This window comes from Schistocerca serialis, chromosome 5 (genome assembly GCF_023864345.2).
Source record: "Schistocerca serialis cubense isolate TAMUIC-IGC-003099 chromosome 5, iqSchSeri2.2, whole genome shotgun sequence".
NCBI classification, from domain to species: Eukaryota; Metazoa; Arthropoda; class Insecta; order Orthoptera; family Acrididae; genus Schistocerca; species Schistocerca serialis.
In genome coordinates this window covers 620,573,537-621,726,969 of record NC_064642.1, presented here as the reverse complement: position 1 = coordinate 621,726,969, position 1,153,433 = coordinate 620,573,537, and the positions used below count along the sequence as shown (strand labels likewise).

At 42.9% G+C, this 1,153,433-nt stretch overlaps 2 protein-coding genes and 1 pseudogene across 2 annotated transcripts; 1 reads left to right on the top strand and 2 right to left on the bottom strand.

Moving 5' to 3' along the window:
• Positions 1–277,003: 277,003 nt before the first annotated feature.
• LOC126482142 (filaggrin-2-like) lies at positions 277,004–326,498 on the bottom strand. The gene is made up of 3 exons (XM_050106119.1): positions 326,444–326,498; positions 277,502–277,832; positions 277,004–277,391 (listed from the first exon to the last, which is right to left on the bottom strand). Exons 1-3 carry the CDS (start codon positions 326,496–326,498, stop codon positions 277,004–277,006), a joined length of 774 nt encoding a protein of 257 aa, XP_049962076.1.
• A 91,299-nt stretch (positions 326,499–417,797) lies between these two features.
• LOC126482534 (5S ribosomal RNA) lies at positions 417,798–417,915 on the top strand (annotated as a pseudogene).
• A 9,210-nt stretch (positions 417,916–427,125) lies between these two features.
• On the bottom strand, positions 427,126–1,087,679 carry LOC126482141 (chondroitin sulfate proteoglycan 4). The gene is made up of 24 exons (XM_050106118.1): positions 1,087,670–1,087,679; positions 1,033,405–1,033,568; positions 996,458–996,600; positions 977,881–978,186; positions 967,006–967,300; positions 961,421–961,723; positions 856,111–856,395; positions 792,168–792,365; positions 750,228–750,583; positions 667,592–667,847; positions 628,094–628,449; positions 599,218–599,329; positions 562,676–563,020; positions 558,348–558,770; positions 531,237–531,530; positions 521,242–521,577; positions 521,026–521,160; positions 508,418–508,610; positions 487,635–487,790; positions 481,067–481,328; positions 452,698–452,869; positions 448,614–448,874; positions 439,804–440,127; positions 427,126–429,938 (listed from the first exon to the last, which is right to left on the bottom strand). Exons 1-24 carry the CDS (start codon positions 1,087,677–1,087,679, stop codon positions 428,457–428,459), a joined length of 7,167 nt encoding a protein of 2,388 aa, XP_049962075.1. The 3' UTR covers positions 427,126–428,456.
• Positions 1,087,680–1,153,433: the final 65,754 nt, after the last annotated feature.

Sequence of the window (1,153,433 nt, the reverse complement as noted above, 5' to 3'; positions counted from 1 at the left end):
GTGATCATACCATAGTTATGGTCCTCTTGTGCCAATTTTCCAACTCGTGCTTGCTGTCATGTAAGTGTTACCTACTTCTCTTGCAACATCAGTCACACGAGAAAGAATCTTATGGGAGAGACCACCTCCAACTTCTCGCAGCAAATAAGTTTCCAGCCTATTTACCATCAAGATTAACAATCGACATAACTGTATACGAAAGCGTTAAGGCAGTGATGTTAGTCGATCTTGATACCACTCTCTCGATACCTCTGATTTCCAGGGTTCCTTTTATCTGTATTTCCTCTCCAAATCCCCTTTGGCAGAGTTGACAAGAAATTTCTTATTGAACGATGAGATAAATTTGTAGAATTGTAGAAAAATTGTGGAATGATTTTAAATAGATAACATCGACGGCAATTGAGAGATATATACCGCATAAATTAACAAGTGATTGTACTGATCCTCCATGGTACACAAAACGGGCCAGATCGCTCTTGCAAAAGCAGCGAAAAACATGCCAAATTTAAAATGGCTCTGAGCATTAGGGGACTCAGCTTCTGAGGTCATTAGTCCCCTAGAACTTAGAACTAGTTAAACCTAACTAACCTAAGGACATCACAAACATCCATGCCCGAGGCAGGATTCCAACCTGCGGTTCCAGGCTGCAGCGCCTTTAACCGCACGGCCACTTCGGCCGCCAAATTTAAAAGAACGCAAATCCCCAAGACTTGCAGAAGTTCGAAATATACCCCAAAACGTAATTCTCTCACGAAATGTGGCAGAAAACCCACAGAAAATCTGGTCATACATAAAGCACACCAGTGGCAAGACGCAGTCAATACCTTCACTGCGCGGTAACAACGGTGAAGTCACTGATGACAGTGCCACTAAAGCAGAGTTACTAAACACGGTTTTCCGAAACTCCTTCACCAAAGAAGTCGAAGTAAGTATTCCTTAATTCCAATCAAGAGCAACTGCCAAGGTGAGAAACACATAAGTAGATATCCTCGGTGCATCAAAGCAGCTTAAATCACTTAGTAAAGCCAAGGCCTCCGGTCCAGAATGTATGCCGGTCAGGTTCCTCTCACAGTATGCTGATAGAATAGCTCCATAACTAGCAATTATATACAACCGCTCGCTCACAGAAAGATCCGTACCTAAAGACTGGACAACTGCTGAGGTTACACCAATACCCAAAAAGGGAAGTAGGAGTAATCCGCTGAATTACAGGTCCATATCACTAACGTCGTTTTGCAGTAGGGTTTTGGAATATTTGCAGTATTCGAACATTATGAAATACCTCGAAAAAAAAAACAATTTACTGACACATAGTTAGCACGGATTCAGAAAATATAATTCTTGTGAGACAATTAGCTCTTTATACTCATGAAGTAAGGAGTGCTATCGACAGGAGATGTCAAATTGATTCCACGTTTTTAGGTTTCCAGAAGGCATTCGACACCGCTCCTCACAAGCGTCTTCTAACCACACTGCGTGCCTATGGAATGTCGCCTCAGTTGTGCTATTGGATTCGTGATTTCCTGTCAGAAAGGTCTCAGTTCATAGTAATAGACAGAAAGTCATCGAGTAAATCAGAAGTAATATCCGGCGTTCCCCAAGAAAGTGTTATAGGCCCTCTGTTGTTCCTGATCTATGTTTACGACATAGGAGATAATCTGAGTAGCCGTCTTAGACTGTTTGCAGATGATGCTGTCAGTTTTTTTGGTCATCAGTCTACTGACTGGTTAGATGCGGCCGCCACGAATCCCTTTCCTGTGCTAACCTCTTCATCTCAGAGTAGCACTTGCAACCTACGTCCTCAATTATTTGCTTGACGTATTCCAATCTCTGTCTTCCTCTACAGTTTTTGCCCTCTACAGCTCCCTCTAGTACCATGGAAGTCATTCCCTCATGTCTTAGCAGATGTCCTATCATCCTGTCCCTTCTCCTTATCAGTGTTTTCCACATATTCCTTTCCTCTCCGATTCTGCGTAGAACCTCCTCATTCCTCACCTTATCAGTCCACCTAATTTTCAGCATTCGTCTATAGCACCACATCTCAAATGCTTCGATTCTCTTCTGTTCCGGTTTTCCCACAGTCCATGTTTCACGACCATACATTGCTGTACTCCAGACGTACATCCTCAGAAATTTCTTCCTCAAATTAAGGCCGGTATTTGATATTAGTAGACTTCTCTTGGCTAGAAATGCCTTTTTTGCCATAGTGAGTCTGCTTTTGCTGTCCTCCTTGCTACGTCCGTCATTGGTTATTTTACTGCCTAGGTAGCAGAATTCCTTAACTTCATTGACTTCGTGACCATCAATCCTGATGTTAAGTTTCTCGCTGTTCTCATTTCTACTACTTCTCATTACCTTCGTCTTTCTCCGATTTACTCTCAAACCATACTGTGTACTCATTAGACTGTTCATTCCGTTCAGCAGAACATTTAATTCTACTTCACTTTCACTCAGGATAGCAATATCATCAGCGAATCGTATCATTGATATCCTTTCATCTTGTATTTTAATTCCACTCCTGAACCTTTCTTTTATTTCCATCATTGCTTCTTCGACGTACAGATTGAAGAGTAGGGGCGAAAGGCTACAGCCTTGTCTTACACCCTTCTTAATACGAGCACTTCGTTCTTGATCGTCCACTCTTATTATTCCCTCTTGGTTGTTGTACAAATTGTATATGACCCGTCTCTCCCTATAGCTTACCCCTACTTTTTTCAGAATCTCGAACAGCTTGCACCATTTTATATTGTCGAACGCTTTTTCCAGGTCGACAAATCCTATGAAAGTGTCTTGATTTTTCTTTAGCCTTGCTTCCATTATTAGCCGTAACGTCAGAATTGCCTCTCTTGTCCCTTTACTTTTCCTAAAGCCAAACTGATCGTCACCTAGCGCATTCTCAATTTTCTTTTCCATTCTTCTGTATATTATTATTGTAAGCAGCTACGATGCATGAGCTGTTAAGCTGATTGTACGATAATTCTCGCACTTGTCAGCTCTTGCCGTCTTCGGAATTGTGTGGATGATGCTTTTCCGAAAGTCAGATGGTATGTCGCCAGACTCATATACTCTACACACCAACGTGGATAGTCGTTTTGTTGCCACTTCCCCCAATGATTTTAGAAATTCTGATGGAATGTTATCTATCCCTTCTGCCTTATTTGACCGTAAGTCCTCCAAAGCTCTTTTAAATTCCGATTCTAATACTGGATCCCCTATCTCTTCTAAATCGACTCCTGTTTCTTCTTCTATCACATCAGACAAATCTTCACCCTCATAGAGGCTTTCAATGTATTCTTTCCACCTATCTGCTCTCTCCTCTGCATTTAACACTGGAATTCCCGTTGCACTCTTAATGTTACCACCGTTGCTTTTAATGTCACCAAAGGTTGTTTTGACTTTCCTGTATGCTGAGTCTGTCCTTCCGACACTCACATCTTTTTCAATGTCTTCGCATTTTTCCTGCAGCCATTTCGTCTTAGCTTCCCTGCACTTCCTATTTATTTCATTCCTCAGCGACTTGTATTTCTGTATTCCTGATTTTCCCGGAACATGTTTGTACTTCCTCTTTTCATCAATCAACTGAAGTATTTCTTCTGTTACCCATGGTTTCTTCGCAGCTACCTTCTTTGTACCTATGTTTTCCTTCCCAACTTCTGTAATGGCCCTTTTTAGAGATGTCCCTTCCTCTTCAACTGTACTGCCTACTGCGCTATTCCTTATTGCTGTATCTATAGCGTTAGAGAACTTCAAACGTATCTCGTCATTCCTTAGTACTTCCGTATCCCACTTCTTTTCGTATTGATTCTTCCTGACTAATGTCTTGAACTTCAGCCTACTCTTCATCACTACTATATTGTGATCTGAGTCTATATCTGCTCCTGGGTACGCCTTACAATCCAGTATCCGATTTCGGAATCTCTGTCTGACCATGATGTAATCTAATTGAAATCTTCCCGTATCTCGCGGCCTTTTCCAAGTATACCTCCTCCTCTTGTGATTCTTGAACAGGGTATTCGCTATTACTAGCTGAAACTTGTTACAGAACTCGATTAGTCTTTCTCCTCTTTCATTCCTTGTCCCAAGCCCATATTAACCTGTAACCTTTTCTTCTACTCCTTCCCCTACAACTGCATTCCAGTCGCCCATGACTATTAGATTTTCGTCCCCCTTTACATACTGCATTACCCTTTCAATATCCTCATACACTTTCTCTATATGTTCATCTTCAGCTTGCGGCGTCGGCATGTATACCTGAACTATCGTTGTCGGTGTTGGTCTGCTGTCGATTCTGATTAGAACAACCCGGTCACTGAACTGTTCACAGTAATACACCCTCTGCCCTACCTTCCTATTCATAACGAATCCTACACCTGTTATACCATTTTCTGCTGCTGTTGACATTACCCGATACTCATCTGACCAGAAATCCTTGTCTTCCTTCCACTTCACTTCACTGACCCCTACTATATCTAGATTGAGCCTTTGCATTTCCCTTTTCAGATTTTCTAGTTTCCCTACCACGTTCAAGCTTCTGACATTCCACTCCCCGACTCGTAGAACGTTATCCTTTCGTTGATTATTCAATCTTTTTCTCATGGTAACCTCCCCCTTGGCAGTCCCCTCCCGGAGATCAGAATGGGGACTATTCCGGAATCTTTTGCCAATGGAGAGATCATCATGACACTTCTTCAATTACAGGCCACATGTCCTGTGGATACACGTTACGTGTCTTTAATGCAGTGGTTTCCATTGCCTTCTGCATCCTCATGTCGTTGATCATTGCTGATTCTTCTGCCTTTAGGAGCAATTTCCCACCGCTAGGACAAGAGAGTGCCCTGAACCTCTATCCGCTCCTCCGCCCTCTTTGACGAGGCCGTTGGCAGAATGAGGCTGACTTCCTATGCCGGAAGTCTTCGGCCGCCAATGCTGATTATTTATCAAAAATTTAGGTAGTGGCGGGGATCGAACCCGGGACCGAAGACGTTCTGCTTAAGAATCAAAGACGCTACGCCTTTTTTTTAAAAAAAAAAATCTTTATTATTGAACAAACGGAGAGTACATATATATACACACAAAGCAAAAGTTCTTCAAGGTACCAGTTAAACATATACAAATGAGTGTTAGGTAAACAAATTATTAGAATAACATTAAATACAACAAAATAGAACATATCCTGTTTTCCTTTTTTTTTGTTCTTTTTTTTGTTTTTTTGTTTGTTTTGTTTTTGTTTAAAAATTTGTATTGAACAAACTAAAAGTACATATATATTCACTATGCAAGAGGTCCTAAAGGTACCCTTTAAAAATATACAAACGACTGTTAGTTAAACAAAAAATAATATTAAAAAAGAAAAACATTAAAGACAACAAAATATAACATATTCTGTCTTCTTCCTTTTTTAAAAAAAATAAAAAAAATTGTGTTTGTTTTTGGTCGATGCATGAGAACGTGGATAAGGGTGGTGCATCATGTGACAGGTAGGCATGGTACACCCCAACTTTGAGGGAGGTCAAGGAAGACGCTGCGGAGATAACCGGCAAAAGTTTGTCGGTAAGATGGTTTTCGGGTGAGGGTGCTATGCGCGGTCACAACTTTGTACCAGAAGTCAAGGACTGTATGCGGACCACTCTGAAAGAGATATTCTAAAGCTTGTCCTCGAAACCAGATTAGGGTATGGTGCTTAGCAAGAGCGTAGTGAAATGTCTGGGGCAACAACAGGAAATCCGGGGTTACCGTCGTTGGCGGGGCACGGAGGTAGAAGCCCACGATTCGTTGGATGAGGAGCCATACGTTTTGTTTCAGGGGGCACGTGAGACGGTGCTCGTCGGTGTCTTCGAGCTGACAGTCAGGGCAGAGTGGGGAGGCGGCCAGTCCTATGCGATAAAGTCGACTATTAGTCGGGAATTTTCCATAGACTAAAACATACCAGAGTGCAGACACAGACGACGGTGGAAAGGGCGCATGCACACGCCCTCAAACCGTGCGCCAGTTAATGTCAGGATGCTGTAGCACCATGGGGTCGCAAGGGTTGGACAGCATAAACAAACGATAATAATCTTTTGTACGGGGAGGACGAGTGACTGGAAGATCGGCCCGAACGTAGCTGAGTTCTATGAAACAATTGGCGACGTAGTACAATAATGGAGAAATAGGTGCCACATTGATCGGTGGATCGAGAGAAGCTGGTCGGAGGATATCTAAGAGACTGCGTGTTAAGGACGGGACCGGCCCCTGCCAGTGCCGCAACAGAGTGTGGACAAAGAGTGCAGAAGAGCGTGCCCGCACGTTGATGAGTCCGAGGCCACCTTTTGCAGGAGGCAGTGTTAGAGTGTTGTAGCGGACTTTGAAAAGTGCCCCTGCTGACAGGAAATATCCAAAGGCTGATTGGATGCGGCGGCCAAGGAGTAACGGCATTGGGAGGATCTGGGCGACGTGTACCAGTTTAGGGGCGACATAGATGTTGACATAAGACACACGTTGGAGTTGGTTTAAGTTACGGTGCACTTGACCACGGACATGGTGCCGAATCGACTGCAAAAGCCGCCGGTAAGCCAGGGCCACTGTGCGGTGTGTGGAGCTCGTAAATTCGATACCCAAGTAACGAAGGGTGGCACTGACTGGGAGTGGGGTCGGCACCATAGCCGGGAGGCCGCGCCCAATGTGCATCATAGTCGATTTACGGACTTTAAGAATGCTACCAGAAAGACATCCATACTGGTGGATCCATTGGATGGCGTCATTGAGTTCCGTGGAGGAGCAGGTGAGAAAGAGGAGATCGTCCGCATACGCCCTACAGTGAAAGGTGTGGTCACGCAAAGTGAGGCCCTGCAGTCTAGAGGTAAGTCCAGTGATGAGGGGCTCAAGTGCAATGGCATATAGTAAAGTAGACATAGGGCATCCTTGACGCACAGAGCGGCGTTTAGGAATCGGTCCTACAAGCCTCCCATTGACTTGTACCATCGAGACCGCGGGAAGTAGTAACCGGCGAATGGCATCGACAAAAAGCAATGGGAACCCCATACGTGTCGCCACCATGAGGAGGAATGGGTGTCGAACGCGATCAAAGGCACTTGTGAAATCGACTGATACCAGTGCTGCACGAAGGCGACAAACCGACGCCAGTGCAATGAGGTCACGGCATTCTCCTAGGGCTGTTTGTAAGGTGGCCCCACAACCACGTGCAGTCTGCTCAGGTGAAAGGACCGTAGGTAAGACGGTGCGTATGCGCGCTGCTAAGAGGCGTGCATAGATTTTATAGTCTGCATTCAAGAGTGTAAGGGGGCGATATGCAGAGACATGAGACCCTCCCTTCGGTTTAGGCACAGGTAGAAGAATGCCAGTGACGAATTCAGGTGGAATTGGGAAGGACGGAGTAAAGAGTTCCTGAATCATTTCCGTCCAGCGAGGAAGCATTAACGTGGTGAACGCCCGGTAAAACTCCCCTGGGAGACCATCTGGTCCGGGTGATTTGTTCTTGGCCCCTTTGTTGATCGCATCTACCACCTCTTCTGCGGTGATTGCAGACATCATGGACGTTGACTCCGCGACGGTGAGGGTCCGATCAGGGGAAGGAGGGAGATCATCAGGAATGGGCGTCGCCATCGGTTCATCATCATAAAATTGGCGATAATGTTCAGCAAAGGCAGACACGACTGCCGCCTGTGTTGTGTGGTGAACACCATCGGAGGTCGTGATGTTGGGGACGAAAAGCCGACGTCAACGACTATGGTCGGATGCGGCATGGATTGTGGGTGGGGTTTCGTCGTGGAGGAGGTCTTGTCGTCGGGAACGCACCACGACACCATGCAGTCGTGCACGTTGAAGAGAGAGGAGACGAGCTTTAGTACGTTGTCGTTCCCTGTGGGTGTCTGGTGATGGAGGGAGCGCATCGAGCTCACGGAGGACGGCGTAGTGAAAATTTGTGGTGTCTCGATGCCATGCTGCTGCTTCCTTGCCACATTGTATGAAGGCCTTTCTGATCGCAGGTTTGGCACATTTGAGCCACCAATGGAACGTGGATGTGTACTGCGGAAGGCGTCTTTCGCAAGACGCCCATGTAGTGGCAATACATTGTCGGCAGTGTGGATCATTAAGGAGGGAGGTATTAAGCTTCCAGTAACCTCTGCTGCGCCACACTGACTGAGGTGGCAGAGCCAGGGAGCAAATGACGGCGCAATGGTCCGAAAATGCAAGGGGCCATCGTTCAGCTTGGGCGACTTCATTGCCGAAGTGAGCAGAGACATAAAACCGGTCCAGTCTGCTCGCAGAATGTGCTGTATAACGGGTAAAACCGGGCGTATTGCTATGAATTTTCTCCCAAACGTCCACTAGATGAAAATCTTTGATTAAGGTGAGCAGCGCCGGGCATGGCGAATAACCAGGCACTTGGTCCTGCGGATGGAGGACACAGTTGAAATCGCCTCCCATGATAAGGCGATCATAGCGTCCAGAAAACAGGATCGCCACGTCATGTCCGAAGAAAGTGGACCGCTGCCGACGGTTCGTGGGGCCAGACGGAGCGTAGATATTGATGACGCGCGTGTCGAAGATGGTAACAGCCATGCCTCTTCCACAGGGAAGGATTGTCGTGTCCGTGAGTGGGATTCCTTCGCGGATGTAGAAAGCCACTCCACGCCCTGATGGATCACATGTGGACGTGTATGAGTCGTAGCCGTAGGCTGGTGGTAGTGTGGCAACGCGTACTTCCTGAAGAAGGGCGACGTTGACGTCAGAGGCCCGAAGCATGTCACATAGGAGTTGCAGCTTGGGTGCAGTGCCGATCATGTTGATGTTCAGCGTGGCAAACCGGTACGTTTGTTTCAGTGGTGGTGGACGCTCATCTACCATCACCAAGGGAAGTAAGAGGAGGGCACCGACAGGAAGTCCCGTCCCATCAGATGCAATGCCTCGCTTTTGATGTTAACAGGTAGCCTTGTCCGGCGGACGCAACTCATCCAGAGGAGGGAGTGTATCTTCCTCAATGTCGTCGGCCCATGCTCCTGTGCCGTGGGTCTGTCCAATGTCCATGGGAATTGCGCCGTGGTGAGAGAGATCTGGAGTTGTCGGCGGGCAGACAGGCGTCTCAACCGGCGCACCGATCATTACATTGTGCGTGGCGACCTCCATAGTGGTCCCGTTCTGCGAAACGTCTTGTTCATCGTGAAAGTTGTCCACCGACCTCTGCGTGGAAATGTCGGTTGCTTGGGTGTCGTCTTCGTCGTCGCGGGTGGCAACGCTCTGAGAGCCCGTGGGTGAACGGCGACGGCGTTTGCGCCTACGTGGCGAGCGTTGTTTGCGCACGTGTTCCTCAGTGTCGGACGAGGCAAGGAGGAGCGTCGACCTGGTTCGAAGGCGTCGGTGGGTACAATGAAATTGTCAAACAGGTGTTGTGAAGATGTACTGGTCTCCTCAGCGTCCGGTGCGGGAGCCTGTTCGGCGGCAAGGTTGTCAGGTGGGACGTCTGCACCGTCCGTTGGTGACTGGGACGGTGGGACGTGCCGATCGGAAGGACCGGGCGACGGACTGGACGAAACTGTAGACGTGGCAAGAGCCGCTGCGTAAGTGACCGGGAGGGCGGTCATCGTGGGTGTGACGGACGCTTCCGACAACGGGAGCTGCGCGACACGTCGTTGAATGCATTCAGACCGTAGGTGACCTTCTTTCCCGCAACGGGAACAGGTCCGAGGTTGGCCGTCGTACATTATAATAGCACGCCAGCCTCCGATACGTAGATAGGAAGGCACGTGTTTCTGCAACTCGATGCGGACCTGTCTAACACCGTTTAAAACTGGATAGGTCTGAAATTGGACCCATCGTTCGGCAACATGTTCCAGAACGTTGCCATAGGGACGGAGCGCCTCGATGACGACGTCTGCAGGTAGTTCGAACGGCAGTTCGAAGATCCTTATCGTCCGTGTGCCGAGACCTGCGTGATCGACGGTAACGGGTCCGACGTTGCCGTCGGAATGGCAGAAGCGCAGTCCACGTTTTGCCTCTTGAAGCACCTTGTCGCACGCCGCATCGTTGATCATTTTGACGTAGACGGTACTGCTAACTACGGACAAGTGGATACCAATTAGATCCGTTGGTGGTATTTTAACTTCATCGCGTATAAATCGTTCTACCTCCAGGGCCTTGGGTCGGGCGAAGTCGGAACAAAAGTTGAAACGTAATGTCTTCTTCCGATAGTTGTGCGCCATGGTGGTCTAGAAGGAAAACGGCACTTACAGCGGCCGAAGTAAACACAAACACACCGTGCGCGCCTCGCCCGCAGCGCTCTGGCGCGTGACCGCCTCGCAGCACTGCCGGCGGCAGACTGTTAGACCACGGGTGCAATGCTTACTGTCATTTAATGTCGTTTAAAGTCATCAGATGCCAAAACGACTTGCAAAACGATTTAGATAAGATATCTGTATGGTGCGAAAAGTGGCAGTGGAACCTGAATAAAGAAAAGTGCGAAGTTTTTCACATGAGTAGTAACAGAAATCAGCTAAATTTCGATTACACGAAAATTCACAAAAATCTGAAGGCTGTAAATGCAACTAAATACTTAGTGATTACAATTACAAATAACCTAAATTGGAATGATCACATAGGTAGTGTCGTGGGTAGTCCAAACCAAAGACTGCGATTCATTGGCAGAAAACTGAGAAGGTACAACAGGTCTACTAAAGAGACTGCTTACACCTCGCTTTCCGCCCTATCCTGGAGTATTACTGTGCAGTGTGGGATCCGCATCAGGTGGACTGACGAATGAGATCGAAAAAGTAGAAAGAAGGACAGCCAGTTTTGTATTATCGCGAAATAGGGGAGATAGTGTCACAGACGTGATACGTGAATTGGAGTGGCAATCATTAAAACAAAGGTGTTTTACGCTGTGACGCGATCTCCTCATGAAATTTCAATCATCAGTTTTCTCCTACGATTGCGAAAACATTCTGTTGGCACCCATCATCAAGATAAAATAAAAGAAATCAGGGCTCGCACAGAAAACATTGAAGTGCTCGTTTTTCCTGCAAGCCGTTCGAGACTGGAACGGTAGAAAGACAATTTTAAGGTAGTTCACTGAACCCTCTGACAGGCACTTTAATTGTGAATTGCAGAGATATACCACATTACCCGTCAAATCACAGCAGTTAAGCGCTTTGATCGTTGACTATCCGGCATGCCGAGCGCTGTTGGCAAGCAGGGTGCACTCAGACTTTGTGAGGCAAACACGAGCTACTTGATTGAGAAGTAGATGCTCCTGTCCCGTAAACGGACATACGGCCGGGAGAGCGGTGTACTGACGACATGCTCCCCCATATCCTCATCCAGTGACGCCTATAGGCTGAGAATGATACGGCGGCCGGTCGGTACCGTTGGGCCTTTCTGGTCTGTTCCTGCGGGGTTTAGTTTTTTAGATCGTTTTAATGCACGCATATACAGCTTTATATTCCCTTCCTCTTCACAGCTGTTAAAAAATGAAATTTTCGATAGGTTTTCGCAACTGCGTTAAAAGAAAGCTATGCAAAATCTGACAGGAGTAGCAATTTATCTTTAAGACCAGAGTTGTCTGTTACCATTAACAATGGTGAATGCACCCTCAACTGGACGCATGATAAACATCGAGATTATCGACTCGTCCCACACTACTTATGCCAACATTCATTGCTGTTTTGTTTGGCGTCACAGTCCACCCAACGTTGTTGAAATTATAAGGCCATAGATGGAATCTTTTGTAAGCCTACACTAAAAAGAAAGAAATCGGTTATCGTAAGATCCTCCGTCCGTGCCTGCCAAAGGTGCAAACTGATACCCGTAAGCAACTTCCGACTGATCCATCGTAGAGGCTGTTCATTATATTCAAAAGCGCAGCCCCTACCGGATGACATCCAAAGCGTCATTCACACAGATGATCACGCCATCACAGTTCACAGCAAAAGACTTTGAAAGCATCGAATGATATCTGTCAAAAGTCCTAGACTTACCATCCCCATACTACGAGACGAACCAGCTGAAGCCCAATCGTTCTAATACACACTTCTTCTGAAGGACCAGAAGGCCAATAGAAACCCAGAGATAATCTGGGAAGGAACTCTGCTGGAACACTGCACAGCTTTAAGTATCTTGAGGCTTCTTGTGACGGAGCGCTGACCTATAAGAAACACTGCAGGAATACCAAGCAGAACGTCGGCGCAAGGAGCAGTTTGGTATGGTTGATCACAGGAACAACTATTAGTCTCAGCCAGACAGTAAGGACACCGCATTAGCCACGTGCTAGTCCAAGGAGGACTGTCTTTAAAAAATGGCTCTGAGCACTATGTGACTAAACATTGGAGGTCATCAGTCCCCTAGAACTTAAACCTAACTAAGGACAACACACACATCCATGCTAGAGGCAGGATTCGAAACTGCGACCGTAGCAGTCGCGCGATTCCGGACTGAAGCGCCTAGAACCACTCGGCCACCGCGGCCGGCTGAAGACTGTGTCTCTCAGTGTGGTATCAGTGTTACCACTCTAGAGGACACCCCTCTTCGAGACACCAGACAAAGATTTTACATTGTTTACTATCAGATGTGAGTGGTGACACTGCAAGCGAAGATGGACTGCAAGGGCAAACACAATCTCTGGAGGTTGCCACCTCAGTATTCCCCACCACCGAGATGTTTTCATAACATTATCTGTGCAATCAGAAACCGTCCTCTGGGCATTGAGGTGGGAATCTCACGGTTAGACCTACGCCCTTACGACGACGATGAAGGCGCTCATCGAAACCGCCAAGTTTGCCCAAAATTAAGACGGGAAGTTAAGCCAGAAATTTTTAACGAAGAACTCCGTCGCGAAAGACTTTACAGCCATACTTCGGATTTGTGGTTTAGCGACATTCACCTGGTCACCCAACCACATTCTGCGTGCCTAGAGATTGTAAAATGATCTCATAACGTCGTATTTACACTAACACTGCACCGGTATTCGCACTCGAGGGAAACTGCACGTGCATCACGAATTCCTAGGAAGAACTTTGTGATTTTTACCAACCTCCCTGTATTCGTACCTTTGCAGGTATAAATAGCGACGTTCATCTGTTTGTAGTAGCATGTCCTTAAGTGCTTTCCCATCACTTGTGGGACACTTATTGTGTGAAATATTCGGCCGATTTCCAGAAATTACTTAATGACATGGGAATACAATAAGCTGACCCGCTCGTGAGTTTCCACGTTACGCTATTTGCGGAGGTGCCTCTTCAAGACACTTTGGCGCTGCTTACTCAGCATTTCGAGCCGCAAATAGCGAAACGTTTTGAACATACATTGACGACCACCTACTTCAAACGCAACGGACATAAAAGATGGATGGACTGGCGATGGGATCCACACTGGCTCCTGGAATCGTAAATCTCAACATGGAACACACTGAAGATATGACCATTCAAACGGCTTGCCAAAAACCCACTTCTGTGGTGTGGGGTTAAGGTAGAGAGTTACTGAACGACTTCCTGCACCACCTTCTTCTGTCAAAACACTTCATTCATTGTGGAAACAGAAGAGAATCGACGTTTCCTTAATGTTAATAAAGAAGAAGGAAGAAGAAGGGGGGCGCTGTATGGGAGAAAGAGTCACACAGATCTGTACCTGCCAGCAACGAGTTGCCACCGTCAAGGGCAACGACAGACAGTGCTAACTACCCTTGTACGTAGGGTTCGCGTCATCTGCCATATGGAAAAGCTGTCAGCCGAAGAACTATACTTAAAGCAAGTGTTCAGCAAAAATGGGTAAATGCAGCACAGAATAGTAAGGCATTCAATAAGAGAAAAGATTCAATAAAAGGTGAAGAGAAGCAAGAAGACAGACTCGCTTTCCTTCCGTACTTTGGGCCACCCTCAGACATATTTAGAGTTTATTTGAAAAATCCAAAGATGGAAGAATATATTGGATCGGCGAAAGAACCACTAAAACTTAACGTACCTAAGATGTACAGCATCGCCTGTGAACATACCCGCCAGTACACCAGACAAACGCTACATTGGATTTTGTGGAGCACATCAAGCAACTAGAACGGAGGCGCACAAAGAAATCAGCGATAGCAGATCATACCCCCATGGAAGACCTTAGCTTTGACTTTCAGAACACTAAGGTGTTACGCCGAGCAACCGGGTATCGCGTGAGCATTATATAGGACTCCATTGAAATAAGGATATCCGAGAAGTTGGTCAGTGTGGACAAAGGATACTAGCATGGAATTGCGCGTTAGCGGCAATACAAAGAGAGCACTGGTAGAGCTCACTTGCACTAAAGACGCATCCGGAATTCCCAGTCACAGGTGCGAACGGGGCACCCGTTACCCCCACCACTGCTCTCTCACATCCTCCCCGCCCGCCAGCGGATAGGACCCAGCCGCTCATAGCCAGGTGGAGCGCAACACGTCAGTAATGTAAGAATTACATTCCCAGTACCTCGACATCTGGAACACCGGCCGGCGTACTCGACCGCTTATTGAGGCAATATTGGTTGTGTTAACTATCGGCGCTGCTCTTACTAGGAGACGGCAAGAGCGTGGGGTTGGAGATTTGTCCGAAATTTTGTGTGGTGAAAGAGGATCCCTAACATCTCACGTGGTTAAAATATTAGGACGCACTACCCGGAAAATCCCGGGAAAAATCGATCCAAAGTTTCATAGGTGCCTTATGAGTATAAAACGATAGCCCATTGCCGCGCCGCTGTCTGGCGTTGATGTTTAGGGATTGGATTCAAATGGTTCAAATGGCTCTGAGCACTATGGGACTTAACATCTATGGTCATCAGTCCCCTAGAACTTAGAACTACTTAAACCTAACTAACCTAAGGACAGCACACAACACCCAGTCATCACGAGGCAGAGAAAATCCCTGACCCCGCCGGGAATCGAACCTGGGAACCCGGGAACCCGGGCGTGGGAAGCGAGAACGCTACCGCACGACCACGAGCTGCGGACTTAGGGATTGGACTCTTACCCCAGAGGTCTTGGGTTCCATTGCTCCTCTGGCACTTTTTTCTACTGTTTCATTTTCTTTTGTTATTCCGCCAATTATTCAGAAAGTTTCCCAAACCTACATTATCTTTAACAAATTAGTTACATTAATGAATAAAAATTATTGTCTTTTTGTCCAACAACACAATTCATGGCGGTGGATTTTCCATTTTTCATTGTAAAGTATATACAGAGAATCATTGGTTTTTTTTTATCAGAATGACAAATTCGATTGGGAAACATTCAATTTTTATACATATAATAATTATAAATAAAAATTGCAGTGGTAATTATCGTAAAAACAAACAAAGCAATAATTTTTGCGACATCTTGCACAACATATAAAAGCTGATTTTCTACAATCACAGGGCGTTTGCAATAAATCTGTACAAAAATATGCCCCATTAACATTTACGAAAATGTTTTGAGTTTCTGATAATTTTGAGGCAAACCAGGCATATTGAATTATATCTCGCAATATTAGTGACGAAAACTGATGGTGAATAATAGAGTGAATTTTTATACAGTCTTCCCGGGAATTAATTTGACGATTCTCCTGTAACAATGCGCTGCAATTTTGGAAGCAACAGAAGGAAAAAAAATTGCCGGAGAAGGAATCTAACCCGAGACCTCTGGCGTAAGAGTCCGACCACTAACCAGATAGGCCAGACGGCGGCTCGGCAATGGACTAACATTTTATACTCCTAAGGCGCCTAAGAAACTTCGGATCGATTTTTCTCGGGATTTTCCGAGTAGTGCGTCCTAATATTTTAACCACGTGAGGTGTTAGGGGTCCTTTTTCACCACACAAAACGTCGGACAAATCCCCGACCCCACGCTAGTGCCGTCTCCTTGTTAGTTCACTCTTCTTAACTTCCTGGGCGCAGGCGGAAGGTGGTTGTGTCGGTTACATCTCCAAATACTTGAAATACACTCCTGGAAATGGAAAAAAGAACACATTGACACCGGTGTGTCAGACCCACCATACTTGCTCCGGACACTGCGAGAGGGCTGTACAAGCAATGATCACACGCACGGCACAGCGGACACACCAGGAACCGCGGTGTTGGCAGTCGAATGGCGCTAGCTGCGCAGCATTTGTGCACCGCCGCCGTCAGTGTCAGCCAGTTTGCCGTGGCATACGGAGCTCCATCGCAGTCTTTAACACTGGTAGCATGCCGCGACAGCGTGGACGTGAACCGTATGTGCAGTTGACGGACTTTGAGCGAGGGCGTATAGTGGGCATGCGGGAGGCCGGGTGGACGTACCGCCGAATTGCTCAACACGTGGGGCGTGAGGTCTCCACAGTACATCGATGTTGTCGCCAGTGGTCGGCGGAAGGTGCACGTGCCCGTCGACCTGGGACCGGACCGCAGCAACGCACGGATGCACGCCAAGACCGTAGGATCCTACGCAGTGCCGTAGGGGACCGCACCGCCACTTCCCAGCAAATTAGGGACACTGTTGCTCCTGGGGTATCGGCGAGGACCATTCGCAACCGTCTCCATGAAGCTGGGCTACGGTCCCGCACACCGTTAGGCCGTCTTCCGCTCACGCCCCAACATCGCGCAGCCCGCCTCCAGTGGTGTCGCGACAGGCGTGAATGGAGGGACGAATGGAGACGTGTCGTCTTCAGCGATGAGAGTCGCTTCTGCCTTGGTGCCAATGATGGTCGTATGCGTGTTTGGCGCCGTGCAGGTGAGCGCCACAATCAGGACTGCATACGACCGAGGCACACAGGGCCAACACCCGGCATCATGGTGTGGGGAGCGATCTCCTACACTGGCCGTACACCACTGGTGATCGTCGAGGGGACACTGAATAGTGCACGGTACATCCAAACCGTCATCGAACCCATCGTTCTACCATTCCTAGACCGGCAAGGGAACTTGCTGTTCCAACAGGACAATGCACGTCCGCATGTATCCCTTGCCACCCAACGTGCTCTAGAAGGTGTAAGTCAACTACCCTGGCCAGCAAGATCTCCGGATCTGTCCCCCATTGAGCATGTTTGGGACTGGATGAAGCGTCGTCTCACGCGGTCTGCACGTCCAGCACGAACGCTGGTCCAACTGAGGCGCCAGGTGGAAATGGCATGGCAAGCCGTTCCACAGGACTACATCCAGCATCTCTACGATCGTCTCCATGGGAGAATAGCAGCCTGCATTGCTGCGAAAGGTGGATATACACTGTACTAGTGCCGACATTGTGCATACCATGTTGCCTGTGTCTATGTGCCTGTGGTTCTGTCAGTGTGATCATGTGATGTATCTGACCCCAGGAATGTGTCAATAAAGTTTCCCCTTCCTGGGACAATGAATTCACGGTGTTCTTATTTCAATTTCCAGGAGTGTAGTTCAGAGGAGACGGCACAAAAGGTAGCGATATTGCGTAAGTCGACGTGCTACATGAAAAACCATTTGTTTAAATGCTTTAGCCTTTCAGTTATGGTACCCTAGCTGGGATCACCACAGTAAGTAATAGGCTGTCAAGTAGTGGTACAATAGTTACCGAAATGAGAGCTCGTACCACGGTGGTTACAAAAAAGAGAGAATTAGTCTTGATCAGTTGCTGCTATCTTTATTCAGTTAACTTCATCAGAAGACAGGAACGTAGGAAATGCATCCCTCCTTGGATTGCACCAATCGACACCCGCAGTTCAGGGGCATTTGACAGAGTCATTAGGTCATTAAGCAATCACGAAAATCATGATCTGTACAGAATACGATCATAAAAGTAATTTCTCACCCGTTAACAGTGAGGTCCGCAGTTGCTCCAGTTTTATATGGCGGTTTGTGGGAAGGCTGGCCGGCCGTCAGGGTACACATGACATAGGCGACATCTTTTGCCGACTCTCAGCATCGTACACTTCTGTCAGTCCGGTTGGGGACTTGCAATAGTGATCCTATCCGTTTCCCACGTTCTCATTTTTTTTCTGTTCTGTGTATTAGGATGTTCTTCTATATGTCCAGAATCTGACGTGTATATTCCTTCGCAGGTCAAGAAGTACCTCGTTTTACAAACCGCCATGCGGTAATAAGGAGAAACAAATTATTTCGGAACACAGGGTGACTTCGTCCTTTGTAGTTCTTCGACGCAGAGTGGTTCTCTCATTGTATCTCAGCACCTAAGAGCTTCAGAAACAGGATCCAAGACGCTAAATTCACTGTGCTACGATGTCATGCCGATTTGTGAAAACTGGCCACTAGATGAACAACTGAAAGCGTCTACCTTGCCTAAGTAACATGGTTCTTTGCGTTACCTTACCAATTTAAAAGCCGGCCGTTGTGGCCGAGCGGTTCTAGGCGCTTCAGTCCGGAACCGCGCGACCGCTACGGTCGCAGGTTCGAATCCTGCCTCGGGCATTGATATGTGTGATGTCCTTAGTTTAGTTAGGTTTAAGTAGTTCTACCTCTTCTAGGGGACTGATGACCTCAGATGTTAAGTACCATAGTGCGCAGAGCCATTTAAACCATTTGAACCAACCAATTTAAAATTATAATAGATCCCATAATTTAATTACTCTACTTGCAAATTACACATATTGAGAGATCAGTTTTGAAAAAGTAGCTGCTAAATGCAGAGTAACAGGACGTAATTTTGGCATGAACGCTCTCACATTAAGACAGAATACTGTAGCCTACATGGTTTCACTTCCTTTTTAATTTGATATAGCCAATAAAAGTTGCTATCCTCAGTGAGAGTAAAGAAGAATATGGTGGATAGACTAATGGGTACATATTATGGACTGACAGTAAATCTGAGAAGACGTAAGTAACGACTAGCACAAATGAGATTAACGACACAAGTAGACTAACATCAAAAATGCAAGAACCTGGAAAGAAAAGAATCAAGTCGTTTGAGATGTGGTCTACAGAGGAATACTGGCAATTAGATGGCATAGTAAGACAAGGAATGAAGAGCTTCTTTGTAGAATTTGCGGAGAAAGGAGCATATAAAGACCACTGACGAGAACAAACGGCATGATGTTTGAACGTATGTTAAGACAAAGGGTAACATTTTCCAAGGTACTGGCTGGAGCTGCAGAGGGTAAAAATTCTAGTGAAAGATTGGAACATATACAGCAAGTAATTAAGAATGTAGAGTCAAATGATACTCTATGATGAAAAGTTCGGCGCTTGAGAGGGATTAGTGGCGGGGCGCATAGATCCAGTGAGAATACTGATGGATAAATCTAATAAAAAAATAAAAGCAACGTAATACATGTTTTCTTGGTGAGCTCTCACGCTCGATGTTAATGTTAACGCGAGGTTCCTTCTGCCCCCATACGGCGATACTGCACCCATAGGTTTCCGCACACAGAGGAAACGTATCTTCAACACTCAGATTAATGGTTCCCAGCAAAGCGCCATCGCGTACGGCATTGGCCTCAAATTTCTCACAATGCAGCACTTAAAGTCCTCTGATAGTAAGGTATATTCAGCTACTCGTCGTTGTTGAATGACAGTTACCACAGATACATATCAATTCCGCAAAGAATTCGTAATCTACATCTACAACTACTCGATTACTGGAATTACGCTTAAGTGTTTCGCAGTTGATGCATACAATAACTTTTAGACTGTTACTGTAATGATACTCGGGTAAAATGAACACCTAACTCTTCCCATGCAACATATGATTTCTCGTATTTTCCCAGGATGTTCAGTTTTCACCATATACATAGAAACCAACAAACTATGTTGATATTCGGAGGAGGAAGTCGGCGAATGAAATTCCGTGAAAAGATTTCGTGGCAGCGAAGAATGCCTTTGTTTTAATGATCGCCACACCATCTCGCTCAACATTTTGTATGTGATGGTTCCAGTATAAGATATTTGTGGTATTTAGTAGAACTGGCGAACTTCAAGTTTATGTGACGTATCATGGAACGGAAATTTGATGGAATCTTTTAGTACTCATGTGCCGATCTACTAGCATTCGTACCACCCATGTCTTGTCTAAATCACTTTTGTACGGTTTCTAGCTTATTTTTGGTTTTCAAAGAAATTGATGTGATCTCTATATTTTCAAGCGATGTGTCACACATTGAGCATTTTTCAAACAAAAGTGTTTCATAGTCGACATGTTACGCCGCAAAGGTTCTGAGTACAAGCAATGTGATCTTTCGTTTCCTGTAGCAGTATCATTGCCAGCAGCGTTCTGAGGGAAGTGAGTGAGTCGCACTACTGAGCGCACTGAAAACTGTTAACAGACCACAAAGATAAAGAAGAAGAGGATACTGAATTTTGGAAATATGATTTCGTAAAGATTGATTTGAGAAGTGTGAAGATATTCAGATAATTGTTGCTGCATTGCTTGCCTGCGTGTAATTCATAATGTCCTGGATAAAAGAAAAATTTGAGTGCGATTTTTCTTTACTGATTTGGGCTAGTAGTTTGATTCTTCAGACATGTTTAAAAAAGTTTACCTCTTCACATGGGTTCCTTTAGAATTCTATTAATTCATCTCTTGTCAGTGTCATACACTACTGTCCATTAACATTTCTACACCAAAAAGAAAGGCAGATGATAAACGGGTATTCATGGGAGAAATACATTATCCTAGAACTTACATGTGATTACATTATCACGCAATTTGGGTCCATAGATCCTGAGAAATCAGTACCCACAACACTACCTTTGGCGGTAAAAACGGCCTTGATACGACTGGGCATTGAGTCAAATAGAGCTTGGATGGCGTGTACAGGTACAGCTGCCCATGCAGCTACGACACAATACCACAGTTCATCAAGAGTAGTGACTGGCTTATTGTGACGAGCCAGTTACTCGGCCACCATTGACCAGATGTTTTCAGTTGGCGAGAGACCTGGAGAATGCAGTAGAACATTTTCTGCATCCAGAAAAGTCCGTACAGGACCTGCAACATGCGGTCGTGCATTATCCTGCTGAAATGTAGGGCTTCGCAGGGATCGAATGAAGGGTAGAGCCACGGGTCGTAACACATCTGAAATATAACGTCCACTGTTCAAAGTGGCGTCAATGCGAACAAGAGGTGACCGAGACGTGTAACCAATGGCACCCCATACCATCACGCCGGGTGATACGCCAATATGGCGATGACGAATACACGCTTCCAATGTGCGTTCACCGCCAAGTCGCCAAACAGGCGGATGGAACCATCATGATGCTGTAAACAGAACCTGGATACATCCGAAAAAATGACGTTTTGCCATTCGTGCACCCAGGTTCGTCGTTGAGTACACCATCGCAGGCGCTCCTGTCTGTGATGCAGCGTCAAGGGTGACTGCAGCCATGGTCTCAGAGCTGATAGTCCATGCTGCTGCAAACGTCGGCGAACTGTTCGCGCAGATGGTTGTTGTCTTGCAAACGTCCCCATCTGTTGACGCAGGGATCGAGACGTGGCTGCACGTTCCGTTACAGCCATGCGGATAAGATGCCTGTCATCTCGACTGCTAGTGATACGAGGCCGCTGGGATCCAGCACGGCGTTCCGTAATAGCCTCTTGAAGACACCGATTCTGCTAACAGTCGTTGGATCTTGACAGACGTGAACAGCAATGTCGCGATACGATAAACCGCAATCGCGATAGGCTACAATCCGACCTTTATCAAAGTCGTAAACGTGATGTTACGCATTTCTCCTCCTTAAACGAGGCATCACAACAACGTTTCACCAGGCAACGCGGGTCAACTTCTGTTTGTGTAAGAGAAATCGGTTGGAAACTTTCCTCATGTCAGCACGTTGTAGGTGTCGCCACCGGCGCCAACCTTGTGTGAATGCTCTGAAAAGCTAATCATTTGCATATCACAGCACCTTCCTCCTTACGGTTAAATTTCGCGTCTGTAGCCCGTCATCTTCGTGGTGTAGCAATGTTAATGGCCAGTAGGGAACTTTGGTAAAGTTAATTGCAGTTGTTAAGAAATCAGAGTTTCAATACAGTTCTTGAATGCTAGTCTCTTTTAAGCGTTTGGTAAACGCAACACCATGCACTGTCTCCTCACGAAAATTTTGTTTCCTAATAGTGCGCCTCCACACTGCACTAAGGGGAATAGATTTGCACCAAAGTAAAACTAAACATCAATGTACCTAGGATAATTGCGTGTCCTTGCATGTCACTGTGCAACGCTTGCTTTGCTTGAGCTGGTTTGGTGCTGCGATGCACTTTTAATGTCCATCACTTTCGAGCAGAACCGATTTTCTGTTGCCACATGTAAGCTATGAAAACTTTTAGGCCCAGATTTACATTACAGTCAGGACAACAACGTCTTTGGCCGGCCGTAGTGGCCGTGCGGTTCTAGGCGCTGCAGTCTGGAGCCGAGCGACCGCTACGGTCGCAGGTTCGAATCCTGCCTCGGGCATGGATGTGTGTGATGTCCTTAGGTTAGTTAGGTTTAATTAGCTCTAAGTTCTAGGCGAGTAATGACCTCAGAAGTTAAGTCGCATAGTGCTCAGAGCCGTTTGAACCATTTTGAACAACGTCTTTCACAACTAAGCTTTCATTTCAAAATTAAAATCAGGATTAGTTTAGATTAAAATTAGACCAGATTTCATTCCTTATGCACACAGACATATTCTTAAAATGCCCTGTTACATTTGTGTGTTGCGTCAAATAATATATGAAATTTTACGTAATTCGCTCACGTAAATTCACAGGGCATTTTAGTTATTTATTCTTTCAAAATCCGATATGCAACTGTTGGAACTGCGAGTCACATGCTGTGAAGTGACACATTGTATCTCTCTTCATCGCACTACGCAGTACAGAGTTTCACAGGATAGCTTTTTGGTTAGTATGAGGTTTAAAGTTTTCTAATTCTTTTTGGTAACGGTTAATTGCAATACAATTACACAGTTTCAGATAGTTTTGGCGACTCATTTTATCACATAGCGCTTTCGTAATTACACCACTTGAATTGCTCAGGATCACAACACACAAACACACAGGAAGCTAGAGAATAGGTAACCAGTTCAGTTAGGTTCAATTCAGTCTAGTTCAGTTTACAACAACAACGACAAGCCTTTAATTGACGGTAAACGGCAGAATCTGCAGCAGACGTAAAAAGAGTGATTCTCAGAATGTCTCTGAAATCGGTTATGTACGTAAATGGAAATGCCGTGTGGCTAGGACCTCCCGTCGGGTAGACCGTTCGCCTGGTGCAAGTATTTCGAGTTGACCCCACTGCAGCTACTTGCGTTTCGACGGGGTTGAAATGATGATGATAAGGACAACAAAACACTCAACCCCTGAGCAGAGAAAAATCTCCGACGTAGCCGGGAATCAAACCCGGGACGTTAGGTATGATATTCTGTCGTACTGACCACATTCTTTTTTTTTTCATACAAAATTAGGCAGTTCACAAACACTAAATGAAATGCATCCTCTGCAAAGAAAAAAAAATCATTTTAAAACAAATCACATATTTAAAGGAACAGGGATGTTGTTTTTTTATTTATTTATTTATTTTCAATAAAGATCACTCTGTTAAAAGGAACATGTAGATCATTTCATCGTATAGTATGTGCATTACATATTGAGTGGTGAGAGAAGCGTGAGGTTCATTATCAGCTGTCAAATGTGCACACCGACTGCACCCGGCACATCCCTACTGCGTGGGGGATCGTGGAAGACTGCCTGAAGATAGTTGTCAAAGGTTTTCTGATTGTGTGACCATCTATGAACCTCATTGTGGGCTTGCTGCAAGAAATACCAAAAGTCAAGTCGCGACTTGGCAGCATCCCCGTAGAAGTACGCGATCGTCCAAACTTTGACCCAGATGATCGCCTGTGATTTAGTCGCCGGAAAGTAGTCACTCTTCGGATGTAAGAAAGAAGCAGGTGTAATATGTTGCGGGGTCACACGGAGGTAACAAGACACCATCTGTCTTCCTAGGAGCCAGACGTCCTCCACCGCGATACAAGTTAAGCAGTGATGGTCGTCATCCACTTGGCGACATTTCGGGCGTAGTGGAGTGTCCACTAGTCCAATTGCATGGAGCCGTTGGTTGGTGTTGAACTTGCCACAGGCGACAGTGAACCACAGAGCCCGAACGAAGGTAGGAAGGAATTTTTGGTGCACATGTGCCCAAATCTGCGGCCAATGCAACCTGGGGTGTTTGAGTTCAATGACATTACGACTTATCCGTCGTAGCAGCCAAACATAAAAATCCTTCGCGCATGGCGGTCTCGTGCGCGGAAGCTCGTCTCTGATATAACGAAGTTCCACGATAAATTTAGATACATGCGCAAAATTTGGCGTAATGTTGCCCACCACCACCGGAGGTGTGAGGGACGCTGGAACTAGGAGATCCAGTAGGCGGGATGTAAGGGAATCACGCCCGCACTGCCATTGCTTGGCTAGAAGGTGCGCCGCCGCTCGGCAGTGAACATTCGTAAGTCCGAGTCCCCCCTTGTCCATTGGGAGCGTGAGCGTTTCGTATCGCACCTTGAGGGGCGATCCAGTTATCACAAAATAGCCTAGTGCTGATAGAAGTCGACGTCCGAGCGTGAGTGGTAGGGGCAGGATCTGCGAAATATGCACAATTCGGGAAACCACGTAAGTGTTCAGATACTTGACTCGCTACAAAGGATCAAGGCGCCGTAGGAGATGTTGTCGGATCATGGTACGTGTTGTCAATAAAATACGTCGGTAGTTAACTGCCGCAGTATGTTTTACAGATGAGGTAAAGTCTATACCGAGATAGCGGAATCGTTGCACATAAGGAAACGGACTGATTTCTTCCGGCGTAAGGCCCCTTCCAACCGGCATTGCCGCCGATTTGTTCATGTTCACTGCACTACCCGCCGTCACACTGAGGTCCAACAACAGTTCAAGGACCGTCTTCACCTCTTCCTCAGAACGAACGAGCAGCAGGAGGTCGTCCGCATAGGCACGACATTTGAAGGTGTAGCCCCGTAGTTCCATCCCAGAAAGAGAATTGGTTAGCCTCCCAATTAATGGTTCCAACGCTATCGCGAACAGCAGCATCGAAAGAGGGCAGCCCTGGCGAATGGATCGTCGAATTTGAATGGGCCCTGCTATACGCCCATTAACCGGTACCAAGGATTGTGCGCCCACATAAATAGTTCTAATGAGACCAGTAAAACAGTCTGGAAATACCATCTGTTCCAGTACAGCGTACAGATAGTTGTGGCGCACCTTATCAAAAGCACTGTCAAAATCAACCGCCACCATCGCCGCTTTAAGCCGGCACTCCTCCGCCAGCGCTATCACATCACGGCATTCGCCAGTAGCTGTCTGCACATTCACCGATCCACCCAGTGTCGTCTGTTCTGGAGAGAGAACGCTACGAATGAACATGCGACATCGGAACGCTAGCAACCGCGCAAAGATCTTATAGTCGGCATTAAGCAGGGTGATGGGACGATAATGTGTGACCGTAATTGCTGGCTTCGGTTTATGTACTGGTACCAAGAGGCCTTCCATAAAAGCCGGTGGAATAGGCGCATCGGAATTTAACATCTCGTTGTACATTTCCGTCCATCGTGGTGCCATTTCGTTGCGAAATTCTCGATAAAATTCAGCAGGAAGCCCATCAATGCCTGGGGACCGATTCAACGCACCTTGTGCGATCGCATCATGTACTTCCTCACAGCTAATGGCTTCCAGTAAGGTTTCCGCGGCTTCCACCGTCAGTGTACGGGAAACGTACGTGGCTATACGCTCGAGGTCATCGACAGGGGCTGCTTCTTCCCGATAGATTTGTTGGTAATGGTCGACGAATGCAGAGACAACGTCCGCTTGCCGCGTCACTCTTCGGTCTTCGCGGGTAATTAATTCCCGTACCAAAACGCGTCGTCGGTGCTTTCATTCACTCACGACGTGGTGTATGGAAGGAATCTCGTGCCTTATCGTATCGTGACATCTGGCGCGCACCATGGTTCCCTGAAGATGTTTCCGAGCTAAAGCCACTAGTTTAGCTTTTATCCTTGTGCGTTCGATCCAGATACCTTGTCCCGGCGGACCATCATCCAGATCGCGCAGTGCTGCAAAATAAAAGTCGGTCGTACGGAGACGCCATTCTGCCATCTCCCTGCTATATGAGATGAACGTACGGCGAAGCGCCGGTTTAGCACAAGCCAGCCACCAATCAAGCATCGTCGTATACCTTCCAACCCTTCACTCGCACATCGTCCATGTCTCAAGGATACGTTGACGGCATTCACGATCATGTAGATGTTGAATGTTTAGTTTCCACGGGGCCTTACTGTTCCACACCTCTCTACGGGGAAGAAGCACCCTACAGATGTAAGCGCTGTGATCGGAAAATGCCAATGGCCAGCGTTACGCGTCCTGGACATCATTTGCATGAGCCCGTGAGATATAAATGCGATCTAATCTGCTCGCCGAATGGCTTGTCACATAGGTGTATCCCGGTGCATCTCCATGTCGTAATTCCCACGTGTCACTAAGTACAAGGTCGTTGTCAACGATTCGCAACTCCTGGCTGATGTTTGCTTGCGGCCATTGGTCTTTCTGGCTGAGAACACAGTTGAAATCTCCACCAATTATTACACATTCATAACGTCCATGGAATAGTGAGGCAATGTCTTCTGCATAAAAGCGCGCCCCTTCCCGCCGCCGATTATTTCCCTACGGTGCATAAAGATTGATGATGCGTGTCCCAAACGTCGTGAAAGCCATTCCCCTGGCCGGCGGAAGATAACACACGTTTTCCACTGGGAAGCCATCTCGCACGTAAACTGCCACCCCACTCCCATTGTGAGCTCCATGTGACGAATAGGATTGGTAGCCTGCGATGTATGGGAGTGCAGCTATGTGGACTTCCTGCAGCAAAGCAATATCCACATCAGATGCCCAAATCGTTTCCTTCAGTAGGTGTATTTTGGCCGGTGAATGCACGTCATTTATATTTAATGTCGCAATACGGTTCGCGTGGCGTCGAATTCCACTCTGTCGAGGCGCAACAACATCTCCCTGCATCGGCGCTGGGGGCCCCTCTCCCTTCACCTTCAGCAATTATTAGGCCGTCTTAGTGAGTGCCGGCTGCCTCTGTATGACGTCCGGCGTCTCCTCAATATCGTCATACCACATCTTTTCAGGCAGTGATATATTCGTGTCCATAGCCACAGCATCTGCGTCTGGAGAGCCAACTGGCTCTGAATCCTCTTCAGCATCACCACGTCCCGGTACCGTCAATGTGACAGACCGCTGTGGGTCTGATCGAACAGTTCCCATTGCCTCATCCTGTTTCGTAGAGGCTGTTGTGTCGTGTTGGTCCACAGGCACATCGTCGTCGGGGCAAGGGGAGTCTCCCGAGGAGATGTGCGACGCTGCCGTTTCCTCCTTTTCGGGGAACGTTGTTTGCGTGATCTTCCTTCCGTGTCCTCAGATTGTAGGGAATCACGGCTGTCCCACAGAAAAGCATCCGTAGGAACTGGAAGTGTTTCGGGTCCCATCGTTGTACTTGGCGGGAGATCGGTCGAAACTGATGTCGTCACAGAGTGCGTTCCAGACGGAACAGCATCCGTAGTGTCTGGAACTGCTTCGTGTACTATCGGTGTACTTGATGGGAGTTCGGTCTCATCTGATGTCGTCGCCGTAGATTGAAAGCTCGATGGAGCAGCATCCTCTGTCATCCCAACGTCTGCTACAAGGTTTCGGAGAGTCCCATCTTGATCTTCCACCGGGGCTGTGTCCTTTCGGTCATCAGCGGACGCAGTGAGGGCTTTTGCATAGGTGATCGGTAGTACTGTCATCGCCGGCGACGGCTCCCGCACATCTGAAGGCAGTGGCGTAATCCGCCGTTGCATACAGCTCGACCTGAGATGTCCCTCCTGGCCACAGCCAGAACATGTACGTGGTTGACCATCGTAAATCACCACCGCTCGACAACCACCAGTTGTCAGATATTACGGTACATGCTTCTGAAGATCAATAGTGATCTGTCGCACTCCGTTAAGAACAGGGTACGTGGCGAATTGTGTCCAGCGTTCTGCCGTGTGACCATGTACCGTGCCGTATGGCATAAAAGCCTCGATAACTTCTTCAGCCGGGAGCTCAAATGGCAGCTCAAAAACACGTATTGTCCGTACACCCAGACCAGCATATTCTACAGTTACCGTGCCGACATTCCCGTCACTATGGCAAAATCGGAGACCTGCTTTTGTCGCCTGTAGAATTCTCTCACACGCCGCGTCATTTACCATCTTAACATACACCGAGGGACTAATGATGGGCAGGGGTATTCCGACAATATCGTTTGGCGGTATCTTGACTTCCTCTCGAATGAATCGTTCCACTGCTAAAGCCTTTGGTCGTTCCTAGTCTTTGTAGAAATTGAATCGTAATGTAGTTTTCCTGTACTTGTTCGCCATGATCGTTGTTACTAGCCCGCGCGCAGACGAAGTCCACAAGTAAACAAACACTCGCACACGCCGCACAGGCGGAAGTATCGGACCTCCGCTTCGCACGGCCCCTAGCGTCGAACTGTGACCACTCAGCTACCAGGGGCTGACGGTTATGTAGGTTAGGAACAGCAATAATACTATAACTCGCCCATGAGAAACGCCAGGTATAATTTTAGTTTCACTCGATGACTTCCCGTCAGTTACCACGAACTGTGGTTTTTCTGAAAGAATATCACTAATCTAGTCGTACAACTGAGACTATCCTCCATGGACACGCAATTTGATTGCAAGCAATTTTCGAAGGACGGAGTCAAATGCCTTTTGCAAATGCAGAAATATGGAATCAACTTGAGGAACCTTGCCGAAAACACTCATCACTTCGTGTCAATAAAGAAACGTTTCTATTGCACAAGAACAATATTATAGGAATCTAGAAAATCTTTCCACAGCCCAGATCGCATAAAATATTTCTTTATTTAAGTTAACCGGGTTCAACAGACTTTCCTGCCATCCTCAGGTCTTAAAATGTTTTCTTATAAAACATGTTCGTTATACGCTGAAGCTCATGCACAAGATGTCAAGTGGATAAAAATCAGCACAGACCTGAAGATAATAGCAAATTCTGTTGAAATCGGTTGTCTTAAATAAAGAAACACCGGGTGATCAAAAAGTCAGTATAAATTTGAAAACTTAATAAACCACGCAATAATGTATATAGAGAGATAAAAATTGGCACACATGCTTGGGATGCCATGGGGTTTTATTAGAACAGAAAAAACAAAGTTCACAAAATTTCCGACAGATGGCGCTGGACAGCAAAACGTCAGTGACCGCGCAGGACAATCGTGTATAAAAGGAGTTGTAATGAGAGAGAGAATCGGATGCGCCAGCAGTCGCAGCATGTTGACGTTACCTGAAAATGTGCTTTTAGTGAAGCTGTACTATCAGAATAGGGAATGTGCTAGTTGAGCGTTACGATCCTATCGCCATAGAGTAGCGGGTTCGTCTATGCACGGGGAAGTCAGCGCTCGTGCAGTTACACGTAGCACCAGCATTCCATACACTACTGTTGGGTTGGCACTTAGGCGTACCCTCCGACGCTATCCGTACAAAACCCATTGGCATCATGAACCGTTTCCCGGCAATTTAGTGAAGCGGAGGGCATTTGCAATGTGGGCGTTTCAAAAGATGGCGGAAGATGACGATTAGTTGAGTAACGTGTTGTGGACCGACGAAGCTCATTTCACGCTCCGAGGGTCTGTCAACGCCCACAACTGCAGAATTTGACCTACCGAAAATCCTAGAACTGTCGTGGAAACTCAATTGCACGACGAGAAAGTCACGGTATGGGTTGGATTTACCACATCTACCGTTATCGGGCCTTTTTGCTTCGAGGAAATGCGTGATTCTGGTTTTCTAACTGCTACCGTGACGGGTGGGATGTACGCAGATGCCCGCATCCCGTGCTCGTGCGGTAGCGTTCTCGCTTCCCACGCCCGGGTGCCCGGGTTCGATTTCCGGCGGGGTCAGGGATTTTCTCTGCCTCGTGATGGCTGGGTGTTGTGTGCTGTCCTTAGGTTAGTTAGGTTTCAGTAGTTCTAAGTTCTAGGGGACTGATGACCATAGCTGTTAAGTCCCATAGTGCTCAGAGCCATTTGAACCATTTTGTACGCAGATATGTTACAGAATCGAATCATCCCCAGCCTGGCTGATAAACACCTGCTGGAACGTACGATGTTTATGCAGGATGGCACTCCAACCCATATAGCTAGACGCGTGACAGATCTCTTTCGCGCGTCTTTTGGTGATGATCGTGTGCTCAGCCGCCACTTTCGTCATGCTTGGCCGCCCAGGTCCCCAGACCTCAGTCCGTGAGATTATTGGCTTTGGAGTTACCTGAAGTCGCAAGTGTGTCGTGATCGACCGACAACTCTAGGGATGCTGAAAAACAACATCCGACGTCAATGCCTCCGGACATTGTTTATAGTGCTGTTCACAACATTATTCCTCGACTACAACTATTTTTGAGGAATGATGGTGGACATATTGAGCATTTCCTGTACAGAACATCATCTTTGCTTTGTCTTACTTTGTTATACTAATTATTGCTATTCTGATCAGATGAAGCGCCATCTGTCGTACATTTTTTGAACTTTTGTATTTTTTTGGTTCTAATAAAACCCCATGTCATTCCAAGCATGTGTGTCAATTTGTACCTCTCTATCTACATTATTCCGTGATTTATTCAGTTTTCAAATTTACACTGACTTTTTGATCACCCGGTATTTTATACAATCTTGGCTGTTGAATGGTTTTTTACAATTAAAACATATCGCCCTTCAGTACTCTCAAAATGAGGAAATTCAATTTGCTGAATGCATGGTGGATCGTTTTGTCGAGGTATTTCGTAATGTTGGAGATTAGTATGTATCCCGAAACGGTATTCACACTGTACGTTGCCACTGTTACTAAACGAAAAGTCTGCTGTTAAACTTACTTGACAGATTTCGAGTCCTCTAAGGCAGACCCTACTTTGACACGGTTGATAGGAACCACGTGCTACTATGGTCGGTCGATTCGGCAAGCTGTGATGGACAAGGTATAAAGGCACAGGATATTACTACAAATCGCCCGCTAGCAGCCACGGTGTTGATACGGACTTACAGGGAAGCGATGGGGGGGTGGTCGATGTAATACTCAATGGGCTACCGGTGGCAGGACTGATTAACCTGGGGCGGAGGACGGCAGCGGACGCGACCGCGAAAGGACAATGCGGTGGCATATCGGCGCCGGCGGCGGATACAATTACTCGCGTAATGGGCGGCCGCGTGCGGGAAATTGCGCCAGCGCGCGCGGACGCCCCGCGAATCGCTGATGGACGGCCGCGGCTCGCGCGCTGCACTGACCCGTGCCGCTCCTGCGCGCTAACAGGCCACATCTTAACGGCGCGCCACCGCTTCGCTTTGCCATCATCATCGGCACTGTTGTTCTTTCAAGTGGTTTGAACAATCTAACATTTCATAACCTCTTTCGCCACTGGAGGTACTCCGATATTTTGAACTAGATTCGCCTTCTCCTATGCCAGGGGTTGCAGGTTCGAGTCCGCCTGAAGCATGAGTTTTCACTGTGCTGTTACTGTCTGTTTGAATGTGATCGATATACTGAATTTATACAGGGAGCGGACGAAGCATCGGATAGAGAATGTGTCATAATCTGTAATGATTAACAGTGACAGGTGCTTGAAACTCTGGCAAATAATACACGATGATTTTGCGGAAAGGGAAAAACACTTGAACCAATCGTTGAGAGGATAAGGAGCACAGAAGTTCGTACGGAAATCCGTTCCTGTGGAGACACACCCATCGGAAGGAGGAGATAAAAGATCTTACACTGTGTGTGTGTCAATGATTGCAAGTTCACTTGAGAACACACCTGGCAATCGTAAATGGTTTTTTTCTGTTTTAACTCCACAATCATACTTACCAAACAGAATGCAAAACGTTGTGTCGAATAATTCAAGACAATGTAAAAATCTCAGTGACGGGGGGGGGGGGGGGGAAATTTACAAAGGGAGCTCCACAGGGTTCCATTTTGGGTCCATTCCTATTCCTGTGTAAATGACTTTCCACTTAACATTCAACAAGAAAAATTGGTATTTTTGCAGACGATACTAGTGCTGCAGTACATCTCATTAGAGAGAAAGCAACAGAAGAGTTCGTAAACGATATTTTCCAAAGAACGTGTGAGTTGTTTTCCGAAAATGGACTATTCCTAAACGTTGTGTGGCACTGCTGGCTCTAGATAACCTTGAACCCGGCCTAAAGGTCATTCTGGGAAAGTGCTACTCATGTGTGGTTTTCACAGAATTGGTTGGTAGTCAGGGGCCTCATACTTTTAGGCAATAAACAGATTCTAATAATACTTAGAAACCGTATTTTTTACGCAAACATACACTTCTTAAATGGAAAAATGCCTATCGACATTAACAAACTGAAAGTAGTGTCAGTTAGAATGTCAGTGGTGTTTGTCGTGGAATTCTAGTGCGAGTCGTTTACGAGATATCGTATTTTGAAAACTTTGCATGCTGATACTTGTTTGTGGTATTTAAACTGCTTAGTTGCTAGGTGCAATATTGTTATTTTTGCTTACAGTGTGCTGATGTGTTCCTTCAGTGCACTGCGACTTGCTGGTCAGTTAGAACGTAACAGTCCAAACAGTAGGTCGTGAGTGCACGATGGGATTTACCCATGCAGAAAAAGCCGACATGCTCATGGTGTACAGAGAGTGTAGGAAGAATGCAGTTCTTGCATGCAGCAAGTTATCGCAACAGACAACAAACGTCTCGGCTGTTATTTATCGACCTCTTCAACCATTTCTAACCATTTGCGTGAATGTGGTTATCTAACATCTAGATAATTTAACAGAAGGAAGCACTCGACGATGGAAGAGAGAAAAATTAATCTTCTTGCTACTGTTGCACTTGATCCGCACAAGGAAGTGATACGTGTCATGCAAGTCCCCTGTACATTCTCCATCGACATAGGTTCCATCCCTGCCACATCTCTTTCCATCAAGAGCTGCGTGAGAATCGTAATAACTTCCGTACATGGACATTTACACAGGGTACTCCAGATGTATTATGTATCATGTTTACTGATGAAGCCGCATTTACCAATCAGATAAACCGCCCAAACTTGCACTATTGATCTGTTGACAATCCCGTGTTTTCGTCAGGTGGAACATCATCGTCTACATGGAGTAAATTTGTGGTGTTTGATAGTGAACGATCTGCTTACAGGCCTGCGTTTCTCATACAGAACAATGAATATGCACAAGTATCACAGCCCCCTAAATGACCGTCTTGCACGTGTGATAGAAGACATTCCTTTGCAGACTAGGAGGAACCTGTGATGCCAACGTGACAGCTGTCCAGCCCATAGTACACGAAGTACTACAGCATGTTTCCACATATTGTTTCCAAACCGTTGGATTGAATGTAGAGGGCCTGTAACTTGGTCGGCTCATTCCCCAGATATGAGGCCTGTGGACTTCATAAACAATCTATCACAATTTGAGAAGAACAGTAATGTACATACTACAACAGTAGAGGGAAGAATGGCCTTTATTACCATTGTTAAAACTGTCAGTGACTCGGAAAGGAGTTCAGTAAGCAGCAACAAAAATTTTTGAATATTGTTAAAACTGTCAGTGACTCGGAAAGGAGTTCAGTAAGCAGCAACAAAAATTTTTGAATATTGTTAAAACTGTCAGTGACTCGGAAAGGAGTTCAGTAAGCAGCAACAAAAATTTTTGAATATTTGCCCAATAACATAAAATGTCTCACAAATCTACTTTCAATCGTTTCTCCTGGACAATTCCTTGCATCCCATTGATGGATTTCTACTTAAAAACTTATATTCAGTGAAAAAAGATGAAATTGAGCGTGATGTTATGGGTAGGAGTGAAAATAGTAATGAGTTCATTGATGTTAAGACTAATCATGTACTGATATCCTGTAAACGAAATTGTTCCATATCATTTCGATAAAGGAGTTGTTCAAATGATCCATGGAAGATGAAACTAACTAGCTCAAGAAGACGGTGACTTGGAGCACTCTCATGTAGTAGCCTTACAACAGAACGAGACACGGACGAAGCAAGGAGGACATGGAAAGCGTCTAGTACGGATAGAGGGCATTCCAGACCAAGAGAAGTCTACTGAAATCAAACACATGGCGTAAAATGAGGAAAAAAATTTCTGTGCATGAAAGTTCTGAACACAGCATTGTAGGTTCTCCGCAGAATAGTCGAGGAAAGGAACATGCAGTAAACACCGAGACGAAAAGAAGGGACATAATGATAGGACATCTCTTAAGACATCATAGAATAACTTACACGGTACTAGAGGGTTACAATTGTAGGGGAACATAGAAATTGGAACACGCCCAGCAAATAATTAAGGGCTCAGATTGCAACTGCTACTCAAAGACGGAAAATGTGATACAGGAGAGGATTTCGTGTTGGATTTCGGGCCACACCGAACCGATCGGAAGACTGATGACAGAAAAAAATTACATTAAGAGTGGGATGAAAATTCGACTCGAAAGGTATCAATGAAAATGTTTGCTGATGGCATTGCTATCCACAGTGGAATGAAGAAGGTTTACACGATCTGTTGGATGCCATGAACAGTCTAATGAATGTAGAGTATAGATTAAGGGTAAATCGAAGAAAGACCAAAGTAATGAGAAGTAGCAGAAACGAGAACAGCGAAAAAATCTACAGTGACAAGTGTGTAACGATACTGCCTCTCACCACGGACAACGCAGTGGCCGACGCGCATCACTTAACTACCGACAGTAGCGGCGTTTGCGTAGAGTGGTCTGTGCTAACAGACGAGTAACACTGCGTGAAGTAACCGAAGAAATCAATGTGACACGTACGACGAACGTCTCCGTTAGGACAATGCGGCGTAATTTAGGATAGTGGACTGTAGGAGCAGACGACCTACTCGAGTGCCTTTGCTAACAAACTACTTCGCCTGCAGCGCCTCTGCTGGGCTCCTAACCATATCACCTGGGCCCTAGACGACTGGAAAACCGTGGCCTGGTCAGGTGAGTCTCCATTTCATTTGGTAAGAGCTGATACTAGGGTTCCAGTGTGTCACAGACCCCACGAAGCCATGAGCCCGAGTTGTCAATAGAGCACAGTGCAAGTTGGTGGTGACTCCATTGTTTTTCATGGACTGGGTCGTCTGGTACAGCTAAACCGATCACTGGCTGATATGGTTATTTTTGGGTAGTTGGAGACCATTTGTAGCCTTTCATAGATTCATATTGCCAAATAACGTTGGAATTTTTGTGAGTGACATTACGCCATGACACGGGCCAGCTATTCACGACTGGTTCGAAGAAGTCTATATCCCGTTCGAGCGAATGATTTGGTCACCCGACGTGAGCCCCGACGGAAAATTATGAGGGTGACGAGGTCATGTGGTTCGGATTCCCAAGTTAAATTGCAGGTCTCCATTTTCCGATTAGGCAAGTGGGCAAGGCAAGGGATACGTAAGTAGGACACGCAAGTAGCTGCAGTGGCGTCCAGTTGAAAGACCTGGAAGAGGCCTAGCGGGTACACCAGAAAGAATTCTCTTTTGCTCCCTCTCGTAAGCTTGTTAGCTCCGGTGAAAACTGGGCTTAAACTATACAAACATTGTTTGAATAACTTCATATCGACTGTTCAATTCTTCTGCATGTAATTCCGATAAAAGTGGCTAGCAGAGAAAATAAAATCATGGCAGTGTTTGATGTTACAGACGACTTCCGTCGATGAGGACTTGTAATTTGTTGAAATGAAATGTGTCTTGCAATGTTAAAATGTGTGTGAAATCTTATGGGATTTAACTGATAAGGTCATCAGTCCCTAAGCTTACACACTACTTAACCTAAATTATCCGAAGGACAAACACACACACCCATGCCCAAGGGAGGACTCGAACTGTCTTGCAATACTACATTTTATAACAATTTATGTAGGCTATTACTTATAATAACGTTTGAATGTTGTTCATTTAACTATCAGTGAAACAGTTCTTTGTTTAATCCCTGTAGTCGTCACAAAAATGCGAAGTGTCTATTGACTGACAAAAACAAACGTTTTTCCTGTACCAGGCACACCGGACAGAGGAAAAATTGTTGATGTCAGCACTTCGCAATAACTACTAGTTTTATTTTGACAGAAGTGGGATGGAGTCAGAAATAGTCCGGGCAGTTGTTCTGCATATTGCGCTGCATACCAGCGTGGCGAAGAAAACTGGCAATGCACAAATGGCTAGAGCTTAAGAACACTGTTCCGCTGATAAACCTGAAATGAGAGAAAAATGTTCAAATGTGTGTGAAATCTTATTGGACTTAACTGCTAAGGTCATGAGTCCCTAAGCTTACACACTACTTAGCCTAAATTATCCTAAGGACAAACACACACATCCATGCCCGAGGGAGGACTCGAACCTTCGCCAGGACCAGCCGCACTGTCCATGACTGCAGCGCCTGAGACCGCTCGGCTATTCCCGCGCGGCGGTATACATTTCGACCGCCGCCTGATGCGCTAAGAATTTGGCAATTTTCAGCTATTTTTTTTTAATACTTTCAGTGCCTCTTAGCAGCTAAAATTTTGATACTGCATTTCTTGCGCAGTCTTCTTCCTGTGTAAAAATTCCAGGGTAGGTTTCGACATGTCTTATTGGACCATTCCCTTGTGAGACTGTATGTTGAGCAATGAATTCAATGCACTCCATCCTTAAATGGTGTTCACCCTTGAGAACATGGGCGAAGTGCGATTTAAAAAAACCAGCCACGAGCGATTCCCTTATTCACGCGTCATCGTGTCAACCCCGGGCAATACATGCTTAACGTTTTTAAATAAGTGGTTACCCGGGTTCTAGAGTTACTCAGCTACCAGCGTAGAACTTAAAAACCTAAAACACAATGCTATTAATGATGGCTACAGCACTATCGTTGTAAACAACTCTATGAAGCAAAGATGTGTGTAGATCACGTCATTTCTCCTAATAGCCCGTCGGGTGCCGACATTACCCTTTTCAGACAACTTTTCGTACGATCTATCTAACCTCTTCCGTGGAGTAGAGGTTAGAGTAGTTTTCTCTGGGGGTGCCAATAGTCAGTGTGTGTATATATGAAATGAGGAGTCGACCAGAGACAAATGCCTAAGTTCAAGGGTATACTTGCTCGACCGTGATGAATGTCACGCTGCGTACATTGGCCACACTGGCAGGACACTGAAAACCAGATTTCAAATAAAAATAGGCCAACTTAAACATAACTCGGCTTTGGCGAAACAACTAAAGTCCAGTGGCCATCGTTTTGCCATGTTGCAAAATTAAAATGTCCTCCACTATGCACAAAAAAGAGAAAAACTCCACATCCTGGAAGAAATTAAAGAGCTAAGCATATAGGGACAACAGACGGGTAGCTCCTAAACGATAAGCTAGCTAAAAGAAACCACATATATTTTAACAGTATTAATGGCAAAGACTTGGATGCTATGTAATTGAATCGTGCCACCTGCTACAGTTTCCAAAAAGTTATCTTTTTAAATTTCTTATTTTTAAGTTTACTGAGTTCTGTTTTTAGTTTTTCCACCCATTGGGCGCTCTATATTACGCACACTGTGAGATATAGCTGCTACTGGCACTCTTGCACTGATATACCTTTTCAACAAGAAGGCCCATTTTGTTTCGGGGAATGGAAAAATTCTCTAAGTTTCAAAAAGTGTGTTAAGTTTATTGATTCTAATTACGTACCCTGTAACACATAGCAGTCATTGGAACAGTTGCACTGATGTCACTCCGTTTTTAACAAGAAGATTCTTTGTTTTCTGGACGTGGCAGTTTCAAGATTGATTCTTGGTATCAGCTTTTGGGGTGGGGGATCTTTGTGTCTTATATAGGGTGCCATACAGTTATCACCGACAGTTTTTAACATTAATGTGATTACATATTACATTTCGTGTATGTATTTGCATTTATCAGCATCGCATTGAAGCATTTTTACGGCCTAGATGCCGCACTGGCTTGACATCTAGACACTCAAAGTACCTATTCGGAGCTCCCCTGTGTACTTTTATGTTTCCCATTATAGCCTGTTTCGTATTTAGGCAGCTCAGAAGGCTGCAGGCTCGGCGTGAGGCAGTGGCGGAGAATCAGTGCCCCCTCCTCCCCCTCCACCCACGCTCCCAGACGCTACGCGGTTTTTCGTGGTCGGTTATTTCGACGTACAAAAAATATTTCCTTACGATAAGAGTTTGTTGTCAGCCACTGTGTTTTCTTCTCGCTCGCCATTTAGGTTTCCCGATTTTCTGTTATTGTTTCATCTCAGCAGCTGCTTATATAGAATCTGTCGTAATAAATGATTTATACATTAGTTACTTAAGAAATTGATCGATATCTTTCCTGAAGTGCAGGTCTGTTAAGATGAGATAATTTAATAAATGTATGTCACTCGAATCTGATCTTGATAGCCTCACTGAAAATTTTAACGTAATGGCACTCCCGAAAATGTTTTTAGAGTGGCACATATTATTCTGCTGCAGATCGTGTCCCAGTGAACATCCGAGTGGATGCCGGATACCTGTCACTGCGCACTCTTCTCAGCAACGGACAGCCAGACACATCCAGAACGTTGTCGATGATAGATGCCTGCTGCTTGCTTGCTGTCCCCACCACTACAGTCCTACAACCACAGAGTTATTTTCTGCGAACGCTAGGATTATATTAAATACTACCACAGATTTCTATTTCAACTTCCCGTTTCAACACAGTTCCCAAACTCTTTACTACTAATCACCTCCTCTACAAACACCTTCGGTCTCCCCTTCCCCCCCCCCCCCCCCCCCCCCAATCTACCAGGCCCCTCCAACCTTGCACTGCCATATTTTACTGCCTGTCTCAACATCAGCCCTTTATTTTTTTCGTGCTTCGTGCGCGCTAGTACAGAACTCACACACACACACACACACACACACACATGCACAATGACACAACAAACATTGTATCTGCGATCTTTGCAGTACCCAAAAAAAGCTAGAAAAACTAAATATTTCTGTATGGAGTACAGAAAACCGATATACTGACAGTAGGAATTGCGTTAAGGTACATTGTACATATCACCAATTTTAAGAACCTGAAATGAGCCGCAAACGAAAACTAAATATAACTAAACGGAAAATAAACGCCTCCCTAACAGCCCATGAAGGCCCAACGGTACCGACCGGCCGCCGCGTCATCCACAACCCTTAGGCTGAGCACACCGCTCTCACCGGCCGTATGTCCGTTTCCGAGGCCGCTACTTCTCAATCACGGAGCTCCTCAGTTTGCCGCACGATAGCTGATGCTCCCCGCTTGCCAGCAGCACTCGGCAGACCGGATGGTCACCCATCCAAGTGCTAGCCAGCCCGACAGCGCTTAACTTCGGTGGTCTGACTGGAACACGTGTTACCACTGCGCCAAGGCCGTTGGCCACTAAACGGAAAGTAGACTGCATGGGTGCTTAATTAAAAGAATATTAATGAATAAGTGCAATAATTTTAGTACCTGTGTGACCGGTTCAGAATTACAAGTCTAATAAATGAACACGAGCCAGATTTGTTGGCTGAACCTGTGAGCAAGAGGCATTGTTATTAAAGAAAACTGTAATACCTTTTTACCTCATGTCTGCCACGGTAGCTGAGTCGTCAGCGTGACAGACTGTCGATCCTAAGGGCCAGGGTTCGATTCCCGGCTGGGTCGGAAATTTTCTCCGCTTAGGGACTGGGTGTTGTGTTGTCCTAATCATCATCGTTTCATCCCCATCGACACGCAGGTCGCCGAAGTGGCATCAAATCGAAAGACCTGCACCAGGCAAACGGTCTACCCGACGGAAGGCCGTAGCCACACGACATTTCCATTTTTATTTTACCTCATATATTGACGAAAATATTTCCATTACACCAGCATCATAAATCAAAAGCCCATCTCCTTTCTCAAACACACTGTGACAATTGCAACATCTTCCATCTATACATTACACCAACCGAATAGCATCTACTCTCTCGCCCAACAGAACAACAACTGCCCTCGACATCCTCTGCACTACTACTGCACCAGTGGAGGCGGCGGAATAATAATCTCTGGCGCAATCTCTGGCGCTGTGACACAGTGTAGCCACCTTTCAAGGCTTCGAAAACTCGAAAAACAGCGCACGCTCGTGTGTGTGTGTGTGTGTGTGTGTGTGTGTGTGTGTGTGTGTGTGTGTTTGTGTTTGTGTTAACAACGCTCAGCGACAATATTATCCAGCAACGACTGTAAATACACTCCTGGAAATGGAAAAAAGAACACATTGACACCGGTGTGTCAGACCCACCATACTTGCTCCGCACACTGCCAGAGGCCCGTACAAGCAATGATCACACGCACGGCACAGCGGACACACCAGGAACCGCGGTGTTGGCCGTCGAATGGCGCTAGCTGCGCAGCATTTGTGCACCGCCGCCGTCAGTGTCAGCCAGTTTGCCGTGGCATACGGAGCTCCATCGCAGTCTTTAACACTGGTAGCATGCCGCGACAGCGTGGACGTGAATCGTATGTGCAGTTGACGGACTTTGAGCGAGGGCGTATAGTGGGCATGCGGGAGGCCGGGTGGACGTACCGCCGAATTGCTCAACACGTGGGGCGTGAGGTCTCCACAGTACATCGATGTTGTCGCCAGTGGTCGGCGGAAGGTGCACGTGCCCGTCGACCTGGGACCGGACCGCAGCGACGCACGGATGCACGCCAAGACCGTAGGATCCTACGCAGTGCCTTAGGGGACCGCACCGCCACTTCCCAGCAAATTAAGGACACTGTTGCTCCTGGGGTATCGGCGAGGACCATTCGCAACCGTCTCCATGAAGCTGGGCTACGGTCCCGCACACCGTTAGGCCGTCTTCCGCTCACGCCCCAACATCGTGCAGCCCGCCTCCAGTGGTGTCGCGACGGGCGTGAATGGAGGGACGAATGGAGACATGTCGTCTTCAGCGATGAGAGTCGCTTCTGCCTTGGTGCCAATGATGGTCGTATGCGTGTTTGGCGCCGTGCAGGTGAGCGCCACAATCAGGACTGCATACGACCCAGGCACACAGGACCAACATCCGGCATCATGGTGTGGGGAGCGATCTCCTACACTGGCCGTACACCACTGGTGATCGTCGAGGGGACACTGAATAGTGCACAGTACATCCAAACCGTCATCGAACCCATCGTTCTACCATTCCTAGACCGGCAAGGGAACTTGCTGTTCCAACAGGACAATGCACGTCCGCATGTATCCCGTGCCACCCAACGTGCTCTAGAAGGTGTAAGTCAACTACCCTGGCCAGCAAGATCTCCGGATCTGTCCCCCATTGAGCATGTTTGGGACTGGATGAAGCGTCGTCTCACGCGGTCTGCACGTCCAGCACGAACGCTGGTCCAACTGAGGCGCCAGGTGGAAATGGCATGGCAAGTCGTTACACAGGACTACATCCAGCATCTCTACGATCGTCTCCATGGGAGAATAGCAGCGTGCATTGCTGCGAAAGGTGGATATACACTGTACTAGTGCGGACATTGTGCATGCTCTGTTGCCTGTGTCTATGTGCCTGTGGTTCTGTCAGTGTGATCATGTGATGTATCTGACCCCAGGAATGTGTCAATAAAGTTTCCACTTCCTGGGACAATGAATTCACGGTGTTCTTATTTCAATTTCCAGGAGTGTAGCTCGATATAAAGATTTTTTCTGCTTCAGTCTCGGCTAACAAGAGGAAAAGTACCGTTTTTACGAATGAGGAATGAACATGTAGAAACTTCCTGGCAGATTAAAACTGTGTGCCCGACCGAGACTCGAACGCGGGACCTTTGCCTTTCGCGGGCAAGTGCTCTACCAAAGCACGACTCACGCCCGGTACTCACAGCTTTACTTCTGCCAGTATCTCGTCTCCTACATTCCAAACTCTACAGAAGCTCTCCCGCGAAACTTGCAGAACTAGCACTCCTGAAAGAAAGGATATTGTGGAGACATGGTTTAGCCACAGCCTGGGGGATGTTTCCAGAATGAGATTTTCACTCTGCAGCGGAGTGTGCGCTGATATGAAACTTCCTGGCAGATTAAAACTGTGTGCCCGACCGAGACTCGAACTCGGGACCTTTGCCTTTCGCTGGCGAGTGCTCTACCAACTGAGCTACCCAACAGGAGAGCTTCTGTAAAGTGTGGAAGGTAGGAGACGAGATACTGGCAGAAGTAAAGCAGTGAGGACGGGGCGTGATTCGTGCTTCGGTAGCTCAAATGGTAGAGCACTTTCCCGCGAAAGGCAAAGGTCCCGAGTTCGAGTCTCGATCGGGCACACAGTTTTAACCTGCCAGAAAGTTTCATATCAGCGCACACTCCGCTGCAGAGTGAAAGTCTCATTCTGGGAACATGTAGAAAGTTAATAAAGTGGCGTCGTCGTTGGGAGTGGTGGTCTACAACGCAGGGCCGACAACGCAGTCAGACTTCATTGCTCTGGAGATGGTGGACGGCTGGCAGCGACCGCTGCTCAACAAGGGCAACGGACCCACAGAGCTGCAGAGCGACGTCGCCGTGGGCGATGGCGAGTGGCTCACTCTCGCCGTCCACTTCAATCCCACCTACAAGCAAGCCTCCGTGGACTGGTCGTCCCCAGCCTGCGTCTCCCGCAGGGCGGCCGCCGCTTCTGACACCTTGCTGACACTTCTTCCTCACAGCTTAGTGCTAGAAACACAGAGTATGTGTAGTACTTGAGGCTGGGAGACTGTCTAGTTGAAGTTTACACAATCAGTTGTCTCTGGTCCCTTAGTGCTAGAAGGATTATTGTTGTCAGACCATGCGGTAACAGACACAATACCAATCGAGACTCAAATTTCGCTTAGTACCTAGAGTTGGATCTTAAATTATTTGCATCGACATTGAGAAATGTGTACGAAAATAACAGAAGAAAGTGGGACCACACCAAGACATCAATTTATAATACCTGTCTCTTTCATGATACCATCACAAATGGTTTACTACTTCCTAGAGTACAAAGGTTAGAGAAAGACACGGCAGCGACAACTCAGATACTACAGGATACTTAGGAGTTAATAAAAATGTTGAACAATTATGCAAATCGCTGATGGAATCTTCTATGGTTATCAACCAAGTTGTGGTACCGTGCTGTCGAACGTTTTGGCAAGATTCCTATTCGTCATCTTCATGTGAAGTGTCGCGTTCATATTTAATTCGTTCCTCGCTCTCATTCTGCCAACGGCCTTATCAAGAGGGCAGAGGTTCAGGGCAACCTCTTGTCCTAGGGGTGGGTAGCTGTCCATGAAGGCGGAAGAATAAGCAATGATCAACGGAATAAGGATGCAGAAGGCCATGGAAACCACTGCATTAAAGACACGTAAGGTGTATCCACAGTTCATGTGGCGTGTAATTGATAAAGTGCCATGATGTTCTCTCCATTGCCAAAAAATTCCAGAATAGTCCTCCATTCGAATATCTGGGAAGGGACTGCCACGGGGAAGGTGACCATGAGAAAAAGACTGAATAATCAACGAAAGGATAACGTTCTACGAATCGGGGCGTGGATTGTCAAAAGTTAAACGTGGTAGAAGAATGATAAAATCTGAAAAGGGAAATGCAAAGGCTCAATGTCACTAAACTGAAATCGAAATAACATGAGGATTTCTGGTCAGATGAGTATAAGGTAATATCAACAGCAGCAGAAAATTGTATAACTGGAGTAGGATTCGTTATAAACAGGAACTTAGGGCAGACAGTGTGTTACATCTACATCTATACTCCGCGAGCCACCTTACGGTGTGTGGCGGAGGGTACTTATTGTACCACTATCTGATCCCCCCTTCCCTGTTCCATTCACGAATTGTGCGTGGGAAGAACGACTGCTTGTAAGTCTCCGTATTTGCTCTAACTTCTCGGATCTTTTCGTTGTGATCATTACGCGAGATATATGTGGGCGGTAGTAATATGTTGCCCATCTCTTCCCGGAATGTGCTCTCTCGTAATTTCGATAATAAACCTCTCCGTATTGCGTAACGCCTTTCTTGAAGTGTCCGCCACTGGAGCTTGTTCAGCATCTCCGTAACGCTCTCGCGCTGACTAAATGTCCCCATGACGAATCGCGCTGCTTTTCGCTGGATCATGTCTATCTCTTCTATTAATCCAACCTGGTAAGGGTCCCATACTGATGAGCAATACTCAAGAATCGGACGAACAAGCGTTTTGTAAGCTACTTCTTTCGTCGATGAGTCACATTTTCTTAGAATTCTTCCTATGAATCTCAACCTGGCGCCTGCTTTTCCCACTATTTGTTTTATGTGATCATTCCACTTCAGATCGCTCCGGATAGTAACTCCTAAGTATTTTATGGTCGTTACCGCTTCCAATGATTTACCACCTATGGCATAATCGTACTGGAATGGATTTCTGCCCCTATGTATGCGCATTATATTACATTTATCTACGTTTAGGGAAAGCTGCCAGCTGTCGCACCATGCATTAATCCTCTGCAGGTCCTCCTGGAGTACGTACGAGTCTTCTGATGTTGCTACTTTCTTGTAGACAACCGTGTCATCTGCAAATAGCCTCACGGAGCTACCGATGTTGTCAACTAAGTCATTTATGTATATTGTAAACAATAAAGGTCCTATCACGCTTCCCTGCGGTACTCCCGAAATTACCTCTACATCTGCAGATTTTGAATCGTTAAGAATGACATGTTGTGTTCTTTCTTCTAGGAAATCCTGAATCCAATCACAAACCTGGGCCGATATTCCGTAAGCTCGTATTTTTTTCACTAAACGTAAGTGCGGAACCGTATCAAATGCCTTCCTGAAGTCCAGGAATACGGCATCAATCTGCTCGCCAGTGTCTACGGCACTGTGAATTTCTTGGGCAAATAGGGCGAGCTGAGTTTCACATGATCTCTGTTTGCGGAATCCATGTTGGTTATGATGAAGGAGATTTGTATTATCTAAGAAAGTCATAATACGAGAACACAAAACATGTTCCATTATTCTACAACAGATTGACGTAAGCGAAATAGGCCTATAATTATTCGCATCTGATTTATGACCCTTCTTGAAAATGGGAACGACCTGCGCTTTCTTCCAGTCGCTAGGTACTTTACGTTCTTCCAGCGATCTACGATAAATTGCTGATAGAAAGGGGGCAAGTTCTTTAGCATAATCACTGTAGAATCTTAAGGGTATCTCGTCTGGTCCGGATGCTTTTCCGCTACTAAGTGATAGCAGTTGTTTTTCAATTCCGATATCGTTTATTTCAATATTTTCCATTTTGGCGTCCGTGCGACGGCTGAAGTCAGGGACCGTGTTACGATTTTCCGCAGTGAAACAGTTTCGGAACACTGAATTCAGTATTTCTGCCTTTCTTCGGTCGTCCTCTGTTTCGGTGCCATCGTGGTCAACGAGTGACTGAATAGGGGATTTAGATCCGCTTACCGATTTTACATATGACCAAAACATTTTAGGGTTCTTGTTTAGATTGGTACTGTGAGCACTTCATTGATAAGGTTGTTCTTATCAGAATCGATAGCAACCAACACGATAACGATAGTTCAGATGTATAGGAAGACGTCTCAAACTGAAGATGAAGAGATAGAGAAAGTATATGAGGATATTGAAGAGTAACACAGTACTTAAAGGTAGACGAAAATCCAATAGTCATTGGAGACCGTAGTGCAATTGTAGGGGAAGGAGTAGAAGAAAAGGTTACAGGAGAGTATCGGCTTGGGACAAGGAATGAGAGAGAAGAAAGACTAATTGAATTCTGTAACAAGTTTCAGCTAGTAATAGCGAATACCCTGTTCAAGAATTACTGGAGGAGGAGAAGTACTTGTAAAAGGCCTGATGAAGCGGGAAGATTTCAGTTAGATTACATCATGGTCAGACAGAGATTCCGAAATCAGATACTGGATTGTAAGCTGTACCCAGGAGCAGATATAGACTCAGATCACAATGTACTAGTGATGAAGAGTAGGGTGAAGTTTAGGAGAAGAATCAATACGCAGTGAAGTGGGATACGTAAGTACTAAGGAATGACGAGATACGCAATACATCAATAAAGAATAATCCAGTAGGCAGTACAGTTGAAGAGGAATGTACATCTCTAAAAAGGGCCATCACAGACGTTGGTAACGAAAACATAGGTACAAATAAGGCAACTTACAAGAAAAACTTCAGTTGATCAATGAAAAGAGGAAGTACAAAAACGTTCCGGGAAACTCAGGAATACAGATACACAAGTCGCTGAGGAATGTATGAAGGGCAGGGAAGCTAAGAGAAGATGTCTCCATGAAAAATGTGAAGAAATCGAAAAAGAAATGATTGTCGGAAGGACAGACTCAGCACACAGGAAAATCAAAACAACCTTCGGTGACATTAAAAGCAAGGGTGGTAACATTAAGAGTGCAACGGGAATTCCACTGTAAAATACAGAGGAGACAGCGGATAGTTGGAAAGAATACATTGAAAGCCTCTATGAGGAGGAAGATTTGACTGATGTGATGGAAGATGAAACAGGAGTCGGTTTAGAAGAGATAGAGGAACCGCATTAGAACCAGAATTTAAAAGAGCTTTGGAGGATCTAAGATCAAATAAGGCAGAAGGGATAGATAACATTCCCTCAGAATTTCTAAAATCGTTGGGGGAAGTGGCAACAGTACGACTATTCACTTTGGTGTGTGGAATGTATGAGTCTGACAACATAACATCTGACTTTCGGAAAAATGTCATCCACATAATTCCAAAGGGTGCAAGAGCTGAAAAGTGCGAGAATTGTCGCACATCAGCTTAACAGCTCATGCATCCAAGTTGCTGACAAGAATAATATACAGAAGTATGGAAAAGAAAATTGAGGATTTGCTAGTTGACGATCAGTTAGGCTTTAGAAAAGGTAAAGGCACAAGAGAGGCAATTCTGATGTTGCGGTTGATAATGGAGGCAAGACTAAAGAAAAATATAGACACGTTCATAGTATTTGTCGACCTGGAGAAAGCGTTCGACAGTGTAAAATTGTGTACGAAATTCGAACTACTGAGAAAAATAGTGATAAGTTATAGGGAGACACGGGTAATATACATTATGTACAAGACCCAACAGGGAATAATAAGAGTGGATGAGCAAGAACGAATTGCTCCTATTAAAAATGGTGGAAACAGGAATGTAGTCTTTCGCTCCTACTGTTCAATCTGTACCTCGAAGAAGCAATGACGGAAATAAAAGAAAAGTTTAGGAGTGGAATTAAAATTCAAGGTTAAAGGATATCAATGATATGATTAGCTGATGACATTGCTATCCCGAGTGAAAGTAAAAATGTGAATGTCGTGTGACGAGGGCCTCCCGCCGGGTAGACCGTTCGCCGGGTGCAAGTATTTTGATTTAACGCCACTTCGGCGACTTGCGCGTCAGTGGGTATGAAATGATGATGATTAGGACAACACAACACCGAGTTCCTGAGCGGAGAAAATCTCCACCCCAGACGGTAATCGAACACGGGCCCTTAGTATTGACATTCTGTCACGCTGATCACTTTTTTTTCTTTTTTTTTTTAAGATGCAATAATCATTATTGAACAAACTAACAGTACATATATGTATACAACGCAACAGTTCTTAAAGGTACCATTAAACATATACAAATGATTGTTAGTTGAACTAAAAATATTAGAAAAACATTAAATACAACAAAATATAACATATTCTGCTTTATTCCTTCCTTTTTTTTCGATGCGTGAGATTGCATCATGTGACGGGTAGGTATGGCACACTCCAACTTTGGGGGGGGGGGGGGGGGGGGTCAGGGAAGACGCTGCCGAGATAACCGGCAAAAGTTTGCCGGTAAGATGTATTTCGGGTAAGGGTGCTATGCGCGGTCACAACTTTGTACCACAAGTCAAGCATTGTATGCGGACCACTCTGAAAGAGGTATTCTAAAGCCTGTCCTCGAAACCAGATGAGTGTATGGTTCTTAACAAAAGGGGAATGTAATGTCTGGGGCAACAACAACAAATCTGGGGTGACCGTCATTGGCGGAACACTGAGGTAAAAGCCCACGATTCGTTGGATGAGGAGCCAAACGTTTCGTTTAAGGGGGCACGTAAGACGGTGCTCGTCGATGTCTTCGAGCTGACAGTTGCTCAGCTACCGGGGGCGGACTGAGCGAGAGAAGTATTTCATCTTCTGGATGGAATGAACAATCTAATGAGTACAGAACACGGATTGAGAGTAAATTGAAGAAAGACGAATCTAATGAGAAGTATCAAAAATGAGAACAGTGAGAAACTTAACATCAGGATTGATGGTCACGAGGTAGTTGAAGTTAACAAATTCTGCTACCGAGGCAGTAAAATAACTAATGACAGACGGAGTAAGGAGGAAGTCAAAAGCAGACTAGCAAAAAGGGCATTCCTGGGCAAGAGAATTCTACTAGCATCAAACATAGGCCTTAATTTGATTAAGAAATTTCTGAGAATGTTCATCTGGAGTACAGCATCATACGGCAGTGAAGCAAGGACTGTGGGTAAACCGGAACAGAAGAGAATCGAAGCATTTGAGATGTGGTGCTGCATGCGAATGTAGAAAATTGTGTGAACTGGTAAGATAAAGAATGAGGAGGTCCTGCACAGAATCAGAGAGGAAAAGAATATGTGGAAAATACTGAGATGGAGAAGGAACATTACGGTAGGACATCTGTTAAGACATGAGGGAACGACTTCCATGGTACTAGAGGGAACTGTAGAGGGCAAAAACTGTAGAGGAAGACAGAGATCGGTATACATCCAGCAAATAATTGAGGACATACATTGCAAGAGCTACACTGAGCTGATGATGTTGATACGGGAGAAGTATTGTCTTGAATTCTTAAACCAAACAAATGAAAAGAGTTGAGAGCAAAAATATTACAACTGTCTCAGGAGAAAAGCACTGTGAATGTCACTGCCTTCTTCAAATTTTGGAAAGTTGCAAGAAGGTTACAAGTGCCTAAGATAGGACCGTCTTGGTCATTATACACCATAAGCGTACGACGCCAGATGCATAACTTAGATCTGCCAAGCAGTTCGCAAGTGCTCCAGTAGCAAAGTCACTGAGGCTCCAGGGAAACAGACCGATAGACCAGAAATAGTAAGAGGCACAAAAAATTTGTTGTCATCACATAGCACTGCAGTTGAGTTGGTAGCACTTCCTAAACGGTTACTACACTTTATTTTGCACTAATGACACTGTGGAGCTTTGAATATACACTACACACTGTTTGTGACTTCGAATTGTGTGAAGGAGTACCAGAAGAGGGTGTCGTATGTTTCTATATACATACGAACTGTACATGTTCCCATTTCCTGCAAAAATGAAAGTTATTTCACGAGAGGGGCAAGATCGGCGATTCTTCTTCGATTTTCACTTGTGCCTTAGTCCCGCATTTTGCGCAGGTTCGGCACTGTAACAGTCGGATTTGGCATGGTTAATGGAAAGGGGTGGCCAGATGCCTTTCCTGCCGCCATACCCCATACCCCCCCAGGATGGAATCAGTGTAGCCCAGCTGTCTGCTTCTACTGTAACAATGAAATAGTGTGAAGGTGTTTCAAATGTCTGCGAGGCGTGTAACTGAGGCTGGATGTGGGGACCAGCCCAGTATTCACCTAGGGGGATGTGGAAAACACCCTAAAACCATAGCCAGGCTGGCCGGCACACCGGCCCCCGTCGTTAATCCGCCGTGCGGATTCGATCTGGGACCGGCGTGCCTACCCGAGCTCAGGAAGAAGCAATGGCATGGCTTCATGCCTTGTGGCAGACACATGTTTACATGGTCGCTGTGGCTGTGGCTGGCCGGGCTGTCGCTTGCAAGCTGCGACACCTATTTGTCGTGGCTATGTTTTTTTTTTTTTTTTTTTTAAAAAAAAAAAAGAACAGATTGCCACTTCCTCAAAACCGTCTGCTGCACTCTCGCAGGAATCCTGATAGTCTAGATCTACAGAACATGTTGTAAGGAAGGCTCCGCGTATTTAAGAATCTGTTCCCGCGCCAACTACGTTGTGCATTATAGCACCGTGAACCATTATCACTGTAATAATTCACACATTCACATTTGAACCCACACTGACTCGTAAGGCCTTGCAATTCAATCACCCACTATGTAGTCCAAAGAACTTCTAATAAGCAGCAGCCCTTGAACTCTATCTTCGTAACACTTCGTAAGCGCGTGCAGTAGGTCGTCGTATGATACTAGTTCTGGGCAGGACGAGGGAAAAAGTTTTGGTGTACAGCGTAAAAATGCACATTCCTGCTGTGTCCAAGAAATAAGAATGCTGTTAGTACCTAGTATGTGATGTGCTGCGATGTTATTTGCGCAGTCTTCCTTCGCCTCGTCAAACCCACGAAACGGTGGCACATATGCAGGCGACGCTGGCTGTGGCGCTGCTGTTGGGTCCAGCGTCTTCCGTGAAGTCATCTGCGCTGTCATGCAGCGATACATCACTTCAGACAGTTGCGACATTTTTTGACTCTGTAACTGAATAAACTGAATTAGATCAACTGCAGGCAGCACAGCAGGCGACTGCACCTTAGTAGCCGTAATCTACGAAGCAATGGACAACGACAAACAGTAAAAGTCGAAAAATAGCACAGAGAAAGCGAACAGGGGTGCAACAGCAGCACCTGCGGAACCTAGAGCATAAAGAATACAAACAAGGAGGCACTAGGTACCCAAAAAACACCAAAAACCAATCAAAAAGACGATAGAACAGGAAGAAAACAACTCGAAGAGTGTCACACGCAGGTTCGATGACTCGTGGCCATGTTTGTTGCCTACATCTAAGTAAACTCGAACGGTGGAGGTGCAGCCGCGACTGGGTGGCGTCTGTGTAGCATCCTACAGCAAAGTGGTTCCAAGCCTATGTGGACAAGCAGCTGCCGCCGGCCATCCCATACTGCGGCTGCAAAGGGTGCTTGTATTACAAAGCTGCTGGAGGCGTGACTCATTGGCCTCGTAACCGTTGGATCTGCCAGTCCCACATGACCACTGTCGACGTCTAACGGAAGCTTGAAATTCCGTTACCAACCTAAAGATGCCTTTGGGGTGGTATCGATATGCGATACCACAAATGCCACATCCCATGTGGAAACTACTGTGCTGGCTGACAAGATGTCACGTACTCATATTTGTACTGCCACTTTGATGACCGAATCCCAGAACCCGTTTCCTCTGCTGAGATCTTCGTATGCTTAAAAACAAAAGGCCTTCGTTCATGCTGTGCTCCGCCACTGCATTATTATCAATTTCGCTGAGACCAGCGATCCTCACATGTTCAGAACAGCGCTACGAGATGCATCGCTGCGTCTTACCAATGTACTCCATGCCACACTCACACAGATGTTGTTGTAGAAGCCAGGTGACCTAATTAAAATTGGTCTTTGACTGAGCCGATTAAATCCTTGATTTTAACCGTTGAGCCGAAAAGCATGTTTTGTGGAGCTTCTCCATTATCCTCCATTACAACCACGGGTGGTTCAGCATACAGAAGAAATGCCAGGCTCTTCGTTTGCTCTTCTGAACTGCTTTCTTTCTTCTTGCTTGGCGGGAGAGCGAGTCTTATTTGCGTCTCCTAGCGGCTGCTCTTGCATCTGCACGAGGGCTTTTGCCAATATGGCTCACGGGACAAATAAGATGGTGATTATTCATAATCATTTCTTCTCTCAAGTGTCTTGTTCACAACTTCCAGGTGATCTAGCATCAAAAAATTCTTGATCAGTGCATATTAAAAAAAAAATAGAGAGCAGAAATATTGTTCCGCAATAACCAATAATGCTTCAAGCGTCACTGGTGACTCCACCATTAGTGTCATAAATTCCCAGAACTAACTCAAAACAGGACTTTTGCTCACAAAAGACACACGTGTATCCGTTAGTAAGTTAAAAAGTTGACTCATTCGTTGCTTCCACATGAAATCGAAAGCGCGATATAACCTCTTTGCCCTTAGCTACACAACCGTCCCTGGCGATCTATCTGACACGGAGACGTAATGGCGGTCTGGATGTGCACACCCTCAATCCTTGACCACCGATAACTGGAGGATCACGATCAAACAGCAGGTACACGGGCAATGTAAGCAACTGCCGGCACTGGACATCACTTTGAACAAGAATGTGCATTGCTAATCTGTCAGTATACATGCATAATATACATGTTACTCGGATTTGGTGGAAGACTGCCTTGTTATTTTATCTGCTCTGTTTTATGCACAGAAATCACCGGCAAAATGGAATGGCTGAGCCGTATGGACACGACTGGAGAGGGCTTTCATCTATAAACTGTACGAGCTGGCATTCGGAGCTACCCTCGACGCCGTAGATTCTTTATACTGTGATCTTTAGGCTCGAATTAATTCCTTTTTTTATTTAAAAGGAGTTCACTCGTCACGCTAACTTATATTAGTAATTTTTTATGGAACTTGTTTTTGTTGATTGTCTTTGAGCCCTGTTGACAGTTTTTGATTATTATATGAGTTGCACTGCGGTCTTTTGTGTACTCAGTATGAATGGATGTTCAGTTTTTCTGTCTTAGTTGAAGCCATATCAGCGTTCTCGTTAAAATTTTATTCAAACACTCTTTTATGGAATTTACCTGAGAATCCTAATTTTAGAAACAGATTATGCACATTGCTGAAGTTTTCTATCTGTCTATGTTACAGGTACTCCTGTCTACTATGTTCGAGCCCGGTTTCTTATTCACCATTTATTTGTGCAGTCTTTGGTACCCAGTGCTACATTTACTACTTGTTATTGAAGCCAGCTTGGACTCTTCTTTAAATTTTATTTATAAATCTTCTTTTGTTGCACATATGTTTCTCTGTGTTTTCTATACTGGTTCATTGCCTGTTATGATATGGTACATAAAAGCTTATTCACGTTGGATTTACTATTACAGAACACTTTTTAATTGAAATGCTTTTCCCCTATCTTATTTCATACACTGCTTTATTTAATCTATGTTGAAACAGAATCACTGGCGTGGAATGGATCTCAGCGATTCGATATCTCAAGTTAATGAATTCAGTTTCAAATTCTGAAATTGTATTCTTCATTTGCTTGGATTCATTTGAGTTTCTCAGATATTACGTATTAAAGAAACACATAACAGCTATTTAGAGTACACTTTAAAGAAATCAGATTCAAATGTTATGTTTTTGCCACCCGAAGTCTTAACACTCTCAGATCCTCGCTAGCTACAGTGTTTCTTCAAACGGCGCACCTTGTTGTGGGTATACCCAATACCACTGCATGCTTTATTACGGGAGATGGTGGTGGTGGTTAGTGTTTAACGTCCCGTCGACAACGAGGTCATTAGAGACGGAGCGCAAGCTCGGGTTAGGGAAGGATTGGGAAGGAAATCGGCCGTGCCCTTTCAAAGGAACCATCTCGGCATTCGCCTGAAACGATTTAGGAAAATCACGGAAAACCTTAATCAGGATAGCCGGAGACGGGATTGAACCGTCGTCCTCCCGAATGCGAGTCCAGTGTGCTAACCACTGCGCCACCTCGCTCTGTTATTACGGGAGAGGCAGTTCCTTTATGCTAAATAAAAGCTAAACTTTGTAAGTAGGCTGTTCATGTTTTCTCTATGTAAGTAGCCTGTTTATGTTTTCTCTATGTAAGTAGGCTGTTTAGGTTTTTTTATTGGTAACGCCACCTCTGTTTGAAAATCACTGGCTGTGCTGTGGGCAGTCTGTGTCTGCTTTGCATTGTTGTAATACTCGCCATTGTAGTGTTAGGCAGCTGGCTGTGAACAGCGCGTAGCGTTGCGCAGTTGAAGGTGAGCCGCCAGCAGTGGTGGATGTGGGGAGGGAGATGGCGGAGTTTTGAAATTTGTCATGAACTGCTATATTTATATATGATGATATCAAGGTAAATACATTGTTTGTTCTCTATTAATATCTTTCATTTGCTAACTATCCCTATCAGTAGTTAGTGCCTTCAGTAGTTTCAATCTTTTATTTAGCTGGCAGTAGTGGCGCTCGCTGTATTGCAGTAGCTTGAGCAGCTACAATGGCGAGTATTACAACAATGCAAAGCAGACACAGACTGCCCACAGCACAGCCAGTGATTTTCATACAGAGGTGGCGTTACCAATAAAAAAACCTAAACAGCCTACTTACATAGAGAAAACATAAACAGCCTACTTACGTAGAGAAAACATGAACAGCCTACTTACATAGCCCCCATGCTCCCCACAAAAATTTTTACAAATTTTTTTGGGCCCTGGCCAATACATATTTGTTAAAATTTTTTTCACAATTACAATAACAAGGAAATCAAAGGCACACACTTATTGATATTATGTTGGTCAAAAGCTCAAATTTTCTCACAGTCTATAAAGATAGTCCTGATTCATCACAGTAAAATAGCAGTGTTTTTCTCAAAGTCTGAGCAGTAAAAGCAAATGCACACAGAAGTAGTGGATTTCCATGCAGTCTTGAAGAAGTAGTGTTGTTCTTCCAACGGAAAGAGAGTGCTGACTCTCGACGTGCAGACAGGTAATGGGCCACAACATAGCAAACCCACAGCAGAGTCATTCGACGTTTTGAAGAATATTGGTAGGTAGGTCATCACAGAGTAGACCCACTGTAGTCCTTGTAGAGATTACGGTACTGGTGGGCCACCAGAGGTGCAGACCCACTGCAGTCCTTGTAGCAATTGGTGGGCCATCATAGATGCAGACCCACTGTAGTCCTTGTAGAGATAATGGTACTGGTGGGTCATCAAAGATGCAGACCCACTGTAGTCCTTGGAGAGATAGCCAGCAGCCATCTGTTGTGACTGTGCAGGTGCACAATCACCGTTGAAGAGTCTTGCGGATAATATAGCAAGTCCATAAACCACCACTTGTGCACTCACAAAGTTTTTGAAATTGTCCTTAGAACCAGCAATGCTGTTATCCAGTCCCTTGCTGAATCATTAACACACGTGCAAACACTATCAGTCCCTACTTCTCACATATTGTCCATATACTGTGACCAACAGAAACGTGTGCAGTGAAATGTAACTAACAAGTTAATAATATCATGAACTGGTGACAATTACAATTTTATAACATAAGAATACAATAACAAAGGTACAAAACACATCATTAAAAACATAATAATACAGATAACGTTTGTAGTAATAGGGGCTTTACAAAAGAATAGAAATAAACATATACATCAGTGTTACAGGAATTATGACATAAGTAAATACATAAAAGATCAGAATAACTTTTGAAACATCAACTTTACACATGAGCATTAAAACAAAACAGAATTAATAATGTCTAACATCTTTACAAAGTAAATAACATATTATTAATGCCAATTATATTCGAGGATAACAGTATTCCTCATCATAGTGAATGTAGCTTAATATTAAAAGAAGAAAAAATTCTATGAAACTACACAGAGACAGGAAGAAAACAAATACACAAGGGTACACAAACATATAGTGGGATAACACAAAAGGAAAGGACAGGGTTTGTTTCATTGCAGTATTTTGCAAACAAAACTTTCTTTGCTTCTTGGAGATCTCCCTTCATTCATCATTATTCCCAAAAGTCCTATCTAAGCCTGCCTTCTGTATTTTGTTAACATCCTCTGTCAAAAATAGTTTTTCTCTCTGCTTTCTGTATTCTGTTCACATCCTCTGTCAATAATAGTTTTTCTCCACTGTACAGTATCCTTTTTATTTTGCCAGACCATTTTCTGATAGCTTCTCAATGCATTTCTTATAAATTTATAGTAGTTAGTTTCTTATATAGTCTCCTCTTAAGCTAACTTAAATCTACTGAGCTCAGATGCTAAACTAAGGGACGAGGCAATGCAGCAGCACATAACAAATTAACACAAACATCAATGCAAAAAAAAAAATGGAAAATTGCAAAGCAAGCTACAGTAAATATAAATTACCAAGCAATGCAACATTACAACTAATATGAGCCAATGTACAGTAGCAAGAAAAATAAGTCAGTAGTAAAATTAGCTTAACAGAGTAACACAATTTAAAATTCAGTAGCACTATGCCTGGCAAACAGCAGCAGCAAATATAAAAAATATAAAAAATATAAAACTTATATCTATACATGACAAAGCTCAAGCAGAAAAAATATTAGAGTAAAAACAACAATGCAGATAAGGGAAATGTATATTCACATCTTAATATCTATGTAATTAAAGTGGTGCACCACAACAACTTATTGTAAAAAAAATATTACCATGTACTTGAAAAGAAAATTGTGTGTTACTGTTACTAGTTCCTTCTTATTGTTCTTTCCTTTCCAAGTGCACCTTTTTTGAAGAATGTGGATCACAAAATTATTATTTAATAGATCTGTTGACAGAAAGTGTTCACATTAGCAAATGCATTTAATTTTATTTTATGAAACCAATGCTGCAACACAGCTGGAAAACAGATGTCAAATGAAATAAGCAATTACGCAAACCAAAGCATAAAAACATCATTAATAGCTATGTGGCATTTCGTAAGTCAATGGCTCTCAACTCTCGTAGAAAGACACTTGTCATTATCAGGTTTGCAGATGTAAGAATATTTCCCATCAATTCATAAGCATTTCAGTAAATATCATAAATTACGAGCTCCACAGTATGCTTTCGACAAGGAAATGTCAATAGCGAGTATAATGGTCCCCCCCTTTTGTTTTTTTTTTTTTTTTTTTTTTTTTACCTGTGCCGCTGAAAGGCTAATGGCTTTTTTTCGGGCGGCTGTCGCCCAGGTGGGTGCCCGCGACGCATTACGTGCAGGTGGTCACTTAACTTTCTTACGGAAATATTTACGACAGCAGTTTCCGCTACAGTGACAGTCATATATACAAAATTTCACAGGTCGAGAATTTACGTTGCAAATGTGTAGAAACAAAATCCTATGAATATAACAGTGTCCAAAAAATTTTCGCCGGCATTGTGATACATTCACGCATTTACACACATTTCATAACTCTTAAAGTACGATTCTTGGTTTCCAACATCCTTTTTCACAAGTCAAGAGTCCCTACCCACTATTCATTACTCCTTACCTTATTACACATATACGTATCCATCGACACTCGTCAATATTTCGTCATTATAAATATGAAGCATAATCATATAACTCATATAGCCTCAGCCTATTAATCGTAAACATACCTCAGCAGCATAATACACATCGTCGTCGTAAAAATAACATCATAACACCTCAGTCAAATCTCAAAATCCTCGTAGCTTCCTCCAATAATTAAAAAAATTCTCTGTTCATGTCAAAAGTGTCATCTGCCTCAAACGTACTTTAAAAATCATGAATCCATACCAAATACATCATTCAAAGCTCTCATAGTATCACAATGGTTCCGAAAAAATATGAGCATTTCACAAAGTACAGACAAAATACAATTTCATAAGTGTGAAGTTATCCAACTGTGTAATTGCGTAAACATCTGTCACTGATGTAATAAAAAAAGTTTATCTCTCAGTTACATGATCAGATAGCTGTGTAATTTGTGTGTTAGAGAAATATGGTACCGATGTGTAAAGTTGTATAAGCAAATACCATATTAGCTAGGGTTCCTTGTGGTTGCCAAACACATGGTACACAAAGTAGGCGTATAGCCCCCTGAGGATAAATGTAATTATACCCTCAGGTGTTACAAATTATAGCAATGGAATGAAATGTATCACGGAAAACTTTCTTTGTAATTAAGTGTTTTAAGTATAAGATTAATCACTCAAATGCGTGTACTGTAGCGCTAAACTGTGCGTCTTGTCGCAACATAATCTCTGTAGAAGTGTCGTAGTTATCGTCCTCCGAAAGCTAAGTTCTGCAGAAGTCAATGTACTTACCTCATGATAATCAAAAGTGAAATGCTTTGCGTATAGATCTCTTAGTTATTACGCTTATTGCCGTGATGAGGAAAGTACTGTGCTGTAACGTATTGTTGTGCCACGAAAAATGCTGTCTCATTGTTGCTATACTACAAAAGTTACTATTAAAACATGTTCTACTTTCCAGAATAAAACAGAAAACTGTGCAGATATAAAACAGAAACACTGCAAATGCAACAAGGTGAATTGTGTCACACATTAGTAGCGTCGTGATATAGTCGTGTAGCTGTCAAATAAACTAACCACTGTGTCACCTGGTATCTCTCAGAAAGCACCTTGAATCCATAATGTATTTGCAATTAAACCAAAATGTTGCATTAAAAAGAGCAGATTATCTTTCAATAAACGGTTTTACATGTGAAATGTGGTGTAAACCTTTACTCTTCCTAGTGCACAGAGTTTCAACTTCAAAGCAATTATCATGTTGTATACATCGGTAAAGAATGCTAAAAATGTTCTCAAGGCTAGCGTCTTACGTTATTTTTCTCGGAGCCAGCGGGCGCACGCGGCTACCTGCGGTGCGAGTCATTGTCTGTTCCTTTGTTGGCGCGCGTCGTTATTGGGATTAGGAGACCTAACTTCTACAAATTCACTCTGACGAGAAGGCCCTGCCGTGTTTAAATCCCGCCAGTTCTGATGCAATTCAGGTCTGTCGTTACGAATATATCGTCTGTCGTCATGTCGGTAGGTTCCGTAATTTCTTCCTTGTCCGTCACGTGGTGGAGAATTTCTCCCTGAATCGTAACTGTGCGTCGAACTGTTGCGTCTGAAGTTATTCTGCCTCCCTTGATAATAATTGTTTTGGTACCCATATTGTCTATTTCTATGGTTATCTCTGTCATATTCATTACTACGGAAATGCGATCTTTCTCTGTAACTATTATTACTCTGCCAGTGGTTGTCATATGGATGGTGTCTGTTTTGGTCACGATTTGCGTTGTAAGAATAGACTTGTCGTGTCCAGTTACTGTTTCTGTCGTCACGGAATTGTGACGAATGTGACCTGTAGTGATTGTTTTCCTGTTTTCGCGTTCCGCGATTGTCAGTGTCAATTTCCAGTTCTTGTAACAGTCCCTGAAAAGCTTCAATGTCGTCTTTGCAACGTCCTGCCAAAATAATATGTCGTAAATGTTCAGGTAATTTGATTAAGCAAATGCGGATGAGTTCTGAGGGGCTGTATGGGTTTGACAGGTACTGATTCTTGTGCAACATGTCTTCAAAATATATCATAAGACTGGAAAATTCAGATTGTTCGAAACGTTTCATCATTATGATGCTTTGTTTTACTCGGTCTTGTGTGGCCTGAGACCAATATGCTGAGAGGAAGGCATGGTAAAACTCTCCTTCACTGTGGCAATCGTGAATGACCGACCGCATTCTTACAGCTGGTTCATTCTCTAAGTAGCCACACATAAATTCTAATCTGTGCTCTAATGACCAGTTGGGAGGAAAACAATGAGAGAATTGATGGAGCCATGCTTGTGGATGAATGTCGTTGCCAGAATTATTAAATGTTTTGAATTTACGTGTAGTAATGAACAGCTTATAGTCAAAGTCATCATGCCGGCGAGTCGCATATCGGTCATTGTTACGTCGTTTCGGCGGTTCCATTTCAAAATTCGGTGCACCTTGCCAATTTCTTTCATAACTTCCGAAGTGTCCTGTGTTATTATTTTGTGGTTGTTCCGTATTTCTAAGTCCCTCTTCCCGTATTGGAGCGCGAGTGGCCTCTGAAATACGTAATTCTTGTATTACCTGAGTCAGCTGATCTTGTACTTCCCGGATTTCTCTTTGGTGTTGCGTATTAATTTGATTCTGATTTTGTTTGAATTTCCTAATTTGTTCGCACTCTTCTGTGTCATTAAAGACTACCGGTTTTGTGTCGTTCAGATTATCATCTACCTTCGTAGATAAGTTAGTGAACTGATCCGAAAGTTCGGCTACTTTCTCCGATAGTGAACACATTTCCTCAATGTGTTTTTCTGAACCAAGTTTCAGAGTGTCCATTTGTGTTGAAATCGAATCTACTGTGTTCTTTAAGTTTTCCTGAGTTTTTGCAAGTTGCGTAACCGAATCGGTAGATGCAACTGAGTCAAATTTAGCTTGCAAGGTCTCATGATTTTCATGAACAATAATTTGCAGTTCTTTTATGGCTGCTTCGTGATTCTGTAATGCCTTTTCATGCCGCGAAAAAATAGGTTGAAAATGCTCACAAATTTGAGTTTTTACGTCATTACAGACTTTTTGACATTTCGATTCAATGTTATGTAACTCAGTAGTTAAATCTTCACGCGTTTGTTCAAGAGTTTGTTCCAATGAGTCTAACTTTTGAAGCTGTTGCTGTGTTTGTCTCTGATTTTGTTCCAGTGTGTCTAACTGTTGCTGTGTTTGTCTCTGATTTTGTTCCATTGTGTCTAACTTTTGAAGATTTTGTCCCATTTGTTTCTGATTTTGTTCAAGTGTTGTGTCTAACTTTTGTAGCTTTTGTCCCATTTGTTGCATTAACTGTAATAACAATGCACTGGTGTCTGAAACATGTTCCCCAGTGCTTTTCGGCAGTGAATTTGCACCGGCAACATTCACATTTTGACAAGCGGAAAACGTGTCTTGACTCATTTGGGAAAACGGTGAGGACGCAAAACCTGAATCTACAGTATTTGCAAAATTGTGTCCTGTCATTTCGGATTCCTGAGGCGAGCTATTGCCGACCGATCGATCGATAATGCTTCCCTCTTCACTAATTGTTTCACTGCCTACACCATTGTTTGCCGCCCGCTCCATTTCCCTATGCACAATTACCAAATTACTACTTTGAACATCAGTTAATTCATTACTCGGTGGCGCTAACACACTGCTTTCATTTTCACTGTCATTTCTCAGTTTACTTTGGAGCCTAGTATTACGTTTTTCACACGCCATTATTGTCACAGTATTTCACACGACAACACAGAAAAACACAATTTGAAGATCAAAAATAAGAGAACACATTAACATAGCACTGAACATAATATCTAGTTAATTGCAGCTGCGAAATACTTGGTGCAAATCTACATGCATACCACAACTGTTTTACTGTACAACAATGAAAGTCTGCAACTACAAAGGAGATTTTCTCTACAATTACGCGCTAGCAATAAACAAAATCTACACTAATTACACAAACTACAACAAAAAATCAGAAGATTCCAGTGAGGTATCCTCGGCTAAGGGTCGACATATGAAACGTCCCCTTTGAACAATTATACACGACTGTGCTTAAACTGACACACAATATTTTGTTAGCGCAACGCAATCTGACTTTCAAAATTCCCTACAAAAGAATGGCCCTGACTAACATTAACCTATACGTTTCACAAATCACTTACCTCACAAAAATCTTCGCTGCTCAAGCTACTGCAATACAGCGAGCGCCACTACTGCCAGCTAAATAAAAGATTCAAACTACTGAAGGCACTAACTACTGATAGGGATATTTAGCAAATGAAAGATATTAATAGAGAACAAACAATGTATTTACCTTGATATCATCATATATAAATATAGCAGTTCATGACAAATTTCAAAACTCCGCCATCTCTCTCCCCACATCCACCACTGCTGGCGGCTCACCTCCAACTGCGCAACGCTACGCGCTGTTCACAGCCAGCTGCCTAACACTACAATAGCGAGTATTACAACAATGCAAAGCAGACACAGACTGCCCACAGCACAGCCAGTGATTTTCATACAGAGGTGGCGTTACCAATAAAAAAACCTAAACAGCCTACTTACATAGAGAAAACATAAACAGCCTACTTACATAGAGAAAACATGAACAGCCTACTTACAACTTATACAGTTGTCTGTAGTTTTACATGGAAAGTGTATGCTCGCTGCAGTTAAAATAACAAAAATATTTCGCGAAACGCAGTGCATTTATTCTTGAGTCTATTACTTTACCTTCATTCCCACAAACGACTAATAATTCTTCAAGAAACTGTTCTGTCTAAAGAATAAATCGACCATTTCTTTCTTGCGAGGAAGACTCCAGAAAGTAATGTAAAAGTAATTACAAACGTAACGGTAATTAAGGTGAGTGCCTCTGCACGCACACGCCAACAGAGGCAGCGGTAGACGAATTCTCCATTTTCCAGGGCTCTTGGGAAGCGATGTCTGTCAAAATGTTTTTCATCATCGTGATTCTCGTTGCAAAATCTGGAGACCAAATTAGGCATATGGCCTGCCAGGAAACAAAGTAAGATATCACATCAACAAGTGAGGTCTTCCAACTAGTTTTGTAGTTTCAGTTTCGAAGAAGGAAGCAAAATAAAAACTAGTCACAGGAAAGGGTAATTTGAACTGTAATTAGTAGCGGTATTTTACCACTGACATATAAATGGTAGGTCGCAGGTGACGGAGGAAAATCACTTTCTGGATATCGATTGTACAATTGCATTTATAGAGAATGGCTCCAACGTTTCACTAAACATTTCCTGCAAAGTAATTATCTATTTATTACGTCATAATGGTATTACTGCTTTTGAACATGCTAAGGGACGAAGAAATAATGAGAAAAAATTTAAATACATGACTCATTAGAATTAAATAGATACAAAAAATGAATAATCGCAAAGGGTAATGAAATCACAGTACATACTCAAAAACGGTGGCGTCAGAGTGAGGGGCGCTTCGTTTAATGCAGATAAGGATGCCTCCTACCATGAAGTATAGGGAGAATCTGAAGAATCTGGACTCCCCAATACGGACCCGAGCTCCGCTTCTTTCGAATTGGATTACAGTGGTTGCTATCAGCTGTTCGTGATCTGTCTCCCGTGTTCCTTCAGATTAACGATGGGTCTACTTCAGTTGCTGGAAACAGTTTAGGGCCGGTCGGAGTGGCCGTGCGGTTCTAGGCGCTACAGTTTGGAACCGCGTGACCGCTACGGTCGCAGGTTCGAATCCTGCCTCGGGCATGGAGGTGTGTGATGTCCTTAGGTTAGTTAGGTTTAAGTAGTTCTAAGTTCTAGGGGACTGATGACCTCAGATGTTGAGTCCCATAGTGCTCAGAGCCATTTGAACCAAACCGTTTAGGATCATAAACTGGAGAGCCAAGACGTTATGACAACTTGCTTCATAGAGCGTTGCTCCACTTGCCGAAAGCAGTTCTGTGTGGCAAGAAATCAATAAGCCATCCGTAGGTTTGTAAAAGTAAGTGGCACCGGATGTCCGCGTACAGGTCACGCAAATTTCCCAAAATTACGGGCTGATGGTTTGCAGACACGGAGCTGGTTCAAAAATGGCTCTGAGCACTATGGGACTTAACAGCTGAGGTCATCAGCCCCCTAGAACTTAGAACTACGTAAACCTAACTAACCTAAGGACATCACACACTTCCATTCCCGAGGCAGCATTCGAACCTGCGACGGTAGCGGTCGCTCGGTTCCAGACTGTAGCGCCTAGAACCGCTCGGCCATTCCGGCCGGCCCACGAAACTGGTGCCCGATGGCGTTCCATCGGTTGAGACCAGACGAATTCGGTGTCAAGGACACCAACATTAGTTCACTGTCATGCTCCTCAACCCGCTCTAACACGATTCTCATCATGTCAAACGGACTTATGCTGCTGGAAGATGACATCGCCTTCGGGATACAACAGTGTTCACGTAACCCACAGCTGTCACGCACATTCGATTACTACCACAAGTCCTACGGAAGTTCAGGAACATGTCCTTCATGCCCCAAATGGCCTACGTTTTGAGGAGGCATTTTTCGAGCTTCTATTTGCCTGGATGGATGAGGGATCGACCGTGGACTTGGTGTAACAAGAAACGCGAATCATCTGACAGGGCGACGCTTTATCTGTGGTCCACCCTACAGTCTCGACGATCCCGTTGACACTATAATCATAACTGACGACTGTGTTGGGTCAACATGGAAACATGCGAGGCTCATCTGGTATGGAATCCCAAGCCCAACAATGAGCGCTGAAAATCGTACTCTGTGACACTTGTGCCTGCACCAGCATTGTGCCCTCTCGTCAAGTCTTCCACAGATCGCCGTGTATTCCGTTTCATGGACAGGACAAACGTTTTATACTCATGTTCTGTGCAGAGGTGTAGACATCCAACACATCTTCTCCAAGTTGTGGCTTCACCATCGTTCTGCCATTCGCCATAGATACTCAGGATGATAGGGGGCGAACACCGCAGCAGCTTCGCCGTTTCCGAGATGCTCGTTCTCAGGCACAAGGCCATAGTGATCTGCCCTTTGTTAAAGTCGCTTATGTCAGTGGATCTCCCCATTGGCAGCCACTAGATGATTCCGTAAGCGTCACTGCTTCACTTATATACCAGGGGTGCTCAGTATGTAATGCAGCACATTTTAATCTGAAATCAATTCGGTTTTATTCAGGAATCAAAAATGGTTCAAATGGCTCTGAGCACTATGGGACTTAACTTCTGAGGTCATCAGTCCCTAGAATTTAGAACTACTTAAACCTAACTAACCTAAGGACATCACACACATCCATGCCCGACGCAGGATTCGAACCTGCGACCGTAGCGGTAGCGCGGTTCCAGACTGTAGGGCCTAGAACCGTTCGGCTATTCAGGAATCCAACACAATATTATTCCCTATTTTTCTGGCTACAAATCTGTATTTTTCATCATAATTTCCGTTCAGTGCCTTGGCCTTACTGGGAGGGCCTCTATGCCCGCATGATACCGCTCTACCTGTCCACGTCGAAGACAACATTTTGCTGCATCAATAACTTCCCCATCATCCACGTACAGCTTCCCGTGGAGTACGTCCTTCGAGGCCAAACAGATGGAAGTCGGAAGTTGCGAAATCCGCGCTGTACATTTCAGCACTCCAACTGGAGGACGAATACACAATGAGATCAAAAGTATCCCGACATCTGGCTGAAAATGACTTACAATTTCGTGGTGGCCTGCATCGGTAATGCCCGAATTCCGTATGGTGTTGGCCCAACCTTAGCCTTGATGACAGATTCCACTCTCGCGGGCATACGTTCAGTCAGGTTCTAAAAGGTTTCTTTGGGAATGGCAACCCATTCTTCACCGAGTGCTACACTGAGTAGACACAAGTGACACCCAATCATCTGACCACGTTCGAAGTCCGTGAGTTCCGCTGAGCACCCCATTCTGCTATCTCATGATGGCTAATGACTACTGTCGCTGATATGTAGTACCTGACAGTTGGTGGCAGCACAATTCAACTAATATGAAAAACGTATGTTTTTGGGGGTGTCCGGGTATTTTTGATCACACAGTGTATGTCAGTGCTACCAAGAGAGGCGTGCAATTGTGCAGCGACGTGTTTGAATGTTACTAGCCAATGACGTCGAATGAGAGTTTCCGCACACCCAAATATTGCAGGAGTCCCAGCTGTGTACGGCTGGCCGACATGTGGGAAATCGAACAGGTTTGCACAACCTTGTTGCGCTGATGACAGACGACTCGCGTAACGACTCACCGTGCTTTTGTTTGCCAGGTCTCCGTATACATTCTTAAAATGCCTAAGGATATCTCTGATACTTTGGTTTCCGCCAAAGGGAACTCTGCGACAGCTCACTGCTTGGAACGCACCCCGTTAGACAAACTATTTTGAATCACGTATGGCATCGCCACCTTTCAGAACTTCATGAAACTATAAAAGCTGAAGAGGGTATATTCCACGACGAGCCACAGAAAATTCCGAATTTTTAACCGAAATTATTGCTCCTCGTACAATCGGCATCACCCACCCTCAACGCCATTAATGCCACCATGTTTTTGTTTCAGATGGGAAAGATTGTGAGGATGTCATTTAGCTTCCATGATCAATGTCTGTCGACTAGTGCTATTGGCTGGTCCAAAGCAGGAGACTAAGTCTGCCCATCAGCGTAGAAACGACTCCATTGGGTGTTGTTTTCTGTCAAGGGAGCGGCTACAATGGTTTTGATGCAAGCACAAACTCTAACAATATATATTCTGAAAGGCTGCTCTAGGAGACAGTCAGAAGACTCAACACATGAATGTTTTCTACAGTTAGTGCTTCATGTATTCATTGCGTGTAATGATTAACACTACATCAAGTTTAAGGAACGTTACTTGGCGTCCACCATACAGGGTGCTAAGAAAAACGTGTCGCATACTTTGAGAGTTGGTAGTACTCATCGGAAATCCAGTAAACATTGGTCGGGAATCGCATACTTTTCGAGATAAACAGCTGTTTATAGGAAGGGCTGCGCGGCACTTGGTTGCGTGTATTAGGACAATCGTGGCATTGGCGCTCCGTCAAATGTATCGGCAGGCTATTATGATGTGTCACTCACACTACTCTACCTGCCATTATCTGGTCTGCAGTCAGTTGTGTGGTTCTAGTCGTGCTGTAGGCTACGTTAGTTTTCGCCGAGATTGTGTGCCTTATTGCACAGTACTGTCAATCCTGGGTACGTATATGGTGTTTTACCTGCTTCCAAATGCGTGTTTACTACTACTGCGCAGTTTTACGTACAAATGGTGCAGTACATTTACATTTTCTCTCTTCCACCACTCGACAAGTGAAATTGCGGATATGATATTCTGCTGAGGTTCAGCAAATTTCAGCAAATGGACGTAGCCTGCGAGCCATTGGCCAGTAGGCTGAAAAATATCCATAGGGCAGAGTGCCCTCTGGCAAGCTATTCAGCAGGCTTTTCCAACGTCTTAGGGACACAGGTACCCTTGCACCTCGCAACAGACGGTGGAAGGCCCCGCTCAGTCCTCACGCCTGACATGGCGGAGTGTGTGCTACTTTCGGTGAAAGAAACTCATGGGATCAGTGTGCGACGATTAGCAGCAGCAGAGGGCGTGTCTCACTGTCTCATCTGGGGAATACTTCTTGAACAATTCCTGCACCCATATCATCTACAGCGCGTTCAGGCCATAAGACCACAGGATCAGCAAGGCAGACAGCGCGTCTTTGAATGGCTGTTGTAGAAATGTGCCGCAAACCCACTGTTTACATTCAAGATTTTTTTAAACAATTAGGCAGTGTTCACAAGAGATAGTGTTTTGAATTTCCATAACCAGCATGTATGGGCAGATGTATATCCCAACAAATTCATGAAAGATGGCATCAACACCGATCCTCAATCAACGTATGGGCAGGCATAATTGGCGACAGATTAACAGAGCTATACTGCTAACACAATGCTTACCCAGGGCGCATTATCTGGAATTTCTTATTAATGTATTGCGCACCTTGCTGAAGTCTATGCTATTGCAGCAACAAATACAAATGTGGTTCATACATGATGGCGCATCAGCACATTTTCGTCACTAGTTATGACAACACTGGAAGGAAAACGTCTACGTCACGCCAATCAACGATGTGGTGAAACTACAGGAGCGCATCTTCAATGCCTGCCATCAGGGACAACAACAACCGGGTACGTTCAAAGGGTGCGTCACTCCTTACGCCGGAGGGCAGAGGGTTAAACACCTTCCAGAAACACGCGTTTATCGCAGAAAGTATGCATTTCCGGATCCATGTTTATTAGATTTACCTTAAAAATTATAAATTTCCGGACCCATCTTTATTGAACTTACTTTTCTTCTTTCGAGAGTACTACCGCCTCTCAAAGCATTCGACACTTTTTTTAACGACCTATGTAAGTGGTTATAGTTTGCAGCTTATGTCACATAGAATATGTTTGCCTATACATTTCTTATTAATCATTGCATAAGATGTTAACGTACGTGCCGCAGTGGATGCAGCGGTTCCCGTCCTATCGCCGAAGTTAAGTACCGTCGTGCGTCCGGGCCAATATGCCCTGTTAACCTACGGAAATGCACTCAGCCTCGTAGTGGCAATTAAGGAGTCACTTGGCCGATTAGTAGCCGCTGCAGGTACAAAAGCTGACAACGGCCGGGAATATGGTGTGCTGAACCCATGCCCCTCTATATCCGCATCCAGTGATGCCTGTAGCCTGAGCATGACACGGCGGTCGGTCTGTACTGCTGGGCCTTTGAAGGACTGTTGGGGCTGCCATTATCATACAGCGGGGTAACAAAAGTCGTGGGAGTCCTGATAATGTGTCGCACCTGCCTTTGACGCGTGTACTACAGCAACTCGATGTGCCCTGGACTTAACAAGTCGTCGGAAGACCCTGCAGAAATAGTGATCCATGCTGCCTCTACAGCACACATAGTTCCGCCACGAACTGACCTCTCGATTATGTCACATAAATATTCTATGGGATTCCTGTCTGGCGATCTGCGTGGCCAAATCATTTGATCACATTGTCCAGAATGTCCTCCAAACCAGTCGAGATCAATTGTGATTCAATGGCGTTATACCGTTGTGTGGGAACATGAAGTCCATGAATGGCTGCAGATGGTCTCCAAGTACCTGAACATAACCGTTTTCAGTAAAAGATCGGTTGACTTCAACGAAAGGACCCAGTCTATTCCATGTATACACAGCCTATACCACCAGCTTACGAAGTGCTTGTTGACAACTTGGATCCATGGCTTCGTGGGGTCTGCATTACACTCGAACCATACCATCAGGTCTTACCAAATGAAACCGGGACTCATCTGACGAGGCCGTGGTTTTCCAGCTGTCATGGGTCGCGAGCCCAGGAGATGTGCTGCAGGCAATGTCTTGCTGTTCGCAAAGGCACTCGCGTCGGTCGTCTGTTGTCATAGTCCATTAACGGAAAATTTCCCCGCAGTGTCTTAACGGATACGTTCGCTGTACATCCCACATTGATTTCTGTGGTTATTTCATGTAGTGTTGCCTGCCTGTTAGCACAGGCAAAAAAAATGGTACAAATGGCTCTGAGCACTATGGGACTTAACATCGATGGTCATCAGTCCCCTAGAACTTAGAACTAATTAAAACTAACTAATCTAAGGACAGCACACAACACCCAGCCATCACGAGCCAGAGAAAATCCCTGACCCCGCCGGGAATCGAACCCGGGAACCCGGGCGTGGGAAGCGAGAACGCTACCGCACGACCACGAGATGCGGGCTTAGCACAGCCACCTCTACTCGAACACCACTGCTCTCGTTAGTTAAGTGAAGGCCGTTAGCCACCTGTGTACAAATATGACAGCTCCGACAGTGGATTCCCCGTTTACAAATTGTGTACGCGATACTACCGACATCTGCATATGTGCATTGTCTCTGTCCCAATACTTTAAGTCACCTCAGGCACAATAGGCGCTCATGCACTTCACAAGCGCTGTAAATAAAGACATTTCTTTAGTTCTTCTTGAATGAAACTGTCTTTTTTGCGAAAGTGTTGCTTTAATGAAGCGTTTCGCCTTTGCAGGGCATCATCAGATTAATGGACATTCTTAGGACTACCATGCTATGAAATGAGGATATGTACAGATCGTGCTAATCTCGGCATGTGCCTCTCGTAAATTCATGACAAAAGATGCAGTAGTGCAGCGATGCACACATCTTCTTCACTAACCATAGTACGATGAAAACTTGCTAGCATGCGTTGTACTATGGATAGTGAAGCAAGATGTGTGCTATGCTGTAAGTGCAGTACTATCGCAGGACCATTGCACCTGCTGTCACGACTCTATGGGACGTACATCCACGAGCTCATCTGGACGTATACTTTTCCCGTGTCATACTAGTCTCTCAGCCATGATAATCTTATGATGCCCTCCAAAGGCGAAAAGAATGGAGCAATATTCTCGCAACGAAGACTTATATTCGAGAATGATCTTCATACGCTAACTGTACCAGTCGGTCAGATGTAGTGGGAGACGTTTTAATTGTTTATTTCAAGCCTCATTTTATTTTTTTGTGTTCGGAGACCGAAGTTTTTTAGCCAAAATTTGGGCTACCTTAACTTCTTCCCTATTTTACTACCAAAATTCTTCGAAAATGCATTTACTGGGAGAGTTAGAATAATGTCTTGATATTCATGACTTTCACATTTGTCTTTATATTCGTCTAAAATGTCTCACTCAAATGGCTCTGAGCACTATGGGACTTAACATCTGTGGTCATCAGTCCCCTAGAACTTAGAACTACTTAAACCTAACTAACCTAAGGACATCATAAACATCCACGCCCGAGGCAGGATTCGAACCTGCGACCGTAGCGGTCACCCGGTTCCAGACTGAAGCGCCTAGAACCGCTCGGTCATTCCGGCCGGCCCACGGAACTGGTGCCCGATGGCGTTCCATCGGTTCAGACCAGACGAATTCGGTGTCAAGGACATCAACATTAGATCACTGTCATGCTCCTCAACCCGCTCTAACACGATTCTGATCATGTCAAACGGACTTATGCTGCTGGAAGATGACATCGCCTTCGGGATACAACAGTGTTCACGTAACCCACAGCTGTCACGCACATTCAATTACTACCACAAGTCCTATGGAAGCTCAGGAACATGTCCTTCGTGCCCCAAATGGCCTACGTTTTGAGGAGGCATTTTTCGAGCTTCTATTTGCCTGGATGGATGCGGGATCGACCATGTACTTGGTGTAACGAGAAACGCGAATGATCCGACAGGGCGACGCTTTATCTGTGGTCCACCCTACAGTCTCGATGATCCCGTTCCCACTATAATCATAACTGATGACTGTGTGGGGTCAACATGGAAACATGCGAGGCTCATCTAGTATGGAATCACAAGCCCAACAAAGAGCGCTGAAAATCGTACTCTGTGAGACTTGTGCCTGCACCAGCATTGTGTCCTCTCGTCAAGTCTTCCACAGATCGCCGTGTATCCCGTTTCATGGACAGGACAAACGTTTTATACTCATGTTCTGTGCAGAGGTGTAGACATCCAACACATCTTCTCCAAGTTGTGGTTTCACCATCGTTCTGCCATTCGCCATAGATACTCAGGATGATAGGAGGCGAACACCGCAGCAGCTTCGCCGTTTCCGAAATGCTCGTTCTCAGGCACAAGGCCATAGTGATCTGCCCTTTGTTAAAGTCGCTTATGTCAGTGGATCTCCCCATTGGCAGCCGCTAGATGATTCCCTAAGCGTCACTGCTTCACTTATATACCAGGGGTGCTCAGTATGTAATGCAGCACATTTTAATCTGAAATCAATTCGGTTTTATTCAGGAATCAAAAATGGTTCAAATGGCTCTGAGCACTATGGGACTTAACTTCTAAGGTCATCAGTCCCTAGAATTTAGAACTACTTAAACCTAACTAACCTAAGGACATCACACACATCCATGCCTGAGGCAGGATTCGAACCTGCGACCGTAACGGTAGCGCGGTTCCAGACTGTAGGACCTAGAACCGTTCGGCTATTCAGGAATCCAACACAATGTTATTCCCTATTCCTCTGGCTACAAATCTGCATTTTTCATCATAATTTCCGTTCAGCGACTTGGCCTTACTGGGAGGGCCTCTATGCCCGCATGATACCGCTCTACCTGTCCACGTCGAAGGCAATATTTTGCTGCATCAATAACTTCCCCATCATCCACGTACAGCTTCCCGTGGAGTACGTCCTTCGAGGCCAAACAGATGGAAGTCGGAAGTTGCGAAATCCGCGCTGTACATTTCAGCGCTCCATCTGGAGGACGAATACACAATGCGATCAAAAGTATCCCGACATCTGGCTGAGAATGACACAATTTCGTGGTGGCCTGCATCGGTAATGCCCGAATTCAGTATGGTGTTGGCCCAACCTTAGCCTTGATGACAGATTCCACTCTCGCGGGCATACGTTCAGTCAGGTTCTAAAAGGATTCTTTGGGAATAGCAACCCATTCTTCACGGAGTGCTGCACTGAGTAGACACAAGTGACACCCAATCATCTGACCACGTTCGAAGTCCGTGAGTTCCGCTGAGCACCCCATTCTGCTCTCTCATGATGGCTAATGACTACTGAGGTCGCTGATATGTAGTACCTGACAGTTGGAGGCAGCACAATTCAACTAATATGAAAAACGTATGGTTTTGGGGGTGTCCGGGTATTTTTGATCACACAGTGTATGTCAGTGCTACCAAGAGAGGCGTGCAATTGAGCAGCGACGTGTTTGAATGTTACTCGCCAATCACGTCGAATGAGAGTTTCCGCACACCCAAATATTGCAGGAGTCCCACCTGTGTACGGCTGGCCGACATGTGGGAGATCGAACAGGTTTGCACAACCTTATTGCGCTGATGACAGACGACTCGCGTAACGACTCACCGTGCTTTTGTTTGCCAGGTCTCCGTATACATTCTAAAAATGCCTAAGGATATCTCTGATACTTTGGTTTCCACCAAAGGGAACTCTGCGACAGCTCACAGCTTGGAACGCCCCCCGTTAGACAAACTATTTTGAATCAGTAAGGCATCGCCACCTTTCAGAACTTCATGAAACTATAAAAGCTGAAGAGGGAATATTCCACGACGACCCACAGAAAATTCCGCAAATTTAACCGAAATTATTGCTCCTCGTACAATCCGCATCACCCACCCGTAACGCCAACAATGTCACCATGTTTTTGTTTCAGATGGGAAAGATTCTGAGGATGTCATTTAGCTTTCATGATCCATGTCTGTCGACTAGTGCTATTGGCAGGTCCATAGCAAGAGACTAAGTCTGCCCATCAGCGTAGAAACGACTCCATTGCGTGTTGTTTTCTGTCAACGGAGCGGCTACAATGGTTTTGATGCAAGCACAAACTCTAACAATATATATTCTGAAAGGCTGCTCTAGGAGACAGTCAGAAGATTCAACACATGAATGTTTTCTACAGTTAGTGCTTCATGTATTCATTGCGTGTAATGATTAACACTACATCAAGTTTAAGGAACGTTACTTGGCGTCCACCATACAGGGTGCTAAGAAAAACGTGTCGCTTACTTTGAGAGTTGGTAGTACTCATCGGAAGTCCAGTAAACATTGGTCGGGAATCGCATACTTTTCGAGATAAACAGCTGTTTATAGGAAGGGCTGCGCGGCACTTGGTTGCGTGTATTAGGACAATCGTGGCATTGGCGCTCCGTCAAATGTATCGGCAGGCTATTATGATGTGTCACTCACACTACTCTACCTGCCATTATCTGGTCTGCAGTCAGTTGTGTGGTTCCAGTCGTGCTGTAGGCTACGTTAGTTTTCGCCGAGATTGTGTGCCTTATTGCACAGTACTGTCAATCCTGGGTACGTATATGGTGTTTTACCTTCTTCCAAATGCGTGTTTACTACTACTGCGCAGTTTTACGTACAAATGGTGCAGTACATTTACATTTTCTCTCTTCCACCACTCGACAAGTGAAATTGCGGATATAATATTCTGCTGAGGTTCAGCAAATTTCAGCAAATGGACGTAGCCGGCGAGCCATTGGCCAGTAGGCTGAAAAATATCCATAGGGCAGAGTGCCCTCTGGCAAGCTATTCAGCAGGCTTTTCCAACGTCTTAGGGACACAGGTACCCTTGCACCTCGGAACAGACGGTGGAAGGCCCCACTCAGTCCTCACGCCTGACATGGCGGAGTGTGTGCTACTTTCGGTGAAAGAAACTCATGGGATCATCGTGCGACGATTAGCAGCAGCAGAGGGCGTGTCTCACTGTCTCATCTGGGGAATACTTCTTGAACAATTCCTGCACCCATATCATCTACAGCGCGTTTAGGCCATAAGACCACAGGATCAGCAAGGCAGACAGCGCTTCTTTGAATGGCTGTTGTAGAAATGTGCCGCAAATCCACTGTTTACATTCAAAATTTTTTTAACCTATGAGGCAGTGTTCACAAGAGATAGTGTTTTGAATTTCCATAACCAGCATGTATGGGCAGATGTATATCCCAACAAATTCATGAAAGATGGCATCAACACCGATCCTCAATCAACGTATGGGCAGGCATAATTGGCGACAGATTAACAGAGCTATACTGCTAACGCAACGCATACCTAGGGCGCATTATCTGGAATTTCTTATTAATGTATTGCGCACCTTGCTGAAGTCTATGCTATAGCAGCAACAAATACAAATGTAGTTCATACATGATGGCGCATCAGCACATTTTCGTCACTAGTTATGACAACACTGGAAGGAAAACGTCTATGTCACGCCAATCAACGATGTGGTGAAACTACAGGGAAGCATCTTCAATGCCTGCCATCAGGGGCAACAGCAACCGGGTACCTTCAAAGGGTGCGTCACTCCTTACGCCGGAAAGCAGAGGGTTAAACACCTTCCAGAAACACGCGTTTATCGCAGAAAGTATGCATTTCCGGATCCATGTTTATTAGATTTACCTTAAAAATTATAAATTTCCGGACCCATCTTTATTGAACGTATTTTTCTTCTTTCGAGAGTACTACCGCCTCTCAAAGCATTCGACACTTTTTTTAACAACCTATGTAAGTGGTTATAGTTTGCAGCTTATGTCACATAGAATATGTTTGCCTATACATTTCTTATTAATCATTGCATAAGATGTTAACGTACGTGCCGCAGTGGATGCAGCGGTTCCAGTCTTATCGCCGAAGTTAAGTACCGTCGTGCGTCCGGGCCAATATGCCCTGTTAACCTACGGAAATGCACTCAGCCTCGTAGTGGCAATTAAGGAGTCACTTGGCCGATTAGTAGCCGCTGCAGGTACAAAAGCTGACAACGGCCGGGAATATGGTGTGCTGAACCCATGCCCCTCTATATCCGCATCCAGTGATGCCTGTAGCCTGAGCATGACACGGCGGTCGGTCTGTACTGCTGGGCCTTTGAAGGACTGTTGGGGCTGCCATTATCATACAGCGGGGTAACAAAAGTCGTGGGAGTCCTGATAATGTGTCGCACCTGCCTTTGACGCGTGTACTACAGCAACTCGATGTGCCCTGGACTTAACAAGTCGTCGGAAGACCCTGCAGAAATAGTGATCCATGCTGCCTCTACAGCGCACATAGTTCCGCCACGAACTGACCTCTCGATTATGTCACATAAATATTCTATGGGATTCCTGTCTGGCGATCTGCGTGGTCAAATCATTTGATCGCATTGTCCAGAATGTCCTTCAAACCAGTCGAGATCAATTGTGATTCAATTGCGTGATACCGTTGTGTGGGAACAGGAAGTCCATGAATGGCTGCAGATGGTCTCCAAGTACCCGAACATAACCGTTTTCAGTAAAAGATCGGTTGACTTCAACGAAAGGACCCAGTCTATTCCATGTATGCACAGCCTGTACCACCAGCTTACGAAGTGCTTGTTGACAACTTGGATCCATGGCTTCGTGGGGTCTGCATTACACTCGAACCCTACCATCAGGTCTTACCAAATGAAACCGGGACTCATCTGACCAGGCCGTGGTTTTCCAGCCCAGGAGATGTGCTGCAGGCAATGTCTTGCTGTTCGCAAAGGCACTCGCGTCGGTCGTCTGTTGTCATAGTCCATTAACGGAAAATATCCCCGCAGTGTCTTAAGGGATACGTTCCCTGTACATCCCACATTGATTTCTGTGGTTATTTCATGTAGTGTTGCCTGCCTGTTAGCACAGGCAACTCTACTCGAACACCACTGCTCTCGTTAGTTAAGTGAAGGCCGTTAGCCACCTGTGTACAAATATGACAGCTCCGACAGTGGATTCCCCGTTTACAAATTGTGTACGCGATACTACCGACATCTGCATATGTGCATTGTCTCTGTCCCAATACTTTAAGTCACCTCAGGCACAATAGGCGCTCATGCACTTCACAAGCGCTGTAAATAAAGACATTTCTTTAGTTCTTCTTGAATGAAACTGTCTTTTTTGCGAAAGTGTTGCTTTAATGAAGCGTTTCGCCTTTGCAGGGCATCATCAGATTAATGGACATTCTTAGGACTACCATGCTATGAAATGAGGATATGTACAGATCGTGCTAATCTCGGCATGTTCCTCTCGTAAATTCATGACGACAGATGCAGTAGTGCAGCGATGCACACATCTTCTTCACTAACCATAGTACGATGAAAACTAGCTAGCATGCGTTGTGCTATGGTTAGTGAAGCAAGATGTGTGCTATGCTGTAAGTGCAGTACTATCGCAGGACCATTGCACCTGCTGTCACGACTGTATGGGACGTACATGCCCGAGTTCATCTGGACGTATACTTTTTCCATGTCATACTAGTCTCTCAGGCATGATAATCTTATGATGCCCTCCAAAGGCGAAACGAATGGAGCAATATTCTCGCAACGAAGACTTATATTCGAGAATGATCTTCATACGCTAGCTGTACCAGTCGGTCAGATGTAGTGGGAGACGTTTTAATTGTTTATTTCAAGCCTCATTTTATTTTTTTGTGTCCGGAGACCGAAGTTTTTTAGCCAAAAATTGGGCTACCTTAACTTCTTCCCTATTTTACTACCAAAATTCTTCGAAAATGCATTTACTGGGAGAGTTAGAATAATGTCTTGATATTCATGACTTTCACATTTGTCTTTATATTCGTCTAAAATGTCTCACTCAAATGGCTCTGAGCACTATGGGACTTAACATCTGTGGTCATCAGTCCCCTAGAACTTAGAACTACTTAAACCTAACTAACCTAAGGACATCATAAACATCCACGCCCGAGGCAGGATTCGAACCTGCGACCGTAGCGGTCACCCGGTTCCAGACTGAAGCGCCTAGAACCGGACGGCCACATCGGCCGGCTTTCTCACTCATTCAGGTTTGCCTTCACTGGTGGCACTTCCAGTCTGATGCAGTCCAGTATCCTCCAAACCTTCCACCAGAGTTCACACCGCTGTGTATCTCCTGCATTGTATGGCATTCGTTTGGAGACTCAGTGAGTTCTTTGATCAGGAATCGCTTGCGTGATTTAAGTCTTTCAGATCTCCATGAAGTTCTATACGATTGGTGTTCATCGAAGGTATGCTTAAGCTTCCCAGCATCCTCATGACCAACTTTCCGGGAGTTGGGCCGCTAAGTCCGGCAGCTTTGTATAATTGATCGAGATTTGTATGCAACCAGCTATAAGCTGGAATGTTCCATGTAAACTTACGTTGACCTTCTTAGCACATACAGATCTGGAGCACACTACGCAAGCATACTCTGTCTGGGTCGTGGTAGACAGCATCTCTTGTCTAGTTTCCCATTTTCAGTTACCAGACATTGTAACCTATTTAGTTTTCCTGCGACTTTTCAGGCCTTCTCGCAGTAATGTCTGTACATCAGTGCCGCGCGGGATTAGCCGAGCGGTCTTGGGCGCTGCAGTCATGGACTGCGCGGCTGGTCCTTGCGGAGGTTCGAGTCCTCCCTCGGGCATGGGTGTGTGTGTTTGTCCTTATCTTAATTTAGGTTAAGTAGTGTATAGGCTTAGGGACTGATGACCTTAGCAGTTAAGTCCCATAAGATTCCACACGCATTTGAACATTTTTTTGTACATCAGTGACATTGCATGGGGGCTTAATTATTATTTTAATGCAAATATTTTTTAATTTTAGTCGCTGTATGTCCGATTACGAAGTGTCGTAAACGGTTGGCCCTGACTAGTTTTAGTACGCAATCTGACTGCATAGAATAACAACAAAGAATGAAAGAAAATTTCCGTTAACACAATTAATTAATTAAGTCCCCAGCAACTATAAAACGTACAAAACCAAAGCACAAGTGTAACTGTTCTGTGTGTGGAAGTGTGATTCAACGTACACATCTGGCACGGTTCTTCTTCAACAAGACAAGAAATTTTAAATACCATTTATACTGAAGTAATTAAAAAAAATGGAAATACTATAACTGCGCAAGAAAACCAGAATTACACTCTAATACAAGAAAACAAGCCAGATGCTTTGTTGACTGAACCTGTAATGACGTATTATTTAAGACACTGAAATAATAAAAAGAAAAGGGAATTTTTTTACCATCATATGTAATGACGAAAAGCACTCTGATCATTACAATATTTCCTTTCGAACAACACCTGCTGTCTAGCCCATCAAACAACTGCATAAAACATGGAACAAGCACTCCCTACTACAACATCTCAACACCGACTCACTACTACCACATCTCGATAAGCAGTCTCCACCACGACTTCTCTACAAGAACTTTTCACTACGACATCTCAGCAAGCACTGACTACTACGACTTCTCGACAAGCACTGCCACTGGAGGCGGCTGAATAATACTCTTTGGCGCAATCTCTGGCGCTGTGGCTCAGTGTAGCCACCTTTCAACATGCGCAATGCAACATGTAAGTATGACAGTTTATCTGTGTGTTACAGGATGATGACATTGTAGGTTACATCCAGCTTTTGATTTTTGTGCTTTCAGACAGGGTGAAAAGCACTGACTTGTGTTTTCGCGGAATCTGATTTAAGAGAATTTTTCTGGTAGTCTACAGGCAAGGTATTTAGAGCAGGTTCAGGATTAATTTGAGTCATGTAGTAAATATGAACTATTTCTTTTAGCCCCGTAGTTCCAATATATACCTTGAACTATGAGGGACAGATTGGCGTACAGGAAGTGAGTGGTGTAATTTGGTGTTGGCTGGTCATTGGTATACATGCTGAATAGAGGGGTACTGGGAAGCTACAATAGGGGTTACCTTTTTCTTGCCGTCGCTATCGTCTCTTTCGGTCCTCATACATAAAATGGAACATTCTGTATGGCAATGGTCATTCAGTGAATTCTACCTAGCAGTCTTTAAGTGTGTTATACAGTTCTGTCACGACCTATGGCTCACAGTTCCATATGCAGAGTATAGGTCAACCAAAGTTACTCCTGTTATTTGTTTATTTTCATATCCTTTAGTAAGGGACAAAGTCTGGCTGGTGCAAGATTTTTTCTGACCTGAAACCGATGCATCAGTTTCGGGTTCACAATACTCGTTATGCGATTCAGTATCAGTCGTTCATACAGTTTGTGTAGGTGGCAGAACAAAAATATCAGGTGATGGTTCTTGGGGGATTCTGGATAAGGATCCTGGCTTTGACATTGCTACTATCATTGCTTTCTGCCACATTTTGGAATCTTGCATGTCCTGATGTAGTGCTTCATAAGGTCCTGGATCTATAGTTTGGCACCACGGCCAAGGATTTTATCTGTTCCATACAGACATCTTCAACTTCTGCTGCTTTTCCGTTTTTCATTGAGTTTAACAATAGGTTGAGTTCATTTGAAGCAAATGGCACAACAAGTTGATTCTGGATGTCTGACATGTTCATTTGCCTTTTATGTTTACGAGGAGTTGGTCCGAAACTTGATTGGGTGTTAATACTGACAGTCCTTTGACTATCTTAGGATCACAGCTACCTTCCATTATTAAGTTTCAGACTATTCTACTACTGTTAGCTATGTCCATTCCTTCCACAGTTTCTATCCGCTTCCTCTCTCTTGTTTCACTTAGTATTTCTTTAGTCCTGTTCTGCATCAGACACTATCCTTATCAAAAGTGCTTCGTATTTGTCTATTTGTCCACGATGTCCTTTGATACATCCGTGAGACCAGGGTTAAAATATTATCTCCAGCATCGTGAATTACATCTCTTTGAAGTTTTTTGGAGAATCTCTAGGAAGCTTCTGCAGTTTTCTGGTATTGGGCTAAATTTCTTTTTTATTTTCGCATCGAAATGAAATGTATTCTGTATCCATTTAAAACTGATCCTCTGCGAAATGGCATATTTCTAACAGCAGCATATGTCTGAATTCCAATTGGCCCGGGTTGCATTTCATGGGTAGGCTCACATGCGTTTATCAGGCGTTGTTCGTGCACATTTACACTGACGAAGCAGTTGTCAGGAATGTAACCACGCTTCCATATTTTTCTATATAGGAGCAAGGTAATTTGAGCTATGTAATAAATATAAGTTACTTGTTTCAGCACATTGTTGTAATATATAGCTGCTGTCTTCCATTGGTTAAATGGTTCAAATGGCTCCGAGCACTATGCGACTTAACTTCTGAGGTTATCAGTCACCTAGAACTTAGAACTAATTAAACCTAACTAACCTAAGGACATCACACACACCCATGACCGAGGCAGGATTCTAACCTGCGACCGTAGCGGTCGCTCGGCTCCAGACTGTAGCGCCTAGAACCGCACGGCCACTCCGACCGGCTGTCTTCCATTTATTTGTAGCCCCATGTGATGCTGTTACAGTTAGTCTGTGACTTCAATCTGATTATAGAAGTTTTCGGTAGTATCACAATGGCAAGTCTTCCTCATCCCTCACAACCGTGCTCAACACATGCACCTCTAACACGTATTGTACAACGCATTTTAATTTTATCCATTTATACTACGCGTCTTGATCACCAGAGCTCAATATTTGAAATTTACCATTCAGTTACTCCACAATGTCATACCTGTGTAGTGTACAGAAGTACGTAAGAGTGGAACTGAGTTGCAATCGGACCAATAGCAGGTGGGCGACAGGGTTACGCAATGCAAATCAAAACACTGGTATTCCAAAGTGGAGCCAGCTGGGCACAGTATAGTAACAGCCGACACTGCAATACGCTAGTGACAGGACGAAAATCATCCCTCACTTGGCACCTAGGAAGTGTTTAGAGTATATCCCTTAAACCCCAAAAGACCATAGTCTGGAGCATGTAAGTACTGAGCGATTCGTGTACTAAATGATTCCCATGTCCGTATCACACCCTACACCACAAGCCTGTTATACATGGAGAGAAGGCCCTGAGTCATGAGGGAGCCACCAACTCACTGGAGGGAGTTCATGGGCATCGTCAGCTGCGCCACAGTACTGTAATTGTGGTCGCACCGGAAACATTACTGACAGCGACATTCAAGTGATGCCACACTCGGTCCTGCTCTTTGTGCTGTCAGCAATGCCAGACGTCTATTATTTCATGTGAGAGGCAACTGGACGCCTCCACCAAGCTGTTAATGACATACTACAGCTGAGGGACAAAGTAAAGAAATTAACGGAACAAATCTACTGGCATCCAGATGTCTCATTTCACTCTCCACGGATGACAGTTCAGAGTGCTATTTAACACCTGTGACTCTTCCTGAACTCAAGTAACTTTTGAAGTATGTCAACTCAAGTAACTTTTGAAGTATGTGTCACTGCCAAATAACATAGCTCTCTGAAAATTGTACCATCAATAGAAATAGCTGCCAGTATTGTAGAGATGGCAGCTACAAGAAATACACAATAAGGTGAACAATATGACACTTTCATGCAAATATAATTACACAAAAGTAACTGCAATTTATGATGTCTCCTGCTGCGACATGGTTCCTAACAGGATACATGATCGCCATTGTCAGCCATGGGTGCTCTCCAGTGTGTTCTCATGCTGCCCATAAGTTCAGGAAGGAGATCTTCCGGCAGACTGCTCCATTCCTCCATCAACGCGGTTGAGAACTGCTGGACGGTCGTTGATGCGTGTGGGCATGCGGAAATACGTCTTTCCAACGCATCTTACGTATTTCGATGGGATTTTAGTCGTGGGTACGGCAGGCCTCTCCATTACCAGAATACCCTCATGTTGTAAGAGCTCCTCCACCTGCGTTGGTTTATGTGGTCGTGCTTTGTCGACTCTAAAATTGAAGTCAGGGCTGAAAATACATGGGGAAGGAGTACAGTGTCACATTAAAGCTGACTGCTGAGTGCACGGCATTAAAAACTTTTGAGGTCAACTTGCTCATTCAAATTATGCCTCCAGAAACCCAAAAGTGGACCACCAAAACGATAATATTCGACAGTGTTCTTGGGTGCATTACAGGTTCCCACGTATCGCCATTTAAGGGTACGTCCAGAATCGCTACTCAGACTGCATCTGCTCTCATCCGAGAAGAGCACGTGACTCCATTCCTCTTTCGTCCATCCCCTATGCTCTTGGCACCATCGCAAATGTTGTGGAGTGTGAGGCTGCAGTCCCGTTAAATGTAACTGTCATCTGCTGCTATAGTTGATTGGGCATCACTGCTTGCGGCTCGGAACACTGCCCATGCACTTGAAACAATGCTGTGAACAGTACCAAACTACACTCGATACATCTTATCTTTCTTCAACTTTCCCGATGATTCTTCTCCATGTGTAATCATTCAAATATTGTCTCCGTCCAACGTTGTAATGAAGGACACCACCTGAGTGCATCATAAGTATTCGGTTATTGTAACACACTGCCTTGTCCTGTTCATTCAACTGTCTCGTACTGCGAGGTCAGCCCCATTTGGCGCTATAGTCGCCATCAACTGACCCACTGGTACGTCCTTCTGTGGACGACTGGGAGATCTCTGACAACACCTTATGACAGTTATCGTTTATTTCCACCTAGTAGTTAATATGCTATGATAATATGTTATGATAATTTATCAATAGGGATTGGACAAGAACATTGCGAAACACATGCTTGTACGATAATGAAGGTCCTAGCGAAGTCTGCATTATCGTTGTATTTGACATAGAACGGCACCTGTACAAAACCCACAATATGTTGCGAGTGTCAATCGTGGTCAGAACAGGTTCTGTATAGCGAAGGGCGTATTATGTCGGAGCTAAATAAATTCGAACGTGGATAAATTGTTGGAGATTGTACGGTGGGTGCGTTCACACCACAGTATCCGAAGTGTTTGAGGTTTCAATAGGTACAGTATCAAATCTTTATACCCATACATGGAGAACGGAAGAACATCATCCGCTAAGTCACAGCCGGCCGCTGTGCCCGTGCAGTTCTAGGCGCTTCAGTCCGGAACCACGCGGCTGCTGCGGTAGCAGGTTCGAATCCTGCCTCGGGCATGGATGTGTGTGATGTCCTTAGGTTAGTTAGGTTTAAGTAGTTCTAAGTTCTAGGGGACTGATGACCTCAGATGTGGAGTACCATAGGGCTTAGAGCCTTTGAACCATTTTTTTTTTTTCGCTAAGTCACAATGCGGACGAAAGTGTGTGTTGACTGATCGCGACGGACGGTCACTGAAGGGACAACAGCCGTAAAAGTCACTGCACAACTGAATGTAGCAGCACTCGGGAACCCTGTCAGCACCAAAACAACGCGAAGGGAGCTCCAGAAGCAGACGAGACGTAATTCCAAAACTATTCATGTGTGAGGCAGACGCCTCAAAACGAATACGTCGTACCAAAGCCGAAAACCTGGACAATAGAGCAATGAAAGAATGTGATGTAGTCGGCTGGGTCTTGTTTGGCATTTATTTCCAACTTCTGGCCGAGGTTAGGTCACAAGAGTGCAATGTGGTGGGGATCTTTGAAGATTAGGGCAACTATATTGTGGTATTCCATAGGGCACATAGTTAGTCTGCGAGCCACATTCCTGCCGGGGCTTATGTGACAGCTTTTTCTGATGATAGCCATCCAATGGTGCAATATTTGTTTTCAAATGTTGATGCTGTTTTCCCATACGACAGGGCCCTGTTCACATAGCTCTCATCGACCGGGAATGGTTTTGTGAGCACGAGAATGGACTGTCGTATCTGCCTTGGCCATCACAGCCACTAGATGTATCCCTACCCACATCCATCTTCTTTGCCTGAACGTGCCAGAATTTTGCGTGAACAGTGGTATACGATTTCATTAAAAACCATACAGGGCATGTACTTATCCATGTCGAGACTACTGAACACTGCTTCGAAAGCCAACGGTTTCGCTACACCGTATTAGGCATGGTAACTCGCTCTGATTTTGTGTTTCCATACTTTTGTCCGTCCTGTGCTGCTCGTCTTTAAGTTTTGCACAGAAATTTCTGTTCCTCCTTTTCTTAACATGAAGGTGGTCTCTCTATTCTACCTCTCCACATCAAAATAAAAATCTGCCCCTTGTTCCTGAACGAGCCATTCTCATATATTTCTCCCCGACTGTCAAACGATAGTTTACAGGAGGCAAGAATTGTACGTAATTTATGCGAGAATCATCTTATAAGAGTGACTTTCTTTAGGCACTGTTGCCAAGACTAGTGTGGTGCACTGAAGAAGGAATTTTTTGCGTTTCTTCCTGACGCGTGATGAATACTGTAGCTTGGGTTTTAGACAGAATGATCTGACGAGAATCTGATGCACTACGTATTCAGTTAGTTTCAGATCGACGCACCGATCACATCCGTCAGCTGAGCCTTAAGGAAAAGAAATTTGTGGTAAGGTCTTATGGGCCCAAACTGCTGAGGTCATCGGTTCCTAAGCTTACACACTACTTAATCTAACTTTAACTTACGCTATGGACAACAGACACACCCATGCCCGAGGGAGGACTCGAACCTCCGACGGGGGGAGCCGCGTGAACCGTGACAAGACTCCCGAGACCAAGCGCAGAGAGCCTTAAGGCAATGGTCCTTTCTATCTGGTCAGAATCAGTACATAATATCACAGTTGCTGCAGCACTTAGTTATCTACAATGTTTGAGTTGATACTTATATTTGTTTGCTGTCATCTAAAAGTAAGAGAACATCAGGGCATCATACCACTATACCTATTTTCATTGCCGTCCTGCTACACTAAGAAACCACTAGATTCTCACTTGCATCTGATTGCCCATAACACAAACATTGATTTAGGTTTTCCCTGATATCCCTAAATCGCTCCAGGCAAATGCCGGGATGGTTCCTTTCAAAGGGCACGGCTGACTTCCTTCCCCGTCCTTCCCTAACCCGATGAGACCGATGACCTCGCTGTCTAGTCTGCTTCCTCAAAACCAACCAACCAACCAACACAAACATTATAGTCACCATTCCATAAAATCTGCCCGCCCTCTTAGCTGAGTAATAAAAAAAAGCGTTCAGCACATCTTACTGCCATGGGGCCGCATTCGATTCTCGGCCGAGTCGGAGATTTTCTACGCTCGGGGATTTGGTGCTGTGTTGTTCTCATCGTCATTTCATCATCGCGACACGCAACCCCCACAGTGTGGCGTTTACTGAAAAGACTTGCAGCTCGGTGGCCGAACTTCCGTAGGCGGGGTCTCTTGGCCATCAATACCATACGATTTCATTTCGTTTCCACTAAGATCTTTTCAGCTCCCGCAGAGGCCAAGAATGTGGCACTTACATATAGTGGCCTCTTGGAGGCGTTACGCCGCTTGATACGGAAATCGATCGCTTCTCTGAGGATCATAATGTGACTGCTCCCTCTAGCTGCACTGTAACGCAAATCCCTTGCAATAGTTTACTGGGCTATCCAGCGATCGTTCCATAGAATATACCTCAGAGTCCCGCGGTTTCCAATCAGCTAATTACTTCGTCCTAGCGCAGGTGTAATTTGGACGTAGTGCTCCCCGTTTCCATTTCGCATTAATAACGCTGTCAGTGGACGCAGGTCCATCGAATCCCCGTGAAATCTCTCAAACGAAACTTTCCTTTGTAGTCGTACACAAATCAAGCTGCCGCAACGTTTTTTGCTCACTAATTTTGAGAGACAGATTACTCTTTTTGTAAATGTGCATACTTTGATGTATCTTGCTATATACAGCATGTGTGACAGAATGCGCGTTCTGTGTATTCTAGCGACACTTTCACCCGCACGGAAAATTTATTTATCAGAAATTCCATTACCGACGCTCTAAAAGCTGCTGACAGGAAACTGCCACCAACCTCAACCATTAGATCAATTTTCTCCAGTGTGAAGCGTCAACTGGAAAGCGACTCATGAAACAACATTATACATTATATTATTCGTTGTCTAGAGAGTCACGTAGTAGGCTTTATCATCAACTCAGGGATGGTAAATTACGTAATGCCCACGACAACTTGCAGACGTCTCCTCTTTCCAGACTAATGCCTGGCAGCCATTTAAACTGCAGGATCACATCGAGCAAGAAAATCAAAATCGTTCGGAGCTGCTGTTCCTAAATCAAAAAGAGGAAGTACATATCATCTTGTGCTCTAGGATATCATTCAGGCAGGAGAACCAATAGCATTCAGGCAGGAGAACATACCAAGAGTGTCTACAACTCGTGTGGCCAACTGTTACGGTGTGAGAAGCGTAGTGTGATCCCGAGAGACAACGCCGTTAATAAAGCTAGAAAGGGTGAGGGATCTCAGCTGCAAACTGCAAACTTTATCCAGCTGTGTTATATGTAGTATTTGTCACTACTATCCATGAAAATACACCACATGAAAAAATAAGACTTGGAAGATAGAAAAGTTGATGGCATGAATAAGACTCACCCATGTAGTCGGACAGGTTTCAATCCCTAACAGTGATTTTCTTAAATGATATGCAGTACGTGTAAGACGATTCTCTAAGTGAAACTCTTGGGTTCCACTTAATCATGTTCCGTAACGAAGACGTCACGCAGACCACATGGAAGGAATACATCGACTGATACCTAGGAGATCAATAGACATTAACGCTACTTTTTCTTACACATAAGCACATATTTTAATGGGGAATGTCTTGTTGAAATAAATCCAAGAGGAACGATCAACTCTCCAAACATCGTGCTAAAAACAGATGCATTTTTTTTTTCAACTGCAGAAATAGAGTAGCTTAGAGGGCATCGACGTCGATGTCATTAAATACTAAGCGGTAGCCAGAAGAGTACATAGTTAGTACGAGACGTTGCGCAAGTAATGGTATTCGCTCATCACCAAATCCAGCGTGTCAACCATTGCACCGTATAGCTACATTTTAAAAAATTTCAGGTGTCATAGACATTAACGCCAAATTTCGCTGCACTGTCCTAAAACGTTCGTCGTACGTCCCACACTGATTTCTGCGGTTACCACTGACAACTCTACACAAACGCCGCTTTTCTCTGTCGTTAAGTGAAAGCCGTCGGCCATTGCGTTGGCCGTAGTGAGAGGTTATGCCCGACATTTTGTATTCTCGGCACACTCTCCACACCGTGGTTCTCGGGATATTGAAATCCTTGAAGATTTACAAAATGGAACGCCCCATGCGTCTAGCTTGAACTATTATTCCGTGTTCAGAGTCTATTAACTCCCGTCATGCTGCCACAGTCACGTCGGAAACCTTTTCACAAGAATCACCGGAGTACAAATGACAATTCCGCCCGTTCTCTGTCCCTTAATACTCTGTGTACGCTATACTACCGCCATCTGTATGTGTGGATATCGCTATGCCATGACCTTCATCATATTAACGTACATTAGTATGTAATTTATGTTCACATGAGCATGACACACCGTCGAATGAGGACTTGTTACAGCTTTGAAGGTGGTCTCTCTTTAAGCTCTCTAAAGCTCGACGGCCTCTGTTGGTGCTCTTCGCAAGGAGTAGGCCATGTGCCGGTACCGGGTTTCACCCCTCTCTCTTCTTCTCATCCATAAAAAGAGAGCCGGCCGAAGTGGCCGTGCGGTTAAAGGCGCTGCAGTCTGGAACCGCAAGACCGCTACGGTCGCAGGTTCGAATCCTGCCTCGGGCATGGATGTTTGTGATGTCCTTAGGTTAGTTAGGTTTAACTAGTTCTAAGTTCTAGGGGACTAATGACCTCAGCAGTTGAGTCCCATAGTGCTCAGAGCCATTTGAACCATAAAAAGAGAAACTGTACTGCACAAACACTCGTCACAGTCATCGACACGATACAGATACACACTTTTCGTAACTGGTCGGACAAAGTCAGCCGCTAATCACCTCCATCAGGATCTTGCAATGAGCGGCGGAGCACAATAACTCCACCTTCTCGCCTCCACTCACATCCTGAGAATGAGACTGTTCATCTTACTAGTCTGAAGAGAGAGTGAGATATGTCAATGCAATCACTTACTTAATAAAAGCGATGGCTACAAAAGATGTTGTATTGGTATTAGTCGTCTAATTACTCGAACAAAACCGCTCATGTAAGGGAAAGAGTGGATTCTTCAGTCCCTCTCATCTCTAAAGATTTTATGAAACTCAGAAATTCACACGGGCCAAACAAACCTGCTTAAATTAACTTCATATTACGGCGCAGCTTAAACATAGCGATTGGCAACAGCCAGAACAGTATCACTCTACGGGCTTAACGGATAAACTGAGGATCCTGTCGTCACGGTTTCGGTATTGTGACGAAACGTCTCCCTTCAGTCGCTCGACGCCGATGGAACAACTTGTCGACGCGAAGAGTTGGGTAGTTTATATTCCACTACAGCCTCTCAAGTACGCCCTTTCAAAAGGATGTTTTCCTTCCTAACTCGTTTAAAAAAAAGTGCAAAGTTTGCTGATCTCGTTTTCGCAGCGAACGAAAGAGGGAAGAGGGGCGGAGAGGGGGGGGGGGGGGGGAGGCTGAGAGGCGTCCGCGGGGCGAGATGGAAGATCCGGCAGATTGCAGCCGGGGCGGGGAGGGGCACACGGCCTAACTGGGCCGCGGGCGTGAGTTTGCATCCATCCGCCCAACTTAGCGACTCCTCACTTCCAGTTCATTACTGCGCGCGGCTGCGACATGCGTGCTCGTCACCTGAAATGTGACAACAGCCTAAACAACCCCTGAAATTAATTTTGTACGTGAGACATTTTTGCTAGCTCGGATATTACATCAGTACTTTTGTTTTTGGCATGAACTCTAAACTGAGAGAATTTCGTACATTGTTCAGTGATATTATATGAGTAATTTTGGCATGAGAGACTTTTAGATTCTGGTGCCTCGTTACAGAAAAATTAGTTATAATTTTGTTTCTTACCCCCATTTATCTTTGCGTGTTTTCACAATAGCGCAAGTGTCAACCGTATTCGTTGAATCTTGTTGGGAAACAAAAAATAATCAATTTCATTAAGTTTCGGGTGTGCAGCCGCAAGAATTCTCCTTCTTCTTCTAATATTTCGGCCGTATAACGAACAGCCATCTTCAGAGTGAGGCGCAAGACTGCCGCTCCAGTTTTTTTTTTTTTCCTTTATTGAATTTCAATTCCCCCCCCCCCGAAGGGGGCGGGCTGGCAGCAGCTTAGTACGCTGCTCTACAGCCTACATACTTTGATACTTTGTTTCAAGAAACGTAAGAAGAAAAGAAACAAGAAAAACAGGCGATAAAACGGTGACTTAAATTGTAAAACGGCGGAAAATTGTGGAAAGTTAAAACATAAAGCAAAGGGGTTGGCAATGTTAATAAAATACACAGAAATCAGATAAGTAACATAGTAGACACACAATTAAAAAAACCTGGCGACAGTCTGGTTTCTGTTCACAAGGGATAAAAAAAATCACAGCCAGCGGCAGTATGATGGCCGTTCGCAACACTTCCCAAAAGACACATAACACGGAACACTCACTGTAAAACACTCACTGGAAAACACTGCACGAAATGTCGGAACAAAGATGGCACTCCCTAGCCAAGGGCAGTTGGGTGGGGGGGATGAGGGGGAAAACATGGAGGGCGGAGAGGAAAAAACGAAAAGGGGGGGAGCCAAAGGAGGGAGAGGACTCATAAGGGGGCAGAGGGGCAGGGCAGACGCGAGAGGGAATGGGAATAGTCAGAGGAGGGAAATGCAACAGGACTCGGGAGAGAGAAGGCGGGGGTAGAGAGAGGGTAGGTGCGGAAAAAAGAGGACGGAAGAGAGGCCGCTCCAGTGCTCGCTTCGTTCCTTTATAGTCCTGTACCGCGCAACTGCGCATGCGGCCACAGATGCAAATGCGCCAGAGACGTTGGTCGACGGCAGAGACGTGCCAGTACGCGAATTACATCTATGACTCCGCAGTCGATCTGTGTTGGCGTGTCGATATATCATTGCGAGCTGCACTGTGATGGCGTCTTTGTGAGTTTATTACATCAAGTGCCGGATTCCACAAATAAAGCAGAAGAAGACGAAGAAATCTTTTAAATCGATGGCCTTCCTGCCATATGTGGGTAGCCTCTCATCAAAAATAGGACGGATTATCAGCGGACTCAGAGTAAAAGCAATTTTTCGTCCTCCAGCTAAGACTGCTGCACTTGTGGGCTCCGTCAAAGATGATTTGCTGCTCCGAAAATCTGGAGTTTACAAAATTCCATGTGAATGTGGTCTTTCTTACATTGGACAAACAACCCGTACTGTCCAAGAAAGATGTACAGAACACTGGAGTTACACACGACTTTTACAACCTAACAAGTCAGCAGTGACAGAACACTGTATTGACACTGGTCACAGTATGTTGTATGACAACGTCGTAATTCTGGCAACTACATCATCTTTTTGGGACTCGATAGTCAAGGAGGCAATTGAAATTCGCTTGAGGTGGAATTTAATTAATAGAATAGTGGTTTCAACCTTGATAAATCATGGAATCCGGCACTTGCTATAATAAACTCAAGAAGACGCCGTCACAGTGCAGCTCACAATGATATATCGACATACCAACACAGATCGAATGCGCAATTGTAGATGTAATACGCGCATTGTTCACGTCTCTGCCGCCGACCAGCGCCTCGTGCTCATTTGCATCTGTGGCCGCATGCGCAGTTGTGCGGTACTCGAGTATAAAGGGGCGAAGCGAGCACTGGAGCGGCAGTCTTGCGGCTCACTCTGAAGATGGCTGAGCGTTATACGACCGAAATATTAGAAGAAGAAGGAGAATTCTTGCGGCTGCACACACGAAACTTAATGGAACACTCTTCACGCCGCCAAAACCTAAAGATTCACAAAAAGTAATCCATTTGCTTGAAGTACCTGTTGCTGTCAACGGTAATGCCCAGTTTGCTTTTGGCCGTCAGGCTTGCATTCCGTACTACTCGGTTTACTTTTCCGGCAGGTAATGTTGGTAAGCAATATGGGAGGTTAACCGAGAAAAGTGTACGTGCTCACAGAATCCAATGACAGAGCAGCGCGACCTCGATTTGCTGAGCTGTTTACAGCAGCGAGGGCATTCACACTGTACAATAGTTTCGCATTCGTACCTACGCGTTTGTATTTGTGTTGTATGTTTTCGCGATCGCATGTCACAGGATTTCTCATTGTTGTGAAACGTTTCTCACAGAAACGAAGGTAACTGGGATATCAAACCTAATAAGTCACAGTTACATCATTACTCATCAGTGAGTCACCGGAGATTCTGGGCCTTTTTATGAAAATACTTGGAAAATATCCTCTAGAAATCTTCGAGAGCAACTCACATTACAGGTGCTCATTGTCAGCACCGTCTATCAAGCGGGAGCGGAAGAACGTCAGCGCGTAGTTCACTGAAGTCGCATCTACAGCAACCTGCTTTGGAAATCTGGCCATTTGGTTGCCTATCTCCTGGTGCCACATGATTCGGTACGGCAGTACGGAGCCAATGATTTATCCACAAGTTCTGACCCATCTGTCCCGTAGTTCAAAAATGGCACGATTCGTATTAAGAATCAAAACTTGAAGAGGTGCTCATTCCCCGTGTCATATTTTCTTATGTCTTGTGGTATGCCCCAAATTGCCTCGTGAACCTCTGCAGAGCCTGTCTTCGATTATGAGACAAGTAAATCACAGTGAAAAAGCATTAAGATTAACAAGGAGAGATCGGACGCTGCATCACACCCAATTTGATGAACAAGTTCTGTTTCTCACCAAGTTGAATCGTTAGATCACTGGAAAATGAGGAGATTTTGTTGATACGAGGGTACTTCAAGAAACTTGTTACATGGGACCATTCGAGAATCGATGTGTGAACTTCCTCATCGTTAGTAAATCTCTTTCGCCAAAAATGCTCTTTCAGCTTACCAAAAAGATGGAAGTCGTACGGTGCAAAATCGGGAATGTATCGTTTACCAGTATCACTCACGTTGTAAGTAGGCTGTTTATGTTTTCTTATTGGCAACGTTACGTAGCGCTCTGTATGAAAATCACTGGCTGTGCTGTGTGCAGTCTGTGGCTAGTTTGCATTGTTGTCTGCCATTGTAGTGTTGGGCAGTTGGCTGTGAACAGCGCGTAGCGTTGCGCAGTTGGAGATGAGCCGCCAGCAGTGGTGGATGTGGGGAGAGAAATGGCGGAGTTTTGAAATTTGTAAGACTGGATGTCATGAACTGCTGTGTATATTATGATTTTTCAACACTGTTAAGGTAGATACATTGTTTGTTCTCTATTAAAATCTTTCATTTGCTAACTATGCCTATCAGCAGTTAGTGCCTTCCGTAGTTTGAATCTTTTATTTAGCTGGCAGTAGTGGCGCTCGCTGTATTGCAGTAGTTCGAGTAACGAAGATTTCTGTGAGGTAAGTGATTTGTGAAAGGTATAGGTAAATATTAGTCAGGGCCATCCTTTTGTAGGGATTATTGAAAGTCAGATTGCGTTGCGCTAAAAAATATTGTGTGTCAGTTTAAACACAGTCATGTATAATTTTTCTAAGGGGACGTTTCATATGTCGAGGATACCTCACTGGAATCTTCTGATTTTTTTCTTGTAGTTTGTGTAATTAGTGTAGCTATTGTTTATTGCTAGCGCGTAATTGTAGAGAGAATCTCCTTTGGAGTTGCAGTCTTTCATTGTTGTTGCGGCATGCATGTAGATTTTCACCAAGTATTTCGCAGCTGCGCTTGCAGTTAACTAGATATTATTTTCAGTGCTCTGTTAATGTGTTTTCTTATTTTGCTCTTCAAATTGTGCTTTTCTGTGTTGTCGTGTGAAAAATTGTGACAATAATGGCGTGTGAAAAACGTAATACTAGGCTCCAAAGTAAACGGAGAAATGACAGTGAAGACGAAAGCAGTGTGTTAGCGCCGCCGAGTAATGAATTAACTAATGTTCAAAGTAGTAATTTGGTAATTGTGCATAGGGAAATGGAGCGAGCTGCAAATAATGGTGTAGGCAGTGAAACAATTAGTGAACAGGGAAGCATTATCGATCGATCGGTCGGCAACAGCTCGCCTCAGGAATCCGAAATGACAGGACACAATTTTGCAAATACTGTAGATTCAGGTTTTGCGTCCTCGCCGTTTTCTCAAATAAGTCGAGACACATTTTCCGCTTGTCAAAATGTGAACGTTGCCGGTGCAAATTCACTGCCGAAAAGCACTGAGGAACATGTTTCAGGCACCAGTGCATTGTTATTACAATTAATACAACAAATGGGACAAACACAGCAAAAGCTTCAAAAGTTAGACACAATGGAACAAAATCTTCGAAACTTAGACACAGTGGAACAAAATCAGAGAGAAACACAGCAAAAGCTTCAAAAGTTAGACACAATAGAACAACACCTGAGACAAACACAGCAACAGTTAGACACAATGGAACAAAATCTTCGGAAGTTAGACACCACACTTGAACAAACACGTGAAGATTTAACTACTGAGTTACATAACATTGAGTCGAAATGTCAAAAAGTCTGTAATGACGTAGAAACACAAATTTGTGAGCATTACCAACCTAATTTTTCGCGTCATGAAAATGCATTACGGAATCACGAAGCAGCCATAAAAGAACTGCAAACCATTGTTCATGAAAATCATCAGACCTTGTGGGCTAAAATTGACTCTGTTGCATCTACCGATCGATTACGCAACTTGCAAAAACTCAGGAAAACTTAAAGGACACAGTAGATACGATTTCAACACAAATGGACACTCTGAAACTTGGTTCAGAAAAACACACAGAGGAATAATTTCACTATCGGATAAAGTAGCCGAACTTTCAGATCAGTTCACTAACTTATCTACAAAGGTAGATGATGATCTGAATGACACAAGACCTGTAGCCTTCACGGACACTGAAGAGTATGAACAAATTAGAAAATTCAAACAAAATCAAAATCAAATCAATACACAGCACAAAAGAGAAATCCAGGAAGTACAAGATCAGTTGGCACAAGTAATACAAGAATTACATATTTCAGAGGACACTCGCGCTCCAGAACGGGAAGAGGACATAGAAATACGGAACAACCACAAAGTAATAACACAGAATGTTTCGGAAATTATGAAAGAAATTGGCAAGGTGCACCGAATTTTGAAATGGAACCGCCGAAACGACGTAACAATGACCGATATGCGACTCGCCGACATGATGATTTTGACTATAAGCTGTTCATTACTACACGTAAATTTAAAACTTTTAAGAATTCTGGCAACGACATTCATCCACAAGCGTGGCTCCATCAATTGTCTCAATGTTTTCCTCCCAACTGGTCATTAGAGCACAGATTAGAATTTGTGTGTGGCTATTTAGAGAATGAACCAGCTGTAAGAATGCGATCGGCCAATCACGATTGTCACAGCGAAAGACAATTTTATCATGCCTTCCTCTCAGCATGTTGGTCTCAAGCTACACAAGACAGAGTAAAACATAGCATCATAATGAGAAACATTTTACATCTATTGTCTTTGTAGTTGAGAGAATTTTTTTCCTTTGGAGACGTCATTTGCCAAGAGAATGACGTTCCATATGCTGCTTTATATATATATTTGCTCATTTTGTTTAATATCAAGTTTCTAGCTGCAGCAGCATTGGTTAAAATAAAACTTAATAGATATACTAATATAACTATTTTCTGTCTACAGACCCAGTTAAGAATACGTTTATGATGTACTTCCTTAGAAAAGAGAGCACAAATAATCATTTCCCTCACAGTAATTGCATAAATAATTTTTAACGGTTTGGTAACTTGTCTGCTAGAGTAAGTCAAGGTGATGCATCACCCTAGTGTTAAGATGTGACATAGGTATTAAACATGGCCATTTATATTTTAATATTTTTTCTGCTTGAGCTTTGTCATGTTTAGATATACACTCCTGGAAATGGAAAATAGAACACATTGACACCGGTGTGTCAGACCCACCATACTTGCTCCGGACACTGCGAGAGGGCTGTACAAGCAATGATCACACGCACGGCACAGCGGACACACCAGGAACCGCGGTGTTGGCCGTCGAATGGCGCTAGCTGCGCAGCATTTGTGCACCGCCGCCGTCAGTGTCAGCCAGTTTGCCGTGGCATACGGAGCTCCATCGCAGTCTTTAACACTGGTAGCATGCCGCGACAGCGTGGACGTGAACCGTATGTGCAGTTGACGGACTTTGAGCGAGGGCGTATAGTGGGCATGCGGGAGGCCGGGTGGACATACCGCCGAATTGCTCAACACGTGGGGCGTGAGGTCTCCACAGTACATCGATGTTGTCGCCAGTGGTCGGCGGAAGGTGCACGCGCCCGTCGACCTGGGACCGGACCGCAACGACGCACGGATGCACGCCAAGACCGTAGGATCCTACGCAGTGCCGTAGGGGAGCGCACCGCCACTTCCCAGCAAATTAGGGACACTGTTGCTCCTGGGGTATCGGCGAGGACCATTCGCAACCGTCTCCATGAAGCTGGGCTACGGTCCCGCACACCGTTAGGCCGTCTTCCGCTCACGCCCCAACATCGTGCAGCCCGCCTCCAGTGGTGTCGCGACAGGCGTGAATGGAGGGACGAATGGAGACGTGTCGTCTTCAGCGATGAGAGTCGCTTCTGCCTTGGTGCCAATGATGGTCGTATGCGTGTTTGGCGCCGTGCAGGTGAGCGCCACAATCAGGACTGCATACGACCGAGGCACACAGGGCCAACACCCGGCATCATGGTGTGGGGAGCGATCTCCTACACTGGCCGTACACCACTGGTGATCGTCGAGGGGACACTGAATAGTGCACGGTACATCCAAACCGTCATCGAACCCATCGTTCTACCATTCCTAGACCGGCAAGGGAACTTGCTGTTCCAACAGGACAATGCACGTCCGCATGTATTCCGTGCCACCCAACGTGCTCTAGAAGGTGTAAGTCAACTACCCTGGCCAGCAAGATCTCCGGATCTGTCCCCCATTGAGCATGTTTGGGACTGGATGAAGCGTCGTCCCACGCGGTCTGCACGTCCAGCACGAACGCTGGTCCAACTGAGGCGCCAGGTGGAAATGGCATGGCAAGCCGTTCCACAGGACTACATCCAGCATCTCTACGATCGTCTCCATGGGAGAATAGCAGCCTGCATTGCTGCGAAAGGTGGATATACACTGTACTAGTGCCGACATTGTGCATGCTCTGTTGCCTGTGTCTATGTGCCTGTGGTTCTGTCAGTGTGATCATGTGATGTATCTGACCCCAGGAATGTGTCAATAAAGTTTCTCCTTCCTGGGACAATGAATTCACGGTGTTCTTATTTCAATTTCCAGGAGCGTAAATTATTGCATTTGCTGCTGCTATTTGCCAGGCATAATGTTACTGAATTTGACTTTGTATTACTCTGTTAAGCCAGTTTTACTACTGATTTATTTTTCTTGTTTGCTGTGCGTTGCCTTATATTAGTTGTAATATTGCAATTGCTTTGCTAATTTATGCTGCCTGCTTTGCCAATTTGAATTTTTTTGTCATTGCTGTTTGTGTTAACTGTTTTTTGCTGCTGCATTGCCTCGTCCCTTAGTTTAGCATCTGAGCTCAGTAGATTTAATTTAGCTTAAGATGGGGTAGGCTAAACAAGAGAACGAGTTGTGATGAATTGGAAGAAATGCATTGAGACGCTATAAGAAAATAATTTGTCCAAAAAAGTATTTTTAAAGAGAATATGAACAAAAAAGTAGGGTTTAGAGGCAACAAGTTTAGGTAGGGTTTTCTTGGAAATAAATGATGAGGTAAGATAATGGAAAATAAATAATGAGGTAAGAAATATGTGAACATATAAATACAGTAAGCATGCTTGGATAGGATGTTTTGGTGGAAACAAATGTTGAAATAAGACGAAAGATCTATGGAATGAAGTTTTGGGTTGGACTGCAGTAGCAAATGTTACACTGAAAACAAACCCTGCCCTTTCCTCATGTGTTATCCCACTATGTGTTTGTGTACCCTTGGGTATTTGTGTTCTTCCTGTCTTTATGTGTTTATCTGATGAGAGTTACGTTGTAGAATTTTTCTGATAATATGTTATTTACTTTGTAAAGTTGTTTACACATTATTTATTCTGTTTTATTTTAATGCTCAGTGAAGTTGATGTTTCAAAAGTTATTCTGATCTTTTATGTATTTACTTATGTCATAATTCCTGTAACACTGATGTATATGTTATTTCGATTCTTCTGTAAAGCCTGCATTACCACAAATGTTATCTGTAGTGTTATGTTCTTTAATGATGTATTTTGTACCTTTGTTATTGTATTCTTAAGTTATAAAATTGTAATTGACACCATTTCATCAAATTAAGTAACTTGTAAGTTACATTTCACTGCACACTTTTCTGTTGATCATAGTATATGGACAATATAAGAGAAATAGGAACTGTTAGTGTTCGCATGTGTGTTAATAATTCAGAAAGGGACTGGATAACATCATTGCTGGTTCTAACGACAATTCCAAAAACTTTGTGAATGCACAAGTGGTGGTTTATGGACTTGCTATATTCTCCGCAAGACTCTTTGATGGTGACTGTGCACCTGCACAGTCGCAACAGATGGCTGCTGGCCGTCTCTACAAGGACTACAGTGGGTCTGCATCTTTGATGGCCCACCAATACCATTATTTCTACAAAGACTGCAGTGGGTCTGCACCTCTGGTGGCCCACCAATACCATACACTCTACGAGGACTACAGTGGGTCTGCTCTGTGATGACCTACCTACCAATATTCTTCAAAACTTCGACTCACTCTGCGGTGGGTTCGCTCTGTTGTGGCCCATTACCTGTCTGCATGTCAAGAGTCAGCACTGTCTTTCCGTTGGAAGGACAACAGGAAATCCACTACTTCCGTGTGCATTTTTTTTTTTTACTGCTCAGACATTGAGAAAAACACTGCTATTTTACTGTGATGAACGATCAGGACTGTCTTTATGGACTGTGAGAAAATTTTAGCTTTTAACCAACACTGTATCAATAAGTGTGTGCATTTGATTTCTTGGTTATTGTAATTGCGAAAAAATTTTAGCAAATATGTATTGGCCAGTGCCCACAACAATTTGTAAAATTTTTTGTGGGGAGCATGGGGGCTATGTAAGTAGGCTGTTTATGTTTTCTTATTGGCAACGTTACGTAGCGCTCTGTATGAAAATCACTGGCTGTGCTGTGTGCAGTCTGTGGCTAGTTTGCATTGTTGTCTGCCATTGTAGTGTTGGGCAGTTGGCTGTGAACAGCGCGTAGCGTTACGCAGTTGGAGGTGAGCCGCCAGCAGTGGTGGATGTGGGGAGAGAAATGGCGGAGTTTTGAAATTTGTAAGACTGAATGTCATGAACTGCTGTGTATATTATGATTTTTCAACACTATTAAGGTAAATACATTGTTTGTTCTCTATTAAAATCTTTCATTTGCTAACTATGCCTATCAGTAGTTAGTGCCTTCCGTAGTTTGAATCTTTTATTTAGCTGGCAGTAGTGGCGCTCGCTGTATTGCAGTAGTTCGAGTAACGAAAATTTTTGTGAGGTAAGTGATTTGTGAAAGGTATAGGTTAATGTTAGTCAGGGCCATTCTTTTGTAGGGATTATTGAAAGTCAGATTGCTTTGGGCTAAAAAATAGTGTGTGTCAGTTGAAACACAGTCATGTATAATTTTTCTAAGGGGATGTTTCATAACGTCTGTGCGGCCTTGGTCAAATTGTTGTACCACTGCACTACGGCAGGACGCGACCAGTAGCAGCACAGCTTGGATTTCACCAGGCGCAAGCTCTAAATATGCGCCTCTCGCCCTATTTTTGCAGTTAAGCAGAAAAAAGAAATCAGTCCTACTCTGTCACTGTTTCAAATGGTTCAAATGGCTCGAAGCACTGTGGAACTTTGAATCTGAGGACATCAGTCCCCTAGACTTAAGGATATCACAGACATCCATGCCCGAGGCAGGATTCGAACCTGCGATCGTAGCAGCAGCGCAGTTCCGGACTGAAGTGCCTACAACCGCATGGCCACAATGTCCGGCTGTCACTGTTTCAAATGGATTCAAATAAAATACATTTTTTTTAATTAAAATTTTATTCTGCGTCTTTTTCGCAGCGAAAACTCTTTCGCACATATGTCCATGTTAATTTGTACCTCATGTTCGATAGCCAGAATATCTGGGTTTCTTAGATTCAACATGGATATTGTAGATCAAAAATAGATTTTAATTAGTTCCAATTTAGGGAAGCTTGTCTCACAACCGCCAGGTGTGAGGATATTCTCAACATTATAACTACATTGAGGTTAAAAATCGAAACCCAAAAAAAAAAAAAATTAATGTACAGTAATGAAATTTCTGGATTACAATCGTCTACGTAGCATATGTAAGTGATTAACATTGCAAGATCACAGTGTGATGTAAGCGCGAGATAAGCCATTGCAAATGTAAGATGCTGTTACTTTCACAATAGGTGTAAGCGCCAGACTGCTGAATGTAAGCATGCAAACGTGCATGCATTGTGTCGTACATGTGCCGGATGTCAGATTGCGGAATGGAAGTGCATCCGTGTTGCACTTAGTTGACCAATATAGGGACTATTAATGTTGGTTTAAAATTTGTGGTAAGATCTTATGGGACCCAACTGCTGAGGTCATCGGTCCCTAAGCTTATACACTATTTAATCTAAATTAAACTAACTTACGCTAAGAACAGCACACACACCTATGCCCGAAGAAGGAGTCGAACCTCCAATGGAGGGAGCCGCGCGGACCACGAGAAGATGCGTCAAGGCGTGCGGCTACCCCGGGCGGCAATGTAGGTTTAAATGACACTGGAGTTTTTGTCCCATGATGTCGCACATGTGCTCGACTGAAGACAGATCTGGCGGCGGAGCAGACCAAGACCACATGTCGACACTCTGTAGAATAACTTGAGTTACAACAGCGGTATGTTGGAGAGAGTCCTTCTTTTAGAATACACCCCATGGAATGCTGCTCATGAATGGCATCCCAAGAGGTCAAATCAGCACACTGGCGTACAATTTTGCACTCAGGATACTTGTGATAAACACAAGAGCGCTGCTGCTATCATACGAAATCACACCCCAGGGCATAACTCCAGGTGTAGTTCTAGTGAGCCTAGCACGCAGGAGTCCCTCAACTGGTCCTCTTCTAACCAACACACGGCCATCACAGGCATCGAGGCAGAACCAGCGTTCATCAGGAAACACAACAGACCTCCAGCCTGCCATCCAATGAGATCTCGCTTGACACCGCTGAAATAGCAAACGGCGGTGGATTGGGTTCAGTGGAATGCACGCTACAGGGCGTCTGGCTCGTAGCTGTCCTTGAAGTAACCGATTTGTAACAGATAGTTGTGTCACTGCGGTGATAACTGATTCTGAAATAGCTGCTGCAGATGCAGTATGATTCATCAGAGCCTTAAGCTGACCACGATGGCCTTCCCTCTCAATATTGCCAAGTGGCCGTCCAGAGCCCTGTCTTCTTGTGACCATACATTCTCGTGACAACGCTGCCAGCAATCATGTACAGCAGCTAAATTCCTGCAAGTCTTTTTGTAATATCGCTGAAGGGACATACAGCTTCTCGTACTCCTATTATATGACCTCGTTCAAACTCAGAGAGGTGTTGATGATGGCGTCCTTGTCGCCCTGATGGCATTCTTGATTAGCATCAACTCATCAAGTCCAGTCTAAAAGGTAACTAACGCTCACGACCATCACAGCGAGTATATAAAGCAAACCTAATTTGCATCATCTTATGTGCCTGGCGCGAAATCTGAATACACAGCATCTTTCACGCACACAAACACGCCTACCGTCTTTCGTTTATGTAGCACAACTTTTTCTTGCTGTTGAAATTTTTTTCTGTCAATGTATATTAGGTAACCGTCGTTGACGTCTGGAGTCAAACATAAACATTAATAAACGCAGTGGTGCGGAATCAATAGGCTCTGTCTGACAGTCTGTTGATCTACGGAAGCCCTTAGCTGCACTCAGTCAAACTTCACTACGTCAAAATCATGAGATCGGTCGAGGCTGCATTCCCCATCATCTAGGCCCATCATTATTACAGGCCTTAGCCAGTCATGCTTTTCGGCCAAATTCTGGAGCTACTGGAACCTTTCTCGAAGTTCAGCGGTGGCTCTACCTAGTGAAACATCTTTCATTTTAAATCCTCTTCGTTTGATAAACCTGCATCTCTACTTCCGTCTGCAGAAATGTACCTCCTCCTAAATCGCCTTGGAGGTTCAATAAAAATGCTAAGTTTCTCATAAAAGCTTTTAGCGTAACTTCAGCTCTCGTCGACAGATTCGTCTCGTTTCTCTTCCAATTCCGACTGTAAGGAGCTAATTTTCTGATCACACTGGCATAAGGAAATCCCTGCGGTTTCAAATTATTCTGGACATCATTCGCTTCACGCAGCACAGGTTGCCAGTGACACAGGAAACATAGAAATGATGATAGAGTTCATCGCAACCAACGAAGTTCGTGCGTTACAACTTTAGGTTCTCTATGTTTGTCAAAATTTCTTCATAATAATGAAGACGAATGGAAAAACTGGTAGAAGCCGACCTCGGGGAAGATCAGTTTGGATTCCGTAGAAATGTTGCACACTTTAGGCAATACTGACCTTACGACTTATCTTAGAAGAAAAATTAAGGAAAGGCAAACCTACGTTTCTAGCATTTGTAGACTTAGAGAAAGCTTTTGACAATGTTGATTGGAATACTCTCTTTCAAACTCTGAAGGTGGCAGGGGTAAAATACAGGGAGCGAACGGCTATTTACAATTTGTGCAGAAATCAGATGGCAGTTATAAGAGTCGAGGGGCATGAAAGGGAAGCAGTGCTTGGGAAGGGAGTGAGACAGGGTTGTAGCCTCTCCCCAATGTTATTCAATCTGTATATAGAGCAAGCAGTAAAGGAAACAAAAGAAAAGTTCGGAGTAGGTATTAAAATCCATGGAGAAGAAATAAAAACTTTGAGTTCGCCGATGACATCGTAATTCTGTCAAGAACTTGGAAGAGCAGTTGACAGTGTCTTGAAAGGAGGATATAAGATGAACATCAACAAAAGAAAACGAGGACAATGGAATGTAGTCGAATTAAGTCGGGTGATGCTAAGGGAATTAGATTAGGAAATGAGACAATTAAAGTAGTAAAGGAGTTTTGCTATTTGGGGAGCAAAATAACTGATGATGGTCGAAGTAGAAAGGATATAAAATGTAGACTGGCAATGCCAAGGAAAGCGTTTCTGAAGAAGAGAAATTTGTTAAGATCGAGTATAGATTTAAGTGTCAGGAAGTCGTTTCTGAAAGTATTTGCATGGAGTGTAGCCAAGTATGGAAGTGAAACATGGACGATAAATAGTTCGGACAAGAAGAGAATAGAAACTTTCGAAATGTGGTGCTACAGTATAATGCTGAAGATTAGATAGGTAGATGACATAACTAATGAGGAGGTATTGAATAGAATAGGGGAGAAGAGGAGTTTGTGGCACAGCTTGACAAGAAGAAGGGACCGGTTGGTAGGACATGTTCTGAGGCATCAAGGGATCACAAATTTAGCATTGGAGGAAGCGTGGAGGGTAAAAATCGTAGAGAGAGGCTATGAGATGAATACACTAAGCAGATTCAGAAGAATGTAGGTCGCAGTAAGGACTGGGAGATGAAGAAGCTTGCACATGATAGAGTAGCATGTAGAGCTGCATCAAACCAGTCTCAGGACTGAAGGCTACAACAACAACAATAATAAAGTATCATGTTTACTATATAGTTTCTTGCGTTTTAACGCGTGTCCTGAATCCTCTTCAAACACTCACTTGTAGCAGCAGGTAGAAATTTCCATAGGTTTGTGGACATAGGAAATAGAGCAACGTGTTGGAGACAGTTGCTGAATTCAGTTCCACCGAAACCACGTGAGTTCAGTGAGTCTTTTGAGCAAGGAACCAATTCTGCTTTAGGATTCATATATCGCATTCGTTGCTGCATACCTTCTGTCTTCCAGCCACTGTAGCAGCATTATTATAAGCTTGCTCTTTACAATTGATAATGTTGAGCTCAAATACTGATTTCGATCAGTATTACCCGATTTTAATTCGGCTATGTACCCGTGTTTTACTTTTTCTTATAATCATCTTACAACCTCTTTTCAAGACACTGTCTCTTCTGCTCCTCCGGTCTTCCAAATCCTTCTTGGTCTCTGAAATAATAAAAATGCCCTCGGCAAGCCTCAAAGTTTCTTTTTCCTCTCCTTGAACTTCAACTCCTTTTACAAATTTCTCCTTGGTTTCTTTTACCGCTTGTTCTGGGTACATATTACAATCATTCACTCTCACTCCAATATCTATTAACGCCTCCGTTTCATGTTCTTTGACTCGTATAACTCCAGTCTGGCTTCTATGCTAATTGTAATAAGGAATGAAGAAGTGTTCCGCAGTATCGGCGAGAAAAGGAACTTACGAAAAACACTGGCAAGAAGAAGGAACAGGGTGATAGGAAGTGTGGTAAAACTTCGGGGATTAATTTCCATGATAGAAGACGAAGTTGCAGAGGGTAAAAACAATAGGTTGAGACTGTTACTGGAATAAACTCACAAATAATCGATGACGTTGGTTGCAAGAGCTATTCTGCTATTTTAGGATTGGCACAGAAGAGAGGTTCGCGGGATGGCCGCATCAAACCAGTCAGAGAATGATGACTGCACAAAAAATATCGAGTCGTAGGTAGTCTTCCTCTCCCTCTGTCGCCCAAGACAAATTGCATCACCAGTGATACTTCGCGTGTTGCTTCTGATCTTCAGAACCCAACTGATGTTCCCCCAGGTCGAATTCTTTCACTCGTTCACTTCCTGCGTAGATAGTTCACATTAATATTTTCCAGGCATGACAGATTAAACCGGTGGTTCATTAATATTCATCTCTTAACGACAGTCTTCCTGTGTATCGTGATTATTACATGTATCTCGATGTTTGAGGATATTTCTTCTGTATCATTTGTCGTAGACACTATCGCGAAAAATGGTTCATTGTTCCAAGGACCTCAGTAACCCCTGAGTTCCCTTGTTTCATTTTAAGCCTTCGGGTACTCTGCCAAATTCAACTTGCAATGTCGCTTCCCCCATCTCATCTTCGTCCAATTCCTGTTCCCTGTCTATAATATTGTCTTCGAGTTTCATTCCGTTATACCAACCCTATACACACTATTCCCACCGTTCATTCTCGCACTGTTTGCTAGCAACTGGTGTGCCGTTTGAGCTGTTGTGTTTCATACACTAGATACAGTTGGTTTAAATGCTGAAGTGTCCAAACAAACATCTCACACATACGAGTAGAGGGAATGCCATTCATATGTTTCTGTGCGTGTACCAGCCGAGATACTCTTATGTATTCCATGGTGATGCTGGCCTGAACTGGTTATTTCGCATGTAATGATAGATACTTCAGGTAGAGTGCTACAGGGGGTTGGAAGGGAGATGTAAAATGAAGGAGAGAGGACAGATGGTGGGGTGCCTACAGAGCCCCATCCCTAGGTAGAGACCCGAGATACTGAGCAACGCATGCTTGCCACTATTGGAGAGCGTATAGTGCCCAATCTGAAAGCACAATCCACATATGGAGGCGATTTGGTTCAATCCTCCTCCGTGAAGGTGGTCGGTGACCCCCACTCAACGTAAACTGGCCTGAGCGAAAAGCACACTTAGGTAATATTCGCCCTGGGCTTTCCACTTTCGCAATACCTCTCCTACAGAGAGGTTCAGCGCTTCCCCTCCGCTTTCCGCTAACAATTCTCTGGCGGGAAACACCTTAGCTTCCAAGTATGACTGCAGGGCCCTGTAAACCATTCGGTACGGTTGGGAAGTTCCTGGCCCCAAAGCAATGCCGTCTGCCACGAGAGCCCATTGTGTGCCCGTTTGCGTCGAGGTGCTGCTATTGCTGTTCTATTCTGATCAGCTGGCTGCAGCGAGGATCATCAGTTGTAGTCGTACCAGCTAAAGCGTCAGAGAACAAACAACACTGACGAACGCTGCTCCTAGCTTGTAAAAGATTGTAAATGATTACTTAATACTGTGACATTGTGACAGTTTCAGAGTAGTTATTTGATAATACACAATATTTTTGCAAGACTCTACCGTCCAATTTTTCTGAAATACCTTCTGATTAGTTTTTCATAACTGGGGTCCACAGTAATGGAAAGTTTAGTAAATGACTTTATTGTCGCTGCTTTACGCTAAATTTGTTTATTTGTACAAACACTATTGCTGTTTAGTTCCTGTCGACATTCTCAAGTGAAAAAAAAGGGTGTATACATAGGGTGGCAGTCACATGTCGCCATGCTAATGTGAGTTGTGTAATAAAATAAAATACTAAAAGTAATAATATAAGAGGTATGCGCTGCCTGCGATATGTAAGCTATAAGAGAATCTGAGACGAAAGAGCAGTGTTGACTGCAGTACGAACTGTGTAGCTGTAGCAGTAAGTTGTTGCTAGCGAGCAGTCTGGTGTATCATGTCGGTCGCGGTGCAGCGACGCCGGAGCCTGAGTATTATTGTATAAGGCAAAAAGCAGCCTAGCGCATGTCTAGTAATGTTATGTGAACTCCCATGTAAATCTTTTAAAAATGTCCTAATAATAATCTTTGTCATATAAAGTAATTTCTAACAAGCATTCATTTCAATTTAAAGAATTTGATAATTTCTCCAATCCATGATCATTCCGATTGTTGCAAAAGAAAGATCAGTTGCTTCCTTTCATAAATAACAAATGTATAGGCCAGCATTGCACAGAGCTGTGCCGGAAAAAGCTATTGTAAGAGCAGATAGTTGCCGACTTTATCGAGGAGAGAATTTTTGCTTTTTATTCAGAATGATCTTACAGGCACATGACGCAGCACTGCCGTCGTCCAAATTTTACCAGATTACTGAATTTATTTTTTATTATGAGGTTCAGGAATTTTTCTGTTTTGAGCTTACATTAAATGAGAAAATAATTTTGTGGGTACATTAAACGGGAAACAAATTTTGTGTGGAGGTTAAATGTGAATGAATTTCTGTAGGGAGGTTATAAATGGGAACCAGTTTTGTTCTGAGGTTATACAAAAAATAGAATCATATTATTATTATTGTTTATTAAATTTTTGTGGGGAGGTTGCTCTTGGCGACATCTGGCCAGGATCGTATTTCTTTGTGAATCTCTGAGAAGTAGTCATATAGCTGCTCCTATTTACTTAAATGTAGTTTGCATCTGGCGCAACGCATTTACTAATTTGTCACTCTTTATTTCACAGATCATCGGCAATTTGTTGCTCTTTGTTGTAATTCTGTTTGTTCCATTTTGCTTCGTCTTTGTTTCATTTGTGCTTAATTTTGATTTGAGAAAAATGCCACGAAAAACTGTTAACAGTACATCGCGATGTGCAATGAGTGGAATAGCGGACTCGAATAATTTGACCGATAATACTTGCGATACTCAGTGTAATAACGATAATCCCCTAATTACAGATAATCAGTGCCTGCCGATCACTAGTATTGAGTCAAATCCTAATGATGGGCAAATAAATTCAATTATGCCCACAGTGAATTTAACAATTGATGACGCGGCACGATCCGATACAATGAACGGTGCGCAGTTTGACACACCCGGTTTGCAAAATTTGAATTGTGAACAGATAAATTTTTCTCACGAAGATGAACAATGTAGTCAAAATACGTCAGATTTATTTGATTCGGAGGTAGTGACTAACAATGCACATCCGATTAGCAAACATTTTGAAGAATCAGAGGATGACCTAATGGTTGCACAAAACGTGACAAATGCACATACACCATCACACAGCACAGAAAATACAGCAGCTAATTTTGGCATGGATCAAGTTATGGCACTATTACTACAACTCAATGAAAAATACGACAACCAGCACAAACAACTTAGTGAAAATTTCAAACAACAAATTAATGAATCGAACAAACAACTTAATGAAAAACTAGACAACAATTCCAAACAGTCGAATGAAAAACTAGACATCAATTACAAACAACTTAATGAAACACTAGAGCGCAATTCCAAACAGCTTAGTGAACAGATTACAGCCATTGCCGTGCAATGTCATGATACTAAAGAACAATTACGTGAGGAAATTAAGGCTTGTGCTAGGAACAGTAGTGAAGAAGTTAGATCTGTTGCTCAAGAATTAAGGAATACACAGGCAGCCACAACTAAATTACATAGAGACGAAATTAGTGCAGTCGCTAAACAATGTTCTGAAAACGCAACACAGTTACGCGACGAGTTTGAATTAATGTCAGCAGAACTTTCACGCATGCTGGATGCGAAAGTAGACGCGAAATTTGACCAACAGAACAGAGATGAAAAATGTTTCAGCCTTTAACACATCACAGCATACGCCACATTGCGAATATTTGTCAGACTCACACAGCCAGTATAATCTAGGTAATTTACACAGAGTACGTGAATTAGATTCCGAACAGTCACAGACAAATAGATTCTCATACAATCCTGAACCTGTTCAGACATACAGAGACGATAATTTTGATTACAAACATTTTCTATCAGTAAGAAAATTTAAAGTATTTAAAAATGACAGAACACAGATTCACCCATCGGATTGGATACAACAATTTAGCTTTGCTTTTCCACCGGCTTGGCCCGTAACACATACACTTAAATTTATTTGCAGTTTTTTGGAAGGCGAACCGGCAACTCGTATGAGACCGATCGCGAGACAATGCTACTCGGTAGAAGAATTTCAGAATGCTTTTCTGTCAGCGTATTGGTCGAAGATGACACAGTGTGGAATCAAGGATCAGCTAATTAGTTTACCGAATTATGAGAACTCAAATTTTTCCACTGTCACGCAATTTTTTGAACACATGGTCCAACAAAACCAGTACTTAAGTGAGCCATACAGTGAATCTGCACTTATCCAATTATGTATTTCTAAATTACCACAATCATTAAGAGTATCACTTTTAACAGGACAGAAGAAAGAAAATATTTCGGCATTTAGAGATCTGCTACAGCTTTTGGAAGTTCAGCAATCAGATTATTCCTTCATAAACAAAAATTTTTCATGTATTAACCAAGGTCAACAAACATATAGTAATTACGATCAGCCACGCTATTTCAATAGCAAAGGTAATAGACGCTCCAGGAATGACAACCACCAGAAAATTAATAACAGACACAATTTTAATCATCAGTATGTACAAAATTTTCAGCAGTCGGAAACACAGTTTGGTAACAATAGAGGTTTTTCACCGCAACAGCATCAAAGCCAGCCGGTTAGCATACCCAACCAGCAATGCAGTCTGCAAGGTCAACCAAGCTTTATTGTTTCGCTGCCTACACGTATAGCGTCGGCTCCGCCAAATAGTAACGCACAGCAGCAAGGAAATCAGTACGTACAGAAAACACACCATTTCAACTCATATCGCAATGCCCCGTATAGAAATGACTATCATGACAGACGTAACAATAATGAGCACAATTTTCAGCGTACGTTTAATAACAGTCGGTCTTACCAGCAACAAAATCATCCGCAACAACAGATTATCATGAATGAACCAGACAGTAGATATCATCCCGAACGTAATACGTCAGTAAGAAATAACAGAACAGTACAAATAGTCGAAATGCCACAGCATCCTCCCGCAATTAATAGTACGTCAGAAAGAATTTGATTAGATACAGTACAGGTTGCATCTTCCAGCAACGCAAGCAATATTTTTGACACGCAGAATCTTGCTCACAAAAATGTTATTACTTTTGACGACATCCGAGACACTCTTTTGCAGGAAAGACCAGTTATTCAAAAAACCATTTCACACCCAGTCATTGAAGTAAAGATTGGATCATCCAAATTTTCAGCAGTAATCGATTCTGGATCACCTATGTCAGTTATAAATGAGGAAACTTTCAACGAATGTAACAAAGAGAATACCTATCCTACGTTACCATTAGGTAAAATTAAACTAAAAGGAGCAGTATCTGGTAAAGGAGTAGATGTAAAATTACAGACACATTTATCATTTTGTATTGCAAGTTATACATTTCTCTCAAATTTTTGGATTGTTCCCTTATGGACCACAGACGTTATTTTAGGTACGAATTTTCTGGTACAACACGACGCAATTATTTACTTTCAAAACTCCTCTTTAATGTTAAAGGATGAAAATGTACAACTGGCTTTAGAATTTCAGCACTCTTTATCTGCAGAAGAACAAACAATTAATCGTACAGAGGTCATTTCCGCATCACGTAACATAGACTGTCATTCCACATTGTTTACAGATTTGTACATACACAACTATAATACTCCAGTCGAAGCCGACTATGACGTTATACAAATGATTTCTGATAAAGGTAAACAGAGCAGTCCAAATACAGACGACGAACGCACGCAACTACGCAAAATTCTTTTACAGCAAGCTCCAGTTTTTGACAACGTCCCTGGTACTATGTCCGGTTTTATGTATGAATTTCAGGTTAAACAGCACGACACATTTAAAGCCAAACATTATCCCATTCCGTATATTCACAGAGAACAAGTTAAGAAAGAATTGCAAGCTATGCTTGACCAAGGAATTATTGAACCGGCAGATAGTCCGTACATAGACCCACTCCATATTGTTAAGAAAAAGGATGGTTCACTTCGTCACGTACTTGATTCGCGTCACATCAACGACATTATTATTAATGAAACAGATCGCCCTCAAACACTAGAAGAACTTCTACAGAAATTTCATGGTACTGCTATTTATGCCACATTAGATTTGAAATCGGGATTTTGGCAAATTCAGCTCCATCCGAACTGTAGAAAGTACACAGCTTTTCTCTGTTTTGGTGACTGTAACCAGTTTTGTAAATTACCGTTCGGTTTAACAATTTCTTCAGCAGCATTTATTCGCGGTTTGAAAACTATACTTCCGACAGAACTTAAAGACAGAATCACAACGTATGTAGACGACATTCTTATTGCAGAAGCTAACTGGTCTGAACACAATCTGATTCTTGAACAACTGTTACGAACTTTTCGTGCACAGGGACTCACAGTTAATCTCAGTAAATCGCACTTTGGCAAAACTTATATAAAATTTCTTGGGCACGTAATTTCAGCAGAAGGCATTGCGCCTGACCCGGAAAAACTTCAAGCTTTACCTGACATTACTGTTCCTACAACGAAGAAACAACTACGCAGCTTTTTGGGTTTAATTAACTTTTTTCGTAAATTTATTCATTACTGTGCTTTGGACACCCCTAGATTATGTCAATTGACGGGTAAAAACACTATTTGGTCCTGGGATAGCCAAGCGCATTCTGAATTTGTGAATCTGAAAGAAGATTTGTTGAATGCACCACTTTTATCACACCCAGATCTTACTAGAAATTTTTCCATTGCCACCGATAGTTCTAACACCGCTTTAGGCGTACACACTTTTCAGGAAATTGAAGAAGATGGTACTACAGTAATTAAAAACATCGCCTTTGCGAGTAGCATTCTGTCACCTGCTGAACGCAATTATTCTGTCACAGAACTTGAAACATTATGTGTTGTATGGTCATTTACGAGATTTCGGCATTTTCTTTATGGAAGACATACGACCGTTTACACAGATCATAGAGCTATACAGTTTTTACTTTCAGCAAAATTTACACACGACAGGTTAAGCAGATGGGGACTTTATTTACAGGAATTTAATTTTACAGTTGTTCACATTCCCGGTACACAAAATATTGTAGCAGACGCACTATCCCGTTCTCTCAGCAACAATCAGCAAGACATCGCAACCATCTTCTGCAAAGCAAATTTCAGCGTTATGTATATGCAACAATTTAATTTCGTCATAGCACAAGAGCAGACTAAAGACAACGTATGGAAAGAAATTAAACACCTTTGGCAAGATAGGAATAATGTTACCGTTAGAAACCATTACACTGTACGCAATAATATTCTGTTTCGTCGCTCTCACCCTGACAGCAACAACTGGTTACTATGAATTCCTGACGAGCTTGTTAACAAATTAATTTGGTATACTCAATTAAGTTACGCACATTACGGAGCCAGAAAATGTTTTCTTATACTGAGACAGAACTGTTATTTTGCCAATATGGAGAAACGTATTCGACGAGTTTTAGCGTCATGTAAAATCTGCCAGAAAGCTAAGTCAGATACGACTTCACATATTCCTCCATTACATCCCATTGTACCTGTTAAATTGAGACACATGGCCACTGTAGACATTTTTGGTCCGATTCCCAGAACTAATAGAAGTTTTTGCTACATCTTTGTCGGTGTTGAACTCACTTCGAAATTTGTTACCTTCACTCCGTTACGCAAAGCTACTGCTGAATCTGATTCGAATGCATTTGTAAAACATTTTCTATTTCATGTAGGACGTGTATTGAAAGCAACTTCCGACAATGGATCACAGTTTCGATCTGCTATATGGACACGTATGTTACGAGCTAGAAACATTTCTCCGACCTATATATCCAGGTACCATGCTTCTTCGAACCCTTGTGAACGACTAATGAAAGAAATTGGTAAACTGTGTACAAAATACTGCCATAAAAGAACATACTGATTGGGATACACACATACTGTAATTCCAGGATGTAATTAACTCCATACCAAAAGAATCTACTATGCTATCTCCGACTGTTATAATGAAAAATGTTGAATCACCTAACAAAATTAAAGAATTAGTATCCTTTCCTACATCTCGTCGACTACGACACCATGAAATAATTGACATTGAGCTGAACAACATCAAACGTGCCGCAGAGCGCCGGAGAAGACAACAAAAACAGGTTTGTACACGCCGTGACTTTCACATTGGGCAGAAGGTATTAGTACGTACACACTATTTATCCAATAGAGGAAAGAGTAGATGTAGTAAATTTGAGCTTCTATATGCAGGTCCATATCGAATTCGCAGCATTCCTCACCCCAATGTAGTACACGTCGAAACTCTGAGAACCAGAAAAAGTAAAGGCAATCACCATGTCTCCAATATTAAACCCTTTATTGAATGAACATACTTTATGATTTATCACACTGAATGCTATTTCCTGGTTTTTATATGACCAATGATGCAATTATATTTATGTGACTACTTACTGATGATTATCATATTTTTTCTTGGCAAGTGCCCGGTAAGGTAAGGTTAGCAGGTCGCTTTTCTTGTCGTTATATATAAGACCGTGCACATTATCCATTTTTCATGTATGTATGATTGTTTTCCTGCTTGTTTGTATGCACTACGAAATCTTTAAGATATAACAAACACCAGTTGACTTTGACATTTTGCGTTATCATATCTCAACTTCGGGACTATTTCACTTTTTTTTTTTTTTTTTTTTTTTTTTTTTTTTTTTTTTTTTTTTTTTTTTTTTTTGCTGCTACATTATGAGACTGTGTGTGCATTTTTGCACCTGAACACTGTCTATGTTTTTGACATATTACGTTTTCTGTCATGCCATGCTGTATGCTAAATTATATCACTAGAAACCAGTTTTTATTTAATGGGTATATGATTTAAATGCAAGACATTAATCATTGTTCATCATTTTCAGAAAGCAATAACGTGTAAAAGAAATAAATTAAGCAAACCACAGTGGATTACTATGAAATGGGAATTTCACCTTCGGAATGAACGAAAGAAGATGCAATACTTCGTCATGAAGAATAAATGGATCAGAATTAACAAGCATTAACAAGAATATACTATACACATCGTATGATAGCAGCCTTAACAAATTTTTTTTCTTTCAGAATACGAGGCGATTGATGCAGGCTGTCAGACAGAACTACACATCTTAGTTTTAGTGATGAAATACGCTAGAAATAAGAAACTCTATACTATGAATAGTTGTATGAAGTAAATGGTATTATGAATAATGAATAATGAAGTGTCTTTTTGCAGATGATAGTGAATGACGATGAATAGTTACATGAAGAATATGGTAATATGAATAATGAAGTTTTTCTTTGGAGGTGATGATAGTAATGAAGTTATGGTAATATGAACAATGAAGTTTTTCTTTGCAGATGAGAATAATGATGAAGTTTATATATTTACTGTTAAGAAATGCTATGTAGTTATTTAAGTATTTGTTGCAGTTCATTTTTGACAGTATGTCTTATGTCGCATGGTATAATGATTGAATGTTTTGGAAAGGACAGCTAGAGTACATACATATTGAGTACATGTTTCATTACCTGTTAATTCGAAGTTCACTACTTTTCAGCATAATATGCGATTCTTCTTACAGCTGAAAAATCCATTTTGTATTTTTTCTAGGAGAAGCTATTCATGAAATTAATGTGCTATAAGCAGTTAATCATTAAACCTGTTCCAGTACTTGCATTTTTTTTACCATATGTGTGTGACATTCATGAATGTGATCACATATACTCTACTCGTTTCATAACCTTGCTACAGCTGACTCATGACGAATGACGTTACCTAAGCTCATTTGCAGCAATAAGTCAAAAGCAAATATTGTTATGCCCCAGCAATTAATTATCGATCCCAACGCAATGCATTGCTAGCCCAAAAAAAAGTGTATTACTGGTCCCAAACAATGCTACCAGTTTAAGAGAGTTCTGAGTAATACTGAACGATGTTTTCTAACCACAGACCTTGAGTAATAGTTACAGTGTGTTACATTTTAAATATGTCCTATGTCACTTGAATGATGAGTTCTGAGAAATAGTGAATGATATTTTGTAATAATGCATACATGCTATGCCAATAATTTCTGTAAATAATATTTTTGTTATATTCTATAAATGCTATGTTAATCATTAACTCTCATTTTGAATGATGACTTCTGATGGTTTGTAACTGGCCAATGAGTGCCAATAATTATTTTAAATATGTCATATGTCACTCGAATGATGAAAAATGTTTTGTAATATTCAATACTTGCTATATGTTTAGTAACTGGCCAATGAATGCCACTGTTTCTTATATTTTAAATTTGTATTATGTCACTTACATGCTGTTATATATGAATACCAGTAGCTTGATGCTACACTCATTAGCTCCTGTTTTGAATGATGACTTCTGATGGTTTGTAACTGGCCAATGAGTGCCAATGATTACAATAACTAGATGAATTATGTAAATGGTATGCCATTAATTAACTCTTGCTTTGAATGATCACTTTTAAATAATGTATAAAATGGTTTGTAACTGGACAATGAGTGCCAATATTTACTGTCATCAGATGACTTATGAATAATATTCTGTAATACTCCATACATAGTACAGAAATATTTAGTTACTAGGCATTGAGTGCCAACAATTAGTCAAATCGGTTGATAGACTAGTGTAATTATCAATGATGACTAGCATGACACTTAATGTCCTTCACCTTCTGACCTAATTACCAGAAATTACTGCAATATACGTTTGTCCTATCCTTATGATCATGGAGCACTATATTTGGTTTCTGCACTAATTCTACGTTGGTGAAAGAGTGTGGTGTTGACACATCATGGTGTACACCACCTTGAACAATGGAGATGTTATTACGGTTCCACTGTTTGGTGTACCTAATGTACTACCAGAATGATAACATGGAATATTAATACGACATTTCAGTGTCTTGGCTGCACTGAATAATACTTCAGGGAAGAGAACTTCAGATTGTCTCACTTCGTGTTGTGCTTCTGTAGAAAAATATGGACTTTCAGTGCAGCTAAGTGCAACCTACTGCGCTACAACCATGATGCAATCCTTCCCTTTCCTACCCTAGTTCTTGTAAAATGGTATAAAAATATATTACAGTGCGTATGCACTTTATGTCATTTGTTAATATGTTTTGTACTCATTGCGTATACATTTTGTCATTGCTTGATATGTTCTGTACTCAGTGCAAGTGCACTCTATTTCGTTTTATGTTCTGTACTTATATATATATATATGTATATATACTCTGTGACTGTCAACTTAGTTAATTAAGTAGATTTTAGAAAAATTTGTTGCTCATGGCAAGCCCAATTGACTCACCATCGCTGCCAAATTTTTGACCCCCAGTGGAGGGTAATGTAAGAGGTATGCGCTGCCTGCGATATGTAAGCTATAAGAGAATCTGAGAGCAAAGAGCAGTGTTGACTGCAGTACGAACTGTGTAGCTGTAGCAGTAAGTTGTTGCTAGCGAGCAGTCTGGTGTATCATGTTGGCTGGGCCGGTCGCGGTGCAGCGACGCCGGAGCCTGAGTATTATTGTATAAGGTAAAAAGCAGCCTAGCGCATGTCTAGTAATGTTATGTGAACTCCCATGTAAATCTTTTAAAAATGTCCTAATAATAATCTTTGTCATATAAAGTAATTTCTAACAAGCATTCAATTCAATTTAAAGAATTTGATAATGTCTCCAATCCATGATCATTCCGATTGTTGCAAAAGAAAAATCAGTTGCTTCCTTTCATAAATAACAAATGTATAGGCCAGCATTGCACAGAGCTGTGCCGGAAAAAGCTATTGTAAGAGCAGATAGTTGCCGACTTTATCGAGGTGAGAATTTTTGCTTTTTATTCAAAATGATCTTACAGGGCCATGATGCAGCACTGCTGTCGTCCAAATTTTACCAGATTACTAAATTTATTTTTTATTACGAGGTTTAGGAATTTTTCTGTTTCGAGCTTACATTAAATGAGAAAAGAATTTTGTGGGTACATTAAATGGGAAACAAATTTTGTGTGGAGGTTAAATGTGAATGAATTTCTGTAGGGAGGTTATAAATGGGAACCAGTTTTGTTATCATATTATTATTATTATTATTTATTAAATTTTTGTGGGGAGGTTACAATAATAAATACGTTACATTGTGTTTTAGCACATTTCAAAATCTAAAAATCGTCCGATATACAAGCATGTCATTGTCACATTCGCAAGTTGGATCCTTAACTGTGAGAATACGTTTACAATGAATGAGCGCACACAAAAAAAGGCGTATATTATATACACTCATCCCTACCTAGGTACAGTTTCAGATAAAATTAAGCATGTGTTCAAGCAAACAAATGCAGGTATCACACTTACAATATCTTAGGAAAGATAATCGACAAAACTCTGGTATAACTAACCCGTTTGAAAGGCCTGGGCTTAGCAAAACTAAATGTGTAGGTTCACTGAGTGTCGTATCGGACAAACACAACGCGCCTTAATTTTAAACAGTACATCAGACAGAGAGCAGACCTCCACCGTTAGCAAACGTTGAAACGGACAAACATAAAGCTCATAACCTAGATTCAGCCCTAAAAATGTTGTCTAAAAAGTAGAACTATGAACTTACTTGAAGAAACGGAAATACAAAACTACCTAAAAAATCATCTTGGTGAGTAACTGAGTGAGTTCCATCCTTTGTATGCACTCTGTTTTTATTCGCAAATATGCATTATTTCCACTTGACAATTGGCACACAATCGAAACTGTAATAACAGGTTCTACAAATAAATATTTTCAAAGTCAAAAGCCGTTCATGACGTCATTTATGACATACCTTCGTTTCGGCCCAAATTCAAGATAATACCGCTGAAGTATTGCAATGAGGGCTCTTTTAATAAATTGTACCTTTACGGTTCAGTTCCCCAACGTGGATATTTGATTTTACTGAAATGCAAAGTCGAAATGAGCGTTTGGCGTCATTGGCCGGGAGGCCCCTTACGGGGCAGGTCCGGCCGCCTTGGCGCAGGACTTATTACATTCGACGCCACAGTGGGCGATCTGCGAGCCGGATGAGGATGAAATGATGATAACACAACAGCCAGTCCCTGAGCGGAGAAAATCCCCGACCCAGCCGGGAATGGAACCCGTGCCTCTTAGGACGGCAGTCAGTCACGCTGACGATTCAGCTATCAAGGTGGACTTTACTAAAATCATTCTTAGGGAACGCAATACAGCACCATTACAACATTTCTCCTGCCACAGTTATTTCTTACAGACGATATATAATCCGACGAAAAAAAAAAAACGCAAAACCAAAAGATCGTTAATGCAGAGTAATGAAATTTCGGGTATACTTTTGTCTAGGTGACATACTTAAGCCATTGCAAATGTGAAATGCTGGAGCAATAATGACCGGTGTAACAGACACAATACAGAATGCAAGCTTGGAAACGTTCATGCGTTATGCTGTACAGATACTGGATGTAATTTTGTGGAACTGAGCCCCATGCCTGTTGCACTTGCTCGGTCAGTACACAAGCAGTTAGTTCTAGTAGTGAATGCTGGAGTCGTGGTTCGATGACGTTACGTTGGATATGTGCTCCGCTGGAGACAAATCTGGTGATCGAGCAGGCCAAGGCAACATGTCGAAACTCTGTAATGCATGTTGGGTGATAACAGCGCTATGTTGGGGAGTGTTATCCTGTTGGGAAACATCCTCGAATCACCAGACTGACGTACAATTTTGCAGTCACGGTGGGTGGGATAACCACGAGAATGCTCCTGCTATCATCCGAAATCGTATTCAGGGCCATAACTCCAGGTGTAGATCTAGCGTGCCTAGAACGCAGACAGGCTGGTTGCAGGCCCTCAACTGGCCTCCTTCTAATCGACAAATTGCCATCACTGGCATCGAGGCAGAACCAGCTTTCATTAGAAAATACAACAGACTCCATGCCTGCCCTTCAATAGAGTCCTACTTAACACCACTGTGAAATCGCAAACGGTGGTGATTTGGGGTCATTGCAATGCACGCTACAGGGCGTCTGGCTCGGAGCTGTGTTTGAAGTAACCGACTTGTAACAGGTCGTTGTGTCACTGCGGTGCCAGCTGTTGTTAAAATTGGTGCTGCAGATGCAGTACGATGCGCCAGAGCCATACGCCGAACACTACGGTCGCAGGTTCGAATCCTGCCTCGGGCATGGATGTGTGTGATGTCCTTAGGTTAGTTAGGTTTAAGTAGTTCTAAGTTCTAGGGGACTGATGACCTTAACAGTTAAGTCCCATAGTGCTCAGAGCCATTTGAACCATACGCCGAACACGATAGTGTCTCGGCAGTATTACGCGACCGTCCGAAGTCCAGTCTTCCTGCGACCAACTCTGCCATCAGTGACGTACAGTAGCTACATTCCTGCCAAGTCTTTCTGTAATATCGCAGAAGAAACATTCAGCTTCTCGTATCCCTATTACACGATCTCGTTCAAACTCAGTGAGATGCTGATAATGGTGCCTTAAAGGCGATCTTGACCAACATCAACTCAACACGTCCAGTCTCAAGCGTAACTAACGCTTACCATCGGGACAACGTGCATTTAGAGCAAAGCTGATTTGCATCTTCTTATGTAACTGGCGCGAAACTTGAATAGACACGTTGTGCCAGATGTAGAAACACGCCTACCATCTTTCTTTCCTTTATGTCGCACAACTCCTTCTTGGTGTATCAGTTATCTGTCTAGCGTGCATTCATCAGGTGCCCCCCAGTCTCCTGTTGGGTGCTTTAAATGACTACTACTCTGCCCATGTATGAACGGGTTACACTTTAAGTTGTAGAATAGTGGAATGTCCGTACAAGTGGTGTAAACTGCAACTAGACTGTATCAGCAGGACGTCTGTATACACGTCTTCGCTGGCCATCGGGACTTAGTTCGAAGCGGGACTCATCACTGAAGACAATTTTGCCGGCCGGTGTGGCCGAGCGGTTCTTGGCGCTACAGTCTGGAACCGCGCGACCGCTACGGTCGCAGGTTCGAATCCTGCCTCGGGCATGGATGTGTGTGATGTTCTTAGGTAAATTAGGTTTAGGTAGTTCTAAGTTCTAGGGGACTGATGACCTCAGAAGTTAAGTCCCATAGTGCTCAGATCCATTTGAACCATTTGAAAACAATTCTCCTACACTCAATGAGACTCTAGCTGAAGACGTGAAGGGAGACACCCCAGACGGCGGTAGAGTACCGACCTGACTGTCACCCAGCCGGGAGTGACTGTGTCGGGTGCCGTCTGTTTCCCTAGCGGGACCCCTTTGGTTGTCGCCAGCGGCACCCTTACAGCACTGCAGTACGTCGACGATGTTCTACGCCCGTTTTTTGTGCTTCACGGCAGGCATTCTGGGCTTACATTTCAGAAAGATAACAGCCGCCCGAACACGGCGAGAGTTTCTATTGCTTCTCTTCGTGGTTGCCTGTAATTGTAACCATCTATTTGACAGTACATGTATATCACACGTACCGATTTCCGTCCCATTCGGATAATTCCTGCGTGGTGCGTAGGTTTTTTATGTCTTAGTGTGTATGTCAGCTTCATAATGAAGTGTTCATCATATCGTTAATGGTCGTAGTAGTTGTGATATATCACATATAAGTAAGATACGGCACGAAATTCGAAAACGTTGCAATGAAAAATAGGTGTGCCCATGAAATTGCGTTCGATGCTCATTAGACCATGTAATGTTCTTCGATTCTGTCATTGCAGCGTCTCTCGAAGCCTGGTCCTCTCTGAGTGTCTCCAGATGCGCCTGCCATGGCCTTCCCTTTAGGGGTGGTTGTGGTCCGAGAGTGCGTTTATCGGCAACGACAACGCCCTCACTCATTCTGCAAAGGACACGGTTATATACACTTACAACTCTCTTGTTCTCCTGATATTGCTCCCAGCGACTATGTCCTTTTTCTTCGAATGAAGAAATAATTATTTCGTAGGCATTTCTAGAAGGTCGAGGAGGTGATTTTCGAGGTGGAAAGTTTCTGGGATAACCAAAATACAGACGTCCACACCAAGTCATCCATCGTTTTCAAAAATTAGCGACACTGATGACTGCAGAAGACTGACGCCACCACCAAATTTCGTTGCCGCAATTTGATTTTTCCCATTCCAGTGCGAACGCCCTTCAACCGTGCCCAACATACACTCCTGGAAATGGAAAAAAGAACACATTGACACCGGTGTGTCAGACCCACCATACTTGCTCCGGACACTGCGAGAGGGCTGTACAAGCAATGATCACACGCACGGCACAGCGGACACACCAGGAACCGCGGTGTTGGCCGTCGAATGGCGCTAGCTGTGCAGCATTTGTGCACCGCCGCCTTCAGTGTCAGCCAGTTTGCCGTGGCATACGGAGCTCCATCGCAGTCTTTAACACTGGTAGCATGCCGCGACAGCGTGGACGTGAACCGTATTTGCAGTTGACGGACTTTGAGCGAGGGCGTATAGTGGGCATGCGGGAGGTCGGGTGGACGTACCGCCGAATTGCTCAACACGTGGGGCGTGAGGCCTCCACAGTACATCGATGTTGTCGCCAGTGGTCGGCGGAAGGTGCACGTGCCCGTCGACCTGGGACCGGACCGCAGCGACGCACGGATGCACGCCAAGACCGTAGGATCCTACGCAGTGCCGTAGGGGACCGCACCGCCACGTCCCAGCAAATTAGGGACACTGTTGCTCCTGGGGTATCGGCGAGGACCATTCGCAACCGTCTCCATGAAGCTGGGCTACGGTCCCGCACACCGTTAGGCCGTCTTCCGCTCACGCCCCAACATCGTGCAGCTCGCCTCCAGTGGTGTCGCGACAGGCGTAAATGGAGGGACGAATGGAGACGTGTCGTCTTCAGCGATGAGAGTCGCTTCTGCCTTGGTGCCAGTGATGGTCGTATGCGTGTTTGGCGCCGTGCAGGTGAGCGCCACAATCAGGACTGTATACGACCGAGGCACACAGGGCCAACACCCGGCATCATGGTGTGGGGAGCGATCTCCTACACTGGCCGTACACCACTGGTGATCGTCGAGGGGACACTGAATAGTGCACGGTACATCCAAACCGTCATCGAACCCATCGTTCTACCATTCCTAGACCGGCAAGGGAACTTTCTGTTCCAACAGGACAATGCACGTCCGCATGTATCCTGTGCCACCCAACGTGCTCTAGAAGGTGTAAGTCAACTACCCTGGCCTGCAAGATCTCCGGATCTGTCCCCCATTGAGCATGTTTGGGACTGGATGAAGCGTCGTCTCACGCGGTCTGCACGTCCAGCACGAACGCTGGTCCAACTGAGGCGCCAGGTGGAAATGGCATGGCAAGCCGTTCCACAGGACTACATTCAGCATCTCTACGATCGTCTCCATGGGAGAATAGCAGCCTGCGAAAGGTGGATATACACTGTACTAGTGCCGACATTGTGCATGCTCTGTTGCCTGTGTCTATGTGCCTGTGGTTCTGTCAGTGTGATCATGTGATGTATCTGACCCCAGGAATGTGTCAATAAAGTTTCCCCTTCCTGGGACAATGAATTCACGGTGTTCTTATTTCAATTTCCAGGAGTGTATTTCGTTCGGGCAACCAAGCGACTCTCCGTGCTCTGCAAACGGCGCTTGAGCGTCGGGCCCGAAGTCGATAACATTCGATAGGCACTAGAAAACACTTGTCCGCTTTTGGTAAGATTTATTTGTCCGTCTGTTACATCCTTCAATCTACAGATTCTCGGTGTACCCTTGGTGGTACCCGGCTGACGCTAAATATTTTAGAAACTATTATATTGTCATCTCACCAATATATTGAAACTTCTTATCATTCCTCCAAAATAGATACAAAATCGTATTTCAGCACTTTACACATACGTCCCGTCCTTATACAAGCAGATATGTCAATAAAAGAATTAGCAAACGTATCAGTTCTCGTAGAAGCATAATACTGAGTTACCATAAACGTCATACATGCGATTACATCTCTAGGAGCAAAATTCATCCAACTCGAACGAAGAGTAAGCCGCAGCGGTCGCGCTACCTAGTGTAAGCGTCACCTAACACATACTGCAAGCGTTTCTATTATATGGATAGGATATCGATGATGGTTTAATGGCAGTAACACTTCTGACTGCGAACAGTTGTTAATTGTTATGCATGTAGGACTAATATGCATTTACAGGGCCATCACACGCAAAAATACGTTATGCAGAACCTCTGAATCCATTTGCGATTTTTAACAATCATTTTGGGGAATAAGATGTTAACAATGATAGTTCATGAGACGAACAAATATGCTGAGTAGCCTATGAGTTCATATGTGGGTATACTGAAACAATGATCGCATGTGCACAGATGGGTACCAACCAAAAACGAGAATTGTTTTCTTTGTACACAATGTTATTCCTACAAAGAATAATTCAGAAACCCGACTTCGAAATCAGTACTCAAGATAAGAAATCCAGAAACACCGATTTGTCGAAAAGCAATGTGGATGCAGTCGCTCCTCCAACAAAATCCTTCATGAGAGTATAAAAATAAATCTAATGTAAGGTCTTCGTTTCCACGGTACACATTGCTGCTGACAAAAGCTTCTAGTTGTTGGCTGCTAACAGTCACAACAATCACTAGAATGAGAAAAGCTCGCCGAAACTGGACGGATTATGCCGCGCTGCAAGGAAGCACCGCGAGGCTTGGGAATACACAATGAGCCAAATCACTATGACCATCTGCTCAATAGCTTGTTCCTCCATCTTTGGAACGACATACATCATCGATTCTGCGTATCACGGACCCGACTATTTGTTGGTAGGTTTGTGGAGGAATTTCTACAAACAGGTCATGTAATTCGTGTAAATAACGGGCCGCTGATATGCATATGCGGAAAGGGTGCCCGATAGCGACCCAGATGGATAGCATAGGACTTACATGAGACGAATTCGGTCGCCGAGACATCAAAGTGAGTTCACTATAACGGTCCTCAAACCACTTTAGTATGGTTCTGGCTCCGAGACACGGACAGTTATATTGTTGATAGTTGACATAGCCGACGGGGAAGAGATTAAGCATGAAGGAATATATGTGGTTCGCAGCTGTCAGTGTGTCTTCGGTTAATACCACAGGTCCCATGCAAGCGGAGGAGATTGTCTTCCTTGGCATAATACTGCTCCCACCACCATGCATCCGTACGGCACTGTACGTTTTGAGCTGCGTTCACCAAGATGACTGCGTTTGTGGAGATGGCCATCGACCTAGTGTGGCAAAAATGTGATTAACCTGAAGAGCCGACATATTTCCAATGATCGACGGTCGAAATCAGGCCTTAACTGGCGAACACGTAGAGGTGGTATGGTGTGGTGCTTCATGTTCAGCAATGTACGATGAACGGTGTACTCTGGAAGACTTCCGCTTGCACCAGCATTGTGCCCTTTCGGTAGAGATGCCACAAATCACCATCTATCCTACTTTACAGAGCAGACCAGCCTCCGAACCCCAAGTTCCGTGAAGAGTCGTGGACGTCCAACCATTTAGCGGCTGTTGTTGTTGTGGTCTTCAGTCCAGAGACTGGTTTGATGCAGCTCTCCATACCACTCTATCCTGTGCATGCTTCTTCATCTCCCAGTACCTACTGCAACCTACATCCTTCTGAATATGCTTAGTGTTTTTATCTCTTGGTCTCCCTCTGCGATTTTTACCCTCCACGCTGCCCTCCGATACTAAATTGGTGATCCCTTGATGCCTCAGAATAAGTCCTACCAACCAATCCCTTCTTCTAGTCAAGTTGTGCCACAAATTTCTCTTCTCCCCAATTACTGTCCTTCTACCTCAACTCGTAGTTGCTCACAACAGTAGGATGTGGACATTCGACCAGCTTCGCCGCTTACGAGATAATCGTTCACAGGCTCTGCGTAATAATAATCTGCCCTTTGTCAGCGTCGCTTATCTCGCCAGATTTCCCTATTTGCAGGCCATATTTCCGCTTACATATTTTGGTTGCTGCGTCACGCGCCTGTAGCGCCAACAGGTGGCATCCAACGTTTCGGCAGGCAGTGGTCATAACGTTTTGGCTTATCACTATAACCTCACGGGTGGTAAAATAGAGCACCGCAAGAAACAGCCGTTCCTTTCGTGGAATGGTTACCTTTTAATATATTTTTCCAATTAAAAACAATTATCGAAAGGAAACATTCCAAGAATTACATGAATCTGTCATTCTCTGTCGAACGTGATGATGATCTCATTCATATATGGGATCTATTCTCTTTTGTAAAAGTTCCATATTTGGTACAAAGTGCAGTGTTGATCGGCAATAAATTGGAAATTTGTGGTAAGTTCTATGGGACCGCACTGCAGAGGTCATCAGTTCCTACGCTTACACACTTCTTAATCTAACTTAAAATAACATACGCTGAGGACAACACACACACCCATGCTCAAGGGAGGACTCGAGCCTCCGTCAGTGGAGAGAGGGGGGGGGGGGGGGGGGGGGGTGCAGCCGGATCGGCAATACGCTCGATTTTGCTTCACTGTGGAAATTAACTAATATTACCACACACATGTAAAAAAACTTCGAAATCTGTGCTATCGGACTTGGTAAGATAATACAGGTTCAATGTAAACAATAGAACACTTAACGACAAAGTGCTGAAGGCACCTGATCGTTGTTATCAAACGAGCCATCCTTAATTCGGCTAAATATTATGAATGCATGTTCATTTATCAAGAAAGGACTGTAGATATGATCAAAACAGAAAGATAGCAGTTTCAGTCACTCAATTTTTATAATTTCAGGTAACGGTAGACTATATCACACTTGGGTCTATTCTATTTGATATCCAGAAAGAGAAGAAGGATAATTACAAAACATCGTACGAGCGTCGATGTATATCACAGGTACTATTTACATGAAAGGTGGTACTTTTGTATCGTTGTTCCGCTTGTTCAGCGTCGATAGTAATACATTACAAACTACATATATTATTCACTAACGAATACGGAGTAGCTCATGACTAGTATGTTACATATGAGATTCTTCTTCGTTGTAAGAGGGATTACACATAAAATAATATTACAATGAGTACGCTGTCGGAATATGACGTAATTGGCGAAACAACTCACAGTTATTACACGTTTTGCTGTTGTGGCTATAAATGAAATTGTTTCGTAAATGACATTTGCTGACTCTTCGCCATCATAACGGGCGTTCTGCAAACCGCCAAATTACGTTAGCGGTGACCCGCCGCTTAAGCAGTAAAAAATCAATGACAATATCGCGTTGCGGTTGCATATTTTTTATAAATGGCCTTCATGGAATGCTTCACAGGATGTTAGTGTTTCAGAGCGACAGCGTTAGAGTACAATACGACCGTATTAACGTTGTTGCGCCGCTAAACTGTTACCTATTCAATTACGTTCGTAGAAGTTCTTGGTTAAGACCATTGCAGAATCTGCAGCTAATGTGTAGCTATAATGGACTATGAAGCAGTTCTGAGCCGTTACTGAGCTCACCTCTCACTTTTGTAATGGTTATTGGACAAGTAAGTATTGTCTCTTACAGAAGAAGTGACAGCCAAGATTTACGGCGTTGTGTAATACCTTTCCATCAGGTGGAAGTCTTTCAGCTGTAGTACTCTCCTAACATCAACGCTTAAAATGTCGGCCGGGCTACCATGGTACACTGTCTTCAACGCAGTATCTTCAACTGAAGTGAAACCGTCATTGTCAATAAATAAAGAGCCCGATTTTGTGACAAATGTTAATGCTTCGTAATAACCTCATTTAAACAAAAAATACGATTTTCAGTTTTTGCAAGCGCCAATATTTAATCTATTCTGTGGTGTGTTGTCAATGTAATGGATGTTCTGCTGGTTCTGTCTGTTCTTATTAAAATGAACACCTGCCTTAAAGTCCTCTGTCCCGATGTTGTCCCACGCATCAGCTTCCTCTCGTACTTGCAGGCGTAATCAAGCTCGGCCTCTCACTTAACCCCTGTGATTATGACGAAGCTACTAACAGAAATTAAAAGCGGGTGGGGAGGATACAATATTTTATAAAAGAGAGCAGTTGACAGATTCGAATAAGTACTGGGTGGGAAAATAAAACTGTCCCAGAAAATAGACTGCACTACACAATTAAAGGATCACTTTCGCGAAGACCTTAATTGTCTACGATTCCAACAAAGAAACATAACATTTGATTTTTAGGTGCCGTACAACCTTCCTCTGTAATGGAGCAAATGCTTAGCGTCCTCCCTTACAACTGCTACACGCCAATTACAGCTGACGATCCTGCGATTGGAGGAATGGTCAAAGACCACAGGCCTTAAATTCTCTTTGGAGAAGACTGCTTGTGTAGATTTTAACCGTTCCCGTTCTCTTTTCAATCCGCCTGTTTTAAAACTAGGAGACACCGTTCTCACCTTTATGGAAAAAGTGAAATATCTCGGGCTTATTTTTGATGAGAAGCTCACATGGTTGCCACACCTAAAGGATCTAAAAGTCCGCTGTTTCAAGGCTTTAAACGTCCTTAAATGTGTCAGTCATAGGTCCCGGGGCGCTGACAGGGCACGTCTGCTCTAACTTTATAAGGCCTTTGCGCGACCTCGACTGGAATACAGATGTCAAGCTTCTGGATCTGAAGACCTTCGTACCTCAAAATGTTGGATGTGATTCAATGGGGGCTTATCGTACGAGTCCAGTTGCTAGTCTATGTGTCGAGGCTGGAGAGCCTCCGCTGTCCATTCGGCGTCTTCTCCTCGTGGTACGACAAGCATACAGGGCCAAGTCCACTCCTCTTTCATTGGCGTCCAACACCTTTTCACAGCCGGCACTGGAACGTCTCTTTCGCCACCGTCCGAAGGCCACAAAGCCGTTTGGCATTCGTGCAAAGGAGAGTCTCGAGTCAGTACACCTTGAAGGCATTAAGGTCCTCCATCAGGGATGGAGTAGGGGATCTCCCTGGCTACTACAAAGGCCAAGATTACTTCTTGATCTGGCTGCTTACAAGAAGTATTGCACCGCGGACCACCTTTTTAAAATTAAATTTACTGAGATTTTAGACCGCCATTCAGATTTTATTACTGTTTACACGGGTGGGTCTAAACAGGGGGATTTTATGGGCTGCCCTGCTGTGTTTCCCGATTCTGTCCGTAGGATAGGGCTCCCAGAGTAGTTCTCAGTTTACTATGCAGAGAGCATGAGAGCATATGCGACGACATCATGGCACGAAATTCATCTGCTCCGATTCCCAAACTGCTCTACACGCTCTTGAACAGATGTACCCAGCAGATCGGATGGTGCAAGAAGTGCAGGACGCACTTCTGCTCTTGCAAAAGCAGGGTAAGGATGTAATTTTCTGCTGGGTTCCAGGGCACATAGGGATTCCTGGAAATGATCTTGCAGACGCGGCTGCCAAGGAGGCTTGCTCCATCCCACCTCCGTCCCCCTGCATGCAATAACATCATTCGTGACTCGGATGGTCATGCGTTGGTGGGAGGGATAATAAGTTGCGAGCGGTGAAGGATTCTGTCCGACCGTGGCTTACCTCCTTCCGACAACGACGAGCTGAGGAAGTAGCCCTTACACGGCTTAGAATAGGACATTGTCCGTTGACACATGGTTTTCTGTTATGTTGTGAGGAGCCTACAACGTGTCAGACATGTGGGGACACAGCAGTCGGTACGACATATCTTAACTCAGTGTGTTTTATATGCGGGTTTGAGGGAAGATTTCAGTTTCCCACCTGACCTGCTCTCTATTTTAACTAATAATGAGGCGAGTGTCGCTAGAGTTTTACGTTTTTGTGTGATGTCGGGACTTCTTCCCAAAATATTGGGATAGATATCTTAATGTGCTGTAAAGTGGTTTGGTCACCCATTATTTGTAAGTGGTCACTCAGCCACCGTTAATTATTTTTACCTGTTTTGTACTGCTATTTTATTTTTAGTTTTATCTACCTGTTTTGATGTGCTGTGTCAATCTTGAAATTTGAACATTTACAATTCTCGCAAAGATCGTCTCTGAATTGATCCTTGTTTAACAGATCTTGGCTGTACCCGTCAACATTTCTTTTGGGAACGGGCGCTGATAACCTCGTTGTAGTGCGCCCTAAAACACTAATTATCACCATCATTAGCGGCCTGGAACGCTACCCTCAGGCTCGGCTATGCTTCAAACGGCAGGGTGTCGACACATGCAAATAAAAGGCCAGGACTTAGAAGTTCATGAAGTACCATTCAGGTTAATAATGTCACATGGGCACTAAATTTCGGTATAATTCTTCCCTACGGCACCGTGGAGGTGTATCGCGTTGGGAAGGTCGTCACACCCCCTCTTAGCGACATTTTCACCCCTTCTTTTGACGCCTTTGCCGTGGAGATCAGTACCGCGGCACCTAACGCTGAAATCATGCGTTTTTCTTATGCATAGCCCAAGAAAATATTTCAGACAAACCATCGCACAGGATCGACACGAAGAGGCCGTAGGGTGTGGCACATAGGGCGTAAATGAAACAACCCCTTTCCTTGGGGCGGTGATACCCACACGTTTGGTTGTAGTAAACGACGGTTCGCAATGTGGTGAGCAGCAAGACGACGTTCTTGACAACCTGTTAAACATAACACCAGAAAATATAACTTAATTTTTTCCTAACACCGTAGGTAACACAGAACGTAGCATGACTGTCAGCGAATATTTGTGTATTTTCCATAACCTCACTGCCGACTGACAGAGCTATAGTGTTCTATTATTTAATAATACTGAATAAAAGCTCTCATTTACGGGGACATGAAGCTTACTTAATCAGTTGTGGCAACACTGAAATGAGTGGCAATGCGCACTTGAACTGTTCACGTTTTACAGTTTATCCCAGCAGTATTCACTGCTCAGTCAACAGGGAAAAAAAGTCCCACACACGAAATTTTATATTTATGTACAAAACATGAGGCCGAAAGAGAGAAACTCTGTAAATGATTATATGATTTAAGCAGAAAATTTAGCAATACCTTAGCGGCAACATGATGACTTTGCTATTCAATTGTATCCGTATTTTAGTGACATCTTCGTAATACTTATCAGCCAGCAAGAAGATGTTTAAATGGTTTGCTCGTCGAAAAGCATTTCCTACACGGACGAGACTTCAGCTCTCAGGAACACCGGTGCAACATAATGGCTAAACTGTACGTCTTGTGATCCAGAGGCTGAGGTGCATAGAAGCATGTGTTTACCTCTTTGAGATAGTCCCCAAAAAGAGTGAGAACTACTGCTCGCCTTTGGGTCTTACTGGAGAACCTCTACTAGCAAGGGTATCAGTCAACAGAAGATAGTGCTACTACATTTTCGTGTCAGTTAAATGCGTCTTTGTTGAAAGACCAATTTGAAACGTCAGGTCGCCAGTCACTGGGACTTCTAACCGTCAGCTTCACCGTGAAAGTGTATCCCTGCGCGTGAAACCGTCCAAATTCGTGCACAGACCTGGCGACAATAACTACGTTGTAATGCAACAAGGTATTAATTCACAAAAATCAGATAGAATACTTCTACACTTATGATTGACCATAGTCACACGGCAGCACATGCATCGTACATAAAGCTATTTTATGGACAAAAGAGTCTACATTTCGTTTTTGTATACTGTTCCGGTTAATTGAGAAGCTATATCATGTCATCATCGAATTTACAACTAACTACTACAATATTATGGAAATCGAAGAGGATGTAGATGAAGATGAAATGGGAGATACGATACTGCGTGAAGAGTTTGACAGAGCACTGAAAGACCTGAGTCGAAACAAGGCCCCCGGAGTAGACAACATTCCATTGGAACTACTGACGGCCTTGGGAGAGCCAGTCCTGACAAAACTCTACCATCTGGTGAGCAAGATATATGAAACAGGCGAAATACCCTCACACTTCCAGAAGAATATAATAATTCCAATCCCAAAGAGAGCAGGTGTTGACAGATGTGAAAATTACCGAACAATCAGTTTAATAAGCCACAGCTGCAAAATACTAACGCGAATTCTTCACAGACGAATGGAAAAACTAGTAGAAGCTGACCTCGGGGAAGATCAGTTTGGATTCCATAGAAATACTGGAACACGTGAGGCAATACTGACCTTACGACTTATCTTAGAAGAAAAATTAAGGAAAGGCAAACCTACGTTTCTAGCATTTGTAGACTTAGAGAAAGCTTTTGACAATGTTGACTGGAATACTCTCTTTCAAATTCTAAAGGTGGCAGGGGTAAAATACAGGGAGCGAAAGGCTATTTACAATTTGTACAGAAACCAGATGGCAGTTATAAGAGTCGAGGGGCATGAAAGGGAAGCAGTGGTTGGGAAGGGAGTGAGACAGGGTTGTAACCTCTCCCTGATGTTATTCAATCTGTATATTGAGCAAGCAGTAAAGGAAACAAAAGAAAAATTCGGGGTAGGTATTAAAATCCATGGAGAAGAAATAAAAACTTTGAGGTTCGCCGATGACATTGTAATTCTGTCAGAGACAGCAAAGGACTTCGAAGAGCAGTTGAATGGAATGGATAGCGTCTTGAAAGGAGGACATAAGATGAACATCAACAAAAGCAAAACGAGGATAATGGAATGTAGTCGAATTAAGTCGAGTGATGCTGAGGGAATTAGATTAGTAAATGAGACACTTAAAGTAGTAAAGGAGTTTTGCTATTTGGGGAGCAAAATAACTGATGATGTTCGAAGTAGAGAGGATATAAAATGTAGACTGGCAATGGCAAGGAAAGCGTTTCTGAAGAAGAGAAATTTGTTAACATCGAGTATAGATTTAAGTGTCAGGAAGTCATTTCTGAAAGTATTTGTATGGAGTGTAGCCATGTGTGGAAGTGAAACATGGACATAAATAGTTTGGACAAGAAGAGAACAGAAGCTTTCTAAATGTGGTGCTACAGAAGAATGCTGAAGATTAGATGGGTAGATCACATAACTAATGAGGAAGTATTGAATAGGATTGGGGAGAAGAGAAGTTTGTGGCACTACTTGACCAGAAGAAGGGATCGGTTGGTAGGACATGTTCTGAGGCATCAAGGGATCACCAATTTAGTATTGGAGGGCAGCGTGGAGGGTAAAAATCGTAGAGAGAGACCTTGAGGTGAATCCACTAAGCAGATTCAGAAGGATGTAGGTTGCAGTAGGTACTGGGAGATGAATAAGCTGGCACAGGATAGAGTAGCATGGAGAGCTGCATCAAACCAGTCTCAGGACTGAAGACCACACAACAACAACTCTTTGTAAAAAGTGAAACACTCAGAAGCAATGGTCTGCCACACGCCACGATAAAGATAATATGTAGAACAGTGGATCAATAATAAGTTATTTAAATGTCAGAGAGATGGCGTGCACGTAGGCCCAACAGCGCCATCTTTTGTGTGACTGGACAGGTCAGTGTTATGCAATGCTCAGTTGGGCAGTGGAGCCTTGATACAATGTGCAAATATTTAACAAAGTGCCACTATGCTTCGTCAATACGACAGACTGGAATACCGGCATGTGAGTGCGTTCGAACAGGGTCAAATGTTTCGTCTCCGGGAGGCGAGTCTGTCTTTCTGCGACATTGTGGCTCGTACAGGGCGCGCTACTTCAACAGTGAGGCCATGCCCTACGTGAGCGACAGAAGCGACCATAAGCGAGCGACTTCCGGATACGCGACACTTCAGCGACAATCAGCGGCGCCAGGCGAAGAGCTCGGGTGTCCTGCGTGCGAGCGACCATGTCGCGCTACAAGATGGCTGCTTAGAGCCAACCAGTTGTTTCTATAAAATGGCACCCCTAAACTGTAGGATACCGTAGCTGGAGAGTGAGGCTACAAAATTAAGGAAATAAAGCGAAAAGGAATGCTCTGTATGAAATATACAAAGGGAGGACTGTCCATGGAGAATTTCATAATTACCATCAATTACGAAGATCACTAGACAAATTCTTCGAATACACGTAAATGAGCAGAGGAGCATTCTACTACGTCATCAATAAATTAAATACCAATTTTTTTTTTATATGATCAAGAACTTTTAACAGCCAATAAATGCGGAAGAATGACTGACTACATGATTACCTACCCTAAATGCACACTTAAATAACTGATTGCCACCCGAAAATAGTAGTTTGCTGTGGTTTAGCGGTAGTGTTAAACTCTGTTATTATGTGCGTCGGAAAGGTCCTTTGTTCGATTCCAGCTTCTCCTTATGATTTAACCGACTCACTTAGAATTCTGTATACTAAGTTTTATGTATACTGTTTACAACGCATCGCTAAGTGTATTTTCAACGGCTTGCCAAAGAACTTGATCTTTAAGGCTATACACAAATATCCCAGTATATCACACACATTTAATTCCTGATAAATTAGAGTGAACCATGAAATTTTAAAGATATTTGATGTTTCTAATGTAATTCATCAAATGTTAAGGCAAAGCGATTCAATTAATCTAAATAGTCTGTAAAAGTAAATCACACAAAATTTTTGAAAAGACAGTTAAACGTTTTGTCTAATGATTTGTCGAAAAGTATGAAACAAAAAATAATAGGGAAACGTTTGGTGCACCTAATTTTCTGTTCATTATTTCGAGCATCATTCAAAGGCATATAGACCGTTTCTCTGATCTACTCATATTTTTTACACAAATCATTTCATAAAATATTTGACTGATTTCTTTGATTCTTTATTTTAAAGTTTTATTCAGAAAGCATCATCTTACTGACTCCTCGTTTGCCTTCCTCACGTACTTGATTCGAAGGAAGCCTTTTTGACGTTTAAATACTGCTCCAATGTATCTTTTTATGTGCAAAATAACTATGCCTTGAACAAGTGAAATGTTTGATACCTCATTTACATAGCTTGGCAGCAGCTTTTCGTGAAATATTTCAATTTTTCCTCAACTCGAAAATAAAGTTATCGTTAATTACCCTGATTACTTTCAAACAGTTAAATATTTTCATGCAAAACTAGACCTCACGCTGATCACTATGATACGCCGTTCACCTGTTTCTCTCTCTTTGCTTAGCTATGAAAATTCGGACAAAACCTCATGGTGTAATTTAGAGAGGGTCTTGTTTTCGCTCTGCTCACGCGTTCACAAAAATGTACCGAGTGTTAATCATACGATAAAATAGCCATTTCTGCATGCTATCATTTCCAAAAATCTTCGTTTCGATATCTGGAACCGTTTATGAGATACGATGATTTTTACGCCCACTTGATTCCCGAAGCACAGGAAAGGTACAAAAGCGCCGCGAGCGACCCGTCAGCGGATATAACAACCAATATCTCAAGAATAAAAGAAGAGGTATAATTCCGGTCTCAACTTTAAATGCAATTTAGATATATTGGTTATATTTCATTCACAATAATGTATGGTCTTAAATGAACTATACGGAAAGTCTACCCAATGTGATTTTACCTCTGCAAATTCTTAAAAATTTCGTGCAGACATGTACTCAATTTCGTGTAGCATGGTAACTATGACGAATAACGAAAATAAATTCAGACCTTTATCGTGTAAAGATATCAAGCTATAAGATGCAGAAGAAACAAATTTTTTCACCCAATACTTTTCTTAAAATCCGATGATAAGTATTTCTTAGCTGCCGTCGACTGCACTCCAGTGATTTGCTGAGAAGGTACGTGGCTGTCGCTCTCTGTCGCGCGTGCTGCAGCGACAAAATTCAATCGCGTTTGAATTCAATCGTCGCCAGTTGCAGCGGTAGACAGGCAGCGACACAGATGTCGCTCACGTAGGACACTTCCGTAACTATATCTGCGGTTGTGTTTTATCGCCTGAAGCTGTCGCGCGCTGTCGCTTACGTAGGACGAGGCCTGAGCCTTACGTGGAACCAGTGGAGAGAGGAGAGCCGTACACAGCACCGACACAATGTGATCACAATGCGAGATGAAAACCATCTTGTCCGCTTGGCCGTAACGGACAGGACAGCTTGGTCCACAGTGTTGGCGCAACGCTGGAACACTGCACTGGGTGTCGACGTGTCTGCGTCGACGGCTCGACGTCGCGCTCTGCGAACTGGACTGGTGGCACGCATGCCATCCATTATCTTCCACTGACCAGACCCCATCTACACCGCAGACAGAAATGGGCACGTGAACGACAAGTGTGGCTGCCGAGTGGCAAAGTGTAGTGTTTTCTGACAAGTCTCGCATCAACTTGTCTTACTGTCATGGCCGCATATGCGTTTGACACCGTCCATGGTGAACGCAACTGGGCAGACTGTATTGGTGAGCAGCACTGCAGACAAACGTCAAGTGTGATGATTTGGGGCACCATTGACTGTTACACACAAGTCTTGAGAGTAATCTGAACAGCTATCGCTAGATCAGCGAGATTTTGCAGCCCAAGACACTGCCCCTCCTGCAGGCGTTCCATATGCCTTATTTCAGATGGACAACGCCTGGCTGCATGTGTCGAGAAAAGTCAAGCTTTCTTCAAAGAACGACGCTACCACTGCTTACCTGGCCTGACCATTCACTTGACATGCCATGCGTCGAACATGTCTGGGATGCAGTTGGTCAGCAACTTATTCGTTCAGGTCATCGTGCAGGCACAGTTGATGCTCCGTGGGCACGCCTACAAACCGGATGGCAGAGTACTCCTTAGCAGCATATTCAGGGGCTCTTTTATTCCATGCTACGATATCTAATGATTCTGATTGCTGCACGTGGTGGCGCTACTCAGTACTGAATTTCCACAGCCACAGTGCATATACAGGCCTATAATGCTAATCATTTGTGTAGTGTCATGTCTCTAATCGGCGGGAAAAATTTCATTGTGAAAACGTCTCTAGGTCTTGATGTTCCACTTTTTACAAACAGGGTCTTCTGCTGCGTCCTGGCTGAAGTGTTAAGAATGAAACAGATAATAAAATCAGGATTGTCTCACGCTGCTGCTCCCAATCACGGATCCAGTGTCTGAGCTACTGTCCTGTCTCGTTTTGTGACTGGCATTAGCGTTAATATTTCTAGCAGAAAATGTGAATCACTGACAAATAAATTAAATCTGTGCTCATACTAATCTAATATAGTGTGTTTCTGCAGCTCGATCACAATCTGTCAGAGTTTACAGACAACTTGTTCAGTGAGTCTTGTAGTCTATTCACATGGCAGAATTCTGAGAATAGTGTAAAGTTACATTTCATTACGGCCTGATTCCAATACTTAAAATAACTGTTCAAACAGTACGAAGGTCATTACAATACTGAGTGAGGATGGATTGTGTATCTGGTCATTAAATCTGTTGTTGTTATTGTAGTCTTCAATACGGAGATTGATTTGGTGCTACTCTCTACACTAGTCTATTGTGTGCAAGTGTCTTCATCTCTGCTTACTCTACTGAAGCTACGTTACCCCTCTACATTTTGTACCCCCCCCCCCCCCCTCCACCCGCCAAATTTCCTTCTGTTACAAAATTGACGATTACTTGATACCTCTTGTCCGCAGCTCGTGGTCATACGGTAGCGTTCTCGCTTCCCGCACCCGGGTTCCCGGGTTCGATTCCCGGCGGGGTCAGGGATTTTCTCTGCCTCGTGATGACTGGGTGTTGTGTGATGTCCTTAGGTTAGTTCGGTTTGAGTAGTTCTAGGGGACTGATGACCATAGCTGTTAAGTCCCATAGTGCTCAGAGCCATTTGTGAACTTGATACCTCAGAATGTGTCCTATCATCCTACACCTTCTCTTATTCAAGTTGTACCACAAATTTCTTTACTTTTTGTTTCGATCCAGTACCTCGTCATTAGTTATTCGAAGTATATATATCATCTTGATCATTCTTTCGTAACATCACATTTCGGAAGCTTCTGTTCTCTTCTTGTCTGTGTTTCTTATTGTTCACGTTTCACGTCCGCACAAGGTTACGCTCCAGACAAATACATTCGTAAAAGACTTTGCGATATTCCTGGCCGTGGCCGTCAGTATTTTAGTTTGCCAGAAGCTCCCATTAATACAGCATCATACACGTGAAGTGGCATATGTTACAAAAGTGGAGTGAGGTATAAGCGACAGACGGTAGTGTGTACCATTCCCGTGGGAGAGTCCCCCAGTTGTACTGAACTTGCTTCTGATTGGTCGGCACATTCGAGTGTTAGGTGCCACGACGCCTAACTTCCCTAATTTATTGTTTATATAATTTACATTATACACTCCTGGAAATGGAAAAAAGAACACATTGACACCGGTGTGTCAGACCCACCATACTTGCTCCGGACACTGCGAGAGGGCTGTACAAGCAATGATCACACGCACGGCACAGCGGACACACCAGGAACCGCGGTGTTGGCCGTCGAATGGCGCTAGCTGCGCAGCATTTGTGCACCGCCCCCGTCAGTGTCAGCCAGTTTGCCGTGGCATACGGAGCTCCATCGCAGTCTTTACACTGGTAGCATGCCGCGACAGCGTGGACGTGAACCGTATGTGCAGTTGACGGACTTTGAGCGAGGGCGTATAGTGGGCATGCGGGAGGCCGGGTGGACGTACCGCCGAATTGCTCAACACGTGGGGCGTGAGGTCTCCACAGTACATCGATGTTGTCGCCAGTGGTCGGCGGAAGGTGCACGTGCCCGTCGACCTGGGACCGGACCGCAGCGACGCACGGATGCACGCCAAGACCGTAGGATCCTACGCAGTGCCGTAGGGGACCGCACCGCCACTTCCCAGCAAATTAGGGACACTGTTGCTCCTGGGGTATCGGCGAGGACCATTCCCAACCGTCTCCATGAAGCTGGGCTACGGTCCCGCACACCGTTAGGCCGTCTTCCGCTCACGCCCCAACATCGTGCAGCCCGCCTCCAGTGGTGTCGCCACAGGCGTGAATGGAGGGACGAATGGAGACGTGTCGTCTTCAGCGATGAGAGTCGCTTCTGCCTTGGTGCCAATGATGGTCGTATGTGTGTTTGGCGCCGTGCAGGTGAGCGCCACAATCAAGACTGCATACGACCGAGGCACACAGGGCCAACACCCGGCATCATGGTGTGGGGAGCGATCTCCTACACTGGCCGTACACCACTGGTGATCGTCGAGGGGACACTGAATAGTGCACGGTACATCCAAACCGTCAACGAACCCATCGTTCTACCATTTCTAGACCGGCAAGGGAACTTGCTGTTCAACAGGACAATGCACGTCCGCATGTATCCCGTGCCACCCAACGTGCTCTAGAAGGTGTAAGTTAACTACTCTGGCCAGCAAGATCTCCGGATCTGTCCCCCATTGAGCATGTTTGGGACTGGATGAAGCGTCGTCTCACGCGGTCTGCACGTCCAGCACGAACGCTGGTCCAACTGAGGCGCCAGGTGGAAATGGCATGGCAAGCCGTTCCACAGGACTACATCCAGCATCTCTACGATCGTCTCCATGGGAGAATAGCAGCCTGCATTGCTGCGAAAGGTGGATACACACTGTACTAGTGCCGACATTGTGCATGCTCTGTTGCCTGTGTCTATGTGCCTGTGGTTCTGTCAGTGTGATCATGTGGTGTATCTGACCCCAGGAATGTGTCAATAAAGTTTCCCCTTCCTGGGACAATGAATTCACGGTGTTCTTATTTCAATTTCCAGGAGTGTATTTAACCCAGTTTTCAGTGTGACAATCTCTCATGGTTACCATACGGGTTAACGTTTTCTTTTATGAAATTTCACTAGCTACGAGAAACATAAGAATAACGATTTTGCAACCGAAGTGCTTTGGACACCTTCGGGACGTTTTGGCGAGCCTGAGAGATGAAGTACTTCGGCTGCGCTAGTCACTCTGTTTCGGGTGTTCCGGAGAGCCGGACGTGTATCTCTGTTTCGAACGGACATGTCGTGACTATATCAGAAGTTGTCAGAAAAGTTACCGTACGATTAAGAAAGCTACGTCTACTGTTGTAAAAAAATAGTATAAAATGTATGATTATTTAAAATATAACAAATCAGGATGCAGTAATGAGAAGTGTCGCCTACCATCATTGTCAGTACAACAGATCTTGCCTTCTGTAGATACAGAGACTAACCTGGGCAAGTGGCATCCCGAAAAAACCACAATCACAAGTTCACGTTGACAGCATAGCACCATCCCACAATCGAAGAGCTGTCTTATGCGCTGGGGCCACAACTTTAGAAGACGACAGGTTGGTGGAAAGAGCGGTTAGGGACTCTTATTCAACCTCTTCAGATCTCTCCAACTTCCAGATAGGACGTCCAAAGGACATGCGTAATTTACAACATTCTAACACTTAAATTTATATTAGACATTAGCAAATTTCTCTTTCCCAGAAATGCATTTCTTGGTAGTGCCATTCTGCATTTTACATCCTGTCTCTTTGGAGATAGTCCTAATTTTCCTATCGAAATCGCATAACTCATCGACTAATCTTATGGTCATAATCAAATTGCGTCAGGATCACCTGATTTAGTAGAGCTAAAACCCTATTACCCTTATTTACTTTTGTTGCTGTTCCTTTTCAAGACCTATCCATTCCATTCAACCGTCTCTGACATAACTGCAGTGTTATCAGAAAGCCGCAAAGCATTTATTTCCTCTCGATGAAGTTAAATTTCTTTCACAAATTTTTGCTTCGTTTCCTTTACTGTTTGCTCCTTATATGGACTGAACAATATCGACGGTAGGCTACAGCCCTGCCTCACTCATTTCTCAACTACGGCTTATCTTTCTAGTCCTTCGACTCTTACAACCGTTGTCTGGTTCCCGTACAAGTTGTAAGTCACCTTTCGCTCTCTTATTTTATCCCTGCTACCTTCACAAATTCGAAGAGTATATCCAAGTAAACACTATATTTCTTCAGAAGAAAGCTGCTAAATTTTGTTAATGTTAATTCTCTTTATATCTGTCGATCTCAGGAAATTATGAAAATTTCTTTAAATGTTTAATGAGATGAACCATAGCTCTCGTTGTAGGCATTAAATGTTTTAGGGTGGCCCTTATTGTTCACATTGTGTTAGAACGCCGCTGATGCAAAAACCATTTTAAATTTTGGTTCAGTATCTTGCAACACCCACCTCCATGCTCCCTATCCTTTCAATTTGCTTCGACAAATTGTGTCCCATTCACACTATTTTCAGTTAATCCTGGCATAACGGAGCGTGAATGCGCAGCTCTTGCATTTATCGTCTGGAAGAACTTTATATAAATTCAGAGAACACGACGTAAATGCGGTACTTATGCTATGTGGCGTCATAGAACTCACTGCTCCCATCCTACAAAAATCTAGTTATTCAGGTTAGTAGGCAATGTATGGCATAAATGACAAACACATTTGTTGTATTTATTACCATTTGTGGCACTGTGGTGGTATATTTGCAGTTAATGAACTAACGCATATTTCGCCTGTGTTATTTTCAAGAATGAGTCCGTCTGCACCATCCATCCCGCTTTGCGAAACGTTTGCCTTCTTCATTGTGAGCATCAGACTGCGTTATTAATGGGTCATGTTCAGGAAGGAGAGGCACACGGAATTCAGTCGCAGTCTCATTAGCTTTTATTATTGCAAGAACAATTAAAGGTTATGTGATTGCGACTTCGTGCTGTGTGCCTCTCATTCTTTATAGTTTACGATCATTGGCCATAGCGGTTCCTGATGGAATCAAATTTGGTCATATTCAGTGTATGAGGGTATATTTGAGGGCGGAAAGCAGGTTCTTGGTTCCCATGAGGACTTTAACGACATGGCACGCGTGGAACACAATCAAATAAAGTAGTAACAATCTTTTTCTGAAATGACAAAGTTTACGCCATCGACTAGCGGCGGGACAGCATGGTGGCCTGTCCTAATGACGTCAATTACCTCCTGACAAGGGGATGAATGCTCAAATCAGCAAACAGTCTGAAATAAACTATTGTACCTGTCGAAAGCGGAAAGATCATTTGAGAGATTTTGTATGACAGTGGTGCCTGCCTGAAGGAAAGTAAAGAAATGACAGAAACACATTAGGGGCTTCGAAGTCCTACAGACTGAGTCCACCACCCCTAGAAATTTATCTGTATTGCTACGTTACAGCATTACGTAGATGTGAATATAATCTTCTACAGTAATGGCTGCCATCAATTTATTGGGCGTTCCTTTAATTTTATATTACCAGGCAATACTGTCCTGAACACTAGTCTGAAAATGTTGATGGAGACTATCGACGTTGATATTGTCAAGGAGGATCTACAGTTGATCAAACTTTCACGATTCGGCAAATACTAGAATTATGGGGCTGGTACACATTACCTCTTTATAGACTTCAGATCAGCCTACGATAGTATTGACAGTAGCAGCAGAAGTGTTAGACATCAGTAATAAACATATAGTCTTATTGAAAGCTATTATGGAAAACACCCGGAATCAAATAAAAATACAGAAAATGATATAAAAAATTTCCACAACCAAACCATATGGACCTATCGCAGTACCCATGCTGCAACACATGCTAGACCATCAGTTTAAAATTAATGTGCGAGTTGGAATTGTAGTTGACGTGCGGCCATTCTTTCTCCACCTCTTAACAGTTGGTGCTTACAGGGACTTTATACAGGACATCTTCTAAGACCTACTAGAAGTCGTGTCCCTGCCAATAACTACAAACGTACGGTTTACGCTTGATGGAGCTCCAGCACATTTCAGTCTTCATGTACGAGATGCACTGGCTAGTATCTACTGTGACAGATTGATAGGTAGAGTATAACTAGTTTAATGGCCTGCATGTTCCCTCGACATCGGTCCTTTGGATTATTAGTAGACCACCTGGAGGAAGAAACTCTTTATCGATGTTTAATGGAAGCCTGCGAAACCAGTTAGAAACCACCAAGGACTATTTTAACGGGTGTAACAGTCCGTGATTCGACGAGAGAATGCGTGTTTAGAAGCAAGAGGACATTTCGAGTATTTACTACGAGTTTATATATCGATGAGATCCTGTAGCCTTAATTGTAAACTTTAGATAGTAAGTCGCAACAGAAGTATTTTCGGAAAGATGTTTATATGAACTATTTTTCTGGTTTTGATAAAGGAATCAGTCCCCAAAGTTTGTTATGGTATTTCTGAAAGACCCTTAATAAAACTCATTGAAGGTCCACATAGTTACGCGAACCGTGCACGTTGAATGAGCATAATTAAACGTCTTTATCCCATTTTCTCGCATTCTGCTTTCCAACGTCACCATTGTCAACAAGAGGTATCCCTGTTCCCTGAAAGCATCGATAAATTACAGCAAATATACTACAATTGGGTATCTACTTGACTCGTGGATACGTTTGTTCCAATGCCCCCAGCTTCAGTGGAAAATGCATAACCGTGTGAGTGAGCTTTAAAAATTCGTAGCCGATGGTGTATATATAACCTCGTATGTAAACGACATTTCCCAAGCTGCAATGAAATTTCATTAGAACAACATGTAATTACGAACAGGGTACAAAGGACTGTGGACTGTAATCAATACGCGTCCCTGATGCCCACAATTCGAAAACGAGGGGCTAGAAAAGATATGTTCTATAATAAAAGACTATACTCTGCTTTTCACCCGTCCTCTCTCCAAATTTGACCGTGGGGTGTTTCAGCACCACCGGCTTCTTACCAATAAAATCTTTTACACGTCGTTCTGCAGTGACGAACTTAAATGAATGCAAGGCTTATTTCGTGACTCTCAGCGTGAACTATTGAAGAAGAAACATTTATCCAAATAGAGGAGCCACAAAAGCGTTGTCTGTGAAGTCACTCTTGCGGCAAGTACTGAAACATATGTTATTTTATCTTCGTGGGCCTAATTCTCTACCAACGAAAATTCGTGTGATAATCAAAACAATAGTGATGCCATTTACCTTGGGAAATATATTATACTCTCTTACATACTACGGGGACTGGTCCAACGAGAACGAAGTTTTAAGGTAGTGCTGAGAATGGCGTCCGGAGCTACTAATAGCATCTGCAGCCGTGCGACGGGCTACTTCGGCGTTTTAAGCCCACTAACAGTCTCGTAAGCCCCGTTTACACCGACGCTAAAAGATTCGCGAGGCGTCCAAAATACGCCTCCGTGTTAACGCACCAAACATACGTCAGAGGGAATAGATTATATTTTACTCCTTGTGCTGAGCTGCAGCGTTCGACATTATTTCTTGTTCTGTAGATGCACATTCTAACCTATCAGTTAGAGGCTAATTAAACTGTTTGTATTATTAATGTAAAAAATCCAGTTCAAAGGCTAGCGATCGAAGTTTGGATCAGATGCATAGGCTAAAAATAAATGACCACATCTGCTTACTCGTATAGAAATAGCATCAATAAAAAATCTGTCAGTTATAACGACTTTGAATAATTGAGTTTGGACATATAGCAGGTATGGTCCCTCACCTTGCACAGGGATGGCGTTAAATAATATTTACTTTAGTATGTCTTAAACAACGAAAATTTGTTCGGGTCTCGGCTTCAGATCCTCTTCTGCTTATTCTGAGGAGTTGCTTTAGACTATGTGAGCACGTCCACAGGCGCGACTGCAGTTGTATTCATCCAGTTACCTTCAAACACTACAAGAAGGTGTTCTCCTTCAGGATGTGTTTCAAATGCATCACTGGAGAAAGCAGTAGCTGGGGAGGTTCGTGACGTACTGTGCCATACGAAAACATGTCGCTCCCACTGACGAGTCCTGAGAGGGAATAGGAAGGACTGCACGAATGTGCGTCATGGAACTCACCAAGGTACGTCGAGAACAACTTCTGCTAGTGGGGCGCCTGCTGTTCACTTGCTTGGCTGAAAAGTAGGCTATTGTGTGGGTTAGAATGTCGGCAGGAATCTCGGGGATCCGAGGAGGATACCATAAAGCGGAGACATGAATACTATTACTGGAAGCCCCCCCTGGCACATTCCCCATGTACAAGACTATATACAAAGTGTCCTCCTTTTGTTGTAAAACTTCCTATTCCTCCCTAAGCCTAAGTCTCGTGGTGCGAGGCGAGCGTGCCGGCTGAAGTGCCGACTAGTGTCACCCAGTGACGAATAAATACCTACGACCGTTCTAGTAGGGTGGGTAGCCCTTTTATAGGTGTCTTTGCGCACGGCTCCATCCTTCTGGAAGCTTCTACCGTTACGTATACAGGCGGGGCTGATCAAGCGGGAGGGCGTGACACCCACATGGCATTCACACATGATATTTTCACAGTGACGGTGTTCAAAGGTCACTTTTCCCCGCTTGCTCTGAGGCTCTTGATGCTAAAGAGTCGCCCTTGTTGGCAGGGCAAATAGCAAATCGTGACTGCTTCCGGTCACGTACGCGACTCTGCTGCTCTGACTGAGAATTTATGTTCTACTATACTATCGAATTTAGCCTGTTTTTCTGCTATTCCGGACAAACATACCGTTTGAAATAGTAATTTAAATTAAATTGCTGGAATCAGTGGAGACGTAATCAGTGACAGCAAAAAAACCTTGGCGAAATCCGTGCTGAAATCCGGAACCAGAAACGTATGAAATATGATCAAAAAATTAACGTTTGAGGGCCTTGCTGCAGCGTTGTGGAATGCTGCTACATGATAACGCACGTCCCCATATCGCAAATGTGTAACGCGGAAGTTACGCCAGCTGAAATGGGAGACTAGCACCTGATCCCCACGCAGTTGTCATGCCTACTGCTCCATAAATAGGCCTCGATCCACGACTCTTTTCGGACGAGGATGTGCAGTAGGATATTACGCACTTTTTCACGCATCAGGATACGGTGTTTTGCCAAACCGGTAACTTCAACTTGGTGCATTGCTGGGATGATTGTCTCAATGTTCACAGCAATTTTGTCTGTCTGACATACCAATTCTGGACTGTACAGGCTTCGAACGGAAACATTTTGATCGGCAATCGTAATTAATAATGTAACAACAATTAACGTTTGAGTCGTGGCTGGGGGCGTGCTCATGAAGTCCATTAATTTTATTCATTTCATTTCTATAATTACAGTACTTGGCCGAGCGGTTCTAGGCGCTTCAGTCCGGAACCACTTTGCTGCTGCGGTCGCAGGCTCGAATCTTGCCTCGGGCATGGATGTGTGTGATGTCATTAGGTTAGCTAGGTTTAAGTAGTTCTAAGTCTAGGGGACTGATGACTTCAGACGCCCATAGTGCTTAGAGCCATTTGAACCATCATTTTACAATATAGATTTTATTTCTGTTGTTTCTGTTCATGCATAACCAAAAGGTAGTCAACTACCCACTTAATTTCTGGAATAGTTCTGTTTACGCCACTCTTTAGACGTGTCGTTTGGCTTTATTGCAAATGGATTAAATGAATTAGTGCCCCACTTTAATTCTGTTATACGGCTTGACGGTAACAGAAATTTATGTACAGCTGGTGATCGTTTATTATAAATCCGCTCCTTTTTTCCAACAATTAAGAGATAGAAAGTTGTACTCAGCGTGGTAGGACATCTCTTCAAGTAGAACGACGTGGAAGCTTTGCCAAAACTGCTAACCCAGATGAAAATAGAGAGAGATGCAGAGCACTGTATTGCTTCATACGCTTTCAAATGCAAATCAAGATAAAGAGTCCTATACAGGATAAAGAGTACTTAGTATACACATCGTACGAGGAAATAAATATGAGAATGCTGAGCAAATGAAAACGCGAAAACGTATTGTTAATGTTTCACCTACAAGAAAATAATTTGAATGATTTTGTGCCTGATATGTCACTCTGGATGATTCTTGAGTCAACCAACAGAAACGAAAAGACCTCGAAGCAGTGGATGGAAGAAGATATTTCCGCACAAAATAAGATAAAGACGGTTTCGCCTGCCGGATAGCTTACGACCGATCTTTTACTGGATCTCAAATGGTTTTACCTCATCGGCTATATTGCTTCAAATGTGGGAGATGCAACGGTTAACTGTCTTACGTTCTCCAAATGTAGATTGCTTGTGATTTTTCCAAAAACTTTAGACCAATACGGGTTTGGTTCCCTGTATATGTCGCTGACACTGCCTTGTCGAATCCGAATTCCTGTTCGTCGATAGAACGCTACACCCTAAACTTTCTTCCCTTCTTACCTTCATCACTCGTCAGCAACAATTAGGAGATGTGTTTTGGTGCTAGAATTCAGAACGACTGCTTCTCTGCCCGTAACATCAACAATGTAGAAGCGTGTACCACATTACGTCAGCGTACCAACGTTTTTCAAAAAATGGTTCATATGGCTCTAAGCACTATGAGACTTAACATCTGAGGTCATCAGTCCCCTAGACTTAGAACTACTTAAACCTATCTAACCTAAGGACATCACACTCATCCATGCCAGAGGCAGAATTCGAACCTGCGACCGTAGCAGCTGCGCTGTTCCGGACTGAAGCGCCTAGAACCGCTCGGCCACAACGACCGGCAACCGTTTTTCACGAAGACTCGCTAATTTAAGCACGGCAACTGAAAACGGATTTCTTTTTTTTTTCACAGAAGTTCACTATGGTCAGTCTTGCCGAGTTGGTAATTACATTAGACTGATTGGAATAATGCAACGGTGTATATGCTAGTGTAATTGCCTCAGACTCCCAAGACCGAAGTCATTACCAGTGGCGAGTAGAGTTCCAAACACAATGTTATTGCGGTTAGATATCGTCCAAAGGCCAACGCAAACCTAAACATTCCTCAGGAAATGGTAAAATTTTGCCCATGATTGAAACTACCTTAAGGACAAAAGCACAATGGTCGATTTTGAGGACCAACGGAACAATTATTTCCACAAGAAAGTAAGTTTAAATACAATGTGGTCAACGAGTAATTCTTTGATTCTTCCTTTCAAAGCTTAAATTACACAGTATTTCAGTGAAACATTAAAAAATTTACATGTTAGTAGTAAAAAAAACAGTCGTATATCATTATCTTACCTCTGGAGCGACTTGCCGGGACGATATTCCATGAAATCATAAGCTACAACCAGCCACCTTGTGATCAAATTCTGAATCGCTGGCAGTCAGTTCAAAAACTCGGTGAAGGTTTTTACCCCACGTGAGGCTTTACACCCACCTACCATAGCTTCAGTTCCAACATACAGAGAAAATATTTGCAATTTCAGGACTAGATGCTCGTACAAGTCACAGAAGACAGGAGGACAACTACTGATAGCATTTAAAAAAAAAATAGGAATGACAAATAAAAAGTGGATTCGTGCTAATACCAACTTTTAATACACAAAAAAGGACCTATACGCGCCCCGACATCAGCAAGCGATATGAAAACTATTAGTAGACTCTCGTGTTCTTCAGCGGTATCAATATGTGCATTTGTTTGAGGAGATAGTGCAAATAGTAAATGGACCGTGCTACATTTAGCTCTGAAACATTTACCGTTGCTTTCACTTTATCTAAGAGAACGTCGAAAGCTCGGCCAACGTTATCCGCAGCTGAGGCTTCCCCAGACATTCCATGTCATCCCGATATCCCGGCATACTGAGCAGCGCCGCATTCCTCTCTATATTGAATTCTCGTGGCTGTGCAAGAAGGCGAGAGCTCAAGTCGCTACGGGTCATTCTGGCAATTTATTGTGCTTAAGTATGTCCTTTATTGCCCGTAGTTCGTACGTTAGTGTTGGGCAGAGTTGCCGTGCTGTAGTCACAGCGCCTTGGAACTTAAGCTCTGAAGACGGATTCTCTGCTACCGCAGTGTGAATTGTTCGCGGCTTGCGGATAGTGACAAGTGTAAAAGAGGTCTGATTTAAACGGACTAAAGTTAACGCGAACCAATTAAAATATTCTTAAATCAAGGACCAAAATGAATCATTTCCGACTTCCTTAATTAAACGGAAATTATTACACTTTTATGCTAAACAGGGATTCGAATCCGAATGCCCTGGTGATCGTGAAAAGTCACTTTAACCAACAAGCCATCCGAACACGGCTTGAGTGCCGTCTGAAACTCTTAAATATCACCCAAGTTTTCCCCTGCATAAACTCCGTACCATTAGTTCTCCTTTACATTACGTGAGGAGACAACCGCCACAGGAAAGAATTTGGATGCAATGAGCACTATAACAAACGCGGAGATTTAAAAGTTCATTTGATGCCATAGTCACAGTATACAAATTTTTTTGTTTAAAAAGAAATGGTTACATCATCGATTTGAAAGAAGTACGTCGTCATTTTCAAATGTAAAAACATCACTTGGAGAATGTGTAACGGGGATTATGACCATACATCTGACAAAATTACGAGAAATAATGACACCGGTAATGTGACCCTTTGTTTTTAAAGAAAAAATTTACTGTAACTGTGGCTTCACTATTGTAGTGTCAAACAAACTTTTAAGTTATATTGTAGTCACACTCGTTATGACAATCATTTCGGAATATATAATCCGGAGAAGTTAATATTTCCGAAAAAACCCTGCAACCAATTCAGTCAGTTCACTATCGAAGTTAATGTGACGCTATCAATAAAAGTGAGATGAATTTTAACTAACGCACGAATAATATCGCATAACTGCGCGGAGGAATATATTTCAAAGTTTTCATAAATCTTAACTACGCTTGACTGTACCTCACAACTTTTCTGTTCAATTATCAAGACAAATTATAAGAAACAAGAGACGTTTCTAACTTTGCTAGGAGCTCGGTCATGTACAAAATATATTTTTTATGTTAAAAAATTACGAAGTTACATCACTTGAACTGCCAAATGTTATAATTCCAGGCCAACGTACTTACCCAATACGTAGAGATGAGTCTGTGAGTATCGAAATAGGTGACATAAATGACTGTATCTTCCCATTACATTGACTTACAAGCTTAATCATTTTACATGTCCAATGGACATAACATTCAACTTAACAATCTAACCATTGCTGAGGAAAAGGGTTGCTAATAGTCGAACAGACAGACTGAGAGTCAGGCAGACAGAATGACAACAAAATGGTCCTGATACTGTCAAAAACTTGTTCGTCTTTCCTTTAGACATGTAAGCTTCAGTGACTAACACACACCGACCCATTCAATAATGAGGTAGCTTTCCTACACACTGTCCCGACTGTTCTTTTCGTTCCAAGCCTTCACTTTCTCCCACATCATAGATCCTCTTCACACATCTTTTGACTGATTCAGTTAAGTCCCAATTTAAGAATAAAGTCATGGAAGGGGTCGCAATTTCCTCTGGAAACCACCTCGAATGGAGATAGACTAGAGCTAGTATGTAGAATTACATGCAAAAGCTGTATGTTGGAGGTATGTATCCCAGTCATTGTGCTGATTTTTAACGTAATAACGTAGTTCAATGAACTCGCTCTGTTCTGCCTGCAGCCTGTGTATGTAATGGGCTTGTTCATGGTTTTGAAACATGAAGTACATCACATAACTGCACCATCAAGTCTGATATGAAATAATTAAGATATCAGACATGCAAAATTTAAGTATCCAACTGTTAACTTAACATGAGCTACTGTACCAGAGTGCTGGCTGGGAATCGCTATCATTGCAAAAAACCTTAAGAAGTGATCTGTAATTGACAATACATATTTATTTTTTACACTGAACGGTCGCAGCGTTTTGAGCCCAATCATCTGAGAGGCTTTACCCGATGCCCCTGGTAGTGTTAGCAAAGGGATTATATGATGATTAAGTTCTGCTCTGCACATAAGGTATCAAGTCCTTTACATACTGCTCAACATCAAGCTTTCTCGTCTTCCACCAGAATAGTTCCGGTCTATGTCCATCATTCTGCTTTCTCCGTGGCCTGACAATATATGGTCATGTGCTTGTTGTAACACCTCGTCCTTGAATGCTGCCAGAAACACTAGTCGTTCTGCAGAGTAAGCCATAATGCGTCACTGACTGTGGTTGTGACCATAATGCCTAACTGCCCTCGTCAAATGCCTATTGTCTCTGCCACTCCATTTACCTTTCCTTACTGGAGTAGTTATGTCCTGCTTTGTTCAGTCGTCTTGTAGCATATGCTACTGGATGTTCTTTGCCATCAGCATTCGGGGTAAGGATACAACGAACCACCCAGTTTCTGGCAACGAAAGACAGGCTAAATTCCTTCTCAAAATCAGGAAAGATGAGTACTGGAACAGAAACTACGGCTGCCTTCAATCTTTCAAACGCTGTCTGACTTTCTGCCGACTATTGGAGAGTCATATTCACCCTTAATAACCACTTAAATGGTTTTTTAAAAATTTTTGATAATAAATACATAAGCCAAGAATAGACTGTAATTGCAGCCTGGTCTACAGCATTGCAAAGCTCCAGATTGCCTCTGTTAGGTAAGAGTTGGTTTGAACAACTTCCCTTTAATCTCATCTCAAAGGTAGGTCATTTACGTCTGTGCAAAATGGCATTTATTTATATTAAGCATCAGACATGCTGACTGTAATTTGTCAAACACGTCTTTCAAATGCTACACAGCTTCCAGTATAACTTTTAAAGATACAATGGAACTGTGTAAATATGCCATGTAAGTTTTAGGCTTCAGCCCAAGTGAGCTGTGTCTTATAACATCTGTAGTATGACAAGGCTCCCATGATACCATGAAAGCCATCATTGGTCTATATCTAGAACTAGTAATGTACTGGCACTGTCCTCAGTTTCCAACGTTCCTGTAATGTGTGGAGGTGGATATGCGTCAGTCACCGTCTCAGCATTGTCATGTCAGCTGACACAACAGAATCTGTATTTCTTTGTACCACCTGTTGACTCCTTTGGTACAATGGCCAAAGCTGAACCCTATGAGCTACCTCTATGCTCTAGTAGCCCTTCTACCAAATGCTCATCTATGAACTCTTACGTTGGAGATGCTTCGATATGTGGTATGGCTTTATGTAGACTGGTGTATTATTGCCCATAGGTATGCAGTGCTGAGTAACAGGTGATGCTGGAAAAGGAGCGTAGTAGCAATGTTTTCAATGCCTGCTGATCATTGCCTTGCAAGTGATCCACTTTACTACGTAACACTGATTTGCCGACAGTTTCCTTGCAGTTCTGATCATAATATGACCTACCAATCTCCTCTTTACGAAATACATACAACGCAGCAGTAATGAAGCCCTTGGACATATTAATCATGCAAATCCCAAAGTTATCCAGTCTTATAGGTACTATAAATTAAACATTAATATCACTTACGCACACTACTTTTCTGTGTACGAAGCAATACATTTTGCCCAATTCTTCATAATCCACCAGTAGCTCTGTCATCTACAGTGCGGCCGGCCGCGGTGACCGAGCGGTTCTAGGTGCTTCAGTCCGGAACCACGCGGCTGCTAAGGTCGCAGGTTCGAATCCTCCCTCGGTCACTGATGTGTGTGACCTCCGATGTTAAGTCCCATAGTGCCTAGAGCCATTTATTTTCACCTACAGTGCTCTACATGGTAAATCAGTATCAACGAAACCCTCACAACTTCTCTGTTCATTATTTGTGTACATGTTTGCAGTTTAGTTGGCAAGACGAGGGGTGTGCCTTATGAGATTGTATTGCTTGGAACTATGTCCTCCAATGGAAAAAAAGCACCACTGAGTTCTACTGTATTCCTCAAAAGACCGATTTTAGCACGATGTGTATCAAGAACATTCAGCCCAAGAATCGCTAAATACTTTTCACATAGGTAAAGCACCCTTCCATCAGTTCACGAAAATTTTAAGTTTCAATACTAAATCTGAGCAGTGTCGTATCTAACGAGTCTACGTCATTGCCATCGATTCCATGTAATCTGTAACATGGGAACCTACGTCCCTTGATGCCTACAAGGTTCAGACTGGCGACTGATACGTGTGCACCCGTGTCTACCAGGAATTTATGACCCTTGCTCTCCACCAAACCTGCCAAGCAGCATTCCGGCTATGGATTTATTTGTGCAGAGATACGCCCTGTTGGCAGTGCGTTCCGACAGGTGAAGCATTCCCGTTTCTATTTAATAGCTGCTTCTGCTACCGTTATTTTCACTTCTTTCGATTCTGATATTACTGTGCACAGTGTGTTACTTGTCCACATCTATAGCCTTCCGGTTGTCGACACTCCTTTGTAAATGACCTTTACGCCCACGTTTATGATACTTAAACACTTAAGCAAAAACTGGCCGTCAATACGTACTTAAGAGGCAATGTCAATTTCTTCTCATAGCTTACTGACTTCAAGTGCTGCTACCAAGCCACCAGGATTTTCCATCCTAATCCGGAGGGGATACCATGCAGAAAAACAAGCAAAGCTCTGTTCTTGGCTTCCAGCTGCAAAACTCTACAGGCTTTTTTTTTTCGTTTTGCACGTCTGCGAGGTCATGTTCAGAATTCTATCTAAAGATCTTTACCGATTTGTTATGCTTTCGTGTAAAGTATTCAGATTTTCTCTGAAAAATATTGTGCTATTCTGCTTACGATAACGCTGACCTAAACCGTTAGCCAACTGTTGAAATATTTGTGCCTTGCCAAGAACTTCGTGATATGAAACGTATGCTTTAGCTTCACCTGTCAAATGGAAATTAACCACATGGAGACAAATCTCGTCAGACCGACCACTCATTGTGGCGGTAGTCGTAACATCGTTAGCGTACATAGCCATATTTTCAATTGTTTTGCCAGACAAAGGCGTTATTAAGCTAGCTTCCAACGGATTCAGAGGAGGAGGGCGTACACTCTACACTGCGTTAGCCTTTCCTGATGCAGATGGCTGAACATCTGCCTACGTAGATTTTCATTATACTGGTGTTGCTGGGAATTCACATGCAACAACGCCTGTACTGATCTGTTAAAGCGGCAGCTGCCGCACCAGTAGTAGCAGCATAAGTCTGACATTTCGCGTAATCTACAACTGCCGTTTACACCAATAATCAGACACAAATAGGGAAACTGTACTTAAAATACTCAAAAAATACTTATAATCTAGTCCATCCGCTGTGTTATCTCCCAACTAGCCTCAAAACAATTTTGCGCCAAATATCCAAATCGTGTACATGAGCTGTATAATATAACAAAATAAAGGAATAGGTGATAATAAAATATTTAAATGCGTGGCTTTTTAAATTGTATTGAATTAATGAGATTAATTTTTCCGCATGAATGACAAGCACAATAAGCTGAGCTATGCCTGGAAATAAGTTCGTATTAGTTCATATTATTTTGCAGGGCGAAGTAGTTTCTTTCTCCGCTGTAGATTTGTGCTTACCATTCTTTATAATGCCACGTTTGGTCGCCGTGTTCACCTCTAAAGTCTTGACCGTGTTCCCATTGAGCTTATCGGATCTTCGTAATTTTCCAAAGTACACAGGTGGGCTTCAGTTCTTGTAATTATCGTACTATTTGAAATAACAACTCACACGACATTTCTGTTAATAAAATAATACTGTATTTTTCTCAGAGATGCACATATGAAATACATACTCCTCACGTATTCATAGCGACCCCAAAATAGCGGTCTACAATTACTCGTTAAAAATGGCGTGCTTCTCACTAGTTCACTAGCTGAACGCGAATCCTCCCTTCCTCATACTGGTACAAGAAAATCTCCTCTATTTTTTAACAACTGAAAATCAATAATACCTTACGGTAGGCATAGGCTTTATGATGGGCTACCGCTTCATCTCTTCTCTTTGCCTTTAAAGAAGACGAAAACATAAAAGAAATGCAAAAGGTTTATCACAGCTGGCACAGCCTTGGCACATGGCAACTCGTGGGCTGACATGTCATGAAACTTCCACCGCACTGGCGTTAAACGTACCTTTTTACAGTCGCCTCTAAATTGCGATAAATCTGCAAATTCCTGCGGCCTGTCAAGGGTAACTTTAAGATTACTATGAATGCAAGATAAACACACAAAAGGCCAACTATAAAGGAAAATGTTCACTCACCCCACTACATTGTGCCCGTACTGTGAGACGGCGGTCGACGCTGCGTATGTACTACCAAAGAACCGTTGAGACAGACGTAGCGGCGTTAGCGTACCTGCCGACCACTTCCTGACTATAAATGAAGCGACCCGGGTTGGCCAAGGCCGCTATGGGTGAGGGAGTTGTGGAGTGGTGGAGAGGGGTTACGTGCTACACCCGGAGGTATCAATAATCTTCTGTGTTTCGTTCGTATCCTTTTCAGCCCAGCCCACACTCTCCTGAAAAGATCAAACCCTGACGGTTTTACGGTTATGCACTGGGTCTCTCTGGAATGTATCAAAGTCATTCTCTCAGCGCCAGCTCTCTGTCACGTCGAAGTCATCTCGTTGCAGGTCTTCAGCAGTAACAACTGGAGGCTCTCTTGACAGACGTTTGTTATGTTTACATCTTGAGAGAAAGAATGAATAGAAAGCTAGGCGTTGTTTTGTATATTTCTATGCTCTCTGAGTAATGCATGGTGCCTGCGCAAGTGAGGGGACATGACTAAGTATTGGTATCAAATAGACGGGTGTACTTTTTATTGCACCAGACATTTTTCTCATGGTACTATTCAATTCCACGTCGATTTTCTATGTATGAACACTATTTAGTCATAACGGTCAACAATATTCTACCGCCGAGTAGACTAATCCCACAGCAGGCGCACGGAGAGAGGATGCCGTAGAGCCCCAAGTTCTGCCACATAGCTTTTGAATTATATTGTCTCTGGTTCGGAGTCCAGGTGCTGTTTTTGTCGATCGCTGTTTGAAACTGATGATCGCATCCAAGGCGACTCCTAGGTACTTCGTAGTCATTTTATGGGAGAGTAAATTATTGTTAATTTAAAGCGCTAGTTCTTTATTTGCAGTTTTATTATTCAAGTGAAAGCAGGTAACTTCTGTCTTTGTTGGGCTTAGCATAGCCGGCAATCCTGGATGTATTTCTCATGACGCAAAGATCCTATGTCACTGTGCCGGCCGCGGTGGTCTAGCGGTTCAGGCGCTCAGTCCGGAACCGCGCGACTGCTACGGTCGCAGGTTCGAATCCTGCCTCGGGCATGGATGTGTTTGATGTCCTTAGGTTCGTTAGGTTTAAGTAGTTCTAAGTTCTAGGGGACTGATGACCACAGATGTTAAGTCCCATAGTGCTCAGAGCCATTTGAACCTATGTCACTGTGCTTTCAGTTTCCCCCATATCTTTATCCTGTGTGGTCTTTGCCCAATCGTCAGTATACCCAAATGTTAAAGATGTTGTTTCAGGCATATCGACGACGTACATGCCAAGTAGCAGCGGTGCCAGGACTGACTTCGTCTGCTTGTTGTGCGTTCCATAGTAGCATAGAATGGTCTACCGGTTAGCATTTCTTTTATTTGCTTTGCCAGCCTATTATGTGGGATAATAATTCACCTCCCCGTGGTGTGCGCTGGGTAACGTTAAATGAACTAGCTCAATTGGGAGTCAAACAATCTTCAAGATCTGCTGACCAAGAAATCGAATCACATGGACACAATGAAACCTGTCAAGATGTAGCGCGGTGTTTTCTCTTTTCCTTCCCTATTTTGTAGGTTGTGTGGCAACGCTCGACTAGTGCCATGTCTTCTGCTGCATTCGCGCTACGCCATCTTGACATACCGACTAATACACCAGTTCCGAGTTGGCTTGCTTGTCTCTGAGATCGCCAGGTATAAATTTAAAAAACCATAGTGTGCCCACCAAATTTATTCTGAGGTGCAACAGTATTAAATGCAGGATGAAAATAACAATAAAGGAAGACTATTAATTTATGTAACGCCGATGATAAATAGCACCGCTCTGCCTTTGGCTCTTGAACAAGAATGGACTGCCATTCCACCACAGACAGTCACCTCATTATATTCGCAGCAGAGTGCACGCTGTCATGAAGGCGAAAATGAACACACCCCATATTCATGTTCGCTTTTGCTCGTTCACGAACAGTGTTTGCAAATGTCAACACACCTTCGAAGCCTAATTACTGATACTGAAATGAACACTGTATGGAGAGGTAGTCGCTTATTTATGGTATGAACAGTATTATAATCGAATAGTATAAAATAGTATAAGGTCAACGAAATTTCGTAGTAAACATTGAAGACAAGCTTGGCTGAATATTATAACTGTACAAATGACGTACTTTGCACATTTTTTTTCTCTTTACTGCAGAACCACACACAAGCGAGTTCTTTATTTTGTGCCTTACAGTCCAGTAAATTTGGTGTAATTTGTAGCTGTGTCAAACTTAAACCTATTTTTCTTATGCCAGTTAGTGATCGTTAACACTCTATTAACTAAAGAGCATTACAAGAAAGCTGTTCCCTTACTTTTCGACTGCTTGACTTTCGGACTAGTGACTCTTTGCAGGAAACAGCTGTCTCTTGTCTGGAAGACTGGTTGAAAAGAGCCAAGACTTTCATTTATAAAATGAAAGAAATTCATCGTTATGATATTTCATGCTTTCTGTAATGTATAAAGATCAATCGAGTTACCATAATGTCCTGGCCAATATTTGAACCAGTCGAATAGCTTTCATCTTCAGTTGTCTGCAACGGGCCTATCGTCGCAGCGAATGCCGGATGATATTTTGGCTTGAGTTACTGCTTTTGGTCTCCTTCACGTGTTTGTAGTTTTGCCGTCGTCGTCCGTGTAACGTATTTCGTTACCTTCCTCGTGTGACGCCTAGTGCCGCCCCCAGGAAACAAGGGCAATGAATATGTATGCGCCCGATGGGAAGGCGAGTACCCCAGGCGAAGCGGGGATAGCGCAGATGTCTGCAGGAAACAGCATGTTGGTGTGTCAGTAAATGACTACTTTCAATCCGTTTGCAATGTATTTCAAATAGAAGAGAATTATAAAATCATTGCCTGGAATATACGTGAACTTCTTTTTATACAGAGTGTTACAAAAAGGTACCTCCAATTTCATGAGACGATATTTGTACAGGAAGAAAAAGTATTTGATTGATTTATATTCACGCATAGGACTGTTGTTGTCGTCTTCAGTCCGAAGACTGGTTCGATTCAGCACCTCCTCATCACTTATTCGACCTACCCACCTAATCTTCAGCATCCTTATGTACCATACTTCGAAAGCTTCTATTCTCTTATTGTCTGAATAAGCTCAATTCTGGACAACGCTTCTAATCTTGCTACTAACTTATACAATGTCCCCTCACGGCAAGAAAAGTCTAACCTACCTATACTGTCCGGTTTAGAAGAAATTTAGTGGTGGGTGTTACCCAACGGCCATGCCTTATTTTACAGAAAATGGCTGGCTCTGAGCACTACGGGACTCAACTGCTGAGGTCATTAGTCCCCTAGAACTTAGAACTAGTTAAACCTAACTAACCTAAGGACATCACAAACATCCATGCCCGAGGCAGGATTCGAACCTGCGACCGTAGCGATCTTGCGGTTCCAGACTGCAGCGCCTTTAACCGCACGGCCACTTCGGCCGGCTTACAGAAAAGACGTCAATTCTGAAGAATAGCTAACAAAAAGATGCAAGCAAGATTACAATTTGGCTGCTGTCGCATGGATACTTACCGCGTAGGACAAAGACCGGAAATAAATTTTCGTATGTGATTAAATAACTTGTAACAGAAACAATATGAAATTTGATTACAGGTAATAAATTACGGTCGTCAGCTCATAAGTGTGCGAAAGTTAACAATAATTGACTACTGAACTGAAATTGAAAATAAGTAATAATCACAGGTGTGTAGGTAGGCAGAAGCGGAACAAAACTGCACTCGCAGGAACTTGAATGATACATCTGCATGTGATAATAAGATGATTCCAGTGCAATGGAATTCTATGAGGTAATTAATGGAGCTCATTGATTATTGTCTATTAGTAACGTATGACAATAGCAATTTTGAGCAACCTTCTCACTATAACGGCATCTGTCGTCAGCCTTTTTGAAGCAAATCCCACCACTAATCACTATTTTACAGTAAATATTGCTTCAGACATGCTCGTAATACACTGGCCAGTCACGTTGTGACCACTCGTCAAATGCCTAACTAACCACCTTTTGCAGCGCGGATCGCAAAGAGACGTGCAGGAAGACAGTCAGTGAGGTTATGAAAGGTAGCGACAGTGACTTGGAACCATACCGACTTCAGTGCCTGCCCACCCGGTTAGTTTTCTCGATTGAAGGTCTACCTCGCTAACAGCCCGACTGGGGTAGTACCGAAGATCTCGATTGGTTTTACATCCGGAGAGTTTGGTGGATAGGGAGTATGGTAAACTCATTCTGGTGCTCTCCAAACAACTCGCGTACAGTGCGAACTATGTGACAAGTTGCTTTGTCCTTCTGGTTGATGCCATCATGCCGAGAAAAAGCAAACTGTATCTAGGGGTTGACATGGTCCCCAAGGATAGGTACGTACTTGTGATGTTCCTTTGTGCCTTCCAGACTGACAAGATCACCCAGAGAATGCCACGGAAACATTCCCCAGGCCATAACGATCGCTCCTCCGGGCTGGACCATGCCGACGATCGTTGCAGGGTGTTTGGTTTCGGACGTTTCACACCATATGTGCCCACAGCCATCCGTACGCCGGAGCATATAACGTGATTCATCGGAAAACTAGACCTGTCACTACTCAGTGGATGACCAATTGCCGTAATGGCGTGCAAATTTCAGTGTTCGTCGCTGATGAACTGCAGTCAGCATGAGTGTATGAACCAGGCGCCTACTGCGGAGCCCCATAAGCAGCAGCGTTCGCTGAACGCTCAGTTGCTCAACAGTTCCAAGTCATTTTTCGACTACATCCACAACGAGTGGTTGGTCGTCGAGACTTATCTCCGTGTGGCTAATTTACGTCTGACAGGCGACGCTAAAGCATACGTGTGACATTCCAACAGTTAGCCGACGGCATATGCCTCCATTATTAGAGTCAAAAAAGCAAGAGGTCCTTCCGATAAAAACTGAGTACCTTAACGTAGAAGCATAGAGGCCTTTTTAAGAAGTACAGGCGTTTTCAGGCAGGTTTTGGAAGATCAGTGTGCAAACATACCAACTGACGCTAAACGTAAAAGCCGATAGTGTCCTGCTGCGGAAAGCCTAAAATACGGCTTTGTAAATTTCTCAGAGTGGAATACACGTCATAATGTCACATAGGGTGACTGTGGAAACTTCTGGGGACTTGCCTATAGCTCTTAAGGTCGCTAAGCAATTAGAAGAAACTGTCACTACCACTAAAGAACTTGTCGCCCCCCCCCCATGTTTTTGCTTCAGATTTAAAGTATTACAGATGTCGTAGTAAAGGTCATGTACAGAAGCAATGTCGGTAACCTGAATGCTGTAAGTTTGGACGAGTTAGACGCCAAGCACAGGGTTGTGGGAATCCAAGACAGGGATAACAATGTCAGCAGATGCATCTGTCGAACACGAACAATAGTGCTTCAAACATTGGAAGGCATACCCAATAGGACGTAACACTGCATGAATAGATGCACAGATAGAATGTTTCTTGGTAGGCTTTGCGGGAAGCAAGGAACATAAATTTCCCGTGAACACAGGTGTACACCAGTCAGTCGTCAGTCTGAACCTTGTAGGCAGGTGCGGACTTGGGTCGCCACGTTACAAATTATGTGGGGTTAGTGACAATAACATCCTATCACACTTCATTACGCAGCTTAAGGTAAATACGGGTTGCAGAGGCGTAAACTTGTTGATTCACCAGCTTGCAACCACTGTAAACTCGAGCGACCTTGGGTAACCTTTTGCTCAATTTGTCACATAACTAACCACCTACCGTAGACTTGATTGCCATCCTAAAAAACAGTACGGAACTTTGATCAGAAATTGGATGATTTATTGTAGTACTGACCAACATCATAACGAAATCGTAAGAATAATTTTGTAAAGAAACGTCTAGTTAAACTTTAATATTATCGTGTTTAGGATAATTTAACTTTCTGAGAGTTAATATTTACTATTCTCGTGTTTACGATTATTTCACTTTTTGATGTTGACGAGATGCGTAATCCTGACAACTGGTTTAACATTGTCACACTGTAAACTGTGTAAAAGCGTGTATTTCTATGCAAACGTTGCAACATTAAACAAGTCAATACAACTTACACAGTTGTCCTCACTCACAGAATAAGAAAAATCGAAAATATCACCTTATGAACTGAAAGAATTTGAACAATCATTAAATTGTAGAGACCTCATCCTCGTGTGCATTGTAAATTACATACAACAAAAACGACATATTATTGGATTCGAAGCTGACTGTCGGCGGTAGGCTAAACTTCACCCTGCAATTAGTTGAGGTTATCACACAGTAATGCATTATTAAATAGCGCGCCGCTGCCAGTATTACATTTTTCGCTGCATGATTCAGTACTCGGAACGAAATAGAGACTGGTTGATAAAGGACAAAAATATTATTTCTTTCTGTAAGTCATGCGAGATAGATTCAGCAACAGTGGAACTTACGATTCCTGGAAGCCCAGAGCTGGAAACTGCAGCTACGATATTACTATCGTGTGCCTTAAATTGTGAAATGGTTTCAACTCCACCCCCAATTTCCGTTTATTCAGAGAATACCATTTTAAGAAGAAAAAAAAAACAACAACCGCGCGGTGCATTTCGAGCCTTGAGGCTTGTCTTTAGGTGCTTTGACACTCTAAGTAAATTTTCTTTACAAATTTACGTTAATTCTGGTCCTCGTAAGATTGCATTGGCATATTATAAAGTGGTACATTGTGAATATAAGTTTACAAAACTAAGACAATTCGAAAAATAACTTACTACTTCAAGTAGTAGATACGTGGTGGTTCTGATACTGGTAAGATCACATTGGTATATTACACAGTGGTGCACTGCGAATTTAACATACGTCGTATCCACTACTTTGTAAACTTATATTTACAACATGCCACATTGTCATAAACTAATGTAATCTTATCAGGACCACAAGGAACGTAAGTTTGAAAAGAAAATTGACGAAGATTGTCAAAGCACATGCAGACGAAGCTCTGGGGCTCGAAAAGCAGCGTGTATTAAAATCAAATCACCATTGTGACTGAAGGCGGTTGTTCTTTATTTTGCTAAAGTATTCCAGTCACAGGATAAAAGCTGACAGCGATGGATAGAATTAAGAACTATCTTTTTGTTTCTCTGTCAATAGCAAAGTTCCTACTAGCGCAAGAATGTCCATTCATACTTTAACAACACCCTACGAAATTAGCTGAGTTTCTGAGTGACTTTATGTAAGGCACAAAGCACCATATTCATCATAATGTAAATAGTTGTGTAATACATCTGACACCCGAGTGGGTGTTCTTGCATACAGGTAACTCTCATATTAAGTGTTGTAGCCTAATACGCTTACTGGAGTGCATGACGCGATAGCTCCCGGATGCAGTCTATATTAATGACGTGGGAGATAAGTCCTGGAGTAATTATAGACAGTGCCCAGAGAACGCCCCTGTGTATAGAACCTGTTAATCTAAGATGTGATTAAACTGGTACAGTTTTCTAGGGATTCCTACTGGGTCGTTAAGGCACAGATGTGTTTAGAATTCAGTGGAGTTCAAAGTGTTACATGTAATAATATAGCTATTGATAACAGTAGGAATGACGAAGTTTCTAGAGTTAACTAGAGTCTAAAGATATTAAATAGACGGCCAGTTTAATCTGTGAGTTCAACAGCTTTGAATTACTGTCTCAGTCGTAGGATATGCACTAGCCACTGGTTTCATTTTCCACGCCTAGATAGATAAATCCCGTGAGATCTCATTAAATGAGCTTTACATCGGTATAAAGACTAGCGAAAATGTAGTAATTCGTCGATTGAGTTACCGTGGATACTATTCTTTCTTCATATCTATGATTTATTCGTTATAATTAAAATAGCTGTAGGTTTTTAATTAAATTTCATATGACGATGCAAACACATTTCAAAGAATTCCCCTGATGAATGCGAGAGCTAAAATGAGAACTTTATTAGAATCTTTCTATCAATAGAGGGGAAATATATCGTGTATGTGAGCAAAGAAACACGCTTAAATCTCCTAGGCAACATAAACTGAATGTCGGACTACGACTAAACCCGAATCTGCGCGGAGGTGTGGCATATACAATTCATCTGTCTGTTTTGTTTATTTGAGCGATTTACTGCAGAAGGAAATAATGTGTTCTGAAAACATCCTCCCATATGCATTACATTTAGACTTCTGCTTTATGAAGTACCTCTGTAAGTATAAATCTTATCAACAAAGGTACATTTTGTTCCGATATATTAGTTGCAATTGGGTCCACAGACAAAACAAATTTTCGGAATCATAACAGTCTGCTGCGCTGACTGCCATTGTTTGGATTAAATTACAATTTTTTTTATTTTGGTGGCCTTTGGGTACAGTAATTCAGCCACTTGAAATTAACAGGGCTTCATTTCCGTTGAAAACATGAATCTTCGTTTTCCAGTAATTGATAAGTAATTTTAAACTCCGTTTTGATGGACATTAACGATAAGTGAAGAGTCCAAAACGTCTCTGCATCTTATGTTAACAAAAAGTTTCTATATGGACGTACATTGCCTCCTCCCCCTCTCCGCCCGACCGTCCCTACACATACACACACTTCAACTGATTGTATTTTAATGCCAAAGATTAATACGAATTCCACGAGAAGCTTATAGATGCTTACTCTCATTGGTGCGTCTAGGGTAGCCACAACATATTTAATTGACATCCTGGATGTCTCCAAAGTCGCAGAATGGTGATGGTTTGAAGTGAATTCTGGGGAGTTTGTGTTGTTGAATTTCAAGCTGGCACTGATCATTATGAAGCTGTTCTTATTCCCTTTGCCAGTGGAATTAGGTTTAATATCCTTATTCCTGTGTAGTACTGCACCTTGGATGTATGTCGGAATAGTCTTATCCATTTTAGTCCTAGTATCTACATAGTCAAGGCCAACGGGGTCACCATACACTCTAGCACAAAAAAAAAACGACGCACCATGAAAGAATTATCCGATGGGACGGAACTCGGTAGATGCGATGCCAATATACTCGTACAGATAAACAAAAACTAATTAAATTTCAGAAGAATCGGATGATTTATTCACGACAAAGAGCTTCACAAAATGAGCAAGTCAATAACGCATTGCTCCACCTCTGGCCGTTGTGCAAGCAGTTATTGACTGATAAAGTTACTGAAACGGATATCGTGTCAAATTCTGTCCAGTTGTCGTGTTAGATCGTGAAAGTCCCTAAATGATTGGAATTCCCTATCCAAAATGCTCCAAACATTCTCTGTACTTTGTGGTGGAGAGATCCGGCGACCTTGCTGGCCAAGATAGAGTTTGGCAGGCACGAAGACAGGCAGTAGAAACTCTCGCAGTGCGCAGTCTGGCATTATCTTGCTTAAATTTAAGACCATGATTGCTTGCCAAGAAGGGCAACAAAACGGGGATTAGAATATTGTCGATGTACCACTGTGCTGTAAGAGTGCTGCGGATGCCAAACAAAGGGGTCCTGCTATGAAAAGTAAATAAGCACCCCCCCCCCCCCCCCCTTCTTTTCCGGCTGTTGGCCTGAGGCACCTCCGGACACATCTTTGCTTGTCGTCGGGGCTGAGTTCGAAGCTATATACATCACTGAAGAAAGTTCTACTCCAATGACTTTCCAGGCCGAAGACGTATCTGTTGAACGGCGGACAGCGGTGAGACATCCGTCTGATTTTCCCCCACCATATGGAGCAACAACTAGGAGTGATGATCTGGAGTGTCATTTGTTTTCATCGAAAGACCCCTTTGGTTGTCGACCACGGCACCATCACAGCACAGATGTACGCCGACAATATTCTACGCCCATTTTGTTGTTCTTCATGACAAGCCATCATGGGCTCAGATTTCAGGAATGTAATTCCCGCCCGCTTACGGCGAGAGTTTCTAATGCCTAGCTTTATGATTGCCAAACCCTACCTTGGCCGGATGTCTCAACAACTGAGAACGTTTGCAGCATTATGGGCAGGGCCCTCCAGGCAGATGTGAGACACACGGCAGTGGGACACACACCATTAGGTGGCTTGCGGAGTATGATGTAGGTGTAGATGAAGTTGGGATCTCTCAAGAGACAGCTAACAACTCAATCAATCAACGCCAAGGCGAATAACTTGATTACTTAAAAGGCAGAGGTGGACCATCAATTATTTGTTTGCCTGCCTACCGGTTTCCGTCCCATTCGGATAATTCTTTCTTGGTTAGAATGTATTTGGAGGAATCAGCATAAAATGACAGGACTTGACCACGTTGGGAGGTTTTGTAAATTGCTGTTATTAATCACTGGCATATCAGAGTAGTGAGTAGAAAAAAAGGTACAGTATCTCGTTGGTTTTCTCGTACTGTCGCTTAAAAGAGGATAGCCATCGCACTTTTTGAATCAGATTCTGAATCTTCCTTTTCGTTTAAAATGCCTCTACCAGTGGTTTGTAGATTTGTGTGTTCAACATCTGATGGTGAGCACTTTTTCACCTTCACTCCTATGAAACGCAATTCTACTGAACCAGTGCCCATATACGTTAAGGTATGCACTTTAGAGCACTTGTTTACTGTGCATTTTGTTCTTGTTTTCGTCCATACTATCTCATCCAAAAATATCGAAACCAAAGAGCTTGCAATATAAGAGATGTGTTTCACAGTATCCATGATGAACCCCTTTTTACTAGACTCATTTTGCTTGCTTGGTGCCTGCTACCGCCTGTGACATTTGCCTAGCCTACAATGTCAGCAGTAACAGTAATGGTACAGGTACTGCACTGTCCGACTATTACGACGAATTTCTCTTATAACTTTCGACTCTGTAATTTCCGGACGAGGGTCTTTTGCATCAAATTCATATATTTACCCCATCTTTCTCATCCCTGAAAGTTTGTAATAGCATGACGGGACCACGCTGTATATGGACCAGATGTAAATTCATGTCCAGACGGAGTGAAATGGTGCCAACAATTGGACCAAGGCCACACACACGTCAGCGATGCTGATCGGGAAGGAAAGCCATTGACTTGGACCACACATGACAAAATGGATCTGAGCACTATGGAACTTAACATCTGAGGTCGTCAGTCCCTTAGAACTTAGAACTACTTAAACCTAACTAACCTAAGGACATCACACACATCCATGCCCGAGGCAGGATTCGAATCTGCGACCGTAGTAGTCGCGTGGTTCCGGACTGGAGCGCCTAGAACCGCACGGCCACCGTGGCCGGCTATCATTTACCTGTTGAGTTTTATGTCTAGTGCACAGTCAATAAGAGTTACCTAGCCTGCCATAATAATGTGTAACATTTTCTGAAGTTCCCTTGTGTGAAAAAAAAATTGATTTACTTCCAGATATAATGCTAATATAACAGTTTGTGGTACTTACTTAAATATATTTATGTATTTACGTTGTCATTTTATAAGCAAATTCCATCAAAGTAATAGCTCTTAATATACCATTGCTATGACAGAAAGCGTGTTGGAGTCCTGGTGTGGCAAACGTATTGTTCGTACTAATATTTTGGTGATTCGCAACAGTGTTTTAAAGGTATTATTGTAGCCTTATTTTGCCGCAGGACATCGTATTGGTAAAAAAAAATCAACGTTTTGTTCACAAAACCTAATGTCACAACTGAGCAGGTTACTTTTTGGTTAGGTGAATCTGCTTTTAAACATCAGTTATAAAGTCTGGATCACGTTTACAGATTTTTTTATGGCAGCTGGTGGCGGCAGATCTGTAGTAGAATGGTTGTCACTGCTCTGTTTTTATTTGATTTTTAGCATTTTATACCGATCGCTGTGCTCCAATTGTAGAATACTTCTTAAATTTTACAATGTATTTCTGTCGCTAGTACTTATGACAACATTTTAAGTGTTGAGTTGTCCTGTAAGCATACAGCGTTCGCTCACTGTTTGCTGGGACAGTGGACCTCTTTGTTTTCAGTTGTAGTGCTCTTTGGGCTGCCGCATAGCTAGCGCGAGTCTCGAGCACAATCGTTTCCCAGGACGAAAATGCGGCTTGTTAGTTAGACTGCAGTCAATAGTGGAGCGGTGCTAAGCGACCAAAGGTGCGTAGCGTGGAGGACAGCAGCGACGGAGAAACAAACCAGCACCGCTGCATGAGCCGGATAACAGTGGAAGCAGAGAGGCACGGAGCAGTGCCGCGGCGATAAGTGTTTTTGTTGGCAGCGCTGCGAACGGAGCGTTTCATTAATTCCGGCAGCGCTCGGCAAACCCCGGCAATATTCGGCGAATCGCGTCAACGTTCTACTGTTACAACGGACAGCAGCCTCAGCTGTGCTCTACATCCTCGCTGGCGGTGAAGTTTCTCCTGCTGTATTGCTGAAAAACTGGCGTCAGTAAACGCTTTATTATCAGCTGTTTTTAGTAGTATCCTTAAAAACACATAAGCACTGCGCAACGGGATAACACTATGTGGAGTATACATCGCTCAGCTCAAGTACCTTCTCAGTGACTAATAAAGCGAATAACTTCAAACTCGTATTCGCCATCACCTCACATGGTAAACATTATTACGGCCGTCCTCTCTCTGGAGGTGAAAATGCTCGTGGACGAGGAGCTGGTGACGTCACAGTGTGGAATTCTACTTTGCACTACATGCGGAGCGTGAAATAAAGAATCTGGAAAATGAGATTTTTGCCTCTTGGAGAGGAACGTGGCCAATGAAATGCTACATCGTTTTACATTACAAGCAGAAGAGAGGAGCCGCCGTATTGTATCACGTTAAACGTAGTATTTGGTGGGTTTGCTTTTTCATGAAGTACTTTGTATGAAACTAAGCTGTATAAAAGCCTCAGAAACCTGAGGATCTATCAAAACTCGTTGTGGTAGCTACGATTCGTTATAATAAAATGACAAGAAATTGCATATCGCTTGGTATAGATTTCTCGTAGTTGATGTTTTTAATGTTGTAGCTTGTGTGCTACGGAAGTATACCATTTCAGCACTACTACACAATACTGACCTACCAACTGCGCATCTTCTGGTGCAATGTCCTTATTAAATATTAAATAATGGCATTTCTGGAAACAGCCTTTAAAGATTGTAGACCACATACGAAGATGCGATAGCAGCGTCAGAGTTGTAGCGCAGCGAATGGCTTTGTGGGAGCTGAGTTCAGGAGAACAAGGTAGCATGTTCGCATCCGCTCTCTTCCAATTTTTGTCCCACTTTTCCTTTTCTAACAGATTCTGGGTCTTTCTTATTCATATACTAGGAGTATTATCCCAAAAAATCGACGTTATTTACAAAAATTGTGTATTTTCTGCAATTATTTTTGCAAAGGCCAACGACTGGAATGTTTCCCCAGTGGCCAGAAATCTTATCGTAACTGCCAGTCTTGTCTGAAAGGCAGATACAAGTTACACACTGGATCTTTTTCTTATTATGAAACTTTCTGTAAAATACATAGGCCCGTCTCTGGATTAATGGACTGGCTCATGTTTGCATCTTGTCTGTAAATATCTTTTTCAGTAATGGTGTTCAGCTTCGAAATAATCACCTTTTCCATTCGAATGAAATTACAGAACGACTCTTGATCTAGGAATCTGTGTGATGAAGTACTTTATTTCAGAGTGTAAATGCAACATCGGAGACATGGATATTATGTACGTAGTGAACTGTGAATTCTTCTGTCTGCTCTTGAACATGAAATTACGAACAGATGACTATTGAGATTGCCCCATATTAGGAGCCAACCATTAATTGATATTAATAATTAAATTAAGGGGAAGGAAGAGGGGACGAATTGTCTCACCATTATTCATTATCGTTCGTCGGTTGCTGCTGTCGGCGGCAGGCGCTGCGCCGGTTCGGCGCTTCGCCTCGAGACTGCGCCTGAGTCGGCTGCCTTCACCAGCAATCGTGGCTTTACGGCAGGGCTCAGGTACGATCTCCTTGTTGTCTGCCCGTTGTCAATTGTGTGGCCGGAGCTGCGGTATCACACTGTCGAAAGGCGGATTTTAGCGATGGATGGAAGTGCACCCATGTCCTCTCGCTTCCGCGGTGTCTCCACGACTCCCCCTAAGTCGCTTCTCCGCTCTTTCTCAGCTCAACTCCTCTTCAAAATATTCTTCCTGTCAGCTTTGTCATTGATGTACAAAACTTTCAATGCAGCCCAATGACAGATTGCTGTTTCGTAGCCTGGCCTCTCCGCGCGGGGTAGAAATTTCCGATCTGGTGTGGGCTGGCGTGTGCCTCGCGAACTGGCATCTTTCTCACGATTTCACATTCTTACAACGTTTTCCTGCGTTCCGAGGTTGTTGTGAGAGCAGCTACACAACAGTTCTTCGTAACCGCTCTCTCTGGATGAGGCCGGGACAGACTTACGTTTGAGCTCTGTCTGAAAACCTGTAGCGTCCGTGATTTATAAGGAATGTCGAGAAAAAATCTTAAGAACGCTGACGTCTTTCACATGCCTCCCTGCGCCAATTCCCCGTGCTTTGTGTATGCTCCTCCCTATGCCCGAGGGGAGCTGGAATTGTCAACACATCCCTGCTCTCTAAGGCAGTTGTCGGCACATCCCTGCTTCGTAAGGTTGGTAAAATTACAGCCCCTGGGCCAGAAGAGCTCACATGCATTATGCATACATTCCTGGCGTTCCGACCTAATGGCTGCAGGTGTCCATCAGTTCTCAGCACCGTTCTCGTTTCAGACAGGCCCTTGGCAACATGTACCTCCTTGAGCGATAAATTTTGGGTATACGATAAATCGCACAAATCTAAGGGCTGTCAATTCTACTGAGTACTTAGGAATTAGCCGGTCGGAGTGACCGAGCGGTTCTAGCCGCTACAATCTGGAACCGCTCGACTGCTACGGTCGCAGGTTCGAATCCTGCTTCGAGCATGGATGTGTGTGATGTCCTTAGGTTAGTTAGGTTTAGGTAGTTCTAAGTTCTAGGGGACTGATGACCTCAGAAGTTAAGTCCCATAGTGCTCAGAGCCATTTGAACCATTTTGAACCTAGGAATTACAATTACGAGCATCTTAAATTGGAAAGAACGCATAGATAATATTGTGGGGAAGGTGAAACAAAGACTGTGCTTTCTTGGCAGATGCGACAAACCCACTAAAGAGGCAGCAAAAAAATGTTTAAATGTATGTGAAATGTTATTGGACTTAACTGCTAAGGTCATCAGTCCCTAAGCTTACACACTATTTAACCTGAATTATCCTAAGGACAAATACACACACCCATGCCCGATGGAGGACTCGAACCTCCGCCGGGATCAGCCGCACAGTCCTTGACTGCAGCGCCCGAGACCGCTCGGCTAATCCCGCGCGGCAAAGAGGCAGCCCACATTACACTTGTCCGTCCTCTGCTGGAATATTACTGCGCGGTGTGGGATCCTTACCAGGTGGGATTGACGGAGGACATCGAAAAAATGCAAAGAAGGGCAGCTCGTTTCGTGTTATCGCGCAATAGTGGTGAGAGTGTCACTGATATGATCCGCGAGTTGGGGTGGCAGTCACTTAAACAAAGACGGTTTTCTTTGTGGCGAGATCTATTTACGAAATTTCAATCACCAACTGTCTCTTCCGATTGCGAAAATATTTTGTTGACACCCACCAACTTAGGGAGAAATGACCATCATAATAAAACAAGAGATATCAGAGCTCGAACGGAAAGATTTAGGTGTTCCTTTTACCCACGCGCCATTCGAGAGTGGAATGGTAGATAAGTAGTATGAAAATGGTTCGGTGAATCCTCTGCCAGGCACCAAGTGTGAATTGCAGAGTAACCATGTAGATGTAGATGTAGAGCGAGACGAGGGCTTCCACCCGGCTTCCTGCTGAGTGCTTGCAGAATGACTGCAGTGTCCTTTCCTCGGGACCTTGCCCCAGGACGTCCATTTCCCTCTCCCCTCCTCGGCCGCTCGCGACGAGTTGGCGAATGTGGCCGCGGTCGGACGTATTACAGTACGCAAAAACTGACACTAGACACTATACCTTAACTATACTCAATTTAAAAGCGAAAATGGAAAGAACATTCAATTAAGTTAACGAATAACTTCTATTAGAGTATATCTCAGATCGCGTTACAGCATTATGTAGTGTTCCTTTACCATCAATTAGCCGTTCAGGGCATCGACGTGTTAAGACTGTTCTTAACGAGTCGCCAATAGAGTTCACGCAGCTGTTTTATGAGTGTCCATTTCCCTAAAGGAAATGTGTGGTTTGTGTGCGAAATAAAGCCGACAACTGCCGCTGGAGAGCGCTGAGAGGCCAGGTCACATTAACCAGTTCGCCCCTTATGCGACAGTGCAGACTTTCGTGAAGTCGGATGTCCCGTTCACGTCAACGCTAGCTGCCTTGTCCCGTGTGAGGACGGCTTAAGGCCCAACTATAGGTGACCTGAGTACTGAGTTGCTTACAGTTCACATGTTGAATAAGTACTTTGCCACACCAGCTGTGAGCGCTGAACAACTAATAAACTAGTTGAAATGTTTTGGTTATGAGGAAATTGTTCGACAGAAATTTCTTATTACTTAGGATATTACTAATCTTCTTCCGCAAATCCCAAGTTGGACACAATTCTCATCGGAAATGGAATGAAACGCAAATACATCACTGCACAAGTAAGAAAAAGCACCGTTTTTGTAATAGAAGGCATTGTTAAAATGATGTGGCATGCAAGCTAATAACGTATCAAGCGCCAAAAAACTGATTTAGATACAGTAAACCAAATGTGTATGGCACTTATACGAATATAAAAGCAGTAAAAAAATCACTGCACAAACACAAAAACTATACACGTTTTTGTGACATTTGTGTTATAATTTTACATTAGTAGGTTTAAAAACAAAATACTACAAAACTGGAGGAAAATTGAACGTTCTGTATGTAATAGCTTTAACACCACGATACAAGCGCCATGATGCCCATTTTCACTCGTTTCACAAGGTATTCGTAAAACCACCTATTGTCGTCTTTCACAAGGAGAATCATTTTAGCTTAGTCCCTCCACGTTTCTTCAGACAATATAGGATCCCACTGCAGTGTTTCCATCTGCACCTATTAATGATCAGAACACTTCCCGTTGCTCTTAAAGATGTAACGTTCCTTGAACTCTTCAGTTGACTTAAGAGTTAACCAAACTTGCACTACGCTTAACTGTTCAGCAGTCAATCTTAACCACTGCGCTTTTGATGTATGCAGTATGGTGAAATTCCTGTATATTTCAGCAGCTGATTTAAAATCGTAAAAATTGTATATCGCATAACAGTCACAGTGAAAGGCATTGTGTGACTAGCTTCAGTGATGAGGCCAACTAAATATTTTGGAACCTAGTTAACTTCTTTCGTTTCCTAATGTGAGCAAAATAACGATCGTCACAGAAACATCCTCATATTATTTTTGTTCTGTCCACCGCAGCTGCCATTCCACATTATCAGTTTCCTTTTGCAAGAAAGATTCGATGTAAGGACTTATTGCACGCAGGAAGCTATTTCATTCCCATCCCTACCACACACGGTCTCATGTCAGAAAAACAAGTGAACGGTCTCATTATCACCAACATAAATGCAAACGTTTTAATCTGAGGACTGCCGTAAATAGTATATTTCACTGCGCTTTAATAAAGGAAGAGAAATTACTTTTTGTAAATCTATTGTAAACGTTCATACATTCGAGTTACATCCTGGACTCTTGACTGTGTCAGCTTTCATGAAATCCGTAGCTTTCATTGCTTTTCGATGATGGAGGTCTAGCTGTTTATTATTGGGATCACGCCTCAATTTTGATTTAAGAAGATCACATGTAGAACATGTGTCACTTGACAAATGATATTTTAGTTTGGGGAATAAGTCTTTAAAGACTTAAGCAAATAAGTAGTATGTGATTGTAGTGTCTTCATAATAATTTTAAAATTCTTTGAATAAACGAAAAACAGTCAGGTCGTCACTTAAGCATTGTTTGTCAGCTTATTTTCCCTCGAATAGTGGCTTTCTTGCCTTGGTATGGCGTTAATTTGACCATCAACCAGCTTTTCATCTTCTTCTCTATATTTCCAGTGTTTTGTCTTATTTCCTCGTTTCGTTCATAGACAGTTTCACCAATCTGATTTAACTGTACTAATGCCAACCTTACGTAATGTTCCTTTACGTACTCTTATTACATCTCCCTCACCAACAGGCAACGAGTATCACATGGTTACTTTTTCTTCTTTGATGTTACGGTTATTCCGCACCCTTCTCAGTAGACAGCTGATCAGTTTCATCGCCGTCATTACTATCTTCTGATCTTCGTCTCTTCGGTTTGTAAACATGTACTGAGACTTTGCATAGGTATTTTGCTCCACTGCATCTTTTACTGAATACCAATGATTAAACAACTTAAGTTCGTGGTCATATGAAAGCCGTCTGCATTTAAAGTGGCATTTACAGAAAATCTAAAAAGTGAAACAGTGTATATAATAACATTTTTAAATCAACATACGTAGGTCTACGTCTTTGCTGATAAGTAGGTGATTCCATGCAAGTAATTAACTATAATCTCATATTAGAACGATGATTTTTGACGATACGAAATTCTTTTGAATAATAACTTAAATGCATTAAAATAATTGAACATTACTTATGTTTATTCCAAGCCTTACAATAAATACTACGACAGTCACAACATTCCTCGAGCTTGGGACTCTCTATAGCTGGAACCAGAATATTGTCTTTTCGAATACATCCATTTCCTTCGCTGCATAGTTCCTCCTTTACCTTTGAGCACTACCTTCAGCTCTCTTCCTCCGTTTTAGTGCAGTTTTCTTTTCCACTTTGCAATACTGTGTATTATCTATCTGTATTAAATATGTCAGCAGTGTCCTGTCGTTGCAAACAAACCGGAGAGCTACTTCAATTGACAGCGATTCATAGAAGTGCACCCAAAAACACTAACATAGAACATAGAGTTAGCTCATGATTAATTATTTGAACGTCGATGTTGGTGTTAGACACGAATGTCACCTTCTGATAGCTGTAAATACTGTTTCTGGCTCTTCTGGAGCTTGTATAAGAATCCACGAGGGGCGATCAATAAGTAATGCAACACTTTTTTTGCCGAAAACAAGTTGGTTTTATTCAGGATTGCAATACACCACCTTATACTCCACTCTCATGGCTACAAAACGTTGTCTTTCAATATAATCTCCGTTCAATGCGAGGGTCTGTATGGCCGCGTGGTGCCACTCTTCTGGTCGACATCGAAGCCAACGTCTTGCTGCATCAGTAACCTCATAATCGTCCACATACTGGTTTCTGCCAAGTGCTTCCTTCATTGGGCCAAAGAGATGAAAGTCGAAGGGTGGAAGATCCGGCTGTAGAGTGGTCAAATGAAGTTCCGTAAGCTCCTCTCTGGTGCGCAGACTTACTGGAGGCCTTGTGTTTTCGAGAAGTTCGTTTGCCTTTCTGTGTCGATGAACACGTTGAAGTCGTTTCTTTAGTTTCCTGAGCGTGGTGCAGTCCACTTCCGAGTTGATCGTTGAACCATCAGTGAGGACATCAAACAAAATATCAACTTCAGAGGCACAGAAAGCCATCGCCGTGAGTTTACCGGCTAAGGGTGCTGCTTCGAAATTTTTCCTCGGAGGAGAGGTGCTGTGGCGCTGCTCCATGGACTGCCGTTTCGTTTCCGGTTCGAAGTGGTAAACCAATTTTTCATCGCCTGTGACGAAGAGCGACAGAAAATTGTCTTCTGCTAGGCAGCGAGGAGCTAAGCAAGCGCACAGCTTTGGGTACACGCAACTGGTGCACGAGTGTGTCATCACTACCAACAGAGACGTCCAGTTATGCAGCGACGTGTTTGTCATCCGCCAATCACCTTGAATGAGAGTGTTCCCACATTACAACACTGCAGGAGTCACAGCTGAGTGCGGCCGGCCATCACGCCGGAGATCGAACAGATTTGCACGACCTTGTTGCAATGATGACCTACGCCTCGCCCGACAGCTCACCTTGCTTTTCTTCACTGCCACGTCTCCGTAGACATTCTGCAAGCACCAATGAATATCTACGATGCATTGGTTGTTCACCAAAGGAAACTCAATGACAGCTCTCTGCTTGGAAGGCACCTCTGTTACAGGCGTCATTCTCAAGGCTACGTATAAAGCCACCATCTATCGGAATTTCCTGAAAGTAAAGGGGCTAAAACGGGAATATTCCACGGTGCCCCACCAGATATTTCGGGCTGTTTCAACCGAAACAGGTCAAGAAAAAAAAATTCCATTAATTATTGAACGCCTCTCTATGGCTTTTACAGCGGCATTCCACCAATAACTCAAATTTTTGGTGTTTTGACGTTCGATCCGTTATTTACTTCCATGCTAATAAAGAATATGTTTGCCAGAAAGTGATGTGAATATTACGTCCCTCTAACAGAGAAATAAATAAAATAAACAGCTGCAATTCTTTCAGCTTTATATAATTAGGACAAGCCGCTAAAGGTGGTCGCTTCACAATGCAAAAGAACAAACTGGAACAGTATATTGGCAATAAGGAGTGCAAAGGATCTGTAGCCAACATCATCTCGGTTGATGCAGATTGTGACTATGTAAGAAGTATAAGGAATCCGTTTTCTCCTTGATTTAAGTACACAGCTTCATGATCTGTAAATACGGTATTTTGTGCAAAATTCGCTCTCCATTCAGCAGATAGTGACAATCCATTATGCTCTAAGAAAACGGTTAAATAATTACACTTACCATTTATATACTCAAAGTGAATATTTATAATAGACCAGTTTCAAGATAAGACTTGAGGCGCAAAAAGAAAGAAAAAAACTATTTGCGTTTTTGGTTACATAGGAATAGACGTCAGTTCAAACTGTATGTGTATGTTCTACATGGTGTCATGCTACAATGAGTCGTCATTACAAAACGAAAGGCGTTTGCGTGAAACGATCAAGGACGATAGAGAAGAACAAAAAAATTGCTTTGAGACAAGTAGAACTGATTGACAAGGGAAGTACCCTTATGAAAATTACTATATCCGAATACAAGAGGAATCTAGCAATAATCAGTCTGGATAAGAGCAACACGTGGACGTACCGCATCATTTCTGGCGCAGCCGTACCGCAATTACGTTAAAGCGAAATTCGCGGGCAGTGGCATGGCTTAAAACAAACACCACACTATCCCACCATTCTGCCCCGAGCATTGCCAAAAGCAGCTGATGGTTTCCCTATTGCAGACGAATTAGGACAGTACAAGTGTACTTGGAGTCGACTGAAGACTCGTTTAAACGGATAGACTGAATCGCAGTGACCCATAATTACACCTGCGGAAATATTCACACATTTAATAAATTTGAAGGCTATGACTTTACGGTTTGGACATCTATAGGTTAGATACATGGTAACATATTTTAATTTTTTTTAACTGGTAAAACTTTGTAAAGAAAACCGCATTAGCTCTTAGCAATTCCATTATTACAGGGTCACACAAATCCAGTTTCACGATGATTTAATCGCGTCCTCGGGTGTTTGTATATACCTTATTTAAAAATTCAAAATACACGGTCTCCCGACGTGCGGGCGGTGCTCAAATTCTAATGGGTAGCAGGCGCAGCCAGTGTATATTTGCACGTTGAGCCACGGGTACAGACCAGTGGTGAAAAATCAACAGATGGCCGCAAAAGTCACATGACCTCAAAGGAAGAAGGCCAGACCACTCTCGTTTCAGCTACTTCTCACTACTTTCGTCTTTCTTCGGTTTACTATCACTCGTTGGACTGCTCATTTCACTCAACAAATCCTGTAATTCCTCTTCAGTCCTTACACAGTGAATTTTAGTCCTACTCTTGAACGTGCCTTCTATTTCCGCCACTGCTTCTTCGGTGCACAGATCGAACAGAAGGGGCGAAAAACTGCATCCTGTCTTACACCTTTATTAGCACGAGCAATTCGTTCTCGGTTTCCCAATCTTAGTGTGTGTACTTGCTATTTTTTCTTTTTTTGTATATTGTGTATTACCCGTTCTTCCCTATAGGTTACACCTATTTTCCTCAGATTTTAGAACATCTTGCTCCTTTTTACAGTACCGAACGTTGTTTCTAGGTCGACAAATCCTATGAGCGTGTCTGGATTTTCCTGTCTTGTTCCCATAATGCAGCGTAACATCACAATTTCCTCTTTTGTGCCTTTGCCTTTCCTAAATCCATACTGATGGTTATCTAGCAGTTTCTCTGGTTTTTTTTCATTCCTCAGTGTGTTATTCTTGTCAGTAACTTGGATGCATGAGCTGTAAAGTTGATTATGCCATAGTTCTTTCACTTACCTGCCATTGCTATCTTTGAAATTGTGGGGATGAAATTTTTTCCGAATTTCTGATGGTATATCACCAGTCTCATAGTTTCTACCTACCAACCTGAACAGGCGTTTGGTTGCCACTTGCCCCAGTAAGTGTAGAGACTGATGGAATTTTATCTAACACCAAAGTCTTACTTAATCTCATGTCTTCCAACGCTCTGTTAAAATCTGACTCTAATACTGGATCCCCATTGCCTTCCATATGGGTTCCAGTTTTTTCTTCTATCACGTCATCAAACAATTCCTTCCCTTCATAGAGCCCATCAGTGTATTCATTCAACCCATTAGCTTTCACCTCTGTGTTAACTGTAGTATTTCCATTGTACTCTTTCCGTTATCAGCTTTAGTTTTATTTCCACAAGAGTTTGTCTCGACTTTTCTATGTACTGAGTCAGTCATTCCGAAGACCATTTATTTTTGGATTCCTTGGCATTTTTCCGGTAGACTATTCGCATTGGGATCCATGTACTTCTTATTTAGGTCATTCCTGAGTGATTTATATTGCAGTGATACTGTCTTCATCTGAAAATATTTTGTCGCTGGTAGCGTGCCGTTATATGGTAGTTTTTCTTTACCTGGTCTGTGATTGGCCAGAACTAAGAGTTGGACACTCCACTGCAGCTTGGTAATAGCTGGGTGGCGTGACCCGTCGCCAGAAGACGAGAAGCACTCAGAGTAAGTTCGTATATCGCATTGCGCAGTAGTGCATATAACGTGGTACAATAGATCATACCATTAAGCTGGGATTGTATCAGCTATTGTGTTAACTGTTGCTTTAAATATTGCAACCTAGACAAAATTCTTGGCATCCCTTAAGGATTATGTATTCACTACCTGAAAATAGACTTGCATATTCCTACTGCAGACTCACAAGGACAAATCATCAACGGAACCACGACCGTGAGAGATCTGCGAGAGGGAGACTACTTTAGTAGACGAAAGGTGAGCAAACAGAACTTTGGCGACACGTTACTGATGTCTACACATCCGCTTGCAACTTCTCCGTGAGCTGTTATGTTGTTACACCCTCACGTTTCACGGGGCCCCGGGTTCGTTTCCCGGCTGGGAAGGGAGATTTTCTCCCATCAGGGACTGGGTGTTGTGCTGTCCTCATCATCGTTTCATCCCTATTGTCGCTGCGCAAGTCGCCCAACTTGGCATCGCAATGAGACTTCCACTTGGCGACCGGACTTCCCGCCTGGGAACACCCGGCCACAGGGAGTTCACTTCCATTTTACCCTCAAGTTCTTGAGATGTATTACTACGTATCAGCACTAGCTACTTAGTTTCTCTCCCTGCCATCGTGTAATACATAAAATTAATAATACAAATTAATCATTTAATAATAAATTCATATCCCTGTCTTTTGTTTCTATCCTCAATGGTTTCCTATGCTTTAATTATTCCAATCATCCTTTTAGTTCCACTAGCGCTAGAAAGAGTGACACCACAAGCATTCCTATACAAATCTTTGGCACGAGGTGTAGCTACTGCACTGCATTTTAATCACTTCAATGCAATTCCACGTTTACACTTAGACGAGGAATAAATGTAGATCTTTCTACGGTACAACCACCTCCACTTAGGAAAACGTGACTCTGCGGGTACTGCACGTGTTAATATTGTTTGAATGCTTGGCTTGTTGCCAAATATTACCTCATTTATGATTCTTGTGAACCTGCTGGTCATTATTTTCCGTTACACCGTATCGTTTCCTCTGAGACTAGTGCTTCCTATTGTCTTTAGGTTCGTTACCCTTCAGATACCGAATGTAAGTAAATATGAAGAGGTTATCCGGTAAATACCATTAATGGGTGTTAGAACGATACAACATCGTATTTTAAAATCATTTTTAATCAGTTTCAGCCGTTCGAACAAGGGTATTTCACTTGTAAGTCGAATGTCATGACAACCCTGTAGCAGGAAACGAAAATATATGAATCTTTACTTGGAAAGTGTAATGAATTAATTAATTATGTATACAGTTGCTGTCACTGAATAGTAGGCAGCCATGTTAACGTGCATGCGTACATCAAGAGGGGAAGGGGAAGGACACTCCTCAGCAGAACTTGTGCAAGGTCATGGCTCTCTACAAAATCTGGGGATGAATATCAGCTGTTTTGAATGTAGCACATTGCGAAAGTTTAGCAGATAAACGAAATAGTTACAAAAATGTGTTCACTTGTCAATTTAAAATTTTTCCGTTTTCGCTCGTAGCTTTCGACTCAGCTCTTACAGATCAGAGTTCAGTATACTAAACTGATATAATGGAACTTCTCTATCAGCCTTGAAAGTTCTTGCCACCATCACGAAAACACGTTGTTGGCTGAGAGTACAAGAGATGTTGAGGATTCGAATTATACACTGCCTGACGGAAAAAAGTTAAACAGCCAGAAGACATGGTCGGACGTAAGTTTAACTTCGTACACGTACACACCATCGGCGGGTAGGTAAATGATTGCAATGATTGAGTCACAATTCTCTCTGACGGGTGTAATGACCATCAAAGTGCGTTGGTGATGTCCGTGTTTAGTGTTGTCGCCAGAGCTGGTAGGGTATATAAGGGGTGCGATCAGAATGACATGTTTTGTAATCACTCTGACAGACACTAAGTTGCAGCTTACTCGTAGGAGTCAGCCTTATCGGCACCTTACTGTCTGAAATGGGCCTCGTTATGGATATTCATGTGGCTGACTGGTCGAATTGTGCAATATTCAGATTTATGAAGCCTTCGGATGTGACAGTGTCCCGATGTTGGACGTCATGGGAACGAAAGGACAGGCATACCAACGGTCAAGGTACCACTCGAGCACGTTGACCACCACAAGTAGGATTCCCGCTATTTGTGTCTGACAAAACGGGACATTTCTCTGAAAATAAAATTTGGGAAGCAGAAACTAGGTATATTTTCTCGGTTTTGTGTTTATTACAGTGTGCAGTTGTACGAAAATAACGGACCTATGAAGGAGCATTACATGTTTGCTTGACAGTGTCGCACACTAACTCTAATTGCACAAATTCTGTAGAGTTTGTTCTGCCCAATGTCACATTTTTTGTTGTTTCCGAATCATTAAAAAGTTGGGAGCTAATCTTTGCAGTATAGTCCACTGAGTTGAAAGACATATGATGTTTAACGGTGTGCTATCACATTGCCAATTCCGCTGCTGTTACTAATTATCCCCGTATAAAAGGTAACAGTCCATTATTTAAAGTGCTCGTGGAGTTCACGTTTGATTTACGGTTTACGATAGCTAAACGTTCCAGTGTATCGTTGAAAGACAGCTACTCACAGAGGTCCAATGTAGGCTGCAGTTATCGTATGGCAGCGAAACTAGGTAGATATTGAAATGCGTTAATGCGGAACCGATACACGCTGGAAAAAATTTTGAACACCAGATGCAAATCTGGCGCTGCGAATGTAATAGATTAGTAATGGGAAGGGCTCAGAAAAAGTCAAAGAGATGAGAAAGTCATTATTGTAAATATATTGTTAACCGTCGCTTACGCTGGAGACGTCGACAAGGTGCTGTACAGCTCCAGATTTCCATCCGCCAGCCAAATTTGGAACTAATTTTTTTCGAGCTTAAATCGGTTGCGTATTAACGCCTTAGAATATCTACGAACTTTCACTGCCATACGATAATTACAGACCACGTGGACTTCTGTGAGTAGTCGCACATCAATTACAACCATTCGGTATTGGCTCTTCTCCTACATACAATGGAAACATAACACAGATTACACATTCTACTTCATATTCACTTCTTCTTCGATTTATGAAGAACCATTTTTCTGAATATTTTTCTTGGAATGGACACTTCTTCTTTGCATTTTTAGTTCACTTGAAACAATGAAACATTTTAATAACAAACTAACTGCGATACGACTCAGACAGAGGAACAGAGAAACACGTTGGTGCAACACCTAAACTGAAGTGAGATAAGGGACAACAATGGAAACTCACAGCCTTAGCGCACAGTAAGATTCATTAAGGGACTTAGCCAACTGCTATAATAAAAACACCCGGCGATGCACGCGAAAATTTATGGAAAATAGATATGATGACAATATTTGTTTAAAATCCGAAATCCAGAAGAAACTGCCGTCCCGAAAGTATTTTTCCGGACCCCGATTTCTTTAATCTGAAACTAAGACTGTCCCGGAAAACCGGAACAGCTGACAACCGTAAAATCACTAATATCACCATACTGGGCACCAAGTACATCGTAATTCCTTCACGCCTGCGCCTTCTGTCCGAGAACAACTAATGGACTCCCTGCGACGTTCTGTATCGCCCTGCACTATTGGTCGGAGACTAGCAGAAGCCGTCTCTGTAGGGTGGGTGAGGGACCAAACAGCGAGGTCATCGGTCCCATCTGATGAGGGAAAGATGGTGAACGAAATCGGCCGTGCCCTTTCAAAGGAACCATCCCGGCATTTGTTTGAAGTGACTTAGAGAAAACACCGGAAACCTAAATCAGGATGGCTGGATGCGGGTTTCAACCGTCGTCTTCCCGAATGCGAGTCCAATGTACAAACCACTGCTCGACCTCGCTCGGTGTTCTGTAGGGAATTAACGTTCTGCAGTTAAACCACAACCCAAAGTGCTGCGTTTGTAGTGGAGCCAAGCCTGGGGAGCATGGACTGCCGATGAATGGCTTCGCCTTGTGTTCAGCAATGAGCCGCGGTTCTGCAACAAACCGGATGACCATCGCCGTTAAGTATGGGTGCGATCTGGGGAAAAGTCCCATTCTTCCTTTGTTTTAGAGAGACACACTGGCGTTACTCCTGGCATAAAGGTATAGAGAGCCATTTCGTATCACTTCAGATCAAGGCTGGTAGTGAGTGTCATGCAGCAGTACCATGCTGTCGTCTTTCAACATGACAATGCTCGTCCGCACATGACACCTTTCTCTATGAACTGTCACCATGATGTTCAGTTACTTCCGTGGCCAGTGAGATCCCCAGAAAATGCGTAGGACCAGATCGGACTTCAGCTCCGTCCTAGTGTTAGTATCCAGTATGTCAACGACCAGTTACAGTAGCTTTGGAGCGGCGTGCCTCAGGAGAGGGTACAAAAGCTCTACGATGCCCTTCCCAACCGAATTAGGGCATAAATACAGGCTAGAGCGGGTGCAGCGTCATACAGATAAGCAGGCTCTTACTGCCAAGATTTTGTAACACGACAGTAACATTACATACGCATCAAACCATATTTTTCATATAGTTTCCTCCTCCCCTTCTGGGTCTTCTTTTCCTTGTCAGCCAGTGTATAACAGTACAGAATTGGGTCAATGGTAGGGAGATTTTTCGATATTTAACTGGATGACACAGTTAATTTTGGAGCTGCTCTACGAATATAGGTTCCTCCAATTTCCTTCCACATCCTCGGTCACCTTACCTAGAACGACCGCAATGAGACAGTGTTGTTAAACACCCCCCACCGTCCTTTTTCGTTTTATTGTTTAGTGTAGATTAAAAGTAAGCCCTTACAAAGCTCATAGCGAGATAGGCCTCGCCAAGGACGCAGCGATAAAGAAGTCACAAATAATTGATCAGAAAAAAACAAAAAAGGCGAGTTAAGAACGAAACGAGAGAGGCGCATGAATTTACCTATTGGTAGTTATAGTGTTCCTGTTTTCTGCCTACCAGAAGAAGTCCTACCCTCCAAGTGTGACTGTAAATGCACAATCGTACTTCGTCCAAGTAGCATCATAGAAACGACTGTTACCAAACAATCGTATCCATGATATGTGGATATCACAATAGTGGTTTACATTGAGGTGACAAAAGACATAGGATACCTCTTAATATCACATTGGACCTCCTTTCACCCGCCATAGTACAGCAGCTCTACGTGACACGCACTCCAGAATTCGTTGAAAATTTCCTGCAGAAATATTGAGCCATGATGGTTCTATAGCTGTCAATAATTGTGAAAATGTTGCCGGTGCAGCATTTTGTACACGAACTGACCTCTCGATTATGTACCATAAATATTCGACGGGATGCACGTCGGGCGATCTTGTTCACCAAATCATTACCTCGAACTGTCCAGAATGTTCTTCAATCGTGAAAAGCTGTGGCATGGTGACATGGCGCATTGTCATTCATCAATATTCCTTCGTTGTCTGGCAACATGAAATCCATGAATGGCAGCCGAAAATAACCATTTTTAGTCAATGATCAATTTAGTAGGACAAGTTAGTTGTCCATCAAACAAACACAGTCCGCACCATTATGAAGCCACCATCAGCGCACACATTGCCTTATTAACAGTCTGAATTAATGGCTTCGTGGAATCCACCATTAGCTCTTACAAACTGAAATCGGGACTCGTCTGCCCTGGTCACGGTCTTACAGTCGACTAGGGTCCAACCGGTATGGTCACGAGCCCAGAAGAGGCGCTGCAGGCGACGTCGTGCTGCTAGCAAAGGCACTCGCGTTGGTCGTCTGCTGCCAGCCCATTAACGCCAAATTTCGACGCACAGTCATAGCGGATGTGTTCTTCGTACGTCCCACACTGATTTCTGCGATTTTTTCACGCAGTGTTGTTTGTCTGTTAGCACAGACAACTCTACGCAAACGCCGCTGTTCTCCGTCGTCAAGTGAAGGCCGTCGTCTACTGCGTTGTATTTGCTGAGAGCTAATGCTTGAAATTCGGTATTCTCGGCACACTCCTGATACTGTGCATCTCGGATTACTGAATTCCCTAACGAATTCCGAAGTGGTATGTGTTATGCGTCTAGCTCCAATTACCATTCAGAGTTCAGAGCCGCGTGGCCATAATCACGTCCGACACCTTTTCACACGAATCACAGTACAAATGACAGCTCCGCCAATGGACTGCACTTTCATTGTAGCGTTGACAGATTGCCAACACTACGCACATTATTTACGGGAGGCGGCCATTAAGCAAGCAGGCGGACTTGATGGTCTGAAACAGGATACTTCATAAATGCCATAAAGAAAAGTACGTTGCTTTTGGGAATACTTAACTTTAATCTATCCTTGTTGTATACATCGTTCTTGTTGAGACATGCTTTAGACGATAATTATCAATTGCTATGTAAGGCTAATGGCGCCTTGCTAGGTCGTAGCCATGGACTTAGCTGAAGGCTATTCTAACTGTCTCTCGGCAAATGAGAGAAAGGCTTCGTCAGTGTAGTCGCTAGCAATGTCGTCGTACAACTGGGGCGAGTGCTAGTCCGTATCTCGAGACCTGCCTTGTGGTGGCGCTCGGTCTGCGATCACACAGTGGCGACACGCGGGTCCGACATGTACTAAATGGACCGCCGCCGATTTAAAGCTACCACCTAGCAAGTGTGGTGTCTGGCGGTGACACCACATTCATAACTTGTGTAAGAGATACTACCGCCATCTGTATATCTGCATATCGCTATCTCATGACTTTTGTCGCCGTAGTGTATTCGTCAATAGTAGGCCTGGTTTACACAGCTGCCCACCCACGCAACTCGTATATGTTCAGCAAAAGAGTTCTTGCTGCTACTTCTGTATGGCATTGTTGTGCGATCTCAGAGGTCGGCTAATGGGTGCTGAAGCCAGTTATTCCACTGAAGGCTTCTGATTTCTGCCAGTTCCTGCCCACTTACGACTGGAGCTACACTGGTTGACCTACAGTGTTGCGAAGCATTTCACAGAATAATAAGTGAAATTGAAAACAGACCTCACAAATATCACATAATTTCACCTCATTTTAATCCTGCCAGTAAACGCCTTAATGAAAGCTCCGTAGTTTGCTTTGCAAAACTTTCAACTAATTTTGGTGACAGACACAGTAAAGATGGTACAGCGAGGAGAGTTAATGAAATAGCTGTGTTTAAACCTACGTGAAGGAGCTAGTGAAGAGTATGTGCAGGGCTTCCCATTTGGATATGTTGAAGGTTTGCTTTCGAAGTATGGGGTAAGAGATGCTTAAACAAACGTTGAAATACCTTAGGGGATATTTATGACAAAGCCATCGATTGTAGCAACTTGTGAGCCCACTTTCAGCAAATTAAAGAGTGCAAAAACCACATATTGTGAAGTATGGATGAAAACGGACAGAATACGAAGCATCTGTTAAACTTGACTTCAGTGGCATAGATAATGAGTTTACTTGGCTCAAAGCAAGGAAATGCGAAGTAAAATTATAAGAAAAACCAAATTCCTGGAAATAGATACTTTATCAACTCTTCCTTATTGGTATAGCTCCTTTTATTTTATGTTTTATTATAGATGGAGTCACAAACGATGGCGGTAGAATTTAGGCTTGTTCTGCGCACCAATATCACGCGTCTCAACCAATGAGCGTTCGGTAGCGTCTGGAACGCTCTGCAATGAACGTTGCAGCCAAAGGGAACATTAAACGCCACCATAGAGATTTATTTAGTGAAGTTTTATTCAATTTGTTTCGAGTTGTCATCGGTGACGACGATGGTAAGCGACACATTGTACATAAGCAAGCGAGAGACGTAATTTGCAGGATACACGCTTTCTTCAAGCGCAAAGCAAGTGCATGCGCGTACCGCAGCTCTCGCTTGGCATCCACAATAATGCAGTCCCCGTCCACAATTCGACATTCGCGAAACGCCATCGTTCGTGAATCGGGCTGTAGCAACTTATACAGAAACAGTAATTTATGAAGAAGAAATAAACAACAGTTTCTTATTATACATCACACTTAAACAAATGTGCAGTATTGCCAGGTTTGTCTTATTTGCAGATGATACAAACATTGCAATAAATATTAAATCTAATATAAATTTAGAAAGGGCAGCTAATCAATTTTTACTGACATTAATAAGTGGTTTATAGCCAATTCACTGTCATTAAACTTTGAAAAGACCCACTATATGCAGTTCAGAACTTCCAAGAGATTTCCTTCTGGTATGTGTACAAAATATGACATGGAAATACGAGAAGTTGAGAGTGTAAAATTCTTGGGATTACAACCTGATAATAAATTCAGTTGGGAGCAACATACTAGCGAACTGCTAAAGCGCCTAAACAAGTCTGTGTTTGCAATGCGAATGATGTCAGACATAGGAGATATAAATATAAAAAAACTGGCATATTTTGTTTATTTTCACTCCATTATGTCATATGGTATCATATTTTGGGGTAACTCCATCAACAGAGAAAAATTTTTGGAGTACAGAAGCGTATAATAAGAGTAATGAGTAGTGTAAATCCAAGAACATCATGTTGAAACCTATTCAAAGACTTGGGCATATTAACCACAGCTTCTCCGAATATTTATTTCTTAATGATGTTTGTTGTAAATAATACATCTCTTTTTCCAGCTAACTGCTTAGTACATAGTATCAATACTAGGAATAAGAACAATATACATAAAGATTTAAAATCACTTACTCTTGCCCAGAAAGGAGTCCAGTATTCAACAGCGCATATTTTCATTAAGTTGCCAGCAACCATTAAGAATTTAGTTTCGGACAAGGCACAATTTAAACATAATTTAAAGGAACTTTTGGTGGCCAACTCCTTCTATTCCATGAGTTTCTCAACAAGTGCAGTAGACCATTTTAATGAAAATTTATTATACTTTAGTGTTTGACAATACTTGGTTGTAACAGCCAAGTAACTACCTACTGTGTGAATGATAGATGTATGGAAAGCAGATGTAAGTCTTAAGTCTGTAAATAGTGGAAGATTAATTTTAAATATTGTACATAATCCGACTGTTCTCAACTGAGGATCACTGAAATGAATAATTTACTTTCATTTTTGACAATACTTGGTTGTAATAGGCAAGAAACTAGCAAATGTCTGAATGATGGATTTAATGAAAGCAGATGTAAATATTAAACCTGTAAATATTAGAAGTTTAAATTTAATTCATGTACATAATTTTACTGTTTATTGACTGAGGATCATTAAAATTAATGAAACTCAAGTTTTTCTAATTACATTTTAGGATTCCCTCTTTTATTGGTCTGTGGAATGAATAATTAATCTAATCTATAAGTTACTGTCTTTGTTTCCCATTCAGTATTTTAGAATGTTTATAAGTTGTAATTTATTTGTTTCAATGCTGAATTTAATTATTGGCGTGTAATATTTTTTATCACCATCAGTCAAGTAACATTTTTTTCAATGATGCCACTTTCAAATTTAAAACAACTTAAAAATTGTAGGATTTTCTTAATCTCCGTAGAAAAAAGTGGAGAATGGTAGTTCAGGGGGACAGCAGCATGCGGGGCACAGCTTCGGCAGTTTTCCCGGGCACTGGGCAAAACACTGCTAAAGAGAAACTGACTTCAGTTTACGAACTATACGTGCAGCTAAATAACGACTGAAGTCAGGATATGAAGATCTGTAAAATCTCTCCTAAATAATTTTCAAAAGAGTTAATTAGAGAATTACGTGAACCTGTCAGTGGCTACACACCAGTGCAGACAATGATAGCTCAACGTAAGCATAGGCAGACTGTGAGAAGCTACACTTTGTTGTATATTGGATTATTGGGGGGAGGCGCGGTGCACAAATGCGCCAGTCGGAAGAGTAATCACCACAGCCACGCCCCTGTGAGAATCGGCTAGTGCGGCCGCACGCTATGCTGCTCAATCATCCCTCGCGGTCGCGAGAAATAGGCTTTGTCTGCACCAGAATGGAAGAGCATTGAAATTCATTTCTCGCTTTGTCGATGCGAAATCTCTTCAGTCCAGTCACCGCTGGGCGTCGCCGCAAGAGCTGATGCGCGCGTGTACCGGGGATAAGTACCCGCGGCACGTGCGGTCAAAACGAATGTCAACCGCCGGGCTTATCGAAAGCGCGCACCGATTCGCCCCCCGGCCTAACGCGCTTTCACGAGCCCTCTGGTTTACTGACACCGGATAACAAGAGCCGTAATTTTATCCGCTCCAGATAGCCGCGCCACGTTTGGGAAAATCGCCGGCACGGCCGCCGCTTCGTCCATCGTCGCCGGTGGCTGTTGTGCCGGGGGCAGCGCCGCCTCTGCCGGCGGGCCTTTCAAACCCCCGTCAGCCCTGCGGCGCGCCGTCCGCCGCAATTAGTCTTTGCTTGCCGAAACGCGATACGCGTGACAAAGTGTGACAACTCGACACCAGGAATTTGGGCCGGCCGGCGCGTGCAGGTAATGGTAATTACTGAAACAATGCGGCCCGGCCTCTCCTCTGATTACACACAACTGAGCGCCACATCCATTACGGCCCGGACGACGAACTCGGCGCAGCTGCGGCGATCGCGTTGATTGATTGACAGTCCCGTCCCCACCAGTGACCAAGAATTCTCACTGTAGGAATTCTTCTCCCGTTTTATACCGCAGGGCACCCAAACATTATAACGGCAAAGTTATCGTGTACCGACCACTTCCACTTTTTTTACTTCCATCTCTTCAAATTTTGAGTAGTCGAATTTTAAGTGCGAGGGGCGTTCAGTAAGTAATGCAACGCATTTTTTTCCGAAAGCAGGTTAGTTTTCTTCAGGACTCCATTAAGCCATATTATTCTCCACTCTTCTGGCTACAGAATCCTATTTTCAACGTAATCTCGTTCAATACTACGGTCTTACGACACTTTACTCGGAGGGCTTGTATGCCTGTATGTTACCATTCTATTGGTTGACGTCGGAGCCTACGTCTTGTTGCATCAACGACCATCCCATCGTGGACGTAATGCCTCCTGCCTAGAGCATCCTTCTTCGGACCAAACAGACTGAAGTCGGAAAGTGAGAGATCCGGGCTTTAGGGCGGATCAGGAAGAGCAGTCCTATGAAGTTCTGGTGTCTCATATCGGGTGAGTGGACTTTCCTGAGGCCTTGCTTTTTTGTGGTGATTAACAAGCTCAAGTAGTTTCTTCAATATCCTGAAGGAAACGCAATACACTTCAGAGTTTATCGTTGCAGCATGAAGGTTGACATCGACTACAATAACCCCGTCAGAGTCGCAGAAGACCGTCGTCATAACTTCAACAGCTGAGGGCGCGGCTTTGAACTTATTTATCGGAGGAGAGTGGGTGTGGCTCCACTCTCTGGTTCCCGTTTTGTTTCCGGTTCGAGGTGATGAATCCAAATTGTTCCATTATCTGTGACGATGTTCGACATAAAATTCTCATATTACCCTCGCAACGCGAAATTTCGCACAGATGGTCCTTCGTCGCTCTTTGAGTACCCCGACTGGTGGACGAGTGTGTCAGACTTACGAGCCGTGGTAAAATTGCTGTTTTGAAGAGCGCGCCGCAGCGCGTAGTGTCAAGCAGTCGCCCTCCGTTTCTGGCGGTGGCACCACTGTGGAAATCGCAGCTTTGGTGTCTCCCTCTGGTGGGAAAGGGGAAAGCTTGCCTGTCCACGAGCATTTAAGGGGCGCTATGAGCTCGCCAGTCGGTCAGTCTGGGTCAGTCTCTCGTCACCAGCTTCCTAGTCTGTCTCTCGTCCGCATTTGTTAGGCAGTTGGTGTCTGTCTGTCGTTCGGAGTGCTAGTATGTCTGTCGTTCGGATCAACCTTTAAAGCCGACAAAATGAGAGTCTTTCCACTCCTCCAGTAATAGAACTCAGTGAGTGGTCGCCCGGTCGGGGCTTAGTTCCTGCATCTGAGTATGTGCGTTAGGCAGCCAGTCCGCTCGAGTTTGCTTCGGCAATGGTCTTTGGCGGTTGGATCGATCGGTTGGTCGGTCGCGCACTGAGACACAAGATGACTTGTCCGTCTTGAGCGTCGGCGCATGTGAGGTCGCCACGTGAGTCCAGTGGGCCGCGGCGTATAGCGAGGGGTAGTGACTTCGCGATCGACACGAGAGCAACAGGAGTCAACCCACGACATCAATCTGGCCGGTGCGACACAGTGAGACGGGAGATCGGCGCGCCTTCCCGCGTCCGTTGAAGCGGCTGGCAGCGGACGGTTCGGGAGAGCGATCTGGGGGTGCTGCGCCAGGTCTTCTCTAGAAATCGCAGTTTATAGAAGTTAAGTGACTGGTGATATCTTGTTTGATTTACTCTTGTTAAATTCTACTTGTTTTCTTGGTGGGGTCACCAGCCGTTTTGCTTTGGGGTCGTCCCACCATTCTTCTCCCTTTGCCCACCCGCGGGAAGGTGGTTGTTTATAAATTGGGTGGTCCGTTTTTCCCTTGTGGAGTAGGGGCGGGTTAGAGCAACCTGAGGTTCGGGGTGTAGGGTAATCTCCCTATCAATCTACCGTACGTTAGTAGCTGCCTCTGTCACGTTTGTCGGATTTAGTGTGTTAACGAATTTATTGCTTGGAGTGTAACGGCCTAATACCTGAAATATGTTTTGATCTTTGGAAACTTTGATATTATTGCCTATGATCTTGAGGGGTGGTATCTGTGTACTGTAGAGCATCTTAACTATTGTTTGGCCAACCTTGTAGAACTTTATATAAGATTGCATTTCATGGGCTTTTATTTAAATGATCATTTTAGTATATAAAGTTGCCACCCTTTCACCGTAAGACTAGCGATTCATCAAGAACATAAACACATTTAATCACACTATGTAAACATGGAAGTAGTTGCCAGGGAGTAACTGATGAAATCATAACCAAATTCCTTTTAACAAATGGGAATTTTACTCACTTTAATAGTGCCTAAAAGCATTTTTTAAAAAAGAAACAGATTTAAAATTATAATCAGAAATCACCCTCTAAATATCAAAGTTACAATTTATTCAGATGCAGAAAGAAACAAGTTTTGACTGTATGAGCTTTCGGGCAGAAAACCTTGCCACTCCCTTTTGACGCGGCCGTAGTTGCCACCTTCGGTGGCAAGGTTAATATTTTAATTGTTAGCGTTTTGTACCATTTTCCTTCTCTCCTACGGGGGGGGGGGGGGGGGGTGCAGAGTTTGTGTGCTTGTGTAAATTATTAAAAATCTTAGTTTAAAGTTATCTGGTGTGTTGCAGATTTGCACCAGTGTTGTCTTTCAGAGGCTGTTGTGAGCGGTCGTAACTACGGCCGCGTCAAAAGGGAGTGGCAAGGTTTTCTGCCCGAAAGCTCATACAGTCAAAACTTGTTTCTTTCTGCATCTGAATAAATTGTAACTTTGATATTTAGAGGGTGCTTTCTGATTATAATTTTAAATCTGTTTCTTTTTTAAAAAATGCTTTTAGGCACTATTAAAGTGAGTAAAATTCCCATTTGTTAAAAGGAATTTGGTTATGATTTCATCAGTTACTCCCTGGCAACTACTTCCATGTTTACATAGTGTGATTAAATGTGTTTATGTTCTTGATGAATCGCTAGTAAACAAAATAATTTCTTAAGAATATTCTTTGAAAATAAATCACCGTTCAACGTAGCAACACAGATGTCGAGTTGAGCAGCGAGGTGTTTGTGATCCGTCGCCACCTCGAATGAGAGTGTCCGCACGTTCCAAAACTGCAGGAATCACAGCTTTGTGAGACCGGCCGTAACGTGAGAGATGGAACAGGTTCTCTCGACCAGACACCTCGCCCAACGATTCACCGTACATCTGTTTACTGACAACTCTCCGTAGACATCCTGCAAGCACCTATGAATATCTGCGATACTCTCGTCTTCCACCAAAAGAATCCCAGTGGCATCTCTCTGCTTGGAATGTACCTCCGTTATAGACCTCATACTGAATGCTACGTGTAGCACCGACACCTACTGGAATTTCGCGAAACTATTGGGACTGTAACGGGGATGTTCCACGATGTACCAGAACAAATTCTGCATCTTTTTCAATCCAATTCGGCCGAGAAAAAATGTGTAGCATTACGTATTTGACGCCCCACGCATAAACTATCATTAATATCAATTTTCTGCTGTGATACCAGATCCTTTGCATCTCCATTTATAGCGCTCCGTTGTTTCCTCAACAATCCTGCTGAATGTGCTGTCGTCCAGTGCGCCACCAGGATCTGAAATCTCTTCTTCCCTTATTTCCTCTCACTTTCCACATTCTCTTAGAATACCATTTTTATAAACCACACACTCTTTCTCAGTCTGTTCCGTAAACAATTTATTTTCCTTCGTTTTATTTCATTCGTTAACTCTTTTCTCTCGCTGTTCTCAGTACATCGCAATTTTCCACACCAGCTCTCTTGCCAACGGCCTTACCGCAGTGGTGACATCGGTTCCAATCGTATCACCGAAGTTAAGTGCTACCGGGCTTAGCTAGTACTAGGACGGCTGACCGTTTGGGTCTGCCAGGCGCTGTTCCCAAGTGGGCTGCACTCAGCCTCTGTGAAGCCAGCTGAAGAACTACTTGATTGAGAGGTAGCTGATCCGGTCACGAAAGTCGACAACGGCCGGAAGTGCAGTGTGCTGGCCAAATGCCCTTCCATATCCGCATCCGTCCAGTGCCGTTTGGCCGCTGAGGATGACACTGCGGTCGATCGCTACCACTGGGTCTTACGCAGCCTGTTCGGACCTACCTTTTAGTGACATATTAAAGGATAATCCCTACAAATCATTTTCAGAAGACGATTGCCAACAGTTGTTAAGAACGTTTTCAAACGAATGGCACGCACCTGTCTACATGTCTTTTCTGTCACGGTTAATAGCCATTATCAAAGTTCAGAAATTAATATTTTGTACTATATGTATAACCTCGTGTTTTATTAACGTCGCAACATTTTTAGTACAGCCCCATCAGAACAACTGAACACCTAAAGAACTAACAGTTTTCTGTAATCAAGAAATCTCTTGTCAGATAGCAAATTGAAACGTGCTAATCGCTTCATTTCATGTAACTTGGCATATTGTGCCATTGACACGCCGTGTTTGTTGTGCCTTTGTTGAATCTCCCACGCTAAAATTAACTCTTCCTAGACTACGCTAAACCTCTAGGGAGAAGATGAGCCAAACTGTTTTATTTAATTAGTGCCCGTGGATGGTATTTTAATTTCCTTTATCCTGTTGTCCACGAGTGATAATTGTGGTGTGACTGTCTGGGTGTCTGGTAAGAAACATAACATGGAGACAGAGAAGGTTAGGGCTGAGAGGACTGATGGCGAGTTTCAACCTCACCAACCCCTCCTCCCCCCCTTCCCTCCTCCCCACATTTCTAAGGTTCTGTGTCTTAACCTTTAAAAGCAAAACCATTATACGATGGCTTTATTGTTCGTCTGTCTGCCTGCCTGTCGGACTGTTAAGAAACCTTTCTCTTGGGAACGGCCAGACGTATCTAGTAGAAATATATTTCATATATTAGGTTCCATGGTTCCTCGGCAGTTTAAAAATTTTAAGCTTCTAAGTCAATTCCGTCGAAAGCTACAGCCGTTTATGTCGCATATTTTAATACTCCAAAACTCACTCATCAAAACCTATGGGGTACTTCCCGATAACCTAGAATCATGAAATTTGTCAGGAAGCAAGTTCCGTAGTACAAGTGCAGAAAAAAATCCGGAAACTGTCAATCTGTACTCATATAACACGAAAAATGTGTTTTTGTTATTTCTCATCCATCTGTCTCATCTGTCCGTCTCTTACAACCCCTTTTCCTCTTGAATTAAAAGTCGTACCAAGTTCAAATTCATGTCACGTCCTAAGATCCACGGCCCTTTAGCGGTGTAAAAATGTTTAGCTTCTAAGTCAGTGACATCAAAAGATACGGTCATTTGTGTCACATACTCTGATTCCCGAAACTTCACTCATTAACACCCTTAGCGTACTTTCCGTTCACTTAGAGCAACAAAATTTGAAAACTGCAAGTACAGCAAAAAATCCTGTAATTCTTAATTTGTAACTATATCTCACGAATAGACTATTTTTATCAGTTATTAATCCGTCTGCCTATGTGTCCGTCTATTAAGATCCATTTTTCCCTTGGACAGTTTGATGTACGAAGTTCAAATTTGTGTCACATAGCTAAGTCTGCGATACATCCAGTTGACGAAAAACCAAGATATTTGGCAGGAAGCAAGGTTTTACAGTACAAATAAAGCAAAAAAATTACAAATTGTTAAATTCTAATTATGTCACATAAAAATAGTTCTTCCTATTAGAACATACACTGAAACGCCAACACAGATATGTAAACAGCGACAATACGGCGCTACGGACGGTAACGCCTATATATGACAACAAGTTTCTGGCGCAGTTGTTAGATCGGTTACTGGTGCTACAACGGCAGGTTATCAAGATTTAATAGTTCGAAAGTGGTGTTATAGTCGGCGCGCGAGCGATGGGACACAGAATCTATGAGGTAACGATGAAGTGGAAATATTCCTGTACAATGATTTCACGAGTGTACCGTGAATATGAAGAACCCGGTAAAACATCAAATCTTCGATATCGCTGCGACCGGAAGAAGATCCTGCAAGAACGGGGCCATCGACACAACAGAGAATCGTTCAACGTGACAGAAGTGCAACCCTTCAGCAAATTGCTGCAGATATCAATTGTGGGCCATCCATAAGTGTCAGCGTGTGAACAATTCAACGAAACATCATCGGCATGGGCTTTCGGAGCCGAAGGCCCACTCATGTACCGTTGTTGAATGCATGACACAAAGCTTTACGCCTCGCCAGAGCCCGTCAACACCGGCATTGGACTGTTGCTGACTGGAAACATGTCGCCTGGTCGGACGAGTCTCGTATCAAATTCTATCGAGCGAATGGAGGGGTACGGGTATCGAGACAACCTCATGAATCCAAGGCCCATGCATGTCAGCAGGAGACTGTTCAAGCTGGTGGAGGCGTTGTAATGGTTGGGACGTGTGCAATGGGAGTGATATGGGACCACTGATACGTCTAGATACAACTCTGACTCCTAAGTTCCCTTTAATTTACGTCTATGGTCACAATCTTTTTGTTTAACAGATTACCAGTTTCGGTCTTTAACGACCATCATCAGATCTGTTTCATAGAAACATGAAACAGATCTGATGATGGTCATTAAAGACCGAAACCGGTAATCTGTTAAACAAAATGATTGTGACCATAGACGTAAATTAAAGGAAACTTATTACATATACGGGTCACTGTGTTTTTTCGCGACGATGTAGCAGCTTGTGAAACTCTGACTCCTGTCTGATTACCTACATACATTCATGTCCATTGTGCATTCCGACGACCTTGTACAATTCCAGCAGGACAATGCGACATCCCACGCGTTCAGAATTGCTGCAGAGGGGCTCCAGTAACACTCTTCTGAGTTTAAACACACCCGCTGGGCACCAAACTCCCCAGACATGAACATTATTGAGCATGTCTGGGATGCTTTGCAACGTGCATTTCGGAAGAGATTTCCAGCCCTCGTACTCTTACGGATTTATGGACAGGCCTGCAGGTTAAGTGGTGTCAGTTCCCTCGGGCACAACTTCAGACATTAGTCGTGTCCATGCGACGTCGTGTTGCGGCATTTGTGCGTGCTCGCGGGAGCTCTTTACGATATTAGGCAGGTGTACCAGTTTCTTTGGCTCTTCAGTGTAGATTGCATTCATCATCCGTCAAAAGTTTTAGAGACGAACATTACTGCATGCAAACATAAAATGTAAGTTGTGGTACTGTCGTACTTAGCAAATAAAAATATTGTATTATATCTACAATATCTATATATCTCAACTTAAGTTACCTGTTCATTTTTCTTTACACGTTCGGGCTAGTCTGGGGAATTACTGTAGATATTTTGATACGGTTGGGGAATTCCCGGGACCGATAGCTTGCTAGTATCCATATCAAAAACAGCAAAAAATCGTTGAGACTCTCGATTCCCAGGATGGAAGAACTAAAGAATTGCACGGGACCCTCAGCGCGCGAATCCTACTCGTACGTGTCTTTTTTTTTAAAAACTAAGAATTTCTTGAGCGTCGAGTTGCAACAAATTGGTGTGTCGCAAATAAATGTCCCGTGTGTCGTGAGATTTTTATGTGCCTGTTTATGAGTAACAAGTTTCTTTTACCGGACGCCTTATGTTTACGTTTATATTTTGTTTCTATTCATGAGTTTTATTTGATAAATATGTAAAATTTGTTTGTGATGGTCGTTCCATAAGTGAAAGAGTGTGGAGAAAGCTTGAAAAGTCCTCTGATGTGCCCAAAATAAGACATAGTGAGCAACGTGTCACTAGTCAATGTAGTTTTAAACAAGACATTGAAGGAAACTGCAGTACATGCCACGTGAAGGATAAAAAAAATGATAGGCTGCAGCGTAGGAATGGTTGGGCATTTGGAACGAATCCCTACTCCCTACTTTGTGAACAGAGGAAGCGTTCTCTCGATACTGTGGTTCCAGGCAAATCAGACGAGGATACAGCTTCGGAGAAGGATGAAAACTTAGAACGGAAGCGAGAGATTTTGTTTATTCACTTCTAACTGAACGAATCTCTCCGCTCATTCTTAAGAGCAAAGGCGAGTTATGGTGAATCAGAAACAAGCTACTGGCCTCCCAGAAGAGGTTCCATGGGGTGACTGTAGCCACGTTACTCTAATGGAGAGAAGTCGGGATGGAGACTGTAGTATTCAATTACGACGCAATTTCTGTGTCGCATCGTCAATGTGAGGGTGCTACGGTTACAGCAAACGGTTTGTGGTGCATCAGGCACAACCTACTGGACTTCCAGGAAAGGTTCCATCCCGTAACCGTAGCCACTTCACTCACTATGACAGAAGTCGGCATGGAACGTGTAGTATTCAATCGCGACGCAATTTCTGGGTCGCATCGTTAATTTGAGGGTGTGAGGGCTGCAGTAAGCGGGTTGTGGTGCATCGGAAAGAAGCTACTGGACTCCCAGGAGAGGTTCCCTGAGTTGACCGTAGCCACATTATTCTTGTGGAGAGAAGTCGGCATGGAGCCTACTGTATACAATCGCATTGCAATTTCTGTGTTTCATCGTCAACGTGAGGGTGCGAGAGTTACAGTAGAATTCGAAAACAAAGCGAGAAAATTTCTCCTTGACAAATCCTTTTATTTCGTAGACGAATTTCTGTAACCATCTCGTGTAAAAGGCGGTAAAAGTAACAAGAACTTACAAATGTTCAGAATGTAGCCACATGTTCAAATTAACTTGCGATGTGAATGGAAAATAACTTGTTTCACTTTATTACGATTTACAGTGAAAAGCGAGCCATTGAACACGAAACTAACTGACTCACGACTCATCATTTTCACTATGTTGTAGGCCTTCTGAATCTTAATGCCTTCCTTTTCATTTCCTTGGAAATGGTAGACTGTTTACTCCCTGGGGGTAAAGTCTGTTACGGAATGCATTCCCTTCGTTGATTACTTGTTGGGTTAAGGAAAAACGCCACCTAAAGATATCACTCGAGGTTGTTAGCTCCGAGGAAAGCGTTTCCAGCTCGATCTCTGGTGAAAAGAAGCAAACCACTTTGTCCCTGGTACCAAGTCAGACGCAGTGAGAATTTTTTCTCGAGTTGTTTCTTCCGCTGGTTCCGCCGTTCAAAGATCCATTCTTTCCGTCTTCATCACCGCATTCAGTGCAATCTTGGCGTACAGCCCCCCACGAGTTACTGTCAACAAGGCCAGGTGAGTCGTAGACGTTCTACATATCCCCATCTTCCTTCCTTGTTGCTTGCGTGAGAAGGCCAGGGCTGCGAGTGGCATAACGGATTCCTTAAGTGGTTTTAATACGCTGGTATGTCTCATAGAAGCAATAATGTCGAAACGTTTCAAAAATAAATGGCCCTCGCCAAAACTGTATTTACAAGTATGCGTTTGTTCCGTTACACCTCATGAGGTTGAAACCTGGTAAATTAACTGATATGAGTCTGTTGTACCTATAAGTTCTCATTGGGCAAGATGGCCAGCGTCTAAGACAGGGGCTTCCTGGAGAAATGTCGTTCAAATATCGGTTTGGGATTTAAATTTCGTTTGTCCGTGATGTAATTTTGAAAGAATAAACTCCTAGTTTATACAACGGTCAATCAGTAACAACACATATCATCTTGTTACGTTGCCTTTCCTCTATCTATCACTTCTTCTTTTTTTTCTCGAAGTGACTGGAAAATCAAATGGAAATGTAGCAACTCTAGCACCAACGAAGAAAGAACTTTGTCACCTTTTTTTCTAAGCACATGTAATGTTAAAATAGAGGCATAGTGCATTTATGGCAATGATTTAGGCGATAAAAACGAACAACACTTCAGCAATGACTAAGCAATCATGGATTTTTTATGAGCTCATGCGAAAGTAGGAATAACTTTATTCCTCCCTTAAAAATATGAAACATCACATTACTACAGATAATAGACCGTTTACTGGATTGAATTTAATGTTACATGATTCGAAGTCCAATAGATGCAGCAAAGGTTCATTGGTCGAAACAGACGGTCAGACAAGACAGGGCACGTTGAATACAAATAATCTCCTTATATGAAACTTATAACATGCCTAGAAGTGTCTGCCTTCTGATATATTATAAGTTAACCAAACTTGCTTATGCAATTTCTGTATAACTATTGGCTATATGACTCCTCCCGTCTTCAGCGAACAGCTCTTGTGCCACAGAAATAGCTGAGATACATGTCTGCGACTGCTTGAAACTTCTACAAATCATTCACATCTGCGAATTGGAATTTCTATGACATTATTTTACATTTTATAAGATATCATATAGGTCGTTTAATGGTGTGTTAGAAGAACTTTTAGATATTAGTCGAATTGTGTGCTTCGAACACAGAGAGGCGCCAGCCCACGTCAGCGGTTCCGTCAAGAGCCATGCGGTAATAATCAAGTCAAAAATCCTATGGATCAACCGCGCAGTCTCATTAACTGCTCACAGATTTTCCATGGATAGCGTTTATAGATTTGTATCAAGCATCAGAAGTGGACTTAAAGGTACATGCGTCTGATGTGAGTTTCGGCATTAGCTCTCACATCCACAGAGAGCGAAATACAGCTACAGTTAATGTGCTCCCTCGCACGAGGTTTCTCGCTAATGTGTTCGGTCATTACGGCTTCGAGATGTAAATGTGTTTCATTCCATGGCACTGTATTCATAGGGGGCATCTCTAGGACGACGACTGCTGAAGGTGCATGTGGATATCGGGATCTTGTTACTTTTTCCATCTGCCGTATCTGATTATAAGTTGTAGCCTGCTGTAATTCCCGCGAGCAGGGCCTTAGGGCTAACGACTAGGGACGTTTCAATCGATGATTCGATACCACATTTCAGATCGATAACAATATGTTTTATTGTCTTGATACCACGATAGAATCGAAGCATATACGTCGATGCTAAAGTCCCGCAGTGTAGTATTGGATTATCCTTTTTCAGTTATTCTTGAACACAAAAAGACTTGCTTAGATTATACAGTGAAATACTGAAACCAGATACAAACGTAAGGAGTAAAATAGACAAAGTAACTCATTTTGAATACAGGGGTATGTAACTGAATGATGCTATTTTCCCATGAATCAACTCGATTGTTTACTGTATACTACACAGATTCTCAACATTTTTTAATTCCCATTAAACCCGTGTGCAAGGTCCTGATTTCCCCCACCATCATTTATGCTTCCGATACTGTGATATTTTTCACGATATTTTCCAACTGTCGAATACTCGGTATCGATAAGGATGCCATTGGCTTCGACACAAAAGTGTCAACCTTGCCATTTTAGACATCACTGCGCTTAGCGACGACAGAAGAGAAGTGAAAATATTTTGGCCCATCTCTTTTCCGGGTTATTGCCATGTTTCCTACAGAAAAGGGTTTCTACCTGTCCGATGTATCGGGGCCATCACCATTATGGACCTTCTTCTCCCGACATCCCGACAACACTGAGTTTTGCCCCGACTTTGCTAAATACTGTTGCGAGCTTGGCTCAAGTACTGAAATAATGCCATCTGTTAGTGCAACATGTAAATGCAGCTGTAGTTAATTTTATTTATGTCAAGAAGTTGATGTTGACAAGGTCGTCGCACGGATGGCGTTGCATGTTAGGTACCCTGGATCGACGATTCAAGCACCTTATAGATCTAGTGCCTCATTCGAGAAAATGCCTGACTTCTCCAGTAGCATGAGGCTGCCACTACTCAAGCAGAGCCAGCTGAAGAATCGGGAGGTTCCCATTTGAGTAGCGATCTGATAAGACGATTCTTTGTAAGCGTAATACGAACAACGAATGCAAATTAGTAATGTCTGAAGGGTGTGAAGTGTATATAGCAACAAGTATTTCGATAACTATAAGTGTCATCGTCGACTGTTCACCATCTAATAAACTTATCATGTTGTTGTTGTTGTTGTTGTGGTCTTCAGTCCTGAGACTGGTTTGATGCAGCTCTCCATGCTACTCTATCCTGTGCAAGCCTCTTCATCTCCCAGTACCTACTGCAACCTACATCCTTCTGAATCTGCTTAGTGTATTCATCTCTTGGTCTCCCTCTACGATTTTTACCCTCCACGCTGCCCTCCAATACTAAATTGGTGATCCCTTGATGCCTCAGAATATGTCCTACCAACCGATCCCTTCTTCTGGTCAAGTTGTGCCACAAACTTCTCTTCTCCCCAGTCCTATTCAGTACTTCCTCATTAGTTATGTGGTCTACCCATCCAATCTTCAGCATTCTTCTGTAGCACCACATTTCGAAAGCTTCTATTCTCTTCTTGTCCAAACTAGTTATCGTCCATGTTTCACTTCCATACATGGCTACACTCCATACAAATACTTTCAGAAATGACTTCCTGACACTTAAATCTATACTCGATGTTAACAAATTTCTCTTCTTCAGAAACGCTTTCCTTGCCATTGCCAGTCTACATTTTATATCCCCTCTACTTCGACCATCATCAGTTATTTTGCTCCCCAAATAGCAAAACTCCTTTACTACTTTAAGTGTCTCATTTCCTAATCTAATTCCCTCAGCATCACCCGACTTAATTCGACTACATTCCATTATCCTCGTTTTGCTTTTGTTGATGTTCATCTTATATCCTCCTTTCAAGACACTGTCCATTCCATTCAACTGCTCTTCCAAGTCCTTTGCTGTCTCTGACAGAATCACAATGTCATCGGCGAACTTATCATAGCTTACGAAAATCCCTATCTATGATATGGGAAAGAGTAGCAAAAGCGTGGTCTTATGCCAAGAAAGGACGTAGGGATCGGAGAGCGTTGTGTGAGATTTGTACCTGTTTCATCACAGTAACTCACGAATGTAAGGCAGATGTGAGGCATCACATTTCTACGATGAAACATACAAACAGATTCGCCGAAGCATCTACATTCATGGTTAAAGAAGGTATCCGGGAAGAAACTGTCATAGCAGCAGAACTAACAACAGCTTATAAAGATGTCAAACGTCATCAATGCTTCAGCCCTTTTGACCGAATGCCGCAACGTACTTGCTACAAAGTCGCCGAAAGCAGTCTACAGGCAGGACCACAGCTCCAGCGATTGTTAAAAATGTTCTCGCACCACACTCCGTATCCTAATGCAGCAAACCATTGCGAGACACCGACGCATCGGCCCAAAAGGCTTGAAAGATGTTTCCATTAGTTGTTCAGTCCTTTACTGAAACTCAGGGAATCTAACAGACTGTTGAAATTTGATGAATAGCAAAACATCGACCACAATTGCAAAAGTTTTGTATAGACACTTTAATTAAGTTAGGTAAAATAATCGCTTTTTGTGGAGACAATACTAACTTCGGAGGGCTTCATCGACCCAGCCAGCAGAATGTGTTTCACCAAATTGAAAAAAACACTAGGAAAGAATGCAGAAGGAATTGGATTGGTAATATTCTCCACAGTACTACATCGAGCGCTGCTAGGTCGTAACTGTCGACATTGAAGTAATCGTCATGAAAATATTTGATTATTTCTCAATGTAAAGCTTAGGGACAGAGAAGCTGAAAGAGTTTTACTTATACGCTGATGTTAATCATCAGACTCTTCTATCTCACTTAAAAGCAAGATGGCCGTCTTTAATGTCCGCAGTTGAGGGAATTCTTAAGCTTTGGATTCCATTAAAAGAATTTTTTTAGGCCAGAAATAAAAAAAAATTCGGAAGTCCGATCACTGAATTTTTTTCGCGTTTCTGCAGTCAAACTTAGCTCTCTTTAAAAAATATGTTAAAGGCGTGGAGAAGAACGAAGTCTGGATGGTTGAAATAAGAAATATTGTATACTGATCGACACTCAAAGGTGCGTGAATGAAAGAAAGACTGCCAATTTCACTGGCATGCAAACCAAGATCAGTTTCAAATTAAATGATGAGAACTACAAAATAGTTATTTGATTTCGAAATTTGAGGAAGAGACAATGCGTTTCTATACCACAGCATTTCATTACTTAGAGAAATGGGCTATTTCTTCTAATAAGCATCAAGCATTTGACTGCATAATTGGATGAGCTATCTGAAACTCCAGATTGGGTGATGACTGTAAACACTACTACATACCTGCTTAAAAATGGAGTGAAGATTTCAGGCGACAATTGTTTTCAGGAATTTATGTATCTGAGGAGCTTTTTAGAAACTGGGCTTGACTCGGAAGAACGGAAGTCTCAACACTCCGCAGAAGAAATGTTGATCTTCTTTCTGAAGGAAACCGAAAATCCTGAACGCAAGTGCCCATTACTAAAACTAGTTGAATATTTGTTTCTTATTCCCGCACACAACGCCACTGTGGAAAGAATATTTTCGCTAAAGTCAGCTCAGTGGACTGATGAAAGAAATCGATTGCTGCCAGGGACTGTGGAATCAATCATACAACGCTGGTTTAACTACAAGCTGACTTACATGGAGTTTTATAAATACATACAAGGGAAAATACTTGCTGAAGAAGGTGAATTCTTCCGAAAATTATTGTGTACAAACTACTTCTGCCGCAACAAAGTCCATGTAATTGTGTTCTAAGTAAATATTAATTGTATTACATAAATTTTTGACTTCATTTCTACACCCCCATCTCTGAGCGAGCCGACAAGGTCCCAGCTACATACGACAACACTACTATAGGGTGAATTGCTTGTTCTTGGAACCCTCCATAGCCGAGGAGGCTAACGCACTATTGTGCAGTGGCGTTCAAGTGCAGCAATTTGTATTTTTGGAAGACATACGGGGTGTCTCCGTACGAGCGTACAAAAATGTAACAGGACATAGAGAATGCTCCACTGAACAATTTGAGCCTGATTACTGCGAAGTCCTTATGTGGGTTTTGTTTACTGTACTTGTCCATAGGTAAATCTAATCTAATGTAAGGTAGTTCTGTTGAATCATATTTTCATTGCTCCATGACAGAACGTGCTATGAATCAACGACAGACCCATTAGTTGCTCAGTGCTATTCAGAGACATACATGACAATTCGATGGAGCAGTACTGGCACAGAACTTACTGAAATGCACCTTGTGTATGAGATAGTACGTTGCAGTGCTCTCACTGCTGAAAGACTGTATATGGAGCGATTTCCAAACAGGTATCATCCGTCACGACCATTGTTTATTTCTCTCCATCGACGAATGCGGGAGACACGTTCGCTGGAAAGAAGAAACCAGGGACCTGGGAACATGAGCGCTCCACACCCGATTTTGAAGGGGGGGGGGGGGGGTGCTGGAATGTGTTGCAGCGGAACCCACTACAAGCACTCGTCGTATTGCACGTGGAATGGGCGCTCCACATACCAGTGTGTAGCGACTACTCCACGAACAACCATTAACCCGTATCACCCACAACGTGTCCATGCAATGCTTGTGACTGACTTTGCAACAAACGTTGCATTGTGTCAGTGGTTGCTCAACAATGGATTGATCAACCAGATTTGTTCCAAATCGTACTGTTTACTGACGAGGCCTCATTTTATCGTGATGGTATTTCGAACAGCAGGAATAGCCATTTGTGGGATGAGGAAAACGCTCACGCTGCAGTCGAGTCACACCATTTAGTATGTTTTGTTGTGAATATACGGGCCAGCATTGTAGGCGTCAAGGTATATCTTCTACCTGGCCGTTTCACTGACCACCTGCGCTTGAGGTTCGTGCAAGGAACTTTACCTGAGTTGTCGGAGAACGTACCCATGCCTATTCGTGAGAGGATATGGAGACCACATGACGGTTTACCGCCTCATTTCAGTATGGATGACCGCAACCATCTCAGTGCTGTATTTCCTGGTCCCTGAATTGGAAGGGGAGGCCCTATTCCGTTGCCTGCGAATTCACAAGGCGTGAATCCCCTTGATTATTTCCTTTGGGGATATCTAGTCACTTGTGTATGACCCCCACGGAGAGCCCATACGGAGACGAAATTACTTTCCAGAACCGTAGCTGCCTGTGATGTGATTCGAAACACACCATGAATATTTAACTGTAATTAAGGTAAATAAAAAAGTTCACAGTAATGTGATTTTATTACTATTACCGCCTTAAGCTGGCTTCTCCGAACACAGGTTCCCTACCTCACAGTGGAGCATCCTCTATGTCCTATTAAATTTTTGCAAGCTCTTACGTTAACCTACTGTGTACTCCACTGGTAGGTGACAAGAAAGGGGAGAAGGAGTGGTGATTTTACGTTCGATAGTACTGTGGTGGTACTGGAGAAATCTATTGCAGAAAGAGGTTTATTGTGTCTGTAACAGGGGAGCGCAGATAGTCATGCTCATTCTAGTCGATTGTTAAAAAATGCCTCTCAGCTGTGTAGTTTATGATCCAGATGCGCACTGTTTCGTCTCTTACATGTAGGAAGCAAGCAGAAGGACTCGACCTCGCGATTACAGTTCAAGGTAAGTCAGTTAATAAGTTAGTTATTGTTGCGCGTTCATGGATCATATTGCAAGATAGATCGTAATGACGTGGAACGAGTCATTTTGCATTCAAATCGCAAATTAATTTGCACATATCATTACAGTCCGAATATTTCTGAGATCTGTTTAACTAACTTTTATTGCAAAAGAGAAATGACTTACCGATGTGAGTCAGTAATTTCTAGCCACTGCCTTTTACACATTATAGCAACATATTATTCTGAGGAAATTACCCATCATAGTAATAGATACTCTTCTAAGGAATAGAAACTGTAGTCAAAGAGAAACTTTCTCGATTTCTTTTCAAATTTTACCTTGCTGTCTGTCAGACATATATTATATCCCTCGGTAAGTTATAAATTTTTTTTTGTTGCAGTAACCCTTTTTGTGCTAAAGAAAACCTTAAAGTGGAGTAATGAATGCCATATTTCCTTCTGATATTGTAATTACATGCATCATTGTACTTTACGAAATGTAGTGGATTGTATATGACAAACTTCATAAGGGAATAAATATATTGCGAAGCTGTAATCAGAATGCTCAACGTCTGAAACAGATGTCTGTAAGATTATCGTGATTCAGCACCACATATTATTCTTACAGCACGTTTTGCGAAATGAAGACTTTCTTTCTTAAAGATAACTTACCTCAGAATATTATTCCATGTGACATTATTAAATGAAACAGGCTAAACATGTCAACTTACTGATGTGTCTCTCCCCACGATTTCCAATGATTATAAGTGCAAATGTGGCTGAACTAAATTGTTTTAGTAGTACCAAAATGCGTTTTCTTTTCAATTTAAAGTGCGATATAAAAGAAAAGGAATATAGTGATATCAGGTGGGAAACTGCATCTTTTTACAGGGCGTCTCACATAACCAGTATTCCTCCAGTCGGACTGCTTGTGAAGTGGCATCCGTGTCTCGAAAGTTGGTACACTGCATTTTATCGGAAAGTTGAGTGCAGTTTCGTGTTCGTGTGTCAGCTGTCGTGATAAAGTCCTATTGTCGAGTTGTTACCGTAGTGGGGCAGTTTGCATTAGAACAGCGAACTGATATTGTGGAGTGTTACATTAAGGCAGGTTACATCAAGGAATCTAAAGAAATGCTTCAAGCGAAGTATCCTGGTAGGAAACTGCGCATGTCCAGCACTTTTCAAGATCTGTAAAAGAAATGGAGGGCAGTAGGACCCTTTCAGAATGTGCAGATGAGTAGGCGACTGACATTGAGCTGAAACTATAGACAGAGATCGCACTGGCATTACTAGAAGTCCCTGCAAGGCGATAGGGAGCTTATCGCAGAAGGCTGGTGTATCTTGTACGTCGTGTCATCGTGTACTAAAAAGTATGAAATTAAAATCCTATCGCGTCAGTGCGGTGCAAGATTTGAAATCTGACGGTACGGAAATAAGAGTTCATTATTGTAACTGGCTGTTAACATCAATCGCTAAAGGTTACTTGGACTCCATTTCAGATGAGCTCTGGTTTCATTTGTCATGTTACGTATGTTACCAGAATTGCAGATACTGGTAGCAGGACAACCCACTTAGTCTGAATGAAGAACCTCTTCATTCGGTAAAAATAGGATTTTGGTGTGCGTTGTCCGGCGTGCGCATTATTGATCACATATATTTTAATTACGCCTTATACATTACTAAGATGAATATCAAGATCTCAGATGGAAACCCAGTTCTATGCAAAGAAGGGAAAGCAGAAACGTGGAAGGAGTATATAGAGGGTCTATACAAGGGCGATGTACTTGAGGGCAATGTTATAGAAATGGAAGAGGATGTAGATGAAGATGAAATGGGAGATATCATACTGCGTGAAGAGTTTGATAGAGCACTGAAAGACCTAAGTCGAAACAAGGCCCCGGGAGTAGACAACATTCCATTAGAACTACTGACAGGAGAGCCAGTCCTGACAAAACTCTACCATCTGGTGAACAAACTGTATGAGACAGGCGAAATACCCTCAGACTTCAAGAAGAATATAATAATTCAAATCCCAAAGAGAGCAGGCGTTGGCAGATGTGAAAATTACCGAACTATCAGTATAATAAGTCACGGCTGCAAAATACTAACGCGAATTCTTTACAGACTAATGGAAAAACTGGTAGAAGCCGGCCACCTCGAGGAAGATCAGTTTGGATTCCGTAGAAATACGGGAGCACGTAATGCAATACTGACCCTACGACTTATTTTAGAAGCTAGATTAAGAAACGGCAAACCTACGTTTCTAGCATTTGTAGACTTAGAGAAAGCTTTTGACAATGTTGACTGGAATACTCTCTTTCAAATTCTGAAGGTGACAGGTGTAAAATACAGGGAGCGAAATGCTATTTACAGTTTGTACAGAAACCAGATGGCAGTTATAAGAGTCGAGGGGCATGAAAGGGAAGCAGTGGTTGGGAAGGGAGTGAGACAGGGTTGTAGCCTCTCCCCGATGTTGTTCAATCTGTATATTAAGCAAGCAGTAAAAGAAAGAAAATAAAAATTCGGAGTAGGTATTACAATCCATGGAGAAGAAATAAAAACTTTAAGGTTCGCCGATGACATTATCAAAGGACTTGGAAGAACGGTTGAACAGAATGGACAGTGTCTTGAAAGGAGGATATAAGATGAACATCAACAAAAGCAAAACGAGGATAATGAAATGTAGTCGCATTAAGTCGGGTGATGCTGAGGGAATTAGATTGGGAAATGAGACACTTAAAGTAGTAAAGGAGTTTTGCTATTTGGGGATCAAAATAACTGATGATGGTCGAAGTAGAGAGGATACAAAATGTAGACTGGCAATGGCAAGGAAAGCGTTTCTGAAGAAGAGAAATTTGTTAACACCAAGTATAGATTTAAGTGTCAGGAAGTCCATTCTGAAGGTATTTGTATGGAGTGTAGCCATGTATGGAAGTGGAACAAGAACGATAAATAGTTTGGACAAGAAGAGAATAGAAGCTTTCGAAATGTGGTGCTACAGAAGAATGCTCAAGATTAGATGGATAGATCACATAACTAATGAGGAGGTACTGAATAGAAATGGGGAGAAGAGGAGTTCGTGGCACAACTTGACTAGAAGAAGGGATCGGTTGGCAGGACATGTTCTGAGGCATCAAGGGATCACCAATTTAGTATTGGAGGGCAGAGTGGAGGGTAGAAATCGTAGACGAGACCAAGAGATGAATACACTAAGCAGATTCAGAAGGCTGCAGTACGTACTGGGAGATGAAGAAGCATGCACAGGATAGAGTAGCATGGAGAGCTGCATCAAACCAGTCTCGACTGAAGACCACAACAACAACAACAACAGTACTAAGTATCTAGAGATCTTTGACTGCTTCTATGGACCATTAACAGATGCAGAGAAGCCGTATGCAGTATTCCAACAACCGCTCACACATCCAACCGAAGTATATCCCACGTCAGCAACGTGTTCTCTGAAGACAGACTTATCAGCAGAGGCCTCTGGCCATCAAGATCCTCGGACTTAACATCGTGTGGTTTTTATACATGGGGCTCACTAGAAAGCAAAGTGTATGCCAAATCCTCGCACATAGACGATCTTAAACGGAACATTACTAGAGAAATGAACAACATCACGCCTGCTGACATAAAGCGTGTTTCTGGTTAACCTCATCACATGAAGTCAGTGATGCCTGGATGCCTATGGCCACTACTTCCAGGATCTCTTATAAACAGGTAACTAAATATTTTTTAGCGTTACAATTATCTGTTCTCCTTAGTTTGTCCATTATTACTCGAATCTCGGGCTTGAGGCGTACCGGTTTTATGTGGGAGACAATGTATAAGTCTTAGCCAGTTCGGTTCCAAACTGTTTTTTTATTTCTTCTGCTCCTGTGTTCTGTTGATTCACTGAAGCCACATGGTTGATCCATTTTCCACTTTTCTATATGGCAATCTAATTCTGTGAGTACCTCACCCTCCGATATTTTTCACTTCCCACGCCCGTGTTCCCGGGTTCGATTACCGGCGGGGTCAGGGATTTTCTCTGCCTCGTGATGACTGGGTGTTGTGTGATGTCCTTAGGTTAGTTAGGTTTAAGTAGTTCTAAGTTCTAGGGGACTGATGACCATAGATGTTAAGTCCCATACTGCTCAGAGCCACTTCGATATTTTTCCAACACCTTGGCGTTTAGTTGAATGGAAAACTAAGTAAATTAGCGTTGATCCCTTCGCTCAGTTTCCGCTATCAACAAATTTTGTTATAACTTTGTGGTTGGAAGCTCTTCCTGTTGCCAGAGTAGTCAATTAACCTAAGAAATGGAAGTGGTGTGCTCCTATCTTCGAATCTTGTGCACTTTGCTCTGTGTTTCGTGAGGTTTCGGCCTCGCAGCCGGATGTCATCGACGACTTTCCACGATATTTCAGCTGAGTACCATTCAACCACTTCAGGGGAATTTTAAATTTTTTGCGTGTTATCGTATTTTTAACTGTTTGTTTATTTTATGTTCTGATTCCGACTTGGGGATCATCCTAGTTTTGCCTAAACAAGGTTGTAAGACCACATTCAGGCTGGCCGGCGTACGAGGCTATAGGTCGTTGATACGCCGCGCGGATTAGATGCGGGCCTGGTGCAGCTCCTTGTCACGCAAGCCACTGCGCTACGCATTCAGTTTCAAGCGTAGCTTATCTGTTGACCAGCTGCAGCAGTCTGTATATCTAAATGGCTAGCACGGTTCATGGTGCACAGTCCGAGCTGGACGTAAGGTACCTAACGGCTTCCAGGGGCAACAATGATTTGAATTTCAATACATCACACAATTATTGACTGAATTTAAAATTCAGAATGCTGTCACAAGGTACTCATTAAGAGGAGTTATCTTTTGGTAAAGGCTTACAGTGTAAGACAAGATTACAGTTAGAAACTGTGTATATTCTTGAAACACTGTAACTCACAAACCACAAATTACCCAGACTATATTCGACAAAAATTATCTATAATTTCAAACCATTGTGAATCTTCTTGAAAGACCCCTAAAGAACATTGAAACAAAAAAATATATCCCTCACTACATTTTCTCTCTTCTTTCATCAGTCCTCAGGCATGACGTTCTAACAAGGTATTTGATTGTTTTTTGGAAATGGTCATAAATGGTAAATTATGTCATTTTATGCTCATAACATGCTTGAATTTCAGTCTTACTTTATAAAAACGGAAATGAAATTGAAGAGGTTGAAAAAAGGGGCCAACAAGTTGCAGGCCAAAGGCTTATTTAGCCCTTGACCTAGGTTTCGATATTTCTAAAAGTGTCTTTTTCAGAAGGAGAGGCCTTGTTACATCACATGGTGGTAAATTATATTAGCTGAAGAAATATCGAAACCTAGGTCAAGGACTAAATAAACCTTTAGTTTGCAGCTGATTGGCTGTTTTTTCCCACCTCTTCAAATAGCTGATGATTCGCTGTCATCTTTAAGATTTTGGAAATGAAATTTAAATAATTTGAAAGCCTGCTAAAATGCCTCATTCGAGTCATGTGAAACTGTGACGTCATTGGATAGTTCGCTGTTCCTACTGTCATAAAGCTCATTCACAGTGACGTCTTGTTTTGGATTTTACGTTTCGTAAAATGGGTTACAGATGGTGCATAGTCCCACTCTGTACAAATACAACTAAAAAAACTCCCGAAAATTAGTTTTTGAGTATTCCAAAGAATGAGAAAATGCGTAAAATGAGCTTGGACTGTACCGACAACATGCCACCATGCGACGAACAATTTCACTAACGTAACTAAAAATGTGTTACACTTCTAAGTTAACATTAATTTACCTCCGAGGAAGGATAGAGTCACATAACGAAATTAAACTCTTAGTGAAAATTGTCGTTTCGCCTAATTTCACGTACATTCGGTAGTTCAGTTGCTGGAGCGGCAGACCGTCGAATTATGTACATTGATATAGGTACAACGTTGTCTAGAATTGGGGACCCGACAGTCCTCACATATGAAAACAAAATCACAACTCCGAAGAGTCACCACAACGACCATAAACAGAGTATTATTGTGTTTTCCTTGCCGTAAACATGCACCCTCATCTGCAATCACTGTTCAGACACGTCACGTTCAAAAATATGTTTTCTAGTTATGTGACAACATACTCCTTACTTTATTTTTTATGTTCGTCCAGCCCAGTTAGGATCCTTATTGTTTAAACTTCTGAAGTTTCATCATCTTACATTAAAATGAAGTATGTCTGCTTCAGACACTGACGTTAGTTTACAAAATGGTTCAAATGGCTCTAAGCACTATGGGACTTAATATCTGAGGTCATCAGTCCCCTATACTTAGAACTACTTAAACCTAACTAACCTAAGGACATCACACACATCCATGCCCGAGGCAGGATTCGAACCTGAGACCGTAGCAGCAGCGCGGTTCCAGACTGAAGCGCCTATAACCGCTCGGACACAGCGACCGGCTCCGTTAGTTTACACTCACAAACATCACAGCCGTTGCGTTTCTGTTACCTGCATATTGTACATATTTCGTCTCTCTCCATACACAAAACCTCATCGTTCTACATCTCGTTGTACTGGGGGCGTGTGGTGATACGTTCACAACCAGCAATGCTTTCCAAGAAAGTGAAATGTTTGTACGCAAAGTAAATTCATTTACCCTCAGTTGCCCATTGCACAAACTAAGATCAATGTGAAGCTATATGTAACGTATCCCATCATCGAAACAACTGCTACAACGAGTTCTTGATAGCGCTATTCTCGTATTTCGTGTAAAACTTTAAAAAATATGATCCTTCCAGGATTCGAACTTTATTCGAAGTCAAATACGCTATCCGTTGCGCAACAGAACGTCTACTCAGGGGAGTGCCTCTGGTGAGCATCTCGTATAAAGGAAGTCAGAGCTAAGATCTGCGAAAAGTAATCCATGACTGATAGTCGACAATCTACAGGGTGTCCGAAGAATCTTTCCCTAATTACAGGCTAGAAGTGAGATACAAATATGAAACTTGTGTCGAATTGTTTACAACTATCAAAGTTTTTTTTTCTGTTTTAGGTTAGCAGCACGTAAGTAGTAGATGAGGTGCAGTGCCCAAGAAGCCATGTTAACCAATCAGGAGAAGGCACAGCGTGTCCTGTGGTACCATGAGACACGATCACCAACCACAGTGCAGAGATACTTCCAGACAGCATTTGGAAGGAATCCACCTGATGTCAGGAGCATTAAAGCCTGGTATGAGAAGTTCAAGAACACAGGATCGGTTGCTGACCTTCCGAGGTCTGGTCGACCAAGAACCTCAGCAGACAGGGTGGAAGCTGTAGGGCAGTCTTTTCTGCGAAATCCGAAGAAATCGGTGCGCAGGGCCTCACGTGAATTACAGATGCCAAAAAGCTCTCTCCATGACATTTTACACAAACGTATATTGTTTCGTGCGTACAAAGTGCAAATCGTTCAGGCCTTGTTGCCCAATGAGAGTACACGTCAATATGACTTTGCGGTCGAAATGCTATCACGTACTGAGAACGATGATGGTTATCTCAGACGAATTGCCTTTCCGACGAAGCGACGTTTTTTGTCAGTGGAGTAGTAAATCACCATAATGTGCGCATTTGGGGTTCACAACCCCCTGGCGATGTCATGGAGTGCACCAGAGGAAGTCCAAAGGTGAATGTTTGGTGCGCGCTATTACACAATCGAATTATCGGGCCATTCTTCTTCGCTGAGGCTACCATCACATCTGCAGTGTATCTGGACATGTTGCAACTGTATTCTGTTCCTCAGCTTCTTCAGTGTCACCCCGATGTCTTGCTTCACCAAGACGGTGCACCGCCTCCTTAGGGTTTGGACGTCCACGCCTATCTGGATATGACGTTCCCTGGGCGATGGATTGGTCGTGATGGGCCAACGGTTTGACCTCCGCGCTCTCCTGACATAACCCCATTGGACTTCTTTTTATGGGGTTATGTCAAGGATGAGGTCTACCGAACACGTGTACCAGATCTTGTAACCCTGCGGCAACGGATAACCACAGTCGTTGAATCGATCCCTCTAGTGATGTTGGCTAATGTGTGGACGGAAATTGAATATCGCCTGGATGTGCTACGTGCTACCAAGGGTGCTCATGTGGAACTTTACTGATGTGTGGAAAAAACTTTGATAGTTTGTAAACAATTACACACCAGTTTCATATTTGTATCTTACTTCTAGCCTGAGTTATCAGTTTATTTAATCAGGGAAGGCTTTTCAGACACCCTGTACTTATTCGACACGGATCCATCTGCAGAAGTTCTGCAGTTCCTTTGTTTTTAACGAGTTTAATGATGTAGCAGAGAGCAGGAAAAAAGATGTCCGTCGTTGCACGTATCACCGCTCTAAATGGATGCAGCATAAACATATCAACTTTCGTGTTTCCACTATCAGAGTTCAGAAAAGTTCTTTCCACTGTTACTTAAAACTCGTAATTGCGTTCTCCATCACTAAAATAAAGTGCATAAAAACCAGCAATTTCGGGTAGCATTTCTGCGACAAAAGTATATCTTCGTCTTACTTCTAGTCTGTGACATCATCAGAGCTGCAACGAATGACAGAGCATTTTCGATCACGCCACAAAATCTTGATATTAAATGATTTGTAAGCTTTAATTGCATAAAAATAACAGATACTCTGTGATTATATTAGCCGTAAATGTTTCTTGAATATTATAATCGCTCAGAATAACAATAATCCGAACCATATTTTTACCCTAGGAAAAGAGACTATTAAGTACTTCTTTACCACTAGCTTTATTCGTAACACATTTTGCAGCCCGCATACACATCGTTTCCCTAGCATGAATTAACTTGACATGAAAATAGAATACAAGGCAGCTAATAAGGATAAAGTGGTGAGCTAAACCAATTCGCACACAGGTTGTACTTATTTTAGACATTTGTTTAAGAAGACAACCACGTCCTAATTTATTTACTACGCATAAAAACTCTTTATAAAGCCAACATAATATTCAAACAAACACATTATTTTGACACAAAAACAATTTTATCAAATAACTATTTCTTAAGAAAACACTGAAAACTTTGCTGAGAGAAAGTTTAGATCTTTTAAAACAAGATTGGATCGACAGATGGTTCGGCATGTCAGACATGTGCTAAACAGTAATACATTTAAACAAATTCCAACCTCGTCCACAGCATGGCCCAATTAGTGTATGTCTTAACGTAAAAGGATCCAAATTAACCTTAGCTGTATTCTGTAACTGAACAGGTGTTAATATCACATAACCACAAATTTAACCATCACAAGAAGAGCTTGCGATACACATAACTGATGTGAAAGTAAATGGAATCAGATTAATAATTTATTAAATGAAACATGGAGTAGCTCAACTAATACTACTCTAGGGGCTTCTCTTCTTTGCCATATAATTGGCTCGCCCACAGCCATTCAGTACGAGCCAGTAACACGATCATGTTAGAGTACGATCAAGGGTGGCAAGCTAAAATGAAACGACAAACTAACAGTTCGCTTCGTAGGTAAACACAGTGTAAGCATGCTGTCTACATTAATGTAACGGCCCAGAGTATTTTCCAAAGGGGTAATGAAATAAGTCCAAGTTACAGGTCGTAAGTCAAACTGGCACGGGCAACCATATTCAAAATATAACTTCAGATGACATGCCCAAGTCCAAGTGCAATTCTGTCACAGTACAAGTGAAGAATAGAATGCAGTCACAGTACAGTACTTTATGATACACTGCTGCTGAACACACAATGTTCTCCAGGCTGCTTAGACGACCTCCATCAATCGTGCTGTCCGTTCATCAGCTCTCCCGCCCAAAATATGGTCAGGGACAGATGGCTCGAAGCCCCACCGTCCAATAGCATCGAGTCATAGCTTTCGAGAACCCCTCTTCACAAGGTACAACCACGCTCCGCGTGCAGTCCATTCGGACCTCCTCGTACGATCGGTTGCGTGGCAGATGCAAAAAATGTGCAGGTAACAGACACCACATTTACTACTGAAAGTAAATGCAAAATTATACATTGTACGACACATAATTCAGAAGATATGACGTCATAAACTTTGAGATGCATGAAAAGTTAGCATTTGGTTGAAATGGAGCGCAAATCGCATGCAGCGTTTGATAATGACATAAATTAGTAACTTCCAACACACTTTAAAAATCATTTTAAAGATTTTCTAAATTTTTTCTCTCTAACATGACTGACTTAATTTATAAATTCCATTTCTATTGATAAAAATATACTACAAACATGGGTTGAATTGCATAACACAAATCTCAAAGTTTTAGCTATGCTATTAAAAATACTCTACGCCTCCACCACTAGGAGGATGAACAACTTCTAGATGACAGCTAAATAAGTCATAAACTTTACACAATGTATCCGCTTCTATAGAAGCTATGGTGTCTGTTATTCTGTTATTCACTTCTTGTATGTCACAAGGTAGAGTTGAGATGAATAATCAGGTCTGGCGATCTTGGGGGCCAGGAATACAAGGAATTTTCTCGGAGCCCTGTGTGCCCCATCCAGCGTTGAACTATCTTCAAACACTGCAGAATTATCGTCATCTACAACTTCAGGAGGACTACGATAACTTCATTTTCCAACATGATGGAGCCCCAACACACTGGCAAAACAAGGTACATCAATTTCTCATTGACATTCTGCCTCTACGCCGGATAGGACCCACGGGAACGCGAGACACTGCCTTGCATTTTTGACCTCCATGATCGCCAGACATGACCTTATGCGGATTTTCTTTGGGGTTTTGTAAAGGAAAGTGTGCACATCTCCCCTTTACCTCGAGACATAGAAGAATTGTAGAACAGAATGACAGCCGCCATAACTTTTTTAAAAGCAGATAAATTGCGCAGAGTTTATGACGCATTTTGCTATTGTCTAGAATCTAGATTTTTTTTGTGCTGCTGATGGCGGACCCATAAAGCATCTGTAACAGCATAGCTAAGTCTTTAAGTTTTTGTGACCATTTTGTAATTCATCTATGTCATTAGTATACTTTTATCAGTAAGTATGGAAATCTGAAATCAGGTAATTCTTTTTGAAACACCCTGTATTAACTCAGTTGTGAAGTGATTAGACGTATCAAGCTGTTTTATACATGCAAGCTAACAAGCCCTTTTGGTTAAGAGAAACGGTCAGTTCATGTCGTTGGAAGAGGATCGCGACAGCAATTTGAGTGTCCAGGTGAAAGATGATGCAGTGTCCACGACGAAACGAAATGCCTGCGACGACACAACGCCGGGCACCGCTGAAGCCAGCCGTAATGCCTGGCCACGGAGCGTTCTCCAATGCCACCAAAAAACTGTTATCAACCTGGCTAAAAAAAAGGCAAATCACAAGGCGGCACATGGATTGAGAATATCCTCTTTACTATAAAAAGATTTGTTAGATTCACTACAATCTGTGGATATTATTTTATCCCACAAACAAAAAAGAACAAATACCGTCGGAACAGGCGTTGAAGACCCTACGTACCGATTGGCCGCCATGTCATCCTCAGCCCTTGGGCGTAACCGGATGCGGATAATCCCGCGCCCGGGTTCCCGGGTTCGATTACCGGCGGGGTCAGGGATTTTCTCTGCCTCGTGATGACCGGGTGTTGTGTGATGTCCTTAGGTTAGTTAGGTTTAAGTAGTTCTAAGTTCTAGGGGACTGATGACCATAGATGTTAAGTCCCATAGTGCTCAGAGCCATTTGAACCATTTGATGCGGATAACACAGGGGTATTTGGTCAGCACACCGCTCTCCCTGCCCATGTCAGTTTTTGTGACTGGTGCCGCTGCTTCTCAATCAAGTAGCTCCTCAATTGATCTCAGAAGGGCTGAGTGCAGCCCACTTGCCAACAGAATTTGGCAGACGCGGACGGTGACCCATCCAGGTGCTAGCCAAGCCCAACAGCGCTTGACTTTGGTGATATGATCCGAACAGGTGTTACCATTGCGGCAAGGCCGTTGACTTATTCAACACACAGTTATAGAAAAATAATGCTAAAGGCTACAGCAAGGCGGACTGAAGAGCCTGCTGCTGATTGGATTACTTAACCACTGATTGTACGATCCTGTCAGGAGACGAAGAATTCGAAAGGACATTTGTTGCTGTGCAGATGTGCTATATGACATCAGGTATGAGTTATGTGCAACATTGGTGCGTTGGTGCACATACATTACTGTACCATCAGTTGGTGGCATACTCAATTTTCAAATTAGGGACCAGCATAGAATGGAACGTGTTCATTTTGATAGCCATTCAGTGGCTTTTCTGTGTTAAACGAATAGCATAGCAGTTAACTTGTACCTCTGAAATGTCTAGTAAGAGATGTTTTAGTACTGACTCCCTCTGGCACTATAAATGTGCTTATAGCAAAAGATCGACTTATCTTAATCGTGATGTCCGTTTCCGCGTTGTTATCTGGTGGGGAGCTTGCATTTTATAATTCCTGTTGATGTTGTGCACCTAATATGAAGAGAGTGCCCGTCGTGGAACTGGTTAAAGAGATGAAAGATTGATTAGGAATAGTTGTGTTAGTACATTAGAAAGCAGATTCGGTCTGCTGGCTTCCGAAAGTGGCGAAATTCCGCTCGCACTAGCACGGATAGGTCACCATCCATATTCCTTCATATACAACGACACTATACACGTTTCGCCGTTTTACACAAACCGTATATTTCTTCACTGGGGTTTGCTGGTGAAACATCTGCGAATTCACAAGTAACTAACTTTGATTTGTGGCACAGTGACTATTAACTAATCTGTCACATATCAGAATAAACACTCACACTGTGGCTCAGTGTGGAGTAGTTTATGACTTATATTTAGATTAAAGTTCAGTCTTGATCACGTTATGTCTGTTTTAATGAGTAACCGGTTTCGGTTTTTTTTTCTATAAAACCATCATCAGACCCATTGGCTCCTTTGGGTTGGTAGGTGGAGCTCTCCTTGCTGCTGTGCAGCAAGGAGAGCTCCACCTACCAACCCAAAGGAGCCAATGGGTCTGATGATGGTTTTATAGAAAAAAAAAAAACGAAACCGGTTACTCATTAAAACAGACATAACGTGATCAAGACTGAACTTTAATCTAAATATAACAATTAATTGATCACTGTATTCCAAAAATGTTTACCAAAATTGTGCAGTTTATGACTTGCTGGCAGATTAAAACTGTAAACCGGACGTGACTCGAAATCAAAATCTCTGCCTTCCGCCATAAATCCTCTGCTGATTGATTTATTCATGCATGACCCACGACCTGCTTTTACAGCCCTACTTCCGACAGAAGTGTGGAATGTACTGGTGAGATATATGCAGTGGATGATCTGTGAGAGCGGGTTCTTGGTTGGGCCTGGATCGCTCAGTCTCTTGAGAATTGCCCACGAAAGGCAAAAGTATCGGGTTCGAGTCTCGGCCCGACATAGTTTTATTCTACCAGGAAGCACCAGCTTGCAGCAATCTGAATCGCGGGTAACTGTTCGAAGTGCGAGCAACAATGGATCTGACATAGTGGGTGAGAAGTCCCCATACCCTTATAGCTCCTGTTTAGTATCAAATGTCATTAAGCAGATTGGTAGCTACGTTAGTTATTTTCAGTTGTTGGAATGAAATCTTGTAGTTCATGTTTACATGCCTTCGCAGTCTCAGCCGCACTCGAGTTTTAATTTGTAGCCATGGCAGATCTGCCGGTCATAGTTTCGCTATTGAGGAGCACTTACTCACAAGTGTGTGAGTGTACGAAAGACAACACACAGCCGGCCGCGGTGGCCGAGCGGTTCTAGGCGCTTCAGTCCGGAACCGCGCGACTGCTACGGCCTCAGGTTCGAATCCTGCCTCGGGCATGGATATGTGTGATGTCCTTAGGTTAGTTAGGGTTAAGTAGTTCTAAGTTCTCGGGGACTAGTGACCTCAGATGTTAAGTCCCATAGTGCTCAGAGCCATTTTTTTGACGATACACAAGACAGACAATGAGGCAGATTATTGGAACATTCCAGGAAGATACAATAAGGCTCCATCGCGAAAGGAAACGGTTCAGGATTTGTAAAGACGTGCTCCTGCTTTGCGCAATATTGTAGACAGGCACAAACACACTCACATTTAGGAATGTGAGTGAATTCCTAAGGGACCAAACTGCTGAGGTCACCGGTCCGTAGACTTACACACTACTTAAACTAACTTCAAGTAACTTATGCTAAGAACAACACACACACCCATGCCCGAGGGCGGCACGTAAACGTGCTTCGAAACTCGGTATACGGAGGACAACAATGCGATATCACATAAAGCCGAAATTCGTGAACGAGTTATCAGATACAGACCGTAATGAGAGCACTTTAGCATGCCGTGCTTTGTTAATCCAATGTACAGATACAGTGAATCGTCCCAGGGGTATGTTTTCAGATAAATGTGCCGTTTATCACAACTCACGTGCTTGAAATATTGTCGGTTGAGCCATATGACATTACAGTTAAGTTAGGTGGGAACCCGCCTCACGTAATGATATGTGCAGCGATGACATTGTATCTGCTTGGAAGAACTGAATGGCGCAAACTATTTATACATGTTAAAAAATTATTTACACTTCAGCTTGATGAAAGGGGCTTCATAGAACGCACGTGGTTGCAGAAAGACGGAGCGCCTGGTCACTACACTCTTACAGTGAACGAATACCTATATGAACACTTTCCACGATGTTGGATACGTCGTGGTCCTTCAGCTCCCTTGAAATGGCCACGAAGAAGTCCTGACGTCACCACACCAGACTTCTGGTTACGGGGAGTTATTAAGGTGCACTTATATGCAGGTCGTTAAGCTACGAATGCTCAAAAATGTGTCAAGAACATGGAAGCGTATGGAAATGTAGTTAAAGCTTGGCAGGGAAAATACCAATACGTTTGACATTTAATACGTAATTCGAATCAATTAGTATTCGATAGCAGGGGGTTCGGGCGCTTCTCGCCCACCCTATATAGCAGTTCCAGGATGTACCATCTGTTGTTTCGCGATGTCTGATTATATTTCACGCTAACGGACGTATGACCTTATTCTCGCTCGTATCCTAGTGAAACTCTTCAGTCAGCCGTCACTCGTTCGGAATGAATCCGGCGTCCAAATCAGCATAATGGGCGTCGCTGGCGACCGGGCCATTGTGGCGCTTCCGCGCCGCGCGATGCTCTTTGTCCAGTTTGAACCGGCGCGGCTGTGCGCCTGTTTGCATCGGCGCACTCCAAACCATTGTCGGCGGCAGTGGCAGCGGCAGCGAAAACAGCCTGTTTAATCACTGATTGACTTAGGCGGCACACGACAGTCTCCCCGGCGCTGCGTCAATATTGCCCTGTCCGAATTGTTTTGCCAGTTGCTTGAAAACAATGGACGCGCGTACAAACAACCCGACCGGCCCCTGTTTGGGTTGAGCCATTTTCGCTGCCTCGGAATCCACCCGTGTTGTGTTGCCACAGAAAGCAGGGCACGAGATTGCATTATGCAACACCTAATTCTGAATTCCAAGTTAAGATACAGAACAGTGCACTCTCGGAATTTTAAATCACCTTCGCCATTGTTTATTTTGTGTACTCTCTGTTGAGAAGGAAACTGGGTTTTGTTGCACGCGGGGCGTGGAGCCGTACGCTCATCCTTCTGCAGAATACCAGCTTCTGATTAATGCAGCTGTCCTCTTAACCAACTTACATAATCGGGAGCTTTTGTTTCCAATACTCTGACACAGAACGTGCCAATAAATCTGTCCCATTCCATGCATTTTCGTAGAAGTATGTCAATAATTTGATATGAGTATTTGTTCGTTGATCGACTTATACCTCATATGATCAGGAAAAAAGCACAAAACTTTTCAGTAACGCCACCAAGGTGGGCGAATCTCCGAGTTCGAAATTAGTTAGACTTATAGACGGCCTGTCCCCTTCCCTTCCCCCCAGCCCCCCTTTCTAACCAATTCACTGTTGGTTACCAGTTTCCGTCGTCGAGGTGGTGTCCAGAAACATGCGGGCACGTAGACTTGCAGACACCAGACATTTGTTGTCACGTAAAGTTGCCTAACAATATGCAGCGCTGCAACAGTTGGAAGTACCATATAGCATTGTTCAAGCTACACACAGCTAAACGTTTACAGTTGTCGCTTCCGCGTGGTGAACCCGTGACATAACGAGGTGTGGTCCGTCGTAACGCCCGAGAATTTTCGAACTTCCTTTCCCAGGTAAATTCTGGCGGGAAAGCTTCCATATCCCCACTACCCTTCTTACATCGCCGAATGTTTTATTGGCAGTTGCATTATCACCTTCCACGTTCGTTGTTGTGTTGGAGCTTCGTAGACCTCGGCTCGCCTCGTAATCTACGTAACTGTTTGGTTCAATACAATACAAAACATGTTCGTACAAGTACGATTTTGCAACAGCTAGTGATCACAATACTGCTAGCGAACAAGCAGACCACTCAGAGGAAGAACTAAAGGTCAAAAGTGATGGACACCTTCCTCTTTCTCCAGATAAAATACACTGAAGTGCCAAAGTAACTGGTACACCTGCCTAATATCGTGTAGGGCCCCCGCGAGCACGCAGAAGTGCCGCAACACGACGTGGCATGGACTCGTCTGATGTCTGACGTAGTTCTGGAGGGAATTGACACCATGAATCCTGCAGGCCTGTCCAGCGGAAGTATTTAAACTCAGAAGAGTGTTCATGGAGCCACTCACCTGTCAGTCATATCTAGACGTATCACAGGTCCCATATAACTCCAACTGAAAACGCCCCGCACCATTACAGAACTTCCACCAGCTTGAACAATCACCTGCTGACATGCAGAGTCCGTGGATCCATGAGGTTGTTTCCATACCCGTACACGTCCATCCGCTCGATACAATTAGAAACGGGACTCGTTCCACCAGGCAACATGTTTTCAGTCATCAACGGAGCTATATCTGTGTGACTGCGACACGCAAAGCTTTGTGTCGTGAAGTCATTGACGTTATACAAGTGGGCCTTCGGCTCCGAAATCTCGTATCGATGATATTTCGTTTAATGGCTCGCAGGCTGACACTTGATGGCCCAGAACTGAAATGTGCAGCAATTTGCGGAAAAGTTGCACTTCTGTCATGTTGAACGATTCTCTTCGGTCGTTGTTGGTCCCGTTTTTGCAGGATCTTTTTCCGGCGGCAATGACGTCGGAGATTTGATGTTTTACCAGATTCATGATATTCACGGTGTTCTCGTGGAATATTGGTAGGGGAAAATCCCCACTTCATCGCTACCTCGGAGATGCTCTGTGGCATCGCTCTTGCGCCGACTGTGACACCACGTTCAAACACATTTAAATCTTAATAACCTGCCATTGTAGCAGCAGTAACCGATCTAACAACTGCGCCAAATACTTGTTGTCTTATTAGGCGATGGCGACCGCAGCGTCGTATTCTGCCTGTTTACATATATCTGTTGAATTCGTATGCCTATGCCAGTTTCTTTGCAGCTTCAGTGTACTTAAAGTGTTATTTAAAACCAAATGTGTTCTGCGTGGTGGTAAAATGAGGATACCATCATTTAATTTCAAGTTTGCTTACATTCTTTATGTAACTACTGAGTGCTATTTTTAAGAGGAAGTTTAAATACTGGAATTTAATTTTTTGTGAAAATTTACTTTTTGCAGAGTAGGAGGAGATTAGTGCTTAACGACCCTTCGACAACCCGAGGTCATTAGTGATGGAGCACAAGTTCGGATTAGGGAAGGATGTAGAAGGAAAGCGGCCGTGACCTTTCGAAGGAACCAACCTGGAATTTGCCTTAAACGATTTAGGGTATAATCAGGATTACCAGAGGTGGGTCCTCCCGAAAGCGAGTCCAGTGTGCAAATCACTGCGCCACTCCGCGCAGTACCTTCTACAGACATAACACAACTTTTCAGACTGTAATATTCAATATGCGATTTTGTGTGAGAAAAAGTAAAATACTGCAAGCTTTAATTGGTGGAGTATTTAAAAAAGACACTCACATAATTGTAGAAACAACTGCCACTTAACTGGAAATATTCAAGTGACTTTTTTCCTAAATCTAGGTTTAAATATGGAAATTCAGAGACCACATCTCGTAGTGATATTACAGGAAAGTCACCTTGTGTTGTTGTAGTGGTCTTCAGTCCAGACACTGGTTAGATGCAGCTCTCTACGCTACTCTACCCTGCGGAAGCCACTTCATCTCCGAGTAACTACTGCAACCTATATCATCCTGAATCTGCTTAGTGTATTCATCTCTTGGTCTCCCTCAACGATTTCTACCCTCCACGCTTGCCTACAGTACTATATTCGGGAGCGCTTGATGTCTCAGAACGTGTCCTACCAACCGATCCCTTCTTCTAATCAAGTTGTGCCACAAATTCCTCTTCTTCCCATTCAGTTCAATACCTCCTTATCTACCCACCTAATCTTCAGCATTCTTCTGTAGCAGCACATTTCGGAAGCTTCTATGCTCTTCTTGTCTAACATATTTATCGTCTATGTTTCACCTCATACATGGCTACACTCCAGACAAATACTTTCAGGAAAGACTTCCTGACACTTAAATCTATACTCGATGTTAGCAAATGTCTCCTCTGCAGAAACGCTTTCCTTGTCATAGCCGGTCTACATTTTATATCCTCTCTACTTCGACCATCATCTGTCATTTTGCTCCCCAAATTGCTAAATTCATTTACTACTTTAAGTGTCTCATTTCCTAATCTAATTCCCCCAGCGTCACCTGATTTAATTTGACTATGTTCCACTATCTTCGCTTTGCTTTTGTTGATATACATCTTGTATCCTCCTTTCAAGACACTGTCCATTCCATTCTACTTTTCTTCCAGTTCCTTTACCGTCTGTGAAAGAATTACAATGTCGTCGGCAAACTTCAAAGTTTTTACTTCTTCTCCCTGGATTTTAATTCGCACCCCAAATTCTTCTTTTGTTTCCTTTACTGCTTGCGCAATATACTGATTGAATAATATCAGGGATAGGCTACAGCCCTGTCTCACTCCCGTTTCAACCACTGCTTCCCTTTCATGCCCCTCGATTCTTATAACGGCCATCTGATTTATGTACAAATTGAAAGTAGCCTTTCGCTCCCTGTATTTTACCCCTGCTACCTTTAGAATTTGAAAGAGAGCATTCCAGTCAACATTGTCAAAACCTTTCTCTAAGTCTACAAATGCTAGAAACGTAGGACTGTCTTTCCTTAACCTATCTCGTATGAGAAGTCGTAGGTTCAGTATTGCCTTGAGTATTCTTACATTTCTCCTGAGTCAGCACTGATCCTCCCTGAGATAGATTCGTGTTAGTATTTTGCAGCCGTGACTTATTAAAATGGTAGTTCGGTCGTTTTCACACCTGTCCCCACCTACTTTCTTTGAAATTTGGATTATTATATTCTTCCTGAAGTCTGAGAGTATCTCTCCTCGCTCTCCCAAGACTATCAGTAGCTCTAATGGAATGTCTACTCCTGGAACCTTGTTTTGAATTAAGTCTTTCAGGGTTGTCAAATTCTTCGCCCAGCTTCATATCTCCCTTTTCATCTTACCTTTCCATAAGACTTCCCTCAAATACATCTCCATTGTTCAGACCCTCTATATACTCTCTCCATTTTTCCGCTTTCCTTTCTTTGCTTAGGACTGGTTTTCCATCTGAGCTCTTGATATTCATACAGGTGGTTCTCTTTTCTTCAAAGTTCTCTTTAATTTTCCTGCAGGCAGTACCTATCGTACCCATAGAGATACATGCTTCTACATCCTTACATTTGTCCTCCAGCTATTCCTGCTTAGCCATTTTGCACTCCCTGTTTGTCTCATTTTTTATACGTTTGTATTTCATTCCGCTGCTTAATTTATTGGATTTTTATATTTTCTCCTTCCACTGATTAAATTCAACATCTCTCTTGTGTTACCCAAGGAATTCTACTAGCCCTCGTCTTTTTACCTACTTAAAACCCTACTGCCTTCACTGTTTCATCTCTCAAAGCTACCCATTCTTCTTCTACTGTATTCCTTTCCCATGTTCTTGTCAGTCGTTCCCTAATACTCCCTCTGAAACCCTCTACAACCTCTGGTTCTTTCAGTTTATCCAGTTCCCATCTCCTTAAATTTCCGCTCCTTTGCAGTTCAGTTTTAATCTGTAGTTCATAACCAAAAAATTGAGGCCAGAGTCCACATCTGCCACTAGAAATGTCTTACAGTTTAAAATCTGGTTCCGAAATCTCTGTTTAATCATTACATAATTGATCTCAAATCTTCTGGTGTCTCCAGGTCTCTCCGACGTATACAACCTTCTCTCATGATTCTTACACCAACTGTTAGCTATGATTAAATTACGTGCAAGGTCTGTGCAAAATTCTAACAGGCGGCTTCCTCTTTCATTCCATTCCGCCAGTCGATATTCACCTACCACTTTTCTTTCTATTCCTTTTCCCCCAATTGAATTCCCATCTCCCATGACTTACATTTTCGGCTTCCTTAACTATCTGAATAACTTCTTTTATCTCATCATGCATTTCCTCAATTTCCTTCTCATCTGCGGAACTGTTTTGCATATAAACTTGTACTGCTGTGGTTGGTGTGGGATTCATTTCTATCTTGGCTACAGTAATATGTTCACTGTGCTGTTCATAGTAGATTATCCTCATTGCTATTTTTTACTCACTATTTAACGTACTCCTGCATTACCCCTATTTGATTTTGTATTTATAACTCTGCATTCACCTGACCAGAAGTCCTGTTCCTACTGCCACGGAACTTCACTAATCCCATACATCTAACTTTAACCTATCCATTTGCCTTTTTAAATTTTCTAACCTACCTGCCCGATTAAGAAATCTCACATTCCACTCTCCCATCCGTGGAACGCCAGTTTTGTTTCTCGTAATAACGACGTCCTCCTGAGTAGTCCCCGCCCGGAGATTCGTATGGGGGCTATTTTATCTCCGGAACATTTTACCCATAATGACACCCTCATCATTCAACCATACAGTGCAGCTGCATTATCTTGGGAAGACTTAAGGCTGTAATTTCCTCTTGCTTTCAGCTGTTCGCAGTAACAGCACAGCAAAGCCTATTTGGTTGATCATGCCATATCAGTCTATCATCCAGACTGTTGGGCTTGCGACTACTGAAAAGGCTGCTGTCACTCTTCAGGAACTGCACGTTTTTCTGCTCCTCAACAGACACCCCTCCAATGTAGTTGCACCTACAGTATGGTTATCTGTATCGCTGAAGCCTCCTAACCAACGGCAAGCGAAGCCTCCTCACCAACGGCAAGCTCCATTGTTCACAAGGGGTAATATACATATAAATTTAATGAGTATGCTTGCCTTCTTATGGAGAACGCTTGCACAATTCAGAATGTGACGTTCCTCTTCCAACAGATTTAACAATTATGTGAAAATTTTTGAAATGCGACAGTCGCAGTCTAGATCTACATGACACGGTCCAAACTTGATTGAACTACTGTCATTGCGTTGCTGTTTCTCTGATTGTTGAGCAGGTTTTGTTAACTCAGTCCTGAAATAACTTATCTCTGGTGGCTAATTACATTTGTGTCAGTCTTCCATACAAAAATCATTATTTTTCATTTTGATGATGACATGCGCGAAGAACTGGAACTTTTTCAGTTACGTTGGTTTTCTTCCAAGGCAGCGAAATATCACCATTTAGGTAGCGAAATCCATACATACTCCAGCATTATAGACTGATGCCATGAACGATCGCTTCCATATGAGTCTATGTCTCAAAACGTTTGTAAGTTCATGTCTTACTCATGAGATCTTAATAGGTTCCTAGAGAGCTATTTTTCTTTTCCAACATCATATAGGAGGAAGTGGGGCAGACTGATGCCGAAAAATTCAAACTGAAATTTAATATGATGGCGCTGAGCACTATGGGACTTAACATCTATGATTATCAGTCCCCAAGAACTTAGAACTACTTAAACCTAACTAAGGACATCACACAACACCCAGGAGGCAGAGAAAAATCCCTGACCCCGCCGGGAATCGAACCCGGGAACCCGGGCGTGAGAAGCGAGAACGCTACCGCAAGACCACGAGATGCGGGCTTTCATATGATGAAATGTAACAAATAACTGTTTCTCTAAGCTTAGTATAGTGCGCTATATATCAATATTATAAGTCAATTGAACTGCTTAGTTACAAGAAAAAACATATTTCACCTTTTGAATAAGAATTGGTTTTGGATGATTCTGCTCCACCTAGGGGTCACTGAGATACTTCACTTGGGGCGAAGAGGAAATTACGTGAAATTGTTTGCAATTTGGAAGACTTCTATAAAAATTATACTTTTATTGTGACGAAATCGTAATCAGCCTTACATTTATCATAAAAATTGAAATTACGTATGAAAATTAAATTTCAAAGATCCTTAAAAAGAATTACTTTTTAATAAAATTACGAAACTAGTTGTCCCTTGAAATAAAAGCCTCTTATTCGGCTAACAAACATTCTCTCCAAGTATACGATGCTTTTCCTTAAACGCCGGTTGAAGTGGCCGAACGGTTCTAGGCGCTACAGTCTGGAGCTGCGTAACCACTACGTTCGCAGGTTCGAATCCTGCCTCGGGCATGGATGTGTGTGATGTCCTTAGGTTAGTTAGGTTTAAGTAGTTCTAAGTTCTAGGGGACTGATGACCTCAGACGTTATGTCCCATAGTGCTCAGAGCCAATTGACCCATTTTTTTCTTCAAACATAACATTCTTAATAACAATAGAAGCAACTTCTGTTGCTCAATATATGCACAAAATCAATTGAGAAAGCATAGAGAAACGCTGTTCGAGTTGTACCTTTTGAGAAATTTGGCTTAAGCAAGTGTAAAGTTCTCTCAAATCAACGCTTCTTATATATTCTATATTTGGAAACATAAAAGAACAAGATTCTGTTTTTTTCTGTGATATGAGGCTTGTTAGTTGGTCAAATTGTATTTGGAAATTACTTTGGCCACATAAGGAACAATCGATTACTTCTTCCCAGCTTTTCTCCACCTTTTGTCTCAGACTGCTGTTCTGAGTTTTCACCTTCGTTGTCTCTTAATTCCAACAACTAATTTTGACTTGGAACGGAATCTGGCAGTGACTGTAAACTGGAACAGACTCTTTTCTTTTTAGGCTTTCTGGTTTCTATAAGCCTTTGCTCTCTGCTTTCGTGAAACACTTGTAGTCTATCCTTTTCTGTTGTTTTGGTATAAATCCTGGATTTTCCCTTCTGTATGCCTTTTTTAGACGCTTTTTCATTAAAAACGTTTGTTGAGTATGGTGTTACTGCTTTTGGTGACATTAATATAGTCTTAGAGCTTGAAGGAAGAAGCTCCAGGGATGTCAAACCTTCATCACTCGATGAGTTACCGTTTCGTCTCCTTCGCAACTATCACTAACTTCATCATTTCGATTTCTTCCCACCCCCACGTAATCTAACTTTCAATGTCCTGTCTATTGTCATCATTTTCTTCTAGAGAACTTACATTACCATCTTCTATAGGACTCAAATAGTCGTCCCCAAACACAAATTTGTTAAATGGCCAAATTTCCGACTTTGGGAAGCCACTTGTGATATTCTTTGCCGTAAAAGATTGCAGAAACACCAATTTTGAATGTTCAGCTATGTTACGTATGTGGATGAAGTCCTTCCGGTGTTTAGAGTATGCCAGTCATTGAAAGCTATTTTCAGTTTGCATTTAAACGAACCAAAAACGCTGACATCAAATGGTTGTAGCTTGTGGGAAGTGCGTGAGGGTAGACACAGGCACATGATTCTATTGTGTCTACAGAAATTGACAGTTTCGAACGAAATATGTGTTTCGTGATTTCTACAAATAATAAGAACTGGAAATCAATCTTTGAAATGCACACGAAGAAAGACATAAACAGGAGGAAGTGCAATGCCGTTGCGTTACTATTCCGCAAAATAGAACTAGCTCTACTGATTCAGATGATACCATTAGTCCTACTGGTGTGTGTTTCTTTCCCGCCAAAATTTTAGGCGTTGGTAAGACTGTGTTAATTCCTGTTTCGCAATCAGGCGTAAGTTTATAGCGCAACATTACACGCTTGTAAAGTCAAAACTCTCAGTAACTGCTGCTGCACTGAATGCAAAACTTTTTGCTGTACTTATGTTTACAGATTTTTTCAGGTGAAGTCCCTAGTTACTTTTTCTAAATCCTGTTACCCAATCTTCTCCAATTTTTTCCATTATTTTGGCAATTTATATCGCAAATAATCTACGTATTCATAACCCAGTGTCAAAAGTTTCTGCACGGGCAATACATAGTACATTTTGCTGCATGTCAATAAATATTCTGTGAACATCTTTTCTTTTTGTGTTGGAAATACCTGAGCAACATAATATTTTGGCCTATATGAAGCAGAACCGACGACTGATGATTTTCTTCATGAGCTTTTCGAAACTTTTCAATACGGTGTCGCAAAGTTCCAGGTTTGATCACATGCTTTTCAGCTGCTTTTACTATGGGTAGTATTTTCAGTGTAACCTCGGTTACGGCAGCTTTTATCTTCTTCTCATCTATATTTCTTCTTTCTGTTCAAAAATGATTCAAATGGCTCTGAGCCCTATGGGACTTAACTGCTTAGGTCATCAGTCCCCTAGAACTTGGAACTACTTAAACCTAACTAACCTAAGGACATCACACACATCCATGCCCGAGGCAGGATTCGAACCTGCGACCGTAGTGGTCGCGCGGTCCCAGACTGTAGCGCCTAGAACCGCTCGGCCACATCGGCCGGCTTTCTTCTTTCTGTCTTTTGTTCATATGTACGTACCATTTCATGGTAAAAAAAAATTATGTTGCGGCAAATGTACTTTAGCTGGCACTTTCATACACAAGTGGGGTCCATTGATACGTATCTATGTGCCACGTGCTTTCTTCTTCTTCTTTCGATTTCGGCCATCTTTGGACCACGTTCAACAATTCACTTGCCCGGCTTTTTGATCTTTTTTTCTCTCTTCCCAATATTTCCTCATCATTTTCGAGTGGTTCCTCCTCCGCTCTTCCGACCATTTCCTGTTATTATTCTTTAGTTTCGTTTCTTCTGGAAAACACTTAATTTCGTTCACTATTTGTCTAAACTTTTCCCTGTCCCTGATTGACTCACGGGTGACATTAAAATAGGCCAAATCCTTTTTCACCATCTGTATCCATTTATTGTTGGTTTTTTCGTTCCTGTTACTATGTTCAAACACTTTTCTTGTTAGTCTGTTTCCATCCATCCTCGACAGGTGACCATAAAACGTTAGTCTGCGTTTACGCATTGCCTCACTCACTTTCTCAATAGTTTTGTATATTTCCTTATTACTCTTTAGCTTGTACTCTTCTCCAATCTTTCTCGGTCCTAATATTTTTCTCAAAATTTTCCTTTCTTTCTTTTCCATGTTTTCTATTTCCCCCTTTTTGTTAAGAGTTAGGCACTCCGATGCATACAGGCATTCTGGTCTAATGACAGTTTTATAATGTCTTAATTTAGCTTGAATCGAAATGTTTTTTTTGTTATATATGTCTTTGGTTTTTTGAAAAGCAAATTCCATTTTCCTTGCTCTCGCCTGGTTTGCACTCTTGTCTAAACCATTCACTTGAATTATTTCACCTAAATACTTAAATTTTTCTACTCTCTTAATATTGCCGTATTTAGTAATAAGATTTTTCTTGTTATTTCTATGATTAGACATATACACGGTTTTTTCAAATGAAATCTGCAGTCCAGCTCTGGCCGAAACTTCTTGTAGTTTCTCCAGGTAGTTCTGAGCTATTTCTTCGTTTTCTGTAATTATTGCCAGATCGTCTGCAAAAGCTAAACAGTCCACTTCTATTTTTTCTTTTTTTGTTCCAATTCTGATGTCATTCTTGGTGCCTTTGAGTTCTTCTTTCCATATTCTCAATATCTTTTCCAGTACGCAGTTGAAGAGGATTGGGGATAAACCATCACCTTGTCTAACACCTGTTTTAATTTCGAACTTCCTTGAAATTTCACCCATAAATTTAACTTTGGCCTTACTGTTTGTTAGCGTCTGTTTGATAATTTGAATTGTTTTCGTATCGACCCCAAATTCTTCCAATACTTTCAGTAATGTTTCTCTATCTACCGAGTCGTATGCTTTTTTGAAATCTACAAATACTATTGCAAATCTCTGGCCTCTTGAGATTCTGTAACGAATTAGTGTTTTCAGGTTAAATATTTGTTCAACACAGGATCTACCTTGTCTAAAACCTGCTTGATATTCACCTATTTTTTTATCCAGAACTGGCTCCACGATTTGAAGTAATTTCCTTGACAAAATTTTGTATCCTACTGGTAGTAGCGAGATCCCTCTATAATTATTAACATTCATCTTATCCCCCTTTTTGTGTAGTGGGTGTATCAGGGCACACTGCCAGTCTTCAGGAATTCTTTCTTCGTCCCAGATCTTCTTAAACATATGTTCCAAAACTTGTGGGAGGTTGGTATCCATTATTTTTAGGATTTCTGGTACTATGGAGTCTTCACCTGGGGCTTTATTGTTTTTTAGACTGTGTATTATGTGTTTTATTTCTTCAGCGTCTGGAGGTTTTGACTCGGTATTAGTATTTCGGTGGTTTTCAAAACTCATTTTATCTTTGGGTGGTTCACAATTTAGTAGATTCTCGAAATATTTTGCTAATATTTCACAATTAGTCTTGTTTGTCAAACCTAGCTTGTTCTCTTCATCTTTAAAACATAAATTTGGGGATTGGTATTTGGTTAGCTGTTTTCTAAAAGTTTTGTAGAAATCTCTAGAATTATTTCTTTTAAAGTCTTCCTCAATCTGTTCTAGGTTATCCTGAAATTGTCTTCTTTTTTTATTACGGAAAAGCTTAGCTGTTTCTCTTCTCTGGATTTTAAAATTGTCAAGATCTTGAGGATCTTTTGTGGAGTTCCATTTCTGCCACAATTTCTGTCTCTTCTCCAGGTTCTCATCACATTCATTGTCCCACCATGGATGTCTTCTTACTCTTTTCACGAGACAATTTTCTTTTGTTATTTCAACTATTTCGTTTTTGATCTCCTCCCATCCCGCTTCCTTATTTATTGTGGGTATGCCATCGCTATCTTTGTGCAATGCTCTTTGAAACCGTTGTTTAATTTCTTCATTTTTTAACGTTTCTGTGTTATATTTTGGAATTTTGTAAAAGGTTTTCTTCTCTTTTCGAAATGGGAGTGGTCTGAATTTAATCGTAGTCAAATAGTGGTCTGAATCAACATCAAGGCTTTTCAGCACTTTAGTGTTTTGAATTTCTTCTTGACAATGAAGTGAGATAGCCACATGGTCAATTTGGAATTCTCCGAGAAGTGGATTTGGTGATCTCCATGTTTTAGTTTTTCGGCTCAGCTTTTTGAAATGTGTTGTCATTATTTTCAAGTTGAAATGCCTACATACCTCTATAAGCCTTTCTCCATTTTTTGAAGTTCTTTTGTGACCTGGGAAGAGGCCTACTGTTCCATGGTATTTTTTCTCCCTTCCTATTTGTGCGTTAAAATCGCCTACTAACATTTTTATGTTCTTCTTTGAGTATCTATCCAGTTCCATTTCAAGTATCTCCCAAAATTCTTCAACTTTCTCCGGGTTATTTTTGTTGTCCTGGTTTATGGGTGCATGGCAGTTGATTATAGAGTATCCTTTGTTTTTACATTTAATCTCAAGAATGGATAGTCTCTCAGAACTCGAGTAGAAGTTAGTAACTGAATCTAAAATTGAGTGATGTACCAGAAATGCTGTTCCCAGGTATGGCATTTGTTTCATTAAGATTTTACCTGGTTTTCCTTTAAATAAACGATAGTTTTCAAAATCTAAAGCAGTTTCATCTAAAAACCTTGTTTCTTGTAATGCACATTATAAAATTTCTTTCTGGTTCAGCTTTTCAATCAATAATTTCAATTTTCCTACTTTAATTAGAGAGTTTACATTTAGGGTTGCAAACATAGTTGCTTTCTTAAATTTCAGTGTTGAGGGCTGCATACATGTTGGTTGGGGTCCTCCAAAATCCTTTGACCCCTTTGCATTGTTTCTACGAACAACGGAGGATTTGCCATTCGGTCTACCTCTTGGAGTAGTGTCTATCTTTGACGACGTTCCCATCATGCTTTGCAGTAATTGTTGGATAATAAATTGGGGGATCGGGTTGCCCCGAATCCGAAATTAAAACCAAGGTAGTAAGCCCTGGAGTTAGCTCTTCCGCTCTCTCTGCCGTTGGGAAATTGTTCCTCTTCCGCCATTGAGACCGTTGGCTGGGTTTCACCTAGTAACCCTAGGCAGGGGCCCTATGACAGGGTGCTACCATCTGGAGCCGGACGGACCCTGGTTTTTTTACGAGGTTGTTACTCCTCCCCCTCCACACTTCCCCATCCTCTTGTTTATTATATAAATGTGTCCAACGGAAATTTACCAACAATGAAGGCTACAAATGAAACAATCTCACTGAGTTTAAGAAATTCATGAGATCGTTAATGCTCCGTGACCTAAATTACCTTTAGTACACATAGTTCTTCATGAAATGACACAGAAGATCACTGAAACATTTTTATCTTCAATGTATTTACTTATCTGGCATCGCTAGAATAACGTTCATTCCTGTTAAACGTCATCTTGTAACTGTCGGCTGGCGCCGTTGTACTTGTTATATTATGCCTCACCACGTTTTATTAGAATCATCACCAAGTGATTACGCTTAATCGACTGTGAAATACGTTTGTGTATTACACGTTCCGCATGCGGGCATGCATCATTCTGACCATCTCCCCCTACATCTACGAGATCTATTTAAAAAATTCCAAGACTTTGTCCACAAAACTTTTCTGCGTTTAACTTTTACTTATTGTACAATGTCTCCTTCGACCTACTCTCCTAAACAACTGATCCACCGTTTCCAACGACATGTCCACTTCCGGAAGCAGTCTTGCTACGGCTCTTGCTGGATTGCGCGAACCACCACCTGCGAATTTTCTTTTATCTCGTCTATCGTTACAAATCTTCGTATTTCAACATTGTTTTCAACTTTGGATGCAAGAGCCATGATTTGTCTCGCCACATGTCATTTTGCTTACTTCCCATATTTTCTCGGAGGTCTCGCCAACCTTTCCCATAGTACTATCGATTAAAAGTTTGCTACTGTGGCACGAAATCATGATGATCTAATCCTTCAGAGTCAAAGAAAACTATCAGCATGGCTTTTTGGATTTGACCTGACGAGGTTTTTTTGGTCTTGAAGAATCCTTAGCGACCCACTGTGAAAATTGAGGCTTGGTTTCAACATCATAACCGTAGACCGACGTCTCATCACCTGTTATGATTCTCTTAAGGACTTTTTCGTTCTCATTTGCGCAATCTAAAAGCTTTTCACAGATTGCAAGGCGAAGATGTTTCTGGTGTTCACTCATGAGCAGTGGGATGAACTTGGTGGCAACATGATGCATTCAATGGTGCCGTGTCAGGATTTCATGACATGATCCAACTGAAATGTTACATTCGTTTGCAATCTCTTGCACAGTAAGTCTTATTGGTACACACAGTTTCTTTCGCGCTCCTGACATGAGCGTCATCGGCAGACGTCGACGGGCATCCTGAACGATGGTCACCTTTAACTTCCCTCCGGCCATTTTTAAACTGTATGAACCATTCGTATCACCGAGTACGGCTTAAGCAATCATCACCGTAGACTCCCTACATTATTTGGTGCGTCTCTGTAAAGGTTTCCTGCAATTTTAAATACAATTTAATGCAGAGTTCTGCTGGAGCACACTATTGGCACGAAATTACGTAAGTAGCCGAATTTTTTGACCATACCTTGTATTTGATGAGCAGGGTGGAGTATAGTAACATTAAAAGTGGGTACGACATCAGAAGATGGCAATGTAATTCTTTAAGTGAAAGGTGAGTCATGGGCGTCCACAGAAACTTTTCCGAAAGGAGAGAGAAGCAGCGCTCTAAAACTGTAATTTTTTCTATAAATTACTTATTCGGTTTTGAGACGTGTCATGTCACTAGAACTAAATTTTATAGGTTACACAGAAACATATGATAGTCCAGAGAATGAATGGTTATCTCAGTATTTACAAGATCCGTTCAAAAAATTCGGGAACGTTCGTAATCCACGCCAATAATGTGTTGGAGTGAAATGCTGTTGGCATCCCTGCACACACCTGTGTTTAATGTGTAATTAGCTGAAGTGTCAGTTTTGTGTATCTGTTAGTTATTACTCAGCGATGTACTGAGTAGAACGTTGTGTCCCACAGTTCGCGAAAATCGAAATGGCAGAGTCCGAGGAGCAAAGAGTCTGCTCTAAATTTTGCGTCAAACCCAAGAAACCTTTACTGAAGCACACCAAATGTTTCAGGAGGCCTGCGGTGATGAGTGCTTAAGCCGTAACCGGTGTTACGAATGGCTCATATGGTTTAAAAATGGCTGAACGGAAGCTGACCCTCATTCAGGACGCCCTTCGACGTCTACCAACGACGCTCATGTCAGGAATGTCAAAGAAATTTTGCGTGCCAATCGAAGACTGACTGCCCAAGAGATTGCAGGAGAATGTCACATTTCAGCAGGATTGTTCTTGAAATACTGACATGGCACACAGGAATGCATCATGCTGCAGCCAGGTTAATCCCACTGCTCATGAGTCAACACTAGAAAGATCTCCGCCATGCAGTCTGTGAAGAGCTTTTGGATGGCGCAAATGAGATACTCCTCAAGAGAATCATAACTGGTGATGAGACGTGGATCTACGGCTATTACTTTGAGACCGAGGTTCAATCTTCACAATGAGTCGGAAAGGTTCTCCATGACCAAAAAAAGCTTGTCAGGTCAGGTTAAATGTCAACACCATGCTGACAGTTTTCTTTCACTCTGAAGGATTAGTTCGTCATGAATTCTTGCCACAAACTGTTAATCGATGGTACTATCGGTGTTACCACGCCTGCGAGAGAATGTGAGACGGAAAACGGTTTGACATGTGGCGAGACAATTCTTGGCTCTTGCACCACGAAAACGCCCCCGCGCATTCATCCCTCTTGATGTGTGACTACTGTACAAAAAGGGAAATTACGTGCTCCCTCATTTTCCGTACTCTCCAGACTTGGGCGTTGTGGACTTTTCTTTATCTCTAAAGTTGAAAACCCCTTTGAAAAGACGAAGATTTGCAACGATAGACATCCGGCAGTTCACACGATTCAGCAAAAGGCGTAACAAGACTGCTTCCGGAAGTGGAAACGGTGTTGGGAGCGGTGTATCAGTTGTGGAACAGAGTACTTCGAAGAAGACCGTGCACAATAGATAAAAGGTAAGAGCAGAAAAATTTTGTGGACGTAATTCTGGAATTTTTTTTATCGACCTCTTATACTTGTTACAGGTAGACTACTTTGATACGTAAAAGGTAAGCACAATTCATGATTATCTACAAGGTAAAGGTTGTTATATTATTAAAACGACGTGCAACACGATAGATTTTTGAGTTGATGATTTAAAATTATATCCTTTTACGAATAAATTTTATATGTACTAACCAAAATGATCAATAATTTAGGAATTAAAGCAGTAGAATATTTTTTTTACTTGGTGCTGAATGTGAAAAGTCAAGTCTGAAATAGGAAATAGTTAAAAATGAGAATACTGTTGCTTATAAACAAAAATGAGAAGTCATAATGAACCCCTGACTCATCTTCCTAGAAAGTGTTAATTCAGAGAGCAAATTTTAAGTCACAGCCCTGTGCACGTGGTACCGCTATTGCCATTACGAAACAGTGCTCGGGAGAGCGCTGCGTTTAGTTTTGTTGATTACGTTGAGAAAATTGCGACGGGGAAGTGATTCCACAACAGCTGGGAAAAATCAAGTATCCAACTTGACAACAATATCTCGAAGAGACAATAAAGGAAGGCAGCATGGTACACAAGAGCGGCTCTATTGCGCCTTCCTTTGATCTGCGGTACAGCAGCGTGCTCATTGCTGTGGAAGGTAGTGTGGTGCTGCAGAGAAGCGCTTCTAGGTGGCTCGTGTGAAGGGGCCCTTATAAACGAATGAAGCCACTGCCCCATAACAGAATGTCAGGTATTAACTTTTCTAAAGGGACGATGGCAACTATCACAGTATTACTTCACTGTGATCGGCTAGCATATGCTACAACTGGCTAAACGAGAGGTTTTGCTGAATCACGGAAATTACTTTTTGACCCGAATGGGAATTATGTAATGAATAAAAACTCTGTACTCGCTACCCCCTCCCCTCCCCCTACGCCTGCCTATAATGTGAGTTCGTAGGGTGCCTATCATGTGAGTTCATCAACAGAATGGCCAGACGTGTGGTGTAATAGATAAAGAATAAACTCACTGTACTCCAAACGGAAAAATCTAAATCTAAAGCACGTTTGTTTTAAAGAAGTAATGGCTACGATGTGTATAATCAGATATATAGATATGTAATAAGGAAAATTGTTTCAATGAGATAGGAGACGTGGTGATGAGGTTGACTTACGCAAGCAAAAATGTAATACTAGCAAACCAGTTTGTAAAATTTTCCTTAATCTAATGAACCTTACAACGCAAAAACGTATAAGAAATGAGGCTATTTAAAAAAATTCTGTCAATATTTAACCGTAGAAAGTTTGCATCTTGTATCATTCAGTTACCGCTAAATCTCGTTAATTCACTCATGAATTAAAGTACACCAACTTCTAAACGCGGATGTAGTTACTATGAAGCTCTTGAATCTGAAAAGTGAGAAAGTACGAGAGACACAATATCAACAAAATCAGCCATTTAATTCGTCATCAATCCGGAAAATATATGTTTGTTCTTTTCATCTTACGATGGGCACTCACAGCTGCATACTGTTGTGACGGAGCCGTCTGTACGAAGACTGGTGTGATGTGGCTCTACACGCTATTCTGACTGGAGCAAGTCTTTTCATGTCCGCCTAATTTCTCCACACCCATTTGAACCTGCTTACTGTATTCATTCTTGGTCCCCCTCTACAAATTGCCCCCCTCTCCGACCTCACTGCACACATGTCCAATAGAAAATTACTTTTCACTTATGTTATCTATCAACCAATTCCTTCTTTTTGTCACAGAACAGTTTTTTCGCCAGTTTTACGCAGTTCGTCGTCCTTAGTAACTCTATTTTCCCATTTTATCTTTAGCTTTCGTCACATTTGATAAGCTTTTATTTTCTTCTGATATGTACTGTTTTACTTCCATACAATATGCAAAAAGGAAAATACTTTCAGAAAAGACGCAAGTACACTTGTATTTATGTTAACTTATTTCTCTCTTTCAGAAGAGCTTTTTTCCTCTGTTACCAGTCTACACTTTTGTCCCCGTAATGGCCGGCCTGAGTGGTCGAGCGGTTCTAGGCGCTTGAGTCTGGAACCGCGCGACGGCTACGGTCACAGGTTCGAATCCTGCTTCGGGCATGGATGTGTGTGATGTCCTTAGGTTAGGTAGGTTTAAGTAGTTCTAAGTTCTAGGGGACTGATGACCTCAGATGTTAGGTCCCATAGTGCTCATAGCCATTTGAACCATTTTTTTGTCCCCGTAATGGCTTCCACCATCAGTTATTTTGGTATTGTGCATACGAATATTTTTGTCTATGAAAGAGTGGAAGTCGAACTATAGAGCGAGGCACCTAAGATTCTCGCCATTCCTGCACCTGAAATGGTTGAATCCTGTACTTCCACCTGAAATGGTTGAATCCTGTACTTCAAATCCCACGCAACAGCGAAATAAGTGCACAAGGTCGAGACAATGTTATAAAAAGTATCAGTTTAGGATACTTGTGCGCCGTCTACTGTAATCCGATTACTCTACAAGAATCTCCTATAGGAAAGTACATTTGTTACTGAATGCCTTTTTATAAAAGATACATACATCCTATACTTACGTCAACGTAGTAGATAGCGTGGCGTTTGGGTGCATGTTTAAATTCTTCCAAAAACGAAGGATTTGCTTTGTTTTTTGCTTTTGAAACCTTGTTACTAAATTCTTCACACACCATGCCTCACAAAGTTTTACTGTTTTTAAAGCTCTCCAACTACTGTAACAACAAAATTTTGTCTACTTGAAATCCTGCTATTTAGCCACTATGCGCAGCCTCCTTTTTTTTCCTCGAGCACATTGACAACAGACGAACTCGTCGGGCAGTTGTCACGACAGCGCTACATGCGGCTCAGTTTTCTGGGTGACGTGATGGAGGGAAAGACAGTCGGATGGCCAGATTCAACCGATAGCACAACAAGCAAAATAGTCGGTCGCCCAACAAATCGATACAGATACGAATTGCTGGTCGATCACTCGACAAATTGATGTGTGTGTATGGCCCTTTAACTCTGTATACAGGATGAGTCACTAACTATTGCAACCTTAACATATCAGTCTCCACCAAGATTTAACTGGTACGGATTGTATGCGCCGCATTGAATTCTGCCGATAGGCTCAACTTCAGATTAAGAGGGATGACACATTTATTAATTTGATTTTATTTACTAACGAGGCTACATTCACGAACCATGGAAACGTTAATTTGCATAACATGCAAAAATCCATGTTGGGTGCGAGAAGATGAACACCAAAAACTGTGGTCGGTGAATGTATGGTGTGGGATTCTAGAGGACAGAATTATAGGCCCTTCTTTGATAGAAGGAAATCTTAATGGTGGGAAGTACATCACATTCCTTCAAGAAACTTTAGGTCTGTTATTGGAAGAACAGTGTCGGTTGGTCACAGCCAGTGCGCTCCCTGCCACCGTTGGATAAGCAGCTGCAAGCAGCAAGTCGTATAATCTTAGCTCACTTATATGTTACATAGTTTAATGCTTAATTACTTTGCCTGTTTTTGGGTACTTGCATTGTTTAATTCATAAATTTCGGGCGTATTATAGTATTTGAGAGTTGTAGCAGCGCGTTTTTGTACCTGAATAGTGTAAAATCGAGTAGTCTCCTTCTGCCGACGAGCAGTGTGTCAGCAGTGCGCAAGTAGCAGCATTACTGCATTTACTAGGCAATCTTGTATTTTAATAACCATTTAAATTTTGTGTCGAATTGTTTGTGTTCTCTGTAGATTAATTCAGACGTTCTTAGCATGGGTAGGGACTGCGACTGCTGTTTTCGGATGCAGGCTGAGTTAGCATCCCTTCGCTCCCAGCTTCAGGCAGTGTTGGCTTCGGTCACACAGCTTGAGGCTGTCGCCAATGGGCACCACTATGGGGGTCCGGACAGGGGTTTGTCGGGGACGGCCAGCTATTCCCATGCATCCCCCGATCGGACTACGGCTGTGGCTGCCTGGGATACTGCCAACATTGAGGCTGACCCCTCAGCTGTGGCAGAGTGGGAGGTCGTCTCCAGGTGTGTCAGGGGGTGAAAGACATTCCGGAGGGCTGAACGGAAGGCCTCTACTGTGGGTCTGACGAACCAGTTTCAGGCTCTGTCTCCGGCTGATATTGATCTTCGGCTGGATATGGCTGCTTGTCCTGTTCCAGAGGTTGCCCCTCAGTCTGCAAGATCCGGGCGGTCGCAGAGGGTGGGCTTACTGGTAGTTGGGAGCTCCAACATCAGGCGCATAATGGGGCCCCTTAGGGATATGACTGCAAGGCAGGGGAAGAAAACCAATGTGCACTCCGTGTGCATACTGGGGGGAGTCATTCCATATGTGGAAAGGGTCCTTCCAGATGCCATGAAGGGTACAGGGGGCAACCATCTGCAGGTGGTCGCTCATGTCGGCACAAATGATGTGTGTCGCTATGTCCTATCTGGCTTCCAGCGGCTATCTGATTTGGTGAAGACTGCCAGTCTCGCTAGCCGGATGAAAGCAGAGTTCACCATCTGCAGCATCGTCGACAGGACTGACTGTGGACCTTCGGTTCAGAGCCGAGTGGAGGGTCGGAATCAGAGGCTGAGACAGTTCTGCGACCGTGTGGGCTGCAGATTCCTCGACTTGCGCCATAGGGTGGTGTGATTTCGGGTTCCGCTGGATAGGTCAGATGTCCACTACACCCAGCAGTCGGCTACACAGGTAGCAGGGCCGTGTGGCGTGGACTGGGCGTTTTTTTTTAGGGTAGATGGCCTCGGGCAAGTACAGAAAGGGCAACAGCCTCAAAAGGTGCGGGGCAAAGTCAGGACATGCAGGGACCACGCAGCAATCGGTATTGTAATTGTAAACAGTCGAAGTTGCGTTGGTAAAGTGCCGTAACTTCAAGCGCTGATTGAAAGCACCGAAGCTGAAATCGTTATAGGTACGGAATGCTGGCTGAAGCCAGAGATAAATTCTGCCGAAATTTTTACAAAGGCACAGACGGTGTTTAGGAAGGATAGATTGCATGCAACCAGTGGTGGTGTGTTTGTCACTGTTAATAGTAATGAAATAGACGTGGATACTTCCTGTGAATTATTATGGGTGAAGGTTATACTCAACAACCGAGCTAAGTTAATAATTGGCTCCTTTTACCGACCTCCCTACTCAGCAGCATTAGTGGCAGAACAACTGAGAGAAAATCTGGAATACATTTCACATAAATTTTCTCAGCATGTTATAGTCTTAAGTTACGTTGTGCAAGACGCGACAGTTGGCTGCGACTGCGACGCTGCCCCCTCCTCTTTTCCCACCCTGGCAGACGGCGACACGGCCGCAACACGACTGGAGTCGTCGCCGTTTCCCAAGCTCCGGTCGGCGGCGGCGGATTCAAATACATAAGAAAAATAAGAATTCCGATTTTCTTGCTGTAAAAAATACTGTATGTTAATGCAACAAAGTTACATCGGCTCCCAGAGTTAGTTTTTCGATACAGATTCTCCTTTTACTTTAAAAAATTGAAAAGTATCTCTTCCGGTTTTGCGTGTTTTTTTCGCTGTATATTACTTCTCTATCAATTGCGAGGAAAGTAAAAGGCACAAAAAATTGATGTTTGCGTATCTTACAGTTTCACATCACAGCTTGATAATGAGGTGTCTATTTTTCCGATATTCGTAACAGTTATCCCGATACTTAATTAACAAGTAACCTACTGCATAAAATTTGAATTGTGTACAGTGAAAAATGTGGTCGCTGGCTACTTTACGTATGGTTCACGTTAGGTCATACATCGTTGCGGATGAAAAGAAGCTAACATATCGAAATTATTTTTTAAGTTGAGATCAGATTGATATCGATCTCAGTTTCCGAGATTTGGGCTCATATATCTCCGGGAGCGTCGCGACTAGCCGCCAGTTCTGTCGACGCGCAACGAGAATCGTGTGGTCATCACACGATAGAGAATGCATTTGTTTTGTTTCGCTGACACATTTGGACCTAATGAAACCATTTTATGTCATATTCCTCCGGTATGAGTTACTAATATTTCTCCATATGCTCTTGACAATTTCATTTAAAATGCCACGAAACGTAGGTTTCTTAAAGCCAAGTGATCAAGCAGAACCCATTTTCTTGGTTTTGCTGAGGCATCTGAACCTGTTCCAAGCTTTCTTTCTCGTTTATTTCTCTGATACGAGTCCCGAATATTCCTCCATCTGTTTTTGCACATTTCACCTAAAATTCCAATGAAAGATAAGTTTATTAACAATAAGCGCACGCTAGCTTCATTGCATTGTTTCAAGTTCTTGACAACAAGATAGGGTTACACCTTAAACATCTCTAGAATTTTGATTCTTAACGTCTACAGTATACACTGGCAGAAATGTGGAAGAAATAATGTCCGTGCTTGTTCACAAAATTTCCCCAAATTATACTTGTCAGTTTCTCCCACGCAGAAACTTTTGGAACAAGCTAAGGCAACTTTCATAGCCGACTGAATCTTTATTCCCATCGAAATGAACTTCGATATTCTTGTATTCTGACAGCATACATCGTTATGGATGGCATCAACATTTAATCTTGCCAAGCTGCACTCAAAAGATGACTCCAGGATTTACAAAAGACGAATTTCAATTGTGAACTGTGTCAGACCAGAAGGGCCTTGTAAAACAGTAGCGCACTTTTGGCACAAGTTTTTTGAGCACCATCTTCTACCAATGAATTGAAGTGAATGTGACAAATTACTTATTGCAGCATACTGTTTGCGCAATCTGTTGAGAAACGCCTTCCTCAAAAACGAACATCTATTGATTACAGACAGCTGTACAACAATCTGGTGGTGGCTTTTCACAACTAGAAGGTATCATCTACATCTACATCTACATCTATACTCCGCGAGCCACCTTACGGTGTGTGGCGGAGGGTACTTATTGTACCACTATCTGATCCCCCCTTCCCTGTTCCATTCACGAATTGTGCGTGGGAAGAACGACTGCTTGTAAGTCTCCGTATTTGCTCTAATTTCTCGGATCTTTTCATTGTGATCATTACGCGAGATATTTGTGGGCGGTAGTAATATGTTGCCCATCTCTTCCCGGAATGTGCTCTCTCGTAATTTCGATAATAAACCTCTCCGTATTGCGTAACGCCTTTCTTGAAGTGTCCGCCACTGGAGCTTGTTCAGCATCTCCGTAACGCTCTCGCGCTGACTAAATGTCCCCATGACGAATCGCGCTGCTTTTCGCTGGATCATGTCTATCTCTTCTATTAATCCAACCCGGTAAGGGTCCCATACTGATGAGCAATATTCAAGAATCGGACGAACAAGCGTTTTGTAAGCTACTTCTTTCGTCGATGAGTCACATTTTCTTAGAATTCTTCCTATGAATCTCAACCTGGCGCCTGCTTTTCCCACTATTTGTTTTATGTGATCATTCCACTTCAGATCGCTCCGGATAGTAACTCCTAAGTATTTTACGGTCGTTACCGCTTCCAATGATTTACCACCTATGGCATAATCGTACTGGAATGGATTTCTGCCCCTATGTATGCGCATTATATTACATTTATCTACGTTTAGGGAAAGCTGCCAGCTGTCGCACCATGCATTAATCCTCTGCAGGTCCTCCTGGAGTACGTACGAGTCTTCTGATGTTGCTACTTTCTTGTAGACAACCGTGTCATCTGCAAATAGCCTCACGGAGCTACCGATGTTGTCAACTAAGTCATTTATGTATATTGTAAACAATAAAGGTCCTATCACGCTTCCCTGCGGTACTCCCGAAATTACCTCTACATCTGCAGATTTTGAACCGTTAAGAATGACATGTTGTGTTCTTTCTTCTAGGAAATCCTGAATCCAATCACAAACCTGGTCCGATATTCCGTAAGCTCGTATTTTTTTCACTAAACGTAAGTGCGGAACCGTATCAAATGCCTTCCTGAAGTCCAGGAATACGGCATCAATCTGCTCGCCAGTGTCTACGGCACTGTGAATTTCTTGGGCAAATAGGGCGAGTTGAGTTTCACATGATCTCTGTTTGCGGAATCCATGTTGGTTATGATGAAGGAGATTTGTATTATCTAAGAACGTCAATACGAGAACACAAAACATGTTCCATTATTCTACAACACATTGACGTAAGCGAAATAGGCCTATAATTATTCGCATCTGATTTATGACCCTTCTTGAAAATGGGAACGACCTGCGCTTTCTTCCAGTCGCTAGGTACTTTACGTTCTTCCAGCGATCTACGATAAATTGCTGATAGAAAGGGGGCAAGTTCTTTAGCATAATCACTGTAGAATCTTAAGGGTATCTCGTCTGGTCCGGATGCTTTTCCGCTACTAAGTGATAGCAGTTGTTTTTCAATTCCGATATCGTTTATTTCAATATTTTCCATTTTGGCGTCCGTGCGACGGCTGAAGTCAGGGACCGTGTTACGATTTTCCGCAGTGAAACAGTTTCGGAACACTGAATTCAGTATTTCTGCCTTTCTTCGGTCGTCCTCTGTTTCGGTGCCATCGTGGTCAACGAGTGACTGAATAGGGGATTTAGATCCGCTTACCGATTTTACATATGACCAAAACTTTTTAGGGTTCTTGTTTAGATTGTTTGCCAATGTTTTATGTTCGAATTCGTTGAATGCTTCTCTCATTGCTCTCTTTACGCTCTTTTTCGCTTCGTTCAGCTTTTCCTTATCAGCTATGATTCGACTACTCTTAAACCTATGATGAAGCTTTCTTTGTTTCCGTAGTACCTTTCGTACATGATTGTTATACCACGGTGGATCTTTCCCCTCGCTTTGGACCTTAGTCGGTACGAACTTATCTAAGGCGTACTGGACGATGTTTCTGAATTTTTTCCATTTTTGTTCCACATCCTCTTCCTCAGAAATGAACGTTTGATGGTGGTCACTCAGATATTCTGCGATTTGTGCCCTATCACTCTTGTTAAGCAAATATATTTTCCTTCCTTTCTTGGCATTTCTTATTACACTTGTAGTCATTGATGCAACCACTGACTTATGATCACTGATACCCTCTTCTACATTCACGGAGTCGAAAAGTTCCGGTCTATTTGTTGCTATGAGGTCTAAAACGTTAGCTTCACGAGTTGGTTCTCTAACTATCTGCTCGAAGTAATTCTCGGACAAGGCAGTCAGGATAATGTCACAAGAGTCTCTGTCCCTGGCTCCAGTTCTGATTGTGTGACTATCCCATTCTATACCTGGTAGATTGAAGTCTCCCCCTATTACAATAGTATGATCACGAAACTTCTTCACGACGTTCTGCAGGTTCTCTCTGAGGCGCTCAACTACTACGGTTGCTGATGCAGGTGGTCTATAGAAGCATCCGACTATCATATCTGACCCACCTTTGATACTTAACTTAACCCAGATTATTTCACATTCGCATTCGCTAATAACTTCACTGGATATTATTGAATTCTTTACTGCTATAAATACTCCTCCACCATTGGCGTTTATCCTATCCTTGCGGTATATATTCCATTCTGTGTCTAGGATTTCGTTACTGTTCACTTCCGGTTTTAACCAACTTTCCGTTCCTAATACTATATGCGCACTATTTCCTTCAATAAGAGATACTAATTCAGGAACCTTGCCCTGGATACTCCTGCAGTTTACCAATATTACGTTGACTTTTCCTGTTTTTGGTCTCTGAGGACGGACGTTCTTTATCAACGATGATAATGTCCTCTCTGGTAAGCCGTCAGGTATTTTATCGTTTCGCCCAAGGGGGGGTCCCTCTAACCTAAAAAACCCCCGTGTGCACGCCACACGTACTCTGCTACCCTAGTAGCTGCTTCCGGTGTGTAGTGCACGCCTGACCTGTCTAGGGGGGCCCTACAGTTCTCCACCCAATAACGGAGGTCGATGAATTTGCAACCATTATAGTCGCAGAGTCGTCTGAGCCTCTGGTTTAGACCCTCCACACGGCTCCAAACCAGAGGACCGCGATCGACTCTGGGCACTATGCTGCAGATATTAAGCTCAGCTTGCACTCTGCGTGCGATGCTGGTTGTCTTCACCAAATCAGCCAGCCGCCGGAAGGAACCAAGGATGGCCTCAGAACCCAAGCGGCAGGCGTCATTCGTTCCGACATGTGCTACTATCTGCAGCCGGTCACACCCAGTGCGTTCAATAGCTGCCGGAAGGGCCTCCTCCACATTACGGACGAGACCCCCCGGCAAGCACACCGAGTGCACACTGGCATTCTTCCCCGACCTACCCGCTATTTTCCTGAGGGGCTCCATAACCCGCCTAACGTTGGAGCTCCCTATAACTAATAGGCCCGCCCTCTGTGACTGTCGGGACCTTGCCGGAGAATCGGCCACTGGCCCATCAGGCGAGGCATCCTGTGGTGGCTCGGAAACGATGTCATTACCACTAGGAAGCACCCCGTACCTGTTGGAAAGGGGTAAGGCAGCTGCCACGCGGCCAGATCCCACCTTCGCCTTTCGGCCAGGCACGCGCGAGCCCACCACTGTCCGCCATTCACCCTGGAGTGATGGCTGACCGGTAAGATGCTCACTGCCGGAAGACGCAGCGACATCAGGGGTTCCATGTGATTCCAAGGCCACCGAAGTAGGCATAGGTCTCACCGCAGTTGCCCCAACGCCACTACGAGCCGACGCCTGCGCCTCGAGCTCGATGAGCCTAACAGACAAAGCCTCCACCTGCCCCCGAAGAGTGGCCAATTCTCCTTGCGTCCGCTCACAACAACCACAGTCCCTACACATGACTGTTTACCCTACTCTATACGGTGACAAATTCCCAAGATAATCTTCTGATGAGCTACTCTGATAATCAAGAAACACTCACTGAAATACGAGACGCGAAAACTACGCTAGGTTTTCCCAGAAAAACTATTTAAAAGCTATTTAAAAGCTAAGCGCAGCAAATAAGTACAAAAACGCTTTATACAAACAGTACTCGCTGCTGCTGGTGCTCTCGCTCTGGCTGTCACAAGACAACTGCTGATTCAAGTGACTAGTGGCTAACGGCCGCGAAACAAACAAAAGACGGTTTTAGGGCGCTTTCTGTTCTAAACGATCAAGAAAACACTAAGAAATCTAACACGAAAACTACGTAAAGTTTTATCAAGAACTGTTAGTTACTATGCAGAGCAGATAAACACAAATACAATCCCTTCCTTAGTGGAAGGTCGTAAACAAAATGCAAAATAAACGCTTTATACAAACAGTACTCGCTGCTGCTGGTGCTCTCGCTCTGGCTGTCACAAGACAACTGCTGATTCAAGTGACTAGTGGCTAACGGCCGCGAAACAAACAAAAGACGGTTTTAGGGCGCTTTCTGTTCTAAACGATCAAGAAAACACTAAGAAATCTAACACGAAAACTACGTAAAGTTTTATCAAGAAGTGTTAGTTACTATGCAGAGCAGATAAACACAAATAGAATCCCTTCCTTAGTGGAAGGTCGTAAACAAAATGCAAAATAAACGCTTTATACAAACAGTACTCGCTGCTGCTGGTGCTCTCGCTCTGGCTGTCACAAGACAACTGCTGATTCAAGTGACTAGTGGCTAACGGCCGCGAAACAAACAAAAGACGGTTTTAGGGCGCTTTCTGTTCTAAACGATCAAGAAAACACTAAGAAATCTAACACGAAAACTACGTAAAGTTTTATCAAGAAGTGTTAGTTACTATGCAGAGCAGATAAACACAAATAGAATCCCTTCCTTAGTGGAAGGTCGTAAACAAAATGCAAAATAAACGCTTTATACAAACAGTACTCGCTGCTGCTGGTGCTCTCGCTCTGGCTGTCACGAGACACCAATCTACCGTTTACTTTCAAAGTGAAGGTATTGTAAAATGTAACTTTCTCGTTGTACTTTAGATTGTTCATTTTATAATGTATTTGCCGTTTTCAACTTTTATCGTCACAAAAAAGAGTAATGCGAAAATTGACCTTAAAGTTCATTTTCATCATTCTAATTCTACATCTGCATGGATTATACTGATTTTCATAACAGGCCTGAAAAATTTGCATTAATGGGAAAATATTATATATTTCACTCACCTGCCAGTTTCAACTGTGCACCAATTTCTTCCCAAATTCTGTCTCTGAACATAGTGTCTCTATATTTAGGGTTCTTCAAATCGTAAAAGCAAGGCTGTTGCGAGACCAGCTCACAGAGCATCATATCCTGTGAGTGGCTCATTTCAGTTTTCCTTGACTGGCTCGACATGTTTCTCGCAGCCGTACGTCTTTGTGTCGTGCGACTTCCGTCGCAACACTGCTCACTGGTGCAGTGCTGCGACAGCTGCCGCAACAGTTGCGCGTCGCATCCCAAACTCGAACTGCGCATGCGCCAGCGGACAACTTCTGACGTCACGTAGCGACCCGTCGCAGTCGCTAGTGTGCGTCGCGTGTAGGACAACGTACCTTTAGGTGGAGATTTCAATTTACCAGATATAGACTACGAGACTCAGATGTTTAGGACAGGTGGTAGGGACAGAGCATCGAGTGACATTATACTGAGTGCACTATCCGAAAATTACCTCGAGCAATTAAACAGAGAACCGACTCGTGGAGATAACATCTTGGATCTACTGATAACAAACAGACCCGAACTTTTTGACTCTGTAAGCGCAAAACAGGGAATCAGTGATCATAAGGCCGTTGCAGAATCCCTGAATATGGAAGTAAATAGGGATATAAAAAAGGGAGGAAGGTTTATCTGTTTAGCAAGTGTAATAGGAGGCAGATTTCAGACTATCTAACAGATCGAAACGAAAATTTCTGTTCCGACACTGACAATGTTCAGTGTTAATGGAAAAAGTTCAAGGCAATCGTAAAATGCGTTTTAGACAGGTACGTGCCGAGTAAAACTGTGAGGGACGGGAAAAATCCACTGTGGTTCAGCAAAAAAGTTAGGAAATTACTGCGAAAGCAAAGAGAGCTTCACGGCAAGTTTAAACGCAGCCAAAACCTCACAGACAAACAGAAGCTAAACGATGTCAAAGTTAGCGTAGTCTTACGTTAAATCAGTAAGTGGATCGAAACAGCATATCCAAACACTCTGGGATGATGGCATTGAAACAGAGGATGACACGCGTAAAGCTGAAGTACTAAGCACCTTTTTCCAAAGCTGTTTCACAGAGGAAGACCGAACTGTAGTTCCTTCTCTAAATCCTCGCACGAACGAAAAAATGGCTGACATCGAAATAAGTGTCCAAGGAATAGAAAGGCAACTGAAATCACTCAACACAGGAAAGTCCACTGACGGGATGCCAGTTCGAGTCTACACAGAGTACGCGAAAGAACTTGCCCCCCTTCTAACAGCCGTGTACTGCAAGTCTCTAGAGGAACGGAAAGTTCCAAATGATTGGAAAAGAGCACAGGTAGTCCCTGTTTTCTAGAAGGATCGTCGAGCAGATGCGCAAAACTATAGGCCTATATCTCTGACATCGATCTGTTGTAGAATTTTAGAACATGTTTTTTGCTCGCGTATCATGTCATTTCTGGAAACCCAGAATCTACTCTGTAGTAATCAACATGGATTCCGGAAAGAGCGATCGTGTGAGACCCAACTCGCTTTATTTGTTCATGAGACCCGGAAAATATTAGATACAGGCCCCCAGGTAGATGCTATTTTCCTTGACTTCCGGAAGGCGGCCGATATAGTTCCGCACTGTAACCTGATAAACAAAATAAGAGCCTACGGGATATCAGACCAGCTGTGTGGCTGGATTGAAGAGTTTTTAGCAAACAGAACACAGCATGTTGTTCTCAATGGAGAGACGTCTACAGACGTTAAAGTAACCTCTGGTGTGCCACAGGGGAGTGTTATGGGACCATTGCTTTTCACAATATGTATAAATGGCCTAGTGGGATAGTGTCGGAAGTTCCATGCGGCTTTTCGCGGATGATGCTGTAGTATACAGAGAAGTTGCAGCATTAGAAAATTGCAGCGAAATGCAGGAAGATCTGCAGCGGATAGGCACTTGGTGCAGGGAGTGGCAACTGACCCTTAACATAGACAAATGTAATGTATTGCTAATACATAGAAAGAAGGGCCCTATATTGTATGATTATATGATAGCAGAACAAACACTGGTAGCAATTACTTCCGTAAAATATCTGTGAGTATGCGTACGGAACGATTACAATTGGAATGATCACATAAAATTAGATGTTGGTAAGGCGGGTGCCAGGTTGAGATTCATTGGGAGAGTCCTTAGAAAATGTAGTCCATCAACAAAGGAGGTGGCTTACAAAACGCTCGTTCGGCCTATACTTGAGTATTGCTCATCAGTGTGGGATCCGTACCAGGTCGGGTTGACAGAGGAGATAGAGAAGATCCAAAGAAGAGTGGCGCGTTTCGTCACGGGTTATTTGGTAAGCGTGATAGCGTTACGGAGATGTTTAGTAAACTCAAGTGGCAGACTCTTCAAGAGAGGCGCTCTCCAACGCGGTGTAGCTTGCTGTCCAGGTTTCGAGATGAGATCACGAATGTAAAATTAGAGAGATTCGAGCGCGCACGGAGGCTTTCCGGCAGTCGTTCTTCTCGCGAACCATACACGAGTGGAACAGGAAGGGGAGGTAAAAAAATGAAATGTCGTGTGGCTAGGGCCTCCCGTCGGGTGGACCGTTCGCCTAGTGCAGGTCTTTCGAGTTGACGCCACGTCGGCGACCTGCGCGTCGATGGGGATGAAGTTAATGACAGTGGCACGTAAAGCGCCCTCCGCCACACACCGTTGGGTGGCTTGCGGAGTATAAATGTAGATGTAGATGTAGAACTACCTTTGGGTGTGAGGAAGAGAAAATGGTTCAAATGGCTCTGAGCACTATGGGACTCAACTGCTGAGGTCATTAGTCCCCTAGAACTTAGAACTAGTTAAACCTAACTAACCTAAGGACATCACACACATCCATGCCCGAGGCAGGATTCGAACCTGCGACCGTAGCGGTCTCGCGGTTCCAGACTGCAGCGCCAGAACCGCGCGGCCACTTCGGCCGGCTGAGGAAGAGAATGTGGTATCAACACAATGAGTGTCAAGCACATTTTTCGCTGATGGCTAGAAGTGAGTTGCAGAGATATTCCCAAATCGTTGGACTGGGCGCGGAGATGTGTCGTGGCTGGCTCGCTCGCTAGATTTGTCGCCTTTGGATTTTTTCTTGTGGGTATTCGTAAAAGACATTGTTTATAAAGACGTTCCAACTACATCTGAAGATATGCGAGAGAGAATTGTCAGAGCATGTGCTTCGATAACTGCCGCCGATGTGGTAAGGAATACCACTCAGTCCTTGATAGAAAAGATTGGAGCACTGCATTGATACCAATGGTCATCACTTCGAACACCTTCTGTACATGGACGTTCATGCCACCTTCGTGACATTCGTTGACCTTCAAAGACCATGCTGTTACGCATCACTGGATTCGTCTCTATAGCCGCAGTCAGAAAAGTACCAAACTGTGGCATCTCATTTGAAAAAGCAAAGTTGACCTTCATGTCTCTGAAGCGACCCCACCTAGCAACTAAAAACCAACCTCATATTATGGCCCCCGTTGTCCCACGCAACTTTTGTCCCACAAACTTTTCAGCTCCTATCATGCTTTCGAAGTTATTCTGGGTGGCAATAATTGGTGATTCACCCTGTATAGCATGGATTTAGAACTAATCGAGTTTTGCAAAGTCACATAACCACTGAATAAGAATTTTTAGGGTAGCATAAACTATCAAACCGTTAGTCAAACTTAACATCTTTCAAATTTATTCGACAGTGTGTTGCCTTTGTTTGATGTTTTGTTTAATGTAGACAGTGTATGACTTGTTTGCGAGATGTTTTGATTGACTTCGATTTGGAGAACAAGTGATCGTTTGCGCATGCTTCTGTTAAGCCCTAACCATTTGCCTGCCGGACTGCTAGTATCTGTGACTGAGAGATAAGTACAGGGTGTTTCAAAAATGACCGGTATATTTGAAACGGCAATAAAAACTAAACGAGCAGCGATAGAAATACACCGTTTGTTGCAATATGCTTGGGACAACAGTGCATTTTCAGGCGGACAAACTTTCGAAATTGCAGTAGTTACAATTTTCAACAACAGATGGCGCTGCAAGTGATGTGAAAGATATAGAAGACAACGCAGTCTGTGGGTGCGCCATTCTGTACGTCGTCTTTCTGCTGTAAGCGTGTGCTGTTCACAACGTGCAAGTGTGCTGCAGGCAACATGGTTTATTCCTTAGAACAGAGGATTTTTCTGGTGTTGGAATTCCACTGCCTAGAACACAGTGTTGTTGCAACAAGACGAAGTTTTCAACGGAGGTTTAATGTAACCAAAGGACCGAAAAGCGATACAATAAAGGATCTGTTTGAAAAATTTCAACGGACTGGGAACGTGACGGATGAACGTGCTGGAAAGGTAGGGCGACCGCGTACGGCAACCACAGAGGGCAACGCGCAGCTAGTGCAGCAGGTGATCCAACAGCGGCCTCGGGTTTCCGTTCGCCGTGTTGCAGCTGCGGTCCAAATGACGGCAACGTCCACGTATCGTCTCATGCGCCAGAGTTTACACCTCTATCTATACAAAATTCAAACGCGGCAACCCCTCAGCGCCGCTACCATTGCTGCACGAGAGACATTCGCTAAAGATATAGTGCACAGGATTGATGACGGCGATATGCATGTGGGCAGCATTTGGTTTACTGACGAAGCTTATTTTTACCTGGACGGCTTCGTCAATAAACAGAACTGGTGCATATGGGGAACCGAAAAGCCCCATGTTGCAGTCCCATCGTCCCTGCATCCTCAAAAAGTACTGGTCTGGGCCGCCATTTCTTCCAAAGGAATCATTGGCCCATTTTTCAGATCCGAAACGATTACTGCATCACGCTATCTGGACATCTTCGTGAATTTGTGGCGGTACAAACTGCCTTAGACGACACTGCGAACACCTCGTGGTTTATGCAAGATGGTGCCCGGCCACATCGCACGGCCGACGTCTTTAATTTCGATGATCGTGTGATTGCTTTGGGCTATCCGAAACATACAGGAGGCGGCGTGGATTGGCCTCCCTATTCGCCAGACATGAACCCCTGTGACTTCTTTCTGTGGGGACACTTGAAAGACCAGGTGTACCGCCAGAATCCAGAAACAATTGAACAGCTGAAGCAGTACATCTCATCTGCATGTGAAGCCATTCCGCCAAACACGTTGTCAAAGGTTTCGGGTAAATTCATTCAGAGACTACGCCATATTATTGCTACGCATGGTGGATATGTGGAAAATATCGTACTATAGAGTTTCCCAGACCGCAGCGCCATCTGTTGTTGAAAATTGTAACTACTGTAATTTCGAAAGTTTGTCTGCCTGCAAATGTACTGTTGTCCCAAGCATATTGCAACAAACGGTGTATTTCTATCGCTGCTCGTTTAGTTTTTATTGCCGTTTCAAATATACCGGTCATTTTTGAAACGCCCTGTATAAGCAGGGGCTGATTACGAAGATGTAAATTTGTTATCCTGCACTGCGTCTCGTACATCGTCCACTAGGGTCAGAATACTTCACGACACGATACGCAGAGCGTGACAGCTGCCTCAATATTCAGGTTAGATTTTAAGAAAAATGTTACTACGTCTGCGCGCCGATTGATAAATCTGTGGATAGCAAATATAGAATTTCACAAACAGGTTTGATCGTTTACACCATTGACCTGAGGTGGACGACAAGGGCTCTTCTTGGGTACAACAACAATGGCAAAAAAATTAAATGATCGTATGGCATTGTTGGCCGGGAGGCCCCATGCGTCCTTTCTAGGTGACGCCACATCGGCGACTTGCGAGCCAATGATGATGGACACATGACACCTGATCCCCTGCCAGGAATCGAATCTGGCCATACCATAATTTCAAATTCTGTATGATGTATGATTATAAGTCAAGGATTATACTCGAAAATATGATAACCCTGGAATTTTTACTTTCTAAGCGAGAAACTGTTCGGAAATAAATCAACTCTTGCATACATTACTAGGTTACTATCAATCGATTACGAAGCACTTGCACTACAATGAAATACCCTCACGATAAGGGTATGTAGTGATACTTAACTAGCAATGGATTTCCTGTAGTGTATGATTTCTCATTAACGTGTTTATATTGTCAGCTGAGCTGTGAGCTGTTTAACAATCATTCTCGGTTCTTCGTGCTCTAGTTCGGTACGTAGTACGCCATAACATTAAAATTTTTTGTTAATATGTGTAATTTATTAATAGGGTGTAAGGTTAAATGGTGATGACGACATGTGTGATGTTTTTAGGAAGAGAAAAAGAAGATGCGACGAGTTAATGTGCCAAAAAGTGAGAAACATCAGCACAGGCTTGGGCAATTTCGCACTGCATAGGAGGGGAGAGGAACCAAGCATTGCACTCTTGGATAGCAGTAATTGCTATAAGGCAAAAGCCAAATTCCGTATTTGTTCTGTAGTAGCTACTGTAACTATAGTAAAGAAACACGTATGATAAAAAAAAAACTTTTTTAATTACAGGGAGCGGTATCAATGAAAAATCATGCCAACTTTTGCGTAGTTTTTGTCGAAAGGCACGACAACGCTCGACAAACCATGAAAGCCGAGCTTAAAATTGCCGCGTTCCTTGCAGCTCAAGACATTCATTTTAATACAACTGACCATTTGACACTGATGTTAAAAAGTGTGGTTCCCACAAAATATAGTTTAAAAAGAAACAAAAGCAGAGCTGCTACAGAAAACACTGTTGCATCTTCTGCTAAAAATGTTCTTACTTTGTCAAATAGTTTAATGTTTCTTTGTAACAACGGAAAATAAGTCAATTAATACTATCAGTATAGGACAAGATGGTGGAAGGGGGCAGAGACTGAAAAATAAAAGTATATGTTTTTTCGGTGGTAGTATGATATTTGCGAGTGGGCTGTATGATCCATTTGCAGTGACGTCCTAACAACACTGACTGGAAGTGGTCAGTTTTCTCGACGGAAGCGTACTGTGTCGAACTGCATTGTATTCTATTACGTTTTCTGTGATTCTTGAGTTTGTAACGTAGTTCGCCATTTCAATAGCGATTCTGGTACTGTTATCAGTTGTTTCAACTCTGCAGAAACTGAAAGATACAGTAAACATCATCAGGAATAAGAGGCCAAATATTTTTCTGGGAAACATCTGCAGGCTGTAAGGAACGATAGAATCCAGATCTAGGCGATTAGGAGAGAGCAAAGTGCTAAGTTTTCGAAATACCGGTGACGTTTATTTCAAAACTGACACGTAAGAATCCGCGAGGAAAGCGAAAGGCGTATGACAAATGCTGCTCGTCAATGATATTTACAGACATTTTCCCGCGAAGTTACTACTGTGACGAATTTTAAGAAGCGCACAGAGCGTAAATTATAAATACCATTGCAAAAAGTCGCAATCCAATGCAAGTGCCTTAACACGTGCTACGTCGTAGAAATGTATGTTGATAACAAAACCTCTAATAGAGTAATGAGCAACTTTTGAAATATGACCAATATTTTTGCAACTGGACAGAATGACCAAGTCAAGGAAGGTGCTACGGGTGAAGATCTGTGTCGTTGTATCACTCACTGAACAATGCAAAATTTCCCTTGAAATAGTATTGGATTTGCTGACAAAAAATGGTTCAAATGGCTCTGAGCACTATGGGACGTAACTTCTGAACTCATCAGTCCCCGAGAACTCAGAACTACTTAAACCTAACTAACCTAAGGACATCACACACATCCATGCCCGAGGCAGCATTCGAACCTGCGACCGTAGCGGTCGCGCGGTTCCAGACTGTAGCGCCTAGAACCGCTCGTGAAGCTGACAGATGTAATGGAATTATACGATATCCTCAAAACTACTTTGTGACCAGTTTCGGTGAAATTTGTCCAGCTATGTGGTGAAGACACGTGTGTGCGTAAACGGCGTCTCTCCGGTAGCGAAGCAGTCAAATGTTTCTCACAACAGTATGAAGATCTCGAGTAATAACGTTAAACACTGATTTTTCTTCCTTCCTTCTTCGTGCAGTAACCTTTCGCGAACTTGTAATTGCAATTATGGAACAGTACGATGGTATGTATTTTGATCTGAAGCATCTAGGGGAAAGGTTGTTACGTACTGAAGAAATCCACAGTTTTTATGATGTTACTTGGTAAAACTGTTTCATTTGCATTTAATAGAAATAATACCCACTATCACAGCTTTTAGTAAGGAACCTCTAATCAACAAAGGTGTGTAAAGAAAATGTAAGCTGTGTATCAAGGCCATCTGTTGTTAATCACTATTTCTGATTATCGAATTTCAAAAGAAAATTACGGCATCCTATAGAGACCTATTGTTGTGTGATACATTTATGTCTTACATACTGAAATCCAAATTATCTACATTTTATGTACATAAAAGAGACTAATGTTTTTCATTTATGACACTTAAGCACTTTCATTTTCCTTGCAGACAGGTTAAGCAAATTTCGTGTTCAGAATTAAAGAAAGGATACGCCCGTGATGATACTGTGTTGCCATCACTTTCTCCCTTCACGCCAAAAACAGCAGTATCATGCAGTTGCTAAGAACATGGTTGGCTCTTAATTCACGTTAAACTGAAGCCTCCTATAATTCCTGGGTAAGTCAGTTCAATATTCGGGAGAAGAGAACGCCGTTCCATCTCTAATAGGACAATGTCTGGTAAAGCACTGTGCTGTTCAAAAAAACATACAGGTTTATCACCGTTTTACTGGTTGATCACAGTTTTACATTTAAATGCACTGAAGTATTTAAAATTGACGTTGAGTGGTGAAATCTGCAGTTTGTCAGTCTGCCTCAAGAAACTGGAAACACAACGCATGTCTGAACCATCGTCCTTCCGAGTCCGAACCCAGTGTCTTATAACTACCATACCGCCTCGCCCGATTTTATGCTGTAAATCGATCGCACTTCACACTGACATTGATGACATGTCCTGTAAACAGCCCCCTAGACAGTCAATAATAATGGGCAACATTTCCTGATGCGCAATGATATTGACCGACTATTAGTTTCATTGAGAGGTTGCGCAATAATATTGAGAAATGTATAGGTTTGGAAATATATTACGCTGCCTGGAAATATTGGGCTTTCCAGTGTTGCCAGATGTGAATTTTTTTGGAAGATGGAGTTTAAAAAATTGGGAAGATATAGGTTGAAATTTCGGAAGTTTGTCTTTAAATACACATAAATAAACCTTCTGCCCGTAGCCGGCCGGAGAGGCCGTGCGGTTCTAGGCGCTACAGCCTGGAGCCGAGCGACCGCTACGGTCGCAGGTTCGAATCCTGCCTCGGTTATGGATGTGTGTGATGTCCTTAGGTTAGTTAGGTTTAATTAGTTCTAAGTTCTAGGCGACTGATGACCTCAGAAGTTAAGTCGCATAGTGCTCAGAGCCATTTTGAATCTCTGCCCGTAACTAGGGTAATGGAAAGAAAACAGTCCCCTGTAATCAATAAAATCTTAATAGTTCTTAATATTTTGTTGTAAACAACTTCAAAAGTGACTTAAAAATAACAAAAATTCTCTGTACTAAGAATGTTTTTATATCACAAATCGTTGAGTCAGAAATTATTAATGAGTTATAACAATACGATCCGTAACAATGAAATAATAGAAACTGTAAACGTCTCCAACCAGGAAGTAAACAAAACCAAATAAGCGTTTTATACGCAGTTCCTACAATCTTTTTTCAACTATCACTGCTTATTGCTCTGCTACAACTGAAAGAGCAAACTTCTGTCTTACTTTCTTTTGACCTCTTCGTTCTCCACTTCATTTTCATTTTCCTCTTCCTCGCCTAATACTGAGTCACTGTCATGTTTGCTTCTATAATTTTGATCAAGATGTGAGTCATCGCTGAAACTGAATTAAACTCTCTACTTCATCAAGCATTGACTGTACTCATTCATTGAGTTTAGGCTTTGATACTTTTATTTCGTTACGAGAAGGTAATACTATTCCATCTAGGGCAGAAGAAAATATTTCGGTAGAAAAATCTCATACTCGGTATGGTAGTGTCAATCTGGCCCCAGCTGAAAGAAAAATTGGTGTATGGTCACCAAATATACAAGAATATACAAGAATTAGGCTAAGAACTTTACTACAGGAGTTGTTATAAAATCATGTACGTGTAAGAAATTTTTCATTTCAACAAATTAAAGTCCCTATTGATGGAAGTCGTCTGTAATGTAACATCAAACACTGCTTTTATTTTCCTCTGCTAGCTACCTTCGTATATTAACTGCCTGTTATTCAAAACATTAATGGTACGTGCCACTTTTGGATGGTTTGGGTGCTAAAAATTCGCTCATGTCATCCTGGATATTTGCACTACAAGGTGTGACGCTCTCTTCTCACGGCCGATTCGCGCGTTAGGCAGGAACGGCCGTGTGTACTTAACACTTTTACAAGCGGTTCCTCGTGAGACAATAACAAGTAATTTCTTCATTTGTGTGGCCATAGTGTCCGTAGTTGCTTTACAATTCTTGAGAGTATTTTTGTTCTGTCATTGCAGCTACAAAAACGCATGATTTTTTTTTCACTAGAAGCGTTTCGCTTTATTGAGATATAGCATCATCTGTGGTCTGTAATTAAGTTATTTACATTTTGATTTGCTTTTAGATCGAAAAACATTTCGTTAAGAATATGTTGATTTGTACTTTCGGTGGTTTTGCTTGATTTATCGCTTACGTTGGGAAATGCTGTCTGCTAGTTGTTTTTCTGCGTTAGACGCTGATAATTTAGGTGGAAATTTTAGGTATTCTACAGCACTATGCATTTCTTATGTTTTTCACAACACATTTTTATGCACACCCTTGTATTTTGTTTGTTTCGTACTTCTGTGTTGTGATTTATGTTTTGTAGTGTTGCAAACGTAACCTTTCCACTACTTCGTTTTTGACCTACAACCTTTGTTATATTAGATTTTTGTATGTGTGTAATTCTATTTAACTATGTTTCTGTGTATTTATATACTGTGGAAGATTAGGAAAGGAATAGTGGTGGAGGGAATTTGTTTTTCAGTAAAGGGAAGGGAGACACCATCATGAGTGCACATCAGTATATAACAGTGTGATGGAGTGTGAATTAGAGGAAAATGTGAGGAGTAGGAAGCGAAATGAAATTGTGAGTACGGGGGAAGGTTGTGGGAGAGTGGAAGGGGCGAATGATAGAAAAGGCTCTTTGCTTTTTGATGTAATTTCATCTCCTCTACTCTTAAGTGCTTCAAACTCTGGCAATTCGTTGCGAATTCGTCTGTTTACCACTAGTATTTTAATATTCTTGCCTGTGTGAGACACTTCTTTCGATCTTACGCTGATACTTTAGGATTTCCTACAGGTATCGATATCTGGATTGTGTGGATCCCACACACAGTCAGCTGCCTGAATAGCAGCCTCTGATATGTAGTGCACACCTGGCCCATTTAGGGGGATCCTACAGTTCTCAACCCTATGATGCATCTCCAGGAAGTTGCAGTCTAGTGTGTCACAGAACCTTCGAAGTGTCTGGTTCAGTCCTTTTACTCGACTAAGAATCAAAGGGCCAAGGTTAGTTCTGGGGTCAGTGCCACAAATTGTGAGATTCGTTGAACCCCATGCGCAAGACTGTCTTCTCAACCTTCTCTGCCAGTCGCTGTCGAACGAACCAAGAATGACCTCGGAGCCCAGATGTGTTCCAACGTGCACCACAATCTGTAGCTGGTTCCAACCTGTTCCCTTAATGGCTGCTGGAATAGCCTCTTCAACAAGTTGAACGAGGCCCCCAGGCACACACACTGAGTGCACTTGGTGTCCTTTCCTGTTCCTTGCTTCCATTTCCCTAAAGGGTACCATTATTTGCCGTACGTTGAACTGCTGACGCTTAATTCGTGTCAGTATATTGCAACCATGACTTAATGAACAGAGGGTTAAGCATTATTCACATCTGCAGCAGCAGTCTTTATTCACGGCTGAGGTCATCGGTGCCTAGACTTACTCACTACTTAAACTAACTTACGCTCTGAACAACACGCACACCAATGCCCGAGGGAGGACTCGAACCTCGGCGGGAGGGGCCGCGCAGTCAGTGAGATTACGCTTCTAACCGCTCGGCCACTGCTCGCGGCAGTTCTCAAGTCTTACATAACTCGCATACCAGGTGGAACAGTATTTTCAAGGATCTCAATAGTTTTAAGGGAATGTCGCATACTCCAGGTGCCAAGTTTGACTGAGCTCTTTCAGTATTTCGTTCAGTATTCTGTAAAATTCTTCTCGCAATAGCATAGTTCTGATCTCCTCTTCATTTCCTTCATCTTTCCTTATATAATAAACTCAAAGAAAAGAAAATGACGCACTACGAACACGAAGGAATTACTGGAAGACAAATGATTACATTTTCAGTGAAGTTTAATGATTCAATGAAGAGAAAGATCTTCACAAACTGAGCAAGTCAATAAGGCGTCGGTCCACTATTGACACTTATGCAAGCGGGTTTTCGGCTTGGCAATGATTGACAAGGTTGTTGGATGTCTTCCTGAACGATATCGTGCCAAATTCTGTCAAATGGGCGCATTAGATTTCCAAAATCGCAAAATTGTTGAAGGACTTTACCCATAATGTTCCAAACGTTCTCAATCGAGCAGAGATCCGGTGGCCTTGCTGCTCAGGGTAGGTTTTGGTAAACACGCAGACAAACAGTAGAAACTCTACCGTGTGCGGGCGGGGTATTATCTTGCTAAAATGTGAGCCCAGGATGACTTGCCATAAAGAGCAACAAAACGATGCGTAAAATATCGTCGACGTACCGCTGCACCATGATGGGTGCCACGAATGGAAATCAAAGGGATCCTTTTATGACAAGAAATGGTACTTGTTGGGGTCGCTGGTCATCGGTGCTCAGTTCAAAGCGGGACTCGTCACGGAAGACGATGCTACTTCAGTCAATGAGATTATAGGCCAGGGGTCGGTACGTCGACGATATCCTGTGCCCCAATGTGAAGCTCATTCTCTTGAATAAATTATCCAATTTTCCTGAAAGTGTAATTATTTGTTTCCCTGTACAAGCACATCACATCTGCCGATTTTTGCCGAATTCTGAAGATTTCTTCGTGGTGCGTCGTTTCCCCCTGTTGTATAGTCCTAAATATTCCCTCTAACTTTCAGCCTTGCCTTCTTTGCTTCATACTGGCTTGCCATCCTACAACATAGAGCTGATTTTCTTTTTGACAAAGGTCTCTAGAATTTTTCTGTATCTATCTTGCCCGTAGTCATACATCGTTCTACAGCCTTGCCTTAATCCTCTAGATATTCCTGCTGTACTATTTCGTACTTCCTATCAATCTCATATTTTAGAAGTCTTTATTCTCTTTTGCCTGCTTCATTTGTTACACTTGCATGTTTCCTCGTGTCGTCAGTCAAATTAAGTATGTCTTGTGTTATCTGAAGTTTCTACAGGACTCTGTCGATTTGCCTGTTCGATCCTCTGATTTCATTATTTCGTCTCTTAAGTTAGCCATTCGTCTTCTATTTTATTAATTTCCCGTGTTTCGGTGAATAATTGCATAATAATCTCTATGAAACTGCCTACAACCTCTAGTTATTTTAACGTATTCGAGTCCCATTTCCTTAACTTACGTTGGTGCAACTTCGTTTTTGTAATTTGCCTTTCATAACCAATAAATTAAGAAATGGAAGTCGCAGTTCACATATTTCGCTCGTAATCTTCGAAATGTGTGTCTTTCACGGTTCTTGAATCAAAATGTTAGAAATTTGTTTAAATTGTGCTTTGTACAAATTCCTTCCATGTTGTACATGCTCTTCTACTATTTTACCTTGTCCTTTCCCCACTATCGAGTTCCAGTCTGCGCTATAATAATTAAATGTTCGATTGCCAACAAGTAACATCGATATAGCATACAATGAGCGTGTTTACAACACAGTAGCCGATTTCGGCCGACTTGCTTTTCAGCTTCAGAATATTTATCGAAATTTTCTGTGAAGTGTTTCAACCTCAAAATTAACAACTATTATATCGTTGTACTCGGCTTTTCAAGCGCTATCGGTTGCCGTTAAAAACATATCATTCTACCTTTTAAACCATACTAGATCAATAGAACAGTTAAGATTTTATGTTACATACGAAAGTGCGTGCCCCTTAGCATAATATCATTTGCTGAAACCCTCGTTTCGATATCTGGAACCGTTCCCGATTTAAAAGCTGTGATACGTGTTACATGACTCGCCCTGTATAGTCACTTGCGCCCATTTTCGGCATTTATTTATTTATTTCTCAAGCTAAGTCCTGCTGCCTGTTATTATACAGCAGATAGTACATTTAGTTATTTTACATGTTATATCATACAAATTCAGTTTTATTATTAGTATCTTTTTGAAAATTTTGCGAAAAAATAAAACTAGAGAAAAAATAAAATAAAATGGAAAAGGAAAAAAAGTAAAAATTACGAATCTGTATATACCATTTTGTTTAAATTTGTTGCTAACATAAATAATGATGCTAAATAAGATGCAGAATTGGTTGTGGATGTATTTTAAATTAAAATTGAAATTATATTCTCGACAATGACACGAGACGGTTAACAGTTCCGGTGTAGCAGCCAATACGGACGAACGGCCGGCCGCGTTATGATAAACTTCCGTTCCTGCTTGTACTACTATGAATGTAACATTTAACAGAAAAAATGAACCGATCATCTGATTCTGACTGTGAAACGTGTTATACCTGCGGTGACATGCTTTGTTCTTGACAAACCTGCCTATTAAGCAATTCTGTTTGTGCATATGGATGTATGACTTTCGATTTGAGATGATGTAAGTCATTTTTTAGTAAAATATACGTTATTATCACATCTCATTTTTAAAATGCTCTTGACAGTTTTCAACAATCTGTTAATGTGCATTACCTTAATAACATTTCCGGATGTCTGTGCTATACTTCCATGGAGCACTATCGACCGCTAACACTCGCCATTGAGTATTTACGTGCTATTGCATATATCTGTGGATGTAGAAGGAACCGTTTTTGAATGTATTAGGACGCTCGACCACAATGCAAAAGCGCCGAAACAGTGAATTTGAGATTTAAAATTTTGACGTCGCCTTTGATGTTAGATCACAATGTACATAATAAATCAAAAATTGAAATTTGTAAACTGTTTTTTGAGAATATTTCAAGTGCAGAAATTTATCACACACTTTAAATTTCTTCGTGTGCTTACTTGCGACTTTACAAAGAACAGGAAACTTTGATGAACTTACAAACAGATTTCCCGTCAGAATTGAGGAGAAGTATGCAGCAGTTTTAATTCTGAAGGGGCCTGTATTCGTAATACAAGCATAGAGTCTGTAAAATAAACTTGTGATGTGTCTAGTGTATGCACTTCAAAATCCAAATGTCGACATCAGGATAGAACATATTCTGAGACGTCAAGGGATCAATAGTTTACTGTTGGAGGAAAGTGTGGAGGGTAAAATTTGTAGCGGGAGACCAAGAGATGAATACAGGAAGCAGATTCAGAAGGTTGTGGGTTGCAACAGGTGAAGAGGTTTGTAGAGGACAGAGTGGCATGGATAGCTGAATCGAACCGGTCTTCCAATTGAAGACCACAATTATAACTTACTATTATTATTGATTCATTACTTTCCAAACTGCTGACGCTTTGATAATTTTCTATAATATAGCAAATGATGTTTACAGTGATTAAATCACAGAGATTGTTACTTATGAAGTCAATTTATAGTGCATTATAACCGTTGTAGAATCCAGATAAAAATCTAGTTTATTTTCTTGTAGGACGGACAAGAGTGATGGACTTAATGGGGACGTAGGAACGAATGTATCACTTCCCTAGCGCCCAAAAACGTATCCAGCCAATCATACCTGTAATTATCTTTTAAAATAGTGTGAGAAATACGTATATGAATGTCTTTCATATTATCGTTATGGTTTTTCAACATGTTGAAAAAGTTTCCAGTACTGACTTTAAGGAATGTACTATGTGGGCAAGATTTAAAAAAGTAACCAGATTTTCAGATGACTAAACAGGAATCTTAAGTCTTTAACACGAGATAATTTGGGTTAAATAAGAAGAACATCATTGTGTTTACGTGTGTACGGACGTTTGATTTTATTGAGAGAAACTAACGGCTGGATTTGATTTATAATTACCACACTTTTACGCTCTGTAATATGCGACGCGCTAGAGTTCTACTAACATTTCTGTGTATTAATCAATGTGAGACGCTGTACTGAAAAATAACTACTTGTCTGTTACGATGCTGAAGGCTGCAGTAACAAAATACACTGTCTCATCACTTGCCCGTATCAAAAATCAGACTGCAAGGGGCTTGAAAGCTTTCATTCAGGTCATTAACCGCTTTCTTACTGATGTAATAGCGTTGATGATGAGACACACAAAGGAACGCGTGCAGTCAGTGCTGGCAGAAATTCCAAAGCCATATGGTACCGCAGAATACTACAAGCGTATATGCCTATTAGTTCTGCAGATGTCCGTCCCCGATAGCTGAGTGGTACAGCGGCAGGCACATCGAACAGCCTCTATCAATATTAATACGATCAGAACGCCTGTCAAATTGCAATTATTACGAGAAATTTTGCATGCGTCAGACGTCTACATCGTTCTTCTGCGGGAAGTTTGTGTTGGGAGCTTCCCCGACCTATATGAGTACGATACATACATTACACCTACTACTGACGGCGGAAGCGGAACAGCGATACTTCTACATAGCGGCATAGTAGCCGAGGACGTGGTGTACCTGCCGTCAGCGCGAGGACTGGCGCCCACAGTGCTGGGAGTACGGGTCGTTAACATTTACGCACCGTCGGGGTCCGACAGACGGCGCGATCGATCCCGATTTTACACAGAGGAGATTGCAACACTAATCTTATGTCGGTATGAACGCGACTTCAACTCCGCGCTCGCACCAAGAGATCAACACCCACGTTACACTTCATGCCTGGAGCTGTGGCAAATCATACAGGACATGAATCTCATTGATACATGGGAGACGATACATGGAGACAGACGTGGATACACCTACGTCACGAGTCACTCTGCAAGTCGTCTCGATCGCATTTACGTAACACGTCGTCTCGAACCTGCGATCCTCGATGCGGAATTGTGGCCTGTCGCCTTTTCAGATCACATAGCATATATAAGCACGGTCTCCCTGAGTCGTCAACAAGGGTGGAAGAGTCGTAGTGTTTGGAAACTGAATACAGCACACCTCAGGGAACCTGAGTGCAGACGCATAATCGAAGACACTTGGCACGTGTGTGAACGACGCCTCCCGACATATCCGACGACGTTGCAGTGGTGGCTGGAATGTGTTAAGCCTGCATTGCGCCGAGCGTTAATTGCATACGGAAGAGAGCAGATGATGTGGAGGCGACACGCGACGGAATCTTATTTCACGATACTCTGCGAACTTTCTGTACAAGCACCTTCACAGGAGCGTCGTGCTGGTATAAAACGAGCACAGGCCCAAATAATTTCCATAACGAGCCGCCGTCTGGAGGATGTCGCAATCCGTGCAAGGGACTTTGAGCGAGTCCGTGGAGAATCACCGTCGATGTATCACGTTATCAGAGAGAAACAACGTAGCCGCAGAACCTTAATACAGACGGTCGTACTGCCAGATGGTCGCCGTGTCCGAAGTCACAGGTTAAGGGCACTGGATATGATACAACGGGTCACCTTTGCCAACACTTATCTAGCTTCTCGCATCCCCCACCTGGCACAAGTTCTTCCTATGCCGGTGGTGTTGGCCCGCCGAATACTGGCGGCACTAGGATATTTTGTGAGCACAGGTCTGCTTTTTAAGGTCGGATACGAAACCCTCAAATAGGGGTAATGCAGGAGTAGGTTTAATAATGAATAGGAAAATAGGAATGCGGGTAAGCTACTACAAACAGCATTGTGAACGCATTATTGTGGCCAAGATAGTTACGAAGCCCACGCCTACTACAGTAGTACAAGTTTATATGCCAACTATCTCTGCAGATGACGAAGAAATTGAAGAAATGTATGCTGAAATAAAAGAAATTATTCAGATTGTGAAGGGAGACGAAAATTTAATAGTCATGGGTGACTGGAATTCGAGTGTAGGAAAACGGAGAGAAGGAAACATAGTAGGTGAATATGGATTGGGGGACAGAAATGAAAGAGGAAGCCGCCTGGTCGAATTTTGCACAGAGCACAACATAATCATAACTAACTCTTGGTTTAAGAATCATGAAAGAAGGTTGTATACATGGAAGAACCCTGGAGATACTAAAAGGTATCAGATAGATTATATAATGGTAAGACAGAGATTTAGGAACCAGTTTTTAAATTGTAAGACATTTCCAGGGGCAGATGTGGACTCTGACCACAATCTATTGGTTATGACCTGTAGATTAAAACTGAAGAAACTGCAAAAAGGTGGGAATTTAAGGAGATGGGACCTGGATAAACTAAAAGAACCAGGGGTTTCTACAGAGATTCAGGGAGAGCATAAGGGAGCAATTGACAGGAATGGGGGAAATAAATACAGTAGAAGAAGAATGGGTAGCTTTGAGGGATGAAGTAGTGAAGGCAGCAGAGGATCAAGTAGGTAAAAAGACGAGGGCTAGTAGAAACCCTTGGGTAACAGAAGAAATATTGAATTTAATTGATGAAAGGAGAAAATATAAAAATGCAGTAAGTGAAACAGGCAAAAAGGAATACAAACGTCTCAAAAATGAGATCGACAGGAAGTGCAAAATGGCTAAGCAGGGATGGCTAGAGGACAAATGTAAGGATGTAGAGGCCTATCTCACTAGGGGTAAGATAGATACCGCCTACTGGAAAATTAAAGAGACCTTTGGAGATAAGAGAACGACTTGTATGAATATCAAGAGCTCAGATGGAAACCCAGTTCTAAGCAAAGAAGGGAAAGCAGAAAGGTGGAAGGAGTATATAGAGGGTCTATACAAGGGCGATGTACTTGAGGACAATATTATGGAAATGGAAGAGGATGTAGATGAAGATGAAATGGGAGATATGATACTGCGTGAAGAGTTTGACAGAGCACTGAAAGACCTGAGTCGAAACAAGGCCCCCGGAGTAGACAATATTCCATTGGAACTACTGACGGCCGTGGGAGAGCCAGTCCTGACAAAACTCTACCATCTGGTGAGCAAGATGTATGAAACAGGCGAAATACCCTCAGACTTCAAGAAGAATATAATTATTCCACTCCCAAAGAAAGCAGGTGTTGATAGATGTGAAAATTACCGAACTATCAGCTTAATAAGTCACAGCTGCAAAATACTAACACGAATTCTTTACAGACGAATGGAAAAACTAGTAGAAGCCAACCTCGGGGAAGATCAGTTTGGATTCCGTAGAAATGTTGGAACACGTGAGGCAATACTGACCTTACGACTTATCTTAGAAGAAAGATTAAGGAAAGGCAAACCTACGTTTCTAGCATTTGTAGACTTAGAGAAAGCTTTTGACAATGTTGACTGGAATACTCTCTTTCAAATTCTAAAGGTAGCAGGGGTAAAATACAGGGAGCGAAAGGCTATTTACAATTTGTACAGAAACCAGATGGCAGTTATAAGAGTCGAGGGGCATGAAAGGGAAGCAGTGGTTGGGAAGGGAGTAAGACAGGGTTGTAGCCTCTCCCCGATGTTGTTCAATCTGTATATTGAGCAAGCAGTAAAGGAAACAAAAGAAAAATTCGGAGTAGGTATTAAAATTCATGGAGAAGAAATAAAAATTTTGAGGTTCGCCGATGACATTGTAATTCTGTCAGAGACAGCAAAGGACTTGGAAGAGCAGTTGAATGGAGTGGACAGTGTCTTGAAAGGAGGATATAAGATGAACATCAACAAAAGCAAAACAAGGATAATGGAATGTAGTCTAATTAAGTCGGGTGATGCTGAGGGAATTAGATTAGGAAATGAGGCACTTAAAGTAGTAAAGGAGTTTTGCTATTTGGGGAGCAAAATAACTGATGATGGTCGAAGTAGAGAGGATATAAAATGTAGGCTGGCAATGGCAAGGAAAGCGTTTCTGAAGAAGAGAAATTTGTTAACATCCAGTATTGATTTAAGTGTCAGGAAGTCATTTCTGAAAGTATTCGTATGGAGTGTAGCCATGTATGGAAGTGAAACATGGACGATAAATAGTTTGGACAAGAAGAGAATAGAAGCTTTCGAAATGTGGTGCTACAGAAGAATGCTGAAGATTAGATGTGTAGATCACATTACTAATGAGGAAGTATTGAATAGGATTGGGGAGAAGAGAAGTTTGTGGCACAACTTGACCAGAAGAAGGGATCGGTTGGTAGGACATGTTCTGAGGCATCAAGGTATCACCAATTTAGTATTGGAGGGCAGCGTGGAGGGTAAAAATCGTAGAGGGAGACCAAGAGATGAATACACTAAGCAGATTCAGAAGGATGTAGGTTGCAGTAGGTACTGGGAGATGAAAAAGCTTGCACAGGATAGAGTAGCATGGAGAGCTGCATCAAACCAGTCTCAGGACTGAAGACCACAACAACAACAACAACAACGAAACCCTCACCCTTCCTCGTAGTCGTGGAGGTCTTGGACTAGTCTACGTACGCGACCGAGCAGTGGCTATTTATGTAACCACAATGATAAAGATGTGGACACGACACCAGACAAGTCTGACGGGCACCTTGATAGGCGAACTCGCTCCACCTTGTCGTTCGGCTCCGGTAGCGGTGTGTCACATCTCACCATCGCTTGCCCATATGCGAACTTTTTTTGTGGAACACAGTTATGTACATATGGAACTACCGACAGCCAGGACGGCCACGGCACGTGATATATATCACATCTTGACTCGACGACGGCCGAATAATGCCGTAGAGCGCCGCCAACCAACAGTTACGTGGTCAGTGGTATGGCGTACAGTGCACCACCCACACCTTGATACGGGAACGCGCGCACTGTGGTATCAGGTGGTAAATGGGAAATACGTGACTCGTTCCAGGTTGCATACAATTCATATGGCGGACGAGCCACTGGGTCCGCAGTGCAATGTTATAGACACAGAGGAGCATCGCCTGATATGCGGACCTTCGGCGGACGTATGGTGTTTGGTCAAAAAAATGATCGCCTTCCTCCTTCGGGTGGGGCCGCAAGTAATTGAACCACGGATACCACTTCTCCCAGATAGGACATATTATCCCCGAACAAAGACAAACGCAGTGACTTGGATTCGAGGTTTGACTGTGCGTTATCTTTTCCGAGACGGCAGTAAGAATGTGCTCGACTTTTGGGCCTTACTACAAGAACATCACTCACAGCTTATGAGACATCCGAGATATCGAAAATATTACGCAAATTTTTTAGGGAGTGCCTTGCTTGATCCCCCACCCAGTTGGGATGTCCCGGGTAGGAGAATTTAATTATTGACTACAAGTATCAGAACAAGAAAGGACCAGGACAGTGGAGAGGATCCACAACCACACGTGAAGACGTACCCGACACCAACGCGAGGTATAACGGGATTAGCGAGGTACGCGCCCAAAAGAGGAATGTAGACCGTTCTTGTTTTGTACCGACAGAAGCAGGATTTTTTTTCACTATTATGTAAAAAAAATAATAAAATAAAAAGGTGGTCAGCGCAACAGACTGTCAATCCTAAGGGCCCGGGTTCGATTCCCGGCTGGGTCGGAGATTTTCTCCACTCAAGGACTGGGTGTTTTGTTGTTTTAATCATGATCATTTCATCCCCATCGACGCGGAAGTCGCCGAAGTGGCTGGGTCGGAGATTTTCTCCACTCAGCGACTAGGTGTTGTGTTGTCCTAATCACGATCATTTCATCCCCATCGTTGTGCAGATAAGTAAAAGAATATATGATGAGATAAAGGAAATTATTCAGATCGTTAGAATTAGGAGAAATTATGTTGTCTATGGCAGGTCGTTTCTGCTTCAGCATTTCTTGCATGAGGACACAGACACCATTGAGGAGCAGTTATATTTGCTACTTCTATATGGTGAAGGTCGAACGAGTATTGTTAAAATAGTAATGGAAAACTGGCTGACGAATCTGTAGTCGTTTCAACAAAAACCTGGAAACGTACGCACATTTGAAATAGTTTTCCTGAGCCATATCTGATGCCCCAGAAGATAGCATTAGATCCATACACAAACGTCATTGCCGGCCGGAGTGGTCTTACGGTTCTAGGCGCTACAGTCTGGAGCCGAGCGACCGCTACGGTCGCAGATTCGAATCCTGCCTCGGGCATGGATGTGTGTGATGTCCTTAGGTTAGTTAGGTTTAATTAGTTCTAAGTTCTAGGCGACTGATGACCTCAGAAGTTAAGTCGCATAGTGCTCAGAGCCATTTTGAACCACAAACGTCATTGCCACCCTTGTACCTGTGTCGAACAGGAAATGAGATTTTTTGTTAGTAGCGTAGGCCTGTTTAACTACATATAACGACAGACACTGGCACAAGGGAGTTCTGCTTGGCGGTGTTTACACAACCGTAATACTCGACTGTGGCGGCATTGATTGCTCCTCGTTTTAGTACGCTTCTCGGAATACTTTGCGAAAGGTTTCAGGGTCAGTACTAACAATCGCTATATCACTATAATAGTCTTTCCAAGGCCTATTGAATGCCGTTATGAAAAGCGTATAGTTCCATAAAAAGTAAACACACTTGTTTCAGTACGTAGGTTGATACCAGAATTTAGAGCATTCTCCATACAAAATATTACGTGTCCCTCATCATACTATCAACTCCAGAAAACCTCGTTTCGATATGTGGGGCCGGTCGGGAAATAAACTGGGTGTTTTATCTTACGTGACTCACCCTGTATAGTGCGAAGTCGCGGGAAAGTAACCCTTATATTTTATTTTTGGCATGGGGTAATTTAAACAGCAAAAAATTCAATTTAATGAAATTTTTTTAATGTATACACAAATTTGGCGTCTATGATGCTATACGGTAACAACATATTGCGACCATTTAATTTCTGTGAACTGAATAGTGTTCGAAACAAGACGATCACAATGCCACGCAAGATTAAAACATATGTTCCGTGCGAAACGTGTCAATGCTTCTTCGCAGACTCCAGTCGAGGTGTCAAAATACGAGTGAACAAAGTATCAGTACGTTTTCTTTTATCAATAAAATAGCGATTTTCCCACATCTCTACCAATACATATATAACTTAGGTTTCTTGATAAACATTTTCGCCTATGGCAAGCGTTATCGCTACAGTAGCTTAATCATCGATAATCCTAGTGTTTTAAATGGTATCGCCGAAACACTTGGCTTCGCTATTAGCTGAAATGTGTAAAACACTTCTCTCGTCTATCGGTTCTTAGAGTAGTGGGAGTTCTATAATGTCTCTCGTTTTACAGCGCAAGACCGTTTGTCTTCTTCAGGGAAAGATAGATGAGGAGATCTAATTTCATAAGCACTGAGATGCGCGAAAGAATGCCGTATTATGCATGAAGGTTTAATACATCTGTACTTTCCTAACACCAGGCAGCTCTTTTGACAGCTTTCAACCGCGAAGCGCAGACGGCTGTGGGTGAAAACAATGGCTGCCTATAGGACTATGAAGAGGCATTGCCACAGAGGCGTTTACGAAATTGCGATATAGATAAGCAGAGCAGGTGCGTCCAGCGTACAGAAACTGTGCGTTTGTAATGGAAAATTGGCAAAATGAATAGTCGGGCAAAGCCTGGTTTGTCAGCTAGCGGTATACCGCTGATATGACAATTAATTGTCGTTTGAGCTGCTGAAGTAATCTCTTCATTTCACCTTTGTTTTCTCAGTAAAGGAAGCAGATTTATACGATTCGTCAGGACTTTGTCCAATCAAATTGAAAGCTTCACAAATTTGTTCAGCAAGTGCAAAATTTTGAGAACTCAGAAGGCGCATTTTCCAATGTACCTCTCACTTAACGTCCACGACACTTAAGTTAGAGAAATTATGTTTACATAGAGTTTTCTGGTGTATGAGTATGGACTCATGTACGAAAGTATCAAATGTTTTAATTAACACCTGGGAAAATCAAGCTGCGAATATGACACTTCTTGTTAGTACCTGCAACGTCGTCAGGACATGTCGATGGATGCTGCTGTGGCGCTTTGACTCATACAGGCATAATCTGATACTAGCGACCAAAAAACAATCTATATCAATTTTCCCAATGACGATTGAGTCTTCGCATCTATTGGTGCCGTATCTGCTCTGCTTGCTTTGCTCCTTTGTCTTGGGACATAGTGAAAACCCAACACTCATCCCTGCTGATTAAGCGACTTTACAAATCGTCTGGAGTGGCCCGACACATTGCAATATTTTCGCTATTGCCTCGATTCGACAGGCACAGCGGGTGGCTGTCTCCGTCATGTTCAAAATACCGTGTCAGATAAAAACAGATCAGGGACTTATTTTCACATCTTCCACTATCATCTTGAGTTTTAGACGCGGGGTCTTCGAGCACTAGGGCCTCTGCTTGTCTTGATATTCCTAATTATTCACTGAGAGGTGGTCTCCACTTCATTCTTCGTCATTCAGAGTTGTTTGACCACGCTGGGAACATTTGTGGTACGCAACTACTGTGTCTTACAATGTTGAACTGTCGCCCTACATTTCCACCAACGTTATGTTACAAACCCCACCATAAACATCATCTTTTGGATGTTGTAGCTCTTCTCATTTCCGTAGTTTCTGAGATATCTAGAGAGAAATTCCCCCTTATGCAGGACACCGTATTATAGCTTTACCCAGGCATGTTTCATTACTTTGTGTACTATCTTCAGTGGGTTTGTTTATTATCCTTCTGAAAAATTATTTTTACGTGTTATCTTCTTGTGTAGGTTTAACTTTTGACTCAAAAACATTTAAGTTTGCAAAGGGAGCGATTATTACGGGATAACACCACTGTAAAATTTTGAAACAATCATTTTTTAATTATATTAAAGTTTCTTTGGACCTTCTAAAATATGAGGCAAAAAGTCTAATACTTGGAAAAAAAGGTGTTCTGTGTAATTCCGAGCTCCTCCTCTAGCGCCTCAGATGACCAGAAACGGCCCACCCTGCGCCAACTCGATACCCGCAATAGTAGTGTCCGGGTATAGTTAGAAGCACTGCAACACAACTATACACCTACTTGGCGTCAGCAAACGTCAGCACGTATACGAAAAAGACAATTATTTCGCTTCGAATCTTAATTTTGTATGCATTTTTGACTTTTGATAGTTTATTTATGATCTTATAGTATACAGTTTTGTGTTTCAAGTAAGAATGAGCGGTAAGAACTGGCAGAAAAGGTTGGAAACATCGCATCTAACAGGACGTCGAAGCAGTATGTCATCAAAGCCTTCAAAGAATAGATATGAGACTGAGAGTAGTTCGGAAAAAGGTAGTGCACACACAGTGATAGGATTTTGAACTGAATTATGTACTGAGGTATAAGATTATAAACTTCCTTGCTGTGAATTGAAAAACATGTGACGCAGCCATCACGTTACAAGAACGAGGGCTTCACATTTATTATTACTTGTTCAAACTACCCACAAGTTGTTGACAAAGAAGTAAGTTTATACGGAACGCATGTAAAATCAGCAATCGAATCGCCTGGCAGTGCGCTTACTTGCAGTAGGGCTACACGGAATTGTCAAGTTTTGTGCGTCTGTTGAATTGGCACAACCTGCATCTCAGTGATAAACTAGTAGATATGATTTCGATCGCAACGACAGTACTACGACAGGCCATACCTGGGATACTCTCTATGAATTAACTATTATGCCTGCTGTCGTGTCCATAATCGGGACTTATTTCTGTCGTAATGTTAGCAACATTGTCAGTTGTTAGTTTTCTTTATTATTCTGTGTGTATGTGGAACATATAACGTGGAACTGGCGGTTTCTGCAAAACGTAAAGGATCATACTTCCCATTTATTATTTCACGATTCCACGAAAGAGTTCATTCCCACGTATTTGAATGTAGTTTCGAGAAAATGTTCCTGCGAGAGCAAAGAACGCAAACGTTTATCCGGTCACAGTTCTGGCCGAAACGACAGCCATTTTTCTGCCTACAATGAACAATACGTCACATAATCGCTACGAGTTTGTCTTTCGATGAAAATTCGCCATTGTCAGTCTGGAACCTGGTCTGTACAGATCAGATTGAGCAGCAACTCCATATTTGCCAATTTTTTGGCAATTTCAAAATTCTCTGTTACTTTGGTTAGTTAATAACCACACCACAAAATGCCTGGGTAAGTGAAAATTCTTTTTCAAATTTCAGTCGTTTTAGTATGTGTATTTATGTGTTTGACTTCGTGATAGTTTTCATATTTATTCTACGTAATGAAAAATTTTTTTATAGTTCGGGTAAAAGGGCGTTTGTGACTTTTTGTCACAACGCGTCTCTGGCTTTAAATTCTGGCACTAGCAATAATCGTATTTTTTTTGTCTACCGTTTTTTCATTCTAGTTTTGCTGACTACAACGAAATGATTTGGTATGCAGATTTATTGGGGCTTAATTAAATGTGTTTGAACAAAGTTGATGCTATTTGTAGGATTTGTTAATCGGCTTTCGTCGAAAATGCAGCGATGAATTTTTACAAATTAACATTTCTCGTATGAATTCAGTTTAGATTCCGCCATGTTTCTTGCCATCAGCGAAGAAACTAAATTAACGCAATAATTTTGTTTTTTGAGGAAATCGTTTTTGTAATGAATATAATTGCGGCAGGTGAACATTATCGTGGTTTGAGCCTCAGTGAAATAAGATTTAATTTACGTATGTACAGTTCATTATCGCATACATCCGGCAGGTGAACATTATCGTGGTTTGAGCCTTAGTGAAATAAGATTTAATTTACGTATGTACAGTTCATGATCGCATACATCCGGTTGTGGTTTATAACCCTGATCCGGTTGCTTTTTTCTCGAATTTAGATCACTGGATTTAATTTTACAAGAATGGTGTTTGGACCTGAACTTGTGTACAAAAACGCTTAGAAGCAGATGGGACTGTTCCACATTTAGATTTAAACTGTGCCTTCGTTGTGTTTAAACTGTTACATATGACACGATAATTTTCTGGAATCTTTTGTGTGTACCATTAATGTTAACGTACAGTTGAATTTTGACCGTATCAAGAGACGCTTTCTATCAATGCTTCTCCGATAAATAATTGTACCGTTCAGTATCTTCCCCTTTTAACACTGAATATCGTTCTCTTGCTATATTTGTGCCATGATCTTTGGCGAGATTTAATACTGATTACTTCTGAGGTACAAACAGTGGACGTGATAATTTGATACGATTTCATTCAAACTTGCGATTTAGTGTAGCCGTACATGGTGATGCAGTTTATGTTCTTATGCACATGACAGTTTTTTAAATTTTTATTATGGGTAGAATAGTCACTTCATTCGGCTTAAGAAAGTACATAATACAAACAAGCGTGATTTCTTTGAAATATTCTTATGATTATCCACGAATATTATTCATACGACATAAAACGTTCGAGCGCGATTTCTTTGGAATATTCATATGATTATCCGCGGACATGATTCATATGGCTGTCCACGAAGAAATAATATCCATTTATCTATCTGCCCTTGAAGTAATGTTTCGCAGTTCTGCATTTCCTCCTTAATGTCGTTCCGTAACTTCGTTTTATTCTTTCTGGATATTCGACGTTACCTTAATTAATTTTAATTTTAACGCTTACTTCTTCGTTTTTAACGCACGCTGTTAGAGAAACTGTCGTGACTACACTTACGTAGTTGCATCGGAATTTGAGGAACTTCGTTTGCGAATAGTAACATCCATAAAAACGTTTGTGAGTTTTACATTATCCGAATTTGCCAGTATCAGCTTAAATGTAAATCAGTAATCGGAAGTTTTAAGTTCACGTATGAATTCATTAAGAATGCAAATACACGGACTTTAACAAGCAACTATTTTCTTTTGGTTGATCACTCAACATACGCTAGTTTTCGTGACTTTAGGGATAGTTGTGAATACAAAACTTGTTATAATGCCCTTCTGGCATTTATTCATGTGTTACAGTAAAATCTTCGGGAATAACCTTAGTTGTGCAAATTACTGTTTAAATATATCTGTTTGATAGCTCTAGATTATATATTAGCTGCAATGTTTCTTGCCGAATACTGACACTTGATCACATATCCAATCATAAATACTCTGCGCAGTAACTATAACATTTCTAACAGAATATCGACATTTGATTTGAACGTCGATTAACCTGTCATGGACACTTAAACTAGTCTTTGTATAGTTTCCATTGCCTATATTTTATTATGCGCATAGCAGTTGTTTCGTAATTCGAGTTCGTAAAGGCATCTGCTTCTAGATACGTAGTTTTGAAGTTTGAGGGCAGGGCAGAAAATAGTTTGGCTCTGGCTTTGCGTACATAGACATAAAAATAGTTGTCATTCACTAAATGTGTTCAGTTCTTGTATGTTAATATGACAACACTAGACTTTAGAAAAGAGAATCTTCTTAGCTGCGCACAAATTCAAGATTTATTGTCAGCAGCTCAATTTTGGGCACTTATACAGTTTAGCAGGTACGGAAAAAATTTATCAATTTTTTCCAAAATTTGATCGATTATAGTCAAATTTGATACGCTGATTACGAATACGATATTTATTTTCGCCCCAGTCAATTATTTACATCAAAAAAATTGTTTTAAATTTTTTTTAAATTTTTTTATTTTTCAATATTTTGTCGATATAGTGAATTCTGATGCGCTGATTTCGAATATAACATCCATTTTCATTTTGCCTTGACCGTCGGCGATATCTTCTGCCCGATAAGCGCGGAGCTGCCGATGACGCAACATTGCGTAATACACTAACTAATCAGTATTTTCAAATCATAGGCGGCCGCTGCCGCGGCCGCATTCCAAAAAAAAAACTCCCAACCTAACCTCAAGTGGGCTACGCTACAGACCACTTTATTTATGAAAATACAAAGTACAATCACCAACAAACTTTACATATTCATTATGGTTAGATTCCGTACCTGCTAAACTGCATAAGTGCCCAATTTTGTGTGAACGTATAAAGACTACGCGTAACGTCCCCTGTATCCTAAAAATGTCTGAAGCTGTAAACGGAGTGAATAGAGCGTGACTTGAGCCTTTTGTTATATCCTAATTATATCTTTGTATGTGAAAGGAAGACAAACGGCAAGGGATATTAATTAAACACAGCTTCGTGTTAGAGATATTGAGTGTCACATATGCTTGTCTGTGATGCTAACGGAAGAAACAGGGCTCACGTTAACGACGTATCTAATTCATTGTCGTTAGAGGCAGGACCGAGCACGTGGAGATTTATCACTTAGAGATTTAATTAAATTAAATAAAATTTTTAAAATTTTAGTTCTGGATAAGTCCATGGGCCCCATAGTGTTGAATCATACAGTTCGTATTACTCCAGAGTGTACAGTAACAAAGTAACGCCTTCATCCAGAGGTAACTGCATTCCACTCTACATATATCATCTCCTGTGATAAATAAAGCGTTTGAACATTAAGTGGAGACAATATGTTTCTTTGTTGGTGCTGTTGTTGCCTCTGAGTATTCCGTATACTCCTGTGTTCTTTGATATATTCCTTATTGGTTCCCATGCTGCGTTCCTTGCTGATTTTAACAATACTACGCAAACATAAAGCGTAGATTTGCCGGGAGAGGGAGCCAATCCGTATATTTATATGCTTGTTACTGTGCCTATGCTACGTATTGTGCTGCAGGCCCCGCAGTATACTATGTTAGATGCTGACAAATTAATATTCTTTATAATATTGAGCAATACTGAAGCAGCTTTTATTTGCACGCTGTGCTGATTCTTAACTATATATTTCACAGTTGCAGTCCATACTGCAACGTCTGTTTTGTCCATGCTACACTGTGCTGTTTCCTACTGAGACTCCTGAGTAAACCTACTATCTCCGCTAAAGTGCACTGGATGAAGAGGAGTACTTAGCACTAGTGGTCGGCTTTAGCCAGTGAAATATTAATGGCATCTTTGACGTAACATTTTGATACATATTTTCGGTTTGCGGAGCGAACAAATGTGAAAGCGAAAAATTTTATTGTAGCCACGGACTGATCTGCAGGTTGAAGTCAACAGAAGTGAAAGCAAAAAACCTGGTTGTTGTGACAGACTGATATGAAGCTTAGTCCGTTTGAAATAGTCGCCATGCTGTTTATGACGTTTGGTGCATGTTTCTACGTCACTGGTCGAAGCCCGCGATCTAGTATGGACTAACTCTTTTCCGGTGCACTGCTCTCTTGTTGCTTGTTGCTGTTGGCAGTTTGTTATCGTCCGTCGTAGCCAAGGGCTGATAGTACACGGTAGCTAATGAGAATCGATTGGTCTGAATGTTTTTTTCCGAAGATGTCACGATTAGGTGATGGTTAGGTTGGGACCTAATAGCATGCGTTAAATTGCTGTGATTAATAGAACCAGCAATCAAATTAATGATAGTAATAGTTTTTTTACGTTTTCCGTATTATGAATTTCGAACTGTTGTATAGAATGGGACATAATTGCTCAAATTGCTGCAAGTGAAATAAAATGATAGATAACGTCACTTATAAAGGACATGAAATTTTGAACGAGCAATATGATTGGCTGCAACATCATCTAATTCATAGTTCATGTTCACTTCCCCAACATTCCCCACATAAACAGTTACCATAGCAACAGTCGCAACAAAAGCTGCGGATGCTGTGATTGTCCTTTTACCACTGGTTCTTGGTCTTGTAACTTGTGCTGACAAAATGATTTTGTACTACCAGATACTGAGTTGTGTCCTCTCACATGCTCGCTACTTCAACCCATGTCCCATGTAGATCATGTGGCCCCATGTTGTCTGCTGATGATATATTCATATTTACAATTGTTGTAGTTGCGCATTGTAGATCGTGTTGTGCACTATGCTACATGCTGTTTTGTGTTTTGTGCTGACTGCCTATATTATTTATATTTGTACCGTGTCTAGGATATAACATCTACGAGTATACTGCACAGTAAGACTTATATCTGATGGTGGTTGCAGACTTTCTTTGCAGCTGCCGTTCTTTCTGTGATCTGTTCAGTGCAGACTGCCTACATTATTTACATTTGTACTGTGTCTAGAATATAACACTTATGATACCAGTATACTGCACAGTAAGACTGCAGTCACCACAGACACTGATGGTGGTTGCAGACACTATTTTTGCAGCTGCCATACTTGCTATGGCCTGTTCAGTAGCACACTGAATGTTCTTTTGTGTCATGAACTGAATGTTGATGTATTCATGTTCTTTGCAGTTTCAGTGCTGTGCTCCCTGTTGCAGCGACTGCATGCTCCATTATGCTCCTAGCTGACAATTTCACATTCGTTTGGCTGCAGTACATGTTGTGGCCCCACCCTGTGCGCCATGCCACATGCCTTGTGCGCCATCTTGCAGAGTCCCTTGCTGACAGAGGACGATGCTGACATGTTCTTTGCAGAGGTCATGTTGCTGTAATCCCTGCTGAGGCTCATGCCACGTGCCTTGCTGTGTCCTGTGCTGACTGATGAAAATGCTGCTGAAAATGCACTCACATTGTTTGCAGTTGTGATGCATATTGTTGCTCCTGTTGATGCCCCTGCTGTGTCTGTGGTGACTGCTGATAATGTGTTCATTGTTTGTAGTTGTACTCAGTACTGTGGCCCCTGCTGCGCACTGTGCCACATGATGTGCTGCCGAGTCCCTTGCTGACAGCTGACAGTGTACACGTGCTCTTTGTAGTTGCCGTCTTCCCTGCTGAAGCCCACGCCTTCTGCCTTGCTGTGCCCTGTCCTGACTGTTGACAGTGTAATCGGTGCCATTTGCGGTTACTGCCAGTGCGGTCAATATTATGGCTCTTGTTGGTACCTCTGCTGTCTTCTTTGCTGCATGTTTTGATGTATTCTGTGCTGACTGTTGAAAGTGTGCTCACATTGTAGTTGTAGTCCATGCTGTGTGGCTCCTGCTGTGTGCCATACCATATGTCATATATGCCATGCTGCTGAGTCCCTTGCTGACAGCTGACAATGTACATATGCTCTTTGTAGTTGTGGCCCCAGTAGACACTCCTGCTATGACCTGTGCTGCGTGCTTTGCTGTTTTCCGCGCTGACTGCTGAAAATGTGCTCACTTTTTGTTGTAGTTACGGTCCGTGCTGTGGCCCCTGTGGACTCCCCTGGTATGGCCGGTGTTGTGTACTTCGCCGTTTGAATGCTGACTGCTGATAATTGCTCCCTTTGTTTGCAGTTGCGGTCCCTGCTGTGGCCCCTGCTGCGGCCCTTGCTGCGGCCCCTGCTGCGGGCCGTGCTGCGTGCCCTGCGCGCCGTGCTGTGTGCCTTGCTGTGTCCCGTGCTGTGTGCCGTGCTGTGTCCCGTGCTGTGCACCCTGCTGCGGCCCTTGTTGCAAGCCTTGCTGCTGATAAACAAGTAAGTCCACTTCCACCTTGACACTGCATTTGCAGTCTAGTCCAAGAAGGAAAATCAGATGAAATAATTCGTTCTGTTGAAAATTTTTGCACAGTGCTAGGAGGAAGTCATGAACAAGATACTAAAAATCCTGACCGCTGGAGTGACCGTTAATGGGGGAGTGTTAAATGTCACTTTATCATATTTTTAGTGAACAGCTCGAAAACTGTGCCTTCTAGCCTCTAGAGAAAATGTTTCCCATTACGAAATTAAACATTAAATTTACGACTAGAAAGGTATGTTGATTTTTTCTCTAGTTTCCGCGTTGCACGGGATAGAAACCTGGCACATGGTTAAAAATAGTTCTAACGGTAAAAATTAATGTTTATCTCTAATGAAGTGGGTCAAAAACAAATATCAAATGTTTAAAAAAATGATCCAAACAAGTTGTAGTATGTTTTTTTGTCTGTGCTATTAGCTCATTTCGACTGTTGGTCATTTTCAAGAATTTACCACAAGCCTCAAGGGACACATCAAAAGTAGCTAGTACATATGTAAAGATGTGTGTGTGGCACACATGTATAGAGCTGCCATTTATGGTGTTGCAGCTTTTTGTATATAATTTTCGATTACAGCGTTAGTGCTACTTGACAGTCAAACGATGAAATATCTAGGCCTAATGCGGCAAAGCAGTATGAAATGGAACCAGCGTGTAAGGACTGTAGTAGGGATGGCGAACAGTCGACTTTGGTTTATTGAAAGAATTGTAGGAAATTCAGCTGTATAGGAGACGGCGTATTGGAGAGTAGTGTGACCTATTCTTGAGTACTGGTCGAGTGTTTGGGATCCGCATCAGGTCGTATTAATGTCGTGGAGGGAGGGCGACGTTCTTCCCAATGAACACTATTGACAAACTACAGAGAACCGGAATTTGAAACTGACTGCAAAACGATTCTACAGCAGCCAAGGTGCATATCACTTAAGGACCGCGAAGGTAAGAGAAATTAGGGCTTTCACGGAGGCACACAGTCGTTTTTCTCTCGCCCTTTTTGCAAATGGGACAAGAAAGTAATTGATTAGTAGTGATACAAGTGCCCCCACCACGCACCCTACCGTGGCTTGCGTAGTATGTATGTAGATGTATTACTAATGGACGTCATCTTGTGCACTACTGGATTGTATTTGTCACAGACGCGCATGAAAATATGTGCCTTCCCATATGATTTTTTTATGTGGAGCTGAAGGGTTGTGATAAGAGCTTGAAAATGACCGACAGTCGAAATCAGCTAGTAATGCTGACAACAAGTGTATTACACTCTGGAGCATATTCTCTTTCTTAAAAACATACCGAGGCTGTACACCTCCACAAAACAATCCTAAAATATTAGATGTATGGTATGTACCATGTATAAGACCAGTAGAGCCATATAATGGGATAAACTGTGTTCTGGAGGTGTAACAGGGCCAGAGAGGGGGGGGGGGGGGGGGAGGGATTCTCTCGCGAGGGAAGGTGGAAGATAGACCGCCAGATTTTGTTTGTGTGCTCCCTCCTTCATAGGTTTGAAAAGTGAAGCTCGAGCAGTGATTTAGTATCTACTCCACTGTTACAAGGCGCAACTATACGATGTTTGCATAGCTATACCGACACTCCACTGCGAATATTTATTTTTTTAATTGGCTTTCGGTACGTGTCCAAACTGCCGTATCAACACGGAAAGACGGTACGACAGTTGACGACAACTCAGAACATTCATTAGGATCATACCTTTTCATGGTGCGAAGTTTCTGACTTTGCCATGTGAGGCCATTCAAGCAATTTTCGTGTCAGGTGTGACGATACGAAGATCACAGTACTTGTGAATCGCTGACGACGCAGTTCACTGACATGCCAGGAGAGTGTTTATTTTCCGTAAAATACGTTGACACTACATTGAATGCAGATACGGTTTAAAATAACAGATGTGGACAGAATCTACGTAAATCTCTGCACACCGATTTACACCGTTACGGGACAAGTCGATTCATAGTCGTGTGCAGCGGTTGAAAGGCAACTTCCTCCACCTTTTGCGCTGCTCGATTTTCAGATTACAGACAGGTTTTTCCTTTCTCAGCATTCTGTCCATTAATCTTACGTGGATAGATAAAACGAAATCACTGAGAATGTAGTGGAGTCGCTGTAACTGATGCTTTGTTCACATGCGTCGGCGGCTAAGTGTAGCGAAAGTCAGATCAATCGTAATGAGAGTGTGCTAATTATTCAATGAGTTTTTTACATGTGACCATGTATATCATAACTACAATTAAATTAGTTGTATATTAGTTTTATGTTGTATATCAATAAGTTGTGGAATGCAGTGAATGTTAATAGCACTCTTGCATGAAGAATAGCACGGACAGTTGTAAAATAGTGAAACCGAAGAATAGTGAAACACACTGTAGTTGCTTCTTGTGGAGTAGAGGGTTCGATAATAGGATATCACCTGCTCGATTTTCAGCTTGCAGACCTACGAAGGAGGGAAGTGCATGGACATAATCCGGCGATCTAATTCCCTCACGTAGGACCCCACACATCCCCCCCCCCCCCCCATAACCTGTTACAACCCGTAAAACAATTTATCCCTTAATATGTCTCTCCTGCACTTGGACGTGGTATATACATTTAATATTTGTTTTTAACTCACTCTCCGTGTAAAGATACACAAATTTTACACTGGTAAAATGTGTTTTTAATTTTCGATTCCCCTGCAATGCGGAGACTATATGCGTTACTGGAAATAAAAGGAATGGGAACGTTTTCGTAAGATGAGACATTGTCCCTACGAGTTGTGGTTTTCGTGTTGATAAACAAAAACATAAAAATGTTACTTCTAAACCCACCCCAGAGCTCAACACTCCATCGGTCAGGATTTTTAGTATATTGTTTCACTCCCTCATACCAGTGTAAAAATTTGCAACTACATTGATTTTTCCCCCAGTCAGGCATGTTCTGGTCCACATTATCATCATTCTTTTCCTCTGAGTGATCGTTATTCGGTTCGTTTGTAAATAGAGCGCCAGCATTTGACGACAGTACTATGATAGTTTATGCACCATCACCGTTTATTCATCGCGACTTTTACGTTGCGTAGTAGGTGCAGGAAAATGAATGAAAATGTCGTGTTTAAAGGTGGCTACACGCGTAACATACTTGATAAGTACGCATGATCAAGTGTTTTGCGCAAGCATGCACAAATCCCTCCGCCTCCACAAGGCTCAAGAATGTGGAACAACCATTAGGTTGTATCTGAAACGTGTCGAAATCAGGCCGCGATGCGCTTGCATGATGGTCCAAGATAGCGAATAATTTTGCGAAAAGGTCGAATTTTCCACATTGTGCTGGCTGCAATGATGGAAAACATGGAGAGAGTTACTTCAGCTACAAGTGGGTCGGTTTTCTTCTGAATAAAGAATTGTTAGGAGACTTTTGCAGGTCATTGAACACTTTGAAATTACTATTCACATTAACTACCATACGTGTTCATGAGAGGAAATGCTTATGCTTTCGTGTTGTAAAACGATTTTGTTTCTATTCCCTATGGTAACACAATGATCTCTGTGGAATTATTAAATTACTTTAATTATATCTTTCTCTTCTGCAGAAATTACTTTAAATTTAAAAAGGCTATCAATTATAGCAACCCTTTTTGCTTATATCAGGATACGCCTTTGATATTTCGCAGGAAAATCTGACTTTCATATGCGCAAAGAAAATGTTTTCAGCAATTGACTCGTCACTACGAAAACTATCTAGCAGCTGACGAATTGTTGTACAAGTCATCCTATTGTAAGGATGCTGTCGTATGCTGTCGTGTACTTTCAGACGATTGCCTAATTTAAATTCTATGAAGCAGCTTGTACATTCTATAGGCTCAAGCGTGTTTGCGCAAAACCCTTGATTATGTATGCTTGTCAGACATGCAGTTACAAGTGTAGCCGCCTTTAGCGATTTATATAAGTATGAAGATGACTCTCCTAATAACTAATAATTAATGTTTCGCGATGCTGTAACACGTTTTCTGACACCTGCGGGAAAGAACTAATACTGAGCTACTAACGTGATGATTATCTTCAAAACATTCGAGAGTTCTTCCACTGATTTAAAATGAGTGACTATAATAAGTCTTTACAGACATAACCGAGAAACTGACCAAATGTTAGGGCAGAGATGTAAATATTAGAGGCCTGTTACTCGATGTTTACGTTGTACTGGAAGTTGAATAAAACTGGGGCGGCAACTTCCTTCCCCTTATTTTTTAGTAGGTCCTTTTATATTTTACTAGGTCCTTTTTTATGAAAGGTATCTTTGAAAATATTTATTGTTGTATCGTTTTATTTTCCCTTTTAAAACTAATTGAATTGTAACGTGTAATTAACATATCACTGTAGACATGAATGCGGGGGGCTGAACCGAGCATAAAAATATTCGTCCTTTGACCTTTGAACAACTCTGATCCTTGCTTCAATATCGTGAGAAATTTATAAAATAATCATGACAGTCACAAACGCTAGCTTACTGCATGTAACGATGTTGGGCAGTGCTACCTGTTAGACATTGAGCGTTTAAATGGAACTGAATATCCTACACTGGTGAAAGACATGTGTTCATTGGTAGGATACTAGAAAAATGCAGTTAGTTTAGATAGGAGATAGCTTGATTGCTTACAAACCACCCACGTGCCCCATCCTAGAATACTGCTAAAGTGTGTGGACCCTTACCATGTGAGACTAAAACAGGATATTGAACGTATACAGAGAAGGTCAGCACGAATGGTCACAGGTCTAGTATAATGCAAAGTATCCTCTGCCGTGAACTACGCAGTAGTTTGCAGAGTATATATGTACAAGCATACGTTTTAGCTTTTGCACGAACAATACGAAATTACTTTTTTAAGTTGCCAATTTCACCAAATTTCGGGAGAATACATGCTTAATTCTTGACGATAAGCAGCTAGCTGTCAGAATAGCGGGTTCTTAAGTTCACGGGCAGTAACACGAGAACTTGTACGAAAGGAAACCACTAAGTGTCAAACTGTACATTTTTGTTCGAAAATTCGAAAGAATATGGTTACAAATTACATAGCGACATAATTGATTTGGCTGTGCTAGTGTCAAACCATCGATTGCATATGAATAAAGTGAATTTATCCCCTTAAAATAGAATCCATTTTTTTTATCAAACAACATAAAATTACAATGAGTGGGTTTTGCATTTGTAAGAGAAAATAAATTTCTGACCAGTACGTTATTCATCGTTTTGAAGGCATCTGGTATCTCTTGAGTTAGGGCACATTGCTACGGAAACTGGAACAATTAAGTTTGATGTAATTAGACGTTACAGCCACGGTAATCCAATAACAATAATTTTGCAAGTAACGTCTGTCGAAATGAACCTGTACAAAAATTGATGGCTGAATAACAGTAACCGAGGGTGTTCACAAACTGGAATTTAAATCTGCAAGCGAAATGATTTCCTAAGCACGTGACAGCATTGGTGGATATACTTAAATTCTGAAAACTTCTTTACCGTCACACATCAATACATAGTCATTATAAAGCAGTGATTTATGGCATTCTGAACGGAATATTGTTCCTGGGGCGGCTTGGACACAGTCACAGATACACGAAATGAAAATATCAGTGTTCGGTGCTAGTGTTTCTTTTTATACCACTGAAGATGGTCGTGTGCCCAAGCAATGACAGAGCAGATGCCATTAATGTCAAAATACGAGTAAGGGCATCGTAAGTTAGCTGAATTTTTTTTTTTATTTTCAGACGAATTTTCGATGTAGTGAGGATTTCCAGCACTTACGTGTGGAGAAATCAAATCATTGGAGTACCATAATGGCAGCAGTTTTATAACATTTGCAGTGTGTAGAATCGGAATCCTACGTTTCGTTCAATCATACATTTATCAGTTCCTCATCTGGATCATCATTTCGTTTCCAAACTGATGTGTAACGTACCCTGAAGTCTAGGTAATTTGGTAATGAGTAGTGAAGCTAACGAGTGTGAGCCTGAGATTGTTGTAACACTGATCTGCAGCGTAGGACTGATACCTTTGTTGTCATATTTAATGGATTTTGCATAATAATGCACTTTCCTTTTTAACTAAATATTCATTCTGAATACCCAAATTTTTTGGTTCATGCATTTGGTGTCTGCCTAGTACATACCCTATGAAAAATGCAATGGAGGCACTGTGTAACTTTTACCCTTTATACTGATGCTATGTCAAAAACTGACAAGTAATTCGTCACATATCTTCCTACCAAAGCACCCGAGATTAAAAAGCTAATTACACTTCAACAAAAACACAAAATTCCTAAAATCCTGTCAGTCCCATGTTTTGGGCGTCTGTTCACATATAACTGAAGGTACGATCTGTATCGAGTTTCTCTGTTGCACATATAAACAGAGGCTCTTTTCACCAATAATGTTTGTCAAACACCGTCATTAATACCGGTTACCAACGTTGATGCAGCGAAATACATCCAAAGGATTTATTAATCTACAATTCCTGAGGGACCAAACTCCTGAAGTCATCGGTCCCTAGATTTATACATTGCTTAAACTAACTTACGCTAAGAACAACACACACACCCATTTCCGAGGTGGGACCCGAACCTCCGGCGGGAGGTGAAGCGCAATCCGGGGCCACTCCGCGCGGCTATTACTCTCTTTACACGTTGTCATATAAACGCGTCTACTCTGACGTCCATTCTAGCCTAATTATATGGGGAAATTTCCAGTTTATCTGAACAATGAAACATTTCGCATTTCGATGTAGTCTCAGCGACTTTCCATATGTCATTGCTGCATGAAGCAAAATCAGTCATGGCGGATAACAAGTGAAATATAGTGACGGAACTATCTTCACATTGTTGAATTTGTAACATCCGATATTTCTGGATATAGAGGTCACAAAGCTATTTTTAGATTTCAAAATATGGGTCATAGTGTATGAAAGAGCTATCACCTATAATTGTTTAGTGAAATCATATTCCACAACACAGACAGGAAGTTGTATGAATAATATGTTGGTACTGTGTTTTAAATGAGATAATACAAAGTGAACCATGGTTGCTCTGCATATTTTATCGAGTTTTGTAATGTGAGTGCTAGTTGACAAAAGGATGTGAGTTCTGAAATAGACTGCTAAGTCTTCTATTAAAGCTAAAAATTTGTTTGCAATTACCATTGGTTTCATAGTCTGTTTCTGCTCTTTCAGTAAATCGTATAATTGGTGCGAAACATTCATCTCTGGGCCAATCGTGTTTACACGTAGCAGTTTCGTTTTATCCAAGTACGAACTGTTTATAAAGATATTTGCGAGAGTTTAGCTTCGTATTTGAGTAGCTTATTCGTTTTCTACTAGTATTGTTGCATTGCGAAAGACACACGCGCACAGAATATTCTAGAAATGTATCCAAGATGAGGGATGCGGTTTGTGTACGTGAGTTGCTCAGTTTCGAGACGTGTCGTGCCGTAAGAACTAAATTTTATAGTTGGAAAATTATTATCCACTCAGAATTTGTACTGAATAAAAACTCTGTATTGCGCATTACAGGGGAGAGAGGAGGTGCGACTACCCCTTTCCTGCAACTTCCTGCGAGTGTGTTGGCGGACACAAACTTAACCGTGAATGTTTGCGGTGTATAACGCTCATTCTTTTTTACTTCGAAACTGCTACCGAATTAGGTATAAACTGATCATTAGGAGGTTCTGACAAATCAACTATTAACACATCCCCTATTTCGAAACTCCGTTGTCAGTAATCACCTTCATTAATTACTGATGAATTTATATTCATTTGCTTAAAGTGTAAATTGCTTCGAAATATAATTCACGCTTCTGTGTTAATGACCGCGCTGTTGTCCACTCTCAACACATATTCGTATGCTTCGTGGGCACCAGTAGCTATAACTTCCATACTTGTGTAATAGCCTGTAAAGACTGTTAATGCCCAGCGCGCACGAAGCAGGTGTGGCGCTCCGATGGTATCTGAAAGGAGTGCAATTGAAAATATCGTCCACCCGTTAAGTAGTCAGTGCTTCTGTCCCTAGCATGTAGTAGCGCAGTATCTTCCACTTTTCGCAATAACGCCAGAAACGAAATGGCTTAGATGTCTACTGAAAGCTGAATATCCACGTAAGTGATTTAAGTGACGTGCACAACTGTGGTCTCACAATGCGGTTTCGTATCCAAATAGACTATTTTTCGCTCTTCAGTTGTTAGGCATTTGCCTGTTACATCCTCTTGTTCAGTGCCTCTACTGCTAGTTTCTATTCGATCTGTTAACCTCTTCCTTGTTTTGGGGATTGATGTTTTCTTTAATTGCCGATAATTTATTGCTATTTTGGCCAGTCTATTTTCATTCGTCCTCTTGGCATGATTCCTTCATTTTCCTCCTTGATCTATTGTCTTTGTCTTATGGTCTTGTCTGATAATTATATTCCTTGTGAGACAGACTGTAGTCAGCTATTGCTCTTAAACACGCTTTTTTTTCAAACCTCGCATTCTTCGTTAATTTCCGAAGTTTTTGTCCAAGTACCACTATTACTAAGTGTAGATATTGCTATTGTTTTGTAGAACTTGTTTCGGGTATCTTTCCTCACATTTTCAATCAGTGTTTGTGTAATATAATTGTTTCCCCAGAAGTTGAATTTATTTACCCTAGATTTTCTGATCGTTTGTTGGTACCGTATCTTTAACCTTTGAAAGCCATAACAATAGTCTGAGATTAATTATAGATCTTGCAGTTATATTTACGAGTAACTTGTAAATGATTTTTGAAGGGTGTTTTCGCTGTCTATTTGTAGCTAGTCATCAGCAAAGAGTGTTGATAATGCTAATGCCGTTGGTTAAATTTAAAGGGTGTAAAACTATTTTGCTACTTAATTATTGTCGCAATGTGCCATCGACATAAGATATTAAAAAAGAATCAAACTGCATCCTTGTCTTAGTAGATTTTTTATTTTAACTTTCTCCTTTCCGTAAATCGCAACTGGAAGATAAGAGAGGAAGTAAATCTGTGAAGAGGGGTTGTGAGTCGTGCTCGGGTAGCTCAGTTGGTGGAGCACTTGCCCGCAAGATCCCGAGTTCGAGTTTCGGCCGGGCAGACGGTTTTAATCTGCCAGAAAGTTTCATATCAACGCACACACCGCTGCAGAATGAAAATTCGTTCTGGAAACATCCACCAGGCTGTGCCTAAGCCGTGTCTCCGCAATAGCCGTTCTTCCAGGAATACTAGTCTTGCAAGTCTCACATTAGTGGAAGCTAGGGGCTGTGGTACTGGCGGAAGTAAAACTGTGATGGAGTGGCGGTGGGTCGTTCTTGGGTGGCTCAGTTAGCACAGCACTTGCCCTGGAAAGGCGAGGGTCCCGTGTTCGTGTTTTGATCCTTCACACAATTTCGATAGTCCAGGAAGCTTAATATTATCGTACATTCCACAGCAGAGTGAAAATTCATTTTGGAAATGATTTGTCTGACTAGAACATAGCCTTGCTGAAAGCAGTTTGGTCTTCCACCAGGATATTTTCTAAAATTATTGCGAATCTTTACGTTATCTTCGAAAATATTTTTTATCCTATGTTCTCAAGATATGACATTGTAATTCTGTGTTTCCCATCGCCTTTCTTAAATATAAATATTATAGCTAATTTTTAGCTTCCAGACATTTCTCTCCTTGTCTAAGTAATAGTTATGTGAGGCCACAGACTTCATTTTTGTGGTATTACCATTACTGGTTCCTCACTGTGAATTCGACTCGGGTCGTGACTGGCCATGGCTTACGTATTAATATGCAGAGCTACATGCTACCCTAAGGATTTAAGGACAGATGACATTCTGAGTCATAAAGCTGATCAGATCACCGGCAGAATTATGTAACTTCTTTAATATTACACATTTACGTGTAAATCTGTCTCCCTGAGTTTATCGCTTTTTCCTAGGATATGACAAGTACTGAGGATGCAATCAGCCATAATACCATCAGTGCAGTACATCCTAATATACTATCCGTGATTTTCACTCTGTTGTTTAGAATTATCTTCTGGTATACTAAATAAGCAGAAGTGAGCTGTAAGGTTATTGTTTAGATTGTCATATTTTTTGCAGACGCCAGTTGAAGGATGTTTTTAATAATAAAAATGTCATCTGTAAGGTAGATAATCAGAATACAAGGAATAAAAATAAATTTCATGTCGACTTTGTTTCCCTCTCTAGGTTTCACAGTAGAGCTATGCAGGATGTTACTTTCACAAACTTTGGAGACAGGTTTCTCAGACGAAGACAAGAAAAAAATTTCTAGTAAACATGGGATCCAAAATGCACACCTTAAAAGCTATGAGCACTAATCCACCGATTCAGTGAAGCACATCTATTTTACTACAAGCTCTTTGCTTTCTGTATTTTGGGAGGAGGTTGTACTGACCAAAAGGTCCCTAAACCTGGGTTCTAAACGAATACCTTCAGAGCTATGCACACTTGTACATCTTCTCTACAGTGAAACACATTTATTCTATCGAACTATTTCTCTAGCTCGTAAAGTAACCATTTTAGAGACCATGCATAGTGAAGTTAATTTTTTTTTTCATACTCTCTCTACTCCCAAAATATTGCAGCTACTCCCAAAATATTGCAGTAGAAGAGGTATTTCACATTAACGAGGATGGACAAGTGCTCATAGTTCTTAAGGTATGCGTTTCGATAGCACATGCTTAGTATTTTTACTTGTAGTGGTGTAAGCAATTCGTCCCCAAAGTTTACCCGCATACTCTGGAACAAATGCGTTCAGAGTTCCGTCTCCCTAAGTCAAAACAAGAAAAAGAAAATTAAAAACATATCTCAAATTATCATCGACTGAGATTTTTTGCGTGGAAAGAAGCAATGTTCATTTTAAAAAGTGTGACAAATGTTCATACCCTGTGAGGATGATTCCACGTGAAGCGGTCTAGTTTTAGAGGGGGCCCTTATTTAGCCATCTCAAGTTTTTTTCAAATTTGCTGTGCGCGTTTACTAAGCGACTAAAAGAAGATTCACATGTTTATAGCACACAAATTTTAATATTTTGTGGGTAGGACCCTGTTAAGCGATGGGTGCACAACTGTCGCAATGACATTTCTGACATGTCAGCCATGTTGGAAGTGCTGTAGTTCAGTGGAAACGTGTGTTAAAGCTACAAAATTCGGCAAGGTAGAGTAATTTCATTTTCGCACATTCTGAAAGTTTTATGTCGTTTAGTTTACACTCTGGCCCCAAGTTCTCAAATTTCCTCATGACAAAATTTCTCCGATGTAGAAGTAGCTTTATCTTCTTAAGTAGTTGAATTAGAAAGCTCTCATTTTGTGGTCTCATTGCCAAGGACCTTGTTTGTAAAACATTTATTACTTTTAGGTTTAAAGGTTTTTGAGATAGACGTGACGTGGTTTTTGAACCCTTATTACTTCAGAAGGGACGTCTGAAACACTTCTGATTGTTTATTATTGTCGGAACTGACACTTCACGCACGACGTACACGCTTCTACAACTAGTTTATCAGGAAAGATCACACTCTTGCTGTTTATACATTTTAAACTTTAGATTTACTATTTTCACATACACAATTACACAGAACTTCCACTTTTATGTTTAGATGAAGAGAAGTAACTAGGTAAGGTATTGTCCTTTGTCAGATTGCCTACCTACATTTAAAGTCCATGTTCAGTGATGCTCTGTGTCAGGCTGGACTTAATATAGGAGTACTTTTTTTTTTGCTGACTTAATATGTTTGGACTGTTCTGACAGTATGCTTTGTGTAGTGCCTCCTGTTTTGGTTGATGTTTATATTCGGCTTCAGCTGTAACATTTAGTTTTTCACCCCTTGTACGGCATATTAGTTTCCCTTATTCTGATGATTGCAGACATCCGTAAACGCTCTGCTGACTGTAACAGGCCCCAATTTACTTAAATGTATGTCATCTTTTTCCACGCAGTTTTCACACAAATTTATTTGAAAACTACCCCAAGATGGTCACATCGTTCGTTGATGGCACTGTTTACCTTGCAAATACGTTTGTCACTCACTGACTACTTTTTACAATTCCGTCAAGTATGAGCCTCGATCCCGCATACAGTTGCCGAACGGATCATGTTTTTGTCACTTGTTATTTCTCATTAGCTGCAGCTGCTTAACGAATTTCTTATAATGCCTGCAAAGACATCCGTAATTGTGCTTGGGTTCGAATCAACTTCTGCAGTCGGTTGTTTATCAATTTTCCATATTTTAAATGTTTGCAGAGTTGCTGCGTTCTAGTTCGCACGTTGATTTTACAGTATTTACAGTAGGGTACAGCTGCATTTTTCAATGAATGTAACTCCATCTTCTGGCTGGAGTGTAGGACTACGGCTGGTTAATACCCAATAAAACAATACCAATGGCCATTACTTAGGTTTTATTTTTAGGCTGCCATCTTCAGGCCTATACAGTGAAGGTTATAACAGCAATAAGTACATATTAAATACAGAGCGTATTGTCTAAAAGATGTAAGTGTTGCATATTAATTTACGTAATTAAAATATATACAGTGAAGGTTATAGACAATACGCTCTGTATTTTAATTTTAGTATGTACTTATTGCTCAGTTATAACCTCCACTGTATAGGCCTGAAGATGACGTAATGTATCCTCGAAATTGGTAGCCTAAAAATAAAACCCAAATAAAAGGCGATTGGTATTGTTTTATTGCGCATTTTTCAGTAATCAGTTACTAGAAATTCATTTTCATTCCCTTGCATATAGGTGTAACATCTTTTCTTTTATCGTATGTCACCAACTTCCATGTACGAGGGGCGTTTGAAAAGTCGGTGCAAAAATAAAAACTGCTTGACGTGTTTTGGGTAAGCCTTTTTTATTTTTCGACAGTCTCCTTTTAGACTTATACACTTCGTCCAACGTTGTTCTGATTTATTGATCTCTTCCGAATAATAAGAATTGTCCAAGTCTACAAAACAGCTATTAGTTGCTGCAAACACCTTCTCATTGGAATAAAAACATTGTCCCGCTAGCCATTTCTTCAAATTGGGAAATAAATAGTAGTCCAAGGGAGCCAAGTCTGGAGAACAGGGGGGGGGGGGGGGGATGTGAAACGAGTTGGAATCCTATTTCCAATAATTTTGCGACCACAACTGCTGAGGTGTGTGCTGGTGCATTGTCGTGATAGAAAAAGACTTTTTTGCGGCCGAATCGCCGGCGTTTTTCATGCAGCTCGGTTTTCAAACGGTCCAATAACGATGAATACTATGCACCTGTAATATTTCTACCCTTTTCCAGATAGTCGATGAGGATTATCCCTTGCGAATCCCAAAAGACAGTCACCATAACCTTTCCGGCCGAAGGAATGGTCTTCGCCGTTTTTAGAGCTGATTCTCTTAGTAACCTATTGATTATATTGTTGTTTGGTCTCAGGAGTTTAGTAATGTATCCATGTTTTATCCACAGTAACGGAACGACGCGTAAAGTCCTACGGATTTTTCCTGAACAATTGCAAACCATCCTTCCAATACAATACTTCATAAGATTCCGTTTTTGGTCAAGCGTGAGCAATCGCGGAACGCATCTTGCGGATAGTTTTCTCATGTCCAGACGTTAATGCAAAATATTATGTACCCATTGTACCACATCATGGATTTTATCAATGATTTCCGGAGTCGTAACGTCCACAGGGCGTCCAGAACGTTCAGCGTCACTTGTGCCCTTATGGCCACTCAGAAAATTTTGAAACCACTTATAAAACTGTTCTAATCGAAGGTGCAGAGTCACCGTGATGTTTATCAAGCTTCTCTTTAGTCTCCTGAGGCGTTTTGCCTTTCATAACGCTATGTTTAATCACCATGCGAAATTCTTTTTCATCAATTTTTTGACAATCACTCGACTTCCTTGATTCATATGAATGCCAAACACAAAGAAACAGACCAATATGGCTGAAACATGGTGTGCGTTCTGTACAAAGATGCTAATAACTAAACATGATCTCGATATGCACCTGTGGAACCATCTCTCGGACTTTACACGGACTTTTCAAACGCCTTTCGTACATTTATCTACAGATTTTTGGGTTGTAGGACTTTGCTGTGACATCGGAAAAACAGGAAATGTTGTATTTGATATGCATGCCCATAACACGCACTTTCGCAGTCTCGCATTTCCATTTGTTTTATGCGCATTACTGCTTGTTTGTATTAATCTATCACTTTTTAGCCCATTTTTCAGTTTTAACGAGCGGAGCCACTACTTCCCCATCAGCATATCCCTCTCGTATTCTTAGAAACAGTTTAGCGTACATAGTATTTTTCGCTTGGACTTGGAAAAAGTTTGCCGGCCGTTGTGGCCGAGCGGTTCTAGGCGCTTTAGTCTGGAACCGTGCGACCGCTACGGACGCAGGTTCGAATTCTGCCTCGGACATGGCTGTGTGTGATGTCCTTAGGTTAGCTAGGTGTAAGTAGTTCTAAGTTCCAGCGGACTGATGACCCCTGATGTTAAGTCCAATAGTGCTCAGAGCCATTTGAACCACTTTTTTTTTTTTTTTGGAATAGTTTGACGCAGTTCCCTGGATTACGAACCATCGGACGCCACAAAAAATACATTGTTCCTTTAGTAAATATGTGCTTTAATATCTCGCTGAATAAAGTCCGTCGTACCAGGCGGGAAGAAATATACTCCCCCAATTTTGGCGCTACATCTAGCCGAAAGTCTTAAAAACAGTTCGAATATTCGCCCTGTCAAGCTTACAGTAAGAAGCTGTGCATATGTTACTTTACGCTAGCACTGTCTTCTTACATGCTTTACTTCACTTTTTTCGCACGTACGAAGGTCAGTGTTTGGACATTGGTTTCCTAAAGAAATTCGACGCAAAAGAACTTTTTTGGTCGGTGTCAAGTACACACCAGTTCCCGTTTATTGACGTATTCGTTGCAGTTCAGTGCAGAAGCTTTGTATGTCATTGTTTAGACTCTCGTTAGTAACAGCATCTTGATATTTTACCTTCTATATTTATTACCAAGCCAAATTATCAAATACCGAATCATAATTCTATAATAAAAATAACATTTTCAATTTTAAGTTGGTGGCCTTATGAAAATAAAGAAAAATTTTGTAGATAACACATGAAATGCCGTATTGTTAAGTGAGAAAGAAAATTACATCAATGACAGTTCCGCCTCTAGAAATAAAAAAAAAAACTATATATTGTTATTTGATGTTTTGCCTGTTTGTAAGTAATTTCAATTTAATATGAATACTCGCAATTTCATGAGATCAGTAATTAAGAATATAACAATTTTTGTTAAAAAATTATAATACATTATTTGTTAATAAACATTTCCATTTATTAAACACATAGGGAATTGAAATAATCTCCTAGCGAGATTCAAACCAGCGACATGTAATTACACAGCTATCGGTGACTACATTAAAAAGATAAAAACGTTTTGTGCTTCACAACTGTCGTGAATCTTCGAGTCTGCAAAGCGGTTAATTTGCAAATTGTTTTTTGAAAGCTGCGTACACTTTAGCATATTAATGCCCGGACACAGATATTAAAGTCCTTAAAGTATAAAGAAAGATCTTGTTTGTTAGCCTGTAAAAACAGAGGGATTAGAAGCTGTGATTAAGATGAACGGCACTGTTGCAGGTGCCCGGGTGAGGCGCTACCATCGTCCAACTGGGACCACAATGTGATACCAGTCTATGGAAGTACCAGCCTATGGAAGTACCAACCACTATACTATGCTGGTGCTGTTTCCTTCAAGATCTTTGTGTGCGGGTGAACATCGAAGCTGCTGGGGATGGCAAGCCCAGGCTAAACATTTCCGACATTCTGTGTAAACGAAAGTTGCTGCTCAAACAAAATTTTTGTTGTAATGTAAATCATTTTTGGATCATCCAAATAAAAAGAACCGACAAAAGTTTGTTTTTAATTTCATCACAACTCTTTAAATTTCTATTTACTATAAACTGTTCGCGTATGTGCTTCAATTTTTGCATAGGATTGGAAAATAATACAAGTAGTTACATATTCATACTTGACAAGGTGCAGTTCATCACTGTGACGTTGAATAGCATTATCGATACGGAAAATATGATCGCTCGAAACAAATTTGAAAAAGCTCACTAAATTTTATGAAGAGACTGAAAATATTATGCATGAATGTTTTACGAATGCCAGATCAGGATTTGGTATACAGTGTTCTTTTGCAAATTGTTTTAAGGAAAAATATTTTTTCATACTCTATGATCGTACGAAGAACTGCACTATTTTCCAACAATTTGCGATATGTCTAACACATTTAAGGTTGCCATGAGCCTTAACAGAAAATAACGTTATTAATGGTTTTTGTTCTTTCCAATGCACGGTCAGATCTTTTCGCAAATTATTCTAAATAAAAATATTTTTAATGCTCGTATGAGAACTACTTACCAGCATCATGTCCAAGTTCAACACATTTATGACTTTTTTCAGTGTATCCATCGCCGATGACGAACTGCCGGCAACATTGACTGATGAATCAAAACTATCGGATTTGACACTTAAAATTTACGTTAGTGTAAACGTATGTCAGTTTTAAACATGGCTATTTGTTTCAGTGACCGTTTATAAATTAAAATTGAACGAAATGAGCCCTTGGTCACAATTTTTTAGTCTTGTGACCGAGGGCTCATTTGTTTCATTTTATAAACGTATGTGTTTAATATTTGAATTTTCATCAGGATAGACACTGATACATGTTCAAGATTTGAAATAAAGCTATGCACATTCACAAACACAGATTTGGTTCCAAATATTGAAATGTTACACGAAAACATTATCGCCTTTTTGCCGAACTGCAAAACATACACCTTCACATATGCACTTAAATTGATTTTACGATTTTCAGTCAAGATAACAGAAGAAACGTCCAAGATTTGAAATCCAGCTACGCACATCTCACTAACACATATTTGGTACGAAAAAATGTGAAATGTTATACGGAAACATTACAGCCTTTTTGCTTAACTGCAAAAGGTCTACCTTCACATATTTAATTAAAATGTCTAAGATTTTCCAACATGACAGTTTCATGTTCGTACATGACTGTATGCTGTTCATCAAGGTCATCTAACCGCTTGGAAGAAAGAATTCTCTATGCAGAAAATGTAAACGGTGGCAACAGATGTGAAAAGATGTACAATATATAACGACACAGAAAACATTTTGACGTTTTGTCTGACTGTAGCTATACGAGCACCTTACAATAATATGGTTTCATGCTTTCTAATCGTACAGAGATAGGCATATTCGACACATTTATGGGTACCATGAGCACTGATAACTTAAGAAACTCACAGCTAATTGTACAATTAAAATGTACGTTAGTAGTGTTCTGCAAAACGTTCAGTCCCACGAAGTTATACGATATCCTAATTTTCATCAGGACTGGAAAAAAGACAAAACGTCCAGGACTTTAAAACTACGCCCACATCCTACGAAGTATATCTGATATGAAAAATGTGGAATGTTAAACGAAAACAGATTTTTTCCAGTTCTATATCACGTATAATCGCTCGTAAACTTATAAATGTATTCGATATCGGAATTTTCATCAGGATAGAAGAAATGTATACTCATACAGGATTAAAAAACTACGCATTATACACGTGTGTTTGTTATCGTGTTAATATTCTATATTTTTTGTACCATTCTCACCTTTTTACTTTTATCGCAAAAGTTTCGCAAAATACAGCAGCGTAGAGTGCCTTACATCTTAACTATAATCATGACGCCATTCGTAATACGGATAAAACTAAAGGAAATTCAGATATCAATAATCAGTGCCCATATAACTTCACGCTTAATATCCGTATGTAAATCCCAACGTAAACACTGCAATTGTATGCGTTAGGTAAAATATGGTTGTGAAAAGAAAAATTGATGCTCATGGAAAACCAGTCTTTGGACAGTATTGCCATCAGTGACTGCGACGAAATTCTTTTGAAAAATATACAACAAGAGTGAAAATACTAGTCAGAATCGCTAGCCTGATTGCGTTTCACAACATTTTTAACGACTCGCATTTTATTTATACAGGGTCAGTCATCCAAGACGAACATCCATTTTATTTGATGAACGGTTACACTTCGAAAATCGAAACACGGTTTTCGTCATATGTTAGCGCGTCAGCAGGCACGTAGTTTTTTGTTTGGATTGTTTTTAGCGCTGGTATCAACGGAGATATTGAAGCGAGTTTTTTTTAATGGAAACATATAATTTTTATAACTGTATTAAAGAAACGTGTCGTAAAAAATTCAATAAATGTCCTAGAATGTGAGCACTGTGGCCGGATAGAGCATTTGCAGTGCAAACACTGCCAAGCAGGCGTCTCGGACTAGGCTGCGTGGATGTATACTGTAAGGTAGGCCTCCGCTGCAAGAAAGCTTTATTTCCCCTCGAACCACCTTAACGACCTAAAATTTAATGTTGTACGGGGTGTTACAAAAGTCTCTCCGCAGTGCCGTATGATTGTTAAACGCGCGTGCCGTATGTGAATACAGGGTGTTACAAATACGTGCGGCCAAACTTTCAGGAAACATTCCTCACACACAAATAAAGAAAAGATGTTATGTGGACATGTCCGGAAACGCTTAATTTCCATGTTAGAGCTCATTTTAGTTTCGTCAGTATGTACTGTAAATCCTCGATTCACCGCAAGTTGACCCAATTGAAGGAAGGTAATGTTTACTTCGGTGCTTGTGCTCTACAGTACTAGCATCAAGCACATCAGTACGTAGCATCAACAGGATAGTGTTCATCACGAACGTGGTTTTGCAGTCAGTGCAATGTTTACAAATGCGGAGTTGGCAGATGCCCATTTGATGTATGGATTAGCACGAGGCAATATTCGTGGGGCGGTACGTTTGTATCGAGACAGATTTCCAGAACGGTGTCCCGACAGGAAGACGTTCGAATCAATTGATCGGCGTCTTAGGGAGCACGGAACATTCCAGCCTATGACTCGCTACTGGGGAAAACCTAGAACGACGAGGACACCTGCAATGGACGAGGCAATTCTTCGTGCAGTTGACGATAACGCTAATGTCAGCGTCAGAGAAGTTGCTGCTGTACAAGGTAACGTTGGCCACGTCACTGTATGGAGAGTGCTACGGGAGAACCAGTTGTTTCCGTACCATGTACAGCGTGTGCAGGCACTATCATCAGCTGATGGCCTCCACGGGCACACTTCTGCGAATGGATCATCCAACAATGTGTCAATCCTCATTTCAGTGCAAATGTTCTCTTTACCGATGAGGCTTCATTCCAACGTGATCAAATTGTAAATTTTCACAATAAACATGTGTGGGCTGACGAGAATCCGCACGCAATTGTGCAATCACGTCATCAACAGACTTTCTGTGAACGTTTGGGCAGGCATGGTTGGTGATGTCTTGATTGGGCCCCATGTTCTTCCACCTACGCTCAATGGAGCACGTTATCATGATTTCATACGGGGTACTCTACCTGTGCTGCTAGAACAAGTGCCTTTACAAGTACGACACAACATGTGGTTCAAGCACGATGGAGCTCCTGCACATTTCAGTCCAAGTGTTCGTACGCTTCTCAACTACAGATTCGGTGACCGATGGATTGGTAGAGGCGGACCAATTCCATAGCCTCCACGCTCTTCTGACCTCAACCCTCTTCACTTTCATTTATGGGGGCATTTGAAACCTCTTGTCTACGCAACCCCGGTAGTAAATGTAGAGACTCTTCGTGCTCGTATTGTGGACGGCTGTGATACAATACGCCATTCTCCAGGGCTGCATCAGCGCATCAGGGATTCCATGCGACGGAGGGTGGAAGCATGTATCCTCGCTAACGGAGGACATTTTGAACATTTCCTGTAACAAAGTGTTTGAAATCACGCTGGTACGTTCTGTTGCTGTGTATTTCCATTCCATGATTAATGTGATTTAAAGAAAAGTAATAAAATGAGCTCTAACATGGAAAATATGCGTTTCCGGACACATGTCCACATAAGATATTTTCTTTCTTTGTGTGAGGAATGTTTCCTGAAAGTTTGGCCGTAACTTTTTGTAACACCCTGTATACCGAAATGAAACTCAGAGAAATACAAGTTATTAATATTGAATATTCATTTTCACATTAAATGTTGAAAGTGTCCCCCTGCTGTTTGAATACACATTTCAATTCGTCTAATCATATTTCCAAACCAAGCTGTAACATTTCTTATGTATCAGAAGCAGTGAAAGTCGATATTGCAGTTTTTAATTCATTGGATTTTGGATGGTTTTTATTGACAGTTGATTTCGCTGCACCCCAGAAGAAGTCTTGTGGTGTTAGGTCAGGCGATCGTGGAGGCCAAAGCCCCTGTGAAATTATGCGATCACCAAAAACATCAGCAAGCATTGACGTTGAAACGCGAGCTGTATGCGCGGTTGCATTTCACTTAACACAAGTTCTCCTAATGTCTCGTATCTTAATGTTCGTGGTCCCTGCGCGATATGTCTGTTGGCGGCAGTAGGATCCTTCTGCAGTCTGCTTCAAATAAATTTTCTCAATGTTCTTCGAAATAAATTTTTCCTCCAGGGATTCCTACTTGAGCTCCCGAAGCGTAACCCTACCTCTTACAAGCTAATCGAGCCTATTTCTCTGATACTCATTCTTGTGGTGATAGAGCTTCTTTACTGATCCATCGGCCGTTGTGGCCGAGCGGTTCTAGGCGCTTTAGTCTGGAAACGCGCGACCGCTACGGTCGCAGGTTCGAATCCTACCTCGGGCATGGGTGTGTGTGATGACCTTTAGGTTGGTTAGGTTCAAGTAGTTCTACGTTCTAGGGGACTGATGACCTCAGATGTTAAGTCCCATAGTGCTTGAGCCATTTGAATTTTTACACCAATCATGTGATTATATCCTCAGTACTTAATGTGAGAATATGTCGTTCGTTTCATTAACCGGCCTTTGCGAAAATATGTTTCCTCGTGTTCTTTCCCTGCCACAATGCTGGCCAAAAATGCAGATAGTCTTCGGAATCCATATATTCACAGCACAAACTTATGTTTGTACAAGGATGCTACGACAGATTGTACGTGAAACGTCTTTGTGCATGCTTTCACGAAACACTTAATGCGTGTTTGTCCCCTCCCCTCATAGCCTTTGTAGTTAATTGGTTTAAAGACGTGCCATCAGAAGCCAAATTTGAAAATACTAAAACGATATTCTAGTATTCCTTTCTGCATTGTAATGAACAAAGTACTCTGGTTCTAAATGTAAATTGCGATGCGTACGCTGAGGTATTGGGTACCTGAAGAACCAAAAGAATTCATTTGCAATATTACGAGTTAAAGGAGCCCAACGTTAGAGGGGCTTGGCGTGATTTTCTCTTGAAGGGACTGCCGAATTGCTCGGACAATGGGTTTCATTTATTTCCAGAGATTCCTTATAATCACATGTAATAAACAACTATTCGTTTGGGGCAGTTTCTGAACAACCGAAATCGCTTAAAAATGGTCTTGTCAGAGCGATTAAGATTGCTGGAGTAGCTGATGGTTCAACATTTGAGGATGAAAGATGAAACGTGCTTTTATCATTTGTTGAAAGGCGTGACCTTTCATAATGTCGTTCTGCACAATATTTCGTATTAGGTCTGGATCACTAACGCAGAATTGCATCCGTTTATGGGAAGTGCTCACCTGTAAGATGATGTTAGTACTTTAGGCTTGTACTGTGTTATTTGGCGTATAGCACTCCAGAATTGGTCATGTTAGTGCAACCAAGCGTTGCCATATTGTGGAGGTAGAGAACCGTACAGTACAGAGCACGCAAAACAGTGTGGCCGATAGATGTGCAGTCAGCAGGATACGCGTCGGGACAGTGGTAGAGGCGCAGTTGGGGAAAAGCCAAGCACTAGAGGGGAAGTGACGTTCTAAACTGAAGCTCACATTTTTGTAAATATTAATTGGAGCCTCTCCATGCATGGTGATCATTCAAAAAGATCCGTCACATCTGCCTTGGTTAATTTCTAAAAAGAATTACAGTGAAAAAAGCGGCGATTATTTTCATTTTGTTTGTTAATCATTTGTAACAATCAGACAAGCGTCATGAGTGGCGAATTTTGAGTAAAACCTACATATTTCTCTTGCTGCCTTGTTAAAATTAGCTTCCTTTGCCAAAACACAGAAGGTCACCAACAAGGTGTGCAAACACAACTGCGAGAGAATTCGGAAGCAGCGTTTTACTACGTGAGCAGCTGAGGAAAAGTAAGATCAGTAGCTTATGAAAAAGCCATCTTCGTTACAGAATAAACGTGTAATGTCTTCAGTTATGTTGTTCCCAAACCCATAAGATTTCTCGCTTCAACTATCTATGCCCCTTAAAAATTAAATACTTCCATTAAAAAAGTCTGTAGTTAGTGGAATAACATGGTAGGTAATGAAGTTCTGCATATTAAACACATGGCAGAATACTTTCCTCTTTGGGTGCTGTCATTCACAAAATCTCTTTTCACTATCTCAAATCGTTTATTAAACATGACGAATGTTGGATATTTCACTCGGGTTTTATCGCTGGCGCGTCGCGATCGCAAATGAGTGTGCTACATCAGATCAGTCTTCACGAGATTGGTGACAGACTGAGACCTCCACCCAAGCCTAAAGACATATTCGATATGTTAGTTGAATTTCATACACAGCAGCATATTACCTAATATCCACCAAACGCAAAATCATAGTAACCCCTATTCTTCATTGCAAACTTTTTGGAATTTCTCACTGTATTTTCCATATAAATACCATTGCAACTATGAGCATTAACGTAATGATCACATATATATAAAGCTAAAATAATTTTTTTTTGGCGAATTGTTTCCATAAAATCGTTTTTCAGCAGGGCGCGCACATCGATTCTGTCATCGGCCGAAATGTGGCAAACACTGTTGGCTTCCACTTCTGAGCAAACGAATAACTCACCCATCACTTTGGACAAAAATTGGTCACCATGCATCGGTCACTGTGTCCTTCGCTGACACAAACTGAATTGTACATCGCCCAAATATCACACGGAACGAATTATAAAGCGTAGATAAAAACACTGTGTTCGGCTATCAGTGACTGTGATATAATTTGCCCTTAAAACCAGCAACAACACAGCGAACCCAGGACATTTCGAGGTGCCTAGGCAAAGGGTGGGGAGGTGAGACGGACAGCCATTTTAGTTTGGCGGTGAATGACGTAATTGTTCCGATCTCAACAACAAATGGCTTTGTTTTAACTTGCTACTATTCAGTATCCATTATTCTTCGACCTGATACAGAATTGATAAGTCAGTCTCTTTGGTGGGGTATGGTGCCAGTTTGGTTCGTGAATTTTTGTTTCCGTAAGTGGCTGGGAGCAGGAAGGGGACGGAAGGGGCATTTCAGCTACTCTGATTTCTTCATCGCTGGGTATGCCACTGATAATAAGCAATATCTATCATTGATTCGCGATGTATAAAAAGACAAAATTATTTTCGCTTCAGTGAAGTCATCAAATACGAAAGTCTCTTCACTATAAATGGTATTCTGTCTATGTTGAAAACGGCAGAAATCTTCATGTGCTGGTTTCGTATGAGGAGGAGGAGATTATAGTTAAACGCGCCGTCGACAACGAGTTCATTAGAGACGGAGCACAAGCTCGGATTAAGGAAGGATGGGGAAGGAAACCGGCCGTGTCCTTTCAAAGGAACCATCCCGGGATTTACATGAAACGATTTGAGGAAATCACGGAAAACCTAAATCAGGATGGCCGGAGACGGGTTTGAACCGTAGTCGTCCCGAATGCGAGTCAAGTGTGCTAACCAGTGCGCCACCTCGCTCGGTGGTTTCGTATGGTCTGTTTTGTTACACCGTTTAGCATTTTCGCGATCGGAATATCGCTAAATATCATCGATACACATCGTTCCGCACGCAAGCATTTACTATGACACTACTCAGCCTCTTTCTAAGCTTAACTGCTGTTAAATTAATTTTATTGAACGTAATGTCAACAATTAACTCCAAAATACACAGCATTCATGATTAAACCCCCAATTATCTTTAAAGAATCGTGCTCCCATGCATGAAACAGTTTCAGAAGCCTCATTACGTTACTAATAAGTTAAAGTGTTAAACTTTATCAAGCGTATAAGCGAGAGGAAGTTTCGGAAAATTTGCAACTCACAAAGGGCTCTCATTCTCAAGTACTGGAAGAATACAATCTCGGTGGTCGCACGAGATGCGTTGCAGATCTTTAACATACACACACACACACACACACACACACACACACATATTGTAATTGTAATACTAGTCTTTTTATGTTAAACTATTAACATAAGACAATACTTCTTAATGAGCAGATTATGGCAGCATTTTAAATTCGGTCAATAATTTTGCGAAATTTTTGCCCCTGGAAGCTGTTAGATAGACGCCCTGCAACTGAGACTGTGAAGCGGCGAATTCCACTATGCACATAGCGTTGTCATTGTCAACTAAAGTGCTGGACAGGTCTCCACCCAAGCAGAGGGTTACACAGATTTCAGTACATGAAATACATGGGCTGTTGTGCCGAGTTGATCCTGCGTCCCTGACAGAACTGCCAAAGTTGATCCCGGTCTCCTACGAAACTTATAATACTGTAATGTTTTCTACGCAGGCTTAGCAAATTTTATAATTTTGTAAGTAGGTTTAATCCAGATGTATCAACATGACCATCAGGCACTGTGAAACATACGTCCAGTGTTTCGGGACGCTCAAAAGTACCGGAATTCAGTTTTTAAACACATTTCGTGAAACTTTCTAAAATTTTTGGGATTTCGCTATATCAAAGGAAATACAACACAAGAAATTAATATATTTTAGCTTATTTGTATAAAACCTCCATTGTCCCATACTAGTAATCACAGTATCAGTATTGATAAACTCAGGCAATAATTTACTTTGAGCGGTACTTTGGCCAACAAGTAGTAAGTTGTATTATTGTAACAGAGCTATGAAACCGTCCGACTGTAGCGCCACTTACACACTCATTGTCAGAACAGTGTAGTAGTTGATGTTTTGTCAGACAAACTGCAATACTTTTCTCATATTAGTGGTATTATTGCTGCAGTACTGTGAAACGCAATGCCGAAACGTGCCTGCAAGTTCAGTGACTGTTATTCCAAGGAATGGAATTTCATTAAGAAAGGTAGTTTTGATTACGAAGCAGACTGTTCCGTATGTAACTGTTTTATTAGTATAAGTCGTGGTGGACGTTCCGACATAGTTGATCACATCAGGTCAAAGAAACACATTAACAGATACAGTGCACCGAGCTGCAGTAAAACTCTACAAAATTATTTTGTGATACATCAGTCAAGTGAAGAGACGAAAGTTCGAGCAGCCGAGCTTACACTAGCCTACCACACGGTAAAACGTCACCAAACTTTGAAACGTCCCCTTAGAAAAATTATACATGACTGTGCTTAAACTGACACACAATATTTATTAGCGCAACGCATTCTGACTTTCAATAATCCCTACAAGAGAATGGCCCTGACTAAATTAACCTATACGTTTCACAAATCACTTACCTCACAAAAATCTTCGTTACTCGAACTACTGCAATACAGCGAGCGCCACTACCGCCAGCTAAATAAAAGACCCAAACTACTGAAGGCACTAATTACTGATAGGCATAGTTAGCAAAAGAAAGATTTTGATAGAGAACAAACAATGTATTTACCTTAACAGCGTTCAAAAGTCATAATATATATAGCAGTTCATGACATCCATTCTTACAAATGTACTGTTTCTGATGGACACACGTCCAGATCATCCGCTCTCAAAAATCCGCCATCTCACTCGCCACATCCACCACTCGCCACCATCCACCTCCAACTGCACAACGCTACGCGCTGTTCACATCAAAGACCTTGTAAAAAATAACTAGACTCACTGATGGCGCTGCAGTCGCGGGATAATTTGAACCTTCGGCTGGACGCCATTATAGTGGTTGTAGTCTGATGTGTTGTGTAGTACTGTTGTTTATGAAGACCCTCATTCAACGTTGTATATTTGTTGGGACGTACATACAGTATTTGTTACTCGTAATTCTACTGTCTGTACGTTTCAATCAAAAGAAGTACAATGTGAAGAGTCGTGCAGCGATTAATTTTTTTTTTCACTATGGGACTTAACTACTGTGGTCATCAGTCCCCTAGAACTTAGAACTAACTAGCCTAAGGACATCACACACATCCGTGCCCGAGGCAGGATTCGAACCTGCGACCGTAGCGGTCGCGCGGCTCCAGACTGTAGCGCCTAGAACCGCTCGGCCACATCGGCCGGCGCAGCGATTAATTGTACAAATAAATTCGAGAAAGGAACGAATATTACTTTTCACAGGTAAGTGAATATTTTAAGTTGTTTTGTATGTCAGTGCACTTGCTTAATAAATGTTTTTGTAACACGGTATTAGCATAATGTCTGTGCATCTATTTGCAGGTTTCCTTTCTCAAAACCACGGCTGTTACAAAAATGGTTACACGCAGTCAATAGGCAACATTTTCGACCGACAGAAAACCATTTTATATGTTCTGATGATTTTGAAGAAAGTTGGGTGATCGGTAGTGTTTTCATGGTCTAGGTTAGGTTGAAACTTGATAATTTGGTAGTGAGTTGCCAAAGCACTATGCCATATATAACGCACTTCTCGTCATAAAATCTAAAGCAAGGTAGAGTCAGAAAATATGTATTAATATAGTGGGCAAATCTTCGAGTATTTTGATGCATTTTGCGTACATCTATCGTAAATGAACTACACAAAATTCTAGGGGTCCAGAACATAACTTTTAGCTACGGCAGATTCCATGTAGTACGTAAGATAAATTCATAAACAGTGACTATTTGCTGTTTGTTCATAAATTAAAAAGTATGTTGTAGTAACGTATTTAAATGAGGCATTATGTTTTTGACCTAACCCAAGGGATGGCATTTTATAACCAAAAGCGATGTATAAACATTCGAACTACGCGCGTCAGTTTACCACTCTAAAGGCCGCCGCCCAGCTATTCAATTTGTCCGCTCTTCACAGTCGACCACTCGAGCGGTTGTGGGGACCTGGTTCACATCCAGCTGCCCAACACTACCATGGACAACAACAATGCAAACCAGCTACAGACTGCACACAATACAGCCAGTGATTTTCATACAGAGCGCTACGTGGCGTTGCCAATATAAAAACCTAAACAGCCTACTTACAACTTATAGATCTAGTGATTGTACTAATAAGCTTAACAGCATTATGTTTGATGATTCTTCCAGTGCAAAAAAGTTTAGTTTAGCAAGAACTAAAGTATCAGCCTTAGTGAAAGGAGTTATTGCTCACCAGAGTGTAAAGGAAAGCCTTGAATACATCAAAAGTCTTCTTTCTACGGGATATCCACTGATGCCAGCAATCATAAGGCCACTGAAATATTTCCGTTTGTTGTTAATCGGGGAATTCAGATCAAACTTTTGAAGGTGAGTTCCCTACATAATGAAACATTTGACGAAATTTCAAGATTTTATAAGAATTTTATCGAAATATTTGATCTTGAAAAAAATAAATGTGTGGCATTTTGTGGAGACAACACCAACACAAACTTTGGTGGTTTAAAAAGACAAGGCAAATGCAACGTATTTACCAAATTAAAGGCAACATTGCATGAAAACGTTGAAGGCATAGGGTGCCCTGCACATGTTTTACACAATAGCGTGCAGACATCTGCTGACAGTTTAAGCTGTGATGTTGAAACTAACGTCATGAAGGTATACTCACACTTTTACATATATACTGTTAGAAAAGAGAGGCTTAAGGAGTTCTGTGATTATGTGGGAACTGAATATATGAATGTAATGTGTCACTCGAAAACTCGCTGGTTATCACTGTTTCCAGCAGTGGAAAGAGTAATCCGCCTGTTTGAGCCGTTAAAAGATTTTTTCCTAAATGAAGACAAAGCCCCCAAAATATTGGTTCAGTTTTTCAGGAACTCTTTAAGTGAAGCCTACTTATGGTTCATTTATAGTCAGCTTAGCACTTTGCAGCATTGGATAAAGGAAATTGAGGGAAGCACTAAAAGTGTAATAGAGGTAAATAAGTTTTGAAAAATACTCTGGAAACTGTTACTAAGTGGAGAGAACAGCTGTTCATTTCTTTTAATGTTAAATCTGTCCTTAAAAGAGCAGAAGTATCATAAGCAGCTGAAAGGAGTTTTAGAGAATAAGCTAGCAAGTTTTATGACACTTGTGTAGAATATCCCAGAAAGTGGAGCGCCTCATATTTACCCTCATCGCCAGTGTTTGATTGGATGTTACTGAAGAGAGTGCCAAAATGGGAAAGTGTTGAAGAGACAGTTTCTTATTTGAAGAGTAAAGAGATTGAAATCGGTGATTCCATTCTCTTTGATCAGTTTGGCATACTGACAAATTTTGTTGAACAAAGTCTTCACAATTGGAATGATGAAAAAAAAAAACACCATTGGAATGTCAGAGAAGTGCGTGAGTTTTTTTTTAAAAGCTGCGACTGTCTTCAGCATTACTCTGAATTGGTAATAATTGCAAGGTATTTATTTGCAATCCCAGCCCAAAATGCCAATGTGGAAAGAATATTGTCGTTCATGAATATCCAGTGGACTGATGAAAGAAACAGAATGGAGGTGGACTCTCTTGAAGCAATCCTGCAGATCCTGTACAACTACAAAGTGGATTGTACCGAGTTTTATCTCTGTGTCTCAAAGAACAAAGACATGATCAAGAAGACTGGAGGCAGTGAAAAATACCCTTTCCTCCAAGGACAGTCAATTCCATCTACAAGTGCTCAGTAGTATTAAAGCTCATGGTAATATTAATTGATTAAAAGTTGAATGGCTGTAAAATTTTGCAAAATCGTAATACATTTCTTTATTACTGTATACGTTTATTAAAAGTCATTAATTATACAGATAATCTAGATTATATCAATCTTTTGTATCCTCTTATTAGTTATAATAACCGGGTTAACAAAATGTATCAACAAAACATTAATATTTAAAATTAAGAAACCTGGGTAAATGTGGAATGAGGCGTCCATTGGCACCCGGGTGAATGTGTCCCGGTTTTCACCGAGAATAATTTGGTCACCCTAGTCCAGTGAGATTCGACAGAATGGCTTTTTGCTTAAACATTGAGCGCTATGAGTAGCAAAGAAACATAAGACTTTCAATGCTTTAGCGTCTGCCAGAGTTTAGTTAGAGCTAGAACAACAGTATATAAAATGCATATGGGAAGTCTACTTCCAGTAGTATCGTGACACTAGATAACAGATCAGAGCAGCCGATTACCAGTAGCAGATCGTTCGTTTGATTACACGAGGGTTCAGTTTAGCTGAACACGGTACATCAGTCTATAGGCTTATTGACAAACGGCCGCCGCAACATTATTAATCAGCCGCAAAAGGCTTCATCTTGAGTTACTTTTTATTCATACATCTTACTTTACCAACAGAAACTCGGGAACAGCGAAAGCACTGGCTCAACGTGGGGGATACAGGGGCGTGCACAGTCTATGTTATGTATGGTCTGTGGTCGTGTCTCATTCCAGACCACAGTTGTCAGAAACTGACAAAAGTCGGAGACATTTGCATTTGCTTCTGCACCCGGTTGGCCGACTTTCGACGTTCTACAATACCCTAGCGAAGTAGCAGCAAAGAAACCATTGTTGATCGTGAGTGAGCTGTGTAGGTGGTAGCTGGTAGTCGTGTGAACGAAGCGCACTGTTGCCACATGATCAACGTTAGCCACAGACGTCTGTTCGGTATGCTATTTGAATGAAATAGCACTCGAAATGACACTGTAACAGCATAAGTCTACAGGTAGTAGGCTGACGCACAAGCTTTTCCTCGTACGCAGAAGATCACAATACATATTTCCCGGCTAACTGATAAACCGGATTTCTTTCATGTTTGCGTTTAGTCAGCCTACGGCCTTGGCGATGGCCTGTTTGCTGCCATAGACCATTTTGTTACTATTTTCTGCAAAGTTGCTTTCTTCGACGGCACTTCCCATCTGTCATTTCTTTTCTGTACGGGTTTCTGCTAAAGCCTCTGAGGAATTTTGACTGGGCTCTTTCTAGGTAATTTTTGTACGCAGCTGGCCATTGAAATCGCTACACCAAGAAGAAATGCAGATGATAAACGGGTATTCATTGAACAAATATATTATACTAGAACTGACATGTGTTTACATTTTCACGCAGTTTGGGTGCATAGATTATGAGAAATCAGTACTCAGAACAACCACCTCTGGCCCCGGCCTTCATACGCTTGGGCATTGAATTAAACAGAGCTTGGATGGCGTGTACAGGTACAGCTGCCCATTCAGCTTCAACACGATACCATAGTTATCAAGAGTAGTGACGCGTATTGTGACGAGCCAGTTGCTCGGCCACCATTGACCAGACGTTTTCAGTTGGTGAGAGATCTGGAGAAAGTTCTGGCCAGGGCAGTAGTCGAGCATTTTCTGTATCCAGAAAGGCCCGTACAGGACCTGCAACATGCGGTCGTGCATTATCCTGCTTACATGTAGAGTTTCGCAGGGATGGAATGAAGGGTACAACCACGGGTCGTAACACAGCTGAAATGTAACGTCCACTGTTCAAAGTGTCGTCAACGCGAACAAGAGGTGACCGAGACGTGTAACCAGTGACACCCCATACCATCACGCCGGGTGATACGCCAGTATGGCGATGACGAATACACGCTTCCAATGTGCGTTCACCGCGATGTCGCCAAATACGGATACGACCATCATGATGCTGTAAACAGAACCTGGATTCATCCGAAAAAAGTGACGTTTTGCCATTCGTGCAACCAGGTTCGTCGTTGAGTACACCATCGCAGGCCCTCCTGTCTGTGATGCAGCGTCAAGGGTAACCGCAGCAATGGTCTCCGAGCTGATAGTCCGTGCTCCTGCAAACGTCTTCGAACTGTTCGTGCAGAAGGTTGTTGTCTTGCAAACGTCCACATCTGTTGACTCAGGGATTGAGACGTGACTGCACGATCCGTTACAGCCATGCGGATAAGATGCCTGTCATCTCGACTGCTAGTGATACGAAGCCGTTGGGATCCAGCACGACGTTCCGTATTACCCTCCTGAACCCAGCGACTCCATATTCTGCTAACAGTCATTGGATCTCGACCAATGCGTGCAGCAATGTCGCGATACGATAAGCCGCAATCATGGTAGGCTACAGTCCGAACTTTATCTAAGTCGGAAACGTGATGGTACTCATTTCTCCTCCTTACAGGAGGCATCACAACAACGTTTCACCAGGCAACGCCGGTCAACTTCTGTTTGCGTATGAGAAATCGGTTGGCAACTTTCCTTTCGTCAACACGTTGAAGGTGTCGCCACCGGCGTCAGCCTTGTGTGAATGCTCTGAAAAGCTAATCATTTGCATATCACAGCATCTTCTTCCTGTCGGTTAAACTTCGCGTCTGTAGCACATCATCATCGTGGTGTAGCAATTTTAATGGCCTGTAGTGTATTTGCAGAGTCAACGGTACAGTTTCCAGTCGTTCCGTGTATGTTAATATCTTGTGTGTAAAGCCTTGTTTCCAGGAGACAATAGATTCGTTCATGAAATTTTAATTTCCTTGTTCGGATGTCTGCCGCTGGATTTAATACCTTTTCTGTTGTATAATGGGAATTTTAGTGTGTAGCCATCTTCCGTTACATTTAGGCCAAAAATCTTTCCCTTAATGTGTTGCCAACCTTTGGATTGCAATACAACAGCCAAGTATGTAGCCAAAGGTGGGAGTGCTGTCCAGGCCCCTACACAACCTAAATTAAATTACACAACACTTAATTGTCATGTAGTGAAACTGAAAGATGTAAATGGCGATCGAAAGTTCCCTTTTGAGGGCGTTGCTGCATACTGGCAAAGTAGTGCGACTCCGATAAGGTTATACCTAAGCACCGACACGTGGGCCAGGGATTAGTGTGACGTTTGTGTCTTTCCGGCGTGCGTGCGGTAAATGTGTAAACGCGAACTATGGCGACGTTATTATGTAGTGCGTTCCCACAGGACCGACGTGCTGCTATTCTTTTCTTTGCTGCGAAAGGGCAAATACTGGTAGACATCCACCGGAGAATGAAGAATGTGTGTGGGACAGCATGTTTGTCTATAACTGCCGGTGTGCAATAGTGTGACAAAGGGTGCTGCTAATTAATAACGTCCCCATGTCGCAAATGTCTTAAAGCAGAAGTTACGCCAAATCAAGTGGGAAGATGGCAATAGTGAATTGCCGAATCCGGTCATCTATATGTGAGGGACACTCCTGCCCTATAGTCCGGATCTCTCGTCATGGTCTCATAGTCCTGATTTCTTCTCATGGTCTCTTAAAAGGACCTTGAAGGGTCGACGATTCCTGTCGAACGCGATTATACATCAAGCAGTTATCGACTTCTTCACGCAGCAGGACACGGTATTTTACCAAGCGGGTATCTTCAAGCTGGTTCGTCGGTGGGATGATTGCCTCAATGCCCTCGGCAAGTTGTGTGGGTTGTATATCTGGATTGTACGGCCTCCGAATGGAAACTTTTTGATCACTCCTTCTATTCCGGTTTTCAGTCAAAGACGAAAAAGGGATTGCAGTAACGACAGTAAACAAAGCCACTGATCAATTTAAGCCATCAAAATATCGGAGCTATCGATATATCGGTAGCACGTTCGGCTATCCCAAATGCTTCACCCACATCAAACTATTGTACACTGTAGGCCTTCTTGAGTTCAGTTGTTGTTTTGTTAATCAACTGAGTTCTTATTTGTCGTTAAATTTAATGCAGTCGCTGCCATTTATTGTTTTTGTGCTGTGTGCCGATTCGTCCATTAAGATGTTTCCTAAATACTATATTAAACTAAGCATATACCTATAGCTGTTTAACGTTATAGAGACTGATAGAAGTTTGGGGTTGCAACACTTCAGTATTTCACAAGACAACCTAGCGGTAAATGTCATTGCAGATACCATTAAATTAAAATAAGTGAATAAAAATTCACTTGGATTTGCCTGCGTCGCCAAAAAGTCGCGTTGCTCAACAAACATATCATCCAGCCGGGCGGAGTTGCCTCGTGGTCATTGGCGCCACGTCATGGATTGCGCGGCTCCTCCCGCCGGAGGTTCGAGTCCTCCCTCGGGCATGGATCTGTGTGTTATCCTTAACGTAAGTTACTTTAAATAATGTGTAAGTTTAGGCACCGACAACCTCAGCAGTTTGGTCCCTTAGGCATTCACACACACACACACACACACACATACACACACACGCACACACACACACACACACACACACAAATATCATCGGAACGGCGACATGGTTGCATTTCACCAGGCCACTTCTCAATTAAATGGTTCAAATGGCTCTGAGCACTATGGGACTTAACTTCTAAGGTCATCAGTCCCCTAGAACTTAGAACTACTTAAACCTAACTAACCTAATGACATCACACACATCCATGCCCGAGGCAGGATTCGAGCCTGCAACCGTAGCGGTCGCGCGGTTCCAGAAAGTAGCACCTAGAACTGCTCGGCCACTCTGGGCGGCCTCACAATTAAAAAACCGTTTCCAATAGAGAACGATGGTGAGGGTTTGTGGAGAGCGGAAGAAGTCTGTGAGACAGCTCATTTCTACAACATATTTTCAACGGGCTGCCTGAATTTAACCGATACGACTGCTCCCTGCATCTCCGCCGCCCCATCCTTTCATCCAAAATGCAGCTATACTCTTGTGATAATAACGGGAGCCACGAATTACGTGCACAATTAATTCTGAAATAATGCTTTCATTCATGCACTATCAAACGACGAAGCATCCACAGTTAAATTTAAACACGTAATATCAGAAGCTCATTTTTTATTGTGATGCTTTTTATGTTATTTGAAAACAATGTACAACAACCAGGTTCTCCGAATTATCACCGAGCGGGGTGGTTCTGCGCCATGAGGCGGTGAGGTAGCAGTCCCTGGACTAAAAAGGCAAGGTTGCTCGAATCCATCCGCCAACAGCTTTACAATCTTTTTTTATGTGGTTTCTCATTTTCAATTTAGGTAAATGCGGGGCTTGGTCCCTCACTACAAGCCACAGAGAATACATTCCGAGTTCCTTTTTTTCCTGAAAGATTCCAGAACTCTTGAAGATGCAGCCTTTCTACTGAAATAAAAAGAGCTGCATAGAAGGCGACCCGAACATCTCTTCGGAGACTCCCAGCACTAAAAGCCATATTTGTATTGGAAGCTGCGAAGCGATCGTCATTTTGCACTGTTTATCTGATCGTAAAGATGGATCACTTGTGGGACGGCGAGTTATCAAGTCTTCAAATTTTGTCACAAGAACGACAGTCTTCGGTGAAATGTCTTATTCGAAATATCTCTGCAACAGTGAGTTCAATCATCACGACTCTGACGTGTTTGTAAATAAACGTCATTTAAACGACGTTGTAAGTTTTACATAACTTTTTTTTTTTTTGCGTGGGGGGTCGGGCCATCAGTCTTCTGACGGGCTTGATGCGCCCCGGTACGTATTCCTCTCCTTCCTGTGCCAACCTCCATCTCAGAGTAGCACTTGCAACCGATGTCCTCAATTATTTTTTGGGTGTACTCCAATCTCTCAATCTCTGTCTTCCTCTAAAAATTTAACCCTCTACAACACCCTCATACCGTGGAAGTCATTCCCTCATGTCTTAACAGATGTCCTATCATCCTGTCCCTTCTCATTATCATATGTTCCACATATTCCTTTCCTCTCCCATTCTGCGCAAGACCTCATTCCTTACCTTATCAGTTCACCTAAATTTCAACATTCGCCTGTAGCACCACATCTCAAATGCTTCGATTATCTTCTGTTCCGGTTTTCCCATAGTCCATGTTTCACTGCCATACAAAGTTATGCTCCAGACGTACATTCTCAGAAATTACTTCCTCAAATTAACGCCTATTTTTGATACTAGCAGACTTCTCTTGGCCAGGAATGGCCTTTCTCCCAGTGCTAGTCTGCTTTTGATGCCTGCCTTGCTCTGTCAGTCACGGATTATTTTGCTGTCTAGGTAACAGAATTCCTTAACTTCATCTATTTCGTGACCATCAATCCTAATGTTAAGTTTCTCGCTGTTTTCATTTCTGCTACTTCTCATTACATCGTGGTTCTTCGTTTTACTCTCAATCCCTATTCCGTACTCTTTACATATTTCATTCCATTCAGCGGATCATGTAATTCTTCTTCACTTTTACACAGGATAGCAATGTCATCAGCGAATCGTATCACTGATATAATTTCACCTTGAATTTTAATTCCTCTCCCGAACCCTTTTTTTATTTCCATCATTGCTTCTTCGATGTACATATTGAAGAGTAGAGGGGAAAGACTACATCCCTGTCTTACATCCTTTTTAACCCGAGCCCTTCATTCATGATCGTCCACTCTTATTATTCCCTCTTGGATCTTATACACTATCCATCTCTCCCTGTAGCTTAACCCTATATTTCTCAGAATTTCGAACATCTTACACCAGTTTACATTGTCGAAAGCTTTTTCCAGGTCGACAAATTCTATGAAAATGTCTTGATTTTCCTTCAGTCTTGCTTCCATTATCAATCGCAACGTCAGAATTGCCTTTGTGGTGCCTTTTAAGGCCAAACGAATCGTCATGTAGCACATCCTCTTCTTTTCCATTCTTCTGTTGATTATTCGTGTCAGCAACTTGGATACATGATCTGTTAAGCTGATTGTGCCACAATTCTCGCACTTGTTAGCTCTTGCAATCTTCGGAATTGTGTGGATAATATTTTTCCGTAAGTCAATACTACGTCGCCAGCCTCATACATGAAAATGAAATGAATGTGTGGCATTGATGGGCGGGGGGCCCTATGCTGGAAAGTACGGCCGCCGAGTGCAAGTCTTATTTCAGTAAGGAATCCTACTCCCGCTATACCATTTTCTGCTGCTGTTGATATTACCCTATACTCATCTGACCAGAAATCCTTGTCTTCTTTCCCATTTTACTTCACTGGCACCTACTATGTCTAGCTTGAGCCTTTGCATTTCCCTTTTCAGATTTTCTAGCTTCCCTACCGCGATGAAGCTTCTGACATATCACGCCACGACTCGTAGAACGTTATCCTTTCTTTGATTGTTCCATCTTTTTCTCATGGTCACCTACCCCTTGTCAGTCCCCTCCCGGAGATCTGAAGGAAGGCTATTCCGTAATTTTTGCCAATGGAGAGATCATCATGACACTTTTTCAATTACAGGCTACATGTCCTGTGGATACAATTAACGTGTCTTTAATGCAGTGGTTTCCATTGTTCTTCCGCCTTTAGGGGCAGTTTCTCACCGCAAGAACAATAGAGTGCTTCGAACCTCTGCCCGCTCCTCCGTCCTCTTTTCGACAAGGCCGTTGGCAGAATTAGGGTGACTTGTTATGCCGGAAGCCCACGGCCGCCAATGCTGATTATTAATAAAAATTTAAGCAGTGGCGGATTCGAACCCGGTACCGAGGACTTTTTGATTATTAATCAAAGGTACTACCCCCGTTTTCTTTATCTGATCTCATTTTCTTCTGTATTGTTCGTGCAATTGTTCGAGGCGGGTTTCCCATGACCCCCTTCTAGACCATCGTAGAGGAGTGAATTGGTATCAAAGACTGTATAACCACATTACTAGTGAGAAAACGAAATTCATTTCTGAGGTCGTATACATTAGAAGTCTGGTTGAAATTAAGTAGCGAATCAGTTTTAAGATCTCAAAACTGTAGCTCATAGTATTTGTGTACTGCGTCTTGTTTTAGAAATAAACAGTTTGTTGAAATAAGAATTTAAAAGGAACCATTAATCGTTTAAGAAAATTGAAGAATTATAATGAAATGAAAGGTACTTAAGTAAACATTTGGGTTTAAATTGAGGACCTTGGGAAGCTTTGATGTTCTGCAGGAATTCTGATTTGGTGTCAGATAAGTCGTAAATTTAAATACAAGACCGTAGTTGGAGACAGATTACTGCTGTTAAAAGATATTTGAACATGAATGAGAGTTTCACTCTGCAGCGGAGTGTGCGCTGATATGAAACTTCCTGGCTGATTAAAACTATGTGCCGGACCGAGATCCCAACTCGGGACCTTTGCCTCTTGCGGGCAAGTGCTCTACCATCTGAGCTACCCAAGCACGACTCTCACCCCGTCCTCACAGCTTTACTTCTGCCAGTACCATGTCTCCTACCTTCCGAACTTTACAGAAGCTCTCCTTCGAACCTTGCAGAGCTAACATTCCTGGAAGAAAGGATACTGCGGAGACATAGCTTAGCCACAGCCTGTGGGATGTTCCCAGAATGAGATTTCCACTCTGCAGCGGAGTGTGCGGTGATACCAGTGGAGCACTTGCCCGCGAAAGGCAAGGTCCCGAGTTCGAGTCTCGGTCCGGCACACAGTTTTAATCTGCCAGGAAGTTGCTGATTTGAACATGATTAACTTTGTAAGTTAATCAACGCAACGTCGAGTTTATTTTGCTGTAATATAGTATTAGAAGATTGCACTGTGTTCTGTTAGGAAGTAGGCAATACATTATACTCGATTTTTAATTTTTTTTTGCAGTTGGGTGACGTTATCATATTGCCAAATAAGGAGAAGTTTAATTGCGCGTTTTGGTATAACATACACCAAATACTATTTGTACGAAGGCCTCACAAAAGCAAATTATGTACGTAGAATCAATAAATAAATGGCTCTAGAATAAAATTAAAAACTTGAGTATTTAACAGTCGGACCCCCCCCCCCCCCCTCCCGTTTGACAAAATCCGGAATCTACATGGTATCCATCGAAAAAGTTCTCGGTAGTTTTACAGATATAAATGGCACGCACGACTCACGTCGTTGCAGCAAATTACGGGATATTGGCTTGTAGGCACGCGTATGGCGTCCGATAGCTTCTCAGATGTGCTGCATCCGGTTCACATTAGGCGAATTTGGTGCCCAAGACGTCGAAGTGAGTTTCCTATCATGCTCCTGAATAAATTGTACTACGATTCTGTGGAACAGACTGACATCGGGTTGGAAGGTGCCATCACCGACGGGAAAGACATCGAGCATGAATGTATGAAAGCTATGATGTTCACATAGTCCGCAGGCTGTCACCCCACCTTCAATTATTACCACAAGTATCTTGGAAGATAAGTTCCCTCACAATAAAATACTGCCCTTACCGGCTTTTGTCCGGGGCGCGGTGGGTTTCGAGCAGCCGTTCTCCCGGGTAATAGGATATCAGGGCACTACCATCTGTCTGGTGTGACAGGAAACGTAATTTCTTCGACCAAGTAACACTTTTCCATAGATCCACGATCAATCTCCATGATCCTGTGCCCACAGCAGTCGTAACTGAGAATGTCTTGGGCCAATATGGAAACGCGTAGGGTTCATCTTCTGCATATCGCGATGTTCCACAATGTGCGCTGAAAGATTAGCTCCGAAGCAATTGTGCCTGCATCAACGTGTACTCTCGTTAGAGCTGTCGCATATCGCTGCCTATCCTGCTTTACAGAGAGGACAAATCCCTGACTTCCACATTCTATGATGACGTGTGGATATATGGTCAGATCTGATTTGCATGAAGTCGGGTATTTGGGAGTGGTGGTTTAAAAGTCTGAGGAACAATGAATTAAAAGTCGGAACATTAACATTAAGAAAATGACGAAGTCGATTTTGATGCGATGACGGTATATGCCACCTGGTGTGACGGCATATGCCACCTGGGGGATAGCAGATGTACTGTTAACGGGTCCAACGTCGTCCGCCAATAGATTGGTACCGCAGTGCCATCTGTGTCTACACTTTAACAGGGAACGCTCACAGCCAGACGCTTCAGTCCAGAACCGCACTGCTGATATGGTCGCAGGTTCGAATCCTGCCTCGGGCATGGATGTGTGTGATGTCCTTAGGTTAGTTCGGTTTAAGTAGTTCTAAGTCTAGGGGGCTGATTATCTCAGATGTTTAAGTTTCATAGTGCTTAGAGCCATTTGAACCATTTTTTCACAGCCAGTAGGCTCAGTGTGGTGCAAACATGTGAAGCAAACCGGCAGCCATTACACAGAGATGCGCTTCTGCTTCCTACAGCCAATTGATCGAGTTTGAAAGGGGTCCAGTTGTGGTCTTCAGAGTGGCGGGATGGACCTTTTGGGGAAATCCCACAAACGTTGGATGTGCTGCGTCAGTTGTGAAACGATGCTGGTGTTAGTGGTCACGTGAACGTCCTCACACGCCTAGACGAAGTTCTGGACTCCTCGCAGATCAGCTACCATCACGCAGGTAAGAGGGCTTATGAGCCCAGAGGGGTAAACACGTATCATTGCGAAACGGTTATTTGCAGTGGGACTACGGTCACTCACACCTCTACCCCGTCTTCCACTCACGCCACAGCACCGACGTACACTGCTCGACAGGTGCTACCAGAAAATCATTTGGAATGACGCTCTCTCGTGTAGGGCATTCTCTAAGCCACACTGGCCCCAGCCGATGCCTTATGGTCTAGGGTGTGATAAGCTATAACTCTCGTTCACCTTTGGTGTTTCTCGAGTGGACGCTAACCACGCTCAGCATATGCAGAATGTTGTTAGACACGTTGAACAGGAAGCTCATGTGCTGTTCCAACAAAATAATGTTCACCCACACACTGCCGGTGAAACTCAACGTGCTTTGCAAGAAGTACAACTTCCCTGGCCAGCACGATCTCCGGTCTCGTATCCAATCGAAAACATGTGGGAGATGAATGGGACGAGAAGTGACTCGTACGACTTGTCAACCAACAACTCTTACAGAACTACGTGAGACGCGGGATAACGTATTCCAGATCGGTACTCGCTATCTGTACAATCGACTGGATGCCAGTGTCAGCGCCAGCATTGCCTCCTGTGGAGGCTACACCACGTACCAATATGAGTTTTTCAGCATGGGTTGATACCTGGTACCTCAGAACCGCTATTAATCTGTAAATGTAATCATTTCATGTACTCCATATCCACTGTTGCAGCAACAAATCAGGACTGAATTGGAAAGCTCTAAAATGGTGCACATTTTTTTTTCGTTAGTGTATTATCAACAATGTTCATACTCTGGTACAATTACACTTAGAGGCAAAAACGTAGATTTTCGATTATTAGATAAGTAGTAGGCTATTTCCTTATAATAAGAATATTTAGTTACAGTTCCTGGTCTGAAAGGTCTTATCTAACTCACGCAATGTCATAAAACTACCTAGATCATCTTCAGATATAAGTAGTTGCTTCAGACGCAACAACTTAGATCCTGAGTGATCGAAACATGTAATATAATTTAAAATGTGCAATTGTGACTGAGCAATAGATAAGAATTATCTTAAACATAAACACAAGTGCTGACTCTCAAGACTCGAATATGTAGACCACAGTATTTCATGTTTGTTTGTGAACTCCCGCTTAAGACAGCAGTAGCTTTCATGTTCAAAACGGATAGCTCCTAAGTTCTGAATATTGCATTTACTCCGAAACAAGTCATCGGAATTTGAAGAGTGAAATGCCGTTGAATTCATATGTTTTAAAACTACAGTACTTATAGCAGATATAACAGTAATTGATACCGATGTCTCTATAACTATTATTGCTATGAAAAAGTATACCCCGTTTAGTGAAGGAGTTTCTAACGATTCAGGTGGTTGAAAACAAAATACAATAACATAAAACGATTGGGAAAGTATATGAGTTGGACATCTTAGCTGACTCACCCTTTAACAGGACCAGAAGCAGAAGTTTCAACATCGCTTTGCGAAATTTTCATGAATATTTCGTCCAACCATTCGGGCAATATTTATCAAATAATGATGATGTTTATTTGATGGCGTTCAAAACACAATAATGTGGACTGCGATTTTTGACTGTTGTATTACCAATTAAAATGAAGGACCAGAGGAAAGAACCAGGTAAGTCAGTTTCTATGAAACTCGAGAAAAAGTGATTTTAATGGTTGAACTGTAATTACATTGCTATATAAGATCATTCATTAATTTTATTTCATAAATTAAAGCTCTTGGAAGCATCGAATGGGAAATAGCATTATTGGCATCCGGAGTGTTGCCAGAATGAAATAGTTTCCCAAAATGCAGTCAAACGTCACTTTGTAAGGGGAAAGAAACAGGTAAGTCAAGTGAGGCAGACGCAATAATTCCAAAACGGCCACGACCAGGGGCGCCGACTTATAAAAAATATTGGGGGGCCGTTACTGGGGTCTTCTCCCGGGAAATTTTCTAAATTTTATATGAGAAATAGTGAGTTTTAAAGTTTTTTGAGCATTTTAGAGTCATATAATCAACATTAGAATCCCGAAAACAGGACTTTCGATAACTCGATTCTCCGGCAAACTCGACAAGCCCGACACATTTTTTGGCTTTGAAAAAAGAAACAAAATATAAACACGCACGGTATGTTCGTAAAAACCTAATTTAATTTACTGTAATAATCATTGTTATAGACTATTACAGAGCAGTGAATATATATATAGCTCTGAAAAGACTGAAATTATATTTAAATATATCCTAAACTATTATTAAAAGAATAAAACGTAAAATATTGCTTTCGCACAGTAACAGCACTTTGATTAATAAGTGAAATAGCTAATTTAAGCATTCTTTGAATAAGGAGAAGGGTTCATTAAATAAAAACAATATCTTAAAGTTGTTGCTTTAACACAGTTAATAATGTTAATACAGTATGCCAAATACTTACGGTCAAAAAGTATGTAAACAGCGGGTTTTAACTGGGTCTTACACCCTAAAAATATTTAAGTATTTGACAATAACTAATACAGTACTATAGTAATAGAGTAATACAGTACTAAATTAGTACTAATATTTCGAAAATGAAAATTTAAATTATTGTATGTATTTAATTCTCTGTTTTATAAAGATTTTTAATATTTGCTGTAAATGCCATTTTTAGGGCCACAGTGTCTTTAGAAAGGTGCAGATGTCGACAGTGTGACAGGATTACTGAATATGATGTCGTTGATGACTGGTCGGATATCCAATTCACCCAACACATTGCGGTGGGCGTGAAGAACAGCCAAGTCTCGCTTCTGTCTCATTGTTGATCGGAGATACCACTTCAGACGTCTAAGGGCGCTAAATGACCGTTCTGCTGTTGCTTTCGTGATTGGAACTACTTGGAGAAGCTTAATGCACTTTACTATTTCACATAACATTTCTTTAACTGCAGGCTCGTGTGTAATGTACTTTCTTACGTTACGCGTGTTTTTTAAGACCAGTTGTATTTTTATTACCGATATCGGCTAACATATTCAAGTGTAAGCGCAGTCTCTCAATGTCTAGGTCATTTCTAAAAAACTCAGTTGATTTCCCAAATTTTTTTCACCTCTATTTACTAAATGCAAGCACTCTTGTTCAGCTGCAATGACCTGTGTGTGTCCAGTTGAAGCAAACCGCTCAGTAATGCAAGACTGCACCGTTTCACAAACTTCAATGTAAATAGCTTTGTAGTATTCCTTTGGGGTTTTGAAAGTGTGCGGTGAGCTGGCTTCGTTGTTTTTATACTTCTTTGGTATACTTCGATTCCGAGGAAGCGAAGGATCATCAACTTGTGAAGGTTTTTCTTTTAAACACAATTCCAAAAAGTGTTCAAAACTATCACGCCTTCCATTCAATATACAAATCAAGCCCTCATATATTTTTTTTCAGATCAGCGTCACTTATATGAGGAAATTGAGTTTTTTCAGTGACATCCTCTACTGGACTCACAATAGTTTGCAGTTCTTTTATGGCTGCTTCGTGATTCTGTAATGCTTTTTCATGCCGCGAAAAAATAGGTTGAACATGCTCACAAATTTGTGTTTTTACGTCATTACAGATTTTTTGACATTTCAATTCAATGTTATGTAACTCAGTAGTTAAATCTTCACGTGTTTGTTCAAGCGTGGTGTCTAACTTCCGAAGATTTTGTTCCATTGTGTCTAACTTTTGAAACTTTTGGTGTGTTTGTCTCTGATTTTGTTCCATTTGTTGCATTAATTGCAATAATAATGTTTTAGTGTCTGGAATCTGTTTCTCTATGGTTTTTGATAGTGCATTTTCACCGGCAACATTCACATATTGACAAGTAGAAAATGTGTCTTGACTGATTTGAGAAAACGGTGAGGACCCAAATCCTGAGTCTACAGTATTTGCAATATTGTGTTCTGTCATTTCGGATTCCTGAGGCGAGCTGTTGCCGACCGATCGATCGATAATGCTTCCCTGTTCACTACTTGTTTCACTGTCTACACCATTATTTGCCGCCCGCTCCATTTCCCTATGCACTATTACCAATTTACTACTTTGAATGTCTGTTAATTCATTACACAGTGGTGCTGATAAGCTACGCTCGTCGTCGCTATTATTTCTCAGTTTGCTTTGGAGCCTAGTGTTACGTTTTTCACACACCATTATTGTCACAATATTTCACACGATAACACAGAAAAGCACAATTTGAAAAGCAAAATAAGAAAACACATTAATAAATCATTGAAAATAATATCTAGTTAATTGCAAGCGCAGCTGCGAAATACTTGGTGCCAATCTACATGCATGCCACAACTGTTTTACTGTACAACAATGAAAGACTGCAACTACAAAGGAGATTCTCTCTACAATTACATGCTAGCAATAAACAAAAGCTAGACCAATTATACAAACTACAAGAAAAAATCAGAAGATTCCAGTGAGGCATCCTCGGCTAAGAGCCGACATATGAAACGTCCCCTTAGAAAAATTGTACGTGACTGTGCTTAAACTGACACACAGTATTTTTTTAGCGCAACGCAATCTGACTTGCTCAGTTGGCAGAGCACTTGCCCGCGAAAGGCAAAGGTCCCGACTTCGAGTCTCGGTTCGGCACACAGTTTTAATCTGCCAGGAAGTTTCATATCAGCGCACACTCCGCTGTAGAGTGAAAATTTCATTCTAATATGTAGTAGTAGTTCCGATATAAATGATAAGTTGCCAGATCTAGGGGCGTTTCATACATCAAAAGTGTTGTAAAGTGACGGCATAATTATTCCGATGTGTGTGTAGAAATTCCGAAATTTTTAAGTGAATTTTGTGACGAGAAAAGACATAAATTCCGCGTGGCGTATTGAGCAGGTCGGTGGCTAAAAACTGTGACTGCATTAGGTACCGACAGACTTAATATTTGTCGAGCACTCTCAATCAAAAAGCTATCCGTATTTTTGTAGCTATTACGTTTTCGGGAAATGCAACACCATAAACTTGCTAAAGTGAGTGAAAGGGATTGTGAGTGATTGTGTTAAGACTAGCACGGGGTTGGCGGTGATACTTGTTCACCTAAGTTTCAGAATATATTAATTAAGGACCAAATTTCGAACCTTTCATTTAGTGTGAAAACTTTCTCCCGAAACGTAGATTAGTGACTTTAATTGCAGCCTGGTTCACGTCGAAGTATAGTAGGTTTCGCTCGGCTTCCCTGCTGATGATCTGCTGAGACAAGTAAAGGGACGGAAGGAACCGCGCCGCCGCAAGTGGAAACACAGGCATTGGGAAAGACAGAGGATGAGGAAGAGAACAGTGTGTGGAGAGGGTAGTGGTACAAGAGGAAAAGGGTAGGGATGAGTAGAGAGAGAACAGGAAAGAGGAGCCCTGATGTGGAGTGGATAAGTGAGGATGAGTTAAAGTTTGCAAGATGGCTAAATTTCGGGGCGAATCTCATAGTCTGGGAGAGAGAGTTGGTTGAAGCTACGTTGAGATGGGATATGAAGTGGCTGTAGGTGTAGGGATTTGAAATGGCGGTAAGTGTAGGCAGTTAGTGATGTGTTTATAAAGGCGGGGTGGTATGCCAGGGTTGGTGATCAGAGGCGAGAAAATGGGCTTATTTGAATCTAGTTTGCGGGTAGTACGGGAGATCTGGATGTGTTTCATGTGGGAGAGAGGGGTTCTGTGAATTTGATAAGATGTTATAGGATCTATGTGGGGGAAGGTAAAGGGATCCGAAGGGCGAGAAGGAAGTGCTTGGCGTTCGAGGTTCTCGAGGGACTTCCAGAGCTTTGGTGGATGGAGATCCACGCAACATTTGCATAGCAGAGGCTGGCTCTGAGCAAGATTTTGTAGGTGTGGAAAACAGTGGACGGGTGTTAACCTCCACCCTTTGTCGCAATGCTTTATGGATAAGGATTCGCCTGTTGCGAGAACACGGATACAGAACGAATATTTCGAAATGTGGCTCCACAAGTAAAGATCATTTGGCAGGGATACGTTTTTTTCCATAGTCTGTTCAGACAGCCACCTTCTTTTTGCTTTTCCTTCGCTGCAATTTACTGGTGGGAAAAAGTGCATCAGACTTTTGTTTGCTCTGCCCTCTCGCGGCCAGATGAGTCGCCACTGACTTACGTGTATCTTTCCCTTGAAGGATTGACTTATCTGGCTCTTTTAGGTTACAGCAAAATTTCGAATGCTCAAATCTCTTGACTCGCTTGCTTTTTTCCTGTTTTAGCCTCAACACGTGAATATAATCTATCTGAACCGAGCTGTAGCAACAACTCAATTTCGAAATAAAAAGTGACTTACCTGGTTTTTCCCCCTAACACTTCTGTGGTGCACTGAGATAGCACATAAGAAGAGTTTGAGACACTTGATACCAGAAGTACCGCGGACGTCCGTCCTCAGTAGGAACATCGCTGCTCACAAGCCAAGAACGCTGCCCGCGAGAATCACGTCCCTAGGAAAGGCAGCCCCCTGGAAGGGAGATGCACGATTAAGGGGAACGACAGGGTGACGGACGAAAGTATTGCACAAATACATGATTTTTTTCTCCGTACTGCAATGTAGTAGGCAAATGGGATTTGCTGCAATGAATAAAGCATACATTGATGTTTTTGTTGAAAAATATTAATATCTTCACTGTGTAACTGGGATATTTCCGGGGCGGATCTGAAAGGAGGTAGATCGACGTTTATCGCTGTAACACCGGTTGTGGTGTTGAAGTTAACGTATCACCCTTATCCTTACAGATGTAATTTTAATTCATCGTAGGGATTTGTAAAGAGAATTTTTTGGCGAATAATAGACATTCGAAAAGGATGGCCATGTTTTGGACCATTACTTTTTGTCCCCAAAAAGTACTAAATATCGATATAAGAAAAATCGGCTACGAAGACATGGAGAGAGTACAATTTGCATCAAGCGAGACCAAAAATCATTAAAATCGGAAGAAAATTGTAGCGTGGGACAACAACCATGCAGACAAACATGGTTCTGAGAAAAACGCGTTGTTTGAAAAGTATTTATCATACAAAAAAAGGGAGAAAGCTTGAAACTTACGGGATATCCGTTCTAAGTATCGTCCCGGCTAGTGAATGGCCGCTTTCTGCTACTTTGACCTGATAAGCCCTCATTTTCGTCGCTGAGCGCATCATCGCTCGCGTCTCCAGCTTCACATAATCATCGCATTTCATCAGCGATTTTGATTTTATGGGCATTTGCCACGTGCATTAGTGCAGTACGGCCTTCATTGAATAGACATACGGCGAAATTTGAAGCAATGTTGACAATTTCGCTACGGCTGGCTGGCTCTGAGCATTATGGGACTTAACTTCTGAGGTCATCAGTCCTCCAGAACTTAGAACTACTTAAACCTAACTAACATTAAGGACATCACACACATCCACGCCCGAGGCAGGATTCGAACCTGCGACCGTAGCGGTCTCACGGTTCCAGATTGTAGCGCCTAGAACCGCTTGTCCACTGCGGCCGCTTCGCTACGGCTGAATGTTATTTTTGGAGCGTGTCTCCAAATGAGACTACTGAAACTTTCTTTTACGTTTTGAGTAAAACCGCCCAAACACCGCTCCAGCGTATCAAGATTACTCAAATCGGTATAACCACGGAGTCTGCGCGGGGAACCGGTTCTCTAACGCTCGACTTCAAACGGTCGCGGAATCGTTACTTCTTGGAGTTCGCGCATAATACGAGGCCTGTTCAGAAAGTAAGCTCCGATGATTGCCAAATTGAAACCACAGTGAACATCAGAAATGTTTTACTTGTAACAATTAGCTACACCTTTCAGCTACTTCTCTACGTAGTCGCCGTTCTGACTTAGACTTTTGTCATAGCGTTGTACCAACTTTTCAATAGCCTCATCATAGAAGGCAGCCGCCAGTGCTTTCCGCCAATTCTCCACGCTGGCCTACACCTCGTTGTCTGTGTCAAAATGTTGTCTTCAAAGACAGCGGTTCATGTGACCAGAGATGAAACTCAGGGGGAGACAATTGCGGACTGTATTGTGGGTAATCTAACATTTCCATTTGAAAACGATGCAGGAGCATCTTCATTACCCCTGCAGAATGCGGCTGAGAATTGTCGTGAAGACGAAACAGCACGACAGTTATGTAATGTTAGCTGCATAGCTTCAGGCGAAATTTCTCACCAGGCCCTCGTACTTGGCGGCAGACACTATTTTCTAGACATCTTTACGCACTCACTGCGAGCTCAGAAATGAGAAGAGCGACGTGATGCTAACTGGGGCTATACTAGAGACACTACCCAACACATCTGTGCAAAGCTTTATCGGATTTTCATAGTCGTTTCCATTTCGCGACCGATCGGAGCTTACTTTCTGAACGCCCCTCGTATTTTGGGGAATAATTCTTCAATGTATATGCATTCGAATTCTGTAATAAAAAAATCGAGTTTTTTCGACCGTCGCCCTGTCGTTCCCCCTTAAGTAACCGTGCACGAGCAGTAGTTGTCAGTTATAAGTTGCCGTCCAAGTCTTGCTTTGGAGTTCCAGCAGAACGTTCGTTGTGTCTTCAAGTCTTTCACGTCGTCGAGTGAGACAGAAACATTCGCTGACAAATAGACAGTGGTTGGTCTTCAGTAAAAGCAGAACTGTGAACAGAAGTATCGTGTTTGGACGGAGACCCCCTGCTTAGAGATCAAACTGAGTATCGGCTTCTAAGAATAGTAGATCGAGACAGAAGTTTCTTCCGACTTTAGTTCGTAGAACATTATTTATATATTGCTCGTGGAACTGTAGTCAGCGCACGACAAATAGGGTGAACCCGCATTCTAGAATTGCTGTAACCCGCGTTACCAAAGTTGTTACTTTCATTGTGTGTGTACTGCCCTAGAATCTACGCATCCGTCCTCCTAGGACACCTTTATTAGTCATTTTGAGCGGCAGCGAGATTTTTCTGAAAGTGGATACCCCCAGCCCACAATTCCTTCAAATATGATAGAGGCAAAAGTAGGCACGCAGATAGTTTCGACGAAACGCGTTGTAAATCTGTGGCCATACCGGTTTTATAGAATGGTGTAAATATCGACTGGGAAATGAGGTACGGCGCGCAGAGCGCCGTGAGCCGCTGGGCTCCGGCAGGCAGGCATCAACGACTGCAGTCCCCGGCTTGGCAGCCGACGGGCAATTTCGATGGGCCGAGTTGTCCGGAACTTGGGCGCGATATTGCCCGTCCGCCGAGAAGGGTCCAAGTTTACCCCGCCGCCTCTCCTTGACGACTTACCCGCTGCCGCCAACTTCGCCAGGTCGAACGGCGTCGCGCAGCTGTGTACTGCCATCCTGTTGCCTCCAACAGCTTCGAGCAAGTCCCGGGGGACGCGGGACGGGATACGTCAATGAATGCCGCCTTAGGCGCGCGCAGGCCAGGCCTGTCTTCCGGACACGCCTGCAGCCATCGCAGCTTATGTCCTTCATCGCAGCTTCTGCTCTCTGAACTTGTAGAGATTCCAATCTGTCTTCGCAGCGTGTTTGTTGATTGATACTATCCGATTAAAATTACTTGATAGTTGACGTCCTGTCACTTTGCCCCGACAGTGTTACCACATCCGGTGCCGGCTAACGCTTGGCTACAGGCGACACATAAACACAACCGGTGAATTCACGAAAGGAACAATGTTGGAAGTGGCCTCCACGCAGTACGTCAGAAATATGAGATGCGCTGTCGACAGCTGACATTTAGTGACGAGTGACTGAAAGGCGGCAGACGACGCGTTTTCTATCCCTGATGTCCGAAGCTAACCACAACCTCCCGATCTGTAGTGTATTCGAGAAAAACTAACCTAAGGACACCACACACATCCATGCCCGAAGCAGGATTCGAACCTGCGACCGCAGCGGTCGCGCGGTACCAGACTGAAGCGCCTAGAACCGCTCGGCCACACCGGCCGGCTCGGCAGAACTAAAATCACTATTACTTTTCCACGGCATTTAAGGCAACCCCCACAACATCACTCACGACAGAATAATTTTAGTTTCAGTGGTAAAGGCTAACAGTAATTTCTCGCTGTTATTGATAACCTGAAACTACCTTCTACTGGCTATACGGGCTGCCTCGTTATCACCCGATGAGCAGTCCTGGTTGGTACTTGGTTGCAGACTATAGGTGACTCAAACAGATTCCAAACGAAAAACGAATGCAGGAAGAAAAATAAGGATAAATAAAAAGTCAATATGATGATGAAAATGACGCTGAAAAATTTTAAAAATAAAAGAAACACATTCTAAGTAATTAAACGAATATAAATAATAATCAAAGTCTTTTGATTAGATTTTAAAAAATAAAAAATATTCACTGCAGGATAGTGTGCTACCTACTGTGCTACGCCGTTACATTGTGGAAGGTGGTTGTATTTATGATTCTGGTGACCCAGTTGCAACGATTAATTGCAGCCTTCAGAAAATATGGCTTCACGCAACGTCGTCCAAAGCTTATCTAATGTAAATCGTTCCCGTGATTATAAGAACTGTGTATGTGACGCTAAATTGCTTCTTGTGCGGAAGGAACCTTCTTGTGCGGAAGGAATCAGTAGTGTTGTTATGAAACGTGGGTATTTCATTAGCACCGTTGTACAAGGGTGAGTCAAATGAAAACCCTAAATATGTTTTAAATATTATTCATTGTGCAGACGTGGAACAAAGCTGTATCACTTTTCAACATAATCTGCCCCACACTCAATGCAAGTCCTCTAACTCTTATAAAGTGCATAAATTCCTTCAGAAAAAAATTCTTTTGGTAGTCCGTGCAACCACTCGTGCACCACGTGGCGTACCTCTTCATCAGAACGGAACTTCTTTCCTCCCATTGCGTCCGTGAGTTGCCCATATATATGGAAATCACTTTGGGAAAGGTCTGGTGAGTATGGTGGATGAGGAAGACACTCAAAATCCAGGTCTGTGATTGTTTCAACTGTTGTACGGGCAGTGTAGGGCCTTGCATTGCGATGTTGCAAAAGGACACCTGCTGACAGCAGTCCACTGTGCTTTGATTTGATTGCAGGCCGCAGATGATTTTTTTAGGAGTACTGTGTGTGATGCACTGGTGATAGTGGTCCCTCGGGCATGTAGTGCTCCAAAATGACGCCTTTTTCGTCCCAAAAGAGAGTCAGCAGTACCTTCCCTGCTGATGGTTCTCTTCGAAACATCTTTGGTTTTGGTGATGAGGAATGGCGCCATTCCTTGCTCGCTCTCTTCGTTTCCTGTTGGTGGACGTGAACCCAGGTTGCGTCCTCAGTAACGATTCTTGCAAGGAAGCCACCACCTTCTCTTTCAAAGTGCCGAAAAAGTTCTTTACAAGCATCAACACGTCGATCTCTCATTCCAGGTGTCAGCTGCCGTGGCACCTATCTTGCAGACACTTTGTGAAACTGGAGCACATCATGCACAATGTAGTGTGATGACCCATGACTAATCTGTAAACATGCTGCAATGTCATTCAGTGTCACTCGGCTATTTTCCTGCACTATGGCTTCAACTGCTGCAATGTTCTGTTTAGTCACAACTAGTTGTGCCTGACCTGGACGAGGAGCATCTTCCACTGAAGTCACACCATTTGCGAACCTCCTACTCCATTCGTAGACTAGCTGCTGTGACAAACATGCATGACTGTATTGAACCTTCATTCGTCGATGAATTACGGTAGGTATCACACATTCACTACGCAAAAACCGAATAACTGATCGCTGTTCTTCCCTGATGCAAGTCGCAAGTGGAGCGGTCATCTTTATACTGATACTGCGACGGTATGTGTGCATCTGCACTATGCTGCCACCTACAAGCCATTCTGCACACTGTTTGTAGCACTGTTACCAACTTACAGGATAACGACGCAAAATTTCGATTTCTTATTACGAATTTAAGGTTTTCATTTGACTCACCCTCGTATGTGTGTGTGTTGTTTTTGTACCATGTGAGATGGATCACCCTCGTATGTGTGTGTGGTTTTTGTACCATGTGTGATGGAATACGAAACAAAAGGGCCAAAGATCCAGGATTTGGGATCCAAAACCGTCAAGAAAGACTGCAGGGTAAAAAATTGGAAGTGAGTCCTCTGGTGCGATGGTTTTGCAACGACGCATGGTTCGAGTGTGACGTTGAGGGCTCTGTTTAGAGGGAACCAGCTACCACGTGTGAAGTGTCATCTGTTAAGTAATTTTAATCGGGTTATAGCAAAGCGTTAGGTGAAACGTGCTCTTGACCAACATTCAGTATTTCACACACAACATGTGTGTGAAGAATAGTTAATATCTTTCTTCTTTTGTTGTAAGTCACGAAGGACTGCGTTTAAACTACCAGATTTGTTTCTTCTTCTTTTGCTGCAAGTCGCCAAGGACTGCGTTTAAGCTCCCTGGTTCCATTCACGTTACTTTCAGTACATCTTCATCTGTATGCAGAACACTCTCACTGTGCCAAGCCAATATAAAAGTTTCTCAGTTTAGCCGCGATTGGTGGTACAGCTGAAATAAGTATAGCTGTTCGTGCCTGCCCATCGTCCAAAGATACTTTCAGGTATTAACGCCATGCGATATCGTTGAGAGGAGCCCAGACCTTCGTGGATTCGAGAAATCTCTTCTCCAGGAAAAAAAAAAAAAAAAAAAAAAAAAAACATATCGGAAGACCAATAAATCTTAGGAGACCGCCTGAGTGCTAGAGTGCTAGAGGCAGGGTACACTCCAACCACACAGCTGGTTTTAATGGCGAGAGGACTTGTTACAATGCTGAACAGATATTTACAAAAGAATTGGTCGCTTTTTGTTCAAAAATTTTTATACTGACGCTCTTCGGATGCAGACCATCTTCAGATAATAAACTGTGAAAAATTGTGATCAAGACTGTTTTTAATAGTAAACATCTTCAGATAGTCAAATAATAGTATAGCCTTCATTTAAAGTATGGAGTCACATGCTGAACTGAGCACTGATGGTAAGTAAGGACGCGCGTGAATGCTGCATGCTTTCATAGAAAGTTATTCTATTTGATGTTTTTAAGGTGAGCTGCACACGAAACGCGTCAGTATAAAAATTTTTCAACAACAGGTGCTCAATTTATTTTCGGCGACCTATGCAACATTGACAAAAGTCCTCTCAAGTTTACGGCCTCCTGTGAGACTATATGTCGCCTCTGAAGGTGGTTGTAATTCATGGGTTTTGGATATGTGTCTAGCATTTTTGCGCCCATGATGTGGCATTTCATATTACGTGCTTTGCTTTTTTTGAGTTCAGATAAAAATCGTTGAGCCACATTATATTTTATCCTCCCATTCAAGATTTTACTACCGCAATCAGCGCCGAAAGACCTACAGTATACTGGGATGGACAAAAATATGGTACCACAACTACACAAAACATTACCATGCCTTACTAAACTAAAACTAAACTCCGTCCGAACAGGCCTTGGAAGGCCTAACGGTACCGACTGGTCGAAGTGTCATCCTTGTATGCGAATATGGAGGGACATGTGGTCAGCACACCGCTCTCCCGGCCGTATGTCAGTTTACTTGCGCAGTAGTAGCTGTGAAATCGTGGCGAGAGGGTGCTGAACCATGGCGGAATGAGCAGCTTGGATAGCGGATGTGCCGCACAGAGATTTCTATCTGAGACGTTTCACGACGTGTAACCTGAGGATGAAGGATGATTTTTAAGATTTTTGTATAAAGACACAGCAGTTCCGAAAAAGGTAACATATTTAGAATTCTTAGCTGCAAGCGTGAGTTCAGTTATTACTGCTGTGCAAAGATTTCATTGTGTCCAGCAACATCTACATGTTGGCAGTCAGGAAGAGCGATCAATAATGTGTTCGGTATTTCTAATAAATCCCCACATTTAGATTAGTTAAACAATATTTTATTAGTAATGCAAGAAAACAAATTATTGCAATAGAAATATTTTGTAGAAGCAGACATTATAGAGTGCGACAGTTCAAAAAATGAGAACGCTGATTATTCATATTAGCTGGAGTTCGCTTTTGTGCTATTAAAAGATTCAATTTCAAAGTACTTCCTTTTGTCATATATAGACACTTCACGAAACATATTCCCACTGTTCAAAGAAACAAATTGTGCAAAATTTGCAATGTCGTGCCTTGCACTTTCGTGTTAACAATAATTAATAATTTTGAAAAGAGAATCAAAAACTACTTTGCTAAAACAGCAACATAAAAAAAGAGTAAGATGGCAAAGTGCCAGGCATTGAGTTCTTTCAAATCATCATTTTCAGCGCAGCCAGAGCAGAGTCAAGTCATCAGTTCCATGGCAAGAATTTGTTGTAGGGCCTAAAGGAGCGTTTCTGATAGAATATTAGGAACAGTTTCCAGTTGGTCAAGTTTCGCGTAAATTCAACAGATGCCTTTTGTAAGAGGGCACATTTAAATTACGTAACAGTCATTGTGAGTGTTCTTGTGAATCATTCTTTCGTGCAATCAAATTTACAGACAGTCATATGAATTTCAGACTAATCAGCGTCACGTCCCTAAAAAGTAATTTGCATAAATAAGTTCATGTTCAAAAGTAGGGTAGCTACGCCGATTCTACTGTACAGGATGTGTCATAAGGCATTCTCTATTTTAAAACAGTTATAATGTATTTATTTGTGAACTAAGTTTCTTAGAACTACTTTGGCTAGAAAGAGCTCTCCTTGAGGTTGTGTTTAACATCATTTTAAACCTCTACCTAAGCTCCAGCATTCTCTACGCATTTTTTAAAAATGAACTGGTATATGGAACTTTGGCTAAAACATCAGATATTATTGCTTCCAGTACATCCAAGTTCGGCCGGCCGGAGTGGCTGAGCAGCTCTAGGCGCTACAGTCTGGAACCGCGCGACCGCTACGGTCGCAGGTTCGAATCCTGCCTCGGGCATGAATGTGTGTGATGTCCTTAGGTTAGTTAGGTTTAAGTAGTTCTAAGTTATAGGGGACTGATGACCTCAGAAGTTAAGTCCCATAGTGCTCAGAGCCATTTCAACCATTTGAACATCACCTACAGGAAAAAATGACAAGACGTCAAATCAGGGCAGCGGGCAGGCAATTCATATGCACCACGTCTGCCAGTCCAACGAAATTGGAAATGATTGCAGCCATTCTCAGACATCGTGTGCCAAATGTGCAGGTGCTCCGTCCCGCATGAGGCGAAGCTGTGGGTTGTTCCCCTGTGAAATCACTGGCCATGCACGATCTTGCATCATTTCCGGGTATCTTCCACCATTCGTTGTGTTCAACAGAAAGAAAGCACGAAAACTCTAGATGACGTGATAACACACCATACTGTCACCTTCGGACACCCCTATGCTTTTTCATCACATCTGTGTGGACTCTCGGTGGACCAGGAATGGCAGTTATGCCTCTTTACATATCCCTCAATGTTGAAAACTGACTCAGCAGTCCACAGAATGCTCCTAAAAAGTTCTGGCGTATCATCGATCCAACTCAAGACACTTTCTATAAACACCACTCTTCCGTCGGAGTCATCAGGAAACAACTGCTGCACATGCGGCCTGCACGGCGTAAAAGTGAGATATTTCTTAAGAATCGTTGCCACTGCACAACTTGAAAGACCACTTTCACAGGATCATTGGCGCAGTGATTCCTTAGGGATCCTTGTGGACACTTGACGAACCTCGTCAATATTCTCTGGTGTTCTCGAAGTTGATTGTCTTCTTGATATTTTGACATCTGTTACGCTCCCTGTTGTTAGTAATTTAGAATGGCAATTTTTAGCTGGTTTTGCACCCATTGTTGTATGAATCTCTCGGCTAGTCCTCCACCATCTCCGTACTCGCACCACAGATCCCCAGACATGCCGAACTGCTATTTTGGCCTCTTCTTCCTCAGGCAACACAGGCAGCATTTCCCAACTGAAACAAAAGAAAAAAATGATGTTAAACACAACCTCAACGAGTGCTGTTTCTAATAAAAGCAGTTATCAGAAAATTGGTTCATAAAAAAGATATTATAACTGTTAAAAATAGGGAGTGACTTAGCGGACACCCCGTAGATTGAATCTGTAAAAGGAATCTCAGAAGATAGCCAGCTAGTAATTTAGCTACACACAGTTTCAGCTTACAACATGCAGCTAACTTTCAAATACACATATTCTGCATTGTGACTTAGCGGATGAAGTTTTTCGGCTTTCCCTGTATGCCGTAAACATATTCGATACGGTGCCTCTTTGAACACAAAACATTTAGGCTACCTTGGTTGCAGAAGAACCAACCACACGAGTATCAACAATCTGCAAATGTTCGACTCCACTTAGCTCCGATATAATGTAGTGGCAGTTACACAGATCATTGTTCTGACCACGACTGATGCTTGTATTGGGGGGAGGGGGGGAGGGGGCACTGTGCAGTAGACGTTCGTAGCCAAATACAACAGCGCAACCTGCAGGCTAGGCTAGCATCTGGATTAATATCAAGCATGCATTTCTTGCGATATATGTTTATTTTTCTTCAACCCCTGTACATGTTCCTGTATTCGAATATATGTTATGAATGTTAGGTCAAATAAGGTAATATTCAGAACTAATAAACGCATATCCCTATTAGTCTTTCCATGTAAATGAATTTACACTGACGGAAAAAATCAAATCAGCAAAAAATAATTAAGGTAGAGTAACTAAAATTCGGGTATACCTAACGTACTTGAGTGATTAACATTGCAATATCTCAGGTTAATAAGTGCGAGATAAGCCATTGCAAATGTGAAACGCTGGTACATTAACAACCAGTGTAACTGCCAGAAAGCTGGATGCAAACATGCATGCATTGTGTTGTGCAGGTGCCAGATGTCAGTTTGTGCAGTGGAGTTCCATGCCTGTTGCAATTGTCCAGTCAGTACAGGGACAGTTAATGTTGCTTCCGGATGACGCCAGAGTTGTCGTCCGATGATGCCCACACGTAACGACTGGAGACAGATGTGGTGATAAACCAGACCAAGGCAACAAGTCAACAGTACGTGGAGCATATTGCGTTACAACAACGATACGTGGCGATCTTCATCGTATAGGAAAACACTTATTCTGGAATGCTGTTCTTGAATGGCAGCACAACAGGTCGAATCACCAGTCAGGATGCATGGAATAGCCACAAGAGTACTCCTGCTATCATATGAAATCACACGTCAGACGACAACTCCAGGTGTAGGTCCAGTATGTCTAGGCTGCAGACAGTGTGGTTCTAGACCCTGAAATGACCTCCTCCTAGAAACAAACGGCCATCACTTGCACCAAAACAGAACCAGCTTTCATCAGAAAACACAAACTCTGCCCTCCAATGAGCTGTGGCTTGACACTATTGAATTCCCAAATGGCGGTGGTTTGGAATAGGAGTTTATTGTATCACCGTGTTGCCAGCTGCAATAGTGAGATGAACCGGGTTCTGTAGCTCTTTTGATATCAAACTGATATGCCAATTAATTAAACTAAGGAATTAAACTAGTCCTTCCCTTAACCTATTGTTACGCTAATTGATTTATGAGTCCCTGCTTGTTCGTTTATCACCCCTTGGTCTGTCCCTCTGAGAAACCCCTCAGTGTACCATTCCGCCTCTCCCAACTCTATGGGAAAGAGGACATTTTTCTTTGTCAGCCTGTCCCCAGTTCTGAGCCTCTTTTCCCTCCTCCTGGGAAACCCCCAAACCTTCCCACCAGCTCCAAGTTCCCCACTCCATTCCCCACATGGAAATTGGTGGGAAAAAGACTCTGTGCGGCGGCGCTAGAAAGGAAAGACGTAAGGTAGTGTCTTTATTAAATTAATTAATTTATTTCTGAGGATGTTAACCTGCATCTGGATCATCCTACTGCTGCCTCCACGTTCTTCTGCTCCGCCTCTACTTTTGCAGTCCATCACCCCCACTTTTCCCAATCGTTCATGTGTATGTTCACCTCAAGGTTTGAAGACCGACCGCTCTAGCCCACAATACCGCCATCAGAGGGAGCTTGGAACTGTTCTAGAGCCGCCCCCCCCCTTCCGCCCCCACTTTCCTCTGCACACCGCCCCCATTTCTGAATTGGCTGGAGAAAGGCTGGAGTGGAAAGTGCCATCTTTATTTTTGGCAGAAAATGTGTTCCATGGATGAGATTTTGGTGTTGGACAGAGATCAATCTCATAAGTGTATTACCTGTAAGCCTAAAGCTGAGGACTGTGTCCATAGCCTCCTACACAGGGAATGGAAGGAGCTGGTAATGGATGAGCGAATAATGGTGATGTAGCAGGACTGAGGATGCATTTAGAGACTACTACCTGTGGTGGAGCTGTTCTTGTTTTATAAAACGGCCGGTCAGTCCACAATGTAGCAGACAACTTCATGTTTTACTGCCCCAGACTAAATTAACCAGAGGTGCTGGCCTTGGTGTGTGGGGCTAATATGAGGACACGTTAAACGGCTTTTTCTCCCCTTTACGATCGCTTGTGCGTATTGTTCAGCTTTTTGTGTGCTCTAGTCCACAATACCACTCGAAATAGGCAGCGAAATGTCCTACAACTGCTGCTGGAGGAATGGCTCTTAACGATCTACAAGTGTACACCTGCTGAAGACTTGTACACACATAAGTGGCGAGAGGGGATAGGACAGCAACTATCAGTGAGGTGTAGGAAGAGGTGCATCCTATCGATATACGAGTGATGGAAAATGCTTCACTGTTCTAATTAAACATCGAAATTGTTGTAAAAAAACCCACTTGTGAACAACAGGTCACAACATATGGTTATCATGGTTGGACAATGTGAGGAACTTGTAACCTCCATGGCATTAATGTTACTGAGAAAAAGGACTTATTCATAACTTTCATGATAAATAGAGTCATACAAAACAGTAATAATAGTAATGATCTTTTGAAAATAATTTGATTTTATCGCTGAAACTTTTTACCACTCAGAAAATTTCATTTTACACCTCAGGTGCAAATAACTCCCAGGTTGGAAACCACTGATCTAAGGACCTGCAATCAAACCATGTAGATTGGAGATGGCTGATGTTAAAATTTCTATTTTGATGGAGCAGCTGTCTGGAACATCACAGTAGCAATCAGTTCTTACAATTCTTTTCTCCTCTTAGAATTTCAAATCTCTAGTCAATACCTACCTCATCGGAAATCTACCTTCCTAGCAGTGAGTGTGTCTTACTATCTTCCCGATTCTAGAGGAGTTTGATAGGAAGATCCCTCCACTAAATATAGTCTCTGATGGACTCACTATAGAAATGAACTGCACTTTGACCCTGTCTAAATGCATACAATGCATAGGTACAGTTCAAAAAGCAGTATGGGATGTATAGGTTGTGGAAGGCTGTAGTTTTAAAGAAAAACCTGTTAATTATGGAATGGAGCACACTACACAACAGTACTTATATCAGTACACATTCCCAATTTCCACTATAACTTGTAGCTCAGATGCTATCCCGACATTAACGCATTTAGGGCCATTTGTGGTTAAATAATATGTACTGGTGAACAGAAACATCAGTTTGACAGCTTGACACTATCTAGTCACTGTCTGCCAATTCTGTCAGCCCACATCTGTTCGTCTTAGGTTCTTGAGCAGTGTAGCAAAAGCATCATATGGAGGCTGCTAGGATCTTATAGGTGGGCGTACTCCATTTTAATATGTGACGGAAAAGAAATCTAGAAAAGATGACGTTCTTCTCCCAGATACATAGGGGTAGATTAGGTCATGTGTGAAAGTATATAGGCAATTTTTTACTCGATCACTGTGTTAGATTAGAATCGATAGATAATCGATAATACTGGTGAATTGTACTGTCTACCATGCACTGTAAATCCGCTTGAAGTGTATTTGTTTTAAATGGAGAGTGGGGTGGGGGTGTTCATAGGTGATGGCCTTGTCTGCAAGCAAGCAAGAAAGCAGAAAGACCTGTGATAGAGTTGTAGTTAACCTGAACGTAAATAAATCTATTGCACATTAACAGGACTAGAAATTCTGCATCTGATGCATTAATTGCTGTAAAATGTCTTGCAAAAAGCATCTGGAACTAGGTGAAGTAGAATGTATGCGTGGGGTTGGGATTCATTCTTTGGAATCTTAAGGGAAGCAACCCAAAAGCTAAGAACTGACAAGCTGGTAAGTTAAAGAAGAAGAATATGTTAGTCTCAAATTCATCTGCATGGACTTTGAGAGGGGAGGGAAGAGGATCCACTAAGATGTGAGAAAGTAGGAGGTGAGTGACCACAAGTTCAGTCGGTATGACTCAGAAACTGATGAGCTGTAGTCCAGATCGAGCTGTAAGAGGTACTAATATGACTGCTGTTGCTGGAGGAAACACTGACATCGATTTGGTGTGGTTGTACTTGTTGGTTAATTGGCTCTCAATGTACAATAGTTTGATAAGTGTGTAAACATGGCGTTTGCTTCTAAATAAATAACTAGCACTACACATATGCATACTATCCATGTGGATATACTCTGCTGTAGATAGAATAAAGTAATGAGGTCGGTCCACTATCTAACAGTTACCAATATTGTGATTAAGTTCCGAATCTTACCCTACTCTTGTAGTAGCTGTGAATAATGCGTGGAGTGTGAGGCTGTTGCAGCGATGTAAATGATTCATTGTATCCATTGGAAGTTCTATGACACTGTTAGATTCGTGCTATGGAAGTACACTCCATTTGAGGACAGGTGATATGATTCGCAAGAAATTCTAAGCTATCAATGAAGACTCCGACACCATTACACTTTTGTATTTCTAAAGCAGTAATCGTATGAACGTGTTGTACAGGATCTTCGGAACAAGTAACGATACTTTAGTGTGTATGGTCCGATTTCTTCTATCTTCGAAAACAATCCGCGTATATGGGAGGAATCTACAATTCAAAGTTGTAAGTAGCTTGTTGTGTGCTGATAGCGCTATGAACCGTGTTAGTATCGCTGACAGCGCTCTGTGCCCTCGGCAAGAGATTCTGTGGCTGGATGGACTAGCAGTCAGCGAGTCGATAGATAAGCGTATGGACATGTTTTTCTTAGTGTAGACTCTGTGTTCGTAGGACACGCAATGTAAAGCGAAATGAAATTTCTTAAAAGAAAATATACAAGGAAAGGTATGATAATTGATGTATGGTTGATAATGTTTGGGTAGTGGAATTATTGACTACTATATAATTTTTGGAATTGGATGTCACATGAATAAAATAAAATTTTCTAAATACATTGTTTGCTGTACAAGAAAGTCTTTCTTTTGCTAACTAATGCCTCCTAGTAGTTTGAGTCTATAGTAGTTATAATTCTTTCATTTAGTTGGCTGTTGTTGCTACTTGCTGTAATTTCTTAGTTCGTGTTATGAAGATTTTCTGTGAGGTAAGTGACTTATGAAAAAGAATGGGGTTTCGAAGTTGTGACTGAAATGAGTTTAGGCAATTAACAGAATTGGAGCTAGTTTCATATTTCTATAATTTAATACTTTTTCGATATGTATTATTGTTAGGATTGATTGCAATTCAGGGCCATTCTTTTGCTTTGATAATTGGAAGTAATGCTGTCAATGTATAGCAGTCAGATTGCATGGGGCATCTATATTGTGAGTAATAAATGAATAGGTTAAGTTTGAGTTGTCTTTGTCAGGGAAAATTCTGTTGGTCAGTGCTTAATAATAAAAAAAAAATGTTAATGACTTAGTTTCAAGGTCTATGGACAACAACATCCCCATTTTGGATTCGGTAAGGCGGCCATTTTCAACAGGGGAATATATGTCAGGGGTGGAATTGCAGATAGAACTATACGTCCAAGTAATGTCTGCCTGTCTCGCAGTGCGCTGCAGCCAGTGGCGGGAGTGATCACGAGGTATCCGCCGGCCGGAAGGACCACTGTCAGACAGTGCTGGCCCTTTCAGAACATCTGAAAGCATGCCACCGTTGACCGTTCAGTTCTTCATCCAAGGTGTTAGGTGTTTCAAATGTATGAAAATGGCCTTAGGCCGAAACAGGTGAGTAACGTAATTTATGTACATGATGCACCGAACGAATAAAACTGACAGCTACTGCTGTTGAAACAGTTCCATCATTTAATCACTTTTTGTAAATATTCGAAATTGTGGAGCAGTATTGTGACAAGTTACTTTTACGTAACATGTGATTATGTTAACTAAGAAAGATCAGACAGAATATACCACCAAAATTGGTGTCACCAGATCTCAGCTCAGATTCTACGGTATGTTCCCTTACCTGTACTTAAGACTTTGAAGTTATGGCACCAGTTTATATCAAAAATATAATCAATTTCACACCCCAAGGATAGTAAAATTAACTATCTATGTGAGCAGGCCGTAAACATAAATAAACCAACAAAGTATAAACGAACAAAATTTATTTGTATTCCCCAGTTCTGTTTGAGATATTTAGTCGGATACTCTCAGTAACAGGCTCATTCGCTCCAAGCCACAAACCACCACTTATACTACAATACATACGCCAAAAGAAAGCGACGTAAATTTACCGAATCCTGTTAGTCGGTTCTTCTGTCGCTTTTTAATACAATAATTTCGTATTTATGGTTAAAAAACTATCAAATTATCTTTTCTTCCACTAATACTTGTTTCGAATCGGTTTTCGGCCTTGGACTAACAACAGGCTACAACAGTAGGAGCGTAGAAACAAATATCAGTGGAACGAAATGAATGTGAGAGGATTCTTCTTGAGAGACTGATTTAGGCGCTGACAGAACACACTGAGGCAACGTAGACGTGCATAAGCAGGAAAGGCACAATGCAGAACCGTCATTAGGCCAACATTACTCGTTAATGAAATATGAAAATCACGAAAAAAACCACGAAATACACAACACGTTACGGATTTAGATTTTTCTGTAACCATGGAGTGTGAATCACTAAGGAAACATTCGTCTTTTGCAGTATGCAGCACAGGTACTCCATTAGCTGAAAAAGTTTAGAGACCGGTTTAATAACCTCAGAAAAGTTCGAACTGGAGCTGTTGTTCCGGTCAGGTGAGATTGACTAGGTGCTGCCCCATGTCCGCTACTTGACACTGCCAGCATGTAACTGGTTAGTCGAATGCACTACTTTTGTTGCAGAGTGTTGGTACAAGCCGCCATTGTTGTCATTTTGCTGACGTCACTTGTAAGCCAGGAATGAAATAAATCTCGGAACTTTTTGGACAGACGATGTGTTTTGTTTCTTTTGTATCGTAAGAAATTCTGAAACAATGGCTAGAACCACACAGTTGTATAAATTCGTGTGGAGAATATGAAGTTGATTTGTTGTGCTGTGAGGCTTCCACGACATAACAACTGCCTGAAAGGCTCTCGGGCATTGTGTTGGATAGTGTTATGGCAACTGCTCAATATTTCAACGAGCAAGCAGCTCATCATCTTCAGTTGCGACTGTGAGGACCTGTTCATAGTCGCCGGTTTATATAGGTTGGAGCAGAGGAAACGCATGTTTTTAACTATTGAATGACTGGGACACTGTTTGATAAAAATAATAAAAACAAGCATTAAGTGATAGATTTTTAATGCAGTTTTTAAATATACATACTATGATTAGGTTCGAAAAATAATTTCTTGGAGTTGACGTCCGTCTTACTGGATACAAATTTGGGTCCTCTCCAGAAAGTAACGCATGGCTCTCTCCAACATTTCATTCGACACGGCTTCAATTTCCTGACGAATGTAGTTCTTGAGGTCATCCACTGTGCCAGGCTTGTTCACGTAGACTTTTGATTTTAAATTTCCCCACAAAAAGAAGTCGCATATCGACAAATCGGTTGAGCGAGGTGGCCAGCGAACATCATGTCTCGAAATAACATGTCCTGGGAACATTCGTCGAACCACTTCCATGGATGCTCTCGCCGTGTGAGCTGTGGCACCGTCCTGCTGAAACCATATTTCTCTCATATTCACTTGACGCCTTTCAAGTTCTGGACGAAGGAAGTTGTTTAACATTTTAACGTAGCGCGTTGATGTCACTGTAACTGCAGTTCCTTCCTCTTCAAAAAAATAGGGTCCGACAATCCCCATCTTTGAAATGCAGCAACACACTGTTACTTTTAAACTGTGGAGAGGTCGTTGGTGTAATTCATGTGGGTTCTCCGGCGCCCAATACCGACGATTTTGAATATTGACATAACTGTCTACGTGAAAATGTGCCTCATCACTCATGAAGACTGTAGCATCTACATCTTCCATAAAAATTTCGTCTATTATACGATAAGACTCTCTGCGCTGCATAAAATCCTCTTCACTAAGCGGCTGGACGATCATTATCTTGTACGGGTGAAACTTAAGATCATCATGTAAGATGCAGTGGGGCGAACGATGTGACATACCCAGTGCTACAGCCTGTCGTCTAGCCGTTCATTTCGGACTAACAAGAACTGCCGTTCTCACTTGGTCTACATTTTACGGAGCACGAACTGAACGGAGAAGATGAGGTGGTTTCTTTTTCATCACAGATCCAGTACTTCTAAACGCTGCTACACATCGGAGTACAGTATTTCGATCAGACACTGCACCTCGACGTCCAAATCTAAAATTTTGACGGAAAAGACATTGCACTGTGACGGAATCATTGTTTCTAAAGTACTGCTCGACAACAAACACACGATGCTCTACGCCCCAACGCTACATAGGGACTGAAACTGTCTTGTATGGGCAGTCTGCCAACATTTGTTCAAGGTCAATACCCCCTGTCGTCAAAGCTTACTAGCGGTTCAAAAAACATGCGTTTCCTCTGCTCCACCCAGTACACTCGTCCGCTGGGAAAGCGAAGGCGCTAGGAGGCGGGATTATTACGTCATAGCAGAGTGCGTTGATGCCGAGAGGCGCTTGCCGGAGAAACGAGCCACGGACTTCCCATGCGCGGGGCGAGTAGGTCCGGTTGGAAGCCTTGAACGCAGGGAGTGCACGAGCACCCGCGACCGACCTAGCTGTCCTGGCTTCAGGGCTGGTTCGACCACATTTTTCCACACAAGAGAAATATCATTCCCTTTTTTCCCCCTCCCTGTCTCATACATTATGTACCGTTTCTAGTGGTCCTGGTAAGACTTTTAAAAGAGAATATAAATCAAGTGAGGACTGAGGTGGTTTTTTCACTACTAGTAACGTTTGAGAACAATTTAATGGAGAATATTAGCTATCTGATTCTATATTTTAGAAGTGAATTGAAAACAGTTGACTGTAATTAAATAGTTAATGGCAACCATAATCGATATCGGTCAAAATGTGACCACCTTCAGACTAATTAATCCTCGATGGCAGGCGGTGGTGGTGGACGGAGCATTTGACGTCCGTGGATCCACGATGCTAGTTCCGTTCACCACCATCGCCTGCCAACATGGTGTAATATGGTGTGAAGGTGGTCACATTTTTGACCGATATGGATTGTCATTGCCAATAAGTGTTTTACTGCGGTCAAGACCGTTTATTATTCAATTTAAAAATTTTTCGCTACTATTTATGATTTACGCTATCTACAAACTTCGCACTATGGATGCCTCTACCTTCTCAACCTGGAGCCCCAAGCGATCGCTTGCGTTGTTTGGATATATCGATTCTCTCCAGTCGGCAGGCCTAAATACTGTCTCTGCTGGTTCTCACGCACTGCTAAACTGAAATGCCATGTGTCTGTTGATAAAACTCTGCACGTACTTCGACCACTTCTTCAACGACAGTCGATGTGGCTGAAGAGCGGATCTCCATCTCTCCGGAGTGTGTGCAGTGTCCCGTATCAAGAAAGTCGTCATTAGATTTTCCTGGCTGACCTAGATTGGTGTAAAGTATGCGTTCATCGCAACTGCCTTCAACAGTGGGACATTTCTGCCAAATTAATTATTTCGCACACTGAAAAGACATCTTGTATATTCTTGGTGTCCTTAGACCTAGCTTGTCTTTTACCTAAGTCAGCATCGTTCGCACTATCGGAGGACGAAAGACACATTTTATTCGGTGTTTCTTGAAAGTGCTGCTAATCCGTGAAGGACGCGCCTCAAATACAGGGTGTTTATAAATGAATGTCGGGGTTTTAACGCTTTTTAACATGTATATTAACAATTTCTTTCTGTTCCATGTACGCTGATGATGTGACAGAGACGGTGATGTGATACTGAAGAAATACTATCGAAAGGAAATAATAAATAAATTAGAAGGAAGAAGGCGACAATACCAACAGCACACAACAAAGCACAATAGAGGAAGTACCATTTACAAGACAACAATCAGGTAGGACCGCGCAATGCATATAGAGAATGCGTTCCCAGTAGACCTATTAGAAAATCCATCCGCCTATTTCCTAAAACCCAGGACCTAAAGCTTCAGAGATTAACGCTATTGCAGTCAAGTAGAGATAATGACATTTCTTTATTAGTATGGAAAATATATTGATTGAAGAACAGTTGAGACTACAATTACATACAACTGTATATGCATTTTTTCGCGTGAGAAGTAGCGCGGAAGTAAAATCTTAAAAAAGAAAATTTTTATTTTGATAACTGCAGTGGTATAAGGATTTCTATAATGGAGGGTCAAAACAATAAGGAAATGTCATTCGAAAATCAGAATGCCAATGTAGTGGATGTTCATTTGCAAAATGCAACAATGAGTGGTTTGGAACCGTTTAGCGGTGATTATTTGGAGGCTGGGCGCGACATGCAATTGGTGCATTCGACGCCCGTGAATACAGAACATTTAATTACAAGCAATACGTTAATTACAGTAGACGTAACTAACGGCACCTCGAGGCAAGAGAATATTTTAAATGAGAGCAGTACGCGTAGTACGGACGCAGATGCTGACAGGCGTAGGCCGGAAGTGAATACGGAAGATATGCAAGCCTTATTTTGAGCCTCAACAGAAACCATACAAACAGGCATGAATGCAATGAAAGCAGACATAAATTCAAAAATGTCGGGTTTAGAGACTAAAATGTCAAGTTTACAAACGATACAAGCAGATATGACTAATATGAAAGCAGACATGACCACAGTAAAGTCCGAGATCGGGAAGGTTAATACAAACATGACACACATTTCAGACGAAGTAAAAAATTTGCGCACAGAACTCAATAGTCTGGACACGAAGTTCACACAGCAGATTTCACAAATCTCCACGGAGGTGGATAGGAAAATTAATGGCTCAAAAATGGTTCAAATGGCTCTGAGCACTATGGGACTCAACTGCTGCGGTCATTAGTCCCCTAGAACTTAGAACTAGTTAAACCTAACTAACCTAAGGACATCACAAACATCCATGCCCGAGGCAGGATTCGAACCTGCGACCGTAGCGGTCTTGCGGTTCCAGGCTGCAGCACCTTTAACCGCACGGCCACTTCGGCCGGCGGAAAATTAATGAACAAGTACAAATTTCGGTTCACGATATGGGTGAGAAATTAAAGGGCATAATGGGCGAAAAATTTGAAACACTAACACACACGTATCGACAGGAGCTATCCGGAATTAGAGAAACCCAAGAGAATTTACAGGCAATGCAAAAGAATACGCAGGTCAACTTAGACAATGTACAATCAGAAGTAGCGAAACTACATTCTTTCTGTGACGACCTGCCAGAAAATGTAGAAAAAATCACATTGGAGGTAGGATTACTCAAGTTAGAACACAAGAGGATCAACTCTGACATTGTGCAGCTTTATGAATCGGTAAAGAGCAATGCAAAGGACGAAAATACAACATTCGCAGAAAAATGCGTGCGTGAACAGCGTACCTATGTGGAAGCGGTAAAGGAAGTAATGGGGGACAAGGAAGAAGAAATCTTAAAACGCGTAGGACATGATATCAGACAGTTCGAACAACGGTTAAGAGACGAAATAGTTAACAAACAAAGTAATGTAATATCATCGCCTGGGGCGGTAAGCGGAGCGATAAACAGCCATCAGCCAGTGGGAGAAATCAGTGGCGCGGGCAACAATGCCCAACCCACGCCGCGCGACCGCATGTCGACGCGCGACGCGAGCAAAACTTTGCTGAAACAAATATACCACCACCGCAGGGAAATGCTGTTCCGCCGTGCTGGACAGCGTTGTTAATGAATGAGAGCTTAATAAAACATCGACAGTTTCCCGTATTCTCAAATGAGAAAAAGCGAACGCACCCGGTAGTGTTTGTCCGAGCCTTTAGAAATGTACTGCCCAGGACTTGGACAGAAGCTCAAAAGATTAAATATGTAGTAGGACACACCGAGGGTGATGCCCTTTTGTGGGCTACGGAGATGTCAGAACTTTGAGAGACATATGATCAGTTTGAGAATGCATTTTTAATACTGGTCAACACCAATCCAGGAGAGGTTAAGACGAGAGGTATTTAACCCAGTACCATATCATTCAAAATTCGGGGGGCTAAGAAGATATTTTGAAAAATACCTAAACAAGACCCGTTACTGGAATAATCCGATATCTCATGTAGATGTACTGAAAATCTTAAAGAACAAGTTACCTGCAAATGTTAGGGAAAAATTAATAACTGTTCCCGAATATGATCTCGAGTATTTTCTTTCAGTGCTCGACTCAATAGATCTGATTCATGAGGATGGGCAAGGCACGCCTAGTTATCGTAACGGTAATGGGCACAACCCAAACGGGAAGAACTACGGTAACGGCAATGGCTTTGGAAATTATAACGGTCGTGTGCGTATGAATGAATGGCGTCCATATGTACCGACGCGCCACAACGGAAATCCGTACAATCGGTCTACCCATCAGCCACAGGGTGACCGAGGGTACGAAACTAAATATCAGCCCCATAGGTACGGTAATGGCCGAGACAATAGAAATTCGAGGGAAAACTTCGACAATAGGCGACAAGGAAATGCAAGTTACCAGGAACGGAATATGCAACACAGGGATCCGAGAGATAACAGGCAGCCCGTACAGTCAAATCGAAACAACCGGGACACGAACTGGCGAGCACGCGAACATACGGTAAACATAGTAGAAGTGACGGCAGAAAATGAAACAATACCTTTACCGGCCCCAGGAAATAATAATCGAGCGTGACTAGAGGAAGAAGGTAATGAACTGTCAGTGTGCCACAGTACGAATATGAGCGACTTAAACACTAAAACGAACAGGAACCGAAAGGAGGAAGCAGACACTGAAACAAACCTACACATACAGCATATCCGGAATCTATTTTTAAGGTATGATAAGGACGCAGAAATGAAAGAAGACTTGTTTATCGAAGAGAAAGAAACAACACGCAAGGTAAGTGAAATTATTCAAGCAACAATAAAGGTAAAGGTGGGAAACATAGATGTACTAGTTGTTTTGGATACTGGCGCGTCGACAAGCCTAATGTCTACTAACTTGTTCAAAGAGATAGCGAGGGAAGTAAATGTTCCCACACTACCTGTAGAGAACTGTAAGATCATAACGGCGTTGGGAAGTAAATCTAAAGCTATAAAATTACAGGCCAGCATACCCATTAGCGTATGTGGTGTAGTTTTGCAGTGTACTTTCTTGTTGGTAGACAAACTTATAGTGAACTGTATCCTTGGTATGGAGGTGTTCAGAAGATATGGGATAAAAATAGGTATCGGCAGCGGGGAATGCCAATTTCATGTAGGGGAGCGCACACTGACTGTGGACTTAATAAGAACTACAATGACAAATCAGATTAGGCCGATACCAGACATTAATGTTAAACTTGTCTACCCTCAATCCTTAATGACAAAGGAGATGGAACTTAATGACACTGGTAGGGAGATCCTCGATGAGCAAATAGTAGACAGTAAAATAAGTAAATCCACTTGTCTTAACAATGAACAGCGAAGTGACCTGACAAAATTACTCTTCAAATATCATAACATTATTCGTAAACAACCTAGTGTTATTAAGGGGTATGAGTATAAAATGGAAGTATACCCGCATGAAACATATTGTAGAACGTCATATGGCACCCCTTGGGCAAAGAAAGAGGCAGTAAGAAAAGAAATACAGCGTATGATTAGGTGTAGGGTTATTGAAACATCGCACTCACCTTACTGCAGTCAGATTCTCGCAGTTGGTAAAACTGACGGAACGGTGCGGTTGGTGTTAGACGCGAGGGAAATAAAATCATCGTTCCTATAAGAACAAGGCCAGAGAATCTAGAAGAGCAGTTATTAAAGTTTCATGGCGTTAAGTATTTAACATCCCTTGATTTGAAAGCTTCGTACTGGTAAATTTTATTACATGAAGAGGGTAGAAAGTATACAGCTTTCATAAATGACGGGAGGAGCTACCAATTTAGGGTGCTGCCTTTCGGATTAAATGTGAGCGCTGGTGTATTTATTGAAGCACTAGACAGGGTATTTGGACCGGAACTGCTTAGCCAGGTTACACTCTACGTTGATGATCTATTAATTGCAACTCTAACATGGGATGAACATGTAAGTATTTTGGAAAGGATTTTTCAAAAATTTGATGAATACAATGTCACAGTTAACTTTAAAAGGTCTGAATTCTGAAAGGAAAAAATAAAATTCTTAGGGCGTATTATTTCACCAGTAGGAATTCTACCTGACCCCAGTAAACTAGATGCGATACGGAATTTCCCCTACACCCTATACTAAGAAACAATTAAGAGGTTTTCTAGGAATGGCCTCGTTTTTCAGGAAGTTTCTGCCACAACAATTGTTGAACAGTTCACTATTAAACTTACTGCGTAAAAACCACAGTTGGTTGTGGACTAAAGAATGTGAAACTGATTTTCAGCAGATTAAGCAGGCGCTGATTAACGCGCCTATCCTGAAACACCCAACTATGGAATTGGATTTTTGTTTAAGCACCGATGCTAGTTATCAGGGGCACGGTGCGTGCCTGTTTCAAATAATAACAAAGGATGGTAAGGAAGAAGTCAATGTAATCAGTTTTGCCAGTAGAACCCTCACAGAATGTGAAAGATCTTATTCCGTAACTGAGCTAGAAGCGTTAGCAGTAGTTTGGGCGTTTCGTAAATTTCAATATTACCTTTGGGGAAAACATACCAAAGTTTACAGTGATCATCAAGCCTTGTCCTTTCTTCTGACGTGCAAGTTGTTACATAAGAGAATAGCGAGGTGGTGCATGTATGTCCAAGAGTTTGATTTTGAGATAGTGTACATAAAAGGGGAACAGAATGTTTTGGCAACTATCACGGTTACCTCAAGGTCTTACCGATTTCCACGAGTTAGAGGAACAAACATCAGACTTCAAGGTGCTTTTAATAAATGATGGAACTTTTAAACCATGTTATATTAAAATGTGCAAAAACATGCAACGTTTACAGGAAGAAGACCCGAGATGGAGCAAGGTAAGGAATAAATTGCAGGCTAGAACACACGAACGTTTAGAGCAGTATTACATTATACGTAATGGCGTCGTCTTTCACAGAAGAGATCGACGAATGGATAAGTGGTGTGTGTGCATACCTCAGGAATATATGGAAAACTTAATTCAACACACTCACCGCACATGGGGGCACTATGGAGTGCTAAAGTGTGCCGCCAAAATTTCTACGTATTGTTATTTCCCTAATATGAGGCGACGTATAGAGCAAGTAATCAGACGCTGTGCGGTGTGTCAAAAGGTCAAACATCAGAATAGGACATGTCTTAACGTACTAAACCCAATAATAATAAAGCAACCAAGAGATATTGTATCTATTGACGCCGCACGACCTTATCCCCAAGCCCGCGGCGGAGTTAAATACATCGTAGCCCTGTATGATGTTTTTAGTAAGTATCTCCAGCTGTACGCAGTCAAAACAGTTAGGTCAGGGCCAATTATAAGGCGAATTCTGGAAGACTACATACCACGCATTGGGAAACCCCAAGCAGTCCTAACTGATAACGCCTCAAATTTTACATGTGACCAATGGAAATCATTTTTAAAATCACAAAACATACGTCATATTTTAGTACCCAAGTTCCACCCGGAAGCAAGTCCCGTCGAACGGTGTTTCCGTGAATTTAATAGGTTTATCCGCACATATATACCACAGAACCAAAGGAAATGGACAGAATACCTGCGTCCGTTTCAGCACATAGTAAATCACCTACCACACACATCAACAGGGCACACACCGGCCGAGCTAATGTTTGAAAAGGTGGAGCTAGATGAATGGGCAAAACCGATACCTAAATTACGGCACAAAGACGTAGTCTTAGATGAGAAAGTACGGCGAGCGCTAATAACATTGGAAGAGCAAGCTCAAATAAGGAAAGGAATTTACGACAGGCAATTGAAAAATGTAACAGAATTCCAGATTGGACAGGAGGTACTACTACGAACGCATCGGAAATCATCGAAATTAAAGGCATTGAAATAAAAAATGGCAATTGTTATACTATGTTGGTCCGTATATCGTTGTTGACAAGCCACATCCGGGGTGCTACTTGATAGGAAATATAAAAAATGGTAAAATAAAAGGCATGTATCCACATAAAGATTTGCGGAAATTTATTAAATGAAAATCCAAATCTCATTCTGTCCTTATCTGTTGCATCAGTAAAACGCAAGAAGGAAGGAGGTTTGTCGCTCTTTGACGAATAAACCGACTGGCGCTAGGTTCCTCTCCAGCTAGGGGGTGCAATATTTATATTTTCGGTGCTCTCTCCCTCTTCTACTATCCTGCTTCATCAATAAGGAATGTTCAATTTTCTTTTACTATCTAACATGCAAAAGAGTGAGATGCAGCCTAGTGAAAATAAATTTTCCTTGTATTTTGATATTGTACTTTCTTAAGATTTAATTCACAGTGCGTGAGCTTTAAGCGAGAGGCATGAGCGGTGAGGTATACTGAGCCGTGCTGCCGCGCTTAAAGCAGAGCGTACTTCCACAATTATATACGAAGCGGCCAACAGCTGATCGTAGGGGCCAAGTAGGCAAAAAGCAAGGTTGAGTTCAGTGTCCCCTGTACGATGCGCAAAGACACACTGCGCACCGCGACGGAAACCATTCTAGAATTTAAGCGAATCGGCATCCACACCGCGCAACCAGCTGGACAAAACGGAAGCGACACGAAGTGGGGTACCTATCAGCTAGTTACTCTGACGTAGATGAGCAACACAAACTAAACGAATAGAGACATTTATTCCTAAGTCGGCGACTATACTGCAAAGAGCACTAATTTTAAGAGTATATCATTAAGTTAAGCATATGAAGCTTTAAGGAAATGAGCGCAGTGACGCAAGTAAACTATAAGGAGAGTAGAGTACGCTAAATTTGTGAACTTAACACAATCCATGAACGTACATAGTTATACTTATTTCTCAGTATTCAACGTAGAAGAGAATAAACACAGGAAATGACCTATCCGACTATATACAACAGGATTAAGACAAGTTGAAAAGGGAAGTAACAACATGTACACTTGAAAGAACGCGATTAGCGCATAACTTAAGAACTAAGCGACTTACATACAACACATAAGTGAGCGACGATGTGAAAGGTAGAATGAGATATAAACATAGAAAAATGCGCGTGACTGAGACGTGCGTGTGACTGAGACGTAAACTATAAAATAACATATCGTAGAACTACACTTCTTTACAGACAACATTAGAAGTAGTGAGCTTAATGTACAGGGAGAATATATATCCACAAATTTGTTATTACAGAACTCACCTATGTTAGTTGCTATTATTTACACGATACCTTATAGTACAATCAGAAAAATAAAGCTGTAAACATGAATTGAACAACACGCGGGAGAAAAGCTAAGTAAATAAAAAAACCAACCAATACACACACAGCGTAATTACATGAACTTAAAACAAATGAACTGAGGTAAGTTCTGTATGTTTACAAAAGCGATATGGAGAAATAAATGAAATTTCACTGCTGGATAATATTTTGAAGTAGAGTGAGTGAAAGGTTTTATTAGATTCGATTGAAGGTATTAATTAGTTAATCTACGTTTGTGGTGACGTACCGTGCATGGAGTGAATCTAGGAAGATAATGAAATTGTATTAGAGTAATACGAGTTTATTTATGTTTGTGGGAAGAAATAAATAGTGCGGTGGTTCTAGTGGGAGAACCCTGTAGGTAGTACATGAGTATAAATGGCGATTTATGTGGAATATTTTTAATGAATAATTATATGGGTATACGGTGATAATATGAAGATTAATATTACAAGGGTACCTAGGAAAGGGCCATGAAAACGAACATTACGAAGAAGCAGTGAGGAGTATAGAAGAAACAGTGAAGTCGATAGTAACAATGGTACATGATAACATTTAAAACACACCATACCACAGTGATTTGCTACACAGGCATCAGAATGTAAAACAACCTAGTATGAAAAATATGTCCTTAGCGACTAACTGTTACAGCTCGAGAAACTGTAAGGTTAATATAAATGAAAATATGATACACGATTCGTATGAGGAATGAACACAAAATGGAGTGAAACAATTTTTTCTACACTGAGTTCTTGACGCACGCAGGAGCGAAAGCATTATTTTAGCACATGCGCGTTGTTATTTAGCGATAATGAATTATGAGTGGAGCTACACATGACAAAAATACGGTAAAATTATCGGTCACACGTCACAAAGGTAAACATGTACATGTCGTCGAATCAATAAGGCAGAAATATGGCTTGAAATATGTGTTCACGAATGTGGAATATTACGACGATTAACAAGCAGTGATGAAGTTAGGATTGTCAAGGGATAAAACATTCCCCACACTCGCTCACAAACGAGCACTTGTAAATATTATACATAGTATGAAGATTTATCAAATGCCAAGGATAGAATAAGTACACTAACGACGCACTACAAATAGCAATCCTAGAAGCAGCTTGATCTCTGAAGCAGACCTTAGCAAATCCTGTTTTCCATGTAGTGAGTAGTGCTGGAACGTATTTTCTCTGTGTATTTGTGATGGTAAAAAGGCGCAGGAGTTTGGGCCTGCAAGTCAAGAGAAAAGCAAAAATTCAGAACAAATGGGAGAGTCCTTTTAATTTACTTATTAGTGTGTAAGATGGATGATGCCTTACATGGAACCCATATAGGAAATGTGAATGTAACTTGTACATTTATGTGTCAACTTTACTATTGCCAATGTCGATGTCTATGAAAATATGTGTGTAGTATTTTCTATTATAGTTGTGGATGTAAAATCGCGCAGGAGGTCAGTCCTGCAAGACAATAACAAGAAAGAGCAAACATTCAGAACAAGTGCAAGATTCCTTCTAATTTACTTATTGCTGTGTCAGATGCTGCTTAACATAAGAGTCCATATACGAAATGTGAATGTGAATTGGACATTTATTTGCCAACTGTATTATTGCTAATGTCGATGTCTATGTAAAATGTACGTATTTACTCTTTTCTATGTGTAGTTGTGGACGTAAAAACGCGCAGGAGGAGGTCGGTCCTGCAAGACAAGAATAGAAAATGCCAATATTCAGAATAAATTAAAGATACCTCCTGATTTACATATTAGTGTGTAAGAGGGTGCATGTCTTGGAGTCCGTATATGAAATGTGAAGTGAATTGTAAATTTATATGCGAACTTTATTATTGTCAATGTTTATGTCTATGTATGCACTATTATCAATTTTATGTGGGATTTTATTCTTGAAGAAGAACAATTTATGTATGTATGTGAAGTGCAACGAGACGGACGAGTAAATACTCGCATGTGTGAAGTGATACAAAAATAGTAAGGCCTAATAATATTGAAAATAACGGCTCAGCCGTAATAACAGTAAACGCTACAGTCTAGCAAAGTGAATACTGAGAGTGTGATGCGTGTGCGGCGGAGATATCATAGGAAATCCGTATAACCACGAGTTGAGGTGTGAGAACCGCTGAACTATAATGCACGACGGAAGATAATGCCGAATCCTGCAGTGCGGCTCTTACCTTCAATGTCACTGGCCGAAAGCCTCGCCCAGGCGCGAGATGAGGTATTGGTGTTCTTCGGGTTGAGCGTTGGAGCTGAATCCGTCGTATCCAGTCTCCGGACTGGAGGGCATATACAACACCGACTTCATGAGCCTGGAACGACATTACAGTGTGTGCGCGGGCAGTGCAGGTGCTCACGTGGCGCTTGCGTCACTGCGTCGGGCGCTTTAAACAATGAGCTGCTGGTGGCCATAAGTGCAACGAACAATGAGATAACGTGTGCGGAAAGGACAGTTTCTCAGAATGGCTAATGAACCAAAAGCCAAGGAGAAAAACACATTTTAAAACATAGTGAAAGGACAATTTAAGAAATGTAACATTTTCCCCCTGGTAATACTGCTTAACAAATGTAGGGAGAAATAAGAGACTACGACGTTAGCACGCCATGGACGTGCGATATGTAATATGAATATATGTGAATGTAATTACGTGATATAAGTATATGTGAATGTATGTATCTGTATGAATTTGTAATGGCCGAGAAAATGAGCTTTGTAGATATACTTGTAGTAGCATAAGGGTATTAAAACTCCATTGACGTGCACCAAGTGACTGAACTATGAGCCCTAAGGTTAATAAGGCTACTGTATACTGTCTCCCTAAATAAAGAGACTTATTTCCGACAGTATACAGTAGAGGGGCATATGTGATAGACCTTTTGCATTTCCTTTGTGTTTTCGTCTTCTTTAAAGGCAAAGAGAGAAGATGAAGCGGTAGCCCATCATAGAGCCTATGCCTACCGTCATGTATTTTTGACTTTCAGTTGTTAAAAAACAGAGGATTTTTTCTGGTACCAGTAGGAGGAAGGAAGGATTCGCGCTCAGCTAGTGAACGAGTGAGAAGCACGCCATTCTTAGCGAGTAATTGTAGACCGCCATTTTGGGGTCGCTATGAATAAGTGAGGAGTATGTATTTCATACACTCCTGGAAATTGAAATAAGAACACCGTGAATTCATTGTCCCAGGAAGGGGAATCTTTATTGACACATTCCTGGGGTCAGATACATCACATGATCACACTGACAGAACCACGGGCACATAGACACAGGCAACAGAGCATGCACAATGTCGGCACTAGTACAGTGTATATCCACCTTTCGCAGCAATGCAGGCTGCTATTCTCCCATGGAGACGATCGTAGAGATGCTGGATGTAGTCCTGTGGAACGGCTTGCCATGCCATTTCCACCTGGCGCCTCAGTTGGACCAGCGTTCGTGCTGGACGTGCAGACCGCGTGAGACGACTCTTCATCCAGTCCCAAACATGCTCAATGGGGGACAGATCCGGAGATCTTGCTGGCCAGGGTAGTTGACTTACACCTTCTAGAGCACGTTGGGTGGCACGGGATACATGCGGACGTGCATTGTCCTGTTGGAACAGCAAGTTCCGTTGCCGGTCTAGGAATGGTAGAATGATGGGTTCGATGACGGTTTGGATGTACCGTGCACTATTCAGTGTCCCCTCGACGATCACCAGTGGTGTACGGCCAGTGTAGGAGATCGCTCCCCACACCATAATGCCGGGTGTTGGCCCTGTGTGCCTCGGTCGTATGCAGTCCTGATTGTGGCGCTCACCTGCACGGCGCCAAACACGCATAGGACCATCATTGGCACCAAGGCAGAAGCGACTCTCATCGCTGAAGACGACATGTCTCCATTCGTCCCTCCATTCACGCCTGTCGCGACACCACTGGAGGCGGGCTGCACGATGTTGGGGCGTGAGCGGAAGACGGCCTAACGGTGTGCGGGACCGTAGCCCAGCTTCATGGAGACGGTTGCGAATGGTCCTCGCCGATACCCCAGGAGCAACAGTGTCCCTAATTTGCTGGGAAGTGGCGGTGCGGTCCCCTACGGCACTGCGTAGGATCCTACGGTCTTGGCGTGCATCCGTGCGTCGCTGCGGTCCGGTCCCAGGTCGAAGGGCACGTGCACCTTCCGCCGACCACTGGCGACAACATCGATGTACTGTGGAGACCTCACGCCTCACGTGTTGAGCAATTCGGCGGTACGTCCACCCGGCCTCCCGCATGCCCACTATACGCCCTCGCTCAAAGTCCGTCAACTGCACATACGGTTCACGTCCACGCTGTCGCGGCATGCTACCAGTGTTAAAGACTGCGATGGAGCTCCGTATGCCACGGCAAACTGGCTGAAACTGACGGCGGCGGTGCACAAATGCTGCGCAGCTAGCGCCATTCGACGGCCAACACCGCGGTTCCTGGTGTGTCCGCTGTGCCGTGCGTGTGATCATTGCTTGTACAGCCCTTTCGCAGTGTCCGGAGCAAGTATGGTGGGTCTGACACACCGGTGTCAATGTGTTCTTTTTTCCATTTCCAGGAGTGTATGTGCACCGTTTAGAAAAATACAGTATTGTTTTATTAACAGAAAGGTTCGTGTGAGTTGTTATTTCAAATAGTACAATAATTACAAGAACTGAAGCCTACCTGTGTACTTCGGAAAATTACGAAGATCCGATAAGCTTAATGGGAACACGGTCAAGACTTCAAAGGTGAACACGGCGACCAAACGTAGCATTATAAAGAATGGTAAGCACAAATCTACAGTGGAGAAAGAAACTACTTCGTCCTGCAAAATAATATGAACTAATACGAACTTATTTCCAGGCATAGCTCAGCTTATTGTGCTTGTCATTCATGCCGAAAAATTAATCTCATAATTCAATACATTTTAAAAAGCCACGTATTTCAACATTTTATTATCATCTATTACGTTATTTTATTATATTATTGTGTGTACGTGCCTCCGCTACCAGCAGACCTCCCTGAATTAAGCAACCTGATTGAAGCAGCTGTTATTACAGTCACTGAAGACACACGTATCAACGTTTGGGAAGAACTCTGCTATAGACTTGATGCGTGCCATGTGACAAATGGTGCTCTCATTGTACATTTATAAGGGTCTTGGTAAAACTGTTTGAATTGCTCTTTCATTTGAAATATCATTCATAACTGTACGTTTAATGTAATAAATATTATAAAGCGTTAAAACCCCGATGTTCATTTATATACACCATGTATAAGACTGGAAAACCATCACCTTGCTGATTTTCAGCACGTGCTGGTAGAACTGCGTAGTGAATCTATTTCACGGAGCATCCGTTCTGGACTAACACAGACTGGAGGTGATAAAGTTCTGCTAACGACTTCTGTAAATCTGATGAACGAATGTCCGCAATGCACCACTGCGTAGGAGCAGGTGATGACAGCTGGCATAGTGCAAAGGCAGTCATAGCTGTGAACAGTCAAACTCAAACATGGCTACAAGGAAGGTAACTGCGAAGAAACCTTGGGTAACTGAAGAAATAATTCAATTGATAAGCTATGGAAGGAACTACAAAAATATTCGGGGTTAGACAGGAATGTTGTTGTTGTTGTTGTTGTTGTTGTTGTGGTCTTCAGTCCAGAGCTGGTTTGATGCAGCTCTCCATGCTACTCTATCCTGTGCACGCTTCTTCATCTCCCAGTACCTATTGCAACCTACATCTTTCTGAAGCTGTTTAGTGTACTCATCCCTTGGTCTCCATCTACGATTTTTACCCTCCACGTTGCCCTCCAATACTAAATTGGTGATCCGTTGATGCCTCAGAATACGCCCTACCAAACGATCTCTTCTTCTAGTCAAGTTGTGCCACAAATTTCTCTTCTCTCCAATTCTATTCAATACCTCCTCATTAGTTATGCGATCTACCCATCTAATCTCCAGCATTCTTCTGTAGCACCACATTTCGAAAGCTTCTATTCTCTTCTTGTCTAATCTATTTATCGTCCACGTTTCACTTTCGTACATGGCTACACTCCACACAAATACTTTCAGAAACGACTTCCTGACATTTAAATCTAAACTCGATGTTAACAAATTTCTCTTCTTCAGAAACGCTTTCCTTACCATTGCTAGTTTACATTTTATATCCTCTCTACTTCGACCATCATCAGTTATTTTGCTCCCCAAATAGCAAAACTCCTTTACTACTTTAAGTGTCTCATTTCCTAATATAATTCCCTCAGCATCACCAGACTTAATTCGACGACATTCCTTTATCCTCGTTTTGCTTTTGTTGATGTTCATCTTATATCCTCCTTTCAAGACATTGTCCATTCCGTTCAACTGGTCTTCCAGGTCCTTTGCTGTCTTTGACAGAATTAGAATGTCATCGGCGAACCTCAAAGTTTTTATTTCTTCTCCATGGGATTTAATACCTACTCTGTATTTTTCTTTTGTTTCCTTTACTGCTTGCTCAACATACAGATTGAATAGCATTGGGGAGAGGCTACAACCCTGTCTCACTCCCTTTCCAACCACTGATTCCCTTTCATGCCCCTCGACTCTTATAACTGCCATCTGGCTTCTATACAAATTGTAAATAGCCTTTCGCTCCCTGTATTTTACTCCTGCCACCATCAGAATTTGAAAGAGAGTATTCCACTCAACATTGTCAAAAGCTTTCTCTAAGTCTACAAATGCTAGAAACGTAGATTTGCCTTTCCTTAACCTATTTTCTAAGCGAAGTCGTAGGGTCAGTATTACCTCACGTATTCCAACATTTCTGCGGAATCCAAACTGATCTTCCCCAAGGTCGGTTTCTACCAGTTTTTCCATTCGTCTGTAAAGAATCCTTCTTAGTATTTTCCAGCCGTGGCTTATTAAACTGATAGTTCGGTAATTTTCACATCTGTCAACATCTGCTTTCTTTGGGATTGGAATTATTATATTCTTCTTGAAGTCTGAGGGTATTTCGCCTGTCCCATACATCTTGCTCACTAAATGGTAGAGTTTTGTTAGGCCTGGCTCTCCCAAGGCTGTCATTAGTTCTAATGGGATGTTGTCTACTCCCGGGGCCTTGTTTTAACTTAGTTCTTTCAGTGCTCTGTCAAACTCTTCACGCAGTATTATTTCATCTTCATCTCCATTCTCTAGTGGTTCTAGGCGCGCGGTCCGGAACCGCGGGACTGCTACGGTCGCTGGTTCGAATCCTGCCTCGGGCATGGTCGTGTGTGATGTCCTTAGGTTAGTTAGGTTTAAGTAGTTCTAAGTTCTAGGGGACTGATGACCACAGAAGTTAAGTCCCATAGTGCTCAGCGCCATTTGAACCATTTTGAACCATCTCCATTCTCTTCCGTTACTATAATATTGTCCTCAAGGACATTGCCCTTGTATAGACCATCTATATACTCCTTCCACCTTTCTGCTTTCCCTTCTTTGCTTAGTACTGGTTTTCCATTTGTGCTCTTGACATTCATGCAAGTCGTCCTCTTTTCTCCAAAGGTCTCTTTAATTTTCCTGTAGGCAGTATCTATCTTACCCTTAGTGTTATGTGCCTCTACATCCTTACATTTGTCCTCTAGCCATCCCGGCTTAGCCATTTTGCAGTTCCTGTCGATCTCATTTTTGAGACGTTTGTATTCCTTTTTACCTACATTTTTGTATTTTCTCCTTTCATCAATTAAATTCAATATCTCTTCTGTTACCCAAGGATTTCTATTAGCCTTCGTCTTTTTACCTACTTGATCCTTTGCTACCTTCACTATTTCATCTCTCAAAGCTACCCATTCTTCTTCTACTGTATTTCTTTCCCCCATTCTTGACATCGTTCCCTAATGCTCTCCCTGAAGCTCTCTACAACCTCTAGTTCTTTCACTTTATCCAGGTTCCATCTCCTCAATTTCCCATCTTTTTGCAGTTTCTTCAGTTTTAATCTACAGTTCATAACCAATAGATTGTGTTCAGAGTCCACATCTGCCCCTGGAAATGTCTTACAAATTAAAATCTGGGTCCTGAATCTTTGTCGTACCATTATATAATCTATCTGATACCTTCCAGTAGACAGGAATACAACTATATAAATCACTTAGGAATGAAATAAATATGAAGTGCATGGCAGTCATGGCTGCAGGAAAGATGTGAAGAAATAGAAAAAGAAATGATAGTGGTGAGGACTGACTCAGCATTGTAGTTTTTTTTTTTTTTTGAAGAGCCATTTCGATTTGTGCATACTGCGGGAAACCTCAGTCAGAATGGCAGGTGAAATTAAAAGCAAAGGTGGTATCATTATCAGTACAATGGGAAATCCGATGTTAAATGCACAGGAGGGAGCGCATAGTTGGAAGAGTAGATTTAGGAGCTCTATGAGGGAGAGGACTTGTCCATTGATGTGATAGAAGAAGAAACTGGAGTCGGTATGGAAAACGTTGGGGGTTCAGTACTAGACTCACAATTTAAAAGAGCTCTGTAAGACTTGTGATTACGTAAGGCAGATTGGACAGATAACATCCAATAGGAATATAATCGGGTTTTCTTAAAAAAAATCATCGACACAGATAAGTGCAAGAACTATCACACAACCAGTTTAACAGCTCATGCATCCAAGCTATTGACGAGAATTATACACAGAATACTAGAAACGAAAATTGAGGATATGTTCGGAGATGACGATCAATTTGCCTTTTGGAAAGTAAAAAGCACGAGAGAGGCATTTCTGACGATGTGCTTGATGGTGGAAGTACGGCTGAAGAACCAGCAAGACACGTTCAGGGATTTGTCGTCCAAGAAAAAGAGTTCGACTACGTAAAATGGCGCAAGATTTTCGAAATTCTGAGTAAAATAGCAGTGAACAATAGGGAAATACGGGTAACATACACTGAGATAACACAAGTCATGGGATAGCGGTATGCACATATAGAGACGGCCATAGTATCAAGTACACAAGGTATAAACTGGCAGAGGATTGGAGGAGAAGGATATTAGTATTTAACGTCCCGTCGACAGTAAGGTCAATAGAGACGGAGCACAAGCTCGGACTAGGGAGGGATAGAGGAGGCTATTGGCCGTGCCCTTTCAAAGTAACCATCCCAGCATTTCCCTTAAACGATTTAGAGAAATCACGGAAAACCTAAATCCGGATGCCCTGGCGCGAGTAGAGGACTAACCACTGCGCTACCTCGCCCGGTGACACTCCATTGGCACACCTGTCTTCTGTACACAGGTGGTTCATGTGAAAAGGTGTCCGACGTGATTACGGCAGCACGTTGGGAATTAACAGTCTTTGACGGAATGGTAATTGGAAACAGACGCATAGGACATTCAGTTTCGGGAATCGTTGGGGCATTTAGTGTTCCGAGATCCACAGTGCCAAGAGTGTGCTGAGAATACGAAATATCAGGCATTACCTCTCACCACGCACAACGCAGTGGCCGACGGCCGTCACGGCGACCGAGACCAGCGGCATCTGCGTAGTAACAAACAAGCAGCACTGCATGAAACAACAGTAGAAATCAATGTGGGACGTACGGCGAACATATCCGTTAGGACAGTGGGCTAAATTGGGTGTTAATTCCTTTGCTAATGTTACATCGTCTGCAGCGCCTCTCCTCGGCTCTTGACCATATCTGTTGGACCCTAAACACCTGGAAAACTGTGCCCCGTCATATGAGTTTCGATTTCAGTTGGTAAGAGGTTATGATAGGTTTCGAGTGTGGCGCAGACCCCACGAGGGCGTGGACCCAAGTTGTCAACAAGGGACTGTGCAAGCTGGTTGTGGCTCCTAAATGGTTTGCATTGAATGGACTGGGTTCTCTGGTCCATATGAACCAGTCATTGACTATAAGTGGTTACATTCGGATACTTAGAGGCCATTTGCAGCGATTCATGGACTTCATGTTCCCAAACAATGTCACGCGAGCTGGATTTGGATTCGATTGCTTGGGGGGAAGAGACCCAACAGCGAGGTCATCCGTCTCATCGTATTAGGGAAGGACGGGGAAGGAAGTCGGCCGTGCCCTTTCAAAGGAACCATCCCGGCATTTGCCGGGAGTGATTTAGGGAAATCACGAAAAACCTAAATCAGGATGGTCGGACGCGGGAATGAACCGTCGTCCTCCCGAATGCGAGTCCACACGTGAGCTGGGATAAATGGCATATTCATCTGAAAAGATAACCTAGGCACGGTACACTGCATTTGGAAACTGAGTTATCATAGTACGGAATGTTAAAACGCACTCATTCCGGTCTGTATCCGGTAACTCGTTTACGAACATCGGTGTAAAAGGTATGACCTTATAATATTTTTTTTCATTTTTCTTGCACTGTTGTCCTCGGTATACCCAGTTCCGAAGCACCTTTGCCTGTTGACTTCATAGGAGAACCAGAGCCTCAGATGCATGTTTCTTCTCGTGCCTTCCACCCTGCGGTTAGTCTTTAACAAGGCAAAAGCAAGGGCATGTCTTTCTCAATCAGAGATATTGCCTTTCGCGGTGGAGCCTTATTAAATCGTTATCGTACCGGGAGTGCTCCCATAATCTGTCTCATTGTTTGCGCCGGTGTTGTCGTTCGTGGACCCACGCACTTAACGCTGATCGCTCCTCAATAGTGTATGAATGACCGCTCACATCTGCCACGGCTACAAATTAAAGCTCGATTGCGACTGTGACTGAAAAAAAAGGTAAACATGAAGTCCAATAACCGATAAGGATTAACGTAGCTACGAGCCTGCATAATAACATTTGGTACTAAACAGGGGTTACAGAGGTACAGAGACTTCTCGTCCACGCTGTAAAAAATAGATAGAAGAACCAAGAGGCAGCAATCATTATAGCCGATGTTTTTGGGTCGTCTGCAACTGTGTGGCTTGTGATTTAGGCACTGAAAAACTTCACGAGTTACTTATTTTTTCATGCTCAGTTAGTGCAACGCGTTTCAAGAATTTATTCTCATTTTTATGCCGGCTGTGTGGCCGTGCGGCTCTAGGCGCTACAGTCTGGAACCACGTGACCGCTACGGTCGCAGGTTCGAATCCTGCATCGGGCATGGATGTGTGTGATGTCCTTAGGTTAGTTAGGTTTAAGTAGTTCTAGGTTCTAGGGGACTAATGACCTTAGAAGTTAAGACCCATAGTGCTCAGAGCCATTTGAACCATTTTACCATTTTTATGTTTATTTGCTTACATACATATTTTGTGATGTTTACGTATGTAATTTTCTGCTTCTCTTGCACTGTAGTTGTCTTTTTGAGGTTATACTTCAATCGCAAAATCAGGCAAGTGAACCTTGGAATGTTTTCTATTTGCTGATGTTAGAGGTAGTATTTCTGTTTTTCTGCTTACAAACATACAAAATAAAATGTAAAACTACATAGAAGAAACAGTACCCCTTAGGTTCTACTCAACATCTTCAACACAATAGAAACATAAATCATATTTCAATAGACAAAACAGTAAAATAAATTTTATAATTAACAACTTTAAGTGAATAATTTAATCCTCAGGAATTGTAACACTCGTGATAGTACACAAACTTTTTGTGAACCGACACTGTCATAATATCTCCGTATCATGTTTTGAATATAAAAGTAAATCATGTAAGTGATATAATATCTCTAACATTAGCATATAATAATATTTCAAGATTTATTTGTAAGATTTTTCCGATTGGAGTAACCACAAAAAGAAGAGTACGGTGCAAGGAAGGCAGACAATCACACGTGCAAACAGAAGAAAAACATTTTATGTGAACAAACGAACTTGAGGATGAGACTAAACTATCGAAACGCGTTTTGAAAAAATAAGTAAATTGTGCAGGTTTTTATTTTTTAGATACCAAGCAATAAAAGTGGAAGATGTAGAATCGAGAGCTCGGGTTAAAATGGATTTAAGACAAGGAAGCAGTCTTTCACCTACGTTGTTAAATCTGTATACATAATAAGCGATGACGGAAATAAAAAGAGGTTCAAGAGTGGGATTAAAATTCAAAATGAAACTATATCAACAATAATATTCACTGATGACATTGCTGTACCCAGTGAAAGTGAAGAATTACAGACTCTGTAGAACGGAATGAACAGTTTAATGAATACAGAATATGGACTGAGAATAGAGCAGAAAAAGATATAAGTAGTACGTACCAGAAATGAGAATATCGAGAAGTTTAACATCAAAATTGATGATTAGGAAGCAGACGAATTTAAGAAATTCTGCTAATTTGGAAGCAAAATAATCCATGACAGATGAACAAGGAGGACACAAAAAGCCGCCAACACAGGCAAATAAGGAGTACCCGGGCAATAGTAGCTGACAGGTCCGACACCATATGGACTATAGAAGGCATCAGACAGCGTTAGTAATTATTATTTGGTAAATATTTTGTATAAAAGGGGCGTATTTCAGGACATTTTATTGAAGTCAAATATTTTTTGTATTCAATTTACGTGAAAAGAGAAAGGAGGCTTTGTATATATTATTCGGCGTACGGTTTGTAAATTGTTACAACACCATTTTACAGTCCGACGACTCGTATATCATAACTGCATCATCTGGTTAATTAAACTAAAGTTAATGAATAACAAAAGGTATTTTCGATATGTTTACGGAAGAACAAAATGAAGGGAAAATTACTACAGTACGTGAATCCGAATATTATGTGTGAACTGAATCCTTTCATTGAATGTTAAATAGCAATGTAAACACTTATTAGTGGTCATATGTTGCTTTTGTACTGTGTAATAACAAGTTCAAAGACCGTAAATTAAAGGATGCGGCTGACACAGTAGCTAATCATAAACAATCGATTGTGTGTGTGTGTTTTTGTGTGGTTGTGTGGTTGTGCGTGCAGGGACGGGGCCAGAGAGAGGGAGAGAGACAGAGAGAGAGAGAGAGAGAGAGAGAGAGAGAGAGAGAGAAATATGTTTTGTTTAAAGCTGGACCCAAACGTTTTTAAAGATAATGACAGGCAACCCAGTGACTACGGATAGTAGAATTTAGTACTTTAGGTATCAGGCAGGACAAGTCTTTTCGTCTCTATTCGTATCCAACAGACTAAATCGACATACTGTGTTCACAAAATGAATATAACGCGATCATGAGCATTCTGATGCAACATATTGCAGAAGTGAAAACTGATGGATCGCAGTGGAAAATAGTACGGAGATTCTACTGAGAGAGCCTTTTGAGTTACACGATAATTTGTGTAGGAGAAATGATTTGAAAGGAAAGAAGTCATTTCTTACAAAAATGTCAGAATTAAAAGTCAAACCAGTCAATAATCTGGTTGTAGTCTTTGAAACGTTCCCTATATCGGTAAATCAATAAACGTTGATTCCTATCATTACAATCGACGAATAATCAAGTATTCAAATCACTTTCTCTCACCTAGGTAGGCGGGAAATATAGCCAGGTGAACAGATAACCGATGGAACATGGATGATCTTTTGTGAATTCCGAGAGACAAGCCAAGATAATGGGCGGCGGCGAGACGCTATTAGAAAACAACATCGACTTGGATGCGTGTCACTGAAGACCATAATGCGTAGAAACGACTAGAGGATGCCACCATACTACTGATTAGAACGATGTAAGTCGACAATGTGGTTGTGGGGTAACCACTTCACAGCTGACGCGGGGGTTGCAGATGGACTTGTGAAATCAGGCATCTGTCGAAAAAATTCTAAAATAACTCACCTCCTGTTTTCGAACCATGTGTCCACACATATCAGGTAGCGATAGGTCGCAGATTCTTTTATGACTTACTTTTGAGACTATTGGGTCGCATTTTCAAAAAATATGATAAATTATACACAGGCATTTGACAGTGAGTTCGAAGGAACAACGTTGGATGCCAAAAAGAAAACAAAAAAAACATACGTTGTGCATGACAATGACCTTGCTTTAAACACTGACTGGCAAAACGTTTGAAACTGTTCTGAGTACAAGTTACGTAAACGTGGCGAATTGCATCATATGATGAGACACTGACGGAAATGGAAACACTTAAAACATCGATACCAGTCCGAAATTCATTATACGTTATTGACATGTTGATCATATGACGGGTATTAACTTCTAACTTCGTTATAATTTCAGTATAAGATGCTAATCCGACGGCCACGTCTATTCGTCGTAGCATGGGAGCAAATAGTTACACATTGTGGAGATTTTAATCGCGTGAGAGATATTAAATAATTGCTTTCGGACTTTGTCAACAATTTCAGTACAATGTGCGACACCGTTGGGTGTGAGTGTTCCTTTTAACATGGCAGCAGAGAGTCTCCGAACAGCTCGAAGAATTTCCTGCCATGTTTGAAACACATGCTTTGTTGGTTCATGAATATTGCTGACTTGTGTGAAAGTATATATACACCCATTGCGTCAGAGACATGTTGCACGGGTGATAAATCGTGGACCGGACTGGGCAGTCACGGTTCAGCACATATCTCTAGGCGTGTGGGGGCATGAAATGTCACTGTGGCGTCATGCGTTATCCTCCTGGAAAAAGCCAATTTGTATCCTGGTCTCCCTGTTATAATGTCGTTGCAGCAAGCGATGAAGAGGATACATATTACGCGCTTAGGAGGTTGTAGGAAGAATACAACAAGTGGGTTAGAAAACTGACAGAGAGAGAACGGTATATCTTAGTTGCAGAGATGATGGATGTGAGTTGAACAATGGTGGACATCAAATTAAAGTTTGTGAAGAGTTTAAATATCTGGGTAGCATCCTACCACACGACGGAATGTCTGACAAAGATATCCAACAAAGGATCAGGCAGGAACGGGCGGCTAGCGAAAGTTAAATACTGTTCTCTGATCGTCAAAAATGAGTTTACAGGCCAAAATGCGCTTATACAGATTCATCGTGGAACCAGTAAGAAGTTGTGGGAGTGAGTGTTGGGAACGCACAGGAAGTAATGGAAAGATACTTAGAGCGGATGAGAAGAACTAGTAGAATTTCCCGACTTGAGGGCTTAAGAACAGAGGAAATCAGAGGAAGGACGCAGACCCGTTATAGTATTACGGATAGATTCGAAGAAATACAGCTAGGATGGTTGGAGCATGTCAGAATAATGGGAGAAGACAGATGGTGAAAGGGAGTACTTTCAAGGCGATCTCCTTGACGGCAAAAAGTGGAAGACCATGAAGCGATGGTTCTCCACTAGCGACTTCTAACCCTTCGTGCACTAGCGGTTGTCATAATACTGCGTGCGTAAGTCGCATCATCCAGTTGTGTGACTGGATCCGTGAGTCCCTGTCTGAGTCATCACATTTCGTAGTAACTGACGGAAAGTCATCGAGTAAAATAGAAGTGATATCTGGTGTTCCCCATGGAAGTGTTACGGCCCCTCTCCCATTTCTAATTTGTGTAGAAGACTGTTTGAAGATGAACCTCTTTTTGACGTCACGTATGATAAAATATTTTCATTCGTATGTTCTTTTTCCAGGTGGCCTGTACCAATCGACTCTGAAATGAACCCCGGCCTATCGAAGGGCAAAAATTGTTCTCGTGAACCGAAATGATAGGAACATAGTAACCCACTCTTAACAGTTTCTGGAAAATTATTGTCAGTTATTGTCAAATTATTGTCAATGCCTACGAGAGAGTACAGGGTCTTTTGGACCGAGGATTCAGAAAACTGTGGAAGTGGGAGTATCGTCATTGCTTCCCGAAAATCTGGGAAACTTACAACAGTATTATAAATATTTTTTGACTGATGTAATGAAGACCTAAGTGCAGTAGAACAAATTTCTTCTGTTAAATGACTGGTGGAGGACAAACAAATTCACCATTATTGTTCAGACTTTCGCGGCTATCTGTTGACATCTTGAGATGTCGGGTATTGTGCCAGATATCATTGTAATTCATGCACCATATTTCAACATTGTGGCGCTATCTTCGTCATGTGCTACCTGAGACTGTTCGTCAAGTGGAACGGACGCAGTATTTATATCTACGGTCTTCCCCCTGCATGGTCGATTCCAAGCGTTTCGTCTGCCGTCCGATCGCGCTTGCAGTCATTTTGCAGCAGGCTGATTATGATAATAAAGTGCGTCACCTTCCACAGGACCCTGGATGCAGATCTTCTGGAATGTGACTCTATGGACGAAGTGGACAAGAATTGTCTTGAAGGAAACCATTATGCCTGATACTGTTGTCTAACAGATACGGTCGCCATTTCCATCTAGACTATATGGGTTGCCGAAGGTACGCAAAGAGGACGTGCTACTGCTCCCAGCTGTCAGCAGCACTGACGCATTAACAAACCTAACAGCGAAGTGCTGGAAGAAACTGCTGTTCTCTTATGTGGGGAAGTTAATTCAACACATCCACATCACGGAGGACTTCTTGCAACGTCTCAAGCAACTACATATCACTGATACTGATATAATGATCAGTTATGATGTGACATCCCTGTTCACCAGGGCGCCACAGAAAGACTCATTGGAATTTATTGCCGAGAAAATTTGACAATGCTCTATTGGAGGCGGGCAGCGATGTACTGACTTCAACTTACTTTATATATGGGGCTAATAATATGAGCAGACAGAAAATACAGCCATGGTCAGCCCACCGTCGCCAGTGGTAACCAATACGCTCATGGAGAGATTCGAATGGAGGCATTAGAGACGGCTTGACACAAACCCAAGTGCTTCTTCAGGCATGTGGACGATACCTTTGTGATCTTGCCTCGTAGTAGGGAGAGGCTCAATGAGTTTCTGGAACATCTTAACCAGTACCACACTAATATTAAAGTTCACAATGGAACTGGTAAAGGCGAACTGATAGATCATTTTGCCACAGTGCGTGTCGCAAACATAAGCACACTGATTTGTACCAGCCAGCCAACAGTTGTCATTCCAGTACGCAGAAGAATGGCGTTCTGAATACATTGGTCAACAGGTCACACACATTGCCAGACCTAGAGAGTTTGGCAGCAGAAATAGAGCATCTACGATCAGAATTATGCAAGAATAGATATACGGCCAAACAGATTCAGCAGGCCTTCAACAAGCCAATCCACAACACGTCCCAGAAGAGGAGCAAGATGGGACAATGACTATGGCATATCATTATGCAGGATCTATTTCTGCTAAAATCAGAAGAACTCTGTCTTCTGTCAACATACCAGTATAAGGAGATTCTGGGAAATGTGAAAGAGACCTGGGAATATGAAATCAGAAATTTGTAATTTACCTTGCCAGTGTGCCATGTCGCGGTCAGACAATTAGTACAGTGGACATCATACGCAGGGAACATCAGAGGCATACGCGACTATGAGAGGCATTTAAATCAGTCATTGCCGAGCACTGTCTGGAACACACTCATTCCATGAACTTTTGATGGAACGAGGATTCTGGCACGGACCTCCTTACTGGGGCACAGTCTGATAAGGGAATCTACAAAGGTGACGCAACAGCTCATGAATCGTAACACTGGGTACTAAGTAAAACATGGAATCCTATAGTGGAGCTGGCAGTAGTATTACTCCTCAAAAAGAGATGGGGAGATGGGAAACGAATCCCAGATAAAGCTCCATTCACAGCATGCGGAAGATGGAACGTCGCAGGACACTTGTAGCTCGAGAGGACCGCAAAGGGAACATCTAGAACCACACCAGACCGGAAACAGGACAGACGGGTGCACTGGACCAAATACGAAACAGTAGCGCTAGGCCTGGAGCACCGGACCGAAGAAGGAACGCCTAAGAATGTTTCTCTCGAGAGCGGACCGCAGAGGAAATATCTGGAACCGGAAACGGAACGTCAGCATGCAGATAGGCACACCTGGACCGAAAAGGGAATGCCTAAGCACACTACTAGTGGAAACGGAAGTGCAAACGGAACGCCTGGAACCGACGGTAGGTATAAATATTAGACCCAGTCCACTCGACGAGCAATCTCTGGCAGCACCGGATAGAAATAACGAGTCACATTGTCGAAATATCGTGCATTAACTACACTGATATCTGGCAGAATACCTGACACCTCAATGTCTTTTGTGTTTTACATCACTCCACACCATTGTTTTATGCTATACTCAGGAGCATTTCTTAAGAACTGCATCAGTCCACTCTCCACAAATAGAGGGCACTTTGCAGCGCAGTAGGTATTGCACCAGTCAGGTTTCTTAAAAAAAAATTATAAAGCGGCAGCAGGCTAGTATTTATTTAGCGTATGGGTCATAACATCACAGTTTGTATATAAGGACACCACCAATTGTAAATTTACACTCGCTGAAGAGCAATCACAAACAGACGTCCAGCTTAGGTAATATATAGTCGATTGCCTCTTGGGTCGCCATTAGGAAATCCTGTGGGTTACCCTCATATGCCCTTAGTGGGGATTTCCTACATATGTTTGACCGTCTGTCTCTCAGCGCCACAATCGCAAGCGACCGAAGGAAGTTTACCCCATCTGTCTAAAGAGTCGGCGCATCTCCCACAGTCGGTTCTGAGGCGATTAAGAGTTGACCAGACTTTGCGAGGGCAATCAAATCCCTTTGGTTTACTAAAGATGCATACGGTGGCAGTTTACTGCTGTTCTGCTCTCCCATTCCTCTTTCCATCGGTCATTTATTTTAAAATTGGTTTGGTGCAGCGCCTGTGCGGTCTAGCGGAGGATGCCTAGACGGGAGTCGGTTTCCTTGGATGTCGTGAGTATCTTCATGGATTTGTAATTGAGGGTTGGTCATGATTTTTTGAAATTCTCTAACCAGAGCGTGTTCTCGGCGATGGTTCGGAGGGGCTATGTTACCGAGAACGGGCAGCCACACTGTAGGAGTTGGCCTGATTGTGCCTGATATAATACGCATTGTTGCATTAAGTTGGCTATCTACCATGTGTGTGTGTGTGTGTGTGTGTGTGTGTGTGTGTTTGCTGTTGAGCCACACTGGGGCACAGTATTCTGCCACTGGATACATCAAGCCAAGTGCGGATGTTCTTAAGGTAGATGCTGTGGAGCACCAGGTGGAGCCAAAGAGCTTCTGCAATTTGTTGTTGCGTGTTTTAAGTTTCGCTGCAGTTTTCGTCAGGTGTTCTTTGAGTGTTACTGTCCTATCTAGGGTAACCCCAAGGTACTTTGGGTGTTTGTTGTGATTTAGTATTTTCCCGTCTAGATATACATGTAGTTCTCTGTTGGACATTTTGTTGTTCAAATGGAAGGCAGATACTTCCGTCTTTGTAGCACTAGGTTGTAGACTCAATTTTCTAAAGTACTCGCTGAGAATCCCTAGGTCACTCGTAAGGATATCTTCGGCAGTTTATATATTTCTGTGGGCTGTTGCCAGAGCCCAGTCGTCAGCATAACCAAATTTACGCGATCTGGTTGCAGGCATGTCAGCGATGTAAAGGCTAAAAAGAAGGGGCGCAAGGACAAAGACTTGTGGGAGTCCATTATTGAGTTTCATCTGTTCACTTCTCTCATTCCCCATTATTACCTTGAAGGTTCTACTTGATAACATTTCGTCAATGAGGTTGGTTATCTTCTTGCAGGGGACGGCACAGATTAATTTGTACATTAGCCCCTGTTTCCAAACTATATCACAGGCTGCTGTTAGGTCTATGAATGCTGCAGCTACTTTATGTTTCTTGTGCAACCCTGCCTCTATATATGTTGTCAGTGATAGGACTTGATCTGTGCAGCAGCGATAGGGACGGAATCCTGCTTGTTCGATAGGGATTTTTTTTAGTATAGTTTGGCCTATTCTGTTAAGGAGCAGTCTTTCTAGTAATTTATAGACCATACTGAGAAGGGAAATGGGGCGGTAACTCTCTGGTCTATCGCCTGGTTTACCAGGTTTCAGGACTGCGATGATCTTTGCTCGTTTAAGTGAGGGGGAATGTTACCGCCGGCCGCGGTGGTCTAGCGGTTCTGGCGCTGCAGTCCGGAACCGCGGGACTGCTACGGTCGCATGTTCGAATCCTGCCTCGGGTATGGGTGTGTGTGATGTCCTTAGGTTAGTTAGGTTTAAGTAGTTCTAAGTTCTAGGGGACTTATGACCTAAGATGTTGAGTCCCATAGTGCTCAGAGCCATTTGAACCCATTTGAGGAATGTTACCCACTTGGAGAATGTCCGTAAAGAACTTAGCCAGCCATTGTTTTGTGTAGGCTCCGACATGTATGAGGAACTCAGGGTGGATACCATCGAAACCCGGAGCTTTGCCTGGTTTAACTTTCTTCAGGGCATTGGTAACCTCCTCGATACCAATATCTGATGAATATTCTGAGTCCATTACACGGGTCCTTTTTATTGTTTTTAAGTCCTTCTGCACTTTTGTTGTGTGCTTCCTATCTCGTGGGGCTGTAGACGCAGAAACTATGAGGGATGCAACCTTGTTGGGAGATATTTCGTCCTTTCTATGTTCAGGTGGATTTGCGCCTCCAAGTTTACGCAGTAGGGACCAGGCTTGTCGGCTTGTCTTTGAAAAGTGTATATTTTCAACAGTATTCTCCCATTTTTGCCGTCTAATAAAGTCGATGTTATGTAATAGTTCATTCGCTATTTCCCGCTCCCCATTCTTGAGGAACTCCGCGTACAGGTCATCGCATATCCCAGTCCCACCGGGAATGTATCTTTTGCGGTACCCACTTGGGATCGCTGTTTTCGCAGAGCTAATGACTGCTCCCACAAACCTCTCATAGCACTTGCTGGTTGGAGGGTTCCAGCTCAGGGTATAATCAAGTTGTTCAGAGAATTTTGTCCAGTCAGCTTTTGTAAAATTCCATTGCTTCTTGGTCTTGTGTGCGAACAGAGTGAGTTGAGTTTCATGCGGTCGTTGTTTACGAAACCCATGTTAATTCCTACAGAGAAAGTTTTCGGTCTCCCGAATGGTCGTAATACGAGAGCGTAAAACATGTTTCAGGATTTTGCAACAGGCGAACGTCAGCGATACATGCTTATTGCCCGTTTGGATATTCAACGTTACTAACGTCATTGCTTCATTTATCGATAATTTAATGTTTGCGCTAAATAATCTGTTACATCCCCTCAACAGTAGTTTCTTACTTTAAGTCTGATAAACCTTATTTTTCCATAATTGTGATGAATTTGGGAAAATGACGAACACTGGAAGAAGGGAAATGAATTGAGTTTTAGCGTTATGTCAACAATGAGGTCATCAGAGATGGAGAAACAGGTAAGTTGTATCAGAACAGAAGCGGGTATCAGTCGCAGCTTTGTGTAATGGAGCGACCCGATATCCGCAAGAGATTGTTTAAGGAAATACCATTGAAATATGGGGGAGCGGGGGAGGGTGTGGGGGGTTTGCGGGGAGGGGGGGTCGTTATTTGAATCAGCTCCTCGTATACCTCGTTCGGCTATTGTAGAAAAATTGACCATTTGCCAGATATTTGAGTAAACCCGAAATCTGACTGTGTTTTGACTCTTTTGTCTGGGTACTACCGTAAATGTACCACCGCGTTTTTTATTTACAAAGGTGGCCTCGGATTATCGGTACCGTAGTGGTATCCGATTGAGTAGCAGGTAGATAATTGCTCTGCGATTTTATAATTAATGGTCGATCAAGAAGCAATAATCTGGAAGTGCAGTGACCGAGAGTATTCAGAAACAGTAGTCAATCGGATATTTTCCGTTAGCTCAAAGAGCCTCAGAATTTTTATTGGTTTCCGATAACGCTTTCGTCACTGAAGAACACAATATAAATGCTAATTTGTAACGGAAAACGATTCGCCGATATTGGTTTCTAATAGGACGTGTGTAAAGGAAGTGACATTTGCAGGGACAGCTTTATCAAGAGCAACGGGACGCCATACAGAACCATTTTTCGACCAGTCTCGAAACAGCGGCAGATATCTGATACACAAGCGTCAACATGCACTAATCATCTTTACGATGCAGTTGGCGTTCATTGTTTCAGATAGATGTACCCGACCGCCGCTTCCAGATTAGTGTACGATGTGCAACAAACAGATCCGACAGTCTTCTCGTTATGTGGTTGTAACTGATTTAATTGCAGTACTTCAAAATTTCGTACACAGTACAACACCGCTTATTCACTGCTTGTTTAAAATTAGTTCCGTTGCTCTTGGTACTCAGATTTATTCTTGTTTCAAATTGTTTATGCCAACGACCGTGTGTTTATGAAAGGTGAGTGGTGACTGAGGAAACGATACTAAATTACAGGTTCGAAGAGAGGGATACACAATTTTTGTGTATATTAAGTTCTTTGATGTATATTAATGGTACAATACGTGGCTGTGGTCTACAAATCATATTTTATGCACCTCTTCCATAGCTCTTAAAACGAGTATGATAAGTGTTAGACTTCCAGTAAGAATTTAATTTCAACAAACCAAATTTTTGGAACGAGTCTGTGTATGACACAATAAACATGGTTCTTATTAAATTAATATCTTGTCTTCAGAATGAAATCTTCACTCTGCAGTGGAGTGTGTGCTGATACGAAACTTACTGGCAGATTGAAACTGTGCGACGGACCTAGACTCGAACTCGGAAATTGGAAATTTTGGAAATTTGTTGTAAGATCTCATGGGACCAAACTGCTGAGGTCGTCGGTCCCTAAGCCTGCACACTACTCTATATAACTTAAAGTAGCTTATGCTAAGGACAACACACACTCACGCCCGAGGGAGGTCTCGAATCCGACGGGGGGAGCCGCGCGAACCATGACAGTACGCCTATAACCTCGCGGGTCTCCCTCGCGACCGAATTCGGAACAGTCGCCTTTCGCGAACCAGAGCCCCACCCACATTTTTTTTGCATATTGTTCGTTATTGCTCGTTGTATTTCGTCGTAGCGGACGTCACATGACATCCGTTGAAGTTCACTGTTGATCCCTTCACTCAGTTTTTTATTACAGAGACCAGCCATCTCTCTGAGCTACCTAAGTACGACTCACGACCTGTCCTCTCAGCTTTAATTCCGTCAGTACCTGATCTCCTACCTTCCAAACTTCACAGAAGCTCTCCTGCGGAACTAGCACTCCTGGAAGAAAGAATACTGCGGAGACATGGCTTAGGCACAGCCTGGGGTATCTTTCAGAATGCAGCGGAGTGTGCGCTGATATAAAACTTCCTGACAGATTAAAAATGTGTGCCGGACCGAAGCTCGAACTCGGGACCTTTGCCTTTCGCTGGCAAGTGCTCTTTATCCACATTGAGTCAAGTGATTCGAGAAAAGCATTCTGGGTCGGCAAAAAGTCTTCTGAATGAGTTAACTTCTCAGTTGGACCTGCTGTCAGAAATCTCAGTTTTTCGATGCTTGCTGCTGTCATTTAATTCTTGGGGTGTTTTATGTCGTCCCGGGTTTTTCGTACGTGCTGCAAATCAATGCGGCACTTCAGTCAAAGAATTAATCAAGTGTTCAGATATTTACACCAGACGTTCGCTTTTATAACTATCGGCTATCCAATTTTTCTTAAAGTCACTTTTGAAACATCTCAAAGCACGACTTCAGACAGCTATTGGATCAGCTGGACGTTTCAACATTTCTGCAAGTTTTCCTTCCATGAAAGAAGACGTCTCAACCATTTTCCTCCCTTTCAATTGGTTCAAAATATCGTGTGAGGCCCTTCTCATAAATTTCTTGGCTAATCCCAACGAATCTATAACAGAATAAACGAAAAATTGCTACCTTGCAGAGGATTAACAAATTTAACATTTTCCTTTGAAGGCATAAAAAACAAAATGGCGGATGAAGGCGGACAACGTTATTATGTTAAACAACTGCCATCGATCTAAATTTCATGCCTGCAAAAGAAGCATAGCTCGACAAGACCAGACAGGTAACTAAAAACATTTAAACTTCAAAATTGCTGTGTATAAACGTACAATATCGACAATGAAATATTAAAGGAATGATGTAAGATAAGGTACACACCATTTATATCCATATTCAATAGCTGTTTTTATCTAAACTTAACCACAAATGCGAGAGAAAGAAATGTCATGCAGGAGCCCACGGACGAGCACATTTATTTATCATTAGTCTGGTTTGTGACTGACTTTGCAACACGTGGTGCAAGTGTAGATGAAGGTTCCGGCTGCCAAAAGACGGGAAGTTATGGTCCTTCAAGATTAACTTCTTTGAAAGGGTTCTTAGTAACTTGGTGGTTTTGATTTTTGAGCGGTAGTAGAATGCCAGTTCTCCTACATGCAGTGTTACGATATTGTACTTGAGAAATGATGGTGACACATTTTTCAGCTATGTGTATGAAAACTTCTGACTGTGTAGGGCTACATGTAAAAATAAAAGTTTCAATGCGAGGTTCAAACACATCCTTTAGAGAATGTATGCAGACCATACACATGTCAGTCAGCATCAGGTATTGAAAAAAGTCAAGCGTTTTAAATTTTTTCTGTAATATTTATTTCACTTTGAAAGGACGTAACAATATTACATACCAAAAAGAGATTTAAGAACGAATGGCTGTGTTTTAAAATACAGTATTCTAATAGACAAAACTCTCAAATTCAGATCTTTTAAGATGAAAGTTTAAATACTAAATTTAGAAACTGAATAAATCAACTGATGAGCTTTCCAAATGGTCTGATTGTGAAACATCGGGGAACCTGGAAAATTTCTGTGTGAATTGTTGGTAAAGGGACCGTAGGGTGTGATGCTACCTATACTCTGCTGAGTGGTATCTTTTGGAAGCGCTAGGATAAACACCCACACTTGAATTTACTGCTGCTTTTTGTGTTTTTTTATAAATTTTCGAAGGGACGGCCACCCCATACTGTAAACGGCGATCGGTCGGTGTAGAGCACACGCCGCTTACAGAATACGGGAGTGAGGGCATGGCGCTCATAGACACTTATTTCTTAACGTATGACAAAGACATACATACGCGCGATGACCTATATACTGATAAGACAAATGATATAAAAGGAATAAGCGATGAAGTACATGCTGAGGGTGATGCCGAAATAGGAGTGAAGTGTGTAATAGTCTTGTACGGTGGGTTTTCTAAATATATGCAGTTGTTTGCCACTAAAATCCAACGGTGGGGCCCCATGATCAAGCGAATCATGGGTGAATATTTTGTGAGAGTACGTGATCCAAAAGCTATTCTAACTAATAATACAACTAACTTTACAAGTGCGAAGTGGAAACAGTTTATCAAATCACATAGCATGAAACACATTTATGAATACAAATTTCATCCCGACGCCAGCCCAATAGGGTGGGTATTTCGTGAGTTTAACAGGTTTATCAGAACGTATACACCACACAGGTACACTAAGAGGACTGGATATATGACACCCTTTCACAAAATTATAAATAAATTGTCATAGTCATCAACAGGTTTTAATCAATCGAATTAGTGTATGAGAAGTATAATATAGGCGATTCGGTTAAGCCCTTACTTAAACAATCTGAGAAAGAGATACTGGTAGAACAAAAGTTATAATGTATGAAGCAAAGGCACAAACTAGGAGAAAACAATATGGTTAAAGAATAGGTCGCACAACTACTTTTCACAGGAGGTACTATTGCGCACACATCCTTAATCTACCAAACACAAAAACTTTAACAAAAAATGACAGCTATTATTATTATTATGTGCGATTGGACCCATACGGATCACGCAAAGCTTTTCCGATTCAGTTTTTTAATTCTCCAAACTTCTCTCATTCTTTCCCCATGAATTCTCTTTCTTTCCTCTGTCCATTTTGTCCCCTGTCTCTTGCAAACTTCATTCTCGGGTTGTACTTTCCAACTATTGATTTTTTGCCTGTATACATTTCTGTTTATAACTTCTGAAGAATTTATTTGTGCATTTTCTAGATCTGTTTTGGTTTCTTGTATCCAGGGTATGGTTTTCAATTTTTCAATGTATATTAAAATTTTGTGGTAGAGTCTGGGTGTTGGGAGTCTGTGGATATGACCGTAAAATTTTAGTCTTCTTTTCCGGATGTCTGCGGCGAGGTAGTTTTCCGAGACTGTAACCTGTATCCATCTTCCGTTCTTTTTGGGCCAAGAATCTTTCTGATAATTTTGCGTTCCTCTTTCAGGATGCCTTCCACGTCGCCTTTTCTATGGAGTGTGAGTGTTTCGCTGGCATATAGTGCCTCGGGCTTGATTACTGTATTGTAGTGTCGTATTTTTGAGTGAATGGAGAGACACTTTTTATTGTAGATGTTGTGGGTTTTCCAGTATGCTCTTTTCAGTTTTTGCAGTCGAACTTTTTGTGCAGTTCTCTCTCCCCCTGTGGGTTCTAGGACCTCGCCTAAGTATTTAAAGAATGGAACTCTCTCAATTTGTCCTTATTTTGTAGTCAGTTTTTGAGTTTCAAATTTGGAGCAGATGAATTTGATTTTTTGGAAGGAAATTTGTAGCCCAACTTTTTCGGCGCATTCTTTGAGAATGTCTATCTGTTTAATTGCTGTGGTCTCGTTTTCTGTTAGAATGGCCACGTCATCTGCAAATGCCAAGCATGAAATTTTAATACCATCTTTAGATCTTTCTAGTTGTATAGGCTTCCAGTAATTTTGATTCTTCAGTTCTATTTCTCATTCTCGGATGACTTTGTCTAAGACAAGGTTGAAGAGGAGTGGAGACAAACCGTCACCTTGTCTGACGCCGGTTTTGATCAGGAAGGGCTCTGATATTTCACCCAGGAATTTTATCTTAGAAGTTGTGTTTGTGAGCGTTTCTTTGATAAGGTTTAGGGTTTTCGGATCGAGTCCTAGCTCCTCAAGGATAATAAAGAGAGATTGCCTATCGATTGAATCATAAGCCTTTGCGAAATCAACAAAGGAACAAATGATCGGACTGTTTCTGACTGCTCTGTATTTTAGTGTTGTCTTCAAATTGAAAATTTGTTCTGCACAGGATCGGTGAGGGCGAAAGCCAGCTTGGTATTCACCAATACTGTGTTCGAGTTGTTCTTGTGTTCGTTGAAGAAGACAAGCTGAGAGGATTTTATAAGTGACTTGGAGAAGGGAGATTCCTCGATAGTTGTTTATATCTGCCATGTCTCCCTTTTTATGCAGTGGATGAATTAGGGCGCATTTCCAATCTTCTGGTAGTTTTTCTGTCTGCCAAATGTCTGTGATGATTTGAGTGAGTTCTTTGAGGGAATTTGGTCCAAGAGTTTTAAGTAGTTCTGCAGTGATATTATCTTCTCCGGATGCCTTGTTGTTTTTCAGTCTATGAATATGTCTTTGGATCTCCTCTAGTGTAGGTGGTGGGGATTCTGGATTTGTGTAGATAGCAGTTTCTTGAGGGAATCTTGAAGAAGGTTCAGGGCAATTGAGGAGTCCGGAAAAGTATCTTGCCAGCTCCTCACAATTTTCCCGATTTGTGAGCGCTAGTTTTCCATCTGGTTTTCTGAAACATAGATTTCGTGAGCCGTATCCATTGATTCTCCCAGCAAAGGTCTTATAGAAGTCTCGTACATTATAGTTACGGAAATTTTCTTCAATAGACTCACACTGTTCCTTGAGGTACTTCCTCTTGACTTATCTGATTGTTTTTGCCACTTGTCTTCTGGTGTTGTTTAAGTGATCTAGATTTTCTGGGGATTTTTTACTGTTATACTTCAGAAAGGCTTTCTTTCTTTCTTCCAGCGCTTTTTCACATCCAGAGTCCCACCAGGGGTGTTTTGTGTTCTTTTTCAATGGGATCAGTTCTTTTGCCTTCTTTGTAATTTTTGTTCGAATTTTTTCCCAAGAGTCAGCTGGTTCCTTTTCCCACTCCTCCTTCAGATTGGTTTCTTTGATTGTTCATGTGTCAAATTTCATCATGTGTGTTTTCTTCGGATAGAATTTTTTTGGGGTGAATTTCACTTTAATGCGTGTTAAGTAGTGGTCTGAGTCAATGTTCGCCCCTCTGCGGACTTGGACATCATGGATCTCTTTCTGTACGAAATAGGAGATTGCAATGTGGTAAATCTGATATTCGCCGATTTCTTGTATGGGGGACCTCCAGGTCTTTTGTTTTCTAGGTTTTTTTCTCAAAGATGTAGACATTATTTTTAGATTATTTTGTTGGCATAGTTCAATAAATCTCAGTCCGTTTCTGTTGGTGAATCTGTGTGCTGGATATTCTCCTACAGTTTTTTGGTGTTCTTTCTCTCTGCCAATTTGTGCATTGAAATCTCCCATTAAGATTTTGATATCATCCCGGGGAATTTTGGCCATGACATCTTCAAGTTTAGTCCAGAATTTGTCAGTTTGTAGTTGGCGTTTTTTGTTGTCTATGTTTGTGGGTGCATGAACATTTATCAATGTGTATTTCTTGTTGGCGCACTGGATACGCATGGTCATGAGGCGATTATTTATGGAAGAGACCTCTCTAATTGAGCCTAATATATTTCTGTGCACCGCAAATGCCATGCCCAGGAGTGGCGTACCATTGGCAATTCGTTTGTCAGTCTTGCTCTTGAAGATGCGATAGTTTCCATATCTATTGTATTTTCATCCGTGAATCTAGTTTCTTGAAACGCTAAGATCTTAATTTTTTGTTGGTCTAGCTCTGTTACTAAGTTGTGTAATTTTCCAGGTTGAATTAGGGTCTGAATGTTAAAGGTGCCAATGTACATGGGAACCTTGGGACGAAGTTTGCTTGAGAACTCTGATCGTGATGGCCCGGGTTCCCCAGAATCCGAAAACCCAGTTGTCGTCTGTCGACGAGTGGATTGGTTACCACCTGGGGTAATTCTGTCATTACTCTCACGAATCATGATAGCTTGTAAGTTTTGGTCCAGTGTTTCCACTGGGTGTTTAGAACGAGGGATTGATAGTTCCTGGAGCATATAATACAGCCGCACCTACTAGATGGACAGACGCTGACCTCGCTGCCGCTCGACTCGAGTACAGACGCATTGAGGATTTGGAATGTGAGACAGCTATCATACACAGAATCATACACTATATACAGAATATCACAACTTGCGTGCTATTTGTTCAGCAACCCAAAAACGGGGAAAATATGTGGATTATATCCACATAGAGATATAAAGAATTTATACGCTGAACAAAAGAGGTCGACGCACCTCACCTACTTCTATGCCTACAACCCAAAGGGAAATACAAGACTCCATTATTAGTAAACCTGAAGAGGTCGATGCACCTCAGCCACTTCAGCACCTACAGCCCCTATGGAAAATACAATGCATAATCCTTAAAGAAATTTAGAGTATGTATCTGAGAGTAAAAAAATGAAAACAGTTCTAGGATGTGATACAATATACATTTTTTTCTTAACTGCAGACAGAATATACATATTACTTTTGAAACAAATTGGAGAATCTCAAAATGAATTTTAGACTAGGTATAATCCAAGATAAGTTCTAAGATTCGTTGAAATCTATTACGAAAATTTTGTTATTCTATAAACTGAGAAATGACAATATACAAATTGTACGTTAAACATGTTTTTGGAAACAGTGGATATGAACAACAACAACACAATCTGGCTGCCTGCATTTGGCGCAGCACGAGAAATTAGCTTAGTTACGTGTGGTAAACATTCCGTCCTCTCCTCTCCCACTTTGGACGTAGTCTGCAGTGGCCATATTTGCACATGCGCTTATACTCAACGCACTAGTGCGCCGCTTAACAAACAATGATTGAATGTAAGAGATACAGCGCATCGTTCAAACATTAACTAGTGAAAATGATGACATAAGACTTAATTGCGCAAAGCAAAATACTATGCATAAACAACATTAAGTAAACACTCGCACATATGTAAGACAAAATTACACTAAATACGAACAAGTGCAAAAGCAGTTTTCCCATGTTACGTATACATCTTATTATAGGAACAAAGAGTACACTTGGTAACTCATATCGCTAGCCAGTGTATTAACCAGATGAATAAAAACGTATAACGAGTTTTATTACTGGACACTGTGTTTTCTACATACATTTTGCTAGTATGAAATATTTTATGTAATGACATGCTCAGTTTGGCACTACTAAGGTAGTAAATAAAACAAACTTAATGAGTATTAAGTGCGAATTGTATTACACCATATACGGTTACTTATAGTAAGGAAGAACTAGGCTATTTACATAAAATTACAACCGATTAAGCTATGCCGATTATTCAGTATTTTATACTATTGTACTGAAAACTACCTCTATATTAAAATGAATACGAAAAACTAATGTACTGTGTAGGAAGTAATAAAAATAAATAAATAAAATAAAACAAAATGAAGAAGAAAATGAAATTATGTACACATGTTTAAAATGGCAAAAACTTTGCATAGCTAGCAACTACAAGCCTCAAAGTAACTATTATTACGGCAAATAAGCATTATTTACACACACGAGCACAGTGCAATAGGCAAATCACTGTCAAAGTGAGCATAAGTAAGTATGAGATATTGAGAAAAATATACTTTGACAGATATGAAGATGAAACGTTATTAGCAAAAATATTAAATGTTCCGCGCAGTACTTTATGTGCCCATATGTGTAAATAAACGCGACGACTATCCTACAGGTGGTTATGCATAATTAAGAAGGCGTGTAATAATAAGAACACTGTAGGGAATGATGCAAAGTAGCACATCCTACGTGGCAGGAGGGTTGAAGTGGAGGTGTAACGTACCAAATAAATGCCCCCACCTCTCTCATAGCAGTTTATAAGTTATGTATAATTGTGACTGTGTGTAAATTTATGGAAAGGAGGATAAATAGGTACATCTATACTCAGTACGTTGAAACAGCTAAGCACAAATATAGCTCCGCCAGCTGAAGAGTAATAACGATTACAGTAGATCTCACAATAAGTTAGCCTGCCTGTTAAGCGATTATGTAAACCTTTGAGTAAACATACCTGTTTCTGCAAGCCAAATCTGAGGGTAGATTAACACTCATTTGCACGTTGTACAGAGAATAATACAGAGTTACCTGTGAATCTGAACATAAAATGCAGTGAAAACATATATACATGTGTATCGATTTCATGCGCACAAAGACGGTTTCAGCAGTGATGAGCTGACTAAAAAATATAAATTTTAAACAAAGGATACTGAGACGTAGATAGTGGTATAAGAAACACTATGCTTCGAGCATAACATGGATTTGCAACCTATATTTCACCTGTCCTTGTACGAAGCAGCGTACATTGTTTGTGAAAACAAATACTGGTACGAGAATATGCATAATGTTTATCTTAAGCAGAGGTTTTCGATGAAGTTCCTATACTTTTCCTTTCCTCGTATATTGGTGTAATTGCTCTTGACTGTGTTATTATGGCAGATGTAAGGATTTTGAGAAGTAAATTCTTCAATAACTGAAAGAAATAGAAAGGAGAAAATTTTCTTAGAGCTAAAAATAAAAATGTCACCAAACATTAATTACGGGGATTCTCGAATTATAATACAGAAAAGATTTTCTTGTAAATGGGCCTGTATGGCATTTACTTGTTTCATGTCTTTGTAAATATGTTCATGCATATTTTGTAAACCTGTGTAAACCAATCTTATGCGACATCAGACGTGTCAGAAAGTGCAAATACTTGTGAAAGAGTGCTAAGTAACTTGTGCAATGTATATCAGATACGTAGAATTGCCACCCAGTGGTTAAAAAATAGTGCTGTGCGACAATTCAATTTCGCAATTGATTCATCATCTAAAATGCAGAAAGTTTAACGAATCTACAGTGCAGAGCTGAATAAGCGTAACAGTCGCACATGAGTGCTGACGGAAACGTGAACACTTGCCAAAATTTCGTCTCATCCAGACGCAGCTGGTCCATCAGGGTCCTTTGGCCTCACGATACGGTGGAGACCGTAATAGCTTACGGAATCATAAGCATGTGTAAATAGTTACCCTGAGTGCACACTACGAACTGTTCACACTCCATAACGTGCGCGAATAATGCTCTGTGTGGTGCGGAAAACAACAGTCGCAAGGAACTTCAAACAATGGAAATTTTAAATCCAACTTAAAGTCATTACCCCGGGACAGCTCCCCCAATTCCAGTAATGAATTAATACATAAAAAACTGGTAACCAGTAAAAAGAATTGTTTTTAAGAGTAGTTGCATGAACTGGACAGAAAAATAATGTATGCCTTAATGTTAACACCAATCATGTATGAATACCCTGAAAACTGACTTATCCCTCACCATTTCGGTGAAAGAATCTTTAAAATCATCTATGGAACATTTAATTAACTAAATAATCCTTTCTAGGGGCGACACCAGTTGTTTTTGTGTACTGTGATAGAATATGTTGTGTGAAGCCTCATGAAGAGTCGTAGCTTTATTTAATATTGTGGTCCCCTAACCGTTTACGGAATGCCTACCGACAGTGGTATATGTTGAGATGATGGAAACTAGTGGAGTCCCTTGAGGGTAGGCAAATAATTACCAACTTGTTATTACTGTATGCTGCTAATAATAATAATAATAATAATGTGCTAGCTAGAATCGCTATATCTAAGAGGAATAGCAAACCAGTGGCTTCAATGTTATGTGGAAAATAGTATGGCAATGGTAGACATAGTTCACAAATCTACTGGTGAAAAAATTTTAGTGATACAAGTATTAGACAAGAAACATATAAACATAGATATTCCTGGGGATAGTGTTCTGGGTCCAGTTATGTTCTGAAGATGTTGTACAAAGAAAATAGCCACTGTAATTGAAGTATTAAAAATGTTATTATTGTGTGTCCATGAGACTTTGAGTCATGTCAAATGTAGAGTTCTCAAATGTGGTACTTGAAGGTCTTGACACAATGGTTCAAATGGCTCTGAGCACTATGGGACTCAACATCTGAGGTCACCAGACTTAGAACTACTTAAACATAAGGACATCATCCACATCCATGCCCGAGGCAGGATTCGAACCTGCGACCGTAGCAGCAGTGCGGTTCCGGACTGGAGCACCTAGAACAGCTCTTGACAAGAATGTATTATAGAGACACAAGGCCTCTGATACTGTTGACTAAAAAATACTAATAAACAGCAGCACTAGGTATAAGAGGAATACCAAAACAACTTCATCACATTAAGCATAGATGGCAAATCTACAGACAGTACAACGTACACAAACAATTTATGGATGAATATTCATTGTCAGTTGACACTGAATGAGCACATATAGGCACTGGAAAGTAAGATCTCAACAGCATGTTAAGCTCTTGGCTTTCTTTCATCAGTGAAAAACAACGCTAAGTATTGTAGTAATCGCTCTACACAACAATGGAACAACAGCCACTTTCAGCTTACATTTTCCAGGGAAAAGAAATAATAAACTGAAATAGCATTTTCCATCAGAGAATGTAATAATAAACTGTCCAAGAAGATGGAAAAGGTTACTAAAATACTTCTATTTAAAAGGCAGCATCAACAATCTTATAAGTAGTGTATACTTTGTAAGCTTACGGGTTCTATCAATTGGAAGATTCTGGCAGTGATTTTCAGCTGTAAGATGGTGGTTGTTTTCGTCAACAGTTGCAAGCTGTTGCTCTTTGTGTGAAAAAAAAAAACAAAAAAAAAAAAAGGATCTGACTGATAGGGTGCCGCTGAAAATTAAAGCCTTGAATAAATGTAATATTCTCACATATCACTCCAAATATCAAAAAAATGTTAATAAGTATATTCAATCTCATTATGATTGAACCATGATTTTTGACAAGACCATGACTTCAGTAAAATGGCAAAGATAATGTAAATCAGAACACTGGGAGGAGTTGTGGTCTAAATAACAATTGATTTATTCGTTCTTAATATCAACTGATAAATGATGGCTAAAGAAATGTCACCCAAACATTTTATCTGACAATCGCTTTCAATAATATGTGGTCTATGGTTAACAAAGTGATCAACTGGGGATGAACGCACCCGCACTAACCAGAACTAATCGCTTTATCTGACTTCATAAATGTGAATCTGTGGTATGGCCCAAAATCTACGCTACTATCATCTATATTCAACTACTGCGCAAAGAAAAATATGGTTCCAAAGAACAGGGTGCTGAGAAGCAGATATTGGAGCCCTACGTTGTAGCAGCGAATACTTCACCCTTCTGCAGGTGAGGGCGGCACAACACGATGCGCTCGCTGACAGCAGTAGCGGACAGCGGCAATCTGTGATTAGCGGAAGTATGCAAGTACGTGGTCTTGTGTTCGACTGATTCCGAAGGCTGATACTTTCCTAAGAGCCACTGAATCCTCGGTGGATTCCAGTGTTTAGGTGGACCTGTTTGATGGTCTGTCAAACCAATTAGACTCCGTGACACGCCTATGCATGACAGAATAAGTCAAACATGAAGTCGACAGACTCAAAACAAATAAGTACACCCATGCTCAACTCGTTTTGCGCATGATGCAAGAAGTAGTACCTCTGATGGTTCACATGGTGACTGGCACAGCAGTGGCAGACTAGCAATGGACACAGGTCACATCGTCTAGTTAAAGACCTGCCGTTCTTTACTAGTGAAGCGCCAGTAGAAGAGTGGTATTTTCTATTGTCTACAGCTTTCCTCCACGCTTAGTAGTAAAGCACATTGGCATGCTTGGACCACACATACTTTAGCACAAGCCAATCACGAGCTAGAACTCGACATTCGAGGCATGGGAGACCGGCCCCCTGCTCTGCAGACCCAGATTCGACCAACCAGCGACTTTAAAAATTAATTGGGAGAAAAGGAAGAAACATTCAGCTACACACCCTCTTTCTCACGCCTTTACGCCGTGTCTTTGCTAAAAGCATGACTTGGATGAAGCCACAGCCCTCCATACAAAGATCGCTATCTCCCCTGTTGCATCCATTTCGAACTTTTTAAAGAATGGCCATAAACTCGCTAAAAGCCTCATGCTTTCACAAATATGTTTTGTAGCTGAGTCTGGATGCTGCCCTGCCCGGGGAATTAGCAAAAACCCTCAACCGTCTCATCAGCTTCCTACCTAACAAGGGCGCATACTCTGCTTTATTGCTGGCCGTCAAGTCATACAATGTGCAAGGCAAAGCTGCAGTGACTCCTTGGCCATAGTCAGCCTACCTGGACGCACCCACCGACTAACTGGCGCCACCCCCTGTATCTTCACAGTGAGACCGGGGATGTGGCTCTCGGCGAGCGTTTTCATCCAGGTTCAGCAGAAAAAAGATCTTCGCTTCTCAGCCGCCATACGCCTTTCAATCTGTCAGTTTATTCAGCACCCTCTTCTTTAGAACAGAGGTAAAGCTTACCGCTATGCCTTCACTAGAGCACACAAGCAAGAGTGTTAACTACTGCCATATGAATGAAGTGAGATCGTATCAAAAGTAGAAACCAAGAAATAAAGATCACCTTCCCTATGAACATTAAGCAGTAGGACAAAGTATCAAAAGTAAGAGTGCCCTGCCATCTCTCGACTAAATAACTAAAGATTATTCAGAGGACGGAGAATAGTGGTTAATAATAACAGGTGATAACTGCAACACCTATGAGATTATAACATATGCTCATAAAGCAATGCTTTCACAAAAAAGTCAAGTACAAAGATATACAATGCACGTTGTAATGTCTTATCATTCTGCTGAGTTCAGCTGAATTCAGCGAGGTGGCGGGCGAGCTGTTTGGCATACACCTGAGATTCTACAGATCCCATCCCCAGCGACATACAAGGAAAGGAAGCGCCCCATAACATCACATAAATTTAAAGCAAACAAGGGGACGCATCAGATAACGTCTTATTAAGTGAAGATTACTAGGGGGGCACAGTCAAGAATGAAAGTATGGGTAGCAAATATATTGACGAAAGAAGAGGAAACTACAAAAGGAAACTAATGGTCACTAAAGCAATGAGATTTACTGTGAAAAGACACCAAAAACAGGCTTCCCACTGAATCAAGAATACAAATATTTAAGAAGTGGACAAGGTATTACAAGTATGAACTGTAGCCTTGGCATAGGTGGATGGAAATATAACAGAACAATTTAAAATTTTATCGTGAATGCAGCTAATGATTGACAAAGTGGTTAGCGATTTAAAGAAAAGCATCCCGAAAAGCATGACTAACATCAATACTCTCATCTGAGCACACGACAGGTGCAACTATGAGGGAATGCCGAAAAGTAATACCTCCTAGCCTTTTATTCTAGCCTTGGCATAGGTGGATGGAAATATAACAGAACAATTTAAAATTTTATCGTGAATACAGCTAAGTGGATGGAAATATAACAGAACAATTTAAAATTTTATCGTGAATACAGCTAATGATTGACAAAGTGGTTGGCGATTTAAAGAAAAGCATCCCGAAAAGCATGAATAAACATCAATACTCTCATCTGAGCACACGACAGGTGCAACTATGAGGGAATGCCGAAAAGTAATACCTCCTAGCCTTTTATTCTGTTCCCAATGTTGGTTGACATATTACAAGTCATGCATAATCCTGGGTTCGGTGTGGGGCGGCGGAGGGGTGAGGTGGACTGCGGTAGTCGTCGTGGGGTTGTGGACCACTGTGGCTGCGGCCCGGTTAATATACAATACAATACAATACATGTATATTACTCGGTATACTTTACGCTTTGCTGCCGCTAGAGGACTTCGAATAGTAGTGTATAACATGGCAATGAGTAACGTAGCTATACAGGTACGTGAGAAATAGCGTCCTACAACAGAGTTTCTAATCACAGAAATCGTTCCTCCACGTTCCATCAGAACGACCATGCCAGACCACACATAAGTGCTGAAACTTCTGCAACAATCTGACGCCTCGTGTTTGCTGTCATCGATCATCCTTCATACAGTTCGAACTTGTTTTTTAGGGAGGGCAATCACAGCCAAACTTCGACATTTTTTCAAAGAAAATTCCACACTGGCGGTATGAATGATTTTTATCAATGTTTATGTTATAAATAGCGTATATTGCCTGAGGATGACCAATAAGTGGCGCGAAACTGGTCGCAGATTTAATAAAAATCATTCATACAGCCAGTGCGGAAATTTTTTGGAAAAAAGTTCCAACTTGACCTCATCCGATTTTCATGTGTTTCCTAAACTTAAAAAACGTCTTTGTGGACAACATCTCGACGATGGTGAAGCAGTGCAAAATGCGAGCTAACATCCCAAAGAGGTTCGGGCTCACATGCGGTTCCTCTTCGTCGAAATGTCTCGGCTTAAACTCGCCTAGGGGTTGAACAGCACATGTTGCAATTCACGCCCTAAATAAGGCACATGTGACCCTTTGGTTAAATTGTCTGGATGATGGCAAGTTTGCGAAATTGTAAATAACATAAAAAGTTAATATAACATTAACAGCAATAATAATATTGGGAATTAAATTAACGACCCATAAATGATGTAGGCCATGCAGTTGCAATTTAGTTTGAATAATTTTTATTCAGAAAGAAACTAATAGTGAAAGAGGTCGTATTTAGAATTACTGTTACACTCGAGCCCATATCTATCTGACACAGTTCGATCATTCACAATCTCGTCGCGAAATGCAAGTTCAATAACACACCTCGACTGTCCGCTTTCGCATCTCAATCCGAACAGTACCCTTTGGTGTCTAGACCATCACAGTCCACTTTGGTGTCTCCAGTAGAACTGTCCCTCTGCCCTTCTCCGGCCACGTCTCCCACATGCCGAACATCTTCGCTTGGCTAAATGTTGCAGTTACCTTCCCTGAAGCCGTTCATCTGATTGGCTAAAGCTTATTCTACATTACTTTATATTTTAACATATTTAAATAGTCAAAGCTTGACCATTTTCACGTTCTAAATAAAGTAACAATAACATCCATTACATTATAAACGTTAAATTCTTTTACACAAAACAAATACACTTTCCTTCTTAAATTTGAATGTCGCGGCCAGTAGCCTTGCACTAATGTGCTTTCTGATAAATAAATAAAGAGCAAAAATAACTATTATGCACTAAACTTTACAACAAATATTCTATTACCTAATGATTCAATAAGGTGTCATGTTGTCATTGTTAAGTGTGTTTGGTGTGGAGGGAATGATACTTTGATGCTTAACTGAAAATAGTGATAATTTAAATGTACTATATCTTTTAAACAAATAAAGTTACAGAGTTGATATTTACAACATCGGTCATTTTAATAAAGCGCTTTTATATGAAATGTCGCTCGTTAAGATCGACCAAAGCGTTCAGATTTTAGCATTCAAGTCTTTGTTTCAAAAGTTGTTAATTTCACTTTGACAGTAAATCCTAAACTATTATAGATATGATCAATATTCAAGTTTTATCGGGATCACTATGAGAATTTAAGCAAGATGATAGATTAAAATTACTGTGGCGTCATTCCCTGAATTACTACGGAATTAAATAGTTTTCATAAATGTCACCCTCAATGGCCGATCTTAGGTCCGCGAAATTTAACACTGCTACGCCTCGCTGGGCACAAACAGCTCCTACGGGGTTTCCCAATGACGTGGGTTCTCGTCTGTCACGCACACTACGGCGCTTAGGTCTGATCAGCCTGGCCTCATTCAGCACAATAGACGACTGTGAATTTCCCCATCTCGTGCCGAATCTCGCACCCAAATGTGCGTCTAAACTATTTGTTTATAACTGCACAGATCTTGCGCCAAAAAATTCCTTATGCGACGAAACAACAAACAAGCTACAAGAAATTCTGAAATAAAACATTACAAATTACCCCTCCAAATAATCATATATTCTAAACGCAGATACACTTATTCCTTATCCTACTTCCCCTTCTCAATTTACAGTCTCAATTCGGTCACATTTCTTAATTCTAGAAGTTTTTCTGAAACAGTGTATTTGAGTTGGTACTCATTATGGGGTGGACATCCTGCCATTACAAATGGCCAATAGTACAGCTCAAACAACTATTTTATTTCTCCATCCACTTAGCTGGACTTTTCTTTTGTACGTACTAGAACTTTGTCTCCTAATTGATTTGCCGTTTCTTCCTTTCCTCTGCCAACTTCTTCATACGGGATTTTACCGCCTGCTCTCTCTCTCAGCGGCCGACTCATCTCGGCGCTACGGGAACTCCACAGTCTCCGTTAATAGAGATTTCGATTTGACTCCCGTCAACACCTCCAAGGACGAATATCCTGCTGCGTTATGCGTTACTTTTCCCGCTGTTTACAATGTCCTCAAATAAATGTACGTATTCCACTCACTTTGAGCGTCTTCACTCGCGAAAGTTCGACGCAGTCGTCCCAAGGGTTACTCGCCAGGTGGTGCACGGATATTTTAATGTGTTTCATACCCTGGTCGTTCAAAAATTTATTCCAAACGTTTGATGTAAACTGAGATCCGTTGTCAGATAGCAGCCTTTGCGGTTTGATTACGTTTTCAAGAAAATTCTTTTCTAATTTGGCTTTCAGCGTCTTGGTGTTAGCTTTTCGTGTCGGATAAAGTTTAATAAATTTTGAAAAGAGGTCCACAACTACAAATACGTAATTCATACCGCCACGTCCTGTGGGCAGTGAGCCAAAATAGTCAACCGCCAGTAATTCTCCTACCTTGGTCGGTATTATACTTTGCATTACCCCTTGTTGAGTTGCAGTGCAATATTTTACTCGCTGACATTGATCACAGGCAGCCAGCTGTGCGTTTACTCGTCTGGCGACGTTATTAATGTGGATTTATTGATCTATGAGTTCCAGGCATTTCTGGGCCCCGTAATGACTGTGACTTACATGGATGTAATCTATCAGCTGTTCCACATATTTATCTGGGAAGCACAGTCTCCAGTGATCCGTCTTCTCGTCTTTTCTGCGAAACAGCACGCCCTTGTGGATCTCGAAATAGCGGAGTATTTTTTCGTAACCCTTGCTCTCAAAGTTGATTTTGATGTTCTTCAGTTTAGGGTCATCATTTTGCGCTCTCCGCGTATATTTGCAGACTACCCGAATTTCCTTTTCCCCCGGTACTCCTTTCATGTACAGCAGCTGAAATTCGTTCTTTGTCAATTCCCCTTCATTGTCTTCCTCTCCAACGGGTAGCTGCGACAGAGCATCGGCAATACAATTATCGATCCCTTTGATGTAGCGTATCTGGTAACTAAATTGCTGCAGGAACATTGCCCAGCGCATCAAACAGTCGTTTAGTATTATACAGTCTTTGCAGAAAGCTAAGGGCCTTATGGTCGGATAGCACTGTTACCTCTCTACCTCTCTACATTCCGTAAATAAATATGGAACTTTTTGAACCCATACACGATTGCAAGCAGCTCCACGTTCTTGTTTGTTGAGTATGCAGCTGGTGAAAGCCACACTCCGGTGTTCTATCTTCCCATCGATTTGTTTTTCTTGGAAGATTTCGCAGCCTATCCCAAAACCTGAACTGTCCGACGACAAACAGAACGGGAGTGTCATGTCGGAATAATAGAGCACCTTCCTCACACACAGTTTATCCTTTATGTTCTTAAATTCTTTTTCATGTTCCTCGGTCGATTTCCAGGATGCGTTTCTCTTTAATAATTTACATAAATTTGGGTTATTCATTCCCCTACCCCAAGAATTTTCGATAAAACCCACATAATCCGAGGTACGATTTTAATTGCTCTCTGTTGGTTGGCCTTTTACAAGCCGCGATTGATTTTAGTTTCTCGGTACTCGGTTAAAATCCTTCAGATGTAAGATTGTGTCCTATAAACTGACTTTCCACTCGGACAAATTCGCATCTGGCAATCTTTAACGTCATCTCATCTCGTCTTAAGGCCACAAGCACTTCCTCCAGCTATTTACAGTGTTCGTACCAGGATTCCGTCTCTACTAAAATGTCGTCCACACCAACTTACTCATCAAGCGTTTTCCTAACACATAGCTTATCTCTCTCACAAATTCTGCCACTGAAATCGTGGGGCTGAATGGTACAACCTTATACTGGTAGCTTCATCCTTCGAATAAGAAAGCTGTGTAACGTATGCTTTCTTCTGCCGATGGGATTTGCCAAAATCCTGAGGTCAGAAATCAATTTTGTATTCCTGAAATTTTGCAGCAGTTCCTCCATATTTCCAGGCTGGTCTTCTCTCACAGTTACCTTATTTATCTTACACCCTCCTAACACGATTCTAACCGATTTCTCTTTTTTACTTCCAATTACAATGGTATTAAAATAATCGCTCGTACACTGCTCTACAATATCCCATTCTAGCATTTGCCTTAACCTGGCCCTGACGGCTTCCCGATCCGAACAGGAATTATGTAAGGCTTGCTCTTTAATGGAGTATTTACCGGTACGACGAGAAAATATGCCCTCACAACGGCGCAACAATGCACACAATTCCTTTTCCTCTATCTCAGATATACGGTCGACTGCTTCTACCATTTGTTCTCTTCATCCCAACCATGTTTAATTATGATGTGCGCAATCTGGTTGTCCCCCATCAAAAGATTCTTAAATTTTACTTTTCTTTTTTTCACCCTCAGTTTCAAAATCCGAGCACCTTCCCACGCAGTGAAGCGAAGTTTCATATTTACGTAAGAAATCTGTTCCCAGCACCACATCTTTTACACGTCCGTTCACTACAAAGCACCCTATACTAAAATGATTCTCCTCGCACTTGACTTCCAAGAGCACTTCTTGCCTTAACGGCTTCCTTAAACCGCAACTACTATTTTAATTTTTACGCTATTTACAGGTAGTAATACTAGTTTCTTAATCTTTACCCTATGTACAAAACCTTCCGACGCTACCGACACATTCCAGAGCCGAGCAGTGCGTCTACTTTCTCATCATTTACTTTAATTTCAATGATAGGCTGAACATTAATCATTTCATTTCGCTCTAAAAACGGTTCCCTCAATAAATCATTCCCTATGTCTCATCCCTGCTCTTCCATCTCTAGAGTACACATATCCTGTCCGATCCAATCCTCAATTTCGTACTCTTCCCAAAATAATTCATTAAATGCTCCTTTCGCCCCAATTTAATTTTTTCTCCCTTCTAGACCTCTTACTGTCTTAAAGTACTCTCGAATCCACAAATGAGGCAATAACGATCGTAATGTTCTACCGTACCATCGCCAATCAGTTACGGTAAAATCACATTCCTCCTTAAGATATCATTCTGTCCAAATATCACTTTCTATATTAGAATCAAACTCACTGTATTCTCCCTTAAAATTATCTACATTAGTAGCTACACCATCATTATCATGAACTAAAGCATTACTTTTTACTTCCACATCATTACGAACAACTTCACAATCACCACTTTCAACAGCAGCTGATACATCATACAACTCGCTCCATAAAAGCTCATTTACCTCCGTTGACAAATCACCAATATAAGAACCATTCATAGTTTCACCATCCTCTGTCGTTACATCACATACATTGTAGCTACAGCGTCGTGCAATTTCAGAATCCTACCATTAAATTCCGCTGCGTTTTGATTTAAACCTGAGCATAATACCTTTTCTTCTCCTGCACGCCCTGCCCCACATTAATTTCAGATCGTACAACAACTTCAGATCAACATTCATTCTCAAACAAACATTCAAGGTCCACAGATCCATCCAGAATTTCAGGTTCACCTTCATTAGTAGAAAGATACACATAGATTGCTTCCTCTGAAGTATCAATACCAGCAGCTTCAACTTTCGTAACTTCAGCACATAAAACATCATTACTACCTTCCCTCAAAAACAATTCACCAATATCCGCCAATACACACACAAAGGTTCTAGGCTCTTCAGTCCGGAACCGCGTGACTGCTACGGTCGCAGGTTCGAATCCTGCCTCGGGTATGGATGTGTGTGCTGTCATAGGTTAGTTAGGTTTAAGTAGTTCTTCGTTCTAGGGGACTGATGACCTCAGATGCTGAGTCCCATAGTGCTCAGAGCCATTTGAACACACACAAATTCATCAACAGCTGATGAGACTAATTATACGCCAGCCTTATTAGCCCCCTTAACAACTTTCGCCGCTACAATATCACCTGAAACATCGTCACCTTCATCACTATGATCGTTACCGCTGGTTAGTACCTCTTTAGAATTTTCTATACCATCTAACTTCACCAAATTCTGCTCCACCTCAGTCTCCTTTTGGCACACAGAATCTTACATTGTATTAGTATTCACACACTCTTTCGTCTCACATTCATGAAACAAATCATTTAGCCCTAAATCATTTAGCCCTAAATCGTCGTCATCACCTTTATCGTTATCCTTCGTTATCTTAGGATTAAGCCTTTTACGTACTATCTGATTTGAAAATTTACCTATTTGATTCTCATCTCTTACTAATTTCATTTCAAAATTCTGACGTCTTTTTGCCTATTTATTGACACATATCACATTTCTGTTTACTGGCGTCCTATTCATCGTAGGTTTATTTTGCTCTCTCCGGACCTGAGATGCGGCGAAACTTTGTTTGCCGATCTCCCATTACCCTAGTTCATCTCGCCAGGTGCCGGTCCCTCAAATCTACATTCTTAGTGTCGGTCCCTGTCACGCAAATATCCGTTCCTATTGCTCCTTTCAAATTTGTCATTGGAGGTGTTCCTGTTACCGTTTTCCTTATCAAAACTGCTGTTTGCGTTCCATTAATATCTTCCTGAATGTCTTTCATAGTAGTTACTCGGATATAAATTATGATTTCCGCTCTGAAAAATGTTTGTCTGCTTACTTTGCGATTTAAATTTCAACGCTCATTATAATTTTTCTACAGAGTTCAAAAATTCATCTATTGAGTTACTACGACTGTGCACTAGATCCCACATCTCGCAAGTTTACGTTTACAAAATTCTCGCATCGACCCGTTCCTGTATTTAAATGTTGACTCATTCAGTAACTCGTTTCGAAGTCGCGTTGACTTCGCTACACTCCAGAACTTCTCCAGAAAACTACTTTCAAGTATTTCGTAGGTAGTGAACGTATCTCTGTGTATATTTGCCCACGATTGCAGCTCACCTTCCAAATGTCTTTTCACGAATTTCATCTTAGCCTCGTCGAACATTCCCCTTACAAAACTATCCCTGCATGCTGCTAGAATATTTACTGGGTGATATATCCCGTCGTCTCCAAAACATTTGACCGTTCCCGAGTTCATCCACAGAACACAGATCACTGTAGAAGTATGATGTGCAGCTAAAGAACTCAGTTCGCTTTTTATTTCATAGATTTGCTTTTTAACTTTAGCATTTTCAATTTTAATGCCAGATTCTACTTGTTCCTTTATTTAATCTACTTCTTTCTCCCCTTTACCTATCCGAACAGATAAGATGCTAATACCCTCTGTCGTCTCAGCGATTAGAGCATCTTGCCTAATCACACAATTTCTTGCGTTGCCTCCCAGATGTGCCTGCAGCTTCTCCACCTTATCACTGAAATTATTCTCCGCTTGATCTTAGAGTCAAGTATCCCAACTACATCAGAAATTTTGCCCATTTCATCTCTAATGGTTTTTAATTTTTTGTCGATCAGTTTCTCGACTACACCAGCAATTTTACCTACTTCGTCTTTCACAACCGAAACAATTTTTAAACTTACGTCACCCATATCGGTTTTAACAGAACAAATTTTGGATCCCAATTCTTTCATCATTTGCATTAATTGCGACATCATGTCTGCCCCAAATTCATCTCCCTTGCATTATTTCGGATTATTTGCCCTACTAAATTCACCGCCGATCACGCTCTCCTCCTCCGACATCGGGCTAAGCGACTTGCTAGTATATCCGGACCCACACAAACTGGCTGACTGCTTAATATTGGCGACGTCTATTATTGGCGACTGAACTACAGAATCATACATAATCTCGATATCACCGCAGGTACTTAGCTTTGTCGTGCTGGATCCTGCTGCCATGGTATTGCTGCCGATGCTGGAGTTGAAGCCAACGCTGAAGATCTCGTAGCCTCTGCTGTGGTACTGCAACCACCGCTGCGCGATTAATCGCCATTGAAGATGCCGCTGCTGGCTTTCATCACGTACTTTCGATGTCGCCTCTTCTTCCGCGTTACTTTTTTTTTATCATTCCTAACCACTGCTAAAACTCGGAGCACATAACTGTTGCCAAATTCGTAGCCCAGAGCCACAATGCAAACTGCCTAAACTGCCACAGGGTTGGGACCTAGTTCACAGAATGTCGTTAACTGTGAGAATTACACTTGTAATTTCATGACTGTTAAAGAAACCTAATATTCAATCCTGAACCGATCTCACATTTAACTTCAACTAACACTTTCCAAATTCCTATCTCGGACGAGCCCCCAACTGCGAGCTAACATCCCAAAGATGATCAGGCTCACATGCCGTTCCTCTTCGTCGAAATGTCTTGGCTCAAACTCGTCTAGAGGTTGAACACTATGTATCGCATTACACGCTCTAAATTAGGCTCTTATGTTCAAAAAATGGCTCTGAGCACTACGGGACTCAACTTCTGAGGTTATTAGTCCCCTAGAACTTAGAACTAGTTAAACCTAACTAACCTAAGGACATCACACACAGCCATGCCCGAGGCAGGATTCGAACCTGCGACCGTAGCGGTCTCGCGGTTCCAGACTGCAGCGCCTAGAACCGCACGGCCACTTCGGCCGGCGGGCTCTTATGTCCCCTTGGTTAAATTGTCTGGCTGATGGCAAGTTTGCGAAATTATATGAAATATACAAAGTTAGTGTAATACATAACAACAGTAATTATAATATCGGGAATTAAATTAACGACCCATAAATGATGTAGCCCACACAGTTGCAATTCGGTTAGAATAACGTGTATTCAGAAAGCAAACTAATAGCGAAAGTGGTCGTATTTTGAGTTACTGTTACACTCGAGCCCATATTCATTTGACACAGTTCGATTACTCACAATCTCATCGTGAATTATGAGTCCAGTACTCCACCTCCTTAATTACGCGAAAATTTAGAGTTCACACCAGGCGCGCGGCTGCTTACCGCTCAGACACGAACTTCCGCGATACCACAAAATGCGAAATTTTATAAGTCGTCTCACTCCCTATCTACCTAAAGACCTACTGTCCGCTTCCACGTCTCAACCCGAACTGTACCCTTTGGTGTCTAGACCAGCACTGTCCACTTTGGTGCCTCCAGCCAAACTCTCAGCTTTCGCTTCTGCACCAGCACAGTCCACTTTGGTGTCTCCAGTCGAAATGTCCCTCTGCCCGTCTCCGGCCGCGTCTCCCGCGTGCCGAACATCGTCGCTCATTCCCTTTCCTGAAGCCGTCCATCTGATTGTCTGCTGCCTATTCTACATTATTTTATCATATTTAAATAGTCAAAGCTGGACCACTTTCACGTCCTAAATAAAGTAACAATAACATCCATTACATAATAAACGTTAAATTCTTCTACGTAAAACCAGTACACTTTCCTTCTTAACTTTGAGAATGTCATAGCCAGTAGCCTTGCACCAATGTGCCTTCTGATAGATAAATAAAGAACAAAAGTAAATATTGTACACTAAACTTGTCAACAAATATTCTATTACCTAATGATTCAATAAGGTGTCTGCTGTCATCGTTCAGTGTGTTTTGTTTGAAGGGAATGATGATCTGATGCTTAACTGAAAATACTGATAATTTAAATGTACTACACCTTTTAAACAAATATAGCCGGTCGCTGTGGCCGAGCGGTTCTGGGCGCTTCAGTCCGGAACCGCGCTGCTGCTACGGTCTCAGGTTCGAATCCTGCCTCGGGCATGGATGTATATAATGTCCTTGGGTTAGTTAGGTTTAAGTTGTTCTAAGTCTAGGAGACTGATGACCTCAGATCTTAAGTCCCGTAGTGCTTAGAGCCATTTTTTAAACAAATAAAGCTACAGAGTAGATATTTACAGCTTCTGGCATTTTAATGATGCATTTTTTTATGAGATGTCGCTTGTTAAGATCGACCAAAGCGTTTGGATTTTAGAATTCAGGTCTTTGTTACAAAACTTGTTAATTTCACTTTAATAGTAAATCCTAAACTATTATAGATATGATGAATATTCAAGTTTTATTGGGATCACCATGAGAAGCAAAATGGTAGATTAAATTACTGTGGTTTCATTCCCTGAATTACTACGGAAGTTAATAGTTTTCATAAATGTTTCCCTTAATGGTCGATCTTAGGTCCGCCATATTTAACACCGCTACGCCTCTCTGGGCACAAACAGCTCCTACGGGGTTTCCCTATCACGTGGGTTCTCGTGTGTCTCACTCGCACACTACAGCACTTAGGCCTGATCAGCCTGGCCTCATTCAGCACAATAGGCGACTGTGAATTTCCCCATCTCGTGGCGATCCTGCGCTCTTTGTGACACACGGTCCGGGACGACGGGACTCGTTTCACAATTCCTGGAGGGCTGTCTCTTTCGGCCATATACTTAAATGAGAGCGAAATGCTCGGTAACTCACAAAGAAGAGGTGAGAGTGTGGCTCAATCAAGAAAGTCAAACGTTTTGTAGTGATGGTATCATCAAACTGTCCTCTCACTGAGAGAAATGTGTTCGTTGCCAGCGTGACTATGTTAAGAAACAGACATCAGACATGAGGAATAAAGGAGAAGAATGTTTATTAAGTTTGTTGTCTTTGAAAAGCTTTAATAATTATCATACACAAACTTTGGAGGCTTACTTAATAGCACGTCCATGTAGCTAGCTGTGAAAAAGCAGACCTGCGAAATGAAACCCTGATGCAAATTAGCTAACTTCATAGTCACCTCTTCTTGGTAACTATAACGACGGCACGTGCTTACCACTCTTCAGGGGTGGGAGGGCTGGAGACGTCTGCAGTAGTGCCTGAAAATTCTAATTTCAGTTTGGCCTGTGTACTCTGCTCTATGTTGGTGAAACCTCTCTCTCTCTCTCTCTCTCTCTTTGTCTCTCTTTCTTTCTCTCTCTCTCTTTCTCTTTCTCTCTCTCTCTCTCTGCAGCCTCCTTAAGCGACCTGGGGCAAGTGTCTTTATGGCTGCCTCAAAGCTAGTGTTCTAGATGGCGCACTTGAAGCAAGTGTGTTCTAACTTTTCTCTATGAAACTTAGCTAGTTTTGCCAACACTGCTGTCTCGACGAACAACTGCAGGAGACTTTGTGAGTTTCGACCACTGATGTCTTAATAAACAAGTTTCACAATTTACTACTCTTGTGGACTTTGTCGTGATTAACCATTAAGGTGTTAATTCTCCCATGACTTGGGGAAGAAGCCAGAAAATCTCTTCCACTGCATGACAGATTTTCAGTCCTGTCCAACCAAAGCACGTACATACACGAATGTGTGGGAACTTGCTCCCACTGCTGAAATAATTAATACGAGCCAACCAGAGAACCTGTTACTAAATTTTAAACAAACATTCCAGGAGTCCACACCTGGGCTTAACGGCTGCTCACATGATTCGTGGGCTCACGTTTTCTATTGTCTTTGAGTTTTTTATCTTAGCCAAAACGGATTCCTTGCACTTCTCAAACATTGAAGTTTTATGGCACATTGTCCTGTCTCCCCAACTTTCCTGCTGAACAGGGATGGCGAACTGTCACCCACTGCTCTCCATCTGCATGGAGAACGGCTTCGGCAGAAAACAACTTTTTGACTCTTCCATTCCCCTTGGTGAACTTCCCTTTCACGAACCTTCTAAAATCCCCAATACTGCCGAATAACGAGACTGCCTCACTATACCAAGAAGAAAGGAGATACAGAAATAATTATAAATGCAGTCATTGGCAGAAGTGAATACTGATTGCGTTCCTCATGCAACCTTATTGATTTGACTTAACAGACTATTGGGATCTGCATATTAAATTACAAAACATGGAATGGAACAGTTTGGGAATAAACTACCACATACTAATCTCACTCATCAAGGGGCCGGGCTGACTCAGTTTTTTAAGTGGACTGAAGGGACCATATATAGTACACAGAATACAAGCCTGTCGTTACTTTTCTGAGCAGCCTGCAGTTAGTGTAAGGGCATAGAAGAATGTTCATGGTTTAGGAGTCTTTAGTGTGTACAGCGATGAAGACCAAAACTATATTTCATATTATAAGTTATCTGAAGCAAATTATTTCCAAAGTGAACAACACTCTACAACAGGCACCAACTTAATGAAGCAGTGGAGCTGTTAAGACACTGACCTCTTATTCGAGAGGTCAGAGTTTGCTCTATCCACGTATCCTGATTTAGGTTTTCCAGGATTTTCATAAATTATTTTAGGCAAATTCCAGATTGGTTCCCTCAAGGCCATGGCCAACCAACTGCCCTATTCTCATAAAAGCTAAATCTATATTCTATGCGTATACACTGATGGAAAATCACACCAAAAAATAATTAATGCGGAGCACTAAAATTTCTGGAATACTTAAGTGATTGACACTGTAAAATCACAGGTGAATATAACCGCTGGGATAGGTTTCCACGCCTGTTGCACTTGGTCTGTTGGTTGCAGGGCCTCAACTCGCCTCGTAACCAGCACACGGAATTCACTGGCACCAAGGAAGAACCAGCTTTCGTCATAAGACACAACAGACCTCCATCCCGCCCTCCAACGAGCTCTCACTTGACAGCCTTGAAGTCGGAAATAACGGTGGTTTGGGGTCATTGAAATGCACGTTAGAGGGCTCCTGGCTCGAAGCTGTCCTCGAAGTAACCTATTTGTCACGGTAGTGCTGCTCATATTCCTTCTGGAGATACGGTACGATGCACCGTAGGCATAAGCTGAACATGATTATCTTTCGGTAGTGCCACGTAGCCCTCCAGAGCCGAGTCTTCTTGCGACCATACATTGTCGTGACTATCGCTGCCAGCATTCACATATAGTGGCTACATTCCTACTACGTCTTCATGTAGTATCGGAGGAGGAACATCATACTTCTCGTAGTCCTATTACACGACCTTCTTCAGACTCAGTGGCATATTAATAACATCGTCTTTGAAGTCTTAAGTGCAATCTCAAAGGTAACTAACGCTTACATCGAGTATTTTTTTTTTGCATCCTCATAATGGTGACACTGGCGCCACTCTTCTGCGACGGACGCAAAACTTGAATAGACGTCAACATTCAGATGTAAGAACACGCCTGCCCACTTTCGTTTACGTCGCACAACTCCTTGGTGTTGCGATCTTTTTCCATTGATGTATAATTTGTTTTTGTTTTCGTTGTACTAAAATGACAAATCATATCTCTGGACGAATAAATAAATAATATACCTTATCCTCTACGCAGGGAAGTACCTTTTTGAGAATGAGATTTTCACTCTGCAGCGGAGTGTGCGCTGATATGAAACTTCCTGGCAGATTAAAACTGTGTGCCCGACCGAGACTCGAACTCGGGACCTTTGCCTTTCGCGGGCAAGTGCTCTACCAACTGACTACCGAAGCACGACTCACGGCCGGTACTCACAGCTTTACTTCTGCCAGTACCTCGTCTCCTACCTTTCAAAATTTACAGAAGCTCTCCTGCGAACCTTGCAGTACCTTTTTGCTTTGCTACAGGGAACTACCAATTAACTGGTAATTGCTACCATGATCTTAGAACAATTTGTCCTCTTTAGGGAAATAACTTTTTCTCTTGTTGAAGGAAAGTATCAATTTACTGGCTGGAGCTGTGTTCGTGCCACAGAGTCCACCAGAATTGGTGATGATAGCATTAGCGATGGTGGCGAAAGGAGAATATCCTGTGGGAGTCTTCTGTGTGAGAGTCCTACTCTACATTAATGATTGCGCCAATCCCAGACAAGTTTCTAGATTAAGGTTACTGGTATACACGTTTATTTATTTTTGTAATGGGAGTTTGTACATTTATTTATTAAACGGTGACGTTTGGTATGAATTTTTACTTTTTTTTCAGCGGGCTATAACACTAATATGGTATTAGTTACGTACAAAGTGAAACCGAACTCTTCGGAAATCTCTAACTGATAACATAAATGGGTTTGTGCATTTTTCTAAAGGTGGTTAGCTATAATACGAGGAGCCAAGCCTACTCTCATTTTTAACATAGGTAATGAATTTGATGAATGGGCTGCATGTATTGCTAATTAATCAGTCTACTTTTAAGTCTGCTTCAGATTTCGAATCAAATACTATGCGCGTTGTATCAATTTCCCAGGACTTTCATAACATAATGTTAGAAACAATTCTTGAAGCTTCCGGGGTTACGCTAGTGGTGTACGTTTTGAGGGACTGATGAACTCTTCTACTCATCGACCTACCATCGAGGGAGTGACAAATCCTGGTATGGGGGATGGAAAGAGTATCTTTCTTTCGGGGATGTCTTTCTTTCCTTCTTCACTTCCAACATTCGTAATCTTCCTTTTCCTTTCCGATTTCCCCTAATGGGGTTTCATTCTATTGCCCTTCTATCTATATTCGAATGTTTCATCGAGTGAGTCTTTCTACTTCCTGGTATATCCAAACCTGTTTTCACAGGGCAGCGTGAGTTTAAGTAATATCTAATAGCTTCCAGTCGAAATATTTGTTTAATTGGTTTTCTATCTGAAAGAAGTTAATATTTTCTATACAGGAAATGATACTAAACTTCAAACGAAAAAATTTTGTCTGCTAAATATGCAGTAAATATTGTACTTAATAGCTTAAAAGAAGTGAAATAACTGAATATCACACGATATTCTCATCGAAATGTTAACAGAACCTTTTGTTATATTAAGTGGAAGATTGTGGTAAAATCATTGAATGATCAAGAGGATCATATGGTTGTAATGAGTGAAGGTAACTGTATATCAGGTACGATAGATCTCTTAAAGTAGAACCTAGCTTGCTGTGGTGTACATGAAGTTTACGTTGTGGAGAAAACGTAACGCTAAATGATTATGTTGCAGGTTAGGTTGTGCTCGGAAATAATTGTTGAGACTAAAATCTTTGATCACCTCTGTGACACTTGCGGGCTTACTAAATGAAACTTTAACGAAAAGCGCTGCCCTTCTTTCGATCTTCTCTATTTTACCTATCAGTTCTGTGTGGTATGGATCTTGTACTGGAGGGCAATATTCAAGTGTTGGTCGAACGAGTATTTTGTGAGTCACTTCTGTTGATGGACTACATTTCCAAAGGATTCGTCCTGTGGATCTCTGTGAGGCATCTGCTTACTCGAGATTAACGTCATGTGATAGTTCCACTTTAAATAGCTCCGTACGCACACTCCTAAATACGTTATCGAAGTAACTGCTTTTAGTGATTGTCCTGCAATTGTATCATACAGTAAAGTGTACTTCTAAGTATTTTCAATAAATTACATATGTTTATGTTGAGGTTCAATTGCCACTCCCTGCACCAAGCGTCGATCGTCTATTGGTCTTCCTGCATTTCGCTACAGTTTTCTAGCTTCACGGCTGCTCTGTGTGCAACAGCATCATCCGCGGGAAGCCTCATAGAACTTTCGATGTTATCTGCTAGGTTCTTCTAATCGATCTGTGGCATGAATCAGCAAACCAGCGTTTAATAGTATTAGTGGAAAACACTCTTGGTTGCAATTTTAGTTTTTCTGTTTTGTTTCTCAACTACGGGTTTCGTATTTAGGCATCTTCAGGCTGATCTCATTTGTTATTTCTTAGAACAATCCTTAGGACGATCCTAAGAAATATCAAATAAGATCAGCCTGAAGATGCCTAAATAAGGTGAAACGCGTAGTTGATAAATAAAAAAACTAAAATTGCAACCAAGACTGTTTTCCACTAACAAAATATATCTGCTAGGTCATTTTAATCCATAATGAGGAATAACTCTGCATGAGACACAGCAAAATATTTTTGATAAAAGTTTTAGGCGACAAAGAGGGTGACATTTACTAATAACGGACGTGACTTTCACCGTGATTTTCAGGGCGATTTGGAGGTTAATATGATTTTTTAAAAATGGGAACCCTAATTTTGATTTAAGATTTAAAAAGAGCAGTAAATTTCACGTATAAAATAATACACTATTCAGTGTCATAGCTAGCTCAATGAAGGTCAAATTAGCCAGTTTCAGTTATGGCTGGGATTAACTCAGATTAGAGGAGGGACACAGCAAAATAAAATGATAAATACAAACTGGAAGGGGCATGCCAAGGAAGGAGAGGCGAGAGGACCCATTCAACGAGTTGTGAATCAATTATCTACGTTTTATTTATCTGTTGTGTCTTGCAAATGCCGTAATACCATATATACGCTGCAATGTATTTGTTTTTCGCAATAAACGTTTTAATTAAAACTTAGAGATAAATCTCTGTTCGCTCTTTCCAAATCCGATTTCACATTCAAGAATGGGGTTCTGCAAGGCTCAGTCTTGGGTCCTCTGCTGTTCTTAATATATATTAATAACTTGCCATTCTATATTCACGAGGATGCAAAGCAGGTACTTTTTCCGATGATAAAAGTATAGCTACCACACCCAACAGACAAGAATTAACTGATGAAATTGTAAACGATGTTTTTCAGAAAATCAATAAGTGGTCCTCTGCAAATGGGCTCTCATTAAACTTTGACAAAACACAGTATATACAGTTCCACACAGTAAATGGAATGACACCATTAATAAAAATAGACTTCGATCAGAAATCGGTAGCTAAGGTTGAATATTCAAAATTTCTAGGTGAATGCATTGATGAGGGGTTGAACTGGAAAAAACACACTGAATATCTGCTGAAACGTTTGATTTCAGCTACTTATGCTATTAGAGTCATTGCAAATTTGGACGGTATACATCTCAGAAAATTAGATTACCACGCCTATTTTCATTCTCTGCTTTTGTATGGCATCATATTCTGGGGTAACTAATCATTGATTAAAAGAGTGTTCGTTGGAGAAAAGCGTGTAATCAGAATAATTGCTGGAGTTCATCCAAGATCATCCTGCAGACACTTATTTAAAGAGCTAGGATTCTTCACTGTAGCCTCACAATATATATACAGGGTGTCCCAGCTATCTTGTCCACCCAAAATATCTCTGAAACAATAACGGCTTTTGGAAAACGACTTTCACCGTATCACTGTAGGGCTGGGACCCATGAATGTACATATTTGGAAACATTCTAAAACGAAAGCATATGTGTTTTTAAACACAAACTTATGTTTTTTTTAAATGGACCTCCTATATTTTTTCTTCAGCAATCCATAGCATGACAAAGCACATACACAATGGCGTTGATTGCATCGCAATATTCCTATTACATCCCGAGATATTGAGACGCGAAGTTGACGCTCGAAACACCCGACATGCGCTGCTAGCGCACGTCCTGAGGCTTAGGCTTGAACCCCATGCTGCCCGTAATCGCGATGTGATTGACGTGTGTAATCACACCTCCATACTTATCAAGAAGTCCGAAACGAATAATACGGTTTGCTGCCATCAACTCTCATAAGCACATAATGGTTTCCCTCTTGCACGTTTTACGTATCTACGCACACAATATGAACCAGTACCGATCGGTGTACACCCGTCAGGTTGTCTTATTTACCCTGCACACCCAAAATAAGGTTTATCTAATACGTTATATGAGCCATTGTGCCTGTCGCGCAGGGCCTGGCTCTACCTGGTCAAGTGTCCAACGTAGTTCCCACTACTGCCACAGTTACCACTTCGCCTTGTTTATGATTTGCGACCCATGCAAACTCCTGTACTCCACCAGCCTCCGAGCATCCTATTTGTTGTTGCTTTGGCGTGCAGTACACCGCATGCCAGTGTAGTCGTGCATCAGAGTGCAGTAGTGACGGCACGGAGGTAGTACACATTGTGAATAAACGTTGTGTTGTGGAACTTATACTGTACAGTATAATGTACACACATGAAGATATGGTAGAAATGCTGCTGATCTATGGAGAATGTACGTTGACGGGAAATACGTTATGAGATTGCTTGTTTGTTGATAGTACTGTTAGCGAACATTATGATTATTAAGTTAATATGTCTGTTTTCTACCCTACTCTACATACCTGTACTGTACCCTGTTGTAGGTGGACGAAATGCTGTTCAGGCAGAACGACTGTACAGAAGACGATTCCCTGACAAGCCATCGCCTTCGCGCCGGATGTTTGGTCGTCTCACGTCCCGTCTACGTGAAACGGGAAGCTTAAATCCAAGACCTCGACGTCGTCCTAGAACACGCACAGAGGAACGTGCTGAAGTTGCTGTGCCCGCTTCCATAGCTGTGAATCCTCAAATCAGCACACGTCAAATTGAACGTGAAGTTGGTGTGTCGAAATCAACTGCACAGCGTATTCTTAAACGTCATAAATTTCATCCTTACCATGTTCATTTACACAAGGATCTTCATGGAAATGACTTCCGCAATAGGGTGGGCTCAGCAAAAACTTCTGACTAATCCAAATTTTTTTGTAGTTGTTCTCTTTACCGACGAGGCATCATTCTCCAACAAAGGAATTGTAAATATGAGGAATATGCATTATTGGTCCGCAGACAATCCAAAATGGCTCCGTCAGGTAGAGCATCAACGTCCGTGGATAGTTAATGTTTGGTGTGGGATTATTGGAGATACCATTATCGGACCTTTCTTTATAAATGACATCCAAAATGGCAGACAATACTCCAGATTATTACGACACAATCTTCCTGTTCTCTTGGACACCGTACCTCTCAACCGGAGAATGGTCATGTGGTATCAGCATGACGGATGCCCTGCACATAACGCCTCACGAGCACGACGACTTCTGAACCGTAAGTTCCCTGGTAGGTGGATTGGACGAGGTGGCCCAGTTAGTTGGCCTGCCCGATCTCCGGACCTTACACCGCTGGATTATTTTCTTTGTGGAGCAGTGAAGGATGCTGTTTACCAACATGAACCAACAACACCACAGGACATGAAGCAACGCATTATTCATGTTGTACAGCCATAAAAGAGGAAACAGTAGCACGAAGTAGGGCATCCTTCATCCACAGAGTGACCCTATATATGCAAGCCAATGGGCATCACTTTGAGCATGAGATGTGAACACTATGTTTAGTATGTAGTGCTGGTATCACAGTGGAAGTTTCTACAAAGGGCCATATTACCCATTGATGTTAAGAAACATTTGTTTGCAACAATTAGTCATTTAACGCATTAGATAAACATAACATTGATAATTATGTGATAATAAAAATAACTGGTTAAACATGTTTACATTCATCTTCTATGTCCTACCTGAACTTCCCAAATCAAAACATTTTTACCTAAACAACGGTAAAACTTTTACTCCACTTGCTCGTTTCACTAAAACCATCAACATGAATTTTACTATTACGAATGAATGATTAACTGTCACTTGCGCTAGATCTACAGTAAAGAAAAGTTTTAACGTTGAACGGCATTACCTTTTTAGTAACGGATTAACGATCAGCGAAGTTAACTTTGTGACTAACGTTGCGGTACACAGATATGTTACAGAACCGCATCACCCCTAGCCTATGGGATAAATACCTGCTGGAATGTACGACGTTAATGCAGGATGGCAGCAGACCGTATTATTCGTTTCGGACTTCTTGGTAAGTATGGAAGTGTGATTACGCATGTCAATCACATCGCGATTACGGGCAGCATGGGGTGCACGCCTGAGCCCCAGGGCGTGCGCTAGCAGCGCATGTCGGATGTTTCAAGCGTCAACTTCGTGTCTCAATCTCTCGGGATGTAATGGGAATAGTGCGATGCAATCAACGACATTGTGTATGTGCTTTGTCATGCTATGGATTGCTGAAGAAAAAATATAGGAGGCACATTTAAAAAAACATAAGTTTGTGTTAAAAAACACATATGCTGTCGTTTTAGAATGTTTCCAAATATGTACATTCATGGGCCCCAGCCCTACATTGATACTGGTGAAAATCGTTTTCCAATAGCTGTTATTGTTCCAGAGATATTTTGGGTGGACGAGATAGCTCGGACAACCTGTATATTCACTTATGAAATTTGTTATTAACAATCCGAACGAATTCAAAAGTAATAGCAGTGTACATGGCTACTACACTAGGAGAAGAGATGATCTTCACTATTCAAGGGGAAATCTAACTTTGGCTCAGAAGGGGGTAAATTATGCTGCCACAAAAGTCTTTGGTTACTTACCTAATAGTATCAAAAGTCTGACAGATAGCCATACAGCATTTAAAAGGAAATTAAAAGAATATCTGAATGGCAACTCCTACTCATTATATGAAGTTTTGGATATAGTAAATGGGTAATTTCTCCACCCCCACCCAAAAAAATTAAGTCTCATTTAATATTTTGTGTAATGTAATATCTTGTATAGACACCTTTTATTAACCTGACACGTTCCATATCATTACGAAGTGTCGTATTCATGATCTATGGAACAAGTACCAGTCTAATCTAATCTAATCTACTCAAATCTAATCCACAAGTAGAGGTTTCCATGAAACAAAACTCAATCTTGGAATGAGCTTCGACAATTTCCTTTAAAATTAGGACTAATGTTATGATAGTGACACCCCCCAACCTGTCTCTTCCAATCTAACACTGTGTTTTGCTTTATCCCTCCTCTATTCCTAGTTAATTCCTACTATGCAGAGCTAAAAACATATTTGCTTGTTTGACAATCACTGATTCTTATCATGACCTTGAATATTGTATCATTTTATACGTAAATTTTGCCGCTCTTTTCAAATCTTGATTCAAATATTGGGTTTCCCACTTTAAAAAAGTCAGTTTAGCCCGCAACGCAGCAATGCATTACTCTTTTTGCCTACCTACAACTTTTATCCAAAACGATTGGCTGTATCTCATCTCTATCCAGATTTATTCCCCATTATGGATTAAAATGGTCCACCCTGTAAGTTGTGAGAGGTAAATAACTTATAACAATATAGTGGGGCACGCCCAAAGCTATTTTTACGTCTGTACACTTCTCTCTGTTCAGAATGACGTGCTCTTTTCTGCTTGCCAGAAACTCTCCAGTGCAGCTCTATAGCTGGTTTGATATTCCGCATGCTTACCTTGTGTTCATGAGGCGGCGGCGCGGAATTGTATTGAACGCCAACAGGAAGTTAAGAAAGATGGCATCTATTGTGCGCCTGTATCTGCTGTTTCCTGCTCTGTGGGTCTCGTCGACGATCGTTGTTTTCGGAGCCCATGTTGTTACCTACAGAGGAGATTTTCGGCCCCTAGAAATCTCATAATACGCGAGCATAACACATGTTTCAAAATTCTGCAACAGATCGACTTTAGTTTTGTGCGTCTTTTCGACGAACGTTCTTGAAAACGGAAATGAACTGTGCTTTTTTTTTCAATTCTCAGGAATACTTCTCTCCAACAAAGCCCTGCGGTACACTGCGGCTAGAAGACAGCAGGTGCTTTGACATACTCTGTCTATAAGCGATTAGTATGCCTTCAGGTTCAATGACCTTCCTTGCGTTGAGCGATTTCAGTTGCTTTTCTCCCCATGGTGAAGTACTACAGTACGATTTCCTTCTGCGAAAGAGTTTTGGAAAAACATGCTTAGTATTTCGGCCCCTTCTGTGCCTCGTTTCAGTGCCAATGTGGTCAAAGAGTCTGGGCAAATGGAGTCGATCGCTGAGCAAGCATGTGTACAACGTTCTCTTGGAATTCTGATGATAGTTAAATGGGATCAAAGTAATTAAGAAAGATGTTATTTATATGTGCATGATGACCTGCATATAATCAGATACATGTTTTGTATTTTATTTGCTTGAGTTCTCCTTAGGGGGCGTGCGGCGGTTGGAATTCTACAGCAGACATCCCCACATCTACTTTGGTCCCATTTTATTATTATTGAAATTGTAACAAAACATTTTACACAGACATGATGAATATTTTGTTTACAGCTTTTAGTTGTTTATGTGCTTAGCTGTTGCTGAATCCAGACACTTAGAATAGCTTATGCCATTAAAGATAATCGTTACTTGAAAATAAAGATTTGATATTTGAAGCAAATAATAGCAGAAGAAAAATAATTCACTAGCATTAAAGGAAAATTGTTTAACTATTAAAAATGTTGAAAAGCGAAGCTGCTGTAAACTGAGAGACAAGATAGTGGATAAAGTCTGGATCTGATAAATATGACACCGTTTTTGTTTTCCCAAAATTCAGATCGAATTTATGGAAAAAGGGTTTGTCATAGCATGAGTAAAAGAACTGATGGGTTGATAAGGATTATCCTGAGGCAGCAAGGCACAGTGAATTTAGTAATGGAGGTACGAGTGTGCGGGGCGGTGGAGGAAGAGAAGGAGTTAAATTCTACAGGAACAAGTGGGCTTGACTCCGTCGCGCACTGTTCGGTGGCTCACGAAGCATGTTTGTAAATTTAGCCTAAAATTAGAAGAGGGCTGTGTTTATGCAGTGTTAACAGAAGTTTACGCATGGTCCAGGAGTTCGAAACCTGCCACCGCTTAAATTTCGATTAGTAGTCAGCATTGGTGGCCAAAAACCTTCGGCATAAGAAGTCACCCTCATTCTGCCATCGGCCTTACCAAAACCGATGGAAGAGTGGTTACAGATTCAGGGCACTCTCTTGCCCTTGGGTTGGGAAACTGCCTCTATAGGCTGAAGAATCAGCAATGACCAACACCATGAGTCTGCAGAAGCCAATGGAAACCACTGCATTAAATACACATAACGTGTAGCTACAGGATATGTGGCCTGAAATTGGAAAATGCCATGACGATCTCACCCCTGCCAAACGATTCCGGCATAGCCTCCATTCGGATCTCCGGGAGCGGCCTGCCCATGGGGAAAAAGATTGAATGATAAACGAAAGGACACTGCATTAAGGCGGAGCGTGAAATGTCAGAAGTCTGAATCTGATAGGGAAGCTAGAAAATCTGAAAAGGGGAATGAAAAGGCTTAATCTAGATACTGAAGTGGTCAGTGAAGTGAAACGTAGAGAAGACAAGGATTTCTGGTCAGATTAGTATAGGATAATGTCAACAGCAGCAGCAAATGGTATAACGGGAATAGGATTCGTTATGAATGGGAAGGTAGAGCAGAGAGTATGTTACTGTGAACAGTTCAGTGTTGTTCTTATCAGTATCGACAGTAAACCTACGCCGAAAACAACAGTTCAGGTATACATGCCGACATCGCAAGCTGAAGATGAAGAGATAGAGAAAGTATATGACGAAATTGAATGGGTAATATAGTACGCAAGCGGAGATCAAAATGTAATAGTCATGGGGCTCTGGAATCCAGTTGTAGAGGAAGGAAGAAAATGTTACACGAGAATATGGGCTTTGTACAAGGAATGAGAGAGCAGAAAGACTAATTGAATTAAATGTCAGCTGTAACAGCGAATACTCTGTCAAGAATCATATAGGAGGAGGTATACTTGTAAAAGGCCGGCTGATACGGGAAGATTTCAGTTACTCGTAAATTACATAATGGACAGGAAGTGATTCCGAAAACAAATACTGAATTGCAAGGCTTACCCAGGAGCAGATATACACTCAGATCACAATGTAGTAGTGATGAAGAGTAGGCAAGAGTTTAAGAGATTAATGGGGAAGAATCAATACGCAAAGAAGTGCGACACGGAAATCCTAACCAATGACGAGAGGTTTGGATACCTCTAAGGCTATAGACACGGCAATGAGGAATAGTTCTGTAAGCACTACAGCTGAAGAGGAATGGACGTCTTTACAAAGGGGAATTACAGAAGTTGAAAAGGAAAACATAAGTACAAAAAGATAACCGCGAAGAAACCGTGGGTAACACAAGAAATACTTCAATTGATCGTTGAAAGAAGGAAGTACAAAAATGTTCAGGGAAATTCAGCAAACAGAAATACAAGTCGCTAAGGAATGCAATAACTAGGAATGGCAGGGACGATAAACTCCCTGCATGATACGCATGCTGTGACCCAGAGGACCGGTCGAGGTGGCCGAGCGGTTCTAGGCGCTTCAGTCCGAAACCGCGCGACTGCTACGGTCGCACGTTCGAATCCTGCCTCGGGCATGGATGTGTGTGATGTCCTTAGGTTAGTTACGTTTAAGTAGTTCTAAGTTCTAGGGGACTGAGAACGATTTGATCCATTTTTGAGCTAAAACGAAATCAATGCATGGAAAATGTGAAGAAATCGAAAAAGAAATTATTGTCTGAAGGACTGACTCAGCATACTGGAAAGTCAAAACAACCTTCGGTGAAATTAAATGCAACGGTGGTAACATAAAGAGTGCAACGGGAATTCCACTCTTAAATTCAGAGGAGGGAGGGGACAGGTGGAAAGAGTACATTGAAGGCCTCTTTGAGGAGACGATTTGTCTGATGTGACATAAGAAGAAACAGGAGTCGCTTTAGAAGAGATAGGCAATCCAGTATTAAAATCAGAATTTAAAAGAGCTTTGGAGGACTTACGGTCAAATAAGGCTGAAGGTATTGATAAAATTCCACCAGAATTTCTGATATCATGGGATCAGTGGCAACAAAACGACCATTGACGTTGGTGTGTAGAATGCATGGCGCAGGCGATATACCATCTGACTTAAAAAAAAAATATCATCTACTCAATTCCGAAGACTGCAACAGGTGCAAGTGCGAGAATTATCGCACAATCAGCTCAACAGCTCATGCATCCAAGTGACTGACAAGAATAATGTACAGAAAAATGAAAAAGAAATTTAAGGATGGGTTAGATGACGATCACTTTGGCTTTAGGGAACGTTTTAGCTTTAGGAAAGGTAAAAGCACCAGAGAAATAATTCTGACTTTGCGGCTGATAATGGAAGCAAGAATTTGTCGACCTGGAAAAAGCATTCGGCAATGTAAAATGGTGCAAGATGTTCGAAATTCTGAGAAAAACAGGGATAAGCTGTAGGGAGAGACCGGTAATGCAGATTATGTACAAGAGCCAAGAGGGAATAATAAGAGTGGATGATCAAGAACGAAATGCTCGAATTAAAAAGAGAGTAGGACAGGGAGGTAGTCTTTCGCCTCTACTGTTCAAGGAAGCAATGATGGAAATAAAAGAAAGGTTAAGGAGTTGGATTAAAATTCAAGATGACAGGATGCGAATGATACGATTCACTGATGACATTGCTATCCTGAGTGAAAGTGAAGAAGAATTACAGGATCTACTGAATGTAATGAACGGTCTAATGAGTACAGAATATGGACTGAGAGTAAATCGAAGAAAGACGAAATTAATGAGAAGTAGCAGAAATGAGAACAGCAAGAAACTTAACATCAGGATTGATGGTCACGAAGTAGATGAAGTTAAGGAATTCTGCTACCTAGGCAGCAAAATAACCAATCACAGCTAGAGCAGGGAGGATATCAGAAGTTGATTAGCTATGGGAAAAACGGCGTTCCTGGCCAAGAGAACTCTACTAGTATCAAACATAGGCCTTGATTTGAGGAAGAAATTAATGTGACACATGGACTGTTGGAAAACCAGAGGAGAGTAAGCATTTGAGATGTGGGTATACAGACGTATGTTGAAAATTAGGTGGACTGATAAGGTGAGGAATGAGGAGGTTCTGGTCAGAACCGAAGAGGAAAAGAATATGTGGAAAACACTGACAAGAATGATGGATGGTATGATAGAACATCTGGTAAGACATCACGGAATAACTTCCATGGTACGGGAGAGAAATACGTGGCAGGCCGAATCAAACCAGTCAGTACACTGATGGCTCAAAAGAAAAAAAAAAGTCTTCCTACTCATAATTCGACAGCATCAGTATATTTTGGTCCCTTTCTCACTGAGAAATGTTTTGTAAGGCCTGTAAAAGATGATAATGTTTCATGTTATTAACGTGCTGTAAAGTCTGAAGAGGACTTATGCTTCAAGGTATGAATTTTCGTTGTAACTGTTGACACCGAAGTTACTTTGAACTTTTAATGTGAAAGGCGCTAGTTTCGATAGATCTTGAGACTTGATGGGTTAACGGTTTGGTGTATAAAGTAACTGAGATGAAATAAAGTTACATTTCAGATTTCATTACTTGTAGATTTCAAGTACCAGATGTTTAGAATGATTCTGAGGGGAAGGAGATCGTTTTCGAAAGAACGTTACAAACACAGCACATTTTTTGGACGGATATTGGTAATATTATCTTAAATAAGAATACTAAAAGAAATGGAAAATCATTCATTACGCGTTTATTTGTAGGCTTTTGAAAAAATCTCTTTAGCATCTTTTGGTGTTAGGGAAGTCTGCTGTTAGGCCGTCAATAATAAACGGCATGTCAAAATTACGACCGGAACAGCCGAACTGCCTCATTTCCTTTTGAAATTAGATTTGATCAGAGAGTGTGTGATACTGAATAATAGGAGTATGATTAATTACTCGCGCCCATGCAGTCAGGCAGTACAATAGTTATTCTGAAACAGCATTTGGTCAAATTAGCTTACGGAATTTATTTAAAATGATAAATCCCACTATAGGAACAGTATAGCGCAAAATGTCTGAAGTGCTGTTCCTGTCTGCAATAGATTAAAGCGCTAATAACCGGTTACTATTATGTTGTTCTGGCTTACAGTGGTTACTGTATAACTCGTAGCAGTTATTACGACTATAATGTAACCAATTCAAATAATTATTCTCTGCAGCAATGTAATCCGTTTATAGAACTGAACGTGTAATCCATCTGCGGGGCATTGCAGTTTTTTTTGGTCACAGTATACATTGCAAGACCAACACTAAAACAATGGATAGTATTCATTGGACGTTCGGTAAATGAAACAGTCGCCGTGATGTGTGAACTTCTTGAGGTGTCCTGATCTGCGTTTACGACAGCCAATGTGATAAAACATCAATATCTATGTTTGTTTGTTGTAAGCCATTTAAATACGATAAATCACAAAATGTTTGGGTTTAGGTTGCCACTGGATACGTCATGCGGTCTCGACTACTACTCGCTTACATACATCAGGAAAGATTCGTAGTCCTGAGTACTGCCTTCCTTTTCCAGGTAACCCCACAAGGGATATTTCAACTCGGAAGCGTCAGCACAAACGCTGCGAGGAATGCGCAGTGCTTCTTCTGAGAAGCGTCGGTATCACTGCTTCACTGTGCAATCAATTTGCGAACGTCGTATTGAGTGTCGAGAATAGATGTAAAACAGATTGATGAATTCCTTCCACGAGCATTGAAATCGGTATAAACACGTGTTTATTCGTTATATCGTCAGTATGAGGGTTCACATGTGAAAATAGTGCAGTTACTCGATGGTCCCATACCATACACATACACACACACACACACACACACACACACACACACACACACACCTTGCGCGCACTACCAGCCTGCTGCCAAAGAATTAGTTAATTTTAACGAAACGTACCACAGAATTCTCTGTTCACCCGAAGAAATCTCTCTTTAAACCAATAAATATTTGTACCTGTCCCTGCAGTTGTCAAACCGACTTCTTAACTAACTGCTGAGGTGTAACACAGAGCAGACGTTTCTTGATCGTCCCTCCTGTAGATTCAGGAGATATCATACTACACGTGATTAACTAATCTTCCAGGAGGCCACAAGCGTATACACTATTTTTACGGAAATATTATCAGTAGTTCAGTGTCTTGATTTTTTCTTTACTGCTTGGATATTTTTGGTAATTATGAAAGCATAACCTTCTCCACCCATCTATGAGTCTGAGGTGCTTTTCCATTCTTCATATGCTGATTCTGATGCATATGTCCTTTTAAATAGGACGTTGGATGGGTTTTATTCCGTAGACGTTCTTAAATCTCAAATCAGTGTTTTAAACTTTGCCACAGATTTGAAAGGTGACAAGCTGCAAGACGGTATCCTGTTCGTGATACACGAATGATCTAAAGGCAAGTGCCTGCAAGGCGTTGGATATATTAATGACCTTTGTCGGAGATTGTCAGTTAAAAAATTAATCTGTTTCATCACAATAATAGAGACTTGAAATACAATATAAATGATTTTCTTGTATGCCTAGAAGATGTGGAAAATTCTGAAGTGGTAGACGCTCTGTGCCTCCCTGAACGTGTAATCTCAAGGGTGGAGAAGCTAAATATCAGACATTAGAGACTAGCATCATTTTCGTGTAAAGTTAACAGGACACAAGAACAGAAATATTATACAAACAGTTTTTGTGTAGGTCAGAACCTAGAGGTAGTGCTTTTCTTGTGTGGTATTACTGCAGAATACTTGTCTGGAAATATTGTAACAGTCTACAGATCTTCTCCAGGGAACCAACTATTTGCGAGGAACCTAGATGTATTGTTCAGCTGTCATACAAGGAGAAAACAATTAATAGTTGGTGGAGATTTCGATGTAGATTTCTTAAAAGATACGGACAGTAAAAATGAATTTGAATCATCATGTGCGTGCCTGAATCTAGTTCCAATAGTCATTATTCCAACTCGTGTTGATAACATTTTTATACACGTGCTCAGGCTGAATGAATTCATGTGTAACCATTCGTTAATAGATTATCTGATCAAGATACATATTTAATGGAAACAAACAATGTAGCACTTTACAGCCCTGACTCAGGTGCATACGAAACACTGAGGCTTATTTATGCGAATCTCATGTAAGAGGAAGAGGCAATTAATATTACGACCGGAATAAGGCGAAATCCGACATTACTTGCATACTAAAAATCGTAATATTTTAAGAAAACTCATTAAAATGTCCAATAAAATATACGTCCTGACAAAACCAGGCAGAATATAATACTGCACATAATAAGATTAAAAGTACATGACATATTGTTAAATGTGAGACATGATAGCCAGTCAGCGTACAAGAAACCATGACAGTTAAACTAAATGGCAGCATTGTTACTTATAATTCGTAAGTTGCGACTCTTAAAATCAGTTTTTAAGTGTAGCAGCACTATTAGGATAAGGAGAGTAGACCTATTTGAAAATTTCAAAACATCGTGTTTTTGTTAATTTGCTTCAAATGTTCTCTGTGACGTCTGCTCTGTTGTAATGCTTAACCCAAGTTCATCAACTTTGTTATCAACATACAAGACGATTCACAGTAGTAAAAATATTTGACATCGCTGCCAGTGTGAAAGTGTGTAATTTCAATAACGGCCTAAGAGACACTGTGGAAATAATGAACATGCTCGAAACTGAGTTGTGTTCAACCCATGACTACACAAAAGCGGACGAGAAGCGTATCGAGCAAGAAGAGCAGCGGGTGACGGAGTCTGTTAAAGAGCCCCGCAGGACAACATTGACCACGAAGAAGATGGAGTACCTCCATTTGGATCCAGAAGGTTTGCTGTGTGGTCCAGTGATCTCTGACTATAGGTACGAGGGACGTTCAGTAAGTAACTCTTCTGGCTAATAAACCATATTTTTCAACTTTATCTCCATTCAATCCGATAGCTTTAAGCCACATTACTGAAAGGGCCTGAATGCCGGCATGGTACCACTCTAGTGGTCGACGTCGGAACCAACGTCTTGGTGCCTCGATAACCTCCCCATTATCCACGTACTGCTTCCCACGGAGAGCATCCTTCATTGGGCTTCGCAAGGTGCAAGCAGCTCCGCACTGACAGTCCTTCGTTGCTCTTTATGTTGGCGAGGAACGCAGCAGGCACGCAGTTCCGACTACCGCGACTGATGGACCATTGTGTCAGAACGATCAACTAAGATGTCCAGCTGTGCTGCGAGGTGTTTGATTTTGATCCGTCGATCACTTCGAATGAGATTGTGCGCAGTACTGAAGTCAAAGCTTAGTGCGGCCGGCCCTCACGAGGGAGATCGGACAGGTTTGTCCGACATTCTTACAATGATGATAGACGCCTCGCCCAAAGACTCGTCGTGCTTTTGTTCACTGCCAGATCTCCGCTGACATTCTGCAAGAGCCTGTGAATATATGCGAAGTTCTGATCTTCTGCCAAAAGTAACTCAATGAGAGCTCTCTGCTTGGAACCAATCTCCGATGCAGACGCCATTCTGAAAACCACGTAAAGCGCCGCCACCTATTGGAACTTCATGAAACTATAGGGGTTGAAGTGGAAATATTCCACCGTGTCCAACAACAAATTCAGAATTTTTCAACGGAAACTAGCCTAGAATATATATTGCATTACTTATTGAACGCCTGTCGTATATTTAAGTAGAAAAAGAGTAACACAGAACTTCAAATGCGTTTTTCTCGAAAGCGTTTATTTTTTTTTTCAAATTGGCAGGAAACGTAGCTCGAGAATAGTACATACGATACTGATGCTAAAATTCTTAATCAAAGCCAACGGTCTTGTCGCAGTGGTAACACCGGTTCCCGTCAGACCACCGAAGTTAAGCGCTGTTGGGCTGGGCTAGCACTTGGATGGGTGACCATCTGGTCTGCCGAGTACTGTTGGCAAGTGGGGTGCACACAGCCCTTGTGAAGCAAGCTGAGGAGCTACTAGATTGAGAAGTAGCGGCTCCGGTCTCGTAAACTGACCTACGGCCGGGAGAGCGGTGTGATGACCTCATTCCTCTCCATATCCGCATCCAGTGACGCTTGTGGGCTGAGGATGACACGGCTGCCGGTCGGTGCCGTTGGGCCTTCCAAGGCCTGTACGGACGGACATTAGTTTTAGTTTTTATTCTTAATTCAATTCTGTATCAGCGTGCGTAACCGTTTTGCGCTATCTTCATCTCATCTACATCTACTTCTGCATGAATAAGCCTACTCTGCTATGCCTGGCAGAGGTTTCAGTGAACCACCTTCAAGCTGTTCCACTCTCAAACGGCGCACGGGAGAAACGAGCAGTTAAATTTTTCTGTGCGATCTGTGATTTCTCTTATTTTATCGTGTGATCTCCCTTTGTAGGTGGGTGCCAACAGAATGTTTTCGCAATCGCTGGAGAAAATTGGTGATTGAAATTTCATGAAAAGATCCCATCACAACGAGAAATGCCTTTGTTTTAATGATTGCCATTCATTTCACATATCATGTCTGTGGCACTATCCCCTCTGTTTCGCGGTAATACAAAACGAGCCGCCCTTCTTTGAACTTTTTCGATCTTATCCGTCATTCCACCTGAAACGGATCCCACACCGCACAGCAATACTCCAGAATCGCATCTTTTAACTGCTCTGCCAGTGAATCACGGTCTTTGGTTTACTCTACCCGAAATATTATCTATGTGATCGTTTCAATTTATGTTCTTTGTAATTGTAATCCCTAAGTAGTTAGTTGAATTTACAGCCTTAAGATTTGTGTGACTTATAGTGTAAGTTGATGTCTTTTAATACGAGGGCTGTCCAGAAAGTAAGTTACGATTGATCGCGAAATGAAAATCACAGTGAAAATCAGAAATGTTTCATTTGTAACAGTTAGCTACACCTTTCAGCTACTTCTCTACGTAGTCGCCGTTCTGACTCAGACATTCGTCGTAGCGTTGTACCAACTTTCCAATACCCTCATCACAGAAGGCAGCCGCCAGTGCTTTCCGCCAATTCTCTACGCTGGCCTAAAGCTCGTTGTCTGTACCAAAACGTTGTCTTCATAGCCAGCGGTTCGTTTGAGCAGAGATGAAACTCAGTGGGAGACAATTACGGACTGTATTGTGGGCAATCAAACATTTCCAATTGAAACGATGCAAGAACATCTTCATTGCCCCTGCAGAATGAGGCTGAGAATTGTCTTGAAGAAGAAACCGCACAACAGTTATGTAATGTTGGTTGCATAGCTTCAGGGGAAAATTCTCACCATGCCCTCGTACTTGGCGGGAGACACTATTTTCTATAACATCTTTACGCCCTCACTAAGTGCTCGAGAATGAAAAGAGCGACATAATTCTACCTAGAGTCATACTAGAGATACTGCCCAACACTTCTTTGCATAGCTCTATCGGATTTTCAAACTCGTTTCCATTTCGCGACCGATCGTAACTTACTTTCTGGACAGGCCTCGTATTCATGTGAATAACTTCACACTTTTCTTTATTCATGGTCAATTGCCACTTTTCGCACCATACAGATATCTTATCCAAATCATTTTGCAATTCATTTTGGTCATCTGATGACTTTACAAGACGGTAAATGACAGCATCATCAACAAACAATCTAATATGGCTATTCAGATGCTGTCCTATGTCGTTGATATAGATCAGGAACCATGACCTATAACACTTCCTTGCTGAACGTCAGATATTACTCCTGTTTTACTCCATGACTTTCCGTCTATTGCTACTATCTATGACCTTTATGACAGGAAATCACGAATTCAGTAGCACAATTGAGGCGATATTCCATAGGCACGCAGTTTGGTTAGAAGACGCTCGTGAGGAACGGTGTCGAAAGCCTCCTGCAAATCTAAAAATTAGGAATCAATTTGACACCCCTTGTTGATAGCACTCATTACTTCAAGAGTGAAGAGAGCCAGTTGTGTTTCACAAGAACGATGTTTTCTGAATCCGTGCTGACTATATGTGTCAATAAATCGTTTTCTTCGAGGTAATTCATAATGTTCCAACACAGTGTTCCAAGACCCTACTGCAAATCGACGTTAGTGATATCGACTAGTAATTCAGCGGATTACACCTATTTCCCTTTTTGTATATTGGTATGACTTGAGCATTTTTCCAGTCTTTAGGTACGGAACGTTCTGTGTGCTAGCGGTTGTATATCAGCATAGTCTCAAAGGAACCTGACTGGTATACAATCTGGACCGGAGACCTTGCCTTTATTAAGGGTTTTCGGCTGCTTTTCTACACAGATGATATCCACTTCTGTGTTTCTCATCTTGGTAGTTGTTCTTGACTGGAACTCAGGAATATTTTCTTCGTCTTCTTTGGTGAAGGAGTTTCAAAATTCACGATTTTGTCTCGATTTTGTGGGTGAAGAAAATGGTATTTATTCCAGCACTTTGCTATTTTGTTAGATCTTAATATTTTTCAGTTAACTTATCCTATGTGTTCTGATGAAAATATATTGAGAATGTATTGTACAAAATTATTTTCTTACAGGCTTCGGGAATTCCCGCCAATTAACAATGTTACGGCCGCAAGTTTTTCTTCCACCCAGTGCAGCAGTTACAAGGAGCGTCCGATATGGACACAGAAATGATTACTCGGATAAAAAGGTGTAAGGAATAAAACTAGATTATTCCCTGATGGCATTATCCCCATACATGCTGCAAATGTTAATGGCTTCCTCCGCTACTGTCACTCCTGGGAAGAATATGCCAGAAATACTCCGATTTCTCCAATTGGCACACCATCTTCTACCGTCTACAGCTCCACTCATTATCTCCACGTGACGAAGCCAGAATATGTAAACTCAGAGAACAATGGCGAACTACTATAAAAATGACAATCGCCAAATGAACCCGTAGCGATCGAAATACCATCACGCAAAACAAAAGCGCTACTTATTTATGTACCAACCTAATATATCAGAGCATGCAAGTTTCACGTTTGTTTAATGCCGTCTTCCTGAAGTTGCAATTTTATTGATCACCAGTGCGTATGCTATGGTATACCCAGGACAATTTTTCTCTAAATCATTCTTCTCTGGCTAAATGATTTTCTTGGAAGTAAAGCCATGCGATGGATCAAGATGTCTGTGTATCTTACGCATCTTGCTTGGCCGGAGTGTTGATCAGACCGCAGCGTAGATTTTCGAAACATTAATGGTAAAACCAGCTGGGTAATTAGACCATGTCATACTCCTCTTCAACTTCTACAACTCAACGTTGTTAACTCACTAGTGGCATTTGCCTTGGTATCTTTCGACGATCGAAAGCTTTCACATATGTTTCTCGCCCCTTTTTCAAAGAAGTGGAAATAACGGGTAAAACTCCCTTGGCTGTCATTGGTAGCTAGTCGTCAATGGCTAGGTACTGATGGCTGGGAGGAATGTAGGTGGGTAATATATTTTTTATGGTGGGATGGAGGGGGGGGGGATGTGGAGTTATCAGACAGGCTTGATGTCACGCACCACGACATTCTCTTCTGTGCCGACCTCTTCATCCCAGAGTAACACTTAAATCCTACATCGTCAATTATTTGTTCAATGTGTTCGATTCTCGCTTTACCCCGATTGTACTTACCCTCTGCCCTCTGCAATTCCCTCTAGTACTGTACCGCTGAAGTTTTGCCTGATGTTTTGGCATAGGTCCTATAATTCTGTTGTTCTTTTCAATGTTTTCCACATAGTTCCATCCTCGCTGATTCTGCGGGAAACCCCTTATCTCTTATGTTATCAGTTCACCTCATTTTCAGCTTCCATGTATGAAACCATTTCATAAATTTTTCCATTCTCTTCTTTTCAACTTCACCCATTGCAAACGAGTCACTTCCATAGAACTGTGTGTCCCAGAAGTACATGCTCAGAAATTTCATCCTCACTTAATGCCCGTGTTTGATACTTGTAGCTTTCTTTTGGGCAGGAAAGCACTCCTTGCCTGTGCTGATCAACCTTTTATGTCTTCGTTGCTACGTCCGTCATACATAATTTTGCATCCAAGGTATTACAAATTTCTGCGTCGTGTTTCCCATTGTTGATGTTAACTGTACGACTTATATCATTTCTGCTACCCCTCATCACTTTCATACCTCTTCGGTTTACTCTCAGTCCACATCTCTGCTCAGCAGACTGTTCTTTCGTCCAGTACGTCCTCTAATTCCTTCTTGCTTCCACTGAGGTCAGCAACATCATCAGTGAATCTTATGGTTGAATTACTTCGTCCTGAATTTCAGTCCCAATGCTGAACCTACCCTTTATTTCCGTCACTGCTTCTTCGATGTACAGGTTGAACAGCAGGGGAGAGGCTACGTTACTGATGTACACACTTATTAATCCGAGCACCTCGTTAATGGTCATCCATTATTTTTGTTCCTTCTTGGTTCATATTGTATAGTATCTTTTTCCTATGGATATTACCTATATTTCCAGGAATTTCGCACATCTTGCACCATTTTATACTGTCGTAAGCTTTTTCCACGTTGACAGACCCTAAATAGCTGTCTCGATTTTTCTTAACTAGTGCTTTCATTATGAACTACAAAGTCAGAACTGCCTATCTGATACCTTTACCTATCCTACAGCCAAACCGTATCTTCTTTTCCATTACTCTGTGTATCATTTTTGGCAGCAACTTGGTTTCGTGAGTTGTTAAGTTAAACGGATGAAAGTTTTTGCACCTATGTTCCGCTGCTATGTTCGGGATGCGCGTGTAAGATTTTTTTCTAAAATGGGATGGTATATTACCAGTCTCATATATTTTACACACCAACTTGATTAATTATTTGGTTGCCGCTTCCCGAAATGGTTTTAGAAATTCCGAGGAATGATATCTGTCCCTTCTGTCTTATTTGATTGTAAATCTCCCAAAGCTCTGCTATAGTCGGTCTGTAATACTTGGTCCCTTGTGTCATCCATATGGTCTTTTCCTATTACGTCATAGAACAGTTCCTCCCGCTGTAGAGGCTTTCAGTGTGCTCATTACATCTATCCGCTCCCTCCACTATATTTAACTGTGAAATTCCTTTTGCACTCTGTACGTTGACTCCTTTACTTTTAGTTTCGCTAATCTTCATCTTTACTTTTCTTTATGCTGAATCTCTGTTTCCGACGCCGTTTCTCTTTCAATTACTTCACATTTTTCATGCATCCGTTTCGACTTAGGTTCCTTGTACTTCCTATTCATTCATTCCGAAGTGAATAACGTTTTTGTATTGCTGTCTTTTCCTAAGCATTTTTGGTACTACCTACTTTCGTCCATCGACAGAAATATTTCTTCTGCTCCCCAAGATTTCCTTGCAGTTATCTTCGTGCACCGTATTATCTTTCCAACGGCTGTGATTACTCTTCGACTGAACTACCCGTTGCCCTATTTACTATCGCAGTACCTACAGCCTTAGAGAACTGCCAACATGCTTTATCATTTTTCAGTACTTTTCACGTTTTTTTTTTCCTGATGATTCTCTTCAGCTTGCTATTCATCACTGCTAAATTGTGGTCTGAGTCTACATCTATTCCTGGACACGTCTTATAACCAATATGTGATTTCGGAATCTCTGTCTGGCCATGACGAAGTCCAACTGGTACATTCCAGTGTCTGTAGGTCTTCTCCAAGTGTACTTCCTTCTCTTGTGATGTTTGAACAATATATTCGCTACTGCCAGTTGAGGTTTACTGCAGAACTCTATTAGTCTTTCTTGCACAGGCTTCAGTTGGTACGAATGAAGCCCTTTCTGATGAAGCACCCGCCACACAGATGCGGTATTAATCCTTGTACTGATAGATGGAAGTTTTTCTACAATATCAAGAATTTCCTCTCACAATGTGGAGCAGATCCTGGTCGACCAACATTATGGGTAGATTGTAGCATTCCTGTTGGTGAAGTGCTTGAAAATACTACTCTCCTTGAAAGGCACCGTTGTGAAATCTTTCTCTATATTCTCTTTCAGCCGCGGCCACATTACCATCACAGAATCCGCAAACAAAGCATGCTCCGGTATTCCTCGTTAGTAAACATTGCGGATAGTGCTACACGGGCTTCATCTTTGCAGCTGTTCGCTTCAGCCGTCTCAAACAGCGCTAAACAAAAGAAACACAATATCAATAACTGAACACGGTACTTAGTTACAGAGCCGTTGACAAGGGGCAGCTAACCAAACAAACATAATGGCTGGCAACGTATGATGTTCAGTACGGCGTGCAAACACACCGTCCCTCAAACACCCCTCTTTTCATGCACGTGGACGAATACGGAAATATGGTACTCAACTTTCATCATGCAAATAAAGTCATCTATCATTTACTCGAGGACTGACCTTCTACTCAAGGACTGACCTCATCTTTTGATACATATGTAAGAAAACAGCCTTTTAGGTCCTTCAGATTTCATATTTCTTCTGCACCTGAAGGAAGTTTCGATGAGTTTCGACAGATGTCACAGCCGTAGTGAATCATCAAATTGCGTTTTCGCAAGACACTCGTTACAAGCATTCCCAACTGTCTTCAATTGTGGACAGTTGGGAATGTGAGTCTCACGGGAAGTGTGCAAGGAATAAGTCCCTGCAGTCGCGCTATTCATCTATGTCCTCGGTGGCTCGGGTGGATAGAGCGACTGCCGTGTAAGCGGGAGATCGCGGGTTTGAGTCTCGATCGGGGCACACATTTTCAGCTATCCGCATCGAGGTATATCAACAACACCTGTCGGCAGCTGAGGGTTTCAACTAATTATCAGAAATTCCTGCAGCCTGTTCGCAACAACCTGCTGACAAAACGCCCGCCCACATGTTGACAAGACTGTTTTGATTATGCTGCTGAAGTTTCGCTGATAAGCCCTTACAGAAAATGGTTCAAATGGCTCTGAGCACTACGGGACTCAACTTCTGAGGTCATAACTCGCCTAGAACTTAGAACTACTTAAACCTAACTAACCTAAGGACATCACACACACCCATGCCCGAGGCATGATTCGAACCTGCGACCATAGCGGTCGCGCGGTTCCAGACTGTAGCGCCTAGAACCGCTCGGCCACTCCAGCCGGATAAGACCTTACATCTACCCTCACACAGTCCCGGTCTCCCTCTGTGCGTTTTCCATATCTTAGGAGCCATGATGTATGAGATTCGTGGCTGTCTGTCTGCTCCGTACGAAAAACTGCAAGCATGGATAGAATTATAGTCCTGTAGAAAAACCACGAACATTTTTCCGTGAAGGAAATGACCGTTTTGTCTCACAGTGGGATACACTTATTAACAGTTATGGCAATTACTTAACGAAAAAATAAACAGTTTATTTACAGTTTACCAGCTGCTTCTTTTTCATTTGACCACCCTTATATGAATAACACAGTAAGAATGCGAGACCGGCCTCACACTCTGTTTCCAAGGTTACACAGTAAAGAAGAATTACCTACGAAAATTCCAGATTTTCTTAAATTATATTTCGAAAATTAATTCGCCGTGGAAACGGTGAAAAGGGGAAAGGGAGGGATTGAGGGAGGGAGGGAGGGAGGGAGGGAGGGAGGGAGGGAGAGAGGAGGGAGAGGGAGAGGGAGAGAGAGAGAGAGAGAGAGAGAGAGAGAGAGAGAGAGACAGGGGGGGAGGAGAGGGAGAGAGAGAGAGGGAGGGAGGGGGATGCTCCTATTCTCTCTGGGACGCAAAGAATGGAAGCCTAGCAATACGAAGAGGTATTAGACCTTCGGAATGATATAGAAATTTTTTCAGATAACTTACAGAAGCGGTAGATGTGTAATTTTGTAGCAAATAACTTCAGGCTTGATCACGTAGTGCACCAGTACCACATTGTACAACCAGGGGTGCCAGTCTAGTGCTCAATTAAAATGGCTACTTTCACTGCTGTGGAGAATACTTGTTGCGTGTTTTGGTTTCATGAAGCGAGCATTTAGAATAACTGTTCGGCATAAATTGCCCACCGAACACGCTAAAGAACCACAAGCAGGCTCACAATTTACTAATTTACTCTTGGCCCAAGAACTTTGTTGAGGCGGGTTATTCACTGCGACGTGATAAATCACCAGGTCGTTCGCTTGTCGATGATTATAAGGATATGCTTGAAAACTTTTTAATTCCACATACCGATTAAGGTGACCGATGGTGATAATGTACTACCAGCAAGACGGTGCACCACCTCAATTCCTCGTGGAAGTTCCAGATTTCCTCGATAATCGCTTCCCAGGTCGGTGGACTGCCCGTGAAGGGCCAAACGCATGCCCCCTTCGCTCACCGGACTTGACACCACTGGATTACTTTCTCTGGGTTTCAGTACAGACCTTGTGTATGCCCCCTCCCCCCCCCCCCCCCCACCCACCATACTATTTAACCGAACTGAAAAATTGAATTTTTGATGCAGCAGCAAAGCTACGCCCGATTTACTGCAACGAGTGTGGAAAGAAATTGACTACCGGTGGGATGTTTGCCGCATCACAAATGGTAGTTACATCGAACCAAAATGACACTTGACACTCTAATGTGAAATGTGAGGTTGTTTGCTACAAGATGACACCTGTATCTATTCTGTTAGTTATCTCAATAAATTTCTATACGATTCCAAAGCCATAAAGTCCTTTTTGACTCATCCCGTATTAAGCGGACCAACGTAATGCATTGAGCGTATTGTAGACGAAATGAAAACAAACGGCTTGTGGTGTAATAGAATATCAACATTCGTATCCACATAATTTTACATGCTTTGGTAAGTCGATGTAATGACTCATCAGATTCGACAAAAATACGTAATTCACTGAAGTAAAGGGATATTATTTTCGAATACTTTGGCTGCCGAAGCGTCTGCTTGAAGGACGCCGAGGGCTTCGGGCAGGACTGAAAGCTCAGTCGAAGAAGTCCCAGTATCCAACTGAAATGATTCTGAGAAACTACACGAGACCAATAGCTAGTGGCCACAATTTGTAGGATGTTGATCCTAATTATGAGTTCACTCTTTCAATCAAGTGACCATCCCTCTCTGTACGGGTTCACTATTTCAGACTACGACCTTTTGAAAGGATTAAACGATTTGGTAGATAGGTTGTTAATAAAACGCCCACATTATTAAATAACAGAGTTTCAGAAAGTCTTCTTTTATTTCTAATAGTCATTCCTAAAAAAATACATTCCTGTATCAAGTCATTTCCACATTTTTCATACATACAATCATATATTTTTACAGTATTATCTTGTAATTGAGCCGATAGTCACAGTTTCATGTAAGTGAAACCAGTATCGAATGACAGTTGCGTTGTCACAGAAACAAATTCAGTATATTTTAAAGCAGTATTTCTGTAACGAGTCGGAAGATTTTGTATTATGTAGTGCCACACTTGCTGCAGAAAGACAAAGAGTTTATAAACACTGTAGCAGTCGAGGAAAGACCTGAATGTCTCTGGAAAACAGGATCGTAGGTAATCAATAGGTCACAATATTAAGTGACTGCGTTATCAGTATGTCAGGCATATGCATAACAAAGTTCTAAAAAATAATTACTCTTACGATACACAACAAAATAGCCACTTGTCCGAACAACTGTAGAGACACTGCAGTTCACGATTTGTGTTTTGGCAACTTTTTTCAGATTTTTTTGCGCTTTATTTCCATTGTAGAGTACGAATGATTATTGAGAGCTCATATAGTGATTTGTTTATTCTTGTTACTTTCAACGTGAAATATATTTTTTGAAATCTTAGATACTTCCAGAATAAACGTTCTCCAATTAACTGGGTTAATATCTAATGTATGTGTTAGTTACTTCTTCACATACACCTTCAGAATACACAATTTTATCGCCCAGTGTGCTGTATTTTCTGAAACTGCGGACTGTGATATCAGTTTCTGTGTCTAATGAGCAGTAATTGACCATTTCCTTGACACTCGATTTCTCACAAATTATTTTGTTATTTCACTCAGGTAGGCATATTTGTTTAAGAACGTCCCAATCCTGTTTATTGTGTCCATTAGAACGGACAGCATTTAACAGTTTATAATGCCGGGGCAATTCTGTTAAAAACAAATATATTAACTTATCTGGGAACGTCACCTGTAGTATCCGACATTTCCTCCTTTCACTTTGATTGCCATCTTTTGTTTATTTCACTTGTGTGTGAGAATCTGAATGCTCACGGTTCTTTCCCATGGATTGCTCACGATGTGTAGATAAGTAGCTAGTTATTTTCGTGTGAACTCATTACAGGTTGTTCTGTATCTCACAAGTTACTGTTGCAGACTTGTAAGTTTATATTCAAGATTATGTGTACGCAATAATTTCTGACGCTTTTTTAGCAGATTAACGACAACAAAATTCCCTTGTTTCATATATCTGGGAATCCGTGCGAAATTCTTTAAGTCTTACGAGCGTCCATGCTGCCGTAAGCGACAGTTTCCCTGGCCCTGAGATGTGCGCTGTTTGTACTGCAATTTCAATGTGCTACGTTGCCATGAACTCTCATACCCAGTACTGGTTCCGTCGCAGCATGGGGTTGTTTGTCCGTGGAGGATATGCGATTTCGGACGCATCGTAACTGCTCCACTCCTCCGTCGGTTCGTCGGCAACGCCGTAGGGGTACCGGGCATTGAGTTCGCCGTCAGAACCCGCCACGGACTCGACGGGTTCCAGAGGAATCACTTTGCACTGGAGAACGGACGGCGGCGGCAGTCCCGAACCGAGCGGAGTTGGGGAGCCGTTGGCCGCAAACCGTTTGGCGCTGATACCGCCGCGTTGGAGGCCGCTGGGGGAGGCGGGGGCCGGGGGCAGGAGATCGTCTGGGGGCGGGCGAGGCAGTGGAGGCGGCGCAGACAGGTCCACCTTCGACTGGACAGCGCGGCCGCTGGCTGCCGCCCTAGCTCTCGACGATCGGCACTTGACCACAACCGCGACGAGAACAGACACCACTACCACACCCAGGACCATGCTCACGATGAGCACGTAGTCACTGCTCATGACAGTGCCGGAAGACTGCTCGCTCTCCCGACTGACGGGGCTCTTGGGCCCCGGCAGCGGCTGCGGAGGACCTCTCGTCGACTGCACCGCGGCGCCCACGTCGCTCGCCGCGTCGCTGACCACTCCCGCGGCCATCTCTGGCCTGACGAAGAACCTCAGCTCTCCGCGAGCGGGTTGGAAGATGGAAGCTCTCAGCACGAACTGGAAGGCGTCCTCTGCCCCTCCGGGCTCCAGCCGCGGCAGCGCCCTCGCCACGTAGTAGATGACGCCGCTCTCGACTTCCTCGTGCGAGAACTGCTTCACCTCGCGCTCGCGCTCCTTTCTCTTCTCGCCGGAGCTGCGGATGATCTTCTTGATGCGGCCCAGTCTGGGCCTGCGTTCCACCAGGTACGTCGGATTGCTGTTGGTCAGCTTCGCCAGCGGCGTAGCGTCGAGCGCGTGGAGTCCCAGTCGGTTCTTGGCGCCGGCCGTCGGAGTGAAGTTGCCGATCCTGACGAGCGGCTCGACGCTGACCTCGACGTCGATTCCGTCGACGACGACGGCCGGAGCGCCGGAGGCTCCGTCGGGCAGCCAGGCGCGCAGCTGGAAGGCGTCGCTCTCGGCCGTCATGTCGGACTGCATGAACATGACGCGCTTGGCGTCCAGGTCGGCCTGCGAGAACTCGCGGGCCGGCGAGTCGTGGACGTAGACGGCGCCGTGGCGCGGTGGCCGCGTGACGTTGTAGCGTACGTCCTCGGGCCGGCCGTTGGTCGACACGACCAAATGGTCGGCCGTTAGCAGCGCCACGCTCGAGCCCTGCTGCAGTGCCACCGGCCGACCCAGAGAAACGTTGAGCGTGAGCGGCAGCACGTGGAACGTGAACACCGTGTAGTTGGGGTTGAAGCGGCCGTCCCACACGCGGAAGTAGAACGTGGCCGGCTGCAGCGGGCCCGAATGCTCGTAGATCAAGTTCCCAGCGTCGATGTCCGCTTGCGTGAATCTCACCACCTGCCGTACGAGAAGAGGATCATGAACTCTTTGTAGCAACTTTGCAATATTTTAAGATCATATTCGCCATTGACTACAGAAATTATTTATTTCACAATTCCAATTTCGGCATTTGGACCATTTTAAAATGGTACTGTGGCCGAAATGGCCCAGCGGTTCTAGGCGCTTCAGTCCGAAACCTACGACCGCTACGGTCGCAGGTTCGAATCCTGCCTCGGGCGTGGATATGTGTGATGTCCTTAGGTTAGTTAGGTTTAAGTAGTTCTAAGTTCTAGGGGACTGATCACCTCAGATGTTAAGTCCCATAGTGCTCAGAGCTATTTGAACCATTTTTTGAAAATGGTACTGTAAAAGATTTTGCTTCAGTACATGTCATATTTTAAAATTCACCGTCAGAAATAGGCTTTTTTTTTACGATGTCTTCTATACATGTCGGAGGATTTTAAAGTCGCATATGTGCTAAAGCAAAATCTTTTGCAGTGCCATTTTAAAATGGCCCAAAGGCCAAGAATGGAATTATGGCGAATATGATGTCCTTAAAAGAATTCTACATTACTGTGAACCACGACCATGATAAATTAATCAACTCTGGAACTGACTAGATACACATTTTTGGATGTGAGGTCCGCCAGTTATGCAAAACACCATTTTTCTCAGTACCCAAATATGTTTCGGCACCACTGTGCCTTTAATGGCCGGCCGGAGTGGCCGTACGGTTCTAGGCGCTACAGTCTGGAATCGAGCGACCGCTACGGTCGCAGGTTCGAATCCTGCCTCGGGCATGGATTTGTGTGATGTCCTTAGGTTAGTTAGGTTTAATTAGTTATAAGTTCTAGGCGACTGATGACCTCAGAAGTTAAGTTGCATAGTGCTCAGAGCCATTTGAAGCATTTGAACCACTGTGGCATCATCCGTGGATTTTCGTTTTTATTTATTCTGCAATGTGAACATTTTTCTTAAATGATTATAAAATTATGTGCATTTTTAGTTCAAACAACAGATCGTTTCTTTTTGTAAATACCTTTACATTTGGTGAGCATGAATTTTCTGGATCACTTTTGTATTAATTATTACAGGCAGTTGTCATCTGCAACCAAACTATGTTGATGAGAAATTCTTTGCTGGGAGTTAACCTATCTTCTAGAATGTAATTTAGTTTTTCACGATGTATTCGCGCATATTTTCGTAATTCAAATTTGGCGCCGAACTCTCTGGTGAACAAATGAACACTGACGTGGTTGGGACACGTAACAAACCACAATCACACTGTGTTCTGGTGTAGTGAAAAGCGTTCTACTGCGTTATTTGTGGAAAATACTTGTTATAGTTACGTATGCATTACAATATCTCAGCATGATGCGGAGAATGGAAGTGCTTGCCACACGAAAAGTAAATACGAAAATAGGCACGAAAACATCGCGAAAAACTAAATTACATTCTAGAAGATAGGTTAACTCTCAGCAAAAAACTTTCTCAGCAACATCGTTTGGTTGCAGATGACAAGCTACCTGTAATAATTAACACAAAAGTGATCCAGAAAATTTATGCTCACCAAATGTAAAGGTGTTTACAAAAAGAAACAATCTGTTATTTGAATTAAAAATGCACATAATTTTATAACCATTTAACAAAAATGTTCACATTGCAGAATAAATAAAAACGAAAACCGACTGGTGATGGCACAGTGGTGCCGAAACATGTTTGGGTATTGAGAAAAACGGTGTTTTGCAAAACTGGCGAATCTCACATCCAAAAATTTTAACTGCAAACGCGGCCAATAGAAGGAGCTGCAAATCAAAAAGATAGATACACATTCTTTACCTCTCTAAACCTTCGGATGTGTAACAGAGCACATCTGTTTGCGATGGATTTGCTTCTTTTGTAGGTTACGGGTCCCAAGCACTCTGACGCTAATAACATCAATTTTTCAAGTACTTTTTCTTTTGAGAAACAGTGAGTAAATGCATGAGGTTGAATTCCATTGGGAACTATCCGCTCAACGACAACAATATTGGTATTGCAAACAAGAACAATGGGAGCATCGGCCGTGAGAAGTTTGAAACCATTTATTACAGCAATTCGATTTCAATCGCTATGTGACAATTCTCACTGCAAATACTGAAATCTTTAAGACTTGTCTAATAAAATTATATTTTACAACTGCAACATATCAAAATTTGTTCGTTAACTCCTATGTTCTTCTCCATTGACGCCAAAATGAAGTTGTAACACGTGCTTTTATCACAAAAGTCTTCAAGACTACTATTTGCACTGAAGATAGTCATGCACTGACTGAAATCACTTTGCTGCAATAAATAATTTCAAAACACTTACGACCAATGCTGCCCTTTCCTTGTTTGCAGTAAGAATAACTACTTATCATGCGGTTTTAACTTTCTGAAGTGCAGGTATCACAAATATATGCTTATGTGAGAAGCGAATCTTGTTTTTCTATTTTACATATTTGTGGAATTTTTACATTTACGTATCATATCGATAGTTATTAACAGCACAGTATTCCAGTTCACAGTTTCAATATCGGAAGGATATGAGTTAACAAAGTGTTGTATAATAACTATAATAATTATAGTATTAGTGACCACTATTATTAATGATAATATAACAATTTCCAAGATTTCAAACTTCGATTGAAATGTGTAAAGAAAAGTAATAAAAAGTCAATAGTTAATCTGTTAGAAAATAAAATTAAGCGGCAAAAATCTGCTAGATTACAAGACGTGGAGGAAACAGAGGCGTTGGTAACTGCTCAGGATGAAAGAATCTAAGAAAAGAGTCTCATATACTTTAGGGTATCCTAAAATATTGTGTATAGTACAAACAATTTTCCTCTGAGGATTTCATTCTGAAATAAGATATTCATTCCACACAAATAAATAATGCATTTCAAAATAACAACTTGACTGGAATCTTCAGCTTTGCAATGTTTCGTGAAGGAATTAATAGACAGCAGGTAAAATATCCTAGCAAATAAAGAGTAACTAAACTTGCTGTAAGAGACGTAAGAGACAGGAAAATATAGAAGATGGTTATTCATAAATGAGTAGTTGGCATTACATCATTTGCTTAAGGAGTGGAAGCAGCAAAAAACGAAAGAAAAAATAGGACTGACAATGAGTGTTAACGTGTGACGGAACTATTTTATAATGGGTTGCAGAGACCCCTAGTTTTATACTGAAAGTAAACATAATTATAAGTATCACCTTATCTAACAACGTGAACGTTGATCCCAGAACTGGGTGGGGTAGTGAAAGATGTTAACGCCTCCAGTCGCACCACTGGAAATGCGGAAGTGGTGAAATGAGCATTGTTCACCTTTTTTGATCTATACTGCGAAACAAATATCGCTCCGTTACCCTTTACAGCACCTCCAGATGAAATGGAATATTTCGTTGGCAGAAATGAGTTAAGTCGTGTTTACTACCATTCAATATTTGTATGACTCAGTTCCCAACAGTATTCAAAATGTTTTCGTTTACCTCTTCCCCTGCCTCTCTAATTTGCATCGTTTTCCGAAATTCACTCTCTACCAACACGATACAAGACTAATTCGACCGCACTGAGCTTGGTATTCATCAATTATTTCCGATCTGTCAATACGTGTGTCCACCAACATTTAAGTAGTCAATATTCGCCAATGTCTGCCGCAAGTGTAGAGTTTGAACTCTTGTTGAAATCGCCAGTCACCAGATCAAAAAACTGAAGCATAATACGTTCATTGTGATGGAGGAAACGGCACAATTTTCATAGGACCTTACTATATCTCCCCGTGAGACGCAAATAAATGTAAAAGAGTACGAATAGGGAAGATACAAAATGTTACTAATATAACGGGTAGCGAAGATGCGTAAAATCCCTCGAAATGCCCCAGGTATACTTAGATATTGGATCAGTAACATCTACAAATATAAAGTGTGGCTACGAGAACCATGATGACTAAGTACAAGGAGATAAAAAGTTACAGTTATAAAATAATTAATTCGTAATTATTTTCAGTGACCTGATTAGGTTTCGGATATGGGGGTCTTAAAAACTGATGAACATATATGTTTGCAGAAATTGATAGTTTTGTCCGTGAATAGTGGAGCAATAGTATTCCCACAGCTACAGCCTGATGTGCATAGATATATTTCATGCCTTTGGAACGTACTGTCGGCAGATGTAGTGCTACGCTACCACTGAACCAACAAAAGAACTACTTGTCAGTGAAACCCACATGTGAAAATTGTGGCAATAATTTTAGCTAGATGAATGACTCGTAACGAAGTGTAGATTGAAATGTTTCAAATATTCTATAAATCCCATGCCTTTCAGAGTCATTCGGGAGGACGACGGTTCAATCCCGTCTCCGGCCATCCTGATTTAGGTTTTCCGTGATTTCCCTAAATCGTTTCAGGCAAATGCCGGGATGGTTCCTTTGAAAGGGCACGGCCGATCTCCTTCCCAATCCTTCCCTAACCCGAGCTTGCGCTCCGTCTCTAATGACCTCGTTGTCGACGTGACGTTAAACACTAACCACCACCACCACCACCACCACCACCTTTCAGAGTATTTCTGTTAATTTAGAACGAGTATAATGCGTAAGATACGATACTTGCTTCTATCATTAGGGACCGGATTTCCTTGAAATGTACAATTGTTTATAGAACTTGAATTCTGAGCCACGTTTAATCATATCGGTCAACGCAGTGTTTTTCCACAAACAATTTACTGCAAGCGTTTTCTTGCAGAACGATGACAGGAAAAAATGGCGCATCTTCTCCGTTCCTGTAATGTGTCGAGCGCTAGTCGAAGGAGGGAATGTAGACTTTGATGGACTCAAAATGTTTCACACTTTGAAGGTCACCACCACTTCTTCACCGTATGAGACCAGTACGCAGATTTACAGCATCACGAAGGATACGGTCGAAGGTCGAAAATAATAGTAGGCTAGTTGCTACAGTAAACAAGAAAATTAGCAACGTGAATATTTTACAATTACTGCGTATCAACGATTTTGTATTGCCACTATCTCACAGAGAAAATTCGCATGTTTTTAATTGCATTTGCCAGCTAGTAGGAATCATGTACGACGTCTTTAGTGTTACACATTTAACGTTCCATGAAGACCGTAGGTGACTGTGCTTAACAGTGTGCGGAAACAAGGCGTTGCGTTCAACAGGTGTTCAGGCGGTAACTTCGATATCGTGCTCATCTTGTGACGTCAGTCTGGATAGTGTAAACACAGGACACAGGACACCGAGAGGTACCGCCATCAAGGAGGCAGCGATGCCAGGAGCAGAAGTGTATGTGAAGGTAGATAATACGTAGTCCTTAAACGACATAGTTATTATACATAAACCTTAATGGACAGCGTCGTGTCCTAAGGTGGTGTGCAGTCCGTTTTGCGAAGCAACCGTATGAGACAGGAAGTATTAGACCCTACAAAACAGTTGCGTGCACTGCATCAGTGAACAATGTGTGTGGTGAAGTCAACACAGGCCTAACCGTAAAGCTAGAAGGAACACCCATCCGGGAGCACAAGCCCTAATGCGACACAGACATCACAACAAATCGGCGGTAGCAAAACACCACAAACATTGCGGTAAGAAAATAAAATTCAGTGACACTTCCATACTTGCCAAGCAGATAGGGATGCTGAAGCACAAGATCAGTGAGGCCGCTTAAATATGGAAACAGTGTTACAATATGAATAGAGAGGGGGGCAAGAGGTTTGCATTTTCGTTAGCAACCGTTGCCCAAACAACTTAATCTGCGAGCGCTACCAGCCATAAACCGCCGCTACGTGAGCCACGTCTCACATGAGTAAGACAATTATCGACACCCCATTCCTGTTTGACTGCCAATCATGGCTCATATTGAATGAGAATTTTTGTTCTGTCTTGGAGTCGTCAGTCTTCTGCCTAGTTCAATATGGCTAGCCACGTATTCCTTTCTTCTAGTAACTTCTTCATCTAAGAGTATACTTCCAGCGTCCTCAATGATTTGCAGGATGTGTTCCAATCTCTGTCTTCCCCTAGAGTTCTTACCTTCTACAGCTCTCTCTAGTATCACGGAAGTTATTGCCTAATGTCTTTACACATGTTCTGTCATTCTGTGTCTTCTTCTAGTGAGTGTTATGCATATGTTCCTTTCCTCACCGATTCTGTGGAGAACCTCATAATTCCCGATCTTAAGAATCCAGCTTAATTTTCAGCACAATTCTGTAACACCAAGTCTCACACCTTTCGTTCCTCTTCTTTTCTGGATTCCCTACACTACTATACAACAATACAATGCTGTGGTCAAAATGTACTTTGTCAGAAACGTCTTCTTGAGAGTAATGTCGATGTTTGATACTAACACTATTTTCATGGCCAGGAATGTCCTCTTTGCATGTGTAAATCAGCTTCTTATGACCTGCCTGCCTAATCGGCACTGTGTTATTTTACTTCCAAGTTATCAGAATTCCGTTACTTCGTGGTCTCGAATTTTGATGTTAAGGTTATCACTACTCTCATTTCTACTACTCCTCCTTACTTCCGTCTTTCTTCAGCTTGCTCTCAATCCATCTTATACTCTCTTTAAATTCTTCGTTCCATTCAACACGTCCTGCATTCTTGTCCACTTTCACTGATGATGGCAATGTCATTAGCGAATTTTAGCATTGACTTTCTTCGATCTTGAATTTTAATCCAACCCTTGAATCTTTGTTTTATTTCCATCATTGTTTGTTGACGTATAGATCGAACAATATGGGCAAAGATGACATCCCTGTCTTAAACTATCTTTAACTCGAGCACAACGTATGTACAGTAACAAGAATGTTTATTAGACGTCTTTCTCTCTAGCTTACTTCTTTTTTTATCTCAGGATTTCAGACATCTGGCACCAGTTCCCATTAACGAAACTGTTCTCCAGGTCGACAAATCCTATGAACGTTTCCTTTTTCTTTAGTCTTTTTTTTCATTATCAATTCCAACGTCGCCTCTCTGGAGCCCTTACCCTTCCGAAAGGCAAACTGATCGTCATCTAATACATCCTCATTTTCGTTTCCATTCTGTATATGTTTCTCTTGTCAGCAACTTGGGTGCAAGAGTCGCTTACCAGATTATGTGGCAGACCTCGCACTTATCGGCCCTGCCAAACATCGGGACTATCTGGATGATATTTTTTCTCTATGCCTTACGATATATCATAGATTCCACACAGCTACTTTAATATCGCTTGGTTACCACTCCCCCCCAATGATTTCAGGAGCTTTGAATGAATGGGGTAATAAACAGCAGCAATTATGCTTAGGAGACTATCAACAATTTTTTTTACTTGTGACGTAATTTCATATCCAGTAGAGGGGTCGTGATGAAATATAAGATAAGGGGACCATCGACGATGCGGTACACCAGTTCATCCAGAGGAAGTTACGGCAACAGTGAACATGTCCGTGACGCACATCTCTGACAGCAGAAGTCTGCGCACATACGACATCGTTATTCTACCTTTCTTCGCCGACAGATGCATCACACGTCACGTGCACCTCGAAATTTTCGGACCGGTTAATACGGCATCAAATGGAGAGGATGTTCGATTATCCACCAACACGGAACACTACTACAATAACATATAACGTTCTCAGGTCGATGAATAGATCTCATGTTTGAGGAAAGAAAAGGAAACTAAATTGTGCTAGCGATATTACATACGTGGCTCATATAAAATACACATAAGAACCGAATAATCGTTTCCCTGTGTGTATCTACATTTATGCGGTATGTGGAAGACGGTACATTCCGCGCCACTATAATCTCCCACGTATTCTGTTCTAGGCGTGTGCTTCGCCATAAGGGCAGCAATGATGCTTATTCCGCAAGATGTGTGTTGGAGGAGCAATGTGTTGCTTGACTTCGTGGGACATGCGCTCACGGAATTTTGACAGTGAAGCATTCAGTGATGCAGTTCGGTTCTGTTGTAACATCTGTCACAGTAGTATGATGAGCATCAGATTGACGTTTTTGTGATTACTAAACAAACTCGTCATGAATTCGCTCTCTTCTTTGGAACTAGCTTCCTCTAGTTCTCCTGCCTGCTAAAGGTCGTTGGATCATTTTTTTAAAGGGGAAGGGGAATATTAATGCCAGGACTCGCACACAACGAAGTCCTTGAGGATAAGGAAGATTTAGACTTTTTGAGAGGAATTAACGCCATAGGCCTATTTAGAACAGAATAAAACTTAAGGCTAAACGAAGCTGATTATGTAGAAAACAGTGCCATTATCTCTGTCCAGTTATGAAGCGTTGTGCAACACTGAATAAAACTTACTTGGCCTGTCCTAATGATGTGGAACATATATTTTGAAAGGCGACTTGTAGACTGGTATAGGCGAAGAAAGATTTGTTCAAGAAAAATCGCCAGTGCTATCAGATATTGATATGGAACGGAGGAAAAGGGTCTGTAATCATTGTTTGGTTGTGAAATATGGAAATATGGATAAGAAGAAGATGGGACCGTTTCAGATGTGGTGCAGTCGAATAATGTTGAAAATTAAGTGAGAGCAGTAAGTACGAAATGGAAAAGTAGTAAAAAGAGTAGGTGAGTAAAGAAGTGCGCTTAAGATGATGATAAAACGAATAAGCAACAGGCTAGAAGGGGTTCTGTTGCAGACTCCGGAAATGGCCAATTTGGCATCGGAGGGAAGAGTAGACGGGAAAAAATACTGGGGGGGCAGACGAAGAGTAGAATATGCCAAACATATTGTAGAACAGGTTGCATAGAGTAGGTATGTAGGGATAAAAATGTTAGCACAAGGTGGGAAAAGTGAAGGTCAGCGTCAAACCGGTTAAAAACTAACGACACTTTAAAAAAAAGTTCAATGTTGAGAGGAAATGCTGGTTTTTTTCAGAGAACTTCACTTATGATATCTTCTTCGGTTATGATACATCTACATCTACATTTATACTCCGCTAGACACCCAACAATGTGTGGCGGAGGGCACTTTACGTGCCACTGTCGTTACCTCCCTTTCCTGTTCCAGTCGCGTATGGTTCACGGGACGAACGACTGCCGGCAAGCATCCGTGCTCGCTCGAATCTCTCTGCCGGCCGGTGTGGCCGTGCGGTTAAAGACGCTTCAGTCTGGAACCACGTGATCGCTACGGTCGCAGGTTCAAATCCTGCCTCGGGCATGGATGTGTGAGGTGTCCTTAGGTTAGTTAGGTTTAAGTAGTTCTAAGTTCTAGGGGACTGATGACCACAGATGTTAAGTCCCACAGTGCTCAGAGCCATTTGAACCATTTGAACCTCTCTAATTTTACATTCGTATCTCCTCTGGAGGTATAAGTCGGGGGAAGCAATATATTCGATACCTCATCCAGAAACGCACCCTCTCGAAACGAGATAGAAGTCGTGGCAACGTGTTGCGGCAACGTTCTGCCTAGTTTCGTAGTAATAGTGTTCGTGTCCAATCCATAGCTTTATAGCCAACGGGCTGCAAACTTTTCTGGCTAGTAGGCCAACCTTCCGGTGGATACGTGTTTGGCTCACCTGTTGGGCTCTCGGCAGACGAATTGTGGATCAGCCGCTATGAAGGAACGAACTCGACTGACCCTGACAGTTCGCCTGAAGATGACGACCACGAAACTTGTCGAAACGTTGCGACAGCATAACGTCGCAACTCGACTGATAACGAACATTACTTAAGACTCCATAGAACGAAGCTTTTATATGTTAAATGCCTTTGAGATGATCGTTGTTCGAATTCCGTACTTCACAAATCATCGATATTTCGCCTTTGTTGTTAGTTGGGATCACTCGGTACTTGGGTCGCGCACTGTTGAGAGCATGTTAAGAGAGGAAGTAAGGCAGGTAGTTACCGTCTCGTTGGCGGCGCCGAGCGAAGCGTTGGCGGCGTTGACGAGGCGGCCTGCGCTGGGCCCGCTGATGACCTCGTAGACGAGCTGGGCGGGCGGCGTGTCGTCGTCCTCGGTGAGCAGCAGCTCCCTGGAGAGGGCGCGCGCCTGGCCCTGCACCACGGTGGCGTGCGGCGCCGGCGTCACCAGCCGGAATGGCTCGTCGTTGACGGGCGCCACGGCCACCGGCAGCGTCGCGTTCAGCAGCAGCACGCTGCCCGGCTCCAGCCGCAGCGAGAAGCGCACCTCGTCGCTCAGCGTGTCCGACCCGTCGTGCTGGTACACCACCTGCCGCCGCCACGGAGATGCACACTCAGCGTCCACAACAACTAGAGGATACGTTTACACCAGCAGTAAAAACTCCAGATTGCCGACAATACAATCCAACAATGTGCCCAGCAGCAGGAATTTCGGGGGCCGCTGTGGCCGAGGAGTTCTAGGCACTTCAGTACGGATCCGCGCGCCTGCTACGTTCGTAGGTTTGAATCTTGCCTCGGTCATGGATGTGTGCGATGTTCTTAGGTTAGTTAGGCTTAAGTAGTTCTAAGTCTAGGGAACTGATGACCTCAGATCTTAAGTCCCGTAGTACTTAGAACAGATTTTTGAACAGGAATTTCAACCATATATTCAGTAACATTGGTAACATTGTTCCCTGACAATGTCTCCAGCAATACGTTCCGGGTCAGAAGTGTTTCTCGGGCCGTAATATGGCCAGTACATGCACAAAAGAGAGCTATTGGAAGTCAGTGCAGCTTTATCGTATATACATTCCACAAAGAAAATATAAGGGGCAATCACATGAAAACGAGACAGATGGAAAAAATATTGATAAACAGTTTATTGAAACATCCCGGTAGATTTAAACTGTGTGCCGGACCGAGACTCGAAGTCGGGACCTTTGCCTTTCGCGGGCAAGTGCTCTACCAACTGAGCTACCAAAGCACGACTCACGCTACGTCCTGACAGCTTTACTTCTGCCAGTACCTCGTCTCCTACCTGGAAACGGTTTATTATTTCAAAAGTAATTGCTATAGGCCAAACTGTTAATACATTTCGGCTCGTGCGTCCTTGTTAAGCAGGAGGAGAGGACCACAGCCAATGGGAATATTACAGTTTGCAACACAATGGTCAGCTGTAACTTCATTATCAGTTTATTGGCCACCGGTTTCGACGATAAAATTCATCATCATCAGGCCCTGTAAATACGAGGGTCGTTCAGTACGTAATGCCCCACTTTTTTTTTTTTTAATTGTTGGTGCTTAACATTTGATGTCTGTTCTGTGCGCCGGTGAAGTTTCGAAGCGTTATGGCAGGTGGCAGAACCGTAGTACAGTGTCAAAATGGCGTCTACATACGATTCACGTTACAAGCAGCGTGCTGTTATTGAGCTCTTCTGTGCAGAAAAACAAACCGTGATGAACACCCATAAAGTTTGCGTGCAGTGCATGGCGATGCAGCAGTTGATAGTACAGCTGGGCGGTGGGTAAAGAAAGTTACGGACTCAAAAAATGCAGAAACAGAGCTCCATGATCAGCCACGCTCGGGACGTTCTGTCACAGCCACTGCTCCAGACATGTTGAATCGGGCGGATGACGTTATTCGTGCCGTCTGGCGCATCACAACGTGAAAGTTGGTTCTACAGTCGTCGGTTAGCATTGAAAGTGCGTCTGAAACGATCGAGACTCTCAGATATTCAAAGAGGTGCTCACGATGGGTTCCACGAATCCTCAGAGCAGGCCACAAGATTGAAAGAAAGGCTATTTCATCTCAATTGCTGGAGCGTTTTGAGACGACGGAGAGGCTTTTCTGTCACTTTGAAGACGACGAGAGCGTCAGTCATGCAGTGAAAACATGGTTACTCCTACAGGTCGAGAGCTTTTACCAGCAGGGAATACATGTTCTTCCACAACGTTGGCGTACGGCCATAGAACATGATGGACACTATGTAGACAAATGGGACATGGACACCACATGTTGATGTATATTGTCACCAAATTCCGACACTTAACAATAAATATGTTCTGAGAAAAAAATCTGGGGCGTTACTTATTGAACGACTCTCGTACATAGTACTAGAATTTTCCCGAAAAATATCAACCAGAAACTCCCACGTGAAAATAACCGGTATCCGCATAAGCTCTTGTGGTAAACAACTACACCCACACTACAAGAGCTGATGCAGACACCAGTTATTTTCAAGTGGAACTTTCTGATTGATACCTTTCGGAAAATTCACCCACTGTATATTTACAAGACTTTGGAAACAGATTGCTAATAAATTGATGTCCGCAACTCGTGGTCGTGCGGTAGCGTTCTCGCTTCCCACGCCCGGGTTCCCGGGTTCAATTCCCGGCGGGGTCAGGGATTTTCTCTGCCTCGTGATGACTGGGTGTTGTGTGATGTCCTTAGGTTAGTTAGGTTTAAGTAGTTCTAAGTTCTAGGGGACTGATGACCATAGATGTTAAGTCCCATAGTGCTCAGAGCCATTTGAACCATTTGAAGAACACGGGGCCCAATCAAGACATCACCAACAATGCCTGCCCAAACGTTCACAATCTGTGTTGATGACGTGATTGCACAATTGCGTGCGGATTCTCGTCAGCCCACACATGTTGATTGTGAAAATTTACAATTTGACCACGTTGGAAAGACGCCTCATCCGTAAAGAGAACATTTGCACTGAAATGAGGATTGTCACATTGTTGGATGAATCATTCGCAGAAGTGTACCCGTGGAGGCCAATCAGCTGTTGATAGTGCCTGCACACGCTGTACATGGTACGGAAACAACTGGTTCTCCCGTAGCACTATCCATACAGTGACGTGGTCAACGTTACCTTGTACAGCAGCAACTTCTCTGACGCTGACATTAGGGTTATCGTCAACTGCACGAAGAATTGCCTGGTCCATTGCAGGTGTCCTCGTCGTTCTAGGTCTTCCCCAGTCGCAAGTCATAGGCTGGAACGTTCCGTGCTCCCTAAGACGCCTATCAATTGCTTCGAACGTCTTCCTGTCGGGTCACCTTCGTTCTGGAAATCTGTCTCGATACAAACGTACCGCGCCAATGCTAGTGCCCCGTGCTAATCCATACATCAAATGGGCATCTGCCAACTCCGCATTTGTAAACATTGCACTGACTGTAAAACCACGTTCGTGATGAACACTAACCTGTCGACGCTACGTACTGATGTGCTTGATGCTAGTACTGTAGAGCAATAAGTCGCATGTCAACACAAGCACCGAAATCAACATTACCTTCCTTCAATTGGTTCAACTGGCGGTAAATCGAGGAAGTACAGTACATACTGACGAAACTAAAATGAGCTCTAACATGGAATTTAAGCGTTTCCGGACACATGTCCACATAACATCTTTTCTTTATTTGTGTGTGAGGAATGTTTCCTGAAAGTTTGGCAGTACCTTTTTGTAACACCCTGTATATTCATATGGATATAGTGTTAGTTCTTTCGGACATGTCTGAAAGTGGCACACATTTTCACCTGTTCCCGTTGGTATACATCAACGCCCGTTAGCAGCTGAAGGTATTAATATAATTCTAATTTCGCTTGTCTGATGAGCTACGCCACCTCCGTACCGTATTATTAGAGTCGTTCGCCGTGCCTTGTATGCGGCGCGTGCTAGAGAAAATGAGGAGTTGGAAGAAACTGTTGAAGAAAGAGGAATGGTCGCTTTGCCATACGTAGGCGGCGTTTCTTCGAAAAATTTGGAAATTTGTGTTTAGTTCCTAGGGGACCAAACTGCTGAGGTCATAGGTCCCTAGTCTTACACACTACGCAATCTAACTTAAACTAACTTGCGCCAAGGACAACACACACTGCCATGCCCGAGGGAGGAGTCGAACCTCCGACAGGGGCAGCCGCGCGGACCGTGGCGAGACGCCCTAGACAGCTTTCTTCGAAAACAGGTAGGTTATAGGAGAAACAAAGTGAAATAATTCTTTCGTCCGACAACGAATCTCAGAGTTCGTTTAGATGTTGGTTTAAGACGGCCTGGTGTCTATGAGATTTTCTGTAGATGCGGGATCTCATACATTGGACGAACTTGTCGTACCGTGGAGGACAGATGTGTCGGACATCGACGAAGTACCACTGTGGACCAAAAAGACGAATCTACAGTGGCCTAGCATTGCCTCAGTACAGGACATTGCATGGAATACAAGTACACCGAAATTCTGTCGTCCTCGTCTTCGTACTGGGACAGCGTATTTAAAGAAGCAGCAGAAATTCGCAGCTTGACTGCTTTGCTTGACAGGGACACAGGATTCCACTCGACACGGCATGAGATCCAACGCTGGCCATTTTAAAATTTACTGCGAACACAAAACATAAATGTTGGTCTTACGATGGATGACGCTGCGGTCGTTGACTCAGATATTTGTTTGACAACGACGGGAACGGGCACACGTCAGCGCGGACACATATTCCGGAAAGCAGCTCCCGACAAAGGGCACTGGGGTGGCCGACGGCAGCGTACAATGTAATTGACAGCCTCTGTGCGTGCGTTCATCGTCCGACAGGTAGCGTAGCTGTCTCTCTCGCTACCGATCTGCATGTCCGTGCTTACCGAAATTTGGCGCGTTCACGCATGCGCAGTTTGTTCTCTGACTGTCGTAATTAGCAGGCTTCGGTCACAGCCTGAGAATTGTGTTCGCTGCACGAATATGTCATTAGTTGTGCCGACGAAATATTTTGGAATTTTCACGACATCCGACGTCTAACCCAAGAGCCGTATTTGCTACTAGTCTGTCGGGAAAGCCTCGAGCAACACAATATGCACATGTTTTGGCAACTATGTGCCTCTACAGTACTAGACCATGTTAAGGTGAACCACACCAAATGATTCTGTCAGTGTCTTGATGATTCTTTGGTGCTACCAGAAGCAGTAGTTTGAGCTGTGTCTGTCTCTCTTGGCTGATGATAATCCAGAAAAACACATTCCCCGTCGATTCAATTACACTCTGTGAGGCGTTATACCCCGAAGAAAAAAATTGCAACACCAAAGAGTAATTAATGTAGAGTAATGAAATCACGGGAACACATTTGTCTAGGTAACATATTTAAGTGATGAACATTCCAGGTTCACAGGTTAATATAAGCGCGAGATAGGTCATTGAAAATGTGAAATCTTTGTACATTCATAATCGGTGTAACCGGTAGAATGTTGAAAGCAAGCATGCAAACGTAGATGCACTGTGTTGCACAGATGCCGGATGTCAGTTTGTGGGATGGAATTCCATGTCTATTTCACCTGGTCGGTCAGTAATGGGACGGTTAATGCTGTCGTTGTGTGTGGCGCTGGAGTTGTCGTCCGGTGATGTCCCTTATGTGCTCGACTGGAGACGGGTCTGGTGATAGAACTGGCCAAGGCGTCATGCCAATACCCTGTAGAGCATGCTTGGTAGCAACAGAGATATGTCGACGAGCGTTATCCTGTTGGAAAACACCACCTGGAATGCTGTTCATGAATGGCAGCACAAGATTTCAAATCACCACATTAATTCACAAATTTGCAGTCAGGGTGCGTGGGATAACGATGAGAGCGCACTCCAGACCACAACCACAGCTGTAGCCCCAGTGTGTCTATCACACAGACGGACTGGTCGCAGGCCCTAAGCTAGCCGCTTTCTAACACACGGCCATCCCTAGCACGGAGGCAGAACCAGCTTTCATCAGAAAACACAACAGACCTCCACCGTGCCTTCCAACGAGTTCTCACTTGCACTAATGAACTCGCAATCGGCGGTGGTTTGGGGTCGGTGGAAAGTACAGCACAGGGCATCTGGCGCGGTGCTGTCTTTGAAGTGAACTATTTGTAACACTTTGTTGTGTCACTACGGTGTCAACTGCTACTCGCATTGTTACTGTAGATGCTTTGGGTTGCACCACAGCCATATCTCGAAAAGATGGTTTTGTCCTCTCGTAGTGCCAAGTGGCCATCCAGAGCCATCTTGGACCGTACATTCCCGTGACCACCGCTGCTAGCAGTCATGTACAGTGGCTACATTCCTCCCAAGTCTTTATGCAGTATCGTAGAAGGAACATCCAGCTTCTCGTAGCCGTACCAGCGCCAATTGATGCGACTGGCGCGAAATTTGAATAGATAATCATCTTTCAGATGCAAATACACACCTACCAACTTTAGTTTATGTCACACAACCCCTTCTTGGTGTTGCGATTTTTTTCTTTCTGTGTATCAGGACTACTGTTGTTTCTAGTCATTTCCTGAAATGAAATGAGTAGGAACCATGATGCTAGGCTGGATAGACAAGTTCCATTTTTTTTTGGGTCACCCTTACCTACTGTAAGGTAATTAGTCCTCTCATATAAGCGCCTCTGAATAACCATTTAATTTTGTATTGCTGAGAGGTCCCTGCACATCTGAACCTGAATACGATAATGATCCACGTAAATTGATACTCCTAACATCACCTAAGAATCATGACGCCGAAAAAATGTTATGTCGCGAGCAGTGAAGCTCCCAACAAGTTTACAGAAGTGAGAAAATTTTGCCATCCTGATTTTCGTTATGACTTATACACTGCTTGTTTAAGGCGGATGGATGCTGTATGATTGAACAAAGCTTTTTCTGCAGCTCAGTAATGGACATACGTATACTTGCTATACACTCATGGAGAGCTAAACGAGCTTATTAAATAGCCCTTGTTATCTACATCTACACTACCTGACCAAAATTGTCCAGACACCTATTATTGGACCTTAATACGAGGTGTGTCCATCTTATACCTTTATGACAACTTAAAATCCGCTGCGGACACTTTCAGTGAGGTATTGGAACGTCTGTGGAGGAATGGCAGCCTATTCTTCCTCAATAGCCGCATCCAGAGGAGGTAGTGTTGTTAGACACTGGAGTTAGGACCGAAATCGATGTTCTAAATCATCCCAAAGGTGTTCTTTGGTTTCAGATGGGTACTCTCGGTAGGCAGTTCGCTTCAGGAGTGTTGATGTTCACAAACCAGTGCGTCACAAATCGTGTTTTATGAAAGGACGTCTTGTCATATAGATATAATCGTAATCGCCGATATGCTTCTCTACTGTATGCGTTAAAATATGTTCATATCTTTACACATTTGGGGTAATAATGGAGCTACACCCTGACCACACCCCCTCCTCCCTTCACATACCACTTCCCCTGTACTTCGTTACTGGCACTAAAGACGATGGCAAGTAACGTTCTATAAGTATTCTCCAAATCGAAACTCTTCCATCGTACTGCCGTAAGGCATAGCGTGGTTTCTGAATCACTGGTTCCCAGTCATCCACTGTCGAGTACCGTCGGTCTTTGCACTACGTCAAGCGTCGATTGACTACAGAATTGTGTGACTTCTGAGGAGCCGCTCGACCACCTTAGTCCGCTATTCTTAACTCCCGGCTCTCAGACTTTGTGCTAGTTGGACTGCTGGCAGAACTTTGGAACTCACGGGTGATTGCTTCCGCTGATTCCATGTGATTTTTTACAACCACTCGCCGTAATGTTCGACGTTACCTCTCCGCGAGTACATGGTGTCTTGCAGGTTTTGGTTTAGTGATAGTAATTCTTTCGCGTCTCCACTTTACAGTCACATCGCCTACACGTCTTGGGCAGCTTCAGAAGGGAAGAAATGCCCCTGATGGATTTGTTATTCAAGTAACATCCTATAACTGGTCCTCACTCGAAGGCACTGTTCTCTCTTGATGGATCCGTTTTACTGTTAGTGCTTCTCTACTAATAAACCAGTACTCCTCGCCTCTTTTGTAACTAGGTTGTCTAACTCTCGTGACTCCTAATGGCGAAATATGCATTATGTAGGAGTGTATAGATGCTTTCGATTAGATCTATACTCATTGGCATGGGTAGTGAATGATAAGAACATTATGTAAATCTGCAGGCTTTCGTGGCCACTATTGCAGTTAAACTCTTCTGGATTGTTATGACATATCATATTTATTCTAAACGATAGACGTTTAGAGCCCTCAGCTGGGAAGTTCTTCAGAACATTGTGGCGGCCACTGTTGGTTGAGCATTGGCAGAGACCAGTGCGATGTTCTCTTATAAAGGAGACTTTTCCCGTGCATGTGCTGGAGAAGTGTCATTATACGTTAAAATTCTTTTGGGTACCATTAGTAGGCGAACGTCATTGGTTAGAAAGAGATTTTTCCCAAAGTTAAGCTGGTGAGTGGTTATTGGTTAAAAGTCCTCCTGCTACTTTTGGTGGGCCATCATCATTGGCGAGAAGTGAAAGGGGGAGAGCAAGAGAGGGGGAAAAGGGCCCTGGAAGTGACCTTTGCGGACAATAGTATCTTGGATATACACTCCTCCTCTCTTGCTTTGCCCATTTCGTTTCTAGCCAACGATGATCGCCCACCAAAAGCAGCAGGAGAAATTTTATCCAATAACTTTTCTCCAGGACAAGTGTGGGAACAATACCTTTCTAACCAATGAAGTTCGCCCACCAATGGTAGCCACAAGCATTTTACCCAATAATCCGACATCTACAGGGCAAGCACGGGAAAATTCCCATTTAAAAGAGAGGGGTCAAAACATCGATAGCTTAGAGGTAATACAATGTGGCCTAACAACACAGAAGATTTTAATTTCGATTAGAACATTGTTTTCCCATAGCGGCAAACTTGCTGCCAGGCGACATATATACTGCAGCAAAGTGATACTATACCCCATCAGACTCCTGATGGTGAAATCGAATGGCCTGAAAGCCACTTTACGTGGACATTTGGAAGTAAAGAGAGAGAGCGTTACCTCTCCGGCGTCCATCTCGGACTGTGTGAAGATGGTCTCGTTGTCGCTGCCGCTGATGATGAGCTGGCCGTGCTGCAGCGGCGCCGCCAGGTCGAGAAGCAGGCAGGCCACCTCCACCTCGGCGCGGCTGTCCAGGAAGGCGGCCACGCCGCTCGTGTTGATGCGCACCTGCGCCGACCCGCCCTCTTCCACCTGCAGCGTCGGCAGCGGCAGGAACTGCTCCAGCCCGCCGGACGACACGGAGATGTCCACGTCCACCACCTGCGGAGGGCGGCACTCTCTCGGTTACACCCACTGGCAATAATGGACGGTCTTAACTGTACAGTCAATTGTCATTGGGGTTTTCTGGGACGAAGCACTGGTGCCAGTTTCAAATAAATGGATATTACGAAGTCATGAAGTTCTCATTATCATCTCGAAATAGGTTCATTCCTGTAGCCGTGATATAAACTGAATCCCCCAGTAACACAGCATGCTGCTAGAAGTGCCAAAACAAAGTGGCGAGCCCAGCTACAAATTACCAGTTGGCTTCTCATGTTGTTTCAGCTGTTTAGACACTGTCTGCCTTACTGTGGCGTAGTAGCTTTATTATACAACAAGACTATGGACATGTATCTACAAACAGATAAAAATTTTTTGGACAACATGGTTGTCGAGATGAAGCAGCGATTAGTGTGATTAATCAATTATTCAAAAACAGTCTTAATTGCATTTATTATTACCGCCAACCGGTTTCAAGCCGACGTAGGGGTCATCTTCTGGGCGTTTACACCATTGGTCGACTGCTTGTGGTGTCACTCCTGTCTACATAACGACAGGAAACTATGCCTAAAAAATTAATTTAGTACCTTCATTTTGTATGCTGATATTTAAAAAGACTACTCTTCATATGTGTTTGTGCTTAGTGCACCATGAAAGAAGCCAGTCGTTCGAGAAGAGTCCGACCGTGAAGACTGGTTTGAATCATTACTCTCAGGGAGATATTACGGCTAAGAGACAGTATGGTACCCGTGCCATGACCTCTCGTTATTAACTCGTTTTATTTCTGACACATTTAGATGACAAAACCATTTCCATTTATCACTAAAACAGCACACAGAAGATCCATATAATGGACACCTCTAATCCACTCGCGCGTTTGATAGCTTACAAGAAAACGGGTGAAGGCACCGGAGCTGGTGGGAAGTTCATCGTTTGCGAGCATGGTCTGTAGCCACGATATGTACTAATCGTGTCAGGAAGTCCCATATGGGAGAATTCACGTAAGGTCTTCAGCAGAAACGAACAGACTATATGAAACTGTAAGTTACGTGAAAATTCTTAATATAGTCACGTTGAGCAGAATATTACAAGAACTCAACTGAAAGGATTATGTTACTCTGGCAACTATCCCCAAGAAATTAGTACTACTCGTTAAAGGTTACATCTCATTTAGAGTAGGTAGTAAGAGTGGAAATCGTACTGCACTAGCGTAGCACCCAAAGTGGAAGCTGTGACTCAAAATATGTGTTTCAGCGCAATATGTGAGAAACGTTTTACGCTGCTTTTCAGCAACAGCCCTTTTGTCTAAGTTGGAATAGTGGTGCTGTCATCTGAATGTCAGGGGAGACTTGAAACTACTGTATAAGGGACGATCAAAAAGTTTCCATTCGAAGGCTATACAGTCCGGAATCGGTATGCCAATCAGGAAAAATGACCGTGAGGATTGATGCACTCATCCCACCGGCGAACGAGGTTGAATCTGATGTAAAACACCGTGTCCTGCTATGTGAAGAAGTCCGTAACTGCCTGATGCACGCCCTGGTCGACCCTTCAAAGCCTTTTATAAGGAACCAGGCCGTCATAATCGAATGGGAAGACATCAGGACTATAGTGTGCGTGCTCGAGTGTCCCACTCTTGAGATGGTGCTACTTCCCGGATCGACCGGCGTCTTGTGTCGAATCTCGACCAGCATGGAACATGGAGCATCATTCCAAAACGATAGTATCGACGGACATGTTGCCCCATACATATTCTTTATTCTCCGATGTATGTATACCGGTATTTGTCCTTCGACAGCCAAGAAAAGAACAACAACAAGTTGGTCCTAGTAATAACGTCGCCATAGTTCACGTTTTCGCACCACGTTAGAAAGATATGAACGCCATATTAATCCCTTGCTACATCTCGCTGCTTATATAACCAAATCGGAGTTGCTCTACGTTGCATATACGAGGGTGAGTCAAATGAAAACCTTAAATTTCTAATAACAAATCGAAATTTCATGCCGCTATTCTATAAGTTGGTAAGCGTGCAACAAACAGCGTGCAGAATGGCCTGTAGGTGGCACCATAGTGCAGATGCACACATACCGTCGTAGTATCAGCGTAAAGATGGCCGCCCCACTTGTGACTTGCACCATGGAAGAACAGCGTTCTGTTATTCGGTTTTTGCGTAGTGAAGGTGTGAATCCCATTGAAATTCATCGACGAATGAAGGTTCATTACGGTGATGCATGTCTGTCACAGCAGCAAGTCTGCGAATGGAGTAGGAAGTTCGCAAATGGTGTGACTTCAGTGGAAGATGCTCCTCGTCCAGGTGAGGCACAACGAGTTATGACTCCACAGAACATTGCACCAGATGAAGCCATTTTGAAGGAAAACCGCCGAGTAACACTGAATGACACTGCGGCATGTTTACAGATTAGTCATCGGTCACCACACCACATTGTGCATGATGTGCTCCAGTTTCACAAAGTGTCTGCAAGATGGGTGCCACGGCAGCTGACTCCTGAAATGAGAGAACGACGTGTTGATGCTTGTGAAGAACTTCTTCGGCGCTTTGAACGAGAAGGTGATGGCTTCCTTGCAAGAATCGTAACTGGGGACGAAACCTGGGGAGAGCGAGCAAGGAATGGCGCCATTCCTCATCACCAAAACCAAAGAAGTTTCGAAGAGAACCATCAGCATGGAAGTTCATGCTGACTCTCTTTTGGGACGAAAAAGCCGTCAGTTTGGAGCATTACATACCTAGAGGGACCACTGCCACCAGTGCATCATACACAGATCTCCTAAAAAATCATCTGCGGCCTGCAGTCAAATCAAAGAGACATGGATTGCTGTCAACAGGTGTCCTTTTGCAGCATGACAAAGCAAGGCCCCACACTGCCCGTACAACAGTTGCAACAATCACAGACCTTCATTTTGAGTGTCTACCTTACTCACCATACCTTGCCAAGTGATTTACATATGTTTGGACCACTCAGAGACGCAATGGGAAGAAAGAAGTTCCGGTCTGATGAAGAGGTACGCCACGCTGTGCATGAAAGGTTGCGCGGACTACCAAAAGAATTTTTTTGTAAAGGAATTTATGCACTTTGTAAGCGCCGGAGGACTTGCATTGAGCGTGGGGGAGATTATGTTGAAAAGTGATACAGCTTTGTACCAGTTGTACACAATAAATAATATTTAAAAAGATATTGAAGGTTTCTTTTGACTCATCCTTGTAGGCTACAGGAATGCCTTCAAACGGAAACTTTTTGATTTTCCTTATAGTTTACCGGCGTACGTATGGACAATGTAGGTGCGGATTAAATGACTCATCTACTTTTTCCAAGCAATGACTTAGAGAAAAAACTTCTTAAACAAGAAAATTGTTTTGGCAAACAACTCAGAACAATTAAATATGACATCACTTATTAAACAGAATTAAGATGGAAGACAGCTCTAAATTTCATACACTTCATAAACATATTACTTCTCTGTAATGTTATAGGAGTCATATCTGCACAGGAAAGAGATTAGAGAGCAAATTTCCGATCATCAACCATTGTGATAAACACAGAAATTAAATTGACAGTTTCGTTCCCTCTCCCGAATTTAAATTTATTGCTGCTCAGGCTGTGATATGGAACAACAATAGGTGAACACTGGAACATAAACGTTTCGGTCTCGTTGCAGGAATTTGGTTCGTGCTAAGTTACTCACAAATACGCTTTTCTAAGAACTCAGAATAGTATAGAGTTAATTAAAACCACTGACGATTTCACAGGCAAAATATAGTAGTACAAATACGAGATCCTGAAGTTTAGTGGTAGATACTTACATGACCCAAGATTGACTCGGCGAAGTCGGCTCGTATGTCGACAGCGAAAGAGTCGTTGGTGGAGAGCCCGAAGAACTTGTGCGTGTTCTCGTACCAGACGCGGCTCTCGTTGACGTCACGCTGAGTGAAGTTGTCCGCCAGCTGCAGCTGCCTCTGGGCACCCTGCGCGCCGCTGCACACACAGCAAGGGCGAACGCTTCAGTACAGTAAAACTGCTAACTCTTTTGTCACCCGCGTCAGGTACACTTCACTCCCAAGATCAGAATATGAACTAGTTCCTAGGAAAATGTATTGTTCTGACGTTATTAAGCACTATGATAGATATATGCAAAAGATAGGAAAGCGTATTACGGTATTCATTTCCCTTGGCTTTTTCAGTGCCATTAAGGGTAATGAGATCTGGAAGGAGAGAGAGAATCCTGATGGAAGGGAGTACCACCATATGCAAAAGATAGGAAAGCGTGTTACGGTATTCATTTCCCTTGGCTTTTTCAGTGCCATTAAGGGTAATGAGATCTGGAAGGAGAGAGAGAATCCTGATGGAAGGGAGTAACACCATATCAGACAGGATCAGTAGCTTTGTGGGACTGTTCGCTGAATGTACTGTCGTTGGACGATCGTAAGCTGACGCATGAACTCACTGAAAACATTTTCACTTTCATGAATGGTAGGTCTGTGTATACGTAGGTAAAGTAAGGATAATGTCTATCAAAGAAAAAGAACCCGATATTTACTACGTTAATGGTGAACATCTTGAGCACGTCACATAGTTTATGTAATTAGCGGCAATGCCACGATGCCACTTGAAACGGGACTATCACACGAAACCGGTATTAGGGAAAGCGAACGGAAGACAGATATGTTGCGAAGGGTCTATGAAAGTGGAGTGAGTCTGTAGAAAAAATCCGGCCGGGATGGCCGAGCGGTTCTAGGCTCTACAGTCTGGAACCGCGCGGCCGCTACGGTCGCAGGTTCGAAACCAGCCTCGGGCATGGATGTGTGTGCTGTCCTTAGGTTAGTTAAGATTAAGTAGTTCTAAGGGACTGAGGACCTCAGAAGTTAAGTCCATAGTGCTCAGAGCCATTTGAACCATTTTTGTAGAAAAAACTGCATCTAAGACGCTAGACTAACCAACCCTAAAGTATTCAAATGGTTCAAATGGCTCTAAGCGGTATGGGACTTAACATCTGAAGTCATCAGTGCCCTAGACTTGGAACTACTTAAACCTAACTAACCCAAGGAGATCACACACATCTATGCCCTAGGCAGGATTCGAACGTGCGACCGTAGCAGCAGCGCAGTTCAGGACTGAACCTCGTCGAATCGCTCGGCCAAAGCAGCCGGCCCTAAAGTATTGTTCCAGTACCTGAACGTCTTTTCAAAGAGGCATAGCAAAAGATTTTGAACGAATTCAGGACGGTATGACACATACGAAAAATGTGACGCAGTTTTTGAGAAGCACAGTATTCGAGGAAGTCCGTGATACCATTCAGCTGACACTACCCTACATCTCGTGTATGGGCCACGAATAACTTAAGCGATATTAGGGTGAGTACCGAGGCATACTGGCAGTAATTTGTTTCCCTCGCTCATTACGCAAATGGAAAAGGACAGACGATTACCGATATTGGTACGAAGTGCCCTGCGACTTCCTCTGTTCTGTGGCTTGGAGTACATATGTAAAGAATAATTCCGTGATGATGCGGAGGGGTAACTGTATTAATTTCAAGTATGCGAACTGGTAGGGACTCGAAAGTTATAAGCGAAAACCCTTCTGATACCGTTGACAGTGGACCTCTTCTACTGCAAGCCCTTTGCTCTCCATTTTTTGAGATGGGGTGGTACGGACCTAATCAAGAACAAAAGTCCAGTAAACATGGGTTCCCAAGTACATACCTTAAAAGCTATGAGCACTTGTTCATTTTTGCTACCGCGTAACACATTTCTTCTACTGACCAGGTGCTGGTAGCTCATTAAGTTTTGCAGTTTGGAGCCCGTATTCACTAGACGATTTTTTGTTGATTAGGTTCCTAGTACCTGCTCCCCAAATATGGAAAGCAAATACCTTGCAGTAACAGAGGTCCACTGTCAGCAATTTTCGCCTATAACTGTCGACCCGGTCCTTCCCCGACCTGGATTCTTTAACTCAAACTGATACATTTACTCTTCTCCAACATGTCTGAAAGTTTTTAACATCATTACGGAATCGCCCTGCAGTTACAAATATGTCCTGCATAGGCATGCTACTTATATAAAAGTAAACTAAACTCCGCCCGAACAGGCCAAGAAGGCCCAACGTTACCGACTGGCCGCCGTGTCACCCTCAGAGCACAGGCGTCACTGGATGCGGATATGGAGCGGATGTGGTCAGCACACCACTCTTCCAGCCGTATGTCAGTTTATGAGACCGGAGCCGCTACTTCTCAATCAAGAATGGTAGTTGAATAGCGCGGTCAAAATAAGACTAACCAGTAAGATGTTTACAATGTTACAAACGCAACATTTTCTAGTATGCGAAATCTTTTCGGTTAGTTACACTTTTTATTCGCTAAAGATCCCGTCTGTGCCACTCTACCACTACATTTGGCATTGCAGACTTTGCTGGAGGTTTTGCCAAAATACTCCTAGTCTTATAAACATTTGCGCAAAGAGTTTCGCACACGTTTCCCACAGATTGGTACTGTTCACAACACTAGGGAATGAACACGTCTTGTATCATCGTCAATACTGTTTTGTGTTGCATTCAGCAGGTCACTAAACACGTCTGTCATTCTTAGTAACTTAGACGTAATGACAAAGGAAAATACTCGGAATACACCTTGCGGGAGATGCAAATGCGCAGACATGAGACAGTAACCGGGTGGTGCAGTCAAAGTAGCGTTTCCCGCCTTTTCTGTGATGGGCAATCCCCCTGATCATTAACTGGCGTCATGTTAGTCTTATATTTTACGGGATAGTTTTCTTTTGCTGCAATTTATAAGATGTCATTGCTTTCTCTTGCGTTGTCCATTTACTTGTTCATAAGTTGGAATGGTGATAGTTCTTCATGAAATACAGCGACTCGTTATGTTGACGAACATAGTGAATTGTCTCGACGTTTTTTGTCGGTAAAGGAGATGAGATGGGAGAGAATCTGCGGACTTATATGTTCAACGTGATGTACTGCGACCATGTATCAGTCTTGCAAACACAGTGATACAGAAGTGGCTGCACCGTCCGGTATGAATCAACACAATACGACGAGATGAGCGTCCCGCTGTTGACAAACGAGACCACGACTCTGTTCAAACCCCTGAGACACGCTGACGGTATGCTCGACCTCCAGTGTAACTTGTCTAGCAGATAAATCACGCCGGTGGATGAAATGCGAACTAGAAGGGCTCTGGAGTTACTACTTATGATTACTATATAACTGTATAGACAATATTAATAAAAGTTATACGGGGGCCTTACAAGCACTAAAAGAAGAAAAGGAAAAGAAAATAAATAACCGATCAAGGCAGCTGATGAAAAGGAGACGAGATTTCTAAGCAGTCGACAATATAATGACTCAGAAATGTTTTGAGAAGATGTGACAAGATACTAGAAAAATCTTGTAATATGAACTATTGAAGACAATAAGAGTACAAACACAACAAAAGAGAAACGTAAGATGGCAGATGGCATTGTAACTGACATGCATAACGGTTTCAAAATTTCTTTAAATATTTAAACTGTAAAAGAGATGAATTAGAAATTTGTCTACTTAATAATAAAAACAATGACATTTTGGAAGTAATACCAGGTAAGACATACAAATCCATATGGGATTTGCTAAATTATTTCCGGCATGACCACATCACAAGATCGAGGCATAAAAGACGTATGGTCTATCTGCATTCTGTCCGTAATGTACAAGACCTTCAGTAACATTATGTCCTGTGAATATAGCACAAGTGATGTTTTGCGGTTGAACAAAACAAAGAATGAGTATGAATTAACGCTTTTTGGACATTAATAGTTTTGAGAAAGATTTTGATTCAGGGGCAACAAAGCCTGTACCAAAAGTCATTGAGAAAGAGGACAATGATTCAACCTATGATAGTATACATAACAATAAATTCCTCAATACTTCAAGTTCTATTGTTCATGACGGTAGCGAAAACCACTACTTTCAGTTTTGAAAGACGAGTCCGGGATTCAACATCACCAAAGCTATTCTCTACAGATGTAGAGGAATTTCGCTGATCCTTGACGTGCAAAAACGAAGAAGGAACACATATTAAGCGGATAGTCCGTTTTGAAAATTAAAAAAAAATCGATTTTTTTGCTTAAAATGTTCTCTGAGACGTCTATTATAGTGTTCCTTTTAAGTTCGCCAGAAACCCCGTTATCGAGTTACAAGGTGAATCGTGAAAAAGTATCTCTGGAAATTATTCACAGAGGGAACATATAGTCGATATGTAATTTCAACGAAAGCCCAACAAGCATTACGGAAATTACGAACGTGCTCGAACTTGAGATCTCACCAGACTGGTAGAACTTCTGTACAAAAGCGGACGAAAAGTACCGAGCGATGTAGCATAGTGGTTAGCACACTGGACTCGCATTCGGGAGGACGACCAGGTCAAACCTGCGTCCGGCCCTCCTGGTTTAGGTTTTCCGTGATTTCCCTAAATCGCTCCAGGCAAATGCCGGGATGGTTCCTTTGAAAGGGCACGGCCGAATTCCTTGCCCGTCCTTCCCTAATCCGATGAGATCGATGACCTCGCAGTTTGGTCTCTTCCCGCAAACAACCCAACCCGGACGAAAAGTGTGTAGAGCGAACAGACCGGCGGATGGCAGAACTTGCCAAAGATGCCCGCAGGACAACTATGGCCACGAATAAGATGGTGACGCACCTCCTTTTGGCTCTGGAAAGATTGCTGAATGTTCCATGGATCGCAGAATAGAGTTCTTTTCAACATAAAATATGCAACTCAAAATTTTAAATACGTTCTTCTCGTAACCGTATTTTTCGTATTGACGAGAAACACAACTTCAGAACGGTACAACCGATTGTGATTGGAATTTGATGCCGGTATTCTAAATTGAACTCTCTGCCATCTTACGTAACCGTTTCGAAATATCTTCAAAAAATCAATTTTCTGTGCACGATTTTGTCTCTATTTTGTGTTCGAAGAAAATGACATTTGTTACAACATGTCCCCTTTTTGTTAGAACTTAATATTTTTTCAATAACCCTATTACGCTGGCAGTAAATATATTGAAAACGAGTTATACAGAATTATTTTATTACAGGTCCAATAGGAGGGCTTCAGAATTCCTGCAAATGACCGACGCTCTCGCAGCAGTGGGTCATTCCTCCTGGTGCGTCGGTTACAGGAAGCGTCTGATATCGACACAAAATGATCTATTGAAGACCAAAGTGTGAAGAATGAAAATACGTCATCAGATATGGCTTAGTTTTTCTTTTACGAGAAAATAACAATAATAATAATAACGGCATGGTTAATGTTTTATAATGGATTTAACAGGATCTGTTACGAAGCTTGGTGGTACTTAATATAGCGGTGGCCTCGTAATAACGTTTTACAGCTAAGTCTTCTTGCAGTCCCCCCAGCCCTCAGCTTTTACGCCATTTATATCTCAATAAACGCTAGCTCTCTCATCCTTTAGTAGCAAAGACGCAATATATGTGTTATACATCACTGTGACATAATAATAACAAGCGAACCTTGTTACAAGCAGGATTTCCCACTACAACCTTTGCTGCTCGCTCAATCATCCTGTAAATTAGGAACCGACAACAAGAGTCCTATATAAAGTGCACATCTCTTCTGGTAATTTACATTCCCATGTTAGCGTGAGTGGTCTGATGTCGTTGAAATCGGAAGGATGTCAAAACGATATCCATGTCCACGGTTGACTGTGTTAGATCGACATTTACATCAATCAAAAAATGGTTCAAATGGCTCTGAGCACTATGGGACTCAACTGCTGTGGTCATAAGTCCCCTAGAACTTAGAACTACTTAAACCTAACTAACCTAAGGACATCACACACATCCATGCCCGAGGCAGGATTCGAACCTGCGACCGTACCGGTCGTGCGGTTCCAGACTGTAGCGCCTTTAACCGCTCGGCCACTCCGGCCGGCTTACATCAATCACCAAGAAACATTACATCACTTAAGACAGTCTGATACCTACTGTCGTTCATTAAAAACAGTTTAAATCTCACGTTTATGTTCTTTTCGTTTTGTTATAATATTCCACGATGAAGATTCTCGACTTAGACATGGTCATGCAAATAAATTTTAGGCGTAGGTAATACAAATGCTACTGTAATGTGATTTAAAAAATGATGCTTCCTTTCTCTTACGGCAAACAAATGTCAACTCTAGAAAAATGTGCAAGTTACATGTAATGCCACCAGTTAACACGTAGACTTTACAGATGTCAGTGAAAATGAAATATCTTTGGAGTATCCGATATTTCAGAACGACAAAGCAGCACATTGAAGTCGCCTTGTATTCGATAATACGACTGTAATAGAAACTCATTTACAACAGGACAAAATGGTTCAAGTGGCTCTGAGCACTATGGGACTTAACTTCTGAGGTCATCAGTCCCCCAGAACTTAGAACTACTTAAACCTAACTAATCAAAGGACATCACACACATCCATGCCCGAGGCAGGATTCGAACCTCCGACCGTAGTACAACAAGACATACATACCTTAATAATAGTAGCAAACATTAGCAGAAAAATAACAAAATTAAGTCAATCCCTTGGTAAAATGTCATTTTTATTGCGAGCAATTCCTACCACACGGCTTTGAGAGTAATTAGGGTCTGCGTAGTTTTAGGGGACATGATCCTGTCGTTATTCATCACACATAGGTGTTTCACAATTCCTTTTACACTCTTCTAGGACATGTAGAAGTGACACAACGCGTGTGTCGAGAACGTCTTTCGCGCCACCTCAGTTCATCACAAACGATTTTCGCCCGTCTACGGAAATATCTGCGACAAACCTGTACGTTCGCAGCTAGGAGAGTTGACTGTGGTGCACCAGGGTGTTTGAACCGTGGGTACGAAAGCATGCGTCGCAGACATATTTTATGCAACGATCAGCAGGACCGCCACTTGAAGCAGCTACTGTAGGTCTCACATGTCTCCACTGCCTGCCTAACTAGCGTGAAGCAGGATACTTGAAAGTGGTCCATTGTCGAAATTTTACATCTAAGCGGTACATTTCCGGACATGGAATCATCACAAAAACTTTGCCTACTAAGTCCCCTCTGCAACCCCTAGAATTGTGAAACAAACAGCACACGGACTCCATCTCTTCCTGACCACTATGCAGAACCATGTCGTCTCATAGGTAAGCGAGTCTGTGTGGAAAATACCACATTTAGACATTTTATTTTTGAGACATCAGTCTTCTGACTGGTTTGTTGCGGCCCGCCACAAATTTCTCTCTTGTGCTAACCTCTTCATCTCAGAGAAGCACTTGCAACCTGCATCCTAATTTATTTCCTGGGTCTATTCCAATCTCTGTGTTCCGCTACAGTTTTTTACTCTCTACAGCTCCATCTAGTACCATGGAAGTTATTTCGTGATGTCTTAACAGATATCCTACCAGCCTGTTCTTGTCAGAGTTTTCCATATATTCCTTTCCTTGCCGATTTTCCGGAGAACCTCCTTATTCTTTACCTTATCAGTCCACCTAAATTTCAGCATTTTTCTGTAGCCCAACATCTCAAATGCTTTGATCCTCTTCTCTTCCGGTTTTCCCACTGTCCATGTTTCACTACAGCTTATCCCTATTTTTGTTGGAACTTCGAACGCTTTCTCCAGGTCGACAAATCCTACGAACTTGTCTTGATTTTATTTAGTCTTGCTTCCATTATCAAGCGCAACGTCAGAACTGCTTCTTGGCGCCTTCACCTTTTCTAAAGCTGAACTGATCGTCATCTAACAGATCCTCAATTTTCTTTTCCATCCTTCTGTATGTTATTCTTGTCAGGAACTTGGATGCTTCAGCTGTTAAGCTGATTGTGAGATGGTTACCACACTTTCTGCTCTTGCAATATTGTGAATTGTGTGGTCGATTTTCTTCGAAGTTTGATGGTATATCGTCAGTCTTATAATTTCTACACACTAACGTGAATATTCACTTTCTTGCCACTCCCCCCCCCCCCCAAAGATTTTTGAAGTTCTGATGGAATGTTATCTATCACTTCTGCCTAATAATGAATAGGAAAATAGGAATGCGGGTAAGCTACTACAAACTGCATAGTGAAGGCATTATTGTGGCCAAGATAGATACGAAACCCACGCCAACCACAGTAGTATACGTTTATATGCCAACTAGCTCCGCAGATGACGAAGATATTGATGAAATGTATGATGAGACAAAAGAAATTATTCAGATAGTGAAGGGAGGCTAAAATTTAATAGTCATCGGTGACTGGAATTCGATAGTGGGAAAAGGGAGACAAGGAAACGTAGTAGGTGAATATGGATTGGGTGGAAGAAATGAAAGAGGAAGCCGCCTGATAGAATTTTGCACCGAGCATAACTTAATCATAGCTAACACTTGGTTCAAGAATCATGAAAGAAGGTTGTATACATGGAAGAACCCTGGAGATACTAGAAGGTATCAGATAGATTATATAATGGTAAGACAGAGAATCAGGAACCAGGTTTTAAATTTCCAGGGGCAGATGTGGACTCTAACCACAATCTATTGGTTATGAACTGTAGATTAAAACTGAAGAAACTGCAAAAAGGTGGGAATTTGAGGAGATGGGACCCAGATAAACTGAAACAACCAAAAGTTGTAGAGATCTTCAGGGAGAACATTAGGGAACGACTGACAAGAATGGGGGGAAGAAATACAGTGGAAGAAGAATGGGTAGCTTTGAGAGAGGAAATAGTGAAGGTAGCAGAGGATCAAGTAGATAAAAAGACGAGGGCTGATAGAAATACTTGGGTAACAGAAGAGATATTGAATTCAATTGATGAAAGGAGAAAATATAAAAATGCAGTAAATGAAGCAGGCAAAAAGGAATACAAACGTCTCAAAAATGAGATCGACAGGAAGTGCAAAATGTCGAAGGAGGGATGGCCAGAGAATAATTGTAAAGATTTAGAGGAACATATCACTAGGGGTAAGATAGATAATACCTACAGGAAAATTATGGAGACCTTTGGAGAAAAGAGAACCACTTGTATGAATATCAAGAGCTCACATGGAAACCCAGTTCTAAGCAAAGAAGGGAGAGCAGAAAGGTGGAAGGCGTATATAGACGGCCTGCACTAGGGTGATGTTCTTGAGGACAATATTACGGAAATGGAAGAGGAGGTAGATGAAGATGAAATAGGAGATATGATACTAGGTGAAGAGTTTGACAGATCACTGAAAGACTAAGTCGAAACATGGCCCCACGAGTAGACATCATTCCATTAGAACTACTGACAGCCTTGGGAGAGCCAAGCCTAACAAAACTCTACCATCTAATGAGCAAGATGTATGAGACAGGCGAAATACCTTCAGACTTCAAGAAGAATATAATAAGTCCAATCCCAAAGAAAGCAGGTGTTGACAGGTGCGAAAATTACCGACCTATCAGTTTAATAAGCAATGGCTGCAAAATACCAACACGAATTCTTTACAGACGGATGGAAAAACTGGCAGAAGCCGACCTGGGGGAAGATCAGTTTGGATTCCGTAGAAATGTCGGAACACGTGGGGCAATACTGACCTTACGACATGTCTTAGAAAATAGATTAAGGAAAGGCCAACCTACGTTTCTAGCATTTGTAGACTTAGAGAAAGCTTTTGACATTCTTGACTGGAATACTCTCTTTCAAATTCGGAAGGTGGTAGGGGTAAAATAGAGGGAGCGAATGGCTATTTACAATTTGTGCAGAAACCAGATGGCAGTTATAAGAGTCGAGGGACATGAAAGGGAAGCAGTGGTTGGGAAGGGAGTGAGACAGGGTAGTACCTATCCCCGATGTTATTCAATCTGTATATTGTGCAAGCAGTAAAGGAAACCAAAGAAAAATTCGGAGTTGGAATTAAAATCCATGGAGAAGAAATAAAAACGTTGAGGTTCACCGATGACATTGTAATTCTGACAGAGACAGCAGAGGACCTGGAAGAGCAGCTGAACGGAATGGACCGTGTCTTGGAAGGAGGATATAAGATGAACATTAACAAAAGCAAAACGAGAACATTGGAATGTAGTCGAATTAAATCGGGTGATGCTGTGGGAATTAGATTAGGAAATGAGACACTTAAAGTAGTAAATGTGTTTTGTTATTTGGGGAGCAAAATAACTGATGATGGTCGAAGTAGAGAGGATATAACATGTAGACTGGCAATGGCCAGGAAAGCGTTTCTGAAGAAGAGAAATTTGTAAACATCGAGTATAGATTTAAGTTTCAGAAAGTCTTTTCTGAAAGTATTTGTATGGAGTGCAGCCATGTGTGGAAGTGAAACATGGACGATAAATAGTTTGGACAAGAAGACAATAGAAGATTTCGAAATGTGGTGCTACAGAGGAATGCTGAAGATTAGATGGGTAGATCACATAACTAATGAGGAGGTATTGAATAGAATTGGGGAGAAGAGGAGCTTGTGGCACAACTTGACTAGAAGAAGGGATCGGTTGGTAGGGCATATTCTGAGGCATCAAGGGATCACCAATTTAGTATTGGACGGCAGCGTGGAGGGTAAAACTCGTGGAGGAAGACCAAGAGAGGAATACTCTAGATTCAGAAGGATGTGGGTTGTGGTAGGTACTGGGAGATGAAGAACCTTGCACAGGATAGAGTAGCATGGAGAGCTGCATCAAACCAGTCTCTGGACTGAAGACCACAACAACAACATCTACCTAATATGATCGTTGTCCTCGAAAGCTCTTTTAAATTCTGACGCTGATACTGGATCCCCTCTCTCTTCCCTACCGACTTCTTTTTCTTTTTCTGTCACGTCATCAGACAAGCCGTCCCCCTCATAGAGGCCTTTCTATATATTCTTTTCACGTATCAGTTTTCTCCTCTGCATTTGGCACTGGAATTCCCGTTGCACTCTTAGTGTTACCACGCGCGCTGTTAATTTCACCGAATGTTGTTTTGACTTTTCTATATGCTGTGCGCATCGTAATTTCTTATTATCTGTTATCTTTATTCTCCATAATCCCGTGAAACAATCGATTAACCGATTCTGTTGTGAAACGCAAATCCTTCGAGTGTGCAGTGTTTATTGGCACCAAACTTTTTAAACCCTCAACGCCAGTTTTGTAAACCGTCGTCGCCAATTTGTAAAGGCCTCGTCATTACTTCTAAGGAGGCCCCGTTGCCACTTTTGTCACGGTAGGTCAAGTTTTTGAGTTCATGAAACGGCTTCTGCCACTATTACACAGCTATGTCCCAGGGTCAGGAAACAGGATAGGAGAACGAAGGTTCTTGAAATATGAAGTCTGCAACACTGCTTGCAATACAACAAAGAAAAGGGCCCACAATGACTAAGAGCAAAGAATCGTAGGTAAACTTCACAGTACATAGCAAATAGAATTTACAACAACTGTCTGTTCACTTCTAAGATTTCACTAAACCACGTTCCCTGTCTAAGTCCGCCCTGAACGATCATCTACAACCAAGTGGGCGGTTGCTGCTCTTCTGTCTTCCGAATATCGTCTTGTCCGTTGTCTGATCAAAGGCAGCTTGTACTCGGCCGGCAACTGACCGCGGTGTAGTCGGTAACTTCATCCTCAGCGCCGCCGGTGGCGCCGGTGGAATTCGAGCAAGTGGCCAGTCTCCACGGCACTGGGACCAGATCGCGTCTTTGCCCCTGTGGTGTTTCTGCCTTGGCTGTGTCTTGTTCGGACGACACATAAATTTTATATGGCTCTTAATGGCAGTCACATACGACAGTGGAGACGTCCCATGTCGATTGTGAACGAAAGCGTCACTTCAAAATATTACACCACTTGATAAAGCGCTGGGGCATCTCGACTGGTTTCGAAACGTTTATACTTAAACGTCACAGATGTCTGAGCGATCCCAAGAGCTGGTACTTGTCGTAAATGAGCAGATATAAAGCGTCGACTACCCACAGACCGGCACACTGCTAAGAAACGGCATCAAGAAGGCAATGGCACTGCCGCACATCCAGGAAGACGCAGTTCATTGCCCCCTGCCAAAGCTGACTTAACCAGCCGCCCATCACTGGTCGCCCCAGTTCGGTCGCAGACTGCCAGAGCATCACTACGGAGTAATAGAAAGACGTTACTTAGTCTGCCCCAGCGCTTTATCAACTGGTGTAATATTTTGAAGTGAACCTTTCGTTCGCAATCGAAATGGGACGTCTCCAGTGTCGGATCTGGGGGCGGCGCTGAGGACGAAGATACTTCGGCCAGTTGCGAGCAGTAATGGAGAGTAAACGACATTGCATGCAGGAGGCACCAGAAGAACAGGAATCCACTTCTTAAAAAGAAATTTTATTTATTTTATATTTAGAAATAACGTGTCTTATTATTAAGAAAGTTTAATTATATAGTTGATTTTGGCTTTCTGCCAACGGCAACTTCACTCCTTTCGTGTTTGTGACGTGCGACATAACAAGAAATACGTGGGACCACATTGAGCCATGCCGGCTTTGCGGCTATCGTATTTGTTCAGAGATGCTAACCTTTCGGCGCTGGTGAGTCGGTCGCCAGGTGACGCGGCGCTGAGCGGATCGACGGGTGAGCGCGAGTGAGTTTTAGCTGGGAGGTGGAGAGAAGACGGTGTAATTGCCCAAGGAGGGGAGGTAACCGTGTCGGTGAAAAGGTGTTTTGAAAAGGCATTGTACAGACTACAGTTGTAACGGCTGTGTCTTGAGATGGTCTGCGCAGCCAAGCAGTCGGTGGCCGTTAAGCGACGACATTTTATTAGCAAATTGTAGTGGCGACCTGCTTCTCTGATGCTGTTGGACGATTATGTCGCTGGGCTGATAAGGTGACATCATTTCATTCATGTTTTTCACTGGCCATGCACCTTCTGCCTCCCGTATTGCAAGTGTACCTCACGTGAGACAAACTGCCGGCCGGGGTGGCAGTGCGGTTCTAGTCGCTACAGTCTGGAACCACGTGACCGCTACGGTCGCAGGTTCGAATCCTACCTCGGGCATCAATGTGTGTGATGTCCTCAGGTTAGTTAGGTTTAAGTAGTTCTAAGTTCTAGGGGACTGATGACCTTAGAAGTTCAGTCCCATAGTGCTCAGAGCCATTTGAGACAAACTATTAGCGAGTTCTGCCGGCCTCTGTGGCCGAGCGGTTCTAGGCGCTTCAGTCTGTAACCGCGCAGTTGCTACGGTCGCAGGTTCGAATCCTGCCTTAGGCATGGATGTGTGTGATGTCCTTAGGTTAGTTATGTTTAATTAGTTATAAGTCAATGGGACTGATGACTTCAGATGTTAAGTCCCACAGTGCTTAGAGCCATCTGAACCATTTAGCGAGTTCTGAGTTATGAAAATCTGTTAGTAATCCATGTGTGGTCGAACCCTACGCAATTTGTGGCACCATTTTGATGGAACTCTTGTTGCTTAGTGTCTAGTAGCTTCGGCATTCTGCATTACCATCCCAGCCGAGGGGCTTAGTGTGTATAATGTTTTAAAATTGACTGTTTGTTGCAGACAGTCTGGTGGTTCTTGAATTGTATGATGCACCAAGGTACGCTATCTGCGTGAGGCACTTGTGCGGATGTCTGAATGTCAGCACCCACCAAGGGGTCGATTATCGTGGTGGGTCTGGGCTACACCTTCGGGTTCTCGCTTGTTCTTTAATCTGACAGAATTGAACGTTCCGTTGAGATCCAGGTGCACCCAGTGACAGGCATCTGAATTAACCGTTTGAGGGGGAGGAACGTCCGGGAAGTGAAGTCGGACGCTCCTGCTGTACTCCTCGCCCTCGGTCGGGCCGATAAATCGGGTGCGAAAGGCACAACCAGGTGTGGCCCGTGTTGGTCGCTCCGAAGAACGTTCATGTCCGCACTTGGCAGATGCCGTGAGCTGGGAACTATTTTTAAGAGATGTGTCTGATGTAGACTATTGCCTGTGTAGTTGGGAATCCGTATGTAAGTTTACTCTTTCTTTTAAATGTATATATTTGGGCAAGGTTTTAAAACTATCTGTAAGTGAACTTAGGATAGTCCTTTGGGCGTGCAATGTTTTCTATTTCCTATAAAAATGTATTACCTGTCTGATTTGAAAAGTTGTTACACATTTGTTAGTAACCGAAGCAAACTGCAAAGTGTTCTCTGACTCATAGTTTATTATTATAAATGTATTTCTTCACTATTTGTTAATACAAAATACAGTCATTTACAGTTCACGTGTAGAGTTACCCATTTTTAACGTATTGTCTTTCTCATTTGAAGAGTTGCTATATTTGCTTGGATATTGAAAGCCAACTAATGGGCTTCATGTACATATGTACTTTGAGTTTATGAAATTGTTATTTGTGTTAGTTGACTTTAATAAATATTGTGAACAATTTAAGGTGAATGCTCCCCTACCCCAAGGTCCAGTCCTTCGGCTTAGTCCTTTGGGCGTTTTATGATACGCTGAGGTAATACCGGTTTCACACTTGACGAGGCAAGAGTGCACGGTTCGTCCTATACGGGTGAAATGTGTACTCTGCGAGTAGCAGAGGCCATGGCACATCTTTCTGTAAAACATATAATCATTTCTTGAAGCTCCTTCCCTTGGTATCACCACTCATAGTGCTAAAGACAACATTATTTCGCATCAGAAAACTCTAATCCGTTCTGAAGTAAATACTAACTACAGTAGCCTAGATTACTCGTTTTGTTATTATGCTACAACTCCTAGTTACTTCATTATTGTTGCCTGGTAGGTTACTTGTACTATAGAGCAGATAAATGAGCCATACAATCATCATCAAATTAGAGTAATAAGGTAGTAGAAATTAACATCTATTTCGTTCAGGTATATGAGACTAAAGTAAACCCTGAGATATGTGTAATTCCACATTATTTATGAAAATAACAGCTACAGAAATATAATGTAAATCTGGCGTGACAACAGTGGCTGGGATGCCCCACTGGATGGGTTCAACAATCTGTCTGAAAGAGTGTTCTCCCTGCACGCACATTGGCTCCTCTGGTTGCGGATATGTGACAGTTCGTCGTATGTGTATTTATAGAGTGTAGGAGAGTGAACTGGATACGTATGTAGTGTAGTGTTCTGTTTCGTTTCTGTATAATTATGACCAGGAAAAGGAGAGGATGAAACCCGGTACTGGCATACAGCTTACTTCTGAAGAACAGTACCAACGGTGCCGCCGAGCTTAAAAATCCCCATCGGACGGACGGATCACCATCAGCAGTGTCACTCTCGCTCACGAGACACTGCGTAGAGGTTTGGAATGCAGTCCTGGACGTTACCACGAAGTCCGGTGAGCAGAGATTTTGCGCCACCACCTCTTCTCCCCAGCCAAATACTGGCATTGAAAGTTTCACCTACCACCATGATTCGGACCGGCTTACTTCCAACTCGAGCACCAAGGTAGCAGCCTCGGCTACAAGGTCTTTTTGTAATAATCTATGACAGGAGATAACTAATAACTAATAATTAATAACTAATAACTAATGAGGAAGTATTGAATAGGGTTGGGGAGAAGAGAAGTTTGTGGCACAACTTGACCAGAAGAAGGGATCGGTTGGTAGGAAATGTTCTGAGGCATCAAGGGATCACCAATTTAGTATTGGAGGGCAGCGTGGAGGGTAAAAATCGTAGAGGGAGACCAAGAGATGAATACACTAAGCAGATTCAGAAGGATGTAGGTTGCAGTAGGTACTGGGAGATGAAAAAGCTTGCACAGGATAGAGTAGCATGGAGAGCTGCATCAAACCAGTCTCAGGACTGAAGACCACAACAACAACAACATGACAGGAGATAGTGCGTCGGGGGAAAAGTGAAGCGGAATGACAGTCGTGTGGAGTATCGCAGATCGTGTGTAAATTAAAGTTAAAGTATTCCAAAGATGATTTGGAATTATTTGTTTCAGCCTTTATGTCAGTGTCTGATGAGTTCGCTTTGCGCCTAACAAAGAGATCAACAGTAAATTATAATAACACGATGCCATGATTTTGAGCTATGGCAATTATATCTCCATATTTATAGATACTATGATTGCACTTGTCTTGGAAGATGGTGTAGTTGATGTAAAAAACTACGTGCAATACGCCTGCTGAACAGTTTCTCATAAAAGGCGCCGCTGTCTTTGGCGTACTCTGATAACACTTTTAGGCCAAAAATGGCCGTCAGTTCTCTATTTCCTCTACTTTGCAGTTACGACTTTTGGACATAATTCATTAGGCACAGGATGTCACATATTAAAAAAAAACTTGATAGCCATCAGGATGATATGATGTTCATTATGCAAAGCTGCGTGGCAGCGTCTGCACGAAATATAAAGTATTTATAGTCGATTTTGATGATTTATCTTCATAAAGGTTAACAAAATGGAACCATTTTTCTGAACCGAAGGAAGCAGTGCCATCTATCTGAACACACATTGTGTTTTTCAAGAATCGGATCAAACTGAGAGAATAATAGATTAGAAGGTGATGAAGATATGTCCGAAACCACATGCTTTTGTGATACAGTCGACATTGTCATACTATGCAGCATCCTGTGCAGTGTATGGCAGTGATCGACATCAACTTCCACTTACACAGAACTGTCCTGTGTTCTACAGAGAATCAGCTTGTCACGCCGGTCACGAAATGTAGATACCAGTTCACTCTTAAGTTTGGGCGGGGATTATTGGCAGTTGCTATGTGGTACCTGTCCACGATGTTTCAGAAGCATGGCGCGTGTTCACTTCTTCCGGTTACTCTGCCGCCTCCGCCGGAGAGGTGCTTCGACTGCAGTAAAAATCATGTGGCTGCTACATGAGACTGGGAAATCCCAGTTTCGATTTAAGGTGTAGAATCACCTAACAAATGCTTTTCCTGGTCGAGGGAACGAAAGAAGTTGCCTGGTTGCATGGTCCACCTTGTTTCAGAACGTTAGCACTTCGGACTTCTATCTATGAGAGCACGTCAGTGATGCTGTATATGCAGAGCCTGTCTTGGACATTCAGGCAGGTGTACTGAAACGAAAGCGGCGGTCCATGTAGCGAAGTGGGTGCAGAAACTTTGAGGTCCGCGGAAATCCACAGCCATGTCCCAACGAAAGGCCGATTGCAGCATATTGCAAGGTAATTGAATAGTTTGAATAAAATGGCTTCTACCATATACTACTGAACACAAGATCATGAAACCTAATTTGTTCCTTATTCTCTCAGATTTCGTCGCCGACATCTGTAACATGGCACACAAGTTTTTCGCGACGGCATGCTTGCTCTAAGCAGAGGGCGCTTGTCCGTTAATTGGAGGCTTTGCCGTTGATAGACATTAACTAGTGCCATCAGATCTAATTTCGAGAATATCGAGACTTAAAGGCTGATGGTTTAAAAAATTGGTGGGACAGGACCTAAAATGTGGGACAAAAAGAACTATAAATTTTTAATCATTAGGTAACTATCTCCTTATATTATGAACAAATTTAGTACGCTGCTACAGCTGTACTCAATGATAGTGTGCTGTTCACCAAAAGAACCAATGAACCAGGATTCAATTTTAAAATGTCTTCACTGGATGCTCTACCTGTCTGTGGAAAATGTAAGTTCGACGTGATATTTTTGTCTTTTGACTGATGTACTTCCTCTGTTTGCACATTGCAACGTGAGGTTTCAAAATTTGAAATGTCTTCTGACTGAGATGTAGTATGAATTCAATAACTACTGGTTTGGTTTTCGTCTTCTTCACTGACACGTACACGGACTATTGCTTCCAACTGCTCGTCACAAAGAAATCGTTTCGTCATGGTAGTCGCACAGAAATTACTGAGTTAAGTACATGAAATACGTCCTCATCAAACAGTTGAAGAAACATTACCGTTAGCGATAATAATTACAATGAATGAATGTTATAAGTGTCCTACTTTGTTGCGTAACTTCACACATTTCGGTAACAAGCAAGCAAAGAGCAGCATTGATATACACCGAAGAGCCAAAAAATCTGGTACACCTGCCTAATATCGTGTAGGATCCCAGTGATCACGCAGAAGTGCCGCAAGACGCCGTGGCATGGACTGGACTAATGAATGTCTCAAGCAGTGTTGGATGGAACTGACACCATGAATCCTGCAGGGCTTTCTGTAAATCTGTAAGAGTTCGAGGGGGGTGGAGATCTCTTCTGAACTTGTTGCATGGCATCCCAGATATGTTCAATAGTGTTCACGTCTGGGGATTTTGGTGGCCAGCGGAAGTGTTTAAACTCAGAACAGTGTTCCTGGAGCAATTATGGACGTGTGGTGTGTCGCATTGTCATGCTGGAATTTCCCAAGTCCGTCGGAATGCACAATGGACATGAATGGATGCAGGAGATCAGACAGGATGCTTACGTACGTCGGAGTCGTATCTAGACGTATCAGGGGTCCCAGATCACTTCAACTGCACGCGCCCCACACCATTACAGAGCCTCCACCAGCTTGAACAGTCTCCTACTGGGACTCAGCGTCCATGGATTCGAGATTGTCTCCACACCCGTACAAATACATCCGCTCGATACAATTTGAAACAAGACTCGTCCGAACAGGCACCATGTTTCCAGTCAACAGTCCAATGTCGGTGTTGACGGGTCGTGCAGTCATCAAGGGTAAACGAGTTGTCCTTCGGCTCCAAAAGCCCATATCGATGATTTTTCGTTGAATGGTTCACCCGCTGACACTTGTTGATGGATCAGCACTGAAATCCGCAGCAATTTACGGAAGGGTTGCACTTCTGTCACCTTCGACGATTCTCTCCAGTCGTCTTTGTTCCGTTCTTGCAGAATGTTTTACCGGCCGCAGTGATGTCGAAGATTTGATGTTTTACCAGATTCCAGATATTCACAGTACATTCGTGAAATCGTCGTACGGGAAAATCCCCATTTCATCGCTGCCTCGGAGATGCTGTGTCCCATTGCTCGTACTCACTTAATAAATTGATAACCTGCCATTGTAGGAGCAGTAAACGATCTAACAACTGCGCCAGACATTTGTTGTCGTACATAGGCGTTATCGTGCCTATACATTTCTTTGGCGCTTCAGTGTAAAAAAGCAATGAACACGAAAGTGTCTCAGTCATGTAGAAATAAAATTTTGCTGTCAATATGTGTACATACTGCGAATTTTTAAAGAGCTGTGTCGTATAACCACCAAGGACACAACAGTAACATATTAAGCTATAACTAGGAGGAGAAAACCAACTAATACATTTAAGCCTTAAGCTATGTAGAATCCGTAGAAAAACAAAATAATTAATTTCTGGATCTAATTTTTAAAGATAAAAATGTTATGGACGAACAAACTCATTTCCGGATCGTACTGATTGAAGGATAACAGCAGGGTTAAAGCAATGAAACGCTGACGGCCAGAAACGGAGCGATCTGCATCGATCACATGAGCAGATGGCGTGCTCGTACTATGTTTCCTAAGGTGAAAGGAGAGACATGGCAGTTGCCAGCATCGTTGGTAGTTTTGGACTGTGATGTTCCAAATGTTGCTGCCGGTACCGTAGCTGAAGAACTGAAAACAAGAGCGGTCTACAAAACTGCGCCAACAGTGAGGCATTGCCAAAGTGTCATGTACAAAAAATGTCGTTGGTAGTGGTAGACGCACAAGCAGCTGTGCAAAGTCCACTTTAACATTCACGCCTCTTTTTTCGCCGTATTGCGGTAGCTAGCAAGACCACCCCTTTCCACTGATATCTGTGAATTACAAAGCTATTTTATTCTGGCTACTATTGTGCCCCGCTGTTCGCCTGCCACTTCTGCTTGTGGCATAACACTCACGATGTGCGGGATGTCTTCTCCAGTACTGCGGGCGCTCCTCTCGAGACAGTCTTGCGCCGAGGAAGACAAGCACGACTTGTGTTTAGGAAACATTATTGGTAATGGACAGTACCTCACCAGCTAACACACTAAACTCTACCAGGTGCCACCAACGTGGGCATCGGCGAAATCGACGCTGCAATCTCAGGGACTATGTTGCATCCACAAGTCACACCTTTACCGAGCGATGTGCGATATCCTCGTGTCTGCGATCTACTTACGACGCGGCACGATCGCTAGCAACAGCATACGCCAGGTTGACCCAAGAATTATGCACGCGAGCAGTGCTCTTGTTCACATGACGTAGTTCTCCCACCGGGCTGCGCAAATACCCACCGCTATCCCACGTTGTTTGGATGTGAGGAGAGAGAAGAGGGGAAACGGCGAAAGTGCCGCATCTGAATGGCGTTGCAGACGCACTGCATACGTTTTGTTTTCACGTTTCATGTTTCTCAACAACATAGATCAAAGCAAAACAAATTTTGAGTATTAGTTTATTATTTTAGGTACGCTGAAGACATAATTTTAATCTGATACTAATTGTCGGCACATGGACAGATGCAGAAAATTTCACGTATTTTCGCATCCAGGTTGTCACGTAATCGTGATTTATTTAGTTTCACAATCGAATACTCCTTTCAGACACATGTGTTGATCGAATATTTTACCTTGTTTCCTTGCATTATGGAGACTTGTATACTCTTCACGAGGAAAATGACTTAGACCTCCTGGACAGTTTTAAACTAAGAGAATTAGTCTTTTAAATCGGAATTACATAGCAGATCAATCAGTTGCCTGCGCAGGGGCGGTTTCAACTGAGATGGCAAACCGTCTCGAAAACACCTCGAAAACAGATGTAAGATTGGCAATGGCCTCAATACCTTTGTAATACTATCCTTCAAATTTTGTCAGGACTACATGGAATTCTTTGAACCCTGCCTTTTTTTTAACGCCATTGAGTTAAGGAAATGGGCGTTCTTTTTTTCTATCAGTTCTGGATGTTCTGATTTCCGTTCCTGTTTTCCTCTTCCCCTGATAAATTCAATAATAGCGGGTGTTAAATATGAAGGTTGGCACTTAAATAGTGACAAGTATTTATTCACAACCGAAACAACAGAGTTACATGTTGGCACCTGTTACTGTCCTTAAAAGCAGTCACCAGCGTTGTGTAGAATCCGTTGCCAGCGATGTGGAAGGCTTAGTATACCGTTAGCAGAGCTTGTTCTGTCGATGGTGCGAATGGAGCGGTCTACTGCCTGTCGAATCTCTGGAACAGTTCTGAAGCGAATGCCACGAAGTGGTTCCTTCATCTTCCGAATCAAATCAAAGTCACAAGGACTTCAGTCCGGGGAGTATTGTGGATGGTACGGTACTTCCCAGTCCCATCGACCAAACAAAGCAACGACAGCTTGCTCTGTATGCGCCCGCGCATTGTTGTGCAAAATGATGGGTGGATTCCACAGAAAGTAACGCCGCTTCTTTCGCTAAGCTGGTCGCAGGTGATGCTCCAAAAACGAACAGTAACACTGTGCATTGACGGTGTTCCGTGGATGAACGTAATGCGTTAGGCTAACACTATCACTGTCGTACACGAGAATCACCTTAACCTTACACCGCTCCATTCGCATCATCAACAGACAGGCTATGTTAACGGTATACATCGCTGACAACGGGTTCTACACAACGCTCGTGACTACTTTGAAAGACAGTAACAGGCGAAAACATGTAACACTGTTGTATCGATCGTGAATAAATAGTTCCAACCCTTGTAGGAAAATCGTTCCAGGATTCTCCCTTGACTCAAACTACTTACTATGCAGTAACATAGAAAGTCCCCACAGTCTTCGTTTAATTCCATAGAAACTGTTACACAACTCTGAGTGAAATAATGTGTGCGACCTCTGAAAATTTACTCAAATGTTCAAATGTGTGTTAAATCTTATGAGACTTAACTGATAAGGTCATCAGTCCCTAGGCTACCACACTACTTAACCTAAATTATCCTAAGGACAAACACACACACACACACACCCCCATGCGCGAGGGAGGACTCGAACGTCCGCCGGGACCACCCTCACAGTCCATGACTGCAGAGCCTTAGACCGCTGAAAATTTACTATTTGTTCCATTAATTTCATCGCGTGCTTCATATCTGCAAATTTCGCACAGAAAGCTTCTTGATGTACACATCAATGAATCAAGTTTTCGATCGATTTTCTGCTCTTCCATCGTCAACTAAATCTTTAAATTTTTTCTGCGTGGTGTTGTAATGCCAATTCATAGCAAATTTCCGGTACCTATCGAATATGCTACTGTATATTTCACACCAAAAACCGGGCCCAAGGGATGTCTACTGGGCGCTGTGTCATCCTCTTGGGGCGTCATGTGGCTGCAGTATGGACGGGCATGTGGTCGTCACACTGCTCTCCTGGGCCTTCTGCAGGTTTTACAGACCATGGAACCGCCAGCATTCGGTCAAGTAGCTGCTCATTTGGCATCATGAGGCTGAGTTCAGCCCATATCAGTCCTCTTACCAACAAAATATTCTCCACAATACAGGAAATAGAACCTGGGTCCTCTGAATTGCAGACATTTACACTGACCACTTAGCTATGTAGGCGGACGTATATCCCAATACAGATACTGAGGATTCTTGTCCTTCTATTCGGTGATTCCCACTCATTTATAAGGCTTGTGGCGATAGATCGCTAGACTGCCTCTGTTTGTACCGACTGCCACTGGATCTGTAAACTTCTTTCATACAACAAACAAACAGCGAATGGTAAACAGCGGTGACGCCATGGTTCGGCCGAGATGAAGAAAGCCGAGCCGACCGAAAAATGCCGCACCGCAGTGCGAAATGAAATGTTTCTTTGCAACGATTATTCCGCGAAGTACCGAGAGAAGCCGAGACAGGCCGAGCGTCGGCGTGCACACGGCCCGCGCATCTTCTCGGGTGCAGTGTGGCACGAAGTAGCAGACATTTGGATACACTCATGCTCCGGGCTTTACACTGGACACCCTGTGGCATATTAAACGAAGCCCTAACCGAGCCCACCCCAGGGGTCTGCATCAGCACCGCATCGTGACGTCACTCCTGCAGCCACTAAGGATGATGCTCCACTGCAGCCATACCGAGCCGGCAGCCACCTATGTCGGAGCCTTCACCTCCTCCATCGCTGGCATTCCCAAGACTAGCTGCTACTGGACTGCTACTGCATCTATGGAACTTGCAATGTGTACTTGTGCTTAGTAGTGACGGCCGCTACCGACATCACTGAGAATTTTGATTGCGTCATATTAGTACCAGATCACACCTGTATTTTTCTAATACCGAGCGAGGTGGCGCAGTGGTTAGTACACTGGACTTTCATTCGGGTGGACGACATTTTAACCCCACTTATTTAGGCTTTCCGTGATTTCCCTAAATCGCTTCAGGTAAATGCCAGGATGGTTCCTTTGAAAGGGCACAGCCGACTTCCCTCCTCTTTTTTTTTTGTTTTTTTTTTTTTTTTTTGTCATCAGTCTGTTTGATGCGGCCCGCCACGAATTCCTTTCCTGTGCTAACCTCTTCATCTCAGAGTAGCACTTGCAACCTACGTCCTCAATTATTTGCTTGACGTATTCCAATCTCTGTCTTCCTCTACAGTTTTTGTCCTCTACAGCTTCCTCTAGTACCGTGGAAGTCATTCCCTCATGTCTTAGCAGATGTCCTACCATCCTGTCCCTTCTCCTTATCAGTGTTTTCCACATATTCCTTTCCTCTCCGATTCTGCGTAGAACCTCCTCATTCCTTACCTTATCAGTCCACCTAATTTTCAACATTCGTCTATAGCACCACATTTCAAATGCTTCGATTCTCTTCTGTTCCGGTTTTCCCACAGTCCATGTTTCACTACCAGACAATGCTGTACTCCAGACGTACATCCTCAGAAATTTCTTCCTCAAATTAAGGCCGGTATTTGATATTAGTAAACTTCTCTTGGCCAGAAATGCCTTTTTTGCCATAGCGAGTCTGCTTTTAATGTCCTCTTTGCTCCGTCCATCATTGGTTATTTTATTGCCTAGGTAGCAGAATTCCTTAACTTCACTGACTTCGTGACCATCAATCCTGATGTTAAATTTCTCGCTGTTCTCATTTCTACTACTTCTCATTACCTTCGTCTTTCTCCGATTTACTCTCAAACCATACTGTGCACTCATTAGACTGTTCATTCCGTTCAGCAGATCATTTAATTCTTCTTCACTTTCACTCAGTATAGCAATGTCATCTGCGAATCGTATCATTGATATCCTTTCACCTTGTATTGTAATTCCACTCCTGAACCTTTCTTTTATTTCCATCATTGCTTCCTCGATGTACAGATTGAAGAGTAGGGGCGAAAGGCTACAGCCTTGTCTTACACCCTTCTTAATACGAGCACTTCGTTCCTGATCGTCCACTCTTATTATTCCCTCTTGGTTGTTGTACATTTTGTATATGACCCGTCTCTCCCTATACCTTACGCCTACTTTTTTCAGAATCTCGAACAGCTTGCACCATTTTATATTGTCGAACGCTTTTTCCAGCTCGACAAATCCTAAGAAAGTGTCTTGATTTTTCTTTAGCCTTGCCTCCATTATTAGCCGTAACGTCAGAATTGCCTCTCTCGTACCTTTACTTTTCCTAAAGCCAAACTGATCGTCACCTAGCGCATTCTCAATTTTCTTTTCCATTCTTCTGTATATTATTCTTGTAAGCAGCTTCGATGCATGAGCTGTTAAGCTGATTGTGCGATAATTCTCACACTTGTCAGCTCTTGCCGTCTTCGGAATTGTGTGGATGATGCTTTTCCGGAAGTCAGATGGTATATCTCCAGACTCATATATTCTACACACCAACGTGAATAGTCGTTTTGTTCCCTCCTCATCCTTCCCTAATGCGATGGGACCGATGACCTGACTGTTTGATCCCCTCCCCCAAATAAACAAAACAGCCTTAGTTTTGTTATTCATACTTTCGCTTATGATGAACTTTGCTCTTGTGTCATGTACAAATAATCATTCATTAATCATGAACCATGAGCCGCGCTGCGGCTCGTGTTGGTGCTGTTAGTCAGTTTCCACCTTCTGTTGGAGACTAGACCGTATCCATTCAGTTGGGATGGTTGCGGTTGTTTATGTTCTTCTCGTCTTGACTGGCGCCACTCGTTTCGCAAGCGTTGCCTGTCCGCTAGTGGCAGCAGCGGCGGTTATCGATATGTAGTAACTGTTGCCCTATCTTTGGGGCGACATGGTTGTTTTTCCGTGTCATGTGAGTGTGGCAGTTCGGTTGGGGACTCAGGAGGAGCCAGGTCCAGGAAGTGCGAGAACACGCTGGGACTGCTGGTGGCGCGCATGGACTGGGGCTGTGGTCAAGAGGGTGCACGACCTCGTCGTAAACCGAATCCAGCAAGCTTTAAGATGAGTACATTTCAATCCTAGTAGAGCGGAGTCGGTCACCCGTGGGGGCCCGTAGTACATATCTGATGTTGTGACAGATTATCATAGACCCCTCATGTGCAGTTTGGTGGATCTGTGTACCAATTAGTACTTGAAGACCCTATTGTGCTAGAAGCACTTGGCTCAATGATTAGACGGTGTGGTTATTCAACTGTGAATTAATAAAGCACTGAAGAGATTTGTTTCATTATGCCAACCGTCGTCATTGTTGTCACAGTGAGTGCAGTGTACGTTTGCATGCCTGCTGAATTTGACGTCACTCATTTGGTACTTGGTTCTGGCTCGCTTTGTGATTGTTTCCGCAATGATGAGTGGTTGCTGATTCTGGTTGGTTACACGCAAATCGAATGGGGCTTTAGTTACTGTTAGTTTGTCTGGTGTTCCGTGCTGGGATTTGTTTGTTCAGATGTTCGGGTTTGTCGAATCGGACGGAAAGCTGGTAGTGGTTGCTTCCACGTTCCGGGCGCTCTAAACACAGTATTCTGGGGTCCTAGTGCAGACCGCCGGTTCCGGCTTTGGCGTATTGTTCCATCGTTGCATTTGGTTTATCGGACGTCAGGTAGCTTCAACAAGATTATCATTAGTCTTTCGTTAGACTGCCGCTAGTCTGAGTTACCATCTTGTGAAGTGAGTGCAACTCTTGGCTGCCTATCTCATCACTGGAGAAAATGTTTACTGCCGGACCTTCTCAGAGATCGATTCCTGGAGCACCGTCTGGATCAGTCGCTTTTTTTTTTAAATTAACTTTTGGTATTGCATTTGCTGTTTTACAACAGGTTTCTATTTTTTATATCATTGCCGTTCCTGACGTGTAAGGCTTTCAGTCGTGATTGTTATTTGCTTTAAATTCTTAGCCGGCCGGAGTGGCCGTGCGGTTCCAGGCGCTACAGTCTGGAGCCGAGCGACTGCTACGGTCGTAGGTTCGAACCCTGCCTCGGGCATTGATGTGTGTGATGTCCTTAGGTTAGTTAGGTTTAATTAGTTCTACGTTCTAGGCGACTGATGACCTCAGAATTTAAGTCGCATAGTGCTCAGAGCCATTTGAACCATTTTTTTTTTAAATCCTATTTGGTATTTGTATTTAAGCAGTAAGACTTCAAACCTTATGTATTGCCATTCCTGGTGTCTGACGCCTTCTGCGGTGTTTTCGGCGACTTGCCTTTAATATTTCAATACCTGTAATTTGTAAGTTGCAGCGAGTTCTTAAACATTCTTTATTTATTGCCATTCTTGGCGTTTAAGGCCTTCAGCCGTGATCACAGTGGCTTGTTTTATTTTTAAACATTGTCTCCATCTGTATTTTATGGTGATTCGCTAAATTGTGATGCACTGAAAACAGTATTATTTACACAGCTCTTTATTCCTTCATTAATAACGTGAGACGTTTTTTATTTATTTTGAGTCTGGAATTGTTGTTGTTGTTGTGGTCTTAAGTCCTGATATTGGTTTGATGCAGCTCTCCATGCTACTCTATCCTGTGCAAGCTTCTTCATCTCCCAGTACCTACTGCAGCCTACATCCCTCTGAATCTGCTTAGTGTATTCATCTCTTGGTCTCCCTCTACGATTTTTACCCACCACGCTGCCCTCCAATACTGAATTGGTGATCCCTCGATGTTTCAGAACATGTCCTACCAACCGATTCCTTCTTCTAGTCAAGTTGTGCCACAAGCTCCTCTTCTCCCAAATTCTATTCAATACCTCCTCATTAGTTATGTGATCTACACATCTAATCTTTAGCATTCTTCTCTAGCACCACATTTCGAAAGCTTCTATTCTCTTCTTGTCTAAACTATTTATCGTCTATATTTCACTTCCATACATGGCTACACTCCATACAAATACTTTCAGAAACGACTTCCTGACACTTAAATCTATACTCGATGTTAACAAATTTTTTCTTCTTCAGAAACGCTTTCCTTGCCTTTGCCAGTCTACATTTTATTTCCTCTCTACTTCGATCTTCATCAGTTATTTTGCTCCCCAAATAGCAAAACTCCTTTACTACTTTAAGTGTCTCATTTCCTAACCTAATTCCCTCAGCATCACCCGACTTAATTCGACTACATTCCATTATCCTCGTTTTGCTTTTGTTGATGTTCATCTTATACCCTCCTTTCAAGACACTGTCCATTCCGTTTTACTGCTCTTCCAAGTCGTTTGCTGTCTCTGACAGAATTACAATGTCATCGGCGAATCTCAAAGTTTTTATTTCTTCTCCGTGGATTTTAATACCTTCTCTGAACTTTTCTTTTGTTTCCTTTATTGCTTGCTCAATATAGAGATTGAATAACATCGGGGATAGGCTACAACCCTGTCTCACTCCCTTCCCAACCACTGCTTCCCTTTCATACCCCTCGACTCTTATAACTGCCATCTGCTTTCTGTACAAATTGTAAATAGCCTTTCGCTCTCTGTACTTTACCCCTGCCACCTTCAGAATTTGAAAGAGAGTATTCCAATCTACATTGTCAAAAGCTTTCTCTAAGTCTACAAATGCTAGAAACGTAGGTTTGCCTTTCCTTAATCTTTCTTCTAAGATAAGTCGTAGGGTCAGTATGGCCTCACGTGTTCCAACATTTCTACGGAATCCAAACTGATCTTCCCCGAGGTCGTCTTCTATAAGTTATTCCATTCGTCTGTAAAGAATTCGCATTAGTATTTTGCAGCTGTGACTTATTAAACTGATAGTTCGGTAAGTTTCACATCTGTCAACACCTGCTTTCTGGAATTACTGTTTTAAAAATAAATGTGTGTAACTGTGAAAGGGAACCAATAGTAACTGATTACGTCCCCGTCCACAATCGTAACCGAATCCAGCCTTTCTTCGGCAAAACAGGTTTCAAATCATCCACCGTTTGCTTGCGTACTACAAAGGACATAGAAAGGGTAGCGTGTGTGGGCCCACCTGACGAAGAGCAGGCGGCCGAGCTGCGGCTGGCGCGAGACGGCGTACACGACGTGCCTGGGCCGCGGCGCCTGCCAGTCTGACGCCGTGGCCAGCAGCTGCTGCGGCGAGAGCGCGGCGCGCCGCTGCGGGAACACGTGCAGCGCGCCAGAGGCGGCCACGCGCAGCGACACGGCCCGCACGCGCGCCGTCACGTTGAAGGGGCCCGCCGTGCGCGCGCCGTCGCTCACCGACACCTCGAAGCCCGCGGGGACGCTGCCACCTGTTGGCACACGTCACACCTCTCGTCTCACATCACTCCGCCTCACCTCAGTTCAACTCCCACCGCGTGCGCCCGCGTCTGCGCTGCCACCCCAAATCGCTACCGCATGTAAAGTGCAATCAAACAAGGTTAGCAACACAGTTCCGTGTAACAGTTAGGCAAAGCTGGTCGCGGGGCAAAGAGCAACGTAAACAGGTCGCCGGTACGTCGAACGCAGCCGTCAAGAAAACGACTTCCAGTTTTGCTTCCCTGCGAGCGGACGTGCCAGCCTGCTAAAGTCCTGTCAGATCCTATTTGCAGAAAATCTGGATATAACCACGTGGTTAGATAATCGGCGGGACATTGACCTGAATGGTAGATAAATAGATAGATAGATACACTACTGGCCATTATAATTGCTACACCAAGAAGAAATGCAGATGATAAACGGGTATTCATTGGACAAATGTATTGTACTAGAAGTGACATGTGATTACATTTTCACGCAATTTGGGTGCATAGATCCTGAGAAATCAGTACCCAGAACAACCACCTCTGGCCATAATAACGGCCTTGATACGCCTGGGTATTCAGTCAAACATAACTGGGATAGCGTGTACAGGTACAGCTGCCCATGCAGCTTCAACACGATACCACAGTTCATCAAGAGTAGTGACGGGCGTATTGTGACGAGCCAGTTGCACGGCAACCATTGACCAGACGTGTTCGAGAGATCTGAAGAATGTGCTGGCCAGGGCAGCAGTCGAACATTTTCTGTGTCCACAAAGACCTGCAACAGGCGGTCGTGCATTATCCTGCTGAAATGTAGGGTTTCGCAAGGACCGAATGAAGGGTAGACCCAAGGGTCGTAACACATCTGAAATGTAAAGTGCACTGTTCAAAGTGCCGTCAATGCGAACAAGAGGTGACCGAGACGTGTAACCAATGGCACCCCATACCATCACGCCGTGTCGTACGCCAGTATGGCGATGACGAATACACGCTTCCAATGTGCGTTGTCGCCAAACAGGGATGCGACCATCATGATACTGTAAACAGAACCTGGATTCATCCAAGAAAATGACGTTTTGTCTTTCGTGCACCCCGGTTCGTCGTTGAGTACACCATCGCAGGCGCTCCTGACTGTCATGCAGCGTCAAGGGTAAATGCAGCCATGGTCTCCGAGCTGATAGTCCATGCTGCTGCAAACGTCGTTGAACTGTTCGTGCAGATGGTTATTGTCTTGCAAACGTCCCCATCTGTTGACTCAGAGATCGAGATGTGGCTCCACGATCCGTTACAGCCATGTGGATAAGATGCCTGTCATCTCGACTGCTAATGATACGAGGCCGTTGGGATCCAGCACGGCGTTCTGTATTACCCTCCTGAACACACCGATTCCACATTGTGCTAACAGTCAGTGCATCTCGACCAAAGAGAGGAGCAATGTCGCTATACGATAAACCGTAATCCCGATAGGCTATAATTCAATCTTTATCAAAGTCGGAAACGTGATGGTACGCGTTTATCCTCCTTACACGAGGCATCACAACAACGTTTCACCAGGCAACGCCGGTCAACTGCTGTTTGTGTATGAGAAATCGGTTGGAAACTTTCCTCATGTCAGCTCATTGTAAATGTCGCCACCGGTGCCAACCTTGTGTGAATGCTCCGAAAAGCTAATCACTTCCATATCACAGCATCTTCTTCCTGTCGGTTAAATTGCGCGTCTGTAGCACGTCATGTTCGTGGTGTAGCAGTTTTAATGGCCATTAGTGTAGATAGATAGATAGATAGATAGAGAGAGAGAGAGAGAGAGAGAGAGAGAGAGAGAAGAAAAGGGAAGAGAAGAAAATTTTCAACCATTAGATACGTATTTCTTTATAAAATGTTACGGACAAATTTGGTACAACTACTCTTACAGGCAATATTCAGCGTGTCCCCAAAAAACTCCGACACGCTTCATGGGAAGGTTCCTTAAAAAGAAATAAGTAAAAAAGTCCAGTAAACATGGGCTCCAGAATGCATACATTAAGAGGTATGAGCACTTGTACCGGACGATCAAAAAGTCAGTATAAATTTGAAAACTGAATAAATCACGTAATAATGTAGATAGAGAGGTACAAATTGACACACATGCGTGGAATGACATGGGGCTTTATTAGAGTAAAAAGAAAAAAATATATAAAAGTTCAAAAAATGTCCCACAGATGGCGGTTCATCTTATCAGAATAGCAATAATTAGCATAACAAATTAAGACAAAGCAAAGATGATGTTCTTTACAGGAAATGCTCAATATGACCAACATCATTCCTCAACAATAGCTCTAGTCGAGGAATACTGTTGTGAACAGGCACTGTAAAGCATGTCCGGAGTTATGGTGAGGCATTGGCGTCGGATGTTGTCTTTCAGCATCCCTAGAGATGTCGGTCGATCACGATACACTTGCAACTTCAGGTAACCCCAAAGCCAATAATCGCACGGACTGAGGTTGGGGACCTGGGAGGCCAAGCATGACGAAAGTGGCGGCTGAGCACACGATCATCACCAAACGAAGCGGGCAAGAGACCTTTCACGCGTCTAGCAATATCGGGTGGAGCACCATCCTGCATTTTGGTTCTAATAAAACCCCATGACATTCCAAGCATGTGTGTCAATTTTTGCCTCTCTATCTACATTATTCCGTGGTTTTTTAAGTTTCCAAATTTATACTGACTTTTTGATCATCCGGTACATCTTCGTTAGTGTGAAACACATCTCTTCTACTGTACAAAAAAAAAAAAAAAAAAAAAAAAAAGTCGTTCAAATGGCTCCGAGCACTACGGGACTTAACATCTAGGTCATCAGTCCCCTATAACTTAGAACAACTTATACTTAACTAACCCAAAGTCATCACACACATCAATGCTCGAGGCAGGATTTGAACCTGCGACCATAGCAGTCGGGCGGTTCCTGACTGAAGCGGTTCAAATGGTTCAAATGGCTCTGAGCACTATGGGACTTAACATCTGCGGCCGTAGCGGTAGCGCGGTTCCAGACTGTAGCGCCTAGAACCGCACGGCCACAAACGGCCGACGACTGAAGCGGCCGGCTCCTACTGAACAAGTGCTCATAGCTCGTAAGGTATGGACTTTCGGGTCATGGTTATAATGCATTTTTGTCTTGATGTGGTCCATATTACCACTTTCCAAAACATGAAAAGCAATTATCTTGCAGTAGAAGAGGTGTGTTTCATAAAATCGAAGATGAACAAGTGTTCATAACTCTTAAGGCATGCGCTTTAGTCCCCTTGTATTTTTTCTTCTTTTGGAATCTGTCCCTAAAGCTTGTCGGTGTTTTTTTTTTGGCACCTCAAGTACGCTTTCCTCACATTTAATAGTCTGCAGAACTGTTATTCACAACTAAAAAAATTTCATGTAGCTGTCTTTATCATTTAACGCGTCACACTACGTATTTTTAAAGCTTTTTGGTCCACGATAATTATACATCTCACAAAAAAGCGTGAAGCACCCAGAAAACATTGTCGAACCTCAATGTAACTTCGTACACGTACACATCATCGGCGGATATGTAAATGCTTAGAATTGCAGTTGTCTGTGAAATGCAGAGCGACCACCAGAAAACGTATGGTTCGTGTTTTTTCCAGGCCTGGTAGGGTACATAAAAGGCTTGAGAAAACGTTTGATCACTCTGAAGGACACGGAGATGCCGCGTACTCCTGTGAGACAACGTTATCAGCACCTGACAGAGTTTGAAGAGAGGCCTCTTTGTGGGTCTCCAGTTGGCTGGCTGATCGAACTGTCCAATATTCTGATTTGTGGGGCATTCGGATGTGACAGTGGCGCGATGTTCGACTGCATGGGAACTTGATGGCAACTATACTCGCCGCCAAGATTCCCATCGGACACGTCTGACCACCAAAAGGGAGGGTCGCCACACTGTACACCAAGGTCATCGTAACCTTTCCACATCTGTGTCTGCCGTCCAAGAATGGACTCCCCGTCACATTCTGTGTCATCACGCTTATGTGTCGGAGACTAGTAGCAGCTACATTAGACTATGCGTAGAGTGCCATTAACACTGCAATACAAACCGATTCGTCTCAAGTGCTACTGAGACCGAGCAGCGTAGACTGCTTATGGACGGTGTCGCACTACCTACAGCAACGAGTCGCGCTTCTCCACTGCTCCAGCTGATCATCCTCAGCAAATATAGTGGCGTCCTGAAGAGGGAACCCATTCTCATAATACTTTGGAGAGACAAAGTGATGTTATTTGCGGCAACATGATGTGGGGAGATACCGCGTTTGACTTTAGGTCATAGTGGTTGTGGTTGAGGGAGCTAAGATTGCACAACTGTATGTCCCGAACATACAGTGTTCTGGTGTCTTATCTCTCATGTGACAGTAATATGGAGCCATTTTTCAACACCACTGCGGTCGTCCACATATGGCACATGTGTTTCTGAACCATCTGTGTGATGTTGAGGTAGTCAGTCCCGTGGCCAGCAAGTCCCCCAGCTCTGCCCCACACAGTACATGTGTGGGGCCATTTCCGACGGCAACTTCATCTCAACGCCAGTATCCTGGCTATAAAAGACCAGTTACATCAGTGTTAGAGATGGGTAGTTCCCGAACGAACGGGTGCAAAGGAACGGTTCACCAAGATGAACGAAAGGACCGAGGAACGAATTCGAAGGAACGATCGGTTCATAGTTCACTTCGGTCACGGCGGTCTACTTATAGTTCTCGGGAACGAGGAACGATCGGTTCATAGTTCACTTCGGTCACGGCGGTCTACTTATAGTTCTCGGGAACGAGGAACGATCGGTTCATAGTTCACTTCGGTCGCGGCGGTCTACTTATAGTTCTCGGGAACGAGGAATGATCGGTTCAAAGTTCACTAGTTCACTTCGGTCGCGGCGGTCACTTCGGCAGTTCTCGTTGCAGCCTCGGTCGCGTGCCCGTCTCAGTCTCGGTCTCCCTCGGCCGCACTCGTCGTTCTTCGCATGACCACCTGTCTCAGTTCCACTGCCGACTGCTCCTAGTTAGTTCAGTATCCAGTTGTGGAAAAGCGGTGCCTCTCCATTTGAAAAGACATAGATTGCCATAAAATCCTATTTATTTATTATCTCAAAAACATTTGTGCAGAAGGAGCTTTCAAACCAAAAACTTTATTACTGCGAATTTAATTATTATTATTATTGCTGCATTAACTTTAATAATGCAACATAAAAACCTAATTTTTACTAAGAGTGTAACGCAAGTATGATGAGAAAACCACATTTTATTTTATGCTCCCATAAAGCCTCTACTTCGCCTACAAACTCAGAGACAACGTGAAGTATATATAGGGTGTAAACGATTATCGTTTACAACGTAGTATAGCTAGGTAGTGGAAGTCGAAACGAAGAATTTTATACAAGAGACTTGTGGTCTAGTAAGTTGGGAAACAGCCACAAACAGCTTTACAAGACTACATGAGCTATAGCCCATGCGCGTCGCGTGAGATTTTCGTGTTCTCTTCTCTAGCTCTCTACACATCGTCATCGATTGTTTCGCAATTGTTGCTTGCATTAGCTTGTTATTTCTTCACTGCCTAATTGTTACATGTTTGTCTGTTTGTTGTATCTGCTCGTAACGGGCAACACATCGTCCGTAATAGGCGAGCAGTCTGTACTCGGGGCCGGTTTTCTGTGCGCCACCCTATATTATTTCCCTGCGATCAGCCACACAAGGCTACGGTTGGCTAAATGAGAGGTTCTGCAGAATCACAGAAATTACTTATAAAAGTGTGTACGAATTCTGTAATGAATAAAAACTCTATACTCCAAGAAGAAGGCAAGTGCCCCCTTTTGATGCCCTCCATCCTACAGTGACCTACACTACTAGTTTTCAGTTTTTCATAAGAACCATATACCAAGCACAAATGAACGGTGAACGAGTAAAAATGAACTATCAGCAGTGAACTAGTTGCCAAGGGATGAACGAGTTTGCCCATCTCCTATCAGTGTGTGCCAGCTTGCCTCAGGGGAGGACATAACATCTTTATGGCACCCTTCCCAATCTTCCCAGCCGAATTCAGGCCAGAGGAAGTGCTCCGTCTTACTGATAATTGGGCTCATATTGCAATGTTCTTTGAAAATTTAATTTGATTTTGTAATAATTGAAGTAACATCACATGCCCTATCAACACGTCATGTTTTAATTAGTTTCCTGGATGGTTTACTTGTTTTTGCCGTTGTATCTACAGCACGTGCCTGCGAAAATGCCACGTCTGTGAAATAATTTTTGCTCCGTCTGTCGATTGTTCCTCCGTGCTACTTACCGCTGTGGACAAAGATGATCTGGTGCGAGTCCAGCTGAGCCTGCGTGAACTTCCGGACGTGCAAAGACGGCGCAGCGTACAGCGCCACGTGCCCGGCTCGTGGAGACGATACGATGAACGTGAGGTTGGCGGCCGACGTGTCCGCGTCAGCGGCAGCTGCAACACGCGAATGATCACATCACGAAAATCCCACTATACAGATCAGCAGCAAGTGTGGTCGAAACCACACTGGTGTTTCACCAGACGTTTCTCAATCAGGCTACGCTAACCTAGTGAAACCTATCGAGAATGTAGATCACACTCGCAGGTTAAATGATCATTTCACTATTCAGTGTTTGATATTCTTCCGAACCACTCAAACAGCGGCCGAATATAATGAATATAACGTTACTCTTTGTGTGTTTCTGTGTCAGTCATGAATTCTGAAGTCTTCTCTTAGTATCATGTCTCCCATCTCATCTTCATTTACGTTCACTTCCTTTTATATAATATTGGCTTTCAATTTACCTTTGTATAGAGCCCCTATATACTCTTTACACCTTTCAGCTTTCCCTTCTTTGCTTAGGACGGGTTTACCATCTGATCTCTTGATATTCTGTAAGTGGTATGTATCCTTCCACTAGTGAAATTTGCTTATAGGCCCTTAAGTTTGTTCTCTAGCAAGCCCTGCTTAACAACTTTGCACTTCCTGCAAATCTCATTTTTTAAAGGTTTGTATTCTCTTTCGCCTCTTTCATTTGGTGCATTTTTAAATTTTCTCTTTTCGTCAACTAAATCTCTTTTGTTATCCAAGGATTTTTAATAGGCCTTGCCTTTTTACCTATCTGATCTTCTGCTGCCTTCACTATTTCATCTCTCAAAGCTACGCATTCCTCTTTTACTGCATTCCTTCCCCTGTTCTAGTCAACCATTGCCTAATGGTCCCTCTGCAGCTCTCAATAACCTCTGCTTGTTTCAACTTGTGCACATCCCATCTCCATAATTTCCTACCTTTTTCTAGTTAACCATTGCCTAATGGTCCCTCTGCAGCTCTCAACAACCTCTGGTTGTTTCAACTTATGTGTGTCCCATCTCCATAATTTCCTACCTTTTTCGAATTTCTTCAGTTTTAATCTACAGCTCGTAATCAATAAATAGTGGTCAGAGTCAACATCTGCCCCCGGAAGCGTCTTACAATTTAAATTCTGGTTCCTAAATTTCTGTCTGACCATTATGTAATCAATACGAAACCTTCCGGTATCTACAGATCTCTTCCACGTATGCAACCGTCTTTTCCGATTCTTAGACCAAGCATTAGCAATGATTAAATTATGGTCTTTGCAAAATACTACGCAGACAGCTTCCTCTTTCATTCCTTTCCCCCAGTCCACATTTACCTACTATTTTTCCTTCTCTTCCTTTTCCTCTTAGCCATAACGGGTGTTCTTTTCCTTTTCCTACTTAGCCGCTCCAGGTGGAATTACGAGCATGCCAGCTGCTGGGATGGAGGCCATGCTGGACATGCCCTCATTACAACTGTGGGTCAAAACGGAGGCGGCGGCAGCGCCATACAGGCGAAAACTGGAAATAACTGGATACAGTTAGGATATCCAAAACCCAATACCAAAAAAGGGAACTGTAGCGCCATAGAAACTGGTATAGGCATGGGTATTCAAAAAGGGAGTATGTATACTGGAAGAATATGGTCCTGCGGTCGGCAACGCCTACATAAAGCAACAAGTGTCTGGTGCAGTTGTTAGACCGCTTACTGCTGCTACAATGGCAGGTTATTAAGATTTAAGTGAGTTTGAACGTGGCATTATAGTCGGAGTACGAGCGATGGGATACACTATCTCCGAAGTAGCGGTAAAGTGGCGATTTTCCCGTATGACCATTTCACGAGTGTACAGTGGATATCAGGAATACGCTAAAACATCAAATCACCGACATCGCTACAGCCGGAGAAATATCCTGCAAGAACAAGACCAACGACAACTGAAGAGAATCGTTCAATATGAAAGAAATGCAATGCTTCCACAAATTGCTGCTGATTTCAATTCTGGGCCATCAAAAAGTGTCAGCGCGCCAACCATTCATCGAAATATAATTGATATTGACTCTGGGAGCCGAAGGCCCGCTCATGTGCCCTTGATGACCGCGCGACACAAAGCATCACGTCTCGCCTGGACTGTTGGTGACTGGAAACATATTGTCTGGTCGGACGAGTCTCATTTCAAATTGTGTAGAACGATTGGACGTGTACGGGCATGGAGACAACCTCATGAATCAATGGACCCTGCATGTTAGCAGGGGGTGTTCAAGCTGGTGGAGGCACTGTAATTGTTGGGGCGTGAGTAGTTGGAGTGATACGGGACCCCTGATACGTCTACATACAATTCTGTCAGGTGACACGTACGTAAGAATCCAGTCTGATCACTTACATCCATTCATGTCCATTGTGCATTCCGACGGACTTGGACAATTCCAGCAGGACAATGCGACACCTCACACATCCAGAATTGCTACAGTGTGGCTCCAGGAACACTCTCCTGAGCTTAAGCACTTCCACTGGCCACCACATTCCTCAGGTATGGACATTATTGAGCATATCAGGGACGCCTTGCAACGTGCTATTCACAAGAGATCTCCACCCCTTCGTAATCTTACGGATTTATGGATAGCCCTCAAGATTCATGGTGTCCGTTCCATCCAGAACTACTTCAGACATTAGTTGAATTCATGCCACGTGTTCCGGCACTTCTGCGTGCTCGCGGGGGCCCTACACTATACTAATGTCTGAAAGATCTAAGTCGAAATAAGACCCCCGAGAGTATATTCCGGCAGAGCTACTGAAGCCTTGGGAGAGGCAACCATGACAATACTATGCCATATGGTGTGCAAGGTGTACGAGACAGACTGCAAGAAGAAGCGAGTAATTTCAATTTCAAAGAGAGCAGTTTCTGACAGCTGAGAATACTATCAAACTTTCGGTTTCATAGGCCATGTTTGCAAAATATTAACATGAATTCTTCACAGAAGAATGATAAAACTGGCAGAAGCTGATGTCGGGGAAGCTCAGTTTGGATTCCACGCGAGCCAATATAGGCCCTACGTCTTATCTTCGAAGATAGGTAAGACAGGGTTGTAGTCTATCTCTGATGTTATTCAACCTGCACACTGAGCGAGAGATAAAGGAAACAGAAGAAAAATTAGGAGTAGCAATTAAAGTCCAGGGAGAAGAAACAAAAACTAAGGTTTGCCGATGACATTGTAATTCGGCAGAGACAGTATAGAACTTGGAAGAGCAGTTGAACGGAATGGACATGGTCTTGAAAGGAAAATATAAGATAAACATTAGCAAAAGCAAAACAAAGATAATGGAATGTAGTGGAATTAAATCAGGGAATCATATTAAGAAACGAGATATTAAAAATAGCAGATGTTTTTTGCTCTATGGGCAGCAAAATAAATGATTATGGCCGAGAGGATATTAAATATGGACTGGCAGTGGCAAGAAAATAATTTATGTGGAAAAGAAGTTTTATAAGATCGAATATAGATTTAAATGTTAGGAAGTAGCTATGAATGGAAATGAAACATGGACGATAAACAGTTCAGATAAAACGGCTATAGAAGCTTTCGAAATGTAGTACTACAGAAGAATGCTAAAGATTAGATGGGTCGGTCACATAACTAATGAGACAGTACAGAAAAGAACTGGGGACGAAAGAAATTTGTGGCACAGCCTGACTAGAAAAAGGGATCTGTTGAAACATTGTGGGATATCAAGGGATCACCAATTTAGTATTGGAGGGAAGTGTGGGCAATAAAAATCGTAGAGGGAGACCAAGAGATGAAAAAAGTAAGCAGATTCAGAAGGATGTAGGTTGCAGTAGTTATTCGGAGACGAAGAGGCTCGCACAGGATAGAGTACCATGGACAGCTGCACCAAACGATTTTGCAGACAGAAGACCACGACAACAATGTGGCTAATCAGGACAGGCTATGCTCCATGCCAACCTCCCTGGCAGCCACCTTCTGTTCTACATTGTTCCACGATATTACAGCCCCTTAAAATATCATATGTCTTATTACAAAGGTTTATATCCATCTCGGACTTAATTCCACAGAAATCTCAGGGTTTATGTGGAACAATAATTGAAACGTCAAACCCGCGCAGTTTGGCATCTCTGCGAGTTCTGCGAACCTCTGAGTGGCTTCAACGGTTTATGGCGTACGTGAAGTAAGTTATGCATCCACTTCCTCCCAGAACTCAGGCCACGATCCAGGCTATAGACAGTTTTGCACCGTAACAGCGTTGTATCTGCTGGGGGTGACTAAATTTTATCCCGTGTTTTTCACAACGCTAGCCGAAGTTGGCTCCTGCAGTACAGAAAGCGAGTCATTACAACTATTGCACAGGGTGGGTAGAGTGGTATCTGGCGTTCATAATGGTGTCTCTGCCTACACGCATCAGTTTATAGTGGGAGTAAGGCACTATCCAGGCCCTGCACTCGCCGCACGTGGCGCGACCGCCTAGCTGGGGCTGCTGGTGGAACGGGCAGCCGGGATGGGTTCATTTCCTGGCGGCGCACATAAAGACAGAGTCGTTACCCGGTGGCCGTGCCGTGCCGTGCCGTGGCCCACCGTCAAGCGGCGCCCTCGGTCCGATATTAGTGCGGCCTAACTGCTGGCGCCGGCTTTGCGCTGCAGCCGCTACTTGCATCCCCGCGCATGCGCCGTGTTGCCAGCGTTCGCTGGATCGTCGTTTCATACAGCCGACGCTTGAACTACTGGTGGGAGAAGCTACTGTCACTCGCAGCTTACACGGGAGTGACGTCAAAACGACGAGTCTTCGCTAGGCGAAAGATCAGAAACTAAGGACTGAACAGTTGCACAGGTTACATCAATACTCAAGACAGGAAATGGGGGTTATCCGCTGAATTACACATCCTCATCCCTAACATATATTTGCAGTAGGAGTTTAGAACCTCGAGGAAAACACGTTATTAATAGCCAGCACGGATTCAAATAATATCGGTCTTGTAAAATACAACTAGCTCTGTATCCACACAAATTAGTGAGTGCCGTCGACAGCGGATGTCAGATTGAATTCATATTGCTAGATTTCGAGACGGCTTTTGACACCGCTCTTCACAAGCGACTTCTAATAAAATTGCGTACCTACCGAGTATCGCCTCAGTTGCATAACTGGATTCGTGATTTTCTGTCGGAAACGTCACAATTCGTAATAAATGACGGGAAGTCATCAAGTAAAACAGAAGTGATATCTAACGTCCCTCAAGGAATCTTACAGAGCCTCTGCTGTTCCTAATCTACATAAACGATTGAGGAGACAATCTGAGCAGCCCTCTCAGTTTGTTAGCAGACGATGCTGTCATTTTCCGTCTCGTGATGTCATCAGATGATCAAACCCAATTGCTAAACGATTTGCAGAAGATATCAGTATCGACCTAGAAGTACCAATTGATTTCGCTAAATCTATAAAAATCACACAAATCTAAAAGCTGTAAACTCAACCAAATACTTAAGGGTTGCAATTACGAATAGCTTAAATTAGAAGGATCACATAGATAATGTTGTGAAGAAAGCGAACCAAAGACTGAGATTTATTGGCAGAATACTTAGAAGATTCAACAGGTCTGCTGAAGAGACTGTTTACACTAGGCTTGCCTGTCGTCTCCTAGAGTACTGTTGCGCGGTGTGCGATCCACGTCAGATGCGATTAACGGGGGACACCGAAAATTTTCAAAGAAATGCAGGTTGTTTAGTGTTATAGCAAAACAGGGGAGAGAATGTCACGGATATGATATGCGAGTTGTGGTGGCAATCATGAAAATAAAGGTTTCTTTCTACGAAATTTCGATCACGAACTTTCTCCTCTGAATACGAAAATATTTTGATGGCACCCACCAAAATAGGACGGAATAATCATTTTAACAAAACAATTGAAATCAGGAACTTCCTGACAGATTAAAACTGTGTGCGCCCGCGAAAGGCAAGGTCCTGAGTTCGAGTCTCGGTCGGGCACACAGTTTTAATCTGCCAGGAAGTTTCATATCAGCGCACACTCCGCTGCAGAGTGAAAATATCATTCTAATTAAAATCAGAGTTCGCACGGAAAGGTTTAAGTATTCGTTTTTCCACTGCACTGTTCGCGAGTGGAAAGGTAGAGAAATAGCTTGACTTACTTGTCAATTGCAGACTACTCTTGTGGATAAAATTCTATACGAACACGAAATTCGATAGTAGTCGACAAATTTCAAATGGCACTAATTTCTCCCGAGAATATATTCTGATCCCCCAGCACATTGAGAATCTTTCGGTAACGTACATATTGGTACAATTTGTTGCGATGAAATGATGTGAAATGTCTTATGAGTGATTAATAGAATTTCCTTTTTTTGTTGTTTTCGTGTTTTAATTTGTGTGTTATGTTAGAATACCTTTTCAGGACATCGGTGCATTGAAGATTTATCAGAAACACATCAGTCTTGGTACGATTTGTTATAATTAAATGTCTGTTAATGACATGTTGGTGGTAAAGGCCTTCAGGAGGTCCTACGGCGAGAGACACTGTCAAAAACTGTATGAGTTCACTGTAGTGTAGTGAAGAGAGATGTGGAGCTACAAAGTAGAAAGGAGTATGTTTGCGTCCAGATGTATTCAAATATTTCTTATACACCTAAGCGTTTGTAAAAAAGTCTGGGACTTCCTTACTAATTTAATAGAAGTTCCGTAATATTCGATGTTATGTTCATATAAGAGCACTCTCTCTCATGAGTGAATTTATTAAGCTTTGTGAACATGCCAGGGAATAGCGACATGCAAATTTCAAGAATGGTGGTCAGAGCCATATTACACTATCTGCTAAATTTCCGAAGATTATTCGATAATATTTTTATTGTACCTTTCTCCCATATCAGTGCAGGGTCGTCATATTTGGTAATGAAATTGGCGTCGTTAATTAAAGAACTGACCGGATGCCCTTCCTGTCGCCACCTCATTACGCCCATGACGCTATGTGCCTTAACTGTCTGCGTGTAGCGTTATTCATGTGAGAGATAGGGAAAGTTTTTTTTGTAAGTGTTTGTGAAACTTGTATCTCAGACAGGACTTGGGTATCACCCCTGTATTCACCTGGAGGGATGTGGAAAACCACTTAAAACCACATTCAGGCTGGCCGGCACGCCGACTTTCATCGTCAACACACCGGCGGATTCCATCCGGGGCCGGCTCCCCTCCCCGCGCTGGAAGCGGCGCTTTAACAATCACGGCTATCAGGGCGGTTCGAAGATAACGGGATGATGAATATTGTAAACAACATGCTGATGTACGTAGTTTCATGTGTATTCACTAGAAAATATATACTGCAATGTACTAGAGATGAGTGACAACTTTAATTTTTTGATGAGGCTGAAGAGTATAATTTGCTACTAATTGTTATGTTTCTTTTTCTGCCAAAGCAATTACACGCCTTTGCTTTTAAAAGTTCAAGGAAGAAAATCGTGCACTTAATATGTGGATAAATCGTAAGGCCATCTGTTGTCTGGAGTTAATTACACTGTGTCTGCTGATTCGTTCGTAGTACAATATCCATTCTATAAATGTCTTCCACCTATATTTCCAGAACACTAAGTGCCTTCCACAGCTGAATAATGAAATCCATTATTTGTACTCGTGCTTGTGGAATCCAAAACTGCGTGTAATTGCTTTCTCAAAAAGAAACAAGGCAGTTTGTTTCAAAATAACAGTACAGTTCCATTAAAAGAACTAAAGTTGTCACACAACTCAAGAGCTTCACACATATTTGCTAATAAATATGTGTTAAGCGACACCAACAGAAAATCAGCGAGGAACCATATGTTCATTTTTGCCAGCCTGTTATCATTTAATTTGTCGTTGGCGAAAATCATTGTTTGGGAAGATTGCAGCAGGTGACAGAAGTGGTGCTCAAATGCGAACCTAAAGAAGAGGAAAGAGTGGTTCAGCCCATCGCAAAAAGGGAACACCCCATTCGAAGGATAGCTCACAGCGTCAGAAAAATATGTTGTGCATTTGGTGTAGGTACACAGCCATTGGTCATCATGAATTACTACCAAGGAATGAAACAAAAACACCTACTGCATATACTAAGCAGCTAAGACGACATGCTGTCGGCATTTAAAAAAATCTGGAAAACCTGTGTTGCTAGCATCGTAGAAACGGCACGAACCGAAGCACCGACCGATATAAAAACAGTAAGCAACAATACAAATTTCAATTTATTTTAGTTCGGTCGGAAGTAAAGGTTTTCGATTTCATGATTTTCTTATTTTTGGGCATCACACTCATGTATAATTGCCTCACTTATACTGCTTTTGCAAATTTGACTATACAGTGATCATCATATAAACGCCACGTGATTGATCGCTGTACGATCAGATGTTCAATATGACGTGCGCGACGTGTCTGCAGTATGTAATGCAGATGACCAGCATATAATAATAATGAATCATTCGTAAACGACGACACATCCTAAACTGCAATAATGCATAAAAGAAATAAAGGAGTGGTCAAATAGCGAATGCAGTATTATTGACATAGAAAGAGAGTAATTACAATAAATGTCTTTCAGAAAAAACGACAGGGAGAGTGTTCAACACTTGGTAATTTCGGAAGTTATTCATTACATGACGCGCGCTATAAAGGATAAAATTGAGAAAGAGGACAAAATATTGGTAATAATGACGCAAATATTAAAAGTGATGATAGGTACTTTGGCCACACAAGACTGTCATTCATAACCAGCGACATAGCGCAACTCATTGTAAGCACAACACCAGATTTTTGAATTTTTAACTGCAAAATTGCAACGCTACAACCTCTCGGGATAGAATGAGATACGTGTATTTAATTTTGTATGAAATTGTCTGTAAACAAACAAGCTCTGACGTCAGCCATAGAGCACACAAACTTGATAGCCTCTGATGTTCATCTTTGGCTTCCATCACATTAGTAAATAAAAAAAAGGTTCAAATGGCTCGGAGCACTATGGGACTTAACTTCTGAGGTTATAAGTACCCTAGGACGTACAACTACTTAAACCTAACTAACCTAAGGACATCACACACATCCATGCCGGAGGCAGGATTCGAACCTGAGACCGTAGCGGTCGCGCCGTTCCAGACTGTAGCACCTTGAACCGCTCGGCCACTCCGGCCGGCTTAGTAAATTCGACAATGTGGCTTGAGATAATGGTGCCCGTACATGTAACGACCGTTTCTGGTGACAATTTTATGGCACAATTATCCAGTGTATGTCACATACGTTTGTTTTATTTGTGCTAGACGTTTTTGTCAGTATGTTCCCGTTTTTATGTTGTGGCAACTGCGTTATATATCCCTTTTTTAATATAGTTCGATAAGGACTTCGTTCATAGAAAGTCTTATCACGATAAACATTATGGTATTTGTAAATAGCAAATCCCGAAATCATGAGTGTACAGTAGGATAAACGATGTATACAGTCAAATGACGGAACTTTGTGATGATGGCGTTGGTCAAAACACTTTGATCATATAAGATGATGCAAGGAATAGCGATCCAAACTGGACAGTGACTACGAGCTGTAAGAAGGGATTGCTGACCTCTATAAGTTTTTATTATGAAAGCCACAAAAAATTTAATATCTATAAGAAATTATGCATATTTTCATGGAAATGGAGTCCGCCCCCGGTAGCAGAGTGGTCAGCGTGGCAGAATGTCAATCCTAAGGGCCCGGGTTCGATTACCGGCAGGATCGGAGATTTTCTCCGCTCAGGGACTGGGTGTCGTGTTGTCCTAATCATCATCATTTCATCCCCATCTGGCGCGCAAGTCGCCGAAGTGGCGTCAAATCGAAAGACTTGCACCAGGCGAACGGTCTACGCGAAGGGAGGCCCTAGTCACACGACTTTTAATTTATGAAAATGGAACAAACCTGGAGCACTTCTTAAACGCAAGTTCTGTGTACATTGTATAGTCTGTCTTGTCTTTATTCTTCTGTTAGCTTCAAAACTGCCAGCAGAATATAGGTGCACCCGTACTTACGTGCTGGGATTAAGCGATGAAATTCGAAAGGAGGGACTCGGGTGCAGCCACGGACTCCACTGGGCTCGCGAGCCAGCGCCGCCACATTGGCGATGCAACGCGCGGCTGGCCCGAAAATATCCGCGCAATATCGCTGCCGACCCAATCTCGCCAGCCAGCCGATACCTGCCGGCTCGGAATAAGGAAACCGGGTCGACCGCCTGACATGTCGGTTGCCGCGCCGCATGAAAATCTCTCCCGGGAAGCAATAAACGGCCGAATATGTTGACTCTATAACAAAACAATAAAGCAGCTGCGGGGCGGAAGCGGCGCGCAGGCCGCCGCCATAAATCCGCCCTCCGGATTTATTCCGGAAGCCTGCTCGCACGCCTGGAGGGGTGAGGGGGTCTCAAGGAGGCGCCGACTCTTGCCCCCCCCCCCCTGCTCCTCTGACCTCCTCCCCTCCCCCACCCCCGGCCCCACCCACTCCTACTGGCGAGACAGTATCTGCGAGCTGCTCCCATCCGCGCCGAGCGACTTAACAAGGAACAATTAAGCTACAGAGGTAATAAAAACTGTTATACTCGCGAAGAGTTCGTGACCGGCGTACGGCGACCCGTCCGCAACCTCACCACCGGCCGTTACTTGCGTCTTTCCACCCCCAAAGCGCGGCGCTCCTTCACTGCACCGCTCCACGTCTTTGTCTCCATCGCATCTTCTTCATCAAACTTTATTATCCGCTATAAATGGCAAGAGGGGGACGAAACGCGAGATGGCGCGTCTTAAATATCCCGTCTCGACTCACTTCATTAAATGGATTCCTTAGCCGGCGGCCAAAAAAAAAAGTAAAACGAGTCTGAAGCGTTATACTACCACTCTAAAAGACGACAAAACTGTGGAATCATTTGACTGTATAATTTTCTGCAAGTTACATTCCACAACTTCAGCTCTTTGTAGAAAATATTTAATCATAAAATATTATATTGGTTATTACCTCTTCGATATCCGAAGTGTTCCGAAATTAAAGCGGCATTCTGGTCTATAGCAGTAAATCAGATCAAGTTTTTCATCTATCGAAATAAAACAGCTGGTAATTTTAAATGAACAGTACGTTAGATTACATCTGTAAGTTCCATTTCCGATAGTGTCCTTGTTTGAACCACTGAATGTTTACTGTTAGCTAACAAAATTTTCAACGAACGAACTAGCTTGCAGTTTTTGGAAATTTCAATTCCTACAAATACAGCCGGAATGTTATTTATTTGTATATCCTTAAGTGCACGTGGGTGTTTCATCTTCTGATGTTTACATAAATTTTTCGTTGTCTGAAATAATTGGTTTATGAATACACACTATTATTTTTACAAAAAGTTTATTCTAACACATGACATGTTCGTAAAATTACTTTGTGATTTATTTAGAAAACTTTGCTAGTAAATTTAAAGCATCACCGAGAATAAACTGTCAGATTAGCTGTCAACGGTATTTCACGAAAATATTCTACACAAATAGAACTTACGTGATTATAGCAATTTAGCAACGAATAGTCGACAGTTTACTCACTAAGGCAATATGGGCATCTGTTCCAACTAGATGTAAACTGACCTCTATGTGTAGCTTTGATAATGGCATTATAGCCGAAACAAGCGTCTAGTGCAGAAGAAACCTCACAAATTAAAATATTCCCAATTTACCTTGAGCTATTGCCGAGTGGTTCTAGACGCTACAATCTGGAACCTCGCGACCGCTACGGTCGCACGTTCGAATCCTGCCTCGGGCATGGATGTGTGTGATGTCCTTAGGTTAGTTAGGTTTAAGTAGTTCTACGTTCTAGGGGACTGATGACCTCAGCAGTTAAGTCCCATAGTGCTCAGAACCATTTGAACCATTTTGAACCTTGAGCTATTCATTATAAACCTCATATTATGAAGTAATCTATGCTGCGTGCCTGGTCGAAAAGAAAATACTTCGAAAGTCCATTGTCACGAAGTTTTAAGTGATTTCTGGGTGAGAACCCCTGTTTAATGGAAGACCGGATAAAGTCCTAATAATGCGACGGTGTGTGGTAAGTTGAATATTGAACTCTTGCCTATGGTACTTTTCGATGCTTTATCGCAAGCAGTATCTAATTTTCCACGGGTACCACGTATTATGTTACCACTTTTAGAGGCGTCAATATTAGATTTGCCCTTTGCATTTTTCAATGATACTGTATTATATATTGTTAGGAAGAGGAATTTTGTTTTACCACTCAGGCTTTACTAACATTGCATAAGTCTCTTTCCGTTAATTGTGTTCGTGCTTGGATATTGTCTCGGTCTGTCACTAGTCTATAACTTTGTCTGCGCACGTTGTCTTTATCCAGTATTTATTTCTATAGGTTCTGCGCAATCCCCTTCATTTTAACTATGGACTATCACCCTTAGCACGCTGTGTGTTTCATAAATTGGACGTGAATGACGGGGAACGGCTCTAAGCCAATTATCCTTTTGCTATGAGTTACTCAGCCCTACGTCCGCAGCTCGTGGTCGTGCCGTAGCGTTCTCGCTTCCCGCGCCCGGGTTCCCGGGTTCGATTCCCGGCGGGGTCCGGGATTTTCTCTGCCTCGTGATGACTGGGTGTTGTGTGCTGTCCTTAGGTTAGTTAGGTTTAAGTAGTTCTAAGTTCTAGGGGACTGATGACCATAGATGTTAAGTCCCATAGTGCTCAGAGCCATTTACTCAGCCCTATTTAGTGCTTTTCCGGTAAGGTTAATACGATACTGTACTTCAGTTTCCCTTTATTCCTCAGTCCATTGTTAAGAATTCTTTGTGATATTTTTTTCTTTACTAACTTCTGTACAGATCACCCGAGGATGCGTCTTCGATTGACATAAGAACGGTCGTAACTTTGAATAAAACTATTTTACAGCCACAGCCTATCATTTCATTCAAAATCTTCAATTATAATTACAGATACCTGCTTAAAGTTATGTATAAAGGATCGATCGCCGCAGTCCTACACACTGGAATGTATCTGGCTCCCCAGCTATCTTCACGCGCTATTTCAGTTATATTTTTATGTCTTACTGGGTTCTGACTGTACCATGCTTTTAAGTTTCTGATTTTTTTGATACCACAACAACAATACGTTTACTCGTGGGGATGTCTGTGAGTTAATCGAATATATACACCCAGTTACCCATTTTGCTTATATGTTACATTGGACTGAGATTTATTGAAAGACAGAAATACGTATAGATCACGATGGCAGGTCTTAATGCAATTTGATTACATCCGGTATAAGAGAAACTGAAAGCAGAATATCAAAGTACCTTAGTATAGCTAAATTAATCCAATTAAAAAGTTATATTTTAATTAATACTAAATTAATTACTGTAAGCCCATTGAAACATTAATTACTTTATTACTTACAAATGGTGATTACACATTTCTAGAAGTATATCATTTTAAATTGTAATCAGTATTATATTCGAAACTGACCAGCCAACAGTAATGTTATAATGCTTTGTGACCTTTTAGTTATGAAGTAAGTACATACGTTTGAGACAGGAGTGTAGATCTCAATACAGACACGGCAGAATGCCATACACGTATTCAGGCACCAACATGCAACAGCTACACCCAAGACCAGCTGGGTCTCTCGTATGAGACATACTTGAGTCAGCTATCGTTAGCTGCTATAAAATTTAATTAGCAAGTTTAGGTTGAGAACATGTCAACCATATTGAATAACTGCCGTGTAAGCGTGAGTGACATGTGTCGCCTTGTTGTAAAATAGAACTGGAGTATCTTAACTTTGTTTCTTTTACTCCATGAGTTCCCACCCATCAACTATAAACCGTATTTTACACATAGTAAATCGATGGACTTACAGCTGTGGGAAAGCTTACGAGCAAAAACGAGGATAGGTACTGTGCAGCTGACGCATTACACTTAAGGCAAATACTAGATTTATGTAAACATTTGCCTGAAGTGATCAGATATGCCGCAACGTAGAACAAAACATTTACGGAAATGAGGGAAACATTCAATGCTTGGCTGCTTTTTACACTACCTAAATAGTTTTGTGTGGTCCAGCTCTCTGCAGGAAACAAGAAAGGCATTACACGTACGAAATAAATAACATTTAGTGTTCAAGGTAGTAGAGGGAAGGGATCCAATAACCCGAAGACGATCCACTTCTACATTCACAGACATACACGGCCAATCATTGTGAAGTTCATGGCAGAAGGCACGCTCCAATACCTTCCCGTTCCAGTAGCGTAATGAACTCGCAAAAATAACTGATTATGTTCTTCTTCGGATGCGTTAATTAGTCTACCTTCTCTTCACGGTTCTTACCTGAGCGATACGCAGGTGTACGAAGAATAACTCCAGGTTCTTCACTTAATATTTCTAAATTGAAATTTCGTGAGTGCTTTCGCGGGATAATTGACGACTATTTTGAAGCGTGTATCAGTTGACGTTATTCAACACATCCCGTAAGTTCTTCCGTAAGCAAACAAACCTGCGCCCGTTCCTGTCGCCCTTCCTCGTATACGTTCTATACCTCCTGTTAGTCTTATCTGGAATGTGTGCCACGTACTTGGGCATTATTCTAAGACGTGAAGCAAAGGTGCTTTGTAAACAGTCTCTTTTGTAGACTGACTGCATTTTTCAGATATCCTGCCACCGAGACGATGTCTGCAGTCTGTATTACTTACAGCTGAGGCAATGTGGCCATTCGCTTTCATATCCCTACAAACTGTTGCACCAAAGTATTTATAAAATAGTGACTCACTGATGTTTTAGTCATACAGTACTACTTTTCTACGTTTTGTGGAGCGCATAATTTTGCATTTGTCCGTCTCCGAAATGAATGGTCAGCGTAGGCGACTGCCATGCAGAGGACCCGGTTTCGATTCCCGGTACTGCCAGAGATTTTTCGTTCGTCAGAGGACTGGTATGGGGTGCTCTTGACTTCGTGATGCCACCTGAGCTACCTGACCGATCAGTAGAGGCTCCAAGGCCTGGAAAGTCGGCGAAACGGCCTGGAGAACTGTGTGCTGACAACACGATACCGCATCCGCATGAACCTGCGAAGTAGAGAATGACACGGCGGACGGTAGACACCCTTGGGTTCAAATGGTTCAAATGGCTCTGAGCACTATGGGACTCAACTGCTGAGGTCATTAGTCCCCTAGAACTTAGAACTAGTTAAACCTAACTAACCTAAGGACATCACAAACATCCATGCCCGAGGCAGGATTCGAACCTGCGACCGTAGCGGTCTTGCGGTTCCAGACTGCAACGCCTTAAACCGCACGGCCACTTCGGCCGGCACACCCTTGGGCCTTCACAGCCTGGCGAGGAGCTTGTTTGTAATATGACATTTATAAAGAGGTTCTGATGATTTCAGGCGTATAAATGACGCTACCAGTTTCCTTTCGAATAGCTTTTATATTTAATTATAAATACATCAAAAAAAGTTTTGCATCACCCCAGTTCCCAGAACTCCTGAAGATAGGCGTTGACTGTCGATATTATATCACAGACACAGTACCTTTGACTGTTCAGAGATGTCACTAAAGCCACCCAAAGATGTAAACAACAGTGCATGAGCAGCGCATATTAGACGAAGGGGGTCCGACAGTCGATCAGTTCCAGTCATTCCACCAGGAAGGAAGTACACAACTCGTGTTGTCTGTAGTTCAACCATGTCTAGACGGTCATTACAGCGGTTCGATCGCGAACGCATTGTTACTTTATGCCAGGAAGGGTTCTCAACAAGGGAAGTGTCCAGGCGTCTCGGAGTGAACCAAAGCGATGTTGTTCGGACATGGAGGAGACAGAGAGACAGAAACTGTCGATGACATGCCTCGCTCAGGCCGTCCAAGGGGTACTACTGCTGTGGATGACCGCTACCTACGGATTATGGCTCGGAGGAATCCTGACAGCAAAGCCACCGTGTTGAATAATGCTTTTCGTGCAGCCACAGGACGTCGTGTTACGACTCAAACTGTGCGCAATAGGCTGCATGATGCGCAACTTCACTGCCGACGTCCATGGCGATGTCCATCTTCGCAGCCATGACACCATGCAGCCTTGTACAGATGGGCCCAACAACATGCCGAATGGACCTCCCAGGATTGGCATCACGTTCTCTTCACCGATGGGTGTCGCATATGCCTTCAAGCAGAAAATCGTCGGAGACGTGTTTGGAGGCAACCTGGTCAGGCTGAACGCCTTATACACGCTGCCCAGCGAGTGCAGCAAGGTGAAGGTTCCCTGCTGTTTTGGGGTGGCTTTATGTAGGACCAACGTACGCCGCTGATGGTCTTGGACAGCGCCGTAACGGCTGTACGATACGTGAATGCCATCCTCCGACCGATAGTGGAACCATATCGGCAGCATTTGCAGAGGCATTCGTCTTCATGGACGACAATTCGCGCCCCCATCGTGCACACCTTGTGAATGACTTCCTTCGGGATAACGACATCGCTCGACTAGAGTGGCCAGCATGTTCTCCAGACATGAACCCTATCGAACATGGGCTGGGATAGATCGAAAAGGGCTGTTTATGGACGACGTGACCCACCAACCACTCGGAGAGATCTACGCCGAATCGCCGTTGAGAAGTGGGACAATCTGGACCAGCAGTACCTTGATGAGTTTGTGGATAGTGTGCCACGACGAATACAGGCATGCATCCATGCAAGAGGACGTGCTGCTGGGTATTAGAGCTACCGGTGTGTACAGCAATCTGGACCACCACCTTTGAAGGTCTCACTGTATGGTGGTACGACATGCAATGTGTGGTTTTCATGAGCAATAAGAAGGGCGGAAATGATGTTTATGCTAATGTCTACTGCAATTTTTCTGTGCAGGTTCCGGAACTCTTGGAACAGTGGTGATGCAAAACTTTTTTTTATTATGCGTATATCTGACGACAATTGCATGTTCTTTTCTTGCTATTGGCGTTGTTACTGTGGTGCTAGTGCTATCACCATTAAATTCTTTTTTTAGAGAGGTAAGTCATGTGTACAATGTTTATGTCACAAGCATCCAATTTGAAAGGAGGCCATGGTATAGTAAATTAGTATTAAGTATAAAGGTGCCAGCCGCCTGAGCTCATACCATTTAAACGCGCAACACATCGTAAGACCGTCGCTATCATCCTGAACCGAGAACACCTCTGTTATACTTTTGTTACTACCATTTTGCTGACGCAATTTCTCATCGGCGGTCGGAGTTAAAACGCTGCTTATGAGAGGATATTTTTCCTGTCTTCAGTCGCCTGACTAAATGACATATGCTGATGTGGCAGTAGTTTCCCCGATGAGACCACATGAAGAGTGAGCGACATTGAAGGTACCTGTTAGAACTGAACACTCATGTGAGCGCGTGAGGGAATGACTTATATGAGTTATTTCCTGAACAGTCCCAAAAAATTTTTAAACGAGTCACACCGGGGGGGGGGGGGGGGGGAAGGGGGCAGGGGACAGAGCGGTGTGCGGGTGGGTATACCATAGCGTAGTAACAAAAAGGGCCAGTGTACAGGCCGGAATGGGCGTGCTTTTCAGGCGGTTTTTCACATCCCCTAGGTGAATTCTGGGCTTGTACCCAACTCCCGGCACTGTAACACGATTCGAAAACATTCAGAACACTTAAGCTCACTTCCACGTAAGTAACACTACACGCAGACAGTTGGGGTACACGTATTCTGTCCAAGTGGGCAAGGGATGGCAAGGAAGGAAATTCTTTAATATAACCATGCCAAACCCGTATATAACAATGCCAACCCTGCGGTGATACGGGACGGATGCACGGAAAAGAGAAGAAGAAGTAATTTATGTTTCCTAAGGATCAACGAGGATTAAAATTCTCGTACCAGAAAAAAAACAATTAGTTCCTAAATAATTTCAGTCTGTGTGTGTGTGTGTGTGTACAAGAGTTAGTTGGCTTTGATTTACCCTTATTTAATTCTATGAATTTACCACGTGACATTTATTCTGTGATGTGCTGGACACTTTTACATAAGATGCGCCAAACATATAGAGTAAACTGTAGAACGTTACTGCGGGTTTGCCTTTTATAAATATAGAAAGAAAATCCATTAAAAGTAATACAGAAACATAAAACTGCGTATCGTAGCTGCTAATGTGACGATTTTCTAGACACGTTCTATTTGGCCCATTTTGAAACCGTTTCAAAACGCCATAGCATGCTGTTAAAACAGACTCAAAAATATTATCAAGGAAAGTAAAAAACGTAAGAAATTGTGGTACTTCTCTCTTCGTATCTACAAAAAGAGCGATATGCGAGCTGTGACACTTGTAGCAGTCTAGTGAAATGTCCCCGCATTCATTTCTTCACAGCCTTACGTCAATTTCATTGCGAACCGTATTTGGTATCCATAGACACTAGGCTGAACCTATGTTTTCTGATAGAAAACCGACAAAAAAGGTTTTTAGGTAGTTTTCATGTCAACAGTCTCTAGAATTTAAGGCTGCTATTTCATTGTATGAAATTTCACTTTATAATTTATGATTGAAATGACAGCTTTCTCTGCTGTTACGATGTCGTTATTCGCCTGCATTGAAGAATACAGTCACTATGGTAGTTTTGTATGTTGCAGTTACAGTGACCGGTACAACCGTCATAATGCTTCAGCAGGGAATTGGAAATTTTTGTAGTTTCCAGTGGCTAGTACAATGTGGCTAGAAACTGCCTTTCCACTTGGGCTAAACGCATGTAACAGAGTAACAAGTGAGGTATTTAATATTTGAACTCTGTATCTCAGTCACTGATATGGCAACATTGCTCCTCAGGTGAATTGCCACGTGGTTGCCGCTTAACTACCACGTGAATCCTGGGGAAGAGAATAAATTTCGTGTGTAGAGCAGTTTATTGTTTTCCTGTTTGTCTTTGGAGAAGAACAATAACAGATTGCGATGACTTCACTTTGGAAGAGCGCTTAGTGACAATTGTTTGAGTCCATGTCCAAAGCATAAGAAAGAAAATATCTCGCAGGGAATGGAGATGTCTCACGAACAGTTCGGTTAGGAGCCACCAAGTTCACTGACGTCGATCACGCGGGAGATGAAAACTTCTCGCCTGGGAAGTGTATCGGCTGTCTCTCGCTCCGGTCATCCATCAACCTAAAGGGAAACGTGACCGAAGTTGGTGCATCAGTGATGCATTTGCCCTGTAAGTCGACCAGAAAGCGTGCTGCAGAAAGTGGAGTTAAAAGGAGCACAATGCAGTTCCACTTGAAAATGGGCACTGTAGCTGATGAAGTAGATGAGTAGGCAGACATATAGGCATATGAAGCTGTGCAGGGTTAAAGGTGCCTTACATACAGATGTTTTGGGACAATTACTGTGCCATTAAAATAGCAATGAAGTAGTTGCAAGTGTAAAAGAGCTTCCTGGCCACCGTTTAGTGCAATTACTACGACAGAAAATATTTTGTACAAAAGATGCGTTTGTTAATTGGAGTTCTGAAATTCGCGCTAAAAAGCTCTCGGTGGTCGCGTGGACCTATTATGATGTCTCTGATTACTAAGCTATCGGTCCGACACTAAGGGTCTTACGGCTCTTTGTACATTTCCCTCAGTATCTCGTTGACGAAAAAAGCCGCGCGGGATTAGCCGATCGGTCTAAGGAGCTACACTCATGGGCTGTGCGGCTGGTTCCGGCGGAGGTTCGAATCCTCCCTCGGGAATGGGTGTGTGTGTTTGTCCTTAGGACAATTTAGATTATGTAGTGTGTAGGCTAAGGGACTGATGACCTTAGCAGTTAAGTCCCATAAGATTTGACACACATTTGAACATTTTTTTGAAGCACAAAGTCGTATGAAAACGATTTTACCCATCCTGAAGTGCTCAAGAATCTGCTCCCGAAAGAATTTTATGTGGCTTGATTTGGAGAAAGTTGGTATCAAAATAAATCAGGTTTCCATGATATCGAGTTCACTTATGGCTTTTAAAATTCCGCTATGATTTTGCTAAAATTCTTAGCGATTTTACAAACTGGAGCACATGAGTTGGACTGGGAGCAACAGATAATCTGACACCAGAAACGAAGAGTTTGAGAGGTGAGAGGTTCATTAATTCATATTAGTTGTCTTCTGAAAAATTGAACCGAAGAGGTCCGTACAAAATAAGGACGTCTGCGTCTTTTGTGATGATGCCTCGCCTGGAGACCTTGCCACTACTGGCAGCGATATTTCTGGCGGTAGGCGACTGCTCCACCCACTGGGGCCCCAACAGACGGGAGAACTGAACGTGAATATGACACTTCGACTGAAGATAGCGAGTAGAAAACTCGTCGAAACGTAGCCACAACAGGGAGTCATGACTCGGCTGTTAACAAAAGAAGATTTCATCAAGGAAATTCACCGTGAAAGCCAGCACTCACAGTAAGACATTGGCTTGTTTTAAATGTTTGCGGTACGGGCCTTTAATGTGGACCATTATCCAGCAGTCTGGGTGTAAATGCGGCCTTCAGTTCATTCCAGATGTCGAATGCGGTCTGTTAGTAATAGCTGTCGGCTGTACTTCGGGGGCAGTGGGTGAGTGTCTTGTTTGCCCAAATGCGAGGTAATGGCGTTCAGCATCAGCAGACAGGTTAAGGCCAAACGTTGTGCCGCACGGGGCTCACGTGACCTAGGATACAATGTGCCTGTTCGGCGCACCAGAGTGCTCGCTCCTCAGCTAGGTATTCCCGGGCCACGGTCAGGGGAAACTCACCGAGGTGAGCGGGCGTGATGACGGCGGAGGCGCCGTCCCAGACGACGAGCCCGGTGTTGTTGACGAGCGTGGGCGGCTCGTCGTTGACGGGCGCCACGTGGACGCGCACCGTGGCGGGCTCGCTGCGCTTCTCGCCGGCCACGCCCACCACCACCAGGTCGTCGCTCAGCGTCTCGCTGCCGTCGTGCTCGTACTGCAACACACACACGTAGAACGGGATGTCAACAGTCCTACGCAGCTACCGCCAGAACTTACAAATGCGGACAACTTTCTAATTAATTTTCTGTTCTAGGCGGTTCTTGACTACGACACTCCACTCGGAATTGATAAAAGCTATATTATTACTCACAGCGAAAGGTTTGTGTAAGACCATCCAAGTTCATACAGTCGCAACACCAAACTCTAATTAATGTAGAGTAATGAAATTTCGGGACTACGTTTGTGTAGGTGACATGTGTAAGTGATTAAGATTGCATGTTGACAGCTTAATGTAAGAGCGAGATAAGCCTTTGGAAATGTGAAATGCTGGTACATTAATAACCGGTGTCACCGCTACAATGCTGAAAGTAATCTACATCTAACTATCCACTTCTGTTTCACTACAGGATAAACTACTACTAACAGCGACAAACACGCCACCACCGGTTGCATGCAATCTATCCTTTCTAAACACAGTCTGTGCCTTTGTAAAAATTTCGGCGGAATTTATCTCTGGCTTCACCCAACTTTCCGTACCTATAATGATTTCAGCTTCGGTGCTTTCTATCACCGCTTGAATTTCCGGTACTTTACCAACGCAGCTTCAACAGATTACAACTACAATTCCGATTGCTGCTTGGTGCCGGCCGTTGTGGCCGAGCGGTTATAGGCGCTTCAGTCTGGCACCGCGCGACCACTACGGTCGCAGGTTCCAATCCTGCCTCGGGGATGGATGTGTGTGATGTCCTTAGGGTAGTTAGGTTTAAGCAGTTCTAAGTTCTAAGGGACTGATGACCTCAGATGTTGAGTCCCATAGTGCTCACAGCCATTTTTTGCTGCTTGGTCCCCGCATGTCCTGACTTTGCTCCGCACCCTTTGAGGCTGTTGCCCTTTCTGTACTTGCCCGAGGCCATCTAACCGAAAAAACCGCCCAGTTCACGCCACACAACCCCTGCTACCCATGTAGCCGTCTGCTGTGTGTAGTGGACTCCTGACCTATCCAGCGGAACCCGAAACCCCACCACCCTATGGCGCAAGTCGAGGAATCTGCAGCCAGAACCGTCTCAGCCTCTGATTCAGACCCTCCACTCGACTCTATACCAGAGATCCGCAGTCAGCCCTGTCGACGATGCTGCAGATGGTGAGCACTGCTTGCATCCCGCTAACGAGACATGCAAACATCCATTGATTGCGCTGTACAGTTGCAAGACGTCATTTTGTGGGCTGCAGTTCCGTGCCGGTTGCAATTCGTCGGTTAGTAAAGGGACGGATAATGCTGGTTGTTGATGACGCTGGAGTGGTGCTCGACTGCAGGTATATGCGGTGCTCTGACAGGCCAAGGCAACATGTAGACTGATGTTGGGTTGCAGCATGTTGAGTTACAAAAACGGCATTTAGGCGAGTATTATCCTGTTGGAAAACATCTTGTAGAATGCTGTTCATGAACGGCAGCACGACAGGTCGTATCACCAGACTGACGTTAATTTCCAGTCAGGGTGGGTCGGTTAGCCGCGAGAGTGTTCATGCCGTCATACGAAACGCACCACAAACTCCAGATGTAGGTCTAGCACGAAGTTAGGTTTGTTGCTGGCCCTCAACAGGCCTCCTCCTAACTAAAACATCGGCATCCTGGCCGGAGGCAGAAACAGCTTTCATCAGAAAACACATACACCTCCATCCTGCCCTCCAGTAAGCTCTAGCTTGTTACCACTAAACTTGCAATAAGCTGTAGTCTGGGTTCAGCTGAATGCCCGTTAAAGGGCGGCTGGCTCGGTTCTATCCCTGGAGTAACCGATTTGTAATGGTTCGTTGTGTCACTGCAGTGCTAACTGCTGCTTAAATTGCTGCTGCAGACGTAGTACGCTGAACACGATGGTCTTCACTCTCAGTATTGACACGTGGCCGTCGGGAGCCCGGTCTTCTTAGGACCCTACATTCTTGTGACCAGCGCTGTCAGCAGTGTTGTACAGTGGCCACATCCTTGCCAAATCTTTCTGGAGTATCTTACGAGGAACATACAACTCCTTGTTGCCCAGTCAAACTCAGTGAGGTGTTGGCAATGGCGTCTCTGTCGCCTTAAAGGCGTTCGTCACTAAAATCAACTCAAGACGTGCAATCTCACAGGTAACTAACGATCACGACTGTTACAGCGTTCATTTGAAGCATACCTAGTTTGTATGCTCATACTGGTGCACTAGCTCTTATGCAACTGGCGCGAAATTTGAACGGACATCATATATCAGGTGCAGAAACACGCCCACCAACTTTCGTTTATGTCTCTAACCATTAACGACCAAGCTGATGGTTGGAGGAACAACATTGTTTTTACAGTCTGCGGAAACCAGTTCACAGATGTTGGCCACTAACAGAATGTCGTATACGATATGGTGTATTGAATCACGGAAACTGGTAGCTATATTATAAAATCATCGAAAGAATGGATATAGGTGTTAAATTTTTATAGACATGTGAACGGTCAAATTCCCTCATAACTTCAATCAAAAGAATGAGAGAGAGAGACAGAGAGAGAGACAGAGAGAGAGAGAGAGAGAGAGAGAGAGAGAGTGAGAGGCCGGCCGATGTGGCCGAGCGGATATAGGCGCTTCAGTCTGGCACCGCGCGATTCGAATCTGCCTCGGGCATGGATGTGTGTGACGTCCTTAGGTTAGTTAGGTTTAAGTAGTTCTAATTTCTAGGGGACTGATGACCCCAGATGTTAAGTCTCATAGTGCTCAGAGCCATTTGAACCATTTTTGAGAGAGAGTGAGGGAGAGAGAGAGAGAGAGAGAGAGAGGGAGAGAATGTTTTTTGGTATGGGAGAAGGTGCGTTACTCAACTGCTACGGAAGGTACTGTTATATAATACAGTCGGCGAGAAGAAGCATTCGAGTTGGCCAGTCAGTTGTATGGACACACCCACAGAATACATAAACGATGACGGAGAAGTCCTCCCACTGCGGGACACTTCGATATTATCCTTGATGAAAAAACAGCTCACTTCTAGGTGTGAAATAAGGCATTCCACGATTTTCTGGTGCGTTATGGAAGATTTTGTTTGTGTGCGTAAGTGATGGCTGCTAATAGGAGTTGTAGCTAGTAGCCGCCTGCACACGTCAAGTTTTCTCTGAAGCCACAAAACACACAGAGAGACCACTTGAGAAGCTCTCAGTGGGTGTGCACTGCCCATGAATTTCACGTACATTCTCACTGACTGATTGATTCTTTTAATTTTTTTTTGTCGTGACTCCTCTGACTGCTTTATGCAGCCCGTCACAGATTCCTCTCCTGTGGTTACCTTCACCTCGAAGTAACAATTGCACTCCGTAACCTCAATTATTAGCCCGCCCAGTTGGCCGTGCGGTCTAACGCATGGCTTTCCGGGCGGGAAGGAGCGCCTGGTCCCCGGCACGAACCCGCGCGGCTGGTTCCCCTTATTCCGCCTCAGTTACACTATGTCGGCGATTGCTGCGCAAACAAGTTCACCACGTACGCGTACGCCACCATTAGTTTACGACGCAAACATAGGGGTTACACTCGTGTGGTGTGAGACGTTCCCTGGGGGGTCCACCGGGGGCCGAACCACACAATAACCCTGGGTTCGGTGTGGGGCGGTGGAGGGGTGAAGTGGACGGCGACAGTCGTCGTGGGGTTGTGGACGACTGCGGCTGCGGCGGGGACGGAGCCTCTCCGTCGTTTCTAGGTCCCCGGTTAACATGCAATACAATACAATACAACCTCAATTATTTGTTGGGTGCATTTCCATCTCTGTTTTCTCCTACAGTGTTTACCCTCTGTGGCTCACTCTGGTACAATGAAAGTTAATCCTTGATATCTTAACGCATATTCTATCATCACGTCCGTACGTCCTGTCAATTTTTCCGTAACTTCCTCAACCCGCCGATGTATAAACAACAAGTAATAGTACTTAGAATGTGAGCTGTGTGGAGCGCTTATTCATTTCTTACCAGCTCATGTAATTTACAGCTTCTTTCCATAGCACCATATCTCGAACACTTTAAGTCTCTCTCTTTTCAGTTTTCCTGCTATAAATGATGTATACAATAATTTTATTTATTAAACTAGCCTAGAGCCCGTGCTTCGCTTGCATACACTGTATGGCCTGCATAGACTTTGTTGTTGTTTTTATTTAACCGAATTTTCATGTTGTTCACAAACTGTAACACCTAAGCTTCTTACGCTAATTCAGGCTATATAAACATGGTCTTTTCGGAATGTACTTCAGACCAAAAAGCAATTCCGTTAGCTGGAGTCCACAGTTTTTTATAATCATGCTTCTTGCGTTTTCGTAGGGATATTTTCATAGCAACTCTCATTCCCTATCAAATATTTCTTTATAAATTTCATTTACTTCACGTCTATGCTCACAATTTTTTTGTCATCAGACTACCGGTTACGGTCTATAATGACATCTTCAGATCTGTTTTCTAAAAACGTGTCCTGATATAATGGAGCCGTAGTGTCATTGTCAAATATCAAACAGAAAATCGCCGCCATCATCGTCAAATATGTATAAATAACAACCTATGAAAAATTCCTCTTGTCAGCTTTGCATATGCTGTTATTTATATGCATTTGACGATGCTGGCGCTGATTTTGTGTTCAACATTTGACGATGCCACTATGGCTCCAATATATTCTGACATGTTCTTATAAAACAAATCTGAAGATGGTCATTATAGACCGAAACAAGTAGTCAGATGAAAAAAATATTTGTGACCAGGGACGAAAAGTAAAAGAAATTTTTTCTATATTCGGATCACTGTTCAATTCGCGACCATATCGCAGCTTGTGTATTTCTTTATATCCAACCGTGAAGTGAAACACCATTGTTTATAAATTTAGCTTTAAAATTTTTTTAACGTCACGAAATATTTTCTTAAAATTTTTATCTTCTATTGCAGTCTCTTAGAAGTTGAATTTCCAGAAATATTGAAATTCGTAGTTCTTTATTTATTTCCGAGAAGTGGAATACCAACGCTCACAGATGTAGATTTAAAAATTGTGTTACAGTTCTTTAATAATGATGTACTTTTAAAGAAAGATTTCGCCCACTATTTCATCCCCATAGGGTAAATTTCTAAACACGCTGAAACACGTATTTCCTTATTTCTGAGCGAGAGACGAAATACCATTACTTCTGAGCGAGAAAAGAAATACCAGTTTTCGTTGGTTTAGCTTGAAAACTGCCTAAATATCAAAATTTTTCAAAACCACCCTTCGTCCCCTATTTCATCCATTAGGGCTGGAATTTCGAAGACTCCCTTTTTAAAAGATGCCTACTACGTAAGATCCACGCCTTCCCAAATTTTAAGTTTCTATCCTTGGTGGTTTGGGCTGGGCGATGATCAGTCAGTCTGGACATTGCCTTTTGTATATGGAGATTAATTTCGTATCCTCAAGTGCTATTAGTTCGTAACTAATAAATTTAATTAGCCTTCATTATACTCCTAACATTAATTGTACTTTTAACTAAATTCCATCACTTCAGGAGATAGATTCAGGCGGAGAAAGCTGTCCGGAAAGATACCTCGAGAAATAATTTCTTAGTAAAGTAAGCAGTCTCAACTCTTTTATGTTAGACACAGTATTTAAATTTGTTACTAAATATGTTCATCACTCATAGTGACGTCAAACTTCGTCTTTATAACTGCCCAGTGTAGCACCCGCCCTGTTGGGGAGTTTGTAAATATGTTTATGTGCTCCTTCCTATCTGGAGCACTGTTCAGCGCAGTCATGTAGTTTGGAGGCACCACAATGAACGGACGTGTGCACTATGGAGCCGACAACGCGAGAGCGCCACAGTCAGTGTAGTAAGCCCGGCTATTAGCTACTACATAGCCTGTTTCTGTGATTCAGTAACGTAATTTTTATATTACTCTAGTGACTTGCCCCAGCTTCGTAAGAGTGTCATCAAATATCTACTTGTCTTGCTTTACGGGCTATTGTGCAGAGATTAAAATTCGGAGAACAACGTTAGGAACTATCATTACTGCAGTGCCAGACCAGTGCGAGCTACATTTTTTCTCTGATCTTTCCCCCACTTCCCTTCACACCTCTTAAAAAATAATTCTACACCAAAAAAAGCTGTCCTTATCAGCTCAATATCTGAAACGTCGCAGGTGGTTTAGGAAGTCGGCAGCAGAACGCTCCGGCCTCCCAGCAGTGTCAGCTCTCACCGGCCTAGCACAGCAGTCAGCAGACCTTACGTGACTCCAACTCTGCCGTTCACCGATAGATGGTAGCCACATCGTTTCCACAGTGGTCTGGAGTTAAATCCATCATAGTTCACCGAATTTGCACGAAATATTTATGAGTTATGGGCAAAAATCTTCCTCGTGAATCAGTCTATCTGTCAGTGAAAATCGTATCAAAATCTGTACAGTAGTTTCTGAGATTAGCCCGAACACGCAGACAGATACCGCAGATGGGAAATTAAAAAATTTCACATATGTATAAAAGGGAAAACACAAATACGCGGGGTAGCCGCTCGGTCTAGGGCGCTTCGTCACGAATCCCCTCCCCCCCCCCCCCCCGCCAACCCCCCCCCCCCCCCGCCATCCGCCCCCCCCCCCCCCCCCATTAGAGCGAAGATTACGGGAGGGTAGAAAGACCCCACTCGCTGCAGTGCCAAAGACACTCAATGATGTAGATTGCAGGAGCCAGAAATGATCAGAATTCCAGAATAGATCAGTGAGTGTAACGCAGATGACTTCATAGGTTAGTAGCCTACATGGATTTACTCATTGCGTCAACTCGGGCATCATGGAGTCGGTGAGTTTAGGAGGGTCTTTTTCAACGTCACGCAGAATCTCAGTGGGCTCATTAACCAGCGCCTGAGAAGGGGCCTGCTGTGCTCTAGGCAGGCTGTGAGACTCCTATATCCACACACACTATATTATTTACTATCTTCTGGCAGTTTAAGCCTGTTTTTTAGTGTGCCTGCATACTGAGCCTTGAGGTATCGATAGATATGTAACAACAGCTGGTTAAAGTGTATCCAGCAGTAAAAATAATCTTCTGCTGACAATGTTTTACGGGACACTTCTTGTTCATAATGTAGATGTACTGATTGCAAAATTTGAATAAGATCCAGTTGTTCAGTAATGCCCACGAGATACAGACATGCCGAGTTTTTTCGAAATAACGTGGTTGTAACTGCGCAAATCTCGTGACTTTTCTAAGTTTATTCATTGGCACTGCTTTTACGGCAACTGTTGTTGTTGTGGTCTTCAGTCCTGAGACTGGTTTGATGCAGCTCTCCAGGCTACTCTATCCTGTGCTTCTTCATCTCCCAGTACCTACTCCAGCCGACATCCTTCTGAATCTGCTTAATGTATTCATCTCTTGGTCTCTCTCTACAATTTTTACCCTCCACGGTGTCCTCCAGTACTAAATTAGTGATCCCTTAATGCCTCAGAACATGTCCTACCAACCGATCCCTTCTTATAGTCAACTTGTGTCACAAACTCCTCTTCTCCCCATTTCTATTCAATACCTACCCATCTAATCTTCAGCATTCTTCTGTAGCACCACATTTCGAAAGCTTCTATTCTCTTCTTGTCTAAACTATTTATCGTCTATATTTCACTTCCATACATGGCTACACTCCATACAAATACTTTCAGAAACGTGTTCCCGACACTAAAATCTATACTCGATGTTAACAAATTTCTCTTCTTCAGAAACGCTTTCCTTGCCATTGCCAGTATACATTTTATATCCTCTCTACTTCGACCATCATCAGTTTTTTGCTCCCCAAATAGCGAAACTCCTTTACTACTTTAAGTGTCTCATTTCCTAATCTAATACCCGCAGCATCACCCGACTTAATTCGACTACATTCCATTATCCTCGTTTTGCTTTTGTTGGTGTTCATCTTATATCCTCCTTTCAAGACACTGTCCATTCCGTTCAACTGCTCTTCCAAGTCCTTTGCTGTCTCTGACAGAATTACAATGTCATCGGCGAATCTCAAAGTTTTATTTCTTCTCCATGGATTTTAATACCTACTCCGAATTTTGCTTTTGTTTCCTTCACTGCTTGCTCAATATACAGATTGAATAACATCGGAGAAAGACTACAACCCTGTCTCACTCCCTTCCCAACCACTCCTTCCCTTTCGTGTCCCTCGACTCTTATAACTGGCATCTGGTTTCTGTACAAATTGTAAATAGCCTTTCGCTCCCTGTATTTTACCCCTGCCACCTTCATAATTTGAAAGAGAGTATTCCAGTCAACATTGTCAAAAGCTTTCTCTAAGTCTACAAATGCTAGAAACGTAGGTTTGCCTTTCCATAATGTTTCTTCTAAGATAAGTCGTAGGGTCAGTATTGCCTCACGTGTTCCAACATTTCTACGGAATCCAAACTGTACCTGACTTTTCAATGAGAAGACATTCGTTATATGTCGGAACACAAGACTTTTTTTTTTAAGCAAAGGGAAGCTTGAAATATTTTGGAGAAAGAACAGTTGCAAGGACGAAAGATACATTTCTGTGATTGTTGTTTAACCGATGAGTGGAAATGTCCGATGTCCAACGTCCCAAAACTTAAATTTCTCAAGTGAATAAAAAAAATGTATCTCTGTTTGTACATAACTAATTTGTATCCAAAAAATTGAGAAAGGTATTCATATACTGTGGAATATGCTGACCACCTCAACACAGCAAAATATAGTGAGACAAATTACATAATACATAATTTATTAAGAACGTTCTAGGTACCCTGCCTGAGAACTGAATGGTTCTAGGTGCCAATGAAGAAGATTTTGTTTCAAGAGCCACTAATATTGAAGCAGTCGTTTTATTTCTGATAAAACAAGTACAGAAATAGAGCGGTATTGTTTAAACTAGTAGAAATGTAGTCAACAAGAAGCACTTCTCATTCTTTTCAGTATTTTCCAAACAATAACAACGTTCAAAGCAAGGAAAAAAATCTCTGAGTATTGACTTCTGTTCCTTACACACCTCTTTTACGGGGATCAGATGTCGCAAAGTTTATTTTAAAACAACCTAGCATCATCGTCAACAGGTCTTCAATAAATCTGTTACAGCTCCAGCTTCAGAAGACAGTTAATGACCTATCTACTAAAGGAGGCGTGACCAACCGAAATTCTAAGTGGGCCACATTATTAACTTTTATTATTGTGGCGGGAAAGATCGAAAACGATTTTGTAAAGGAACTAAACCAATGAAAATAAAACTCAAGTTACCTAGGTAGATAGGCAACATGTATTTATATTAGAATATAAAACTTTAAATTAATGAAAAAATGAAACAAATACAACATAAACTCAAGGAGCCAAAAACATTTATTTATTTATTTATTTATTTTTGCGTAGTTCCTTGATATTAGGGTATATATTCGATGTTGAAATTCTGTGAATTCCGTTCAGATGGCCATCTGTTAGTGAATATCTCGTTCTAGATTTTACATTTTTCACTTGCGGAAAAAAGTGTTCGCATATATATGTGCTTCCGGATGAGCACAGTTATTCAACTGCTAACTTGGGTAGGTAGGTATACTGATCAGGTTCGATATATTTTTTTTATAAAATTCTATGAGTTGAGTCTGCAGGCAACTATGGCAGGTTGTTATCAGGATTTCAGTATTTTTAAGTTCAGTCAACTTCATCTGTACGTGTAACATAACTTCTGCAGTTTGAAGTAGAAAAGGATTTTAGAACACTTTCATATAGAGCTTTTCATTTTTAAAATCTGTGAATCTTTCTTCAGCATGATTCCTTAATTTTTAAAGCAAAGGCAGGTACTTGTTGGAGTCCAGTGTCTCTTGATAGCACGTAGATAAGATCTCTCAATGGTTGAAAGCCTTGCTTCTATCTGTTTCTCGAACAAGATGCGGATTTAAATAGATGCTTGAATGTATCCATACATTTCTACACATAGTTGATTTTTACCTTCGAGTTTTAAATTTAGGTCGGCGATGTATTTAGTTCGTAAAATAAAGAAGGCAAATCATTCAACCACTTTTAATTCTCCAAAAAATCTGCCATCTGTTCGTTTTGTCGGTCATGAACAGTTTCGTTGGACTATGGCGGGGCGGATACTTCGTCGCCGCGGGCCACGTTATGGCCCGTTGGCCGTATGCTGGACAGCCCTGTATTAAAGCAGCAATAAGGATTACTACTTTTACTGCACGCACTCGTTACTCTTGAACATCCTCCTTTCGAACCACATCTGCCTCATTTCCAAGTACCTATTCTTAATTGATACAGTGTCCTTAAATTTCCCTTCTCTTGAACTCACTATATCATAAACATCTATTTTATACACATACAAATTCTTTTTATATCCTACACAATGATTATTGTTATTATTGTCATTATTATTAATATTACTATTATCACTAATAGTGGCAGCAGCTGCAGTAATATAAGTACTGCCAGAATTATCTTTATGAAATCAGAGTCAGTCTCATTTACTCAAATTGCCGCTTCAACACTCAAATCATTTTAATAGTATTTTTGTACCAAGGCTGGGTTCGAAACGGAGATCTCCTGCTCACTAGATAGTTGCACTTACCACTACGGCACCCAGGCGCAGTGGCTTTGCGCAACTGCTTGAACTTCCCTAGCAGGCCTCGCTCCTAAGTCACAATTCCCATTCACGCCACAGCCCACTTGGTATTCCCCCTAAACTCGGACAGCACTGCAAAGGCTGTCCAACTGTTTTGGAATAGCACCTCAGCATCGATCGAAACGGGGAATCCTGCCTGCAACCTAGGCATGGGTGCTTTAATCAAATTAAAGTACATGGTTCCAGAGACCTTTTGAAGTCTCAGACATCTACGATGTAAGTATGCAGACTAAAAGCAACGAATGAAAATTTGTACCAAGGCCTGGATTAGAAACCTAGATTTCTTGCTCACTAGGCAGATGCATTAACCAACCTGGCGCTGTGGCTTTGCAGAACTGCTTGGCCTCCCTCCTCAATCCTAATTCGCATTCACATCTCAACCTCTTTGATATTCCGCCTACTCAAAGACCTCTAGGGGGAATACCAACGTGGGTGGACCACGAATGGGAATTAGGACTGAAGAGGGAGGCATGCCAGAGTACTCCAGGCAGGTATGCAAGGTCACTGAGCTAGGGTGGCGTAGTGGTTAGCGAATCTACGTAGCGAGCTGGAGACCAAGGTTCGAATCCCAGTGTTGGTACAAATTTTCATTTGTCAAGTCCTGCATATACGCATCATAGGTGTTTGACAGTTGAGAAGGTCTCTGGAACGATATACTTTCTTTATCGTTTCTTAGGTAACTGTTGTTGTTGTGGTCTTCAGTCCAGATACTGGTTTGATGCAGCTCTCCATGGTACTCTATCCTGTGCAAGCTTCTTCATCTTCCAGTACCTACTGCAACTTACATCGTTCTGAATCTGCCATCTCTTGGTCTACCTCCAGAATTTTTACCCTCCGCGCTGCCCTCCAATACTAAATTGGTGATCCCTTGATGCCTCAGAATATGTCCTACCAACCGATCCCTTCCTCTAGTCAAGTTGTGCCACCAATTTCTCTTCTCCCTAATTCTATTCAATACCATCTCGTTAGTTATGTGATCTACCGGTCTAATCTTCAGCATTCTTCTGTAGCACCACATTTCGAAAGCTTCTATTCTCTTTGTGTCTAAACCATTTATCGTCCACGTTTCACTTCCATACATGGCTACACTCCATGCAAATACTTTCAGAAAAGACTTCCTGACTCCTAGATCTATACTCGGTGTTAACAAATTTCTCTTCTTCAGAAACGCTTTCCTATCCATTGCCAGTCTACATTTTATATCCTCTCTACTTCGACCATCATCAGTTATTTTGCTCCCCAAATAGCAAAACTGTTTTACTACTTTAAGCGTCTCATTTCCTAATCTAATACCCTTAGCATCACCCGACACTGTCTACATCTACATCTACATCTACATTTATACTCCGCAAGCCACCCAACGGTGTGTGGCGGAGGGCACTTTACGTGCTACTGTCATTACCTCCCTTTTCTGTTCCAGTCGCGTATGGTTCGCGGGAAGAACGAGTGTCTGAAAGCCTCCGTTCAGTTGCTCTTCCAGGTCCTTTGTTGTCTCTGACATAATTACAATGTCATCGTCGAACCTCAAAGTTTTTATTTCTTCTCCGTGGATTTTAATACCCACTCAGAACTTTTCTTTTGTTTCTTTTACTGCTTGCTCAATATACAGATTAAGTAACTGTGATGTAAAAAAAAGGTAGTATATGTGTGAAAACTTGGTCGGATGTAAGAGAGGTTCTGATGGCCCTAATCAGATCAGATTAATCGAGAAAGGAATTTGGAAAGTGTGAGTAACGAAGCATGGCCGCTAGTACAGCCGCGGGAGCGTTTGATACGAGACGCGGCAGGTGAGTCACCTGGACGAGCCCGGCCTGCAGCTGGGCCGTGGTGAAGCGCAGCAGCGTGGGCGCCGAGGGGCCGCCCTTGGGGGAGGCCGGCGCGAGCCGCAGCCTGCCGGCGCGAGGCGGCCGCGCCACGCGGAACTCGGTGACCTTGCCGCGGTAGTACTCGGTGGCGGCGGGCAGCAGCGCGCCGGCGGGCAGCGTGGCGGCGCCGCCCTCGCGCACGTGCACCGCCTGGGCGGCGGCGGCGGGCGCCAGGTAGAGGCGCTCCGGCACCACCACCAGCTGCAGGCGCAGCCCGCGCAGCCAGCGCACGCCGTTGCCCACGTCCAGCGTGACGTGGTCGCGGCTGCGGTTGGCCGCCGCCTGCACGTACAGCAGCCGGCCCTCGTCCACCGTCGCCTGGTCGAACTCTGACAGCGAGCCGGGCAGCGCGCCCGCCTCCTCGCTGGCGTTCCAGCTCGGCTGCGCCGACAGCGACGGAGGCTCCAGCTCCAGGTAGCCGTAGGCCGGCGGCTCCACCACCGTGAACACGATGTCCGTGGGCGGGATCTGCGGGTGCATCACCTGTGGCCGACCGACAAGGCATTAATACACAACCTACCCTACTGTGGCACACACGGCGTTAACGGACGACAATAAAGGGGTGCCTAACAACGGCACACTAGCGAGCTGTTTGCCAGCTGAATCACCTTCATAATAGATATGACCAGAGCAATCAATCCTATAAGTAGGGCATACACATCTAAAATAATAATACATACTGAAAGGAACAGTCAAACACTTCGTGTTATTTAGGATGGTGAGAAATTTCTCCACACATAGACTTTCATTTCAGGAAGGTATGTATGTGTTGTCAAAATGGGAGCAGCAGCCACTGGGACGAAGGCTATTCGGAAAGTAAGATCCAATAGAATTTGAAGCCGTTTTGACTATTTTTTCACCGTGACTGTTTCAAGAAGTACGTAAAGGTTTTTTTAATTACCGCTACCAGTCACAAACTTTGACAACTATTGTATTACTTGTTTATTTAGCGACATGTTTCGAGGGCTATACCTCATCTTCAGGCTAAATGCCATTACAAAAACAACTTTACAATAAGGTCATGCTGATGTTACATGGTCTTTTCGTAAATGCAGTGGTCATCCTGTGGAAGAAGAGAAAGCTTGGTAAGGGGCGATGTCACTTTGGAAGCTGGACTGATGTTTCCAAGGAAATGTTTTGTAACGGCCACTCACTTTGTTCTTATTATGTGGCAGTCTCGTTGTGATTCGTTGCGATGTTTCCATTTTCGTGGCTCTCTTGGTCACTGTTCACAAACTGAGAGCCACGGAAATGGAAACATCGCAACGCAACAAAATGAGACTGCCACACCAGAACAACAAAGTGAGTGACTGGTAGCCGATATATATATATATATATATATATATATATATATATATATATATATATATATATATATCAAAAAACAAAGATTATGTGACTTACCAAACGAAAGCGCTGGCAGGTCGAAAGACACACAAACAAACACAAACATACACACAAAATTCAAGTTTTCGCAACAAACTGTTGCCTCATCAGGAAAGAGGGAAGGAGAGGGAAAGGCGAAAGGATGTGGGTTTTAAGGGAGAGGGTAAGGAGTCATTCCAATCCCGGGAGCGGAAAGACTTACCTTAGGGGGAAAAAAGGACGGGTATACACTCGCACACACACACACACACACACACACACACACACACACACACATATCCATCCACACATATGCAGACACAAGCAGACATATTTAAAGACCAAATATGTCTGCTTGTGTCTGCATATGTGTGGATGGATATGTGTGTGTGTGTGTGTGTGTGTGTGTGTGTGTGTGTGTGTGTGTGTGTGTGTGTGTGCGAGTATATAGCCGTCCTTCTTTCCCCCTAAGGTAAGTCTTTCCGCTCCCGGGATTGGAATGACTCCTTACCCTCTCCCTTAAAACCCACATCCTTTCGTCTTTCCCTCTCCTTCCCTCTTTCCTGATGAGGCAACAGTTTGTTGCGAAAACTTGAATATTATGTGTATGTTTGTGTTTGTTTGTGTGTCTTTCGACCTGCCAGCGCTTTCGTTTGGTAAGTCACATCATCTTTGTTTTTTGATAAATTTTTCCCACGTGGAATGTTTCCCTCTCTCTCTCTCTCTCTCTCTCTCTCTCTCTCTCTATATATATATATATATATATATATATATATAACCATTACGAAATCCAATAGGTCGCGAAACGGACCCGACAGTGAAAATCCAATGATACTTCGCACAGACGTGTTGGGCTGTGTCTCTAGTACGCCTGTCGATCGCGTCACTTTGCTCTTTTCTGTATTGAGCTTTCAGCACGTAAAGATGGCTAGAACAATTTCTATTGCCAAGTACGGGTGCCAGCTGAGAGATTTCGCCTATTTTCATGCAACCCGACATAGCGTATCTGTTATGCACTCTTCTTCACGGCGATTCTCGGCCACAAAGTGCAGAGTCAATGAGGATGCACCTACTGCGATTCCGACGGCAGGTGCTTGATCGCGCACCACTTATCCCGGAGCCGGCCGCGGTGGTCTAGCGGTTCTAGGAGCGCAGTCCGGAACCGCGCGATTGCTACGGTCGCAGGTTCGAATCCTGCCTCGGGCATGGATGTTTGTGATGTCCTTAGGTTAGTTAGGTTTAAGGAGTTCTAAGTTCCAGGGGACTGATGACCACAGATGTTAAGTCCCATAGTGCTCAGAGCCATTTGTCCTTATCCCGGACTTGGACCCTGACATGAATCGCTGCCTATGCTGTTCATTTTTGGAACACAACCTACGACCAAGTTAGGTACAGAAGTGATGACACTGTTTGCTGGACCTGATCACCATTTTTCAGGACAATGCTCAAGCACGTACAGTGCAAGCTGTTTCTGATTTGTATGACTGACTGGGCTGCTAAGTGCTATACCACCTACTGCACTCTCCTGACTTAAGCCCTCGTGAGTTCAACTCGATTTCTAGACTGAGGGAAATGCTGCACGGCATTCGCTTCAGAACTACTACAACTTCGTTGGGCAATAGACCGCGCCGCTCGAACTGTCAACAAAACTGGCACTGCTTAGAGTATCCTATGACTTCCACATCGCTGGCAACGGGCTATACACAATACTGGCGACTACTCTGGATGTCAGTAAAACTTTGAGACACGTATCTATTTGTACGAGCTGTAAATAAATAGTCGAAGCTATTAAAGTTCCAACCCTCGTAGATTTCTAGTGTGGGTGACGCCACATTATTCCTTATTCAGAGACATTGCCACATTTCTCAGCATACAGATATAATGTCTAAGTCATTTTGCAATTGGTTTTGATCTCCTGTGCCACGGCCGGGACTTCAACGAGGTCTTCTGCTGACTAAGCAGATATGGTAACCATTACACCACGACAACACTATGGCTAACAAAATGGCTCTTAGCACTATGGGACTCAACATCTGAGGTCATCAGTCCCCTAGAACTTAGAACTACTTAAACCTAACTAACCTAAGGACATCACACACATCCATGCCCGAGGCAGGATTCGAACCTGCGACCGTAGCGGTCGCGCGGTTCCAGACTGTAGCGCCTAGAACCGCTCGGCCACACCGGCCGGCACTATGGCTAACAGCCCTGCACGAACTGTCCTCGTCAAGTGCCCTTCCTAACACGAACTTCAGTGCAAACCTTCTGTCCATTTTCCCCTTCTTAAATCGTTAGTATTGCCGAGGTGCTAGTTCATTACCGGTCCCACATGTTTCAAGAAAAATGTAATTCCATCAGATCAGCTTCTCAACACTTCCTCTATTCTCACCGTCTTCTCAATTCGCACCCTACAGTTTCCAGTGTCTTGATCTTTCTTTACTTTTTTCCAGCTCTCCATTTTAAACCCTGCACCACATAGTATTCGGTCAATATTTTTCTCAGATTTTTTATTCACTGAGTGTCATAGCAATTGCCTCTTTTTGTTGAAATCTGTCTTGCTTACCGCTATTCTTGATGTTATTTGCAGGACATATTTGGGGTCTTCCTTAGTAATATTTACCAAGCACTTGAACTTTGTAACATGCTCTAGTTGTTGTCTATGAGTCGTGATTTTACTCCACTCTTCTTTCCTTGTAATCTCACGCTTCTCCTCGTTTTCTTATTTACTTTCATTCTGAGTTCTTAGCATCTGAAGCGCCCAGGATAACAATGAGCCAAGTCCATTTTTGTAAATTTTACAGAACATTAATATTTCAGTTTAGATACTCTTCTTGATCTTAATGATCAGTAACATTTGCACTTATTTTGTAAAACTGAAAAACTTAATTAGTTTCACATATGAATAGTCCAGAAAAAGCAAGACTAAGTCCATTTTTTTCAGTTTCTGAGTTTAACCAGTACGTGAAAGTATGCAACAGACCCAGCATTTCCTATTAAAGTAAGTAGGAAAAACAAGCTCAGATGTACTGTAAGTGGGCCTTCAAAGGAACTTGTACGAGGAAGGAAAGAGCTCAGTCCATATGAAACAGGAGAAAAAAGGCTTACTCTATTAAGTGCGCGTCTTTAAAATAAATAATGATATAGATTGCAGCACTAACACACAGTCGTTGTCAAACATTGTCGTAATTATGTGCATTATTGGCACATTAAGCTTACGTGTGCAGGTCTTTGTAAAGAGCACTAAAGTTTCTGCAGTTTTTTGAAAATACTGTTACGGAAGGTGAGCCACTGTATGAAGCCTGTAGTGAAGTTTGAGAGGAGGTCATTAACTAACGAAGAACAGAAAAAAGCCAAACAAAAATATTAATTTACGAACTCACGAGATGGAAACAACTGTCATTGTGGGTTACAATGTTTTGACAACGTGCCTGAAGATAAAACCAAAGTATTTAAATGAATTAAACTTAATGGAATCTTAGTTTTGCAGAATGGTGATTTATGTGGTCCCATTTCTGTACTTCCAGTACGGCTTAAGAAGCCTAGGAAAGATGAATGCCGGCCGCGGTGGTCTCGCGGTTCTAGGCGCGCAGTCCGGAACCGCGCGACTGCTACGGTCGCAGGTTCGAATCCTGCCTCGGGCATGGATGTGTGTGATGTCCTTAGGTTAGTTAGGTTTAAGTAGTTCTAAGTTCTAGGGGACTGATGACCACAGCTGTTAAGTCCCATAGTGCTCAGAGCCATTTGAACCATTTTTTTTTAAAGATGAATGTGAAGCAAGATTTAACAGGTTCAGAGTTCAAGGGCAAATAAGACACGGAGAAAAAAGATGCAGTTTTGTTGTAAGGCATTCATGTCAATGTATAGAAAATAAAAAATAAGGTTCAATATTTAGTGTCTAGTCTTCGAACTGCCGGTAGTGCCCCTATTGATAAGAGAGGAAACATGACAACAGGCACCGGACATTAGGATATTCAACAGTTAATAACTTTGAGCAACATACGAGTAGAAATAGTCATTGTGGGTTAAAAGATACAAGTAAAGTACACCCCTCTGAGGAAAGTGTTATAAGTAAAATGTTCAGTTTATTCAAAGAGCTCACCCAAGAATTAAGGAGTCTTATGAAACGTATAGAGACATATTTAATGCGAGCTGTAATATTGCCTTCTGTTCCCGACACAGATATGTGTAATACCTGTAACAAATACAGAGTCAAATTAAAATACCTCGAAATGGAAAAAGATAAGTGCACTGCACTAGCATAACTGAGGCGTATTGAGATTCAAATGAAGAATTTGAAAACTTTAATTGAGTTTCACAGATTATAAAGAAATGCTTTTTACGAGAGGAAGAAAAAAGTAGAGGAGGAAAGCTGAAAGGGCTCGGGAAAGGAAACCTTATGTATGGATTTTAGCACGGATCTGCCTCTGCCTAAAATTACATTTAATGCGGTATACTATACACGACAGTTACTATGTATGCTTTGAACACCTAAAGTTTATCAAACGCAAAGAGTACATTTTTCCTTTTCCCGGAAGTGTTGCCAGATAAGACAGTGCTGATGTCTGATCAATGACTCGTGCATTTTCTTAGAATAAGCTTGACGTAGCCGTGAAAAATCTTGATATATTCTGTGATTCGTGTTGTGGCCACAATGAGAGATACACAATTATTCGATTTTTGCTCAACTTGATTACAGTAGAGTGAAGATTTGACACTGTAGAAGTAACGTTTCCAAAACGAGGATATTCTCATGTGTATGTTATAAAAACCTACCTACAAACCAGGAAGCTCACACAGTAAAACTCAAAGGCATGACAGAGGTGTAAACATCTGCTCGGTCAAAAACTTCACCGTCGGCCGGTGTGACCGAGCGGTTCTAGGCGCTTCAGTTTGGAACCGCGCGACCGCTACGGTCACAGGTTCGAATCCTGCCTCGGGCATGGATGTGTGTGGTGTCGTTAGGTTAATTAGGTTTAAGTGGTTCTAACTTATAGGGGACTGATGACCTCAGATGTTCAGTCGCATAGTATGCTCAGAGCCATTTGAACATTTTGAAAACCTTCACCACTGAATATTGATGAAGCTACATCTGAAACTTTTTGTCAATGGACAGAATTTCCGAATCCCTTAAACAAGCAAAAGTGTCCCTTTCCTGCGCGTCCACTTAGAGAACTCCAATTTATTAGAGTTTGAGTTTGCCTGAGTTTTCTTACACCGGTAAGGTTGTACGATAAACAGAAGTAACCTGAGGCTTGTCAAATTGAGGACGACTTATAATGGACTTTGAGAGACTACTACTTTGAAATCTGCTCCTCCAGCTGAAGACTCCAATGGATTAGCGTTTGAGTTCGGCTGAGTATTCTTACACCAGTAAGGTTGCACGATAATCTCCGAAAGTTATCTATTATTATTACTATATAATTTCAAATTCTAAAATGTTCTACTTTACACTTTCAGACCTACGAATCATCTGCCGTGAGAAATACCAGGATATGCTTGTTCTGAAAATTATCTGCGGCCAGAAGCAGAAGAATATTATGGCGATTTTCTTACTGGTTGTAGTTCTCAGAATAGGCAATTTTGTACTGCTTTTTAAATGAAGCTTGATTCTTGCGAGGACTCTTCTGAAATTAAGTTCCGATCGGTAGCGAAATGGAAACCACTGTGAAGATCTGATGAAGCTTTGCACAGATGCGTTGGGCAGTGTCTCTAGTATGCCAGTCGATCGCGTCACGTCGCTCTTTTCAATTCTGAGTGCACAGGGAGCACTTAAAGGTGCCTAGGAAATCGCGTCTCCCACCAGATATGAGGGACTGGTGAGAGATTTCGCCTGATGTCATGCAGCCCACATAACACAACTGTCATGTGGTTCCTGCTTCATGACAATTCTCGGCCGCACTCTGCAGGTGCAATGAAGATGCTCCTTCAGTGTCTTCGATAGGAAGTGTTTCGTCACCTCCCGAATACAGCCCGTAACTGGTTGTCCCTGAGTTTCACCTCTGCACCTCTGCTCATATGGACTGCTAGTTGTGAAGACAATACAAGGGGCGATTGAATAATCCATGCAAAAATAAAACTTACTTACATGTTTGGGGTAAACCTTTTTTATTTTTCGACATAGACTCCTTTTAGACTTATACACTCCATCCAACGCTGTTCTCAGTTTTTGATCCCTTCCGAAACATAGGAATTGTCCAAGCCCGCTAAATAGCTATTAGTTGCTGCAATCACCTCCTCGTTTGAATAAAATCTTTGTCCCGGCAGCCATTTCTTCAAATTGGGGAACAAATAGTAGTCCGAGGGAGCCAAGTCTTGGAGAATAGGAGGGATGTGAAACGAGCTGGAATCCTATATCCATTAATTTTACGACCACAACTGCCGAGGTGTGTGCTGGTGTATTGTTGTGATGGTAAAGGACTTTTTTGCGGTCAAATCGCCGACTTTTTTCTTGCAGCTCGGTTTTCAAACGGTCCAATAAGAATGAATAATATGCAGCTGTAAGAGTTTTACCCTTTTCCAGATAGTCGATGAGGATTATCCCTTGTCGCCATAACGTTTCCGACTGAAGGAACGGTTTCGCCTTTTTTGGTGCAGATTTTCCCTTGGTAACCCATTGTTTAGATTGTTGTTTGGTCTCAGGAGTATAGTAATGTATCCATGTATTATCGACAGTGACGAAACGACGCTTAAAGTCTTGCTGATTCTTCCTGAACAACTGCAAACCATCCTTGCAACACTTCACACGATTCCGTTTTTGGTAAGACTTGAGCAATCGCGCTACCCATCTTGCGGATAGCTTTCTCATGTCCAAATGTTTATGCGAAATATTATGTACCCGTTCATGCAAGATGCCCTCAGCACTAGCAATATCACGCACCCTAACTCTTCTGCCATCCATCACCATATCGCGGATATTATCAATGATTTCTGGAGTCGTAACCTCCACAGGGCGTCCAGAGCATTCAGCACCACTTGTGCCCATATGGCCACTCCAAAAATTTTGAAACCACTTATGAACTGTTTTAATAGAAGGTGCTGAGTCACCATAATGTTTATTAAGCTGGTCTTTAGTCTCCTTAGGCGTTTTGTCTTTCATAAAGTAATGTTTAATCACCACACGAAATTCCTTTTCTTTCATTTTTTGACAATCACTCGACTTCCTTGATTCACACGAATGCCAAACATAAAGAAATAGACCAATATGGCTGAAACTTGGTGTGCGTTCTTTCCAAAGATGCTACTAACTAAACATCACCTCGATACGCGCCGGTGGTGCCATCTCTCTGACTTTGCACGGACTTTTCAAACACCCCTCGTATTTTGGCACAGTCAGCGAGCTGAAAACCAACGTAGAGTATCAGTGGATAGCGCAGGCGACTGCCTTCTGCGACGAGAGTATTTGAAAGTTGGCACAATGCTACGACAAATGTCCAAGTTGAAGCGGCGACAATGTAGAGAAGTAGCTGGAGGGTGTGACTACCTGTTGCAAATAAAACGTTTTCGATTTTCACAGTACTATCCAATTTCGCGAGCGATCGGACCTTAATTTCCGAATAGCCCTTGTAGTTCAAGTAATAAAGGAAAGGCCCGCCCGGTTAGCCGAGCAGTCTAACGCACTGCTTTCCAGAGTGCGAAGGAGCGCCTGGTCCCCGGCACGGTGGACTTGTGTCGAGGTCCTGTGAGCCGGCCAGTCTGCGGATGGTTTTTAGGCGGTTTTCCATCTGCCTTGGTGAATGCGGGCTAGTTCCCTTCTTCCGCCTCAGTTACACTATGTCGGCGATTGTTGCGCAAACAAGTCCTCCACGTATGCGTGCACCTCCATTACTATACCACGCAAACACAGGGGTTACACTCGTCTGGTGTGAGACATTCCCGGGGGGGTCTACTGGGGGCTGAACCGCACAATAACCCTGGGTTCGGTGTGGGGCGGCAGAGGGGTGACGTGGACTGTGGTAGTCGTCGTGGGGTTGTGGACCACCGTGGCTGCGGCGGGGACGGAGCCTCTCTGTCATTTCTAGGCCCCAGTTAACATAGAACATACAATAAAGGAAAAGCAATTCTCATGCTACTTCCGGTTCATGGACTCCACTCCTTCTTTCTTTGAGTAAGGTACTCTTGCCCGCGTGGTTAGCTGAGCGGTCTAACGCACGACTTTCCGGAGTGGGAAGGAGCGCCTGGTCGCCGGCACGATTCCGCCCAGTGGACTTCTGTCGAGGTCCGGTGAGCCGGCCAGTCGGTGGATGGTTTTAAGGCGGTTTTCCATCTGCCTCGGAGAATGCGGGCTGGTTCCCCTTATTCCGCCTCAGCTACACTATCTTGGCGATTGCTGCACAAACAAGTTCTCCACGTACGTGTACACCACCCTTACTCTACCACGCAAACAAGAGGGTTACACTCGTCTGGTGTGAGACGCTCCCTGGGGGGGGGGGGGGGGGGTCCACCGTGGGCCGAACCGCACAATGATCATGGGTTCAGTGAGGGGCGTCGTAGGGGTGTGAAGTGGACTGTGGTAGTCGTCGTGGGGTTGTGGACCACTGCGGCTGCGGCGGGGACGGAGCCTCTCTGTCATTTCTAGGTCCCCCGTTAACATACAATACAAGGTACTCTTACTCGACTTCGTAACATGCAGCAACGAAACCTTGTATTTTGTTATTTAGGTCTGCCACAATTTCGTTGAGCATCTTCTCCTATTCAGCCAACACCGTCGTCAGCGAAGCGTGTGAAGAGGAGATGTAAAGAATCATTCTCAGAAGGAATGGAGCAGGCGAGAGGCCGACCTTGAGGACGTCTGACGAGACGACGACGCTGGTGGACTCCTCGACGAGCAGCGTGCGGTTGGCGGCGACGACGAGCGGCTCCCAGTAGGCGGCGGGGAAGACGCGCACCAGCAGCTGGCCGTCGGCCGAGGCGCGCCCGCCGGCGTCGACGCGGAAGGCGACGCGGTCACTGTAGTAGTCGGAGGCGTCGTGCTTGTACAGCAGCGCGCCGCGCTCCACGTCCAGCTGCGAGAAGCGCGACGCCGCGCCCTCACGGCCCACCACCAGCTGTCCGTGGCTGGGGCCCTCCGTCACCTGCGAACCGAGCACACACGGGCCCATTACCACTCGTCCAAACTACCCCACACTGAGCAGCCCATGCTGCGCGGGATTGGCCGAGCGGTCTAAGGCGCTACAGTCATGGACCGTGCGGCTGGTCCCGGGGGAGGTTCGAGTCCTCCCTCCGGCATGGGTGTGTGTGTTTGTTCTTAGGATAATTTAGGTTAAGTAGTGTGTAAGCTTAGGGACTGATGACCTTAGCAGTTACGTCCCATAAGTGTTCACACACATTTGAAAATTTTTTGAGCGGCCCATGAAGTATCGCCTCCTAGAATAGACCGCTGAAACTGTCTCAAAGAGGTGGAACCTCACAGCTCGTGCAGGATACAGTGGCCGTTGCGCAGTAACCAGTTTTCGTCCAAACCGCTGGTCCTGTTCATTCGTTTGTTCGGAAGGTCACCGACGACAAAATCGAGGAGCGTGCGCACCCTGCAGTCTTTCTCAAACGATTTTACAGAAACTATTTGGTAGAAAAATTTCATTTTTGCTTTAATTACAGCTTTATATGTCAGGTTCATGATGATGTGCCCATCACTTCGTTAAAGATCATAGTTACTGTGATATCTACGTGAAAGTAAGAGTGCGCGAAATTCGGAAACGTGTGCAATGAAAATTAGAGGTCGCTATGCTTTTGTATTTGGTGCACGTTATGTGGTGTCACCGCCAGACACCACACTTGCTAGGTCGTAGCCTTTAAATCGGCCGCGGTCCGTTAGTATACGTCGGACCCGCGTGTCGCCACTATCAGTGATTGCAGACCGAGCGCCGCCACACGGCAGGTCTAGTCTAGGGAGACTCCCTGGCACTCACCCCAGTTGTACAGCCGACTTTGCTAGCGATGGTTCACTGTCTTCATACGCTCTCATTTGCAGAGACGACAGTTTAGAATAGCCTTCAGCTATGTCATTTGCTACGACCTAGCAAGGCGCCATATTCAGTTACTATAATGACTTCAATAATGTATTCCGAACAGATAATATTGTGAATCATGTACCGTCAAGAGCGACGTCCATCATTAATGGATTAAAGTTAAGTATCAAACTAATTACGTTAGCTTTCTGAATTCTCATTCCTTGTCATGTTCCAGACCTCACGTCAGTATAGTTCTTCCCTCCTCACGCCAACCTGCGTGAGCTAAAACGCGTGCATTTCGGCCTCCACTCGTAACACGGTGTTGCCTCTTCAGCTAACACAAAACATTACATAATATGTTGCTGTGTGTGAAATTTAACTAAAATATTGAATTTTTCTTTAGACTTGGGTGGAGGTATTTGCCACCAATCTCAGAAAATTAATCTGATGTAGAACACTGATTTGCTATCGCGCCGCGCCAGCGATCAAGCCAGAGTGAAATATCCACAAGAGTCGAAACTTCCTGGCAGATTAAAACTGTGTGCCGGCCCGAGACTCGAACTCGGGACCTTTTGCCTTTCGCGAGCAAGTGCTCTACCAACTGAGCTACCCAAGCACGACTCACGCCCCGTCCTCATAGTTTTACTTCTGCCAGTACCTCGTCTCCTTCCTTCCAAACTTTACAGAAGCTCTCCTGCGAACCTTGCAGAGCTAGCACTGCTCAAAGAAAGGATATTGCGGAGACATGGCTTAGCCATATCTGCGCACACTCCGCTGCAGAGTAAAAATCTCAGTCTGGAAATATCCCCCAGGCTGCCGCTAAGCCATGTCTCCGCAATATCCTTCCTTTCAGGAGTGCTAGTTCTGCAAGGTTCGCAGGAGAGCTTCTGTAAAGTTTGTAAGGGAGGAGATGAAGTAAAACTGTGAGGGCGGGGCGTGAGTCGTGCTTGGGTAGGTCAGATGGTAGAGCACTTGCCCGCGAAAGGCAAAGGTCCCGACTTCGAGTCCCGGTCCGGCACACAGTTTTAATCTGCCAGGAACTTTTGTATCAGCGCACACTCCGCTGCAGAATGAAAATCTCATCCACAAGAAACCTCACATCTCATAAACAGTTTCAGACATCGAAATGAGATTTTATCAAATGATAGCTCACAAAGAGGAGAGTATTTTACCATATGGTTATTATGTAAAACTTCATTATCTACCACGTTATGCCAATAACTACAGACTTTTTCGGTGAAAGAATTTTAAAAGGCCATCGATAGCTGGTGAAACGAGAAATGCTGAGTTTTGGAACAACATACGTGAAACAATTACACTTTTTTTGTACCGAGGATGTACTTTTTCATAAGCTAATGACTTCACTTTTCCTCAGTTCCTCACTTAGTAAACTTAATAAACCACTGTTCCAGAACTCTCTTGCAATTGTGCCTGCACAACATGTTAGTGGGGTCATACAGTGTAAACTCCGTTGTTTGGCAAAGGAAGAAAATTATGACATGGCAGCTGGGGGAATGTATAGGTTTTACTTAAAATTTGCCACTCGTGATTCTTCTCTGAAAGTTACAAATGGTTAACAAGTCAGGCTAAAATAAATCGCTGCTTGCCCTTTTCCCACATGAGATCATCCTGCGAACCATGGATGAAGGGCTGAGAGATTGCAGAGCGCTCTCACTTCTGATTAAGTGTAGGGAATACGATCTACGGCGATTTGACTTCATACATTGTGATGAAATGGTGGACAGCAGTTTATGGTCTTGTTTGCGTGTTCTAGAGAAAGAAATACGATAAGCTTTACCTGCATTCAAAGGAACAGGGTACCAACTTAAACGACTGCAGTAAAGGCACGGCGTTGGTGGGATGACAAAGCGCGTTTTTTCTGGGGAACGATGAAGAGACATTTCCAGACGGCCGTGTGCAGTGGTCGCATTGTGCAAAACACATTAGCTTTGGCGCCAGACGTCCAGGTATACGGCCTAGCGCCGAAATGTCGCCGACAGTGCATTGTAGGCCTTGTTAGCAAGCAAGCCGCCAAAAGAAATGTACACGTTCTGCAAATGTCTGTGGGACAGGGAAATTGGGGCTCTGACGTCCAGACACTGTTTCAAAACATGCTTTGTCAATACGAGTTTATTGCTGTTCTTTGCAAACTTTGAAATGGACGCAACAGGGGAGATAACAAGCTATTTATGGAGGACTGTGCTTCCACCCTGTATTGTGTTAGCAAAAGACATGGCAAATGTGTGGGAAAGAGGCCGCAAAGCTGAATTTTTTCCGTTTTCTGCCAATTAACTTTAAGTCTCTGATTGGTCAAATCGGTTTGCAGTGCAAAACCATTCACCGAGCTTAGAACACCGGGCTCCAGCTCGTGATTGGCTTGTGTGAAATTGGGGGAAGACAAAAAAGAGGAATGTGCTTTTGGAACTGAGCTGATGAGGAAACCATCCAAACATTTGACGTATTCCGACACGCACAGTCGTGACACGGAGTCGAATTGGTTTCGCAGAACAGCAAACGGGTCCACCTGCACACTGGAAACTGTCGGGGTTTCAGAGGCTCTTAGGGAAGTACCTGCGTTCTGAATTAACCGAATGCGAGAACGCGTACTTGCATTTTTCGGGAACGCGTATTTAATAACAGATTTCTGCCGTCCATGACTTCAGTCACCGAACGCATCGTAGTGTGCCGCCTTGACCAGTAGGACGGTGAAGTATTCGCTGCTGCAATGTAGGGCTATATATCAATTTCTCAGCACCCTGGTCTGTCTAACCATATTTTTCCTTTTTTGTTTTGTATGGTAGAATATAGATGCTTGGTGGTGGCCTAGTTTGATGCCATAACCTGGATTCTCGTGTATGAAGTGAGATAGAGCGAGTAGGGGTCTGGTTAGTGTCGTGTGTCGATCCCCAGCAGATCACCTTGACCACTGTAGATCCCATTTTAGTAAGGCTTTTGTTAAATAAATATTTTTTGTATGAATGTTTCTTTAATAATTTGGTTGTCTTGTCTTGTTTAAGATCAATAAATCGATTGTGAATTAGACTACAACTTCTCCCTGAGTTCTGATTAACAGTTCCTTCACATTTTTATGGCAGTCAGGATCAGAAACATAAGGAGTAGCTTTTTCATCTGGTGTCCACTGCGTGGATCTTTTACTTCATTAACAGTAATCTTCTTTCAGGGCAACAGGCAGAGTCCGCATTCCTAGATTTCCGTAAAGCTTTTGACATGGTGCCACACTGTCGAATGATTACGAAGGTACAAGCAAACGGAATGAGTTCCTAGATATGCGACTGGCTTGAAGACTTCTTAAGTAACAGAACCCAGCATGTTGTCCTCGACGGCGAGTGTTCATACAAGGGTATCGTCAGGAGTGCCCCAGTGAAGGACAGCTATTATTTTCTGTATATACGTGTGTTGCCCATAGAGTAATGCACGGCATTTTTTTCTCATCCGAAAATAATGCTACGAATGCGAAACTTTACGTATGTATTATTTGAGGTCTTCTGAGGGAGCACGCCAAGTTTTCGCCACTTCCGAGAGATCGCGTAGCTGCAGGATAGTTACAAAATGGCGTCTGCAGGTGATGTACGTTACAAGCAACGTGCCATCATTGAATTTCTCACTGCAGAGAAAGAATCTGTGGGGAATATTGACAAACCCATGTGCAAAGTCATGGAGCTTCTGCTGTCGGCAGAAGTACAGTTAGCCGCTGGGCACGGAGGATGAGGTCATTAGGGGGCGGTTTGGCTGAGCTCCACGATTTCCAGCAGTCGGGGAGACCATCCACGGCTGTTACACATGACACCCTTGAGCCCGCCCTCTTCCAAGAACTGATCGTCACTGATTTCTACACTCTCACTGGCTACACAGCACGCATCTCCCATGCCCTGACAATGGTATCGGACTGGCCATCGACCTCCACGCAGGGCTCCCCACTGAACATGTAGTGTACCTTCCTAATACTAGGAGTAAGGCTCGTATGCCTTTTGGCATCTGAACACTAACTATAAATGCACCATCCGGCTCCAGTCGAAGTCGCGAACGATACATCTTTTTGCTGACGAGGTAACGCCGATTTTTGAGGGTCCCCTGGATGCTCTGGTCATCGGTGGGGATCAACTAGGCCTGCTTATAAACGCCCATAACATTCCCCATGGACATCCCTCTCTGTCACCATCGACGAATTTCAGCTCATAGACACGTGGAGGATGGTTCATAGCACCTGCACAGGTTCACATACTATACGGCACTTTCGTCAAGACGTCTCGAATGTGTATACCTCACAAGTTCCCTCGCTGGTGATACTTGACATGCTGAAGTTATGACCTCTGGCTTTCTTCGACCATTAGGCCTACATCTGTGACATCGCTCTCGCCCGCCAACAGGTGTAGCGCAGTCATGGCCTATGAAAATTAAACGTAGCCCACCTGACTATCCCTGACTGCTGGATGATAATTCAGAATGCATAGGCCTTCTGCCGTCAATGTTGCCCCTCCTGCGTATCGCGTCTATCCTGCCCTTCCTGCGTATCGCCTGATCTACTCAGAGCATTGTCGAGATAAGGCAAAGACGTCAAGAATTGGCATGTGCAGCACCATGGGCTTTTGTTAAACGATATTACATGACTGTAGTTTGATGGCATTCTCTCTCACCCGTCAGGAGTTAGTGCATTGTGCTAAAGCACAGATCACTTCACTCATGGAATGACGCTCGACCCACGACGATGTGTCTCACGAAACTCCATCGATCTAATACCTCCTCACAGAACGCCGGCGTCGTCGTCGAGCTGTCATATACAACCTAACTGATGCGGAAGGACGACGATGTACTATGCAATGCGCTATCGCTAAAGCTTTCCATATCTATTTTATGCAGCTGGACCCTGCCGTCTCACATCGACCGATCTTATCTGAGAAGGAAGCGGCACTAACCGTCGACGTCATGCCAGAGGACGTGGCACAAGAACTTCAGGAAGACATGACCACGGATGAAGTCCTTGACGCTATGAAGGTGGGAGCTGCCAATAAGTCCCCTGACCTAACGGCCGTTCCATCATTCTACCCAACAACGTCGTGAAAATGTTCACCATTTTTTGGCATTACGACTAAAGAAGACAGCATGAGACGCGACATCCCTTGATCAGATAACCCTGGGTAGTGACAGCAATACTCATATGACCCTTTTGACCCTTTTCCATTACAGGGACATGATCACACTCCCTGCATCGCGACTTCTGCCTGGTGCACTGCCATCACTTGACTTCAGACATTCGACCAAGTCGATCTCACCTTCTTGAAGACGGTCCTCCGGCGCGTGGGTTTTCTGTCTCATATAGTAACAATGGTAATGGGCCTCTTGAGCGGTGCGACATCAAGAATTCTCGATAACGGACGCCTCACTGCGTCTCTGGGGACTGAACGCTCTGTCCGACAGGGCTGCCCACTTTCCACGATAGTGTATGCTCTGGCGTTAGAACTCGTACACCAGGGACTTCGCCAGCACTTGGTGGGCCTATCATTGCATGGACATAGCTTCTGCTGTTGGCCTAGGCTGACGATCTTGTCCTCTACCTATTCAGTGAAGATAATATCGTCGTGGTTCTGACATATGGGCGACATATGGGGAGGCATCGGGCAGTTCTCTTAACATTTCCAAATCGCTCACTGGTGAGGGCCTACCTGAGAGATGTATCGCTCCTCTAAGTGTGGTCACCACTGTCCACTTCATGGGCACTGATTTTACGAGTGATCTCCGTCGTTCGGCAGCAACACAGCAGAGGCTTCCTCCAAATAATCAGGCCTGGCCTAGTTGGACTCAGACCCCTTGATGTTGTACAGCTTGCTCAGTACGTGAATGTCTACCATGCCTCTCGCATCTTTCGTGTGGCACAAGTCTTCCCGGTCCTGATTACCCTCGCCCGTCGTATGTTGATGGGATCCTTTATTTGTACTGGGATGTTACTAGAAGTTCGATATGCTTTCCTTGCCCCCCCCCCCCCCCCCCGCATTTAAGCCTGGTAGGGTTGGCTTATTCCACGTGCCGAACAGAGTTAAGGCACTTTTTGTTAGCTCGGAACTGAAAGTTCGGCGCCAAAGCCCGACATGCCTCACTGGACTACTTCTACGGGAATATGCGCCAGTTTCCATGTCAGCCCCAGTCATGTTATTAGACATTGCACCACCTTTTACCACTTTCGGCGTTTCATTCTGGAATTAAGTTAGACCACTTCTTACTACTTCCACTAATGCGCCGGACAAAGAGTGTACATGACGCATTGCAAATGCATCAGCCTCCCAGTCCAGTCGAACACAAGTTTCCCCAGATCACATGAGGTCGTGTATGGAAAACGTTGCATGCTGGCTTTCTCGACACCAGTCCGCCTTGTATATCAACGTCAATGACAATCAGGTCGAACAGTTTCATTTGCATCGCATCCACCTCGCTGACACACCCCTTTGTCTTCACGGTGGCCTGGTCCGTGTTCTGACATCTGGAGGCTCGCGTATCGTATGTTGGCTTTCTTACCCGACAGACACCCCCTCAGATCACTTTCCAGACATTTTTATTGCCGGACGTGATTCGTTACCTTGCAGGGAAAACTAACGTTGTGAATGGGATGCGTGGCCATACGATCCGCTACCTTTTTGGCGCCGATGAGAAATCGGAACTGGTTTATTTGAAGTACCTTATGATCGACACTGTGCAGTTATTCGCAATCCCTTATAAGAGCGCTTTTTTCCAAATTTCTATGGAGCGTCTTTCATGACCCGCCTTCGAGCTGGGACGTCCAAGCCACGAGATGCTGATGCTTATCTTGCCGACATGATGCTCTGAACGAACGACAAACAGAATCTCTATTAAAATTTCGAGAAGACAAGTTTTCATGTTCCACTATCCAAAGGCGCGAGCGATTCCCGAAATTCTAGTACATTAAAAAAATAATAATAAAAAAAAATAAAAAAGACTCTACTAAACTCTTCTCACTTTCTTCGCTTCCCTGTCTGATGTTTTGTTGTTTCCCACCACTTTCTTACTTTCCTACACCCGCCTTCCCTCTTTAGTAACAGGTTAGTTGTTTTGGGACAGGCATAGATGGACGCCAACGCTTGAAGACATGGAGTTCTTTTTTTCTTAGGACACAAGGGACAGTGGCAAGTGGATCTTGTTTTTTTTCCCTCTCTTTTCCAGGAGAGGAAAAAAAGCGCTTCTGACCGTCATATAGCGCTCCGAGTCCGATTCCCGACCGGGATTTTCTCCGCTCGGGGACTGCATGCTGTGCTGTCTTCCCGTCATTTCGTCATCATTGACACGCAAGTCGGCCAATGCAGCGCCAATCGAAAAGACTTGCAACTCGGCGGCCGAACTTCCACAGGGCATACGATCATCGTGGCAATGCAAGGCTATGTCATTAAGTGTGGCAGCGTCGGTCGACACCCGAAACTTCCGCCAAGCTATGCGAAATGTGTTCGGCCTGTCTCTCGCACACAGTAGCCGAGTGAAGTTCATGTGGTCTGGGCGCGCGCTGGCAGTGGTAGGAGCCATTGAGCGGTACTCGGGCTTGCCGATCCGAATCCTGCGCCGAGCACGACTCTTAATCTGTAGTTCCATTGCGTATAAATGGATTGGAGCTGCAACTGGTCAAAGACTTTTCATTGTATCTATGCTTTGTCTCCCGTAGATATTGACTGCTTTGGTACAGCATGCATGCTTCTCTCTGCACACGTTTTTTGTGTGCTCGTTCTTGTCTCATCTATCATATTTGTGTAGCGTTTCTGCAATTTTACAGCTACTGGTTCCCATCCTGTCGTATTTATATTATTCATTCTTTGTTGATCCTTTCTTCGTAGACTCATATTTTCTTGAGGATCTGCTCTCATTATTTTAACGTACCAGTATCCTTCATAAATTATTTTATTCTATGCTATTACAGCTCTTAACGACTGACAACGTTTATATCGCAATAATTCTCATACTACATTACATAGGGATGCTTCTGCACGGATTGATTAAGTTTTAGATTTCACTTCCTCCATGCTTCAGCAGCGGCATACACGGCATAAGGATTTACTTTGTGATGACATCTGGTTTTATTTTCTTGTTTTTTGTTATATTTCTAAATTTCGGTTTTGTGGTCGATATGACGTACGTGTAATGGGACACGTGAATCAGAACTACTAACTAAAAAACTGAAGTTAACATAAACCGTTTTCATAACTAAATACACTCCTGGAAATTGAAATAAGAACACCGTGAATTCATTGTCCCAGGAAGGGGAAACTTTATTGACACATTCCTGGGGTCAGATACATCACATGATCACACTGACAGAACCACAGGCACATAGACACAGGCAACAGAGCATGCACAATGTCGGCACTAGTACAGTGTATATCCACCTTTCGCAGCAATGCAGGCTGCTATTCTCCCATGGAGACGATCGTAGAGATGCTGGATGTAGTCCTGTGGAACGGCTTGCCATGCCATTTCCACCTGGCGCCTCAGTTGGACCAGCGTTCGTGCTGGACGTGCAGACCGCGTGAGACGACGCTTCATCCAGTCCCAAACATGCTCAATGGGGGACAGATCCGGAGATCTTGCTGGCCAGGGTAGTTGACTTACACCTTCTAGAGCACGTTGGGTGGCACGGGATACATGCGGACGTGCATTGTCCTGTTGGAACAGCAAGTTCCCTTGCCGGTCTAGGAATGGTAGAACGATGGGTTCGATGACGGTTTGGATGTACCGTGCACTATTCAGTGTCCCCTCGACGATCACCAGTGGTGTACGGCCAGTGTAGGAGATCGCTCCCCACACCATGATGCCGGGTGTTGGCCCTGTGTGCCTCGGTCGTATGCAGTCCTGATTGTGGCGCTCACCTGCACGGCGCCAAACACGCATACGACGCATTGGCACCAAGGCAGAAGCGACTCTCATCGCTGAAGACGACACGTCTCCATTCGTCCCTCCATTCACGCCTGTCGCGACACCACTGGTGGCGGGCTGCACGATGTTGGGGCGTGAGCGGAAGACGGCCTAACGGTGTGCGGGACCGTAGCCCAGCTTCATGGAGACGGTTGCGAATGGTCCTCGCCGATACCCCAGGAGCAACAGTGTCCCTAATTTGCTGGGAAGTGGCGGTGCGGTCCCCTACGGCACTGCGTAGGATCCTACGGTCTTGGCGTGCATCCGTGCGTCGCTGCGGTCCGGTCCCAGGTCGACGGGCACGTGCACCTTCCGCCGACCACTGGCGACAACAGCGATGTACTGTGGAGACCTCACGCCCCACGTGTTGAGCAATTCGGCGGTACGTCCACCCGGCCTCCCGCATGCCCACTATACGCCCTCGCTCAAAGTCCGTCAACTGCACATACGGTTCACGTCCACGCTGTCGCAGCATGCTACCAGTGTTAAAGACTGCGATGGAGCTCCGTATGCCACGGCAACCTGGCTGACACTGACGGCGGCGGTGCACAAATGCTGCGCAGCTAGCGCCATTCGACGGCCAACACCGCGGTTCCTGGTGTGTCCGCTGTGCCGTGCGTGTGATCATTGCTTGTACAGCCCTCTCGCAGTGTCCGGAGCGAGTATGGTGGGTCTGACACACCGGTGTCAATGTGTTCTTTTTTCCATTTCCAGGAGTGTATATAGTAAACTTATAAATTTGTAACCTTTTCGTGGCATTCATTAATAACAGTAAATGGAATTCTATTACTGTAGCGTATCCTACATTAAAAGCTGCATCTGTCCAAGGATCAATCCTCCGTCATCAGGGATTTTAAGGCGGAAAATTACAACTATATGGCGCAGGATAAATTACCAGCCTTCAGTTACGTCTGATTAGCCTTTTGCAATCATTACTGTATGTGAGGTTTTCATCATCTTGTGGTGTTGCAGTTCTTCTTGTTATGTCCGTGCTTGCTACGAAATGGGAACAGGAATTCCGCCTTACGCAAGACACCTTTTATTCTGTTTTGTTTCACCCAAACATGTTTCAGCACATTTTGTGATATCTTCAGTAGGTTATTTTTTATTTTCTAACTTACATGATACTATTATTTTGGTGGCTATTCTGCTACACAATCTACAGCTACTCATGGTTTTGATATTGTGTTGCTTTCTCAAATGTTGTTGGCGAAGTGAATAGGTAGATTTCGTGACCTATGGTGCTTGATACAGCACTTTCTCCGATTTTTCAAAACATAGGAAGAGTTTTCGCCACCATTACGTCCGGGAGCGAAAACTCTGCCTATGTTTTGAAAAATCGGAGAAAGTGCCGTATGAAGCGACCATAGGTCACGAAATCTGCCTATTCACTTCGCCAACAACATATGAGAAAGCAACACAATGGAAAAGCAGTGAGAAGCCGTAGATGGTCTAGCAGAATAGCCACCAAAATAATAGTATCATGTAAGTTAGAAAATAAAAAGAAACGCACTGAAGATATCACAAAATGTGCTGAAACATATCTGGGTGAAGCAAAACAGAAAAACGGTGTCTTGCATAAGGCGGAATTCGTCTTCCCGTGAGGTTTTCAATTCAGATACGTGCGCCATACACGTTCAATAACGCCAGTTGTGTGCGGAAGCATAGCAACGTTCATCTCTCTACACGAAATACGCTCTGTTGATTTAGAAATCTCCAAAGTACCTATCAACATGAGTAAATATTGTGTCAGAGTAAAGTATAGGGCTGCGACCGTTGCTGCAGTCGCACAACCTATTCATACGTTACATTGGGGTGGACTGTCTGTAGATGTAACGCTTTTGGATTTCTTTAATGGAATGGCACTTGTTCTCATGACCGCGTTTCATATTGTGTTCTTAATCAGGCAGGCAGACTGAAGCGCATCTCGTCAGTTATACAAGAGAGAATATACAACTCCAGTCAGATAAAAACTTGGCAAAAGTTCCACAGCATCTGATATAAATACAAGAAATGGAACGTAAAGTAATAGTCAGTTATAAAGAGATCACAGCAATTACTGACACTTTTAACTTTTCTTGTTACGTAGAAAAAGTCAGTAAATATGATTTGTGTAAATGCACGTGAGCAGATCGATAACGGGACATTAAAACACGATCATAAAAATGGACAGCCGATCTGTAACGAATGTTTCATCAGAGAATATACAATCTATAGGCCTACCTGGAAAAGGCGATGAATATCAAAATTTAACTGACTATAAACCGTCATGTAAGAGGAATAAAAAAATACCTCGTCTGCAATCGTTATAACATAATGCCGCAGTATCTAAAATATAATCTAGAATGTCTACCTGCTTAGCTGGGAGCCACTTCTTATGTACTGAGGCACCAAACACACACATCAAAAGAAGTTTTGCATCACTTCGTTTCTGATAGTTGCGGAAGCTGTATAGAAAACTGGAACAGAGGTCTACATAAATATCATTTCCGCCCTTTTTATTGCTCATGAAAGCCACACATTGCATGTTATGCCACCATACGGCGAGACCTTCAGAGGTGGTGGTCCAGATTGCTGCAAATACCGGTACTTCTAATACCCAGTAGCACGTCCTCTTGGGTTGATGCATGCCTGTATTCGTCGTAGCACACTATCTACAAGTTCATCAAGGCACTTTTGGTCGAGACTGCCCCACTCCTCAACTGCGGTTCGGCGTAGATCCCTCAGAGTAGTTGGTGGGTCACGTCGTCCATAAACAGCCCTTTTCAATCTATCCCAGGCATGATCGATAGGGTTTATGTCTGGAGAACATGCTGGCCACTCAAGTCGTGCGATGTCGTTATCCTGAAGGAAGTCATTCACAAGATGTGCACGACGTGGGCACGAATTGTCGTCCATGAAGACGAATGCCTGGCCTATATGCTGCCGATATGGTTGCATTATCGACCGGAGGATGGCATTCACGTATCGTTCACCCGTACGGCGCCTTCCATGACCACCAGCAGCGTTCGTCGGCCCTACATAAAGCTACCCCAAAACAGCAGGGAACCCCCATCTTGCTGCACTCTCCGACGATTCATCGGTTGAAGGCATATGCGACACTCATCGATGAAGAGAACGTGATGCCGATCCTGAGCGGTCCATTCGGCACGTTATTGGGCCCACCTGTACCGCGCTGCATGGTGTCGTGGTTGGAAATATGGACCTCGCCGTGGACGTCGAGAGTGAAGTTGCGCATCATTCAGCCTATTGCGCACAGTTTGAGTCATAACTCGACGTCCTGTGGCTGCACGAAAAGCATTATTCAACATGGTGACGTTGCAGTCAGGATCTTCCTAGCCATAATCCGGAGGTAGAGGTCATTCACTGCAGTAGTTGCCCTAGGGCAGCCTGAGCGAGGCATGTCATCGACAGTTCCTGTCTCTCTGTATGTCCTCCATGTCCGAAGAACATCGCTTTGGTTCACTCCGAGACGCCTGGACACTTCCCTTGTTGAGAGCTCTTCCTGGTACAAAGTGACAATTGCGGACTCGATCGCACCGCGATATTGACCGTCCAGGCATGGTTGAACTACAGACAACACGAACCCTGTACTTCCTCCCTGGTGTAATGACTGGAACTGATCGGCTGTTGGACCCCCTCCGTCTAATAGGCGCTGCTATCGCATGGTTTCTTACATCTTTGTGCGGGTTTAGTGACATCTCTGAACTGTCAAAGGGACTGTGTCTGTGATACAATATCCACAGTCAACGTCTGTCTTCAGGAGTTATGGGAACCGGGGAGATGCAAAACTTTTTTTGATGTGTGTATTTATTGGCGGCACGGTAGTTCCGCGTGTTCGTGAGACGGTTAACTGCCCTCTAAAATAAAAAAGAAACCTGAGGGAATGGATCAACTATCAACTTCAACTGGTGTCATGGGACGTCCGACCCGAACAAATACAACGAACAATAACAAACAAAATGAGATAAGAAAAGTGGTGACGTGTTTCCCTACCATGCAGCGGTCCATGGTCCGATTCCCGGCCGGGTTGGAGATTTCCCTCCGCTCGTGCCCTGAATGTTGTTGTGTCCTCATCATGATCTTACCGACATGCAAGTCGCCCAATGTGGCGTCACCTCAAAGAAGGCCTTCACCAGGTGGTCGAACTATCCCGGATGGGGCTCCCAGCCATCAATGCCATGCGATCATTTCATACTTTCATTGTCTAGAATTAGAAATTTTGGCAGCAGACCTAAGTTTTTACTAAAATAGTTTCCCTCCATGGTTCCAGAAGGTGGTGACGCAATTCTTTTAACCGAGTCTACGGTCGGAACTATGGCTCCGTGCTGTTATTAATCACGTAGTAAAACCTCAGGTGAATTTCTTATCGACTTTATGGCTTTCAGAGCCAAACTATTATTCAATTAAATTCTTTAAGGGATGAAAGCGAAGCGTCGCAATTATATATCAAAAGCAGCAACTGCAAATCACTTACAGCTTGACAATACACTGCATAATCATCATCAATACCATAATGATGAATCGTCTAACAACGAACTGGCACATCTGTAGCTGGCGAATCTACTGCAGTTCAGTTCTAAAAGTGCTTGGAAGGATTTCACAGATTACAACAGACGCTTTTCGAGTTATTACCTCGCTCTCATAGGCATATCTTACGTTTTTAATAAGTATGGTGTTTAGCGAATCTGGGGACCAGGACTTCAAGTATAATATTGAAAAAAAAACTTTACCACGATTCTGATATTGTAACTTAAATATCTGCTGAAGAATACCTCATCCGATGGGTAGTGCTGGTACTCATCTAGTCCACATTTTTTATGGCATCCCCTGTAACAATTACAGGTCTCAAAATATAGACCTATGCGAATATCTACTAGAGCCAAATACGGCCACCAATCGTCTTCGTCAAATCTTTTACGTCTTCCGATCAGTACTCATTAAAGCAAGGTGTGCTGTTGAAAAATTTTCTTGGACTCAGCCAAATATCTAGCAGACCTTGAGTGCATAGCGGGATACTCAATTGGGAGTGTCTGAAAGGGGACTTTCTTCCAAACATTTCCCTTACGACCAAGGGAAATCTCCCGAAAGCTTTGGTCAGAACCTGGGGATTGGAACTACCGTAAATACCGACGTCGCTGTGTGACCAAGTGACGATGTACGGGATGTCTCCTGTAAATCAACGCTGTACTATGCCTCTGCTGTATTTTTCTCTTCAGATTTCCGCCAAAGCCGCTTTAGAAAACGAAGAAGCCTTGGACGTGCACACTCTCTTGTCATCACCGTCCAAATCTATTACTTCGCCGTTCCTTCACTGTCGATGGATATTATTAATGGTACAATGTCACCGTCGTTACCGGGATAAATGTTTTTATCTCACCCGTCAGCGCAACAGGAGCAATACTTCCAAAGTCGCTTAAACCGACAGCCTTCGACTCCGGGTTTCCCAAACACTGCAATCAATAACGTATTTAGTTTTTATCTACCCAGACCATACAGTCCACTCACGATGAACGTTTCTGTTTAATTCTGTGAAATGTATCGGGTGCTGTGGGACCATATGAGCCACGGCACCTATTTGTAGAACGAATCATTACGTAATTACTACGAAACAGATAAGAAAATTTAAAAATAAACAATGAAGGCAGTAAAATTTTAAGAAATAAATAAAGTTTATTGTACGTAATACTTGCCGCACAGTGCAAAGTGCTAACCTACTGTGAGGAACACCTGTACTGAATGAAAAAGTTTCACCGCAATGAAGGCTTTCAGTTTAGAAGGGAAAATGTAGGGTTTATCAATCGCATTTTTCATCTCTGATGGAAGCTTTTTGTGTGGTCAGTCATTTGACTAGTTTGCTACGGCCCACCACGATTATTTCCTATCTCTCTCTCTCTCTCTCTCTCTCTGTCTCTCTCTCTCTCTCTCTCTCTCTCTCTCTCTCTCTCTCTCACACACACACACACACTCACACACACACTCACACAAACATTACTCATATGAAATTGCTATAAAGGAAGGCAGTGGAGCCATAGCAGAATCCTGTGACACCAGTCCAATCAGCAAACAGATTCACAATTGTTCCTTGTTTGTTTACTTGTGTACTGGATTTATTTTCTATCTATGAAAGCCAAAAGTACAACTTTTACCGTCAATCTGTAATGTTACAAGGTATACAAATGTAGAGCATGGTCTACATAATTAAATGCTTTTGTCTAATCAAAAAAGATACCTACTGTCCTCAAATTATCGTTCAGCCCTAGAAGTGACTCAGGCACAAAAGAATAAACTGATTTTCTGTTGATGCTGCTACTCTGATGCCTCATTGTCACGATGCACCTGGCGTGTGGTAAACATAGGAATCTGGAAACAGATTTACTGGCAATCAACAATTAAGGCGCATCGTCATTCTGATGTTAGAAGCCTACAATAGGACCGGAGTAGTGACTTGCGTCTTTGGCAACAATGCAATCCCATATTTCAAGGAATTCGAGGAATTCAGTGTTGGATCTTTCGAATGTAGTGTGATGCGGACTGGTAACAACGAAATACACTCAAAGACAAAAAAAAACAATAAAAAAGACACACCGGGAAGCGATTATCTGAATGGGATGGAAATCGGTAGATGTAAATGCTCCAAAAACAAATGATCACAATTTCAGAAAAATTGGATGATTTATTCAACAGAAAGAGATTCAGAAATTGAGCAAGTCAATAAAGCATAGGTCCACCTCTGGCCTTTATGCAAGTAGTTATTCGACTTGATATTGACTGATCGAATTGTTGGATGTCCTCCTGGGGGATATCGTGCCACATTCTGTCCAATGTGGGCTTTAGATAGTCATGATCCCGAACTGGTTGGAGGACTCTGCCCATAATGCTCCAAACGTTCTCATCTCGGGAGAGATACGGCGACCTGGCTGGCGAAGGTAGGGTTTTGCAAACACAAACAGCAGGAACTCTCCTCGCGTGCGGGAGGGAACTATCTTGTGAAATACAAGCCCAAAATTGCTTACCACGAAGGGTACAAGACAGGACGTGGAAGACTGTCGACGTACCGCTGTACTGTAAGAGTGCCGCGGATGACAACTGAAGGAGCCAGAAACGGCACTGCAGACTACCACTCATGGTTGTCAGGTTGTATGGTGGGCGATATTCAGGTTGATATCCCACCACCGGGAACTCTCCAGACACGACTTCAGCCTGGTATCTAGTTGACTGTCGTGGAACTGTCTTCAGTAATGAGTGCGGCATCGAACTGAGCGCAAAAGACCAGCGAAGACGTGTCTGGAGACTCACCGAACCAGTGTGTTTCAACCTGACCCTCGCCAGCCATACTGCCCAACAACCTGGAGATATGGTCTGGGCTGCGATGTCTTTCACAGTAGCAGCCCTCGCCGAGTCACCGTTACAGCACACCGATACATCGAAGATAGTGTACGCCCCGTTTTGTTGCCCTTCGTGACAAGCCGTCCTGGGCTTATATTTCAGAAAGACGATGCCCGCTTGTACACGGTGGGAGAGTCGACTACTGCTTGTCTTCATGTCCGCCAAACCCTGCCTTGGCCAGCAATGTCGCCGGGACTGCCCCCAATTGAGAACATTTGGAGCACTACGGGCAGAGCCTTCCACGTAGCTCGAGATGTTGACGATCTGACACCCAAACTGGATGTAATTTGCCACTATATTCCTAAGAAGGTCATCCAGCAGTCTAGCATTCAATACCAAGCCGTATAACGCCTTACATAAGAGCCAGAGCTGGACCAGCATGTTACTGACTTGCTCAATTTGCGAAGCTCTTTCTCTTGAATAAAACATTAAATTTTTCTGAAATTGTAAGCTTTCGTTAGTCTGTACATGTTCGTGGCATTCGGATATTTTTTTATTTTTTGTCTTAGAGCGTATATTGGAACAGAAAAAAACATGCGAAGAATAGGTATAAAGACAAATGTTGATGGTGTTGAGACAGCAACCAGCCACAAATTTATTTTCAGTTCCTTTATGCAATGGGTACCGTTACCGGTTACGAATCGTTACGATTCATCTTCAGTCGGCTTTTATGCTTTCACTACAACATATGGTGTGTATTTTTACAGATTAATTGTCCTAAAATACACATAATACATTATTATAAGCACGCCACAGAGATGGTTGCGTTACAGATTTTCATTGGACGTGACTTACGTGAAATGTCGGTTTGGAGTGTTTGTTTTCATACATTCGTCAAACAGATGTGAACACATTCCCACTGAATTCTTATCGTTGCAGACGTAAATTTTTCTCACTGAACACTCTGGATTTGTCACAGAAAAGATTTCTAACACGCACCACATGTTTTGATACATACAAAGTTCTTACAAACATATGAGTGTCGAAGATGCTCTGATTTATCGTAACATTATGAAGATGTCCCATGTTTGGAAAAAGATCATATATTCATTTTTGCAATTGAAAATCGCAAACTTATTTAAAAAGAAAAATATCACAGTCAGCTTTTTCACAAATAATACATTACTACAAAAAGTTATCCATGATGTAAATACCTCTAAGAGTCCCTACGGTAAATCAGAAATATACAAAATGAAATGCGCATGCCCAAAATTCTACATTGGGCAGACAGGCAGAATTTTTGAAGTTAGATACAAAGAATACATTCATGCTTGACAACTTGAGCAAATCTGCATTTGCAGCCCATATTGCTGAAGAAAACCATTCAGTGTGAAACATTGAGAACAACTTAAAAATTTTACATCTAGCAGAACAAGGAGCCACTATGAATATATTAGAAGAAATACAATTACACACACACACACACACACACACACACACACACACACAGACACAGCACCTCAGACTACATCCTTACTGAACAAACCGTGTTAGCTAACGCCCCTTTGCTGAAAAATTTTCAACAATTATTTTCCATGCTCCAAAGCAAATAATATTCCTAAGCCTGCCGGTATATCAGGTAGCAAATTTGTATGTTATTACAATTCTCATGATGCTAAATGTAAATAAATAATTTACTGTCTTACCTATACAGTACAAACAAAATGGAACAACTTTATTATTAATGTAACAGTATTCGCTCTAAAACTCACAAAACCAATGTCTCTCTGTACTAGTGTAAAGGGGGTTTCAGTTGCATTAGTGAATAAATAATCGTTTCCCAAACATGGGACATCTTCATAATGTTACGATATATCATAGCATCTTTGACACTCATATGTTTGTAACCACTTTGTACGTATCAAAACATGTGGTGCGTGTTAGAAATCTTTTCTGTGACAAATCCAGAGTGTTCAGTGAGAAAATTTACGTGTGCAACGATAAGAATGCAGTGGGAATGTATTCACATCTGTTGGACGAATGTTATGAAAACAAACACTCTAAACCAACATTTCATGTTACTTACATCCAATGAAAATCTGTAACGCAACCATCTGTGTGGCGTGCTTATAATTATGCATTATTTATATTTTAGGACAATTAATCTGTAAAAAACGCACCACATGTTGTAATGAAAGCATGAAAATCGCCTGATGATGAATCGTAACGATTCGAAACCGGTAACGGTACCCTTTGAATAAAGGAACTAAAAATAAATTTGTGGCTGGTTGCTGTTTCAACACCATCAACATTTGTCTTCAAATAACAACCACGATCTCCAACCATGTCATCGTATGACAAAATTGCAATAGGTGTAAAGTTTCAAGTATGACCTCAAAAATAAAGTTATAGATTTTATTAGAATAAATTTCTTTTATTTCCGTCTGTGATCACAAAATTGTTAGGTACTTAGGCTACCGACTTCGGTCAGCGCTGACTACCTTCAGAGCTGTTTTAACAGATCTGTTTTAACGGATCTGAAGGTGATCGTCGCTGACCGAAGCCGGTTGTGCAAGGACCTAAAAATTTTGTGATCATAGACGGAAATAAAAGAAATTTATTTTGCGCTTTCTGGCTCACTGTTCTGTTGTGATATAATTTTTTTTGTTTGTTTCCATCTACGTCTCAGCAGGACTGGTGCGCAATGAAATCTGTGCAACACAGCACCGTAGCACGACGCTAGATTAGTCGAAGCAAAATGATGGAGTCCAGCTACGATATAATGTGGAGTATCGCGCTGCTACTCGCTTTCTGCATTTCAAGGAGAACAACACTACAACCTGCTGTGCTGAGTTGGTGGGAGGTTACGGGACAACGCGGCATCCCATAGCTCAATAGTCAGGTGACGTAGACTCTTCCACTGTTGCAAAACGAAGTGGCTAACCAAAATATTGAAACAGGCGATACTGTAGAATTTGGAAGTCAGTCAGAGGTCAGTTTTTAAGATTTTGCACTACATTTGTAACACGACAAAGATCACCTTTTGTGGATACCACGATCACTCACCGCGACTACTCACACGCATTAAAAAATCTCGCCGAAAGCAGCAGTGGAAATGTTGCAATGGCGTCAAGCTTACTCAGATGACATCTTCAGGCACCTCATCACCATCTGCAACTGCTACGTTATCACCGTGACCCTGAGTCAAAGGGAGGAAGCAAGCAGCAGGAACGTGGATTCACGAAAGCCGAAACAGACGAAATACCGTCCATTATCGGGCAAGACCACGCTCTCTTCTGGGACTGCCATGGTGTGATGCTAACAGACTATACTTGCAAGGGGCAAACCGGCACAGCAGCTTACAGTCTAAATCTTCTGATAGGGTTACAGGGCGCTGTCAAGACTTTTCCAGAGTAGTACATCTGTCGGAATTAATTTCAGCGGAGCCTGGCCTCTTGCTGGTATAAGCGGCTTATCGAAGGTAGCCAACAAGCACAATAACAGGGAGACGACATGCCAATCGGGTTCTTGTAATTTGTTATTTTTATGGAACAACAAGTTCATAACTTACAAGGGGAGGCCGCCAATTGTGAAATTCAGATTCGATTCATACTGCGCATAATAAAAGCTCATGGCCAGAGGTGTAATGTGGCAAAGCACCAAGATGCACTTCTCAGCCGTTGTCGAGAAAATCGACAGTTAAAAAGAAACCGTTGCGGTGAAATACTCTCTACGATTAATAATTTGCTACAGCGTCGTGGCGCAGCGGTAAGCGCTCGGGTTCGTAATACGAAGGTCGCCGGATCGAATCTCGCGCCATGCAACATTTTTTTATTATTAGTTTTTTGTAATATATATATATATATATATATATATATATATATATATATATATATGAGTGTGTCTGTGTGTGTGTGTGTGTGTGTGTGTGTGTGTGCATATACACACATTTGAATTACAAACAACAAATACTAAAAAAAAGGTGCATGGCGCGAGATACGATCCGGCGACCTTCGGATTATGAACCCGTGCGCTTACTGTTGCGCCACGACGCTGTAGAAAAGTATTAATCGTAGAGAGTATTTCACCGCAACGGTTTATTTTAACCGTCGATTTTCTCGACAACGGCTGAGAAGTGCATCTTCGTGCTTTGCCACATTACACCTCTGGCCATGAGCTTTTATTATGCGCAGTATGAACTGAATCTGAATTTCACAATTGGCGGCCTCCCCTTGTTAGATATCAATCCGAAAGGCAGATTGATGCAGCTGTCAAAAATTCGCGAGCAAACAGACTTTGAGGTTTAGAAGTTTTGGTACCCGAAAATAGAGTACGTCTTTCGACAGGTCATGTGGCTCTGTGGTAATGCTTTTCTGCCCAGTGGGTACTCTGTATTCGATTCCTCACCAATGCAGACTTTTTTTTAGAAAAGGTGCATATTCTACAAACACTTCTGTGAAGCGTAAAAAGAACAAAAATGGAAAACCATCGGTAGTTAGAGTCTCGTTTCGGGCATTTTTCCGTATTTTTTTTGTACTGTTCAGTTTAAATATAAATTTCAAGAAATATATGCTAATTAACACAAAGGTAATTCAAAACTGTCAAAATTCAGTGTGCAGATCCGTTTTCTTTGTCTTCAAATGGCTAGTTTCGGACCAGCTGGATATTTTTGAGATTATCTCTTATACTTACAAAATAAACTGTCTGGAACTGAAAGTTTACTGTCATAATTTGTGACAGTGAAATTTCAGTTCCATATTCGACAGCATAGTCTGAAACTGTAACAAGTGATCTTAAGATGGGTAGCTGGCCCGAAACCAGTGTTGTGAAAATAAAGAATTCAATCTGAAGACTGAATTTGGACAGTTTTTGTTATAAATAACAATCCCGGACAATCTTTGATGACGAATATGTCTAGTTTTTATATAAAAAGCTAACTGGCATTTTTATAAAAATGCAAGTCTTCATATTTCTAATTAAAAATCACACAAAACTCCAGATTTCATTGCAAATATAAATTTTAAATTACAAATCTCTTCTACAAGATGGTTACTAAAGTTTGTTTCAGTTAAAGAAAAACATCCCTTTTTTTCTTCTTTATGTATTTCACTCTTAATAAAAATGCACATAAAAGATGCATCTCTTTCTAAAAATTTACCATAGGCGAGAATGAAACCCCACCGGGCCACGTCGCTGCAAGTACTCTAGCACAGCCCCATACTGTCTGTTGGATATCCGATCTCAGTTTAACGTATTAAAGTTGAATGGAAAAACTTCAAAGTCGATTTTCTCGAGAATTTTTGAGAGCTCCATCGTATGCATTGTGTGACTGTTATTTAAAGTTCTGAACTTTACATACCACCAATATAAAAAAAAAAATTACGGGGAACAGATTTCTGTATGGTCTCCTAGTAAGAATTTGTTACATTTCCTTTAGTTCACGTCTATGGTAACCGGTATGCTGTCATCAGACTATCGGTTTCGGACTATAATGACCATCTTCAGTTCTGTTTTATAAAAACAGTCTGATGACAAAATATTTGTGGCCATACATGTGAACTAAAGAAAACTTATTCTATATTCGGGTCACTGTTTAAACCGCGACCGTGTCGCAACTTCTATAAGAATTTGTTGTCTGTCTAGCGCTGTAGCACAGAGTGCTGTAATTTATAACCCGTACTAGTAGGAGCAAGCCAACGCAACCGGTTAGCCGTGTGGTCTAACGCACTGCTTTCCGGGCGGGAAGGCGTGCCTGTTCCCTGCACGAACCCGCCCGGCGGATTAGTGACGAGGTCCAGTGTGCCGGCCAGTCTGTGGATGGTTTTTAAGGCGGTTTTCTATCAGCCTCGGCGAAAGACTGCTGTAGCCTTTTGTGAGGTTGTGAACCACTGAGAGCTACGGCGGGGACGAAACCTCTCCGTCGTTCCTTGGTCCCCAGTTCCATACGATACAATACAGGAACAAGCTATAATATATGTTGAAAAGTTGAATAAAAGTATGACCAGTCACATTTTTATGATTATTTAATCATGCTGCTTAGTCCATTTTCGAACAAGGCCTGGTTAAGGTTTTAATCTAACAATTCGATTGGGCGTTGCAAAGCTAACGAATATGAAAGCAACAAACCAGTTTGTGGTGACTGAACTGTAGGTTAACCTGAGGTCAAGTTTGGTCGGGAGGTAATAATCTATTTGTAAGCTGGTGAATCCAACGAATTTGAAAACAAGAAACCTGGGCGTATTGACAATCTGTGGCTTAGCCCGAGGTCTAGCTCAGATTGAAATGTGATGGTTTGGTTGTGAGCTGACCAAGGAACAGATGTAAAAGCAAAAAACTACCTGAAATGTCTTGGCTCCGCAGAAACGTCAGCAAATCTCTTCTCAGCACAATTGTCACCTCACAAAAGAGCTGTCCAGTGGGGTGTTTTTGCTCCATGACAATACCTCATCTCATTCCCAAGAAGACACAGTCACACATGCTGCTTCTTTGGCCTATCTTATCTCTGCTCATCCTGACTTATTCATCCGACATGATATCGAAAGACTTCTTCCTCTCTGTTCGCATTGTTTTGGAAAATGAGGACGACATGATTTTGTACTGTACAAGGACTGTCTCAGCCAGGTCATCCATCTTTAGATTATGTCGCATTGAAGGATGAATATGTAAAGGAGGACTACTAGTGGAAAAATGCTTCTATTGGAGCACAAAAATGTTGAATGTATTCCTGATTACTAAAAGTCTGTGACAAAAAGTAATGTACGAACGGACACATTCTACTTTCGTCAGCACCTTTCATAATTTACCCAAAACTTTTGGCATGCAAACATATTCACGTTACCCATAAACTGTAACTCGCTCACATCCATTAGTCGATGGTAACAAGTTGCTCATACCCATCCCTTCTTTACCCTTCCACAGCTGGTTGCGTCACTCATATCAAAATATATTTATGGGCTAAAAAATTTTGGTAGTTTACTTACTTGAAATTGAAATAACTATACAGGGTGAGTCACCTAACATTACCGCTGGATGTAGTTCGTAAACCACATCAAATACTGACGAATCGATTCCACAGACCGAACGTGAGGAGAGGGGCTAGTGTAATTGGTTAATACAAACCATAAAAAAAATGCACGGAAGTATGTTTTATAACACAAACCTACGTTTTTCTAAATGGAACCCCGTTAGTTTTGTTAGCACATCTGAACATATAAACAAATAAGTAATCAGTGCCGTTTGTTGCATTGTAAAATGTTAATTACATCCGGAGATATTGTAACCTAAATTTGACGCTTGAGTAACACTCCTCCGCTATTCGATCGTGTGTATCGGAGAGCACCGAATTACGTAGGGATCCAAAGGGAACGGTGATGGACCTTAGGTACAGAAGAGACTGGAACAGCTCATTACGTCCACATGCTAACACCTTTTTATTGGTCTTTTTCGCTGACGCACATGTACATTTCCATGAGGGGTGAGGTACACGTACACACGTGGTTTCCGTTTTCAATTACGGAGTGGAATAGAGTGTGTCCCGACATGTCAGGCCAATAGATGTTCAATGTGGTGGCCATCATTTGCTGCACACAATTGCAATCTCTGGCGTAATGAATGTCGTACACGCCGCAGTACATCTGGTGTAATGTCGCCGCAGGCTGCCACAATACGTTGTTTCATATCCTCTGGGGCTGTAGGCACATCACGGTACACATTCTCCTTTAACGTACCCCCACAGAAAGAAGTCCAGAGGTGTAAGATTAGGAGAACGGGCTGGCCAATTTATGCGTCCTCCACGTCCTATGAAACGTCCGTCGAACATCCTGTCAAGGGTCAGCCTAGTGTTAATTGCGGAATGTGCAGGTGCACCATAATGCTGATACCACATACGTCGACGCGTTTCCAGTGGGACATTTTCGAGCAACGTTGGCAGATCACTCTGTAGAAACGCGATGTATGTTGCAGCTGTTTGGGCCCCTGCAATGAAGTGAAGACCAATGAGGTGGTCGCCAATGATTCCGCACCATACATTTACAGTACACGGTCGCTGTCGCTCTACCTGTCTGAGCCAGCGAGGATTGTCCACGGACTAGTAATGCATGTCCCGTAGATTCACTGCCCCGTGGTTTGTGAAACCCGCTTCATCGGTAAACAGGTAGAACTGCAACGCATTCTCTGTTAATCCCAATTGACAGAATTGCACTCGATGATTAAAGTCATCACCATGTAATTGCTGATGTAGCGACACATGAAACGGGTGAAAGCGGTGACGATGCAGTATGCGCGTGACACTACTTTGACTCAGTCCACCGGCACTCGCAATGTCCCGTGTACTCATGTGTGGGTTCATGGCAACAGTAGCTAACACACCAACTGCACCCGCTTCTCCTGTGACGGGCCTGTTACGGACCCGTTTGCGTGCTACGACCATACCTGTTGCATACAGTTGGCGGTAGATGTTTCGCAATGTGCGGCACGTTGGATGCTCTCTGTCCGGGTACCGTTCTGCATACACCCTTCAGGCTTCAGCTGCATTTCGTCGACACTCGCCATAGATGAGTATCATCTCCGCCTTTTCAGAGTTCGAATACACCATGGTCACTTCCTACAACACTACACTATCACAGAAGTCTGGTAACACGGTGTACTACAGTTGGTCTGCGTGCGGAGACGAATGCAGAATAACAATAGCAGCAAGCGCTACATGCGGACACTGCGACAACTAGACCAAACCACAACAGTGCACTTCAGCCACACTCGTAAACACGGTCGTCATCGTAAGCATGTCCCTGCAGATGCTGCTCGCCGACCGTGGCCCGTGTTTGTTACAACACGCAACTGAAAGTCGGAGGTTTCAAGCGTCAACTTAAGGTTACAATATCTCCGGATGTAATTAATTTTACAATGCAACAAACGGCACTGATTAGGTATTTGTTTATATGTTCAGATGTGCTAACAAAACTAACGTGGTTCCATTTAAAAAAACGTAGGTTTGTGTTAAAAAACATACTTCCGTGCATTTTTGTATGGTTTGTATTAAACAATTACACTAGCCCCTCTCCTCACGTTCGGTCTGTGGAATCGGTTCGTCAGTATTTGATGTGGTTTACGAAATATATCCAGCGGTAACATTAGGTGACTCACCCTGTATAATTTTACAACTCACACTGGACGTTATGTGCACAAAAATTTTGTCACACCAGTTTTTACGTACGTATTACATAAGTAAGAGGAGAGAAACTTTGAACCTCTGTATCTCTGAGACGAATAAAGATATCAAGAAACTTTTCAAGGTTCTTCGAGGTCGGTATCTTAGCAATATATAGTAAAAATTTCAGTCATTTGCTGCTCGTAGTCGCCTTGGAAAACGCGGCACGATTTTGTTACCCAAAAACATGTTTTGCGGGTTGTCTAGGAAACCGCCCATGAAGTAATAGGTGCCTCCGTAATTCCTTTAAGGCGCGCCGTAGACCACACATCTCCAAAGAGAATCGACCGATTTCCTCCATTTGCCTAAGGTAGAAGACACGTGTAATATTCAAGCTTTGACCATTTACTGGAGGATAGTTACACTGAGACGATCCTTCTGTTGAGTATACAAATGGTTCCTCTTTGATAGTCGCAGCTTAATTTTTCGAAGTGATTTTATGACTCCCGCTAGTAGTTCACTAATGCGTAAATTATTATTACCTCGTAGGAGATCTGCTCGCCCCAGACGTTGAGGTTGGTCTCGGCGCTGAGGTTCCACGTGCTGATGACGACGCCGCCGCCCTGCTTGACGATGACGCCGGTGTTGTTGACGATCTCGACGAAGGGCGGCGAGGCGCGCACCTCGAGGATGCCGTTGGCGTAGAACTGGCCGTCGGTGATCCAGAGGCCCACCTTGCCGTACTCGTCGCCCTCGTGCCGGAAGAGCACGCGCCGCTTGTCGAGGTCCTCCTGCGTGAACTCGAACAGCGCCTCGTTAGGACTGGCCGCCTGGAAGATGCCGCCGTTGGGGATGCCGCGGCGCGTGTACAGGATGTCGGAGGGCTTGGTGTCGATGTCGGCATCCGAGTAGCGCAGATCGTCACCTGTCAGCAGCCGCTCCCCGCCCGTCACCACGCGGAACACCTGCAGGCAAAACCCACCTGCTGCGACTTCCTGCACACTCAACTCATATAAGCGAGAAGGTAATTAGAAGCGGCTAGGCATCTCACGGAAGCTTCAATAAACACGAAGACCTCCAGTCACGACTCCTAACGATATCTGCGGACTGGAGAAGAAAATCGCGTTATTGTTAGGCAAATAATGTTCCCGAAGAACTCATGTGTGATATACACTAGTGTCTGAAGGTTAAGCATAATCACGAAAACGAAAAGTGAAATGGTGAACAGTCAGCAAAAATCATCGTAAATATTTAAGTGCGAATCCTTCTTGTTTTCATTTCAATTTATTGGCTTTCGGTTCGTGCTCATTCATCCATGTCAATACTGGAAAGACGTTATGACAGTATAAATGGTTCAAATGGCTCTATGGGACTTAAATTCTGAGGTCATCAGTAACCCTAGAACTTAGAAGTACTTAAACATAACTAACCAAAGGTCATCACACACATCCATGCCCGAGGCTGAATGCGAACCTGCGACCGTAGCGGTCGCGCGGTTCCAGACTGTAGCGCCTAGAACCGCTCGGTCACTTCGGCCGGCTATGACAGTATACTGGAGACGATGTTCTTGTCGGTTACGATGATACGAACGTAAGGACTACAAAATATCCAGTCCCCGAGACCCCACCTGTTCGTTCTGTACATGAAATGAGTACTCTGTGGTGTGAATAGCGGCACAATCAAAGGTAAACCCAGACTCCGATTTCAAGATCCCCAGCCTCCGATTTCACAACATTTTTGCTAAAGCTAGAGGAGGTTCTTGGTTCACTTTATAGGAAATACAAAAAGTTAGTTATATGTGGTGACTTCAACATCAATTGTATAAGTGATTGTGCAAGGAAAAGGATGCTGGAAGACCTCCTTAATTCATATAATCTTATGCAAACCGTATTCTTTCCAACGAGAGTGCACGGGAACAGTGGAACAACCATAGACAACATTTTTGTTCATTCCTCATTACTAGAAGGGCATTCTGTTAGCAAAAAGGTGAATGGCCTTTCAGATCATGATGCACAAATTTTAAATTTTGAGCTGCAACACATGTTAAATATAGTTATCAACTGTTTAGGAAAGCTGATCCAGTTGCTGTAGAGACCTTTGTAAACCTTATCAAGGAACAAGAGTGGCAAGATGCTTATAGTGCTGATACAGTAGATAATAAATATAATTCTTTTCTCAAGAATTTTCTCGTGCTCTTTGAAAGTTGCTTTCCGTTAGAACGTTCAAAACAGGGTATTAGCACAAACAGGCAGCCTGGGTGGCTGACTAGAGGGATAAGAATATCTTGTAGAATAAAGTGGCAATTATATCAAAACGTTAGAAACAGGCAAAATCTAAATGCAGCAGCCCATTACAAACAGTATTGTAAGGTGCTTAAAAATGGTATTAGGAAGGCAAAAAGTATGTGGTATGCAGACAGAATAGCTAAGTCTCAGGATAAAATTAAAACCATATGGTCAGTCGTAAAGGAAGTGACTGGTCTGCTGAGACAGGTCGAGGATATAGAATCAGTGCGTAGTGGGAATGTCCGTGTTACTGATAAGTCGCATGTATGTACAGTATTTAATAATCACTTTCTGAATATAGCAGGTGAACTAAATAGAAACCTAGTCCCAACAGGGAATCATATAGCGCTCTTAGAAAAAAGTGTTCCGAGACTGTTACCTGAAATGTTCCTCCATGATACTGACAAGAGGGAGATTGAGTTAATAATTAAATCACTAAAAACCAAAAACTCTCATGGATATGACGGGGTATCTAGCAGAATACTGAAGTATTGTTCTATGTATGTTAGCCCAGTACTTAGCCATATCTGTAACTTTTCCTTTAGGAGTGGTACTCGGTAGTGAAGCCACTTTATAAAAAGGGAGACACGGATAATGTTGACAATTTTAGACCTATTTCTATGTCATCGGTGTTTGCTAAAGTTATCGAGAAGGTTGTATATACAAGGTTACTGGAGCATTTAAATTCAGATAATTTGCTGTCAAATGCACAGTTTGGTTTTAGAAATGGTTTAACAACTGAAAATGCTATATTCTCTTTTCTCTGTGAGGTTTTGGACGGATTAAATAAAAGGTTGCGAACGCTAGGTGTTTTCTTTGATTTAACGAAGGCTTTTGACTGTGTTGACCACAAAATATTACTGCAGAAGTTGGACCATTACGGAGTAAGGGGACTAGCTTACAATTGGTTCGCCTCTTACTTTAAGAACAGAAAGCAGAAGGTAATTCTCCGCAATATTGAGAGTGGTAGTGATGTTCAGTGCCAATGGGGCACTGTTAAGTGGGGCGTTCCCCAAGGATCGGTGCAGGGGCCACTGCTGTTTCTTATTTATATAAATGATATGCCTTCTAGTATTACAGGTGATTCAAAAATATTTCTGTTTGCTGATGACACCAGCTTGGTAGTGAAGGATCTTGTGTTTAATATTGAAACAGTATCAAAGAATGTAGTTCATGAAATAAGTTCATGGCTTGTGGAAAATAATTTGATGCTAAATCACAGTAAGACTCAGTTTTTACAGTTTCTAACTCACTATTCAACAAGAACCGATATTTTGATCAGACAGAATGGGCATATTATAAGCGAGACGGAACAGTTCAAGTTCCTAGGCGTTCGGATAGATAGTAAGCTGTTAGCTGCTTTATTTACCATTAGAACAGTATCTGAAATAAGTGACAGTTCAACACGAAAAGTAGTCTACTTAGCATATTTTAATTCGCTTATGTCGTATGGTATTATTTTTTGGGGTAATTCTTCTGATTCAAAAATGGTATTTTTGGCTCAAAAACGGGCTGTTCGAGCTACATGTGGTATAAGTTCGAGAACCTCTTGTCGAACCCTATTCAATAGTCTGGGAATTCTGACATTGCCCTCACAGTATATATTTTCTTTAATGTCGTTTGTTGTTAGCAATATTAGCCTATTCCCAAGAGTTAGCAGCTTTCACTCAGTTAATACTAGGCAGAAATCAAATCTGCTTGTGGAATGCACTTCCTTGACTCCTGTGAAGAAAGGAGTGCAGTATTCTGCTGCATCCATTTTCAATAAGCTACCACAAGAACTCAAAAATCTTAGCAGTAGCCCAAACTCTTTTAAGTCTAAACTGAAGAGTTTCCTCTTGGCTCACTTCTTCTATTCTGTCGAGGAGCTCCTGGAAGAGCTAAAAAATTAAGCAAATTCCAGTGTTACACTGTTGATTTTCTTTATTTAAACTTACGACTTGTCGCCTGAATATGTTTTTTATATTTCGTTTCATCTGTTTCTACTATCGTGTTATAATTTCATGTATTGACTCATTCCATGACCATGGAGACTTCTCCTTAATTTGGTCCCACGGAACAATAAATAAATAAATAAATAAACAGTGAATGATACTACTCTTAACTCAGTCTTTTGTTTGTCCGTTACAGGGAGCAGGTTCGAATCCTGCCTCGTGCATGGATGTGTGTGATGTCCTTAGGTTAGTTAGGTTTAAGTAGTTCTAAGTTCTAGGGGACTGATGAACTCAGATGTTAAGTCCCACTGTGCTCAGAGACATTTCAACCATTTTTTTTTAACAAGGAGCAGAGTGTTGCGTCTTGATGAAATTGACAACGTAATGCCACAAAGACGCCTTTTTGACCCTGTTTTGCAACCTAGAACACTAGACCACCTGGAAGCACGTAAGTCACAGAGGGGAGTCTCAGTAACCTTGGATGTAAAATTTTTTGTTTATTTATGGAAGCAATCATATGTTTGTGACACAGTCATAACAGGTTTCGGCCATACAATGACCATCTTCAGATTGTAAAGGCGGCATTCACTGAACACAGGTTCGTGCGTTGCTTATAGCAGGGTAACAGCGCTAAAGGGTTGGGCCGCTTACCTTATCCACCGCCCTGACTGGCGTGTTGTCGTTTCGCAGCAGGACGTCCACGTGGAAGACGCCGACGTACTGGAAGTCCTCCTCCTCGCTGGAGAGCGCGACGAAGTGGAATGAGTCGCGGCGCGTCTCCGAGTCGTCGTGCACGTAGAAGACGCGCTCTGTGAGCAGCTCGCGCGACGAGAACCAGTTGGTGGCCTCGCGCAGCGTCTGCACCATGCCGACGTCCATCACGTCGAGCCGGCCGTGCCGCGGACCGTGCGTCACGTTGTACAGCAGCTGCGTGATGCCGGCCGTCTCCAGGTCCAGGTGCGTGCGCAGCACAGGCTCGCGCCCGCCCTCCGTCACCTGCGCACGTGGTACCGCTGTTCCACTACCCCATTCCAAACAACGCTGCTTATTCATACCGCTACCTCGTATTGCATCGCCTAATCCAGGCAAGTTTAAGAGGGCAATTACTGTTTGCAATACGTCCAACTGATCTAGTGTACGCTGTTCTAACTTGATAGTTGGTCAAATGCACCAACGCCCGCCCCTCATCGCACTTGCGGGCAGGAACGGGTGGCGTATGCTTCAAGCCAGACGACCATCTACACCTACATACATACTCCGCAATCCGCCATACGGTGCGTGGCGGAGGGTACCTCGTACCACAGCTAGCATCTTCTCTCCCCGTTCCACTCCCAAACAGAACGAGGGCAAAATGACTGCCTATATGCCTCTGTACGAGCTCTAATCTCTCTTACCTTATCTTTGTGGTCTTTCCGCGAAATATAAATCGGCGGCAGTAAAATTGTACTGCAGCCAGCCTCAAATGCTGGTTCTCTAAATTTCCTCAATAGCGATTCACGGAAAGAACGCCTCCTTTCCTCCAGAGACTCCCACCTGAGTTCCTGAAGCATTTCCGTAACACTCGCGTGATGATCAAACCTACCAGTAACAAATCTAGCAGCCCGCCTCTGAATTGCTTCTATGTCCTCCCTCAATCAGACCTGATAGGGATCCCAAACGCTCGAGCAGTACTCAAGAATAGGTCGTATTAGTGTTTTATAAGCGGTCTCCTGTACATGTGAATCACATCTTCCCAAAAGTCTACCAATGAACCGAAGGGGACTATTCGCCTTCCCCACAACTGCCATTACATGCTTGTCCCACTTCATATCGCTCTGCAGTGTTACGACCAAATATTTAATCGACGTGACTGTGTCAAGCGCTACAGTACTAATGGAGTATTCAAACATTACGGGATTCTTTTTCCTATTCATCTGCATTAATTTACGTTTATCTCTATTTAGAGTTAACTGCCATTCTTTACACCAATCACAAATCCTGTCCAAGTCATCTTGTATCCTCCTACAGTCACTCAACGACGATACCTTCCCGTACACCACAGCATCATCAGCAAACAGCCGCACATTGCTATCGACCCTATCCAAAAGATCATTTATGTAGATAGAAAACAACATCGGACCTACCACAATTCCCTGGGGCACTCCAGATGAGACCCTCACCTCCGATGAACACTCACCATCGAGAAGAACGTAGTGGGTTCTATTACTTAAGAAGTCTTCGAGCCACTCACATATTTGGGAACCAATCCCATATGCTCGTACCTTAGTTAGGAGTCTGCAGTGGGGCACCGAGTCAAACGCTTTCCGGAAGTCAAGGAATATGGCATCCGTCTGATACCCTTCATCCATGGTTCGCAAGATACCATGTGAAAAAAGGGCGAGTTACGTTTCGCAGGAGCGATGCTTTCTATAGCCGTGCTGATGCATGGACAGCAACTTCTCTGTCTCAAGGAAATTCATTATATTCGAACTGAGAATATGTTCGAGAATCCTGCAACAAACCGATGTTAAGGATATTAGTCTGTAATTTTGAGGATCCGTCCTTCTACCCTTCTTATATCCAGGCGTCAGCAGCGGTTTTTTCCAGTCGCTCGGGACTTTACGTTGGGCAAGAGACTCGCGATAAATGCAAGCTAAGTAAGGAGCCAATGCGGTAGAGTAATCTCTGTAAAACCGAATTGGAATCCCATCAGGACCTGGCGATTTGCACGTGTTGTGCGCATGCGCGAACTGATTGACCATCAGTGCCCGTGGTCGCTCGGCCGGTGGAGCATGATCGCATATCATTTACAGAGCTGCAAAACTGCCCGCACGTCAACCGTTTGCCCAGCGTTGCTCTCTTGTGCTCGTGCTTGCCCTTCCAGCTGCCGCGAAGGTGGCTCAGTGGTGGAACAGCCTAACCTAGTCGCAAAGTCCGTGAGGCGGTTATCAGAAGGTTGCACGCCAGAAGACTAAAGCAATGCGGGAAGTCCTGCAGAGGGTCGATTGATGCAGGGACTGGCAGCTGACCGTCAATGTACGAGGGTGAGTCAAATGAAAACCTTACATATTTTTTTAAAATATTATTTATTGTACAGAAGTGGTAAAAATCTGTATCACTTTTCAACATAATCTCCCCCACGCTCAATGCAAGTCCTCCAGCACTTACAAAGTGCATAAATTGCTTTAGAAAAAATTCTTATCGTAGTCCGCGCAACCACTCATCCACCGCGTGGCCTACCTCATCATCAGAACGGAACTTCTTCCTCCCATTGCGTCTTTGAGTGGTCCAAACATATGGAAATCACTTGGAGCAAGGTCTGGTGAGTATGGTGGATCAGGAAGACACTCAAAATGCAGGTCTGTGATTGTTGCAACTGTTGTACGGGCAATGTGGGGCCTTGCATTGTCACGTTGCAAAAGGACACCTGCTGACAGCAATCCACGTCGCATTGGTTTGATTGCAGGCCACAGGTGATTTTTTAGGAGATGTGTGTATGATGCACTGGTGACAGTGGTGCCTCTAGGCATGTAATGCTCCAAAATGAGGCCTTTTTCGTCCCAAAAGAGAGTCAGCAACACGTCGTTCTCTCATTTCAGGAGTCAGCTGCCGTGGCACCCACCTTGCAGACAGTTTGTGAAAGTGGAGCACATCATGTGGGTGCTGTGCTGACCCATGACTAATCTGTAAACACGCTGCAGTGTCATTCAGTGTCACTTGGCGGTTTTCCTTCATTATGGCTTCAACTTCTGCCATGTTCTTGGGAGTCACAAATCGTTGTGCCTCACCTGGATGAGGAGCATCTTCCACTGAAGTCACACCAGTTGTGAACTTCCTATTCCATTCGTAGACTTGCTGCTGTGACAAATATGCATCACCGTACTGAACCTTCATTCCTCGATGAATTTCTATATGTTTCACACCTTCCCCTTGCAAAAATCGAATAACAGAACGCTGTTCTTCCCTGGTGCAAGTCGCTAGTGGGGCGACCAACTTTATACTGATATTGCGACGGTATGTGTGCATCTGCACTATGCTGCCACCTACAGGCCATTCTGCACGATGTTTGTAGCACGCTCACCAACTTGCAGGATAACGGCGCGAAATTTCGATTTGTTATTACAAATTTAATGTTTTCATTTGACTTACGCCCGTGAATGTTACCAACACTGAGGTGATAAAAGTCATGGGATAGCTCCTACTATTGTGTCCGACCTCCTTTTTCCGGCCTAGTGCAGCAAGTCGACGTGTCATGGACTTATCTAGGCGTTTGAAATCCACTGCAGAAATATTGGGGCATGCTGCCTCTATAGGCATCCATAACTGAGGAAGTGATGGTGCAGGATTTTGTGCACGGGGAGACCTCTCGATTATGTCCTATAAACGTTCGATGGGATTCATGTCTGGCAAGCTGAGTGGCCAAATCATTCACTCAATCTACGCAGAACGTACTTCAAACACGTTACGAACATCTGTGGCCCACTGACATGGTCTGGAGTCGATCGAGGTGGAGCAATAGCACAATGGACTCGCATTCGGCATGACAACTGTTGAAACAGGCGTCCGGCCATCCTGATTTAGGTTTTCCATGATTTCCGTAGACCTTATCAGGCAATCGCCGGGCTGATTCCTCTGATACTTCGTTGCCGTTTCATTTCTCATCCAATGAGACCGAAGACCTCGCTGTTTGGTGCAATCCTCCAAATCAACCAACGAAACAACATTTTTGGGAAGATGAAGTCCATGAATAACTGCAGATGGCCCCCAAGTAACCGAACATAGGCATTTCCAGTCAACAGACAGGGAAGATGTTCGTCTTTTGGACCATCCAGTCCAGATCGACAGCCAATACCTCAATCAAGTTCAGTTGCCATCTTTCATTACCTGGTGACACTGCACAGAATTTGATCATTTCGCATATTTTTATGTGCAGTCAAAAATTCTCTTACAGACAAATGTAGAACCCTATACAGATTTGGTTTCTGAAAAAAAGATTCATTAAGTAATAGCATATTATTTAACAAGTATCGACACTGATTACGAATCATTTCGTTAAATTTTGTATTGATTTTTAATAATGTTTTCAATAAATGTCATAAAAACGAAAAAGTTTAAGCTGTTAGAGCATTTAACAACACATGTATTTCTGTTTCAGCGTTTTTCTTACATTTTGTTTCTTCGTTTTGGTTTACTGCGTTTTTGTTACCGTCATTGTAACGGAGTCGCAATTTCTGACGTGTTTCTAGTGCGTGAACTGTGTGAAGTACAGTGTTGTCGGGGAAAGTGTTCATGCAGGGTTAGCAGTGATGGTATTTTCCCTTGTCCCTTGTGCTAAACTATAAATAAATGTAAGTGAGAGGTTAGAGTACGATAAAAAGAGAAGTACAAAGAGAGGATCAATAAAAACCATGGAGTATCCAAGCAGTGAAGGGTAGGCAACACTTCCGGTAGAATATGTAAGTGTGAGGAAGGAGAGGCACAAAGTAAATGGTTACCATCTCATTAGTTTTTATTACTCTTGAATATCTAGATTTCTGCCATAAATAGCCATCTTCAGTGCATCTGATTTGCGATCCAACTAACTCGCGGCAGTACATGTCACCACACGATCTTAGTGGTGAATAGTGTTGCCTTCTGCCTATACACTTGCAAGATCGTATGGTGAGATGAACTGCCGCGAGTTTGTTGGATTCTAACTCAAATTCATTGAGGATGGCTATTTACAGTCGATATCAAATATGAAAGAGTAATAAAAACTAAGGGGATTGCGACTGATTGCCGATTGCTTCTCTTTCCTTATAGTCTACGGTCGCAGTGCACAACAGTTCCTTACGGAATCCAAGCTGGCTAAGGTAGTTGTGAGCGAGCGAGAAGGTGTTTTGGTACAGTGGAAATAGCAGAAGTTGCAGAAGAGAGGTTGGAAGATTGGTGATGCCACTAAATAAGGACACATAAGTGAATGCTGGATTCTTCAATCAGGAAGACGACACTAGGTGAGGCCTTAACTTATGTAGTGATGCTGAAGTGAGCGAACCCAGTAAGTCATCGGAAAAATCAGTTGCAGGCAAGATAAATTGCTCTATGGTATTGCGAAAATGAGTCAAGATGCAAGAGAGTAGAGTAAATAGCTACTGGCGCAGGGTAAAGCAGCGAAAGAATGGCTCAAATGGCTCTGAGCACTATGGGACTTAACATCTGAGGTCATAAGTCCCCTAGAACTTAGAACTACTTAAACCTAATTAACCTAAGGACATCACACACATCCATGCCCGAGGCAGGATTCGACCCTGCGACCGTAGCGGTCGCGCGGTTCCAGACTGAAGCGCCTAGATTCGCTCGGCCACACCGGCCGGCGCAGCGAAAGACATGTTTGCTAAGCAGGAGGTGCGGTTGGTGCTAATTCGGTTCCAAGATTTTACGACCTAAAGCTACCTACTAGCAAGAAGCATGTGCCTGCCGGACAATGCGGACAGGACATTGAAGCCTTTAGAAGTATTCTTCAAGTGTTATAGTTTGCTCAGAGTCAAGACAAATATATAGGAAGGCAACGGGAGCCGAACAGAACTTTACTGGGCCTCAACGTCATCTCAAATGGGTACCGAAGTAACCGATTCCGTCCATGAGGTGCGGGACATGTTCGGTAATGTCAGCGGAACAGGGTTACCTGGAACAACTATCAATGTAATAATGGCAATCTGTTCACACAGGAACTCAACGAGCAAAATGATTTAAATTCGATCTCCGAATCGTCCAGCAAACAATAATGGAAGGAGTTCTTAGCTGCAATGATGGGTGGCTTACACAGGTAGACACATGGAAGAACCTATGAACGACCTTGGCTCCAATTAAATGAACATGCTGGGGCACGATGATACGAGGGAACTGCTGTTAGAAGAGAATAAGAGTACCAGAATGTAAGACCTGTTGTCACTACTTACCGTTTTTTAGAAGAGGTTATGTTGGAGGTCACTTAGGACGATGGTAGTCTGGTTTCCACCACGTTGGATGTAGCATTTCAGAGATACATTGAGAACAATAATTGAGTAAAGAAAACGAAGACTAAAGGTGCAATAGTAAGCAAAATTGCCAATGTGAACCACAAATGCGGCTGGAGTTCATGTGCCATTCACAAATTAGAATCGAGCTTTTTGCTGATACCAGAGCTTTCAATTAACCTTATTTCTGGTACGGATTTACTGAGGGAATGTTAGGTGACCCTGCTTGTGGGAAATGGTGACAAGTAACGCAAAGATACGTCTATACACATTCTTTTTAAGGAGCGAGTAATATGTGAGCAGCTACTGGCAAACTGTCTGTGTTTATGTTGGGAATCTGAAAGAAATAATGCAAGACCTCAGAGTCTTGGGGAGAGTCAACTGGCATATCTTGCAAGAGATGAGGCTCAAATGGAAGATGTACTTAAATTCAAAATTAGATGAAAAGATGTAGCCAACCGAAAATATCAGATCGCTGGAAAAGGAGAATTATACGAAAACCATTCGACAGTCTTTTCAGCGAAATGGGAACGATAAGGAAATTTCGGTATAGATTTAAAGTGAAAGAATAAGTGAAGTTTTTGTGCACCCTTGTGCGATTACTCTGGCATACAAACAGCAGGCATTGAGCAGGTGTAGACAATGCTTGGTCAAGGAGTAATCGAACCCGCAATTTCAGCCTACCACAGCCTGCTATTAAGAAACCGATACACCTGAAAACGTGGAAGAATCGTTACAAAAATTCCATGGTGTACAACTGATCTACAGATGAGCTACTGGGAGCTAGAGTTGGACCCTTCATTCAGACAGTATACTACTCTCCTTGTTTTTGGCCAGTGCTGTCAACTGACGTGACTCCCCTTTTGGCCCAACATTTCTTCTTCAGCGTTGATTAACAATAAATGTAATAGCAAATAATTCTTGGGTAGAGCACAAGCAAGTACTAAGTAGAGTGCTCCGCATACTTTAGGCACACAGTGTCACTGAACATATTGAAAAGACCTGTTTTGGATCCACCCGAACCAAGTTCTTGGGTCATGTAATCCTAACAGAAGCAATTTTCACATCCTGTGCAAAACTCCCGAAACCAAAATAAAACTTCAGGTATATTTAGGTCTTGTTAACTTCTAGTTTTTTAGTTAACTTCGAGACTTTATCATCACCCCATTCGTTTGTATTGACAGGGAAATAGACACTGTGGGTAGGGACAAGGAAGCAAAACATGATTTCCAGTCATTAAAAAATTCACCCACTACTGCCACTATTTTAGTGCACTGTGATGCATTGTATGACTTCTGCACCATCACGGACGCGGCCAATACCAGTCTAGGAGTAGTTTCATTTCTATTGTCTGAAGAAGGTGAAAGCTATGCTTTATCGAGGAAGACTATTGCTTTTGGATGCAGATTATTATCAAAGTGCAAAAAGAATAACTTTGTTACAGAGTTAGAAGCTCACACCATCGTGTGGAGTTTCGAGAAGTTCTGATATTTCTTTTTCGGGCGCAAAACCAAAGTATAAAATGATCACAAGGCACTGAAATTTTTGGTGACCACAAACAGAATGCATCGATGGGTTACTCGATTAATGTTATATTTCCTAAAATCCGACTTTATGATGGCACAACTACAGCAAATTATGCTGTCACGCTCTCCGATTAGTCTAGTTGAGGGAATGGAAGGAGACCTAGAAGAAAATCATTCCAGCCTACGCTATCTTAATAATGTTGCATTTAGAAAGTGTATAGCCATCAGTTTGTTGGACACCACTGCAAACGAACGATACAGGAACTATGTCTTTCTCATTTTTAAAAATAATCATAAGGATAAAGCCGAGGCTGCTGTTAGGTGGTACTGCTTACTGATAAAAGGAGTTCTGTTTCGTTTCTGGAACTTGAACAAGTCACTCTGGTTGTTGTTTGTACCAGTTGAATTTGTGAACAAGCTTAAATGATACGCACACCCAACTTATGCTCACTCTGAGACAAAGAATGTTTCTTGAAGTTGCGAACACCATGTCACTTCAACAGTATGGAGTGTAGGATCCACAAGAAGTTGGTCGTCTGAAAGCTCGTCAAAAGATAAACACTCTTCCTTATCGGATCAAGTGCCCCCTTTTCTCATCGTACCAGAAAAATTACAGCAAGTGGCAGCAACAGATCTCCTGTGATATCTTCAGAGGACGAGACGAGGGCTCTGCTACATTTCATTCGCAGTGGAGGTAACTCTGAAGTTCATGACACTGACTTCGCTAGTGGAGGAAACAGCTAAAATTGTGTCAAGCGCATTTCTAAAGCAATTTGTGAAGCAAGTCGGTCATGTGTTTAAGATGATTTCAGATAATGGACCGCAATTTTGATCGCACAGGTGGGTGGCGATGCTAAAGTGCCACAAAATACCACCCCTTTTTATCTCAATCTGTTAACTGTCCTCGGATCCTGCAGGGAGTATTACGAAGCAATGGGACAGCTTGTGCAGACTGTATGTGCCAAGCAGCATTCATCCTGGGATGTGTTTCTCTCAGACTTCCAAGATGTCATCAATAAGCTTCCCCATACACTACATCTTTTCTGTCAGTCACTATATTGAGAAACTGACAGCCGACGGATAGGGTATCGAGCTGGTGGACATGCCGCTGTGGCAATGTCTAAGATATAAGGAGTTTGTATTGATGGACTTTCATCACATTAAACGAACTGCTAGAAGAAGGAAGGAGTGTGTCGATAGAAAGTACAGCAGTAAAGAATGGGCCAGAAAATGCTAGTTAAGTCACACAGGCAATCAAGTAAGCAAACGATGTGGTACCACAAGTTCTTACCCTTGTACAATGAGCCACTGCATATTAGGAGGAATGTACATGATAATGCGGCAAAGACGGAAATTATTAAGTCAAGAAAGTCATGCGGCGTACATGACATTAGTAACATCAAACCATTTACTGAATAAAAGCCTCGGGCAGTATGGACAACAACAGTAAAATTCTCAGCATTGTAATGCCAAAACTTTAGTGTGTAAGGTTTCTTTTTCACCTGGAATGTACTATTTTGCAATATTTGGAAGAATCGTCGTGACTAAACAGAAGGAAATTTCCTTTTTTTGTGTTTCTTTTCATTACGTCGTTTGAAGTTAGATATTTTTGCTGTTTGCTGCTGCCTTCTGAATTTTGTAGTGTTTTTACTAGTAGATTTTCGTATCTTCTTTTGGAAGGATGATGGGTGGATTAGAGATCTAAGGACATGAAAGATCTAGGGACATGAATGAGATAAAAGACATACCTTCTGTTTGCCTATGGCAATCACGGCGCTGAATATTTGTTTGTTGATGGGCTTCAGGAAAGGAGTAAAGGTCTACAGTAATTTTTTGTCTTGGATAGATAGTAAAATGCAGATGTAGTGTTTGATGAGATTAGGGTTTGTTGTGGTCCCAATCAACGAGTGAAGAATAAGATGTTCTCGGAATATTGATGTCCAACGTCAGAGACTTGTGTGGACCCTCTATTGTGGGAGATGGCATTTTCTATGTTTTTGTTTAGGAGCTCGTAGGAGCGAGAATAAAAGTTAATAGTAAACAAGTTTTCTTGCATGATATGGGGCAATCAGAGGAGGAGGATATCTGGACCGTACGTAAGCAGGCATAAGGTGAGTAACAGACAGTAACAAGACCTTGGAGGAGGAGAGGACCTGAACGGATTTGGACTAATCATGAAGTTTTCATTTTTTTCCTTTTACCTTCTTTCGCATTAAGCACACTGACAGGGAAAACCATCAGGCCTACGAGAGTGTGGCACGGGAGGACACATCACAGAATGTACGAACGTAGTACACAGAGAAGACGACAGGTGGGAGCGCAAGCCACCTATGTAGCAGAGGAGGTAAACCAATAAACCAATTGAAAATAAGCGGAAAGGAATAGATAAAACAGTTAAGGAACAAAATCACAAAAAATAAATTCAAGGTACTGTGACATTAGCACGTGATGGAACATGTAGTAAGGAAACTCAGTCTGTTGTTATTGTTGTCCCATATATTTGTGTTTGTTGAAATTAATTGTTTACTGGTTCAGTAGTTGGAGAATTTCTTCTAAACTGTTCTATGTTAATGTAGTCTGGTGCGCAATCAAAGATCACGATAGAAGTAGAGAGAGAGAGAGAGAGAGAGAGAGAGAGAGAGAGAGAGAGAAAGAAAGAAAGACAGAGAGAGAGAGAGAGAGAGAGAGAGAGAGAGAGAGAGGAGAGACAGGCGGGGGGATAGCGCGGAAAGAGAAAGCAAGAGAGCAAGTGAGAGGTAATTAGGAAGAATACTAGGAAGAGCATGCAGCTGAATAACGAACGTGGCATGTCTTTGGGACGAAGCTTAGGAGTAATACAGATGGTGTTTTTCCTTTGCTGGTGATGCTAATTTGAAGTATTGTCTAGACCAGGGAAAATTAGCACTAAAAAGAAGAATATGCTCCTGTTTAAAAGACTCTGCTTAAAAAGAGGGATACTAACTGCCTCATTTTATCTCCTTTAGCACCTTTAAAATTGTCCCAAAAAATTTGTCATGAAAACAAATTCGCACTCTTTTTAATATGCAACTCACATCTCACTGCCATAAGGGCCCTAAAGTGACTCACCCACACCCACTAGTTTATCACTGTAAGTCACTCATACCCATCACCCGTTCCCACTCACTCATTCAACCCAATTCATTGTCATTATCTTTTTGTGTCTCTCTGTAACTGACTTCTGCCTCACAGCCAGTCTCCTTCGTTCTGCCCTACTACTACCGCTTCCTCTCACTGTCGCTGTCTCCCTCTTACTGCTACTATCTCAGTCGTTCCTTCCCTCTGGCGTTGTCTCTTCTCACTGACACTATTCTTTCTTCCTCGTGGTCGTTGTCATATACTCTGTCTCTGTTTAAAACTGGCTCTCACCCATTTCCACATTGTCCTTCTTTTTATTCCTCTCCCATGGTTCTGTATCCTTCACTCTTTTCCTAGCGTTGTTCTGTCACTGCAGTTATGTCCCATTGCCACTGGGTCCTCTACCTCACACGTTTATTGTCTTCTTTGCTCTGTCTATACCACAACCACCGTGTACAATGTTTCAGTGTTTATTACTTTTCTATCTCTTTCCCACTGCCACTGTCTTCCTCCCTCTGAGCATAAAAAAGCTTGAATATGTTCACACGCCCAAATTTTTACTAACTTTTTTAAATGTGCTGAGATTGATGAATGAGGCAGCTGGTACCCCACTTCTCAGTTTGAGTCTTTTAAACTGAAGCATATTCGTTTTTTTTTTTTTGCGCTCTGATAGGACCATTTTTCAGCTAGTTAACTTCTTTTACCTGCCACACCAGGGCACATCACTCATCTGAAAAGAATTTAATGGGTCAGTAAAATTTTTATAGTCAACTAATACGAAATAGGAATTAGACAAAATAATTTTACATCTTACGTACACAGAAGTTTTGCATGTTCTTCAGTACTAAGAATGTGGTTTCCAGAATCCTTCTAAGGATAACGGAGTCATTTTACTGCATAGTTCTCCGTGATACGCCGCTTCATAAACAACGTTTCTAAGTGCGTATTTAACGTGTACAAATAGGATAACTTCGAACATATCTACCTCTGAAGACGAGAAAGTTACCTGAAAAACTTTCAAAGGCTGTTTGATATCGGAATCTTAGGAATATGTCGTAAAAATTACACCCATTAGCTGTACACATTTATCTTTTGCCTGTTTCTCGGAAATAGATTAACATTTCTGAAAACGGGACCATGGCACCTCTAGAAAAAATCCTAGAGAATATACCATTAAAGTTTGAGCAGTTTGCTGCAGTTATTTATCATTTAAATCTCGCCTCACACCGTACTTCACGTGCTTATTTTACGTGTCCATGAAAATTTTCAAAGCTGTTCGAGATAGGCATCTTAGGGTCTATCGCAAAATATTTCAGCCATTTTCCGTGCATAGTCGTCCTGGAATCCGGCCTTGTTAAAAATGCTGAAATTACATTTTATTGGGTTCTCTAAGGAACCATCCACGAACTAATGTGGCCTCCATACGCCCCTTAAAGCCCACTGTAGACCACATTAAATACAAAAAGAACGTACCGATTTGTTCCATTTGCCTATGCTGCAGTAATAAGTGTGTAACACTTATACTCGGACCCTGTACTGCAAGATACTAACACTAAGGTGATCCTTATGTTGGGTACACGAATGGCCCTTAGCCCAAAGGCTATCCAAAACACTTGAATCTATCTTTCTACCACCAATAGTACTTGAGGGATGAGCCTCTGAAAAACCCTGTTATTATGTACGACGTTTTGGAACATATTAGGCAGCGCAAGATGTCACATGCATATCGATCAATCCCAGAAGGTGACCTGATGAATACCGAGGTCAAGAGGAACATAGTCTCACTGGCGTTTTTAATTAATCCACTAATACGTTACTATTTGCTAATGATGGAGTCAATCAAGTCACGCAGTCAATCAAGTAAACAAACGATGGAGTACCGCAAGTTCTTCCCCATGTACAATGACCCGCTGCATATTAGGAGGAATGTACATGCAAATGCCGCACAGATAGAAATTATTAAGGCAAGAACGTCATGCGGCGTACATGACACTAGTAACATCAAACCATTTACTGAATAAAAGCCTCTGACAGCATGGACAACAATAGTAAAATTCTTAGCATTGTAATGCCCAAACTTTAGTGTGTAAGATTAATTTTTCACCTGGAAAAAATTATTTTGCAATATTTAGAAGAATCGTCATGAATAACCAGAAGGAAATTTCCTTTTTTGTGTTTCTTTTCATTATGTCGATTGAAGTTAGATATTTTTGCTGTTTTCTGCCGCCTTCTGAGTTTTGTAGTGTTTTTACTAGTAGATTTTGGTATCTTCTTTTGGAACGATGATGGGTGAATTAGAGTTCTAGGGAGATGAATGAGATAAAAGACACACCTTCTGTTTGCCTATAGCAGTCACGGCGCTGAGTGTTTGTTGATGGGCTTCAGGAAAGGAGTGAAAGTCTACAGTAATTTTTTGCCTTGGATAGATAGTAAAATGCAGATGTAGGGTTTGATGGGATTATGGTTTGTTGTGGATCCTATCAACGAATGAAGAATAAGACGTTCTTGGATTATTGATGTCCAACGTCAGAGGAACATAGTCTCACTGGCGTTTTTAATTAATCCACTAATACTGTACTATTTGCTAATGAATGAGTCAGACTAAGATAGTAAGCTATTTTTCTTTCACGACCAGCTAAATGAAAAAAGGAGAATTATGGTTTTGCTTACTTTTCACTTCAAAAAGATTTACTTCTTATTTGTGATTATGTCTATTCAATCACAGAAAGACTGTGAAGGACAGACATTATAATGTTAATGTTGTTCTGAGAATTATTGAGTAGACGATTCAAACTATACACGATGCTCAATAGGAAGCTTTCCTTTCATGCGTGTAAAATGTTACGTAGAGTGAGGTTAGTAATCGGGATTTTGAGTTGTGTGCAAAAGTGGACTGACAAGGTAACACAGACACTTATATCCACGGGAGCAAGCGTCGGCCACTGATGTCAGTTGGGAAGAATGACACAGTAGGATACCAACTCAAAGAGCAGGCCCGCCATTGTGCCACAAACTCTGTAAGAGCCTGACAGATAAGGAAACAGCTTCTCAAACAGTGTTGTCATTGGTGAGACGCAGATATTTCTCATAAAGAGAAAAAAAGACACCACTATTAAACACCGCAGCTACCCGAGGGTTTTGGTCCATCAATAGGTACTTCTCAAATCCTTTTATCATTAATCAGACGCAGATGTGTCTCATAAAGAGAGAAAAGTTATGTCGTCATGTGGCATAGCTCTACCAGACACATATTGTTATTGACTACTTGTCAGACAGTAGTATGTTGGAGCACCGTCTGTTAATGCAGTTGTCCACCATACATAATCCTGCTTCGATGGGCTGAAACGTTAGTCCTCTGCGGTTGAAAGAGGTTGTATGACCTTCATAAACTCACATGACCACCTACTCTGACCGCCTTACCTATATTGTTATTGTTTGCGCCCAGCTAGTCTGGAGAGCGAGAGGGAAGGAGAGGGCGTATTAAACCACACAGAAGGGTAAACGGTCCGAACTTTTGCCGTCACAAAAGGTTTTAGTCATATCGACGCTGCATGGTCAGAATGGATAACCTCAAGGATGAGGCAGCCAGTCATCGATGCAGTTATTTTCGAGAGCTGGGAATGCAGACTAGCTGGGCGCAAACAATAAAAATATAGGTAAGGCAGCCAGAGTAGGTAGTCATGTGAGTTTAGGAAGCTCATACAACTTCTTTCAACCGCAGAGGACTAACGTTTCAACCCATCGGAGCAGGATTATGTAAGGTGGACAACTGCACTAACAGACGGTGCTCCAACATACTACTGTCTGACAAGATAATCAGGGACAGTGTAATGTGTCTGGCAGAGCTATGCCAAATGACGACATAACTTTTCTCTCTTTACGAGACACATTTGCGTCTGACTGATGATAACAGGATTTGAGAGGCACCTCCTGATGGACCAAACCCCCGGATAGCCAGCGGTGTTTAATAGTGCTGTCGTTTTTTTTTGTTCTCTTTATGAGAAATACCTGCGCTAACCAATGACAACACTGTTTGAGAAGCCGTTTCCTTATCTGTCAGGCTCTTACAGATGACACACCCTAATTAGTAAAGCTGTGCCCCACGATCATCTTTTACAATTTGTGAGAAACGCCTACTTCCAAGGCAATGATAGAGGTCATGGAAAGATCTTGTCTTGCTTCGGACACGACACCTGGTGCCACACCTCGTCATGGGAGCACAGCGATGAGACGGTTGGCTAACCATCGCGTGGTAAGATCCTGACAACTTTGAACCCCTGATGCTACAGAAGCGGCAGCCACAAGATGATAACGACAGCAGCCACTTCTCTGAGGTGAGATACTTCATCTCCCTGTGTTCACGTGTCTGTGTCTGTAAACATCAACTGTGTGCAATACTGAGATGTGACGCACTGCGTAGAAATGCTTAGTCGAACGAATTCAAACTAAAGAAACGAGTAGTTTTGTGCATTGTTTACTTCATTTTTAACTGATCAATGAAAAGGAACTGTATAACAAAAAATGTGTATCTTGCTTATATTTTGTGCGCTTTTATATTGAACTTTATTTTGCATGAATTAAAAGTGCGTCAGTTTAAAATTCACACTCTGTTACTTGAATTCAATTTAAACCTATGAACTCTGCTTAATACACGTTACACACACAGCTAAACGTCATCAAGTTATTTATAATATCTTGTGCTGCATTCTAATTACGAATGTACAGGGTGTTTCAAAAATGACCGGTATATTTGAAACGGCAATAAAAACTAAACGAGCAGCGATAGAAATACACCGTTTGTTGCAATATGCTTGGGACAACAGTACATTTTCAGGCAGACAAACTTTCGAAATTACAGTAGTTACAATTTTCAACAACAGATGGCGCTGCGGTCTGGGAAACACTATAGTACGATATTTTCCACATATCCACCATGCGTAGCAATAATATGGCGTAGTCTCTGAATGAAATTACCCGAAACCTTTGACAACGTGTCTGGCGGAATGGCTTCACATGCAGATGAGATGTACTGCTTCAGCTGTTCAATTGTTTCTGGATTCTGGCGGTACACCTGGTCTTTCAAGTGTCCCCACAGAAAGAAGTCACAGGGGTTCATGTCTGGCGAATAGGGAGGCCAATCCACGCCGCCTTCTGTATGTTTCGGGTAGCCCAAAGGAATCACATGATCATCGAAATATTCATTCAGGAAATTAAAGACGTCGGCCGTGCGATGTGGCCGGGCACCATCTTGCATAAACCACGAGGTATTCGCAGTGTCGTCTAAGGCAGTTTGTACCGCCACAAATTCACGAAGAATGTCCAGATAGCGTGATGCAGTAATCGGTTCGGATCTGAAAAATGGGCCAATGATTCCTTTGGAAGAAATGGCGGCCCAGACCAGTACTTTTTGAGGATGCAGGGACGATGGGACTGCACCATGGGGCTTTTCGGTTCCCCATATGCGCCAGTTCTGTTTATTAACGAAGCCGTCCAGGTAAAAATAAGCTTCGTCAGTAAACCAAATGCTGCCCACATGCATATCGCCGTCATCAATCCTGTGCACTATATCGTTAGCGAATGTCTCTCGTGCAGCAATGGTAGCGGCGCTGAGGGGTTGTCGCGTTTGAATTTTGTATGGATAGAGGTGCAAACTCTGGCGCATGAGACGATACGTGGACGTTGGCGTCATTTGGACCGCAGCTGCAACACGGCGAACGGAAACCCGAGGCCGCTGTTGGATCACCTGCTGCACTAGCTGCGCGTTGCCCTCTGTGGTTGCCGTACGCGATCGCCCTACCTTTCCAGCACGTTTATCCGTCATGTTCCCAGTCCGTTGAAATTTTTCAAACAGATCCTTTATTGTATCACTTTTCGGTCCTTTGGTTACATTAAACCTCCGTTGAAAACTTCGTCTTGTTGCAACAACACTGTGTTCTAGGCGGTGGAATTCCAACACCAGAAAAATCCTCTGTTCGAAGGAATAAACCATGTTGTCTACAGTACACTTGCATGTTGTGAACAGCACACGCTTACAGCAGAAAGACGACGTACAGAATGGCGCACCCACAGACTGCGTTGTCTACTATATCTTTCACATCACTTGCAGCGCCATCTGTTGTTGAAATTTGTAACTACTGTAATTTCGAAAGTTTGTCTGCCTGAAAATGTACTGTTGTCCCAAGCATATTGCAACAAACGGTGTATTTCTATCGCTGCTCATTTAGTTTTTATTGCCGTTTCAAATATACCGGTCATTTTTGAAACACCCTGTAGATTCCTTTTTGTATAATCATGAGCGGAGTTTTCATCATTTTCTTTTTGTGTTTATGATTCTATCTCTGTGTCATTAAGGTCATTAGCTATTTTTTTAGAATGAATAAAGCTTTAACAAAAATTACTTTCTCATTTACATAAATTATGCAGTAACTGTTTTGTCTAACAATTGAATGTTCAATTATCTGTATTCAAATTGATCTTAGTGTTGTTTTGAATTGTTTTATACAGTATGATAACAAATCAGTACTGATAAGCAAGCCAAATTCTCATATTTATACAAACAATCCTGACGGAGGAACATCCGCAACTGAGCATTATACCAGAGGTTTAAAACACCGCCACAGTTGTAAGTTTCTTTTATTTAACACACGGCCTGTTTCGGCGTCTTATACGACCATCTTCAGGTGTCGTACTGAAAACAGCAAGGGACGGGAGATAATTTTTAAACGCAGCAATACACATATAAAGGGAAAAGTTTCATTGCGCTTTATGGTTTATACATAAATTTTATGTCTCAACTTCCACTCAGTTTTATACAGTTCTGTACAGGCCTGTTCAGCATGTTCCTTATCACGCATAATGCACTTTTAATTTTCTTCGTGCAACTTTGTACGTGATGTTTCTTTTTTTTATTCTTCATTTTAAATGTAAATCACTAATTCAAATTGTGAACGGCCGGGCTAGTGGCCCCGCGTTCTTCTTCCCGTCAGCAGATGGCAGTACTTTTGCCACTTTGGTGTACCAGTTTGCTTCCTCTTTCGCGTCCGCTACTCCATGCTCTGCGCTCGTTGGTAGCACACCGCGTCTTGTACACGTCCACCGCGGCGCTTGGGGTCACTGCACCAAATGTAAGTGTCCTGGTACTCTAAGCATATTTCTTTGCCCAGGCACTCGTGCGTAGTACTGTCTGGTGTCACTTTAGCATTGACTAAGGTTTCACAGGGCCTAGATCGACGGGCGGTTTTTAAATGTTTTTAAATTTATGGATTTTGTTTTGTTTTTATGTGTATCGCTGCGTATAAAAATTACCTCTCGTCTCTTGCTGTTTTCCGTACGACACCTGAAGATGGGCGTATAAGAGCCCGAAACCCGTCGTGTGTTAAATAAAAGAACCTTACAACTGCAGCGGTATTTCCAAACTCTGTCTTATTTATGGTTGAGTGAGAACTATTGTGAATCATTGAAGGGTGACTTAGAAATCAGCTGAGCCACCATCAGGATGAAAGAAGGAATGAATGTGAAGCACCAAGAAATTCGAAAATCGTAAAGCACAAACATGATCGAGAGTTGTATTAAGGAGTGATTGTGAAGTTCCTTTTAAAAGAAAGAATGGCGTTTGTAACCTGGTTTGGCAAACTGAAGTAAAGCCTTCAATGCATGAATCATCTTAAGGATGAGTGTGTGTGATGGTTGTAGAATTGAGTGAATGATGCCTATATTAAATCAAATGCTACTTTTAGCAGAGAACAGCATCTCTGTTTCCTTAAAGATTCCCTCAAACTGTGTTTAGGAGAGGCTACAAAGAACAACTTGTTTGGTATTGTCAGACCGTGATGCATCATGGTGCGACAACACCACTGCAAGTTCTTCCCCAGTTTCAGATGTGATGAAGGGCGTCAGTCCATCGCGAGGCTGGAATGTCTCGTGTTCATGACGTCTGATCTAATTTGTCGGAACCTGTGTCATTTCTCAAATTGATTAACGTATATCTGATGCTGATGTCAAGGGTATTACCAGTGAATACCAGTGTAAGGCCTCCACCATCTGTCTCAATTTTCTTAATCTGGTTAGTTATCGCATGTCGTGTACTTCTGTCATTGCACACTTCACTGGGTCATGATAATCCACACAAGTGATGGGGCAAAGTCGGGTGGCCCTCAAAGCCTTTTGCAATCTATCGAGTGGCAGTCCACTTTCAAAAGATAGCCCACGAGAAGTCAGGGATGAGCATCCGGTCCTGTAGCCACAGGTAGGCAATTTACAACCTATGCACTGTCATGGTGGGGTGCTAGCCCTGTGGCCGCCACATGTTTTCCGTACACTATGGCCCACACAACTTGGGCTCAGAGCCTCTAGTTAAAATATCTGAATAATGGCCTGTGATGAGAGTTTGGGCAGTGCAGGATAAATAGTCATTCTACGAGCTGAGCTATTCGCTCAAAGCACAATTTCATAGAGTTCATTTCCTTCAACTGGGGTCTTCCAAGGGGACAAAGCAGAGTGGAGCTACTTGTAAGATAGTGATCTCTGTGTTTCTTGTAGGAAGATAAGCGGCTCTGCTTTCTTAGAAATTTTTTCCACCACCCTATGAGGGTGGCTTTGCGTCAACTAGAGGTTGCACCATATGTCAGGGCATTCTTTTCCCAGATGAATGGTAGGCAATTAGTTAGCAAATCTTAGAAAAATATGAGACAGTGGGAACGAGGCAGGCATTTTCTCAGAACAGTATATGCGGGAAGATAGTCCATTAGCAAAAATATTACCCTTTTCCTAGCAGCGGAAATTAACAGTTTTGCAACTATAATCTCATTGGATACAGTCTGATGGAGCCTTCTGATTGGCGCAGTTGGTTTTGCACTAACATTGCGTGAAGCAGATAGCAAATTTTAGAGGACTTCACTCCGGTCTTTAGACTCGCCTCCGCTCCAAGCATTCATAGAACACATTCGTCTCGATGGGTCATCAATCAACCACCTTCGGTGCGGATGCATAATTATGTTCGACCTCCTGTGCGAATCTTCAAGTATCGTTCTTGGAGGGCATAGGCAGGGGCTGTGGACAGGCGATGGTGAGAGTGTGGGTCCCTGGGATGTGTTGCAAGATAGTCCACGCAGGTGTGATAAACAGTGTCCAGATGGCGCAGTAGTTAACGCAGCTGCCTAGAAGCAGGAGATCCAAGGCTCAAGCCCCGCTGCGGCACACATTTTCACGCATCACCGCTCACTCCACATAAAATCATGATGCAGCTAGCAACAATAATTTCTCACCATTTTTTCTTCCACCTCCACCTTCAATTTACATAATATCTCGCCCTTTCATTAGTTTAGTGTTGTTATATATTTGCAAATAGGAATTTTTCCTTTCTCTTTCATCAATCACGATAACAGCTTTTTTTTGTATATGTTCATGTATGAGCTTACGTAGAATATTGCTACAAATTAGTGTCAGTTGCAGAAGTTAGACAAACCTCTTTAAAGTCAATGAATTTTCAATACAGTTTGAAAGAACCAACACACAGTACTGGGCCACTTTATTGATATCGTTATTCCAGTGTGAAACAGATTCATCTCAGTATCTGAGTACATGGCGAGTGATCTGATCTTAGCTGGCCCCTCTGATGCGGATCATTGTGACAACCAACACGTCTGACAAGCTCAGTTGGCGACTTGAAGACGATAACTTATGGTACCTTGCATGGAAAATAACCAGTAGCATAAGGTGTAATCAAGAACTAAAGATAATTACGGCTGTAAGAAAACAAATGTTTTGCAGAAGTAAGAGTACTTTCTGTGGTCCATTAAAAATTCAATTAAGCAAAATATTAGTGAACTGTTTTATACGGGGTGGTGCCATGTATCTTAGCGAAACAAGTCGCTAGTGTGGAAGGAGCAGAAATTCTTAGAGGCTTTCTAGATGTGGATTTGGAAAAGAACTGATGGTTTGAAATGGACAGATAGAATGAGGAATTAGGTGTGTTACATACAGTGATTGGGAAAAGACCAACACTGGAAACAATTAACAGGCAAAGTAATTGCCTGAAACGATTAATGGCAAGAGACTGTCTCATAATGGATGCATTAAAAAGAAGAAGAAGATATGAGGTAATTGATAACATCGATATAAATGCTTCATACACAGCTAAGAAAAGTTTGGTAGAAAATAGGGAAGAATGGAATATGTTGATCTGCTTTATGGATACAACCTATCGTCGTCAATTACAAAGAAAGGTTTGTTTAAGACAAAAACACTAATTTAGTATGTAAGGCAAAATAAAAGTACTTTACTTCATTTGTATCATCTGCCAGCATATAAAAACATTCAAACCATTTTTCTAAATTAGTGGATCCATATTTAATATTAATCGTGTATGTTGCTGTAAGGTGGTCATTATACTCTGTACATGGTATGCACCAATTACCGTTGAACTGTACACTGTATAGAAAATGCATACATTTTAATTCTCATTGACTTAAGAAGCTTATACTTTCATAAGACCATTTGATACTTCCAGTACTGATGGTACTAATAAACCGTAAAGGGCTGGTATCGATACTAGTTACTGAAAAAGAGAAATCGATAATTACCAGTAGTACAATAATGCCCCTACAGCTGCAGGTGCACACATACGTCACTATCTTCTCCGCCGAACAATTCACGAAGTACCTCAACATGTATATTTATTCTGGAGTATGCTAATCATTACGTGGTGCTCCTTAGTCCGATATTAACACTCTCACTGGAACTCTGTAGTGAACAGTAGAAAATTTGTTCAGTCTTCCACAGTGCTTTATTATCGGCAGAGTTACAATAATTTAGCTGCTCTGTCCCAGACTGGTAGAGAGTCGTCTACACTTGTTTATCACCAACTGAGGAAGAAAGCTGACATAGACTGTTGTTCAGTCGATTCATCTGAGAACTGAAGTTGCGAGAGCTCATATAGTGGGGCATTAGGCTCAAGACATACAGTGTTTAAAGGGTATAAGTGCCAATATTTCCATTGTTGACTGAGGGCGATGTACTGAACAATATTACATCAGTATTTACGCATTCTTCGGGCTGACATTTATAGGTATTACTGGTCGTGTGCTTTTAGGTAGGTTAGTTCCTAAAAGTATATGTGGCGAGAGCAAGCCATTAATGTTTCTTTTCTCCTTGGCAACATATCAGGAAGTGTAGACACGTGGACGCAAAACGGTTAGTCTATACTGAGATGTGCAGTCAACTTAATGGTGCAATAAACATCAGGTCGTAAAGTTTGCGGGAAGACTGTTCGACACAGAGAAAAAACAACATACACACTGATGTGTGTGTAGATTAAGGAACCACATATAAATATATTTGCATTGACACCTGTTATAGTCCGCAGCTCATGGTCGTGCGGTAGCGTTCTCACTTCCCGCGCCCGGGTTCCCGGGTTCGATTCCCGGCGGGGTCAGAGATTTTCTCTGCCTCGTGATGACTGGGTGTTGTGTGATGCCCTTAGGTTAGTTTGGTTTAAGTAGTTCTAAGTTCTAGGGGTCTGATGACCATAGCTGTTAAGTCCCATAGTGCTCAGAGCCATTTGAACACCTGTTATACACTATAAGAAAGCTCCATGCGGCCACCGTTTGCTTAGAACTTGTTACCTTGATTGGAAGTAAAATATCACCCTGGGTAACTGTCTCTGGTGAAAGATTGGAAATGGTGTTTATTGTGGTACGTCCCTGGAAAGCCTGAAGGCCGGCCTAGGTAATGCTAGTGCATAAGCGTCCTAGGACTGCCAGACGCAGCGAGATTAACCCATTCTCAACCATTTTTGCTACGACGTCTATGAGATATCAGGAGTTCTTATGGAACCACAGCGGCTCTGGGAATTTCGAGGCTATTTGTAAGCACCGAACGGATGTGAGTCAGTGGCTGAAAGTCTTGCTTTCGTATTAAGGGTAAAAGTTGTGGTATCCAGACGTCAGCTGTCCCGCGAAATTCACCTGGGAGGAGCAAGAAAAACGTCGGAGTAGCAGGGAGCCGACAGATGAATGTGAACACATATCTATGGTTGTTTACGCGGCAATCAGTCAAGATAGGAGAGGGGCCAAAATGTGCGTCGACCTTCTTTCCTTTTTTTTCTGATTGTTTTGATGGGGCCTGCCACGAGTTGCTCTCCTGCCCTAAAGGCCTAAACTCTTCAAAGTGGTGCAGGAGTTGAAATGTGCGGTTCTAAGTTGGTGTTGGCCACCGAAGGGTAGACTGGAAGATGTGGAGGTGATAAGTGCGACGAGATACATAAAGGCAGCAGGGCGTACACTGCAGGTAGGAAGAGGCTAGGAGTTCTACGTAGAGTGGCTGAAAGCGGAGAGACGCCGTCAGTGTGATTCAAAGTACAGGTCTGAAGGGAACTTGTAGTTAGTTTATGGGTGGGAGGAAGGAACTTTTTTGAATAAGGACTGGAAGGTGCTCAGTTTTCTGTTAAAGTGACTAGTTTCCAGGGAGTACCTATGCGTTACTAAGGGTGTTACTGAGACTTGGCAAAGTTCTAGCAACTACTTGACGCAGGATACGAAGCTCGGAACTGTTAGTGATTACTCTAATAGTGTAACTCCAGACTTAAGTTTAATAACAGAGTTTCACCGTCAATCAATACTGAGGTGATATTATTAGTATTTAGTCGTTACTATCTTTAGAATTATTTCCAAGTGTTTTGTGCTGACGTTGCAGAGCCGCGCGGGATTAGCCGAGCGGTCTAGGGCGCTGCAGTCATGGACTGTGCGGCTGATCTCGGCGGAGGTTCGAGTCCTCCCTCGGGCATAGGTGTGTGTGTTTATCCTTAGTATAATTTAGGTTAAGTAGTGTGTAAGCCTAAGGACTGATGACCTTAGCAGTTAAGTCCCATAAGATTTCACACACATTTGAACATTTTGACGTTGCAGATCAGTGTGTTAACTTATATTACTTTGTTGGTGATGTAAGCGAATGGAAGAATCGTTCGTTTAATTCGATTTATATTAGCTTATTATCTAGCGTTGATATCGCTATAGTTTGCGCATCGTTTGAACAGATTCTGGATATCGGGAAATGAGCATCAGAGGGATGTCTTGCGTCCCAGTTAGTGGACTGTCCTTGTTTCACGGGGTCACCCACCATTTTATAGTGTGACTGGTGATACTGTGTGTGTGGTGTGTCTGTATGACTGGTGGTTATTTGCAGTCATCGTTGTTGGGAGGACCCGTTTTAACGGCAGCCGAGAGCGATTATCTTTATTCAGATAGCCCACTGGTAGGATGATACGTCACAAAGAGTGCCGTGATACTACAAACAGAAGGGTACGAATATAACGTTGCGTTCTCTATGCCTAACTTCAATTTCCTCAAAATGTTGTATCCAACCCCTTCTGTTTGGACACTGTGTTACAAACTTCTCTATTTCGTCAAAGCCAGCTTCTCCAAAGTATACACACGTCCTAACACATCACTAAAAGCCATTAAAACTCCTCTTTAGTCAACCACTCTCACAAATGTTCACGCTTTCTAAAGGAAATTAAAGTTCCGGCACACCGTGAAAATGTCATGCCTCAAGTTCAACACCCTGAAATAGAAGCGAAAGGTCATGCGATATACGTATTATACAGTGACATTGTTAATCTGTCACTTTATTTCTGCTTCCAGAGTTCTTTGGTTCTGAAATCATTACCCTCCTCATATGTGCTATTACCAACAAGAAAGTGATGACCACGTCCGAAGGGTAGACATAACCTGCATAAACTATCAAGTATTGTGCCTATAAGGATGCGAGAGTTCCTTAAAATCACCCTGCCGCATTGGATATATATTTTTTAATGCGCCACCAGTTTTGGTTGACTGTAAAGGAGACCTAACGGCATAGTTCTTCCAAGTAAATAAATCAAATAAAATAAAATAATTAGTGTTATAGAAGCCTTACCCCTAATGGCGTTCGAACTAAAGATATTCGTTTATGCCTCAACTGCATCTTTGCGAACAGAAAATTTAGAAGCAGGTAGTTTTATGATGACAGAAAGCCAATAGATTGGCTAGGATGGGGGAACAACTCCATTTATTGGACCGGAACCGGTCCTGACAATCATCAAGGCTATGGTCAAATTTGAACTACCGAACTGGCTTAGGAGACAGCACGTAGGATATTGGACCAAGGTCTATAAACAAAAACATGGCAAGGTAATAATGCCCAAGCCATTTTTTAAAAGAAGCTCTGTAATCCTAGGATTGAAAAGGAAAGAGATCAAACTCATGACTGGACTGATGACCGGTCATGAGAATTTCAAAAAACACCTACACACAATGGGTATAACGGAAGAGGGCCCTAAATGTAGGGTCTGTGATGAGGGTGAAGAAACTGCATCACACATAATCTTCGAATGCATAGCACTGGAGAGTAAAAGATACAGAATCTTCGGGACAACTAGACCTGAAGAAATTGTGTCTAACAAAAAACTGGTAGAGGGACTCCTTGCACTATTTAAGGGCACTGCTTGGCTTTACTAGATATACAGGGAGCGATACCGCACAATAAACCTAGTTTCGGTGCGGGTAGTGGCCGGTCAGACCTAAGCTGTTTTAGCTTCCCTGTTAAAATTAACCAATCAATCAATGACAAAAACAAAAGCGGTGCAGTGGCACCAGTACAGAAATTCTTTATTGCAGCATAACCTACACATCATCAGCAAACCTGCGTAAGAATGTTAAGCAGCGTCTGGAGCAGGGGTGCTCAACCCGTAGATCGCGATCGATCAGTCGATCACCATGGCTTTACGGGCGCATCTTTCAAACCCTTTGACCGAGATATGTTTACATGAGCTGTTTTGTAAAATACCTATTTGTTGAAAATGAGTGTTCCTCACAGCATTTGTAGGCTGTAAGTCTAACAATAGTGTGTCCGTCTCTTCCCGCAAGGGCTGTCAGAAAATATCGATATATTCCAAATGATATCGATATAGAGACGCGATTTCCCCTTGCAAGGTATTTCTTCACATCGGCATTCTTCTAAAACAGTTACTGAAAATAATGAACAAAAGTCTAAGTGACAAGACAGGTCTTTGCGGTGGGCAGAGAATTGTGAGGGGGAAATGTTGACGCAATCGGCGCTCGGCGCTAGTAACAGAAACTGCACGCAATTTTGACATTACAGTTTCTAGATCGGCAGTTTTGCAGAAATGAAAAAACAGGGAAGACGGCACGAATTATTCCGGACAAATCTGATAAGTGACGAAACCGAACGATGGGCCCATTGGAAACCTCTTATTTTCCCACATCCATGCAGTTATCACTGTTAGCACAGTAGGTATCGCCAAGCGTGATTTTCCACCGTTTTCGTTTCTGTTCTTGCTCCAAGAAGGATAGGCAGGCTGTTAGCTTGTTGATGTACAGAATATCTACACTACTAGCCATTAAAATTGCTACACCAAGAAGAAATGCAGATGATAAACGGGTACTCATTGGACAAATATATTATACTAGAACTGACATGTATTACATTTTCACGCAAATTGGGTGCATAGATCCTGACAAATCAGTACCCAGAACAACCACCACTGGCCGTAATAACGGCCTTGATACGCCTGGGCATTGAGTCAAACAGAGCTTGGATGGCGTGTACATGTACAGCTGCCCACGCAGCTTCAACACGGTACCAATCAAGAGTTGTGACTGGCGTATTGTGACGAGCCAGTTGCTCGGCCACCACTGACCAAAAGTTTTCAGTTGGTGAGAGATCTTTAGATTGTGCTGGCCAGGGTAGCAGCCAAAAATTTCTGTGTCCAGAAAGGCCCGTACAGGACCTGCAACATGCAGTCGTGCATTATCCTGCTGAAATGTAGGATTTCACAGGGATCGAATGAAGGGTAGAGCCACGGGTCGTAACACATCTCAAATGACCGCCCACTGTTCAAAGTGCCGTCAGTGCGAACACGTGGTGACCGAGACGTGTAACCAATTGCACCCCATCATCATGATGCTGTAAACAGAACGTGGATTCATCCGAAAAAATGACGTTTTTCCATTCGTGTACCCAGGTTCGTCGTCGAGTACACCATCGCAGGCGCTCCTGTCTGTGATGCAGCGTCAAGGGTATTCGCAGCCATGGTCTCCGAGCTGATAGTCCATGCTGTTGCAAACGTCGTCGAACTGTTCGTGCAGATGGTTGTTGTCAAGCAAATGTCTCCATCTGTTGACTCAGGGATCGAGACGTGGCTGGACGATCCGTTACAGCCATGCGGATAAGATACCTGTCATCTCGACTGCTAGTGATTCGAGGCCGTTGAGATCCAGCACGGCGTTCCGTATTACCACCCTGAACCCACCGACTCCATATTCTGCTAACAGTCATTGGATTCCGACCAACGCGAGCAACAATGTCGCTATACGATAAACCGCAATCGCGATAGGCTACAATCCGACCTTTATCAAAGTCGGAAACGTGATGGTACGCATTTCTCCTCCTTACACGAGGCATCACAACAACGTTTCACCAGGCAACGCCGGTCAACTGCTGTTTGTGTATGAGAAATCGGTTGGAAACTTTCCTCATGTCCGCACATTGTAGGTGTCGCCACCGGCGCCAACCTTGTGTGAAAGCTCTGAAAAATCATTTGCATATCACAGCATCTTCTTCCTGTCGGTTAAATTCCGCGTCCGTAGCACGTCATCTTCGTGGTGTAGCAATTTTAATCGCCAGTAATGTAATAATAAATCAATACTTAAATATATATCTCTAAAGTATATTTAGAATGCCCTGCCGATATTTTTATAGGCCAATACATGGATATTTTTGTCGTTTACATATCGACAAATCGACCTTGCTTCGATAAATCTACGTCAGATGATAATATTATTTTAAATGTCGATATATCGTACTCACGATATTTTTAAGAATATCTGTTTTTCACCGCCTTTAACGCTCGCTCCCAGCTACAGTGTTTCCTCCGACATGGTGAGGTTGCTACTCGCGAACGGTAACTTGGCGCGTTGCGATTGGGAGTTGAGGTGACCGGGGAGAGGGCTCGGGGTTTGGTGCGGGACTTGACCTTTTTATGCAACATTTACAGAAATTAAATATTACATATTTAACTTAAATACAGTCAGAACTCTCAAATCAACAAACGACGTTTCATGAAGAAGATGCAAAGAAGTGTACGGCCAACTTGAAAACAGCGAATACAGAGTTTGAAAGCAGATTTTCAGATATCAAGGCAACAGAATCTGTTCTAGCTTTCATAGCTCAAATTTTTCAAAAATTCGATGTGGAACACATTTCAAGTAAAATGAATGCTCTTTTCTCTTGTAGTGAAACTGAACTTTGAAACGAAATAATTCGATTTCATAATGACATTTCTTTAAACTCAGAATACTATGAAGATAGCTTTTCGAAATTAGCAAGTGTAAAAACCTACCCGAACATTATGAAAGGGGCATCGTAAGTTTTATCAGTTTTTGGATCAACTTACCTATGAGAGACAACAGCGTTTTTATCGATGAACACAGTTCAAATGGTTCAAAGCACTATGGGACTTAACATCTGAGGTCATCTGTCCCCTAGAATTTAGAACTATTTAAACCTAACTAAGGACATCACACATCCATGCCCGAGGCAGGATTCGAACCTGCGATCGTAGCTATCTCAGACTCTATCGCCCAGAACCGCTCGGCCACACCGGCCGGCATGAACACAGTAAAACTGGATTATAATAAATTTGGCAATGATATGCAAAGCCAAGTATCTCATCAAATTTTTTCACTATTTATGATGATATATATATATATATATATATATATATATATATATATATATATATATTCATGTATAATATCTTGAAAATTGAGTAGTAGGCTTACAACTGTTCATGGACAGAAAATTGTCTTTTATATATATATATATATATATATATATATATATATATATATTGTAATTAAATGTTTAATTTTGGCTACGGTATTGTTTTGTGCTTAAACGTTTGTAGTGGATATCAAGCCTAAAAAAGTTTGAGCACCCCTGGTCTAGAGTGTCGCATTTCTCGACTACACACTCAGTTCCGTGACCAAAATGGACGACTAGAGGCTGTTTTCATGGCGCCGTACACGATCTTCTCGACACGAGGTGTCTTCAGCGTGTGTGCCGTGTTTATAGTATGGCTATTACCGGGATGCTTACGCACCAGCGGCGGTAACTTGATTACCGCAAAAGCGCGCGGCGAAGCCGTGAGTGCGCGCGCCCGATCCATTAGGTTAAGTGCGTCCTGCATAAGGTGGGCCAACGCACCGCCCTGCTGGCCACTCCGAACGCGTGGGTAATTAGTTACCCAGGGGGCCACGGGTAGGATGAGGGGGGGGGGGGGGAGGGGACAGGACAGGACAGTCTGACAAGGCTCCCTGTTCTCTCCCTACAGGTGTCCGCAGCGCGGCGGAAAAGAACCAAAGGCCGCTCTTTATTCGCTTCGTGTTTACGCCGAGCGAGCTGCCCCAACAAAGAACTCGAAGGGTCACAACGGTGTAGACAAACAGCTTTCTAAAGGGCACCCTCGCGGTGGAGGCTTCAGTTTGGACATTAATATATAATGCCAAGGTTCTGACAATGATTATCAATTATCGCTGTAGCTGAAAAATATCTTTGTAACGAAAGGACAGATTTTGAAATTAATGTCGCCCTTACGTGATAACCGTACTACTGTACAGTGCCCTTACTTCTGGCGGTGTTATACTAAGAGATATTGTTTTCAAACACTGGCGATGGAGGAAATCATCGTCATCAGGAATTTCGCCGGCAGGAAGAAAAGGCGTGAATGCGGACGTCTTCATTAGAACATGCGATAATGTTGTGGTTAAGTTTCAAATCCGTTACAAGCCTCTAGGGGTGGGAGGATGTGAAGCTGTAGGAGATTTGGTTTCTTAACTGGTCCCTAAATACTAATGTAGAGTAATGTGTAGTGTTCTGGTACGAAGTTTCTGTCCTCCCACTCTCATTCACAACATTGACAAAAACATGTCACTACTCATGTTCCCATAAAAACACACACACACACACACACACACAAACACACACACACACACACACACAGAGAGAGAGAGAGAGAGAGAGAGAGACAGAGAGAGAGCAATGCAGTCAAATGGAAACTCGCCTTCACAAAACGTGTCCTACGACGGATATTAAGGATTATCCCATTAGCTCCCATGTTCACTGACAAATAAAAAATGACTATGCATTGTTTTGGAGATTTCATACTCTATATTCTCGGGATTGAACATCTCATTGGAAAGAATATAGTTATGACTTTTTTTTATCATCTTCATCGCTATCAACTTCACGGGTTAGGCCAGCAGATCTTTTTCCTGCCCATCACTCCACCACCTTCTCGATCTTCCCAATCGTTCTTACTGGACCCATTACGAAACCATTTTTATTTCCAAATAGAGTCACTGTTTTGCATGCCAACTTGTTGCATAATACCAAATACGCCCACTGCAAAACAGTGTACAAATGAAGTTACTATGATGCAATATGCGTGCTAGTGCCTTTAAATTAGATATGATTTAAGCTTTTTACATCATTCCGAAGGACAACAGCCTTGCAGCAATGGATACACAGGTTCCCGTGAGATCATCGAAGTTAAGCGCTGTTGGGCGTGGCCGGCACTTGGATAGGTGACCATCCATCCGCCATGCGATGATGCCATTTTTAGAGGTGCACTCAGCCTCGTGATGTGAATTGAGGAGCTACTCGACCGAATAGTGGCGGCTTCGCTCAAGAATACCATCATAACGACCGGGAGAGCGGTGTGCTGACCCCACGCCCCTCCTATCTGCATCCTATTCTAAGGATGACACGGCGGTCGGAAGGTCCCGGTAGGCCACTCGTGGCCTGAAGACGGAGTGCTATAGTATATCATTCAGATAAACTATTTTTGCAATGCATTACTAGTATATATGCATGTATTGAAGGTACGAGACTCCATTTTATACGGTAAAAACAGTCTGTTCCAAGGTCAGAAATTTATAGTAACGAAAGAGATCATTTACAACGAAACTCGAATCATACTGTAAATATTGGAAGAATAATTATTTTGCCTTCTTCATTTAATGGTTCTTTAAAAATATGTATAAAAATTATTAATAACTACATTGATCCACATGAATACGGCAATTTCCGCCCAGAAATTATTGTGCCAATATTGAAGGTGAAATTGAAAGAATGCAGCAGTAACGAAACGCATCTTTGGTAAAATGCAGGTAATAAGTTATATAACTGAATTAAAAAAACAGTCCTTATTTTAATCACTTTGTGGAATCGATAAAGTAGTAAACATTTGTGATATCTGTAAAGTTGTATCTTCAAAAATCCCAGATATTCAAATGCACTGTAAAGTATACGAATACGTTGCGAGATATATGATGCATGGATTGTATGGTGCACTTAATCAAAAATCTTTGTGTAGGAGAGATGGCAAATGCGTGTAAGGTTCCTAAAGATTTGTTTGAAATCAGACAACAATCAGTTAATGGATATTCATTGTACAGATAGCATGATAATGGTGTTAGCGTTAATGTCTGAGCACAAACCCTTGACAATGGTTACACTATACTATACAATCCATATTTACTTACTAAATTTGATTGTCATATGAATATTCAAGTTTGCACTACAGTTGAAAGAGTTAAATATGCGAATCGTGGAAGAAGGGCAACAGACAGCTTCCATATCCAGATTTCCAAAAAGCATTTGACGCAGGGTCTACTGCAGACTGTTATTTAAGGTACGGTCATATAGAACAGGTTCGGAGACAGGTGACTGACTCAAAGACTTCGTAAGTCATACAAGCCGATACGTTGTCCTCGACGGCGTGTGTCGTCGGAGACAAGGGAATCGTCAGGAATGCCACAGATAAGTGTTACAGCACCGGTGTTACCTTTTCGTTCAAGTAAATGATCTGTCGGCGAGGGTAAGCAGCAATCTTCGGTTGTTTGCTGGTGATACTGTGGTGTACGGCAAGGGGCCGTCGGTGAGTGACTGTATGAGGACACAAGAAGCCTTAGAAAAAAATTCTAGTTGATGTGATGAGTGGCAGCTGCCTCTGAATGTAGAAGAATGTAAGTTAATGCAGATGAGTAGGGAAAACAACCCAGTTGTGTTCGAATACAGCATTAGTAGTGGGCTTTTTGACACAGTCACGTTGATTAAATATCTAGGCATAACGTTGCAAAACTATTTGAAAAACAACGAGCACATAGGGGCAGTGGTAGTTAAGGCGACTGGCCGATTTCGGTTTATTGGGAGAATTTAGGAAAGTGTGGTTCATCTGTAAAGGAGACCGCATACGGGCCGCTACTGCGACCCACTCCTCTGTATCGCTAATTTGGGACCTGCGCCCGGTAGGATTGAAGGAAGACATCGAAGCAATTCAGAAGTGGGCATACATACATACAGCACATTAATCCTTGTTCCATAGATCATGAATACGACATTTCGTAATGATGTGGAACGACTCACTTTAACGTAAGTTTTCTTTACACAAAATAATTAATTAATTAATTTTTTTTACAGTTACTACTTCATATCTAAGAATTCATCTATTGAGTAGAAGGAGTTCTCATTCAGAAATTCTTTTAATTTGCTTTTAAATGTTGGTTAGCTATGTGTCAGACTTTCAGTACTATTTGCCAAATGACCAAAGATTATTGTGGCAGCATGGTTCATCCCTTTATGTGCCAAAGTGAGATTTAATCCAGAATAGTGAATATCATCCTTTCTTCCAGTGTTGTAGCTACGCACTTCGCTGTTATTTTTGAATTGGGATGGGTAATTAATGACAAATTTCATAAGTGAATATATGTATTGCGAAGGTACTGTGAATATCCCGAGTTCCTTGCATAAATGTCTGCAAGGTGATTTTGGGTTGGCTCCAGCTTTTATTCTGATTACACGCTTTTGTGCAATGAATACTTTCTCTCTTAATGACGACTTGTCCCAAAATATGTCATATGAAAGCAGTGAATGAAAATAGGCAAAGTAGGCTAATTTACAGATATCTTTAACACCAAAATTTGCAATAACCCTAATAGCATAAGTAGCTGAACCTAACCGTTTCAGCAGATCATCGATGTGTTTCTTCCAATTCAACTTCTCATCAATGCACACACCCAGAAGTTTTGAGTATTCTACATTAGCAACCGACTTCCGTTCATAGTCTATATTTATCAATGGTGTTATGCCGTTTACTATACAGAATTGTATAAACTTCGTTTTCTCAAAATTTAGTGAGAGTCCATCTGCAGAGCTGCTAGATTTGTTACCGGTAAGTACTTAAAACGCACAAGTATTACGGAGATACTTTGGGAAGTCAGATGGAAATCCGTGGTGCGAAGGTGGCGTTCTTTTCGAGAAACGTTACTGAGTAAATTTAGAGAACACGCATCTGAAGCTGACTGCAGACCGATTGTTACCGATTGTTCTACCGCCAACCTACATTTCACTCAAGGGCAACGAAGATCAGATTAATCACGGTTCGTACGGAGGAATACAGACAGTCGTTTTCTCCTATCTACATTTACGAATGGAACAGGAAAGGAAATGACTAGTACATCTACATCTACATGATTACTCTGCAGCTCACATTTAAGTGCTTGGCAGAGGGTTCATCGAACCACAATCATACTATCCCTCCACCATTCCACTCCCCAACAGCGCGCGGGAAAAACGAACACCTAAACCTTTCTGTTCGAGCTCTGATTTCTCATATTTTATTTTGATGATCATTCCTACCTATGTAGGTTGGGCTCAACAAAATATTTTCGCATTCGGAAGAAAAAGTTGGTGACTGAAATTTCGTAAGTAGATCTCGCCGCGACGAAAAACGTCTTTGCTTTAATGACTTACATCCCAACTCGCATATCATATCTGCCACACTCTCTCCCTATTACGTGATAATACAAAACGAGCTGCCCTTTTTTGAACCCTTTCGATGTCCTCCGTCAATCCCACCTGGTAAGGATCCCACACCGCGCAGCAATTTTCTAACAGAGGACGAACGAGTGTAGTGTAAGCTGTCTCTTTAGTGGACTTGTTGCATCTTCTAAGTATCCTGCCAATGAAACGCAACCTTTGGCTCGCCTTCCCCACAATATTATCTATGTGGTCTTTCCAACTGAAGTTGTTCGTAATTTTAACACCCAGGTACTTAGTTGAATTGACAGCCTTGAGAATTGTACTATTTATCGAGTAATCGAATTCCAATGTATTTCTTTTGGAACTCATGTGGATCACCTCACACTTTTCGTTATTTAGCGTCAACTGCCACCTGCCACACCATACAGAAATCTTTCCTAAATTGTTTTGCAACTGATACTGGTCTTCGGATGACCTTACTAGACGGTAAATTACAGCATCTTCTGCGAACAACCTAAGAGAACTGCTCAGATTGTCACCCAGGTCATTTATATAGCTCAGGAACAGCAAGGGTCCCAGGACGGAATTACATTCTCCTGGAGACATATGACCTTAAGTTTACCTTCGATAAGGATAGAAGCTGAATAATGAATTACAATTTGTGCTACAGGTGGGACTTGCACCTAGGTCGCCTTCTTACTAGGCGGATGTGCTAACCAGTACACCTCCGTAGCATCGTGGCTACCACAGCTGCACATACAATCCTAGTACAATGCCCTCCTGAAGTTTGTGTTAGGGAGGGCGCTAGAGTGTAGTAGTCTGTGCAGCTGTTGTGGCATCAGTGCTATGGTGTTATAGTGGTTAGCACTTCTGCCTAGCAAGTAGGAGACCTGTGTTTAAGCGCCAGCTGTGGTACAAATTTTAATTCATTCTTCAGCTTCTATCCTTACCGAAGATAAACTGAGATTTTAGGAAGTCATTTCTCAAGGTGCCTGTCTGGAGTGTAGCACTGTATGGAAATGAAATGTGAACGGTAAGTAGTTTAGACAAGAAAGAAGTAGAAGCTTTTTAATTGTGGGGCTACAGAAGATTAGGAGACCGAGTAAGTAATCATGACGTACTGAACGTAATCGACGAGAAAAGAGTTCTGTGGCACAGCTTGACTAAAAGAAGGAATTGTTTCGTAGGAGGGTGATTCAAAAAGAATACCACAACTTTAAAAATGTGTATTTAATGAAAGAAACATTATATAACCTTCTGTTATACATAATTACAAAGAGTATTTAAAAAGGTTTTTTTTCACTCAAAAACAAGTTCAGAGATGTTCAATATGGCCCCCTCCAGACACTCGAGCAATATCAACCCGATACTCCAACTCGTTCCACATTCTCTGTAGCATATCAGGTGTAACAGTTTGGATAGCTGCTGTTATTTCTCGTTTCAAATCATCAATGGTGGCTGGGAGAGGTGGCCGAAACACCATATCCTTAACATACCCCCATAAGAAAAAATCGCAGGGGGTAAGATCAGGGCTTCTTGGAGGCCAGTGATGAAGTGCTCTGTCGCGGGCTGCCTGGCGGCCGATCCATCGCCTCGGGTAGTTGACGTTCAGGTAGTTACGGACAGATAAGTGCCAATGTGGTGGCGCTCCATCCTGCTGAAATATGAATTGTTGTGCTTCTTGTTCAAGCTGAGGGAACAGCCAATTCTCTAACATCTCCAGATACTGTAGTTCAGTTACAGTAGCACCTTCGAAGAAAAAGGGACCAAAAACTTTATTGGCTGAAATGGCACAGAAAACGTTCATCTTAGGCGAGTCACGTTCATACTGAGTTGTTTCCCGCGGATTCTCAGTGCCCCATATACAGACATTGTGACGGTTGACTTTCCCGTTAGTGTGGAAAGTTGCTTCATCAGTAAACACAATCTTTGAAACGAAAGATTCATCTGTTTCCATTTGAGCAAGGATAAAATCACAGAAATCGATTCTTTTAATCTTATCAGCTGCAGACAGTGCTTGAACCAATTTCAGACGATAAGGTTTCATAACTAACCTTTTTCGTAGGACTCTCCATATAGTTGATTGTGAAATTTGCAGCTCTCTGCTAGCTCTGCGAATCGATTTTCCTGGGCTGCGAACAAATGCTTGCTGGATGCGTGCTACATTTTCATCACTCGTTCTCGGCCGTCCAGAACTTTTCCCTTTGCACAAACACCCATTCTCTGTAAACTGTTTATACCAACGTTTAATAAACCACCTATCAGGAGGTTTAATGCACGCTGAACAACTGTCGTCGATTCACTTCTGCCGTACTCAATAACACAAAAAGCTTTCTGTTGAGCGGTCGCCATCTTAGCATCAACTGACGCTGACGCCTAGTCAACAGCGCCTCAAGCGAACAAATGTAAAACTAAATGAAAGTTTATAGCTCCCTTAATTCGTCGACAGATAGTGCTTAGCTCTGCCTTTTGTCGCTGCAGAGTTTTCAATTCCTAAAGTTGTGGTATTCTTTTTGAATCACCCTGTATATTTGGGCACGAAGATATCGTCAGTTTGGTAACTGAGGGAAGTATGAGGGGAAACCAAGGCTGAACACGATGAGTAGGTACAAATGGATGTAGGCTGCATTAGTTATTCAAAGATGGAGAGCGTTGCGCAGGGTAGAGTAGTGTGAAGAGATACACCAGAGTGAGCGCGCGTCGTACGCAGAGCACTGACCTGGAGGCGCTCCAGCGTGGCGCGGACCTCCGCTCGCGTCTTGACGGACGGCACGTGCACCAGTGAGAGGGAGCCCATCAGCGGCTCGCAGCCCGGCGCAGTCACGCGGAACCTGGACACACAGAGACAGCACAGCTCTGAGACGCTGCCCACTACTCTTGAGCGGATGTATTGCAGAATCACAAGCATTCCTTTACAACTGACCCCCCTCCCCCCCCCCCCCCCCCCGTCGACCCCCAGATTTACTGATAAGATGGTCCAGTGAACAGCCCGTCAAAAACTGAAAGATCAAGCGTGAAAACAGGAAGAAGGTGTATTGCAGTGTGGAAACGAATCTAAATATAATCGGTGAACGGTCCAAGCTAAAGATGTGCACCATCAAGCAAACTTCAATAGCCACGGCATCGTGGTTTTGTGGCCATGGTGTTTAACTGCGCTGCGGAAGTTTTTTTTTCAGAAAATTATGAATTAGCCGTCCGTTATGATTGAGGTTTTCACTCTACAACGGTGTGTGCGCCGATATGAAACTTCCTGGCAGATTAAAGCTGTGCGCGGGACCGAGACTCAAACTCGGGACCTTTGCCTTGCGGGAAAATGCTCTAAGTTGTTTTTTTTTTTACCTGATTTTATTCGTTGTTGTTCGTCGCGGACGTCCCAGTTTACAGTTGAACCGTTCACTCAGTTCTTTTGATACAGAGGGCAGCTACCCCTCTGACGGAACACCCTGAGGTAGTGCCGGCTAACCATCTGAACTACCCAAACACGAATCACGCCCCGTCCTCAGAGCAGGTAGAGCACTTGCACGCGAAAGGCAAAGGTTCGAGTCTCGGTCCGGCATACAGTTTTAATCTGCCAGGAAGTTTCATGCCCGTCCTTTTACTGATGTGTCCGTTCGCTGTATTCAAATTTGTGTCTGTATCGTGGTGCAATGTCCGTTTGGAACTGCGAGGTTTAAGTAAGGGGAATCCAGACGTACGTAGCTCCAATTCGTTTTACACAAGTACCATGTGTTAGGAATCTTGCGTCCCGTTCTAGAAGCCCGTGGTGTAATGTCCGTTTGGAATATTGATGTTTAAGGAAGGGGAATCCAGTCGTACGTTGCTCCAATTCGTTTTACACAAGTACTACGTGTTAGGACTCTTGCGTTCCGTTCTGGAAGTTCTGACTCTTGAATTCCTTTTTCGTAACACAGATCACACCTGTTTATTTGATGTTTTCATTTCTGTGAGAGGTCTATATGCGGCATTTCGACTGCGTCACTATTAATTACTTTACTTGCGACGGTAATATAGTCTCACACAATTTCACATATTCTGTAACCAACGTATGGTATGGAAATTGTCAAGACTAGAGAAGGAGAACAGACATGTCAATGACTGGATGGAAAGTACATAATTTGGTGTAGAAAAAATGGGGCACAAGGAAGATTTGAACATTGTTGTCCCGCTTTGCCGTCCAACACCGTGGTCACATAACCACGATGCAGTGGCTCATGCTCTTCGCTCGATGCTGCACGTTTTCAGCTTGGATCGCTCACTGTTTCTGTTTTGGTCGTTTTTTCATATTTTTCCATATTTCAGTAGGCCATCTTCCTGTTTTCATGCTTGATCTGTGTTTTTTGATGACGAGCTATCCACTGGGACAAAAAAAAGGTTCAAATGGCTCTCAGCACTATGGGACTTAACTTCTGAGGTCATCAGTCCCCTAGAACTTAGAACTACGTAAACCTAAGTAACCTAAGGACATCACACACATCCATGCCCGAGGCACGATTCGAATCTGCACGGTAGCGGTCGCGCGGTTCCAGACTGTAGCGCCTAGAACCTCTCGGCCACTCCGGCCGGCTCCACTGAGACATTTTACCACTAAAACGGACGGGAGAAGGGGCGGGGGCGGGGGTGGGGATGGGGTGCGACGGGAAGTTTCCCTTGTAAGAAGAGAGGATGAAATCCTGGCCCAGCCGTAGTGATTCGTGATCCCTGTGTCTTTTCTCTAGTAAAGGATGTGGCATATTTATAGCATTACCGTTGTTCAGTTCCAATGTGTTTCCAGCGACTACTTTGTCAGCGAAACGTCAAACTCTGACCTTCCCACGCTTACATTAAATTAATTTGGACGTTTCAGCGAGGTGTGTGGGAGTAGGCCTGGGTGCAGCTGCCAATCTGGCAGTTTCACTAGCTTCACGTATCTGAACTGACGGAAATGCCAAACGTTACGCAATGAGCATGTAACATGAGAGGCACTTGTCGATTTGCGATTTCGTTTCATCTCTGTTACAATTACGCGATAGTTAATTACGTGAGCTTGGTACATTTTACTGGGAGACGAAATTATTCGAGTTCTCCCCAGAAGCGAGTGGGTCTGTGGCTTGGCAGAATGCGTTCTCATGGTGTCTCAAAAGCAGGAAAGAACTCTTGGATTACAGCCGATTTTCGTGAAAATAGTACTGTTTCCCAAAATGGTTATTGTGAACAGTTCCTGGCACTGATTCGCTTGTCACAGGCACACTACCACCAAGTGTTGGAGGGCTGAATTTGCCCTTTGAACTCTCACGTCGAAAAGGAGCCGCCTTCTGGTGCCTCCTTGGCATCAGAAAGCTCGTACTTTCCTTCTAAAATTACGGACTGTCCAATCCAAAGTCACGTCTCCACCACAATAAGCGGCGCAGATGGTGTTGAATAATGGAGAGAGACTGTTCAAAACCAGTGCAAACCACGTGAATCGTAATAATGCTTTTTGCTAAGTTTCATTGGAAAGTTTATGCCCCTTTCCCCTGTTTTTAAGTCGAAAAATGAACATACTCGTTCGTCAGACTGGCAGCAGCATGCAGTCTCCCCTCCGAGTGAAGCTCGGGATTTTCGTGCAGTTCATGAGGGAACTTGGATTCGAGAGGCTTCCCTTCTCGGCTGTCGTCTGGTTCTGGCGCCCTGTTGCTGTACTTAGAGAATTTAAGTTTCACTCAGGCAGTACAAGCCTTCTTTTAAGAAGCTCTCATTTAAAGCATCTTGAAATCTCATATATATATATATATATATATATATATATATATATATATATATATATATATATATATATTCTCATTTTTGCCAGCTGCTCTAATGTGAAAGTCTTACACATTTTTGATTAAGTAAACCTGGTCCTACGGAGTTCACATTCATTTTATTTTAGTTTGCTACAATTTTCGGAACACTGCTCTGCATTAGATTAAATAAAAGTTCTGCATTTTCGATCCCACTTACGTAAGAAGATCCTAAAATTCTTACAACAATCCTATGATTAGGTGACCCTTAAATAATAAATATAAGGATCCGCATTTCTATGACATTTCCTTTATTGTGTCGAGTTTCTATTGTTGGCAGTGAGAAGGCACTATTTTTAAAGATAAAAGATATACAGTGGTGTATCGAATGTTAAAAATTCATATGTTTTACTGTAGGAGAACTTGGCGGATAAGCTATTCAGCCTTACTTCGAAATATTTCTGGTCTGTTAATTATGTCACTATTTGTGTTACTTGTGTCATATGTCCCGTGTAGGAACATTCTGCATTTCTCACATTTAATTTTTGCAGGCACTAAATCAGAAACTTACATTTGAAAGATGTCTTCTTCACAACACTAGCAGTGTAATTTTCGAACAAGTTGACCGAACACTACAGAACTGATATTTCAGTGTTTTCATACCTGTGAGACATGCTGATTAAAATTTCATATTTATGCGAACTTATTTTCAGACAGAAGAACCATTCGCACAAATGAAGAATGGTGAGTGTAGGTGATGGCTGTTGGCTATGCTGATCGTTGCTGGAACTTTTCAGGTGGAGATCGCCACAGAGCACGTCCAAATGACGTACACGAGCAGCTTACTTCCTTCTTTCGCACTTCGCGAGAGGTAGGATCTTTCGCTTGAGGGTTACGGTGGCACTGCGAAGGAGTTTGTGAGAGTTGTGCAGAGAGATAACTGCGCGAAGATGGTTTTGTTGACATTTCTGCTGAGCCCAAAGCTATGCCAATTAAAATCATACCGTCACATACCAACCTACCTTAGATCTCCGGCTAACCTATTGACTGCAGAACGAGCGATAACAAGCTGGACTACAGTTAGACAAAAACAGGAGCGGCTCCTTCCAGAAACACTACACCAAGAGATCGTAGGGCAGGTCAACTGTCACTGACGGATGACAACAGTTGGCATCTCGGTAGATGTTACAGTCCCACGAACAATAGAGAACAGATTACTACAATTCGTGCTTCACGTCGTTTTCCGCTGATGCCATACCACATGTAACATAGATTTGCCTGACGTAGAGCGGAAATCAGCTGGGACATTGAGTGGGATTCTGTAGAGTTCAGTGTTCAGTTTCGCTTGTGTAACGTTTTGTGAAGGGTCATGCGAGTCAGTGACTCTCGAGGTCAATACCTTACACTGATGTCGATGGTAGTTATCAGTTCTGATTGGAATGAATGTTAAATGATTTAACACCCCTTATATGGTGAACATCTCAGTGAACTTTGATAAATATTGAACACATCCTTCAATGACGCTTTCAGCCAGTGTACAGGGTGGTTATAATTACACTTCCGATAGCTGAGCCAGTGTAGACGGAAAAACATTTACCGTCTGGGTACCCATCTTCAGAGGACTGATGTTCAAACTGTGTGCTGCAGGATTTGCCGTTAGGGTAGATACACCTGCATTAGAGTGGTAGACAGGCGACATGGGTGTGGACAAGGTGAGCAGGCATTTACTCCTAAAGCTGTTTTATCGCAAGAACAATAACAGTGATGTTACTCTTCGCGAGTATCGACGCATTAAAAAAATACGGAGACGTCTTCTTTCTGCAATCGGTTTGAAGAACATAATTCGGGAGTTCGAATTAACTGCAGATTTACGAATTGCTCTTGGGTTAGGTCGATGGGAAACTGCGCCACAAATTGTTGAAGAAATCACTGTTGTCATGAGTGAGAATGCTCGACGGAATGTGCAATCTTCAAGCAGCGGACGAGTTGAACATCCGCAGTGTACCGTTCGTTCGGGAAGCAATAGAACAAACTCTAGTGCGTTCCCAGGCTATCATGGATGCAGATGACCGTCACACTTACCAACGAACGCAATCTGAAACGTAAACATGGGATGCAATTAACAAACATTACCATCCCCCGTGGAAATTACAAAGTGTTTTTTTCAACGGTTTACTCAGTGTTTCTCTTTCGCATGCCCTTACAAACGTTTCCACAATGTTTCATTGTCTTACGGTCACTCGTTTCTCGCGGGAAACCTATTGAAATGTAACTATAACCACTCTGTATTTTGTCTAGGTTGTCGTGTTGGGAAGGTGGACGACGAATAGTTCTGGAACACACTGCGAAAGAGTTTGTGAGAGTAGTGCAGAGTGATACCTGCGGTAAGATGGTTTCTGTTGACATTTCTGCGGCGCCCAAAGCTATGCCAATTAAATTCAAACAGTCACATACCAACCTACCTTAGATCTCCGGCTACACTATTGATCAGTGTTTCATCACAGTTACCGCTTCGTATACTTCAGCAGGAGCTCCAGACTCCGCGGAAGTGTCACTGCGCAGAAGTGTTTCAACACTCTTGAAGAAAGGGAGGTATATGTTTACCCTACGTCACATAGAAGGCTGGAACCACGCGACTGACTAAGTCTGTTACGTCGTCTTCTTCTTCTGTATTCGGTTGGAATCAACGCTTCCGTTACATTAACAGAATTTTTTTGGGAGTGAGTCAAAAGACTACCGTGGGACTACCGAAGCACTTTAAATGCGAATGAACGTCATTATCTGTGTTCCGCAAGCCACCGTACGGTATGTAGTGGAAGGTAGTCCTGCTACCACTGAAATTTGCTCCAATTTTTAATTCACGAGTGGTGCGTGCGGAGAACGACTGTCGGTTAACCTCAGTTTGGGCTCTTATTTCTCTAATTTCCTCACTATGGTTGTTCTCTGAATACATCTGTGAGAAAAAGTTTTCTCATTCTGACCATTCCGCGAGGTCCGTGCGAGAGGAATTAATAAGTTGCCTAGTTCCTCTTGGAAAGGAAGCCCCAGAAATTTTAACTTTACACCTGTTTGTGATGCACGACCTGTGTCCTGTAGTGTCTGCCTTTGATGTTTGTATATCTCTGTAACGCTCTGGAGTTTACGAATGGACCCATTTACGAAACGCGCTGCTCTTCTTTGTATTTCATATGTCTCTCTGCTCAACTCAGATCGATGACAAATATTCAATAATCGGATGAGCGAGGCTTTTTTTATGTCTCTTCTTTTGTGGGTGCATTGTGTTTGCTTAGTATTCAGCCAATGAATTTCAGCATGGCGTCTGCTCTTCCTACAACAGTTTTTATATGGTCGCTCCACTTCAGACAACTCCATACAGGCATCCTTAGAGTTTGGTGTGACATGCCGCCATTAGTGTATATGCACACAATTGGGTCGTTAGACTTATTTATGTACAGTGCATTATGCACGTTCAAGCTCAAGTACCTCACCCCACATCAAAGTTCAAAAATGGTTCAAATGGCTCTGAGCACTATGCGACTTAACTTCTGAGGTGGTCAGCCGTCTAGAACTTAGAACTAATTAAACCTAACTAACCTAAGGACATCACACACATCCATGCCCGAGGCAGGATTCGAACCTGCGACCGTAGCGGTCGCGCGGTTCCAGACTATAGCGCCTAGAACCGCTCGGCCACACCGGCCGGCCCACATCAAGCACCGATCCTATAATTCTTCCTGCATTTCGTTATATACATTGTCCATCCTGCATATCGCTATGTATACAATATGATGAAAAGCATTTGGACACCTATTAGTGGACATTAATATGGGGTATGGTTGACACTTCGCTTTTACGTCGGGTATCAATGAGATGTCTAAATGCCTTTGGAGGAATGGCAACCCGTACGTTCTCAAGAGCTGAAAGCTGAGAAGGTAGATCTGTTGGATTCTGGGGTTTCGTGCGAAGTCGACGTTCTAACTCGTTCCAAAGGCTTTCCGTTCCGTGCAGTTGCAACTCGGGGCACTCTGTCGATGCTGCTTCGCGACAGTGAGAACCGTCAAGTTAATAAAATCACTTTTCCAAATTGCTCCTCTACTGTACGCAGTAAACAATGCTTCATCATTCCTTGTATTCACATGTTGCATTATTGTAAGCGCGAGGAGAGTATCACATCCTAATCACTGCAGGAATTCACCAAACGAATACCCTTCCATCCGATTGCCATGGGGTATAGTGAGACTCTTCACTCTAAAAACCTCGTTTCCAGTCATCAAGTACCCACTAATATCGTACTTTATACCACCTGCAGCGTCGCTTAGCACTGACTACAAAAATGTGTAGGTTATGGGAGGCTCGCTGATCACTATTCCCCATTAACACTCTACGCACCGTCCTTGTACAAACTGACTGGTGGTCGAACTCTGGAACACACTAATTATTCCGTCCGCTGATTTCATGCAACTTTTTATAACCTCTCCATGCAGTACTCGATGGTCCCTGTCCATTAGTACATGACGTCTGCTTGATCTTGGTGTAGCTATTGTTGTTCCTTCACAATCACATCACAGACAGTCGACCTGGGCAGCTTTGGATGGGTTGAAACGCCCCTCACGGATCTCGTAAGCGTATTGTCATATCGCTGGCTGAGTTGTGGAGTATCTTTGCGGGCAGCCGCGTCGGCAGAATCGAGTGCGGGACACGGAACTTTGTTGTGTTTTGTTGTGTTTTGTTGTGGGTAGCTCTGCATGTAAGAAGCTTTGTTAGTATTCAGGTTGAAGTGTTGCTACAAGTGCTGTTACAGTAAAGTGATGGAATATGGAAGTGATTCAGAGGAAAGTGCGTCAAGAAGTAATAAAAAATGAGCAGTGTCGCCGATAACGTATTTGTGTATCCTCTCGTTGCGTGTCGTACCGTACAGTATCAATCATCCGCGCCGTGTTCGGTCTCCACGAATGAACTAATGTGAACCAGTAATACTATTTACCACAAAAGAGAGCATTTAAGTGCCAGTGTCTTGTGGCGAGCGTGAGGACGTGCGTTCGATCATCGCGTTTCCGCATTATCAACAGCCAACCGCGGCGCGACGGTTACGCGCGCGCTCGTACAACTGAGAACTGTGAACTGTAAATGTAACTTTGTGAACCGTGTTAAAATATCATTACTAGTGTCAAGGAGGACTGGTACCAAATATCTGTGTATGCGTGACGAACGTAAGAACTTTCGTGCGATCATTCGGCTTCCGCATTATCAACGATCACCCGCATCGTGTCGGTTACGCGTATGCTCGTCTGAGTGATATTGTGGACTGGTAATCATCGATTAATTGGCAAGAACACTTATGAATTAGAATGTAAACAGTGCAACCAGCGATTTCTTATCGCCTCAGAATATAGTTGCTCATACCAGACGTAGAACAGTGTTGTGCTCTGACGTTGAGTGGCTCCCCTGACTTGCTTGCATATTTCGAAAGATAATTTCAGGCAAGCCAGCAGCAGTGTGGATCAGAACAGTACGACCGCCGCGAGATTATCAGGTACGTGGAGTGCACAGGGCACACGGTCAAGAAACGGACACGAAACGACAACCAGTTTAAAAGGTACCACCCCACTCACTTGTATCCCCAGGCGTGTTACAATCTGTTACTTAGGTGATATCCAATGACTAGTACCCGTTCGAAGTCACTGAGCTCTGCTGCTCGACCCATTGCACTGTTACTGCCTTTCTACTGAAAACAGAGCATTTCCTCTTATACCAGCTGGCCCGTCTATCATGACATCTAGTGTTTCACATATCATGGGAGGTGTCCGGATGCAGTAATAGCCCCATAAATACCCACTTTGTCTTTAGTGATCTAGTATGATGTTAATATATTTATGATTTCCGCAATTTTTTGTTGGTGCATCAATATGTTTTAGATATTTCACTACACCTGTACCCCAAGAATCATTGTTCCCAAATAATAAACATGGAAAGCAAAAAAGGGCATTTTTAGCATTTGAACCATTTCGGCTCGCGGGCTCAAGGTCAGCATGGAGATCGCGCCTCAACACCACCTACCGGTAAAATGTGCCTGTAGCTCTCGTTGTTGCTTTAAGCCGAAGGTAAAGGATCAGTGTAACTTGAGCATATGTGCAGGGTGGCTCGCAGACGTGTGCGCTAACCGTACCGTGAAATCAGTGAGTTTGAGGGCGCTAATGGCATGAAAGAAAGTGAGGCGTCCATCCGGAAAATTGCTGCTGGAATGTCACGAAGTGTTTTGGCAGAGCAAAGGGTATGTGCAGAATGGTTCATGGAAGGCCGTAGAACACAACGAGACGGGTCACGTTGCACCATCCAGACCACCCACCAAGTAGATCGACACTGCATTCGAATGGCATTGCAGGACAGATCTGCATCCTGCTCGTCTCTGGCACAACAGTGGAACAATGTAACACATCGTACGCTATCAGGGGTGACAATCTGTCGCCGTTCATTACGGAATGGGTTATGTGTGCGTCGTTTACTTCTCCGCCCACCTTCGACGAATGTGCAGAAGCATGCTGGAGGCAATGGTGTTTGGAAAGACGATGCCGGGAACACGATTGGCATCAGATAGTGTTTTCGGACTAATCCAGGTTCCGTTTGTCTGAAAATGATGGCGGCATTTTGGTTCGGCGAAGGCAGGGGAAGCGATATCACAGTGGCTGTCTTCGAACAAGACATGCAGCGGCAGTTAAAGCTCTTTTGGTCAAGGGTGCCATCGGGTTACAACCACGAATCACAATTGGTGCGTATCCAGAGCACTGTGACCAGTGTGATCTACGTGAATGACTCCTGCAATCCGTAGCCATACCCTTTTTCTTAAGACCCCGGACGGCCATTTATCAGCAAGACCGCAAGTTGCTGCACGAACACGTACCTTCTTGATGTTACAGGATGTCAGCGGTTTGCCCTGGCCTCCAGATCACCAAACTCATCGCCAATCGAAAATGTGCGGGGTACGTTGAAAAGACGAGTGCAGCGCCGTGGCCCAACGTCAACCACCACAGATATACTTTGAAACCAGGTGAATGCAGCCTGGATGGTTATACCATAGGACGCAATTTGGGCTTTACATGCGTCGATACCATGAAGCATGGAACTAGTTATCAGGGTCCATGCCTACTAGGCCACAGGGCACGCTGAACCGAGGTTATTTTAGAACATGTTTTTTGCTCGAGTATCATGTCGTTTTTGGAAACCCAGAATCTACTATATAGGAATCAACATGGATTCCGGAAACAGCGATCGTGTGAGACCCAAATCGCTTTATTTGTTCATGAGACCCAGAAAATATTAGATACAGGCTTCCAGGTAGGTGCTATTTTTCTTGACTTCCGGAAGGCGTTCGATACAGTTCCGCACTGTCGCCTGATAAACAAAGTAAGAGCCTACGGAATATCAGACCAGCTGTGTGGCTGGATTGAAGAGTTTTTAGCAAACAGAACACAGCATGTTGTTATCAATGGGGAGACGTCTACAGACGTTAAAGTAACCTCTGGCGTGCCACAGGGGAGTGTTATGGGACCATTGCTTTTCACAATATATATAAATGACCTAGTAGATAGTGTCGCAAGTTTCATGCGGCTTTTCGCGAATGATGCTGTAGTATACAGAGAAGTTGCGGCATTAGAAAATTGTAGCGAAATGCAGGAAGATCTGCAGCGGATAGGCACTTGGTGCAGGGAGTGGCAACTGACCCTTAACATAGACAAATGTAATGTATTGCGAATACATAGAAAGAAGGATCCTTTATTGTATGATTCGGAACAAACACTGGTAGCAGTTACTTCTGTAAAATATCTGGGAGTATGCGTGCGGAACGATTTGAAGTGGAGTGATCATATAAAATTAATTGTTGGTAAGGCGGGTACCAGGTTGAGATTCATTGGGAGAGTCCTTAGAAAATGTAGTCCATCAACAAAGGAGATGGCTTAGAAAACATTCGTTCGACCTATACTTGAGTATTGCTCATCAGTGTGGGATCCGTACCAGATCGGGTTGGCGGAGGAGATAGAGAAGATCCAAAGAAGGGTGGCGCATTTCGTCACAGGGTTATTTGGTAACCGTGATAGCGTTACGGAGATGTTTAACAAACTCAAGTGCCAGACTCTGCAAGAGAGGCGCTCTGCATCGTGGTGTAGCTTGCTCGCCAGGTTTCGAGAGGGTGCGTTTCTGGGTGAGGTATCGAATATATTGCTTCCCCCTACTTATACCTCCCGAGGAGATCACGAATGTAAAATTAGAGAGATTAGAGCGCGCACGGAGGCTTTCAGACAGTCGTTCTTCCTGCGAACCATACGCGACTGGAACAGGAAAGGGAGGTAATGACAGTGGCACGTAAAGTGCCCTCCGCCACACACCGTTGGGCGGCCTGCGGAGTATAAATGTAGATGTAGATGTAGATGTAGATGACTGAAATGCTAATCATTTCTGCAGTACATACTAATATACACATTCTGTAAATGTGAACGTCCTATCTCTAGTCATTCAAGGTGTTCTGTTTTTTTTTCTGACTTTCAGTGAACATTAGCTAATGATCACCGGTCGCCACTGTGTAAGTCACTTTCGTTCGCTGCGCACGTGCAGGTGCGGATGTCTGAGCAGTCGGCAGACTGCGTGTCAGCCAGCAAAACCGTCTTCCAAAACTGTCTGCAGTCAATCGAAAAGTGATTAAACGTACGGTATAAATAAAAATAAGGCACCTGTAATGTAATGTGACGTCCCAGGTTTCAAGAGCATGACTAAAACTCAATGTTTAACATTGAATAGCATAATCTTGTTCGGAAGTAACACTGCTACATCTCAGTCAACTTTACTTTGCCCACTGCGTGCTTCCAAGATCCCACATTATCTTCAAGTGGATTTGTTGGTTTTGGTATTTTTTTATTTATTAGTAAATATTAATCAGTCGCAGGACTCGAAAACCAGCCATTATGGACGAAATAATAAGCCTATTTACGTTGAGTGTACACTGTCAGTTGAAATCAAAGAGGTATAATCATTAAACAACGTAATTTGGCCATTAATTGATACACAGTTTTCGAAAACTACTTTGTACGCCAATGCACTAGGTAAATCGCCATTATGTTGAGATTGTATCATGGTTCATACCGATGGGTGCAGTAGGTTAGCCTCGGTAGCGACGCCATTTTCGGTTGTCTATCTGAAGCTGCTATTCTGTAAGCTTCTGAGAACTTGTTACCGAACGGTTGTCCCGCCGATTTTCCAACTGTAACGAGTGGTGTTTAGGTTTCGGTATGGCTCACTTGTTCGATTAGATGTGATTTATTTACATCTAGAATTCGTTATTTTAGACATATTGAGTGGTTTCAGCTTCGGATTTAGTGATTGTGTTACTGAAAAATCACCAGGACTCATCTGGGTGGAAAGTGAGTTCATAATAGAATGTCTTCCATTGTTAGAATTATGGTTTTGTATTGTTGTTACTGTGAATGATTATAACATCAAAAAACAGTTTTGGTCTATATTCTCACAAAATAATAGTTATTATTATGTAATTAAGAGTTTAAAAATCATTAAATTTCAAAAGGTTGACTCTACTTACATATATCACATAAGAGTTAGCTGAAATTAGTAGTGACTTCGCGTACTTATTTCCGCAAATGGTCTACTTAATAACTATCGAAACACCTTTAAAACTTGCAAATAACAATTGAACGGAATTTTGTGAAGCCTGATAGAGGAAACCATCCAAAGTTTCATGCATTTACGGCTTACACCCGCATTATTCGGCAACTAAGTCAGCCTGCGTCTCTCTCGTCTGGAATTATGCGGAATGAAGTACTGAATGCATGCGAGTTGTAGTAGCCAAGCGGAGCCGGCACGGTAGCTTAACGTATTCGGTCAGACGGTTAGCTGCCTTCTGTAATAAAAAAAAGACTGAGTTCATGGACCAACGACGACCTGAAACTGGTGTCTTCTGACGTCCGCCCCGAGCATATGCAACGAACTAAAACGAACAAAATGAGAAAAAAAAGGAATAAAGTGGGTGAGGCAACAAACTGCAGTTACAAAGGTCGTAGGTTCGCATAGCGCTTGGTACGAAAATATATTTATCCTGTTCGTGTTTGTAACACTTCTGAGACATCTCTAATCGTCAAAGTTAAGTATTTTCTGAAATATTAGTTGTTATTTAAATGTAAGGGCGCGCTTTCTCAGTAATGAGTATCTTCGATTTCATGACTTCTATATGTTTAAGAAATGAAAGATGAAATTGCTGTGGGTGAAACAAGATTTATATTCTTTCTTGTCACAAATAATTCATCTTTTTTCTGAATACGTAGCGATTTCCGTGTATGTGGCCAGACAGGAATCTAAGAGCATAACTTAAATTATTGCTAATGAAACTAGCAGCAATCGTCTTTGTACCCTTGCTTGTCACAAGTATTTACCTGCGATCGAATCTTTAACAATAGTAGACAGAGATGAAACATCCCCGCCATAATATTTTTAGACTGTAAGTCCATGTGTGAAACATTTTGATCCGTCAGATGCATGTTATAAACTACGTCAAGCTTCAAAAGCTGCACTAGCCACACGCTATCGAAAAGGTGTTTTTAAAATTTTGTTTTTAAGAACCAAATTGTTGATGTATCTTATAGGGAAGTAAACTACTTCATCATTTAGACCTCTAGGAACGTATTGACCTGGACTAACAACAATAAGATAGTAAACTTGAGAGTATGAAATTAAAAATTATGCAGTACCATATAAAAAAGTAAAACTGTGAATGTAAAGCAAAACTAGGGACTTCAGTGTGTCTCGTCATACTCACGTAGGGACACGGGTAGTTATAGAAAAGTAGGAATGACTCCTACAAAATCCGTACAGCTGGCAACACTACGTTCAAGGGATGTTGTTAATTTTATTTATGCTAGCTGGTGTAAGAGAATCAGAAAACATGCATACAAAGCAATGTGCAGACTGAAAACGGTGAATTTTTGTAAGCTTAGCTGGAGAAGGAATTAAATTATTATATTATACCTATTATATTTTGACTGGTTATTTTTGTTGATATTCAACAGAATTTTCGCAGTTATTATGACTTTTTCTGTTTCACATTTCAAATTTTTTTATGTATCTAATATTATTTGTTTTACGAAGAAATAGGTCTTTCTTATATTCCACTGCTTTATTTTCTGTCATTATTGGATACATGCCACATATGATTTCGAATAATCAACTTTCACTTTCACAATCATTCTAATAATACGAAAATGTTTACTTGGAGTACTTACCTTTTAATTATAGTAGTAACCTACCCGCAGAATTTAGTGCGTAGGCATCTATTCTCAGGTACATAATAACTTCTGTGCCTCTTATCTTGTGGCATAACACGTATGCAATCTCACCACATCAGAAATGAATAAAATGGTAATTTTCGAGTGTACTACGTTCCCCACACCACTCTCCCCACACATCCGCCATCTATTGGTAATTTTCTGAGGACACCCATGTCTAACAGTGCGCATGTCATACAGATGCACAAGAGATTTCAGAAAACTGTGTGAACAGAAGGTAGAGCACCCTTAGCGATAGCCAACGATGTGCCCGAATGCGACATAAAATTTTGCGGTCCGTCACCAGTGCTCGGGTTAGCTGTCTTTCGCATAGTTCAGGTATTTTGTTTCGATTTTCATTGCCAATTTACAATGCGTGCGGTTCTCTTTGGCCTATACCGTCCATAAATGGTTTACTGTTGTCGACAGCCATTCATCCTACGACAAAATGACACTCGGAAAGGCCAGCAATTCATTCTCGTTCGAATTCTGTAGCTTGCTCATAAGCTGCCCTTTGGACTCGTTAGATTCGACCAAGCATAGTGGTCTTTTATTCAAGCTGCCCGGTGCATGACAGCAAAACACAAAATGCGGCACTCCTGTATAGCCCGTTCATTACAGACAATGTATGCCCAACGGTCGTTCAAACTGCTCCGCCCAGCATAAACGCTTGCTGTCGCTCCGTAATTGTAACATTTTCACGTCACACTTCGCTTTGAATTTCCTTTAAACATTATACTCGTACACGTTTCCTTAATGGTATTCCAATTTGCAGAAACAATATTGCTTTTGCGGGAAGCAGCTAGGTATCAAATTGTACGCAGCTATTGTACAAAATGTTGGCGACATTACAGCAACAGTGTTAATTGTGACACGCAACAACATTTGTCGTTCGGGCGAAAACCACCAAATTGCAGCAACGCTCGACTATCTCTTTGTTTCGGCAAAGGTACTAAACTGTTTGCCTGTGCCAATTAACGCAATTAATATGTAATTATTCTCTGGACATACACTCAGTTTTATATCTTTGGAAATAGAGGCAAGTCAATAGCCAGAAGTGACAAGGAGAAAGTTAACACTCCTTTTATCAGGCCGTAAGTTATAGTAGCTGCTAAATAGTTTGATGTAGTTCGTATTGCTGTCATCAAAACAGATACAGCCACTCCAGCATCAATAAATCAATTTGCAACACAATAATACTTGCACTGAGTACGGAACACTACGCTATGCAAAACGAAAGAAAAAAATAATTGCAATAACGACCAGAGAGAAAGTCGAGGAGAACAGGACATATGTCCTTCATTCGCCGATTTTTAGAACTACGATAAACGACAAACATTGTCATAAAGTGCGCACCTAACGATATTAATAGCTCGTAAAGATTAGGTTCAGGATGGGACGCAAAAAAAAAAGCTTGAATGTCTGGAAAAACATCGCATCCGACAATGTCTTATGGCATTGTTTTCTGACAATTGGTTACCTATTTGACTCCTGTTTTTCTACGTTTTTTTTCCCCGAGTGGATAAGCAACACGTCCGACCACTACTTATTAGAGTGCTCAAGGTATACGGGTTGGCATAGCTAGCGGTATCAGTGGACAGTACCAATGTTTTCGAAAACGATGGGGTCGAAAAATTACTTTCTGTTCTAAGATAGCAAGGTAGCATTTAAATTAAACTGTTTCTCTCTTTTTTAACAAGAAAATAACACAAGTGCGACTTGGATCAAGTGTGAGATAACAGATGTAGGTCTACATTCGGAAATGTGTCAACCGGAGCTGCTATATTACGCGAACGAATAATGTTCGTCCAAACAAATAATAAAAGTGACACGAGATAAAACAATATAAATTATCTCTTGTGACAAGACCCGTCACAACATGTACTGGATCCGAGGTTTAAACTTAATTTTGCTCATGTATGACGTTTCAGTCATTGTTTCCAGACCTGCAGTAAATGCAACTCTTGCTTTTCAAAACTACGCGACATGACCCGTCGGAAAGAAGATTAGTTCCATTATACATGAAAAGCCAAATGTCCCAGACCGCTACACGGAACGGTAAAATGTTTTTTTTTTCCTTTTTTTCCAGCAAAATGCTATGATTTGCACCACTCAAGCGTAAATCATGGACCAGTACACCCTTCAACAAGTCACAAACTTTTCCCCAAGTCCAGCTATATTACACGGTCTCAAGGCAGTATGTATGCTCCACTGACTAAAATATAATCTTCGTACATCCATATTTAAACTGGATGATAGTGGGACATCAGCTTGTATCATTTTCATTAAAAATGAGACTCCTCGAGCTGTACGTAAGATTTCATATTTATTTGGCTACTAGTTTCGACGTTGGGTCAACGCCATCTTCAAGCCCGTACACTTTGTGATATCAATTGTGTATGGCTGAGTACTAGAAGTTCGCGGTGAGACCAATACGTGCTCCACATAAGATGCTGCCACAAAAACGTCCCTCTTCACTTCACTAACCAACAATTACTTTTGTTTTGGTTTTATAACTCAAATGTCAGCACCGGAAATCCATACCTACCCAGTAAACCCTTTCGTTGTCCCACCTGCAACCTGCAAAGAGTTTCTAAAGTGGAATACTACGCCATGACACTATCTGTAGGGAAATGAAGAGCTTAAAGGAAAAATAACTGGCAGTAAATCGTGTATTTTTTCTTGTTTTTCTTTTTTTGTTTTGAAACGTAGGACACTATGTGACATTTATTGACATATGTGAATCCGTATCTCGTAGGTGGAAATGAATATTAAATCGAGGTCCTGATAATGCATTCGAAGAAGACTGAAGCAGACAATCGTAAATGTGATTCTACCAAAAAAATGATTCAAATGGCTCTGAGCACTATGGGACTTAACATCTGAGTTCATCAGTCCCCTAGAACTTAGAACTACTTAAACCTAAGTAACCTAAAGACATCACACACATCCATGCCCGAGGCAGGATTCGAACCTGCGACCGTAGCGGTCGCGCGGTTCCAGACTGAAGTGCCTAGAACCGCTCAGCCAGATTCTACCAACTGTAAAAATACTTTATGCAGCATAACGGAGAACCGCCGTTTCGTATGGCATGAGTAAGTTCCTATCAAAAAGTTTGACGAATATCAACGGGACTACCATGTGTAAGAGTACGTAGTAAATGTAAATGCTACTGTTATCAGTGTTCCTTGGGTTCTTTTTTATTTTTATTTTTATTTTTATTTTGCATCGTACCGGAACTGTAATACTGACTTCATCTCTTACGAAATTAATATGACATCAGTGCAATGTTTTGAAGATGTCAGCCTGGAAGAAAATAACATCCAGTATCTACTTGAGTGATAAAACGATCCAAGCAATTTTATTTCCTATGCAAATAATTTTTTTTTCATGTTGGAAGCATCAACAGCCTTTACCATCTGTTTCGCTTTTCACTTGTCTGGAATACACGGAAAGCTCCGTCTGTTTTCATCCACGGCACGATACAGCTACCCTCATCACTAAGCACAGAGTTCGCTCCGCAGGAATGTACTCTGGTGCAGCAGTCGTAAAATCAATTGTAGAGCAACTGATGAGTTGGTTAAAGAAGAGAGATCTCAGAGTATCAACTTAGGTAATTGAGGTTAACAACGGCAATCACAAAAACTGCCGTTTTCTGCAGAAAAAACAAAGCACAAAAAGAACCAGAGTAATTCCAGGCAGCAGGAGTGGATTTACCTGCACCGTGAGCTCAACAGACACACACACAGACACACACACAGACACACACACACACACACACACGCACACACAGGGAGAGACAAACAAGCGGGCTGCTTTGACAATAGAGAATGCCGCACCGCCGCTTACTCTGCTCTGTGCGCGGACAACATTCAATCATCGTTTAGAGATTACAGCATTCGGCCTTTTCAAAGCGATGCACGTGGAAACGACTACCCACAGCCCGCTTCGTCCGCCGCACCACTAGTGTATAATGCATTCAATTCGCGACTCTCACAACCGTATTTCACGTTTCTACAAAGCTCTCATTAGTGTTAATTCAGTGAGGGTACATTTGTGTATTTGGTTAGTAATACATGGTGGCACATGACACAAAACTATTTCGGCAATGCTTACAGGGTGTTTTCGACAGAAACTGTTGACCCTCTCATCGCACTTACGGAATTATGGAACAGTATTATGAATGATATTCAGTTTTTTACAACTAGCTATTCTCGTTTTTAGGACTACAGGTAACGAGCTGTACCATTGCTGCTGCGGGATGCACATATTGAAAATACCCAAGTGAGCCGTACTGTCACTGATATTTCGAAACGCTTCAAGATAGGGACAAAACGAGAAGTGGCTAAACGCTAATTGATGAAGCTCACCTCGCGATCAATACTCGCAACTGTTTTATCTCTTAATCCATTGAACCAAATAGTTTAAAAACTGAACTTTGGTCACAGCAAGAGTAATCAATAATTAGAAGGCTAAGAGGGGTAGTGACATAAAACACTCGTTAATTGCACAAGAAACATTACTTACATATAGAAAGGATATACTGTATGTCACGCGGCGCATTTGCAGTTCCGTGTTTACGTCACTTTAGAGGCAGAAAAGGGGTCCGCCTGCAGTCTTCGCAAATAGCATATTTCCTTACTGTTTTTAAATCAACCAACGTTATGTTTCTGAGTCCTCTTATTATTAGATTCGACTGCCGCCATAATATACATACACTACTGGCCATTAAAATTGCTACACCAAGAAGAAATACAGATGATAAACCGGTATTCATTGGACAAATATATTATACTAGAACTGACATGTGATTATATTTTCACACAATTTGGGTGCATAGATCCTGAGAAATCAGTACGCAGAACAACCACTTCTGGCGGCAATAACGGCCTTGATACACCTGGGAATTGAGTCAAACAGAGCTCGGATGGCGTGTACAGCTACAGCTGCCCATGCAGCTTCAACACGATACCACAGTTCATCAAGAGTAGGGACTGGCGTATTGTGACGAGCCAGTTGCTCGGCCACCCTTGACCAGACGTTTTCAATAGGTGAGATATCTGGAGAATGTGCTGGCCAGGGCAACAGTCGAACATTTTCTGTATCCAGAAAGGACCGTACAGGTCCTGCAACATGCGGTCGTGCATTATCCTGCTGAAATGTAGGGTTTCTCAGCGATCGAATGAATGGTAGAGCCACGGGCCGTAACACATCTGGTATATAACGTCCACTGTTCAAAGTGCCGTCAATGCGAACAAGAGGTGACCGAGACGTGTAACCAATTGCACTCCATACCATCACGCCGGGTGATACGCCAGTATGGCGATGACGAATACACGCTTCCAATGTGCGTTCACCACGATGTCGCCAAACACGGATGCGACCATTAGACTATCATGATGCCGTAAACAGAACCTGGATTCATCTGTAAAAATGACATATTGCCATTCGTGCACCCAGGTTCTTCGTTGAGTACACCATCGCAGGCGCTCCTGTCTGCGATGCAGCGTCAACGGTAACCGCAGCCATGGTCGCCGAGCTGGTAGTCTATGCTGCTGCAAACGTCGTCGATCTGTTCGTGCAGATGGTTTTTGTCTTGCAAACGTCCCCATCTTTTGACTCAGGAATCGAAACGTGGCTGCACGATCCGTTACAGCCAAGCGTATAAGATGCCTGTCATCTCGACTGCTAGTGATACGAAGCCGTTGGGATCCGGTACGGCGTTCCGTATTACCCTCCTGAACCCTTCGATTTCATATTCTGCTAACAGTCATTGGACCTCGATCAACGCGAGCAGCAATGTCGCGGTACGATATACCGCAATCGCGATAGGCTACAATCTGACCTTTATCAAAGTCGGAAACGCGATGGTACTCATTACTCCTCCTTACACGTTTCACCAGGCAACGCCGGTCAACTGCTGTTTGTGTATGAGAAATCGGTTGGAAACTTTCCTCATGTCAGCACATTGTAGATATCGCCACCGGCGCCAACCTTGTGTGAATGCTCTGAAAAGCTAATCACTTGCATATCACAGCATCTTCTTCTGTCGGTTAAATTTCGCGTCTGTAGCACGTCATCTTCGTGTTGTAGCAATTTTAATGGCCATTAGTGTAGTTTCTTAATCCTGCAGTCATTTTATTTTATTGAGATTTAGTATACTATTATTGTTCTTTCTTGCATCCTAGCTTACCATCCAATTTTCCGCCCGACATTTCCTCTGTGACATAGATCTGCTTCTCAGTCGTTTTGCTCTGACTGCATGCATTACTGTTGTTTCCAGAGCTTCTCTTTCAGTCGTGTTGTGTCAACCGACAGAAACACCTTCAAAATCCCATCTCCCTTGAGCGCTAGTTCCTCTTAATCCGTTGTGTTATCTCCCATGTTTCTGCTTCGTACGTTGCCATATTTTCTATAATAGTTTTACTTCTCCTGATCTCCGTTTCTGATGTAATACGTACGCTCCATAAAACTCCATTTAATTGCTTGGTTACTAGTCTCCTTTCAAGAAATGAAGTTCTTAATTTCGCTTTTACTGGATCAATATTTGTTAATAATGATTCCCAAATATTTGTATGAGTCCGCAGACCTTGCTGTCCCAAAATCCAACGGAAGATCTTTACTCATTCCTCCAGTGACCATCATTCTGTTTTCTGTAAATTATTGATTAAGCCCCATTTCTGGTATTCTCAGTGCAACTTTCTTACCATGCTGTTAATGTCATCTCAGTCGTCTGCAAAAATGGCTTGGTCATCAGACAAAATGCAAATTGAATAGGTTTTCAGCGCCTACAAACTCACTCATACTACGACAGGAATATTTACATAATCTTAAGATAAGATTCAATGTTTTTTTTTATTTTTTTTTTATCTCAGAGTTGCAATGCAACCTACGCCCACAGTTATGTGCTGGATCTATTACAATCTCTGGCATCCTTTACAGTTTTTACCATCTTGTAGTCATGCTTACATTTATCAACTGAAACGTCAACTCTGCCTCCCTGGTGTATTTATCTTTTCTAAATGCAAATTGATTGTCATCTACCACATCACCAATTTTCTTTTCCGTTCTTCAGTATGTTATTTTTGTCAGCATCTTGGACGCATCGGCTGTAAATTAAAATCTGCGACAATTGTAGCAACTTGTCGGCTCTTGCTCTCTTCGGAATAGTGAGGATGATATTTTACCGAAAGTCTGATGGTATATCGTCAGTATCATACATTGTCCACACAAAAATGAATATTCGTTTTGTTGCCACATCTCCCCGCCCCCAATGATTTTAGAAATTACGGTTGAATGTTATCCATCCCGTCTGTCGTATTTGATCATAAATCGCCCAAAGCTCTTTTAAATTCTGGTTCTATTGCTGGTCCTCAGTCTCTTCTACATCGACGCCTGTTTCTTTTTCTATCACGGCATCGAACAAGTCCTGCCCCTCATAGAAGTCGTCTATGTACTCTTCCCACCCATGCGCCCTCTCCTCTACATTTAACAGCAGAATTCCCATTGCGTTCTTAATTTTAACACCCTTGCTTTTAATTTCACCAAAGGTTGTTTTGACTCTTCTGTATGCTGGGTCAGTTCTTTGTCAATCATTTCTTTTCCAGGTTCTTCACATTTTTCATGCAGCCACTTCTCCTTATCTTCCCTGCACTTCCTATTTACTTCAATTCTAAGCGACTTGTATTTCTGTATTCCTGAATGTCTTTTAACGTTTGTGTAATTCTTTCTTTCACCGATCAGCTTCTTTTACCCATGATTAATTCGTGGTTACCTTCTTTGTATCTATGGTTTTCTTTCCAACTTCTGTGATTGCCCTTTTTAGAGACACCCATTCCTCCTCAACTGAAATGGCTACTGCGTACACAGTATCAATAGCCTCAGAGAACTTCAACCTTACCTCTTCATTCCTAGGTACATCCGCATCTCGCTTCTTTGCCTATTGATTTTTCCTCAATAATCACTTAAGATTCAGCCTACTCTTCATCATTACTAAATTGTAGTCTGGGTCTATATCAGCACCTCAGTACGCCTTACAAATTTGTATCTTATTTCGAAATCTCTGCCCAACCATGAAATAAGGTAACTGAAATCTTACCGCATCTCTCCGCCTTTTCCTAGTATACCGCCCCCTCTTGTGATACTTGAGTATATTATTTGCTTTACCAACTGAAATTTTTTGCAGAACGCAATTATCATTCTCCTCTCTCTGAGCCGCGCTGCGGCTCGTATTGGTGGTGTTTGTAGGTTTCTCTCCTCTGTTGGAGGCCAGACCGTATCGTTTAGTTGACATGTTTGCAGCTGTTTGTCTTCTTCTCGTGTTGACTGGCGCCACTTGGTTTCGCAAGTGTAGCCTGTTCGCTAGTGGCAGCAGTACTGCAGTAATTTAGTAACTGTGGCTCTATCTTTGGGTCGACGTGGTGGTTCTTCCGTGTCGTGTCAGTGGTCAGTTTGGTTGGAGACTCAGGAGGAGCCAGGTCCGCACAGTGCCAGAACACTCCGGGACCTCTGGCACCACGCATGGACTGCCCGAACGAAGGCTTGTGGTCACGAGGGTGTAAACCGGATCCTGCAAGTTTTAAGATGAGTGCATTTGGAGTCAAGTAGAGAAACCTCCACCATTGTGAGATCTTACGATTCTCCAGTGACTTGGGTTCGTGTTGCTGCTCATAGTGTTGCTGAGACGAAGAGCAGTGAGTGGAGTGATTGGGGAAGGCGGATCTGATTACCTTTCCTGGATTCTAGTTACTGTTTGTTGCATTCAGTTTTTTTTATTATTCGTTAAGTTCAACCAGTGGTATTTTTCCTGCCTCGTGGGCGCTAATGCCCCAGTGACCTGCCCGGGGGGTTAGTGTATGTAACGGCAGTGTAGTTTCCGCGCCTTGCCGCTGCTGCCCGGTGAGGCGTGTAGTTTTGACAGCTTTCTTGATTGTAGATTGGTTGGCGATTCTTCTACTCTGGTGGTAGTGATTCCTTTCTCGTTCCGAGCGCTCTAAATCAAATGGTTTAAATGGCTCTAAGCACTATGGGACTTCACTTCTAAAGTCATTAGTCCCCTAGACTTGGAACTACTTAAACCTGACTAACCTAAGGCCAGCACACGCATCCATGCCCGAGGCAGGATTCGAACCTGCGACTGCAGCAGCAGCGCGTTCCGGACTGAAGCGCCTAGAACCGCTCGGACACAGCGGCCGCCTGTGCACTCTAAGCACAGTATTCCGCGGCCGGAGTCCAGACTGCCGGTTCCGGCTTTGGCGTATTTTTACATCTTTGCATTTGGTTTAGTGGATGTCAGGAATTTCTTACATAATTGCCATTCTTGATGTTCCAGCAGGTTTAAATGATTGTGCTGTCAAGTGTACCATCATTTTGTCTCACCTGTTTGGTGATCAGTTGCTGTTGTATTTGCTGTTTTACTGTATGGTTTTTTTAAATTTTTTATACAATTGCCATTCTTGGCGTCACAACAGGTTTAAATGGTTGTGCTACCAAGTTTACCATCATTTCGTCTCACCTGTTTGGTGATCAGTTGCCTGTCTTTTTAAATGAACCTTGCTACTGCATTGCTGTTTTACAGTATATTTGTTAAATTTGTTTATAATTGCCGTTCTTGGCGTTAGAGGCCTTCAGCCGTGACTGTAGTTACTTGCCTTAAAATTCTAAATGGGATCACATAGGCTTGTTTTTAAGACGTTATTTGCTGTGTCTGTATTTTATGCTCATTTGGTAAATTGTAACGTACTGAAAGCACTATTATTTACACGGTTGTTTATTCCTTCATTAATAACGTGTGATGTCTTTATTTATTGCTGAGTCTGGCATTACCGTTTTAGAATAAATGTGTGTAATAGCAAAAGGGAACCAACAGTAACTGATTTCGGCCCCGTCCACAATCGTAACCGAATCCTGCCTTCCTTGACTACCAGGTTTCTACTACCAAGATAATATTCTCCCGTAACCCATTCTTCTACTCGTTCCCCTACAACCGCATTCCAGTCCCCCATGACTAATAGATTTTCATCTCCCATGGTGCTGAATTACCCATTCGGTATCCTTCTGTACTTTCTGTATCTCTTCATCTTCTGCTTGGACATCGTCATGTGTACCCGAATTATTGTTGTCGGTATTGGTCTGCTGTCGATTATGATGAGAACTACCCCATCAATGAACTGTTCACTTTAACTCACTCTCGACCCTACCTTCCTATTCATAACGTGTCGTACTCCTGTAATACCATCCTCTGCTGCTGTTGATATTACCCTATATTCGCATGACCAGAAATCTTTACCCTTCTTCTATTTCACTTCACTGATCGCACTGTGTCCAAACTCAGCCTTAGCATTTCCCTTTTCAGATTTTCTAGCTTCCCTACCAATTGAAACTTCGGTCATTTCACGCCCCGAATCGTGGAACGCTATCTTTTCGTTGGGTGTTCAATCTCTTTCACTTGGTGACCTCCAACTTGGCAGTCCTCTCACGGACATCCGAATGAGGGTTAGTCGAGATTATTTTGCCAACGGAGAAAGCATCTTGGCACCTTTTCAATTACAGACCACATGTCTTGTGAATACATAGTATGTGTCTTTACTGCAGTGGTTTCCTTTGCCTTCTGCATCTTCATGTTGTGATTCGTTACTGATATTCCTCATTTTAGGGGCAATTTACCCCCTCCAAGGGTAAGAAAGGGCCCTGAATTCTTATCGCTCCTCCGTCGTCTTTGACAAGGTCGTTGGCAGAATGAGGGTGACTTCTTCGGCCGCCATTGCTTATGACTTTTATTAAAAATTTAAGTAGTGGTAAGATTCGATGCAAGATCGATGACGTTTTGATTAGTATCCAGAAACGTGGCCTTTTTATTCTGCTTCATTTTCTTCGTTATTGTTCTTGGAATTTCACCTGCTTGGAAGTCACATGACAGCTGTTCAAGCTGGTAGTTTGGTACTTCATTAGCTTTTTTATTACAGTGGGGAATCCTAAGACTAAACACAGTGAGCTACCATGGTGGCTTCACGAAAAGACGGGTGTTCGTTTCACTAATTAGTTTGACGATTACGTTCGAATGTTTCCTACTTCCATATTCAAATTAATATCATAATAATTATTTAAATGAAAGTACATGTCTAATACACAACGTAAGTAAATCTGACTAAAAAGTATAGAATAATACCCATACACAATCATAATACCCATACACAATCAACCTCGTACAGATAGCCCTGAATATTTGTGATTGTGAATTTTTAGTAACTATGAAAATTCTTGTAAGATTCAAAACGAAAAGCGTGGGATGCGTGTAAGTGATAACAGTAGTGGTGTAACAGAAGGAAAGTGTTTCTATCCTGCCATAAATTGTATGTTACATGTGCCCCACGTCTTTTATTTTCAGAACTTTCTGTGTGGGGTTAGGAAACTATATGGGGGTAGGAGAAATTATTTACATCTTTCATTGTGATTTAGAAACATGACATACATGAAAATGCATTTTTATTTGAATTATTGTTTTCCATTTCTTAGTCTTATTTGTGTGAAATCGTTGAATCAGTATCGAACATTTTGACGAGATTATAAGAGAGACCTGTCGTATATTTCAGGTTTATTTCAGTTTGTCTTCATCTGATTCAACCAGCATGTTGCTTACTCTCACGAAAAGAACGAATCATTCACAATTGGAACAGGTACGGGGAGAAATGGTTGTGGTACACAAACTATCTTCCACCACACATTGGACAAGAAAGCGTACTAATATTGCCATATCATCCTGTTCTGTGCTATGATGAAACATTCAGACTTCTAGCTCATCAGGAGATTAGTTTAGAATAAATTTCAAAATTTGTACCGAACAGACAGACAAGAAAGTGCTATCCATATCCCCACCCCCCTTCCAGTGTCTCTACTCTTTTCGCATTGAACCGTAACGCATTTCGATACTACCAACATAACACGCCAGTCCTACAGGGCAGGCAAGATGTCATGTGTTATCAAACTATTTCACCCCCCAACCCCACCCATCAAACAGATCGACGAGAAAGCAAATTAATATGGCAATTTCATCCAGTTCTGATCTATGTATAAAATTTCAGGTCCGTTAAGTCATCGAGAAATTAGTATAAAATTATTTGCGAGATTTGTGCCGAACTGACAGACAAGAAAGATGCCTTATAAAAAAGTCGTAAAAAAGTGAATGTAGGTTCAAAAATTTTAACGTAATACTATGAAATGCTTAAAATATCATGAGATTTATAAACATCATGTCAAATCTATTTCGTGGGGCACAACACATTGTCAGACTTGACGAACCATTTTTATCGAGTTTATTGACAGTACAACTCAGCAGACACGAGACCTGTTGCAATATTTTTACATTTATGTCACAGACTGAGAACCCATGAAGTTAAGATCGAACATGAAGTCTTTTTTTTTTGGATTGATTACCTGTTTCAGCTGTTAATGTAGCCACCCTCACATCGTTAAACATTCTTGATTAGTGTTGGTACAAATGGTTCAAATAGCTCTGAGCACTATGGGACTTAAATTCTGAGGTCATCAGTCCCCTAGAACTCAGAACTACTTGAACCTAACGAACCTAAGGACATCACACACATCCATGCCCGAGGCAGGATTCGAACCCGCGAGTGTTGGTACAATTACGGTTACACAGATCATTAAAAACTTTCTTAAAGTGACAAAAATCTATACCTGACATAACAAAATACAGCTTTTCATCGTGTAACTGAACTGTAGTCATAAAACAAAGCCGTTGTGCCATTAAAACTTACTAATTGACACAACAAGTATTACATCACTTTGTAACGTAGACCTTAAGAATGAAATGATGCAAATATTGAATTTATAAGGGCATAACGCCTTTGTTTAGTGACCATCGGTCAATCACTGTGACCATGAGTGATGAAAAGCTGTTTTTCATCATGTCATGCATGTACGAGGGTAAGTCAAATGAAAACCTTAAATATTTTATTAAATATTATTTATTATGCAGAAGTGGTACAAAGATTTATCATTTTCCAAAATTATCTACCCCACGCTCAATGCAAGTCCTCCAGTGCTTACAAAGTGCATAAATTCCTTTAGAACAAAATTCATTTGGTAGTCCGCGCAAGCACTCATGCACCGCGTGGCGTACTTTTTCATCAGAACGGAACTTCTTTCCTCCCATTACGTCTTTGAGTGGTCCAAACATACGGAAATCACTTGAGGCAAGGTATGGTGAGTAAGGTGGATGAGGAAGACACTCAAAATAAAGGTCTGCGATTGTTGCAATAGTTGTACGGACAGTGTGGGGCCTTGCTTTGTCATGTTGCAAAAGGACACCTGCTGACAGCAATCCATGTCTCTTTGATTTGGCTGCAGGCCGCAGATGATTTTTTAGGAGATCTGTGTGTGATGCACTGGTGTCAGTGGTCCCTATAGGCATGTAATGCTCCAAAATGACGCCTTTTTCGTCCCAAAAGAGAATCAGCTAACCTTTCCTGCTGATGGATAGGTTCGAAACTTCTTTGGTTTTGGTGATGAGAAATGGCGCCATTCCTTGCTCGCTCTCTTCGTTTCCGGTTGGTGGAAGTGAACCCAGGTATCGTCAACAGCAACGACTCTTGCACGGAAGCCATCACCTTCTCGTTCAAAGCGCTGAAGTAGTTCTTCACAAGCATCAACACGCCGTTCTCACATTTCAGGAGTCAGCTGCCGTGGCAGCCACTGTATGAAACTGGAGCACATCATGTACAATGTGGTGTGCTGACCCAAGACTAATCTGTAAAAATGTTGCAGTGTCATTCAGTCTCACTCGGCGGTTTTCGTTCACTGTGGCTTCAACTGCTGCAATGTTCTGTGGAGCCACAACTCGTTGTGCCTGACCTGGACGAGGAGCACCTTCCACTGAAGTCACACCATTTGTGAACTTCCTACTCCATTCGTAGACTTGCTGCTGTGACAAACATGCATCACCGTACTGAACCTTCATTCGTTGATGAATTTCAATAGGTTTCACACCTTCACTACGCAAAATACCAACAACAGAACGCTGTTCTTCCCTGGTGCAAGTCGCAAGTGGGGCGGCCATCTTTATACTGATACTGCGACGGTATGTGTGCATCTTCACTATGCTGCCAACTAGAGGCCATTCTGCACGCTGTTTGTAGCACGCTTACCAACTTACAGGATAATGGCGCGGAATTTCGATTTTTTTATTACAAATTTAAGGTTTTCATTTGAGCCACCCTCGTATGTGGTCATTTTGAAAAGGATTTTAACGATATGTGAAGCCGTAATGGCATCCACACTCATCAAGAATGTTTTAATATCTGCAAATTACTAGATTTTCAGCCGAAACTAGTAATCAATTCAAAGACGATATTGACTTCATGAGTTCTCAGTTCCTGACATAAATAAAAAATGATCAGTTTTATCAAAAAGAGAAATTTTGCAATTTTGCGTCTTGAATAAATTGCTGCGACCTTCATGTATACACTCGATAACAACAGAATCAGATAGCGATTACAGATGGGCAGGGAGCCGTTACCTGATCTCGTCGCGCACGTGCGAGTAGGCCTTGCGGTGCAGGCGGTAGCGCAGGCGGCCGGCGCGCAGGTCCAGCTGGGTGAAGGTGTCGGCGAGCTGCAGGTGCTGGTGCGGCGGCGAGCCCTGCAGGTGCAGCGCGCCGTAGCGCGGCGCTGCCGTCAGCCGGTACTGCACCTGCGCCGCGTCGGTGGGCAGCGGCGCCGTGCGGAAGCTGAGCTGCGCGTCCGTCAGCAGCGCGTCGCGGCTGCCGTTGAGCAGCAGCTCGTGCGCGCGCTCCGCCACCAGCTGCAGCTCCGTGAACGTCACGCGGAAGTCGTACGTCTTGGGGCTCTCCACGTCCAGCACCGACACCTTGAACTGCCCACAGCGCCACCGTGAGGTCGAGGCACAAGCCGTATTCTCGTCGTCACATGTTTAACATTGCCCTATGTATTCCTTCGCAAGAGTTGTTACATCGCCGATGACACCGCAGCCCAACGCCTTATCCAGAATTATCTTGACCTTTTCGCCGCACGCTGTAACTAGCGGCTCCTGAAAACCAATCCTTCCAAGACCCAGGCAATCATCGTAGGTCGTGCCACTCGCTCGTTCCGTCTCCTGGATTTCTCCCTTACCATCTGCGCACGTCCTATCCACCTATCCCCCACCCTCACCTACCTTGGCCTCACCATTGACCTTCATCTCACCTGGATCCTTCATCTCCGCCCCATCCAATCCAAGGCCCACAACCTCCTCCAACTCCTCAAACTCCTCTCTGGCGAGACATGGGGGTTGCCCCCTCGGCCATCCTCCACACCTACACATCCTTAATCCGTCCCATCCTCTGTTATGCCAGTCCCTCCTGGATATCCGCCCCCCCCCCCCCAAATTCTATAAGTCCCTCCAGATCCTTGAGCGCCATGCACTCCGCCTCGCCTTCTGTATACGCCTCCCTCCCCCATGTGGATCCTCTATGACCTGATTCCTTTCCCTCATCTGCTCCTATTCCTCGAACATGTCCGCATACTCTACATCTCCCACCGCCTCGATCCCCCTCACCCCAGGGTTGCTCCTCTCCTCTCCGATCCCCGCCCTCTGCCATGCCTTTACTGTTGTGTCCCCCCTACTCTCCCCATCTCTACACCCTTCATCTCCTTTCCCAAGGTGGCTTCCGTCAACTCCCCCTCCTGGATGAGGGCCTCTGTCCCTCGACTTATCCCTCCCATCAATTCTGATCCTCACCCCCCCCTTTCCTCTGCCATTTCCATGGGCTCCCTCTTCCACCCCTTTCATCTTGTTTTCTGCCCACCTAACCTCTCTCTGCCTCCACTCTCCCCCCCCCCCCCCCCTGAGTCCTTTTGTATACCCCTCCTCTGCCTTTCCCCACTCCCTGTCGCGTCTGCCCAGCACCCGCCACACTATTGTGTGTCCTCCATCGGCTCCTTTCCCTTCTCCCCCCTCTTCGTTTTTTCCTCTCCTTCAAAAATGGCTCTGAGCACTATGGGACTCAACTTCTGAGGTCATTAGTCCCCCAGAACTTAGAACTAGTTAAACCTAACTAACCTAAGGACATCACACACATCCATGCCCGAGGCAGGACTCGAACCTGCGACCGTGGCGGCCTTGCGGTTCCAGACTGCAGCGCCTAGAACCGCACGGCCACTTCGTCCTCTCCTTCCCCCCCTTTCCTTTCCCCGTCATCTGTCCAGGCTCCCCCCATCTGCCCTCGGCTGTGATATATCATATTTGTGCCAATTTTGTAGTGCAGTGTTCAAGTGAATGTTCAGTGTTGTTCGTCTTTCCAAAGTGTTGCGAACAGAAACCATGCTGTCCTGGGTGTAAATTTTATATCTCTTGCGAACAGAAATCAGACTGTCACCATGATTTCTTAATTGTCTGTCTATTCTTTTACCTGTCTGCTTCATATGTATTTTATTAGCATCATCAACTCTTTGTTCTATGTTTTAAGTTCCACGATTTTCCGCCATTTTACCATTTAAGTCACCGATTTTATCACCTGGTTTTATTATTTATTATCTTCATCTATTTAAAACAAATTCTGTAGGCTGAAGAGCGGCGTACTAAGCTGCTGCCAGCCCGCCCCCTTCTGGGGGAATCGAAACTCAATAAAGGAAAAAAAAAGTTGTTACATCATTACATTGCCCTATGTATTCCTTCGCACAAGTTGTTACATCATTTGATTCTCCTCGTCACGGAACTTAGGCCGCGGCCTGTCGATTACAGTTATGTGCGAATAGCTGGCCACACACCACACACCATCGGATTTCGGCGAAGTATCACAATGGCGGTCGAGTGCCGAGGATATTTTTGACTCATTCGGCTGCCGATCTCAGGCCTTTATTTTTCACTAACGTGACGGCCTCGCCCGTCGGATCAAGTCTCTCAAGTCAGCATGAACACCTCGTCTCCTCATTCGTGGGGTAAATTGGCGGATTTTCATGGTTTATCCGCTGACCCAGGACTGCAGTACATTCTCAACATGTCAGAGGTCACAGCAGACTCATTTAGTAGTTGCGCTGTGTCTCGCGGAAATTGGGCTTACAGACATCATTTTACTGTAGTATATTTTCAGATTTTGAAACTGGTTTCTATCGTTATGAGGAAGTGAATATGCGCTCTATTATGAAGAAAATTGTGGCAGTCTGTGGTAATTTCTACATTATATACTCTTATACAGGGTGGTCCATTGGTAGTGACCAGGCCAAATATCTCACGAAATAAGCGTCAAACGAAAAAACTACAAAGAACGAAACTCGTCTAGCTTGAAGGGCGAAACCAGATGGTGCCATGGATGGCCAACTGGATGGCGCTGCCAAAGGTCAAACGGATATCCACTGCGTTTTTTTAAAAATAGGAACCCCCATTTCTTGATACATATTCGTGTAGAATGTAAAGGAATATGAATGTTTTAGTTGGATCACGTTTTTCGCTTTGTGATAGATGGCACTGTAATAGTCACAAACGTGTAAGTACGCGGTATCACGTAACATTCCGCCAGTGCGGACGGTAATTGCTTCGTCATACATTACCCGTGTTAAAATAGACCGTTTACAAATTGCGGAAAAGGCCGATATCGTGTTGATGTATGGTTATTGTGATCAAAATGCCAAAAGGACGCTCGGTATCCTGGACGGCATCACCCAAGCGTCCGGACCGTTCGCCGGATAGTTACGTTATTTAAGGAAACAGAAAGTGTTCAGCCACATGTGAAACGTCAACCACGGACTGCACGAAATGATGATGCCCAAGTAGGTGTTTTAGATGCTGTCGCGTCTAATCCGCACATCAGTAGCAGGCAAATTGCGCGAGAATCGGCAATCTCAAAAACGTCGGTGTTGAGAATGCAACATCAACATCGACTGCACCCGTAACATATTTACATGCACTAGGAATTGCATGGCGACGACTTTGAACGTCGTGTACAGTTCCTCCACTGGGCACAAGAGAAATTGCGAGACGATGACAGATATTTTGCACGCGTTCTATTTAGCGACGAAGCGTCATTCACCAACAGCGGTAACGTAAACCGGCATAATACGCACTATTGGGCAACGGAAAATCCATGATGGCTGCGACAAGTGGAACATCAGCGACTTTGACGGGTTAATGTATGGTGCGGCATTACGGGAGGAAGGATAATTGGCCCCCATTTTATCGATGGCAACCTAAATGGTGCAATGTATGCTGATTTCCTACGTAATGTTCTACCGATGTCATTACAAGATGTTTCACTGCATGACAGAATGGCGACGTACTTCCAACATGATGGATGTTCTGCTCATAGCTCGCTTGCGGTTGAAGCGGTATTGAACAGCATATTTCATGACAGGTGGATTGGTCGTCGAAGCAACATACCATGGCCCGCACGTTCACCGGATCTGACGCCCCCGGATTTCTTTCTGGACGTTCCCTGAATTACTGGTTCAATTTTGTGATTTTTTTCACTTTTTCCAAATTGCAGATCCTAACAACTTTTTGTAAATTGCAGTTAAACGTTATAATTCTTCTTGTCTAACATTAATTTTTATTTCAGATTGCTGGATACGTGTCCCAAAAATTTCGCTATATATATAGTACGTGATAAACTTTCATGAATTATGTTTGCTAATTTTGTCTGAACGTCAAATTGTCTACTGATTTTGTCTATTGTTTCTCAATATACTGAAAAATGCTTTGTTGAAATCAGTAAATGGTACCATTAAATATACGTTTGCTGGTTCACGTTCTGTGTTGAGTTATTAATTATGTTAAAAAAGATTTTCCGAGCAGGGTACGCCCTACCGAAAACCATGCTGACATTTTACCAGTTATTTGTCGAAAGTTTCTTCAGCTCCCATGAAGTGAATTTTTCAGAATATTTTGTATGCCACTGGCAGAAGTAACGATTTTTGTGGACTTTTTCTCCCTTTTTGTGTGGCGGGTGGATCAATGCTATTTCCCATACATCTGGAATCTTTCCTGTTTTCCAAATGTTGTTAAACATCTACATCTACATCTACATGACTACTCTGCAATTCACATTTAAGTGCTTGGCAGAGGGTTCATCGAACCACAATCATACTATCTCTCTACCATTCCACTCCCAAACAGCGCGCGGGAAAAACGAACACCTAAACCTTTCTGTTCGAGCTCTGATTTCTCTTATTTTTTTTGATGATCATTCCTACCTATGTAGGTTGGGCTCAGCAAAATATTTTCGCATTCGGAAGAGAAAGTTGGTGACTGAAATTTCGTAAATAGATCTCGCCGCGACGAAAAACGTCTTTGCTTTAATGACTTCCATCCCAACTCGCGTACCATATCCGCCACACTCTCTCCCCTATTACGTGGTTATACAAAACGAGCTGCCCTTTTTTGCACCCTTTCGATGTCCTCCGTCAATCCCACCTGGTAAGGACCCCACACCGCGCAGCAATATTCTAACAGAGGACGAACGAGTGTAGTGTAAGCTGTCTCTTTAGTGGACTTGTCGCACCTTCTAAGTGTCCTGCCAATGAAACGCAACCTTTGGCTCTCCTTCCCCACAGTATTATCTATGTGGTCTTTCCAACTGAAGTTGTTCGTAATTTTAACACCCAGGTACTTAGTTGAATTGACAGCCTTGAGAATTGTACTATTTATCGAGTAATCGAATTACAACTGATTTCTTTTGGAACTCATGTGGATCACCTCACGCTTTTCGTTATTTAGCGTCAACTGCCACCTGCCACTGATACTGGTCTTCGGATGACCTTACTAGACGGTAAATTACAGCATCATCTGCGAACAACCTAAGAGAACTGCTCAGATTGTCACCCAGGTCATTTATATAGATCAGGAACAGCAAAGGTCCCAGGACGCTTCCCTGGGGAACACCTGATATCACTTCAGTTTTACTCGATGGTTTGCCGTCTATTACTACGAACTGCGACCTTCCTGACAGGAAATCACGAATCCAGTCGCACAACTGAGACGATACCCGATAGGCCCGCAGCTTGATTAGAAGGAACGGTGTCAAAAGCTTTCCGGAAACCTAGAAATACGGAATCAACCTGAGATCCCCTGTCGATAGCGGCCACTACTTCGTGCGAATAAAGAGCTAGCTGCGTTGCACAAGAACGATGTTTTCAGAAACCATGCTGATTACGTATCAATAGATCGTTCCCTTCGAGGTGATTCATAATGTTTGTATACAGTATATGTTGCAAAACCCTACTGCAAACCGACGTCAATGATATAGGTCTGTAGTACGATGGATTACTCCTGCTACCCTTGTTAAACACTGGTGCAACCTGCGCAATTTTCCAATCTGTAGATACATATCTATCGGTGAGCGAGCGGTTGTATATGAGTGCTAAGTAGGGAGCTATTGTATCAGCGTAATCTGAAAGAAACCTAATCGGTATACAATCTGGATCTGAAGACTTCCCCGTATCAAGCGATTTGAGTTGCTTCGCAACCCCTAAGATATCTACTTCTAAGAAACTCATGCTAGCAGCTGTTCGTGTTTCAAATTCTGGAATATTTCATTCGTCTTCCCTGGTGAAGGAATTTCGGTAAACTGCGTTCAATGACTCCGCTTTAGCGGCACAGTCGTCGGTAACAGTACCATCGGCACTGCGCAGCGAAGGTATTGACTGCGTCTTGCCGCTTGTGTACTTTACATACGACCAGAATTTCTTCGGATTTTCTACCAAATTTCGAGACAATGTTTCCTTGTGGAACCTATTAAAAGCATCTCGCATTGACGTCCGTTCCAAATTTCGCGCGTCTGTAAATTTTAGCCAATCTTTGGGATTTCGCGTTCTTCTGAACTTCGCATGCTTTTTCCGTTGCCTCTGCAACAGCGTTCGGACTTGTTTTGTGTACCACGGGGGATCAGTTCCATCTCTTACCAATTTATGAGGTATGAATCTCTCAATTGCTGTTGCTACAATATGTTTGAATTTGAGCCACATCTCGTCTACATTTGCATAGTCAGTTCGGAAGGAATGGAGATTGTCTCTTAGGAAGGCTTCTAGTGACACTCTATCCGCTTTTTAAAAAAATTATTTTGCGTTTGTTTCAGGTGGATTTGGAAGAAACGGTATTGAGCCTAGCTACAACAACCTTGTGATCACTAATCCCTGTATCAGTCATGATGCTATCAGCTCTGGATTGTTTGTGGCTAAGAGGTCAAGTGTGTTTTCGCAACCGTTTACAATTCGCGTGGGTTCGTGGACTAACTGCTCGAAATAATTTTCGGAGAAAGCATTTAGGACAATCTCGGAAGATATTTTCTGCCTACCACCGGTTTTGAACAAGTATTTTTGCCAACATATCGAGGGAAGGTTGAAGTCCCCACCAACTATAACCGTATGAGTGGGGTATTTATTTTTTACGAGACTCAAATTTTCTCTGAACTGTTCAGCTACCCTATCATCGGAGTCTGGGGGTCGGTAGAAGGAGCCAATTATTAACTTAGTTTGGCTGTTAAGTATAACCTCCACCCATACCAATTCGCTCGGAGTATCTACCTCGACTTCACTACAAGATAAACCACTACTGACAGACACAAACACTCCACCACCAATTCTGCCTAATCTATCTTTCCTGAACACCGTCTGAGACTTCGTAAAAATTTCTGCATAATTTTACCATTTGCTGTGTTGTCTTTGGTTTTGATGACTTAATGCTGCTATTGTTATTGTTATTATTCAGTATCATTGTTTATGTTGATCGTAATAATTATCCTCCTAATAGTATCTCAGATATACTTAAATGAACCGCAAGTACAATTAAAAATTGAGAATACATAGAATATAAAAACCTGAAGGTCTAAATCTGATCCATATTAGAAAAAATTAACAAATATAGAAATAAAACAATTGTCTATATGTGAATCGTACCGAACCATAAATAGCGAACAAACAATAAATATTTAAATGTCACTTCTTAAAAAATTATTAATTAATAAACAATAAAACTCCGGAATAAAGTTTCGAAAGGGCGCAGGCCGAAAGCATAAGGTAAACGACGATACGGGTGGCAAAAATGTTGCGCTAAAATAGGCTATTTTTCGAGCGTGAAGCATGTAAATTTTAAAGGCGTATTGTACAGATTTCACCGTATAAGCAAATACTGAAGCCACAAAGTCGTCTTGCAGTCTCTCATCTCTTTCAGTATTCGAGTTCGAGGACTATAGTTCAAACTGCCGCAATGATCAGTTTTTTTGAAGGCACCAAAATGGCACGTATGTATCTTGGAACAACACATTCCTGTTCACACAAAACATTCGACGCAGAAAATCCACCAAAATTCAATATTATTTCTGCTGTCTGCCGGATCGGTAGCCATCGACTATTCTTTTAGAAATATTTCTCGAAAAAACTAAGTTCGACATTCTTATAGCCTCTTTTCAACGATTTTCCTCACGTCTGTTTCACTCCGGAATACGAGGGCAAGATCACGTGGTTACGATTGAAAGAAGAGGGAGAGCGACTGTCCAGTGAGATTTGAAATCAGAACTACGTAGAACAAAAATTTATCACGATAATTAGCAAAAACACTGAAGACTTTACATGATTTAGCATGCGTCACTGTATCATTTTCGCTGCACGATTTAGCATGCGTCACTGTATCATTTTCGCTGCAATAATTTCGTAATGATTGATAGGTAAGGAGAGCGTTACAACACCCAGTGCAGTGTGAACGATGTCAGATTGCTGAGCGTTCATTTGTTTGGACTAGGATCGAAGGAAGAGTGGACAATCTAGAAAGAACACCTACTACAATAAACCTAGAATGAACACCTACTAAAATAAACCTAGAAAGAATACCTACTACTGTGCGACAAGTTCAGAAACAGATATGGTTGCGTTGATGGCTTTGCGACTGTTAGATATGGGCAGGTGGTGTGATATGCGATCTCTGCTTGGTCCAACTCTAAATGTACGAGCTGCAGGCGATGAGTAAAGATTCTGTTGCGTTGCTGACACAGATTTTCATCAAGTGTCTTCAGCCGAGTGGTCGTCAAAGAGCCAGTACTAACACTGTGTGGCGGCAACTCGCATATGTACCGATCTTACTATTAACTGATGGCATACGTAAATCGGTATGTTGCGAGCCCACAGTAGACTAGACGGAAGATTGGGTTTAACGTCCCGTCCTCATCGAGGTCATTAGAGGCGGTAACTATAATAAAGGACGCGGCAATCTGGCCAGGTCGGACCGCTGAACGTCAGGATCATTCCGACCATTTCGCGCAGCCTGTTCTGTGCTTCAGATTTCTGCCACTCTCAGCAACCCAAAAAATTGTGACACTGTAATTTCCTGACGAAGTGTTCTCGTGTTGTATTTGTCAGCCGTTTATTAACTGATTAACAAAAGTGATTTTACACGATGAGAAATATTTGCTAAATGTTGTGAAAAGCGCTACTTACCCCTCTATCCCTGAGGTAGCTCACGGCCGAATTCACCAACGTCAGGTGAAATTGAGAGAGTCTTAAAATATTAGTTTCTCTCTTAAGTATTTCTGTTTTTTACTGAACAGGAAAAATATATTCTTAAGAAGCTCTTTAACTTTAGTCTATGTTTTTGGATTCGGCTGTTAATTGCCAGATGAACACTATTACGAAATGCGGCTTAGAACCGCAGGCCGCAAGAATTCGTCTTCATTCGGGCGCACAGTTTGACGACTACTGCTTTAAACAGTCTGATAATGACCACTGGATGTCGAAAATGGATTCTGCATTTAAAAATATTTTTTCTGACTGTTGTCCGGAGAAAATAAAGTTAATTGGTAAATTACCTACTCTCCATTTCATAGACGGAGACGCCTTTTTCTTGCTGCAATCTATTTTCGTTCCAGATGCTTTTCAGCTTTTATATTTAGATATTTTCAGTGAATGTAATCGGGAATAAAACAGGTTTGGTTTTACATGCAATACTCAGAGATCAAATTGTTCTCGCCATAAAATGACATTAATGAATTACTACTGGGAGTTATTCGTTTTTTTTTTTTTTTTTTTTTTGCCGCAACCTGTATTTACACTCATCCTGCCATAGGTTAGATTTCGCGCTGTCACTTCGCTATAAAACATCGACACATTTTCACATCGCGATCTGTTTTTTGTAGTTCTCATATTTTTTAAGCTAGCTGCTGCGGAACCCCACTACTGGTCTAACATTAACTGCAGATTTTTCTTAGGACAATGTGATTTCTCTCGTTACTGTGTCTTCACCCGGTGTCTCTTTTCTTATTTGATTAAGGCAGAGTCGCCAACCTAAGGAAATAAATGATGCATATCTAATGATTGTTCACTTCTGCTGTCTCTCTCTCTCTCTGTAACTGTGTGTATGTGTGCGGTTTTTGTGTTTGTTTGCGCATGTGTGTGCATGCATTTTTCTTTTACTTCAGAGATGTTAATATAATTCTAACACATTTGGCGTGGAGGATGTTGTACTGTGGGTAGTCGTGGAGGGGGTCTCAGAAATTGAATGTGGATGTAATAGCAAATACTAAATGACAAACTCTCTCAGCATCCGTAATGCAACGGCTTTTATTAACCACTAATGTCGCAAACTGCAACGCAGACGATTAACATGTTCGAAATGTACGCTGGCGTATAGCAAAAATATAATTAGTCTTTGGGAATTTATTTTGGAACGATAGGTTATAAAATATTTCCCAGAAATATTTTACACTTACATGTAATTACAGCCTTATCTACTTCTCTGTATCTTTTGCGAGTATCAAGGACTATAAATAAAACTTCATTGCTTTCCAATGTAGAAATAAATAGATATAAGCCACGTGTAGTCACTGACATTTTAAAATTTCTGTAGTTCAATGTCTTTAGGGTATGTACTTCCGAGGATCTCATAAGCTTTGAACAACCATGAACTTACACCTCTGTAAACCCATTACATTTACCATGGAGCCTAATAAGACCTCAGGTACTGACAACTTCATAATTTCCCACTCTGTACCGGCAAAGTTTTCGAAGTTTGATACTGTGGCAGACCCTGCAGTGCAATACCAAAATATTTTACGGGGATGTCGATTAAAAGATGCCGCGCGGCATGAGTCGGTAGTCTGCCTGTGGTTTCAGCTTTGTTCGTTCCTGTTTTTTGATGGACAAAGCTACGAGGAAAGACGTCATACTGACTCGTATATTTGAAAAATTCAATTACGTTCTAATTCACCGGCACATAAATTTAAAAATATAACGAGCATTTTATGTCATTCACATACTGTCAGATAATATCAAAGCACAAACATTGACAACACATTACCAAATTGCTTCATGAAATCAACAAGATTCCAGTTTCTGTTCATTGATGAGCGTAATGGGAAGACAATAAGAAACTGAAATTACTAATGTGATTTTTTCGAGAACAGTTACCGGTTCGTCTGCGTTTTATTTCCAGTTAAAAGAATCTATTGTGGCAAGCAGACGATAACGATCAGAGTTGTTATTCTCATTATCATCATACCCAGCTTTGATTTATGCATCCTTGCCTGTTCCAGTTTCAAGGTGATTGCAGGTCATCTTTCCATCTCTGCTTAACGACGCCCAACATTCCTTTTCCCTTGAGGTGTATGTTTATACATCACTTTAAGTATTCCTTCTTCTGACATCCTTTGAATGTGTTCAAGACATTTCTTTCTCTACTCTTCTGTTTTCTGATGTATACTTTTGACACCCAGTTCATTCTTTATTTCACTATTTTTGATCTGATCGATGAGTCTGTAACCAGACATCATAAAATGTAAGAAACAGGCCAACGTGAAGTAATCTCTTAACCAATCTCCATTATAGTTTGTAGTATGTTGTCTTGGGAGTCCCATCCATGCTACCTCTGTCCTACTCCTTTGTCTGGCTGTCCAACTCTGTGACTCATACATAAGAACTGGTTCTTCCATCACATTATAAAATGTTTGTACTGTCTTTTTTGTAACGCTGTTTTGAGGCGCGAGCTATTAACAGTACCATTCAACTGCTGGTATATATTCTCCCATGATGTGTGTCGCTTATACTCGATAAAGTCTTCTTGTTTCTTTGAATGTAGATACTTCACGTTAGCCTGTTTTTTACATTTTATGATGTCTGCTGGTTCTCGGTTTCGGATTGGAGGTCTCCTTTTGTTTTTTTGTGTCATCCTTTTCCATAAGGCTTCACCAGCAGCTAGTGTATTTTTCCCATTATTTCTTTCCACTCTCAATTAATGTTCTTTATTCTTGCACATGTTTTAGTTCTTCATCTAAACGTTTTCTGTGTAATGATTAAATACTTGGATGTTGTAGCAAATGTATTCTATAGACTTCTTTTAGTGCTCGCGTTTTGATGTGCTTTTATTGTTATACAGTGGAATTCTTAGTTTTGATATTACCAGAAAATGGTCAGTACTAACATCATATATTCTGTAAGCTGGTGTGTGATTGCGCTCTCATTTGCAATAACATAGTCTATTATAGATCTAGTACCCCTAGCAGACCATTTAAATTTATAAATACCTTTATGGGGAAAAACTATTTGTTATCCTTAATTGGTTGAAGGCAGAAAAATGTCTTAACTGTCTCCATTACAGTTTTCAGTATGTTCTCCATGTGGTCCCACTGTTCCTTTAATGATAGGTTTACGTTCCCTCGCATTATTAAATGTTCTATAATAGGTACTCTATTAATCGTCATCTACAAGCATTCGCAGGTTGCAAGCGTTTCTTTCCTCTTTGCCTCCTCTCGTGCATACCCGCCAATTACACTCACCAGCTTCCCCAATATCTTTAACCTTAAGTTTATCAATCTTTCATTTATGGAGATATATGATTGCAACCATTTTCTGTGGGTACTTTTGATCATAACTGCTACTCCAACTCTTACCCGTTCATTTATACTTACTGCACTCTATATCATAATATAACCATCAAGTTCTTTGGAGCCTTGTAGTTTCTTCTTTGTTCCTGATATTACCGCCATATCAGTTTCTGCAGTGTTCAATTCTATTGCTACTTCTTGTTGTTTCGTGCTCATTCTTCTAACATTCCGTGTCGTTATTTTACACATTTTCCCAATCATTTTGTCACACTTTCCGGATTTATTATGAAAATCCATTAATAATAGGGATCAGCTTCGTTAATTCTTTCGAGTTGGCGCTTGCTCTCCTCCGCAAAAACTCGTGTGTTGAGTTGGGAGCGTGATAGATAGTATTGGGAGTTTCTTTGTGAAACGGTGTGGATGGATGTATCAATACCATTTTAATAACGAAAATGAACCAGTGACAATCACCAGTACGTTTTACCGCATGCGCGGCCGTGCTGTTCTATATTGTTTTGTGTTGCGAAAACGTACTGTCATTGGCGGCACGGTACGTTGTGCAAGAGCCCTGCAGGCAGCGAGTTTGAATAACCAGAGTTTACATTCAATATTACACTATGCTACGCGCTCAGGAAAACTGCGAACATTACGTGTTTATACGCTAGAGCCTGGATTAATTCTGTTACGCTAATTCCGATCTGGCGTTTCATGCAACATATAGTACAGTAAGCTTCATTGGGCTTTCCCCTGTATGAAGACGGAAATGAATAGAACTTAATCATCCATTCATCTGTCGATCCAGTTCAGCTATAGTGAAATACAATTTCAAGCTAACGGACAGTCCAGCTTTAGTACGTTAGTTCGTTTTGCAGCAATCTGTACATATTATAAATTTAATTTCCCCGCCATGCTTTTCTGTCTGTATGTGAGGGTGCTACCGTAGGGATTTTGACGAGGTTTTCACTAAGACACTGATTCACGAGGGAAGTTTATGTGTATAATTTATTACTGATAATTACTCTATGGCAGTGGACATTTAAAAGAGAATGGTCGAATCCTACATATCGAAACCCACACTGAATTTTTTTTATGCAGGAAGACTACAACCAAAGAAATACACCAGTTAAATTTTAGCTGCTAGCACGCACTGGAAGTATTTTTTGAGAACTGTTGAAGTTACTCTTTTTTGTCGCACGGTGAACCGATTGCGACAGTGGTTTGTATAGCGCTTCCTGCCTAGCGCGGTTGAGGGGTTTGGTTGGGTTGGTTGGGGGAGGAGACCAGACAGCGAGGTCGTCGGTCTCATCGGATTGGGGAAGGGCGAAGAAGGAAGTCGGCCGTGCCCTTTCAAAGGAACCATCCCGGAAAACTTAAATCAGGATAGCCGGACGCGGGACTGAACCGTCGTTCTCCCGAATGCGCGGTGGACCGTGACGAGAAAACGTAGCTCCGTGTAGTTCTGATATCCAGAGCGACACAAGCGAATCTGAAGCACTTAAGCCGCACGAAATAGTCGCTAATTATTAATGTTTTGAATAAGATGCAGTTAAATAAATAAATAAATAGCGAAATCACTATGAGAGCCACCTTTCAAGCTATTACAAAAACTTTTTTCGTACAAATAGTTTTACTGTTTCTTGAATAACTCCCCTCAAAAACTTAAAAACTTCTGCATGCGTTCTTCTTATTGCTGTTTGGTGATATTACTGAACAATCTTTATGGTTCGATTCCCTGTGTTACAAAATGGTTCAAATGGCTCTGAGCACTATGGGACTTAACATCTGAGGTCATCAGTCCTTTAGAACTTGGAACTACTTAAACGGCCGGCCGTAGTGCCCGAGCGGTTCTAGGTGCTACAGTCTGGAACCGCGCGACCGCTACGGTCGCTGGTTAGAATCCTGCCTCGGGCATGGATGTGTGTGTTGTCCTTAGGTTAGTTAGATTTAAGTAGTTCTAAGTTCTAGGGGACTGATGACCTCAGCAATTAAGTCCCTTAGTGCTCAGAGCCATTTGAACCATTTGAGCCACTACTTCAACCTAACTAACCTAAGGATATCACACGTACCCATGCCCGAGGCAGGATTCGAACCTGCAACCGTAGTCGTCCCGCGGTTCCAGACTGTAGCGCCTAGAACCGCTCGACCACCGCGGCCGGCCCCTGTATTACAAATCAACCAACATTTTGCTTGCCCCTTTCTTTCTAGGTTCTGGTAGAAACAAGAGCAGAAATCTTGCCGCCGATAACTGGTGAATCATCATCAGATTCCAAGTCTTTGGCTTCTCAGTTTCTGCATCGTGTGTCGGTCAAATCAGATGAAGCCCAGTGTGATTAGAATCAGCATACTGCATCAAGCTGCATCCCCCTTCAGCCTGTCACGAGAGTTTCGTGTAACAGTACGTACTTACACAGAGGCAAGTCATCGGTTTCCTGTCCAAAACAGATCATCCTACGCCCTTAGTTTTACTTCTTTGTTCCTTTTTTTCCTAGCGTTTAACTCTTATAGTACGAGGTTCGCTTTTTCAAGATCTGGCAAATTTTATTTTATTTTGTTCTGGGGCAGGATACCCTTCCTAGAGGCTATACAATCTAAGCGAGAGAAGGCCTGTGCATTATCTGTCGTCAATGATTCATGTAAGTATTTTTCTCTGTGTTATCCTAATTTATCAGTCCAGCATTTATTTAAACAAGCGTATGAAACTTCCTGTAGACCGTACTCGAACTGGTTGGTCTACTCGACCATGGTCGTCAATCCGCTACGCGGATTCGATCCGGAGCTGGCTCAGTTCCCTGCCTCGCAATCTAGTACGCTGCGCACTACGCCATATGAGCGGGTCGGATAAATCTTAACTTCTAAATACTGTAATATCTCCGAAACTGCCAACATAATTTAAAAGGGTGGAAGGCCGTTTAATGCATTTCTTTTAGCACTCCGATAGTAGCAGCAGAAAAAGCGAAGTTGATGCTGATATCTCCGTTATTAATGTACATGGTGTTCGTTCTAGGCGTATACATAAACAAATGATTGTAATGAAAGAACTCGTCGTTTTATGTTGTTGAGTAAATAAGCAATACACTGAGACACTCGTGAACGTGTGGTCCTCACCATTTTATGAACAGTTTTGAGTCGTACTGCGCATGCTCACAATTGTTTACTGTGCAGCAGGCAGTCCTACTCCTGACAGCCAACATTGTGGGGCCGCACTGAAACGTTCAGTGTGAGCTACACGTGTTCAGCGGTGTCCAAAGAAGAGAATGGAAGGGAGATCCTGCCACAGGAAAAACCATTTATCAGTGGGACAGAAGTATTCGAGAAACGGGAAGTCTGATATCAATTGCTGGAAAACATCCTAAAATGCAGATGAATGAAGAGACCGTGGAAAGTGTGAAGCATTCCCTTGAATCCCAGGTAAATACATTAGAGAAGCTAGTAGGGAAACAGCTGTCCCCCATTCTACGGTGCACGACATTGTGCGCAAACGTCTCCGATTGCGTGCTTACTAACTCCAACTTTTGCATCACATTAAACCTGAGAATCACCGCACGCGATGTGATTTTCATGTTGAAATGTTGCATTGTACAGACGAAAACAAAGACTACCTTAGTGCACTGTTGTTCAGTGATGGCTATCTTCCACGTGTGTGGCAGAGTTAACCGATATAACTTTAGAATATCGCGAAATGACAATCCAGGAGATGTGACTGATTACGAAAAGGACACACCAAAAGTTAATTTGTGGTTGTGATTACATAAACATGGTGTGGTTGGTCCATTAAACGGAGTCTACAGTGACAGGGCACAACTATATTGAATGTCGGTGAACCATGCAGTTCCACAGATGTCTGACGACGTCATTTTCCAACAGGATAGTGGTTCAAATGGTTCAAATGGCTCTGACCGCTATGGGACTTAACATCTGTGGTCACCAGTCCCCTAGAACTTAGAACTACTTAAACCTAACTAACCTAAGGACATAACACACTCCATGCCCGAGGCAGGATTCGAACCTGCGACCGTAGCAGTCGCGCGGTTCCGGACTGAGCGCCTAGAACCGCTAGACTACCGCGGCCGGCCCAGGATAGTGCCACACCCCACTATCATGGGGATATTACGATATCCCTACCTGAAACTTTTCCCTTAGCGTTTGAGAGTAAGAAGGGATGGGTGTCGGTCTCCCACTGAATTTCAGTGTATGGGTTTTTATCAAGAACATTATTTACTGAACGAAGGTTCGAGATCAGTTCGATTTGACAACGGACCTACGCCGCAGTAGAGGCCATAGCACCTATTACGCTCATGAACATCTGGCGAGAAGTGGAAAACCGTTTCGATATCTGTCGAGCTACAAAAGGTGGCCACACTTAACTGTACCAAGACGCATAAAAAAATTTGAGCTCCTGTGTACGATGTTGGGCAAATAAACTTATCTATCTTTATAGGTGCTGAACTATAAACAAATGTTTTTTATACCTCTGGGCCTGGACACCCGTTAAAAGGAGTAGACGAATGAAAACGAGGGAGACGGAAAAAGTAAGTAATTTTTTGTTATTTCAGAACAAATTCTTATAGCTGTTAATACGTTTATCCCACTGTGGGACAAGACGGTTCATTCCTTCATAGAAAAAAATGTTTACAGTTGCCTACAGAAACATAGTTGTTTCCAGGCGTGCACATCTCCGTCCGAAGCAAAGGCATGGCCACGAATGTCTTTCTTCAGGGCTCCAAAAATACGGAAACACCATCGAGCAAGACCAGGACAGTAAGGAGGATGTGTATCGGCTTCTCAGAGAAACTTACGCAGCGTAGTTGAAACAACGTTGATAACATGTAGACGGGCATTTTGCTGGCGGGTGCTTCTATAACGGTGCGTAAGTTTCGCTGAGAAGCCGTTACACATCCTCCGTACTGTACTGGTCTATCTCGATGCTGTTTCCCTATTTTTGGAGCCCTGAGGAAAGACATTCGTGGCAGTACATACGCTTCGGACGGAGATGTGCACGCCTGGATGCAACTATGGTTCTGTAGACAACTGCAAAAATGTTTTTTTCTATGAAGGTAGCGACCGTCTTGTCCCATAATGGGATAAACGTCTTAACAGCTAAGAGGATTAGTTCTGATATACTAAAAAGTTAGTTACTTTTTTCGTCTCCCTCGTTTTCATTTGACTGGCCCTTATAGCTATGGATAGAAACTATGCGTCATTTTATACACTTAATTTGAGTGAAAACAGGATAAGGATATTTTAAACAATTCAGCAAATATCTGAGGTGTAAAGCTTAATTGAATCGCAGTGTATAAACAAAATGATACATTACCATGTTAAAATTACAGAGGGATAACTCTATTGTACTTATCTTAGAAAATAGATTAAGGAATGACAAACCTACGTTTCTCGCACTTGTAGACTTAGAGAAAGCTTTTGACAACGTTGACTGGAATACTCTCTTTCAAATTCTGAAGGTGCCAGGGGTAAAATACAGGGAGCGAAAGGCTATTTACAATTTGTACAGAAACCAGATGGCTGTTATAAGAAAGGGAAGCATGAAAGGGGCATGAAAGGAAAGCAGTGGTTGGGGAGGGAGTGAGACAGTTGTAGACTATCCCCAATGTTATTCAGTCTGTATATTGAGCAATCATTAAAGGAAACAAAAAGAATAATACGGAGTAGTAATTAAAATCCATGGAGAAGAAATAAAAACTTGGAGGTTCGCCGATGACATTGTAATTCTGTCAGAGATAGCAAAGGAGCTGGAAGAGCATCTGAATGGAATGTTCAAAAATGTTCAAATGTGTGTGAAATCTTAAGGGACTTAACTGCTAAGGTCATCAGTCCCTAAGATTACACACTACTTAACCTAAATTATCCTAAGGACAAACACACACACCCATGCCTGAGGGGTGACTCGAACCTCCGCCGGGACAAGCCGCACAGTCCATGACTGCAGCGCCACAGACCGCTCGGCTAATTCCGCGCGTCTGAATGAAATGGACAGTGCATTTAAAGGAGGATATGATGAACATCAACAAAAGCGAAACGAGGATAATAACCCGGGACCTCGTGCGCGGGAAGCGAGAACGCTACCGCAAGATCACGAGCCGCGACACACTTAAAGTAGTAAATGAGTTTGGGTATTTGGGAAGAAAAATAATTAGGAAATGAGACGCCTAAAGTAGTAAATGAGTTTTGATATTTGGGAAGCAAAATAACTGATGATGGTCGAAGTAGAGAGGATATAAAATGTAGACTGGCAATGGCCAGGAAAGCATTTCTAAAGAAGAGAAATTTGTTACCACTGAGTATGGATTTAAGTGTCAGGAAGTCGTTTCTGAAAGTATTTGTTTGGAGTGTAGCCATGTATGGAAGTGAAACGTGGAGGATAAACAGCTTAGATAGGAATAGAATAGAAGCTTTTGAAATGTGGTGCTACAGAAGCATGCTGAAGATTAGATGGGTAGATCACATAACTAACGAGGAGGTACTGTATAGGATTGGGGAGAAGAGGAGTTTGTGGCACAACTTGACTAGAAGAAGGGATCGGTTGCTAGGATATGTTCTGAGGCATCAAGGGATCTCCAATTTAGTATTTAACGGCAACGTGGAGGGTAGAAATCGTAGAGGGAGACCAAGAGATGAATACACTAAGCAGAATCAGATGGATGTAGGTTGCAGTAGGTACTGGGAGATGAAGAAGCTCGCGCGGGATAGTGTAGCATGGAGAGCTGCATCAAACCAGCCTCATGACTGAAGACCACAACAACAACAACTCTGTTGTAATTCCCGTTATAAAATATTCGTCAAAGTATTAATAAAAAATTTGTCCCATTTAACGATGCTCTATTATCTGGTGTCCGATTTTAATTCCGAAATGAAATATCATGTACAGAATGCGTTTTTTCGTTTACACAAATATCCACAAAAAAGAGTTTTATTCACCCAGTTACTGTGTGTTCATAGACAATGAGAAGGCATATGACAGGGCGAAACGAAATGCATAATGGGAAACACTTCAAAATATAGGAACCCCAGAGCACTCAATTTCAGCTGTACAGTGCCTTTACGTAAACAAGAAGATAAAGATTGACCGTCATAAAAGTGAATCAGTCTCATAAAGCTCTTAACGACGTATCAAAAGGAAGGGTCTTAATTTACACACACTTTTTGACGTTTATGCTGAAGGGGTCGTGAGAATTTTTCTTAAAATATAAACAATACTTTTATTATTGACAGTATAAATTGTAGAACCTTACGGTTTGATGACGACCAATTATTTTTTGGATGTGAGGTCCGCCAGTTATGAAAAACACCGTTTTTCTCAGTACCCAAACATGTTTCGGCACCACTGTGCAATCATCAGCGGGTTTCCGAATTTATTTATTCTGCAATGTGGACATTTTCGTTAAATGATTATAAAATTATGTGTATTTTTAATTCAAACAACAGATCGTAACCTTTTGTAAATACCTTTACATTTGGTGTGCATGAATTTTCTGGATCACTGTTGTGTTCATTACTAACAGGTAGCTTGTCATCTGCAACCAAACGATGTTGATGAGAAAGTTTTTTGTAGGGAGTTAACCTATCTTCTAGAATGTAATTTAGTTCTTCGCGATGTTTTCGCTAAAAATTAGATACAGACAGTAATACATAAATTAAACCGGCTTCCTGTTACACATGGTGTAAAAATTTCCACAAGTGAAATTAAAGTGATGGCATATTGAGGATCTGAACCAATAGCGGCACGGTTTGTACTAAATGAATAAATAATCGTATTTTACACTGACAGTGATGAAACTCATGGGCTTCCTCCTAATATCGTTTCGGGCCTGCTTTTGCCCGGTAGAGTGCATTAATTCGACGTGGCACGTACTCAACAAGTCGTTGGAAGTTCCCTGCAGAAATATTAATACTACCTGGCTCTATAGACGCCCATAATTGCGAGCTGTTGCTAGTGCAGGATTCTGTGCTCCATTATGGCCCATAAATCTTCGGTTAACAAAATTATACACTCCTGGAAATGGAAAAAAGAACACATTGACACCGGTGTGTCAGACCCACCATACTTGCTCCTGACACTGCGAGAGGGCTGTACAAGCAATGATCACACGCACGGCACAGCGGACACACCAGGAACCGCGGTGTTGGCCGTCGAATGGCGCTAGCTGCGCAGCATTTGTGCACCGCCGCCGTCAGTGTCAGCCAGTTTGCCGTGGCATACGGAGCTCCATCGCAGTCTTTAACACTGGTAGCATGCCGCGACAGCGTGGACGTGAACCGTATGTGCAGTTGACGGACTTTGAGCGAGGGCGTATAGTGGGAATGCGGGAGGCCGGGTGGACGTACCGCCGAATTGCTCAACACGTGGGGCGTGAGGTCTCCACAGTACATCGATGTTGTCGCCAGTGGTCGGCGGAAGGTGCACGTGCCCGTCGACCTGGGACCGGACCGCAGCGACGCACGGATGCACGCCAAGACCGTAGGATCCTACGCAGTGCCGTAGGGGACCGCACCGCCACTTCCCAGCAAATTAGGGACACTGTTGCTCCTGGGGTATCGGCGAGGACCATTCGCAACCGTCTCCATGAAGCTGGGCTACGGTCCCGCACACCGTTAGGCCGTCTTCCGCTCACGCCCCAACATCGTGCAGCCCGCCTCCAGTGGTGTCGCGACAGGCGTGAATGGAGGGACGAATGGAGACGTGTCGTCTTCAGCGATGAGAGTCGCTTCTGCCTTGGTGCCAATGATGGTCGTATGCGTGTTTGGCGCCGTGCAGGTGAGCGCCACAATCAGGACTGCATACGACCGAGGCACACAGGGCCAACACCCGGTATCATGGTGTGGGGAGCGATCTCCTACACTGGCCGTACACCACTGGTGATCGTCGAGGGGACACTGAATAGTGCACGGTACATCCAAACCGTCATCGAACCCGTCGTTCTACCATTCCTAGACCGGCAAGGGAACTTGCTGTTCCAACAGGACAATGCACGTCCGCATGCATCCCGTGCCACCCAACGTGCTCTAGAAGGTGTAAATCAACTACCCTGGCCAGCAAGATCTCCGGATCTGTCCCCCATTGAGCATGTTTGGGACTGGATGAAGCGTCGTCTCACGCGGTCTGCACGTCCAGCACGAACGCTGGTCCAACTGAGGCGCCAGGTGGAAATGGCATGGCAAGCCGTTCCACAGGACTACATCCAGCATCTCTACGATCGTCTCCATGGGAGAATAGCAGCCTGCATTGCTGCGAAAGGTGGATATACACTGTACTAGTGCCGACATTGTGCATGCTCTGTTGCCTGTGTCTATGTGCCTGTGGTTCTGTCAGTGTGATCATGTGATGTATCTGACCCCAGGAATGTGTCAATAAAGTTTCCCCTTCCTGGGACAATTAATTCACGGTGTTCTTATTTCAATTTCCAGGAGTGTAGAAATCATTAAGAGAAATTTCCTTAAATACGGTAAAATTTCAACGCAAGAGGCAATTGAATTTATTGAACTCCTACAGCTCATTACTAGTTTTAAATATTTTACGTTTAATAACAAATTTTATATTCAGGACGATGGTTAGCCATGGGGTCCAGTATTTCAGGAACTATGGCGGACATTTTTATCAACGACCTTGAAGATAAAGTTCTAAATTCTGACGATAACATTATGGATAAAATTGTTTACTACAAACGTTATGTTGACGACACTCTGTTACTTGTCGATGGTTCCCGTGAGGACATTGAGGAAATAGTAAAAAAAGTTCAACGACGCACATAATAAAATAGAATTTACAGTGGAGTATGAAACTGACAATTGTTTACAGTTCCTGGATCTGAATATAAAAAAGCAGGGCCACCAACATGCGTTCTCCGTTTATAGAAAACAAACTACGACTGATGCCGTGATCCCGAATGATTCATGCCATCCGCAGGCTTATAAAGAAGCTGCTTTCCGTAGTCTCGTGCATAGGGCAGTCAATATACCTATGAGCGAAAAAGATAGGGAGACTGAAATTAATACCGTTAAGAGAATATCGATGAATAACGGTTACAGAATAGATATGGTTAAAAAACTCTTACGGAAAAGTAATAAGCGCAAAAAGAAAAAACCTGATGGAGAGAAAGTGAAAATTATAACGATGCCATACTACGGAACAGTCTCACAAAAGATAGCAAATATTTTTAAGCCATACGATGTTAAAATAGCTTTTCAGACTAATAACTTAGTGAGGTATAGCCTTAAGCACGATATTGGCGAGAAGAGAAATAAGTTTGAAAGATTGGGAGTTTATAAGATTCAGTGCAGAACCTGTGATGCAAAATATATAGGGCAGACAGGAAGATCATTCGCGATCCGGTATAAAGAACATAAAGATGCGTTCAGGTTAGGAAATTATGACAAATCAGCTGTTGCGAACCATGTATACGAAACAGGCCATCCCCTTAATAGCATACAAGATAACGTAGAAATATTGCATGTAGAAAAGAAAGGGAGGAAACTTGATTTACTAGTGGAATTCGAGATAGCTACCCATGAAAAGAAACAAAGCAATATTCTAAATGCACAAGATAATTTTAAAGAAATGAGATTTTTTAGCGGGTTTTTAGAATTATTTTAGGGTAGGTAAGCGACTTTAAACTTGTAGCATGTCACTGACGGAGTTGCGACAGGCTAACGATGGCAGACCAATGCAATAAGGAAATAAGGCGCCCAATAACATAGCGTTACCGTCAAGCACACGGCTGTAACCACGCCACAACACCTAGGCACGTCAGTCCACAACAGCTCCCGAGCCGGCACAGTGCGACAGCATACTTGGTAGCCATGGGACGGCCATCGACTTGTGTCAACAACTTCAGTGTAAGACGAGGACCCACAGTCCAATATACTTTTAATTCTGTTTTACTCTATGGACTTCCCAACTATTTGTGATGGTATTTTGTCTTTTTAGTCCGTTTAATTTCATGACATAGACTTAACAACCTGATGATGAGAGCATTGTCTCTTGAAACGCGTTGTTAAAATATATGTATAAGACTCGCAGTTGAATGCTAATAGTGATAACCAATTCCATCGTTGCTTGGGAACATGACGTCTAAGAATGGCTGCAAATCGTCTCCAAGTATCCGAACATTCACAGCATGCAGTCCATTCCGTGTAATCACAGAACACACCATTGTGGAGCCACCCCAAACCTGCACAATGCCTTGTTGACAGCTTGGATCCATGGATTCGTAGGATCTGTGCCACACTCGAACTTACCAAGTGAAATTGTAACTCAAATGACGAGGCCATGGTTTTCGGGTAGTCTACGGCCCAACCGATATGGTAACGAGCCTAAGAGAGGCGCTGCGGACGATCAAGTCCTTCCTGTTAGCGAAGGTACTCGGGGTCCGTCGTCTACTTCCATAGCCAATTAACGCCAGATTTCGCCCACTGTCCAAACGAATACATTCGTCGTGTGTCCTACATTGACTTCTGCGGTTATTTCATACAGTGTTGCTTGTCTATTAGTACTGACAACTCTACCCAAACTCCCTGCTCTTGTTCGTTAAATGAAGGCCATTTGTCACTACGTTGTCCGTAGTGAGAGGTAATCCCAGAAATTTGGAATTCCAAGCATTCTTGAACCTGTGGATCGTGGAATACAGAATTCTCTAACGATTTCCATAATGGATTGTCCCATGCGTGTAGTTCCATTCAAAATTTGTTAATTCCTCATACAAAGTTTGTTAATTCCCGTAGTGGGGCCATACGTCAAAAACCTTTTCACATGAACCACCTGAGTACCAATGGCAGTTGGGCCTATGCACTGCTGTTTTGCACCCTATGTACGCAATACTGTCACCGTCTGTACATGTGCATATCCTTAGCCCATGACTTTTGTCTCCTTACTGTATGTACATATCAGACAATGTTGTTACTAAGTTTCAAAGATTGAGGCAGTCTGTAGCACAATGAGACCCTAGTCCAGTAATAAAAAATTATAGCTCTTCCGTTATTGTATCGATGCGACGGTTGAATTTAAACTTCTGACCTATTAAGACAAATTGACCCGTCTGAAATGAGGTTTCTCCGCTATGTAGCGGGACAGTCCCTTCTAGATTATAAGAATATTGGAAAACAGGAATTAAAAGTGGAGTCAGTTACAGGTGTTACAAAAATTTACAGGATAAAATGGAGGGATCACGTTCAGTGTACGATAGACAATATAGACACGCACACTGTTTTGCAATAAAGTCCCAGAGGAAACTTAATATTGGTCATCCTTTAGAAAGATGGTGCGAAGAGGCCTGAGGAGGAACAGGCCAATAGGTATAATCCATGATGTCGATGATGATAATGGCTAGATGTTATGATTATTTATGATCGACAAAGGACGCAGGATAAGAAACATACATTATGTTGCTGCAACACTGTTCCGAGGTTGGTATTCGTTCGTCAAAGAATGTATGTATCGTACGGATAAACTGGTAAAGTCACTTTGGGAATCACCAGCAAATGAGTCGGAATACTAACAATCTCCTTGACAGAGTCGGTCGCTGCATTTGATTGTAGTGGAGGTACAGTCCTGTTACGCACGTCCAGCGTCCTGCGAGCGGGTTACTTCTGAAAATTCTTCTGCGTTAGAAATAAATCATTTCGGCGAAGGAACACGTCAAACAATTCTCTGCCATGGGGCGGATAAAACGACAGTCTTTATTAAACGTTTTCGACAGTTATCCCGGAGATATTTTGAATTTATTTTCGTTTGCGTAGCAACTGAAACGTAATGCAAGACAAGCGCTTCTCTTGTGGTTCAGTGGGCCTTTACAGTTTCAGTGACGTGAAATCTGCTGTCTCCAACTCGTTTAGGAAACTGTCAGGTATCGCTGGTCCACACAGATCACGTCCGTGCCGGCAACTGCCGCTGTGATTCCTCACGACGACTCGGAAAAGGGATACGGGAGCATTCAGCGCTTGTGTCGGTCTGCCAGATTCATATCACGTAGCCGATCAGAGACGGCAGCGGAAGAGCAGTCGCAGTTCACAAGCGGCGAGCAAACCGATACGTCGCGCGGCAAATTGCGACTTCAGAGCCACGCTGGGCTCATAGCGGGCGCCGCCATCAAATTCCTCTGAAAAATACATACCGGCTCACCGTCTCCAGCGCTGCTTACGCGTCTGGTGGATCCAGACAAGATGAGGAACAAATTCACGCTAACGGCTTTGCCTAGAGCAGTGGTTCCCAGCCTTTCATAGACGATTACCCTGAGTGCAATTAGATATTAGGTTGCCCCACCCCACTGCCCCACTCACCTCCCACCACTCACCACTCACCTCCCCCCCCCCCCCCCCCTCCACTCCATTACCAACATTAGCTCCTACTTAAACGTAAGAATGAAAAATAATTTTCTTTGAGCACTTTTATTTCTAAACTGATGAAAGATGAATTATAGTTCGCTTTTGTGTTTTAATAAGCCACGGACTATGAGTCAATGAGACGATAGGTGCTGCTTGTGTGTAACAATATATATGTGAGTGTTTCTCAGTCAATACACATCATACATGAAGTCCCAAATCCATTCAGTCCCTTGTTTTTTAACTGTTATCATAGTCAAAAATCTACTTTCACATTTATAAATATTGACTCCCACATTTCCGTGTGTGAGTGTGTGTGTGTGTGTGTGTGTGTGTGTGTGTGTGTTTACAACGAATGGTGAATCATCGTGACTGCTACTGCAAATCCTTCTAACATAAGAAAGCCTACTGTCCCTAGTGAGGGTAGTCACTTGTTACAAAACATGCCTCCTCTTCAATACTCCTCTTCCTATCAGCAACTGCTTCAAGTACAACCCCATTTGAAATCATCCATGTCAAAATGTGTGCACTGTACTTACTATTTGTAAATCTCTTGATTGTTGGACTCCTCTGTGGTAGAAACTATCAGGCTTCAGGGTGTTAATGCTTTGTTTCTAGCAACTATAATAATGATAATAAATAATTTAAAATCCTGTGTACAGCATAGTATTCTTTGTGTAGTTACTGTTGTGTCATAGTGTCAATTAATTCATTTATCAGTTTCGAACTGAGTAATGAAGCACTTTCTGGTCTGTTGGATGAAATACCTACAACATGTAGAAGATATTTTCATCGTATATCTAACTTTTGTTATGTATGGTTTCGTATGTATCGTTTTTACGATCACTGATGTATGGTAGAAAACACAAAGTACGTGTGCACTTGGTGGAGTATGTGAAGGGTCTAAAACCTCCGAGGCATATTGTCATGCATTAATGCTAGTGAATGAGAAAAAGTAATTATTGATAACTTTATATTCAATATTATTTTTTATAAAATATAGTTCCACGACTGAAACGTAATGAAACGTTTTTCGTTTTTACCCTTGCGAAAATCTGATTTTACCCTTCATGGAGTAATTACCTGCAGGTTGGGAACTGCTGGTCTGGAGCATCATTTTAAAAAGTAAGGCAAAGGCAACTACAAATGTATGTTCCTTGCGCTAACATTCTATGATGGCTGCAAAGTCTCGTACGCTAGTTGTGAAACTTTTGGAATTATGCGACTATAAGGGTAACCTTCAGTGGTGTGTTGACATGTATTATTTCGCAAACATTGATACCATTCTTTGATAGAATATACACTATCTAATAAACGTTACCTAGACACTTATTAGTGGAGATTAATGTGAGGTTTTCCCACCCTTCTTTTTGATACCTTCGCTGGGGACACTTTCAATAAGGTGTCTGACTGTGAAGAAATGGCAGTCCATTCTTCCTGATAAGTCGAAACCAGAGAAGATAGCGATGTTGGACTCTGGGATCTGGAGCGAAGATGACGTTCTAACTAAGGGGTAGCCAACCTTTTTCACCTACGGCCCACCTTTGTTTCTCTGTTGGTGATGTGATTGTGGAGAGGCAGTGCGAAGTAAGAATCACAGCTAAGCGAGGACCAGGTAGACCTCACGCACTGACGGACAGGGACTGTCGAACACTGCATTAAATTAGCGAAACGAATCACTACAGAATTCCAAAGTGCTAACAGCTGTCCAGCTAGTACAACGACCCTGCATTGGGAGTTAGAAAGAATGGGGCACAATCATCCTGCAGCTTCTCATAAGTAACAAATTTCCTTTGTAAAAGGTGAGCGTGGTAGTCTAAAGAGCGACGCCAATGATCAATGAATGACTGTAAACAAGTCATTTGGGGTGATGGTTTACGCTGCATCTTGTGGGATACCGATGACAGGGTCTGCGTTTGTCGAATGCCTGGAGAACGTTACCTATGTAGTACCAAAAGTGAAGCGCTGAGAAGGTGTTGTTAAGGTACCGGGATGTAGTCGTTGTTACTGTGTGTTCACCGTATTGCGCTAAAAAAAACGCTAAATATGGAAGGACATGGACACGTTTTACAACGTTGTGTGCAGCGTACAGTAGAGGAACGTTTCGGAAACGGTGATTGTATCAGCATGCCAATCCATCTTATCAGCAACGTCTGTTAGCCAATGGTTTGTGGACAACAACATTTCACAAATGGACTGCCCTGCCCGGAGTCCTGACCTGCACCAGATTGAACACCTTTGTGATGAGATAGAACACTGATAGTCAACTTGGTCTCTACCAACCACTACAGAAGGAGGACGAGGAGATAAGTGTTTAACATCCCGTCGACAACGAGGTCATTAGAGTCGGAGCTGAAGCTCGGATTAAGGAAGGATGCTGCAAGAAAGCAGCCGTACCCTTTTGAAGGAACCATCTCGGCATTTGCCTTAAGTGAAACTTCCTGGCAGATTAAAACGTTGTGCCGGACTGAGACACGAACTCGGGACCTTCGCCTTTCGCGGACAAGTGCTCTACATACTGAGCCACCCAAGCAAGACTCGCGCCCCGTCCTCACAGCTTTACTTCTGCCAGTACCTCGTCTCCCACCTTCCAAACTTAACATAAGCTCTCCTGCGAACCTTGCAGAACTAGCACTCCTGAAAGAGAGGATATTGCGGAGACATGGCTTAGCCACAGCCTGGGGGATGTCCAAGAATGAGATTATCACTCTGCAGCGGAGTGTGGATATGAAACTTACTGGCAGATTAAAACGGTGTGCCGGACCGAGACTCGAACGACCGAAGACAGGTTTCAACCATCGTCCTCCAAAATGCGGGTCCAGTGTGCTAACCATGGCGCTACCCCGTTCGGTCGCCCACTAGAGGGCGTCTAGTTGGGCAGCTTTAGACGGCATGAAATGTCCGTGACGGATTTGTCATTCAGGTGACATCCAATGAGTAGCCCACATTCGAAGTCACTGTGCCCGACTGACCTGCTGTTTCTCCTTCTCTACTGATAGAACAATACTTCTCGCCTCCTTTTACACTGGCGGGCCTGCCTCTAGTGACATCTAGTGGTCGAGTTAGTATTACATAGAGGTGTCCGAACACTTCTGATCAGACGATGTACATCGCGTCGGTGCAGAAAATGAACTGGAACCTGCAGTTCGGTGTCGCACTAACATCCTGGGAAATACTGCTTTGACCCGTGACGTCATCAAAATGGAAGAATTCCCTAGCTTGTGGTAATTTGTTTCTCCCTATATTCTTTCTTTGACGAGCTCTAGTCCCGCAAGGTATACAGGACAACCTCTGTGATGTTTGAGAGATACGAGAGGGGTAATGGCGGATGTGAAGCTGATCCTGGAGGGGAGGGGGTGGCGGGAGTGGGCCGTGAGTCGTACCCGGATATCCCGGTCCGTAGAGCTTGCGGAGGTTCCCTGTCCTTTACATAGCTTAGTTTTAACCTGCGAGCTAGTCTGAGATTTAAGGTTTCCCGTGTAGCCTGAAATCACTTAAGGTAAGAGATGGGATGGAATCTTTGGTAAAGGGACGTTTGATTCTCTTCCCCATCCTTCCCGATTCCTATTTTCTGCTCTGTCTCTGATAATCTTGTCGTCTTCAGGACGTTAACCAGTCCAAGCCACTGTTCCGTTTCCAAGGACCTGGTTAGCTACAGGTCTTAAGAAGTGATCTTACTCTCTCACTAACAAGACATACAGCAAAATGTTTTCGTTGAACGACGTTTAGCATTGACATAATAATCACCTGGAAAATTACTAATTGTCCGTGATTTTTTTCGTGGAACTGATTCAGGTCTTCTCTCAGGGGCGGATTCCGTCTAGGTCACGTAGTCTAGTGGCTAGGGCGCCAAGAGGAAATTAGACAGCGATGGACATCACAAAAATAAAGCAGAACGGCATGTAATTTGAAATAGGGACTGCAATGCAGCAGCTTGTAAACAAGATTAATAGTGATTATATAACTAATGACTTAGAGGAAAGTAAATCTCGATGAAAAGACATCACGTCGTAATGCAAATTTTCTATGTTAATGCATATATTCATGTTATCTCATCGAAATACATCTACTTCTTTACTTCGACGCGCAAGTCGCCGAAGGGCCGTCAACTCAAAAGACCTGCACCAGGCGACCGGTCTACCCGATGGGAGGCCCTAGCCATACGACATTTCACTTCTTTTCTTTCGGTGAATAAACCACACTGATTTGTTTCGTTGTTAACCTAAGGTGAAGGTTTCCTTCCTACATATCCCCTTTGCGTCCAAAATGCGATACCACATAAGTAGTGGTTGGCCTTTCCTTGGCACCACTGTACTTTCCCTTTCCGCAGCACATAGAGAACTTTTAAGTGGTGGATACTTGATATGTTTATTTTACGTAATTCAAGTGTTAATACACTTTTTGTAATATGGGATATTAATTTTGTAGAGCAACTGTAGCCATGTATGGAAGTGAAACATAGACGATAACCAGTTTGGACAAGAAGAGAATAGAAGCTTTCGAAATGTGGTGCTACAGAAGAATGCTGAAGATAAGGTGGGTAGATCACGTAACTAATGAGGAGGTATTGAATAGGATTGGGGAGAAGAGAAGTTTGTGGCACAACTTGACTAGAAGAAGGGATCGGTTGGTAGGACATGTTTTGAGGCATCAAGGGATCACAAATTTAGCATTGGAGGGCAGCGTGGAGGGTAAAAATCATAGAGGGAGACCAAGAGATCAATACACTAAGCAGATTCAGAAGGATGTAGGTTGCAGTAGGTACTGGGAGATGAAGACGCTTGCACAGGATAGAGTAGCATGGAGAGCTGCATCAAACCAGTCTCAGGACTGAAGACCACAACAACAACAACAACAGAGCAACAAAAACGCATGAAATTTAAAAACTTCCAAAGTCGAAAACAGATTACTTTTTTGGGGATGGGTCGCCTCTCAAATGCCGAAAGGGGGATCATTGCTTTTGGGTGGGTATACTACAACCTTGTCATAATGGTGATAATGGTCGAATAACTATCACGACGCGATCGTACGGCGACCTACTGAGATACGTGATTGGCTCTACGAATGTTTTAATGGATTCAGAATTCTCAACAGAAAGGAAAGTAACGTTCTGTGTTTTCTAAGGACGTTCCAATTATCGGAGCAGTTTTGGTTTCCACAAATTCTTGCAAATCTCTAAATTTTCTTTTGACTAAGAATTAGTCTGCCGAATTATTTAAGGGACATTCCTAATATTATTAGTTGTCTCAGAATTTCAGAGTAGAAGTTTTCGAGAAATGTTTGTTATTCCAAGAATTTTGTGTTTACAAGCATTAAGAGCAGTCTCTTTTTTAAACACGTGTCCTCATACTTGAAACATTGTGATATTAATTTACATCTGACTGATTGCCATATAGAGCAGTGAGAGCAGTGGTCTCTAGTGGTGACCTGTGGTAATCGTTTTATATAGTCAAACGATAGTACCGAAATGAGATCAAAGGATCTACTACAAAGTTGCATCGTGTGCGATGCACGCAAATTAGTTGCAATGCAGTTCAGGTCGTCCTGATGTTTTGACCATGACAGTACATATAGGTGCAACCTCAAAAATGTGGAAACAATTCGTGGTGACACCTTAATTTCCGATCTGGGAAAATCTTCTCATCTAGCAATTAACACTGAAGCACCAATCGCGGCCATGGCATTAATGTACATATATGGAGAGAATGAATGTATACATTGTATTGCGTGATATAGCTCTAGTACCGAGTTAAAAGCTGTGTGCGTTCGTGACAGTTCATTTGTGCACTGAGCTTTGTACGCTGAATTGCACATGAAAATACTGGATCCAATGTTAATGAGCGCTTCGCAATTCCACAGCCTAAGAGACGTTAACGTTGTCTCCCTAATTGCAGTTGGTGGACGCTACTGTCCTGCACGTTGTACCTTAGTAATAATGTCAGTATGTATTCCTTCGTTGCAGAGTTTCATCTCTGAACCTCTTCCAAAGAAAGAAGAGCCTAACAAGTAGTCATCTCGGTCTGATCACTGTACCATCAATGCACGGTAGACGTTGAAAATGTGAAACCATTTTTCAACTCCTTTTGGGTTTGAATGAAAAGTAATCACAATAAAATTTAAAAAAAGAGAAACGACAGTCTACTGATCCCGAATGGTAGCTGCTATCCCCCATCATTTCCAAGTGAGACTGTTTTTTTGTCTGTAATGATCTACTCGACGATGGGAAATTAAACCGTAATATTTCTGCCTGTTCAGAGGGGGCGGAACAACACCTCGGAAGAAATTGAGTGTGAGACGGAAAGGCTACACTCCATCGTTTCAGGGAGAGAGCAGAAGCAATTCTGACATTGCACTTAGAGTTGTGGAAAGACGACTTAGCGTTCAGAAGTATATAAGCCAAGGTTGCAGCTGTGCTCTAGTTTTGCTGAAGTTTTATATTCAAGAATCAAGAAACAGGGAAAAACTGGAGAAGGTATGAAACTGTTACGGGTACAAATGCTGACGACATTGTTGTTAGAAGACGTAGCACATCTGGCAGAAAGGAAGGAAGACTCAGCTCTGTTGAAAGCAGTATTCAGCATACCTACCACAGGAACCGGTGTAAGGGCGAGGCAAGGAAAGGTGAAGGTCATGAGCAGAAGCCCTTAGGAAAGACTACTTTACTGGAATGCTGAAGCCAGGACGATATCAATAACAGACTGGCATTGGCGAAACAAGCTTTCTTGAATAAATGATGTCTGTTAGTATCAGATATTGATTAGGAAATGAGAAAGAAGTTTCTAACAGTTCAGAAGACAGCACTATTTTGAACTGATATGGATCACTCGACATCCAAATAAAACTGTGGCATTCGATAAACGGATCTGTCCAAGAACGTTCAATATTAACTATGAAATGAAAATGTGCTAGAAAGGATAGATGAGGGACGTTTAGGGACATTATTAACAGAAGAAGGGACAAGTTTGTGGGACATCAGCTGCAGAATAGTGAATCTGGCGCTGAAGGAGTAACAGGAGGAGAAAATCAATATAAGGAAAACAGATTATGGATGTTCTAAGACAAAAGAGATGAAAAGATTAGCACGACACTGGAAAAAGACTGAACTGTCCACAAATATGCCGGTAGAATGTAAAGAATCAAACCAAGTGGTGCTTGACAGATCGAATGATAGCTTAACTTTGCCTCAGAGAGAAATTTGTAAGGAAATATTTAGGAAAGACATACACTCTTTGATCAAAAGCTTCCGGATACCCCTGTGTAACGCGGAATTAATCAGTAGCTGTCACGAGAAACTGACCCGCCGGTACAAAAGGAGGGTAGGAGTGTTGGGTGGATAGTAGAGAAGCAGTAACAGAGGAATAGGTAGGTTTGGAGAGCTCAGTGAATTCGAACATGGTGTACGCTTCAACTCCTCTAAAGCTGCACAAGTGGGTTTCGCAAATGCCTGGACAACGGTACCTGCCGTCACATGTAAAGCCAGTGACAGTCAAATGTAAATGTGAAGAAACAATCACAGTTAAACCAACACCAGATAGATCTCATGGACTGACTGACAGGGATCCTCAAGAACTGCTGAGGGCCGTTGTAAAAAATTGCATGAAGTCAGCGGGACAAACCACTTATGAGTTAGAAAGCGCTGCCAGAAATCTAGCTGGCATAATGACTGTACGCAGGGAATTAAAAAGAATGGCGTCAGCAGTTGTTCGTAAGCAACACGTTTCTGTAATGAGTGCTAAGCAAAGGTTAAGATGCTGTAAAGAGCGACATGACTGGACACCGGATGACTGAAAGCGAGTGGTTTGCAGCCATGAATCACGCTATATAGCGTGTCAATCCGGTGGAAGGGTTTGGGTTTGGCAAATGCCTGGACAACGGTATCATCCGTCATATGAAATGCCAGCAGTGATGTGCGGAGGAGGTGGCTACCCTACTGAACGTAAGAAAACGCGAAGTGTGGTGGGATATGAGTACAATATGCACTGAATGCAGTTTGGAGACGATCATTGTTGATATCAGCATGACAACACTCGCTCTCATGAAACAGCATTTACGAGTATGAGACAATGGTTGTGGCCAGTAACATGCCCGAAATGGACTGGCCTGCCCAGAGTCCAGGCCGAGCGCAACGGAAAACTTTTATGATGAATAGAACGCCGCCTTCCTTCCAGACCACAGCATCCCACATCACCTACTTGTTTGTATTCGGATTTTGATCGAGGATAAATGGTCAGCCTTTCTTCCACAGACATTGAAAAACATCACTGAAAACGTCCCCGGCAAAGTTCAAGCATTTATAAAGTAGAAGAATGGGCACACTCCATATTAATGTCTGTTAATAGGTGTCAGGACGCTAAAAAAATGTTCAAATGTATGTGAAATGTTATGGGACTTAACTGCTAAGGTCATCAGTCCCTAAGCTTACACACTACGTAACCTAAATTATTCTAAGGACAAACACATACACCCATGCCCGAGAGAGGACTCGAACCTCCGTCGGGATCAGCCGCACAGTCCATGACTGCAGCGCCTTAGACCGCTCGGCTAACCTGTCAGGATACTTTTTATCAGATAGTGTATTGGGTTTCAGTCAGGCTGTGGAAATTTGCTGCCCTAGGTCAGTTTGCCAGAGATATAGGAAAATTAAAAAAAAAATTATAAACGATTAAAATCCAGGATGTAAACATGTCAATGAGAACAATCGCTGAAGACATTGCTGCCCTCAGAGAATATGGGGGGGGGGGGGGGGGAATTAAGGAACTGTTGAATGGAATGAACGGCCTATTGAGCATAGTACATGATTTGAGAATAAACTGCACAAAGATAAAAGTAATGAGCAGTAGGATAAATGAGATTAAAGATACACTTAATATCGATATTGACGACCACGAAGCAGATGAAGTGGAAGAAATCTGTTGTCTTGGAAGCAAATTAACACATGATAGATGAATCCAGGAGGACATAAAAGGCAGGCTGGCACAGGAAAAGAGGCGATTACTGGCCAAAAGAAGTCTGCTAATATCGAATATCGGCCTTAATTTCAAGAATAAATTTCTGATAATAGACGTTTGGCGCACACCATTGTCGCCAAGTGATTCGAGGACTGTGGGCTAAACTGGAAGAGAAGGAAAGCGAAGTGTTTGCGATGTAGTGCTGTAGAATGTTGAGGAAAACTAGGTAAGCTTAGAAGATAAGAAATGAGTTGGATGTCCGTAGCATCGGCGAAGAAAGGAACATGTGGAGAGCACTTGAAGTATGGAATAAATTCCATGTTATTATACGGGACTGTAGAGAGTAAAATCTGTGGGGGAAGAGTTTGGATCATACACTCCAAGACCATAAAAAAAAAGAAACCGACACACCAAGAATCAATTATCCGAATGGGGCGGAAATCGGTAAATATGACGCAAATGTGCACACAAACAAATCATTACAATTTCAGAAAAATTGGATGATTTATTCAAGAGAAAGACCTTCACAAATTGAGCAAGTTAATAACGTATTGCTCCGCTTATGGCCCTTATGCAAGCAGTGATACATCTTGGCACTGATTGAAAGAGTCGTTGGATGTCTTTCTGTGGGGCAAGCTGCCAAATTCTGTCCCATTGGCGGTTTCAGTTGTGGAGAGCCCTGCTCATGTTGTTGTTGTTGTTGTTGTTGTTGTTGTTGTGGTCTTCAGTCCTGAGACTGGTTTGATGCAGCTCTCCATGCTACTCTATTGTGTGCAAGCTTCTTCAACTCCCAGTACTTACTGCAACCTACATCCCTCTCAATCTGCTTAGTGTATTCATCTCTTGGTCTCCGTCTACGATTTTTACCCTCCACGCTGCCCTCCAATGCTAAATTTGTGATCCCTTGATGCCTCAGAGCATGTCCTACCAACAGGTCCCTTCTTCTTGTCAAGTTGTGCCACAAACTCCTCCCCAATTCTATTCAACACCTCCTCATTAGTTATGCGATCTACCTATCTAATCTTCAGCATTCTTCTGTAGCACCACAATTCGAAAGCTTTTATTCCCTTCTTGTCCAAAATATTTATCGTCCATGTTACACTTCCATACATGGCTACACTCCATAAAAATACTTTCAGAAACAACTTCCTGACACTTAAATCTGTACTCGATATTAACAAATTTCTCTTCTTCAGAAACGCTTTCCTTGCCGTTGCCAGTCTACTTCTTATATCCTCTCTACTTCGACCATCATCAGTTATTTTGCACCCCAAATAGCAAAATTCTTTTATTAGTTTAAATGTCTCATTTCCTAAACTAATTCCCTCAGCATCACCTGAGTTCCACAATGAAATTTTCACTCTGCAGCGGAGTGTGCGCTGATATGAAACTTCCTGGCAGATTAAAACTGTGTGCCTCACCGAGACTCGAACTCGGGACCTTTGCCTTACACGGGAAAGTGCTCTACCATCTGAGCTACCGAAGCACGACTCACGCCCGGTACTCACAGCTTTACTTCTGGCAGTATCTCGTCTCCTACCTTCCAAACTTTACAGAAGCTCTTCTGCGAACCTGTTTTAATCTGCCAGGAAGTTTCATATCAGCGCACACTCCGCTGCAGAGTGAAAATATCATTCTGGAAACATCCCCCAGGCTGTGGCTAAGCCATGTCTCCGCAGTATCCTACCTTTCAGGAGTGCTAGTTCTGCTAGGTTCGCAGAAGAGCTTCTATAAAGTTTGGAAGGTAGGAGACGAGATACTGGCAGACGTAAAGCTGTGAGAACCGGGCGTGAGTCGTGTTTCGGTAGCTCAGATGGTAGAGCACTTGCCCGCGTAAGGCAAAGGTCCCGAGTTCGAGTCTCGGTCGGGCACACAGTTTTAATCCGCCAGGAAGTTTCATATCACCTGAGTTAATTCGACTACATTCCAGTATCCTAGTTTTTCTTTTGTTGTTGTTCATCTTACATCCTCGTTTCAAGACACTGTCCATTCCGTTCAACTGCACTTCCAAGTCCTTTGCTGCCTCTGACAGAATTACAATGTCATCGGCGAACCTCAAAGTTTTTATTTCTTCTCCATGGATTTTAATACCTACTTCGAATTTTTCTTTTGTTTTCTTTACTGCTTGGTCAATACAGATTGAATAACATCGGGGAGAGGCTAGAGCCCTGTCTCACTCCCTTACCAACCACTGCTTCCCTTTCATGCCCCTCGACTCTTATAACTGCAATCTCGTTTCTGTACAAATTGTAAATAGCCTTTCGCTCCCTGTATTTGACCCCTGTAACCTTTAGAATGTGAAAGAGATATTCCAGTCAACATTGTCAAAAGCTTGCCCTGCTCATAAAGTTCCAATTGTTCTCAATTGGCGAGAGATCCTACAACGGTAGGATTTCACAAGCATAATGACAAGCATTAGAAACTTCCGTAGTGTACATGTCTTACTGACATGTAAGCCCAGGATATCTTCCCATGAAGCCCAACAAAATAGGGAGTAGTATATTATAGACGTACCGTTTGTTCCAAGGGTGCTGGGGACGACAACCAAGGGGGTCCAGCTACGCAAAGAAGTGGCACCCCAGACTATTAGTCATGGTTGTCGGGCTGTATGGTGGGCGACATTGAGGTTGGTGTCCCAGCGCTGTCCAAGGGGTGTCCAGTCACATCTTCGGCCTGGAATCTCATCAACTGAAGTGGAATTGCTTTCGGTGATGAGTTACACTTCGAATTGAGCCCCGATGACATGTAGTTTGTCGACGATATTCTACACCCTGTTTTGTAGCCTTTCGTGGGAAGCCCTCTTGGGCTTACATTTCAGCAAGGTAATGCCCGTCCGTACATGGCGAGAGATTCTACTGGTTGTCTTCGAGCTTGCTAAACCTACCTTGGCCAGCAAGGTCACAGGATCTCTCCTCAATTGAGAACGTTTGAAGGATTATGGGCAGAGGCCTCCAGCTAGCTCGAGATTTTGACGACCTAAGGGCCAGTTGCACAGAATAGCCCTCAGGAGGACATCTAACAAGTGTATAGCAATCAATGCCAAGCCGACTGCTTGCGTTAAGGACCAGAGGTGGGCCAGTGTGTTATTACGCTGTCAAATTTGTATAGCTCTTTCTTTTGAATAGATCATTCATTTTTTTATTGTAATTATTTGTTTGTTTGTAAATGTACATCACAGCTATCGATTTCCGTCCCATTCCATTAATTCCTTCGGGGTGCGTCTTTTTTTGTCTGAGAGTGTTTTCAATAAATAATGATACGATATGACATGATTACGAAGTCTTCCGCGACGGAGTCCTTGCATAAAAATTTCTCGGTTTACTTGCCGCGTCAAATTTGGATCAAATACCAAGCTTTCGGTGACTACCTCCGTCATCTTCGTCAGGGGTAAAACTGACTGTCGTGGACTGGCGAGGCTTCCACTTTTATAAGCAGTGGACGGCTTCTCATTGGCTGGATGACGTCACGGTGGAAACGGCGAGGTGGCGGCCTCTATATCCATAGATTTTATTTGCGCGCTTTATCCAGCGTTGCTTGCAGCGCCATCCGTTGTAACAGACGGTATCAATTGCGCGCTTCCATGCATTGCTGAGTGCATAACCGGAGTCTCTGTTGAAATTATTTTCACAGAGTCTGATTTTAACTGCTTCCCAGATGACAGAGTCCCAATAGAAGCGTGAGCAAGTAGTCTTGTTTCATAAAATAAAATCTTATGTTTATTTAACAAACTGTGCTCAGCCATCGCTTATTTTTCTAGATACCGGTATTTCAGGTGACGCTGATGTTCCACACAGCTGTTGCCCTACAAATCTTCGAACGCCATGCGCTCTACCTCGCCTTCCGCATCCGCTTCCGACCCCCACGCGCATCCTCTACGACCTCATCCCCTTCCCCCACCTTCTCCTTTTCCTTGAACACATCTGCACACTATATACTGTCCGGCGCCTTGATCCCCCTCACCCCCTGGTGTCTCCCTTCCTCTCCACCTCCAACCAGTTGCCGCGCCTTTATCGTTGTGTCCCACTCTCTCTCCATCTCCACACCCTTCATCTCCTTTCCCAACGCAACTTCCACCGTCTACCCCTCCCGGATGATGAGCTTTGCTCTGTCATCTATCCTTCCTACCAACGCTAACCCCATCTTCCTGCGTCCTCCTCAGGGCTCCCTACCCTCCCCCTCCCTCCTCCTGACCAACTTCCCTCTCCTACTCCCCCTCCATCTCTTTTGCCTCCTTCAGTGTCTCTGCACTCCCTCCTGCCCTGTCTTCCCTCTTCATCTCTGCCCCTTGTGTCTCCTGCCTCTTCGTGTACCCATTGATGCCCCTCCTCTCTTCATCCCGCTGCTTCCCCTGCTGCCCCTTGCTCTCCTCTCCTTTTCCATCCTCTCTGCCTGTCCCTCGGCAGATCCCGCCTGGCAGTTTTATTCTTCGCCGTGTGTGCTCCAAGTGGGTTTTAAGTGTGTTGTTCCATAGCGTTTTTACTACTGTGGCCGACTTTTAACGTGTGCGTGTCCATTCAAAGTCTTCTCTGAGTTTTGAAGAATAACTGTGTTTTTTTAACTTTCTGGTGACTTTTTTAACTGTCCTCCATGAACGTCTCCCTGTTAGTCTCTATTTTTTACCTCCATTTTCTCGCATTATTCTGTTTTAAGTTCCCCTTTATCACCTTATGTATGTAAAATTTTATTCTTATTTTAAGTTGTCCTGTCATTGGGCTGAAGAGCGGCGGACTGTGCCGCAGACAGCCCTCCCCTGCCAATATGAGGCAGGGGAATGAAATCATAATAAAGGAAGATGATGGAGGTAGTCGTCGAAAGCTTGGGATTGGATCCAAATCTGACGCGGCAAGTAAACCGAGAACTTTTTTTGCAACAAGTAATGATGTCTGGCCGTATCGGACAGGCCTGTGGACCCGGTCCCGGTGCAGGCGGCAGTGGCGGGGCTCACCTTGAAGTCGTCGTGGGCGGGCGCGCCCTCGGTGTGCACGTAGCGGACGATCCCGCGCGCCAGCTGGTGGTTGGTGAAGTGGTCCACGTTGACCCACTGCGTCGGGGTGGAGGAGGGCCCGTCGGCGCCCGCGCCGCGCTGCCGCTGCACGTGGCCGAACTGCGGCGGCCGCACCACTTCGTAGCGCACGTCCAGGCTGGGGTCGTCCGCGTTCACCGCGAAGGACAGGTTCCCCGGCTGCAGCCGCGCCCACGTCCTGCGCAGCCCGACAACGGGAACTAGAGTTTCATACAGCGAGCAAAAAAATTACATTCGACAATCAAGTGTGTTTGGCAATTCTGGCTCTGGCAGCCATCAACTTTTTTCCAATTTCTCACTTTTCATTTGAGCAAAGATACTGTAACTGACGGATAACGTCAGCGAAGTGAGGAACGAACAACATATAGTACTACAACTACACTTGTCGTGAGAAACTGCGCCAACAGAATAGTCTTGTAACCTCATTGGTTGCTGTAATCTAAGATGTAGGGATTACCCTCAAGCCCGCGTCTACATCGTGAACCACATTTCATTCGCTGACTAGTTTGCTGCCATGAAGTCGTCTCCTGTGCCAAACTTGTCATCGCAGAGTAGCAATTGTAAACTACATCCTTAATAATTATTTACTGGATATATTCCAGTCTCTGACGTCCTGTACATCTACATCTAAATCTACATCCATACTCGGCAAGCCACCTGACGGCGTGTGCCGGAGGGTACCTTGAGCACCTCTATCGGTTCTCCCTTCTATTCCAGTCTCGTACTGTTAGTGGAAAGAAGGATTGTCGGTATGCCTCTGTGTGGGCTCTAATCTCTCTCATTTTATCCTCATGGTCTCTTCGCGAGATATATGTAGGAGGGAGCTATATACTGCTTGAGTCCTCAGTGAAGGTATGTTCTCGAAACTTCAACAAAAGCCCGTACCGAGCTACTGAGCGTCTCTCCTGCAGAGTCTTCCACTGGAGTTTATCTATCATCTCCGTAACGCTTTCGCGATTACTAAATGATCATGTAACGAAGCGTGCTGCTATCCGTTGGATCTTCTCTATCTATTCTATCAACCCTGTCTGGTACGGATCCCACACTGGTGAGCAGCATTCAAGCAGTGGGCGAACAAGTGTACTGTAACCTACTTCCTTTCTTTTCGGATTGCATTTCCTTAGGATTCTTCCAATGAATCTCAGTTGTTACCCCCTGGAGTCCCCTCTAGTACCATAGAAGTCTTTCTGTGATGTCCTAACAGATGTCCTATCATTTTGTCCCTTCACCTTGTCAGTGTTCTCCTCTCCTATTCAGCCGACCGGCGTGGCCGAGTGGTTCTAGGCGCTGCAGTCTGGAACCGCGCCGCGCTACGGTCGCAGGTTCGATCCTGCCTCGGGCATGGATGTGTGTGATGTCATTAGGTTAGCTAGGTTTAAGTAGTCTAAGTTGTATGGGACTGATGACCTCAGAAGTTAAGTCCCATAGTGCTCAGAGCCATTTGAACCATTTGTACCTTTCCTACTCAGCGCAGAACCTCCTCATTCCTTACCTTAACTGTCCATCGAATTCTCAACATCCTTCTTTAGCACAACATCGCAAATGGTTCTATTTTTCCCACAGTCCATGTTTTTCTCTACCATACATTGCTGTGCTCCAAACGTACATTCTCAGAAATTTCTTCCTCAAATTAAGACATACGTTTGATATTAGTAAACTTCCCTTTGCCAGGAATGCTCTATTTGGCAGTGCTAGGCTGCTTTTTATGTCCTTGCCTCGTGCGTCTTGGATTATTTTGCTGCCTAGGGAGCAGGATAACTTACGTTCGTCTACATCGTGAACCCCAATTGTGATGTCAGTCAGGCTTGTTACTGTTCTCATTTCTGCTACGTCTCCTTACTTCGCCTTTCTTATGTCCTCCTTGCTTCATCTATCACGAGTTTCTTTGCTTCCCAAGTAGGAGATTTCTTCCACTTCACCCTCTTAGTGGTCGCCAATATTGAGATTTAGTTTATCGCAAATCTCATATTTAGTGCTCCTCATTAATTTTGTCTCTTTTTCGGTTTACTCTCAATCCAATTGCTGTACCCGTTACACTGTTCATTCTTTTCAACACATCCTTATTTGCTTCCATTGAGTGTAACGATGTCATCAGTAAATCTTACCATTGACACACCTCACCCTGAATTTTAATTCCCCTGTTCAGCTTTTATTTTTTTCCGTCATTGCGCCTTAAAAGCGTAGACTGAACATTAGGGGCAGAAGACTACATCCTTGTCTTACACTCTTTTTATCTGAGCACCTCATTCTTGGTCTTCCAGTCGTATTGTTAAAACTAATTATTACTACAGCGTAATTCATATTTTGTTTATAATTTTAGGGGAGAACCTCTGAATACTTTGTCGTGAATATTTTGGTAGCGAGACAGAGACGAATAACTTCGTGTGTTATCGACATCACGACGAAAGACCCAACAGCTATGTGTTTCATGCTACGAAGTTCAGTCTTTACGAGAGAGGCCGAACAATACAGTCTTGCAAGTAGAAGGGATGAACTGTAAGAACAAAGGGATGGCAGAGAGCGCCCTTCCCTTCCTCTCCAGTTACAGAATTACATAGGCAGGAAAGAAAACTGTCTACTAAAGTTTAGACAGTGTACTGATACTGGAGGACCTGTGGATTTATGCACGCCAACTGAAACCTCTGGAAGAACTTGTAACGTTACCATCCGTTTTGGATGCCTTCTTTGGATGATCTCCTTTCGTCGCTAATTTCCCGTTGGTTACTTAGTGTTTTAAACAGTTATTAAGTAAATTTGCAGAACACTTCCAAACCTTATTTTTCAGTTTATCATATTTATTGATATTAAACGTAACTTTGGCGGATATAATAACACACATCAGCAACTCACATAATCCGCTTATGACCCACTGAGTGGCAACACAGATAATTAACACAGTAATTTTGTTCTTTCAGTGCTAGACTACTACTGAATAATAAAGACTCACTGACCTGAAACTGGTGTATGAATTTACGTAACGAGTACCTGTTCAAAGACGCACCATATGGAGGAATTACAAAATGCTAAAACACTCAGTAATTACATACGCAATGAAAATACAAAAGACGAGAAAAAAGGTAATACACATATACGGTATTTGGTTTAATTTTAAACTGTATAATGAAAAAATGTTTAAAATGGTAGATACTACTTGTTGATAGGAAAGTTTTAACGTGCACTACGAATTCCAAAGCCCATTTCCTGGGGAGTTAAATTTTGTAATTGCAATATTTTGTTAACTAATGCGTTAGGTTTGCAAAAAGTATACATTTTTAGAAACAACTGACATTTTGAAACGATTACGTATTAATATTCCAACATTCTGGAATACAACAACTTTGATTAGGGATAACTATTTAAATATCTAAGTTTCCGAAAAAGTAAAATGAGAAGCAGAGATTTTAAATATGATACGTTAATCTAAAAACAAATAATTAGCATGAGGATAGAATGCTGTGGAGGACATGGTCGTAGTGACTCGTAAATTTAAAACATTTCATCAAAGAAAAGAGTAAAAGAACGCTTTCTTTCTAATGATAAATCGAATATTACGTTTGTCTTCACACGAAAACGAACCTAATAAAGAATCTAGTTCACTGAAACAGATTGCTTTTGCCAAAGGATGCAAAAAAACACACCATAAATTTAGAAAAAAAGAACTAGCTTCTGAACCCAGCGACAGCACAGCAAACAAGAATGAGATCAAAATGCTAAAAATAGATATACGACCACGATCCATAATGGACCAATTTCTAATAAGATTGAACAATGCTTCCAGAAAACGGACGTCAAGGTCGGTGTTCAGATAACTGATAACGTAGAAAGTATGCTTACCCCACCGAATAGATCCAAAACTGGATAAATTTAGAAATTTGTGGCGTACACAATAAGTTGTAACGGCTGTGACCGCTATTATTTCGGCTGAACTGGTCGTTCATTTGACATTCGGTTTAGGAAACACTTGTACACTCAACATAAAAACAGCTTTCGGTATGCAGAAGCATGCAATACGAGACACTACTCGCGGAATGTAAGTATTACACAATGTGCCTAAGGGAAGCAGGTTAGTTTAGTTAAAGAAATTGGAAATTTATAACAGCAGGAAGGGCGCGCCAGATCGTATATTAAACGAACAAACTGAATTTAGTCAGAACTATTATTTTAGTGTCGATCATGAGATACTCTAACGGCGGCAATCATAGCAAGATAGGCAGGGCGAGAGTGGCAGCCCGAAAGCCATGGGATACAATTCCATCAACCTCCATCGAATGGCGCCTTAAACTCAACAACGGCTCTGCCTGCGGTCACGTCATACTATATGGCGTGTCGTCCTCATTAATTGCATTTGATATTAAATATACTTTACTAATTGTTCCATGTTATGCACTGACGAATAAATTTGTTAATTTAAATAGTTTTGCTTATGAATGACGATGATTTATGTCGTGTGATAAATTACAACCTTTGTTTGCTTCATCTATTTTAGTCACACGATATTTTTAATCTTTTGAAATGGAAAACTTTTTTAAGTCGTTTCATATTCTTTATCCTTTGCAATAAGCATTCACACAGTTTTAATTCTTTTTCTCTCTTTAAAAAAAAGGAGGAAAAGAAAAATCTTTTTTCTCGCTTAACGCTTATATACCAAAACGACAACTACCTGCACTTCCTGTGGCTTTTAACTCACATTTTTCATGTAAACACAACGGTCAGTATTGCTGAAACTACGGTGGGGGGGGGGGAAATCGTACATCACCCAGTGTACGTATATCTTTACTGTTTTGACAAGTTAACCAGTGTGGCGAGTGGCAATGTAATATAGTAGTATATACATTTTATGATTTACTTTTGACTTAAAGTACAGCTTACATGGGATGTTTCACTGCGAATGTTTTACAATTTTGCAGAATCATATTAGTTTTATGCTCGGTTAATAAAAAGCAAACATTTTAGACTTACTTCTACCTTTCCAGAGACAAATTTCTGCTTGCATTTACTGACTGTTACCAGAGTATTATATACGAACTTTTTTACGATGGTGTACGGGCTTTTTGTTTCAATTGCTGTCACATATAGCACGATTTGTTCAACGCAGTAGTATTTCCACTAAATAATTATTTATTTTTCTTATTGGTTTGCTGTTACATAATATATATGACTTTAGTTCGTTGTAAGCTGTACATAGCACATTTTACCTGAAGATTTAAAATAAGAATATTACATACGATGCAACCGTGTTGTACATAGCGAGTGGGTTTATAATACTACATGTGATATGTTAATTTTTATAAATAAGGCGAATAGCAATTTTTACATCACTTTGTTAATTGATAAGCCGGCCGCGGTGGTCGAGCTGTTCTAGACACTTCAGTCCGGAACCGCGCGACTGCTACGGTCGCAGGTTCGAATCCTGCCTCGGGTATGGATATGTGTGATGTCCTTAGATTAGTTAAAGTAGTTCTAAATTCAAGGGGACTGATGACTTCCGATGTTAAATCCCATAGTGCTCAGAGCCATTTGAACCATTTGTTAATTAATAAATTTTTCTTCTGGTTTGTCCATTCTCATATCTGACGATGGTAGTTAATCAACCGAAATATTAATGTTAAATACGATTGAGACAATACACAGAGTGTTATAGATAGTTTTTACAATTTTTGTAACTTTAAATTTAACTAAAAACGTCCTCAGTGCTCCGCCGAGTCTGGTGGCCCAGCAGTAAAATGCGTGCCTGGAAAGCGAAAGATCATGGGACCGAAGCCAGGTCGGGATATGAAAATTTACAGTCTGCCTTTAGTCTAACCTTCACCTCTCGACAGTGTCACAAGGCGATAGGAGCGACACTTAGTTCCGATTTCACGTTAAACTATTGTTCCCATTTTCCCAGTATGAAAACTGGAGCAGGATAATGGCAGGAAACTCGCGGAAGTGGCGTCTAATAGACAGACTACACTCGGCCATCGAGCCATATGCCATTATTATTTATATTATCATCATCTTCATTAATCTGACAAATATACACTGAATAATAACGTTAAGATAAACACAGTATGGATAAGAATGTAGAACTTTCAAGTACTAATAGCATACGCCTATTACGTGTAGAACAGAAAACAAAAAAAGGAGAAAAGTATAATGAATGGAATTATAGCTTTACTTAAATTAAACAGTTTACTGTGTCAGTCACTTGTCTTTCTTCCCACCACGCGTTTCGATGTTTCACACCATGAACTTCAGGTGGAGAATAGTGTTGTTACATTACTGTTGTTAGTATAGGAATGAGAGAGGGGAAAGACTGAGTTCTGTCTTAAGTGAATAATATGACTGTATGGGATTACTGACAGGGATTCCGGTTTGGGATCGTTAAGCCATCTAGAGTAAGATTTTTTCTTTGACGCCACTTCAGTTACTTGCACGTCGATGATGGTGAAACGATGACGTGGACAACAGAACAACCGAGCACATAAAATCTCCGACCCGGCTGAGAATCGAACCCGAGCCGCCCACCCCCGCATAGCAGTCACCCCACAGTTATGGAGGCGGACTCTGCATCAAATTTCAGGTGGTATTAGCGAATACCATATTCAAGAATCACAAGACGAGGAGGTATACTTGGAATAGGCCTGGAGACACGACAAGATTTCAGCTTGATTACCCCATGGTCAGACAGAGATTCCGAAAACAAATATTTTATTTTAAAGCACGCCCAGGAGGAACATTATGAATTGCCTCGAAGAGATCGGACTATTGACAAATAGTCAACAAGGATTTAAAAAAAAAACATAGTTCCAGTGAAACGCAACTAGCCTTTACCCACACGAAGTGTTAAGTACTATTAACAATGGATTTCAAGTTGATTCCGTATTTCTAGACTTACAGAAGGCTTTTGACACTGTACCACACAAATGGCTTATAGTGAAATTCCGTGCTTATGGAATATCGTCTCAGTTGTTCGACTAGATTCGTGATTGCCCATCAGAAAGGTCACAGTTAGTAGTAATTGACGGGAAACCATCAAGTAAAACGGATGTGATTTCTGACTTTTCTCAACGTAGTGTTATAGGCCCTCTATTGTTTCTTATCTATAAAAACGTTTTAGGAGAAAATCAGATTGTTTGCAGATGATGCTGTCGTTTATCATCTAGTAAAGCCATCAGAAGACGAAATTGGCAGTTGACCCTAAAAAATGAGAAGTGTGTGGTCATCTACATGACTGCTAAAAGGAATCCGGTAAAACTCGATAACACGATAAATCAATCACATCCGAACGCTGTAAATTCAACTACATGCCTAGGAATTACAATTACATACAACTGAAACTGGACAGAACTCATAGAATATGTTGTGGGGAATGCAAACGTAAGACTGCGTTTCACTTGCAGAACACAAAGAAAATGTAACAGATCTACTCAACAGGCAGTCCGTCCTCTTTTGGAGTACTGCTGCGCGGTCTGGGATTCTTACCAGATAGGATTAACGGAGTACATCGAGACAGTTCAAAGAGAGCAGTACGTTTTGTATAATTGCGAAGTAGGGGAGAGAGTGTCACTGACACGATACAGGCTTTTCGATGGACACCATTAAAACAAAGACTTGTTCGCTGTGGCGGAATCTTCTCACGAAATATCAATCAACTACGTACTCCTCCGAATGCGAAAATATTTTGTTGGCGCCTATCTAAATAAGGAGAAACTATCATCACAATAAAATAAAGGAAATCAGAGCTCGCACGGAAAGATATAGGTGCTCGTTTTTACCGCGTGCGACTGGAATAATATAGAATTATTTTGAAGATGGTTCGATGAAACCCCTACCAGGCACTTAAGTGTGATTTGCAGAGTGTCCATGTAAATGTAGATGTAGAGATCTAGACCCCGATCGCAATTCAAAAGTGATGAAGAGTTACTTGAAGTTTAAGTGAATCGTTCGTACAAACAGTTTGGAGCTAACTGGGATACCAACGTACTGAGGAATGATGAGATGTAATGAAGCTATTAAGGATGTGGCTACCTCCATAAGGAATGTCGAGTGGGCAGATCAGTTAAAGAGTAATGGAATTCTCTAAAAAATGACAATCACACATGTTGGACAGTCAAACACAGATACAAGAAAGGTATCTGCGAAGAAACTCTGGGTAACAGAAGAAATACTTCAGTTCATTCACGAAAGAAGGTAATAGAAATCTGTTCAGGGAAAGACAGGACTACTGTAATACAAATCACTTAGGAATGAAATAAGTAGGAAGTGGAGGGTACCCAAGGCAAAATGGCTGCAGTAAACATCTGAAGAAGCCGAAAAAGAAATGATCGTGGGAAGGACTAACACAACGTGTGGAAAAATTAAAACAACCTTCGCTGAAATTAAAAGCAAGAGTGCAGTGTCAATGCCCGTATTAAACGCAGGGGAGAGAGCAGATAGGTGGAAAGAACACATTCAAGGCCGCTGTGAGGGGGCGGACTTGTCTAATGGCGTCACAGAAGAAGAAATTGCAGTCGACAGAGAAGATATAGTGGATACAGTACTAGAAGTTAAAAGGGCATTTGAATACTTGAGAGAAAATAAGGCAGTAAGGAGAGACAACATTCCCTAAGAACTTCAAACATATTTGGAGCGAAGTGGCAACCAGGCGACTATCCAAGCAGGTGTATAGAATCTATGAGACTGGTGACACGCCATTACATTTTCGGAAAAATGTCATCCACACAATTTGCACAGTTCTTGCACCCAAGTTCCTTGCAAAAATAATATAGACAAGTTTGGCTTTATGAAAGGTAGAGGCCACAGAGAGACAGTCCTAACGTTGCACATGAGAATGGGAAACATGACTGACGAAATATTAAGCCACGTTCATTGGTTATGTCGTACCAGAAAAAGCAGTGGACAGTGTAAAATGATGCAATGTGAAAAAATTAAAAAAAAATATTGATAGGGTATACGAAAAAACGGGTAATATACAATACTAGAAGAATCAACAGGAAAGAATAAGATAAGAAGACGAAAAATGAAGTGCTTGAATTAAAATGGGTGTATGACAGGAACAGAAGCACCCGTGGTCTAGGGGTAGCGTCTTTGATTCATAATCAAAACGTCTTCAGTCCCGGGTTCGATCCCCGCCACTGCGGCCGAAGACTTCCGGCATAAGGAGTCAGCCTCATTTTGCCAACGGCCTTGTCAAAGAGGGCGGAGGAGCGGATAGAGGTTCAGGGCACTCTCTTGTCCTAGGGGTGGGAAATTGCCCCTAAAAGCGGAAGAGTCAGCAATGATCAACGACATGAGGATGCAGAAGGCAATGGAAACCACTGCATTAAATACACGTAACGTGTATCCACAGGACATGTGGCCTGTAATTGAAGTGTCATGCTGATCTCTCCATTGGCAAAAGAAGTAGTACCCGTGGTCTAGGGGTAGTGTCTTTGATTCATAATCAAAACGTCTTTGGTTTCAGTGCGGCTCTCGCAGCCGAGCGAAGCAGACGTGCGGTGTGTGCTCTCCGCTGTCAGAGAGAGCCCGCGCGCCTTGTTTACTTTCTTCGGCCGACACTAACGTGACGCCGTAGCGCTACAAGACCATGGCAAACCAATACAGAAGATCAACCTTGAAATTCACATTTCGGAACGACTTTACCCGACCAAAGGCGCTCGAAGTCGAACGCTTTTTAAAAGAGGAAGCCAAGATCCCGGCTGCCGACATTGTCGGCATTCACTTTTCGATCGTCAGCAGCACGGTCTATGTAAAGCTCATAAACGAAACTACATGCGACAAGGTGCTTCGTGAGATAAAAGAAGAACTCCGCTTCTGCCACGCAGATGGCAATGTTGGCAACGTCGAGGTTGGCCATGCCGCAATGGGATTGCGGACTATCCGCATATTCGAACTTCCATTTGAACTCCCGGCGGCAGAAGTTGTAGCGGCGCTCCTCCCCTACGGCACGGTACACGAACACGTGGCTGAAAAATGGACCCTGTTTAAGACGTATCCCGTACTCCATGGAGTACGCCAAGTGCGCATAGATCTCCAACGACACGTGCCATCCTATCTACAGATAGGAGGATGCCGGGCCATAGTTATTTATGACGGCCACCCGAAGACGTGTTCCGGATGCGGCAAAGAAGGACACCTTCGTTCCGAGTGCCTCCAGCGTCGGATCACACAACTCCCACCGAAGGACGTTGCACCACCACCGGCGAAGACTGTTCTACCCGTGACTTAAGCGGCGGCGCTCACGACGTTCTCCACACAACAGACACGGCCGACCGCTTCAGCGGTACAAGAATCACTTTCCACGGACAAAAACCTGGATGATCCGCCGACCTGGCCAGTGGTGGAAAATAGTACTACGACTCTGGAGCTACCGAACGCGACAGACATTGACGCCGGCAAGATGGCAATTGATTCCCTTATTGTACCGACCGAAGCGTTTGTTCCGGTGGAGCGTGAGTCAGTGCCGTCTTCTGACAATGAAGGCCATGTACGGAAACAGCGATCACCGAAACGCCGAAAGCGCCGTCGTCGGACCGAGTCGGAACACAGCGGTTCGCATTCGGCCGGGGAAGAACAACTGACCCCTCAAGAAGCCAGCCGCGAAGCTGGGGCTGTTTCCACTGACTCCAACCTTGCAGAACAGACAGAAAAACATGCAGCTTTCGAACATCAGCCCATTGACAGAAACAGTGAGCAGCGGGAAGGTACCAGTGCAGGCAGCGAAGTCGCCCGGTCCCTTACTACCAAACATTCCGAGGCTATGGAACATGAACAGACATCCGCGCCCGCTTCGTGAGCCGAGGACGTCGAGACACATGATCCCGACCCGCGGCCAGCTGAGGCGCCGCCGGATCATGCAGCATAAGCAGCACAGGAAGGACCGCGTTTGGCGGGGGGTGACATTACTTCCGATGTTCGCTTCTCTCCAACTTCAACATGGATAACCTCGCCCAAACAACGCGTTGCCAGGCTTACCGCCTGGCGACAATGAATATCAACATGATCAGTTCTCCTGTGAAGATCCAACTTTTGAAAGAAACCATACGAGCCATGGGAGTTGACTTTGCTTTCCTACAAGAAGAGAAAACGACTGCACTCCCGCACTTTTACGGTTACGCCACACATGTGACGCCCGGTAGCCCTGCAGACACCGGAGTGGCGATATTAGTGCGTGAAGGTATTGAAGTTACCGACGTCACGTTTCTTCCCTCCGCGCGAGGAATGGCATTTACGGTATTCAACACCCGATTCATTAATGTTTACGCGCCGTCGGGTACCACAAGACGTCACGACCGCGCCAGATTCTACTCCACAGATGTCGCTCCCCTTTTCCTTGGACGATACGACCACAGCGTCTTCGCCGGCGATTTTAATTGCGTACTTCACCCCAAGGACCAAATCCCACACTACATGCCTTGTCCGGAACTGGGTGCGATGATCCAAGAACTTCACTTGTGCGACACGTGGGAAAAAGTCCACGGTAACCGCTCTGGCCACACTCATCTTACCAGTCATTCGGCCAGCCGACTTGACCGCATATATGTGTCACAAGATCTCACACAAGGTGTGGTCGACGCCGAATTATGGCCTCAAGCCTATTCCGATCACAGTGCCTATATCTGCACTATACACCTACGCCCCCAACAAGTCTGGCGCAGCAATGGCTTTTGGAAGCTCAACATAACTCATCTCCAGGACCTGGATTGCCGTCGGCAAGTTGCAGCAACGTGGACTGACTGTGAACGCCGCCACCCACGATACACCTCGACCTTGGAGTGGTGGCTCCTCTGTGCCAAACCAGCAATCCGTAGGACACTTATGCGATATGGCAAGGACGTGACTGCGTGGCATCGACAGACCCTCGATTTTTACTACGCGGCACTCAGGGACCTCGACGCCTTACCCCCTTCCCCGGAGAGACAACATGACCAAAGCAGAATCAAGGCTCACATACTATCATTGACGCAGCGTCGACTAGAAGGTGCAGTAGTCCGCTCGCGACGGCACGACCGAACGGTTGCAGAGGAACCCACTATGCATCGCGTTGTGGCGGAAAGCGCCGACAACGCCAGTATTTAATCACACAACTCAGGACACACGACGGTCGCATAAGTACGACCCAAGCAACCATAGTAAAGACGGTGGAGGATCATTTTCGTCATCTTTACAAGGAAAGAACCGTTATTGACGAGGCCACTACTGAAGTGTTACAGCAGATAACACGTACTATCGACGAGGCTACCGTGAATGCACTAACAGAGGAAATCTCACTCGAAGAAGTCGAAGACGCCGTGGACAAAGGTGCGGCCAATAAATCTCCTGGACCTGATGGATTGCCCATCGAATTCTACCGGACTTTCCGTGACATCTTGATGCCTCGCTGGGTTATAATGTTCCGCGAACTTATGTCTCCAGACTGTGTTGTGCCGCCAGCGTTTGTAGAAGGTCTCCTCATACCAGGACACAAGCCAGGTGGAGGGCTATCGATTAACGACTATCGGCCGCTTACAATGTTGAACGCCGATTACAAGATTTTCACCAGGATTATGGCGAGCCGTATTAAGACGACTTTGCCGATGATCCTCGCTCCAGAACAGACGTCGCAGGGGGGAGAAGCCAACATACACATGGCCACCGGTGACTGCAGGGACTTAATAGCGATCGCTTCTGCGTGCCGTCTGAGAGCGGCGATCGTCTCCGTCGATTTCAACCGCGCCTTTGATAGAGTGCACCAAAACTTCCTCCTACGAGTGATGGACTGTATGGGATTCCCCTCCGGGCCTCATCGACACCCTACGGCGTCTTTGGACCGCAGCCAGCTCACACGTCCAGGTCAATGGAAGGACGGTAGGACCAGTACCCATTAAGAGGTCTCTACGACAGGGTTGTCCCCTTTCTACCTACCTTTATGCAATCGCACTCGAGCCACTCCTAGGGGGCCTTAACCACCGCCTATCTGGTATCACGCTGCGGGACGTCACCTTTCGCTATAGGACATACGCTGACGACCTGCTACTGCTGGTTCGTTCCAATGACGAAGTTCAAAGCGTACTAACCTGGATTGAGCGATACGGACAGGCCGCAGGCAGTCTTCTGAACATCAACAAGTCGGCGGCGTTGGACATTGGGCGTGGTCTCGGACCGGAAGCCCTCGCTCCCCTCCCACCAGTTTCTGATCTGCGATATTTGGGCATCACGTTCAAGAAAGATGTACGTAAAACAGCTGCAGCAAACTACCGACGGTTATTACAGATCATACGCGCAATGGTGCGACAGAACCTGCTCCGGGACCTGAATCAGCTACAACGTGTTGAATACTTGAACCTCCACGTAGCATCCAAACTCAACCACGTGGCACAGGTCCTCCCACTACCGCTGCAGATAGGTCGCCTTCAGTTACTACGTTTCCGCAGGTCATATCTTTAAAGTACGATACGACACTCTTACCCTCCCAGTGCACAAAGGAGGGCTGGGATTGGTCAACGTCAGGGCGAGAGCAGCTGCCCTTTACATGAGCAACATGAGGAAACGATGGAAAAGTCAATATACCTCTCTCACGGGTCGTTTACTACAGGTTCTGATGCCAGCCTGTAACGTCCCGCCGGTGTCGGTTGCGCACGTCGCACCACAGCTCTCCCATGTGTCGACCTTCATTCTTGATTACAGCTATGGCAGCTTGAACCTCTCCGCCACACGTCCACCGAAGGCGAAAGATTTTTATACCAACCTTCTGCGGGCTGTTCACCATAACGTGGTGGAAAACAGGTACCCTACGGTTCACTGGCCAAGAGTGTGGAAAACGATACACCACCACTTTCTGTCATCCACGGTGCGTTCGAAGTGGTATCAGATCGCCAACAAAAAATATGCCACACGCCAGCGACTTCACACTATTGGACTGGCAGACTCCCCTTATTGCCCAGATTGTCACCTTTTGGATACCGATGAACATCGTTTTACTTGCGCCTCATCGTCCGGAGTTTGGCGACTAATACAGAAGATACTGGCTTGTTACCTCCGGGTCACACCTGATATGATTGACCCGCAGACCCTACTCTGTCCCGATGAAACTTACTTTCCGGCTGCAAAATATCATGCGCTTACATGGTTCAAGGGACTTACCGTCGCCTACATCTTTAGCGACGGAGAGAAAGAGCAGCTTGATTACTGGTGGTTCCTACAAAATGCTCACAATGCCCTCGAACGCACACCGAAATACCGTACGCTCTTCGCAAATTATTTACGCAGCGTTTTCGTTAACCCCCCACTCAGCTGGGGAGTGCCAGGCTGTGGTTAATGTGCTGTGCCGCATCACACTAACGACTCAACGTTCTGCCTTGTCAGCCACGACCAAACGTAGAGACAAGCTGCTGCAAGGATACTGTTTTCCTTGAGGCACTAGCGAAGCAGAATGCCCCCGTTGCAGATGCCCTTCAAAGGCGCTATTGGAGATTTCAGATAACGATGGCAAGGCTCCAAGTGGAACCAGTTACATTATTGAAGAACCTTTTAGTTAGAATTACATCAGTGGTTTATATTTTTATTTTTTTGATTACTCTTTTATGCCACCTTTGTTGTTGTAACACTTACTTGTAACACTTAGTTACTAGAATTCTCATTTGTACACGCTCCCTAAATGTAATCATATAAAAAATAAGAAAAAGTGGCAACGAATAGCCCTAACCTTGATTCCCATACTTCCCCTGGTCTATAGGCAGCTCTCTGGGGTGGGTTTACTCAGGAGCCAACGCCTGAAATGGATCAGATTTTTTTTGTTATAGGATGACAAGTGGCGGTGGCACTTAGGTTTTTTAATTTTTTATTTATTTATTTATTTAGTTCCATTTTCCTAAGGGGCTTTTTAAGGGAAAAAAGTAAAAAAAAAGAAAAAAAGGGGTAGCGTCTTTAAAAAAAATGGTAGAGCACTTGCCCGCGAAAGGCAAAGGTCCCGAGTTCGAGTCTCGGTCGGGCACACAGTTTCAAAAAAATAAAAAAGGGGTTAGCAAAAAAAAAAAAGAAAAAATAGAAAACAACGAAAAAAAACAAAAAAAGAAAAAAAGGGGTAGCGTCTTTGATTCATAATCAAAACGTCTTCGGTCCCGGGTTCATTCCCCGCCACTGCGGCCGAAGACTTCCGGCATAAGGAGTCAGCCTCATTTTGCCAACGGCCTTGTCAAAGAGGGCGGAGGAGCGGATAGAGGTTCAGGGCACTCTCTTGTCCTAGGGGTGGGAAATTGCCCCTAAAAGCGGAAGAGTCAGCAATGATCAACGACATGAGGATGCAGAAGGCAATGGAAACCACTGCATTAAAGACACGTAACGTGTATCCACAGGACATGTGGCCTGTAATTGAAGTGTCATGCTGATCTCTCCATTGGCAAAAGATTCCGGAATAGTCCCCCATTCGGATCTCCGGGAGGGGACTGCCAAGGGGAAGGTTACCATGAGAAAAAGATTGAATAATCAACGAAAGGATAACGTTCTACGAGTCGGGGCGTGGAATGTCAGAAGCTTGAACGTGGTAGGGAAACTAGAAAATCTGAAAAGGGAAATGCAAAGGCTCAATCTAGATATAGTAGGGGTCAATGAAGGGAAGTGGAAGGAAGCCAAGGATTTCTGGTCAGATGAGTATCGGGTAATATCAACAGCAGCAGAAAATGGTATAACAGGTGTAGCATTCGTTATGAATAGGAAGGCAGGGCAGAGGGTGTGTTACTGTGAACAGTTCAGTGACTGGGTTGTTCTAATCAGAATCGACAGCAGACCAACACCGACAACGATAGTTCAGGTATACATGCCGACATCGCAAGCTGAAGATGAACAGACAGAGTAAGTGTATGAGGATATTGAAAGGGTTGTGCAGTATGTAAAGGGGGACGAAAATCTAATAGTCATGGGCGACTGGAATGCAGTTGTAGGGGAAGGAGTAGAAGAAAAGGTTACAGGAGAATATGGGCTTGGGACAAGGAATGAAAGAGGAGAAAGACTAATTGAGTTCTGTAACAAGTTTCAGCTAGTAATAGCGAATACCCTGTTCAAGAATCACAAGAGGAGGAGGTATACTTGAAAAGGCCGGGAGATACGGGAAGATTTCAATCAGATTACATCGTGGTCAGACAGAGATTCCGAAATCAGATACTGGACTGTAAGGCGTACCCAGGAGCAGATATAGACTCAGATTACAATATAGTAGTGATGAAGAGTAGGCTGAAGTTCAAGACATTAGTCAGGAAGAATCAATACACAAAGAAGTGGGATACGGAAGTACTAAGGAATGACGAGATACGTTTGAAGTTCTCTAACGCTATAGATACAGCAATAAGGAATAGCGCAGTAGGCAGTACAGTTGAAGAGGAATGGACATCTTTAAAAAGGGCCATCATAGAAATTGGGTAGGGAAAACATAGGTACAAAGAAGGTAGCTGCGAAGAAACCATGGGTAACAGATGAAATACTTCAGTTGATTGACGAAAGGAAGAAGTACAAACATGTTCCGGGAAAATCAGGAATACAGATATACAAGTCGCTGAGAAATGAAATAAATAGGAAGTGCAGGGAAGCTAAGACGAAATGGATGCAGGAAAAATGTGAAGACATCGAAAAAGATATGATTGTCGGAAGGACAGACTCAACATACAGGAAAGTCAAAACAATCTTTGGTGACATTAACAATAGCAACGGTGGTAACATTAAGAGTGCAACGGGAGTTCCACTGTTAAATGCAGAGGAGAGAGCAGATAGGTGGAAAGAATACATTGAAAGCCTCTATGAGGGTGAAGATTTGTCTGATGTGATAGAAGAAGAAACAGGAGTCGATTTAGAAGAGATAGGGGATCCAGTATTAGAATCGGAATTTAAAAGAGCTTTGGAGGACTTACGGTCAAATAAGGCAGAAGGGATAGATAACATTCCATCAGAATTCCTAAAATCATTGGGGGAAGTGGCAACAAAACGACTATTCACGTTGGTGTGTAGAATATATGAGTCTGGCGACATACCATCTGACTTTCGGAAAAGCATCATCCACACAATTCCGAAAACGGCAAGAGCTAACAAGAATTATCGCACAATCAGCTTAACAGCTCATGCATCGAAGCTGCTTACAAGAATAATATACAGAAGAATGGAAAAGAAAATTAAGAATGCGCTAGGTGACGATCAGTTTGGCTTTAGGAAAAGTAAAGGGACGAGAGAGGCAATTCTGACGTTACGGCTAATAATGGAAGCAAGGCTAAAGAAAAATCAAGACACTTTCATAGGATTTGTCGACCTGGAAAAAGCGTTCGACAATATAAAATGGTGCAAGCTGTTCGAGATTCTGAAAAAAGTAGGGGTAAGCTATAGGGAGAGACGGGTCATATACAATATGTACAACAACCAAGAGGGAATAATAAGAGTGGACGATCAAGAACGAAGTGCTCGTATTAAGAAGGGTGTAAGACAAGGCTGTAGCCTTTCGCCCCTACTCTTCAATCTATACATCGTGGAAGCAATGATGGAAATAAAAGAAAGGTTCAGGAGTGGAATTAAAGTACAAGGTGAAAGGATATCAATGACACGCTTCGCTGATGACATTGCTATCCTGAGTGAAAGTGAAGAAGAATTAAATGATCAGCTGAACGGAATGAACAGTCTAATGAGTACACAGTATGGTTTGAGAGTAAATCGGAGAAAGACGAAGGTAATGAGAAGTAGTAGAAATGAGAACAGCGAGAAACTTAACATCAGGATTGATGGTCACGAAATCAATGAAGTTAAGGAATTCTGCTACCTAGGCAGTAAAATAACCAATGACGGACGGAGCAAGGAGGACATTAAAAGCAGACTCGCTATGGCAAAAAAGGCATTTCTGGCCAAGAGAAGTCTACTAATATCAAATACCGGCCTTAATTTGAGGAAGAAATTTCTGAGGATGTACGTCTGGAGTACAGCATTGTATGGTAGTGAAACATGGACTGTGGGAAAACCGGAACAGAAGAGAATCGAAGCATTTGAGATGTGGTGCTATAGACGAATGTTGAAAATTAGGTGGACTGATAAGGTAAGGAATGAGGAGGTTCTATGCAGAATCGTAGAGGAAAGGAATATGTGGAAAACACTGATAAGGAGAAGGGACAGGATGATAGGACATCTGCTAAGACATGAGGGAATGACTTCCATGGTACTAGAGGGAGCTGTAGAGGGCAAAAACTGTAGAGGAAGACAGAGATTGGAATACGTCAAGCAAATAATTGAGGACGTAGGTTGCAAGTGCTACTCTGAGATGAAGAGGTTAGCACAGGAAAGGAATTCGTGGCGGGCCGCATCAAACCAGTCAGTAGACTGATGACCAAAAAAAAAAGACAGGAACGCAAACCTTAGTCCATGCTGTTCAATCTCTACACCAAAGAAGCAATGATGGAAATAAAAGAAAGTTTCAACAGCGCAATTAAAATTCAAGATGAAGGGATATCAATAATAAGACTCGCAGATGCCATAGCTCTCTTCATTGAAAGTGAAGAAGAATTATAAGATTTGTAGAATGCATTAAACAGTCTAATGGGTACAGTTAAATAATTCTGCTACCTTGGGAGCAAAGTAACCCATGACGGACGAAGCAAGGACATAAAAAGCTGACTAGTACACACAAAGAGGACATACCTGGCTAAGACCAGCTGACTGACGTCAAACGTAGTTCGTAATTTGAGGAAGAGATTTCTGAGAATGTGCGTTTGGAGCACAGCATTGTATGGTAATGAAAGATGGACAGTGGGGAACCGGGACAAAGGAGAATCGAAATGTTTGAGACGTGGTGCCACAGAAGAATGGTGAAAAGTACGTGTACTGATAAAGTAAGGAATGAGGGGGATTCTTCGCAGACTCGGCGAATAAAGTTACATATGGAGAACACTAATAAGAAGAAGGAGCAAGGTGGTAGGACGCCTGCTGGGACATCAAGGAGTAACTTCAGTGGTACAACAGGTATATTTAGAGGATAAAAACTGTAATATATCCAGAAAATAACTGAGGACGTAGACTGCATATGGTACTCTGAGATGAAGAGGATGGCACAGGGAGGAATTCGTAGCGAGCCACGTCAAACCAATCAGAAGACTGATGACTCAAAACAACACAGTAAATAATTTGAAAAAGTGAATACCGAATAACCAGCAATGGAGACTGACACACATTGGTATCTTGTTCGGTGGGTGAAGGAAAAGCACGGAATGACAGTATGGGGAATGAATGAATAAATAAATACGTTCGGAAGCGCTGGTAGCATGGTATTCCACTGTGAGGAAAGTCGTACTCGGCAAAAGTGATAAGCGTTAATACGAAACGGTGCAAAATTTCAGCGAACGAGACCTGAAAATTATCAATTATGGTCATAATTAAAAGTACGCAGATTTTCATATATACTAAATTAATTAATTAACATACACACAGAGGAAAAAGTGAATCCCTCTGGTATCACGCGGAATTCGGGATTCGTTATTTTTTAAAATCTTTCCCAGTTATTGACGCGATCACTACTACAAATGCGTCCTTCTTTTTTTTTTCTTTTTTTTTAAAAAAATAGCCTGAGGGGAGATATGCTGTTCCGTGCTGCCGATATGCTTGCTGCTGCACAGTTATCATTAGTCAGAACAAGTTAAATTTCAAGAGCGATATATTTGTGAAAATGACACATTGTGGAACAAGAATAAAGTACTATACACACCAGATTCTTTAACTCAGTTAAAACTATTTTAAAGGGAATCTCACACACAGAATCTTCCACACAGCTTCACAGAACAACCGAGCTACGGATTGTACGTATTAGTAATAAATATGCTCCTTATGAAATAAGGTAATTATAATGAGAAAGATGGAAATTATACTTTGTTACGAGGAAAGGTGTTGTGAATCGACTGCACAGTTTAAAAGTATCATGAAGCTGGAAGAAAAAAAAAACGGCGGTGTGTCATGAACAGGGACACTGTGTTACGAACATCCTATGAACCTCATGAAGAACGCGCACAAAGACATAAAAGGGCTTCAGTGTCATAGCTATAGTATCAGAATAAGTCAACTGAAAAAAAGTGTAGCAGCGAAAGACTGGTACTTATATGGCCTACGAGTTACAGCGAATCACCATCAAGATCTTATAGAAATTATATGTGGTTAAAGTCAGAATTACCTATCCTAATGTAAACTGGCTACAAATGGATAGAACGCTTTGAACCTCTAACTACACAACGTTTTCGCTGGGTCATCATCACAGAATAACTAGAGTTGCGGATTATGTCTAGTACTGATAAATGTTTTCATAATGAGATCAGATGGTTTCATGAGATGGATGGAAAATTCGCTTGTTATAAGGGTGCGTGTTCCATGGAAAGCAGTGTGTTTCGAACTGCGGTTTAAAAGTTACATGAAGTTACAATCTGTCGAACTAAAAATATAGATATTTTACTCATATGTAGTATCGTAAGGAAGTGTCGTATTTATGAAAGTATCCAAAAAGTTATCTGTGCTTTATCGATCCTTATCAAAATCTCAAGCTATGGTTCTTAAAACCTGTCTGTAATACAGGGAGATAAATAATGTTTTAAACAGAATAATACAAGCAATATATCAAGCAATGTTTTTATTTTCATCACAGATTACAATTTTTAAAAGTTTAGAACTTTATATATGAAATTATCGAACACATTATTAGAAAAACAGCCTAACAGTACCGAAAATAAGAAAATTAAATCGTCCCTAATCTTACCATTCTTCCATCTACCACGTCATATATTTACAAATGTGCGACTGTCTTTGGGGTCTAGCGGTTAGCATTGCTATCCCTGTATCGCGAGATACCGGTTTCGATTACTGACTAGGTCGGAGATTTTCTGGGTTTTTACGTTTGGGTAGTTATCTTATATTCTCTACAAAGACACACATTCCATCGAAGTGGAGCTAAGTAGAATGACTGTGCCATGTGGCGGAAGAACTCCAGAGGTGATGCCCAGGCCAATAATGCGGTGTTTAGTTCATTTTTTCATTACCTTATGAAGTAAATATTTTTACCTTGGGTTGTGAGGTGTTGCCTTAAATGACTTTTCAGGTGTGAAATATCTTCGGAAGAATTCAAATTTTTAAAACAGATTTTGCACTGCACTTCGTCGCCGTCCAGTTTATCAAAACACTTGCAAATCTCAGTTTCATTCTGCTTATTGATTCAGTAATGCAAGTACTTAACCTGTTTTAAATAACAATACAAAACGAAATAAATAAGCCATATCGTGTACACAAGGGAATTCCCAGTGAACGAACAGCGAACGAAACCTTGCCAACGACGTCGGAGCGTTACAAATAATTTCGTACACTCACTCAGTTGCTAGAACGCACATGGCTTGTGCATTTCTTGCCTGTTGGCGCTCACGCATTCAGTTCTTAAAATTGTCGGAAGTAAGTTTCGCAGCAAAACTTTTGGCAAATACATACGTCAAAAAAAGTTTTGATTCATCCTAGTTCCCAGAACTACTGAAGGTAGACGTTGACTGTGGATATTGTATCACAGACACAGTCCCTCTGACTGTTCAGAGATGTCACTAAACACGCCTAAAGATGTAAGCAACCATGCATGAGCAGCGCCTATTAGACGGAGGCGTTGCGAAAGCTGAACAGTTCCAGTCATTCCACCAGCAAGGAGGAATACTGTTAGTGTTGTCTGTATATCAAACGTGCCTAGAGGGTTAATACCGCGGGTCGATTGCGTCCACATTGTTACTTTGTGCCAGAAAGAGCTCTCAACAAGGAGGTGAACCAAAGCGATGTTGTTCGGGCATGGAGGAGATACAGAGAGACGGGAATTGTTGATGACATGGCTCGCTCAGGCCGCCCAAGGGCTACTACTGCAGTGGATGACCGCTACCTACAGATTTGCCTGACAGCAACGCCACCACGTTGAATAACGCTTTTCGTACAGCGACAGGACGTCGTGTACGATTCAAACTGTGCGCAATAGGCTGCATGATGCGCAAATTCTCTCTCGACGTCCACGGCGAGCTCCATCTTTGCAACCACGACACCATGCAGCGCCGTACAGATGGGCCCAACAACAGGCCGATTGGACCGCTCAGGATTGGCATCACGTTCTCTTCACCGATGAGAGTCGCATTAGCCTTCAAGCAGACAATCGTCGGGGTCGTGTTTGGAGGCAACCCTATCAGGCTGCATGCCTTAGACACACTGTCCAGCAAGTGAGCAAGATGGAGGTTCCCTGCTGTTTTGGGGTGGCGTTATGTGGGGCGACATACGCCGCTGGTGGTCATGGGAGGCACCGTAACGGCTGTACGGTGTGTGAATGCCATCCTCCAACCGATCGTGCCACCACATCGGCAGCATATTGGTGGGCATTCGATTTCATGGACGACAATTCGCCCCCCTATCGTGCACACCTTGTGAATGACTTCCTTCAGTATAACGACATCGCTCGACTAGAGTGGCCAGCATGTTCTCCAGACCTGAACCTTATCGAACATTCCTGTGATGGATTGAAAAGGGCTGTTTAAGGACGACTCTGAGAGGTCTACGCCGAATAGCCGTTGAGGAGTTGGATAATGTGGACCAACAGCGCCTTGATGAACTTGTGGATAGTATGCCACGACGAATATAGGCATGCATCCATGCCAAAGGAGGTGCTGCTGGGTATTAGAGGTATCGGTGTGTACATCAATGCCGGCCGGAGTGGCCGTGCGGTTCTAGGCGTTGCAGTCTGGAGCCGTGTGACCGCTTCGGTCGCAGGTTCGAATCCTGCCTCGGGCATGGATGTGTGTGATGTCCTTAGGTTGGTTAGGTTTAATTAGTTCTAAGTTCTAGGCGACTGATGACCTCAGAAGTTAAGTCGCATAGTGCTCAGAGCCATTTTGTACAGCAATCTTGGCCACGACCTCAGAAGGTCTCGCTGTATGGTGGTAGAACATGCAGTGTGTGGTTTTCATGAGCAATAAAAAGAGCGGAAATGATATTTATGTTGATCTCTGTTCCAAATTTCTGTACAGATTCCGCAACTCTTGGAACCGAGGTGATGCAAAATATAATAAATTTTTACTGAAATTATTCGATATGAGGCACGCTATAAAGTGCACATATGACATAAGAGTTAACATATAAACTGAAAGGTGTCGATATCGAGATGAAAGTAATCGATATCGATAAGTACCGAAATTCAAGCGGCCCGGCAGAGACGGTGCCGCCAAATGTGTTCCTTTGTAAAACCGAACAAGAAAGCGATACAAAAATTGAACGTGTGGCGGTTGTAAGTATTCTACCCCAGCCGAAGATTAAGCAATCTCATGCGCTGTCATCTACGCTATGATAACAACTGACACCAATTGTATTACCTGGAGCGGCTGCTTGAATTCGATCTCGTAACGGCCCGATTGGTTAACTTCAATGCTAATTAAACCACGCAACGTATCGAATTTCTTTAAACATTCATTTCTCAGCACAAACTACCCTGCAACGCCCTCAGAGGCTTCTCAGACTGTTTCTGACCACCGTTTATAACCACACGCAGGTTAATACCGTATACAGGCCTTGGACGTAAATATGTAAACACAGAGAGAAACGCATGCTTGAACATAAATACAGACGTTAGCCAAGTCTTCACGTTGCGCTGTTTTAGTTGACCACGAACTGAAACTAAGCAGTTCCTCAATACATTCCAAGTTTCAGTCGGGGTCAGAACAGCGTTCCGAGTAATTATGAGTGCATTGAGTTGGAGCTCTGTGATTTCAAACGTTGGTGAATAGTTGGTGCTTAGTATGCTGCGTGCTTCCATACCCAAGGTAACCAAAATGGTTGGTATCTCAAAAGGCACCAATAGGAAATTTTTACCTCACACTCAGAAAGCGGTAAAACAGCATCCGCTAAGTCACAAAGGGGACGAAAATGTGTTCACAGTGATCGTGAAATACGTCCATTCAATTGGATTTTAACGAGCGATACACTAACTGCAGAACTGAATGACGCACTCGCGAAACACCACAAATGGATCACCATAAGCTAGAAATTCCAGGGCGAGCTGGAATTACAAAACTAAATGTGTTGGGCTAACGTGATGCCGAGGCCGCTACATCTGGATAATGGTGCAATGGAAGAAAGTTGTTTGGTTGGATGAGTGTTGTTGCACATTGTTTCCGACGTATGGCTGAAATAACATCCCAAGACTAAAAAGCAGTGGGGGTTCGGTGGTGATTTGGACAGTCATCTCGCTGTATTCCTTGGGTCCCATGGGCACTCTGTGTGGTCGCGGTAGTGTCGAGGCTCAGCAGGTCCATCCCAAGGTAGAGTCCACGCAGAATATTGTGGTCGATAGATGCACAGACGGCAGTATAGGCTTGGGGAGAGTGGTAGTGGTGGGGGTTGCGGGAAGATGCTGTAGGGGAAATGCTGAGTGCTGGAGGGAAAGTGCCATCCTAAATTGAAGCCTAAACTCGCATTTTTAAAAAAAATATTATGTGGGGCCCCTCCGTGCCCACACTTGCATGGTGGCCATTCATAAAGATCTGTGAACTCAGCTTTGGTGAGTATCTAAAAAGAATTCCGCCGAAAATGCAATGATTTATTTTCGCCTGACTTGTTAACCCCTTGTAACTTTCAGAGAAGCATCAGGAGTGGCGAATTTTGAGAAAAATCTACACATTTCTACTGTTATCACGTTAAAATTTGCTTCCTTTGTCAAAGCACACCGGAGTTTACACAGTTTCACCTCACTAATATGTTGTGCAGACGCAACTGCGACAGAATACTGAAACAGTGGTTTATTAAGTTTATTAATTGAGTAATTGATGAAAAGAATGGTCAGTATCTTATGAAAAAATAAATCCTCGGTATGAAATAAATGTATAATGCCTTCACGTGTGTTGTTCCCAAAACCATAGCATTTCTTGTTTCACCAGTATCGATGGCCTTTAAAATCACATGTTTTCATCGGAAAAGTCTGTAGTTACTGAAATAACACGACAGATAATGTAGATATTCATAATAACCATATGGCAAAATACGGTCCTGCTTGTGTGCTATCATTTACCAAAATCACGTTGCGACATCGCAAACGGTTTATGAAATGCAAGGAATGTTGTGGATGTTTCACTTTGTGGATGTTTCACGCTGGCGTTCTCGCTGGCGCAGCACGATCGCAAATGAGTGTGCTACGTCAGATCAGTTTTCTCGAGATCGGTGACAGATAGAACCCTCCACCCAAGTATAAAGAAAAATTTAATGTTTTAGCTAAATTTCATAAGCAACAACATGTTATGTAACAACCACCAAACGGAAAATCATAGCGGTCGACATTCTTCTTTGAAAACTGTTTTAAATTTCACGCAGTGTCTTACTTCCACGTAAGTACGAGAATAGCTATGACCATTAACAAAATCAGGGACACATCACCATAAACTTGACATATAAAGCTACTAGTAAAGCAAAAATTATTTTTTTAATGGAATTGTTTCTGTAAAATCGTTTGAGAAAGACTGCAGGGCAAGCGCCTCGATTCTGTCATCGCCGACCGAGACCAACGGAAAGGCGGCAGACTCTGTTTGCTTCCTCTTCAGAGCAAACGTACGAACTCGCCAAGCGCTTTGGACGAAAATGGGTCACTGTGCATCGGCCGTCGTCATCCAACGTGGACTCTACAGGGTTCAATCCTCAGTGGTGATATCGTGTGTTACAAGGAAGTGCGCCCTGTTCACACAACTCGCTTCATCCAGCACTGGTTTTGTGAGCACTAGGACGAATTATCGCATCTACCCTAGCCACCACGTTCACGATATCTGAGAGTTCATGAGACTTTGCGGTCTGCTTTCGAGAGAAGGGTGGGTGATGTCTATCGACCTCCATCATCAGTACTTGAACTTGCCACAGTTTAGTAGGAATATTGGTATGATTACCTTGAAAACCCTACATGACCCATATCTGTCTATTCTGGGACGACAGGAAGTTGTTTTAAATTCATAAGGCTTCCCTAAATCCTGTTGGGCATAGCAATGTGCTAGGTTTATGGTATCGCCACATTTTTGTCAGCCCCGTGTGTATTTTTCGATATTCCCATACAGTACGACTACTAAAATAAACAGTCTAAATACAACATGTTTCAGACAGATCTGGTTTTACAAGACTATATCGTCTACAAGAATGAAGGTAGAATATTTGGTGGATTTTAACTTACACTTAGAGATTAAAAATTAATCTTTAAGCAACTTGTAAGTGGCCGGTTTATGCGGGAGTCGGTAGAAACCGTAGCTTGGTCGCTGGTTCGTCCATTATACAACATCAAAAGTAGTTTTGCGGTCTCAATTTTTAACAGTTACACACGCATCAAAATAAAGTTTTGAATCACTCCGGTTCCCAGAACTCCTGAAGATAGAGGTTGACTGTGGATATTGCATCACAGACACAGTCCATTTGGTTGTTCAGAGATGTCACTAAACCCGTCCAAAGATGTAAACAATCGTGCATCAGCAGCGCCTATTAGATCGAGAGAGTCCGACAGTCGATCAGTTCCAGTCATTTCACCAGGTAGGAGGTAGGCTACAGGGCTGGTGTTGTCTGTAGTTCAACCATGCCTATACGGTCAGTACCGCGGTTCGATCGCGTTTGCATTGTTACTTTGCACCACGAACGGCTCTCAACAAGGGAAGTGTCCAGGCGTCTCGGAGTGAACCAAAGCGATGTTGTTCGGTTATGGAGGAGATACAGGGAGACAGGAACTGTCGATGACATGCCTCCCTCAGGCCGCCCAAGGGTTACTACTGAAGTGGGGAAACCGCTACTTCCGGATTATGGCTAGGAGGAACTCTGACTGCAACGCCACCGTGTTGAATAATGTTTTTCGTGCAGACACAGGACGTGAATGCCATCCTCCATTTGATAGTGCAACCATATCGGCAGCATATTGGCGAGTCATTTGTCTTCATGGACGAATGACTTCCTTCAGGATAACTACATCGCTCGACTAGAGTGGTTAGCATGTTCTCTAGACATGAACCCTATCGAACTTGCCTGGGATCGATTGAAAATGGTTGTTTATGGACGACGTGACCCACCAACCACTCTGAGGGATCTACGCCGAATCGTCGTTAAGAAATGGGACACTCTGGACCAACAGTGCCTTGATGAACTTGTCGGTAGTATGCCACGACGAGAACAGTCATGCATCAATGCAATAGGACGTGCTACTGGGTATTAGAGGTACCGGTGTGTACAGCAATCTTGACCACCACCTCTGACGGTCTCTCTGTATGGTGGTACAACATGCAATGTGTGGTTTTCATGAGCAATAAAAGGGGCGGAAATGATGTTTATGATGGTCTCTATTCCAATTTGCTGTACAGGTTCCGGAACTCTCGGAACCGAGGTGATGCAAAACTTTCTTTGATGTGTGCCATAACCAAACTTTTATAATGGGCTGTTTTTATTCATATGAAAACTTGGCATGAGGTCCAGTTTATAGTGTACACGATCCATATAAGAAACATTCTTTGAGACATGAAGATTACAGCAAAGACTGTCGAAGTCGTTGTTTTAAATAAAGAAATATTTATGCAATGCTGACTTTAGGAAGTTGTTGGCAAGTACAACAGATCGCTCCACCTGTCTCCTCAAAATGATGAAATTCAGTCGATGTGACAATGTCGTAGCATAGCGAGATGCATGTATACAGATGGCGGTAGTATCGCGTAGACAAGGCATACAAGGGCAGTGCATTGGCGGAGCTGTCACTTGCTCTCAGGTAATTCATGTGAAAAGGTTCCGACGTAATTATTGTCGCATGACGGAAATTAACAGACTTCGATCGGGGAATGCTAGTTGGAGCTAGACGCATGGGGCATTCTATTTCTGAAATCGTTAGGGAATTCAGTATTCCAAGGTCCACAGTGTCAAGAATGTGGCGAGAATATCCAATTTCTGACGTTACCTCCCACCGCGGATAACGCAGTGGCCGACGGGATTCATTTAAAGACCAAGAGCAGTGGCTGTGTTTGCATGGAATGTATTGAGTCCTCTGTTCCAACTGAACCGATCACTGACTATTAATGATTATGTTCAGCTGCTTGGGTTGGGTTGGGTTGTTTGGGGGAAGAGACCAATCAGCGAGCTCATCGGTCTCATCGAATTAGGGAAGGATGGGGAAGGAAGTCGGCCGTGCTATTTAAAAGGAACCATCCCGGCATTTGCCTGGAGTGATTTAGGGAAATCACGGAAAACCTAAATCATGAAGGCCGGACGCGGGATTGAATCGTCGTCCTCCCGAATGCGAGTTCAGTGTGCGAACGAACCACTGCGCCACCTCGCTCGGTTCAGCTGCTTGGAGACCATTTGCTGCCATTCAGGGACTTCATGTTTCCAATCAACGCTGGAATTATTATGGATGTCAATGTGCCATGTCACCGGACGACAATTGTTCGCGATTTGTTTGAAGAACATTCTGGACAACTCGTGCGAGAGATTTGACACCCAGACGCCTTACACGAATCGCACTCAATATTTCAAAAGTGGCTCTAAGTACTATGGGACTTAACATCTGAGGTCATCAGTCACCTAGACTTACAACTACTTAAACCTAACTAACCCAAGGACATCACACACATCCATGCCCGAAGCAGGACTCGAACCTGCGACCGTAGCAGCAGCGCCGTTCCAGACTGCAGCGCCTAAAACCGCTCGGCCACAGTGGCCGGCACACTGAATTTTTATGGCACATAATAGAGAGGCCAGTTTTTGCACAAAATTATGCACCGGCAACACTTTCGCAATAATGTCTAGCTATATGTGCAGCATGGCTTAATATTTCTGCAGGGGACTTCCAACAACTTTTTAAGTCCATGTCACGTCGAGTTGCTGCACTACAGCTTGCTTAAGAAGGCCCGACACGATATGGGAGTGTATGCTATGACTTTTGTCATCTCGGTGTAACGTGTCTGTATGGAATATTTTGCGGAGTCTTTTGTGTTCCAAACCATATAGGATTGCTACCAGCCCTTCATGGTGGTGATAAACAACTAAGCAAAAATTTTGGTCAGTCTGTTGTGTGCATAGAGATGGAAAATAAGTTTCCTATCACGTTTACTCTGTGATGAGGCTACGTTCCATTCAAGTAGAATTGAACAGGCCCAACGTACGCATGTGGGGGAAACAGTATCTACATACCGTGATCGAAAACACACGTTCCGATCTTTCACGTGTTTTGTGTCGTTTCCGGAGAAAATATTTACGGACCGTTCTTTTTTGCAGAAAAGATAGTTACAGAAATAACGTGTCTGGATGTGTTAGACGTCTGCATTTTGCCACAATTGCGAGAACATTCCGAAAATTTTAATTTTTAACGGGACGGTGTTCCACCCCACTGGCGTCTGCGTGTAAGAGCGTATTGTAACAAAGCGCTACCTCAACGATTGATTGATCGCAAAGCTGTCGTCACACGGAATGTGCAAATGAACGTCAATGCTGAGCGTGCTGAGTTTCTGACGTCACACCATGAAGAAAGCACACCACGGAGGCCTTACGAATGCGCAGAGCTGTGTCGAGAGTGTCACATGTGCGTTTTGGAACGTAGACCAACGAGGTGGAAGAGTGCCACCTACGTCACATGCAAGCCGTCTCTCTTTTCAGTACAAAGTAGCGAGGCGCCATATTCGATTTCACTTGAAGTCCATATTTGATGAGTTTTATATTGTAGCTTACGTCCAATGAATATATGCCGTTTCAAAGCACCAGGACACTGATCTCTCAAAAACATGTAGTCATAGGTGCGATTTGTTGTAATCCCCGGTGGTTAAAGAATTTTCGTGATGTAAGTTGCATGTTTCAAGGTATCATCACATTGACGATCCACCAAAAACACACTGTTGTTACTGCGATTTGTTATAATTAAGTGTGAGTCAATAACATTTTGGTGATTAAAGCGTCCAGGAGATGGTAACATACAACTCATTTTCACAAGTTACCGAAGTTCAGCATCATGTAATAAACAGACATACAGTTACGAACCGTGTTTGTAGTGTGTCTCGGGTGCGCCTCCCGCTATATCCCTAAAACTTTTTGCACACCTTCACATTTTATAAAAGACTCTTGAGACTTTCTTATTAATTCAACGGAAATAAGTTCTGTAATATTCAGTGTTATGTAAGTATAAATGTGCTCTCTCTCAATAGTGGGTACATTCGATTGGCTTTATTTGCAAGAGACCTTGCACTATTTGCACTAAGATATTTTGCAGTTTCATGTTTCAACTGTTGTAGCTCGCATATTGTAAAGATTCCGATAGTGAACAGAATCACTGATCAAATAAGAATACAAAGTGAGAGTGATGAGATAATTTTTTATCTTATGTGAAAGACTACTGTAAATTTGTGTCTCATTATTTCTAATCGAACTTTAATAAGCTGATGTCCTTGATGACTGGGTATTGACCTTTCCTTTTTGGTTTATACAATGTTCATGATTACTGAAGGTTCCCCTTAGATTGACTACAGACAACTTGATTATCATATTGGCAAGGGAAGAAACGTGCACTTTAATAGAGCTAACGTGGGAACTTTACATTTCATAAAGAAACTGTGTGATGTGCGGGTCAGATATGACCAAGGCTACGAAGTCTTTGGCGACGTATTTCTTGAATAAAAATCTCTCGGTGTACATGCCGCGTCAATTCAGGATAAAACTCCTAGCTTTCGATCACTATCTCCATGGTCGTCGTCAGGGCTAAAACTGACTGCCGTGAACTAGCGAGGCTCCCACTTTTATATGCAAAGGACGGCTTCTGATTGGCTGGAATAGGTCATAGCAACAGCGATATGGCGCGTAGTGAAGTGGTGCCCTCTACTTCCATAGATGTAGTTTCTATCCCGCGTTGCTTGCAGCGCCATCCCTTGAATCAGGAGGTAAAGTGCGGGAAGTTTTTCTCTGCGACTTTTCTTTGTCCAGTGCACTCTTCCTAGTGTTGCTAAGTGCATAGCCGTTGTGTCTGTTAAAGTTACTATCGCTAAGTCTAATTTCGAGTGCTTCCCGGATCACAGAGTCCCATTAATTCGATGCGTGGGCTATTACTCTGGTTTCTTCAAATAAAATCTTATGCTTGTTAGGCAGGCTATGTTCAGCCACCGTTGATTTTTCCAAATACCTGTATTTCAGGTGGCGTTGGTGCTCGATGCAACGGTCGGCAACGGTTCTTACAGACTGCCCCACGTAATTCATGCCGCATTCGCAGGGAATAGTATAAATTCCCGGCACTCTTAAGCAGAGACTATCTTTGACTGGTCTCAACATTCCCTTAATTTTCTTAGGTGGTCGGAACACTGGTTTTATTCCTTGCCTCTTTAGGATTCTGCCTGTCTTGCTTGTTGTAACACCGCAAAAAGGAAGCCGCGTTATGTGTTGGTCCTCTTCTTGTATATGGCCGGCATCGTGTCTTACTTTCTTGGACAATACTGATTTAATTTCACCGGCAGAATAACCATTCCTCTTGAAAACAATCGTCAAATGGTTAATCTCGGGAACGAGGTGGTTCTAGTCGGAAATAGTCCTGGCTCTGTGTACTAAAGTATTCAGCATAGCTCTCTTGGATGAAGGAAGCTGTGGCTATGCAGACTCTCTTCTGAGACGGATGATGGAAGCTGTGGCTATGCAGATATAGGTCTGTATGGGTTGGCTTCCTGTACACAGAATGGCCCAGTCGTCCATCTGGCTTTCGCTCCACCATCACATCTAAAAAAGGTAACTTTCCTTCCTTCTCTACCTCCAATGTAAATTTTATGTTTGGATGTACACCATTTAAATGTTCGACGAACATCGGCGCTCAGCCGGAAGAAACACCGCTCCTGGTCACGATCGTGTCACCTACCGCCACCTTCGTGAAGCTCCTGTCTCTTTCCTCTCCACCCTGGCCAGGATCTACAATGTAGTCCTGTCCACCGACTACTACGCCGACCTCTGGAAAACCTCCCGTATCCTGATGTTCCTTAAACCCGGTAAACCGCCGTCCGCCGTCTCCTCCTACCGTCCCATCAGCCTTACCTCGGACTTCAGCAAGGTCCTGGAATCCATTCTCACCTGGCGCATCCACCAGCATCTCCGCCAGCACTGCCTCCTTCCCGTTACCCAGTGTGGCTTTCGGCCGTCCCTCTCTTCCGATGACCTTCTCCTTCACCTCACTCATCTCCTTTCCGAACAGCTTAATTCCCGTCGCTCCGCAATCTTCCTCACCTTGGACCTCGAACATGCCTATGACCACGTATAGCATTCCGGTCTCCTCTTCAAGCTCCAAACCTTCGCCCTTCCTATTAACTAGGTCCGTCTGATCGGCTCCTTTCCCTCCCAACGTCCTTCCTACGTCACCATCCATAACATGGATTGCTACACCTTTTTTCCCTCCTCCCTTTTGTACCTTTTGTATACGGCGGACATGCCGCCACCGTCACCCCCGATCAACCTTCTCTTGTTTGCCGATGACACCGCCTTCCTTGCCCTTGCCCCCAACCTGCAGCGTTCCCAACACCTTCTCCAATCCCATCTTGACCGGTTCACCGCTTGGTGCAGCCAGTGGTTGCTTAAGGCCAATCCCTCCAAAACCCAGGCGATCATTGTAGGCAAAACCACTCCTTTCTTCCGCCTCCTCGATTTCTATCTAACCATCTATGGCCATCCTATCGCCCTCACCCCCACCCTTAAGTACCTTGGCGTCACCCTCGACCGTCGCCTCTCCTGGACCCCCAATCTTCGGACAATCCAAGCCAAGGCACTCTCCCGACTCCGTCTCCTCAAGCTCCTTTCCGGCTGTACGTGGGGTCTGGACCCCTCCACCATCCTCCACACCTATAAATCCCTCATCCGCCCTATCCTCTGTTACGCCCATCCTGCCTGGATCTCCGCCTCACATACCTTTTACAAATCCCTTCAGATCCTTGAACGCCATGCTCTCCGCCTCGCCTATCGCATCTGTCTCCCCTCCCCCACGCGGATCCTGTACGACCTCATTCCGTTCCCCCACCTCCTCGTTTTCCTTGAAAGGATACGGATCCTCTACACATCCCGTAAACTCGATCGTCCTCACCCACTTGTCTCCCCCATCCTCTCCCACCCCCGCCCGCTGCCGCGCATGTATTCCTACGTCCCACCTGCTCTCCATCTCTCCACCCTCCTTACCCTCTCCCAAGGTGGCTTCCGCCGGCTCCCCCTCCCTGATGATGACCTCCTCACTTCCATCTACCCCTCCTACTAACTTTGATCCTCCCTCCCACTTCCTGTGTTTGTTCCTTTGGGCACCCTCCCTCCCTTCTCTTCCCCTTCCCTCCCTCCTCCCTTTCTCCCCACTCCTCTCCCGGGCTTCCCCTCCCCCGTCCCTCTACTCCTCCTCCAGTCTCCTCTGCCATTTGCATCTTTGTTCTACCCTCCCCCCCCCCTTCACCCTTCTTCCCCTCTTGGCAGGTCTCCGGACTCGCACACATTAAGTGGACATTCGCGCGCCAGAGATCGTCGCCATCCATGTCTCGTGTGTGCCGTCGTGTTTTGTGTTCAGTGTTCACCGTCACGCTCCATCGTTCACGTGTACCATCAACGTCATCAGTGCCTGTGCGTCGTGTCAACAGTTTGTAGTGTGGCTTGTCATCGAGTGTGAACGGCTTCATGTTTTTTATGTTCATGTGTCTACTGTTTTTTTCCCCGCCGTTTTGATCCAACTTATGTGTCTTCTTTGTTTTACCATTGTAATATCATGGGCTGAAGAGCGGCGTAATATGCTGCTGTCAGCCTACCTGTTTTTTTTATACAGGTATTAAAATCACAATAAAGAAAAAAAAATAGTTCACGACAGTCAGTTTTAGCCCTGACGACGACCATGGAGGTAGTGGTCGAAAGCTTGGAGTGTTATCCTGAATTGACGCGGCGTGTACACCGAGAGATTTTTATTCAAGACATGGCCAAGGACTGCCGCCTGAGCGCGCTGCGGTCGCGTTTACCACACTGAGGGACACTTACCGTGTGGACAGGCATTCTGAGCGTACAGCAGCATGGTGGACATCAAGTCAGCACGATGCACATTGAATGTTATAGGCTGTATGGAGATGGCTTAGGGTGCATATGGAACTCGCATTCTACCACTGTCCTTGAAGGTCGCCTGATCTCGCTACATGCGATTCTTTTGTGAAGCACCGTGTCCATGCATGTGCCTGTACTTCCAGCAACGCTGAGTGACCTTCAAGCCGCATGCAATAACTCCATTCACCTTCGCTATAGTGCGGAACGAGTTAGGCTGTTGCCTGGATATTTGTCGTGCGTCCAGTGGAAGACACACTGAACACGTATGCGATTGCAATCTTTCTCGGCGTATTCCACTGATGAATTCTCATCGGGTTATCAGCCGAGTGGTGGCGTCTTCTTGTCGCAACGTTTCAATGAGTTTCGTACCCATCATCTTCTGGCGTAGATGACGGGTACGAAACTCATTGAAACGTTGCGATAAGACGACGCCACCATTCGGATGATAACCCGAGAAGAATTCATCACACTGAACACATGCGGCAAGTAAATGAAAACTTTAATCCTAGACGTAATTGTAGAAAGTACACCAAAGTTGTCTGTACAAGCAAGTTAAAGAACATACCATCGTAAAATTCGATCGTTCGTCTGAAACAGCAAGTTTTTAATCCGGTGTGTAAGTGAAAATTTACCCCACGTTCCTTATTTTATTAATCTAAAACATAAAATTGGATGAATCTAGTTAAAACTTCATCTTTCTCGATGTGCTTGCATTCCAGCATTATTTTTCTATGATGTCTCTTTTCATTTATCGTCAACTATTAACGGTCTAAAAAGCGCGGGGGGGGGGGGGGGGGGGGGGGGTGGCAGGGAGTGCCACAACATCACAGTACGCGTAAGTACGTATTACTCGTAAGTACCCTCAGTTTCTGTTTATAGGAATACACAGGTTCACCCTTTCCTCCGGCACTGAACGTGTTAGTCTTCTGTTTCCTTGTACAGTCATTGAGAAACTATCCACTGAACTGAAAACATCATAAAGGCGACACTCTATATCGCGCGGTCAATCATGTGCGTCATTACTTTGTCGGATCTTCCTTTGCTTTTTCCCTTGTTTGTACTAACCGCCGCTGCATATTGCTCTGGCTCTGAGCACTATGGGACTTAACTTCTGAGGTCATCAGTCCCCTACAACTTAGAACTACTTAAACCTAACTAACCTAAGGACATCACACACATCCATGCCCGAGGCAGAATTTGAACCTGCGACCGTAGCAGTCTCGCAGTTCCGGACTGAAGCGCCTAGAACCGCTCGGTCACAGCGGCCGGCTGCTGCATATTGCCATAAACGCAATGCACATAATTACATTTTTGTTCCCTTTTGATTTTCCAGGAACAGGGACAATAAACATGTTGAAGTTATACCTCAAATATTTCATGGGCTGTGTGTGAGAGCCTCCATGCGCTTTCATCGATGAAAGTGAAGGAGAGGAGGGAAGTGTGTACAAGGACAGCCACAGTAGCGATTCAGAACAATTCGGGGAGGAAAATTCCAATCCCTTAAACGAAATCCCAGGCAATGATTACCGTTTTTACGTCGGAAAAGATGGGTAAACACTTTGGATAAACAATTCCTTATCTCTGTCGAATAAAAAGAAATTAAAAAAAACATTGTATAAGTACTTCCAGGCCTGACTCGCGCGCAGGAATATTTCCTAGGAATTGGATGCGATTATGATGTTTTGTTTGTGGGGTGGTCAACTGCTCGGTTGTCAGCGCCCGTGCAATTTCGCAATCTTTACACAGTCCAATCTCGCCACTTTCACGAATGATGATGAAATGACGAGGACAACACAAACACCCAGTCCCCGGATGGAGAAAATCCCCAATCCGGCCGGGAACAGAACCCGGGACTCCGTGATCCAGAGGCAGCAACGCTAGCCACGAGCGTGTTTATGAGATTCCTTCCTACAAACATGCGGTTGCTGTCGTCGAACAGAAATGGGAAAATGGAAGAGCAGAGCGATTGATATTTAGTATTTTCATATTTGTATATGGTGTAATTTGTAATATCATTAGTTTCAGTTAATATAAGAAATACATGTGTATGACTTATTCTGTAATTATTCAATATTACACATTAATAAAAGCAAATGTATTGCTATTATAATATAAAGCATAGTTACGTATTCATTTATCTGAACCCCTCAATTGGTACCGAAGTTAAAATAAATATTATTATTCTGTGATGTTTAATGTCCTTATATTGTACTGACATTATACAAGTAATAATACTGATGGTACCATTTTGGTAACGCGCCGCCCAGATCCGTGCGTGGTATCTCATGAGAGTCTGACGCATGCGGTATTTAGAGGGTTAATGTAATATTGGTTCCGCAGCGATTAATAAATCACCTTTATGATGCACAATCTCTTTAACTACGGCATCACGGGAATTCGTTTATTTATTTTAATCTCGTACTTCTCGCTAGCAATTAACAAGTGATACGATTCTATTCGAACAGTCACAAATATAACGGTGTGTGAGCGTTGCTAAGTGTATTAACACTTTCAGAAGAAAATTTCAGTATTTGTGTGAAGGCAGTTCGTGAGCACGCTGATAGGATTGTGAATGCTGTTTGCAAAACGAAGTCTGCAGACAGATTAGTATGCTACTCGCCGAGAGAACCGCCGGAGGACTGCTCACTCTCTTCACTTTTCCTCTCCCTTTCGGCTGCCACTTTCGCAGACCAGTTTATCAAGGCTGAGAGCGCCTCCGTGCAAACAGCCACTGTCAACACGAAGTGATCGATTCTTCAAACTGCCCCCTCACACTGGAGGAGAATGCTTTCGAGGGAATAATCAACGCCGCGCCCAGAAGGGCACTCAATCAAATACCGACATCTGTCGCGCATTGGAAAACTTCACTATGGGTGCGAGTCTGTGTTTGACTTACAGAGTGGTAGAGAATTATCAGCAGTCGCTTAAGAATTCATCCTTCTTTACTCCATGTGTGTTTGTGTGTGTGTGTGTGTGTGTGTGTGTGTGTGTGTGTGTGTGTGTATTACCTGCTAGTTCTGCAAAATTTTATTTCAGTCTGTCAGAGACGTCTCAGCCCTTTTCATGCCGTTCATCTTCACGCACTAGTTACGTTTCCTATTACGATCTTCATAACTGCACAGGTACTGAGCTATGTCTTAAAGCTTTCAGAGTGACGGAAACATTGGAAATTTGCCTTCAGGATTTAGAAATGTAAAAATTTACTCATTACAAAGGGAAAGCATCTAATATCGTACGACTAAAATATGAGTGACACAAGGTCGGAATTGGTCAACTCTTGCAAACACTTGGGTGTAGCAATCTTAGGGATATGAAATGGAACTATCGCAAAGACTCAGTCGTAAGTAAAGCAGGTGGTATACAGAGTTTGGACAAAAATATGTAAACACTATAAGACATAAATGCAGTTGCTAGCCAAGTCTGCACTGTTGTATTCGACAACGGACGGAACTTGTGCAATATCCTCTTAAGTGTTGGAAGCGCCAGTCGTGGCGAATTTCTGGTGCTCGTATGGTGGGTGCTTTAGTAATCAACGTAACCGAAGAGTCTGGTGTGTGAAGAGACACAACATCGAAGATTTATACCGCATACAGGGAAAGCGGGAAAGCATCTTCCACTAAGTCACAATGAGGACGATAATATGTCTTGCTGCCAACTGTCAGGAACTTCTGTCCGAATTTAAGTCCCAAGAGTGAAACATGGCGAGGGTTTGGTGACAATTTGGACAGCCATATCGTGGTATTCCATGGACCCCATGGTTACTCTGCAAGGTCGCATCACTGCCAAGGATTATGTGATCATTTTCCCGGCCGAAGAGGCCGAGCGGCTCTACGCGCTACAGTCTGGAACCGCGCGACCGCGGTCACAGGTTCGAATCCTGCCTCGCGCATGGATGTGTGTGATGTCCTTAGTTTAGTTAGATTTAAGTAGTTCTACGTTCTAGGGGACTGATGACCTCAGATGTTAGGTCACATACTGCTGAGAGCCATTTTTTTTTACCATTTTGGCTGATAAGGTCCATCCCATGGTATATGTATGTTCCCCAAACTTAATGCTCTGTTCGAAGGCGACAGGACCACTGTTCGCGTAGCTCGCATCGTCTGGAACTGGTATTGTGAACACGAAGATGCAGCCAAGACACCGTATGTTGTTGAGCCTTTTTGGTCTACTCTGGAGCGAAGAGTGCTTGATCGCTATCCTCTATCATCGGTACTTAAATTTGCCACTGTTTTGGTACATGGGTCTCGTGGAAATCATACACAACATGTACTTACCCTTTCCGAGACGACTGTTTTCCTACGCCGTATTAAACATGTTAATGTGCTGTGTTTGTGATGTTTCCATAATTTTTCAAGCCTTCTCTTTTAATTTTTTAAGTCACACATAGAAGATGCGTGCATGTAGGGCAAGGACTGGAAGGAGAAGCTATGCAGAGTTTATGCCACCTATAAACGCGCATAATCCAAGACGAAAGGAAGCTGTTTTGTGTGCCGACGGTTTTCCTACACCATGTTAGGCATGGTAGTGCGTCGTGTTTTTGTCGATTCCATATTTTTGTCCATCCCCTGCACTGCGTTTCACTGATAATGGACGAGAGAAACCTAACCAATCTGCAAAGCAGATTGCTTACAAAACATTCGTGCAACACATACATTTCTGTCAAGTCACCTTAATGTGATCACCTGCCAAAACCTGAATACCCACCTTCTGCAGCGCGGAACGGTGCTTGTTGTGCTGGACGAGAGTCAAAGAGGCTCTAACAGGTGCTGACAGGGATTTGGAGCCATGCTGACTGCAGTGCCTCGGCCAGCTGCGAACGGTTTCTCCGTTCAGGGTCCATGCAACCAAGAGCCTGATCAACGTGGTCCCACAGATTCTCGATTGGGTTTAAATCCGGGGCGTGTGGTGGCCAGAGAAGTACGGTAAACTCATCCTGGAGCTCTCCGAACCACGAACGTACATGTTGCATTGTCCAGCTTGTAGATGATATTGTGCCGAGGAAAAAGCAAACTGCGTGTAGGGCTAGACAAGGTCCCCAAGGACAGATACATCCTTTTGTTGATGCACTGTGCCTTCCTTTGAAAGACGAGGTCACCAAGAGGATATCACGAAAATATTCCGCAGACCATAAGGCTCCATTCTCCTGGCCGGAGCCTTCCAACGATTGTTGCAGTCATGGACTGTCAGGCTGCTCTCGGCGGAAGTTCGAGTCCTCCCTCGGGCATGGGTGTGTGTGTTTGTCCTTAGGATAATTTAGATTAAGTAGTGTGTAAGTTTAGGGACTGATGACTTTAGCAGTTAAGTCCCATAAGATTTCACACACATTTGAACATTTTTGATTGTGGCTTGGTGTTTACTCTAAGACGTTTCATGCAGACATAGCATGGAATGTGATTCATGTGAAAAGGCCAGTTTCGCCACTCAGTGGAAGCCCAGCTGCGGCACTAGCGTCAAATTCCAGCTTTCGACGCCGGTCAGCATGGACCAGGCGCCTGCTGCGAAGGCCCATACACTGCAACTTTAGCTGAACAGTCGTTGAGGAGACACTATTGGTAGCCCCTTGCTTCATCTGAGAGATCAGTTGCTCAACAGTTGCACGTCTATTCCCCTGTATACGTCTCCGCAGCCGTCTTTCACCCTGTCATCTATGGCCTGTGCTGCACTACAGTTCCCTCCTGGCCGGTTTTGGACAGCGGCATATTTCCAAGCACGGCATTCTCAACAGTTTGATTCTGTACAATATTTAAACACTGCTGCAAGTAAATTCAAATCAACTGATACTTTCACAAGCTACGACATTGCCGCGAATAAAACAGTGACCCGTATATACAACAAGTCTCCTTTAATTTACGCCTATTGTCACGAACTTTTTGTTAACAGATTACCAGTTTCGGTCTATAATGACATCATCAGATCTGTTTTAGAAAAACAAAGTCCTGCAGTACATTAGGACTTTGTTTTTATAAAACTGATCTGATGATGGTCATTACAGACCGAAACCGGTAATCTGTTAACAAAAAGTTTGTGACCATAGACGTAACTAAAGGCAACTGATACTTGTTATTTTTGTAATTAAAAAGTTTAGACCCAAAAACGATAAATTTAGAGTATCGCTTCCACACCAACAGCTTCTTAAGGATTCAGCAGACAGATCTCAACGGGAAATCGGCGGGTTGAGCCAAAAGGGAATACTGAACTAGTAGAATTGTCACAGCTTTGTTTGACCCACAGTGTAAAGGAGATGCTGAATAAACTGAACAGTTGTAGATTGGTTCAAATGGCTCTGAGCACTATGGGACTTAACATCTGTGGTCATCAGTCCCCTAGAACTTAGAACTACTTAAACCTAACTAACCTAAGGACATCACACACATCCATGCCCGAGGCAGGATTGGAACCTGCGAGCGTAGCGGTCACGCGGTTCCAGACTGAAGCGCCTAGAACCGCACGGCCTCACCGGCCGGCAACTGTTGTAGACAGAGACGAAGTGATACGAGAAAGTCTGTTTACAAAATGTCATGGAGTAGCTTTAAGTGATGAGTCTATTAGTGTCCCACAGACCCTCAACGTATTGTTCCCGTAGCGACCCGTGAGGACAATATGAGACTAATTACAGCGCGTTCAGAGGCATTTAAGGAACCGTTCATCTCGCTCTCCATGAGAATTACCGCTGCTGTGTACTCCGCAATGGTTTCCAGAGTATGGCTGTAGAATTACATGTAACTACTTGCAAAGCATATACCTATCGTTAATTTGGGTACGCCTTGTGCTATCAACGTGTTTGGCAGGAATAAGGGAACGAAGATGTTCGACATTTCAATTTCAAACTTTTTTCGTGAGAGGAACACGTTACGTGAACTACAGCAATTCATGCGGTTGATAGTCGTACTAATAAACATACTTACAAAATTTTGTTGATATAGCTCATATACATGGAAGAAGCAGCTTTTTAAATTGTTCGAAGAAAGGCCAATTTCAATCACCAACTTTCTCCTCGGAATGCGAAAATATTTTGTTCACGCCGACCTACGTACGGATAAAGGATCGCCATGATAAAATAAGGAAAATCAGAGCTCTTACGGAAAGATATAGGTGTTCGTTCTTTCCGCGCGCTATACAAGATTCGAGGAACAGAGAATTGTTGATGGTGGTTCGATGAACCGTCTGCCAGGCACTTAAATTTAATTTGCAGACTACCGATGTAGATGTAGATAAACACGGAAGCAGTATGGTTCCATATGTGGCTTAGAAAACGTTTGCACATTTTCGCATATGATAACAGTAGATGGAGACAGCTGGAATGCAGAAATTCCGTCTCAGGAGGAGGAGGGAGGGGGGGGGGGGACGGTTGGAGAGCAGGAAGGCTATTCGGTTAGCCTATACCACTAATGTTACTAAAATTAAACTGCCGACCCCATGAAGATACTGGAAAAGGAGAAGGAAGAACTATGTGCTTGTGAAACAGGAGGTGTTCTGTTTTTGTTAGTTTACACGATTGGTTGGTTGGTTGTTTGGGGGAAAGAGACCAAACAGCGAGGTTATCGGTCTCATAGGATTAGGGAAGGATGGGGAAGGAAGTCGGCCGTGCCCTTTCAAAGGGACTATCCCGGCATTTGCCTGGAGCGATTTAGGGAAATCACAGAAAACCTAAATCAGGATGGCCGGACGCGGGATTGATCCGTCGTCCTTCCGAATGCGAGTCCAGTGTGCTAACCACTGCGCCACCTCGCTCGGTTACACGGTAGGAACGACTGATGTTGGAACCAATGAAGGCTTTCGAAGAATGGGGCAATTCAGGAACAACGCTTCTGGAAGGTTATTTTGGAAGAGGACCCAATTGTGCATTGACAACTGGTTCACAAGTACAAATGTATCCCAGTATTTGCATGACAGACGAACAGACGTACTGAGTATGGTTCGTGTGAATAGACAAAAAAGACTGCAAAAGTAGAATGCAATTTGCAGCGAGGAGAACTGGAAATTAGCTGGACGAGCGCGCTAATGGCATTGAAGTGGCGCTTCAGAAGAGACGTGCGTATGTCGTCCGCATGTGATGCAGTTGAAATGGCATCGACAGAAATAATAGACCGCCAAAGCAATCTCGAAAAATTGAAAGGGAAATGCTTGTTGGACTACAATCAATGGGATCAGTAGGCAGATGTGAACTGATACCAAATGCAAATGAGTGTCTTCGGATAGGTACGAGATGATTTTAAAAAACTACTTTTTGAAACTCTAAACACAAATGTAACAAATTTGCACGTACTTTTTTTTTGAGTCCACACCGGGGAAAAACCTGTCTATGTAAAGTGCCATGCGACTACTGCTCGTGAATCCATATAAATGCATCATGACGGAGGAACACAATGAAGAATTCGCTGATTCGAAGAGGAAAACCTCTTGCGATTATTGTGCCGTGTCGATGTATCGACCTGGCTAGATGCTTCTCAGAGGCACGAACTAAGCAGCTGGTCTATATACTCGATATATGAGTGTCGTAGAGGCGGAGCAGAGGAAGTGGCGGGCAGAGCGATGAGCACAAGCGTGGCGTGGCTGTCTGCAGGTAACAGTGGGCACCAAGAAGGGGCGCACGGAGCCCTGCAGTGCGGTAGCACTGGACACTGACACACGCAGCAAGGAGAGCGGTGGACGCGGCAGTTGGTGACGAGGTCGGAAGCTGCATCTGCCAGTTGCTGCTCGACTCTCCTGCACCACCGTGCGTCAATTGGCAACGCTTCAGCGACGACACAGGAGCGTGCATCTGATGTCTGACTACGTTCTAAGACAGACGGTACGTAAATGGGAGGAATCGGCAGTATAACCAGTGAAGCGACGTTTTTGCCATTTGGTTGTACCTAAGAACGTAATTAAAGTGTATTGCAGTTATATTCGATTCAGTTTTAATCCCTAAAGAAATTAGGACTCCTGCTCTACTATAGCTTACGATTCGTAATTTTATGAACTATGTTCAATGTTGTTTTGTTCACGTAAAGTGAGAAAGAAAGAGTAACGTCTGAAGTTTTGAGAAACAGACCGGTCAAAGGGGTGAATAGGGCGTAAGAAGTAAATTCGTTTTAGGTATCGGGTGTAAGATAAATGTTGAGTGTACGCTTCATATGGTTTTTAAAACGGTATAAACGCTTCCTAATGACGAGAAAAGCGTTATAAATTTTCTGTCTTATTGTAAAACTAGTGTTGTTGGTCAAAGCTCAGTCTGATTTGTAAAAGCATAGTAAGGCAGTTAACAGTACATGAAGTCGCAATTTTTATTAACTGGTGTTCCATATAAAACTGAAAAGAGAGGTTACTTATGTAGACAGTATTTCGAGAATTAATATTTTTGCTAAGAAAAGAATAATACGACAAAACCTGACACAACTGTGTAGCAATTTCTGGTTCTTGTTTGGGCTACTGATTTCAAATAAATGTTTTTAAATTTTCTCTTTACGTTCAGGAAACCTCCAGTGTGGTCTACTACCCTGAATCAGAGTCCTGTCATTGTTCAACAATGGCGATGGTACTTTACAACCACAGCTGAATCATCTAAAAATAATGCTCCCTTGTCAGTGCGGAGCATACGCAGAGGCTTTTCTTAACCCACGACGCCAGTTTTGTAAAGACCTTGTCGCTACTGCTGTCGAGGCTGTGTTGCCACTGTTTGTTACGGTAGGCCGAGTTTGTGAGTTCGTGAAACGGCGTCTGGTGCAATACATCTCTAAGACAATTTCTCCCCTCCACCATTACATAGCTATGCCGCAGGGTCAGGTAACAGGATAGGATGACGATGATGATGATGTTTGGGTTGTGGGGCGCTCAACTGCACGGTTATTAGCGCCCGTACAAATTCCCAGGCCTTGTTCAGTCTAATTCCGACACTTTCATGAATGATTATGAAATCAGGAGGACAACACAAACACGCAGTCATTTGGGGTCATGTGAAAATCCCTGACCCCGCCGTCAACAGGATAGGAGAACGAAGGTTCTACAACACTCCACCATATTAGCAACAAAGGCACATGAATAAGTTAAAAGGGTTTACTTATCTTTGTGGCTTGTCGAATAATGAAGCCGAATAATGAAGCCTGCAACACTGCATGTAAAATAAAACAAAAATAGCCTTCAATGGCTATGAGCAAATAATCGTAGGTAAACTTCACAGTACATAGCAATTCCAATTTACAGCTACTGTCTGTTCACTTCTAACAGTTCACTGTCTAAATTCAGTTCTGGACGATGATCTATAACCGAGTGACGAGAGCTGCTCTCCTGTCTTCCGAGTAGGCTTCTGTCCGTTGTCGTCCGGTCATTGGCGGATTTACTCGCCCGGCAACTGGCCGAGGCGAAGTCGATTTCTTCATCCTCGACGCCGCCCGTGGCGCTGGTGGAACTCGCGCGAGTGGCGAGTCTCTGTGTCACTGGCACCAGCTCGCATCTTTGTGCCTGTGGTGCTTTTGCCCTGGCTGTGTCTTGTTCGGACGACACACTACAGGCTAGATAGTCACGGGCCTACGGCGCCAAGAAGAAAGGGGTGCGGCACGATTCCTCGATCGGTGGTGGTATTTTCGGTAGACTTGGTCATATAAACAAAGTTCTGCGTACGATTTACGAACGTGGCAAAAAAAGCCAGCAGCACTGTCACTAGCGCCTCATTCGGGGTTCATTGCTGGGTTCAGTTGGTGGGCTATTGTTAATGCAGCTGGTCGCAACTGATTATATTGTTGTGTTTCTCAACGATTAGTGTACTTGAGGAGTTTGCTTTGGTTACCAGTTGTTGTGCATGTTAGGCATTATTCTTCTTTAAGATTACGTTCTATCCGACCCTTTGAGCGGCATGAAGAAGCTAAGTGGTGCACGAAATCACGAATGAACAACTGAAAGAGAACAGGGAGGTGCCGTTTAAGCTAAAAAATTCGGTGAAAATTTGTGTAATCGTGAAAATGTGAGCTGGAACCACGCTGTCGGTAGCAGTAACATTAAAAGTCAATAAGAAATTATAATATCATTTAATGAAAGCGTTAACGGCGGTGAAATACGTGAAGACCGTGGTATTTCAGTCAGGAATGGAAACGACATCGTTGTTGGTGTTGATGCGAAAAGGGCATTAAAGACATGAGACTCTTATAATAACATGGAGCTTCCAGTATCATAAAATGAGGAAAAAGACAGAGACGGTGACAAGAACAGTCGTAAAGAATGGCATGAAAGTAGAAAACAAACAAGAGGCTGTGTGTGTGTGTGTGTGTTAGGGTGGGGGGTAGAATTTGCGGATTGGGAGGGCACAACCAAAAATAATATAAGCCTGTCAGAATATCCAGCCCTGCCCTCTATGAGAGGATCATCGTTTGCAACAAGGAAAACAATCGGAAGATCCCGTGGTATTGTTGTAAACAATGTGACGTGCGAATATGTTTTCAAAAATGGCTCTGAGCACTATGGGACTTAACATCTTAGGTCATCAGTCCCCTAGAACTTAGAACTACTGAAACCTAACTAACCTAAGGACATCACACACATCCATGCCCGAGGCAGGATCCGAACCTGTGACCGTAGCATTCGAATATGTTTTCATCCACGTTACGTACTGCACTATACCTAAGGCAATCGAGACATGTAACCTTCTCCTTCATTTTAAAAGTTTGCTTAACGTCAGGAAACAGATAAGTATATAAATAGATGGAGATGTTATATCAGTCAGGCAGCAGCCGTCATCCCATAAACAGCAGCGACAGGGAAGTTCCCGATGTTGTGACATCTTACTAGTACGTAACAGCCAGTCAATTATTTAGTTTTATCTGCGTGTTCGGTAGTTTAGTTTTTGAATTTATGCGTGTAAATTTAATATGTAATCGACACAGTTCTGGCGTTTTCGTTTGTATCGGAAGGTAAACCGATTTTGTGACACACATACACACACACACACACACACACACACACACACACACACACACACACTAAAGAAATTTTTGCATCACTTCGGTTCCGAGAGTTCCGGAACCTGTACAGAAAACTGGAGTAGTGATCGATATAAATATCATTTCCGCCGTTTTTATTGCTCATGAAAACCACACATTGCATGTTGTGCCACCATACAGCGAGACCTTCAGAGGTGGTGGTCCACATTGCTATACACACCGTTACCTCTAATACCCAGTAGCACGTCCTCTTGCAGTGATGCATGCCTGTTTTCGTCGTGGCATACTATCCACAAGTTCATCAAGGCACTGTTGGTCCAGATTGGCCCACTAATCAACGGCGATGCGGCGTAGATCCCTCAGAGGGATTGGTGGGTCACGTCGTCCATAAACAGCACTTTTCAATCTATCCCAGGCATGTCTGATAGGGTTCATGTCTGGAGAACATGCTGACCACTCTAGTCGAGAGATGTCGTTATCATGAAGAACGTGTTCACGATGGGGGCACGAATTGTCGTCCAGGAAGACGAATGCCTCACCAATATGCTGCCGATATGGTTGCGCTAAAGGTTGGAGGATGGCATTCACATACTGTACAGCTATTACGGCGCCTTTCACGACCACCAGCGGCGTACGTAGGGCCCACATAACGCCACCACAAAACAGCAGTGAACCTCCACCTTGCAGCATTCGCTGGACAGTATGTCTAAGGCGTTCAGCCTGACCGGCTTGCCTCCAAACACGTCTCCGGCGATTGTCTGGGTGAAGGCGTATGCGACACTCACCGGTGAACAGAACGTGATGCCAATCCTGAGCGGTCCATTCGGCATGTTGTTTGGCCCATCTTCACCGCGCTGCACGGTATCGTGGTTGCAAAAATGTACCTCGCCATGGACGTCGGGAATGAAGTTGCGCTTCATGCAGCCTATTGCGCACAGTGTGAGTCGTAACACGACGTCCTGTGGCTGCACGAAAAGCATTATTCAACATGGTGGCGTTGCTGTCAGGGTTTCTCTCAGCTTTAATCCATAGGTAGCGGTCATTCACTGCAGTAGTAGGCCTTGGGCGGTCTGAGCAAGGCATGTCATCGACAGTTCCTGTCTCTCTGTATCTCCTCCATGTCCGAACAACATCACTTTGGTTAACTCCGAGACGTCTGGATACTTCAATTGTTGAGAGCCATTCCTGGCACAAAGTAACAATGCGGACGGAATCGAACCGCGGTATTGACCGTCTAGAACACAAAAACCCCTAGATTGTCGATGTTTACGGAAGCTCGAAATATAGCGCGGAATTCAGTGCGAGATGCTTATAATACGAGGGTAATCCCAAAAGTAAGGTCTCCTATTTTTTATAAGTACATAGACATAAGTACATTTATTTCTACAACGGTTTACATCAGTTTACAGCTTGAACATTTAGCTATTTTTCGACATAAATACCATTTCTGTCGATGCATTTTTGTAGACGCTGTGGCAGTTTTTGTGTGCCCATTTCACACCAGCTCGCCGCCGTAATGTTCAGAAAGTTATGAACCGCTTCTTTCACCACGTCGTCGGAGCTGAATCGCTGGGACCACAATTGACGCTGACTTGTACTGTGAGACTCTGAAAAAACTCAAACGGGCAATTCAGAACAGGAGGACTGTTGAGCAAGAGCGTACACATTCTCCATGACAATGCTCGCCCACACGTCGCTCGGCAAACCGTTACGCTCCTGCAACAGTTCCAATGGTACATAGTCACCCAACCACCCTATAGTCCTGACTTGTCGCCATGTGACTACCACCTGTTCCCTAGCCGGCCGGTGTGGCCGTGCGGTTAAAGGCGCTTCAGTCTGGAACCGCGTGACCGCTACGGTCGCAGGTTCGAATCCTGCCTCGGGCATGGATGTGTGTGATGTCCTTAGGTTAGTGAGGTTTAATTAGTTCTAAGTTCTAGGCGACTGATGACCTCAGAAGTTAAGTCACATAGTGCTCAGACCCATTTTTGAACCTGTTCCCTAGGTTAAAAGAACATATGGCCGGAAAGCGATTCAGCTCCGACGACGAGGTGAAAGAAGAGGTTCATTGGGGAAAAGCAGAGAACGATGGACAGAACTTGTTTTTTTTTAATTAACTATTTCATTTGATACTTTGATTCTACATGTCTTGAAACGTGGAATGCGAAAGTCTGAGGGAGTCTTTGGCCTCTGTCTACGTTTATTGCAGCAAATAATGGAAGTAAACGACCGAAAATGGGATATTTCAGAAACAGCTTGTTCTGAGTGGTTTTAACAAACAGGTTAATCTTGAGAAGAAAAATCAGTGTAATCGCAAACCGGTTGTTTCAACGATAAACGCCATCCCTAGAGCATACCAGAACTGTACCTTCCGAGAACACTCGTCCGCGTTGTTTCCGTTGTTGTAGTGCATTGTTACCGCCACGCCGCGATTTTCTGCACAGTCTTTCAGCCCGTCACCTCCTCCGTCAGAGTAAATACCACTGGTAAGTAATTTATGGAATATGTAGCTATTTCGAAACACAGTAAATACAAACTACTTGAATGTAGCCACAGGCGTGTATTAAGTAACTACACAAACAAGCTTAAACATCGATCGGTTTGGAATTTTAAAGTTTCTGTTTCCTTAAGGCACTCAAAGCATACAATTCTGTATAGCGCGTGTGCCTCTTCATAAGCTCACCAGACAAGAAAGTAGTGATCCCTAGGAAACCATTACGAGCATCATTTTATAACGTGTAATTCCGACGCTGGACATGATATCCGCTGTATTCGATCAGGTAGCGAAGCGCAAGTTTGTGCAGGTATGTCGTATCCAGATTAATCCACTCGCTGAGGATTTCATTTCGTAATTCCAACAAATTGCGTTTTACCCACAGTGTCGTCGTGACTACCGTCTGCTTCACGTCTGCTGTACAGCGAGCTACCTTAATTTAAGTATTAACTGTATTTTTCTTACTTGTCACTTCTTCTTCCGTGTGTATTCGCTTTTAGGAAGCTTTAATTGTCGGGTGCTATTAATAGTGTCCCATAGATTTCGTGTTTGTTTTGAATACAGTCAGAGAGAGTCCCTTTAGTCACTCATAGTGCCAGTAGAGTCAGTGTCGTCGTAACTGCCGTCTGCTTCACGTCTGTTGTGCAGCGAGCTACCTTAATTTAAGTATTAACTGTATTTTTCTTACTTGTCACTTCTTCTTCCGTGTGTTTTTGTTGTAGGAAGCTTTAATTGTCGAGTGCTAGTAATAGTGTTCATAGATTTCGTGTTTGTTTTGAATACAGTAAGAGAGAGTTCCTTTAGTCAGCCATAGTGCCAGTAGTGTCAGTGTCGTCGTAACTGCCGTCTGCTTCACGTCTGCTGTGCAGCGAGCTACCTTAATTGAAGTATTAACTGTATTTTTCTTACTTGTCACTTCTTCCTCCGTGTGTTTTTGCTTTTAGGAAGCTTTAATTGTCGAGTGCTAGTAATAGTGTTCATAGATTTCGTGTTTGTTTTGAATACAGTCAGAGTCCCTTTAGTCAACCATAGTGCCAGTAGTGCTAGTGTTTGTTTGCAATACAGTCCAGAGACAGGTAGTGCTATTTTCATTGTTTTCTACAAGAAGTGCCTAGCAACCACAGTTTAGTGAATTAACAGCCGCCTTTAGTGAATTAGCAGTCTAGTTAAAGGTTGATTAACTCTCTTCAGTAAATTTATTCCTTAGGATGGATAGGATGTGTGACTGCTGCGTACGGACGCAGGAGGAGCTGGCCACTGTTCGCGAACAGCTGAGCGTGTTGATGGCCGCGGTCAGCCGTCTTCAGGCTGCTCCCTCGGAGTGTAGCGGCAGTGGGGAGTCTGGTGCGTCGCAAGGTACACCCCAGGTGTTACATGCTTCACCCACTGTCCCTGCTGCATCTTCGCGTGTACTGGGCGCGGTTGGGCCACCCTCTCCCCAAGGGGAGTGGCGGGTTCAGCGGCGTTCGCGGCGCACGAGGCGGAGGGTCAATGTGGAGGCTGGCCGTGTGGCATCGCCCGCTCTGCCTGTGAGTGGACATGTGGCTGCTCCTTCAGCAAGGTCCGAGCAGGCACACGGGGGGAGGGGTTTATTAGTTATTGGAAGCTCCAACGTTAGGCGGGTGATGGAGCCCCTTAGGGAAATAGCGGGAAGGTCGGGGAAGAAGGCCAGTGTTCACTCTGTCTGCTTGCCGGGGGGTCTCATCCGAGATGTGGAGGAGGCCCTACCGGCGGCGATAGAGAACACTGGGTGTACCCGACTGCAAATTGTTGCTCATGTCGGCACCAATGACTCCTGCCGTCTGGGTTCAGAGGTCATCCTCAGTTCGTACAGGCGGTTGGCGGAATTGGTGAAGGCGGAAAGCCTCGCTCGCGGGGTGAAATCAGAGCTAACTATTTGTAGTATCGTTCCCAGAACCGATCGCGGTCCTCTGGTTTGGAGCCGAGTGGAAGGCTTAAATCAGAGGCTCAGACGATTCTGCGGAGATCTGGGGTGCAAATTTCTCGACCTCCGCTATCGGGTGGAGAAATGTAGGGTCCCCCTGAATAGGTCAGGCGTGCACTACACACCGGAAGCGGCTACAAGGGTAGCGGAGTACGTGTGGAATGCACATGGGGGTTTTTTAGGTTAGAGAATCCCCTCCCTAGGCCCGACAAGACACCTCCTGAGACGCAGCAAGGTAGGAGTAGGCAAAATGCAACAGGGAATAACAATATTAATGTGCTAATAGTAAACTGCAGGAGCGTCTACAGAAAGGTCCCAGAACTGCTCTCATTAATAAACGGTCACAACGCTCATATAATACTAGGGACAGAAAGTTGGCTGAAACCAGACGTAAATAGTAATGAAATCCTAAACTCAGATTGGAATGTATACCGCAGAGACAGGCTGGACAGTGAAGGGGGAGGCGTGTTTATAGCGATAAGAAGTGCAATAGTATCGAAGGAAATTGACGGAGATCCGAAATGTGAAATGATTTGAGTGAAGGTCACGGTTAAAGCAGGCTCAGACATTGTAATTGGATGTCTCTATAGGCCCCCTGGCTCAGCAGCTGTTGTGGCTGAGCACCTGAAGGATAATTTGGAAAATATTTCGAGTAGATGTCCCCACCATGTTATAGTTCTGGGTGGAGATTTTAATTTGCCGGATATAGACTGGGAGACTCAGACGTTCATAACGGGTGGCAGGGACAAAGAATCCAGTGAAATTTTTTTAAGTGCTTTATCTGAAAACTACCTTGAGCAGTTAAACAGAGAATCGACTCGTGGCGATAACATATTAGACCTTCTGGTGACAAACAGACCTGGACTATTTGAGAAAGTTAACGCAGAACTGGGAATCAGCGATCATAAAGCGGTTACGGCATCGATGATTTCAGCCGTAAATAGGAATATTAAAAAGGGTAGGAAGATTTTTCTGTTTAGAAAAAGTGACAAAAAGCAGATTTCAGAGTAACTGTTGGCTCAACACAAAAGTTTTGTCTCAAGTACAGATAGTGTTGAGGATCAGTGGACAAAGTTCAAAACCGTCGTACATAATGCGTTAGATGAGTATGTGCCAAGCAAGATCGTAAAAGATGGAAAAGAGCCACCGTGGTACAACAACCGAGTTAGAAAACTGCTGCGGAAGCAAAGGGAACTTCACAGCAAACAGAAACATAGCCAAAGCCTTGCAGAGAAACAAAAATTACGCGAAGCCAAATGTAGTGTGAGGAGGGCTATGCGAGAGGCGTTCAATGAATTCGAAAGTAAAGTTCTATGTACTAACTTGGCAGAAAATCCTAAGAAATTTTGGTCTTATGTCAAAGCGGTAGGTGGATCAAAACAAAATGTCCAGACACTCTGTGACCAAAATGGTACTGAAACAGAGGATGACAGACTAAAGGCCGAAATACTAAGTGTCCTTTTCCAAAGTTGTTTCACAGAGGAAGATTGCACTGTAGTTCCTTCTCTAGATTGTCGCACAGATGACAAAATGGTAGATATCGAAATAGACGACAGAGGGATAGAGAAACAATTAAAATCGCTCAAAACAGGAAAGGCCTCTGGACCTGATGGGATACCAGTTCAATTTTACACAGAGTACGCGAAGGAACTTGCCCCCCCTTCTTGCAGCGGTGTACCGTAGGTCTCTAGAAGAGCGTAGCGTTCCAAAGAATTGAAAAAGGGCACAGGTCATCCCCGTTTTCAAGAAGGGACGTCGAGCAGATGTGCAGAACTATAGACCTATATCTCTAACGTCGATCAGTTGTAGAATTTTGGAACACGTATTGTGTTCGAGTATAATGACTTTTCTGGAGACTAGAAATCTACTCTGTAGGAATCAGCATGGATTTCGAAAAAGACGGTCATGTGAAACCCAGCTCGCGCTATTCGTCCACGAGACTCAGAGGGCCATAGACACGGGTTCACAGGTAGATGCCGTGTTTCTTGACTTCCGCAAGGCGTTCGATACAGTTCCCCACAGTCGTTTAATGAACAAAGCAAGAGCATATGGACTATCAGACCAATTGTGTGATTGGATTGAGGAGTTCCTAGATAAGAGGACGCAGCATGTCATTCTCAATGGAGAGAAGTCTTCCGAAGTAAGAGTGATTTCAGGTGTACCGCAGGGGCGTGTCATAGGGCCGTTGCTATTCACAATGTACATAAATGACCTTGTGGATGACATCGGAAGTTCACTGAGGCTTTTTGCAGATGATGCTGTGGTGTATCGAGAGATTGTAACAATGGAAAATTGTACTGAAATGCAGGAGGATCTGCAACGAATTGACGCATGGTGCAGGGAATGGCAATTGAATCTCAATGTAGACAAGTGTAATGTGCTGCGAATACACAGAAAGATAGATCCTTTATCATGTAGCTACAAAATAGGTCAGCAACTGGAAGCAGTTAATACCATAAATTATCTGGGAGTACGCATTAGGAGGGATTTAAAATGGAATGATCATATGAAGTTGATCGTTGGTAAAGCAGATGCCAGACAGATTCATTGGAAGAATCCTAAGGAAATGCAATCCGAAAACAAAGGAAGTAGGTTACATTACGCTTGTTCGCCCACTGCTTGAATACTGCTCAGCAGTGTGGGATCCGTACCAGATGGGGTTGATAGAAGAGATAGATAAGATCCAACGGAGAGCAGCGCGCTTCGTTACAGGATCATTTAGTAATCGCGAAAGCGTTACGGAGATGATAGATAAACTCCAGTGGAAGACTCTGCAGGTGAGACGCTCAGTAGCTCGGTACGGGCTTTGTTGAAGTTTCGAGAACATACCTTAACCGAAGAGCCAAGCAGTATGTATATCTCGCGGAGACCATGAGGATAAAATCAGAGAGATTAGAGCCCACACAGAAGCATACCGACAATCCTTCTTTCCACGAACAATACGAGACTGGAATGGAAGGGAGAACCGATAGGGGTACTCAAGGTACCCTCCGCCACACACATCGTCAGGTGGCTTGCGGAGTATGGATGTAGATGTAGATGTAAATGTACAACACGTGCCACCGATTTTTTACACAGGTTTTCTGTATGGTTTAAGCAAAGTGATTTTACAGGCCAATCGAGACGTAATTGGGGAGGCAGTGGGTGTTGAGAAAACAGTCACATATTCTTCCAGTCCGCTGAACTTTGAAGCAGGTGTCTTGAAAAATACAGATACCAACAGCATACGCATCATGGAGATGTTGACCAAACGGCAACACTTGATCATTCAGAAAGTTTAAATAAACATGCTGTTACATATTAGTGGTGAACTCAAGAGCAGGCCCAATTCATGATAACAACACCACCCCTAGAACTTCTGACCTATCTCCGACTTGAACCTGACGTTCCACACATCCGGGATGAAATACTTTATTTAGCCTTCGGTGAACGCGACGACGTGCGGCATTGGTTATAGTGATTCGTCAGAGCATACTACGTTTCGCTAGTCAGCTACTGTCCAGGTTCGATGAATTCCAGCCCGGCTTTATGCACCTTTAGGGGCAATGGTCTCTTTCTAGGTGACTTCTCCACATATTCCTTGCACGGCGATTCAGTCGCAATATTCTCACTAACTGGCTGGGATGGACCTTTTGATTCACAAGCCGTGAAATTCTCTTTCGGTGTCTCTCAGCCAAGATTTTTTCTCAATCGCAGTTCTCATGTCATATTTCGTGACCACGTTGTGTTACACCATTGCTTCTAAACACGTAAACCATCTGCCTTGAAACACCAATAAATCTGAAAACTTTACACACGGTATGGCCATGGGCAAGGCCAAACAGGATTGCCCTTTTTATCTGTCCATCATGTCCTTACATTACCCATGTTTACGCACAATGTCCGATTGAAAAATGAAATGTTTCAGTGATCACTACTTCCTTAAGCTCACGTAGAGACAGTGGGTGAGCGGATGAGCACGTCACTAGATCGCTGCGCCATCTGTAAAAGCTTAACGATTCATCTGTGCGTCAAATTGGGGAGACTTTTTTTGCCCTGTTAGCTTATTTAACCCTTTCATGCGCTGCTTTTATTTGTACTGAGGATTGTTTGTAGACGATCTTACGAGTCAAATACGGCAGCAAGACAAATAAATAAGCATATTTTATGAATTTATTTTTTGCCAAATATTACAATTTTTGTTTATACTTCACAAGTACAACGACGCTCGTAACAACAAGTATCCTTGCGCTGTTATAAACAGAAGCTATAAACATCATGGACCTTACAACCCTCATCGTTCCTCCTATCTGCTATGTTCCAACAAATTAGGAAATAGGCACGAATTCTATTAACTACGCTCCGTGTAGCCAGCACAATGCCCGATACAAGAATATCATTGTAACCGAGACGGCGGAGGAACGCGTAAATCTCGTCTATTTTAGTGAGTCGCTGAATAATACACGCAAGATTCATATTCACCTAGCCGTAATACTTGTAAACACTATCATGACTGGCCAAAAAGCTTTGCAAATAACGCAATGTGGTACATTCAACGGTAAACTTAGTTTTATAACATTTGTCTGACAAGGACAGGTCCCCAGCGGAACAGGCTGGATGATTGACTGAACTGGTCTTGTATCACTAATCAAAACGGCCTTGCTGTGCTGGTACTGCGAACGGCTGAAAGCAAGGGGAAACTACAGCCGTAATTTTTCCCTAGGGCTTGCAGCTTTACTGTATGATTAAATGATGATGGCGTCCTCTTAATCAGGCAGGTAGGTTAGAAAATTTTGAAAGGGAAATGGATAGGTTAAAAATTTAGATATGGTGGGAATTAATGAAATTCGGTGGCAGGAGGAATAAGACTTCTGGTCAGGTGAATACGGGGCTATAGATACAAAATCAAATAGGGGTATTGCAGGAATAAGTTTAATAATGAATAAAGAAATAGGAGTGCGGGTAAGCTACTACAAACGGCATAGTGAACGTATTATTGTGGTCAATATAGGCACGAAACCCATGCCTAGCACGGAAGCACAAGTTTATATGCCAATTAGCTCCACAGATGACGAAGAGATTGACGAAATGTATGATGAGATAAAAGCAATTATTCAGATAGTTAATGGAGACGAAAATTTAATAGTGATGGGTGACTGGAATTCGGTAGTAGGAAAAGGAAGAGAAGGAAACGTAGTAGGTGAATATGGAATGGGGGTAAGAAATGAAAGAGGAAGCTGCCTGGTAGAATTTTGCGCAGAGTATAATTTAATCATAGCTAATACTTGGTTCAAGAATCATGCAAGAAAGCTATATACATGGAAGAGGCCTGGAGATACTGGAAGGTCTCAGATTATATAATGGTAAGACATAGATTTAGGAACCAGGTTTTAAATTGTAAGACATTGCCAGGGGCAGATGTGGACTCTGACCACAATCTATTGGTTATGAACAGTAGATTAAAACTGAAGAAACTGCAAAAAGGTTGGAATTACAAGAGGTGAGACCTGGATAAATTGACAGAACCAGAGGTTGTACAGAGTTTCAGGGAGAGCATTAGGGAGCGACTGATGGGGGAAGAAATACAGTAGTAGAACAATGGGTAGCTTTGAGGGATGAAATAGTGAAGGCAGCAGAGGTTCAAGTAGGTAATAAGACGAGGCTAATAGAAATCCTTGGGTAACAGAAGATATATTGAATTTAATTGCTGAAAGGAGAAGAAATATATTTTTCTTCGACGGAGTATTTGCTATTACTAGCTGAAATGTATTGCAGAACACAATTTGACGTTCTTCGCCCTCATTCTTACTACCAAGTGAGTACTCACCCGTACCGCCTTTCTTTTTCTGCTTCCCCTACAACCGCATTCCAGTCCCCCTTGAACTATTAGGTTCTCGTCTTCCTTTACGTACTGAACTACCAGTTCAGTATTCTGATATACTTTCTCTACCTCTTCACTTAGGCAGCAAAATAACTCATGACGGACGGAGCAATGAAGACATAAAAAGGAGACAAGCTCGGCCAAAAAGGGCATACCTTGCCAAGAGAAGTCTACTGGTCAGGCATAGGCCTTAATCTGAGGAAGAAATTTCTGAAAATGTACGTTAGGACCACAGTCTTGTATGATTGTGAAACGTGGACTGTGGGAAAACCGGAAAAGAAGAGAATCTAACTGTTTGAGATGTACAAGAAATGTGTTTGCAGATATTGACAACCATCACGTTTATAGTGGAATGACGAAAATTAAAACTTGTGCTTAACCGGGACTCGAACCCGGATTTCCCGGTTATCGCGAGTGGTTGGTTTACCATTAGGCTATCCGAGCACCACTCGCGGCCAGACCCAAACTTTTATTCGTCGTCAACCATGTGCCTACAATCCGTCCTCGTACATCCATTATGTATATTACCGTACAGCTGAGACTTTTTACTTGAAAGTCGCTTGTCCGATGTCGGCGGATAAATAAGAGATTGCGGTGCCTGTGTTATTCCGAATTACGATGCAATATTCCTTTGGACATGCATGCATGTCACTAGACAAGCGGCGAGGAAAGGAATACATGGGAAACACTGACAGGAAGAAGGGATAGAACGGTAGGACTTCTGTTAAGACATCAAAGGAATAACTTCCGGGTACTAGAGGGAACTGTAAAGGGTAAAAACTGTAGAAGAAAACATAGAATGGAATGCATCCAGCAGCAAACAATCGAGGACGTAAGTTGGAAGTGCTGCTCTGAGATGAAGAGACTGACACAAGAGAGGAATTCGTGGCGGGCGCATCAGACCAGCCAGAAGACTAAAAAAAGAAAGAAAAAATCAAGGAAGGGCCTTTCCTTCACCCAGTTTTACTATAATAGGTATATTTAGAACAGGGCAGTGCTTACCAATACAACTCTCACTGTGTCCTTCATTGCTAGTGATGTAATTCCATTCCCATACACATTCGCCACATCCTGAGCTAGCTGAGTTCCATACAATGGCAGCAATAATTTTACCCACAAACTATGTCTGGAGTGGTGCCATCAATAGGTAACCAACAGTAACTCATTCCTGGAAAGTGTGAGCCACAGTTTGAACTATTCCAAGGAAATATGTGCCTAGTGCAGACAATGAGACACCGTGAACTTTGTTCAGCCTGGCGGAAACCAGCACCGGCATATACGAAAGCCAGTCCATACAGGACACAACCAGAGGTCTACAGATTTTCCTTACAGCCTCTCCTGCCTGCACCTGTCTCCGCTGCAACCATTAAAGCAGCTCAACTTGCTGCAATGGAAACACAACAGTGCGTGTGTAATGAGGAACAGTGGCCAACGGAGGACAGCTTAGGATGAAGCAATCCTGGCAAGTTTCCCGGGACCCGTTCAGCCTGCTACCCCTGACAACAGGTAGCGTTATCCATCCAACGTCACTATCCAGGTATATGCGTAGACAGTTTCACTGCAGCTCATTTATCATAATGAACAAACAAAACTTAAATGAAACTTGGGAGAAATTAAGAATTGGGGAATATATACCGTCACGAAAAAGAGCAGCTTCAAATAAATCGGTAGGTGACTCGCAATGCAAATTGCGTAAAAAGTTTGTAAACACTCATTCGGGAATCCCAAGTATGTTACGATCTGTTTGTAAAGTTCACTAACAATTTCCCCACTCCATACATATAAGAGGGTAAAGACTCAGTGGCTGACCAGTGTGTGGAAATATGTGCTAAGGACTTGAGCCCATTTAGCGGTATATAGTCTTTCTGAATTTAGGCAAACTTTTGGTGAAATACGAAAAAACCATGGCTCAGTGGATATTAAAAAAACACATTCTTATGGGATGCAACGTAGTGCGATTTTTAGTAAAAAAGGAAAATCTACTCTTTCAGACAAGTACTTTCTAGATTAACATAGCATGATAAACGAACTTCGTGTTCGCCAAAATGCATTTGGGGAATTTAGAATGAAGTATTTTGGCCACTTAGAATGAACTCAGCTAACCAGCAACACACACCCTGGACAAAGTGGTTAAAACTGGTTCAACTAGGATCACAACTGGTGTGAACACAATAAGGTTACACAAACTAGACTTCTAAAGTCTTACTTCAGTTGGCGTTGTAGTATAACAGACATCTTAAAGTTCTTAGGTGCATAGGATCCCAACTGTCATAGAAGGTTCTGCTTCATACAGAAATCGTATATCAGAGGTGACTTTATGTGGTTCTTACTGAGAATAGTCGAAAGAAGGTGAAGCAGAGAAAATCGTTCATGTCGAAATAAAGAAAAAAGTCTGAAATGTGCCGGAAAAATAAAAAATAAAGTCCGCAATTTTCTGGCGTACAATGAACCAAAATGGACACGTATCTCATTAATCCTCGTATTGTGACGCTCAGGTAAAAAAAGTATTTTCAGCAGCTTTCTTGTTTTTGCATTAACATTTCGGAAAATGGATTACAAATAGTGTTTAGTACCATACCGCACAAAAACATCTACAAAAAATCTTGAAGAAATTGTTTTTGGGTGTTTCAGTAAATGAGGACGTGGGTAAAAATTTGTTGCACTGTAAAGGCAAATTCCATGAAGTCGATGTCCAAATTCCCTTTCTTAATTAAAAATGTCTTGCGCTCTGAAGTTATCATTAATTTACCTCCGTGATACACCTTCCCACTGTTACAAAGAAGGATAGCGTCAGTCGACGAAATCAAACTCCTAGTAAAAATTATCGTTATGCCCGCTTCCGTACACATCATTGGTAGCTCGGTTTGTAGAGCGGTGGACTGTCGAATATTAAATGATGATATGCGTAGATCGTTGGGTTTAATCTAGCCTGCGACAATGTTTTAACTTATTTATAAAACAAAGCGACATTCCTTTCATGTAAAAACCATATCACAAAGACAAAAATTTCTCCGCATCGATTACAAACAGAGTATTATTGTGTTTCCCTTGGCGTTTACATTCACTTACCTTCGCAATAGCTGTTCACGTAACGTTCAAAAATATGTTTTCTAGTTGATGTGACCACACACTTTTTACTTTATGAGAAACAGTGTTTTTTATCTTCGTATTGTCCATCTAGGAACAATACTGTTTAAGCTTTTAACTTTCATCATCTTACATCTACATCTACATTGATACTCCGCAAGCCACCCAACGGTGTATTGCGGAGGGCACTTTACGTGCCACTGTCATTACCTCCCTTTCCTGTTCCAGTCGCGTATGGTTCGCGGGAAGAACGACTGTCTGAAAGCCTCCGTGCGCGCTCTAATCTCTCTAATTTTACATTCGTGATCTCCTCGGGAAGTATAAGTAGGGGGAAGCAATATATTCGATACCTCATCCAGAAACGCACCCTCTCGAAACCTGGCGAGCAAGCTACACCGCGATGCAGAGCGCCTCTCTTGCAGAGTCTGCCACTTGAGTTTATTAAACATCTCCGTAACGCTATCACGGTTACCAAATAACCCGGTGACGAAACGCGCCGCTCTTCTTTGGATCTTCTCTATCTCCTCCGTCAACCCGGCCTGGTACGGATATGGTACATAAAATGAAATTAAGTCTGCTTTATGGTACATAAAATGAAATTAAGTCTGCTTCACAAAAATAGTTCAGATGGCTCTGAGCACTAAAGGACTTAACATCTGAGATCATCAGTTCCCTACAACTTAGATCTACTTAAAACTAACTAACCTAAGGACATCACACGTATCCATGCCCGAGGCAGGATTCGAACCTACCAACTTAGCAGTCGCCCGGGTCTGGACTGAAGCACGTAGAATCGCTCGGCCACAGCGGCCGGCTAGTCTGCTTCAGACACTGATGTTAGTTTGCACTCACAAATGGCACCGCACTTAGCTTTCAATTACATGCATGTTGAATATGCTTTATATCTCTCCGCATATAAAACCTTATCGTCCTGCACCTCGTTGTACTGTGCGAGCACGGAGATATCTCGACTACTAGCAATGCTTTACAAAAAAAAGGTAACTGATTGTAAGCAAAGAGGATACATTTATCTTCAGTCGTCCATTTTTCAGACTAAGATTAATATGAAGCTATATACAGTACATCCCACCATCGAAACGACTGATAGAATAAGTTCTCGCTAACGCTATTTTCATATTTCGTGTAAATCTTTTAAAAATATACAACTCTTCCAGTATTCTAACCCGCGTTCTCTCTCTCTACAGTCACATGCGCTACCTGTTGTGCCACAGAGCATTTGCTTCTAGCGTCGGCACGGTAGCTCAGCGTGGTCAGTCAGAGGGATGGCTGCCCTGTGTACTGAAAAGAAAGCGGTAACTCTGCTGAGTTTCTTGCCAAGAATATGTGAATAATTTTATTGTGCTTAGGGTCGTATTTCATGACTGTTAGTCGACAATCTAGATATAAGATAAGGATCCATTTGCAAAAGTTCCACAATTCCTTAGTTTTCAATGGTTTTAGCGATGTTGCATGAGCAGAGAAAAGAATTTAAGTCCTTGCACATAATGCCGCTCTATATGAGTGGAGCATCAACGCATTAATTTTCGAAAGGTTTCCACTATCAGCGTACACGAAATTCCTTTCTGTTGATACTTAATAGTTGTAAATGGGTTTTACATCACCAAATAGCTGAACTATTTGCAGAAAAAGCACGTAAAAACCTAGTATCTTCGGCTAACACTCCTGTAACACACATATAGCTTCGTGTTACTCATAGTCTGTGACGTCAGTAGAGCTTCAGCCAATAATAGAACGTTTTAGATCACTTGACTAAACCTTGATATTTAACGATTTTTAACTTTTAATTACTTAAAAATAAGATATTTTGTGAGAATATTGACCTTAAATGCGATTTGAATGTTATAATCACTCCGAATACCAACAATCCGAACCATATTTTTAACAAAGGAAAATAGCGTATTATATAAGAAAGGGTAACGATATTTTTTTCTCTCAACGGAGATTCTCTACCGACAAGTATTCTTGATTTTGGTCAGTCCAATGGCGACGCACACGAACAGTAAAATAATGAGCCATCAGTTTTTCACGTTGCTTGTCACAGGTGGTTGCTCCCGTTTAGCGCTTAGGGCACAACCGTAACTTTGCATGCTATGCTGGATGTTTAACATGACCATCAAATTCATTTTATAGCACTGACGGAATCAGTTCTTATTGCGATTATAGATAGATATTTTCTACATTCCGAGAGAGCATTCGGTTGTGAATTTCCAGAAGAAGAGCAAACACAGACTACGCAGCAAGTTCCGTGTAACATCATTAATTAATTACGTCTTCCGTGACGTCCATTTGGTAGAGCGTAGAAAACTGTTTGGTTGCAAACAGAAAACTTCTCTCATTACAGCAACATCTCCACTAATCCTACAGTAATTAGTTCCCCAGCGAACAAAACCTGCAGCGTAATTACATCGATATAAATATTAAGGTACTAAATTATTTCTAACTCTCCAAGCAGTTTCTGAAGATGTCGTCTTTGTGAGTCTGCGAGGACACTTTTAAGCAAATGAGCCCTGTTCTCGCACGCGATTTAAATAGAAGTGGACAGATTGTTTGCAAGCGGTTCCTCCGGCAAGGCGGAGGAAAACGGACGGCAAAAAAGAAGGCGACAGGCGAGCGAGAGACTGTTGTTCATTCCACGCGGCTGAAATTTATTCCGCTCGTGCCCTTTAAAAGCCTCTTTAAGCGTTGGCCAAAGGCAGCCGTAAATTGTTTCATTTTAAAAAGTCTCTCCGAAGCGATCGTAAAGAAACGTTCTGGCTGCATTTTTTGTCAGGAAATGACTTCCTTTGTGGCGGAGCGTTTCAATTACCCGTGACCTCCATTCCAAAGTCAGAAACTGCTGACTCTTCACTGCAGAGCAGATGTTATTAACCCTTTCTTTTAATGCCATACAGGAGCGTCATTTGAAATGAATGCCAGAATAATTAATATGCCGAGTATGTGCTGTCTCTTTAGATTATTGCAGAATTTGCGAAGATTAAAGTAGACCTCACATACTGAATAACGTTCCAGCAAAGAAATGAGTAAGCTTCTCACTCTGCCACTATTTTAACGTCGCACAGGCGTTGTCTGCTGCCTACCATAACAGGGTCGCTAACATCGTTCGTACCTCTTTCATGATATCTTCTGCTCATTTCCATAGAAATTACCGTTGTTTCGTTCTACACTGAAACATTTTTAAGCATTCATTTGTTCGCAAATCTGATATTTAATACCTTGGCAGCTTTCTCTTTGTAACTTCTCCATAGTGGCAATGATAATCAGGATTGTCTTAAACTTTTGGTTTCATTCTATGAGTATATTGTATATGGAGGATTTCTACATTTACAATCTAACAAAAGAAAGAAAGGAAAGTTATCCTTTAGCGTAATCTCCAGTATTATACACAATCCCATAATTCAATGAGGGTTGAGTAGATGAGATCCAGTGTCTTAGGCAATGCATCATCTCATACCGAATAATAACTAATGGTGTGTCATTGCGTAATTTGTTCCACTTAATGGATGGATTACATACTAGGAAGCGCAAACTGTACTATCTTTTACAGGGGGAGACAGCTAATACAGGTCACCCCAAACATATCCTGAGTGAACAAAAATATCGAGGTGCCGTTTCGCCAAGTGATAGCGGACAATTGGCGAATTTCCAGACGTTCTCATCTACTCTTATTATGAGAAATTTCTATCCTTCTGGTTATGGCTGTGGAGGTGTATCTTAGCTGACTCACCTTGTGTACCTAGTATAGCGATTTGAGATGGATCACAAGCAAGTTGTTAAAAAGCTGTAGTTCATGGCTGATGTAGCTCTTATTCTGAAGAATCTGAGAAACAATTTAACAATTTCCGACCACATTATACTTCTCAAACAAGACGCTGAAGACCATAATTTGCCACTTCCAAATGTCACCACTGAGCCTGTTGTAGGGTTGTATGATTTAAACAAAGAGAAAATGTTAGTATTGTCTGAAACCTACGAGGGGATGTAGTAAGACCAGAGAGTTACGTTGAAAAGAATATTGGTCCAGCTTACGCATTTTAAATAATGATGTTTGAGCGTTTGTTAAATAAGCAATAGAACAACAGACATTTCCAGGTTGTGCTCCGTCGAGTGGATATCCACATGATTTTCCGTCGGTTGAAATTAATGATTTGGCGGAACAGAAACACTGCAATGTGTAAAATTGTTGACGGCAAACACGATGATGCCCAGCAATTTCCCATGAGGTTTATTACGCCGTCTCAAAATTTTAAATTGAGAAGAAGAGATACTGTGGTGTCACCGCCAGACATCGCACTTGCTAGGTGGTAGCCTTTAAATCGGCCGCGGTCCGCTAGTATACGTCGGACCCGCGTGTCGCCATTATCAGTGATTGCAGACCGAGCGCCGCCACACGGCAGGTCTAGAGAGACTTCCTAGCACTCGCCCCAGTTGTACAGCCGACTTTGCTAGCGATGGTTCACTGACAAATTACGCTCTCATTTGCCGAGACGATAGTTAGCATAGCCTTCAGCTACGTCATTTGCTACGACCTAGCAAGGCGCCTTTATCATTTGCTATTTATCTTGTGATGCATGTACCGTCAGACCGATGTTCACCAATTATGGATTAAAGTTAAGTGTTTCAGAAGCTATGTACCTTCTTTTGCTAGTATAATTACTCTACCTGTTCCAGACCTCACGCCAATCTGCGTGAGCTTTAACGCGTGCCTTTCGGCTTCCTCTCCTAGTGGCTTGGCTGTCTTGCCAAGTCACAACAGATACCAGGAAAATAGTAGTAGTTCTGGCAACAACCACAGCAATTGACAGTCAGAATTATCTTCTGAATGAAAAGCTTTCCACTGTGTTTTATTGTTCAGGCTGTCACACCGAGCGAGGTGGCGCAGTTGTTAGACACTGGACTCGCATTCGGGAGGACGACGGTTCAATCCCGCTTCCGGCCATCCTGATTCAGGTTTTCCGTGATTTCCCTAAATCGCTCCAGGCAAATGCCGGGATGGTTCCTTTCAAAGGGCCCGACCGACTTCCTTCCCCGTCCTTCCCTAATCCGATGAGACCGATGACCACGCTGTCTGGTCTCCTTCTCCAAACAACCCCCTCAGGCTGTCACAGGTTGCCCTGGAAAATATTTTTAGCATGGTCCGAGCAAATAATACACAATTCCAGATACCCTCAGTTTTAGGGTAATTCTGCGACTCACTGTTCTTCCGTCCGCCACCCTGCAACGCAGTTTTCACGTGTCTAATTTTCGCAAAGTGAGACCTTGATTGTTTCTGAGGAACGAAGAAACCATAGACGCATCAACTTTCGTAAGGTTTCCGCTACCATCTTTCACAAAATTCCTCTCCATTGTTACTGAAAAGTTGTAAATGCGTTTAGCATCACTAAATAACTAAACTTTCGGCAGAAAAAGTATGAAAAACCACCAGTAACTTCGGCTAATAACCCTATAACACAGATATAGCATCATCCTACTCCTAGCTTGTGACGCCACTAAAGCTTCAGCAAATAACAGAGCGTTCACATCGTCCAGGCTGCATACGAACAGTGTCAAAGTCGGTAAGAATTCACTGCTTCAGTGTCTCCACATGTGGAATGGGCTCTGCATACACGATATTTCTAAGATGGCTCCTTTACCAGAAATCACATGGGTTAAGTTCCGGTGAACGAGCAGGCCATGAAACTTGATCCCCGAGTCTGATCCATCAACCAGGGAAGACACGTTTGAGACGCGTCCTGGCGCTAACAGCGATGTGGGCTGGAGCACCATCATGTAGCAGCCACATAACCCTTGCTCTCACTAATGACACTTCTTCCAGCAGGGGAGGAAAAGTCACCCCGCCTGTTAGGTGACGTGGAAGGAAGACTATTACCGAAACAGTCGCCAATTATGCCGGCCCACACATTCCGGCTGCACCGATGCTGATGATATGCTGTCACCATTCCATGGGAGTTCTGCATACTATCCCACAGATGACTGTTATAAAAGTCGAAGACACCACTCCGCGTAAAGGTGGCGTCACCTGTGAATGGGATGGGTGACACAAATTCCGGAATCGTGGTTGCCTGGTAAAGAAACCAGTAACAAAGCTGCTGCCGATGAGGAAAGTCTGTCGCTACAGCACACGCTGTAAGTTATAGGGGTAGTAACAACTGTCATGGAAAATGTTCAACGCGGTCGTTTGACTTGCCCTGTAAAGATACCTGCCTGGTACTGACACGGCGGTCGCCTTCCTCGGTGTTAATCACATTTTCCTCCACGTCTGGTGTCCGAACATTTCGGGTACGTCCTTCACGATTTCCTGCTCTCTGAAAGGATCCTGTCTCAGACAAATGGTGAAACACTGCTGCAAACATTGAATGCTGTGGTTATTGTTGCCGTGGGTAGGTCGCATGATACAACCTTGCTGCCCATCGCCCGTTGCCATTTGCCTTTCCGTTAGTAAGCAGCATGTTGGCAAGCTCTCAACACGAATACAGAACAATTGTGTACAGTGCTGTGTCACATCCACTACAAGCTGAGTCAGCAAGAGAAGTGACTCGGACAAATTACCAGTTACTATGACAGGAGAGGGTGCTAGGGCATGACGCATGAGGAACAGTACGACGCCCAAGGAGGAAACCTTTCAGTCCCGGACATGAGTGCATCAGAAGTCTTCTGGAAACGAAAAATATTTCTTTTCAAAAAGACAGCAACACTTCGCAGATAACGTCCATAACTTCTTTCTTCCTAACAGCGTCGGAGTTTCTGAAGTCGCCCTGGTTCCACAGCTATACCCCGGCACTGCGAACTAGTCGTGGACGAGGTAACTTTGCTGATTCCGGCGTAACCTAGGCTCTAACGTACGCACGTTAACTTAAGAAGCCGTCCACTCAAGGGGCATAGGAGCTGCCATATTGTTTGGCTTTATTTAGTAGATTTTCTCTATCATAGAGTACGTGGTGCGAATACAAGCTGTTCCAAAACATCTGCAACTTGAGGATCTCTCGAAAACGCGTCGGTTTAGCTACAATGACAGTTAAAATGACAGGAAACTACATATCGCTAGGTAAAAGCTTCCTGCAGTTGACGTTTTTAGTGTTATTATATGTGCTACGAAAGTATACCGTTTCAGTGCTGCGGCACATTGGCGATATACCAAAAGCGATTCTTTTTGGTACAGTTTACATTTTAAAAATCAAACGACGTTTGTAGGTACAGTCTTTAGACAATGTATCTCATATACGGAGGACCAGCTTCCTCGTCGAAGCTGCAGCGCAGATGAGAGCCTTCGGGGTTCCGAGCAGTAGCCTGCTATTAGCAGTCGTACGGCTCTAACGTCTATTTAGGTCCTTCCGCGGAGCTTCACACTCGCAGGGTTGTTTACTTCCTGTTACTCTTCGCTAGTGCTTGCACTTGGTATGTAGAATGGCTCATCCGTACCGAAAGTCCACCATCGAGATCAGCTAATGACTTTCCATCACCGAACGCATTTGAAGTGGAACGATTTATACGAGAAGAGATTAAAATCGAATCACAGGATATTACTAAAATCAACTTCTCTATCACAAGTCAAATTGATCAGTGACACGGTGTGTGACAAGATCGTAAGGGACAACCAAGATGGACTTAGTTTTAGACATTCTGACAGCTATGTCGGAGCTGTAACTATTGATCATGCGGGGCATGGATTAAGAACTGCCAGAGTATTCGAGTTACCGTTTGAGGTTCCGACTGGCATCGTGGTTGCAGAAAAATCTAAAACCTTTACGACGTACCCAGAACTTAATGGGGTGAAAGAAATGCAGATAGAGCTAACAAAAAATGTGCCGTATTATCTCACAATTGCAAGCTGCAGAGCGATAGTCGTTTATTATGGTCAGCTAAAACCTTGCTCAGGCTGTGGTCAGGATGGCCACGTTGGCTCAGCATGTCTGCAACGGAGAACTGTACAAGTACCGATAGGTGAAGCTGTAGCAACACCTATGGTGACAGCCTTACTTCTCACGTATACAAATTTGTTCCGGAAGAACGCTCCACTGAACAATGACCTCAGTGAACAGTTGGACACTCCCTCGAACAGCCGACTACGGCCCACGAGCATGTTCTCGACGGCGACGATCCGCACCCTCCTCCCATCGAGCAGCAACTACTAACTACTGGTGCCTATAATACAGAGAAAATGGACATCCATTGTCGGATGGTGACAATGGCTACCTACTGTGGTGACAGATTCGCCCGCCCTCATTCGGATACAGAAACGCACACACGTAAGCCACGATACTCGAAACGGCACAATAAACGAGCCCTCACCTCGTCGAACAACTGCTTAATATTCACGAAGGGCGACTATCAAGAAAACAACGAGGAAGAGGCCACTTTACAGAGGCTACCGAGGCCTCACATTCGGAACACCACCGTCTCGACAGCAGCATTCGCCAAGAGCGAACTGAAAAGCTCGACAACAGAGAACTACCAGCAGTCCGCTGTAATCCAGGTCAGTAGAAGAGACGACAGAGACAGACGGGGTTGGAAGGACTCTACCGACGGCAAACTTTTCCCAAGGAGACTGGCCTGTTGATTGTGAAGGGTGTCAACTGAAGGTCGCAACAGTCGACAGTCCGGGGCGCCGTCACTTTTAAAAAAAAAAAAATAATAACCCAAGGGCGCAGGCAGAACGGAGCGACTTAAATAACAGATGGCGTAAGCTCCCATAGCCGAAAAAACTGCGACGGAACGACGACAAGCATATCAGGTAACTTTTATCAATATCAATCGACACGGTTTCATATTACGATGTTCAAAATGCTTCAAATGGCTCTGAGCACTATCGGACTCCAGTACATTTCCCGGTCACTTCACCTCCTGATGAGGGGAGGCAGCCAAATAACACGTGGCATGTGATACGGCGATCGATACATTAAGTTTCCTTAGAACAGAGAAACGTGCGGTGTGACGCCTGACAGTTAATGGCAAAAATTCGCTCGATCCAGACTACGTGCGATACGTATGACGGATTCACCATTATGCCCTCAATGCCAATCTCTGCACTTCGATGAACACTGACATTCATTGGGAGAGTCCTTAGAAAATGTAGTCCGTCAACAAAGGAGGTGGCTTACAAATCACTTGAGTATTGCTCATCTGTGTGGGATCCGTACCAGGGCGGGTTGACGGAGGAGATAGAGAAGATCCAAAGAAGAGCGGCGCGTTTCGTCACAGGGTTATTTGGTAAGCGTGATAGCGTTACGGAGATGTTTAGCGAACTCAAGCGGCAGACTCTGCAAGAGAGGCGCTCTGCTTCGCGGTGTAGCTTGCTGTCCAGGTTTCGAGAGGGTGCGTTTCTGGATGAGGTATCGAATATATTGTTTCCCCCTACTTATACCTCCCGAGGAGATTACGAATGTAAAATTAGAGAGATTAGAGCGCGCACGGAGGCTTTCCGGCAGTCGTTCTTCCCGCGAACCATACGCGACTGGAACCAGAAAGGGAGGTAACGACAGTGGCACGCAAAGTGCCCTCCGCCCCACACCGTTGGGCGGCTTGCGGAGTATAAATGTAGATGTAGATGCCTCATATGCGGCCCCTCGGCAGAAGTGTGGCGTTTGGCGACGCAAATGGTCGCTTTCTTTCTTCGAATGGGACAGCACAACATTGGAGTAGGGCTTGCATTCTTCCCAGAAGGGACGCAGTAACCACCTACTAAAACGAACACATTAAGGTGGTTTAGGGGCCAGACGATGCTCTATTTCAAAAAAATGGTTCAAATGGCTCTGAGCACTATGAGACTTAACATCTGAGGTCATCAGTCCCCTAGAACTTAGAACTACTTAAACCTAACCAACCTAAGGATATCACACACAACCATGTCCGAGGCAGGATTCGAACCTGCGACCGTAGCGGTCGCGCGGTTCCAGACTGAAGCGCCTAGAACCGCTCGGCCACACAGGCCGGCGACGCTCTATTTGTTGAGACGGCCCAGAGAATATGATGGACTTTTGAAACTTTTTAGAGGAACGACGTCTGAAGATAGTGAGCAATTCGAAATACCGACAGTAGTTCTCTAACCTCCTTCGTAGTGCTTTTCAGGACTACCTCATAGCTAGAACGTCCAGAATAGGAGAAGGTAAATCATCACTGCGATGAAAGAATAAACGGTAGAAAAGAATCGGCCAACACCACATACATACGAGAAGACATACTCGGATGAAAAGTTGTTGGGGGACCGGAAATCAAATTATGCATTATGCTGAGTGTTTGTTTCTTAACGTTAGAAGAGAACAGTGCTAAGTTTATATATCTTTCAAGTAATACAGGATGTAACGGAAATGTATAGCACAAATTGCAGGACATATTCTGCACACGTAAACGAACAAATTATATTACATGAACATGGGTCTGAAAATGGTTTGTTTCCATGTTACAATTAATGTTCTCTAACTTATGAATCATAGGAAACACAAATGAACAGACCGCACCAGCATACCCCGTGCAACTCTTTCTCACAGAATATATTCAACATGACTCCGTGGGCACTGATACACGCATCAACCCACCATCCTAGTGAATCTCTGGTGCGCTGATGTACTCCTGGAGAATTGCTTATGGTTTCGCAGCCTCCCACAATACAGGCACAGAGACTCTGAACATATTGTACCGAGGTTCTATACACAAGAACTTTGAAATGCCACCACAAATAAAAGTCCAATGGCTTAAGTTCCGGAGAGCATGGAGGCCAGGGTGTTGGTCCATCTCATCCATCACCGAATCTGTTATTTAGAAGCTGACGGACATTTACACTGAAATGGGGAGGTGCTCCATCGTTCATGGAATACATGTTTTGTCGCACAGTTAAGTCACCTCACCAAACAGATCAGGTAGAATGTTCTCTACGAAATTATAACAACTTTGTACGTTGAACCTGGGTGGAAGAAAGTGGGGCCCTACCACATGGTCACCAAGAATGCCTGCTCAAGCATTGACAGAATGTCATTGTTGATGACTTACTTCAACAGTTATGTGAAGGGTTGCCATCTTCCCATTTTGTGAAAAAATGGTTCAAACGGCTCTGAGCGCTATGGGACTTAACATCTGAGCTCATTATTCCCCTAGAACTTAGAACTACTTAAAAATAACTAACCTAAGGACATCACACACATCCATGCCCGAGGCAGGATTCGAACCTGTGACTGTAGCGGCATATTGCGAAAATTTGCTATCAAATCTCGTTGAAACGAGTTGGACAACACGAGTTGTAACATGGAAACAAAGCGTTTCCCGATCCATGTTGATGCAACAGAATTTCTTCCTCTACGTGTGCGAAATGTGTCGTGCAACTTGTGCCTTAAATTTTTGTTACACCCTGTATTATTTGTGGTATGAAAATGAAGTGGTTGTTCCTGAAATTCAAATTTACTTAACTCTTAAACGTGTGACAGAATTTGATTTAAATTTTTACTGTGATACGAAGCAAAAAGAAAAGTGAAGTGAAAGGTAGCGGGTTCGTGTCCGCCTACTTCCAATTTTTTTTCAACTTCTGATTTCTACGAGATATTGTGTCTTCTTTTATTCTTTCAATAGAAGTATCATCTCAAAATTCGATTATGTTTATTATAAATAATGTACTTGCTGCGTTTGTTATTGCTAAATCCAACGACTGGAATGTTTCACCAGTGACCAGAAACTTTCCCTATATACAGGGTGAGTCACCTAACATTACCGCTGGATATATTTCGTAAACCACATCAAATACTAACGAATCGATTCCACAGACCGAACGTGAGGAGAGGGGCTAGTGTAATTGGTTAATACAAACCATAAAAAAATGCACGGGAGTATGTTTTTTAACAAAAACCTACGTTTTTTAAATGGAACACCGTTAGTTTTGTTAGCACATCTGAACATATAAACAAATATGTAATCATTGCCGTTTGTTGCATTGTAAAATGTTAATTTCATCCGGAGATATTGTAACCTAAAGTTGACGCTTGAGTACCACTCCTCCGCTGTTCGATCGTGTATATCGGAGAGCACCGAATTACGTAGGGATCCAAAGACAACCGTGCTGGACCTTAGGTACAGAAGAGACTGGAACAGCACGTTACGTCCACATGCTAACACCTTTTTATTGGTCTTTTTCACTGACGCACTTGTACATTACCATGAGGGGAGAGGTACACGTACACACGTGGTTTCCGTTTCCAATTACGGAGTGGAATAGAGTGTGTCCCGACATGTCAGGCCAATAGATGTTCAATGTGGCGGCCATCATTTGCTGCACACAATTGCAATCTCTGGCGTAATGAATGTCGTACACGCCGCAGTACATCTGGTGTAATGTCGCCGCAGGCTGCCACAATACGTTGTTTCATATCCTCTGGGGTTGTAGGCACATCACGGTACACATTCTCCTTTAACGTACCCCACAGAAAGAAGTCCAGAGGTGTAAGATCAGGAGAACGGGCTGGCCAATTTATGCGTTCTCCACGTCCTATGAAACGTCCGTCGAACATCCTGTCAAGGGTCAGCCTGGTGTTAATTGCGGAATGTGCAGGTGCACCATAATGCTGATACCACATACGTCGACGCGTTTCCAGTGGGACATTTTCGAGAAACGTTGGCAGATCATTCTGTAGAAACGCGATGTATGTTGCAGCTGTTTGGGCCCCTGCAATGAAGTGAGGACAATGTTTCAAGCGTCAACTTTAGGTTACAATATCTCCGGATGTAATTAACATTTTACAGTGTAACAAACGGCACTGATTACGTATTTATTTATATGTTCAGATGTGCTAACAAAACTAACGTGGTTCCATTTGTGTTAAAAAACATACTTCCGTGCATTTTTGTATGGTTTGTATTAAACAATTACACTAGCCCCTTTCCTCACGTTCGATCTGTGGAATCGGTTCGTCAGTATTTGATGTGGTTTACGAAATATATCCAGCGGTAACGTTAGGTGACTCACCCTATATATATATATATATATATATATATATATATATATCCCTGGATAGTTGGTGCCAGTAGGAACCAAAATTACTAATGTTATGTAGGTCGATAACCTACCATTTTTAAACTACTGAAGGTTTGTGTCACTCGCTCCGATTTGCAGTGGGTTTGCCCTGTTGCCGTTCGTCGGGTGACGGGCAGCGCGAAAGTTGTCGGTTCGCACATACAAACGTCCCTCTTCCCGTCACTGCTCCAACGTGATACGCAAACGTGTCGAATAGGTCTTGTAACCACCTCACGTCAGAGACATTCAGACGTAAGCTTCGCTTCAGAGCACACACACGTCTACATCTACATCTACATCTACATTGATACTCCGCAAGCCACCCAACGGTGTGTGGCGGAGGGCACTTTGCGTGCCACTGTCATTACCTCCCTTTCCTGTTCCAGTCGCATATGGTTCGTGGGAAGAACGACTGTCTGAAAGCCTCCGTGCGCGCTCTAATCTCTCTAATTTTACATTCGTGATCTCCTCGGGAGGTATAAGTAGGGGGAAGCAATATATTCGATACCTCATCCAGAAACGCACCCTCTCGAAACCTGGCGAGCAAGCTACACCGCGATGCAGAGCGCCTCTTTTGCAGAGTCTGCCACTTGAGTTTATTAAACATCTCCGTAACGCTATCACGGTTACCAAATAACCCGGTGACGAAACGCGCCGCTCTTCTTTGGATCTTCTCTATCTCCTCCGTCAACCCGACCTGGTACGGATCCCACACTGATGAGCAATACTCAAGTATAGGTCGAACGAGTGTTTTGTAAGCCACCTCCTTTGTTGATGGACTACATTTTCTAAGGACTCTCCCAATGAATCTCAACCTGGTACCCGCCTTACCAACAATTAATTTTATATGATCATTCCACTTCAAATCGTTCCGTACGCACACTCCCAGATATTTTACAGAAGTAACTGCTACCAGTGTTTGTCCCGCTATCATATAATCATACAATAAAGGATCCTTCTTTCTATGTATTCGCGATACATTACATTTGTCTATGTTAAGGGTCAGTTGCCACTCCCTGCACCAAGTGCCTATCCGCTGCAGATCTTCCTGTATTTCGCTACAATTTTCTAATGCAGCAACTTCTCTGTATACTACAGCATCATCCGCGAAAAGCCGCATGGAACTTCCGACACTATCTACTAGGTCATTTATATATATTGTGAAAAGCAATGGTCCCATAACACTCCCCTGTGGCACGCCAGAGGTTACTTTAACGTCTGTAGACGTCTCTCCATTGATAACAACATGCTGTGTTCTGTTTGCTAAAAACTCTTCAATCCAGCCACACAGCTGGTCTGATATTCCGTAGGCTCTTACTTTGTTTATCAGGCGACAGTGCGGAACTGTATCGAACGCCTTCCGGAAGTCAAGAAAAATAGCATCTACCTGGGAGCCTGTATCTAATATTTTCTGGGTCTCATGAACAAATAAGGCGAGTTGGGTCTCACACGATCGCTGTTTCCGGAATCCATGTTGATTCCTACATAGTAGATTCTGGGTTTCCAGAAATGACATGATACGCGAGCAAAAAACATGTTCTAAAATTCTACAAGAGATCGACGTAAGAGATATAGGTCTATAGTTTTGCGCATCTGCTCGACGACCCTTCTTGAAGACTGGGACTATCTGTGCTCTTTTCCAATCATTTGGAGCCCTCTGTTCCTCTAGAGACTTGCGGTACACGGCTGTTAGAAGGGGGGCAAGTTCTTTTGCGTCACCAGCGATTTAGTCATACAGTATTCGTTTCAAGAACAACGGGGTATGGTTTTTGTTTATGGACTAGCCGAAGGTAATTCGCATGAATCTCGGCGGTTGTATGAGGAACGGTGGGAGGTTTTGAGGGATGACGGCCAGCATCCATTTAGTCTCCACCCTGTCCAAGATACAAATTCTGTGGCGGACTATGAACACAGGCTAGGGTTTTGCCGGTGGTTTCTGCTACATGTCGCACGAGATCCGGACTTCCCAGCCACTGTGTTGTTTAGCGACGAGTGCACCTTCCCTCGGGATGGCCTTTACAACATTCGAAACGTTCATTACTGGAGAAGGGGAAATCCTCATGTCATACACGTCAACGGATAACAGGAACGATTTTCGCTCAACATCTGCGCAGGTGTCCTGGGTGACCATCTGATTGGGACGATCCGTCTACCTCCTCGACTTATCAGGGCATATTACCTTCACTTTTTGCCTGCTGGAAGATGTTCCCCTGGATATACGGCTACGCATGTGGTTGCAGCATGATGGGGCGCCCGCACGTGACAGTCGTTCTGTTCGCGGATATTTAAATGAACTCTTCGACGGCACGGTAATTGGCAGAGGTGGTCGTAGGACATGGCCCCCTCGATTACCAGACCTCGCGCCACCGAACTTTTTCCTGTGGAGACTCTTTAAAGTTCTAATTCACTCATCCGGACGCGTATCACCTAGAAATGGAGAGGAACGGATGGATCGCATTCAACATGCCGCCAATCACATTAGGACAATGCCAGGAAACTTTGAAAAAGTTCGGCAAAACCCGTTCGACGTTACCAAGCTTATGCAGCGTCATAGGGTAGCTAGTTCGAGCACCTCTTGTAAGTGAACAAAGTCCTAGCTACAAAGAAGGTCCTTTCCAGGGCCGACAGAATTTGTAAAAGACTTTCTGTACGCGAACTAACAGCTGTTGACGGGAGGCAAAGCATTCAAAAAAATTGTGCGTTGTCGGCCTACACAACATCAGTAATTTTGGTTCCTACTGGCATCAGTTACCCATGCTTATAATTTTGTGATACAATTTTTCTCCATGTACAGATGTCATATATTTTGCTTTTTGAAGAGAAACTCAGAAAGTTTTTTTAAGAACATATGCGAACCGTGAGTGACCCGGTAGACATTAGTACGGTAATCGAATTCTTGCCATACCCGTCCCAACATGGTATCGTCGGCTGTGGAAGTCGCTTTTCGTATTCTCTATCGTATTTTTTCTTGTTGGTGGCTTCTTACGGTATGTTGTTTTTGTTGTGGTCTTCAGTCCTGAGACTGGTTTGATGCAGCTCTCCATGCTACTCTATCCTGTGCAAGCTTCTTCATCCCCCAGTACCTACTGCAACCTACATCCTTCTGAATCTGCTTAGTGTATTCATCTCTTGGTCTCCCTCTACGATTTTTACCCTCCACGCTGCCCTCCAATGCTAAATTTGTGATCCCTTGATGCCTCAAAACATGTCCTACCAAACGATCCCTTCTTCTAGTCAAGTTGTGCCACAAACTTCTCTTCTCCCCAATCCTATTCAATACCTCCTCATTAGTTACGTGATCTACCCACCTTATCCTCAGCATTCTTCTGTAGCACCACATTTCGAAAGCTTCTATTCTCTTCTTGTCCAAACTAGTTATCGTCCATGTTTCACTTCCATACATGGCTACACTCCATACAAATACTTTCAGAAACGACTTCCTGACACTTAAATCTATACTCGATGTTAACATATTTCTTTTCTTCAGAAACGATTTCCTTGCCATTGCCAGTCTACATTTTATATCCTCTCTACTTCGACCATCATCAGTTATTTTACTCCCTAAATAGTAAAACTCCTTTACTACTTTAAGTGTCTCATTTCCTAATCTAATTCCCTCAGCATCACCCGATTTAATTTGACTACATTCCATTATCCTTGTTTTGCTTTTGTTGATGTTCATCTTATATCCTCCTTTCAAGACACTGTTCATTCCGTTCAACTGCTCTTCCAAGTCCTTTGCTGTCTCTGACAGAATTACAATGTCATCGGCGAACCTCAAAGTTTTTACTTTTCTCCATGAATTTTAATACCTACTTCGAATTTTTCTTTTGTTTCCATTACTGCTTGCTCAATATACAGATTGAATAACATCGGGGACAGGCTACAACCCTGTCTCACTCCTTTCCCAACCACTGCTTCCCTTTCATGCCCCTCAACTCTTATAACTGCCATCTGGTTTCTGTACAAATTGTAAATAGCCTTTCGCTCCCTGTATTTTACCCCTGCCACCTTCAGAGTTTGAGAGAGAGTATTCCAGTTAACATTGTCAAAAGCTTTCTCTAAGTCTACAAATGCTAGAAACGTAGGTTTGCCTTTTCTTAATCTTTCTTCTAAGATAAGTCGTAAGGTTAGTATTGCCTCACGTGTTCCAACATTTCTACAGAATCCAAACTGATCTTCCCCGAGGTCCGCTTCTACCAGTTTTTCCATTCGTCTGTAAAGAATTCGCGTTAGTATTTTGCAGCTGTGACTTATTAAACTGATAGTTCGGTAATTTTCACATCTGTCAACACCTGCTTTCTTTGGGATTGGAATTATTATATTCTTCTTGAAGTGTGAGGGTATTTCGCCTGTCTCATACATCTTGCTCACCAGATGGTAGAGTTTTGTCATGACTGGCTCTCCCAAGGTTGTCAGTAGTTCTAATGGAATGTTGTCTATTCCCGGGGCCTTGTTTCGACTCAGGTCTTTCAGTGCTCTGTCAAACTCTTCACGCAGTATCTTATCTCCCATTTCGTCTTCATCTACATCCTCTTCCATTTCCAAAATATTGTCCTCAAGTACATCGCCCTTGTATAAACCCTCTATTTACTCCTTCCACCTTTCTGCCTTCCCTTCTTGGCTTAGAACTGGGTTGCCATCTGAGCTCTTGATATTCATACAAGTGGTTCTCTTCTCTCCAAAGGTCTCTTTAAATTTCCTGTAGGCAGTATCTATCTTACCCCTAGTGAGACAAGCCTCTACATCCTTACATTTGTCCTCTAGCCGTCCCTGCTTAGCCATTTTGCACTTCCTCTCAATCTCATTTTTGAGACGTTTGTATTCCTTTTTGCCTGCTTCATTTACTGCATTTTTATATTTTCTCCCTTCATCAATTAAATTCAATATTTCTTCTGTTACCCAAGGATTTCTATTATCCCTCGTCTTTTTACCTACTTGATCGTCTGCTGCCTTCACTACTTCATCCCTCAGAGCTACCCATTCTTCTTCTACTGTATTTCTTTCCCCCATTCCTGTCAATTGTTCCCTTATGCTCTCCCTCAAACTCTGTACAACCTCTGGTTCTTTCAGTTTATCCAGGTCCCATCTCCTTTAATTCCCACCTTTTTGCAGTTTCTTCAGTTTCAATCTGCAGTTCATAACCAATAGATTGTGGTCAGAATCCACATCTGCCCCTGGAAATGTCTTACAATTTAAAACCTGGTTCCTAAGTCTCTGCCTTACCATTATATAATCTATCTGATACCTTTTAGTATCTCCAGGATTCTTCCAGGTATACAACCTTCTTTTATGATTCTTGAACCAAGTGTTAGCTATGATTAAGTTATGCTCTGTGCAAAATTCTACAAGGCGGCTTCCTCTTTCATTTCTTCCCGCCAATCCATATTCACCTACTATGTTTCCTTCTCTCCCTCTTCCTACTGACGAAATCCAGTCACCCATGACTATTAAATTTTCGTCTCCCTTCACTACCTGAATAATTTCTTTTATCTTTATCTTACGGTACTTGGATCTAAACATCCGTTGAATAGCTGTAGCACACTTGTTTTTGTTGAGCTCCAACATACAGAAAGCTCGCTCCGTACCTGATCTCGTGATGTTGGCGACTAGCGCTGACTATCGCAAATTACCAAAGTACGCTGTGGCCAAACCGCTTTTTCCCCGTCCTGTTTCTAATTCTCGATATAATCATACAAACTGTCAACAGATGCCAGTACGATTCGTGTTCCGCACCGTCTGGGCATCTAGCGAACGGGATGGTGTTTGCTGCATAGTCCCACATCCACAATCGCTGTGTACACAGTCATAAACGGTGCTGTATGGCACAGAGAAGGCGCCTAGCAGGCTCTCTATGGTGGAGCGCCATAGGGAAAATGGAAGCAGGACAGTCGCAAACTGATGTGGCCGATGACCCACGGGAATCGTTCGGTTATTTTTCGGATGGGGCAACAGTTTCGAGACCAGAACTGTATCCGAGAAGACCAGGCCAGCGCGGACCACGTGTGACATCAGAAAGAGAGGAACGTTATTTGGAAGTGCACGCCTTAGTACATCACGGCAATTGGCATCTGACGTGGCAGCATCCACTGGAGGAACTGTATACAGGCAAACGGTGTGTAGAAGATTTCAGCAGAGTGACTTTTATTGTCGGAGACCTGCTGTGTGTGTACTGCTGATGCGTCTTCACAGAAGGGAACGTCTAAAGTGGAGCTGTCAACATTCCACCTGGCGGGTGGAAAGTGGGCCAACGTTCGTCCAGAGGCGAGTCTGCACTGTAGAGTGATTTCGGCGGAGGGTATGTGGAACACAATTTCTGGACCCAAACACTGAGGAGGGAAATCGATATCGAGGAGAGCCGTAATTGTTTGAGCAGGGACCATTTGAAAAGCTCTTCATGAAATTGCACGGTTGAATCGGCAAGGTGTAATTGCTGTCATGTATTGTGACGAGATCTTCGCACCTCATGAGTGGTTGTTGCGAGGTGCTATGGGCCCAGACTTTGTGTTGACGGACGATAATGTTCGACCTCAAGAGCACCAGTGGTTGATGTTTCCTTGGAAAGGAAGAATTTGCACACATAGCGTGGCCTTCTCGCCCTCCCGATTTGATTCCCATACAGAACGTCTGGGACGCACTAGGGACACAGGCCTTATCACGTCAGGATGACGTCATTCGCAGCATGCCCCGCCGTTGTCAGGCCTGTATTGCTGCCGGAGGTGGTCACACCCCATACTGAGCACAACAACCAATTGTCAGAATTTGAGTGTAAATCCGTTAATAATTTTTAACATTTTTATGCAGCGACAGCAACGGCTATTGTTTATATAAGAATATACAGCCTACAGTTGCAGGTTAACTTTGTCGTTTACCTAGGTTTCAACGTTAATAATAACGTCTTCTAGAGAACATAAAATATTATTTAAATGTTTGCCTAAAACATGGCTTGTTTTAGGCAAACATTTAAATAATATTTTATGTCCTGAAGAAGACGTTATTACTAACGTTGAAACCTAGGTAAACGATAAAGTTAACCTGCAACAGTAGGCTGTATATTCTTATATAAATCCGTTAAGTTGGAAAAAACGAAGAACATTTTTGTCTTCCGCTACGCATGTTGCAGTCGTTTACGTTCTGTATTATTTACATTTTTCTACTTTACTATCATCTGTTTGTACTGTTTTGTAGCAAAATGCCTGCCGCCGTGGCTGAGTGGACAGCGCGCCGGCTTATCAAACAGGGGAGCCCGGGTTCGCTTCCCGGCTACGTTGGAGATTTTCTCCGCTTAGGGACTAGCCGATTGTGTCGTCTTCATTACAATCATGTCATCCTCATCGGCGCGCAAGTCGTCGATGTGGCGTCACCTCAAAAGACTTGCACCAGGCGATCGGGTCTACTCGCCAGGAGGCCCTCGCCATAACACATTTCATTTGTGGCAAAATAAAGGCGACCATGCAAACCGTTTGTTGCTTTAAATTTGAACATCAATTATTATATATCGCTACTGGCCATTAAAATTGCTACACCAAGAAGAAATGCAGATGATAAACGAATATTCATTGGACAAATACATTATACTGCAACTAACATGTGATTACATTTTCACGCAATTTGGGTGCATAGATCCTGAGCAATCAGTACCCAGAACAACCACCTCTGGCCGTAATAACGGCCTTGATACACCTGGGCATTGGGTCAAACAGAGCTTGGATGGTGTGTACAGGTACAGTTGCCCATGCAGCTTCAACACGATACCACAGCTCATCAAGAGTAGTGACTGACGTATTGTGACGAGCCAGTTGCTCAGCCACCATTGACTAGACGTTTTCAATTGGTGAGACATCTTAAAATGTGCTGGCCAGGACAGAAGTAGAGCATTTTCTGTATCCAGAAAAGCCCGTACAGGATCTGCAACATGCGGCGGTCGTGCATTATCCAGCTGAAATGTAGGGATCCGCAGGGATCAAACGAAGGGTAGAGCCACGGGTGGTAACACATCTGAAATGTAACGTCCACTGTTCAAAGTGCCTTCAATGCGAGCAAGAGGTGACCGAGACGTGAAGCCAATGGCAACCCCATACCTTCACGCCGAGTGATACGCCAGTATGGCGATGACGAATATACGCTTCCAATGTGCGTTCACCGCGATGTCGCCAGACACGGATGCGACCATCATGATGCTGTAAACAGAACCTGGATTCATCCGAAAAAATGACGTTTTGCCATTCGTGCACCCAGGTTCGTCGTTGAGTACACCATCGCAGGCGCTCCTGACTGTAATGCAGCGTCAAGGGTAACCGCAGCCGTGGTCTCTGAGCTGATAGTCCATGCAGGTGCAAACGTCATCGGACTGTTCGTGCAGATCGTTGTTGTCTTGTACCCGTCTGTTGAATCAGGGATCGAGACGTGGCTGCACGATCCGTTACAGTCATGCGGATAAGATGCCTGTCATCTCGACTGCTAGTGGTACGAGGCCGTTGGGATCCAGCACGGCATTGCGTATTACCCTCCTGAACCCTCCGATTCCATATTCTGCTAACAGTCACTGGATCTCGACGAACGCGAGCAGCAGTGTCGCGATAGGATAAACCGCAATCTCGATAGGCTACAATCCGAGTCGGAAACGTGGTGGTAGGCATTTCTCCTCCTTACAGGAGGCATGACAACAATGTTTCACCAGGCAACGCCAGTCAACTTTGCCAGTAGTATATATATATATATATATATATATATATATATATATATATATATATATATATATATATATATATATATATATATACAAGGTGAGTCACCTAACGTTACCGCTGGATATATTTCGTAAACCACATCAAATACTGACGAACCGATTCCACAGACCGAACGTGAGGAGAGGGGCTAGTGTAATAGGTTAATACAAACCATTAAAAAATGCACGGAAGTATGTTTTTAACAAAAATCTACATTTTTTTAAATGGAACCCCGTTAATTTTTTTAGCACATCTGAACATATAAATAAATACGTAATCAGTGCCGTTTGTTGCATTCTGAAATGTTAATTACATCAGGAGATATTGAAACCTAAAGTTGACGCTTGAGTACCACTCCTCCGCTGTTCGATCGTGTGTATCGGAGAGCACTGCAACATACATCGCGTTTCTACAGAATAATCTGCCAACGTTGCTCGAAAATGTCCCACTGGAAACGCGTCGACGTATGTGGTATCAGCATTATGGTGCACCTGCACATTCCGCAATTAACACTAGGCTGACCCTTGACAGGATGTTCGACGGGCGTTTCATAGGACGTGGAGGACGTATAAATTGGCCAGCCCGTTCTCCTGATCTTACACCTCTGGACTTCTTTCTGTGGGGTACGTTAAAGGAGAATGTGTACCGTGATGCGCCTACAACGCCAGAGGATATGAAACAACATATTTTGGCAGCCTGCGGCGACATTACACCAGATGTACTGCGGCGTGTACGACATTCATTACGCCAGAGATTGCAATTGTGTGCAGCAAATGATGGCCACCACATTGAACATCTATTGGCCTGACATGTCGGGACACACTCTATTCCACTCCGTAATAGAAAACGGAAACCATGTGTGTACGTGTACCTCACCCCTCATGGTAATGTACATGTGCGTCAGTGGAAAAGACCAATAAAAAGGAGTTAGCATGTGGACGTAATGTGCTGTTCCAGTCTCTTCTGTACCTAAGGTCCATCACCGTTCCCTTTGGATCCCTACGTAATTCGGTGCTCTCCGATACACACGATCGAACAGCGGAGGAGTGGTACTCAAGTGTCAACTTTAGGTTACAATACCTCCGGATGTAATTAACATTTTACAATGCAACAAACGGCACTGATTACGTATTTGTTTATATGTTCAGATGTGCTAACAAAACTAACATTTAAAAAAACGTAGGTTTGTGTTAAAAAACATACTTTCGTGCATTTTTTTATGGTTTGTATTAACCAGTTACACCAGCCCCTCTCCTCACGTTCGGTCTGTGGAATCGGTTCGTCAGTATTTGATGTGGTTTACGAAACATATCCAGCGGTAACGTTAGGTGACTCACCCTGTATATGTGTGTGTGTGTGTGTGTGTGTGTGTGTGCGCCTACAGATGGCGACTTCGGTTCCAGGCAGCTGCATCGCTTCTCTGCTACGGCATGTTTTGGCTATGTATTTGCACTTAGTCACCTGCTGGCGCTTTAGCAGCGGCGGCCTACCTGTGCGTGATGACGAGCCCGGTGTTGTTGATGAGCGTGAGCTGCAGCGGGTAGGCGGCGATGCGCAGCACGGCGGCGGCGCTGGTCTCGATGCCGTCGGACACCTGCAGCGCGAGCCGCGACTGCGCGCCGGCCGGGGCGCCGGGCGACGCCGACGCCGGTGGGTGGGCGTAGGCGACGAGCCCGGCGTCCAGGTCGCGCTGCGTGAACGAGTCGAGCGGCCGGCCCGGCTGCAGCGCGCGCTCCACGTGGCCGCCGGCCGCGTCGCGGCTCAGCACGGTGAACACCAGCTCCTCGGGCGGGCTGTCCGGGTCCTCGGCGCGCAGCAGCGACCGCGTCAGCACCTTGCGCGTCCCCTGCGGCACGCGAAGCCCTCCTCAGCTCTGCCGGCTAGCTCGAGGACGGGGACCAGCTGAGCTGGTAACACAGGCTGGCCGAAATGAAACTGACCCGCCAAAATGTTCGAGCACCTTGTAATGGTACTTGAATTACGTCACCATTGCGGCTCCTCACCTGAACCTCTCGATACCAGTAATATTCTACTGTGTTTCTGTAAAGTAGTTGACATATTTCTGAGACAACATTCAGATTTGATTTCATTAATGTAGAAGTACTTTGATTCATCGATATTTTTATATTGCAAAGATATTATTCTTGTGCGTATTCTTTCTTTTGTCACTGTGGTCTTTGACGTACTTGTAACTCTGATTTTGCCGCGAGGGATTAGCCGAGAGGTCTCAGGCGCTGCAGCCATGGACTGTGCGGCTGGTCCTGGCGGAGGTTCGAGTCCTCCCTCGGGCATGGGTGTATGTGTTTGTCTTTAGGATAATTTAGGTTATGTAGTGTGTAAGCTTAGGGACTGATCACCTTAGCAGTTAAGTCCCATAAGATTTCACACTCATTTCAATTTTCAACTCTGATTTTTGGGCGCGTAAGCGATTATTAGTTAGTTAGAGAGTCGAACCCTGAAAAAGTCAAGTCTTGGACCTCATGTTGGAAAGACGCATATTGTAGTCAGCTTATAAAATGTGAACTTTAACAGTGAGGAAGATGTTTTCAAGTATGTTCTGTATTGTGATGTTTTGTGTGTTACGTGATATTACAACAAAAGCAATAAAAAAGAAGTGTAACTTCAATTCGGAGTGCTGATTATTTTTTTTACATCACTGTTGTGCTAACTTTCAAAGGATTAATCTTCAAGAATGGTTTGTGAAACACATCTATAAAACTTATGATTATAGCAGAATAAAACTCAGGCCTCTTTGCATCCCAGCTAGGAATCATCACCACCTAGATTTTCGACGATTGAGCCATGATTTTACAACGTGACTAGTGTGGGAAACACGAGAAGATGAGTGCCTAGTTTATTCATTATTACATGAAATGACTTTATTAACTGTGCTCTAATGACACCTGCCACATAATAACTTTGTTGTTGCCCGAAAATGCAATATTTAGCAGCGTGAGCAACACCACAATCATTATTAAATTTTGATCTTTGTTGTGGTAGGGTTGTTAGAACCTTAAGGTAGGCGCCCCAACTTACATCAACCGCACTTGGAGCAGTTGACGTAAACTGGGTTGCCTATTATAGAGTGTCTCAAATGTCCGTTTACTTTTGAAAATCCAAGAGTTCACGGAACAATGTTGGTCGAGGTTGAAAAAGTTGAAACAAGTGCTTGAAATGATTTGGGGTTTCATTGAAACCAAAAGTGCGCAAAATGACCAACAAATCGCCCTTCGTGTGACACAGAACCAATAATTAAGACGACAATTGATTTTTAACAGAGACAATTTTGTTTATTTACGTTAGAGGCTGAAGACCCGTAAAGTAATCTCCTTTATTTGCGTGAATTGCTAGTTTCGTCTATCAATCTAGCCATCTTCAGATTATAAAAATTCTTGATTTTTGTTGGTGCCATTACGGCATAGCCGGCCGTTGTGGCCGTGTGGTTCTAGGCGCTTCAGTCTGGAACCGCGTGACCGCTACGGTCGCAGGTTCGAATCCTGCCTCGGGCATGGATGTGTGTGATGTCCTTAGGTTAGTTAGGTTTAAGTAGTTCTAAGTTCTAGGGGACTGAAGACCACAGATGTTAAGTCCCATAGCGCTCAGAGCCATTTGAAGCATTACGGCATATCAACACACACCAAGAACGTTTTATAATCTGAAGATGGCTAGATCTTTAGCCGAAACTAGTATCCCATCCAAACAAAGACGATTTCTTGGGCGTTCTTCTCTTCATGGGTTTTCAGTCCGTAACATAAATAAAAAAATTACAACATATCGCGTATCTCCAGGTTGACAGTGTGTCACTACCTATAATGAAATCATACGGATCGAGGTTTGGGTACCTGGGAGGTGAAGCATGACGGATGTGGCAGCCCAGCACTTGATCCTCACAAAACTGTATCCACAAGAGATCTTTTATATGTGTAGAGTTATGGGGTGCAGCGCCATTCTGCATAGGGACGTATCTTCCAGCAGGTGCCTGTCAGGATGATCTCTCCCTAACTACAGGTCATTTTACGCACAATTCTCAAAAATCGTTCAAATGGCTCTGAGCACTATGGGACTTAACATCTATGGTCACCAGTCCCCTAGAACTTAGAACAATTTAAACCTAACTAACCTAAGGACATCACACAATACCCAGTCATCAGCACAATTCTCACGCGACGTCACTGACGCCTTGTTGTTCACCACCATCTATTGATCAGTTTTTGCACACGTTTTTTGCTTAAATAAAACTTAACGTCATTTCAGGAATGTGTTCCAGTTTTCATCTTTCTACCTACGTTATTCTACCACGAAATCACGATTTTTCAAAAGCTATCGTACTTTCGGGTGACCCTGCACTTTCTGCAACAGTTTCATTTTTCCTGTTCTTTCTTTTAAAATCCCCAAGCTGACCAACATTGTAAGACTTTATTCTCGACAGTAAACTTTCGTCAGTATTCACACTGCTGTAAATCTGAAGTAACAGCATGCGGTATCTGGGATTACCTTTCCGTTTGACGCAGCTTTTACTTAATTTTCTTTTGTATTGTAGCACAGATGTACAAAATTTCTAAAATGACAATTTTTTTTCTACATTCGAATGTGTTTACTACACACTACCTGAATATGCAGCATTTCTCAGGTATGTGTTCCTTCCAATTCTGTTACTCTATTTCCTCCTTCTCCGTATCTTTGGCAATCTTCTCTACCCTCCTCTCGGTCCTCCCCCTCACCTCTCTCTCTGGCCACCTCCTCCATCCTCCACTGTCTCCACCTGTTCCTCTCTATGTCCATCTCGTCTTCCAACCTCTCTCAGTCCATCTCCACCTCCTCCTCTTTTTGCCTATTTCCTCCTCTTTCCTTCCTCCTCTTACCTCTCTCTGTCCACCTCCTCAGCTGCCCTTTTCCTGGCCATTCCACCTCCCATCACTTTGTCCATCTTCTCCTCCCTCGTATGTCTGTCCACGTTCTCCTTTCCCCTCCCTGTCTCTCCACCTATTCCTTCCCCATCCTCGCTCCACGTTGTCACTCCTACCCCAAAATGAGTCCTACAATACTTCTTCCACATACTAACATGTTTATCACGTTTAGTTGAAATCGATCCAGGGGGTTTTGGAGGAGCTTACCTGCAGCTTTTCCAGAGTACTTACATTCACATTTACTTCACATGACATACGTCACACATATCTGCACATATATTGCAGCTGAATCTCTAACGAATTGCACCTTGGAGTTTATTTTCGCGCGACGCATTGTATATGACGTCATATCTCTTCAACTATGAGTCGTAAAATGATATAATTTTGCAGTTACACTCTAGAATATATGTGTGCATTAGCTGTAAAGTGAGTCGTGAACACAGTTATGGTACAGAAGTAATAAATTAAATGTCACGCCTGATGCGGAAGTTTTACTGCATGAACAGTAGCAAGCCATAAACTTTTTTCCTCTCATCATTTTGAGGAGGTTTGCAGCAAGAAAAAGTTTCACAACTGTTCTAAATAATATGTACAGTTTGCTGCAAGTGACTAAGTGCTCTCATTTTCAATTTCCGGATGAATAAAGTTTGCGAGTTTGCCCGTCGTAAGCTACAAAATATTTTCACACCCATCTCCGACTTTTTGAAAGGTAAGTGATTCTCACCCCCACAGAAAGTGCTTCCAAACAGTGTGTGATATGTATACCAAGTTTGGTTGAAGTCGGTCCAGTCGTTACATACATACATACATACATACATACATACATACATTACATACATACATTTTGTAATAGATATGGATTTTACACTTGTGACCAATTTCAGCTGTTACACCATTTTCAATCTGTAGTTGACGCGCATGAGGACAAGTCACCAAGCTGTCCAGCCTATAGTGTATGCCAACCAAACATAAAAATCTATAAATCCGTACATAGTTCTAATTTAAAGTTATCCACCGCTTTTTCCGTCAGCATGTGAAGGCTAATCTCAGGAATTACAGTAGGGATTTTTAAACAGTGTTAATTAGTAGACAGACTGATTCACAAGGAATGTTTATGTATCCCGTTTATACAATGCCGAAAAATAAAAGTGAAATACTCTCATGGGCAAGGTGATTTTATTGATAAGTAGTTCATCATAGTATGAGTAAGTGATAACAGTTTCACACCGAATGAAAAACGCATATCACAGTTGTGCCGTGTGCGACACTACTGTTTAGCTTGGTATTAGCACACATGAGTTGGCCGCACTTGCTACTGATTGGTGCTCTTTCCTCTCTGGTGGCAGTAGTGTTTGATTAGCGTGAGTAGAACACGGAAAACGTTAGTCGATCGCTAATCGGAACCACGAGAAGAAAAGTGGTTGTTTTCCTCGGTCGGGAAGAGCTTTTCCGCAAGCCGTCATTGCGGCTTTTTTATTGGCCGGCCGAAGACACTCTGCGATCGCGAGCCTGAAATAGTATGGAGTCTGTACATGTTGCAGCCTGAACTTACGGCAGCGACTATATTGTGCCTAATGAAACACGGAATAACTGCATATAAGCCTCTGACTGAAAGAGGTACTGCGTCTAGGCGTCGGCATATCGCCATTTTCTAGTTACCGTTTAGAGACCGTGCACCGACAAGGTGATTTAAGCTTTGTCTACGGATGTGACTGCACATTCTGCTCTCTGATTCTGTACATCGCCAGAGTTCGCGTGATAGACAGTTATATGATTACTTTTACCGTCTACGAATTGGCGGATAATTTTCTAGAATCATTCGATGGAATGAATACGAAGTGCAGAAAAATGGTTCAAATATCTCTGAGCACTATGGGACTTAACATCTATGGTCATCAGTCCCGTAGAACTTAGAACTACTTAAACCTAACTAACCTAAGGACAGCACACAACACCCAGTCATCACGAGGCAGAGAAAATCCCTGACCCCGCCGGGAATCGAACCCGGGAACCCGGGCGTGGGAAGCGAGAACGCTACCGCACGACCACGAGCTGCGGACGAAGTGCAGAAAGCTAAGGCGAAATGTCTGCATGACAAATGTGAAGATGCGAGATGCCGGGGTGGAGAAAAGTTTGTTCCTCTTTAATTCAGACGAATTTAGCATGAGAACGAGACATGCACTCGACCTCCTCCGTATATACCAGCTAATTAATTATGCCCACAACGGCAATGGAAGAAAATGATGGTGGCCCCTGCACACTCACAATAATTTAATGAAAATCGTAATCTACTCAGAAAAAAAGAGAACTTTATCGTAATAAACAACAAGAAATGGGATTCTGCGTATATCTACGAAATGACATGCGGATTAAATATTACAATGAGATTCACTATAAATCATAACATAAATGCACATGAATATCGACACAAACAGTAGGTTAAAGGATAGGGCGTACTGAAATATTATGAGAATAAGAGTTCGCTCGAGAACATGGGTTCCTCTTTTCTGTGATGCAATGGATTGACGATAGTGACTGGAGGTCCTGATGAATCAAGTACTAATCGTCCGACTGTATAACAGTATCGCAATTAGTAGTGGGAGCTCAAATGGGATCACATGGAGAAACAAGTAAGGTGGACTTGTAGCAAAGCGAGCGCAAGTGGTGCTGAGGGATTCAGTATAAAACTGACAAGGACCTACAAAGCCGGAGCCGCAAAATACTGTACCAGTACTGAAATCTGCAGCACGTCGTCGGTAGGCAGCGTCCTGATGATGTAGGCGCCCACTTCTGCCGTGCAGCAACTCTGTGTCAACCCCCGGCCGTGAAGGCTGTCCGAGAATTCCACGTTCTTCCGAAAACGAGCGACCAAGTTGCAAGACCGTCCGACTCCGAGGAAGTCAGATTCCGAATCCCCACGCCCTCGCAACGCGTGAGCGAAGCCAACATTGCTCAACTCCCTACTCTCCTCGAAAACCGCGAATCAGCATTCAGCTCTGATTCCAAAAGTCCCACACACTGTCTCAAAGCATCAATCGCGCCAATAGCGACTATTCCCTCCAATTTCGAGCAGGGTCTTATGACGTCAACTAGCCCCGGTTTAACTTGACCAATCATGCCTCTGCTATTCAGCTGAGGGCACTGAACTTGCCGTTTGACCAGCTACGAAAACAAGCTGCCTAGATCACCGGCCATTCGGCGCCAGACAGTCGCACCCAGCAGGGCACTGTCCACAAGTATTCTCAGAATCAAGAGGACAATGCAGTCAGTCGGTGCCAGAATCTTCGTTCCGGACGCGCCGGAACGGTAATCACATAAAATGCGGCGACACTCATACGTCTCGCAGGTCGTTTCGCCCTGCATACAATAGGCGAAACTCGACCGACGTCAGTCGTTCCACCAGGCGCTTAACCCTATTGTGCGAACCCCTCAGAATTCAGGGCAGTGCAGCCCCCAACCGTAAGTGCCGTGTGCCGCGTCCTCCCATGCTTGTCTCGCACAGGTCACGCAGGGAAGTAACCCAAAATGTTTAGGAATCAAGTGAAAAGTGTTTTTAGAGCTCTCAGTGCAAATACCCTCATTACAATAACCTTATTCGGTATGTTACTACCGTGCAATGTCATAGAACATTAATAAAATTGATGAAAATGAGAGGAGACATGCAAAAGAGGGCATGGAACCTCTCAAAGAAATCGAAAAAGAAACGACTGTTGGAAGGACTGACTCGGTATATAGGAAAGTCAAAACATCCTTCGGTGAAATTAAAAGCAAGGGTGGTAACATTAAGAGCGCAACGGCAAATTCTCAGTTAAATGCAGAGGAGAGAGCTGATAGGTGGAACGAGTACATTGAATATCTCTAAGAGGGGAGAGACTTGTCTGATGACTTGATAGAAGAAGAAACAGCAGTTGGTATAGAAGAGACAGCGGATCCAGTATTAGAAGTAGAATTTATGAGAGGCTTGGGGAACTTAAGATCAAATGAGGGAGAAATTTCTGAAATCATTGGGGGAAGTGGCAACAAAACGACTATTCACGTTGGTGTTTAGAATGTATGCGTCTGTTGATATACCTCCGACTAATATATCATCTAACTTTGGGAAAAGTATCATCCACATAATTCCGAAGACTACAAGAGCTAACAACTGCGAGAATTATCATACTATCAGCTTAACAGCTCATGCATCCAAGTTGTTGACAAGAATAATACACAGAAGAATGGAAAAGAAAATTAAGAAGTGATATATGACGATCAGTTTGGCTTAAGCAAAGGTAAAGGCACCAGAGAGGCAATTCTGACATTGTGGTTAATAATGGAAGCGAGAGTAAAAAAAAATCAGAGCACGTTCATAGGATTTGTCGATTTGGAAAAAGCGTTCGACTATGTAAAATGGTGCAAGATGTTCGAAATTCTGAGAGAAATAGGGGTAAGTTATAGGGAGAGACGGGTAATATACAATATGTACAGGAGCCACGAGGAAATAGTAAGAGTGGACGACCAAGAGTGAAGTGCTCGGATTAAAAAGGGTGTAAGACCAGGAGGTAGTCTTCCGCCCCTACTGTTCAATGTGTACAACGAAGAAGTAGTGATGTAAATATATGAAGTGGAATTAAAATACAAGCTGAAAGGATATCAATGATACGACTCACTGATGACCTTGCTATCTTGAGTGTAAGTGAAGAAGAATTAAATTATCTGCTGAATGGAATGGGCAGTTTAACGAGTACAGAATATGGAATGAGAGGAAATCGAGGAAAATCGAAACTAATGAGAAACAGCAGAAGTGAGAACAGCGAGAAACTTAACATCAGGATTCATGGTCACGAAGTAGATGAAATTAAGGAAATCTGCTACAAGGCAGCAAAATAAGCAATGACGGATGGAGCAAGGAGGACGTCAAAGGCAGACTAGCACTTACGAAAAGAGCATTCCTGACCAAGAGAAGTTCAAGTGGTTCAAATGACCCTAAGGACTATGGGACTTAACATCTGAGTTCATCAGTCCCCTATACTTAGAACTACCTAAACCTAACTAACCTAAGGATATCACAGACATCCATGCCACAGGCAGGATTCGAACCTGCGACGTAGCAGCCACGTGGTTCCGGACTGAAGCGCCTAGAACCACTGACCACAGTGGACGGCGCTAAGAGAAGTCTGTTAGTGTCAAACACTGATATTGATTTGAGAAAGAAATTTCTGAGAATATACGTATGGAGCAGAGCATTGTGTGGATTTTGGGAAAACTGGAACAGAAGAGAATCGAAACATTTAAGATGTGGTGCTACAGAAGAATGTTGAAAATTAGGTGGACTGTTAAGGTTCTGCGCAGAATCGGAGAGGAAAGGAATATTAGGAAAACACTGATAAGGAGAATGGACAGGATGATAGGACATATGTTAAGACATGAGGGAATGACTTCCATGGTACTAGAGGGAGCTGTAGAGGGCAAAAACTGTAAAAGAAGACAGAGAATTGGAATACATTCAGTAATTAGTAGCGACAGCGTTTTTGTGTTTCTGTGTGAACTAATGCAGGGATTTTGATACGGTTTTCAGTAATAGTCTAACTAACCAGGAAACTTTGTGGATATAGTATACGTATTACCATTACTCCAGATAAGTCGTCGAACAGTAGAAAGTGCTGACCGTGGCAAGCCGATGCAGATCGCTAGTAAAACTGACAAGTAATCATGCATACAGTCTTTGTATTTACAGTATGACTTTTCACTCTACGCCGATTTGAATCTTTCTGGCATATTCGAACTGTGCGCCGGATCCGGACTCTAACATTAGAAGTCGGTCGATCGTAGTCTACCGACTGAAATATCCAACGACGATAGGCAGTGGCGAAGCTGTGAGAGCGTATCGTGAACTATGCTTGAATAGATGATGCGGCAACGCACTTGTCCGCGAAAGCCAAAAATATCGAACTCAGGTCCCAGTCCGGCACACAGTATTAACCTGCCAGAAAGTTTCTCTCTGTTGGTACGAACGGCAGGAACACTTCAATTTGTACTCAGTTGCCGGTGTTATCCGTTCGGCGAATGCCGGAGCTGTTTTATTACTGTCTACTCACAATAATCAGTTTATCGGTTCTGATACTACTTTAACGTATTCTTTTTACCAACTGCTAGCATGGCTATGAATTTCTGCCTGCCATTTTATAGTGGCAGGTAAAGTTACTGGATTGTGCTTAAGTACAGCAACTACCGTTAGAAAATGGCATAATAGGCGAAATCGTCAAATAGTGTAAAATTAATAGTGATTACAGATGAAGGCGAAAATTTCACTTCAGACAATATTTACTGGCTACATCTGTGGACTGCATTCCTGGCTACTGTGAGCACCAGAGCAGGTTTCCAGTATCCAGGAGAAGGAGGGTTCATATTGGAGATGATGGAACGGTCTTCCTGTTATCCTTCTAAATGGGTTGTGATCAGGGCCTACAATGATGGCTTCAGTGTGAGTGATCTTTCGACAAAGGCCGCTATTTTCCTGCACAGCTTTTAAACGAATTTTTGAAGAGTAACAGCGGAAAGCAGTAGCTTACGGGAGAGGGGGGGGGGGGGGGGGGGTTGGGGGGGGGGTGCTCTTAGAAGGAGCAAGTAATGGCTAACAAAGAAGCCAGATTTATGGATTTCTGCTTCTGAGTTGTGAATACGTATGCTGTTGGCATGCCATTTCTGTACAAAGTGTAAGCTTACAACCCACTCTAGAGGAAAAGAAGGAAAATCTGTAATAGCAGCTCCAAATACATAAAACAGCAATAGCATGGACAGCGTATGAAAAATAATTTGTTATATATTAATAATGAAGTAAACAAACTTAGCTATAAATTTCAGTTTGGAGATTATAATGTATGTACCATGTTTCCAGATATCTGATTTATTTAACGTACGAAGCAAAAATGTTTCAGGCAGAAATGATCCCATCATCACGTTCTTGTAAGTATTACGCCATAAGGCACAGCGAAAAGTACGCCTGATGGTATAATATTTTTATTCACTTGATAACAGGATCATCTTTTCCAGAAATAAATTATGTTTTTAAATTAAATAAATCACACATTAGGGTAACTGGTGCGTCATAATCTCCGCACTGATACCATGGTACACTTGCGTTATGCCTTCGTGACATATAGCGTAAATAATTCAGTTGGCAAGAGTAACGCAAGAAGACCACTTGGAAGATGGATCGAAATATTTAACCTTGAAATGCCTAAATAGAGTAACAAGGACAAGGAGAAAATAACTGATTTAAGAAGTTAACAAGAAAAAACGATGGAGAGCTAGAGTTGTATGCTAACAGAATATGAACAATAAATTATCGAGACTAACAACAGGGAATGTTTCTCAAACGAATGAACACAGTGTGCCCCAAAATAATGTATATACTCTTTGAAAGAAAATATCTCTTTAATGAATGGAGACAGAAATACAATTTTATGGCTAATAATTTAGAAACCGGTGAAAAACATAACACTACTTTCTCTTGTTTCAGGATTGTCAACAAACATGGCGTTATCGTTTGAACAACGGAAATTGGTGATAAAGTGTTACTGGAAAACAGAGCATGTGAGTGCGGTTTGCCGATGTTGGAGAGTTGAATTTGGAACACCACCACGGCCAAGAGTAACAATTACAAGAATCAGAGATAAGTCTGAAGTCGAAGGGACGGTGCACTATTTGAAGAAGGGACATAGCGAACGAAAGATAAATTCAACAGACAATGAGAGTGTTGATGCAATAATCCAGCCATATACACGATCCTCGAAGAAATCTGTGAGGCAATGCTCTCTTGAAATTGGGATCTCAGAAGCAGTGTTCACAGAATTTTCCGGTCTCACAACTTCAAGCCTTACATTCCGAGACTTCTCCAGGCATGATCCTGCAGGCGAAGGCGAAGTGAATTTTGTGAGTGGTTCATTAACAGATGAGAAGAAGAGCAGCGATTCCAAGAACGAATTCTTGGTCAGATGAAGCGACGTTTAAACTAGATGGAACAACTAACCGCTATAATTACGTATACTGGACCAGGGAGAATACATACGTAACCGAGCAAAGGAATTTTAATGTCAGGTATAACAGCCTGGTGTGGTCTGTCTTCTAAAGGGTTAATCGGGCCGTAATTCTTTGACAACACTGATACGGGCGACTTGTACTTGGAAATGTTGGAAATGATAACTCCTGGTCGTAGCATTCTGTTTGGATATGAAGATTATTACTTCCAACAGGATGGGGCGCCATCTCAATTTCACCTGAATGTGAGGGCATTTCTCAATCGTACATTCCTGCCAGATGGATTGGACGAAGAGGGAGTGTGGAGTATCCCGCTCGATCTCCACGTTTAACTCCTCTAGACTTCTTTCTGTGGGGTACTCTCAACAACACAGTTTACTCTGCGAGACCATACACGCTGGATGATCTCAAAGAGTAAATCGAGCAAGCTTGTGATGCTATTCCGTTGGAAACAATAAAGTTGGCATGTCGCTCAGTTGTAAGCCGTTGTCGACGGTGTATTGCGATGGGCTGACACCTCTTTGAGCATTTACCACCTTAAGTCGGACCATGAGGCACCTAACACCACTAAATTTATATTTTTAACCCCTTTCATTAAAGAGATGTTCATTTACAAAGAGTGTTTACACTATTTTGGGACACCCTGTACATCGAAATAAATATAATGACAAGAACGCCACACTATTAATACCTTTCATGTATTGAACAGATGAAGTAACAATACCCATCTGTGAGATCATCGAAAAGAGCAATGTACCGCTGTAAATTTCTAATGGTTTTTACTGAAAAGTACTGCAAAATAAAATATAAAATGTGTTAAGTATGGAAGTCAAGACTGCTGCCACAGCGGATTTAAATTGCTGAGCCACTTAAGAACATAGTACCTCACCTTGGAATGGTTTTAAAAGTGTACACAGTTCCAAAGATGGAAAACGTGGAAATATTAACCTTACAGCACAAACTCTTTGGGTACGATACTCCCGTTTTTCTATACAACCTGTACGTATTGGACATTCCACGAGAAACAACGGCCTACTAAGAAATTGCTCAATCCGTGTACGATACTGCGTACTAAATATTTTGTACTTTGCAACTTTTCAATAAAACTTTTCGAGCTACAGGAAAATATACTCATGTTCAGAAAAAACAGACCACTGTGAACGAGTAGAAATAGGACGTTCACATTCACAGGTCATGTACATTAATATATTCTGCAGAAATGATTAGCGTTTCAGTCACCTTGGTTCAGCATGCGCCATGTGGCCTACTAGGCACAGGGTCCGCCATGGGCCTTGATAGCTTGATCCATGCGCTATGGCATCGGCGCTATATGGAATGAATGGCGTCCTGTGGTATAGTTACCCATGCTGCATTCAGCTGGTTCCAAAGTTCATCTATGGTGGTTGGCGTTTGGTCATAGCGCTGCACCTGTCGTTTGACCATATCCTACCCATTTTCGGTTAGTGACACGAGTGGGGATCTGGCGGGCCAGGGCCAGGCCAAAAGCCTGACATCCTATGACACGTGTTCGTGCAGCAACATGTGGACGCACGTTGTCCTGCTGAAAAATGGCCTCTGGAGTGTCGTGCAGAAAGGTATGGCTATGGGCCGCAGGGTATCATTCACGTAGGTCACACTGGCCACAGTGCCCTGGACACTCACCAGCTGTGATTGTATCCAGTAGCACCCCACACCATAACGCCTTGAGTGCGTGCTGTGTGTCAATGTGATGCCACTCCCCCTGTCTGGGCGAACCAAAACGCGGCCACCAGTCTCAAACAAACGGAACCTAGATTCGTCCGAAAACACTGTCTGACGCCATTCCTGTTCCCAGTGACAACATTCCATACACCATTGCCGTTTAGCAAGTTTCTGCACATTTTTCAAAGGTAGACGGAGAATTGGACGACGCGCACATAACCCATGCCGTAAAGAACGACGATGTACTGTCACTTCTGATACTATACGATGCGGAAGAGGTGTCGATCTTCTCGGGGGAGGGGGGGGGGGGGGGATATGGGTGATGCGACCTGGTGTCCGCATCCCATTCACTCATGGAAATAATGAGTCATTAAAAGTCACTGATTTTGTGGTACAGTTCGCGCATACGCCTGCAAGGCAACAAGAGCCACAGGCAAACTTTACTGGTAGGTGGTGTTGCGGCGCGGTATCGATGCTGACCTTGAACCCGCGGGTCAACATGGTTGAAATGCTAATCATTTCTGCAGAAAATACTAATGTTCATGTCCTATGAGTATGAATGTTCCATTCCTAACCGTTTAAGATTTCTGTTTTTTCTGAACATGAGTGTACACAAACGTACTCGGGGGCTGAACACAAGAACTGGAGAATAAAGCCCATCCAGTCACATATGAAGCATCACATTAGATCAAACTACGTCATGAAACCCTCATATCACATAAACAATATCTGTTGTTGTTGTGGTCTTCAGTCCTGAGACTGGTTTGATGCAGCTCTCCATGCTACTCTATCCTGTGCAAGCTTTTTCATCTGCCAGTACCTACTGCAACCTACATCCTTCTGAATCTGCTTAGTGTATTCATCTCTTGGTCTCCCATCTACCCATCTAATCTTCAGCATTCTTCTGTAGCACCACATTTCGAAAGCTTCTATTCTCTTCTTGTCCAAACTATTTATCGTCCATGTTTCACTTCCATACATGGCTACACTCCATACGAATACATTCAGAAATGACTTCCTGACACTTAAATCTATACTGGATGGTAACAAATTTCTCTTCTTCAGAAACGCTTTCCTTGCCATTGCCAGCCTACATTTTATATCCTCTCTACTTCGACCACCATCAGTTATTTTGCTCCCCAAATAGCAAAACTCCTTTACTACTTTAAGTGCCTCATTTCCTAATCTAATTCCCTCAGCATCACCCGACTTAATTAGACTACATTCCATTATCCTTGTTTTGCTTTTGTTGATGTTCATCTTATATCCTCCTTTCAAGACACTGTCCATTCCATTCAACTGCTCTTCCAAGTCCTTTGCTGTCTCTGACAGAATTACAACGTCATCGGCGAACCTCAAAGTTTTTATTTCTTCTCCATGAATTTTAATACCTACTCCGAATTTTTCTTTTGTTTCCTTTACTGCTTGCTCAATATACAGATTGAACAACATCGGGGAGAGGCTACAACCCTGTCTTACTCCCTTCCCAACCACTGCTTCCGTTTCATGTCCCTCGACTCTTATAACTGCCATCTGGTTTCTGTACAAATTGTAAATAGCCTTTCGCTCCCTGTATTTTACCCCTGCCACCTTTAGAATTTGGAAGAGAGTATTCCAGTCAACATTGTCAAAAGCTTTCTCTACGTCTACAAATGCTAGAAACGTAGGTTTGCCTTTCCTTAATCTTTCTTCTTAGATAAGTCGTAAGGTCAGTAATGCCTCACGTGTTCCAGTGTTTCTACGGAATCCAAACTGATCTTCCCCGAGGTTGGCTTCTACTAGTTTTTCCATTCGTCTGTAAAGAATTCGTGTTAGTATTTTGCAGCTGTGACTTATTAAGCTGATAGTTCGGTAATTTTCACATCTGTCAACACCTGCTTTCTTTGGGATTGGAATTATTATATTCTTCTTGAAGTCTGAGGGTATTTCGCCTGTTTCATACATCTTGCTCACCAGATGGTAGAGTTTTGTCAGGACTGGCTCTCCCACGGCCGTCAGTAGTTCCAATGGAATATTGTCTACTCCGGGGGCCTTGTTTCGACTCAGGTCTTTCAGTGCTCTGTCAAACTCTTCACGCAGTATCATATCTCCCATTTCATCTTCATCTACATCCCCTTCCATTTCCATAATATTGTCCTCAAGTACATCGCCCTTGTATAGACCCTCTATATACTCCTTCCACCTTTCTGCTTTCCCTTCTTTGCTTAGAACTGGATTTCCATCTGAGCTCTTGATATTCATACAAGTCGTTCTCTTATCTCCAAAGGTCTCTTTAATTTTCCTGTAGGCGGTATCTATCTTACCCCTAGTGAGATAGGCCTCTACATCCTTACATTTGTCCTCTAGCCATCCCTGCTTAGCCATTTTGCACTTCCTGTCGATCTCATTTTTGAGACGTTTGTATTCCTTTTTGCCTGTTTCACTTACTGCATTTTTATATTTTCTCCTTTCATCAATTAAGTTCAATATTTCTTCTGTTACCCAAGGATTTCTACTAGCCCTCGTCTTTTTACCTACTTGATCCTCTGCTGCCTTCACTACTTCATCCCTCAAAGCTACCCATTCTTCTTCTACTGTATTTATTTCCCCCATTCCTGTCAATTGCTCCCTTATGCTCTCCCTGAATCTCTGTACAACCTCTGGTTCTTTTAGTTTATCCAGGTCCCATCTCCTTAAATTCCCACCTTTTTGCAGTTTCTTCAGTTTTAATCTACAGGTCATAACCAATAGATTGTGGTCAGAGTCCACATCTGCCCCTGGAAATGTCTTACAATTTAAAACCTGGTTCCTAAATCTCTGTCTTACCATTATATAATCTATCTGATACCTACAATATCTAAGGCCCCCGAAAATGACGAGTATCAGCTAATTACATAAATTGCGTCAGCAAAGGGTTGACCAACCGGCGGCAATATAGAACTAGAAAACTGTCTGCGCCATGGCCAGCTCGCAATGATGCCTTGTTCTTTGGCATTTGTCACAATCGAGCGGCGTCTTATTTCTCCCTGAGTTACTGCCATAACTAGTCGCTGACTTGCCTCCTTAGTGGCAGCAGCAGCACTTATCGATACTAGTACTGCGGTACCATCTTTGGTGTGACCGCTATATTTCCATGTGTGCTGTGTGTGGCAGTTGGTTGGTTGGGACAGAGCAGCGAGGAAGCCTCCGCGGCGTGACGTCAAGCCGGGGCCGCTGGTGGCATGCACGCGCGGTACAATTTGTGAGCAGCTAGCTGCGAGAGCTACAAAGCTCGTCGCCCACCGATCCTGGACACTGAAGTTAATTGATAAGTTAACCTGTTATCAAACCTCAACTGCTGTGACATCTCTATATTCATTGTTTTCTGGGCTGTTCCTGCAAGCAGCGATGTATGGTGTGTTGGCGAAATTTTACAGCCCTCTTCCTGTATGGTGTTTAACTATTGAATTGGTTGATACTTATTAGTGAAGAGCACCACCGGTATCTTCTGCCTTGTGGCCATTAACATTCCAGTTACCTGCCCTGGTCATTAGTGAAGTTTTCCAGCAGTGTGTTTTTACTCGCCATGTTGCTGCTGTCCAGCACGGACTTTATTTCGACAACCTTTGGTCTTGTTCAGATTTTCGAGTGGTTATTGTGTCTTGACTGTATTTAGACGCCAATTTTCAAGACGTAATGCTGCTGGTATCTTCGTCGTCGCTGATTTTTCTATTGTCGTACTGATGGTCGGGTGGAAGGGAATTGATTAGGTTGTTAGTCGGTCCTTCAGCCGTCCCTGGGTTTGGTTGCCATCCGGTTATTTAGTATTACGCTTGGCTGCCTGTTTCACCTAAACTTATTTTAGAGTTTCCAACTCAGACCGACCCTTGGAGCACTTCTGAGCACCACTGTTCTGTTGTTTAGATTGTGATTTTCTTTTAATCTCAAGTACTGAGCAAGGCCTTCAGCCGTCTATTAATTTAGTTTGTTTTAATGTTAAGATAATGCCTGCAGCCGTCTTAAATTAAAACTTCGAAGATTCTTGCTTAAACTAACTTTTTTTTCAACCCTGAACTACAGTCGTGCAGTCCCTGGGACTGCGCTACTTTTCACACCACTGTTTCTAGGAACGCTATTGATCTTGAAGAGCTAGGTGGCCCAGTAGCTTCCTTATTCTCAGTCTACTGCTTGTTGCCACGCCAGTGAGTGCTGAAATTGCTGTGTGTGCTATTGTTTCGTTGAAACGACGTCCATGGGTCCGCACAACTGTGTTAGTGTAAGTCAGTGACTGACTGAAAATTTTTATTTTTTGGTTTTGGTTGTTTTGTTCTTAGCGTCTGTCGGTGACAATGACTTTGGAAATACGTCAGGTGAACCTGGGCCTTCGTTTGTGAGAACAGACGATCCAAATTTTGAAGAAAAACTTTCAAAAATTATTGATGAAGCAGGGAGCGACATACCCGATTTTGACTTTACTGATGTGGAGGATAGCGATTTTATTCATAAAGATCATGATTCGGAATCCAGTGTGTCTGGCGAGAGTGAAAGTGACGAGGAAAGGTCTGAAGGAGATGAAGATGAGGGACGTGCTAGGAAGTACTTCTATGGCAGAAACAGGTTCAAGTGGTCGGCAGTAGAACCAAACAGGCATGTCAGAATACCAGCTCATAATACACTCCTGGAAATTGAAATAAGAACACCGTGAATTCATTGTCCCAGGAAGGGGAAACTTTATTGACACATTCCTGGGGTCAGATACATCACATGATCACACTGACAGAACCACAGGCACATAGACACAAGCAACAGAGCATGCACAATGTCGGCACTAGTACAGTGTATATCCACCTTTCGCAGCAATGCAGGCTGCTATTCTCCCATGGAGATGATCGTAGAGATGCTGGATGTAGTCCTGTGGAACGGCTTGCCATGCCATTTCCACCTGGCGCCTCAGTTGGACCAGCTTTCGTGCTGGACGTGCAGACCGCGTGAGACGACGCTTCATCCAGTCCCAAACATGCTCAATGGGGGACAGATCCGGAGATCTTGCTGGCCAGGGTAGTTGACTTACACCTTCTAGAGCACGTTGGGTGGCACGGGATACATGCGGACGTGCATTGTCCTGTTGGAACAGCAAGTTGCCTTGCCGGTCTAGGAATGGTAGAACGATGGGTTCGATGACGGTTTGGATGTACCGTGCACTATTCAGTGTCCCCTCGACGATCACCAGTGGTGTACGGCCAGTGTAGGAGATCACTCCCCACACCATGATGCCGGGTGTTGGCCCTGTGTGCCTCGGTCGTATGCAGGCCTGATTGTGGCGCTCACCTGCACGGCGCCAAACACGCATACGACCATCATTGGCACCAAGGCAGAAGCGACTCTCATCGCTGAAGACGACACGTCTCCATTCGTCCCTCCATTCACGCCTGTCGCGACACCACTGGAGGCGGGCTGCACGATGTTGGGGCGTGAGCGGAAGACGGCCTAACGGTGTGCGGGACCGTAGCCCAGCTTCATGGAGACGGTTGCGAATGGTCCTCGCCTATACCCCAGGAGCAACAGTGTCCCTAATTTGCTGGGAAGTGGCGGTGCGGTCCCCTACGGCACTGCGTAGGATCCTACGGTCTTGGCGTGCATCTGTGCGTCGCTGCGGTCCGGTACCAGGTCGACGGGCACGTGCACCTTCCGCCGACCACTGGCGACAACATCAATGTACTGTGGAGACCTCACGCCCCACGTGTTGAGCAATTCGGCGGTACGTCCACCCGGCCTCCCGCATGCCCACTATACGCCCTCGCTCAAAGTTCGTCAACTGCACATACGGTTCACGTCCACGCTGTCGCGGCATGCTACCAGTGTTAAAGACTGCGATGGAGCTCCGTATGCCACGGCAAACTGGCTGACACTGACGGCGGCGGTGCACAAATGCTGCGCAGCTAGCGCCATTCGACGGCCAACCCGCGGTTCCTGGTGTGTCCGCTGTGCCGTGCGTGTGATCATTGCTTGTACAGCCCTCTCGCAGTGTCCGGAGCAAGTATGGTGGGTCTGACACACCGGTGTCAATGTGTTCTTTTTTTCCATTTCCAGGAGTGTATATTGAAGATCCCAGCACTTCGACACGAACTCAGAGGACAGTCACAGATCGACCCACTGACTGCTTCGAGCTATATTTTCAGTGATGATATGCTGAACGAAATACTCACATGGACAAATGAGAAACTTGAAAAAATTCGTGTAAAATACACGAATACTGAGAGAACAGAAGTCAGCCTTGTACTATGTCTGAAATGAAGAGTTTCATCAGCCTTCTTATATACACTGCAGTATTCAAATCGAATAACGAAGACATACGTTCTCTCTTTTGTACTGATGGGACTGGCCGTGATATTTTCCGTATCAGTATGTCATCAACAAGATTTGCTGTAATTTTCAACTGCCTGAGATTTGACAACCCTGATGACAGGGAGTTACGTAAGGTTTCTGATCCAGCAGCTGCTACAACAAACATTCAAAATGTATATTCCATGTAAATCGGCGAAGTACGGCCTGAAGCTTCGATGCCTCGCCGACTCCAGGACTAACTACATCTTCAACACCTATCTCTACTGTGGAAAAGGTACTGATGGAGCAGGACTTTCCCCAGACGAGAAGATATACGCCGTTCCCACTCAGGCTGTCCTCAAATTGTGCAAGACAATAGCACATACCGCTGATAACTGGTATGTGACAATCGAACTTGCAGACGTGCTACGGAAAAATGGTTTGACCACAGTGGGAACAATGTGGAGGAACCGAAAGGAAATTCCGGCATCTTTGTTGCCTTCGGGTAGACGTGAAGTTGGAACAACGTTGTATGGATTTACCAAACACATCACCCTCATTTCGCATGTGCCTAAGAAAGATAGAGCAGTAATTCGTATATCAACAATGCATCACTCCATAGAAGATGACGTGGAAAGTAAAAAACCTGTAATAATAGCCCACTATAATAACACAAATGGTGGTGTTGATACTGTAGACGACAAGTTTGTCAAATATTGTTCAAGTCGCTGCACACAACGCTGGACCATGGCCGTGTTTTTCCGTATTCTTGACGTGAGTGTTGTCAATGCATTTATTGTTCATCAGTCGTTCAAGGAAAGAACTGTGCTTACCAGGATGAACTTCATGAAAGCCCTGGCGAAAGAACTAATCGAACCTTCACTGTGCGAAAGGATAATGAATAAACGCCTCCCACGAGAATAGAAATTTTCTATCGGTCGAGTTCTAGGAACTGAAGTACATCTCTATGAAGAGCCGGACAAGGAGGAAAGACTTCCTAGGGATGGAAGGAAGACATGTCGCATTTGTCCACCAAAAAAGAAGAGAAAGACAAGTTATTTGTGTCGCAAGTGCAAGGTCCCAATTTGTTTCTAATATTCTTGTAAGGTGTGTCCGCACTACGTGTAAGGTGGTGCGAAATGTGGCCACTTTCAGTAGTGCGGATTTTTTCTGTTTAATTCGCTGTCAAGAGTACTCGTTAAATTTAACACTGATGGTACTTGACAACATTAACCTGCAACAACCAAGTTTCAAGTAACTAACTACACTTAGATATTTAGATATTTGTCCATCACTGTAAAATTCATTGAGAATTTAGAGTGCAATATGAATATGTAATATTCACAGCAGCGAAACAATATTTTGTGCATATGTTACCATTTATGTATAATTGAGGAATAAATAAATACGTTGTACTAAATTCAAAAAGTAGCGCTAGATTGGTGATTTTTACATATTTTTCCTGCCTTCTGAACAGAGTCCACGGGGCCGCACGACGGTAGTTGCGTGAGAAGTACTCACGACTGTGATTAAGGGCTAAAGAAAAGGGGATTTTGCCCATTGGAAATCCTTATTATTATCCACGCCTTAAGCCTTGAGTTGTTATATGTTCAGTATGTGGCTTTCATCCGAGCTTTACGTGAAATATTTTAAGATAAGGCCTTCCGCCGTCTTGTTTTTGAATGCTTTTAAGGGCATGTTTGATTACGTGTTTTAGGTAAATAAAGTTTGTATGTTTTGGGCAACTGACAATGATTTTGGCCCCTTTCTACAACTATAATCTGAACCGCTCTGTCCTGCGAAACCAGATTTCACTGTGTCCACCCAGTGCTCGAGTTCGAATCAACAACTTGGATGATGATCGAACCACAAGTAGAAAGAAGCGGCGGACCCACCACTAGCATCAAGACTACACTCACCGACAAACAGTGTGTCGGAGTACAAGGCAACAGAGACGAATCATATAATGGGAACTTATGACCATCTGAGAGCAAAATTCACCTTACAGGAGTCGCCAGAATACACCATCATGTAGGACCTACAAGAAAACAGACGTCCAAGTTACTTTTTGTATAGGATAGAGTAGGATGGAGAGCCGCATCAAACCAGTCTCAGGACTGAAGACAACAACAACAACTGGTACCAACCACCTGGGGATAGAGAAATGTTTGAGAAACGAAAAAAAGGAAAAAAAATTATGCACAACAGAAAACGGTCAGAGGAAGGAAGGAAACTTGAGTTTTAACGTTCCGTCACCGACGAGTCACTCAAGACAGTGGTCGGCCATGGCGTGCCAAACTGCACGTTGACCAAGCGTGCGAGTCAAATGAAATGGTTCAAATGGCTCTGAGCACTATGGGACTTAACTTCTGAGGTCATCAGTCCCCTAGAACTTAGAACTACTTAAACCTAACTAACTTAAGGACATCACGCACATCCCTGCCCCAGGCAGGATTCGAACCTACGACCGTAGGGGTCGCGCGGTTCCAGACTGTAGCGCCTAGAGCCGCTCGACCACTCCGGCCGTCGCGTGCGAGTGGCATGAGCGCCAAGGCCCAGTCTGTCTCTGCTTTCCTCGGTTCTTCTCGAAGGTACTCGGTAAAGGTCGCCATTTCACTTAATATCGCGGTGTGGCATTTTTCGCGCGGCACAATTCTCTTCAGCTCGGCAGAATTGTGCTGTCAGCGCTGTTAACCCTTCGCTATTTGTTTGTGGTATGGAGGACGTTTACAGTTCCGTTGACTGTTCTTGCGCAAACGAGGCACTCTAGCGATCAGCCTTTAAGAATGAATGGAAATGGCAGAAGAGAGGAATGGGAATTCTCTATACCTACGATGCATTCGCATAATCGACGGGTACTGCTGATTTGCTGTGAAACGACATTCCAATACGCGCACAAAGCATTTAAAGATTTAGTTGACTGTCAAAGAGTAAACGATTACAAAGATCAACAGACGGGGTTCATTGTTCCGTATATCAAGAACCAATTTGTGCTAAATTGCAGACATGGAGCACGTGAAGGAACTGGTGCTAGGAATAATGAAACTTCTGTACTCACACACATTATTCCTGTCAGTTGCAACAGTTTTCGATGGAACTGTATGAAAAGTATGGATACTTTTTGTATCACTGCAAAGTACGTTTGTTAAATGAAGGAGCATCCAATATTGTATAATTTATGACGGAAAAAGAACAGGAATGAAAATTTCAACTTCTGGAATAGACTACAGATCTCACATTTTAAGTGCGCTTAATTGTACACTGCCCACAGTAAGACACTGCAAGGTGAGAAACAAATTATTTCTGATTTAATGAGGATGCAAGAATAAGAGGAAATCGCGTCGTAGGAAAGACGAATTGTGACAAACACTGCCCATTTCCCTAAGCCCACTGCCGTACGAAAAAAAGAAGAAAAGCACGCGAAGTTTGAAGAATTTATTGTGGTTTTGAAAGAATTACAAGGATAGTCTCGTAACGTTTTGAGGACACACCCAATCTTACATCATCGAGCTATTTTCGAGACCGTTTGGTGTTTCATCTGAAAGCGCCACTGTGCATGTGCAGATGTAACTGATTGATTTGCAAAGCGATTTCAGTTTTAAAGACTAAGCCTTTTGTGGTAAGCCTGTCCAAGACGTCTACATTGCTTTCCTGAGGTAGCGTTCCATGTCTCCATAATGAGGCTGCAGAAGTGCCAAAAGATTTCGATCAACATACATACGTGAAAGACCTTTTTTCGAGTACGAAACTAAATAAAGTCAATATCACGCGGCACTTTGAGTGTCTGAGTGAAATTATCAGCGTCTGTCCGTATGCCAACAGATGGTACCAGATAAAAATTATATTGTCTTTAGTGTTTCAAAATTAACTAAATAATACTGAAAATTGGTTTTGCTTTTGACCAATGTTGTTGAGAAATGTGAGGTATAAACCTAAGTCTGATTCAGTGCGACTATACTGACTTTAAGGGCAGCATGTTCTCAATTTCTCCTTCTTGCCCCACCTCATGTTCAGACAATCTGTAGTGGTAGTGTGGGAAATTTGTATTGAGGGTGACCGCTACGGCACTTGTGCCAGGGCATGGCATTCGAACCGAATACTTGGCCACCCCTGTTGTCGACGGAGGCTTAATCAGGGGAAGGAAATCGACCATATCTTTTTCTGAGGAAAGTCCCTACATTTACCTTAAGCGATATAGGGGAACCTCGGAAAACCTAAATATAAGTGCCTGCACAGAGATTTAGACCGCCTTTCGAATGCGATCCTAACATATTGTCGCTGCACCACCTCACATAGTATCAACAACTAAAGGAGAACAGGAACGATAAGAAGCAAAAGAAACATAATGTCTTTTGACACTGTCCTGACTGTGATTTTTCTGCTTTTTTTTCTTGCTTTAAGAAAACTGTCAGGATACAATAATGACCAAGAAGTAGATCCCCAACATATACCTTTTGTCTGCACTTCTAGAGATGAAAAAAATTGCCCTGTTTTCGTAGAAGGAGCTATGGACACCTTTCCAGTGTTGTGGCACATGACACTGGGCATCGTACAGAAAGGTCCAAATTGTTGTATATCTATATAATCGGAAGTACACGACATGAAACCTAGCCACAAATTCCCCGCCAGCTGACTGTAGGTTTATACGAGGGTTGTTTTTTAAGTAAGGGCCGTTCGCGCGTAAAGTCCCGTAGTTCGCGCGGACGCCGCAACAAGCCACCGCGCCACTTGCCGGCATCCTTCCCGTTCACACTGATGCAAGTTGCAGCTCTGTAGCTGACGTGTACGCATCGCTGTGCTACTTTAAAATGTTTACGATTATTGAATCGCCCGCCATGTGTGAGATACGGTCAGTGATACGTTTTTTGACCGCGAGAAGCCTATCAGCTGCAGAAATTCATCGTCAGTTAACAGAAGTTTATGGCTTGAATGCAATGAGTGAAGGTAAAGTGCGTCAATGGGTTAGGGAGTTTAAAAATGGCCGTCAAAACGTCCATGACGAAGAACGCTTAGGCCGGCCCTCTGTGATCACTGATGATTTGGTGGCTGCAGTCGAAACAAAGATTCGTGAGGACAGAAGATTCACAATTTCTACTCTTTCTTTGGAATTTCCACAAGTTTCAAGATCGGTTTTGTACAAAATTGTGTCTGAAAGCCTAAACTTTAAGAAACTGTGTTCTCGGTGGGTACCCAGACTCCTCACAGAGGACCACAAAGAGAAGACAATTTGCCACTTCATTGGACTTTTTGATTCGTTACGAGGAAGAAGGGGATGACATGTTGAGTCAAATTGTCACTGGAGATGAAACATGGGTATCCCATATCACTCCCGAAAGCAAGCGACAATCGATGGAATGGCGCCACACAACCTCATCCGTCATGGTCAATGCCAAACAGACGCTGTCAAAGCGCAAGATTATGGCAACTGTGTTCTGGGACCGGCGCGGTGTTTTGCTAGTGGACTTTATGCCACGAGGAACGACAATCAACTCAGATGCCTTTTGTGCAACTCTAAAGAAGCTCCGCAGAGCAATTCAAAACAAAAGGCGCGGCATGCTGACAAAAGGAGTTTTGCTCCTGCACGATAACGCTAGGCCTCACACCTCTCAAAAGACTCGGGATTTGATTGCTTCTTTTGGCTGGGAAGTTTTGGACCATGCACCATACAGCCCCGACCTTGCTCCTAGCGATTTTCACCTTTCCCGGTATCTGAAACACCATCTTGGCGGGCAGCGCTTCAATGACGACGATGAAGTGAAAGCGGCTGTGAACTCTTGGCTGTCGGAGCAGGCGGGCGACTTCTTTGAAGAGGGAATTAAAAACTTAGTTGTACGGTATGACAAGTGCTTAAATAAACAAGGCAACTATGTAGAAAAATAGGTAAAAGTGTGTAGAATCAGAAAATAAAAGTTTTTTTACAAAAGTATTTGTATCTTTTTTTTAAAAATAAAAACTGCCCTTACTTAAAAAACAACCCTCGTATATCTGGCTAACGTTAAGTAATTAACTCTTATCGTTTTCTAGCAACATTTACTCCGAGTGAATAATATTCTCTCGCAGTCGGCACCTGAGAATTCCTTTGGGAATAACGAGATGCTCTCAGCAGGCGGAGAATACGACAGGCGAATTCTATAGCGCTCCAGATCGACGAGAAAGATCCCAACTGGGAATATAGTATCTGGTACTAGCGACTTAGAATTTTTCTTTCCTAAGAAAGCAAGCGACAATCGATGGAACTTCTCACGGGAGTTAAACCTTGGCGCACTCGATTCTACTGATGCGCTGGAAATGCGATGTTACCATGGAGTATGGTCTATGTGCCTATAGGACATATTGCCGTGTCAGAAACCAGTTCTTGTTATGCACACGTCTGTGTTTTGGTAGTACAATGCTTGGAAACGAAAGAAAGGAACCATCAAAAATTACTATACAAAGAATATTTAGAAACAACGCATTTTTCGTTGCTTATTCTCCGATTCTTCTTGTCAGCCTGGGGCGCAGGTTGTAATTTAATTACTGTAGTTTTATTTCCATGCTCAATAAAGAAACCTGTCTAAGACCGGGTCCGTTGAAAATACTTTCCTGTTTTAACATTTTTTTTAAATTTTTAAGATAATAAGTTGCCGTCTCTTTATCTAAGAACAGATGATGAATGCAGCTAGCCGCTAACTTTGTGTAATGTCTTGTTTGTATAGACGTGTATCTGTTGCCTTTAAGATCCCTTCACCTTCACACATATATCTCTACAGTAAAGTAAGGGCCTCCCATTTCTTTGCTGATTCGTGATAAGACAGGCGAAAAGTTAGACTAATGGAGGATTTTTAGTATTATCTCTATTTTTCATTCGCTCTCTCTCTTTCTCTCCTTTATCTATGTACAGTTTTTAATATAATATTTCATTACGTGAAATCAGCCAAATAGAATCTTTGGTGGAGTCCTTCGTCTTGGTAATCAGCGGCTGGCTTGCTGTAAGAGATCTTTACATTTATTATTACTGTTAAACACTGCATTCAGTCGGGAGAATCAATCGTGCGGACAATTTGTTCCTTTTACGAAAGATTGCGAATTCCAGATGTGTACGAAGCCTTTTTGGACGATTTAACACAGACTCAGTGATTGCAGGCTCTCTTCGACACAGCTGAAACTTCCCCACTAATTACAGGGCCAACGTGATCTTCAAATGATTAAGAAAGAACTCATTCGTTCATTCACTCCAGAACAAAAAAAACACAAACCTCATTTATGAAGGAAATTGTGTATTAAATCGATCTCCATTACATGTCCAGATCTCCGGTGATTCCACGTCTTAATTATTTTCCGTTTACAGTCTCTTTCTCTTCAAACAAACCGCTAGCGGCACAAATGTTAATTGGCTCGCTTTAGCGAGAAGAAAAGCAGAATATGCATCTCTCAGAAACACGGCAATCCCTCAAAAGATACTCCAGAAGCTGTCCTAGTTACCACTCTTAACAACCATGGAGAATGCATATATGCACCTCTGTTATTTCAAAGAATAAACGCACTAGAAAATACTTTGGCGTCGTCGAGCTGTCGCCGCATATGTTACGAGAAAATCAGATCAGATAACTTTTCCAAAGTGAATGAATGTGGATGGTTTGGTTGAAAATGATTAATTGGTGCGTGGTAGAGGGTATTTTCTGTGGGGACATTACACTGTGTCTGTTCCCGTTCTTTGTTCCTCTTACGTCGCTGAGAAAAATGTGTATACAATTCTCATGTGTGTTACGCATATTGCCAAATCTTTTACATGCAGATTACAATGCTCGAGTTTTTCACGATCTGCAATAATGGTCCCGACCAAATGTGCGGCCGTATGTGGGCTGATAACGTGAAGACAGTCGCGAATCTTCTACGGCTTTTGCGATTTAGGGTGGACCGTGAGAGAATTAGGTGACGTCTTGGATGCTTCAAAAGAAATTAAAACTTTTCTAAAAAGTGTAAGACTGGCAGATAATTCACTCTTAGCGCATCAGTATGTTCTCTAACAGAGATGGATGAAGTTCCAGATACGGGTCAAGAAATGAGTTATGTTCGGGGATTATTGGCAGTAAATATTGGTAACTTGTGAGGTCGGATAGTCACAACGGACTGTTTGGTGGCTGACCACACATTTCATTTCCTGGCATTATACCGAAATCGTTGGGGGATTTCGACCCGGCAAGTTTTGCGTATTTCCTTCTTTCTGAGATCAGATGTAATTTCTAAGGCCACAAGAGTACGAGTGTCGAGTATGTTTCATATGTGTACGTTGTTTAAATCTATTCTCTGTATTGCATCAATGGTTTGCTGTGTTTTTGAGGCGATGCTATGATACTACATCAAGGTCAGCCGTAACGAGTGTGGGAAACCACCAAGGAATCACCCGTCGGCTGCCTGTATATGAGTTCAAATGGTTCAAATGGCTCTGAGCACTATGGAACTTATCATCTGTGGTCATCAGTCCCCTAGAACTTAGAACTACTTAAACCTAACTAACCTAAGGACATCACACACATCCATGCCCGAGGCAGGATTCGAACCTGCGACCGTAGTAGTCGCGCGGTTCCGGACTGAGCGCCTAGAACAGCTAGACCACCGCGGGCGGCAGTATATGAGTCCTATGGTCTACAAACCGGTTGAGTGGATTCGATGGATACCTCAGTGTGCACGCCTATCTCATGCACTAAACCTAATGTCGACACACTAAACCTCATGACGACGCACTAAATATTAAATCTCTGTTGGTCCATCATGGCCAGGAGACATCGGCTGGTAAGTACTTACTCAATGTCAATGAAATTCAATAACAGCCGTATACTTCAAGATATTTTATTTTATTCTGAAACCAACCAGCTACGGTAATACATGTTGTCATCTTCAGGCCCCATACGCTTTTATCCAAATAAACGAACTTATCGAATAGCGCTATAAGACATTGGATTTCATGAATTCCATTTGTTATACAAATGCTTCATACGAAGACGTGACAGCAGCTTTCTGTCACATCTACGTATGAAGCATTTGTATAACGATTGCAGTTCACGATATCCAGTGTTTGAGGGCGCTTACGACAAGGTCGTTTATTTGAATGAAAGCGTATGGAGCTGAAGGTGGGTAAACAATTTGCCGAAACTGGTTGCTTTCAGAATAAAATGAAACATCTTCAAGCAAACGGATGTAGGTGGAGTTTATTGACATTGAATAATCACTAAATATTATGTCGTAGAAGCAGGTCTATGATGGATGAATGCGTAACTGCTCAAAACATAATACCATACTTACTTGAACAAATGCCAGCCGGTGTGCCCGTGCGGTTCTAGGCGCTTCAGTCTGGAACCGCGTGACCCCTACGGTCGCAGCTTCGAATACTGCCTCGAGCATGCACGTGTGTGATGTTCTTAGGTTAGGTAGGTTTAAGTAATTCTAAGTTCTAGGGGACTGATGACCACAGATGTTAAGTCCCATAGTGCTCAGAGCCATTTGCACTTGAACAAATTAAGTCAATAACAACTGACAGTTTGTTGGTGCACTTTACTCATAATAAGTGTTAACTATGACGGAAGTTTTGTTATTTATTTTCGAGGTGGAACGTGGCTGTGTTTGTCAGGGTTGTGTTATAGTTCTGATGATCGAATACCGAATGATTCCGTTTAAAAAGTTGTCCCTTTCTGAAAGTTATATCTTAACGTCCTGACGACTCCGATTTCATTAGAAACGGAGGATGAGCTACAGCAGATAACAACCGACAAGGGAAACAATCTTGTTCTAGTCTAAATATTCATCCGGGTATTTCCGCGAAGTGGTTTCAGAAATCAAGGAAAGCCTTAAGGAGAATAGTCGGACGGGATTTAAATTCCTCTCATGACCAATACTAGTCCCGTATCTTTGCGTTGTAACAGTACATAACTTCACAAGGTAGCTATATATACGTAATAATAGAAATTGTAAGTAAAGAAAAGGTAGACTGGCCTTTAATGCCCCGCCAAATACTAGGTCACTGCTAATGGAATACTGTCTTGGGTGGTAGAGGAACGGGGTAAGAAACCGAGCGTCTCATTTACAAAGTAACAGCCCAGCATTTTCCTTGATCAGTTAAGGGAAATCATGAGATATCTACACTGAAGAGCAAAAAAAAAACTGGTACACCTATCAAATGTCGCGTAGGGCCCCTGCGAGCACGCAGAACTGCCGCAACACGATGTGGTATGGACTCGACTAATGTATGAAATGGTGCTGGAGGGAATTGACGCCGTGAATCCTGCAGGGCTGACCATAAATCTGTATGAGTACGAGGTGGTGGAAAGTTCTTCTGAACTGCGCGTTGCCAGTCATCACTGATATGCTCAATAATGTTCATATCTGGGGAGTATGGTGGGCATCGGAGGTGCTTAAACTCAGAAGTGTGTTCCTGGAGCCACTCCGTAGCAATTCTGGACGTCTGGGATGTCGCATTGTCCTGCTGGAAATGCCCAAGTATGTCGGAATGCCCAATGGACATGAATGGATGCAGGTCATCAGACAGGATGCTAACGTACGTGTTACGAATCCCAGCCGTATTTAGACGTATCAAGGGTCCCATATCATTCAGACTGCACACGACTCACACCATTACAAACCCTCCACCAGCTTGAACGGTCCTCTGCTGACACGCAGGGTCCATGGATTCAAGAGGTTGTTTCCGTACCGGTACACGTCCATCCGCTTGAAATACAGTTTGAAACGAGACTCGTCCGTCCAGGCAACATGTTTCCAGGCATCAACAGTCCAACGTCGGTGTTGACGAGTGCAGGAGAGGTGTAACGCTTTGTATCATGCAGTCATCAAGGGTACACGAGTGGGCCTCCGAAAGTCCATATCTATGATGTTTCGTAGAATGGTTCGCACCCTGACACTTGTTGATGGCCCAGCATTGAAATCTGCAGCAATTTGAGGATGGGGTTGCACGCCGGCCTGGGTGACCGAGCGGTTCTAGACGCTACAGTCTGGAACCGCGCGACCGCTACGGACGCAGGTTCGAATCCTGCCTCGGGCACGTATGTGTGTGGTGTCCTTAAGTTAGTTAGGTTTAAGTAGTTCTAAGTTATATGGGACCGATGACCTCAGAAGTTAAGTCCCATAGTGTTCAGAGCCATTTGAACCATTTTTGAACTCCTGTCACGTTGAACCATTCAGTTCAGTCCTCGTTGGTCCCGTTATTGCAGGATCTTTTTACGGTCGCAGAGATGCCAGAGATTTGATGTTTTACCGGCTTCGTGATATTTACGGTACATTTGTGATACGGTCGTACGGGAAGATCTCCACTTCATCGCTACCTCGGAGACGCTGTGTCCCATCGCTCATGATCCGACTACAACTGTAAGTAGGCTGTTTAGGTTTTTTTTATTGGTAACGCCACGTAGCGCTCTGTATGAAAATCACTGGCTGTGCTGTGTGCAGTCTGTGGCTAGTTCGTATTGTTGTCTGCCATTGTAGTGTTGGGCAGCTGGATGTTAACAGCGCGTAGCGTGGCGCAGTTGGCGGTGAGCATTCAGCAGTGGTGGATGTGGGGAGAGAGACGGCGGAGTTTTGAAATTTGTAAGACTGGATGTCATGAACTGCTATATATATATTATGACTATTAAGGTAAATACATTGTTTGTTCTCTATTAAAATCTTTCATTTGCTAACTATGCCTATCTGTAGTTAGTGCCTTCCGTAGTTTGAATCTTTTATTTAGCTGGCAGTAGTGGCGCTCGCTGTATTGCGGTAGTTCGAGTAACGAAGATTTTTGTGAGGTAAGTGATTTGCGAAAGGTATAGGTTAATGTCAGTCAGGGCCATTCTTTTGTGGGGATTGTTGAAAGTCAGATTACGTTGCGCTAAAAAATATTGTGTGTCAGGATAAGCACAGTCATGTATATTTGTTCAAAGGGGACGTTTCACAACAGCACGTTCAAACTCACTTAAATCTTGACAACCTGCTATTGTAGGAGCAGTAACTGATCTAATAACTGCGCGAGACACTTGCTGATTGATATAGGCGTTGCCAACCCCAGCGGCGTATTCTGCCTGTTTACATATCTCTGTATCTGAATAATCATGCTTATACCGGTTTCTTTGGCGCTTTAGTGTATATGTTCAATAGAAAATTTGAACACATGCCGAATGCGAGTCCAGTAGCTGAGCCAACGCACCATATAACTCAATGATAGCTTAAAAAAAAAAAGAAAGGGCAACTGAAAATTAGAGACCCTCAAGGAATGATCAAACGTGAAATTTTGTTCGCATATTACATACTTTTTGTACTTTATATGGCCACAGTCAGAGTGTCATACGTCTGTGGAAGCATAAGGATAACAGTTTCATTGTATTGTGTAGTCTCCTCGAATTAGGCAATAGCACAGGGAGAGGACCACAGGACCCGCGCCAGTGCGTGGAATCGATGTGTGGGCCACTGTATCTTCGCTAGACTAGTGCGTACGTGTTTGTCTTCCTTGCCCAGAGTGAGCATCTGGCGTTATGCAGACAAGCGGAGCGGTCATGCTGAGCGGAGGAAGGGCGGACAGTATCTCTGCTCATGGATAAGGTGTGGTACAAGGTCATATTGCCCTCTGTTGTGGCCAAGCGGGAGTCTTCTATTTGGGGCCTTTGTTTCTGGTGCATTTCCTGCAGGCCAGGCCTCTCCGTTAACTTTGAGAAGCGCCTTACGAAGGAACTGGTCCCTAGAGCGTTAACTACCGTTGGTACACGACACCGACGGCTATGACATCGTTATTCCACGCCGGTCACAGACCAAAATTATTTTGGTCAGAACCTTTTGTTAAACATTGTTCTTCGGATTTTACCGGAGATTAGCACTGAACTTTTAACTTATTGCTGTCAGCCTCGGTAGACATTTTGTGGTTGTGTTCAACAGCGTCGTTTATTCTGAGTGATAACGCATTCGAGATTCCTTTGAGTTGGATGATAACGGTTGAATACTATGTGTTATACGAATGCGTGGTGTCTGTTCTTTTGGACATGTCTGAAAGAACAAACACCATGCATTCATATAATTTATACGCCTAGCTGGGCAATGGATCCACCTTCTTCATTGCGGATGTCCGACCTCACGTGGAAATCTCAGAGTAGCGAACGTGGAGTCAGTGGACAGGAACTGCGGATACCCTGCTGTCGGTGGGCACAAGGATCGGCGGTGAACCGAGCCGAGATGGTCCGCGCAGGTCCGATAACGCTGTGTCGCGAATGGTGCAGTGGTTAACGTAACTGCCTAATAAGCAGGAGATCCCGGGTTCCAATCCCGGTCCAGTACACATTTTCACTCGTCACCGCTGATTCTGCGCAGTGGTTCAAATGGCTCCGAGCACTATGGGACTTAACATCTGTGGTCATCAGTTCCCTAGAACTTAGAACTACTTAAACCTAACTAACCTAACGACATCACACACATCCATGCCCGAGGCAGGATTCGAACCTGCGACCGTAGCGGCCACGCGGTTCCAGACTGAAGCGCGTAGAACCGCGTGGCAACACCGGCCGCCTCTGCGCAGTGTCCCGCTGTTGTTGACAGCAGTGATCTCCTTCAATTTAAATCAATATTATGTTTCTTCTTTTTTATTATCATCACCTCAGCTGTGTAATCCTTTTAATTTAACAGTTGTTTGTTGCTCTTAAGCTATATGGATTTCTGGAGCGGAATATAGTTAAGAGCACTCAACCGTAAAGTCTTTCTACATATTCTGCAATAATTTAAAGGATTTAAAGCTGTAACAAACTACGTTTGAACATTTTCGGTGCTTTTAGTAGCCATATTTGGTTTGTGTTTAAATTGATGTTTTAGCGGTCTAAATGCAATTTTTAATTTTGTTGCTTTGTGTCTGTTACAATAATCCGTCATTCGGTATCCTGTCTATTAGTTATTATCATTCCAAGGCGCCAATTGGTTATACCAACACTGGGAAATAAGAAATGTATGTTTTGAAGCAAGGGTGATTAAAGAGTATAGTTAGTTAAAGTTCCTGGTTTTTTGTTATTTAACAACTTCACTGAGGGGAAGGTTGTTAATCAGTTCATCGAGCTCAACATTGTACTTCTCATTAATTTCAGAGATATTTCTTTTACTTTTAAATTGAGTAAAAGCTCTTTTATGATGAAATGTGGAGATATTTTGAAAGTAGATTTTATATTCGCCGTACAGTAGGACAATAAATTAATAAAAACGTTGTTCTAGTATCCTATTTGAAAATTATCCCCTGCATCTTACCACTTCCCAAAGACTCCCTCTGTCCGCCCCCTTTCCCCCGCCCCGCCGTTATCACATAGATACGTGGAATGTCATTTTGGAAGATCGAGTTAGCTCAACGCTACCTGTAGTAAATGAAAAGACGTTGCCGGAAATTGTGAACCAGCCTAGACCCCATAACACCAGAGGCCAATGGTAGAGAGACTGACAGTCGAGTTTGTCTAGGCAAGTTTACCATCGTGATGAGCACGTTAGGCAACAACGAATGCTTATGCGTTGTTCTGCTGCTAAAGCACAACGTATCACGTAGGAGCAATTACAGAACGGACTGAATGCAGATTTGTATGCACTTCGTACTGTTTTATCGTTACAAGACTGTGTGCGGCTGGAAAGTACAGCTGCCCGTAGGAAGGAGTCTGAGTTTTTCTCGTTACGCGTGTCTGATGTATTCGAACAACAGCCACTCTCCCAAGCGGTTGTCTACTAGCAAACTATTATCAGTGACACTATAGTTGAATCTGTTCTGACGTATACATACATAAAAAGAAAATTTAATTTTTGTTTGGGACAATGGGCAACACTTTGTAGAAATACAATAGTTCCAATCCCCCAATTCGATCAAGGTTTAGGAGGTTTCCCTTGGTCATCATGCAAATGTCGGAACTGGAAATCCCTTCATAAAGAATCCGTGTCTCACTCCCAGCCTTCTGTGAACTTTGACTGAAAATGAAGTCTTACAATAGATTCGCAACGGCACAAGAGGTACTGTGCATTTGTGAGAGGAACTTTGCCGAGTTGGACCTTTTCTCACAGTCTGGAATCAAGAAATCGATTCCCTACGATCTTAGCTGGCAGACTACAATGTGATAGTCTGTCATAGACACGCTGTGTGGTCAGCAACGACTGTTTGTCTGAGCAGGTGTCCTGAGACTTATCTGTAGCTCACATCCGTTTGGGCAAGTGAACGTTCCCTTCAACTGAAGTCCCAAGTTTTGGGTAATTATTTGAAAGTGTCATCCAACCTCACCTATGTTGACAGTAGGGCCACGCTAAAATTAATCCAGCTACATGGTCTGTGATCGTTCTGGCACGTCTAGAATATTTACTTGCGGAGTACAATGTTCGACCTAACAGAAACTGGTCATCAGATCACAAATAAACTGATACCGCCCAAGAAAGTAAAAAGTATTTACTGACCGGATACTATATTTGACCCAACGGATCAACTTGTTGCGAAACGACAATTGGTATAAACTCGGTTTCTGATACAAGGGGAGGTCACGACTTTCGGACTACGGATTTTTCTTTAAGCTTTGTACACTTTTAACAGTCCATTACGACAACATAGTGTGTAAGTAGCGAAGCGTTCTACTTAGGCGAATCCGAGAGACATTTTATAGGTCGATGATATACTGGTGCATTGCGACCCCGACCGTGGGATGGTGGCGGTGATGTTGTTAGCTTTAAGATCCGTAATCCGTGGATCGCTGGATCGAGTTCCGCTCATATTTCTTTAAATTTGTATTTTTCTCAACACTTGTCATATTATTTCATACATATTACGTTTCAAAGGTAAAATAATGAAAATACATGAGCAATTCCATGAAATTTTATTGAATGTCCAATGTTAGGGTGCCTGTTAACCAACTTTTATTGTTCCAACAAAAATTAATCGACTTTGGTTTCTATGGGCAAGTTAAGAACTGTATAAGGCGCGTTCAAACTTGTTCAAATCTGAATTATAACGAACGAGAAATCGATTCACATATCGCCAAATTCCAGCACCGATGTTGCGTTAAGCGTGGTGTGCATCCGAATTGTCAGAAGAAAGAAATATTTTTCCAAATGTGAACGAGCTCTGTGTTTCCTTAGATTCTCTAAAGATTCCTTGTGGATGAGGGGAAAATTGCTTTCATCCCCCACATAAAAATCGTTTTTTATGTCTCTTGCTTACTGACGCTAATTTTATATTTCGGCTAGTGTAAGTAAAGAAAGCTGGTATATAGCGGCTGGAAACTACAGTTTCCATGAAGTGCCTATGATTTGTGAATGATATTGCCTTCATAGCGAATCGCAAAAAACATATGCTAAATATGCTTTCTAAATTTGAAACGAGGGAAAGAAACTAGAAAAAATTATGATAGTAATGAAATAGAAACCTAAAAGGATATCTGAAATCAGAACTGAAACAAGTAAATTACGTTTAGTGAAAAAATAACACTGTGCAACAATGAAAATGTAAACCGAATTAAAATAGCCAATTCCTGTCAATTCTAATGCGCTGATCGCGAACATCACAAAGACAATTGCCGGCCGGAGTGGCCATGCGGTTCTAGGCGCTGCAGTCTGGAACCGAGCGATCGCTACGGTCGCAGGTTCGAATCCTGCCTCGGGCATGGATGTGTGTGATGTCCTTAGGTTAGTTAGGTTTAATTAGTTCTAAGTTCTAGGCGACTGGTGACCTCAGAAATTAAGTGGCATAGTGCTCAGAGCCATTTGATTTTCGAACAAAGACAATTCTAAATTAGCTCTACTTTACATTTTACACTGTTTTACTATGTTGCGATAATTATATACGGATTTTTACGTTAAGTTTAAAATTAAATATTATAATGGTTTGTCAGAGTCATAATTACTAGTAACAATGGATTATATTATTGTCCCTGGTCTTACTTGTGTGCAATATTTTGGATATAAACATTTTGGTACCAATAATTAGTTATCTTTTTGTTTCCCTCCTCTTCAGCTTCAGTGACTTTATTAATGCATGTTATACTTTTTGTACATTTGTTTCCAGATTAACTGCCAGTTGTTCAAGTTGTTTGCTACTGAAGTGAACAAAAATGCCACGAGTTTGTGTTAACAGTGCTGACACATTTTGTTATGTGTGTGGAGAAGTGATATTTGCTTCACAAAAGCAGCAAATACTTTAATTGATTAAAAAAGCTTACAGTTGTTATTCTGGGTGCAAAATAGGTGATCAGGATAAACTCTGGGCTCCACAAGTGAGCTGCAATGCCTGTGCCAGCAACCTCAGGAATTGGCTGCATAGGAAAGGACGTTCAATGCCCTTTGCAGTGCCCATAATCTGGCGTGAGCCCACTAATCGTGTCAGTGACTGCTACTTTTGTGCGGTTCCTCCGATCAAGAAGGGAATATCTAAGAAGAAGAAGGAGGAGGAGGAGGAGAAGGAGGAGGAGGAAGAGAAGAAGAAGAAGAAGAAGAAGAAGAAGAAGAAGAAGCGGACAGTGATCTATCTTATCATTCCATCTACCATATGTCCAATTCTACATGGGCAAGGATTGCCTACACTTGAACCACCGAAAGAGTACGAGATTATTCTGATAGGGATTCGGAATGTCCTGAACCAAGTACATAACAAGATCCGGAGTTTCTTTCAAATATATCATCAACTGATGATCCACAAAAATTGTCTCAAAATAAGTTAAGTGATCTCATTAGAGATTTATAGCTCTCTAAAGCAAAGGCTGAGATTTTAGCATCAAGACTGCAGCAGCGCCATTTTCTGGAAAGCAACTGTAAATATTTTATTCTAGAACAGAAGAGAGCAACAATTCATTCCTTTTTTTATCATGCAAGACAGTCTTGTGGCATGTGTAGACATTAATGGTCTAATAAAGGCTCTGAGAATTAATTACAACCATGATGAGTGGAGACTGTTGATTCGTCAAAGTTGATCTTAAAAGCAGTGCTTTTATATATTGGTAATGAGCTTCCTTCTATTCCATTTGGGCATAGTGTGCATATGAAAGAGTCATACCAAAACATGAAAACTTTACTAGAAGCCATCAAGTATAATGACTCTCAATGGTACATTTGTCGTGACTTAATAGGGGTTGCACTACTATTAGGTATGCAATTAGGGTGTACTATATATTCATTCTTTCTCTGTGAAAGGGATTGCCGAGCTCGTGCATCTCATTACAGCAAACATCAGTGGCCCACCAAAAAATCTCTTCAACCAGGTATAAAGAACACTAAGAATGAAACTCTAGTAGACCCGAAAAAGATTCTGCTTCCGCCCTTGCACATAAAGTTTGGTCTCATGAAAAACTTTATTAAGGGAATGAAAAAAGATGGTGACGTGTTTAAGTACTTAAGGCGAAAACTGCCTTACTTAAGTGATGCCAAAGTAAAGGAGGGCATCTTTGTAGGCACACAGATTCGAGACTTTTGATGGAATCATACAAGGTGATGAAAAGCATGCATGGGAATGTTTTAGGACAGTCTGTTTACAGTTCATAGGGAACAAAGGAGCAATAAACTACAAGGAGATTGTAGACAATGTGTCATTGAAAATGCATTTCTTACGTAGTCATCTTTGACTTCTTCCCTAAATATTGTGATGCAGTAAGTGATGAACATGGGGACTGATTTCATCAAGATATTGCCACATTTGAGAAGGGGTATGCCGGAAAGTGGAGCCCTACTGTTTTAGCAGATTACTGCTGGACTGTCACAAGGGATGTTCCCGAGTATGCGCATAAACGTCAAGCCAGCGAAAACGGCCATCTTCTGAATTTATCTCTGAACAAAATATGTAATTGTATATAAAGTATATATGAACATTTAACATTTGTAATCCTTTAAATGTGCTTGTGACCAGGTGATTTATTTATTTTCTATTGTGGTTTATAGAGTTCTGGTACAAAGTATTTTCATTCATGTAATATTACCTTCAATTTTTCTTAATATTTTACTTTTGTAATTCCAGAAGGGCACTGAAATTTATCAATGTATAACACATAATTCAAGGAATTGTTCCGAATCTTTGAGCATGAATGCATATTTAGTTAGTGAGCTATTTATACAAAAAATGTATGTTACTTTAAAAAAAAACTAGAGCTAAATATATATGAAGATGATGATTTTGTATCATTTTATACTGAGTAAACGTAACTAACTTAAAATCATCCAATTTACACATTCTCACTTCAAATCTGTTGTTCATTGTAACCGTCAAATTCATCTGGAATGCATTACCGTATAGTTGTAGAAGACTGACACTCTAGACAGAGTCCACTAATGAACGATAGAAAAATGGCTATGGAGAAAAATAATGGAGTCTCCAAAGAGATCAAGCAGCAGTGTAACATCATAACAGTAATGCAAAATAGGAAAATGAGAGTTCTTCGGCTTCCATTTTGGAACAAGAACAATGTCTTGAAAGACGGATATAAGATGGACATAAAAAAAACCAATACAGGGATAATAGAAAGTATTAGAATTAAATCAGACGACACTGAGGAAATTAAATTAGAAAACGAGACATTGAACGTTAAGTTTTGCTGTTTGGGCAGAAAAATAACTGATTATGGCCAAAGTATAGAGGATATCTACATCTACATCTACATCCATACGTCGCAAGCCACCTGACCCTGTGTGGCGGAGAGTACTTTGAGTACCTCTATCGGTCCTCCCTTCTAGTCCAGTCTCTTAATGTTCGTGGAAAGAAGGATTGTCGGTATGCCTCTGTGTGGGCTCTAATCTCTCTGATTTTATCCTCATGGTCTCTTCGCGAGATATACGTAGGAGGGAGCAATATACTGCTTGACTCCTCGGTGAAGGTATGTTCTCGAAACATCAACAACAGCCCGTACCGAGCTATTGAGCGTCTCTCCTGCAGAGTCTTCCACTGTAGTTTATTTACCATCTCCGCAAAGCTTTCGCGATTACTAAATGATCCTGTAACGAAGCGCGCTGCTCTCCGTTGGATCTTCTCTATCTCTTCTATCAACCCTATCTGGTACGGATCCCACACTGCTGAGCAGCATTCAAGCAGTGGGCGAACAAGCGTACTGTAACCTACTTCCTTTCTTTTCGGATTGCATTTCCTTAGGATTCTTCCAATGAATCTCAGTCTGGCATCTGCTTTACCGACGATCAACTTTATGTGATCATTCCATTTTAAATCACTCCTAATGCGTACTCCCAGATAATTTATGGAATTAACTGCTTCCACTTGCTGACCTGCTATATTGTAGCTAAATGATAAAGGATCTTTCTTTCTACGTATTCGCAGCACATTACACTTAACTACATTGAGATTCAATTGCCATTCCCTGCACCATGCGTCAATTCGCTGCAGATCCTCCTGCATTTCAGTACAATTTTCCATTGTTACAACCTCTCGATATACCACAGCAAAAAGCCTCAGTGAACTTCCGATGTCATCCACAAGGTCATTTACGTATATTGTGAACAGCAACGGTCCCACGACACTCTCCTGCGGCACACCTGAAATCACTCTTACTTCGGAAGTCTTCTCTCCATTGAGAATGACATGCTGCGTAGACTGACAATGGTAAGAAAAGCGTTTCGAAGAAAGAGGTGTTCGCTAACATCGAGCACAGACTTAAGTTTTAGGAAGTCTTTTCTGAAAGCATTTGTACGAAATGTAGCCTTGTATGGAAGTGAAGCACAGACGATCAGCAGTATTGACAAGAAGATGCTTTAGAAACTTGGTGCTACAGAATAATGCTGAAGATTAGATGGGTAGAGCACGTAACTTAGGAGGAGGTGCTGAAAAGGAAAGAAAATAAAAGAAATTTGTCGCAGAACCTGACTAGAAGAACGAATCACTTGTTAGACACATTCTGAGACATCAAGTCATCACCAAATTAGTGTTGGAGGGAAGTAGGGGGTGTAAAAGTCGTAGAAGATCAAGTGATGAATACAGTAATCAGATTTCGAAGGATGTAAGTTGCAGCAGTTATTCAGGGATGAAGAGTCTCGCACAGGATAGAGCAGCATGGAGAACTGCATCAAACCAATCTTTGGACTGAAGACCACAGTAACAACAATCAGTTTTGCAGTTCCGTTTCATGAACTAAACGTTCAGTTTAAAAAAATATATACTTTAATCTGACTATCGTTTCAGCTTACTGAGAATACAGAGTTGTGTTTTGGTAATTTGAGATGTTTGTAGACACAGTAATCGTCAGTGTTTTTCCAGAAGAACACCAAAAGATTGATGGAAATGAATATCAACCAGGCACTGTTCTCCACCCAAAAGATTATGATGTGACTAAAGTGCATGGAAAAAGGAAGCAGTCATTTAGCAGACTAAATGCATGTTTTATATATATATATATATATATATATATATATATATATATATATATATATATATATATATATATATATTTAGAAAAAAAGCCGATGAAAGGTGGTTTCTTATAACTGGTGAGGAGTAATTTTTTTTGTCAAGGAGATGTTGTTCGAAAGCACTCCGTTACAGCCGGCCGAAGTGGCCGTGCGGTTAAAGGCGCTGCAGTCTGGAACCGCAAGACCGCTACGGTCGCAGGTTCGAATCCTGCCTCGGGCATGGATGTTTGTGATGTCCTTAGGTTAGTTAGGTTTAACTAGTTCTAAGTTCTAGGGGACTAATGACCTCAGCAGTTGAGTCCCATAGTGCTCAGAGTCATTTGAACCATTTTAGCCACTCCGTTACTTCTGGGGATACGGCTTTTCGATTCAGGAACATCATTTTTTAAAAAAAGGTGTTGGTATTTAACGTACTAACAAAGAAACCAAGTACATCACTTTAAAGTTAAAGTAAAATAATTACTGAAATGATCATTTTTATTTGGAAAACAGAATAAAAGAACTACAATTCGTGCAATATATTTGATTGCTGTATTGAATAAAACCATGTTCGCTATTCGCCTACTTACTTAAAACAAATAAACAGGAAAAGTATTAAGAGCGACCTTTCTGGTTCTATTCGCTCTTTTCTCTGGGCTGAATGCAAACACAAAGTTTTTATTTTTTTTTGTATTATAGAAGCGTGAGTTAGGTCCCAAACGTAATTATAATTTTAAAAATAGGCACAAGACCTGTAACCACGTATAAATTTGAGTTTCATATTTCTTTTAATATTATCTATTTTTTGAAACTGAAAACTGTTACGTTGCGTCCCATTTTATGGCAATTACTTATATGTTTGTAAAAACAAAAAAAAAATGTCTCAGACTTGTGTACGAGAGTAGCTCTCGAATGTTTACCGGTTCTAAAGCACAATGAAAAAAAAAAAAATCGTCTGTTGGATGGCTCGAGGGAGCAGCAAAATGACACCTTTCCCGGCGGAAGCTTCCAGACACGTATCCCCGCGCGTTTTTTTCCAGGTGTGAGAAACGAGGAGTGAGAGAGGAAGCAAGACGAGTGGGACGGGGTGGAGGTTGTGCCCGGACGACGACGGAAACGAATGCGCGCGGCGCGCCATTCATCATGCAGGCGCGGGCAATATAGTGGGCGAGGCGTGCGCCGCGGGCTGCCTACCTGGGCCAGGCGCAGCGTCTTGCCGGGCGGCAGGAAGAGCAGCGGCGGGTCGTTGACGGGCGTAACGTTGACGTGCAGCGCGAAGCGGTGGCGCCCCTGCAGGTAGCCGGGCAGCGTGAACTCGGCGTCGGGCGACAGCTCCACCTCCAGCGAGACCGCGTCCTGGTGCTGCTCCGAGCCGTCGTGCGTGTACCGCACCTGCCAGCCGCACACGGAAAGAGAAGTTACTTGCTGTCTATCCATCCACTACACAATCTGATGTAAATCACACGGACAACCCCAGGTAATTCAGAACTGACCACTAGACGTTACAAGAGGAGGACCCGTCAGTAGCGGAGATTCGTGCACCATCGGCTGGCTTACACTACCGGGCGCGTCTCCAAGCAGCAAACGTGTACAGTAAACAGGAGCTGGCTTATGTATCCATATGCACTGGAGTAGGATATCTTCTTCCTCTCTTCAGTGCTTTCTCTGCCTTTAGTACATGATGGTGGTTGTTGTAGTTCCTAGTGAAGCGAAGATATTTTGAGGAGCGCGGTACCCATTTTTAAGGTAAGTTGTTGTATTTCGGTTGGTTGATTCGGGCGAGGGGGCAAAACAGCGATTTCATCGGTCTTACCGGATTAGGGAAGGATGAGGACGGAATTCGGCCGTGCTCATTCAAAGGAAAATTTGACTGAAGCGGTTTTAGGGAAATCATGAAAAACCTAAATCGGGATGCCCGAAAGCGGGTTTGAATCTTCGTCCCCCGGAATGCGAGGCCAGTGTACTAATCACTGCGCCACCTCGCTCGCTGCTATATTTTGGTTACCTGTGTTGTGTAAGGAATGACATCTACCAACGTTTCATGATAATTTCTATAGAAGAACGTACAATACTGGAGTTCGTCCTGGAGTACAAGCCACCACCTTGTCTTTCAGTATCGTTCAGAAGTAATTTAAATTTTTTAATTGTATTTTCTACTTTTTACTTCTTTTAAGACTGGAATGGAAGAATATGAGGAAAAGTAAGAGGTAAATGGAATAAGGAGTGCATGAAAATGGCAGCGAGCGAGGGTGGCTGCTGAAGCGTTTTCAACGATTAGAAAAGAAGATCGCGACTAAAGAGAGAATATAAAAGCAGAAAAAGTAAAGACTGAAGGACAGTAGAAGAAAGATGTACTTCAGTCGCGTGTTCCAAAATAAAATAAACACACAGAGGGTGCCCATAGACAGTCAATTACATTGTGGCGAAGTAAACGGGCAATAATGGGTCGGGTCAACAGAAGAAACTGAAAAGCGCACTCTGTTTTCGGAGTCATTTGAAGAACACTGGGTTCTGTGAACCTAGTTTAGAATCGGACCGTTTCTTGGATGTGTGGATCAGCAGAATATATTTTATTGGATGTCTCTGTAAAACAGTGATCTGAACATCGGCGAACTAAGCTGAAATCGTAACAATACATACCCATGGTTATGTGTTCTATTATTATTCAGTAAGTGCCAGTGCACATCGCTAACAATCAATATTATCACAGAAAGACAATGGCCGATACTGCGAGGCACTTTCTACGAACGTTATATTGGTAATAGTCTTATTTTCGGTTTAATTAACTAATATAGATATCAAATAATCACTACATTGTGCTATTCATAGAACATGTATTGGGGCAACAAAATAATGTATTAATATTCCGATTAACCACGACAGTTTTATAGTAAAGTCTAAAGACTTAAGCTGGCCAATACTGCACGACTTTCCCCTATAAAGGAAGGCGAGCAATATTGTCAGTAGGAAGGAGTTACAGCAGAATGAGACCGCAGTGGTCTAGTCATTGAATATAAACTGAGTAACAAATCCATCGAGGAGTCGACCATTGGCGAAGTGACTGTAATGGTAACGCGAGGGAACAACCACAGCTAACAGAACGAGATTTTGCCGGCCGATGTGGCTGAGCGGTTCTAGGCGCTTCAGTCTGGAATCGCGCGACCGCCACAGTCGCAGGTTCGAATCCTGCCTCGGGCATGGATGTGTGTGATGTCCTTAGGTTAGTTAGGTTTAAGTAGTTCTAAGTTCTTGGGGACTGATGACGTCAGATGTTAAGTCCAATAGTGCTCAGAGCTATTTTTGAGAACGACATTTTCACTTTGCAGCGAAGTGTGTGCTGGTATGAAACTTCCCGGCAAATTAAAACTGTGTGCCGGACCGAGACTCGAACTCGGGACCTTTGCCTTTTGCGGGCAAGTGCTCTACCAAATGAGCAACCCTAGCACGACTCACGCCCCGTCCTCACAGCCTTACTTCTGCCAGTACCTCGTCTTCTACCTTCCAAACTTTACAGAAGCTCTCCTGCGAACCTAGCAGAACTAGCACTCCTGAAAGAAAGGATATTGCGGAGACATGGCTTAGCCACAGCCTGGGGGATGTTTCCAGAATGAGATTTTTAGTCTGCAGCAGAGTTTGCGCTGGTTTGAAACTTCCTGGAAGATTAAAACTCTGTGCCGGAATGAGACTCGAACTCGGGACCTTTGCCTTTTGCGGGCAAGTGCTCTACCAGCCGAGCTACCCAAGCATGAAAGGATCTCCTTTCTTTCAGGAGTGCTAGTTCTGCTAGGTTCGCAGGAGAGCTTCTGTAAAGTTTGGAAGGTAGGAGACGAGGTACTGGCAGAAGTAAAGCTGTGAGGCCGGGGCGTGAGTCGTGCTTGAATGGCTCACTTGGTAGAGCACTTGCGCGCGAAAGACAAAGGTTCCGAGTTCGAGTCTCGGTCCGGCACACAGTTTTAATCTGCCAGGAAGTTTAACCACAACTAAATCAAGAGCAGGTGCACCTCATGTACTGACGGTCAGGGATCGTCGAGCATAGCAGGGGCGTTCCTAAACAGTGCTCATCAAACTGTGGCCAGCGAGTGACATGCAGCTCGAATCAAGAATTCGTGTGACCCGCAGTTCTCATCCGAATGTTAAAATAATATGCATCTAGCAACTAACAACCGAAGTCAAACACGTCAACTAACGTGAAGAGCTCCTTAATAGTGTAGTTTTTCTGCTGAGTAAGAAATAAAACTACCGAGACAGTAAAAATGTGCTTAATTTTAATTGAAATTGGTAAATTCGGCTGTGGAATGAGTACAGTTGGGCGCTTACCTCAGAGGCAGAGAGTTAAGCAGGGTGGCGCCTGACCACTGCAAGGTTAAAGCCTACAGGATGTGAGAGGGGCTACGCTTTGTTGTTTGTCTTTCAGGTCTGATAATTCACGAAGTTGCGCAACTAGTACCGATTAGCTTATATGGTATAAATTTCGACACGGAAGTAAAATGGGTTCGTGTATTCGCATTACAGAGATGGTAATTATCAAATGTGGTACCGTACTTACTTGTAACAAAGAACATTAAATTAATTAAGGCTGCTGTAATACAACGCAGTCAGTTCAAGAAAACTGGAATTTAAATAATTTATCAAACCATTGTGATCGTGTTTCATATTCAGTTCTGTATTTAAATATGAGTACAGATACTACTCTGCTGAGCCAAAGAAACTAACACACCTGAATAATATCGTTTAATGCCCCCGCCATCAAGCAGAAGCCCCGCAACACTTCGTGAGATGGACTCGACTAATGACTGAAGTACTGCTGGAGGGAATTGATACCACGAATGCTGCAGGTCTGTCCATAAATCCGTAAGAGTACGACGGGGTGGAGATCTCTTCTGAACAGCATCGCACTTATGCTCAGTAATGTTCATGTCTGGGGAGTCTGGTGGCCAGCGGAAATTTTTAAACTCAGGAATGTGTTCCTGAAGCCATTCTGTAGCAATTGTAGACGTGTGAGGCGTCGCACTGTCGTGATGGAATGGAATTGCCCAAGTCCACCGAAATCCCCAATGGACATGAAAGGATGCAGGTGATCACAGAGGACGCTTACGTACGCGTCACCTGTAAGAGTCGTATCGAGACGTATCAGGATCCCATACCAGTCCAACTACACACGTCCCACACCATTACAGAGCCTCCACCAACATGAACAGTCCCCTGCTCACATGCAGAGCCCATGGATTCATGAGGTTGTCTCCATACCGTACACGTCAATCGGCTCGATACAATTTGAAACGAGACTCGTCCGACCAGGCAACATGTATCCAGTCATCAACAGACCAATGTCGGTGTTGGGTCGCATGCAAGGCGTAAAGCTTTATGTCGTGCAGTCATCAACGGTACACGAGTGGGCCTTCGGACCCGAAAGCATATACAGATGATATTTCGTTGAATGGTTCGCATGCTGACACTTGTTGATGGCCCAGCACTGAAATGTGCAGCAATTTGCGGAAGAAGCTGCACTTCTGACATTCACTGTACACTCGTGAAATGGTCGTACGGGAAAATCCCCACTTCAACGCTACCTCGGAGAGGCTGTGTCCCATCGCTCGTGTTTCGACTATAGCACTACGTTCAGACTCCCTTAAATCTTGGTAACCTGTCATTGTAGCAGCAGTATCCGATCTAACAAGTGCGCCAGGCACTTATATAGGCGTTGCCGACCCACAGCGCCGTGTTCTGCCTTTTCACATCTCTCTGTATTTGAATATGCATATCTATATCAGTTTCCTTGGCACTTCGGTGTGTTATTAATCAAAGTCGTCCGCACACATACTAAAACAAACAACATCTCTCCTCGCTACAGTAGTCTTAGAACCGATGGATCAGTATGGCTGGCAGTAATCTGGAAAAGGCCTCAGTTAGAGGCAGAGTGTTCCGATTGGTCTCGATATGATGTGATCACCACTTATGTCCGCCCCGATAGCTGAATGGTTAACGTGACAGATTGTGGTGCTACGGGCCCAGATTCGATTCCAGGCTGGATTCGGGATTTTCTCCGCTCAGGGACTGGTCTTGTGTTGTCTTCACCATCATTTTATCCCCATCCGGCGCGCAGGTCGCCCAATGTGGCGTCGAATGTAACAAGACCTGCACCAAGGCGGCAGGACCCGTCCCGCAAGAGGCCTCCCTGCCAATGATGCCAAACGCTCATTTCCCGTCAACTTATGGCGCTTTATTATAGCTAGTCAATTATGAACTGACGTTACACGGACATATGTATATAAGTTATCAATTAGTAATAAGATTGATACATATGCTGTCCAAAGGGTCGCCTCACAATGTCAGTACTGGCTATTGAGCAAAACCTTTTTAGGAGCACTGTGCTAAAATATCTCATGAAATCAGCGGAGGAATTTACTCGGAGTTTCTAACTGCTACCACCAGTCCATTGAGCCCCATGGCAATGCATAGGTAGTTAAAAATGAATGGGGTACATTGATCGATCAACTCCCTATAAGCGACACATTACTGCGGTCACTGGTAAGCTACGCTTGAGATATTGTAAGGGGTGACGTCACTAGTCAGTGGATGACTGTAAACGAGTGTTGCGTAATGATAAATCACCTTATGCCCTGTGGCAGACCGATGGAAGGGTTTGGTTTTGGCGAAAGCCTGGAGACCGTTACTTGCCACCATGTGTAGAGGATACAGAGGATGTGTTGTTGCTTTATGGTGGCGTATTTGCCCTTAGGTTGTCATTCTCTTGGTGTTCCTGAGAAAATACTAAATGCGGGAGGATATGAACACATTTTACAGTAGAGAAGCAGTTACATGACGATCACTTTATCTTTATGACAATGCACTCTGTCATAAGTCAGCATCTGTGGGAAATAATTTGTGGACAACAACATTCTTGGAAAGGAGCGGTCTGTCCAAATTCCGACCCGAAAGCTGTAGCACACCTCTCTAATGAGATACTATGTCGGCTTCCTTTTATATCCCACGGTCCAACATTATTACCGTATCTGCTTCCGCTCTTGGGGAAGGATGTGCTTCCAAACTTCGACAGACATTGACACCTCACTGAAACTGTCCCCATTGGAGTTCATGACAAAGGCGAAGGCTGCATGCACTCCTTATTAATGTTCACTTATAGGTGACCAGATACTCTCCATCAGGGAAGATACACCGTTAGAATCTACGTTTACAGTTATACATTGTAAATTTATTACTTTATCCATGATCTCCATTATTTTATAACTGATGCTCCGAACTAGATTGAGCGCTCCAGAAATGGACTGCGTCCACGAACCTATATCTCGATTAAAACAACAAAATGAGATGCAGTCGAGCACCGAAGAGGCTGATGTGTTCGATTTGTCTTGGGCAGCTTGCACAATATGACTACAGGAACAATGGTTGTACTCTTCAGTTCTGGACACGTTTTCAAGCTCCCTGTCAACGAGCAGTTTTGGGTTTGCTTTGGGGGATGGTTGCGTCCTTCAGGAACATACGGAACACCTCTACGGAGAAGAGAACCGGCCTGCCGGTGATTTAGGCGGAACTTGGTTACGGTTTAACACAGGACTGACCACGGTGTGCCAAACCACATGCGAGGTGGTTGTACGGGTCTACCTCCGTTAAGCTCCGTCCCGCTGGGAAGTACCAGGTACCCCGCAACATTTGAGTCACTATTGCGGTGTCGCATTTTTCAGTCGGCACAACTGACTTGAGTTTGGCAGAATCGTGGTGTCAGCGCTGTTTACTCTTCGCTATTTGATTGTGGTATGAAGGGCTTTCACATGTCCAGTGGCAATTTGCACAGAAAGAGGCAGTTAAGTGAACTATCGTCACAGGTATATAAAGTGAATGGGAGCAACGGAAGGGAGGGACAAGGACTCTCAATATCTATTATGCAGTCGTTTAAGCGACGAGTACTGAAAATTTGTTGTGAAGCGACATTAGAACACCATGTAGAAAGAATTTAAAAATTTAGTTGACAGTGAAACAGCAAAAAAAATTACAAATCAGGATAGCCGTAAGGTGAGCAAAACAACTATTCTTCCGAATGTTGTTGTTATTAATGTGCGATTTCACTCACTTTGGTGACCAGAGAATTAGATATTATTGTCACATACCCAATTTTTAGAGGTGTATTGGACTTGATATTCTCTAACTGTAATTGTCACAGAATTTTTAGCAGTTTCCTTACACCAATTCAAACCAGCGCTGGGAACATACGCAGAATCAGATCTGTATTATCTTTGTGCTACTTCTCTGACAAAACTGCCTTAGCTTCATCATTCAATAGTATTTGATCTTCTATTGGAAGAGAGGTAATTAGAGACTGCAGCCTTCGATGTGGGATGTTTACGTAATAAGACAGAAAAGGATACGTACTGAAGTTTGATCACCCTTGTACCTTCTGATCGAGCATGCTAAAGCGACCCAACGTAATTTCAATTGAAATCATCAGAGAAAACAACTGAAGTAAATTAAGTCCAGATAATACTGTGTAACGCTTGGTTCTGCAAACACAGATTCTTTTCCAGTTCCGCTCAGCTCGAGAAATGAGGTTGTAAGACAGGATATCGATACTTAATTATATAAAAGAAGAGTTATCAGCTAAGAGGAAACTACACTGTGATCATCTGCCTTTTAACTTTTTCAGAACACTTGCATTGTCCATTTGAATTCGTCATAGAATTGAGGACGATGTCACTTAACTAACTAGTCCTCCCTTGATATCTTCTTCTTCTTACAGGAATTCCCTTTCAGGAGAGCTGTGGAAATTTATAAGCTCGTAATAAATGCGATAGAAGTAGTCGCCGAAATAAAAGCGAGTTCCCCTTCCAAGAGATACAAAAGGTCTATCTAGAGAAATATTTCAAAAACCTCTTACACTGTTATTAAGGTTTCTGATAAGTCTTTGAACAACTTCGAGAGCTCTCTTTCTGCTCGACTGCAAGACAAATGTACATATTTATTGAGTGAACTGGATGAAGCGGTGAAAAGAGGAAGAAGTATTGTTTTCTTGATACTGATGAGCCTTTCGCAGTGATCGGTCGGCAGACTTATGACGCTCGTATCTGCAACTATCAGAGAAAATACTTTAAGACCGAACCATAATGACAGATACATCACAGTAACGCCAATAAAATGGCTCTGAGCACTATGGGACTTAACATCTGAGTTCATCAGTCCCCTAGAACATAGGACTACTCAAACCTAAGGACATCACACACATCCATACCCGAGGCAAGATTCGAACCTGGGACCGCAACGTCACGCGCTTCCAGACTGTAGTACCTAGAACCGCTCGGCCACATCACCCGGCACCGCGGCCGGCCAGTAACGTTAACATAGGTATTAAAATATTTAACCCCACTTTTTGATGAATATCGTAAATAGAACTGAGATCCTGAACGTTCAGTCGAATCTATAAAAGTAGTCTACGTCAGAATTCTATTTACGGGAAAAATTCGTATCTTGTAGATTGACAGTATTGTTACAGCCAGTGACTGTTGTGCTTTTCTCGATAATCAAAATATATTTTATGTTCTATACGACTATGTTCAAACATATAGCCATTACCAAAGTATTAACCAACTTTTTTTTAACTAACTTCTCCGTGGGAAGCGACGTAAGAGAATAGTTTTTTGCTGTGATAACATTCTCAGAAACTGGGTTAAATAAAATACAAACACGTCTTACAAATGCGTTGGCTCTGTGCTAAAGACAATACGTTCTATATGAAATGGCGTACGGCTATTGATCTTGCAGATATGTCACAAAGAATGTCCTAGTGGAGAGATATGTCGAGGACAATTGTTTATATTAATTTGGAAACGTAGAATTGTTTTCAGTTGATGGTTTGTGTCGTGGAGTTATCTTGAAACCCTCTCCAATGACGAACATAGCAGTGTATATCTTCTAGGCTAATATAAAAATTTCGAGAAACGAGTCTTCAAAACCGAACCACAGCCTTAGAAACATCAGCTAGCAACCCATCACAGCAATCGCGGAGCTGCTGCCATCAATTCGACAAATACAGCATTTTTACAGTCTGCTTCTCCTCTTGTTAACAGCACGACGTTTCTCAAACGACTACACACAGCGGTATATATGCTCCGGAAACAACCTTGCCGCTATGGTAAAATGGTTCCCGTCAGATCACCGATGTTAAGCGTTATCGGTCTAGGGTAGCACTTCGATGGGTGACCGACAGGGTCTGCCGATCGTTGTTGGCACGCGAGGTGCACTCATAGCTTGTGAGGCCAATTGAGGTGCCACTTGATTGTGATGTAGCCGTTTCGGTCACAAAAACTGCAACTATCGCGAGAGCGGTGTGCTGACCACTTGTTCCTCAATATTAGCACCCATTGACGCCTATGGGCTGAGGATGAGATGGCTGTCCATCGGTACCGTTGGGTCTCAAGGCCTGTTTAGACAGAATTTGAGTTTGAGATGTGCACTGGCGGTCACACGCATAGTACCATTACGCTAAGTAACTTCACTGCAGTCGTCGAAAAACTATCTATCGGTGGACATTCTTTTCGCGAAACGCTATTAGAAAGTTTAGACAACTGACATTTGCTATAGACTGCAGAACAATTCTATTGCTGCAGACATACGTCCCGCGTGAGGACGGCGAAGAGAAAATAAGAGAAATTAGGGCTCGTACGGAGGCATATAGATAGCTGTCTTTCCCACGCTCCATTTGCGACGAAGGAGAATGACTAGTTGTGGTTCAAAGTACCTCATGCAGACTACGGTGATCTGCAGATTATGTATGTAGGTAGATGTAGCTGTAGAGCCGGATTAACTCTCTATACTGTACAGGGTGGTTCATTGTTAGTGACCGGGCAAAATATCACACGAAATAAGCATCAAACGAAAAAACTAGAAAGAACGAAACTCGTCTAGCTTGAAGGGGGAAACCAGACTTCGCTGTGGTTAGTCCGCTAGATGGCGCTGCCATACGTGAAACGGATAACAATTGCCTTTCTTTAAATAGGAACCCCCTTTTTATTACATACCCGTGTAGTACGTAAAGAAACATGAATGTTTTAGTTGGACTGCTATTTTCGCTTTGTGATAGACGGCACTGCAATAGTCACAAACGTGTAACTACGTGGTATCACGTAACATTCCGCCAGTGCGGACGGTACTTGCTTCGTGATACATTACCCGTGTTAAAATGGACCATTTACCAATTGCGGAAAAGGTCGACATTGTGTTTACGTATGGCTATTGTGATCAAAATTCCCAACGGGCGTGTGCTATGTATGCTGCTCGGTATACTGGACGACGTCATCCAAGTGTCCGGACCGTTCGCCGGATAGTTAAGTTGTTTAAGGAAACAGGAAGTGTTGAGCCACATGTGAACCGTCTACCACGACCTGCAACAAATGATGATGCCCAAGTAGGTGTTTTAGCTGCTGTCGTGGTTAATCCGTAGCAGAGAAATTGTGCGAGAATCGAGAATCTCAAAAACGTCGGTAATGAGAATGCTACATCAACATCGATTGCACCCGTACCATATTTCTATGCACCAGGAATTACATGGCGACGACTTTGAACGTCGTGTACAGTTCTACCACTGGGCACAAGAGAAGTTTCGGGACGATGACAGATTTTTTGCACTCGTTCTATTTAGCGACGAAGCGTGTTTCACCAACAGCGGTAACGTAAACTGGCATAATATGCACTATTGGGCAACGGGAAATCCACGATGGCTACGACAAGTGGAACATCACCAAACTTCGCGGGTTAATGTATGATGCGGCATTATGGGAGGAAGGATAATTGGCCCCCATTTTATCGATGGCAATCTAAATGTTGTCATGTATGCTGAAACACGTATGTTGTGTGGCGGCGATGGCGAGGCATTGCAGAGTCTCTGACCAGAGAGCCTTTTATCGTGGCTAGTCTGCGCTTGACCGCGCGAGAGTTGCGAGCGGTACTCTGTCAGTAGTCGTCGTGCAGTACAGTTGCGAGCTGTAGTCAGTGGGCAGTCTGTCAGTAGCAGTAGGGCAGAGCAGTATGTCGGTAGTAGCAGCCCAGTGCAGTTGTGTGTGAGGAGTCGGCGGGCGTCGACATGGCACTGTGGTCAAGATTCAGGATGAAGTATATTATTTTTTAAATGCGCTCAGCTAATAATGTAAATTAACTGTAACTAATTTGTGCAACAATCGCCCCAATAATAATTTTGGCTTTCAAAGTAATATTTTTAACAAAAGAACTATTTAATTGAACGAACGATTTCCTTCCATTTCCTTTAAGGAAAAGTTTCAATTAAATTAAAAAAAAATATATATATAAAAATAATACTTGCAATCCATTTCCTCCAAGCCGTGGCCAACAATAAGAGCAGATCTTTGACATGCAGTTATACTGAGGTAAGAAATTAATTCTGATTTTTGCACAGGGCCAAAGACCGATATTTTGGTTTAATTGAGTTTACATTGTCACTGAAGTCTCATTAGCATTGAATTGTTTTTCATTATTTTCGTGACAGCTTACACCTTGAGTCAGATTGCGATTCTCATTTTTATTGTCATTAAATTTATTTGCTGGGAGCTTACGTTAGGTTGTATTCTTGTTAACATTCAACCATTGTGTTTCAAAATTTCTCTGGGGAGCTTACACTTAGCTCAATGTGCAGTAGCATTCTTAAATAATATCCTTATAAATTACGGTGGGGAGGTTACACTTGGCGACACCCAGTCCAGGATCGTATTTCGTTGAGAGTCTTTTGAAAAACAGTCAGATATCTGCTCTTATTTGCTTAGATATAATTAGGATTTGGCGCAACGCTTTTACTAATCTTGTGACTTTCTTTCTACAGGTCAACGGCAATTCGTTGCTCTGTTGTATTTGTGTGTTGCGTTTGCATTGTGCTTATTTGTTTTGTGAATAATTGACTATTGTAAAAATGCCGCGAAAGACTGTGAATAGTGTATCGCGAGGTATTATGAATGAAACTACCGACTCAAACAACTTTACCCATAGGACATGTGACACGCAGTGCAATGATAACAATCCTGCGTTTACTAACAATCAGTGCATTCCAACCACTAATGATGACTTTTGTCTTAATGATGAACAAATGAACTCGGTTATGTCCTCTGTTGATTTGACGACAACCGATGACGCGGGACGCTCTATTGTAATGAGCGCTGCCCAGCCTAACACAACCGGTTTACTAAATTTACGTGATGAACACACAAATTTGTCTAATGAAAATGAACAGGATACACAAAGTACGATGGATTTATTTAATTCCGAAATAGTGTCTGACAGTGTACATCCGACTGATAATCCTTTTTGTAAATTGCAGAATGACCAAATGGTCACACAAAGCGCGACAATTGCAGGTACACCACTAAACAGCACTGAGAATAGAAATGCTAATTTTGGCTCGGATCAAATTATGGCACTATTGCTGCAACGAGTTAACCAAATTATTGAAAAACAAGGCAACCTTAGTGAGAGTAACAAACAAGATAAAGAAAAACTCAAACAACACTTAAATGAAAAATTAGACGACAATTCCAGACAGTTAAATGAAAAATTAGACGACAATTCCAGACAGTTAAATGAAAAATTAGACGACAATTCCAGACAGCTTAGTGAACAAATTAGAGCCGTTGCCGCGCAGTGCCATGACACTAAGGAACAGTTGCGCGTGGAAATTGAGGCTTGTTCAAGAAAAAGTAGCGAAGAAATTAGGTCTGTTGCTCAGGAATTAAGGGAAATGCAAACAGCCGCAACAGAAACACTTAGAGACGAAATTAACGGAGTCGCTAAACAATGCTCTGAAAAAGCTACACAATTACGGGACGAGTTTAAAGCAATGACGGTAGAACTTTCGCGCACAATGGATGAAAAGATAGACGCGAAATTCGAGCAACACAACTCTCAAATTAACGAACGTCTTAGTGTTCACATACAAAACAGTGATACGCGTTTCCGTAAATTTATTCAGGATCAAAATAAAGTAAAACGTCAGGTAATGGAAACAATCACTGCACAGAGACAGGAAGACAAACGTAAAATGTTTGCGAAGGCAAAAGCATATGTAGACAACAATATTGCTACAGTATCGGACAAAATTAATACCATCGAACAGTTGAACACTGAATTACGTGATGAGATTTCTGACCTTCAATCGAAAACAGACACATACACAACAGATTTTCAAACAGTGACCGACAGACTCGAACAATTATAACTAACACAGGATTCAGATGTCGTCAAAACTGACGTTAAAAAACTGAATGAAACTACGCGTAAATTGCAAAAACAGATTAATGCCTCTGAAACTAAAACTGATGAGCAGGTAAAAATACTGACTGAAAAATATGATGAATTGGCCAGTCGTATTGACGTTATAGAAAGTAGTAATGACAACAAATCAGACGATACTTCACCGGTTTCATTTAACCAAACACCTGAATTTCAAAATCTACAGCAGACAATTAATGAGATCGATTCAGCTAACAACACGTTACGTAGGAAGTTGTCAAGTTTACAACAAGAAGTAACAGAAATGAAAAGTATTTCAGTTAATAACACATCACAGCAGACGCCACTTTACGAACATTTGTCAGACTTACGCAGTGCGTATAATTTGAGCAATTTACAGCAACTACGCGACTTAAAATCCGAAAAGCCACGCGACTTAAAATCTGAAAAGCTACGCAACTTGAAATCCGAAATGACACAGACGAACAGATTCACACACAAACCTGAACGTGTTATCAAATTCAGTGACGAGAACGTTGATTATAAGCAATTTGCATTTGTAAGAAAATGTAAGGAATTTAATAATGGCAGAACACAGATACACGATTTGCACTGTATACGACAATTTATTTTTGTACTTTCACCGCTATTACCTGTAATGGAGAAACTAGCTTTGAACCTGAGGCGACAATTTGCTACTGTATTTTCATCAGCATTACCTATTATGCAGAAACTGGAATTAGCAAGAATACAGCGATTTACTTTTGGAATTTTACCGCTATTGCTTGCAACGCAAAAGCTAAAATTTATTTGCAGTGCGTAAAAAGACCTCAGGGGATTCATTACGCTTTAATGAATATGTGCCGTAGCGTGCATAGGGCCCCGAGCTGTAGTAGTGCTATTTCATCTTTAGTTTTCTGCACTGCTGCCTTCTCTTCTACTATCCTTTATATCTATCAAAACAGCTCTTTAACTATTGCTCTATCTAGAATTAAGAAAAATGACTAAAGAAAACCCGATATGACAAATTTTACCGAAAGTGACAATTTTCATTAGGCACTCCAGAACTACCACGAGAATATTAATAACAGGTAAAAATCGTAATCATCAGTATGTGTAAAATTAACAGCAAACGCATTTTTTGGTAACAATAGACGTTTTTCACTACAACAGCATGAAAGTCAGCCACTTAGCATACCTAACCAACAATGCAGTCTACAAGGTCAACTAAACTTTAATGTTTCGCCGCGTGGACGTATAGTCCCTGGTCCAACAAATAGTAACGCACGACAGCAAAGGAAACAACCACATACAGAGAAGACAGTATTTCAATTCTTATCGCAATACACCGTATAGGAATGACTATTACGACAGACATAAAAATAATGAGAACAATTTTCAGCGTACATCTAACAACAGTCGGACATACCAACAGCAAAATTTTACACAAGAACCTATTCTCATGAATGAACCCGACAGTAGGTATCATCCAGAGCGTAATACGTCTGGAAGAAGTAATAGAACTGTTCAAATAGTAGAAATGCCACAACATCCAGCTGAAAATAGTAACACATCAGATAGAATCTGACTAGATACTGTACATGTCGCATCTTCCAATAATACAAGCACTACTTTATACACGCAAAATGTTGTTCACGAAAATGTAATTACTTTTGACGATATCAGAGACACGCTCTTGCAGGAAAGACCAGTTGTTCAAAAAACCATTTCACATCCTGTCATCGAAATTAAAATTGGTTCATCGAAATTTTCAGCAGTAATTGACTCTGGTTCACCTATGTCAGTAATAAATGAAGAAACCTTTAACGAGTGTAACAAAGAGAATACCTATCCGACATTACCTTTAGGCAAAAGAAAAGTGGAAGGAGCGGTACCGAGTAAACGAGTAGACGTTAAATTACAGACGCATTTATCATTCTGTATTGGAGGTCATACTTTCCACTCAAATTTTTGGATTGTTCCTTTATTGACAACAGACGTTATTTTAGGTACGAATTTTCTGGTACAACACGACGCAGTTATTGATTTTCAGAATTCTTATTTAATGTTGAAGGATGAAAATATACAATTTGCTATAGAATTTCAGCACTCACTATCTGCGGAAGAGCAAACAATTAATCGCACAGAGGTCATTTCCGTGTCACGTAACATAGACTGTAATCCCACATTGTTCACGGATACGTATGTACACAACTATAACACTCCAGACGAAGCTGACTACGTCGTAATACAGATGATTTCTGATAAGGTTAAAGAGAGCAGTGCAAATACAGACGACGAACGCACGCAGTTACACAAAATTCTTTTACAGCAAGCTCCAGTTTTTGACAATGTTCCTGGTACTATGTCCGGCTTTATGTATGAATTTCAAGTCAAACAGCACGACACATTTAAAGCAAAGCATTATCCCATTCCATATATTCACAGAGAACAGGTTAAAAAAGAATTGCAGGATATGCTTGACCAAGGAATTATTGAACCGGCAGTTAGTCCGTACATAAACCCGCTACATATTGTTAAGAAAAGAGATGGCTCACTTCGCCTCGTACTTGATTCACGTCATATTAATGACATTATTATTAATGAAACAGATCGACCACAGACTTTAGAGGAACTTCTACAGAAACTTCATGGTACGGCTATTTATTCTACACTAGATTTGAAATCGGGATTTTGGCAAATTCAACTTCATCCGAATTGCAGAAAGTATACAGCTTTTCTCTGTTTTGGCGACTGTTATCAATTTTGCAAATTACCATTCGGCTTAACTATTTCTTCAGCAGCTTTTATTCGCGGTTTGAACACAATACTTCCGACAGAACTTAAAGACAGAATTACGACGTACGTAGACGACATTCTTATTGCAGAAGCTAACTGGTCTGAACACAATGTGATTTTAGAACAACTGTTGCAAACTTTTCATGCACAAGGACTCACAGTTAACCTCAGTAAATCGCATTTTGGCAAAACTTCTATAAAATTTCTTGGACACGTAATTTCAGCAGAAGGCATTGCGCCAGATACGGAAAAACTTCAAGCTCTACGTGACATTACTATTCCTACAACGAAAAAGCAATTACGCAGTTTTTTGGGCTTAATTAGCTTTTTTCGTAAATTTATTCATCACTCTGCTTTAGACACGCCTAGATTATGCCAATTAACAGGTAAAAACAGTATTTGGTCTTGGGATAAGCAAGCACATTCTGAATTTGTGAACCTGAAACATGCTTTGTTGAATGCTCCACTTTTGTCGCACCCAGATCTTACTAGAAATTTTTCCATTGCCACCGACAGTTCCAACACCGCTTTAGGCGTACATATTTTCCAGGAAATTGAAGAAGATGGCTCTACAGTAATCAAAAACATCGCATTTGCAAGCCGTATTTTGTCACATGCTGAACGAAATTACTCCGTTACAGAATTGGAAACATTATGTGTTGTATGGGCTTTCACGAGATTTCGGCACTTTCTTTATGGCAGACATACCACCGTCTGCACAGACCACAGAGCGATACAATTTTTACTTTCGGCTAAATTCACTCACGACAGATTAAGCAGATGGAAACTTTATTTACAGGAATTTAATTTTACAATAGTTCACATTCCCGGTACACAAAATGTTATAGCAGACGCACTATCGCGTTCTCTGAGCAACAATCAACAAGACGTAGCAACCAACTTCTGCAAAGCAAATTTCAGTGTCATGTACATTCAACAAGTTGCATTTGAAAATTTTGTTTCGTCGTCATTACAGGACATAGCACAAGAACAAAATAAAGACAACGTGTGGAAAGAAATTAAACACCTTTGGCAAGATAGGAATAATGTTACGATTAGAAACCATTACACTGTACGCAATGACATTCTGTTTCGCCGCTCTCATCCTGACAGCAACAACTGGTTATTATGCATTCCTGACGAACTGGTTAACAAATTAATCTGGTACACTCATTTAAGTTACGCACATTACGGAGCAGGAAAATGTTTTCTTATACTGAGACAGAACTGTTATTTTACCAATATGGAGAAACGTTTACGACGAGTTTTAGCGTCATGTAAAATTTGCCAAAAAGCTAAGTCAGACACCACTTCACATATTCCTCCTTTATATCCCATTGTACCTGTTAAATTAAGACACAAGGCCGCTGTAGACATTTTTGGTCCAATTCCGAGAACTAACAGAGGTTTTTGCTACATATTTGTCGCTGTTGAGCTCACTTCAAAATTTGTTACTTTCACTCCGTTACGCAAAGCTACTGCTAAAGCCGTTTCGAAAGCATTTGTAAAACATTTTCTATTTCATGTAGGGCATGTGATGAAAGTAATTTCCGATAATGGATCACAATTTCGTTCTGCTATATGGACACGTATGTTACGAGCTAGAAAAATTTCTCCGATTTATATATCCAAGTACCATGCTTCTTCGAACCCCTGTGAAAGATTAATGAAAGAAATTGGTAAACTGTGTGGAATATACTGCCACAAAAGACACATTGATTGGGACACACACATATTCTCATTCCAAGATGTAATTAATTCCATTCCAAATGAATCCACTATGCTATCTCCGTCTGTTATACTGAAAAACGTTGAACCACCAAACAAAATTAAAGAATTAGTAAACTTCCCTACCTGTCGTCGACTAAGACACCACGAAATAATTGACATTGCGCTGAACAACATCAAACGTGCCGCAGAGCGCCGGAGAAGACAGCAAAAACAGGTTTGTACACGCCGCGACTTTCACATTGGACAGAAGATATTAGTGCGTACACACTATTTATCCAACAAAATAAAAGGTAGGTTTAGTAAATTTGAACTTCTATACGCAGGACCATATCGGATTCGCAGCATTCCTCATCCCAATGTGGTACACGTCGAAACTTTGAGAACCAGAAAATCGAAAGGCAACCACCATTGGTCAAATATTAAACCCTTTATTGAATGAAACCACTTTATGATGTAACATGCTATGATGCCATTTACTAATCTTTATGACCACTTATGCAATTATATTCACATGACTAATTACTGATGATTATCGTATTTTTTCTTGGCAAGTGCCCGGCAAGGTAAGGTTAGCAGGTCGCTTTTCTTGTCGTTACACATCAGACCGTGCACATTTTCCATTTTTTGTTGTTGTGTGTATGATTGTATTCCAGTTTTGTTTGTATGCACTGTGAAATAGTTAAGATATAACACACACCAGTTGACTTTGACATTTTTGTTGCCCTATGACATCTCAAGATCGTGACTGTTTTACGTTTTTTTTGCTGCTGCATTGTATTATTCTGTGTACATTTTTGCATCTGAACACTGTCAATGTCTTTGACATATTACGTTTTCTGTCATGTTATGCTGTATGGTTAATTATGTCACCATAAACCAGTCATTATTTAGTGAGTATATGATTTAAATGCAAGACATTAATCTTTGTTCATCAATTTCAGAAAGAAATGATGCGTGTAAGAAATAAATTCAACAGGAATGAGAATTTCACCTACGGAATAAACGTAAGAAGATGCAGTAACTTTATGAGGAAGAGTAAATGGATCAGGATTAACAAGTATTAACAAGAATATACTATACTCATCGTAGAATAGCAGTCTTAACTAATTTTTTCTTTCAGAATACAAGGTGATTGATGCAGGCTGTCAGACAGAACTACACATCTTAGTTTTAGTGATGAAATATGCTAGAGATAAGGAATAGTTGTGTAATGAGTAATGAAGTGATTTTTTGCAGATGATGATGGATGCTGATGAATAATGATGAAGAATATGCTGCTATGAATAATGAAGTTTTTGTTTATAGGTGATGATGATAATGGAGTTTTTGATGATATGGATAATAAAGTTTTCTTTGCAGATGAGGATAATTTTGAAGTTATACTTAGGCTATGTAGTTATTTAAGTATTTGTTGCAGTTCGTTTTGACAGCAAGTGTTATATTGCACAGTATAATGACTGAAGGTTTTGGAAAGGACAGCTATGGAACACATTTTATACACATTTCACTACCTGTTAATTCGAAGTTCACTAATTTTCAGCATAAAATGCATTTCTCTTTTCAGCTTAATAATCCATTTTTATATATTTTTTGCAGGAGAAATTACTTATGAGATTAATGTGCTATAAGCAGTTGTTCATTAAATCTATGAATGTGGTTACATATACTGTACTTGTTTCATAATCTTGCCACAGCTGACTTATGACGAATGACGTTACACATTTTTCATTTATACCAATAACCCAGAAGCAAATTCTTCTCTCTTTCTTTCCCCTATAATTACCCTAAGCAATGCATTGCTAGCACAAAAACAAAATGTATTACCAGTCCCAAATAATGTTACTAGTTTAAGAGAATTCTGAATAATACTGATCAGCTCTGAATAGTATGTCACTTCAGTAATGACTTCTTAATGATACAAAAAAATATATATAAAATAATGCTTTGTAACGGGCAAATAACTGCCATTGTTTATTGTAATGAGACTAGTTATAATGCCCATGATTATTAATGCTATGACTGTAATTAACCGATTTTTAATCATGACTTCTTAATGGTGTGTATCACCAGTTTCTAATAATGCTACTCATTTAAGAAAGTTCTGAATAATACTGAATGATGAACAATATTTTATACTACTTAATACTTACTGGCCACTGAGTGCCAATAATTAATCTAATTAAATGAATTATGACCTTTCATGTTTTGGTAACTGGCCAATGAGTGCCAATAATTAATGTCACTAAATGAATTATGTTATTAATTATGCCATTAATTAGCTCTTGTTTTCAATGTTAACTTTTCATGTTTTGGTAAATGGCCAATAAGTGCCAATAATTTGTATCACTCAATGTATTATGTTAATGCTAGGCTAATAATTGACTCTCCTTTGCAATTAAGACTTCTGATGAACATTATTCTGTCATACTAAATATGCTTTGTAACTGGCCAAGGACTGCCACTGTTTATTGTAATACGATTACCCATGATGCCAATAATTTAATTTTATGAACATTATTCTGTAATACTACATACTTGTTACAGAAATGTTCAATAACTGGGCTATGAATGCCGCAAACTACTACTGTAATTCTCAATGAAGCCTATTATGTGACTTAATGTCCTTCACCTTATGAGCTAACTACCCTGAATTACTGTAATATCCATTTGTCCTGTCCATCCTCATGATCATGGAGCACTATATTTGGTTTTTGCACTAATTCTACGTTGGTGTGCCTTGTAAGAGCGTGGTGTTGACACGACATGCTGTCCACCACCGTGAGCGATGAAGACGTTATTATGGTCCCACTGTTTGGTGTACCTGATGTACTGCTAAAATGATAACAGGAAATATTACTACGACAGTTCAGTGTCTTGGCTACGCTGATAAATTCTGATGGGAAAAGAACTTCAAATTGTGTCACTTGGTGTTGTACTTCTGTGGAGAGATATGGACTTTCAGAACAGCTGTGTGCAATCTAAAGTGCTACAACCATGATGCAATCCTTCCCTTTCCTATCCTAATAGTGAAAATCATTTTTTGCTAACATCATTTATGTTCATGGGATATACATTTTTTTCGATTTGCTGAACTCCAGTGCATGTGCACTCATGTCACTTGTCAATATGATTTTTTGCCATTCTATTTATTTGTTCTGAAAATGCTAAAGAATTTTTTCAGTGCGTGTGCAATTTGTTATCTGTCAAATAATTTGTATATATATAGTTTTCTGATCTGCGAATATGTTTTGTACTCACATTTTGTCTTTGTTTGGAATGTTTTGTACTCGGTGCATGTGCACAACATTTAATTCATGTATCTAAATATTCTGTAAATTCTAGAAGTTGATTAATTAAAGAAAAATTTTGCCGCGCTTGGCAAGTCCAAATGACTCACCATCGCTGCCAAATTTTTGCCCCCCCCCCCCCCCCCCCCCCAGTGGAGGGCTATGAAACACGTATGTTGTGTGGCGGCGATGGCGAGGCATTGCAGAGTCTCTGACCAGAGAGCCTTTTATCGTGGCTAGTCTGCGCTTGACCGCGCGAGAGTTGCGAGCGGTACTCTGTCAGTAGTCGTCGTGCAGTACAGTTGCGAGCAGTAGTCAGTGGGCAGTCTGTTAGTAGCAGTAGGGCAGAGCAGTATGTCGGTAGTAGCAGCCCAGTGCAGTTGTGTGTGAGGAGTCGGCGGGCGTCGACATGGCACTCTGGTTAAGATTCAGGATGAAGTATATTATTTTTTAAATGCGCTCAGCTAATAATGTAAATTAACTGTAACTAATTTGTGCAACAATCGCCCCAATAATAATTTTGGCTTTCAAAGTAATATTTTTAACAAAAGAACTATTTAATTGAACGAACGATTTCCTTCCATTTCCTTTAAAGAAAAGTTTCAATTAAATTTAAAAAAAAAATATATATAAAAAAATAATACTTGCAATGCATTTCCTCCAAGCCGTGGCCAACAATAAGAGCAGATCTTTGACATGCAGTTATACTGAGGTAAGAAATTAATTCTGATTTTTGCACAGGGCCAAAGACCGATATTTTGGTTTAATTGAGTTTACATTGTCACTGAAGTCTCATTAGCATTGAATTGTTTTTCATTATTTTCGTGACAGCTTACACCTTGAGTCAGATTGCGATTCTCATTTTTATTGTCATTAAATTTATTTGCTGGGAGCTTACGTTAGGTTGTATTCTTGTTAACATTCAACTATTGTGTTTCAAAATTTCTCTGGGGAGCTTACACTTAGCTCAATGTGCAGTAGCATTCTTAAATAATATCCTTATAAATTACGGTGGGGAGGTTACAATGCTGATTTCCTAAGTAATGTTCTACCAATGTTACTACAGGATGTTTCACTGCATGACAGAATGGCGATGTACTTCCAACATGATGGATGTCCGGCACATAGCTCGCGTGCTGTTGAAGCGGTATTGAATAGCATATTTCATGACAGGTGGATTGTTCGTGGAAGCACCATACCATAGCCCGCACGTTCTCCGGATCTGACGTCACCGGATTTCTTTCTGTGGGGAAAGTTGAAGGATATTTGCTATCGTGATCCACCGACAACGCCTGACAACATGCGTCAGCGTATTGTCAATGCATGTGCGAACATTACGGAAGGCGAATTAGTCGCTGTTGAGAGGAATGTCGTTACACGTATTGCCAAATGCATTGAGGTTGACGGACATCATTTTGAGCATTTATTACATTAATGTGGTACTTACAGGTAATCACGCTGTAGCAGCATGCGTTCTCAGAAATAATAAGTTCACAAAGGTACATGTATCACATTGTAACATCCGAAATAAAATGTTCAAACGTACCTACGTTCTGTATTTTAATTTAAAAAACCTACCTGTTACCAACTGTTCGTCTAAAATTGTGAGCCATATGATTGTGACTATTACAGCGCCATATATCACAAATCTAAAAAAAGTGGTCCAACTAAAACATTCATATTTCTTTACGTACTACACGAATATGTAATAAAAATGGGGGTTCGTATTTAAAAAAATCGTATTTGATATTCGTTTGACCTATGGAAGCGCCATCTAGCGGGCCAATCATAGCGCCATCTGGTTTCCCCCTTCAAGCTAGACAAGTGTCGTTCTTCGTAGTTTTTTCGTTTGACGTTTATTTCGTGAGATATTTGGCCCGGTCACGATCAATGGACCACCCTGTATGTTATAGAAATAGTTTTTGGTGAAATTCCCAAGAATCACTTAAACCTACAACGTTAAAAAGCTAAAATTTCGTCACAAAATACAGCTGCCCCCACCCCTGCTTCTTAGTCATGTAACCCAGTAAGGTGCCGCAGACCTAAGACGCGGGAATCGTCTTCGTAAGAACCGAGGTTGCGATCCCTGTCTGCAACCGAGATATAGGTTTCCTATGTCCTTAATCGCTTAAGACGACTGTTAGAATAGTTCCTTTGAAAAGGCACGACGGAAATTTGTCCCTAGTTCGAGCCGGCGCTCCAACTCTAGTGATCTCGACGTCGATGAATATTAAATCCTACTCTTCCTTTTGCAGTACGCCTTAGCAGTCCTATTGCACTCAGTTCTAGGAAAAGATGCGAAACATAAAACGCTAACATTTTATGCTTAACCTCCAAGTGGATATTTTCGATGTCTTCGGCAATATGAGAAAACATAAACATCTGTGGATGGAACTTAAAACTGTGAAGCTCGTAAAGTAACACCAAAACTGCGCATTCAGAGAAGTGATAGGAATTATTCAAACTAAAATTTCCTCCAAGTTTGTTTCTTCCACCTCCACCTGCAGCTCCTCCCACTACCTAAATGATACTGCTGTCGAACAACAATACCATCGTAGGTTAAATAACTGTTTCCACCGCTTTGGAAACGTCAGCTAGCAATCCACTATAGCAATCGCGGAGCTGCTGCCATTAAATCACCCTCTACAGCGCCAGCGTGTATTCAGAAATTGCAGTAGCCGAGAGCCCTCATCATCCAGGTACCGCCAGAGTAACCGTATTCTTTCTCCAGCGTTCATTCAGAGTAACTTCCAAAATTTGTTATTTAACACGGTAGTTGCAAAATACTTGGCTTGTTTCTCGCCGAACAGTCATTCATTTCAACCCCATTTGCTCCTAAGAAGAATACCAAACAAGTAACAGAATTTGGCAAACTGGTGACCAGAAAGACAATCGTGATATCTCACATAGCCATTTGAAAGCTACTAGCTTGCTACAACAGCTCAGTATGAGAGAGTAGTGTGTATGGCCTCGGGTGTTATAAGCTCTGCAAATAATCACACAAACACTGAAATATTCCTGTGTTTCGATCTCACAGCTTCTGTGGCATCGGGCGAAGTACCGCTCATGAACGAGGTCAAGGACGATGCGTTCTTAGCGCGAGATTACGCGTCATTTTGCTCCGAAGATTAACCAAGATACGGCTACTGAGGAACTTTCAGTCTTACGGCTGGTTTAATGCGGCGCGCCACAAAATTCCACTTATACCAACCTCTTCGTCCTCAGTTACTAGTTGGGTATATTCTAGTCCATATTTCCCCTACGGTTTTTACCCTCTACAGCTCTCTCTAGTGGAGCGGAAGCTGTGATCTGATGTCTTATCATCCTGTCCCTTCATGTCTACGTTTTCCATTTGTCCCTTCCTTCGCCAGTGCACAATCAGTCTTACTCCCGTTTTACTATTTTCTGTTGTTGCTAATATTACTCTGTATTTGGCTGATAAGTAAGAAATGATTATCTTCTTTCAGTTTCAGTTCACTGACCTCCACTAGATATCGGGTCTGATGACTATCTTGTAGTATGTCAAACTGACACTTTTGCTAAATGGAAGCAGAAGAAATCTTTCATTAAAAATAAGCAAGATGAGATCTATAAACTATATTTACGTCAGGATGAAAGTATTTCGAGTTATATCAGAATATACTAAGTTAGAGCGATTGCCTACCAGGAGCACCACCAAAGAAGAACTGACAAACATAAGCAACAAAAAAAGTTGCCAAATTTGATCAGCAGATATTGCGGAAGCAATACAGAAAAGTGTCATATAAAAATATCTTTGAAAGCTTACCCTGGAAAACAAATCTATTTACAAAAGAGAAATTACACAGAAGGAAGGGAGAGCCCACCAGCAAGATACAATACTTCCATTTGACTGATGAAGTCTTCCATTTGTAACTTATGCGACCATCCTGCCTTGGCATGTACTAATTCCATGGAAACGTCTTGACCTCTAAAAACTTTATGTAACACGCGTTTCGAGTAATCATCATCAAATAAAATGTGCTTAGGAAAGCTCATACAAATGAGCTTTTCTAAGCATATTTTATCTGATAATGATTTAGATACTTCAGAAGTACAGAATATTCTGGTCATGGTCATCAGCGCGAGCATATAGAGATTTGAAAACGTTAGATAAAACAAAAAAGATACAATTAATTTCAATAATATTACGAAAGAAGAGAAGATAAAATACTATAAAAACAAGAACAAAGACAACAATCCAGAAAGAGAAGTAAAGGGCCTAGGTGACAGAACAACAAAAGAACTCACAGCAGCTCTGGAAAAAATCGAAAACCAACAAATTTTGATCGATTATGGAACATTGTCACTAAACCTTAAGTTAACTCATATGCTTATCTTGTGCTGGAAACAAAAAGATATACAGCAAAAATGAAAGAACGCCAGAGTAATATTGTTGCGTAAGAAAGGAGGAAAGAATAAAGGCGAGAACCCCAGAAGAATAAACATTTTGACACAACACGTAAATTTTATGCAAGAATTTTAAACAAAATACTTAAAACAATAACTGTAGGATAACAGGTCGGATTTGGAAAGGGACAATCAACGACTGACGCAGTTTTTTTTATTTTACAGAAAACCTTTGATTGAACTGGTTGCTGATTTTTTCAACCTCTCCAAGTTTACTTTCATACATTTGCTGAAGTTGTAGCCATGTTTAAGGTTTTACGACAGATTACTGACAAGCAGAGAGAGTTTAACAAAAAGACTGAAACTGTTTTTATATACACTCCTGGAAATTGAAATAAGAACACCGTGAATTCATTGTCCCAGGAAGGGGAAACTTTATTGACACATTCCTGGGGTCAGATACATCACATGATCACACTGACAGAACCACAGGCACATAGACACAGGCAACAGAGCATGCACAATGTCGGCACTAGTACAGTGTATATCCACCTTTCGCAGCAATGCAGGCTGCTATTCTCCCATGGAGACGATCGTAGAGATGCTGGATGTAGTACTGTGGAACGGCTTGCCATGCCATTTCCACCTGGCGCCTCAGTTGGACCAGCGTTCGTGCTGGACGTGCAGACCGCGTGAGACGACGCTTCATCCAGTCCCAAACATGCTCAATGGGGGACAGATCCGGAGATCTTGCTGGCCAGAGTAGTTGACTTACACCTTCTAGAGCACGTTGGGTGGCACGGGATACATGCGGACGTGCATTGTCCTGTTGGAACAGCAAGTTCCCTTGCCGGTCTAGGAATGGTAGAACGATGGGTTCGATGACGGTTTGGATGTACCGTGCACTATTCAGTGTCCCCTCGACGATCACCAGTGGTGTACGGCCAGTGTAGGAGATCGCTCCCCACACCATGATGCCGGGTGTTGGCCCTGTGTGCCTCGGTCGTATGCAGTCCTGATTGTGGCGTTCACCTGCACGGCGCCAAACACGCATACGACCATCATTGGCACCGAGGCAGAAGCGACTCTCATCGCTGAAGACGACACGTCTCCATTCGTCCCTCCATTCACGCCTGTCGCGACACCACTGGAGGCGGGCTGCACGATGTTGGGGCGTGAGCGGAAGACGGCCTAACGGTGTGCGGGACCGTAGCTCAGCTTCATGGAGACGGTTGCGAATGGTCCTCGCCGATACCCCAGGAGCAACAGTGTCCCTAATTTGCTGGGAAGTGGCGGTGCGGTCCCCTACGGCACTGCGTAGGATCCTACGGTCTTGGCGTGCATCCGTGCGTCGCTGCGGTCCGGTCCCAGGTCGACGGGCACGTGCACCTACCGCCGACCACTGGCGACAACATCGATGTACTGTGGAGACCTCACGCCCCACGTGTTGAGCAATTCGGCGGTACGTCCACCCGGCCTCCCGCATGCCCACTATACGCCCTCGCTCAAAGTCCGTCAACTGCACATACGGTTCACGTCCACGCTGTCGCGGCATGCTACCAGTGTTAAAGACTGCGATGGAGCTCCGTATGCCACGGCAAACTGGCTGACACTGACGGCGGCGGTGCACAAATGCTGCGCAGCTAGCGCCATTCGACGGCCAACACCGCGGTTCCTGGTGTGTCCGCTGTGCCGTGCGTGTGATCATTGCTTGTACAGCCCTCTCGCAGTGTCCGGAGCAAGTATGGTGGGTCTGACACACCGGTGTCAATGTGTTCTTTTTTCCATTTCCAGGAGTGTATTTTGAGAAGGCTTTCCGTAGTATTTTTAGAAAAAGTTACGCAGAATAGATAGAAGTATGGCAAGCTACTCCCATCTAGTATCGACATGGACTCAACCCTTATTCGCGATTTTACTTCGCAAATGCAAGTTATGGAGAATAAAGGAGCACAGAGGCTACCCTTTACAGTTTGTATCAACTATCAAAAGTCTGCAAAAACAGAAATGTGTGATCTTAAATATAGTAGCGGTAATATGCAAGCCGTATGTACAGAACCGATACAAACAAATAAAGGGGGCCAGACCAGCCTAAAATCACTCCTATTCGTTCATGACCTTACAGCGATATTTTAAAGAGAAGATGATGTACAGAGACCAATTTATGAACTAAATAAAACATGAACAGACTATAATATGAAGCTACCATCTAGTAAATATGAGCCAAAAGTCATCTGTGGAAAATATTCAGTGAGAATTAAGATAGTGGTTAGTTTAAAAACAATCCAACAGGTACAATATTTTAACTATCATGGATATAAAATGTAGTATGAAGACGAAGAGTATGCCGATTAAGTTGAATAGATCCTTAAGTATCTGCGCTACAGTTAACAGAACTTTAAAGCATAAAACACAGAAAGAAATAGGACTGAACTTATGTAAAATAGTCACATTGTCAGTTCCGTTATATGGAAGTGAACCGTGGGTACTGAATAAAAGACCAGGAAAGCAAGTACAGGGAACAGAAGTATTATTTCGTTGGGAAGTGAGTGGATGTATAAGACTAGATGGAATGCGAGGTGAAGATATTCGAAAGGATTTGAAAATTAGGAGTGTGAAAGAAGAACTGGATTAAAACATGAAGAAATGGAATGGACACGTACATAATCCTGGATCTAGAGAGAACATCACGCCAGATAAAGAACTCTCTAGAAGACCGAGAAAAAGATGTGAACCATAAAAGACCACAAATGGCCTAATACGAAAAGTGCAGAGAAGAAGAACTGCTGTTTTCGATCATCTCATGAATTTCAGGGATCAAAAAATTATTTGCAACAGCCTTTATGGTAAGATCCGCACTGTGGTATCAAATAAAAGAAAGACTATTTTGCGTCACTGTTGTCAATGGTAAAATGACTTTTATAGTCAATACTTAATATGGGTGGCAATCACAAAGGATTTTTTTTTAATTTTATTCGACGTTACAGTAAGGACATTGCAATACAGACGTATATTACGCCTCAAAATCAGCAGCTGATCAAAACCGGTACTTGATGAAGTTCCATTTAGAAAGTTTGCAATTATCTTGTCGGTTCTGAAATATCTTTTCACTTACGAGTTGTGGACACTAGCTGCAGATATTGTTCAAAAGTAGGTCGAGCGCTTGAGAAGGAGCGCACTGTTAAAACATAAGCTAGTAGCTTGGCCCTAAGTCTGTCAGAAACTGTAGGCTTACTTATTATCCCCTGCGGCAGGCTTAACCGCAGTTTGCGATTCCTTCCGCAGAGAACCGTGAGCCAGGTCCCTAGAGAGGCAAGCTACCAGAACTGCTGATACTGCCACAAGTTTGAGGGCAGGCGACGCGCAACACACCAGCCTGAATCTCCCAGCACACCAAGAAGGATGTGCGGGCTAGGGAACGAATTACCTCTACACAGGAGACTAACGGAATCATGGTTGTCAAAACTCCTCGTTCATACGGTCTGAAATGGTACAGATGTGCGAGGGTTGGAACTTTAATACTGCCAACAATTTGTTTACAACATATAAATGGTTCAAATGGCTCTGAGTACTATGGGATCTAACACCTGAGGTCATCAGTCCCCTAGACTTAGAACTACTTAAACCTAACCAATCTAAGGACATTACACACATCCACGCCCGTGGCAGGTTTTGAACCTGCGACCGTAGCAGCAGCGCGGTTCCGGACTGAAGCGACTAGAACCGCTTGGCCACAACGGCCGGCTAAAACGTATACGAATTTCATAAATGTTTCGAAGTTTTACCACCCTCGAAAAGAGTGACTAGCATTGCAGAATTTGTGTTGATAGTTCGAATGGAGCGGTCTATTGCCCGACGAATCGCTGTACGTGTTCTGAAGTGCATGCCGTGAAGTGCTTCCTCCTATTAGGAATCTATTTGAAGTTACAGTGGCTTAAGTCCAAGGAGATTGGCGGCGGCACAGAAATTCCCTGCTCTTCATTTCTGGCACTCATCCTGCGACTGTATTAGAGAGAGAAGCAGCGACAGTTTCTGCAGGATCCGCCCACGACTATGTGGGACAATGCTCGGTAGCATATGGCGCAATTTGAGACTAAGATATTCGAACAGTGGGACTGGGAAGTGGTGTACCACCCGCAGATTTAAGCCCTTGTGACTTTATTTTGAGTCCTAAGATGAAGTACTTCGCGGCATTCGCTTCAGAACTGTTACAGGGATTCATTGGGCCCTAGGTCGCTCCTTTCAAACCATCAACACAGCTGACGCTGCAAAGTACAACTTTGAAACGTGTATCTATTTTGTATAAGTTGTAAACAAGTTGCTGACAGTGTTCAGGTTCCAACTCTCGTAAGACAATGAGTTCATCCTACCCTCCACTCTGAGGTTTTCTCTGATTTCCCAAAGCCTGTTAAAGCAACTGCCACAACGGATTCTTTGAAAGGGCATTGGCGAGTTCTTTCTCGACCCTTCCCCAATAAGAGCTTTGGTTAAGTTTCTAATGATGTCGTCGTCGACCGAATGCTAAGCTGCAATGTTCCTTCTTCCTCCTCGTTGTGTTACCTGCAGTAGCTGCAGTTTCTCAATGTGCTTGACTCTTAATTAAATCCTGTTACTGTCTTTGCACCTCTGCCGCTTATAATGCATGACTATTAGAGAATATAAAGTAATATTAAATGCAAAAAAGACATGATGAGGGATACCTGGCGATAGAGTACAATGAGGGTGACGGCGTAAGTGTTTCGGACCACAGTGTTCAGTGCACATTGCTGAAAATGCAGCAGACAGCCCCCTCACGTTGACGAATATATCGTCAGTAACGATTACAATGAGCTCGGGATCATCGAGACTGGACTGTGAATCGATGGAAACATGTCGTCTAGTCGGATGAACCACATTTATTGTTACAACAGGTTGATGGTCTGGTGCGAACGCGTCGTTATCTATGTGAGCAGATTCTCGAGACACGCGCTGCAAGACAGACACAGGATGGTGGCGACAGTATTATGCTATGTGTGGCATTCAAATGGACATTCATAGGAGCTATGATAGTAAATCACGGGCCAACAATAACGTATAGGAACTCCGTAACGTGTGCGTAGACATCTAGTACCTCCTATCACTAGAAACCTACCAAGGACTTATCGAATCCATGCCACGCAGATTCACTGCCGCATTGCATTTCAAAGGTCGTTCCGACCACCTTTACACATAATTAAGAACTTTTACGAATCTTTCCTCGCCGACACCTCCTACAAAATGATTTGCTACCGATTATGTTCGCAACACCGTTAACAATTGGCTCTGAGCACTATGGCACTCAACATCTGAGGCCATCATTCCCCTAGAACTTAGAACTATTTAAACCTAACTAACCTAAGGACATCACACACATCCATGCCCGAGGCAGGATTCGAACCTGCGACAGTAGTGGTCGCGCGGTTCCAGACTGAAGCGCCTAGAGCCGCTCGGCCGCACCGACCGGCCACTGTTAACAGACAATATCTATGTACACTCGTATAACTGAATATACCTGTACAATTATTATATGACCCATAGTTCAGGAAATATGACGTCATAAGTATTTAGTTGCGCGAGAAACTTGTTTTTGCTAATTATGGAGCGCCAATTACCCAGATTACTTTCATGTAGATTTTGAATGTCCATCCCTGTGATTCACTTACTTAATAAAATGAAACATCTGTAACCGGGATTTTGATATTAATCACCTGTGTGGTGTGATACAGTGCACTATCTTCATGGCTTAACTGACGCTGAGGGGCTGAACTCCAGTCGTATACACGATACCATCAGTGGTGAAAATCTATGAATTGACTTCCGTAGAATATTGTGAAAGAGAGATTGTGTCCGCAGCCATCAAATATGAAGTTCCTGGTTGCAGTATAGTCAAATAACAGCAAAACGATGGCAGCAGGTCTTTCATTTTATTACTTGCTTTCATCTAAATTGGTAAGCGGCAAACAAACTGGTATAGGCATGCGTATTCAAATACAGAGATATGTAAACAGGGAGATTACGGCACTGCAGTGGGCAACGCCTATATAAGACAACAAGTGTCTGGCGCAGCTTTTAGATCAGTTACTGCTGCTACAATGACAGGTTCTCAAGATTAAAGTGAGTGGTGTTATGGTCGGGGCACGAGGTATGCGACACAGCATCTCCAAGGTAGCGATGAAGTGGGAATTTTCCTGTACGGCCGTTCCACGAGTGTACCATGAATATCGGGAATCCGATAAAACATCAAATCTCCGACATCGCTGCAGCCGGAAAAAGTTCCTGCAAGAACGGGACCAGTGATGTCTGAAGAAAATTGTGCAACGTGACACAAGTGCAACCCGTCCGGAAATTGCCGCAGATTTCGATGCTGGGCCATCAGCAAGCGTCAGCGTGCGAACTATTCAACGAAACATCATCGATATCGCCTTTCGGAACCAAAGGCACATTCGTGAACCCTTGATGACAGCACGACAAAACCATTACGTCACGCCTGGGACCCGTCAACATCGAAATTAGACTGTTGATGACTGGAAACATATTGCCTGGTCGGACGAATCTCGTTTCAAATTGCATCTAGCGGATGGACGTGTACGGGTATGGAGACAACCTCATGAATTCATGGACCCTGCATGTCAGCAGGGGACTGTTCAAGCTGGTGGAGGTTCTGCAATGATGTGTGGTGTGTGCATTTGAAGTGATATGGGACCCCTGATACGTCTAGATACGAATCTCATACGTGACACGTAATTAAGCGTCCTTTCTGATCACCTGCATCCATTCATGTCTATTGTACATTCCGACATATACGGGCAATTGGAGCAGGGCAATAGCACCCCCCACATGTCCAGAATTGCTACAGAGTGGCTCCAGGAACGCTCTTCTGAGTTTAAACTCTTCTGCTGGCCGCCAAACTTCCCAGACATGAAAATCATTGGGTATATCTGAGGTGCCTTTCAACGTGATGTTCAGAAAAGATGTCTACCCCCTCGTACTCTTACGGATTTATGAACAGCCCTGCAGGATTCATGGTGTCAGTTCCCTCCAGCACTACTTCAGACATTAGTCGAGTCCATGCCACGTTGTGTTGCTGCACTTTCGCGTGCTCGTTGGGGTCCTACACGATATTAGGCAGGTACACCAGTTTCTGTGGTTCTTCAGTGTAGTTTTTCATTATGAGAGCACTTACGGGCTTCCAGCAGACTTCAAGCAAAACTTCAGACATTTTTTGTAGTTTTTCATGCTCATTTGCTTAACCTCAAATACTTAGTACATTAACTCATTTGTAAGGTAACTATACATTTGAAGCGGTTTTATACGTGGTAGTGCGACTCTTCAAGGAATCGAGTGTTTACTGGTTTTTACTAAAATGGAATCAATGGCCATATTGGCGGAATATTCCAAACGTTATTTATCTCAAATGATCACTAGTGGACTCTGTCAGACTCACCTTATAATGAAGATGCACAGAAATCTTGATTCGTAGTGATCTGAATGGAAGAGTAACTGTGTTTTACAAGCTATAAATTTGGTTTCTGTGGAGGTTAGATTATCAGTCTATTTACCCCAAGTAGATGTACGTCTGCGTAGGTCTGCATGGTGGCAACTTGAAACCTGTGATGTAGGGACAATAGGGTTTAACATCTAGTCGACGGTTACATCATTAGAAGGCTAGCTCCGATAGAATGAGAATTCGGAAGGAAATTAACTGCATTTTTTCAAAGGAATTGTTCAGGTCCAGATTCATATTAACACAGTCGAAGAAGACATCATTGGCCAAAAAGAATCTATTACTATCATACACTGGGCTTTATTCGAGGAAAATAGTTTGGGAACATAGGATTGTATGAAAATGAATCGTGGACTGAAGAAAACTTGGGAAGAAGAACTGGGGCTTTTCAGGTGTGGTGCTGTAAAATGGTACCGAAAATTATGAAGAAATGAGAACTTCCTCTTCAGAATCGTCAAGGAGAAAAAAGTGTGGAAAACACTGGCAAGAACAAGGGGCAGGGTGACAGAACACGTGTTAAGATATCAGGATATGACTTCTATAGCACGCGAGGGTGCTGGAGAGTGTAAAAGTAGTAGGGGCAGACACAGAGCAGAATGTATACAACAAATGAGGACGTTAGTTCAAGTGATACTCCAGATGAGGGGATTGGCACAGCAGAGGGCTTCATGGGAGGCTGATGCCGAAAATAAAATAAAACAAACTTGAGGATACCAAGATGCCATCCCACCGAAAGAAAAGGGTTCGCTCACGACGCAACAAGCAAAATGATGTGGAGGAGGAAATGGAAGCAAGGAATATGAACATTGAGGAAATTCGAGACAAAGGGAAATGGCGACTGGAGGTGGAGAAGCGGCGCCGGCCGTAGATATCCGCAATAAGGTGAAACAGCTTGAGGGAAACCATGGTAAACCTAAATGTGAAAGGCTGTATGGTGATTTGTATGCCACTTTTTCCGATGTGAGTCCACTTCATTAATCACTTGGCCACCTTGATCTGTTGTTTTCACTTACATTCTATGATTTCTAATCTGGAAAGCTCACCCATTATATTCTAGAGGCTTTTGTTCAGAGTGTATCTGTTAGTTCTAACGACTGCACCGAACCTTTTATTTTAAAGTGAATGCAGATTTATTCCCGTAATAGCCTACTGCGACATATTTGAAACTGTCCGCCCAGAGGTAAGCCTCAAAGAGCCCTCGTAGTTAAATTTGAAGCGTAACGCCCCCTAACGAGTGGGTAATTACACAAAAAAACTGTGGAACCCTTACAGCTTGTAAACTTGCTTATGAGAATATATATTTGTATTTATGAATAATAATGGCGCTAAATTATTATTAAGGACTGTAACCTCGTTCGTAATAACAAGCGACTGGGTTCTTAACTACTCTGAACATAAATAAATGAGCAACTCTGAATGGAAGGGGTAATAAAAAACTAAATAGGCAATCAAATGAATAGAGAGATTAGGTAGCGAATAGGGAAAGATTCTCTATTCCTAATGGTTCTACAGAAAGAATTGAATATATCCTCCGATATGGTGGTACATCATTAGAGTATCAACGGACCACATTTTACGGAAGCTAAAGCCTTGCCGAACTGACTAAAGCGCTATAGATGAGTCATGAAAGTAAGTGCAACCAGTAATTGTAGAGGAAACTCACACATCCCTGATAGTGTGATCAAGAAATGTTTGCTTAGCTACGGCGTCACTAGAGATGAGCTGTACTGCGCATGTCGTCACTGACTCCTTGCTCGGTCGCAAAAACTTCAGTAAGATGGAACATCTTATAGTCAGTCACCGAAACGATACCTGGGGGATTAGAAGATGGTAGTGAGAAGGGGACAGAAGGTAGAGTTCCAAAAGTTTGCCATGGTAGTTTGAATGAAAAAGGAGAAAGACTAACTGAGTTCGCCAGATAGTTTCCGCAAATAAGTGCGAATAAACTGGTCAAATATCACATGATGCGGGAAAATTCCAGCTGGATTATATCATGGTCAGTCAGAGATTCAGAAATCAGATATTGGATTGTCAGAAATACCGAGGAGCAGATACAAAATCGGTTCACAATCCAGCAATGAGGAAGAGTAGACTGAAGTTTAAGAGAATCTTCTGGAAGAGTCAGAATGCAAAGAAGCCGAACACTGATGTACTGAGCAATGTGGAGATGCATTCGACGTTCTGTGGCTGTGTATGTATTGGAAATAACCCAGCTAACAGTTTAGTTCAAGAGGAATATACGTCTCCAAAAAGGGCGATCACAGAAGTTGGGTAGACAAAGACTGGTGCTAGGGACGTAACTGCGAAGAAAGCTTGGGTAACAGGAGAAGTCCTTCAATGGATCAATGAAAAAGAGTACAGCGAAATTGAGGAATACACAAACATTAGTGACTCTGATATTAAATAAATAGGAAATGCAACGGAACCAAGGCCAAATGGTTGCAGAAAAAATATGAAGAAATCGAAAGAGAAATAGTCGTCGGAAGGACTCCTGTAGTTGCTAACAAGAATAATACACTAAGAATGAAAAGACAGTACATGATCAGTATGGCTTAAGGTAAGAGCAGCACACAGGTAATTCTCAGGTTGTGATAGCTAATGGACGCAAGACTTAAGTAAAACATGACACCTCCATAGGATTTATTGATCTGGAAAAAGTGGTCGACAGTATGAAATGATGAATGATATTCAAAATTCCGAGAGAAACAGGAGTAAGGTATATGGAAAGACGGACAATAAACAATATGAACAATTCAAAGAATATATACACATTATAAAAATGGATGTATGTATACAGAGTGTTAACTTTTTGTTATGACTGAGGACAGTGTACTAAACACCGTTACATGGTCTGCAGACTAATAATTGTAGCTATTACGCGTAGTATGGTACTTCCGAGCACGCGTGGCACAAGTAAGCCATTATAGTTTATTTTCCCTTGGGCAGCAGGTTAGATACTGAGTGTTAACGTGTGAACGCTAAACGGATAGCCTATACTGACAGGGGCATTCCACTTCGTAGCGCAGTTACGACATTGCAGAAAACATCAGACAGTGAATTATGCGGTGTGCTTGTGGAAAGACTGTTAGATGCAGAGAAAAAGCAACAAACGAACTGAAGTGGGTACACATTAAGGTACCACTTATCCCAATATCTGTACCTATACCTTTAACACCCTGTATATGTATATATTTATGTTCCACATCCCCTACCGAACCACTGGACCGATTTCAACCATACTTTGTGCACAATTCACTTACTGTCTAAAAAGAATCGCTTTTAGGGTTAGGGCGACTTACATATAACAGGAGTGGTGGTGGGGGTGAAAAAGGAACGTAGCCCACGATACACAAATAACCTTACTTCAGTTATTCAGTATTTAAGAATGAGAACACCTAGTGATTTGCAACAAAGTTTAAACATAATTTCAAATTTTTACGAATCTTATTCTGGCTGATAACTTTCACAAAATGATGAAAGGAAAATGTTTATCGATTACCACATTTTCGCTGTTCATGTAGTAAAATCACCGCATCAAGCATGACGTTTCAGCTTATTACTTCTTTACTACTGACTGTATTCACGACAAATTTTTGAGGCGGTATTGAGGTATGCCAGTGAATTTCTACAAAATTTTGTCATTGCATGGGACATAGTTCGGGAGATACGACATTGAGCTACGTGAAAATGAAGCTGTAGGGCGAAATTAGGTAGAAATAAAGGTGAAATATATGTACAAATATATGTGAAATGGATATGACATGTGGATATACGTTCAAAGACACGGGAAAAAAGCTCATCCTGCAACCCTCGAACGATTTCAACCAAACTGGGTATGCATACTAGTCTCGAGATAGTGTGGGGATAAGAATCACCGGCGACCTTCTGGAACAGGGAATGGAAAGAGGAGGAGATAGAGAGAGACAGGGCGAGGAAGAGAGAAGAAGACGGTGAGGGGGGGGGGAGGAGTGGATGGATAGAGAGAGGGGGAGGAGAAAAGAGAGAAAGAAAAGAGGAGGTAATGGCCTGAGAGGGAAAGTGGAAGAGATGGCCACAAGATAGAAAGAGGAGTAGAGTTACAGGAAGAGGGGGAAGGAGAAGATAGACTAATAAAAGACAAAAATAAAAACATGCCCGGATAACGCCAGGTACTCACCTAGTGTACAATAAGAATGGAAAGACGGGAACGATGTACTAGGATTAAAAAAGGTGTGAGACAAGGACGTAGTCTTTCGACCCCACAATTCAATTTGTATATCGAACAAGCACTGGCTTCAATAAGCGAACCGTTAGAGGCTGAGATCACAATTCAGGGCGAGAGGATATCGCTTATAAGAGTCGTTGATGAAATTACTATCCTCGTTGAAAGTGAAGAAGAATTAGAGGACATGTTGAATGAAATGTACTGTCTAATGACTACATATTATGAACAGCGTATACCAGAAAAAGACGAACGTATTGAAAAGTAGTAGAAATGAGATAGTGATAAACTGAAAACGAAAACTGGGGACCACGAGGTAGACCATACTAAGGAGTTTTGCTCACTTGGAAGCAAAGTAACACATGACAGACCAACCAAGCAGGGCATAAAAAGAAATCAAAACTGGCATGACGGGTCTGGTCAAGAGAGGTCTACTTGCAGAATGGTGCGAAAATTGGCAGTTGACCCTAAATAACGAAAAGTGTGAAGTCGTCCACATGAGTGCCAAAAGAATTCGTTAAACTTCGGTTACACGAATGATAAGTCTAACCTAAAAGCCGTAAATTCAACTAAATACGTAGGTATTGTAATTACGAACAACTTAAATTGGAAGGAACACACAGAAAATGTTGTGGGGAAGGCTAACGAAAGACTGCGTTTTATTGGCAGGACATTTGGAGAATGTAACAGATCTACTAAGCAGACTACCTGCGCTACACTTGTCCGTCCTATTTTAGAAAACTGCTGAGAGGTGTGGGATCCTTACCATACAGGACTGACGGAGTACATCGAAAAAGTTCAAAAAAGGGTAGCACGTGTTGTGTTATCGCGAAATATGGGAGGGACTGTCACAGAAATGATACAGAATTTAGGCTGGATATCATTAAAAGAAAGGCGTTTTTTATTGCGACAGAATCTTCTCACGAAATTCCAATCACCAACTTTCTCCTCCGAATGCGAAAATATTCTGTTGACCCCAGACCTACATAGGGAAAAACGATCACCACAGTAAAATAAGGGAAATCAGAGCTCATACGGAAAGATATAGGTGTTCTTTCTCTCCGCGCGCTGTACGAGATTGGAATAATACAGAATTGTGAAGATGATTCGATGAATCCTCTGCCAGACACTTAAATGTGATTTGCGGAGTATCCATGTAGATATAGGTGTAGTATCAAATATCTGTCTTAATCTAAGTAAGAAATTTCTGAGATTGAACATTCTGGCCACAGCATTGTATGGCAGTGAAGTTTGAACTGTGGGAAAACCGGAAAAGAAAAGAACTGAAGAGTTTGAGACGTGGTGCAACAGAAGGATGTTGAAAATGGGGGCTGCTAAGGAATAAGTAGGTTCTCCGCAGAATCGTTGGAGAAAGGAACATACGGAGAACAATGACAAGAAGAACGAACAGAATAAAAGGATGCGTGTTACCACACTAGGGAATATTTTTCATGGTACTAGAGGAAGCATAAACGGTAAAATCTGTAGGTGAAGACTTAATAAATGTACGCATAAGTGGCCGCGTGGTCTTGGGCGCCTTGTCCCCCCCCCCCCCCCTCCCACCCCGTCGGAGGTTCGAGTCCTCCCTCGAGCACGGGTGTGTGTGTGTGTTGTCCATAGCGTAAGTTTTTAAGTTAGATTAAGTAGTGCGTAAGCTGAGGGACCGATGACCTAAGCAGTTTGGTCCCATAAGATCTTACCACAAATTTACAATTTTTTACGCGCATAAGTAACTGAGGACGTCTGATGCGAACGCTACTCTGAGATAAAGAGGTTACCCAGGACTTTCCCAGGACTTTTCCAACAAAATTAAGACTTCCATTCGTCTTCCCTAATACTCATTGTACGTGATAATCCCATTTCACAGGGCATCTTAGTGCTACCTCTAAATACTTTTATGATCCATATACACATAACGTCTGCAACTAATCTTTTAATCCAATTTTGTGCCGTGTTCTTGTTTTCGGAATTACAAAATTAGGTAAGAAATCGGTATGTTATTGTACAAGATATGAGTGCCAACAGAGAAGCCGGCCGGGGGGGAGGGGGGCGAGTGGTTCTAGGCGCTACAGTCTGGAGCCGCGCGACCGCTACTGTCGCAGGTTCGAATCCTGCCTCGGGCCTGGATGTGTGTGATGTCCTTAGGTGGGTTAGGTTTAAGTAGTTCTAAGTTCTAGGGGACTGAACAGCCCAGAAGTTAAATCCCATAGTGCTCAGAGCCATTTGAACCATTTGAACCAACAGAGAATCATCTGTCCGAGGATTGCAGACTGAAGATGAATGTAACGGAACCTGAAGGTGACGGTGGCAAAACACATTTGCTTCAGTTTGAAATTTATGAAAGCTAGGGGAAAATAATTCGTGATTTCTGGTATAGTATTTTAATACTCTTAGTCTTGAGTCTCAACGAGAAAATTGAAGATCAGCCTCACTGCTGTGGTTATGTGAGTTGAGTATTAGCCTAGGAAGCGGTGCCTGCATGCTTACATCATGTAATCGGCAACAACGAAAGTTACCTTATTGGGATACTGCTTGAAGAACATGCACAAATCTGCAACACACTTCTCATGTTTCACTGTAGATTCGCTTCGGGAGAGTGCCTGAAAGTATGCAGATGTTCTTCCAAAAACTTGGGGCTCATACCGCGCTGCGAAAGCTGTACAAGTCCGAACAACATGGCGCTAACGCCGGCCGCCGGCGACCTAGGGCCTTGGGCGGGGCGAAGCTTCGAGCGGCGCCCTCCGCCATCAACCTTATGGATGCCTTCACTTTATCGCCAGAATCTGGGAGCTGAACGCGCCCGCTGAAATACCCGACCATTCTTCTTCACGAATATAAGCTCTCCGCATTATGCGTGAGTGTAAAATGAAGCGCAATATTTCACGGCTGCTCTTACTGAAGAACCGTGCCTGGCGTCAGGGAACTGATGTTAAATCATGAGGACGTGCAGCTTTTACTGATTGAATATTCTGCCCCTAAACTTACAGCTAGCGCGAAGGATTTCTATAACGTACGCCGGTGTCTTTCAGACGCCAAAAAGTAGTTCCCATTCCTAAAACACTACCTTGGTACCAAGCAACTGTACTGCTCAAACCAGTTTTTAGCCAAAAATATTAAGTGCTGATTTCTGGTTCGAGTAAACTGTGAAACGTAAATGATGTACAATTTAAAAATTGTCATTCACAATGGTCCAACTGGTTTACCTTGGGGTCCCTTTACAGACAATCTGATACAGTGAGATTTTAAAAGTCTGATTACACTCTTGTAGAAATGAAGAGTCCAGGTTGAATATTAGTGATCGGTATGAAACTTGAAATTAATTAAATATAGAATAACGATCGAATTGTATGCCAGTTTATATTTCTCATGGAATGGAAATAGGAGTAACATAATGTCTCTTTATGAACTGGATGATCTAAGAGCAAAAGTTAAAACTCCGACAACCAATGGAATGTTAACTGACATTTTCGTCCCTCTGTGTTTGAAAGTTTTCATATTTAATTGTAAAGTCCACACAAATTACAAGTTTACTAATATTTGTTCTGAACCACGTGAAAAGTTACGGTCATGATACATTGAGCACTGGTTAAGGTCTATAGGAATTTAATAGTACTCAGAAAGATCTCAGGACCTCTATAGAACCACACCGCTAATAGCTAACTCTAACTTTTTTCTTGAAACTTTGGAATAAAGCTCCACATATATAAAACAGGATCAAATTTAAAACCTACTTAAGCTAAAAATCACTTCAGAACCGAACGACACTTATGTTTCGACGGAAGGGGACACCGTTGTCGATCAGAACTCATAGCGAGCTCATCACAACACACCAGTGATTTCTTGTAAGCTTCCTTCACAGGGAAAATTTCTTTTTCGATCAGCGCGGTTCACAAACTTTAAACTTTAGCAACACACCACCTCCGACTCTGAGGTCGATAACTCGCCTCTTTCTCCGACGCGGTCTGCTCATCCTACTCTCAGGTTTGAAGTCTTCGACTGTAAACTATATAAAGGAACGATCGATGAGAAGCAGAGTTACAGCATGCTGAACATGGTAAGTGATGTTATTTATTCATATTAGTTGACACTACTATGATAAATCGAGAAATGGCAACATAATCTCTAATTTCAGATTTTCACTGCATGGCAACTTTGTCAGGATGTGTACACATAAACAGTGGTAACTGCCGGAAATACAGCTGTCACTGGTAGTAGCACGGGTTGTTTTCGTGCCAGGAAAATGCTTTTCTGAGAGGATTTTTACGAATTTGAGGATGATATGGGTAACTATGATTTCGATAAAGATTCTGAACACGTTAAGAAACGCAAAGGCTCTTCAAAAGTTGTTACTTATCATGTAAATATGAATTTTTATTTAAGCAAATAAACAATATTTAGCTGTGTTCCTTGTCATAGTTTATGTGAATTTACGTGACAAAATGATGGTAGAAATGATAAGGGCCATTCTTGACGTTGTTTACATGGTTTAGTAAAGTGATTGCTAAAATTAATTTTTGTATTGTGCTGAATAGAGGCTCTTAGAACTTAATATGGAAAAAATCATTAATTCAGATCCTTGCAAGTCAACAATGTTACATAACCATTCACAAATTTTTAAGAATAAAATTTTAGCTATAATTGGTCATTTTAAAAATGTGTCGTAATTGTGAGTATATTTGCAATAAGAACTTATTTTTATAAGAGAATCACACTGCATGTACTTGAAAGAACGCATTTTGAGATGTTACTGAAACTTCACTGTGCAATCTTTCAAAACAACTAACTTGGTCCGTACCATAGTTTACAGTTGAGGTCTTCTTTTTGGCGAGCTCCAAGCGGCTTGCGAAATTGTTTACACATTGAGTTCTGCAGGAAACTAGCCCAGAGATGTAGAATGGATTTGCTTTTGACCCAAACACGGGCATCCTCCGTCATCATTCCCTTCCCCCCGCTAACAGGGTTTCTCTCGCAAGAGATGGCTTCTGGCAGGAATTTTGACATTATTATTTCCCACTTAATGTTATTTTTACATAGTGGAAGTATATCACAGATCACTGTCAGTCCTATAAACGATTAAGCGAGCGCAACAGACTTTGGCCACATTATGCAGCATGGACCATGAACTGCCTCAAACAAACAACTTTACTAGGGTTAGGATGCTGCAGTCGAAAGCTAGCATTCCTAGAACACAGGTAGAGGTACGCGTGGATAAGACAAATACCCTACCTATCTGCAGACGTTTTATCCATATCCGTGAATATCAACATTTCTAAAGCAATTTCATCCGGCCGGTACTTAGGATCAAAGTTGGACTAAATTTTGCCCGTAATTTACATAGCAAGACTACATACGTAGACACCAATCAAGAGAAAATTTTGATACCACATAGCCTGTCATATTACTGGTACTTTTCACAAGCTACAGTTTTCTACCGTAATTACTGAAATTAATTTTGTGAAATTTTCTGCGGTATATTTCCTCTGCACTGGGAAGTCAAAACCGGAGCATTGCCTAGAAAACGGATATAAAATACAATTCGAAGATACAAAACTGTTGGCTCGTGCATCTACACATTGGGACTCCGTTATGACGGAAGCTGCCGAGATTTGTTTAAACAACAATTTCAACAGAGACCAGTGGTACACACTCAGCAGGGCATGGGGGCGGGCATTGGACATCGAAAGAAAGCACAGAAAGATGCGCGACGCGGGAGCGGCAGTTTCGAACGTGGCGCCTGCCCCTGGAGCCACCTGACGTCACCGGTGCTGGCACGGGCAGTAACTGCTCTAGCTGCCCGGGTCGACTTACGGGCGTTCTACATTGGGTCTATCTGACTGGCTGCTGATAATGTCATCATGCCCATATAAGCGAGAAACCGTAGCAGGCCCGGCAGTCAGTGAATTTCTGACGATGATGACGCAGATGGTCATCGAAAGATCGAGGATTTTATTCGAACTGACGCGGCTTGAAAACCGAGAGCGCTTTATTCAGTAATTTCCCGTAACGCCAACTGTCTGCCAACACCAGCTGCAGAGAAACTGTGAAAAGTCCAGACAGGATGCAACACCTTGCAGAAGCGCAATACGCCGTGACAGGAAATAGTCAATGACTAGCTGCTTCTGATTCTGTGGAAGGCCTATTTCTTTAATAATGTCACGGAGCGGTTTGAATCGCGCGAGATGAGGTGTTAGCCCTGCAGCCCTCGTGGTGTGTAGAACTCGTGTGCCTTCTGGGACGGAGGTAATCTTCTCGTATCATGTTCCAGACGTCGGTAGAAAGTAATCGTACGTGATCAGCAGTACATAAAATTAAGAAAGTAATCCAATCCGCAGGTGTAGGTTTCGGGTTAAATCATTCAGTTTTTTAGGAGAGCGTTGCCGTTAAACGAGTGAGCAGATCTCAGTAGGTAGATGCCGGAAGTCAGGCTTTGGACGGAAAGAGCTATCTGGACGGAGGTGTCTAGCGAACGAGGCAGACTGGGCGAGGTTTCCGTTGAAGCCAATAAATTACATTACTTCGGATTAAAATATGAGTATGTTGTTTTTATTTAATTCTTCTGCTATTGACTTTGAATAGTATTTTATTGTTGTGAAGAGTATTGGGAAAAATTACCAGTAATCACATTGAAGCGGTGTATGAATTTCCAGCGGCGTACATATTCCAGCCCTGTGATTGGCTATCGGAATCTCAATGAGAGCAGTTCGTATGACAACCGGGCTCTTAATTATTGATTAGACTTGCGACCCTTATTTACATTGATTTTAGATGTGTAGGAGATTTGAGAATCAATACGGGTCCGCCAATTAACATTTCCGTAGCGTAATTTGTTTCGCGTGTCGCAAATAGCCAAGAGTAAGTGGATACAGCCCGTGGACTCGTGACTCCATGCATGCTCCAAGGCATGAACTAAAGGAACGTTTCAATGCGTCAGGTATAACAGTTAAATTCCTCTTCAGTGTCAAGCTCCATCAGATGCCTGTTTTCATAAGTGTTAACTGTAGTTAAACTAAACTAAGTAAACTCCGCTCGAATAGGCTATGAAGGCTCGACGGCACCGACCAGCAGCCGTGTCATCCTTAGCCCACAGGCGTCACTGGATGTGGATGTAGGGGCATGTGGTCGGCACATTGCTCTCCCGGCCGTATGTCAGTTTACGAGACCGGAGCCGCTACTTCTCAGTCAAGTAGCTCCTCACCCTGTCTCACAGGGCTAAGTGCATTCCGCTTGGCAACAGAGCTCTGCAGACAGGATGGGCACCCATCCAACTGCGAGCCCAGCCCGAAAGTGCTTAACTTCGGTGATCTAACGGGAACCGGTGTTACCACCAAGGGAAGACCGTTGGCGTTAACTGCCATTATCAAAGCTTATTTGCCTACAATGATAAAGTATTTTACAGACTTTTTTCTGTCATTTGACGTCTTTCCCTGTGAACTGTCCGTACCTACCACAGCAATTACTTCATGGTTAAACGAATATCAGTATCCTTTCTGTTCATGTCTACAGGAACCACATCACTTTAGTGCTAAACTTGGCGACATCTTGATTTTCTAATCCTTCACAGACTTACGAATGTAAGTGGCTCCAGTTATTTACGCCAATACGACTCTGGAACGTGAAGTACATTCTTGTTATGATTACTGTTGACGCAACACCGCTCGGAATGGCAACTGGGCAGAAAGCAAAAGCTTATACATTAAAATTTTTGTCCGATAACGAATCCAACCTACTACTGCAGTGCTGTGTTGGACGCAATGGTATTTGCTGTGCACGTTTGATCTCCTAGCACGGTATTTGTTTCTAAACCAGTGGTCAGTGAGCCGTAGAAAGGAATGCGTGCTAACAGCGCACGCAAGCTAAACTATGCAGCTGCAACATTTCCCTCTAGTCAATTTATAATATTGCATTCTGTACACCAAAATTAACATCAGTGTCGCTGAAAGCATCCCAAACTGGTCACCTGTTAGTGGCCGAAGAATATCGCTTTAAACTGATTATTTAATTAATGAGGTGAATATGAAAATTTACATGAGAATTTACAGCAAGATAAGGCGTTTGTTACAAAATAATAGAATCCTGGTTTTCAAAATCTTCAGAAACAGTGAACGTGAAACCATTTTATTAAAATTCCACGTAATTTGTAGAAAGGAAATGGCAGAAATTGTTAGCGAGATTACGAGAGTCAAATATATATCACCTGATAGCATCGTCAGCGGTATCACCTGATAGCATCTCCGCTGATATTGAGAATATAATCTCTAATCTATTAGTTACTTCTGTGCTCTTATACTGTCACTTGCAATATTAATGGCGAAGGCATTATTCGCTGCGGAACTGACATAGATTGCTATTTGCTAATCAAAAAGTGGCTCAAAAACTGTAATCTGGAAAAGTGTTTATTCATGAGAGTCATCTGACTTTTCTTTCCAGTCGACCAGCAGATGGCAGAAAGAAACTGAAAAGCAACTTTAGAAGATAATAAGGGATGAGGTGTCGTTTATTTACCAGGACCAATCAATAAATAATGCCCAAAAATTTTTTTCTCAGTATATTCTTAACAGCTAGAATTTGATGACGATATCAATCAATATATTTTCTTTTGCGTCTGCTGTCTTTCTACAAATTCTCCATCACGTTCTGTGGCCTTAGCACCATGTTGTGCAATAGCACGTTTTCCTTCTGGCAAAAGCTCTTGTCCTACTCTCGTAGCTATGTTTACCTTTCGTCTATCACGCTCTCATCAACTTCAAAATGTGTTCCACGTAAAGAATCCAAACTAGCCCCAACAGAAGGAGCTCCGAGATCGCCAGGTCTGGCCTACAGTGTGGATGAAGCAGTGATGTCAAACCCAATTTGATCCGTGTACGAGTGCGCACTGTTGCGTCGGAACAAGATTTCGTTTAGATTGTTATTAGATTTAAAATATCAGAAACGTGTTCCTGAATGTGTTCAGAGTCTTCACATATGCCTCTTAATTAATGCTATTTTCAATAATAGCGTTAATCGCAGTGGGAGACAATATTACGATCTTCCCCATTGAAACGATTGCAAAAGACGGAATTAACAAATTCTGCCTTTTCTGAGACTCACTCCATTTCTGGTGCTAGTATGGTCCATGAGCGGTTTGTAGATAATTTTCATTCGTTTACTGATGTACCGTAAAACTACTCTATTCTGGAACTTGTGACAACGATGCGCTCTAACATATTATTACTATATATTGGAACTCGGGTCAGCATTCAACACATAGTACTCCTACAGTGTGTTCTTGCACACTGCTGCCGTTAGTGATGGAAATTACAAGAACGTGCATTTCATTTGAGCTGGTCACAAATCTGTTTTGTTTCTAGGAGGAAATAAACGATTGTAGACGTCTCGAAAACCATCTGTTACTGCTGATGAATATGAAGAGTTCGCTAACAGAAAGTAAAATGATATAAGTAAGATATACACAAAGCGCCAAAGAAACTGGTACACCTGCCTAATATCGCGTAGGGCCCCCGCGAACACGCCGAAGTGCCTCAACACGGCGAGGCAAGGATTCGGCTAATGTCTGAAGAAGTTCTGGAGAAAACTGACACCAGAATCCTGCAGAGCTGTCCGTAAATCCGTAAGGGTAAGAGGGGTTGGCGATCTCTTCTGAACGGCACGTTGCAAGGCATCCCAGGTACGATCAGTAGTGTTCATGTCCGGGGAGTCTGGTGGCCAGCGGAAGTGTTTCAACGAAGAAGTGTTTGTTCTTGGAGCCACTCTGCAGCAATTCTGGACGTGTGCGGTGTCGCATTGTCCTGCTGGAATTCCCCTAGTCCATCGGAATGCACAATGGACATAATGGATGCAAGTGGTCACACAGGATGCTTACGTACGTATCACGTCTTAGAGTTTCATCTAGACGTATCAAGCGGCCCATATGACTCAAGCTGCACACGCCCCACACCATTACAGAGCCTCCACCAGCCTGAACAGTCCCCTGCTGACGTGCAGAATCCATAGATTCATGAGGGTGTCTCCATATCCGTGTTCGTCCATTCGCTCGATACAATTTGAAACAAGACTCGTCTGACCAGGCAACATGTTTCCCATCAACAGCCAAATATCGATATATCGATATAGACGGGCCCAGGCGAGACGTAAAGCTTTGTGTCGTTCATTGAACAAGGGTACTCAACTGGGCCTTCGGCTCCGAAAGCCCATATCGATGAAGTTTCTGACACTTGTTGATGGCCCAGCATTGAGATCTGGAGCAATTTGCGGCATGGTTCCACTTCTGTCACGATGAACGATTATCTTCAGTTGTCGTTCGTAACGTTCTTGCAGGATCTTTTTCCGACCGCAGCGATGTCGGAGATTCAGTGTTTTACCGGGTCCTGATATTAACGGTACACTCGTGAAAAGGTCACGCTGAAAAATCCCCACTTCATTGCTGCCTCGAAGCTACTGTATCTCATCGCTCGTGTGCCGACTATAACAACATGTTCAAATTCACTTAAATCTGGATAACCTGTCATTGTGGCAGCAGTAACCGGTTTATTAATTGCGCCAGACACTTGTTGTCTTATGTAGTCGTTGCCAACCGCAGCGCCGTATTCTGCCTGCTTACATATCTCTGTATTTGAATACGAATGCCTATACAGGTTCTTTGCTGCTTCAGTATATATGGAGACCGTTCTGTATAAGAGTTAAATTTTACAAAAAATTTCTTCAGCCATTATAAAGCGAAAGCAGTCAAGTCTGCGGATTACAGGTGTAACTGTGTGGCAGCAGCAATATTTGCCAAAACAACTGAAGTTATAGAAAATAAGTGTCATTAATGAAATAAGGGAAATTTGTTAATGATTTTGCAAACAAGACGAAGTTTTATTGAGCAGTATAACTTTGTTTCGAAATACAACGTACAGTAGCTCAGAATGTCGTATAAAACGTATCAAGGCTTTGTTTTCTCTCATACCGTTGAAATCGTATGTAAATGTCAAGAGTTTGAAATAACTACCTTGCTTACATGATATTGTGTTAAGGGCGTTTTGAGCTGTTTTATATGACACGATTTCCATGGACAAATCCGTAAATAAGTGTACAAAGTTCTGTTTACTTTTACTACTTCATGCAATTTAGGATTTTCCATGATCAGCCCATCTCTGTGACAAATGAATTTACTCTGCCTGTCTTCATAACACGATGTTGTTTTGCGATGAGGGGGTATGTGACAATTAACATTTCATATTCGAAACCTATTGTTCATATGAAAACTTTATTGTCAACAAAATTAAAGGATAAAAGTTACATATGTCATAATGTACATTTGTATAAGGTTTACTTACAAAAGATATTAAAATCGTCAGAAAGTTTTCGAATTTTACGGTAGGTGATACCTAAATTGTTTAGCATTTGTCACCAGACTGGTAAATAAAATTTTACTTTTGAATTCATTTAGCGAATTGTTATCTATACACTCTGTTAAGGAGCAAAGAGAATCATCCTAATGAACTAAGATGAAAACCTTTGAGCAAACATTAATCTTCTTAGCTATGACGAAATCTGCCACACGTGAACTCGTAATATTATGCGAAGCCAAATATTTTCCGAGTACAGTGCACCATCACACTTCAGCACATCTCTGCTTATTTTGTCATATCGTTAGAAGCCGCCTTCGGTGAATAAATCTTCCCACTTCCTTAAGCTAACTGTTATTCGTTGTTTGGACGTTCTTAAGGTGTTTGATGGTTTGCTGACTCGGACGATTACAGCAGCGGGCTGTCAATCAGCGGATGTTTTGACGTGGCTAAAGGAGCTGGCGTCAGGCTCAGACAGAAAAGAAAACAAAGACAGAGGCGTGTAGTGAAGAATGACAGCGAAAATACAGAGTTGAGATAGCGGTTTCTCTTCCAAGACGATACGAGCCTGCCACGTAGGCACTGCTTACACTGACTGGCATTATTATTTTTATTACACAGAGATGAACCAAAACATAATGACCACCAGCTTAATAGCTTGTTTGTCCATCCCTGGAACGAAATACATCACTGATTCTACGTATCAGGGATCCGGCTGTTTGTTGGTAGGTTTTTGGGGGTATGTGGCATTACATGTCTACGCACAGATCATGTAATTCGCGTAAACAATGGGCCGCAGATATGCATACGAGGTGGTAACGTCCGGTACCGACCCAGATGGGTTCCAAAGGAGTTACGTCAGGCGAATCTGGTCGCCGAGTCCTCAATGTGAATTCACTGTAGTGCTTCTCAAAACACTGAAAGATGACATCCCCGTTGGGGAAGACATCAAGCATGAATGAATGCTGGTGGCTCGCAGCTGTCAGCGTGTTTTCGATTAGTACCACAGGTTCCGTGAAAGTGCAGGAGAATGTCCCCCTTAGCATAACACTGTTCCCACTAGCCTGCGTCCGTTGCTCGCTGTATGTTTCGAGCCGCTGTTCACCTCGGTGACGGCGTTTGTAGAGACGACCATCGACTAGCATAGCAAAAATTTTATTCACCCGTAGAGCCGACACGTTTCCATTGATCGATAGTCGCATTCCGACGGTCCCGTGTCCACTGCAACAGTAATTGACGATGTCATTTGTCCAACATATAACTCGTAAGGGTGGTCTGCTGTGGAGCTCCATGTCCAACACTGTACGATGAACGGTGTACTCCGAAATATTTGTTGCGTGCACCAGCATTGTGCTCTTTGCGCAGAGATGCCAGAGATTACTGTCTATCCTAATTACAGAGCAGACAAGCATCCGAATACTACATTCTGTGAAGAGTCGTGGACGTCTAGCCATTTAGCGCCTAGTGATTGTTTCACTGTCCTACCTTTTTCCCTCGATGCTCACTACAGTAGCACGTGAACATTCGAACAGCTTCGCCGTTTTCGAGATACTCGTTCATAGGTTCTGTGCAATAACGATGATCTGCCCTTTGTCAAAATCACTTATCTCACAAGGGAACCTCCCAATCGCACCCCCTCAGATTTAGTTATAAGTTGGCACAGTGGATAGGTCTTGAAAAACTGAACACAGATCAATCGAGAAAACAGGAAGAAGTTGTGTGGAACTATGAAAAAAATAAGCAAAATTTACAAACTGAGTAGTCCATGCAAATGATAGGCAACATCTAGGATAATCTGAACTCAGGAGCGCCGTGGTCCTGTGGTTAGCGTGAGCAGCTGCGGAATGAGAAGTCCTGGGTTCAAGTCCTCCCTCGAGAGAAAAGTTTACTTTCCTTATTTTCGCAAAGTGATGATCTGTCCGTTCGTTCATTGACGTCTCTGTTCACTGTAATAAGTTAAGTGTCTGTGTTTTGCGACCGCACCGCAAAACCGTGCGATTAGTAGAAGAAAGGACGTGCCTCTCCAGTGGGAACCGAAAACATTTGATTGCAGGGTCATAGGTCAACCGATTCCTCCACAAGAAAACGCGTCTGATATATTCTATACGGCACTGGTGACGGAATTTGCGTCACATGACAGGACTATGTTGTCGACCCACCTAACTTGTACACTTGGCCAATGGATAAAAAGATTCTTCTACCTTGCCCGATTTAGGTTTTCTTGTGGATGTGATAATCGCTCCCAAAAAAGTGATGAAAACATAGGAGTTTGTCAGATAATAATTGTCTGAAAATAAAAGATTAAACTTTTCACTAGAGGGAAGACTTGAACCAAGGACCTCTCGTTCCGCAGCTGCTCACGCTAACCACGGGACCATGGCGCCCCTGAGGTGACATTCTCCTAGATGTTGCCTATATGGCCATGGACTACTCAGTTTGTATATTTTGCTTATTTTTTTCATTGTTACACACAACTTCTTCCTGTTTTCTCGATTGTTCTGTGTTCAGTTTTTCAGGGCTATTCACTGTACCAACTTATAACTAAATCTGAGGGGGGTGCGATGGGGAGGTTCCATTGTCAGTGAATTTCTCCATGTGCAGCCCATATCTTTGCTAGGGTGATCCCCCATCCGTGTCTGCTTTGTTTACATACTTTTGTCACCGCGCCACACGTCCACAGCGCAACAAGGCGCAGTACATCCGATGGCGTACGAAGTCGTTTAAAGAAACATCTACGATTCGACAACATATACGAGGGTTGCCCAGTAAATAATGCCCCATATTTTTTTTCTCCGAAATAAAAAATATTAGAAATGTGACACTTTAGGTGCGAGTTATTTGAAGTTTCCCGCGTGTGTACGCAAAGTTTAAATTTCCTCCGACAGAGAGCGGTGGTGTAGGAATGTTCTAAAATGGCGTCTGCAAGTGACATCCGTCAGAAACAACGTGCAGTGATTGAATTTCTCGTAGCAGAGGAAGAAACCGTGGGCAATATTCATAAACGCTTGTGCAACGTCTACGGAACATCTGCAGTCGATAGGAGTACTGTTAGTCGCTGGGCACAGAGGGTGAAAGCATCAGAGGGCGGTGCTGCGGAGCTCCGAGATTTGCCGCGGTCGGGAAGGCCTCCCACGGCTGTCACGCCTGACATGTTGCAGCGGGCTGATGTTCTCATTCGACGGGATCGACGCGTTACGACTCGACAATTGGCACTAGAGTTGTCAGTAAGCAAAGGAAGTGTGGATGTGATTATCAATCAGCTTGGATACTCAAAAGTGTGTGCAAGATGGGTTCCTCGGTGTCTTACTGTCGATCACAAATCCCAAAGAAAAGACATTTCTTTCGATTTGTTGCGACGCTTTCACGTTGACGGGGAGGCCTTTTCGTCACGGATTGTGACAGGTGATAAAACTTGGGTGCATCATTTTGAGCCCGAAACAAAAAGACAATCGATGGAATGGCGTCATGCTTATTCTCCACAGAAGAAAAAATTCAAAACAGTTCCTTCAGCCGGAAAAGTCATGATGACTGTGTTTTGGGATTGCGAGGGCGTAATTCTCATTGATGTGATGCCAAAAGGCAGTACCATTAATTCAGAGGCTTATGTCAAAACATTAGACAAACTTAAGCAGCGCTTCCGGCGCCTTGGGCGTCATGTTAACCCACAGGATGTTTTGATTCAGCATGATAACGCTCGTCCTCACACAAGTTTGAGGACTTGTGAACACATCGCGAAACTGGGTTGGATAGTGTTACCCCATCCACCCTACAGCCCCGATTTGTCTCCTTCAGACTTTCACTTGTTTGGGCCAATGAAGAATTTCATTCGTGGAACACGTTTTGCCGATGACGAAGAAGTGATTCACGAAGTGACAACCTGGCTCCGTAGGCAAAGATTTTTACCGGCAGGGAATACACGCTCTTGTGTCTCGCTGGAAAATGGCCGTCGAACTTGAAGGAGATTATGTGGAAAAATAAAGCAAGTAGACAAAACATCAGTCTTTCACATATGTAAATTTGATTGTTGTGGAATAAATACTTCTGGAGAAAAAAAATATGGGGCATTATTTACTGGGCAACCCTCGTAAAATTGTGTTGTTACTAAGATTTACGTTCTGCGAGTTCCTAATCGCTCATTAGTGCACAAATTTAGAAAGAACGGCCCATTACAGTTAAGGAGTATCGATTTATAACTTTCATGCACCAGTAGCGAAGTACAGGTGAAACACATATAAATCGTCTGCCTTTGTTGATCTGCGTTCTTAAACTTACGTAGTGCTGAGTGGAAAAAGTTATGGTTCTTGCCCTAGTAGGTCACGTTGCTAGACGCAATGTCGTCCGAATGACAACAGAAGTAAAAATCTTTAAACTGTCCATCGAAAGAGTGTTCATCTTTTGCGTAAAGGAAGTGAACAACAGGCTTCGCCAGCCCGAAGTTTTTTGGAAAGGAAGCTAAGGCTTTCCAATCTCTGATCTGTATATGACGACCTCACATTTGTACAAGAGACGAAGCACTGGACGATGAATTCGTTTAAACTACACGAAAAATCCACAGAAAATGCACACGGAAGGAAGTTAAGGGTCTGAAGGTCTAATGACGATGGTTTTATTTGTTTCCAGATGTCAGATAGGAAAGAGAAGGGAAAGGAGATCGTACCTCCGTTTTAGAAGGGACCGTCCGTGCATCCAGACGTATTAAAGCATACCTTGGTCCTGCGGAGGATCCATTCAAGGAGGGTTACAGCTTTTTTTTATGTACATACTCGCTCAGCGCTGACTCAGTAGCGAGCCAAGGTGTGCATAGAACCTTCAAAAAAAGCTACAACTGCATTTGAAAAAAAATCTTCAAATGTGTGTGAAATCTTATGGGACTTAACTGCTAAAGTCATTAGTCCCTATGCTTACACACTACTTAACCTAAATTATCCTAAGTATAAACACACAGACCCAACCCCAAGGGGGGACTCGAACCTCTGCCAGTACCAGCCGCACAGTCCATGACTGCAGTGCCTTAGACCAACTGCATTTGAAGATTTTATCTTGGTAGACGGGGATGAAATTTCGATTTCAACATGAAATTCATTCGGCATAATAACCTGGAACATTTTCATTTGTTTGACATTTCTGGCAGTGAAAAGTCTACATTTTACTTACATGCATTCGTTAAAATCGGCTTAGAAAAATTACAGATGACGTCAATCTATATGCTTGGCCAAGGATTTGCATCCACAAGTTCAGTGTACTAAACGCTGTCCAAAATTTATCCATTTCCCAGAAATTGCGCACTATTGTGGTGGCCAGTGAGGAATAAGTAAGGCAGAAATACAGGTTTTTATTTAACAGCCTTGGATCGCTAAGTCTTTATAAATATTACTGTTTTCAGATGACAAACAATCCATTTCCAAAGGAAAAATGTCGTTTAAGTACATCAGTATCATATAGCACTTACAGAGGAACACATTTTCATCCTGGGTACGAAGTAACGCATCAATTTTAGCATCAAGAAGCCTCGACATGTGAAAACGTAGGTAGCACATGCGTCAACAATTCATAAAGTAGTTGATGAACATGAGTCAACAGTCACACTACATAGGATGCCCTGAGTATGACTCCAATGTCGCATCGAGAATAAGTATATTTGACTTTGTACATGTCATATGAAGTCAATAGTTTAGTGTGCTTAAGTGGCATTTTATTTAGTTTTTAGAGGGATCTGAAGACGGCTTGTCTGTAAGAATAATCAGGTAATACCTGGAATACACATCGCATTTCCAAACCACTAAGTAGAAACGGAAGGGGAAAGGAAGCGAAAAGCTGACGGTTGATATTCAATTATTAGACAGGTATCCATAAAGACAAACAAGCAAAGGGTGGAGTTCCTATAGTTATCAAGAGAACCTTAGCAAAAAATTATAAGAATTGGAATGCAGAAGATGAGCGTGCTATAAAAGTAAAGCTTGAAGTGAAAGTTTATAAGGTAGTTGTAATTCGAGTGTACGCTCCATCACATTATGATAAAGTCAATGCCAACGATGAGCATGATGAGAAATTAAGATAAGTATTGGACACTATCAGCAGCAGGAAGGTTCTTTTAGGCGATTGGTCTAATGGTCATGTTGGGACCACACTAATGGATGTAGATGTTAGTTATAATGCTGAATTATGTCGAGGCATATGTCAGTAACATTCACTATCGATTGAAATGGTTAATTTAAACATAAAGATATGTAGAGAGCACTATTGTTTAAACTGGTACAAAACATTAGTCATAGGGAACCAAATGTCAATGTGGAGGCTCCAGCGCTGCCGGGATAGGTAGGCTGACGTGGCAGTAGTGTGATTAGGGTTAAACATAGACGCAGAGGAATGCATGATAAGCAATCTTCAGAAGTTCCAAGATTGCTGATGAGCGTTGCAATGGAATAGGGACAGGGTGTCCCGTAGTAGTTGGTTTTGATTTTAATTTTACTTGACTCTTGTCACTTTCTTTAATTTCTACAGTTTCCTGTTGATAAGATTGTAGGATTATGCTGTAGATATTTAATATCATATATTACTAGCGGCACTTTCCGGTTCCACACGGGTAGCATTAAGTATCTACGATAAGACAACTTGACTGGTGTAACGAATTTAGTTTGGGAGCCGAGAATAAAATTCAGAGAACAGTGTTAAGTAAGTGAATGTCATCACTTTCATATTAGTTACACCCTGAAAGCAGCTCACAGCAGGAAGGTTGTCTGGAGGCATGAATGGTTACTGCTCGATACTGAAATGCCATATGTCGTGGCATCTCATGACAGTGGTAGGAACACACCGTAAGTAATACGTGTACAACACAAGGTAAATGTTGTATGCGAATCATGGGTGTATGTGTGTGTGAGTTATTCAATACACTATGTGATCAAAAATATCCAGACACCTGGCTGAAAATGACTTACAAGTTCGTGGCGCCCTCCATCGGTAATTCTGGAATTCAGTATGGTGTTGGTCCACCTTTAGCCTTTATGACAGCTTCCACTGTCGCAGTCATACGTTCAATCAGGTACTGGAAGGTTTATTAGGGAAATGGCAGCCCATTCTTCACGGAGTGCTGCACTGAGGAGAGGCATTGATGTCTGTCGGTGAGGCCTGGTAGGAAGTCGGCGCCGGCCGCCATGGCCTAGCGGTTCTAGGCGCTTCAGTCCGGAACCGCGTTGCTGCTGCGGTCGCGGATTCGAATCCTGCCTCGGGAATGGATGTGTGTGATGTCCTTAGGTTAGTTAGGTTTAAATAGTTCTAAGTCTAGGGGACTGATGACCTCCAATGTTAAGTCCCACAGTGCTTAGAGCCATTTGAACCATTTGAACGAAGTCGACGTTCCAAAACATCCCGAAGGAGTTCTATAGGATTCAGGTCAGGACTCTGTGCAGGCCAGTCCATCAAAGGGATTTTACTGTCGTGTAACCACTCCACCACAGGCCATGCATTATGAACAGGTGCTAGATCGTGTTGAAAAATGCAATCGCCATCCTCGAATTGCTCTTCAACAGTGGGAAGCAAGAAGGTGCTTAAAACATCAGTGCATCCCTGTGCTGTGATAGTGCCACACAAAAAAAAGAGGTGCAAGCCCCCTCCATGAAAAAGACGACCACACCACCACCGCCTCCGAATTTTACTGTTGGCACTACACACGCTGACAGATGAAGTTGATCGGTCATTAGCCATACCCACACTCTGCCATCGGATCGCATCATTGTGTACAAGGTTTTACACTGTTCAGTCGTTCAATGTTTACGCTTCTCACATCAAGCGAGGCGTCGTTTGACTATTACCAACGTGATGTGTGGCTTATGAGCAGCCGCTCGAAGATGAATTCCAAGTTTTACTACCTCCCGCCTAACTGCCATAGCATTTGCAGAGGATCCTGACGCAGTTCGGAATACCTGGGTGATGGTTTGCATAGATGTCTGCCTATTACACATTACGACCCTCTTCAACTGTCGGCGATCTGTCATTCAACAGACGAGGTCGGCCTGTATGCTTTTGTACCTGTGTTTCCCTCCGCGTTTCCACTTCACTATCACATCGGGAACAGTGAACCTATGGATGTTTAGGAGCGTGAAAATCTCACATATAGACGTATTACACAAGGACGCCCAATCACCTGACCCCGTCCGAAGTCAGTGAGTTCCACGGAGTGCCCCATTCTGCTCTCTCACGATGACTAATGACTACTGAGGTCGCTAATATGGAGTACTTAGCAGTAAGCGGTAGCACAATGACCCTAATATGAAAAAGTTTTCTGGTTGGTGTCAGAATACTTTTGATCACATAGTGCATGTATCGGAAGCTGGCTGATGTGGTACAAATAAAAGAAAAAAAAGAAGAGACATGGATGACATACCCGTTTAGCTCGTCTTACAACATTCCTCTTGTGAACCATACGCAGTGCAATGCGTTGTTGAGACACTGCCAGAATTCTTTTATGGCAGACTTCTTTGCCATACCACGCAAATAATCGTGTCCAGATTTAAATTTCATTCAAGGAATGCACAAAGCTGGAAACTGAGTCGTTTGCTGCGATGCTGAAAGAACGTACCATATGTAAAAGAAGCAAAGTTGCCGAAGTTCTTTTTCGGAAAACGTTTTACTTCAAGCATAAAAAATGAAACACATATTTTGGATTCATTATGAAGTTGCTGTGAAACGACTGCAGCAAAACTGTAGGTTAAAAACATTGTATCGCAGCACAGCCTCATTCGGAATAAAGAAAAGTGTGAAGTTATTCACATGAGTACTAAATCAGCTAAATTTCGATTATGCGAAAAGTCACACAAATTTGAAGGCTGTAAATTCAACTAAATACTTAGGGATTATAATTACGAATAACCTAAATTGGAACGATCACATAGATAATATTGTGGGTAGAGCAAACCAAAGACTGCGATTCATTGGCAGAACACTTAGAAGGAGCAACAGGTCTACTAAAGAGACTGCTTGCACGACGCTTGTCCGCCCTGTTCTGGAGTATTGCTGTGCTGTGTGGGATCCGCATCAGGTGGGACTGACGGATGACAACGAAAAAGTACAAATAAGGGCAGCTCGTTTTGTATTATTATGAAATAGGGGAGATAGTTTCACAGACATGATACGTGAATTAGAGTGGCAATTATTAAAACAAAAGCGTTTTTCGTTGCGAAGAGATCTTCTCATGAAATTTCAATCACCAGTTTTCTCCTCCGATTGCGAAAATATTCTGTTGGCACCCACCTACATAGGGAGAAGTGATCACCACGATAAAATAAGAGAAATCAGGGCTCGCACAGAAAAATTTAAGTGGTCGTTTTTCCCGCGTGCCGATCGAGAGTGGAACGGTAGAGAGACCTGCTTGAAGGTGGTTCATTGAACCCTCTGCCAGGCACTTTATTGTGAATAGCAGAGTAATCATGTAGATGTAGATGGCTGTCTTTTCGTTATTGCTTACATTTATGGGATACTTCGAAGCTGAGTAACTCACTCTCCATTGTTCGAACAATTTTTAATGAAATAAAACTGATTTACTCAGTCACTTTCCATTATTCGAAGAATTTGTAATGAATTAAAAGTGTGAATCATGACTGGTAATCTCAGTGAAGCAGAAACTGGAAGTCTGAAAATGTTTTTGCATTTCGAAAAGCGCCCCTCAAATATCTTTAGAGGTATTCCGAATTTTTGTGTATTCATCAGCAAGCAATTTCTGAATCTCATTAAAAAAAGGCGTGACCATGACTTTATGCTCTTTATTTAGTTCTAAATACCTTTCTATCTAGTGGAGGATTTGTTTACCGGTCTTCTGTATAATTTGAAATAATTGAAACGAATTTTTCGCCCTACCGCGCAGAGAACTGGGTTCGCATGTATGTTTGACTTAAGGAAAGCAGAAAACTGACGGCTGAGTCATCTGCTGCGTTGCTGCAAAACTTATTTATGAACGAAGTAAAGTTGCATGACATGCTGTGTTTTACTCTATGCATAAATACAGTGACGGTAGACAAATTCGCAACAGCACGAAGGAGTTGTGCGACATGAACGGTAGTTGGCAGGCGTGAAAGATGATGCCTATTAAAATTTCGCACCAGTCGCAAAGAGTGGCGCTAATAGCTCCACAATGAGGATGCGTATAATGTTTACTTTAAATACGCACCGAAATGTCGTGAGCATCAGCTACCTATGAGATAGGTCGTGGTAAGATGATGATAGACAAGAGTGCCTTTAATACGGCGAAGGCACCAGAGGTTGAAGGAAGCTGTGTAATAGGGCTACGTAGAGCTGGATATACCTTCTGCGATATTGCAGGAAGACTTGACAGAAATGTAGCCCTTGTAATGACTACTGGAGGAGGTGGTCACAGGAATGTACCGTTGCAAGAAGAGCGGGCTCCTGACGGCCAAGTGACACTACCGAGAGGGAAGACCATGGTGTTCGGCGGATGACTCTGCGCGTCGTAATGCACGTGCAGCAGCAAATTGAGCCGCAGTTGGAGCCACAGTGACACATCGAACAGTTACAAATCTATTACTTTGAGGACAGCTCCGAACCAGTAGCCCAATGCCGTGCATTACACTAACCCGAGAACACAGCCATTTGCGACTTAGTGCTGAAAAGCGAAAAATACTTGGTACACAGGGTGAAGGTCAGTTGTGTTTTCTGATAAAAGCTGGTTGTGTTTCGGTACCAGTGAAGGCCGTGTGTTGCTTAAGAGGAGGCCAGCTGAGGGCCTGCGACCAACCTGTCTGCGTGCTGGACACAGTGGACCTACATCTGGAGTTATGGTCTGGTGTCGATTTCGTATGACCGCAGCAGCGCTCTGTTGACTATCCCACACACCTTGAACGCAAAATTATACGTCAGTCTGGCGATTCGACTTGATGTGCTACCATTCATGAACAGCATTCTATGGGATGGTTTCCAACAGGATAACGCCAGTCCACATACCGCTGTTGTAAACCAACATGCTCTACAGTGTGTCGACATGTTGACGGCCTGCTCGATCACCTGATCTGTCTCCAATCGAGCACATATCGGACGACAACTACAGCGTCATCCAAAACCAAGATGAACGGTCCCTGCAAGTGCAACAGGTATGGAACTTCATTGCACAAACTCAAATGCGGCACCTGTACAATGTTTGCATGCTTGTATTCAAGATTCTGGTGGTTGCGCCGGATATTAATGTACTGGCACTTCACATTTGCATTGGCTTTTCTCGTGCTTACATTAACCTTACATTAACATATACATGGAAGAACCCTGGAGATACTAAAAGGTATCAGATAGATTATATAATGGTAAGACAGAGATTTAGGAACCAGGTTTTAAATTGTAAGACATTTCCAGGGGCAGATGTGGACTCTGACCACAATCTATTGGTTATGACCTGTAGATTAAAACTGAAGAAACTGCAAAAAGGTGGGAATTTAAGGAGATGGGACCTGGATAAACTAAAAGAACCAGAGGTTGTACAGAGATTCAGGGAGAGCATAAGGGAGCAATTGACAGGAATGGGGGAAATAAATACAGTAGAAGAAGAATGGGTAGCTTTGAGGGATGAAGTAGTGAAGGCAGCAGAGGATCAAGTAGGTAAAAAGACGAGGGCTAGTAGAAATCCTTGGCTAACAGAAGAAATATTGAATTTAATTGATGAAAGGAGAAAATATAAAAATGCAGTGAGTGAAACAGGCATAAAGGAATACAAACGTCTCAAAAATGAGATCGACAGGAAGTGCAAAATGGCTAAGCAGGGATGGCTAGAGGACAAATGTAAGGATGTAGAGGCCTATCTCACTAGGGGTAAGATAGATACCGCCTACAGGAAAAATAAAGAGACCTTTGGAGATAAGAGAACGACTTGTATGAATATCAAGAGCTCAGATGGAAACCCAGTTCTAAGCAAAGAAGGGAAAGCAGAAAGGTGGAAGTAGTATATAGAGGGTCTATACAAGGGCGAGGTACTTGAGGACAATATTATGGAAATGGAAGAGGATGTAGATGAAGATGAAATGGGAGATATGATACTGCGTGAAGAGTTTGACAGAGCACTGAAAGACCTGAGTCGAAACAAGGCCCCGGGAGTAGACAATATTCCATTGGAACTACTGACGGCCGTGGGAGAGCCAGTCCTGACAAAACTCTACCATCTGGTGAGCAAGATGTATGAAACAGGCGAAATACCCTCAGACTTCAAGAAGAATATAATAATTCCAATCCCAAAGAAAGCAGGTGTTGACAGATGTGAAAATTACCGAACTATCAGCTTAATAAGTCACAGCTGCAAAATACTAACACGAATTCTTTACAGACGAATGGAAAAACTAGTAGAAGCCAACCTCGGGGAAGATCAGTTTGGATTCCGTAGAAACACTGGAACACGTGAGGCAATACTGACCTTACGACTTATCTTAGAAGAAAGATTAAGGAAAGGCAAACCTACGTTTCTAGCATTTGTAGACTTAGAGAAAGCTTTTGACAATGTTGACTGGAATACTCTCTTTCAAATTCTAAAGGTGGCAGGGGTAAAATACAGTGAGCGAAAGGCTATTTACAATTCGTACAGAAACCAGATGGCAGTTATAAGAGTCGAGGGACATGAAAGGGAAGCAGTGGTTGGGAAGGGAGTAAGACAGGGTTGTAGCCTCTCCCCGATGTTGTTCAATCTGTATATTGAGCAAGCAGTAAAGGAGACAAAAGAAAAATTCGGAGTAAGTATTAAAATTCATGGAGAAGAAATAAAAACTTTGAGGTTCGCCGATGACATTGTAATTCTGTCAGAGACAGCAAAGGACTTGGAAGAGCAGTTGAATGGAATGGTCAGTGTCTTGAAAGGAGGATATAAGATGAACATCAACAAAAGCAAAACAAGGATAATGGAATGTAGTCTAATTAAGTCGGGTGATGCTGAGGGAATTAGATTAGGAAATGAGGCACTTAAAGTAGTAAAGGAGTTTTGCTATTTGGGGAGCAAAATAACTGATGATGGTCGAAGTAGAGAGGATATAAAATGTAGGCTGGCAATGGCAAGGAAAGCGTTTCTGAAGAAGAGAAATTTGTTAACATCCAGTATTGATTTAAGTGTCAGGAAGTCATTTCTGAAAGTATTCGTATGGAGTGTAGCCATGTATGGAAGTGAAACATGGACGATAAATAGTTTGGACAAGAAGAGAATAGAAGCTTTCGAAATGTGGTGCTACAGAAGAATGCTGAAGATTAGATGGGTAGATCACATAACTAATGAGGAAGTATTGAATAGGATTGGGGAGAAGAGAAGTTTGTGGCACAACTTGACCAGAAGAAGGGATCCGTTGGTAGGACATGTTCTGAGGCATCAAGGGATCACCAATTTAGTATTGGAGGGCAGCGTGGAGGGTAAAAATCGTAGAGGGAGACCAAGAGATGAATACACTAAGCAGATTCAGAAGGATGTAGGTTGCAGTAGGTACTGGGAGATGAAAAAGCTTGCACAGGATAGAGTAGCATGGAGAGCTGCATCAAACCAGTCTCAGGACTGAAGACAACAACAACAACAACATTAACCTGTGGTGCTCAAACTTTAATCAGTTAAATATGTTAAGTAGGGAAATGTATTCGCGAGAGTTCAATATTCTACATTAGTTACTTCTTGGTGTTGGACTCTTTTTCCGTAAGAGTAAGTCCATCTTCTCGTTATCACTCCCTCTTACCTTCTTCCCCCTGCCACTGTGCATTTCCTCCTTTTCCACCTTTTATGTCCCACCACCCCCTCACCCACTGACATTGCGCTTTGTTTATTGTTATTGCAAGTTCGGTCTCTGTAGTAATATTGTAATCGTAGTAATACTGTAATCATTAGCCGATAAGGCACAATACAACTTTCCTGTTAGCTGACAACGTTTCTTATATTAAGAAGATATAGCCCATATGTCGAGGGACATGAAAGGGAAGTAGTGGTTGCGAAGGGAGTGAGACAGGGTTGTAGCCTATCCCCGATGTTATTCAATCTGTGTATTGAGCAAGCAGTAAAGGAAACAAAAGAAAAATTCGGAATAGGTATTAAAATCCATGGAGAAGAAATAAAAACTTTAAGGTTCGCCGATGACATTGCAATTCTGTCAGAGACAGCAAAGGACTTGGAAGAGCAGTTGAACGGAATGGACAGTGTCTTCAAAGGAGGATATAAGATGAACAACAGCAAAATCAAAACAAGGATAATGGAATGTAGTCAAGTGAACTCGGGTGATGCTGAGGGAATTACATTAGGAAATGAGACACTTAAAGTAGTAAAGGAGTTTTGCTATTTGGGGAGCAATATAACTGATGATGGTAGAAGTAGAGAGGATATAAAATGTAGACTGGCAATGGCAAGGAAAGCGTTTCTGAAGAAGAGAAATTTGTTAACATTGAGTATAGATTTAAGTGTCAGGAAGTCATTTCTGAAAGTATTTGTATGGAGTGTAGCCACGTATGGAAGCGAAAAATGGACGATAAAAAGTTTGGCGAAGAAGAGAATAGAAGCCGTTGAAATGTGGTGCTACAGAAGAATGCTGAAGATTAGATGGGTAGATCACATAACTAATGAAGAGGTACTGAATATAACTGGGGAGAAGAGGAGTATGAGGCACAACTTGACTAGGGATCGGTTGGTAGGACATGTTCTGAGGCATCAAGGGATCACCAATTTAGTATTGGAGGACGGAGTGGAGGGTAAAAATCGTAGAGGGAGACCAAGAGATGAATACACTAAACAGATTCAGAAGGATGTAGGTTGCTGCAGGTACTGGGAGATGAAGAAGCTTGCACAGGGTAGAGTAGCATGGAGATGGAGAGCTACATCAAACCAGTCACTAAACTGAAGACCACCACCACAACACCAACAACAACATGTAATAAAAATATACAGTCAGTATCTGTTCATACGTAATAATGTTTCCCCTTTACGTATTGTTTTTTATTTATATACCTTGTATATTAAGAGGAGGTATATAAAAAGTCGCGTTATGCAAATGGAACGTTGTTGTCAAAATTTCAAAGCAATTGGTGAAGAACTTTGGGAGATTTAAGATTTTAATAAACGAAATTAAAATTTTTATTTATAAAGATAAAATATAGCATTGAAAGAAATATGCGAGATGAAGAATGTAACAATCTACCTCAGAATCAGGGCAAATTCAGATGTAACAGCAATGAATAATTAAAAATACCCGAAGGGATTCATGGACTGTCTGTCCTAGTCGAATTGAAATAATTACAGCCTCTAGGGACGGTACTAGTGTCTTAGCAGTCCGTCTTCAGGCCACGAGTGGCCTACCGGGACCATCCGACCGTCATATCTTCAGGGGAAGGATGCGGATAGGAGAGGCGTGGGGTCAGCCCACCGCTCTCCTAGTCGTTATGATGATACTCTTGACGGAAGCCTCTACCATTCGATCGAGTAGTTCCTCAACTGGCATCACGAGGCTGAGTGCATCCCGAAAAATGGCAACAGTGCATGGCGGCTTCGATGGTCACCCATCCAAGTGCCGACCACGCCCGACAGCACTTAACTTCGGTGATCTTGCGGGAATCGGTGTAGCCACTGCGGCCAGGTCGTTGCCGTACTGGTGTCTTAGGGCTGGCTAATGTTTTGAGCGGTGTACTCGCCACGTTCGCTGCAGCGTGCTAGGGAGGGGGTACGCACCTTGTCCTTGGTCATGTCGAGCAGCGTGAAGGCGAGCGGCGCCTGCGCCGGCGACTGCGACTGCTGGCCCTGGCCGTGCGGCTGGCGGTCCACTTCCAGGCGGCCGTGCCTGGGCGGCTCCACCACGAAGAAGAGCACGCCCGTGTCGCGCACGCCGTACTTGGGGAAGTCCAGCACCACGTCCACGTTGCGTGTCGTCACCGGCGCCGAGCCGCCCTCGGCCACCTGCAGCGGCGTCAGCACCAGGATCTCCAGGTCGACCGGCAGCGTCGGCTTGGAGAACACCTGCAGCAGTCGCCAAACCAGCTACCGTCAGCACCTTGTGGAGGTCGAGCGCGACGTCAGAGTAGTGCCTCATTTTATGGGAAGATTGTTGTCGATGGGCCGCCTAAAGAAATAACAGGCCATGTCCTGACTGACTGACTGACTGACTGACTCACCATGGCCCAGCCCAAACCGCTACGGGCAGAAACTTGAAATTTGGAGGATGTGTGAAACTTATACTGTAGGCGTCGTTTCAGAAGCGACTTTTAGAGATTCCGCTTACAAGGGAGTGAAACAGAGGATGAAAAACTTCCTGAAAGTATGTCGTTACCAAGGGAATTTTGAAGCTAGAACTACGAAAACTGGTATTTGGTTTCTGAGTCGCAAAATGAACCATATGTGTTTTACAACGTTTTGAAATTGAACCACTAGGGGGAGGGGGTGAAATAGTGAGTGAAAGTTTTTTTTTGAAAATAAGTAATTACTAAAGAACTACTTAAGGATTTTTAAGGCTTTATCTGTGGCAACTGGTGTTTGACTTCTGAGTTAGAAATAACAAAAATACGTGTCTCAGTATTTCTGGAATTTCAAACCCCAAAGTAGTGCAATAGGCGATGAAAATTTTTAACAAAATATTTCATCACATTAAAAAAATTTTGAAGCTGAGTTATCAAGATAGGCATTTCACTTCTCGGTCAGATGTAAAGGAATATTTGTTAGGGGATGAAAGTTGTTATAGAAATATCTCCATAAGACAACAAAAGGCATGGCCTCCAGGTAACAGAATCGCCTTTAGATTATAAGTGCTTTCGGAAAAGACCATGTTTATATAGCCTTAAGTAGCGTGAAAAGCTCAGAAGGTGTTGCAATTCGTGAACAACATAACAATTCGATTAGATAAAAACTAAGAACTCTCTGCAGTGATGTATTCTACACGAGTGAAACGGCGGACGCTAAGCTAGTACATAATACCATCCTTGGCTATTGTATTAAATATTTTATTGTCTCTGTACTTGAACATTTTCTTTTGAATTTCCATATGGTAGACACAGAGGACATAAATATTCACTGTTGATGAAATGTTTAAAAAATTGAAACATATGTCTTTGGCGTAATCAAGGGGACTGGTTTCCTTCATTCGGCCACACAATTTCCGTCAAAGGGCTGTTAAATACTACACACATCTAAGAAAGTGTCAATAAATTTCATTTTTTTATTATTTTTAATAGTTCATTGTTGGAATCTGAAACTGAATAACATGTATTCGAAACCAAAACGCATAAAAGAAGGAATGTCGACTCCTTAGGACTTTCAATAAAAACAATTTAACTAATTGTGAAACCTCTTACAAACTATTGAGAACTTAAATTTTGTTCGTAATGGGCTGCTTAGACCTTATACACACATCAAAAAAAGTTCTGCATCACAACGGTTCCGAGAGCACCAGAACCTGTACAGAAACTTGGAATAGAGATCAACATAAACACCATTTCCGCCCTTTTTACTGCTCATGAAAACCACACATTGCATAATGTACAACCATATAGAGATACTTTCAGAGGTGGTGGTCCAGATTGATGTACACACCGGTACCTCTAATGCCCAGTAGCATGTCCTCTTGCACTGATGCATGCCTGTATTAGTCGTGGCATACTATCCACAAGTTCATCAAGGCACTGTTGTTCCAGATTGTCCTACTCCTCAACGGCGATTCTGTGTAGATCCCTCAGAGTGGTTGCTGGGTCACGTCGTCCATAAACAGCCCTTTTCAATCTATCCCAGGCATGTTCAATAGGGTTCATGTGTGGAGAACATGCTGGTCGCTCTAGACGAGCGATGTCGTTATCCTAAAGGAAGTCATTCACAAGATGTGCGCGATGGGGGCTCGAATTGTCGTCCATGAAGACGAATGCCTCGCCGATATGCTGCCGATGTGGTTGCACAATCGGTCGGAGGATGACATTCACGTATCGTACAATCGTTCCATGACCACCTGCGGCGTACGTCGGCCCCACATAATGCTACCTCAAACAGCAGGGAACCTCCACCTTGCTGCACTCGCTGGACAGTATGTCTAATGCGCTCAGCCTGACCGGGTTGCCTCCAAACACATCTCCGACGATTGTCTGGTTGAAGGCATATGCGACACTCATCGGTGAAGATAAAGTGATTCCAATCCTGAGCGGTCCTTTCGGCATGTTGTTCGGCCCATCTGTACGGCGCTCAATGGTGTTGTGGTTGCAAAGATCGACCTCGCCATGGACGTCTGGAGTGACGTCGCATATCATGCAGCCTACTGCGCACTGTTTGAGTCCTAACATGACGTACTGTGGCTGCACGAAACGCATTATTCAACGTGGTGGCGTTGCTGTCAGGGTTCCTCAGACCCATAATCCGTAGGTAACGATCATACACTGCAGTAGTAGGCCTTGGGCGCCCTGAGTGAGGTATGTCATCGACAGTTCCCGTCTCTCTGTATCTCCTCCATTTCCGAACAATATCGCTTTGGTTCACTCCGAGACGCCTGGACCCTTCCTTTGTTGAGACCCCTTTCTGGCACAAAGTAACAATGCGGACACGATCGAACCGCAGTATTGACCGTCTAGGGATAATTGAACTACAGACAACACGAGCCGTGTACTTCCTTCCTTGTTGAAATGACTGGAACTGTTCGCTGCTCCATCATGGTTGTTAACATCAGTGGGCGGGTTTAGTGAGCAGTCAAAGGGGCTTGTCTATAATTAAACAACCACATTCAATTTCTATCTTCAGGAGTTCTGGGAACCCGGGTGATGCAAAACTTTTTTTGGTGTGTGTATTAGACGAATTCGATGTGGCTCATTCAAGGTATCGCTGAACAACCCCAAGTCTTTATGTTGTTAGTATGACAAAATGAAGTAAATTGCTCGTGTTTTCCAAGGACATGGCTGCACTATTACCATATCACTACGACGTTTCAGCCATTAACACTAGTCAATTACAAGAACATATTGCAAATCTTACCTAGTTTCCCTTGTGCTTTGTGAATTTCTAGAACAAGTCACCACAAACATGGCAATTCTTTGACAATGCTGGAAACACTTAGTGACTACTAGCAAGTGACTACTTTCAGTACCCACAGACAAAACAGAGCCGGCCCATCGATGGAGCCAGACCATCGATAGCTTCTTAAGCCTTCTGGAACTGTCACACTTCTTAAAATATTCTTGGCAATTATGTCATCGTCGAATGAATTTGTTGGAGAAGCAGAACTGTAACAATTCAGAGTGTGTAATGGACAACTTCTTATCGCGAATTAGGGGAGACAGGGCTACACATGATAGATTAAATGGAGTGGCAATCATTAAAACAAAGCGTTTCTCGTAGCGACGGGATCTTCTCATGAAATTTCAATAACCAATGTTCTCCTCCGATTGCGAAAACATTCTGTTGGCACCCATCTACAAAGGGAGAAATTATCATTACGATAAAACAAGAGAAATCAGGGCTCGCACAGATAAATTTAAGTCCCGCTCACCGTTCGAGAGCCGGCCGAAGTGGCCGTGCGGTTAAAGGCGCTGCAGTCTGGAACCGCAAGACCGCTACGGTCGCAGGTTCGAATCCTGCCTCGGGCATGGATGTTTGTGATGTCCTTAGGTTAGTTAGGTTTAACTAGTTCTAAGTTCTAGGGGACTAATGACCTGAGCAGTTGAGTCCCATAGTGCTCAGAGCCATTTGAACCATTTGAACCGTTCGAGAGTGGAACGGTACAGACACCTTGAAGGTGGTTCATTGAACTCTCTGCCAGTATCTTTATTGTGGGTAGCATAGTAACTACGCAGGTGTAGATGTAGTTGTAGAAGGTATACTCCGCAGATGGAAACAAGAATTTGGATCTGGCCAAGAAATTCCTTAGACCATTGCATAGTAGCTCGCAGTGTCTTATTGGGTATAAGACATCTTTTGCCACCTTCATTTGCCAGCACCAGGATTTCCATATCCAGCAGCAGCGTCGTCTTAAGAAAACCTCACGTAGTACAGAAGTGTAAGGAAAGTCGTCATTGAAACTCCGCATTGTGATGTCGTCTGCTGCAAAAGTTCATACCTCACGACGGCAACACTAGTAAAGACAGTCGCAGCCGGACGCATCAACAAATCGACTGTTTGTGCGGTTTATGTATTTTATTCTTTATTAAAACCTATTTCAATGGCATTATCTCGTCATCAGGCGACAAAATTATTTTTCACTTCGTTAGCCACAATCTAAGATTTTACTAAAACAAAAATTCTCCGTTTTTATACAAACGACTGTTGAGCACTGAAAATATTAGAATTCTGTATGTGTTCTAGCGTCGTCATGCTCATTCTTACACCTTGCTGATATAAAATCGTGTAATTCATGCAGGAACATGGTGACATTGCGGCATGCTATTTGTGGAAAGTGAGAAGTTACCAACAGGTCAGCCGGCCTCGGTGGCCGAGCGGCTCTAGGCGCTTCAGTCCGGAACCGCGCGACTACTACGGTCGCAGGTTCGAATCCTGCCTCGGGCATGGATGTGTGTGAAGTCCTTACGTTAGTTACGTATAAGTAGTTCTAAGTTCTAGGGGACTGATGACCTAAGATGTTAAGTACCATAGTGCTCAGAGCCTTTTAAACCAACGGGTCAATGTAAACTGGAGCAGTAAGGAAACTGGTATAGGCTTTATGTATTCAAATACAGATATATGTGAACACGCAGAATATGCCGCTGCGGTCGGCAACGCCTATACGTATAAGGCAACAAGTGTCTGGCGCAATTGTCAGATTGGTTACTGCTGCCACAATGACAGGTTATCTCGATTTAAGTGAGTTTGAACATATTGTTATAGCCGGCACACGAGCAATGAGACGCAGCATCTCCGAAGTAGCGATGAAGTGGGAATTATCCCGTAAGACCGTTTCACGAGTGTACCGTGAATGTCAGGAATCCTGTAAAATATCAATCTCCGATATCGCTGCGGCCGGAAAATGATCCTGCAAGAACGGTACCAATGACGACTGAAGAGAATCGTTCAAAATGACAGAAGTACAACCCTTCCGCAAATTGCTGCAGATTTCAGTGCTGGGTCATCAACAAGTGTCAGCGTGCGAACCATTCAACCAAACATCATCGATATGTGCTTTCGGAGCCGAAGGCCCAGTTGTGTACCCTTGATGACTTAACGACACAAACCTTTACGCCTCGCCTGGGCCCGTCTATATCGAAATTGGGCTGTTGATGACTGGAAACATGTTGCCTGGTCGGACGAGTCTTGTTTCAAATTGTATCGAGCGGATGGACGAGTAATCCATGGACCCTGCGTGTCAGCAGGAGACTGTTCAAGTTGACGGAGGCTCTGTAATGGTGTGGGATGTGTGCATTTGGAGTGATGTGGGACCCTTGATACGTCTAAATACGACTCTGACAGCGACGCGGACGTAATCATCCTGTCTGATCACCTGCATTCCATTGTGCATTCCGACGGATCCGGGCAATTACAGCAGGACAATGCGACACCCCCCATGTCCAGATTTGCTACAGAGTGGCTCCAGGAATACTCTTCTCAGTTTATAGGCTTTCGATCGCCATGAAAGTCCCCAGAATGAACATTATTGAGGATATGTGGGGTGTCTTGCAACGTGCTGTTCAGAAGAGATCTCCACCCCCTCGTTCTCTTACGGATTTATGAGCAGCCCTGCAGGATTCATGGTGTCAGTTCCCTCCAGCTATACTTCAGACGTTAGTTTAGTCCATGCCACGTCGTGCTGCGGCACTTCTGTGTGCTCGTGGAGGCCCTAGGCGATGTTAGACAGGTGTCCGATTTCTTTGGCTCTTCATTATACACTCCTGGAAATGGAAAAAAGAACAAATTGACACCGGTGTGTCAGACCCACCATACTTGCTCCGGACACTGCGAGAGGGCTGTACAAGCAATGATCACACGCACGGCACAGCGGACACACCAGGAACCGCGGTGTTGGCCGTCGAATGGCGCTAGCTGCGCAGCATTTGTGCACCGCCGCCGTCAGTGTCAGCCAGTTTGCCGTGGCATACGAAGCTCCATCGCAGTCTTTAACACTGGTAGCATGCCGCGACAGCGTGGACGTGAACCGTATGTGCAGTTGACGGACTTTGAGCGAGGGCGTATAGTGGGCATGCGGGAGGCCGGGTGGACGTACCGCCGAATTGCTCAACACGTGGGGCGTGAGGTCTCCACAGTACATCGATGTTGTCGCCAGTGGTCGGCGGAAGGTGCACGTGCCCGTCGACCTGGGACCGGACCGCAGCGACGCACGGATGCACACCAAGACCGTAGGATCCTACGCAGTGCCGTAGGGGACCGCACCGCCACTTCCCAGCAAATTAGGGACACTGTTGCTCCTGGGTTATCGGCGAGGACCATTCGCAACCGTCTCCATGAAGCTGGGCTACGGTCCCGCACACCGTTAGGCCGTCTTCCGCTCACGCCCCAACATTGTGCAGCCCGCCTCCAGTGGTGTCGCGACAGGCGTGAATGGAAGGACGAATGGAGACGTGTCGTCTTCAGCGATGAGAGTCGCTTCTGCCTTGGTGCCAATGATGGTCGTATGCGTGTTTGGCGCCGTGCAGGTGAGCGCCACAATCAGGACTGCATACGACTGAGGCACACAGGGCCAACACCCGGCATCATGGTGTGGGGAGCGATCTCCTACACTGGCCGTACACCACTGGTGATCGTCGAGGGGACACTGAATAGTGCACGGTACATCCAAACCGTCATCGAACCCATCGTTCTACCATTCCTAGACCGGCAAGAGAACTTGCTGTTCCAACAGGACAATGCACGTCCGCATGTATCCCGTGCCACCCAACGTGCTCTAGAAGGTGTAAGTCAACTACCCTGGCCAGCAAGATCTCCGGATCTGTCCCCCATTGAGCATGTTTGGGACTGGATGAAGCGTCGTCTCACGCGGTCTGCACGTCCAGCACGAACGCTGGTCCAACTGAGGCGCCAGGTGGAAATGGCATGGCAAGCCGTTCCACAGGACTACATCCAGCATCTCTACGATCGTCTCCATGGGAGAATAGCAGCCTGCATTGCTGCGAAAGGTGGATATACACTGTACTAGTGCCGACATTGTGCATGCTCTGTTGCCTGTGTCTATGTTCCTGTGGTTCTGTCAGTGTGATCATGTGATGTATCTGACCCCAGGAATGTGTCAATAAAGTTTCCCCTTCCTGGGACAATGAATTCACGGTGTTCTTATTTCAATTTCCAGGAGTGTATGTCTTCGCACTATGTAAGCCCAGTTCTACGCCTTAACACTGAGTTATATATGACCGTATCGCTGCGCAGTGACAGTAACAAATTACGTGTTTACCCAGCAGTCAGAAACCACATAGATGTAAGGGAGGCAATGTTTTTGTCGATTTTGCAGTATTCACAGGCGCATAAAGCTACAACGAAAAATTTTCTAGAGCCTTAATGCTGAGATGTAGCAATACGTATCAGTGGATGAAGACAATGACACGAGACAGAAAGGAAAAAATCACTATCTAACCACTCAGAAAATATATAAAACAGATTTGTCTTTGCCTTTGGAAGAGAAATCACCTACAACAGGTAGATTGTGAGGGGAAAACGTAACGTGTCGTGCGACGTTCACGGTAAAACATAAGCACAAATGATATACAAAAGAAGGTAGCATAAGTTACAACACTTGTGTCAGTCTGCCACAGTTGCTGCGATAACACATTCAATCTCAGGCCGCGTGACTCGTTCTAAAAGTAACGTTGAGGTAGACGTAATGTTTGTTTCCTGATTTTGGTTTCCTAGGGATGGTAAGGTAATGGCGTACCGCCGTCGTTAAACTAGTTGTCAATATCGTGGGTTAAATCCCCGTCGCCGTAGTGTCTCGTAACATCATCAAGTGTTTTGTAATTTGTCTGCGGGATATTCAATCTTAGTGCACTTAACTGCAGAAGTACCCGTCATTCACTCACGTGACACCAATGAAAGTTAGACTCGTCATTAACGGGTCGCAGGAAGGGAATATAAAACTCACTGACTGAGGAAAGGAATGTAAGATTTTGGGAGTCCTTGTAAGTTTCTTTTATTAAACAAATAATAAATATTTTGAATCCTACGAGAAAATTCATTTTACAATTTGCGTTAAGAGCAGCTGCTTTCCGTTTGAATCTTTGTGAGATAGTCCAATGAGAGGGATGTGACCTCCAACTAATGCATGTCCGCATTTATTTGCAAAGAGCAATATATGGTGGCCTGGAGGAAGCCAAGCGCAGAGACTTCCTTAGCTGGCTTCGGGCACATTGACTATGCTCGCATGGACATAGATGCGCAGAAAAATTTAAGCCATATGAGAGGACGTTAATAACCCACAATTCGTCACACCGCCATGACCTCTGTGTTGTCAGTCTTGATTTCATCTTCTTTAACTTTTGTTAAAGAAGAATAAAATACTGCGTTTTCGTCTTACAGAGGCTCTATTTCGCTTATTGTTAGAGCATGAAACCTAAAATTAATTCTTTGCCTCTTATTACAGAAACTGGATGTGCTTGCTGTAACCATATAGAGGATGCCAGTAAGCTGTAATTGTTCAAGTTCAGCACCATATTAGGACTTGCAGGGATCGTTGTAGTCAGTAATGATTGCGTCATGGTAAGTTCATTATGTTTCATAAAGTTGTGCAGGTTGTCCACCGCTCCGGCGATTTGAATCCGCTCGTCTGCTTGGCAGGCGCCGCACTTAGGGGCACTGATGGGCAGCTATCTTCTTGGCTGTCGAGTGAGCGCCCTCTGTGGCAGACAGTGGCGCACGGCTGAGGCGTGGAGCTGTCTGACGGGCCTGTGATATGCTGCAAGTTAGACGTTTCAGTGTTCATCACGGAACTCGTGTTATGTGGCTCGGGCATAATAGCGAGAAGTGTTAATGGTTGGCGTCTGTGGGCACATAGTTGACCTGTAGTTTTTTCTACTGCGAATTCCGCATGACTTGTCTGAATTATGGGATGATGGCTCTGTAAAAAATGGTATTACAATAGTGGACAGGGTCGTCGATGCAAAAATCAGATAGCAGGTTATTGAATGGAGACCATTTACGTTGAGTTTGATTGGTTTGTGTCGTACCTTAGGTTTGCTATTTAGTATTTGAGCTAACGTCGTCGCCATTGTTGGTAGTCGTCTTGTGTAGGCACGTTCTGGTCGGCGAAATTGTGACTGAGGTGCAGTTGGATTTTGTTCTATCGTTGTTGATACTGCGAGCTCGTTAACTTCGCTGTTTTGACGAGGGTTCACGATTTTTTTAGTGACAATCTCTAATAGTGAAAAGGTGCTTTTCCATGTGTAGTGACCATGACTGGAATTCTGTGGAAGCACCTGGTCAGGAGACGCTGCAAATTAACCACGGTCTTTGTGTGGTGGGTCATGTGCGCCATCTACTGGAGCGGCACAAGGTCAGTGTTGTCTGCTTCGGATGCCACGAGCTAGGACGGCCTGCGCCCCACGTAAGTTGTTCCGGCGCTGTCACATGGTATTGCTATTATTGTTGGTCTGGCATGAGGCTAACTGCAAGACGTGAGTGGTTCATTCTCTCTCTATCTGAGCTCATTGCTATGGGTTTCCTACGGTGACGTTTTACAACTTGTGGCTTAACGTGATTGCAGATTTCACGCATGTGTGCTGGTACTGCAAGATTGTATTTGCGATTCTTGTTCAGACCTCTTTTCCGGCGCCATATGCGCGATGAAAGGGTAGGTCTGTGCCGTTAGCGGCTGTGTCTCCGAAAGTATTACACGCCTTGTGTGTCCTGGTCAAATATACCAGGAACGGTATTTGCAGAGCCAAATACAGAGTGAGCAAACAAGTAATGATTTTGTTGTTTGTGTACAGCGCAACCGGCGTGGCCTTCTAATGCTGGTTTCCAGTGCTGTACTTAGTTACGAAGGCTCTTCGAAAAGTAAGGCCCGATCGATCGCGAAATGGAAACCAATGTGAATATCAAAAAGGTTTTATTCGCAACAGTTAGCCACACCTTCCAGCAACCTCTCTAAATAGTCGCCGCTCCGACTTAGACATCTGCGTGGCGTTGTACAAAGTTTCCCGTACCTTCATCACAAAAAGTAGCCGCCTGTGATTTCCGCCATTTCTCCACGCTGGTCTACCTTTCGTTCTTTCTGCAAAAATGTTGTCTTCGTAGCCAGCGGTTCATGTGAGCAGAGATAAGCAACGGAGGGAGCCAATTAACGGCTGTATTGTAGGTAATCAAACACTTCCCATCAAAACCGCTGCAGGAGCGTCCTCAGCAGCCCTGAAGAATGCGTCTGAGAATTGTCTTGAAGAAATAAAAGCAAGACACTTATGTTGTGTGGGCTTCATAGCTTCAGGCTAAATCCCTCACCGGATCCATATACTTGGTGGGTGACACTTTTGTGTTAGGCATTTCTACGTTATCACTTTGCGCTCTGAACTGAAAAGAGCGACGTGAAGCGATCGACGGGCACACTAAAGACACTAAAGATGTCCATCACATCTGTGCAAAGTTCTATCGGATTTTCTCAGTGGTTTCCATTTCGCGCCAAATCGGACTTTACTTTCCGAATACGCCTCGTAAATTACGAATACTAGTGTAAGAAATGTTCCTGCGCGCAGTAGCGCTGCCCGTAAATTCGAAGTTAGATGTGGTGCACCTCACTCTCTTACGATGGTGTACTGATTAGCTATCTAGCGTAAGTAGTATCCAGACATGTCTAGCGCTGTTATGCTGGCCCTGAGCTATCAAAGTTTGAACCGTTGCTGTTTTGACATGAAGAGAGCACAGCGTTTAACAGCATACCTTTAAAGTCGTAATCCAGTTTTGTGTGTTGTCCTGTGGTGATATGTTATTAATGCGGTGTAAATTGTTTTGTTGGGTAATTTTCGTCGACGAGGATAAACTGGATAAATAATGAATCCCCTTGCCTTATTTCAATGTGAAAGTCTGTTACAAAGTAAACTCAAGCACTGATATTAATGGTGAAATTTGACTTTGTGTTCACAACTGAGTAAGATTTAACCTCTTGAGTAAAGGTAGTATATAAAGCCAGTTTTAAAAATTTTAGTACTGCAAGAGAATATATAGATTTTATAAATTTTAAATGGTTTCTTAATGTTGCATATGCGAGATTTTGAACGAATTGCTTCAGAATTCCTTTGATACAAAATTACCTAATCTGATGTTGCCTGTCGTGTTTATAGGGTTTTAACATTACAAGTGGGCCATGGTTCTTACACCGATCGCAGTAAGGGGTCTGTGGCCGTTACTGGAGGGGATCGTTCGGATCTCACGTTGCCTTCCCAGTTGGTGGTCCCGCAGCAGCCGCGACGAAATCTCCACTGTAGCCTCCAAGACAATGGTGCCTACCGCAACTGAACTTTTTAATAAATGCTATCCAGCTCAATATCGTCAGTTAGTAAAATTCCCAGTCCTCGACTCACAACCACTAAAAACTCGGTTGAAAATTTCTACATTTTTCCACTGCACTTGCTGTTTTGTAATTAAGCTCTGACTAAGAACAATACAATTCAGATAAATTTGACTGCCGTCGCGGTAAGAATATTCAAAATGACGTCCTCCTCCAGTGGAAAAAGATATAGTTGGAGGGAATTCAGTCACGATTTGTCACGCAATACGAATGCTACCAACGCACATTATGCAGATTACGGCTTTTTGCTAAATATCCCAAAATGCTTAAGAAATAATGTTTCACTCATACGTACTTCGTTGTCTCCAAAAAATATCGTAACAATTCAAAAAAGAATGGCTCTGAGCACTATGGGACTCAACTGCTGAGGTCATTAGTCCCCTACAACTTAGAACTAGTTAAACCTAACTAACCTAAGGACATCACACACATCCATGCCCGAGGCAGGATTCGAACCTGCGACCGTAGCGGTCTCACGGTTCCAGACTGCAGCGCCAGAACCGCGCGGCCACTTCGGCCGGCTTCAAAAAAGAGAATGTATTCCACCATTTCAGTAGTATGCTGCCTGCAGTGTCCAGAATGACATCTCAGTATTTCTTCTATCAAAGACAAGGCGTACCTCATATTGTTCCTCGCTCTCTTCACGCAAACTGTATATAACGGATACAATTTCTACTGCAAACTGGAAATACCAACATTCGGCTGTTGCTATTTTCCCAAATCATATTTGATAGTTTCTTCACTTTAGTAACCTCCAGTCTCTACAGTATAACAGAATTTGATACGAATAAACCTCAGAATTCATTTCCAATGCAGCGTATAGGCCTATAGATGACTTGATTCGGCTGTAATGGAAAAGTAGCCTAAAGATCGCTATGATGAAAGGGACTGTGGCCATACACTGTTAGTATGCTAGACGTCGGTTGAACGTATGGAAAGTCGGAAGACAACATTAATTTAGCACTGTCTCAGCTAAGATCTTTGAGAAACACCTAAGAACATGCGGTTGTGTTTTCCATTACAGTCTTTAGAAACTTCTTCCCTGATGATGTGCTTTCTACCATTATATTATCTCTTAGCATGCTACGCGAATAGAATACATGACGGAAGAGATATTGCAGAAGATATAAGGAGTGTAGCATCTTTCAAAGTCACACAAGACTCTGATTTATCAAAGCGCTCTTCTTATAGCGAGGAATGCGTTGCAATATGTTTGTACCGCTCCAGCATACTGCGTCGAGTATCGGTAATATGCCCATAACTACAGCTTCATGTCTTCGAGCAAGCAATTTCAGATATCTCAATTTGGTGCTTATTGCCTCTTCGTATTTCCAGCAAGCAAAGACCCCTGCAAAGGTCTCTCCTGGAATTGTACGACTACGGGAGAGATACTAGGTTACAAAAAGGAGCGGTAATTGCAGAATAATGACGAGGAAATACGGCGCGCCAAAAGCGTTAGATAAATGTGAAGGAATATTGCATACAGCCGTCCTTGTGCAGCAGCAGCTCGTGTTCCAAGTGTTGCACTCGGCAGATGCGCTGTTTTGCGATGTAAAGTAGGGGGAATGTAAGTTACTGGTGTTTATTGTAAGGAACGGGAAGAAAAGGTTTTATATATGTGCCCTGTATGCTGCTTCACTTTTAAATTTCTAGCTAAGTGCTTTATCTAAATAAGAAGTGACAAATATCCGGGCACTCATTTTGCTAGTTTTCTATTAGAAAAGTAGTTCAAATGGCTCTGAGCACTACGGGACTTAACATCTGAGGTCACCAGCCCCCTAGAACTTAGAACTACTTAAACCTAACTTAAGGACATCACACACATCCATGCCCGAGGCGACCGTAGCGGTAGCGCGGTTCCAGACTGAAGCGCCCAGAACCTTTTGGCCACACCGGTCGGCCTTCTATTGCAATCGAAAACAAATAATGAACTGTGCTTGTGGTGTAATACTGAAAAAGATTAATTTCCATATATTCGTGAAAACACGTTTGAAATTAGAAAACGATTTTAGTAATAAATATGTAAAACGTACAAGTGTGCAGGAACAGAATCCCGGACAGTTTCTGTACGCTGGGCACATCTGCTTCGCAATGTTTACAATGAGATTTTGTAAACGTCTCTATGGCAATGGTTCTTCACAGCTCTATAGACGGCTGTCGTTTTCACCTACAGCGGTTTCTACTTCGCAGTTGAAAGCTGTCAAAAGTGCTGCGAGGTGTCAGGAATTTCCTTAAGATGAACAGACGGTCGGGGAGCCTTGTAGTAAAGAAAAAAATATATTAAAATTTCATATATAATGCAGCATTTTTCTCACGCATCTCAGTGTTTATGACACCATATCTCCTGAACTGTGTGTTGTAGCACGATGTAATTTTGTAGACGTATTTCGCGGCATGCTACAGTCTGCGAAATTTATTGCGCATAGAGTTAGTAGCGCAGAAGTAAGAAATTTAAACGTCTTGCATGAAGAGGCACTTTTTCACGCATCTTATTTATGACTCATATACCCTACACTATGATAGGTAGGTGCTTCTTATCCACCGCAGCGATTGTTACCTGACAGTAGAGGATATATGTAGCAAGTCTGGAAGCTGGTTCCCATTTTTACACTGAAGGGCCAAAGAAACTGGTACACCCGCCTACTATCTTGTAGGGCCCCCGCGAGCACGCGGAAGTGTCGCGGCACCAGCTGGAATGGACTCGACTAATGTCTGAAGTAGTGCTGGAGGGAATGGACACCCTGTATCCTGCAGGGCTGTCAATAAATAAGTAAGAGTACGAGAGGGTGAAGATCCTTCTGAATAGCACGTTGCAAGGCATCCCAGATACGCTCAATAATGTTCATGTCTGGGGAGATTCGTGGCCATCGGAATTGTTTTAACTCTGAGCAGTGTTCCTGGAGCCATTCTGTTGCAAATGTGGGCATATGGAGTGTTGCATTGTCCGGCTGGAATTGCCCTAGTTCTTCGGAATGCACAATGGACATGAAAGGATGCAGGTGATCAGACAGGATGCTTACGTACGCGTCATTTGTCAGAATCGTATCTAGACGTATGAGAGGTCCCGTTTCACTCCAAGTGCACACGCCCCACACCATTATAGAGCCTCCACCAACTTAAACGGTCCCCTGCTGACATGCAGGGTTCATGGATTCATGAGGTTGTTTCTATACCCCTGCTCGACCATCCGCATTGTGTTGCATTGTCCGGCTGGAATTGCCCTAGTTCGTCGGAATGCACAATGGACATGAAAGGATGCAGGTGATCAGACAGGATGCTTACGTACGCGTCATTTGTCAGAATCGTATCTAGACGTATGAGAGGTCCCGTTTCACTCCAAGTGCACACTCCCCACACCATTATAGAGCCTCCACCAACTTAAACGGTCCCCTGCTGACATGCAGGGTTCATGGATTCATGAGGTTGTTTCTATACCCCTGCTCGTCCATCCGCATTGTGTTGCATTGTCCGGCTGGAATTGCCCTAGTTCGTCGGAATGCACAATGGACATGAAAGGATGCAGGTGATCAGACAGGATGCTTACGTACGCGTCATTTGTCAGAATCGTATCTAGACGTATGAGAGGTCCCGTTTCACTCCAAGTGCACACGCCCCACACCATTATAGAGCTTCCACCAACTTAAACGGTCCCCTGCTGACATGCAGGGTTCATGGATTCATGAGGTTGTTTCTATACCCCTGCTCGTCCATCCGCATTGTGTTGCATTGTCCGGCTGGAATTGCCCTAGTTCGTCGGAATGCACAATGGACATGAAAGGATGCAGGTGATCAGACAGGTTGCTTACGTACGCGTCATTTGTCAGAATCGTATCTAGACGTATGAGAGGTCCCGTTTCACTCCAAGTGCACACGCCCCACACCATTATAGAGCCTCCACCAACTTAAACGGTCCCCTGCTGACATGCAGGGTTCATGGATTCATGAGGTTGTTTCTATACCCCTGCTCGTCCATCCGCATTGTGTTGCATTGTCCGGCTGGAATTGCCCTAGTTCGTCGGAATGCACAATGGACGTGAAAGGATGCAGGTGATCAGACAGGATGCTTACGTACGCGTCATTTGTCACAATCGTATCTAGACGTATGAGAGGTCCCGTTTCACTCCAAATGCACACGCCCCACACCATTATAGAGCCTCCACCAACTTAAACGGTCCCCTGCTGACATGCAGGGTTCATGGATTCATGAGGTTGTTTCTATACCCGTACTCGTCCTTCCGCATTGTGTTGCATTGTCCGGCTGGAATTGCCCTAGTTCGTCGGAATGCACAATGGACATGAAAGGATGCAGGTGATCAGACAGGATGCTTACGTACGTGTCATTTGTCAGAATCGTATCTAGACGTATGAGAGGTCCAGTTTCACTCCAAGTGCACACGCCCCACACCATTATAGAGCCTCCACCAACTTAAACGGTCCCCTGCTGACATGCAGGGTTCATGGATTCATGAGGTTGTTTCTACACCCGTACTCGTCCTTCCGCATTGTGTTGCATTGTCCGGCTGGAATTGCCCTAGTTCGTCGGAATGCACAATGGACATGAAAGGATGCAGGTGATCAGACAGGATGCTTACGTACGTGTCATTTGTCAGAATCGTATCTAGACGTATGAGAGGTCCCGTTTCACTCCAAGTGCACACGCCCCACACCATTATAGAGCCTCCACCAACTTAAACGGTCCCCTGCTGACATGCAGGGTTCATGGATTCATGAGGTTGTTTCTATACCCGTACTCGTCCTTCCGCATTGTGTTGCATTGTCCGGCTGGAATTGCCCTAGTTCGTCGGAATGCACAATGGACATGAAAGGATGCAGGTGATCAGACAGGATGCTTACGTACGTGTCATTTGTCAGAATCGTATCTAGACGTATGAGAGGTCCAGTTTCACTCCAAGTGCACACGCACCACACCATTATAGAGCCTCCACCAACTTAAACGGTCCCCTGCTGACATGCAGGGTTCATGGATTCATGAGGTTGTTTCTATACCCGTACTCGTCCTTCCGCATTGTGTTGCATTGTCCGGCTGGAATTGCCCTAGTTCGTCGGAATGCACAATGGACATGAAAGGATGCAGGTGATCAGACAGGATGCTTACGTACGCGTCATTTGTCAGAATCGTATCTAGACGTATGAGAGGTCCCGTTTCACTCCAAGTGCACACGCCCCACACCATTATAGAGCCTCCACCAACTTAAACGGTCCCCTGCTGACATGCAGGGTTCATGGATTCATGAGGTTGTTTCTATACCCCTGCTCGTCCATCCGCATTGTGTTGCATTGTCCGGCTGGAATTGCCCTAGTTCGTCGGAATGCACAATGGACATGAAAGGATGCAGGTGATCAGACAGGATGCTTACGTACGCGTCATTTGTCAGAATCGTATCTAGACGTATGAGAGGTCCCGTTTCACTCCAAGTGCACACTCCCCACACCATTATAGAGCCTCCACCAACTTAAACGGTCCCCTGCTGACATGCAGGGTTCATGGATTCATGAGGTTGTTTCTATACCCCTGCTCGTCCATCTGCATTGTGTTGCATTGTCCGGCTGGAATTGCCCTAGTTCGTCGGAATGCACAATGGACATGAAAGGATGCAGGTGATCAGACAGGATGCTTACGTACGCGTCATTTGTCAGAATCGTATCTAGACGTATGAGAGGTCCCGTTTCACTCCAAGTGCACACGCCCCACACCATTATAGAGCCTCCACCAACTTAAACGGTCCCCTGCTGACATGCAGGGTTCATGGATTCATGAGGTTGTTTCTATACCCCTGCTCGTCCATCCGCATTGTGTTGCATTGTCCGGCTGGAATTGCCCTAGTTCGTCGGAATGCACAATGGACATGAAAGGATGCAGGTGATCAGACAGGTTGCTTACGTATGCGTCATTTGTCAGAATCGTATCTAGACGTATGAGAGGTCCCGTTTCACTCCAAGTGCACACGCCCCACACCATTATAGAGCCTCCACCAACTTAAACGGTCCCCTGCTGACATGCAGGGTTCATGGATTCATGAGGTTGTTTCTATACCCCTGCTCGTCCATCCGCATTGTGTTGCATTGTCTGGCTGGAATTGCCCTAGTTCGTCGGAATGCACAATGGACGTGAAAGGATGCAGGTGATCAGACAGGATGCTTACGTACGCGTCATTTGTCACAATCGTATCTAGACGTATGAGAGGTCCCGTTTCACTCCAAATGCACACGCCCCACACCATTATAGAGCCTCCACCAACTTAAACGGTCCCCTGCTGACATGCAGGGTTCATGGATTCATGAGGTTGTTTCTATACCCGTACTCGTCCTTCCGCATTGTGTTGCATTGTCCGGCTGGAATTGCCCTAGTTCGTCGGAATGCACAATGGACATGAAAGGATGCAGGTGATCAGACAGGATGCTTACGTACGTGTCATTTGTCAGAATCGTATCTAGACGTATGAGAGGTCCAGTTTCACTCCAAGTGCACACGCCCCACACCATTATAGAGCCTCCACCAACTTAAGCGGTCCCCTGCTGACATGCAGGGTTCATGGATTCATGAGGTTGTTTCTACACCCGTACTCGTCCTTCTGCATTGTGTTGCATTGTCCGGCTGGAATTGCCCTAGTTCGTCGGAATGCACAATGGACATGAAAGGATGCAGGTGATCAGACAGGATGCTTACGTACGCGTCATTTGTCAGAATCGTATCTAGACGTATGAGAGGTCCCGTTTCACTCCAAGTGCACACGCCCCACACCATTATAGAGCCTCCACCAACTTAAACGGTCCCCTGCTGACATGCAGGGTTCATGGATTCATGAGGTTGTTTCTATACCCCTGCTCGTCCATCCGCATTGTGTTGCATTGTCCGGCTGGAATTGCCCTAGTTCGTCGGAATGCACAATGGACATGAAAGGATGTAGGTGATCAGACAGGTTGCTTACGTACGCGTCATTTGTCAGAATCGTATCTAGACGTATGAGAGGTCCCGTTTCACTCCAAGTGCACACGCCCCACACCATTATAGAGCCTCCACCAACTTAAACGGTCCCCTGCTGACATGCAGGGTTCATGGATTCATGAGGTTGTTTCTATACCCCTGCTCGTCCATCCGCATTGTGTTGCATTGTCCGGCTGGAATTGCCCTAGTTCGTCGGAATGCACAATGGACGTGAAAGGATGCAGGTGATCAGACAGAATGCTTACGTACGCGTCATTTGTCACAATCGTATCTAGACGTATGAGAGGTCCCGTTTCACTCCAAATGCACACGCCCCACACCATTATAGAGCCTCCACCAACTTAAACGGTCCCCTGCTGACATGCAGGGTTCATGGATTCATGAGGTTGTTTCTATACCCGTACTCGTCCTTCCGCATTGTGTTGCATTGTCCGGCTGGAATTGCCCTAGTTCGTCGGAATGCACAATGGACATGAAAGGATGCAGGTGATCAGACAGGATGCTTACGTACGTGTCATTTGTCAGAATCGTATCTAGACGTATGAGAGGTCCAGTTTCACTCCAAGTGCACACGTCCCACACCATTATAGAGCCTCCACCAACTTAAACGGTCCCCTGCTGACATGCAGGGTTCATGGATTCATGAGGTTGTTTCTATACCCGTACTCGTCCTTCCGCATTGTGTTGCATTGTCCGGCTGGAATTGCCCTAGTTCGTCGGAATGCACAATGGACATGAAAGGATGCAGGTGATCAGACAGGATGCTTACGTACGTGTCATTTGTCAGAATCGTATCTAGACGTATGAGAGGTCCAGTTTCACTCCAAGTGCACACGCCCCACACCATTATAGAGCCTCCACCAACTTAAACGGTCCCCTGCTGACATGCAGGGTTCATGGATTCATGAGGTTGTTTCTATACCTCTGCTCGTCAATCCGCTCGATACAATAAGCAAGACTCGTCCGATCAGGCAACATGTTTCCAGTCATTAACAGCCCAATTTCGATACAGACGGGCCCGGGCGACGCGTAAAGCTTTGTGTCGTGCAGTCATCAAGCGTACACGAGTGGGCCTTCGGCTCCAAAAGCCCATATCGATGATGTTTTGTTTAATGATTCGCACACTGACACTTTTGGATGTCCCAGCGTTTGAATGTGCAGCAATTTGAGGAAGGATTGCACTTCCGTCACAGTGAACGATTCTCTTCAGTCATCGTTGGTCCCGCTATTGTAGGATCTTTTTTCCAGCCGCAGCTATGTCGGAAATTTGCATTTTTACCAGATTCTTAATATTCACCGTACACTATTGAAATGGTCGTACAGGAAAATCCCCACTTTATCGCGACCTCGGAGATGCTGTGCCGCATCGCTCGTGCGCTGACTATAACACCACGTTAAATCTCACTTAAATCTTGATAACCTGCCATTGTAGCAGCAGAGACCGATCTGACAACTGCGGCAAACACTTGTCGTCTTATACAGGGTGATTCACGAAGATATGCAAATATTAATTGCTATTTTAATATGTTATTCTACAAGTGAAACTAAAGAAAAACACATAAACATATAGCAAAACTGTACGAGGTTAAAGTAAAGCACGATTTCCATTTGTTTTTTTGTTATTGGTCTGATGAATATAGTGAAACATCTCCCAGACGTGTATCTGCAGTAGTTTTCCAGAACATCCACAGAACCAAAGATATAATTTCGTAAAATTTTTAATTCATTCAATACTTGGTCCAATTTTTGTTTTAAATTCCAGAAAATTGCACAAAGTTTTCAACAGATATTGTACAGAATTTAATTTTGGGAAAATGATGGTAATATCGCTAACTGAAACTGTATGAATGTCTCAGATAATCCGCTTTAAAAAAATAAATAATACCATAGCTCACGTGAATTTACGTTAAACCGGAAAAAACAAAGCTCAGTGTTAAGGAAGTTGTACAGTGTACCTACAATTTCACAATACATTCACAATAAATGTTCAAAAAAGTCTCCACCAAGTTCAATGCATTTAGCTGCACGTGTATGAACGTATTTTGTTGGTCGTTTCGGTTTCAGAGGGTTGATCTTAATTTCGTCTATTGCGTTCATAATTCAAGCAAGTTATGCCTCATTGACTTCGTTCTTATAAACTATGTCTTTCATACATTGCCATACACAAAAATCCATTGGTGCTAAATCGGGTGATGTGGGTGGCTACAGACGTGTAGCGCCAGGACCAATCCATTTATGGGAAAAATGTTGATTTAAATGTGTAGTAACGGCGATGGTGAAATGTGGAGGCGAGTCCTCATGTTGAAAATACATTTGCAATCGCGTAACAAATGCAACATCTTCGAGCAAGAGGGGTATTTCTTCTTGAAGCTATTGTAAGTACGTCTCGCCAGTTAGACGTTCTGAGAAAATGAATGGTCCAATAAAGTGTGTGTTGATTACACCACACCACACATTTACGCTAAATCGCTGCTGGAGCCGGCCGGGGTGACCGAGCGGTTCTAGGCGCTACAGTCTGGAACCGCGCAACAGCTACGGTCGCAGGTTCGAATCCTGCCTCGGGCATGGATATGTGTGATGTCCTTAGGTTAGCTAGGTTTAAGTAGTTCTAAGTTCTAGGGGACTTATGACGTCAGAAGTTAGGTCCCATAATGCTCAGAGCCATTTGAACCATTTTTCGCTGCTGGAAATTACGTTGACACGCTCGTTATGTAAATTGTTTATACCATCTCGGGTAAACTGTGCCTCATCAGTAAATAAAACGTATTTGTGTAACTGTCGATTAGTATTTAACCAGCTGCATAACTCCACGCAAAGCTCAGGATCTCCCTGATGTAAATGATACACTTTTTTTATGGTAAGGATACAGCTTATTGTACTTCAGCGTATGCCATAACTTAGATTGTGAAACGCCTAATCGTTGAGAGATACGTCGTGTACTGGTACCTGGGCTACGTTGAATAGCATCCATAATGTAGTCTTCATCGTCTTCACGTATCGAGCGCTCGTACTGATCATGAACGCTAGGTAGATAACCTGTCTCCCGTAACATTCGAAATAATCCACTAATGGATCGTGCATTCGGGATACTCCGAGTTGGATAACGTATGCGATGTTTGTTGACTGCAGCCGTAGCATTACCATCACATTTGCCATAAATAAACACAATCTAGGCTATTCCTCTGCTCTATTTCATAAATAATCTACAAACTACAACAGTAACTATGTGGTTTCACTTAAATACACTGTTCTTGTGTTCTTTCACTGAACAACGAACTCGTTTCAAGATTAGGAAACGACTGAAACAACTCACTGACGGTTGTTAACAGTGACATAAACGTTTCTACATTCTTAATGTAAAGTAAACAAATTCACTTGTATAATAATCTTTGCTTCTCTGGATGTTCTGAAAAACTACTGGAGATAGACGTCTGGGACATGTTTTATTAAATTCAACAGACCAATAACAAAACTTTAACCTATTACAGTTTTGCGATGGCGATGGCTTCATATTAGCGAAGTTGCTAACATTTGTGGACGTATGTTTATATGAACTTTTTTCTTTAGTTTTACTTGTAGAATAACATATTAAAATATTGGCATATCTTCGTGAATCACCCTGTATAGGCGTTGCCCAGATCGCCTAATGTGGCGTCGAATGTAATAAGACCTGCACCAAGGCGGCCGGACGTGCCCCGCAAGGGGCCTCCCGGCAAATTACGCCATTTCCATTTCATTTACATAGGCTTTGCCGACCGTGGCTTCATATTCTGCCTGTTTACATATATATGTATTGGAATACGTATGTCTAAACCAGTTTCTTTTGCATATACATATAATGGATTTCAGCTTCTGACTATGATGCTCAGGGACAGTTCATAGTTGGAGGTAACTGCTAAGAATCAGGGATCAGTCACAGTACTGAATTGGGCAAAAGACTGTACTAACGTAGGAACACGTAACAGACAGTTAATTCACGGCGCTAGAGTTATACCTTGGGTCATCGTGAGCCTATCGATTAAATACTGCTAGGTGTTGCTTGTTTTTAAACTTAAACATCCTTTTTATGCTTTCAAAAGTTCTCAATGGCTTCTTTCACGAAGTTGTGGTAGTGCTCCTTTGTTGGTTTCCTTCTAAGAAATTAATTACTCATGGCACAGGCGGCGGAGATATGGCTAGCTGACATAACTGCATAAAAAACACTGTCCCCAGATGAACGTAAATCAGCCCTGGAAGAGATCTTGAAGGCAGAATGGTGGTTGAAGCTGGACGCATGGAACATTCCATTTTGGAGGTTGTTAGAGAATTCAATATTCCAAGATCCACAGTATCAATAGTACCAAATTTTAGGCATTACCTTTCACAAAGGATAACGCGGTGGCCGACGGCCTTAACTTAACGACCGAGATCAGCGGCGTTTTCGTAGAGTTGTCAGTGCTAACAGACAAGCACCACTGCGTGAAATAACCGCACAAATGAATGTGGGACGTACGACGGACGTATCCGTTGAGACGGTGAGGCGAAATTTGGCATTAATGGGCTATGGCAGCAGACAAGGGACGCGAGTGCCTTTGCTGATAACACGATATCGCCTGCTGTGCTTCTCGCTGTTGCCAAGAGTTGATGGTAGTATTCGAATGTAGTGGAGACCCCACGAAGTCACGGAGCCAAGTTATCTGCAAGGCACTGTGCAACAAGGTGGCGGCTCTATGATGGTGTGGTGTGTGTTTACATGGAATGGACTAGGTCCTCCAGTCCACTTGAACAAATCACTGACTGAAAATTATTGAGTTCGGCTACATGGAGACAATTTGCAACCGATCATGGATTTCCACTACCTAAAACAACAGCAGAATTTTTATGGATAGCAATGTGCTATGACACCGGGCTACAATTGTTCGTAACTTGTTTGAAGAACATTCTGAATAATTCGAAGGAACGACTTGGCCTTCGAGATCGCCCGACATAAATGCCATTGAACGTTTATGGGGCATAGTCGAGAGGTCAGTTAGTACGCAAAATCCTGCACCGGCGACACTTTAAAAATTATGGTCGGCTGTGGATGCAGCCTGGTTCAATATTTCTGTAGGGGAGGGGCATAAAGAGGTCCGATACGCTATTGGAGGTATCTCACTACTTTTATCACCCTCCCAGTGTGTATCTCGAACGTACTGTGGCATTCAGTGCCTTCAACCAGAGGACACCTGATAGCACGCCATCGTGCACACCGCACCAGAGAGTACCTATGAAGCTATAATCGTACTCCCTGAAGGACTGCGTGTAACTAAGCACGAACGTCCCTCTATATTAAGAACAACACGCTGTTTTCTAGGAGCTCTCCATACCAGTCAGAAATCTAGCTTGATTTTCCGTATTTTATTTATATGGCTACATCGCCGAGCTGTATCGAATATGTTATCGTCACACACTCATGTATCTAACGCCATCCAGGATCGTGAACAAACACAACGAGTTTCCCCACCGTTAAGAACAACATGCTATTTACTACGAATCTTCATCTACAGCTACGTCTACATCACTGCTGTGCCATTCATACTTACGCACTTCGCAGAGGGTTCATCGAACCTCTTCACACCATCTCTGTACCGTTCCATTCGCGAACGGCGCGCAGGAAAAATGAGCACTTAAATCTTCTCGTGTAAGCTCCGATTTCTCGCATTTTATTACGATGTTCATTTATCTGCGCGTGGTAGGCGTCAACAAAATATTTTCGCATTCAGAGGAGAAAGTTGGAGATCGGAATTTCATGCAAAGATCTCGCAGCAACGATAAACGCCTTCGCTTTAATGATTGCCACCCCAACTCACGTATCATACCCGTGGCGCTGTCTCCTCTGTTTCGAGATAATACTAAACTAGCTGCCCCTCTCTGAGCACTGCGATGACATCCGTCAATCTTATCTGGTGAGCATCCCATAACGTACAGCAGTACTCTAGCAGAGGACAGATAAGTGTAATGTAGGCAGTCTGTGTTGCGTCTTCGAAGTGTTCTGTCAATAAAAACGCAGTCTTTGGTTTGCCCTCACACAAAATTATCTGTATCCTTCAGGTCAATCACAAATGTAACGTGATATTCTGTATTTTTGTATGTGTTTGGCATCTCAGAGCTGTACTGAACACTAATCAGAAGTCAGGGAAGACAGTACCGACCACCTTCTGGGATTCATGGACGAATAGAGCGACCTCAATTGTTCGTAATCAATGTTTATGGAATGCATGCTGATATTCTGTCTCCAGTAATGGCGTAAGACGTGTCCAAAATTGCACACCGGCTGACACTGGCGATCTAGACACCAACAGATTCACGCACCATATCTGCAGTACAATGCCATGATTCTCATTTCGCAAAAGTTGAATGGTCAAAGTAGGTCAGTGGCTGTAGCATAGCGATCGCATAGGTACTGGGGTCCTATTAGTTTGAATTCTTGTGGAGGGAGCTGTAGAGGATAACAACCATAGAGGTAGACATCCAACAGATAACTGACGACGTAGGTTGCAATTGCTAGATGGAAAGTTTGGCACAGAAGACGAATTCGTGGCGGGTCACATCAAGCCAGTCAGAAGACTGACGATTCAGACAACGTCATCTCCTAGCCACAGCAGCGTAGAAAGCATCATCAGACAGTAGCTGTGATAGAAGGAGCTGTACAATGAATCAGGAGGTTTCTGTTTTGATCTCTACTTAGTCAGCCGCAGAATTGAAATTTCACATTCCATTTGTTTCAGATCTGTTTACATTTGTGTAGAGTCAAACAGTGTACTTATAAATCGCTGCTTAATATCATATCCGTTAGTTGTGATAATATATATCACGACATTTTATAAGATCTGTACGATGTCTACGTCACGTCATTCTTAAACTGAGGTGACAAAAGTCTTGAAATGCCCAAAAATAGTGCGTCGGACCTCCTTTTGCATGGCATAGTACAGCAACTCGACGTGGCGTGAACTCAACTACTCACTAAAATTCCCTGCAGAAATATTGAGCCATACAGCCTCTATAACCGTCCATAACTGCGAAAGTGTTGCCTCTGTGGCCGGCCGCGGTGACCGAGCGGTTCTAGGCGCTGCAGTCCGGAACCGCGGGACTGCTACGGTCGCAGGCTCGAATCCTGCCTCGGCCATGAATGTGTGTGATGTCCTTAGGTTAGTTAGGTTTAAGTAGTTCTAAGTTCCAGGGGACTGATGACCTAAGATGTTAAGTCCCATAGTGCTCAGAGCCATTTGAACCATTTTTTTGTTGCCTCTGCAGAATTTTGTGCACCAACTGACCTCTCGATTATGTCCCACAAATGTTCAATAGGATTCACGATCGGCGATCTGTGTGGCTAAATCATTCGCTAGAACTGTGCAGAATGTTCTGTGGTCCGGTGATATGGTGCCTTGTCATCCATAAAAATTCCATCGTTGTTTGCGAACACAAAGTCCATGAATGTCTGCAAATGGTTTCCAGTAGCCGAACATAACCATTTCCAGTCAGTTATCAATTCGAAAGTACCAGTATTTTCCATATGAACACAGTCCACACCATTATGGAGCCACTAGCAGTTTGCACAGTGTCTTGTTGCAACCTGAGTCCATTGATTCGTGGGGTCTGCGCCACACAGAAAGCCTACCATCAACTATTACCAACTGAAATCATGACTGACCTGACCAGGTCTCGGTTCTCCAATCGTCTATCGTTCAACCAATCTAGTCATGAGCCGCGGAGAGGCGCTACAAGCGATGTCGTGCTGTTAGCAAAGGCACTCGCTTCGGTCTTCTGATACCACAGCCCATTAACGCCATACGCGGCACTTTCCTAACGGATACGTTCGTCATAAGTCCCACAGAGATTTCTGCGGTTATTTCATGCAGCGTTGCTCGACTGTTAACATTGATAACTCAATGCAGAAGCCACTGCTCTGGGTCAGTGAGTGAAGGCCGTCGGCCGCTGCGTTGTCCGTGGTCAGATTTAATGGCTCTAATTTGGTATTCTCGGCACACTCTCGACACAGTGGATTTCGGAATAATGAATTCCTTAACGATCTCCGAAATGGAACGTGCAATGCGTCTAGCTCCAACTAAAATCCCGCGATCAGAATGTATTAATATCCGTCGTGCGTCAGTAATCACGTCGGAAACAAATGATTGCTTCGTCAAAGCACTTGCCTTTTATACCTTGTGTAAGCGACACTACCGCCATTTTTGCATGCACATACCAGCATCCATGACTTTCGTCACGTATATATATATATATATATATATATATATATATAAAGTTGTTATCGCTGCTATTTGTAGTATGATGTGAATGTAGGTTATTCTAATATTATGGTGTCGTTTTCTTTATTTTGATATTTTATTTCAATTATGCAAAGTTCTACAATCCGCCAACAAATAGGCAGGTGTTCGTGTGAAGGGGGAAGCCTCTTGTCACAGACGTTTTGCATGTTGGATGTATACGCACTTTAATTTCACACATATCTAATACTTTTTTCTGTTAATGAACTGTGAAGTGAAACAAAAGTTAAAAATGCATGAGATGCTAAGTTTGTTTCTAACATAGCGAGAGGAGTTGAAAATGTATCAACTATTGAACTGTTAAATCTGTCACTGACATGGCCTCAGTTGATCTGTAATGTTTCATTTCAAGCAAAATGTGCAAAATCGATCAGCATACCAACAACATGGACGCTACGATTCCTCTCTAAGTGCAGTCTTATGCTTTTGCACCTATTACGCAGTTGAGGCCTGATATTGTCAGTTTTGAGAGTTGACCACCTCAATTCTACCCAGACACACATAGTATCGTTCTTTTGTTCACACCTGCTGTAAAGTGCTTAACAGCCCACGTCGTCTTGATGGAAAGATGAGTCCAACTGACGAACGCTTTGATTTACGAGTATTGCTACAGAACTTGGTCCGACTTGTCATTGATACTGAGAGCAGAAATCACACCGGAATGGTACGCTCCTTACCGGGAAGAAAAATTTTAATGTGCGTATGGTGTCACAGAACCGTTTTCTGACGGTCTTGTGGTGGATTTAAATCTATGATCAAGTGGAATTTCATGAAAATAGTAACGAAAGGATTGTGCATCGTAAGGAAAAATGTGTGATGGATTTAACAGGTAATTACGCAGTAAATTCACCAAGTTCACCTCTGTGGGAGACAACGTCGAGATGGGAACTCAGTTTTATCTGCGTGGGAACAACAATGTAATACCATGTGGAGTACTGGGTAAAAACCGGAAAGAAAGCATCTAAAAATCCCGTGACCGCATCATTTAATGTGGAACTGACTGACGTTGAAATAGTGTTTGGATGGAACAACTGTCTGGATTATAGCAAAGCTCATGGTTCATCTTATGTACAGCTTCAACTGTAGTGTGATAGGACTACAACCGTCTCGTGCACTTTTTCAGTTCTAGCATTTCTCTTTTAGACCTTTGGTTCCACGACCATAGGTATACCGTGACGATGTACTTGTCGATGACTGACTTAACCTGTCATACAGTGAAAAGTACATAACATTTCGACGAAATAGCATGTGGAAGGGTAAGAACACAAATTTCGACGTCACGTTGGGATATTAAGTTTATCTTGTAGCACGAAACCTTTGTCACATTCTGTTGAAAATGCTAACTGAAACAGTCGCAACTGTGACGACTACATAACATTTAGCGATCCTGTAAATCAAAATGCTACAGAAAATAGTCTCTGTTGCAGCAAAAATTAATAATATCTCTGTTACAATAGACAGAATAACAGCTGTACAACAATGCGTAATCGGAAATTACGCTCGAGAGGATCTGTCTACTATGGCGTCTGACGGATGAAACTTTAGAAAGCTGTATCAGAAAATTCATCTCTTGGATGTTTGTTTCACGACTACGCATATACATATTGATAATAGCCCGTTTCACGAGCTGTCTATGTAACACTAAACGATATCGTTGCAGTTACAGAAGAAAAACTATAAAATTTCATAAAATTATAGTAAAATTTGCTGTATGTATACACAATACTACATACGAGCACTTTCGTTTCAGGTGAACCGAGTTTTTTTTACTGGTGGGGCCTTTCTTCCAGCCTGATGTTTCTGTCCTTTGACAGAACATTGTTTCGCGAGAACTACGTCGATGTGACGTACAAACGAACAAATGATGACAATTTCAGTAAAATTGGACGATTTAGTCAAGAGAAAGAGCTTTACAAATTGAGCAACTGGTGGGTCCGCCTCTCGCCCTTATGCAAGCGGTTGTTTGGTTTGGCATTGATTGACAGAGTTATTGGATGTCATCCTGAAGAACAGCATGGAAAATTCTGTCCAATTGACGAGTTAGATAGTTAGAATCCCGAGCTGGGTAGAGGCCCTTCCCATAATGCTACAAACGTTCTCAACTGGGGAGAGATCCGGCGACCTAGCTGGCCAAGGTAGGGTTTTGAAAATTTTTGGAAATTCGTGGTAAGGTCTTATGGGGCCAAGCTGCTGTGGTCCTGAGGTCATCGGTCCCTAAGCCTACACACTACTTAATCTAACTTTAACTTATGCTAAGGACAACACACACACCCATTCCCGAGGGAAAACTCGAACCTCCGACGGGGGGAGCCGCGCGGACCGTGACAAGGTTCCCTAGACCGCGTAGCTTTAGGGTTTGGCAAGCACAGAGACAAGTAGTAGAAACTATCGACGTACGCAAACGCTGTGCCATAAGGGTTCCGCGGATGACAATGAAAGAGTCCTGCTATAAAAAGTAATGGAATCCCAAACTGTCGCGCGGGATAAGCCGACCCGTCTTAGGCTCTGCAGTCATGGTCCCGGCGGAGGTTCGAGTCCTCCCTCGGGCATGGGTGTGTGTGTTGGTCGTTAGGATAATTTGGGTTAAGTAGTGTGTAAGCTTGGGGACCGATGACCTAGGCAGTTAAGTCCCATAAGATTTCACCCACATATTAACATATGAAAATATGAATCCCAGAGTACCGCTCCTGGCTGTCGGGCTGCTTGGCTGGTGACAGTCAAGTTGGTATCACACCGCTCTCCAGGGTGTCTCCAGACACGTCTTCGGCCTGGAAGCTCATTGTCTGGAGTAGAATTGTCTTCAGTGATGAGTGCCACTTCGAACTGAGCCCTGGTGATCCGCAAAGACATACCTGGAGACACCCCAGACTGCTGGGGGTACCAAGCTGATTGCCGGCTGCCATACGGCCCGAGAACCAGCAGTAGTAGTTTGGGGTGCCGCTCCTTTCGATAGCATGACCCTTTGGTTGTCATACAGCACAACCGTTCCTCAACGATATTCTACACTCCGTTTTATTGTCCTTCATGGCGAGCCACCCTGGGCATTGATTTCAGCAAGATAATGCCCGTCCGCGCAAGGCGAGAGTTTCTACTGCTTGTCTCCGTGTTTGCCAAACCATACCTTGGCCAGCAAGGTCGCCGGATCTCGCCACGTTTGAGAACATTTGGAACATTATGGGTAGGGCTCTCTACCCAACTCGGGATTCTAACGATATAAATCGCTAATTGGACATATGTTTCACGATATCACTGAGGATGGGATCCAACAACTGTGTCGATCAAGCCAAGCCGAATTACTGCTTTCGTAGGGGCGTACATCACATCTCCTTATTTCCGTTCCATTCCAATGATTCCTCCTTGGTGCATTTGTAGAATGTACTCTAAGATAATCTAATTTAAGTTCCACGAACATTTCTCTTGCAGCTTCTACTGGTTCATTTATTTCGACCTGTTAATATCTTAGCGGCACGTCTCTGAATTCGATGTTTCTTATCATATTTTCTTGATATGGATTCCAATACAGGACAAATACTTAAAAACTGATAACACAACGTTCTCTATGCGATTTACTTAAAATGGTTCATACTCGTTGTTTACACTGCTTACGGAAGGCCATTTGCATTTTGGTTTCAGACCACACCTTATGATTTTTTCAACCTAATGTAATGGTTATATGCAGTGTTCACCCGCTCGAGATTTTATTCTACGACAATCGCTGTTATTATTAATAGTGGATAGCATTCCAATCGTGACAATACGTCAGACAGTGGAATGTTTGGGCACTATGAACAGTGTTGGTTAGAGGCATCTGCTTTGCTGTGTGTATTGTTGAAAGTAGCCTCCAAAATTGTTACATCGCGTTCCTTCAAGCACACTAGGCTACTATCAAGTTTTGTAACTGGATGGTGGGTAAGTGTAAAGCCGTTTCAGAAATGTATCGGTGTTATAAAGGGAAGCAGTGACTTAGATCTAAACTTAGAGCACAACAAAGAACGCCGCTTTCTAATGTTTAGTTGTAGCTATGCATTCCGCCCGACGTCCAGCTCTCGGAGGTTTTTGCTGCAGTAGTGCAGTCGCTTCTAACGTCAGTATAGGCGCCCAGCACAGAGTCGCTTGTTCAGAGAAGGTTGACTACTTGGACGGTGGCTGCTGTTGATTGAGGGATATGCTAAACATCACCGCTCAGCGTAGTGTGCCCGCTGATGTGGCACTGTGTAGTGATCATGCGAACGTCTTAGTGGTGTGTAGTTCGTGTAACTGAAGCAAAGCATCCAACTCAACAAAAATATATCCGAAATAATAGGATAAAAACACTAGCCTACGTGCACATGCTACTATACACAGCACCGGAATACCGTAGCTGAATATTTATAAATAAAAACGACGTAACATGGACATGTTACCGAAGTTACAAAATGCCGGGATATACACTACCTGGACTAACTAAGACGGTATTAAGGTTCGATTTATAACTCCTTGTTAGTGTTAGTCACTTTGGAAACAAACAAGCGGTATTTTGACGCATTAGTATGCACCAAGAAGCTGGAAGGCAATTTGAGAAGTTTAAAGAAATGTGGAATTACCATAACGATCATTCGTTTGCCATACACTACCTGGACTAACTAAGACGGTATTAAGGTTCGATTTATAACTCCTTGTTAGTGTTAGTCACTTTGGAAACAAACAAGCGGTATTTTGACGCATTAGTATGCACCAAGAAGCTGGAAGGCAATTTGAGAAGTTTAAAGAAATGTGGAATTACCATAACGATCATTCGTTTGCCAAAACGTGTAAGATTTTAGTTCTGTATGCAAGTCGGAGGCAGAGAAATCACTACCACAAACATTACATAGCTTGCAAAACGGGTGTCATGTAGTGTGTAAAAATTAGTAAAGGTTTTGCACAAGGAAATTCATATAATTGCTGACGAGCTTTCCCCCTCTCTTCGAGGTTACCGTCCATTCTATTGGAATACCACTATATGCTTGCGGTCTACGTGAGTTTTGTAAACAAATAATAATATTTTCAGAAACCCTTCACTGCTGTAATCGATATACAAGGTGTACCAATACGTTGTCATTCACATCTCCACTAGTGGTATACATACTTCTCTGACTAAAGAAGAAATGGTATTAAGCTACAGTTTATAACTACTACTACACATACATTACAGAGTTCAAATAAATGGGAAGTGGCAGATACATCCTGCAACTGACTGAGTATGGATTGAAAGGCGAGGCTTCCGATCCGTAGTACGGCTCTTACTAGCACAGCTGTCTGACGGACTGTCTGCACTGCTGTGGCTAGCAGCTAACAGTAGCGGGTGGTGGTGGTTAGTGTTTAACGTCCCGTCGACAACGAGGTCATTAGAGACGGAGCGCAAGCTCGGGTTAGGGAAGGATTGGGAAGGAAATCGGCCGTGCCCTTTCTAAGGAACCATCCCGGCATTTGCCTGAAACGATTTAGGGAAATCACGGAAAACCTAAATCAGGATGGCTGGAGACGGGATTGAACCGCCGTCCTCCCGAATGCGAGTCCAGTGCTAACAGTAACCCAGTATCTGTACATCATTATGTTAGCACTGCGGACCTCCTGTGTTGCGGCAGCGATCTGCCCTTCTGCTTTTGTACAAAACAGTCACGATGGTGGAATGCGAATACGGTACGCATTTCGTTCGGTGTCTACCTATATTGGTAGCTTTAGTTGGCTGTATACTTTTGAAACACGTATTATGCCCTTCCCTTTCTGGAGAGAGAATATCAGCATGCATTCCATAAACAGTGATTGTGTGGAATTCGGCTCGCTCTGGCCGTCCACAGAAAGTGGTAGAGGTCATGTTCCCTGACTTCTGGTCAGTGTTCAGTATAGTTCACCGGATTTCATATTGAACTGAAAAGCAACTTAAATTAAAACAGGCACGTAGATAATGCTGTGAGGAAGGTGAACCAAAGACTGCGTTATATTGACAGATGCAATAAATCCAATAAAGAGAGAGCCTGCACTATGCTTGTCCGCCTCTACTAGAATACTGCTTTGCAGTATGGGATCCTTACCAATAGGACTGACGAAAGACCTCGTAAAACTTCAAAGAAAGGCAAATCTTTTTGTGTTATCGCGAAATGTGTGAGAGTGTGTCAAGGAAATTATATGCGAATTGGGGTGGCGATCACTGAAACAAACGCGTTTTTCGTTGCGGTGAGATGTTTTCACGAAATTTCAGTCTCTAGCTTCCTGCCCTGAAAACGAAAACATTTTGTTGACCCTCACTTAGACGTGGAGAAATGATCATCGTAATATAATAAGCGAAATCAGAGTTCGTACTAGAAGTTTCAAGCGTTTGTTTTTCCCGTGCACCGTTAGAAAATGGTTCAAATGGCTCTGAGCACTATGGAACTTAACTTCTGAGGTCATCAGTCTCCTAGAACTTAAAACTACTTAAACCTAACTAACCTAAGGACATTACACACATCTGTGCCCGAGGCAGGATTCGAACCTGCGACCGTAGCGGTCGCGCGGTTCCAGACTGTAGCGCCTAGAACCGCTCGGCCACTCCGCACCGTTAGAGAGTAGAATAGTAGAGAAATAGTGAAAAGTGGTTTCATGCGCCCCTGACAGGCAGGTATGACTGGGAGAGTAATCATGTAGATGAAAATGAAGAGTTGATAACTAATAGCCAGTTATTCTTAGCTATGGGGAAATACGATGTGCTCTTCCACAAAAGTGGTTGGCGTTATGTACGGGTGTCAATGTCGGTACCGGTACTGTGATACAGTTCGGCACTATCGCTATATGAATAGATTTGTAATTGGTTTGGAGCATTCATATTACATAGCGTGTTGTTCCTAAGATACAGGAAGTTCGTGCTTAAAAGTAATTACGTGCATTGCTTCAGGGGATATTATTCCAGCTTGTAACATCGCTGCTGTCTGGTGGCGTGTACACGATGTTGTTAGCGCATATCTCAGTGTTTGGCTTAGGCGCTCGTCCACATAGTAAGCGGCTATCCAGTTTTAAAATTGAATTGTGATTAAGATCTTAGGAACACGTCTGCGTAAGCATGTGCTAAGTCAGATTGTCTGTTGGAATGTACTGCACGTGCCAGCCCGCCCGTGATACGTGCTGTACATCGTGAAGGTACTGTTACTGTTGACTGCGGGAAGAGACGAGGGAACGGAGGACGGAAGGCAGTCACGATGATGACCTGCGGCTCGGGACGGTAGTGCAGCAAAATAGATCGTTATACAATATTTAGGAGTGAAATAACGTAGCTGGGTGTCGAGGTATCCAACCGGTATCGAACAATAGGAGACAGCAACCTCTACTCGAGCTGGTGCCATTCTGTTAAAATCGTACAGTTCAGTTGAAAACAGCTGGCCTAATACTTGAAAGTCGTTGCTGTGACCATGTGACGTCATGCGGTGTGTGAGGCGAACTACGAGCGCTACTGGCACCCAGTTTGAAGCAGGCGTGCCAACAGTGCACGGATTACGGAATCTCGAGTCACAGTAAGCGATGAGTCTGGCGTCAAAGGTAGACCTAGTTTGTGAACTTTCGTCGCGGAGCGGTGTGGCACTGGGATAGTCGTATTTAAAGGCGCAACTACACTGATGAGCCAAAATATTATGACCACCTACTTAACAGCTTGTTTGCCGCTGTTTGCAACGCAATAAATTAACCGATTCTGTGTATCAGGGATCCAGCGGTTGGTTACTAGGTATATGTGATCAAAAGTATCCGGACACCTGGCCGAAAATGACTTACAAGTTCGTGGCGCCTTCCATCGGTAATACTGGAATTCAGTATGATGTTGGCCCACCCTTAGCCTTGATGAAAGTTGGTGTTGGCCCACTCTTAGCCTTGATGACAGCTTCCTCTCCCGCAGGCATACGTTCAATCAGGTGCTGGAAGGTTTCTTTGGGAACGGCAGTCCATTCTAATGAGAACGCTGCTCTGAGGAGAGGTATCGACGTTGGTCGGTGACGCCTGGTACGAAGTAGGCGTTCCAGAACAGCCCAAAGGTGATCTATAGGATTCAGATCAGGACTCTGTGCAGGCCAGTCCAAAAAAATGTTCAACTGTGTGAGAAATCTTATGGGACTTAACTGCTAAGGTCATCAGTCCCTAAGCTTACACACTACTTAAACTAAATTATCGTAAAGACAAACACACCCACCCATGCCTGAGGGAGGACTCGAACCTCGGCCGGGATTAGCCGCACATTCCATGACTGCAGCGCCTGAGACCGCTCGGCCAGTCCATTACAGGGATGTTATTGTCGAGTAACCACTCCGACAAAGGCCATGCATTATGAACAGGTGCTTGACCGTGTTGAAACATGCAGTCGCCATCCCCGAATTGCTTTTCAACAGTGGGGAGCAAGAAGATCCTTAAAACATCAATGTTGGCCTGTGCTGTGATAGTGCCACGCGAAACAACAAGGAGTGCAAGCCCCCTCCATGAAAAACACGACTACACCATAACACCACCGCCTCCGAATATTACTGTTGACACTACACACACGCTGGCAGATGACGTTCACCGGGCATTCGCCATACCCACAACTTGCCATCGGATCACTACATTGTATACCGTGATTCGTCACTCCACACAACGTTTTTCCATTGTTTAATTGTCCAATGCTTACGCTCCTCACACCAAGCGAGGCGTCGTTTGGCTTTTGCTGCTGTGATGTGTGGCTTATGAGCAGCCACTCGACCATGAAAGCCAACGCGGCCGGCTCACATCCATCAGCTGGGTTACTTAAAGAGCTGGCCGTTGTGGCCGAGCGGTTCTAGGCACTTCAGTCCGAAACCGCGCCGCTGCTATGGTCGCAGGTTCGAATCCTGCCTTGGGCATGGATGTATGTGTTGCCCTTAGGTTAGTTACGTTTAAGTAGTTCTAAGTCTAGGGGACTGATGACCTCAGATGTTAAGTCCATAGTGCTCAGAGCCATTTGAACAATTTGGTACTTGAAGGAGTGTGTCCGCTGGGTTCCTCGCTGCCTAACACAAGATAATAAAGAGCAACAAACGAACATCTTTGCAGAATTGCTTACAGGTTACGAGGATGTCGAACATCGTAACAGGCAATGAAACATGGGTTCACCCGCCCGAATCAGAAACAAAACGGTAGTCAATGGAGTGGCGCCACACCACCTCTCCTCCGCAGATAAAGTTCGAAGCCACACTATCAGGCGTTAAAGTCAAGGCGACGGTCGACTGTGATTCTGAAGGGGCTATTCTGTTTCATGTCCTCCCTCGTGACGCCACCATCAGTTCTGAAATGTACTGTGCTAGTCTCAGAACAATGAGGGAACGATTTCAGCGTGTTTGTCACCAGAAAAATGCAAACGAATTTCTCCTTCTCCAAGATAATCCAAGGCCTCACTCAAAAGTGTGAGCAGTCAAGAGTAGCTCACAAAACTTTATTTGTCTGTTCTTCCTCATCCAGCCTACAGCCCAGATCTCGCACCTTCAGACTTCCACCTGTTTGGCCCAATGAAAGATTCACTGTACGCGAAGCAGTACATGGATGATGGGGAGTTTACTGATGCAGCAAGACGTTGGCTCCGCGTCGTCCATCGGAGTGGTACCATACTGGCATACATGCCCTCCTTGTCATTACTTATCTAATGCCCCCGCCTAAATTTGTTCATCAAAGTAAAATACTTTCGAAGGAAGGGTACATTACACTCCAGATAAGAAATCATAAATTGGCAACAAGGTATTAGCTTCACTAGTACTTCCTCACGATAGAAAATTATTATTACTCGTATTAGTTTACTTTCATTCTCACGCAAGAATTAGCTTCATACCAAGCAGTCGTCATTTGAATGCAGCGAGCTTGGTGGTGAAAATCCGTGTTATCCTTAATCGTTAATCCAAAGAGTTAGTTCTGCATAATGAGAGGTGGCAGAAGCCGCCTCTCATATTTCTATCTCACTCTGAGTAATTCGATTTTCCTCTCTAATTGCAAGTGGTGAAAAGTTGCTATTCCTTCACACGCGGACTTCCCATGCAGCGTCTCTCGTCACCCGGGTGGTCCGGTGACAGGCGGGCTCCGCTGATCTTGAAAGGGTTAAGCCGATGGGTGTGAGGGAGTCGAGTGAATGCTTTCCAGACGCCAACATTGTCATAATAGCAGCGGAGACACGCCCGCAGGGGCCTGAAGGAGCGGCTGGGCTAGAGATTCCGTTACTTCGCAGAAACTTAGCGAAAACTCTTTCTGGTGGGCTACCATCGAGGCGTGGGAATGACTTGTGTCCCCAGGCAGTCTTAGCGGGCAAATCCCAGCGTTTTCTTCGAAGTCGTAACTGTGATTGGCTTGCTCAGGGCATAGCTCCGCGACGTAGCAAAATCGGCGCAGAAATTGGCGCCAAGAATCTCCATTGGTGGAATTGTAGTGCAATAGAGTGGAATTTTCCGCCGGTTTTCGAGTTGCTGATGGAACGTTTAACCACGGCCACTGTCGTGGGGGCAGGAATGTTTTGTGTTCGGTTTGTACGGGTGCTCTTGTGAGAGTCGGTTCTCGCCTTTCGGTCGGAGTAGGTTACAAGACCGAGCTCTCGCTGCTGTGGACAGCCTGCCTTCCGTTGGCTGTCTAATATACTTTTATTTGATTGTAACTGTTTAACGAAGCTGCTGAAGTTTCGACTTCAACGTAACTTTCCGAGTATAGTTGGCAACTGAGCGTTCTGCGTACAAGCGAGCGATGTTGTCTGTCTTGGGCAGTTTTGGCTAAAGTTGACTGTATCGGAGTTACTGTGTGACTTCGCTTGTTAAAATCAATCACTGTACCGTCAGTGATTGTGTGGCGAGCCTTCTTCGTCTCCCTCAGAGGCGCATTTGTATTGATAGAAAGTCTTTAGTCTGGAACAACCAGACCAGGACAATTTGTTTCGGGCTATACTCGCGACATTCTCATCACCACGACGGGACGTCGAAGCTGCCAGCCATCGCTTCCGGTACGCCAGATCGTGTCCTTGCAGTTAAAAAGACAGCTTGGTAATGTATGTCCGCAGCACCGGCAGACTAGGGAATTTGCACTGTGATAATCAGAGCTCAGCAGAGCGCGCCTGTTCGTATTTTCTAACTTTGTTCTGTCTTGGGTGTTCATTTTCTGAGTTATCACTACCATAGCAGCAATTAATGTTGAGTTGGCTGGGTGTTTCTCTTATGATTTGAGTTGCAAGGAATTGGCTCCACATACCACTTCGTCATAGATGTCACAATCTAGTTTATGGACAACTTCACCTTCACAGCATTTATTTGAGTATCCAATTTGATCCAGTTTGAGGTATTGTAAATGTTTCATGTGTTTTGTTTATGATTTTGAGTTTAGTCATAATAAATGAAATTGTTATTTTGGACAGAACTTTCATTCGGTTAATCGGTAGAGCAACCCTTTCATTTCTCACTATGTTACTGAAACTTTCCCTTATTTAATTAATGTCTATCAAATTAAATTATTGCAGCTGCCAAACTCTTTTCTACTCCACTTGCCGGGTCGATTACAGTCAGTTTGCAATTTCTTCTTAATCCATGTGCAACAGCAAATGTAGGAGTTATAAAAGGGGGGGCTTAGAGCATCATTTCCATATGAAGATTCGAGAAGAATTTAGTGTTAAATACACTGCTAGCCCCGGCACCTCACAAAAATAATAATAATCACATTCTGGTTTTGTTTGAAATGTAGGCTGCTAGTTCGACTTACAAATGTTGAAATTGGAATACAATAATGCTCTTAAGGAGCGCGATCGTCACCCCACCGAACTACTTCCAACTAATTTGCAGGCCAAAAATTATACGAAACAAACTTTATTAGAACGGGAAGGCATAGTTTCGTACTATGCTGCGAAAATAAAGAGGAAACAATTCGAACAGTGTTATTTTTTAACACGGAATGCAATTTACTGGCAGGATAGAACCTTATATCACCAAAGTTCGAAAAAGAAGAAGAGGTAGAAGAAAGGAATATCAGTTCTTTTAGTTTAACAAAAATGAGTCGAAAATGTCTTTCACAGGTAATTCATATACAAAGAGACGTAATGTCATCTCTAGCATCGAAATATCAGGGTCAGTCAGGGTGGCTGTTTGAAAGGAAATATGTTGTTGTAACTGCCATTATTTACCTAAGTGGTCGTCGGTTACGTGACCTGCTGGTAACAGACCTACACCACCTGCAAAGCATCTCAAAGCGACTCGGTTGTTCTTTAGGCGTATTGTTATTGTGGTGGTGGTGTTCTTCAATCCAAAGGATGGTTTGATGCCACTCTCCATGCAACTCTGTCCTGTGCAAGCGTCTTCATCTCCGAGTAACTACTGGAACCTACATACTTCTGAATCTGCTTGCTGTATTCATCTCTTGATCTCCGGCTACGACTTTTACCCTACGCACTTCCCTGGCGATCCCTTGATACCTCAGAATGTGTCCTATTAACCGAACCCTTCTCCTAGTCAAGTTGTGCCATAAATTCCTCTTCTCCACAATTCTTTTCACTACCACCTCATTAGTTACATGATCTATCCACCAAATTTTCAGCATTCTTCGGTAGCATCTCGTTTCAAAAGTTTCTATTCTTTTCTTGCGAAAATGTTTATCGTCAATGTTTCACTTCCATACATGGTTACAATCTACATTTTGTATCATCTCTACTTCAGCCATCATCAGTTATTTTGCTACCCAAATAGCAAAACTCATCTACTACTTTTAGTGTCTCACTTACTAATCTAATTCCCTCAGCATCACCTGGTTTAATTCGACTACATTCCATTATCCTCGTTTCGCTTTTGTTAATGTTCATCTTATATTCTCCTTTTAAGACACTGACCATTCCGTTCAGCTGCTCTTCCAAGTCCTTTGCTGTCTCTGACAGAAATACAATGCAATCGGCAAATCTCAGAGCTTTTATTTCTTCTCCACGGACTTCAACTCCTACTCCAAATTTTTCTTTTGTTTTCTTTACTGCTTGCTCAGTGTACGGATTGAATAACACCGGAGACAGGTTAAACACTATCTCACTTCCTTCTCAACCATTACTTCCCTTTCCTGCCATTTTACTCTTATAACTGCCATCTGATTTCTGTACTGATTTGTAAATAGACTTTCGCTCCCTGTATATTACCCCTGACACCTTCACAATTTCAAAGGGGGTATACCAGTCATCATTGTCAACAGCTTTCTCTGTGTCTACAAATCCTATGAACGTAGGTTTGCCTTTCCTAAACCTATCTGCTATGAGAAGTTGTAGGGTTAGCATTGCCTCGAGTGTTCCTACATTTTTCTGGAATCCAAATTGATCTTCCTGGAGGTCGGTTTCTACCAGTTTTTCCGTTGGCCTGTACAGAATTCGTGTCAGTATTTTGGATCTGTGACTTAGTAAACTGATAGTCGGTGATTTTCACACGTGGCAGCACCTGATTTCTTTGGAACTGGTATTATTATATTGTTCTTGAAGTCTGAGGGTATTTCACCTGCCTCATACATCTTGCTCACCAGATGGAAGAGTTTTGACAAGGCTGGCTCTTCCAAGGTAATCAGCAGTCCTAACGGTATGTTGTCTACTCCCGGTGCTTTGTTTCGACTTAGCTTTTTCAGTTCTCTGTCAAATTCTTCACGCAGTATCATATCGCTCATGTCATTCTCATCTACGTCCTCTTACATTTCCATAATACTGCCGTCAAGTACATCGCCCTTGTATAGACACTCTATACACACCTTCCACTTTCCTGCCTTCCCTTCTTTGCTTAGAACTGGTTTTCCATCTGAGTTCTTGATATTCATACAAATGGTTCTCCTTTCTCCTGTAGGCAGTATCTATCTTACCCCTAGTGAGATAAGCCTCTACATCCTTACATTTGTCCTCTAGCCATCCCTGCTTAGCCATTTTGCACTTCCTGCCGATCTCATTTTTGAGACATTTGTATTCCTTTTTGCCTGTTTCATTTACTGCATTTTTCTCCTTTCATCAATTAAATTCAATACATCTTCTGTTACCCAAGGATTTCTACTAGTCCTCGTCTTTTTACCTACTTGATCCTCTGCTGCCTTCACTATTTCATCTCTCAAAGCTACCCATTCTCCTGCTACTGTATTTTTCCCCCATTCTTTTCAATCGTTCCCTAACGCTCTCCCTGAAACTCTCTACCACCTCTCTACCTTAACTATCTGAATAATTCCTTTTACCGCTTTATATATTTCGCCAATTGCTTGGGCATTTGCGGAGGTAGGTGGCATATAAACTAGCACTCCTGCGATGGGTGTAGGTATAGTGTCTATCTTGGCTACAATACTGCGTTCACTATGCTGTTCGCAGTAGCTTATCCATGTTCATATTTTCTTATGTGTATGACTAAAGTATTGCCGATGAGCTTACAGTTGCCTTAGTTATGTCCATGGTGTGCACATGAAACTATAGTTGGGTAAGACTGGCAACAAATTAGTAAATGAGTCTTCAGCTCAAAGTAGCCATTTACTTGCCATTTAGTTAATGTACAATTTAGGTCCAGTATCTCAGCAATTATTAAATGCAGATTGCTTGATGTTTTTCAATACAAAATTTTTTTGAGTATGTACCACTTAAAGTAAAAAACCATACAGGAGAAATGAACGTTTCGACGACGGTAACAGTGGTCTTCTTCCTGGCCTCCGGTAGTTTTTTACGTTATGACGCGGTACGAGATCAAGAAAACTTATATCTCAATTGACTCTGACCGCGGAAGCGTATGCAATTATACTCGTGTCGTTCATTTTTCACTCACAAAGGAGATCCGCATTGCTGAGTTCGTACCTAGCACAAGGTAAAAGAGTACGACAGAACTGTGAGATCCTACCCAGCACAACGTCTTAACTTTAAATACTAACATTTTATTTAGGCTTGGCTGTTACTGTTATGAATATAAATTTGAAAACAGAAATTCATCCAGTCAAAATTTCTACTCTTTTTACTTCCCGCTTCAGAGAATTCAGTACGGATTTATTTCAGTTAATAAGGCGTAGACGATTTGTATCTACGACTCTTTATGTGCGGCCTGCTGTATTGTGTTTCATGGTCACAGATTGCGTTTTCAGTTATATTTACATTACATACCCTTCCCACGGTCGGTTATTAATGGAACATCGTAAATAATTACAAAACGAAACATATTTTTCTACAAGTTTAGGTTAATATTATTACAATTTTGTGAAACATAGCAAAATGTGTATTTTTAGTTGGAATAGTTTTCGTTTATTTAATAATATTGAGGAGTTTGTCCACATCATGCCGTTGTAACGAACTGTCCATCTTGACTGAATCAGGCAGTATTCAGTGGACATTATTTTTTCTGTTACATACAAAAGAGACTGAATTTCATTCATATCCGCTAATCAGCATATGACTTACAAATTTCAGTGTAACTCTTTTTGGATGACAGTGGCGGTACACGTTATTGAAGGGAACTGCTTCTGTTAATCTCTGGATCATAACGAACGGATGTTTCGAAAAAGCAAGATAACAAATTATCAGCAATGATGGTGGTGGAACAAGAGTGGAAATTATTATCGTTCCTCTTGAAATGAACACTCGGACATTTCGAGTCCCAATGAGCCCAAAAACAAGGGACATTCACTCGTGTCAAGCGATGCCAACAGCTGTGCTCTGGGCGTCCTTACACGATCGTTAAAATACATAACAGTGCGGATTGCGCAAGCTGCACAGCTGACAGGCCGGGCCGCGCTGGGCTGCCAGCAGCGGGAAAAAAAGAAACACTGTGTACAGTGGCAACACACCAGAAATGTCTGCTCCCCCCCTCCCCCCCACCCACCTCTTCCCCGTAAATCCTGCCCGAAAGCGAATGAGGTGGCTTCACAATGAAGATAGATTAGCTGTGAATCATTATGACCGTAGGAACAATAAAGGCACTGTCTCTAGAATACACTGCACAAAAGAATTAAAGAGTAACTTCACAGAAACTCTGCGATTTCCCCATTGCCATGCTACAAAGGCTCCCCATCGCAGTTTGGCAACACCATTGGTGGCACTGCGCACCTTTGTTGAGCACTTTAAACATGTATGTGTACCGGGATAACCCTTGACTGGTTTCGTGGTGCCCGGAGGAAGGCGACTCCTTCATCATCACTCAGATTCCTCATGACGAAGAGCAGTTGCTAAAACAGCAGCATCTACATCTACAGCATAGTGCCATTCAGTTGAAACATGTCGAGGGGTTGCGTGCCCACAGGAACCTAGGAGTTGATTAGTGGTGGTCTCTGTACAGGTACATTTTTAAGGTGGTCAACAGAGGTGCAAGGGTGGCACAGATGGTGTTGCTGAACTTACGGAGAACCTTTGCTGTTTTCTTTACGCGCATGTCAATGTCGCATACCCGATCATCACGCTACAGAAGGCGTACAAAGCAGAGCGATTGGGAAAGCAGAAATACACTTTGCTGCTTAGAATCACGTTCACATTTCGTCAAGAGGTTTTGAACGATCCGTAGTGGTTCCAGTCTGTGTACCAGACCAAAAATTGCGGTCGTGCTGCAGACTCCAATGACGTGCAATCATATTCAGTGGAGTTGAATTCTGTGATGTCCTTACAAATGGGTTCAATCATCTGGAGCGTGTTAGCAGTGTTAAAGGTTGTCAAGAAAGTCGTTCTGTTGTAAATCGCACTGTGCAAACTGTCGTTTTTGACTACGAAGTTTGTGTAAATGAATGCTGCAACGAAAGGAGTCATTACATTCAGGTCCCAGGTCTTTTTTGCCATCTGCTAAGGAGTTTTTGCGGCAGCTCTGAGCGGTAGTGTGTCTGAAATGTTTCCTCACGCACCCATACTAAAACCGCGTGATTTCGACACTGGGCGCTATGGTTCTTACTCGATCACCACGGTGTCAAGTAAAGGGGTGACATGTATATAATGGAGGGGGAGAGGGGGCGGTCTGTGACTACCTCCCCATCGTGTGACACAACTACGGTAGCACTGGGCAGAATTTTGGTGAAATTTGGTGCCATTGTGACATCATTAACCCACCTGACATGAACTTTTGTGCTCTGGCCTGTTTTTCTCATGTGTCGAGCATTTGCTCATTGAAGCGTCACCTACCCTGGGGCTGACATTGCATGGCCCAATGCCTTATCTTCATTACAGAGGAAGACTGTAGGCACCTCGGAGACAAATTTCATACTTCTGTGTTATAACGGTGGAAACGTCGGAAAAAGGCTACCTTTCAGTTCTTTTGTGGAGTTTGTATCATTAAAAGTCTAAAACACTAACCAAGGTAGCGTGTATAATGACTTACAGGGGCAGCAAAAATTTTATTTCCTGTATTCCACATAATTATTTACCAAATTTAATTACTTAATTACTCATTAAGAGGTATACAGCCTTATGTCAATGCTCTGCCATTTTATTTCAATCAGAAAGCAGAATTAGCTTGGGCCAGCCGGGGTGGCCCAGCGGTTCTAGGCGCTACAGTCTGGAACCGCGCGGCCGCTGCGGTCGCAGGTTCGAATCCTACCTGGGCGTGGATGTGTGTGATTTCTTTAGGTTAGTTAGGTTTAAGTAGTTATAAGTTCTAGGGGACTGATGACCTCAGATGTTAATTACCATAGTGCTCAGAGCCATTTGAACCAATTAGCTTGATACAAGCGTGTGGTGCCGACCAAAGACACAGGAACAGAAAAACTATGTTTTTTCAAAATGTTGCCCAACTGGGCTAGTTCTAAGCTTTATTGAAAAAAAGTGTGTCGATCGGCTGCTATTGCGATAATAACTACTGCCTACTTTTGGAATATAAAAGGCTGTATGTGAACATATTTTGCCTATCTTTAACCACCGAAGTCTTTTGGAATAACATTCTGGCAAAAATCACTCTATGCACAAAAGAAAGTAATTAGAATTGTGTGTGGGATTCACACATGTACATCTTGCATTCATTTCATTCATCTTTTAAGCATCTGGGCATAGTTACTACAGCCTCACACTTACGAAATTTTCTACCAACAATCGATATGAGTTTGGAATAACAGAGGTATTTACTAGAAGTACACTGATCTGAGAACCTTTCAAAGATTCAAACTTTGGCACAGAAAATGGTGAAAGGTGCAGCTATAAATATCTTTGCAAATCTGCTCATGAAAATAAAATGTTTGGCACATAGCTGCAGTGTAGATTAAAGATGTTTCGTCGGAACAACTTCCACATCATAGAGAAATTCTTGAATAGATATAATTAATTATTCGTGTAGAAAATTGCCAGCACGTAGCCACTTAATTTTTTTCAGCTTTTTAAAGTATTTGGTCTATGTTTCTTTTCGGTTGCCACGTTTCACATCATAAGGTTTATCGTGAAGATGATTTATATAACACATAGCTATCTAATAAACTGAAGCAGAAGAATGTAAGGGTAGGTAGGCATGAAGGGGACGGGGATGATGATGAAAAGAGAGAATATGGATAGAGTGGAATGGGGGAGCGTGTGAAAAATGAAGTAATGGAAACAGGATGCGATGTTAGCAAGGAAGGGTAGTAAAGGAAGAGGGAAAGAGGAAGGAAGGAAAGAATGAGATGATGAATATGGGGGAAAAAGGAAGTCATTGGGAAGGGTAAGTATGACAAAGCCTTTGGCAAGGGAACAGATCGAGGAACTAAGGGCAAGAAACGTGATGAAAGGGAAAAAGAAGAGTCTGATTAATGGAAAAAATATAGAAGGTAATCGTAGAGGAAGAGAGAGTATGAGGAAGTGTGTGAAAGACGAAGAGAGGGAAAAATATGGAGAGAAATAGGGAGATAACAGTAAGAGAGGAAAATAGGAAGGAAGACCTGAGGAATTCAAATAATGAGGGTCGGGAAATGTAGGAGAATGGGCCAACAAGTAAGTGAGAGGTGAAGGAAAGAAAATGACGGAGGGGAACAATAATATAGAGTGTGCAGCCGAATACAGACTGAACAAAAGAAGGAAATACTCAAAGTAAATGTTCGATGTAAGCCAGTTTAATAATGCTGTGCTTAAAGGATTCTTGTGTTTGTACTGTTGTTAACTTCTTTTCCTAGCTTCCCAGGAATATACTAACACCGCTGCGTGTAGAATGAATACAAATTACATCGTACGTAGGTCCTCTTATGCATATAGTTTCAATAACCGTTGACATTTGCTCAGGTGATGTCATAGGAATTGAAGTCTTTCGTATTTAGCTTGAGGCGTTGCTTGATTTGTCAAAAACGTTCTGAACACTATGGGACTCAACATCTGAGGTCATCTGTCCCCTAGAACTTAGATCTACTTAAACCTAACTAACCGAAGGACATCACACACATCCATGCCCAAGGTAGGATTCGAACCTGCGACCATAGCGGTCCCGCAGTTCCAAACTGAAGCGCCTAGAACCGCACGGCCACACCGGCCGGCGCTTGATTTGTCATCTAGCATTTGCAGATGGAATTATTTCTGAACTTATTTTCCCTTTCGGATATCATATTCATTTTATGTCATAAAATTCTATTGAGTATTGTTACAGATCGTGGCCAACAGAAAGGATTGCCCCGTTCATAGGTTAACAGCAAGAGGAAAAGTTTCTGTTGGTTAAAGTTAGTGGTATCCGCGAACAGCTACTGTTGTGACTGACCTCCGTAATATGGCTGGTGAAAAACGTGGCCGTGTGACCTTTGCTTAAAATTTTAATGTGTGCGCGCTGCCCCGTACACGAACAACACGAAACGAGTATTAATGAGATATTTTCTTGAAGTTTTCCCGGCTGCCAGAATATTGTATCATCTTCCGGGAGGGCATCCGGGATGCTATTATTTCCTTCATATAATACGCCTGAAACAGGATGAAATATTAATGAGGCCAGATGCGTAGCGGCTTACGTGCGCGTGTTAATTGATAAATCGTAGCATAATAGAATATCTCTGTGTACCAGTAAATGTATTTCTACTACTATCATAGAGAGCGAATACCGAATAATACACATAAGAGTACGACGAACGAACCATTCTGAAATATGTTTAGTAAAGAAACATGATTTACCACCTTCATATAATACGCCTGAAACAGGATGAAATATTAATGAGGCCAGATGCGTAGCGGCTTACGTGCGCGTGTTAATTGATAAATCGTAGCATAATAGAATATCTCTGTGTACCAGGAAATGTATTTCTACTACTATCATAGAGAGCGAATACCGAATAATACACATAAGAGTACGACGAACGAACCATTCTGAAATATGTTTAGTAAAGAAACATGATTTACCACCTTCTGTCCGCTGTGAAACAATATACGGATGCTAGAACTCGTAAATAGCTACAGAAGCCTTACTTACCGATCTTCACTCTTCTCGATAAAAATTGACATCGGTAGCTGTTTCATCCATAATCATGGGATTATACCGTGTTGGAGTGTCACAACCTCAGATACGATGCGATATTTGAAAAGTGACATGAAAGCCCACTATGTAGACCAATAAGTTTAAATAGTCGCATGGCAACACAGTATCACATTTTACCTTTGTCACAATAATTAAATAGCTACGAAGGTTCGATTCTCGTGTTTCTGCTTAGTGGTGTACTAAATAACACAACTACATTTCTGTCGAATATTTTGAACAGTAAACACCGAGCGCCTACAGTAACCTCCTATCGAAATTTACGCTCGGCAACCCAAAGCACTGATTATGGGTGAGGATACCTGGTCAAGGTATTATTCAATTTCCATTGTATACAGAGGCAGATAACCTGCAAGGAAAACTACTATCTGTAGTGTTTTAAAGGGTCTCAATACCAAGTTAGAGAAGGAGAAAGCAATGGTCATTCGAGCTGACAAGGGGAACACGGAAGTTCTTATATATGAGGATGACTACATTAGGAAAGTGAAAGAATTTTTGCAGAAACCAACATTATAGAAATTCACAAATATCCAATCGAGAAGTTTCAGACTGGTTTGCGGAGAAAGATTGACAGCTCTCAGTTTCTTCTTAACGAATATAAAAAGAAACTGCTTAAAATTACGAATGTTATACTTCCACAGCTTAGGTCTCAAGTTAAGATTCAGAAATATGGAAATCCGGTTTGTCCGACTGTGAACAATATGTCATCACCATGCTATAAATTAAATAAGTTTCTTAACAATACATTTAAATCAGTTTACACGTTCGATAATTATCTTGGGATCAAAAACAGTTCTGAGCTAGCAAATGCAATCAAGGATATGCATATAGCATATAATGCGACTTTAGCAACATTGGATGTAAAAAACCTGTGCAGTAATATTCCAGCAAAAGAAGCTATTGACATTATTAGATGTAATCCCCTACCTCATAACAAGATCAGTACTGCACAGCGTACAGAACTAATTGAATTTCTAGATTTTGTTTTAGCTTACAATTTTTTTTTTTACCTTCAGATGGGCTTCGGATGAGTAATAGTCCAGGTGGTACTTTATCAGATATTTTTGTGAACGATTTAGAATGTAGATTTTCTGCCACGCTTCCATAGCTAAAAGATAAAACGATTTACTATAAACGTTATGTTGACGACATTTTATTACTGTTACAAAGCGCCTCCAATGCGATCAATGCATTTGTCCAAGCAATAGGTCGCATGCACCCAAAAATAACTTTTACTAAGGAAGTTGAAAAAGAGAGCGCCGTTAACTACCTTGACCTAAGTATTAGGAAAGTTGACAACAAACATAAATTTTTGATTATAGAAAACCTTCTTGTGAAGATAGCATCATCAATGCCAGTTCAGCCATCTTTCCAGATACAGAAAGGCCTTCTTCCCCTCCACGATTCACCGGCTCCTTCATCTACCTTTGGCCGAAACCGAAAACCGTGAAGAACTCAGCATTTTAAAGCAGATTTCTGTAGCTAACGGCTTTTCTGTAAATGACGTCACGCGCCCCTACAGTTGGCTAAAGAAACATATAACGAACAGCAGGCGCACACACACTCATACGGAAAATGGAAGCAGTAAAGAAAGTACGAAAACCATTCCCATGAAATTTAACGGCAAAATGTTCCTGAAAATAGAAACATGTTTTAGGAAACCTGATATTAGATGTGACTTTCAGGTTATTAACACCCTAACACTGCGAGTAAAGCATAAACTGAAAAGGACGTCTGACAAACCTGATGGTTCTGGAGTATACAGGGTTGATTGTAGTAACTGTACATCGGTCAAATGGGCCGCTCTTTTAATGTACGGTTTAAAGAACATTTACAGCCACGAAACAAACCTGCTTTGGGTAGCATTTATTTGAAACTGGTCATTCTATAGCGAACACTGAGAATAGGATGCGTATCTTCCACGGGGTGAGGAAAGGCGGTGCTTTTAATTTGTTAGAAAAATTGAAATTTATAAAGCGAAGAAACAAGAACCAACAAATGTGCTTAACTGGTAGAGCGATCTCGTGCCCAATGCCTACTTTGCTTTGTATGTTTCTTTTTCCGTAGCGGACGCCACATGAAACTCGTTGAAGTTCGTTGTTGATCTTTCACTCCGTTTTTTTATTACAGCCACCATCTAGCACTCTGACCCAACACGCTGAGCTACCGGGCCAGCATATGACAATGTTCCACTGTAATCACTGAATGCCTCTGATTTATATATCGTGCTGATGGTTTCATCTATTATAGAGTGCCTTACATATTTACTTCGTTTAACTAGATAATCTTGCTCATGCACTGCTACAGGTTTTTATAATTCTTTTCTTGGAACGGCGTGCCGCAAGGTACGAGGGGCCACCTTCCTGTAAGCACGTCTCGCTTATGCGGCGTTCTGGCGTTCGTGCCAACAGAAGGCTCTGATCATGTGCGGCAGTCCGTTTATATTCACTGGGCTTCTTTAGCTATTTGTTTTGCAATTTTTAGATTTTCTGAGTACTCGGAAACTGTTTAGTATTCATGTCATTATCTATGATATCGCCGCTTGAGCGTATGTTAATTACCGTCATTTAACTTATTCATTTTTAACAATCTAACTTTCGTCATGTAGCTCTTTATTACTGTAATGCCTCTTGGACCTTATAAGCCCGTTACAGACTTTACTGACTGCATCCTCCTTTATTTTACATCGTTCAGTAATCATTGAAGAATATCTGTACGCCCCCAGTAGCGACACCTTGCAAAATTGCAACACAAGGATTTTGTGGCAGTTTGTTTTGGACCATAGTGCAGCTGACAAATGAATTTTGTGTATACTATATTTATATAATGTTTGACAATGGTGGCGCTGATTTTGTGTTCAGCCTTTGACGATGCCACTATGGCTCCAGTATATTAGGACATGTTTTTAGAAAATAGGCATGCCTCATACACTCCTGGAAATTGAAATAAGAACACCGTGAATTCATTGTCCCAGGAAGGGGAAACTTTATTGACACATTCCTGGGGTCAGATACATCACATGACCACACTGACAGAATCACAGGCACATAGACACAGGCAACAGAGCATGCACAATGTCGGCACTAGTACAGTGTATATCCAACTTTCGCAGCAATGCAGGCTGCTATTCTCCCATGGAGACGATCGTAGAGATGCTGGATGTAGTCCTGTGGAACGGCTTGCCATGCCATTTCCACCTGGCGCCTCAGTTGGACCAGCGTTCGTGCTGGACGTGCAGACCGCTTGAGACGACGCTTCATCCAGTCCCAAACATGCTCAATGGGGGACAGATCCGGAGATCTTGCTGGCCAGGGTAGTTGACTTACACCTTCTAGAGCGCGTTGGGTGGCACGGGATACATGCGGACGTGCATTGTCCTGTTGGAACAGCAAGTTCCCTTGCCGGTCTAGGAATGGTAGAACGATGGGTTCGATGACGGTTTGGATGTACCGTGCACTATTCAGTGTCCCCTCGGCGATCACCAGTGGTGTACGGCCAGTGTAGGAGATCGCTCCCCACACCATGATGCCGGGTGTTGGCCCTGTGTGCCTCGGTCGTATGCAGTCCTGATTGTGGCGCTCACCTGCACGGCGCCAAACACGCATACGACCATCATTGGCACCAAGGCAGAAGCGACTCTCATCGCTGAAGACGACACGTCTCCATTCGTCCCTCCATTCACGCCTGTCGCGACACCACTGGAGGCGGGCTGCACGATGTTGGGGCGTGAGCGGAAGACGGCCTAACGGTGTGCGGGACCGTAGCCCAGCTTCATGGAGACGGTTGCGAATGGTCCTCGACGATACCCCAGGAGCAACAGTGTCCCTAATTTGCTGGGAAGTGGCGGTGCGGTCCCCTACGGCACTGCGTAGGATCCTACGGTCTTGGCGTGCATCCGTGCGTCGCTGCGGTCCGGTCCCAGGTCGACGGGCACGTGCACCTTCCGCCGACCACTGGCGACAACATCGATGTACTGTGGAGACCTCACGCCCCACGTGTCGAGCAATTCGGCGGTACGTCCACCCGGCCTCCCGCATGCCCACTATACGCTCTCGCTCAAAGTCCGTCAACTGCACATACGGTTCACGTCCACGCTGTCGCGGCATGCTACCAGTGTTAAAGACTGCGATGGAGCTCCGTATGCCACGGCAAACTGGCTGACACTGACGGCGGCGGTGCACAAATGCTGCGCAGCTAGCGCCATTCGACGGCCAACACCGCGGTTCCTGGTGTGTCCGCTGTGCCGTGCGTGTGATCATTGCTTGTACAGCCCTCTCGCAGTGTCCGGAGCAAGTATGGTGGGTCTGACACATCGGTGTCAATGTGTTCTTTTTTCCATTTCCAGGAGTGTATTTAAAGCGCTCAAGCAACCATGTATGTCAGTTACACTTTTCATCATGGTTTGTTTTATTGTTTTAAGCTGTAGACAATCTGCTAGTTGTATTTGTGTTATTCTCATGTTTTGCTGCGAATCTAAAGACGGTAATTATAGACCGAAACCGGTAGTCGTACGACTTAACATCTGTGACCATAGGCGTGAAGTAAAGGGAATTTATATTACCCGTGGTTCATTCATTGCAGGTGATTTAATTTCTCAAGAGGTTCTATGTTTCTAAATTCTTCTGTAGGAGTGAATTCCCTTATTGTGTTCCCATCGGAACTTATTGAGTATTTGTAACGGCTCTGTGGAGCTCACCTTGTATCCTTTTTCTATCTGTTCGTTTCTTTTGAGGAAACTTCCTAAACGCAGGCAAAGACGACCACGTAGTGTGCACAGTCAAGTTCTTTTAGATAGCAGAGCCACACATCAACAATTGCCTCGGGCACTGTTAGCTGACATTTTCATGATTCACTTCGACGCTTGAGCCTGCGACCTAGTGACGGGTCGTCAGCACTGCAGAAGACTTAACGAAAAGCCCCAATTTTTATCATCACACGCCGACACGCTAATGTGTCTAGAAAATGAGCTTCAGTATAGTTGTATGAAACTGAAGTGAAATTTTTACTGCAGATTTGGACTATGACTATACACTAATGATTAGTTTTATGTGTTGATTTATGTATATTGCCAAGAGTAAGGGCCATAAGACCATCGCTTATATTTAACCAGGCATTACACTTTTCATAATAACTAGTAAAATCTGCTACTATATAGCGAGTCAATTTGACCAATTGCCACTCCACAAGGATCTATATTCGCTAGGTCCGGCATCACCAGTCTCTACACAAACATTCCTGTGACGAAACTGTTGAGATAATTAAAAATAATCTCGTCACCCATAAAAGGTTGTCACAAGGTAGTCGAACTATCGAATTGTACTGCAGTCTAACTACCTTTCCTTCAATAATAAGTTTTTTATGCAGATCAAAGAAGCAGTCACGGCTTCTCCACTTGTTCGCACTATTGCCAACGTATTCTCGTCTTGAAAAGCAGGAGACACAGGAATAGATTAATTACAAAAAGTATGTAGATTGCATTCTGTCATATTTAGGATCTAAAGATGAGCCAGCCGTAGTGGCCGTGCGGTTCTAGGCGCTGCAGTCTGGAGCCGGGCGACCGCTACGGTCGCAGGTTCGAATCCTGCCTCGGGCATGGATGTGTGTGATGTTCAAATGGTTCAAATGGCTCTGAGCACTATGGGACTTAACTTCTGAGGTCATCAGTCCCCTAGAACTCAGAACTACTTAAACCTAACCAACCTAAGGACATCACACACATCCATGCCCGAGGCAGGACTCGAACCTGCGATCGTAGCGGTCGCGCGGTTCCAGACTGTAGCGCCTAGAACCGCTTGACCTGTGTGTGATGTCCTTATGTTAGTTAGGTTTAATTAGTTCTAAGTTTTAGGCGACTGATGACCTCAGAAGTTAAGTCGCATAGTGCTCAGAGCCATTTTTTTTTATCTAAAGATGACGTTGATCTGTTAGCCCGTAAGATGAACGAACTTCATCCCAATATTAAATTTTCTGTTGAACATCAGAAAAATTTTCAGGATATATGTAATTAAAGTCGTTCATTTTCCATATATCATAAACATACACACATTATTTCTCATAACTCATCTATCCAGTGGAATAGACACACAAAAAAATAGTAGGAAATGTATGAAGAATCTTAAGGAAATGTGCTGTTCATCAGTCCCTACCAGATAGTACAGACAGAAGAGATAGTGAAGATCGAACTAAGAGCGACGCATTTTGTCATAGGGTTGTTTATTCCGCGCCAGACCAATACACAGATCTGCAACAAACTCCTGTGACAGACATTACAAGAGAGGCTTAATATCGAAATTTTCAGAGTGTACTTTTCGGGAAGTGTAGGATATTATATTAATCACTCCCATTTACATCTCGCCAAAGAGAGCGACGAATAACTTCGAGAAATTAGAGCTAATGCAGAAGCTCACCGACAATCATTCTTCCCACGAGAAATTCGTGAGTGGAACAGGGTTGGGGGGAACAGATAGTGGTATCAGGAATACCCTCCGCCACATGCCGTTCGGATGCTTGCGGAGTGCGATGTAGCTGTACATGCAGATGAACTCTTGTCACCCAGAGCAGCAAAAGAAAGCTTTTATCCAATCAGTTATAAGCAGATTACTTAGATTACACCTTAATAACATAGAAACTAACAAAAAAATGTATACAGGGTGGTCCATTGATAGTGACCGGACCAAATATCTCACCAAATAAGCATCAAACGAAAAAACTACAAAGAACAAAACTTGTCTAGCTTGAAGGGGGAGACCAGACTCCGCTATGGTTGGCCCGCTAGATGGCGCTGCCATAGGTCAAACGGATATCAAATGCGTTTTTTTAAATACGAACCCCCATTTCTTATTACATAGTCGTGCAGTACGTAAAGAAATATGAATGTTTTAGTTGGACCACTTTTTTCGCTTTGTGATTGATGGCGCTGTATTAGGTACAAACGTATAAATACGTGGTATCACGTGACATTCCGCCAGTGCAGACGGTATTTGCTTCGTGATACATTACCCGTGTTAAAAGCGACCGTTTACCAATTGCGGAAAAGGTCGCTATCGTGTTGATGTATGGCTTTTGTGATCAAAATGCCCAATGGGAGTGTGCTACGTATGCTGCTCGGTATCCTGGACGACATCATCCAAGTGTCCGGATCGTTCGCCGGATAGTTACGTTATTTAAGGAAACAAGAAGTGTTCAGCCTCATGTGAAACGTCAACCACGACCTGCAACAAATGATGATGCCCAAGTAGGTGTTTTAGTTGCTGTCGCGGCTAATCCGCACATCAGTAGCAGACAAAATTGCGCGAGAATCGGGAGTCTCAAAAACGTCGGTGTTGAGAACGCTACATCAACATCGATTACACCCGTACCATATTTCTATGCGCCAGGAAAAAAATGGTTCAAATGGCTCTGAGCACTACGGGACTTAACATCTAAGGTCATCAGTCCCCTAGAACTTAGAACTACTTAAACCTAACTAACCTAAACCCATCATACACATCCATGCCCGAGGCAGGATTCGAACCTGCGACCGTAGCGGTCGCGCGGTTCGACTGAAGCGCCTAGAAGCGCTTGGTCACACCGACCGGCTATGCACTAGGAATTGCATGCCGACGACTTTGAACGTCGTGTACAATTCTACCACTGGGCACAAGAGAAATTACGGGAAGATGACAGATTTTTTTCACGCCTTCTATTTAGCAACGAAGCGTCATTCACCAACAGCGGTAACGTAAACCAGCATAATATGCACTATTGGGCAACGGAAAATCCGCGATGGCTACGACAAGTGGAACATCAGCGACTTTGGCGGGTTAATGTATGGTGTGGTATTATGGGAGGAAGGATAATTGGCCCCCATTTTATCGATGACAATCTAGATGGTGCAGTGTATGCTGATTTTCTACGAAATATTCCACCGATGTTATTACAAGATGATTCACTGCATGACAGAATGGCGATGTACTTCCAACATGATGGAAGTCCCGCACATAGCTCGGGTGTGGTGGAAGCGGTAGCGAATAGCATGTTTCGTGACAGGTGGATTGGTCGTGGAAGCACCATACCATGGCCCGCACGTTCACCGGATCTGACATACCCGGATTTCTATCTGTGGGGAAACTTGAAGGATATTTGCTGTCGTGATCCACCGACAACGCCTGATAATATGCATCAGCGCATTGTCAATGCATGTGCGAACATTACGGAAGGCGAACTACTCGCTGTTGAGAGGAATGTCGTTACACGTATTGCCAAATGCATTGAGATTGACGGACATCATTTTGAGCATTTATTGCATTAATGTGGTATTTACAGGTAATCACGCTGTAACAGCATGCGTTCTCAGAAATGATAAGTTCACAAAGGTACATGTATCACATTGGAACAACCGAAATCAAATGTTCAAACGTACCTACGTTCTGTATTTTAATTTAAATAACCTACCTGTTACCAACTGTTCGTCTAAAATTGTGAGACCATATGTTTGCGACTATTACAGCACCGTCTAGCACAAAGCGAAAAAAGTGGTCCAACTAAAACATTCATATTTCTTTACGTACTACACGACTCTGTAATAAGAAATGGGGGTTCCTATTTACAAAAAAAGAGGCAGTTGATATCCGTTTGACCTAAGGCAGCGCCATCTAGCGCGCCAACCATAGCGCCATCTGGTTTCCCCCTTCAAGCTAGACAAGTTTCGTCTTTGTAGTTTTTTCGTTTGACCCTTATTTCGTGAGACATTTCGCCCGATCACGATCAATGGACCACCCTGTATACTGTGCTAAATTGCCTCCAAAACCGGATATCATTTTTCAATTGTTGACAATACATAATTCTAAAACTTTAGGTATTCGGAAACAAAGGCATCATACACTTACGTGCCAAAACATTATGACTATCTGCTTGATACAGTAGCTTGTTTGTCCGCCTTTGGAATTAAATACATAATTGATTCTGCATATCAAGGATTCGATAGTTTGTTGGTAGGTTTGTGGACGTATGTGGCAGTAGATGTCTATGGACAGGTCACGGAATTCTTGTAAATAATGGGGCGCTGATATACGTACGCCGCGCGGAGTGTCCGCGTGGTTTAAAGCGCCATGTCACGGAGTGTGGCGGCCCGTCCCGCCGAGGTTCGAGTCCTTCCTCGGGCATGGGTGTGTGTGTGTGCTGTTCCTAGCATAAGTTAGTTTAAGTAGTGTGTAAGTCGAGGAACTCATGACCACAACAGTTTGCTCCCTTAGGAATTCACGCACATTTGAACATATACGCACGAGGTGATGGCGCCCGATAGCGACCCAGATGGGTTCCGTAGGATTTACAACAGGCGAATATCGTCGCCAAGACATCAACGTGAGTTCACTATTATGCTCCTCAGACCTCTGTAGCACGGTTCTGGCTCCGGGACACGGACAGTTATACTGCTGAAAGATGACACACCGATGGGAAGACCTCAAGCATGAAGGGATGCAGGTGGCTCGCAGGTGTGAACGGGTGTTCGATTTGTACCACAGGTCCAATGCAGGTGCAGGAGAAGATGCTTCTCCCATCAGCCTGCGTCCATGGCGCGCAGCACGCTTCGATGCGCCGTTCACGTCGATGACAACATTTGTGAAGACGACCATCGACCTAGTGTAGCAAAAATGTGATTCACCCGAAGGGCTGAAGCGTTTCCATTGATTGACGATCGAATTCCGATGGTTCAGTGCCCAATGCAGTTGTAATTAACGATGTCGTTGGGACAACATGTGAACTCTTGGGGGTGGTGTGCTGCGGATTTCATGTTCAATAATGTACGATGAACGTTGGGCTCCAAAGCTCTTGTGCGTGCCCCAGCATTGTGCTCTTTCGGCAGAGATGCCACAGATCACCATCTACAGTACTTTACAGAGCAGACAAGCCTTCGAGAATTGTGAACGTCCAACTATTTAGAGCCTAGTGATAGTTTCACTGACCTTCTGCCTGCTTTCGCAGGTACTCAAAAAATAGTTCAAATGGCTCTAAGCACTATGGGACTTAAAATCTGAGGTCTTCAATCCCTTACATTTAGAAAATACTTAAACCTAACTAACCTAAGGACATTACACACATCCATGCCCGCCGGCCGCGGTGGTCTCCTGGTTCTAGGCGCTCAGTCCGGAGCCGCGCGACCGCTACGGTCGCAGGTTCGAATCCTGCCTCGGGCGTGGATGTGTGTGATGTCCTTAGGTTAGTTAGGTTTAAGTAGTTCTAAGTTCTAGAGGACTGATGACCAAAGATGTTAAGTCCCATAGTGCTCAGAGCCATTTGAACCATTTGAACCATCCATGCCCGAGGCAGGACTCGAATCTGTGACCGTAGCAGCAGCGCGGTTCCGGACTGAAGCGCCTAGAACGGCTCGGCCACAACGGCCGGCTCGTAGATACTCACGACGGTATCATATGAACATTTTAGTACCTTCGCCGCTTTAGAGATACTCGTTCACTGTATCTGCGTAATAATAGCCTGCCCTTTGTCAAAGTCGCTTATCTCAATATCTTTGCAGCCCATATCTTCACCAGGGTGATTCCCCGTCCATGTCTGCTCCACTTAATACCTCTGTTGTCGTGTCACGTGCCCGAAACTGCATCAGGCTGCATCCAGCGTCGCGGTGGGCAGTGGTCATTATGTTCTGACTGATCAGTGTAGCTAGTGACGATGTGGCCGAAAAGGTAAAATCCATCTTGTTTCTCTTTTGAAGAAATTTTTCTTGAAAACGAAGTTCACTGTTTCGTAGATTTAATGTTGGAACTGCCTTCAGAAGCGTGACACACTTGGTCAGCTACTTGTGTACAACATTAATCTAAAACCATCAAATTTGCAAGTGCAGGTATTTACAAAATCTGCCACACTGATTGCAGTACCTACCATATTGGCCAACAGACAGAAACTTAAAACTACGTCGAAAGGGGATACAGAAGTAGAAGGAAGAATGATGAAGACGAATCTAACTTTGTTTCTCACTTAATTCCAGAATGGCACAGTCCCCCTAGTATTACCAATAATCTCACAGCTTTGCATAAAAGGGAGAAAGGTACCGGTATGAACATCTCTAAGGAATTTGAAATCTACGGCCATGCGCACCATAATCAGAGCGATGTTCATAACGAACAAACGTTTCATGTATTATAATGTCTCTTTACATTGTACAGCAGGCTCATTTATTGTTAACAACAGACCATGCTCAGTTCTTTATGGGTATATATCATAGTAACAAAGTGTTCGTATGCAGAGATATATATCGTTTGCTGCTTCCGCTCGTTTACCGTCGTTGTTCACCAGATAGACTTTTCGTCCATCATAGGGTCACAGAGTGTCGTCTACTGTGCTTTCTCCTTTCGTTGTAAGACTATTGAACAACCTTTTTATCATGTATCCAAGAGATACATAATCCCTTATCATTTAGCTTCAATATGGCAGGTCAGCAACCGGAAGCAGTTAATTCCATAACTTATCTGGGAGTAGGCATTAGGAGTGATTTAAAATGGAATAAAATGGTTCAAATGGCTCTGAGCACTATGGGACTTAACATCTGAGGTCATCAGTCCGCTAGAACTTAGAACTACTTAAACCTAACTAACCTAAGGACATCATACACATCCATGTCCGAGGCAGGATTCGAACCTGTGAGCGTAGCGGTGGCGCGGTTTCAGACTGAAGCGCCTAGAACCGCTCGGCCACACCGGCCGGCTAAAATGGAATAATCATATAAAATTAATCGTCGGTAAAGCAGATGCCAGGCTGAGATTCATTGGAAGAATCCTAAGGTAATGCAATACGAAAACAAAGGAATTAGGTTACAGTACACTTGTTCGCCCATTGGTTGAATACTGCTCACCGGTGTGGGATCCGTACTAGATAGGGTTGATAGAAGAGATAGAGAAGATCCAACGGAGAGTAGCGCGCTTCGTCACAGGATCATTTAGTAATCGCGGAAGCGTTACGGTGATGATAGATAAACTCCAGTGGAAGACTCTGCAAGGGAGACGCTCAGTAGCACGGTACGGGCGTTTGTTGAAGTTTCAAGAACATACCTTCTCCGAGGAGTCAAGCAGTATATTGCTCCCTCCTACGTATATCTTGCGAAGAGACCATGAGGTTAAAATCAGACAGATTAGAGTTTACACAGAGGCATACCGACAATCTTTCTTTCCACGAACAATATGATATTGGAATAGAAGGGAGAACCGATAGAGGTACTCAAAGTACCCTCCGCCACACACCGTCAGGTGGCTTGCGGAGTATGGATGTAGATGTAGACATACGTCGATACTACGATGTAACCACCTTCGTTATTATCATATTTTTTATTTTCTTTGTGGTCAAGTTGTCTTTCAACATAGTTTTAATTAAATAATTTCTATCCACTTCAATAACAGACGAGTTCACACAACATTATGTTAGTTTACTGCTTTTAAGAACTATATGTATCAACTGTTTCGAACATTTACGTATTTGGATTGTTGTTGATGATTCTTATTACTTCTCCTTGTCTAATTCTTTGTACTTTGAAGTTTGATACTGTGTAGATGCCGCTAGATAATGTCCTCGGGAACCGAAACTGGTCGTGTTTTTAAACAAACAGAAAAGAGCAATTGGTGCGGACATTTTCTGCAAAAACATTATTCCCAATTTTTCCGCACATAACGTCCTGAATATATCAAGGCGGAGACAGATGCAACATCTGTAGACTTCCAAAAAGCATGTGACTCATTGCGACACTCTTAATGAAAGTACTATAGACGTGGCGTATTAAACAAAAATTGCGACTGTACTGAGGTTTCATTAGTGGAGAAAATGCAGTGTGGTGTCGTGACTGCGAAGTCTGATGACAGATGTGGAAGTAGGTTCAGCCGTGCCCACAGGGCAGTGTGTTGGAACCGCTGCTGTTTATGTATAATAATGACCTGGCAGACAGTATCAACAATAATGTTCGCTTTGGGAGATGATGCTATTATCTGTAATTAATCTTTTTTTGTCATCACTCTGTTGTCGGGTTTGATGCGGCCCACTATGAATTCCTGTCTTGTTCCAACCTCAACAACTCCAAACTTATTTGTTGGACGTATTAGAATCTCCGTCTTCCCCTACAATATAAAGGAAATTTTTGCGCAGTTGGAGGTGAGTCGCCAGCAGTGGTGGATGTGGGGAAGTGAGATGGCGGATTTTTGGGAGCGGATGATCTGGACGTGTGTCCATCAGAAACAGTACATTTGTAATATTGGATGTCATGAACTGATATATATATATATATATATATATATATATATATATATGTTGTTGTTGTGGTCTTCAGTCCTGAGACTGGTTTGATGCAGCTCTCCATGTTACTCTATCCTGTGCAAGCTTTTTCATCTCCCAGTACCTACTGCAACCTACATCCTTCTGAATCTGCTTAGTGTATTCATCTCTTGGTCTCCCTCTACGATTTTTACCCTCCACGCTGCCCTCCAATACTAAATTGGTGATCCCTTGATGCCTCACAACATGTCCTACCAACCGATCCCTTCTTCTGGTTAAGTTGTGCCACAAACTTCTCTTCTCCCCAATCCTATTCAATACTTCCTCATTAGTTATGTGATCTACCCATCTAATCTTCAGCATTCTTCTGTAGCACCACATTTCGAAAGCTTCTATTCTCTTCTTGTCCAAACTATTTAACGTCCATGTTTCACTTCCATACATGGCTACACTCCATACGAATACTTTCAGAAATGACTTCCTGACACTTAAATCAATACTGGATGTTAACAAATTTCTCTTCTTCAGAAACGCTTTCCTTGCAATTGCCAGCCTACATTTTATATCCTCTCTACTTCGACCATCATCAGTTATTTTGCTCCCCAAATAGCAAAACTCCTTTACTACTTTAAGTGCCTCATTTCCTAATCAGCATCACCCGACTTAATTAGACTACATTCCATTATCCTTGTTTTGCTTTTGTTGATGTTCATCTTATATCCTCCTTTCAAGACACTGTCCATTCCATTCAACTGCTCTTCCAAGTCCTTTGCTGTCTCTGACAGAATTACAATGTCATCGGCGAACCTCAAAGTTTTTATTTCTTCTCCATGAATTTTAGTACCTACTCCGAATTTTTCTTTTGTTTCCTTTACTGCTTGCTCAATGTACAGATTGAACGACATCGGGGAGAGGCTACAACCCTGTCTTACTCCCTTCCCAACCACTGCTTCCCTTTCATGTCCGTCGACTCTTATAACTGCCATCTGGTTTCTGTACAAATTGTAAACAGCCTTTCGTTCCCTGTATTTTACCCCTGCCACCTTTAGAATTTGAAAGAGAGTATTCCAGTCAACATTGTCAAAAGCTTTCTCTAAGTCTACAAATGCTAGAAACGTAGGTTTGCCTTTCCTTAATCTTTCTTCTAAGATAAGTCGTAAGGTCAGTATTGCCTAACGTGTTCCAGTGTTTCTACGGTCCAAACTGATCTTCCCCGAGGTTGGCTTCTACTAGTTTTTCCATTCGTCTGTAAAGAATTCGTGTTAGTATTTTGCAGCTGTGACTTATTAAACCGATAGTTCGGTAATTTTCGCATCTGTCAACACCTACTTTCTTTGGGATTGGAATTATTATATTCTTCTTGAAGTCTGAGGGTATTTCACCTGTTTCATACATCTTGCTCACCAGATGGTAGAGTTTTGTCAGGACTGGCTCTCCCACGGCCGTCAGTAGTTCCAATGGAATATTGTCTACTCCGGGGGCCTTGTTTCGACTCAGGTCTTTCAGTGCTCAGTCAAACTCTTCACGCAGTATCATATCTCCCATTTCATCTTCATCTACATCCTCTTCCATTTCCATAATATTGTCCTCAAGTACATCGCCCTTGTATAGACCCTCTATATACTCCTTCCACCTTTCTGCTTTCCCTTCTTTTCTTAGAACTGGGTTTCCATCTGAGCTCTTCATATTCATACAAGTCGTTCTCTTATCTCCAAAGGTCTCTTTAATTTTCCTGTAGGCGGTATCTATCTTACCCCTAGTGAGATAGGCCTCTACATCCTTACATTTGTCCTCTAGCCATCCCTGCTTAGCCATTTTGCACTTCCAGTCGATCTCATTTTTGAGACGTTTGTATTCCTTTTTGCCTGTTTCACTTACTACATTTTTATATTTTCTCCTTTCATCAATTAAATTCAATATTTCTTCTGTTAGCCAAGGATTTCTACTAGCCCTCGTCTTTTTACCTACTTGATCCTCTGCTGCCTTCACTACTTCATCCCTCAAAGCTACCCATTCTTCTTCTACTGTATTTATTTCCCCCATTCCTGTCAATTGCTCCCTTATGCTCTCCCTGAATCTCTGTACAACCTCTGGTTCTTTTAGTTTATCCAGGTCCCATCTCCTTAAATTCCCACCTTTTTGCAGTTTCTTCAGTTTTAATCCCCCCCATGAACCATGGACCTTGCCGTTGGTGGGGAGGCTTGCGTGCCTCAGCGATACAGATAGCCGTACCGTAGGTGCAACCACAACGGAGGGGTATCTGTTGAGAGGGCAGACAAACGTGTGGTTCCTGAAGAGGGGCAGCAGCGTTTTCAGTAGATGCAGGGGCAACAGTCTGGATGATTGACTGATCTGGCCTTGTAACAATAACCAAAACGGCCTTGCTGTGCTGGTACTGCGAACGGCTGAAAGCAAGGGGAAACTACAGCCGTAATTTTTCCCGAGGGCATGCAGCTTTACTGTATGATATATATATATATATATATATATATATATATATATATATATATATAATTTTGAACACTATTACGGTAAATACAGTGTCAGTTTAAGCACAGTCATGTATAATTTTTCTAAGGGGACGTTTCACTTTTTATGTCCTCTTTGCTCTTCCATCATATACACTGCCAGAAAAAAAAAATGTGCACCTGGAACGTCGACGTCGATTTTGATCCGATAACGGCGTATGCCACCTGGGGTATAGTATATGTACTGATAATGGTTTCAACGTCTTCCGCCAACAAATAGCGTAATGGCATAGCTACCAGAGCGCCATCTGTGTCTACCGTTTAATACGGAATGCTCACAGCCAGAAGACTCAATGTGGTGCAGACGTGTGAAGCAAGCAAGCAACTGTGCCAGGCAGACGCAATCGTGCCTACAACCAACTGAGCGATTTTAGAAAGGGTCACATTTCAGACCTCCGGGTGGCGGAACGGTCCTTTAGGAGGACTGCCAAGTTGGATGTTCTGCGTCAGTTGTGCAACGATGCTGGTATCAGTGGTCACATGCATATTTTCACATCCTTAGACGAAGTTGTGGAAGTCCACACAGCACAGAAGCTCTCCAGGATCATGGTATTGCATGGGCAACAGTGGCAGATCGTAGAGCTGCCGCAGCCTATAGCTCGGACGTGTCAACACGAAATTTTCGAGCCGGTTATTGGCAATGGGAGCACGGGCACGGACATCTCTAACCCGTCTTCCACTCACACCACAATATCAATGTGCACCGCTCGACTTGAAGGAGCGCCGTAGTCTTTAGCGATGAAAGCAGGTTCTGCCTGCGAGCAAGTGATGCTCGTTCGTTTGTGCGTACGACGTAGAGGTGGTGGTCGCTGACTCGTAGAGTGCATTCGTCCAAGACACACTGGCCCCATAATAGATAGACCTCGAGCTCTGTGGTGCGAAAGGCAACAACTCTCGCTCACTTTCGGTATATCTGGAGGTGGCACTAACCAGCGCTCAGGACGTGCAGAATGTAGTTGGATCCATTCTTTTGCGTTCTTGCAACAGGAAGGAGATACTTTGTTCCAACAGGATAATGCTCGCCCGCACACTGGCCGTGAAACTCCACTTCCTCTGCAAGACGTGCAGCCACTCCCCTGACCAGCATGGTATCCGGACTTGTCTCCTACTGAGTATGAGGGATATGATGGGGGCGAGAAGTGACCCGCGTGAATCGTCAGCCAACATCCCTCACGGAACCATGTGAGCTGGTCGATCAGGTCTGGCATAACGTATTCAACGTCAGTATCCGCTATCTGTACGACCGACTGGTTGCCAGAGTCAGTGCCTGAATTGCCGCCGGTGGAGGCTCCATCACGTACTAACAGATATTTCAACATGGGTCGATACCTGGAACCACAGAATCGCTTGTGCTATTGATCTATTAATCCGTAAATATAATCATTTATGTACTCCGCATGCACCGTTGCAAGCATAAACATTGACTGAGCTGGAAACCTTTAAAATGATCTACTAACTTTTTCAGGCAGTGTGTGATTTTGCTTCCATAAAACAGAATTCCTTTACTTCAACTACTTCGTCGTAACGAGTACTGATATTAAGCTTTGCGTTAATTTCTTTACTGCTACTCCTTATCACCTTCGCCTTTGTTCGGTATACTCTCATCCATATTCTGACTTCATTAGAACGTTGATTCTGTTCAACAGGTCCTGTAATTCCTCTTCGTTACCACAGAGGATACCAATACCTTCATATAATCTTATGATTGATATCCTTAAAGAGCGACTTCCATCCCATTCTTCAAGTCTTTGTTTTTGCTCGTCATTTCTTATTCGATGTATAGGTCGGAGAGTAGAAACGAAATACTGTATATTTTCTTACATCCATTTTAATCGTTTTTCCCTCTCATTCCTTTTGTTTCATCTTGGTTTTAGTATATATCGTATATTATCCGTCTAAACCCTACATTTTACTGCTATATTTTCCGGATTTTGAACATCTTGCACCAGTTTACATCGTTGAAAGCTCTTTCCATGAATGTGTTTTGACTTTTCTTCGAACCTCGCTTTCATTATCAATCAGGGCGTCAATGGTCCCTTTACCCTTCCGAAAACGGAATGAGTTTCATCGTCGGTGAAATCTTCCATTCTTATGATGCTTGAGCCTTTAAGCTGATTGCGTCATGGCTCTCACACTTATCTACCCTTGCTGCCTTCGGGATTGTATGGATGATTTTTTCTGAAAATCTCATCCTATGTCTCCAGTCTTATAGTTTCTGCGCACTAACATGAACAGTCGTTTATACACAGTTTCTTCCGAATGATGTTAGATGTTGCAAAGGGATGTTTCCTATCCCTTCTGCCTTATTTGATTGTTAGTCTCTCAAAACTCTGTAAAGTCTGTCTCTCTGATGTTGGATATCCAATATCTTCCACAACGATTCCTTTTTTCTCCTGCTATCACATCATACAGTTTCTCCCTGTCGTAGAGGCCTTCCATGTGCTCTTGCCACGTATCTGCTTTCGCTTTCGCCTTTAACAGTGGAATTCCAGTAGTTCCCTTGATGTTGTCGACCATGTTTTTAATTTCACCCGAGGTTTACTTTCCTATTCACTGAATCAGTTCTTCCGAAGACCGTTTGTTTCCGATGATTTCTTCGCATTATACCTGCAGACACTTAACCCTGGTTTCCTACATTTCCTATTTACTTCATTCCTAAGTGACTTAAATTTTTGTATTCCAGTTTTTCCCCGCAAATTATACTTCTTCCTTCTATACTCGAACAATTCAAATATTTATTCTGTTAAGCAAGGTGTTTTTTCGCAGTTATGTTCCATGTACCTAGGTATATGAAACTTCCGTAATACAACAAAGTAATGCCTCCAAAAAGTGGCAGAAATAAGGCTTCTAAGTAGCCCAAAGACTGTTTTAAACGACCAGAAACGTAAATTTTAGCACTTGATAAATGGCGAAAACTTAGTATCTAATTAATAAAATACGTATGATTCACATATAGAATCAGTCAGCTCAACAAATATTTGGGGGAACCAATTTGTAGGCGATATGAAATGGAAGGATCACATAAAGCCGTAGGTAAAAGAGGTGTCAGAATTTGGTTCATTCTTAGGAATCTGGGAAAATACAATTAGTCTACATTGCTTATGAAACGCCAAGTGCAACCCGTGCTAGAATACTAGTGAGGTGTGCGGGATGCTAATCAAATAATCTTAACAGATGATGTTGAATGTATACTAATGGGAGCACATTGTTTACCAGTTTGTTTTAACGATGGGAGAGTATCGGAGAACTGAAACGTTAGATCCTTGAAGAGAAACGCCAACAGGCCCGCGAGAAACTACTTGCGGTATTTCAGAACCCAGAGTTAACTGATGTATCTAGGAATACATTGCAACCTTCTACGTACTGCTTCCAGATTCTGTCTTGACTACAAGATTAGTCTAATCAGAGCGTGCACAGAAGCACCTAAACACACGTTCTTGCTGTTCTCCATACTCGAATGGAATGCAAAGAGATCATAATACGTTGGACAATGGGAAGTACGGTCTATCATCCTCGTCACAGTGGTTTTCAGAGTACCGATGTGGATGTAAATGTAGATGTAGAGGACGATCCTGGAGGTACAGGAAAGGTCTAAATGATGACATACCCCTGTACGTATTTTATTATCAGCCAGACGTTTAAGCTCACCATCAGTTATTAAGTTAATGTTTTCGACGAGTGCCATAAGAAATAAATAACATGACGAAATGGGTAGACGTAGCAAAAGCGAACAAAGTGGTAAGGTGTTTAAATGATGCTATTTGGAAAAGTAAGCCTATAGGAAAACATGCAAAGACAAGAAGGTACGTAACAGTAGTGAGACCAATTATGACACACACAGCTGAGACAAGACCAGAAACGTAAAAACAAAAAGGCTTTTGGGAAACACAGAAATGAAAGTTCTGGAAAGTATTACAGGAAAGACACTGAGAAACAGAGAAGTGAAAGCATTATAAAAGGATGTCAACTGAACACCATTAATGAATGAGTACATAAGAAAGGCATGAATCGAACGTACACTTAGACGAGATGGATGAAAGGAATATTGTGAAAGTGGTAAGAAATAAATCACCAACAGATAAAAAAAAGTTCAAATGTGGGTGGAATCTTATGGAACTTAACTGCTACGGTCATCAGTCCCTAAGCTTGCACACTACTTATCCTAAACCATCCTAAGGACAAACACACACACCCATGCCCGAAGGAGGACTCGAACCTCCGCCGGGACCAGCCGAACAGATAAAAGAAAAACCATTGAGCGTCCAGGGAAAAGATGGAGCGACAACCTCAGGGCAGACTGATGAGTTTTGAAGGAAACAGAACTTAGCCTAGGATAGCAGTAAGAAGGAGAAGAAGAAGAAGAAGAAATGAGTAGCTGTTTACTACTGCCATAGTCCCTGACAGCGTAACGTCAGTTATTTGAAAATGATGAATGGGAATCATTATTCTGAAAATAAAATTTCTCGCTTAAATATCTATTTCTCTAAAACGGGTCTTGGCCATGAAAATCAGTGATTTAATTATTTTCTTTACAGATTATGAAATGTGGTTCAACTGATTAAACTTCTGTGACTGCAACATTGATAGTAAGTAACATCAGAGATCGTGCGAAAAATATGGTCGTTCAGCTCCATGAAACATCTGAATACGACTCTGACAGCTCAAGGACTATTAATTTCAGGTTATGCGTCGTTTCAACTGTAATCATTTTAGTACGCTCTTAATGAGTACACATAAACTGACACAGAAGTGATATCTTGGACTGCCCATGGAAGTCTTGTAAGTCCTCTGCTATTCAAAATCGATATAAATAATTTAGGAAACAGTGTGAGTGGGCTTATTAGATTGTTTCCAATTGCTGCTATCGTTTGCCTTTTAGGAAAGTTATTAAAAAATCAAAACGATTTGCAAAATGCATTATACAAGATATTTCTATGATGGGAAAAGTGGCACTTTATCCCGAACAATATCTGCACATGAGTGATAAAATTCCGTAAAATTTGTTATACAGATTTAAAAGTTATAGATAAATACCTAGGGATTACAATTGTGAACACGTTAAATCTCAACCATTATATAGAAAATTTTCTACAGAAGCAAACCGAAGACTGCGTATTATTCGCACAAGCTTAGAAAATGCAATAGATCTATTACAGAGATAGCCTGTACTACGCTTGTCCGTCCTCTGCTGGAGTATTGCTGTACTGTCTGGGATCCTTACCAGAAAGGACTAATGGAGGACATCGAAAAAGTTCTAAGAAGGGCAGCTCGTTTTGTATTAACGCGAACAGGGGAGAGAGAATAATGAATGAGATAGGTGAATGGGGGTGGCAATCATTGAAACAAAGGCGTTTTCTGTTGCTACGTGACCTTCTCACTAAATAACTGCCATTATCTTTCTCCTCTGAGTGACAAAATTTTTTTGTTGACTCCCACTTACATACGGACAAATGAACATCGTAATAAAATAAGGTAAATTGAAGCTCTCACTGAACGATTTAAATATTTATTCTTTCCATGTGCTATTCGAGAGCGGAAAGGTCGAAAATAGTCAAACAAGTCCTATGAAGCCTCTACCAAATATTTAAGTAAGAGATGATAATGTTGATGTAGATGTATAACAGATGTAGACTATAGTTATTAGCATTTTTGTTTCTGCTGTGCACTATATAGTATGCGTTTAGGGTGCAAGCGTCTGGAAGAGAGTAATCAGCGCACGAATTTCTCCCCGCTGTAGTCTTAGGCAAGTCGTCAGTAAACTCTTTATGATCCTCATATGGAAGTCTGTGTAACAGAGATCCCATCGTTTCGCGTTACACTTAGCTTTACAAAATACCAGTGCACGATGTGTCCAAATTTAGCGAAGTAGATGTCTGTTACACAGACTTCCATATGAGGATCTTAAAGTCATAGTTCCAAAGAAATTTTTCTGTTTTCAGACTAAAGCCAGTTAAAAGCCCTCAAAACATTACATACTTCGTCAAACTGGTGTGACATGGACAAGTGTATGGTCTTTATCAGAAAAAAGAGAAGTCGACATGGAGATGTGCCTATGAATTCATCTCGAGGCCAGTAATCAACACAGAATGCGTAATATTCTTGCGTTGAAGTCAGACCAAAGGAAATCAGCATTTGGCAATTTACATATGTGTGCAGTATTCGAAGAAATAACCCGTGACACTATACAGTTTGCGACACCTGTCAGTGGCTAACTGATATTTGAATTGTAACTGCCATCGTTAAACCTGTTGTAAAGGAAATCGCATTGTAATTGTGATAATTGTCAGTAATTATAGGACTAGTTCATTGCTGATACTAATCTCTAAATGTTTGTGGAGGAAATGCAATATACAACAACATGACTTGCTGACAACGGCAATTTATGGTGCAAGTATGACTCGGTTGAAAACTAGCACTCATACAATTGCTCACCAGGTACTAAAAGACTAAATAAAAAACCAAAGCAGCTGAATTTCACAAGGCAGTGTGTGTTGCAAAACGTTCTCTAAAAGAAGTGAGTTTTTATTTATTGGGCCACGTAACAGATAATTGCTTTTCATCGACATGCATATATTGCATATATTGTAGAGCAATCATTCTGAAGTAGTAATAAGATATCGTGTCTCTTATGCTTTTGGGAAACATTGTCTACTCATTTCTGTACCCCAATGAACACAATGCCAACAGTAATCGTACATTTGTTCAATAGTAATCAATGAAGATTCCACTTCCTCTGTTTTGGGACGTATTACAACTGGGAATTGAAACCAATAAAATATATTTTTTGCGGACTATCAAATAAGTATACTTAAATTTGTATCACTGAAAGCCTGATAAATAAACAAGTCAATGTGTTCGCATATTATGCTGATCTTCACTCTTCATTGTGTTTACATACATGTATTATTATGATGAGATACTCCGTTTTGCAACAGTGACAGATGGACATCCGTTATATATGCACTAATGTTAGTATGATCAAAAGGTAGCTTGTGACAAGAATTTGATAAGAATGGAGTTAATTTGAAATTTACTGAAGGTTTACAAGATGTGTATAAGCTCCAGCGATTATTTTACAGCATCCTTGATAGAACATCCAATCCAGTCTCGATGCAGTTTTACACTTGCAAGTATCGTTTGGTAATTGTCTTTGCAGCATAACCTGTATAATTCTTACATTAAAATTTTCTTCGATACCTTTTTGGCTATACTTCTTGAGGTGATCAATAAACATCCATACCATTCTCGTTATTTCCTTTCTATGTAATGTATTAATATTACATCTATTACATTCACTTACTTGACGGCCTCTTCTTTACCCTGACGTTTATTGTGATTTTTCAACTCCTCTAATACCTCACTTCTGTTGCGTGGAGACTTTCTTTTTCTTTTCAGTATCTATACCTCTTCACAATAATTTCCACAAAACGTGTGTATAGTCGCTTCCTAGAAATTTTGGAGATACTGTAACTCCATAATACCGTAAGTAGTTGCTAAATTATAGCCTTCACTTCATTTTATTCTGTACACCTTGCTCGACCCTTCAATCCAGTGTCACTGTGACGCCCAAGCACTGTTATGAACTTGCACTTCAATGACAATATACTACGTTTTTCTCCAACATTATTTTCTGTGAGCTATGTCTAATGGTCCTCCAGTAATTTTTAAACATGCATACAATGCATTCTTCGTTCTTGGCTACTATAACACCTCAATAATGGAACTTCATCTTATCCCATACACAGCTGTTATAGAAAAAATATTACGATGTAGCGAATAATTAAATACAAAACTGTAAGAGAATATCATGTACACACTATTATCTGAGTGGATGTGACAAGTGGTTGTTTGCACAAGACTGGTACTGGCATATGTAGCGTCTAAATAAATTATATTCCCTAAAACAGAATATTTCCTACGAATACAGGAGGTATAATTTCACACATTCGTAGTATTATCTGCGTTATTTACCGCAGATTTTGAAACTGTCTAACGCTCTGCTGTTAAGTCGAGGAATCAGCCTGCATTCTTTCTGATGTAAATTTGAACTTCGATTTTCTTTCATGCTAAGTTTCTGGACACTTTATTCTTGTTTAATTACCAGTTCGAAATTCACCGCTACTTCTCCACCAGATGGCAAATTTTGTACAGGTTTACTTAAAGTTCACATTGACATTGTTAAGTCAATGTAATTGTTCATTTGTAAAAAATCGTAAATCTCTGAATGTTCTTGACGATTCCTTCGAAATTATGACATAACGTTAATAATGAGCGTGTTTTATATACCTACATTTAATATGTATTACATGTAAATCATTATCAAACAGTGGAAAATTCAGGATGGAATGTAAGAATATGATGAAAAGGATAGTTGCTACTCATCTTATAGTGGAGATGCTGAGATGCAGAAAGGCACAACAAGAAGGCTATCGGAAAGTTCGCTTTCGGCCAGCAAGGCCTTTGGCAAAAATAGACAACACACACACACACACACACACACACACACACACAACACACGCGCGCAAATGCAACTCATCAACTCACACACACCGCTCTAGCAGCTGGCACCAACTGTCAGAGACTGCGGTCATGTGTGTGTGAGTGGCGTTTGTGTATGTGTATGTGTGTGTGTGTGTGTTGGCCAATAGCTACCGTGTGTGTGTGTGTGTGTGTGTGTGTTGGCCAATAGCTACCTTTTCGACACGGTTTTAGTTGTCTCTTTCTGCGAATCAACATGTCCACTATATGGTGAGTACATAAATTAATATGAAAGACATAAAGAGGAAACGTCATTACCAAATATCTCGGAAAGTTCCTGACTGATTTACTTTAAATTTTTACATTCTAATGTGCATTCGGACAGAAACAGTGAAACGTAGTAACCAAACAGAGAAGTTATATGTACGACTGATTGGCTTATGTTTAGAATATTACTACTGAATCTGTATATGCAATAACGATGAACAAGGCTCAAGGTCAGAGAGAAGGGGAAAAGTGATGGTCAGAGGGGTGGAAGGAAATGGAGACAGAATACGGAAAGTGGAGATGGATAAAGAAAGGGAGGGAGAGGAAATGGAGAGATAAGCGGAGGAGATATGGAGAGAGAGGAGGGAGAAGAAGATGGACACAGAAAGGAGGAGAACGTGATAGATAGGGAGAAGAGGAAGGAGGAAATGGATAAAGAGAGGAGGAGGAGGAGATGAACAGTGAAAGGTTGGGGGTGTGGGGGAGAGAGAGAGAGAGAGAGAGAAGGAGTTTAAGGCGTATATCCAATTCCCAATTCCCATGTATGTAAGAAACGGGTGCTTCCTCTTTTCTATCTATTCCATTTAACCAGACAGAGCCGCAGCAAAGCGTGGCCAAAAATAGCTACAGTGGCCATCCCGAAAGCATACACCTCAGAGTCTCAGGGTGACACCCATTCCCTGGTCACCAGCCGGCCGCTGTGGCCGAGCGGTTCTAGGCGCTTCAGTCCGGAACCACGCGGGTGCTACGGTCGCAGGTTCGAATCCTGCCTCGGGCATGGATGTGTGTGATGTCCTTAGGTTAGTTAGGTTTAAGTAGTTCTAAGTCTAGGGGAATGATGACCCCAGATGGTGCTTAGAGCCATTTGAACCATTTTTTGAACCTGGTCACCTGCACTAAGCTTTGCGATTCGCCCACCTCACAGCTTTGTTGCGACGTGTACAATTAACAGCTAGATGATCTATGCCTCTGTGCGATTTCATGGTTTCAAGTGTGGTTTCAGACACGTGTGGAGTTGTGCACTGGTGTGTGTTTGGAAGTGAGCGAAATGAAGGAACAATGGGCTATATGTAATGCTACTTCGGTCGATGCGTGTAAAGGACGAAGAGACATTCGGAAACAATCTAAGATTGTCATGCCGGACGTATTGAAGGTTTTTTTACTAATCTACCCAACAGTGAAGAAGACAAGAATAACACAAATTCTGCAAAAGTCCATAGTATTTTCGAAGCGACAGCACTCCTTATTAACAGTGCAGAAACATTAGCAGAATCTCTAGATGTGAACAATTGTTTTGACTCTCTAAGAAAGGGATATAAATTAAAACGGAAATTATGGAATTTGACGGGTTTGACACAATATTAGTGCGTAGATGGCACGACAGAGGTGACTATCCGACGGCTAGAAAAATACGAAGTGATCACCGTGACAAAATTAGTTATTGTGCCTCAAGGATCTCCGTTCTTTGTCTTCTCCACTCTCTTGGCCTTTAATTCAGAAAGTAAAATGAGGGACTACAATTTTTAATGTTATGCAAAGATACTTCAGCAATAAGAATGTAGTTTTGTGTAAAGCGCACTTCCTGCATGCATAGGACAACTGTCTTATAATATACTTCGATAAAACTTGGGTTCACAAAATCACGCCCAAAAATATCTTTTGCTCAACTTCAGAGGAAATATTATCCTGAAAGTACGTACAGTTACTTTTGTACATCGTATATCGGCAATTTGGTTGATGACTGAAGTGACGAAATGCCAGTAACTTCATAGGCTTTTTACAAATTTGTGGCTCGAAGTTTGTACAACGCCCAACAGAAAAGAATTTCATCAGCGACGACAATTTTCGAAAGACGGTCTGAACTGTTTCACGCATATTGCAGTACTTTATTTTTTATCTCTGGATACTTTTATATTTTCACGATAAAATATGTATTACACGCATCTATAAACTGTGTGAATGTACATATATTATTTGCAGTCCAAGTATGTAAGTGGTTCTGTTTTTTTTTCCACATGTTAAAGAATATTGTGTGTGTTTAAACTTCTTGCAACGTCAATTTTTATTTTTATTTTTTTTTCGTAGCAGCTGGCAAAGTTTCTTTTGGACTAGACTAAAATACAAATTTTTTGCAATTTTTACTAACATTTGAAATTTTCACTACCTGGCAGTGCTTAAGGACTGTCTGAGATGACCTTCAGATAACTATATTCGTGACGGCCACTATAGTAACAGTAATAAACTCCCCTGTCAGACCTCGTGGGCGAGACGTATGCTACATCATACTCCATCACCGGCACCACTGCGCTTCATTATTACAGTGTGTAATCCGACACGGGAAATAAATGGAATGGAGAGGCATGAGGTTAACACACCACTTTCCCTGCCGGTAATGTCGGCTCTCCCGAAACAAGAGCGTCGTGTCACACGCAACAGCAGATTTAACCAGCAAAAGCTCTCTAGCCGACTGATGTATGGATATTTTCTGCAATTTCCTATTTGAAATATGAGCTAGCGAAACAATAACAACGCTTAAAAAAAGCTATTCTTTACGACTGAGGCGGATCAAGATTAACAGTAATATAGCCAATACCTGATTCATTTTGCTATGACAAAATTACTGAAAATTACACAGCATCCTACAACAGTTTTTCTAATTAATTACATATACTTGTTAACGAAATATTAAATTGGAAACTTGATACTTCAGTGTAGGAAACATGTAAAAGCCCACGACGTATGAAGGGCTAGCTGAGTACTCCACGTTGCCCAGGTTTGTATTTACTCCAATACTATTACTCCATCTCCTTCACCCCCTGACTAATCACCTCCTACGCCCTCCTCTCTGTCCATCTCCTTTCACCTCGTTTCTCTATTCACGTCCTCTTTCCCCCACTATCCTTCCAAGTCCTTCCGCCCTCTCTCTATCCATCTGCTACTGTCCACTCTCTCTGTCCATCTGCTTCTTCCCCAATCTGTCCACGTTCTCTTCCAGCTATATGAGTCCTTCAACTTCTTCCCCATCTCCTCCTCACTCCTTCTATCGCCTCCTCTTCCCTCTCTCTGCCCATCTCCTCCTCCGCCCCTCCCCCCTCTGTCCATCTCCCCTTTCTTTGTGCATTTGTCTTCCCCCTCTCTCTGTCCATCTCGTCCTCCACATATCTGCGACCATGTACTCTTCTCTATCTGTCCTTCCTCACCCCTTTCTCTTCACGTAATCACCCCCATCCCAATAGGACTTTTCTGTTTCCTGTGCTCACAGTACTACTTACTAGATGGTAAATAATATGGGTACCAAGTCTGGCTGAAATCCATGTTGGGGCCTAGAAGGAGATTTTTGCGTGGAGCTCTACCTGCATACGCATGTGTCACATATGTTTAATGTATTTCACTCAAATTTGTACTCTTACACTGCATGATCAAAAGTATCCAGACACCTGGCTGAAAATGGGTTACAAGTTGGTGGCGCTTTCCATCGATAATGCTGGAATTCAATATGGTGTTGGCCCAGTCTGAGCCTTGATGACAGCTTTCACTCCCTCAGACATGCGTTCAATCAGGTGCTTGAAGGTTTCTTGGGGAATGGCAGCCCATTCCTCACGGGGTGCTGCACTGAGGGGCCTGACAGAAGGCGGCGTACCAAAACATCCCAAAGCTATAAGGATTCAGGTCAAGACTCTGTGCAGGCCAGTCCATTACAGGGTTATTATTGTCGTTTAACCGCTCCGCCACAGGCCGTGCATTATGAACAGGTGCTCGATAGTGTTGAAAGATGCAACCTCCATCCCGGAATTGCTCTTCAACAGCGGGAAGTAAGAAGGTGCTTAAAACATCTATGTAGGCCTGTGCTGCGACAGTGCCACGCGAAACAAGGGGCGCAAGCCCCCTCCATGAAAAACACGACCACACCATAACACCATCGCCTCCGAATTTTCCAATATTTACGCTCCTTACACCAAGCGAGGCGTTGTCTGGCATTTACCGGCGTGATGTGTGGCTTACGAGCAGCCGCTCGAAAATGAAATCCAAGTTTTCTCACCTCCCGCCTAACTGCCATAATACCTGCAGTGGATGCTAATGCAGTTTGGAATTCCTGTGTGATGTTCTGGATAGATGTCTGCTTATTACACATTATGACCCTCTTCAACCGTCTGCAGTATCTGTCAGTCAACAGATGAGGTCAGCCTGTATGCTTTTGTGCTGTACGTGTCCGTTCACGTTTCCACTTCACTATCACATCGGAAACAGTGGACCCACTGATGTTAAGCAGAGTAGAAATCTCGCACACAGACGGATGTCACAAGTGACACCCAATCATCTGACCACGTTCGAAGTCCGTGAGTTCCGCGGAGAGCCCCTCTCTGCTCTCTCACAATGTCTGATGAATACTGAGGTCGCTGATATGGAGTACCTGGGAGTAGGTGGCATCACGATGCACCTAATATGAAAAACGTATGTTTTTTGGGGATGTCCGGATACTTTTGATCACATAGTGTACAGTTTTATAATATGAATGAATTTACATGAAATTAACTGCGTAACGAACCTCGGAAAAACATCATCTTGCCTCTTAAAACGAACATGTCTTCCAAGTCAAGCTGCCCCATTTAGCCAATTCTTCAGATCCTCCATGCTCTGATCCAAGTCCTCTTAGATAGTTTCACATTTGGCTGGCAACCGTCTAAACAGCAGCGTATTCACCGTATCCTGCCGTAGCGGTTTCGTTTTTATCCGGCTGCTGGTGAGCACCCCGCTGTAGCTTCCTTACTTTAGAGGTTTTGAATATCTTCGCCTATGATAGCAAAAATAACGTACACTACCTTTTTATTGTGTAGGTAGTGAGAGAACCTATGACGTTTTACATAACTTAGTGCTTGACAGAGGAGGCTATAAATCCGAGGCTGGCCCTTGTGGCCGAGAGGTTCTAGGCGCTTCAGTCCGGAACCGCGCTGCTACTACGGTCGCAGGTTCGAATCCTGCCTCGGGCATGGGTGTGTGTGATGTTTTAGGCTAGTTAGGTTTAAGTAGTTCTAAGTCCAGGGGATTGATGACCTCAGATGTTAAGTCCCATAGTGCTTAGAGCCAATTGAACCATTTTTATAAATCTGGAAATACTTTGACGACAATATCTTTTGTGTCGTTGGGTTCTGTTATATTCCTAAGAAACTCGTTCGCTTTTTGACGTTTAGATCCATGTGTTGGGATCCTATTTGGGATTGCACTGGTGTCCCTGTGTGGGTGAACACTGTCGAAATACAGAAAGCTGTCTGAAGAGGTAAATGACGTGGCCTAACGACTCAGGACATCTTAGCATCAACATCAACGGCCACGAAAGCCTCCAAACTTATATGAAGATAGGTTACCGTTAACTGGACTTGAAAGAATGGAGGCTGCTGAATATGTACCAGGGGAAATTTCGGCAAATGATGTGAGGAACACAATGGTGGATTACATTTTGACTTCAACTGTGTCTGTAAACTGCCAGTTAAATAAATTAAAATTTTTGTAAAGATTCTTATTGCTCCGTTCAATGAATATATTTTTTTTTCAAAATGGCGCAATGAAACATCTTTAACTGCTTGATCAACTTACTTATCATAGTTTTCCCTTGTCGTCCAGTTTTTGAAATTTTCCATTCAATTTTTAGAATACATAGATCAGTGGACTTCTTTTTGTGAATCCTGTCCAGGTTATTTTCTCGAATTTGTCCCACAAAACGGACCATTCTTACACTAAGGAAATTAATCACTCAGCGAGTTCCCAAGCCACTTATTGGCTCACGAGAAGAAATAACGAAAACAAAATTTAAAAAAAATTACTGTAGAACGAATGAGATGATCTATAAGTGGTGATAAAAAAGTTCATGTTTGAGGGAGTTGCTGCAACTTACATGCAACGTAGCGCGACTCCAATGTGGGTATGTAAGCTGCGACATGTAGGCAAGGTTTGGTGTGACATTCGTGTTTTTCACATGTACGTGCGTTATATCCGTACAGTTGGCGACGTTACTACCAAATGCAAGACAGGGCCAACGTGCTGTTTTTCTTTTCCTGGCTGCCGAAGGGCGAACATCATTAGACATCCATCAGAGAATGATGAACGTGTGTGCGGCAGTATGGATGTCGAAAACCACCGTTGTCGAATAGCGCGACAAGGCTTCGACACAAGGCATCAGTAGATCCGGGAGGCCCGCCTCATTGCTGCAGGCGACAATAGCTGGAGCCACCACTGAGAACCGGAGTCGAAAGCGTCGACGATGGAGTTGTGTCATCCATCGTTCCGTTATCCCAAGAAGTTCAAGAGTTAGCCGTCTGCTGGAAAGGTGAAGCTAATTGCTTACTGATTTCAAGGAAACTAGAATCCCTGTCACTGGGGAACGCTACGGCGCTACGATGAAGAAATTACGACGTGCAGTTAAGGTGAAACACGCGGGAAATCAGCGACCAGACGTGCTGCTGATTCATGATAACGCTCGTCCCCATATCACAAATGTCGTAACGTAGACGTTAAACCAACTCGAGTGGCATACACTAGAGCATTCGTCCAATAGTCCCCATCTCTCCCCATGCGATTATTATGCTTTCAGTCCTTTAAAATGGCCTTGAAGTGTTGACGATACCTGTTGGACGAGGATGTACAGCATATACCAAACGGGGATCTTCAACCTAGTGTGTCGGCAGGATGGTTGCCTCCACGCTCACGGCGATTTTGCCTGATTGCTTACAGATTGTGGATTGTACTGCCTTAGGACGGTAACTTTTAGACAGACCCTTATACTGTACATGCTGTTGTTTGCCTCTAAGACAGCCGTGTCATGCCGTGTCTGAAAGATGTTAAGGCTCTAATGCTTACCGAGGCGCTAGTAGCCCACACGTCACCGTGCTAACGGCACGACAGCCGTCCACTGCTGTGGGGGTGCCCGTCAGTTTCATGGCTGCAGTGTGCCGTTTGGACTGCAGACCACACAGACTTCACAGCGTCAACGTCAAACTCGTCAATATGGTTTTAGGTAAGACTATCGTGTGCACGGTGCCGTATAGACAGCAGCCGGAGGAATATGAAGCTGGCCTCAGTGTTAACTCTATTTAATCGGTTACAACCTCCTAGATTCATGAAACTTGACGCGGTGGAATGGGCTGCGTGTCAACGATACAACTAGCTATACCAAAGATACCTCCACATCCTAATGTTATATTTGGAAAAACTAGTCTAAAGGATGGTTCCTCAAGTGCGGCAGCTGACTTTCCACTAACTGCAGGGCAGCAGCTGGATGATTGACTGAGCTAGTCTTGTACACTAGTTACGTTTTTCGACTTCATGAAGCTCTACTGTACGATTTAATGATTACATCATTTTGGGTAAAATATTCCGAAAGTAAAATATATCCCCATTCGTATCTCTGGGATGGAACTCGTGAGGAGGATGTTGTCACAAGAGAAAATAAACCTGGCATTCTACGGGTCAGAGTGTGGAATATTAGATCACTGAATGGTGTATGTAAGATACACTAGTTAAAAACAGAGATGGATAGATCTGAAGATGATAAGTTTGAACGAAACTAGTCATAGAAAAACAATGCAACTGAGATGGCAAAATAAACAGTACATTTTAAATATCAAAACAGATGCTGAATCTCTCGCTATGAGCACGTCGCCATTAGTCAGAAATGGATAGGTTGTGGTTAGTCGTAGTTGGGTTTAGCGATGTGAAATGAAATGAACTGAAGCGAGGTTGCTGGAAGAGCAGAATTTAGAATCACGTGAGGGAAACGTATCAAAACAAATTCAAAGGCTGTAGTGTGGAAGTGGGTTTAATAATGATCCACAGAAAGGTGACAAAAATGCATTAAAAGAAAATCAGTGCAGGAATAGATCTAACAGTGACTGACAAAATAGAAATGTGGTTGAATAACTGTGAATGGTAATGTAAACGCATTATCTTAGCCTTGACAACATAAACCCAAGACCCACTAACGGTAAAAGTGTACATACCTACTAGCTCCTTAGATAGAGAAGAGATTGAAAGAATGTATGGTGTGACAAATGCAGCTTACTCACTTCTTAACAGTAGATGAAAATTTAATGTGACGAGGGACTGTATTTCGATATTAGCTAAAGGAAGAGACGGAAAAATAAATGGGGAACATGGGCTGGGAGTAAGAAATGAAAAGTGAAACCTGCGGGTTTGTGCAGAGCCTAGCTTAAGATATAGTTTAGTAATCGCGAAAGACGTCTGCATACCTGCAACAAACTTGGAGACGACGGGAGGTTTCAGATAGATTGCATAAACCATATTTCAAACTGCAAAAATTTTCCATGGCCAGATGACGACTCAGAACATAGGTTATTGGTTATGGATTGTGTATTAAAAGTGAAGAAGTTAGAGAAAGTTAGGAAATTAAGAAGATGGGACATAGTTAAATTGAAACAAACAAAGGTTGTTCACAGTTGTAAAGGGAACATTAGATAACCATAGATTGAAACGCTGTTGGAACACACAGAAGGCGAATCGGTAGCTTCGACAGATGGAAAAACGAAGATAGTAGGGCAACAACAACAACAAAAGAAGACATCTAGCAGGAACCTTCGATACACACGAGATATTAAATTTACCGGACGAGAGGCAAAAAGGTAAAAATGCAGCCAGCTATCAGGTAAAACGGAATACAGACATCTGGAAAATTAGATTCACAGAAGATGTAAACAGGTTAAGCACGAACGGTTAGACAAGAAATGCAAAGCTGCAGAAGCGTGCAAGAATAAATGGAACACAGACGCCGCTTTTAGGAAAAATTAGGAACACCTCTGGAGGAAATGAATATGAAGAAAACAAAGAAGAAGTAAATCAATATGAGCTGGGATCTGTGATACTGCGAGAAGAATTTTGCAAGATCTAACTCGAAACCAGAAGTCTGGATTAGACGACATTTCCTCAAAATGTTTAAGATCTTTGAGAGAACTAAACAAGTCAAAACTATAGCACCAGATGTGTAAAAGAAGGAATAATCCCAATTACAAAGAGGCTGGTGAGTATTATTGGCGTGAATATTACAGAATCATGTCTTATGAGTCGCGATTGCACAATATTGACACAAATTATTTGCAGAAGAATAGAGAGAGTGGTAGAAGCCGACATTTGTGAAGATCGGCTTGGGTTGCAGAGAAATATACGAACACGCGAAGTAAAACTGTGCCTTCGACTTACTTTATAAGATAGATTGGAAACCTGCATCTATGGTATTTGTAGATTTAGGAAAAAAAGCTTTGACAATGTGGACTACAACACACTCTCTGGAATTCTTAAGGTGGCAGGGATTACATAAAGAATGATACGTTAGCTACAACTTGTACCGACCGCCGCTGTAGCACTTGGTAGACATGAAAGAGAGGCTGTAGTTGGGAAAGAAGTATGGCAAGGTCGTAGACAATCCAGTATTATTGAGTCCGTACGTTAAGAAAGCACTAAGGGAGACGAAAGAGCACTGTGGAATAGGAATTAAAAAATTGAAAAATTCAGTGTTTGCAGATGATATCGACAGAATTATAAAGACGACATACACCTGTGTCTTGAAAAGAGGTTATCAAATGAACAACAAAATAAAACACGTGTAATGATACGTAACTGAATTACACAAGTCGATTCAGGGATAACCATGTTAGGAAATGAGACACTGAAAGAAGCAGATGAATTATGTTATTTGGCCAACAACATAATCGACGATGGTTGAGGTAGAGAGGATCTAAGATCATAACGGGTAAACGGAAGAAAATTTAAATGTTAGTAACTCTTTTCTAAAAGTGTATGTCTATATTAAAGCCTTATACGATTACGAATCTGGGACGATAAGCAACAGATATAGGAAGAGAAGAGGAGCTCATGAAATGTAATGTTACCGAAGAACGTTTCTGACTGAGTCGAATTGGGGGAAAAGTAATTTATGGTACAATTTGACTGAAAAGACAGATAGATATAGGACACATCCTGAGACATCAAGGGGTAAGTTAGAAAATTGAGGGAGGTTTTTGCGGTGAGAAAGTGATGGAAGAAGAAACGGGTGTCGACATGGAAAACATAAGGGATCCAGTGTTAGAATCAAATGGAACTTTGGAAGTTTAGAGATCAAATAAGGCAAAGGGGATAGAAAATATACCTTCGGCATTTCTAAAATCACTGGAAAATGACAAACAAGCGACTAATCCGGTTGATTTGAAGAGTCTATGAGACTGCAGATGTATTACCGAACTTTAGGAAGTTTATCATCAGCATGTTCCGAAGAATACAAGAGCAGTAACTGCGAAAACCATCGCATACTCAGTTTAACAGATCATGCATACACTCTGCTGACAATACTAATGGAAAAGACCCTGAGGACATTAGACGACGATAAATTTGGGTTTCGGGAAGGTAAAGGCACCATAAGCAGTTATGACGTGGCGCTTCATAACAGAAACAAAACTAAGGACAAATCAAGACAAAATCATAGGATTTGTCGAAGTAGGAAAAAGTTCGATAATGTAAAATGGTACAAGAATGTGAAATTGGAAAAATGCATAATATACAATATGCATAATAAGCAAGACGGAACTATAAGAATTGAAGATAAAGAAAAGAGTGTTCAGGTTAAATAGAGTTCCTGCTGATAAGTAATTTTTTTTGCCCCTGTTGTTACAATTGTACAATGAAGAAGCAATGACGGAAATAAAAAATAGATTCATGAGTGGGATTAAAATTCAGAGTGAAAGATTATCAACTGTAAGGTTCGGTGATGATATTGAAATTAAACTGAACAGAAACAAATGTAATGAGAAGCAGCAGAAACCAGATTAGTGATAAAGTTAACATCACATCTGGTGACCACAAAGTAGATGAAATTAAGGAAATGTGATACCTTGGAAGCAAACTAATGTATGATGGGCGAAGGATGGAGAACGTGAAATGCAGTCTAACAGAGGCAGAGAGGGCATTCCTGACATGAAGAGGTCTACTAGTAATAAACGTGGATCTTAATTTGAGGAAGAAATTTCAGAGAATGTGCATCTGGAGCACAACATTGTATGGAAGTGAATCATGAATTACGGGGGCACTGGAGAAGAAAAGAATCAAGGCGTTTGTGACGTGATGGAACGGAAGGATGCTAAAATTTGGGGGAACTCATAAGATAAGCAATGCGAAGGCCCTGCAGAGAATGGGCGAGGAAAGAAATATATGTAAAACAGTGACAAGAAGACTTCAAGGAGTAACCTCCGTGGTACTAGACTGAGATGTAGAAGGTAAAAACTGTAGTGAAGATAGAGTTTGGAGTATATCCGACAAGTAATTCAGATGTAACGCGCCACTGCTACCCTGTGCCGGCCGCGGTGGTCTCGCGGTTCTAGGCGGGCAGTCCGGAACCGTGCGACTGCTACGGTCGCAGGTTCGAATCCTGCCTCGGGCATGGATGTGTGTGATGTCCTTAGGTTAGTTAGGTTTAAGTAGTTCTAAGTTCTAGGGGACTGATGACCACAGCTGTCAAGTCCCATAGTGCTCAGAGCCATTTTTTGAACTGCTACCCTGTGTTGAGTAGGTTGTGTTACATGGCAGCTTATCGCTAAACAGCCATGCAACGTATTTTAGAATGCTACATGCACATTTTAATGGTCAATGTAGCCGATCCTTTGACGTTGCATCATGACTACAGAAAATTTTCAGTACTACCAGTTACTGCCCAGTTAATTACTTCTTCTCTTCCCTTACTCTTATTACGGTGAGGGTAGTGCTACTTTCTGCAGTCTTGAAGGCTTCACAGCTGGTTCGGGAAACACAGCAGTTTTCTTAAAAAGGACGAGATTGAGCTACAAATGCATTCAGGGCTGAGAGCTGTCCTTCAGCGCAGTTAGACAGCGCAGAACTTCCTTCCGCCCGTCTCTGCTCACCGGGTGGCCCAAGGATCCATTGTCTGACATCTAAAAAAGTCCTTTTGAAAAGATAACTTGTGTAGCCAGGTGCAGACGCCAGAATGGGAGATGTGTGGGATCCGCCGTTACCCTGGGGTCTTGCCGTGAAGGAATTTTAGTTTAAAATCCTTGCAGCAGGCTCTCTGTTTGGCTCAAAATAACTATTTTGGTAGAACGCGCACTTTCACACATGTCTTTCAAATTAATCTTCTATATTGCATGTTTGTTGGGGCTAATAATACTAGGTCTGTTCAAAAGAATTCTGAACATTCGTAATTTCACGCCAATTATGTTTTGGAGTGAAATGCGGTTGGCATCCCTGCACATGCCTGTGTTAAAAATGTAACTACCGGAAGTTTCATTCTTGTATCTCTATTAGTTATAGTTTACTTGTGTATTGAGCAGACTATTGTGTCAAACAGTTCGCGAAAGTGGAGGTGGCAGACTTAGAGGAGCAACACGTCTGCATTAAATTTTGCATTAAACTCAAGAAAACCTTTACAGAGATACAGTGCGTTACATGTTGCAGGAAACCCACAGTGATGACTGATTACGCCGTATTCTGTGTTATGAATGGTTTACACGGTTTAAAAACGTCCGGACGGAAGTTAAAGATGATCCGCTTTCAGAAAGCCTTTCGACGTCTACCGATGATGCTCATGACAGGGACGTCAACGAAATGGTACGTGCCAATCTGCGAGAGAGACTGCAGAAGAATGTGACATTTCAGTTGGATCACGCTATGAAATCCTGACACAGCATCTTGGAATGCATCGTCTTTCTGCTAAGTTCTTCCCACGGCTCATGAGTATGAACACTGAGGATCTCGCCTCGCAGCCTGTGAAGAGCTTTTGGATAGCGCTAATGAGAACGAGATATTCCTTAAGAGAATAATAACTGGTGATAAGATGTGGGTGTATGGCTAAGATGTTGAGAGCAAGGTTCAGTCTTCATAATGGGACGGGGAAGATTCTCCAAGACATAAAAAACTCGTCAGGTCAGATCAAATGTCAAAGCCATGCTGATAGTTTCCTTTGACCTTGAAGGATTAGTTCATCACGAATTCGTGCCACGAGGACAAACTGTTAACTGATGGTTATCGGGAGTGATACCATGCCTGCGAGAAAATGTGAGAAGGTAACACCTTGCAATGTGTCGGGAGAATTCATGACACACAACAACGCACCCCCACATTCATCCCAGTTGGTGCGTGACTATTGCACAAATAACGAAATCGCTGTTCTGCCTCATCCTCTGTACTCCCAGACCTGGCCTCTGTGAATCATTTTAATTTCCAACGTTGAAAACCCCTTTGAAAGGACGAAAATTATCAACGATAAACGAGACAAGAGAAAATTCGTAGATGATGCTTTGCGTGATCCAGCAAGAGGCGTACAAAAGACTGCTTCCGGAAGTGGAAACGACGTTGGGAGATGTGTATCAATTGTGGACGAGAGTATTTCAAAGGAGACCATGCACAATAAGTAAAAGGTAAGGTAAGGTAGAAAAATTTTCTGGACAAAGTTCCGGAATTTTTTGAATTCTCGTATGTGTAAGTAAAATAAATTTCGCAAAAAATGGAATACGAGAATTATGAAGTCTCAGATATTGACGAAGATACAACTGATACAAATTGAAGGTGCAACTATCTTGTAGATATGACATATAATGAAACTGATATGTATTTTAAAATGAGTTTTGCAATGTCTTCGATGACGCACCATCTGAACGTTTACGTTTCTCTCAATGGTGAAATATTTGGCCAACCCCCCATTCCCATTTTCCCGATATGGACGCCCTTGTTTTCTGTCATGATGGTCTGCATCTGCATCTACATGGATACGCTGCAAACTTCACTTAAGTACCTAGCTGAGGGTTCATCGAACCACGGACGAACAGTGCTATCAATCCATACTGATATTTATGATCTTCAAAAAATTCACAAAAAATAACATTCTACAATAGATTGACGTCAGCGGATCTTCGGAAAATCCTTCTTGTAAACGGGAATGACCTGTTACTGTTTCCAATCTGTCTGAACGCTTTGTTGCTGCATTGCGTCACGGTAACCTGTTGTAAGAAGAGAAACAAGCTTTTTGTGTAATACATGCAGACATTTATAGTTTTCTCAATGGATCCAGTAGCCTTTCCTATGATTTTAGCTGATTTTACATTTCACTATCACTAACTTCAACAGAACTTAATTCAATCTCATACAATGATCGCCACATCATTTTCGGTGTCTTAGCACTGGAGTAGTACATAGTATGTCAACAGGTTATCCTTGTAACGTGTGCATAAAGTTCACTTTCGATGTGTTTTGATCACGTTATTGAAATACGATAACGAGAAAGGGAAAGGTGTAGGATAGCACAACACTTCCATTTCGGGAAATATGGGGCTGTAAGTACTGTACGTATTAACGTACAGGATGTCTGCCTTAAAAATATAATGATATAAAATATAGTGACTTGAGAAGTAATTCACATATTTATTGAGGGAATGTTTCCACAAGCATGGTAACCGATTCATACCTGATACACTTCGACTGCGTACCATTAGTGGCGCGACAGACATTTAAGCTCTGCTTCATTTTTCTGCAAGTGCTTTGCAGGATTGCAGGTGTAACAACTGCGATAGCTGCACGAATGCGATGTCGAAATCGGATAAATCACTATTTGATGTCTGGGACACTTGATTCTTTAGAAACTTCTACAGAAAATACACTGAAGCGCCAAAGAAACTGGTATAGGCATGCGTTCATACATACACACACACACACACACACACACACACACACACACAAATATATATATATATATATATATATATATATATATATATATACATATATATACATATATATGCAGAATACGGCGCTGCGGTCGGCAACGCCTTTATAAGAATAAGATAAATGTCTGGCGCATTTGTTAGATAGGTTACTGCTGCTACAGTGGCAGGTTACCGAGATTTAAGTGAGTTTGAACAGTGTTATAGTCGGCGCACGAGCGACGGGACACAGCATCTCCGATATAGCTATGAGGTTGGGATTTTCCCGTATGACCATTTCATGAGTGTTTCGTGAATATCAGGAATCCGGTAATACATCAAATCTCCGACATCGTTGCGACCGGAAAAATATCCTGCAAGAGCTGGATCAGCGACGACTGAAGAGACTCATTCAACGAGACAGAAGTGCAACCCTAACGCAAACTACTGCAGATCTCAGTGTTGGGCCATCAACTAACGTCAGTGTGCGAACCATTCAACGAAACATCATCGATATGGGCTTTTCGGTGCCGAAGGCCCACTCGTGTACCCTTGATGACCGCACAACACAAAGCTTTACGCCTCGCCTGGGCCTGTCAACACCGACATTGGACTGTGTATGACTGAAAACATGATGCTTGGTAGGACGAGTCTCGTTTCAAATTGTATCGAGTGGTTGGACGTGTACGGGTATGGAGACAACCTCGTGAATCCACGGACCCAGCATGTCAGCAGGGGATTATTCCAGCTCGTGGAGGCTCTGTAATGGTGTGGAGCATGTGCTGCTGGTGTGATATGGGACGCCTTATACGTCCAGATACGACTCTGACAGGTGACACGTACGTAAGCATCCTCTCTGATCACCTGCATCCATTCATGTCCATTGTGCATTCAGATTTGTGCAATTCCAGCAGGACAATGCGACACCTCAAACGCCCAGAGTTGCTACAGAGTGGCTCCAGGAACACTCTTCTGAGTTTAAACACTTCCGCTGGCCACCAAAGTCCCCAGACATGAACATTAGTGAGGATATCTGGGACGCCTTGTAACGTGCTGCTCAGAAGAGATCTCCACCCCCTCGTATTCTTACGGATTTACGGACGGCACTTCAGGATTCATTGTGTCCCCACGAGCACTGCCTCAGACATTAGTTGACTCCATGCCACACCGTGTTGAGGCACTTCACGATATTAGGCAGGTGTATCGGTTTCTTTGGCTCTTCAGTGTCGTAAAGTGATGTAATCTCTATGCTTCTAAGGGACAAAGAAGTCAATGGACCACCTCACCGAGTCCGGCAATCTGGGAACTCATGATGCAATAAATCCCACGCGATGTCCGCAAAATGGCAGGGTCTACCATCTTGTTAAAAGATCACGTCATGAGGAAGGTGTGACATAGCTTACAGCTCCACATGTCTACGTACGTTGATGCGTGAACTGTAGGCTCCGCGAAAAAGAATGGATCTATAACGCTGTCCTTCAACAAACTACACCACACATTCACTTTCGGAGAGTCAAGTTCACAGTGCATCACTACATGGGGGTGGGGAGAAGGAAATACAATTCCTCAGTTGCGGCAATTGTGCCGTGTTTACCGGGCTAGAAGTGTGGAATATAGCGTCGTCTGAGAAACAGATCAAATTGAGGAACGCCTCGTTTTCATCCGTTTTGGCCAGAACTGTCTCCGCGAATGCCTTCAATCGCGGCCTGCCATCATCCTTGATTTTGTGACGAAGCTGCAGTTAGAGTACAGCATTAGATGGAGCCTTTTTTGGAGGACATAGTGTACTGTCGAACGAAACAACTGTAGCTGCCTATTTGCTTGTCGGATTGATCTACGATGGCTCCGCCGGAAGGACGTACGTATTAATTCAACAGTAGACTCTGTCAGTGAGCGCTTAGCGTGGCGGCCCGATACCGAAAGCAAACTCGCTGTTTGCCGAAGCTGTTAGTTCCGTTTCTCTTCTTACATAACTGGGAATATCGTCAGTTGGCCACAGTCCATACTCAGGCCGAAAACGTCGTTGTGACAGACTTTAGCTCCCCGAGAGAAAGTACACAGAAAACATTCTGCTTTGGAGGCGACATGACTACTAACGAGCGTTTATGTGAACAAAGTAGTTAGGCGCATGCGCACGCGGTACCAACTGCCGGAAGCAAACACAGAAAACATTTTCAATTACTATACTTGCAGACTGCCAACGGCCTTGGCGTAGTAGTAACACCGGTTCCCGTCAGGTCACCGAAGTTAAGCGCTGTCGGGCTGGGCTGTCACTTAGATGGGTGACCATCCGATATGCCGAACGCTGTTGGCAAGCAGGGTGCACTGACAGTGAGGCAAACTGAGGAGCTGCTTGATTGAGAAGCAGCGGCATCGGTCTCCTAAACTGACATAACGGTCGGGACAGCGGTGTGCTGACCACATGACCCTCCATATCCGCACCCACCGACGCCTATGGCCCCAGGACGACTCGGAGGCCGGTCGGTACCGTTGGGCCTTCGTGGCCTGTACGGGTGGAGTTTATTTACTAGTTTTATACTTGTAGAAGCAAACCAGCAATAAAATTCCCAATTACCTCAAGTTATTAAATTTTATATTATTATATTTTTACCGGACACACTGCACATTGTTTCAAGCACACGTTTTGCTTTTTCCCGCATAATACCTCATTCATGATTATAGTAAATGTACCACTCACAATTATTTGTTATAAGATACTGTTCCTTCAGTGGCTTGTATAGTCTTTTGTTTTGCCAGCCTTCAAAAATCAAGTCCACACAAATACTGAGTGTTATAGCTAAATAATCTGGTTGGGAAGTAGAACAGACATATCTCCGTATTTTAAATCATTTTTATTCAGTTTTACGATTTAGAAACTGGATGCTTCCCTTGCAAGAAGTGGGGACTACTTGTTTCAATCTCACATTGCCGAACACGTCATCTAGGTACACAAATGCTAGGTAAGTTGTAACACATCATTGCTTTACAGCCCATTTATGCTTGCATGCTAGCTGTTCTAGTCGACTCAACCAGGTTCCAGCTACAGGGTGAAGGCGGTTTTCGTTCAGCCTGAAGAAAATGGAATGTTGAGTCAAAACACCTTTCAGCCGTCTAAGGTTCCAACTGTTATTTTATTTGAGCAACCAGTTTCGTCGCTACATTATGCTATCTTCAGGTCCCCTGACTGACGTAAGGGAAGATTTCCATTTCTGGTCCAATCAAAATACGAGTTAGCATTCAATGACTACTAGGCATACATTTTTGACACAGCGACCCCTTCGATCATGTAGCGCCGAAACCGGCGCTCAAATAAAATAACAATTGGAAACTTAGACGGCTGAAAGGTGTTTTCACTCGACATTCTATACTGATTCCATACTGAACGATCGAGGTCTCGTAACCATCTGTACAAAGGTCGAGTTACAGTGACCTCAGGGAAATGGATCGGACTGTTCATAATCCTCCTAAATGGGCTGAGGCCGGAGCCTACATAATAGGGTTGAGTAATTTCCGCATAACGGCCGACTGCAGAAATAGTTCCTTATGTCGTGCCAGAAGGCAGCATCTTACACAAGCGCTGTAAGCAGGAGCAGGAAATGGCCAAAGAGAGCTCCTACATTCTGCCTGTAATTCTGACTGGTTGACATGCCTAAGGATTAAATAATTTCGTCTGCATAAGGATAAAATAATTTCGTCGAGCGTTTTGAGGGTTAGCGAAATCGACGAGGGGGCTGGAATCACGGCGAGAATTGGCGGGGGAGTGGGGGGGGGGGGGGGGGGGGGGAGCGGCAGGGGGCAGCAAGCCGCTGTAATTCTTCATGGAGTTGAGTAGCAAGTTGGGGTTTGTATTTTGTTAATCATAATTCGTGATCAACGAGCCAACGAGGCTAATTTCCAGTATCGAAAACTTACAAGGCATAGGAATGTGCGTTCCTGTGCGCGGGTGTCACATTCTGCTTACATCTATTTGACTACTCTGCAGTTCAGCCATAAGTGTTTGGCAGAGGGTTCATCAAACAACTTTTAGACTATCTACGTTCCACTCTAGAACAGCACGTGGGAAAAACGTACACCGAGATCGTTTCGTTCGACCTCTGATTTTTCTTATATTATTACGATGGTTATTCCAGTCTGTGTAAGTGGGAATCAACAAAATATTTTCTCAGTGGAAGAGAAAGTTGGCGATTGAAATATGAATGATCCCGGACAACGAAGAATGCCTTTTTTAGAGATTACCACCCTAATTCGTGTATCGTATACGTGACACTCTCTCTTCTTTTTCGAGATAATAGAAAACGAGCTGTCCTTTTCGGTATCCTCCGTCAGCCGTATCTGGTAAGGCTCCCATACCGCTTTCAGGAGAACTACAGTTCAAACCCGCATCCGACTGTCCTGATTTAGTTTTCCACGGATTCCCTGTATCGCTTCAGGTGAACCCCAGGACGATTCCTTTGAAACACCATGGCCGATTTCCTTCCGCATCCTTGAAAGAATCCGAGCTTGTACTCCGTCTCTAATGACCCCGTTGTTGACAGGAGGTTAAGCCCTAATCTTCTTTCCTTCCTACCTTCCATACCGTGCAGCAATACTCCAGAAGACGACGAACAAACGCATTGTTAACAACCACTCTAGTATATCTGTCGCATCTTATGCGAATAACCACAGTTTTGGCTCGCCTTCTGCACAGATTTTCCTAAGTGATTACGGCAATTTAAGGTGTAATCCCTAGGTAATTAGTTCAGTTGACAGCTTTTACACTGAAGTGCCAAAGAAACTGCTATAGGCATTCGTATTCAAAAACAGAGATACGTTATTAGGCGAAATACGGCGCTGCGGCCGGCAACGCCTATATAAGACAAGTTGAAAGGGTCCTGTAGCCACCATTCACTAGTCCGGTAGCCCCATTTCATTAGCATATCTCTTTGTTTTCCTTGTTTTTCTTTCCTCATAACTCTCATAGTGGTGTGATTGAATGAATATCGTTGTGTGTCACGTTGCTAGACGGTGGCGTAGTCTGCTGCAGAAAGTCTGCGATAGTCGTACAGATTCAGCAGCAGTGGTACAGAATAGCCAACTCTCGTAGTGGTCAAGTCGGCAAAGAGGTTTTCGCTACTTGTGAGAAATCCACCTGCGTTACGTTGGTGGCGAAAATGCCATCTTTGGGTTTTCCGGTCCACGCGGAGCGTGGAGGAGGCTGGAGAGGAAAAAGGGTGGCAGTCTGCCGCCGGTACGGGAAGCGTCCACAGCTGTGCCCCAGTCGAAGAAGAGTGAGTTAGACTGCCCGCGTGGCGCGCTGTTACTTGGCGAGAGGAGACCTGTTAGTTTTTGGTCTCGCTTTTCAAATCTGGAAGGTTGCTTTGCCTTGTCGCAGCAAGGAATGCAAAACTTTGGCAGATTTTTCTTTTAGAAAATTTCTGTAGCAGACTTGGATCCACCGGAAGAGCGCCACACAAAGGTGTCGATAAGAAGTGAGCACTCGCTTCTGTATGAATGTCTGTTTGCCTTCAGCTGTGCCTGCATAAGCTTTCACCTTTCTAAATATTTAGAGCTTTGCCTTCTCGTAAATTTTCTTTGCTGTATGTGTCTTTCGTCCGTGGGGAGCCAACCACGTGGTAGAACATTATAGTTGTTGGGCTACCGGCATCACTAACTGTCCGATCGCATGTTTGTTTTAGATAATGTTAACATGATTGTGTGATGTGATATTGTTGCAATTTGGGAACTATACCTAGAAATTGTGTCTCCACAAACCACGTGTTATCAGGAATCGTGTACATGCCTCACATCCTTATCTTAGGAATAAATGATTTTACCTACAATTTTCTCTTGTGTTCCGAGATTACGTTTTTGCACCTAAGCCAGTCACCTCGTAGCTTTCCCGTTAGCACATCCAATGCGTTTCCTTATGCACAGGCCCAGTGATTAGTCTCACCTTGTATTTTATAACAAATGCTTTAGATTAAGTCTTATTTTCAGGTGTGTTGCTGGGAGCTGATCTTCTGCACAGTGGTCTTGCATGTGATATTTTATTTTAAATGTTTGATTGTCTTGAACAGTGCACGGGGAATACTATTAATTACATCGTATCCCCTATGAGCGACATCACAACGTATGCATTTTTCTGAGTTTTTGGTCTGTGATCAAATTAATTTATTTTCCGACTCGACCAAACCTTTGATTAGTTGTATGGTTAGAGTCGGTGGCGACCCCAATCTTCTCGCGTTCATTTCATAAGCAATAAGTATTTCCATTCCCAATAATAACGTAATAACCCGTAATAGCAGGTTAGTTACAAAGTGTCGGGTCCAGTTGTTAGATCGGTTACTGCTGCTAAAATAAAAGGTTAGCAAGATTTAAGTGAGTTTGAACGTAGTATTATAGTCGGCGCACATGTGCTGGGACACAGAATGTCAGAGTTAGCGATGAAGTGGGGATTTTCCCGCATAACTACTTCATGAGTGTACCGTGAGTATCAGGAATCCGGTAAAACATCTAATCTTCAACATCTTTGTGGCCGGGAGAGGATCCTGCAAGAATGGGACCAACAACTACTGAAGAGAATCGATCAACATGACAGAAGTGCAACACTTGCGCAAACTGCTCCAGATTTCAATGCTGGGCCATCAACAAATGTCAGCGTGTGAAACATTCAACGAAACATCAAAGATAAGGCGGTTCGGAGCCGAAGGCCCATTTGTGTACCCTTGCTGACTGCACGACACAAAGCTTTACGCCTCACCTCGGCCCGTTATCACCGACAGTGGACTGTTGATGACTGGAAACATGTGGCCTGGTCGGACGAGTCTCGTTTCAAATTGTATCGAGCGGAAGGACGTGTACGAGTATGGAGACAAGATTAGGAATCCATAGACCCTGCATGTCAGCAGGGGACTGTTCAAGCTGATGGGGGATCTGTAATTGTGTGGGGCGTGTGCAGTTGGAGTGATGTTGGATCTCTGATACGTCTAGAAAGGACTCCGACAGGTGATGGGTACTTACGCATCCTGTCTCATCACCTGCATCCATTCATGTCCATTGTGCATCTCAACGGATTTGGGCAATTCCTGCAGGGCAATGGGACACCCCATACCTCCAGAACTGCTATAGAGGGCTCCAGGAAAACTCTTCTGAGTTTAAACACTTCCGCTGGCTACCAAACTCCCCAGACATGAACATTATTGAGCGTATCTGGGAAGCCTTGCAACGCGCCGTTCAGAGGAGATCTCCACCCCCTCACACTCTTACGGGTTTATGGGCAGCCCTGCAGGATTCCCTCCAGCACTACTTCAGATATTAGTCAGGTCCATGCCACGTCGTGCTGCGGCACTTCTGCGTGCTCGCGGGTTCCCTACACGATATTAGGCTGGGGTACCAGTTCCTTTGGCTCTTCAGTACAGATTTGTGTGATTTATCAATGCACTGAAATGTAGCGAATTGCTTTTACCACTTATGTGGATGACCTCATACTTTCACTACTTAGGCTCAATTGCCACTTTTCGCACCATACAGCAGTTTTTGTCTAAATCATTTCTGATGACTGCTCTAGACAGTAAAGGACAGTATGATCTACAAACAAGGTAAGAAGGCGGCTCAGATTGTTTCCTAAAACGTTTATACAGATTAGCAACAACAGAGGGTGTCTAATACTTTCTTCGGGAACGCCGAACATCATGTGTACTTTCTCTATGACTTTCCGTCAATTACTGCGAACTGCGAACTGACAGAGAATCACGAATCCATTGCGCAACTGAGGTGATAGTCCATAAGCACCTGATTTAGTTGGAAGCTTCTTGCGAGGAACGGTGTTAAAAACCTTCTAGAAATCTTGAAATATGATATCAGTCTGAGATCTTCCTTCCGATATCAATCATTATTTCTTGAGAATAAACAGCTAGTTGTGTTGTAGAAGAACGATTTTCTGAACCGTGATAACTACAAAGCGATAACAAAAGTAATGAGATATCTTCTGATACCGTTACATACCACTTTCTTTCCGGCTTAGTGCGGCAACTCGACGTAGCATGGACTCAACAACACGGTGGCAGTCCCATGCAGAAATACTGAGCCATGTAGTCACTATAGCCGTCCGTAGTTGCGAAAGTATTGTTTGTGTTGGATTTTGTGCACGAACTGACCTCTCGACTGTGTCCCGTAAATGTCAGATGGGATATACGTAGGGCGATTCGGGTGACGAAAACATTCGCTCAGTTGTTCAGGAACGTTCTTTTACAAATCGCTAACAACTGTGTCCCGGCTACATGGCGCATTATCATCTATAAGCATTCCATTGTTGCTTCGGAAGATGTAGTCCATGAACGGCTGCAAATGGCCTCCCTGTAGCTGAACATCCAGAGAACCCAGTCCATCTGTGTATACACAGCCACGTCATTAGGTAGCCACCATCAGCTTGTACGGTGCGTTGTTGACAACTTGGACTCCTGGACTCGTGGGATCTGCTCCACACTCGAACACTGTCATCAGCTCTTACCGTCTGAGATCTGGATTCATCCGAGCAGGCAACGATCTTCCAGTCGTCTAGGGTCAAATCGATATGATCACAACCCCAGGAGAGAGGCTGCAGTGATGTTGTGTTGATAGCAAAGGCACTCACGTCAATCGTCTCCTCTCATAGCCCATAACTCCAAATTTCGACATACTGTTCTAACGGATACGTTCGTCGAGCGTACCACATTGATTTCTGCGGTTATTTCACGCAGTGTTGCTCGTCTGTTAGCACTAACAACTCTAAGCAAACGCCGCTGCTCCCGGTCGTTAAATGAAGGCCTTTGGGTATTGCGTTGTCCGTGGCGACATGTAATGCCTGAAATGTCGTATTCTCAGAACACTCTTGACACGGTGGATCTCGCAATATTGGAATTACTTACATTTTCCTAAATTGGATGTCCTAATCGTCTAGCTTCAACTATTTTTCCGCGTTCAAAGTCTGTTAATTCCCGTCGTCAGAAACCTTTTCAGATGAGTTACCTGAGTACAAATGACAGGCCTGTCAATCATTGTCCTTCTATACTTCGTGTACGCGGTAACACCGCCACCTATGTAAGTCATTACCGCTATCGGATGACTTTCAACAGCTCGGTGTGTGTGTCATTAGTAGTTTTCTAAGTAACTCATAATTCTCAAACACAGTATATATTCCAGAAGCCAAAAAACGACGTCAGCGATATAGGTCTATAATTAGTAGGATTACTTCAGTTTCCTATCTTGCGCTTTATGTGGTGATCTTTCGTCAAGCGATGAGTTATCTATGATTGTTAATTCAGCATGATCCGAAAAGGCCGGCAGCTGTAGCCGAGCGGTTCTAGGCGCTTCAGTCCGGAACAGCGCTCCTGCTACGGTCGCAGGTTCGCATCCTGCCTCGGGCATGGAGGCATGTAATGTCCTTAGGTCAGTTAGGTTTAAGTAGTTCAAAGTCTAGGGGACTGATGACCTCAGATGTTAAGTCCCATAGTGCTTAGAGCCATTTGAACCATTTTGATCCGAAAAGACGACCCTAATTGGTCTACCGTCTGGATCGGATGACTTGGCTTCATTAAGTGGTTAAGTGACTTTCATATATCGAAGCATCTACTTCTAAGTTACTAAGATAATTTTCCGTTTTGTTGGCGAGTGTTGCTTATTAGTGAGTGCGGACTTTATGGATAAATAAAGGCCTCAGAGCAGAACCTGAAACCACTAGCTAGCTGCAGGTGGTGTCGGGAAAGTGGCGGATATTTGTTGCATTGTAAGTTTGAGAGTGATGTTTAGGTACAATTCTTTCCCTATTGCTTTTGAACTGCACTGCTGATTTTGTTGTGTGGAAATATCGACGAGAGTTGTTAGAGGCCACATGGAGCCGTGTATTAGTCGTCAACCATCACAAATCAGCTGTCGGATCTCGGGATCTTTCCTGGAAGTAGTAGGATTACTACAGGGCTTCGATATTGACATTGTATTAGTGAGAAGTTTACATAACTCTGTCTCACGGATCAAAGTGGGGCTGGCGTTCGGTATTTCAGAGTGATTTTATAGGGAAGCAGAGCAGAAAAATAATCCGAACTCGCGAATATACGTTTCCAATTAAATCCTGCGAGCAGTACTGTGAGAGCAGCGAGATTCGCGCACTGCACATCGCCAACAGCATGTGGACTGGCCGCGGCTGCCAGTTTGATTTCGTGGGACGCCATGGGAGCTCCGAGTTATGGAGGAAGGGAACGTCTCAAGATATTCTGGTATTTTTCATCTGCTTTCCAATACTAAGCGCAATGTCAAAATGGCTTTGTCTTACCTCTTTCCTTTTTAAAAACAAACTGTGTATCATTCTGTTTTCAGGCTTTCGTTCATCGGATGGTACAAGCGGAACCCTTAACGGATCACTCTGTTGTCCATCTTTCCTTCTGTCTGTCCAACTGTTAAGAATATTTTTCTCTTGAGCAGGTTGACGTAACAAGTTCAAATTTGTGCCACATACCTTGGCGGTGTAAAAAGTTTAAGCTTCTAAGTCAATGTAATCAAAAGATGCAGCCATTTATTTATGTCAAATATTTTGATACTGGGAAACTCACTCATAAAAAACATAGAATCATGAATTTTGGCTAGAAGCAACGTTTCACGGTACAAGTAAAGGAAAAAAAATTCGAAAATTCTTAATCTGTAATTATAACACAGAGATGTCTAGGAATTCCTGGGACCGATATTTTCCTGTACCGATATCAATAACAGGCAAAAATCATCGAGATCCTCGGTTCTCGTGATGAATGATCTAATACATAATTAAGTTTGTATATAACCTTCAGAGCGCGTGATATACTTACTCTTAGTCAATTACTATCTATTGTGTTCACATGGTTACGAAGGTTTTAGGGACGGAGTCCTTGCATGTAAAGTTCTCGGTTCACTATCATCGATTGCCTCCATCGTCATTCTCATGGGGCAAACGTGACTGTCGTACTTTACAAGCATGGCCTGTCGAATCAGTCGTTCGATAATTTTTATATTCATTTGCACGTACCTTCTTTCGTAACGTGATGATGATAATTTTGTGGTAATCAGTTGCTTCAGTCATCCATTCTACAAATCTCTGATACTCTCAAAAACATTCACACTTCCCATAGAATTCTGTGCTAACCGATTCCAGCTGATTTGAATTCAGACGACTCAGCGTTCCTCATAGTACGACCGCATTATTGTACCACCTATATCTTCGTCCTCGTTCTGTATCACATTTCTAGATCGTTTCTCCCATTCCTACGGACCCTCAATGTATTCTTGCCATCTGTCTGCTCTTTCTTCTACTATTAATGGAGGTTTTCGATCTAAATTTCGTAGGTTAATACTAACTTGCACATATTAGTTAAATAATGTTACATTTAATATTCCTCTATTTCTCTTTGTCTCTCAAGTGCCTCTCATTCGTTCTGATTTCACCTGTTTATACTACCAATTAATTTCATTTCTAAACAGCCTACCCTACCTCATTTACCTTCATTTTATTGTTTTATCAATAAAAGAGAGCACTTTGTGAGTTATCTAGGATCTCTTGGCCTCTTGTTTCAGCGTATCCCGTCCTGCCTTAATTATTTCATTCTTTATTACCTCCCACAGTTTTTCCAGTGAATTGCTCTGGATGCTTTTACTTAGGTCATTGGTCTCTTCCTCCGAGAACTTCGTCTCATTCTTTATAAAAATCCAATATTTCAAACGATTACTACTTTGAACTGGAGCGTGGCTGTACCTATTCATATGACGAAATTAGTTCATGCTACGATAGTCTTTGTCGAGTAACACACGAGGTGCTCAGCCGAGATGCGTTTTTCCTGGTGCAGAGGACGCCGCGCTCTAGAATTGGTCTGTACACTTAGACTACGATTGAAGAAGACATAGTTACAAGGCAACTGACGACGAAAAATCAAGGTTTACTGACTTTTATATGGCCGTGTTTCATCTTTGTTCGACAACCGAAACATTTTAAATAGTTTTTTTGTGAGCGCTTTTCATGCGAATCAGATTAGGTAATTCCCATGTACTTCCGACACAAGTAAACAATTACCACTTTTACATCGTGAATAGGAGAACAGTGTACATTTTAACACGATCCTGTCTTAGTATTCAAACGAATAAAATCAAAGTTAAAATTCAGGTCTTGGAAGTGGAAGGTGTTAGATTCAGACTCTATAGCTTTTATTGTCCAGATAACCTCTTCTTGCAAAAGGAGAGGAATAAAAGAGATGCTCATAAAATTTTAATTACCACCTCGAAAAAATATCTGAAATACGCAGTATTAATGTTTCACAACAGTAATCATTTTATTGCGAACATCACTACTTCGCATTTTCGTTTTTAATTTGTCTATGTTCCTGTACCAATGGCATACAAAATCGAAGAAATGAAGACACGTAGGGAATGTTTTGTTTGTTTTGCTAGGGTAACATAGCGCGCCACTAGAGGAGCCACAAATAAATAACACGGTCCACCGATGAAGCGGAGTGGAATGCTGTAATTTGTTTTCGGCGCTTGAAGAAGAGAGAACGGTGCAACAACCCATGCTGAGTTGGTGTAAGTATGCGCTGGCAGTGTACCAACGTACAGGGGTGGATAAAAATATGGAAACATCACATACACAGCACATTACCATGAATAATACGGTGTATGAAAACGATAGGCATTGGAAACAGCTTTCACGCACCGCGTCTAGTGAATACAGGTTCTGCATGGTTTCAAGGGAATAGAAGAAAGGCTCCGTCCTCATGCACCACAGCATCACCACTGGGGAACGGACACTGCACCACGAGACACACCGCGTCAGCAAGAAGGGTCGCATAAACCGTCCAACGTAACCATGGGTCCATGAAATACCTGATATGGCTGCCCAAATCATAACTGAACTCCCAGCTTGTTTAACTTTTGGGACGTAAACTCTTCCTGAAGTTGGAAAAGGTGTGAAACAAGGCTCGTCCGTCTAAAAGACTTCCTCCGTCAGCTCCATACTCTAGGTTTTACGGCTTCGGCACAACGTTTTCCCGTCACAGGCATTTCCGTCACTGCTTAGTGGTTTGGAATTCTAGCCCTCCCTGTAATTCCTTCCTTATGTATCTCCGTTCTTTTTTTTTTTTGAGCGCTATGGGACTTAACAGCTATGGTCACCAGTCCCCTAGAACTTAGAACTACTTAAACCTAACTAACCTAAGGACAGCACACAACACCCAGCCATCACGAGGCAGAGAAAATCCCTGACCCCGCCGGGAATCGAACCCGGGCGTGGGAAGCGAGAACGCTACCGCACGACCACGAGATGCGGGCTTTTTTTTTTTTTTTTTTTTTTTTTTTGCTGACAGGGTTCGCTAGTGTGACATTCAGTTCTACAGTGACATTGACAGATTCCGTCCTCATACTTTTCGTCACGGCACTGTTCAGTGACTGTCTGTCACTGCTGCACTCTGCGTATTTCCTCCAGCGGTTGATGCTTTTCCACTTTTCCTGTGTGTCTTATAGATCTTCGATGTGGTGCCTTTTAAAACACTAAACACTTCAGTTACCTTGCTTACAGAAGCACCTATCATACGAGCGAAAACAATTCTTCATGTTCATGTCGACTTACTGCCGACATAGTGTACTCAAAACTAAACAGAACACTCTTCTGAACACGACTGACATTTGCAGGTACCGTTCGTCGTCGAATATAACACCACAACCTGCGTGTTCGGTTAGCGTCTGCATTTATGTTCAAGCATGCAATTCTCGTGGGCTTTCGATATTTTTATTCTACCCATGTATGACAAAATGATTAGGAATCGCAGACTCTTACAGAGCCTTCACACGAATCTGAATGATTACCAACGGAGTAGCAGACCATTTCTCTTTGATCACCCGGGAAGAGAAAGAGAAAGCACCAAGACCGAGATATCACAACCTAGGCGATAGCCTAAAAAGTAGAAACCGTCCGTGGGCCAGTTTGAGCACCTTACACTTAATTTGGAATATGAGAAAGATTGCCGCAGACTGGGTTTCGAGTTCCTCAGACGTCATCACTCTGCACAGGATACGTACTGGGTTTATGAGCTTTCAAATTTTGCTTTTCTCTCTGTACTCTCCCGACACGGAACGCAATGTCTTTCTCCTCTTTCCTCCGACCAAGAATCCACTGCTTGCCACGAATTTCCGGAATAACATTGAAGTGATTTTCGAAGTGGAACGCTACGTTAACAGTCAAAATTCATTACATAGGGCAAACAGAGCGAGCTATATCTGTAAGATTTAGAGAACATCTTCTAGGAAAATAGGGTACTAATGTTCATAGTTCATCCCTTGCCGGTCACTTGTTAATCACAGGCCATAAACTCAAAGACGTTCAGGATGTCAGTATTCCACACTCCAAGAAAAAAGGTCTCCGACTCGATATCCTTGAAGAGCTAGAAATTTTCAAGCATCTGTCGCTTAAATACGGTTTCATTCTTAACGAACACTTGCAGATGCGTAATAAAAACTTTTTTCAAGGTTTAGGGGCGTTACTTAGAACTGCCTGAGTTTTGAAATTTTCCTCAGAGTAGTGTCGGGAATGTCGGTTTCCCTTATTCAACTGCCATTGTCAGTCTTCTACTTTATTTATAACTACCTGTAAAAAGGCTGATTTACTATTTTTGCAAACTTTCGTATTTCCTACTATCTGTTACTAATGTATACTAAAAGCCATGTAATTTTGCTCTTAAAGTAGATGTTTTTATGTTTGCCGCTTTGTTACTAGATGGCACTACTAATCCTTGTGTCCATCTCATGGCAGTGTTGGCTTATATGCCGTTTAGTCTGATGACTCTTGCGCCGTGTATGTGCCGGTCTTAGTCGGTTACATCTTAGTCGGTTACAGAACTTAACCAGTGCCGCCGCTCGCAGCTAAGATTGCATTATTCTGTGATCACTGTCTGTCTTTTTTATTATGACCTTTATTCTTGACTCATGCAACAAAACCATGTCATTTGACGATATCACTGTTGCTGATAATTTAAAAGTTGCCATGTGAGTTCATGTAAGTACAGTTTTCTGGTTTTTATTTGAAAATTTCCACATATGTAACTATTTGGTGTATATTACCTGTACCTTATAGATTTTCCTAGGTAACTTTTACCATTCTGATGAAGATAGTCTTAGAGCTGTCAAAACATGGTTAATGTGGTTTTTGAAAAAGTTGTGTACATCCGTTTGGTTGACTGTCATTTTATATAACAGTCGAAATACATATTTCCGTAATGGAGATAGCTACCAGGTCAAAAATGGTTCAAATGGCTCTGAGCACTATGGGACTCAACTGCTGAGGTCATTAGTCCCCTAGAACTTAGAACTAGTTAAACCTAACTAACCTAAGGACATCACAAACATCCATGCCCGAGGCAGGATTCGAACCTGCGACCGTAGCGGTCTTGCGGTTCCAGACTGCAGCGCCTTTAGCCGCACGGCCACTTCGGCCGGCTAGCTACCAGGTGATCTATCGTTGGGAGTAATGAGTGGCAATGAGTGTTTAATATGCATGGCTAACGCCATCGATAGGTTTCATATTCACAGCTACACTTTTCCAGGTTAAGTAAAGTCGTATGGTATCGTTGGCTGGGAGACACGTAAGGGCAGGTGCAGCTACCTGATTGGCAAGGTTTCGTGTCATTCGACCACAACGGCACCTTCCCGTCGGAATGTGAGACAGTTGTGTGTTTAAGTCTTCCTGGTAAGTGTGGTGGTTATGGTGGGTTTGAGTAGTGTGGTATCGTGTTTATGTTGGAGGATGATGAGGAAAGTGGAAGAAAGGGTAAAAGATGGTGCCAGGAAATAGCCTACTCCTGTCGAATAGCATCAAGGGTGCCGTCGAGCTTAAGGTCCTCATCAAACTGACGGATCACTTTCAACCATGTCATGTTCCATGACTTCATGAAACACTGCGGAGAAGATTAGAATTTAACCCAGAGCATTGACACCAATATTGGTGATCGGGGCTTTACGCAAGCAACGCTCCTGCTCCTTGCCGTAAAAGCAACGGAAAAGTAGCAAACAGCAAGAGGACTACCCAGGCGGTTACCCATCCTAGTACTGGCCACATGCGACGTTTCTTAACTACGGTGAACTGATGAAGAGCGGTGTATTTAAAGAGGCAAGGTGAATGGCACACTTCTACTCTTCCAAGTAGAGTACACACTAAGACAACGAAGGCCAACGAACGACAGCCAATCGCTTCACGGGCCGAGATTTGCTTAAGGAGTACGGAGGGCAATTTGGAACCAACGAAGAGGCTGGCGTCGTTTGCGGTTACATCTGACGGCGGTAACATGAAAGCGCTGGCGGTTGGTTGGCCTTGTGATCCTCCTCCTAGTGTGGACGCTGGGTCAAACGTTCGTTGGTTCAGTACCGATTTGCTGTGTGTCTAGAACTGGTATGTACGCTTTTCAGGACAGCGACAAGGCATGCTTAGTATGTTTTATTGAAAAGTTTCGCTTTTTAATTTAGCATGAGAAACACTGGATTTTACAATTGAAAGTACAGTAGCAAGCTGTTCAATTTAAGAGAGAAACCAGCCAGTAAAATATATTGAGTGCGATTTGTGGTTGTCCTGAAAAACTTATCTTTAATAGTCGCTGTTTTCCATTTAGACAATGATTGCTCTTGCTGACTGCATGTATTTATTGTGTCTAAAAATAGTGGGGTATAGAGTGAAATATGGAGAGAGCATTAAAGCTGGCAGTTTTATCGTAAATGGGAATATTTATGGGCGTCTACGAACTACGATTTTAAAAGCAAACTGGAAATATTAGACTCGTGGGTGCGGTACGGGGGGGGGGGGGGATATCAGCAATTAGAGAGTGAAATACACGACAAAACTGGAAGTGACTACTAACTTTCTGCGGCAGGTACAGCTCTCCTTGAAGACGTGTCATATTCGGAAATTTTGGGGCTTTTGGGGCCTTCAACATTCCATTATAATTTTATTTTATTTTATTTATTTATTTATTTATTGTTCCGTGGGACCACATTAAGGAGAAGTCTCCATGGTCATGGAACGAGTCAATACATGAAATTATAACTCGATTGTAGAAACAGATAAAATGAAATATAAGAAACATATTCAGTTGTTGATTGTAGAAACAGATAAAATGAAATATAAGAAACATATTCAGCTGACACGTCGTTAGTTTAAATAAAGAAAATCAAGAATGTAACACTGGAATTTGCTTCATTTTTAGCTCTTCCAGGAGCTCCTCGACAGAATAGAAGGAGTGAGCCATGAGGAAACTCTTCAATTTAGACTTAAAAGCGTTTGGGCTACTGCTAAGATTTTTGAGCTCTTGTGGTAGCTTATGGAAAATGGATGCAGCAGAATACTGCACTCCTTTCTGCACAAGAGTCAAGGAAGGGCATTCCACATGCAGATTTGATTTCTGCCTAGTATTAACTGAGTGAAAGCTGCTAACTATTGGGAATAAGCTAATATTGCTAACAACAAACGACATTAAAGAAAATATATACTGTGAGGGCAATGTCAAAATTCCCAGACTAATGAATAGGGGTCGACAAGAGGTTTTCGAACTTACACCACACATAGCTCGAACAGCCCGTTTTTGAGCCAAAAATTCCCCTTTTTGAATCAGAAGAATTACCCCAAAAAATAATACCATATGACATAAGCGTATGAAAATATGCGAAGTAGACTACTTTTCGTGTTGAAATGTCACTTATTTAAGATACTGTTCTAATGGTAAATAAAGCGGCATTTAGTTTCTGAACAAGATCCTGAACATGGGCTTTCCACAACAGCATACTATCTATCCGTACGCCTAGGAACTTGAACTGTTCCGTCTCGCTTATAACATGCCCATTCTGTCTCATTAAAATATCAGTTCTTGTTGAATTGTGAGTTAGAAACTGTAAAAACTGAGTCTTACTGTGATTTAGCATCAAATTATTTTCCACAAGCCACAAACTTATTTCATGAACTACATTATTTGATAATGTTTCAATATTACGCACAAGATCCTTCACTACCAAGCTGGTGTCTTCAGCAAACAGAAATATTTTTGAATCACCTGTAATACTAGAAGGCATATGATTTATATAAATAAGAAACAGCAGTGGCCCCAGCACCGATCCTTGGGGAACGCCCCATTTAACAGTGCCCCATTGGGACTGAACATCATTACCACTGTCAATATTGCGGAGAATTACCTTCTGCTTTCTGTTCTTAAAGTAAGAGGCGAACCATTAGCAAAACATTGTTAAATGGCCCATATTCCAATTCAGCTTTGAGGTAGGCATTAATTTTGTCCCACCACACTGCTGCTCAGTTTTTTTTAAAAAGAGAGGTCGTCTACAGACATTGTTGTCGGTTCTTCTCCTTCTCCTTCTTCTTCTTCTTCTTCTTCTTCTTCTTTTTCTAATGCGATGCTTCTTGCATTAAGATAAATTTTACACTTGCGACGACTGTTAAATCCTCTTCTCACCTCGTAATAGGGTCAGGTGAAATGGCAATTAAAACGCTACTTCATAAGAATAACAAAACGGCAGCAACGCTGGCAAGTTATGGGTCAATTGCTTTCCTACAAGGCCAAATATCTATGCCGCAAGCCCTTCTTTTGGTGTGGATGAGAAGCCGAACGCCAGTGCATTGGCTACCAACTACCAGCCGAATCCAGTCTCTGTCGTTCGTCGGCCTCGTCGTCCTAGTGCAGCCGGTGGCAGGCAGAGGGCAGTGGCGGCACGCACCTTGTAGCTCTCCGCGTAGTCGGGCTTGACGCACATGGGCTGGCCGCAGTCGGAGCAGCGGAACGAGTCGACGCCGTGCTGGTGGCAGCGCGCCGAGGGCACGCACGGCTGGCGCGCGGCGCACGCGAACGTCCACACGCAGTCGGGCAGCACGCCGTGCGTGACGCGCGCCTCGGGGAAGCCGACACGCCGCTGCTCGGCCCACATGTTGCGCACGCAGCCGCGGAACGACGACGTCGCGGAGCGCACGCCCTGCGTCCGCGCGCGCGCCCGCTTGTTCACCTCCGTGCCGCCCACGAACACCTGCCGGCACGGCGGGACCAAAATATGTAGGTCGCAAGTCATTACAAGGTGACCGGTTTCGATCACTACATGTTCATCTTCAGACCTTCAACTGAAATATAATACAGGATATATAGAGGAATACTTCTTACTGCGTGATGTCAGCGTTACCCGATCAGACATGATTCGAAAATTTGGAAATTTGCGTTAAGGTCTTATGGAACCAAACTGCTGAGGTCATCCGTCCCTAAGCCTAAACACTTCTTAATCTAACTTACGCTACGGACAACACACAACCATGCCCGTGGGAGGACTCGAACCTCCGACGGGGGGGGAGCCGCATCGACCGTGACAAGGCACTTGAGACCGCATGGCTACCCCGCGCGGCTACGTAAGTCGAGAGAACTACGTACAAAAAGATGTAATTTTAATAAATAGAGCGTAAAAATTACGTAGAGTAATTTTATAATAAAAGACAAACAGCTTGTTGGTTGATTCGCGGCAGGGTACCAAACAACGAGGTCATCCGTCCCATCAGACTAGAGAAGGATATGGAAGTCGGCCGTGCCGTTTCAAAGGACCGTCCCGGTATTTGCCTGAAGCGTTTAAGAGAAATCACGGAAAAGTTAAATCAAGATGGCCGGACGCAGGTTTCACCAGTCGTTCTCCGGAATGCGAGTCTAGTGTGCTACCCACTGCGCCACCTCGCTTGGTGAACAGTTTGTTAATAGAGCTAATGTCAAATAAATACGCCGAGAGCTTTAAGAATAGGAAATGGCATCACATTAATTGTGTGTAATTTGCCCTCTAGGCCCACGCTCGAAAAATAATTGCTATGTTGTTGGTTTCTATGGAGACGGTGGACGGCGTTCCAAAGATAGAACAGCGGGGTGATTCACAAAGATATGATGGACGTCACTTGTCGATACACTATTTGGAGTGGCCTTCCTGCTACATCTTTGGCGTACTCCATCTCCTTAGAAATCAAAATACAGTTATTATTTTTCCAGCATCCCACTAACGAGCAAATTACACCAATGAATGTGATGATCATTTGTTTCCTGTTTAAAGCTCTTAATATATTTCACAATAGCTGTATTACTAAGCTCTTACCCCTTTATTATAAAATTATTCTACGTATTTTTGACGTTCTATTTGCTGACAAGCACATCGTTTTGCACATAATCCTCTCAGTTAATACTGGACATCATGCTGTCATCTGTAGCCGGAGTCTCTAGTGTTAAAGAAACAGCTCTACAGTTCTTTCTAGTAGTTGATTATCGTCATTCAGCAGTTCCTTCTCCGTGCATGGCCATTGTCGATCGATACGGCTACATCTATGTTTCTGTAATTTTATACCTAATATTAGGTTCTCCTTGGGTATCACTCCAATTGATATCTTGTCTTATAGAGGGTGAACATTAATAAAAACAATAAACAGAAGGGACAGACTGCTGATAGGAAATGGAGGAAAAAATCTCCTATGAATATATATTTCTAAATGCACCGTTACCACGTTACATGGCGCTGACGAATAAAAGTTGCTCTGAAACGTCTCGTGTGTTCCTGCTGCAACGTGGCTGGGTGACTGATACAGCGCACTGTAAGCAGCGGAATGGACCGGTATTCATGTCGGGAACAAGCCGTGATGGTATCTGTGTACGGCCAAGCAGGTCGAAATGGTCTATACCAGAACAAGTACTCTCACCAATCGCATCACACAACATTTCACGACCTGTTTGAGCACTTATGTGCCCATGGGCCTTCCCAGACAGAGGACGGTGCAGAGAGGCGTCGGACTGTGCGTACACCACATCTGTAGAGCCGAGTTCTACAGGGTATGCTGCCTCTTGACCGTTTCCATCTTCTTGGCCGTACACAAACACCGTCTCGGCTTGTTCCCGACATAAATGCCGGACCATTCTCCTGCTTACAGTACGCTGCGTCAATCACACACCCTGCAACACACAAGGAGAACATTGGACATGTGGACAAAAGAACTTTCATTCGTCAGCGCCATCTACTGTGGATACGATGTCTTTCCCGACACGTGCTCATAGAACCGTTTTTTCCTCCATTTCCATTCAGGAATAGGTCACTGCAGTTTGTCGGCTTTCTTAACGTCCGCCGTGTATTACAGGTGAAGGACTGAAGATGATTATGTGATGATCGGAGCCGGTCATCTGTTAATAAATGTTCCTTGCGATCTTGAGGGTTTTGTGATTAATTTTAAGTATTACATTGTGATTGCTGACTTTCTCCAAAACTGTTTTCAAAAGTAATTAATACGAATTAAAATTTTCTCCTTGGCCATTGTGGATGAGTTCAGTGGGACTAGTCCTAATCCCCGCACGAATACATAGACAAGAATAATGTTGAATGATCCGTAGATGCGGAACCACAATTTCAAAACAGAAGCAGAAGAATAAACATAAATTTAAAGCCAGAATATTCACCTATCACTACCTGCTTCTGCTTTCAACTATCTCGCCTCCCATATTTCTCCTGACGGAAACAGCACCGACGACATCAGGAGACACTTTTGCTTGACAGAAAGGCAATGTCCTACCTCATAATCTCTGATTTGGTAGAGACATAACTTTAACAACAAAATTCCGAACAGCAGTGATTACAGTGTCTCCAATTGAGATGTACCGATGTTAGATTTCGACCATAAGAATGGGTGAAAGTCGTATAATAAACAGCTTCGAATAGGAGTTCTGGAGCAAAATCTTTGGAGTTCTTAGAGTTCCATGGACTGCAGTACGATTGTGATAGTACGAATCTCAAAAAGATATTTAACTTTCTGATATTGTTTTTCTCGGGCTACCAATGGCCTGCATCCCTGCCACGACTCAATGACGCAATCCATTCTTGCACAGAAATGGTTGTTCACCCCACGTCACTTAAAAATCATCACAGAGGCAGGTGATTTAAACTAACTGTTTGGGCGTGGGGTGTGGTTCCACAACTTTTTTCTTGCTTCCATATAAAACTGTCACTGTTGAAGCAAATAACGCATTACGTTCCAACATATGGTAGCCTGCTAAATTGGAGAGAGTGTCCCGAAAGTAGCGACTAGGCTAAACATCGCTAAAATAGTATGAAGCAGGGACGCAGTGGTTATGGATATAAGCAAAGTTGGAGGGGGAAAAGTTTTTGAGTGACCTGCGAGAGCCTTCCGCCATCTTGGTATCTGCCACATTGGATTTAGTTCAGTTTCTTTCAAAAGGAGAGGGTCTTGTGATACATATTTTAAGAGTAGACTTTGACGAGAAACACAATGGTGAATTCCGTTCCGCAAGATATTTGATAAGTAAAAAGTTATACATAATTTGTTATAACATGTGTAATTCGTCATGCAGGGTGTTCAAAGCTAATCACATTCTGTTCCTGTCGTTACAGATGGGCAGTTAATGTAAAGGACAACATGCCGCTGACCAAAGAAGAGAGGATAGAAATCATCCTGCTAGCTGGTGGCCGGAGTTTCATGACAATTACCAGGGACTTCAGCCAGCGACACCTTGGCAGGGAAATCATCACGGAAAGTGCCGTCAGGAAATTGTTCAGAAAGTTTCAAGAAACGACGTCAGTGGCAGATAAGCTCCGTACTGGCCGTCCCCACACAACAACTAATAAGGCTACGACCGCGGCACTGTTAGCAGCAGTGGAAATGACTCCCGTCCAAGGTATCGGGCAACTCGCTCAACGGCACGGCATCCCTCGGAGCATTATTCACCGAATCCTACGCAACAGAAATGGGATCCATTCAAATGCAGCTCGAACAGTATCTGGTGGAAATCATCCGTGAGCGTAAGATGCAAATTTCGTGAGTAGGTGTTAGCACAACACGCCACCGTACACAATATTGCTTGCAACATACTCTTTAGCGATGACGCGAGTTCTTACGTCAATGGGCACGTCAACTAGCGATAGTGACCATAGGAAAATCCGAGCTGGACATCTCTCTGTAGGTCTAAAGGACGTGGCAAAGTGATGATATGGTGTGGCATTTGGAATGCGTCTCATTGGCTCTATCTTCCTGATGGAAACCATCAGTGCTTTGACCTAGCTGCAGGTGCTGGATGGGGTGGTTTTGTTTATAGTTCTCAACAAAGATGGGGCACTTCCTTTGTGCTTTCAGCAGGATGTGTACTGGAATCGTTAGATACCCAGTTGCCCAACTGTTGGATTGGAGATCGTGATCCCGTGAAGTGGCTGTCACATTCACCTGATCTGACATCCGTAGATGTCTACCTGTGACCATGCAAGCTTTCTCTGACGGACAGGGAAATGTTTTTAGTTATACGAACAGCATGTGGAACACATTCTGTTAAGTGCAATTTGCTTTTCAAGGTGTTGTGAGCCATTCGTGTCATGGCTGATGACGAATTACAAATGTTATAATAAATGATGCATAACTTTGTACCCATCAAAAACAGTGCGAAACGGACTTCGCCGCCGACCGCTGTGGCCGAGTGGTTCTAGGCGCTATGATCGCAGGTTCGAATCCTGCCTTGGGCATCGATGTATGTAATGTCCTTAGTTTAGTTAGGTTTAAGTAGTTATAAGTTCTAGGGGACTGATGACCACAGATGTATATCCCACAGAGCTCAGAGCCATTTGAACCATTTGAACGGACTTCGCCACTGTGCTTCTGTTCAGATTGTACCCTTAAAACATGTATATCATGACTACCCACCCATTGAAGACATGGGAACTGAAGCGCGGATTCTACGATGCCGGAGAGCTCGTCCCTGCCTCTGACAACTTTCGCGACATTTATTCCGGTCCAAACTTTTTGAACACCCCGTAGTCTTGAAACTTCCTAGCAGATTAAAACTGTGTGCCGGACCGAGACTCGAACTCGGGATCTTTGGCTTTCGCGGGAAAGTGCTCTACCATCTGAGCTACCCGAGCACGACTCACGACCCGTCCTCACAGCTTTACTTCCGCCAGTACCTCGTCTCCCACTTTCCAAACTTCATAGAAGCTCTCCTGCGAAGCTTGCAGAACTAGCACTCCTGCAAGAATGGATATTGCGGAGACATGGCTTAGCCACAGCCTGGGGGATGTTTCCAGACTCACCCTTTAGTCTTGATTGCCATTGTAGTTGTTTCTGCATTGTCAGGCTACAATGATCTTTATAGGACTAACATTAGTTGAGAGATATAGCTAGTTTTCTTGTTCTCGCACCAAAGAGAATCTGTCGTCCGAATCACTCCCAGCCTCAAGTGTTACATTTACTCTGTGTTTTGAGCACTAAACAGTGAGGGAGCTGTGCGACAGGAGAGCTTACGTACGGTGTCAGCGAGGTCGAAGAAGCGGCTACCGCCCGGTGGGAGGCGCAGACTGGAGACGGCGCCATCCACGGAGACCTCCATGAAGGTGGGGTTGAAGTGGACGGCTAGCGTGTGCCAGGCGCCGTCCGCCACGGCGACGTCGCTCTGCAGCTCTGTGGGTCCGTTGCCCTTGTTGAGCAGCAGTCGCGGCCGGCCGTCCACCAGCTCCAGGGCCACGAAGTCCGACTGCGTCGTCAGCCCCGCGTTGTAGACCAGCAGCCCCAGCGGCGACGCCGTCTTCACGTCCATGCGCCACCTGCGTGCCACAGCCACCAGCGTCACACCTCGTCCACTCTGGAACTGTGTGTCTGATCGGGAACTTTATTTTTCGCCAGTAATACTTTTACTACATGAGCTATCCAGGCACACTTCTCGTCTCGCCTTACAACAATTATTACCAAAATACAGTGAGCAACTGAAGGAATCAGAAAGATTTGTGTGTTCGGCAGACTACACTGCTCGCCACCCACAATTCAACACCCTGAAGGGAGCATCCAAATCAGGTGAAATTTTCAGCTTGCGTTTGTGGTGAAGAAAGAGGCAGATAACTAGTGTTGCAGTGCAGGCGCACATCATGGGTACCAGTAGCGCCAATTTCAAGCGCTGTATAAAGGGGGAACACACGGCCGCGTGGATGTACTGGAATTGTACTTTTGTGCAATTGTTTTGAATAAGCAGCTTCAGAACGCCGCGTAGAAGAAACCTTGCACCTTTCGGAATTCGGCGGAGGCAGAATAGTTGCCTATAACGATTGCGGTTACCCTTCAGAGAAATTGGTGATCGTGTAGGACGGAACCAAACAGCTGTAATGAGGATCTGCAATCGCTGTCTGCAGAAGAGAATGACGGACCGACGAGACCGACTGCACCCACCTCTTTGCTGCACTGCAAATAATAACGGCTATACTGAGCGCCACGCAGTGATGGATAGCTCAGCCACATCACGAACCATATAACAAAGAATTCGGTCTGTTGCGCAACAAGCAGTGCCCGCGTATACGATTCGTCGTCGTTTGCAGCAGTGTAGATTGTCCGCAAGGCGTCCATTGCTGCGTTTACCTCTGAGTCAACACCATAGGCGTTTGAGCCGGCAATGGCGCAATGAACGACGGATATGGCCAATGGAAAGGTAAGAAATTGTTTTACCGACGAGTGCCGAGATGGTAGATTAGAGTCTGGAATCACCGTGGTGGGAAACTGCTCCTATACGCGGTATTACGGTTTTGGGTGTTACTGGATTCCACTTCCACTCCTCCCCTCCTCCCTCCCCAACACGCACTGCCGGCCGACTAACCAGCCAGATTTGCATCTCTGAAGTGTTGGAGCCTGTTGTCCTCCCATACCTTTTGAGCTTGGCGACGGGCACATTGTAGGAGAATAATGCGCAATCATTCGTGGCACACAATGTTCAAGACCTCTTCTTCGCCTTTCAGACTTGGTTGCTGCTTTTTTCTCCCTGTCCTCCCGGTATCCCGGTAAACAACTGGTCTATGGTTGTTGAACTTTGACGATATGTAAAAGCAGCATGAACTGCTGTACCACAACAACAGATCCAGAGTCTCTTCCATTCAATGCCGAGGCGTGTAGCACCAATTCCAGCCAGAAATAGCAGCAACACCCAATACTGATTTCATCATCTTCCTCACTTCACATAGGGGTGTATTTTCAATCATATGATCTTTGTTCAACGCCTTATATCCCATACCAATTTGGCTATGATATCTGGTGGTTCTTGGTGTTGCGTTTTGGATGGCCGGCAGTGTAGATAAAGTGACAGACATATGAAACATTCAACTCTGGACCGTTGCATACAAAAGAACTTTCTGTCAAATATAAAGGAACAGGTTGTAACATGTCATTCTAGTTAACTATTTGATCATATCTAACCAATTATACGATGCATAAGTAGTGATTAGGGGAATGTTTGTAATTACTGTGCCGGTTTTGTAACTTAAAATTTCAATTTTTTGTCAGAATTCCCATATAATTAATGAAAATGCTGTTTGACACCATAATGCTATTATTTTATTTAAAATTACCATTTATCGCTCATTCCAGAAAACTCGATTCATCGCAACCAGCTTGGAAATATGTACGAATTATTAGTCAAATATCCGATTAAAAGATTGTTAAATTTATTAAATTACTATGCAATTAAAATGCAATTCAGATTTATTTAACTTGACTGCTTGCAAAAGCTCTTTCATAAAATTTTAATATGAAAACACTTTTAGCAAATTCCTAATTGACAAACATGTTACCATGTAAAACCAAATTCCGTTAGTAGACTTCATAATTTTTTATTAAAAATTTAATTACATGCAGACTACAACAGCTCTGAAAAATGTAATGCTAGAACATTTATATGGAGGTTTCAGGACCCACCAATGTGGAGCCTTGTCGGAATTTGTTTAGTCATAGTCCAATAACCTTCTAAGTTCGCGTTTGTCAGTACGCCTTGTTTAATGGAAAAGGTTTTGTCAAAAATTGGTGCAAATGCAACGAATAAATAACATCTAACTGAAAAACTGATGTTTTTATTAGTCGATACGCAAAAACCCAGGCAGAAATGTATACTAGCAAAACCCCATGTCTACTGAAACCCGATTCAAAAAATTAATTATGAAGCAGACGCACACGCGTAAGATTCAGGCCACATTACTGCATGAAAGCAGATTAATAAACCAAAGGAATGTTAAGGCCTTAGCTGTGAATCCTAAGGAGGGGAAATTGCCTAGTTTCAAAAATTAAAAAAAGTGTTTTAACAAGAAAAAGATTAGAATAAACACATTAATTTATTCAAAGAATGAACGAATATGGAAATGCAGCTGACTCTATGACATAAAAAGTTAAAGATACAAAAAAGTACCATGAGCTCAAAATAAAGTGAATCTTCCGTTTGGCAAAGTTGCTTCAAAAGTTTGAAATTAACACCCGTAAGTGCAACTGATGTTCTGAAAGAACTCATGATTTTCCTACTGATCGATTACAATGACTGCTTTGCTGATAATAATGCATCTACCAGTACACTGATGGAAGTGGAACAAGTAATTACAATGTTGAGACTGAATTCTGATCATCGATTGTCCCAATGTGTTGGTATTGCTAGTATTGCTTCCCATAAATTACCAGTGAGAGACAAGCAAAATGTGGTCTCTGTCTCTGGGTCTCTGAAGTGCGACGCTAGTATTGCGATTCTGCAGACTCGAAGATTGGACCTGCGACGGGCAGCTCCAGTAGAGACTGCAGCCTGTAGAGATGTCTTCAGCGCCAAGGTCCCCACTAAAGTCCGTTCTTATCTATCAGAATAGAACAGCCAGCTCTTTCCTTCCCACCAAGAAAACACGACTGCCAATAATTTAACATGCACTCTCTCCCTCTCTGCCAAAGGCATAATTGCTTCTTCATCAAAATATCTCATCCAAAATGTGCATAATGATAAAAAGCCCCGATGACTTCTCTGTCGTCCCCTCTTCTCTAAAAGACTTCCAACTATATGGTCTGACCTCATGACATCACATGAATTTTACCAACTGACAATTTTGCACACAGCAGCAGGGCTCGCCTACCAGATTGTGGGAAAGTTAAAGAACTGTGCCTACGGCTAGCCACTAATTCTGCAGCCTCTTCATGTGTTCTTAAAAGCTCGAGATTTTTATCTGTTGAACATGGCAAAATACTGGCCTCCTGCTGATAGAAGTTCTCTCTTCCATCTCGCAGTTCTGTTCACCTGGCCACAATTGAAACATGCTATAAGGCCAAACAAAAGATGCCACCCATCAGAGAGCCTCGCGGTGACGCAACTTCCACCCTGAAAACGCATCTCTGTCTACCTGTGGCATGGTCCAACTCTTTGTCTGTAAATACCTGTCCCAGCTACATAACAAAGGCCAGCATTTTCTGCCAGATCCGGAATCACCTATCCTGTGTCCAACATGTGTGCCGTCTCGCAAGCTCTCTCAGAAAAGTTTAAGAACAGAACCTGTACCATGTTAAATATAAAAAAAGCTAAATAAGAGAAGAAGTCACCAAGACGGTAGCATATATAGTCACTGCAGTCTTATCAGTCTTCAAAGCTATTATTGTTATGTTCTGCCTCCTCGTCATCCTCTAGCTGAATTATGATATTGAATAAGAAGAGACAATCTAAAAGGCTTGCCATATCTCAGACTTACTAGAGTTTTCAAAAATTTATCCCAGTTGTACGTTACCATCCGATATTTTGTAACGCCCATGATGTACACTGGAAATGTAGCAATTATATCAACCACTGTTTATAAAGTTGAAATTCATGCTAAAAGTTATGATTTCTCGTAAGTTAATCGAGTAGTAGCATTACAAGATGATCACGTACTTGATAGATATGTACCTAGTAGAGCGGTTTATGATGGGAGTGACGCTCCATGGCACATGGTCACTGTAATAAAACTCATAAAGAAATAGGAGGCATTTCGTAGCAAGTTCAAAACGAAGCATAGAGCTGTACGTAGCGAGATGCTGAATGAAACATATTCGGCTGTCAAGAGAGAAATGCATGAAACCTACAACTACTGTCGTAGTAGAATATAATCCAAAACATCTCACAAAAACAAAAAAATTGTGGCAGTATAAAAGGGCAGTTGGTGGCATGGACGTTAGTGTCCAGATACTGATGAAGAGACCTGAACTGAAAATAAGGGTAGAAAAGCAAAGCAGAGACACAGACTGTGTTTTCAACTGTTCCCTTACAAAACAAAATCCAGACGTACCAATATTTCTCAAATTAATTTTGTACCACTGAAAAGAAGAGTTGTATGGATATTAGATACAGTGTTTTTCAAAAACAAATGGAATAGTTAAATTACGATTTATCGTAAGTTAATCGACTAGTAGCATTACAAGATGATCACGTACTTGATAGATATGTACCTAGTAGAGCGGTTTATGATGGGAGTGACGCTCCATGATATACGGTCACTGCAATAAAACTCATAAAGAAATAGGAGGTATTTCGTAGCAAGTTCAAAACGAAACATAGAGCTGTACGTAGCGAGATGCTGAATGAAACATGTTCGGCTGTCAAGAGAGAAATGCATGAAACCTCCAACTACTGTCGTAGCAGAATATAATCGAAAACATCTCACAATAACAATACCTGTCAGACCCTACAGAAAATTTTCAGCGATTTATCCTCTCTTTTAACCATAATGTACATTACTCGAGCAAAAAAATGTGCCTAGTGGTTGGAAGAAGGCGCAAGTCACATCCATCTACAACAAGGACAGCAGAAGGGACCCACAAAACTATCGTCCCATTTCCTTGACGTCGATTTGTCATAGAATTTTAGAACGTATTCTGAACTCAAATGGAATCGTTTAGATTGAACAAAGTTCCATAGCACGGTAGAATACCTGTCAGATTCTACATCAAATATGGTATTTATACCGTGTATTAATGACCTTGCAGACAATGTTAATAGTAAGCTCAGACATTTTCGCAGATGATGCAGTTATCTCCGTAATGTGGTAATGCCTGAAAAAAGCTGCGCAAAGAGTCAGATATCAATAAGATTTAGGAATGGTGCTAAGACTGGCAACTCGTCTCAAATGTCTAGAACTGTAAAGCTTTTCACTTCGCAAAACGAAAAACGTAGTAATCTTTGATGATAACTGTAGAGACTCACAGTTGAAATCGGTCAACTCAGACAAATACCTGCATCTAACAAGCTATTGGGATATGAATTGGAACCGATACACAGTTCAGTCATAGATAAGAGTTATCTTCAGTGTTGTGAGGGAACCGAATACCTCGTTGGCATACCGACATTCTATCATCAGGAACATCTGGTCATGAAAAACGACAAGCCATTTTGCTTTTCTCTTTTCATTCAATATGATACTTACTTCAACTAGAGAACAATGCAGAAGTAGGATCTAACAACAATGCCTTTAAAGACTAAACATGACTGGAGTTACTGTATGTGGTGACTTCTTGGTAACTTATTTCTTGAATAGCATTTTCACATTTCACCTGGTGGTGTATTTGTTCTTTGCTATTCTGAGAGAGCTTGGGAATCTCATCCACATGTGGTGGAGGTCCAGCAGAAAAAAAACGAGCTTTGGGATGTAGCTGGGACACAGGTGTTCATGGAAACAGAGCCGGGCCATGCTGCAGGTAGAGGAGTGCTGTCAAGCTGGAAATTGTGTCGTCGTGCAGTTTCTTGGCGGAATACAGCTGTTGAACAGTATTATGGTATGTTTGCACTTTCGCCTATCGAGCAGAGCGCTGTGGGATGGGAGAAGGCCGGTGCACAGCACATATTACGAATAGTGTCTCAAGCAGATAGAAGTCTCCAGTATTCCAAAAAACATGAATCTGTCGCAGATTAAGGAGTTAGCCCCGGGCATAGTTCTTTAACTGTCCCAGGACCTGAGAAGTGAAGCTAGCTGCTGGATGCGAAATGCCGATTGGTAAAACCCATGTGATATCCGGAGGTCACATCACACAGAAGGAATTTTTTTTAGAGAGGAGGAGACAATAAAGAGGTCACTGGACTTAATTTTAACATGGCGCACATTCTTGATGGGATATTTTGGTAAAGAAGCAATTACGTCACAGGCAGACACTGGGCAGTTGTAAAATGATTGGTGGTCATGTTTTCTTGGTGGTAAGGAAAGAGCGAGGTGTTGGAATGAGACAGACAAGAGGGATTTACGCAGGTTGTGGTGCTCAACACAGCTTTACAATATGCAGCCGCCACTGGAGCAGCGAGTCGGGGATCCAAAGTTCTCCCCTGTGCGATCCTAGCATCGCACTTGAGACAGCCAGAGACGGAGGCAACTTTCTGCTTGTGTTGGGCTGCTAATTAATGGTGAGTAGTTATAGCAGGACGGTTCCGCACCAGAATTTAGTCTGAGCAGTACTATTAAGCGTTCCACATCTGTCAGCGCATTGGTAGATGCATGCGATTTTTATTTTTTTTCAGTATAACATTCAGCCAAGCATTACTGTAACTGAAACTTCCTGGCTGATTAAAACTGTGTGCCCGACCGAGACTCGAACTCGGAACCTTTGCCTTTCGCGGGCAAGTGCTCTACCAACTGAGCTACCGAAGCACGACTCACGCCCGGTACTCACAGCTTTACTTCTGCCAGTACCTCCTCTCCTACCTTCCAAACTTTACAGAAGCTCTCCTGCGAACCTTGCAGAACTAGCACTCCTGAAAGAAAGGATATTGCGGAGACATGGCTTAGCCACAGCCTGGGGGATGTTTCCAGAATGAGATTTTCACTCTGCAGCGGAGTGTGCGCTGATATGAAACTTCCTGGCAGATTAAAACTGTGTGCCCGACCGAGACTCGAACTCGGAAACTTTGCCTTTCGCGGGCAAGTGCTCTACCAACTGAGCTACCGAAGCACGACTCACGCCCGGTACTCACAGCTTTACTTCTGCCAGTATGTCGTCTCCTACCTTCCAAACTTTACAGAAGCTCTCCTGCGAACCTTGCAGAACTAGCACTCCTGAAAGAAAGGATATTGCGGAGACATGGCTTAGCCACAGCCTGGGGGATGTTTCCAGGATGAGATTTTCACTCTGCAGCGGAGTGTGCGCTGATATGAAACTTCCTGGCAGATTAAAACTGTGTGCCCGACCGAGACTCGAACTCGGAACCTTTGCCTTTCGCGGGCAAGTGCTCTACCAACTGAGCTACCGAAGCACGACTTGCTGTGAGTACCGGGCGTGAGTCGTGCTTCGGTAGCTCAGTTGGTAGAGCACTTGCCCGCGAAAGGCAAAGGTTCCGAGTTCGAGTCTCGGTCGGGCACACAGTTTTAATCTGCCAGGAAGTTTCATATCAGCGCACACTCCGCTGCAGAGTGAAAATCTCATTCTGGATTACTGTAACTACTAGTAGGAAAGTCTTGAGTTATTTCAGAAAATCAGTTAGACTTATAGGTGCCACTTTCAAAGTTTCGAAGTATCTTTGCCAAACAGAAGATTCACTTTGTAGAAATTCATGGTACTATCTTGTGTTTTTGACTTCATTCTTTTGTCAGAGTCAGATGCCGTTCTGTATTTCCTTCGTCGTACGTCTTTTTTTATTTTTATGTGTCAGCTTTTAACTATTTTCGTATGAGAAATTAGAAGTATCCTCGTTTCGTTACTCCACCGATGTTACCGTGAATACCAGATGTAGAAATATGAAACCGGAATTACCCTGTAGATGGTGCTGGCCGTCAGTGTAGGGTCCGTGAAACCGCGTCTGCAGCGCCATCTGCTTCCTGTAACGGTGACGACGAATGTCAACACACACAACCCAAGATCCATATATCGGTATCTGTTACAAACCCGTAAACACGTCGCCTTTTACGCCTACGAACTACGATTTGCGGACAGCAGAGGTTTTCTGTTATCATTTGAAGAAAACTGCTGCAGGATCGCATCGAATTTTCTTGTCGAAGCTTTCCGCGATCACGCTCTTGGGATAACATAGTGGTTCGAGTGGTTCAAAAAACTCAGAAGTGGCGATTTTAACGTGAGAAATCACGAGCGCGGGAAACCACGGAAAAAGTTCGAAGATAACGAATTGCAGACCTTAGTGGATGAAGACGATATTCAGATTCAACAGGAACTCGGGGAAGAATTGAATGTGACGCAGAAAGCCATTTTTCTTCGCTCGGACGCTACGGGAAAAATGCAGAAAGTGAGAAGATGGGTTCCGCATGAACTGCAAGCAAATCGAAAGACCACTTGTGAAATGCTGCTCGCCAAATACAAAACAAAGTCGTTTCTCCATCGAATAGTGACAGGTGACGAAAAATGGATGTATTATGACAATCCTAAGCGTCGTAAATCATGGGTGAATCCCGGCAAACCATCGACATCCACTCCGAGATCAAATCGCTTTGGAAAGAACACAATACGCTGTGTTTGGTGGGATCAGAAGAGCTGCTAAAACCCAGTGAAACCGTTAACACTGATCGCTACCAACAGCAAGTGATCGATTTAAATCTAGCATTACGTGAAAAACTACCGGAATATGGAAACAGGCAACACAGAGGCATATTGCTCCATGACAACGCCCCATCACACACAGCAAAACGGCTCAGGGAAACGATCGATGCGTTCAATTGGGAAATACTAGGGCATGCGGCTAGTTCTCCAGACTTGGCTCCGTCCAATTATCGTCTAATTGCATCACCGGGACACGCTCTCGCTGAACAACGTCTCAGTTCGTATGAAAACGTACGAAAATGGCTCTTTGGCTGCTTCGCTTCAAAAGAAGAACTGTTTTTATGGTGCGGCATTCATACACTACTGGCCATTAAAATTGCTACACCACGAAGATGACGTGCTACAGACGCAAAATTTAACCGACGGAAAGAAGATGCTATGATATGATTAGCTTTTCTGAGCATTCACACAAGGTTGGCGCCGTTGGCGACACCTACAATGTGCTGACATTGCGAAAGTTTCCAACCGATTTCTCATACACAAACAGCAGTTGACCGGCATTGCCTAGTGAAACGTTGTTGTGATGCCTCGTGTAAGGAGGAGAAATGCTTACCATCGCGTTTCCGACTTTGATAAAGGTCGGATTGTAGCCTATCGGGATGCGGTATATCGTATCGCGACATTGCTGCTCGAGTTGGTCTAGATCCAATTACTGTTAACAGAATATGGAATGGGTGGGTTCAGGAGGGTAATACGGAACGCCGTGTTGGATCCCAACGGCCTCCTATCACTAGCAGTCGAGATGACAGGCATCTTATCCGCATGGCTGTAACGGATCGTGCAGCCACGTCTCGATCCCTGAGTCAACAGATGGGGACGTTTGCAAGACAAAAACCACCTGCAAGAACAGTTCGACGATGTTTGCAGCAGCATGGACTATCGGCTCGGAGACCATGGCTACGGTTACCCTTGTGCGCGGCATCACAGTCAGGAGCGCCTGCGATTGTGTACTCGACGTCGAACCTGGGTGCACGAAAGGCAAAACGTCATTTTTTCGGATGAATCCAGGTTCTGTTTACAGCATCATGATGGTCGCATCCGTGTTTGGCGACATCGCAGTGAACGCACATTGGAAGCGTGTATTCAACATCGCCATACTGGCGTATCACCCGGCGTGATGGTATGGGGTGCCATTGGTTACACGTCTCGGTCACCTGTTGTTCGCATTGACGGCACTTTGAACTGTAGGCGTTACATTTCAGATGTGTTACGACCCGTGGCTCTATCCTTCATTCGACCCCTGCGAAACCCTACATTTCAGCAGGATAATGCACGACCGCATGTTGCAGGTCCTGTACGGGCCTTTCAGAATACAGAATATGTTTGACTGCTGCCCTGGCCAGCACATTCTGCAGATCTCTCACCAACTGAAAACGTCTGGTCAATGGCGGCCGAGCAACTGGCTCGTCACAATACGCCAGTCACTACTCTTGATGAACTGTGGCATCGTGTTGAAGCTGCATGGGCAGCTGTACGTGTACACGCCATCCAAGCCCTGTTTGACTCAATGACCAGGCGTATCACGGCCGTTGTTACGGCCAGAGGTGGTTGTTCTGGGCACTGATTTTCCAGGATCCATGCACCCAAATTGCGTGGAAACGTAATCACATGTCAGTTCTAGTATAATATATTTGTCCAATGAATATCCGTTTATCACCTGCATTTCTTCTTGGTGTAGCAATTTTAATGGCCAGTAGTGTAGCTTGCCAGAGAGCTGGGAGAAATGTACAAATAGCAATGGAGATTACTTTGAATAAAATATTGTTTATCAAAGTACAGACGTGTAATTATTGCAACCAAATTCCGGTTTTATACTTTTCGAGGTGATCCGTTGCGCAGCCCTTACCTGACGCCGGTGCGCGAGATGAGGTTGGGCAGCGCTAGGAAGGCGTCGTTCTCGACGAAGCTGATGTCGCGGTCGCTGGCGGCGTCGAACTCGGGCGCGCAGGTCCAGGTGACGCCGTGCACGTCGACGTGGCCGTGCCTCTCGCGCGCGCGCCGCAGCACGTCGACGCCGTTGTAGCGCACGTCGGCCAGGCAGCCGCGCAGGTTCTCCAGGTGGCCCAGGAACAGCTCCGAGAAGTCGCCCTGGCTGCCCACGAACAGCCCGAAGTGCACGTTCAGCTCGAAGAAGCGCCCCGGCAGCTTCTCCCTGCAAAGGCGGCGCCCGCAGGGGGCTCAACAGGTCTGTCCGCCTCCGCCTCCGCCTCCGCCGCCTCTACACCTGCGGCGACTCGTTACCGCCAGCCGAGGGCGCCTCTAATCAGTGGCGGCGGGCCGCACTCGGCAGCCATTACTCACTGAGCGCAAACGAGGAGCCACAGGGAGCAACAGGATTAAGATCTTCACACAGGGGAAGAAGGCGCTGGATAATTTATGCAAATAATGCCCGATTCTAATACCATTTCTGCTGGTTCTCAACAAGACGTTAACGACAAACTTGTCATCTCAATTAAGAACAGACGAAGTGAAGAAATTCTGTTGTTTGAGGACCAAAATAATGCATAACCCACAAAGCAGGAAGGATGTAAGGAACAGACAAGAACATCCAAAAAGAGCATCCCTCGCCAAATGAAGTATACTACAAAATGCAAGAAATTTATCGACGATTGCGAATATGAATCACCATTGGCTGAAAACTGAGGTGTTAAAAGTCATGGGTTACCTCCTGGTACCATGTTGGACCTTCTTTTGGCCGGCGTAGTGCAGCTACTCGACATGGAATGGACCCAACAAGCCGTTGGAAGTGTCCTGCAGAAATATTGAGCCATGGTGCCTCTACAGCCGTCCATAATTGAGGAAGTGTCCCCTTAAAGGGTTTTGGTACCAACTGACCTCTCTGCAGGGTGTTACAAAAAGGTGCGACCAAACTTTCAGGAAACATTCCTCACACACAAAGAAAGAAAATATGTTATGTGGATATGTGTCCGGAAACGCTTACTTTCCATGTTAGAGCTCATTTTATTGCTTCTCTTCAAATCACATTAATCATGGAATGGAAACACACAGCAACAGAACGTACCAGCGTCACTTCAAACACTTTGTTACAGGAAATGTTCAAAATGACCTCCGTTAGCGAGGATACATGCATCCACCCTCCGTCGCATTGAATCCCTGATGCGCTGATGCAGTCCTGGAGAATGGCGTATTGTATCACAGCCGGCCACAATACGAGCACGAAGAGTCTCTACATTTGGTACCGGGGTTGCGTAGACAAGAGCTTTCAAATGTCCCCATAAATGAAAGTCAAGAGGGTTGAGGTCAGGAGAGCGTGGAGGCCATGGCATTGGTCCGCCTCTACCAATCCATCGGTCACCGAATCTGTTGTTGAGAAGCGTACTAACACTTCGACTGAAACGTGCAGGAGCTCCACCGTGCATGAACCACATGTTGTGTCGTACTTGTAAAGGCACATGTTCTAGCAGCACAGGTAGAGTATCCCGTATGAAATCATGATAACGTGCTCCATTGAGCGTAGGTGGAGGAACATACTGACGAAACTAAAATGAGCTCTAACATGGAAATTAAGCGTTTCCGGACACATGTCAACATAACATCTTTTCTTTATTTGTGTGTGGGGAATGTTTCCTGAAATTTTGGACGTACCTTTTTGTAACACCCTGTATAGTGTCCCTTCTAGTGGTCCAGAATGTTTTTCAAACCAATCGCGAGCAAATGTGGCCCTGTGACTAGGCGCATTGTCGTTGATTAAAATTCAGCTGTTGTTTGGTAACATAAAGTTCAGGAATGGCTGCAAATGGTCTCCAAATACCTGAACCCGACCATTTCCAGTCAATGATCATATAAATTTAGCTCACACCATTGCGGAGCTACCACCATATTGCACTGTGGCTTGTTGACAACCTGTGTCCATGGTTTCGTGACAACCTGTGTCCATGGTTTCGTGGCGCTTGCGCCATCCTCGAACCCTACCATCAGCTCTTACCACCTGACTTCAGGACTCATCTCACCAGGCCACGGTTTTAAAGTCGTCTAGGGTCAACCGATATGGTCACCAGCCAACAGAGCCGCTGCAGGCGATGTGCTGCTACCAAAAGCATTCGCCTCCACCGTCTTCTTACATAACCCATAAACACAAAATTTCGCCGCACTGTCCAAACGGATACGTTCGTTGTAGGTCCCATATTGATTGCTGCGGTTGTTTCACTCAGTATTGATTGTCTTTTAGGTCTGACAACTCTACCCAAACGCCGCATCTCGCGGTCGTTACACGAAGGCCGTCGGCCATTGCGTTGTCTGAAATTTGGTATTCTAGGCGCACTCCTGACACTGTGCATCTCGTACTATTGAATTCTCTAAAGATTTCCGAAATGGAATTTCCAGTGCGTCTAGCCAGAATTACCATTCCGCGTTCAAGGTGTATTAATTCAAGTTGCGCCGCCGTAATCACTTCGGAAAGCTTTTTACATAAATCAACCGAGTACAAATGGCGGTCCAACAATGCACTGCCCTTTTATACTTTTATACCTCCTGTACGCGATACGACCGCCATCTGTTTATAAGCATATCGCTATTATCATGTTGTATATTGGAATGACGACAGAGAAAATTCGTGCTGGACCAGGGACCAAAACCCGTATTTGCCGCTTTATGCAAGCGGTAGCCTTTATCACTTCTGCTATCCGTGCGCGAACCACGTCCCAACGTAGTCCATATGTCACAACCTCCACTCGTACATTACGTATATTTCTGTCCAGGAACGTCATATTTATTTAGAGCTAGGGCTTGGTATTGGAGAATAAATAATAAAAAGCAGAGCCTATGTTATTAAGAAGTACAATGAAATATTCCTTCAGATATGCGTGCATGGAAGTTCGCGCCTGGCCGTAATTCGTGCAGGGATAACCGAAGGCGAACGCTCGCGTTAAGTGGGAAATTCGGGTTCAAGACCCAGTCTGTCACAAATTGTCACTGTCGCCATTTCAATACACAGTTGATGGGCGTTCATAATCGCAACTGAAAATACATTTGCTTTGTTTCTTGACGGTTATACTCACTGAAGTGCCTGTTCCTTCGGCCATGCTTGCGTATTCGAAGTAAAATTGCATCGCACTTCCTAACAACGCAGCCACTGCTATTTCGTATTTATTCGCCAATGCCAGGCTCCCCACTCTCATCAAATATGTACTTCCTGGATGGGAAGATTGGCTGTGATTCGTACACGGATACCCGAAGCGTTCAAGGCGACTGCTCGCCTACAGAGGGAAATCCAGGTTTGAGTACCTGTCTACCACGAATTTTCGCTGTCGTAATTCCAAAACAGAGTCGCTAGTGGTTCATATTTGCTACTGCGAATACATTTCCGGAATATCTTGACGGCTGTGGTCGCTGCAGTGCCTGTTTCTACGGACATGCATGCATGCTTGAAGGATAATTGCTTCGTACTTCTTAATGACACAGGCACTGTTATTTCCACTCTACTGTGAAAATTTCATATCGTCAGCCGCTAACAGCGTTCCACATCCTTTCGACACCCCACAGAAGAAGTCGAAAAGACAGCTTGAGTGTGCCGTACCAAAGTGAAAAAATGGTTCAAATGGCTCTGAGCACTATGGGACTGAACATCTGTGGTCATCAGTCCCTTAGAACTTAGAACTACTTAAACCTAACTAACCTAAGGACATCACACACATCCATGCCCGAGGCAGGATTCGAACCTGCGACCGTAGCAGTCGCGCGGTTCCGGACTGAGCACCTAGAACGCTAGACTACCGCGACCGGCACCAAAGTGAACCATGGGAACTCAGACAAGCAGAAAAACACTAAATACCAGTGCTTGTTGAAATATAATATCTCCGAATTTGTTATGTAAAAATTCTTAGACCTTTTTCAATGAGACAAACATTGGTAATGTCCTAGATCTTTATTCTTCATTGTATAATTGTCTCTCGGTATACTCGCTCTGCCAACAGACACATGTTTTCTCCCAACGAGGGACAATTTTGTTGATACCGTCACTGTAGACTGCTTCAATTTCTTTACGAAACCACAACCTCATCTTTGCTTCCACTGCTTCGTTACTATGAAAGTGCAGTCCTCGAACGTGCTCCTTAAGTCTTAGATGAAAATTGGATGTGGTGAAGAGGGGACTGTATGGAGAACGGGCAGTAAAAGCGAACCCAAGGCTTTGTCTTGTTGCAAACATGGCAGCGAACTCTTTGAATTCGAAACTCGATTAGAGCACGCTGTTTCTCACATACCGACACAGTTAGGTTATACACCGCCATGTTACATGCTACAATTCGTAGCCCTCTAGTCACAGAGACCTGCAAATATGTAGAGAACAGATATTTAGGATGTTAATAACATTTTTAAAACTGGGAAATCTTTAAGAGTTTTCACATAAAAGATTCAGAGGCATTACTTTTCAGCACGCCTTCGTATTTTCCTTGAAATATTTTCAGAATATACGCGAGTGTAATTTCGAGTTCGTGTCATGTTATTCTGAACTCGGCTTGTCACCAACGCAGCTAGTACTTTGAGGTACGACCTCTTATAGTGAGGAACCAACCACATCTCCATAATAAGAAAAATGATTTGTAATGTACGATAAATTGGTTCTTATTCGCAGCTTATAGCCACTCTTGTCTAAAATGAATGACAGAGAGACAGCAAAGCAATGAAGTTTGCAGAGCGGGAATAAAAGTGCCAGGCTTAAAAATAGGCAGTGTGGCAGCATTTAACAATTTAGGTAGTGGCCACATTGCTAAGCACAGACTTTGGATTCTTGACGGACAATCAATGATCAAAGTAGTGCGGAGATGTAAAAAGAACTCTATCGTCTTGCTGAACTTAGAAATTGAGAAAGCTGAATGGACAAAGTTAATATCTTCAGCAATGAGAAAGGCGCCATACGCCAAAGATATATTAGAAGCAAAAGACCGAATACCAGGGTACGATTGGGCAATGAAATACACTTAAGAGCCAAAAAATTAAGACCACCTGCTTAATGGCGTGTTGGTCCAATTGCATTTAAAATGGTACAGGGCTGCACATTTGGTGTAACTTGATCAATTTAAATTTTGCCACTATTTAGCAGCTGTCAAGCCCGTTTGTTTTATTTAATAGAAACATGTTAAGGACAAGCCTGAGATTCTCAGTAAATTCTGTTAACGTGTCATTTGTGGTATTATACTCGACGTTTGCCATTGAAGATCTTTCTTTTGTTTTCGTCATACTTTTCCATTAAAAAAATCGTCACTATCATCTTGTGAGATTTTGCATTTGTTACTTCCTGTAACTGAGCGTAGATACTTCTACTTGCCGACTCACATGGGAAGACGTTGGACCACTCACGTATTGCTTATGGTGCAAGTCTATTTTGCCATAATAACTTACCATATACGTGTTAGAGCCGTATATTTCGTCTTCTATACGGAACTAAGTTAATAAGTTCATGACTGCACGAATACACCGTCGTATGAAAAGTTACTGCATTTGCATTACAAAAAGGTTATTGCTGCATTTGCGGAATACTGTTCATGTTATCAATGTGACGAAAACGCGTAAATGAAAGCATCGAAACATTGGCCGTTAAGCCAACACGTGAAGTGCCTACACGGACTACCCTGCTGCTTTCAAACACAGTAACGATTGTCACACTTGACAGAACAGTTTACCAAGCACACATTTAATGGTTGATGACGAACAGCTATTACCTGAGTGAGCCAACGATTTCTGGTAGTGACAGCCTGACCAACCAATCATTCCCCATAAACTGTCGTTAGAACTGCAGCAGATGAAAGTCAAATAACTGAAAGTCACTCACTCAATTTCTAAGCAAAGGTTCCTCGCTTCTGTAGTCTTCAGGGATACTGTGTCATACTACATTCTTATTCTCTATCTGATACTGCAAATTATTGTGACTGCCGTGGAGTACAAATCTCTGTTACTGAACTGCACTCCATTCACTCTACGGGGCACAAAGAATAACCACGTTCTAGTAACATCAGCTTCTATGGAGATTACTAAACATTGGTCTAATGGACTTTAAAAGATGGCTATCTTTTAAGAGTTCTAATGTTTGACATCCAAAGAATTTCTTTAATAAAATGGTTTATTCATGTTATTAATTATTAATTTTTCAGACTGATGCGTGCGGACGCGACTTACACTTCCCTTTCTTTTCGTTTATTGGCGTTAGTCCAGAAGGACATATAGCCAAGGTTGTGTACACATTTTATGTTTTTATCGGCTTTTGGCCTGAAGGCCACATGGTCACGGTGAAAACTTAAACAGCTCCTCATCCTCGCCCAAAATAGTTGTCCTTGGCAGGTATGCACGTAGTCGCCCACACAGCTGCTGATACATATCGGCAGGAAGGTCCCGTACCGGCTCTCTTGCGGTAGTAATGACCTCTTCAGCCGAATGAAATCTACATCCCCCAAGGAGTGCGGGGAAAGACAGAAACGTCGCATGGTGCGAGACACGTTGAACGGAGGCTGTGAGAAAACGGTGCCCTGTTGCTTTATGAGTTCCTCAAGAACACAGCGATGTGCATTTGTGCTATAGTGTAGCAACAGCCAGTTCTTTCGACGCTATAGCTCGGGAGGCTTGCGACGAACTGAATCGCGTAAATAGCTGGGATCATACTGGAATAACCAGCTGGGTAGAATTCCAAGTCACCAATTCCATTTGAACACTTCAAGTATCACAATGCCTTTTGACCATTGTTGTCGCCTTTTTTTCTGTGGTGGCGATAGTGACATTCTCTAAGTGGCGGATTGTCGCTTCAGTTGCGCACCGTACAGGGAAGACCATGCTTCTTTTCCAGTATGATCCGATTGACAAACATCAAATCGTAATCAGAACTCAAAAATGGTTCAAATGGCTCTGAGCACTATGGGACTTAACATCTGAGGTCATCAGTCCCCTAGAACTTAGAACTACTTAAACCTAACTAACCTAAGGACATCACACACATCCATGCCCGAGGCAGGATTCGAACCTGCGACCGTAGCGGTCGCGCGGTTCCATACTGAAGCGCCTAGAACCGCTTGGCCGCCACGGCCGGCTCATCATAATTACCGATCACATCCACACAAACCGTCGTGTGATAAGCATGCTGCTCTTGTATGAGGATCTATAGCACACGTTGCTGGGAAGCGTGAGATATGTTCAGGTCATCAGTCTGAATTTTGTAGCGCTTCCTGTGAAAGACTCCTATTGTGCTGTGAGATGGTTTACCGTTTTGAAACAGTTGGCATGCACTAACATTGCAAACTCTTCAATCTTGCGAATAGGTCGAAACTTTGGTGGCTGAAGAGTTCTCATATCATCGTCCAAACTGTCTTCCCTTGCGTAAAGTCACACTACTACGTAAACACAATACTGTGACTCTATGCGCCATCACGGTAAAATTTCTGCATCGTGTGAGACGTTCCGATAGTGATTTTTTATGATCTCTGACAGATCTTGTTGTTTATTCATTGTTTTAACTGCGATATCCTCAACTGTGTCTTGCTGGATTGATAAAAGAACTCACAATGTACCATACCATGGCGCCACCTATGCCCTCTAGTGCAGTCAGTCCGTTAAGTGATCTTAGAAATACACAAGAGAACATGTGCAGTGATGTGTCGACAGAAGTGCCGACACAGTGTGATTTGAGGGGACCGCAATGCACGCTATAAACACACGAAGGATGGCGTGAGGTCTGAAACAGGATACGTAATGAATGCTATAAAGAAAAGTACGTAGCTTCTGGAATACTTAACTTTAATCCATCCTTGTTGTACATCGCTCTTGACGATACAAATGAGACTCTTTAGATACAAGCTATGTAAGGCTAATGGCGCCTTGCTAGGCCGTAGCCATGGACTTAGCTGAAGGCTATTCTAACTATCTGCTCGGCAAAGGAGCGAGGCTTCGTCAGTGTAGTCGCTAGCAAAGTCGTCCGTACACTGGGGCGAGTGCTAGTCCGTATCTCGAGACCTGCCGCGTGGTGGCGCTCGGTCTGCGTTCACTGACAGTGGCGACACGCGGGTCCGACATGTACTAAATGGACCGCGGCCGATTTAAAGCTACCACCTAGCAAGTGTGGTGTCTGGCGGTGACACCACATGCAGCATACTAAATTGCGAGACAGGGTGTTGACTCACACCAGATCGAATCTGCATGGCAAGCTAACGACCATCGGCTGGTTCACCAGGCAGCCTGAGTGTGCTCTTTAGGTGGTGTCCCACGCTCATGAAGGTATATGCTAGTTTTGTCGCAAACTTCGCTTCAGAAAATACTGAGCCGCGCGCGACACATAAGTTTCGTGCATGCAACCGTTCTGCGGGAACATCTTTGCCTGGTTGCTGGGTAACTAGTGGGCACACTTCTTCAGGGCGGCGGTGTTGTGGCGTCGAGCGGTGATACATGGGCGTGCAGTCGTGTGTTAAGGGAGCTGGCTCATTGGAGGCACCAATTCCGAGTCACTGAACGCTCAACCATTTGATGGCCGGGAACCTGGCGTGGAATTTTTTCTTAGCTGAAAACTGTAGTAATATTTGTTTTGAGCACCTACCTCTGTCACTGGGCAGCGATTTGAACTTGTTGAACAACTGTCCTGAAGCTCCGTCACCCTTGTTACGTTGCACTTTTGAAGTGGTTTTTCTGTGGTTTGCACACAAGCGGTGTAGAATGAGCTTGTTAATTAGCTGTGCTAGGCTGTTTGTTGCCATTTTCAGCTATTTGCGAATTGCTGGGAGCCTGTGTTATATGTCGAATTTTTTGTAACTGCAGCAAGAGAGCAGTTACCGTATGCCACTGCGTAGCACGATGGTGGCCAGCTATGCGTGGTACATTGCTATTCTTTTAGTGAGCTGTGCTCTTAAAGAGATTTGCTTTAAGACTTACTTTCTGATTTGCTTTTTATTTCCTTGTCTATAATGTCTAGTTGATTTCTGTGTGTGTGTATGTGTGTGTGTGTGTGTGTGTGTGTGTGTGTGTGTGTGTGTGTGTGTGTGTTAGGAGGAATTTTGTTAATACAATTTCACATGTTGCAATGGAGGACAGCATTATTCAAAATCAATTGGCTCTAATCACTTTCGGACTTAGCATCTGAGGTCATCAGTCCCCTAGACTTAGAACTACGTAAACATAACTAACCTAAGGACATCCTGTCCGAGGCAGGATTCGAACCTGCGACCGTAGCAGCAGCACGGTTCTGGACTGAAGCGCCTAGAACTGCTCAACCACAGTGGCCGGCCATAGAGTTATTATTATTATTATTATTATTATTATTACTAACTGCGCTCCAACGGTGCTACCCGTGGTTAAACAGTCATTTATAGAGAAATGTTAGTGCCGAAACTCACTAATGACGCAAATGCACCATAACAAATGCTATCTCTTGGTGGTATTTAGGGGCCAGCCACTTGTGGGCTAGCAAACTGCACGGGCCAAAATAAAATACTACTGCTATTACTACTACTACTAGTAATAATAATAAAAACAATAATAATCAAAATCAAATTCTGAGACGCTGAGAGACGTTAACGGACTACATGTCACTCACTACTCACTCGTCTAATTACGGAAAAAAAATTTACGCCACCGAGCAGCCAATTACAAAACGCGCCAGGAAAGGGAGTAAATAATTTCATGGCTGTTTCCGACATGCCTATCATGGAAAAGATCATAATTGTCTTGGTGTGTTTGTATCATAATCAAATTCAGGCTAACTAAAAGCCTACCACGTTCTACATTTAAAGGCACCATGTTTCTCTGTCTCAGCATTTAAATGACACTGCGACGGGCTTGTATGGAGGTATTGACTAAACACTTTTAAGATTGTGTAAGCATTGTATTCATTACATTTAATAGTATTATGTAGGGCAAACTAAGCAATAAAAATATTTTCACAAATACGATACAGTTCAAAAATCAGAGTAAATACCTTCTTGTAACAGTAACTATTGTTCTACATTTCGCTTTATACACACATCAAAAAAAGTTTTGCATTACCTCGGTTGCGAGAGTTCCGGAACCTGTAAAGAAAATTTGAATAGAGATCAACATAACATAATTCCGCCCTTTTTATTGCTCATGAAAACCACACATTGCATGTTGTACCACCATACAGCTAGACCTTCAGAGGTGGTGGTACAGATTGTTGTACACACCGGAACCTCTAATACCTAGTAGCACGTCCTCTTGCATTGATGCATGCCTGTATTCGTCCTGGTATACTATCCACAAGCTCATCAAGGCACTGTTGGTCCAGATTGTCCCACTCCTCAACGGTGATTCGGCGTAAATCCCTCAGAGTGGTTGGTGGGTCACGTCGTCCATAAACAGCCATTTTCAATCTATCCCAGGCGTATTCGGTAGGTTTCATGTCTGGAGAACACGCTGCCCACTTAAGTCGAGGGGTGTTGTTATCCTGAAGAAAGTCATACACAAGACGTGCACGATGGGGGCCGAATTGTCGTCCATTAAGACCAATACCTCGCCAATATGCTGCCGATATGGTTGCACTATCGGTCGGAGGATGGCATTTACGTGTCATACAGCCGTTACGGCGTCTTCCATGACCACCAGCGGCATACGTCGGCCCCACATAATGCCACCCCAAAACAGCAGGTAACCTCCACCTTGCTGCACTCGCTGGACAGTGCGTCTAAGGCGTTCAGCCTGACCGGATTGCCTCCAAACAGGTCTCCGACGATTGTCTGGTTGAAGGCACATGCGATACTCATCGGTGAAGAGAACGTGATGCCAATCCTGAGCGGTCCATTCGGCACGTTGGTAGGCCCATCTGTATCGCGCTGCATTTTGTCGTGGTTGCAAAGATGGATTTCTCCATGGACGTCGGAAGTGAAGCTGCAAATCAAGCAGCCAATTGCGCACAGTTTGAGTCGTAACGGAACGTCCTGTGGCTGCAAGAAAAGCATTATTCAACATGGTGGTGTTGCTGGCAGGGTTCCTCCGACCACAATCCGTAGGTAGCGGTCATCCACTGCAGTAGTAGTCCTTGGGCAGCCTGAGAGAGGCATGTCATCGACTGTTCTTGTCTCTCTGTATGTCCTCCATGTCCGAACATAGTCGCTTTGGTTCACTCCGAGATGCCTGGACACTTCCCTTGTTGAGAGCCCTTCCTGACACATAGTAACAATGCGATCGCGATCGATCCGAGCTATTGACCGTCTAGGCATGGTTGAACTACAGACAACACGAGCCGTGTACTTCCTTCCTGGTGGAATGACTGGAACTGATCGGCTGTCGGACCCCCTCCGTCTAATAGGCGCTGCTGATGCATGGTTCTTTACATCTTTGGGCGGGTTTAGTGATATCTCTGGTCAAAGGGACTGGGTCTGTGATACAATATCCACAGACAACGTTTATGTTCAGGAGTTCTGGGAACCGGGGTGATGCAAAACTTTTTTGATCTGTGTGTTATTCAAATAAAAAAATATCTTTACTACACACTTTTAATAGTAGCCTGTGTGTTAATTTCGGCTGTAAGCCGATTCCAGATTTTTTCAAAATCGGTCCAGCAGTGTCAGCATGACGGCATAACAAACATACTCAAAAACAGACTTTATAATATAATATGTATGGGATTGTTATTGTGTATACATGGTAAAGAAACCCGGAAGTGAGTCTCGCTCTGGAGCTCTACGAGCCTGCCATCACGTTCCTCAACTGATAACTAATTCAAAACATACAGCCACCTCGACGCGTTATTTATTTTCTGAATGCATTTTTTTTGTTTTGGTTTTAGGGCGCAAAACTTCTATGGTCATTAGCGCCCAGTTCTGAATGCAGTGGCTGCTTTATTAAAGCAGCTGGCCAGCTCTTTGCTATTACGTAGAAATTTCTAGTTTTAGTGAGACTCGAAATAATTTTCATTTGTTTAACTGTGGAAACGTGAAATCTTTGTGTCGACCGGGTGTCTGCTGGCTCATGTAACTTGAACCATTTTTTAATAACTGTTTGTTCTGTCACTCGCATTGCTCCTATTGTTTTCTATTTTAATACATACCGTTCTTCAGGTGAAAGTGGAATTCACGAGTTTGGTTTCAATCACGAAATTTCCTTTGTTTCCGAATGCTTTTGTTCTGGCGCGCAATATATGTGATGTGTGGTGAATCTGAGTGAAAGTGAGAACAATGCGCGCTTTCGTGTATCAAGTTAATCTGTACTGAAATCAAAATATCTTGCACTTGTTCATCACATGCTCTCATTTTCTACAGTTAGGTCCTTCACGTTAAAACTGGCATTCTGTTTCAGGTTTAAATAATGTTTTTAACAGAACAGTTCTAATGGGATTTAAACGAACACATAAAATCGTCGCATCTTCAGTTTTAAAGATATCAAATAGCTTATAGCCCAAGTTGTGAGGGATGATGAAGTCCACTCCTTGATGAAATTTTACCAGATGTAGCACATCATTGCTTTCCTTGTAGTTTTTAGCTTCGGGTAAAACACTTTGTAAGGTGGCAGAATAAATGAAGGTCAGATTCGCACCTTACATGAGAGTTCTATACGTCGCAAAGGGAAGGTGAATATAGTACCTAACTTAATTCGGCAATAAGGAGCAGATTTGTCTAGCAGTATGTGATGCACAAAGGGATGACATTCAATCAGCAATAATTAACACACCGTTCCTACAATACATGTTTGAGCGGAAGGTGAAACATGCAGCACGTGGCGTTTTAGTTTGGAATTCAGAGGGTCGACGCTGAGGTAAGGCCGTGCTACAGGGGGTACCATGGAAACCACTTAAAGGGGTATGAAACTTCCTGGCAGATTAAAACTGTGTGCCCGACCGAGACTCGACCTCGGGACCTTTGCCTTTCGCGGGCAAGTGCTCTACCATCTTGCCCGCGAAAGGCAAAGGTCCCGAGTTCGAGTCTCGGTCGGGCACACAGTTTTAATCTGCCAGGAAGTTTCATATCAGCGCACACTCCGCTGCAGAGTGAAAATCTCATTCTGGCACTTAAAGGTGTGTCCCACCCAGAAAGTCAATGACCGACCAGGTGACTCAGATTGGGAGAGCGAGTATAGTGGCTCATCTAATGGAGGACAGGAAAGGAAACTTTTAGAAAACTGCGTTTTGGAATTCCAAGTGGATACAAAACAAGACCAGTGACGCATTTTCGATCACATGTCCAGTGAGTGGTGCACACTTGAGAGAGTCAACGTACGCATTTAGGCATCTGGAACGGGCACAAAACGTCCGATTGGCGGAACGTGCTAGGAAGGAGAAAAGAGCCAAAGTTTCGACGCAGTTTAATGGTAGGGACCTTGCGATTGGTAGAGAGTGTTTCCACAAAATAAGACGAACGCTCCTATTGGTCGAAAAAAGCCGTTACGTGAAAACGAAAAAACCCAGGTGGGGAGACAGCTCGGCTATGAGTAAGACAAGACGGAAATTTTCGTGGACTCTTCTCTGAACTGGCGTCAAGTGCAGATCAGAGCACATTTGTTTGAACAGTGCGTTCACAGTGGCTGATATCCAGCTAGAAATTAACTGTAGCACCGTTTAGCTCCAACTGTGGAGAAACGAACCACCCAGTTAGTTAATTGTTCTCGTGAGAACTGAGAGGGAATTATAATATTCACACTGCTACAACCATCCGCGTGTATATTGCCACATTCTAAGACTGGGGATGAGTACTTGTTCTCTCACATAGCGAGAAACGTAGCAAAGGTGTAATTAGTTTTATAGTAATTTCAGCGGAAGAGAGCGGTCTAGCAGACGACAGCACATCGCAGCTTAAGGTAAATACCGCACGCAGAGGCATAAAATTGTTGGTTCACCAACTTGCGTCCACTGTAAACCCGAGCGATCTTGGGTAATCGTTTGCTCAATTTGTCACATAACTAACCATCCACCACAGACTTGATTGTCATCCTACAAATAGTACCAAACTTCGAACCGGAATCAGACGATTTTCGTGGCAGTGACCAACATCATCACGTAAATGTAGGAACAATTTTGTAAAGAAACTTCTAGTTAAACTTTAATATTATCATGTTTTGGAAAATTTAACCTTCTGAGAGTTAAAATTTAATATTGTTGTGTTTAGGATTATTTCACTTTTTGATGTTTACGAGATGCGTTATAGTGACAACTGTTTTTTTTTTCACATTGGAAACTGTGTAGAAGCGGTTATTTTTCTGCTAATATTGCGACATTAAAGATGTCATTTCAACTTACAGGGTTGTCGTCAATCTTAGAGTAAGTAAACCACAAATATTGCACCTTACGACTTTATGAGCCAGATTATCCTCTAGTTCTCACAGTACTGTTAGGTAGCTTCATAGAATAGTAGTGCAGATGTTGTGGGTTGCCAATGTCCATTCAGAATCGTTATCAAGTCTGAGCTTTCGGTTGAAAAATAATAAATTAATTCCGTTGGGATTCATGGTTTTGAGTGTAATGTGTTTCCAGTGGTCGTTACTGATTAACGTTTTGGTGGATGGAAATGTTTTTCGTTGCACTACAACATTTCAGCAATATTTAAATGAAAGAATGTGGCCTACATTTGGACTTTTTTCATTGCAGTACGTTTGCAGAATGTCGGCCTTAGACCATTTTCAAGCACCGTATATCGAGTGTATTAGCAACCAGGTGCAGAAATGGGTGTTCTACCAGAGGGGAAATTTCACTGGCATCACTTTCAAAACAGCTGTCCATTTCGCCGTACAAATTCAGCAATTCGGTTCTGTAGGTCTTTCTCAGCGCTGTGCAATATATTTTCCGGGATGTTGACAACGTTTTCCTCAATCTCAGTCGTGTGCTGGGCAAGGTTTGTTGGTTTAATCTGGTATACAACGCTCTTCAGATGTCACATGTAGTCACAGACTGAGAAGTCTGGAGCTTCTGGCACCAAGTGATGTCGGAATTCTTTGAAATTAGATCCACAAACAAACGTGTCACTGCAGCTACAGGCAGTGAGTGAGGTGGCTTCAGTCTGTTGAAGCCTAGTGAGCAGAATATCAAGATCTTTAACAGAATGAAGCCTTGAAGCCAAAAATGTGTCACGTTGACATAACATTGAGACGTGACATTGACGACAGAGCCTGCTTTACTATGAAAAGAAGTAAGGGTCGATCATCCTACAACACGACACTTCACGCCGCATAGCAACTTTGGCTTTTTTGTTTCTTTTTTGGCCAGTGCAAAATGTTCTGGTTATTCACGTAAGCAGTTAGAGGAAAATGGGCTTCATCTTACATCCAAAAATTTTCAGCGATGTTAGCATCCTCATTGATTTTAGCCAACAGGTTTTCAGAATATTGTTCCCGCAATACAGAATAATGAAGTTTTAGTTCTTGAAGAATCGGAAGCTTGTAAGGATTAAAGCGAAGGCTGTGGAATATTCTTTACCAGTTCCTACGTCCGATCCCCAATGACGAGGCCACTTTTCGTAGTGAAGTATGACGACACCTTACCAATGCAGCTCGCACAGCATCGACGCTGTACAGGTATAAATAACACAAACCCACTAGGTTTCTTTTGTTTTTAAAACCGACGCAGTCTCTTAAAAGATAGGAATCTACGTCTTGATTACGTATGATGAAGGAAATTGACCTGATAGTGGCTCCGAAACACTCTATGTGCTTCTGTGATACTGTCACCATGGCTGATAATACGCCCTCAAGGCGACCACACATACTCCGCACCGCTGCACTTTATTTAAACGTCGGTTACTACCCGACAGTTTGGCGTTATCCTCCAACTGTCGACCATGAACAGGATAGGAAACATCAAGATCAAATGTTCCCCTTTCTCTGCGCCAGCTGTACACGAGATGCTCAAGTCTGAAGGGTTACAGACCTGCCTCAACCACCACAGAATGTAGCTGATAACGAGATGGTGCTTATACAGTAATGTGAGGAGTATCTGGACAACACGATCGACAGTCAAGAGAGCCTTTGTGTATCATTTTATTTTATTTTATTTTATTTTTTTTGCATGTGAAAACGTCACATACAGAATGTGCTTCCATGCTCGAGTTCAATGTAAATGATAACATCATAGGGTATATATCAGGATGCAATGTGTCTTACTGCGAGCTAATTGACATTCACAATGACACAAAGAGAGTTTCGAAGAATTCTTTGGTACAATCACCAGAGCATTAGGAAGTAAAACCCAGAGTTTAGGAGACTGTTTGTAAGGTGCGTCAACTTATGGAAGCTAGAGCTGGACGTTGAACCAGGCAGGCAAGGGAATGTTAAAAGCTGCTGAGGTGAGTGAGATTTTAAACAAAAACAGAAGACACATACGAAAATTTTCAATATGCGAGAATGGATAACGATGAAGGAAACCGGAAAATAAGTTTCAAAAGGCGTAATAATGGAACTTTGAAGTGGAAAAAACGACGAAATATGGGAATCCGCCCGAAGGCACGCCGCACCCCCCCCCCCCCCCCAACCACCCCAAGCCGGAGCACTCAACATTGTCCATGCCACCAGGGGTGCACACATTGGCGTATACGAATGCGGAAACAAAACTTTATGACGCTGAAAACAGGTGTCATTAATTAGTATCGGTTTAAATTTTTACAGGCTAAGGCTGTGAAGAAAATTTATGTTGCGTGTGTGAAATCTTATGGGACTTAACAGCTAAGGTCATCAGTCCCTAAGCTTACACACTACTTAACCTAAATTATCCTAAGGACAAACACACACACCCATGCCCGAGGGAGGATTCGAACCTCCGCCGGGACCAGCCGCACGAAAATTTATGGATATCCTTTTTATTACAACAGTTGAGAACCAGGTATTTGGTAAATGACCCATCCAGCCACAAATTCTTTTCGAATGTTTTATTTTTCTGCCATAACTGGTTTACCTCTACCATGCCGATCTTCGGATGGCTAATATTTTTCCTTACATAAATGTTTTGGTCAGCAGCATGCCGTCTGCTCCACACTGCACAAGAATATTCGAGTAGTTAGTGCCACATTATCAGTTGTTTCATTAATAAAAATACGCTAAAGTGTTTGCATTGTATGTGGTGCAAAATAGTTGTGATCACTTACGTATATTCCAATAGATGGTGGTTCGTTCTTTTGTGATCCGCGTGATCTTCTAGCTCCATGTACATGCTCTTAAATTGTACCACAACACACATATTGTAACTTGGCACACTTCGCAGCATTCTGAAAATGCCGTGCCGTGTGGCTAGGGCCTCCCGTCGGGTACACCGTTCGCCTGGTGAAAGTCTTTCGAGTTGACGCCACTTCGGCGCCTTGCGTGTCGATACTGATGAAATCATGATGATAAGGACAACACAACACCCAGTCCCTGAGCGAAGAAAAATCTCCGACCCAGCCGGGAATCGAATCCGGGCCGTTAGGTATGACATTCCCTCGCACTGACCACTCAGCTACCAGGGACGGACATTCTGAAAATGCATGTTGAGCGTCGCACAGTTGTTATAGACTTGATTTTCTCTACAACGCAGAGATTATCATTAAGTAAAGATACAAAGCTGTCGTTCATTAAATGTCGACCATGGATATAAACAGAACAAAGATGATGTGTGGGATATCCAAATTTTACATGTTAATAACAGAAAAATGTTTGCACCGTAAGCGTAAACTTATTATTAAAAGACAGCACGATAAACTGTTTGTACTAAGATTTTTATACTATCAGTGATAATTATTAACGACTACATATTATAAAGCAGATATATGTGTCAGCTTAAGGTGCAAATATTTATCTATTATTAACATGTTACATTTTGCACATCCCACAAATAATCATTTGCTCCGTTTACATCCTTGTCGATGTTCAGTGAATGATATCTTTGTATCTTTGCGTAATGACAATCTTGACATTGTAAAGGAAAAGGTGTAACACACGTGCGATGCTCAACTCCGATTTTAAGAATATTGTGAAGAGTGCTACAGTAACTGATTTACAATCTGTGTATTGTGGTGGAATTCAAGAACATATACATCGAGCTAGAAAACCACGTGGGTCAAAACAAAACGAACCACCATCTACTGCAAGTCAACATATATATATATATATATATATATATATATATATATATATATATATATATATATATATATATATATAACGCATGCACTTTACCGTATTTTTATTAATGAAACAATTCATAAAGTAGCACTAATTCCTCAAACATATTAGCTCAGTGTGGAGCAGACATGTTGTTGACCAAAACATCTATGTAACGAAAAATATTAGCCATCTGAAGATGGGCTTGCTAGTCCGATCTCGCTTATGGCAGCAAAATGAAACATTGAGAAAGTATTTGTGGCTGGTTGCATCATTCACCAAGCATCGCGAAGGTCCAACATGGATAAAATAACCAGTTGGAGGATGATGTTTAACTGAGGTTCATCCAAGTGTATAACTGTTTCTATCGAAGCAGCAAAATGTTGGCTATTTGTCAGTCTATGGTAGCACCGGCGGATACGTACGTGACGACGTGAATGGTGTCGATGGTGAGGCTGAAGGCGGCGTCGCGGCGCGAGATGAGCACGTCGTGCCACTGCAGGTCGTCCAGGCGCAGCCCCTTGGGCGACGAGATCTCGCGCTCGCCGTCGCCCACGTTGATGCGCACCTGTCGGCAGAAAGGGCGGCAGCCTCTGTCAGCCGCGTCCTCAGTGAGGGAGCGCAACTGCTGCAAGCAGGTGTAGCAGGCCGGTGAAATGTCACGGATCGCATTGGCTAGAGAGAACGTCGTGTAGTACCAAAAAGTAAAAAAGTGGTGAAATCTGCAGCACAAGCTCTTGTCCGCGTCATTAGCCTCGCTGTTGGTAGGGTAGTGACGGAGGGAGCGGGTGGCGAATCGAGCGCCCCAGCCGCATTTTACTCCCGGGGAGGATAACCCGATTCTTCTTTGATGGCAGATGAGTGGACCTGGAGCGACTGGAACGAGGAAAATTCCCCGCCCCTATCTCGAGCTAAACTGGGGACCTCCAGCGAGGGTACGCAGTGTTCTAGCCACTAACCATGGCCATCCTACAGTTTTTTTTGGTCATCAGTCTACTGACTGGTTTGATGCGGAACGCCACGAATTCCTTTCCTGTGCTAACCTCTCCATCTCAGAGTAGCACTTGCAACCTACGTCCTCATTTGCTTGACGTATTCCTATCTCTGTCTTCCTCTACAGTTTTTGCCCTCTACAGCTCCCTCTAGTACCATGGAAGTCATTCCCTCATGTCTTAGCAGATGCCCTATCATCCTGTTCCTTCTCCTTATCAGTGTTTTCCACATATTCCTTTCCTCTCCGATTCTGCGTAGAACCTCCTCATTCCTTACCTTATCAGTCCACCTAATTTTCAACATTCGTCTATAGCAACACATCTCAAATGTTTCGATTCTCTTCTGTTCCGGTTTTCCCAAAGTCCATGTTTCACTACCATACAATGCTGTACTCCAGACGTACATCCTCAGAAATTTCTTCCTCAAATTAAGGCCAGTATTTGATATTAGTAGACTTCTCTTGGCCAGAAATGCCTTTTTTGCCATAGCGAGTCTGCTTTTGATGTCCTCCTTGCTCCGTCCGTCACTGGTTATTTTACTGCCTAGGTAGCAGAATTCCTTAACTTCATTGACTTCGTGATCATCAATCCTGATGTTAAGTTTCTCGCTGTTCTCATTTCTACTACTTCTCATTACCTTCGTCTTTCTCTGATTTACTCTCAAACCATACTGTGTACTCATTAGACTGTTCATTCCGTTCAGCAGATCATTTAATTCTTCTTCACTTTCACTCAGAATAGCAATGTCATCAGCGAATCATATCACTGATATCCTTTCACCTTGTATTTTAATTCCACTCCTGAACCTTTCTTTTATTTCCATTATTGCTTCCTCGATGTACAGATTGAGGATTAGGGGCGAAAGGCTACAGCCTTGTCTTACACCCTTCTTAATATGAGCACTTCGTTCTTGATCGTCCACTCTTATTATTCCCTCTTGGTTGTTGTACATATTGTATATGACCTGTCTCTCCCTATAGCTTACCCCTACTTTTTCAGAATCTCGAACAGCTTGCACCATTTTATATTGTCGAACGCTTTTTCCAGGTCGACAAATCCTATGAAAGTGTCTTGATTTTTCTTTAGCCTTGCTTCCATTATTAGCCTTAATGTCAGAATTGCCTCTCTCGTCCCTTTACTTTTCCTAAAGCCAAACTGATCGTCACCAAGCGCATTCTCAATTTTATTTTCCATTCTTCTGTATATTATTCTTGTAAGCAGCTTCGATGCATGAGCTGTTAAGATGATTGTGCGATAATTCTCGCACTTGTCAAATGAACAAGAGACAGATGTAAAAAAGAAACTAAACTGTTTATTTTTCAAAACTAATCGTCATAATATTTAATACATTTATCCCCCTATGGGACAAGACATGCAGTGCCTTCGGCGTCTGAAGAAAATCGGTAGCCACGAATGTCTTTCTTCAGGCGCTGTATGGAGGATGGGTTGGGTTGTTTGGGGGAAGAGACCAAACAGCGAGGTCACCGGTCTCGTCGGATTAGGGAAGGACGCGGAAGGAAGTCGGCCGTGCCCTTTCAAAGGAACCATCCAGGCGTTTGCCTGGAGCGATTTAGGGAAATCACGGAAAACCTAAATCAGGATGGCCGGACGAGGGATTGAACCGTCGTCCTCCCGAATGCGAGTCCAGTGTGCTAACCACTGCGCCACCTCGCTCTGTTGTATGGAGGATGTATAATTGTTTCCCAGCGAAACTTTTGCAGCGTTGTCGAAACAACCTGGCAACATGTGGGTGGATCCGCAGAAGTCCCACTGGAAAGGTCTTACACATTCCCCAGTAAGTCACAATCTCTCCCCAAGCGATTACGATGTCTTTTAATTTCTGAAGAAAGACATTCGTGGCTATTGATTCGCTCCGAACGAAGAGGTGCACGCAAAAGTCCAAACGTGCTTCTGTAGGAAACGGTAACGTTTTTCCATGAAGGCTTTGACCGTCTTGTCCCACAGTTATAGCGATTACTTTCGAAATAAGAATGAAAGTACTTACTTTTTTCCATCACCCTCTTTTCATTCGGTTGCCACTTGTAACAGCAGCTATCATGCTAGGAGTAAGGCTTAAAGTCAGATTAATTAATTAATTAATTACACAGACGGAAATCTAAAGTGTCCCATCAAGAACACCTTCATCGATGGCTACCAAAATGATCTTCCAGTGTTTCCAAAGCTGTCGGGCATGTTTCTTAAAATTTACTACTTCTGTGTCTTCGATATATTCGGTGCTGACAAAACTTATTCGCACAGAGGAGGAATAGAGTGACTATAATATGGCTGTTGGCTGAGTCTAACTTTAGTGGAACTTTTCAGGTGGACGTCGCAACACAGCAGGTTCGGAGGACGGCCATGTGCAGAGAATCAAAATTATTAAGACTGTGAGAAAAGTCGAATCACTGCCGTGTGTAATATGCATGCATCGTACTGACAAAGAGCAGTTGTGCGATGTGTCCGGAACCACTAGTGTTGAGATGGATTCAGGCAAGAAATGCAGGCACGTGTACTTTTGCGGAATGTTTACACCACGAGTTGAAGTGACTCAATGAGGAGTAGATGGATTACAATAGCTAAAATCAGAGCAGAAGTTAAGGTAGAAAGACCGTCGAAAACTGATTACTGGAAGCTGCGCTAACATCTCTCGTTTCCAAGCGTCGTTAACCCCTGACGCCATACCACAGAAAACAGAGACTTTCACGATGTAGAGAGACAGTCAATCGGGATTCTCACTGGCACACTGTGATGCTCAGCGAGGAATGTAGTTTCATTTTCTGGTGGTCACACTGAATTCAATGAGCCCGTAGTCGACCTAGTGAAATCTCGCTCGCAACGGCAATTCTGAAGCCCATAACTCTCGAGCTCCTACAATCGTGTTGCGGGGAACTATTTCATATGACAATAGGACTGATTTGTTAATTTTCGAAGGGATGTTGAATGCTCGCCAATACGTAGCAAGATGGTTAAAACCCATTGTTATACCGTCAAATGGTAGATTTCAGCAGGTTGAAGTAAAACACCAATTACAGTTTAATCACAAAAGCCTCCAGAAACGAACGAGTTATTGATTGGCCTACCCTGTTCTCCTACTTGTCACTGGTGTACTACGTCCGCGATGGCGTATCAAACTGTATCCTTGCTTGCACACCAGTCTTCAGGGATCAATCTTGAGGGACTGACACCACATTTGTCTCAGACATGACAAGAGATTCGTCAAAAAGATATTGGGAAGTTACACAATCGAGTCACATTAATGCAGCCACCCGTCAATAGCGTCAATAACCATCTTTTGCAGCGCGGACGTGCAGGCAGAGAAAGAGTAGGCTCTGCAAGACACCGTCAGGGATGTGCAGCCATGCCGACACCAGTCCAGGGTTTCTCGGTTGAGGATTCATGGCGCGAACAGCGCGATGGAGGTAGTCCAACTGATTCTGGACTGGGCTTAAATCCGGAGAGCCTGGTGGCGAAGGAAGTACGGTAGACTATCCTAGTGGGCTTCGAACCTCGCACGCACAATGTGAAGTATTTGACACGTTGCATTGTCCTGTTGGTAGATACCAACACGCCGAGGGAAACACAAACCAGCATGTTGAGATGGACATGGTCCACAAGGATACATACATACCTGTGTTGATCCATTGTGCCTTGCAGAAAGAGATCATCCAGGGAATGCCAGTGGATATCTCTCCGCTGGAGCATATAATGTAATTCGTCTGGAAAGGCCACCTGCCGCCACTCGACGTCCGGTTGCGGTACTAACGTGCAAAATCCTACGCCGATGAGCAGCAATCTACATCTACGTATACATGATTACTCTGCTATTCACAATAAAGTGCTTGGCAGAGGGTTCAATCAACCACCTTCAAGCTGTCTCTCTACCGTTCCGCTCTCGAACGCCGCGCGGGAAAAACGAGCACTTAAATTTTTCTGTGCGATCCCTGATTCTATTATTTTATCGTGATGATCATTTCTCCCTATGTTGGTGGTTGCCAACAGAATGTTTTCGCAATCGGAGGGGAACACTGCTGATAGAAATTTCATGGGAAGACCCCGTGGCAACGAAAAACGCCTTTGTTTTTAATGATTGCCACTCCAATTCACGTATCATGTCTGTGGCACTATCTCCCCTATTTCACGATAGTACAAAACGAGTCGTCCTTCTTTGAACTTTTTCGATGTCATCCGTCAGTCCCACCTGATGCGGATCCCACACCGCACAGCAATACTCCAGAATAGGGCTGACAAGCGTGGTGTAAGCAGTCTCTTTATTAGACCTATTGAACCTTCTAAGAGCCAATGAATCGCAGTCTTTGGTTTGCTCTACCCACAACATTATCTATGTGATCATTCCAATTTAGGTTATTTGTAATTGTAATCCCTAAGTATTTAGTTGAATTTACAGTCCTCCGATTTGTGTGACTTACCACGTAATCGAAATTTAGCGTATTTCTCTTAGTATTCACGTGAATAACTTCGCACTTTTCTGTATTCAGGTTCAACTGCCACTTTTCGCACCAAACAGATATTTCACCTAAATCATTTTGCATTTCGTTTTGCTCATCTGATGACTTTAAAAGGCGGCAAATGACAGCATCATCTGCAAACAATGTAAGACGGCTATTCAGATTGTCTCCTATGTCGTTAACAGAGATCAGGGACAATAGAGGGCCTACAACAGTTCCTTGGGGAACGGAGGACATTATTTCTAGAGTGAGATTTTCACTCTGCAGCGGAGTGTACCCTGATATGAAATTTCCTGGCAGAGTAAAACCGTGTGCCGGACCGAGATTCGAACTCGGGACCTTTGCCTTTCGCGGGCAAGTGCTCTAGTGTGGTTCGCAGGAGAGCTTCCGTAAAGTTTGGAAGGTAGGAGGCGAGGTACTGGCAGAAATAAAGCTGTGAGGACGGGGCGTGAGTCGTGCTTGGGTAGCTCAGTTGGTAGAGCACTTGCCCGCGAAAGGCAAAGGTCCCGAGTTCGAGTCTCGGTTCGGCACACAGTTTTAATCTACCAGAAAGTTTGATATTATTTCTGTTTTACTCGATGACTTTCCCTCTGTTACTACGAACTGTGTCCTTTCTGACAGGAAACCACGAATCCAGTGGCACAACTGAAGCGATATTCCATACGCACGCAGTTTGGTTAGAAGACGCTTGTGAGGAAGGGTGTCGAAAGCCTTCTGGAAATCTAAAAATATGGAATCAATTTGACATCCCCTGTCGATAGCACTCATTACTACATGAGTATAAAGGGCTAGTTGCGCTTCACAAGAACGATGTTTTCTCAATCCGTAATGACTATATATCAATACATCGTTTTCTCCGAAGTAGTTCATAATGTTGGAACACAGTATATGTTCCAAAACCCTATTGCAAATCGACGTTAGTGGTAAGGGCCCGTAATTCAGCGGATTACTCCTATTTCCCTTTTTGGATATTGTTGTGACTTCAGCAATTTCCCAGTCTTTATGGACGGTTCTTTCTGTGAGCAAGTGGTTGTACTAATTGCTAAATATGGAGCTATTGTATGAGCATATTCTGAATGAAATCTGACTGGTGTACAATCTGGACCGGAAGCCTTGCTTTTATTGTGATTTAATCTGCTTTTCTACACCGAGAAGTTTCTCATCTTGGCAGCTGTTCTTGATTCGAACTCAGAAATATTCACTTTGTCTTCTTTCGTGAAGGACTTTCGGAAAACCGTGTTTAATAACTCTGCTTTAGTGGCACTGTCATAAAGGTATTGATTGGGTTTTCTGCCAGATTCTGAGACAGAGTTTCATTGTGGAAATAATTAAAAGCATCTCGCATTGAAGTACGCCCTATATTTCGAACTTCTGCAAAACTTTGCCATCTTGGGAATTATGCGCTCTCTTAAATTTGACATGCTTTTTTTCGTTTCTTCTGCAACAGCGATCGGACACGCTTTGTGTGCCAAGGGGGATCAGTACAATCACTTATTAATTTATGTGGTATATGTCCAATTGCTGTCGATGCTATCTCTTTGAAATCATTCCACATCTTTTCTACTCTTACGTGATCAGATCGGAATGAGTGGAGACTGTCTCTTAAAAGGCGTTAACAGCTTTTTTAAATAGATGTACTTTGCGTTTCTTTTTGATGGTTGTAGATGTTACGGTATTCAGCCTAGCAGCAAATGCCTTGTGGTCGCTAATCCCTGTATTCGTCATGATACTCCCTACTTGTCCAGGATTATTTGTTGCTAAGAGGTCCAGTATGCTTTAGCAACTGCCGGCCGCGGTGGTCTCGCGGTTCTAGGTGCGCAGACCGGAACCGTGCGACTGCTACGGTCGCAGGTTCGAATCCTGCCTCGGGCATGGATGTGTGTGATGTCCTTAGGTTAGTTAGGTTTAAGTAGTTCTAAGTTCTAGGGGACTGATGACCACAGCAGTTGAGTCCCATAGTGCTCAGAGCTATTTGAACCATTTTTTTGCTTTAGCAACTATTTCCTCTTCGAGTAGGCTCATGAACTAATTGTTCAAAACAATTTTCTGAGAAAGCATTCAGTGCAATTTCGGATGAAGTTTTATGCCTGCCGCGGGCTTTAAAAGTATAAGTTTTCCATCATATCGACGGTAGATTGAAGTCACTACCGACTATATCGTTTGAGTGGGGTACCTCTTTGAAATGAGACCCAAGTTTTCTTTGAACTGTTCAGCAAGTATATCTGTCGGGGGGTCGTAAAACGATCCAATTAGTAGTTTAGTCCGATTGTCAAGTATAACCTCTACCCATACTATTTCGCACGAGCTATTTACTTCAGTTTCACTATACGGTAAACTACTTCTGACAGCAATAAATACCCCACCACCTACTGTATTTAAGCTATCCTCTCTGAACACTGTTAGGTCGTTTGGAAAAATTTCTTCTGAACTTATTTCCGGCTTTAGCCAGCTTTCCGTACTATAACTGTTTGAGCTTAAGAGCTTTCTATTAGGGCTTGGAGCTCTGGTTCCTTGCCAATACAGCTACGACAATTTTACAACTACAATATCGATCATTTTTACAATTACCTTAATGTGTTTTACCTGCCCCCTTTTAGACGGACGTCCTTTCTGTGGTTTCCTGAGACCCTCTAACCCACTTCCTTCCACACAGCCTGCGCTCAGTTCTGGGTTCATATACCAGGCATAGTGAATAGCATCTCCGCAGAGTTTCACAACTATTGGGATGGTGTTTCATGTTGTAACACTTTCGCTTCCATGAAGTGTACTTTCCGCTGATTCTCATTCACAGTTATAAACTCCACGTATTGGCTCAAGTGTGGATATCACACCGTAGTTTCCTGTAGAATGCCTAAAGAGTGGATGAAATCTAGATTGTTTTTTCACTACGTCCAACAGATGTTCTGGGCTATCCAGTTCCACAGCGTACAGAATATTTCACGAATTTTTATGGGTTTCAGACGGAAGACGTTTGTTCAGCTGCACGCTTGGCGTTGTCTAAATACCAAATACTCGTACTTAGCCTAGATGTCGCCATCCGGCGGCGATCCAGAAACTTGATGAAACACCTGATGGTTTGCTGGCCATTGCATCTAGTGCCCTGTGGTGGGACCCCTCTTGCTCATGTCACGGATGATCCAGTTAAATCGGATTTGCTAATAGACACACATTTTCAGCTGTTGCCATCGAGGTACATCAACAACAGCCGTCGGCAGCTGAGGGTTTCAATTAATTATCATTTATTCTAGAGAAGCTGCACGGTCATCAATGGAATCTGTTCTTTCGAGAACAGTTACTGCCGAGAACAGTTAAAATGGCTACCCGGCCATTGACCTTCGTCTGTGCGAATGCGCACAGGTTGCCCTACCTGTTACGGGAATCGTCACCTTAGTGAGCGCGAGTAATAAGTAGCTGGGCAAATATCTATTACGAACATTACGAGTGTAGACTGTGGACAGTTGGGAATGTGGGTCTCATGGGAAGCGTGCGAGGGATAAGTCCCTGCCGTCGCGCTGTTCATCTGTGTCCTCGGTGGCTCAAATGAATAGAGCGTCTGCCATGTAAGCAGGACATCGCGGGTTCGAGTCCAGGTCAAGGTACACATTTTCAGCTGTCCCCATCGGGACAACACCTGTCGGCAGCTATTAATTGTCATCTAATAGACGTTGTTGCATTTTACGTTGTTATATGCAGAACGCTTTAGACGGTAGTCCATTTTACTAATGCTTTTAACGAACTCATTTTGACCCTGACTATTATTTGTATAATACGTCAGTTTTCTATTATAACCATTGATGTGGTGGAGGAACCTCTGGTTATCTGAAAAATAAGAGGCCAACATAATTGATAGTGACAGTTTGGATCAGTTCTGGAAACCTTCTCTCGGTTGGCCAGCTGTTCTCGATAAACAGGAAATGGTGACATGCAAAATTTTCAGTGGGCGTGCCACATTGATCATAACCAGTCGCTAACTGCGACTGCGGTCGCTCAACACGCCACCCCCCTCCCCCCTCCACCCAACTACTCAACGCAGGATACGGATTATTGCGGGCGGAGTACGCAGCTCGTGGCCCTGCGGTAGCGTTCTCGCTTCCCACGCCCGGGCTCCCGGGTTCGATTCCCGGCGGGGTCAGGGATTTTCTCTGCCTCGTGATGACTGGGTGTTGTGTGATGTCCTTAGGTTATTTAGGTTTAAGTAGTTCTAAGTTCTAGGGGACTGATGACCTCAGATGTTCAGTCCCACAGTGCTCAGAGCCATTTGAACCATTGCGGGAGGAGGGCTATGGGCAATGGTGCACATATATCAGTCGTGCACACATCTGTATATCGAGTGCAGATCTATACATTATATTATATCGTGTACGTTATACAACAAATTTAATAATCTTTTAATATGAAATCGTTTCAGCGGTTTGGTCGTGAAAACGCAACAGACACAGTTACTTTCGCATTTATACTATTAGTATGGATTGCTGAATCTAATAAGTGACACGTTCATCAACCTGAAACTTCGTAATATCATAATGGTTTGCAGTGGTCCTATTGGAAGCGGTACACTGTTGTATTCGTTCCACCTACTGTTGGTTGCTCCACCTATTGTACGGTGAGTTACACTTCGACGGGGAGTATGTTGTTTCTCATACTGTAAACGAATACATAAATACTGAACTGGAGATGAATCCAAAACCTTGAGAATTATGGTCTGACATTTACGCACGCAACTATATCTACACTTTATTACACATGTGTCACAGTAATATAAATAAAAATACTGTTATTAGTGTATGTCCGGTTCCCATGCATTGTCCGCAATGATTAGATAAATAAAAGTACAGAAAAACGCTACGAAACTCAAAGAGGGGACGAAGGATGTGTATCAACGAATAAAACACAAGTGAACACATAACATTATGAGAACATACATAAAATTACTTACATTTTGCAGCATAAACTAAGCATAGCGAGAGTTGCCATAACGCGAGGTCGCCTCTCAGTGATGATGCCATCATTTCACGTCACACTGGCACCACGAGGTCTTTCACAGCATATTTTTTTTGCAAAGAAGGTTTCGACCATGTTTCGAATATAAGACTATACTTGATCACGACAAAATGTGACACAAAATCCCAATCTGAGCGATGTACTATACGTATTGATGAAACAATGGGTGAATATGTAGTGTGATAGGCTCAAAATTGCGTTTCAAGTATAAGTGAAGCAGCCCGTCTGATATCTTACTTGTCGGTCGAAGTTTTTAATGCAACTAATAGTTCGTACCGTTTTATTATTTTGTAATTTTATTTTCAGAATAGAAAACCATCTGTACCAATGGTTTAAATTGATTTTCGATTTTGGTTTTAATAAAGATGTATTTTCTGTGTGACTCAAGTAAATAGATTATCATCAGCTTAAATAGAACGTGTAATAACCTAATCATGAAAGGTTACCTGAAAAATATAAAAATCGTCTTGGTGTAAATATTAGCAGCAGTCCTTGTAACTTAGTTCGAGGTATAAAGCACCAGACGCTTTCGTCACTTCGGTATATGGTCATACGCATTAAGAAACCACCCATGTCGTGCTCCCCGGATTGCGAATTGCACACAAAAAGCGACGCAGTTAGGTGCGATCTATAATTACTCGTAAAACAGGCCCAAACGCAGGCCACTAATCGACTGTCAGGGAAAAGTTCCAGCCAGCAACAAAGTTTGTCCCTAACGTACATCGAGATCAGTGCCTCGTGTGATTACCAACAGAGGAAACTGTGTGAGTGAGAAGAATTACACCTAATTAAACTTCTGTGAAAAAGGTTTGTAAAACTTGCCTCATTGTACCTGTAGACTTTGGTTAGTGGTTTCTTTGGCACCTTTGCATACCACTTCGTAGATATGGTTGTCACTTTCATTGTGATGTATTAAGATGGCGCACACGTTCGTATCGTTTTTCCACATGTACAACAACAGACTCAACACATACATATAACAGAGACTTTAGTCATCAGTAGTATTTTATCCTTCACTATTTACAACAATCTGTCAACGCCGGGGTAATTTTTCGAATTTACGACCGTAGAAATCTCGTGGTTTTGAGACGAAGAACTCGTCCTGTTCAGAGCGCATTTCCATTAAGAAAGGAAGTTCCTTGAAGGCTGTTCGATAGAGAGCGAAGAAGGTGAAAATATGAGGGCACGATATCTGGTGAATAAAGTAGATGGGGCAAGACTTTCCAACCCAACTCCTGTATAGTGTTTTAGAAGGCAGTCTTCCTGATTGTTGTTCTTGGATAAAGTCTGGAAGACCTCTCAGTTATTGAAAATTAATGTCAGCAATGGTTGTTACATCTCGAAGTAATTAGTAGGACACCATGCTGTTAGAATAGATGCGTAACATTATCTGTTGAAAGATGTACGCAGGTCTTTGTACGGGAAGTTGCAGCTTTGTTTGGGCTCAACCGTTCCTTTATGTGTCTTATGTTAGCATAGAGACACCAGTAGCTTGCGGTACCCAAACGCCGGTTTTTTTTAACCTTCCCCTTTTGATGCAAATGTCGCACAATGTTCATCAGATTCGACAGTTCTCAAGTACACTGACATGCATCACTATGGATTAATGCTTTTAAACGTTATTCAGCAAACCCCGAAGTTCTTCTTGAACGTGGACACGCACTAATGTCACAACGATCCTCTTGAAAACAAGAAAACCATTTTCTCGCCGTGCTCTGCCGCATGGCATTTCCCCATACAAGGTGCAAATGTGCCTGGGTGCCTCCGCTGTTCTCACCCTTCTACTGAACTCTAAGAGAAGAATATCTCGGAAATGTTCCGATTTCTCCACTTGGCACTCCATTTTCTGGCGTCCAGAGTTCCACTCTCTATCTCCAAATGACAAAATAGCCATACGTAATCTCAAATAGTAACAGTGAACTACAAAGAAACAATGACAAGCTATAAATAAACCCATAGCTATCGGAATACCGAAATGAGAAACAAAAACGCTACCAACTTATGGAGCAACGTAATATAACTGAACCTAAAGGCTCGATTTGAGCAATAAAAAGTGGCTTTCTTCATGATTCGTTGTCTCAAATGCCATACGTTAAGGGGTGTACCCTATTCCTAATACAGTTGTCGACCGGAGTGGCCATTTGTTCAAGTAATAGGTTAGAGCATCCAATAATAAGATGAGGTTGCAAGCGTCGTCTATGTTTCACATGGGTCTTAGGAGTCAAGTGATAAATCAGTATCTGTGCTCTTCGGCATGTTCATGTCAACACTTGAACAAGCATTAAAAGCAGATCAAAAGCCAACCCAGAGTCTCATTTCTATATGAACACCATATCTACCTCCGAAGTAGTTTTGTACTGTCTCCAACCGCAGAGCCCTGGAAAATCTCATCTTGACAACTGTCATCACAAGTAGCCGCTCACGTCCCTAGGACGGGTGACCTCAAATAACACCTCAGACAGAAAGATTCAAAGTATGTTGCGATAAACGTAAGGTTACTACAACGTAAACGTAAAATGAATATTCTCACTCTGTTATTTCTGAAATTTCCTTCTGCTTTCAATCCCTTTAACTCATCATACAAGAAACCAAGCCTGTGGGAAAAGTTTTCGAAGAAGTGACATGGAAGAAAATACAATGTGACTTTTCGATGCACGTAGAAATTGTGTCTGCAGAAAGTACAACCAATCTGCAGATAAGAATTCCCATTCTTATTCTTTATTAACCAGCGGTTTAACTGGCAAATAAAGTCATAGCTTCATAGTATGGTATTTTATGTATCTTCAGTAACTGTAGTCTCGTATAATGAAATAATAAGCAACCAGTTGCATAAAGGAAATTAAGTATCTTTACTGATATGCAATAGGCATAACCTTCTGAACAAGGTAAACTAAGTGCCCGAAATCGGTAAAGAAATTAAATATCTTTTATGCAGTTAGTTTACCGGAATCTGATTGCAATAATTAGACGTGTGTTGTTTGAAACTAATAAACAATATTTTATTCAACATAATTTCCATTTCTCCCACCTCTCCAGCAGGGTATGAATGCTGCGCCAAAGAAACAGTTCGTTTTTTGAAGCTAACCAGTCAGCGAGCCAATTCACACGAACTGAAGCGTTGTTCAGTGAGAGCGTGTCCCAGTGATGCAAATAGACGATAATCGGACGGAGCCAAGTCTGGAGAATAAGCCGCATGCCCTAGAATTTCCCAACTGAACGCCTCGATCGTTTCCCTGACCCGTTTTGCTGTGTGTGATGTGGCGTTATCATGGAGCAATATGCCTCTGTGTTGCCTGTTCCCATATTCTGGTCGCTTTTCGCATAATGCCCGATTTAAATCGATCATTTGCTGTTGGTAGCGATCAGTGTTAACGTTTTCTCCAGTTTTTAGCAGCTCATATTAGATGACACCCTTCTGATACCACCAAACACAGTCCGTAGTCCTCTTTCCGAGGAAATTTGGTCTTGCAGTGGATGTCGATGTTTTGCCTGGATTCGCCCATGATTTACGATGCTTAGAATTGTCAAAATATATCCATTTTTGATCATCTGTCACTATTCGATGGAGAAACGACTTTCTTTTGAGTCTGGCGGGCAGCAGATTTCAGAAGTGGTCTTTCTAACTGCTTGCTGTCTTTCATTCAGTTCATGCGGAATCCATTTTCCCACTTTCTGCACCTTTTCTATAGCTTTCAACCGAGTAGAAACGGCCTTTGTGTCACATTCAATTGTTTCGCAAGTTCCTGTTGAGTCTGATGATATCATCATTCAATAACGCTGGAAATTCGTTGACTTACAATTTTTTTCGGTGGTTTCCCGCGCTCGTCGTTTCTCACGTTTCTCACATCAAAATCCCAAGTTTAAATTTTTTGAACCACTCAGAACACTTTGTTTTCCCAAGAGCATGTTCGCCGAATGCTTCGACAACCATTATAAGCGATTCTGCAGGCGTTTTCTTCAACTGATAGCAGAAAACCGATGCTGTCCGCAAGTCGTAGTTCGTAGGCAGAAAACTCGACACGTTTACTGGTTTGAAACAGATACCAATGTATGGAACTTGGGTTACAGTATGTTGACATTCTTTGTCAGCAGTTACAGGAAGCAGATGGCCCTGCAGACGCAGTCTCACTAACGGCTAGAACCATCTGTAGGGGAACTGTAGTTTCATACTTCTACACCTGGCATAGGAACGACGTTCGCAGACCACCTTTGGCCGCAAGAGGCACATGCATATATGCCGACGTCGAAAGAGGCTCGAGTAAAACTCACATTCAGTTCTCCAAAAATCGCTGCCGGAGAAATTACTGTTTCCAAAGATACTGATCTCTTTCGATTAGTACACAAATGACACTTTCCATTCATTTTGCGGTCCACGTGGTTCCTTTAGACGAAGCAGCCCAAAGGAAACCTTATAAAGTGATCAATTTATGCATGAATGAGTTAGTTCTACGTTCTTCCAACTTGTGCCTTAGGATTTACAATAAAATGGCCATAGGAATTCCTGCTACTGTGAATACCAGTTTTCATATGAAGCATATGCCGATTTCTGCTTTTCCGGAGCACTGTTGCTGATGACTACCTTATAAGAAGAGGCCGTGGTTACTGTTTAAGCTACCATGAAATTATTGTTGACTTATATATGAATGTGTTTTATGTTGTTACCTTCAGACTTTCTTGAAAATGCCGTGAGGAGTTTGGATGGAAGAACGGTTGAAATGGTTTACATGCAATACGGATTTCTGTGCTCCGCATGTTCACGCGTAAAGGTGAGTGCTTTTGAATTATGATCTTTCAAGCTTCATAAATACTGGCTTTCATAAATATGGTACATCATTTTTCATTTCTATTCACCATTATGTAGACGTAGTTTGGTTTTTCCTTCAAATAAAAAATCACTCTGTGAAACCATTTTCAATTCCTATTATGTTCACAAGCTAAAATAACATACAGTATAACAACTTCTACGGTCACTTGCAATTTTGTATAGTATACTTTAACTGCTCATGACATGCTAGAAGCATTTTCCTGTGTCAGCCAAACAAAACTGACCTCAGCTTCAGATCCAATATTTAAAATTGTATCTTTTAATGGATATCAACAAATCATTCTATTCATATACTGGGGGTGGGCATATGGCACCTGCAAAGAATGAAAGCGAAAAAAGTTGCGAAATACGAGGAACAGTCAATAAATAATTCAATGTATTGTTTTCTCGGAGAGTTTCGGTCGAAAAAATGTGGAATTTGTTGTTCGCACACTCTGAACGTTTCTGGCAAGAATAGTTAGGACACTATAAGTGCACGCTACAGGTTTAAATTCACATACGACCATACTGACTTTAGTTCTGCACACTTTGTCTCAATACATTAGTCGAATGATATGTTACCTGCACAACGCCTCGGCAGAGATCAGTTTCGATTTTAGCGTTGTGTATTTAATGACCACAACACCGAATGAACATAAAAATTTTACGTTTGCCTTCTTATTCCCCTTGCACCAACTAGTGCAAGTAGCTTCGTTTTATTTTGAAGAAGTCATTAAATATTATGACCGAAGCATTTGTTCACTAACGTTTGGTGTGTTATAGAGTTACGAGAATGCCTACTGAATACAAACGTTCGTAAAAGTCTTCAGGTTAGTATCAACAGAAAAGTTGGTTTTACCATTAGAGAGGTACGTGGTCCAACTGACAGTGAAATGTTCTTAGATTCCACGTATTTAGTTAACCAACCTACCTTGTCAGTCTTTAAAGTATAATCTGACCTACAGCACAGCTTGATAATTCTCCTACACAACTGCCACTGGTTAAAGACGTGGTTAAAGTCGCGTTAAGTGGCAAAAAATGTCCCAGGTTTGAACACTGATCGAGCTACGAAGCCGTGAAAATGCAGTCCGCTTTCACTTTTGGAGCTACCAAGACACATGTACGAGTATTTCTAAACAAGACATATTTTCCCAGTAGCTAAACTTCGTCGCCTGAGGCTAACGGATCTGAGTTGTCTTTATTTGGTGTCGGTGCTTACAACTAGGGTGCGGTTGTGTAAATAGTTTCAATTTTTGTATAGTAAGTATAACTATGTTTTTGTCAGTAGAAATGCAATCTGCTTGAAGTACTTTTTCACAGAACATGAGTAAATTGTAAAAGTCAAAAGCCAAAAGTGAGTGTGATTGAGGGAGAAAGAGAGAGACAGAGACAGAGGAGAAAAAAAATCAAAGAGGAGCTTTAATAACGAGCCAGCAGACAGCTAGATGAAATATGTGGCATCATGTACATCGCGAAACGTCCTTTAGCTTTTGAGCAGCCGGCTTGCACATATATGCAATTATAATATTTAAAAGACCAGAGCACTGTTAAAGAGGTGCTGACATTCACGCCTCGATTCTCTTGTCACCCCTTTTTGTGAGGAAAAGTGACAGTGGTAATCAAAGCGAATCTAACAAAACGTGATGCGGTCAAAGGAATTTATAATTCAGCAGGAGGGAAAACGTTTTACTTTACAAACCCACACACATCAAATGGCACGGTTTCTGAAGTGAGTTATGTTAATGAATGACTGTGCTACCTACACAACTTGGTCTGCCGGTAGTCCAGCATCTCCTTTGTTGTAATTTCAGCAATACCCAAACACTTTGTATAACAGTACGTTCTAATGTGAAATCTATACAATTATGGAGTTACTAAATAGGGCAAAAAAGATCCAGCTACTGAAACGTTTACCATGCTCCTATCGTCTATGTACATAAGAGTTCATACAGGGTGTTTCAAAAATGACCGGTATATTTGAAACGGCAATAAAAACTAAACGAGCAGCGATAGAAATACACCGTTTGTTGCAATATTCTTGGGACAACAGTACATTTTCAGGCGGACAAACTTTCGAAATTACAGTAGTTACAATTTTCAACAACAGATGGCGCTGCAAGTGATGTGAAAGATATAGAAGACAACGCAGTCTGTGGGTGCGCCATTCTGTACGTCGTCTTTCTGCTGTAAGCGTGTGCTGTTCACAACGTGCAAGTGTGCTGTAGACAACATGGTTTATTCCTTAGAGCAGAGGATTTTTCTGGTGTTGGAATTCCACCGCCTAGAACACAGTGTTGTTGCAACAAGACGAAGTTTTCAACGGAGGTTTAATGTAACCAAAGGACCGAAAAGCGATACAATAAAGGATCTGTTTGAAAAATTTCAACGGACTGGGAACGTGACGGATGAACATGCTGGAAAGGTAGGGCGACCGCGTACGGCAACCACAGAGGGCAACGCGCAGCTAGTGCAGCAGGTGATCCAACAGCGGCCTCGGGTTTCCGTTCGCCGTGTTGCAGCTGCGGTCCAAATGACGCCAACTTCCACGTATCGTCTCATGCGCCAGAGTTTACACCTCTATCCATACAAAATTCAAACGCGGCAACCCCTCAGCGCCGCTACCATTGCTGCACGAGAGACATTCGCTAACGATATAGTGCACAGGATTGATGACGGCGATATGCATGTGGGCAGCATTTGGTTTACTGACTAAGCTTCTTTTTACCTGGACGGCTTCGTCAATAAACAGAACTGGCGCATATGGGGAACCGAAAAGCCCCATGTTGCAGTCCCATCGTCCCTGCATCCTCAAAAAGTACTGGTCTGGGCCGCCATTTCTTCCAAAGGAATCATTGGCCCATTTTTCAGATCCGAAACGATTACTGCATCACGCTATCTGGACATTCTTCGTGAATTTGTGGCGGTACAAACTGCCTTAGACGACACTGCGAACACCTCGTGGTTTATGCAAGATGGTGCCCGGCCACATCGCACGGCCGACGTCTTTAATTTCCTGAATGAATATTTCGATGATCGTGTGATTGCTTTGGGCTATCCGAAACATACAGGAGGCGGCGTGGATTGGCCTCCCTATTCGCCAGACATGAACCCCTGACTTCTTTCTGTGGGGACACTTGAAAGACCAGGTGTACCGCCAGAATCCAGAAACAATTGAACAGCTGAAGCTGTACATCTCATCTGCATGTGAAGCCATTCCACCAGACACGTTGTCAAAGGTTTCGGGTAATTTCATTCAGAGACTACGCCATATTATTGCTACGCATGGTGGATATGTGGAAAATATCGTACTATAGAGTTTCCCAGACCGCAGCGCCATACGTTGTTGAAAATTGTAACTACTGTAATTTCGAAAGTTTGTCTGCCTGAAAATGTACTGTTGTCCCAAGCATATTGCAACAAACGGTGTATTTCTATCGCTGCTCGTTTAGTTTTTATTGCCGTTGCAAAATATACCGGTCATTTTTGAAACACCCTGTATGTACCCTTACAGGTTTATCCGAACCCTGTACACCATGACTAATGTAAGAAACTATTTGCTCAGCTGTGTACAATTAAGTACCGTCGAATGTACTCGCTATGCGTGTACGTATCTTTCTTTGAAAGTTGAACACCACAAACAACTTTCGTGCACAGAAGTACAATTAAGAAACTGTGAGAACATTCCGTTACCATGATTTCTTCTTTACTGACATGACGTTAAAATTGTATATTTTTTATAATTTGTTCTTTCTATATGACATGTTCTTGACCACTGAGGGCCTCCTCACTAGGTATCTAAGGAAGGAAAACTATATTTAAACTAGTCTAAAAAGAAAGTAACAGAGACGTCACTACAGAGGGAGCGCAAGCATTGATTACGGAACTTTGGTCATATTTTGTAAATAAATTATCCGCGATTTAACCTTATAGAAAATTGGGGAATACGCACTAAGCCTAAATCACCATACCCTAATTTGAGTCCTGTCTCTTAATCAATACAGTGTGATTTAAATTAGTTGGGACATGAAATCTGGGATACTAGCTTGCGACGTTGTTATGACAAATGTTTGTCTGCTGGCAACCACCGTAGTACCTGCTCTCCACGTCATGGAAAATCGCTTTAATGTCTCCGTCTCATGCAAAAATCAGAAGACAATCTGAAATTTACGTGCGATGTAGATATCTAATTTGCCTCTAAGCGTGTTAGAAAGCTACTCTTAGTTTCAACAAGGACCAGAGCGGGCCGTTGTGGCCGAGAGGTTCTAGGCGCTGCAATCTGGAACCGCGCGACCACTACGGTCACAGGTTCGAATCCTGCCTCGGGCATGGCTCTGTGTGATGTCCTTAGGTTAGTTAGGTTTAAGTAGTTCTAAGTTGTAGGGGGCTGATGACCTCAGATGTTAAGTCCAATAGTGCTCAGAGCCATTTCAACAAGGACCAGAGTTACTTTAATGTTCTTGAAAGGTGTAAAATTTCGCGTACGAGAAGTTGTTTCAAACTTATAACGTTATGTCTCGAAAACTACTGAAATCACTCAAGCAGATTTTCCATTGATTACTAAAATTCCGGCTCGACAACGGGGCTTCCGGTAGTTTGGTACCGTATTTATTTTATTATGCATAAACTACGGAAGATGGCTTTTTTGTCACCATGAAACTCGTAATAAGTATAAAGCTTAAAGAGTCTATGTCCTTCAAAAATGCCGTAAGATTTCTGAAATTGACTTAGCCTCTATAGTCTACAGTGCCTCAGCTGTGCCCTTCCTTAGCTTACTTTCATCACGCATTAAAGGGCACGCAAGACGAAACGTTATACGAATACTTACTGCAACATTTCAACCGAGATCTGGCAGGAACAACTGCCCATTGGAAGTGCAACGTAGTAAGAGCCGACAGCGTTAGTTTCCCGTTGCTGTATTGTTGGCGGGAACTATCCCTCCCATTAGCAGGAAACTAGTTTAAATCGGGGTACAAACCATACCCTTTCTTTTCTGTATTTCAGCGAGTACTGTTATAATAAAAATTCACTATAATGTTCGGAGCTGATTTTGGAATCCCCTATCATGAGTCATGGCAGGTACGCAAGGGCGGAACGAAATTTTATAGCAGCGGCGTTACAGTATTTTTCACGAGCCCACTACATCTGGATTTTGACAGAATCGACAGCATCTACGTAACAGACAATGACTGATAAATGCTTATTAATGGAAATCAGGCCATATTTCGCATTTCAGTGTATTAACTGTCCTTTAAGGGGATACGGAATCGGATTTTGGGTTAAAAAATCGAATTTTTTTTTATTGGCGTATTATATTCTGCCATGTTTCCTCTTTAAAATGACGTATCATACATAGCTCTACTACAATTATAACTATTTTATTTTTATATATTTGTGAGATCGGGTATTGCGCTTTAGTTATACACGTCTCTCGTGGCTGACCATGAACTTTTTGGCAGTACCTTTAAAGTGACATGAATTCAAATATCCCGGTTTCCAGCGACTATTTATACACTAGTTGCCCGAAAATGTTTCTCTCTGGTTTCCTCAAGTTACTGTTTGACTTTGTGGCGGGACTGTTTTGTAAACAGTGTGATATAAGAAAGTAGTTGTTGTTGACTTATTTCGTATTTAGTGCTTCATTTTTCGCAGTGAAAATGCCTAGAGCTAAAGCAAAAGTATTTAAAAAGCATGTGAACTGGCAAAAGAAAAGAAATAATGATTCATTAGCAAAGCAAAGCAGGTCATCATCATCACTGTTGGAAAATGTGAATCCACTTATTACTGATTTGCCGAACGAACTTACACCAAATGAAAACAGTGCTTCTCATAAAAAACTAAGAGATTTGGAAGAGAAATATAATTTACTTGATAGAGGGAATGAAGTTTTTGAACTCATTGATACGAATATATTGTGTGAAGCTCTTGAAAACAGTTTGTGCTGCAAAAAATGTCATGGAAACGTTTCTCTGAAAGTAGAATCCCATGTTGGCCTGGCTGCCCAGTTTAATTTAATATGCAGTGTTTGTAAATACAGCTGTAAGTTTCCAAGTTCGGTTTCAGTAACTGTAAATAATGGATACAAGAAAACTGAACTTTATAGTGTAAATATTAGGTTAGTTTATGGATTGCGAGCAATTGGTAAGGGCAAAGCAGCTGGTGATATGCTATGTGGTGTTCTAAATCTTCCAAGTGCACCTTCAAAGTTTGAAGCTTACAATTATGTACTAGGATCTGCAGTTGAAGATGTAGCACAGAAGTCAATGCAGGTTGCTGTGGAAGAAGCAGTGGAAGAAAATGACGGCAGTCGTGACCTCACAGTGGCGTTTGATGGCACGTGGCAGAAAAGGGGCCACACCTCCAACAATGGTGTTGTAACAGCAACTAGTGTTGATACTGGCAAGGTTATTGATGTTGCAATAATGTCTAAATACTGTAGGTGCACAGGCAGGCTGAAAAATGAACACAGTGATGACTGTATTGCTAATTATTATGGTAGTAGTGGTGGCATGGAGGTTGCTGGGGTGAAGAAAATTTTTCATCGCTCTTCACAGTGGTATAATGTTCGCTATGTCAAATATCTGGGAGATGGTGACTCTAAAGCATTCAAAGAAGTTTTGGAAAGCAAACCATATGGGAACAGTGTAAATATAAGCAAACTTGAATGTATAGGACATGTGCAGAAGAGAATGGGTGCCAGGCTGAGAAGGTTAAAATCAGTTATGAAAGGGAAAAAACTAGATGATGGGAAAACCTTGGATGGCAGAGGAAGATTGACTGATTCCATAATAGACCACATTCAGAACTGCTATGGCCTTGCAATCAGGCAAAATACAGGCAATCTTGAAGAAATGAGGAGAGCTATATGGGCTTTATATTTCCACACCGCATCCACGGATGAGCATCCACAACATGGTTTGTGCCCCAAAGGTGAAAACAGCTGGTGTAAATACAATAGGGGACTAACAACAGGAGAGAAATACATTCACCACCACAGTCTACCATCAGCCATCATGGCAGAAATAAAGCCCATTTTCAGAGATCTGGCTGACAGAAGTCTTCTGATGAAATGTCTTCACGGAAAAACGCAGAACCCCAACGAGTGCTTGAATAGTGTGATATGGCATCGTCTCCCAAAAACAGTGTTTGTCGGAATTAATACACTACATTTTGGTGTGTATGATGCTGTGGCAACCTTCAATCTTGGAAATATAACTAAATGCCAGGTCCTTCAAAAGTTGGGTATGTGTGTTGGTTCCCGTACGGTACGTGCTATGTTCTTTTTAGATCAGCACAGACTAAGGCATGCTGATAATATAATCAAGACATTAGTGAAAAAAGCAAGACAGGTGCAGAGGGGTGCCAAAAGAAGACTTGAAGATGATTATGAAGACTGTGAAGGGGGTATTAGCTACGGATCAGGAATGTTTTAATCTTCTTTCTCCGTTTCCCGTAAGTTTACTTTTTACTTCATCTAGGAACATTATCTCAGGTACTGGTCAACCTAGAAGTCTGAAATTTTTATGACGTAGTGACATAGGTCCCTATTACATACTGAAACAACGATTTTTTAATTACTTGATTTACAAAAGACTTAGGGGTGATAGTCTAGTAAAAAGCGATGGAAAAAATTTACTTAAAAATAAATGTACAATATCTCTGTAAGAAAATACTTTGACAATAAACTGTTGTTTCAGTATTGTTGTAACATATGAATGCACATACAGTAAAATTTTTACCTCTCTGTCTCCAGTAGTTTGTGAGAAAATGTTCCCTATAGTAGGCATATATTAACATTGCGGGGATAGGTGATTCCGTATCCCCTTAAGTTAACCAGAATTGTTCGCTTGTAGTTTGATTTCGCACGTAAGATTCCTTGGGGATGTGCCTACAAACACAGGCCAAGCACGACGAATTAAAAAATACAACGAAATAAAGTTAGAATTTCCATACACCAAGTGATATATTACAACGAACAATGGGGTGCTTCAACCTGCCTCTGCAGAAGAGGGCGCTAAAGTACTCTCGTGTGGTGGCATGTTAGTGATCACAACACTTTTGTGGCATTATCATAGAGAAAAAGGCAAACTTTTCGCAGTGACTTATATTGGTGCCATCGTATGAAAATGTTAACCATAGCGGCTCCGTTCCATAGTGCTCAGAGCCATTTGAACCATTTTGTGAACTAACACACCGTTCGTTTCTTAAGCAAGTATGCAGTATTTTTATTTCTTTTATTGGTGAGTGAATGTATGTTTTACGGGTACAAGGCTGGTGTAGGATTGTAGATTTCAATTTGGCGATCTGCGTTTATCGTTCATGTTGTTTACATATCCAAGTAGCTTATCATTTGACGTTTGAGGCATAGAGAACCCTGTTACAGAACTTACAACTACAGTCGATTCCAGTATTTTCATTTCATAAGCTAGCCGAGCTAACTACCGTAATACAGAAGCGGTCAAATTTTCTGATCAACAAGCAGAATGGACCCATACTTCGATAAGATATTTAGAGCGCAAATTTAAAATACTGATAATTTACATTGTCATCTTGCACGAAGTTCAATGGGTCAGCCAGCTGAAGTGTCTTCTCGCTTGTGACTGCAGTTTCCTCATACTCTTTGTTGGATGATATTTGTGGAGGATGTACAGTACAGGATGTTCATATTTAAAGTTCCACTTTATAAACGTTGTAGAAAGAGAACCAGTGCTCAGAATGACGACAAATTTGAACAGCATATTACTGAGGCAGCAGTATATATATATATATATATATATATATATATATATATATATATATATATATATATATATATGAGCGAGGTTTCTACGGCTGCCGCCGCCTTTCGCACCCCAATCTCCATCGTTCACGATCATTCCAGTCTCCTATATTAAGACCTCTCGCCGCCATTGCTTCGTTGACGTCGTCATTCCAGCATCTCGCAGGTCTACCGCGCTTTCTTCTTTGATGTGGAGTCCATTGCCATACCCGTTTTGGCCATCTTGTGTCTGGCATACGCTGTAAGTGACCATACCAGAGTAGGCGCTTCCTTTCTATGAAGTCTAGGATTGTGCTTTTGACATTCATAACCTCTCTGATCCTAATATGATCAAGTCTGGAGTATCCACAACTCCGTCTCCAGAAATCCATCTCGACAGCCAGCAGGTGATCTTTCTGCCTCTGAGTTAGTTCCCACAACTCTGCACCATATGTTGTGCTACTTTCAATAATTGTGTGGTAGATGGTATGTTTTGTCCTGCACGTTATGTTTTTGTCACAGAGAATACCATTTAGTTGTTTTATGGCTCGCTTGCCCTGGCCTATTTTATTGTTTACATCATTCATACTTCTACCATTGGACTTCCAATGTCACTTCCAAGTACTTAAAATTATGACACCCTTTAACAGTATTAGAACCGAGCTGTAAGTCGTTAACAGTATTTTCTCCCAATTTCAGATATTCTGTTTTAGATACGTTTATGACAAGATCCCAATTTTCATATTCTTCTTTTAATTTGCGGAGCATGTAATTTGCATCTTCCTCAACTCCAGCTACTAACACTTGGTCGTCAGCAAAAAATAGAGTGAGCAAGACCTCGTCGTCTATAGGGACACCCATTCCTCCTCATTTCCTTTTCCATGATTTTAGTGCCTCCTCTAGGTAGATCTTAAAGAGTGTAGGGGCAAGTGTGCATCCCTGGCGTAGTCCCTTTGTCACCTCAAGCTCTTGAGGTAGTTCATTTCTCACTTTAACGATTGCCGTACAACCTTGATAGAGGAGTCTGACAGCTTTCATATAGCTCGGTGACACACCATTATCAATTAGACTTGTCCTCAGCTTATTCTGTGGAGCTGTGTCATAAGCTTTCTGGAGATGTACAAAGACAAGGTGGGTTGTAAGGCCCCTTGCTGTCCTTTTCTCCACCAGGTTTTTGAGGGTAAATACTCCATCAGTACAGGAGCGACCAGATCTGAATCCATTTTGTTCTTTAGATTCAGTTATTTCTTCTTTTATCCTCTTTTTTAGGATACGGCCATAGACTCTAGCCATGGATGGCATCACACTAATACCACGATAGTTCGCACAATTCCTCCTGTTGCCCTTGATGTAATTGTTGCCTTTTTCTACTCCTTTGGTGCTTCGTCACCTCAAAGACATTTGTCAAAAATCACTGCCAATATCTCAAAGAGTTTTGACGGTGCTGCTTTAACCAGTTCTATATAAATTGATCCTGGACCTGGCGACTTTCTGTTTTTCATGGCATTAATTGCAATTTGGACTTCCTTTGGGGTTATCGGTGGTATATTATCATTCCTGATTTCAATGCCTGGTGGGTTCTCAGTGAATGCAGCTCTGTTCTCAGTTAGTAGTCCTTGGTAATGTTGTACCCATTTCTGTATGCTAATGAGATTTATATTTGCTTTATCTTTATTCTGTGTTCTCATTGTTTTTAATACCTTCCAGGCTTTATTTGCTCGTGTATTCCCCATGCTTTTTTCTATGTCTTCACCGGGTTTCTGCCTGGCTTCGTTTTTTGCTTTAATTATTGTTTTCTCTGCATCTTTTCTCTGCTCTCTGTATTCCAGCCAATCATTGTCTGATCTTGAGTTCAGCCACTTATTATAAGCTTTCTTCTTACTTTCTACCTTCTCTTGTACCGAGTGGTTCCACCAGTCATCACATATTCTATTACTCTTTAGGATTTCTTTTTTTCCCAGTGCTTCATAAGCTGCGTTATGGATGGCTTCTTTAACCATCTCATACATCTTATCTGTAGAGGTTTCTTCAATGGCAGCAAGTTTTTCCGCTAGCCTTTACTGGTACAAGAAGCGGGTAGAACTATGGTCAAGGCTTTGTAAATTATATTGAATATTATTCGCTTTCTCAGGTTCGGCTTCCGCTTGAATTTCTGCGTCTTTGATAAACTTGAATAATATCTTAGACATTAGGACGAAATGGTCTGATCCGCACTCTGCACCTCTCATAGCCCTCACGTCTTGTACTGCTAGCTTTGTTATTTGCTTTATTATGACATAGTCTATAATGGACTTGAGGTTAACGCTTGGTTTCGTCCATGTGTATTTGTGGATGTCCTTATGCTTGAACCATCCATTCATAATTCTTAAGTCATTTTGCATGCAGAATTCTATCAATCTTTCACCATTATCATTTATGGTTTCTTCACCATATTGTCATTAGCTTTCCATCCTGTTTTGGCATTTAGGTCTCCTAGTAAAATGACTTCTTTGCGATTCCCTATATTTTCAAGAGATCTTGTCAGTTGAGTGTAGAATAAGTCTTTCTTTGCTACATCAGCTTCGTTGATTGGTGAATAGACCACAATAATCACCACAGGATGGCCCTTTATTTTCATCTGTACTTGCAGAATTCTATCACTGACATATTCCCAGGTGGTTAGGTTTTTCTTGAGTTGTTTCTTTATGGCAATGGCAACTCCACTTTGGGCTCGTTGTTCCTTTGGTACGCCACTATAAATGTATATGTAATCACTTGTCTCTTCTGTACCATGCCCTTCCACTTTGGTTTCTGTTAGGCCCACTATGTCGACATCAAGGCGTATTATTTCTTTAAAGACCTCACGTTTCTTTGTAGAAATTCCCTGTATATTTCATGTTGCAATTCTCATTGTCCTTTTTCGTGCCTGTTGTCTTCGTTTTGATCCATTCCGTTCCGAGGCCAAATTGACAGGTTTTTCATTTGATTTCTTTTGCTAGGGTGGAGTGCAGGTCCAACGCCTAAACCCCCATTTTGGAGGACCAGGTGATTTTCATTCATGGTTTTCTTCCACTAGACGATTGCCTTTCTGGGATCAGGGACTCTGTCTATCCCTCCCTTGGGTTCCTCTGGGAATGAGGTGCCACTTACGCCAAGTCCGCCGTACCGAAGTCCATCCTCTTCGCCTTCCTTGCCGATGTGGTCTTCACCCGTAACCCTGGGCATGGGTAACGCGTTATACCCCGCGATACTGGGTCCCCAGCAGCTCGAAAGCCGGACCCACCCCCGCGACATAGACGCGCCTGCTGGGAATTACCCAAGTGCGCTTAGAGAAGGGGGCTCTAAGCACCCTGGGCCGGGTTAATATGCGTGTATGATTCCAAGCACAAACAAATAAATAAATAAAACTGAGGAAAATTTTATTAACAGATAGCGTCTTAACGTAAATGGGATCGGCTACAAAAGACAATACGATGGCTTGCGAGCAACATATTCGATATTCTGTCTACCGTTTTCTGCCACAAGCTGAAATTGAGAAAGAGCATACTCCACAACCGATCGGAGTGTGTCGGTGGCCACGTTCAGAATGCACAGCACAATGAGTGCCTTCAGTTCAGCTACGTTTGTGTTTGGAGCACTGGGATAACCCGACAGTTAGAAGTCACAGGGATTGACATCAAATGCTGTGGACGGTTATGCTGTAGTGAAATGACGGCTGATACTTATAGCATTCGCGAAACGCCAGTGCAGCAGCTGTTTCACTGGCAGTGCAATGTGCGAAGGAGCGTCATCTTGTATAAAAATGGTCCTAACTACACATCCATTGCGTTGAAGGGTTGGAATGACTTTCGCGCGCAGAAGAAACTCATAGCTTTTGCCAGTGGCTGTACAGGGAACAGGACCCGCGGGACTCATCTTCTAGAAAAAATACGAACCTACGATAAATGATGCTCTCAATCTGCAGCATACAGTCACCCTTGGAGAAAAAAAAACCAGTTCAAATGTGTGTGAATTCCTAAGGGACCTAACTGCTTAGGTCATCGGTCCCTTGACTTTCGGACCACTTAAACTAACTTAGGCTAAGAACAACACACACACCCATGCCCGAGGGAGGACTCAAACCTCCGGCGGGAGGGGCCGCACAGTACGTGACATGGCGCCTCAAGCCGCGCGGCCACTCAGCGTGGCAGCCTTTGACGTGGTACAAGTTGTTGTGTGTGCGGATTTTTCTGTTTGTCATAACCTGCAATTCTGCTTATTGACATGTCGTTGGAGAAGGTAGTGGGACTCGTCTGTTCACAGAATATTCCATGGCCTTTGATTTTCCACCTCTGTGCTAGCAAGAAATTCCACGGCGAACGTTTGGTTTGCTGTACACGTCAGCAGGAAGCAACTCCTGACGTGGGTGATTTTATGGATGGCAATGCACTATGTTTTGTAGGATTTTATGCAATGTGCGTTTGTAAATCCCTCCTCCAATGCTGTGGCCACATCTTTGACAGATGTCAGATTAACATCTTCCCTTCCTCTGCCACAATGAACTTCGAAAGAACCTGTCTTTTCGAATTTTGTAATCATTTTCTCCAGACCCTTAGCAGACATCGGACCAATGCTTTTTTTTTTCATACCCTTCAGTGTTCAGAACGTGTGCAGAGCTACTGGTGCACAGCCATCTTTCTTGTAAAAGCGAGAGGTCGTTCATGGAGACAGTGATTTTGTGCATCTCGGACGCAGACTGAGAGGCAGGTGTATGTCGCACGTCTTTTGATGTGAACATTCTGATGCTTAGAGTGCCATCTGTTGGTGAAATTTTCATTGTTTTCCCCCTTTCGACGTTTCACCCCGCGTCAACAATATTCTGTTCACATTCTGGGCGTTTTTAAACTGGAACTTCAGTCATGGACAACCTGTGCACCGATTCGCAGAGGTTATTTACATTCCTCGAAGTTCTGAGCGTCTGACCGTCATCACAATATTCCATTTTTATGGAAACTATAGGAAATTGGTAGCGATGAGTCACCTTTCACGAATTATCCTGTTAAATATCCTCATGTATATTGGCACTGAGCTGTAGGATAGAATGCGTCAGTGCACGAAGAGTAGTTTCCTTCACATTCGGTAATTACCAACAACCAACCAATAAATAAACAGTCGAACGATCAGCACTGATGATCTTCAACCTCACAGACAAAGTAACGTAAGGGGACCACACCGTGGTCCAGGTCGAAAAAAGTCGATTTTCCGTTTTCATCATATTTCGATAGATTAAGGTTTTATTTAAGTACTCTGAAACGTTTTGCTGAAATGTTTTTTTTCTAGCATTTAAAGACCATTTTCCTACCACGTGTGTTTATGTGCGACGCTCACTTTTCTGTCACCCACTTTTCGGCATATACACTCCTGGAAATTGAAATAAGAACACCGTGAATTCAATGTCCCAGGAAGGGGAAACTTTACTGACACATTCCTGGGGTCAGATACATCACATGATCACACTGACAGAACCACAGGCACATAGACACAGGCAACAGAGCATGCACAATGTCGGCACTAGTACAGTGTATCTCCACCTTTCGCAGCAATGCAGGCTGCTATTCTCCCATGGAGACGATCGTAGAGATGCTGGATGTAGTCCTGTGGAACGGCTTGCCATGCCATTTCCGCCTGGCGCCTCAGTTGGACCAGCGTTCGTGCTGGACGTGCAGACCGCGTGAGACGACGCTTCATCCAGTCCCAAACATGCTCAATGGGGGACAGATCCGGAGATCTTGCTGGCCAGAGTAGTTGACTTACACCTTCTAGAGCACGTTGGGTGGCGCGGGATACATGCGGACGTGCATTGTCCTGTTGGAACAGCAAGTTCCCTTGCCGGTCTAGGAATGGTAGAACGATGGGTTCGATGACGGTTTGGGTGTACCGTGCACTATTCAGTGCCCCTCGACGATCACCAGTGGTGTACGGCCAGTGTAGGAGATCGCTCCCCACACCATGATGCCGGGTGTTGGCCCTGTGTGCCTCGGTCGTATGCAGTCCTGATTGTGGCGCTCACCTGCACGGCGCCAAACACGCATACGACCATCATTGGCACCAAGGCAGAAGCGACTCTCATCGCTGAAGATGACACGTCTCCATTCGTCCCTCCATTCACGCCTATCGCGACACCACTGGAGGCGGGCTGCACGATGTTGGGGCGTGAGCGGAAGACGGCCTAACGGTGTGCGGGACCGTAGCCCAGCTTCATGGAGACGGTTGCGAATGGTCCTCGCCGATACCCCAGGAGCAACAGTGTCCCTAATTTGCTGGGAAGTGGCGGTGCGGTCCCCTACGGCACTGCGTAGGATCCTACGGTCTTGGCGTGCATCCGTGCGTCGCTGCGGTCCGGTCCCAGGTCGACGGGCACGTGCACCTTCCGCCGACCACTGGCGACAACATCGATGTACTGTGGAGACCTCACGCCCCACGTGTTGAGCAATTCGGCGGTACGTCCACCCGGCCTCCCGCATGCCCACTATACGCTCTCGCTCAAAGTCCGTCAACTGCACATACGGTTCACGTCCACGCTGTCGCGGCATGCTACCAGTGTTAAAGACTGCGATGGAGCTCCGTATGCCACGGCAAACTGGCTGACACTGACGGCGGCGGTGCACAAATGCTGCGCAGCTAGCGCCATTCGACGGCCAACACCGCGGTTCCTGGTGGTTCCTGGTGTGTCCGCTGTGCCGTGCGTGTGATCATTGCCTGTACAGCCCTCTCGCAGTGTCCGGAGCAAGTATGGTGGGTCTGACACACCGGTGTCAATGTGTTCTTTTTTCCATTTCCAGGAGTGTATTTTAGATCTTTATATCCCCTACATTGCACGTTAGAGATTTTTTTTTACTCCCGAGTGTGTTGGCTAACCTTGGACTGCAACGGTCGGTATTCTTTTGTTTCTGCTGTTCGTAAACAACACGCCTTCAAACACGCGGTTAGTTTTGTTCAAGTGGGATTGCGAGTAGTTGTTACAGAAAACTTACGGGCACACTATGGGCAGGCAATTAGGAGAAATAAAGAAAATCTGGAGCAATGAAGAGAGATGTCTGGGCCTTATTCTTCCATAAGTCTTCTACTGATGATAAGCCATGTCATGGATTGTGTCCATCAGGAGAAAATTCGTGGTGCAAATACAATAGGACTCAGGCAACTGGAGAATCTTATTCTCACTAGCATTCTCTTCCTGCTGCAGTTATTGCAGCAGTTAGGCCTATTTTCAGAGACTTGGCTCATCCTGACCTTCTAAGGAAATTTCTGTATGGGCAGACAAAGAACCCAAACGAATGTTTCAACAGCATAATTTGGAACCGCCTTCCTAAAACTGTATTTGTAGGCATGCATACAGTGAAACTAGGATATCATGATGCTGTTATTACATTCAATTGCGGTAATATTGGCAAGTGTTGGGTACTAAAATAGCTGGGAATTAATCCTGGTGAAAATGTGATCACTGGGCTGCAACATAGCGACAAAATGAGGATAGCCGATGCAGACAGATCTGCATCCAATACGGCTAAGAAAGCAAGACAAACTTCCAGGAAGATGAAAAAGAAGCTAGAACACCTGCTAGAGGCCAAAGAAGGGCCATCATATGCAGCAGGACAGTTGTAATTAACTGTAAGTAACAAATTTCAAAAGTTTTTTCTTTAAAGTTAATTTCCCGCAAACTAAAATTTTCAATACATATGCCCCTTTATCTTACAAATTCTGAAGGTGGGAGGGGTAAAATACAGGGACCGAAAGGCTATTTACAATTTTTACAGAAAGCAGATGGCAGTTATAAGAGTCGAGGGACATGAAAGGGAATCAGTGGTTGGGAAGGGTGTGAGACAGGGTTGTAGCCTCTCCCCGAAGCTATTCAATCTGTATATTGAGCAAGCAGTAAAGGAAACAAAAGAAAAGTTCGGAGTAGGTATTAAGATCCATGGAGAAGAAATAAAAACTTTGAGGTTCACCAATGACATTGTAAATCTGTCAGAGACAGCAAAGGACTTGGAAGAGCAGTTGAACGGAACGGACAGTGTCTTGAAAGGAGGGTATAAGATGAACATCAACAAAAGCAAAACGAGGATAATGGAATGTAGTCGAATTAAGTCGGGTGATGCTGAGGGAATTAGATTAGGAAATGAGACACACAAAGTAGTAAAGGTGTTTTGCTATTTGGGGAGCAAAATAACTGATGATGGTCGAAGTAGAGAGGATATAAAATGTAGACTGGCAATGGCAAGGAAAGCGTTTCTGAAGAAGAGAAATTTGTTAACGTCGAGTATAGATTTAAGTGTCAGGAAGTCGTTTCTGAAAGTATTTGTATGGAGTGTAGCCATGTATGGAAGTGAAACGGGGACGATAAATAGTATAGACAAAAAGAGAATAGGTTTCCAAATGTGGTGCTACAGAAGAATGCTGAAGATTAGATGGATAAATCAGATAATTAATGATGAAGTATTGAATAAAATTGGGAAGGAGTTTGTGGCACAACTTGACTAGAAGAAGGGATCGACTGGTAGGACACGTTCTGAGGCATCAAGGGATCACCGATTTAGTACTGTAGGGCAGCGTGGAGGGTAAAAATCGTACAGGGAGACCAAGAGATGAATACACTAAGCAGATTCAGAAGGATGCAGGCTGCAGTAGGTACTGGGGGATGAAGAAGCTTGCACAGGATAGAGTAGCATGGAGAGCTGCATTAAACCAGTCTCAGGACTGAAGACCACAACAACAACATGCCCCTATATATCAGAAACTTAGCTAAGTGAATGAAATTTTCAGAGACTCTGTATAACATAAAAAGCCACCTCTGGTACTACATTCATTAATATTCCCCCATTGGGAAGGTCACAAAAAATATTTTCTGCAGAAAAAACTTAATATTTTTTGTTAATAAATTTAAAAAAGTATTTCTTAAAAACTATGAAATGGATAAAGTTGATTTTAGTACAGTTGACTCTATTAGCATCATGTAACTTACAGTAAAATATTGAGGTCCTGCATCAAATAGTTTTTTTTTCAGAAATGGATCAAATACTTGCCTAAATTAACATGGTTTAGATAGGCAGAGTGTGGTCGCCTTAACTGAATCTGTTTACGTTTGTGCAATTCTTGGTACTCTGGCACCAGAAAGAGGGCGGCGTGGCGTCCTGAAGCAGTCTAAAGGCCGGTTCCCACTAGGGCTGCCGCGCGTCAAAACTGCGCGTCAGCGGCGTGGTTGCCATGGAAATGGCGTCAGCGGCAAGGCGCGGCGGGCTCTGCATCGCGGTTTGACCATGTCGAACCGCTTCCGCTGCCGCGTGCCGCGCTCCAGGTGCGCGCCGCCAATCACAGAACGCGCTGAGCGTGACGTCAGGTACGGCAGCCTGGGCCACACGAACTTTCGCCGAACCGCTGGCGCGGACGCGGCGGCAGCTATGCAATACTTATCATCCGATTCCAAGGAAACTATTCGGTAGAAAAATTTGATTCTTGGGCATGTTACAGCCTGATGTCTTCTCTAGATAAAGGACCGAATTTCTTTTCGTTATTCGTCGTGGTTACTTGCTGTATCGCATTTACGTAAACCTTTACACGAAATTTGAATGAGTGTGCAGAGGTAAAAACGCATTGCGTGGACTTTGCGTACAGTTCATTTTAGGTAATACATTATTGCGAATGAAATTTAGTTAACATATCGAAATTGTTTTTAAAGCTGAGAGCAGAACGATAGCTATCACCGTTCTCGAGATATTGAATGATATGTCGGCGGACGGGTTGTGCGGTGACCGCGCGCGGGTCGCTCGCGACGCGACCGATACTTCGTCCTGCTCGTCGTAAACCATGTGGTTGTATCAACTGCAAATTTCGTAAACGGTTCAAGAAATCGAAACGTGTTTTTTTGCAAACGATAACTTGTAAAAACTCATGTATTTCGTCGCATGATAAATATCCAAAATCTGTTTAACTACCAAGATATGAAAGAAACTACAGTTTTTTCAGAAGGGATAGATGAATTTTTTTAAACAGCATTTAATAGCGTGTGTAATGAGAAGTTAAACCGAGACTAATTTGCTGGTATGTCATAAGATGTAATTTGCTAATTATCTACAACTATTGATTATTTCCTTTGGAAGTAACTAACGTTTTTTTCTTTATCCAGTGTACTTTATTGGTTCAAGACACGTTTAGCCTTTTACTTTAAGGCATCTTCGGTGGAATCTAGAATGATTCAGTTTTGTTTTGATATGTGATACTTGCAGATTATAAAACAGTTCACATCTTTTTTTATGTGAATAACTGATTACTCTGAACGGAATGGACAGTGTCTTGAAAGGAGGATATAAGATGAACATCAACAAAAGCAAATCGAGGATAATGGAATGTAGTCGAATTAAGTCAGGTGATGCTAATGGAATTAGATTAGGAAATGAGACACTTAAGGTAGTAAAGGAGTTTTGCTATTTGGGGAGCAAAATAACTGACGATGGTCGAAGTAGAGAGGATATAAAAGTAGACTGGCAATGGCAAGGAAAGCGTTTCTGACGAAGAAAAATTTGTTAACATCGAGTATAGATTTAAATGTCAGGAAGTCGTTTCTGAAAGTACTTGTATGGAGTGTAGCCATGTATGGAAGTGAAACGGGGACGATAAATAGTTTAGACAAGAAGAGAATAGAAGCTTTCTAAATGTGGTGCTACAGAAGAATGCTGAAGATTAGATGGGTAGATCACATAACTAATGAGGAGATATCGAATAGAATTGGGGGGAAGAGAAGTTTGTGGGACAACTTGACTAGAAGAAGGGATCGGTTGGTAGGACATGTTCTGAGACATCGAGGGATCACCAATTTAGTATTGGCAGCGTGGAGGGTAAAACTCGTAGAGGGAGACCAAGAGATGAATACACTAAGCAGATTCAGAAGGATGTAGGCTGCAGTACGTACTGGGAGATGAAGAAGCTTGCACAGGATGGAGTAGCATGGAGAGCTGCATCAAACCAGTCTCAGGACTGAAGACCACAACAACAACAACAACTGATTACTTACAGTGAATCGAGTTTTTGGCGGACATCTGCGTTTCCCCTCACTGGTCACATGCTGGAGGTTGAACTAAAACTTAGATTATGGAACATACGCACATTTTCATGTTTGCTCTTTTTTCTTCTGTCACTAGCTGTAGACATTTTACCGAAAACACTGATTTGAAGTCATAACTACAGTGTGTTCACCTTATGTCCCTTCCTGTTTGGTTTGTTTATGTGCATGTTGCCAATCTAAAGAATTATATGCTGAAAACTAATGTTTGTTTATTTCTGTCCTCCTTATATCTTTATGTGTGTGTGTGGCTAGCCAGTGATAGTTATAGAAAGTTGAAAGAGAATGCAGTAGTTGTCAGACAGTGGTTGAAAGATTTGGTGTTCAGCTGATTTCAGTTTTGGTTTAAATGTTTTGTGGAGAAGTGCATGGAATAGTAAATTCACTGCTTACATTAATCGATAAAATAGCAGAACAGCATTTCAACAGATGATTATTACCAGAATACTATCACCCAACCCCTTTGTCCTCACTCTTTGACGCCTCATAATATGTCATGTCAACTTACCCCTTCTTGTAGTCAAATTTGTGCTCTATTTAATTCCGTTCCTTTTCTTTAGTTACACGATCCTCATATCTAATCTTCAGCATTCTTATTGATCACCACGTTTTGAAAGCGTCCATTGTCTTCTTGACAGAACTGTTCATAGCCCACGTTTCACTTACATACAAGGCTGCACTCCACACAAATACCTTTGTAAAATTGTACCCAAATATTAGAATTTATATTCGATGTGAACAAATTTTCATTTTCAGAACGCTTTTGTTGCTATTCACAGTCTTCATTTTATATCCTCTCTACTTCTGCCTTCTCAATTACTGCTTCCCTTGCAAGTCATTGAAGTCTTAGAAATGCAGTTTGGTTTCTGTACAAGTTGTAGATAATCTTGTGGCCCTATGTTTTAGAGTTTCAAAGAATGTTTTAATTAAGATTGTCAAAATCTTTCTCTAAACATGCAAATGCTATAAACACAGTTTCGCAGTTCTTCAGTGTGTCTACTTAACTAAGTGGTAGGATCAGTATTGCCTTGCGTGTTCAGACATTTCACAGGAATCTAACATTGTGCTTATGTTAGTTTGTACAACCCCTCCCCCTCTCCTCTCTCCATATTCCTTCCACTTTCTAGCCTTCTCTTATTTGCTTAGTTCTGGCTTGCCAGATGAGTCCTTGACACTTGCTTCTCCTTTGAGCAAAGTTTTCTTTGTTCTTTCTCATTTTCATTCCCCTGTTTTCCAAGTGCAAAATCTAGTTGCAATTTTGGACTTTCTGTCAACGTCATGTTTAGACATTTCTATTTCCCATGGCCTACTTTATTTGCTGCATTTTTATATATTTCCCTCGTGTCAAATTTAATATATCACGTTTTATCTAACGATTTCTACTGTACCTTCTTTTCGTTCACATACTCTGCTGCATTCACCACTTTTTCTCTCAAAGATATCCATTCGTATTCTAGCGGATTCCTTTCTCTGTTTCAGTCAGTCGTTGCATTACGGTAACTTTAAGATTATCGAAAAACTGTGGGTCTTGACTTATTCAAGTTCCATTTCCTTAATTGGCTACCGTTTACTGTCTCTTTAGCTGTAAACCGCAGCTCATAACCAATAAATTATTGTAGGTTTGCCTCTGCACCAGGAAATATCTTACAATTTAAAATCTGGTTTCGAAAACTTTGTTCCAAGTATGTATTATTCTTTCATGATTCTTAAGCAAGGTGCTGGCGATGATTACATTATGCTCTGTGCGAAATTCTATCAGGTGGCTTCCACTTTCATCCCTTCCCCCAAGGCTTTGTGTTTTTAGTGTTTTCCTGTACCTGCTACCGTATCACACTTTAAATTTTTGTCTCGCTTAACTATCTGAATAATCTCTTTTATCGTACATTGTTTCAATGTGTTAGGAGATAGTGAACATTCATGAACGGTAGTCATGAAATCTGTTTATGTTGAAATGAGAAAACATGAATAATGAAATATGTAAAAGAGTACATTGTACAGAAAATGAAAAATTTGTGTGTCTTCACCCAACTTCGTCTTTCCTTCATGTAGGTGTAAGATATAGTTATTCAAACACACCGGTCGTTTCGGTGGTTCCCACCCCGCACCACAGTGGCTGTCCGTCGTTGGCTACCGCTAGCGTCTGCCGCTTCCAGATGGGAATGCCAATTCCGCGAGCCGCCGCGTCAAAGCGGAAAACGCTTGCCGCTGCCGTTGCCGCACCACGCGCTGCCACGCTCTAGTGGGAACCGGCCTTAAGGCGGCGGCTGCTGTGGCGTACCGTACCTTGAGTCTGCCGGTCTCGAGGATGACGAGGCAGTAGTCGATGCGGCCGGCGGCCAGGAAGAGCATGGCGTCGGCGCGCCGCGTGCGGAAGCGCATCTCCAGCTCGGTGGTGCTGCGAGCGTCCTGGAGCGGCACCGCGATGTAGCTCGCCCCGTAGAAGGACGCTGCAACAGCAGGGCAGCCAGGCCGGCGTCAGCCACCGCACAACACGCACCGCCCCCTCCTCTCTCTCTCTCTCCATGCATCACCTTTCTAAGCTCCTAACAGCAAGATAGGCTGATTTAGTGAACAGTAGGAAAATGTGCTGCGTTCTCTTATTGGTAGGTGTGGGCAGTTCCCGTCACTTACATAGTGGAGACAGGAAGCATTTCTTTATTTACAACAGTTTCATATAGATCTATGCTATTACTCTACAATTCACAATTCCATCCACTCTCGAACAGCGCGCAGGAAAACCAAACACTTGATCTTTCTGTGTGAGCTCGGTTTTCTGTTATTTTATGATGATCATTCCTTCCTCCGTAGATGAGCGCAAAAAAAAAAAAAAAAAAAAAAAATTCACACTCTGAGGAGAAAGTTGGTGACTGAAATTTCACGAGAAGATCCTGCCGCAACGAAAAGCGCTTTTGTTTTAAAGATTGGCACGCCAATCCGCATATCATACCCGTGGCACTCTCTTTCTTGTTTCGCGATAATAAAAAATAAGCGATACTTCTATGAACTTTTCCCACGTCTTCCGCGCCGCCCTGCGCCGCGCGAGACATCTGAGATTTTGTACTCTCGCTAAGGTAAGTTATTTACAATTTAATAAGTTAGTTTAATGAAAATGATGAATCACAGGTAGCAAATGCGTTTAATAATCATTTCTTTAAAATAGCAGAAAACATCGGGACAAACAATTCAAGAGCCAAATCCCAGCGGAATGTAGAAAATGCAGCTTTCATATAATTCAGTCATACCAACTTGTGAAACTAAGAAAATTACATGTTCTTTGAAAAATAAAAGCTCATCTGGTTTTTTTGGTGTTTCCAATAGAATACTAAAAATCTGTTCCAGTGGAATAAGCCCAGTAATGAATGTATCACTAACTTAAGACATTTTTCAGAGAGACTGAAATATGCTGGTATTAAACCTGTATTTAAGAAACGTGATATGAGAAATGTCAAAATACTAACCTGTTTTACTGCTGACATCACTCTAAAATTTTTGAGAAGATGATGTATTCCAGAATAGTACATCGCCTTAGCAACAACTGTATCCCTAGCAAATCACAGTTTGGGTTTCAGGCGGCTTGCTCTACTGAGAATGTTATTTATACGTTCATTCACCAGATGTTAGAAGCATTGAATTATAAAATAGGGTGGACTGACATTTTCTGCGGTTTCTCTAAGGCATTTGACTGTGAGAATCATAGTGTGGTCCTAAAAAATTGACGTTTTATGGGACTGATGGTACAGCCAACCAATGGGTAATGTCACATTTGACCAAGAGCATGCAGAAAGATGTACTTAGTAATTCAAGCAATATAGTCCAAGCACATAATTCCGACTGGGGAGAAATCACAAATAGGGTTCTCCAAGGTTCAGTCTTAGGCCCACTACTGTTCCTCATATAATGAGCGATTTTCCGTCTAGTGTACAACAAGCAGCATTAATTCTCTTTGCTGATGACACTAGTATTGTAATAAACCCAGGCATATGTACAGACACAGAAGAAATGGTAAACCAAACTCTTAACAGTATCATTGACTGGTTTTCTGCGAATGGTCTTATCCTCAATCTTAAAAATACACATTTTCCGTTCTATACATCATGAGCTACTACATCAATGGTACATGTAACACATGGTGAGGAACTAATAAATAGGGCGGAAAATCTATCTTTTGGGTCCATATTGATGGGAACTTCAACTTAAATAAAACACATTTTACAACACCTAATACAGTCACATGCGCGCTTAGAATCATTGTAAGTCTTCAGGAGAGACAAACCAGTAATTTGATATAATTACGTATTTTCATTCAACAATGTCATGTGGAATAATGCTTTGGGGTAACTCATCTTTAAGAAAGAAATCCCTTATTGCGCAAAAACGTGCTGTAAGAATAATATGTGGTGCTCACCCACTATCACCTTGTAGGCATCTATTTAAGGATTTGGGCATTCTGACTACTGCTTCACAGTATATTTCTTCCCTCTTAAAGTTTATTGTGAATAACCCACTACAGTCCAAAAGGTGAAATGAAGTACATAATTACAATACCAGAAGGAAAAATGAAATTCATTTCTCCACATTAAGCTTGTCTTTAGCACAAAAGGGCAGCACAATGCTGCAACAAAAATTTTTGACCACTTACTCAGTGCTGTGAAGCGTCTCACACACAGCAAAGTAAAATGTCGTAACAAACTGAGAAAGTTTCTCCTCGACAGCTCCTACTATCTCGAAAAAGAATGCCTATTACTGTGATCTGTAAAAGGTGGTAGGTAGGAATTACTAACTCACATCTGTTTTAGTTTTCACTCAGAAATGTTCAGAATGAAACCGATTGCACAAATTAATTTGCGATTTGAATGTAAAATGACTCTGAGCATCATTACGATTTACCTTGTAAAATGATCCATACAACATTTAACTATCTGATGTTGATCCCATACCACTCAGCAGTACTTCACAAAAGAAAGGACAAGCGTAGTGTAGGCAGTCTATTTTGCAGACCTGTTGCATTTTCTAAGCATTCAACCAATAAATCGCGGTCTCTGGTTTGCTCTCGCCACAACATTACCTGCATGATCGTTCTGATTTAGGTTATTCGTAATTTTAATCACTAAGTATTTAGTGGAAGTTACAGCCTTTGGATTTGTGTGTTTTACCCTGTAACCGAAATTTAGCGGATTCGTTCTAGTACTCCTGTAGACGACTTCACACTTTTCATAATTTCCACTTTTTGCGCGATACAGATATTTTGCTATATCATTTTGCAATTGGTTTTGATCTCTGATGACTTCAGAATACGGTAAATGACAGCACCATCTGCGAACAATGTAACTGAGTTGCTCAAATCGTCTCCTAAATCCTGTATGTATATCAGGAACAGCACAAGGCCTATAACACTTCCTTGTGGAGAGCCAGATATTACTTCTGTTTTACTCGAGGCCTTTCCGTCAGTTATTACTAGCTGCCACTTTCCTGACGGGACATCACAAATCCAGTAGCACAACTGAAACGATACACCACACACTCCATAGGAACGCAATATGGATTACAAGTTTCTTGTTAGGAATGTGTCAAAAGCCTTCTGGAAATCTACAAATATGGATCCAGTTGGAGATACCCTGTCGATAGCTCATTACTTTATGAGAATAATGAGCCAGTTGTGTTTCTCAAGAATAAAATTTTCTGAACCCGTCTTGACTGTATGTCAATAAATCGATTTCTTCGAGGTAACTTACAATGTTCTAACATAGTATCTCGTATGTTTCAAAATCCTACTGCAAACCGACGTTAGCGATGTGGGTCTATTTTCTCTTTTGTGTATTGGTATGACATGTGAAGCTTTCCAGTTACATACTATAGGGATCACGCGGTATACAGCTAAGGGAGGCATAACCAAAATTCTGGTACGTATTGACGTTTCGGACTCTTGTTTTCATTAGCGGGACTTCACATGTACCAAAAATATATTAAAATAGGTTCGACACCATCCCGAAACATCATATTTTAGTAGTGATGACGTGGCAGCCTGAAACGGAACGATCGCCGGAGAAGTTAAGGCTACAGCAAAGTTCCAAACATAACGGCAAGCAAAAGTGTTTTCTTAGTCAAAGGAAGAATCCGTAACGTCCATAAATCCAAGTTCTCTGGATATGCCTCCCTTAGTTGTACGTTACTTGATAAAATACACGTATCAATTTTGTAATGAAATACATATAGATTTTGAGATTAAATACCCACTTGATCTTTGCAACAGCATACGAGGTGCGACAGTAAAGTAATGAGACTGATGTGGAAAAAAAAGTTGCTTACCGTTTTCCTCAAGTTTAGTGTTGTCTCCTTCAAAGTAGTACCCTTCTGATTGCAAACACTTTTTCCAGCGTTTCTGCCACTGATGATACCATTTCTGGATCTCATCTTCTGTAATATCCTCCAAGACCCTCGTCATAGCTTTTTGGACATCTTGTGTTGCTTGAAAATGGTGTCCCTTGACCGACGTCTTGACTCTTGGAAACAGAAAGAAGTCGCACGGAGCGATATCTGGTGAATACGGAGGCTGTGGTAGTAATGAAATTTGTTTTGAGGTTAAAAATTGCTACACTAACAGAGCAGTATGGGATGGCGCATTATCGTGATGCAGAATCCAATTATCAGCAATGTTGGCATGGACACGAAGAACTCATTTACAAAGTCTTTCTAAAATTTCTTTGTAGTAATATTGGTTAACTGTCCGTCCAGGAGGCACCTACTCTTTAAGGAAAATTTCCTTGGAATCAAAGTATCGCACAAGCATGCATTTCACTTTTGACTTTGACATGCGAGCTTTATTTGGTCAGGGTGATCCCTTTGCGCACCACTGCGAACTTTGGCGATATGTCTCTGGATCGCACTGAAAAAACCAACTTTCGTCACCAGTGATAACACTTCTCAACAATTTTGGATTGATTTCCGTTTGCTCTAACAGATCGGCTGCGACATTTTTCCGTGTTTCTCGCTGTTGTGGTGTGAGATTTTTGGGGGCCATTTTTGCACAGTTCTTTCTCATACCAAGATATTCAGTTATTATTAGACGAACCGTTTCTAGATTGATGTTCAGTTCTTCTCCAATCATTTTCATGGATAATCTTCGATCAGATTGTACGGGTTTACGCACCCTGGCCATGTTGACATCCGTCCGTGAGGTTGATGGTCGTCCACTGCGGTCTTCATCTTCAACATTCATACTACCTTTACTAAACATTTTAAGCCAACGAAAAACTTGATCTCTTGACATAATATCCTCTCCAAAAGCCTTCTGAAGTTGTCGTCGCTTTTTCACCCAATTTAATTCAAAAAGAAATGGCATACCTTTGCGCAATATTATGCAGTTCCGGTTCCGTGACAAGAGACACAAATACGTGTTAACTTATTACAGGGCAACTCACGACTGAGCAGTTGCATCGATGTGCCGTTTGGACTAGAAGCAGCTTATAGACCAAGGTCAAAGATATTGTGCCTACGCAAGCCTGCAGGGTTGCCACATCTTGCAAAGAAACTCTGTCTCATTGCTTTATTGTCGCAGCTCGTATTTCGGGTTCAAGGCATACTACACACTGATCTTGGAAAAAGCCAAGAAGGTATACAAGTCTTTGGAACTATGTGACCTTGATGTAAGCTTCTCGGCGTTCGTCCTGTTTCAGAGTGCCGCATCATTACTGTTTATACATGGTAGGTGTTCGGAGATGGTGGCGGGACTATTTTAATGTATTCTTTGTACATCTGAAGTCCCCCTCATGAAAGCTAAGCGTAGAGCTATTGTGCCAGCACATTCTGAATGGATGCTACTGGTTTACTACCAAAGTCTCATGACCAATTCCTGCAGGTGCGTTGGGAAAGGAGCGGGTTGGACATCTGACCCTAATTCGTCATTGGTGTGGAATACATTGCCGTGGAGAAACAAGCAGTTGCTACAACCAACGGCCCAGGGCGGTAATGAAGAGGCAGAGCTGTCTTGTGCTGGCGCAGCTGTCTCATGGGGCAATGCCACTAGAAAGGCGCGCCGTTGGCCTGCAGTGGCGTGGTGATGTCCGCCTGCGAAGTCTCACCCGTGTCCGTCTGGTAGCGTCTGGCGTCGGCGGACGCCCAGTGGAGCGGGATCTGGGGAGGGACTTAGTTCGACCATCGGTACATCGACATGGCGTCTGGAATATCAAGTATGTGGTCCTGTAGGATGGCGAATGGAGACGTCTGCTGACAGTTCGTGAATGAACAACGATGGCCTCAGGGCGGCTGCCTCCTTTGCACCATCGTCGATTCCGTAGCACTTGCCACCTGGACGATCGGAATTTATACACGCCAGGTCGGAACTGTTAATGAGCAGAGCCTCACGTCTCACTTACTCCACATGCAACAATCCCGCCGAAGCGTTCCAAGTTTCGGTAACATCGTTTGCTCATTGACCAAGCAGTTTTGACCGCGTACCGAGACAGGCGTGATGGCAAAATGCTCCACTAGCTGATTACTGGAACCAGTATGATCATGGCAACGAGCAATTGTACAGGCCCGTGCCACTACAATATTCGTAATCATAATAAGTGCTCACAGTTTGTACACATTATTCATAAATGTAAAGATGCCATCACCATTAGCTCGGTTTCAACAAAAAGTTGGTGGCAGTAGGCTACCAGCTCTGGAGTAGCTACGCTGCCTGTTACGGAGGAGGGCGTAATACGCAGCCTTTATCATGGTCTAGCTTGGTATTTTTCATGTACACGAATCAATGCTATAGGCAAGTTCTTTTAAACACAATTACAAGGATATTAAGAGAATATTCGACCGCATCCGGTGACGCACTATATGCAAGGAAAACGGGTGAAATCAATCTTTTGATGGCTGTTTGTTGAAACAGATTAGATAATGTTCCGTTCAAGAATGTCTGTGAAATACTCAGAGAAATAAATAGTATAAATAAAATACATTCCATTTCTCTATTCCTACATTATAGTAGGAATAGAGAAATGGTAATTCAAGTTAGTGGTAAATATAGTTTACGACACTACGAATAAAACTTTCTGGCTGCTTGGCAGCGTTACTTTGAAACGGTCAAAACAACTACAAAATTTACACTTCGACAATTTTTAGAGTTGATTATACTGTTTCAAAGAGTGGCAAAAGGCGATTTGCTAGCTGTTTTGACTGTTTCAAAATGACGCGGCAGACTTATGCCGGCTACCACGATTTCTTCTACTTATCATTTTCTTCATCTCCAAGTAATACTTACCGAGCGAGGTGGCGCAGTGGTTAGTTAGCACACTGGGCTCGCATTCAAGAGGACAACGGGTCAAATCCGCGTCCGACGATCCTGATTTAGGTTTTCCATGATTTCCCTAAATCGCTTCAGCAAGTGCTGGGCCGGTTCCTGTGAAAGGGCACGGCCGATTTCCTTGCTCTTTCTTCACTAATCCGGGCTTGTGCTCCGTTTTTAATGACCTCGTTGCTGACGGGATGTTAAACACTAATCTCCCCCTCCTCCAAGAAATACTTACACTTAACGCCCTAAATTGTTTGTTGCATAAACATCTGCCTTTTTCAGATTCCCCCAAGACTAGAAACGTTAACCTATCTTTACACCAACCCCATTGTCTCTTTCTCTAGACAGCGTTTTTCATATCTTCTGTTCGTCAATGATTTTGTGGAGAATCTTTGTTATGTGCTCTTAGTTTTCAGCATCTTTCTGAAGCATCACATCTCAGATGATTCTGTTCTCTTGTTCCAGTTTTCACACATAAAATGGGTCTTTCAAGAAACCGAATCAGTGACTTCTACAAAACGAAGAAATATTTTTTAATCTCCTTCGTCAGATGCCGTCTATCAGTATAGAAAACATTTTCCTTTTCTTTCCTACAAGAAAGAATAGCTGAGTAAAATGAACATAACACTTCGATTAATAAACGGAAGGTCGACTACTGTGTTTTCGAGGAGAAAGTCTGCTTGGCCGTGGTGAGACACAGAGAACTATCAGAAAACTGATGACCCTCATGTAGCCTTTACTGAGAGAACAGAATGGCAAAAACCACTAAGCCAGCAATGAAGTGTATACGGGCTCTCTAAATGAACGAATCTAAAAAGGAGAAGAAAAAGAAGGTGATAATGGTGGTGATGATGAAGAAGTTTGTGAGAAGGTTGTAGGCAATTTCTAGTGTAGCCTAGTTCCAGTAATTTCTGTCGACATTTAATGTGGTGTTAAGACAAATGGTTATACCGCATGAGAGTAGTGCGTGAAGAGGACTCATTCGTATCCGTAATTTAGCGTAATCTCTACAGGCTCCGTGCCACACAAAAGGCCGTCGCCCGTGGCTTCCCTCTGCCTGGATTTAACGCAGGAACGCGCTGCTGCCTTAGTGCTGTCTAGAGCGGAAATCTAGATTAGTCGCAATAGTCCGCGAACGTGTAGCAGCTTTACTCAAGCAAACACCTCCACTCGTAACTCAGCTGCGAGGCTCTATTTACTGAGTGTATGAAGTGCAGCAGGAAGGCCTCTGAAAGGGAACCCTTTCCTTTCCTTTCCTTTCCTCTCTCTCTCTCTCTCTCTCTCTCTGCTCGAACAAACGTCGAGCACATACACACACACACACACACACACACACACACACACACACACAAGCACGCACGCGATTATGTTTCATGTAGCCGCCGGAAAGACACGTTCTTGCTGAAGAACACGTTCTTCTAGCATGCTCTTTCGCAAAATTAGTGGCCGAAGAGGAGAAAACTTACTCTACAAACAGTGATATGTTCACATTTTTGTTAACATTTACACCTACACAATTACTCTCCAGTTCACGCTTGCGTGCTTGGCAGGTTTCATTGAACCACTTTCAGGTTATTTTCACTTTCACACGCTTGGTTTTGATCTTCTGCTGATATTGCTGGACGCTAAACGACAGTATCAACTACAAACAATGTAATAGGACGCTCAGATTGTCAACTAAATCGTTTATATGTATACTACTGGCCATTAAAATTGCTACACCAAGAGGAAATGCAGATGATAAACGGTTATTCATTGGACAAATATATTATACTAGAACTGACATGTGATTACATTTTCATGCAATTTGGGTGCATAGATCCTGAGAAATCAGTACCCAGAACAACCACCTCTAGACGTAATGACGGCCTTAATACGCCTGGGCATTGAGTCAACAGAGCTTGGATGGCGTGTACAGGTACAGCTGCCTATGCAGCTTCAACACGATACCACAGTTCATCAAGAGTAGTGACTGGCGTATTGTGATGAGCCAGTTGCTCGACCACCATTGCCCAGACGTCTTCAATTGGTGAGAGATCTGGAGAATGTGCTGGCCAGGGCCGCAGTCGAACATTTTCTGTATCCAGTAAGGCCCGTACAAGACCTGAAACATGCGTTCGTGCATTATCCTGCTGAAATGTAGGGTTTCGCAGGGATCGAATGAAGGGTAGAGCCGCGGGTCGTAACACATCTGAAATGTAACGTCCACTGTTCAAACTGCCGTCAATGAGAACAAGAGGTGACCGAGACGTGGAACCAATGCACCCCAAACCATCACGCCGGGTGATACGCCAGTATGGCGATGACAAATACACGCTTCCAATGTGCGTTCACCGAAATGTCGCCAAACACGGATGCCACCATGATGATGCTGAGTACACCATCTCAGGCGCTCCTGTGATACGGCAAGGGTAACAGTAGCAATTGTCTCCGAGGTGATAGTCCATGCTACTGGAAACGTCGTCGAACTGTTCGTGCAGATGGTTGTTGTCTTGCAAACGTCCCCATCTGTTGCCTCAGGGATCAAGACGTGGCTGCACGATCCGTTACAGCCATGCAGATAAGATGCCTGCCATCTCGACTGCTAGTGATACAAGGCCGTTGGGATCCAGCACCGCATTGCGTATTACCCTCATGAACCCACCGAGTCCTTATTCTGCTAAGAGTTATTGGATCTCGACCAACGCGAGCGGCAATGTCGCGATACGATAAACCGCAATCGCTATAGGCTACAATCTGACGTTTATCAAAGTCGGAAACGTGATGGTACGCATTTCTCCTCATTACACGAGGCATCACAACAACGTTTCACCAGGCAACGCCGGTGAACTGCTGTTTGTGTATGAGAAATCGGTTTGAATCTTTCCTTATGTCAGCACGTTGTAAGTGTCGCCACCGGCGCCAACCTTGTGTGAATGCTCTGAAAAGCTAATCATTTGCATATATCAGCAATTTCTTCCTGTCCGTTAAATTTCGCGTCTGTAGGACGTCATCTTGGTGTAGGAATTTTAATGGCCAGTAGTGTATTAGGAACAGCAGAGGGTCTATAACATTTCCTTGGGGAACACCAAATATCTCGGTGACTTTCCTTCAGTTACAAAAAACTATGACCGCAATGAAAGGAAATCACGAGTCCAGTAGCACAACTGCGGCAATACTTCACATGCGTGCAATCTGATTAGAAGGTGCCCATGAAGAATGACTTTCTGGAAATACAGAAATATGAAAGCAATCCGAGATGTCCGGTTCATGGATCTCGTTAGTTCGTGAGAATAGAGAGCCAGTTGTGTTTCACAAGAAGGAAATTTTTTGAATCCATGTTGACTATACACCAGTGTATGGTTTCCTTCTGTGTATAACGTTTGACCGAGCGAGATGGCTCAGTGGTTAGCACACTGGACTCGAATTCTGGCGGACGACGGTTCAAACCCATGTCCAGCCATCCTGTTGTAGGTTTTCCGTGATTTCCCTAAATCGCTTTAGGCAAATGGCGTGGTGGTATCTTTGAAAGGGCACCGCCGACTTCCTTCCCAAATCCGATGGGACCGATGACCTTGCTGTTTGGTCCCTTCCCGCTATATCAACCAGCCAACCATAAAGTTCGAACACAGTATGTCTTCCAGAATTCTGCTGCAAATAGATTACAGTGAAATTGGTCTATAATTTAGGATACTACTTCTATTTGCTTTCTTGTATGTCTGTGTGATCTGTAACACTGTGCTGTCCTTAGGTGCAGATATTTGCCGTAGAGGGTAGCTGTATATAAGTGCTAAATATGGGGTTGTTACATCAAAATTGTCTGATAGGGATCTAACAGGTTTACGGTCTGGACCAGAAGAGTTGCCTTTGCTGACGTAAGCTGCTTCGCTTCGCCGAGGGAATCTACTTTTAAGTTACTTACGTTCGAAACTGCCTGATTCGAATTCTGTAATACAAAGGCCTTCTGCAAATGACGAGTTGTATAATTTTGACGGATAATGTATGAATATCGGAAGAAAGATACGGAAATGAAGCTTTAACTTATATTTTTAAGTCGTATTTAGGGACTTACTAATGTTCTGTTACAGCGATGACTTTGTCAGGCTACCGTTAAATTTAGCTTTTATTCTGTTTGTTTCAGTGCTCTTATAGATAATCCGTGAACAAAACCATAGCGTCACAAATGAATCTCCGAAGCATTTTGCGAGCTCTACAGAGACGAAACATTGTACCTCGAAATGATTACAGTCGCCTATAACTGCTCTTTGTAAAATTTTTGCTTGCAACTCGACTCTTAGCGTGGTATTCTGGGTACAGATATGACTGTTCTGTGATTCTGGGAGGGTAAAGCATAACAAGTGTTAGATCAGACTAGCAAAGCCTTAAATTTAAATTTCTTACACTGCCTGTCCAAAAAATTCCGAGACTGATTTTATTTCAGGGCGCACAAGCGACGTCAGCGCGGTGGTGACGGTGGCATTTTGAACTAACAACTGTAAACAGGAGATGTGTATTTGAGTAATCAGAGAGTTGGTAGTATTAAGTTGCGGACGTGTAACTGCAGTGTGTCATCAGCGAGGTTGTGTCAGAAATCGCAATGTAACAGTGTTCAAGAGGTTGTCCAGAATGTCTTGAAGAAGAGAAAAATACGTATAAAGTTCGACCTGCGTACCTTGGTTCCCCAACATAATGCAAAAGTCCGATATTTTTATCTAAAAAAAAAAATGATCACTGGCGACGTGCCTTGGTGTAATCATAACAAACCTACCACGTAACAACGAACTGCAGTAATTCACATGAAGGCTCAGGGCCTTGACGGTACATCCTACATTCAAGCCAATGTAAAGTGGCACTTGTCGGCCGGAGTGGCCGTGCGGTTCTAGGCGCTACAGTCTGGAACCGCGAGACCACTACGGTCGCAGGTTCGAATCCTGCTTCGGGCATGGATGTTTGTGATGTCCTTAGGTTACTTAGGTTTAAGTAGTTCTACGTTCTAGGGGACTGATGACCTCAGAAGTTGAGTCCCATAGTGCTCAGAGCCATTTGAACCATTTTTTTAAAGTGGCACTTGAACATTATCCCAACAAAGCGTTCTATGGGCAACCTGTACGTTGTCCGCAAGTGTGTGCTCGGGTGCGCGCCGCCTCTGTGTGAGTGTGTGTGTGTGTGTGTGTGTGTGTGTGTGTGTGTGTGAGTGTGTGTGTGTGAGAGAGAGAGAGAGAGAGAGAGAGAGAGAGAGAGAGAGAGAGAGAGAGAGAGAGAGAGAGGGAGAGAGAGAGAGAGAGAGGGGTGGGGATGGGGGAGTGAAGGCTGTGTAAAACACTTGAAGCTTAAAACCACCATCTTAATGCTTTTTTTTTTTACTAAAGCATCCTCGAAACTTTTTGGACGGACAGATAGTGTTTAGTACAAAGGAAGAAAAAGTCGTGTGGCATTCCTATCCGTAATTTACCGTAGTATCTATATATTGTTGCACATAGTTTGTCACGCTGTCTAGTCGATAAAGGTTGTCTTCCTCTGGAAATTGTGCCACCTTTCCAACCGGTGTACGAGAGTTGTGTCTTTCAGAATGTCAAATGAGTATAACGCTTGTAAGGGATGTATACAAATTGTGGTATTACGGTTATGTTATATGGTGGTGAGAGAAAGTAGAGGTGAAACCTAGTTCTGGCATAGCCTGCTGCTCTCTAGTAGCCCCAAAGTGACCATTGGGCTTAATACCACCATATGAGGGGTGGATGACATCTACAAAATCATATGTCTTCACTTCGTGAGACACAGCAGAGAAGCGTGAAATTCAATCAAGGGCCCTGGGGGAAGGTCTAGTAGCGAGAAACTTGTGAAACCCCAGTGTTATGAAAAGTAATCTGTGTCGCCGTTAACTATGAGACAGATATAAAATTGTAGCGGATGGCTGGGGCATGGAAAGCTACTTGGACCACAAAATAAAGTCTAAACCCTTGAAATGCATGGGACTAAGATGTATTAAAAAATGGTCACCCCATGTTGGAGGGAAAAAATGAAATTATCAAATAACTCAAGCACAAAGCATTTGTAACCAAATTGTTAGTCGCCCTATGGTTGCTCGTTAACAGAAAATTAAAAAATATCGATTGACTATACTTACCACTTGCATAAATGACCTAAGGCCTCATAATGAGTGCCTTTCACGCCGATGCCAAAAATAACTTAAAGATTTATTTTGCTGCGGTACAAGTGGTTAAAAAAAGTTACTGGTCAGACCAAAAAATAATTATTCTTAGCAACTGCACAAACGGCTTAAGGCCCAATGATAAACATCTACCCCGGGTTCCCGGGTTCGATTCCCGGCGGCGTCGGGGATTTTCTCTGCCTCGTGATGACTGGGCGTTGTGTGATGTCCTTAGGTTGGTTTAAGTAGTTCTAAGTTCTAGGGGACTGATGACCATAGATGTTAAGTCCCATAGTGCTCAGAGCCATTTGAAACATTTGATAAACATCTACCATGACAAAGTCATTTCAGGTAAAACAATTTTACAAGCAACTGTATTAATGAACGAGATTCCTCGGCCATACAGGCCAGTTTACCGGTAACACTGAACAAAATTTAGTGGACATAATTACACTACAACGATCCTCTAGAGCATATACGAAAGACATTGTTTTACGGAATTAATGGTCAGCGGGTTTTCAACGACTTTAAACTGCTGAAGGTGTTTCAGGATTAATAGAAATTAGTAACTATTTTGAAGGATCTTAAGCTTAAAACACAGAGAGCTTTACAGAACAATGGCCACCAAAAACATCAGGTTTGACGTACACTAAAGGCCGCCTCTAGACAGCAACGCTTAGATTTACTCATAAGCGACTTAGAAGAAATCAGTTGCTATAAATACAACTGACATGTAAAACACCAAAGCAAGGTTAGCGCTTAATTTCAGAGGTTACAGGAAAGCAAACAGCGGCAATAGCCGACCAAAAACACAGACTTCAACCTAGTCCAGCTGCAGAAACGGTAAATAAACAAATGACAAGATAATTGCTATACAGGTGGCTAGTTCGGAAAATGGTGACGAAAAGTAACGTGGACTAGATATAATCACCTTCCGAGCTGTCTTACCAAAATAGGTACTTTTTCACAGATGTAGCGGAACTTGAAAAATCGTTTAGTTAAAGCCGTCAGACCGACCAAAACATACAGTGAGGCCACTACTAAATGACGATTAAATGGTGGCTAATTTGTCCTCTGATACATATATATAAGCGGAATTAAACACTATTCTAACTAAATATGAACCAAAATAGCATAAAACAAGTTTGACAGCACTGAAAGTGTTAAACAGTAATTAAATACAAAACGCCGATGAATTAAGCCAACTGGGCAAGCATTAAACCCGTTAAACACTATTCCAATGAAATGTCAAATCCATCAATTAATTAAAAGATTGGTGAGCATTGAATACACACTATTTTCATAAAATTCACGGCAGTTCATGATATATCAGGCAAGTAGTTACAACATTAACAGCAGAATCGATAATGCCTACATTTGTCTAATCTAAATTCTTTGTTTATTTTTACTTAACGTGGCTTGTGTATCACCAGCCTCTTTGATATGACCACTGTGTAAATGTTTTATCCATTATTTATGACCATTTATGAAATTGTAATAAATCTATGAATGTTATTTCAAAAGTAATATACTGTAAGAGAAGGAAAATGTTAAAACTTTACTTGTAATACTAGGTCATGCATAGGTAAATCAGGTTTATAATCGTGTGTAACTTGGAGGGAAGTCTTCGAAAACGGAACGGGCTAGGCGGGAATAGAAATGGTGGATCGGGCAGGCGAACTGTAAGGCTCCTGAATGGTATGAATCAGGTATGAGCTGAAAGGGGGCGAGAAGACTGCAAGATTCTATAATATAGGTTAGGGTGTGGACAAAATTTGGCTTATGATTCACGACATACCTTGACTGGCTTTTTACTACGAAAACCTGAGGTTAAGAAGAGAATTTTCAGAGCTAGTTACACAGCAAGACTCACGGATACTTTTTCCGTCTTTTTTGAATAGCACAAGAGGCCAACATTGTCACCTGCTCCATCTCAAATTAACAGCTGTGTGCTTATAATTGCATGGACCAGTTATGTGGTTTCTCTTTCAATAGTAAATTTGTGTTCCGTATACTCTATGGTTGAGCCACAGTATTTTATCCTCAGTCGCGTTATCGCAATTGCTATGGTAATTCCGAGTATCCTATTTTACTGAACTGAAAAGCCATTATCTTCCTTAACAAAAGTTAATAAACTTTTTGGAGTTGTACAGTACCTAATTATTCAATGAGTATAAGATTTGAAATACTCTAAGTAATATTCTTAAAAGGACAGTTAAGGTTTCATGAAAGTGCAATTACTAACACAAGATTTAAAGTATTCAGTTTAAAGATTCCTCTTATCGAAGTAAAAGAGTTTATAAGTTCGTACGTTATTTATAATTTTATGTGTTACATAGTTAACGGTGTTTCTAATAATATGTTGTGACTAAAATATTCAACTTAGAGCTGAGTCTTCATAATCAACTCAAAAATAGTTAGTGGTCTTGAGAATGAACTGAAAACACAGGCAAGTGGTATTAGTAGCCTCAATAATCAAATGGAAACACAAAGTGTAAAGATCAGTCAACAGATCAAAACAGTAGACGAGAAAGAAGGAACTGCAATAAAAGACATGAAGTTGTAATAAATAGCAATGTGGCCACTATGCAGGGGCAGATCAATGATGTCAACGAAAGATTCTATTTATAAATCCAAGAAATGGTAGAATCTTTAGTAGTAACGGAAGTGGACGAAAGAGTTTTCTGTGTGAAAGCGGAAATTGTTGTCGAATGTAGAAATGAAATCTCACGTTTCGGAAACACAGTGGCTGATTCTGAGAGAGAAAAAAGCAAACAGATAAATATTTTCGAAAACAATTGCAATCAAGACACTTCACAAATTCAAGGCAAGATCTGAGACTTTGAAAAGAAAATAAGAGACAAGCCCTGTCGTGTCAGGGGTAGAATGTCTTATAATAAACTATTAGAGGGTAAAGAATACTTTGATCCTGCCGAAAGACATACTGGCTGGCACCCACTGGACTTCCTAAAATCCTGCGAAAGGGTTTTTCTTGAATATTTGACAGATCAGGAAAAAACTTAATGTAGTTATCAGTGCATCAGCAGATGATGCTAAGCGTTGTGGATTAAATTTTGAGAACTGATCAGATGACGTTTAATGAATTCAAACAGAAATTTACCAAGTAGTATTGGACAGAACAAAATCAAGATTGTTTATGGCGAGAATTCATAATGGTCAGATTCTATGACAGGAAGGGCCGAAGCTCCACGAGTTATTTCTGCGAGTCGTGGTACCCAAAACCGACACACTTACGAAGTAGACTACCGGATTCAGAGATAATTTGGGAGCTATGGAAAAGCTGCCAGAGGATTCGAAGAGATACGTAGGAAACGATCATAAAGCCTTTCCTGCGTTTCTAGAAAGAGTAGAGGATGAAGATCATTGGCGAAGTAATCGTGATTATCGCCAGAATAACAACAATAGGGGTAATCACAATGACAACAAAGAAAGTGATAGCGACAGGTATCGTTTTAATAAGGTTCAATGACCTAGGGGTAGAGGTCTAGGTACTTGAGCCACTCACGCTAGAGGAATTGCACCGCAACATTTCCAAGACAGCAACCACTCGGAAAACTGAAGACCATGCATGTATCTTGCAGCCAAACTAACACGGATAGAATTTCAAGGCCGAAACGTACTAAACAATACCAGCGTAGACGAAATGAATTTAATATACGAGAGAGCGACTGCGAAACAACAGAAGCCGCTGCAAGCGAATCGAAAGATGTGCTCAGGAATGGGTCACGGCAGGCAGGCGACGAAACATATACTTGCTAGCGGACATAGCGCCCGACAGTAACGAATAAATCTAACCGGTCAGCTGTCTGTGTGGAAATTGCAGTTACAGCAATAAGACAAAATGAGGGCGACACAGCAGAAAGCAATTAAACCACTTCCGCGGCGAATGACACTGGGGCAAGAGGAAACGTGAACATGTCCGTAGGTGAGGAAGGAGGCGTCAACGACAGTTTAAACAACGATAAAATTTGCAAAAATTTGTTGTCAGGGATCACAAGCTGGTGTGAACAGATCGATGATCCGTACCAAGATCTAAAGAAGAGCGAGTGGGAAGATTTCAAAAGAAATTATGCCACCATAACGTTAGATAGTACCGAGAGGAGACAAAGGACCATGAGAACAGGACGTGGCCAGATTCCAAGGAGGAAATGGAAGTATTTAGCGCCACGAAAGTTCGATAGCAGCAGTTAGTAAAGCGGTGGTAGACAGTGACGAAATGGGCGCAGAGCAACGCACATGAGCTATCAATAATTCTGGGATTAATGCGTCCGCAACAAAGAGAACGGTAGAAGATGAAACCTTCAGCTTTGCCGACGAATCAGTCCTGGCTAACGAATCGCCAGCAGGACAAACTGTTGTCAGTAGGCCGGGAGAAGTAGGTACAGACGATTGTTTACGAGTTACTGAAGTTCACGAAGACACACAAAGTACGAAGTAAGGGTAGACGTTATTACAACTGATGAAAATGACAGCTGAGACGAAGAGCCTGTTGAGAACTTGTAACATTAGGAGAAAACAGTGACCGTAAGTATACAGGGTGGTCCATTGATCGTGACCGGGCCAAATATCTCAAGAAATAAGCATCAAACGAAGAAACTACAAAGAACGAAACTTGTCTAGCTTGAAGGGGGAAACCAGATGGCGCTATGGTTAGCCCGCTAGATGGCGCTGCCATAGGTCAAACGGATATCAACTGCGTTTTTTTAAAAATAGGAACCCCCATTTTTATTACATATTCGTGTAGTACGTAAAGAAATATGAATGTTTAAGCTGGACAACTTTTTTCGCTTTGTGATTGATGGCGCCGTAATAGTCACAAACGTATATGTACGTGGTATCACGTAACATTCCGCAAGTGCGGACGGTATTTGCTTCGTGTTACATTACCCGTGTTAAAATGGACCGTTTACCAACTGCGGAAAAGGTCGATATCTTCAGCGGTATTTTTGAAAATGAAAGAAATTAAAAAGTTAATATTTCCTTTAAGGCAAAATAAACGAACAACTTAAAAATTCTAATAAACAATGTAAGTACCGAACAAAATTCAAATAATATTTATGTAAAAGTTTGTATCACATGTTCTCTTTTGTATTTGTGCATTATGTGTTCTCTTACATATATGTGTTATTTTCATATTGGTGTACATACTGTTATGCAGTGCTCTATGTAACACAAAATTTCTTCTCCACAGTCAAATGTTATATAAAATGTAACTAATGTGCTGTTATGTGGAAGAAGTGAAATGATATTCTTTGTCTTTGTATTGCTGTTTATGTAAAGTGAATGTTGTTGTGATGTGTGAAGTTTTTTCTTCGTCCAACGTTGTTTGAAGTGTTATGGATGTTGTACCGCTGTATCCCTAACAGCAAAAATCACTGAAACATGGGCATGTGTAACAATATTATCAACAATGCCTATATTTGTCTCATGTAAATTCTTTGTTTGTTTTTACTTAACGTGACTTCTGCCTCACTAAGCTCTTTAATGTGGTCTCTCTGTAAATGTTTCATTCGTTATTTACGACCATTTATGTAATCGCGATTAATCTATGAACGTAATTTCAAAAGTAATGTACTGTAAGGGAATTAAAATGTTAAAACTTTACTTGTAACACTGGCTCGCAGGTAGGGAAAGTAGCTTTGTAATCACGTAAAACTTGGAGGGAAGTCCCTCCGCAAAGGAACTGGCTGGGCGGATGTAGAAAAAGTGGATCTAGAGGGCGAACTGCAAGGCTCCTGTGGGGCTTGACTCAGTTGGTGGCTAGCAGACAAAGCGCGCGCATCTTATGACCTGAAAAGGGCGAGAAGAACTGCAAGATTCTATAACACATTCTAGAATGTGGACATAATTTGGCTTATTATTCATGGTAACTTTGACTGGCTTTGTACTACGAAAATCAGAGGCTAAGAAGAGAATTTTCGGATATAGTTACAGAGCAAGACCCATGGATACTTTTTCCTCTTTTTTTGAATAGCACAGGAGACCGACATTGCCACCTGCTTCATCTGAAATTAATGGAATTTCAGTATTGCGTAAAGTTTAATCCAATAGTATCAAGTAAAGTTCAGTCCAGTAGTTAACTTTCTTTATGAACCACACTAGCACTTGGAACAATATTACTAAAAGAAACTTGGTTTTATTCCTGTTTGTTATTCTTTTGTTTCTCCTCAATAGCATTCTTTCTAAAGATTGTTTTTAAATTGTGGGTAAGATTTTGCTGCAATAATATCAGGTGGTATATAAAGACATAAAAGGTCTTACAATCATCTCTCGCCACTTTCACGATAAGATAGTTGCAAGTGTGCTGTAATATTACGAACTCTTCATAACACGAACCCAGCGTCTCTTCTGAAAATTTTTGATCCAAAAGCCCTGAGTATCTGCATAGACGGATATCGGCTTGAAAAATTATTCCGTAATCTAACGGCTAGCTCACTCAGAGGTAATAGTAAAACACTTCGGATGGCTCTGGACGTCCAGTGGCATTCCATAAATGTTTTAGGGATTTTAGTTTAAAATTCTGGTGATGTTAATCGTTAGGAACCACGGAGTTCTTCCTTGGGTCACTCATTTTATAGCACTACAACAACGAATTCTTAATTAGACTAAAGAGACATTCTTATCTGATAGTGTTAGCAAGTTAAGAAAATTTTTGAAGACTGAGAGTTTTTGTCGGCTGCATTCTCATCGTTGGCTGCTTACGTAGAGTTCTTGAGCCATCTTAGCAGGGGGGAGGGGGGGGGGGAGTACGTGCATGTGCAAGAACAGGGGACTCGGTCGGTAGTGCGGTAGGGCTCTAACTCACTAGGCAGGCAGTCTGTGACAGCCAATAAAAATATGACGCGCCAAGTGCATTGTAGCCCGGGTACTGCAACGGCCAGCTGGCTCCGTGGTACCATTTGTAAGCAGGCTGACTGCCTTCATTGTCCATGCACTTGACGAAGCAGCCAGTCCTTCCTTGTATCGTGATACAAATTTCATGACGACTTCCAGGAGCTTGTAGGACTTTGGGGAAGTTTCAGTTCTGGAGGAACGTACAATACGTCTTCAGTTCATCTCTTTCTGGCGCGTTTTGTAAGCCACAGCATACATTTATTACGTCAGTTGAAAATCCAACTCGAACATCCACTTGGCGATGAAAAAATCTCCGTTCTCCATTTACTTGCCAGAGTGTATTCTATAAACAGCGTAGTCCGTGGCGGTCAATTTTTAAAGATTCTTTTATTTTTTATTTAACTCCTTCCTCCACAAGGACACATTAAATTTTCATGTATACGAAATGCCTCATCTCTGACAATGATGCGTGGCATTGATAACCCCTTGTTTGATATAAGGCTTTTCTCTTGGACTTTTAAATTTTTACGAGCGAGATTTTCATGCAAAGCTGATTGCATAAAACAGATGAGTCACTACATTTTCTGTATGGTCCAACACAATGTAAGTGAAGCATTTTAAGCATTTCAGTGCTTTACTAGACACGGTGGTGTGCCCTTGACTTCCTCCCATCCCTGAACAGATAAAGCCAGTTAGAACGGGAGCTACATTTCAACACGTATTCAGAAACACGGTGCAACTTGACATGGCATAACTGTCATTGTTGTAGGTGAAAGTAGCAGTAAGAAGAGACAAAATCGTAGGAAAAACCTGCTATCCAACCCACCCTGAGTGTTGTAATCTGGAACTTAAGACACTGAGCCACAAAGACTCATTTCTGGACAAACCATAAATAAGTTATTTATACAACAGAAACTGCACTGACCCAACGGACAAATGCTAATTCTGTACAGGAGGCAAACAATAAAAATACAGCGCCATTGTATGTTATTCGTTCATTAATTTACAGATAATTTATTGGAGAATACCTTTTGTAATGACCTACTTACACGAAGAATTATCCAAACAGAAATCTATTCGAATAATATCCATCTCGTTTCAACACCACACCTTACGCTTCCTTTCTCTTTGTGTTCATATTACCTAATGTGACAAGTTCTACTACTTCAGTTTCTCGATTTACTCGCAAAAGCCTACGGTGTAGCTGGATTAGAGATTTTTAGTTAATTACAGAGTTGAGAATTATAGTCTAAAGTCATACTGCCAACGTAAATGTTTTTAATTTGTTCTGTTCAAAATATGTCTACATGTCAGTGCGATTTTAGCAGCTGATTGAAAGCGAGAGTTAATTCACTGATGTATATGACTGAAACAACTGCTTTCCAAACATTCAATATTCCGGAATCAGTTTAATTATCGTTATACTGTGGTAATATTTGGTGAATCTCAGATGTATAGCGCACACCTCCTCCATAGAAAACATGGAAAGTCGACAGCTAAAAAGAAATTCCAATTCTAAGTGCATTTCAACGCTTACTGAGCCACCGGTAAGTAATGTCGAAGTCGTGTAGGTAGAGTCTATGTTTTCTTACCGGCACGTCAAGGCCGTGCGGCTATTGTCCACCAGTCCTGGAGTAAGAGCCGTGTGATACCAACTCAGTCACGTGCTTCCGCGTGTCAGTGTATAGTTAGTGATACAGACTAGAGACGGGCAGTTCGCGAACGAACGGGTGCAAAGGAACGGTTCACCAGGATGAACGAAAGGGCAGAGGAACGAATTCCAAGGAACGATCGGTTCATAGTTCACTTCGGTCGCGGCGGTCACTTCGGCAGTTCTCTTTCCAACCTCGGTGCGTGCTCGTCTGTCTCGGTTTCCCTCGGCCGCACTCGTCGTTCTTCGCATGACCACTTGTATCAGTTCCACTGCCGACTGCTCCTAGTTAGTTCACTATCCAGTTGTTCGTTTCGTTCACTGCGCTTGCCTATTTTACATGTGTTCCAAACTGTTCTTGCACTTGGTTCTGGCTATTCAGCGTCCACGACCGGTAATCAAAAAGTATTTTATAGTTACGTGAATTACATAAAAATAACGTTGTATGTAATAGGTAAGTCTTTTCAGGTAACAAAAGGGCATATCAGCTCACTTCATTATGTCGATGAAGAGCAGAAGACATACATATAACAAGGCAAGTTTTTTGATTATTCATATATTTTTTGGTTTCATCTACTTGATTTAGCGGCTAACTTTCAATAACTTGCTTAATTTTTAGTGCAAGAAAATTCATATAAAACGATTTTCGTGTATCTTTCATATACAAAACATTACATTTAGGAAGGCTCTAATTATTTTTAAGTTTGGTTGTTTCCAATTTGCATTACCTGCTGGTTTGGTTTCTTTGAAAAAAAAGTGGATTGTGGGTCATTTTGGCTCAGTAGGAAAAGCGGTGCCTCTCCATTTGAAAAGACATAAATTGCCATATTTACTTATTATCTCAAAAACATTTGTTCAGAAGGAGCTTTCAAACCAAAAACTTTATTACTGCGAACTTAATTATTATTTTTATTGCTGCATTAACGTTACTAATGCAACACAAAAACCTTATTTTTATTAATCGTGTGACGCAAGTATGAGAAAACCACATTTGATTTTATGCATCCATGAAGTCTCTACTTCGCCTACGAGCTCATAGACTATGTGAAGTATGTATATGGTGTAAACGACTATTGTTTACAACGTAGCATAGCTATGTAGTGGAAGTCGAAACGAAGAACTTTATACAAGACACTTGTGGTCTATTAAGTTGGAAAACAGCCACCAACTAGTTTACAAGACTACATGAGCTAAAGCCGATGCGCGTCGTGTGAGATTTTCATGTTCTCTTCTCCAGCTATCTGCATATCGTAGGCTCCCAAAAAAGAACGATCAGCAGTGAACTAGTTCCCAAGGATGAACGAGTTTGCCCACCTCTAATACAGACGAACGCTGTTCACGCGCATTCGGTACGCGTCTGCAATGCTCTACTTCTGGCCACCTCCTATTCTCCTCTTACTGGCCAATCAATTTGTGTCAAAAATTCCTTCCACCCGCAGAGTTCGAACAGGGCTACCTCCAAGTCGAGCACCACCCCTAGGAGGTTTGTTAGTGATCTCAATTGTAGAGGCTGGTAGGGGAGGCCGCCAATTGTGAAATTCAGATTCGATTCATACTGCGCATAATAAAAGCTCATGGCCAGAGGTGTAATGTGGCAAAGCACCAAGATGCACTTCTCAGCCGTTGTCGAGAAAATCGACAGTTAAAAGAAACCGTTGCGGTGAAATACTCTCTACGATTAACAATTTTCTATAGCGCCGTGGCGCAGCGGTAAGCGCTCGGGTTCGTAATTCAAAGGTCGCCGGTTCGAATCTCGCGCCATGCATTTTTTTTATTATTAGTTTTTTTATAATTTATATATATATATATATATATATATATATATATATATATATATATATATATATATATAACTATTAATGAATTGCTTATGCATGTTGGTGGAGGCGGACCGCTCTCCAATTGTACCGCCTCCATTTTTCCGTTTGTTTAACAGGGTGTACCAAAGCTCTCCCGTCCGCACTGATTTTCGACGATGTTACAAGTTGCGCTAGGGACCGCATCTACCTTCTTTCGAAGTTAGCAGGCAACTACGCTGTTATGCGGCGGCTCGTTTCGGCCCATTCAACATCTGTCCTTCAAGTGTAACGAGCGAGTAACGGAGTTTATATTTCATACCTGCCACAGCAAGTTTGTGTTCGTGGGGTCTCTATTCTAATTCGAACGTTTGACTTACGCTATACGTATTCGTTTCGGAATATCGTTTCTACGTCTTCCGTTAACTATACGTGGTTAATATTATGAAGATAATTAATAACATTTGTGAAGTACAACTTTGTTTGCGGAAAACATAATGTTGTTCGAAGTCGCCAGATTTTCCACGACAAACGACTTTCAACAACTTATTATATGCATAATTGTTGCAACTGATTGCCGGGAATTATATATATATATATATATATATATATATATATATATATATATATATAATTTGAATTACAAAAAACAAATACTTAAAAAAAAAAGGTAGCATGGCGCGAGAATCGATCCGGCGACCTTCGGATTACGAACCCGAGCGCTTACCGCTGCGCCACGGCGCTATAGAAATTTGTTAATCGTAGAGAGTATTTCACCGCAACGGTTTCTTTTAACTGTCGATTTTCTCGACAACGGCTGAGAAGTGCATCTTGGTGCTTTGCCACATTACACCTCTGGCCATGAGCTTTTATTATGCGCAGTATGAATCGAATCTGAATTTCACAATTGGCGGCCTCCCCTTGTCAGAAGATTTCCATTGTTGTGAACGGTTTCGATTTCTTCTGACAGTCAATTTCAGTCGGTTGTTTTCCTTACAACTTATAATACCCACATTTCCCAACCTTTAACATGCTAGCTTTGCATGAAGACATGGATCATAACCTGTGGAGTTCCACTAGCAAACATGACATCATACTGAATGGAGTTTATTCGAATGGAAGGTTATAATGAATACAGTAAATTTTAGGAAGGCGTGTTACAAAGAAATCGAAATAGATCAAAACACTGTGCAAGTGATTTGGAAATCTAAACACAACGGAAATGTTACAGAATAGACAATCAAAGCCACCCGATCGTAGTGAATAGCAGGTTTTCCTGCAAGTGTTTGCTTAACAAAATTCAAGTGACTGGCACGCACTTGATGCGTCAAGTAGATCACGGCAGAAACTCCGCAGAGAGTGATACTCTCCACATAACCGATTAACTCATCATTCCTACCATTCTATACAGCCATGTCCAGTAACACTGGCAGTTTTGTGGATAATCAATTCATTGCACCATGAAAAACAAAGATGCACGTTACGACGAATGCAGCGAACGTAGAGGAATGGAAATGCGGCGTAAATAAAGAGAGAAAAAATATTTGAATAAAAAGAGTTTATAACACAAGATATGCAAACGGAATATATGAAACTCTTCAAGTTACCACTCAGGCAATTTAGAAAAATTGACAAGTTGCGCGTAGAGCCCGCGCACTGAGGCTTCCGTACAAACTTAATTAAGTATATAGACCATCCATTCCGGGAATCTAGGATTTCGACGATTTTTGCATCTTATTGGCAATGGAAACGAGCGTTTGGCGTCATTGGCCAGGAGGCCCCTTGCGGGGCAGGTCCGGTCGCTTTGGTGCAGCTCTTATTACATTCGAAGCCACACTGGGCGACCTGTGCGCCCGGTGGGGATGAAATGATGATGAAGACATCACAATGCGGAGAAAATCACCGACCCAGCCGGGAATCGAACCCGGGCGCACAGGACGGTAATCCGTCACGCTGACCACTCAGCTATCGGGGCGGACTTATTGGCAATGATAAAGGCAAGATACTAACCCCGGGGATTCCAAGATTTTCGATAATGTTTTAATTTCAAGATGGACGTCGAATAACAAACGACAAAGTAAAAAGTTTTTTGTGTGATATAATCACAAAATTAGCAGTTTTCAGATTTTTTCCTTTACTTCTAGTGTGAAACGTTTCTTCTTCCCATATTTCACGATTCTACGTCAAGGGGAAGTACCCTACAAGTTTTAATGATAGAGTTTGTTCATATCAAAATAAGTAATATAAACGTCCGTATCTTTTGGATTGCATTGAGTTTGAAGCTTACATTTATTACACCCTCAAGTACTACAGACCCTAGTATGTGACTTAAATTTCAACTTGATAAATCTAATCGAACCTCATAAAAAAGGGGATATAACAGGCGGGCAGATGGGCAGTGAGATAGCAAATGAAAAAAGAATTTCTTCGAATATAATAACAGATTAAGAATTTTCGGAATTTTTCCTATGGGCTTACTGTGAAACCTTAGTTACTGTCAAATTTCATGCTTGTAGGTCAACGGGAAGTAGCCTATAGATTCTGATAACTGATATCGTGAGTATCAATATTTGTGACATATGTGGCCGTATTTTTTTATTTCTTTGACTTAGAAGCTTCACTTTTTTAAGTCGGCAAGCGACTATAGACCTTAATATGTGATATGAATTTCAGCTCGGTACGTCTACCCCCTCCTAAGTAAAATGGTTTTAAACAGTTGGACACACAGATAGAAAGACATACAGGCGGACACAGAAGTGGTCGTACAAGGGTACCGATTGAGTTACGGAACCCTAAAAAGGTAGAATATGTGTAGTATTGGTCTCTTAAATCAGTAAGCCACTTCACTTGCTCATAATATCAGCAAATGGTTGAAATGGCTCTGAGCACTGTGGGACTCAACATCTGAGGTTATCAGTCCGATACAACTTAGAACTACTTGAACCTAACTAACCTAAGGACATCACACACATCCATGCCCGAGGCAGGATTCGAACCTGCGACCGTAGCGGTCGCGCGGTTCCAGACTGAAGCGCCTAGAACCGCTCGACCACAACGGCCGGCGCCCTGCAGTTTACTGACAACTCGCGTTAAATCAGACTTACGTTCGGCGTTAGGAATACTATGGGGTCCATGCACCAGTCTAGAAAATACAAAGTGAAGCAACAATGTTCAATGTTGAAATTACTGTACTTTTCGTACAGTTTAAAGGATATGAGAAGTACTTCTTGCGTAATCACAATATTATGTGCTTTAAAAACATTTACTGGGACGCCTTTGTAACACCAACCTTAAACAGGATTGATGCACTTGTCTTCTGATGAACGGCAATGACGACTGGCTGAACTGAAGGCAGCCATTAGGGCTGAAACTGAGTTAACGGTAAGTAGACTGATGACAAAATCTTTTGTAGTCAAAATCACGCATTACTTAAATTCATTAAGCGTCTTAATGCAAGGAATAAATCATTTAGTAAAATATGGCGGACAAGATTGGTTCCACCAAACAACAAGAAGTCCTAGGCAAAAATCAGCTTCAGGTTCATGACATGGAACATGTCCTGTATGTGAAGACAGTTATTTGTGTACCAGAGATGACTATCTACGTTTCATTAAGTGAGACATTTCATCATGACTTACCAAAGAGATTTTAGGACACTGCACGACTGAAGACGGTTTTCGACTTACTTGTCAGATCGTTCTCGCTTTTGGCTGGTAATGTCCCTCATTACTCAAAACGTGAGCTGAAAGATGTATTGAGCCGTGATGGCCCCGGCTGATACGTTGGTTTAAACTTAACTGTTACTCTGCGTTTGGTTTCCCACGGTTATTGCGGTTCTTCCTCTTTCTACGTGTGGCAGCAGCAGTGTGTATCGATATTCGCACCTTTAACTATCTTTGGTCTGGTGCTTATAGTTTTGTGGCTAGCCGATGTAAGGCTGTCGGTCGGTTGACGTGGATCAGCCAGGAAATCTCCGCGCGACGCAGTGGGCCGGGCCCGCTGGCGGTCGCTACGCAGTGTCGGAGTGTCTGGGAGCTGTTCCGATTGCTACGGGGTTCGTGGTTCACCGACCCAGGACATCAAAGTTGAGTAGTGATTTAATTACCGAAGCCAGTCTGTTCACATTGTGCCGTTGGTTTCCATGGTTGGCTGTTGGGGGTATTCCCGTGAGCAACAGCGAGTGTTCGAGATGGCGGAAGTTTCGCCACCATCTTTGGAATTTAACTATATTTTGCTTATTTGAAGTCCAGGTGCACCGGTGGAATTTTCTGCCTTGTGGCCATTAGCGTTCCGGTTACCTGCCTGGCCGCTGACGTGAAATTTAGGCAGTGTCATTTCCTCACCATGTTGTCGCTGTACAACACGTGTGTGTAGTTTTGACAGTTCCTTGTGTACTGGTCGGATGGAAAGCCAGTCGTCTTGTCTGTGGGTCAGTTTGTCTCTTGGTTGGGTTGCCGGCGCATCGGTTGTAGTTGGACCAACTACCTGTCTCCCCTAAGCGAACGTTAATATTTCAAGTGCAGCCCGACCCCCGGAAACTTCTGAGCGCGCTGGCTGTACTGCCTTTTCTTATTGGTGTTCGACTGAGTATTTTAATGGCTCACAGCCGATGGTTTGAATTTTTATGCTTTTAGTTGGGTTTTAAATAATGGGCGTTCAGCCGTTCTAAAACTGGAAGTTCCTTACTTGTCAAGTCTTGCATTGTTTGGGCCTTCAGCCTCATTTAAAATATTTTTTCCTGGATAAAGTTTTTGGCCTTCTGCCTTTTGAAAATTTATTGCAGTTGTGTTTTTCAATCACGAGTCTTCAGCCGTCTTAAAATTTAAATTCATTACTTGTTAGATCTTAGCTTGTTTGGACCTTCAGTCTCATTTTTAAAAAAAAATTATTTAAGGATAAAGCCTTGGGCTTTCTGCCTTGTAAAAATGTATTTTAGTTGTGTTTTGAATCATTAGCCTTCAGCAGTTTTAAAAGTAATATTCTTTATTGTGAAGACTTAGATTATTTGGGCCTTCAGCCTCCTTTTTTAAAAATTATTTAAGAATAAAGCTGTGGGCCTTCTGCCTTTGAAAATTTATTGTAGTTGTGTTTTTAACTCATGGGCCTTCAGCTGTTTTAAAGTCAAAATTCCTTACTGCTCAAGTCTTCGATTGTTTGGGCCTTCAGCCTCATTTGAAATATTATTTAATGATAAAATCTTGCGCTTTCTGCCTTTTGAAAATTTATTATAGTTGTGTTTTAAATCATGGGCCTTCAGCCGTTTACAAAATTAAAGAGGTTGTGCCCTTAAGCCATAAGATTGTGTGACATATTCAGTCGATAGTTAAGCTCTAAAATTAGCGCTGTAATGTTTGGGCAACTAAATAAAGTTAAATGTGTTCGAGTGTAACTGACAGCCGCTAATTTTGGCCCCTTTACACAATTACAACTACCTGTTCTATCCTGCGGATTTAACCTGGCGTTTCATGCATGTGTAGCACCCAGCTCAACGACCTGTTGGTCCAATCCAGCTATTTACAAGACTTTTATAAAAGTCACTAAAAGAGCAATATCCTCGACTGCTAAGACTGTCCGCTAATTTCCATGTTTGGCTCAACACATGCGTGTGAACTCCTTTTTTTGATGAAACTGACAACGCCACACTAACGTTCTGGTATGACAGGTGATTCCGTATGTTTCACTGTATCACGAACTGTAGTTCCAGATGTATTACATTCTATAAAATCGAAATGTGTATAAATTTATAAGCATCACAACTTAATATTAAATGCCTGTACATAAAGCTTTTTGTTGTTGGTCTCAGCACACTCACACTATCTAATGTACTTTTATAACCAAGTAATAAAAGTAACTGCTTTCGCAGAAAAATAAAAAGTAGAAAATAAGCACTGGTGATGAAATCCTGCTTATAAAAGTATGCTGCAGCTTTCGCTCTTAGAAGAAGTTGCACTATGTTGCAAACACATATTCTGGGGTTTATCTCGTGTGCAGCCTTCTGCATATAGCCATATCACTCACACACCTCCTGCTCGGTAGAGCCCACTGGTGAGCCAAGTTGGAGCACTTTCAGACTTGGCTGCGCTTGCGGAGCGCGAGCGCTTTCTGGGAGCGTATGCCTTGCCCAGACCTGCCCTATAAGATCTCTATTTTATGGTTATTTATGCTCAACTAAATGGTTCAAATGGCTCTGAGCACTATGCGACTTAACTGCTGAGGTCATCAGTCGCCTAGAACTTAGAACTAATTAAACCTAACTAACCTAATGACATCACACACATCCATGCCCGAGGCAGGATTCGAACCTGCGACCGTAGCGGTCACGCGGTTCCAGACTGAAGCGCCTTTAACCGCACGGCCTCACCGGCCGGCTGCTCAACTAAATGTCTGTTCTCTCTTTCACTAGTTGTCATTGGTTGAACAGTTGATTTTATCTATTGTGACCTGTGTTCAGCAGTGGGTAGCCTTTTTCTGTTTATTTACTTTCTTGTTAGCTAACTATATTAGAACCAGTTGGGACTTTGGTGCGTCGGCTTCTGCTGCCGTATTGTTTGGATATTGTGTTTCAAGCTAGTGCATGACTATCTCATCCGTTTCTTGTCATTTCTTTATGGTTTTCAAAATTATTTATAATGTGCTTGTATATTCTTTTGTGTCTTTCTTGTTATCGTAAAGCTAAAGGTCTTCTGAGAGGCAGACGTTTTACTGTTTTTTACGTCGTAGTAGATACGTTTTGCCTACTTGTTTATTGAAAGTTAGCAATTTCACTTGTTTTTGACCTTACTCAAGCGCTCTGATTTATTGATTTTATTGTTAACATACCAGCCACTTTTGACTTCCAACGTTTCCGGCGCCACAAGGCCATGGAACCTGTCTTTCACCTATTAATTCATCTGCAATACCAGGTATCAAGCTGTCTGAAATATGCAGACATCCTATCGTGTATAAGCCATATACTTCCTCTTTCCTGTACAGGTACAAATAGATCTGGTGTCTTCACTGAAGTCCTTGTAGGAGAAGATCTGGACCTAGGAGCATTTATCGCGAGTTTCTGACCTAAATATTCTGAAGAAGCTTTTCCATTATTGACTGCAAAATAAAGAATTTAAAATTCATGTTCATGAATGGGTCGTGCTGTGCCTCGCGTTGGTGCTGTTTGTTGGTTTCGGCCCTCTGTTGGAGGCCTGACGGTATCGTTTAGTTGTCGTGGTAGAGGTTGTTTATCTTCTCGTGTTGACTGTAGCCACTCGGTTTCGCAAGCGCTGCCAGTCCGCTAGTGGCAGCAGCGGCGGTTATCGATATGTAAGTCACTGTTGTCCTATCTTTGGGGCAACGTCGTTGTTTTTCCGGGTCGTATGACTGCGAGTTTGGTTTAGGGACTTAGGAGGAGCCAGGTCCGCGCAGTGCCAGAACACTCCGGGACCACTGGCAGCACGCATGGACTGCCAGGTGGAACGGCTGTGGTCACGAGGGTGTAAGACCTCGTCGTAAACCGGATCCAGCAAGCTTTAAGATGAGTGCATTTCAATCCAAGTAGAGAAACCTAAACTACTGTAATATCCCGCGATTCTTCAGTGGGTTCGTGTTGCTGCTCGTAGTGTTGCCGAGGCGAAGAGCAGCGAGTGGAGTGCTTGTGGAAGGCGGATCTGGTTAGCTTTCCTCGACATCTTATTGCTATTTACTGCATTCAACTTGTTACAATTTATTAAGTTCAACCAGCGGTAATTTTTCTTGCCTGGTGGCCGCTAGCGCCCCAGTTACCTGCCCTGGGGGTTGGTGTACGTAACGGCAGTGTACGTTTCCTCGCCTTGCCGCTGCTGTCCGGTAAGCTGGGCAGCTGTACTCCATCCAAGCTCTGTTTGACTCAATGCCCAGGCGTATCAAGGCCGTTGTTACGGCCAGAGGTGGTTGTTATGGGTACTGATTTCTCAGGATATATGCACCAAAATTGCGTGAAAAGGTAATCACATGTCAGTTCTAGTACAATATATTTGTCCAATGAATACCCGTTTATCATCTGCATTTTCTTCTTGGTGTAGCAATTTTAATGGCCAGTAGTGTATAATATTCCGTGCCTACGTCTTAAAACCTGCGTCCAGCCGTCCTGATTTAGGTTTCCCGTGATTTCCCTAAACCGCTTCAGGCAAATTCCGAGATAGTTCCTTTGAAGGGACATGGCCTTGTTCCTTCCTTACTATGATGAGACCGATGACCTCTCTGTTTGCTCCATCCCTCCCCCCCCCCCCCCAAAAAAAAATCAACCTACCAACCAATGTACGTTTTAAATACTCGATAACCGACTTTGTGATAAAACTGAGTTTTGAATATGTGTCATTGTTTTGAATGAAAAGTGCTTGGAATGACGTTTGCTGCCTCCATACTGTTACCTCTATAACTGATCGGGCATGCAGTGCGAGATTATAACACAGAAGAGATGATAACACATAGTAATTCGTACGCTTCCACAATCGGTGCCACAGTAATTAAAATCACTTTGGATGTACTGCTGCGTCATGTTATAAAATACTTAATACGATAAAATTCCAAAATAACCGGTAATTATGCCGTGTTGCAGCGGTGTTCCTCAGGAAACAGACTATGCCCTGAGAAGGCCGCTGCAACACGGCAGTAACGTCAGTTTAGTATTTTATGTTTGTACGTACTTCATAAAACGATGGAGCAATACCCCAGACTGATTTAAATAAGGGACGATACGGGCCGACGTTCTTAAATGAGATGCAAATGCAGAACAGCAAACGCAGTGCGCCCATCGAGGTGGGGAGTCGGTGTTTTCACTGAAACGAGGGCGGTAGCCGCTTGCTCGCGCCTGGAGAGGTAGGTCCGGGCGGACCTGCTGGAGAGCTGGAGAGCGTTAGAGGAGAGTAGAGCGGGCCGGGATGAATTATGCCGGCCTGCTGAGCATGCGGCGTCAAATTAAAATGTTGCTCGAGCCGCGTGCCTCTCTTTACGTTCTGCGGCGGACGACTCGCCTCGGATGCGCCTTTCGCCCCATATTACATTTTTTGCTGCACATCCACTCGTCTCTTTATTGCCAACAGCTCAAACGTCGCTCAGCTTTGTGCTTCGGCCTACTTCGTTTTATACTCGGCGAGTACCGCTCGGGACACAGCACTGAACATAAAATCGTTCTCTAACGAATAAGTGCGTAATTTTCTTGTTACTAATTTATTGTGTTTCCTTACGTTTCAGTTTGTACTACAGCTTGACAATAAAAGGAGTGGAAATTGTAACTTTATTATGTACCGAAAAACAAGGACACTTCATCGAATTTAAATGTGATATTTTCTGTTGTGTACTAGGCTTAAGGAGTACGCTAAAGCTTTCAAATAGCACTCACGAATCCGGGCCACTTTCTGCTTCCGCGCCACATCCACCAGCGCGTCGTACTCATCTGGCCTTTCCTTAGAGGTGCCAGCTACCGAAGAGAGCGCTGTCACCTGGGGACTACTTTTAATCTGGCTAGAGCTGTGCGGAAATGAAAGCCCTGCCATCGACAAGGAGAAAAGACGACGCACCACGGCGCGCACACACACACACACACACACACACACACACACACACACACTGTGTGCACATCCTGCAGTCAGACAGTACAGCGCAGTGCAGTCATAGAATGAAGACTTAGTAGCAGATGAGACTTGTGGGCTGTATCGCTATTGTCGAAGAAACTTTTCTGTTCCTGACGTTTCGTCCATATCTGCGCTGGACATCTTCGGAGGTGCTCCTGGCAACACTGAGTCTGGTCGTCTAAGATTGCTCAGCGTCGCCAGGAACACACCGCAGATGTCTAACACAGCTCTGGAAGATACATTAGGAACCGGAAAAATTTCTTAGATGAAATCACAGTCTCGATTTCGGAGGCTTTTATTTTCAAATTTCAGTGTTGTGTTTCGCCTGTTGTAGGGATCTTCAGAATATCTACAATGCAAAAAATAGTTATACGGAAAGATCCTGATCCCATATCGTGCAATTGTGCAAAAGCGCACTCTAAAAGTTTTTTGAATATTTATGGAAACTTTTCACGGCGCATCCATAAAATGATTACGCGATGCAAATACATCGGCAACATGCGATTGGGATATCAAGAAGTTGAAAATTCCCAATGCATGTCAAGCCGGTTCCTGAAAAGAACCGGAACGATAAAAAATTATAGCGAAAAGAAAAACTACTGAAAATAATTACTATTGACACCGGCAACTATGGAGGCAATGAAAATAGATACCGAAAAATCATTTAATTGCCTTTCTCATTGCCATGCGTGAAGGACGCCAGGTTAGGAACACACACATACAGCAGAGATTCGTGGAGTGAGACCAAAACATGTATGAGATGCCCCGCTAACGAACAGAGAATGTGGAAAATATGGTAATCGGGTCTCGAGTGTCATTAGTGCAGTAAAACCAGACAAATTTCGTTGGCATTATCCACAACGCAGGACCGTATTCATATACAGAAATCACAATGTACATATTTTCTAAAATGACAGCCCTAAAATAAGAGTTAAGTTAATGGGCATCTACCTGAAAAGATAAATATACCTTATGTAAAGTTCGCTATAAGTACGAAAAACAGGAATTAAATTACGTCTTAGTGATAAAGGCGTCAAACACATAACAAAAGAGATACCAGCATACTTCACAGCCACGAGACTAAACTTCTTTAAAAATAGACGTCATTATATCAAAAAAGTTTGATTTTTGCTTATCAGCTGATCACTGAGGAGGCTATCAACACCAAAAACAGTGCGTTAAGCAATCTTAAATTTTACAAATTACTTTAGTTTGAGTCCTTTATGGGAAAAATGCAAACTCTGCATATTACTGATAATAGGCGGACAATGGCCAGATATCTTTAGATGTTCTGCAAATGACGAGGGTTTTTGTTTATCTGCCTTCTTTTTGTGAACAGAAGTTCGTGAAACATGATTTTAAACATTCTTCACGTCTGTGTAACGTAACCAACGCTGCACTGGGTTCATTCTGATGTGGAAACCCCATAACATATATACTTTTCTGTGCCTGTTCATTATGGAGAAGCTGTACCACCAGTGAAAGCTATACGTGAGTTTGTACGCCGAAAAGGTTGGCTAAGTTGTAAGACATGTAGCCTACGAAAGGGAGGGAGATCCACTCTACCTCTGGTCTAGGGCACTCGGCTGTAGATGAAGCGTCCAATTTCAGTTTCTTTTCATTATACAACGTCTACACTACAGAAATACTGTAGCCATTTCTACTTGCTATAAATTCTAGATAATTCAGTTCTTCACGGATGGCATTTTCACCGAGTGGTAGACCAAGGCTACGATCAATGACGGAGCTGAAAAAACTTAGTTTATAGCGTCGAGGATGGTCAGATGTAGCGTGAACGACTGAATTGCTAGTGACTGATTTTCTGTAGACATTAAAACTAGCTTGATCATTAATCCACTGTAAATGGAGGACTAGGTAATTTAGTTTACCCGAGTCATCCATGATTTCATTTGTAAATAATCTTCAGCAGTTCATCATATTCATTGGCAAGCTACTGTATTTCCACTGAAAAGAATGAATATATCCTCAACGTAACGTTTGTAAACCAAAATTTTCTTGTCTAGGGTTAAAGTATTCCTCAAATAATTTTGCTCAATGAAACTGATGAATGCCTCGGTCAAAAATCCCACGAGGAAACTGCCCATTGCTAAGCCATCGTCTTGTTTGCAAAGAGTATTATTAAAAGAGAAATAATTATATGAAGTAGGAACTTTAAGTAACGTAATAATTTTAATGATAGATGCTTGAAAAATTTTCTTGAATAATTGAAATAGTTTCCTCTAGAAGCACCTTTGTGTAGGGATTCCTTATGTCCACAAACAATAGTAAGGGACATTCTGGAAAAGAACGTCCATATAATAGGTCCACAAGCTGGTTCCTATTACGAAAAGGGTTATCATTTTCGAAAACAAAATTCTTTTTTTCAAAATAACGTAAAAGAAATTATGACGCAGCGTCCCCGGGTTATAAATACTATTAATTACTGGACGAATAGGGCTATGTTCTTTATGGGTCTTTAATTGTCCTCTTAGATATGGGGTCCTAGGATTCATCACTTTGAACCTAGGCAACACTTCAGGTGCAACGATGTAAGTACAGGCATCTAGGTGGTTTGTGAGTTTCTTCGCGCAAGAAACTGTGGTGTCTACGTCTGTTTGCTGCAAGTTTGAAAATTTTAAGGGTTTTGCTATGTAATCGTCTTTCAAGATCACGGCAGCCTCATTCCCTTCATCAGCAGTTTTTTATTAATCGACTTCAAACCTGTATTCAGGGAAAGAAATATTTTTCTAGCTTATTCCCATTTCGAGTGAGGATATAAGTGTCTAAGATTTTTCTTCTTACGTTCATGTGTTTTATCAGCTGACTTCTTTCCAAGACTGTAAAATTTAAAATTCTCATTAGATCTTGAAAACTAGAAGCGCTTAAGAGATTAGTGGCACCAAAATAAGCGATAAAAAGCTACAGTATATAACCGGTCTTTTTCCTTATGCCAACACCACGCTTCATCAATCACAACTGTCTTTGCACATTTGAACATATCTGCACGTGGCTGTTAGTTCTTCTTGATCTTACGATACTTATGATTACAAATTGGAATAAGCTTCTCGGAAATACACCTGTTAATGCGGTGATTTTATATTTAAGATTATATAACGAAGCTACCACGGTTTTGGCAGCTCGACAAGGCAGATACTTATGAAATTTCTACCATACAGCCGGGAAGACGCATTAGGAACTAGTAGAGTTCAATGCCTGCAGGCAGCTCAGTACAGTCCCTGCAATTACACTTCGGCGGATAGCGCCACAGATTATATTCTAAAGACTACACTGCAACTCAGCAGTCACTATTTACGGAGCAATAGATACATTCAAACGAGTGTCTGTATAAATTACTTTCATAGTGACAATATTATACACTGGCAAGAGACTGCAGAGTTATTTAGATTTTACTGTGTCTGGTGTAGGACATCCAGTGCCACACATCAGACTGTTACCAAAAGTTAAGTAAACTTACTATCTTAATAAATGTTACTGGTTATTTCTTACTGTATTGCCACATCTCGGTTCTAACGACGCACTGTCAAGCAAGTGTGTAACTTGATGGTGTAAGGGGCGACCAGAAAGTTTCCATTTGAGGTCGTTGCTGCAGGGAAAATGCAGCGTAAGGCGACTCCTGTGAGGGTATATAAGCACCGACATGTACGAAAAGGATTAGTGTGTTGTTCACATATTTGCGACGTGCGTGTGATAGATGTGGGAACGTGAACTACGGCGACGTTACTATAAATGCGTCCAAACAGCACCAACGAGTTATTCCTTTTTCTGACTCTTGGAGGACCAGCACCGTTAGACATCCATGGGAGAATGAAGAATGTGTGTATGAGGCAGTACGTCCGTCGCAAGCCCCAGTTGTGGAATGCTGCCCCAAAAGGTGCTGCTTCATGATAATTTATGCCCCATGTAGCAAATCTCGTAACGCAGAAGTTGCGGCAACCCAACTGGGAGGAACTCATACGTCCGCCCTACAGTCCTGGTACCTCCACGAATGACTACCATGCCTTTGATCCCTTAAACAAGGCGTTGCTGTGTTGGTGGGATGATTGCCTCTATACTCACGGAGATGTTGCTGATTGGCATACCGATTCCGGACCGCATGGCCATCGAACGAAAACTTTTTGATCGCCCCTTATACTATCGTGCAATCTGACCTCCATCTTGGTGGGATATAGCAGTAAACCAGTTTTCTGCTGCCGAATTAATAGTAACATTCAAAAACAACATCCACAACATTTTCCTGAGGAAATGTATACGTGTTACTGAATTCCTGTCACGCCCGGGTTCCCGGGTTCGATTCCCGGCGGGGTCAGGGATTTTCTCTGCCTCTTGATGACTGGGTGTTGTGTGCTGTCCTTAGGTTAGTTAGGTTTAAGTAGTTCTAAGTTCTAGGGGACTGATGAGCATAGATGTTAAGTCCCATAGTGCTCAGAGCCATTTGAACCATTTTTTTTTAATTCCTGTCCCCGCCTGCCACATTCAAACACAACATCCACAACATTTTCCTTAGGAAATGTATACGTGTTACTGAATTCCAGTCACGCCCGGGTTCCCGGGTTCGATTCCCGGCGGGATCAGGGATTTTCTCTGCCTCGTGATGACTGGGTGTTGTGTGCTGTCCTTAGGTTAGTTAGGTTTAAGTAGTTCTAAGTTCTAGGGGACTGATGACCATAGATGTTAAGTCCCATAGTGCTCAGAGCCATTTGAACCATTTTTTTTTTTTGAATTCCTGTCCCCGCCTGTTTTTCTGTCAGTATATGAAAGCTACCCTCAGGAACTGCTGTAGGGATTTCGTTACGGTTTTCACTAACAGATAGACTGATTCACGAGGTAGGTTTGTGTACATAATTTATTACCGTTATGCCTGACAAACCGTACGGCTGTAGACACAAAGTGCTACCCGTACGAGGCCGGGAAAAATCGCTATATTTTAAGACAAATCATAGAAAAGGAGGGAATTTAATATGGAAACACGTATCCGTTTTATAAACCACGAGAAAGTTTCCGGCTGGGTCAGCCGACATATTTTATGTAGTAGTTTAGAAAGACGGTGGTGCTGCAGTCATTTAACGGAAGTTGTTAAAAGGCTGTGTCATGAAACAAAAATTATAATAAACACATGGAACAGAGAAGACCGGAACTATAGCAATTGACAGAGGTATCAAACAAGGGTGTAACTTATCGCCGGGACTGTTTAATATTTATCTTGACGATACTGTTAGACAAAGGAAATCCAAGGCTGATCGAGGCGTTAAAATAGGACCAGATAACCAGATAAACGCCGTGGTATTTACTGACCACCAAATAATTTTAAAAGTGATTGACACCACATATACTACTATTTTATTATTTCCTACAGAATGACCACAGTTATGGCATTTAAAGCAAAAACCCGTACGATCAAAAACTGGTCTTGTTTTAGAATACGTTTCTCATTAGTTATTAGACTGTGACGTAAGCTACCACTCTGAAAACAACTTAAAGAATAAGTTGCATAAATATCAGATAATGTTTGGTATGATACAAGAACATTAGGCTACAAATTGCCGAGACAAGCAAATATAAAGCCATGGCTAAATTAGTGCTGACGACGGCTCAGGGATTTGGACAATACGAAAGCAAGAAGTACACAGGCCAGTAAAATGGAAGTTATGACATGCAACAACTGTGGGAGCCTGAGCGACCAGATAAGATATTATGGCATCAAAGTAGAATTTGGAATTGATCTAGTTGATGAATAAATGAGAATAAAATGGCTGGAACATATAGACAGGGTGCCAGAAGAAAGACAGACAATACAAGTACTGAACTACAAGCCAAGGAAAGCAAGAGCGAGGAAGACATCTAAAATGGTAGCAGGCGAGATGCCTACTCCTTGAAAAGAAGAAAAAGAAGAAGAAGGACCTTTCAAAATATCAGAAAATAGTCATACTTTACCATTTCTACATTGATATCTTCGCTAATCTATGAAATTTGATGAACAATACATTTCTCTCACCTGATATCATTGGAAGATATGTATTTCCTTGAGAAAATGTCAATACTTGGTGCGCAATACACTTCAAATATCGAGTCTCGATGTTAAGACTGAGTAAGGCAATTTCTGTTCGACGACATTCGCATGACTGACATTGAAAAACTATTGTAACAATTCATAGATTGACTCACACCTGTAAGCAAGAACTAATGCTATATTTTAGATGCTAGACGTTACAGAATCTCTTTCTTTTAGTCCACTTTTTGTAGGAACTGGGAAAGGCTAGGGTGTGTGAGGGGGTGAAAGCAGAGCGTGAGGTGGGTATTTTGGTATTTGTTACAATTAACTATGAATAAGTGTGTGATTCACATGGTGCAATGGTGCAGTGAGTCACATGTATGGAAGGAAATGCTTATTATAATGTTACTAGTATAGGTATTCTAGAATCAAAATATTTACTTCCGTGCTTAAGACAGGTAAGGGCTTCATTTGAGTTTGTCTTTCGGACAGTGTAAGTTTTGGCATATGATTTAATTGACTTTGAGGGTGACGACTGATCAAGGACGGGAATTACATGAAGCTGATTAGGTACACTTTGTTCCAGCCAGTCTGATGACGACTATTTCGCATTCTGGAAGCGGGAGACATTGGAGCTCGTCGATAGGAGTCCAGATTTAGGTTTACTAGCGTGTGGACGTATTTCCCTGTGCACTAGTAGTTTCATAAAAATGCTCGAATTTAGGTATTTGCTGAGAAGCTGACTAGTATGGAAACTGATGATATTAGCTACAAACGACGTCTTCAGAAGTTGAGGGATTTCCGATGAAAATTATGACTTTCTTCCGTCGGGCTAAAATTTTGTATGGCGTACTCTGCACCCTTATTTCAGAAACTTCAGCTTACGGAATAGTGGTGATATGACGCGCGCCGCTAACCTTTGATCTTGTTCAGAGTGCGCACTGTAATCGATTATAGTTGGCTGTCCTGGTGCGGGTGGCGCTCCGGTGGTGATTTGCTATGACGTCGCTGGCGTGTGTTTGCGGTGGCCGGCGGAAAGCGAGAGGGTAGTTGGTTTTCCGGGTATTGCACGCAACGTGAATTTCGCTCTGCCTGGCCGGCTAGTGACTAGCGCTAAGGTTGTTGTGCCTCGCAATATGAGCAGAGTGGTCTGGGGCGGAGGCGACTCGTCGCTGTTCTGGCCATGCGATGGCGATTAATTGGAGTCGGCGTACTTGTTCTTCCTGCCTGTCTGATGTGGAGGTCCGGCGGGGTCCTGTGATACTCTGGCCCGGAGACAACTAGTTGCTGAATTTTGGAGTCGTCTGTCAGGTTAGGGTGTGGGCTGGAAGCTCCAGCAGCGGTTTCTGAACTTTTATTATGTGGGACGGTGTTGTTGGAACCTTTTGCTGTGTGTGTGACTCGTTACGATATTTGTTGGTACTAATTTATTTGCTCAACTGGAGTCCTGCCCAGAGTTGCGTTCTTGTATGGTACATTTGGCAATCGATGTGTTAGGTAAAGTCTGCCTAAGACGGGCAGTTTTGTACAGTATATACATAGTGAATTACTGCTGCTTGGTATATGGGGTCTTCTGGGACCAGAACAACACGATCTAGTCAATTTGGTTGTGTAACAACATTTAGTGGTATGTTCTGTATTTTTTTACTGTGTTATTATTAACTTGGTGGAATAGTCGCGTTTGGTGTAGTTAAGGCACTTCTAAGACTGTGGTTCGACTATTCATGTGCGCTTAACTTTTATCGTTTCGTTTTAGGAAGCGAGAATTGTTTGAGATTTGTGTGTGTTGGCTTCTGGCACTTAATAAGAGCGCCCGAGTTAACGGCGCTGTGGGTCTCATGTGCTGTCGGGATGTTATACTGTATTTTTGAATGTTATCTTGTGTTGATATTATCTGTCGTGTGTTACAGAACATAACCAAAGTGCGTAAGTGACGGGCAGTTGTGGGAGGCTTGTCGGGAACGGCTTTTTCGGGGACCGTTTCTGGCGGGAAGGATCCGAAGTGTGGAGAACTGGCTCGTCTGTGATTGCGTTGGGAGTTGCCCTCGCCCTTTGGTTGTATCAAATTATTATTTTGTTATTATATTTATTGGTTGTGTGTTGCGTTTCTTTCATTTTATGGTGCCAAGCGCCATTGTCTTTCTCAATTTTTTTTATATAAATCGTTTTAAATTGTAATGCAAAGTTGGCTTATTATTGGATTTTGTCTTTTGGATAAACTCTAAAAGCACTATTGTAAAAGGTTCTTGGTTTATTGTGGCAAGGCGCCGTTATTGTTTTTAAAGCTCATTCTTTAACCATTTGTTAAGTTTTGTAAGTTATATGAATTTGTTGTTATTTGAAAGATTTTAGTATTGGCAATTTAATAAATTGTGTACAGAGTCTACTGTTTGGATATTATTGGGTGGAACTCATTGGGTAATTGTCCTATAAGAACACACATTTCAAGTGGCGAACTAGACTGTCTAGTGACATTGATGAGACCACCTGTCGAAGACTGATTTACCACCTTTTGTAGCTCTGCTCGATGCAGCAAGTGCAGCAAGAGACTCAGCGAGGATATGGAAGGCCCGCATCTCGTGGTCGTGCGGTAGCGTTCTCGCTTCCCACGCTCGGGTTCCCGGGTTCGATTCCCGGCGGGGTCAGGGATTTTCTCTGCCTCGTGATGGCTGGGTGTTGTGTACTGTCCTTAGGTTAGTTAGGTTTAAGTAGTTCTAAGTTCTAGGGGACTGATGACCATAGCTGTTAAGTCCCATAGTGCTCAGAGCCATTTGAACCATTTTTGATATGGAAGGTGCCAACAGGAATATGAAGTCATGCCTACTCCTTGTGGATCCATGGCACGAACAGCCAGATCAAGGCGGTCCCACAGGTTCTCGACTGGGTTTTAATCGGGGCTGTTTGGTGGCCAGGCGGTTAAGGCTTAATTCACCATGTTGCTCTTCGAAGTAAGCACGTAAACTGTGAGCTGTATGACATATTGCATTATAGCTGGTGGTATATGTCATCGCGCCGAGGAAAAACTAACTTCATGTCCGGGCGGACATGGTCTCCAAGTATAGATGCATACATGTATCGATCTATTGTGACTTCCAGAATGTCGAGATCGCCTATTGAATGCGACGAAAACATTCCCCAGGACATAACTCACCTTCCTCCGGCCGGGGCCCTTCCGACGATTGTTGGAGGGTGTTTGGTTTCAGACATTTCACTCCGTACACGCCAACGGCCTTCTGTTAGACTGAGCATTAAACTTGAATCATTTGAAAGGGCCACTTGTCGGCACTCATTGGACGTCCGGCTGTGGTAACTGCTTGCGCATTCCAGCCTTCGTCGCCGATGAACAGAGTCAGCATGGTTGCCTGTTGCGAAGGCCTACATGCACCAACGTTCATTGAATCATCGTTGAGGAGACACTGTTGGTAGCCCCTTCATTGGGCGGTCACTTGCTCAACAGTTGCACCTCTATTCGCCCGCACACATCTCTGCGCCGTCGTTCACGTCTGTCATCACTATTACCATGGCACCGATTTTGGATAGAATCATTTTGCCAATACGGTATGCTTCAACTATTTATTTATTTATTTATTTATTTAACCTGGCAAGATTAGGGCCATCAGGCCCTCTCTTACATCTAACCAGGCATTCTACTTATTTTACATTCATACGTTTTAGTAGGCATGTTAAACTACATCTAGTACAAAAAGTGAAATAAACAATTAGAAAGGTACACCTGGAAAAATACATACATATAGAGTTTATATTCGTAGATCATAAGTACTGTTATAATTAGACATTATTGAAGAGACAAATTTTAGATATGAGTGCTGGCAGCAGGGAGTATGAGGGAGACTCATGGTGAAGGGAGGAGAAGAATAGACATGATGAAACATAATTAAGGAAATACAAAGGAAAAGAAGATCCCCTGGCTAATAGAGATAGATGAAGGGGAAGGCATCTCAGGAGCCATTTGGGAAATGCTTCCGCCCTTGGCCCGAAGCCAACGATCATGCCACTTTAGAAGTCAAAATCGTTCCCTTTCCGCATTACGATAGCGACTGCAGTATTTTCCGCGTTCCCCCCGACACGCTTTATACAGCCTCTACTGTTAGCGCTGCCACCTGCTGTCTGTGGGTGGTTATTGCTCGTTGATGTTGAACATAGGCTGTGGTCAGATTAATGTGACTGGATCGTGAATATAGTATTGGGTAACCATATTACACATAAATTTCGTATTTTCAAACTAGTGACTGACTGTTTCAAGAAGCAGTTCTTTGAGTAGCGGATCCCCAGTTCCGGGCTTAAGTTTACTACTAGTGAGAGAATATTCTGTGTGAATGAATGGATTACGGTAGTACAAACCTTGAGCTAGTATTTCTGTTACGTCACGAACTTGGTACTAGTATGAAAACATTCCCCAGGACATAACGCTCCCTCTTCCGGCCTCGGCCTTTCCGACGATTGTTGCAGGGTGTTTGCTTTCAGACATTTCACCCCGTACACGCCAACGGCCTTCAGTCCGACGGAGCATCAAACGTGAATCATCTGAAGAGGCCACTTGTCGGCACTCATTGGACGTCCAACCGCAGTAACTGCTAGCGCATTCCAGCCTTCGTCGCCGATGAACAGCAGTCAGCATGGGTGCATAAACCAGCCGTCTGCTGCGAAGGTCTATACGCAGCAACGTTCATTGAATCATCGTTGAGGAGACACTTATGGTAGCCCCTTCATCTGGGCGGTCAGTTGCTTAAATTTTGCACCTCTATTCACCCGTACACATCTCTGCACCGTCGTTCACATCTATCATCACTATTACCTTGCCACCGATTTTGGATACCATCATTTCGCCAGTACGGTATGCTTCAACTACGGGGCGCGCGGGAGCAATTTACATGCAGCCATTTGGGAAATGCTTCCGCCCTTGGCCCGAAGCCAACGATCATGCCATTTTAGACGTCAAAATCGTTCCCTCTCCGCATTATGACAACGACTGCAGTATTTTCCGCGTTCCCCTCGACACGCTTTATACACCCTCGACTGTTTGTGCTGCCACCTGCTGTCTGTGGGTGGTTATTGCACGTTGACTTCTAACATAGGCGGTAGTCACATTAATGTGAAAGGATCGTGTGTAATCATATTACACATAAATTTCGTTTTTTCAAACAAGTGACTGACTGTTTAAAGAAGTAGTTCCTTGAACAGCAGATCCCCAGTTCCGGGCTTAAGTTTACTGCTAGTGAGAGAATGTTCTGTGTGAATGGACGGATTACGGTAGTACAAACCTTGACCTAATATTTCTGTTACGTCGCTAACTGCCTGTCAGGGTGAACTTGGTAGTAGTATGTGTATTGTAAAAATGATAAAACAGCACATACATTTTAGACGAGAATTGGTTTCATTCAGTACCTTGAGTAGGAGCCTCTTTTCAGTTATGATAACAGCAACTTTTACGCCACCTGCTGAGATGTATGGAGCAGCATGCCCTTAAAACAGCTTTTTCAGGTTGAAACACATCATAGAGTGCTTCAGGGCAAGAAGTGGTTCTGAGTATCTCACTGAGCTATGTGGATAAGCTCAGGAAACAAGAGCGAGATAGTTAGCTACATTCAGAGAGTTTACATCAACGTGTACTTCCTGGAGAGTCAATGACTGTCTTTTCGTCCGGTACTGAAATAGAGTAGCAACCGAACTGTTAGGTGTAGTAAGGTACCAGGCCATAAAAAATAACGTCTGATCCAGAAAAGACTTTACTTAGTAAACAGCTTACATTTCGTCTTTTCTTTTTTAATACCTGAACTTCAGCACTTTCAATTAAATGGAACGAAAGAGCAAAATACTTTAATAACTAGGAACTCAGAAGCTGTCAGCTGAAAGTCGACAGAACTGGATAGCGTGGTGGACCTTCTATCAAAAGAATTTGAGATGGCACAGTATGGAATCCAGACTTACAAGAACGCAATAAGACGTTTTCAGTTTACTCATGTTCCAAAGAGAAATACACATCAGTAGTCAACACACCAACTGAGACTTGTAAGCTGAGCAAATGAAAGGATGGAATGGGCAGTCGTAATATACAAGCTTAGCCAAATCAAGGAAATATTACTTATACTCTCCAGGTGAAATGAAAATAACTACCGGTGATTGCTTACACGAATGTATAAATAAAATCCGAACAACCATGTCCACGAAGTTTTCACTAGAACAATGGGAGATGTGGATGTCATCTTCGTCATTACAAAGTTGTTAATTTCGTATCGATTTGCTCACATCTGACAAAGAGAGCAAGTTATACTGACCCGCGATCTTGTTACACCATCTCTGCAAGAGGGCGCTCACAGAGAGAGCATTATTATTAGTGGAGGTGTGTTGGGAAGCAGACATGGAGCTGAATAGTCAGTAAATTTTATCTGGAAATGATCCGCTAAGTATTGAATACAGACTTGATAGGAATGAGTGAATAACAGAAAGATGACAGAATTTATGGGTTTTGTAAAAGACGTTCGCGAAGAGCTGATTTAAAGTAAATTTACAACTTTGCACACTTGCACGTAATTAGCATTCTACTGTAAAATTAACTGTCGTACCGAAACTTGATTGAAACATATCTCAAAGACTGCTCACAGCTAGGGAAGTTAGTTCTCTTTCCTCAGGCATACATTTTTGTGAAACAATAGTGATCACACACTTCTGAATGTTATTTTTCGGTTAAATTTTAATTTAGATTTTCTGCAGCGCTGCATGCTGTGCTCCACTTTCGAGAAAAAACTTTTGCTGCAGAAAGGTACGTGCAAGAATAGTTCAGGACCACAGTCATACAGTTACACTACACATACAGAATAATGTTATTACAGAGTTAATCTGTGATTAGGCCATATAACCTACATTCAGTTTCGAAGTTATTTTCTTGCTGTACAATCGAAATGAAATGAACGTATGGCATTACTGGTCGGGAGACCCCATCCGGGGAAGTTTGGCCGCCGAGTACAAGTCTTATTTCAGTCGACGCTACATGGTGCGACTTGCGTATCGGTGATGAGGATGAAATGCTGACGAGGACAACGCAACACCCAGTCCACGAGTGGAGAATCGGGAATCGAACCTGGGCCCACTGCACGGGAGGCAAGCATGTTACCACCGAGCTAAGCAGGCAGGCTCTCGTTGTGCTAAGTACAAGGTGTTCCACTCAAACCTCCCCGATTTCATGGACTCAGGAGAGAAAAACCACGGTAGATACGACACTGAAAAATGCACCACCTTGCAGAGCATCTCAAAGAATTTATATTCAGTCGTCAGAAGTGTCAAGTATCGTCGCCAGAGTGCAGCACCGTCGCATGAAGTGAAAATGGCGACTCCACATCAGTGCTCGCAAGCAGTAGTGTGGTTTGCATAAACAAAATCGCCGATTACTGTGAACAGAAATTATCGCCGTGTGTATGAATGTGATTCACCTGGTGTGAAGACAACTAAGGAATGGTATAGGAAGTTTCTGCCAACAGGGAGTGTTCTGAAAAATTATGGCAATGCACGTTTCGGAGTTTCAGAAGACACAGTGGAGGACATCAGGCAAACGTTTCTCAGAAGCCTACGTAAGTCAATTCGTCAAGCATCTAGGCAACTTGATGTACCTCGATCAACATTGCATCGTGTAGTTCACCTCGTACGTGTGCTTATAAAGTGCAAATTCTGCAACCGTTCTTCTTTGCGGAAGAAACAGTGAATTGGTCAGTGTATCTAGACAAAAATGGTTCAAATGGCTCTGAGCACTATGGGACTTAACAGCTGAGGTCATCAGTCCCCTAGAACTTAGAACTACTTAAACCTAATTAACCTAAGGACATCACACACATTCATGCCCGAGGCAGGTTTCGAACCTGCGATCGCAGCGGTCGCGCGGTTCCAAACTGAAGCTCCACAACCGTTCGGCCACTGCGGCCGGCGTATCTGGACATGTTGGAGATGTTTGTGTACCCTCAGATGCAAGACGTGCAACCCAACATCATTTTTCAACAAGATGGAGCTCCGCTGCATCGGTCAACGGCTGTTCGCAAGTTCCTGGATAGGAAATTTCCCAGCTATTGGATCGGACACGGAGGACCCATTGCCTGACCACCACTTTCACCTGACATTATGCTGCTTGATTTCTTCATGTGGGAATTCGTGAAAGATTGTGTGTATGCGACCAAAGTGGACGATAGTCCTATGTTGCGACATCGTATCACTAATGCGATTGCAACAATAACAGAAGAAATGCTACAAAGGACTTGGCAAGAAATTGAGTATAGTCTCGGTCTTCTTCATACTATGAATGGTTCACATGTAGAGGTGTATTGATGATAAATAAATAAGTCATTTGAGATGCTCTACAATGTGGTGCATTTTTCATTGTCGTGTCTGATGCGTGTTTTCTTCACGGTCTTTGAAATCAGGGAGATTTGAGTAGGACACCCTGCACATTTGATTCAACAGTGTGATTTATCCGTGTGTGAACCTTTTTTCGTACTTTGAGTTTGGTTTCGTAAGTTAGATACGTAAATTGGCAGTGGACTTTAAGTAATGTAATTTAGATAATTTAGTCAGGCAAAATTTAGTAATTCATTTGATGTGCAATTTTTATTGGTTTTATTTTGATGTATCTTTCAGTTATTGAAAACTGTCCACTGTGACGTCAGGGATTACAGCATTGCTCACTTTATTGCTCAATATAAGGCTTAAGTAATCACATTTTTCAGTAATTAGTTTCGTACACTGTATAACACACACAAACCTAGTAATAAACAGAAAAGTTAGAATAACAAGCAGTTAAATTAATTCTCAGTACAAAATTATGTCATAGAAAGACAGCGAGAATAATGATAAATTAAGAACCGAACAAAAATCCGCTAAGCAAGAATTACTATGCTCCGAACAGACAGAAACCTTCCGCAATGTAGGTTAGGCACTGGTAAAAGCTTTTTAATAAAATGAAATTAACTCAGACCATAACACATTACATAACGATCTTTACGACACGGTCGATAACTCTGAATGTTTGTATAGTCTATGCGCTAGTGTGCTCACCAAGCCAGTCCAAGTGACGACAATGCCTATGATTCAATGATTCCACTTTGTCCGTGAATTCTGTAGCTATAAATAGCAGATTAAGTTAAGGTGCCATCACTCACCAAACCCGATCGACGTGCTTCTCGGGTCTGTAAATTGTTAAGATTCGCTGATGGCATTGCTATCCTCAGTGAATGTGAAGGAGGGCTACAATATGTTTTGAATGGAATGAACTGTGTAACGAGAATGTGGATTGAGGGTAATATGAAGAAACACGACAGTAATGAGAAATAGGAGAAATGAGGACAGCGAGAAACTTAAAAAAACATCAGAAGTTAAGGTATTCTGCTGTCTAGAAAGCAAAGTAACCAATGATGGATGGAGCAAGGAAAACACAAAAAGCAGGCTAGAATGGAAGAAAGGAAAATTCTAGTCTACAGTAGTATCAAACATAGGCCTCAGTGTGAGGAAGAACTGTCTAAGAATGTCCGTTTAGAAGACACTATTTTCTGGTAGTGAAACATGGGCTGTGGTAAACCGAAGCAAAAGAGAATCGAAGCATTTGAGATATGGTGTTACAGAAGAATATTGAAAATTAGGTGGACGCATAAGGTAGGTAATTAAGAGGTTCTCCGCAGAATCGGCAAGGAAAGGAATATATGGAAAACACTGGCAAGACGAAGGGCCAGGCTGATACGAAATACACTCCTGGAAATTGAAATAAGAACACCGTGAATTCATTGTCCCAGGAAGGGGAAACTTTATTGACACATTCCTGGGGTCAGATACATCACATGATCACATTGACAGAACCACAGGCACATAGACACAGGCAACAGAGCATGCACAATGTCGGCACTAGTACAGTGTATATCCACCTTTCGCAGCAATGCAGGCTGCTATTCTCCCATGGAGACGATCGTAGAGATGCTGGATGTAGTCCTGTGGAACGGCTTGCCATGCCATTTCCACCTGGCGCCTCAGTTGGACCAGCGTTCGTGCTGGACGTGCAGACCGCGTGAGACGACGCTTCATCCAGTCCCAAACATGCTCAATGGGGGACAGATCCGGAGATCTTGCTGGCCAGGGTAGTTGACTTACACCTTCTAGAGCACGTTGGGTGGCACGGGATACAAGCGGACGTGCATTGTCCTGTTGGAACAGCAAGTTTCCTTGCCGGTCTAGGAATGGTAGAACGATGGGTTCGATGACGGTTTGGATGTACCGTGCACTATTCAGTGTCCCCTCGACGATCACCAGTGGTGTATGGCCAGTGTAGGAGATCGCTCCCCACACCATGATGCCGGTTGTTGGCCCTATGTGCCTCGGTCGTATGCAGTCCTGATTGTGGCGCTCACCTGCACAGTGCCAAACACGCATACGACCATCATTGGCACCAAGGCAGAAGCGACTCTCATCGCTGAAGACGACACGTCTCCATTCGTCCCTCCATTCACACCTGTCGCGACACCACTGGAGGCGGGCTGCACGATGTTGGGGCGTGAGCGGAAGACGGCCTAACGGTGTGCGGGACCGTAGCCCAGCTTCATGGAGACGGTTGCGAATGGTCCTCGCCGATACCCCAGGAGCAACAGTGTCCCTAATTTGCTGGGAAGTGGCGGTGCGGTCCCCTACGGCACTGCGTACTACGGTCTTGGCGTGCATCCGTGCGTCGCTGCGGTCCGGTCCCAGGTCGACGGGCACGTGCACCTTCCGCCGACCACTGGCGACAACATCGATGTACTGTGGAGACCTCACGCCCCACGTGTTGAGCAATTCGGCGGTACGTCCACCCGGCCTCCCGCATGCCCACTATACGCCCTCGCTCAAAGTCCGTCAACTGCACATACGGTTCACGTCCACGCTGTCGCGGCATGCTATCAGTGTTAAAGACTGCGATGGAGCTCCGTATGCCACGGCAAACTGGCTGACACTGACGGCGGCGGTGCACAAATGTTGCGCAACTAGCGCCATTCGACGGCCAACACCGCGGTTCCTGGTGTGTCCGCTGTGCCGTGCGTGTGATCATTGCTTGTACAGCCCTCTCGCAGTGTCCGGAGCAAGTATGGTGGGTCTGACACACCGGTGTCAATGTGTTCTTTTTTCCATTTCCAGGAGTGTATGTTAAAACATCAGGGGATGACTTCCACAATACTGGACGGAGTTGTAGAGGGTAAAAAATGTAGGGGAAGACAGAGACTGGAATCCATCCAGCAAATAACTGAGGACGTAAGCTGCAAGCGTTACTCTGAGACGAAAAGGTTGGTGTAGGAGTGAGATTCATGGCGGGCCATATTTAACCAGACTAATGACTCAAAATGAATAGCTGCTACAATGGCGCCTCCATTTCTCTCGAAATAATATTCAGTTACAGTAACTGCTCATAGCGACCAAAACCCACATGCCTGTCAGCATTTGTCATTGGAGCACCATCTGCCAGCTGTTGCCGGTTACCGACTGAGAGCAAACTGACGCGGCCCGCTGCTACCCTGGTATACTTGTCAGCTACAGGGAAAGAGTTTATACCACCCGTTCCATTTCATATCGAAACAGCGCACGGGTCAATTACAGGATAGTATAGAATATTCTATGATCGGACATTACAGCGTTTGTGGAGGGAAAGAATCTTCTCCTAGGGGATCGGTATGTAATCAGAAAAGACCATTTGTGTTGTAGCACCTCAGAAATTGAGAGCTTCCTTTAGACAATCATATCTTTTAATAGTAATTGAAGAAATGTAGTCATATAATTTATTGTTTGACTAATTTAGATTCATTAAAACCCTATGGTCGAATTTTATATGTTTAATTGCGTTGGACTGAGCAAGGAGAGCTATCAATAACATCTCGAGGTACGAGAGTCACAGTATCCAAAGTTTCAATTTGATGGCATTAATTGTTAACTGATTATTTAAAATACATAAGATAGGTGCTAATGAAACCCAGAAGTCTTTGTCTGAACGCAGTTGCTTTGTTTAAAACTTCCCTTAACCATGCACAGTGGTTGCCAACCGAATGCGTTTCCTTCGGTTCCTCCTGAGCCAATGGGGGTGGATGTAGGTGCTGGTACCATTGTCGCTAGAGCGTTGGTAACGTGAAATCTACGGCAGTCTCCCGTTTTTTCTCAAACCGAACTAATAAAACTGCACCTCGCCTCTCTCTCACACTATGCCTGCAGTTCATCCGGATCATATCCCGGTGCAGGCGAATCGCCCTGAATAGGACAAAGAAGAAAGATTTCAAGAACAGCAGCGTTTAGTGTAGGGAGTCCATCTTGGTCTGTTTTCCGATACAGAAAGAGCAAGCGTTGGCGAACAGCAACTGTTGGCGAACTGAGGAAGTTAACCACTCCTGTGCGCATTAAGCGATGTTTTGCAGAAAGAACCCCGTCGCAATGTTGTTAGTAAAAAACCGCCGTCGGAGCTGCCGCAACGTCAGATGCCGCCTCTTCCTCTCCGGACTTTGCAGCTAAGCCAGGTAAAGAACCTATATCGGGAGTTTAGCACGCTTATTCGCTACGTCTTTTTGCCCTTTCCAACCATTTGTCAGTTCTTTTGCCTTGGGTATTAGGCTGACTGATTTTAAAATGTATTCTTAAAGTCAACAGTAAACTAGGGTTAGGCACAATGTCTGTTGAGCTCACTACCTTGTTTGCGATTTTGGACAGACACTGTTTTAAATGGCTGATTATTATGTCAAAGATTACCATGAATCGATATGATAGATTATCTGTTATGTAGAGCTAACACTACTTTTAGTTGCCAGTGATTTCCTTTATATTCAAATCTCATCGTTTATTGAGCAATATAGCCGCGCTCTGTTCTACATGTTCTTATTATGCTAGTTTGTTATCCTGGTGCTTCCTCATTTTCTGCTGCGCAGTTATTCTAGTCGTAGTTATATCCCGGAACGAGACCCTCACTCTGTAAGTGACAGATACGATTGCCGGTTGCCAAAACTACATGCATATAAGATGTTGTAAAGTTAAAGCTGGGATGTAACACGTCGAGATGTGAATACTGTACAAAGACAATTTAACTGCTTGGGGGAAAAGTGATGCAATATTAAGAAAGTGGCTATTACTGGATGGAAATAGTTGAACCTTATGGATGCACTTCATAGAATTCTGTGATGGTTGATCAAGATTAAAGAGCTACATAAGACTTATTTTAAATGTTCAAAAACTTATAACTTACCAGTAAGCAGTTGTAAAATTCGTTTGTATGATACTGGAAACTGTCATTACAAAAAGCGTGTTAATCTAACCGATAATCTCAAAGGTGATTAGTTATAGCCTCGGTGTAAAACGCGTAGAGCCTTCATGGCCTGATCCTGCCAGAATAAACAAAGAAATACAATAAATACTGCATACATGCTGGGGTGACGTAATATCATCACTCACGCGACACTCAACTTGCTACCTTCACACATGATATCCTAAGGTTACTAGTTCCATTGAGTAATTATCAATTTTTCCCAAGTTTTCAGTTGAGATATATAGTGGCACATACTATGAAAACACTTTGATCGGTGACTGGACAGAAAACTCTAGACAGGTGCAACACAGAACGTTGGACTGCATGGCTCATTATCGATAGGACTAAGTTCTGTTGCGGGACAAAAGTTCTCAAAATGTCGCAGTTGTTATTGAAATTCTATAGTAGCGATTAACTTTTTTGCAGTTTCTTTTATTTATTTATTTTGCAGCTGAGGCTATGGCTTTATCTTCTATAAAAGTAATATACCTCCCTAACTAACGCTAGTGCTGAACTTGTTCCAAAATCTGATCTTCGATTACAGTTTTGCTTCTTACTCGTTATTTCCCATGGAAAGCCATCGTTTAATTTTATTTGCTACTATCTTAAAAATTTAACTACTTCAAATTAAGTTTAAAAGATGGAATGATTTATGTAGTTCGTCTTCAGAATTTGTCATTAATATATTGTCGTCTGAATATAGTAGAATATTAATACATTTTTCTTTATTACATTTATTCTTGTGGTTAGGGATCCATTTTGGCGGTTTATCCGTCTTTACACGTTTGGATGGCATTGCCTATATACAATGACGGGAAAAAAATCACAACACTAAAAAATAATTAACTAGAGTAGTGAAATTTCGGGAAAATCTTTGTTTACGTAACATATTTAAGTGATTAACAATGCAAGATCACATGTTAGCGGAAGCGCGAGATAAGTCTCTGAAAATGTGAAATACTGGTACTCTAATAACAGGTGTAGCCACCAAAATGTTGATTGTAAGCAGGTAAACGTGCATGCACTGTGTTGCACTTGGTCGATCAATGCTGCCTGTGGAAGACGTTGGAATTGTCGTCCGATGGTATCTTATACAAGGTCGATTGGAGACAGATCTGGGGACCTAGCAGGCCAATGCAACATGTAGACACTCTGGAGAGCATATTGCCCTGTAACAGTGGTATGTGGACGAGCGTTATCCTGTTGGAAACCATCCACTGAAATGCTGTTCATGAATGACACCCTAAAAAGTCGAATCACCTGACTGACGCACAAATTTGCAGTGATGGTGCGTGGGATAACGACCAGACCATAGCTCCGAGTCCAGTGTGTCTTGGCCGCAGGTTGGCACAGGCCCTTAACTAGTATCCTTCTAACCAAAACAGGGCCATCACTGGCTCCGAGACGGAACTAGCTTTCGCCACAAAATACAATAGACCTCCATCCTGCCATCCAATTAGCTCTCGTTTTACACCGCTGAAGTCGCTAACGGCAGTGGTCAAGTTGTCCTTGAAGTAACCGACTTGTAGCAGTTCTTTGTATCACTGTGGTGTAAGCTGCTGCTCAGTTTGCCGCTGCAGATGCAGTACGATGCGGCAGAGGCATACGACGAACACGATGGTTTCCCCTCGCGGAAGTGCCATGTGGTGGTCCTAAGTCCAATCTTCTAGCGAACGTACATTTACGTCAGAAATTATGTACATTGAATAGCAGAAAGAACATCTAGCTTCTCGTAGCCCTATTCCACGACCCCTTTCAAACTCAGTGAATGTCGCACTACTCCTCCTTCGAGTTACAATTAAAAAGAGAAGGTGATAATGTACATCCTTGTCTCAAATCGTGGTTTAATAATATCTCTTTCCCTATGTAATTGGGGGTGTCACGTACAATCTAAGTTTCATTATACAGACTCTTGATGCAATTTAGTGATTTCGGTACTCACATTTTGCCATGGTTTCTCACAGGCTCTTTCATGCCATCCTGTCAAATACTTTTTCAAAATCTATTAAAGGTAGACAGGTTCGTAAATTGTATTCTCGTCTTTTCTGTATTATTTGTTGCACTGTAACTATAATATCGCTATGTAACCTTCCCCTAATGAAGCCACTTTGTCCTTCTGGAAATAGCGCTTCTATAACAGTCTTTAATACGTTATTTAGCGCAGTTAAATGTATATTGCAGGCAGTGTTTAACACAATGACACATCTATAAATTGAAGTTTTGCTGTGATTACGCTTTTGCAGTTAGCCAGTCTTCGGAATTTTAGTGTTTAGACGGCAGGGATGGATCAGATGTAAGATTATCAACTTAAGCAATATTCCACCATGTATAATCTACTCTATATTAATCGCGTTTGGTCTAGAGCATTTCTGAATGTCCGTTTTTAATTACATCCTCCATTTATTGTAAGATAATTAAATCTGTCTTAACATAATCAGTTATATTTTCATAATGACTTCTTGCCTTTGGATTATACCACAGGTTCTTGAAATGTTTTGCCAGATGTTCCTGACGTATTACATTTATTTATGCTGTATTTTGCTCAGATCTGCTTAAGTATCATAATATTTTGAAAGCCAAGTCTAGTCTGTCATATACGACATGCTCTATCGCTGCTAAAAATTTATCCCAACTATCTAGATCGTTTTATTAGTGATTTGACTTTATTTCTCATCAGTCTGGTAGTTTTCTTTTGTTTAGTCATTGTGAGATTGCAGAAAACACTGGTATGCTCTTTGTTTTCCTTTAATTACTTCCTAAAATTTTTCATTCCAAATTTTAAGCCTGAAATGTGAAATAATATTACTACAGCACTACATAATTTCTATGCATTCTGTAGGCTAAATGAAACATCAGAAAAAGTTTATTGACAGTAGAGTGCAATAGTTAGTGTAAACTGAAACTGTGGCTTCATTTTTGTAAAGCAGGTATTCAATGTAACAACCATCTACAGCGTTTCATAATGAGCCATGTTTTCACTAATACCCTGTAAGATTCTGCGCTACCCTCTGGTGATATCAGACGCTGTAAAGGGGCGCTCAACAAGCTCAGGTATTGTTACTATTGGTGCTGAGCACACAATCGACCTTACAAATTGCTCTGAGCACTATGGGACTTAACATCTGAGGTCATCACTCCCCAAGAACTTAGAACTAACTAACACATCCATGCCCGAGGCAGGATTCGAACCTGCGACCGTAGCAGTCGCGCGGTTCCAGACTGAAGCGCCAGAACCGCTCGGCCTCAGAGGCCGGCCAATCGACTTTACATAACCACAGTCGAAAAAGAGAGCTGAGGTCAAGGGAATGCACAAACCAAGTGATTGAGCAACTTCTGACAGTTATTCTAAATTTGAAGTTGTCGATGACATATGCCCTAGCTCAACTACAAAAGTACGCTGCAGTACCGGCGTTCTCAATCACAAACTAGTGCGCATTTACAAGGGAACGTCCTCCAGAAGTTCATGCAAGGCATTGTCCAGGAAGGTGAAGTATCATGTGCCACCCAAACGATATGGTACGCTGTGTGGCCCAATAAGGTGATCTCGAAGAACTTCAGCTCAAATTTTCACTAATAATCTCACCTGGCAACTCGTCCTACAGATAGCGCGCGTATTTTCAACAGCCCAGTGGTACTATAGAAACTTGGTTTCACATTTACCGTTCTAGGTTCCTTATATCAAAACAATCAAAGTTGCATTCCCCGCAATTGCCCAAATATTTAAACATCACTCTGTAACACCCTGGGTAGGGAATTTCTTCTTGTGTAAGGTGTCAGGCAAATCCAACACCTTCCATGAAAACCCTGATATGATACGCAAATCCAATAGTATGTCACATAGCTCCGAATAAATAGTGACATTAAATTAACCAAAGTAATACGAGTAACGAGAGAGCAAATGGAATACCACAGACTAACACAAGAATGCCTACATGCATGTCATACCTTCCCACCGTGAGACAGACGTAGTTCCGAGGGGAGAAACGAGGAAGGCCCTACGATAAGGGGCGGACACCCACGTCGCCAGCTAACCGCTAGGACCACCCCCTCCAGCCCATGTTAAAAGCTAGAGCCCTCCCGAAGAACAGTATAGATCTTACGATAACACAAAAAGGGCCACCCCAGTCGCAAGTTTTAGCGTGAGACTTTTTCGCGTCTCTGTTACGTCAGGACCACCCCCCAGCCCATGTTAAAAGATAGAGCCCTCCAGAAGATCAGTATAGATCTTACGATAACACTAAAAGGACCACACCAGCTGCAAGTTTTAGCATCAGACTTTTTCGCGTCTCTGTTACGTTGCAAACTTTAAAAACATTGCCCCACCACGAAAAGTATAACGTTTCTAATTGGATAGACAGAATTTTTGTAGGCGGAGCTTAAGGTTAACATTGAGACCCTGATTGGTCAGATGAAAACACAGCCAGATAGTTTTTTTAAACCAACCTCGGTAAATTGTAGTAAGGAGAAGTTAGGAGAGAGTTGCTTTGGAGACGGCGAGGTGAGCGGAGCTGTGCTGCCCACCGCCACCTGACGAATACCGAAAAGGTAATGAACGCACGAGATGCCGCATAACAGCGCATAAAGCTTCACCCAGAACTGCAGAAGTCTCATCTGTTACACCCCCTTTTTGCGTAATACTAGTGTCGATCGTCAATTAAGTCTCATGGTGTTCACATTTGCCACTTGAAGTAAAAATCTGAAACGCGATGGTTTTTCAGTTATATACAGGGTTATTACAAAGGATTGAAGCGATTTCACAGCTCTACAATAACTTTATTATTTGAGATATTTTCACAATGCTTTGCACACACATACAAAAACCCAAAAGTTTTTTTAGGCATTCACAAATGTTCGATATGTGCCCCTTTAGTGATTCGGCAGACATCAAGTCGATAATCAAGTTCCTCTCACACTCGGCGCAGCATGTCCCCATCAATGAGTTCGAAACGGTAAGGCTTCTGCTTTAGCCTTTTCCGTAAGACTTTCCAAACCGTCGGCTGTGGTACGTTTAGCTCCCTGCTTGCTTTATTCGTCGACTTCCACGGGCTACGCGTGAAACTTGCCAGCACGCGTTCAACTGTTTCTTCGCTCACTGCAGGCCGACCCGTTGATTTATCCTTACAGAGGCATCCAGAAACTTTAAACTGCGCATACCATCGCCGAATGGAGTTAGCAGTTGGTGGATCTTTGTTGAACTTCGTCCTCAAGTGTCGTTGCACTGTTATGACTGACTGGTGTGAATGCATTTCAAGCACGACATACGCTTTCTCGTCTCCTGTCTCCATTTTGCCTCACTGCGCTCTTGAGCGCTCTGGCGGCAGAGACCTGAAGTGTGGCTTTAGCCGAACAAAACTTTATGAGTTTTTCTGCGTATCTGTAGTTTGTCGTGACCGTATGTCAATGAATGGAGCTACAGTGAATTTATGAAATCGCTTCAATCATTTGTAATAGCCTTGTAGTTACTGAGAAGCCACATCAGCCACTGTAATTTACAAGTTAGATAAGTAATTTAAGATAATTGAGGGTCACTGTAGACAATTTTGATAGTTTTCTCTTTTGTGAAACTTAATTTAACCCTAGATTATAGATGTGATATGGCATAGGTCATCCTTCGATCCATTGTAGAACTTGGAAACCCATTCAGGGAATATTCGTTCACATTTTTGTTGAACGCAGTTGGTTTTTACCATCCTGTATTAAAACATTTCCTTTTATCAATAGTGCAATTTATATACAATGTTTTGTGAGTAGAATAAAATTTCCAATGGTAAATTTAACTGCTTTTTCGACGTTATTTTACCAGTTAACTAAAAATAGGAAAGCCTTGAACCCCTTCCACTAAATTTAGTTAGTATTAAGATTCTTTTACAGGGAGTGCAGTGGAGCTGACGCTGAAATCATTAAGTATTTGGTTATATCATCGCTAGTCTCACTGAACTCTTCTGAACTCTACATGTCATGTGTGGTCTGGCGTCTCCTTACCAGCAACAGGTCCCAGGTCCAAACTAGTCAATTCCCTAAAAAACACGCTCAGAACGTCGTTGCGCGAAAGTGGTAGGGAGACACGATATAGAACAAACAGACACCACGCCGAATGTTAGATTGTAACGGAACAACTATAATCAAACACATTAATAATAATTTATTTCAAAATCGCTTTCGATACAACTATCGATCGATTAATCTTATAACAATATGTGGAGGTTGGCAAAAGAGGCATCTTCGTAGGCGTGTAAAATGTTTTACTTTTTATAGGTGGACTCATTTAAAATGATAAATAAATGTATTATCTGTCTCTTTAACTGAAAGCGACGCCTCTGCTCCAGCAGTTTAGACAATGAGGTAATTAGAAGTAAAATTAATACCGCGAAACTCAAGTAAACGGACAGCACGAGTAGCTTGGCGCACTCCATGGTGACGTGCGCAACAGATGTATAGTTATTGTGGTGTTAAAAGAAGCGTCGAATCTTCACCAGAGTGGTGTGGCTATTCACGTGCACGCTATTAAGTCGTCTCTGAAATCAACAAGTTGCGGAAACGAGAATTTCTAGACTTAATGACGCTGTGAAAGTCTGTGATCCACGGCTGCTACTGGAACAGTGGCTCTCGGAAGCGTCATGTTACTTGGCGTGTATTAATTTTTCAGAGACGACAAGAAGCTGTGTGAGATCATTCTCCATCAACGCTCCGATGATGCAATCACCTCATACAGCCGACGTTGCAAACCACCCAGGCATGGCTTCGATGTTGTAAATAAATAAACAATCACGATAGGTCAAAGTGAAGCAACATCGTTGTTCTATCCTAAATACTTAATCAAGTTTTATAACTAATAACCTGTACAGAAGCTACCGTATATAGAATCTTAATAATATTTTCAGAATTTAGTACTTCAGAATAGACTGCTAACAACGCAGATCGTTCAAACTGGCTAAATTTAAGCTCCTCGCATCGGTCGCCTTTAGTTTTCCATTTGCTGATGTAAATTTTCCAACCTGAAAGTTCACGATCCATTTAACAATTTTCAATAAATCAACACATTAAAGACTTGGAAAACGATTACTAAAAAATGGTATTATAACCAGTATGGCTCGTTTCCAAATAAGAGTTCTGAGTATAAAGCAACCGTAAAAATGCAAACATAATAATTCTTCGAGAGGGTTAATAAGGTAAGACACAATCACCTCTATGTGCCTGCAGTATAATCTGTTCAATAGTTAACTATATTCAAGGTATCAAAACGATATTGAAGCTAGGCAGTACTATGACTAAGGCATTGTTTTCGGGAGTAGGGGGTAAATATTACGATCGAGCCCCTGCATCCATCAGTTACCTCGGAACTGATAGATGTTCGCCTTAAGTGTTCAACAACAATACATTTAGCACGCGCACTGTTCAGTTCATAAAGAAAGACGATGGTGATAACGTTATTTGGCCAAATAAAAACATTGCCACGGCTCCAGTGAGTGATGGGGCGAATCTTTCGAGCAAAATGGTAACTTCTGAGAAGGATAAAAATTACCATTTGTGCTACAGCCAAGATTACGCCCCACGATTACGCAGACGGTAGCTACAGCATCTGATGTGGCGCGCCGCGTCTAATAATGCGGAACAACAGCTTTCGTAAGTCAGTATAAAAGTTTTGTGGTGCATTTAAACGATATGAACATATACAGCAAACAATTATATGACGAATTGGTCACAAAAACACCGGTCTTGTAAGCTAACTGCGGTATAAGAAAACTAGGGACTGCATGAAATTTGTTGCCCCTCAAAAGCACGAACTGAATTCACGTAAAACTGCTAGTGTTCGGTCACTTTCTATGACGGACAACTTGCTACATAATGTACTTTATTAATACTAGGTATATTGAACTTCATAACCACTAGGCAAATAATGATATAAAAAATATTTTGCTGCACTATATGCAAGATTCTAAACCATAGAATAGATTTGTTTGTTTTCTTCTGTTTGTGTGTGTGTGTGTGTTTGTGAGTGTGCGAAGAGAGGATATGAAGGATGTGGGGAGAGGGAGAGAGAGGGAATTTGTGTCCATGAGCCCTGTGTGATCACTCTTACAATGATTTACACTAGAATTTAATTTGTTTAAACGCTTTTTTGGATTTTTATATATTAGAATCGGGATGTACAATGATGTTGAGACAAGAAAAGAAAAGAGGTAAACAAAAAATACTGTGACTATGGAGAGACATCCGATATTAGACGTGAGAATCTCAGACCGAGAAAGAGGGCGTATATTGATCACGTACCATTAGCCTAAAAAGTTCATTAAGGAAAGTGGCGTCTCTGATTACTTCTCAAGCAGCAGAAATTCGTAATTTTTCAAACAATTTCCCATCAGCTCATGACGCGCTATCAGATCCGGGATTCTCTCTGCCCCGCACTCCTGGTTTTGTTTACACAAACTACAACGCTGTTGCATCTGAGTCTGTTGCAGTATTTCGAGTTCTTGGCCAACTTGTGCTCAGTCGCCCCTCAAGCTTAGATAAAGACATAAAAATGATTCTGACCAGCCTAGTGGAACGCGCTGCGGTCTCTCGAGTATATTACACTTAGAGTATTGTGCTCCTTGCGCGGCGTACAGTATTTTTAATTCTGGCGGGGCTCTATTTTCTGGTGCCATACCGCTTGTGTACGTTCTTTTGTTGGCGGCAAGTTGGGCGCGGCGCGGCGGTCGGCAGCGATTGTTTCCGGCGAGACAATGCTTTCCCTCCCCGCTGATTTACTGGTCGTCCGCGGGGACCGGCGCAGCACCACTGCTCTGGCCTCCCGCGCGCGCGCACTGGTTTTTCATTTATTTTCCCCGAGATTAAAGCTTCGCTTTTCCGCCGTCCGGTACTCTTAACAATTTCTCACGCCTGCTCTAGGCGTGTGCGTGGCGGCTTTGTGGACGCCGCTTCCCGGTTTCGGCGGCAGCGCAATGCGTTAAGCCGCCTCCAGAGCGGTTCCTCCGGTTCTAAATGGAAAAATGGGCCAGTGACGAATGATGCTGTTTAGAACGAGACGAACGAGACAAAAACCCTGTACGACCAGCAACCGAAAGAGGCGAGTGCGCCAAGCCGGACCGCAACTGACAACCCTACCATTCTCGGGAGGTGGACTAGTTTTAGCGCATAGTGGCATGCGATAGTTACAGCAGTTAGGCCACACATGAAAAAGAAAAGGCGAGTCTACGAACCCATCCAAAAAGCTGCAGCGCTGCAGGAAAGACTGCATGCATGGCAGTGTCTCGTCGGGGGTAGTTTATTATTACACTACTGGCCATTAAAATTGCTACACTACGATGGTGTCGTGCTACAGACGCGAAATTTCACCGACACGAAGAAGTTGCTGTGATATGCAAATGATTAGCTTTTCAGGGCATTCACACAAGGTTGGCGCCGGGGGCGACACCTACAACGGGCTAACATGAGCAAAGTTTCCAACCGATTTCTCATACAAAAACAGCAGTTGACCGGCGTTGCCTGGTGAAACGTTGTTGTGATGCCTCGTGTAAGCAGGAGAAATGCGTACCATCACGTTTCCAACTTTGATAAAGGTCGGATAGTAGCCTATCGCGATTGCGGTTTATCGTATGGCGACATTGCTGCTCGTGTTGGTCGAGATCCTATGACTGTTAGCAGAATATGGAATCGGTGGGTTCAGGATGGTAATACGGAACGCCGCGCTGGATCCCAACGACCTCGTATCACTAGCAGTGGAGATGACAGGCATCTTATCCGCATGGCTGTAACGTATCGTGCAGCCACGTCTCGATCCCTGAGTCAACAGATGGGGACGTTTGCAAGACGACATCCATCTGCACGAACAGTTCGACGACGTTTGTAGCAGCATGGACTATCAGCTCGGAGACCATCCCTGCAGTTACCCTTGACGCTGCATCACAGAAAGAAGCGCCTGCGATGTTGTACTCAACGACGAACCTGGGTACACGAATGGCGAAACGTCATTTTTTCGGATGAATCCAGCTTCTGTTTACAGCACAATGATGGTCGCATTCGTGTTTGGCGACATCGCGGTGAACGCGCACTGGAAGCGTGTATTCGTCATCGTCATACTGGCATATCACCCGGCGTGATGGTATGAGGTGCCATTGGTTACACGTCTCGGTCACCTCTTGTTTGCATTGATGGCGCTTTGAATAGTGGACGTTACATTTCAGATCTGTTACTACCCGAGGCTCTACATTTCATTCAATCCCTGCGAAACCCTACATTTCAGCAGGATAATTCCCGACCGCATGTTGCAGGTCCTGCACAGGCTTTTCTGGATACAGAAAATGTTCGACTGCTACCCTGGCCAGCACATTCTTCTTTTCAATGGTAGGCGAGCAACTGGCTCGTCACAATACGCCAGTCACTCTTGATGAACTGTGGTATCGTGTTGAAGCTGCATGGGCAGCTGTACCTGTACGCGCCTTCCAAGCTCTGTTAGGCTCAATGCCCAAGCGTATCAGGGCCGTTATTACGGCCAGAGGTGTTGCTCTGGATACTGATGTCTGAGGATCAATGCACCCAAATTGCGTGAAAATGTAATCACATGTGAGTTCTAGTATAATATATTTGTCCAATGAATTCCCGTTTATCATCTGCATTTTTTCTTGGTGTAGGAATTTTAATGGCAGTAGTGTATGTATCTTTGACGTAACTGTTAAAGGTTTCGTGGCCACTTGTTGACAAGTTACCTTTTGGCTTCGATGTCGGGTTCCTCGGCCGTTTCTTCGACAATGTTTCTAACGTCTCGCTAGCAGGAGTGGCTGGCATTGTCGCCGCTTCACTCTCCATTTCTGGTGATGTACTGGAGTGGAGCTCGCGGCTGCAGATTACATTTACCTGGCGCGCCACTATCCAAGAGCTTTCCCGTGGTCGTTACCATTGCGATTCTACCTTTTCTATCTGCAACGGTCGTTCTCTGCAGCATGGAACTCCAGGATCAGTTACCTGGAGGCTTTCTTCTTTCTTGTTGTATTTCTACAGCTTCCCTGAATATGCAGGTGCGATAGCTCTTCTCTACAGCAAGAACTTCGTGTCGGCGAATTTTAGTGTCTGATCGGTCTCACACAGAGCGTGCTTTGCCACGGCCGATTTGTCTACCTGCCCCAATCTGCAATGCTGCTTATGTTCGGCGATCCTTTTGCTGTCTGATCATCCAGTAATTGTAACACTGGCTTTTCCACCTGTACATGGTATACAGTATATTCCCGACATTGCACTTGGGTCCCTTTTCTGCTTTGCCAATCTGAGACACACTCTGATCTTCTTCACCAGTTTATAAATAGTCTTGAAGCCATATCTGCGCAATATACGGTCGATTCTGCCCGTCGCTCAGAGTATGTATGGCAGAAAGGCCAAGTGACACATAGAGGAGAAAAAGAAAGGTCGGATACAGCGAGGAAGTACGATGGAGGCTTTCGGTTACAGCAATACAGAGCAGAGTATACAGTGACTGTGCTTTTTGTGTGTGCCATAATTGCAGTTGGTGGGCATTAGTAGGTGTCAGAATTTCGACTGACCACAACACAGTGCGGTGCTGCTGCTGGATCAGGGAAGTCGGTATGACATTATTTGTTGTTGTAAACAAGGATGGTGAGGCTATAATGAATCTGATTTTAACGTAACTGTATTGAAGTGCATTTGCACAGCGAAGCCATGGTGCTCGCTGAATGTACCATTATAGTTTTGAATTTAGAAACACTGTGAGACTGTCATGATATTTGGTGATAAGCCATTGTAGCTTTGCTTCTTTATGAATATCCCTTATAGATTCGATAGCGCATTGAGCGTGCGTATGGATTGTGTTGTACTTGTATGTTAGCTGTCTGGAGTACTGTGGTGGAGTTGGTAGTTACATGGACTGTAGACCTTTTTAGTGAGCCATTCCGCTTGTTGCTATTTTATTTTTGTGTCCTCTTGCAAAGTCATTTATAGGCAGAAGCTATAGGGTTTTATCTGTATAAGGTATTCCTGTACCTTAGGATAAGGTGTTATTGTGTATTATTGTTACCCACTTTGGAGTTCATGTTATTTTTTACTGTGGGGCAAATAAATGATTTTTTTTTTATTTGGCATTTGTTGTTTTAAGTTAATTACACCAAGAGGCTGAACGCAGGGTTTGTTGTATTTATATGTGCTCTGGTATTGTAAATTGTTGTTTAATGAAACAAAACTTATGAAAAAGCCCAGACGTACATACGTCCCAGCCAAACTATACTCATTTCCATATCCTGTGACAGTATATACAGGATGACCCATTGATCGTGACCGGGCCAAGTATCTCACGAAATAAGCGTCAAACGAAAAAAACTACGAAGACGAAACCTGTTTTGCCTGAAGGGGGAAACCAGATGGCGCTATGGTTGGCCCGCTAGACGGCGCTCGCATAGGTCAAACGGATATCAACTTCAACTGCGTTTTTTTAAAATACGAACCCTCATTTTTATTACATATTCGTGTAGTACGCAAAGATATATGAATTTTTTAGTTCAACCAGTTTTTTCGCTTTGTGATAGATGGCACTGTAATAGTCACAAATACACTCCTGGAAATTGAAATAAGAACACCGTGAATTCATTGTCCCAGGAAGGGGAAACTTTATTGACACATTCCTGGGGTCAGATACATCACATGATCACACTGACAGAACCACAGGCACATAGACACAGGCAACAGAGCATGCACAATGTCGGCACTAGTACAGTGTATATCCACCTTTCGCAGCAATGCAGGCTGCTATTCTCCCATGGAGACGATCGTAGAGATGCTGGATGTAGTCCTGTGGAACGGCTTGCCATGCCATTTCCACCTGGCGCCTCAGTTGGACCAGCGTTCGTGCTGGACGTGCAGACCGCGTGAGACGACGCTTCATCCAGTCCCAAACATGCTCAATGGGGGACAGATCCGGAGATCTTGCTGGCCAGGGTAGTTGACTTACACCTTCTAGAGCACGTTGGGTGGCACGGGATACAAGCGGACGTGCATTGTCCTGTTGGAACAGCAAGTTTCCTTGCCGGTCTAGGAATGGTAGAACGATGGGTTCGATGACGGTTTGGATGTACCGTGCACTATTCAGTGTCCCCTCGACGATCACCAGTGGTGTATGGCCAGTGTAGGAGATCGCTCCCCACACCATGATGCCGGTTGTTGGCCCTATGTGCCTCGGTCGTATGCAGTCCTGATTGTGGCGCTCACCTGCACAGTGCCAAACACGCATACGACCATCATTGGCACCAAGGCAGAAGCGACTCTCATCGCTGAAGACGACACGTCTCCATTCGTCCCTCCATTCACACCTGTCGCGACACCACTGGAGGCGGGCTGCACGATGTTGGGGCGTGAGCGGAAGACGGCCTAACGGTGTGCGGGACCGTAGCCCAGCTTCATGGAGACGGTTGCGAATGGTCCTCGCCGATACCCCAGGAGCAACAGTGTCCCTAATTTGCTGGGAAGTGGCGGTGCGGTCCCCTACGGCACTGCGTACTACGGTCTTGGCGTGCATCCGTGCGTCGCTGCGGTCCGGTCCCAGGTCGACGGGCACGTGCACCTTCCGCCGACCACTGGCGACAACATCGATGTACTGTGGAGACCTCACGCCCCACGTGTTGAGCAATTCGGCGGTACGTCCACCCGGCCTCCCGCATGCCCACTATACGCCCTTGCTCAAAGTCCGTCAACTGCACATACGGTTCACGTCCACGCTGTCGCGGCATGCTACCAGTGTTAAAGACTGCGATGGAGCTCCGTATGCCACGGCAAACTGGCTGACACTGACGGCGGCGGTGCACAAATGCTGCGCAGCTAGCGCCATTCGACGGCCAACACCGCGGTTCCTGGTCTGTCCGCTGTGCCGCGCGTGTGATCATTGCTTGTACAGCCCTCTCGCAGTGTCCGGAGCAAGTATGGTGGGTCTGACACACCGGTGTCAATGTGTTCTTTTTTCCATTTCCAGGAGTGTACCTTTGTGAACTTAGCATTTCTGAGAACGCATGCTGTTACAGCGTGATTACCTGTAAATATCACATTAATGCAATAAATGCTCAAAATTATGTCCGTCAATCTCAATGCATTTGGCAATACATGTAACGACATTCCTCTCAACAGCGAGTAGTTCACCTTCCGTAATGTTCGCACATGCAGTGACAATGCGCTGACGCAAGTGGTCAGGCGTTGTCGGTGGATCACGATAGAAAATACCCATCAACTTTCCCCACAGAGAGAAATACGAGGATGTCAGATCCAGTGAACGTGCGGGCCATGGTATGGTGCTTCGACGACCAATCCACCTGTCATGAAATATGCTATTCAATACCGCTTCAACCGCACGCGAGATATGTGCCGAACATCCATCATATTGGAAGCACATCGCCATTCTGTCATGCAGTGAAACATCATATAGTCACAACGGTAGAAGATTACGTAGGAAATCAGGATACATTGCACCATTTAGATTGCCATCGATAAATGGAGGCCAATTATCCTTCCTCCCATAATGCCGCACCATACATTAACCCGCGAAGTTCGCTGATGTTCCACTTGTCACAGCCATCGTGGATCTTCCGTTGCCCAATAGTGCATATTACGCCGGTTTACGTTACCGCTGTTGGTGAATGACGCTTCGTCGCTAAATAGAAAGCGTACAAAAAATCTGTCATCGTTCCATAATTTCTCTTGTGCCCAGTGGCAGAACTGTACACGACGTTCAAAGTCGTCGCCATGCAATTCCTGGTGCATAGAACTATGGTACGGGTGCAATCAATGTTGATGTAGCATTCTCAACACCGACGTTTTTGAGATTCCCGATTCTCGCGCAATTTGTCTGCTACTGCTGTGCGGATTGGCCGCGACAGTAGGTAAAACACCTACTTGGGCATCATCATTTGTTGCATGTCGTGGTTGACGTTTCACATGTGGCTCAACACTTCCTGTTTCCTTAAATAACGTAACTATCCGGCGAACGGTCCGGACACTTGAATGATGTCGTCCAGGATATCGAGCAGCATACATAGCACACGTCCGGTCGGCATTTTGATTACAATAGCCATACATCAATACGATATCGACCTTTTCCGGAATTGGTAAACGGTCCATTTTAACACGGGTAATTTATCACGAAGCAAATACCGTCCGCACTGTCGGAATGTTACGTGATACCACGTACTTATACGTTGGTGACTATTACAGCGCCATCTATCACAAAGCGAAAAAACTGGTGCAACTAAAACACTCATATTTCTTTACTTACTACACGAATGTGTAATAAAAATGGGGGTTCCGTTTGGCCTATGGCAGCGCCATCTATCGGGCCAACCGTAGCGCCATCTGGTTTACCCCTTCACGCTAGACGAGTTTCGTTCTTTGCAGTTTTTTCGATTGATGCTTATTTCGTGAGATATTTGGCCCGGTCATTATCAATGGACCACCTTGTATATTCGGGTAACATGGCAACTACTTCAGTTTTGTTCCACGGACCAAAAGCTATCAGACGTGTCTTAAGAATCTGCACTGCTGTCGACTGACCATTATATGTGCTACCATCTATTTCGATATTTTTCTATAGACTTCTATGAGCTATTACATAGATACAGCATCATATCTGAACCTTTCTTACTATTATTTTTACCATTTTCACACAATTATAACTTTTTATTCCGGATGATCTGCATCCAAATACTTACATAGCTTACTATTAATACTATAATATGAAGATATGTGAATACTACTGCAATTCGTAGCAATACGTCAGGAAATAACCGAAAAAGATAAATTTCGTCGATGAAAATGATTCGTGAAGTTAGGGCGAATGTTTACGACTGGAAGTAAAAAATTAAGTGGATAAGGAATGGCAAATGAATATTTTGGGCATGTTTGTCCCACATTTACAGGCTAAATAACAAACATTGTCAGGGACTTCGTATGTGATTTTAGGAGTAAAATAAAACCGAAAAATTGCACTGATGTTAAGGGCACCTTAAGTGTAGCGCTATAAAGCGAAAGACTGACAGACTGACAGATAAAACTCTGCACAGACTGTAAAAATCCTAAAAATTCGTAGAGTTATGAAACAGAAAAATTAAGATCTAACGAAACGAATTAAGGCAGTGAAAGCAAGCATCCATTTCTACAGACAATTAGTTGTGTGATATTTAAAAGAATGGAATAAGAATGAAGGGGAATAAATTCAGGGATTAGAGCGCACCATAGGGTGCTATGCCCTGTGAAGTAGGCCGAGAGAGTGCGGTAACTAACACCACCTCCTTGCTGTATGTCCACATCATGTGCTAACGGACCCCCGACTTAAACGCTCTTATCTTGACTCAGACGCTCTTATCTTCATATTACATGCGCTAAAGACTGGAGCCCTGCTGCTACCTGCTTGTTGTTTACAAAAATCACGAGCTTCACAAAGGTTAAGAACTTTAAAGAAGCGTTTTCGTTAGGTAGATCCAAGATGTGTCTACATCTACATGGACACCCTGCAAATCACGTTTAAGTACCTGGCAGAGGGTTCATCGAACCACCATCAGAATTCTCTATTATCCCAATCTCGACAGCCCGCGGAAAGAACGAAAACCTATGCCCTTCCGTGCGAGCTCTGATTTCCCTTATTTTATCCCGGTGGTCGTTTGTCCCTACGTAGGTTGGCGTAAACAAAATATTTTCTTATTCGGAAGAGAAAGTTGGTAATAGGAACTTCGTGAGAAGATTCCTCCGTAACGAAACACGCTTTTGTTTTAATTACGTCCACCCCAAATCCTTTATCATTTCAGTGACACTCTTCCCCTATTTCCCGATAATACAAAACGCGCTGCCCTTCTTTGAACATTTTCGATTTACTCCGTCAATCATATCTGGTAGGGATCCCACACCGCGCAGCAGTATTCTAAAAGAGGGTGGACAAGCGTGGTGTAGGCAGTCTGTTTAGTAGATCTGTTATATTTTCTAAGTGCCCTGCCAATAAAACTCAGTCTTTGGTTAGCCTTGCCCACAACATTTTCTATGTGTTCCTTCCAATTTAAGTTGTTCGTAATTGTAATGCGTTGAATTTACTGCCCTTAGATTTGACTGACTTATAGAGTAACCGAAGTTTAACGGTTTCCTTTCAGCACTCATGAGGATGACCTCGCACTTCTTGTTATTTAGGTCAATTGCCAATTTTCGCTACATACAGATATCTTTTCTAAATAGCTTTACAAGATGTTTTGTTCTTCAGATGACCTTAATAGTCGATAAGCGACAGCGTCATCTGCAAACAACCTAAGACGGCTGTCTCCCAAATAGTTTATATAGATAAGGAACAGTAAAGGGTCTATAACACTAACTTGGGGAAAGCCTGATGTCACTTCTGTTTTACTCGTTGACTTTCCGTCAGTCACTACGAACTGTGACCTCTCTGACAGGAAATCACAAATCCAGTCACATAACTGAGATGATATTCCATAAGCACGCAATTTCACAATGAGCCACTTGTGTGGCACAGTACAAAAGCCTTCTGGAAACCCAGAAATACGGATTCAATTTGAAATCCCTTGTCAATAGCACTCAACACTTCGTGCGAGTAAAGAGCTAGTTGTGTTTCACAAGAACGATTTTTCTAAATCCGTCTTGACTGTGTCAACAGACCGTTTTCTTTGACGTAATTCATGAACTTCTAACACAATATGTGTTCCAAAATCCTGCTGCATATCGACGTAAATGATATGATCCTTTAATTTAGTGTATTACTCCTACTACCTTTCTTGAATATTGGTGTGACCTGTGCAACTTTCCAGTCTTTTGGTACAGATCTTTCGTCGAGCAAACGGTTGTATATGATTGTTAAGTATGAAGCTGTTGCATCAGCATACTCTGAAAGGAACCTAATTGGTATACAGTTTGGACCAGAAGACTTGCTTTTATTAAGTGACTTAAGTTGCTTCACTACTCCCAGGATATCTGCTTCTACGTTACTCATGTTGGCAACTACTCTTAATTAGAATTCTGAAATATTTACTTCATCCTTTTTGGTGAAGGAATTTCGGAAGGCAGTGTTTAATAACTCTGCTTTGGCAGCACTGCTTTCGATTGTATCTCCATTGCTATCGAGCAAAGAAGCCATTGATTGTGTCTGGCCGCTAGCATATTTCACATACGACCAGAATGTCTTTGGGTTTTCTGATGAGTTTCGAGACAAAGTTTCGTTGCAGAAACTATTACAAACATCTCCCACTGAAGTCCGCGCTAATTTTGAGCTTCGGTAAAAGACTGTCAATCTAGAGGATTTTGCGTCTGTTTAAATTTGACATGTTTTTTTCATTGTTTCTGCAAGAGTGTTCTGTCCCATTTTGTGTACGAAGGAGGATCATTTGTTAATTTATTTGGTATAAGTCTCTCAATTGCTGCCGATACTATTTCTTTGAATTCAAGCCGCATCTGGTCTACACCTACAGTGCGCTATTAATTTTGAAGGAGTGGACATCGTATCTCAGGAAGGCATGAAGTTATTTTTTATCTGCTTTTTGGATAATTATACATTTTGTTTATTTTTGGAGGATTTGGGGGTTACAAAATTCAATCTCGCTACGACAACCCTGTGTGCACTAATCCCTGTATCCGTTTTGATGCTCGTTATTAACTCAGGATTATTTGTTGCTAAGAGGTCAAGTGTGCTTTCACAACCGTTTACTATTAATAACCATCTCAGTTACGTCGTTTTCATCGAGCATTCTCACACTTCCGTTGAGTTCTCTGTCGTAACGCCCTCTCTCCAATCAGCAGAATAAGAACGAAGATAAGAGCTTAATGTCCCGTCGACATCGAGGACACTGGAGGTGCAGCACAAGCTCGGTTTGATTCGAGGATGGGGAAGGAAACCGGCCGTGCCCTTTCAAAGGTACCACCCCGACATTTGCCTGGAGCAGTTTAGGGAAATCACGGAAACGCTCCCGTGCTTACAGCATCTGCTCAGTGAGGAGCAACTATTGTTCTGAACAGATATCTTTATATAAAGCTAATAGGAGTACCTGTAGGATGTAAAACTGCTGCTCACTATTTTACGAACGTTCCGGCTCTGGCTCACTGGCGGTCGCATTCTTCCAGCAAAGGCTTTCCTCGCAAGGGTGATAAAGATTCCTCAAATGTTGTGGAAGCTTCCACAAGCGGATCCCGACCGCCAGAGGCGTCGCCAGATGCTCCTTTCCAGCCATATTTTACCGTAAGACTGGCCCTGTTGCATCTCGATTCTTTTTTGCATACACTCCTCTGGTGCGTAATTAGAGCTCACATTAGCTCATGAGATCAATTACATAAAAAGACAATACTGAATAAAGGTTTCCTTCACTACCTCTTCTATAAAATAATTACTCAATAATTATTACCAAAGTGGAATGAGGTGCAATGGAATGTGGGCTCCATCTCGGTGCCACGCCACCAGCATCTATGACGGGTATGGCGGAGTTGATTACGGAATATAGCTTAAAAATCATGTTGTTGTTGGTGTAGTCTTCAGTCCTGAGACTGGTTTGATGCAGCTCTCCATGCTACTCTATCATGTACAAGCCTCTTCATCTCCCAGTACCTACTGCAGCCTACATCCTTCTGAATCTGCTAAGTGTATTCATCTCTTGGTCTCCCTCTACGATTTTTACCCTCCACCCTGCCCTCCAGTACTACATTTGTGATCCCTTGATGCCTCAGAACATGTCCTACCAACCGATCCCTTCTTCTAGTCAAGTTGTGCCACGAACTCCTCTTCTCCCCAATTCTATTCAATACCTCCTCACTAGTTATGTGATCTACCCATCTAATCTTCAGCTTTCTTCTGTAGCACCACATTTTGAAAGCTTCTATTCTCTTCTTGTCTAAACTATTTATCGTCCATGTTTCACTTCCATACATGGGTACACTCCATACAAATACTTTCAGAAACGACTTCCTGACCCTTAAATCAATACTCGATGTTAATAAATTTCTCTTCTTCAGAAACGCTTTCCTTGCAATTGCCAGTCTACATTTTAGATCCTCTCTACTTCGACCATCATCAGTTATTTTGCTCCCCAAATAGCGAAACTCCTTTACTACTTTAAGCGTCTCATTTCCTAACGTAATACCCGCAGCATCACCCGACTTAATTCGACTACATTCCATTATCCTTGTTTTGCTTTTGTTGATGTTCATCTTATACCCTCCTTTCAAGCCACTGTCCATTCCGTTCAACTGCTCTTCCAAGTCCTTTGCTGTCTCTGACAGAATTACAATGTCATCGGCGAACCTCAAAGTTTTTATTTCTTCTCCATGGGTCTTAATACCTACTCCGAACTTTTGTTTCATTTCCTTTACTGGTTGCTCAATATACAGATTGAATAGCATCGGGGAGAGGCTACAACCCTGTCTCACTCCTTTCCCAACCACTGCTTCCCTTTCATGCCCCTCGACTCTTATAACTGCCATCTGGTTTCTGTATAAATCGTAAATAGCCTTTCGCTCCCTGTATTTTACCCATGCCACCTTCAGAATTAGAAAGAGAGTATTCCAGTTAACGTTGTCAAAAGCTTTCTCTAAGTCTACAAATGCTAGAAACATAGGTTTGCCTTTCCTTAATCTTGCTTCTAAGATAAGTCGTAGGGTCAGTATTGCCTCATGTGTTCCAACATTTCAACGGAATCCAAACTGATCTTCCCCTAGGTGGGCTTCTACCAGTTTTTCCATTCGTCTGTAAAGAATTCGCATTAGTATTTTGCACCTGTGGCTCATTAAACTGATAGTTCGGTAATCTTCACATCTGTCAACACCTGTTTTCTTTGGGATTGGAATTATTATATTCTTCTTGAAGTCTGAGGGAATTTCACCTGTCTCATATAACTTGCTCACCAGATGGTAGAGTTTTGTCAGGACTGGCTCTCCCAGGGCTGTCAGTAGTTCTAATGGAACTAATGGAAAATCGTATGAATGAACAAAAAGAAGTAAAACAGAATACAAGCGGGAACAGTATCTACTACAATATATAAGGTAATCGAAGTCAATTAATGCTGTAAACGTGCTCAGTGGCTCTGTTGTTAAGTGCTAGGCTCCACATATATAAGGCTGGCCTTCAACCTCCAGCCAGTAGTAGGATTTCTACGTCCCACATATCATCGTCTACGGCTATCGTCATTTATTAGTAATGAAAACGGCCTCGGTCCCGAACTCGGGAACACGCCACCTCTTAAATTTTGGTTAATAATCAGCATTGGCTTCCCAATGCTTCCGACATAAGAAATCACCCTCATTCTGCCAACGGTCTTGTCAAAAAGGGCGGAGGAGCAGACAGAGGTTCAGGGCACTCTCTTGCTCTTGGGGTGGGAATCTGCCCCTAAAGGCGGAAGAATCAGCAATGATCAATGGCATGAGGATGCAGAAGGTTATGGAAACCACTGTGTTAAAGACACGTAACGTGTATCCACACGGCATGTGGCCTGTAATTCAAAGTATCATGATGATCTTTCCGCTGGCAAAAATATTCCGGAGTATTTTCCTTTCGGATATCCGGGAGGGAAACTAAAAAATATGAAAAGGGAAATACAAAGACTAAATTTGGATATAGTAGGTGTCAGTGAAGTGAAATGGAAAGAAGACAAGAATTTCTGGTCAGATGAGTACAGGGTAACATCAACAGCAGCAGGAAATGGTGTAACGTGAGTATGGTTCGTGGTGAATAGAAAGGTAGGGCGGAGAGTATGTTTCTGTGAACAGTTCAGTGATAGGTTTGTTCTTATCAGAATCGAAAGCAAACCCATGCGACAATGATAGTTCAGGTATACATGCCGACATCGCAAGCTGAAGATATAGAGAAAGTATGCGAGGATACTGAATGCGTAATAAAGTACGTAAAGGGAGATGAAACTCTAATAGTCATCGCGGACTGGAATGGAGCTGTATGGGCAAGATTAGTAGAAGAAGTCAGATCAGGATATGGGCTTGGGACAAGGAATGAAAGAGGAGAAAGGCTAATTGAATCTGTAATAAATTTCAGCTAGTAATAGTGAGAATCACAAGAGGAGGAGATATACTTGGAAAAGGCCGGGAGATACGGGAATATTTCAATTAGATTACATCATGGTCAGACAGATATTCCGAAATCAGATACTGGATTGTACGTGATGAAGAGTAGGCTGAAGTTTAAGACATTAGTCAGGAAGAATCAATGCGCAAAGAACTGGGATACGGAAGTACTAAGGAATGACGAGATAGGGTTGAAGTTCTCTAAAGGTATAGATACGGCCAAAACGGAATATTTCAGTAGGTAGTGCATTGAAGAGGAATGGAAGTCTCTAAGTCTGGCGACGTACCCTCTGGCTTTCCAATAAATATCATCCACACTACTCCGATGACTACAAGAGCTGAGAAGTGCGAGAATTAGCGAACAATCAGCTTAGCAGGTCATGCATCCAAGTTGTTGACAAGAATAATATATAGAAGAATGGAAAAGGAAACTGAGGATGTGTTAGATGAGGAGGAAATTCAGACGTTGCGGTTGATAGTGGAAGGTAGACTAAAGAAAACTCGACACATTCATAGGATTTGTCGATCTGGAAAAAGCGTTCGACAGTGTAAAATGGTGCAAGACGTTCGAAATGCTAAGAAAAATGGGGGTAAGTTATAGAGAGACTGGCAATATACAATAGGCAGAAGAGCCACGAGGAAATAGTAATAGTGGACGACCAAGAACGAAGTGCTTAGATTAAAAATGGTGTAAGACTGGGATGTAGTCTTTCGCACCTATTGTTCAATATGTACATCGAAGAAGCAATGATGGAAATAAAAGAACGGTTCAGGAGTGGAATTTAAATTCAAGGTGAAAGAATATCAAAGATACGACTCGATGATGTCAATGCTATCCTTAGTGAAAGTCAAGAAGAATTACAGAATCTGCTGAATGGGGTAATGGTCTAATGAGTACAGAAACGGACTGAGACTAAATCAAAGAAAGACGAAAGTAATGAGCATGATCAGAAATGAGAACAGCGAGAGACTTGACATCAAGATTGATGGTCACGAAGTGGATGAAGGTAAGGAAATTTACTATCTACGCAGGAAAATAACCAATGACGGACAGGGCAAGAAGGACATCAAAAGCCGACTAGTAGTGACAAAAATGTCATTCCTGGACAAAAGGGGTCTACTACTATCAAACATAGGCGTTAATTTGAGGAAGAAATTCCTGAGATTGTAAGTTTGGAGCATGGTAGTGAAACGTGGACTGTGGGAAAACCGGAACAGAAGAGAATCGAAGCTTTTGAGATATAGTGCTACAGACGAATGTTGAAAATTAGGTGGACTGATAAGGTAAGAAAGGAATGAGGAAGTTCTGCGAAAAATCGGAGAGGAAAGACATACATGGAAAAGACTGACAAGGAGAAGGAACAGGATGAAAGGGCAGGTGTTACGACGTGAGGGAATAACTTACGTGGTGCTAGATGGGGTCGTAGAGGGCAAAAAACTATAGAGGAAGACAGAGATTGAAATACATCCGCCAAATAATTGAGGACACAGATTGCAAGTGCTACGCTGAGATGAAGAGGCTGACACAGGAGAGGAATTCGTGGTGGACCCCATAAAACTAGTTACAAAACTGATGACTCAAAAAAATCATTTAGCAACGATTTTTAATGTCAAAAATAGCGAGTCCAGATTGAACTGTCGGTCCTCTGTAAATGGCAAGGTAAGTCAGTTCAGGGGTCGGAGGAAGGCGAGAGGATACCGACACAAACAGGACCACGTTTAGTAAAGCGCTTTGGTACTCAGATGGTCTCTCCTTTATCTTTCGCTACACAGAAAAATTAATAGTTATTCCAGGGAAGTAGAAAATCATTAAGCACATACGGGAAGACTGTTATACGGGCAGAACTGCGAAATGAGTTATGCATTTGAAGCCAACACAATTGAGAATAGCTGTCCTACGGCTAGGCAGAAGAGTAACAGCAACTTATGCCCAAATAGGTTTTTCAACAATTTATTCATAGCGTGAGGCAGTGACTTTAATAAACACATAACTTACGTGACGTCGCTACAGCATTTGTACAGACCAGTTTCTACCGCATAGGAAGAAACAGTAGCAAAACTAATCCTTTAATTCTGATCACGATTCGCACTCCCAGTAAAGTAGCAAGGAAGCTGATACGATAATGAGACCAATCAGTTAATTAACTGAGAAGTCGTCAATTACACATTTAATACGATTAAAGTAATTTTTCCAGGTCTGCAGGGTATGTTTGCATGGAGCACCATCGGTTGGAGGCGGTAGGACAATTTGGCCCGGCTCTTCTACGTTTTGGGAATCCGCGACAGTTCGGGACATCGAACATGAATGCAGGAATTTGGCCACTCCGGTAGGCCAGAACAGCAGGAACGGTTATACCTCCAACCTTTGTTAGGTTGGCTACAAGGACCTTTTCGTATACCGAGGAGGTGCACTGTAGTTCATCGACTGAGTCTTTAAGTAGTACGGAGAGCAGCTCTTCAGCCCACTCCGCAGCAGGTTCTAAAGGTGTCGACATAGTGACGTTCATCGTGCAGCAACTACAGCTATTTTGTGGCAAGTGTTGTCTTCCATTACCTTGGGAGCAGTCTTGCGTTAGCCATCTGCGAACTGCTCGTGATGTATACCATTGCGAAGCACGCTGCAACTATGACGGTTACCGCTACATTTGCGCCGCGAGATACCGGCGCTGCAAATCGACATGTAGGATGGTAAGTTCTATTGTCCAACCCCTGTTACTGTGACCACATTATTGATCCATGACTAGCGTCTTTGGCAACAGTGGTTCATAGTAATTCATTTCTGCGCTCTCTTTAGAGATTGGTTATTATTCTGAAGAAGTTACTGATTGTGTGAACTTTTGTTCTTTTGACTTGTGCTACAGCAAGTCCACTGCTCTCCCAGTGGATTTATTATTCTTTCAGTTTAGGAAACTTCTTATAGGGCTACCTGTCATTTATGTATCCATTTATAAACACATACAATGCCAGACTATACAGAAAATCATTGGCATGTAGCTTCTCTGCTGCCCCTTTTCGTTAACCAATTCTTTACTAGGCGACGAAACAGCTTCTGTAAGAAACGAAATCTGATGCCTGGGAACAGAGGATCAACAGGTGAGTAATCCGCTAGAGGACGATGATGGTTGGTACATCTTCGAAGGCCTTTTCTAACAGCTTTCGATAACCTCTGTTAATGTGTGGTGTCACCGCCAGACACCACACTTGCTAGGTGGTAGCCTTTAAATCGGCCGCGGTCCGGTAGTATACGTCGGACCCGCGTGTCGCCACCGTCAGTGATTGCAGACCGAGCGCCGCCACACGGCAGGTCTAGAGAGACGTCCTAGCACTCGCCCCAGTTGTACAGCCGACTTTGCTAGCGATGCTACACTGACAAATACGCTGTCATGTGCCGAGAAGATAGTTAGCATAGCCTTCAGCTACGTCATTTGCTACGACCTAGCAAGGCGCCATTACCAGTTTATATTGAGATTGTTATTAATGTATCAACAAGAGCGATGTACACCAATTATGGATTAAAGTTAAGTATTCCAAGATCTTCGTACTTTATTTGCAATTCTCAAGACATTGTCCCGTTCCAGACCTCATGCCAGTCTGCGTGAGCTTAAACGTGTGCCTTTCGGCATCCTCGCATAGTGACTTGGCAGTCTGGCCAAGTCGCAACATAATGCAGTCACTAAGCCGGCCCGTGTGGCCGTGCGGTTCTAGGCGCTTCAGTCTGGAACCGCGTGACCGCTACGGTTGCAGGTTCGAATCCTTCTTCGGGAATGGATGTGTGTGATGTCCTTAGGTTAGTTATGTTTAAGTAGTTCTAAGTTCTAGGGGACTGATGACCACAGATGTTAAGTCCCATAGTGCTCAGAGCCATTTGAACCAATGCAGTCACTTAAGAGGAGATGAGTTTGAAGGAATATCGAATGTTCTGCAATTCAAATTATAAGAAATTTTGTATTAATTAAACACTAAGAACGATTCATGTGACTGAAACGAATTTTTGGCACTGGTCAGGTACATTACAATACGTAAATAGTTAATCTTAAAGAACTGCATATTATTTTACACTTTGAGAATTCTGTGTGCAGAGAAGTCTCCGTGTGCAAAATTAGACTATCTAAGGATCGTGATATGGTTTCAGAATTGTTGTACACAGGATCGTGGCCGTCATCCCTCCAAGAGTAGTGCTCTCCAGACATGGCCGATGATCAATATTTAGGCGAACAGGCAGGCCATGGAAGCAATGGTAATTTAGTTCTTCCAAGAAATCTTACACTGTCCTGTGTACACATGATCTAGTGTTAGTTTGCTGAAATATGCCTTGTGCACTGTTACAGACATCCTCAGAACTTGGGGTAATTTTTTTTTTTTTTTTTTTTTTTTTTTTTTTTTTTTTTTTTTTTTTTTTTTTTTTTTTTTTTTGTGAAGCAGTTTTCACAGACGACAGACTATCAGCAGAATCTGAGGGTTCGATAAGGTGCGCAAAATCCACGAACGAGGAGACTGGTAATCGTCTTCAGTCGCGGTGTTGGAAAAAAATTTAAGATTTTTACGTGCTACGGGAGGAGTGGTGGTCGCATTACATTCCCAATCACCAATCTATTCTCAAGCCTCGCTACTGCCTCTCATAGAGTGAATCTGGCATTGGCCTTGATGCGAGAAGCATTAAGTTCGCTACAGCATGAATATCCATCAACTATACTAGCTGAACTCTCTATACATATTGGCAGTTATCCATATTAAAGGGATACAGTGTACAGATGGAAACAGCGCTACGCACGTGCTGTTTGACGCTCAGCAAATATCCAGATCTCCGAGTCAACCATTTCGTGTGCTTCTTATATACATTGGTGTCCAAAATGAAAACAACAAACCGTTAATTCCTCGTCCTGTGTCTAATTCACGATATATCTTCCGCACGGAATATGGCATTGCTGTCAATGGAAAGCCACACCAGCGATGGCATCAGGACACCTATCAAACTGGATAGTGTTCGTTCGGTAGTCCCAGATCCACAATTGCTGTGTGCACAGTCACAGAAAGTACAGTATGGCACAGAGAAGACGCCTATTAGACTCTTTGCGGCGGAGGAAGAATGGAAGCAGGGCAGTCGCAAACTGATGCGGCCCGATGGCTTAACGTGAATCGTTCCGTTGTTTCTCGGATGTGGCGACAGTTTAAAGAGACCGAAACTGTATCCCGAAGGCCAGGGCAGGGCCGACCATGTGTGATATCAGAAAGAGAAGATCCTTCTTTGGCTGTTAAGGTGCGATGGTACCGCGTTAGTACTTGTAGCAACTGCCATCGGAACTCGCAGCATCCACTGGACGTATCGTATCGAGGTAACCGGTGTAGAGATGGCTTAGACTGAGTGGCCTTTATTGTCCGGTATCTGCTGTCTTCACACAGGGTTGGTTGGGTTAATTTGGGGGGAAGAGACCAAACAGCGAGGTCATCGGTCTCATTGGATTAGGGAAGGAAGTCGGCCGTGCCCTGTCAAAGGAACCATCCCAGCATTTGCCTGAAGCGATTTAAGGAAATCACGGAAAACCTCAATCAGGATGGCCGGACGCGGGATTGAACTTCACAGAGGGGAATCGTCAACTTGCCATCTGGACAGTCGAAGAATGTGCGCATGTTCTCTTCACAGATGAGTCTTGATTTTGTGTGGAGATGGATTCTCTACGGATTCGCATTTGAAGGGAATGTGGAAGACGATTTCGAAACCAGACCATTGTGGAAAGACACCGATATGGAGGAGGATCGCTAATGGTGTGGCCAGAAATTATTTTGACCACTCTAACACCTCTTCACGAAACTGTTTGATTGGTTACTATGAAAGTCCTATTTGATCTTGTGTTGTGACCATGATATTTACTATTGGTTTTGAAGAGAGAGTGTTTTTTATTAATGAAACATACAGGGGAGTATATGTACTGAGTTATCTTTGTAAATACCTTTAGTTTCCTAAACAGATTCCTCATGAGTGACTAGATTGCACACCACTCACGATGCGTATAGCTCTGTTCTGAGCAATAAAAACTTTTTTTGCCAAGGTCTGGTTGCCCCGAAAGATGATTCTGTAGCCAAAAGCGCATGGAAATATCCGAAATAAGCAACTCTTATGGCCTCCTTATGTGTGGTTGATGCTAATATGCGTAAGGCAAATGTTTCAGAATGTAGCCTTTTTTCTAGATATTTATTTGTTATCCATTAGCCGGCCGGTGTGGCCGAACGGTTCTAAGTGCTTCAGTCTGGAACCGCGCGACCACTACGGTCGCAGGTTCGAATCCTGCCTCGGGCATGGATGTGTGTGATGTACTTAGGTTAGTTAGGTTTAAGTAGTTCTAAGTTCGAGAGGACTGATGACCTCAGAAGTTAAGTCCCATAGTGCTCAGAGCCATTTGAAGCCATCTTAGTTGAAATATTATCAACCCCACAAGAGTTTTTTTACTTCATCACTCTGATTGTCTTATTGCTCTCACTAATTGTTATGGGGGTTATCTGCATCTGGCAAACTCTGGCATTATTAACTTTATGCAGAAGGGCTATCGCATCATCCATTGAGCCTTCACAGCCAATTTTTTCTGCAGCTGTTAAAAATACTTACTGAAGGTACTAGCAATTTCCTAAGAATTTTTTTTACAATATTTCCATCCTGAATTAGTTCTATGTGAGTCATGTACTCTATTTTTTTAGCACTCTCCCTTTTTATAACTTGCCAGATGTTTCGATTTGTTGTTTGATTTATCAATTTCAGATGTTATGTACATAGTTTTGGATTTTTTATTACTCTTTCTACAATATTACAGTACAATCTATAGTCCTCCTTTTTGATGGGATCATTATATAACGTTAGGGATTCTAATAAATTTCTTTTTTTCGGTAGGAAATTCTGATCTCTTTAGTAATCCAACGTTTCCATTTTGCGGCATGAGGATTGTTTCTCAAGATTATTTTTGGAAATACAGTTTCAAGTAATGACAGAAACTCATTAGAGAACAGATTAAATTTTTCATTAATATTCCTCTACATAAATACAGGGGTCCAGTCGAACTTCTGTAAGAGAAGTCTAAAGATTTCTAAGTTATCATTGTTGACTGGACTGACAGTTTTAAAGGAGTGTTTAAGTTTATCACACAGTTTGATATCATTTACTCTAAGCAGCTGTCCATCATGATATGACACACCATTCGGAATTTGACTTACAGTGATACTGCTGCCTCTGTATCTCTTTTGTTCTTCCAAGTATTAGTAGCTCTAGTGTGGAAGTTAAGTACTGAGATTAGGTTAAATGGTTGCATCAGGTGTTCTAGTTCTCTTCAGCTGCTATTTGTAGTTAAGAAGTTAATATTAAAATCATCCATGATAATTAAATCCTTGTGTTTTTAATATATTTGGTTCAAAAGTTGTTCCATATGGTTAAGAAAGATACATATTTTCCTTGCAGGGGCCCTGTAAACTGCCAATTTATAATTGACTTGTTATTTGTAGTAATTTCGATTCCACAGGCTCCAAAGTGAGAATCTAGACTGTAAGTACTTATGTCTAGGGATTTATATTCTACATTAGTTTTAACATAAACTGCAGTGCATCCTTTTTCCTTTATGGATCTACAATAGCTGACTGCTAATGAGTGTCCATCAGTTTGAGGCATTTCAGTTCCACTTGTCACTTGGTGTTCTGTAAGACATATTACTTGTGCATGGTTTACAGATATAGCGTCAATAATGTCGAGATTTAGAAGCTCCAGTTTGTTTCTGAAATCACTGATGTTTTGGCGAACACACAGAGTTTACTGCTACTGGTATTTCTTGTTTTAGTAGCTACACTTCGATAGCTTAGGATCTCCCCATAAACTAAGACTGTTTGGTAAATTATTACACCTTGGATTATCACCAGTCTTAACATTAGGCCTAAAAAGCCTTAGAAACAGACCGATGATGTTCGTCTAACGATACTGACGGCGGGATTATCTCTTGAGGCTTATTTCCTATTACAATTAGCTCTTTATTCGTTACAAGTCGTTTCCTAGGCCATTTAGATGCAGTCCATGATTCGTGTGAAATCGGTGGCCAATATTGTTTATATTCACTATAGTAATGTTTTTGAAGTATTTAGCAACTGATTCATATTGCTCATTAGCTGCACTTATTTCATGATCCACGCATGACCATTGTGATAGATCATGACGATGTGGGATGTTGAGAACAACAATATTAGTATCAGTTAAGTGACTCAAACATTCCTTTAGTTCCTGACAGGCATGACCATTGTGGTAGATCATGACGATGTGGGATGTTGAGAACAACAACATTAGTGTGAGTTAAGTGACTCAAACATTCCTTTAGTTCCTGACAGGCATTTGATGTTTCGTTTTAAAGATATCGTTCGATCCTCCAATTAGCGCAACGTAATCATTTGTTGATAACTTGCCGACTTCTGCTGAGTTTGCATGTTTCCTCAGTTCATTTAAACCTGCATCTGGTTTGATGAATCCCGTAGAAGCAATCGTTGTAGATGCCTCATTTAGTATATGAGAGGCGATTCCGCGCCCATGGCTGTCGGCAATAAGCATCAGTTTTCTTCTTGATTTTTCTTCCTTGGAGCTTTGAGATTGTGGTTGATGGTGTTGGGTAGTAGCTGCGTGTTGATCGGACTGATTATCTTCAGAGCTGTTGTTCACATTAGCACCACTTATTTGAATGTCTGTCGACGCCGATTAAGCGTGCCTTCACCTATAAATTGTGATGAAAGGGTTTCGTCACTGTAAACACTATAATCTTTTGACCTGTTTTTCACTTGTATGACTGGCGAGCACTTATTTGCGATGTTTATATCAGAAGCGTCGGAGAGATCTGGACTGCTGTTCTTATTGAGTCTGCACAATTCAGACTTCCACACTTGTACCCAATTTACATTATTCTTTAGTGATGGGTCTAGTTTGCCACATCGATAATGAAATGTGCTTCCGCAGCACACACATACGACACCATTCTTTTCTTTTGAACACTTTTTGGAAAGATTTGCCGGCCAGTGTGGCCGAGCGGTTCTAGGCGCTACAGTCTGGAACCGCGCGACCGCTACGGTCGCAGGTTCGAATCCTGCCTCGGGCATGGATGTGTGTGATGTCCTTAGGTTAGTTGGGTTTAAGTAGTTCTAAGTTCTAGGGGACTGATGACCTCAGAAGTTAAGTCCCATAGTGCTCAGAGCGATTTGAACCATTTTGCAAAGATTTGCACAAACATTTTCGTTTTCATTCGATTTGCTTTGGATCTTACCGCTATTGAGTTCTTCCAAAGCACTAAATGCTTCACGCTGTATTACTTTTTAAGTGCGATATCTCCTGAAGTAGCACTGAAATAATTTCCGTAGTGGATCTGTATTCATTTAGCTTTAGACCTAATTATTTACTTTCACATTTCGAGCAGAACCAGATTTTCTGACTTAGATTAGCATTCACATTGCTGAGATGATTACAGTTAAAACACATCATACCTTTATTTTCTCTCTTTTCGCAGAAGCATAGTTCCTAGTTCAAATTTTCAGACAGTACATGGTGGTTGTACTCAGGTGAAGACGTGCTTGCATCAAACGAGTAATTCGCTTTTCTGTTTGCTTCTGCCTCAATATTTTCAGTACCTTTTGATGCAATGAAGCATGAAATACACTTAATATAATATATAGCAAAATTAACGCATGTTGTACACTTTTCTACCCACAGAATATGTCGCCTGCAATTTAGAATGAAAGGAACGTTTGAGAAACACTGGAAAGGATGAAACGTCCCATTCGAAAAATTAATGAATTACTGTGCTGATAAACCTTTTACATTATTTGATTTACAAACAGCTGAGCAGAACTGAACGTACTCAGACATTTCGCTCTTTGCCTATTCTGATCAACATTAAACTGAAACACAATAGCCGGCCGAGGTGGCCGTGCGGTTCTAGGCGCTCCAGTCCGGAGCCGCGCTGCTGCTACGGTCGCAGGTTCGAATCCTGCCTCGGGCATGGACCTGTGTGATGTCCTTAGGTTAGTTAGGTTTAAGTAGTTCTAAGTTCTAGCGGACTGATGACGACAGCAGTTGAGTCCCATAGTGCTCAGAACCATTTGAACCATTTTTTTGAAACACAATATTTTTAGCGCAACGCAATCAGACTTTCATGGCCCTGACTAACAATAATCTATACCTTTCACAAATCACTTACCTGACAAAAATCTTCGTTACTCGAACTACTGCAGTACAGCGAGCGCCACTACTGCCAGCTAAATAAAAGATTCAAACTACTGAAGGGACTAACTACTGATAGACATATTTAGCAAAATGAAAGATTTTGATAGAGAACAAGCAATGTATTTACCTTAATAGTGTTCAAAAGTCATAATATATTTATCAGTCCATGATATCCAATATTACAAATTTACTGTCTCTGATGGACACACGTCCAGATCGTCCGCTCTCAAAATTCCGCCATCTCTCTCCCCACATTCACCACTGCTGACTGCTCTCTCTCCCCACATCCACCACTGCTGGCGGCTCACCTCCAACTGCGCAACGCTATGCGCTGTTAACATCGAACCGCCCAACACTACAAGGGCGAACAACAATGCAACCAACCACAGACTGCACACAGCACAGCCAGAGTGCTTTTCGTACAGAGCGCTAGGTGACGTTACTAACATAAAAACCTAAACAGCCTACTTACAAGGAGAAGGGACAGGGTTATAGGACATCTGTTAATACATCGGGGAATAAACTCCGTGGCACTAGAGGGAGATGTGGAGGGTAAAAAGTGCAGAGGAAGACAGAGATTGGAATACAAACAACAAATAATAGAGGAAGTAGTAGGGTGCAAGTGCTACTCGCAGATGACGAGGTTAGCGCAGGAAAGGAATTCGTGGCAAGCCGCACCAAACCAGTCAAAACAGTGAAGACTCGACGGAAGATAGAAAAGAAAGCGCACGCATAATCCGCAAGACGCATAGCCGGCATCTCGCTGTTCATTGAATGTACTGAATTACGACACGTATTGCTTTCTTAGCCAATAAAACAATGAGGAAATTTGATGATTATTTATTTTGTATGTCTCATTTGCATGAATAAACAGTTTTTGCTGAGTAGTTAACGGTTTCTGGCTGACATGCCCATTCTCAAACCACACACCTTGTTATTAACCATAACTAATTATACAATATGACGCCAGAAGGCAATTAGTTACGGTTGCTAACAAGGTGTGTGGTTTGAGAATGGGCGTGTCAGCCAGAAAACGGTAACCACTGCAGCCAAAGTTATTTATTCATACAACTGAGACGGACAAAATAAAAAATTGACAAATTTCCTCAGAACTACGCAGTAGCGGACCTGCCATCCCGAAACAGCATGCCGTGAATAAGCAGATAAATAATGGTCGTATTCCATGTTCGTGTAATAAAACGCCATAGTTACAACCAGATTTTTACCTCTTCATAAAAATGTTCAAATGTGTGCGGAATCGTATGGGACTTAACTGTTAAGGTCATCAGTCCCCAAGCTTACACACTACTTAACCTAAATTATCCTAAGGACAAACACACACCCATGCCCGAGGGAGGACTCGAACCTCCGCGGGGATCAGCCGCACAGTCCGTGACTGCAGAGCCCTAGACCGCTCGGCTAATCCCGCGCGGCACCTATTCATATTTATCATAAATGTAATTATGTCATTTGACAGCTATGAACGTTGTGTAGAGGGAGAAGAAACAGGAAACAATAAGAACCGAGGACCTAGAAGGAAGCGCTCGGCTTAAGACATGTATAAGAGAGGGATGTAGTCTTTCACCCCTAGTGTTCAATCTATCCATCAAAGAAGCAATGACGGAAATAAAAGAAAGGTTCAAAAATGGGATTAAAATTGAGACTATCAATGGCAAGATTGGCTTTTTACATTGCTATCCTCAGTGAAAGTGAATAATTGCAGGACATTCTGGATGCAATGAACTGTCTAATGAGAATATGTACTGAGAGTAAACCACAGAAAAGAGCAAGTAATCACGATTTGGAGAAATTAGATTAGTGATGAAATTCAAAACCTGATTGCTTGAAAGAGAGAAGTTCAGGAATTCTGCTGTTTTGGAAGCGAAATAACGCATGACGGACAAAGCCAGATTATCACCGGCGAGGAGGGCATTCCTGACCGAGAGAAGTCTGTTAGTATTCAACATCGACGAAATTTCAGAAAAATCGAGGGTTCAAGCTCTACGCTGAAGCGAAAGAGGTTGGTACAAGAGAAGAATTCGTGACGGGCCGCAACCACAAAGGAGGCATCATTCTATGATTACCGCCCTCCTGCATGGTAAATGCAATGTCTGCATCCTGTAATGCTAATAAAGACACACTATAAACAGGAACTTAATGGCCGTTCCACGGTGTCGTGCTGGTCATTCGCCGTCTCGCCCTCTATGACAGGCCCGTTTAGGGCAGTGGTTCCCAACCTTTCTTAGCCCGTTACCCACGAGTGCAATCAGACACTAGCTATTACCCTCCCCCCCCCCCTGCACCACTCCATCCCCCCTGCACCACTCCCCCCTCAGTGCCATCTGTTGCCCCCCACCTCCCCCACAGTATCACCTTAGCACCTAGCTAACTTGTAGAAAGAATGACTTTGCTTGGAACACTCTTATTTTTGAAATGATGAAAGAAGAATGATATTTCGTTAGTTTGTGTGTGTGTATTTTAGAATAAATGACGAAGGAATTCGTGGTGCATCGCAAGTGCTACCCACAACTCTTTCTTAGAAATGAAAGCTAACAATCGAAGTGAGTGTACGCTCTGGTTACAAGACATACGTCCCCTGCATTACTCCTCATAGCATACTTCCTTGACCTGCACCCTGCAACCCTATTTAAAATCAAACAATTACAGATGTATGCACTGTACTTATTGTTCGTAAATCACTTCATTGCTGCTCTCCTTACTTTGAACGGGCAGAAATTTGGCGACTTCCGGCTGTTAATGTTTTGTATCTAACCCCTCTAATAATAACAGTATTTAAACTGTGTACAGCACTATAGTAGCCATTATGTAGTTACTGCTGTGTCGTGTTGTCAATTAATTCATTTATCTGTTTCGAAGCGAGTAATGAAGCAATTTCTGGACTAATACAGGTACTATCTACAAATTGGAGAAGACATTTTCTTGAGATATTTAACAATTGTTTTCGTGATATATTTAGCAATTGTTACGTATAGGACACGTTTATCGCTCGTGAATTATGGGACAAAGCACAACATATGTATGTGGTGGGTGGAGTATGTAAAGAACCTGTAATATCCACTGCATAAATGCTACTCATTGAGCAAAAGTAATTATTAATAAATTATAGAATCAAAATCAGCCTTACAAAATTGTGATAATAGTAATGATGTTTTGAAAATAATTTAGTTTCGTGACTGAAACAGAATGGAATAGTTTAGTTTTTACCTCTCAGAAAGTTTCTTTTCACCCCCCATTGGGTAATTACCACCAGGTTGGGAACCACTGCGTTACAACGAGCAACAAACAACCATATCGAGAAAGTGTTCTGTATGCAACAGTCGCTACAGCGCTGATGGCGGAGATTGCCACAGGGACTGGCTCAAAGGTATCTTACTACTTTCCGATCCTCACATGAAATATTCACAGAAATTAAAGACCTAGCTTAACCAAAAACAATAGCGTCTATTTGGGGATAATACAATTGGCTGAGGTAAGATTTTCGATTCTTTGGCGGCGCTATTCTAATATAATATCTTCGGTTAATACATGTCAATGCTAAATAATGAAGTGTTGCTTTACTGCATTTTAGAGGAACTCCTGACAACAAGGTGGATAGATGCAAGAAGAAGGCAGACGCCAGGGAAGCGACTTTCAGAAAGAATTATGACGAATGTCTAAAACAATACGACATTATTTTTAGGTATCGTGTGGAAACGACCGCGACTGCTGATGTAGTTAATAATGTTTTTTTTTTTTTTATTTTCCGACACAATCACAACTGAAGGATGAACATGGGATACGCTGAGATGTGTAAAAATTGGACATTTTCATTTTTAACAAGTATTTTTTCCCTGTAAACTGCTGTAAGTATCGTGGTTAGCAACTTGAGATACGCTGAAAGTATCAGAGAAACGGCGTTGTGCTGTACGTCTGGCACTAGATTTAGCGTAATGTAAGTTCCTTTGTCTGAGACATGAGGAATGCTGAATGTGCAGAGCGAGTCTGACGGCGGTGGTTAACGTGATACAACCCGTCTCTCGCTGCCTTTTCCACACGCAGCAAGCAATAATACATTTTACTTCATTTCAGTTATTTTCGCCATGAATCTTTTGTGTGCGGTGCCTTGTGCTGGAAAGAAATGGAAATATCAGCAGCAGTGAGAAGCGCACTGAGCCAAGAATGCGAGGAACGCATTATGTAACTAACAAAGGGGCGGCTCTTGCACAGAAAGGCCCACCACAATGTGATGTAAGTTGATATCATTAGAATTTAACTTTGTACTGTGCAGCATGATGAAATGAAACAAAGTATCGTATAATTTTGGGGTTCAGACTGCAGGAGCTACTCATCATAGGAAATATTCCTCGCCTTTCACTGACCAACAAACTAAATGCTGTAAAAAGAGAAGGACTTGTTAGCTATGGCCGATTTTCTTGAAGTGAAACCAAGAGAATTTTATTTTTCCTTTTGCCAGTGATGTTCATACTGTATTCTTAGTCACTGCTCAGAAATAAGTGAGGTGACGCTGTGCACATTCAGCGTTTCTTTGAAAGTGAAGCATAGCGCATAACAAAAAAAATGGTTCAAATGGCTCTGAGTACTATGGGACTTAATATCTGTGGTCATCAGTCCCCTACAACTTAGAACTACTTAAACCTAACTAACCTAAGGACATCACACAGATCCATGCCCGAGGCTGGATTCGAACCTGCGACCGTAGCAGTCACGTGGTACCAGACTGAAGGGCCTCGAACTGCACGGCCACACCGGCCGGCTAGCGCATAACATTTTTACCTAAATTGTCATTTATATTCCTTTTCAAATTCTGAAATTATTACGTTTTTGCAACACTTTTTCTGTCGGACGTTACAAATGATGTGAAAACATAATTCTTTCGGATTTAAAGACTTGTAATGTTAGTGTGTCATGGTTTTTCTCGTTTTCTTATATTCTGCTATTTCCCACTTTCAGCGATTCCCATTTCCAGTCTACAATTATCTTTTCATATTATTGATTTGGGCCGTCCCCAATGGCCATCTTTCGATCTGAAATTAACAAATAGAACCGCTATACAATTTAAGACGTGACATAAAAATACGTGCAACACTATAAAACAAGGATAATAAAATGCTCAAACCTAGTTGCTGCACAGGAGGGCCGTGAGTTGTCACTAACGCTTTATTCTTTTTAATTCTACTGCATAAAATGTAGTATTCTGATACGTGTTACATAGTAGAATCGAAAAATAAAAATCCATCCACTATTGACACCCAGTGATGCATACAAAAGTGATGAAAATACATTACGTGAGTGAAATTGCTTCTTGAAAATGAGGAGCACAAATATTCTATTCTAAATTTAATTACTTAGATACTGTACATATGATTCTTGTTTCTTTTTAAAGTAAAAATATCATAAAAATTCATAATTTGTAGACTTTCGTTATCTGGCCACATGGAAGAGATAAACTGGCAGACTTCCTCACACATCTCAACTCCAGACACGAGAATATTAAGTTCACCATGGAGATCGAAACGGATGGGACGCCCCTTTCCTAGATGTTTTGATTAGAAGTCGAGCTCACGGCACTTTGGGTCACAGCGTGTATAAGGAGAAGATGCACACCGATTTGTACCTACATGCGGATAGCTGCCACCACCCGGCACAAAAGAATGGCGTGCTCAAACTTGTACACAGAGCTCACACCATCTCCGACAGGGGCAGTCTCCCACAAGAATTGGACCATCTGAAGACCGTGTTTCGGAGGAATGGTTACAAGGAAGGGCAAATTCGGAAGGCTCTACATCCCACACCTGCAGCACCGGCGGAAACTGAGAATGAACCTCAGGAGGAGGCTGCCTTGGCTATTATTCCGTTTTTTTTTGGGGTCTTATCCGGAAAAATTGGACGCATTTTACGCAAACACCAAGTGAAAACCGTCCTCCAAGCAAAATCAAGAGCCTTCTTGACAGTGTCAAGGACAACCCTGGTCTACGTAAATCAGGGGTTTATCAGATACCTTGCCAGTGCGGTAGTGTACACATAGGTCAAACCACTCATACCATTGAGGACCGATGCCGAGAACATCAACGGCACACTATGTAAGGTGTCAGGCAAATCCAACACCTTCCATGAAAACCCTGACATGATAAGCAAATCCAGTAGTATGTCACATAGCTCTGAATAAATCGTGACATTAAATTAACCAAAGTAATACGAGTAACGACTGATCAAATGGAATACCACAGACTAACACAAGAATGCCTAAATGCATGTCATACTTTCGCACCGTGAGACAGACGCAGTTCCGAGGGGACAAACGAGAACAGACGCCGAGAGCAGAACCGTGTTAAGCTAGAAGGCCCTACGATAAGGGACGGACTGGACACCCACGTCGCCAGCTAACCACTAGGACCACCCCAGCTGCAAGTTTTAGCGTGAGACTTTTTCGCGTCTCTGTTACGTTAGGACCACCCCCCAGCCCATGTTAAAAGCTAGAGTCCTCCATAAGAACAGTATAGATCTTACGATAACACAAAAAGAGCTACCCCAGCCGCATGTTTTAGCGTGAGACTTTTTCGTGTCTCTGTTACGTCAGGACCACCCCCAGCCCATGTTAAAAGATAGAGCCCTCCAGAAGAACATTATAGATCTTACAATAACATTAAAAGGACCACACCAGCTGCAAGTTTTAGCGTGAGACTTTTCCGCGTCTCTGTTACGTTTCAAACTTTAAAGACATTGCCCCTACACGAAAAGTATAACGTTTCTCATTGGATAGACAGAATTTTTGTAGGCGGAGCTTAAGGTTAACATTGAGAGCCTGATTGGTCAGATGAAAACACAGCCAGATAGTTTTTTAAACCAACTTCGGTAAATTGTAGTAAGGAGAAGTTAGGTACGAGAGTTGCTTCCGAGACGGCGATGTGAGCGGAGCTGTGCTGCCCGCCGCCCCCTGACGAACACCGAAAAGGTAATGAATGCACGAGATGCCGCATAACAGCGCATAAAGCTTCACTCAGAACTGCAGAAGTCTCATCTGTTACACCCCCTTTTTGTGTAATACTAGTGTCGATCGTCAATTAAAGCTCATGGTGTTCACATTTGCCACTTGAAGTAAAAATCTGAAACGGGATGATTTTTCTGTTATATAGCTATTGAGATGCCACATCAGCCACTGTAATTTACGACAAGTTAGATAAGTAATTAAAGATAATTGAGGGTCACTGTAGACCATTTTGATAGTTTTCTCTTTTGTGAAACTTAATTTAAACCTAGATTATAGACGTGATATGGCATAGGTCATCCTTCGATCCATTGTAGAACTTGGAAACCCATTCAGGGAATATTCGTTCACATTTTTGTTGAACGCAGTTGGTTTTTACCATCCTGTATTAAAACATTTCCCTTTATCAATAGTGCAATTTATAAACAATGTTTTGTCAGTAGAATAAAATTTCCAGTGGTAAACTTAACTGCTTTTTCGACGTTATTTTACCAGCTAACTAAAAATAGGAAAGCCTTGAACCCCTTCCACTAAATTTAGTTAGTATTAAGATTCTTTTACAGGGAGTGCAGTGGAGCTGACGCTGAAATCATTAAGTATTTGGTTACATCATCGCTAATCTCACTGAACTCTTCTGAATTCTACATGTCATGTGTGGTCTGGCGTCTCCTTACCAGCAACAGGTCCCAGGTACAAACTAGTCAATTCCCTGAAAAACACGCTCAGAGCGTCGTTGCGCGAAAGTGGTAGGGAGACACGGTATAGAACAAACAGACACCACGCAGAATGTTTAGAACTATACTGCAACAGCCCAATAAGTCGCTATCGCTGAGCATTGCCTGTCGGAACTCCACAGCGTGGATTATGACCAACCAAAGTCCTGACACAGACTTCCAAATACTGGGACTGTGTCATCAAAGAAGCCATAGATATCAGAATAAGGGAGCCACAACCAAATCGTGACAGCGGTTACATCCTTAGCAAGGCGTGGGACGCCTCGATCACCCAGATTAAGAAGAAAAAGCATATTTCCCAGAGTGTACCAACTTCGGGTGAGGATGGAAGAATAACGAGAGCGGTGCCGTCAGACCCTCCCGAACGAGAAGACGCAGCGCCCAGACGGCAGGAGAACGGACGCTGTACCTGGACCGCGTGGGGCGCGGACCGCTCCCTCATAGGAAACGCCTGAGGGAGGAGCGAGGGGGATTGTCCTATATATACCTGGCGCCTGCCCACCGCCTGTCAGTAAAGCCGTTTCACTTTATTCTGAAGCCTCTTCAATGATTAATGTAAAAACGTAGCTTTTCTGACAATTTCGGTTTTCTAGGATCGTGAACAGTTTCACGTTTTCAACTACTATAAACAGTATTAACTATTACCGTTAGTCACGGTTTATTTTGTTTCTTACGCTATTCTTCTTCGCTTTCTTCTATACATATGTGGTAGGTTTTAGCACACAGCACTTTCACCACCACTAAATATGTTCACGTTTTTGTGTTGGGAAGAATCACTGCCATCTCATCATTTTGTGAGCTTTGTTTTGATGAGGGCAATGTGTTCATGAATTGTTTAGTTCCGGCGGTAGTGACAGCGACTGCTATTGCTATCTGTGTGTTTCTATTTTGTGACTGGTGTGTGTGTGTGTGTGTGTGTGTACATTTACTTATTCATTCACGAACCTAGCAAACCGAAACTATTAGAAAATTGTATTGTTACAGTGGCTTTATGACGCTTGCAAAAGGCGGTGTTTAGACTTTATAGAGTAACTTGAACTGGTCAGGCGCGTATAGGGTAATATCAATTGCAGCAGAAAACGCTACAACTGGAGCGGGGATCGTTATGAATAGGAAGATAGTGCAGAGAGCGAGTTACTGTGGAAAGTTCAACGATACGGTCGCTCTCATCAGAAACAACAGCACGCCAACACCGATAACAATAGTTCGGATATACATGTCAACGTCACAAGCAGAAGGTGAAGACACAGAGAAATTATATGAGGATACTGAACGGGTAATTTAGCATATAAAAGCAGATGAGATTATATGAGCGTTGCCCAAAAAGTAATGCACCGCATTTTTTTTTCGCAGCTGACCACATTGCCACTAATGCGAAACGTTACGTATGTATTATCTGAAATCTCCTGAGTGAGCGCGCCAAGTTTCCGTCACTTCCGACACAGCATAGCTGCAGGACAGTTTCAAAATGGCGTCTGTAGGTGATGTACGTTACAAGCAACGTGCCGTCTTGAATTTCTCACTGCAGGGAAAGAAACTATGGGGATTATTCACAAATGCTTATGGAAGGTCTGTGGAGCATCTGCTGTCAACAGTTAAAAGCTGGGCACGGAGGGTGGGGTCATCGGAGGGCGGTTCGGCGGAGCTCCACGATTTGCAGCAGTCGGGGAGACCATCCACGTTGTCACACCTGACATGTTGCAGCGAGCTGATGAAGTCATTCACGAGGACAGACGCATTACGACTTGACAGTTGGCGCTGCATTCTGTCAAACAGGAAGGAAGAGTGGATGCAATTATACGCACTCTAGGATATTCAAAAGTGTGTGCAAGATAGGTCCCGCGGTATCTAACAGTGGATCACAAATTGCACAGAAAAAAACATTTGTCTTCATTTGTTGCAACGTTTTGAAGCTGAGGGGGAGGCCTTCTGGTCCCGGTCTGTGACAGGTGGTGAAACCTGGGTTTCATGGCGCCATTCCCACTCCACGCAGAAGAAAAAAAAATCCGAAGCGTCTGCTTCCGCTGGTAATGTCATGATCACTGTGCTCTAGGACTGTGAAGGTGTGATTCTCATTGATGTTATGCCAAGAGACGGTACCATTACTTCAGAAGCATATCTCAACACATTAACAAAGCTCAATATGCGCTTCTGGAGACTTCGGCGCCACAACAACGCAGTGAATTATTATGGGTGGAGGTTACACTAAACAACCGAACTAGGTTAATAATTGGCTCCTTTTACCGACCTCCCGACTCAGCAGCATTAGTGGCAGAACAACTGAGAGAAAATTTGGAATACATTTCACATAAATTTTCTCAGCATGTTATAGTCTTAGGTGGAGATTTCAATTTACCAGATATAGACTGGGACACTCAGATGTTTAGGACGGGTGGTAGGGACAGAGCATCGAGTGACATTATACTGAGTGCACTATCCGAAAATTACCTCGAGCAATTAAACAGAGAACCGACTCGTGGAGATAACATCTTGGACCTACTGATAACAAACAGACCCGAACTTTTCGACTCTGTATGTACAGAACAGGGAATCAGTGATCATAAGGCCGTTGCAGCATCCCTGAATATGGAAGTTAATAGGAATATAAAAAAAGGGAGGAAGGTTTATCTGTTTAGCAAGAGTAATAGAAGGCAGATTTCAGACTACCTAACAGATCAAAACGAAAATTTCTGTTCCGACACTGATAATGTTGAGTGTTTATGGAAAAAGTTCAAGGCAATCGTAAAATGCGTTTTAGACAGGTACGTGCCGAGTAAAACTGTGAGGGACGGGAAAAACCCACCGTGGTACAACAACAAAGTTAGGAAACTACTGCGAAAGCAAAGAGAGCTCCACTCCAAGTTTAAACGCAGCCAAAACCTCTCAGACAAACAGAAGCTAAACGATGTCAAAGTTAGCGTAAGGAGGGCTATGCGTGAAGCGTTCATTGAATTCGAAAGTAAAATTCTATGTACCGACTTGACAGAAAATCCTAGGAAGTTCTGGTCTTACGTTAAATCAGTAAGTGGCTCGAAACAGCATATCCAGACACTACGGGATGATGATGGCATTGAAACAGAGGATGACACGCGTAAAGCTGAAATACTAAACACTTTTTTCCAAAGCTGTTTCACAGAGGAAGACCGCACTGCAGTTCCTTCTCTAAATCCTCGCACAAACGAAAAAATGGCTGACATCGAAATAAGTGTCCAAGGAATAGAAAAGCAACTGGAATCACTCAATAGAGGAAAGTCCACTGGACCTGACGGGATACCAATTCGATTCTACACAGAGTACGCGAAAGAACTTGCCCCCCTTCTAACAGCCGTGTACCGCAAGTCTCTAGAGGAACGGAGGGTTCCAAATGATTGGAAAAGAGCACAGATAGTTCCAGTCTTCAAGAACGGTCGTCGAGCAGATGCGCAAAACTATAGACCTATATCTCTTACGTCGATCTCTTGTAGAATTTTAGAACATGTTTTTTGCTCGCGTATCATGTCATTTCTGGACACCCAGAATCTACTATGTAGGAATCAACATGGATTCCGGAAACAGCGATCGTGTGAGACCCAACTCGCCTTATTTGTTCATGAGACCCAGAAAATATTAGATACAGGCTCCCAGATAGATGCTATTTTTCTTGACTTCCGGAAGGCGTTCGATACAGTTCCGCACTGTTGCCTGATAAACAAAGTAAGAGCCTACGGAATATCAGACCAGCTGTGTGGCTGGATTGAAGAGTTTTTAGCAAACAGAACACAGCATGTTGTTATCAATGGAGAGACGTCTACAGACGTTAAAGTAACCTCTGGCGTGCCACAGGGGAGTGTTATGGGACCATTGCTTTTCACAATATATATAAATGACTTAGTAGATAGTGTCGGAAGTTCCATGCGGCTTTTCGCGGATGATGCTGTAGTATACAGAGAAGTTGCTGCATTAGAAAATTGTAGCGAATTACAGGAAGATCTGCAGCGGATAGGCACTTGGTGCAGGGAGTGGCAACTGACCCTTAACATAGACAAATGTAATGTATTGCGAATACATAGAAAGAAGGATCCTTTATTGTATGATTATATGATAGCGGAACAAACACTGGTAGCAGTTACTTCTGTAAAATATCTGGGGGTATGCGTACGGAACGATTTGAAGTGGAATGATCATATAAAATTAATTGTTGGTAAGGCGGGTACCAGGTTGAGATTCATTGGGAGAGTGCTTAGAAAATGTACCCCATCAACAAAGGAGGTGGCTTACAAAACACTCGTTCGACTTATACTTGAGTATTGCTCATCAGTGTGGGATCCGTACCAGGTCGGGTTGACGGAGGAGATAGAAAAGATCCAAAGAAGAGCGGCGCGTTTCGTCACCGGGTTATTTGGTAACCGTGATAGCGTTACGGAGATGTTTAATAAACTCAAGTGGCAGACTCTGCAAGAGAGGCGCTCTGCATCGCGGTGTAGCTTGCTCGCCAGGTTTCGAGAGGGTGCGTTTCTGGATGAGGTATCGAATATATTGCTTCCCCCTACTTATACCTCCCGAGGAGATCACGAATGTAAAATTAGAGAGATTAGAGCGCGCACGGAGGCTTTCAGACAGTCGTTCTTCCCGCGAACCATACGCGACTGGAACAGGAAAGGGAGGTAATGACAGTGGCACGTAAAGTGCCCTCCGCCACACACCGTTGGGTGGCTTGCGGAGTATCAATGTAGATGTAGATGTAGATGTAGAGATGTTTTGCTGCAACACACAAGTCTGAGGACTGTTGAACACATCGCAAAACAGGGTTGGACAATGTTACCCCATCCCCCCTGCAGTCCTACCTAGGCCCCCTCGGACTTCGACTTGTTTGGGCCGTTGAAGGATGCCATTCGTGGAAGATATTTTGAGGACGATGTGGAGGTGATTCACACAGTGCAGCTCTGGCTCCGCCACCAGGACAAGGGCTGGTACCCACAGGGCATACACACTCTTGTTTCGCGTTGGAGGAAGGCCATAGAGCGAGGTTGAGATTACATGGAGAAATAGAGTGTTTAGACAAAACACCATTCTTTCGTGTAGGTAATTCTATTTCTGTTCAGTAAAGAATTGTTGAAGAAAAAAAAATCCGGTGCATTACTTTCTGGGTGTACCTCGTAGCAGTCATAAGGGATAGGAAGGCAGTTGCAGGGGGAAGGAGTAGAAGAAAGGTTTACCGGAGTGTATGAAAGTATGGGCTTGGTAGTAGGAACGAGAGAGGAGAAAGAGTAACTGAGTTCTGCAATAAATTGCTCCTAGTAGAACGGATACTCTGTCCAAGAATCACAAGAGGAGGAGATATACTTAGAAAAGGCTGAGTGATACAGGAAGATTTCAGTTAGATTACACCATGGCAGACAGAGATTCCGAAATTAGGTACTGGATTGTATGTCATACGAGGAGCAGGTACAGAGTCGGTTCACAATGTAGCATTAATGAAGAACAGGCTGAAGTTGAAGTCAGGAAGAATCAATACGCAAAGAAGTGGGATAAGGAAGTACAACGGAAAAACGAGATACGACTGAAGTTCTCTAAGGCTATAGATACAGTAAAAGGGAGTAGTTCAATAGACAATAAAGTTGAAGACGAATGGACATCTCCAAAAAGAGCAGTCACAGAGGCTGGAAAGGAAAACATAATTACGAAGAAGGTAACTGCTAAGAAACCATGGGTAATAGGATTACCACTTCAGTTGATCGATGAAAGAAAGAAGTACAAAATGTTCAGGAAAATTCAGGAATACAGAAGTACAAGTCGCTGAGGAATGAAATAAATGGGAAGTGCAGGAAAGCTAAGACGAAATTGATGTATGAAAACTGTGAAGAAATCGAAAAAGAAATGGTTGTCGAAAAGGCAGCGTATAGGAAAGTCAAAACAATCTTCGGTAAAATTAAAAGCAAGAGTGTTAACATTAAGTGTGGAATGGGAATTTCACTATTAAATGTAGAGGAGAGAGCGGATACATGGACAGTGTACACAGTGGGCCTCTATGAAGGGGAGAAATTATCTGATGACGTGATAGGAGAAGAAACAGGAGTCTATAGTGAAGAAATAGGGATCCAGTATTAGTATCAGAATTTAGAAGAGCTTTGGAAGACTTAAAACAATGTAAGACAGAATGGACCGATAGCGTTCTATCGGAATTTCTCAAATCATTGGGACGAGTGGCAACAGAACGATTATTCACGTTTGTGTGTAGAATGTATGGGACTGGCAATGTACTAGACAATTACCAAGGTTGCGAGGGCCGACGAGTGCGAGAACTATGACACATTCAGCTTGAGAGCTCTTGTATCCAAGTTCCTGGCAATAATAAGATACAGAGGAACAGAAAAGAAAATTGAGGAGGTATTAGATGAAGATCAGTTTGACTTTGGGAAAGATGTAGGCACCAGAGAGGCAGTTCTGACGTTGCGGTTGCTAATAACGTTGCGGATGATAATGAAAGCAAGACTGTAGAAAAATCAAGCATCGTTCATAGGATTTGTTGACCTGATAAAAGAGCATCTGCCAGTGTAAAACGGTGCAAGACGTTCGAAAACCTCAGAAAAACAGGGATTAGCTGTAGAGAAAATGTACATGAACAAAGATGGAACAATAAGAGCGGAACACCAAGAAAGGAGGGAACGGCTGAAAAAGCGTGCAAGGCAGGGATGTCGTCTTTCAGCCCAGCAGTTCAATATACACATCGAAGTAAAATGTATAAGAGTGGAATTCTAATTAGAGGTGCAGTTGTATCAGTGATAAGATTCCATGATGAGACTGCTATTGTCGGTGAACGTGAAGAATTACACTACCTGTTTGACTGAAGAGTCTAATGAGTACAGAAAATGGATTGAGAGGAAAGTGAAGCAAGACGATATTAATAAGAAGTAGCAGAAGTGAGCTCAGTGAGAAACTTGACATTGCAATTGGTGATCACAAAGTAGATGAATTTGAGGAATTCTGCTACCAAGGTAGGAAAATAACCCATGATGGTCGGAGCAAAAAGGGGATTCCTGTTCAGGAGAAGTCATCTAGAATCAAACATAGGCCTTAATTTACCTAAGTGAGAATACGCGTTCGGAGCACAGCATTGAATGGTAGTGAGACATTGACTGTGGGAAAACCGGAACAGAAGGGAATCGAAGCATTTGAGATGTGGGGCTAAAGAAGAATGTGGAAAATTTGGTGTACTGATAAAGTAAGTAATAAGGAGATTCTCCGGAGAGGCGGCGAAGAAAGAACTACATGAAAAACACTGAAGAGAAAACGGTGCAGGATGATAGGACATCTACTGAAGTATCACGGAATAAGCTTCATAGTACTAGAGGGAGCTCTCGCACAGCAGAGAAATTTAGGAATTGGTAGTGGCCGCATCAAACCAGTCAGACAAGACGTCCGACAAAAAATATATACGAGGGCTATCCACAAAGTACATTACGTTTTTTTATTATACACAGATGAAAGCCACACTTAAATACTACTTTGCTACATAGTTGCCATTTCAATTAACGCACTTATCGTAGCGATGGACGAGCTTGGAAATTCTTTCGTCGTAAAATTCGGCCGCCTGCGCCTTCAACCACGTGGTTACCTCTTTTTGAAGCTGTGCGTCGTCATCAAAACGCTGCATAGCCAACCACTTATTCATTGCTGGGAATAAGTGGAAGTCGCTCGGTCCCAGGTCGGGACTTTACGGCGGATGAGGAAACAACTCCCACTTAAAGGATTCGAGAACTTCACGAGTGGCATTTGCCGTGTGGGCCCGGGCGTTGTCGTGAATCAGCAAGATCTTTGAGCCCAACTTTCCCCTGCGCTTGTTTTGTATTGCTCTTCTGAGGTTGTGCAGAGTTTGACAATACCTTTGACAGTTTATTGTAGTGCCTCTTTCCAGGAAATCTACAAAAATCACACCTTTTCTGTCCCAAAAGACAGTCGCCATCACCTTCCTTGCCGACATTGTCTGCATGCATTTCTTGGGTTTTTGGGGGGAATTTGTGCGCCCCCACTGCATTGACTGCAATTTTGTCTCGCAGTTCACATGCTTAACCCATGTTTCGTCACCAGTAACGATGCGATCGAGAAATGAGTCGCCATCTTTCTCGCAAGCGTCCAAAAACCTTAACGCTGCAGCCATTCGCTGATTTTTGTGGATCTCTGTCAAGATTTTTGGTATCCATCTTGCATAAAACTTGTGGTAACCAAGCTTTTCGGTAATGATTTCGTGCAAAAAACTTCGTGAAATTTGTGGAAAACTCATGGAGAGTTCCGTTATTGTGAAATTACGGTTTTCACGGACCGCGGCATCGACTTTTTCGACAAGTTCGGCAGTCACTATGCTGGGTCTTCCACTTTGCTCTTCGTCTTGAACGTTAGTTCAGCCATTTTTAAATTTTATGACCCATTGACGCACCCCACCTTCAGTGATTATGTTGTCCCCATACACTTCACAAAGCTGCCGATAGATTTCTATCGGTGTACAGTTTTTTACAGTCAGAAACCTTATTACAGCACGCACTTCACACTTCGCGGCATTTTCAATTAACGCTGACATTTCAAACTGTCACAGTAACTGAACGGAGTACAGCACGAACCTCTCACTAGCACGGCAGGATGCCGACTGAGCGGCGGAATGCCATGACACCAAGAGGGCCGCGCTAGCCCCGCCCCTAACGGACACAAACGAAAACGTAATGTACTTTGTGGATAGCCCTCGTATATACACACACACTACTGGCCATTAAAATTGCTACACCAGGAAGATAACGTGCTACAGACGCGAAATTTAACCGACAGGGAGAAGATGCTGTGATATGCAAATGATTAGCTTTTCAGAGCATTCACACAAGGTTGGCGCCGGCGGCGACACCTACAACGTGTTGGCATGAGGAAAGTTTCCAACCGATTTCTCATACACAAACAGCAGTTCACCGGCGTTGCCTGGTGAAACGTTGCTGTGATGCATCGTGTAAGGAGGAGAAAAGCGTACCATCACGTTTCCGACTTTGATGAAGGTCGGATTGTAGCCTATCGCGATTGCGGTTTATCGTATCGCGACATTGCTGCTCGCGTTGGTCGAGATCCGATGACTGTTAGCAAAATATGGACCGGTGGGTTCAGGAGGGTCATACGGGACGCCGTGCTGGTCCCAACGGCCTCGTATCACTAGCAGTCGATATGACAGGCATCTTATCCGCATCGCTGTAACGGATCGTGAAGTCGGGTCTCGATCCCTGAGTCAACAGACGGAGACGTTTGCAAGACAACAACCATCTGCACAAACAGCTCGACGACGTTTGCAGTAGCATGGACTATCAGCTCGGAGACCGTGGCTGCGGTTACCCTTGACGCTGCACCACAGACAGGAGCGCCTGCGATGGTGTACTCAACGACGTATCTGGGTGCACGAATGGCAAAACGTCATATTTTCGGATGAATCCAGGTTCTGTTTACAGCATCACGATGGTCGCATCAGTGTTTGGTGACATCGCGGTGAACGCACATTGGAAGCGTTTATTCGTCATCGCCATACTGGGGGATCGCCCGGCGTGATGGTATGGTGTGCCATTGGTTACACGTCTCGGTCACCTCTTGTTCGCATTGACGGCACTTTGAACAGTGGACGTTACATTTCAGATGTGTTACGGCTCATGGCTCTACCCTTTTTTCGATCCCTGCGAAACCGTACTTTTCAGCAGGATAATGGACGACTGCATGTTGCAGGTCCTCTAAGGGCCTTTCTGGATACAGAAAATGTTCGACTGCTGCCCTGGCCAGCACATTCTCCAAATCTCTCACCAATTGAAAACGTGTGGCCAATGGTGGCCGAGCAACTGGCTCGTCACAATACGCCAGTCACTGCTCTTGATGAACTGTGGTATCGTGTTGAAACTGCATGGGCAGCTGTACCTGTACACGCCATCCAAGCTCTGTTTGACTCAATGCCCAGGCGTATCAAGGCCGTTATTACGGCCAGAGATGGTTGTTCTGGGTACTGATTTCTCAGGATCTATGCACCCAAATTACGTGAAAATGTAATCACATGTCAGTTCTAGTACAATACATTTGTCCAATGAATACCCGTTTATCATCTATATTTCTTCTTGGTGTAGCAATTTAACTGCCCAGTAGTGGAAGAACATCAGTCGTAACCTGACGATAGTAAGGCAGTTGCCTTGACGTTAGGCTCAAGCAGTGTCTAAAACCCGCCCAGAAGATAAATTACGTTTTCTGGGAGATAAATTAGAGACCAGTGCCTAGTCTGTTAATAACTGCGCTTCCTCGCTCGGTGGAACAAAAGACGTAATTACCTCAGATCCGATATGTCACTTAGATGAATTATCATGGAAGTAAAATGAGAAACCTTTTGATTTTAACTGTGATATACGCCAAGTGAAATTGGCTCTCACGCTCAAATGACGCACAAAGAAATTCTGCCGAATGAGCGCTGCTATTGTTCGGCAAGTACGCCCTTTGTGTACGTCTAGCTTATCTGTCCAAGATGAAAAGTGAAAGTGGTCCTTGTTAGGTGCTACAAGTAATACTTCTCAGTACGATGACCCCGTGCTGCTGGCGCCGTTCGGGATGACAATGGACGACATGCTCTCTGTGTGGTGGTGGCGGCTAGCTTTGGCATTCGGCCGTTGCATGCGGTTCTGCCCCCACGCCCGGTCTGACAGTGCTGCACGCTGCTTCAAAGAAGCTGTGCACTCAAAGGATTATTTCCTCATATTACGGCCGGCAAGGAGGAATCGATAATGCCGTTTCCCTGGCCCTCGTGGAGACGCCTCGCTCCGAGCAGAGGGCTCGCCGTTATTACCGTATCTGCTCCCGTTGTGCCTCTAGCTGTGTACGCTGGCAGGACTCAACGAATATTCAGATCAGTGGGAAGCAGTACACGTTGCACGTTAGCGGTCGGAGAGAGAGAAAGGGGAGAAGTAAACAAAACAGGACGCTACTGTCAGTCAGATACTGCAGCTCGGGTGGAGGCGGGATTTTGTCATACTGTACTTTCGCGACGTCTTTCCCTTCAGATTTAGTACTCCATCGACGACGACAGTAGTGCAAACGAATTACTTTGTCAGCTTAACAGAGATGAAGGAGAGACGGTGTCTTTGTTTGAGTCTGGCGTTTCCCTGCAATAATCTAAAGAATCCAAGAGTATTACAATTACGAATAACTTAAATTGGAAAGAACACATAGAAAATGTCGTGGGGAAGGCTAACTAAAGGCTGCGTTTTATTGGCAGGGCACTTAGAAAATGTAACAGACCTACTAAAGACGCTTCCTACACTACGCTTGTCCGTCGTCTTTTAGAATACTGCTGCTCGGTGCGGGATGCTTACCAGGTAGGACTGACGGAGTACATCGAAAAAGTTCAAAGAAAGGCAGCACGTTTTGTATTATCGAGAAATACCGGAGAGTGTGTCACAGAAATGATACAGGATTTGCGCTGGAAATCATTAAAAGAAAGGCGTTTTTCGTTGCGACGGAATCTTCTTGTTGTTGTTTTGGGGGAGGAGACCAAACAGCGAGGTCATCGGTCTCATCGGATTAGGGAAGGATGGGAGAGGAAGTCGGCCGTGCCCTTTCCAAGGAACCATCCAGGCATTTGCCTGGAGCGATTTAGGGAAATCACTGAAACCCTAAATCAAGATGGCCGAACGCGGGATTGATTCGTCGTCCTCCCGAATGTGAGTCAAGTGTGCTAAACACTGAGCCACCTCGCTCGGTTGGAATCTTCTCCTCCGAATGCGAAAATATTTTGTTAACACCGACCTACATAGGATGGAACGATCACCACGATAAAATAAGGGAAATCAAAACTTGTACGGAAACATATAGGTGTTCATTCCTTCCGCGCGATATACGAGATTGGAATAATAGAGAATTGTGAAGGTGGTTCGATGAACCCCCTGCCAGGCACTTAAATGTGATTTGCAGAGCATCCATATATATATATATATATATATATATATATATATATATATATATATATATATATATATATATATATATACAGAAACTGAGGTAGTCGGACATTATTTGAACAGTTATTTGGCAGCAGTTGTGCGTCTGGGTGTACACGCCGTTTATGGTACTTCATCGATTCGGCAGATGAGACTTTAAGCTCGACTGTTCCTTTGGCGGTTATCATCAAGGGTTAGCTGTATGCTGCGTCTGGGTTTCACCATCGTTCTTATCCAGCTGCCGCGAGAAGTGAGGAAAGTGATACATTCGTTGAAAAACTGCATTCGTATTTAGGAGGGATAGAGTTCCGTGAGAAGCCCGACCGACGGGATTTCGGTTTTACTAGATTTCGTTAAGAACTTCAGACGAATGTTCGGGTAATTCCTTTTTAAAAGAAGTTAGCGATTTCGCTGCTGGTCTTTCATCCGAGCTTGAACTTCATCTCTGATCTCCCCTTCGATAGGTAGTTAAGCACTATCTGCGCTCCTCTTCCTGATGTACCCATCACACTGTTTATTTATTTAACAGTATGGCTAGGGCCCCCAGTCCGGCATACCGTTCGCCGGGTGTCGATCTTTCAATTTGAGGCCACTCGGCGACCTGCAGTCGATGATGATGACAGGATGGTGATGAGGACAGCACAACACCCAGTCCCTGGTCGGAGAAAATTCCACTATGCAGCCGGTAATCGAACCCGGGCCCAGAGGACCGACAATCCGTCACGCTGACCATTCAACTACCGGGCCGGACACTCACTCACACTGTGCGCCTACTCAGCAGTCTCCTATGGTTCGGACTTCAAGTGTGGCGCCGACAGTTATGCTGGTGGATGTTGCCCCACACAGTAAAAAATTGAAATGAGCGTTTGGCGTCATTGGCCGGGAGGCCCCTTACGGGGCAGGTCCGGCCACCTTGGTGCAAGTCTTATTACATTCGACACCACATCGGGCGACCTGCGCGCCGGACGGGGATGAGATGATGAAGACAACACAACACCCAGTCCCTGACCGGAAAAAATCCCCGACCCAGCCGGGAATCGAACCCGGGCTCGTAGGACGGCAATCCGTCACGCTGACCACTCAGTTATCGGGGAGGAAGCCCCACTCAGTGATTGAGATCTACCACACAATACAAAGCGGATGAGTATACAGAGTACAGGGAGTAACGGAGAGCTCACTCGTGTTTTCAATAAACTTTTGCAATCGATTTCACACATCCCTTCTAGTTGCGCAATAGTACAAAATACATGTGAAGGACACCTTTCTCGATTACGATTAGTAACGGAGCATTCAACGAGAATCTGCATCCTGAATAGGAAAGAGTAACGGATGTTACCTCAAAATGTCTTGCGGCTTTTCCCGCATCGAAGGTTTGTAGATATCGCAGGCGAATTACATTCACCACTTCAAAATCTAGGTAAGAGCAGTATTACTGTGATAGGCTAGAGAGATACAGCGCGCGCAAAATGCCGTGGCCGCTCAGAGCGCTGTAGGGAAATGCTGAGGGCTAGAGGGGAAAGTACCGTTCAAAACTGCAGCCTATGCTCACATTTTTTGTAGATATTAAGTGGGGCCCCTCCACGCCCTCACTTGCATGGTGACAATTCTAAAAGATCTACAGTGACTTCGGCTTTCGTTAGTACCTAAAAGAATTCTGCCTAAAACGAAACGATTTATTTTCGCCTGGGTTGTTAACCATTCGTAAATTTCAGAGAAGCGTTAGGAGTGGAGAATTTTGAGTAAAACCTACAAATTTCTCTGGTTGCCATGTCAAAATCTGCTTCTTTTGCCAAAACATAGTGGAATTTACACTGTCTCATCTCATTAACATCCTGTGCAGATAAAATTGCGAGATAGTTCTGAAACAGTGGTTTATTAATTTAGGAACTGAGGAAAAGTAAAGTCAGTAGCTTATGAAAACGTACATCCTTAGTACAAAAATGCTTAGCATTTCTCGTTTCATCAGCTATCGATAACGTTAAAAATTACATTCTTTCACCGAAAAAGTCTGTAGTTATTGGAATAACGCGGTAGATAATGAAGTTTTACATTATAACGATATAGTAAAATACTCTCCTCTTTGTGTACTATGATTCACCAAAATCTCATTTCGATATGTGAAACCGTTTATGAAATACGAGGAATGTTGTGGATATTTCACTTTGGCCTTATCGCTAGCGCGGCGTGTATGCAAAGGAGTGTGCTATATCAGATCAATTTTCTCGAGATTGGTGACAGATTTATACTTCTACTCAAGTCTAATGAGAAATTCGATATGTTAGCTAAATTACATACGCAACAGCATATTATGTAATATGCACCAAACTCAAAATCATAGCGAACTCTATTTTTCATTGCACACTTTTCTGAATTTCACGCAGTGACTTACTTTCACGTAGTTATCACAATAACTATGACCATTATCGGAATAATGGACGCATCGTCATGAAGCTGACATATAAAGCCACAAGTAAAGCAAAAATGAAATATTCTTAACAAATAGTTTCTGTAAAATCGTTTGAGGAGGACTGCAGTGTGCGAGCCCCGATTCTATCACCGCTGACGGGCCGAAAGGTTGAAAACTTCTTCTGAACCAACGAATGAACTCGCTTAGCGCTTTCGATGAAAACTGTATACTGCACCTATGCGACCGTATCCTGCGCAAGCCGTCGAAGTAGGGTTCAACTGAAACACTTGTACAAGGCCGCTGAACAACATATAATTAGTACCCATTCTGTTGCCTCTTGACATATGTAACCTTCCTCCTGAAACAGCGCAACTTTTCCCAAGCTAAAATCGTCTTTGAAAATCGCGTGAAGGCCTATATATTTGGTTGAAGCTTACAGTTGTCCGACGGCAAGTTTGTCAGCGCCCTTACACATATTAAAGGGAACAAAAGTGGATAGAGTGAATAAAATTGTTGTCACGCCGTTCAGAAGAAACCTACAACATGTTACTCATTCATTCACTCCTACCTCATCCCCGCTGACCTGTAAAATTACTCCCCATCTCAGACGCATTACGATAACGGAGAAAGGGTGCAAGGTGCTATACCTGGGCTTAAAACAAATGTAAAATGACGGTTGATCTAAAAGTAGGCATACCGAAACGTGACTGCCTGGCCGCTTACAAAAAACATTGCTGAACCAGCACCTTGTAAACACTTTAAGAGCGTTTCTGTAATATCATAGGAAACAAGTTTTACAAATCACAAAACCGTAAACTGTCACCATATTTGTTTGAACGTTACGTGGAAGATAGGGCAGATCTGCAGGAAAATTCACCTCTGCCTTTTTGTCTGAGAATGGAACACAGTCTAATAAAACATGGCGCACAGTGATTTGTACGACACAAGCACGACACATTGGAAGTTCCTGTCGCCGGAACAAGAAGCCATGCATCATAGGGCTATGGCCTATGCGAAGACGAGTAAAAAGGATCTCGTCCCGTCTGGATGGCTGGAAGGAGGCATCTCACGGCCGCGTTGTGGGCTTTACTAGTCGGAGCTTATTCTTCTTCACTTCCAGCCACTTTGTCTTTCCGTCGACGCATGACTCTGCGCCTCAACAGCGATACGATAGGGGGATGCTCTACGAAATTCGGTTTCGGAAATTGCAAGTAATTTGGCCCGAACATTTTAGTGATAATGAATGGAAGAAATAAGTAGTGATAAAATTGGAGCACTGCACCAGTAACTCAGAGCCGTAAACGCTGCCGTATTTCTATCCAATATCTGAACTACTTACCTTTGTGCACTGTTAATTCTAAAGGCCCCAGTGAAATGTACACTTTGGAATAAAACGAAGTTACGATTAACTGGTTTGAGAACATTCAAGGAACATTTTGTCAACGATAATCATGACACTATTACAACTGAGTCTCACTTTATACCTCTATATTGCGTTCTTTATTATTTAAGTATTTGTCGTATCTGTTCACGCACAACAGATTTCCAAAATCGCTGTCGACTGTCGCCAGTCCGTTAAATTGGTTGCTCTCTGTTTCTTAACGTGTCCATCGTTACTAAAATATTTCCCGCCCAAGGACTCTTTGAAGCCCGCCTGGTTGGCCGTGCAGCTTTCCGGGCGGGAAGGAGCGCCGGTCCCCCGCACGAATCCGCCCGTCGGATTTGTGTAGAGGTCCGGTGAGCCGGCCAGTCTGTGTATGGATTTTAGGCGGTTTTCCATTTGCCTCGGCGAATGCGGGATGGTTCCCCTTATTCCGCCTCAGTTACACTATGTCGGCCATTGCTGCGCAAAACAAGTTCTCCACGTTCGGGTACACCACCATTACTGTACCACGCAAAGATAGGGGTTACACTCGTCTGGTGTGAGACGTTCCCTGGGGTCCACCGAGGGCCGAACCGCACAATAACCCTGGGTTCGGTGTAGGGTGGCGGAGGGGTGAAGCAGACTGCTAGTCGTCGTGGGGTTGCGGACCACTGTGGCTGCGGCGGGGAAGGAGCCTCTCCGTCGTTTCTAGGTCCCCGGTTAACATAACATAACTCTTTGAGATTCGTGAAAACATGCATGATTTTGTTTTTCACTGTCTAAATCGTCTGTGTAGAACGACGACACAGTCAAGTTTTCATGAGGCAAATTTGTTCATCCATTGCTGAACATTTTACACAAGTGCCTCTCATCTATTTCGATCATTACTGTGCCGATTTAAGTTTCCTTTCGTCGAGGTTTAAGCTTTCGAACTTAGAAAAATGAGAACAACAGCTCTGATCTCAACGTAGGTGGGAATTTACAGCACACGTTTTATTTTTCAGTACCACGAAATGCACAATAACAGCTTGATTCGACTGGCACTCACTGAATTCTGAGATAAAACGTCGAAGAAACTTTCGAAAGAAGACTGACAACAGTCTTCGCAGCTAGATTGCGCCATAGCTCGTTATTCCCTGGATTACCCTGATACCATTTACCTTAGTCTCAAGTAAGTGTAAGCTGGTTGTTGGAATTTGTATTACCCTCGGACAAGGTGAACTTTCCTTTCATTCCATTGGCACAACATGACTCACCAACCGTAGGAAGGGAATATTTTACACTTGCACTCCGTCGTAAATCGCCCCGAAAAGATAATGACTGCTGTAATCTGGAGCTGTTTCATTTCTGAATCCTGCAGTAACAAGACGAATCCTCTGGAGTATTAACATATTCAAGTATACGTTCCGCATCTGGGATCATTTGCATACAAAAGAGACGCTAGTTTTTAATTAACGGCCCTGCTACAGTTGGAAGCGCTTAATCTTTTTTAAAGGGGAAAGACATCGGCGTGCGGCGTACTGCAAGTTACGGCCATTTTGTGCTAATTGCCCGCAGCATGCCGCTCGTATTCGGCCAGACGCGGCCGTACATCACGAGTATTAGCTCATCTCGCCGTAACGCCGAGCAATTTATAAGCGTGTTATGAACACCACTTTGCGTGCCCGCGGCAGTTTCGCATGAAATTTACGGAGCTATTATAAAAGATTCAGTCGCCACCGTCGTACCAGGAAATCGACACGACTGAAGGGCTTTTTGTTCCTCCTGCCGACTGTAGCTGCGCGCGCCCCGAACCGGAATAAATAAACAGAGCGGTGCTTTATGGATGTCGTGTGCCAAATCGCAACGCGACCCCCAAGATAAAGTGGGACGCCAGGGCCGGAGCAGCGTGTCCTCCTCCTGACTTTGTTGTTCTTCTGCCCCCTACAACATCCTTCCAGGGAAATATCCGCCTCGTCGTGAAGAAGTGTATTCCACTCAGAATTCTAAAAGCACAAGCGGCAGTAGTCTTTCTATGGCGTTATTTATAAAGAGAAAGTTTTTGTTTTAAAACAACCGACGCGACCCGCCACGGTTTCACATGAGTAGCGCTATCTACGGCCGAACGACTTTCAGGCGTAGTGGTAATAAATTACACATATTCCTTGTGAATCAGTCTCTCTATTAGTGAAAACCGTATGAAAATCCCTATAGCAGATCTTGAAATTAGCCTTCACGTAGAGACAGGAAAAGGTCGCAGGGGACTTTATAACACGCCGACCCTCCGAAATGTTTCGAAGACTACATTAATAAAAATTGGCCAGATGCGGGTAGAACTCGCGTACTGACGGTTCTATAGCAAAATACACTGCAGTGCCAAAGAAATTGGTCTAGGCATGCGTACAGAGATATGTAAACAGGCACAACTAGTTGCTGCTGTCGGCAACAACTGCATGAGACAATATTTGTGTGGCGCAATTCTTAGATCGGTTAGTGTTGCTACAATGCCAGGTTATCAAGATTTAAGTGAGTTTTAACGTTGTATTACAGTCGACGCACGAGCAATGGGACACAGCATCTCCGAGGTAGCGATGAAAAGAGGATGTTCCCGTACAACCATTTCAGGAGTGTACCGCGAATATCAGGAATTCGGTAAAACATAAAACCTGCGACATCGCGGCAGATGGAAAAAGATCATGCAAGAACGCAACCAACGACGACTGAAGAGAATCCTTCAACGTGAAAGAAGTGCAACCCCTCCGCAGATTGCTGCAGATTTCAGTCCTGGGTCAGCAACAAGTGTCGCGTGAGAACCACTCAAAAAATGGCTCTGAGCACTATGGGACTGAACTTATGAGGTCATCAGTCCCCTAGAACTTAGAACTACTTAAACCTAACTAAACTAAGGACATCACACACATCCATGCCCGAGGCGGGATTCGATCCTGCGACCGTAGCAGTCGCGCGGTTCCAGACTGTAGCGCCTAGAACAGCTTGGCCACTCCGGCCGGCGAACCAATCACCGAAACATCATCGATATGAGCTTTCGGAGCCGAAGGACCACTCATGTACCCTAGATGACTTCACGACACAAAGCTTTACTTCTCTCATTGGCCCGTAAACACCGACATTGGACGACTGATGAATAAAAACATGCTGCATGGTTAGACGAGTTTCGTTTCAAATTATATCGAACGGATGGGCGTGTACGGGTATGGAGACAACCTCATGAATCCATGAACCCCACATTTCAGCAGGGGACTGTTCAAGCTGCCGGAGACCCTGTAATGGTGTGGGTCGAGCGCAGTTACAGACATATGACACGTCTAGGTACGGCTCTGACAGCAACACGACGTGCCATAGACTCGACTAACGTCTGAAGTAGTGCTGGAGGGAACTGATACTATGAATCCTGCAGGACTGTCCATAAATCTGTAAGACTAGGAGGGGGTGGAGATCTCTTCTGAACAGCACGTTGCAAGGCACCCCAGATATGCTCAATAATGATCTGACAGGTGGCACGTACTTAAACATCCTGTCTGATCACCTACATCCATTCACGTCAGTGGTGCATTCCGATGACCTTGGGCAATTCCAGCAGGACCATGCGACACCACACACGTCTAGAATTGCTACAGAGTGGCTCCAGGAACACTGGGATGCCTTGCAACGTGCTGTTCAGAAGAGACCTCCACCCCCTCGTAGTCTTACAGAATTATTGACAGTTCTGCAGAATTCATCGTATCAGTTTCCCCCAACCCTACTTCAGACATTAGTCGTGTCCATGGCACGTCGTGTTGCGGCGCTTCTGCGTGTTTGCGGGCGTCCTACACGATATTAGGCAGGTGTATCAGTTTCTTTGACTCTTCCGTGTATGTACATAGAGAGTTCAGCCTTACCGGAAATCGATGAGAATGACGATTTTTGCCTATTATCAACACTAACAGAATTTCAGACCCACATATTCCAAGACTTATCGACACTGGCAGAATATTGGACCCACATATTCCAAGACTTTCTAGAATGTTTTAATTTCAAGTTAGAAGTCGGATAACAAATGACAATTTTTTTGTCATATGGTATAGTAACAAATTAACAATTTGATATATTTTCCTTTATCAGTATTGTGAAATCATTCTTCTTGCCAACTTTCGTGGCTATATAAGTTTGCGAGTACCAAACATGTCACATAGATGGCCGTATTTTTTGATTACACTGACTTAGAAGCTTTACATTTTTACATCACCAACGGACTATAGACTTCAGTATGTGACATAAATTTTAAACTGATGGAGAGAAAGACATACAGTCAGATAACAAACGAAACAAAATTAGTTTGATATAATTACAAATTAACAGTTAGGATTTTTCCCCGTACTTGTACTTCGAAACATTCCCCTTTCCAAATCTCATGATTGTATGCCAAAGGGGAGTACCCTGGTGGTTTTGATGAGTAGTCTGCGGGTGACCGAATATGCTAAATAAATGGCCGTATCTTCTCACTGCTCTAACTTAGCTGCTTCACCTTTTTACAGCTGCAATGGACCGTAGACATAAATTTCTACTTGATACGGCTACTCGTTCCTAAAGAAAAGGTTTTTAAACAATTAGTCAGACAGACGGACTGACAATAATGTGATCATGTAAGGTTCCCATTTTTACGGACTGAAGCACGCAACCATAAAAATTGAAAAAATATAAACTGATAGTTTTGAAGTCAGCCCCCCCCCCTCCCACTAAGAGTACAAAGCACATAAGGTCCATACACACATGTGAAGTTGTCAGAAAAGTCCTTCTCTGGGATGTTGTTCAACTTGCGGTTTACACTGACGTCAATGTCAGTTATGCCCTCAGATCGTCAACCCTCCATGTAAATTACTGTACTTTGTCGTTCGGTGGTATGTTCTTACTGATAATACAATGTCTCGTCACCCATGTAGATCTTGTCTAGAAAAGAATTGACGGTGCTCTGCATTTCAGTCAAGTCGCGGCATGTAGAACGTTTTTTTTCGGTATTCAAGCCGTGCGCACAAACTTTGCACACACTTTTCTCTTATTCAAAACATTCAAGTGAATGTCTTGAATATTTCATTTAGTGATGATGCTCCATGGGGATTTATTACACAATAACGTTGATACTCTACAGTCTCACATCCACTGCTTTAATACTACCTGCTCTTAAGGCTCATCTATGTTTTGTTGTGCACCATCACCTTCAAAATAATTCCCTTGGTCCAGAATAAAGCGATTCCACCGTTTATGCCAATTTTGGAATTCATTCTGGAAGTGTTTCATTGTTGGTGTGTTTAGTACCCTCTACAACTTCGTCTGAATCTTTCACTGAATCAGGTATTCATCTTTTCAACTTCATTTTTAACTTGAGGCAGTCACACGGGGCTAGGTCTGTTGAGTACAGTGTAATCTCGCTTTGAGAAAAAAAAAAAAGAGTTCCTGTATGATGTAGGCAGTACGCGGTCTGTCATGGTGGAGTAATCAGTCGCTCGTACGCCACTTCTGTGGAAGTTCTCTCTTCAAACGTCTAAAAACATCGAGACAGAAGCCTCTACTGACCATTTGTTCAGAGCGACGATCTTGTGACGTCCGCCCAGATCAAACGCAACGAACTATATCAATAAAAAAAAAGTGGAAAGCGCAACAGAATGTCAATCCTAAGGGCCCGGGTTCGATTCCCGTCGCATATTTTCTCCGCTCAGGGACTGGGTGTTATGTTGTCCTAATCATCATCATTTCATCCACATCGTCGCGCAAGTCGCCGAAGTGGCGTCAGATCGATAGACTTACACCCGACGAACGGTCTAACCGACGGGAGGCCCTAGTCACACGACATATACAATTTTTGTTTCATTGTGTTAGCCATAAACATAACTTTTGTCACCATTGGTAATCCTTGAAAGAAAGTTTGGATCATCATCAAGTCCTGTCCGTCACTCGGTTTGAAAAGCTGTATCTGACCTTAAGAGTAATCTCCAAAAGCTTGCCCCAACGTCTGGTCAGTTTCTGCAGCGATTTCCCTAAGTTGAAATGAAAACTTTACACAAACACGCTACTCTGTCGGGCCATCTATCAGAAAACAGCAAGCACAAATTGATCTCTAGCGACAACTAACCACGCCACTCAGTTCACAGTCACTTCTCATAACTATTTGCACGCTAACTTCTTCGCTACAAGCTGGCATATATATATAATTTTTCATATTGAACACCACCACTGAAGTAGTGAAAAAAATTTAGGCTTTTCATTACTTAAGGTCACTTTGAAACATTTGATTTACACTAATGAAATTGTATACATTTTAATTGATACGCACTTTTGTAGAGTTTTCTTCCATAGGCAGCAGGTGGAATATCGGTGATCAGTGCACTATGAAACTTCCTTACCTGAAACAATGATAAAAATAGTGTTCAGAGACAAAGAATCCAATACAATTTACAAAGACAAACGCAAATTAGTCGTTTATGTCAGCAAGAAAAGCATCAACTCTTACGATTCTCATTTTTAATGCAACATAGTGTAATCCTGCAGAGTCATAAAAAATGTTACAAATAAATCATAAATGCCAAACTGGTTACACAGTCCGATATAGCTTTAAACTGGTGTTTCTCTGTGCTGATATCTGACTAAAGACGCTGTTGTGTGGCATGTGCTGCATTATTAACGGGCTGGTCTTTCCTTTCAGATGGTTGAAGTTGTCGATGTACACTGTCTACATCTATACAAACCGATCGAGGTGACGCAGTGGTTAGCATACTGATTCGCATTATGGAGAACGACGGTTCAAACTCGTGTCCGGCCATCCTGATTAAGGTTTTCCATGATTTCCCTAAATCGCATTAGGCAAATGCCGGGATGGTTCCTTTGAAAGGGCACTGCTGACTTCCATTCCCATCCTTTCCTAATCCAATGGGGCCTATGATCTCATTGTTCGGTTCCTTCCCACGAATCAACTAATTAACCAACCTCCCCATGTTCATCTCCTCCTATTCCCTTTCTCCGTTCATATACTCCACTCTCTCTGTCCATCTGCTCCTTGTCCATTTCTCTCTGTGTCCACTTCATACTCTCCCCGTTCATCTCCTCCTACCCCTCCCTCTACCTATCTCTTTCTGCCCCTGTCTGTCCATCTCCTACTCTTTCCTTTCTCTCAGCATCTCCACTTCTCCTGTCTGTTTGTTTATTCCTTCCCCTCTCTCTGTCTATTTCCTCCTCCCTCTTGTCTGTGTCCATCTCCTCCTTCCGACGCCAACAGCAGGACTGTGGTTCTTACCCCCTCACTATTTCTTTCCAGATGGTAACTAATATGTATATCAAATTTTGTTGAAATTGTTTAAGGGGTTTAGAGGAGGCTTTTACCAATGGATTTGCCCATGTACACACATGTTAAATAAATTTCACAAGTTTGTGCCGTTGTTGTTGTTGCTGTGGTGGTGGTCTTCAGTCCGAAGACTGGTCTGATGCAGCTCCCACACTGCTCTGCCCTCTTCATCTCCTAATAAATATTGCAACTAACATACTTCAGAGTATGCTTACTACAGTAATCTCTTGAGTTCCCTCTGCTACTGCATTTGTAATACTACATGACTCGTTAATTCCCTGTAGTTTTCTTTTAGAAGTAAGCCAACAACACTTTTTACGTAACCCCGTTATTAAAGGCAATTTTTCTTTTCGTTTGCCTGTTCTCAGATCTCAATATGGTACATGAGCTACTGAAACTGTTCATCAGTTTGAAAAAAAAAATGTTAAATGCAACTGAGACAGTACATAAAAAATGTTGGAAGCTTTAAAATGTTTTACAGGAAGTTTCTAAATTTTCAATTTTTAGTACCTGCTTGCGATTGCTTTCTCCTTTTCTTACAATGCCTGATATATTCCGGAAGTACTGAAGTGTACGCCATTTTGGAACGAATTATACTGCAGTGTCTTCTTGTCCCGAAATTATGGATTGTTTCATGTCTGTGACTGCTAATGTTTGTGTGTGTGCGCCTGGTGAGGCGGTATAGGGGAGGCCAGAATTCCGCACAGGCGGGAAGTGGTTGGAGGAACGTGACCGGCAGAGGGCCCCTCCTACCCTGCGGCACTCCGTTGCAACCACATCCCGCCTGTGCGGAAATCTGGCGTTAGCGCTAACAGAGGGCGCTGATTATGTGCAGAACTATATTTCCATTCGTTTGTGGCTCCTTTAGCGATTTGTTTTATGTTGTTTAATATTACCCGTTGCAATATCAACTGTGTTTAATATTTATGTCATTGTCTAGAATATTGGCACTAGAGCATATGTCAACCACTGTTTTTTTAACTTTTCGTCTTTTTAACAATATTACTTTCGTCGTGTTCTTCTTTTTATTGCTTTTTATTACTGTAATACCTTTTATACACTCCTGGAAATTGAAATAAGAACACCGTGAATTCATTGTCCCAGGAAGGGGAAACTTTATTGACACATTCCTGGGGTCAGATACATCACATGATCACACTGACAGAACCACAGGCACATAGACACAGGCAACAGAGCATGCACAATGTCGGCACTAGTACAGTGTATATCCACCTTTCGCAGCAATGCAGGCTGCTATTCTCCCATGGAGACGATTGTAGAGATGCTGGATGTACTCCTGTGGAACGGCTTGCCATGCCATTTCCACCTGGCGCCTCAGTTGGACCAGCGTTCGTGCTGGACGTGCAGACCGCGTGAGACGACGCTTCATCCAGTCCCAAACATGCTCAATGGGGGACAGATCCGGAGATCTTGCTGGCCAGGGTAGTTGACTTACACCTTCTAGAGCACGTTGGGTGGCACGGGATACATGCGGACGTGCATTGTCCTGTTGGAACAGCAAGTTCCCTTGGCGTCTAGGAATGGTAGAACGATGGGTTCGATGACGGTTTGGATGTACCGTGCACTATTCAGTGTCCCCTCGACGATCACTCCCCACACCATGATGCCTGGTGTTGGCCCTGTGTGCCTCGGTCGTATGCAGTCCTGAGTGTGGCGCTCACCTGCACGGCGCCAAACACGCATACGACCATCATTGGCACCAAGGCAGAAGCGACTCTCATCGCTGAAGACGACACGTCTCCATTCGTCCCTCCATTCACGCCTGGCGCGACACCACTGGAGGCGGGCTGCACGATGTTGGGGCGTAAGCGGAAGACGGCCTAACGGTGTGCGGGACCGTAGCCCAGCTTCATGGAGACGGTTGCGAATGGTCCTCGCCGATACCCCAGGAGCAACAGTGTCCCTAATTTGCTGGGAAGTGGCGGTGCGGTCCCCTACGGCACTGCGTAGGATCCTACGGTCTTGGCGTGCATCCGTGCGTCGCTGCGGTCCGGTCCCAGGTCGACGGGCACGTGCACCTTCCGCCGACCACTGGCGACAACATCGATGTACTGCGGAGACCTCACGCCCCACGTGTTGAGCAATTCGGCGGTACGTCCACCCGGCCTCCTGCATGCCCACTATACGCCCTCGCTCAAAGTCCGTCAACTGCACATACGGTTCACGTCCACGCTGTCGCGGCATGCTACCCGTGTTAAAGACTGCGATGGAGCTCCGTATGCCACGGCAAACTGGCTGACACTGACGGCGGCGGTGCACAAATGCTGCGCAGCTAGCGCCATTCGACGGCCAACACCGCGGTTCCTGGTGTGTCCGCTGTGCCGTGCGTGTGATCATTGCTTGTACAGCCCTCTCGCAGTGTCCGGAGCAAGTATGGTGGGTCTGACACACCGGTGTCAATGTGTTCTTTTTTCCATTTCCAGGAGTGTATGTTATAAGCTTATTACAGACTTTAACTATTGTATCCCCCTTTTATTTTCGCTGTTTCAATTAATTATTGAAATCTAGTGTACGCTGACAGTAGCGACATCTGGTCAACGTACTACACAAACATCTTGTGCCTACTGTGCGGCAGCTTGTTTTAAACAGTAGTTTTACTGACAACATGACTCGTGCGTGTGATGTGATTTATATGTATTTGACGATGCTGGTGCTGATTCCACATTAAACATTTGACAATGCCTCTATGACTGCAGTGCATTAGGACTTCGTTTTTATGAGAGAGCTACGCCTCTTCACATTTAAAGCGCACAAATGTAAATTTTGTCAGTACTACTTTTCAATATGCACTATGTATTGTTCTTAAGCTGTATACAGATTGCGAGTGTATTTATATTTTTCCCATGTTTACTGCAGATCTGATGATGGTCATTAAAGACCGAAACCGGTAATCTGTTAAACAGTAAAGATTGTGTCCGTAGACGTAAATTAAAGGAAACTTATTACATATACGGGTCACCGTGTTTTTTCGCGACGATGTCGCTGCTTGTGAATCTGTCTATATGTTTTCCATTATTATATCTAATTTGAGCAAGGTGCTAGCGTAAGGGCCAGTGACGCCATATATACTCGAGTCTATGACCGAGAAGGTGTTCCAGTCCAGAGATTTTCGCTTTTATTCGCTTTCGTAGTCTGAATGCGACAAGTAACGTAAAATCTGAAAGCACTGCCGCTTTCTTAAATGTCGCTTATAGTCTACGCTCTGGGCTTGGACTGAGGGCGGAACCTAAACGAAAGTCGATTGTCCAATACTGAGCAGAAAAGCGTCATTCGAATCCTTTTAGCCACTCCTTGTGATAAACGCTTTCCGTTGAGTCCCACCATTCTTTTATTCAGCCGGTCATTAGCAGCGCAAACACGCTTCCGATCTCCGAAGCAGCTGTTGGTCGGCGACAGCAGTGTACTATACAAGACCCAACGGGCAACTTTTTCCACGCCGCACCCGTGCTCATGAAACTTGTTTCTTTGCCTCCCTGGCGCGCCGTCCGCCTGAGCCGTTTGTATTCAAACGGTAGGCATTTCCCCACACAGCACGGGCGAAATGTTGCAACTGAATTTCCGACTGCCTGCCGGAGAAAAAGAAGGCAAACTCGTAACTGGCGCGCTCGACGCTGAGTGGCGCTACTGTCGCTGCTTCTACTGCTCAAAGGAGGCAGGCGCTTCACCAGGTGGCACTCACACACACACACACACACACACACACACACACACAGGGCTAGTCCTACAGGGCCGCCCCCACACGTCCTGCCGGATACTTGGGAATGAATAGCCTTCCATCCGCCCACAGTTCGCCGAATCTGCGGCGCGACGCAAAACCAAACCCCCTCGCAGTCCGGGACCACTTAATCCTCACACAACACCGTCCCGTCTGCTACGCGCATCAAAGTTTCCGGTTTTGCGCTGCAAATGGGATCTTAATCGTGGTACACGTCCGGTACGTAAATTCTGAAGCCCTCTGAAGTTTATTGATCACCGTTTAATCTGTAGAATTCTGCATTTGGCCACACGTGGCCAGGGAGCAAGGCGGATAAAATCGGCTTAATTTTTCTTAAGCTGCGCCCAGAAAGCTTGTTTGCAGGGTTTCAGAGTTTGTAGATTAGGTGGAAAGACATTTTTATGCGCGAAGAACCAGTCAGCTGCATGATTTTCCCACGTGAGCTATAACTGAGCTCAGCTGTTTGCATGTTCCTTCGATAATGTATTCTCTCGTTATAATGTAAAATGTGAACATTTGTTTTTCGCTATAAAAATTTCTCTCAGTGAAATGACAGCTCTTAATCTACGCTCAAATTTATTTTTTGTAATCTATTCCGGCATTGATGTTTAGAACCGCTTTCTCAAGCAATACTGATCTCAATTTGCTAATGAAACTGGTTCCGTGTGTGTCATAAACATTAATTCACAAAAAAATATCTTCGTTCGTAACTTTTTCCACTTTCTTGCGCAAAGGTAAAGTAAAGTTGTCAGTAGAAGAGGCCATTGTTGTTCCAAGTTTGATGATTACAAATTTCTTTAAATAGAGATAGATTTTAAGAACAAATTGCAGAAGGCTGTGGGTAATATGCGCAGGTACTTAATGCTTCAAGGGTATATACAGAGTATTAACTTTATATAAAATTAATCCTAACTTGTAC

Excerpts from the sequence above, each read along its gene's own strand:
- LOC126482142 (XM_050106119.1), bottom strand. The coding sequence starts at position 326,498 with ATGGCAGTACACAGCTGCGCGACGCCGTTCGACCTGGCGAAGTTGGCG. Across the intron at positions 277,833-326,443 it reads GGCGAAGTTGGCGGCAGCGG|ACTGCAAATGCAGTGTCAAG; the intron begins GTAAGTCGTCAA and ends TTCTTGGACTAG. Across the intron at positions 277,392-277,501 it reads GACCGTAACTACAACAAAAA|CTGTCAGCAAGGGACTCAGC; the intron begins GTGAGCACATTT and ends GTACATTGTCAG.
- LOC126482141 (XM_050106118.1), bottom strand. Across the intron at positions 961,724-967,005 it reads TCTTCGACCTCGCTGACACC|GTGTTCGTGGGCGGCACGGA; the intron begins GTACGTAAGCTC and ends CCGTGCCGGCAG. Across the intron at positions 521,578-531,236 it reads TCTCGTCAGACGTCCTCAAG|GTGATGCACCCGCAGATCCC; the intron begins GTCGGCCTCTCG and ends GGTCGGCCACAG.